We start from the raw sequence: 1,038,140 nt of genomic DNA, 5'->3' as shown, positions 1-1,038,140 counted from the left end.
CCTACCGCCGCCTACAATTAGGTATTGCTTTCAATTGATTAAGCAACTCCGAAACAGTTCAGTATATTAGCTAGGGTTACCATATGGATCCAGAAAAAGAAGGATGGATTTGGACATCTGAGTTTTTGGAAGCAATGGAAGTAAGGAGGACAGATTAAGACATCTGGGTTTTACTTCCATTCCATGCCCATTTTCAAAATTGCAAAACATCTATCTTGGTGGGGGGGGGGGGGGTTGTTTTCTAAAATGGCCATTTTTCAGCTGTGAGTCAACCTTTTGAATCATTTTCGGAAAAAAATTCAAAATGAAAAATGCACAAAATAAGCCATTGGGATGTAGGAGGGACCAGCATTTGTAGTAGACTGGCTACAGAAAGACATCCCAGCAGAGCAGTGGGGCACCTCAAGGGACACGACTGTACAGGTACACATCTCACTATAACCCCCTTATAGTGAATGGGGAGTCCTCTAAAACTCACCAAAAACCTACTGAACCCAACTGTACACTACACCAATATCTCTCATGTCTGCAAGTGGCACCTATATAATGAGCCAGAAGGTTTGGGGTGGATTTTGGTGAGCTCACATGTACACCACAAGTGTAGTAGTTAGAGTGGGATAAGGGCCTGGGTTCCCTTCTCTGCAGTCCACTGCACTGACCACCACGTTACCTCAGAGGTTTGCCTGCTGCTCTAATAGGATTGCTTGCCCTAGCCTAGAACATCTGAAGCTGTCATACAGGCAGATGTGTATTCAGTGGCAGGGTGCGGGGAGTACGGGAGGTGGAGTCTGCCCCAGGAAACTTTGGTGCTGAGGAGTTCTCAGCCCAACCAAGAAGAGAATGATGTGGAGCCATGAAGCATACAAGATATTCCATGCATTTCTTTACACTTTTCATTTCAATGATATGAAATGAAATGAAAAGTGTCATGAAAAGTGTGGAATAACGTGAATGTTTAATGGCTCCATATCATTCTCTTCTAGGTTGGGCTGAGAACTTCTCAGCGCTCCTCATATCTGTTCAGAATTAGATATGTAAAGGTTTGCAATATCTGGTGTCACTGGTCATGCCCTTGACCTGTTGAAACAATTGCCCTGAAAAGAGAAGTAATTTTGTGTTGTCAGGATAAAATAATTGGTGTAAATCTATACAGCTTCAATAAAACATCCATTTCTGCATTTTAAAATTGATTTTGAAATATAACATTTCAAAACAGAAACATGTTTGTTTATGTTTATATAGAATTTTCTATATGGCCCTATCTGACAAACAGGTCAGTGCTATTTATAATTCAAAGTTAACAGTACAACAATAGTAACATGATCAAATCTAAACACAAATACAATAAATGAGGTATAATTGGAAACAGCAAATTAAAACCTAATAATAGAACTAACATGAAACCGTGTCAGAAATATGTACATTTAACAGCACTATAGAACAACTATAGAACAGAAATATGATAAATAGTACAATAGAAACAATAGAAACATAGAAATATGATGGCAGATAAAGACCAAATGGCCCACCCAGTCTGCCCATCTGCAGCATCTCAGAGGTGGGCAACTCGAGGGCCGGAATCCAGTCGGGTTTTCAGGATTTCCCCAATGAATATGCACAAAATCTATTTGCATGCACTGCTTTCAATGCATATTCATTGGGAAAATTCTGAAAACCCAACTGAATTCCGGCACACGAGGACTGGAGTTGCTCACCCCTACACTATCTTCTCTTCTCCCTAAGAGATCCCACATTCCAGCCCCACGCTTTCTTGAATTCAGACACAGTCTTTGTTTCCACCACCTTTCTGGGAGACTATTCTATACATTTCCCACCCTTTCTGTAAAAATGTATTTCCTTAGATTACTCCTGAGCTTCTCACCTCTTAACTTCATCCCATGCCCTTTCACTTTGGAGTTTCCTTTCAGCTGAAAGAGACTCACCTCATGCATGTGTTTGCGGTGTCTTAGCGAGGACAGGAGGCACCTGGGACAGTGGTGCCCCTGCACCTTCTTCTCTGCCTTCCCCGTTCTTTCCATGCCCCCACCCCCCATGCCACACTAGCACCCTCCCTTCCCCCTATACTTCTTTAAATCTTCGCCGGCACGAGCAGCTTCTCCGGCCTACTGCTCGTACTAGCTTTGGCTTTCCTTCTGACATCACTTCCTGGCCCTGCTACCTGGAAGTGATTTCAAAGGGGAGCCAGGCCAGCATGAGCAGTAGGCCAGAGAAGTTGCTCGCGCTGATGAAGATTTAAATAGGTATGGGAGGGGAGGGGGTGAGCTTATCCCTTTATGCCTTATGATATAAACCACCAATCATTTTAGAAGCCTTCGTCTGGACTGACTCTACCCTGTTTATATCTTTTGAAGATGTGGTCTCCAGAATTATACACAATCTTCTAAATGAGGTCTTACCAGAGTCAGACAGCATGGAAGAGCATTCTCAACTAATAAAGATAAAATGCAATGTCAGCGTAATACTAATGAAACACCTAATAAGCAAATATTAGAACATTATTAGAATACTTGTTTTTTAGCCCGTTACATTAACGGGTGTTAGAATAGATGTGTAGACTTAGGCATTTCTTTCTTTCTTTCTGTATGTCTGTCTTTCTTTCTCTCTCCCTGCCCCCTTTCTTTCTGTCTATCTGTCTTTCTTTCTGTCTCTCTCCCTGGCCCCATGTCTGTCTATCTTTCTTTTGTTCTGTCTCTCTCCCTGCCCACTGTCTGTCTGTTTTTCTTTCTTTCTGTCTCTCCCTCCTGTCCAGCAGCAACCCTTCACTGCTCCCCCTGCCAAGCAGTAGCCCTTCTCCCTTCCTTTTACTTCCCCCCTGTCCAGCAACACTCCTTCCCTGCTCCCCATGTCCAGCAGTAGCCCTACTCCCTTACTTCTCCCTTCCTTTTACCGCCGCAGGCTCCTTCTTCTGATTTTGAAACCGGTCCACGTAAATCGCCACAGGCTCCTTCGAAACCGGCTCACGCGAACCGCCACAGGCTCCTTATTTTGATGAGGAAACCACAAATTGCCACAGGCTCCTACTACGCATGCATGGCATGGCACCACAGAGGCACGGAGCACGGCGATTGAAGTGCACATGCGCACTAAGGGTTTTATTATAGAGGATTATCTCAGCACACAGATTTTTAGCACCTAACTTGTAGCACACTTTATAGAATTGTCCCCATTATGTAATTATTTAATATCAGGCAAGAATACACAAGCACTTTAAGCTGCATAACCAACTGATAACGAAACATAGGGTCTGAAAATTGATGTAGGCTTTCACGTGTGTCACTGCCACTTAAGTGCACTATGGAAAATGTACCTTTTCCCAGTGATAAAACCTCATGAATGGTTTCCACCGGTGCTAGAATAGAGCTTATAACCAGCCCCAATTCTACACTGACTAAAAGCACACATTTGGACCGTGAAAACTTTGCAGGCTGTGATGGATCAAAAACCTACCTTTTGGAGGGAGCTATCTATGCTACTGGGCCAGAATTAAAGCTTAGCTTTTAAACTACTTCTTATAAAAGCAAGATATATATATATATGATAGGGTTTATGTTTTTTTAAGGCTGGGGTTTGTGATTAAGAACTCTCCTTTATACATCAATATTTGAGGGATATTTGTCATAGACTTATTACACGGAGGATTAGTTTGAATAAATAAATAATACAGTCACTAATTGATATTTGATTTGGAAAATCTAATTACAGAGCATTTCCCTCACGATTTATAACTATGTTGCATCATATTTTCACAGAAAATTCCTTGCAGATAATTTTATAGAATATCTCCTAAATCGCAACTGCAATCTTCATTATGTGTAAATGTATTTCTCAACTGAAAGAGACCATAGTGTTGGGGAGGAGAGGAGGGGGGTTGAAGCCAATAGGCAGGTAAAAAGAGGCTAGGCAGATGGGGGTGGGGGGGGGGAACTGAATAGTCTTTATTTACCGACACCATCTGTGTTTTTAGATAACCTCCTCTCCTACACTTTGCCATCCTTAATAAGCTCTGTTTTCTAACCGTTCTGTGTGCCGTCACCAGATATTTTTTTAAATTGAAAATGTTTTCTATTTTTGATCATTCATTAAAACAAAGCCATTCTGTCACTTACTGTTTTGTCTTCAGGATCATGATATAACGCACCGCATGATTTTGTGCTGCCTGCCACCGGCCTTTATAAGAAATAGCCAGTGTACATGCCACATTGGATAAGAAAATGTGAATTAAAAGGAAAGAGAATCACCAAAATACAAAAATTCCCAGTGATGTGAATATGCAATCATATATTCATACTGATTACAGGGGTGTCAGAGAGACCACTTGAGGTGAAAACACCACAAAGGTCATAGCTATCTTCATTCATCCCCTATGACGTAATCATAGTCAAATTTGTTCTTATTAAAGTTAAATAAGTGAATAATAACTTAGCTTTTTATCAGCATTTTTTTCTTTTTTTCTTTTTTTCTTATTATTTCATAGTTTTTCAAGTAATTGCTACTGCTTTCTCCAGCGTTCTGAATAGATCGTTCCCCTGCCAACGCGTTTCGCCAGTCTTTGTCAAGGCATGGGGTTCTGAGTCCTAGCAGGTTCCTAACTGCATTCATAAGTTAGGAACCTGCTAGGACTCAGAACCCCATGCCTTGACAAAGACTGGCGAAACGCGTTGGCAGGGGAACGATCTATTCAGAACGCTGGAGAAAGCAGTAGCAATTACTTGAAAAACTATGAAATAATAAGAAAAAAAGAAAAAAATGCTGATAAAAAGCTAAGTTATTATTCACTTATTTAACTTTAATAAGAACAAATTTGACTATGATTACGTCATAGGGGATGAATGAAGATAGCTATGACCTTTGTGGTGTTTTCACCTCAAGTGGTCTCTCTGACACCCCTGTAATCAGTATGAATATATGATTGCATATTCACATCACTGGGAATTTTTGTACATTGGATAAGAAGCACTGTATCAAAAGCTGACATTCCCCATGTGTTCACTCTTTGGAGCTGGTCTCTGAGTTGGAAAACTACCAGTGGCAAGAGCAGTTGCCATTTTGAATTTGCTGCAGCTCGTCCAGAATGGCTTCGAAAAGCTTTTCATTTTTATTGGCAAATTCTTGAAGGCAGCCTTTTAAAGCAGATTAGGAAAAAATATGTCAAATCCTTTAAAATATAGCTGTTTACAACAGTCGGAAGTTCACATGATTGTCAAATAAATGAATAGACCTTGAAAATTTGCCCAAAAGTTTGTTAACTTTTAATAGCAAAGTTGTTGCAAGGGGGTGGGGGGGGGGAGGCTGACTCCAAGAGATCCTTTAGACCTTCGAAACTGCTGGAGAGATTAAAGGAAATGCTCAAATGTCCAGCAGAAAAAGAAGTTCAGGGGAAAGAGTTTGTGATATGAAATTGGAAGAAAGAATTGTCAGAATGTCAAAGTGGGATTGTATGCTTATAATACGAGGGTCATTTCATAAATAATGCACACTACTTTTTAAAATTTACATTTTATTTTTTTTTTTCAAGTAGTTCTTTACAATCCTTCAATATAGTCTCCCTGCTTTGCAATGATTGAGTCCAAACGTCTGGGAAGCTTCATTATTCTATCCAAGACACCGTTTTGTTCAGTTGTCGAATGGCTCGGGTACTGGCGGAAGAAAGCTTTTCCAGAAATGCAAAACGATGTCCATGCATAGGTTGTTTCAACTTTGGAAAAAGGTCAAAGTCTGGTGGACTCATGTCTGGACTGTAGGGAGCAAGATGGAATACCTCCCAGCTGTATTCGTGTAGTTTTTCAATGACAAGTGCAGAGCTCCATCTTCCCCACAACCCAAAAAATTTTTGATGAGCTCAGTCAAAAGTCAAACAAATGATGATTTTTGCTTATGATCAAGAAGACATCATCATCACAGACAAAGTTCTATGTGGAAGACGTGTCACAGCAGTGTATTATTGTGATTTTTTTTGCAAAAAATGCGCAGAAAAATGCACAAAACCTGACCTCAGTTGCTCTTGGCTGGGCCACTCATTCTTCACGACAACGCTCACCCGCACATAGGGAATGTCATTGAAAAACTACACAAATACAACTGGGAGGTCTAATGGTTGAACTGGCCCTGATAACATTGTTCTGTTAGATGATCTCTTCTCTTGTGATTTCAATTGAACATCACGCTTTGCTAGAGAAGGTTTGGTATGTTCAGCAATTTATTTTTTTGTGGAGTTTTTTTGTTTTTGTTTTTTTACCATTGATGGTTTGGTTGTTTTTTTAATACTCCATTGTCTATTGTATTTGTATGCTACAATTTGAGCGAATGTGCCCTTCCACTTGAATTAGCTGAGCACTCAGCATTATTCTATAATTTAGTTGCACAATTTACTTAGCTTTAAATGAAAGGGGGAGGGGCATAGATAGGGTTCCAACTTATGTGCGTAACTTACTGAATACTGTAAGTTATGCACTAAAGTGTCACATGTAAGCACATGCATTAATGCTTGCTTTTGGCAGGGTTTACATGCCAATGTATATTATCTTGGCATCCAAATATGGTAAAGGAATTCACCCTCAGTATGCTGCAACTGCACCTAACTTGGGTGCCCAGTTATAGGACTGCCCCCATGGCATTAAATCTGTATTCTGTTGTGTGTGTGGGGAAGCGGTCCAGAGGAAGGCGATGAAAGTGATAGGAGGTTTGCGACAGAAGACGTATGAAGAGAGAATAGAAGCCCTGAATATGTATATCCTAGAGGAAAGGAGGGACAGAGGAGCTATAATTCAGACGTTCAAATACTTGAAAGGTATTAACGTAGAACAAAATCTTTTCTAGAGAAAGGAAAATGGTAAAGCCAGAGGGCAAAATCTGAGGTTGTTAGGAAATTCTTCTTTACGGCGAGGGTGGTTGATGCATGGAATGCGCTCCCGAGGGAGGTGGTGGAGAGGAAAACAGTGACAGAGTTAAAATAAGCGTGGATTGAACACAGATGATCTCTAATCAGAAAATAATGGGAACTAAGACCAGTACTGGGCAGGCTTGCATAGTCTGTGTCCCGTATATGGACATTCAGTTGAGGACGGGCTGTTGAGGGCTTCGATGGCTGGGATGGTTCAGATGGGCTGGAGTGAACTTTAATAGAGACTCCAGTAGATAGAACCTAAGCACACTACCGGGCAGGGCTCTGGGTTTCTGGCCCCAAAATATCTAAGAATAAGGACCATTTAAATTAAATGATTAATTTATGGAGCATGTATGGTTGGACAGACTGGATGGACCATTCGGGGGGTTTTCTGCCGTCTTTTACTATGTTCCTTTAATGCTATGGCCCTAATTATAGAAGCATATCCACATATAACTAGCAGCCTTTAAATGTGAAATTTATACTACACAGCAATTGCCATAATACATGCTTAAGATGTTGAGAGGCAATAGTTTCGGTAGGCCTATAATTTTGACATATGATCCCCCATTTTAGAAGGACAGTACACATAGCTATAAAAATAAATGTAAATGTTGGCTTTTATACCTGCTCTGGAGCAGGAACAAGTGCCAGTTTGAAGTGGCATGTACAAAGTCCGATGCCACCACACTGCAATCATCACCCAGTCTCCAGATCTCTCCTTGATCACAGCCAGATCATCATCCATTCCAAACACATCTCCCTGAATAGCAAGAAATCCCTGATCTACCTCCATCAGAAACCATCCCCCCTCCACCCCACCCCCCATCATACTGCGTGGTACTACCCCTGTCTCCTACCAGAGATGCATGGTGGTTCGGTGGGAATAAAATCAATCCCCAATAGCTTCTGCTCCATGGGGTACCAGGTTCAAAATTGCATCCTGGACCCCTAGTGGTAGCCTCATAGTACTACCACTAAGGGGTTGAGTTACCTTATTTGGTGTTCTTGTACATCACTTCTACATCAGGGGCCAGGATACCAGCTTCTACAGGTTATAACTGAGGTTCAGGGGACAGGTTTGATGTGGGCATCCAATCTGATGGTTCTACTGTACAGGATCTGAACATTCAGAGGTATGTGATAAGAGTGGGTTTTCAGGGATATATGACCAGGATGGATCTGGATATTCAAAGGAAGTGACCAGAGTGGATCTGGATATTCATGGGATTGCAGTCAGGGATCTGGATATTAGTGGGTATGTGATTGGAAGATATGGATTTGTAAGGGGTATAACTGGGAAGGATCTCGATGTTCAGGGGAATGTGATAGGAAGATCTGGATGTTCGAGGGATATGATTGGAGAGGAATCTGATGATCAGAGGGTAGACCAGGACTGTTGTTTTAGATGTTCACAGGATATGACCTGGGGGGAGGGGGAGCTGGATGTTTAGCGGATATGATGGGAGTTCTCAGTTTCTGTGGGTGTGATCAGGGATGGGGCATACATGTTCTACTGGCAAAGGGGTAATTTGGTAGGTTAGGGTATTCTATGCTTCTAAGAGCAGCACTTTTAAAAAGATGTTTCCACACACATTTATGGGGAAAGCAGGAAGTTTCCCGTCACCATATGGAGCTTTTTTAAAAATTGTTGCTTTCACTGGATGTGGTATGAAATCCATATGCACTCCTACATGCAGGTAGATACGGAGGAGGATATTCTAGCTATGGGGTAATTGAATGGTAAGTGCCTGTTGGATCTATTGCAGATAGTTAAGTTTTCCACCCATGAAAAAGGCCCTTCATTAGACTTGATATACTGCATGTTGTAATATAGAGACTAGAGAGAGTGCTCTTTTCTCAGGCTTGGTACATCTTCCCATCTCACGTTCCAATTATTTTATTTTATTTATTTTCAATGGCGTACTAAGGGGGGAGGGCGGGGGGGGGGGGAATGGTCCGCCCCGGGTGCAGCCTTAAGGGGGGTGCACAGCCGGCCAGGTCCGGAAAATGGTCGATCGCCAAGGCAAAGTGAGTCGATCGCGGAGCCCATCCCGGGCTCCATGATAGACTCAATTTGCCTTGGCGATCTACCGGGCCGATCAGCCTTCCTCTCCCTGATGTCAATTCTGCTGTCGGAGAGGAAGTTGAGCTAGCCAATCGCTGCCTGGATGGGTGGAACTTCATCTCTGACGGCAGAATTGACGTCGGGGAGAGGAATGCTAGTCGGCCCGACGCAGGGAAGCAGAGAGAGCTTGGGGCGTCCGCAGCGGCGGTTTGGGGGCCTGTTCCCCGATGGTGGAAGCAGTGGCTTGGTGGAGGGCAGGGAGAAAGAAAGAAAGGGGGCAGGCAGGGAGACAGAAGGGAAACAGAATAAAAGAAAGGGGGCATGAAGAGAGAAAAAAGAAAGGGAGGCAGGGAGAAAGAAAGGGCAGGGAGAGAGGAAGAAAAAGTTGGGGGAGGGAATGAGGTCTGGAGGAGAGGAAGCATACAGGCTGAAAGAAGGGAAGAAAGATTGGATGCACAGTCAGAAGAAGAAAGTGCAACCAGAGACTCATGAAATCATCAGACAAGGTAGGAAAAATGATTTTATTTTCAATTTAGTGATCAAAATGTGTCTGAATTTATATCTGCTGTCTATATTTTACACTATGGTCCCCTTTTATTAAACCGCGATAGTGGTTTTTAGTTCAGGGAGCCTATGAGCGTCGAGAGCAGCGCTGGGCATTCAGCGCAGCTCCCTGTGCTAAAAACTGCTATCGTGGTTTAGTAAAAAGGGAGGGGGTATATTTGTCTGTTTTTGTATGGTTGTTACTGAGGTGACAGTGCATATAGTCATCTGCCTTGACCTCTTTGAAAAAACCCCAGAATAGGAATGATAATTAACATTTTCTTAGCGTACAATGTGCTTTGTGGGGTTTTTTTTTTTATTTTATTGTTGGTAGATCATTTTGACTTGGTCATTTTAAAAGTAGCTTGCAAGCCCAAAAAGTGTGGGCACCCTTGAGCTAGAGCGTTGAAGCTGCGTGTGGCTACCGTAAAGGTCATCTCTGACACAACCGGAAGTTGCATCAGAGACGACCTTTACGGCAGCCATATGCAACTACAACGCTCCGGCTGCTGTAAGAAGGCAGTTTAGATATCACCGGCCACAGGGCAGGGAGATTTGTCGGACCGAGCCTGTTGTCCGGGGAGGTGGGGGGGGCGTTGCAGATCTTGTTGCCAAAATCAGAAAGGTGAGGAAGGGAGAAAGATGGGCCTGTGGTGGATGGAGAGATTGAGAGAAGGGGACAGATGATGGAAGTGGGGAGAAGGGAGAGCAAATGCTGAATGGAAGTGGAGAAAGAGAACACATACTGGATAGAAGAAGGGATAAAGAAAAAGGACATATGCTGGATGGGGGAAGAAGATAGAGTTAGTGAGATAGTGAAGGGGTGAAGGAAAGGGGTGGCATGCTGTGGGTAGACATAGTGAAAAGAGGGAAACTGAGGACTGCATAGTAAGAAAGAATTTAATTTAGACGGAGACAGAAAATAAAGAAGGAAGACCAGAGAAGGAAAGTGAAGAGAGAGAGATGCCAGAGAGCGGGGAAGGAGACAGAGATATCAGATCTGAGTGGAGGAAATGAGAAGATAGAGATGCTAAAAACCACAGGGGGGAGGGAAAGAGAGATGAAAGGAGAAAGATGCGAGACCATGAGGGAACAGAGGGAAGATGATAGATGCCAGACCAAAGGGGGGTCTAGAGGAGAGATGGAAGGGGGAGGCATACAGTTTCTGGAAGGGGCATAGAAGGAGAGAAGATGCTATATAGGGAGGGGCAGAGAGATGGCAGACAGTGGATGCAAGGAAGACAGTAACAAGAAGATGAGGAAAGCAGAAACCAGAGAAGACAAAGGTAGAACAAAAAATTTCTATTTATTTATTGCTTTAGGAGACATTTGTCACTGTTTCTGTGGTGTTGCATTTTATGCAGAGTCCAGCTTCTTGCTAGTTCAATTTAACCTTTGTCTATGTATTTCTATTTTATCCCCCCTTTTACAAAACTGTGGAGTGTTTTTAGTGCCAGCCATGGTGGTAGCAGCTCTGATGCTCAGAATTCTATGAGCGTCAGAGCTGTTAACACCGTGGCTAAAATCCACACTACAGTTTTGTAAAAGGGGGAGAGGTTAGTTTGTGATGACATATTCCATACTAGGCGAAGGTGTTTTCTGTGTTCTGTGTGTTCAAAAGACATGGTTTTCTGTTAGGATTGACGGTGTAGGATTGATCTGTACTGGTCTGGCTTGTTTAGTTTTACAGTGGGTGTATTGATGTACTGCTCACTGCAATATGTAAGATGCTGCCTTTTCCTAGGTACTCATGTGTGACGTGTGGCTTGTTACTAAAAATAATGTTTTTCGTACAGATGGGGGGGGTGCCAAAAAACGATGGGCCCCGGGTGTCACAAATGCTAGGTACGCCACTGTTTATTTTATTTTATTCTTTTCATTTGATTTGAGTAAACTTTCTTGATTGGGTAGTAAAGAATACATAGGTGTTCAAAGAATGAGGACTGGTTTTAAGCTGAAGGACTCTTTTTTCATGAAAGGAGGAGGGAAAGGAATGCCTAGGTAACTCTACATGTCTCTGGATGAATTGAGGGAGCAATTATTTTCATCCTTGCAATGAACACTAGAAGCAGTGGCTCATGTCTCTAAAAATTGGGTGCATTAGTTTACTCCCACCTTGACTGACTTGATGATATATGTATTTGTCATAAATATAATTTGACAGAATTTAAGTGTTGTTAAAGTGTAAAATGTCTGTAAAATATGTTGCACTTATTTTTGGCTTTAAAATGAATAAAGATATTTTTTTTAAAAAAAAGAAATAGATGAACTTTAATTTAAGTCTCCCACCCATATGCAGGTGCTTTATCTACATTTTCCATCCTTAAAAGCCAGAGGGATGTCTCAAAGACTATCCCTCAGTGAGGCTTTTTACCTGGCGGCCATTTTCTCTCCATCTTTAAGATCAAACATATTCCTGGTTAGCTCAAGTCCTGCTGAATAATGCTGTCAAATAACAGACACACATTTAGGTCACCACTGGCTGTTAATGTGCCTTAATTAGCTCATATTAACAACCTGTGTTAATGACATGCAAATGAGTTTCATATTAATTTAGAAGCAATAAAGTTAGCACATTAATACAGATGCTTTTGCAAAAACTTAACTATGCCCTCTCACAGTGTAGTAAAGTTACTTGTATTAATGAGTTTGTGTTAATTTTTGTGCATTTTACAAGTGTGTTGTTTTTCTATGCATTGTTAGATAATAAGCTGTTTTGTATTTCATTACTTTGATGAAATTACAGGATTTATTATTCAAACTCCTACAAGCTAATTAAGGAGTTAAAACTGTTCTAACATACAAACTCTACTGTAGACGGCATGAATTAACAGCATCTTTAATATGAGGGTGGTTTGAAAAGTTTGGTAAAAAAAAAAGCAAGTTAAACAACTATAGTCTCCATTGAAGGTTATACACTTATCCCCTCTTCTACAAAACCACGCTAGCGTTTTTTAGTGCAGAGAGCCGCGCTGAATGGCCCGCGCTGCTCCCGACGCTCATTGATTTCCTATGAGCGTTGGGAGCAGCATGGGCCATTCAGTGCCGCTCCCTGCGTAGAAACTGCTAGCGCAGTTTCGTAGAAGAGGGGGTTAGGGGCTGATTCTATAAGCAGTGCCTGCCAGGGCAGGTGCCTAGAAAACGGGGAGACTGGCGCCGCTTCCAGAATCAGGGATACTGGCACCTAGCAAGGACCTCCGGTGCTGTTAATGTAGGCCAGGATTTTAGAGGCCTACATTTCTGGTACTTAGGATCCTTGAAGAATCGCGACTAGTGTCGTCTAGTGATGCCGAATTCTGGGGCAACCCATAAACATACCCATTTCTGGGCTTCGACTAGGAGCCAGGCGCTAGTCCTGGCGGCCACCTAGCGTTACGAGATTTCAATTGGTTTTTAATCGCATGACCAATTATCGCACCACTTAGAACCAATTAAAACTTTTAAGTTAGTTGCTGATGGGCGCGATCTAGTGGACTGCTAGTGACTAACTTTTGGCGGCTTTTTGAGAATCCAGCCCTTAATCCAGTGAGTTTCCAGTTTTTTGGGAAGCTATTTTGCAATACGAAAAAACTTGCTGGAATAAGTGTATAGCCCTCAATGGAGACTGTTGTTTAACTTGCTTTTTTACCAAACTTTTCAAACCACCCTCTTTTGTATGAATACTTGTGAAAGTATTAACACACTTTAGTGCACTGGTCCCCAAGTTTGCTACAATCTTGTGCACATTTTATGGTCTGATGCATAAGACCAGTCCAAAATATGCTTTCAGACATTTGTTCCATTTTCATATAATCTGGCTTAGCATTTTTATGCTTATGTTAAAGATATTTTCCATGCTATGACAGTACAATAGGGTTCAAAGGAAGCCTTCAATACAACGACATTTGCCATTTCACAGTCCCCAATAATTCCCATATTATTCTAAAGAGGCTATATTATTTTTCTACCTGCTCTCAAACAATTTGATTTTATCATATCATGCTAAAAGCCCAGTCAGGCCATGATATCTGTGACAACATACAAGGGGGTGCTGAAAAGTTCTCATCCCAATCAAGAAGAGAATGATGTAGATATGGTTTAATCAATGATCTGAAATGATGTCAAAACATAGAATTTTGTTTTTGAAAATTGGCACTTAACAAAATAAGATAACACTCTTTTCAGCTACAGTGGCAAAATAATGCTTAAAATTTAGGAAGTTGGTTGGTTGGGCTGAGAACTTTTCAGCACCCCTTCATATTATTTGGGTTTCTGCCAGGTACTTGTAACCTGGATTGGTTAGAGACAGGATACTGGGCTAGATGGACCATTGGACTGACCCAGTATGGCTAGTCTTATGTGTGCCAAGTATAGTACAATCAAGCCATTGTGACATCCAGGGGCGTACCAAGGGGGGGTGCGGTTCGCCCCAGGTGCACGCCCCAAGGGGGTGCACAGCTGGCCACCCACCGGGGAATAGACTGCCGCCGGGGAAAGGCTACCACTGCTGCCATCGGGAACATGCCGGCACCGAGTTCTCCCTCCCTGCTTTTCTTCCCCGCGGGGCTGACCAACTCTCGCCACCCGACGTCAATTCTGACATCGGAGAGGACATTCTGGGCCAGCCAATCGCTGCCTGGCTGGCCCAGAACGTCCTCTCTGATGTTAGAATTGACGTCGGGCGGCGAGAGATGATCAGCCCCATGGGGAAGAAAAGCAGCGAGGGAGAACTCAGTGCCGGCCTGTTCCCAATGGCGGCAGTGGCAGCCTTTCCCCGGTGGCGGTGGCAGCAGCATGATTCCCAATGGCGGTGGCATGGGGGAGGGCAGGGAGCAAGAAAGAAAGAAAGGGGGGGGGGACAGGGAGCCAGAAAGAAAGAAAGGGAGCAGGGTGAAACAAAGAAAAAAAAAATGGGGCACGGAGAGAGAGAGAAAGACAGACATACAGAAAGAAAGGAGGCATGGAGAGAAAAAGAAAGAAGGGGGCAGGGTGAAAGAAAGAAAGAAATGGGGCACGAAGATAGAGAGAGAGAAAGACAGACATACAAAAAGAAAGGGGGCATGGAGAGAAAAAGAAAGAAGGGGGCAGGATGAAACAAAGAAAAAGTTGGGGGAGGAATTAGGTCTGGAGGAGAGGAAGCATACAGGAGGCTGAAAGAAGGGAAGAAATATTGGATGCACAGTCAGAAGAATAAAGTGCAACCAGAGACTGATGAAATTACCAAAAAAAGGTAGGAAAAATGATTTTATTTTCAATTTAGTGATCAAAATGTGTCCATTTTGAGAATTTATATCTGCTGTCTATATTTTGCACTATGGCCCCCTTTTACTAAACCGCAATAGCAGTTTTTAGCACAGGTAGCCTATGCGCCTCGAGAGCAGCGTGGGGCATTCAGCGCAGCTCCCTGCGCTAAAAAACGCTATCGTGGTTTAGTAAAAAGGGAGGGGGTATATTTGTCTATTTTTGTATAGTTGTTACTGAGGTGACATTGCATAAAGTCATCTGCCTTGACCTCTTTGAAAACCCGCGGAATATAAATGATAATTAACATTTTCTCTGCATACAGTGCACTTTGTGTTTTTAAAATTTTATTGTTGGTATATCATTTTGACTTGGCCACGAAGGTAAGGGGGAGGGAGGGAGGGGAGCTGCTGAAAGACATCTAGTAATCCTTGCAGACTTGACTGTGCAGGGAATTATTTTTGTAAAATCATGTTTTATTATGTGACTGGCATTATTTAGACTTTAATTTCTATGAATGAATAGAATGAAAATTATATAAAATTACTTGCTTGTTTTTATGTGCGTGCACTGAAGGAAAGTGGAGAGAGAGTGGGATGAGGACGCTGAAGGGAAATGGAGAAGAGAGAGTGGGGAGAAGACGCTGATTTATAAATTGACAATTGTACAGAATAGTTTCTTTTTATACTTTAATATAATAAGTTCAATATAAAAAAATTCAAGGCTTGTGTAGATGGAATCAGGTGGTTTGCAGGTATGGGGACTGAGCTTATGGGGATTAGACCAATAAAATGGTATTTTCTTATTTCTCATTATTTGTTTTATTTGTTAATTTGTAAAGTAGTGATTGTCATGCATCAATGTTTTCAAATTTACATCTACTGTCTTTATATTTTGCACAGTATTAGAGGACATGTATTATTGTTTTTGTAGTGTGTGGTGTGGTGTTGCATTGTATGCAGAGTCTGGTTTCTTGGCGGTTCAGTTTAACTTTGGTCTACATATTTCTATTTTTAGTTTGTGATTATTCCATATTGGGCGAGGGTGTATCTGTCTGTGTGTATGAAAGGGACATGGCTTTCTGATAGCATCGACTGTACAGGATCAATTGACTGTGCAGGATCTGGCTTGTTTAGTTTTACAATGTATGTGTTGGTGTTCTAGTGCTCACTGCAGTGTTTAAGATGCTGCCTTTTCCTAGGTACACTCTTGTTGTGCAATATGTGGATTGTTACTAAAAATCATATTTTTCATATAGATGGGGGGTGTGTTAAAAAATGATGGGCCCCGTGTGTCACATATGCTAGGTACGCCACTGGTGACATCATTGATGAGGTTGGCTCTTAGGCATTGGTGGAATGAGGCATTATGACCTCACAATCTCAGCTCTGGAATGTTGCTTTGAGGGGGTGCTGAAAAGTTTTCAGCCCAACCAAGAAGAGAATTTCCTTTCTGCAAATTGTCACTTAATGAAATAAGATAACACTCTTTTCAGCTACAGTGGCAAAATAACGCTCAGAATTTAGGAAGTTGGTTGGTTGGGCTGAGAACTTTTCAGCACCCCCCTCATACCCCTCTTTACCTTGCTCTCTCTGTCTCTCTGTATTCCACAGTTTATTATTAGGTATGTGGGGTTTTTCCCCCCTCCCGAGTTATTTGAGCAAATGTCCCGTCTGCCTCTTAGAATAAGATGTGGGTTCCCTGCATCCGTTCCTGCTCCAATTTAATGAAGTTGTTAAAGTAGCAAGACTGACAGGTTAATTATCCTTTATAAAAAGGGGACAAATTGAACTGTGTCTTTCCATCATTTTTTGATATATCAAGAAGCTCCTGAGGTGCTCACATGCCACTCTGGCGAATAGGAGAACTAATCCACTCTGCTAGTCTTTGCTGACCTTGCTACCCCCATCGGGGCCTTACTGTATATTGCAGTTCTGCATGTGTGTGGCAGTGGCGGGAGGGGGGTGTCCTTTTGTCTCATATTCAACAGATTCAACTTTGTTATAAATTCAGAGGGGCTTTTTTTTCCCCCCCTTTCCATATGTTGGTTGACAGCTCCATGAAATAACTGATGGCTGAATGTAAACCCTGATGAAAATTAACCCAAGTGTTAAATGCAAACAGGAGTCTCTCTTGGAAAGGAAAGAGTTGTTGTGGCAGATGCCGAACAGGAGAAAATGTGTGCAAATTAACAGAGCCTCACCGCTGACAAGCTGTCAGGCAGTTTGATGGCTTTTGCTGGTTCTTAAGTCCCACTGAAGTTGGCCAGAGGGCAGCATGGACAAGTCCTGCTTTTCAAAAAGACCACGGGAAGCTCGACAGTAGCGTTAACTAGATCACCCAAAGTTCATGGTCAGAGAAGAGAATTTATTTATTATTTATTTATTTTACACCGAATAAAAAAAGTACTTGGTAGGCAGCCGTTTAAGGGATTAATTTCCCCGTTGCAACAGCACATTTTAGAGAGCCAGAAACTTCAGTACCAAGGTGCTTAGAATTTCCTTTTGCAAGCACATTAATATGATTCATGGTTTTATTTCCTCTAATGGGTGAAATATAAGTGACTTAAGTCCTATTAGCAACAAATGTCATTAACTATGTTCTTGTGGAGAGACATTTTTCATCTTTTAGTGTACTCGTATCTTAAACTTGGCACTGATGTGCCCTTGAATTCTGGGCTGGGCCACTTCACTTGATGTCTACCAGCCACCTCTCCAAATGAGAAACAGAAGAAGCAAAGCATGCCACGATTTTCAGTGCCTGTAATCTGAGCATCCTGAGCTACTACTATAACTTCAAAAAGCACGAAAGAGAAAGATAATGGAAATGTAAAAAGGTAAAACAACCACAGCTTCCTGATTTTTTAAATCACCGAATCCATGTGGTATTTTCTTCTCATTTTAAGCTTCTATTCACAGGAAAATATATAACATTTCCAGTTGGAAATTTTTAACAAGAGACAAAATAATCCTTCATTATATTCTAAAGGGAATAATGGTTTATTTCTATATGTAATAATATATGCATAAACATACCACTTTTTAGGGACAGTGCATCCACTGACATCACTTTTTATAATGTCTTATAAGAAATGAACTCAGGAAAAGGCCTCAGAATCGGAGCCTACGCACAGTCCTGATCACAGAATGAGATTGTCAGCGTAGTTTTTTTAGCTCCTTAGCTCCAGTCATTGGCCAGAAAAACCTGAGAATATGTTTTAATGTTTTTAAATAATTTTTATAAATATTTTTAAATATTTTTAAATAATTTTTAATAAATATTTTTAAATATCTCTTATATGTAATAATAACCACACTCTCAAAAATTCACAGCACAGCAAACCATAATGATTGGCGAAACGCTGGCCATCATCGATGTATGGTATGCTTCTAACTTCTAACTTCAGATGAGTACCCCTCTATCGTGGTTATAAGAGCACTGGTTTGTAAAAATAACATTTTCATGGTGGTTTTAGTCAAATACCCGAGAGGTTTGCATTGCACAAGGCTTTTTTTCTAGTAAAAAAAAAAAATCAATTGAGGAAGTTTGTTATGCCAATGACTTAACTTTATCCCATGATAGCTTCCACTTTTTCACTTTTGTTGTTTGGATGGTGGAGGAGGGGCTCTAAGGCTTTTTCCTATCTTGAGGTGATTTTTTTTAAGGGAAAGCCATTAAAGTGCTAAACCTTGGTAGTTTAAATAACCCCATAAATGTGTAAGTGTATTTTCTAGGGGGCTCTGTGCGTTCCTCATGGTTTGTATATTTGCTGTGCTATGAATTTTTGAGAGTGTGGTTATTATTGGATTATTTTTCTCATTTTGCTTGTGTGGTTTTGGTTATTTCTTTATAGCAAACACAATACAGTGTAAGTAGGAGCCAACATTTCCATTTTGTGAACACATCACCTTAGTCTCCTGAGTAAAGTTTTATTTGTTTCTTTCAAGGGCAGTGACTACCTTTACTATCATAAGCCTGTAAGTGGAGATTGAAGTGCACTTCTCATTTCAGGCAGCCTAGAGAATCAGAGGGCTAGATGCACTAAACACGTGCGGGTCGCTGTTGGCCGATTGTGGAACAGCAATTGATGTTCCAACAAGTTTCCATGCAAATGATTTCCACGGAAGTTTGCCGTAATCCTGTCGGACCAGTCACTCTGAGAGAGACTTGGACACATGCGCAGAGCCAGTTTGGGGAAGCCTAAACAGCTGAGTAGTAGAGGAAATCCCAAAGCAGCCTCCTGCCACTCAGCTGTTGGGGCTTTTTTTTTTTTTTTTAATGACACAGTTGTTATGCGTGCATTATACACTCACAATATCTGCCTCATTTTTTAAAAAGTGGAGTGCCGTACCACCCCTTCCCCCTCCGCCGATGACTGCCATCCCCAACGACCTACCTTGGAACCAGAATGGAAGTAGAAGAGATGCCCACTCCCCCCCCCCAGGTGTTATCCAAAATCAGCAGAAGGAATACCCACTTCCTCCTGCCTCCACAAACCCCTCCTGCACTGACATCCCCCCTGCAAAGCCCCCCCCCCCCTCAAACCGATCCTTCCCTTCCCTGCTCCCCTTCCTAAAAAAAAAAAAAAAATTGTCAGGAGGGATGCCCAGTCCCTCCTGCTCCTCAGGCCTGCCACTCCAAATTGGTGGGGCCCACCTTTCCTGATGCATCCTGGGATGCACATAGAGGGGCCTAAGGCCCTGATTGGCTGAGCTAATCAGGGCTTTAGGCTCCTCCCTCTGTATCCTGCACGTGCCACTTCCCTTCCCCCATATCTGTTTAGCTTCTCCAGCACAAACAGCATCTCCAACTTGCTGCCCACACCAGCATCAGTTCTTCCTCTGATGTCACTTCCTAGTTGTGAGACCCGGAAGTAACATCAGATGGGAGCGCCAAGGCCAGCACGAGCAGCAAGTTGGAGTTGTGAAGAGCTAGAGGTATGGGGGGAGGGAAAGCACATGCACAGCAGGGAAGGAATGGGAAGTAGCGGGAGCAGAGAGGAGGAGAGGTGATAGTGCCCTCACCAAGATGGCACCTGGAGCAGTTCACTCCCTCGCCCCCACTTACTACACTACTGTATGTGGATTTTTAAAATGCTAGCAGATTGCTCCACAAGAAATCACCCTCATGTTACCCGTAGCTCCAACCCTGCCAGAAAATTATGCCTGCTAAAAGGTAGGCGGGTCTTCTCTGTGCATTACATGGAGAACTCATTGTAATACTAATGAGTTTGTTGTAATGCATTTGCATAGGTTCTCGGTGGCTGCTACCATGAACGGTAAAGCCACATAGGACCCTTTTGTACATCAGATGCTGAAGCAACTTGTGAACTAGACTGGCTGTAACCAATCTAAATGGAACTAGGGCTTCAGTTTCACAGAATTTCTGAGCTGGTCACTAATTGAGAAATCAAGATGAGGAGTATGCAAGACAAAATGCTCTTAAAGTATAATAATAATAATAGCAATAATAAATTACTGAATTCTTGTGTTATTATGAGGTCCAAAATTTCAACAAGGAAAAACAATTAATAAGGGTTCCAGTAAGGTCTAGGACAGTGGTCAGCAAACCACAGCTCGCGAGCCGCATACGGGTCGGCAAACTACGGCTCGCGAGCCGCATGCGGCTCTTTAGCCACTTGAGTGCAGCTCACGGCTCGTCTAGAGCTTCCTTCCCTTCTTACTGCCCTCCCCCAAGCCACCGCCATTGGGGAACAGGCCACCACCGCTGCTGGGGAATAGGCTGCCAACGCCACCATCAGGGAATAGGCTGCCACCGCCGCCATCGGGGAATAGGCCACCACCACCGCCATTGAGGAATAGGCCGGCGCCAAGTTCTGAGCGCTCCCTGTTTCCCTTCCCCATAAAGAGGACGTTGAAGCGTGGGGCTGACCAACTCTCGCCACCCGACGTCAATTCTAACACAAAAACTCAAAAAAATACTGCCAAAAAAATAATACAAATAACCAAAAAAGATGGTAGAACCCTATATAATATGTAATTAATGGTGGGATATCCCACTGAGGAGTGGGGATTTTTGAACCTCTCTTTCCCTATATTTTTCCCTCTCAGGGTTTATCACCTGCACCATTAATTATGGAAGAGACCAATGATGTATCCTAAAATCTGGTGCTGGTCATCTATGAGTTTTGTCAGAGGCCGGGAAAGGCTATCGATACTATAGGCTCATACTGAAGTGTCTCATATTTATTTATTTACTTATTTACTTATTTATATTGATTCATATCTATTTGCTGTATTATTCAGCAAATTTGACTATATATGAGTGCCGGTGAACCCCCCCCCCCCCCCTTTGAGAGTTACATATAGGATACTCCCATCTTTTTTGGTTATATGTATTATTTTTTGGCAGTATTTTTTGAGTTTTTGTGTTGCCATTATGGAGCTTACATCTTGGTGCTAATTTATAGAATTTCTCCCATAGTTTTCACTCCCAACCTCAACTCACCCCATGACTCTGAAAATTGAATATAAGCTGTGAATTAAAGAATTTCAGAGTTTAAATCAAGGCAGATTTTGTGACATAACTGTGCCAGAAACAAAGTTGATAAAAGTTACTTATCCTATACCTCTAGAATTATAATACCCCTTCTCCTCCTCCCCCCCCCCCCTTTTACTAAGCTGCGGTAGAGGTTTGTACCACATCCCAGAGCGCTAAATGCTCTGATGCTGGTCTGACGCTCATAGGAATTTTATGAGTGTTGAAGTAGCGTCAGAGCATTTAGCACTCCAGGCCACAGTAGAAACCTCTACTGCAGTTCAGTAAAAGAGGGCCATAGATAGACCAGAAACTTCTACACTGGAATTGTAACCTAGAATACTTTGCAGTGATGTTTCAGTGTTTTTCAGATATTATGTTTTACAGACCATGGAGCAGAGCTTGAACAGAAATTTACAGGCCCCTCTCTCCTTCCCCCTGATCTCCTCTCTTCTACTTCTCCATGGTTTAACACTTTTCATTGTCAATGCATTTACTTGGCTTTCTCCCAACAACATAGGTCTTTATTTCTCTGCCAACCATCTTTCTTTCCCTCACAGAATGTTTCTTCTAACTCAGGGACTTGGCCTAGTTCCAGCTGTGGAAGTAGCAGCAGAAATAAACTGTGAAAGTGGACATACTGAGGACAGAGCCAGTGTGTGCTCTGTTCCCATATTTCACAATGGCCGTGCTCCTGTGGAAGATGGAGGTCAACATTTCTAGTTTTAAGGTTCTGCTAGGTGCTGGACACTCTATCAAAATCATTGAGCTTGGTCAAATGTCCTCTGGCTAGCAACCTGGATCGGTGGCATGGAATGCTGCTACTATTTGGTTTTTTGCCAGGTACTTGACTTGGATTGGCCTCCGTGAAGATAGAATATTGGGCTAGATCCGTGGTCTCAAACTCTCGGCTCGGGAGCCACATTCGACCTGTCAGGTACTATTTTGAGGCCCTCGGTATGTTTATCATAATCACAAAAGTAAAATAAAACAGTTTCTTGATCATATGTCTCTTTAGTTATAAATTACAATATTATTATTAAGACTTAGCCAAAAGGAAAGATTTATAAAGTACTAGCTGATGACTAGGCGTTGCACGGGTATTTAATTATAGCAATAACACAGTAAATGGATTGAAATAAAGATACTTTATAGCGGTGAATGAAATTATTTTTTTATAGCTTTATAAAAAGTACAATAATCAAATTATAATGTGAAATATTTGACAAAATGAATACAATACAACTAATACAAAACTTGATTATAAACAACAATTTTAGTTTCACCTCCAGGAGCAAGAACATATAAATTCTTGGGTGAACCCACCCTTGATCAAGCAACATAGAGTTGTCCATGGGAAAAACAGGGGGATCTTAAATCCACTCCACAGTATGTAATAGTCTGTCCCTGTGATTTGTTGATTGTGATAGAGAATGCAAGTCTCACTGGAATTTGCAATATCTTAAACAGAAAAGGAAGATCTGTTGGAATAAGTGGCATCCAAAAGTTTCAGTATTGATTTAAACAACTCAATATGTGGAAACTCAGGTTGAAAAGAAACTCCATGCAGTTTGTTCCCGGTTCAGAATGGAACCTGTGTTCCTAGTTCAGGATATGTGAGTACTCATGTAATGTAATAACATTATGAACTGGGATGCATGAAGGAAACAGTTACAAACACAGTTAGAACATACAAACTCTATATGTATGGTGTCCGTGGTAGAATAGAAACGATGTCCCTAGTGGTTATAGTGTCATAGAAAGTGTTTTATAGTTGGAATTACTGTGAGAATGGCAGCTGTTTACATTTTTTCCATTGACATGAATGGGTGAAATCTGATTTTCTGTTTGTAGCTCCGCCCATGTGTGCAGGTGGGCTGCGAGACCCCCAGAACATATCACCCCAGGTAGTGAGGGATCTGCATACCAAGTTTTGTTCAAATCGGTCAAGCCGGTTTTGAATAACAGTGAGAATGGCAGGTTTTTACATTTTTTCCATTGACATGAATGGGTGAAATAAGATTTTCTGTTTGTAGCTCCGCCCACATGTGCAGGTGGGCCGCGAGACCCCCAGAACATATCACCCCAGGTAGTGAGGGATCTGCATACCAAGTTTCGTTCAAATCGGTGAAGCCGTTTTTGAATTACTGTGAGAATGGCAGCTTTTTACATTTTTTCCATTGACATGAATGGGTGAAATGTGAATTTATGTTTGTAGCTCCGCCCACATGTGCAGGTGGGCCGTGAGACCCCCAGAACATATCACCCCAGGTAGTGAGGGATCTGCATACCAAGTTTCGTTCAAATCGGTCAAGCCGTTTTTGAATTACTGTGAGAATGGCAGCTTTTTACATTTTTTCCATTGACATGAATGGGTGAAATGTGAATTTCTGTTTTTAGCTCTGCCCACGTGTGCAGGTGGGCCGCGAGACCCCAGAACATATCACCCCAGGTAGTGAGGGATCTTCATACCAAGTTTCGTTCAAATCGGTCAAGCCGTTTTTGAATTACTGTGAGAATGGCAGCTTTTTACATTTTTTCCATTGACATGAATGGGTGAAATCTGATTTTCTGTTTGTAGCTCCGCCCATGTGTGCAGGTGGGCCGCGAGACCCCCAGAACATATCATCCCAGGTAGTGAGGGATCAGCATACCAAGTTTCGTTCAAATCGGTCAAGCCGTTTTTGCGTGATCGCGGCACATACACACACACACACATACCGTGTTTCCCCGATGATAAGGCAGGGCCATCAAATAAGACAGCCCCCCCTTTTTAGAAAAAATTGTAAAATAAGGCCCCCCCCCCCCCCCGCAAATAAGCCACCCACCGATACCTGCGCTTACCCGAATCGGGTGGTACGGTGGGTGACTCCGTGTGGTCCCTCCGTCTACCGCGGGGGTCGGCAACCCGCGGCTCCAGAGCCGCATGCGGCTCTTTTCCACCTTTGCCGTGGCTCCGGTAGTGTGTCACGCAGGCATGCAACTTACAAGTCCGGCGTCGCGGCGGGAAATAGCCATGCTGAGCAGTGAGCTCAGCACGTACACAGATGAAAGCCTTGCTTGCTGATTGGTCCGGCGGCCGTGCCGCCGGACCAATCAGCAAGCAAGGCTTTCATCTGTGTAGTGCTGAGCTCACTGCTCAGTATGGCTATTTCCCGCCGCGACGCCGGACTTGTAAGATGCACGCCTGAAAAAGAAATCATCCTGGCCGGGGTCGGTTTCATGCTCCGGAGATCTACAGCCTTCCTATCTCCCTCTCCCTTCTACCTGCTTCCGGCCACATCCCCTGCTCTGCAGCTCTCTTCGGCAACTCAGCAGCAGCGATCGACACAAGCTTCTGACGTCGGGGCCTACCCTCTGCGAGTCCCGCTTGTTTCAACTTCCTTTTTCCACAAAGGCGGGACTCGTAGAGGGAAGGCCTCGATGTCGGTAGCTTGTCTTGATCACCGCTGCTGACAAGTTGCTGAAGAGAGCCGCGGAGCAGGGGGGTGTTGCCAGGTGCAGGTAGAAGGGAGAGGGCCAGATGCAGGACTCGTGGGTGAGGGAGCAGAAGAGAGAGAGAAAGAGAGAGGGGAGGGAAACAAAAGGAAATATTTCATACTGGGCTGGGCCGGAGTGGAGGGAGGGTGGAAAGATTCTAGCTACAGGGTGCAGTAACAAAGGAAAAGGGGGGGAAAGCTGAAAATGGAGATAGTGACACAAAGAAGAGAAAGGGTAAGCAGGACCTACTGAATAAGGATAGAGATACAGAGGGGACATGAAAGGGTAAATAAGGCATCCCCCCGAAAATAAGCCCTAGAGCATATTTTGGCCTTCCAAAAAAAATAAGACAGTGTCTTACCATCGGGGAAACACGGTACATACATACACAATACATACCTCCTATTTTATATATATAGATAAAGAGTTTTTCCTCATGCAAAATTATCATTTCTTTAATAAGACATTAACTATTTTTTCTGCGGCCCTCCAAGTACCTACAAATCCAAAATGTGGCCCTGCAAAGGGTTAGAGTTTGAGACCACTGGGCTAGATGGACCATTGGTCTGACCCAGTAAGGCTCTTCTTATGTCCTTAAAGAACCAGCTGTGCCCTATTTCATGCTCCTTTGGTAATTCTCAGATAAAACTATTTTAGAATCTTTATTTATTTCTCTTCTGCTAAAATTAATGATGTCTGTTGGTTTCCTATTACCAAGTTTTCAAATATGAAAGACAAATAATTTTAGGATTATGAAATAGGAATCAAAAAGCAGAAGTTAATAGGAAGCCAAAATCCTTTTTGGCTCTTATTAATATCAGCAAACTTCATGAATTTAATGTACTGAAGAACTCTCTTCTGATTTGGGCTCAAGAGGAATCAAACATTGGAAGAGTGAGGTAATATGTACAATTTCTGCTCTTTCCTACAATTCTATATGTGTCTTGCCGGGTAAATCATACTTCCCCTGAATAGCAGAAGCCAGTCCCGCCATTTCATCTTTTACCTCACTGCCATCTGTTCACGCTGTTTAGCAGCCTCCCTGTACCCTTCTCAGCAGGGCCTGTCTATGCAAAAGGGTATTAGAGCCTCTGATGAGGTAGGTCTCAGGCCCTTCCATCACTTCTAGACACAAGGAAAGTGCCAGCTGTCTGACTTTCATTTGCATTTCCTCTCTGAAGTAATGAAATTAGCCATGAGTTTCATGAGGTGATGCAAGATGCATATTTAGGCTAGATGTGTCAGTGTGTGATAGGGAAGGAAGGAGAAGGTCATGAATGTATTTTGAGGGAGCTCACAGCATTGATATTTACAGTGAGGGGCAGCTTCTGTGCACTGCAGAAATGAAGACCATGTCACATTATTGAATTAATTCTGTTTTCTTTAATATTAGAAAGTTTCACATGGACTTTTTTTTATAATAGATATCTGTGCACCTCTGATGTTCATTATTACATGATGACCGAGCACTATTTAAAGCTGCACGTTTGATACACTAGATTCTACTGGGGCGTAAGTGGTGCGGTGGTTAGAGCTACAGCCTCAGCACACTGAGGTTGAGGGTTCAGGGTCACGGTTCCTTGTGACCCTGGGCAAGCCACTTAATCCCCCACTGACCCATCTACCATAGAGTTTGAGCTTCCTGGGACAGAAAGGGAAAAATGTTTGAGTACCTGAAAGTATACCACGTGGGCTATAAGTGATATATAAACCACTTAGGCAATAAGTGATATATAAATAAAATAAAAAAATGATTTAAGTGTTTTGTCGAAAGCCTTAGAAGTGAAATACGCAGTTGTGAGAAAAGAGTTGTGTGTCAGCACACTATGATGGTGGAACTCTCCAGGAACAAATTCAGCCAATTTGAAACAGACCCTTTTTGTTCTGAAGTGCAGAAAAGCCAAGCACGTTCTTATTGGCAGCTGGAAAACACGATTGTGGGCCCTGTGTATTAACCCTGAAACACTCTGCAGCCTGTTCTGTACTCCCAGGAATTCACTCTAATGATTAGGTTGTTATATTTTTGAGACAAGGCCTCAGGCAGTCCAGCGTGGATCATGTCTCAATTTCAGGCGTGCATATGCCAAGAGGCGCATGCCGCAATAAAAACGACACTGCAGTCTGAGCTACTTTACTCCCAGTCTATCAAGCACATAGTCTACTCAGCTCATGTGGTAATATCCACACTGTTACCTCTCTAAAAAATGGTTTCGTTTAAGAATGGCATTAAAGCACAAACATAGAGCACCCTCAATATTCAAAGCTATTTAACCAGTCAGAAAGGGCTGCTGACCAGTTAAATATGATTTTACCAGATAACCATGAATATTACTATGTACTGGGTAGTACATGTAATTTCCTGTACATGTGATTTCCCTAATTCCTCCTGCTAAAAAAAATATAGAAAATGTCTATTATTTACATAAAAATTTGCTTTTATGACCAGGCTAGGCAAATTTTGCAATTTACCTATTTAAAAGATGTAAATACCAAATTTTCATCCTTTTAACCCTTCCCCTTTTCCAAAGCTGCGACAGAGGTTTCTACGGCAGCCTGGAGTGCTAAATTCTCCGATGCTCATAGAATTCCCATGTAGCACTCTGAGCTGCGGCTTAGTATAAGAGGTCAAACAGCAAAAAAGAAAAATCTCACCAAATCAAAAATAAAATTAAAATTGATATATGAGTGCTCAGTATAGTGTAATCACCAAGCCAGCAGTGGTATACTTGTCACATCATTGCACCAACCCTCTTGACCAACCTGAAGGTCGGTATAAACTCATCAGCTTCTTAAAAAAGAAGAAAAAAAATGTTCACTTATCTCCGAATGAGTATCACAGTTCTTAAAGTTGTTAGAGTTGTTAGCTGGATACACGTAGCTGGTCAACGTTGAACTCCGCTGGACTTGTAACACCACAGTGAAAAAGTGCTTAAATTCAAACACATAAACACAGCATAGTCTTATACGGGATTTAGAACTGTTGGAGTGTGAACATGTTGCATATCACAATAATCTCACAAAGGCTCAAGCATCTGCTCTTAAGATTTTGATGTAGGACAAAACAATGAGGTCTGATAAGGGGGGGTGGGGTGGTCATTCAAGATAGGACTGCCTACCTCCAGGAGGGTTGGAATTAGTTGAGTGATTCGAACACTTACTGTAGAAAAGGAGAAGATCCAACAGGGAAATTTCAACAACAAGTTAATGGGTTATTGATGGAAGCACGTCATTCTGGGATGATTTCATCTAAGGAGTATCAATATCTATTTCAAAGGACTTCCAAAATTCCTTACATTCATTTTCTCCCCAAAATTCATAATACATTAATAAATCCCCCGGGTCGCCCAATTGTAGCTTGTCAGAATTCCTTGCTTGAGCCTCTATCTCAGTTTGTTGATTTTCATCTTGAACAGGCTATACAGTCTATCTGATCTTATGTGAGAGATTCCACTGACTGTATGCAGCAATTAATGTCTGTAAAATCCCCAGAAATTACCCTGAATAACTTTTGTTTGGTTACGTTGGATGTCACCTCCCTGTACAATTGTATTCCCCAAGGTGAAGCTCTTAAGTCAATCAAATTTCATCTTGCAAGGTCCTCTTTGGTAGAAAACAAAATGAAGCTTTTGATGGCTATGTCATGTTTTGTCATTGAGAATAATTATTTTACTTTTGAGGGTCAGTTTTTTGTCTAAAAGAAAGGTGTAGCTATGGGGGCCACAGTGGCGCCTTCTGTGGCGTGTCTGTATATGTCAGATTTTGAGGAGCAGTTTATTTACAATTCTCAGTATGCTAAGCATATTCCTTTTTGGAAGCGCTTCATTGATTACATATTTTTCATTTGGATTGGACCTACTGATGCGTTAGATACATTTTTTCAATATATAAATAGCTGTTCTTTATTTGGCACTGTTTTTAGTTTAAAAATCAATAAAGATTTATAAAAAAATATAGATAAAAAGCTGTGATGTTCATGGAAAGTAAAAGTTCCTCTCAGTTTCAATTTTTGGATATTAATATTCAATATGTATGTGATGAGGTTCACACCTCCATTTTTAGAAAATCTACTGACAGGAACTCTCTATTACATTATCACAGCTATCATCGTAAACATCTGCGTAACAGTATACCCATAGGCCAAATGCTTCGGGCAAAGCGCTTATGATCCTCTCAATCTGACTTTAAACAACAGGCTCAGGCAATGTGTACTCGTTTAAAGATTGGAAATATTCCTCCCACAGTATTAATAGAGCTTACAAGTGGGCTCTATGAGTTGATCGTGAGTGGCCCTTGCTTCCTAAACCACTTGTTCATCGTGATAACAGAGTTACCTGTGTTCTCCCGTTTTCTCCTGTAGCAGTTCAGCTACACCAAGCAATAGTAAAACATTGGGGAATATTACTATTTCACACAGTGTTTTCTGAGATGCCAAGGATCAGGGCAGGATTAATTCATCGAGGGCCCCTAGGCACACAAGTACACTAGGCCACCTGCCCCGCCCCACTCCACCATGCACCTAGGCAGAAACAGGAAGCTACGTCAGAGGGAAGCTTTGGGCAAGCAGCATCGCTTGCACAATTACAGTTCCCGTTGCCTTTCTTACCCACGTTGTTTGCTTGTCTTACTTTCCGTCGATGGGGAGGGGCGCATTGCCGATGGGGTGGGGCCCGCATTGCCAATCAGAGGGGCCCGCGTTGCCGATCGATGCTGGAGGGGCCCATCGCCATTTGGAACAAACAATGTTGATGCCCTTCATCAGGCCCCCCCTGACCATTTCAGGCCCTAGGCACGTGCCTACTTGGCCTATTGGTTAATCCTGCCCTGCCAAGGATAGCTGATAGGCGAGATAAAAATCTAGGACAATTGCTTAAGTTTAGAGCCACTAATTTGAATGAACATAATGAAGGAGTTGATAGCTTGGGACATGTCCCCTGTGGCTCGTGCACCTTTTGTAATTATGTATTACAGACAGATAGTGGCAAAACCTTCTACCTTAGGAGTTCTAGTGAGTGCAATTCAAATCATGTCATTTCTTGCATTTTTTGTCCCTGCCAAAAGATGTATTTTGGGCACACTAAAAGGCGAATAAAACTACGAATAGCCAAGCACCTTAGTTGTTTTCGTTATGTTAGAGCAGACGCACCTCTGGTAGCCCACTGGCAGGAGGAACAGCTTGCACTTTCTGATCTGAGATTTGTAGTCCTTAAAAAGTTTCATTTGTTTCAGGGAGGTGGCATTTCTCGTAACCTGACCTATAAAGAACAAAAAATTATTTTTCCATGGGTACGGTGATTTCCAGGGGTTTGAACAAGGAAGTAGAATGGGCAGTTTGCTGAATTAGCTTTGGTGCTCTCCTCTCCCTTGTTTCAGTATAAATTGATCTCATCTGTGTACCATGTGATGCAATCCAGCGCGTCTGCTGGAAGTCCGGCGTCTGTGATCCCTGTGGTCTCTCAAGCTCAATAACAGCCATTTGTTTATCTTTAAAAATCTTTTTGAACTGGGTTTTTTTGTTATTTTGAAATGAATGTGTTGCTTTTTAGGATAATCTCTTTCCTTCTAAAGAAGCTTAATGGTGAAACACGTGGCCATGTTAAGGAAAGACTATGCTATGTTTGTGTTTTTGAGTTTGAGCACTTTTTCACTGTGGTGTTACAAGTCCAGCGGAGTTCAACGATGACCAGCTAACTGTATCCAACTAACAACTTTAAGAACTATGATACTCATTCAGAGATAAGTGAACATTTTTATTCTTCTTTTTAAAGAAACTGATGAGTTTATACCGACCTTCGGGTTCGTCAGGAGGGTTGGTGCAATGATGTGACAAGTATACCATTGCTGGCTTGGTGGTTACACTATACTGAGCACTCGTATATCAATTTTAATTATATTTTTGATTTGGTGAGATTTTTCTTTTTGTAGTTTGATATTTTGTAATTGAAAAATCTATTAGGTTATAGGATTTTTACACTCCTATTTTTTTTGTGTGTGCTATTATCTAGTTTAGTAAAAGAGGGTCAAAAAGTCATAAAAAGCAACATATGAATCACAAGTAGGGAGATTGTGGATGCCTTTCAAGAGGCAAATGGTCAGACAAATGGTGACGGAACCCACAAGAGAAAAAGCGATATTGGATCTGGTCCTCACAAATGGAGAGACCATCTCTAATGTTCGAGTGGGTGCTCACCTGGGAAGTAGCGATCATCAAAAGGTTTGGTTTGATATAACGGCTAAAGTGGAGAGCGGCTGCACGATACTTAAAGTCCTAGATTTCAAACGTACGGCCTTTAATGCTATGGGAGAGTACCTGAAGAAAGAGCTGTTAGGATGGGAGGACATAAGAGAAGTGGAAAGACAGTGGTCTAAGCTGAAAGGAGCGATAAAAATGGCTACGGACCTTTATATGAAGAAAATCAATAAAAACAAGAGAAAAAGGAAGCCGATATGGTTCTCCAACCTAGTGGCTGAGAAAATAAAGGCGAAAGAGTTGGCGTTCGTGAAATATAAAAAAAAACCAAGAAGAGGAGAGCAGAAAGGACTACAGGGTGAAACTGAAAGAAGCCAAGAGAGAGATACGTCTGGCGAAAGCACAGGCGGAAGAACAAATGGTTCAAAATATAAAAAAAGGGAGACAAATATTTTTTCAGATATATTAGTGAAAGGAGGAAGATGAAAAATGGAATTGCTAGGCTAAAAGATGCTGGGAACCAATATGTGGAAAGTGATGAGGAGAAAGCGAATGTGCTAAACAAATACTTCTGTTCTGTGTTCACAGAAGAAATTCCTGGAGAAGGACCGAGATTGTCTAGCAAAGTTACACGAGAAAATGGAGTAGATTCTGCGCCGTTCACGGAGGAGGGTGTTTATGAGAAACTTGAAAAACTGAAGATGGACAAAGCGATGGGACCAGACGGGATCCATCCCAGGATACTAAGGGAGCTCAGAGAAGTTCTGGTGAGTCCTATTAAAGACTTGTTCAACAAATCTCTGGAGACGGGAGTAATTCCTGGGGATTGGAGGAGAGCGGATGTGGTCCCTATTCATAAAAGTGGTCACAGGAATAAAGCAGGAAACTACAGGCCGGTGAGCTTCACTTCAGTTGTTGGAAAAATAATGGAAGTTTTGCTGAAAGAAAGGATAGTGTACTTCCTTGAATCTAATGGGTTACAGGATCCGAGGCAACATGGCTTTACAAAAGGTAAATCGTGCCAAACGAACCTGAATGAATTTTTTGATTGGGTGACCAGAGAACTGGATCGAGGACATATGCTAGATGTAATTTACTTGGATTTCAGCAAAGCCTTTGATACAGTTCCTCATAGGAGGCTGTTGAACAAACTTGAAGGGCTGAAGTTAGGACCCAAAGTGGTGAACTGGGTCAGAAACTGGCTGTCGGACAGACGCCAGAGGGTGGTGGTTAATGGAAGTCGCTCGAAGGAAGGAAAAGTGAGTAGTGGAGTCCCTCAGGGATCAGTGCTGGGGCCAATCCTGTTCAATATGTTTGTGAGTGACATTGCTGAAGGGATAGAAGGAAAAGTGTGCCTTTTTGCAGATGATACCAAGATTTTTAACAGAGTAGACACCGAAGAGGGAGTGGAAAATATGAAAAAGGATCTGCAAAAGTTAGAGGAATGGTCTAATGCCTGGCAACTAAAATTAATGCAAAGAAATGCAGAGTAATGCATTTGGGGATTAATAATAGGAAGGAGCCGTATATGCTGGGAGGAGAGAAGCTGATATGCACGGACAGGGAGAGGGACCTTGGGGTGATAGTGTCTGAAGATCTAAAGGTGAAAAAACAGTGTGACAAGGCAGTGGCTGCTGCCAGAAGGATGCTGGGCTGTATAAAGAGAGGCGTAGTCAGTAGAAGGAAGAAGGTGTTGATGCCCCTGTACAGTTCATTGGTAAGGCCCCTTTTGGAGTATTGTGTTCAATTTTGGAGACCGTATCTGGCGAAGGACGTAAGAAGACTTGAGGCAGTCCAGAGGAGGGCGACGAAAATGATAGGAGGCTTGCGCCAGAAGACTTATGAGGAGAGACAGGAAGCCCTGAATATGTATACCCTAGAGGAAAGGAGAGACAGGGGAGATATGATTCAGACGTTCAAATACTTGAAGGGTATTAACGTAGAACAAAATCTTTTTCGGAGAAAGGAAAATGGTAAAACCAGAGGACATAATTTGAGGTTGAGGGGTGGTAGATTCAAAGACAATGTTAGGAAATTCTACTTTACGGAGAGGGTGGTGGATGCCTGGAATATGCTCCCGAGAGAGGTGGTGGAGAGTAAAACTGTGACTGAGTTCAAAGAAGCGTGGGATGAACACAAAGGATCTAGAATCAGAAAATAAGATTAAATATTGAACTAAGGCCAGTACTGGGCAGACTTGCACGGTCTGTGTCTGTATATGGCCGTTTGGTGGAGGATGGGCTGGGGAGGGCTTCAATGTCTGGGAGGGTGTAGATGGGCTGGAGTAAGTCTTAACAGAGATTTCGGCAGTTGGAACCCAAGCACAGTACAGGGTAAAGCTTTGGATTCTTGCTCAGAAATAGCTAAGAAGAAAAAATAAAAAAATTTAAATTGAATCAGGTTGGGCAGACTGGATGGACCATTCTGGTCTTTATCTGCCGTCATCTACTATGTTACTATGTATTTATATTGAAGTTATACAAAAAATTTAGAAGTGAATAGTTTTTCAAGATTTGCAATTATATTGTAAATCACTTTCACAATTCAGCCCGGAGATGTAGTCTCCCATCATTATATTACATTACATTAGAGATTTCTATTCCGCCATTGCCTTGCAGTTCAAGGCGGATTACAAAAGAATTATTAAAAAAACGTATTACATGGAGAAGATATCTGATAAATTTCCAGTGGAGATCAGGAGTAGATGAGGTTGCTTTGGGGAATCAGGAAGGTGTTGGGAAGTGGGAAGGAGCTATCGGTGTTAAGTCGTTTGCAGGAATTTCTTGAAGAGTAGAATCTTTATTTCTTTTCTGAATGTTTTGTAGTCTGAGGTCATAGTTAGTAGACTGGAGATTTGGTTATCGAGTTTTGCTGCTTATGTGGCTAGGAGGCCATCATATAGTTTTTTCCATTTGACTTCTTTGATTGGAGGGTACGTGAATGGAGTGTGGGTTTTCCTATGTCTAGTTGATGTAGTTTGGATGAGACGGTTGTTCAGGTAGGTTGGGCTGTCACCGTTTTTGGTTTTAAAAAGTAGACAGTAGAATTTGAATAGTATTCTTGCCAGAATTGGAAGCCAGTGTGAGTTGAGGTATGCCTCTGTGATGTGGTCATGTTTCCTCAATGAATAGATAAGTCTCAGTGCTGTGTTTTGGAATGTTTGTAGTTATTTTATCATTGTTGCTGGGCAGGGGAGGTAGAGAATGTTTCAATAGTCTCATTATATCGTTCTTGGTAGTAGTGTTTGAACTATATCCTGGTAGAAGCATTCACCTTGCTCTTCTAAGTATGCTCCCATATTTTCCTTGAATGTTTCAAGATGAACAACAGGTACATGGAATTTGAGAGACATCCTACAGCCCATTGTATTGTAATTCTTCACCAGATTCTCAACCATGTAGATTCTCAACTCCATGTAGTTTTCGGCCTTGTGATTGCCCAGGAAGCCCGGAAACACTGCGACAATGCTGTTCCTAGCCACTCCTTCCTAATTAGCTTCTTGAGAAATCCCTTACACTCCAGGATCTTCTTTATCTATGGTCACACAAAAACACCAGCTATGACCTTTGCTTCAGACAGATTAGGGAAGTAATGGCTTGAAGGTACTTGAAGGCTGCTGACTCCTTATCTAGAGCTCTAACAGATTGTTTCATTATGCCCAATTTGATATGCAGTAGTGTCATCAAAACCTTCCGGGGGTTCACCAGTGGTTCCCATTTGACTTTGTTTCTCCCCACAGAGAACTCAGTCCACTATGGCCAGTCCTGCCTTTGGCAGGGCACCTTTGTGTCCCTGCTATCCCAAAGGCAGAGATAACAAGGAAACTTGGTAAAACCACCTTGGAGACTCATTAGAAATGCCAAAAGCCATACTCTTCATACTTCAAGGTATCTAGTAAGATCTTGATAATGTTGTAATCCTCTTTGAGGTACACTAAGTGAGCCAGTGGAAGAGACGGGTCCTTGTTCCCATTATGGAGCAGCTCAGCTGTGATTGTCCTGGATGAGTAGTCAATGAAGAGATACCACTCTTTTATGCTAGAGGTGATTCCAGTTGCCTCAAACAGACTGGTTACATTGTGGCAGAAGCAGCACCATCTTGATGGGTGAAGAAGTTGGAAAAAGCTTGGTGATGCTTCCTCTGATCTATGACTTGCACACTCAGTGGTGTAGTAAGGTCCACCCTGGGCGCTATCTTGGTGGGGGGCGTTGGCACCCGGCGTCCTCTCCGCCCCCCCTCCTTACCAACCCCACCTGCCACACGCGTGCGCCCTTTCCCTTCCCCCGTACCTTTTTCATTTTCCCGGCGCGAGCAGCATCACAAATTTGCTGCTCATGTCGGCATTGGCTTTCTCCAACGTCACTTCCTGGCCCCACGCCTAGGAAGTAACATCAGAGGGAGCACTGACACCGACGCGGGCGGCAAGTTCATGATGCTGTTCACACCAGGAAAACGAAAGAGGGACAGCGAAAAAGAAGGAGCCGCGTGCGTAGCGGAGAAGAGGGCAGGGAGGGGCGCCACGGGCTCCGGGCACCACTTACCCGTGCTACGCCACCGTGCACACTTTCATCCAATAAGTTCCACTGCTTGAGTCTAGACATCAAAAGCTCAGCGTCGGACTTGGTGAGACCAAGACCTCTGATCAAGTCATTGAGGCCGTTTTGGTTTGGATAGTATGGGTTTCTCTCATCTGCACCACTGATATTTATTGTAAACTGGATATACAATGTCTCCCTTACTCTCTGACCTGTTGCTCTCTTCTGAAGACAGCTGCTCTCTCTCTGGGTGAGTACGAGGAGCTCAGGACAATATGGCACTGGGGTGATGGATGAAGGAATGTCTGGATATGTGATTGCTGAATGGGGCACAGTGGTTAAAGTGACAGCCTCAGCACCTGGAGGTTGTGGGTTCAAACTCACATTACTGCTCCTTGTGACCCTGGGAAAGTCACATAATCCAAGTGAAAAACTCCAACCTCACAAACTCAAGGTACTAAAATATTCAAAAACTCCACAAATCTTGAAAGCATCAATGTCAAAAATGCAATTTTAACTCCTCACCGGCTCTCAGCACTAAAGAAGTGAAAGTTAATGTGGAGGACCTTCAAAAGGAGGAGGAAAAAGCCTCAGACTCGTACCTTTACTGCCAATTAGCGCGCACGTAGGCATCACACATGAGTTACCTCATCAGCAAAAAAAACTCCCTCCATCCATTCCTCTGATTATTTCTAAATCTTTAATTAATATAAAGTGTTTTCCTTCTGTATTTTAATTATCATTCATCCCTTATCACTCAAACCATTAAGTTGAGAGCCATACTTTTAAATAATGCTTTTCAATATTCTTATTATTACAGCTGTGTCTGGGTGCGACCATAAAATCGTCACCCACTAGCGTGAGAGCACTGCGTTTGGATGTATGCAAGTATGAAATGTAAAAGATCCACTATTTATCTTTTTTAACTTTATGAATATGCATCCGTGTAGTCCTGTTCACATTGCTATCGCACTGAATATTACAGCTCAAAGCTCAAAGTCCTACCCCAAAAATCATGCTAGAGCTTATTTTCGGGGTAGTTCTTATTTTGGGGGAAACACAGTAGTAGTAGAAATGTATACATTTCACTTCTTCCCTATTCGCGGTTACAGCGATCGTGGCTTCAACTATTCACGGTTTTTGGCCCGGGCCCCCCACTAGTGAATCGCTCGGAGGCAGCCCGAATCAACCAGAACCGGCCCCGGGACTTGGATCGGGACAAGGAGGAGGAGGCGATTGGAAGAGGAGGGGCAATTGGAGGCGAGCAGCCGCCTCAGGAGCACAGCCCTCAGCCATGGACGCAGCTCCGGTGGCAACTTCATGCACTTACCTTAAATGATGGTCAAACGGTGACGCGGGGTAAAAGCAATCTTCCTACACTCCTGCCCTGTACAGAGCCGTCATCAAAAATGATTGCTATGAGTTCCTGTGGTCTCACGAGACTTCAACGGGAACTCACGGCAGCCATTTTTGATGGCAGCTCTGCACGGGGCAGGAGTGTAGGAGGTAAGGTCTGGGGGTGGGTCAGAGTCGGCCCAAAAGTTATTCGCAAATTTTCCTTATTTGTGAGCTGGCTCTGTCCCTAACCCCCGCGAATATGGAGGGAGGAGTGTATACCAGAATCAAATAATTTTATCATTCTCAAATTATTTCCTAGCCTAGACCAGTGGTTCTCAAACCTGTATTCCAGTCAGGTTTCAGGAGATCCTTAATGAATATTCATGAGAGAGATTTGTATGCTTTGGAGGCAGTGCATGCAAATTTCTATTATGATTATTCATTGTGGATATCTTGAAAACCCGACTTGCTGGGAGTCCCCCAGGACAGGTTTGAGAACCACTGACTTGGACATCCTGCCGGAAATTAACCATACTGCATATTAATAGTACATTCATACCAATCAATAAAAAGGCAAGGTCCGTTCTCCAGTGTTCACTTATGCTTATTCAGAATAGATCATTTACAGTGGCAAATAATTTTTTGTCTAATGGGATTCTGCTCCTTCTATGTCTGCAGTGTAGACTGTACCAGGAAAATTGGTCTTTGGTGGGTTCCTATATGCTCAATGAGGACCTATTTTATATTATTGGCAACTGCCAGTTCATGAACTGGAATACTCTATAGTTTTTCCCTTTCGAGACGTTAATTGCAAATCTGCCAATTTCTCCCCTACTTTGGCAATCAGAAAGAATTGTGGAGAAGAGAAACCCACATGAGGGCCCAAGGAAAATTTTCATGACATATTCCCGCTGTGACACCACAGCAATTGCAAAAGGCTGGTGTCAGTTGGTTGTCAGCCTTTGACCTCAACCAGACATATTTTGAAATGATGTGAAAAGAATTGCTGTGCTGGGCTGTTGTCCTCTTCTACCTCTGCATGTCTGTCCTTGATGTCAGTCAAAAGTAGCTGTTACCCTACAGAGCCTGAAAATTTTTTCCACAGAATATTAGTAATGGCTTCTGTCAGCCAGACTGGTTCTTGTCAAGTAATGACTTTATGACATAAGGTATTGTTTACCTGAGCAGCATTCTCTTACTTGCATTTTAATGAGTCTAATTAATAATAAGTTAAAAGTCCTCCTTTATTGCTTCACAGCAGGACCATATGCACTAATTACAGCAAGTATGCAAACTTTAAAGATTTCTTAGATCATAAAAATGTTAAACTTGATGCCATCCATTTTTGACAGAAAAAAGTACATAATATGGATAAACTACAATATAGGCCAAATGTTTATACAATAAGTTCAGTAATACAAGTTAATGCACATAACTGTAGGCACCAATTTATAGAATTTCTGCATAATGAAAATGTAGAATATGATAATTACAATAAATCAGGAGGTACTTACCTGTAGCGGATGTTTGAGGACAGCAGGACAATTATTCTCATATGTGGGACACATACTGGGCTCCATTGATGACGCCTTTTGATTATGACAAGCAAGTGGTAGGACAGATGCAATGAATAATGCTGAGGTAAAAGGAGACTCTCTTGTTACTACCAGAAATTTGAGGCATAAGATTTGTGTATTTCAAATGCATAAACCAATATAGCAGCAGAAAAGTTCCCCCATTCTTTTTGTGTATACAGTATCACAATATTTCATATAAATGCTATAGAAACATCACTATGGCGCTTATGCTTGAATTGTCCAAGTCCCAATTTTGCAAATGCAAAAAAAAAGGATGTCTGGCACTGCAGTACAGCCAAACAGCAAGGGGGCATGTTGGGGTGCCATTAGGGAGGGCCTGAAATCTGGAGATCCAAGAGCGATTACTGAAGAGGATGAAAAATCCATATCTGAAAACATAAGAACATAAGAAGTTGCCTCCGCTGAGGCAGACCAGAGGTCCATCTCGCCCAGCGGTCCGCTCCCGCGTCGGCCCATCAGGCCCATTGCCTGAGCAATGGTCCCAGACTATCCCTATAACCTACCGCTACTCCTATCTGTACCCCTCAATTCCTTTATCCTCTAAGAACCTATCCAAACCTTCTTTGAAGCCTTGTAATGTGCTCCGGCCTATCACAGCCTCCGGAAGCCCGTTCCATGTGTCCACCACCCTCTGAGTGAAAAAGAACTTTCTGGCATTTGTTTTAAACCTGTCTCCTTTTAATTTCACCGAGTGCCCCCTTGTACTTGTGGTTCCCCATAATCTAAAAAATCTGTCCCTGTCTACTTTTTCTATACCCTTCAGGATCTTGAAGGTTTCTATCATGTCTCCTCTAAGTCTCCGCTTTTCCAGGGAGAACAGCCCCAGCTTTTTCAGTCTGTCAGTATATGAGAGGTTTTCCATACCCCTTATCAGCTTAGTTGCTCTTCTCTGGACTCCCTCAAGTACCGCCATGTCCTTCTTGAGGTACGGCGATCAGTACTGGACACAGTACTCCAGATGCAGTTGCACCATTGCACGATACAGTGGCAGGATGACCTCCTTTGTCCTGGTCGTGATACCCTTCTTAATGATACCCAACATTTTGTTTGCTTTTCTTGAGGCTGTGGCGCACTGTGCCGACGCCTTCAAAGATGTGTCTGCCATCACTCCCAGGTCTCTTTCAAGGTTACTTACCCCTAGCAGTGATCCTCTCATTCTGTAGCTGAACATTGGGTTCTTTTTCCCTACATGCATGACCTTGCATTTCCCTACGTTAAAGTTCATTTGCCATTTTTTGGCCCATTCTTCTAGCGTCGTTAGGTCCCTTTGCAGATCTTCGCAGTCTTCCATGGTTTCAACCCTGCGGTAGAGTTTGGTGTCATCCGCAAAGTTAATAACTTCGCAATTTGTTCCCGCCTCCAGGTCATTAATGAATATATTGAACAGGAGCGGTCCTAGCACCGACCCCTGCGGAACTCCGCTCGTGACCCCATGCCAGTCCAAGTAATGGCCCTTCACTCCAACCCTCTGTTTCCTGTCTGCCAGCCAGTTTTTGATCCATCAGTGGACCTCCCCTTGCACCCCGTGTTTCCACAGCTTTTTAAGTAGTCTTTCGTGCGGTACCTTGTCGAAGGCTTTTTGAAAGTCAAGGTAAATGATATCAATGGATTCCCCTTTATCCACCTGTCTGTTTACCCCCTCAAAGAAGTACAATAAGTTTGTGAGGCATGACCTACCCTTGCAGAAGCCGTGCTGGCTCGACTTTAGCTGTCCATTGTTTTCTATGTGTTCACAGATACTGTCCTTAATCAGTGCTTCCATCATCTTTCCCGGGACCGAGGTCAAGCTCACCGGCCTTTAGTTTCCCGGGTCCCCCCTTGAACCGGCCAGATATTTGTTTTATGGTCGGGATATTAAAAACTAATAAACTTGGAAACCCTTCTTGAAGATGGGCGTGACATTTGCAATTTTCCAATCCTCCGGGATCTCTCCAGTTTTTAAGGATAGGTTACATATTTGGCGAAGTGGCTCTGCTATTTCATTCCTTAGTTCCTTAGTTCCTAAATAAGGAGACCATCCTTATTTAGAAATGTTTCAGGCAAGTCTGGGGTACAGTAAAGTGCCTTGACTGAGCAGCTGTTCACATGAGGGGTTAAGACATGACACTACCTTAATCCCCCAATGACTGCTATCCCCTTCCCTTATCCCTGAAAGTAAGACTAAAAGGGAATACTAGGCTCTATGACAGCTTCAGGTATTATAGACATTCTTAGCAAAATAGGAAGCAAGTCTGAGAAATACATAATGGTTAGTGTAGTGGAATGTAAACAAAGAGGCCCAGGTTTGATTTTTTTTTCTAATTGTGAGCCCTCCAGAATCAGAAAAATATCTGCCATACCTAAATATATAAGCCATCTGCAAGCCTAAAGGCTATAGAGTCGTGTACATTCAGGTACAGTAGGTACTCTGCTTTTTCTGGAAACATAGAAACATGATGGCAGATAAAGGCCAAATGGCCCATCCAGTCTGCCCATCCACAGTAACCATTATCTTTTCCTCTCTCTAAAAGATCTTACATACCTATCCCAGGCTTTCTTGAATTCAGACACAGTTTCTGTCTCTATCACCTCTTCCGGGGGACTGTTCTATACATCTACCACCCTTTCTGTAAAGAAGTATTTCTTTAGATTACTCCTGAGCCTATCACCGCTTAACTTCAATCCTATGCTAACTCATTCCAGAGCTTCCTTTCAAATGAAAGAGACTCGACTCGTGCATATTTACATCACATAGGTATTTCAACATCTCTATCATATCTCCCCTCCTGCCTTTCCTCCAAAGTGTACAGATTGAGATCTTTAACTCTATCCCCTTACACCTTATGACGAAGACCACACACCATTTTAGTAGCCTTCTTCTGGACTGACTCCATCCTTTTTATATCTTTTTGAAGATGTGGGCACCAGAATTGTACACAATACTCTAAATGAGGTTTCACCAAAGTCTTATACAGGGGCATCAATACCTCCTTTTTCCTAATAGCCATAACTCTCCCTATGAACCCTAGCATCCTTCTAGCTTTTGTCATCACCTTTTCAACCTGTTTGGCCCCTTAAGATCATCATATAAAATCACACCCAATGCCTGCTCTTCTGTCGTACACATAAGTTCTTCACTCCCTAAACTGTACCGTTCCTTTGGGTTTTTGCATATCAAATGCATGACCTTCAATTTCTTAGCATTAAATTTTAGCTGCCATATTTCAGACCATTCTTCAAGCTTTGCCAGATCTTTCTTCATATTATTCACACCATTCGGCGTGTCTACTCTATTGCAGATTTTGTTATCATCTGCAAAGAGGCAAATCTTACCCCACAGCCCTGCAGCAATATCATTTATAAAAATATTAAAAAGAACAGGTCCAAGAACAGAACCTTGAGGCACAGCACTGGTAACATCCCTTTCCTCAGAGCAATCTCCATTGATCACTACCCTCTGTCGCCTTCCATTCAACCAGTTCTTGACCCAGCCAATCACTTTGGGACCCATCCCAAGGGCACTCAGTTTATTTATTAGACGTCTATGTGGAACACTGTCAAAGGCTTTGTTAAAATCTAAATACACTACATCTAGCACACAGCCTATATTCAATTCTCTGGTCACCCAGTCAAAGAAATTGATCAGTTTTGTCTGACAAGACCTACCTCTAGTGAATCCATGTCGCCTCCAGTCCTGCAATCCACTGCATTCAAGAAACTTCTCTATTCTCTGTTTTAAAAGCATTTCCATCAATTTGCTTACCACAGAAGTCAGTCTTACCAGCCTGTAATTCCCTACTTCTTCCATACTTTCACTTTTGAGGAGAGGGACCACAAACAACCTTCTCTAGTCCTCTGGTACCACTCCCGACTCTAGAGACTCATTGAAAAAGTCAGTCAGCAGAACCACCAGAACTTCCCTATGTTCCTTCAGCACCCTCGGATTTACACTATCTGGCCCCATTGCTTTGTCTACCTTTATTTTAGCTAATTTCTCATGAACACAACCCTCTGAAAATCAATCAGGGTCTACCACTCCTTCATCCCTATTCACCTTTGTCTTCTGTGGTCCCCGCTCCTGGCACTTCAGTCATGAACACAGAACAGACATTTTTGTTAAGCAATTCAGCCTTTTCTTTATCAGCTTCTACATATCCCTTTCCTTCACTTTTGAGTCTCACAATGCCACTTTTGCACTTCTTCCTATCACTAATATATCTAAAAAACATGTCTTGTTTCCCCGTTTTACTGTGTCAGCTATTTTTTCTTCCATTTGCATATTTGCTTTCCTGACTACACGACCAGTCACAGTACTGGATGCTAGGGTCCACCTTAGAGATTAGCACCCAAGAAAAGGATCAGGGTGTCATCATAGACAATACGATGAAACCTTCTGCTCAATGTGTGGTGGCAGCCAAAAAAGCAAACAGGATGCTAGGCATTATTAAAATGTTATAATGCCCCTGTATCACTCTATGGTGCGATCTCATCTGGAGCATTGCATTCAATTCTGGTCTCCTTATCTCAAAGATATAGGGCTTCTTTTTACTAAGCTGCGATAGCGATTTTAGCATGCGTTGAATTGCCGCACGCACTAGACCTTAACGCCAGCATTGAGCTGGCGTTAGTTCTAGCCGCGTAGCGCGGGTTTAGCGTAGCGTGTGCTAAAATCCTGTGTGCGCTAAAAACGCTATCGCAGCTTAGTAAAAGGAGCCCATAGTGGTGCTAGAAAAGGTTCAAAGAAGAGCGACCAAGATGATAAAGGGGATGGAATTCCTCTTGTATGAGGAAAGACTAAAAAGGTTAGGGCTCTACAGCTTGGAAAAGAGAGACGGCGGAGGGGAGATATGATTGAAGTCTACAAAATCTTTAGTGGAGTAGAATAGGTATGGATCGATTTTTCACTCTGTCAAAAAGTACAAAGACTAGGGGACACTCGATGAAGTTACAGGGAAATACTTTTAAAACCAACAGGAGGAATTTTTTTTTCACTCAGAGAATAGTTAAGCCCTGGAACGCATTGCCAGAGGTTGTGGTAAGAGCAGTAAACGTAGCTGGTTTTAAGAAAGGTTTGGAATAATTCCTGAAGGACAAGTCCATAATCTGTTATTGAGAAAGACTTGGGTGTTGCTTGCCTGGATCAGTAGCATGGAATGTTGAGAAACCTGAATAGTGGCACAGCAACCACATTGTCCCCCGATGAAGGCTAGTTAATAGCTGAAACGCTCTAAAACAGTTTGAGTGTCGGGTAGTTCACAACCCACCAACGTTGGTTCTGGCTGGGAAGCCTCTAAGATAAGTGTTGCTGTTCTTCTTTCTTTGATACATTGCAATACATTTTTGATGAATTTAATGAATTGAATTGAATTTTAGATAAAAATTAAATTAACCATAATATTGATAAGTTAAATAAAGTTATTTTAAGTTAAGATATTAAATTATATTAAATTACACTAACAATACAAATTTACTGATGAATTAAGGATAGGTTTGCACTCCTAGTCAGTTAGTTGATGGTTTTTTAATTAAATCAATTAATTAAATTAATAAAAAAATTTTGAGGTAGGAAGGAGGCTTGAAGTAAATGATTATATCACATACATTCAGGATGAAGACTTGAAATAACACCCAAGTTATAAGAGGTCTCTTTACTGAGAATAATGCATCCTTTATGATACTTCAGCTTCTTAATTCATTTATACATTAGGGTAAGTGTGTGCCCTAAATAAGTTTTTTTACACAATTAAATTTGGGTTATTAGTAATAATAGATTCTTTCATAAAAAGAAGTTAGACACTAAATAAAAATTTATTGAACTAGTTTTTGTATTAATTATCCTTTACACCCCCTTCTTTTTCTTGATTGATGACACTCTTTGGGTTTTTGACAGGTACTGATGACCTGGATTGGCCACCATGAGAATGGGCTACTGGGCTTAATGGACTTATATTCTTATGTTCTTATTCTCAAAGAGGTTAACTGACTCATTAAAAGTCACATATTGGGTGGTGGAGAAAGGAATAAAATGGGCATCCTCTGGTTCACAGCTCTGTATTTGATGTTTTGCTAGTCCTTAAAATCTACTATTTCACTATAGAATCAGTTAATAACAAGTACTATTTAATCTTTCAGAATTGTACCTAATAAATATGGTATTAGTAAGCACTCTGCCTACAAATGAGATAATATACGTATTATTATTTTTAAAGTTATCTTAACTTCACAGGTTTATTGTAACACAAATACCATAGTTTCATAGTTTATTTAAATTTTGATTAAATGCTTATCCAAAGGTACAAAGCGTCGTACATAATAATTTAAAAATAGCTGGGGAACAAACATTTTAAATAATAAACATGAACAAATATTACAAACTTACTGGTAACATGAAAACATTGGGAAAGAAAAAATAGAACTATAATAATAAAAAAAAGGAATACAAATAAGGAACTTACAATAGGGAAGGGAAGTGATTTAATTCATAAGAAAATAGGCGGGTAAGGAAGTAAAATCAGTTAAAAGCATCTTTAAAAAGCAAACACTTTAGGCTACTTTTAAATTTTTGCAAGTTTTGTTCAGCTCTGAGGAACAGGGGGAGAGAATTCCAGATTAGTGGGGCAGTGACTGAAAAAATGAGAGTACGATTATCTTTAAAGATGGAACGCCGAGGGAATGTTGTGAGGCGGATCTTAAAGATCTAGGAGGGTCATATGGAATTAATAATCTATTTATTAACTGAACCTAATTGCCTATATATCACAAATTACAGCATAGTTGTTGTAGCAGATATTCTGATAATTATAAGGGCTAATACAATAAAACTCATATGAATCAGTAGAAATTTTTATGTGCATGATAAAACACGACATTATGCACCAGACATTCATTTTACTGTGGATGTATTAAATCTTGTCCTTACAGGGTAGCATAGACATTACCACAAAAAAGTGTAGTGTCCAGGCTAGTTGCTATGAAATCTTGCATTCTGTAATCGGTCCAACATGAAAGGACCAGTAAGCAGAAAGGTTAGATTAATTTCTAGACTCTATATCATTTTTTATTTCATTTATTTAGTTTTCTATACCGTTCTCCCAGGGGAGCTCAGAATGGTTTACATGGATTTATTCAGGTACTTGAGCATTTATCTCTGTCTGTCCTGGCAGGCTAACACTCGGTCTAATGTACCTGGGGCAATGGGTGGATTAAATGACTTGCCCAGGGTCACAAGGAACAGCATGGGTTTGAACCTACAACCTCAGGGTGCTGAGGCTATAGCTTTTAACCACTGTGCCATAGTCTAGCACAGTGTTCTTCAATCTTTTGACACCAATGGACCGGCGGAAATAAAATAATTATTATGGGGACTGGCAGTTGAAGAACACTGGGCTAAGTCGTGCCCATCTCCACCCAATCTCTGCCCCAGACCCCGCCCCCATAATAGTACTACTTGTAGCACTATTTTTTCCATTCATTTTTCATATATACACATATACACAATATAATCATATTAACACATAATGGTTAACCACAAAATTAAAATACACAAAGCACACTGTATGCTTTTCAACATTCATTCCTACCAGAAAACAGATAACCCTATGCAAATGCAGGACCAAAAACTAAAAGTACTAATATTTATAAATAAACCCTAAGATGCAAGACTCTGCAAGCAGTACAACCCCAGAGGAAAAGAAACAAATGTATTTCTTCCTGAACAGTCAGCAGATGTAAATCAATCACTAAATAAAAAAATAAAACCATTCCTCCTACAGTTGTCTCTCTCCCTCCATGCTGTGCCTTGCCTTCTGGCCTGCCCCCGGTGTTATCTTCAGGACGGTCCATGGTGCGATCAATGCGGTGTCTTCGGGCCGACTCCCTCTTCCTGAGTGCTGCAATGCACAAAGCTGTGGGCAGTGGCTCCCGTGCCTCATCTGGAAGCCTTCCCTCTGACATTGCAACGTAAGAGAGAAGGCTTCTGGTTCAGGCTCAGGACGCGCACGAGGAGCCGTTGCCCACAGCTTTGGCAACTGCAGCACTCAGGAAGCCTGCTCGAAGACGCCGCATTGATAGCACCATGGACCGGCGGCTGAAGAACACTGTCTTGGGCCCGATGGACGTGCCGGCCCTGTGGACTGGCAGAAAATTTCTGTGGACCGGCACTAGTCCACAGATAGGTGGTTGAAGAACACTGGTCTAGCAGTTTGTTTCCATTGTTTTTAGTTAAATTGTTGCTTATTTATTTATCACAGAAAGTCTATGGAGCTCTGTGCATATCTGGTTCTGACATTACAGATTGTTGTGACCCACCAGGGACAGTATTGATATTCATGTGACCTTTAGTGTATAAAGGTTGCCCAGCTGTACTCTAACTGGACAGAATCCCTGTGAAAGCCATGTAGAAGATTTGGTTGCATAAGATAGTTCAAACATCTTAAAATATATTTGGCTGAAGTTGTTGTTGCATTATTATTATTTCAGTCAAAATCTTACCAGAAGATTCTAAAAGATGACCATGTCCTCTAAGCAAAAGAAAATACTTTTGACCTTTTTTTCTTCTAAAATACCAATCTGAAGTACAAGAATATTGTGCATACTGCAGTAAAAAAGAATATAAGAGCTGTCATACAGGGTCAGACCAATGGTCCATCCAGCCCAGCATCCTGTCTCCAGCACTGCCGGCAGTAGGTATCATTATAGATCATTTGCCAACTGAATCCCACTTTTATTCTACAGTGTTAATTATCTGGTCATCTCTTTTCTCTGGATCCTATAATGTAAGAATCTTCCTAGTGTGAAGATATTCAGGACAGATAGCTTGAGGTTAGTTCATTTTATTGTTGGATAAATGCCCAGTTGCCCACTGGTATAGAAAAAGATGTTGAACTGCTAAATATAAAGCAAATGGTAACACAAGACAGAGGGAACTAGATTAAGTGGAAAAGAGAAGGAGGACATCAGGGAGAGAGCATCTGGCTTCTGCTACTTAATGAGTTTCCATTTTAAGGAGTGGCTGAAGGAGACATTAGGCCAGTGGTTCCCAACCCTGTCCTGGAGGAACACCAGGCCAATTGGGTTTTCAGGCTAGCCCTAATGAATATGCATGAAGCAAATTTGCATGCCTATCACTTCCATCATATGCAAATCTCTCTCATGCATATTCATTAGGGCTAGCCTGAAAACCCGATTGGCCTGGTGTTCCTCCAGGACAGGGTTGGGAATCACTGCACTAGGCAATGGGGACCATCATTCTCTTAGCATGCATCTCTCTGATACTGGGTAGAAACATAGAACATGACGGCAGAAAAGGGCCACGGCCCATCTAGTCTGCCCACACTAATGGCCCACCCCCTAACTACCTCCATGAAGAGATCCCACATGCCAATCCCATCTTTTCTTAAAATCTGGCACGCTGCTTGCCTCAATTACCTGTTGTGGAAGATTATGCATCAAATAATGAAACTTAAGAGTAAACCTGGGCACATTATCTCTAATCAACTACCCTGAAGACAATTACAGTGATACCTTGGTTTACGAGCATAATTCGTTCCAGAAACATGCTTGTAAGCCAAAGCACTCGTATATCAAAGCAAAGCTCCCCATAGGCCACAATGCAAACTCAGACAATTCGTTCCGCAACCAAAGTTTGCTATGGTGTCCCAGGGGCGGGTACCTGCCTGTGGGTGCCGCAGCCCCTTCAGCGGGGTGGCTTCCTTCCCTCGCGGTCCCCGTGCGGCTGCCCTTCCGCTTTGGCCGATGCCTCGGCCGTCCGCCAGCGCCTCCGGGCTCCCGATTCAAGTCAGCCGCCGTCCTATGGGAAGCATGCGCACGACCTTTCAGCTCAGCATTGTCGGGGTGGCGGGCGGCTTGGCTCGGGAGCTGAGAGGTCGTACGCATGCTTCCGCAGGATGGCGGCTGGCTTGAATCGGGAGCCGGGAGGCGCTGGCGGACGGCAGAGGCATCGGCCGAAGGGGGAGAGCAGCCGCACAGGGACCCTGAGGAAAGGAAGCCATTCCCGCTGAAGGGGCTGCGGCACCCACAGGCAGGTACCCGCCCCTGGTCCATCATATCTGAGAGCTTGGTTTGCGAGTTAACACTCGTTTTGTGAGGCACGATTTGCCGGAATGTTTTGCTCATCTTGCAAACCGAGGTTTGACTGGATATCCTTATTTTGCTTACTAGTAATCCCACTGAGTTGGCAATGAAAATTTATCATAAGCTTTAAATTGAAGAGTAGATCATTATTTGTTAATCTTTTTTTGTGAGGCACGAAAGAATTTGAATGTAAATTTACAGTAAGAACGTGATGTCTGGCATATTACCCAAAAGGTAGATAGATTCCATATTGCTCATCTAGAAGATAAACAGTGGATTTCTCCAAGTCTACCCTAATTATGTTTTTTGGCTCTCTCTTTCAGGAACTTGCTCAAACCTTTTTTTTAAACCCAGCTACAGTAACATCTTTTACCACATCCTCTGAGAATGAATTCCAGAGCTTAATCAAGGGTTGAAGGAAAAAATATTTTCTCTGATTTATTTTAAATGTACTAAAATAGTAAATTCAGTGCATGCTTTAATCTTTGTACTTTTGGAAGAGTCAACAACTGATTTGCCTTTACCCATTCTACTCTACTCATTATTTTATACTGTCGATTGCTATCATATGAGTATTTCACCTTACCTGTCTCTTCTCCATGCTGAGGATCCCTAACATAGGAGAATTGCCCTTCTCTGGACCTTTCTTGATTCTTCACTTTACTTTTACGTTATTTAACATGTACTATCCCACATATACTTATAGAGTTCAATGTGCCTTACATAACAGCAAATATGCAAGTAAAGATTTGCATACAATACAATTGTAACCAAGATGGCATCTTGAAGACACACAAGTGAATCACAAGCTCCACTAAACATTATTACCTATATCTTTTTCCGCTGAAAATTTTGGTTGCTTTCAAAGTCAAACAGAAAAGGAAGGTGAGGTTATAGCATTTCCATGAACTATTCTGTGCATGTGTTAAGAACATAAGAATTACCGCTGCTGGGTAAAACCAGTGGTCCATCATGCCCAGCAGTCTGCTCACACTGCAGCCCTTAGGTCAAAGACCAGTGCCCTATTAGAGTCTAGCCTTACTTGCATATGTTCTGTTCCAGTAGGAACTTATCCAACCCTGTCTTGAATCCCTGAAGTGTGTTTCCCCTATAACAGCCTCTGGAAGAGCATTCCAGGTTTCTACCACTCTCTAGGTGAAGAAAAACTTCCATGTACAGAATCTTTTCCCTTCTAACTTTAGCGAGGGCCCTCTCGTTCTCTTCACCTTGGAGAGGGTGAACAATCTCTTTCTCTACTAAGTCAATTCCCTTCAATATCTTGAATGTTTCGATCATGTCCCCTCTCAGTCTCCTCTTCTCAAGGGAGATGAGGCCCAGTTTCTCTAGCCTCTCATTGTACGGCAACTCCCCCAGTCCCTTAACCATTCTTGTTGCTCTTCTAAGGACCCTTTCCAGTAGTACTATGTCCTTTTTCATGTACGGCGACCAGTGCTGGACGCAGTATTCCAACAACTGATCGGTGGACCTCCATGGAGCTAATTTTGCAAGCACCCCAAAAAACCAACTTGGGGAACATAAATCAAATAGAGGGTGGATTGAATGGCTAGGAAAAGCAATATATACTACCAATCCCCCTTCCTTATTTTACATGTGTTAAATATTGTTAATTACCTTAGAAGTGTTCAGAACCCACTGCACTTTTACCAGTTAAACTCTTCCTCTTATTATTTTTTATTTTGTATTTCAATTTCACTATTGTGCTTAGTATTGATCCATAATATCAACTTCATTAGTACTAGTTTTAAGTTTAGTGGTTAAAAGTCCATTACTTTGTGAAACAAAAAGGTTAAGCTTTGTTGGTAATGCCGAATTCTAATGCGTTTCGCCACCACGGCTGCCTTAAAGAACCCACCTCTTTGCGGCAACCTAAAGGACACCACTTTATCTTCCGCTCTTCAAAACTGCTTTTCCGGTTACACCTGCCTGCCAATTTGCAGGCAGTATCGCTTGTTTTTTTGAAATCGGAAAATTTACTGGCACTACAGTGACCCACAGAATTTTAATGGTAAGTTTAGAATATCGGGGACTTAGACGCTGAACATCCGATCAGAACATTACTGCAAGACGTTGAAGTCTAAGCGTGCCCAAAGCCAGCCAGAACACACCTCCAACATGCCCCTTTTAGTTTGGGATGCACAGTGGCTAGGATGCTTTGTAAGACATCTAGAAAGATGGGTTTGATAATCGACACGTAGACGTTTTGGCGAGAAAAACGACCAAGTGCCAATTTATACCATTTTTTAAAAATGCCCTAATAGTATTCTATAAATTACAAGCATAAGTGTGAGCCCCGCCCTTCCTTCACCCATGTGTATACCCATCCTGCAAATACGTACTATGTAAGTTAAGTGGGTATTTAGGGGGAATTATATAATCAGTGCCGGTATTGACAGCCGCCTAAGAAGCGACCACTGATATAGCGTGTCAATTATGCTTATGGAAACACCTAGGGGACACTTAAGGATGCCACACCCATGCCAGCCTTAGGCATCCTTACATGCCCCTAAGTGCTGGCACCATTTGTGTCTCAATTTTTTATTTTTTTTTTTAGAAAATGTGCTTCTGGATTGGCTAGTTAGCTGGCGATAGGGCGCCCTACCTCTGACTAAACTGTGACGTGTCTTCAAGAATTTTCCCCTTACTGAATAGCACTAAGGTCAAATTTTGGCAGTTCCATGCTTCCTTTGTGTACAGGCAGGTTATTTTTCTTTCTGAGAAACAGTGACCATGCTTCAAATAACTTCCCTGTAGAGATGAATTTAAGATAAAACCTGCCTTTTTATTCAGTCTTCACTTTGAATGGTAAAACTAAGGACAGCCCTGGACAGGAAAGAATTTTCTGTCCGATAGCAGCAGGAGAAACCCAATTACATACATTTAATTATGTCCAATTCATTAACATAATTAGAGCTTCGAGCGCATTTATTGACACAGCAAGATTTGCTTAAAAGCAGTCAATAGGATGTAGATTATAAGAACTCACCATCCATTTCAATCTAAACATGCTACTCTTACAAGTGGGGAAAGTATATAGAGCAGTCCTATATATGTGGTTAACTTACCTAAGAACTGACTCCTCCCCCAGATTGTCCCACAAAATAGTCAGTTTCGGTCTGAATGCTAACTGGGCATTTTCAACAGCACTATCCATTTTTGTCTCTGAAAATGCCTGGTAAGCCCCAGACCGACGATTTAAATGGCCAGGAGCCTCTTCTGAACACTATTTCTACAGCACGGGGTTCACCACCTTCCCTCTGTGGTTAGAGCTGCCTTCCAATGCTCAGCCCCACAGGCTTCCCATTGGCTGGATCTTACCCCTTTGATAGTCGCCCTGGCTCAATCATATGAGGGAGGACTGGAAGTCTACAGATAAAGCTTTCAAGCTCTGGAAAATGTGCAAACATGTGAGCCATCCTTCTAGTTTCTGAACATGAATGTAAAAATCAGCAGAATTTTAAAAACAGTCAGATAGTTATCAATCCTAAATTCTTAATTTCTTTTTTTTTTTTTTTAATTGTAATTTCTTTATTGATAAACCAAGGGCTCCTTTTACTAAGCCACGTTAGGGCTTTAATGTGCGGAATAGCACACGCTAAATTGACGTGTGCACTAGACCTTAATGCCAGCATTGAGCTGGCGTTAGTTCTAGCTGCGTAGCACGGGTTAGCGTGCACTAAAAACACTAACGCAGCTTAGTCAAAGGAGCCCCAAGTCATATTCAATGCAAACCTACAGAAAGTGCAACAATGCACAAAGATCGTCAATGATCATAATTGCTGAGCACATCTGACAGGGCTCTTCTAAACTTCGAACACTAGCTATGTTTGTGTTCTCGGTATCTTAATATAGCTCTGTACATGGCAACTGAAATTAATTTTCACTATAGAGAGCAACCAGAAAGAAAGCAGTCCAATGCAGTTAAAAGGTTTCACAGTAGTAATAACTTAAAAAGCAGCACATCACAGTGTGTTTGTGTGTTCCATGTGTGTTTTGCATCAGTTGTGTGTGTGTGCGGTTATTGGAACTGGGGGGAGCAATTGTTGGGCAGGAGGTCGTTGTGGAGGAAGGGCAGGACTGGCATTAGAGTGGCAGCCGTGACAGTTGTCCTGGGACTTTATGGCCGCCTCAGTCTCAATTAGATATAGCTTTCAGATGGTCTTTGCCATTGACTCTGCATCATCCCAGGGAGGGAACAATTTGTGGGGTGGTGATACTGTTCTAGGGGTAGTTTTTGTTAATGGGGACAGTTTGTAGGATGGTGGGACATGTGCAAGAGGGAGTTGATTTGGTACTGAAGCAGTTTTAGCTGGTAGGACAAGTCACAGGGGTAGTTGTAAGGGACGGGAAGTTGTGGATAGTTTATGAGGTGAGGCAGTTGGGGGATATTTTTTGGAATGGGAGTGGAGTTTTTGAAGGGGGTGCTTTATGGGGTCAGAGCAGTTTGTGGGGTGGTGGGGCAGTTGTGGGGTAAAGGGTTCAAGGGTGGGTCCATTTCTATGGTGGCAAGATGAATGAAGTGGGTAGTTTTTTGAGTGAGGGTGGTGGGGCATTTGTGGGAAGGTAGTTTTGGTGGTGGGAAGTTTGTGTAGTGGAGGAGCAGTGGCAGAGATGGTAGTTTTGGAGCAGGGGTTGGAAGCAGTTGCAGGATGGACCTTTTTTTTCCACCAAAATGTCCAAATCGCTATTTGAAATCCATTCTGTTCATCATCTGCAATGCATCTAAATTTCAAGGGGGCATGTTGCGGGTGTCTTTAAGGAAGGAACATTCTAGAAAATGTCTAGGGCAAAAATTAGATGCAGTAGCTTAGTACGGGGGTTGGGTGGAGGACCTGTAGATCCGCCCCCGACCCACCCAGTTCTGCCCATCCCCGCCCAGGCACAGACTTCCTCCCTGCCCAGGCACGGACTTCCTCCCTGCCCGATGCAATTTGAGGAGGCTTTTCAAAACCCGAACAAAGTGCTGGGTTTTGAAAAGCCATCTGGACCCCTGGACATGTCCTCAACCAGAGGATGTCTGGTAACCCTTGCCTCTCCTACTTTCTGCCCCTCCCCCGCATACCTCTTGAAATGTTCACCGGCACGAGCAGCACCTTCCACCTCCTGCTCATGCCGGCCTTGACTCCCTTCTGACGTCATGGGACCAGGACGTGACATCAGAAGGGCACCGAGGTCAGAATTAGCAAGAGGTGGAAGATGCTGCTTGTGCTGCTGGAACATTTCAAGAGGTACATGGGAGGGGTGCTTAAGCGGCAGAGAAAAGTGAGGGGTACCACTGCACTGGGTGCCTCCTTCCCTCGGTACGCCACCGATTAGATGTTTGAGGCTAGACCTGTTTCAATAATTAGTGAGCTAGAGAATGACATGGGGACTGTTTACCATGGTAAACTGTGGTCACTGCAGTAAATCTGCAGGAATGGAGACATTTGCAACTGGTTTACCACAGGAATGGGGACAAGACCTTTCACCACCCCGTGGGAGTGATCAAAAGTCTTATTCCTGTGGTAAAAAAATTGTGCCTGTGTCAGACCCGGCATCTCCTCCCCCAGCTCCTCTTGTGCCTATTTTACCTTCAGGAGCCAGCCATGCCATGATGAAGACAGAAGGAACCGAAACCCAAATCCTGAGACCAATGTGATTTGAAGAATAAAATTACCAGACAACAAAAGGTAGAAAAAAATAAATTTATTTTAAATTTTGTGATTAGAATATTTCAGATTTGGAATATGTATCCTGCTAGAGCTGGTATTAGATATAACTGAGAACCGCAAAGCCCAGGCTGTGCTTCTTTAGCTTCCAGCTGGCTTAGGGCTCTCTCTCTGACCAGGGGGCAGTTGCCTTAGTTGCACTCCCCTAACACTATTCCTGCCATGTGTGACTGAAGTATTCTATTAGCTTGATTTTTCTATGTAGCATTCTTTAGTAATTTGGTTTGTTCAGTTTTCACAATAGTGGAGGGGATATTTGTGAAAGGGAGGGGAGACAGGGGTTTTGTTGATCCTTGCTCTGTATTGTTTGTGTTTATAAAATGACAATTGTACAGAATATTGTCTCTTTTTATACTTTAATAAAATAAAGTTCAATATAAAATCATAACTATTCGAGGCTTGTGCAGATGGGATCTGACAGTTTGCGGGGACGGGGACTGAGTTTGCGGGGATGGGACAGGGACGGTGATAATTTTTCCCCCAGTGTCATTCTCTAATTAGAACTGAGGATCCATCATGGCCTGATGTCACTGAGATAGATAATAAAAAAAATTCCAGTTAGGAAAAAAATTAACATTTTGGGTGTTTGGTTAGATTCAATGCCCTGAATATCTAGGAATAATGTGACTACTGGCACTTTTGCTTTCCTAGCTAGTGCGTTTTAGTAAAAGACCCCCTTTATTTGAATAATTACCCAGCTATCATACTGAATATTACCACTAACTGGGTAACTTCATGCTCTGCCCAGCCTCTGCCAATCTAATGTCCTGGCACTGCCCGGATACTGCTGCAGTGGTCAGATCGGATTTTCAGTGGCATTATCCAGGTAAGTGCTGCTGAAAAATCTGGTTATTTCCAGGCAAGTGTGATTTATGTGAGTAGAATCTGCTCCTACCTGGATCAGTCCTCAATATCAAGCTTTTTATAGCCTCCGAAATAGCCCATGAACAGGGCCGGAAGCTATAGTTGATGACTCAGATTGCATTCACTCTACCATCTTGAAACTTTTATGCACAGAAAAAAAATTTTGACTCACGGGATGGAGTCGGCATTGAAATGGTAGAAACATTAGCCAGCCAATTCACAGAGGGTGGAAAAAGGAAAGAAAGCCTAGACAGGAAGCCACAATAAAAGAGCCAAGCACTTCAAGCCTGAATAATCCACACAGATTTCCTCTACTGGCAATGGAGGATGGAGTATGTTGAACAAACAAAACAAAAAACTGCAGACCTTGTACACGATGCAGGCAGGCTTTATTATGACAAATAAATCTTTGATTAAAAACCTTTTACTCGGGCGGTTTTCTTAATGGTTTTACCCATCGCTATTTACCCAAGGCTTTTTTCCTTTTGATAATTTTCTCCTTTATCAAAATTGGACCCCTGACGAAGGTTAGTCCGAAACACGGACCGTGTTGGGTCCCTTACCTGGTAAAAGGTTTTTAATCAAAGATTTATTTGTCATAATAAAGCCTGCCTGCATCGTGTACAAGGTCTGCAGTTTTTTGTTTTGTTTGTTCTGGATTGTTTTACACTGCAGACAGTTGAACCTTGGTTTCCTCCTTGGATTCGGTTTGTTGGATGGAGTATGTTTGTAGAGTGTAGGTGCAGGGTTCTTCTCAATATAGGGTTAGCAGGTACTAAAAACTGCTCTACTGTTTTCAATTTGGTGAAAGTGAGGTGGTTTTGTTTTTTTTTTAGAGAAAGTTGATAAATGTGTTTATATCTGACTGCTAGAAATTAAGGTCACATGGGCTGCATTTGTGCCTTTAGAAGCTTATATTGGAAGATATCATCCTATATTTCACCAACTTCAGCGGTGCCACCCCAGCAACTCACAATCTCATCTCTGCCTAAGCTGTGTGCACCACATGATCACTAGACTATTATTTGCTGAGAATTTTCTCAAAACTATCCAATATTTTATTAGCTCCAAATTGATGCTCATCTTATTCATCAAATAGTATAAGTACTTAGCTTTATTTTAATTCAAAGCATCACAATCCGGGTGGGTAAGAGTCCCCTTGCTGACCCCTTAAACGGTGCTTGTTGAGTTTAGCATTTAAACTGGACTACATAAAAGTCAGTCCTATTGTTATGCGGTGTCACTCAGGGCCAGATTCTCAAAACTTTAATGCAGTCGCTAAACTGGTTGCTGATGGTTTAGCCTGCATGCATTTTAGCGGCGGATTATCAAAACGGTTTACAGCAGACTTTAGCGAGCTTTCCAGCAGTCTCCAACACTGCCATGTAAATGGGCTCTTGAATATTGAAATGAGCATTCCGGAGGATTCTTAAGCATCACCTAGCCATTCTCCAAGATCAGCGTCAGCTTTTGGCAACAAAAATCAGCGACTGGTCCGGGGGTACCAAATACAGTGACAGCACTGTGAAAAGTGTGTCTTGTGGCATATGTTTTGACCATAGCTAATAAAAAAAATTACATGAAGAATCATAAATTGAATATTATTTTTTGTGGGAGTAGTAAAAGCACGTTTCTTGAGCATGTGTATTATAGCCCCCCTTAGGCAGCAAGAGACATGCCCAATCTCTCCCACGGCCAAGAAATACACCCCAGCAGCAGGAGAGATGCCCAATCTCTCATGCCGCCAACCGACACCCCTCTCTCCAGTAGCAGGAGAGAGGCCCAATCTCTCCCACAGCGAACCGACACCCCCCATACCCCCTTGGCAAGGGAAAAGATGCCCACGCTCTCCTGCTGCCACTCAATACTCCCTTGCCTCTGACAACCCCCATCCTCTCCCCTTACCTTACTTTCAGATGGCTGGCAGGAGGGATGCCTACTCCCTCCAGCCTCTTCAAAATGGCTCTGATTGGGAGGGGCCTTATGCATCTGGGCCAATCAGAACCTTAGACCCCCTTCCTAGTGTATTCCAGGACGAATCAAAGCCCCAAGCCCCTACCTGGATGCACGGGGAAAAGGCCTAAGGCTCTGATTGGCCCAGTTTGTTTAAGGCCCCTCCTATGGGGAAGGGGAAGGACCGTCATTTTGAAGAGGCGGGCCAGCTGGCCAGAGGGAGTAGGCATCCCTCCATCCAACCATCTAAAGTAAGGTAAGGGGAGAGGGTGGGGCTCGTCGGAGGCATGGGGGTTGTTTCATGGTGGCGGGAGAATCTTTCCCGCTGCCGAGGAGTGTGTTGGTTGGCGGCGGGAGAGATTGATCATCTCTCTTGCTGTTGTTGGGGTTTTTTTTGTGTGTGTTTATTCTGCGCATGTGCCCATCACTATCAACAGCGATGGGCATATGTAAATTTAGCGGGTCTTCGCTACTCTCCGCCAACCTCATTTGCATGAGCATTTTTTGGAGAATGACTCACTTTTTTATGTGATTTATTGAGAATCTAGCCCTCAGGCAGTTAACTGCTGAATATTGCATTAACTGCTTAGTTGCTAGCCATCTGTGTAAGCCCAAACATTGAATACTGGTGTCTGGACATGGCCTGAAACTGAATATCCAGAGAAAATGCCAATTGGCAGCTAAAAAAAAAATCCCTCAGGGTCTGATTCTATAAAGGGTGCTTAAAGTTAGGTGCCTCTTAGATGCCCGGATTTCCACGGACATGTCCTTTTGAGGACATGTCTGGGGGCCTGGACGGCTTGTCAAAACCTGGCACTTTGTCCGTGTTTTGAAAAGCCTCCTTTCAATTGCATAGGGCAAGAGGCAATCCGCGCCAAAGCAGGCAGCGGGGGATGGAGTTAGGGAGGGACTGAGGTGGAGATGGGTGAGCCTGGGGGCGGGTCTAGGGGTGTCCGGATTTTACAATCGTGCATAGTGCATATAAGTTCATTTCACCACGCATGCTAAATCTTGTTCTAAAATACTAGTGGCACATCCTGAGCTCGATATCTCAGCTCCAATTAATGCAATCTTTTTACATTCTACCTTTTAAGCTTCGGCACACAAGTAAATCCTTAGGAGAACCATTAGGATTAGCCCTTACATCAGGAAATTACACCTTTTCCTTTTATGTGCATTGGATTGGAGCTCATTGACCATTATAATTAGCATAGTAACCAGATGTTTTATTGCAATTATAGATGAGCTTTCAAATTTGGAGCAACAAAGTGTCCCTTTTTTCATTCTTAAATCCAAAATACAGTACTGGTGAACTTGTATGTTCCAAAGGTTTGATTGTGACCTCAGATCTGGGCCCCTGATGGCTTGGCCATCCCTGTTAGTATCTTATCCTCTTGACCGAAACATTATCCTAATAATGTTTCGGTACTATATCCTTCCTTGATGGACGCCTCATTCTCTCCCCCCAGTCTTTTCCTATCTCTCTACTTCATTCCTCCCATCGTTTCCTTGTCGCCCCCAGTACTGGAAGGAAAGTAAAATGTGAGATCTACATGTTATTATATATAGCGTATTTGTTTCTAATTTCTTTCTCTCCCGCTAACCAGATCTGCTCAGTTTTGCCTGTCAGCTCCTCTTCCCCTAACCGTTCAATTTCTCTTTCCCTCGATAACATTCTCACCTTTATAAATTTCTTACATGAAGGTTAAGAGTGGGTTCTTATGCTGAGCAAATACCTGACAATCTGAGCACAAAGCTTGCTTTTAGTCTCATATTTGTTCTGGGTAATACGTTTGAGTTAATATGGGAAACAAAGCAGTTTCTTTGACAGAGGCCACCAGGTTCTCCGTTTCTGGGTAATGGGCTCAATGACTTTGCTTGCATCATGTGCTGTCCTGAGTTCTGCTACCTGGTTCCTGCTGATTTTGGGTTTGTTTGTTTTTTTTATTTTTGTCTTCCAATTTGTAAGTGTCGGCAGGATTATGAAGAGCTAAAAAGGGAAGCACTGAAGTTTCTGAATTTGGTGATGTCACTTCTGACTTGCGCTGCTGTTCTCCTAATGTCTGAGGTAAGACAGGGATAGACAAAAAGGAGACAATTCTATAAATGTCACCCAAGGTTTGGGTGCCAAAATGTAGGGCACTGAGCACAAAGGCCCAGATTCTCTAAATGGCGCTGGTAGGCGCCCAAGCTAAGTGAAATAAAACACCATTTTAATGACATTTTGAACTGGATTTTCAAGGTACCTACTGGCGCCTAAAGGAATGACACAAGAATCACACTTCCATAGGTGCTTTATGGCGCCTAATGCCACTATAAGGCATGGCATCTCTGTACAATCTAGCACAGTGACCCGCAAACTTTCTCGGGCCGCAGCACACTAAACATAGTGGCCGCAGCTCAAGGCATCTGGAAGGGCGTGGCCGTCACCATGATGACATCATGTGCATGCACGACATCATCACGTTGACGTCTGCACACGCATGAAGGCCCTCCAGACAAGCCCTGAGACGCCAGCAGGGAAGAGGACTGGAGAGAAGGAGAGACGCTGGATGATTGCCTACAGGCAAGAGGCACATCCTGTAGGCAGTGAGCTGGAGCCAGCACCTCTCCTCCTCCCCAGTGTGCCGCAGCACACCTGAAATCTCAGGAGGCACATTAGGGTGCCAGGGCACACAGTTTGCAATACACTGGTCTAGCAACTCTAGCTTTAAGCCAAATAGATCTCTGGTGGATTTCTATTTAGAACTGAACAAAGTGTTGGCTGAGATCTCCTGTGATTGGTGTCCATCTCTGGGTTGACATTTCTCCCTTGTTCATTCATTATGTTTACAATGAACCACAAATACCTCCTCCGCTGATACATTGCATCCATGATAAATGAGACCTCTCTCTGGATACCACATCCCATATCAGGAACTCTGATGAGAGAGTTCACAATCCCACTAGTACAGATGAACTTTACAAAACAATTCAGCACCAAATACTGTCCCATGTCTTCACTCCACGTAGGGTTACCCTCCTATGAGGTACAACTAGCTTCAAATGAGGCAGAACCAATCAGTGTCAGGAAAGCACACAGAAAAGATAAGAGCTTCCACTGAAGAAAGAGAATGGGAGAAAAGAGAACTAGAGATCCATAAGGTTAGAGCAGATGAGCAATGCAGTAATGTAATGGGATCTGTTAACCCTATGGATTAGGGGGCATCTTTTCAACCGTAAATCTTAAATAATGACCCGGGGATGCATTTTCCCTATTTCCGCAGGAACTCTCTATGCCCGCGCCATTCCCGCATGTTCTGTCCTTATCTGCACAAGCCTCAAACATTTTAAAATCATAAGTGTTTGAGGCTTGTGCAGGAATGTGACAGGGACGGGGACAGAACTTGCAGGGATGGGATGGGGATATTGAAATCCCATGGGGACAGGGGACAAGTTTGTTCATGTTCTGGAACCCCAGGCTCTAGGAACTCATGAACTGGAGGCAAATGTGGATCTGGAAGCAGGCTATGACCTGATGTACCTTCTGAGAGAACACTCAGCACCCCTTGTTCCTCCTGAATTCTCTAGTCCAGTGGTTCCCAACCCTGTCCTGGAGGAACACCAGGCCAATCGGGTTTTCAGGCTAGCCCTAATGAATATGCATGAAGCAAATTTGCATGCCTATCACTTCCATCATATGCAAATCTCTCTCATGCATATTCATTAGGGCTAGCCTGAAAACCCGATTGGCCTGGTGTTCCTCCAGGACAGGGTTGGGAATCACTGCTTCTAGTCAATTCTCCAAACCAAACACCCAATATAAAACTAGATTCCAGCTCCATTTTAAAGTACTGTAACCTTCCTTTTAAAATACTGTAACCTGCTGATAGATATCTCAAACATCTCAAAGTCTTCAGAAATCATAACATGTAACCTCCATTTGTAACCAGAAACCTTTATGTAATTCTCTTTTGTAACCTGAATGTTATGTTATTCTCTATTGTAACCTGAAATAATTCTCCTTTGTAACCAGAATGTTATGTTTTTCTCTATTGTAACCTGAAATATTATTTCCTCTTTGTCATGTAATTCTCCTGGATATGTCCAGATATCTTCTAATGTAATCCGCTTAGAACCGCAAGGCACAGGCGGAATAGAAATCACTAATGCAATGTAATGTAATGAATTTGAACCATTCCCCCCTTAGAAGAGACCAGATTACATGTCTGATATCACGTTTCCTACTGAACGTAATTTTGTGCAAATTCTATACTGACGCTCAGCAAGAGGGCTGCAGATTTAAAATTCCACGTTTGTTGCGTGCTCATGTCGCATTTCCTTTTTGCCAGTCAAACGATGCTCGCATATATGCGGCCTGCAGATGAAACAGTAGGCTCTTGCAGCTCAGGTTGGATCTCAGCACAGTTTTACTTTGAAGTTTAAAAATAAAAATGTAGCATCAGCAAAATATGTAATGGAGTGGAACTAAGTTTGTATTTTCCTTCATTAGAGGTGACCCTGCATAGGTAATGCAGTCATCCCTAACTAATGCAAATATATCAGCAAAGGACTAAAACATACTTACAGTTTATAGATGCTCATTACGACATTAAATTGACATCTTAACACAATGCTTAATAAGCTAGGGAAAAAAAAAGGCTGTGGTTACTTTGTAACTGTTAAGTGCCCCTTACTTTCATAATACAGAAATGGATTTCAACAGCACTAAACCATGTGTCATAAAATATAAGTGACCTTAGAATCTGTTAGCAATGCAGATTAACAGTAGGAGGAAGGTTAAGTAGTGGGTACTTCTTGCTCAGTAAACAATCACATTACTTGTAGTGTACACTAATAAAGGACGTAAGTATGCGTTTAAACTAAATTCTAAATCAGAGCGCCTTTCTCTCATTTATGAGGGGGGAGGGGGTCTGAGGAGGTTTTAGTTCATAAATATTCATTCTTTACTTCTGGGAGAAAAAAAATCCCAGACTAACAGCTTTTGTAGAAGCTGATATTTGGCAGTTATTCAGCAAAAAACAGAAAAGGAACGGCATGGATGAAAAAAAAAAAAAAAAGCCACTTCTGATGTTTCTGTACCATTCTCATGACTAGAAAACCAGATTTACCCAAATACATCTCACCACATTATTCTGAGACTGCTTCACTGAGCTGCATTAGTATTTGAACAATAATGAACAGAGATAAAACAAAACGAGAGAAGATAAGGTGATGCCTTTCTATTGGACTAATTTAAATACATTTTTTGACTAGCTTTTGTAGGCAATACCTTCTTCTTTGGGTCTAGAATGAGAAAAAGACGAAAAATATCTTCAAAATTATAGATGGCTGCAGTTGAAGCAGGCCATTCAGAGTGGGTTCCCTGATTGGCAGAATCTCAAAAACCATTATAGCTTGCAGGTCCTATGCTTCCAGACAGATTTGCTGCAGAATCAGGTCGCCCGGTGGTATAAATTAATTCCTGAATTCTTGAATAAGAAACCAAAAAATGGTCTTAGAGACATTTGGAGCATTAAGGTAAAGCAATATATTTCTGCGTCTCGATGGCCACGAATTTGGACTTGGAGGATGAAATGTACAGCATCAGCATCTATGAACAAACATGTTTTTTTTCCTTTTACATAGATCATTTTGGACCCCTGTTAGGTTACACAAGTTATACAGTTCTAAATCTAATAGATGCTAGCACTGTCATTTATACATTGGGACACTGGATCATCTGTTGTTCTATTGTCCTTTGATACTCAACTTCTGGAAGTCAATATGGGGATAGATTAACCTCATACTGGAATCAACAATCCCTTTGACGTATGAGGCAACTTCTTATGTTCTTATGGACAAAGGAATTGAGGAGTACAGATAGGAGTTGACGTAGGTTATAGGGATAGGAGTAGAGATAGGTTATAGAAATAGTCAAGGACCACTGCTCAGGCAATGGGCCTGATGGGTCGCTGCGGGAGCGGATCGCTGGGCGAGATAGACCTCTGGTCTGCCTCAGCAGAGGCAACTTCTTATGTTCTTATGTTCTTATTGCTGCATATTAAGCCTCCCATTGATCGCTACAAATGCAGGATTTTCCTAATTATGACAGGGATAGCTATGCAAATGATAACCCACAATTGTGACCACCTCAACTTTCCTTTTTGATGGGCCAGTTTATGTTTAGGTTACAAATATGAAAAAATGAATGCTGATATGTTGGGGCATAGCAATTTTTTTAAATTTGGTTTGGGGCCCGTTGACATCTTTTGTTACTTCAACATAGTTGTCTTTTATTTTATTTATGTTTATACATATCCAGGACGGGATGGGGGTGGGGAATATCTTTTTGGTTTATTTCTTGATTAAATTGTTGGATAGGAGGGTAGGGATATTTTCTTCTGCATTTTTATTGATGGAATTTAAGTGCTTACGTTGATTATTAATGTTTGTATAATTCCTAGCAGTTTGTATTAGTTTTGAAAATTAATAAAGATTAAAAAAAAAGAATATATAAGTGAAACATATAAGCATTCTGATGAGAATCTCATATGGAAAGGCAGAGGTGGATAAGAAACAGGGAGAGATGGATGAGTGTTCAAAGATTGACAAAACAGTATAATTTTATGGTTTATAATGTAATGGGAAACCCAGATATTTAAGTCTGTTGTAAAATATCTATACTCCCAACAAAAGTGGACTTAGTGGGACCAATGAAAGGATGGTTGACTCTCTATCCTTATATATATGATTGTTTAAGGAGTATAAAGACCTCAGTGAGTGGAACAGCCTGCAGTGATTAAATGGGTATAACAGTGCTGCAGAATGCATGTCATCATTGCAGGCTGTCCCGCTCCCTGAGGTCTTTTTGCTCCTTAAAAAATAGAAGATTTAAGGATTATAGAGTCAACCATCCTTTCATTGGACCCACTAAAAGTTCACTTTTGTTGGGTGTATAATAATATAGAATAGGATGGACTATTTTATTTTTTGGTTGCAAATTTCATCATTTTAACTTCAAATGCCTTCCAGGGTGACGGGTCAAAAGCACACGAGGACAAAGGCGCGCCGACAACCGAGCATGGACAACTGAGCGCAGGGCTTAATCGCGCCAAAGAAAACCCGTATTTTAAAGAGCTCTGATGGGGGTGTGGGGGGGAACCCCTCCACTCTACTTAATAGGGATCGCGCTGCCTCACGCTGCCATGTTGGGGGGATGTGGGGGGTGTAACCCCCCACATTATACTGAAAAATTTAATTTTTTCCCTAAAAAACAGGGAAAAAGTTAAGTTTCCAGTATAATGAGGGGGTTACAACTCTCCCAAGTCCCCCACAACACCCCCCGTCGGAGCCCTTTAAAATACGGTTTTTCTTTGGCGTGATGAAGTCCTGCGCTCAGTTGTCCGTGCTCGGTTGTCAGCGCGCCTTTGTCCTCGCGCGCTTTAGACTATGAACCGCCTTCCAGTCCTGGATTGTTTTAAAATTTCCTTTTAGCATTCTCTGGTCTGGTCTTGCAAAGTGCTCTCCCACTTGTGGTGTTTAATATGGTGTCTATGTAAGCTGATTTTTGATTGAAGTATTTAATTTATATCTCCACTATAGCATCCTTCTTCACATTGTTTGCATTGAATTATGCTGTACATACTACATTTGAAGATGAGCAAGTGTGTGATCCCCTTATGCTGAATGTTTTTCCCATGTGAGTAACTGAGGCCCTATGATATGTGTTGGCACAGTTTGCAGTTTGGTATATTGCAGGGTACAGGCCATTCTCTTTTTTTTTTTTTTAGTGTCTGTTGGGCATTTGCTTCTCACTAATTTTTGCCTCACATTATGTGGCTGGAGGACAGTCAGTACTAGTGGAGCTAGGAATACCTCTTTCAATAAATCACCCCCTGGAATATTGGCTATAGATCTTTTATGATTTTTTGCCGTTTTTCAAGCTCTAGATCAGTGTCTCTCAAACTTTTTTAGTTCCAGCACATTAAGAGGAGCAAATGTTTTTTCATGGCACATTATAATTGAAATTATAAAATAGCAAACCAACAAAAAATTAAATTTGAGAGTTATTTATTTAAAGTTCTTTAAGCTATGTATGAGTAATTGCTACAATGCTAAAACTAAAATAGATAGAATAGAATTGCTAATCAATGCAATGTATATGCTTGTTTTCTAGTGCAAATTAACATAAAAAAGTTGATAAGCAAAGACGCATTTCATCATCCACCCTCTGCAGTCGTTCTCTTTCTAAAAAAAAATGTAATTTCTGTCATAGCTGAAAATCCAAGTTCACAAAAATAAGAAGATCCAAACAATAACACAGCCTTGATTGCTTGTTGCTCAAGTTAGAATACCTACTGCTTAAAAAATAAAACTAAAATAACTTGACATTAGCTTTCAAGGACCAATAACATCAAAGAATGATGCTTACGCATACAGATGCTCATAACATTAGCAGACCCTCATACAAGTCAACTATTCTAGTGTATACTTATGAAAATAATTTTTTGAAATAAAGTAAAATTCTTAAATCTCATGTGGCCCATCTGGAATCTCTTTGGGGCATGCCTCTGTGCCATGGCACACAGTTTGAGAGACACTGCACTAGACTGTATGTCACTACAAGAGGGACCCTGTCTCCAATAGGTTTTCCCTAGGTGTTTTAAGGGAAGAGGTAATTATCTTGGAAAACATTTTGGGGATATAATCTTTATGTTTGAAAGATTCAATCAGGAGTTTGAGGAGTTTGTGTTTTGGGTCAGAGCATACACAATGGTATTGTATGGCTTGGCAACGTACAGTACAAAGGTCAAACTCGCAGCCCGCCCAGTACTATTTTGAGGCCCTCGGTATGTTTATCATAATCACAACAGTAAAATAAAACAGTTTCTTGATCATATGTCTCTTTAGCTATAAATTACAATGTTATTATTAAGTCTTAGCCAAAAGGAAAGATTTATAAACTATAAAGAGTTTTATCTCATGCAAAATTGTCATTTCTTTAATAAGGCATTAACTATTTTTTCTGAGGCCCTCCGAGTACCTGCAAAGGGTTTGAGTTTGAGACTACTGGTGTAGAGGCAGCTGCATCTGTCATATGGTTTCCTATATACATTATTTATCCAGCTTTCTATATCATTCTCCCCAGGGAGCTCAGAACGGTTTACATTAATCTATTCAGATACTCAAGCATTTTTCCCTGTTTATCCTGGTGGGCTCACAATCTGTCTAATGTACCTGAGTCAATGGGGGGGATTAAGGGCTCCTTTTATGCTAGCGGAGTTAGCACGCGCGACTTTTAATCACGCGCTAACCCCCGTGCTGGCCAAAAAATTACTCCCTGTTCAAGGCAGGCATTAGCGGCTAGCATGGCCGATGGTTTAACATGTGCTATTACGCACGTTAAACCGCTAGCGTGGCTTGATAAAAGGAGCCCTAAGTAAATTGCACGTAAATACAATCATATCACACCTCTTTTGATCACTGCTCACTGGCTTCCTATAGATCATCGAATTTCCTATAAAATAATGTTGCTGACTTACAAGACCAAGACTTCTGGCCAACTTGATTTTATTAACAGGCTATTAATCCCTCCATACCCCCCATCGTATATTACGTTCATCTATTCAAAACTTGCTATCCATCCCCTCTTTAAGATACATTAACACTATGCGCACTAGCATCTTTTCTGTTACGACCCCTACCATCTGGAATTCAGCACCAAATTATATAAGAGAAATCACATCCCTTGATAAATTTAAAAGTAACTTGAACGCCTTTCTTTTTAAAGACGCATTTGGTGTATAATAGTCCTTCTCAGGACAGTAATGGAAATCTGTTCCTTGCCATCTTTTAATCATTTAAGCTTATTTTACATAATTCTAGACTTTTTATATTTTGTTCCCCTTCCTTTTGTCTTGATCCCTCTTCCTCTCTCTTACTCTTCATACAAATTGTATTTCTGCCCTTCTCCATCTTGTATCAGTAAGTTAATGTTTGTCAGTGCGTTTGATTGTTTGTAACATTGTTTGTAATTTGTTTTTGATATACGTTCTTATTATGCTTTGTTTTTATATTATGTAAAACCGCTTTGAATTTTAATAAGGTGGTATATCAAATTTTTAAATAAACCTGAAACCTGATAAAGAGCAGTGTGGGTGTGAACCCACAACCGCAGGGTGCTGAGGCTGTAGCTTTAACCACTGTGCTACACTCTCCTGACTGTATGAATGTTTGTATATAGCCATAAAACTTCTAATCTCACAATCAAATCTGTCTTAGAGACACATTTAACAATAAATAATGTCTGAGTGCACTGAAACTCTTTGTATAGCCCTAACATCAGGAAACACATCTTAAATTGCTTAGTACCTTGCTGTATTCATGAGCACCAAAATAAGAAGTCTATTGCTTTTCAACAATGTTATTATGCAGACATAATGGAAGAAGCATGATAAATAAAATATATTGCTTACATCAGCATCAAGGCTGCTTTAGTGATAGGTTACATCCTATTTTTGCAGCTACTAACAATAGCCTGTGACATATCACTGAAACAGTCTTGGTGCCAGAGGACTGGCAGGTTGACAATGTAATATCAGTGTTGAAAATGGGCTGTAGAGGTGACTTGGGAAACTGAAGACCTCCAAGTCCAACTCCTGTATCAAAATTTCCTGATTGTTTAATTTAATATGGGTAAGGCAACATTAAGGGCTCCTTTTATCAAGCTGCGGTAGGCGGTTAACGCCTTCATTGACATGTGTGCTGCAGGGGTTAGCGCGTGATGAAATGTCCGACACGCTAACCCCGTAGCGCACCTTAATAAAAGGAGCCCTAAGTGGCGTTCCTTTAGAGATGGTGAGGGGAAGTTAGGACAGTAAGGTTAACAATAAGATCATATAGGTAGGTTATACAGGTTCATGAAAGCTGCAAGTTCATTTGTTTTTTTGGGACTATTTGCTCCAGTTGTCTCCATCGCTAACGGTGTGCTCTATGATAGTTCATAGAGCACCCATTTTCACACAGGGCCAGTGGAAGCATTAGTCAAATTAAGCAACTACCAAGAGCACCTTGAATGATATTTCCACTAGTCCTGACTCCCTCTTCGCCATGACCTTGGATGCTGGGAAATTTCTGCCACCATCTGCTTATACTAAACTAAACTAAAACTTAGCTTTATATACCGGATCATCAACCAGAGGAAGCTCGACTCAGATAACAATAATTAAAAACAATGCTAAAACTGCAAGGAGATTAATTTTCAAAATGTTTAGCAAATAAAAAAGTTTTTAATGATGTGCGGAAGAATTGGAAAGGATTAGGGCATCTCAAAGTTAAAGGGAGTTCATTCCATAATTGAGAAAATTTAAAATCCAAAGAAAGGCTAAAGTTCTTGACACCTTTAATACCTTTCCTAGAAAGAAGGGAAAGTTTAAACTGTTGAATGGCTCTAGCATAGGAAAATCTGTAAACATTCCATAGCAGAGGAACAAGAGGAATAAAAATACCATATAAAATTTTAAAAGTAATGCATACACATTTAAATTGAATCCTGAGATGAACAGGGAGCCAATGAAGGCTCAAAAGCAAAGGAGTCACATGGTCACATGCTGCATCTCTGGAAGTTCGCTATAAACTGTTGTTATTGGTTAGTTGGTTTATCTTTGTGTGCACAACTTAGCGTCCAAATTTTTGAGGGAGAGCATTCTACCACACATTCTGTCCCACCAGTTGCATTCAGTAGATCTTTTGGATTCATATATTCTAACTGTTAAGGAACTGAGGTTGAAGGTGTCTAGAAATAGTATATTTTCATATATAGGTCCCAGGGAATGGAACGAACTTCCATTGTACATCTGTCAGCAGAATAATTTGCAGAATTTGTAAAAAAAATTATTGAAAAGACATCTTTTATGCAAAATGAAGTATGGAAACTGAATTTTGAACTGTGAATTGAGTGAAGTGGTGCTGGTTGCTTAGTGGGTTATTTTATGGCTTGTGATTTGCTTATGTATATGTGTTGCTGTGATGGATTATGTATGTATTTTATTGTGACCTTCATTGGGAAAGGCGGGATAGAAATAAACTAAGTTGGTACCCAAAACAGTAACTCAAAGTGCAGCAGATCACAAGTATGGAAATTACATGAATATGTCATGTATGTGCTTCCGCTTCCTGCTTTAATTTAAGTGATTTTCACTACCAAAAACCTCCTAGGCAAGGGGAATAGTTTCTATGTATGTAGGAAAATATACTCTCTTGCAATATAGTTGCAATAATTACAGCGAAGAACTTTGAGGTTGACCGCTTGTAAAGTGACTAAAAATATGTGTAAAGTGAATGGACACCTTCAGTTTTCTGTGCCATTGCAATTAAATTAAGCTCTCTGACACGGAGCTCATTTTATTGACCCTTCAATGGGACTTACGATCACAGAAACATCAATGGGCTTCTCACAGAGAATGAAAGTGCTATAAATTGCAAAAATGAAGCACATAATAATACAATGCTGAAGTGTAGTCTAATTTGCTGTAATGATTCAATGAATGATCCCAATCCCTGCAAATGATCACAGTTCTCAAAAAGTCCTAGGATAAGCAGCATAAAATCTGTTGTACTACTTCGGATCTAGCTAGGTACTTGGGATCTGGCTTGGCCACTGTTGAAAACAGAATGCTGGACTTGATGGACCTTCGGTCTGTCCTAGTAATGTCCATATGTTCTTAATACGGTAATTAATGATCTTTCAATACATCTACAATAAAGTCAATTTTGGGATAAATGATAAATTGTAGTTCCTTTATAAAGAAAGTTTTAAAAAGCAAACTTTACTTATTTTCTAGTTTCCATAGTATAAAAGCCCGCCAGAACTCTCTCTCCCCCCACACAGAAATCACTAGCAGGCGGGATGCCCAGTCCCTTCTGCCAGAAACACCCCCCACCCCCCGAGATATCCACGGACACCCCAACCTCCCAAGCCCACCCGGACCCCACCAGTACCTTTTTTAGTTGACTGGCCAGAGGGATGCTTACTCCCTCCAGCCAGAAGGCCCACCTCCACTGAATGGCGGGCCCTCTCCATCCCAGTGCATTGTGAGATACACCAGTGAAGGACCTAAGGCCCTGATTGGCCCAGGCGTTTAAGGCCCCTCCCATGGGGGATGGCCTAAGAGATCTGAGCAAGCAGAATCTTATGTTTAAAAAATACCCAATTCTTTAGGAAACAGGTTGCTAAGGAGGTAATTTTATAACAAGGTGTGTATAAATGTCCAAAAATGCACCTACTGTTTTTTTAATACCTATTTTGTTACTGGAATTGAGAAAGGGGCCAAGTTACCTCATTCTCAATCTTTGAAATACTAGCCAAGTGATATTATTGGTTATGACTGCAATTAGAACTTGGAAAACTGTGACCTGCTGACGCTAATCTGAGAAGCTGTGAGGGTACTCGATCTGTTTCAGGGCATGAACTAGCGGTGAAGGCTTTGGAGAATATACCGCAACACCTATGCTTGATGACTTCTTGATGTGTAATGGCAGAAAGATGCAAGGAAGTGGGCCTTGCAGGGTAATACAGAAAGCGTTCAGCACTGAGAGGGAATTCAAAATACCCCTCTCCAGTGCTGAAAACTTCATCCACTGTTATGCAATCTGTATGGCTGGGTTTTTCCTATCCTGAGGTCAAATACACTCAGTTGAAGAAAGACAGATTAATCTGATAAAGGCACTGCTGTTTCTAATCGGACTGATGGGAAAGTGCGGTATAAAGGTACGAGCAACAGAGGGTGAATTATTGTGAAGTGATGAACTACCTTGGAGCTGGAGCAATCAAATAGATAGCTCTCACATCTAAAAATTACTGTGGTTCCTTATTCATCAACAGTTTTGTGCAAGTGGCTGCTGCTCAGCCCACCCACGTACAACAAAAGCACTTAAATATATTTGGCAGAATTAAATCTTAAGTCTGAGGTTGCCATTTCTCACTTACCAAAATTAAACAACATTCATTTCCTCTTGCAGTACAGAAAGACAAACTTTTTAAAATGCTGATTTCATAAAGCCATGAAAAGTACAAAAGGGCAACTACATACTTTATTTGTCTCTAATAAAATATTCAATGCAAACTTCTTTTACTAATAGCTTTTAATATAAAAAGGTGTGTGTGGGGAGGGTTCTCTCCTTCATCATTTAAGTACCTCGCTTCTTTTATAAATTACTGTGTTGCAAGGTTCGAGTAGTTGTATTGGTCTGCATATGCTACAGAATCTCTGGATTAATTTATTTTGGTCCAATAAACTAATCAAAGTCTTTCCACTGATATGCAATGTCTGTAAAGAAGATGTGTGGCTACTCTCTGACTTCCAGGTGCTATCTGCTCTGCCTGTTAGCCAAAGTTTGGGAAATTCAGCCTATGTTCTCTCTCTGCCCCTCTTTCTCTCTTTATACCTGTGACATTTTCATATAAGGTGCCATAGAACATTGGATCATTTATTGTTGTTTTGCCCTCTAATATATATATATAATATATAATTTTTGGAAATCTATTTGGAGTCAAATTAATAATTTACTTGAGAATCCGGTGGCACTTTCATATGATACGATATTATTTGGAATTTCAATGAGGAAAAAAAGTCAAATATCTCATAAAAACAATAAATTTTACTCATAATGACAGGAGTTGCTATTCAGCAAATTACGAGAAACTGGAAAAATTATGATAGATTAAGTTATAGTTTTTGGTGGAATTCATTGTACCATATTTTTAAAATGGAGAAAATATTAGCTATCCAACAAGGAAGTTATAAAAAGTTAATGGAGGTCTGGGAGCCATTAACAAATTATTGTAAGGAATGATTATAATTGATTAGTTAATAATTTATTTCTCTCCTTTTCTATATTGAAGTATAAGGGGGAGGGGGGATGATTTTATATTTATAAAATTATATGATTATATTGGAAGAAGGATGGGAGGGTGAAGTTATAGTTCTATTTCATTGAATGTATGATTAATAAGTATTATTACAGTATATATGATTGTATAATGAATTACTTGTTGAATGTTTAAAAATGAATAAAGAATTAAAAAAATAAAATAAAATACAGGTACCAAAGGAGAGAGGGATGAACTACAATAATTAAAGCAAAAAGAGAACATACAGTATATGGTTAACACATCGGGATGTGGGGGGGGGGGGGGGGGAAGGCAAAAAGTGAAAAGAACAAATAAGAGGGAGGAAGATAAAAAAATTAAGTTCTGCAAATAAGGACTGATTAGATAATGGATGTTAAAGTATAAAATATAAAATTTTAAACACAGACTGGTCATCTTGTCTAAGAGCTACTTTTACTAAGCTGCGATAGCGGTTTAACGCACTCTTACCGCACACTAAATTGCCCTGCGCACTAGATGCTAATGCCAGCATTGAACTGGCATTAGTTCTAGCCGCATAACGTGGGTTTAGTATGTGCTAAAAACGCTATCACAGCTTAATAAAAGGAGCCCTAAATCTCAAAGGCCTTTGAATTTTTCTAGTGATGTTTCTCCATGCAAATAATTTGGTAAAGTATTCCAAAGCTGAGGAGTTATGACTGAAAAAATAGACCTCCTTCTACCAATAACTTTTAGGGAGGGAAAAGTCAAAAGATGCTGCTCTGTTTATCTTAATGTCCTAAATGGAGTATACATAAGATACACGATCCTCAGAGGGTGAAATTACCCACAGGTTCAAGTGAGTAGCTCTCACTAAACCACGATCTTCACTGGATCACACACGTATCTTCTTTTATCTTTTTTAGTTTTTTTAGTTTTTTTACCAAATATACTTTTTAATCAGATTTCTTTTTATCCATAAATTAAATAGTTTAATAATCTACTTAGCTTGCTGGTTTATAAAGGGGAGCGCCTCTACCAACATGCCATGTTTCACAACGCTTTCCTCAGGGTTGAGGCTCCCTAATTGTATTCATGTGCAAACTGAAACTCGCTCCATTCAATTAGATTTCATGTTGAACCAAATCTAATTGAATGGAGCGAGTTTCAGTTTGCACATGAATACAATTAGGGAGCCTCAACCCTGAGGAAAGCGTTGTGAAACATGGCATGTTGGTGGAGGCGCTCCCCTTTATAAACCAGCAAGCTAAGTAGATTATTAAACTATTTAATTTATGGATAAAAAGAAATCTGATTAAAAAGTATATTTGGTAAAAAAACTAAAAAAGATAAAAGAAGATACGTGTGTGATCCAGTGAAGATCGTGGTTTAGTGAGAGCTACTCACTTGAACCTGTGGGTAATTTCACCCTCTGAGGATCGTGTATCTTATGTTCTCCTTATGAATTTTGGAGATTAATATTCCCTGGAACAATTTTTTCGTTATATAATACATTGAAGGTTCCATTTGGTAGTATAGCCATCATCTTGTCATTCTAAATGGAGTATACGGCATAAGTTGACGGTCGAGAAATATTGGTGCATTTGATAGCTCGATATTAATGCAATTTTGTATGTGATTCTATAAGAGATTGGTAACCAAAGTGCTTTTTTCAGAAGTGGTGTCACATGGTCATATTTTTTTTGAATTGGTCATCATTTTTATTGCTGTATTTTGCATTATTTACAATCTTTTCAATTCTTTCTGTGTTATGCCCTTATACAGTGAGTTACAATAATCCAACCTAGTTTCCTCTGTAGATGTTGACGAAAAGGAACAGAAAGAATAGGCCTGGAAAACCGCAAGAGGTATGATATTCTGGGAAAGATAATGTACACATGAGGAAGGATGTGACCCTCCATTGCCCCAGGTACAAAACTTGAGACTACCAGGGACAGAGAAAGTACCTAAATATAATAAAAGTGTAAACTGTTTTGATTGTACTCCAGAAAAGTGGTATATCAAATCCCATTACCCAATATGGTAGTTTAAATGCAAATGTCCTACGAAAATTATTGGCTTTCTCGAACCATTTGAACACACCCTAATGCAGACACAAACAATTTGGTTGCTGAAGATCTATCTGATATCATGTCAAGTTATTTGTATTTGTTTTAGGTTGGTTTGGGGATTGGCCCCTACCTACCTTTTAACTCATTTCGCACTATATAACCCTGCGAGGATAACCAGGAATTGTAACTTATTTGCATACCCGAAGATCCTAGGCTGCAAATATTGGTCTTTCCTAGATAGGATGCTTGCATTTCAAGCAAGTAAACAACAATCCTGGTTGGGTAATTATATTGGAGGAGCCATGCTGTCGTACGGTGCATTTCGAAAAGAAATCAAGACTATACTATTTGATAAATTTATCTCCTAACTCGAAGTTTTATTCATAACTTAAAAATTTTACTGTCTTTTTTAGCTAACATGTATTTACTCCATTAACATTTTGTATTTCACTGATTGTCCAGTTTCTCTTTTGTGTAAACCGCCTAGAATTCATTTGATTGTGGCGGTATAGAAGAATAAAGTTATGTTATGTTATGTAAGCAGCACTAGTTCATTAGTGAGAATCTACCAGCATTCATGGAGAGAGCTGCAAAACCAGGAGAGCTAGTTGCTACTACTATTTATTAATTCTATAGTGCTAGCAGACGCATGTAGCACTGTACATTAAACACGCAAGAGATGGCTCCTGCTCGAAAGAGCTTACAATCTAAGTTAAAGAGCTAGACTAGCAAACAAGAAAAAAAAAATTGTCAAAAACACAAATGCAGCAGAAAATATGAGCTACAGTAATTCAGCAACCACATGTTGTTCAAAATCTGACATGGAAATGGTTAAGAAGAGGTAAATTCGGACCTGAAGATGAGAAATTGATAACTGCAGCACAGGCCAATGGATGATTCATAGCCAGCATAGATTGTAAGCCCTCTGGGGACAGGGAAATATCTACTGTACTTGAATGGAATTCACCTTGAGGTACTGCTGAAAAAGCATGAACTAAATCCAAAATAAAATAAAAAAAATAGTAAAAGAGATAAATGTAGATTCTGTAGCACAGGACTGTAAACCAATTACCCAACTTGTCCTTGAATGTGGTGTACATGTCAGAAGACTTTTATGCTACTATTTGGGTTTCTGCCAGGTACTTGTGACCTGGATTGCACACTGTGGAAGCAGGATACTGGGCTAGATGGACCACTGGTCTGATCCAGTATGGATTTTCTTATACTCCTAAGTAAAGACATAATAAGGTAGCATGGAAACTGTGTAAAACACTAAACAATCACTATGGGCTCCTTTTACTAAGATGCGCTAGTGGTTTTAGTGCGCACTTAGGCCCTGATTCTGTATAGGACGCCCAGGAGAGGTGTCCTATACAGAATCGGGCCTATACTAAACCCCGATTCTGTAACTGGCATCCATGTTACAGACGCCGGTTAGAGAATCGGGTTAGATTAGACACAGACCGCTACACTTATCGCAGCAAGGGATATGTATAGCGGCCGCCTGTCCCATCACCGACAGGAGGATGACCAACTCTTCCTGCCAAACCCCGGACCCCCCCTCCCCTTCAAACTCATAATTGCCGGCAGGAGGATGCCCAACTCCTCCTGCCGGAAAGCCAGACCCCCCTCAGGACCCCCCCCAACTAACCTTTAAATGTTGGTTGGTTGGACGGGTCTTGCTGCCGTCCAGCCAACAGGTCCGCCTCATGGAAATGAGATGGGCCCGCCCTTCCTAGCCCCTTCCCACTAAATCTAAGGCCTGACTGGCCCAGGCTCTAGAAGTCTGGACCAATCAGGCCTTAGCCTAGCGGGTCCGCCCATCCCCACTAATCCTAAGGCCTGATTGGCCCAGGCTAGGCAACATTTAAAGGTTAGTTGAAGGAGGGAGGTTAGTTTGGGGGGGTCCGGAGGGGGTCTGGCTTTCCGGCAGTAGGAGTTGGGCATCCTCCTGCCGGCGATTACGAGTTTGGGGGGGAGGGGAGATCCAGGGTTCCGGCAGGAGGAGTTTGGCATCCTCCTGCCGGTGATGTAACAGGCGGCCGCGGCAGCTATACTTATTGCAGCAGGGAGATCTCTTGCCGCGATAAGTATAGCAGCCGCGTCTACTTACAATGTAGACCAGCATTTTGCTGGCCTACATTTTAAGCGTCTCTTCCTCTACTAGGGAGACGCATAGGGCCGCCTAGGTTCGCCTAAGGCCCTTAGGCGAGCTTAGGAGTCTTGCGGGCCTCCCTAGGCTCCCGGAGGCACCTTCAATATAGGCGGCCTGCCTGGAGAGCATTTTTTTTTAAAAATGTGCATCCCGATTGGTTGATTAGACAGCTGTAGGACACCTACAGCTGCCTAAAATCGGGACGCACTTTGCAGAATCAGGGCCTTAGCGCGCGCTACAATGCTGTGGTGGTAAACTCTAACACCTCCCTAGAACTTGCGTCCATTTCTCAGGTATTTTAGAACAGGATCTGACAACATTCTAAAATATATGAGCAATAGATGTCCATGTGCTGGTGACGTCCAGCATGAACATTCATTCTACAAACTGAAACACTCAAATTATGAACAGGAAAAACAAGAGACCTTTGTGCAGCATAGCAATGTCCAGGTTATCAAATGCCCACATGGACTTTTATACAAAGCAGAGGAATAGTCTAATGCTTAGATCAGTAGGCTGCAAACCAGGTTCAAATGCCACTTTAACTGTCTGTTATTTATTTATTTAATTGCGAGTCCCTCAGTCACAGAGAAATGCCTAGTTTGCCTGAATTTCCACCACCTCAGTAGCCTTCAAGCTGGAGGGTTTTCTGGCCCTTAAAGATTCACATTAGGTGACCTGTAGAGAATTAATCCCCTACTGTTACGTGGCACGTGTTAATTGATAGCACATATTAATTACTGCATTAAGGCCCCCTTTTCTCAAACCACGTTAGGGTTTTTTTATCACCAGCTGCTCCGATGCTCATCGGAATTCTATGAGAGTCGGAGCTTTTACCGCAGCCGCCAGCGATTAAAAACCCTAACATGGCTTGATAAAAGGGGGCCTAAGAGTTTGAGCAGCCCATAAATAGGCATCTGTTTTTTTAATGCCTGAGGAGGAGACAAGAAGCTGCCTTGGAAAAAAAGAGTTAAAATTGTCAGATGTCTGCTGAGAGCCCCATAGAACCAATAACGCAATAGGCATTGAATCATGGGATTTGCTACTGACCGTGGCTGATTGGAAACAGAGGTTGAAACAATGGAGTGAATCCAGAGCTAATCTGTACCTCATCAGAAGTTCTCTGGATTCTCCAAATCTCCCTGTAGAATGCAGCTCCTCTGCCGAAAATCCTTTACACTAAGCCCCCCCTCCCACCCCCACCCCCGGATTTAAAAACTGGACCATGTGTTATTGTGGCTGATTTTATTTGCTGGATTTGGTGCAGCACATGAAAGAGGATAGTCAGTGGGGGGAGCAGCTCAGCCCGGGCACCATCTTGCTAAGGGCGCGGCACCTCTCCCCCCTCTCTGTCCCACTCCCACCCCACTCCTCTCCTCACTGTGCGTGCGCACCCCTCGCCTTCCCCCATACCTTTTTTTACTTCCCCGGCGTGAGGTCGCTGCCTGCATCGGCGCTTTTTCTGATGTCACTTCTGGGACTCGTAACCTAGGAAGTGATGTCAAAGGGCGAGCTGACGCCAAGTTGGGCATGCTGCTCAAGCCGGAGAAGTTAAAAAGGTACGGAGAAAGGGAAGGGGGCGCCCGCATGGCAAGGGGGCGGGGATGGCGTGCCACCACACCTCACCCTTACTACGCCACTGAAGGTAGTTACTAACATGCATTAACAACAAAACATTTGACCAAATATTGTATATTAAAAGGCAAAATCTGAAGATATTTGCTCTTACTAAATGTTTTGCTGGTGCTAAGCTAGCTAAATAATGCAGATGCATCCAAATCACCTCTTTATTATGCAAACAGAATAAAATAACATGCATTTAACCTCACAAGCTACATTATTCAAGGAAAGGTTATGCCAGCCTTAAGCTAGCATTATCTTTTCTTCCCGGGAGCATTAGGCCACTTGGGTGCAGTCTAATGATCAAGGAAGTCTCTTAGGGGGGGCATCAAATAAAATGACTATAATTTAGTCCCCAAACCCCTCAACCACTCCATCCTTTGAATTCCCCCATCCTGACATTCCATTAATCAAATACTATCCCAAATCTTGCCCTTGGCAATGCATCCATGTTTTCTAAAATCACTCATGTAAACGTGTGTATGCCAATTTACATTATAACTAGATTTCTTGTGTTTGTAAATTTCTGCTATCCCTTCCAAAATGCCCTCTTTGTTGCCAATTTTGATCCATGTGATTCACGGAGATATCTCTGTCCCAATTATTCATATTATGGCTCTTATTTTAAAAGCATTTACACATCTATTTCATAAACACAGAATGCCAATGTGAGGGGGGTGCTGAAAAGTTCTCAGCCCAATCAATTTCCTAAATTCTTAGCATTATTATGCCACTGTAGCTGAAAAGAGAGTTATTGTGTCTTGCAAAGTGCCAATTTAGAGAATTGTACTGCTATGTTTTGGCATTGTTTCAGATCATTGATTGAACCATGTCAATGAAAAGTGTGGCATTTTCAAGTGTGGAACTCCAAGCTGTCATGAAGTTCCTAGTCCTGCAGAAGAAAACTCCAAAGGAAATCCATGAATGTATGATGTAAACACTCAGTAACAAATATTCATCATACTCCACATTGAAGAACTGGTGTGCAAACTTTCAGCTTGGAGATTTCAAGACTGAATATGCAGCAAAGTTTAGGAGGCCTCAAACGTGCCAACTCCTGAAATTATTGACTATGTCCATGACCTGATTTTGGCAGATCAGCGAATCAGCTAAAACAATTGCTGAGACACTACTCATATCCAGGGAATGTGTTGGGTGTATAATCCAAGAGCAGTTGGGTATGCAGAAGCTGTCAGTCAGGGTGCCCAAATGTTTGAATGTTGGTGAGAAACAACATCAAGTAGACACTTCCAAGTTGATTTTGCAGCATTTTCATCAAGTTGGTGCCACTTTTGGAACAACTAGTTACAGTACCGTATTTTCACGCATATAACGCGCGCGTTATACGCGTTTTTACCTACCGCGCATACCCCTCGCGCGTTATATGCGTGAGCGCGGTATACGAAAGTTTTAAAACATAGTTCCCACCCCGCCCGACGCCCGATTCACCCCCCAGCAGGACCACTCGCACCCCCACCCCGAACGACCACTCGCACGCGCTCCCACCCGCACCCGCATCCACGATCGGAGCAAGAGGGAGCCCAAGCCCTCTTGCCCGGCCGACTCCCCGACGTCCGATACATCCCCCCCCCGGCAGGACCACTCGCACCCCCACCCCGAAGGACCGCCGACTTCCCGACAATATCGGGCCAGAAGGGAGCCCAAACCCTCCTGGCCACGGCGACCCCCTAACCCCACCCCGCACTACATTACGGGCAGGAGGGATCCCAGGCCCTCCTGCCCTCGACGCAAACCCCCCTCCCCCCCAACGACCGTCCCCCCCCCAAGAACCTCCGACCGCCCCCCCAGCCGACCCGCGACCCCCCTGGCCGACCCCCACGACCCTCCCACCCCCCTTCCCCGTACCTTTGGAAGTTGGCCGGACAGACGGGAGCCAAACCCGCCTGTCCGGCAGGCAGCCAATGAAGGAATGAGGCCGGATTGGCCCATCCGTCCTAAAGCTCCGCCTACTGGTGGGGCCTAAGGCGCGTGGGCCAATCAGAATAAGCCCTGGAGCCTTAGGTCCCACCTGGGGGCGCGGCCTGAGGCACATGGTCGGGTTGGGCCCATGTGCCTCAGGCCGCGCCCCCAGGTGGGACCTAAGGCTCCAGGGCCTATTCTGATTGGCCCACGCGCCTTAGGCCCCACCAGTAGGCGGAGCTTTAGGACGGATGGGCCAATCCGGCCTCATTCCTTCGTTGGCTGCCTGCCGGACAGGCGGGTTTGGCTCCCGTCTGTCCGGCCAACTTCCAAAGGTACGGGGAAGGGGGGTGGGGGGGTCGTGGGGGTCGGCCAGGGGGGTCGCGGGTCGGCTGGGGGGGCGGTCGGAGGTTCTTGGGGGGGGGACGGTCGTTGGGGGGGAGGGGGGTTTGCGTCGAGGGCAGGAGGGCCTGGGATCCCTCCTGCCCGTAATGTAGTGCGGGGTGGGGTTAGGGGGTCGCCGTGGCCAGGAGGGTTTGGGCTCCCTTCTGGCCCAACTACCAAAGGTACGGGGAAGGGGGGTGGGGGCGTCGTGGGGGTCGCCAGGGGGGTCGCGGGTCGGCTGGGGGGGCGGTCGGAGGTTCTTGGGGGGGGCGGTCGTTGGGGGGGAGGGGGGTTTGCGTCGAGGGCAGGAGGGCCTGGGATCCCTCCTGCCCGTAATGTAGTGCGGGGTGGGGGTAGGGGGTCGCCGTGGCCAGGAGGGTTTGGGCTCCCTCCTGGCCCGATATTGTCGGGGAGTCGGCGGTCCTTCGGGGTGGGGGTGCGAATGGTCCTGCCGGGGGGGGGGGATGAATCGGACATCGGGGGGGGGTGAACGGAGAGTCGGGACAGCGCACGGAGAGGCGGGGCAGTGCACGGAAGTCAGGGGGGTGAACGGAGAGTCGGGACAGCGCACGGAAAGTCAGGGCAGTGCACGGAAGTCAGGGGGGGTGAACGGAGAGTCGGGACAGCGCACGGAAAGTCAGGGCAGTGCATGGAAGTCAGGGGGGGTGAACGGAGAGTCGGGACAGCGCACGGAGAGGCGGGGCAGTGCACGGAAGTCAGGGGGGGGTGAACGGAGAGTCGGGACAGCGCACGGAGAGGCGGGGCAGTGCACGGAAGTCAGGGGGGGGGAACGGAGAGTCGGGACAGCGCACGGAAAGTCAGGGCAGTGCACGGAAGTCAGGGGGGGGTGAACGGAGAGTCGGGACAGCGCACGGAGAGGCGGGGCAGTGCACGGAAGTCAGGGGGGGTGAACGGAGAGTCGGGACAGCGCACGGAGAGGCGGGGCAGTGCACGGAAGTCAGGGGGGGGTGAACGGAGAGTCGGGACAGCGCACGGAGAGGCGGGGCAGTGCACGGAAGTCAGGGGGGTGAACGGAGAGTCGGGCAGCATGCGCGGTATAATCGTGAGCGCGTTATACCAAAGTTTTTGTGCTTATCATCGTGATTTCTGCGCGCTATACACGTGTGCGCGTTTTATACGGGTGCGTGTTATTTGCGTGAAAATACGGTAAATGAAACATAGTTATACCACTATGATCCTAAGGTGGCACTCAGATTCTCCAAGGCCAAGAAAATTCTAGACCAAAAAGTCAGGAGGAGAGGTCATGGCCAAAGTGTTTTGGGATCAGGAAGGTGTTATAATGACTGACTGTCTTCTAAAGGGCCAAACAGTTAATGCAGAATACTACTGTAACTTGCTGTGCTGATTTAAGGAGACACTGAAAGAAAAAAGGAGAGGAAATCTGCAGAAAGGAGTCCTCTTTTTGCAAGACAATGCACCTTCTCACAAGGTTGGCAAAACAATGGATGTTTTAATGCAGTTGGAGTTTCAGTGCATAGCTAAGGGAAAACAGGAGATTCCTCCTTCCCAAATCAACATCTTTATAAACGATCTGGACATTGGTATGACGAGTGAGGTGATTAAATTTGCGGACGATACAAAGTTATTCAGAGTAGTAAAGACACAAGGGGATTGCGAATATCTGCAACATGACATAATCAGCCTCGAGGAATGGGCATTGACATGGCAGATGAGATTCAACGTGGATAAGTGTACAGTGATGCATGTAGGTAACAAAAATCTCATGCATGAATACAGGATGTTCGGGGCGGTACTTGGAGAGACCTCCCAGGAAAGAGACTTGAGAGTTCTGATTGACAAGTCGATGAAGCCATCCGTGCAATGTGTGGTGGCGGCGAAAAGGGCGAACAGAATGCTAGGAATGATAAAGAAGGGGATCACAAACAGATCGGAGAAGGTTATCATGCCGCTGTACTGGGCCATGGTGCGCTCACCTGGAGTACTGCATCCAGCATTGGTCGCCGTACATGAAGAAGGACACGGTACTACTCGAAAGGGTCCAGAGAAGAGCGACTAAGATGGTTAAGGGGCTGGAGGAACTGCCATACAGCGAAAGAATAGAAAAACTGGGCCTCTTCTGCCTCGAACAGAGGAGATTGAGAGGGGACATGATCGAAACATTCAAGGTACTGAAGGGAATAGACTTAGTAGATAATGACAGGTTGTCACCCTCTCCAAGGTAGGAAGAACGAGAGGGCACTCTTTAAAGTTGAAAGGGGATAGATTCCGTACGAACGTAAGGAAGTTCTTCTTCACCCAGAGAATGGTAGAAAACTGGAACGCTCTTCCAGAGTCTGTCATAGAGGAAAACACCCTCCAAGGATTCAAGACAAAGTTAGACAAGTTCCTGCTGAATCAGAACGCACACAGGTAGGGCTAGTCTCAGTTAGGGCTCTGGTTTTTGACCAGAGGGCCGCCGAGTGAGCGGGCTGCTGGGCACGATGAACCACTAGTCTGACCCAGCAGCGGCAATTCTTATGTTCTTACTTTGTTACACAAAGGGTGGTAGATGCATGGAGCAGTCTCCCAGAAGAGGTGGTGGAGACAGAAACTGGGTCTGAATTCAAAAGGGCCTGGAATAGGCACGTGGGATCTCTCGTACAGAGAAAGAGATAATGGTTACTGTGGATGGGCAGACTAGATGGGCCACTTGACCTTTATCTGCCATCATATTACTATGTTTCTAAATGTTCTACCAGAAACACCCTTCAATTAGAGTTTCCAGTATATAAATCTGTGATCGACTAGATACCTAACCTTGTCCATTCAATATCAACTAACTAAGCTATTGAACCAACTCCCATTGACCTTATGCCTGTGCAACCACTATCTCAGATTCAGGAAACTGTTACAATCTTTCCTATTTGAAGAAACCAAACTGACCATGACCCAATTCACACTTTATTCAAGCAACACTCTGTATTATGTTAGCGTACTCACTTCATGTGCTGTAATTTCTAGGTCAACTAATCTAGCTTCTAATTTTTGTAATCCATCCTTGAACTAAATAGGTAAAGGTGGAATAGAAGTGTTTGTATTATAATAATATTTTATCCATGTATATTTTTCTAAATGGCTACTCTCACTACACATGCCAGCAAATACATTTGCCCTTCTGCAGGCATTTTAAAACAGCCTCTGGGCCAGCAGAGCCTTTCCTAAAATAGCAATGGAACTGAGTGCGCCCTGACCTGGATAGCTCAAGTCCATTCACTATATTCTATGTAAAATTGGGCTCCACATGTTTATCTCTGCCCCCACATGGTTCATACTCTTAAAATCAGCTATTTCCTAATAAATTACTCCTTCCTGGCTATTGCAGGGAACACTTGGACCAATATTGTGGTTTAACCACCCTCCATAGGCGTCGGAACGGGGAGGCCACAGGGACCATGGTCTCCCCAAAAATTGGCGGTCAGTTATGGTTCTACTCTTTCACCCACCTCTTCCCAGCCGCAGTGATTTTAAATCTTTGGGCAGCCGCCATACAGCATCCCTGCATAATGAAGACTTCCAGGGCAAGCTTGCACGTTGATGCTGCGTGGTGGCTGCCAAAAAATTTAAAATTACAGCAACCGGGGAAGGTAGGTTGGGGAGTCAGGAGCTGGAGAGAGAGGTTGTGGCTAGGGTGGAGTCTTTGCTCCCCCCTTCCCCAACGAAAAAGCATTCTGCTGCCTATGACCTCACAATTACTGAGTCTGGCAAATTAGAGGTGGAAGAAGAATGCCTCTGTTTGAAAAGATTCAACAGTGAGTGTTTCCATCAACAGTTTTATTGTAGATTATTTTGAAGTAAATGGTAATGGGAAAGTTTCTTCTGACATTTTGTTGTTTACTACTGAAAGAGTCTTTATTGGAAGATTATCACTCTGAGCTCTGTCAGAAAGATAAAGCTAGAATTAACTGTGTCCTCAGCTAAAGTGAAATTGATTATGTATAAAAGGCTTTATAAGCATTAGCAGTCTAATTTCCTAAGAAATTGGGCTAGGAATAAAAGAGATGCCTTAACTCCATTTTCACTGAAAAAGTAAGTAAGGCGATTAAGATCTTGAAGTGGTGACACTATGACAAAAGTAACAAAGTAGATAAATTGTTCACACATAAGTTGAGGATATCATATAATAGTAATCTAATAAATTCTATTGTTACCCTGAAGGATCCATTATGTAATATCAGGGTAAAACAAATTTGTGAATGTTTTTCCAATTATTATAAAACACTATTCCCCGGATTCTATATAGGTCATCCAAATGTGGGTGCTCAAGGCAGATGCGTATGCAAATTAATTAGTTAATGAGCCATTAGCAATCATCTATTGACACTAATTGACATTATTTTGGACAGATGCATGCACCTGCCTAAGTGCTATTCTATAACGCTGTGTGCCAAAGCGTCTCATGCACAACCCAAAAGAGTGTGTGGCCATGAGAGGGCATGGGCAGGTCAGAGGCATTCTAAAACTTTAGGTGCAATCTTATAGATTACTGGGATTGCATACCCAACTTGTACAATGAACAACTGCAGAGATGATATACAAGATGCCAAGTCTTTAATCAAAAAGTTTGCATCCAAAATATGGCCCAATAGGGTGATAAATCGGGATCTGACACGGTCCGTGTTTTGAAAAAAACACTCCTTCCTCAGGGGTCATAAAAGGTATTAAAATCACATCCTGGGGGACCCATACGGATTACAATTGGATAAAGAGACGATTTGGTAGACTAGTAAACGAGTCAAGATAGATCCTTCACAGAGCAAAATCAAAAGCTATCTCAACTCACATACAAAAATGTAAAATTACATGTAACAGACAAGTGGAATCAACAACATGCCTACAGAATCAACGACAAACATATTTATAGAATCAACAACAAACATACCTACAGAACAATCCAGTGACCAGCACCCTACTATCATCAATCTCTACTCTTCCTCATTCATTCAGTCTCAGACACTGTATTTCTTCTGACAAATAGATGCCTTTTGAGTAATCTCTTGAAATTCTGTATATTCTGCAGTTGGCAAATATACTCAGGGAGGTTATTCCATTCCTTGGGCCCAATACAATGGAAAATACTATCTCTGGAAGATGTTAACCTCAGATCTCTTACAGATGGAATTAGCAGATCAAAGTGTTCTGTGGACCAAAGCAAGCGAGGCGGAGCACATGTCAGAATACTCTGGAGGAGATGTTTGGGAGCCAAATTATGTAGGCACATGTAAACAATTAACAATAACTTATAACGCATCAACCAATACAAACTTATATTGTGTCACATGTTCTTATCTTTCTAATCTAAACAGAGATCTGGCCACCAAATTTTGGGCAATCTGGAGCGCACCCAAAGCCGACCACGGTACTCCCAGGAGCACCAAACTTAGAGCTCCTTTTACTAAGCTGTGATAGCGTTTTTAGCACACGCATAATTTTAGCATGCGCTAAACCCACGCTACGAGGCTAAAACTAATACCAGCTCAATGTTGCCGTTAGCGTCTAGTGCGTGTGGCAATTTAGCATGCGCTAAGCGTGCGCTAAAATCTCCTTCAGCTGAGCCGGCAGGAATCCCCGAAACTGGCTCAGCTGATGGGGATTTCTCTGCCACAATCAGCTGATGGCAAGCCCTCAATGTTCTGTCCCCCCCCCTCCGCATCTCTGGGTGGTGGGAGGGGGTCATGACCACTGGGGGAATAAGGGGGGTCATGCCTTAAACCCTCCAGTGGTCATCTTGTCAGTTTTGCCACCTTTGGGACACTTAGACCTGTTTAACTTTGGTCTAAGTCCCGGTGTGTAAGTTCTGCCTAGGATGCATCGGAAAAGTTTGATTATTGCTTCAGGACATCCAGGTAGAAGCCTGCCCAATTCCTGCCCTTAACATACCTCTCAACATGACCCTTTGAGCTCTGAGTGTACAGCAGCTTAGAAGTGCTGCTGAACGTCCAGAAAGTTTGTTTTGATTATCGACACTTGGATGTCCCTGCTATTAGGATGACCAAGTGCTGACTTAGGAAGGTTTTTGGACGTTTTAAAATTTTGAGTATGCCCCTCTACGTGTCCTGGATCTCCAGATTACTTATTTTATACAGCTACACTCTATTTATGTGTAGGTACATTAATAAAGATGTTGAATTATAAGTTCTTAAAAAGAAAATGACAATACACGTACACTGAGTTACATACCTAGGCACATTAGTTTAGATTGTGAGCCCATTTGGGACAGTGAGGGAAGTTAATGTGTCTAATGTTTGAGTTTTGTAAACCACTTAATACTTATGTGCAAGCGGTATATCAAACAAAATAAATACAATATAATACACATGGTACCATCTCAATCTAGTATTAAAGCTTAGGACTCCTTTTACGAAGGTGCGTTACTGTTTGTAGCGCATGCACGGGATTAGCGTGCGTTAGCCAAAAAACTACTGCCTGCTCAAGAGGAAGCAGTAGCAGCTAGCGCACGCTATTCTGCGAGTTAAGGCCCTAACATGCCTTCGTAAAAGGAGCCCTTAGAGTGCAGCTCCTTGGGAAAGTGGTTGGGTATGGAGGACAGGGGACATTTGGAGAAGATGGGCATATGAAGATTTTAGTTCCTGTTCGGTGATGCAAAGCCAGTTTGAAACAGGAGGTCATGTCGGATGGAATTAGGATTCTGAATGCTGGATTGATATAAGTGATTCTTTGTGAAATGGAAGTTTTGCAGTCATATTTTGAAGAAGAGAATAAGGTATGAAGTTTATGGGAATTTGATACAGAAGGTATTCTAACATTGATACTTGTATTAAAAATTATTGGAAAAGATGTACTATCAGAATAATGATGAATTAAGTCTACTTCTTCAAGCAAAATCATGTTTTTCTTTATTTAGAAGAGAGCATGATATCCTTGGATGAGATTTTCAATGTTGTATTGGGCATTTGTTATTCTTTTTACTTTCGCTTTTGCAGCATTTAGCATGGACCGCCTAGCTATTTTGCTACAGCGCATGTTTGGACAACAGTCTACAAACAAACGTCCCCTGAAGAAGCCGCTTTTTAGCAGCGCCAAAACAAGGATCCTTGTTGGGACCTTTTTAACGTTTGTACAATTCAATAAAGACCCATTTTGGTTAACTGAGACATCCACCTTGTCTTTCTCTTGTTTGTGCATCTCTATCCCAAGATAAGGGGGTTCTTCTTTGGTGCTTGCTTGATTCTTTAACGTACAACATAAAATCATTCTTGCATTCATACAGATGTGAAAAAGTTCTAAATGTTACACAAGTTATTGACTTTTAAGCTGGACAGGTCTGAAGAATGAAGGCTGTACCTCCACTTTACATAAGAATTTGCTTTAATTAGAACTAGTTCTAATGTTAAAACAAATAATTAGATTTAGTTATGCACTCTGATACATGGAAATTGTAACAAAAAATGTTTCATCAGCTGGTTTCCTCTGGATTTTGCAGCAAGCACTTTATTATTAATACTTCCACATGTTCTTCTGCCATTTAGGTGTGGACATCATTACACAATTTCCCCAGCCTTGGAATATGTTCGTCCAAATTTATCAAAGAAAGGAACAGGTGTAAATACTGTTTTGAAGTCCTGGAAAAAAAGAAAAAGAAACGTTAAATTTAGAATTTGAAATCTTGCTTTGTCATAATTATTTTTGGCTTCCTGTTATGAATAAATACATATAATGAAACCCCTTGGTAGTATTAACGTAAGTTTGAATGAAGAATATAACCATATATCAGTACAGCCACAGTAAGTTATCTTACCGTTTTGCCAAACTTCATTCTATCTGGCTTAAACAATGCATTTAGGTCCTCAGCGAGCCACCCCACACTCAAGTTATTTCATTGTGTCTGGCTTTATGCTCCCATTCCTCATCGGACCAATAGATATTTTTATAAATATTTTTAAGACTTATTATTTTAAATATACTTTTAAATATATGCTAAGAATACTTAGCTTTGTATGTTCGACGCTAGTCGGGAGGGAACAGCAATCGCCAACATGTTTCGCCCGTAAAATTCCAAGGGCTTTATCAAGGCTCCCTCTCCCATTCACACAGCTCTCTCCACCATTGCGTCAGAAACAACATGGGTCTAAAATTTTTTTTTTGAGAATCATCTATCTGGAAATCCTGACTATTGTTCATCCAGACCACAAGGTCGCCTATCTTTACACCATATTCTCGACCAAAATTTTGTCCAAGTCCCAAACGCCCAGAACAAGACCTTTTGGATATGGGAGGGGTCAGCATTGTGATAGACTGGCCACCCAGACATGGCAACAGAGCAGTGGGGTACCTTATAGGGCATTGCTGTGAACTTCACAAAAAGGGTATCACATAAACATCTCACCAGAACTCCCTTATAGGTTATGGTGAGCCCCCTTAAATACCCCCAAAATTCACTATACCCACCGGTCTACAACCCCAGTAGCCCTTATGGCAGTAGAGTAGGGTTTTGGCGGGCGCTCATGTTCTATCCACATGTAGTAAAAAAAATGCTTTTTCAGCCTTCACATGCTGAGGAAAGCGAGATCTTGTTTCCATCATCAACACTTTGCTGTCCTCGTACAATCCATCATCCTTTCCAGATTGGACTATTGTAACTCCATCTACTTAAGACTAACAAAGAAAAGCCTTCAAAAACTTCAGCGGATTCAGAATACCGCAGCTAAACTAATCTTCGCAAAAAGTAAATTTGACCATGTCTCCCCACTCCTGTCCAAACTTCACTGGCTTCCAGTAGTCTCTAGGGTCCACTTTAAATGCGCTTGCCTAACTTTCAAGATCCTACATGGCATCCTTCCTCCCCTTATTCCTCTATCTTGGAATTCCTCGAATCCTAACATCACCAGAGCCATCCAACAATTCAAACTATCCTTCCCCTCATTAAAAGGCATATCCCATCCTGGAAAACTAGGGTCATCCCCAGTGGCGTACCTAGCATATGTGACACCTGGGGCCCATCATTTTTTGGCATCCCTTCCATCTGTACGAAAAACATGATTTTTAGTAATAAGCCACACGTCACACATGAGTACCTTGGAAAAGGCAGCATCTTACATATGCAGTGAGCAGTACAACATCAATACACCCATTGTAAAACTAAACAAGCCAGACTAGTACAGATCAATCCTACACCATCAATCCTAACAGAAAACCATGTCATTTGAACACACAGAACACAGAAAATACCTTCGCCTAGTATGGAATATGTCATCACAAACTAACCCCTACCTCTTTTACAAAACTGTAGTGTGGATTTTAGCCACGGTGGTAACAGCTGTGATGCTCATAGAATTCTGAGCATCAGAGCTGCTACCACCAATGCTAGCGCTAAAAAACACTCCACAGTTTTGTAAAAGGAGATAAAATAGAAATACATAGACAAAGGTTAAATTGAACCAGTAAGAAGCTGGATTCTGCAACAATGCAACACTACAGAAACAGTGACACCTGTCTCCTAAAGCAACAAATAAATAGAAAATTTTTGTTCTACCTTTGTCTTCTCTGGTTTCTGCTTGCCTCATCTTTTTGTTACTCTCTTCCTTCCATCCACTGTCTGCCATCTCTCTGCCCTATATGGCATCTTCTCTCCTTCTATGCCCCTTCCAGAAACTGTATGCCTCTCCCTTCCATCTCTCCTTTCACCCCCATTGGTCTGGCATCTCTCTCCTCTCCTTCCCTCTCCCACACCTCTCTTCTGCAATCCTTTTCTTCCCTCATTTTCCTTTTCAATTTATTTTCTGCATTTATCTAGATTATGTTCTTACTACCCTCTCATCAATTTCCTTTTTTACTGTCTACCTACAGCTCGCCACCTCTTTCCCTCACCCCTTCCAGTATTTCCCTAACTCAATCCTTTTCCCCCATCATGTGCCCTCCTTTTATTTATCCCCTCCTTCCATCCTCTGCCCTCTTCTCTCTCTCCCTTCTCTCCACTTCCATCATCTGCCCCTTCTCTCTTTCCCCCACTTCCATCATCTGCCCTATTCTCTCTCCCCACTTCCATCATCTGCCCCTTCTTCCCACTTCCATCATATGCCCCTTCTCTCTCTTTCCCCCCACTTCCTTCAACTGCCCTCTTCTCTCCCCCCCCTTCTCTCCACTTCCATCATCTTCCCCTTCTCTCTCTTTTCCCCTCCTTCCATCATCTGCCCTCTTCTCTCTCACCACTTCCATCATCTGCCTCTTCTCTCTCTCTTTCCCCTCTCCTTCCATCATCTGCCCTCTTCTCTCTCCCCACTTAAATCATCTGCCCCTTCTCCCCACTTCCATCATCTGCCACTGCTCTCTCTTTCTCCCACTTCCATCATCTGTCCCCTTCTCTCAATTTCTCCCTCCATCAGAGGCCCATCTTTCTCCCTCACCTTTCTGATTTTGGCAACAAGATCGGCAAGGCCCCTCCCCGCGCGGTGGCATCGGGGCCCCCTCTCCGTGATGGCACTCAGCGGCATCGGTGCCCCCCCTGCCCCGCGACACAACTCAAGTTCGGCCTCCTTCTCCCGGTATCAGCAGAACTTCAGATCGGCAACAGGTGATCAGTGAAAAGCTTCCCCTGACTGAACTGCTTGGGCAGAAACAAGAAGCTGAATCGGGAAGCTTTTGACTGAGCACCTGTTGCCGATCTGAAGTTCTGCTGATGCCGGGAGAAGGAGGCCGAACTTGAGTGCTGTCACGGGGCAGGGGGGGCGCCGATGCCGCTGAATGCCATCGTGGGGGGGGGCACCGATGCCGCTAAGTGCCGTGCGGAGGGGGGGCGCTGATGCTGCTGAGTGCTGTCACAGCCCAGGAATTTTCCGGACCTGTCCGGCTGTGCACCCCCCCTAAGGCTGCACCCTGGGCGGGTTGCACCCGGAGCAGACCGCCCCCCTATCCCCCCCTTGGTACGCCACTGGTCATCCCTCTCCTTCAGAATCACTGAGCTCTGGAGCAACCTTTCTACCCCACTTCGGAATCTGGGCGCCCTCCAACTTTTCCGAAAACATCTGAAAACCTGGCTATTCTCAAAAATGTAATATGTAATGTAATGTAATGTAATGTAATTTATTTCTTATATACCGCTACATCCGTTAGGTTCTAAGCGGTTTACAGAAAATATACATTAAGATTAAAATAAGAAAGGTACTTGCAAAATTCCCGAAGGCTCACAATCTAAATATGTCCTCCTCTTTGCTATACTAAGTCCCTCTAAACTTTCTCTTTACTGTCCTGTTACCCTCATTGGAGTTCCTTCTCTATACCTTTTCCTGTAAACCGTGCCGAGCTCTACGATTGTGGAGATGAAGCGGTATACAAACTTAAGGTTTAGTTTAGTTTAGTTAGTAGTGGTTAGAGTGGCTTATGAACCTGGGTCCTCATCTCTATGGTTCACTAACCCCCCCCCCCCCCCCGGCTATTTAAGAGACCTATATGCAGCTCTACTAGGCTTTCCTATACTAGGTGCTGATGCTCTGGAGACAGGTATGCACTTAATGCATCTAAATCAAAAGCAATCTAAATCAAAAACTTTTTTCCCTTGTAAAAACACACAACCAATACCATCACCTATCTATCTTAAACTACACCCTTACGTATAGTACACACCATAAAAACACTGGTTGACCCAGTTACCTAAGGCCCCTCCTATGGGCCAATCAAGCCCTAGGTCCGCCATTCAGAGTATGGTGGGCCTGCCAGCCAGCCATGCTTGGAACCCGTCCGTTTGTCCAACTTAAAGTAAGTTGAGGGGGGGTGTCGGGGTGCAATAGAGGTGTCGTGTTAGGGGGCCATTTGGGGGCTGGGGGGGCAATTGGGGGTTTAGGAGATTGATCAGGATGGTCGCAGGGGGGGTGCTCCGTGGGCAGGAGGGCCTGAGATCCCTCCTGCCTGTATTTGAGGATGGTGGTGGTCACCTTCTGGCAGGAAGGCTTGGGCTCCCTCCTTCTGGTATTGTCAGGGGGGGGCTTGCACCTCAGCAGGAGGGGTTGGGCTCCCTCCTGCCGGTATTTTCAGGAGGGTTGGGGTGCTGGCAGGAGAGATTGGGCATCTCTCCTGCTGCGGTTCACGTCAGTTCGGGGGGTGGGAATCGCGATGGCAATCGCGCCAGGAGAGATTAGGCATCTCTCCTGCCGCGATCATTGCGGTGGGGTTGGGCTGGTTGCCGGGGCTGCTGAGCTGATCGCAGCAGCCGTAATCAGCTCAGCGGCCCCTATTCGGAACTTATACCTGATTTGACTTGGTCTAAGTCAAAATGTATAAGTTCCGACAGGGCAACCTTGTTAAACTTTTGGTTATACTTGGTGTACGACTAAGTCTAGGTCGGTCCACCTCCCTCCCTTTCCCCTCCTCTAAAAATGCCTCTTTTCGCTCTAGGCATTTAGAGGCAGTGTAAAACCAGCTTTGATTATCAGTACTTGGACGATCTGTCTTTTTGATCGTCCAAGTACCGATTTAGGCCACTTTTTGAACTTTTTTTTTTTTTTTTTTTAAATTATGAGCCCCATAATGTTTAGGGAAGCATATTTCATATCATTGATTGTTTTCAAAATTGTGAATTTAAAGGAATTTGGATGGCTTAGATAAATCTAATATATTTATATAAATTGTATTTCATATCTGTTGAGAAACAAGCTGAGTTTAACTATGGCAATGAGTGTGCAAATACATGTATATTTCAGAGATCATGTTATATTTATAACATACTGTTCTATACTATCAAGTTTATTAATTTAAAAATTAGTTTTATGTAGATTTTTCTACACATCTTGTCTCATGATTTAAGATTCAATTCAATTCTGAAACTCCAGAAGGCTATTACCTTTTTGCATTAAGTTTTTATATATTAAAGAAGACGGGCCAATTTTCAAAATATATATCTTCTGGGAGGATACAGCAGTTCTGAAGTAAATAACCATAATGCTGTCTCCATTATCAGGCAAGCATTGAGTCTATGTTAAATGATAAATACAGAGGAAGCCTTTATTTGCCAGGGTAGAGTGCTTTAGCTGTTAGGAAGCCTTGCCAAACCAAAATAGATGACTGCCAAAATGAGCTCCTTGGGACAGTTTAGGAATCTTTGAAGTGAGCATCATTTTGAGCTGGAATTTTGCCCAGGTCCAGCTCTGCACCCAAATCAAAATGACAAAGGGCAAATATTCTGTGCCACTCTCTCCCTGAGTGGAAGATTACTTTAGGTTGGCAGATGCATTGTTTATCTAGTTATTTAAAGTTATTTCACCAGATACTCACAGCTGAGTATTTAAGCAACTGGCTCAGATGAGGATGGCAGTATAATGCTGTTCAATAGAGGCCAGTGAACACAGATCCTGATAGTGTGCCTAATGTATGAGCTAAATATGCTACAATTAAATAGATAACCTTGAAGCTCAGAAACAAGTGTCAACTATTAAAACAAGAGAGAGCAAAGTCAAAAAGGGCTGACATACTAACCTGTGAAAAACTCCTAGCTCATTTGCATGTAAAGCTACATTCCACTAAAGGTTTTTTAAGAGTTACCAGTCATGTTAGTGTTTCTAAACTTTCTATGCAATTGTATCCCTTTGTACAGTGCTGCATGCACTTAAAGAATCCGCTAGACCTTGTCCCGATTTCTATATTTTGATGTACTACTACTAATCATTTCTAAAGCACTACTAGATATGCAGGCCCAGATTCTGTATAGGACGCACATTCTCAGAAGCCGCCTAGTAGCTTTTGAGAATCACACATGGGCATCCTATACATAATCGCGCATAAACTCACCTAAGAACCTGATTCTCTAACCGACGTCCATGTTACAGATGCGGGATAGAGAATCGGGTTGCCGCTGAGCTTATCGCGGCAAGGGATCTCCAGGCCATGATAAGTTTAGCAGCAACCTGTCCTAACTCCCCACAAAGAATACCGGCAGGAGGGATGCCCAGTACCTCCTGCCGGAACCCCACCCCCCAAACATCACGCGGCAGGAAGGATGCTCAATCCCAGAACCCTCCCCCACCTGCATACATCGCTGGCAAGAGAGATTCCCAGCCTCTCCTGCTGACACCCTCCCACCCCCTGAAAGTTCATCCCACCCGGATCCCCCTAACCCCATCCAAACCCCCCTCCCCACTCCCACCAGGACTCCCCTAACCTGGAATTGTTGGCCGGTCAGATGCTTCTGCCTGCGTCCGGCTGGCAGGCTCGCCTACACATGGGATGCACCAGGGAGGGACCTAAGGGTCAGATTGGCCCAGGTGCTTAAGGTCCCTCCTGTAGGAGGGGCCTTAGGCACCTGGGTCAACCTGAATCTTAGGCCCATCTCCCAGTGCATTCTGGAATGCACTGGGAGTGGCCTAAGATTCAGGTTGGCCTGATCCCCTAGGCCACTCCAATCAGGCCCTTAAGTCCCTTCCGGGTGCATCCCATGATGCACTGGGAAGGGGCAGGCCTGCCATTACAGTCCAATGATTCCAGGTTAGAGGGGTATGGGTGGGGGGTCCATGTGGGGTTTGGGGGTTTGGGTGGAGTTAGGGGATTCTGGTGGGGGGGAGAATTTTCAGGATGAGTGGGAGGATGTTGGCTGGAGGGACTGGGCAACCCTCCTGCCGCGTGATGTTCAGGGGGTGGGAGGGGGGTTCCAGCAGGAGGATTTGCTGCCGGTGTTGTACAGGGTGCGCTCTGGCAGGAGGAACTGGGCATCCCTCCTGCCGGTGATGTATGGGGGTAGGTGGGGGAGGGTTCCAGCAGGAGGTGTTTGGCATCCTTCTTGCCACTTGATGTTCGGGGGAGGGTTACTGGGTGCTAGGCAGGAGGGACAGGCCATCTCTCCTGCTGCACAATGTGCGGGGAAGGGCTCGGGGATGCCGGGCAGTAGGGACTGGGCATCTCTCATGCCGTTTGATGTTTGGGGGAGGGTTCGAGGGTGCCAAGCAGGAGGGATTGGGCATCCCTCCTGCCACGATCATTGGGGGGGGGGGGGGGTTCCAGCAGGAGTGATTGGGCATCCCACCTGACAGCGATGTACAGGGGTGGACGGGCGGCCATGGCTGCAACCTCTAAACTTATTGCGGCATGGAGATCCCTTGCTATAATAAACTCAGCAGCCGCATCTACATTGTACACATCTACTGCTGGCCTAGGGAGATGCATACGGTTGCCTAGGTCCTCCTAAGGCTACTTCTGGGCCAAGGTGAGCTTAGGTGAGCTTGCAGGCCTCCCTAGGCTCCCAGAGGCACCTCCAATGGAGGCGGCTTGCCTCGGGAGGTTTTTATTTTAAGAAAATGTGTGCCTCGATTGGCTGGTTAGGCCATCTTCAATCAGGATGCCGTTTATAGAATCCAGGCTACAGTATGCAGTGCTGTACATTAAACATGTAAGATATGATTCCGACAGACAAACAGAACAAAGAAAGGATTATGTACTGCTAGGGATAAGGCAACATCATTCTTCAAAATGATAGCACTGGGAGAGGATGAAAAGAGGAAAGGGAGCAGGGGCTGAGGGCTACTTGGAGGACCAATTTTGTAGGGTTTGAAGCTTCTATGTGGGGGCAGGGATTTCTGAAGTACTTATCCCTGCAGCACTGTTCTCTCTAAGCCAGTGGTCTCAAACTTGTGGCCCGGGAGCCACATGTGGCCCACCAGGTCCTATTTTGAGGCCCTCGCTTTGTTTATCATAATCACAAAAGTAAAATAAAACTTTCTTGATCATATGTCTCTTTAGCTATAAATGACAATATTATAATTAAGACTTAGCCAAAAGGAAAGATTTATAAACTATAAAGAGTTTTACATCATGCAAAATAAGACAACTATTTTTTCTGCGGCCCTCCAAGTACCTACAAATCCAAAATGTGGCCCTGCAAAGGGTTTGAGTTTGAGACCACTGCTCTAAGCCATTGTCTCTCAAACTGTGTGCCAGGGCATAGTGGTATGCCCTGAAGAGATTCCAGAATTTTACTTTATTTTTTAAAATTCCCTTTATATGTATGCACTTGAATAGATGACATGTACATTGCATATGCAACAGTCTGTCAATGTTGTGAGCGTCTGTGTGTGTAAGGATACAACTGCCCAGACAAGTATCATTCTTTGACGTGATTGATATTTGAAAAACTAACAGCATGTAATCTTAGTTTTATTTTTTTATGTAGTAGTTATCCTAACTTGAGCAACATAGCAAATCAAAGCTTTGTTACCATGTGGATCTTCTTATCTTTGCGAACTTGGAGTTTCAGCTCTGACAGAAATTAAATCGAAAAAAAAAGAACAACTGCAGATGGTGGATGATGAAATGCTTGTCGATTATCGAGTCGCGTTTTGAGTTAATTTGCACTCAAAAATAAGCATATCCATCACATTGATTAGCAATTCTATTCTAGCTACTTTAGTTTCACCATTGTTACAATTATCTATACATAGCTTAAAAAACTTTATATAAATAACTTTCAAATTTAATGTTTTGTTGGTTTTTCTATTTTATAATTTCAGTTATAATGTGCCATGAAAACCATTTGCTCTGTTTAGTGTACCGGAGCTAAAAAGGTTTGAGAGACATTGCTCTAAACCAGTGGTCTCAAACTCAAACCCTTTGCAAGGCCACATTTTGGATTTGTAGGTTCTTGGAGGGCCTCAGAAAAAAATAGTTAATGTCTTATTAAAGAAATGGCAGTTTTGCATGAGGTAAAACTCTATATAGTTTATAAATCTTTCCTTTTGGCTGTCTTAATAATAATATTGTTATTTATAAAGAGACATATGATCGAGAAACTGTTTTATTTGACTTTTGTGATTATGATAAACATACCGAGGGCCTCAAAATAGTACCTTGCGGGCCGCATGTGGCCCCGGGCTGCGAGTTTGAGACCACTGCTCTAAACTGAGCATGAGTCCTCCAACTGTATTGTTGCCAGAATCCTGCAAAGCTTGCCTATGCCTCACTATTGGAAATGTAATAGTGAAACTGTAGGTGGAGGACTCCTGTCAGTGTCCTGCAGTGGGGCTAGTGGGAGAGTTTCAGGGATACTGAACCATAAGGAATTTGAGGACACTGGGGGGTCTTGATCACGGGTCCAGTCGTCCTAAATACCTGTGCTTAACATATGCGTGGATCAGGCATATTCTATAACAGTATGCATAACTTAAAGGAATGCCCACAATCCACTCATGCTCTTCCTCTCGCCATGCACCCTTTTGAGATTCACACGCTAGAACTGACGCGCTACACTTACCAAGTTGTAAACTTAACTTCTAATTAGTGCCAATTAGCATCAGTTATGAGGTGTTAATGCCAATTACCAGTGTCGATTGGTCTTGTTAAACAAATTGTGTTTGCAAATCAACTGTGCACACTGATTTGTGCACATAAATTATGGCGCTATATACAGAATTTGGGCCTCAGTCAGCATGCACAATGGATGCCCTCTTTGAAAATTGTGCACACCCTCTAGAAGGAGTGCGCATTATTATTGGCAAATGATAAAATGGAAATTTTTGTGTTTCCTATATTGTAACAAATAAATGTCCATCCCTATTGATCACCCAAGGTGTTTTAATCAGGGGCGTGTCTACTACTTCTACTTATCATTTCTATAGTGCTACCAAAAGCATGCAGCACTGCACATTACATATGTAGGAGACAATTCCTGCTCAATAGAGCTTAAAATCTAATTAAAATAGAGAAACAGGACAAATAATAATAATAATTTTATTCTTATATACCGCCAAAGCCATAATAGTTTGAGGCGGTTTACAGTAAGAAGTACTGGATAATCAGTGAAAATAAATACAAATCATCAGAAATACAAGGGTTAGGGAATTTCTCACAGAGGGAATGATACAACAGACATGGGTACTTGGTTAGTGGGAGTTAGGATTTAAAAAGCAGTCTTGAAAAAGTGGGCTTTTAGCCTAGATTTGAATATTGACAGAGATGGAGCTTGATGTACTAAGTTTCAAGTTCAAGTTTCAAGTTTATTAGGATTTTATATACCGCCTATCAAGATTATCTAAGCGGTTTTTATAATCAGGTACTCAAGCATTTTCCCTCTCTGTCCCGGTGGGCTCACAATCTATCTAACGTACTTGGGGCTATGGAGGATTAAGTGACTTGCCCAGGGTCACAAGGAGCAGCGCGGGATTTGAACCCACAACCCCAGAGTGCTGAGGCTGTAGATCCAACCACTGCGCCACACATATGGTGCAGCAAGATGGAAGGGATGGAGTCTGGAATTAGCAGTAGAGGAGAAGGATACAGATATGAGAGACCCCCTAATCAGGATGAATACTCAAGTGCAAATTTAAATGATAACCTATTAAGGAGATAAAATTCCTTGATGAAATCAAAGACTGGTTTATGCAGCAGCTAATTCAGGAATTGACAAGAAGCAAAACTATTCTAGACCTAGGTCCAGATGCACTAAAGAGGATCAATAAGACCGTGTGGGTCTGCTCCAATCCGATTGTTTGGCTGATTAAAAAAGAGCTATTGATACACTAAAAGGTTTGCATGCAAATGATTCACGTGGAGGTTCATCATAATCTCTCCTATCAGTGACTCTCACACATGTGCAGAGCTGGCAGGGGAAGCCCCCAAAGCAGCCTCCTGCCACTTGGCTGCTCAGAGCAGGAAAACTTTTTTTTGTTACACACACACACACAAACACACACAATATTTGCCTCATTAAAAAAGAAAAAGAAAAAAAATCCCCCACTGACACCAGCAAAAATGGCAGGCGGAATGCCCACTCCCTCCTGCAATGCTGACACTATCCCCTCGTGCAATATAAAATGGAAGAAGGGATGCCCACTCCTTCCTGCCATGGTGACTCCCCCCACACAAGAGACAATTAGCAGGAGGGAAAGCCACTACCTCCTGTCAACGGAAGCCCCCCTGAACCAAACCCTCCCCCTTCCTGCGTCCAACAGAAAAAGGTACTGGGGGGGGGGAGTTCAGGAGTTCGGGGAGCATCTGGTGGCAGGAGGGAGTGTGATGCCCACTCCTTTTTGCCACCAGATATTCTCAAAACTCCCCCCAAACCCCTCAGTACCTTTTTCTGTTGGAAGCAGGAGGGAAGCACGGTACTTCCACCTTCAAGCCCCACTGATCCAAAATGGCAGGCCTTTCCTCCTCGGTGCATCATGTGATGCACGGGGAGGGGCCCAAGGCTCTGATTGGCTGAGATACCTGTGGCCCCTCCCTTTTGGATAAGCATTAGGCATCTGAGCCAATCAGGGTCTTAGGCTCCTCCTTGTGCATCACACGATGCACTGAAGAGGAAAGACCCACCATTTTGGATCGGTGGGCCCACCATTTTGGATTGGTGGGCCTTGAAGATGGAGGGACCATGCTTCCCTTCTGCTTCCAATGGAAAAAGGTACCGGGGGGGTTCAGGTTTTGGGGGGAGCATCCAGTGGCAAAAGGGAGTGGACATTCATCCTGCCTTTTTTGGGGATGGGGAATGGGGAGGGGAGAGGATGGTTCATGGGGGCCTCCACTGACAGGAGGGAGTAGGCTTCCCTCCTGCCAATTTTCTCTTGTGTGGGGAGGGGGAGGTTGGCATCCCGCCTGCCAATTTTCTTTCATGCGGGGGGGGGGGGGAGGAGTCACCATATTTTTTTCATACTGGGGGGAATAGTCATGGCAGGAGAGAGTGGGCATCCCTTCTGCCATTTTTCCTCAGTCGGAGGGTGGGGTCAGCATGGCAGGAGGGAGTGGGCATTCCTCCTGCCATTTTTGCTCAGTGGGAGGGTGGGGTCAGCATGGCAGGAGGGAGTGGGCATTCCTCCTGCCATTTTCGCTACCATGGAGGGGGGGAGGGGGTTCGAATGCCAGTGCCGGTTCTTCAGGGAGGGCTGTCATCTGCAGGGTGTGTGTGCTTTTTTTCTTTCTTTTTATGGGGTAGATATTGTACATGTGTAACATGCACAGCATCTGTGCCCAATAAGAAAAAAAGGGATAAACTAAGGTTATTCAGGTAAGCAACTGGTCTTGACCACTTTTTTTGGGATCACTAAAAGTGATCACTTTTTTTGTGCATTAGGAAGCCATGTTAGAGCATCAATCGCTCTGCTAGTTTACATGGCATTTCAATATTAATGAGCTTATTTGCATGGTTGGATCAGGAAATGAGCAATCATGCAGAAAACCACACAGTTCTTCATCAGGTCAGCAAATGTGATTATCGCTAAAGCTGTCAAAACAGGTTTAGCGACGATTGCTAGCTTTAGTGCATCTGGGCCCTAGTCCTTAGTGGAGCACATGATTTGCTGTGGGAAGTAATGGTGCTGGGGTCATTTGAAAACAGTGATCATAATATGGCAGTATTTATAGAAATTAAGCTGATAGAAGGGAATTGTTCTTTATATCTTTTGTCTTTTTCTTCTTTTTCTTCTTTTTCTTTGTACTCTTCTCTCATATTGCTCATTTTAGCAATGATATGGAATTTGTTTCATAAAAAATTATATTTAATGTGCTGAAGTCTCAACAATTATTTTATTTCTTTTTTCTTAATCTGTTTTATTAGATTGCTATTTTTTCAAAATATATTTTAAAAATCTTTAATAAAAATAAATCTCTGGAGTAAGTACACACAGGAAATCCAATACAATAGCATTTAACTTTAAAAAAGGAGACTGTGATAGCATAAGGAGAATGGTAAAAAATAAATTAAGAGGAGCAGCTGCAAAGATCAAAAATTCACATCATATCTTGCAGTTGCATACTTAAGTTACAGAATAGTAACATAGGGCTCCTTTTACGAAGCCGCGTTAGCGGTTTTAGCGCACGCAGCTTTTTAGCGCACGCTAAACCCACACTATGTGGTTAGAACTAACACTAGCTCAATGCTGGCGTTAGTGTCTAGCACAGCCGGCAGTTTAGCGCGCACTATTACGCGCGTTAAACCGCTAACACGGCTTTGTAAAAGGAGTCCATAGTAAATGACTGCAGATAAAGATCTGTGTGGTCCATCCAGTTTACCCAGCAGTCTTTTTTTCAATTTTATTTTTCTTTGATATTTCTGCCGTAGAAGTCTGCCTGGCACTGTCATTAGGTTCCAACTACTGGAGTAGCACAACAACCAAAACTACTGGAATTGCACAACAGCCAAATTTAGGTGCCAATACTTACACCAGCCTTTGATATGCACCCAAAGTGAAGCATGTACATACTGACTTATGCCGTATTCTATACATAATAGCAATTTTGCATGCAAATACCGTTACATATTTGGCACTTAGGCCCAGATTCTCAAAACAGCACCAGAATCATCCAGCTCCTGAAAAAATGATGCCGTCGCATATCACTCAAACTATGGCGCCGTTTTGAGAATTGGGGTCTGTGTCGAAGGTAGGTACCAGAAATGTAGGCCAGGGTTCTACAAGCCTACAGTAACAGCGCTTATCTTTGACATAAAATGACACTTAGGGCTCCTTTTACTAAGCTGTGAAAGTGGTTTTAGCGGGCGCAGAATTGCCGCTCACACTAGACGCTAACGCTAGCATTGAGCTGGCTTTAGTTCTAGCCACGTAGCACGGGTTTAGTGCATGCTAAAAACGCTATTGCAGCTTAGTAAAAGGAGCCCTTAGTGGTGCTGAACATCAACCCCGCCCATAACCACGCCTTTTTTGACATTCGGCACTGGTAAGCATTAATGTAGACACAATTCAAGTACCTTTTGTGTAGGCACCTTGGAGCGCCTTTTTTTCCTTAATTAGTTTTTAATTGGTTTTTAACTGCATGGTCAATTACCACGTCGTTAATGACTTAGGCACCATTGGTATGCCTACAAGCACCTTCGAATGGCGTCGTTTTGAGAATCCGGTCCTTGGCACCCATATTTCTGGTGACCTTTGTACAATTTATCCCTATGTGCAAAGGTTTTTAGCAATCTGGTCTCTTTCACAAATAGCTTTTATAAAAGGGGCTTTGCAGTTTAAATGCCACTAAAACACTGCTATTTTTTCTAGCATTGGGCAGCTTTCAATGTGCTGTGTAGTGTATGATGTGCCTTTTGTGGAAAGAAATTGTACTTTATCACTTCAACCAAATAATTAGTCTTCTTCTGTGACAAGCTGACATGTTCATACATAAAAAGCTGACAAAATTCATTCTCAGTTGTGCATATTTACAAAATAAACCATTTCAATTTATAAAACTACTTATTATACATACTACATTATTTCTTGGGTATTTTCATCCTTTCAGCAGATTTTAGGTCATTTAAATTGCTCTGAAATTAGCTGAACTAACTCCCACAAATTGGTAATTAATAGTAATTAAATTAATATGATAAAGTACCAAAGCCATTTACCTTCCCCGGTAATAACAGCGAGCGACATCAATTTCCTAATTGTTTCCAGTAATTTCAACTAATTATTGCTCAGAAATATAGAAGATATTTCTATTGTCATAAAGGATATCATACAATACGACTCATCTCTAGGTTTTTTTTTAGTCCCACTAACTTAAAAATGATGTATTGAGGAGGTAATTTTATAAAGCTTATAAAATTGCATGGCTGTAAATGTGTATAGGGGATGGACTATTTGGAACAACATGGGAAATATCAATAACATAACCCATGTTGGTTTATGTTCTTAGGAACCAAAAATAGCTGGGAAAAATCTAAAAATTCATCACGTATCATCTTTGCAATATACAGTATTGTACACTATTTGATGAGTGTGCACTTGAGATAAGAATCTACTCTGTCAGATGAGTATGTACTATTGAAAGATATTTCACTGATGCATGAACTATTTCTTAATATTACAGACTCTTAGAAAATAGTGCATACTACCAGAATTGTGGGCCATTGCTAGGAAAGCATTTTGCTTCTTTTCTCAATCTTTTATCCTTACTCTTTGCATATTTTATTTATTTATTGACCAACCTTGTAGCCCACATATCACATCTCCTCTTAGGACTCTCCAACACCCAGCTACAAGATTACAGCTTGTCCAAAACAACACTTTTATTGTCAAAAGAAATTTAACCATATCATCCCTCTCTTTCAAAATGAACACTGGCTTCCTGCACCTTATAGAATCTTCTTTGTTCTGGTCCTGTGTCATCAGATACAGTTCTCAGGCCTCCATCTCTCCTTATTCAGTCCCCTCATACCTTGTTCTCTTTGGAGAACACTTCATTGTTCACAGTAACACCTGCTGGCTGTACTTTAATCTAGTGGGATTACTTGGAAAGCATTTGAACCTCCTATTATAGTGTTTCAGTCCTAACCCTATGAATGAGCTTCCATATCTGTATTCGATCAGAAACACCCTAAGAGCTGTTTTATTTTTTCCAACTTTCCCAAATGCTTTGAATTAAAGACTTCCAGAACCTCATATTTCTTTCTACTATTGTAACTGGATCTGTTTTTGAACACTGAATAAGAGGAATCATTACCTTATTTGAGGGAAAGTCTATAAGAGGTACCTAAAGTTAGGCACCTAACTTAATTAGTACATTGGCTTGAATTATGAGCTTTAACAAACTCCTAATTTTTAAAAAAGAATTAATTGGGAGACATGATTGGGAGGTATGATTCTTCAAAAGAAAGATGCCTATCACAAGGCGCATAGCGGCACTTAACACCAAAGTAGGTGTATTTAGGTGCCTATAACGTAGGACTGTAAAACCCTGGTCTGCATTACAGGCACCTATGTTTTAAGTTAGGCACTGCTAAGCACGACTCTGCAATGAACAGAGAACATGACAGCAGATAAAGGCCAAATGGCTCACCCAGTCTTCAGTATCCACTATCTCCTACTCTCACCACACTTTCTTGAATTCAGACAGTCTCTGTCTCCACCACCTCTACTAGGAGACTATTCCATGAATCTACCACCCTTTCTGTAAAAAAGTATTTCCTTAGATTACTGCTGAGCCTATCACTTCTTAACTTCATCTTATTTCCTCTTATTCTGGAGCATCCTTTCAATGACAGAGACTCGACTCATGTGCATTTATGCCACATAGGTATTTAAACATCTCTATTATATCTCCCCTCTCCAGCGTTTCCTCTAATGTATACATATTGAGATTTTAAAATCTGTCTCCATATGAGTTAGAAGACCACTGACTATTTTAGTAGCCTTCCTCTGAACCAGTTCTATCCTGTTTATATCTTTTTGAAGGTGTAGTCTCCAGAATTGCACACAATATTCTAAATGAGATCTCACCAGAATCTTATACAATGGCATCAATACGTCCTTTTTCTTACTGGCCATACATCTCCCACTCTACTCTAGCATCCTTCTAGCTATCGTCATCACCTTTTCAACCTGTTTGGCCACCTTAAGCCATCCTCAAACAATTCTATAAATCAATTCCGTTCAAACAATTGTATAGTCATACACCACAACGCTCAGGTTCACACATAAAGAGGAAAGTGTGGGTCACTATATTATGCGGTCCGCTCTAAGAGTTGTCACTTACCATGTGGGCAATGCCAATGGTGCTCGTTTACAATGGCAGGTGAGAGTTGGATTCATCCTGTTACAGGCACAATGTATACTGCTAGGTATCAGACTAATTGTAACTCAGATCATGTCATATATCTTATTCAGTGCTCATGTCCAAAATTATATATAGGACGGACCACCCGTGCGATTAAAGTGAGATTAACAGAGCACAAATCTAGAGTGAACACTCATAGTTAAGTATCTCCTTTGGTTCGCCATTGGAGGGTATGTAAACATTTAAAATGTAGAGTATTAGATGCTATTATGGTTGGGTGGGAGGGAGGCAATATAGAACGCACGTTAAATCTCAGAGAACTTAGATGGATATTTGAACTTCAAATGATGGCCCCTAGTGGCCTGAATGAAACATTGGATTGGATGGCGCAGGTAGACTGCTGATTGTGTCTCAGTGTCTCTTTAAACTATGTTTACATTGTTTGCTAGGTGCTACGGCACCGTGGTGATGTCATGGGAGGGGGATCCATTTAAACGCTCTTTGAGAACGCCACAGCCATCTTTGGATCGCCAGTGGCTGATGTTGAAGGATAAGTTAGACTTCACGTAATAGTATTTTAGGAATGATAACTATATTGTAGATCTTAGATGAATTTATTTAAGAGATTGAACTGTATTTTAGGAATTATAATTAAATTATTTCCATTTTGGCTTTTTTAATAGTTCCCCCAACCTTGATAAAGACAGGCAAAACGCGTCAGGAAGGGGAACCTGTAACGATAAAAGCTATGTCATAATGAAATGATAAGTTAAGATGAATAAGATAACTAAATGATAAGTGGATAAAATTGAAGTAAAATTGAAAGAAAAACCTGAAAACTATAAAGGGAATAATGAAGAATACCACCACCAGTATTGTATGAACTGAGTGGAAGTCTGAACTCCCTTATAGCTCTTTATGTGTGAACCTGAGTGTTATGGTGTATGACTACATAATTGTGTGGCCACCTTAAGATCATCACATCTAAGTGCCACTCCTCTTTCTTGCACAAACGCTCTTTACCTCCTAAACTGTACTATTCTCTCATGTTTTTGCAGTCTAAATGCATTTCTTAGCATTAAATCTTAGCTCCCAAATTTCAGACCATTCTTCAAGCTTCACTAGGTCCTTCCTCAAATTATGCACACTCTCAGGGCTGTCTACTCTATTGCATATTTTGGTATCATCTGCAAAGAGGCAAAACTTACTTGACAGCCCTTCAGATATCGCTTACAAAAATGTTAAAAAGAACAGGTTCATGAACCGAACCTTGGTACACACCACTTGAAACATCCCTTTACTCAGAGTGATCATTGATCACTACCCTCTGTCGCATTCCATTCAGTCAGTTCCTGACCCAGTCTGTCACTTTGGGGCCCATACCAAGGACACTCAGCTTTTTTATTAAACACCTATGTGGAACACTGTTGAAGTCTTTGCTAAAATCTAAATGCACCAAATCTAGCGCACTCTATCCAATTCTCTAGTCACCCAGTTCAAAAAATTGATCAGATTAATCTAACAAGACCTGCCTCTTTTGAATCCATGTTACTTCAGATCCACTGGATTCCAGAAACATCACAATTCATTAATTCACTTATCAAAGAAGTCAGACTTACTGAACTGTAGTTCCCTACTTCTTTCTTACTTCCATGTTTATGGAGAGACCACATCTGCACTTCTCTAGTCTTCTGATTCTACTCCCGACTCTAGAGAAGCATTGAAAAGGTCAGTCAGCGGAACCACCAGAACTTCCCTCAGTACCCTTGGATGTGCACCATCTAGTCCCATCGCTTTGTCTAACTTTGGTTTAGCTAGCTCCTCTCGAACACAATCCTTTGAAAATCAATCAGGGTCTATCACACCTCCATCCCTATTTACATTTTTCTTTTGCAATCTCAATCCCAGAACTTCAGCTGTGAACCCAGAATAGAAATATTTATTAGGAAATTTAGCCTTATCTTTATCACCTTCTACATATTTATCCCCTTCACCTTTGAATCTCACAATGCCACTTTTGAATTTCTTCCTATAACTAATATATCTATAAAAAACTGACTTGCCCCCTGTTTTACTGTACCAGCTATTTTTTCTTCCATTTGTATCCTTGCTTTCTTGACTACTCCATGAGTCTCTCTTAACTTTTCCAGATATTTTTGGCTGTCTTCCTCTTTCTGTGATCTTTTGTAGTTTATGAAAGCTAACCTCTTTTTTCTTACTTTCTCAGCTACTACTTTTGAGAACCAAAGCAGCTTTATTTTCTTCTTACTTTTACTTACTTTCCTTACAAAATGGTTTGATGCCCAGACAATAGCTATTTTCAGTTTTGTCCACTGCTTTTCTATTTCCTACAGATGTTCCCATCTAGACAATTCCTTGACGGTATATAAATACAGATTGAATTGTATTGTAATAGCCAGTCTGCTGCTGAAGATATTTCTTTACTTCTTTGATAGATGCACAACATCCCTGCTCAGCAGCCCCAGAAAATCATCCCATGGTCCAGGAAGCCAAAACATTCTTGATGACACCATCCCTGCAAATACATATTCATCTCCAGGATGCAAGCTTCTCTGCCCTGGTCTTTATCCTAGATAGGGTGGATCAGTGAGAATACCACCTACATACCTGACTGCTTCACCTTCTCTCCCAGAGCCACAAAGTCACTTTTGATTTGTTTGGAAGGGTACTTAGCAATATCATTAGTGCCAACATGGATGAGCAGCATCAGATAATAGTCATTAGGCTTGAGGAGTCTTGGAAAGTTCTCTGTAACATCTTGGATTTTGGCACCAGGCAGATAGCATATTTCCAGGACATTATTTCTGGTCTGCAGATGGACACCTCTGTACCCCTAAGAAGGGAAACACCAACTACCACTACCTTATGACTCCTAGTGGTCCCAGATCCAGGAACTTTGGGGATTTTTAGCTTAGATCTTTCCTCTTCCTGGGATGCTCTCATCTCCTCCATTTACAGGGATGCATATCAGTTCTTCAAGGGCAGGTGGAATCACAGTATCAATCTTGCAGGGTCATGTAATTTCAGTCCAGCTGTCCTCCCTCAGCATGGCCTCTTCTTCCCCACTGCTAGAAATCTTTGATGCCTCATGAACCATTTCATCGATTTATCTCTCATTCTCATGGATGCTTCTCAGTCTTGCAACCTCCTCCTTCATTTCCTTTATTTCCTTCATTAGGGATTCAAGTTGAATACAGCTTGCACATGGAACCACTCCCTCTGCTATTTAGACTACTGAGAAAATTGAGGAGAGTATTAGCTAATTTTTATCAAGCAGCCTTTTGACTTATACTTTAATTTTTAATATTGATTTATATTGACTATTATAATGTAGTTTATGTTAGTGGCAAAGATTCTATTATTAAAAGACTTCATACAGTACAGAACAAGGTAGTACATTTAATACATAATGCATTGGGACTAGTGGTTATACTGTGGGAAATTTTTGATTGTCTCTTGACAATATTTTTTAAATTTGTTACGTTGCACTGTTTGCTACAGTTTTGTAATTGACATTTCATATGGTGGATTTTTAAGCTTTATATTTTTGTGGAATTTATTAGGAAGAGTTTGATTTTATAAAGGCAACATGGGATTGTATCTGCCAATGTAGGTGCATAATTTTAGGTAGACTTTATAGAATTTTGGGTTGGGTATTTAAATTGTGGTATCCAGTTATAGAAATGGCCTAAATATGTAGGTGCCTATTATATAAAATGCAATCATACATCACAGCTCCACATCCATTCTTCCTAGGAACACCTTCAGTTCACATAAAAGTAGAAGTACACTCCCTATGTGCATATTTTTATACATGTGTGTGGCAACATAATTTTATAAAAGACTTTTCCCATCTGTAAAGTGGGTTTTTACATGCAGAAAATGCTTAAAAAAAATCACCCTCCACTTGTCTAGTACTGATTGAATATGTAAACATTTTAAAAAACCAGTTTCTGAGGTTGCTATTTAGCTGAAACAAAGACTAATTCCATCACAGCTCAAATTTACGTTTCATATTACAAAATAATAAAATTATGACTTTTTATGCAATTGTGCTGTTTTGCTTCCACATATTGCTCTTAAGTTCATTAATAATAAATGTAGACATTGAGAGAGCAGTAATGACCTCTTTCACACATTACTGCAAAGAATCTCAATATTTTTACTTACAGTATACCAGACTCTAATTTTACAACTGGCCCTGTTGCTATGGAAACCAAGGGTCTTATGGTATTCCCCAAGTGTACTTCTGATATTATAGCCACCCTGGAGAATGTTTTACCTAAAATTTATAGCAACACACAGCTGGTAATTATATGTCAGAACATATGTTGATAAGAGGGCCCAATTCTTACTCTGAGTAATGGTTTAGCATGGAAGGTGATGGTAGGCTTTTTGAAGCATGAAGGATAACTAGTCTCAAGTTTTGTGTTTATGTATTTAAAGGTCACCATTTTCCCTGTATATGTTTACTGGTCAACAGAACAACATGACAGCTATTTCTCCTTCAAGACTGTATTTTACTGATATTAGCTTGTCAACTAAGGTGAACTAAAGAATAAAAATAATTAATACTGCATGAATTGTATCCTTAAAATAGCCCTACATGTATTTTTTTTCATCAGCTCTTTATTTAAGCATATTGATATTAAACGTTTCTGAAGTCTCAGGTATATGTATGATTTTATAGCATCTGTATCACTATCTGTAGGGGGTCACTTCTAATCTTTAACATAAGGCAACATGCAATTACAAATTTTTCTGTGAAAATAATGTATTGCTAAACATCTCACAAAACTTTCAAGTAAAACAACTAGAATATAACAGCTTATTTAGTTGTAAGATTAGTAAACATCGTAAATACTGTTCTTTCTATTCAATCTGTATGAACTCCAGGAGTATCTTCCTGATGTATATAAAGTATACATCAGTTTTTAATTGATAGCATACTTTGCATGCAACAAATTAGTCAAATATTTGACATACTAGAAATATTTTTAAAACTTCAGCACAAAATACATAACTTGTCAAAAGTTTTCAAGAAAGTAGGCCACGATCCTGCTTCTTCCTTATCCTTTTGTCAAGGTTCATGGTAGGATAAGTAAACTAGGCACTTGCCTAGGGCTTAAATATTTAAGAAGAAGCACCTTCTCATACTGTATATGCTAATTCTATGGCTTACAAGGCAGAGTTTAACCTTGGTATGTCAGCTAGTGACAGAATATAGGAAGAGGAGGGGGATCACAGCCATTGCTACCAACAGAAATCTGTCTATCATTCCCAATTCCCAGTTGATAGGAGGAGTCAGTGAGCTGCTTCCTTTCCTATCCATTTCTTTCTTCAGTCAGAACCATGTAGGACTCCATTTGTGGGAATTTTAATTTGTATATTTGCCTAGGGTTCACCAAAAGGATAACCCTGCTATGCCAAGGAGGCACCACTCTTTCTAGCTGGTTCACTGAGGATGAAATACAGGAGCTGGAAACTTATAGCTGAAACCTAAGGATCTTCACAATCAAGACAGAAGGCAACAAATTGGGAAGGAAACGGAGAAATATGCCCCCAGCTGATTCATTTGGGCTAGCATAGAGTAGATCGTTGATGAGACCAAATGATGGTCCAATGGGCTCCTCAGAGAAGCATGTTTTTAATTTCTGCAGCCCAGAGGATTAAAATAGTTCACTGATTTCTGCATTGACTTTGCAAATCTCTTGGCTTCAGCTGTCAAGGGTCACTGGCCAAGTAAAACAAATTGTGGCCACATAGCCACATACACATAGCTATATCAACTCTTGCCTGTTCAGTTTGTTTAAAATAACTAACATCAGCAAACAAGTTGTAGACTGTACCTTTTTATTGATCTAATTTAATATTTCCTCAATAAAGAGAGGATAACTCTTGAAAGGTTACCAAAGATATACTAAGTTATTCTGATAAAACTATATCACACTCTTGCTCTATCCTTGAACTCTCCTCCAACCTTCAAAATGAAATACAAATCAAAACTTTGATTGATAACTGAAATATCTTTTCTATTTCATCTCTGTTGCTCTAGAATTAGCCCACTAATACTGCTAGATTGAAACAGTTTACAGAAACTCAAAAGCAATTATGTGATGAGCATTAGATGCCAACCTCATAAGTGCTTTAACAAAAAATTATCTGTCAATTAATGGATATATTTTGGCCAGACAACTCAATGTTAGGCCAAGAGGGTCCACAGGCATACCAGAGACAGGATCAAATTGTAGCAATATTTAACTACTGTGGAATTAAAAGTTTCCATTTCCTAAATAGGAGTTCTAATTTAAATAAAGAAGTAGTTGGATATGACCACTGAATACCAGACATAAAGAAAGGTAGATAAACCATACATTTACCTTTGTGCAGTGGTCATGGATCTGATACTGCCCTCTGAATTCCTTCTTTTTTTCTCCCTCATTGGCCTACAAGTAATCTAGTCTTCCAATAGTTTAATGCATGCTTTGGACTGGGACTCATCATTCCATTTCATCTAAAGTGCTTTTCATTTCTAACCCGCAATATTGAGAAGTAGAGTCTAGCAGTACGGTTCAGTATGGTCTTTCGTTAATGAGTTGAACTCCAAGTGACTCTCTACTTAATATAAAATGAGAGTGCTGGAAAAAACAATCAGACAAATGAAGGGTATTTCTGAGTTGTGCACTGTGGTAACTTCTAGGTAGGTCACCTGAGGGGATATATGTTTCTAATGTAAACATTCTATATAATTCAATTCAGGCCTCAGCAACATTCAGTAGGGAGTTGTAACTGTTCAACAATGATGTGATATTAGAGTAGTACAGAAATGGGAGAGATCTGAGGAGATATAACTGATCACATTTGTTTTACAATCCTCATACCTAGTTTGCTTTGTAGATTACATTATTAATTGACAGATACCACAAGGTATGATTTAATTTAGTTGTCATAATATCGATACTACATATAAATTACTGCAGCATTATGTATATGCATAACTAGTGATACTATCCTAATATGTGCTATGCATATATGACAAGCTTCATATTTTCAATGACACATTTATTTATTTGTTTATTTATTTAAAATATCTGTATTCCGCTTTTAGCCAAAGCAGCTCACAATTCAACATACATAATCTTTAAAACACACAAGTCTCATAGTTCTTCCAGCGAACAAGAATAAAAGAGGTAACTTACTAGACATTTTATCATACACTGTCTCAAAATTACATATTCTGCTCAATGTAGGGAACAATTAGTGTAAAAATGCATGAGCAAAAAAATGAGTTTTCAATAGTTTTCGAAAATGTAGCTGGTTGCCACAAAATCTCAATATGCCCGTTAGGGCATTCCAGAGAAAGGGCTCAGCAATAGAAAATCATGATTTCTTTGTCCGCTCATAATGCACTGTATGCATTCTGCCCATGTCTGACCTCAGTGCTCTGGACGGTTTATACAATGAAAGGCATTTTGTCAAATAGTCAGGCAAGGAGCCGTAGATTCCCTGCTGGACAATTTTCAAGATTTTAAACTGAATCTGAGAATGGATTGGCAACCAATGTAATCTTTTCAGAATTGGGGGAAATATGTTCATAACGGGACGTTCCCATAAACATCCATGCCGCTGAATTTTTGACCATTATTCGAGCCTTGACACGGACAGAGGGTATTCCTAAATAAATCTCATTACAAAAGTCCAACTGGGATAATACCATCGTTTGCATACCTGTCTAAAATCCCAGTTTGTCAACATGGCAATTTTCAAACATTAAAAGAAAATGGTTAGATGGAATTGCATATAAGTCCAATCCATTAAAGCTACAGGCAATTCAGTAATGACTCTGACAACCTTCATATCTACTTAGTTAAAGTTGGCCATTGTTCATTGCATTTCAATTTCAGAGTAGTCTTTAATATTCCAAATAGAAATGAAGAATTATATTATTTAAAATATAAGTTATTTTACCACTAACTCATGCTATTTTAGCAATGAAACCTAGTTACTAATAACCTGGGTTGACAATTGATACTCATAACTATACCATTAAATTTTATTATTTTTTAAAAGTATTTATATACCATTTATAATCTAAGTGGTTTACATTTAGGTACTCAAGCATTTTTCCCTATCCGTCCCAGTGGGCTCACACTCTTCCTAAGGTACCTAGGGGCAATGGGGTTTAAGTGACTTGCCCAGAGTCACAAGGAGCAGCATGGGATTTGAACCCACATCAGGGTGCTGAGGCTTTAGTTCTAACCACTGTGTCACACACTCCCTATAAATGAATGCTTAAATAAAGATTACTAACATTAAGCATCATTAGGGTTTAATGTGTTTTTAACGTGTTTTAAGGAAATTAGCGGGTGCTAAATTTTGCCTGCACATGATCCATGATGTCGGTGAGTGAGAAGAGTTTGGGAGAGTCACTCAGCCCCCGATGCACTAGCAACACAACATCATTGGAAGACCCCTGCAGTGCCTCCAGTTTTGAATCTGGATCTAAAGCCCCCAACTTAGGCAGCTCCACTGCCTTCAGGGGCTGCCGGGACATCCGTATGCAAGGAGAATCGGGCCAGTGTAGGATAGTCGCTATGGCCCTGATGCAGCAACAGCATGATGTCATTGAAGGATCCTTGCAGCGGCTCCAATTTTGAATCTGGACTTAAAGCCCCAACTCAAGCAGCTCCACTGCCATTGGAAGCTGCCTGCACACGATTCGGGACGTTGCTAAGCAAGGAGAGTCAAGCTGGCGTAGGAGAGTTGCTCCACCCCTGACACACCAGCAACGTAAAGCCATTTAGTGGCGCATCGCCACTCAGTGTGATGTCTAAGATGCAAGCCAAAGGCTGTGCTTATTAGCACTCTTCTTTGCATAATTCCATAAAATACTACCAAATTAATCCACGTCTCTGGACAGAACTGCAAATCCTTGCCAATAGCCAAAAGGTAAAGCGACCAAGAAAACCAACAAGATCCAACTCAACTAACACTCTCCAAAACACACATATATTTCTAAGTAACATCTCCACACCACACCATTCTTTAGAGTAACACTCCTACACTGCTCTGAACCAAACTCAACTAGTACCATTAGGTACACTTAATTGTGAGCTGGTCATCCATCCCAACTGAAATTATCCACTATAGTACACAAACCACAGAGGTTTAGTCTTCTTCCAGGAAAGGTCTAGCACAAAAGGTCTTGAGGGGAAAAAAATGCTGTTGCAGCATATCTTCTGCTTATCTCTAATGGCGCTATCTCCGATCAAAGCAGCTACGCCCATTAGCACACATAATAACTAGAGAATGACACGGTGACAAAATTCATCACCGTTCCCGTCCCCGCGGATAATCGCGGGAAATAATCCTATGTCATTTTCTAGCGTCTATTTCAACCTCAGTCCTTCTACACCAGCATTCTTCAAAGCAAAGCTTGTGGGCCAGTGGTTGTGGACATTCATACTCTGATTCTTCCCTCTCTCCTTAAAGAATGACATGAAGATGGTTTCCCGCGGACATCCGCGGGGACGGGAACGGTGATGAATTTTGTCACCGTGTTATTCTCTAACAATAACCTTGCTCCGGGAATCATACCACCAATCAACAGCTTAATGGATGCAAACAGAATAGGAAGGCCCCAGAGCCAAGGAGGTACTTTATATAACTAAGAAAATAAGCAAATTGCAGTAGCATTATAAGAATACCCAAAGTGATCTATGGCAACAGAAAGTCAAACTCCACACCATTTTACCTAGGGTTACCAGATGTCCAGATTTACCCGGACTTGTGCTCTTTTTAGAGGACTGTCCAGACATCCGGATGGCTTTTCAAAACCTGGCATTTTATCCAGGTTTTGAAAAGCATTGAGATTGGGACTGGATCTGGATCTGTGCATGCGCGGATGCGACAGGGTGATATTGCACGCAAGCATGTGACATCATTGCATCGCATCCGCGGGTGCACAGATGCCCTCCAGATGTGACACCAAAGAGGTGAGGTTTGTGTGATGCTGGGGTTGTGGGGAGGAATGAGTTGGGGCCGGAGCAAAAAGGGGCAGGCCATGGCAGAACAGGGCGGGGCCACACATCCTCTTTTTTCCGGACCAAAAATCTGGTAATCCTGACTTTAACAACACAAAAGAAGCTACCATAGGAATCTAATACAAATCTCATGCAGTGCAGAGACATCCCCGAAAGATGACTACATGCCAATTGAATGTCTATACCTGAATGCATGCTCAGTCTGCAATAAGGTCCTGATACTAAATTATAAAAGCATTATAAAAGCTTTCATCCTAGGAATGTAGAGGATAGTATCCCACTGGGGCAATATTTGCGTATAAAAAGATTGTGCACATCAGATGATTCTTTCAAACATAATGCTTCAAATCTTGCCATTCGATTTAGCCAAAGAGGATTTCCTTTACCCATAGTAAAAAAGGCTTTTAAAAAAAACTAAGTATATTCATACTCAATGGTGTAAATCAAATAAACTTCAGGCACAAAATCCTCTGGTTTGTGTATTACCTTATTCTACCAAAGCACATCTTATACAAAAAGCAATACACCAACTTTGGCATATACTTGACCTTCATCCAAATTTAAAAGAACGCCCAAGATTTGCTTTCAAGTGAGCTAGAAATTTAGGTGAAATATTAAAAACTCAACCTTACAGTATGGAACATTCCCTGGGACACGCCCCTTGTGGGCAATGTTCAGTTTGTTATGCATCTATGCACATTACTGAAATAACAATACCACATTCACAGAACGTGTTTAAATTTAGATCTTCCACAAACTGTAAATCTCAGGGAGTAGTATATGCCATAGTTTGTCCCTGTGGCCTATAGTGGCCACACACAACGTCAGATTAAATTGAGAATTATGGAACATTTGAGCACCATTAGGACAAGCAAAATGGAGGCTCCCTTAACTCAACATTGGATAACAGCTGGTCATACTTTAAATGAATTAAGATATACAGTTCTGATAAAAGTAGCTTTACCTCAAGGAGGAGCTTTATTTCAATCTTCACTTTATAAAGAACGAAAATTAATATATGGCTGGCACACAGTGGAGCCATGGGGTCTTAACCATGAAATTGAATGGTCTGCCAAAATGTTCTAGCTCTCTTTTACTATAGGGGGACATTTTAATTTAATTCAATTTATCTCAATTGATTCTAATTTAACTTCATTCCAATATAATTCCATTCTTTGGATGTTAAATTGGATAACAATTAAGCTCCCAGAGGATAGGTCATTGGGAGTCATGTGACCGGGTAGTCTCCTCCTATATAAAGAGCTCTGTAGTGGTAGTTCCCTCACTTGATGTTTCCCAGCAGGAACTCTCAGCCGGAGATCTAAATCAGAAGTAATTTCAGGTAAAAGTTATAATTTTAAATAGTTTAAACAGTTGTAAGTTAGGTATTCATAACTAGGAACTGAGGACTAATGGTTATTGGAATGTATTTGACTATAGTAAATGCACTATTTGCAGTATTTAGAAAACTCTTATTATCTTAGTACTTATATCTTCAACGGCCCTGATGATGGACTCAACTGAAACTCAGCTGGAGTTGGAGGCTTATGCTGATTGAACAATATAAGTAACTAAAACTGCAAAACTTTAAGGATTAAGAAGAGAAAACCTCAGAACTGATTAAGCATTTCTAATTGGATCATTAATATAAGGAACAATTGGTCTGGTCAAGCCTACAGGAGATTTTGGGACTTTAATTGACTCATCATCAAGTTAAGTGAGCTTCATTGGGCCTGAATGGCTTCAAAACTTAACATCATTAAGAACCTTGAAGATTGATTGATGGACTCTATTTTAAAGCTTTAGATCAAGGGTGTCCAACCTTTTGGCTTCACTGGGCCGCATTGGCCGAAAAAAATGTTTCTGGGGCTGCACAAACACGCAAACGCTGCACAAGACAGAGGAGGGAGCTGGCAAGACACTAAACACCTGGGGGCAGCAGAGGAAAACACTGCATCGCCCTTGACGAGGGCTGCACAAAATACTTCACAGGGCCGCATGTGGCTCTCGGGCTGCAGGTTGGACACCCCTGCTTTAGATAGTACCTGTAGCTTTCTCCAGCCTATGACTTTGTTATTAGTAGCACTTTGCACTTTGTATTACATATTATGTTAGATTTTAAATGTAGATTAAATAAATTTTGTAGTTTTTAGGATATGAATTGAATTAAAGAAATCAATAAATTAAATATTTAATTAATTTTATGTTATGGTATTCTTTTTTTGTTGTTTGTTTGGGGTTTTTGGGGTTTATTTTTTTTATTATTCCCTAACTTCTGAATAACTTCCTGAGAAAATTTTAAATTCTGAGTAGCTACTGACTTCAACAATCCCTCAACTCGTACATTAATCAACAAAAGATCTTTTAAGGAAATTTCTTGAGGAGTCTCATGAGTCTTATGCAGGGTAAGGGTCTCCTCTTGAAAGGAGATAACCTTAGGCATCGCTCCAAAATTCAGAGCCGATGCTGTTCCCTGCTGGGGCTCTTCTAGGGACTCAACAGGTCCACCCAATGGGTGGACCTCAGAAGAAGTTACCGGAGGGAATGGAGGAGTTCTATCCAAGGGACTGAGAGATGCCCCTGATGTTGACGCAGCATTAGACATTATAGGATTAACATTAGTCGGTACAAGTGGCGGTCAATCAGACCCATTAAGACTGGAGTTGAACTTTTAAGTTTTGCAATATTCTTGGTATAGCACTAAATTATCTAATATCAAACTGCCAACCAGGAATAGTGACACTAACAGAATCCTGGATCCCAGATGAAAGTTCACCTATCTTAATGGATCTCTGACCTCCAGGATAAAGACTTATACACTGTCACAGAAAACTAAAAAGAGGCTGAGGCCTACTTTTAATATTCAGAACATTCCTTGCTCTAAAGCAGTTGGATAGCCACAATGATCCAGGTCTAGAATGCATGATTTACAGATTAGAGAATCCAGCAGGAAGGAAATACTTGGGCATACTCCTCATGTATAGACCCCCCCAGGGAATTGGAGCAAAGTAGAAGATAAAATATTTAACCTAATCTCTCATTGTTCTACAACCTTTACCAACATAGTAATGCTTGGGGACCTAAATTTGCACCTGGAAAATCTCAAAGACTCAAAACGTTTATGCTCTCAAGAAGTTTATAACCCATTTCAACTTTAGTTCCTTCCAATGTGACCCTACCCACAAAGGTAGACACTGCTTCGATCTCATCACCGCTAAAACCAAAGGATTGAGTTCCCTTCAATAGACCATGTCAAATGGGATTCAGTCATCTGGTCAGACCACTATCTCCTAAAAGTCTTTCTGAAATTGCCTATAATAAACACAGCAATAGCTAAAGGAACAGAACTCACTCAGAGGTTGTTTTACATTTATGCTAATTACTAACATTTCTAGATAATACAAAGCATTCTGATATGAGCAAAATGTAAAATAACCCATTCTGTCAATACAACACAAATGTCATTTAAAATGCTCAAAACCCACTAAGGTACCCCTAAAGATTTATTTATCTGCTCCAATGTTTCTTTGGGGCAAACTTTTCTCACAATTGAAACCAATTAGTGGGCCCGGCCCTTGTAGTGCAGAATGTAGGTCAGCATCAAGTAATAAAGAAGTATTGACTTTTCTCTGTCTATAAGCAGCATGAAAGAGGTGCCATGGCCTTATCGTACATGAAAAGAGCTCCATTAATTTCACTTATTTCATGAAAGGCTGTCAAATACTAATGCTTCTATTGCACTTTTCACACAAAATACATTGACACCAATCTTGGCCCCAATAAAAGAAGTTTACAATATTTCAGCTAGTGAAAGGACTCTGCACTATAATTTCTAATTCCCTTGAGTATTCCAAGACACCTTATGCTGTATTAGATACTTAGAAACATGAACTGGATCTTTAATAGTTCTGTACACTTTTCCCCACAGAATGAACAGAAATGCTTCTTTTCTTGGGGTACAGCTCATGAGTGACAAAAAAAAAAAATATATTTAACCTTGAATTTGGGGTTTAGTTAGGTCTATCATGGTATTTACTGTAAAAAGAAATAAACTTTTGAAAGCTTTGAGCTATGTCTAGGAAACATAGGGCTCCTTTCACAAAGTCACTGTAGAGGTTTCTACCACGGGCCAGCAAGGTAAATGCTCTGACGCTCAAAGGAATTCTATGAGCATCGGAGCATTTACCTCACTGGCTGGTAGTAGAAACCTCTACTGTGGCTTTGTAAAAGCCAGCTATTTTCTACGTAATATAAGGCGTAATAAGAAATATACTGTTAATTTCCACATTAAAGAATAAATTGTTTCAAATATCAAGTTACCCAATATGGTGGTAATTCTATAGAAAGTTGTCTAGTTATAGGCAAAAAGCAAAAGGAATTGACCCCATAATATCCACAAAGAAGAAAATCCAAAGAAAACCAAAAAAACTCTGTGGAGTGACGATGTTCCTAAATAGACTTTATTTGAAAGTGTCAAAGTTCCAAAGGTACACTGAAATCATCCACATAAAATAATTTCATCCACATAAAAATAAATCATCCAAATAAAAGCCTTAAAGGACCTAGTCTGCTAGGAATACAGGACCCAACACGATCCGCGTTTCGACAAAAAGTCTTCTTCAGGGGTCCCTGGGGGTCCTATAAAGGTGAATACGTGAGAAACAATTGTGTGGTGAGCCGAAAGTGAGACACTGCTTGCAACTTAAAGGTGTGCAAATGGAGGTACTGCAGTCATCTACATACATAAGTAGCTTCTCATAAAATACTAGTGAAAAAGTTGGTGCTATGCTTTGGTGGCATGTACATTGCTGGTGGATATGCACATGGGCATTGTGTAGGCAAAGCATGTAGAGAGAACACTAATGTATGCATGTTCATATACTGTATACCTCTAGACATGGGCTTTCACACCAACTATAAAGCTTGTGTTAATGGTCACACCTAGATGTTTAGGGGTTCATTGCTGCTTGCACTAATATTCAGTAAAGAAAAGCAGGCATCTGCATTTCTCTGTAGGATAATCTTAATACAGGCTCGATAACCAGACCTACAGTAGGCACCATGTAATAGAATTACATACTCTCCACGCTTCTTTGCAATAACCTATCAGAGCCAGATTATGCTTTTCTTGCAGGACGAACGGTCATAAAGATAAACCTTTATGAAAGGCCAAATCATTTTGTATTATTCAGACTAGAGAAAAGGAGGAGTGTTTGAACTCCAACACATGAATCACAATCTATGAATCATTGGGAAATTCACAACAACCAATATGAATTATGGCTTTTCTTCCTGAGAAGCTTGCAGATTATGATCCATAGATCACAAATTTTGGTATGTACTTCCAGAATGACTGAAATACCACTCAAGAACAGCCAAAAAGAATGATATTTCAACAGTGTTGCCTTGTGCTCTCTACATACCTACTTTAAATAAAAACACCATATATTACCCAGCTAAACATCTATAATGGCTTTTAGTGGTCTGTTATGTCCTGTAAATATTAATTTTTGCAGCACACTGAATTATCAAATGTCAGAAAAGAGAAATTCATAAAAGCATTATTTTATAGTCCAGTCACATAATATGGCATCACTATTCATGCTGGGAGAAAACAAACAATGGAGGGCCAGATTTACTAAGCTTTTCCCTTATGAACATAAAATAGGAAAAAAGTCTTAACTCATGCTTTTTGTGTATTTTAGGGAGGATAGAAGGCAGATAAAAAATGGCATAACATTTAGACATCATGGAATATTTGACATTTATAATAAGTAGCCAGAATTCATATAGTTAGCATAATACATTAGGGGGTCTATATAATATACTGTCTTGAAATCATCTGCAACATCTTATCCAATATTATCTTAATGCAGCACATCTCATTCTGGCTACTGCCTGGAAATTGGAAACCGTTCTACCTGCCTACAAATGGATGACACAACTTTGGTCTATAGCTGATACGGAAAAGTTCACAGCACAGCACAGCATAACAAGACTCTGGCTTGCTTAGGAATGCAAATGTTTGAGAAATGAGTTGTTTTACATAAAGGGGCATTTCCAATAGGATGTCTAAGTCTGACTTTTAACATTTTGAGAAAAATGTCCAAAAATCTGGTGGAGAAAATGTATATTTCAAACCTGCAAGAAGCTATTTTTAAATTGCCTAGCTATATATTTTGTCCAGTTAAACATTTAAATATTTTGAAAATGTCCGGCTAGAAGATATCTTTTTTTTTTTGCCATTATGGAAAAAAAAAGTCCAAATTATAAATGTCCAAAGCAACCAGTTGCATCTAGGAGAGACCAGCATTTGTAATGGACTGGCCACACACAGCATAGCCAGCAGAGCAGTGGGGCTGTCTGGGGCACCCTAGGGGGTACTGCTGTGAACTTCACATTAAGGGTGCCAGGTATACATCTCACCATAACCCTCAAACATTACATGGTGAGCCATCCAAAACTCCCCCAAAACCTACTCTACCCACCTGTCTACCACCCCAATAGCCCTTATGCCTGAGGGTGTCACCTATATAGCAGTACAGTGGGTTATTGGTGGGCTCACACTTTCCACCACAGCTGTAGGAATATAGAAACATGAAGGCCCACCCAGTCAGACCATACGCTATGATCTCAAGAAAACCTTCTTACTATTCATACTGCTAAACAAATAGTATATGAATCTCCATCTTTTCTGTACCAGAACCTTCTTTAAGGAATGCTCTCCTCTCAAATCTCAGATTAGAAACTTCGCTCATGAAATTCAAAGCTTCTCTTAAATCATACCTTTTTGCAGACTCATACGAACTCTGAGTAATCTGAGATTCATGATTCATCCTGCCACTGTATACTCTCTTGCTCTACTTTCTCATCTTTTCTTTTATTGATTGTAGTTCTGTCTCCCCTCTCTCCTTCCTTTCATTCTTCTCTTCCCCTTCCCCCCCCCCTCCTTTCTTTAACCATTATAAATTTGTTTTGTGCATCGCATTGATACAACTATGAAATGCAGCATATCAAGCCATAATAAAACTTGCAAACTTGAGCCTGGATCCCCTTCTCTGCAGTCTACTGCACTGCTCACCAGGCTACTCCAGAGATTTGCTTGCAGCTGTACTAAGACTAGACATAGTATCTACAGCTGTCATAGAGACAGATATGTACTGTTTCATGCAGATATTTGGGGGGTGGGAGGGGGGTTGTGTGGGGGCCATATTTTCATCTCTCCAGTGGTCATCTGGCCAGTTTGGATAGGCCTACTTGGACGTTTTATGCCATCTTTTGGACATCTAGCTTTTTTTGAAAATGAGCCCCGTGGTGTATATTTTGCTTCTTATGTTTGATATATATTGTGTTTTATTTGTTAAAGCTGACTTGAGCTTCTAATAAAAAGACCTCTAACTTTTTTTTAAAAAAATCACCTGTTAAACGCATCATCTAACATCAATATTAGAATTTGAACGTACTAAAGGGAGTGAATCATTTAGTACATCAATCCTAAACTGGTTGAAAAGTGTACACTTACACCCTCATTTTAGAACTTGCATGCTCAAATTTATGTTTAAGGTGAAAAGTTATTTCTACAAGTTATATGAGGGCTGAATGAAAAATAATGCCTCTACCTCCATGAATTTTGTTTAAATGAAAATATTTTAACAATAAAAGATGAGAATAATTCTGGACACAGGGAAAGGGATAGGTACACCTATAGGCAGTGCTGGACATGGGAAGAGAAATACTGAATATGGGGAATGGATAGGGACACTGACAAGGCAGATGCTGACTATGGGGGACAGGAAAGGGGCAGAGTGATAGAGTGGTGATGCCGGACAGTATGGATAGGGCTTGTCTTGAAGAGGTGCTGAGTGAGGATCTGCTAAGGGGAAGAAAAACTCCATTTTGGAATATCTTACCTGCTAGCATTCAAACTTGGGCTTCAGTAGGTTATTTCATTGTCCTTGTCTTTCACTTTTTTAGTTCAGAACTCTGATTTTTCAGCAAATTCAGATTAGGCAATAGCGTAGCCTTTAGAGTCTCTGTTAGGGTTTTATATAAAATGTGTTTTAGATTAGTGTTTTAGGTTTGCATTTCAGAGCATAAGACCAGATTGGGGCACAGATAGTCAGGCCCAAGGAGAGGGAGATGCAACCAGTACATCACTTCAGGGCCTATGAAGTTCAAGGGGGCCCAATGACACCCAAGAAACATCATGAAAAACGAAATGTGTTATTGTCTCGCGAAGGAGATGTCCTTACAAACTAAGACAAAGAATGACGTGAAAACTTTCACATACATTATTGCGAAGCGTTGAGTGAGCGTAAAAGAATATAAGGCCGTGACAATGATAAAATACTTTTGAGTGACATAAGGTGCATTCAAGATTTAACGAACAAAAACTTGTGAAAGTGACTATCAGCGAGTTTTCTCATGTGTTCATTCCTAGCTTGAAACTTATTGCTTGGATTACTCCTCCTTGCTTTCCCACCGAATCCTGGGAGGAAGAAGAAAACAGGACACGAGCCACACTGATTCATCATGGACTGCAAAGAAGACTTTACAGGACAGCGAAGGAAGAAATAATTCTATAGGTAAAGCTCCCTGTAAATGCTGTAATTGTAGCATAAAGGACCCACTGACATTGCGTGCCTTTTTGTCTACGTTATTGAGAGATTTGAGGCTCTAAAGGGCTTGACAGTTAGCGGAAAGACAATAGCAATATTGTCCTAACTTTAGAACCACTAACAAAATTCTAGATAGCAATTCAGCAAATTTCTATGTTCTATATTTCATTTCAGGTACCGGCTTTAAATATGTCATCTCAAAAATCTGGAGCTCAAAAACAAAGAAAAACAAAAACGTGATGAAATTAATAAAAAAAGACTGCAAACACTCTTTCAAGTTGGTGTTAAATGCAAAATAAGAGAAACTGACAAAAATGAAATTTTAGATTTAGAACAAGGTGAGCCAAATGCAGAACTGAAACAAAGGACAGAATCTCATGAAACCAGTTTGGATTTTCAAAAAACGTCAGATCAAGTACTGTGATTCTTGCACAAAAGGTGGATGACGCGAATGTGGATTTGGAGGATGGAGGATATGAGAGAAAAGGAGATTTGAAGGAATAAGTGAATGTTAGTGATGAAAAGAGAAGTGAGACAATGAGTACGTCAATGTCTATTGAATCTGGCCATGGTGAATAAAAGAGTAATATTGGACTTGACATTGGACTTCTTGTAACAGAGGTTCCTTCTCAGCTGGATATAGAAAACTATGTTATGAAAGGTCATATTGGCAATCCTAAAACATTTCCCAAAGATATGAATAACCAAGTTTTTCCAGAAAGCATACTAACATTTCAAAATTTGAATAATGAGAAACATGTCTGAGATTGGCTTGTCTGGAGTGTTGTTAAACAAGCATTATATTTCCTTGCCAATTATTTTGGAACAATTTGTGTTACAACATTAGCTCTGCATCCAAGTCTATGCTTGCATCAACAGAAGGATGGTCAGCTGCCTATAGATGTATGCTCTGGTGGGTCCTCTTCAAATGCCATTCCGCTATTAGTCAGTGTACCTCAGGGTTCTATGCTGGGACTGCTGCTTATTTCCATCTACATTTTTTCCCTTGGTGCTTTAATCTCCTCCCATGGCTTTCAGTAACACCTCTATGCCGACAACTCACAGGTCTACCTCTTAACACCTAAAATCTCTACAAACATTCAAGCCCGAGTTTCAGCCTGCCTATCTGGCATTACTACTTGGATGTCTCCCCACCATCTAAAATTAAACATGGCCAAGACTAAGCTCCTAATCTTTCCTCCCAAACCCACCTATCCTCTCCCCCATTCTCTATTTCTGTAGACAATGCCCTCATCTTCCCTGTTCCATCGGCTCACAATCTCAGGGTGATCTTTGACTCAGCATTCTCTTTCTCTTCACAAATCCAAAAGATGGCCAAAACCTGTTTCTTTCTCTACATCACCAAAATTCGACCCTTCCTTTCTGAATGCACTGCTAAGACCCTCATCACCTTTCGCCTAGAGTACTGCAACCTGCTTCTTGCTGGCATTCCGCTAAACCAGCTCTCTCCCTTTCAATCCATCCAGAATTGTGCTGCATGCCTCATATTCTGCCAATGCCACTATGCCCACATTACCCCTCTCCTCAAGTCATTTCATTGGCTCCCTATCCATTTACACAAACAATTCAAACATCTTTTACTGACTTACAAATGTATTTAATCTGCAGCTCCTCAGTATCTCTCCTCTTTCCTCTCTCTTAAACTCTTTCCTGGGAATTCTGCTCATTGGGTAAATCCTTCTTATCATTCTCCTCTATGGCCAACTCCAGACTCCGTCCCTTCTACCTTGCTGCACCGTATGGCTCAAACACACTGCCCGACTCAGTACGTCAAGCTCCATCTCTGGCAGTATTCAAATCCATGCTCAAAACCCACTTCTTTGATGCTGCTTTCAATTCCTAACTCCAACCCAGCTGCTAAGCACCCATATCTGACTTATCACTCCTGTAATTCCCCACTGTGTAAAGATACATCTTTTTGTCCAGTTTGATTGTCATCATTAGATTGTAAACTCTTTTGAGAAGGGACTGTCTCTTCCATGTTTGGTGTACAGCTCTGCGTATGTCTGGTAGTGCTATAGAAATGAAAAGTAGTTAATAATTTTTCGGTACAGACCAAGAGCACTCAGTTTATTTATCAGTCACTACGCAGAACTGTGTCAAAGGCTTTACTGAAATCTACTATACCATATCAAGCACTCCCCCTAATTCCAACTGTTTGGTCACCCAGTCAAAGAAATTAATCAGTCTGACAAGACCTTCCTCTAGTAAAATCATGCTTCCTCGGGTTCTATATTTCATTCAAATTCAGAAAATTTTCTATCCTTTGTTTCAGAAGTCTTTCCATTAATTTATGCTGCAGTAAAACTAACTGGCCTGTTGTTCCTAACCTCTTCTGTACTTCTGGTTTTGTGAAGAGAGACCACATTTGCCCTTCTCCAGTCCACCGAGGACCACTCCTGACTCTAGAGAAGCATTGAAAAGGTTAGCCCATGGAACCGCCAGAACCTCCCTGAGTTCCTTCAATACCCTTGGATGTATACCATCCAGCCCCATCACTGTCTACCTTTAGTTTGGCTAGCTCATCTTGAATACAGTCTTTCTTATTAGCATTTGTCTTCTCTGGCCCTATTCCAGGCCCTTCATCCATGAACACAAAACAGAATATTTGTTGATCAATTTTGTTTTCTCCTTATCTTCTACATATTGTTCCCTTTCGTCTTTGAATCTCACAATGCCACTTTTACACTTCCTTCTATCACTTACATATCAAAAGTACATTTTGTCTCAGAATCTTACCTTATTGGCTATTTCTTCCATTTGCATCTCTGCTTGCCTAACAACTTTATCAGCCTCTCTTTGCTTTTCTAGGTATTGTTGCCTGTCATTCTCTTTCTGTGATGCCTTGTAAATTAAGAAGGCTTTCCTCTTTTTCAGAGAACCAAAAGTGCTTTCTTTTTTATTTCTTTTGTTTACTTTCTTAATAAAAATGTATGTTATACCTAAAATAACTTCTTTCAGTTTTGCCTACTGCTTTTCTATTTCCCTAGCTCCTTAGGTATTTCCCCATCTTGACAAAATTAGTTTGTTTAAAACCTAAAGCTTTTAAAGATTGAATGAACCCTCTCAACACGTCTTAATTTTGAACCACAGCAGAAATAACACAGATATAATGAAAATCCAATAATATCAATATTTAACTCTTTCACACAGACAGTGCAAGGTAAAAAAGCAGTGCTTACATACAGGCCTGGACTGATATAGCAAAGGTGGAAAAAGCCTCAGACGACAGACTCTCCCACTTTTTTCATCTATCTTTAAAGCTTTAATTCTTGTTTTGCACCACACAGAGCCAGATTTATATTGTCAAGGGTGGTTTTTTATGCCTTTGAGGTTTAGCCTGAACACCTTAAATCCCTTTTGTGGATGGTGGGAGGGTCTGTCGTCTGAGGCTTTTTCCACTCTTGATATTTCAGTTCGGGTCTGTGTATAAGCAGTGCTTTTTTACCTTGTGTGAAAGAGTTAAATGTTAATTTTGAACCACACCATCTGGTGATCACTAAAGGCCAAGTGATCTCCCACTGTAACATCAGAAACATTCTACCCATTTGTGAATATCAGATCCAATATGGCCCCCTCCCGTGTTGGTTCCATCACCAACTGCTGGATGAGCTTTCCCTGTAGAGAATCCAAGATTTCTTTACTTCTAGATGAGTTTGCAACATGGATGCAGCAATCTACACCCAACATGTTGAAGTCACCTATTAATATCACGTCTCCTTCCATTGCAATCTTATGAATGTGTAAAACCCCCTTGCGGTAATGTGATGGCTATCAGAGTTAGATGCCGGGAAGATTCCACACGAAGCACTATTCTATAAAGGATGTTCCAAGCTAAATGCCCTTTATAGAATAGTGCTTAGCATGGATTCCTGCATCCAAGACTTACGTATACCTGGTGAAACCTGGTATAAATCCTGGCACACAAGTTGGGCACATAACTCTGGTACTCTGTAACACTGTGACTGTCAGGAACATCTGTGATTACCCATGCCACCTTTTGAGTTGCTTGTAAGACAAGTTAGGTGTGCAGTGTTATAGAATAGCATGCAGGCAGATCCATACACAAATACAAATTAGCGGCAATTAAAATTAAGCATTAATTTTTATCTAATTAGTTTGCAGAAAAATTTACACCCAAATTTAGTTGACCTTTATAGAATCCAGGGGTTAATGTGCAGCAATGACTTCCCTGTTAATGGTAAGATGCAGTCCCCCAACCATTCCCTACCTATTCCATGCTCCAAAATGGCATTTTCCATGTTAGCTGTTTCATGCATAAATTAGTTCTGAGTTAACTATTAGTACAGGCCCACGCTAGCTGCTAGAATGGTCCTTCCGGCTTTAAACAGCTAATATAGGTTAGTAAATAGGCCTCTTAGTAATGTATGGATTTCACTAAAGAAAAGTCTGAAACAAACAGGACATGCTTCATATGACTGCAGGACATAGCCAGCCTATAGTAATAATAATGCATATACAAATACATGCATATGCTTTATTGCTACCTTTAGTGGAATTAAAACAATATATCACATTTTGTTTTTGTGCTCCTTTTATTAGCTTTCTACCACTTTATCAACTGATAGCAGTAATAATGAAATGTTTTTTTTAGAAACTAGAGTTCACAAGCCCTGTCCAGAGAATGTAATATTTCAAAAAACAAACTAAGCTTTGGGGAAAAAAGCAATTACAGAAACAGCATTAAAAATGCCAAGCATCGGGCAGAAGCAATTCTGGATCAGTTTAAAAAAGTGATTGATGAAACTCTAATCCAAGCTGAAGGAACACTTTCACGACAAGCTGTGACCATTCCACACACTTCATTAGCTGCCATAATTAGCCTGGTGTTTCAATTTGTTACAACTGGTGGGGACAATTTTCCTCAGAATGCAAACATCAAAAAACAGGGTCCCTCAGACTTCAGAAGTAGCTGATGAGAGGCTTTTTTAGTCTCTGTTAACTAAAAGATTAATTACAGCTGATGGGAGGCTGTACAATGATTGTCATTCTGTCTATGTGCATTACTTTTAGCATTAGAAGAAAGACATGGTTGACACTGCACTGTTCAATCAAGCAGCTCCACATGGGTGTACAAAGCCAGGGTTTTTACATGTAAATGTTGAGATTTTGACTGATTAATTTCTGCTCTCTTTCTTTTTTTTCTTAACACCATTATTTTATAAACATATCCATATGTAAATAGTGGCATTTGCATGTATATATCATTTACATATGTAAATGCCAATTTCAGAAAGCTGCTATTTACATGTGGATAGTCACCCCATATAGAGATTTCAGTGGAGGGTGGTTTGGGTGTGGCTTGGATGAGTCTAAAATCTACATGCATATTACCCATTTTACAAAGAGAATACTTGTGTAGGACAGACAGTGCCCATGTCAGGCTCTTATAGCATTTTAACAGGTGCTCATTTGGGCCAGGGTTTTTAACAGAAGGAGTAAATGAGTAATTTTCTTTAAACTCATGGAGCATATGTCCACCTCTAAAATCAAATCAATTTAAAAATGCAGTCTCACACCTGGAGAAGATTTTCAGAGCTGCAAAATTGACATCAATCCACACATTCACATCACACTATTGTTTAGATAGAAATTCCGGGCAAGATAGTAGGTTTGGCCAGTCTCTTTAAGATTTAGAATCCAGTTGCATTCCCCCAGCCAATTTTTTTTGTTTTACAAGTTGCCATTAAAAAAAAGAGCACAAACTAGAACAGATTCATTGTTACAACAAAATTCATAGCATCTATAATGGCAGTGTTTTTTGTTTTCCCTTTTTTTCTGTTGAAGGCAATATGTAGCTTGGGAATTCAAGTTGTAAGAACTTTTTATCCTGCTTATCCTCAGAGAAATGCAAGTTACTTATTCAATATACCCTCCCACCTCCTAATCCAAACATTTTCATGGGATTGTGTGATATTGTGAGACAAGTTTCCAGAACATTTTTTTAAGCTGTAGAGGTTTATTTAATGGTGATGAGTTGGAGGAACTGAAACAAATATCTGTAAATCTGGAAGATGTAATGGGGCAAATCACCTGGATCAGATGGTATATATCCCAAAATATTGACAGAACTAAAAAAATGAACTAGCAGAGCTATTATTTGTGATATGTTGATTTATCTTTAAAATCAAGTGTAGTACTAGGAAATTGGAGGGTGACAAATGTAACAACAATTTTAAAAAAGGTTCCAGAGTTGACCTGGGAAATTATTCCAATGAGTGTGACAAGCCAGGCAAAATGATAAAAGACTATTATAAAGAACAAAATTACTTAGCATACAGTACACATAGGAATGGATTAATAAGATAAAGACAATATCAGTTTAGCCAAGGGAAATCTTGCCTCATCAATTTACTATATTTCTTTAAAGGGGTGACTAAACATGTAGACAAAGGTGAGCTAGCTGATATTTTGCATTTGAATTTTCAGAAGGCATATAGCAAAGTACCTTATGAACAACTCCTAAGGAAATTAGAAATTTATGGAATAGGAGGCAGGATCCTATTGTGGATTAAAAACAGTTAAAAAGATAGAAAACAGAGATTAGGATTAAACGGTCTATATTCTCAATGGAGAAGGGTAAATAGTGGGGTTCCCTAGTGGTCTGTGCTGGGACTGCTGCTTTTAACATATTTATCAATGATCTGGAAACTGGAATGAATTATTCAAAGTTATTAAATCATAGGATTGTGAAAAATTGCAAGAGGATCTTACAAGACTGGGAGACTGGATATCCAAATAGTAGATGACATTTTATGGAAGCAAGTACAAAGAGATGCATATAAGGGAAGAGAAACAAAATGTACAGCTACATGTTTCAAGGTTCCACATTAGGAGTTATCGCCCATTCTAGCCATAGAGCTGATGTAAGCTTGAATGCATAAGTGTGGCAGGCACACACATAACATTATTCTGTAAGTTATGCATGTAAGTGGGATCCCCAACCTATACCTACAGTATACTCTTCCCCTTTGTGTATCCCCTCCCGCCTTATAAGTCAGATATTTGAAGAATAATGCTTAAGTACTATACTAACATTTATATATATAAATAGTCTTTCACTGGAGACATTGTCAGATGCCCTCTGAAAATCCACATACAGTATGGTATTCATGTTTGAAATGTGCCTAAACCGGTATTTATACTTTTATGCAAGATAAACATTTACAAACATTTATTCTCCATTTCAGAAAAGGCTCAAACACTCAAATTGTCAGCTACAATAATGTCAGTTCCATGCATAACTTAACTTAATAGGTTGATTAGATGCCAGTTGGCTTTAAGAACCAATTGGTTATAATTGGTGTTAATTGGTGATAATTGGCACTAATAGGCAATTTTACATGTAACTTCATTTAGTCGATATTCTATAAATTGTGCATTCAAATTTCAGAGCATGGTACTCCAAGGGGGATGTGGCCCTCAGAGGCACATGGGTGGAACAGAGGCATGCCAGGAAAATATGCCTGTAGGCTATAGAATATCGGTATTTACGTGTCTAACTTTCTACATTTACACCAGCCATTTGGCCCCCATAAATATTTGTACTTAAAGTTAGATACATAAATACAGACTTATAATAGTATTCTATAATGACAGTTGTGTGCACAACTGCCATTATAGAATCCACACTTAGGGGCAGATTCTGTATAGGATGCCAGTGTCAGCATTTGCTGAGAATCATACACCAGTGTCCTATGCAGAATCGTGTCTGCCCTAATGGGCAGACACCTAACCCCGTCTAACCGGTACAATTCTCTAACCAGCAACCATGTCACAGGCACCAATTAGAGAATCGAGTTGCCATCAGCTGATCACGGCAAGGAAATCTCCCTGCCATGAACAGCTGAGCAGCCGTGGCAGGGAACCCTGGAGGAGTGTGTGGCGCAGTGGTTGGATCTACAGCCTCAGCACCCTGGGGTTGTGGGTTCAAACCCCGCGCTGCTCCTTGTGATCCTGGGCAAGTCACTTAATCCTCCATAGCCCCAGGTACGTTAGATAGATTGTGAGCCCACCAGGACAGACAGGGAAAATGCTTGAGTACCTGATTGTAAAACCGCTTAGATAACCTTGATAGACAGTATATAAAAATCCTAATAAACTTGAAACTTGAAAACTTAAAAAAACCCTCCCCTGTGACGTCAGCCGGTAGGAGGGATGCCCATTCCCTCCTGCCCCTTAACCCCTCCCCAAACAATCCCCTGGCAGGAGGGATGCACATTCCCTTCTGATACCACCCCCAAAACTGCCACAACCCCACATATCCCCCCTGATACCTCCCTAAACCTGAACCCCCATTCCGATACACCCAAGTCTACGCTGACAACCTCCCCCCACCCCCCTCCACCCCATACCTGTAAGAAGAAAGTCCGGATAGAGGGATGCTCATACCCTCCTGCCAGCAGGCCCGCTACTCCAGGAAGGGTGCTAAGACAAATACCTGGCCAATTGGAGTCTTAGGCCACTCCCAGTGCATCCCAGAATGCACTGGGAAGAAGTCCTAAGCCTCCTATGGGAGAGGCTTTAGACATCTGAGCCAATCAGGGAGTGGGCATCCCTCCTGCCCCACTGCTTCAGGATGGGTTCAGAGGTTCAGGGACAGGAGGTACTGGACATTCCTCCTGCCAGCCGATGTCACGGGAGAAGGGTGTGTCCCTGCCATGGCCACTCAGCTGATCACGTCTCCCTTAACCACGACAAACACCTACAGTGTAGGCACCTGTCTCAGAGGTTTTTTTTAAAGAAAATGTGCATCCCAATTGGCTAGTTAGGCAGCGGTAGGACACCTATAATCGGGACACCATTTATAGAATTTGCCCCTTAGGGCTTATCATTCTGGTGCCTCTCTTTAGCCGATCTATCGAGAATTACCCTTAAACATCTGTATCCTAAAAGAATCGAATTGTCGAGAGTTACACCTGCTAACAATCACATTTAGGTTTTGGCAAACTACTTGTATTGGTCAGCACTCACTAGATTTTCAATTGATCTATTGGGCAGAATCACTAGATTTTCAATTGATCCTTTATTAGCAAATGATAAGTCTACAGTGTTTTGTGTTCAGCAGTTTTCTGAGGGGGTGGCTTGTCTCTTCATTCCATTTCTAGTTTTCCTCTTTTTACTTTAATATGGAACTTTGGACGGGTGTACAAAACACCCCTGTTATTTTTTTAAAAACCTAACATATGGTGGATCAGTTTTAGCCTGGAGCTCCCTAGCTCTGTGTGCTGAAGTAACCACTATCAAGAATATGACCTTCCACGTCAGGTAGTTCAAGTGTTTCAGAAGGAGCTTTCATCAACTGAATAAGAACAATATTGAGGTCCCATGACACCATGTGAGGCTTGATGAAAAGTTTTATAAGTAGCAAGCCCTATATAAAGCCAAAAACTAAAGGCTAATATAGAGCTGTGTTTATCTTTTAAGCTCCAATTGCACAGATCTTACTGACTTGGTCTTGAGACCTGCATTTGATAAATGTAAAAGGTATTCAAGAAAATTTTTGTTTAGGGCATGTGAAGGGATCCATGGCCTTGCCCTCATAGCAAACAATAGACCTCTTCCTTCTAAATCTATATCCTCATAGTGGAATCCTTTCTGTGAGATATTGAAAGGTGAGTTCTGAAAAGACAATTTTAACCTCTTAACATCCAAACTGTGAAGGCTAGGAGTACCCTGCTCTTACACAATCAGTGTTGGTGCCTATAGAAGCACTCAGCCTGCACAAAAAATATATTTTTAAAAAATCTAAAATGTGCTGTGTAAAATCTGGGTTTAGCTATCTGTTTATCCTTGGAGAAAAAAAGATGTTTTCTTATGTCAGAAACCATCAGCTTTGTTCTATAGCTAGACTGGTCCTAATAAAGGTGTGATAAATCTGAATGGGTATTTCTGTGTTTTGAGTACTTCCGCAATTATCTATACCATAGCATTTCTTGTCTACATAGCACATGTTTACAAATAGGTTTTCAAACCTTTAGTGTGGCAGACAACCTAAATCAGCTTAGAAAAGCAATCTCTTGTGAAGAGATGTTTCATTCTTAAGCAATGTTTTATTGTAAAGTGCTGATACATGTCCTTATTTACCTTATATCCGTTCAGCTAAATGCTTTCAGCTAAACAGTTTTCAAAATTAGCCCAAGGCATGTCCATAAAACAATGCTTGAAAGTGATTTTAATTGCTCTGTAACATGGATAGCAAGAAGAACCCTTAGTGAGAATATGAGTTTAAAAGGTCTATGCTTCATAACTTTCATGGTTTGCAGTGGTATAGCTAACATTATGACACACATTATACCAGATGCTTCACTAATTTTAATATTTGAAGGAGATGCCATTCAGAACAACAGAAGGTCTATTATAAACTTATTACATTCCTCTGCTAGTAGGCCAACAAGATGGCAATGTGCTACCTTTCCGACACATACCAGAGATGGCAAACTTTTTAAAAATAAAAAAAATAAAGTATATAAATGATATGGTAGTTCTTTAATTTTTCAGGATCAGAAATGGACACATTTACAGTAATATATTTTGTTGAGTCATGGGCTAAGAACCAGGGAAGCTAGGGTTCAAATACAACTTGTGATCTTAGGCATGTCCCTTAACCTAAATATAGCTCACCTTGACCTACTGCTGAAAAGGTGTGAGCTAAATCCAGATAAACTCAAGAACAATCTTCTTGGCATTATCAATAATACGGTACATTATGGCAAATAAAGACACACAGGGTCCATTCACTCTGCTCACGAAAGCGGCCATATCTACACCTGCTACCCTATGTGGGCTACAAACACCCATGCTTAAACATTGGTTGGCAAGTCACCACCATGACAACCACATATAGGCAGTCAAACAAGGAATCTTGGTTGTATGAGCATACTGTATATCAACCCCAGGTATTGCTGACAGTATGTAACTTAGCCAAGCTATCTTCCCTGCCCCCTGAGCTGCACAGCACCCTCACTTGCAGCATGTGACAATAAAGTGATCTACAACACGGAAGCTGCCAGTCCTTTGCCATTTGTGGGACACAGACTGTAGAAGTCTGTCTGGCAATGGCCTTCATTCCCACTACTCTTGCCCAACATAACACCTCAAAAGCCACGTTATGTCTCCAACCTCTTGGATATCCCCTGTGTCTATCCCACACATTGTTGAATTTGTTCACAATTTTTTTGACTCTACCACCTCTCTAGGAAGGGTATTCCAGGCATCTACTACTCTCTTTACGAAACAGTATTTCTTGACATTACTCCTAAACCTACTTCCCTGCGACTTCAATTCATGTCTTCTAGTTAGATTAGATTAAGTCTCTGGAAAAGGTTTGTATGTATATTAATACCGTTCAAGTACTTAAATGTCTGTATCATATCACCTCTCTTTCTCTTTTTCTCTACTGTATACATATTCAAGTCCTTCAGTCTTTTTTCATATGTCTTTTGGTACAAACCACACACCATTTTTTCTCGCCTTCCTCTGAAATGAGGGAATTTGTAAAGTTCCATATATGCAGAATATAACCCCCTCTCTTTTACTAAGCCACGGTAGAGGTTTCTACCATGGCCTGAAGTGCTAAATGCTCTGATGCTACTCTGACACTCAGAATTCCTGGGAGCGTCAGAACAGCGCCAGGACATTTACCGCTTTGGGCTGCAATAGAAACCACTACTTCGGCTTAGTAAAAGAGGGCCATATTTATTAATTTTTTCCTTTGCTTTGTTTTGTTATTGCATTTCTTTGTGTTATTTGTTAGAAAGATCAATTACATTTTAAATGAGTTTTATTTCATCATTTCATATTTCTACCAGAGATCCCCTCTGCTGATGAACTGCTTGGACCTGCAAGGGTCATTCCAAACCCAAGTGCTCGACTGGTATCCTTTACTAATATTGCCTGCTACCCTCATCCTACATCTAAGTTGTATGCCAGCTCTATTGCTAAAGAGGTAATAACAACAGGCTCCCCCCTGTCCCCTACCCTGTTCAATATCTACCTCACCTCCCTAGGAAACCTCCTGCAAAGCCTCAACCAAAAATTCTTTATCTATGCGGACGACATTACCATAGTCATCCCTCTAACCAATTTCACTCAAGAACTCCTTAACTCCCTCACAAGCATACTTAGTCAGATAGAACTCTGGATGCTATCCTACAGATTAAAACTAAACCCAGACAAAACAAAATTCTTCCTAGCAACCCCCAAAGACAAAATCAAAGACACCACAATTCAAGTAAATGGTTCCACATTCCCCCTCGAACAAACTTTAAAAGTACTGGGTGTAACACTGGACAAACATCTATCCCTCGAGAAACACACTGATATCACAGTAAGGAAATGTATCTCGACACTTTGGAAACTCCGCACCATAAAAAAATACTTCGACGACACTTCATTCCGCCTCTTAGTACAATCCTCCATCCTCAGCATACTAGACTACTGCAACATCATCTACTTGAGCTCCACAAAGAAAACCATCAGGAGACTAAGAATGATCCAGAACACCGCTGTCCGTCTCATATTTAACCTGAAAAAATGGGACCATATCACCCCTTTCTACCACAAACTCCACTGGCTCCCTCTAGAATCCAGAATCATGTTCAAATTCGCCTGTTTTTGCTACAAAACAATATTTGGTCTATCCCCAAGCTATATAACCCCCCACTTCGCCCTTAACCACAACTATAAGAACTCCCATAAAATTCAACTCTTCTCCTTCCCCTCCCTAAAACTATGCCACTCAAAAAAATTCCTCGACAAAACCTACGCCTTCCAAGCCGCCAAACTAAACCCTTGGCTAGCCCAAATGGTCCTCAAGGCCTACAACTACCTTGACTTTAGAAAACTACTCAAAACTCACCTATTTCAAGACCAAGACCCTTAATTCCCCTTTTCTATCCTCCGCCTCCCCCCCTTCTGACCCACTCCCCTCCCCCGTCTCCCTCCTTCCCCCCTTCTTCTCTCCTTGCTATTCGCAACTCTACGATCAATTTGATATGTAACCACTTGTAACTACTATCTCCATGTTGTTTGCAACTCTGATCAATTTGATATGTAAACTCTTGTAATCTCTGTCTAACCAATGTGAACCGCCTAGAACTCTTCGGGGTATGGCGGTATACAAAAAAATAAAGTTATTATTATTATTTCAGGATCTTAACCAGGGCTTGTGTGCATTTACTCAGACTAACTTTTATCCCCTTATGTTTTTTCCAATCATTCCAGTATTGTCTGTATTGTTAGTTTGTCATGACCATGTTTTTTTATTTTTAAGTTAATAATATTTTTAAGCTATAATAATATTTTTAACTGTTTTTATCCCAATATTTACTGTTATGTTATTCGCTTAGAATTTTTAAGCGAACCATTAAATATAAATAAACTTGAAACTTGAAACTAATTTTCTGATAAGAACATCTATGCTTTACTTTCCTGAGCTACTTCACATTTGCATATAATTAGTTATTTGGGCGTTCACTTTTGGTTGTTTACTTGTTTGAAAATAAATAGCCTTTATTTTATAATAATTAGCCTGGTTCCTTGTTTGTCAGTATAATTTAGGAGCTAAGAATTTCTATCTGCTTGCAGGGGAACATAAGTAAATAAATAAATGAGTGCTAACCAAAAATATTTCATTATGCACTTTCACATTTCTCATTGTTCTGTCACCACTAGGAGGTGGTAGCCTGTAATTGCTCCCTTATAGCAGATGCTGCTTCTGAAAATCCTTAGAGACCATATCAGCATTGTCTAGACCAGTGTTTTTCAGCCACCAGTCTGTGGTCCGGTGCCGGTCCACAGAAATTTCCCTGCCAGTCCACAGGGCCGGCACGTGCATCAGGCCCACAACAATGTTCTCCAACCGTCGGCCCATGGTGCGATTGATGCGGCGTTATCTTCGAGCTGGCTCCCTCTTCCTCACTGACGCAGTGCACAAAGCCACGGGCAGTGACTCCTATGTGCGTCCTACGCCTGAACCGGAAGCCTTCTCTCCGATGTCGCAACGTCAGAGGGAAGGCTTCCAGATGAGGCGCTGGACACAAAAGGAGCCACTGCCCGTGGCTTTGTGCACTGCATCAGTGAGGAAGAGGGAGTTGGCTCAAAGATAACACCAGGCGCGGCATAAAATGACCAGGCAGGAGCAGGCCAAAAGGTAAAGCATAGCATAGAGGGAGGGAGACAACAAAGGTAGGGGGGAATGATTTTATTTTTGAAATTAGTGATTGAATTATGTCAATTTTGAGAATTTACATCTGCTATCAGTGTGCTTTATGTAGTTTAATTTTGTGGTTAACCATTCTGTGTTGTTAATAAGATTATATTGTGAGTATTTATGAAAAATGAATGGAAAAATAGTGTTACAATTAGTACTATCATGGGGGCGGGGTCTGGGGCAGAGATTGGGCATTGATGGGTGGGGGTCTGGCCCATGACTTAGCACAGTGTTCTTCAACCGCCGGTCTGAAGACCGATGCCGGAACACAAAATAATTCTTTTATTTCTGCCGGTCCATAGGTGTAGAAAGGTTGAAGAACACTGGTCTAGACAGTGCTGGAGAGAAGGGAGAAAGAAGCTTAGGCATTTTGGCCAACTCCATGCATTGATGGTAATATTCAACCACTATCTAGATAGCTAGGTGGATTAAGTTAAGGCAGCAAAAAGGCTATCAAAACGTCAACTACTTAGCTAACTGGATAGTGTCTGAATATTGCTGCTATCCAAATGGCCAGCAGCAGTCCCTACTGAATATATATTTTCAGCATACCATTTCTGCAGATAGTGTTGATAAATACGAGTATACTGTACACACAGTAGATTTAAATACCATAGCTAGTGTCTAAAAGACATACTAATCACAGCTTTTGAATACTGACCCAACTGGTTTATGTACCAAAATGGTCTCTACAATTAACTTTTTAAAACTAATTATCACCATCAGAACAATCCTGTAAAAATGTTGGTCACAGAAAGAATAAAAAAACAAGGCTTTCACCAGCATGCAAGTGAAATTATTAAACGAAGAAGGTGGGCAAAGCAAGACATTTATCATGCAACAGACAAATGACACTGGATTGCTAGTTAGACAGTCTAATAAGTACCATCTAATTTTCTCTTTAGAATCAATTTATTTTTCAAAGCCCCAGGTCATCATCGGGGGACTGCTTTCTCCCGCTGAGAAATTAAAGAACTGGAAACCAGGTTTTATAAAAAATTCAACAAGTTGCTGACAAAACCTTTGCCAATCATTATCCAAATGGATTTAATTGTCAAGAAATGACTTTCCAATTTGCCATTAGTCTTAATATATCACATACTCGTATAGGCAAATATTTAATATGTAGAAGTCTATGCACTAAAATGCACATTACAAGAGTAATTTTATTAGGGATGCATACTTTAAGTGATTAAGTGAAAACCTGCTTAAGTAGTAATTTAGTCATTTATGCATGGATGTGGCCAAATTCACAATATATGATCTCTAACAAAATACTGACCAGTGCAAAATTAGGTACATTGAAATGAAGGTGCATATTTTGTTGATAAATGTGCACAAAGATGAAGTTTACATGCGTATATAACAAATATTGACATGAACATTTACACTGGCTTTTGGGCTAGATTAAATATTTACACCTACGACCTATGCCAATATAAAGTTGAGTAGGCACCTACTTGCCTTTAGAAAATAGACTTCAGTTTGGCACCTTAAATACAGCTTTAACTAAGTGCCCCCTTATAAAATTACCCATAAGAAAACTTAATGCCATAAGCCTGGAACAGACTGCTCAAATCCCTATGGCAGGCTCTGTCTCTGGCAGTGTTGAAGTCCAAGTTAAAAGCCCACCTCTTCGAGACTGCTTTCAACTCCCAACTCCTCTCACCTCTCTCTGTCCAAGTTAGATTGTAAGCTCTTCCAAGCCAGGACTGTCTATTAAATGTAGTGCTGCATACACCTTGCAGCACTAAAGAAGTGATAAATAGTAGTAGTAGCAGATACAAGTAGGTGTATGGTGATGGTTAATGGAATTTGCTTGGAGGAAGGAAAGGTGAGTAGTGAAGTACCTCAAGGGCCAATTCAGTTCTATATGTTTGTGAGTGACATTGCTGAAGAGTTAGAAGGTAAGGTTTGTCTTTTTGCGCATGATACCAAGATTTGTAAGAGTGGACACACTGAGAGAGTGGAAAACATGAAAAAGGATCTGCAAAAGGTCTGACTGGCAACTAAAATGGTCTGACTGGCAACTAAAATTCAATGCAAAGAAGTGCAGAGTGATGCATTTGGGGAGTGGAAATCTGAGGGAGCCATATATGCTGGGAGGCGAAAGGCTGATATGCACAGATGGGGAGAGAGACCTTGGGGTGATAGTGTTTGAGGATCTGAAGGCAATGAAACAGTGTGACAGAAAGATGCTGGGCTGTATAGAGAGAGGCATAACCAGCAGAAGAAAGGAAGTGTTGATGCCACTGTACAGTATAAGTTGTTCAGTTTTGGAGGCTTTATCTGGTGAAGAATATAAGACTTGTAGCGGTCCAGAGAAAGGCGAAGAAAATGGTACGAGGTGTGTGCCAAAAGACTTACAAGAAGAGACTAGAAGACCTGAATATGCATACTTTAGAGGAAAAAAGGAACAGGGGTGATATGATACAGATGTTTAAATATCTGAAAGGTATTAATATAACCAAATCTTTTCCAGAGAAGGGAAAATGGTAAAACTAGAAGGCATAGATGAGGTTGTAGGGTAGTAGACTTAAGAGTAATGTTAGAAAATTCTTTTTCACATAGAGGATGGTTGTTGCCTGGAATGCCCTCACAATGGAGGTGGTGGAGAGGAAAACAGTGACGGAATTAAAAAAAGCATGGGATGAACACATGAATGATATAAATTGATGATCTAAGTCCATTACTGGGCAGACTTGCACAGTCTGTGTCCTGTATATGGCAACTTGGCTTAGGATGGGCTTCGGAGGGTTTCAACGGAAACCACAGTATTTGGAACATGAGGATGGTGCTGGGCAGATTTACAGTATGTATCCCACAAACAAAGAGATGGTTTGGATAGGCTGGAGTAAGTACAGTACTGGGTGGACTTTACAGTCTATGGCCCAGAAATAACAAAGAAAAAGACAATTTAATTTAATCATGAATTTATAATGCACGTAAATATTGGGTAAATTGGATGGACCATTCAGGTTGCTGTCATTTACTATGTTAGGTCATTTTAGAAGCATTTTTGTATGTAAATAGTAGTATTTGCATATGTATAGATACAAATTCTAATTTCAGAAACCACTATCAATATGTGTAGATGGCTGGGACACGAAAATTCAAATGGGGCATCTCTTAGGTGTAGTTTGAGCAGGTTGAAGTACTATACATGCATTTCACATTTCATTTATTTATATTCCAATTAAATTGCCCATTGGATTTTGCATTTGTTCCAACATGGCACAACTTTTCTAAAAGTGCTCATTTCATCCAGGACTAAACATGAGGCATTTTTAATACTCTTAATTCCCTATGAAATATTTTTGGCTTTAAGGTAATAAACAAAAGCAAAATAACTTACGGCTTTCCATATTAGAACATAAGAACATAAGAGTTGCCGCTGCTGGGTCAGACCAGTGGTCCATCATGCCCAGCAGTCCGCTCACGCAGCAGCCCTCCGGTCAAAGACCAGCGCCCTACTGAGACTAGCCCTACCAGCCCTTATTTAGCAGGAACTTGTCTAACTTTGTCTTGAATCCCTGGAGGGGACTCAAGAAGATAGGCTCCGGAAGAGTATTCCAGTCTTCTACCACTCTCTGGGTGAAGAAGAACCTTCTTACGTTTGTACGGAATCAATCCCCTTTCAACTTTAGAGTGCCCTCTTGTTCTCTTAACCTTGGAGAGGGTGAACAACCTGTCCTTATCTAATAAGTCTATCCCCTTTAGTACCTTGAATGTTTCGATCATGTTCCCTCTCAATCTCCTTGCTCATATGTGGGGTTTAAAAAAAAAATTTTGGATTCTATATATGTGTGTTGAAACTTATTCTTGAAGGTTCTGAAATATACATATTTTATAAAAGGCTCCACATTCCTCAGGGGGGAAATACAAAGGAAATGTACTTTCTTACATTCAGCCGCTAAGCAAAATTATCTATATTCCATGCACAAGAAATGGGCTATTGTCAGTTTATTTCATAAATGCAGTATGAAACAGTATAAAATGGCCTAATCTCTGATCTGTTATCACAGAGAACAGCAATACTTTTACCGGTAATTAGTTGTTGCAGGAGAAGTATATTATCTCATAACAATATGTAAGCATTCCATTGTTGCATTTAGTATGAAATGAACCCATTCAGAAAAGACAGAATGATAGTTTTGCAGCTGACAAATAATCATTGATACCAATACAAAAAAAAAAAAGCTTACAAAAATTATCTGAAGCAACTCTGTTGGCATATTTTATCCCAATAAATGCATAAAAGTAAAATTATCTTTAACTAAGTCATGTTTCTCTGCTGTACAGTTCAGCTGTAATGATCCACACACACTGCACTTGCACATCAATTATGATAATCATAATCATGGTCGTTAAGCTGAATGTTCATTATTATCTGGATGCTGGTGACAGCAGATTCAATCATCGGGTGCAATGGGCAGGCAGTCACAGTCCCACCCAAGTTTCTGCAGACTGCATTGTGCCACATTAAATCTATGATGTGTTCCACATCCCCCTCCATTCCAAATGCTGTAGACGGTAAAGGTCAACTTTATGTTCTGTGCAATATGCTTTGGATCCTAAATTAATTCTTTGGAATAGTGTATTTCTTTAAGCTTTGTAAATAATAATCTCTGTTTAGAGCCAAAATGGGTTGTGTAAATAATAGAACAGTTGTAATTCACCCAAAACCAAGCAGATGAGGAAATCATCTATCAACTAGCAACATTTTAAAATGTCATATCTTGAGTTTTGTGAACAAGGCAAACATTAAATTCTGCAATTAAAGTCAGTTGTATAAAATGCATAAGCAAACTAATTCCAGCTCTAATTAAGGACGGAAGACAATCATTTCTGCTTCAGTAAATATGAACATATGTGAGTGTTTTCACAACTGCAAGATTATAGTTACTAAATTAGATCTCTTGACTGTCCAGTTTCTTGAGATCCAGCAACTACACAAGAAAATTTAGTTCTACATTTCATACCTATTGTAAATACAGCATGTTCAAAGATTTCCACAGAGATGTGTGCAGTTATGAAATACAGAAATTTCTACTGGAATTCAGGCCCAAGTTTCAGCCTGCCTGTCCAGCATTGCTGCCTGGATGTCTCACTGCCATTTAAAACTTAACATGGCCAAGACTGAACTTCTTAGCTTTCCACCTAAACCCTCCTTGCCTCTTCCCCCATTCTCTATTTCTGTGGATAACACTCTCATCCTCCATGTCTCGTCAGCTTGTAACCTGGGAGTCATCTTTGAGTCCTCTCTCTCTTTCTCTGCACAAATCCAACAGACCGTTAAAGCCAATTGTTTCTTTTCCTATAGTTTCACCAAAATCTAACCTTTCCTTTCTGAGCACACTACCAAAACCCTTATCCACACTTTTATCATCTCTCATCTAGATTACTGCAACTTGCTTCTCACAGGTCTTCCACTAAATCATTTCTCTCTTATTCAATCCATTCAGAATTCCGTCAGTGTCACTAAATGCACATTACCCCTCTCAAGTCACTTCATTGGCTTCCTATCCATTTCCGCATACAGTTCAAACTTCTCTTATTGATTTACAAGTGCATTTACTGTGCATGTTATCCAGGGACAGCAAGCAGATATTCTCACATATGGATGACGTCATCCACGGAGATCAGTACAGACAGTGCTAAAGTGTACGGTCACTTTAAAAAATTTTTAAGTCTCAAGATGGCCCATTCTACACATGTGCCAGTGCCTTCCCACCCGATGTCGGCTTACGGGACCATCAGTTCAGTAAAAAAGCTAAGAAGCCAACTAGGGAAGCCATCACTTTGATGTCAGAGCTGACATCAGAGGAAAGGCTTGTGGGTCAGCCATGTGGAGTGTGCGAGAGCAGCTGCCCATGTCCCAGCAAAGATGAAATGTGGCTGAAGTTAGGAAGGAGCAGCCTAGCTGGATGGCCCTGAAGGGAACAAGTAAGGGAGAGAGGTGATATGAAAATGGGAGAAAGGAGGGGGGGTGAGTATCGTGTTGAGACATGGGAGGGGCATGAATTTGGAACAACGGCTGGAAGGCAGGGAGGGGAGCATGAACTCGGGACACAGAAAGAAGGGTGGGGGCATGAACTTGGGACACAAGTGAGGGAGGGAGGGAAGAGAAAGGGAGAATTGTTGGGCATGAGTGTGTGAGAGGGAAAGAGCTGGTGCACATGGGAAAAGGAAGAAAGAGGAAAATTATTGGGCATATATATATAGAGAGAGAGAGGAGTGTGGTAGAGATGCATGGGGAAGATAAGGATGAGAGGGAGAAATGTTGGTGGAGAGGGAACAAAGGGACAGATTGAGGGGATGCAAGGAGGAGGAATGTTGGACACAGTGATGGAGGGAAAGGTGTGGAATGGTGCTGGAGAGGGGTATTAGTAGGAGAAATGTTGGGCATGGGGCTGGTGGGCAATAGTCAAAAATGCTGCACATGATCCAGGGGATGAGAGAGGGAGAAATGTTAGATGTGGCAATAGAGGGAATGGGAGAGATGCACCCTGGATCTCTCTCTCTCTCTTTCCCCACTCCCTGTACACAGGGAGAAGGGGATCATAGAATGGTGAGATGATGAAGGCAAGGAGATGGGCACAGGGGAAATACTAGAAAGGGACATATAGGAGACATAGAGAAGGGAGATGCTGAACATGGGGATCAATTCATACACAGAGATAGAAGATGGATGGTGAGCATGAAGAAAGAAGAAATGCCAAATAGTCAGGAGACCCTGGCAATTGAATTAAGAGAAGACCAAAAAAAACAGAGACCAGTGTCTCAGACCAACATGTTTTGAAGAATAAAATGATGAGACAACAAAAGGTAGAAAAAAATAATTTTATTTTTTATTTTGTGATTACAATATATCAGATTTGAAATATGTTTCCTGCTAGAGCTGGTGCTAGACATAAATGGGGACCACAAAGCCCAGGTCATGCTTCGTTAGCTTCCAGCTGGCTTAGGGCTCTCTCTAACAAGGGGGCAGTTGCCCTAGTTGCACTCCCCTAACACTATTCCTGTTATGTGTTGCTGTGGTATTCTGTTAGCATGATTTTTCTGTGTAGCATTCTGTAATAATTTGGCTTATTCAGTTTTCTCGAAGGTGGAGGGAATTCAGGGGTTTTGTTGATCCTTGCTGTGCATTATTTACATTTATAAAATGACAATTGTACAGAATATTGTTTCTTTTTATACTTTAATAAAATAAGTTCAGTATAAAATCATAACTATTCGAGGCTTGTATGAATAGGGGGATGGGAACCAAGCTCATGGGAACAGGGCGGGGATGAGGACTGAGCTGGCAGGGATGGGGCTGAGCTCATGGGGCCAGGGATAATTTTTCCCCCCACATCATTCTCTAGTGAGAATACCTGTCTGCTATAATTGGATAATACCTGGACAAACAGGCAGTATATTCTCACATGTGGGACTCCTTAGCTGAAAATAAAATAAGAGAGGAGGGAAGTTGGCTTCGTGTACAAAATACATTTTGCTAAACTGCACAGCCAAATCGACTATCTTGTCTGGAATGATTCTCTAGGCAGTAGTGGGATGTAAAGGTACAAACTAAGGACCTAGTGGCTGCTTTACAGGTGTCCTTAATGGGAATGTAACGAAGATGAGCTACTGAAGTTGCCATTGCCGTAACCTTATGTGCTATGACATGACCTTCTAGTGTCAGCCCATCCCGAGCATAGAGAAAGAAATACAGTCTGCAAGCCAGGTAGAAATGGTTCTTATGGTGATAGGAACTCCCAATCTGTTAGGATCAAAGGACAAGAATAGCTAAGTGGATTTTCTGTGAGGTTTTATGTGATCCAAGTAATAAGCAAGAGCATGTTTACAGTCCAATTGTTGGAGCATGGTCACACCAGGGTGAGAGTGAGGTCATGGAAAAAAGAAAGTCTGAGACAATCTTCGGGAGGAACTTTGGATGAGTGCAAAGAACCACCTTATCATGGTAGAAAGTTGTATAAGGTGAATCTGACACAAGTGCTTGAAGTTATCTGACTCAATGTGAAGAAGTAATACAGATCAAGAATACATTTTTCCAAATCAGATGTTTGAGAGATGAAAACAAGTGTCTCAAAGGGTGGCTTCATTAGTGTTGAAAGCACAACGTTAAGATCCCAAGAATTATCCCACCTCTGTCCATCTATTGTGGGCACAGAACTATAAAATGAATGTACCATAGCGGGAGGTGAAGTCCTTTTTCCATGCCTTTTGGACTTGTTCAGTGGTGCGTTGTTTTTGGAGGTGTCTGATCAGTTATTTGGAGGATCTTTTGGGGGTGTCTTTGGTGTTATCGCCTGCTGGATTCCTGTTAGACAAGACGAGGCCTTCTGAATTCATTTGGAACAAGAAAAAACCTCGAATTGCTCTCGCCAAACTGAAAGCCTCTAAGATCAACGGTGGTCTCAACTTTCCTGATTTCTATCACTATTATATTGCTTCATTAGCCAAATATGGAGCTTACTGGCTCACTAACTCCTCCACTCAAAATCTTCCCACTCAAGATCTTCCTGCCTGGTTTGAAATGGAATGTTTTTTATGTACGCCTTTACATATCTCATGCTTACTAACGGTGTCAATACCAAGGCACTTAAAGAGATACTCTTTATTGGGTGCAACGCAGCATGCTCTTTATCTTATAGATACATTGACTGAAATCTCAGTTAATGTTAGTCCACTCATGTCCCTTTGGAACAATCCCAAAATTCAAAATCACGACAAATCTCTATCATGGAAAAGGTGGCAGCGGGCAGGTATATGGTTTGTCCATCAATTGTCTACCCTCAACTCGTTAATTCCATTCGATATACTGTGCTCTACATACTCGCTGCCTTCTTCTACTTATTCACAATGGCGTTCTCTCACTGGAGTGTTGCCGTCTTTGCATATACGATTTGACTATATGACTTCCAAAAATACTATTTACAACTGGTCTTCTCTGTCTCTATTAAAAGGCAAGGCGATATCATCCTTCTACAGTATTTTAAGAGATCACTCCTTCACTTTTTCACCTCACTCTATGAAGCACTGGGACGCTATACTTACCACTCCGCTTTCTGACATTGATTGGGAGCTTTTCTGGTCATCAACAAATCGCCCGCTTTTATCTTCTAGAGTATCACAATCAATGTACTTTCTTATGTGGCAGGCAATATGGACCCCACTTCGCATGTGGAAAGCTAACTTAAAGCAAGACTCTGTTTGCTGGAACTGTTTGAAAGAGGAAGGAACTCTTGATCATATGTTATTTCATTGTACTCTAGTCCGCTCTTTTTGGACCTACGTCTGGAACACCATACAATCTATTACTAACTGCTCAGAAGAAATCTCTATAGACATTGTAATCCTTCGCTCTCAACACCCATGTTTCACACAATCAAATTGTCCACCTAAACTCATTGATACCATGTTGGTGACTGCTCTCATGCACATTCTAAAAAATTGGAAATCACCCTCGCTATTAGATTATACCTTTTGGTGGAACTCTCTGAGTATGTATCATAGATTTGAATCCTATGCATATGAGAAGAGAGTTACATTCCGAACCTGCATGAACTTGAAATACAACAAATCTCCATGGTCATTCTTAGATTCCTATGTACGCTCATCTTCTTAGACACTCCTGTTATCCTTTTCTTCTCCTCTCTTCTCTCTTTCATTTTTCTTTCATTTTTCTTTACTGCTCTCTCTCATCTTTATCTTATATATCCCTTACATACATTTTTAATAATTGGAGCCTTTGCTCCTATACAGTTAAACATAGATTTATATATTTTATATACAGAAAGCTTTATTTTGTTTCTATGTACTTTAAATGATTCTTGTATCCTTTAAAATACTTAATAAAAATTATTGAACTTAAAAAAAGATGAGGCCTTCTGTTTTTCTAATCGCTTTTACAGGCTTTTAGTTCGTAAGGCAGGGATGTTGGCTAAACAAGTGATTCTGCAGGTTTGGACTTCTGCTGACCCCCCTTCCTATTGGGCTTGGAGGAATCACTTTCATGCTCTCATGTTACTGGAAAGAGAACAGATGCGTTCCTCCTTTAAACAAAAGAACCATTTCCTGAGAATTTGGGAGCCCTATTTATCTTCCATACTTCATCAGGCACATAGTTTGGTCTTCAATTCCTTTTGATCTGGATTGGCCAGCTGGGTGTTTCATGCCATTTTTGACCCAGAGCTGAGAGCCTTTCTAATTCTGCCCATCCTGGGGTTGGGGTAGTCACTGTGGAAGAGGGATCTTCTGTTTCTTTGTTTGTTTGTTTTTTTTTGGGGGGGGGTTCTCTCTTTCTTCTTTTTCTCTTCTCTTCCTTTACCTGTTTGAGTTTGGGGGTTCTGTGCTTTTTGTTTTCCTCCCCTCGCGGGCTGAGGTCTCTCAGAAACTAGGACCTTGGCTCATTCCGGCATTGCTGCAGTGTTGATGTCTTGTTGCTCTGAGGGGGGGGGATTTTTTTTGGGGGGGTACTATTGTGGTTGCTCTACTGTAAATTTTGTTCCACTTTTGGATTTCTTACCATTGTTGTGTTTTCTTGTATGCTGTTCTGCAGTTGGTGCATATTTTCATCAATAAAAAATTGTTTGAATATAAAATGAATTAAAATACATTATTGGTACAGTCCACTGTGCTTGCTCAGCTAGATTACTGTAATCTGCTATAATAAAATCCATAGCGCGCATGAGCACTTTAATCTCCGTAGCTCCATGCTTCCATGCGGCCGTGCCCCCGCATGTGCAGTAGAAGGAGCCTGTGGAAATTTGCGACACATGCGGAGGTTTCCCTAGCGGCAGTGGTGTTTTGCGACACGTGTGGCGGTTTCCCCAGCTGAATAAGGAGCCAGTGGCAGTTTGAGTGCGGCGATTTCCCTATCGCTACAAGGAGCTTGCAGCGGGTCCTGGCAGAGCTGCTTCATAAAACACGGGAGACTTATCAGATAAGAGCAGGGAAGGGATGCTGTTAGACAGGGGGGAGGTAAAAAGAAGGGAGAAAGGCTACTGTTGGACAGGGGGAGCAGGGAAGGGGTACTGCTGGACAGGGGAGAGGCAAAAAGAAGGGAGAAGGGATATTTCTGGACAGGGGGAGCAGGGAATGGGTGCTGCTGGATAGGGCGGAGGTAAAAGGGAGGGAGAAGGGCTACTGCTGGACAGGGGGAGCAGGGAAGGGGTGCTGCTGGACGGGGGGGAAAGACAGAAAGAAATAAAGAAAGACAGCGGGCAGGAAGAGAGACAGAAAGAAAGAAAGAAAGGCAGACAGGGGACCAGGGAGAGAGACATAAAGAAAGACAGGCAGGCAGGGGGCCAGGGAGAGAGACAGAAAGACAGACAGACAGCGGGCAGTGAGAGAGACAGAAAGACAGACAGACAGACAAGGGGCCAGGGAGAGAGACAGAAAGAAACACAGACAGAAAGAAAGAAAGGGGGCAGGGAGAGAGAAAGAAAGACAGACATACAGAAAGAAAGAGAAAGAAAGAAATGCCTAAGTCTACACATCTATTCTAGCACCCATTAATGTAATGGGCTAAAAAACTAGTTCTATATATTTGAGTATTAAACAGGGTAGCCTAGATCGACTGCAGCTTATACAGAATAAAGTGGCCAAACTTATCTTTGGAAAGAAAAAGTACGATCATGTGTCCCTGTTGTTGAGAGAGCTTCATTGGCTCCCAGTTTGTTATAGGATACAGTTTAAGTGTGCATGTGTTGTTTTTAAATTCCTTTATGGAATATTTGATCCTTCAATCCCTCTATGCTGGAATGCTATTAGATCCTGTCATTCAAGGATTACAGCAATTTATAAATTATCATTTCCATCTTCTAGAGCAGTGTTCTTCAACCACCGGTCCACGTACCAGTGCCAGTCCACAGAAATTTCCTGCCGGTCCACAGGGCCAGCACGTGCATCAGGCCCAAAACAGTGTTCTTCAACTGCCGGTCCACGGTGCGATCGATGCGGCGTTATCTTCGAGCCAGCTCCCTCTTCCTACCTGCTTCAGTGCACAAAGCCACAGGCAGTGGCTCCTACAGGCATCCTGCGCCTGAACCGGAAGCCTTCTCTCTGATGTTGCAACGTCAGAGGGAAGGCTTCCAGATGAGGCACAGGATGTGCAAGGTGCAATTAGTACTATTATGGAGGTGGGGTCTGGGATGGAGATTGGGTAGAGATGGGCGATGTCTGGCCCACAACTTAGCCCAGTGTTCTTCAACCGCCGGTCCACGGACCGATGCCGGTCCACAGAATAATTATTTTATTTCTGCCAGTCCATAGGTGTAAAAAGGTTGAAAAACACTGTTCTAGAGGACTTAAATGTTCTGGGAAACTTAGCAAAACTTTGTCATTTAAATTGGTGGAAATTTGGAATAAACTGAAAGACTCTTTAAGACTTAGGTCAGTTACAGCAATTTTGGAAATATCTAAAAACTTGGTTGTTTATGCAATAGTTATTCAGACCAGTTCCTCCAACTATTTAAATATCTATCTAATCCTAACTAACAGTACTCTTCCCATTTGATCTACTAGATGTTATCTTATTTTTTAATTAATTGTAAACCGAATTGCGTTCCTTCGGGAAAGGATTCGGTATATAAATTGAAGAATAAATTAGATTAGATCTGTACAAACTTCATATTTAAAGAAGGACTGCTGGAAACTAATTAGATCCAAAATAATGTTTAGCCTGATACTTTCACATATAGAGCTCAGAAGATTTGTAGTATTGAGGCAACAGCTTGAAAGGCTATCCACATAAAAAACAGTTTATGTACAGGATCCAAACTCATAGGAAAACAATCAATAAATCAATCATCAAGGGTTCCATAACAAAATATCCTCAGAGAAAATGTCCCAAACAAATTGACAAAGGAGAAAACATCATGGTATAAATTGACACGGACTAATTGGCATGAATAAAATGTCAAAATGATAAAAAGTCAGGAGACGACATGATGTGGATAAAATGATATGGACAAGGATGTTTTGAAATTAGGAAGTGAAAGACACCCTGTGTGTTATTGAAAAATTAATCAGTCACCTAAAAAATTAAAAAACAAAGGACGATGTGCATAGAATGTTTGAACATGCTAAACTTAAGCAGCCAATGGAAATCAAAGAATAGGCCAGTATAGAAAAAAAGTGTGCTATGTAAACAAAACAGGTTTAAAATGTAGTCCATAAGGATCCAATACATTGTAACACATAGGAACCAATGGACATCAAGAACCTCTGAAGAACAAACCATGCTGGTCATGCCAGATCTTTAAAATTGTTCATGCCAATTTGTCTATTATGCTAATTTTAAATAAGAATAAACTGAAAAATACATTATTTAAATATTGTCAGTTTTTAGCAATTATCCGTTATTTTGATATTGCTACATGACATTTTGGTCAATGCAGTTTGTCTCCTGATGTGCATTACAAATTTCTAGTGTGCTCTTAAGTTTTTAAAATTAAAATGAATGTGTGAAATAAAACACAAAAAAGTGCAATATTTAGGGAAAAAGCCAAAGCAAAGTGAAAACAAACTGAATACATCCCTAATAGGGAGAGAAAAAAAAACAGTGAGGCTGACCAATCAAATTTAGGCAATAGAATCTGGAACACAAAGGCTTTCTTCCAATCCTGGAGAACATGTCTGCTTTATGGAATTATAGACCAAGAAAAGGAGTGGGAAAGGGACAGTTGGTTGATCGTGTCCATTCCCCACTCCTTTTCTTGGAATATATTACTACACGTGGGGTTGGTTTTTCCTTTTTGTTGTGGGATACAATTATGGAATTATAGAACAGAGGCTGACTGACCTTTAAAATGAAAAGGCTGTTTGTTTTCTTTATATCAATCCCACTTTGCAATTTCGATATATCTATTATTTTGAAGGATATAGAATTGAACCAGTTCAATGTATTGTATTTATCTCAGAATTTATGGACTCCTAATTCAGGCAGTAGTGCCGAAACATGACCATGCTGACCTGAGAATAATCTCAAAGGATACCTTTGGGTTTCTGATTCCCTAGCTTACATTTGCTTGGTCATCTCCACTTTTTTTGTTCTGTCTTTATGACTTGAGGGGCTTTAGTTCTCTTTTGTGTATGGAGATCCTTAATAGAAACATAGATATGATCAGCTGATTCTCATCATTACAGCAACATACAGATAATTTTCTCAATTCATAGATGTTCTTTCATCTGTCCTTTAGAAAGGAGGAGCTATGAATCTATGAGCTGTATGCAACTATAACTAGGTAATAATAATATTGGGCTCTAATTTATTTTATCTTCCACCATCCTTGAATAATATTAGAGCTTTAGAAATAATAACAACCAAATCTTGTGAGGTATCCCACCTTTTTAGTGATCCATTTTTCTTGATGTACTGTTCGTAAAGAACACATTTTATAGTCAACTGATGTATCAAAGGATGGAATGTACTTCTGATTTTTGCGTAATGAAGAAAATGGCAAAAACCTGAAAAACAAAAGATATCTTAAACTCATATTTGCATTATATTAAGATGTAAAGTACATATATTCTAATTTTAAAATATAAATTGTTAGCTTTATGTTGCAATCATGTTTAATCAAATTTAGATAGAATTTAATTGCAAGCAGATTGTCAACAAGAATGAGAATTCTATTTTGTGTTAAGAAGTGATGTACTGATATCCACAAATGCTACATAGGGCTCCTTTTACTAAGCTGTGATAGCGTTTTTAGTGTGCGCAGAATTTTAGCGCATGCTAATCCCGCACTACGCAGCTAGAACTAACGCCACTATCGCAGCTTAGTAAAAGAAGCCCATAATCGGCCTCTTTTACAAAGCCGTTCTAGCGGCTGCCACGCAGCAACAGCCCTGAAGCCCTTTAAACCTCTATGGGCTTCGGGGCCGTTAGCGCGGCTTTGTAAAAGAGGCCGAATGTCATGTAATACAGAGGACTAGCAATAAACTCTAGTTCATAGACATGTTCTACAACACAAGCTGAGAGCACAATATTTTAAATGGTTTAACCGGACAAGAGAGGCCATTGAGCGACCCAGCACCTGATATTTTGAAGTGTTTAATTGGTTAGTGTCACTGACCATCTCCTAACCAGTTAAGTTAGGGGTGGGCTGGGGGCAGAGAGTAGGTAGAGTGCCCACTCAGCCGTTAGTGGTGGTTTTCAGTCCACCAACCAGCTAAGTAACGCATAAAGTTAGGACAGCAAAAAGGATGTGCTAACTTACCATTGCATCTCACCCTTTTACAAAAATGCAGAAGAGGTTTTTAGTGCTAGCCGTCACGCTGAAATGCTCTGCGCTGCTCTGACAGTCACAGAGTTCCTATGAGCATTGGAGCAGTGTAAAGCATTCAGCTTTTGTAAAAAGGGGGGGGGGAGGATTATGCACTAAAGTAAACCAGAAACTGGTTTGAATATGTGCCAGAACCTGGTTAACTTCTGGGTGACAGAGGATAGCCGAATATTCAATGCTAAGAGCCGCATATACCCATCATTGAATATCTGGGTCAGATTAGTCTGCAGCTGTGAGTAGTTCAGATGTTTCATATTGCCATGGGCTGAATATCTGGCAGTGAGATCTGAAGGTATGGACATTTATTTCTAAATTATCTATCTTATGTCATGGTAATTGAAATGTATTATTTTTAAATATACATTTGCCCTGATGTAATAAAGTGTAATAAACTGTAAATCCACTTGGACAGGGAAATAATTTGTAACCCTATAGAATTTAAGGAAATTGGATCCAGATATGTTGTTCCCAAATATATGATAAATGACCTTCTCTGAATGATGAATCCATCTTTTTAGAAGACATGGAGAACACATACAGAGATACAAGCTCATCAATGATGGCTCAGAGAGCGAATCATACTTTCATCTGATAACTTAATAGTAGTGAGGTAAAGTCAGGAGGAAACAGGAAAAAGAAAGGTGAAAGAGCACTAGGCACTATTCACCCTTCCGGCTCCAACGTAGACCCCTGTCTGCCATGCCTCCTAGTGGCTGTGAAAATCACCTTTGTAGACTCCATCCTTCCTCTCATCAACATCTCTCTACAAACAGGCATAGTGTCAGCACACTGGAACTCAGCTGTCATCATACTGATCTTGAAAATACCCACACTCGACCCTAATGTGCTTGGCAACTTTAGACCTGTCTCCAACCTACCCTTCATCTCTAAGATCCTGGAAAAAATAGTGTTAAACCAATTACACTCCATCAATAAACAAGGATCTCTATCCACCTTCCAATCAGGATTCAGGAAATTCCACAATACTGAAACCGTCCTTCTCGACATCAGTGACAACTGCTGGAAACAATGTCCTTCTGACACTGCTGAATCTCAGCACAGTGTTCAATACTATTGACTATCCTCTCGCTCCTCATTGTGCATCTCTCTGAAATTGGAATCTGAGACACCGTGTTATGATGGCTTACCTCCTTCCTGAATAGATCCCAAAGTGTACCGCTCAACAATGTGCTATCAAAACCAAAATTGGTCAAATACGGTGTTCTGCAGGGGGCTCTACTATACCCCCCTATTATTCAATCTCTACAGTAGACCTGTCTTAGACATAGCCCACAAATACTAAATGCAGATTCACTTTTTTTGCAGATGACATCCAACTATACCTACCGCTAGGAGAAAACCGTGATGCCCAAATTGCGAAACTCCTAAACCGCCTCTCAGAAATCAAAAACTGAATATCCTTTAACAAATGACAACTAAACATCTCAAAAATGGAACTCCTTTGGATCCGCAAAGAATACTGCAACTGCGCCAATCCTCATTAAACTGGGACTCAACTACCATAACTGCAAAAGACCAAGCACGCAGCTCAGGAATACTCCTGGACTCTAACCTTTCGCTTTCCAACCATATCTCTCAGGTGGTCTCTTCTTCATTTTAGTACCTGTGACAGCTCTGAAAAATAAGGAATTACTTTTCTGAGTCTGGGTGTACTACTGTCTGTCTGACCAGAATGAACAGATGCTGAAATATTATCAGAAATTAGAGAGGCTAATGAACTGGGTAACACAATAATAATTGGTGATTTCAATTATCCCGATATTGACTGGGTAAATGTAGCATCAGAGCATGCTAGGGAGGTAAAATTCTTTGATGGAATCAAGGACTGCTTTATGGAACAGCTGGTTCTGGAACCAACATGAGGTGAAGCAATTCTAGACCTAGGGCCTCTTCTATTAAACTGCGCTAGCAGTTTCTAGCACGGGGAGCCACACTGAATGGCCAGCGCTGCTCCCAATGCTCATAGAGTTCCTATGAGCGTCAGGAACAGCTTGGGCATTTCAGCACGGCTCTGCGCTAAAAACTGCTAGCGCAGTTTAATGGAAGAGGAGGCTAGTTCTTAGTGGAATGTATGAATTAGTGCAGAAGGCTATGGTACTGGAGCTACTTGATAACAGTGATCATAAGATGATCAGATTTGATATAATCACTGGAGTAAATACCCACAGGAAATCCAATACAATATCATTTAACTTTAAAAAAGGAGACTATGATAACATAAGGAAAATAGTACAAAAAGAAAGAGGAGCAGCTACAAAGGTCAAAAATTTATATCAGGCGTGGATGTTATTCAAAAATACCATCCTGGAAGCCCAGATCAGAAATATTCCATGTATTAAAAAAGGAGGGGGTTGTTTGTTCCTGGAAGGCACTTTGGAGATCTACAAACAGGCACCCCTGCTGCCACCAGTGTCAGGAGGAGAGGTCCTCTTACCTCATATAAACATCTTTAAGCCATGGTTTCAGAGGACTGTTTGCTCCCAGAAGGCACTTTGGAGATCTGCAAACAGGCACCCCTGTGGCCACCAGCTGATGAGAATCCGTGTCAGGAGGAAAGGTCCTTTTACCTCATATAAACAACTTTAAGCTGCAGAATGCAGCCCGCAGATGCAAGTCTAAAGGGATGTGGCCAAAGAGGTAGGACTTGCCCCTTTTGAGCCCTAAAGGAGCAGGGAGCAGGAAATTTTATTTGAAAGGAATGGGGAAAATAAAAGTGAAGATTACACCATCCATTTTGGTAATAGGTCTGATGGACCGTCATCTTCACCCCATTTCAGCAGTGCCTCCTGATGGTAAAGTAAATTTATTATCTCAATCCACTTCACTTTCTTCGGGGTGAACTGTCACCTCCTCTCCAACCTGCTTTAAACTCTTTAGGGAGAACTGATTCAGTTTCCAAGGATTGAAAATAATTACGCTCCTTTCAATCACTTGATTTGGATCCACCTAAGGATTGTGTGGGAACGTTCAGCTTATTGAGTATATCTCCTGTTCAAATGATATCAGGTCTCGCTCCTAGTGACAGACTTTACAAGATGTTTGGACAACGGTAAATCAGATTGAAACTTCATTACAAGGTATTGTTACAAAGCTTTGTCAATTTTCAACAGAAATTACTAGTAAGGTAACTGAACATGAAACCCAGCTTTGATTGGAAACAGAATGGACAAATTAGATTCTTCTGTGTCTGTAATTCAATTGTCTGTAACATCTAACATTAAAGATAGTATTTTACTATATCTTCATATGGAGAAAATGGAAAATGTTATAAGATCTAAAAACCTTCAGTTTTTGAACTTTCCTATTTCCCACTATCTAGCACCATTGGAGCTCCTGAGGATGTATATGAAAGATTTTCTTCAAAATACCCAGGTGGATATTTTTGCACCTGATAATCATTACTATATTCCCGGGAGTTCCAAATGTATTGCTGAAGAAGGAGGGATTGATCAATTAGTATCTGCTAATAGTTTGAATGTCTCTCAATTCCTAGAGTCTTATAAGGATTATATAGCCAAAAAAAGCAACATTGTTACAGTCAGAATTGGAAAAATAAGCTATTCTTAAACTTAATTTTTCTAAGAAGCAGGCCTTGTTCTGTGGAAAGCAATTAAAAGTTTTCCCAGATATTGCCACACAAACACAGTTTAGGAGGAGATAGTTTCTACAGCTTAAGACTAAGGTCTTGGCTGTGGGAGCTCCTTTTTTTCTTAAATTCACATTTAAATGTTTAATATCTTATGGAAATAATAAGTTTGTATTTGTAGATCCATCTTAATTGGAATTTCTTGTTCAGGATAAGCCTTTACTTGATAATGTTTCAGAAATTAATACAGAGGTTGGTAATAAGTGACTTTAGATAGAAATATAGCCTGTTGAAGTAAACAGTTTCTTGAGAATTTTCTTAAGCCTTCTATGGAACTAGATAGCCCCAATAATGTGGACTAAAATAGAAGATCTGGTTTGTTTTCTTCTTTTATGATTTTGCTTGAACTTCTTTTATGATTTTGCTTGAACTTGTTATGAGTTGTAACAAATAAAGAAATGTATGAAAAAAAAGGAGGAAGGACAACCAAACAGAAGCTGGTATGGTTAACAAGTGAGGTGAAGGAAGCTATTAGAACTACAATAAGATCCTTCAGAAAGTGGAAGATGGATCTGACTGAAAATAATAGGAAACAGCATAAGGAATGGCAAGTGAAATGCAAGGTGCTCAGGGTAGGATTAAAACTTAGACAAGCTAGGCAGGGGCCTAGTGCCCAAGTATTTGGATGGGGAACTTTCTAATGTGTAAGCCAAGTCAGATTTTTGCCCCAGTACATTAGCTGCTGCTAGAGAGAAGAGAATCGGGGGGGGAGTAGAAGACACAGAGCCATTGTTGGCCACAGAAATGTCTATTCTTCTTCACTTCCTGTGTATTGCTTTGTAGTCAGCAGGGAGAGCCAGCGAATAGGGTTTCTTACCTGCTATTTCCTCCTCTGCCAGTTTTCCGCTGTAGTCAGAATCATGCAAAGCTCCATTTGTGGGAACTTTAGAATATATTTAAATTACAATGAGGGGCCCAATATACTTGTTTGCCAAGGGACCAACAAAGGGTTAATCCAGCCCTGAAGGCGCTGATAAGGAAGGCAAAAAGAAACCTTGAAAAGAAGATTGCATTGAAGGCAAAAACACATATTAACAGCTTTTTTTGATATATTAAAAGTAAGAAGCCAGGAAAAGAATCAATTGGGCCAGTAGATGACCAAGGGGTAAAAGGGTTACTCAGGGATGACAAGGCCATAACGGAGAGATTAAATGAATTGTTTGATATTCATCAAGGAAGATGTGGGGGTGATACCAGTGCCAGAAATGGTATTCAATGCTGATGAATCAGAGAAACTGAATTAAACCTCTGTAACACTGGAAGATATAATGGGGCAATTTGACAAATTGAAGAGTAGCAAATTGCCTGGACCTAATGATATACATCCCACAGCACTGATAGAACTGAAAAATGAATTTGTACAGCTATTGTTAGTAATTAGTAATTTATCTTTAAAATCCAGCATTGTACCGTTAGAATGGAGGGTGGCCAATATAACGCCAATTTTTTAAAAGAGTTCCAGGGATAATCTGGGAAATTATAGACTGGTGAGTCTAACATCAGTGCCGGGCAAAATAGTAGTATAGTAGAATAAAGAATAAAATTACAGAGCTCCTTGTTACCCTGGGCAAGTCACTTAAGGGTCCATTAACTAAGGCGCGCTAGCTGATTTAGTGCGTGCTAAATATTAGCAAGCATTAAATTTTAATGCATCCATTATAGTTTATGGACACATTAGCATTTAGCGCACACTATTTAGTGCATGCTAAATCACCTAGCGCGCCTTATTAAAAGAGGGGGGTTAATTCCCCCCTGCCCCAGGTACATTAGGTAGAATATGAGCCCACCAGAACAAAGAGGGGAAAATGCTTGAGTACCTGAATGTAAACTATGTGGAGGAGCATAATGGAAAGGAACGTCTAAGTCCCATTTTCGTCTAATTCGCAAGTAGTCCAAAGTAAAAAAACAGCTAAGGACACATTTTCAAAAAATACATCCAAATTTTTTTCCCTTTCGTCTAACTGTACGTCCTGCTGATCTGATCGTCCAAGCCGCAAAAATCGTCCATCTTTATATCACATTTTCAGCCAACTTTTCGTCCAAGTCAAAAACGCCTAGAACAAGCCCTGTTGGACGTGGGAGGAGTTTGCAAAGTGATGGACTGAACACCCAGACATGGCACCTAAATAGTGGGGTACCTTACAGGGCACTGCTCTGAACTTCACAAAAAGGGTGCCATGTCATCATCTCACTACAGCTCCCTTATAGGTCATGGTGAGCCCCCCAAACCTCCTCCAGAATCCCCTAGACCCACTTATCTACCACCCTAATAGCCCTTATGGCTACAGGAGCCACTTATATGCCAGTACAAAAGGGTTTTGGAGATGTATAGGGGAGTGCACATGTTTTAGTAACAATGCAGTGATTACAGGGGCTTATGGGCATGGGGCCTCTTCTTCATGGGTCCCTAACCCACCCCCAAGATGACTTAAGCTGCCTCTTTGCAGGACGACTAGGCTTTCCTATGCCAGGCTGCCAGGTGATGATGTTCTGGAGGCTGAATTTTAAAGGTGTGATTATGATTTTTATGTGGTTGGAGGGGTTCGGTGATCACTGGGGTAGTGTGTGGGGGTCTGTATTATGTGTTTGCAGTGCTTATCTGGTCACTTTAGGTGGGTTTTTGTCACTTAGACCTTGTTTTAAATGGTCTAAGTCACAACGTCCAAGTTCCGTCAATCCTGTGCTGTATAACTTTCGGTTATACATGCAGTATGACTAAGTCTAAGCCTGCCCACGTCCCGCCCTTGACATTCCTCCTGATACGCCCCGTTTAGCTATGGTCGTTCAGCGGCACGATGAAGGCCTAGGTCGTTTAGAAATATTTCCAAAACCCGGTTTGATTATCGGCACTTGGACGTCTTTCGTTTATGATTGTCCAAGTGCCGACTTAGGCTGGTTTTTGGATGTTTTTCTCTTTCGATTATGAGCCTCTTAGGCTATAAGTAGGATATAAATACTATAAGTAAATAAATAAATATACAAAGCATGGATTAATGAAACAAAGCCACCTAAATCTACTAAATCAGGATTCCATTAGATTTCTCTTATATTTATGATTATAGCTTGATTTAATTACTGTACTTCTCTGTTAATAGGACTTCCTCAGTAGCAACTCTGACTGCTTCAGCTTTTCCAGAATACAGCTTTTTGCTTGCTTTATCGCCACTCCATATTTGATCATATAACTCCGCTATTTAAAATTGAACATATGCTTCCAATAGCATATAGGTTTCCTTTCAAATATAATGTTCTTACTTTTCAAACTCGGTCATCTGACCTTCCTTTGTTTCTGTAGAGTCTCCTGATTCCTTACATGCCAACAAGGAATCTTCATTCCTCTTCTTAGCATTTGTTAACTGTACCATCATTTCGGCAAATATTCCTGGATGCTAACCATGAGCCAAGTTTCTCAGTGATGGCCTTTGGAACTCATTACCACTTTATCTGAGGTCGGAAAAATCTCTTAAAGTCTTCAAGTCACAGCTGAAGACTTATTATTTCAGAAAGGCTTTTGACTGTGATTCCCTACCGACGCTTCCTATCCCGGAATAGACAAAACAAAAACAACTTTATCCCCTTAACCCCTTGTGTTTTTCCTTTGTTTATTCATTTCCCCTTTCCCTTATAAATATTTTAACTCCCTTCCCTTCCCTGAATATCCTTTTGTCCCAGTTTGTTTACAGTATCGGTCTTTCACCTCTCTGTTTCTTTTAAATCTTGTACCCATTGTTTTTAACTTTGCCAACTGCCTTGATTTGACTATAATTGTTAAGAAATGTAGTATATCAAGTAAACTAACTGTACTGTATTTAGTCAAGGAAAATCCTGCCTCACCAATCTTCAAAGGGGAAATAAACACGTGATTAAAGGAAAGCCAGTTGATATTATGTATATGGATTTTCAAAAGATAATTGACAAAGTACCTCAAGAAAGACATCTGAGGAAATTAGAAAGTCATGGGAAAGGAAGTAATTTGCTATTATGGATTAAGAGCTGGTTAAAAGATACGAGAGTAGGGTTAAATGGTCAATAATCTCAATGGAGAACAGTAAATAGTGGGGATCCCCAGGAATCTATCCTGGAATCTCTTCTTTTTAACATATTTATTAATGATCTAGAGATGAGAATAACTAGTGAGATACTTAACCGCAAAAGCGTTTTTTAGCACCAGCCAGCACGCCAAATGTTGTGCCCTGCTCCAACGTTCATAGAGTTCCTATGAGCATTGGAGCAGCTCCCAGCATTTAGCATGCCAGCCAGCGCTAAAAACCACCTTCATGGTGTAAAAATGGGAGGGGGGGTGGTAAATTTGCTGATGACAAAATTGTTCATAGTCGTTAAATCGCAGGAGGATTGTGAAAAATTGCAAGAGGACCTTGTGAGACTGAGAGACTGGTCATCAAAATGGCAGATGACTGTTAATATGAGCAAATACAAAGTGATGCATGTGAGAAAGAGGAACCTAAACTACTGTATAGCTCCTTGATGCAGGTTCCCCATTAGTAGTCACTGCCCAGGAAAAGAATCTAGGATACAATGAAACCTTCGGCCCAGTGTGCTGCGGCGGCTACAAAAGAGAATAGAATGTTTTAGGAATTATAAGGAAAGAAATGGAAAACAAAGGTGAGAATGTTAATAACATTATATTATAATGCCCTTATATTGCTCCATGGTGCAGCTGCACCTTGAATACTGTGTGCAATTTTGATCTCCGCATCATAATGGAACCCACGTGGGATGGGGTCAGCTTACAAATGGGCAAAGTGTTTCTGATGTTACAGTGGGTGATCATCTGGCATCCAGTGATCATTACATGGTACGGTTTAATATTAAGATGGGTACAGAGAGGACTCATTCAAAGCAAAGGTTGTAGACTTTTTAAAAAACTAACTTTCTTCGGATGGGGGATTACTTCAAGGAATTGTTGTGTAGATGGGAACATCTGGAAAGAGTGGAAATGTAGTGGGCAAAACAGAATTGTAAGAGCGACAAATCTTTATGTGAGGCAAGTAATAGTAAGAGGAAAAGAAGGCCACTTTGGTTCTCATAAGTAGTAGTTCAAGGTAAGGAATAAGAGGTTAGCTTTCATAAACTACAAAAGATCACATAAAGTGGAAGACAGGCAAAAATATCTGGAAAAGTTAAGAGAGGCTGGTCATGTAGTCAGGAAAGCAAAGATGCAAATGGAAGAAAAAATAGCTGATATGGTAAAACGGGGAGACAAGACATTCTGTAGATATATTAGTGATAAGAAGAAGTGTAAAAGTGGTTTTGTGAGACTTAAAGGTGAATGGGAGAAATATGTAGAAGCTGATAACAAATATTTCAGTTCTGTGTTCACGACTGAAACACCGGGAGCGGAACCACAGAAGACAAACATGAATAGGGATGGAGGAGTGGTAGCCCCTGATCGAGTTTCAGAGAGTTGTGTTCGTGAGGAGATAACTAAAATAAAAGTATACAAAATGATGGGGCTGGATGGTGTATATCTGAAGGTACTGAAGGAACTTAGGGAAATTCTGGTGGCTCCGCTGACTGACCTTTTCAGTGAGTCTCTAAAGTCAGGAGTAATACCGGGGAACTGGAGATGGGCAGAAGTGGTCCCTCTCCACAAAAGTGGAAGTAAGGAAGAAGTAGGGAATTACAGGCAGGTAAGTCTGACTTCTGTGGTAAGCAAATTAATGGAAACACTTTTAAAACAGAGATTGGTGAAGTTCCTATAATCCTGTGGATTATAGGACCGAAGACAACATGGATTCACTAGAGGTAGGTCTTGTCAGACAAATTTGATCAATTTATTTGACTGGGTGACCAGAGTTTGGATAGAGGGAATGCAATAGATGCAATGTATTTTGATTTTAGGAAAACCTTTGACAGTGTTCCACACAGAAGTCTAATAAATAAACTGAGTGCCCTTGGGATGGGTCCCAAAGTGACGGGCTGGGTCAAGAACTGGTTGAGTGGAAGGCGACAGAGGGTATTGATCAATGGAGATCGCTCTGAGGAAAGGAATGTTGTCTTTTTAACATTTTTATTAACAATATTGCTGAAGGGCTGTTGAGTAAGATTTGCCTCTTTGCAGATGATACTAAAATCTGCAATAGAGTAGATACCCAGGATGGTGTGAATAACATGAAGAAAGACCTGGTGAAGCTTAAAGAATGGTCTGAAAATTGGCAGCTAAAATTTAATGCTAAGAAATGCAAGGTCATGCATTTGGGCTACAAAAACCCGAGGGAACGGTACAGTTTAGGGGGTGAAGAACTCATGTGCACGACAGGAGAGCGAGACTTGGGTGTGATTGTATGTGATGATCTTAAGGTGGCCAAACAGGTTGAAAAGGTGATAACAAAAGCTGGAAGAATGTAAGGGTGCATAGAGAGAGGTATGGCCAGCAGGAAAAAGGAGGTATTGATGCCCCTGGATAAGACTTTGGTGAGACCTCATTTAGAATATTGTGTACAATTCTGGAGGTCACACCTTCAAAATGATATGAAAAGGATGGTCGGTCCAGAGGAAAGCTACTAAAATGGTACGTGGTCTTTATCATTAGGTGTATATGGACAGACTTAAAGATCTCAATCTGTATACTTTGGAGGAAAGGCGGGAGAGGGAAGATATAATAGAGATGTTTAAATACCTACGTGATGTAAATGAGCACAAGGAAAGGAAGCTCTGGAATGAGAGGGCATAGGATGAAGTTTAGAGGTGATAGGCTCAGGAGTAATCTAAGGAAATACTTTTTTACAGAAAGGGTGGTAGATGCATGGAACAGTCTCCCGATAGAGGTGGTGGAGATAAAGACTGTGTCTAAATTCAAGAAAGCCTGGGATAGGCATATGGGATCTCTTAGAGAAAGGAAAAGATAATGGTTACTGTGGATGGGCAGACTAGATGAGCCATTTGGCCTTTTTCTGCCATCATGTTTCTATATTTAAAAAAAGAAGAAGAAGGGCAGCAAAAAATGATAAAAGGGATAGGATGACATTCCTATGAGGAAACAACCCTCATGACGATGACATCCCTATGAGGAAAGGCTTGGAGAAATGACGGCTCAAGGAAGATACAATAGAGGTCTACATGAAAACAGATCATATGAAAAAAAATAAAGAACTCATCTAAGGACAACACTCTGGTGTTGCAGAAGTAAATCCAAACGCATTGATATTTGATACAGAGTGTTATCCTTAGATGAGCTCTTTATTTGTTTTCATATGATCTGTTTTGGGAACAATCTGATTTGGACTCCTGAAGAAGGCATTCTGCCGAAACACAGCTTGTGTTGAGTCCTGTATATAAATTGTCACAATAAAGAGCTTTTAGACTTTATTAAACTTTGTCAACTTTTAAAGTGTGCCTTTTTTTTTTTTTTTCCAACTCCTTTCTGACTTCTTGGCATTGTGTTTGAAACACGGTCCGTGTCATGACCCACATTACTCTGTTGGATAGTAAATACTTTCATTTAGAACCAGTTTATTGTTTCTTTTTTTTCTGGTTAACCCTACTTTTTGCTCTATTGAGTCTAATTGTGAACTACTTATTTGTTCTGAAAAAGGTTCAACTGGCTTACCATCAGATCTATTGCTCCCACATAACAGAAGAAAAGACCCACAAGAGGATCTCTCATTTAATGATTTTGTGAGGGAAATGGCTGATGCTATTCTATTTAAGTTAGAGAAATAAAGAATCTAGGGTAGAAAAACTGCACAAATGCCCTGACCTCTGCCTGGTGTTTGGTATCATGAGCCTTTGGCATCAAAGAAGTTGAGGATGCATCTTTCTTCTTCTTTGGGTAAGATTCAGATGATGACTGGTCCTGATTGCCTCTAGTGGTGCTTGATTCTAAGGGTGAACATCACACTGTCAGTGCTGATGCATTCCCAGCATCTGATGCAACTCCAAGGCTTATGGAGTAAAGGAGTAGCCTAATGGGTAGTGCAGTGGGTTGAGAACCTCAGGAACTGAGTTAAATTCCCATAGCAGCTACCTTTGACTCTGGACAATTCATTTAACCCAAATAAATAAAACAAAGTGGTGAGGTTGAGATGTTCCAGTAGGCATCTTTATTGTTAGTAACATAAAACATTAGCAACTCAATGCTGCATTGGTTTCAGTATTCAGGGTACATTCTTCAGGAGTCTTGAAATTTGTTGTTTAAAAACCAAACGGTTATGCTTTAAAGGTAAGTTTTTTGAAAAAAAACCATTGCCTTCTTATGAAGAATATTGAGACTGGTTCTCAATAAAACAGTGCAATGAAATTTTCTGGTTCACTGTTGCAGAGGACTTTACTGAGTTTGATCCATTGCACTGTTTTTATTGTAAACCATCTTGGTTATAACACAAAGGCAGCACATTAGATTAGTTACCGTATATACTCAAATATAAACCGGGATTTGGGGGCCAAAAAATTGGCCCAAAAATGGGGGTGCCTGTTTATAGTTGGGTCATCCTCCAGTGACCACCCGAAACCCTCCCGGACTTCCTGCAGGCTTGCCTTAGGCTGGGACAGGAGGGATCCTTCCCGTCTCCTGCTCTGGCCAACACTAATAATTACCATCCTCCCTCCTTCCCTCCCTTATATACCTGTTCCCTGGTGGTCCAGCGTGTATCCCGCGCTATAATCCTCCCGAAGATTGTAAATGTAGTAGCCAGCAGCGCACCCGGGCCAGCACGCAGGAACGAGCTTTTTGTGCTGCCGGCCGGCCCTGCACTGCTCTTTGATAGGCTGCCGCAAGTTCTCATGGGATTCGCGGTTCTTGCAGCAGCCTATCAAGGCGTGGTGCAGGGCTGGCTGGCAGCACGAAAAGCTCGTTCCTGCGTGCTGGCCCGGGTACGCCGCTGGCTACTACCTTTACAAAGGAGGATTTCAGCGTATGATACAAGCTGGACCACCAGGGAACAGGTAGGTGAGGGAGGGTGGTAATTATTAGTGTCAGCCGAGGCAGGAGACGGGAGGGATCCTTCCTGTCCCGGCCTACCATTAGGTGGTTTAAGTTAAGGGGAAGGGTTAATCTGCTGGCTGGGTTAGAGGGCAGAGGGGAGTACGGGACAATCAAGCCATTGTGACATCACTGATGAGGTTGGCTCTTTTTAGGGGGAAGAGGGTACAGGAAAGGAAGGTGGGACAGTGTTCAGAGCCTGACAGGGAGGGGGGCTTGGTTCACAGCCTGGTAGGGAATGGGACTGAGTGCAGGGCTGGGTGCAGAACTTGGCATGGAGGGGGGCTGAGTGCAGAACCTGGCAGGGCAGGACACTTGAATATTAAGCCGCCTGACTTATATTCGAGTCAACCATTTTTCTTCCTTTTGGGGGGAAAAATGGGGGTCTCGACTTATATTCAGATCGACTTATATTCGAGTATATATGGTATATAAATCCCCCAAAAACGTTTCTTTCAATATCAGAGATAAGGGACCAAACCCATGTTTTGAGAGTTTTTAAGAACTCAATTATCTCCTTATTAATAAGAGAAGTTTTTACTTCTGTGCTTTTTTTTCTCCTAGTTTAGGAAAACCAATGATAGTATATTAGTCTCCACATGTTGAGTGTAATTGATTTGCTGTTGGCAGTTGTGCACCTATGGAGTTTTGAGGTTTCATTTAATTAATTATATTCATGCCACAGTCTCCCTTACAGTATATTGATTATATTAGTTATATAAACCCATGGCCAAAATTTTGAACAAGGGCCTATTTCCATGTACTGTACAGTATGCTTTTTCTACATAGGTTAAATATATGCATTCTCATGATTATTTTATTTCAAATGTTGTTAACAAATCATCATCCTTTTGTTACATTGTAAGACAACCTGTAATGATCTGCAATAAAGGATGACAAAAGTTAACCTAGTTCAATGACATAAAGAAAAAAAAAAAAAAAAGTGTTACACAAATTCAAGAACTTTTAAATTATAGATGAATGACTTATCTGCATCCCAGTATTACATAGTACCAGAACTTCATTTTAAAAAAAAGTTAAGCTGAAATAGTGAAGGCATCACTTTGTAAATTTTCATTGGAAATTGGCTATGCGAGGCAGAGGACTACTGGATCAAAAAAGGGTAATCATGCTTAACTGTGCCCTAGAGCACCCACATGTATAATACGATTTGCACAGTAACTACTTCTTCTATTGCTGCTTGTTTGGAGTACTCTGTGTTAATGGGGTTAGGTAATTTAGTATTTTAACTTAAAAAGACTCTGCTGATTAATAAATGTTGCAAACTGTGCTAGTAATTAAAATAAATGGAAGCATTATAAATAGAACTTCAGTATTTATGAAAACAAGACGATCTGAAAATATATGATACAATAATCCTTGCTATCAAAACCCAGTAATAGTCCAGAAAATGTGCAAATTGCTATAGATGCAAATCATTTCCAAAACTATTGTCTTTAAAGATTTCATTGCTTGAAAATAGTGCACCAGTTTCCCTTCTGCTCATCTTTATTTTGGCCATATTTCAGGATCTTGATCATTTTTTATGTTGTTGCCCCTGACTGCTTTCTACATACCTCTTGTTTGCCCTTCAGTATTAAATTAAATAATTTTCTAGGATGTGCATTCATTTGAAAATGAAATGAAAATGTAAGAAAAACTCTGTTTCGTTTCATTTCATTTTCAAACAAAATATAGGCATCCATGAAATATTTGATTTGTTTCATTTGCCATAGAACAGTACTCTAAAGAATATTAACATCTACAAGGAAACAAAAGCTCTGCATCTTTGCATTTTGCCACAAACAGCCTGGAAAAGATAGCATAGATATAAATGGAAGAAAATATGGTAGCAAATAAGGAAACAATCCAATCCAATCAACAGTATAACTACTCAAGACCCTTAGAAAAAGGCCAACTGAAGATCAAGAAGATCCCAACTTACTCATAAACAAAGGTGAAGACTATATATCTCAAGTGCCCATAGCCAGTTACCAGAACTAATCTTAGTTACTTGGCTTGCAAATGGGCTATCATTGATAAACGTTTTCTCCGCTATGTAAGCAATGTGTGTATTTAGTATTTTATTGTTATTTTATTATTATTTTATTCTTAAGCCCACTTATTGAGTCTTAATTTAATTCTTAATATGTCGTAATGCTCGGGTGTTGTATATTGCCCGGCTTTTCTCCACTGGTACGACGGAAGATCTCCATTTTGCTCTCAAGTAAATATTGAGAGCTTCTTCAGGACAGCATTTTGTATATCAATTGTTTGGTTATTATAACCGCGAAGCTGTTATCACCGCATTCTAATGCATTGAGAATCTGGTAACTGGCTATGGGCACTTCAGATATATAGTCTTCACCTTTGTTTATGAGTAAGTTGGGATCTTCTTGATCTTCAGTTGGCCTTTTTCTAAGGGTCTTGAGTAGCTAATAAGGAAAAACAGGAAAATACTCTTTTAAAGACATGCTAATGATTGGAAGAAGTGTGAAAGTGTTTTTGTAAGACACAAAGGTGTAGGATAGAGGAATTGTTTAATATATGTTTTTATTTCATTTTCATTAAGGAGGGGCAGGAGTAGGACCACAGATAATGGCACTAAATTGCAATGGAAGTGAGGTAGACCTCAAACAATATTCAGAAATCTGTGTTAGTGAAGAGCTAGCTAGCTAAACTAAAATAGATGTGATTCAAGTATGTTGGATGACAATGCAGTAGCCACAGCCAGAAGGATGTTAGACTGCAAAGAGAGAGAAGAATAACATGTAGAAAAAAGGAGGTGTTAATGCCTCTGTACAACCTTGGAATATTGGGGCCAATATTCAGATTGATTTAAGTGAGCTAGAGAGGCTGTGGCCCGCTTAAATTGCTTGTCGCCATCCAACCACCGATATTCAGTGCCACTAAATATTGTCTCTAACAAGCCCAAAAATAAAGGTGGGGTGGTCCTAAATTCACCAACTTAGCTTATGTAGGCTTTGGCTGAATATCAGAATGGAACCTGCATTAGCCTTTGTTAAATATTTCATCTCTCCAAGCCCCAACAGCATCCCCCTTCCCTATCTCATAGCCACAAATCACTCCCCTTCCCCATACTGAAATGCCCCCCATCTGCCCCTCAATGTCTAGGTAAGTCCCCTTGGGCCTACCTGTACTGTATTTCTGGTGGTTCAGTGGAGGGTCATTTGCGGCTCCTCTCTAAAATGGCCACCAAACATCTCGTGGCAGGTTCCAATACTTCATATAGTACCAAGATCTACCACATCAGGCAATGGCAGCTATTTTAGAGAGTTACTGGCAACAGGGCTGCAGTCCTGCCCCCAGTGACCCCACTGGACTATCAGATATACAGGTAGGTCCAGAGGGGACCTACCTAGACATTGGTGATGGAGATTTTTCTCGGGGCAGGAGGTTTTTGCATGGGCTATGGGAGAAGGGATTGTCGGGGTGGGGGTGGGGTGGGAGGGGGCTCAGGAACTCTTTATTTCTTTAAAGGTTATTCAGCTGACCTGATATTCAGCCAGGGCCAAAAAACACTTATGCAGTCCCAATGGAATATCTGTTGGACCCAAATAAGTTCTGGGTGGCTAGGCCACTCAGAATTATACCCTGATATTCAGTTCTAGTATCCAGGTATAGCCCAACACCGAATAATGGGGATAATTTACCTAGAGATGATTAGCATTATAAAAAAAATGATGACCACCGCTGGCTGAATAGAGAAAATTGTGTTCAGTTCTGAAGGCTGTGTCTTGAAAAACATATAAGAAGACTTGATGCAGTTCATAGGAAGACAACACAAATGATAGCAGGTTTGCACCAAGAGATGAATGAGAAGAGACTTGAAGACATGAATATATATATCTTAGAGAAAAGAAGGGTTAGAGGAGATATTATACAGACATTTAAATACTTGAACAGTATTAATCCACAAATATGTATATAAGCAATGTGTAAACCACATAGTTTTAAGCGGTATATACATTCTTAAATCTATATATATAAAATCGGAGGTATGTATGTGTGTATGTATGTGTGTGTATGTGTGTATGTGCCGCGATCATGCAAAAACGGCTTGACCGATTTGAACGAAACTTGGTATGCAGATCCCTCACTACCTGGGGTGATATGTTCTGGGGGTCTCGCGGCCCACCTGCACACGTGGGCGTAGCTACAAACAGAACATCAGATTTCACCTATTCATGTCAATGGAAAAAAAGTAAAAAGCTGCCATTCTCACAGTAATTCAAAAACGGTTTGACCGATTTGAACGAAACTTGGTATGCAGATCCCTCGCTACCTGGGGTGATATGTTCTGGGGGTCTCGCGGCCCACCTGCACACGTGGGCGGAGCTACAAACAGAACATCAGATTTCACCTATTCATGTCAATGGAAAAAAAGTAAAAAGCTGCCATTCTCACAGTAATTCAAAAACGGTTTGACCGATTTGAACGAAACTTGGTATGCAGATCCCTCACTACCTGGGGTGATATGTTTTGGGGGTCTCGCGGCCCACCTGTACACGTGGGCGGAGCTACAAACAGAAAATCAGATTTCACCCATTCATGTCAATGGAAAAAATGTAAACAGCTGCCATTCTCACAGTAATTCCAACTACCTGGGGTGATATGTTCTGGGGGTCTAGCGGCCCACCTGCACACGTGGGCGGAGCTACAAACAGAACATCAGATTTCACCCATTCATGTCAATGGAAAAAATGTAAAAAGCTGCCATTCTCACAGTAATTCAAAAACGGCTTGACCGATTTGAACGAACCTTGGTATGCAGATCCCTCACTACCTGGGGTGATATGTTCTGGGGGTCTCGCGGCCCACCTGCACATGTGGGCGGAGCTACAAACATAAAATCAGATTTCACCCATTCATGTCAATGGAAAAAATGTAAAAAGCTGCCATTCTCACAGTAATTCAAAAACGGCTTGACCGATTTGAACGAACCTTGGTATGCAGATCCCTCGCTACCTGGGGTGATATGTTCTGGGGGTCTCGCGGCCCACCTGCACATGTGGGCGGAGCTACAAACATAAAATCAGATTTCACCCATTCATGTCAATGGAAAAAATGTAAACAGCTGCCATTCTCACAGTAAATCAAAAACGGCTTGACCGATTTGAACGAAACTTGGTATGCAGATCCCTCACTACCTGGGGTGATATGTTTTGGGGGTCTCGCGGCCCACCTGTACACGTGGGCGGAGCTACAAACAGAAAATCAGATTTCACCCATTCATGTCAATGGAAAAAATGTAAACAGCTGCCATTCTCACAGTAATTCCAACTACCTGGGGTGATATGTTCTGGGGGTCTAGCGGCCCACCTGCACACGTGGGCGGAGCTACAAACAGAACATCAGATTTCACCCATTCATGTCAATGGAAAAAATGTAAAAAGCTGCCATTCTCACAGTAATTCAAAAACGGCTTGACCGATTTGAACGAACCTTGGTATGCAGATCCCTCACTACCTGGGGTGATATGTTCTGGGGGTCTCTTCACCCAAGAATTTATATGTTCAAAAAAATGTAAACAGCTGCCATTCTCACAGTAAATCAAAAACGGCTTGACCGATTTGAACGAAACTTGGTATGCAGATCCCTCACTACCTGGGGTGATATGTTCTGGGGGTCTCTTCACCCAAGAATTTATATGTTCAAAAAAATGTAAACAGCTGCCATTCTCACAGTAAATCAAAAACGGCTTGACCGATTTGAACGAAACTTGGTATGCAGATCCCTCACTACCTGGGGTGATATGTTTTGGGGGTCTCGCGGCCCACCTGCACACGTGGGCGGAGCTACAAACAGAAAATCAGATTTCACCCATTCATGTCAATGGAAAAAATGTAAACAGCTGCCATTCTCACAGTAAATCAAAAACGGCTTGACCGATTTGAACGAAACTTGGTATACAGATCCCTCACTACCTGGGGTGATATGTTCTGGGGGTCTCTTCACCCAAGAATTTATATGTTCTTGCTCCTGGAGGTGAAACTAAAAATGTTGTTTATAATCAAGTTTTGTGTTAGTTGTATTATATTCATTTTGTCAAATATTTCACATTATAATTTGAATATTGTACTTTTTATAAAGCTGTAAACAAATAATTTCATTCACCACTATAAAGTATCTTTATTTGAATCCATTTACAGTGTTATTGCTATAATTTAATACCCGTGCAACGCCGGGGCATCAGCTAGTATACAATAAATAAATATATATTTTCCAGAGACAGAGAAGCAGTAAAATCATAGGATATAAATTAAGATTAAAGGGTTGAAGACTTAGGAATAAGATCTGGAAATACACTTTTATGTAGAGGGTAGTAGATACAAAGAATACCCTCTTGGCAGAGTTGGTGGGGACAAAAATAGTGACATAGGATAGACACAAAGGATCCCTAAATAGAAAAGGATAGTATCAAAATGAAACTTAACACACCAACAGCTATGAGTTCATTTATGGTGGTCAGGAGCAATGCTTAAATGGCAACTCCAGCAGTGGGGAAGTGAGAAGAGCAATGCCATATAGACAGATCAGGATCGGTTGGAATGGGCTTCGATAGCACCTCCAATAGTTGGGAAGTAGGGTCAGTGCCAGGCAGACTTTTACAGTCTTAACATGGCAAGGATGGTCAGGATCAAGGACTGTATATGTATTTTATACCATATTCATATCATGTGCCATGAATGCAGGTGTTAAATATTTCAGTGGAAGAGTAGTCTAATGTTTAGCACAGTGGATTGAGAACCTAGGGAACTGGGTTTGATTCCTAGTGACCCTGATCAAGTCACTTAACTCTCCATTGCCATGGGTGCAAAACTTAGATTGTGAGCTCAATAGGGACAGTAAATGTATCTGCATATCATACTATGTAAACCACTTTGGCTGTATCCACAGATAGGTGGAGTAATGTTTTGTGTTTTTGTATTTTCTAGTCTTTTTTGAGTCCTGGGTTCAAGCCTCAAAGGCAGAGGGAAATTAGATGATGAGACAAGAGCCAGGTCATGCATAGAAAGTATACTGTATAGGAACAGGTTTTTCAAATATAGAGTATAAATTAGATTTAGAGTTGCTTCTATGTATGTATGTCTATGCCCTACCTGAATGAATAGTGGGAGTGTGTTTCAATAGTGGGAATATAGGTGTGAAACTGCTGCAATCAGCTGCTGCAGTCTACCGGCAAAGATAGGCGGCTGAAATGTAGGCCAGGGTTTTCCAGGCCTACATTTCAGCTGCCTATCTTGGCGTGATTCACAGCTGGGTAGCTGCTTTAGCCCAACTAACGCCACTTCCGGCGTTGGCCATGCCTACTTTAGCATTCTGCAGCCTAAAGCAACTACCTAGCCACAATTACAGCCACCTTTTATTTAGGCTTCAGTAGGCACTTTAACCTTGCTGTTTCTGACTGCATTTTTCAATTACTTAGGCTCTGGTTATAGAATTTCCCCTTTAATGTCATTCTAAGTAAAAGGTCTTTATTAGACTAAATGGCAGGGGCTATTCAGTCTATCTGCACTAACATCCCAGGGTCAGATTTGTTTAATATAATATCCCAGAATTCTTTGCATGCACTCTGGACACAGCCAGTACACAGTAATGTATAACAGGTGATATATCAAATACATGATCCAAGACATCTTAAAGTGGAACTTAACATGTAACATGTTAGTAATGTTATTGGATTGTTGGTTCAATTCTGAATTGATAATGAATATGACTGTTAGGAAAACTGAAAGGACCATGCAATAAATCATGTTACCATGTGTTGAAATCCTAAATTTAGTATAAATTTTGTTGAAAAATTGAGTCCTAAAATCAGCTGAAGTTCTTTATAAAATTGGGAACATAAACTTTAGACATTAAGGGGCTCATTTCCAAAAAATAAAGACGTCCAAAAAATAGCATAAAATAGCACTTGGATGTCTTACCCACATTGGGGTGGTAGACAGGTGGGGGAATTTTTGAGGCAATATAGAGTTCCTGGGTGAGGAGGAAAAAGCAAGATCAGGTGAGTAAGTATGGTGAGCATAGAGGGACTAAGTTGAGGGGAAATGCTAACAGGAGTAATATGATAAAATAAGAGACAATGAGATATGAAAACTGAAATATACTCTCAATGAAAGCAGAATGCTAAAATATGGTCATGTTTTATTTATTAGGCTGATTAAATTGATGCTATTTTTAGAATTTATTTGTACCAATAAATAAATCACTTAAATCTTTTATTTATTATTCACAGAGAAGGGAAAGGGGAAGTTCAGGGAGAAAGAAGAATAGATGGGGTGTGTTTGGGGACAGGGAAGGTAGGCAGAACATGTAGGACGTAAGAAAGTAAGGGAGTGTGTGAGAAGGAGGAGCAGAGAAAAGAGTGCAAAGTTGAAAGACAGGAGAAGGAGAAGAGTTCATGGGTGGGCAAATGGCAGGCAGGAGGGGGATTGGCAAAGGGAATGGAGAGGGACAAGGAGTGAAAGGAGAGGGAAAAAGATATTTGTATGCCCACAGCCACACGTACATAATATCAATATCTACCTACCTCAGTTGGAGAGAGAATACGAAATGAAATGACAGACTGGTAAATGAAGGAAACAGCTTTCCCTTGGATGATGGTCAAATCACACAATTTTTTAACAGTACTGAGTGTATTTGCATAATTAGATTTCAAGTCAGTATTATTAATAGCAGAGACCAGAGATAGCCATTGTGTCATTGTAGTCATTTGCTATTGTACCCATTTGTGGAAATTGTGTGCTTAACAATGAAAATGGAATCAGAGAATCATTGCAAAATAACTTTTGTACATACCAAATTTCAGCTTTTTGCCATTTTTTTCCAAGAGAGGGGTTTACCTTTATGCTCGATTTTTGGATTGCTCCAGATTGACATGGAAGGTAGGCAGTACATAGATATATCAGCTGATTTATTAAGGTAGTGGCGTACATACTGCATTGCATTCAACAAAGTGAATTTTTTTAGCTGTTTGGGAATATGCATGGTACTAAACGCTTGCAAAGAAAAAGGGGAACATATATGTAACTCAACATCTAACCAGGTAGGTTGTTCTAATGAGTATTGGTTGTGAAGTCAATAAGCTCCGTATTTACAGTAACAAGAGAAGCTAAGTGATAAAAATGAAAATCTGCTAGATTCATATCTCCATTATCCATAGAAGATCTCAGTTTGGAAAGAGAAATTCTTTGTTTTTGTTATTCCAGATGAATTCTGAGAGTTATTTTGTGAGCCATTGATAAAGTGACTTGTTATAAAGGGAGCGTAACAGATAATATAAATGTGATTTGGGGGCAAGAGTCATTTTTATGGATGAGATTCTCCCCCACCATGACAAATAGAGGGCGGACCATTTGGTAATCGATTAGTTTACCAAATTTTTTATTCTCGAGATATTTAGTTCCATATTATGTGATTAATCTTTTTGTATCAGGATGCCCAAATATTTGATGGCTGCAGACAACCATTTCAATTTGAAGTGAGATAATTCAGATAAGGTAATGAAATCATTCAATGGAAAAACCTCCGATTTCTCCCAATTAACAGAGTAGCCAGATAGGGAAGAGTATGCTGTAACTATTTAATAAAGGCTTGTAATGAGTGAAGTGGATTGCAAATGAAAAGGAGAACGTCATCCACATAGGCGACTAGTTTTATTTGTCTAGATCCCAATTGAATACCTTGAACTTGTGCACATTGTCGTATTGAAGAAAGAAGGGGCTCTAGGGCTAGGCTAAGTAAGACCAGTGAGAGGGGGCAGCCCTGACGGGTTCCCCTATTGAAAAATAATTTTTTTGTGAGGGAACTATTAATCAGTATTCTCAAGTAGGATGCCAATATAGGGTTTCGATCAATTTTATAAAGTATTTGCCAAAATTATACCAGTTCAGAACCCACAGTAGGAAAGGCCACTCAACGCAATCAAAGGCTTTTTCGGCTTCAATGGCCAGACCCACTATGGGTACTGAGATGTCCTTGGCTAAATTGTTAATATGATGGAAGAGCCATAAATTATCTCCTATATGTCTATTTTTGATAAAGTCAACTTGATCTTTGTAAATTAATGAGCTTTTTGCTTTGTTTAATCTTATTGATAAAATGTTTACCATACTTTTCTAATCTAAGTTAAGTAATGATATAGGTCTATAGTTTTAATGAGAGTGGGGTGCCTATCAGGTTTCAGAAAAACTATAATGATGGCTTCAGCAAAATTGTATTGCTTTTCAGGAATTTGATGAATGTAGTTGTAATAATTCAAAAGGTGTGAAGCTAACATTATATTGAATTTTTTTGAAAAATTTGTTAGTAATCCCATCAGGGCCTGGAGCCTTGTTATTAGCTAAAGTGGATATAGCGGATAAGATTTCTGAAGTTGAAATTGGGGATTCTAGTTCTTGTTTAACTTTGTCATCCAGTTGGGGGTGAGAGGTACTATCTAGATAAGAATCAATATTAGATTCAGAGGAGTAAAATTCAGACTGGTAAAGGTTAGCATAGAATTTTTCAAAATGAGTAGAAATTAAATTCTGATTTGTCAAAGTTTGTCTTGTATCAGTCTGAATAGAAGTGATAGTGAATTTCTTGTTTTTAGTTTGAGATATTTGGCTAGGGATTTTCCTATTACATTATCACCCATATAATGGCCCGAGGCATGAATGAAAAGATCTTGTCATGCCTTGTATGAAATGAGAGAGTTGTAATCATATTTAGGTTTCAGAATCTGATAATATACTGTAGCATGGTGAGAGGGATCAGCCATATGTTGTATTTCTAATTGTTTGATGGATTGCTCTAGTTCTCTCTTTTTGTAAGGATTTCTTTTTCTTCCAGGATGAAAGTTTCATGAATTCACCCTGTAGAGCAACCTTATATGCTTCCTACAATATAGATAACAATAATAATAATAATAACTTTATTTTTCTATACCGGCATAGTCAGACGACTGGAATAACATCCTGATCATTAGAATTTAGTAGAAACAATTCAGTTGTGAAATCTTTAATTTTTGCAATAATTTCCTCATCCTTTAATAAGTGATTATTTAATCTCCAGGAAGTGGTCTTTTTAGCAGGAGAAGTGACACAGAGATATAGGGAAATGGAAGTATGATCTATGAGCACTATTGGATGAATAATGGCATTTGTCAGTATCTGAGCATGGTTGAGAAGATAAGAAGAAAAAAATCTATTCTTGAGTAAGTATTATGTGGTGGTGAATAATGGGAGCATTCTTTTCCTTTCGGATTTAAGAGTCTCCAAGGATCTACAAGAGAGAAATTGTCAATGAGATTATGAACTTCCAAATGGGATTTGGATACAAGAGGACCATCTATCTAGAAAAGATCTTGGGTCTGGTTAAAGTCTCCTCCAATTAAGGGATAATTCACATATTTTAATAATATAGTCTGGAGTTCTGTGAAAAATTCTGGGTGATTATATACTGGAGCTGGATCGAGGACATATGCTAGATGTAATTTCAGCAAAACCTTTGATACGGTTCCTCATAGGAGGCTGTTGAACAAACTTGAAGGGCTGAAGTTAGGACCCAAAGTGGTGAACTGGGTTAGAAACTGGTTGACGGACAGACACCAGAGGGTGGTGGTTAATGGAAGTCGCTTGGAGGAAGGAAAGGTGAGTAGTGGAGTCCCTCAGGGTTCGGTGCTGGGGTCGATCCTGTTCAATATGTTTGTGAGTGATATTGCTGAAGGGTTAGAAGGAAAAGTGTGCCTTTTTGCAGATGATACCAAGATTTGTAACAGAGTAGACACCGAAGAGGGAGTGGAAAATATGAAAAAGGATCTGCATAAGTTAGAGGTATGTTCTAATGCCTGGCAACTAAAATTCAATGCAAAGAAATGCAGAGTAATGCATTTGGGGATTATAATTGAAAGGAACCGTATATGCTGGGAGGTGAGAAGCTGATATGCACGAACGGGGAGAGGGACCTTGGGGTGATAGTGTCCGAAGATCTAAAGACGAAAAAACAGTGTGACAAGGTAGTGGCTGCTGCCAGAAGGATGCTGGGCTGTATAAATAAAGGCATAGCCAGTAGAAGGAAGAAGGTGTTGATGCCCCTGTACAGGTCATTGGTGAGGCCCCACTTGGAGTATTGTGTTCAATTTTGGAGACCGTATCTGGTGAAGGACATAACAAGACTTGAAGCGACAAAAATGATAGGAAGCTTGTGCCAGAAGACGTTTGAGGAAAGACTAGAGGCCCTGAATATGTATACCCTAGAGCAGGGATCTCAATCCAGTCGGGTTTTCAGGATTTCCCCAATGAATATGCATGAGATCTATGTGCATGCACTGCTTTCAATCCGTATTCATTGGAGAAATCCTGTAAACCCAACTGGATTGCGACCCTCAAGGAGGGACTTTGAGATCCCTGCCCTAGAGGAAAGGAGGGACAGGGGAGATATGATTCAGACGTTCAAATACTTGAATGGTATTAACGTAGAACAAAATCTTTTCCAGCGAAAGGAAAATGGTAAAACCAGAGGACATAATTTGAGGTTGAGGGGTGGTAGATTCAAGAGCAATGTTAGGAAATTCTACTTTACAGAGAGGGTGGTGGATGCCTGGAATGCGCTCCCGAGAGAGGTGGTGGAGAGGAAAATGGTGACGGAGTTTAAAGAAGCGTGAGATGAACACAGAGGATTTAGAATCAGAAAATAATATTAAATATTGAACTAAGGCCAGTACTGGGCAGACTTGCATGGTCTGTGTCTTTATATGCCCATTTGGGGGAGGATGGGCTGGAGAGGGCTTCAATGGCTGGGAGGGTTTAGATGGGATGGAGTAGATTTTAACGGAGATTTCGGCAATTGAAACCCAAGCACAGTACCGGGTAGAGCTTTGGATTCTTGCCCAGAAATAGCTAAGAAGAAAAAATTTAAAAAATTTAAATTGAATCAGGTTGGGCAGAGTGGATGGACCATTCGGGTCTTTATCTGCCGTCATCTACTATATATATTCAACAGAATGTATTCTACAGAATGCAACACAATATGAGCTAGACACCACCTTCCCTCGGCATCAGTTTTATATGAGATAATAGAAATTGGCTTACTGATTTTAAAAAGAATAGAAATACCATTCTTCTTTTTATTAGTGGCCAGGAAAAATAGATGATTGGAGTAGCCCAGAATGGAAAATTTGAGAGCAGAAGGAAGGTGGGTTTCTTGAAGAAAAATGATATCTGGGTGTTTAGATTTAAGATAGTTAGCTATTTTTTTTTTCATTTAATTGGGCGATTCAAGCAATTAACATTGAAAGAAATGAAATGTAAATCAGCTATTGTCAAAATTATACAGCATCAGAAAAAAACATACCTTTTCAGATGAGAAGCAATACTTATGAACAAAGTGACCATTTAAATACCAAGTGATTCTGAGAGCAAAATGTATAGAGAAAAACAGTAAATATCAGCACAAATCATATCAGCGAGAGAGGACATGCTATTGTTCATAGATAAATATATGGGTGTACCTGTAAGGACATTTGAGGAAATGCTATGGAGCATCATGCTTCCTCCAAGCTCTTACTTAATATTTAATATCAAACCTTCTTGGTGATAAAAAAAAAAAAAAAAAAGAAGAAGAAATTTTGTTGAAAATTTAAGGAGAGATTATCATCAACTCAGTGTCACTGCATTTTGATGGAGCCCAAGAAAAGCATGAGATCTGCCAGGTCCACTTATGTGATGGTGTGGTTGTTGAAAGTGACTCTCATTCTAGCAGGATACATTAAACCAAATTTTGCTCCAATAACTTTCAAATTCTGCCAGAGAGAGAAAAATGATTTGCATTTATTAGCAGTTGTCTTTGTGAGGTTGGGAACCATAAAGAACTTTTTCCCTTGATGTAAAAGCTAAGGGTGAGACTTTACCGCAGACATAATTTGTAAAACATGTTGAAAACAGAGAATTTTCACCACTATAGGCCTCGGTGATTTCTGGAAAGCAGACGGTCTTGAAGGAACTCGATGCGCACACTGTGACCAGAGGGCTGCTGCATGAGCGGACTGCTGGGTACGATGGACCACTGATCTGACCCAGCAGCGGCAATTCTTATGTTCTTATGTTCACTCAATCTCGAGCAGTTCTGTAAGTTTGAGGCCTAACGCCTTGGGAGGAAATTCAGTCAAGAATGCCATGACGTTGGATCCTTCCAAGTTTTCAGGTAGGCCGATAATTTTTATATTATTTCTTCTACTTCAATTCGATAAGTCTTCTATGTCCCATTGGAGCATGGTTAACATTTTACCATGTTTGTCGAGAGTCAAAAGTTTTGATTGTAGTGATGCAGCCTGTTCTTCCAATGCATCTATGCGATGTTACACATCTACAAACTGCACATTCAAAGATTCAATTTCCGCTCTTATCAGATTTATTTCTTCCACTTGTTCTTGCATAATCACTTTGAAAGATCTCATTTCAGTGATAAGCACCTGAAGTTGTGAGTCAGCGTGCTTTGATGCTATTTTCTCCAGCAAGTAGGGATCTATTTTAGGCCATTTCCCACTTGGTTGGGCCGCCGAGGTCGGTTCCAATTTGTTGTTTTTCAGCCGGATCATAAGTAAATGTCTGCCCAACCTTAATCAGAGTGAATGTGGAAGGTATACCAAGAAGGATTGAGAGAATCTTTGATTTAAAGCAGGGGTGTCCAACCTTTCGGCCGCATTGGCCGAAAAAAATGTTTCTGGGGCCGCATAAACTTTCAAACGCTGCAGCAAGACACAGGAGGGAGCCGGCAAGATGGTAAGCACCCGGGGACAGCAGAGGAAAACACTGCATCGCCCTTGACCGGGGCCGCACAAAATACTTCACGGGGCTGCATGCGGCCCTTGGGCCGCAGGTTGGACACCCCTGATTTAAAGGTTAATATGGAAGATCTTCTACTCCATGCTTCTGCTCGTCGTTCTTGCCAGGCTCTGTCCCCCAAATGGATACTTTACTGGTGCTTAAAAATTGTCACTTTTACTGACTTCCCTTCTGTGTGTCCAGAATTATACACAGATGAAAGGGGACATTTTGAGGGTTGCAAGACTTACACATATAATCCATCAAGAACTTTCTCTTTGACCCATTCTTAACAACAAATTGACCCACTGCAAATTTATTGCTCAACCATTCATTAAGCCATGGGAATGGAAGACCTAGGTGAGGTAGCTAGCCCCTGTGTTTATTTATTTTTTTAAAAATGAGTTAGTTCATTTTCTATTCCACTAGCTTCAAAACATTATGCAAAGTAGATTACAAAAAAGACAAATAAGTATATACAGTACAATGTCACTTAAACACCACCACACATAAAAGGGCATAATTAGTCTACAAGTACACAACTATAACTAATCAGATAGTGAATGTCAAAAGCAGAAGTAAAAAGCAGCACCTTAACCTTCTTAAGGAAGGCCAAATCTACATGCAAAGCATCCCATAATTCTGGTCCTGTAATTAAAAAGGTATTATTTTACATTTCTATCAATTTAACGTACTTCAAAGAGAGGACAGAAAGTAAAGAAAAATTTGAAGAATGCAGAGTTTCAGTTAGCATTTAGACAAACGTTTGTTCAAATGTGGTACATGAAAAGAACAGAAGAAAGACTGAACCATTTCTAACTACAAGCTGTGTCCTCCCCACTAGCTTTCATCAACTCATCTCTTCTATATTTGCTGAGTATGCTTTTTGGTTACAAACGTGAAGTGATTTTTATGTTATTTTAAAAATTTATTTTCTGCCTACAACCTAGGTAGATTATTACATTAAACAAACACAGAATATGTCACATTCACAACAAAACAAACTGCAACAAATAACCCTAGTACATCATTCCCTCTTCTAAAATTTAGTTCCCTCTTCTAAAAGTTAGTTTTCTCCTGATGCAAGTTTTAATATTTCCTTTTTTATTGAGTTAGATTATTTATTGGTATTTGGTGACTGCCTTTATGAAGAGATTCACCCAAGGTGTGTACAACAGATACATCATGATATAAAATTTTCAATTTTGTTAACTGAACAACAATAGTAAAATGACAAAATATAAGCATAAATACAATCAGTGAGATAAGCTTGGAGAGAAACAAATCGAATCCTAATCTTAGAAATAATATGATAAAGTGTAAGAAATATACAGAGTAAAACAGCACAGTTGAACAATCATGTAACAAATATGATAAATGTCAGCAGGGTACAAATGATACATCACAAAAGACATCTTGGAGGAACATTCATATAATACAGATATGATACTTACAATATCAGCACAATAGAAATGAAACCTCTCAATAAGCATCAAATTAGAACATTTATATAACATAGATATGATAAACATGATGCCAGCATACAAATTATGCACTTTCTCAGGCACATATTAGAGCATTTTAGTCCTGAAGAATTGCTAAGAGAGAGCCTGCTGAGGGAAGGAAACCTTCATTGTGATATCTTACTGCCTGGAAATTGCATTTAAACTTGGGAAAAGGTAAATTTGGGGTTAAATAGGTACAGTAATTTCATTGCATTTATTAAAATTATTCTGCTTATTTAACAAAATCAGTTCAGCCTTTTAAATCTCTATTAGGATTTTTTAAAAAGTTTTTTAGAATCTACAGCTGCTGCTGTAAAAGTTCAGATGCTCATAGGAATTCTATGAGCATCGGAGCTTTTACCACAGCGGCCAGCAATTTTTTTTAAAAAAAGCCTTATGCAGCTTGATAAAAAGGGGCCTTAGTATTTTCAGTTGCATTTTTGAGCTTAGCATCACTTTAGAGCATAGATACCAGTTGAGGGAAACCTCTGTTCAGTGTTTAATTCCATCCCTTCCACTTTTGCTCCTACTCACTCCAAGGCTGATCTTTGATTTACAGTATACAGTAGGCTCTTTGGCCAATTAGGAGACTGAAATATTTTTGGAGGGGGGGGGTTGGTAAGGGGTGTTTTTTTTTTTGCAGCTAAATTTATTGTAGCAAAGAGTTTGTTTAAATTCTAATTTTACATTGATGGATTAACTGTTGCTTTATTTTTTTATATTTAAATGTTCTTTTCTTATCCCACTTTTTACAAAGGCAAGGTAGCAGCTGCCATACATCAAATGCTCCAATGCTCATTGAAACTTTATGGGCATCAGAGCAATTATCATTATTATTTTTGACATTTATATACCATTTATAGCCTAAGAAGTTTATATTCAGGTACTCAAGCATTTTTCCTTATCTGTCTCAGTGGGCTCACACTCTACCTAATATACCTGGGGCAGTGGGGGATTAAGTGACTTGCCCAGGGTCACAAGGAGCAGCACAGGATTTGAACCCACAACCTAAGGGTGCTGAGGCTTGAGCTCTAATCACTGTGCTACACACTCCCTATAATGGGGTCCACCGGAATAATCACCTTTATAAAAGGAGGCCTTAATAATGAGAACTTTGTTTAATTTTCTCTTTAAGGAGCTTCTTTGCTTGCTTGGTCTATTTCAAAAGGAAAGTTGACCTAATTCATTTCTTTTGAAGTACCCACACTTTTAAGGGTTAGATCTCACATAAAAGAGAGCTACTTCTTTTAACCTACAGAACAGTTGAGAAAAATTTAAGGGCTTTGGTAGGGTTGTTTTTTCTGTTTTCTTTCAAAAAGATGTAAATACTTCCATAACTGCAGTATGGCTGGGAAACATTGTCACCAAAGCTGTTGCCACATTTTCAGTTTCAGCCTATGTGCAGTCAAAAATGTGATCCAAGAAGTGGGGTGGGTTTTATGTGCAAGATATCTTCAGCTTAAATCCTTCATGCAAGAACTGAGAGAGAAGGTGGCAAGTTTGAAAAGCATCTGTGAAAATGAGAAATACATTGATTAAATGCCTCATGAAGCATCAAAGGTTTCCAGTAGTAGGGAAAAAGAAGTCATGCTGATAGAAGACAACTGGAATCAGACCATGAGACCCTTCAAGATCGATACCATGACTCTACCTGCTCTCAAACTAAAGAACTGTTATGCATCTCAGGAAGTGAAGAAGATGAAAGCATCCAAGAGAGAGGAGAAATTAAAGCTCAAAATTCCCAAAGTTGACAGATCAGCAACCACTAGGGAGTGAAAGGTAGAAGTAGTTGGTGATTCCCTTCTGAGGGATACAGAGGCATGCATTTGCAGATCAGGCATGATGTCCTGGGAGATGTGCTATCTGCCAAGTGCCAAGATGTTAAGGAGAGCTTGCTGAGACTCATCAAGCCTAATAACTATTATACAATGATACTCATCCATGTTGACACAAATGATACAGCTAGGTACTCCTCTGAACATATAAAAAATGACTTCATATCTCTGGGAGAGAAGGTGAAGTAAAAGCACATAGTGTTCTTTTCAGTCCTTTCTATCAAGGATAAAGGCCAAGGTAGAGAATTTTGCATCCTGGAGATGAATGTGTGACTGCACAAATGGTGATGTCAAGAGCATTTTGGCTTCCTGGACCATGGGATTATTTTTCAAGGTTTGCTGAGCAGAGATGGTGCCTATCTATCAAAGAAGGGAAGAAGTGCCCTCAGCAGCAGACTGGCTAATCTACTGAAGAGGTCTTTAAACTAGAATAATTGGGGCTGAGTGATCAAAGCCCCCAGGTAAGAATGAACCCTCAGATAAGTGAAACATTAAATATCTCTCCACAAACAGGAGAAATGGGCAACATCTGGAAATCAGTACATTCTGATGTCTATATTATAATAAATAAGGTTCTTGATTTAGAGGCTGTTATAAAAAAAAAGGGTGATTTAGATTTAGTTTTGATCACAAAGATGTGATTCACACAGAACCATGACTGAGATACTGGGCTATATAATCTGTTCAAGAAAGATAGGGCAGGAAGTAAAAGAGAGCAGTAGCATTATATGTCAAAGATAGTATTAAAGCCATATAATTGCAGGACCTTCAGGATACGGAATAGGCATTTTGGGTTAATCTGAAAAGAGGAGGCTGAATAAGTGGATATAGATTTATTGAAGACATTCAAAATATAACTGTGAAAGGTGAAGTACTATTAATAGTGATATTAATATGCCAGTTGTTCATTGGGGCATCCCTATTGTGGAGTCTTCTAGAAGTATGAAGATACTGAATTCTCTGCAGGGTGACCTGTTTTAGCAGTTGATAATGGAACCCAAGTGGGATGGGGCCATACTAGACTTAAGCCCGGATTCTTTATAGGACACCCGGTCTAAGAATCCTAAGGGCATCTTATATAGACCTGGCCTAAGGCCACCTAAAATAAACCTGATTCTGTAACTGTCTATGTTACAGACGCCGGTTAGACAATCGGGTTATTGTAGATGTAACCACTATACTTATCGCAGCAAGAGATCTCCCTGCAGTGATATGTATAGTAGCTGCAGCTGCAGCCGCCATTCCCCCCCCCCCCCCGGACGAATGAGGAAAGAGGGATGCCCAATCCCTCCTATTTGGAAGACTCCCAATCCCCTCCAACGATTGCCAGGAGGAGGGTGGCCAACCCCTCCTGCCGGAAGACACCCCCCAAAGATCGCTGGCAGGAGGGAGCCTACCTCCTGCCAGAAGATATCTCACCCCCCCTGACAATCGCCAACAGGATGGGTTGGGCACCCTCTTGCAGGTGATTGTCAGGGGGGTGGGGGATCCTCTGGCAGGAGGGGTTGGGCACCCTCCTGCCTCGTTCATTTGGGGGAGGGGACTGGCGTCCGCAGTCGCTATACTAATCGCGGCAGGGAAATCCCTTGCCGTGATAAGTATAGCAGCCATGTCTACTTACAGTGTCTACTAGGGAGATGCGTACGGCCATCTTGGTTCGCCTAAAGTGACTTCCGGGGCAAACAAAGGCCACAGCTAACCTTAGGCGAACTTAGGCTGGCATATGGGCCTCCATAGGCACCTCCAATGTAGACAGCCTGCCTGGGGAGCATTTTTTTAAAAAACGTGCATCCCAATTGGCTGGTTAGACAGCTGTAGAACGTCTACAGCTGCCTACAATTGGGATGCAGTTTACAGAATCCGGACAGCATTTTTGATGGTATAGTGGGTAATCATTTGGAATCCAGTGATCACCAGATGGTGTGGTTTAATATTATGACAGGTATGGAAAGGGTTCATTCAAAAGTAAAGATTCTAGAATTCAAAGAAAACTTTGTTCAGATGGGGATTTCTTCAAGAAGGAGTTGTCTGGATGAGAACATTTGGCAGAAATAAGAAAGCAGTGGGCAAAACGGAAAGAAGTTATTGTAAGGACAACAAATCTTTTGGTAAGGAAAGTAAAATTAAGAGGAGTAGGCCACTTTGATTCTCAAAAGTAGTAGCTGAAAAGGTAAGGAAAAAGAGGTTGGCCTTAATAAACAACAAGAGATTGCAGAAATAAGAAGACAGATGACAATATCTGGAAAGCTAAGAGAAGTTGGTAGAGTAGGTAGAGTGGTAGACGCAAATAGAACAAATAGCCAATATAGTAAAATGGGGGGACAAGATATTTTTTAGATATGTTAGTGATAGGAGGAAATACAAAAGTGGCATTCTGAGACTCAAATATAAAGAGCAGGAATATGTAGAAACTGATAATAAGGCAGAATTACTTAACAAATATTTCAGTTCTGTATTCATAGCTGAAGGGCTGGGAGCATGATTACCGAAGACAAGCACAAATAGGAATGGAAGTAGTGTAGACCCTGAATGATTTTTAGAGGACTGTGTTTGTGAGGAGCTAGCTAAACTAAAGGTGGACAAAGTGATGAGGCCAGGTGGCAAACATGGCTAAAATGTAGCTGCTCATCTTTCCGCCAAAACCCGCCTCCCCGCTTCCCCCACTCTGTGTCTCTGTGGACAACACTTTCATCCTTCCTGCTTTGTCTGCTCGCAATCTCAGAGTCATCTTTGACTCCTCTCTCTCCTTCGCTGCCCAGATACAACATATTGCTAAAACCTGCCACTTCTTACTCTATAATATTACCAAAATCTGACCCTTCCTCTCTGAGCACACTACCAAAACCTTTGTCCACACTCCCAACACCTCACGCTTAAGACTAATGCAACTCGCTACTCTCAGGCCTTCCACTTAGATATCTCACTCCCCTCCAATCCGTCCAGAATTCAGCTACACAACTCGTATTCCATGAGAGCCGCTATACTCACATTACCCCTCTCCTAAAGTCACTTTATTGGCTTCTCATCCGTTTCCGAATACAATTCAAACTCCTCTTACTGACCTACAAATGCACTCACTTGGCTGTCCCTCACTATCTCTCTTCACTTATCTCCGTCTATGTTCCCTCCTCCCCCTGAGAGCTCCGCTCAGCTGATAATTCCCTCCTGTCTGTGCCCTTCTCTTCCTCCACCAACTCCAGACTCCGTTCCTTCTATCCTGCTATGCTGTATGCTTGGAACAAACTGCCCGAATCCCTATGGCAGGCTCCATCTCTGGCAGTGTTCAAAGTCCACCTTTTCAAGACTGCCTTTAACTCCTAACTCCTCTCACCTTGGATTCTGCATCTTTAACCCTATATGTCTTATCTGTCTGTCCAAGTTAGATTGTAAGCTCTTCTGTCAAAATGTATAGAGCTGTGTGCGTATGCCTTTCAGCGCTATATAAGTAATAGTGGTAGTAGTAACTTAAGGAACTAGTCACTCTACTGGTTGAACTTTTCAATACTCCTCAGAGCTGGGAGTAGTCCCAGGGTACTGGAAAAGGTCAGATGTGGTCTCTCTCCACAAAATCAGAAGGAAGAGGTTGGGAACTACAGTCCAGTGATCAAATAGCCAGTGGGAGGTAAAGGGACCATAAAATAAAAAGCATAATAAGCCTGTTTTAGTCCTGGTAGGATACGTCTATGGCCATTTATGGAACATAGGCAATGGGATGAATATAAGGGATGGTTAATATGGCCAAGTAATTTGGAAGTTCAGTGTGAACTACCTTATGAGCCAAGGTCAGAATTTAAAATTTAATTCTGTACTGTATGGGAAGCCAATGCAAATTCTTAAGAAGAAGAATGACATGATCTGATTGCAATGCAGAAAGCACAGTTACTTACCGTAACAGGTGTTATCCAGGGACAGCAGGCAGATATTCTTGACTGATGGGTGACGGCACCGACGGAGCCCCGGTACGGACAATTTTAGAGTGATTGCACTCTAAGTACTTGGAAAGTTCTAGTAGGCCGCACCGCGCACGCGCAAGTGCCTTCCCGCCCGACAGAGGCGCGCGGTCCCCAGTTAGGATAAGCCAACCCGGGGAGGTGGGTGGGACGCAAGAATATCTGCCTGCTGTCCCTGGATAACACCTGGATAACAGGCAGCATATTCTTGACTGATGGGTGACCTCCAAACTAACAAAGAGAGGGATTGGGGGAAGGTTGGCCATTAGGAAAACAAATTTTGCAAAACAGATTGGCCGAAGTGTCCATCCCGTCTGGAGAATGCATCCAGACAATAGTGAGATGTAAAAGTATGAACTGAGGACCAAGTAGCAGCCTTGCAGATTTCCTCAATAGGAGTGGAATGGAGGAAAGCTACAGATGCTGCCATAGCTCGAACTCTATGGGTCGTGACAGAACCTTCCAGTGTCAGTCCGGTCTGAGCATAACAGAATGAAATGCACGCTGCAAGCCAATTAGACAACGTACGTTTAGAAACAGGACGTCCCAATTTATTCGGATCAAAGGACAGAAAGAGTTGGGGAGTTGATCTGTGGGGCTTAGTACGCTCTAAATAGTAAGCTAGAGCCCGTTTACAGTCCAGAGTATGCAGAGCCTGTTCTCCAGAATGAGAGTGAGGTTTCGGAAAGAAGACAGGCAGAACAATGGATTGGTTGAGATGGAATTCAGAGACAACCTTAGGGAGAAACTTTGGATGTGTACGCAGAACCACCTTGTCATGATAAAAGACTGTAAAAGGTGGATCCGCAACTAGTGCATGTAGCTTACTGACCCTCCTGGCAGAGGTTAGAGCAATAAGGAAGACCACTTTCCAAGTGAGAAACTTGAAGGAGTCGTAGCCAAAGGTTCAAACGGAGGCTTCATTAAGGCGGAGAGAACCACATTGAGATCCCAGACTACAGGGGGTGATTTAATAGGTGGTTTCACATTGAAAAGACCCCGCATGAATCTGGAAACCAAGGGATGAGCTGAAAGGAGTTTCCCATGAACTGGCTCATGAAAAGCAGCAATAGCACTGAGGTGGACTCTGATGGAAGTAGACTTGAGACCAGAGTCAGACAAAGAAAGAAGGTAATCCAACAAGGTCTCCACTGCAAGGGACGTAGGATTATGATGATGAAGAAGACACCAGGAAGAAAATCTTGTCCACTTCTGATGGTAACATTGCAGAGTTGCAGGTTTCCTGGAGGCATTCAGAATAGAACGAACGGGCTGAGACAACAAAGTATCATCCGAAGTCAGCCCGAGAGATACCAAGCTGTCAGGTGCAGAGACTGGAGGTTGGGATGCAGAAGGGTCTCCTGATGCTGTGTAAGCAGAGAAGGAAACAATGGAAGAAGAATAGGCTCCCTAGAACTGAGTTGAAGTAGAAGGGAGAACCAATGTTGCCTGGGCCACCGTGGAGCGATGAGAATCATGGTGGCCTGTTCCCTCTTGAGCTTGAACAAGGTTCGCAACATTAGAGGTAGCGGAGGGAAAGCATACAGGTACAGATTGGACCAATCCAGGAGAAATGCATCCACTGCCAGACGGTGAGGAGAGTAGAGTCTGGAGCAGAAGAGGGGCAGCTGGTGATTGTGAGGAGCTGCAAAGAGGTCTATCTGAGGAGTGCCCCACTGAGCGAAGATGGACTGTAGAGTTAAAGGATCGAGTGTCCACTCGTGAGGCTGGAGAATTCTGCTGAGTTTGTCCGCCAAGGAATTCTGTTCTCCCTGAATGTAGATAGCCTTCAGGAATAGTTGGTGATCTGTGGCCCAAGCCCAAATCTTCTGGGCTTCTTGGCACAAGAGGCGAGAGCCTGTCCCACCCTGCTTGTTGATGTAGTACATTGCAACTTGATTGTCTGTGCACAGCAGGAGGACTTGAGGAAAGAGAAGATGTTGGAAGGCCTTGAGGGCATAAAACATCGCTCTGAGTTCCAAGAAATTGATGTGATGTTTCATTTCCTGGGCTGTCAAAGACCTTGAGTTTGGAATTCGTTCAAATGAGCTCCCCATGCGTAAGGGGAGGCGTCGGTGGTGATGACAAGTTTATGAGGAGGTAGATGGAACAGAAGATCTCTGGAGAGATTTGAGGATATCAACCACCATTGTAGAGACTGACGAAGAGATGATGTCACAGATATGTGTCATGAGCAAGGATCCGTCGCTTGGGACCACTGGGTAGCTAGGGTCCATTGAGGAGTGCGCAGGTGAAGACGTGCGAAGGGTGTGACATGAACTGTGGAGGCCATGTGACCCAATAGTATCATCATTTGCTTGGCAGAGATGGAACATTGTGGAAGCATCTGCTGACATAGAGATTGAAGAGTTTGAAGACGGTTGGACGGAAGGAACGCTCTCATGAGGACTGTGTCCAGCACCGCTCCAATGAATTGAAGTCTCTGAGTGGGGATGAGATGAGATTTGGGTAGATTGATCTCGAACCCCAGAATTTGCAGAAACAGGATGGTCTGGGTGGTGGCCTGAAGTACTGTCTGAGATGAATTGGCCTTTATCAACCAATCGTCCAGGTAAGGAAAGACCTGAAGGTGGTGGGAACGTAGAAAGGCAGCCACCACAATCAGACATTTGGTAAACACTCTTGGAGAGGAGGCAAGACCGAAGGGTAGCACCTTGTACTGGTAATGACAACGATTGATCATGAAGCGTAGGTACTGTCTGGAGGCCAGATTGACCGGTATGTGAGTGTATGCTTCTTTGAGATCGAGGGAACATAGCCAGTCGCCCTGATTGAGAAGAGGATAAAGAGTGGCTAGAGAAAGCATTCTGAATTTCTCTTTGACCAAGCACTTGTTGAGATCACGAAGATCTAAAATGGGTCTGAGATCTCCTGTTTTTTTGGGGACTAGAAAATAACGGGAGTAGAATCCTTGCCCCTTTTGATCTAGAGGAACTTCCTCTATGGCGTTCAGAAGGAGGAGGGATTGAACCTCTTGAAGAAGGAGGGAAGATTGAGGAGTGTTCAAAGCAGACTCTTTTGGTAGACCTTGGGCAGGAAGAGTCTGAAAGTTGAGAGAATAGCCGTGGCGGATGATGTTGAGGACCCACTGATCCGAGGTGATGGTTTCCCAACGGCTTATGAAATGAGTAAGGCGTCCTCCTATAGGCAGCGGAAGATGGGCAGATGGAGGGATACTGGCTATGTCCTGGAGAACCAGGTCAAAAGGGTTGTGAGGATTTTTGTGGAGGAGGAGGCTTCACCTGTTGTTGCTGCTGTGCTGGTCTAGTGTTTTGCCTCTGTTGTTGCCTCTGACGCCTGGGTTGTTGAGGTGCCGGTGGCAAAGAACGAGCCACAAATCGACATTGGTAGGCCAATTGCTGACAAAAAGGCCTGGTAGGTGGGGTCTTCTTTTTTGTTTTGAGGAGAGTATCCCACCTAGTTTCATGAGCTGAGAGCTTTTGGGTAGTGGAGTCCATGGATTCTCCAAACAGCTCATCCCCCAGGCAAGGTGCATTAGCCAGTCGATCCTGATGATTGACATCAAGTTATGAAACTCTGAGCCATGCCAGTCGGCGCATGGCCACCGACATATCCGTGGCCCGAGAGGTCAGCTCAAAGGTGTCACAGATCGACCTGACCATGAACTTACGAAGTTGTAAGAGCGATGAAGAAGTTTGGCGAAAGGCAGATCTTTTACGGTCAGGGAGGTACTTCTCAAAAGCAGTCAGATTTTGTATGAGATGCTTGAGATAGAATGAGAAATGGAAAGCGTAATTCCCTGACCTGTTGGCCAACATCGCATTCTGGTACAACCTCTTGCCAAATTTGTCCATGGCTTTACCTTCTCTGCCAGGAGGGACTGAGGCGTACACACTAGCTCCCGTGGATTTCTTTAGAGTGGATTCCACTAATAGAGACTCATGTGGGAGCTGTGGTTTGTCAAACCCAGGAATCGGGATGACTTTATATAAAGAGTCTAACTTGCGGGGGGCTCCTGGGACGGTCAAAGGTGTCTCTAAATTCTTGTAAAAAGTCTCTCTCAAGATGTCATGGAGAGGTAATTTGAGATATTCCCTTGGAGGCTGGTCAAAATCCAGTGCATCAAGAAAAGCTTTGGATTTCTTTGACTCAGCCTCCAAGGGAATAGAGAGAGAGTCACACATCTCTTTCAAAAAAGATGAGAAAGAGGTTACATCTGGTTTAGAGGATGGGTCTAAAGCAGAAGGATCCTCATCACCAGATGAACATTCCCCTTCAGAGAGAAGAGGGTCCTCCGAGTCACCCCACAGATCAGGATCCCTAACCTGAAAACTGCGGTCTCGAGATTCCGGTGTGGAGGGTTCCAGGTGTCGAGATTTGCGTGCCGACTTACCTGACCTCATAGACACGGTACTGGGAGACGTTAAGGGCTGCATCGGTGCCGAAGTTTGAACAGCCTGGTGTTGAGCTCTCGGTTCCAGTGCGAGGACTGACATGGAGACCGAGGAAGCAGAATGTACCGGTACCGACAAAGTGGATTCCGATAGAAGGGGCTGCTCCACTGTCGGTACCGGTGGCTCAGACCGGACCGGGACCGGAAGGCTCGGTGTCAAAAGTGCAGGAAGGAGTTGTTGCAACTGCTCCTTAAGCTGCACCTGCAGGACAGCAGCAATCCGCTCGTCCAGCGAAGGCACCGGTACCACCTTTTTCTTCTGCGGTACCTGCAGTGCCGCTCTACGCCCCGAGGATGAGGAACCCGAGGTCGAGGGGCTCACCTCTATTGGGGCGGAGCGATTCCGTGGGCGCCTCGAGGTCGGCAGGACTGGGCTCGCTGCTACTGAGACCGGAGGACGCTCTAACGGGGAAGGCTTCTTAGCCGGCTTACCTGAGGGATGCGACGCCGACGCGGTATCGCGCGGTGTCGATGAGGTGGGTGCCGACTGAGATGGGACCGATGTTGGTGCCGGTGCCGCAGAATCAGACATCTCGGCACCAAATAATAACCGCTGTTGGATCTGCCGGTTTTTCAGCGTTCTCTTTTTTAAAGTCGCACAGCGGGTGCAGGTAGACGCTCGATGGTCAGGACCAAGACACTGTAGACACCAGTTGTGCGGGTCAGTGCGTGAAATTGGTCGTGCACACCGCTGGCACTTCTTAAACCCGGGTTGAGGGGGCATGAAGGTAAAAACGGCTTCTGTCAAATCGAAGGCCGAGGCCTCGATAGTGGCAACAGGCCCCGCCGGGGCGAAACTGAAAGAATTGAAAAAAAAAACAAAGTTTTTTTTTTTTTTTTTAATAAAGAAAAGAAAAAAAAAATGAAGGAAACAATATTTCCTTAAGGGTTTACGCGAGCGGGAAGGCGATACCAAAAAAGTCTTTCAACAGCCGTTGAAAGAAACGCGTCTTCTTAGCTCCGCGGAAACTAAGAACCTGGGGACCGCGCGCCTCTGTCGGGCAGGAAGGCACTCGCGCATGCGCGGTGCGGCCTACTAGAACTTTCCAAGTTCTTAGAGTGCAATCACTCTAAAATTGTCCGTACCGGGGCTCCGTCGGTGCCATCACCCATCAGTCAAGAATATGCTGCCTGCTTGTCCTGGGATAATACAATATATGTCTGTATTCTGAAGGGTCTGTAGTATCTTCAGTTCAAGATTCAGAATACTGGCACCGATGATGTTACAACAATCTAAGCAAGAGCCAAGAAAGGCATGGAACAGGGTATGACTAATAAATAAACTGAGTGCTCTCGGCATAGACCCTAAAGTTATTTGACTGAATTAGGAAATGGTTAAGAGGAAGTCAGCAGAGGATAGTGGTAAATGGAGCTCACTCTGAAGGAATGTTACCAATGGTGTGCCGCAAGGTTCAGTTCTTGGGCCGGTTCTTTTTAACATTTTTGTAAGTGATATTACTGAAGGACTGTTTGTTAAGTTTTGCCTCTTTGCAGATGATACCAAAATCTACAATAGGCTAGACACCTTTAATGGTGTGGATAATACGAGGAATAATCTAGCAAAGAATGGTCTAGAATTTGACAGCTAAGGTTCAATGTTAAAAAAATGCAGGGCTACAAATACCCAAGGAAATGGTACAGTTTAGAGGTGAAGAATCTTTGTGCATGAATGAGAAGAGGGACTTTGGAGTTCTAATAACCCTTTTTCTTTTTCATCTTTGAAAGGTACTAAGAGTTTATAGAAACATAGAAAGATGACGGCAGAAAAGGGCTACAGCCCATCAAGTCTGCCCACTCTACTGACCCACCCCATTAAGTCTGGGTGCTAATGACTTAGTTCTTTAGCTCGACCCTCGTAGTGATCCTACGTGGATGTCCCATTTATTCTTAAAGTCGAGCACGCTGGTGGCTGTAGCTGTAGCTGAGATCTTACTAGCCTTTTAGGCAGCTAGAATTGAGGAGAATTTGATCCTTCTGAAGAAATTTCCAGAATACAGATATATGTATTCACCAATTTACTATAATCTGCTGTTTTAATAGTACTTAATTCCAGATGAGTGTTCTGGTTTCTTGTTTTGTGGAACACTTGGAACCGTTAGGTTGTAGCAGTATTAGGGTTACCAGATGTCCGGATTTACCCAGACATGTCCTCTTTTTTGAGGCCTGTCTGAGCATCCTGATGGCTATTCAAAACATGGCACTTTGTCCGAGTTTTTAAAAGCTGGTGAAATCGAGGCTGAGTCTGGAGTGCATCTGCGCACGTGCGGATGCGACATGGTGCAAATGTGTAGAACATTCAGGGCCTCATTGATGTATGTGAGACCAGGCTGGGTCTTCAATCTTCTGAGCCTGTCTTGAGCACTATGAAGTATATGGAGTATACTTCAGATTCGGCCCAAAGAGATGAGGTTTGTGTGGGGTTGAGGTGGGGGGGGGGGGGGAGGCAGAGCCATGTGCCCTCTTTTTCCAGATGCAAAATCTGGTAACTCGAAGCAGTATATAAAGCTATTGTTACGTATGTTACTGTATGTTATGTTATCTCAAGGTGGCCAGACAGGTAGAAAAGGTGATGGCAAAAGCTGGAAGGATGCTTGGTGGGGGGGGGGGGGGGGTTGGGAGAGGAATGGCCAATAGGAAAAAGAAGGTAATGATACACCTATGTAGGACTCTGGTGAAACCTCTTTTAGTATATTGTGTACAATTCTGGAGATCGTACTTTCAAAAAGATATAAACAGAGGCAGCTACTAAAATGGTCATTGGTCTTTATCATAAAATATATAGAGATAGACTTAAAGAACTCAGTATGTACATTTTGGAAGAAAGGTGGAAGAGGGGAGATATGAAAGAGATGCTTAAATACCTAAGTGGCCTAAATGCATAGGCCAACTCTTTCAATTCTAGGAAAGCTCTGGAATGAGGGGGCATAGGATAACCGCATTGAACTTCCATGGTATTGCGGTATACAAGAATAAAGTTGTTATTATTATTATTATTATTATTAAAGGTAAAACAGAATAGATTCAGAAGTAACATAGCATAGTATATGACAGCAGATAAAGACCATCCAGTCTCCCCATTAGTTATTCTCATTAAGAATACATGATTAAATTAACTTCTCTTTCTTTATATTTTGGGTTATAGACTAAAGTCCACCTGGTATTGTCCTAGGTTCCAACTGCTGAAGTTGCCATCTAAACTCACTCTGGCCTATCCAACATTTTAGAATGTACAGCATTACTATACCTATGAAAATATTTATGCAAACCTCCTTTCATGGCAATTGCAGAAACTAAATCGATAATGAAAAGAATGCCTGTGCTCATGATGGGAAAGAGGAAGGAGGAACCTCAGAGGCTCAAATTATTGATAAATATGAAATACTTTTTCACTGGAGAATAAATATATCCTCCTGTAATTTTTTCAAATAAAAGAATTCAACCACAAATAAGGCACTTATTCAACAGATAGTCACAAATGCTGAAAGAGTAATTACACAGAAAAAATTAACCAGTGCATTGTTCCATGAAGCAGGGAAAAATGAGAAACCAAACAAGTTCTACAAAACAAGAAAGGGGCAACGAACTCACAAATCGTCACTTATGAGGTTGCTGTTTTCCTTTCTCTTCAATTCTGCTCTGGCCTCTTCCAGTGAAGTGATTAATGTTTCCACACGCAAGGTTGGCTCCAAAGGCTTGTAGCGTTGCCGCAATACTTCAGCAGTATCACGAAAGGGCCCCTGACAGGTACAGGATAAGGTAAGTGTTTTATTGTGCTCACTTTTATTGGACACATTATTAATGACAGAGGACACAGAGACTGGAAAGTAAGGCAAGTTTTTCCTTCCTAAATAATTAATAAAAGCAATTCATTCTGATACAGAGTTACAAATAACATGATGGCTGATAACATGTTCTTGATAGATGGGAACCAGGAAATGTTCACATGCAACAATTCAGACTGAATTTCTTCAACTATAAATTGCTACTGGTTAATAAAAATTTGAAACATCTTAGTCCCAACAAAGAGTACCATTTTATTTCCCACACAAGCAAAGTATATGGTTGGCATATAATGCTATTTTATTTATAGGATGGCCTAGACTTTTCAGTTTTGAAGATTTCAGATATTGTTTCTCTTATCTGCAATATGTAGTGTTCTTTCACCCAGCTAAAATGTTATCAAATGTTGATAATTTATATATGTCCAAAAAAAACAACCTAGAGGGATTCCCTAAATGGTGCTCAAAAATCAGCACCAGATAAAACTGACACTAAGGGTTCCTTTCATCAAGCTGCGGTAGGGGTTTAACGCGCGTAATAGTGCACGTTAAACCGCCTGCCACACTAGCAGCTAATGCCTGCATTGAGCAGGCGTTAGTTTTTGAGCTTGCCACGGGGGTTAGTGCATGATGAAATGTCCGACGCGCTAACCCCGCTAGCGCGGCTTGATAAAAGGACCCCTAAGCGTGATTCTATAAAGGACATGCATCATTTATGGAATCACAAAGTGCTGATTCCTGTGCCTAACCAGGTGCTAGATTTACGTCTGCCAAAATCTGGTATAAATGCTGGCACCCAAGCTAGGCACATCTCAGTCACAAACAATGCTCACCAAATATAGAACAAGGAATCACAAAATAGAAATAGAAAAATTCATCTGGGAACATCAAGAAGCCAAACTAGACAGATACCACAACATAGAAGAAATAAAATCAAATGTATCTCTTCTTGCACTGCATACTAGTCCTGCCAAATTTAGGGAAAATTTTTCGATTTGATTTGCCCAATCAGACTTTTTTTCAAACAGCTTGGTGGGCTTATTTTTGTAGGATCTCCAACCTCACGCCAGTGCTGTGGTGTAAACAAAACAAAAAAGACTTTTCCTCTTTCTGTTAGGTCCTAGCTTACGCCCACTGTCTAACACCAGCTCTGGGAGGATACACATTTCAAATCTGACATATTATAATCACAAAACAGAAAATAACATTATTTTTGCTACCTTTTGTTGTCTGGTAATTTTATTATTCAAATCATGTTGGTCTTCTGTTAATTCGCTCACCAGGGTCTCCTGCCCATTTGATGTTTTCTTCTTTCTCCATGATCATCATTCTTTATCTCTGTACATTCCCTTCAACTGCCATATCCAGCATTTCTGTTTCTCTCCCACTACCATCGAGATCTCTCTCTCTATCTCTCTCTGTCTTCTACCCTGGGTCAAACCTCTCCATTCTCCTCCATGCAGCATCTCTCTCTTTCTCCCCTCCAATATCATGTGCAACATTTATTATCTCTCCACATGCACCATCTTTCCCTGCCCTCTACCCTATGTCCAACATTTTTCTCTCTCTCTCTCTTGCATGTCTCCCTTCCCTCCACCATATGCAAAATTTCTCCTTCATTCCTTTCTACCTCATTGTTGTATCTCTTCCTTCATCTCCTCTACCCCATGTCCAACAATTCTTTCTTTCTCCTCTCTCCTCCCCTTATGCAGCAGCTTTCCATCACTCCTATCCCCATGTACATCAGCTTTCCATCCCTCCCTCCCATCCTCCTATGCAGCAGCCTTCCATCCCTGTGCAGGCAGCACTTCCCAATCCGACACCTTCCCCCCCCCTACACTTGAGATCTCAACTTTCGGGTCTCCCAAAGCAGCAGCAGTGGTGAACAGGCTGCTTATGACCTGCCTGCCAGGGCTTCCCTCTGCCATATCATCAGTGATGTTATCAGTGACATGGCAGAGGGAAGGATCCAGCAGGGCAGGCCAGGAGCAGCCTCTTCAAAGTGCTGCCTCTGCCTGCTGGACACCACCATTGCTGTTGCTGCCACTTAGGAAGCCCAGAGGTATTGTTAGGACTCACTGAATTAGTGAGTCCAATTTTTCCAGCAAATGAAACGATTCAAATCAATTCACTGAAGTGAATTGGTGAATTGATTTGAATTGGTGAATCAGGCAGCACTACTGCAAACAATTCAAAGACATCCATGATGCACATTTCCCAAAGCTAACATTCTAGTTAATAAATTCAAAATAAAACTTTTTTCTACCTTTGTTGTCTCGGCACTTTATTTCTTCCAAACATGCTGATTCCAGTTTCTCTTATTTGCTTTTCTATCTGTCTTCTGTTTTTTTTCCATTGGAGGTTGTTCATTTTTCCTTTCCTATCTGCCGCCCCTTCCCGCCCCTTTCTGTCATGTGTGCCTTCCTTTTCTACCTCCCATACTGCTAGCTCTTTGCCAGCACGAGCAGCAGCCCCAACCTGCTGCTCACATCAGCCTTGGCTCTCCCTCTGACATCATTTCATGGTCGTGGGACCAAGAAGTGATATCAGAGGGAGAGCTGAGGCCGGTACAATCAGCAAGTTGAAAATGTTGCTCGCACTAGGGAATTACAGAGGTACAGGGGAAGGGGTGTGTGCACATGGCGGTGGTCAGGGAAGGTGCAGGGAGGCAAAGAAGAGGGCAGGGAAATGCCACTGCCCTGGGTGCCTCCCACCCATGCTATGCCACTGCTTCTCCCCATATGGTCCAGAAAATCCCTATCCCTCCCTCTCTTCCACCCCTATGGTTCTGGGAGGAAGTGACATCAGAGAGAACTCCAAAGTCGATGCAGCAGCAAGTTCGTCGCTTCTCGCCCCAAAGTTAAAAAGTTACAGGGAAGGGGCGTGGTCTCGTACATTCACATGGCGGGGGGGGGGGGAGGGAGGGAGAGGGGTACCACTGTCCCGGGCGCCGGTCACCCTCGCTAAGTCACTGCTCCTACCCTCTAGAAAAAAGTATAGCCTCAGTGTTTAACAAGACAGTGGCTCCAAATGGAGAGCCACTGTAGGAAACCTGGTCTGTCAGCAGGAGAAGCAACTACACAAACCTTGATGCTGTGCTCCTTTTGGGGTTGTGTAGTCAGCAAATTATGCACTAGAAGTTAAAGTCCAGTAAGCATGGTTTACTACCTGCACAACCCAGGGTTTGTATAGCTGCATCTCCCTCATCTTTTCTCTATATCCTCTGTAGTCTAGAATTTCCCTCTCTGTCCAGGTCCCTCCCCCACCATAGTTTGGCATCTCCCCCTCTCTTTTCATGGTTCCCTTACCTGTTATCTGGCATCTCTCCAGTATATGTCATAACTTTTAGGCACATTCATTTAAGTCAAGGAAAACTAGGCCTATATATCTGCGCCTAACTTATGCATGTATCAGGCGTATTCTATTAAGTGTACCTAACTTTTGGGAATGCCCAGGATGGCTACATCCCCTTTTCAGATTCACTCACTAGAACTGTTGCACAGCACTATATAGAAAATGCCTACCATGTTGTGTGCATAACTTCTATTTAGTGCCAATTAGCGTCAATTACAATGTGTTAATTGCCAATTATCAGCAAGTGCAAATTGGTGCACACAGATCATTTGTGCACACAAATGATCTGTGTGCACCAATTTACGCTTGCCACTTAAGATGCCATTTACAGAATTTGGGGGATTGTGGATTGTGAATATATGCTATCATTTTAATAATTTACATGCATAATCAATGTGTAAATATTAGCACCTGTTATGTAAAATGACACTATTGTGTAATTATATATCTATATCTGTGACATATTTTAATTCAGGGATCTAGGTACTGAACTGCATGGCTAGGAACATAGATTCTTTTAAAATTAGTCCTTTGTGTGTGCGCGTTTCAAGGGATTTCCTAATTTCTCACATTTTTTTAATATAAGTTCTTTGTCTACACTGACCTAAGATAAAAAAAACTGGGAACCACTGAAAATGAGGGATGACTCTTCTTCCCCATAATAACAAAATGCACAGTTATATGAGCCTTATAAAATATCACACCTTAATTCTCAGGAAGTTATACAGGTATCACTGCCATTTAGGTGTATGCTTTTACACCACCTCTGTACTAGCAGAGGACAAAATTACGTGGACTCCAGAACCATGCTAAACTAGGTATAATTTAGTGGTAACTGAAGGTTTTGTTGTGACACTAATTACATCCTATTTTCTTACTGCCACTGTGTTCAGACAAAGAATTAGCGAAACCAAGTGAAAATATATGGATAGAGAATTTGTGGTTTCTCTTCTTAAAGCTCTCCTTCTTTCAATAGGTTATCACTAACAAGTCACAGCTGGAGTTACTGCAAGCACTGAGTAAAGACTGTGAGGCTAATAAAAAGAAATGATTCACGCCTCATTTATGTTCACTTATGTTTTACATTAATAGAAACCAATAATAGGAACCAGTTACCATAAAAGTCATGGACCGTAAATAACACAAATGGCAAATAAGTATCATCTAGTACTTTTCACAGCTGGACCAAAGGATTACTATATTTGAAAGCAGTTAATGGATTTTTATTGAAACTTTACTCTTTAAAGGCACAGTGGCTTGATTCTAAACCCTTCTTTAGAGATTAGAAAAAAACCCCATAAAGCTCTCTGTTTTATGTTTTATTCTGAGTTATTTTATTTGCATAAAACTTCCAAAACATCAATATTCTCTTATTTGTATCATTTCAGGGCGCTTTTACTATAGCTTAGAGTGCACAAACAGACATCAGCATTTCCTACGTGCCACATGGTCCACAAGTATAAAATAGGATGTTAGCGTGTGCTAAACTTTAGTAAAATGTCCTCTTCATCTTTTAAATAGCATTTAATCAAGATATCAGAGTGACCAAGTGATTAAAGGCTAGATTCACTAAGCAAACTGATCGTGTACCGATCTGTTTGCAACCCCTTTGAGACCTGATTTTCCCCCGACCCGATTCACTAACCTCTCCTGCGATCTGCTTCCAATCTGTGCATGCAAATGAGGGGAAACGGCATGCAAAGTAGGCAGGGACGCGATTCACCAAACAAATTTGGGACACCGATTGGGCTGGCCGATGAAGAGAAGAAGCAATTGCTGGGGACCAGTCGCACATGTCTCTGCCGACTCTCCTGCTCCATTTCCGCCCTGCACTCTGCCCCGATCTTCCAGCCATGCCTGATCTTAGCTGTGGGGTTTTTTTTTCTGTAAGCAACTTATCTGTGTGGGGGGGGAGGGGGTTCTGCAAGCAACAAGCAGATGAAGGTGGAAGTCTGTCCAGTCCCAATCTTCCAGCCCTGTTTTCTCCCCCATGTCCTCTCTGCTCCGAGCTCTGGATCTCTGCCACCTTCCCTGCAGTGCGAGCCCGCGGGTTTAAAGCGGGACTGTACACCGCAGTGCCAAAAAATAAATGATATTCTTTCACTAACCTCCCCCCCTTTTACAAAACCATAGCATGGTTTTTAGTGCCAGCTGCAGCAGTAACAGCTCCGATGCTCATAGGAATTCTATGAGCATCAGAGGTAATACCACCACAGCCGGCGCTATAAACCACGCTACAGTTTTGGAAAAGCAGGGGGGGGGGGAGGTTAGTGAAAGAACATCATTTATTTTTTGGCCTTGTAGTCTTCTTCCTACTCTTTGTCTTCTCAGTTGATTGTGGAGGTTCAAGGCTGATGAATCCAGAGCCTCTGTTCATGACTTCCTGATTGTGTCCTTTAGTGCTCAGGTAACAGGATCACCATTTAGGTCACCTGCGTCCCTTTCTCAGAGCTATCATTAGTCAGAAAAATCATCCTGGTGATTTTAACAGTCCCTTTGATAATTTAATAATTCATACAGTGCTTTATGTCCCATACTATCATATGGTGAAGAGAGTCAATATGATCTGCACAAAAGTTGACTAAGTAGCTGACAGTGTAATGAAGCAGGATGTTTTGCTCCTGAAGAAGATGTGGTGACATGTGGAAGCTCCGTTGAGCATGGAACACCTGCTTTCAACTAAGTAGCTGATGGCTTTCTATTCAACAACATATTAAACCAGAGAATCAATTAAGGTATACAGGTGACCTAAATAGTGGTCTGGTCCTCTGAGCACTTGGAGGGAAATTCTACAAACGGTATTTTAACTTAGGCACTAGTAGGTACCCTATTGCTACCTAAGTTAATAGGGAAACACTGTTTGAAACAGCAAATAACTTTAAATTTAAAGTCCTAAAGGCACCTAAAGAAAGGGACTGGAATCACACCTCTGGAGGTGCCTACCAGCACCTAATGCCACTATGGGTGTGGCTAATGCCAGAAGTGGCGCCGGAAATGTAGGCCTAGAAAACCCTAGTCTATATTTCTGGCGCCTATCTTTCCCGGAGATGCGATTCTCTATATGATGCTGTGACATGAGTGACACATGATTGGCAGCCATTTTTTAAGCACCCGCCGATATCAGCGCCTTATAGAGAATCCAGGTCTTGAAGAATGTTCACTGCTTTACCACTAAGGGTTCAAACATGATTTATTACTGAGTCTTGTTTTGATGAGTCAAAATGAGTAAAACAATATTACTAGTATTAGTTTCATTAAGAAATATGGCTGTACCTGAGGTTTCCGTTTGCCAATAGGAGGCAAAGGGTGTATTGTTGGAAGGGAAAATGAGGTAGTATCTGTTGACATATCAACCAGGCCACAGCTATCATCCTTCTTTGTGTGACGTTCCCAGCGGTTTAAAGGTTTTGCTCTCTGTAATCGGAACTCCATTTCATCAGGAAACTGTCTATATGGAGAGTTATAGATACCTGCAATCTAAATTCAAAATGTAATACATTAATGCTATTTTAGGTGCATTCAAAATTGTATTTGTTCTTGTAATTTGAATGAAAACACTGAGGAAAATTGAAGTCAACTTTAAAACAACCATAAAATATATTCTTGGACCCAATCTTATTTACTATCGTGTTATAAACTTCCAGAGAAATATTTTTTGGTTAATCCAGAATCCAGCTACCATGCTCTTAACAGGTTGAAGACTTTGAGAAGGAATTTATCCAGTGCTTCAGTTTATTAATTGGCAGGGCTAGTGCAAGAATATTAGGCGTCCTAGGCAAAATTTCAACCTTGCATCTCCTCCCTCTTCTCAAACTTTTAGGCCCTTTGCCTTTCCCCCAATCAAGATTGCTCCACTAGTACCTCTCCCAGAATAACTAAAAACTGATCACCCTTTCTACTGGTAATATACTTCCTTTTTCTTTGGGTTTCTGTGGTTGTCAGGAGCTACTGTTTTGCTTTGACTACTGCTCACCCTCCCCCAGAAGCTGCTTTCCTAAGCAAAAGGTATGAACAACATTACTCCAACATACCAGAGATATGTGTCACGCTATTCTCAATATGAACTACATAAATATATAAAAAATAGATCAGCCAAATCAGTAGTAGCTTCTTATGATTGAAGTGTCAGATACATATGAAACAATATGTGATTTTGTAGTTTTATGTTTGATAAGGTCTCATTTGGGTATCATACATTTGATGTGAATGTAGTTTATATGATGTGGAGGGGAATTTTTAATATGACATCCAAATCTGAGTTTGGGCATTTTGCGGTACACACAAAAATTCAGTCGTGAACATTACCATTTTCAAAATAGGAAAACATCTACAATTTTGTTTTGAAAATGATCTTTTCTCAGATGTGCTTATCTTCAGTGCATCTATCTTTTTGAACCAGAAGTGTAACCGGACCTCAGTTTTCGGACCAACCTGAGGTGGACTGGGTAGGTCTGACCCACACATTTCTGCTATGCCCTCCCACCCCCCTGAAACAGTAAAAATAAATACTTTGGTTGGTGGAGACCCTTGGACCCCACCAACTGAAGAGTCCTTTCTTTTGAGCAGACTTAACCTCAGTTCAACTGGCATCCCTCAGGCAAGCATGCTCAAGTGAACTGAACATACATGAAAGGGAGGGGAAATGTCAGCTTTGGCAGCTGGAAATGCACTGTTGACTGCCAGGAAAATGTATCTGCTTGTGACACCAAAAAGGACTCTTCATCTGGTGGGGCCCTGGGATCCCTGCCAAGTACATTAACAATGCTTGTTGCCACAGGATGGGCCTCTACGTACCCAAGACACTGTTTTGAGCCATTATGAAAAAATACATCCAAAAGAAAATAGCACAATTGGGATATAGGAGGAGTAGAATGGCCACACAAACATCTCAACAGAGTAGGGGGGGCACTGCAGTGAACTTCACTTAAAAAGGCCCAGGTACACATCTCACCAAAATTAAGGTTACCAGATTTTACAACAGTAAAATCCAGACATGTGGCTCTGCCCCAGCTCCGCCCAAGTCATGCCCCATTCTGCCTTACTGGGTCAGACCAATGGTCCATCAAGCCCAGTAGCCCGTTCTCATGGTGGCCAATCCAGGTCATTAGTACCTGGCCAAAACTCAAGGAGTATCAATATTCCATGCTACCAATCCAGGGCAAGCAGTGACTTCCTCCATGTCTTTCTCAATAACAGACTATTGTCTTTTCCTCCAGGAAATTGTCCAAACCTTTCTTAAGACCAACTACGCTATCTGCTCTTACCACAACCTCTGGCAATGCATTCCAGAGCTTAACTATTCTCTATTGGTTTTAAAAGTATTTCTCTGTAACTTTATTGAGTGTCCCCTAGTCTTTGTAATTTTTGACGGAGTGAGAAATCGATCCACTTGTACCCCATAGCCCTTCCACAATATCACTCACAAAAATGTTTAAAAAAAAAAAAAAAAGCCAGGCCAAGCAAAATGCTGGAACCAGCTGACACATACACTACAATCTTTTGGCCACTGGTTTAGAAAACCTTCAAAAACATTTCTGTTCCAAGACAGGGAGCCAACCCTGAAGTAACTGAAATGGTAATTGCAAAAGCCCATCTCTAATCTGTCTAATGCAACTACTGGGACAAAACAAAGAGCCAATGATGACCTACTTGAAACTATGCATTTGTAACTATGGCATAACTGTATTAATAATTGTACTGATCTACCCTATTGAATGTCCGTGTAAACATTTTAACTTCCTGGGTAACTGACTCAATCTCTTGTAATGTAATCTGACCTTGAACTGAATAGGTAAAGGTGAAATAGAAAACCTGATTAACATAACATAACCATCCCTGTAGTACACCGCTTGTAGCATCCTTTTCCTCAAAATGAACTCCATTTATCACAACACTCTGCCTTCTTCCATTTAACTAGTTTCTAACCCAAAGTCTAGTGACTTTTCAGTTTAGACTAAGGACTCTCAGTTTATTTATAAGTTGCCCAAAATCTAAGTATACCACATCTAGTGCTCCCCCTAAATTCAACTGTTTGGTCACTCAGTCAAAGAAGTTAGGCAGATTAGTTTGACAAGATCTTCTTCTAGTAAAACCATGCTGCTTTGGACTCTGCAATCCATTTAATTCCAGAAATCTCTCTATTCTCTGTTTTAAAAGTGTTTCCATTAATTCACTTATCACTTTGGTAAGACTAACGAGCCTGTAGTTCCCAAACTCCTCCTTACTTCTGCTTTAATGGAGAATGATCATATCTGCCTTCTCCAGTCCTCTGGGACCACTTGCAACTCTAGAAAAGGTCAGACAGTGGAGCCACTAGAACTTCCCTTTCAGTAGCCTCAAATATTTAAACCTTCAGAGCCATCACTTTGTCTACTTTAGTTTAGCTAGCTCCTCATGAACACAGTCTTCAGAAATTTGGTAAAGATCTACTATACATCCTTTCTTATTAGCATTTGTCTTCTGTGATCCTACTCCTGGCCCTTCATTTGTAAACAGAACAGAAATATTTGTTAAAAATTCTGTTTTAATCTTATCAACTTCTATATATTGTTTCTCTTCACTTTTGAACCTCACAATGCCACTTTTTCAGTTCCGCCTATCACTTACATATCTAAAGAATGATTGGTCCCTGAATTTTACCTTATTGGCTATTTACCTTTTCACTAATCCCTCGCCTATTGGAACGAAATTCTCTGTTTATGTTGAATTAGGATGAACACATTGCTTTGTAAGTATGCAAAGTGTAACCCATTTTGACTGTAGTTTATGTATGTTATGCTGTAACCTGTTCTGAGCTCATTGGGGAGAATGGATAGAAAACAAATTAAATAAATAAATCAACGTTGTTTGCTCTTAGCTTTTCCTATGATGCCTTGCAATTTGTGAAGGCTAACCTCCTTTCTCTTACTTTTTCAGCTATTACTTTTGAGAACAAAAGCAGCTTTCTGTTCCTCTTACTTTTGTTTACTTTCCTAACAAAAAGGTTTGTTGCCTCTAACATATCTCCTTTCAGTTTTGCCTACTGCTTTTCTATTTCCCCAAGCTGTTCCCATTCATAGTTTCATAGTTTATTAAAAATTTGATAAACTGCTAATCATAAAATTCTAAGCGTTGTACAATAAAGTAGCTAGAAGTTCCTTTAGATATTCTTTAATCTTGGCAAAATTAATTTTTTAAAGTCTAAAACTTTTAGCTCGGAACATAACCTCTAAACACATTTTAATTTTGAACCACACCATCCTGTGATCACTGGATGCCAAATGATCACCCACTGTAATGTCAGAAAAATGTTCCCCATTTGTGAGCATCAGATCCAGTATGCTCCATCTCATATAGATTTCATTACAAACTGCTGGAACAGTTCTCCCTGTAAGGCAGTGTATCGTGGCACACTAGTGTGTCTCCTGAGATTTCAGGTGTGCCTCGGCACACTGGAAATCAGGAGAGGCGCCAGTGCCGGCAAACTGCCTAAAGGACATGCCTTTCTCATCGATAGGTGCATCCTGTAGGCAATCAGCCAGCGCCTTTCCTTCTCTCCAGCCCTCTTCCCTACTGGCACCCCCATTGGCAGTTCAAGGCCCAACTGGAGGGCCTTCACGCATGCACAAATGTTGACATGATGATGTCACACATTCACGTGATGTCATCAGGTTGACTTCTGTGCACTTCTAGATGCCTTGAGCCTTTAGTATGCCGCAGTTCGAGAAAGTATGCAGGACACTGCTATACGGAATCCAAGATTTCTTTACTTTTAAATGAATTCGCAACAGGGACACCCCAATCTATATCCAGCATGTTGAAATCACCTATTAATACAAGTATCACGTCTCCTTTCGTTGTAATCTTGTGAATGTCTTCAATTAAGTTTCAGTCCACTTCTTTTGTCTTTGAAGGAGGCCCATATATCACAACAATGTAATTACATTGTCCAAACACGCTTTTCAGGTTAACTCACAATGTCTCTTCTTTACCTTCTAAGTCCAGCAATTCTGTTGCTTTAATATTATCTTTAACATACGAGAAGTGCTTTATAGTCATAGAACCTCTATTCTCTGTTCCCTATTGATAACTCTGCCTGCTATTCAAATGGCAAAATCAAACTGAATCAATCATATTGAATCAAAACATCAATTCAATTGGCAAAATCAAATCGAATCAAAATATTTTTTCCTGAATCAAACAGCTCTATTTGTGACTTAAGATTGGCCACTGTTGGAAACAGGATACTGGGCCTCATGAACCTTTAATCTGTCCCAATATGGCAGTTTATATACTTATGTACCATGGCATTATATTGTGCAGCTCTAATAAGGGGCATTCTGAAGTTTTTCAAATATAATTGACTTTTTTTGGAGCCAAAGTAGCAAATAGAAATAATGTAAGGGCTTGGATGAAAGTTCCTTTTTTGGGATGATTCATAGCTATAATGCTCTCATTTCAGTCAAACCACCAAGCGCCGGATTGACTGCCATACCCAACATCTATGGTAGATCTTCTTTTAAGGAGTAGTGCCAAACAATATTTTGAAAATTCAACAGGTTTCATTAATAAATCCTTTTAACATTGTTAGTATTTGGCAAAAACTACATTTCTAAAGCAATTTGGCCTCCAAGGTCCCAAATGACAAGGAATTAATTTTTCTTGTAAAATAAAATAATGCGAGCTGTCACTCTTGTCCTAACTTTTGCTGGCTTCAAGAAGTAAATCTATTCAGCCATGAATACAATTAGAATTAATTTTGGGGTAAATTTGTGGGCTCTCTGTGAGCTGAATGGAAAAGATAATGGAACATTATTGACAGGATGGCTTATTTTGAATATGTTTTTACTCAGGCTCTTACAATTGCCTTTTTATGAAATAAGTCCTTCAGGCTTCTGGCTCTTTACCCTTTTATGTGACTTGAGCCCTAGAATGTGATTAATCATAGGGTCAATATTCAAAGTGATTTAACTAGGCAGGAGAGGCCTGGTTAAAATATCTTGTGTTAGTGCTGAATATCATCAGCATTAGCCACTAAAACCAAAGCCAGTGATTTTGTGAGTGGTCTTGTGCAGAGTTGGCACTTATGTGATTAAGTGCCGATATTCAGCACTTAACTATCTACGTTTTGAAGACCTATCTTTTCAAAAAGGTCTTTTCTATTGAGTTGGATGGTTCTGACACCATGAGGGTGTACAAATGGCACAGTCTGGATCTCAAGTTTTACATCCTAGGTTCTCTCTTTTGTTTGTATTCTTCCCTATTTAATTTTTGGTGTTCATTTTTCTTTATCATTGTTTTAACTTGTTAACCGCTTGCTATTGCCTAAGGAAGGGTAGCATATTAAATAAATTTAAACCATAACTATAGGTTAACTGGACAAATTAAAAGTGAGTTTTACAGTATGTGACCTATCTGTCTGTTTTCACTTGGGCAGTTAAGTGCTGACTATCACATTTAACTGGTTAAGAAATAGTCAGATGCCCAAAAAACAGATATTCAGTGCCACTGCTTAGACATTGGATATTTGGGCATAATGTTTGTGGTGGCCAAAAAAACGCTAATTTCTACCAGCTGAATATTTACTCCCATGTTTTAAAATAATTTGTTATTTATATAGGAGCTGATCAATCCCCATTTAGCACTGAAGGTGGCCATAACACGGATCACACCTTGGCACTTGCCCAGTGACTCTGACCACAAAAGGCTGCAGAATATGGTACTGGGTTGACATCCCAAATTCCTTCCTGGTCCAGCATGGCAGTCATATATTGGTGGTTGCCAGAATTTGAATAACACCAGAGATGGAACCTGGCATACTGAGTTAGGCTGTTGTTCCAGGTGCACGATGCAGCAATGCAGAAGGGGAGAAGTAGGGAGATGGCAGTAGAGGAGAAGGGTACAGACATGAGAAACTTACCTGAAGAACGGAGTTCCCAGGGCGGGGTGTAGGGAGAGATAAGAGAGGAGAGATATTGAGGAGCCGCAGAGTGGGTACACTTGTAGGTCAGTAAGAGAAGTTTGAACTGTATGCAGAAATGGACATGGAGCCAATGAAGCACTTGAGGAGAGGGGTAACATAAGCATAATGACACTGGAAGAATACAAGGCAAGCAGCAGAATTCTGAACAGATTGAAGGAGGAATGATGGGTTAGCGGGAGACTCGCGAGAAGCATGTTGTAGTAATCCAGGTGAGAGGTGATGAGGGGCATGGATAATGTCTTGGTAGTGTGTTCAGAAAAGAAACTCCAGATTTTTGTGATGTTGAATAGAAAGAAGTAACATGTTTTGGCAGTTTGTTGGATATGTGAAGGACAGAGATAAGTCAAATATGACCCTGAGGTTGTGAACCAACAAGATAGGGAGGATGAGAGTGTTTTCCACTGAAATAGAGAATGCAGGGAGAGAAGAGGCAAGTTTAACTTTAGATGGCAGCGAGACATCCATATAGCAGTGTCAGACTCGGGCCTGAGACTCGGGCCTGGATTGCCATAGAAAGGTTGGACGTAGAGAGGTAGATTTGTGAGTCATAAGCATAGAGATTGTGCCAGAAGCTGTGGGAGGAGATCAGAGTTCTAAGGGAAGAAGTGTAGATGGAGAAAAAAAGAGGTCTCAGGACAGAGCACTGAGGTATGCCGACCGATTGCAGAATGGCAGCGGAGGAGGTTCCTTCAAAGCACACGCTAAAAATGCAATGAGAAATGTAGGAAGAAAACCATGAAATAACAGAGCCCTGAAACCAAGCAAAGACAGCATGTCAATAAGTAGGTAGTGATCTACAGTGTCAAACACCACAGACAGATCAAGGAGGATGAGAACGGAGTAGTGATATTTGGATTTGGCCAGGAACAGGTCATTGGAGACTCTAGCAAGGGCAGTTTCCATAGAATGGAGAGAGCAAAAGCCGGATTGAAGAGGGTCAAGAATAGCTTGAGATGACAGAAACTCAAGACAACAGCAGTGATCAGCACATTCAAGTAGAAACATAGAAACATAGAAAGATGACGGCAGAAAAGGGCCAAGGCCCATCAAGTCTGCCCACTCTATAGACCCTCCCCTTAAGATTAGCCAATGTTTTGCCCTGACCCACATAGTGATCCCACATGGGCGTCCCATTTATTCTTAAAATCTGGCACGCTGCTGGCCTCGATTACCTGTACTGGAAGCTTGTTCCATTGATCATTCACTCGCTCCGTGAAGAAATACTTCCTGGTGTCGCCGTGAAATTTCCCGCCCTTGAGTTTGAGCGGGTGCCCCCTTGTGGTTGAGGGGCCTCTGAGAAGGAAAATGTTATCTTCCACTTCTATACGTCCGGTGACGTATTTAAACATCTCAATCATGTCTCCCCTCCTAGCTTGGATAAGAAGGAGAGGAGGGAGACAGGGCAATAATTGGAGGGGCAGGTAGGGTCCAGTGAAGGTGTTTTGAGGAGTGGCATAACTACAGCATGTTTGAAGGTGTCGGATGCAGTCACAGTAGAGTGGGATAGGTTGAGGATATGGCAGATAGCAGGGATGATAGTAGGAGAAATGGTGATCAGTAGATGGGAGGGAATGGGATTGGAGGAACAGGTGGTGAATTTGGAGGAGGAGGGAAAATATGTAGTTTACTCCTCCATGATTTCATAGAAGGAAGAAAAGATGGCTTGGGTCAGTGGGTCAAACAAGAGGAGGGAGAGGTGGAGGTGATTCAGTCGAGAACTCAATGTTAATCTTGTTAACCTTGTCGTGGACATACTCAGCTATGATCTGAGGAGAAAGTGAAAGAGGAGTCGGAGATGAGGCCATTTTGAGTAGGGAGTTATGCATAGAAATCATGGATCAGTGTGGGACCAGGCAGGAAGCACAGAGGTCACGCTCCTGCCTTATGCACCGCTCTGCAGCGAGAAAGGCAGCTGTCCAGGAGACTGCACTGGACCACCGCCAGTTAAAAAAAGGTACCGGGGGACTGTGGGCTGTGGGATTCAAGTTGCTGGCTTTGGGCTTCCCAGCACCAGATGCACCTATGTGTAGAAGAGGAAAAACCAAGAAAAAAAAATTGTGAACCAAATTATTTTTTCTTGGTTTTTTTCTCCTCTACATGTAGATGCGTCTTATGGTCAGGTGCGTCTTATAAACCGAAAAATACGGTAGATTGCACAGATAACTTCATTTGCAAAAGGGTAAAAACAAAAAAATAGACACAGACCTTAGTATGGCTTCTAGTTCATTGCAAATGGAGGTGTGCAGCTGCACAATGGTGGTAAGCACACGTTAATGCTTAATGCAGTTTAGTACAAGGACCCTATTAAAAGGCAAATATTGTTCTTTATTCCCTTAATACAGGTTAAGCATTATCTACCTGGGTTTGTCAAAAGTATTTGTAGTAATATGCATTCAATTTTAGCTATACAATTTAGGCCCCCTTTTATCAAGTCTCGGTAGAGCATTTTAGCATTGGCCAGCGAGGTAAATGCTCTGATGTTCATTCAATTATTATGAGCATCGGAGCATTTAACTCACCAGCCAGCGCTAAAACACTCTACTATGGCTTGATAAAAGGGGACCTTAGAAGATAATTTTATACCTGCATGCACATACAGCACAGGTGTTATCCAGGAACAGCAGGCAACTATTCTCATATATGGGTGATGTCATCCATGGAGCCTGGATACGGACAGCCTCGCAAGCTGACTTGCTTGTAGAAAACTCAGATGTTTCGAGTCTGCCGCACCACGCATGCGCGAATGCCTTCCCGCCCAGCACAGGGCGCGTCTCCTTAGTTCAGATAGCTAGTAGAGAAGCCAACCAGGGGAGGTGGGTGGGTTGTGAGAATAGCTGCCTGCTATCCCTGGATAACATCTGTTACGGTATGTAACTGTGCTTTATCCCAGGACAAGCAGGCTGCCTATTCTCACATGTGGGTGACCTCCAAGCTAACCAGGATGGGATGGTGGGAGTGTTGACAACTTAGGAAAATAAATTTTATAATACTCTCTGGCCAAAATGGCCATCCCATCTGGAGAAAACTTCCAGACAATAATGAGAGGTGAAAGTAAGAACTGATGACCATGTGGCAGCTTTGCAAATGTCCTCAATAGGAGTGGATCTGAGGAAAGCTACTGAAGCCGCCATGGCTCTGACTTTGTGGGCTGTGACTCAACTCTGTAGATGCAGTCCAGCCTGAGCATAGCAGAAAGAGATACAAGCAGCCATCCAGTTGGAGATAGTTCGTTTAGAAATTGGATGTCCCAACTTATTTGGATCGAATGAGACAAAAAGTTGAGCAGAAGATCTGTGTGGTTTGGTGCGTTCCAAGTAGAAGGCCAAAGCACATTTACAGTCCAGGATATGAAGAGCTGATTCAACAGGATGAGAATGAAGTCTTGTAAAAAAACACTGGAAGTACAATGGATTGATTGAGATGAAATTCTGAAACCACTTTAGGTAAGAATTTAGGATGAGTATGGAGGACCACCTTGTCATGATGGAAAACTGTGAAAGGTGGATCAGCAACTAAAGCTTGCAGCTCACTCACTCTTCGAGCAGATGTGAGGACAATGAGAAACACTACTTTCCAAGTGAAATATTTCATTGGTTCAAAAGGAGGCTTCATCAATTGAGTAAGAACAACATTGAGATCCCAATCCACTGGAGGCAGTTTGAGAAGAGGTTTGACATTGAAAAGTCCTTTCATGAATCTGGAAACCATGGGATGAGCAGAAAGGGATTTCCCTTCAATAGGCTAGTGGACACAGCAATTGCACTAAGATGGACTCAAATGGATGTAGACTTGAGGCCAGAGGTAGATAAGTGCAGAAGATAATCCAAGTCAGAAGACAAGGAGGTATCTCGAGGCTCCTTGTCATGAGAGATGCACCACATAGAAAATTTAGTCCATTTTTGGTGGTAGCATTGTCTAGTGGCAGGCTTACTGGAAGCCTCTCAAACATCCCGAACAGATTGCAAAAACTGAAGAAGAGTTATGTTGAGACGTACCAAGCTGTCAGGTGTAGAGACTGCAAGTTGGGATGAAGAAGAGATCCTTGACTCTGTAAGCAGAGATGGAAAAACTGGTAGAAGGTATGGCTTCCTGCTGCTGAGCTGAAGTAGAAGGATTACCTGGGTCACCGAGGAGCTATTAGAATTATGGTGGCATGATCATTCTTGAGCTTGACAAGTCTTGAGAATGAGAGGGAATGAAGGGAACGCATATAGGAAGAGATTTGTCCATTCCAGAAGGAAAGCATCTGCCTTGAGGCGATGATGAGAGAATATCCTGGAGCAGAACTGAGGCAGTTTGTGGTTGTGGAGAGACACAAAGAGATCTATCTGAGGAGATCTCCACTGAGAAAAAATGTGATGAAGAGGTGAGGAATTGAGTGTCCATTTGTGAGGTTGCAGAAGACGACTCAATTTGTCCGCCAGACGGTTTTCTCTACTTGAATGTAGACTGCTTTCAAGAAGGTGTTGTGATGGATCACCCAGTCCCACACATTTAGAGCTTCCTGACAGAGGGAGAAATCCTGTTCCTCCCTGCTTGTTGACGTAGTACATGGCGACCTGATTGTCTGTCTGAATAAGGACTACCTGGTCATGAAGAAGATGCTGAAAAGCTTTGAGAGCATTGAAGATCGCTCTGAGTTCCAACAGATTGATATGACACTGACGATCCATGCTGGACCAGAGGCCTTGAGTACAGAGACCGTCGAGATGAGCCCCCGTAGACGAATCTATCATGAGGACCTTCTGATGAGGGGGTGTCTGAAACAGTAAATCTCTGGAGAGATTGGAAGAGAGCATCAACCAATAGAGAGACTGTCTCAACGAAGGAGTAACTGTAATGTGTCGAGAGAATGGGTCACAAGCCTGCGCCCACTGAGATGCCAAGGTCCACTGAGGAATTCTGAGGTGAAGTCTGGCAAAAGGAGTCACGTGAATGGTCGAGGCCATGTGACCAAGTAATACCATCATGTGTCTTGCTGAGAGTGAAGAAAGGGAAGACACTTTGTGGCAAAGCTGAAGATGAGCATCCAGACGTTACTGAGGAAGGAATTCTCTGAGTTGGATAATGTCCAGAACAGCTCCGATGAACTGCAGATTCTGAGAGGGCTGAAGATGGGATTTGGGAAAGTTTCGAATCCCAAACTTTGTAGGAACCACGTAGTCCATTGGGTCACTACAATAACCCCCTGAGATGTTGAATCTTTGATGAGCCAGTCGTCCAGGTAGGGGAACACCTGGAGACCATGGTTCTGCAGAACTGCTGCAACCACCACTAGGCACTTAGTGAACACTCTCGGAAATGATTCCAGGCCGAAGGGTAGCACTCTGTACTAAAAATGCAGATTCCCCATCTGAAATCTGAGGTACTGATGGGAGGCTGGATGAATGGGAATGTGAGTGTAAGCCTCCTTGAGATCTAGAGAGCATAATCAATCGTTCTGATCTAGAAAGGGATATAAGGATGCCAGTGACAACATGTAAAAATTTTCTTTGACCAAAAATTTGTTGAGGGCCCTGAGATCCAATATAGGCCTGTCTTCTTCGGAACTAGGAAGTAACGGGAGTAAACCCCCCCCCCCTGCTCTGCTGTTCTAAGGTAACTTCCTTGATGGCATGGAGATGAAGCAGAGCTTGAGCTTCCTGAAGAAGAAGGGCGGTCTGGGATGGATTGGAAGGATACTCTCTTGGAGGACTCTGTTGGAATCTGAGCAAAATGAAGAGAATATCCTTCCCTGACTATTGACAGAACCCAGAGGTCGGATGTAATGGTCTCCCATCGATGGTAAAAATGATGGAGAAGATCTCCTATGGGAAGAGGGGAGGACAGAGGTAGAACAATGGAGGTTATGTTCTGTTTGAGACAGTCAAAAAGGCTGAGAAGCCTTTGGTTTAGCAGAAGGCTGAGGTTTCTGTTGCTTCTGCTGTTGTTGTTTCTTGGGGGGTGCTCGAGTGTAAGAAGCTGCTCTCTGAGGATAACGCCTCTGATAGGATGGAAGAGGCCGAGAAGGTTTAGGAGGAGCTGGCTTAGGTTTTGGTCTGACAATGGAAGCAAAGGATTTCTCATGCTCAGACAACTTCTTGGTGGCGGCCTCTATGGATTCATCAAAGAAGTCATTGCCCTCACAAGGAATATTGGTCAGACAATCCTCAATGTTGGGATCCATATCAATGGTGTGAAGCCAGGCAAGGCGGCGCATCATTACTGAGAAAACAGTGACCTTCGAGGATAGTTTAAAGGCATCATAAGAGGACTGAAGAAGGTGCAACCTGAGTTGCATCAAGGTAGCAATGACTTGTTGGAACTCTAAAAGACTGTGTTGACCAAGATCTTTAGAAAAACCAGGGAGTATATCAATAAAATACTTGAAATAAGTAGTAAAGATAAAATTATAATTTAAAACCCTAGAGGCCATCATCGAATTTTGATAAAGATGACAGCCAAACTTGTTCAAGTTCTCTGCCAGGAGGTACGGTAGCATAGATCCTGGAAGCATGACTCCTCTTTAAAGAATATTCCACAAGAAGGGACTGATGAGATAGTTAGGAGTTCTCAAAGCCCTTGCAATGTACTGTTCTATACCTCGATTCCAGCTTTCCTGGAACAGCAGGAATGGCATAAAGAGTCTCCAGGTTTCATTTGAAAGTCTGAGAAAGAAGTCTATTCAAAGGAAGCTTGAGAGACTCTGCAGGAGGCCGAGGCATACTCATTTCCTCAAAATATTCCTTAGAACCAGCATACAGGATGTCCGGGACGGTACTTGGAGAGACCTCCCAGGAAAAGGACTTGGGAGTTCTGATCGACAAGTTGATGAAGCCGTCCACACAATGTGCGGCGGCAGCAAAAAGGGCAAACAGAATGCTAGGAATGATAAAGAAGGGGATCACGAACAGATCAGAGAAGGTTATCATGCCGCTGTACCGGGCCATGGTACGCCCTCACCTGGAGTACTGCGTCCAGCACTGGTCGCCGTATATGAAGAAGGACACGGTACTACTCGAAAGGGTCCAGAGAAGAGCGACTAAGATAGTTAAGGGGCTAGAGGAGCTGCCGTACAGCGAAAGATTAGAGAAACTGGGCCTCTTCTCCCTCGAACAGAGGAGATTGAGAGGGGACATGATCGAAACATTCAAGGTACTGTAGGGGATAGACTTAGTAGATAAGGACAGGTTGTTCACCCTCTCCAAGGTAGGGAGAACAAGAGGGCACTCTCTAAAGTTGAAAGGGGATAGATTCCGTACAAACGTAAGGAAGTTCTTCTTCACCCAGAGAGTGGTAGAAAGCTGGAACGCTCTTCCAGAGGCTGTTATAGGGGAAAACACCCTCCAAGGATTCAAGACAAAGTTAGACAAGTTTCTGCTGAACAAGAACGTGCGCTGGTAGGGCTAGTCTCAGTTAGGGTGCTGGTCTTAGACCAGAGGGCTGCCACGTGAGCGGACTGCTGGGCATGATGGACCACTGGTCTGACTCAGCAGTGGCAATTCTTATGTTCTTATCCAGGTCCTCAGCCATTTGACGGAGGAAGGACAATTGATCCAACAGAGCATGGCCTCGAGAGGGATTCGATAACCTTGAGGTGCCTCGAGTGGAAAACGAAGGAGAGGCCTCTCTGGAGTACTGATATCCCAGCAAATAAACAGACTGGGGCAAGACACTGGAATCAGCTGAGCCCTCAGGATCTGCTACTGGTGTCCTGTCAAGGAGTTGGAGGCCTCGAAGAACTGGAAGGCCTAGACGAGGAAGGCTTCGCTCTAGAGGCGATGAATGCCTCGGTGAGAGTGCTGCCTGGAAGCAGGTCTTGTATGAGATTGAGGAGACTTCACCCTATGCCTCGAAACAGGCAATGCCTTAAATGAGGATATAGGGCTAGAAGCTGTAGATCAAAGTCCCATAGACTCTGTGGTTTAAATTGAGGAATCTCGAAGCACTCCCAAGGACTCGGTTCCTTGTATGGAGTGTAAGGATTCCAGACAAGACACTCGCAAAGACTCGACTCCTTGCATAGAGTGTGAAGATTCCTGACCAGACACTTGCAAAGACTCGACTCCTTGCATAGAGTGTGTAGATTCAGCTTGAGGAACAGGCAAGGACTCGACCTCTTGTGAGCCTGCTGAGTGCCCAGGCTGGACTGCAGGAAGCAGAGTCGAGGCAGGACTATATTTGGCCAGTAACTGAACAAATTCCCGCTCTAAAATGGTCTGGATAGTAGCCTACAATTGTGGATCTGAGTCTGAAACTGGACCACTTGCTGAGGCTAAAGGCTCCGAGGTCGAAGATGAAGAATGCTTCAACTTGGAACAATGATGTTTGGATAGCTTGAGGACCACCACTGGAACTGTCTACTAAGGTATCTGACCTGAGGGAAGACTTGGCTTATTTACTCGAGGTTGAGGACGTTCCAAACGAGGATGGTCTGATGAGAGTCGAGGTCGAGGTCATGGAGGCAGGAGGACACCCCGTAGCAGGCCGGACCGAATCGGAGGTCGAAGTCGAGGGTGCAGCCGAAGTTTCCATACTGAAAATCTTCCCCACTTGAACTCGACGACGTTTGAGGGCGCGAGGTTGAAGAGTAGCACAATGACACTGAAGACACCAGCGGTGTGAGTCAGTGAGGGAGACTGCATGCTAGCACTGGCTACACTTCTTGAAGCCCGTGACCGGCCAGGACACCAAAGGAAAGATAGCCGCCACAAAGTCGAAGTCTGCAGGCTGAGGACGTATGACAGGCCTCACCAGTCACTTGCTGAAAAAATTAACTTGTTTTTTTTAAACAAAGACCAAAAGAAAAGCACAGCGACACGGTAATAAGTAAAATATAACACAAGCCGCGGTGAGAGAAGGCACGAAGCAAACTAAGTTCCGCGCAAAGCATCAAAGACGGACTTTTCGGCTCCGCGGAAAACTGAGAACTGAGGAGACGTGCCCTGTGCTGGGTGGGAAGGCACTCGCGCATGCGCGGTGCGGCAGACTCGAAACTTCTGAGTTTTCTACAAGCAAGTCTGCTTGTGAGGCTGTCTGCATCGAGCTCTGTGGATGACGTCACCCACATGTGAAAATAGCTGCCTGCTTGTCCTGGGATAATGTATGCTTTCTTAATATGAACTTAAGCATATTTTTAATGCAAAAGCACATACAGTACATATTTCTACTTTGAAAGTTATCCCAGAGAATTAATGCTTTTATATTTATAGCAAATTAACTGCACCTTCTTTGTATAACTTTAATTCAATTATATTCAAAACAACAAGACTGTTCCCTTTTTGAAACAGACTTAACAGGATTGTCAACTCGATCCTAAGATGCACCACTCCACGTTCAAATAGATTCCATAACGCTAAGCTTAACGAGCATAAGTCTTCATCGGATCCTATGAAATCTATTTGAACGTGGAGTGGTGCATCTGAGGATCGAGTTGACAATCCTGTTAAGTCTGTTTCAAAAAGGGAACAGTCTTGTTGTTTTATATTTATAGCTGCACTTTAGAACACATATATTTTCTGGATTATTTTACATGCATGTGTGTGCATTTTAGGGATGTGCATTCATTTGAAGTGACATTTCCCATGTTGATTCATGTCATTTTTTTTCTCGAAACAACATGGAAAAAATCTGAAATTTTGAGTTTATTCATAGTCCCCATCTTTTACTAATGTATAGTGTGGGTTTTAGCACCGGCAGTGGCAGTAACTGCTCCAATGCTCATAGGAATTTTATGAGCGTCGGAGTAGTTACCGCCACTGCCGGCACTAAACCCGTGCTATACGTTAGTAAAAGAGGGGAAATGTGAATGCTTCTGAAAAAGTGTGCATTATTTGCATTCTTTTCCGGTATTGCTTGTATGCAAGAACCACTGGAGGATGCAAACATTTCACAAATAGTACTTACTCTTTGCAGAAAGCATACACTCTTTAAAAAGTGTGCACTCTTAATAATATTGCCTCCAAAATGAAAAAAAATAATATAAAAATATTTTTTTTTAAACCAGGAAAGACCCCTGAACAAAAAGATTTGACATAGTATGTATTTCTCTGACTCTTTCCCTGCCTTGCTATATCTTTGAAATGCTTCCGTACAAATCTTGACTACTCTTGGCATGCTAATGTAATTTGAAAGTCCTTTTCTGTATACAGTTTCTTCCTCTGTAAACCGCTCTGAACTGCTTGTGGTATTGCAGTATTCAAAAATAAAGTTATTATTATTATTACACACAAATACATACCCTATCCAATCTTGTTTCAAGAATGCCTTGGTTCAAACTTGGTGATATCACACATGAACAAGCTATACAACTTTACCAATAGATAGGACTGGTGATTTTATACAAGTTGATTTTTGCACATAAAATATTACTTTAACTGAAAAAATATTCTTAGTCATAAGTTCAGAAAATATAAATGACTAAAACTTGCTGTGTTAAATTTAAGTCTTACATTTCTTTCCTTTATTACACTATTCATTCCACAGCAAAACCTAGGAAATGTCTTTTCTTTATGCTTTTCCAGATTATTAAAGACAATAGCCAGGAGTTAGAAATTTTAAGAATTTTTTTTCAGTTAAACACCTGACACATGGTTTTTGTTTCTTTACCACCATTAGTTTCCTTAAGCAGTAGTGTTTTCATTATGTTATTATAGGTTACAAAAATTGTATCTAATCCTTGGGGAGAAAGACAGATTCATCCTTCTCCACAACAGAGATGGGCTACTGCTGAGCCAGCTTTCTTGGACTTCATTTTCAGTAGAAATTTTCCAGCATGACAAACACTTTGGGGAAATCTGTGCTAACTGTTAAAAAAACTACAACTGAGTTATTCGCAGTAGTGTCATGCTAACTTCCAACTCAATAAGGCTACAGAAATCTCAGGAGGGGCCCTTGCTAATAGCTTCCTACTGACCTTTTTACATCAGGCCCTGCTGCTGACTGCTGGCCCAGTGGTGAATATGGCAAATGGTGTGTGAAAGAATTTATTTTTTAAAGGCTATGGTTTTGACTTTTCAGGACAAAAGAGAAAGAATATGAGCTGCACAACACAAACACTTTTTAAAAAGTATTCCCTTGTCTTCTTTCCCACTCTTTCCATCATACTCTCCATGATGGAAAATCGTGCATGAACAGAATATTAATTGTGCTAGGTCAGGCATACCAGCAAATGCACCATTTGTTATGCAGTCATACTTAGCACTACATTACTATTTTGAATTATTTCACATTTCTAACAATCCATCATTTTGAGTTCTTTCTTTCATTCCTTTATGACAATTAACTACCTGAATGAGGAAACAATCTGAAACAAAATCAAGGAGTCAAAAAGTGAACATTATGCAATAAAGGATTCACCTCTACTCTTTATCCTCTATTTGTTCATCCATTGGCTTTGATTTCCCCATACTAATTTAAGCTTTTTTTAAAAAAACGTTTTTAATGGATTCTATTTCAATCATTCAGTGGTGGTCATCCACTATACTATATATTCAAATAGCTATAGTAGATAAAATCTTTTTAAAAACAAAAGCGCAAGATGGAAAGAAGGAGGAGACAGACAAGCAATAAGGAGCTTTCTTCTGTAAAAGTATAACAGCTAATTTCAAAATAAAACAGAAATTTGAAGATGCTGTACACATAGTAACATCGTAGATGACGGCAGATAAAGACCCGAATGGTCCATCCAGTCTGCCCAACCTGATTTAATTTACATTTTTTTTTATTTTTTCTTCTTAGCTATTTCTGGGCAAGAATCCAGAGCTCTACCCGGTACTGTGCTTTGGTTCCAACTGCCGAAATCTCAGTTAAAACCTACTCCATCCCATCTAAACCCTCCCAGCCATTGAAGCCCTCTCCAGCCCATCCTCCCCCAAACGGCCATATACAGACATAGATCGTGCAAGTCTGTCCTGTACAGGCCTTAGTTCAATATTTAATATTATTTTCTGATTCTAGATCCTCTGTGTTCATTTCACGCTTCTTTAAACTCCGTCACCATTTTCCTCTCCATCACCTCTCTCGGGAGCGCATTCCATGCATCCACTACTCTCTCCGTAAAGTAGAATTTCCTAACATTGCTCTCGAATCTACCACCCCTCAACCTCAAATTATGTCCTCTGGTTTTACCATTTTCCTTTCTCTGGAAAAGATTTTGTTCTACATAAGGGAGGGTCATTAGGGTGGGCAGACTGGATGGGCCGTGGCCCTTATCTGCCGTCTATTTCTATGTTTCTATGTTACGTTATTACCCTTCAAGTATTTGAACATCTGAATCATATCTCCCCTGTCCCTTCTTTCCTCTAGGATATTTAGGGCTTCCAGTCTCTCCTCGTACGTTTTCTGGCGCAAGCTACCTATCATTTTTGTCACCCTCCTCTGGACCGCTTCAAGTCTTCTTACATCCTTCACCAGATACGGTCTTCAAAACTGAACACAATACTCCAAGTAGGGCCTCAGCAATGACCTGTACAGTGGCATCAACACCTTCTTCCTTCTACTGGCTACGCCTCTCTTTATACAGCCCAGCATCCTTCTGGCAGCAGCCACTGCCTTGTCACACTGTTTTTTCGCCTTTAGATCTTCGGATACTAGGTCCCTCTCCCCGTCCGTGGATATCAGCTTCTCACCTTCCAGCATATATGGTTCCTTCTGATTTTTAATCCCCAAATGCATTACTCTGCATTTCTTTGCATTGAATTTTAGTTGCCAGGCATTAGACCACTCCTGTAACTTTTTCAGATCCTTTTTCATATTTTCCACTTCCTCTTCGGTGTCTACTCTGTTACAAATCTTGGTATCATCTGCAAAAAGGCACACTTTTCCTTCTAACCCTTCAGCAATGTCACTCACAAACATTTTGAACAGGATTGGCCCCAGCACCGAACCCTGAGGGACTCCACTACTCACCTTTCCTTCCTCCGAGCGATTTCCATTAACCACCATCCTCTGGCGATTGTCCGACAGCCAGTTTCTAACCCAGTTCATCACTTTGGGTCCTAACTTCAGCCCTTCAAGCTTGTTCAAGAGCCTCCTATGAGGCTGGCAATTTAAACAGAATGGGAATTCTTTTTTTTCAAAATCTTGTCTAAAGATTTTATATAATGAAAGTAGAGATTCATTTAATCACAAAAGTAAAAGGTTTTTAATTTATTAATTTATTCCCCACTGCAGCTCCTTGTGACTCTGGGCAAGTCACTTAACCCTCCATTGGTCCAGATACAAAATAAGTAGCTGTATACATGTAAACTGCTTTGTTTATACCCACAGAAGGGCAGTATATCAAATCCCATACTCCTTCCCTCCCATAAAGGACTGATAATCTTCCTCCATCCCACCCCCAGATCCAGTTCACTTCCTCAGCCATAGATTTTACTGGTTGCCCCTCCAGTTCTTCTTGCAGGTGCACAGCTCACTCCTCTCTCTTCACCCATAATTTGACATCTGTTCCCACAGTGCTGCAGGACCAGTTAGAGAGAAAGCTTCAGACTAGGCTGCAGGAAGCAAATGTGCAATGCTGCCCCTGCTGAATAATAACAGAAGATCATCTTTACGGTAGACCAGTGCGAAGGATTGATGACACTGAATTGTGACTGGAGGAAGATGCTGGATCATCCCAAGGACAGGGGTTGGGAGAGAGCAGGAGATGTTTGGAGGAGATGGGAGATGCTGCATCGTGATTAATTTTCTTAATCGAGATGCTGCAACATGATTAATTTTCTTAATCACTATTAATTTTTTAAATTATGATTAATAATTAATGCATTAATCACAAAGTTAACTGCAATTAGCTTGCAACCCTAAGTGAAAGGAATTAAAAGAAATGTTTCTGATTTTGATTAGGTCCAGGATATGCACTTAACTATCCAGAGAATATGGGTGAGATTTTCCATTTGAATTAGAAAAAAAAACCCGTCTCAATTAGTAAAGTAGGTAACATACTGTATGGATGAACACTTGCCTATGCCATAGCTGCCAAATAAAAAGTTCTTGTTAGGCAGAGATCTGGTAATTCATTCTCTGGGGTTTTGCAACAAGTAAAATGTGAATTTGGGGGGCTTTGCAGATATATCATTTTAACTTTGGAAGTCATTTTCCATTCCATTTTTGAATTGTTAAATCTGAAAGCAATGAAAAGAGGTAACAATTTTTTAATGATCATAAAAGTAAAACCATGAAGGAGAGCTGTGAATGAAATATTTGCAAGAGATGGGACTGCTGAATCAACACTGACCAGGGCACTTCATCATAATTATCAGGACATACTACTGCCTGGGGATTTATAAAAATCCCACTCAGCAAATAATTGCCCTGCTGTTAAGAGATAGTCAGAGTGTTAACACACTGTCACAGTCCAGTGTTTAGAAAGATATTCAACATTCAATTACTCTTGCTGAGACCTAAAAGGAAACAAGATTATTTCTCAGTTACTGCAGTTATGCTTCCACATGAATTCTAGCAAGTAGCCTTGTTAACCCCAAGATATTGGTTCTTTACCGAAGCCAGAACAAGACATTCTCTACATTAAGGATACAAAAAAATCTTTCATAGGATAATATCATGAAGACTTACTCAACAGGTCTTTAGTTTAATCTAATCTCAGGTTGTAAGACTATTGGGTGATTCCAGCAGGAGCGAATGGGCAACCGTCCTACCAGGGATGGTGGGGGTGGGGGGAGTGCCGGCAGGAGTGAACAGGCCATCCCTCCTGCTTGGGATTGTTTCGGGGTTTGTGGCAGTTTGGAGTGGGCATCCCTCCTGCTGGCAAAATTTGTGGTGGGGTTCGGGGGTTCCCTGCTGCTAGCATTCAGCTGATTGTGGTGGGGAGATTCTCTTGCCACGAATAGCTCAGCAGCAACACAATTTTCTAAATGGCACCTGTGAAATGGATACCGTTTAGAGAATCAGGGTGGTTAGGCGTCTTTCCATTATGACAGAAACAATTCTGTATAGGATGCCTATATGCAATTCTCAAAATCAACTTAGGTGGCTGCTGAAACTGGGCGTCCTATACAGAATCAGGTCCTAAAGGCTTAGGACAGCTCTCGTACCTCCAATCCACAACAGGGCAGGTTTTTAAAAAATGTTTAGCTTCAACAAAGGTGAATTCATCAAGGCATTAATTTTAGACAAGCAAAAATTCAATTTGTCATAGTTTTTAGCAATTGACAGGTCACAAAGTAAAATAATTTGCACATCATCTGTATAAATGCAGGATAAGCCTAGAGGTCCTTTTACTAAGCTGCGGTAAGCACTAATGCATGCTTACCGCTGCGAAAAAGCCCTTACCATAGGGCATGCAAAAGTATCTAAAACCAATTACACTGAATATATCTGGAATCTTGAAAAAACAAACAAAACCATAGGAACACATACATAGCAAATGGATCAATGGTGGTTTATAAAGAGAACAAGAAAATTGTTACAGCCTTTCAAACAGCAATGTTAGCACTCTCTAAATAGAAAGTAGAACGTTTATGCTGAACAAAACAATCAATGATGAAACATTGTTATTGATGATAATAACAGTTTGAAATCTGAAGTACAGTGCTGAGTTAAAAAGATTGTATATACTAATTGAATTGTCGAAGTGATGCCACTTATAATGAAAAAGTAAAGATTAAATAAAAGAAGCATGTATTGACAAGCCTACTTTTGCCTTGCAGAGAAAAAAGTATCAATTGGTAATATTCGAATGTAAAATGTATATAAAAAGTGCATAGGAAGTGTCTCTGAAGGAATTTTTTTTTTTACATGTAGCCACCAATTGAAAAAGCTGATTCAAAAAAACACTGTGATGAACTAACCAGAGAAGTGATAATAATGCTGATGAGATGAAATGCACAGCCCAAGCAACTAAACCCATGCTATTACTACTACTACTACTACTATTTATCACTTATATAGTGCTGAATGGTGTACACAGCACTGTACATTTTGACATTTAATACTCAAAAAAGCTTACAATCTAACTTAGATAGACAGATATGACATATAGTGTTGGGAATGCAGAACCCAAGTTTGAATTGTATTCGGAAATGGCTGGGAAGCCAGTGAAGTGACTTTAGGGAAGGGGTAATATGAGTATAGTAATTCTCATGGAATAAGAGTCATGCAGCCAAATTCTGGATAAATTGGAGGGGAGTGAGATGGCTAAGCAGAAGATTTGAGAGTAGCATTTTGCAGTAGTCTAAGAGTGAGGTGTGAGATCTTCCTCAGCCTCCTATTCCCATCCCCATTTCTACTTATGTACTCACTATTCTACTCACACTCAGGATAGCTCCTCTATCTCTCCCTCCAACTTGAGTAACCTAGAATTTCTTCTCCCTTTTCTCACACTACCTTCATGGCTAAACATCTCGCTGTCCTATCTCTCTTCCCTCCCCTCACTCCATGGTCCATCATCTCTATTCCTCTTCCCCCCTTTGGTCCATCATTCTATTTCTTTTTCCTGCTGGTTTTTCCTTTTATCCCCATAATCCAAATCTTTTCCTTTCCTCCCTTCCTCCTTTCTACTCCTAGGTCTAACTATTTTGGGTATATAACTTTCTAGAATTAGGGGGATTAGGGATCATTCTTTAAGGAACTGTGTAGATTTAGGTATTGTAATGCCCTGTACACTGGTCAAACCAAAAAGAGTTTGCATCATAACCAACTAATTCAGAATGCTGCAACACAACTGATAGAAGGCTTCAAGTGGCGTGCCTACATCACATCCTTCCTGGTAGCACTAGATACTAGTACCTTACAGGGCTAAATTTGAAACTCCATGTTCCAAAAATGTCATTGCCATCGTATGTCCCATGGCATGGGACATACAGTACACCTTCTACCTATCATTTGTCCCATCTATTTATTACCAAGTAGTTTGGAGTCTCAGTTGGATAATGATTCGGACTTTGATGCAGAAAATGTAGCGGGCAGTAGCAATAATTACGATTGGAACCAGCGTAACGTAAAATTTATTACGATAGGAAAAGGTTAAAGGTCTTCAGACAAAATGAGCCAGAGTACATAAAAGAATAAGTTAACCCTTTACACATGCTCTGTCTAACTTGAGACTACCTCTACTTCACAAAGCAGATGAAGTTTCAAGTTTCAAGTTTATTGGTTTTTTATACCCCGATCATAAAAACAAATATCTGACCGGTTAACAATAATATGTAAAAAGGAAAGCAAGATATATTTAATTGTGTTTAAAGAGAGTAGTGAGAAAAATAGAAACAAATAATACGTATAGACAGACAAGACAGTGAGGGTAAGTGGGAGGGTTAGGAAAAAGTTACATAGTTGTAGGAGAAATGAGATAGAGGGAAGGGATATAACATGGGGGGCGGGGGTGCCTGGTGTGAGTGATATGCTTTGAGAATGATGATTAGGTTGAAAAAGAAATCAACGAATGGACAAGAAAAAGATTAAGAATTGGCTCTTCTCCCAAGCCTTTAATATATAGGGTGATATAGGGTAACTGACTATACGCTCATTTCACACCTGGAATAGCTTGCTACAGACACTATTATCTTGTTTAGCTGTACAAAGAACTTACTTTGATTTAGTCACCCATTTATTTATCCCCACTGACTCTGAATCACCATCTTGTCCCTATCTATATATCTGAACTTGACCCCTTGGTTACATGGTAAGCTGAATTGTAGCATTATATCTATGTTATTTGAATTTTCAAATGAATGCTTATTAGGTGTTTCATTAGTATTATGCTGACATCATATTCTATCTGTTATTTGAATTTCAGTGCTAGTAAACCAAACAAATGTACTGAGACGCCACGGTTTTTCAACCAAAACTTGTTCCCCAACATTCGATACATGCTGACACTGCAATTATGATGTCATCTTATTACTTTTAGTTTGAAAAGGCGTGGAGGGGCATAATCAAAAAAAGCATCTAAGTCCCCTTTTGGCCTAAGTCCCTAAACATTCAACCCAGAAGCAGGGAAAGTGTCCATAATCAAAACAAACATCCATGTTTTGATTATGGCCTTCCTCTGCCTAAACGCCCAATCTCCACTACGTCTAAAAGTACACCCACAGCTCATCTACACTTTTTAGCCATAATGAAAGAAAAAAACGCCTAAGCCCCAAACGTCCAACAGAAGAGCTTTTAGGCGGAGGAGCCAGTCCTTCGCCTAAAAGCTGGTTTCTGTAACTGGTGTCTGTCAAAAACAACACCGGTTAGAGAATTCCCCACCCCACAACGATCCAGGCAGGAGGGTTCTCAAGCCCTCCTGCCATGTCAAACCACCAACCCCCCCCCCCCCCGACAACATCGGGGCAAGAGGGAGCCCAAGCCCTCTTGCCCTGCTGAAGCCGCGACCCCCCTGACTCAATCAGGGCAAGAGGGAGCCCAAGTCCTCTTGCCCTGCTGAAGCAGCAACTCCACGACTCGATCGGGGCAAGAGGGAGCCCAAGCCCTCTTGCCCCGTGGCAGCCGCGACCCCCCCCCCAACTCGATCGGGCCAGGAGGGAGCCCAACCCCTCCTGGCCCGGGTGACCCCCTACCCCCACCCCCCACTACATTACAGGCAGGAGGGATCTCAGGCCCTCCTGCCCTCGACGAACCCCCCTCCCCCCAATGTCCGCCCCCCCAGAACTCCCAATCGGCCCCACCCCCAGCCGACCCGCGACCCTCCCCGGCCGACCCCACGACCCCCTCACCCCCACCCCCCTTCCCCGTACCTTTTTTTCATTGGCCGGACAGATGGGTGCCAAACCCGTACGTCCGGCAGGCAGCCCACAGAAGAATGGGGCCGGATTGGCCCAGCCGTACCAAAGTCCCGCCTACTGGTGGGGTCTAAGGCGCCTGGGCCAATCAGAATAGGCCCGGGAGCCTTAGGCTCCTCCTGTGGGTGAGGCCTTAGGTACATGGCCCGGGTACATGGCGGGTCACGGCAGTTCGGGTAAAGGAGTGATGGCATCGCGGTAGGGGAGATGAGGCATCTCTCCTGCCGCGATGGTTAGGTTGCCGGGCCGCTGAACTGATGGCGCCAGCAGCCATCAGCTCAGCGGCCCCTTTTTTGGCACTTAGACCTGGTTTTCTTTCGTCTAAGTCAAACAGGTCTAAGTGCCGACTAAACTGTTTTGGTTATAGGTGTTGTACGTCTAGGTGTAGGTCGGCCCACCTTCCGCCCACTGCCCGTCCTTTCCCCTCCTCTAAACACACCTCTTTTCTCTCTGTGCGTCTAGAGGCAGGGGAAAGGCCTAAGCTGTTTTTAGATACGTCTAAAAACCAGTTTTGGTTATGGGTACTTGGACGATCAGGCTTTTTGATTGTCCAAGTAGCCACTTAGGACACTTTTTAGACGGGGTTTTTTTTATTATTATTACCCCCTTAGCATCTTAGTACACTTGTTTGGTTTACTAGCTTCAGTCTTTGTTCCAACAGTTTGGGACACTGAGTTGAGATTTTTGGCACAGACTTTGAACTAACAGCTATGGTGGGTGAATTATTGGGATTTAATTAAGTATTTCAGTGAAGACAGTAATAAGGTGTGACTCACATCTGCAATCCAAATCACAATCCTTCCACAAATCAAGGACAATCCAATGATGGAAACTACCACCCCTCTCTGTATGCCATGTTTGAAGGAAGGCTCTTTTTAAGACTACCTTCGAGATTTAGGGGCCCAGAATCTGGAACAACCCCCCAGGCAGCCTTTGACAAACACCCACATACTTCCAATTCAGGAAAGCACTGAAAACTCACCTTTATTCCTCAATGCATTGATCCTTTCCCATGCAGTCCCCTGCATGATATCGTCCATGCCATTTATTTGTAATATCTATGAATCTGTAGCAATTCTAATATTGTGTAAGCCGCAATTATACCTAGCTGACATTTGCGGGATACAAGAGTTGATATGGTATGGTATGATATAATATAACATTTATGAGTGTGTATGGTGAATTGGAATAAGTATCTTAAATGTTAAGCAGTGAATATAATTGATAATTCGTGTTTTTATCATTTTGTCTGTGATTGCTTTTTAGTTTGTCAGTTTATTGCTACTCCTCCTAAAGAAGCTTTTTGGTGAAACTCAGGTCTGAGTAGGGGAGAGTTTTCAGATTACCACAGGGAGAGTTGATGTATTAGTAATTGATGAGCAAATGGTATTCACTAGATGTCATGAAGTTTGATGGTCACTAATTTGCTGAGCCATATTTGGGGACCTTCCTGATTTCATCAAACAACAGATAAGTGCCTTTATATTATTTCATATTGCCAAGAGATGTGTACAAACATACATATGAATATATACATTTGATGTGCACAGATGCAATTCTGGTGGCTTTAAGGCACTGTGGAAGGTTAGGCACAGTAGTAGTGTGATGATAGTCCCTTGTTGTTCATTCTTGTGACTCAATTGCAGGTGGTGAGGGTACTGAGCACTTTACACAATTTAATTATAATTTAACTTATTGAATTTGGGGAAAAAAATTGTAACCTTTAGTATACTTATTTCTGCATATAGGTATTTTACGATTTATGCTCCTTAGTTTTTTGATTGCTGTATGATTTTACATGTATGTTATATTTTATTATGGATGTGATTTTGTGATCCGCTTTATTAAAGGTGGACTATAAATAAAAAAACTATAAACTAAACTATAAACGTGGAGGGAAAGAAACATCTAAGTCCATTTTTGTCTAAGTCGCAAGTCATCCAAAGTAAAAAACAGCTTAGGACACATTTTCGAAAAATACGTCCAAATTGTTTTTCGTTTAAAAAATTGTCTAAGTGTATGTCCTGCTGATCTGATCGTCCAACTTGCTAAATCATCCATCTTTATACCACATTTTCGTCCAACTTTTCATCCAAGTCATAAACGCCTAGAACAAGCCCTGTTGGACATGGGAGGGGTCTGCAAAGTGATGGCTGAACACCCAGACATGGCACCTAAATAGTGGGGTACCTTACAGGGCACTGCTGTGAACTTCACAAAAAGGGTGCCATGTCTTCATCTCACTACAGCTCCCTTATAGGTCATGGTAAGGCCCCCAAACCACTTCCAGAATCCCCTAGACCCACTTATCTACCACCCCAATAGCCCTTATGGCTGCAGGAGCCACGTATATGCCAGTACAAAAGGATTTTGGAGATGTATAGGGGAGTGCACATGTTTTAGTAACAATGCAGTGATTACAGAGGCTTATGGGCATGGGGCCTCTTCTTCATGGGTCCCTAACCCACCCCCCAAGATGACTTAAACTGCCTCTTTGTAGGTAACATAGAAACATAGAAACATAGAAATAGACGGCAGATAAGGGCCCACGGCCCATCCAGTCTGCCCACCTTAATGTCCCTCCCCTACCTTTGCCCTGTGAATAGATCCCATGTGCCGATCCCATTTTGCCTTAAAATCAGGCACGCTGCTGGCCTCAATCACCTGTAGTGGAAGACTATTCCAGCGATCAACCACTCTTTCAGTGAAAAAGAATTTCCTGGTGTCACCTCGTAGTTTCCCGCCCCTGATTTTCAATGGATGCCCTCTTGTTGTCGTGGGACCCTTGAAAAAGAAGATATCTTCCTCCGCCTCGATGCGGCCCGTAAGATACTTGAACGTCTCGATCATGTCTCCCCTCTCTCTGCGCTCCTCGAGCGAGTATAGCTGTAATTTGTCAAGCCGTTTTTCATATGGTAGATCCTTGAGTCCCGAGACCATCCGGGTGGCCATTCTTTGCACCGACTCCAGTCTCAGCACATCCTTGCGATAATGCGGCCTCCAGAATTGCACACAGTATTCCAGGTGGGGCCTCACCATGGATCTATACAATGGCATAATGACTTCCGCCTTACGACTGACGAAACCCCTTCGTATGCAGCCCATGATTTGTCTTGCCTTGGACGAAGCCTGCTCCACTTGATTGGCAGACTTCATGTCCTCACTGACGATTACCCCCAAGTCTCGTTCTGCTACCGTTTTTGCTAGGATCTCGCCATTAAGGGTATAAGACTTGCATGGATTCTGGCTGCCCAGATGCATAACTTTGCATTTTTTGGCATTGAAGTTGAGTTGCCATGTCCTAGACCATCGCTCCAGTAGGAATAGGTCGTGCATCATGTTGTCAGGCACTGAATCTTCGTCTATTGTGCATTTGCCCACTACATTACTCAGTTTGGCGTCATCGGCGAATAATGTTATTTTACCTCGAAGCCCTTCTGCCAAGTCTCTTATAAAGATGTTGAATAGGATTGGGCCCAAGACTGAGCCCTGTGGTACTCCACTAATCACCTCCGTCATTTCGGAGGGGGTGCCGTTCACCACCACCCTTTGGAGCCTATCTCCAAGCCAGCTCCCAACCCATTTCGTCAATGTGTTACCTAATCCTATAGAACTCATCTTGCTCAGTAACCTGCGGTGTGGTACGCTATCGAATGCTTTGCTAAAGTCCAGGTACACGATGTCCAGGGACTCCCCAATATCCAGCTTCCCCGTCACCCAGTCAAAGAAGCTGATCAGGTTGGATTGGCAGGATCTCCCCATAGTAAATCCATGTTGTCGGGGATCCCGTAGATTCTCCTCATCCAGGATCTTATCTAATTGGTGTTTGATTAGAGTTTCCATTAGTTTTCTCACTATCGATGTTAGACTCACTGGTCTGTAGTTTGCTGTCTCCATCTTTGAGCCTTTCTTGTGGAGTGGAATGACGTTAGCCGTCCTCCAGTCCAACGGGACGCTGCCTGTACTAAGGGAGAGGTTGAAGAGCGCGGACAATGGCTCCGCCAAGACATCACTCAGCTCCCTAAGCACCCTGGGGTGCAAGTTGTCCGGCCCCATTGCTTTGTTAACCTTGAGCTTTGACAGCTCACCGTAGACACTGCTGGGTGTAAACTCAAAGTTACTAAATGGGTCAACTGAGCCAACCCTTGTCTGTAGTTGAGGGCCGAGCCCTGGCGCTTCTCGGGTGAAGACTGAGCAGAAGTATTCATTTAATAGTTGGGCTTTTTCCGAATCCTTTTCCACATAGTCTCTGTCTGGTTTCCTAAGACGTACAATCCCGCCTGAGTTTTTTCTTCTATCACTGATATACCTGAAGAAGGATTTATCTCCCTTCTGGATGTTCTTTGCTAGAGACTCCTCCATGAGGAATTTAGCCTCCCTGACTGCTGTTTTGACGGCTTTTGATTTGGCCAGGTAGTCTGCTCTAGAGTCCTGCTTCCCTGATTGTTTGTAAGAGATGAATGCTTTTTTCTTCTCCTTGATCAGGTCTGAGATCTCCGCAGTAAACCACTGTGGCTTATTGTTCCTTCGCCGTTTACTTACTGATTTTACATAGCGGTTTGTTGCTTCTTGTATGGTTGCTTTCAAAGTTGACCACATGTCTTCCACGTTATCGGTTTCTTCTTGGCTTTGTAGCGCCTGGTGAATGAAGTCTCCCATTTCTTTGAAATTTGTGTCCTTGAATTTGAGGACTTTGGTTAGTGTAGTAGATTTAGTGAAACCTTTCCTGATATTGAACCATACCATGTTGTGGTCACTGGAGGCCAATGTGTCGCCCACCGAGACCTCTGTGACACTTTCTCCATTGGTAAGTATCAGGTCCAGTATTGCCTGATCCCTTGTCGGTTCCAACACCAGTTGCCTGAGGCTTGCTCCTTTCATAGAGTTTAATAGCCTCCTGCTGCTGCCGGAAGCAGAGGTAAGTGTAACCCAATCCACATCAGGCATGTTGAAGTCACCTAGCAATACTGTGTCCCCACGCAAGGTGATATTTTCTATATCTTCGATTATTTCCATATCCAGGACATCCTGTTGTCTTGGGGGTCTGTAAATTACGCCAAGATACAAGCATTTGTCCTTCCCTCTGGCCAAATTAACCCAAAGGGATTCCCCAGTATACTGGACATCTGAGATTCTCGTAACCTTAATGTCATCTTTAGTATATAATGCTACACCCCCTCCCATCCTACCCTCTCTGTCCCGGCGAAGCAAGTTGTAACCCGGTATGACCATGTCCCACCCGTGGGAGTCTGTGAGCCAGGTTTCGGATATCGCCACCACATCCAGGTCGGCATTCCTTATTTCTGTTTCCAATTCCAGGATCTTGTTTCCTAAACTGTGTGCGTTGACATACATAGCCCTCCATGTTATATTTTTGTTATGTCTCAGTGGGGATATTCCTGTTTGAGCTATTTGAACACCTTTAGCATTGTTTGTGTTATTTGTGCTTTCCTGAGGCTCAGAACCACAATGTGTACTCCCCATATACCCAGAACTACAGTGTGTACTCCCCCTAGACCTGGAATTACAATGTGACCCATAAATATGATGTGACCCTACTCCCGACTCAAAAGTGTGTGCACTCACCCCTGACCCAGAATTTCGGTGTCTACTTTCCTCAGCCTCATAAATGTATTGGCATTTTAGTTCGCCTGGTATATTGTTTGTGCCTGTACCCTCCCCCGACTTACCTAGTTTAAAGCCCTGTGGAGTAGGCGGGCTAGGCGGTGTCCAAGGACATTCTTCCCTCTTCTGGTTAGGTGTAGCCCGTCGTGTCCCTGTAGTCCTTGCAATGCTTCTCCATGGTGCAGAAACCCGAAGTTCATCTCCTTGCACCATCCTCGCAGCCAGTCGTTCGCCCTTTGTATTCGATCCTCTCTGGCTCTGCCCTTGCCCCTCACTGGGAGAATCGAAGAGAAGACTACCTGCGCATCCATCCTCCTCAGCTTCTCCCCCAGGGCCCTGAAGTCTTCAGGTATGCTGTCCGGGCTGCTCCTTGCGGTGTCGTTGGTTCCGACATGGATTAGAACCATGGGGAAGTGGTCTCGGGGCTTGATGAGTCTGTCAATGCAAGCAGTGACATCCCGGATCCTGGCCCCTGGCAAACAGCAGACCTCTCTTGATTGTAGATCTGGTCTGCAGATTGGTCCCTCGGTGCCCCTCAGCAGCGAATCTCCAATGACCACCACTCTGCGCTTCTTAGGGGTGGGCTGTACTGTTGATTCCGGAGTTGGAACCGTCTGCTGAACAACTACTTGTAGCTCTTTCTCCGGACCTTCCTGTAGCAGCTGATATCTGTTCCTCAGGGCGATATGAGGTGTCGATGTTGAGCTGTCCTGTATGGGGGAAAAAGAGACAGAGTTAGGTCCTCTGCGTTTTCTTGTGGAGGAAGTTACCAACTGCCAGGAGTCAGCGTCTCCAACCACTTCCTGCATTCCGGTAGTTTGTCTCAAGGTGGCCGTTTTGGATGCTATGGGTGTTCCCAGGGTGGTCTTGTCAGGTTCCTGTTCAGTGATCTGAGACAGCTCCTGGATGACTCCATCGATGAAGGTCTCGTCGTCTCGGATGCTCCTTAAGCGCTGAACCTCCTCTCTCAGGCTCTTTAGCTCCATCAAAAGGCTTTCGTCCGGTAGGACGACTAGGCTTTCCTATGCCAGGCTGCCAGGTGATGATGTTCTGGAGGCTGAATTTTAAAGGTGTGATTACGATTTTTATGGGGTTGGGGGGGGGAGTCGGTGATAACTGGGGTAGTGTGTGGGGGGTCTGTATTATGTGTTTGCAGTGCTTATCTGGTCACTTTAGGTGGGTTTTTGTCACTTAGACCTTGTTTTAAATGGTCTAAGTCACAACGACCAAGTTCCGTCAATCCTGTGCTGTATAACTTTCGGTTATACATGCAGTACGACTAAGTCTAAGCCTGCCCACATCCCGCCCTTGACATTCACTATGAAGGCCTAGGTCGTTTCAAAATATTTCCAAAACCTGGTTTGATTATCGGCACTTGGACGTCTTTCATGTATATGGGAATGCACATGTTTCAATATCAATGCAGTGATTACAGAGGCTTATGGGTATGGGTCCTTCTCTCCATGGGTCCCTAACCCACCCCCATGACGGCTTAAGATGCCTCTGTGCAGAACGACTAGGATTTCCTATGCCAGGCTGCCAGGTGATGATTTTCTGGAGGCACAATTTTCAAGTTGTGATTAATATTTTTAGGGGGGAGGGGTCGGTGATCACTGGGGTAGTGTGTGGGGGTCTGTATTATGTGTTTGCAGTGCTTATCTGGTCACTTTAGGTGGGCTTTTGTGACTTAGACCATGTTTTATATGGTCTAAGTCACAACGTCCAAGTTCCGTCGATCCTGTGCTGTATAACTTTTGGTTATACATGCAGTACGACTAAGTCTAAGCCTGCCCATGTCTTGCCCAAATCCTGCCCTCGACACTCCTCCTGACACGCCCTCTTTAGCTATAGTCGTTCAGCGGCACTATAAAGGCCTAGGTCATTTTTAAATACGTCCAAAGCCCGGTTTTATTATCGGCACTTGGACGTTTTTGACTGATGATCATCCAAGTGCCGGCTTAGGCCGGTTTTTGGAAGTTTTTCTCTTTCGATTATGAGCTCCTTAGGACTTATAATGATAAATGGTTTATAAATGTTTTAAAATAAAATTAATTAAAGAATTATCACAAGTTCCTTTTTATGTAGTGGGACCTACTTATTAATAATATGCATTAATAGTGTTAGTACAGACAAGCATGTAATTTATTTATTTAGTTTTATAGCCTGTCCTCCCCAGGAGCCCAGAACAGGCTACAAAGATAAATGGTCCTGGCAAACAACCAGCGCTAGTACGTTCATTTGTACTTTATAGCACTTTATGGTTGGTGATCAGAGCACTTCAATTGCACTTGATGCACTTTATATGTATATTTGAAGTATTTATTTATTTGTACTTTGTGGAGTACTTTGGATATACAAAGATATGTACACAGAAGTCAACAAGATCAATAACACACATGCTACAGAGAATTGAAAACGGGTATCAATAGCACATGCTATGGAGAAACTAAGAACACATATGCTTTAGTGACTCTAAGAACATACTATATAGAAGTGCAGTTTACTAAGTCTAGTCTATTTTTATAATTTCTAAGCTATATACATGCATTGTTTTAGTTGGCAGAAGTACCCATAGAAAAAGTAGGTGGAAGCCTCTAGTGGTTCTTTTTCCTTTTGACAATTTTCAAAGTGAAAATACATATGCATTTTTTTCTTTGAAAATTGGTACAAAGATGATGGGTATATGAACACTGTCCTCTGTATATTTCTTAAAAGGCAATCTGAAGTAATTAAAGCAAACCCTTCAGGAATGTGCTCTCTGTTACATGTAGGAAACTTATTTTCTCTGCTGACAAGTAGGATAATCAGTCACACAAATAGTTTCTGCCCCATTGTTGTCCTTCTTCCAGCAGAAGAAATAACAGATGAAGGTGTAGATTATGGTCCAAATTGCTGCTTTGCAAATTTTTTTCACTGGGAGTATAGATGAGCAGCTGATTATGTTGTGATCTGATCTGGTGAGCTTTCATTGTCTCAAAGCTCATTGCCCCACCAGCTCACAGCAATGGACAATGTATACTGTGAAGCACTTAGAAACGGTTTTCTTTGTCTTTGAGGAATTTGGTCTTTTTGGACATTTAAGAAATGAACAGCTGAGTGGAGGAAGAAAGCAACTTTGTTTTAAGTAGAAAAGCAACATTCTTTTAGAGTCTTCTCCCCTCTGCTATTATGAGACTTCAGAAAGAAGGTATGCAGAACGTTCAACTGGTTGATATGAAATGGGGGAACCATTTTGGGAAGGAATCTTAAGTGAGTGCAAAGCACTATTCTATTATTGTGAAAATACATATAAGTGCTTACAGTTTTCCCACTGCAGGCTAAAGTCCACAAAGGGCACAGTCTTTCATGTCAATAATTTTTAGGCTTGCTGTTGCCATTCGCTCAAAGGGAAGTTTCATAAGCTGTTAAAGGACAGTATTCTGATCACAAGGAACTGGTGAGTTCACGATCAGAGGCCTAGAATGTCATAGACATTCCATAAATCTGGCCACTAGGGGGATAGGAGAAAATGGACTTTCCGTTTACACATCTATGATTTTTATTTATTTACAACATTTATATTTCCCTCAATCTTAGTATTTTTGATGAATAGCAAAATAACCATACAAATAGCTTATGTAAACAATTTCAAAAAATAATATAGTATTTGTTTGTAGGACTTTAGAGGTAACAAAAGTTGGACCAGAATAGCTAAACTGCTATACCACAGTGTCTTGTCACTAGTCCCAATTTTTTGAATTTTTTCATGTGTATCAATGAAAGTGCAAAACGTGCTGTGAGCTTTAAGAAGCAAGTGAATGGAAAAAGGGGGGAGTGAGCCTTGAAGCAGCCCTGGTGGAGAAATATGATCGTGTCAGCTTGTTTTTCCCTCCCCGACGCGACCACAAAGCTAAGTTAATTACATATTAACGTTTAAGTAGCTATATTCTAATTTTTGAAATATATATTTTGCTGTGAAAGCTATTGAAAACCATTGAAGAATATCGATTGAAGTTTTATTGAAATTTATGAAGTTTTTAAACATGCTTTGCACTTTCATTGATACACAAGAAAAAATTCAAAAATTGGGACTAGTGACAAAACACTGTGGTATAGCAGTTTAGCTTTTCTGGTCCAACTTGTGTTACCTCTAAAGTCCTACAAACAAATACTATGGGTTCCTTTTATCAAGACACGCTAGTGGTTTAACGCGCATAGTAGCGCGCGTTAAACCGCCAGCTGCGCTATCCGCTAGCACCTGCCTTGAGCAGGCGGTAGTTTTTTGGCCAGCGCGGGGGTTAGCGCGTGATTAAAAGTTGTGCATGCTAACCCCGCTAGCGCGGCTTGATAAAAGGATCCCTATATTATTTTTTTAACTGTTTACTTGTATGGTTTTTTAAAATAAATTGTTGCTTATTTATAATACTCTATCAATTTTGAGTGCCTTTGATACTTTTTAGAATAGCAAAATAAAACATAATTTAAATTATAGAAGCAACTTCTTACTAAAATACAAAATACATATAACAAGATAACTCCAACCATACAATTCAAATCTCTTAAATATTATACAACTCCATATGCTTGTTGAAAAAAGTACTCTATCTGTACAATAATGGATGGCATTAAGGTGAATGGCGATGGCATTAAGATGAATCTAAATGGATAAAATGCTGAAGCTCAACTGAGATATGTTTGACATGTAGCATAGTAGTCATTGGAGAACCCTTGTAAGAATCAAGTGCCTTACAAACATTGAGATGAAAATCTTTTCTATTTGAAGCTGTACTATTGCCTGTGACTTCCATTTTTGCAGATAATAGCATCTGCAGATAAAGCTTTAAGGTCACAGCCAGGGGTGTACAACATCAAAGCTGTTAATGCCCAAAAATGTAGGTTAAGTATAAGACACAGTCTGAATCTGTGTTATGAGATGAGAGACCTGCTGAAGTTGAATTAGATCCTCAATTGCCAGCTATTGAAGTAGTATAAACTAGATCTATCTGATGCTGGTGTAAGCAGGATCAACGACACATGGTCATGTTTTAGTTTTAGTTTTAAAAGTTAGAGGGATGGGGAATAAACATGCAGATGTCCAGAATTTCAGTTTAGGTGTCCAATGCCATTCTGTCTCAGTTCACTCTCTGCTACAAAGAGATCTATTGATGGTGTATATTGGCACTGGAAAATGTCCTCAATGATTTGGTTATTCAGTGACTATCTGTGTGGCTGAGCTTGTCTGCCACCATATTGCCTTTTCCTGGCATATATGACTTCACAAAGAATATCTGGTAGGATATTTCCAATTACCAGATTCAGAAGGTCAGCTTGACCTACAGGAGCCACTGCTGGAGCTCCAACAAAATAAATATTACATACGTAGAATTTAATATTATTAATCTGGCTAAACACTATTGGACAGGGAGATATCACCAAAGTTTGGGAATGAATCTCTCTGAAACTCCTCACACTTTCAGTCCTTTAGGTAAGTCCTCCAAAAGGGAGTAGATGATTACATCCAGGGACCACCGTAGAGGCTAAATGATAGAGTAACATAATAAATTACATGGTGTTCCAACATGAACTTACTGATGTGAAATCATATGAACACTGGTGTAAATAAGACAGGCAATCATGTTCAGGATTAGTTTCAGCCAGTCTAGTACATGGAAACCTTATTTCCTAAATGTTTGTCCATGTCTCTAGAATATCCTTGGGTTTTTTAAAATCATCTTTTCCTGTTCTTCAGAGTGTGTGGTGCGGTGGTTGAAGCTACAGCCTCAGCACCCTGGGGTTGTGGGTTCAAATCTCCCACTGCTCCTTGTGACCCTGGGCAACTCACTTAATCTTCCATAGCCCCAGGTACGTTAGATAGATTGTGAGCCCACCGGGACAGATAGGGAAAATGCTTGAGTACCTGATTGTAAAAGCGCAGGCGGTATATAAAATCCTAATAAAAATATCTCATTTTGTTTTCTTTACTTTTCAGATACTGAGATTATTTTAGTCACACCAGAACTTCCCTCTATCTCCTCTTTACTTTCAGAAATGAAGTGGGGGAAGGGGCAGAATGATTTTTCTCATAATACAAAAAAACGTAAAGGGAAATTGAGCACATATCTTCTTGCATAGTTTCACTCCAAGGATTTGAAATAAAAATTTAGACTAAAGATACTCCACAGATGAATTACAACCTTTTACTGCCCTTGGTCACTACAGCAAAATCAAAATTTAAGTGAGCTCACAAGACAAGCATTGCTCCTTCAACTTAAATTTTTAATCAGGCTCATAGAATCACTATTACAAATCCTGCTTCTTTAGAATCTTAACTAAAAAGGCCATAAAAATCAGAATCAGTAGAGGTTACTTTAAGAGCACCTGCTCTCTCTCTCTCACTCTCCCTCTCTGAAACCTAAAATGGCTACATGGAAACAAAAAATCCTGCTCCTAATAAAAATCACATTGACATTAGTAATCAACAGCTAATATAAAATCAGGAGAATATCACTGCAGCAGACCTCAAGGGGGTGCTCTAGCAACATGATACACTGCTACACTACTTGATGTGTCCTTTCTCCAGAGACACACTGCTAGTAAAGCTACCTGTGGATAGTTCACATTAAGTTTGCCTTGTTTTGTTTTTATAGGGTAATCAAGTTTGGCTTTTACTTTTTATATGTGTTTGGTCTTTTAGGCGGGGAGGTTGTTGTAGCCAGCAGTGAGGAAGAAAGGGCAGCAGAGGCAAGTAGAAAAATGGTACTACTCATGAGTTTGTTTAAGAGGTCTACAAACAGCTAGATGTGCAATCAAAGCAGGATGCAGGGGCAAGGGGAAGGCATGTTGCTCTCAAGTTTCTCACTAGTCTTACCCCCCCTCAACTCTGATTTCCCACTCTGCAGTTTACCAATGAAAGGGGACATCTAGTTTTCCCAGATGCGGCAACTTGGCCTTGTGATCAGTGCTGTCAGGCAGCTGAAATAAGCAGAGGCTGGAAGTTCCAGATATTCCTCCTTTTGCTTTCTTTCCCCAAATACAGCTGTGTAAGCAGCAAGTGCTGATCTCCTATAGATACAGCAAGAGAGGGAGCAATGCAGCAAAAAGAAAAGGGGGTGGGTGATTCCTCTAATCTCACCACCTGTCCTACTAGTTAGTATAACATACTGCTAGGGCTATATAGGAAGTAGCACTGCCTATGAACAAATTCAACCATGCTATTATTCAGTTTCAGTATATTACATTTGAAAATATTTTATTTCTATATACAGACAAGCTGTTTCTCAAGTGTGTTATACTCTACTACATATAATAGACTATTGGCTTTATTTATTATTTTGTTTTATTTAGGTAGCCTACATATTGTGGAAGACATGTTTTGCTGAGCTGGGAAAGCCAAAGAGTAGGCCCATAGATAGCACATGATGCTGATACCAGTGAACAAGATTGGCAGGGAACACAGATCTCACCAGCTGAAACAGGACAGGTATACATAGCAACCCAGTTTTATGGACTGGGTGGGTTGCAGGATGGATAGCAGTGAGGGAAAGCAGTCCACATAAGTTGAAAGACAGAATTAAAGGCTGTCTCAGTATGCTGTCTTTGATGGGCCGTTTCATTCAGTATGAAAGCAGGTGCTTATTTTAGAAGTACTATTTAGGTTTTATATGTGCAGGAATTTATGTTTAAAGAAACATAGAAATATGATGGCAAATAAATGCTAAATGGCCTATCTAGTCTGCCCAACCTTAGCACCCACTATCTCCTCTTCTCCCCATGAGATCCCACATGCCTGTCCCACGCCTTCTTGAATTCAGACACCTCTTGAAGTTCCACTACCTCTACCGAAAGCTTATTCCACACATCTACCACCTTTTCTGTATAAAAAAAAGTATTTCCTTAGATTAGTCCTGAACCTATCACCTCTTAACTTCATCCTATGCCCTCTCACTCTGGAGCTTCCTTTTAAATGAAAGAGTACATATGCTGCATTTCCCTAGCTCTGTGGTTATCATGTAATTTAACAATTGCCTTTAATTTTTTGATTCACCCTCGTATGTAAGGAGTTTCACAATAAGAACATAAGAATAGCCTTACTGGGTCAGACCATCTAGCCCAGTAGCCCGTCCTCACAGTGGCCAATCCAGGTCACTAGTACCTGGCAAAAACCCAAATTGTAGCAACATTCCATGCTACAAATCCAGAGCAAGCAGTGGCATCCTCCATGTCTGATTATATGAATTCCTCTTCACATGATCAGGTTAAAGAATGAAAATATAACATGTATATGGCATTTTCAAAGATGTGTGTGCTATTTCTGCCCCCACCCCACCTTCTCAGCTATGTGCATGAAAAGCAAAGATGCTTACTTTTAACAGTTATTCTCTGAGGACAGCATGCATATATTCTCACATATGGGTGACATTATCCATGGAACATGGTACAGACACAATCACTTAAAATTTTTTAAGGCAGTTCTCGTACCAGGCGTGTGCCGGTGTCTTCCCACCTGACATCAGCTTGCAGGATCTGCAGTTCAGTAACAAAGCTAAGAAGCCAAATGGGAGGTTGCTGTCCTTGGAGAACATCTGCAACAAGTCAGTATCTGTGCTTTCATTAAGGAGAAGCAGGCATTATATTCTCACATGTGGGACTCCCAAGCTGCCAGGATTATGAATCTGGATGAGGATAATGGATATATCAACATAATGCTAGCAGAACCGAAAAGGGTTGGAGGGAAAGTTGGTGCTCAGTAGTGAGAGGTGAAGATATGGATCGAGGACCAAGTTGCTGCTTTGCAGATGTCCTCAATAGAGGGGGAGTGGAAATAAGATTACAAGGCAGCCAAAGCTCGGGCATTGTGGGCCGTTACATGACCTTGAGTGTCAGTATATGCGAAGGAGTACAACTAGGTAGGGTGGGCTTACTTGGAAACAGGAACTCCAAGTCTGTTAGAGTCAAAAGAGGTTTAGTGCAGTCCAGGTAGTATACTACTACTACTTATAATTTCTATAGTGCTGCCAGATATATGCAGTGCTGTATAAGAGACAATCCCTGATCAACAGAGCTTACAATCTACTCAAAACAGTCAAGCAGGACAAATAGGGGGTTAGGGAATTTCTCACAGAGAGAATGATAGCACAAACATTGGTAAGAGTTAGGAGTTAAAAGCAGCCTGAAAGAGTGGGATTTTATCCTAGATCTGAACAGTACCAGAAGATTGGAGGGTAGCCAATGTTTTGCTGATTTTTAAAAAGGGTTCCAAGGGACATCTGGGAAATTACAAACCGGTAAGCCTGACTTCAGTACCGGGCAAAATAGAAGAAACAATTATAAAAAATAAAATTGTGGAACACGTAGACAAACATGATTTAATGAGACAGTCAGCGTGGGTTCAGCCGAGAGAGATCTTGCCTCACCAATTTGCTTGACATCTTTGAAGGTGTGAATAAACACGTGGATAAAGGAGAGCCGGTTGATATAGTGTATCTAGATTTTCAGAAAGCTTTTGATACAGTTCCTCATGAGAGGCTCCTGAGAAAATTAGAGTCATGGGATAGGTGGCAAAGTTCAATTGTGGATAAGGAATTGGTTATCAGATAGAAAACAGAAGGTAGGGTTAAATGGTCATTTTTCTCAATGGAGGAGAGTAAACAGTAGAGAGTCGCAGGGGTCTATATTGGGACTGGTGCTATCTATTTATAAATGATCTGGAAATTGGAACGACAAGTGAAGTGATTAGATTTGCAGATGACACTAAACTGTTCAGTTGTTAAAACACATGCGGATTGTGAAAAATTGCAGGCAGACCTTAGGAAATTGCAAGACTAGGAGTCCAAGTGGCAGATGAAATTTAATATGGACAAATGCAAAGTGATGCACAATGGGAAGAAAAACCCGAATCACAGTTACCAGATGCTGGGGTCCACCTTGGGGGTTAGCGCCCAAGAAAAGGATCTGGGTGTTATCGTAGATAATATGATGAAACCTTCCACCCAATGTGCGGCGGCGGACAATAAAGCAAACAGGTTGCTAGGAATTATTAAAAAACGAATGGTTAAGAAGACTAAAAATGTTATAATACCCCTGTATCGCTCCATGGTGCAATCTCATCTGGAGTACTGCATTCAATTCTGGTCTCCTTATCTCAAGAAAGATATAGCGGCACTAGGAAAGGTTCTAAGAAGAGCAACCAAGATGATAAAGGGGACGGAACTCCTCTCATATGAGGAAAGACTAAAAAGGTTAGGGCTCTTCAGCTTGGAAAAGAGACATCTCAGGGGAGATATGATTGAAGTCTACAAAATCCTGAGTGGAGCAGAATGAGTACAAGTGGATCAATTTTTCATTCTGTCAAAAATTACAAGGATTAATTTCCAAGTAAGAGTCTTTTACCAGGCTAAACAGTGCATTGCAATTGCTGGAAGATACAAAGGCATTGAAAGCTGTTGTACCATGTACTTTCTAGTAGTAAAAAAGCTCTTTGATAGTTGTTTAAATTGTTTAAAATTGTCTGGAGGTAGAAATTCCTTAAATTCCGATAATTGTTTTAATAAAGATTTGAAGTAAATGGACAATGTAAAATTAGTAGCCCATTATTATGTTAAGGAACAGGGATGACTGGAAATTGTGTTTACCAAAAGAGTCCAATGTTCTCGCTTCTCTGCCTGTAGGAGCAAAAACGTAATATTGTGAGCTGCGTTGAAGTTGAGTACTGTCAAATCCTAGACACATTTGAATTCTGTATATTACATAAGAACATAAGAACATAAGAAGTTGCCTCCACCGGGATCAGACCAGAGGTCCATCGCACCCAGCGGTCCGCACCCGCGGCGGCCCATCAGGTCCATGACCTGTCAAGTGTTCCCTGCCCTAAAAAAACCTATCCTTACTTCTATCTGTATCCCTCAATCCCCTTTTCCTTCAAGAATTTATCCAAACCTTCTTTGAATCCCTGTAGTGTCTTCTGCCCCACCACTACCTCCGGGAGTGCGTTCCATGTGTCCACCACTCTCTGGGTGAAGAAGAACTTCCTGGCATTGGTTCTAAACCTATCCCCTTTCAGTTTCTCCGAGTGCCCCCTTGTACTTGTTGTTCCCCACAGTCTGAAGAATCTGTCCCTGTCTACCTTATCTATGCCTTTCAGGATCTTGAAAGTTTGTATCATGTCTCCTCTAAGTCTCCTCTTTTCCAGGGAGAACAGCCCCAGCTGTTCTAGCCTGTCGGCATATGAAAGGTTTTCCATACCTCTTACCATTTTCGTCGCTCTTCTCTGGACCCCCTCAAGCAATGCTATGTCCTTCTTGAGGTACGGCGACCAATACTGGACACAGTACTCCAAATGCGGGCGCACCATTGCATGGTACAGTGGCATGATGACTTCCTTTGTCCTGGTCGTGATACCCTTCTTGATGATACCCAGCATTCTGTTTGCTTTCTTTGAGGCTGTCGCGCATTGTGCTGATGCTTTCATTGTTGTATCCACCAGCACACCCAGGTCTCTTTCAAGGGTACTCACATCTAGCAATGTTTCCCCCATTGTATAGCTGAACATCGGGTTCTTTTTCCCAACATGCATGACCTTGCATTTCTCTATATTAAAACGCATCTGCCACTTTTTGGCCCACTCTTCCAGCTTCGTTAGGTCCCTTTGCAGGTTTTCACAGTCTTCCGTGGTTCTAACCCTGCTGCAGAGTTTGGTGTCATCTGCAAATTTGATAACCTCACATTTCGTCCCTGTCTCCAGATCGTCTATAAATATATTGAACAGGACCGGTCCCAACACCGACCCCTGCGGAACTCCGCTCGTGACCCGTTGCCAGTCTGAGTATTGGCCCTTCACTCCAACCCTCTGTTTTCTGCCCGCCAACCAGTGTTTAATCCATCGGTATACATCCCCCTCCACTCCGTGGTTCCACAGCTTCCTAAGCAGCCGTTCGTGGGGTACCTTGTCGAAAGCTTTTTGGAAGTCGAGGTAAATTATGTCTATGGGTTCCCCTTTGTCTATCTGGCAGTTTATTCCCTCAAAGAAATGTAGTAAGTTTGTGAGGCAAGACCTTCCCTTGCAGAAGCCATGTTGGCTCTCCCTCAGCTGCCCATTTTTTTCCATGTGCTCGCAGATGCTGTCCTTAATAAGTGCTTCCATCATCTTACCCGGAACCGAAGTCAAGCTCACCGGCCTGTAGTTTCCCGGGTCTCCTCTTGATCCTTTCTTAAAGATAGGCGTGACATTTGCTATTTTCCAGTCCTCCGGGATCTCCCCAGTTTTCAATGATAGATTACATATTTGCTGGAGTGTTTCCGCTATTTCCTTTCTCAGTTCTTTTAGTACCCTTGGGTGGATTCCATCCGGGCCCGGTGATTTGTCGCTTTTTAATCTATCTATCTGTCGTAGGACGTCCTCATGGCTTACTTCTATTTGCTCCAGCTTTTCATCTAGATCCCCACTTATAATCTCCTCAGGTTCTGGTACATTGGATGTGTCCTCGCTCGTGAAGACCGACGAGAAAAACTTGTTTAACCTGTCTGCTACCTCTTTTTCCTCTCTTACCACTCCCTTTCTGGTTCCATCATCCAATGGTCCCATTTCCTCCCTTGCCGGTTGCCTCCCCTTCACGTAGCTAAAGAACGGTTTGAAGTTTCTCGCCTCCCCAGCCAGCTTCTCTTCGTATTCTCTTTTTGCTTCCCTAACCACTCGGTGGCACTCTTTCTGGTGTTTTTTGTGTTCCTTCCGGTTTTCCTCAGTTTGGTCCTTTTTCCATTTTCTGAATGATGATCTCTTGTCGCTTATATTGTCAGGTTCATAATCAAAAGACAGACGTCCAAAAAGCATCCTAAATTGGCACTTGGTCATCTGAATCACCAGGACATCTAAGTGCCAATAATCGAAACCGCCTTTCTGAACATCTAGTGAGGTGTCCCAGCCTCTGTGCATCCAGAGCACAAGATGAGCATGATAGAGGCGTATTATGGACAGGCTTTGGGCATGCCTAGTGTGACCATATGGCTCCAGAAAAAAGGGGACAGATTGAGACATCCGGGTTTTACTTCCATTGAAAGCAATGGAAGTAAGGAGAACAGATTGAGACATCTTGGTTGCTTTCAATGGAAATAAAACCCGGATGTCTCAATCCGTCCCCTTTTTTCTGGAGCCATATGGTCATACTAGGCATGCCTAAGGGCGGGTTAGACTTGAACATCTTGCAGTGATAATAAAACATAGTAAATGATGACAGATAAAGACCCAAATGGTCCATCCATTCTGCATAAATTAATCATTTAATTTAAATGGTCCTTTTTCTTAGATATTTCTGGGCCAGAAACCCAGAGCCCTGCCCAGTAGTTTGCTTAGGTTCTATCTACTGGAGACTCCATCAAAGCTCACTCCAGCCCATTTTAACCATCCCAACCGTCGAAGTCCTCTCCAGCCCATCCTCAATTGAATGTCCATATATGGGACACAGATCGTGCAAGTCTGCCCATTTTGCAAGACATCCTGAATGGAACTTACACGTTTGGAACTATACCTGCTTTAGAAGTGTGTAAGTGCCACAAAGGTGCCCACAGTGACCAGATGACCATTGCATTCATCAAGGTAAGACACCCCCATGCTCCCCCAGTACTCACTGACCCCCTTTCACCATACAAAATGGTAACAAAAGGTACATTACTTTCTCTAAAACAGCAGCATCTGGTATGGGGAAGCCTAGTAGAGCTGCACACATGTGTCTTAAGTAGCCTGGTGGGTGGGCTAGTGAACCATAGAGAGGAGGACTTAGGCCCATAAGCCATTCTAACCACTATATTTATGGTAGAACATGTGAGCCCACTCAAACCCTACTATACTGCCACCTGCAGCCATAAGTGCTATTGGGGTGGAACACAGGTGGGTATAGTAGGGTATGGGGCTCACCATAAATTATAAGAGGGTTATAGTGAGATATACATCTGGCACACTTTATGTGAAGTTCACAGCAGTGCCCTCTAAGGTGTTCCACTGCTCTGTTAGGATGTCAGTGTGGCCAGCCCATTACTATGCTTGCCCCTCCCATGTCCAAATAGAAGTCCATGTCCATTTGGAAGTTTTCAACATGGATGCTTTTCTGATCGGAAATGGGGTATAAAGTTAATCATCCCAGTGCCAAGATGTCTAAGTAGACTATTTTCAAAAAAATAATTATATTTGGATGTCCAGCATTTTGCAGGCCTACATTTAAGGCATCTGTATCACACTTACAGAGACACATAGAGGTGCTATAGATACTTATAATCTAGATGTCCTTTATCGAACAATTAAAAAAAAAAAAAAAAGCCAGATGGCAGTAGGACGCATACTGCCGCCTGCACTCGTGTTTCAAGAATCAGGCCCTTTATACCTGTGAAAACTGCAATTGCAGTATTCCTGAAAGCTCCTGCTGAAGTATACTTGGACCTCCTCCAAGAGAGTCCATGCTGGTACAGGGAGACAATGGCATGGAAGCAGTCTACTGTACCGGTTGGTGTGGTATGGAAGACCTCAATTTTGAGACATGTCTATGAGGAGACATCTTCTGTTTGGAAGGAGAATGGCCATCCTCATGTCGATGCTTACTGTGCTTCAAGGAAGTCGATACCTGGGAAGATACAGTGGCATGCCTAGAAGGGAAAGAATGTTTCTCCTTCTTAGTTTTTTTACATGCTACATTCTTTGAGAGTCAAGGCATCGATGAAGATGATATAGAATCCTGCCTCTAGACACAGTGTCAATGCACTCAGTGCCGATGCTGATGCCGGAGTCTTAGGAGACTAGGTGACAGGTTCCATGTCCCCTGCCATGTTGAATGTTGATGCTGCAGCAGTACCGAAAAGTTTTCACATTGAAGTTTCTGAGCTTTATGTGATTTCTTTTGAGTACATAGACAGAGGGTACAATCAATGTCCTGATGTTCAGGACCCAGACACTGCTGTTTTCTCAGCAGCTTACGTTGTTTGTCATAAAACACAGCATACAGATCATGCAAATTTGTTGCATGTCCTTTGATGCCACCACTTTATGAGACCCGTGAAGAAAACATGTTGATCGAAACACGGACCGTGTTGGGTCCCATATTTTGTAAAAAGTGGTCTATTTTATATGCAACAATTGTTTGTTTTAATAAACTTTGCCTGCATCTTGTACATCTGTCTATAATCTTTTTTTGTCTTTGGACTCAGACACTGGACACACCAGTTATGTGGGTAAGAGCCTGAGATCGTCCAATTACATCAAGAGCATTTTTTAAAGCTACTCAGTATCACTTTTGACATGGATAGGAAAACAGCCAATGTTAAATCAAAGGGCTCAATGGTCTGGGGTGCTTGAGTGAAAAGAAACCTGACAATGATTGATGGTCCCAGGCAGGAAAAAAGGCTCGAGGTGGCCCAAAGGCCAAAAACAGAAAAGTTGTAAAAATGAAACCAAGTTGGTAGAAATACATAACCATGATAAAAACAAAGAATTATGACAAAAACTGTGAAAAATAAGGACAGAAAGGTACAAAACCACCAAAAGGTTTGAATCGCTGAAGAGAAAGCTGAAGACACAGCTTCTCAGCTCTGCAGAAGACTAAGAACTGTAGGCTCCATGAGCCAATGTCGGGAGAGAACACATCGGTATGTGTGCATTACGGGCAGTGCCTTAAAAAAATTTAAAGCTTTTGTTTATTGTTTATTTAAAGCTTCTATACTGTTGTTAATGACTATGAAGTCAATTCAGTGTGGTTTACATGAGCAGCTAAGATGGAAATACAAACATTAATAATAAATAATAATAATAATAATAAATAACAGTTTATATACCGCAGTACCGTTAAGTTCTATGCGGTTTACAAAAGATTAGTGAAGTACAAGTTGAGATAATTTAAGGGATGTGGGAACAATAGGGAGAAAGGGTAATGATGGTACAGTACTTGAGCTACAATATAAACACTGCAGGAGTTATGATAAAAGAGCCTAGAAAGCACAGTTATTTACCGTAACAGGTGTTATCCAGGGACAGCAGGCGATATTCTCACGAAAGGGTGACGTCACCGACGGAGCCGCTGTACGGACCACTTTAAAAGTGCATCACCACTTTAAGTCTTTAGAAAATTCACGATAGCCCGAACCGCGCATGCATGAGTGCCTTCCCGCCCAACGTAGGGTGCGCGGTCCCTCAGTTAAGATAAGCCAGCTAAGAAGCCAACCCATGGAGGTGGGTGGGATGTCCCTAGATAACATCTGTTACGTTAAGTAACTGTGCTTTATCCCAGGACAAGCAGGCAGCATATTCTCATGAATGGGTGACCTCCAAGCTAACAGAAATGGGATGGTGGGAGAGTTGGCCTAAGAAAATAAATTTTGTAATACAGATTGGCTGAAGTGCCCATCGTGACTGGAGAAAGGCTCCAGACAGTAGTGAGAAGTGAAGATATGAACTAAGGACCAGGTGGCAACTTTACAGATGTCCTCAATGGGTGTAGATCTAAGGAAAGCAACAGAAGCTACCATAGCTCTAATTTTGTGGTCTGTGACACGACTCTCCAGTGCCAGTCCAGTCTGAGCATAACAGAACGAGATGCAGGCAGCCAGCCAGTTGGAAATCGTTCGCTTGGATACAGGGTGTCCCAACTTGTTTGGATTGAAAGAAATGAAAAGTTGGGGAGAAGTTCGCTGTGGCTTTGTCCAGTCAATGTAGTAGGCCAAAGCCTGCTTACAGTCCATAGTATGCAAGGCAGTCTCTCTAGCATGAGAATGAGGTTTAGGGAAAAACACTGGAAGAACAATTGACTGATTGAGATGAAATTCAGTGACAACTTTTGGATGTGTACGCAGAACCACCTTGTCATGATGATAAACTGTGAAGGGTGGATCTGCTACTAATGCTTGTAACTCACTGACCCTCCTGCCGAGGTGAGAGCAATAAGAAAAACCACTTTCCAGTTAAGAAACTTGAGATGAGCTGTAGCCATTGGTTCAAATGGTGACTTCATCAAACTGGAAAGAACCACATTAAGTTCTTAGACTACAGGAGGAGGCTTGAGAGGTGGTTTCACATTGAAAAGTCCTTTCATAAACCTGGAGACCAAAGGATGAGCAGTAAGAGGTTTTCCCTCGACTGGCATGTGAAAAGCTGTGATAGCACTGAGATGGACTCTGATAGATGTAGATTTGAGACCAGAGGCAGACAGATGAAGAAGATAATCCAACACCAATTCTGCTGCCAAGGATGTTGGATAGTGATGATGAAGAAGACACCAGGAAGAGAACCTAGTCCACTTATGTTGATAACATTGCTGAGTGGCTGGTTTCCTGGATGCTTCCAGAATGTGACGAACAGGCTGAGAAAGATGTAAGGCAGATGGATTCAGCCCGAGAGAAATCAAGCTGTCAGGTGTAGTGATTGCAGGTTGGGATGTAGAAGTGATTCTTGATTCTGAGTGAGCAGAGTAGGTAAGGGCTCGCTGGAGCTGAGCTGAAGTAGAAGGGAGAACCAGTGTTGCCTGGGCCACTGTGGAGCAATGAGAATCATGGTGGCTGCTTCTCTCTTGACCTTGAATAAAGTTCTCAACATGAGAGGAAGTGGAGGGAATGCATATAGAAACAGACCCATCCAAACCAGGAGAAAGGCATCTGCTGCCAGATGGCGAGGAGAGTAAAGTCTGGAACAAAACTGGGGTAACTGGTGATTGTGAGGAGCCGCAAACAAGTCCTCTTTGAGGAATGCCCCATTGAGCAAAAATGGACAGGAGAGTTGTAGGTTCGAGAGTCCATTCGTGAGGTTGAAGAATTTTGCTGAGGTTGTCTGCTAGGGAATTCTTCTCCCCTTGAATGTAGACTGCCTTCAAGGACAGATTGCGAGCTGTCACCCAAGACCATATTTTCTGGGCCTCCTGACACAACAGGAGAGAGCCCGTATCTCCTTGTTTGTTGATATAGTACATTGCTACTTCACTGTCCGTGTAAAGGAGGAGGACTTGAGGGCAATGAAAATGATGAAAAACCTTGAGGACATAAAACATCGCTCTGAATTCTAAGAAATTTATGTGAAATTTCCACTCCTTGGCAATCCAGAAACCCTGAGTCCATATGAGCTCCCCAGGCATAAGGGGAAGCATCTGTCATGATGATCTTGTGATGAGGGGGTAAGTGAAAAAGGAGACCTCTGGAGAGATTGGAAGAGGTCATCCACCAGTGAAGTGAATGCAGAAGAGATGATGTCACAGATATATGTTGTGAGAGACGATCCATCGCTTGAGACCACTGGGAAGCCAGGGTCCACTGAAGAGTGCGAAGATGTAGTCTTGCCACTGATGTAAAAACCAAAACACAAACTGCAGGCTATGTACAAGATGAAGGCAATGTTTATTAAACCAAAGAAATTGCAGTGAATATACAACCATGTGACCTAGAAGAACCATATGTTTGGCAGAGATGATTTGAAGAGGAAGCAATTGCTAACACAGACGGATGAGAGTCTGAAGGCGATCTGGAGGAAGAAACGCTCTCATGAGAGTGGTGTCTAGGATTGCCCCAATGAACTGCAGACGTTGGGTCAGAATGAGATGTGATGTGGGGAAGTTGACTTTGAATCCTAGAATCTGGAGAAAAGAGATGGTCTGAGATATTGCTTGGACCACTTCCTGAGAAGACACAGCCTTGATCAATCAGTTGTCCAGGTAAGGAAAGATTTGAAGGCCGTGTGATCGGAGAGAGGCAGCCACCACAATTAGGCACTTCATGAAGACTCTGGGAGAAGATGCCAGGCCAAAGGGAAGTACCTTGCATTGGTAATGACAGTGTTTGATTTGAAAAGGAAGATACTTTCTGGAAGCTGGATGAATCGGGATATGTGTGCAGGCTTCCTTGAGGTCCAGGGAGCATAGCTGGTCGTTCTGATTGAGGAGAGGATAAAGCAGGGCGAGGGATAACATCCTGATTTTCTCCTTGACTAGAAATTTGTTGAGAGCTCCGAGATCCAGAATGGGTCTCAGTCCTCTGGTCTTCTTGGGGACTAAGAAGTAACGGGAGTAGAAACCCTGGGCCTGCTGATTGAAGGGGAACTTCTTCTATGGCATTCAGCAGAAGAAGGGATTGCACCTCCTGCAGAAGAAGGGAAGACTGAGCAGGGTCCAAAGTAGACTCTCTTGGAGGATTGTCTGGTGGAAGAATCTGAAAATGTAGAGAGTAACCCTGACGAATGATATTGAGGACCCATAGATCCGATGTGATGAGTTCCCAACGACTGATGAAAAGCTGAAGATGACCTCCGATGGGCTGAGGCAAAAGTTGAGAAATGTTGAGATTGGCTATGCTCCTAAAAAACAGGTCAAAAAGGCTGTGTAGATTTAGGTGGAACAGCCTGCTGTTTTTGATGTGGTTGATGGGGTTGCTGCTGTTGCTGTCTCTGCCTCCGAGATTGAGACTGAGGTGGCTGCATAGGCTTTGCAGCAAAATGACGCTGATATGAAGACTGTTGTCTGAAAGAGCGAACAGGAGGAGGATTTTTCTTGTTTTTAACCAGAGTATCCCACCTGGTTTTATGAGCTGATAACTTTTGGGTGGTTGTATCTAAAGAAGCTCCAAAAAGTTCATCGCCCAAAAAAGGAGCATTAGCAAGCCGATCTTGGTGGTTAACATCAAGCTCCGAGACTCTGAGCCAGGCTAGGCGTCGCATAGCCACAGACATAGCTGCAGCACGAAATGTTAGCTCAAAAGTGTCATAGATAGAGCGTACCACGTATTTGCACAGCTGCAGTAGGTCAGAAATGTAATTTTGAAAAGTGGGTAATTTGCAATCAGGTAAGTATTTCTGAAAAGTGGCCACTTGGGTAACTACGTGCTTGAGATAGAAAGAGAAATGGAAAGCATAGTTACCAGATTGGTTGGCAAGCATAGCATTTTGATATAATCGTTTGCCAAAGCAGTCCATTGTCTTAGCCTCTCTGCTAGGAGGTACAGAAATATAGACACTGACTCCAGCAGATTTTTAAAGTGTGGACTCCACTAGGAGAGATTCATGGGGGAGCTGAAACTTGTCAAAGCCCAGAATGGGTAACACCCTATATAGCGAATCAAGCTTGCAAGGAACCACAGGGATGGTCAAAGGAGTTTCTAAGTTCTTGTAAAAATAATAATAATAATAATAACTTTATTTTTCTACTAGTGTTAAAGTGTTACATTAACGGGTGCTAGAAAGCAGCCCCCTTTCCCTCTCCCCCTCCCTGTCTCTCTGTGGGCCCCTAGTATTTAAGCCCATTACATTAACGGGTGCTAGAATCTATGTCTGTCTGTCTTTCTTTATTTCTGTCTCTCCCTCCCACTGTTTTTCTTTCTGTCTGTCTCTCCCTGGCCCCCTTTGTCTCTGTCTTTCTGTGTCTCTCCCTGCCCCTGTATCTTTCTTCTTTTCTTTCTGTCTCCCTCCCTCCCACTGTCTGTCTTTCCTTCTATCCCTCCCCCTCCATTTTTCTGTGCAGCAGCAGCAGCAGCAGCAGTATTTTCCTCCCCCCACCCCACTTCCCTGTGCAGCCACACCAGCATTTCCCTTCCCCCCACTTCCCTGTATAGCAGCCGCACCAGCATTCCCTCCCCCTCCATTTCCCTTCCCCCACACCACTTCCCTGTGCAGCAGCAGCATTTTCCCCTACCACCCCTTTCCCTTCCCGCAGTCTGGCTGGCTCCCTTAGTCCCTTGCCGCCCCCCCCCCTTCCCTTCCCTTCGTCCCGACAAATCTGCCGACTGAAACAGCGCAGCACTCTACACACGCTGCTTCGGGGCCTTCTACTGCTCTGATTTACTCTGGCACGTCCCTGATGACATCATCAGAGATGCAGCAGAGCAAATCAGGGCAGTAGAGTGCTTTGGACACTGCTGGAGTGGGCAGGTTTGTCGGGACCGCAGGAAGGGAAGGGGGGCAGCAAGGGACTAAGTCAGTCAGACGGCGGGAAAGGATGGGAAGGTCATATCGTGATGGGAGGGTCAACAGTCAGGACCACGGGAAGGGAAGCGTCAAGGGACTAAGTGAGTCAGTCAGACGGCGGGAAGGGATGAGAGGGTCAGACCGCGATGGAAGGGTCAACGGGGGTTCAGGTGCTTCGAGGAGGGGTGCGAGGGGGGATTGCCGACAAATAAATTACTTACTGTGAGTGAGGGGGAGCCGGCAAGACCGCAGGGACCATTTTATGCGCGCAGGGTGCTAGAGTAGATGTCTGTCTGTCTGTCTGTTTTTGTTTTTTTTTATTTGTCTCTCTCTCCTTGGATGCTGTCATTCTTTCTGTCTGTGTCTTTTCCTGGCCCCGTCTATCTTTATTTCTAACTCTATCCTCTTCCCTCAATCCTGCATGCTGCTCCCCCTGTCCTCCACACTTCCATTCAGTGTCTGTCTCCCTCTCTATACCCCTTCCATCTACTGTTCACCCTCTGTCTTGCCCCTTCCATTCACTGCCCTCTCTTCTCTTTCCATCCAGTGTCCGCCCTCTCTCTCTCTGTTCCATATGGCCTCTCTCCATCTCCTCCTTCCTTTTCCCTTGGTCTGGCATACCTTCCTCCTTCCCTCCATGCCCTGCCATCTCTTCTTCCCTCCAAGCCATTATCTCCCCCTCTGCTCCCTTTCCTCCTTGAACTACTTCATCGGGCACCAGCAGCATTCACAATTCATTGCTGTTGCTGGCTTCAGGTCTTTCTCTCTGGTGGGTCCTGTCTTCATGAAAACAGGAAGTAGGCAGGACCGGCCAGAGAGGAAGGCCTGAAGCCCCAACAGCAGCGAATTGTAAACGCTGCTGCTGCCTGAAGCACCCAAGGCAGACGCTTCTCTCCCCTCCCAGCCCAACCCCCGCTGACTCTGCGATCCTCCCAGTGAGATGACTTTTAATAACAAACCTCCCTCCAGCGTTGGCAGCCGCAGCACATTAAACAGGCTGCTTCCCGGCTTTCTTCTGCCGTTGAGTCTCTCTGTCGCGTCATTGATGACGTCATCAGTGACGCGGCAGAGGGACTCAACTGCAGGAGAAAGCCGAGAAGCAGCCTGTTTAACGTGCTGCAGTTATGTGCAGAAGCGATATGTACCTCCCCCTCCGGCATCCCTCCGGCACATCCTCCCACGATCCTGAGTCGGCCACAGCGCTCGAGTGTGTTTTTCCTGCTTTGTCTGGCCGCCGCATACGCACTCTGGCCACGGACCTACAGATCACGGAACAGGGATCACAGATCACGCAGGTCTGAGTGCGCAAGCACGGCTAGTGTTTTATTATATAGGATACCGCCATAGTCAGACGACTTCTAGGCGGTTCACATCAAAAGAAGGCTGGACAATCAGCGAATTACAAATGCATGAGGGGGGAATGTTACAAAAGAAAAGGGTAGTAAGGGGAGGAAAAGTAAGAGGGGTTGTAAGGGGAGGGAAGTGAGGGGGGTTGCCTGAGAGATTGCTTTGGGTTTGTAGGGGGAAAAGCGTGGTGAGCGAAGGTCGGTCTGTTTAGGTGATGAATTTGTCAAACAGAGTGGTTTTGATTGATTTTCAGAATGCGTTGTAGGTCTGTCTGGTTTTATTTATGTAGTTTCCCAGCCATGATTGTTGTTTGTTAACTTGGAACATGAAGGTTCTGTCAAGGAAGGATTTGTATTTGCAGCCAGTGATTTTATGATAGGCGAAGATGTTTTTGTTTCTGATTGTCTCCCACAAGATGTTATGAAGGGGAAGCCGAAGAAACTCCTTAGGTGGCTGCTCATAATCTTATGCATCTAAAAGTTGTTTAAATTTTTTTGAGTGCAGCTGAGAAAGAAGACTTATCCGTTCATTGAGGTTCTTGAAAAGATGGAAGTTGAGAGTCTTCATCTGAAGAGACATCCTCATCATACAGAACAGGCTCTTCAGAATCACCCCAGAGGTCTGAGTATCATGTGGGTGGAATGCGGTGTTGAGCACTGGTCAATGGTTCTGTTTGTATAAACTTCCTCAAAGCCTTACCCGATTTGACCGACATTGTCTCGGGAGATGTTTGGGAAGAACGGTGCCGCGCTAGCTCCGACATCGAGCGTTTAGCCAACTCAAACAGCACCGAGGAAGATTTTGGCAATGTAGACGCCGAGGCTGCAACTATCGGTGCCGATATGGAAGACTCAGACCAGACTGCACCGGAGGACTGGTGTAGCCATAACAAGGAGTAAGAGCTGTAACTGCTCCCTTAATTCCTCCCGCAGCACTTCTTGAATTTGCTGCTTTAGGTTGGGCATTGGTACAGCTGGCTTTTTTTTCCGGTACCGTTGGTGCGGATCTGCGCTCTGGTGATGAGGAGGCCGATGTTGAGGCACTCACCACAATAAGAGCCGATCGTTTCTTGGGTCTCCTCGAGGTCTGCAGGACTTGGCTCACTGCTGAAGTGACCTGGGAGCCCAAAGCTTACCCACTGCATGCGACACCGAAGATGAATCCATCAACGTTGGAGGTTGCGATGTCGACTTCGGTGCAGACCCCGACGTCGGCGCTGGTGTCGAATCACCCTCTATAGAGGAACCGAAGAGGAGACGTTGTTGAATCAAATGATTTTTAAGGGTCCTCTTCTGGAGTGAGGAACAATGAGTGTAAGATTCAGCCTTATGCTCCAGCCCCAAACACTGGAGGCACCAGTGATGCGGATCTGTGATGGAAATAGGGCGAGCACACTTTTCCACACTTCTTAAAACCCGTTTGAGGACGGGACAAGGAGGGAAAAATGGCCTTGGTAAAATCGAAAATGGAGGCGCAAGGAGGGAAACAGGCCCCACTCTCTCTTCCCCATTTCCCTTCAGTGTCCTCAGCCCACTCTCTCTCCACTTCCCTTCAGTGCATGCACATAAAAACAAGCAAGTAATTTTATATCATTTTTATTCTATTCATTCATAGAAATTAAGTCTAAATAATGCTAGTCACAGCTCCCCTCCCTCCCCCTTACCTTCGTGGCCAAGTCAAAATGATCTACCAACAATAAAATTTTAAAAAACACAAAGCACACTGTACGCAAAGAAAATTTATATTCTGTGGGTTTTCAAAGTGGTCAAGGCAGATGACTTTATGAAATGTCACTCAGTAACAACTATACAAAAATAGATAAATATACCCCCTCCCTTTTTACTAAACTGCAATAGCGTTTTTTAGCGAGGGAGCTGTGCTGAATGCCCTGCGCTGCTCTCAATGGTCATAAGCTCCCTGCGCTAAAAAACGCTATTGCGGTTTAGTAAAAGGGGGCCATACTGCAACATATAGACAGCAGATATAAATTCTCAAAACGGACACATTTTGATCACTAAATTGAAAATAAAATTATTTTTCCTACCTTTGTTGTCTGGTAATTTCATGAGTCTCTGGTTGCACTTTCTTCTTCTGACTGTGCATCCAATATTTCTTCCCTTCTTTCAGCCTCCTGTATGCTTCCTCTCCTCCAGACCTCATTCCCTCCCCCAACTTTTTTTCTTTCACCCTGCCCCTTCTTTTTTTCTATCTCCATGCTCCCTTTCTTTCTGTATATCTGTCTTTCTCTCTCTCTCCTTGCCCCCTTTCTTTCTTTCTGTCTGTCTTTCTCTCTCCATGCCCCCTGTCTTTCTGTCTCCCGTCTCCCTTCTTTCCTTCTGTCTCCCTGCTCCCCCTTTCTTTCTTTCTCCCTGCCCTCCCCAAGCCACCGCCATTGGGGAACAGGCTACCACCACTGCCATTGGGGAACAGGATACCGCTGCCGAGTTCTGAGCTCTCCCTGCTTCCCTTCCCCGTAAAGAGGACGCTGAAGCGCTGAGCCGACTAACATTCCCCACCCGACATCAATTCCAACATCAGAGAGAAAGTTCCGGCCCAGTCAGGAATCGATTGGCTGGCCCAGATCTTCCACCCCTGCTCTAGCTATCTAAGCTGTGAGCCGCACTCAAGTGGCTAAAGAGCCGCGGTTTCCCGACCACTGTCCTAGACCAATGAGCCAATATATCTAGACAGATCAGATATACAATGATATCTCCAATATTTTGAATAGACCTGTTTAAATAATTTTCTGCTTGGTGTTCAATTATTATATATTAGACTGAATTACTTTTGCATACTGAATACCTAAAGAATGAATAAATTTTAGCATTATTTCAGCTTTTAAGCTACGGAAATATATCAGTGATTCACTCACTACTTTAGCAGTTATTTATTTATCCCTTCCTTTACAAAGCCGTGCTAGTGTTTTTAGCACGGTCCACCACAGTAACAGCTCTGACGTTCATAGAATTCCTATGAGTATGCAAGCTGTTTCCGCCACAGCCGGCGCTAAAAATGCTAGTGTGATTTTGTAAAGGAGGGGGGTTAATTAACAATTATATATTAAGAAGTTGTTTTTAATTAGATGTTCATTTATAGCAAGGAAATGTTTATATAGGGAGAGTGTGGCGCAGTGGTTAAAGCTACAACCTTAGCACCCTGGGGTTGTGGGTTCAAATCCATGCTTAATCCCCCCCATTGCCCCAGGTACATTAAATAGATTGTGAGCCCACTGGGACAGACAGGGAAAAATGCTTGAGTAAACTCATGTAAAGCATTCTGAGCTTTTCTGGGAGAACGGAAAAGAAAATTGAATAAATTAATAAAATATGTAATTAAATCCTCCAACAAATCTTTAAAATATTTAGGGCTCCTTTTACTAAGCTGCGCTAGCGGTTTTAGCGCACGCTAATCTGCAGCGCTCACTAAAAAAGCTTAGTAAAAGGAGCCCTTAGTAGTTCAGATTAAATACAAATAATCAAAAAAATGGGGAATGGAGGGATTAATAAATTCTGAGTTCCTGGTCTACTTATACTGTACGGTAAAACCTGCTGACAAGGGTTATGTTTACAATTTAATAGAAAATATAGCAGAAGATTGGATTTTAGAACAAATCATAGCTCAATTTAAAAAACAGTAACCCCTTCTTAACTTCTTAGTTCTTCATACAAACAGTGGCATCATAGCAAGCCGATCAAAACAATATTTTTTAAAGCAAAGTTATCTGCTTTGTGTAATGTTTTCACAGCAACAAATCAAATTCCTGATTTTGACTCTTTCTGCCAGCAGTGTTGATTTTGTCCCTATGATTCTGTTGTGATGCTGTTCTTGACTACAGAAAACCTCTAAATTGAACTCAAAGCAGTGTCTCCGTGATATCTTTTCAACTAGTCATGTTCCATTCAGCCTGCTAGTTTATCTCTGTCAGACTGGGGGCCCTGGTGGCTTGTATGAGCTGTCAGGTTCAGGTATACCAACCTGCCTAGTACTGACGAGGTAATGCATCTTTCGGGCTTGGTAATTCTTTTTCCTTTCTTCCATTTCTTTCTTTTTCTTTTCTCTGTTTCTTTGATTCATCTCTGAGAATTCTTCAAGTTGCTGCCTGCATCAAAACAATATATTTTTCAATTTGCCCTGTATGCTTGAACATACTGTATAAAGGGATGTTTCTGTTAGAAAGCAAGTAATGCATATTACATACTATTAGGGCTACATATATCGATTAATCACAATTCATTATGATTTAAATTTTTAATTGCATAAAACGCCCCCCCCCCAACACACATTTCCTTCTATACTCATACAGTGACAAATATAGACAGAAGAAGTAAATTCTCAGAACTGACATGGTTTCATTACTAAAATGAAAATATATCATTTTTCTTACCTTTGTTACCTGGTGATTTTAAAGACGGAACAAAATAATTAGAAAAATAAAATCACCAAGCAACAAAGGTAAGAAAAATGATTTATTTTCATTTTAGTAATTAACACCTGCTTTTACGAAACCATAGCATGGTTTTTTAGCGCTGGCCGTGGTGGCGGTAACAGTTCTGAAGCTCATAGAATTCCTATGAGAATTGGAGCTGTTACCACTGTGGCCAGCGCTAAAAAAAAAAAACATGCTATAGTTTTGTAAAATGGGGGTAAAATATTAGTTCTGAGAATTTACTTCTGCTGACTATATTTGCCACTGTAGAAGTATAGAAGGAAATGAGAGGATGGGGACGCTTTATGCAATTAAAATTATTAATTATAATTAATTGTGATTAATCGATGTTTAGCCCTACATATTATACATGTACACAATATATCTGGATCAGTCATTAATTTCTATTCTTCAGCTTTAGCTCTGAAGGAATATAGTTTGCATTTTATGTAAAATAACCAGTGAATATAAAAACATAAAGAACATGGATTGTAAATGCTACTGAAAATCTCCAAAGCTTAGTTATAAATCTAATTTTAACAATCATAGATGCCAATAAACATTTCATTTTACATTAGCAATGGAAATTCACATTATATAAGTATTCTCTATCTGCAAAATATTAAACAATTAGAAACTAATTACTTCAGCAATGACAAGTAGGGAGATGCTACATGTGTGTATGTGTGTCAAGGGATAATTCACATAAGGGGTTTGGCTCAATAGTTTTGTTAGTAAGAAACAGCTAGTTCTAATTAACCTTTGAATGACAGCCTGAAAGTTTGTTCCTTGTTGCATGTAGAACTAATAATGCTAATTAGGTGGAAAGTTCACACTAGTCTTTATTCAGGGCATATTAAATAAAATAGAAACTGAAAAGAGAAAAGTTAATTTCTAAGGAAAAGCAAGCCAAATAATACAATATGTCTTTGGTCTTCGCTTCTAGGCTTTGAAGACCACCAACAGGTCAGGCTTTGAGTTTACCCTTAATGAATATGAATGAGAGAGATTTGTTTACAATGAAGACAGCATGCATGTCTCAAGAACTGGAAGGGAAGTGAAACCAAGGCAGTACTCTATGTGATCATTTTTCCTGTATTTGTACAACAACCAGGTTCATACATGATATTGCAGGTGAAGAAAAGAGAGAGGGATGAATCTGTTAGTCTAAAATCTATAATGAGATTGAATTTATTAACTGATATGGACAAATTCATTTAGTATAATCATAGGAAGGAATGCTGAAAAGTTCTCAGCCCAACCAAGAAGAGAATGATGTGAAACAATGTCAAAACATAGAATTTTGTTTCTGCAAATTGGCATTTAACAAAATAAGTTAACACTCTTTTCAGCTACAGTGGCAAAATAACGCTCGGAATTTAGGAAGTTGGTTAGTTGGGCTGAGAACTTTTCAGCATCCCCTTGTACATTATATAACAAAAATAGATATACTAGAAAGACCTATATTGAGCTTGGATTTTTTTTTTCTTTAGGCCAATCCTTAAAATGTTGTGAATATTGGTTGCTTTGCTCAATAGTTTTAATTAGTGGCATGAAACATGCAACATTAAAAAAGAGACTAAAAGCTTTTCTTTATAATGTTTACATGTTGTTTGTTTTGCTGAAATTTTTAATTGGTGGCATGCAAGATGCCCCATTTAAATTAAGGATTGAAAGCTTTTCTTTCCAGCCTTATTTCCTCCTGATCATCCAAGACAAAAATAGAATGGAAATATTCTAAAGCAATAAGTGGGCAGAGAAATCTCTCTTTTTTTATTCCAGTTTACCTTTAAAGGCTGATCATATCATATTTCATACAAGGTTATTTATGAAACACACTGACATTTAAAAAAAATCACCATGCTTTGCTGTTGCCGTAATGCAACTTTTTTTTTCTAGCCTAAGATTAAATTGTAAAATAAATGAATTACTCAGAAAGGCATGGCTCCCATTTTGCCACCTCTTCCTGAACATTGTTTATTAATATGAAAAGAAGATGTTGGAATATAGGCTGCCTTATTTCATGCACACTATTTGGGGGACCTTGGAACCTACAAAGCTGGGCTACCTCCACATTTCTGATTGTGTTGGCAAGCTGGTACAACGACCTTTCTGACCTGCATCTCAAGGCTATTATTAATCGCTAAGTAACCTGGTAAACCCAAACAAATTTGTTTCCATTGAAAGGATCTCTATCTGTGTCTGGGAATTTGTGCTGTACCAAACAAACCTCATTAACTGTGTCCATTTTTGACAAAGAACTAGGAGTTGGAGGGAACAGTGACCTTTCTTTGTCCTTAAGGTACAGATTTCCAGCAGTTCCATGTCACTAAATAAGCAATTTGAAATAAAATCCATTCTTTCAAAACAATAACATAATATCGCTTCTCAATTTTTATAGTTTATAATTCTGTTCTCTATAGTATTTGCAAATAGAATAGCAATCATGTTTTATTTTTGTTTACCTTCTCTGTTGTATACTTTTCCCTATAGCATCACTAATGCTATGACCATAAACAGCTCAAAACTGACCTTTCAGATCTGATTACTTAAATCTCAGAAAATTGATAGCTATGCTCACGTGCAATCACCTACAAAGATAAGTATGATACATACATAGATATATAGAGATATGTATCACTACCTGTATATACACAAGAGCAAACAGTAAATTAAATCCTTCCAATTCTTTTTTTTATTAATTTTCTCAACAAAATATAGCATACAGAGAGTGTAGAGCCTTATCCAAACCAATACATAGGGTCTCTTCTATCAAACTGCTAGCAGTTTTTAGCTCAGAGAGCCGCGCTGAATGGCTCGCGCTGCTCCCGACACTCATAGGAACTCTATGAGCGTCGGGAGCAGCGCAAGCCATTCACAGCGGCTCACCACGCTACACACTGCTAGTACAGTTTGATAGAAGAGGCCCATAGTGTAAGAAACAAAAGCACTCTAACAACACTAGAACAGATAAACACATAAAATCCCCTTCCCATCCTCCCAAAAGTAAATTAAACCCAAAACGTACTAAGTACCGGTACAAAGGCCCAGATTCTAAAAATGACACCGTTAGGAAGGTGGAGAGGCAGAAAGAAGACCACCTCACCTAGAGATATAGACAGTCTAACAGAAGGCAACCAATGATCAAGTCTTTATTTCAATCGATGGTTCCAACAAGGATCCAAGTTTCGGTGTGACGAGGACACCTTCCTCAGAGGACACTTGCACTAGTGACCAGCGGTGTTCAGAGCAGTGATCCAAAAATGCATTCATACATATTTCATACAATCTTTCTATGGTGGGCTGTACAATTTTTTTATTTTTACAGTATCTGATTAATTTAGATGAATTAATAGCGTTGAATAAATTCATTCTGAGAACTCATACTAGATTGAAAAGAAAGTCAACAGTTTTTCTGAAAATGAAATTGATCATGATAAATTTCAGAGCAGAATATCAGGCTTTCTAGTCAGTCTTCAAACAGTGAAAGCAATCTAATTTTAGGGAATAAAAGAGAGTTTAATAAATTTAGCAATTTTGCAGCATAGAGTATTTTGAGATATTTATTCTGAATAATTAAATTTTATCAAAAATTTGCTGCATTATTCCTTAATACAGCTAATAATTATCTTAAATGTTAAATCTATACTTCAAGTTTTAATACAATAACTTAGGGCTCCTTTTACAAAGGTATGTTAGGGCCTTAATGCGTGGAATAGCGTGCGCAAAAATGCCATGCACTAGCCGCTACTGCCTCCTCTTGAGCAGGCGGTAGTTTTTTGGGTAGCGCACGCTATAGTGTGTGCTAATCTGGTGCGTGCGCTAAAAATGCTAGCGCACCTTTGTAAAAGGAGCCCTTAATGCACAGTAATTGTACAGAGGGTTTAATGCACAGTAATTGTAAGGAGTCTTTTTATTAAGGAAAGTAAAAATAGGCCTTAGTATATCCTAACAGGGATCTTTTCCATGTGCTGCCTTTGTATTTTTTGCATTTTTTTTTAAATTTCTTTATTCATTTTATAACTTACATCAAGTGTACAGTAAATATCAAACAATTATAGTACAACATCACTTGAAAATCTACAATATCATATTCATATTAGATTCTCGGCGAGAGGGAGAATTAGAAGTCCTTGAGCATGCGTAGATGCATGTTCAAGGCAGGCAGGCAGAAGCCGGAAGATCTTCCAGGCACATGATCTGTGCCTGTGCTAGACGGGGGGGGGGGGGGAGAGGGGGGTTAGTTTAAGTTGTTTGGGTGGGGGGACCTGTTCACGCGGGAGGGGGGGGGGTGCCAGATGGAGCGAGGGGGCCTTTGCGAGCGGGGGTGGAGCGATGCCGGTTATCGGGGGGGGGGGGTGTGTTTCTCGCAAATTGAGTAAACACTCGGTTTGCGAGTCAAAATTTTGCTGAGTGTTTTGCTCGTCTTGCAAAACACTCGCAAACCGGGTTACTCACAAACCGAGGTTTGACTGTATTTGAAGAATTTATTTATCGACACTCTCTAATGACAACCTACAACCTACTTCTAGGAGACCTTAACCTTCACCTCGAAAACCAATCTTGCAAAAATGTAGAAACCTTACTAGCATATCTCGAGGCCTTAACATATAAACCTCAAACCACAAACACCAACTAGACATCGCAGCCTACATGTCCCAACAGCCCACTCAACCAGAGATCTAAACATCAAACGGAAATTGGAACTGATCCCTTTGGTCTGATCACTACACATACTCCTTCGAAATCAATTGGACCAGTAACAAAAGCATTTCAATTACTCAACAAACAACTTACTACTCATGCAAACATATAGATCCAACCACATTCTGGACAAAAATAGACACCATAATCCAATACTACACACCCAAAGACTTCATCTCACAATGGAACCACCTGCTACCCTAGACAAACTAGCCCCAGAAAAACCTAAAACCAAAATCCACAGAAAATCAGACAAATGGTTCGACAACGAACTACTCCAACTCAAAAGACAATGCAGACAACTAGAAAGAAAATGGAGAAAAAGCAGCCAAGAATCCACAAAAGCAGCATGGATAGTAACAAACCGAAAATATAAACAAAAGCTGAAAGAAAAAAGAAAGACATACTACTCAAAACAAATAGGAGAAGGACCCCAAGACACAAAAAAGCTATTCCAGCTACTAAAAGTTCTCACAGACACCACACCCTACATAGCCAACAGCAACTCCACCCCTCCTTCAGCCACCCTCTTAGCCACATACTTCATAAACAAGATCGCAAACATCAGAGCCACGTTCAACGGAACCCCCTCACACATAGATACCTCATTTCCCCCCACAGAAAAAGAACCAGTCGCAGCAGATAGAACCTGGTCCCATTTCTCACCCATACAATGGTCAGACTTCAACAACCTATATAATAAATACATCCATGCAGCCTGTGACCTCAACCACTGCCATCCATACCTACTGAAAACCTCAAATATATTATTCCATTCCCTGCTTCTACAATGGATACAATCGTTACTATTAGAGGGTCATTTCCCACAAGAACTCAGCAAAATCATAATAACTCCGATATTAAAAGACCCCAAAGGAACAACAGACCAACTATCCAACTACAGACACATAGTTTCAATCCCACTGTACTTCAAGCTGATGGAAGGCCTCGTAGCTAAAACCTTAACGTCATACCTAGACAAACACAACTTACGCCACCCCACACAGTCAGGCTTCAGAGCCAACTACAGCACGGAGACCCTACTAGGAACACTAAAGGACACTGCCAGATAATACCTCTGTACAGGCAAGAAAATCCTGCTCATACAACTAGACCTCTCTGGAGCATTCGACCTGGTTGATCACGACATTTTCCTACAAACTCTAGACTCCATAGGAATCTCAGGCAAGGTACTTTCATGGTTCAAAGGCTTCCTACAATCCAGAACCTACAGGGTTAAAACAAAGCAAGAAAAATCAGAACCATGGTTCAACACCTGCGGAGTTCCCCAGGGATCACCCCTATCACCCACACTATTCAACATATACATAGCCTCCCTCAGCTTCTACCTAGACAAACATGGCATAACCTCATACAGCTATGCAGATGACATCACTATTCTCCTCCCCTTCGACCACTCAGAACCCACCATGACAAGCACAATACACAGAACACTTGAAACAGTAGCAACATGGATGACAGAGCACAAATTAAAACTTAACCCTGACAAAACAAACTTCATCCTCCTAGAGAGCAATAAAACTCCTACCTTAACAAATCTAGAAATAAACTCGATCTCATACCCTATTCAACCCACACTAAAACTTCTGGGAGTACTTACTGACAGAGGCTGTACCATGCAACCACAAATCAACAAAGTAATAAAAGCATCATTCATGACCATGAGAAATCTCAGACAAATCCGAAAATTCTTCGACAGGAAACAATTCCTACTTTTGGTACAATCCCTTATCCTTGGACTAATAGACTACTGCAACATATCATACCTCCCATGTACAGCGACCATGATAAAACAATTACAAACTATATAAAATATAGCCTTAAGACTCATCTACTCATTGAAAAAATATGACCACATCACAGAAGCATACTTTGACTATCAAATTTAGAGATTTTAAAACATTATCCATTAATCAACTAGCCGAAAACTTCCATTTTACACCTTCTCACAATACACCAATCACACTAGATGATTATTTAATATTATGGGACGAGAATATTCAATCTTTCCTTGACAAAGTAGCTCCACTTCATACTAAATACATTTCAGCCAGAAAATGCTCGAATCCTTGGTTTACTGCAGAACTTTTATTAATTAAAAAACAACTGAGATCTCTCGAACGCTGTTGGAGAAAAAACAAAACTTTTTCCACTTTAGAAAAATTTAAAATTCACTCCAATCTTTACAAAGAAAAAATAAATCAAGCAAAAAAGAAATATTACTCCGATCAAATTTTAAAAACTAGAAATGTCTCAACTCTATTTAAAATACTAAAAACAATTACCCCATCTTCAAAGAAATTAGACCTCTCTTCAAGCCAGTTACCAACTGCACAGGAACTTGCAACCTATTTTGCAGATAAAATTAAAAATATTAGAGAACAATTTGAAGATACTAATGAGCTTATCCCTGATCCATTTGATACAGCAAATTCATCAGGGCTTTCAGCAAAATGCTCTCAATTTCATCTCCCTTCTCTGGAAGAATTAAAGGCTCTAATCAAAACAATTAACTGTAAAGGTACACGAAACGAATCTATTCCGCCTTTTATCCTTAAAAAACATTTTGACTTCTTTGGACCTCTAATTCTTTTCCTGATTAACGAAAGTTTACAACACAGTACAATGCCAACGGCCTGGAAAACTTCTACTATTCATCCTATTGTTAAAGATCAAAAAATAGGCAGTTCAGAGAAATCAAATTATAGGCCAATTGCCAATATCCCATTTCTTGCAAAGATAACAGAGAAAATTGTTTTTAATCAAATATCGAACTTTATAGAACAAACAAATACACTTCATCCTAATCAAACCGGTTTTCGGCAATACCATTCCACCGAACATTCCTTAATAGGTATGACATCATCTATACTATATCACCTTGATCACCATTCTTCTGTCCTTCTGATTTCTCTAGATCTTTCAGCAGCATTCGACACAGTTGATCATAATCTTTTACTAAACAGGTTACAATCTATTGGTATTTCTGAGCAAGTTCTTCTTTGGTTTAGGTCCTACTTTGATAATCGAACCTCTATAGTCTCTTTTAATGATTCTGTTTCTTTGAGTTCTTCTAGCACCTATGGCATACCTCAAGGTTGTATTCTATCTCCTCTGCTGTTTAATATTTTCCTTTCTCCCCTTATGACTCTTTGTCAATCTATTGGTTTCTCAGTATTCGCTTATGCGGATGACGTACAACTCTTACATCCCCTTGACCCTCACAATGCATCAGAAATTGACATTATTAATGAAAAACTTAAAAAGATTCACCTATGGTTGGACCAAAACAGATTATCCTTAAACATTAATAAAACCAACATTTTACTCTTTCCTTGGAAAGAAAATCACAAAATAGCAGTTTCTATTGAAATACAAGGAGTTAAGCTCAAACAAGTAAATAAAATCCGGATACTAGGTATCATTTTAGACGAAAATCTTACTTATCATGACCACGTTAGTTATGTGGTCAAGAATACTTTCTATAGATTACGTCAAATCCGTTCCATTTCAAAATTTCTCTGTCCCAAATCTTTAAATATCCTAATTCATTCATTAATTATCTCAAAAATCGACTATTGCAATGCTTTATTTAAAGGAATGGCCCAAAAAGAAATCAGAAGATTACAAATTATCCAAAACACCTCTATCAAATTAATCACGGGGGCAAAAAAGTTTGATCATGTCACCCCGTTACTTCTAAAAGCACATTGGTTACCTGTGGCACACCGCATTCTCTATAAACTATCTTTACTCACCTTTAAATCATTGCTATATAAAACCCCTTCATTTATTCACAAAGTTTTAATCCCATATTCCTCTCAAAAAACCTTAAGATCAAACGAACAACTTTTATTGGTTATTCCTACCCTTAAAATGATCAATACACAAAGGCAATTCATTTTTACAGTTACAGCACCACAAACGTGGAACTCCCTCCCGCTATACTTACGACAGGAGAAAAACCTTGATAAATTTAAAAGCCAACTCAAGAGCTTTCTTTTTAAAGACGCTTTCAATGTTTATTTGAAAAGCCAATTGCTCTTTATAGTATTAATCCATACTGCTCAATTGTGTATTCTACTCCCAATAAACTAATTTGGTTTCCCTTACCCTTTGTATATTACCCTTAATTGTTCTTCCTTTTCTATCAGACAATGTAGTTCTTTCCCCTCCACCCTAATGTTTCATGTTGTATTTTGTCTATGTTTAAAGATTTTATCTTTTTACTCAATTTTGTTCTTGTTTACCCAATATTAATATTTTATGTACATCGCTTAGTAATTATTGATAGGCGATTGATCAAATAATGAATAAAACTTGAAAAAACTTGAAACAATACAAGCAAGAGTATACTTCAAATTCTACTGCCTACTATTCAAAGCTATTAACGGAAAAAGCCCAACTTACTGGAATAACCGACTCCACCTCAACCAGGCACAGGAGAACCCACTCACTATTCACACACCCACCAACCAAAAATGTTAAACGAGGAAAATTATATGACAACCTAATAGCCACCAAAGCAGCTAAACTGGACAGACAAATCACCATTCTGTTGTCATCAACCACAGACTACAAAACCTTCAAGAAAGATACTAAAACCCTACTCTTCAAAAAATACATAAAACCTATCTAACACGACCAGTTCCTACCCAAACCCCATCTACCCAACTACCTAACTAATGCTAAATGCCTCTATCTACCCAACACTTACCACCTTAGATTTCGACAACTCTCTGGTAATTCTTATTACCCAAACATTTATCACCTTAAGATCTCGACAACTTCTTGGTAATTCATATGCAACTCTTATGACATCTCTTATGCTATTCCTGTAAATTTTTATGTAATTTCTGAAAACTTTTATGTAATCCGCCTTGAACCGCAAGATATTGGCGGAATAGAAATCACTAATGTAATGTAGAAGCGGTCCTTGTTTCTGAGTAAGCAAAGTAGGAAAGATCGATAGAGGAATTGGCTCACTGGTGCTGAGCTGAAGTAGAAGGGAGAACCAATGCTGTCGGGGCCACCAAGGAGCAATGAGAATCATGGTGGCTGACTCTTGTTTCAGTTTGAACAGTCTTCAACAAGACAGGAGTTGGAGGGAATGCATATAGAAACAGGCCCATCTAATCCAGGTGAAACGCATCGGCTTCTAGACGGTGAGGAGAGTAAAGTCTGGAGCAAAACTGTGGCAACTTGTGATTGTGGGGAGCTTCAAATAAGTCCGTCTGAGGAGTGCCCCATTGAGGAAATATGAGATGGAGAGTCACAGAGTTGATAGTCCATTCGTGAGGATGAAGAATTCTGCTGAGGTTGTCTGCAAGGGAATTCTTCTCCCCTTGAATGGATACAGCCTTTAAGAAAATGTTGTGAGCCGTCACCCAAAGCCAAATTTTCTGAGCCTCCTAACATAACAGAAGAGAGCACGTGCTTCCTTGCTTGTTTATGTAGTACATTGCCACTTAATTGTCTGTGCGAAGGAGGAGGACTTGAGGACTCAAGAGGTGCTGGAAAGCTTTGAGAGTAGAATATATCGCTCTGAGCTTGAGGAAATTGATGTGAAACTTCCACTCCCTGGCAGACCAATGACCTTGTGTTTGAAGGCCCTCCAGGTGCATCCCCCAGGGATAAGGAGATGCATCCGTTGTTAAAACCTTTTGTTGGGGGGGAGGGAAAAAGGAGATCTCTGGATAGATTGGAGGAGGTCATCCATCACTGAAACGACTACTGATGTGACAGAAATATGTTGAGAGAGACGATCATCGCTTGAAATCCCTGAGAAGCAAGGGCCCACTGAGGAATGCAAAAATATAGCCTTGCTAGAGGAGTTACATGAACTGTGGAAGCCATGTGACCCAAGAGAACCATCATGTGCCTCGCAGAGAGGATGAGAAGATTGTTCAGGTGCTCTGGAGGGAGAAACGCCCTCATTAGAGTAGTATCAAGGATATCCCCAATGAACTGAAGATGTTGAGTCAGAATTAGGTGAGATTTGGGGAAATTGACTTCAAATCCCAAAACTTGTAGGAAGGCAATGGTCTGAGATGTTGCCAGAGCCACCTCCTGAGATGACACAGCTTTGATCAACCAGTCGTCCAGGTAAGGAAAGACTTGAAGCCTATGGGACCGGAGAGATGCTGCCACTACAATCAGGCACTTTGTAAAGACTCTGGAAGAAGATGGCAGGCCGAAAAGAAGAACCGTGTATTGGTAATGACATCCATTCAACTGAAAATGAAAGTACTTACAGGAAGCCTAATGAATTGGTTTATGCGTGTAGGCTTCTTTGAGATCCAGAGAGCATAGCCAGTTATTCTGATCCAGAAGTTGATAAAGAAGAGCAAGGGAGAGCATCCAGAATTTGTCTTTGACTAGAAATTTGTTGAGATCTCTGAGATCCAGAATGGGTCATATAACTCTGGTCTTTTTCGGGATTAAAAAATACCGGGAGAAGAATCCTTGACTCTACTGAGACAAAGGAACCTCTTCAATGGCATTGAGAAGGAAGAGGGATTGAATCTCCTGAGTGAGAGGAGAAGTCTGTATTGGGTCCGAAATAGACTTTCTTGGAGGATGATCCAGAGGCAGAATATGAAAATGGAGCGCATACTCCTGACGAATGATGTCTAGAACTCAGAGATCTGTGGAGATGAGCTCCCAATGATTTAAGTAATGTTGAAGCCACTCTCTGATGGGCTGAGGTAGCGGTTAGAAAATGGGAACTGTGGCTATGCTCCTGAGGAACACGTCAAAAAGGTTGTGTGAGCTTTTGTTGAGCAACCTGTTGTTTAGGTTGTGGGCGGCAAGAGGTTCAGCACCTCAAGTCAGACTCTGACATGGATCTCTGATTCCTTCTTCTCAAGACTCCTAATGCAGGCCGTGAGGACGAAACATGTACATGTCAGGTCGTTGAGTTACTTTGGATGAATAAAGATTTTGGATCAATCAGATGAGTTGAAAGACACTTTTTTGTGCACCTTTCTGATTGGACATTTCCACCTAGATTTGTTCCTTTGTATTTTGTGGATTTGTTTCCCCTGTTTTTTGTGCCATTGTGTGATTGACACACAATCGGCGGTCACTTTTAAGGCAGCTGCAGACAACGGCAACATTTAAAGAATCCAGGCCATAGTGACCTTGGAGGTATATGGAGGGAGCTCCTGTTCTTCAAGAACTCTGACCATTTCCTTTCAGGGCTTTGAAGATCAGATTACATGCATAAATGTTTACAATACTAGCACATATGTGCATTCATTCTGAAGTTCAACCTAACACTATTCTGTAAATACATGCATATCTTACATAGTATGAGACTAAGATGGTTACGTGGCTGGAGGAATTGCCGTAAAACGAAAGATTAGAGAAACTCAGCCTTTTCTCCCTCAAACAGAGGAGATTGAGAGAGGACATAATTGAAACATTCAAGGTACTGAAGGGAATAGACTTGGTGGAAAAGGACAAGTTGTTCACTCTCTCCAAGGTAGAGAGAACGAGAGGGCACTCTCTAAAATTGAAAGGGGATAGATTCTGTACGAACGTGAGGAAGTTCTTCTTCACCCACAGAGTGTTAGAAAACTGAAATGCTCTTCCGGAGTCTGTCATAGGGGAAAATACCCTCCAGGGATTCAAGACAAAGTCAGACAAGTTCCTGCTGAACCAGAACATATGCAGGTAGGGCTAGTCTTAGTTAGGGCGCTGGTCTTTGACCAGAGGGCCGCCGCGTGAGCGGACTGCTGGGTACAATGGACCACGGGTCTGACCCAGCAGCGGCAATTCTTATGTTCTTAAGTAGGCAAATACTTGGGCAGAGTCTGGGTGGAACATGAGCATGATTCCCTCTTATGCACATACAAGGGGCTGCTGAAAAGTTGGGGCAGTCTCCATCGAGTGATTTTTCTACCTTTTTTAATTTTTCCGATAGAATGAAAAACGTGGAAAATCACTGGACTTAAATGTATAGCCCTCAATGGAGACTGCTCCAAATTTGTTGGCTGGGTTGAGAATTTTTCAGCGGCTCCTCATAACTTATAGAATACTATAAGCTATGCATGTATCTCCAGCAGTTAGGTGCAAGTATTTGCACTAGCTCCATGGCTAGCATACTGAATAGGCCATTTGGTCTTTATCTGACATCATGTTTCTATGTTTCTATAAGTGATTGTGCCTAATTGCATATATGCATATACATCCAGTTATACTACTACTAATTATCATTTCTATATGATAGCATTTAACAAAGGAAAGTAAGCACTTATATTCCGTTATAGAATAGGCACCTAAGGATAGGCATACCATTCTAGAATTATTAGGGGTAATTCTATAACTGTGAGTCTATAATGCCATATAAACCACTGGCACAGTAATAGTTCTGACATTCTAGATCTTAACATGTCTTTCTAAGATCAAACCATCTTGGACAAAAGTGAAGGGTATACAGTCTGCTAGTCAATTAAAAGAGTCTTTTTCAAAACAAAAAGTCCAGGCTTAATTAGAAAAAAAAAAAAAGAAAACACAAAAAACAGGATGGGATTTCTAAAGTAGGATGGGATTTCTAAGGCCTTTATCCTGCTATGGATAGAAGGTGACAATTCTCTCACACTCAGACTTAGATACTGCTTTTCTAATCTACCAAAGGACAACCCAAACAGTTTTACAGCAACTGACTAAATAATTCCCAAACAAATTCAACATAAGAGCTTCTTCACCTTTGTTTGCATATGACTTTGGAAAATATAGTAGAAGGACAATTAATTAAGGTGGAAGGCTGGCATGACTTTAGGCAGAAATTCAGGATATATGCACAGCAGCCTGTTATGATGGAATTTAGTATAAAGTGAACAAGATTATGCTACTTTACTTATGGGAATTACTTTGAAAATTGTCTTTTCTATATTTTATCATATGTATGCTACAGACCTTTTTGTGTCATTTGAAATGCACAGGTCACTAAATATTATTGAATTGTACAATTAAAATATCTGTTAAAACATTGTTAGTACAGTATACAGGAAAATCTATCCAGTTTTAGGTAATAAATTATATATAAAACTCAATGAAGTAATGCAGCACATTTACAAAAGGTCATTCAATTGCAACATATAGCCTTTCCGATGGACAACTTTCTACCTCTCTTGCAAACAGATGAAAGAGAAACAAAAACAAATAAAAGCTACTGGACTTCATTGAGTTGTAATCTGAAAATTATATTTTTAAGTAAATTTATGTATATTCATACTTATCTAGATCTATCTAGACCTATATCCCTTTGAGTCATATTTATTTATTATTTTATTTTACACAATATTTATGAGGCTTTACATGTCCTTGAGATGGGGAGCAGGGACACTAAACAATGAAAAAGTAGCCTAGCCGCAGGAGTTCATAAATTTTGTTCAGCTTTGGATGAGTTCAAAGAATCGCCATATAAGAAAAGCCTTACAGAGGGAATTTATCTGATTATGGCAGTAATAATTACCCAGCTGTTTATTGCAGATAGAGAAATAATTCATGTAGGCAATAGGCCGTGGTGGCAATGACACTCTGCATTTAGTAAATATGCAAACTGTTCACTTCTAATTAACCAAGCTAGAGGATGCCCTTATTAAATGTATAAACTAAAAGTGCCTTCCTGACAAGTGATGAATTGTTACATTGTACAAACTCTTGCCACAAAATTATTGGAGTGAACTTGGGGCTTAACTTCATTAAGAGATCTTGTGGGATAGTTAAATGAGGATGGACAGCATAACAAGACCTTACTGACAGTCAATGATATGTTACAGCATAATAAAACTGCATCATTCCACATATACTTGGCAATTATCAACAGTATACTTTAAAGTATCCCATTTAATAACAATTTTCTTATAGGTGAAAAATGGAAGAGTTCTTCTCAATCTACATTTTCACCAGGATTTAATTTAATTAAACTTTAATTTTAAACAGTATTTGTAACCATCTTTTTGGCCTTTGCCAATAAAAAGCAGCTCAAAATAAATTAAAAACCACAATTATATATCTCAATGTTAATCTTTCCCTTCCCCCATACCTATCATACATTCATGTTCCAATAGAAACCGAGCCTGATCCTCCCTTGCCTCACTCCAGGATAGCAGAATAATTAGAAGGCAATAGAAAATATGGGGCTCATAACCAAAGCAGAAATACATCTAAAAACCCACCCAAATCGGCACTTGGACAACTTAAAAGACAGGCCATCTAAGTGCAGATAATCAAAATGGGTTTTTATACATATCCAGAGACTTTTTAGGCCTCTGAATCCTACTGTGCATCCAGAGCTGAAAGGAGCATTTTTGAAGGAGTGGTTAGGGCGAGATGTGGTCTGACCTAGACTTAGTCGTACTGCAGGGATAATCGAAAGTTTTACAAAGCTGCCTGGACGGAACTTATACATTGTAACTTAGGAAATCTAAAAACAGGTTTAAGTGCCCATGCCTAGATGGTATCCAAAGTGACCATATAATCACTGCAGACACAAAGTACTGATCCCCACACACTCTCCCCAGTGATCACTGACCCCCCTACTCCCCACTGCCATAAAAATCAGAATAAAAATATACATACCTGCTATTGGAACATCAGTACCTGGCATGAGAAAGCCTAGTAGAGCTGCAAAGAGGTGGCTTATGTAGTCTGGGTGTGGGGGGGGGGGGGGGGCTAGTGAACCATAGAGAGGAAGACCAAGGCCCATAAGCCACTCTAAACACTGCATTCGTGATGGAAAATGTGTCTGCACCAAAAAGAACCCCAAACCCTACTGTACTGACATATAGGTGGCACCTGCAGCCATAAGGACTATTGTAGACAAGTAGGTATAGTAGATTTTAGGGGTGATTTTGGGGGGATCACCATGACCTGCAAGGGAGTTATGATAAGATGTTTATATGGCACCCTTTTTATGAAGTTCACAGCAGTGCACTGTAAGGTGCTCCACTTCTCTGTTGCCATGTCTGGGTGGACAGTTCATCACTTTTCTGGCCCCTCTCACATCCAATAGGTCTGGTTCTAGGTATTTGGGACTTGGCGATTTTTTGGATGAGAATGTAATATAAAGATAGACATACACACGGTGTGGATGATTAAACGGCTGGATGTAGAAGTAGATGATTTTCAAAAAAAAATTTGGGGACAAATTTTTCAAGAATGGACTTTGGAAGCTGCCGACTTTGGACGACTAGTGCCCTAGGCCCAAAACAGATTTAGACATTTGTTTTGATTATGCCCCTCCACATATATATATGTATTTTTTTAAACTGCACTGCAAACCTACTAAGATAGTCTTAGCTAGTCTTTCACTTTCAGAACCTCCCTTAATGAGAGTATTGATTCTGCGGTGTGCTTAGGAGTATTTCAAAACATACATGGAGGATCATTGTTGAAAAAAATGTCCAAGTCCGATCTGGACATTTCCAGCAAGATGTTCAAAATTAGGGGTGGAGAAATGCCCATTTTCAAATGTGGAACCGCTAGATGTCCAAAAACATTTTTTTGAAAATTGTCTTTTGAACATCTAGGTTGCCGGGATGTCTATGCTACCAAAACATTAAACTTTATATCCCATTATCAACCTTAGATTAGAAACGTTCAACTTAGAAATGTCCAAATATAGACCATTGAGATGTGGGAGAGGCCAGAATTCTGATGAACTGGCTATAGGATTACCATATGGCTCCAGAAAAAGGAGAATGGATTAAGACATCTGGGTTTTACTTACATTGAAAGCAATGGAAATAAAGGCCAAATGCCTCAATCTGTCCTCCTTTTGTGAGCCATATGGTAACCCTAGCCATACAGACATGCCAACATAAAAGGTGCCACATCTACATTTCACCATAAAACCCTTATAATTTATGGTGAGCCCTCTGAAACTTCCCCCCAAACTACTATATCTACCTGTCTACCACCCCAATAGCTCTTAAATTTGCAGGTGGTACCTAAAGGCTGCTGTGGCAAATGTTGCTATACATGCAGCTAAGGCTGCTGCGTCTGTACTTGCATTGCAGAGCCGGGTACCTGTGCTTCCACCATATACCATACTGGGAAGAATATGAAGGAAGAGAAATGCATGGGAAAAGGTCTGCTGCTCCTTTATTAGCTAAATTGTGTGGAGGATGGTCCAAAGAAAAGGGTTTGGTGGTTTTTACTCAAAGGGGAAGGGGAGGAATATGTAGAAGCTGATAAAGATAGAGCTGAATTGCTTAACAAATATTGTTGTTCTGTGTTCACAGCTGAAGTGCCGGAAACAGGATCACAGAAAACAAAAGCAAAGTGCAGGTGTGGCAGACACTGATCGATTTTCAGAGGATTGTGTTTATGAGGAGCTCTCTAAACTAAAGGTGGACAAAGATATATGGCTGAATAGCATACGTCCGAGGGAACTGAAGGAATTTAGGGAAGTTCTGGTGGCTCCTCTGGCTGACCTATTCTCTGGAGTCAGGACTGGTACCAGAGGATTGAAGTAATAAGGCTATTACAACCTATAGGCAATTTTTTTTATTTTTTATTTTTGGAGGGGGGTGTTGAAATTCTATTTTTAAAGTTTTCTGCCACTTTCTATAGGATCCTCCCACCTCTAAAATCCTGTTTTCTGTTTGTTTTATTTTACCTTTTATTTTTATTTTTTTAGCTATTTTTAGGTGCTAAAATGCTTCTGTGGTAGCCATCTTGAATTTCCCTATTTTTTTCCAAAACATTAAATAGGTCAACCAGAGGAGCCACCAGAACTTCCCTAAATTCCTTCAGTACCCTCGGTTAAGAACATAAGAAGTACCTCTGCTGGGTCAGACCAGAGGTCCATCGTGCCCAGCAGTCTGCTCGTGTGGCGGCCCAACAGGTCCAGGACCTGTGTAGTAGTCCTTTATCTACATCCTTCTATCGCCTTTTCCTCCAGAAAATTGTCCAATCACTTCTTGAACCCTAATACCGTACTCTGTCCTATCACGCCTTCTGGAAGCGCATTCCAGGTGTCCACCACCCGTTGGGTGAAGAAAAACTTCCTAGCATTGGTTTTGAATCTGTTCCCTTTCAATTTTGCCGAATGCCCTCTCATTCTTGTAGTTTTTGAAAGTTTGAAGAATCTATCCCTCTCCACTTTCTCTATGCCCTTCATGATCTTGTAAGTCTCTATCATATCCCCTCTAATTCTCCTCTTCTCCAGGGAAAAGAGCCCCATTTTCTCCAATCTCTCAGCATATGAAAGGTTTTCTATACCTTTTATCAAATGCATCGCTCTCCTCTGAACCCTCTCGAGTATCACCATATATCTTTGTTTAGCTTAGCGAGCTCCTCATGAACACAACCCTCTGAAAATCGATTAGTGTCTGCCACACCTACAACCCTCTTTGCTTTTGTTTTCTGTAATCCTGCTCCTGGCACTTCAGCTATAAACACAGAACAACAATATTTGTTAAGCAATTCAGCTGTGACATGTGTTGCAGCCTGCCTTATTCACTGTGAAGGTGCTGCAGACTGCTTCAGCTCTAAGAAATAGCTGGATATGGAAGAAGAAACTGTGCCTCATTCAGCCAGTCCTCAAATACTGAGATCTTCGGGCTGTCATTCAGACCGAGGTTTGATTGATCCTCAACCCCCGCAGAACCACGCACATGAAGGGAGAAGGCAAAATTGTAGCTTGCACCCTGCACTCAAGCCCCTGTGATTAGTAGGCAAGCTAAGCTTCTAGGGGTATGGACCCCAAGCTCCACAAAGATCTCTGCAGGTAGGCCAAACAAGTCCACAAGGAATTAACAAGCCAGATGCAGCCCCTAGTCTGCTTCTTCTCCATGCAGGTAGAGTTCTCCCTCGCAATGGGGAGCTCTGGTGTACCAACAGCCACAAAATCCCCCCAAAATGCAAAAATAATAAAGAAATATATAGAGCAGATCAGAAAACACCTTCAAGCTCACTTGCACAAGAGAAAACTAAAGGAGGTAGCAGAGCCCTCAGTAGGAGGAGGAGTTGAAAACCTGGAGTGGATTTCTTCTGCATGGCTCTTGAGCATGGGGAGAATACCCTACTGCCTAGAATTACACACCTATTACACTAGAAATCAGATTTAGGCATCATATCAAAAATACTCTTCAATGTGTGTTAGTTCATAGGTTAAGAAATGCTAAATCAATTTAACTCACACTAAATTTTGTAAGGTAGGCCAACAAACTGAATGCATATCCCCAATGACTGATTGTGAGCTGTAGCAGACAAGGCACATCAAGCTAAACATAAAGGGATCATAAAAATATCATTATCTTTAAGCCACAATGTTAGCTTTACCTGACAATTTCATTCGCCTTCCTAATTTCTTCAAAATACTTCTGCAATGATTTACAATTATGGACATATTTTCGGATATAATAGCCTCGCCATAGTTTCTGAATCTAAAAGATAAATTGCTAGTGATCAATTTTATGCAACACTATATTAAAATATTAATATTGAAATCACTTTTAAATTCTATTAACTTAATTCTGATTTTAAATTTATTTGTATAACATATTTTCTCAATTTATATCAATGTACACTGGATTACATAACACCCCCCCCCCTTTATAAAGCTACATTAGGGTATTTTTTAACCATTGGCTGTGGCAGTACAAGCTCTGACACTCATAGAATTCCCATGAGCATCGGAGCTTTTACCACCATGGCTTGCAATAAAAAACCCTAATGCGGCTTCATAAAGGGGGGAGGGAGACGGGACAATTATGTAGCCAATTCAGTTCTGGAAAAGTATAAGATAAAATGTTTCCTTTTACTAAGCTTTGATAAGCACTAGCGCATGCTTACCACAGCTGAAAAGGGCTTACCGTAGGGCATAATAAGGCATCCTGTGAAGAAAGCCAATATGTGCATGTAGACCACCCACTAAAAAAATAATTTTTATTTTTGCAGAGGGGGCGTGTGGAATGGAGTGGGCTTTTATGTGCTACACTGCTATACACTAATTAGTGTGGGATTAGTACAAAAGCCCTTATTGCCTAAAAATAGGTGTCAGTAAGGGCTCACACACTAATTTATAATTATAGCCACATGCTAATGGCATTACCATGTGGCCATTATTTGGAAAATGGAAAATCTGGCATTTTATGGCTATGGTATAAATGGCCTTAGAGTGTGGGAATGACATGTGTAGGGTGCACTATGGCAACTTTCAATGCAGTTTAATAATAGGAGACCTAAGGGAACAGCTCCCAGCAGCTTCTTTACTTGAAACAAACAAGACAAGTAGAGTGGAATAAAACTTTGCACTGACATGAAAAGATAAGTGATTCTTGAATATAGAGGCAAGAAAAATAAAGATTAAGGGTTTCTTTCACTAAGGTGTGCTAACCAATTTAGTACACACTAATGATTAGCATGCACTAAATGCTAAGATGCCCATTGTATACCTTTGGGCTTCTTAGCATTTAACATATGCTAATTATTAGTGTGCACTAAATCAATAAGTGCACCTTAGTAAAAGGACCCCTAAGATTTGCTAAAAGTTAAAAGGTGTAGAGAGAAAGTGGAAGAACATGGAAGTAAGGCAGAAATGTGCTGTTTTGCAGATATTAAGAGAGTGAAACATAACTCTGAAATGTGATTTAAAGTAAATTGGCATGGTCAAAATTGATTATTTTTATGGATGTTCTAACAGACTCTAGGCATATTCAAAAGAATGGGCTTAAGAACTAAAGAGATGAATGTAAGAGTAAAATAACATGAAAAATGTTTTGGGGTTGAAAATGAAAGCTAAAAGCCAAGTTACAGAGAAGCTAAAGTGAATAAGAGTGAGAACTAAGATGGAAAAAAATGTAGGAATGGTCTATATGTAAGAAAATTAGAGCATTAACCAATAGTAACAAGATAAAGGTGTACAGTTTTTAAAGGAAATGGAGGTCAACAAACATATAATGCATGGACATTATACTGGACAACATCCTGAATTTGAATATGACGAGGTCAGAAAACAGACACACAGGTTGGGACATTATCCAGTCAGCACAACCTATATAATTAAAGCTTACCGGCGCATGCGCTTTGAAAACAGCGTGATCCCTGACGCTGTGGTGTGTGATCCTTGGCCGTGTTCCATTTTAGAACCCGGCGGCAGGAAACATTCTGGCCACTTCCCTCCTCCCGCCCTCACTCACCAACCGCTGGAGGAAGCTGGCCATATTCGGTGGCTTGAGGAGGCGGTGCGGAACGGTGCTGGCGGCGGCTGCTGGGAGGAGGGCTTCGTGCAGTGGTGCTGGCGGCGGCTGCCAGGAGGAGGGCTTTGTGCAGCAGTGCTGGCGGTGACTGCCGGGAGGAGGGCTTCGATCTGCTGAGGGTCGGGTGCTGCTCCAGGGAGGATCGTGGCCGGCTCTACTAAACTTTGCAGCCGCACAGCACCTCAGTAGAACGTTTCCTCTGACGTACGCGATCGCGTCAGAGGGAACTTACTTCTGAGGGGCAGAGCGGTCTACGAGGTTCACAAAAGCCGGCCGCGATGCTCACAACGCTGCATACTGGACTGGGGAAACAGGTAAGGAGTGCTGCTGGAGCAGGGAAGAGGTGCTACTGGACCGGGAGAGCAAGGAAGAGGGACGGGGAGCAGGGAAGAGGTGCTATTGGATGGGGGAGCAAGGAAGAGGGACAGGGGGAGCAAGGAAGAGGGACGGGGAGCAGGGAAGAGGTGCTATTGGACCGGGGGAGCAAGGAAGAGGGACAGGGGGAGCAGGGAAGAGGTGCTACTGGGCCGGGAGAGCAAGGAAGAGGGACGGTGAGCAGGGAAGAGCTGCTATTGGACCGGGGGAGCAAGGAAGAGGGACAGGGGGAGCAGGGAAGGAGGCTTTACTAGCACCCGTTAATGTAACGGGCTTAAACACTAGTACTAAATATAATGTGCTAGTTGGAAAATGCTTCCATTCCCATTCCCCACCAACTTCCAAAATTATTTTTAGAAAATTAGTAATTCAAAACACTTTAACATGTTTCTGCAATAGCCTGTTTTTGCGTATTAAGCACAGGTTAAAGGCTCACACTTTTTAGTACAATGGTCACTTAGGGGTCCTTTTACTAAGGCACGCTAGCCGTTTTAGTGTGCACTAAACGCTAGTGCATCCATAGACTATAATGGACACGTTAGCATTTCACATGCGCTAAAATGGCTACTGGTTTAGTAAAAGGACCCCTAAAGCAGCACCACTTACATGTTTAAGTGATGATTTTGTTATTTCCACAATGTACAGGCAGAGTTTAGTGTAAATCAAAAAGAAAAGAACTTTATTATTGAACCAGCAATGAAAATAGTACAGTCCGTTCCAGACACAGACTCAAACAGGAGCAACAATTTTATTGACAATTATTTCCTTCTCTCTTAACCGTTCTTTTTTTTTTTTGTATATCATGTTTATTGAGGTCTACCAGAGTAACAAAGGGCATACACGAGGTATATACAAGAAAAGCAGAATCAAGCCAAACTCGGCGATGAACAGTGCAATACAATACAAGCAACCGCACCATCAAAGAGCATAGAAATGGTGGGAAGAGTTGTCAGGTATCCTCAGCACAGTTCAAGATAATCACACATTAATCCAAGCTTGGCTCCAGCTGAGACATTCAAGACCTGGATTTTCACAGATAAATAAAGGCAGTCTTCTACCTTTGCAGTCTTCTATTTTCTTCTCATGTTATCCCTGGTGTTCTACACTTCCCCCTCCATATTCGCAGGGGTTAGGAGCAGAACCGGCCCGTGAATATGGCAAAACCGCAAATAATATTCGGGCTGGTTCTGCCATTATCCCCCGCTTCCACCAGCTATTTTTAGCCCTGTGAGCCCCCCCTTAAGCCTTATCTGGTAGTCTAGCAGGTTTTCAGGCAGGAGCAATCTTCCCACGCTCCTGCCCCGTGCAAATCGCTCACAGAAAATGGCTGCCTTGAGCTCCCGTAATCTCTCGAGCCATTTCCTGTGAGCGATCTGCACGGGGCAGGAGCGTGGGAAGATTGCTCCTGCCTGAAAACCTGCTAGACTACCAGGTAAAGCTTAAGGGGGGGGGGGGCTTACAGGGCTTAAAATAGCCAAAAAAAAAAATGAAAGTAATTTTTTATGTTTAAAACCGCGAATAAGCGAATCTGTAGATACGGAATTCGTGAATACGGAGGGGGAAGTGTACTTTTTAACAATGCTGGTATTAGCGTCTAGCACGGCCAGCATTTTAGCGTGTGCTATTATGTGCGTTAAACCGCTAATGCGGCTTCGTAAAAGGAGCCCTAACTTTTTTCATCACAATATAATTTTCCTTATTTTTTAAAATAAGCATTTAGCATTAACACTTTATCACTTTCCAATATAAATGTAACCAGAAGTGCAGAACTTTGATTGAACTCTGGGAAGTCTCCAGAAACTTGGTCAAATCCAATATTGTATCATTTCCAAGTGAGTCCATAGCTTCCCCTTTTAGTTATTTAGAAGTTTTATTCTGAGGTAAATAATATAGGCAAAGAAGGCTATTTTCAAAAAGGTCATCTAACTCCATCCAATTTGGATGTTTACCACTAAACAGAAGCACAGAAGCATCCATTTTCAAAAGTTGAACTGCTAGATGTCCAAAAAGAACAGTTACTTACCTGTAACAGCAGGCAGATATTCTCACAGATGGGTAATGTTATCCACGGAGCCCGGTACAGACAGTCTAAAAGTGTAGCATTACTTCAAAAGTCTCGAAATATTCAGCATTTATCCGACCAAGGTCACCACATAAACAGGGCTAGAAAAAAATCAGTCCTTATCTTTATGTAGTGCTCCATAGTTGATTAAGTGCTGAATATTGCAATTAACCAGCTATGGTGTAACCACTCCATAAGCCCAGAAATTCAATGCCGAAGCTCTGACATGGTCTAGCATTGAATTTTTGGGTATACGCCAGCAGTGGTCAGCACAATGTTGAGTGCCATTGGCTAAATATTGACATCTGTGTGCTAAGTTTAACTATTACATTGCCATAACTGCAAAATCCTTCATGTACTTTAGATCAGTGGTTCCCAACCCTGTCCTGGAGGACCACCAGGCCAATCGGGTTTTCAGGATAGCCCTAATGAATATGCATAGAGAGATTTACATATAATGGAAGTGACAGTCATGCAAATCTGCTCCATGCATATTCATTAGGGTTGTCTGAAAGCCCGACTGGCTAGCCCTAATGAATATGCATGAGAGAGATTTGCATATGATGGAAGTGATAGGCATGCAAATTTGCTTCATGCATATTCATTAGGGCTAACCTGAAAACCCAATTGGCCTGGTGTTCCTCCAGGACAGGGTTGGGAACCACTGAGCTATAGGATATGTGAAATTTTCACTAAAAGGCCTTTCTTCATAAGGTATATGATATACAGACAAAATAATTGTATGTTGTCTTAAATTCTTGAAAATACAAATTTTCATTTATCCAGAAAAAAAGCTTTTTGTATTTATCCGATTTTGGAACTAAGCTCTTCCACTAACAGGCAATTCTGAATCCCATAAAGGGAATCCCTGAATATGGCCCTGTATATACATTAGCATTCATGGACTTTGCATGGAACAAGGCTGGTGACTTAAACCATGCAAAGGGATTTCAAACTAAAATATCCATATCCTATTGACTGTCTGTTCCCTCACTCCAGCTCCTGAACCTATTCCCCTCTTCAGTATAGGTAAAATTATCTATGTTGTCCTCCCAAAGGGGACACTGGTGAGCAAGACTGTGCAAATGGTGGCTGCACTTTTGTAGAGCACTATTAGCCCTTTGGTGATTTCCCCACAGGTAGATGTGCTTACTGATATAATTCACTAGACCAATTATATATATGAAAGAGTTTTACAAGGATCTGATGGGGCCAGAAGTGACTTGAGAATCCACCATAGAATGGCCTAGTGAGTGAGAACATATACAAGAGAAGTACAGACTTCTCATAAATCATATTCCAGAATAGATATGTTGTGAGTGGAAGTAGAAAATTTATGGAGGATGTTCAGATGTGATATTGGCTTGATTACCATATCTGAGCAAAAACACCTTTTTTTTAATGGTGAGATAGGGAAGGCAGAAGATAAATGAATCCATTTTAAGAGATAAGTATGAGGTCTATTCAAAAAGTTCCAGAACTGATTTTATAAACATTTATTAAACAATCTTACAACTTATTCCATTGGGTCCCCTTCGTATACATTTTTCCCAGCTTAATTTACACTTCTGGAAACAGTCCTTAAGCGCATCTTCAGGAATCGCCAAAAGTTGCTGCGTTGAATTTTGCTTTATGTCTTCAATGGTTTTGAATTGCTTTCCTTTCAGCGTGGATTTAAGTTTAGGAAACAAGAAGTCAGTAGGGGCCAAATCAGTAGAGTAAGATGGCTGTGGAAGAACTGTCATTGTGTTTTTGCGCAAAATTTGCAAATTTTGAGGCATTCAAAACACATTCCTCAACTCATGACATGTTCCCCATAAGCCACTTTCAACATTTCATAAGTTTCTGTAACAGTCTTAGCCAATTTAAAACAGAACTTCTTGCTGTAGCACTGCTCATTGAGGTCGCACATGATGAAAAATAGCCGATCACGAAAATACACTTTCACAAAAACTGCTGTAGCTTGGAGATGAAAATAGATATCAACATACGGAAAAGGTTACTCGTGAGGTTTCAAACTACTCAGCGCTGCCTAGCGCATCTCAAAATAACTTCCTGTTGGTGCACAATTCAAATTGTCCTGGAACTTTTTATTGTATGTGGAAAAATGGTGAAATACAGTACTTAGAATTTAATGGCCTGCCACTTAAATTACTTCAGACACCTATCTATTGATATTCAGCAGCACCTAACCCGCTGTACCGTTGAATATCTGCTCTGATCGGCCATGTCCAAAGTGAGCAGGTCAGAGGCAGTACAAGGTGCAGAGTCAGGGAGGAACCAGTAGTTACATGAATGCTAGCAATATTGTACTTGTACTAACTGTACTTGTATATTGTACTTGTATAACTAACTGGGTGCATATAGGACAGCTCTGACTAGCTATGTGAATGCCAGCACTGACCATCGGCCAGCACCAATATAACCCTCAATATGATCCTTCAGACTCTCCAATCCCCCTCCCCTCCCTGACGTCAGAGAAAGGGGCAGGACCGCGGCAGAGAGAAGACAAATCGGACGACGTATGGCAGCTTGCAAAGATCGCTAGAGACAGCGATCTTCTGCAGGGCAGGCTGTTGAAATTAGATAAATTGATGCGGGGAAGCCGGACACCAGCGAGGAAGCCACTACCCGACTGACCCTTCCCACTCGCCCTCTAAAGCAGGAGGGGCAGGCTAGCAAGAGACAGCGCTGCCGCTGCTGCTTTAGGGGCGAGGGGGGAGGGTCAGTCAACGAATCGGGAGGCTGATTTTTTGTCGTGGTAAATCGATTCGAATCGTGAATCGGGCAGCCCGATTCTCATCTTCCATCTCCAGCCCCCAAGACTCACCAGCCCCCCTGTCGACTCCCAGCTTCCATCCCCAGCCCCCCTGCTGATTCCCAGCCCCCAAGACTCATCAGCCCCCCTGTCGATTCCCAGCTTCCATCCCCAGCCCCAAAGACTCACCAGACCCTCTGCCGATTCTCAGCCCTCCTGCCGATTCTTAGCCCTCAGCTCCCCAGTCAATTCTCAGCTTCCATCTCCAGCCCCCAAGACTCACCAGCCACCCTGCAAATTCCCTGCTTCCATCACCAGCCCCCCTGGCAATTCCCAGCTTCCATTTCCAGCCCCCAAGACTCACCAGACCCCTGCCGATTCTCAGCCCTCCTGCCGATTCTTAGCCCTCAGCTCCCCCGCCGATTCTCAGCCCTCCTGCTATTCTCAGCCCTCATCCCCCCGCCGATTCTCAGCCCCCTTGCCGATTCTCAACCCTCAGCCCCCCTGCCGATTCCCAGCTTCCATCCCCAACCCCCTGCCGATTCCCAGCTTCCATCCCCAGCCTCCAAGACTCATCAGCCCCCCTGCCGATTCCCAGCTTCCATCCCAAGCCCCTAAAACTCAACAGCCTCCCTGCCGATTCCCAGTTTCCATCCCCAGCCCCCAAGACTCACTAGCCCCCCTTACGATTCCCAGCTTCCATCCCCAGTCCCCAAGACTAACCAGCGCCCCTGCCGATTCTCAGCCACCCCGCCGATTCTCAGCCCTCCTGCTGATTCTCAGCCATCCCCTCCCACCGATTCTCAGCCCCCCTTGCCGATTCTCAGCCCTCAGCCCCCCTGCCGATTCCCAGCTTCCATCCCCAGCCCCCCTGCCGATTCCCAGCTTCCATCCCCAGCCCCCCTGCCGATTCCCAGCTTCCATCCCCAGCCCCCAAGACACACCAGCCCCCCTGCCGATTCCCAGCTTCCATCCCCAGCCCCAAAGACTCACCAGACCCTCTGCCGATTCTCAGCCCTCCTGCCGATTCTTAGCCCTCAGCTCCCCCGTCGATTCTCAGCTTCCATCTCCAGCCCCCAAGACTCACCAGCCCCCCTGTCGATTCCCTGCTTCCATCACCAGCCCCCCTGCTGATTCCCAGCTTCCATCCCCAGCCCCCAAGACTCACCAGCCCCCTGCCGATTCTCAGCCCTCCTGCCGATTCTTAGCCCTCAGCTCCCCAGCCGATTCTCAGCCTTCCTGCTATTCTCAGCCCTCATCCCCCCGCCGAGTTTCAGCCCCCCTTGCCGATTCTCAACCCTCAGCCCCCCTGCCGATTCCCAGCTTCCATCCCCAACCCCCTGCCGATTCCCAGCTTCCATTCCCAGCCTCCAAGACTCATCAGCCCCCCTGCCGATTCCCAGCTTCCATCCCAAGCCCCTAAGACTCAACAGCCTCCCTGCCGATTCCCAGCTTCCATCCCCAGCCCCCAAGACTCACTAGCCCCCCTGCCGATTCCCAGCTTCCATCTCCAGGCTCCAAGACTCATCAGCCGCCCTGCCGATTCCCAGCTTCCATCCCAAGCCCCTAAGACTCAACAGCCTCCCTGCCGATTCCCAGCTTCCATCCCCAGCCCCCAAGACTCACCAGCCCCCCTGCCGATTCTCAGCCCTCCTGCCGATTCTTAGCCCTCAGCTCCCCCGCCGATTTTCAGCCCCCTTGCCGATTCTCAACCCTCAGCCTCCCTGCCGATTCCCAGCTTCCATCCCCAACCCCCTGCCGATTCCCAGCTTCCATCCCCAGCCTCCAAGACTCATCAGCCCCCCTGCCGATTCCCAGCTTCCATCCCAAGCCCCTAAGACTCAACAGCCTCCCTGCCGATTCCCAGCTTCCATCCCTAGCCCCCAAGACTCACTAGCCTCCCTGCCGATTCCCAGCTTCCATCCCCAGTCCCCAAGACTAACCAGCCCCCCTGCCGATTCTCAGCCCTCCTGCTGATTCTTAGCCCTCAGCCCCCTCGCCGATTCTCAGCCCTCCTGCTGATTCTCAGCCATCCCCTCCCACCGATTCTCAGCCCCCCTTGCCGATTCTCAGCCCTCAGCCCCCCTGCCGATTCCCAACTTCCATCCCCAGCCCCCCTGCCGATTCCCAGCTTCCATCCCCAGCCCCCAAGACTCACCAGCCCCCCTGCCGATTCCCAGCTTCCATCCCCAGCCCCCCTGCCGATTCCCAGCTTCCATCCCCAGCCCCCAAGACTCACCAGCCCTCCTGCCGATTCCCAGCTTCCATCCCCAGCCCCCAAGATTCACCAGACCCTCTGCCGATTCTCAGCCCTCCTGCCGATTCTTAGCCCTCAGCTCCCCCGTCGATTCTCACCTTCCATATCCAGCCCCCAAGACTCACCAGCCTCCTGTCGATTCCCTGCTTCCATCACCAGCCCCCCCTGCTGATTCCCAGCTTCCATCCCCAGCCCCCAAGACTCACCAGCCCCCCTACTGATTCTCAGCCCTCCTGCCGATTCTTAGCCCTCAGCTCCCCCGCCGATTCTCAGCCCTCCTGCTATTATCAGCCATCATCCCCCCCGCCGATTTTCAGTCCCCCTTGCCGATTCTCAACCCTCAGCCCCCCTGCCGATTCCCAGCTTCCATCTCCAACCCCCTGCCAATTCCCAGCTTCCATCCCCAGCCTCCAAGACTCATCAGCCCCCCTGCCAATTCCCAGCTTCCATCCCCAGCCCCCAAGACTCACCAGCTCCCTTGCCGATTCTCAGCCCTCCTATCGATTCTCAGCCCTCATCCCCCCCACTGATTCTCAGCCCCCCTGCCGATTCCCAGCTTCCATCCCCAGCCCCCAAGACTCACCAGCCCCCCTGTTGATTCCCAGCTTCCATCCCCAGCCCCCAAGACTCACCAGCCCCCCTGCCAATTCTCAGCCTTCCTGCTGATTCTTAGCCCTCAGCCCCCCCCACCGATTCTCAGCCCTCCTGCTGATTCTCAGCCATCCCCCCCGCCGATTCTCAGCCCCCATTGCCGATTCTCAGCCCTCAACCCCACTGCCGATTTCCAGCTTCCATCCCCAGCCCCCAAGACTCACCAGCCCCCTGCCTATTCCCAGCTTCCATCCCTTGCCCCCAAGACTCATCAGCCACCCTGCTGATTCCCAGCTTCCATCCCCAGCCCCCAAGACTCAACAGCCCCCCTGCTGATTCCCAGCTTCCATCCCCAGCCCCCAAGACTCACCAGCCCCCCTGCCAATTCCCAGCTTCCATCCCCAGCCCCCAAGACTCACCAGCTCCCCTGCCAATTCCCAGCTTCCATCCCCAGCCCCCCTGCCGATTCCCAGCTTCCATCCCCAGCCCCCAAGACTCACCAGCCCCCCTGCCGATTCCCAGCTTCCATCCCCAGCCCCCAAGACTCACCAGCCCCCTGCCAATTCTAAGCCCTCCTGTCGATTCTCAGCCCTCAGCCCCCTTGTCAATTCTCAGCCCTCCTGTCGATTCTCAGCCCTCAGCCCCTTGCCAATTCTCAGCCCTCCTGCTGATTCTCAGCACTCATCCCCCCCCCTGATTCTCAGCCCCCCGCCGATTCTCAACCCTCAGCCCCCCTGCCGATTCCCAGCTTCCATCCCCAGCCCCCAAGACTCACCAGCCCCCAAGACTCACCAGTCCCTCTGCCGATTCTCAGCCCTCAGCCCTCTTGCCAATTCTCAGCCCTCCTGTCGATTCTCAGCCCTCAGCCCCCTTGCCAATTCTCAGCCCTCCTGCTGATTCTCAGCACTCATCCCCCCCACTGATTCTCAGCCCCCCCGCCGATTCTCAACCCCCCCGCCGATTCTCAGCCCTCAGCCCCCCTGCCGATTCCCAGCTTCCATCCCCAGCCCCCAAGACTCACCAGCCCCCAAAACTCACCAGTCCCCCTGCCGATTCTCAGCCCTCATTCCCCCCGCTGATTCTCAGCCCCCCCCGCAGATTCTCTGCCCCCCGCTGATTCTCAGCCCTCATCCCTCCTGCTGATTCCCAGCCCTCAGCGCCGCTGCCGATTCTCAGTCTCCCCGCCGCCGATTCTCAGCCCTCCTGCCGGTTACTCTTTGCTTCCGAGGTCTGCTCGCTCCCCCCTCGACGCTCTCACGTCCTTTCATTTCTTCTGATGTAACTTCCGGTTTCGCAAAACTGGAAGTTACATTAGATGGGAACGAGTCCGGTGGCCGGTGGTGAAAAAAAAAATTAACTTGAATCAGGGCTGAATCGGTAAATCTGTTTCAAATCAATTCACCTGATTTGAATCAGTGAACCGATTCGAATCGTGAATTGGGCAGCACTAATACCCACTCCTTATCTCCCTCCAGTCCTTGACATCCCTCTAGCCTTTGATCATCTTCATCAGCCCTTAACATCAAGACCCCTTTCCTAGCTCCCCCACCTGGAATGTGACTCCCTTTCCAATCCTCACAAGGAAAGACCCCTCTTTCCAACCTTTAGTCGCAATAGGCACCCCTCAGGCCTACCTCAGATCCCTGGTGGTGCAGTGGGGATGATGGAGAAGGATCGAACCTCACATGCTGTTATTCCTAACAGCTGTATCATCAAATTCACTGCTGTGACCTCTCACGACAACCTCAATCTACTACCAGAAGTACCAAGAAGCAAGAGGTCACCACAGCCATTTTAATGATGCAGCCACTACAGGCAGGAGTAAGTGGGGTTTGCGCCAGCCCCCCATTGGACCATCAGGGATTTCAAGTAGGCCTGGGAGGGCCTATAGTGATTGAGGGGGAAGGTAGGCGTTAGGAAAGACCGGGGGGGGGGGGTCTATCTCTGGGTGGAAGGAAGAGGGATTGTTTCAGGTGTGGTAGGTGGATCAAAGGGACTAAAAGACCATACTGAGAGTTATGTGGGTACCGACCAATATATAGTCAAGATCTACATAAATTCCAGCAGCCAGTGCCAATGTGATTAGCACAAGATATTCAATGCTGGTGTCCAGGCATGGTCAGACATTACATAGCTGTGGCTAATTTAGCTGGCAATGGTTGGTGTTTAAAAGGTTGGTGTTTAAAAAAATATGTCTGCTGAATATTGGCCAGAAATGTTTCCTCCCTATATCAGAAATAGAAACAAGAAGTTCCAAGCAAAACTAATAGAGTATACATTAAGAAATGTGCACATCTGCACTTATCTATAGACATGATTTTTTTTTTAAACCACCCCTGTCAGGATCCTCTTAGATTCCTTGATATGTATAGAAATTCTGGACAAACAGGCATACACAGGCAACAATCTCTAAACCCTTTTTCATTTTGAAGATAGGCTAAAGTGATTATAATATTGTATTTAAAAAAAAACATCACAGAAAGCTTCAGTTTGGATCTTCTTGAGCAGGATATTACTCACCACAATATGTTTTTGTGGTATACTCTGCAATGCTTTAAGCCTTTATTGCTTTTTAATTTCAAGGAGAAAGTTTTAACAATTCTGGAAATAAAGCCATGTGCTTGCCCTTCAAAGTAATTAGCAAGTTTTAACAATAATTGTTACAAAACAATTATTGTCATTGATCAGCACACTGAACAGATAATTTTAAACAAAGTCATTGTGTGCTCAGCAGATTACAGCTTGTTAACTGGCAAGTTCTAAATGACCTCTTAAGCTAGTCAAATCAATGATGCATATTCCTCATTAAGTAACATCAAAATGTAAGTGGTCTTATAAATAATGTTTATTTTAAGCACTAAAACAAATGGCAAAACCTTGATATATCAAAAGCCATCTGCTCAAGGAAAGTTATTTTTTCAGACTAGGTTTCTGTTTCTTACTAAAAATTAATATGACCCTTAATTGCTCAAACAAAAACAACTGTGCATGTATTACCATCAGACATAATAAAGGTATTAACATGAAATTGTTTCTGCTTCAGAGCATGTTTTCAAGCTCTAGCATTAAAGTAGAAGAATATGGCCCTGATTTACTAAAGCAGTGATTCTCATCCAGGGTGTCAGGACATCCTAGTTTGTCACAAACAGCCGAGAGGGATGTCATCAAAAATTTGACATAAGAGCATAAGAATTGCCATACTTGGACAGACCAAAGGTCCATCAAGTCCAGTATCCTGTTTCCAACAGTGGCCAACCTAGGTCATAGGTACCTGGCAAGATTCCAATGAGTAAAACATATTTTATGCTGCTTATCCTAGGAATAAGCAGTGGATTTCCCCCAAGCCATCTCAATAATGCCTATGGACTTCTCTTTTTAGGAAATTATCCAAACGTTTTTAAAACCCTGCTATGCTAACATATAGACAGAAAACCAATTCTTTCCTTAACAGCCATGTCTTGAGGGCAAAACAGGGAATCAGGTACTTGAATTTCCCATAATGGCTCCCTATTTCTGCTTTCCCCACTGTTGTCACCAGCTCAAGCTGGAAATATGTGAACCTACCTGTACTTCCAAATATGATCTCTTCTGCCTCCAGACTGGCTGGAAATGCTATATCCTGTTCTTTGCCTTGTAGTCATGATCACTGGTGCCAACCTGGCCCAGAAAGGTTGAGTTTTGCTCCCTCCCCTCTGGCCATGATCACTGCTACAAGCCTGGCTCAGAATTGTCTTCCATTCCCCGTGGCTGCAATTACTGCCATTGTTGGTAGCAGAGGCGATGTCCTGAGCAAACACCAAAACCCATTCCCCTTCTCCATTCTCGCTCCTTCTGCCAACTCTGAATATTGAATAGAGAGGGCAAGTTTTAAAAGAGGACTGGTAACTGGAGGAGTGTCTGGAAGGGGAACTATAAAGATGATATGAATAGGGGTGAGGATTAAAAGAGAGGAGATGAACTTAGGTGGCATTAAAAAGTATAAACCTGGTGCAGTGGTCTCACTATAGGAGGAAAATCCTAGGAGTAACAAGTACCTCCCTTCAGAAAAATGACTTTCATGATTGAGATTAGGTGGGAAGAACTTCGGAGAGTGGACCTAGAGAATTGGGCAAGAGTGTGTGGACTTTGTGACTGAATGGGTGCTTGAGGGTGGTGGAAGTAGGCACTGACAGACTGAGAGATTCAGGGATTGTGCAGCAATGAGGGCAAAGCAGGTGCATGGCGGCACCTTCAAAGGTGTTACATAGGTTTAAGTATTTGAGAAAGCTGGGATGGTGAAATAGTGTTAAATTGTGAACATAAGAATTGCCGCTGCTGGGTCAGACCAGTGGTCCATCGTGCCCAGCAGTCTGCTCACGCAGCGGCCCCCAGGTCAAACACCAGTGCCCCAACCGAGACCAGCCCTACCTGCGTTTGTTCCGGTTCAGCAGGAACTTGTCCAACCGTGTCTTGAATCCCTGGAGGGTGTTTTTCCCTATAACAGATTCTGGAAGAGCATTCTAGTTCTCTACCACTCTCTGGGTGAAGAAGAACTTCCTTACATTTGTAAGGAATCTATCCCCTTTTAACTTTAGAGAGTGCCCTCTCATTCTCTCTACCTTGGAGAGGGTAAACACCCTGTCTTTATCTACTAAGTCTATTCCTTTCATTATCTTGAATGTTTCAATCATGTCCCCTCTCAGTCTCCTCTTTTCAAGAGCGAATAGGACCAGCTTCTCTAATCTCTCACTGTACGGCAACTCCTCCAACCCCTTAACTATTTTAGTCACTCTTCTCTGGACCTTTCGAGTAGTACCGTGCCCTTCCTCATGTATGGCGACCAGTGCTGGATGCAGTACTCCAGGTGAGGACATACCATTGCCCGGTACAGCGGCATGATAACCTTCTCCGACCTGTTCGTGATCCCCTTCTTAATCATTCCTAGCATTCTGTTCACCCTTTTTGCCGCCGCCGCACATTGCGCAGAAGGCTTCATCGACTTGTCGACCAGTACTCCCAAGTCCCTTTCCTGGGGGGGGGGGGCAGTCTCTCCAAGTACCGCCCCTGACATCTTGTATTCGTGTATGGGATTTCTGATACTGACATGCATTACCTTACACTTATCCACGTTGAACCTCATTTGCCTTATCGCTGCCCATTTCTCGAGCGTGGTTATGTCGCATTGCAGATCTTCACAATCCTCCTGTGTCTTCACTACTCTGAATAACTTCACATCGTCCGCAAATTTAATCACCTCACTCATCATACCCATTTCCAGATCATTTATGAATATGTTGAAGAGCACAGGTTCAAGCACCGAGCCCTACGACACCCAACTGGTGACGTTCTTCCAGTCTGAGTATTGTCCATTTATCCCTACCCTCTGTTTCCTATCCTCTAGCCAGTTTTTAATCCACGTGAGTATTTCACCCTCTATTCCATGGCTCTCAATTTTCCGAAGTAGTTGTTCATGCGGAATGTTTGGTAAATACCGACGCAAAAAAATGTATTCAGTTTATCGGCGATGGCTTTGTCCTCCTTTAGCACTCCCTTTAATCCATGATCATCCAACGGTCCCACCACTTCCTTTGCATGTCATTTCCCCTTAATATATCGAAAAAACGGCTTGAAGTTTTTCGCCTCCTTGTAGTCTCTTTTGGCCCCTTTTACCGCTTTATGGCACCTGTGTTGATGTTGTTTGTGCTTCTTCCAGTTTTCGTCCGTTTTTGACCTTTTCCATTCCTTGAACGAAGTCTTCTTGTCTCTGATCGCTTCTTTCACCGCTATAGTGAGCCACGCCGGTTCTTTGTTCTTTTTCCTCTTGGATCCCTTAATATGCGGTATATATAGATTTTACGCCTCGGTGACTGTGTCCTTAAAAAGGGACCATGCCTGCTCTAGCATTTTTACAGTGCTTATCCTCTTTTGGATTTTCTTCCCCACCATGAGTCTCATCCTTTCGTAATTCCCTTTTCGGAAGTTGAGTGCCATGGCCGTTGTTCTGGATTGATGTTTTGCCCCTGCATCAATATCGAAGCAGATCATATTGTGATCACTGCTTCCCAGCGTCCCTTCTACTTCTACATCTTGGGCCTGTCCTCGTAGTCCATTTAGAAATAAGTCCAGAATTGCATTTTCTCTCGTGTTTTCCTTGACAAGTTGTTCCAGGAAGCAATCGCCTACAACATCCAGGAACTTTGTCTCCCTACCGCAGCCGGAGGTGCCTTGGTTCCAATCTATTCCCGGATAGTTGAAATCACCCATGATAACTGCATTGCCTCCCTTTCAGTTGCGCTTGTTCTCATCTATCATTTCTCCATTAATTTCTTTGGACTGCCCTGGGGGTCAATAGTAGATGCCGATTTTCATTTCCAATCCATTGGCTCCTGGAATTTTGAAAACACTCAAACTTCACAACGGAGGCAAGTCCACAAATCGACAGATCAACCAAGAATAAAGGACTTGTGAGTATAATATCTACAATATATTGTAGAACTCTCAGATACCTGTGCTGTTAAATCATATTCGACAAGGTGAAACAGGTCCCGTTGGACATAACGGATATTATACCATTCCACAACCGACAGCATGCTAAGATAAGTGCTGTTTTTGGGTTTTTTTAGCACAGTAGCACTTTATTTTTGAGTTATTTGCACAAAGCATTTGCACTTTAGTAAAATGTAGAACTCAATGAATAATATCTTTAACCTGTGTAAGCTGTTAAGAAAAATCAAATATGATTTAACAGCACAGGTATCTGAGAGTTCTACAATATATTGTAGATATTAAACTCACAAGTCCTTTATTCCTGGAATTTTGACCCATAGAGACTCTAATTTATTTTTCATTTCAGGTGTGTTCTCTCCATAGATTCAATTCCTTCTGACATATAGAGCAATGCCCCTACCTTTTTGACCCACTATGTCTCTGTTTGTATCCCGGTAGCACAGGGTCCCAGACGTTTTCTTTGGACCACCATGTTTCCATGATGCCGGTGATGTCAAAGTTATCTTTTTGTGTTATAGCTTCTAATTCACCCATCTTGTTCCTTAGGCTCCTTGCGTTCGTGTACATACACTTGAGTTTGTGGCCTGCTCTTTTCTTGCATTTCCTTCCCTTTTGTGTCCCCTTAGATCTGTCTTGCCTAAGATCTGGTGAGTCTTCCCCGCTATCTTCCTGCACGGTATCCTACGGGTATACCGGTTCCCGAACCATCGACTCTCTCTCTTGGTCGACTGTCGGCTTTCCCCTTCTTCCTAGTTTAAAAAGTTCTCAATTCCTCTCTTGATGTTGCTTGCAAGTAGCCTCGTTCTGTCTCCGCTGAGGTGGAGTCCGTCCTTCTTGAATAGGCACTGGAGAATGAGTGAGAGAAAAAGAAACAAATATGTGAAGGCATGATAGAAGGTGGAAACAGAGAAGCTGGAGGGAAGGTACAAGGAGATGTGAAGGGGAATTTTTGATATGATGTCTAAATCTGAGTTTAGATGTTTTGTGGAACATGCACAAAAATCCAGTAGTGAACATTGCCATCTTTTTGTTTTGAAAATAGACATTTCTTAGATTTGTTTGTGTAACTTTTTGAACCATTTTCGGAAAAAAAAGTCCATCAAAAAATCACTCAAAACAAGCCATTGGGTTGTAGGAGGGGTCAGCATTTTTAGTACACTGGCCACGCAGACATCCCAGCAGAGCGGTGGGGCACTCTATGGAGCACTTCAGTGAACTTCACATAAAAAGTCCCAGGTGCACATCACACCATAACCCTCTCAAGTCAGTGACTAATATAGCTTAACTTTTGTCTACATATTTCTATTTTATTTGCCCCCCGCCCCCAACACACACTTTTACAAAACTGTAGCGTGGTCTTTAACGCTGGCCAGGGTGGTAACAGCTCCGATGCTCATAGGAATTTTATAAGGTAGCCAGTGCTAAAAACTGTGCTACAGTTTTGTAAAAGGGTGGGGGTGGGGGGTTAATTTGTGATTACATATCCCATACTGGGCAAAAGTGTTTTCTGTGCTCTGTGTGTATGAAACATTCAGAAAGCTTTAGCAACTAAAGAACAAAAATGGATATTTAAACTTAAATCCCTGGTCCCATTAGGATTAAATGAGGAAATCGAGTGGTTATCTATCCTATGAGAGACTCTGTATATAGGTCCTGATCCTGCTTGGGCTGAGCCTCGCACTGATATGATGATGACATCATACGTTTTGCGATGTGCGTTGGGCCTTAATTTCAAACCGCAGCCATGTTGCAAGTTCGATTAGGCTCCCTCAAATGGTAAGCGGCTGGTTCTTTTATTTCATTTTGGCATTTCAGTACATATTAGAGGCATAAGCTGTTGTTAGTTTTGTCTATTAGTTATGAGAAAGTAAGGAACGGATAACTTTTTATTGTAGTTTTCCTCAACCCTGAAGAAAGGTTTCACTATGAAACATGCATGTCGGGAGAGGTGAATGAAGGACAGATCACTAGAAAGATAAATGACGTTCTTCAGATATCACTATATAAAAAATCAAAACAGCAAATAAAAAAAAAAACTTTTTAAAATTAGAAAAAATGAGTCATAATCAATAATTAATAAAGGCTGGACAGACGAAGAGTAAAGCAACTGGTAGCTTTGTGCCCGGCTGCGGCCTGAAGGTCCACACAATTGATATGAACAACCATTATCATGATTAAGTACTTTTACCATCAACCTTAAGTGAGAAATCAAATAAGACAAAGTATGATATAATCTGTGTGTATGAAAGACATGGTTCTCTCTTAGCATTGACTGTGTAGGATCAATCTGTACTAGTCTGACTTGTTTAGTTTTACACTGGGTGCATTGATGTTCTACTGCTCACTGCAGTATGTAAGATGCTGCCTTTTCTTGGGTACACTCTTGTTGTGCTATGTGTGGATTGTTACTAAAAATCATGCTTTTCATATACAGTAGATAAGGGGAGGGTCAAAAAATGATGGGCACTGGGTGTCACATATGCTACGTATGCCACTATGCTGCAGGGCTAATAAGATTGACCATATTATGCTTCTTTTCATCTGACTTCATTAGCTTCCCATCAGCTTTTGAATCTTATTTAAAATTCTTTGTTTGACAGATAATGGTTATTACCTGGAAGTATCATCATACTTATCCTCTCTGACAATTCTCTGTACTTCCACTTGATCCTTGCGCTCTCTAGATTTCCATGAATTGATCTAACATAATCTGAAGCAGATACATTATAAAGCCACTAGACATTCAGCATTCTTTTTCTTATCTCTTAACCTTTGAAATGATCTCCTCCTATTTTAAGACTTTGCTTAGGATGTATCTGGCTGATATTCAAAACTATTTAATCAGCCAGGAATGGCTTCAGGCATAGCCAGCAAACTTTTTAAAAAATCCAGTTAAAAAAATCTGGAAAGAGGATGGCAGCTGCTGAGAGGGCGCTTAGGCGTGTATCACTTACTTTTTGGAATGCCTAAGAGAAGGGGTAGAAGCGTTGGTGGAGCCTCCCGACGCTCAGAAGCCCCATTGCCTGCAGTAGATGACATCTTTAAGTGTCTCTTAAGGGAGCAAGTTCCATCGGGGAATCGCCCGCTGGGAGCGCCGGCAGAGAGTAGTGCCGCGGCGAACTCCCTTGGGCTAGATATTACACTGAGCCCCGATGCAAGGACGCCGCCCTTACAGCCGTTGCCGCTGGGAGCAAGCTCACCGTGAGAGGAGAGCACGCCGGAGGAGGAAGTGTTCTCCTCTTGAGAGGCCAGTGCGTCGGAGGGCTTGCAATTGAAGATAGCTAAGAGGGATTTTCTCCTCTCAGAAAAACCGGCGAAAGACAACTTCAGCTAAAGGAAATCAAGACTTGAGAGAGGTAAACCAGCCGAGTGAACATTTATCAATGGCACAAGTAACTTTTGTTTCCCTTGTTAAACCCTCTGAAGTCACTCTATACTCTCTTTGGGACTTAGTGTCCAATCTTGGAAATGCCCTTAATCTTCAAGTAAAAAATTTGGATAAAGAAATACAAGTCCAGAAAGAAGAAATTAAAACTATAAAGGAAGAAACAGTATCATTGAAATTAGATATTCAAGAAGAAAAGAAGAATTTAAAAACAATTAAGAGTAATTAAGATTTATTTGTTAAAGATAATACAATTATGAAGAGAAAATTGGAAGCTTTACAGAATAATATTCGGGTTAATAATTTGCGTTTAATTAACTTTCCAAAAGTTTTATCAATTTCTCCACGAGATATGATAAAGCAGTACTTTCTGGAAATCCTTAAAATACCTGAGAATTCTTTACCACCTCTTACAAAGATTTACTATTTACCCACAAGAAATCAGGATCCTCAAAAGAAAGAAGATGAGGGAAAACCACAGGAAGAATCCGTAGACGTTTCCACTTTACTAGAGCAATCAGATAGAGAACTGGCTATTCCAGCCACTCTCTTATTGACTGTGGCTTTGGCCCCAGACAAGGATTGGATTCTTAAACTTTTCTTTAAAAATAGATCCAAAGACTTTGTGGGCTTCCATATTCAGATATTTCCTGATGTCTCGAGAGAGACTCAGTAGAGAAGAAGGGAATTTTTAATGTTAGGGGGTCTTTTCTTTCTTAGCTATCCTTGTAAATGTGTCATTAGATACCGTTCCTTGAAATATGTATTTGTAGAACCAGCTCACTTGACTGCTTTCCTTTCTTCGAAACGTCTTGAGTCTGTAGAACCATCTGTAGAACCATCTACCCATGCAATAATTAATTAGCTCTCTTTTCAGTAGCAGTTTAAGTGATATTCTTTGTTAAAATATTCTTTAATTTCTATTCTTATCGTTAATCCTGGATCCCAATTTGAGGACTAGTGTGTGATCAATATATGATGTTTTTTTTCTTCTAAATATTTTGATTTATTTTCAGGTTTGAAAATAAATAATAATATTATGTTTTCTTGATCTCGCTTTCTGTACAAGATGACATGCTTGATAATGGTTAAAAAAAAAAAATCTGGAAAGCAGTTAAAGCAGTTTTTAAAAAACCCAGATATTTAATGCTAGGTGCAAGAAATAGCCCAGCCAGTGGCAGAAAGTAAAAACGCTACCCACCGCTGGTCTGTATTTTCAATCTTGCATTTGGCTTCTAGTTGCCAGGTTTATTTGATCGCTTGATCTGATAACTAGTTGGTAGTTAGTTTGCTTGATCTTGTTGGCTTGTTTTATCTTTCCAATTTCAATGTTAGCATTCTTTTCTTGTTATTCTAGTTTAGATTTTAGATTGTATATACTTACCTAGATTTGTTTGTCAGTATATGTGATTTAAATTTTTTTAAATAAAATTTACATAAATTAAAAAATACAGTAATATATGCTATCTTAAAGCTAGTCTAAAATATATTAAAACTAGTCTAATAAAAAGATCACCTTATTTCCATTTTCAAATTATAAACATTTATTAACACAGCTATAAATAAAAACTTTTATCTATCTTGGTTGTCTCTGGGTTTCTGTTTTCCTCATCTTCTTTTCATTCTCTCATTCTTTCCAATTTCTGTCCTTCTTCTGTGCTTGGCCCTCTTTCTCCCCATTTCATCCAGTCTGAGTCCCCATCTCTCCTTGATTCAACAGTTCCCTTCTGTGTCTGTCAGAGTTATCATTTCATCTCTTGTATCAGTTTGATTCTGGCCATATTTTTCTTGGTGCTTGACAAGTAGATGATATTGCAATAGTCAAGAACGCTTAACAATAAAGACTGAACAAGAATTTTAAAGACAGAAATTTCAAAGTATGGTCTGATAACACGTAATTTCCACAGAGTATAATATCCCTTATGAATCACAGCATCAATCTGATTCTTCATGGTCAAATGTCAATCAAAAACTATGCCTCTGTATCCCTATCCTTATAGTTCCTGCTTACCCCTTCTCTTCTCTATGTCACTGTCTCCATTTTCAGTTTATACCCCGCTCTTCCTTTGTTCCTGCACCCAGCATCTTTCTACTCTCCCTCCACTCTAGCCCAGTCCGGTATGACATATTTCCTTTTGTTTCCCTCCTCTCTCTCTCTCTTTCTCCTCCCTCACTCACAAATCCTGCATCTGGCTCTCTCCCTTCTTCCTGCACCTGGCCGCACTCCATTCCCTGCAGTCCTCTTCGGCGACTTGTCAGTGGCAGCAATCAAGACAGGCTGCCGATGTCAGGACCTTCCCTCTGCGAGTCCCATCTTTGTGGAAACAGAAAGTTGAATCAAAGTAGGCGGGAATCGCAGAGGGAAGGCCCTAACATCGGCAGCCTGTGTTGATTACCGCCACTGACAAGTCACCAAAGAGAGCCTTGGGGAACGGGGTGCGGCTGGGTGCAGGTGGAAGGGAGAGGGCCAGATAGGAAGGCTGATGGAAGAGGTAGGAGCTCCGGAGCACAATGCTGACTCCAGCCAGGATGATTTCTTTTTCAGGCTGCTGCTGACACCGCTCCCTGAAATGGCAAAAACCAAACTAAACTGGCAAATTGAAAAAGCTACCTGGATGCCCAATGGAGTCCTCAAAAAGAGGACATGTCTGGGGAAATCTGGACATCTAGTAACCCTAATAAAATAACACTCAGTATTCTGAGGCAGAAAATATGTGTATTTTGTGTGTGAACTTCTGTGTAATTGATACAAAACCTTTTAGGCTTTTTCAGAGATTGAAGACTACTCTATGTGCCAATGTTGTCGGACATCACCCACTTGTGTGGCTAACACCTGCTTGTCAACAGAAAAATGCTTGATCATACTTTAGTACTCTGATACCATACTTTCTCTAGAATAGAATATTCAATCACCAATAATATTTAAATAACTGAAACCTAAAAAAAACTTACTTTAAAGGTTAGGAATAGGGAAATTAGCTGGGGAAAATGTCAATTTTTGATCTAGTGTACTACTTTGACTGCAACCTTATTTTTTCACAAAAATGCAGTAACTCAGTTTGAAATATCTATGAATATTTACATTAGTTTGTAAATCATTTTTATGATAGTGGAGTAAGCAGGCCCATACATCCAGTTCTTTTCCCACTTCTGTGGAACCTGACAAGATGTTCGCTTCTAAGCTGGCACAAAAATACAAATTAACGAAGATGTGTCACAGGTTGTTCAAATAAATATCTCCATTTTTTTTTTCTGATTGCCTTTCCATGCTGTTATCATTTAATCTGCTGAAACTGCCACCACAACACATTCTTGAGTAACTGGGCAGGAATCATATTTAGAACTTTGCATGTCATAATGAGGCAAACAATTTTAATGCCGAACTCGTAGAAAGAACAACTGATAAAGAAGGTCAATGAGCACTACTAGCAGCTGTATGTCATTTTTAAAGCAGATGAAAAACATACACACATACAGGCTGGGAACAAGATCCTGTAGTGCATCACTGCCAAAAGATACTGAAGACAGGATAGGTAACAACTCAAAAGATAAATGGTGGTTGGGATTTTTCTTGCATTGCCCACAATAAATCTTTTTGTTCATGATAAAAAAAAGAGGCAACAAGAAAACACAAATGCCTTATGCTGAAGAAAAGCATGTTTAATCCAATACTGTAAAGAAATAATTCACAGTTAAAACTTATATTCCAAGGTCAATATAACCTTAGATGATCAGTTGCATGCCTACAGAACCAGTTAAAGATGTCTTACCAGATTCCCCTGAGTACTATATTTATGACTGTAAAAATGTTCTAATTTTAGGTGAATGTTGTATAGACCTTCAGAAAACTTTAACACCATGAAGGTCATTAAGAATGGCTATTATGCATTATCTGTGAATGGGTCCACTGCATAAAAAGGGCAACATCTGGAAAGCTCTATATACTAATGCTAAAAGTACGTGAACCAAAGTTCCAAATCTAGAGGCTATTATGGGAGAGGTTGTCTTAGATTCACTGGCTGTTAGAGATATGGTACATGATCATATTATAATCTATTCAGGAAGGACAAGGTAGGAAGAAAAGAAGAAAAAATTGCACTACGTCCTTTATTTTAGAAGCCCTAGTCACAATTTGCACATGCAAAACTGCCATTTACATTTGCATAATCGTATTTTTCGCTCCATAAGACGCACTTTTTCCCCAAAAAAGTTGGCGGAAATAAGGGTGTGTCTTATGAAGTGAATACACACACACAAAAAAAAAACCCAACCCCCGGCGGTACCTTTAAATGTTGGAGGTCGGTGGACGGCTGCCTGCTGCTTGTCGGAGCCTGCGGCGCACAAGACGCGCTAATGCCTGGGCCTGGACACTTCCCTAATTGGGCCGGTCATTGATGCTTCGCAGGGCTGCTGCCTGCTGATTACCTGCATGTCAGGGCCAGCGGCACACAAGCACACTGCTGCGTGGGCGGGCGCCACTTCTGAATGGCTGCCTCAGTAGCAAGTGTTTTCCTTCTCTAAATCTGTGGTGCGTCTTATGGTGAGGTGCATCTTATGGAGCGAAAAATACAGTATACTATAGGTGTCAACATTTCAAAATGATTTGGGGTGCCAAACATTATACAAATTACTCCTCTTTGGACAAAATAAAGGAGCTTGCTCAGCACCCACTGGCACCCACAGAACTGTGTATAGCAAAATAAAGTATTGAAAATTCATAAATTATGTCCTACCTGATAATTTTCTTTCCTTTAGATCAGGGGTGTCCAATGTCGGTCCTCGAGGACCACAGTCCAGTCGGGTTTTCAGGATTTCCTCAATGAATATGCATGAGATCTATTTGCATGCACTGCTTTCAATGCATATTCATTGGGGAAATCCTGAAAACCCGACTGGACTGCGGCCCTCGAGGACCGACATTGGACACCCCTGCTTTAGATGCAGCAGCTGAATCCAGAAACTAGTGGGTTGTGCACATGTACCAACAGGTAGAGATAAAGTACTGAATTGAACTCTGTCCTATTGGTACTTTTTCCTGGTCTATCAGTATTGCTCTTAACCAAGCATGAGGACTTCAACCTAAGTAGAAAAAACTCCTTTTCCATTCAGCTAAATTCAACTTATTAACAATGCTAATAACACAAGCAAACTAACTGCTAACTCTGACCTAGTGCCGAACTGTGAATGTGAAAACCTGACTGAAGGGTGGGGCTCTGGATTCATCTGCTGCAAGTACAGGAAAGAAAATTATTAGGTAGGACATATTTTTTTCCTTCCTTAGCACCTGCAGTAGATGGAACCAGGACTAATGAGATGTAAAAAAGCAGTCCTTAAGTAGGGTAGAAGACACTGCAACCCCTGCAATTACAGATGTGTCGAAAGCAATTTTGACTCACACCACCACATCCAGTCAGTAATGTTTAACAGACGTATTGTGACGACAGGAACCTGTCACATCCAAAAACCCAGCACTTAGACCAGAACAGGCTAAAAGCAAGCCTATGCCCAAGGAGAGAGACAGGTCTATAAAGCCCCTTAAGAAAGTAAGCTCCCCTGGGAACACAGAAACTAGAAAATAGGGTGGGGAGGGCTCCAGAAACTAACCCTTTACCCTATTATTTATTTTCTTCACTCAGAGGGAAGATTGAGTCTGTTCCAGCAGCTAGGTTGCCAGACAAACAGATGAAAGGGGAGGTACTAGCAGTTCTGGGAAACCTCAGGCACCTAGAGGGAAATAGCCAGCCCTGCAGATAAATAAATGCCCTTCAGTTGTGTAGGAAAGGGAGGAGCATCCATGGCTCAGAACTCCAAACCAAGCAGCTCCTGTCAGCAGGAAGATGGGCTCCTCACAAAGCAAGACCTCTTTACCAGTACCTGGCAGGAAATGGCAGGCAAAGAGCTTCCAGAAAGACAGGTATTTGGCACTCAAAGTTAAGCCTTATTGGGAAGAAGAATATTTCTCTGAGGGGGAACTAGAAGCAAGCCCCAAGAAGCCCTTTAACTCACAGGTAGGGGGAGGGAGACCTGAGACTGAAGAAGCTGATTTTATGGAAACAGAAGAATATAATCTCTTCCCCCAATAATAGAGTGGGATATAGATTGCAACGATAGTTTATGGAGGAGAAATGAATGGAAGAGTGAAATAAAGGAAATTAAAGTTTGCCATAGTTTATGTTTAAAGTTTTGATCCTGAGTTGAGGTTTGAAAGAAAAAGTGTGTGTGAAAGCAGTGCTGGGAAGGCAAAAGTTGTGCTTGAGGGGAAAAGGGAAATTGTGTGAGTGTGTTTAACATTTCTCCAGTAAACAAGGGATATACCCTGATGGTATTAGGAAGTGTCACACCCTTGCTCCTGTAAGGCACAGTGATCACATGGAGATGTGACCAAAACCTCAGATCTAGTGTGTCCCTTACTACCAAGTGATCCTTCAGGTCTAATTTCAGGCACAATATCTGCCTAATGAGCATGCAAGGTAAAGAGTCTAAGTCAGAAATGGCGAAAACAAAATCGCTGGCCAAATAAACCAAAATACAGGCTTCAGCCTTGCAGTTCAGGATAAACTTATATTTCATGGAATTATAACAAAAAGGTTCAAACACAATAAGGATGTTCAAGTTGGTCAGCACTGAATTGAGTACAGTCCTCTGCTTCTGGACTTTAACAAGATAAGTAACATAGTCCTCTTCACCAGAGCAGTTATACTTTGGCTTTACCGGCTTGACACACAGTTCATACAAAAACAAAGGTCAGCAGTACTTAGTTTCTCAATGAATTGCAAAACAAACTTATAACCGACTGCACAGTGCAGCAGGTATAAATTTCCCATGGTTTCACTGTACTATGACAATATTCATATCACAATTTAAAAGAATTAATTAATAATTTAAATAATGCTCAGACCCACAACCTTAGTGGCACTTGCACAAGCACTTTATGACACCAGCTGCTTATTAAATGACCATCGGAGAAGCAGTAACCACCACAATGATAAGTTTATTTTATAGTAAATGGATGTTGGATTGTTATATGGTAGTACAGACATTAATAGTGCCATGATGGTCTGATGGCAACTGGTGTTGTGTGTCTTTACACTAGAACACTAAGGTTGTGGGTCTGAGCACTATTTAAATTATTAATTCTTTTAAATTGTGATATGAGTATTGTCATTTAAGTTATTATCACAATTGAAAAAATATATATATCCCTATATTTATTTATTTTACTGTACTATACCATGCATATTTTCCCTTGGAAACGTTGCTGCAGTTACTATGCACAGCTGAGAGGGAAGGCAACGTAATTGTCCAGCTTGGTAATAATCCAGGAAACCATTCACACGTTTGCTGGTAACCCACACTTCACTGCTTTAAAGAAAGCCTCCAAGTTTAGCTTTCAAGGAAAGATCCTAAACTTACTTCAAAGAAGAACTATAGTTTAGCTGGCAGCTCAGAGATATAAACAGCAAACCCAGCTCTTATGCTCACTGTGTTTCCATGGCTATTGGCTAGGTCTCAGTTCCTACTCAGCTTTCCTGCACCTCCATGGCTTCTTCCTCCGGCTGCTCCCAAGAATTCCAGGTAGGAGACAACTCCTCTGCCTCTACCATATGCCAGTCTGTATTATCCGACTCCTCTGGGTGGAGAGAGAGAGTGACTCACTCTCCCCAGGTTTCCTCTCTCCTGTTTGCTTCCCTCCTCTTCCTGTTTTGAGGAGCCACGTTTTATCCTGTGTAGAGCCACTCCCCCTCTGAATAGGTGGGGGAAGGGTTTTCCACACCCCAGCCTGCTCCCTATTATTACAGACAGGCTTTTTTGTAGTCCTAATTCTCCTAGGCACATGTTGCTCAAAAGGTATCAAACTTCTGACAGTGGCATGGACAGGTTTGCACTGGGTACAGCTTTCCAGCCTAACCTTTTCCTACCCTGCCTTTTCTGACTCCATATCATTGTCTGAGCAGAAGTCAGCTTGCTCTGTTAATTGGCATGCCACCTGGTCAGCTCTCCTACACCTAGGCTAGGTGTGTTTTCTCCTGATCCTTGGGGCAAAACCCGGGACGGATTCGGGTTTGTTATGGGCAAAACCCGGAACGGCTTGGGGTTTGTCACAGAAGAGAAGCCCTTAAAAGCTGCCATTCTGGTTTCTAAAAGTGAATGACACAAGGAAACACGGGTGGGAGTCAGGGTCAACTGATTTAATTGGAGGCATGTTTCCACATAGGCTGCTTCTAGCTATGTCTTAGGGCAGTGCTGTGGGTGTCATAAAGTGAAAAGAGAAAGTAGTTACAAAAGGAAAGTTTTGTGTAGTGAAATTTTCCTGCTGTCAGATTGGAGTAGGAATTTGGCTGGCAGAGGCTGCTGCCCAGCCCAAAGGGCCAAGAACCTGGGACAGAGGGTATCTTTAAAAGGCATAATTACAAGTAGGAGTTTTGAACTGAAGTTCCTTGGACTGTGAAAATACCATAATTTCTGCCGTGAACTGCAAATATATAATGATACCTTGAACTGTGTTGTTTCATAAAGTGAGACAATGCCTTAGATCTTTTGATGAGAAGGAAAAGTTAAATAATTTTTGGGTTTTGTGTGTTTAATAAAACTCAGAGATTCTTTTGAAACACTGAAGAATCCCGGTTTCCTTTCTACTGGAATTTTAAAGGAGCTAAACAATTTGCTTGTAACCCGGGCAGGGCCTTGTCCAGCTAGCAGATCTGGTGCCCGGCCACAGTATGCACAGAAGACCAAGTAGCCACTCTACAAATTTCTTCTAGAGAAAAACATCTTGACTCTGCCCATGAGGTAGCCACTGCTCTTATGGAATGAGCTTGAACTGTCGCAGGTAATTGATGCCTTGCAAACAGATATGCCGAATGAATAGCTTCCATGATCCAATAAGCAACCGTAGCCTTGGAAGCCACCGCTCCCTTATTGCATCCAGTAAACAACACAAACAGATGATATGTGGTCCAAAATTTGTTAGTGATCAGATGTCTCTGGAGCGCACTGTATATATCCAGGAGGCACAGAGTGCAGAACTGAGAGCCATAGTCTTCCTCTCTGAAGGACAGTAGGTAAAATGACTGAATGATATGAAAAGCTGAGACCAGTTTAGGTAGAAAGGATGGAGCTGTCCTAATGGTCACACCAGCCTCCGAGCAACATAGGATTAGATCTCTTCAGGAAAGCGTCTGCAACTCTGACACCCTGCAAGTAGAAGACAAAGCGACTAGAAAAACGGTCTTCATCATTAAGTTTTTGATCATAACCACTCACAATAATTCAAAAGGACTGTTCTGTAAGGGCTTAAGTACCAGATTAAAATTCCACTCCGGGTACAGCCTCCGAAGAGGAGGCTTAAGTGATTAACTCCACACAGAAAATGTACTACATCTAACTGTGAGGCCAAGGAGGATTGAGAAATTGTTCTCGTGTATCATGCAACCGCTACCACCTGGACACGGAGAGAATTATAAGACAATCCCTTAGTAATTCCTTCCTGTAGAAAGGAGAGAATCTGTGATAGAGAGGCCCAGAAAGGGGGGGGGGGGAACCTTGCAGGACTCAAACATTTTCCACACTCATACATTGTTCAAATTCGCCTGTCTCTGTTTCAAATCCATTCTCGGTTTGGCTCCTCTGTACCTGGTCTCTCACTTTAAACTAGACCGCTCTACCAGGCCTACACGCAGAATACGCATGTTTAGCCACCCTACAATAAAAACCTGCCAATACAAAAGATTCCTTGACAGAACGCTTGCCTTCCAAGCAAGTCTACAGAATGACTGGTTAAGCAGCATCATCATGCACTCCTCATCCTACCTCAACTTCAGAAAACTTATTAAAACCAACCTGTTCAACCGATTTGTGACCAAGAATTCCTAAAGTCTTCACTGCTTATCCCTCACTGTATAACTTATCCCTTCTTATTGTAAATCGCCTCGATCTACTTGCAATTGACCAAGAATTCCTAAAGTCTTCACTGCTTATTCCCACACTGCTCTTCCTATTGTAAATCGCCTCGACTTACTTTTTATTGTAAACCCGCATCTAGAATGTTACCATACTCTGTACAAATATTCATGTACTCAAAGACTTCATTGTTTTTTCGCTGTATGTCCAGCTCTTCTTTATTGTAAACCGCCTCAAACTACTTTGGCTTTGGCGGTATATAAACAATAAATTATTATTATTATTATTATTACATAGGTGAAGGAAGTAAAATGCTTCTTGGCTTGAAGTAAAATGCTTCTTGGCTTGAAGCAATGTGGAAATGACTTTGTCAGACTAGAATACCATTTCTTTCTCAATTGTGTCCTTTCAATAGCCAGGCCATAAGACTAATGGAGGAGAGATCGATCCTCCATGGGAATGGGCCTCTGCAATAGCAGCTTTCATGTCACGGGGAGTCTCAATGTCTTGTCTGCAAACAGGTGGATGAGATCCGCATAGCATGGATGACATGGTCAGTCTGGAGCCACCACTATCACCTTTCCTGAATGCCCACACTCCCGGTGTATCAGCCAATCATCGGCCATAGAGGAAATATGTATAGTAGATTCCAGCAGCATCAGCTGAAGCAATGCATCTATGCCTTCTGAGGCCACTTCTCTGTATCTGCTATAAAACCATCTTACCTTGGCATTGTGTTCTGTGGCCATGAGGTCGATTCCTGAGAGTCTCCATCTTTGACAAATCAATTGAAAGGCTGTCTCTGACAACTCTCACTCTGTTAGATCCACTATATTTCTGTTCAGAAAATCCATCTGCACATTCAGTTTCCTTGCTATATGAACTGTAGGTGACACTCTACCTAATATATTAGCAGTTGCGCTTCGACTGCCAGCGAAAGACTGTATGTGCTCCCCTGTTTGTAGATATATGCGACCATTGTGACATTGTCTGACATCATGCAGATCGCCTTACCCTCCTAACATCCCTGGAAGGTGAGAAGGGCATTGTTAACAGCCTGCATCTCCAAGTGATTGAAGGGCCCGGGCATGGAAATGCATGTAATGGGCTCCCCATCCCAATAGACTCATATCTGTGGTAACTAAAATCTGACCCAGGCCCACAAGCAGAATCCCCCATTGGAGATTAGGAAGCACTAGCCATCATGCCAGACTGCTGCAAGCCCAAGCTGTCTATCAAAGTCTGCAATTGTAATCTTGAGAAACCAGCGACCACCAGGATAAGAGAGACTGCTGCAAAGGTTGCATATGGAAGCAAGCCCAAGGAACCACTTCCAACATGGCCACCATCAACCCAAGACTTGGATTCAGGAACGAGGAGAAAGTAGGATGCTGCAAAATCTGGTGCTAAAGTTTCATGCACCTGTGCTCGAGGAAATAGACCTTCTCTTGGGCTGTGTCAAATTGAATTCCCAGGTATTCCAGCATCTGAGACAGAGTAAGAGAACTCTTGGGAAAGTTGATGACCCATCTTAAGGACTAAAGAAATTTGATCACCCGTGCTGTGACCCACTGACTCTCCTGAGCCAATGATGCCCGAATGAACCAGTTGACCAAATATGAATGTACCCAAATTTCTTCTTTCTTCAGAAAGGCCACAACCATAACCACTAAGGTGTGTGGAGCTGTAGCCAGCCCAAATGGAAAAGCCTGAAACTGGTAATGCTGCCTTATGATTGCAAAGCGAAGGAAATGTAGTTGAGGAGGTCAAATGGAAATGTGTAAGTAGGCCTCCTTGAGATCTAGAGCTGTTAGAAATTCTTCAGGATGTATGGCCACAATGATGGATCATACAGTTTCCATGCAGAAGTGTTTGACTTTGAGAAACTTGTTGACTTTCTTGAGACTGAGTACTGGTCCTAAACAGCCTTCCTTTTTTTGGAACTCCAAAGTAAATGGAGTAGTGGCCCTGACTGCATTCCCCTGAAGCAGGGGTGTCAATGTCCCTCTTCGAGAGCCGCAATCCAGTCGGGTTTTCAGGATTTCCCCAATGAATAAGCATACCATGAAAGCAGTGCATGCAAATAGATCTCATGCAGATTCATTGGGGAAATCCTGAAAACCCGACTGGATTGCGGCCCTCGAGGAGGGACTTTTGACACCCCTGCCCTGAAGGAACAGGAACCACCACTCCCATGTCCACCAGAGAGTGCAGAGTCACCATCACTGTCTCTCGCTTGGTTGAAGTCTAACACAGGGACTTCAAGAAAAAATCTGCAACTGAAGAAGAAAACTAACTTGTAGCCTTCTCGAATAATATCTAGCACCCACTGATCTGTAGTAATCTTGATCCACTCTGCTACAAAATGGGACAGCCGTCCCCCCAATGCATGCATTGGAGTGAACCAGACACCATCATTGTGTAGTGTGGGATGCTGCAGGGATTGTTTCTGACTGAATTTCACCTTTGTAAGAAATGCAGCCTTATACAGTTTCATATCCCGGAAACATAGGCATGCCTGTAAGGATATATAAGCTCCCCTCAGCTGATCCTCCAGCAACCACTGAGCTTTAGAATCCCCAGAATCCTTAACCAATTTTTCTAAATCCCTGCCAAATTAAAGTTTCCCCTTTAAAGGAAGTTCTACCAGCCTCTATCTCAATGCTGTATCTGCCACTCAGTGGCAAAGCCACAAGAAATGCCAAGATGTAACCACCAAGGACATTTGCTTTGCAGATGTTCTAATGAGATCTTATAGGGAGTTCACTAAATATGCTAGCCCTGTCTTAATCTCTGTAAACTCTGGTGGAAGCATGGAAAAAGATTCCATCATAGAGTAAGTGATCTGTTGCATTCAGCTGAGACAAGCCCTAGCAGCATAAGAATACAAACCACTGTCTGTAAGGCTAGGGCTGAGACTTCAAAGGACACTTTCAAGGAAGTTTTCTGTCTTGAATGTCCTTTTCGGTGACCTCACCCTCCACTGGGAGGGTAGTCTTTTTAGTAACTGCCACCACCAATGCATCCACTATAGGCAGCCAGAACCTATCCTGTTATTCCTGGCATACCAGATAAAGCTTGGCCATAGCCTTGGCTACTTGTAGACCCACATCAAGAGTGGACCACCGAGCTGTAATTAACTCCTCAAGAACTGGAAAGGCCTTGGAGGACTTCCTAGTACTGGCCATCTTAGGATTAGCCAAAGATGACATCTGAAAATCATGGGAGGAGATACTAAGATAATGGAGAGCCTTATTAATGAAGAAAACCAATTCTTCCCTGTGAAATATTTGAACTGCAGTGGGGTCATCAGGCTCACTGGTCAACAACTTCTCCTTCTCAAGACCAACTGCCCAAGATAAAAATGATCATGATGTTTTGTCCTCTATTGAATGAATAGAAAAGATGGGGGGGTCAAAGAAACTACCTCTGAGGTACAAAGTAGCCATCTGCGTTTTGCTGCAGAATCTTCCTGAATCAGGTGTGACTGAACCTGAGGATCCATGGGAAGCTGAAAAAGCTACTGAAGTGGAAGCACCCGCCCCCTTTATTAAACATGCCTGATACAACAGTAAAATAAACTCTGGGGAGAAAGGCTCTGCCAAGGACAGAGACCCCGGCTGATGAGATGACAGGAATTGAGGAACCCATGGCAAGACTTGCAAAGTCCCAACCCTCAATAGATGTATCTTGCACCTTCAAAATCATCATGGGAGACATCACTATATGTGGGTTCTCCTCCCCCATGCAGAAAAATGGCAATCCTTCAGCCGCCATCAAACCCAGCAGACTCCTGCCAATGCTCGATGCTTGCTGCATCGTGAATACCTTTAACCCCCTCTGCCATCATGAGCTCTGGAGCTGTGCTGTACCCAATGGTAAGACAAAATTACAAAAGTAACACTCATCACAGACCTCAAGGCATAGAGAGAGGAAAATTCAGAAATCAGCCATATACTGCACCAAATACCCTATTTGCTTCAGAGTCAGGAGGAGGCTAACTATTAGGCTGTCTTCTTTTTTTGTTTTTAAATCAGCTAATGGGAAAGGAGAAAAAATGTACAGCTTATCTGCATAGACAAGGTGGGGAAGGGACCAGGTGTATTGCCTAAAGCCAGCACCACTCAGCCAAATTACCCCTTAGTTCAACTGCCTTAAGTCGGACCACAAGCTACAAGCAGAGACCAGAAGCTAGTAGAAACACATCTATCCACCTGCTGGAGATAGAGCATATTGATTGACCAGGAAAATGTGCATCCAATAGGACAGAGTTCAATTCAGTATGCTATCTCCATCTGCTGGTAGATGTGCACAACCTACTAGTCTCTGGATTCATCTGCTGCAGGTGCTAAGGAAATGCACATATGGCAAGGGAGCATAGTTTTGGCAGGACTAAAAAAATACATGCATATTCACCATTTCATCCATGAACAAGGCTCAGCTCAGGAATTTACAGCTGCTCCTGAGCATATACAGTATAGTTTTTCTAAAAGTGTTCATTTTCACAGCACTCTATAGAAAGGATTAGGGAAGGGTGCCTTTTAATCTCCCAGTGTCCACCCCATAGCCACCCCCCCCCCCCGAATAAAATCTATTGTGCCAAATGATTTCAGGCTTTGTATTTAACTAGGCATATTTAGATATATACGTTTCCAAAATATGTGTCTATGTGTCAGCACTAATATGTCTAAGTTCTGAAATTCCAACTTACACATGTAAATAATTGCCAAACACTAAGAGGGAAAGTTATCAACATGATCTACTGTTATGATGGGTTATCTTACTGTTATTAGTAACAAGGGCTCATTGCATAAATTTGGACTTGTGCTAAAATAACACATTTACATGTTTGTAACTATGCCCCTTAGATATGCATGTTACCTAGTTGCTTCCATTGAAGTTTTAGGCATTAACAGTTGTAAAATCATTGCTCCCTCTGCAGATAACCAGATTTGAAAGGAAGCTTTTTATTGGGTGGGAGCAAGCAAGTTAATAAAGAGAAGTGAGAAAATTAGGAAATGGTAGTTGTAGTTTGAATATAGGAAAGGGTCCTAAGATAGTAGAATTTTTTCCAGTATCATTAGAAAAGTTAAAATTTTTGATAAGTTCTTTGAAAAGTTCATTTTTTCTCTGGACTTGGTGTCTGTAAAACTATTGAGGACCTGTTCAGATAGTATGTTAGGGTAGATTTGTAAAATGGTTAATGTCTTTCTTTGCCAAGGAGTCCTGTCCCCCTGCACTGTTATAAGCGTGTGGGTTTCCCGCATGCTGAGGCTACTTTTTAATGCAGCTCTAAAACGGCCACAATTTCTGTTCTCCTATTAATGGCTACACGCTAATTTCAAAATTAGTGCATGGCCAATAGCACGTGAGCCCTTACCACCATTTTATAGGTAGTAGGGGCTCCTGTGATAATCCTGTGCTAAATCGAGTGCAGCAATATCCATGCACTGATTACCACACCTATTCTCTGCCTCCAAATACACCCCTCATGCTAAAAAATCAAATCATGCACTGATCTTGAAACTACCATACGACATTGAGTGCATCTTGAGGTAGTGTCTTTTAACCTGCAGCCTAGTGAAAGGACCCCCAACGTTAGTTAATATAAAAGTTGATGGTGCGTCAGATTGTGCATATTGATCTGCTAAATATTGCTTAATTTAGGGTCACGGTCAGAACTGGTACCGAGATATTACTGGTAGCAATATTAGACCTGCAGGAATTTTCTATTTTGATAAGGGAATGCTGATAATCCTGATTTATTATCTGCTTTTGATTTAGTTGAATTCTTATTGCTGGAAAAATATGAATCCTTAGGGTTACAGACATAGTAGTAAAGTAGATTGCTTTTTTTAGAGAGTGCAGAATTTTCAAGTGTAATTTAGAGGCCACTGGTCTGAGTGTAAATGGGGTATTCCCCGGGGTTTCCTGCACTCACAACTGTTCTTTAATATTTAACTGAAACTACTGGGAAATATGTTTGGAACTCTAATATTGGGCTTAATGTTTATGCAGATGAAATTCAGCTAACACTGCCATTAGTTGGTGATAGGAATCAAGCTGTATAAATACTGAATAGTTGTTTGAAAGAAGCAAGGCAGTGGCTGACAGATAGTGGTCTAGTGGTTAATGCCTCCAATACTACCTATCTAGGACTGGATGATATTGGAAAGACTGATCTGCAAATTTTATCAAAGTTGGACGAGAGTGTTCCCTGGGTTCAGTCAACAAGATTTTTAGAACATGAGAGGATTGGGAAAGAACATGGAGGGGATTGGAAAGCAACAGGAGATGTCTGTTGTTAAAATGTGGATTTTTTAAAGTTAAAAACCATCTGTCAGTGGAAACCACTCCTAGATATGAAAGCACTATGAATAGTATAATCTGTACTATAATTTCTTTGGATTGTTGTAATGCTTTATACATAGGTCTTCCAACAAGATATATTTTTTTAAAAATCACAGATTCTTCAAAATGTAGCAGTAAAGTTGGTATTGGGTGGGAAGGGAAGTAGTGAGATGTTGAATATAACCATTTGTTACAGATACACAGACTAAAATATGATCTGCATAGATGTAACAACCAACAACATTTCCACTGAGTAACTTCAAGTAATGCAGGAGTCCTCTGCTGGCATTCTTGTTGGTGAGTGGTGGTCCTATAATACCTCACTTTCATAAAGTAAGCACAGATTCATTGAGCTATAAGTTTAGTAGTAATAGATGCCATAATGCTGGATCCACAACCATGAAGAATTCCTTTACTCCTCTAGTCTAATATGCACTCTTAAAGACCCACATTAGACAGTTAGCAAGACCTGAGATCCAAATATTAGGATTTAGAATAATCTTTAAGCTTTGTAATAGATGTCCATAGGTTCTGAGCCCCGGATGACAAAAGGACAGTGCCTCAAAAGATAATTTTAGAAACCGCAGTTATAAGCAGTGAACTTACACATGCAAAACATGCAAAATGTCATATAAATGTAAGTGGCAATTTTTAAAGAATGGGCTATTTATACATATACTGTATATGACATGACACAAGATTTTAGACATTTGCAGAGGAATCATGTTTTTATCTGACTGTCTGGCTTTTATTCTGTGGTTGTATAAGTGGGTGTCTCTTTATCTGTGTGTGACTGACGTGGTGGAGTTTAGATGTAGTGGCAGTACAGTCTGGGAGTAACTGGTGGTGGATAGTCATTGCAGATTGAGCAGCATAAATGAGTGGTTTGTTTGGGTAAAGGCTCAAAAGAAGCAAAGAACAATGAGTAAGTCCCAGAGCAGATATTTTTACTAGAGAATTTACTGGTCCAGGAATCAGTTTCTTCATCTCTCATACGATCTAATCTGATTAAGACCATTCTCCACTTGTGCTAGAAGTTAGAGCTTCAGCTGCATTTGAAGACATAAAGGGGACAAACCATGCTAGTTCATCTCCAGATCACCAAAGCCCTCACCTTTTGGCCACAGGAAGCTTCCAGAGCACTCAAGCAGCCACATTCAACATAAGCCAATCAGCCATTTTATTCTGCACTCCTCAGTTTCCGAAGGCTTTCTTTCTTCCTGCAAATAAACTGAGCATATTGCCTTTCCTCAGGATGTGCTGCACAGACCAGCAATTATGACAGATTTATATGGATTGAGAAAATTTCTCATCAGCATCAGGACAACCGATTGCACATAGGTTGTGATCTGGTACCTGCAGGAGGGGAGTTCTTTCACTCCCTTGAATAGTGCCCTAAGATGTCAAACAGTGTCATCACTAATGTTTTTCCCTATGTCCATGGATCCTATGCATGATGCCGGCAAACAACCCCACCATACCTTTAAGATGAAGGCCAGTGGGAGGGATGCTTACTCCCTCTGGCCAGCAGGCCAGCCTCTTCAAAATGGCAGACCTTGCCCTTCCCAGTGCATCGGCCTAAGGCTCTGATTGGCCAAGGCACTTAAGGCTCCCTCCTTTGAGAGAAGCCTTGGGCACCTGGGCCAATCAGAGCCTTAGGCTCCTACCTGGTGCATGCTGGGACCTAAGGTCCCAGGATGCATTGGGAATGGGAAATCCTGCCATTTTGAAGAGGCGGGCAAGCCGGCCAGAGAAAGTAGGCATCCCTCCCACCGGCCTTCATCTTACAGGTACGAGAGATCGGGGGGGGGGGGGGTGTTTTGTCAGGAGAGCAGAGAACCCAGGCGGCGAAGGGAGGGAATTAGCATCCCTCCTGCCATCCTTCAATTCAAAGGTAGAGGGGTTGTTGGGGGGGGGGGCAGCAGGAAGGAGTGGGCATCCCTCCTGCTGTCCTTCAATTTAAAGATAATGAGGGCAGGGGGCATCGAACGGCCCTGGGGGGGGGAAATTGGTGGGAGGGAGAAATCAGGGATTTTTTTTTATTTGCAGCAGGGAGGGTCTGAGCTGTCAAGCCTTTCTTTCCTGTCAGTGGCTGAGCCAATCAGCACTCAGGCATTTACCAGAAAGTAAGGCTACAACAGCTCAGACCCTGTCAGAAAATTTTGCCAGCAAATGTGATACAAGGTTAGGAAATCACCTGGTGATGATAGAGAATCGCCCAGAGTACTACTTTAAATATTAATGAGCCCATTTTACTTCCATTTTAATATTAATGACCTCGTTGTACTACATTTGCAAGAAAAAGAGTCAAAGATTGCTGATAATTCTGATAATCGGCCGGTAAAATACTGACACACTAAACCAGCTGGAACTGGTTTAGCAACCATTGTTAAGGGCAGGGTAAGTTTTGAGAATCCGGCCCTTAGACATTCCTCCTCATATCACCTTACAGATCTGATACCTTCTCTCTATTTGCTTATATTGTTTGTTTTTCTTCTTTTTTAAAATTTTGAGTGCTAGCTTTCTCTCCTGGAGCACCAAAACATTTCATTATAGACTGAGTTCAGGTCACAGTATACATCCTCCTCTTTCTCCTGCCCATGCACATTGTGGCTCTCTAGTGACAGTTCATGCCTCCTAGCTGTTTGTTCCATAGGAGTCTGGGGAACCTGAAGACTGCCGCAGGGAAGCTCTTCTTTTGCTGTGAGCTTGTCATGAACTGTAGGTAACAAACAAAGGCAAATATAATAGCTTAGCGATGGGCAGGTTCCATACCTATAAATAAACCTTGACCCAGGCAACTTATAGTGCTAGCATGTACTCTATCTATACAGCTCTTACAATAGATAGGGTTTAGGACTAAGTAGGTCCTGCCTACTCACTTCACTGGCCACACCTTTGATATGGAGTCCATCTACATCTCCAGCCTTTTAATACCACCTTGCCTTTGGCTTCTCAGGAATATTGGCTGCAAACAGAGGAGAAGAAGAAATAATATGAAATTCTGAAGGCCCGGAGAACAGAGCTGGCAAGTTATAAAAACCATAAGAATAGCCTTACTGGGTCAGACCAATGGTCCTTCAAGCCCAGTAGCCCATTCTCACGGTGGCCAATCCAGGTCCCTAGTACCTGGCCAAAGCCTAAGGAGTAGTAACATTCCATGCTACCAATCCAGGGCAAGCAGTGGCTTCCTCCATGTCTTTCTCAGACTATAGACTTTTCCTCCCGGAAATTGTCCACACCGTTCTTAAAACCAGCTACGCTATCCACTCTTAAAACAACCTCTGGCAAGAGCTTAACTGCTCTCTGAGTGAAAAAATATTTACTCCTATTGGTTTTAAAAGTATTTCCCTGTAACTTCATTGAGAGTCCTCTAGTCCTTGTAATTTTTGCCGAAGTGAAAAATCAATCCATTTGTACCCGTTCTACTCCACTCAGGATTTTGTAGACTTCAATCATATCTCTCCTCAACCATCTCTTTTCCAAGCTGAAGAGCCCTAACCTTTTTAGTTTTTCCTCATACGAGAGGAGTTCCATCCCCTTTATCATCCTTCTTTGAACCTTTTCTAGTGCCACTATAACTTTCTTGAGATAAGGAGACCAGAACTGAACACAATACTCCAGGTGAGGTTGCACCATGGAGTGATACAGGGCACTATAACATTCTTAGTCTTGTTAACCATCCCTTTTTTATTAACTCCTAGCATCTTGTTTGCTTTTTTGGCCGCCGCACATTGGGCAGAAGGTTTCATCATATTGTCTACGATGACACCCAGATCCTTTTTTGGGCGTTAACCCCCAAGGTGGACCCTAGCATCCAATAACTGTGATTCAGGTTATTCTTCCCAATGTGCATCACTTAAATTGTGGCGAACAGAACAACACATTCCTGCAGGTACATGTGCAGAAGGGAAAAACTGTAGAGGGAGCTAAGCAGCCCAGTGAATTAGAGCAGAGGCACAGACAAAAATCCAGAGTGGATTCCTTCTACAGATGACATGCGGCCATGAGGACACTATCCGTTTGTCTAGAATGTCTCACCTATTGCACTGGAATATGAGTTTCTAAATTCTCAGTTGGCAGGTGAGCATCAGTTCAAAAGGATGGAGCAGGGGCACTGTGGAAAGATGCAGGTGTCACAATTGACTGCCTTTACCCTTGTTACCTTACTTTCAGCAGTGGCCTTGACTCAGGGCTTTTCCTCAGACAAACAGTCCCAAGGGACCCAGTGAACACTTATAGGTGACAGTGGAGTTCTGATCCTTTTTCTGACTTACAAATGAAAGCAGCAGAAAGACAGAAAGATCATTAGAAGGAAGTCAGCAAAGGGTGGTTGACCACTCGTCATGGGCATTTGTCAATTAAGAAACCAAAGAAGGACACTCTACGATGAGTACAGTAAATCCAATACACAAAAGAAGTCACAGTGCAGAGAAGTCACCAGCCAAGTTCAGGATCTACAAAAGCAATCTTTATTGGTGACAGCCACTGTAGACTCAACACTGACAGTGTTTTGGCCAATGCAGGCCTTTGTTAAGAGCCCAATCTATATAAATCTTCTAATCAAACATGAGTTAATAGCTGAAGATATGAAGCATACTCAATCTCTGTAGATCTTCTGATCAATCAGAGAAAGAACTGGTATATGGAGAGAACTCCAAAGAGAAAACTCCAGCAACGTGATTAACAAACTCTGATCCTAAGAATAATATAACCAAACCTCACTAGGTTCTTGTGGAATGGCAACAAAGTATACTAATTCAAGGATCCAATCTCACAAGCTAAATGTGTGGAGGTAGGCCATATGAAACAGTATGCTTACATGTCCAGGCCCAGTGAATATTTTTCTAGTCCCATTCTACTGAAACGTGAGAGGTGAAAGAGTGCCCTTTTCCTCCAAGTGAACAAGACTCCCTCCTTCTGTAGCCCCAGTCTTGCCAGGAGAAGGCACTCCACTGAAGCCATCATATTTTCAGAATGATTTCTTAATCTAATCTATAGAGGGTACTGTGATCCACAAGGATTGTGGCAGCAAGAAAGCTAGGGATACAGGTACAACTAGTGATTTTTCAAATAGTTGTTCGTGTAAGTGGAACATATTAAAAGCACTACATACAGTATGTGTGTATTTTTTGAGTTGATGGTTTTGATTTTCTATGCAATGATTTGGAAGTAGAGAAGTGTATTTGATGAAAGGCTCAATGCACACTGATTTTCCCACCTACAGTTAAGTTCCAGCCTCACTAGATTCAGAGGATGATTATCTAGCTGTGTTAGGGCACTAACCCATGTTATTTGCTCCTTAATGCATTTTACAGAGCTCTAACACTGGTTGCAGTGCCCTAATGCAGTGTGTGTTAAGTTGCCCTATATTAACATAGCAATAAAGTGCAGAACACAAATAAGCAGCTCATTAATATGTAAATACAATAACGTGGCTTACAGATATCAAAAGCCATATTATAGTTAGTAAAATAACCCCAGATTTATTTTACCACCCAGGAGTATCACATGCCCTTATATGGAAACATGACCCAGCAATAGTAGCATAAGACTTCCGTATTTTCACGCATATAACGCGCGCGTTATACGCGTTTTTACCTACCGCGCATACCCCTCGTGCATTATACGCATGAGCGCGGTATACAAAAGTTTTTCTACATAGTTCCCACCCCGCCCGACGCCCGATTCACCCCCCCCAGCAGGACCGCTCGCACCCCCACCCCGAACGACCGCTCGCACGCGCTCCCACCCGCACCTGCATCCACGATCGGAGCAAGAGGGAGCCCAAGCCCTCTTGCCCGGCCGACTCCCCAACTCCCCGACAATATCGGGCCAGGAGGGAGCCCAAACCCTCCTGGCCACGGCGACCCCCTACCCCCACCCCGCACTACATTACGGGCAGGAGGGATCCCAGGCCCTCCTGCCCTCGACGCAAACCCCCCTCCCTCCAACGACCGCCCCCCCCAAGAACCTCCGACCGCCCCCCCAGCCGACCCGCGACCCCCCCGGCCGACCCCCACGACCCCCCCCCCCCCCTTCCCCGTACCTTTGGTAGTTGGCCGGACAGACGGGAGCCAAACCCGCCTGTCCGGCAGGCAGCCAACGACGGAATGAGGCCGGATTGGCCCATCCGTCCCAAAGCTCCGCCTACTGGTGGGGCCTAAGGCGCGTGGGCCAATCAGAATAGGCCCTGGAGCCTTAGGTCCCACCTGGGGGCGCGGCCTGAGGCACATGGGCCCAACCCGACCATGTGCCTCAGGCCGCGCCCCCAGGTTGGACCTAAGGCTCCAGGGCCTATTCTGATTGGCCCACGCGCCTTAGGCCCCACCAGTAGGCGGAGCTTTGGGACGGATGGGCCAATCCGGCCTCATTCCGTCGTTGGCTGCCTGCCGGACAGGCGGGTTTGGCTCCCGTCTGTCCGGCCAACTACCAAAGGTACGGGGAAGGGGGGTGGGGGTGTCGTGGGGGTCGGCCAGGGGGGGCGCGGGTCGGCTGGGGGGGCGGTCGGAGGGTCTTGGGGGGGGCGGTCGTTGGAGGGAGGGGGGTTTGCGTCGAGGGCAGGAGGGCCTGGGATCCCTCCTGCCCGTAATGTAGTGCGGGGTGGGGGTAGGGGGTCGCCGTGGCCAGGAGGGTTTGGGCTCCCTTCTGGCCCGATATTGTCGGGGAGTCGGCGGTCCTTCGGGGTGGGGGTGCGAGTGGTCCTGCCGGGGGGGGGTGGATGTATCGGACGTCGGGGGGGGGGAGCATCAGGCTTTCAGGATGGGGACAGACCTTCAAGGGGGACAGGCAGACCTTCAAGGGGGGACAGACCTTCAAGGGGGACAGGCAGACCTTCAAGGGGGGACAGGACTTCAAGGGGGACAGGCAGACCACAGGGGGACAGGCAGTGCACGGAAAGTCAGGGAGGGTGAACGGAGAGTCGGGACAGCGCACGGAGAGGCGGGGCAGTGCACGGAAAGTCAGGGAGGGTGAACGGATAGTCAGGACAGCGCACGGAGAGTCGGGGAGGGCGAAAGGAGAGTCGGGGTGGCCAGAGGAGAGTCGGGGCGGGCGAAAGGACAGTCGGGCTGCATGCGCGGTATACCCGTGAGAGCGGTATACAAAAGTTTTTGTACATAAAATCGTGGTTTCTGCGCGCTATACCCGTGTGCGCGTTTTACACGGGTGCGCGTTATCTGCGTGAAAATACGGTACTATTAAGAATCACGGGTGACATTTTGGATGAAGATGCTTGCAGGGTAGAAGCAAATGGGAATTGTTTATGTCCAGACCACTGGACATCAGGAATTTTATTATGGTAGGTTTTCTCTAAGAAGAGAGTTACTGCCTTGGGGGGGGGGGGCACTTTGGTTAGGGAGGTGATAATTCCTTCTATGGCGCTGAGCACTCGGGAAGGTCCTTTGGGTTCAGGGGGTCTAGTTGGGGGCAGCAATATGGGGGCATTGATTGGAGAAAGCCCAAGAGGGGCTTTCTTCTTGGGGAAGGGAGTGTTTACCCACTGCTATTACTGAAGTGAAGTAGCGTTATTCACTTACCAGTGGAACAGCAAACAGTTGTGATTCCTGTAGTAATAAGACCGCCTTTTACAGCACCTTAATCATTTCCCCCTCAATATGCATTGACTTAGCCAGAGAGATCAGGTTTACATAAAGCTAGAGGTTAAATAAAGCATGTTTTCAGAGATAAGGAAATATGGAAAGCAGTTTGGAAAGCAGAAGCACTTCCCACTCACTCCAAAGAATAAAAACAACAGCACAAGAAAATATTTAAAGGGTTAATTTCTAAGACAAACATAATCTTAAATAAACCTGAAACAAAAGAACCTTAGATCAGCTGAGAAAATGCCAGTGAGTCTTTGCTCTACATCTGCTAAAAGCTGCACAGGGGAAGAGGGGAGAGGATCCCATCAAATGAGCACTTTAGACCCATACTCAACTGGTACTGGGGCTACTAACAAAGTCTATAGGAACAAGATGGTCAAAAGGCTTTGCAGCCAGTAATGTAGCATTTTCTCAGACCATGTGCAATTGATTTTTTATTCTATTTAACTTAGATGTGGTCATTTTAAGAGAAAAACATGCTCCATAAGTTTCCCCCTATGTTCTTAGCCTCATATTCTCTACAAATTTTGATCTCACCAGGCAATAGGTTTAAAGCACAATCTCAATTAACAAGAAAAGTAAAACTTTAAATGTTTAAGCAAAATACAGTTTCTGTAGTCTGCCATCAGAATATTAATCACATTTATATTACACTGCCTTGCTCATTTTATTAAAAGCAAATTCAGATCACAATTGACTTTTCATTTGTTTAACAACTGAAGAAATATTTACCCTGACAGCCATTGCATTGTAGAAATTCATCTTCAAATTAAAATATGCTGTCTGTAAAATAAAAAAGGAGCATATATTTCAGTTACCCACAAACATGGCTCCTATTTTAACATATAAAAGATAAGAATCCTTATACATAATAAATAATAAGAGTTGTATGCATAGAGAGAAAAAAAAATCTAACTTGTATTGAAGAAGCAGGCCTCCTAATACATAATGCAGGTTTAACCAGAAAAATCTATGGTAGTCAAACTAGGAGCTAATGGAGATATATGATCATAAAATGCTCTCCGCTGAGTTTGATAATCAATGGTGCTCTACTGAGAATAGAATAACAAAGCAGAAATATTCACAAGTGCTGGTGACACACAGTATTATATGATTTATTCACTGGGGTTCTTTTAGCCAAAACTCACAGAAACATAAAAGGAATTCATATTTCAAGACGTCTGGTTTAATGAAAAATTCAAAGCTATGCTTTCTTCAGTTGAAATCCTTCAAGGATACGGATGCAGTGATGGAGCAAAGTTGTGCCTTCCAACCATCTGTACAAAATGTTATGTACTTAGCTGCCTCCCGAGTAATCCTTGGGAATTTTGTTTCATTTAATATTCATTTTTAACATCATAAAATCATAAATAATTAGTGTTATTTGAATTGCCTAGTCTGATCCAAAGCAAATTGTCTGTGGAGAGCAGCAGGACTGGATTATTTATCAACAGTCTGGGCAATTAAGAAACAGTTGGCTGCAATATGTTATTTACAAATGAACACAATGATGCTACTTCATTTTAAATTCTTTCTTTTTTTCATTCTATGAAGCAAGGAATATTTCCTGCATCTTAATTAATGTATATTTTAAATATCAACTTGAACTAACAAAAGTACAAGATACTCATCCTTTCTAAAAATAAATAAATTAATAAATAAATTTAAAACAAAAGAAAACACAAGAGTGATTTTTTTTTTAAGGAAAACTATTCAAACAGGTATAGTGCCCGCATATTTCAGAAGAACACTTCAACTCTCATCCTAAGGAACATCTGTAAATCTGCATTAATCTGAATAAAACATTGATCAGAAATGCCAATGATATGCAGAGTCATGTTACATTCTGTAAATTCACTTGATTCTGGTTTGCCTAATAATCTATGGTTTAGAGACAATACAAAAGTAGTCTATTTATCTTATAAGTAAACTCTAATCAGACAGGTTTGGTGGTGACCTTAGAATTCCTGTGGTTTAGGTTAGTCAGGGTGATGCTATATATGATTAGTAGGCAGAAGCCATACTTAACACACTTTTTATTGAGATATTTTAGACTGTCTTATCTAAGTAACCTTTGCCAGTCTAATGAAAAGTGGCATCAATTTCAACCTTACAGGATGACAAAAAGGCTTTCCTATTGGTGAGTCACAAGGTTTTCCAGGGCATAAGATAATGGAAAGAATTCAAAAGAGTTAATGGAATAAAAAATTAAAAGATATTCAGTGTGTCAAATTTAAGGGCTCCTTTTATAGAGGTGCGCTAGCGATTTTATCACGCGCTTAGCGTGCTAAAATGCCACACGCACTAGCCGCTACCACTTCCTTTTAAGCAGGTGGTAATTTTTCGGCTAGCACGCACTAAAAACGCTAGCGCACTTTTGTAAAAGGAGCCCTATATGTCATGTCGCTTTATGTCATCAGGGACAAGCCGTCTATTTATTTTACTTAACTTCTATTCATTTTGATTTTCAGATATTTGCACTGTTTTACTTAGTGGGGACATGGCTAACAACAACAACAAAACTTCATTAAGGGGTCCTGTTATCAAGCTGCGTTAGGGGGTTTAACGCACGTAATACCACGCGTTAAACCGCCTGCCGCGCTAGCCGCTAAATTTTAGTCGGCCGAGGGGGTTAGCGCGTGATGAAATGTCCGACGCGCTAACCCCGCTAGCGCGGCTTGATAAAAGGACCCCTAAAAGTATGGAAGAAATTAACACTGGCTTTTACAAAGCTGCGGTATAGCTTTCTACCGCGGGCCAGCAAGGTAAATGCCCTGACGCTCATAGAATTCCTACAAGCGTCGGAGCATTTATCTCACTGCTCTGTGGTAGAAACCTCTACTGCGGCTTTGTAAAAGGAGCCCTAAAAGAACGGATTCAACCTGCTTATGATGAACTGTGGACACCCTTTATCCTTACAACTGGGACACCCGGGGTTTCATCTGTGTGTCACATATAGATTTAAAAATGTTTGTTGGTAAGAGCTTCTGTGCTAGTTTTTCTGAGACAACTATTTGACCTTTAATTTCACAAGTACTGAAAGAAAATATTGTTATGTTGTTTTTCTAATAATGTGCACTGAAATGTAAAACAGGCAGCATGATACATAACTTAAAAGGCAAGCTAGTTTCTTAGTCTGACCAGGTGATGGTCTTTGCTGAAGCAAGACATGATAAAGGAAAAGCAGTAGAATAGTAATGGTAGGAGCGCCAGTAGCGATGCACATATGGGTGCCAGATCTGATGAGCCTTTGTTATTTTCCGCACCAGTGCAACTTTCATTTCACAATTTTGAATATGATCATTAAAATGATTTATCATCGAGAAATCATGGGTATTTTGCGCATATGTTTCGGCTTGTTTACTGGCAACCAATACCTTCCAAGTCATTATCAGTTGACAGTTTTTAAAGTGACCTAAAATGCCATCTTTTACTTTTAAAAATGTAGATCAAATATGCCGGTACTGTTATAATTAATGCACTATTTTCAGCATAATTAATACAACATTTTAAAGTGATTTTAACAAAGCTGTGCCAATTATTTTAAAGTTAGACTTACAAACTAGAAAAAATATACATTTTAACTTAAAATATAAATGACAGTGGCATCTTCTTGGGACACTTTTCATATTCAAGAAAAGACAATATTTTCCATTATTTTTATAATCTAGGCTAATAATCTCTTCCACCTCTCTAAAATAATTTTAAAATATATAGGGCTCCTTTTACAAAAGCGGTGATAGCAGCTGCTGCTGCGGTAATCACTTTGACTCCCATAGGGATTTAATAGGCTTCAGAGCATTTGCCATGCGGCAGCCACTACCATAGCTTTGTAAAAGGTGGAGGAGGAATGATGCCTTCTTTGTGTTGATTGTTGGTACACAAAGAAGCAGTGGCGTAGTGAGGATGACAGGTGCCTGGGGTGGTGGTGCCCCTCCCCTGTCCTCTTCTCCACTCCCCTCTACCTCCACATGCTCCTTCCCCTCCCCCTCCTGCTGTGCATGCACCGCTTCCCTTGCCCCATACCTCTGTAAGCAGCAACCCCCAACCTGCTGTCGCACCAGCATTGGCTCTTCCTCTGATGTCACTTCCTAGGCGCAGGTCCAAGAAGTGATATTAGAAGATGAGCCAATGCTGGCGTGACAGCAGGTTGAGGGTTGCTGCTCATGTCAGGAATGTTACAGAGGTACAGGGAAGGGAAGCAATGTGCTTGTTTGGCAGTGGGATGATGATGCGATGCGGGCCAGCCTAGCAAAGGCCCTAAGGCTGCCTGATGAAACCAAGGCTTAACTAATGCTAGTGGCAGCTGTGTGGTGAAGTTTAAATCATACAGAGCTGCCGCTAGGCTAGAGATAGGAGAGGTATTGCTGGAGAGGGGAGGAGGGAAGGGAGAAGGGGTACTGCTGGACAGGGGAGGAGAGCTACTGCTGGATAGGGGGAGGAGGGAATGAAGAAGGGGTACTACTGACATAGGGAGAGATACTACTGGACAGGGGACAGGGAAAGGGAAGGGAGGAGAGTTACTGCTGGACAGGGGGAGGAAGGAAGGGAGAAGGGGTACTGCTGACATGGGGAGAGGGAAAGGTGCTGCTGGCAGGGGGAGGGAAAAGGAAGAGAGGAGAGTTACTGCTGGACAGGGAGAGGGAGGTAGGGAGAAGAGGTACTGATGGACAGGGGGAAGGGAGAAGAGGTGATGCTGGACCTGGCAGAAGGGGAAGGAAAGGTGCTACATACTGGAGGAGAGGGTGAGATGGTACAAGGGGAGAGAGAGCATGTTGGGTTGGGGGTGAGAAGGAGGGATGCTACTCGAGGGAAGAGGCAAGGACAGAGAGAGAAAGTGTGCAGGAGGCAGAAAGTGTTGGACTCATGGAGATGGCGAGATGGATGGGGAGGACAGAAAGGAGGGAAGGAGAAATGTCACACTCTGGGGAAGGGGGAGAAGGCAGATAGTGAAAGAGAGAGAAAGATGTTGGTTAGGGGAGGGAAGGAGGACCGGAGGAGAAGCATTCAGGAGGAGGAGAGAAAGAAATGTTGGACTGGTAGAAAGGAGGGAGAAATGTTGGAGGGGGGCCAGAAAGGAGGAAGGGAAGGGAGATGGACTGCAGGTGGCAGAAAAGAAGAAATGAGAGAGAAATTATATTGGGAGGAGGATGGGTGCCTGTGCCCTCACCAAGACACCGCCAGAGGAGGCCCCCCCCCCCCAGAACTCAGCTTGGTGATCTGTACCACCAAAGTCTGGCTCCTATCCCGGTTGCGCCTCCATGGAACCACTCAGTCTGGGCTACACTCAATTAGCGGATGAATCTGGGGTGAGTTAGCTCCCGAGGGAAAGGTCCCGGAGCCCTGATCTGATGTGCAGACTGTCCAGAGTGCTTGCTGCTGAGCAGGGAACACCCCAGAAGCAAATGTTCTCCAACAGTCTATGATCTCATGCAGTCAAGGACATCCCCACAGGGAACCTCCATAGCACAAGGGTGAGCACAATCGAAAATTACCGTAAAATCACGAAAAGAAACATGAGCAAATCCTGAAATGTGTATGTAATACTGTGATAAAGGCGAATTTAAAATGTTTTAAATAAATAAATAAATAAGCTCCTACAGCCTGGCCTGTAGGAATTGAAACTGTAGTGCACAGGAGCATGCTCAGTGGTAAGGTGTGAGGGGGAGGGGGTAAAAGCTTCAAAGGTTTTGAGGCTTCCTACAGATCCCTGGCAAGAGGAGGGAAATAACCCACTGGTCCTGAAATAAAGTGGGATTGTACAAGAATTTAGGTTGTTGATTTTATTTTGTGTGTGTGTGTTTTTTAAACTTTGCATTTATTTTTGGAGCCCATTTAGGTTTAGGCAGGCTATAAGCTTTTTAAATAAATAAATAAATCAGGTCCCCCTTGGCAGTCTAATCCCCCTCCAGGAGCTTCCCCCTCCCCCTCAGGGCCCAAGATCCTCAGAACTAGCCCCCTCTACCTGCCCACAATTCACTCTCCAGGCTATCTAGAGTCTCTAATCTCTAGTGGGGCAGGAGCAATGCCCACTCACTCCCATCTTATGTTTCAGCCCAATACAAATGACTGCAGAGACTTTTAATGGTAATATGGTGGAATTACTTCTAGGATTCAGGCTTCCATATACAGTATTTTGCCCATATACGGAAGCCTGATCCTATTCCATAGAGCAGTGGTCTCCAATGTGTAGCCCCAGGGCCACATTTGGCCTCTAAAGACCTCCATTGCAGCCCTCAAACAGTTGGCTGAAATGCTCTTCAAATCCTGTAAATGTGTTAATTTCTAAAATCACAGCAACTGTGGAAAAATGGTAAGTAATGTCCAGTGGTCTTGCATTAACCCCCTCTTTTGCTAACATGTAGCGTGGGTTCCTATGAGCATCGGAGCAGTTACCGGCGCTAAAACCCGTGCTATGCGTTAGTACAGGAGGGGGTAAATGACAAAAATGTTCATAATACAAATTTGTTTCCTGAAGACTGCTACACTTTCCAATAGCAACTATTAGACTGATCAGACTATGTAAACCAACATATTAGGTAGATGACAGCAATCTCTTTGGGAAAAGATAACAAACGGTGAATCTACAGAAGTCAAATATAGTTTTACAGTATATTTTATTAACAGTAGCCTAACCAACAAAGAATAAACATTTTCAGTTATGCTTCTGTAATGCTAATTTCCAAATCAGTGATCTGAACCTCTGCTTTTGTCAAACTTAATTCACATTTTTGACTAATCATGAATTTTGGGGGAAGTCACTGCTTGTCCTGGGATCGATAGCATGGAATGTTGCTACTACAGTGATACCTTGGAATCCGAATTTAACCCGTTCCAGAACCCCGTTCGAGTTCCAAAACATTCAAATTCCAAGACAATTTTTCCTGTTGAAAATAATAGAAACTGGATTAATCTATTCCTTGGTCCCAAAACTCAAATTTTCAAATAATTTTAACACTAAATACACTGGAGTTTTTTGTAATTCAGAACACTCTCAAATACAGTACAGTAAAAGAAAGGTAAAGTGAACCTTGATAACGAATGATCCAAAGCTCCAGCCACCATCCAGCATCTTTCACTCATAAACTCGCCTCCTCCTGCGTATGCACACACCTGACACATTTCCTGTTTCCGGCAGAAGCTAACGCGGCTGAGAAAAAAGTCATGTCAGAGGGGGAAGGGCGCCGGTGGCGGCTGACTTCAGACAAGAGCATGAAAGTAGGATGGAAGAAGGAGTTTGAGTGAGTGGTACAGTATCGCGGAAGTAGGGGGGAGATAATGCCAGGCTGGGGAGGGTGGAAGAGATGGCACGGATCACAGGGGAGGAAACGGGACCGGTCCCCGAATGCATGTGAAGAGGGGTGCTTGGCACGTTAAATTTTCCAGTCTTTTTTTCCTCATTGTCCAGGGCGTACGTTCGGATTCCAAAGCAGTGTTTGGATTCCGGGGCAAAATTTGCTCTAAAAATTAGTTCGGATTCCAAGTTGTTCGAGTTCTGGGGCGTTCGGATTCCGAGGTACCACTGTATTTGGGTTTCTGCCAGGTACTTATGACCTGAGTTGCCCACTATGGAAAAAGTATACTGGGATAGATGGCTATTCTTATATTCTTATTTCAGATTCATCTAGCAGTTAAGTTATTCATGCTTATGAAATAGGTATTCATGGTTAGATGAGACATTAAACAAGGTTTCAAGTCTTGAGGCTGCTGGAGATGAAATTCAAGAGAATAATAAAATGCTGTCATATTTTTACCTCCAATTTTTTTTAATCTATACTGTAAATATCTATTACACAATTTTGTAGTACTTCTGATTCTTTTCTAGTTAGGCTAGGTTCTGACATGGTACCACACGTGGAGCAATTTTTAATTGGTGCCAAAGGGGAGAATGATAGAAGAAGCCTTATGCAAACAGGATCATCATGGTGTAGGTACAACATGGCACAAAAAGGAACAAGGAATTTCATTAGTTAAATTGGCTACTAATTAAAAGTGACTAACAATCCTTCTGGATAAATGAGAAAACAGCTGGTGCTATCTATCACAGGGTAAGCATTTGTAGAGTGTGATAGCTGTTTTGCTTTTTCTTCTCTTTAACAATGATAAATTGATAGGGTTATCATGTAAAAAAAATATTTCTCATTATGAGACCCCTTTACCAAGCTGCAGTTAGCTGCTACAGTGTGCCTAACGCAGCTTAAAAAGGCATACTGCAGGACATGCTCAGGCTTCCTTCAGTAAATGCCCATTTAATGTGCACTATAAACACTTTCTATTTTTGTGGAGGGAGCATGTCAGGGGAGACATTTTTGTGCTAATCAGTTAGTGAAGCTACATTACTACATGCTAACTGGTTAGCACAGAATTACTGCTAGAGCCCAAACTGCCTAAAAAAAATGGGCGGTGGTAAGTGCTTATGCAGTAAATTTTTTAATGGCCATGTGCTAATATAAAAAAATGGAAAATCGACCTTTTTAATGCTGCAGGAAAAATGGTCTAACCATGCAGGAAAACCCTGTGCAAGGACATGCTAAATGCCACTTTATGCTGCATGCTTTACTATGAGTAAGCAGAAAACAAGTTAAAACAAATATAATTTAAAGGAATATTAAGGGGGGAATTCATCAATGGTCGCTACGGCCCGCATTCTCTAAGCGACGCTAGTTTTTTAGGCGCTGATAGGCATCCAAAAGTATACATGCCATTGAAATGATGTCTCTAACTGAGTTTTAAGGCGCCTAGTGGTGCCAAAAAAACTGGCACCAGAATCACACCTTCATAGATACTTTATTATTATTATTATTATTATTATTATGTTCTTATATCCCGCCATACCCAAAGAGTTCTAGGCGGTTTACATCCATTACATTAGGATCCGGTCTGAACCCGGATTTACAAAAATTTTGTCGGAATTGCAGGTAGCGTGGAAGGAAGCAAAGTAGTTTTAGCACAGGTTTATCGTAGTTGGGTGAGAAGATAAAATGGAGGGTGTGGGAAACCAGAGGAGGGGGGGGAGAGGGATGTGGGGGTGGGGGGGTTGGAGTGTATGCGGGGGGTGAGGATTAAGGGTCTTGTTCGCGGAAGAGGTGTGTTTTGAGAAGTTTTCTGAAGTCTAGGTAGGTCGGGGCCTCTAGCATCATTTGGGCTAGCCAAGGGTTCAGCTTGGCCGCCTGGAAGGCGAAGGTTTTGTCGATGAATCTTTTGAGCTGGCATGATTTTATGGAGGGGAAGGTAAACAACTGGATTCTGCGGGATTTCTTGTTGGTGCAATACATGTTGAAATGTGGGGAGAGGTATTTTGGTGAGAGACCAAATACTGTCTTGTAACAGATGCAGGCGAACTTGAAGAGGACTCGGGATTCGAAGGGTAGCCAGTGCAGTTGGTGGTAGAAGGGGGTGATGTGTTCCCATTTGTTCAGGCCGAAAATTAGGCGGACAGCTGTGTTTTGAATCAGTTTTAGTCTTCTGGTGATTTTCTTTGTGGAGCTTAGGTAGATGATATTGCAATAATCCAGTATGCTGAGGATAGAGGATTGAACTAATAGTCGAAATGCAGTGTCATCGAAGTATTTCTTTATGGTACGGAGTTTCCAGAGTGCTGAAAGGCCTTTCTTGACAGTGAGGTCTGTGTGATTTTCTAGGGATAGATGTTTGTCAAGCGTGACTCCTAGTATTTTTAATGTTTGTTCGAGTGGGAAAACCAATCCTTTCACCTGGATTGTGGTGTCTTTGATTTTGTCTTTGGGGGTGGCTAGAAAGAATTTTGTTTTGTCTGGGTTGAGCTTTAGTTTGAAGGAGAGCATCCAGAGTTCTATCTGGCTGAGTATGCTAGTTATGTAGTTGAGAAGATCCTGGGATAGACTGGTTAGAGGGATGACAATTGTGATGTCATCTGCATAGATGAAGAATTTGAGCTTAAGTTTGTGAAGGAGGTTACTGAGGGAGGCGAGGTAGATATTGAATAGGGTGGGGGATAAGGGGGAGCCTTGTGGTACACCGCAGGAGTTCACCCAGCTGTAGGAGAAGTTGTCATTTTTGTGTACCCTGTAGGATCTGTTTCGTAGGAACCCTTGGAACCAGCTGAGTACCCGGTCGGAGATTCCAATGTGGGCCAGGCATTCCAGGAGAATAGTGTGGTCAACTAGGTCAAACGCACTGCTTAGATCAAATTGTAAGATCAGGGCGCTGGAGCCCCGACTGAAGAGTATGTGCAGGTGGTCTAGTAAGGAGGCGATGATGGTCTCTGTGCTGTGGTCCGTGCGGAAGCCCGATTGATTGTCGCTTAGGATATTGAATTTTTCCAGGTATGCGGAGAGTTCTGCTTTTACTGCCCCTTCCGCGATTTTGGTGAATAGTGGTATGTTAGCTATTGGTCTGTAATTGGAAGGTGCGTTGGAAGAGTCCTTTATGCTTTTTATGATTGGGGTTATTAAGATATGTCCTTGTTCTGGAGGGAAGTTTCCTGCGGATAGTAGGGAGTTGACCCATAGTAGCATGTTAGCTTTGAAGTAGATCGGAGCCGTTTTCATCACATTTGGGGGGCAAGTATCTAGTTTGCAGAAGGATTTGGTGTATTTGTTGTAATATTTGTTGAAGGTTTTCCAGTCGATTGTGGTAAGTTGGTTCCAGTTTAGGTCGGATCTAGACCCTTGGTCTGGTTTAGCTATGTCGATGTCAGGGAGGATGGGAAAGAGCTCCAGGGGATTGGTCTTGGTGGGTAGTGCTGATCTTAGTTTTAGGATCTTGGAGTTGAAGAAATCCGCTAGGGTGTTGGCGGTTAGTGTTGAATCTTCCTGGTTGTTAGTGAGTGTTTCAATGTTGTAAAGGTTATTGACGAGTTTGAAGAGGTTGCTGCTGTTGGATGTGATGTTTCCAATTAAGTGTGAGTAGAATTTTTTCCGTTTTTCCTTGGTAAGGTTTTTGTAGGTTTTTAGTTTGAGTCTCCAGGCAGTTCTGAGTTCCTGGGTTCCTGACTTTATCCATAGTCTTTCTGACTTTCTGAGGTCCCTCTTTAACAGTAACAGCTCTGTGTCGAACCATCCCTCCTGATTTGTGGTTCTGATGTGGCGAGTTTTTAAAGGGGCTATTTCATTTAGGATGTTAGTGCTGTCAGTGATCCAGGCGGACATGAGTTGATCTATTTCTTCGTCTTGTTTTATGTGGGTGTCATAGCGAGACCAGAATTCCTCTGGGTCTATCTTTCCTCTAGTAGTGTGGGTTGTGATGTTTCTTGTTTTGTTGTTTCTTGAATGTTTTTGTTGGCAACCCAAGGAAAAGTCGCATAGTCTGTGGTCGGACCATAGGGAGTCTGTCCAGTTGGCTTGTTTCCAGTATATTTTTGGGTCGGTTAGCTCGTTGGAGGAGAATGTGACCAGGTCTAGCTGATGGCCCTTTTGGTGAGTTTTGGTTGGGGGGGGTTTGAAGAAGCCTAGTTGGGAGGTGAGTGACCAGAAGTCGGCAACTTCTGGTTGGTCCGCTTGCTCAAGGTGGATGTTGATGTCTCCGCATAGAAGGTTGTAAGGACTTGTTAGATAATTAGTTAGTAAGGCGTCAGCGAGGTCCTCTTTGGCTAGGGACCATTTTTGGGGTGGGATGTAGAATAGAGTGATAGTTAGCGAGGAGGCAAGGGATTTAGAGGTGAGTGAGATGGTTAATATTTCTGCGTTGGGAGAGGATTTGGTGTTGAGTGCCGTACAATTAAGCTGATCTCTGAAGATTATTGCTAGGCCTCCTCCTCTTCCTCGAGTTCTGGCCAGGGAGAGGATCTTGTATCCTGCGGGTAGGCAATCTTTGATTATAATATCCTTGTCTGATAGTAGCCAGGTTTCGGTGAGTAGTATGAAGTCGGGGTTGGTATCCGTCAGCCAGTCTCTGATTAGAATGGCTTTGTTCCTCATGGATCTAATGTTTAGGTAAAAGCCTAGTAGGTTCTGGTGGTTTGGGTGGTTGGTTGGGGCATAGTGGGAGTAGGCCACCTAATGCCACTGTGGAAAATGACTAATGCCAGAAGTGGCTTTAGGCAATCTTAAGCACCTATGGAAGTGTGATTCACATCATAGGTAGGTGACAAAAATATAGGCCAGGAAAACCCTGGCCTATATTTCCAACGCCTACATTTGCCAGATGCGCAATTCTGTACCCGGCACCATCGCATGATTGACATATGATTCGTGGCTGCTTTTCAGGCGGTCACTGACAACAACACTGGGTACAAAATCCAGGCCTAAGCGATTTAGCATAGTCTAACTGCTAAAGATGCCCATCATATTCCTATGGGATTTTTAGTGGTTAGCACATACTAACACAATTATGCACACTAACGCGCTTTGATGAATTCCCCCCTCCCCCTTTAGTGGACAAATTAAAAAAAGAAACTAGCTATTAAATCCATATTGTCACATTAAAGGAAAACAAGGGTGAAGGAGTAGCCTAATGGTTACTGCAGTGGACTTTGATCTTAGGGAATTGGATTCAATCCTACTGCAGCTCCCTGTTACCCTGGGCATTTAGCATTCCACTGCTCCAGGTACAAAAAACCCCCAACAGATTGGAAGCCCACTAGGGACAGAGAAAATACCTGCTTATAATATGTACAGCACTGTGAATGTCTAGTAGAGCTACAGAAATGATGAATTAGTAGTAGTACTGTATGAAGGCAGCCCAAACATAGTGGTTTAGTATGAGTGCATACTTCTATGCACTGGGCTGCTGGAACAAGTTTATGGGAGGAGAGTGTGGCCTAGAGGTCAGAGCTACAGCCTCAGGCCCCTGAAGTTCTGGGTTCAAGTCACTTAAGCCTCCACTGCCCCAGGTACATTAGATAGGTTGTGTAAAATAAGTGGGGGACAAGATGGCGGCGGCGTGAGCTGTTGGAGACAGAGCTCCGTCTTCTCTAGCATTAGTTTTTGAAAATTACCTCTTGGTGTGGCTTGTTCAGCTATGCCTCACACAAAGCGGAAGAGCGTTGTCAGGGGGGACCCCTCCATACCCGGCCAATTGATGATGGAGCACTTTCTAACAAGCTCTCCGATTATTGTCGGGGGAGAAATGCCTGCTGTTGCCCCGACGGAAGGAGCCACCGGAGCCTTAGGCCTGGAAATATCTCTCTCCCCCCCCTACAGCCCGATCTCCGACAAATCCAGCGCAGGTCAGCATGCAACGTGAGAGAGCGACGAGCCAGCTGAGCACGGTGTCTTCAAACGGAGGGGGTCAAATCGCTGACCGAGACGCTGAGCTGACATTCTCTGAAGTAGCAGAGGGAGCTGACTCCTCGGCGGTGACATTGGCAAACATATTTCAGATTGTCCAGAGACTCAAAACTGCGGCAATAAAATCGGCGGAAGATATCTTCAATGTTGTGAGTAAATTAGAAGATTTGTCTGCCTCAGTACAACATATTCAAATGGAAACAAAAAAGAAATTTGAGCGAGTTGATAAAGAGTTATCCTCATTGCACAATTTATCAGCAACTATGGTGAAAGACAGGAATTCCTTACAAAATAAAATTGAACAGTTGGAAAATTTCAATAGGAGATTGAACTTGCGTGTTTCGAACTTTCCTAAGTTAAATTTAGTCTCACCTATTGATACTTTCAAGAAATATTTAATGGAGACCTTAAAATTAGAACCAGAGTTGATACCACCGATCAATAAAATCTATTACCTGCCAAGGAAGCTAGATAAATCTCCTCCTCAGGAAATAGACTTAAAAAACTTAACTGGTATTCTTGAAACATCTCAGGAAGAAGTTCAATATCGTGGTACTTTGATAGTTTCTTTTGTATTTGAGCAGGACTTAAATATGTTAATGAACAATTTCTTTCATTTCTCCCAAAGTTTGTTTATGGGAGAAAAGATTTGGATTTTTCCTGATGTTACTAAGTCCACTCAAGAGAGAAGGAAAATATTCCTGAGTATGAGGGAGGAAACTTTAAAAATTGGTGCTACTTTTTTGCTTAGTTATCCATGCAAATGTATGATTAAATATCCTGGAATGAAATACAGTAGTACCTCGGTTTACGAGTGCACCGGTTTGCGAATGTTTTGCAAGACGAGCAAAACATTTGCAAACTTGGTGCCTCGTAAACCGAGCGCGCCTCGATTTGCGAGTAACCCCCCTGCGAACCGGCACCCTCCCCCCCGCAATCCGGCACTCCCCCCCCCGCCGCCATTGGGCACCCCGCCCGCCGCCATCGGGCACCCCCCCCGCCGCGACCTGAGGTCCCCCCAACCCACCCGAACCCTCTTCTTACTTTGATGTAGCCTCCGCACCTGCACCAGCATGTCCTGTGCTGTGCTGTGCTGTGCTGGTGCCCGAAAATCTGTCTCCGGTGCTGGGCCTTGAGCATGTGCGCATGCTCAAGGCCTGAGAGTTCACGTCCAACGTGAACTCTCACGTCCAACGTGAACTCTTAGGCCTTGAGCATGCTTAAGGCCCAGCACTGGAGGCAAATTTTCGGGCACTGGCACAGCACAGCACAGGACATGCTGGTGCAGGTGCGGAGGCTACATCAAAGTAAGAAGAGGGTTCGGGTGGGTTGGGGGGACCTCAGGTCGCATCGGGGTGGTGCCCGATGGCGGCGGGGGGGGTGCCGGATCGCGGGGGGGAGGGTGCCGGTTCGCGGGGGGGGCCTTCGGGGGGAGCCATGCCGATTCTCGTGGGGGGGGAGCAGCGCTGCTGGCCTCGGGGGGTGGAGGGGTGGAGGGTGGGAACCTATCAAAGCGAGTTTCCATTATTTCCTATGGGGAAACTCGCTTTGATAAACAAGCATTTTGGATTACGAGCATGCTCCTGGAATGGATAATGCTCGTAATCCAAGTTACCACTGTATGTGTATTTTATGCTGGAGCAACTTTGAAGTTTTTTGGACGGTAAAAAGTAATATATAATATAGATTGGAGGGCTGTTATTTGAAATTTGAACCGGATGGAATCACGTTAAGCCTTTTTCTTTTTTTGATATAGATATATTGTTTGAGAGCTCCTTATCTCGTTATATTCTTGTCTTTGCACATAATATTGAGGTCTAAGAAGGAAGGGCTATTTAATTCTTTATATTTTGCATAATTTACTTTACTTCTTAAAACATTATTTCTACAGATTAATCTGTTTACATGGATTTATGCAATATGTGTTCTTATTTGTTCTGATTTTCTGTAACAAGAGGATTCTTGTATTATAATTTTGAAATTCATAAATAAATAAATAAAAAGATAGGCTGTGAGCCTGCCAGGACAGAAAGGGAAAATGCCTGAGTACCTGATTTGTAACCCATTCTGATCTCCTTTTTGAGGATGGGCTAAAAATAAAATCAATAAATAAAAATAATTCCTTCACATAGGTGAAACATCCTTGCTACTTTCCAGTCTCTAAGAGTAATTCAATTGACTGTGATCTTCTGTGTACCCCATGACATGACTTCTACTAATTCAAGCTCCATTAGGTAAGTAATTCTTCTAACCACAAAAAATATGAACACAGAATTTCAATTTGCCTCATATTGTTTAATCTTTGGACCAGGTCTCTAAAGTCCAAAACTACATTTCCAAATTTTAGGCTACGATCTGTTTTCAGGTTTGTATGCTACAGTATGTTCAATTCAGAAAATAAACATAAAACTTAAACCAAATATATTATTTTGTATTACCTTCACCATCATTCGATAATGCTTTCTTTCTATGTAACCACGCCATGTTTTCTGAATAATTGTTGCTGTTCTGTGTAGTGATCTAAGGTGTTATTTAAAAATAGATCAATTAGTTAATAAAGGCATTGCACAGTTTAGAAACATAAAACAAACATACAGCATTGTAATTTGAACATTGGTATTTAGAGGAAAATACACAATTACCAACAATACAACAAATTTTGCTGATTCAGATGAGCTGCAAGCATTTATTGAAGACCTCAGTGAGCATGACATGGTTTCTTACGATCTGCTAAGGCAGACAATACAAATGGCAGACTAGCTGGTTCCTTTTATATGTTGCTAAATGTGATAACTTGTAGGGACATGCTGACCCTTCATGTTTGGAAAATGATATTAAAATTGGGATGTGGGAGATTTCACACAAAAGAACAACGGTACTAGACACATTGGGGTCAATATTCAGTCCACAATGGCCAGTGTTTTTTAATGGTCAATGTGTAAGAAGGCACTGATGTATCACTGTGCAACAAACGTAAACAATCCACTACTAAGTAAATGTTCAATTCACACAATGTTCCTCAGAATGCCACACCATAGTATGTGTGGTAGCCGTCCTCACTGGAACTTTATATAGTGTGGAATATTGAACAATTGTGCAACTTTTCGCATTATCATTAATTTATAATTTATAAAGTGTTTGTGCTCATTAATAAAACTTGTTAAATATTGAAGAGTAAAAGTGATGGTAACTTAGCTTGTAACCGGATGTGCCTGTGCCCACCGACGCGTTTCAAAAATTTTCTTCAGGGTCGGGGACATAGAGGCTGTAAAACAGGGGTGTCCAATGTCGGTCCTCGAGGGCCGCAATCCAGTCGGGTTTTCGGGATTTCCCCAATGAATATGCATTGAAAGCAGTGCATGCAAATAGATCTCATGCATATTCATTGGGGAAATCCTGAAAACCCGACTGGATTGCGGCCCTCGAGGACCGACATTGGACACCCCTGCTGTAAAAGACTGTTCGAGCTAAATACCATGGACTTAATCTCACGAGTGATTGGATGACTTCTTCTATATGACGCTATGGCCATTGCGTTACAGAATTTCTATCTGTCAGTACCTTTTCATCGATTCTCTATCTGTCAGTCCTTTTCTTTTCAAGTTTCAGTCTGAGACTTTTATTTTTTAGTCAACATTTTCCTTCCAAGCTTCAGATTGGGACTTGTATTTTGAAGCACTTTTGTTTGCTTCCTTATTGGTCTCTCGGCAGTCACATGCAAGGGGGAGGGAGTATATCTATTCCACTCTGAACGCCCTGTCCATATTGTAAACCCGGCGACCAACATTGACAGACTAGCGTTCAGCCACAGATCCGGATAAGTTTTGGTAATTATACTTCATGCTTGACTTTTTTACCGGTTTGTGAGTTTATTACTGACTTGTTGTTTTTTTCATTCTTTTACAGCCTCTATGTCCCCGACCCTGAAGAAAATTTTTGAAACGCGTCGGTGGGGCACAGGCACATCCGGTTACAAGCTAAGTTACCATCACTTTTACTCTTCAATATTTAACAAGTTTTATTAATGAGCACAAACACTTTATAAATTATAAATTAATGATAATGCGAAAAGTTGCACAATTGTTCAATATTCCACACTATATAAAGTTCCAGTGAGGACGGCTACCACACATACTATGGTGTGGCATTCTGAGGAACATTGTGTGAATTGAACATTTACTTAGTAGTGGATTGTTTACGTTTGTTGCACAGTGTTTTTTAAGCCATATACTGCAGTAGGTTGAACTGAGCCCAGATATTCAATGCTGGGGCACAACCAGACCCCAATCCTGAATATCCAGGTTATGTGGTCACCTGGAAGCTAACTGCATACCAGTCAATATTCAGACCAGATTTTTTTTATTGTCCTAACTTTAATCAGTTAGTAAACTATTACTGCTAATACTGGTTCCACCCATGGATCGCCACAGCATTAGCATGATTCATGATTTGGTATCTTGACCCCAATTAATTTTGTACTGAGTGCTCATCATCATATCTTGCCCTTCATTTTCTGTTGTCCCCCATTAATGTGATGATAGCAACATTTGTCTCTGGGTTATTGCTATATCATGCTATTCATTTTCCCCAAGGGGCATAATCAAAAGAAACGTCTAAGTATGATTTGGACGTAGGGCACTAGTCGCCCAAAGTCAGCAGCTGCAAAATGTCTTTTCTTGAAAATTACGTCCAAAGTAATTTTATTTTAAAAAATCATCTATCTGGACATCCAGGCGTTTGATTGCCCACACCGCCACTACATCTATCTTTATACCACATTCTTGACCAAAAATATGTCCAAGTCTGAAAATCCCAGAACAAGACCTTTTGGAAGTGGGAGGGGCCAGCATTGTGATGGACTGGCCACCCAGACATGGCAACAGAGTAGTGGGGCACCTTACATGACACTACTGTGAACTTCACAAAAAGGGTGTCACATAAACATGTCACTACAACTCCCTTATAGGTCATGGTGAGCCCCCAAAACACCCCCAAAACCCACTATACCTACCTGTCTACAACCCCAATAGCCCTTATGGCTGCAAGTGGTACCTCTATGGCAGTACAGTATGGCAGTACAATAGGCTCACATTTTCCACCATTGATGTGGTTAGAGTGACTTATGGGCCTGGGTCCTCCTCTCTATGGTTCATTATCCCACCGCCCAGACTACTTAAGCCCTGTGCAGCTCTACTAGGCTTTCCTATGCCAGGTGATAATGTTCCGGAGGCAGGTATGTAAGTTTTTATTCTGAACTTTGTGGGCGTGCGACAGGGTCAGTGAACACAGGGGGGAGGGGGATCTTTACTTTGTTCCTTCAGTGGTTATCTGGTCACTTTGGATACCTTTCAGTTCAACCCACTGCAGTACGTGTCTTTACATTGTCTAAGTCACATCGTATAAGTTCTGTCTAGGCAGTCTCATCAAATCTTCAATTATCCCTGTAGGATGACTAAGTCTAGGTCAGCACAACAAAGAAAAATGGGGAGACCCAATGATCCACAGTGAAAACAATCCACCGATGAAAACATAAATAAAAACTGTGGATACAGATGTTCTGGAGATAAAAAATACTGTGATAAAAATCCAACTGGACCCTACACAGTCTGTGTTTCGGCGAACACGCCTTCCTCAGGGGTCCAATGGTTTGCAACCTCACATATAAAGAATTGGACTGAAAACAGTCTATTGTCTTTAAATATGTGAGCAAAGAACACCGCAGACAAGCTGTCTTTTAGATCATCCAAGTGCCGACTTGGGTGGTTTTTTAGACATATTTCATTTTCAATTATGAGCCCCCTAGTGTTTTGCTAACTTGTCTATGTCTGATCCAAATTTCCTCATCTTTGATATTTTTATTTTTCCACTTTTAATTTCATTTTTGTAAACCACCTTGATGTTTTCCATGAATGATGGTATAACAAATGTTCCAATAAATAAATAAAATATATGTATTTATTGAGATTTATTAATTGTCTTTATGATAAGATCCACCAAAGGCTGTGGTAGTCAGCACTGATATTCAGTTGCATTACCTGGTTAAGTGCCACTGAATATCAGCAGATGGCCAGCTCAGTTGGGTTTAACTGGGCAGGAGCTTCTCATGCCCTGTTAAACCCTTTCCAATACTGGGCACATTAGAATTGCAGAGGAAAGACCTCACTAGAAATCACTATAATTGTGGACAATCAAAACCTACCGAACTGAAAGGGACACTCATATGCAAGCCAATTTAATTTTAAAAATTTTCTTAGTGACTGCATTCTAATCTGCAATTCAATTTTATTTTATTTATATTTTGCATACATGTGGGGCTTCCTACAACCAGGAAGTTGTGCAGAGAGCCTTCCAGCCAGGAGAGATAATCTCCAAGGTAGGGAGAACGAGAGGGCACTCTCTAAAGTTGAAAGGGGATAGATTCCATACAAACGTAAGGAAGTTCTTCTTCACCCAGAGTGTGGTGGAGAGCTGGAACGCTCTTCCGAAGTCTGTTGTAGGGGAAAACACACTCCAGGGTTTCAAGACTAAGCTGGACAAGTTCCTGCTAAACTCGGATGTACGCAGGTGAGGCTGGACTCATTTAGAGCACTGGTCTTTGACCTGGGGCTGCCGCGTGAATGGACTGCCGGGCAGGATGGACCACTGGTCTGACCCAGCAGCGGCAATTCTTATGTTCTTATGTATGTTGGTCCTCCTGCCATCCTCCGAAATATTGGAGAACACCAGACCAGTTAACTAAAAGTTCACCTTGAACCTATTTAGGCATAGAGCAACTCACAAATTGTAGATTAGATTAAATTAAATTAGAAAAGGTGGCTCAACTCAACAAGAGAGATAAGATGAAGATTTTCCATGTCAATTTATTAAATAAATGGATCCTGATGACTGTAGCAACAGTTCAGAGGGGTGACTTTGGCCCAGAAGTCAAGACTGAGGAGGAACCCTCTACAAGTTCCCTTAAATGATCAGCTTTCTCCTCTATGGAGAGCTGACCTGGAACAATTGGTAAAACAAAACCAAGATGTGTTTTCACGGAAGCCAGGCTGAATTCACCTTGCAACTTGTGACATTATCATTGAGCTGGTAATGGTAGTCCGCCAACAGCCCTATCGGATCCTGGAAGCTTGGCAGCAGGTTGAGGTGAAAGAAATTTCTGACATGTGGAACTATGTGTTATTAAGGAATCAGCAAGTAACTGGTCTTCCCTCATCGTGTTGGTGTCAAAACCAGATGGGAGCATCTGGTTTGGCATCAATTTTCAGAAGCTGAATGCTGTCTCCAAGCTGGAAGCATATCCCATGCCAAAGTGTTTATGAACTGACTGAGAAGTTGGGAGGAGCCCAGTTCATTTCTACTCTGGACCTGACCAAGGGATATTTGCAGGTACCCCTTACACCTGCTGCCAAAGAGAAGACAGACTTTTTCATACTCAAAGGCTTTTCCTGGTTTATGCTGCTGCCTTTTGACCTTCAGGGAGCTCCTGTCACTTTTCAGCGCTGGTTGATCACCATCTCAAGCCGCATGGAACTTTGGGGATGTGAATATGCAGATCGCTGATATTTTAGCAGTTTGAAGTAATTCTTTTTCTATTTTTTCAGTGCTGCATCATGGACAAAGTTGGGATTATTGATGGTTCCAGCTCAGTTTTCCTATGCACATTTCTATTTGTAATTTGGGGCCACATATTTTGTATATGATGAAGATCTATTCATGTTCTGCATGGTCAGTGGTCTTCATCATCAGTATGAATACTTTGGAGGAAAGGCAGGAGAAGGGAGATAAGAAAGAGACATTTGAGTACCTACATGGCTTAAATGAGCATGAGATGAGTCTTTTATTTGAAAGGAAGCTCCATAATGAGATGGCATAGGATGAAGTTAAGAGGTGATAGGCTCAGGAGTAATCTAGGAAATACTTTTTTTTTTTACCAAAAGGGTGGTAGATGCCTGGAATAGTCTCCTGGTAGAGGTGGTGGAGACAAAGACTGTGTATGAATTCAAGAAAGCATGGGACATGCACATTGGATCTCTTAGAGAGAGTAGGAGATGTGGCTGGGTAGACTGGATGGGCCATTTGGCCTTTATCTTCCATCATGTTTTCTATGTTTTTTTGTTTCTATATTTACATGTAGTTTTTATAAGGAGAATTTTGTTCTGTTTTCAAAATAAGAGGTATGTTGGTGTATTCTAAGGACTGGTGTAAAATTTGCAGTGCTGCCTTTTCATATGCTCTGTGCTGTGGTTGGTTGCAGGAGATGTTGCAATTGTGAGGGTAGAACCACATTTACCTCACCATCTAAATTTGGCTTTGTATGAGTACGGCCACCTTCTTTCCTAGAAAAAAGGCATTGCATCTATTGTCATTGGGCAATGTGCAGGTATTCATTTTTCGTGTTCCTACATTTTTGTTCTTATTGTGAGGGCTGTACTGTATACTTAATTACAGCATCTAGAATACAAATATCTACTTTAGTGTTAGGCTTTTCTCCCAGCCCTCTAATCAAAAAAGCAATTAACTTGCTGGTCACACACATACAAGAACTAACACTGACTGCACATATTTTAACAGGACTTGCATATCCACTACTATTCTACTTCTTATGCAATTTTCTTTGAATTAGTCCCTTTATTTTCTAATTCCTGTTACTCTGTCTTATTTGTCTAAGGTCCACTTTTACAAAACTGCAGTAGTGATTCTTCTGTGGCAAATGCACAGAAGTCCATAGGAACTGAATGGGCTTTGGTGCATTTGCCAAGGAAGAATTGCTACTACAGCTTTATAAAAGGGACCTATGTGTTCTACCTTTGCTTACATCCTATGTTTTCTATTCAAATGCTTTATTGTGTTCATAGTTTAAGTAGCATACTATGCCATACTATGTACTGTTATTTGAATATTTTTACTACTATAATTGTCTATTATATATGTTCAACTTATTCTTGCTATACGCTATCTTGCTTGAATTTTTTTTTCAAAAAGGCAATACATACAATACCAAGTAACATTTTCTGTGAGCTATTGTAGTGCACACATTAAAGTTTCAAATAGATGAACCTGATGGGCCGCCGCGTGAGCAGACTGCTGGGCATGATGGACCTCAGGTCTGACCCAGCAGAGGCACGGCTTATGTTCTTATGTTACATTGCAACAGACATATTGATCTTTTTGTTTTGGGTTGTGCTGGTTTATTTATTCATGCTTACTCTGGACTGTATGAGGCTGTACTTGGATTTTCAGGATCCATCCTTATTTCATGTGCCCTTTCTTGAAACCAATTTTAAGATCCTTTTCTTTACTATGCTGACATTGAAAACCATCAGCAAACATCTTAAGTGGGGAAAGTTATCAATGTGAGCTACTGTTAACAACAAATAACATGTCTTAACTCCAGTTATTAGTAACTAGGGGTCTCATAATTTAAAAAAAACGTTCAAAAAGTGGCCTAAATCAGTACTTGGATGATAAAAATGAAAGATCGTCCAAGTACCGATAATCAAAGCTGGTTTTAACCAGCTTAGGCCTTTACCTTGCCTCTGAACGCCTAGAGCGAAAAGAGGCATTTTTAGAGGAGGGGAAAGGACGGGAGGTGGACTGACCTAGACTTAGTAGTACTGCAAGTATAACCAAAAGTTTAACCAGATTGCCTAATTGGAACTTATACGTTTTGATTTAGATCAAGTCAAAACAGGTATAAGTTCCGAATAGGGGCTGATCGCAGCAACCTGCCCACCACCAGTCCCTCCTGCAGAAGACGCAGCCCCCCCGTGACCCCCCCATGAATACTGGCAAGAGGGATTCCAAGCCCTCCTGCCGAAAACACAACCCCCCACTAACCCCTGAACCCCCCCCCCCCGAATGCCGGCAGGAGGGATCTCAATCCTTCCTGCTGAAGACGGCCCCCCACCCTCTGTGAACCCAGCGAACCCTCGAATGCATCCTGAAAACCCCCACCACCATCCCAGACCCCCCACTAACCTTAACGTTGGTCTCCTATGGGTGGGCCTTAGGCGCCTGGGCCAATCAGGCCCTAGGCCCCACCCCGGTGCATCTCATTATGCACCGGGAAGGGGCAGGCCCACCATTCTGAGGATGTCGGGCCTACCAGCTGGCCGGACCGGGGACCTGTCCGTCCAGCCAACTTTAAGGTTAGTGGGGGGCCAGGATGGTGGTGGGTTCACTCAGGGGGGTGGGGGCCATCTTCGGCAGGACTTGGGATCCCTCCTGCCAGTATTCGTGGGGGGGTTTGCGGGGGGCTGCATCTTCGGCAGGAGGATTTGGGATCCCTCCTGTCGGTATTCATGGGGGGTGGGGGTTTCAGGGGTTTGCAGGGGGGGCTGCGTCTTCGACAGGAGGGCTTGGGATCCCTCCTGCCAGTATTGTCAGGGGGTGGGGGGTTCACGAGGGGGGGGAGGCTGTGTCTTCGGCAGGAGGGCCTGGGATACCTCCTTCCGGTATTGTCAGGAGTTCGAGGATGCTGGCATAAGAACATAAGAACATAAGCAGTGCCTCCGCCGGGTCAGACCACAGGTCCATCCCGCCCAGCAGTCCGCTCCCGCGGCGGCCCAAAACAGGTCAAGACCTGTCTGAATCACCAGAAGGGGCTCCCCTGCCACCCTGGTTTCCCATTTAAGTCCTGCCTTCCCATCGAAGTCCTAGCCCTCCGGTCTTGCACATGCACGACCAGGTTAGTTTATACTCATTACCTGATTTACTTCCTATACTTGTGTTACCTCCCAGCTCCTCCCTCAGTATCCCACGATCCCTTTATCCCTCAGGAATCCATCCAATCCAGAAGGGCTTGGGCTTGGGATCCCTCCTGCCGATTCACGGCCATTCGGGGGGGGGATCACGATCGCGGCAGGAGAGATTAGGCATCTCTCCTGCCGCGATCATTGCGGGGGAGAGGGAGATTATGTAACCGGTGTTGTTTTTGACAGAATCCAGCTTTTAGGCAAAGAACTGGTCCCTCCTTTACCTAAAAGGTCTTGTTTTGAGTGTTTGGGATTCGGGTGATTTTTTTGGTTGGGAATGTGTTTTAAGGTTAGACGATGTGGTGGTCTGGGCGATTAAACTGCTGAACATAGAGGTAGGCCATTCTAAAAATAACCCTCATTTTGGATGGTTTTTTTGAGATTGGACATTTCCCTGCTGCTACTTTCAGCATTTAGGGACTGAGGCCAAAAGGGGACTTAGATGGTTTTTTTTAAATTATGCCCCTCCACGTGTCATTGCATAAAATGATATATGCTTAAATAGCATGAATTATTGGTAAAATAAAATGTTTCAACAGAAGCTCAAATTGATAATTATGCCTCTCAATTGGCTGGAAACATAACGAAAGAAATAGTCCTTTAAACCCAGGAGTTAGCTGGGCTGACTCCTACAGTTGGCACTGAGCCCCGATATTCAATTGAATATCTGGTTTATTTTTGGCCACTATAAACTTAGCCAGCTAAGTCGATATTCATCACTGGCCGACTAAGTTTATAGTGGCCAAAGCTAGACCAGATATTTACAAAGCCTGATTTGGCCACTAAACTTAGCTGGCTAGTTTTTAAAATTTCACAACATAGCTGGCAATGTACTTGTCATTCACTGGCCATCTTACACTGAATATTAGTGCTTAGCCAACTAAGTGCTATTTAACCAGCCAGAAGCTGTCCTGGCCAGTTAAATAACGCTGAATATAGGCCGGAATAGCAGCTAGCTAAAAGACAGAGCAGAAATCCAGGGGTTGCCAGTTCAAGTACCTTTTTATTATTTTTCTTTCATTTTTGTGTGTGAGCATTCCAGCAACAGAAAAATCTCTGCTGTGACTTTTAAAAAATTTTAAGTACAGTGGAGAACTGTAGCCTAGACATGCCATGTACCAGGGCTAAATAGGGACATCCATCTTTTTGAACATGGATGTCTCTTCCCCTTCTGCAATAAAAGCTGGATGTCCATCTTTTTGCCCCACCCTAGTCCTCCTACCCAAAACATGCCCAGATGCCATATGAATGTACTGCAGTGTTAGACATCCATATCCTGGCTTTATAAAATCAGTATTTGGACGTCTATGCAATATGTATGTCCAAATGCTGGTTTTCGTAAGTCCAAAAAACTAATAGAGCTTCTAAATAAGCACCACAGTCTCAACTAGCTGTATGCTATAATGAAACCATAGATCTTTTTCTTCTTTAGGATAGTACATTTGATTGCTGGTAATGAATACTAGTGATATAACAGTATACCTTATAAAGGCTCGCACTCTGCATCCTTGAAACCAGCTCTGAATTGTCACAGCAGCTTTATATTCTAGAAATCGGTAATCTTCTGCAAGCCTAAAAATACACAAGAAAGCAACCTATGAGTTGTCAAATTAAATAATAATCAACATTAATTATCCAGGGGCACTGATTTAGCACATGGCTAACAGTACTGCAGGTTAGTAACTTCTACAGGATATGAACAATGCAATTTGCTATCAACCTTATAAACTGTGTTATTTTACTTTCAAGGAGCATCATAAAGAAGCTGATATTAAAAAAACAAAAACACAATTTCAAGTTTCAATTTATTTGATATACCGCAAAAACAACTACAGTTAGTCTAAGATGGTTTACAATAATAATATATTAAAAACAAAAAAATTAAAAAGACATAACAAGGGAGGCAATAAACAAAAACAAAAATACAACCAACATACAAACAAAAATGGGTACAAGGGGAATAAAGAAAGGGAAGGTTGCAATAAAAACAGTTTAAGCTTAAATTGTTGGCTATTGGGGCTACTTTTTTCTGTAGTTTCCATGTAGATGCTTTATTACTTACAAGAAGTATGTTTATAATGATCCAATGCAGCTGGAAGCTTTTCTTATGAATAAATAATTTAGGCCCTCTTTTACTAAGGTACACTAACCGATTAGCGTGCGCTAAATGCTAACGCGCGCATGTTAGTCTATGGACTTGTTAGCATTTAGCGCGCATTAATCGAATTAGCATGCGCTAATCAGTTAGCGCACATTAGTAAAAGAGGGGGTTAGTTTACCTTTATAATTTATCCCCCCCCCCCCTTTTATCAAGCTGCACTAGAGGTTTTTATCATGGGCTGGTGAAGTAAGTTCTCCAAAATTCATAGCAATTCTATGAGCGATGGAGCATTTACCGTGCTGGCTTGTGCTAAAAACCTGTAGCTCAGCTTAATAAAAGGGGCTCTTAGATTTTTTTAAAATTTTATAAAATTTAAATGGGTAATTAAGAGGAAGATTATAATACTCTATAACACCCTATTGAATAATTTATATATGTTTCACTCTGCTAAGAATACGTTAGTTTAACAAAATGTGGGTATGTAGTCAAATTTCCTTATCGTTTGAATGATCTATTTCTTGTCTAAGCTAAATTTATATTTTCTTGTAATGTCTATCTGAATTGCAATAAAACAACAAAAAAAAACCCCTCCACCTATACAGACCTCCATCCTCCTCTGGAACATAGAGGGGGTCTCCCTGGTATTTAGTGGATGGGGCAGGCAATTCCAAGTCACTGAAGCCCATTTGACTTCAGATCCAAAATAGGACCAGATGACCCCTCTAACTGTAGTCTTATGGTACTACCACTTGGGTCAAACCAGTAAATAAGGCCCATGCACCCTTATTTAGCAGGTTGACCCCTAGCAGTAGTACCATTCCAACCACTAGACACCACAGAAATTCCTAGTAATTTCCAGGAGAGGCTTGACTGGGGTTCTTTGGGGTGTGGGGAGGGGGAGGGGAGGGAAGGGAGTCCAGTGGGGCTTTTAAGATGATGCCCAGTTGCATTAGACTGCATGTTAGAGGTTAGGGAGAAAAATGAAGTCAAGCTCAAAGCTGGTGTCATTTTCCATGAATAACAAAGCTTGTGAAGATTCTAACAAGCTGTATTATTCGATTTGCATAATAATAAGGTGCTTTGTATATGTTTCCATGCTTTGCATTTCATTATTTGCTAGCGCACATTGTGGTAACCTAACATGTATTATGATAAAATAATGCATAATTTAGCCATTTAACCTGTCTTTTGGCAAGTATTTGCATTATTACTTTAATAGTATGCATAAAAATTGAGTACAAAGTATTGTATATAACTGAAAATTGAAGAGGCAACAAGAAAATGGTATATCAGTTCACAATCCACAAAGACCAGGCCTACACATTGCTGAGAGATGGAGCAGAGAAAAAGTCTGTGCTAAGATATACTATCTGTCTTCTGAACAGTTTGCAAAAAATAAAATATATTTTTGTTTAAATCATTCTTATTAAAGATACAAAGATATATGAAGAATTCTTTTTTTTATTATTCTTTATACATTTGTTACGAAACAAATTACAGACATATGTATTTCAATTAAACAACAGAAAAATTATAGAAAACATCATCCTTGAATCATATGCTAGTCCATATTATTAAGGCTGCAATGTATCCTATAAAGTCTACAGGAAATCATCAACAAAAAAAGATAAAAGAAATCATTACATTCAGTTGGAGCAGGATATTTCTCAAATTTTTCATTTATTTTCTACTTTTTCATCAACCTCCACATTAGTTAACACATCTTTCTCTATCACTGATTTATCTTTCAAAAACATTTCTAACTTAGAAGGTTCTACAAATGTGAACTTATTTATTCCCATAGGAAATCAGGCATTTACAAGAAAATTTAAGGTTAAAAAAAAAACCCAGCTCCTACAATTAAAACACGAGGTTTTAACTGCAGGAACTTTTTTCTCCTATACTGAGTCTGCTTGGCTACATCTGGAAATACTTGACCACAAAACTTTTCCTGTCTTTTAGCAAAGAACATTTTGTTTCTCTAGCTCTGTTCTAAATGTAACTAATAGTATAGTCCACTTTTCAATATACAGTACACTTCTCCCTCCGTATCCGTGGTTTCTGTATCTGCGGATTCGCTTATTTGTGATTTTTTCGATGCTGACTCCGCTAACCCTTTTCTTAATCAGAAAGCAATTAAAGAAAAAACAGTGCCTTTTGGAGGGCTCACCTGACAGCAATAAGCGCATCATTTCCTCCGCCAGCCTCTGTCGCCTCTCACAGCACAGAACTGAAAAAGAAAGCGCAGGAAACGCAAGCGCTTTGAAAACTGACACGTTCTTCATACAGGCCCCTGCCCCCTCTCGTTGAGCAGAGCCTGCACGAAATCCAGCCAGCCCAACCAGCAAGATCAAGAGAGAGCTGCTCACGTATGTGGCATCCGGCACACTCCCCAGGTACCTTCAGGCAGGCCCCTGCACCACCCCCTCTCATCGCGACACACAGCGGAAGCAAAGCCTGCACAAAGCCCAGCCAGCCCAACCAGTTCACGTACCAGGTACCTTCAGCTGCAGAGTCTCTAGCTATTCACGATTTCAATAGCAAAATGCTGGCTGTTACAAAAAAACACAAATAACATATAAAAAGTTATTTGCGGTTTTTCTGTAATCACACCTATGGTCCGCCTGCATCCCCCATGAATACGGAAGGAGAAGTGTAGTCCTTGGAAGACTCCAAGAACTGGGAGATATTCAAACTGTCAGGAGAGACTAGTTGATCGATTTGGCCTTCCTCTGCAACAATTTTAGAGCCTCTAGATATATAGGCTCGGATTCCGTAAAGGATGCCCAGGAGGGACATCCTATACAGAATCGGGTTAGAGTAGAAGTGGCCGCTACACTTATCGTGGCAAGGGATCTCCCTGCCGCGATAAGTATAGTGGCCGCCTGTCCAATTGCCGGCAGGAGGGTGCCCAATCCCTCTGCTGGAGGATGCCCCCCCTCCGGACCCCACCGCGCTAACACCCCTCCCCTGCGTTAACACCCACCAATGAGCACCCCTAACCTCCCCCCCCACACTAACCTCCCCCCCCAACTAACTTCTAATTGTTGGCCGGCCGGCCGGGTCTTGCTATCGTCCAGCTGACAGGCCCGCCTCGTCAAAATGAGGCGGGCCCGCCCCTTCCCGGCCCATCCCACGAAGCCTAAGGCCTGACTGGCCCAGGCTCTAGACACCTGGACCAATCAGGCCTTAGGCATAGCGGGTCCGCCCATCCCCACTAAGCCTAAGGCCTTGTCATTTCAACAAGACGGGTCTGCCAGCTGGATGGTAGCAAGACCCGGCCGGCCGGCCAACAATTAGAGGTTAGTTTGGGGGTAGGTTAGTTGGGGGGGTTGTTAGGGGTGATCATCAATGGGTGTTAGCACGGGGGAGGGGTGTTAGCACGGGGAGGGTCTGGAGGGGGGCGTCCTCCAGCAGGAGGGATTGGGTACCCTTCTGTTGGCAATCGGTAGTGTGGGGGGGCATCTTCTGGCAGGAGGGGTTGGGCACCCTCCTGCCGGCAATCGGACAGGCGGCTGCGGCCGCTATACTTATTGCGGCAGGGAAATCCCTTGCCGCAATAAGTAAAGCGGCCGCGTCTACTTACAATGTAGCCCAGCATTTTGCTGGCCTACATTGTAAGCGTCTCTTCCTCTCCTAGGGAGACATGTAGGGCCGCCTAGGTTCGCCTAAGGCCCTTAGGCGAGCTTAGGCGTCTTGCGGGCCTCCCTACGCTCCTGGAGGTGCCTTCAATATAAGCAGCCTACCTGGGGAGCATTTTTTAAAAAAACGTGCATCCCGATTGACTGATTAGACAGCCGTAGGACCCCTGCAGCTGCCTAAAATCGGGATGCATTTTGCAGAATCAGGGCCATAATATATATTATCTGGGGAAAAAGAACCCACAGCTGGGTATTGAAGAATATCTCTTAAATACATTTTCAAAAGCTCTAAAGGAGCTAAATAGTTTGAAATAGGAAAATTAAGAAACCTAAGATTCTTATTTCTGATTAAATTTTCCATCTTTTCGATTTGAAAATGTAACGACACATTATCTTTAATATTAGATCTTACTACTGACTGCAGTGTATTAACAGAGGTTTCTACCTTTTCCATTTTATTTTCAACCAGACTCAACTGCGTCGCATTTTAGCTACTTTAATTGTAATATTGTTAGAAAATTGACATAACTTAGAAACAGTGCTTTGTAGAGAAGTCTCAATACGATTCACTACTAGCCAAACATTCTGCAAAGTAATTGTTTTTTCCTTTCGGAAAGACTCAATATTAGATCCCATCTCCATTTGTACTGGGACCAAATCATAGGTGCTAGTTGACAAAGCACTCTGCCTATCAATATCAACATTTGTAGCTTCTTTCAAAAGTTGTACGGGAGGGGATTCAGTCTCATCTTTGGAGGCTGAACCAATACTTCTGTTAGATCTTAAAAGGGTTGAAGAGAAGGTGTAGGCTCTCCAGAGGATAAAGAGGCAGGCTCAGATAAATTCACCTCATCAGCTTTTGTGTTTACTGAAGTTAGCTGTAGAAATATATCTAAAGACACTATAGCAGAAGAAATAAATTTTACCTTCTTTTTCCCCATATTAACATTCACCAAATATTAAAAATATCAGAAAACTGCAAGTCCTCAAGTCTCCTCTGGGCTCCTCTGGGCTCATAAGGGGCGTGCCCTGCCCCTTAGGCTACACCCCTTCAGACTCACAAACGCGGGCTCGCATCTGCGGGCTGCGTTCTACGGTGGGAAGTTCTTTTAAAGGCCCGAAATCCTCCGAAGCACTCTGGCAGCCCAAACCATTCTATATCTAGTCTTTGCTCTGTATTTACAACATTCTTTCCCCCTTTGCTTCCCCTTTTCTTTCCCCTTAAAATCTCCAATTATTTTATAAAGCCAATTACTTCAGTGTGGTGGAAAAAAAGCAGGTCAGAGTGATTAGCAAGGCCTGACACAAAAGGAGGGGGGTCTCCATTGTCAGGATAGGAAGAGGAGCAGAGGAGCCAATAGAAGAGAAAGGGGGTGGGGCAAGACAAGCAGCAGGCCTCCTTTAAAGTGAGTCATCACCCAGCGCAGCCATCTTTTGTGCAGTGTGCTGGGAGGAAGTTGCAGTTGAATCTCCCCACAACAAAAAAATCTCAAGTATAAATGCGTATTTCACTCAATGTTCACATTCTCTTGTGTGAAAACTTGGAACGACCTCCCAACAATCATCAGATCCAAAAATAAATACACCACATTTTGCAAGAAACTAAAGACCTTTCTTTTCGACCCCACAAATGCTACTAGCGACTGACTGCATCAGACTCTATCTACCTCATGACATCTTTCTTCAAACCTTCTAGTTCTCTTGTATATATTCTCCCTTTAATGTTCATTCAATGTACCTCCGACAGCTCTGCTGAGTTGTTCCAATCCACCTCTTTAATTGCATGATACGACAATCTCCACCTCAAGGTATCTCTAGTGCTTCCTGCACTGTAATGCATATCTAAACCTCCAAATGTACTGTAAATTGCCTTGAAACTCTGTAGGCATAGCGTGACTCATAAATTCTAGATTAGATTAGATTAGATTAGATTAGGAAGAGAACAATTTTGTGAAAGTACCCCACACTAATTCAGCCTCTAAGCCTGCCAGGGTTAAGATTAGCTAAAACCTAGGTCTAGGTACAATGTCAAAAAGGCAATAGGGAGCCTGTTCTCCTTTGAGTCAGTTATAAAAACAGTGTCCCAATATTGTGGTCTAATATTTTAGAGGAAACACTAAAGCTAGATTCCCGTCTGCTTTGTAAATATCTTGTAGTATCTGTTACAAAAGCAAAGAAGTTACTTCCAGTGACCAGGGCAAATCCATTAACCTAACTTGCCAAAACTCTACCTGTACAAGCAATCTAGCTCAAAGCTTCCCATTTTGGATAGGCCAACTTACTTTATTTAAAATTATTTAGCCTTCTTAGATGGAGAATACTTGTTTTTTAAACTCAGGCTCACATGCATATACTGTACAGTAAGTCACTCCTCCTCTCACATATTTATGGCATCTCTGTGTTCATCTTCTGAAATGAGATGCATTAGGACAAGGTGGTGGTGGAGAGCAGGAAGAGAGACCAAGTTTCTTCTAAAAGCAAAAGTGAGAATAGGAGTGTTATACTATCATTCATGATCCACACAGTGGAGAAGCAGGTTTGGGCCAAATGTGGCAAGCAGCAGGGATCCTTGAAGGAGCTCCCACTACCACTTTGTGCAAAGCAGGCCAGTGCAAAGCCACAGCCCAATGCATCTCAGGCCCAAGAAAGCATGAGCAGATGAAGGAGCAGAGGCATGAGGCAGGTGTTGAGGTGGGGGAAGGAACAGAAGCAGGTGGCAAGTGCAAAGAGAGAAAGGAACCATTTCACACACAAAATCAGTGGAGGGGTTCTCTGGAGAAGCTTTCTCCTTTCCTGTGAAGGAATGGAGGCTGAGAAACAACCAGTGGCGCTCTCCTCTTACAGAACTTCACTTTTTCATTCTGAACCTCAGGAGTACTCAAATTCAACATAATATTCTATGGGAGAAATTCAGAGCCAGAACTTGGCTAGTAGTGAAGACCTCAAAAAAAGTGCTCATTGACTGCTGCGGTCTAGACCTTGTTGTTGATTAACACCTTCCTTCCCCAGTGCATTTGATATCAACACTGGGGCATCTAACATCAACACCCTTTGATACCTCAGTATCAATAAAAAGCTTCCAGGCAGTCCATGCATCTTAAAGATCAGCATAACATCCATATCACTGGTGCTGGAACATGAAACTGGGCCAAATGGTAAGCTGCTCCTCAATACCAAAAGCATAAGGGGCTCAGTAAAAGAGGATATATTTTCCTGAGTCTTTTGATACTGTGGCTTGATACTGAAACTGCTACAGTTTACCGTTAAGGTGGTTCAGAGACGGTAGCTAATAAAATTGTTTTTCTTTTCTTTATTTAATTAGCAACTTGATTTACCAACTTTTGAGACAAGCCATTATGGTGCTGTACAAAAACATGTATATCCAGCAAAAAGTTTATTTATTAGGACCATATATCCTCAACAAAAAGCATACTTTTATACTTTATTTCCATTTTAGCACTGATTGTTTTGCTCTTTGCATAACCTTAGTCTATTATATCATAAGTTAGGTTTTTAAAAAAGCACATAAATAAATTTGCATGCATTAAAAATTATAATGCAAATTTTTGGTGCAGTCTTATATCACTTGTTTATGAATACTTGCAAAGAATTTAGTGCCATTTCGAGATATTGTATAAGCTAAAGGAAACCAAAACTATAACACATTTAACAAACAGAACTTGAAAACGCAATTTCCATTTCAGTGGAGAAACACATCAAAAACATATCTAGGATTCACTATTCTGACACAATTGCAGAAAATATACAAGTTACATTATCCAATTATGCTGGAACAAATTAAGAGAGATCCAAATAAATGGAATTATATATCAACCTCATTGCATACTAAGGTCTCCTTTTATCAAGCTGCGGTAGGCGATTAGCGTGCGGAATACCACACGATCAACCGCCTGCCGTGCTAGTCACTAACGCCTCCATTGACGAGGTGTTAGTTTTTTTGATGTGCCACGGGGGTTAGCGCGTGATGAAATGTCTGACGCGCTAACCCCCGAAGCGCACCTTGATAAAAGGAGCCCTAAGATAAATGTGATAAAAATGAATGCTTCTGTTATTGCAGATGGTAACATCCTTCTCCTCCCTGTCGTTTTTTCCTTAATTGTTCTCTTTTTTAAAATATTGTAGTTCCTCCCCTTTTTCCATTTGTTTCTGTCCGTCATTGTTTGAATTTATTATGTAGATTCTATTTGTCAAATGTTCACCCCTATTTTATATGACGAAAGCTGTATTTTTTGTCACTTCACCGCACCCTCTTGACACCAAAACCCCACTAGACATCAACAAAGATAACTACCCCATACAGCCCACCATTAAAATACTGGGTGTAACTCTGGACCAATGCCTCACCATGAAAGATCAGGTGGACTCCCTAATCAAAAAGAGTTTTTTCACCCTCTGGAAACTTAAATCCATTAAAGCATACTTTGATAACTCTGCCTTCAGAATCTTGGTACAATCCCTCGTATTAAGTCAACTTGACTACTGTAACATCGCCTACTTAGCAATCCCCCAAAAGAATACGCGACGATTACAACTAATGCAAAACACTGCGGTCAGACTAATCTTCGGTCTAAAGAAGTTTGATCACGTGACGCCATACTTCAAACAGCTACACTGGCTGCCGATGGAAGCTCGTGTAAAGTTTAAGTTCGCCTGCCTCTGTTTTAAAGTTTTCTACGGTCTAACCCCTAAATACATCACTGACCTATTCTCCTTCTCAGCCAACAAACACAAGAGAAGCTCCCACTCGCACTTCGTTTCTCCCCCGGTTAGAGGATGCAAACTAAAAAAACACCATGAGCATCTTCTCTCACATCAGGCTGCTCTATGGGGTAAAGACCTAGAACAACTCCTATTGCCCACCACTTATGAGGTATTCAGGAAACGCCTCAAAACTCACCTATTCCTGAAATACCTAGACAGCTGACCCACTTCCCTCTTTCCCCTCTCTTGCCCTTTCTCCCCATTGTTCCCACATCCCTTAAGTTAACTCAACTTGTACGTCAACTCAACTTGTACTCCACTAATCTTCTGTAAACCGCATAGAACTTAACGGTATTGCGGTATATAAACTGTTATTATTATTATTTTTATTGTACACCGCTCAGAAGTCTGATTGAACGGTATAAGAAATTTTAAATAAACTTGAAACTTGAATTGCTCTCTATAAGTAGAAATTCAATATCATTAATAGATTCCCAACAAAGTTTTTGGTTTTGTTCTATACACATTACTGGCAGGTCAGAAGTTTAGTATATTTCTGTTGCGAGTCATTGGATAGGTATAACTACTTTCTATACAACTGAGCTAGTTTTTTTTAATGTTTTTTATTTGTATATTTGCTTAATGATTTTAGCATCTTAAGTTGAAACTTTTTTGTTATCTACCTTGATATTAAATCTAGAGGCGGCATATAAAAATTAATAAACATAAACAATTGGTTCTAAGATTTACTTCAACAGTGGATTACATATGGACTCTCTAAAGCAGGGGTGTCAAAGTCCCTCCTCGAGGGCCGCAATCCAGTCCAGTTTTCAGGATTTCCCCAATGAATATGCATGAGATCTATTTGCATGCACTGATTTTATTGTATGCTAATAGATCTCATGCATATTCATTGAGGAAATCCTGAAAACCCAACTGGATTGCGGCCCTCGAGGAGGGACTTTGACACCCCTGCTCTACAGCCATAGTTTGGTTTCTTATCAACTAAGAATTTCAATTTTTTTAATATTTACCCATGATATATAGAGTCTTATATAAGCACCAGAGAATCCTATTGAGTAGTAGTTAATTATTTCAGTTTTTACTATGGTGTCCTTTTATTAGGGCATGCTAACTGATTTATCTTGTGCTAAATGCTAATGCGTCCATTACATTCTATAATTTAGCATTTAGCGTGCACTAAATCAGTTAGCACACCTTAATAAAAGGACTCCTATGATCTTTATTAGTCAAACTTCAGAAAACAAGTTCTTCATTATATACTTCTGTAGGTTAAAAAAAGAGACCAAGCTGTATTTAATAAAAATCAATGAAAAGCTGGAATGACATGACCTGATAAAATGAAAATATTTTGATAATCACTCATCATAATTTGTCATTTGTTGGTTATTCTTTGATATTGGTGTCTGGATTTAAATGTCTTTGTGTTCTTTCCTGGTTTATTCCAGGGTTTAGTAATAGCAAAGAACAGTACCACTATGGATTATTTCTGAGGCTCCAAATTTGGCACATGATTCTAATCTGTAAATGCGCCATATCAAGTGGGGCTTTCAATTTTATTGTTTTTCCTTACCTGATCTTGATATTCATCATGATGCCTTCATTTGAAATATGAAGGGAAATCATGCATTAGCTATAATGAAAATGTCAAAATTCCTGGAACATTGGTACAAATCCTGAAAAATTACATGCATACTTTTTCAGTACACCAACTGCCTTTATTTTTTTTTTCAAGGACATCTTTAAGTACATTTGAAGCAAAAGAGCTTATTACAAAGAACAATGCTTTTAAAACCTCAAGTTAAGAAATTTAGTTTGTTTCCAGAAGCTTGCATGCTCTGATCTAAAGGAGAATTTCAGCTAGCAACAAATTGTTACTAAAATGAGGAAAAAAAAACCCTGTCTGGTCAATATTCAACTAGTGGCAGTTAGCATTCCTTTACATGCTGAACACTGACAGAAAAATTAGACCCAGAAAGATTTGGGGCAATAAATATTGGGGTATTTGACAATGCCCAAAATCTAACCATGTCCAGCTAATATTCAGTGCTGCAATCACATAGCTAAATCGACATAATTAGTTTAGGGCTGCTTTCAATTCAGTGCAACATGTCCAGTTAGTTATCCAGACATGGTCGTTGAATATCAGCAGTGCATAGATAACCCCTAGCTTTATTCCTGGATTGCCATGGCATTAACCAGAGTGCTGTGGTGGGCAGAGCATATATTTAGCAAAACTGTTCAATTAAGAGCTCCTTTTACAAAGGTGCGCTAGCATTTTTAGTGCATGCACAAGATTAGCTAGCCGAAAAACTGCCGCCTGCTTAAAAGGAGGAAGTAGCGACTAGTGCATGCGGCATTTTAGCGCACGCTAAGCGCACAGTAAAACCGCTAGCGCATCTTTGTAAAAGGAGCCCTAAGTCCCACAGAATATCTGCTTTATGGCCAATCAGTATGATTTAATTGGACAGGAACATCTTTTACTCTGGTTAAATTGCTTTGATTATTTACCCCCTTATATCATTGCTTGCATACAATGATATTTTTGTTGAGTCAATATAACAATTTTATAAATATTTTTGCATATAAAGTTTTGTAACTAAATGAAGTTTCTTTATCAGATAAGAATTGCACTAGCTGCAAATGCACCAAAGCCTATTCAATTTTCTGTGCATTTGCACGGATTTCTAAAAGGAGGCCATAATTATTTTCAAGAGCTATATGGCAACTACAATTCTGCATTAGATTTTATGGATAATAGGTGATATAAATATTTTAAATACATAAATAAAATTATAGAAAATAAAACTCAACCCTATATGAAAATCATGGAAAACTGCAAATTGAAAATTCTAGAGTTTGAAGTGACAATAACCAGCCCATATAAGCTGGAATCTGTATATGGTACCAAATGTTTTGATGGTTTTACCAAAAGTTAGGCACTAGAAAGATCCATACAAAGTCTATATTTTATATAAGCCACCAATATTTATAAAATACTAGCATAGCAAGCAAATCATGCCTAACTTTTGGCGCCAGACTTATACTTTGTTCTATCAGGTATAAGTCCAGCCAGGCAAGGGTAGGCATTATTCTATAAAATGGTGCCTAGCTTTTGGAAATGTTCATGACTAGCCCAGACCTCTTCCATGGCCCCTTTAGGGTTGCACATGATAAAAATTAATAATAATAATAATTTTACTTTTATATACCGCCAAAGCCATGATAGTTCGAGGTGGTTTACAACAAGAGGCGCTGGACAATCAGTGAAGTAGTTACAATACAAAGTCCAAGAAGTAACAATGCAAAGTCATCGAAAATAAGGTACAGGTTGGGAGGAGTGATACACTAGGTTCATAGGGTTACCATCGGTTAAACAAATTTGTTTTTAAGTGACATGCTAAGAATAGCGTACAGAGAAGATCCTTACGCAATGCCAATTAAAAGTTTAACACCAATTAAGTACCTAATTGGTTCTTTTTCTTGCCCATTGAGTTACATGCCGATATCAAATCTGTGTGCAAATTCTAATTCTAGTGTCCAGCTTTGGGCAACCTATATAGAATCTAGGGGTAAATGACTACATACATAAATTTAAAGTGAGCTGCACACAGACAACCTATTTGGATTTCTTCATTTTATCTGGGGGCAGGAGTTTCTTCTCACATATTTTAACATCTCAATCCAAACCTGGACTAAGAGCTTTCACTTGCAACTAACTGGATATTTTACTCCTATTGTTATAACCCCATCCCTCACTTAGGCCAATATTAATGACAATGGTCTTCAGCCAAAGTGAATGCACTATAATACTATAAGATGTGTCTTGCTGGGTCAGACCAAAGATCCATCAAGTCCAGCATCCTGTCTCTAATAGTGGCAATCCAAACATTAGGAAGTATTCAGAAGATGCCAAAGTATAGATTAATTCCTTACTGCTCATCTAAGGGATAAGTGATGGCTTTCCCAAGACTATCTAACTGATAAAAACTCAAGTGTATAAAGAGTGCCAAGCATTCCAATAGCCTACAATGATGTGCTAAAACATATGCCAGCATTCCGTAAAGTTGACCACTGCTTCAAACAGACTACTTACATTTGAATTAGGATACTTTTTCCAAACTCAGGCTCGAACAAAAAACCCAGCAATGGGACTCATCATTAGTTATTATTGGATAGGGTTGCCCCTGTAAAGATATCTTTTCAGTGTTCTGCCAAGGCTGAGCTCTAGTATGGCATGGAACATTGGCTTCTTAGGCATAAACTATGCTCTGCTGAATGCCATTGGAGACAAAATAATTCCCCCACCATCACCACGTTCTCAATCTGTACAAGGAAAGAACTATGCAATTTAAAACTTCTATTCAGGTAGCTATAAAGAATGCAGGTTTTCTCCAAGTACAGCACTCGTGGGCGATGTCATTCATGGAACCTGGTACAGGCACTGCCAATTGCAGTCACTTTAAATTTTTAGGCAGTGCCCATACCGCATCCATAATGCTGCCTTCCCACCTGACATCAACTCACAGGACTATCAGCTCAGTAACAAAGCTAAGAAGCCCAACCAGGGAAGGTGGGTGGATTGTGAGAATATATGCCTGCTATCTTCGGAGAATACCTGCTACAGGTAAGTATTTTTGCTTTCTTTTGCAGGTGATATGAGCACTGCCTAAAGATTTAAAGTGACAGTGCACTTGGTAGTGTCTGTACCGGGTTCCGTGGATGATGTCACCTACATATGAGAATATTATACCTGCTTGTCCTTGGAGAAATATTTTTCCAATTGAATTGTGAAAGCTCACACTTCCTCTGTACTTTATACTATTCTGTGATCTCTAACTGCTCCTATTAATGTCTAGCACTATTTCTACATCACTTCCCATGGCACAGGCATTAGCTGGTTAATTTATCTTCATCTACTATTAAGACACAAACTCCTAAATCCAAAATTCTATCTAGGGGTTTTGTTGATCCTATAGAATTTTGGAGTCATTACGAACTTAGTCATCAAAATGTTTCCCCAGAAAACTTTCTTAATCAATGGGATACTATTAGTTCTTCAATTTTGGATTATATAGCCCCTCAACAGCTTATTACCAAAGGAAAGGAAGAAAAAATGAACCTTGGTTTGATTTAGAACTTTTGAAATATAAAACGCTCTGTAAGACAGCTTGAGCGACGTTGGCAAAAAACTAAATCTGTGGAGGATAAATCATCTTGGTGTAGGCACAAATGAGTATAAGAGGAGATTAAAAGAAAAGCGTAAGCAATATTATTCAGCAAAGGTTGATCCAATTAATCCAGATATGAAGGAGCTTTTTAAATTAGTAACATCTATTTTTGATGTTTCTGGTATATCTTAAGCACCTCAAGATAGTGCCCCATCTGCTATAGAGATTGCATTTTATTTTGATCATAAAATTAAAACACCTAGATACTCTTGCTCTACTACCCTAGATCTTTCATTTATGAGTCCAGATGTACCTATAGCATTGTGTTTAGCTGATTTATACTGGCATTCTTTTAAATTATTGGATTGGTCCCAGTTTAAAACTCTATATTCAAAATATATTGTCATCTTGTTTATTAGACTCATGTTCTTCCATTATGAAGGCTTGAATTCTTATGTTTCAAAAATATAGTTTTAACTGGTTAAATTTCAGTTTGGTAAAAGGTTACTTTCCAAAAAGTAAAGGGCATATAATAATCACTCCACTTGTTAAAAACTTTAAAAAATTCTTTGTACGAGGTTAGTAACTATAGACCAGTGGCCTCAATACCTCTTTTTGTGTTGGACTACCTAAATTTGTATCCTTTCTTACATGAATCTCAATCAGGTTTTCATCCCTTTTATAGAACTGAGACCTTAATCATCTCACTGTTTGAATTATTTGTATGTTCTGTTCAATAGGGGTACCAGAGCACTTCTTTTGCAGTTTGGCTTAAGCTCAGCTTTTGACCTTGTTGATCATGACATTTTGCTTGGATGTCTGGATACCATGGGGACTGTAGGGAAGGTATTTAAATGGTTTCAAGATTTTTTTAAAAATCTCGAACATATCAAGTGTATTTTAATGGATCTTACTCTAATTAATGGAGCAATCCATGTGGGGTTCCACAGGGTTCCCCATTATCTCCAATTCTTTTTAACATTTATTTGGCCTCTTTAGGGCAGAGACTAGTTTAGTTTGAAAATATTCAGCTATGCTGACAATATTACTATTATTGTCCCTATTAGTTCTAGTCTTTTAGCATTTCTGAATACTGTTAAAGAGATTATTCTCACCGTGAATAATTGGATGAAGGAATACAAATTAAAACTCAATTCAGGCAAAACTAAATTTTTTATGCCTCTCCTTCCAATAAGATAATAGAAAAAAAACCTGATAGGATGGGATCACTTATGCTATTGACTCAGAAATTAAAATTTTGGGTGCTTATTTGGACAGGAATTTAACTATCCCCCTCTTCTACAAAGCTGCATTAGCGGCTGCCGTGTGGTAATGTCCCCGAATCTCATAGAGATTTAAAGGGCTTTGGGCTGTTGCCGCTCGGCAGCCATTAGTGCGGCTTTGTAGAAGAAGGGGTATGGAAATATTTACTATTGCTTTGGATAAGAAATGCTTTTTCACTTTATGAAAGTTACGTACGATAAGGCCTTATCTCAGTCCCTCAGCAATTAGAATATTGGTTCAGTCCCTGGTACTTAGCACGACTCATCTTGCAGGTCAACAGTTAAATTTTGATAGATTACATAGGGTTCAGAATGCAGCGGTGCACTTGATCTTTAATTTGAAGAAAATTGGATCATGTCATCCATATTACAGAGAGCTTCACTGGCTACCATTTGAGGACAGGGTATTATTTAAATTTGGGGACTCTTTGTTACAATGCTTTATATGGTCAGGCACCTGGCTATCTACTTAATCAATTAACATTTTTTAAGGCAGATTGTATGTGACGGGTTACCTCAATATTTGTATTTCCTCCTTTGTGAGGTTGTCTATAACAAATTTTTACATATCAGGCAGTCAGTTGGGACACTGAATTACATATTTTGTTTGCTTCCTCAGGTTCATATATGCACTTTCGAAAATTATTGAAAGCTTCTTTATTCGTTAGATTTCTAGGAAATTAATGATTGTAGTATTAATTTTGTAATTTGCTGTTTTTGTACAGTTTCTTGTACATCTGGCAGTGCTATCGAAATGGAAGGTTTTGTGATCTAGAAATGTAATGTAATGTAACATCATCATTTAATGACAAGATATTATCAATATGTGCTTCATTTCCCACTGCATACAGTTTTCCTGTCTCTTGAATTGCATTCTAACCCCCACGCCAGTGTATTCTGAGTTTAATATGCCATCACTTTCTGATATCACTGCTATGGTCTCAAACATGAAACCGACCACAGCACCCCATGACTCAATTCAATCTTCAAATGTCATATGAACATCCTTGGTTCCTCCACACATGTCATGGTAGTAACCAGTTTATCACAATGCCTTGTGCCATCAAACAGAAAGCTAGCTATTTTTCATTCTAAAGTGAAAGACAATAAACATTCAAATTCCACTTGCACTAACTATTGTCCTATTGCTAAAATACCTTTCTAGGCAAAGATTGCTGAGAAAGTTGCTTCTCTCAATTATCTGACTTACAAACATACTTCACCGATATCAGGTCGGTTTTAGACACCATTCTACTGAAACCTCTTTGCTTGGCCTTACTAACAAAGTACTCTATCAATTAGGGCTCCTTTTACTAAGGTGCACTAGCATTTTTAGCGCACGCAGGAAATTACCACACACTACGCTTCTAGAACTAACGCCAGCTCAATGCTGGTGTTAAGGTCTAGCGCGCGAGGCAATGTATCGTGCGCTATTCCGCGCGTTAAAGCCCTAACACGGCTTAGTAAAAGGAGCCCTTAGACCATCATAAATCTGTACTCCTATCCCTTGATCTAACTGCAGCATTCAATACCATGGATCATTCCCTTTTACTTACTAGACTTTATCAATTGGTATTACAGGCACTGTTTTTGATTGGTTTACTTCCTACTTATCCAATAAACCATATGAAGCCCATTTTTAAGAACATTCATCTGGAATTGCACCGTGCCCTATGGTTTGCCTCAAGGTTCATTTCAGACTTCTTTTTTTTCTTTAACATCTTTTTGGTACCATTGTTAAATCTAGCAAAATCCATAGGCTTCATAGCGCTTATCTAGGTGGAAAATCTACAACTTCTCTTAGTCTGTCCCCTTGATCCTGCCAATATTTCTGAGATTCATAGTATTAATCAAAACCTAGTCCAGATAACTTCCTGGTTACATGACAATTGACTGCTGCTTAATTCCAACAAGTCTAAAGCTGGCCCCACCTTCTCTCTAATACAACCATCCCATTGGTCCCTACTCTGAAGAAGCCTGGTATCATATTTGACATTAAACTGAGCTTCCAATTTCAGATATTCTTAGTCATTCAACACTGGTTTTTTTTGTGGGGTTTTTTTTCAAACTGTGCACGATTTGCCTAATCAGACCACTACTAGACCCTCCAGCACTCAATATTCCGATTCACTCTTTAGTTATAAGCTACTTACTATTACTACTACTACTTATTATTTCTATAGCGCTACCAGACATATGCAGTGCTGTTTAATGTAAGACACAATTCCTGTTTGACAGAGCTTATAATCTAATCAAAACAGACAAATAGAACATTCTATAAATGGTGCTCAAAATTCAGAGTTGATTCCTGCACCTAACTTAGGTGCCAGCATGTACATAGGTGCCAGCTCTGTGGGTGCTAGAATACCCCTAATATTCTTACATTTGGACTACTGTAATGTTCTCTATCAAGGTATTTGATGTAAGGATCTCCAATGCTTCTGACAGGCCGAACGGTCACTTCCTGTCACTTCACCACCACCAGGCTCCTTTGGTGTTAGTTTCCTTCTACAATCAGGTTTTTCTGCAAACACATCACTATCAAACTCTTCTAAAAACACAACCAGCATCCTCTGAACACACTTCCCTGGTCAATGTGGCCACCAAAGATTGCTCCAGTCTCCACTGGTCCCTCTAGTCACCACCAGGTCCTTTTTAACCCTAACGGGACTTCTGGGTCTTCTGGCTGTTCCGGTACCATAACCGGTCTCTCTGTTGGTCACCTCTGGTTCCTCCACCAGTCACTTGCCACTCACCATTAGTCAAGGGTCTCTAGTAATTCACTTCTCTGGTCAATCTGCTCACCAAAGATCGCTCCAGTCTCCACTGGTCCCTCTGGTCACCACTGGGTACTCTTCAACCCCCACAGGACTTCTGGATGATCCAGTACCATTACCAGTCGCTCCACTCGTCACCACTGGCCCCTCTACTGGTCACTTGCCAGTCACAACAGTCAAGGGCCTCTAGTTCTTCTGGCTGCTTCTCCCTGGATCTTCTGGCTGCTTCTGGATTCCATTACCAGTCTCTCCACTGGTTGTCTGTCCGCAGGTCACTCGCCAATCACCAACAGCCTAGGACCTCAAATTCTTCCGGCTGCTTCCTCCAGTCCCTCCGCTGATTACTTGCCAGTTACCATCAGCCAGGATACCACGGTACACTGCCCCACCCCCCAATGGACCCTACTGTCATCAGTCTCTTCCTGAAAACATTCCTGGTCACTCAGTCTCCCCCTGAGGTCTCTCCTCGGATCTCAGGCACTCTCCATCAGTCACAGCCAGTCATCAAGCTTGAGAATTCTCCAGTTACTCCAAGCTAGGGTTACCATATGGCTCCAGAAAAGGAGGATGGATTAAGACATCCAGATTTTTCTTCCATTGAAGGCAATAGAAGTAAAGAGGACAGATGGAGACATAATAATAATTTTTTTATTATCTTGTATACCACCCTTCCAGTAGTTCTTGGCGGTTCACAGCAAGAGAAACTGAGACATTTCAGTGAAAAATACAATACAGAAAACATATTACTACTTTAAATACAACATCAGTAAAAAAAACAATTCAATTAAAATACAAATTCCTAGATAAAATAGACCATCGTTGATATGCTATTAAAAAAGTTAGCATTCTCGCTTATCAAATAGGTAAGTTTTCAATAATTTCCTAAATTTAAGGTAAGAGTGGGATTGGGCAATCAGAGGGCACATCCAGGAATTCATCTTACCCACTTGATATTCTAGTGTCCTGTCCAGAAAGGTTTTATAACGACAGGCCTTTAGAGCAAGGAAGATGAACATACTGGAATTTCTGGTGCATTTATTTGACTTGAATAATTTCAGGTAAGATACTAGATAAGAAGGCAGTAAACCAAAAAGTGCTTTGTAACAAATACACCCAAATTTAAAAAACACTCTGGCTTCGAATGGGAGCCAATGCAATCTAGTATAAAAAAAAACCAAATTACGTGGTCATATTTCTTAAGACCAAAAATCAAACGGACTGCAGCATTCTGAACTAATCGAAGTTTTAATAGTCTTTTTTGGTCAATCCTAGATAAATGATGTTACAATAATCCAAGGTAGACAGTACAGTAGACTGGACTAACAGTCGGAAGGACTCTGTATCACAATATTTCTTAATGGTCCTCAATTTCCATAGTATTGCATAGCATTTTTTAATTAACAGATCCGTATGCTTCCTAAAAGTTAGACTACGGTCTAAAGTTATTCCCAGAATTTTCAAATTAGGTACTATCTCAAAACATTGACCTTTCAATTGGATAGTTGTTTTCTGGATTTTATCGTTAGGGCTAGCTAAAAAAATCTTAGTTTTTTCAGGATTAAGCGGCTCCTTTTACTACGCACTAGTGTTTTTAGTGCATGCAGGATATTACCGCATGCTATGCAGCTAGAACTAACGCCAGCTCAATGCTGGTGTTAGCGTCTAGCGCGCGCAGCAATGTAGCAAGCGTATTCCGCGCATTAATGCCCTAACGCAGCTTCGTAAAAGGAGCCCTAAGTTTCAGCTTGAACTGCAGCATCCACAGTTCTACCTTTTCCAAGACATTTGAAATCTGAGTAATTAATGCATTCGAGAGAGCTTTACAAGGTAATAACATGGTGATATCATCTACATATATGTAAAACATCACATTTAGACTTTGGAGTAACTGCGCCAAAGAAACTAAATATATATTAAACAATGTTAGAGACAAAGGAGAGCCCTGCGGTACTCCACATGAGTTCATCCATGAAAAAGAGTATTTACCTTCAGTAAATACTTCATATGTTCTACTTTTTAAAAAGCCACAAACCCAATTTTTTACAGTACCCCTTATACTAATTGAATCCAAGCAGCTCAACAGTAGATCATGATCTACAAGATCAAAAGCGCTACTTAGATCCAACTACAGGATCAGGGCACTAGTTCCAATGCTAAATAAAATAGTAAGCTGATTTACCAATGATGCTATTACTGTTTCTGTGCTGTATCCTGAGCGAAACCCTGATTGATGATCATGCAAAATATTGAATTTGTCCAAATATTTTACTAATTCAGCATTTATTTTTGCAAACAAAGGAATACTTGCTACTGGTCTGTAATTATTTTTGCATGTAAGGGCTCCTTTTACAAAGGTGTACTAGCGTTTTTAGCGCACGCACCAGATTAGCCAGAAGGGTTATTCCATGTCAAGTGATCAAGGGCATGACCATCACGGATTTTGATAAAACTTTATGCACAAAGTCCCACATGTATCAAACGAACTTTGGTAAAGTTTTAGTTTCGCCTGTGGAATATTCGTGGAGATATAGCCATTTGTTTGACCCCATACTGCAATGACATACAGTACGACAGTGACATTCTGACAACTTTGAGACACAATATCTCACGAGCTATGTTTCCAAAAAAACTGAAACTTAGCTACCCTGCACAACTTTTGGAGCTCTATTCAGTGCTACCAATAATAATTTTTGTCGAGCATTGAGTGAATGGCTGAATTACAGTAAACTTGGCCGAAAAAATTAGTGCTCCAAAAAAAGTCAAAGTTTGACATTACTTAGCTCCCACAATAATTGAGTAATAAATGCGAAATTTGGCGCATAATGTCTCAGTACAACGTTGATTTCAAAAGTACAATTTCAACCTCCAAGCTCTTTCCATTAGTTTACAAATTAAGTGTAAAGTTGCTAATTTGTGTAAAAAGGCCAAAAATAGGGTATTTTCAGCCTGCTTTTACAGAAAAATACCTTTCAGAAACTCTTTCAAATCAGTCTCATTAGAAAGAGCATATTTCAACCCCCCTAGAAAAGTGGGCTTCATTTTTCAATGCAGGTTAACAATGCCCGAAAAAGGGGGACAAAGTTGGGAGATGTCACCATGGCAACGGCCTATGTTTCAACTTACAATTATGTCACTTTTCACACTGTTTTTCCCTGTTTATTTTTACTCAAGCTTTGGGTACAATTATAGTGTTCTTAATTAATGATTATTCCTAACTAGAAATTGAGGTGATAATTTTGTTGCATGCAGATCACAAATTACAACTTGTTTTCTTTTTCAGATCCACATTATTATTAATTCAGTTTAAAATGGATACCAACGAATCAATGCCAACAAAGTGGACTTCACTTCGGCTTGGGAACCATATAAGATACCCAATTTAGGCTTGGGAACCTAGGATAAGACACCCTAATCATTGGCTTTGGAACCAGAAAGATACCAACAAAAGGCTTTGGAACCTTGACAAAGAAACCAAATGCGAGGCTTGGGAACCTGGATGAAGTGGCCCACCCGTGGCTGGTATGCACAGCTATCGGGCGTGACCCCTATGGCGATGGGGTTGCCAGTTCAAACTCTTGAACTGGTAGTGACAATGTCACCATGGACCAACGCAATAGAGTAGTAGTAATACTACGTCAATACAAAACTGTAACTTTAAAAATGACAGAACTATGTTGAAATAGAGGTTGTTGCCGTGGCAACGTCTCCCAACTTTGTCCCCCTTTTTCAGCCATTGTTAACCTGCGTTGAAAAATGAAGTCCACTTTTCTAGGGGGTTTGAAATATGCTCTTTCTAATGAGACTGATTTGAAAGAGTTTCTAAAAGGTATTTTTCTGTAAAAGCAGGCTGAAAATACCCTATTTTTGGCCTTTTTACACAAATTAGCAACTTTACACTTAATTTGTAAACTAATGGAAAGAGCTTGGAGGTTGAAATTGTACTTTTGAAAACAACGTTGTACTGAGACATTATGCACCAAATTTCGCATTTATTACTCAATTATTGTGGGAGCTAAGTAATGTCAAACTTTGACTTTTTTTGGAGCACTAATTTTTTCGGCCAAGTTTACTGTAATTCAGCCATTCACTCAGTGCTCAACAAAAATTATTATTGGTAGCACTGAATAGAGCTCCAAAAGTTGTGCAGGGTAGCTAAGTTTCAGTTTTTTTGGAAACATAGCTCGTGAGATATTGTGTCTCAAAGTTGTCAGAATGTCATCGTCGTACTGTATTTCATTGTGGTATGGGGTCAAACAAATGGCTATATCTCCACAAATATTCCACAGGCGAAACTAAAACTTTACCAAAGTTCGTTTGAGACATGGTGGACTCTGCATATGAAGTTTCATCAAAATCCGTGATGGTCATGCAGGGCACTTTCCAAGAATCTGATCACTTGACATGGAATGACCCAGAAGGCGGTAGCAGCTAGCGCACATAGCATTTTAGCGCGCGCTATTCCGTGCGTTAAGGCCCTAATTCACCTTTGTAAAAGGAGCCCTAAATGATTCCTTAGAATTTTTTTGCGATGGGTGTAATTATAATTCTTCCTAAGTTTTGTTCAAATTGTCCCTTCTGCAAATGAAGAGTAATCCATTTATATAAGCGAACTCTAAAAGTGAATGATGCATTTTTCAATACATTTCTTGGACAAATATCCAATCGACAATATTTTTTTACATACTTAGAATATAATTTGCAAAAAAAATTCCCAGTCTGGGACAACAAATTGTTCGTAGATCATACCTATCCTAACATTGTCTGAATTTCCAATTAAGTCTATAATATCATTATCTTGGACCCTTAAATCAGATTGCAAACTACTAATTTTATTTTTAAAAAATTATACCAATTTATCTGCAGATGGAATAATTTCCTTATATGATCGTTTTTTTAAGTTAATCTCAAATAACCCATGAACCAGTAATCATGGCTTTATATTCTTTAAGCTTCATTCTCCAATTAATTCTATCTTCTATATTACCTGATTTAATCCAAACCTTCTCTATCCTTCTAAGTGCCTTTTTTTGTTCCAATTATTCTGTATCAAACCAAATATTATTTACTCTTTCTTGCATAAAAATTTCTTTGTAAGGTGCTATGTCATCTAAAATTTGTGCACTAATATTTACCCAATCTGATAGGAAAATTTCCTCTGTAGTTTTCAATTCGTAATGTGACCAAAAATCCACATGATCTACCTTACCTCTACCCATGGTACTAACTTTTCCTTTCCTTTGCTTTCTATTGGTGTTTGCTTTATATAGTTTATTCTGCCATTTTAAATAAAAATTACATAAACGATGGTCTGACCAAACTGTATTACTCCATGTTACCTCTTTAAAATCAATTTTAGTATTAAAATATACTTTTGTAGAAAAGGTCACCAAGTCTAATTGATGGCCCTTAATTATGTGTTTTTTTTCTGTTGTGGTAATATAAAATCCAAACTCTTTAAAAAAGAAAATAAATCAACAACATTTGTACTCGCCTGGTCCATATGAATATTTATATCACCCAACAAAAGGTAATAAGAGCCAAACATTGAACTTGATAAAACAAACTCATAAAAGCCCTCTCTCACTAAATTCCATTTTTTTACTGGAATATAAAACAAAGTAACTATTAAAAATTCATCCAATGAATCCTGAGATAATCTGCAAGTTAAAATTTCATAATTAGAAGTTGATACAGAGTCCAATGTCGTAAAATCAAAAGTATTGCTACACCTCCTCCTCTTTTTGAATTTCTAGATCATGGAATTATTTTAAAACCTTGAGACAAAAAATAATTTATAATAACATCATTATCTGAAATCATCCATGTTTCTGTAAGTAATACTATATCCGGGTTTGTTTCCTCCAGCCAATCTCGTACCAAAAAAGTTTGATTTCTTATAGACCGAATATTTAAGTAAGCACTCTTTAGACAAGAGAACTGAACTCCTTGTGGTAGAGTTGATAATTCAATAGATTGTAAAAATCTGTGTCTTATAGATTTTTTGGTATTATGGCGAAGTGAAACCAAAACCGGTATTTGCCATGGGCCAAGCTCATTATAATTGTATAAACACCTCGGAGCTCTAAAAAGAGCCCCATGTAACTATAAAAACTTTTAAAAACTACTAAAAACAAAGACAAAAAAGAACAAAAGGTAAAAGGCAAGAACTACATTAGGCAAAGTAAAAGAGAACAATTAGAGAAAGAACAATAGGGAGGGCTGCTTTTAAACTCAATAGCATTTTTGCTCAATTGCCCTTAAAAGAACAGTTAGGTCTCAAAGGCATCAAGGAAGAGAAATGTCTTTAGCTTCGTCTTAAAGTTATTAAGATTTGATTTTTCGCGTAAATAATTTGGAATACTATTACAAAGAGAGGGGGCAGTGACAGAGAAAATAGTAGACCTCATTGTATATATAAACTTCAGTGACGCTATAGAGAAAAGGTTTTTAGCTGTTGATCTTAGGGACCTAGAAGGAATATAAGAAGATTATTTATAAATTCAGGTTGATTGTTTTGTCTAGTCTTAAATGTTAACAGAAGAATTTTATAAGTGATTCTGTGTTCCACTGGTAACCAGTGAACTTCTTGCAACAAGGCTTTCACCAGCATTCCTCCCCTCAATGGTTACTCAAGCTCCCAAAGGAGCTCTACTTTTCCAGGTTCTTTATTCTGAAGGTCTTGTCTTCAAATCCCTTTTCCACTCAGGAAGAGCAGAGAACTCCCAGGTGTCTTTGCAGCATCCATATGCAAATGAGCTCCTTCTTTTGCTAAGTCTTCCCTCTTCTGGCCAGTGACAGGACATACACATCATCAGAGCCCCAAACTAATCCAAAATACATCAATAAAACTGATCAAAGGAGCAAAGAAATTTGATTATATTGCTCCTTTCCTGAAATTAGTTCATTGGCTCCCTGTAACCTACAGAATAACTGTTACTAGTCTTTTAAATTTGGTAATCCTGAGCTCCATCCTTCCTTGATCAATTACTGACTCCTTCCCATCCTACACCCTTTGATTGCTGCAATAGATCTTGTTAGTTGTCCCAACCTCAAGACAGATCACCAATGATTCTACTTGATGTAGCATTTTCTCTGTGACTAGTCCTTTTCTTTGGAATGTCCTGCCATCCTCCATTCAGTTAGAACTTTTGGAAAATTTTAAATCTGCCCTTACAACATTGTCGTTTAAATATGCCTTCAATTAAATAGCGCCCCTCTTTTTTTAGCCTATGTTAACCACTGTTACCACATCCTCTGGTAACGAGTTCCAGAGCTTAACTATACTTTGAGTGAAAATAATATGTCCTCCTATTGGTTTTAGAAGTATTTCCCTGTAAATTCATTGAGTGTCCCTTAGTCTTTGTAATTTTTGATGGAGTAAAAAATCAATTCACTTGTACCCATTCTACACCACTCAGGATTTTGTTGACTTCAATCATATCTCCCCTCAACCGTCTCTTTTCCAAGCTAGACTCCTAACCTCTTTAGTCTTTTCTCATGTGAGAGGAGCTCCATCCCCTTTATCATCTTTGTCACTCTTCTTTGAACCTTTTCTAATTCTGCTATATATATTGTGACAAGGAAGCTCCAGCCACTGGTTCAAAATCTGCTTTAAACCCTGACACTAAAGAAAATGTGCCTATTCCTAAGCCAAGAAACCTACCCATTAACTCTGTTCCCAGTGCTATGATCAGACAGACAGAGCAGAACAGAGTAGGGATGGCAGAGAAGAGCAGAATACCTGTTCCAAGCCCCTAAAATTCCTTTTATAAATCATATGTTCATTCTCAGGTTAAACCTCTGGTCAGGCAAGCTGGCATAGCAAGGGTTAAGGAAAGGGGTGGATCTGACAGGCAAAAAGGGCTCAGAGCACAAGTGAAAGTTGCACAGCAGGATAAATCCAAGCCAGCTGAGAACACACACAGACAATCAGGAACCTGGAGGCAGCCATTTAGGAAGTGGCGCGCCCCCACGCTGCAGCACGCTTGTGCACTGCTGGCCCCGACATACCGTCAATCAGCAGGTAGCAGTCCAGCAAAGCACCAGCGACCACAATTATGAAGGTACACGGGCACAGGCATTACCGCGCTTGTGTGTCACTGACCCCAATGTAATTAGCAGGCTGCTGTCCACCAACCAGCACAATGTAAAGGTACTGCGGGGGGTTGGAGGGGACTGGGATGGAATGTGAAAGACAAAAAGAACAGAAATTGCAGGAACAACATGTGAATAGTTGAACTGCCAGAATCTATAACAGACAAAGATTTGATGGCATTCTGTGATACTGCCTGATCAGTTTAACTTAGTGAGCTGTAATGATAAAATCTTGAGTGATAGAACAAATTGCCCGGGCCCTGTACCAGCAGAGGAGAGAATGAGCCCGCACAGTTATTGTGTGGGCTCTGAATAAATGCCAATAAAAGTAAAATTTAGGAGAATCTACACAGCACAAGAACTCATGGAAATTCATGGCCACAAACTGCTACTCTGAAGAATTCTCAGCACAAATAACATAACATAAATTTTTATTTATATATCGCAAAAGCCTTTTGGTTCTATGTGGTTTACAAAAGGTGCTGGGGGGCTGGGACAGAATTTAAAGCTGCTTGAGTGTATGTAAAAATTATGATTGATGAGGGGGGGTCTGGGACAGAATTTAAAGGTGACGGGTATATATATTAGTATAGAATTTGATTCAGAATGTTTTTTATCTTGTTTTCTTCCTCTAAATCTGGGGTGCATCTTATGCTGAGGTGTGTCTCATGCAGCAAAAAATACGGTATATAGAGTATCTGCCTGAGCTTGAATGTTTGGGCAGCACTAGCTCTTTAGTTGGAATATCCTGCCAACACTGAACAGTGTCTGGAACCTTAAGCGCCTTGACTGGGCGACCTGTAGGAGAGTCCACACTTGTCAGACAAAATTTGCATTTAGGCGGGAAGAAAGACTGAGACCCGACTCCCTTTCGGAAGAGGAGCATCTCTTGGCCTGGCGCCATTCTACCCCTTCAGCATGGGGCGCAGAACTGTAGGTGGAAGGCTGGGAATGCCTATAGCCATTATACCATCATCAGTAGCCCTGTGAAGATATCTGCGATGTGGCACTTGCATACGGTCGCAATCAGTGTGAGCCATGAAATCAGAACGACCAGAACTCCAGGAGGTCTGGGTCTACTATCGGGCAGTGTCTTAGGGTGACAGTCCATCCCAGAATCCATGAGGTTGAGTCAAAGTAGCCTTGGAAGCGGAAACACCTGTCCACTATCTGAACCAAAGCATTCATCGGGCAGAGATGGAATAAGCTTACACCTCTGCCAAACCTGAATAAGGTTATGTGTGACAAGGCAGTGGCTGCTGCCAGAAGGATGCTGGGCTGTATAGAAAGAGGCATAGCCAGAAGAAGAAAGAAGGTATTGATGCCCCTGTACAGGTCATTGGTGAGGCCCCACTTGGAATATTGTGTTCAGTTTTGGAGACCGTATCTGGCAAAGGATATAAGAAGACTTGAAGCGGTCCAGTGGAAGGCAACAAAAATGGTAAGAGTTTTGCACCAAAAGACGTATGATGTGAGACTGGAAGCCCAGGGAAGATATGATTCAGACATTCAAATACTTGAAAGGTATTAACGTAGAACAAAATATTTTCCAGAGAAAGGAAAATGGTAAAACCAGAAGGCATAATATGAGGTTGAGGGGTGGTAGACTCAAGAGTAATGTAAGGACATTTTTCTTTACGGAGAGGGTGGTTGATGTCTGGAGGTGGTGGAGAGGAAAACGGTGACAGAGTTCAAAAAAGCATGGGATGAACACAGAGGATTTCTAATCAGAAAATAATAGTATATATTGAAGAACTAAGGCCAGCATTGGGCAGCCTTGCGCGATCTTTATCACATATATGTCCATTCAGTTGAGGATGGGCTGGAATGGTTTAGAAAGATGAGCTGGAGTGAGTTTTGACAGAGACTCCAATAGATGCACAATACCTGGCAGAGCTCTGGGTTTCTGGCCCAGAAATATCTAAGAAAAAGAACAATTTAAATTAAATCATTAAATTATAGAGAGTGTATGTTTGGGCAGACTGGATGGACCATTCAGGTCTTTATCTGCTGTCATTTATACAGGGGATCTAGAATCAGAAAATAATAGTAAATAGTGAAGAAATTGGGCCAGTACTGGGCAGACTTGCACGGTCTGTGTCTGTATATGGCTGTTTGATTGAGGATGGGCTGGGGAGGGCGTCAATGGTTGGGATGGTGTAGATGGGCTGGAGTGAGTTTTGACGGAGACTTTGGAACCTAAGGACATTACTGGGCAGAGCTTTGGATTCTTTCCCAGAAATAGCTAAGAAGAAAATAATAATAATAATAATAATTTTTAGATTGAATCAGGTAGGGCAGACTGGATGGACCATTCGGGTCTTTATCTGCCATCATCTACTATGTTACTATGTACAGAGCCGTGCAAAAGTTTTGCATCACCTCCGAGTAATACATTGTTCCGTCTTTCTTGCTGGATTAGAGCAATATTTCTGATGCCTATGTATATTATAAACTGACGTGTTCAGAATTTTATGCTCTATCACCCTGCACATTTTAAATTGATTTAGGACTTCAGATATAAGACTTGTAAAGCACAAACTGTAGAATGTTGAAAAATATCAATATTTTGTAAATGGATTACATTAGCTATTTCAATATGTACTAAGTTTATTTGTATTTTAACTGTTACCCCCTTCAAGAGAAGGTAGGCCTGAAAAGGGCTGGATGTTTTCTACTATTCTAATAATGTATGGGCCAGCCTTTGTTCCTGATAACAAGCTTGCAGCGTTGAGGCATGAAGTGAACCAATTTTCGAAGTTCATCTGGCTGTACAACATGATGCCAAGCATTAATCAGTGCTTCAATCAACTCAAACTTTGTTTTTGGGTGTTTTCTGAACACCTTGATGTCAAGATTATTCCACAAATTCTCAATTGGATTGAGATCCGGTGACTGCCCTGGCCATTCCGGTGAATGAATATGGCTCAATGTCATCCACTTTATCACCATCTTTGCCCAGTGACAGAGTGCATTGTCAACCTGATAGTAGAAGTCACCCTGGAAGAGACTCCTTGCAGACGGAACCATTACATTTTGCAAAGTGGAGAAATACTTGGCACCATTCATCAATTCATCATGATCAATCACCTGAAAGCGTCCAATGCCATTGGCTGACATACAGCCCCAGACCATGATTTTTGTCAGATGCTTTACGGCACTGTGGTTTGAAAGCTTCATTCTTAAATTGTCTTACAAAGGTGTTGCACTGGCCTCCTAACACATAGAAAGTACTCTCATCACTGAAGAGAACGTTTTTCCACACCTCTGGAGTCCACATGCTGTACTTTCTGGCCCACTCAATCCGTCACTTTCTTTGCTGTCACCAACGGCTTCTTTCTTGCACTACAGCCACGTAGGCCATACTCCAAGCACTGTAGATGTACTGTTTAGGCAGATGCATTCACTGAACACATTTCCTGCCACTTGGCTGACAATTCTGGTGATGTGAGTATGCGATCTGCCACTGAGTTCTGACGAACAACCCTGTCCTCTCGCACAGTGGATTTGCGTGGTCTTCCACTTCGAGCCCCGTCAGTCATATTTCCTGTCTCTTTTTTCTTATTGAGCAAGCATATGACTGTACTTTGATTGCACTTCACCCTGGCTGCAATTTGCCGACTTGAATAGCCTTCTTCATTAAGTACAACCACCTTCACACGTTCTTCTTTTGAAAGATTTCTAACTTTTCCCATGTTGCAATTATGCTGTCACTGGAGTAGCAGATTGTTATGAACACTGATATTCTCGCTTCGCCATATATGCACGTGAATGCTGCGTTGTGATTGGTTCCACAAAACAAACACCATTGGTTGAAAACAGAGTGATCTGATTGGACTGTTTCGATCCAGTTTTGATACGAAATATCAACATTTTTGACATTCCGCAGTTTATGCATTACAAGTCTTAAATCTGAAGTCCTAAATCAATTTAAAATGTGCAGGGTGATAGAGCATAACATTCTGAACACATCAGTATATAATATGCAGCAGTAGGCATCAGAAATATTGCTGTGATCCTGCAAGAAAGACGGAACATTGTATTACTTGGAGGTCATGCAAAACTTTTGCACGGCTCTGCATGTCTCTCTAAGGTACATTTTACTTTTGTGTGACTCCTCTCTACTTTGAGGTAAACCCATTGAGGGGAATCTAGGATCTCCACGTTTTAACTTTTTTTTTTTGCCATTGGGAACACTAAACATCATATGGATTTCACTGCAGTCATATTGTTGGTACTGAACAAACTCCTTTACTGTGCCCAGGAAGAGTAACTTGTATAGTGTGGCACCATCCCCCCAATCATTTTGAAATATTGGTGCCTATATCCTTGGTTAGGCTGCAGTAATAGTGTAGACTGCTTTCTCAGTAACACTTAACAATGTTAATCATCATTTTCATCATCATTTTATTCTTATATACCGCCATACCGAAAAGGTTCTGGGCAGTTCACAACAAGGTGAGCTAATACATGGGATACAGATAAAGACAGAAATAAGTAAATAAGATAAAGAAACCAAGCCTGTGTCTCTTTCAGAACAGACAATTCATCACTCCAAGTAAAAAGTAGGATAAATAAAACTTTCTGTAGTCTTTCCAAACTTGTACATATAGACATTGCCTTTATTTGTTGGCAAAACGCTGATCAGAAAAGCTTTGCAAAGTTGCCAGCTACAGAAATGGATATACTTTTACTGTGGTTTTGTAGCACTGCAATTACCCGTGCTCCATTAAAAGCCAACACCGTTTTCCCCGTTACTAAGCTAGACTGAAGGCTAGAAAAGTTTCCCCATAAGGGGGTCCAGCGACTTGCCTGTAGCGATAGAATTGTTCCGCCCTCAATACTGGGACGTAGCTCTGCAGCTTCAGCAGCTTGGCCATGTTTCAGCCAGTGTACACGCGTCGCCATAGCGACAGGACCATACCACTACACTAGACAAAGGGAGGAGCAACCAAATATCTGACCACCTTAACGAGCAGGCAAACATCGCATAGGGAACAACAAGGGAGCAACTATAAAGGTGAAACCTCTTCGGAAGGAGAAATGTATCTCACATGAAGAAGAAGGTCTACTACTCCAAAATGGTGTGTTCCCACTTCCCTTTCCCCCATCTACTTCCGGCATCAACATGGTGGCTCTGGCTGCGGCTTTAACTTCCTTTTACTTGTGAACATTTTCAAGTTTTGTTCATGTTTGGTGGCGCCAGCAAACCCATCTCACCTGACACGCCGAGCAGCTGGTGAGTGGCCCTGATGTTTGCTGCTCTGGGTTTGGGGGCTCGAAGCGCGAGAAAAGAGATTATGGAGGACTCCGGATCCTGCCTAGCTCATCCTAACCACACTTGCAGTCTGTCGCTCTGGCATTGGAGGTGGTGTAGAGAGGCTGCACTATAAGGAACCTCATCCTTGGTGTTTTCCAGGAATAGATGCCGTCAGGCCCTTCCCAGCTTGGAAGTAGGTCAGGGCGGTTATCCGTGGTACTTTCTCTGTTGATGGTTGTTGCAATCATGTTACTGAAAATACTCAGACGCGACTTTCTTTTTTGGAAGGCTCCCTCCTCCCCCCAGTACACTGGGTTTACGGTCACAAAGAGATCGAAGGTAGCAGAATGAGCCATCAGGCTAGGAGGACTCTACACTTCAGAAAGACGGCGGGGTTGGGGGGGGGGGAGGGTAGAGAGAGGCTAACGACTCGAGGCAGCAAGTGGAAAGGTGGGAGGGGGGAAGGCTCACTAGAAGCAAGGATGACATCAGGGGATGGAGGTAGAGATGCTTTAATAAGAGCAATGGTCTGAGAACCAGAGTTCAGTTTCTACTTCTGCTGCCCACAAGCTTTTTTGAGACTTTGGGTTAATCAGTATTTCCCATTGCCTCAGGTACCCACTTAGATTGTAAACTCAGTGGGGCTGGGGCATATTGCATCTCAAAACTTATCACTTTTGAACAGCAGTGCCAAAAAATATTATTGTGGATTAACACAAGTATCTTGAGGTAGAGAGAAGAATGGAAAATTAAACTGACAGCTTTCTGGCAGTTACTTTGTGTCATATTGTGTCCATAGTTTTTCCCTGCTCTTGACAGAACTTCTGGCTTCTGCATTATTTGTGTGGACATGGTGATATTAGATAAATATATCCTGTCTTGTATTTTTGTCTGTAGAATAAACACTCTTGGGCCCAGTTAGTCTACCTAAATTCATTCCAGCAAAAATTACTATAGACTACAGTTAATCATATCTTTCCCTTACTGCTAGGAATATTGAATACCTGCTTGAATTCTTTATCTCCACCGCCTTTTCTGGAAGGCTGTTCCCATTTATTTTGTATCTTCTCTATCAGAAAGTATGTTCTGTTATTCCTGGGGGCTCCATATTGATCAATAATTAAATTTTAAAAGTTCTGGAAGAAGTCTAGAGCATAGTTGAGTTTAAAAACGTTTGAACAAATTTCTGGAGGTCAGATAGACCTAGAAATTGAGGGACTGTTAATCAGGGGAGTTACACTCCTAAATTGGTTTCTGAATATTTCCCAGGTCCTAAATTTATGTTCAGAATTTCAGTTGACTACATTTGTAGTGCAATAAGTGTGCCATTCCAGACAGACTGGTAATATCCCCATGCTCACAAGCTATGCAGAAGGAATCCACTAGAGCAGGGGTGCCCACACTTTTTTGGCTTGCGAGCTCCTTTTAAAATGACCAAGTCAAAATGATCTACCAAAAATAAAAATACTAAACATATACCCCCTCTTTTACTACGGTGTGCTAGCCAATTTACCGTGCGCTAAGTGCTAATGCGCCATTATATTCTATGGATGCGTTAGCATTTAGCGTGCACTAAATTGGCTAGCACGCCTTAGTAAAAGACCCCCATATTTATTTATATATATATATACACTGAGTGCACCTCTTCTGTCCTCCAGACCTTGTTCCATTCCCCAACCAACATCTCTCTCTGTCCCTCCAGGAGTCCAACTTTTCTTCCTCTCTCCTCCACCCCTATTGGCAAAAAGTCTCCTGCTCTCTTCCTCCTCTGTTATGATCTTGCATCTCTCTGTTCTTCCTCAGGGTCTCTCTCCCCCTCTATCTCTTCTGTCTGCACCTCCAATAGTCCAACATCTGCCCCTCTCTTCTGCCTCCCCTTTGTTTCAGGCTTCTCCCTCTCTCTATCTTCCTTCTGCTAACATTTTGAGTCGTCCTACCTTTTGTCCAGGTCTTTGTCTCTCTCACTCTCTTTGTCTTCCCCCCTCTCCAGGCAACCCCCATTCCTCCTGGGCCCTCACGATGGGCACACTTTTACCCCGATGTGCGGGGCCTTACCTCCACTGCTTCCCTCAGACTGGATCATCGAGCAGTTCTTGCCTCTGGGCCTAACTACCATAAGTTTAAAGTAATTATGGCAGCCTGCAGAGCGAATGTAGCAGGCTGCCTCTCTGTAGCACGTTCCCTCTGCCACGGTCCCGCACCCTTCTAACGTCAGGGGCGGGATTGTCGCAAAGGGAATGTGCTACAGAGGCTGACGGCTGCCTGCTACGTTCGCTCTGCAGGCTACCGTAATTACTTTAAAGGTGAGACAGTGACCATGGGGGAATATGCTAGGGCAGGGGTGGGCAAACATTTTGACTCGTGGGCCACAATGGGTTCTTAAATTTGCCAGAGAGGCCAGGCGACTGGGGGGGGGGGGGGGGTGTTCTGATGTGCCACAGAATGATGATGGTAAGGGAAAGGGCTAAGGCAAAAAGAAAGAACCTCTCCCCAAAGGGCAGACTGTTGTCTCTGGTTTCTGCATTCATCTTCTTTTCATTCTCTTCCTTCCAGCGTCTGCCCTCTCTGTCTCTTCAATTCCTTCCAATATAAATTAAATGTAAATGTCAGGCATAATTCTCTTTTTAACTTGCTCTTCAGCCTGGACACCCAGGCCCTCGAATTCTTTATGGTTGAAAAATACAACAAACTGCTCCCTCATACCAACATGAACTTGAGTTGACTGTAAACACAGGCTTGATAAAGAACTTCTACATAGGCCCTTTCAGTACAGAACTTTAATTTCTTAATCCTAGACCAGATTTCAAATCAGAGAATTTTGTAACCCTTAAAACTCTTGCCCTAATCTAAATTAGACTTATCTACATTATATGTAGGAAAAAGCAGAAAAATGGCTACAGCATCCCAGCTAATGTATGGTATTAACGTCAAAAGGTTATAAAACTCCTGTCAGTCTCAAATCCTAGAGTCCTTTCAAGAGAGGCAGGGTTGTACCTTTTAGAACACCCGGTCTAAAACAAGAACACTTTGAACATGAAAGTGATTAAATCTTGTAAAATGTATGGCCCCTCCCTCGTGAAGTTTAAAATAAAAAACATCCGCATAAACCTCACTTCTAGATGAGTGTTCCTCCTACCTCTGAGGCTTCAGTAGAGCTGGAGGACAAAGAGTAAACTCCCAAAGTGACATGTGAGCAAAGTTTCTAGCGCAGTTATCACAAGGGACAGTCGAAAAGTGTCCAGAATGACAAGCCCTGCTGGAGCGCTAAAAGCCAGCCACTCTCCTTTCTCTTTCGGGGCCAGCGGCACACATGGCAGGCGCGAGCTTTTCGCGCTCCAGCCTGGCCACGCGCTGCTTCCTGAATGGCTGCTGTCAGTTCTTGCAAGTCCCACAAGAACTGACAGCAGCCATTCAGGAAGAAGCGCACGGCCAGGCTTGACCATGAAAAGCTCGCGCCTGCCTTGTGCGTCGCTGGACCAGCACAATTTAAAGGTAGACACAGGCTGGATTAAAAAAACTAATTTACATTACATTACATTACATTAGTGATTTCTATTCCGCTTATGCCTTGCGGTTCTAAGCGGATTACAAATTAGAAGATATCTGGACATTACCGAGAGAATTGTATAACAAAGATTCATGTACATTATATGATACAGTTGATAGTTACAAATTAGAGGATATCTGTATTTATCTGATGGAATTACATAGTAAAGATTCAAGAACTTACAGGAAACAGTGGAGAATAACAATATATTCGGGTAGCTGAGGAGGATAACCTAACATTGAAGGGATAAGTTTATTGGATACATGTGGTAGATGCTTATTTAGCGGTCTGGATATTTTTTGGTTGGTATGATTCGAGGAATTGACTAGTGTGTTATTCACAGGGGAGAAAACATGTACGAGTGGGAGGAGATTAGTAAGTAAGGACGTGTTTTTTGAATAGAACTGTTTTGATTTCTTTTCGAAACACTTTGATGTCTGTTGTTTTGATCATCAGTTTGGTGATGGTGGGGTCAATTTTCGCTGCTTGTGTCGCCAGGAGGCTGTCGTAAAGTTTCTTACGTCAGGTACCATTATGAGGGGGGAAGGTGAATAGGTTCTGAGTTCTCCTTGATCTGGGTGAGTGGTAGCGGTGTAGGTGGTTGTTTAGGTAGCTGGGGGCAGTGCCATGGGTTACTTTAAATAGTAGACAATAGAATTTGAACTGAGTTCTTGCTTTTATCGGAAGCCAGTGCGCGTCTACATAGGCGGGAGTGATGTGGTCAAATTTGCTAAGTGAGTAGATGAGTCTGATGGCAGTATTTTGTACGGTCTGTAGTTGTTTTATTATGTTGTTTGGGCAAGGTAGATAGAGGCTGTTGCAGTAATCTAAGGTACTAAGTATGAGGGATTGTACAATGAGCTTGTAGTGTTCTTTGGTAAGGAATTTTCTTATTTTCTTAGGTTTCGCATGGTGAAGAATGCTTTTTGTACGATTTTAAACTAACTAAACTAAACTAAACCTTAAGTTTATATACCGCGTCATCTCCACGGAAGTGGAGCTCGACACGGTTTACAGGGATTAAAAATAAAGAAGAGGAACTACAATGGAAGGAGGGAGAGGTGAAGTGAACAAGGACGGAGGAGGACGGAGGAGGTACATAGAATAGTGGAGAGGGAGGAAGTGGTTACATTTTGGTGAAAAGCCAGGTTTTCAGATGTTTTCTGAAATGTTGGAGGGAGGTCGAACTCCGAAGATGGGCCGTAAAGCTGTTCCACAACTCAGTGATCCTGAAGAGGAGGGAAGTACCGTGTTTTCCTGTATGGGAGATGCCAATTAGAGAAGGGAAGGATATTTTGAATTTCTGAGTGGATCTGGAGGAGTGAGTGCTTGAGAGCCAAGATAGTGGGAAGAGGGGAGGGAGGATGCCGTGAAGAGATTTGAAGGTAAGACAAGCGCATTTGTAGCGAACCCTGAGGAAGACTGGGAGCCAGTGAAGCTTAGACAGAAGCGGGGAGACGTGGTCAAATTTGCCTTTTGCGAAGATTAATTTAGCTGCGGTGTTCTGAATCCGCTGAAGTCTGAGAAGATTTTTCTTTGTTAGGCTTAGAAAGATGGAGTTGCAGTAATCGAGTCGGGATAGAATGATGGATTGGACAAGGACGGCGAAATGTTGTTGGTGGAAGCAGGATCTAACTTTTCTTAGCATATGGAGATTGAAAAAGCATTTTTTTACTAGGGAGTTGATGTGGTCGTTAAAGGACAGTGTAGAGTCAATGATGATTCCCAGAACTTTACTAGAGTGCTCAAGCTGCAGATTGGTGCCAGAGGAAAGTGGGATGTGGGAGGGTAGCTGATCCAGTTTTGGGCCGAGCCAAAGTAGTTTTGTTTTGGCCTCATTTAGTTTCATTTGAACAGTGAGGGCCCAGGATTGTAGACTTGTTATACAGGATGAGATGTTAGCCGAGAGGTTGGTGAGGTTAGAGTCGGTTTCAATAAGGACGAGGATGTCGTCGGCGTAGGTGTAAAGTGTCTCCGAGGTGGAAAGTTGGAGGAGTTTCAGGGAGGACATATAGACATTGAAAAGAATCGGGGATAAAGGTGAACCCTGCGGGACTCCACAGATCGGTTTCCAAGGGGAGGATGAGGAACCCTTCATGTTAACGAGGTAGGAACGGGACCGTAAGAATTTTGAGAACCAATCTAAGACAGTGGAATTTATGCCAATTTCAGAAAGTTGGAGGATTAGTATGTCATGGTGGACAATGTCGAAAGCTGCGGAGAGGTCGAATTGGAGAAGGACAGCAAATTTGTTGGAGGAGTGAAGTTGTTGGACCTTTGAGATTAAAGAGGCTAGAAGGGATTCAGTGCTGTAGTTGGGTCTAAATCCATGTTGGTAGGGTAGGAGAATGGAGAATCTCTCGAGATAGGATGAGAGTTGGGTGGCTATGATGGATTCCAGCATTTTGGTCAGGAGAGGGATATTAGCTATTGGGCGATAGCTGGAAGGGATGGAGGGGTCGAGATCAGCTTTTTTCAGAAGTGGGGACAGGGAAATGTGTCCCATTTCTGTAGAAAACAGGCCTGAGAGCAGGGCTGAGTTTAAGATTTTGGTAAGAGATGAGATGGCCTGGGTTGGAATATTCTCATATAAGTAGGAGGGGAAAGGATCCAAGGAGCAGTTGCAGGCTTTTAACTTGAGGCAGAGCTTAGAGACCTGAGAGTCGGAAACAGGCTCGAAGGCGGTCCAGGATCTGTCGGCTGGGATATGGTTCACCTCGGTTAAGTTGGGGTTGAGGGTAGTGGGCATCAAAGAGTTGTAATCGGGTGTGGGGGGGAAGGAGCTTCGTAAGGTAGACACTTTCTCATTGAAAAATTTTGCTAGATCGTTCGCGGATGGAGAAGAGGGGAGTGGGGAGGAATCGTGTTTGGAGGATATGGAACGCCAGATGTTGAACAGGGTGTTGCTTTGGTTGTTGGAGCGTGAGATTTTGTTGCCGTAGTAGTTCTTCCTTGATTTTTTTAATTCGGTGTTATAGAACCTAATGGAGGCCCTCCAGGATTGTCTGTCCGTGGGGGAATTGGATTTTTTCCATTTTCGTTCCAGTGATCGGCATTGCTGCTTTAGTTGTCTGTGGTAGGGAAGGTACCAGGGGGCCTTGCGGGAGTAGGAGACAGTTTTTGTGGATAGGGGAGCGAGGGAGTGGTAGGTGGTCTTAGAGAGGGTGATCCAATTGTGCCAGTTAGATTCAGGGCTTGAAGGGTTGGGGGTGGTGGTGAGTAGGTTAAGAAGTTTGGTCCAGAACAGGTCGCTCGTAATTTTCTTTCGGAAGGTGATAGTATCGGGGGAGCGGGAGGGGGATTCGAGGTGGGACATGAAAATGGGGAGGCAGAAAGCCCCTAGGAAGTGGTCGGACCAAGGGACGGGGTCCCAGCGAGTGTCGCTGATTAAAGTTTTGTGTTCGGTGAGGTCAATGAAGCTAATGATGTCTAACGCATGCCCCTTTTCATGGGTTGGGGAGGGAGCCAAGGGGGGGAAGCCTAAAGAGGTGAGGAAGTTGTTGAGATCAGTAGCATCTTTGTTGGTGGTATCATTTATGTGAAGATTAATGTCCCCAATGATTAGTAATCTTTGGAATTTGAGGAAGGCGTTTGTAATGGATTCGAGGACGAGGTCGGAGGATTTGTTCCAGGGGGATGAAGGTGGGCGGTATAAAAGCAGGATGCCTAGTGGGTGCGGATGGAGTTCGTCATTGACAGAGGCGAGCATGTATTCTAGGGAAGCATGGCAACCCTTTTCAAGGAGCTGGACGTCGAAGAATGATTTATGGAGGAGAGCCAGGCCACCTCCTTTTCGGTTAGTTCTAGGGGAGAAGAGGCCTTGGTATCCGTGAAGACAGAGTTCATTTTGAGAGAATATATCATCTTTTGCGATCCAAGTTTCAGTGATGAATAAGAAACCGGGGTTTGTGGATTTGTGGATTTGTGGATTTGTGGATTTGTGGATTTGTATTTGCATTGTGCAGCATCTGTCTAATTGTATTCCTAGAATTTTGAGAGTGCTCTGTATTGGATATTTGGTTGCGTTTACTTCCAGTTCTGTTAGGGATGGTTTTTGTTCCTTTTCTAGTAGTAGGAATTTGGTTTTCTCTGCATTCAGTTTCAGCTTATGGTTCTTCATCCATTTTTCTACAGTTTCCAGTGTTGTTTTCAGGCGTCTGTTGGAGATGGGGTCTTGGATGTCGAAGGGGAGGAGGATGGTTATGTCATCCGCGTAGCTGAAAGATGTTATATTTAGGGCGTCTAGGGCAGTGCCTAAGGAAGCTATAAAGAGGTTGAAAAGTATGGGCGAAAGAGGGGATCCTTGTGGTACTCCGCATGGGTTTGTCCAGGGGTCGGATAGAAGATCTTTTGACTTAACTCTGTATGATCTTGTTTTAAGGAATCCTTGGAACCAGTTGTGGACTTTACCTGGTATTCCTATGGCATCTAGTATCTGGAGTAGTATTGGATGGTCAACTAAGTTGAATGCTGCTGAAAGATCGAGTTGGATGACTAGTAACTTGTTTCCTTTGCTGAGGTGCTGTCTGGCTATATCTAGTAAAGATACCAGTAGTGTTTCTGTGCTGTGGTTAGCTCTGAAACCAGATTGAGTTGGATGTAGAATGTGGTGGTCTTCTAGGTAATTGGTGAGATATTGTGCTACTATACCCTCTATGAGTTTGACATATAGTGGAATAGAAGCGATTGGTCTATAGTTTGTTGGGTTGCCTATTGGGCCTTTGGGATCTTTTAGTATGGGAGTGATTATGATTTCGCCAAGATCCGGAGGGAACTGACCTTCCCTGAGGGTGGTTTGCAGCCATAGCGTGAGACATGCTATGAATTTAGTGGACGCTGTGGCTAGTAGATAGGGAGGACAGTTGTTCAGATCACAAGAAGATTTGCTGTATTTTTTGTACAGCCGGTCAAGGTCTGACCATTGTGTCGTTGGGAAGTTGTTTCAGGTCCTATCTGCTGAGATGGCTTTGTCTGTTGTGGGATTTATTAGTATCTCTTCTATGATGTTTTGAGAGTTGTTGAATGTGGATCTGATTGTGGTGATTTTATTTTTGAAGTGGTCCGCTAGTTGAGAAGCTGTTGGTGTCTGGGTTCCTTGGGTGGCGTGGAAGGGTTTGGTATCAGTGAGGTTGGGGTTGTTTAAGTCTATTGCTGGATCTACTGTGTCCCAGAATGTATTAGGTTCGATTTTCTGTCTGGACTTGAAGCTTGATTTGCGTGGGGTAGGTTTGATGCTATTATGCTCCCAGTTGATGGTGAAGTTGTACTTGTAGTGGGCCGTACTTTGCCCATGTCTGCACTAGGGAGAACACTGGCTCTGAGATCTACCGGCGTGCCTTGGCGATCGACGTTTTGGGCACCCCTGCACTAGAGGGCTTTGCTGCCCTCTTCAGTTTTTCCTTGTACAATGGAGCCGGAAGGAGTCTTTCTGATCTGATCTGTGTGTGTATGTATGTATATATATATATATATATATATATATATTTTTTATTTTTTTTTTATTTATTTTTTTTTTAATTATTTTTTTTTTCTGTCATGAATTTTTCATGCTCAAAGTTGTCTTATCAAGGGTTCAGCTCTGCCTGCATGGAGGAGAAACAGATTGAGGTTTGCAGGCCAATGCCTCTGTGGTACCTGTTGGCCAACTTGCAGCAACCTTTCTGGAGCTTGGGGTCTGTTGTAGTATTGCTCACCTGCTGCATTGCAGGGGCTTGCGCACAAGCTGTCAGGCATCTATATGGGGCTCAGTGTGGTTTCGCAGGGTGCTGGCTGTGTTTTGCCTCCTCCTTTTTTGTGTCTGCGGGTCCGCAGGAGCTCAAGGTTCGGTCAGACACTGGTCCTATTGGCAGCCCAAAGATACAGCATTGAATGAGCAGTCCATTTGAGGCAGTGATTTTTTTCTCCCAGATCTAGCAACCTTAGGAGCTTAGGCAGGCTGCAGCACATTTCCAGCACATGTCACAGTGAGTATAGCCTATGAGAAAAATCGGGAGGGGGGAGGGGCAGCAAGGGGATTAAAATAATTTTTTCAGATTTCTGTTCCTTCCCTTAGGTTTCCTCACCTTCAAAATCACAAAATCGCTGTTTATTTTGGAGCCAGTTTTTGGCACCAAAATGCTGCTGTGGTGGCCATCTTGGATTTCCTTTTTTTAACATTTTTTAAGTGCTCCAGAACCTTTTTTTAAGCGCTCCAGAACCTTCAAATCATCATGTGACTTTTTGTCCCAAAACTGGCAGAGATGGAGTCCTCAGATTCCTTTACCCCTAATAATTCATGCCAGATTTACACTGGATGGATGCCCAAAGAGCAACCTTATGCCACACAGCACATGAAGGGGGAGCGGGTGCAAATGGCTTAGCCTCCCCTTTGCTTTCTAGGACTGAGCAGTGATTGGGAGCCCATCGGTTGGGAGTAAATCCCTTCCAGAGTCTTGGAATGGTGGTCACCTAAACACAGGGTCGCAGAGGCAATGGATCCCGAGACGCAAGCTGGAATCATCTATAGGAGACTCCATGCTGCCCAATACAGCATTTTCTCTGGAATTTGTCAATCTAATGTGGAGACAAAGTATTCAAAAGTAAGACGATAACACTCCAAATGAAGATCAGATTTGTCCAGGCACTCATTTTCTCAGTGGTTAGTTATGGATGTGAAAGCTGGACACTACAGAAACAAGACAGAAAGAAGATTGACTCATTTGAGCTTTGGTGCTGGGGAAAGATTTTAGGCATGCTGTGGACTGCTATAAGAACTAAGAAATTGATTCTGGAAGAGATCAAAGTGACTATGTTGTTCGAAGCCCAAATGATGAAGTTATGACTTTCTAATTTTGGTCACACCATGAGATCACTGGAGAAGAACATCATGTTTGTGAATATTGAAGGAACCAGGTGAAGAGGGTTACCTGCAATCAGATGGCTGGACACGTTGGAAACAGCCATGGGGATGACGCTGGAGGACCTTTCTGGACTAGGCCAAAGTGATTTCTTTTTAGATCTGCAATTCAAATTGCTAGGACTCAAGCATGAATCGATGGCACATAACAAACAAAAACCAATTTGTAGAACTTATCTAGATGGCCAAGATCTCCAAGAGATGTCTTCCAGTGCACCAGGAGGCACGCGAGAGAGCTGGGGTTCCTATGGCGTGTCTTAGTATTGGAGGCTGACCAGGATCCCTGTTGGGAGATGCAGGGTCACAGGCAGGTGTGAGTGCACAGGATACAGTGGTGGCCCTCAGTCAAGGGTTGATCCCACGGTCTCTGGCTGTTCAGACTCTCAACCCTATCTTTGCCTGTTCTCTCAGGGTTTCCGCAGGTGGCATTGTGCTTGTTGCCTCTTTGCGGGAATTAAACTTGGACTCCCAGCAGGTCCCCTCTGCTCCCTGCACTATATTGAGTGGAGTGAGAGCCCAGTCTTCTTCATCTCCCTGGCATCCTGATATCAGTGTACTGGTCACGGAGCACTGGGATGCTCCTGATGGGTCCCTTTAAAGTAGCCAAGGACAATGGCTCGGCTGTATCTGATTGCATAGGAGTGTCAGCAGCTGTTTGCTTAGCCCAAGGTAGATTTCTTGGTAGCACAAGTAACCAAATGCATGTCCCTACCAAATGAAGGATGTGTGGTATTAAAAGATATGCAGGATTGCAGAGTAGATGTGATTCTTAAAAGACAATTTGAAGTGCTGGCCTTAGGAATCAAAGCAGCTGCAGCAGCCTCCTTTGTGACATTTGCAAGTTATACAAGATCGTGGGGGCTTGAGCTGGCAGAGGGGCGAACCTCTACCCCAGCTGGAGTGAATTAGGTAGCTGATGCTCTCTACGATATCATCAGAGTCATGAGCAAAGTTTTGGCATATTCAGTATCAGCCTGCAGAATGCTCTGGATCGGGCAGCGGGTGGGAGATTCCACCTCCAAGGCTACCCTCAGCTGACTTCCTTTCATGGGAATAATGTTCGGAAAGGGACTGGACAATCTCATGACCAGCATTGGCCAAAATCTCTCCCTGACAGCAGACCATGAACTTCAAGAGGTTCTGGGTGATCTAATTTTTTGTGGCTCCAGGCACTTTGGACAGTACTTGGGAAGTGCCTCCTCTCAGAGATTCTTCAAGGGAGCCAGCAGAGATTCTTAAGTCCCAGGCAGAGCCAGATCTTCAGTTCTCATTCCACTACAATCTCCAAGAAAGCATAATGACGCCAGGTCAGGAACAGTTCCCCTTAATAATATGCAGAGGTCTGGATGCCGATCTCATCAGACCATTGGGTGCTGGAGATTGTTCAGAGCAGTTACATTTTCGCCCAGCCCTTAACGGACCGGTTTGTGGACTCTCCGGTGGAGTGACCAGAGAAAACAAGCAAGATCACGGCTAGAGTGAAGAGGCTGTTAGATATTCAGGCCATAGAGTCTGTGCTGCCCAAAGATTTGGGCTTGGGCAGATGCTGCATATACTTCATAGTGCTCAAGAAAGGCTTAGATCTTACACATGTCAGTGCAGTGCTGAAAGTTCTACACTTTCACTTGGAGAAAGTATGATCAATCAGCGGTGGTGGCATTGGGGACATTTCTGGCCTCTCTGGCTTTGACGGAGACCTACTGACACATTCCCATCTTTCTAGAACACAAAGTGCCTGAGGTTTCATGTCCTAGAAAACCATTACCAGTTCTCGGCTCTTCCCTTTGAGCTGGTGACAGCACCTCACACATTTACCAAGGTGATGGTGGTGGTAGCTGCCCATGTACACAAGATGGGCTTGCAGGCTGGTTCATATTTGGGCAACTAGCTGATCAGAGCTCCTTCATTCCAGGAAGGAGAAAAAGCAGTAACTCACATAATGAATTTCTGAAAGAGTTTCCATCCCAATCCCTGAAATACCTAGGAGTCTTCTTCAACACGGCAGAAGGTCATGTCTATCTTCCAGAAGCACGCAGACAGAAGCTTTACAGCCAGATAATGATCTTGTTGGACAAACCAACAGGGGGTTCTTGGAGCAAGCACGTGGTGAATTGGAGAGCGGATAGGAGGAACAGTGAGTGGAGAAAGTGTGCTTGTTGCCAATTGCAGGGTCGGAGAAGGCTGACACAGCAGTGAGGGCAGGAGGACTAATAACACAAGTAGAGAGGAGCGGAGAAGTGCACAGGGGGTTGGAGGAGGAGTGCAGGGGAGCGGAGAAGGCAGGAGAAGTGCACCGGGAGTCGGAGGAGGGGTGCAGGAGAGCGGAGAAAGCAGGAGAAGTGCACAGGGGGTCGGAGGAGGAGTGCAGGAGAGCGGAGAAGGCAGGAGAAGCGATCAGAGAGGCTTAAAAGGCAGCAGATAGAGAAACACTGTCACCGGAGGAGAACAGAGAGAGGCAGATGGGACACGGAGAGGGAAGAGGCGGGTGGTAACTCCGCCCACCCCTCAACGTCACAACCGATCTCCCCCATAAAAGGGGACGAGCTAACAGAGGGTTCTCAGCGCTAGGCCAGCCAAAAGGGGGTTCTTGGAGCAAGCACGTGGTGAATCGGAGAGCGGATCGGAGGAACAGTGAGTGGAGAAAGTGTGCTTGTTGCCAATTGCAGGGTCGGAGAAGGCTGACACAGCAGTGAGGGCAGGAGGACTAATAACACAAGTAGAGAGGAGCGGAGAAGTGCACAGGGGGTCAGAGGAGGAGTGCAGGGGAGCGGAGAAGGCAGGAGAAGTGCACCGGGAGTCGGAGGAGGGGTGCAGGAGAGCGGAGAAGGCAGGAGAAGTGCACAGGGGGTCGGAGGAGGAGTGCAGGAGAGCGGAGAAGGCAGGAGAAGCGATCAGAGAGGCTTAAAAGGCAGCAGATAGAGAAACACTGCCACCGGAGGAGAACAGAGAGAGGCAGACGGGACACGGAGAGGGAAGAGGCGGGTGGTAACTCCGCCCACCCCCCGACGTTACAACCGATCTCCCCCATAAAAGGGGACGAGCTAACAGAGGGTTCTCAGCGCTAGGCCAGCCAAAAGGGGGTTCTTGGAGCAAGCACGTGGTGAATCGGAGAGCGGATCGGAGGAACAGTGAGTGGAGAAAGTGTGCTTGTTGCCAATTGCAGGGTCGGAGAAGGCTGAGTGAGGGCAGGAGGACTAATAACACAAGTAGAGAGGAGCGGAGAAGTGCACAGGGGGTCGGAGGAGGAGTGCAGGGTAGTGGAGAAGGCAGGAGAAGTGCACCGGGAGTCGGAGGAGGGGTGCAGGAGAGCGGAGAAGGCAGGAGAAGTGCACAGAGGGTCGGAGGAGGAGTGCAGGAGAAGCGATCAGAGAGGCTTAAAAGGCAGCAGATAGAGAAACACTGCCACCGGAGGAGAACAGAGAGAGGCAGACGGGACATGGAGAGGGAAGAGGCGGGTGGTAACTCCGCCCACCCCCCAACGTCACAACTGATCTCCCCCATAAAAGGGGACGAGCTAACAGAGGGTTCTCAGCGCTAGGCCAGCCAAAAGGGGGTTCTTGGAGCAAGCACGTGGTGAATCGGAGAGCGGATCGGAGGAACAGTGAATGGAGAAAGTGTGCTTGTTGCCAATTGCAGGGTCGGAGAAGGCTGACACAGCAGTGAGGGCAGGAGGACTAATAACACAAGTAGAGAGGAGCGGAGAAGTGCACAGGGGGTCGGAGGAGGGGTGCAGGGGAGCGGAGAAGGCAGGAGAAGTGCACCGGGAGTCGGAGGAGGGGTGCAGAAGAGCGGAGAAGGCAGGAGAAGTGCACAGGGGGTCGGAGGAGGAGTGCAGGAGAGCGGAGAAGGCAGGAGAAGCGATCAGAGAGGCTTAAAAGGCAGCAGATAGAGAAACACTGCCACCGGAGGAGAACAGAGAGAGGCAGACGGGACACGGAGAGGGAAGAGGCGGGTGGTAACTCCGCCCACTCCCCGACTTCACTGCCGATCTCCCCCATAAAAGGGGACGAGCTAACGGCGCACAGCCGTTCGGCGCGCGGCGAATGCGAGCGGCAAAGGCGCTCGCCTTAGCGAGAGCGCCTTTGCGTAGGGCCTTTGCGTAGGGCCTCAAGGAAGCCTTCAGTCTACAGTTAGTCTATCTTTCAACTCTCATCAGCTAGCTATTTAACCAATTCACTTCTGTCTTTCTTTCTACTTTCTACCAAACTTTCAACCAGGCAGACCTTCTACTTAGCCAAGAAGCAACCAGGCCTTGCACACTATACAACAGGCAGACCTCACCAATCACTCTTATCCTCATACCATTTAACCAGGCAGTCCTTCTAGCCCACTAACAAACAGGCAGCCTTAACTAATAACACTGCACAACAAAGTTTTTGCTTCCTGAACACTGCTGGGTGTTTCTTATAGAATTTTGGGTGCTGATCATGAATATTACATCAAAAATTACCCATCACGTACCATTTCAGAGAAATCTTCAATTTTGTCGTGATTTTTTCTTATATTTGGATGCAAACAATTTTTTCTCCCATAAGTGTCTTATCAACCAGGTATAACTGGAATATCTGTGGAGACCTCAAAGTCGTTGCTCTGTTACTAGGACTGCAGCTTGGCTATACAAAGTACTGCTGTTTCATCTGCGAATGGGACAGCCGAGACAGAGAGTCGCACTATTCTAGAAAGAACTGGCCACTCCGTAAAAAGTTAGTTCCAGGACAGAAAAATGTAGCACATGAATCGCTTGTTGACCCGACAAAGATATTTTTGCCTCCTCTTCACATTAAACTGGGACTCATGAAGAATTTTGTGAAAGCAATGAACAAGGAAGGGGAAGGTTTTCGTTATTTAAGACAGATGTTCCCAAGAATAACTGATGCCAAGATCAAAGAGGGTATTTTTGTTGGCCCCCAGATCAGACATGTTATGAGTGACAAGCGATTTGAAGATCTGTTAGTTGGGCCGGAAAAAATTGGCTGGAAAGCCTTGAAAGACGTTGTTGACAATTTTCTGGGCAATTACAGAGCCCCAAACTACATTCAGCTGGTAGACAAACTTCTCAAAGCATACAAGAGAATGAAGTGCAATATGTCACTCAAGATTCATTTCCTCCATTCACACTTGGACTTCTTCCCCGCAAATCTCGGTGCTGTGAGTGACGAGCACGGTGAAAGGTTTCATCAAGACATAGCTACGATGGAGAAACGATACCAGGGCAATTGGAATCCGTCAATGCTTGCCGACTATTGTTGGATGCTACAACGTGATGCACCAGACACTGAATATAAAAGAAACTCGGGAGCAAAACACTTTTAATTCTGTTTCATTTAGTCGCTTGTGCGAAACGTAAACTTGACTATATATTTTATTGTCAGTAAACATAAAAATGTCTATTTCTCATAGTTCTTACGTGATGCAGTAAAACCAAAACCATATTTGAGCATACCAAGTTGGTACCTGTCATAATCACCAAAAACTTTTCAGGAATCAAGACTTAACCAAAAAATTGTTGTGCAGTGTAACTAATAAGAAACAATTAAGTGACTACCTCTATCTACCTCTATCCTTCAAACCTTAAACTATCTGACCAATAACTAACCACCTGAGTAAGAACTAAATACAAAAAAAAACAACAACTAAAAAAACAAAAAAAAACCCATATATAAAAATAAATAACCTTTAGAAAATGGCAAGTAGAACTAGAAGGAACAAGAATTCAATCAAGACAGGCAGTTCAGACACCGAGGGGATCCAGGGGGTGGCCACGGACCTCGTGCAGGCGGAAGGGGTACCAGGATGGAGTACAGAGGTCTCTGTCCAGACCGAGGCAATCCCCACAAAGATGACTACAGTCTACACACAGACAGAAACAACGGAGCAGCTAGATGGAAGCCTTTTGTTGGAGCTGATGAGCCTGAGAGAGGAGGTTCAGCGATTGAGAAGCATCCGGGACGACGAGGTCTTCATCGACGGAGTCATCCAGGAGCTGTCCCAGATCTCTGGACGGGAACCTGACAAGACCATCCTCATTACTCCCAAAGCAACCAAACCGGCAACCTTGGGTCCAACCATCGGAATACAGGAAGAGGCTGGAGATGCTGATTCCTGGCAGCTAGTAACTTCCTCCACAGGCAAACGCAGAAGACCTTCCTCTCATTTTGTCTCTTTCTCTCACTTACAGGGCAGCTCTGCTTCGACCCCGCAAATCATCTTGAGGAACAGATTCCAGCTGCTACAGGAGGGATCTGACAACGTGGTACAGGAGGTTGTTCAGCAGACGGTTCCAACTCCGGAGACAACAGTTGCCCCCCCCCCCTAAGAAGCGCAGAGTGGTGGTTGTTGGGGATTCGCTGCTGAGGGGCACCGAGGGACCAGTCTGTAGACCAGATTTGCTACCGAGAAAGGTTTGCTGTTTGCCAGAGGCCAGGATCCGGGATGTGACCGCTTGTCTGGACAGACTCATCAAGCCCCAGGACCACTTCCCCATGCTTCTCATTCACGTCGGAACTAATGACACTGCCAGGAACACCCCGGAGAGCATACCTGAGGACTTTAGAGCCCTGGGTGAGAAGCTGAGGAGAATGGATGCGCAAGTGGTTTTCTCCTCGATCCTCCCAGTGAGGGGCAAGGGTAGAGCCAGGGATGATCGCATCCAGTGGGCTAACGACTGGCTGCACGGATGGTGCAAGGAGATGAACTTCGGGTTCCTGCACCATGGAGAGGCACTACAAGGACTACAGGGATCAGACGGTCTACACCTGACCAGAAGAGGAAAGAACATCTTTGGACACTGACTAGCCGGCCTACTTCACAGGGCTTTAAACTAGGTAAGTTGGGGGAGGGTACAGGCACAATTGACCTGCAAGGTGAGCAAAGCTGAAAATACTCTGTTGAGACTGAGGTAAGTAAATCTTGCATTTCTGGGTTTGGGGCTGGGATGGGGACACACATTGACGAATCTGGGCTAGGTTCACATTGTAATCTGGGTCGAGGGATCGTATACACATTTCCGAGCCTGGGACAAGTTCACGCTGTAACTCTGGGTCTAGTACACACATAGCAAATTGCACTTAGGAGGTCAAAGTAGATCAAGCGGGAATATCCCCACAGAGTCATAGCAAACATATAACATGGAGGGCTATGTACGTCAACGCTCACAGCTTGGGGAATAAAATCCTGGAATTAGAGACAGAGATGAGGAACGCCAACCTAGATGTGGTGGCGATATCCGAGACCTGGCTCACGGACTCCCATGGCTGGGACATGGTCATACCGGGTTACAACTTGCTTCGCCGAGACAGGGAGGGCAAATTGGGAGGAGGGGTAGCACTATATACCAAAGATGACATTAAAGTCACCAGAATTGCAGATGTCAGGTACACAGGGGAATCCCTTTGGGTGAATCTGGCTAGGGGGAAGGACAAATGCCTGTATCTTGGTGTAGTATACAGACCCCCAAGACAGCAGGATGACCTGGATATGAAATTAATCGAGGATATAGAGAATATCACCTTGCGTGGGGACACTGTATTGTTAGGTGACTTCAATATGCCTGATGTGGACTGGACCACACTTTCCTCTGCGTCCAACAGCAGCAGAAGGCTATTAAACTCTATTCAGGGAGCACGACTCAGGCAACTGGTATTGGAGCCAACAAGGGATCGGGCAATACTGGACCTGATACTTACCAATGGAGAAATTGTCACAGAGGTCTCGGTAGGCGACAGGTTGGCCTCCAGTGACCACAACATGGTATGGTTCAATCTCAGGAAAGGTTTCACAAAATCTAACACATTAACCAAGGTCCTCAGCTTCAAGGACGCCAACTTTGAGGGCATGGGGGATTTCATCCATCAGGCGCTGCATAACCGAGCAGAAACAGATAATGTGGAAGTATTGTGGTCAACTCTAAAAGTTCCTCTTCCGGTGTCGTTCCCCGATGTAGTTTGCCTGAGAAGACCCCTCCTGACGAAGAAAACGAAACCTGGGTCGGGGGGCCAGGCATGGGGGGCCAGGCATTGAAGTAAAAAGCACTTGGCACTTTATCTAGCACTTTAAGAGCACTTCAGCACATTACATAAAAAATTATTTGCACAGTTTGTACTTTTGCACAATCCAATGACGCTGCTATTGACTTTTATTCTTGTTCCACCATGGGTACGATAAAAAATGGTCGGATCTTTTAGACATTGCGATATACTATCTAATCATATGATTAGTTGCAGCGTTATTGGAAACTGAATCATCATTTTGTTGGGAATGATAGATGTTTGATTTTAATATATTGGCTTGATAGCTAAAAACATAATAAAGAGCTGTGATTTAATAAAGAACACTATTATTTTCATCACAGAATCTTAGTGATTTTCTCCCTACTAGTAAATTCAACTCTAAAAGCTACCATACTAGAAGCAACCAACCGCTTTATTAAATTGGTAAGTAAACGGCGAAGAAACAATAAGCCACAGTGGTTCTCTGCAGAGATCTCAGACCTCATAAAAGAAAAGAGCGTTCATATCTTATAAACAATCAGGGAAGCAGGACTCTAGGGAAGACTATCTGGCCAAGTCAAGAGCAGTCAAAACAAAGGTCAAAGAGGCCAAATTTAGAATGGAGGAGAATCTAGCGAAGAACATCAAGAAGGGCAATAAACCCATCTTCAGGTATATTAGTGATAGAAACAGAAACACAGGCGGGATAGTACACCTTAAGAAACCAGACGGGAACTATGTAGAATCGGATTCTGAAAAGGCTGAACTATTAAATGAATACTTCTGCTCAGTCTTCACTCGTGAGGCGCTGGGATCCGGCCCTCAGCTGCAGACAAGGGATAGCTCTGCAGACCCATTTCGAAATTTCGAGTTTTCACCCAGCACTGTCCACTTTGAAATATCTAATCTCAAGGTTAACAAAGCAATGGGACCAGACAACCTACACCCCAGGGTACTCAGGGAATTAAGTGACATCTTGGCGGAACCGCTATCCACGCTCTTCAATCTCTCCCTTAGTACAGGTAAAGTCCCATTGGACTGGAAAACGGCTAACGTCATTCCACTCCACAAAAAAGGATGCAGGACGGAGGCTGCTAACTACAGACCAGTGAGTCTCACATCAATAGTGAGCAAGCTAATGGAAACTCTAATCAAACGCCAATTGGATACGATCTTAGACGAGGAGAATCTACGAGATACGCGTCAACATGGATTTACTAAGGGGAGGTCCTGCCAATCTAACCTAATCAGCTTCTTTGACTGGGTGACAGGGAAGCTGGATGTTGGGGAGTCCCTAGACATCGTATACTTGGATTTCAGCAAAGCATTCGATAGTGTGCCACACCGCAGGTTATTGAACAAGATGAGCTCTATAGGATTAGGAGACACATTGACAGCATGGGTTAGGGACTGGCTTGGAGGTAGGCTTCAGAGGGTGATGGTGAACGGCACCCCCTCCGAAAAGACGGAGGTGATCAGTGGAGTGCCGCAGGGCTCGGTCTTGGGCCCGATCCTATTCAACATCTTCATAAGGGACTTGGCTGAGGGACTTCAAGGTAAAATAGCGCTATTCGCCGATGACGCCAAACTATGCAATGTAGTAGGCAGGAACACGTCAGACCAAAGCACAGGGCCAGACGGAAACTCAATGCCTGACAGTATGGTGCACGATCTACTCCTACTGGAGCACTGGTCCAGGACCTGGCAACTCAGTTTCAATACCGAAAAATGTAAAGTCATGCACCTGGGCAGCCAAAATCCATGCAAGACGTACACCTTTAATGGTAAAATCCTACAAAGGACTGTAACAGAACGTGACTTAGGGGTGATCATCAATGAGGACATGAAGACTGCCAAGCAAGTGGAGAAAGCTTCATCTAAGGCTAGACAAATCATAGGTTGTATACGTAGGGGTTTCGTCAGCCAGAAGCCCGAAGTCATTATGCCATTGTACAGATCCATGGTGAGACCCCATCTGGAGTACTGTGTACAATTTTGGAGGCCGCATTACCGCAAAGATGTGCTGAGACTTGAGTCGGTCCAGCGTATGGCCACCCGGATGGTCTCGGAGCTCAAGGATCTCCTGTATGAGGAAAGGCTGAAAAAATTGCAGCTATACTCACTCGAAGAACGCAGAGAGAAGGGGGACATGATCGAGACGTTCAAATATCTCACGGGCCATATAGAGGTGGAGGAGGATATCTTCTTTTTCAAAGGCCCCACGGCAACAAGAGGGCATCCGTGGAAAATCAGGGGCGGAAAACTACATGGTGACACCAGGAAATACTTCTTCACCGAGAGGGTGGTTGATCACTGGAATAATCTTCCACTGCAGGTGGTCGAGGCCAGGAGCGTGCCTGATTTTAAGTCAAAATGGGATCGTCACATGGGATCTCTTCACAGAGAAAGGTAGGGGAGGGTTATTGGGGTGGGCAGACTTGGTGGGCCATGGCCCTTATCTGCCGTCTATTTCTATGTTTCTAACCAGTTCTGTCCGTGTAGCACTACCTACAAGTGCTAGAATCCATGGCAGCCATGATAGATGTGGTCCCATGGGTAAAGGCTCACATGCGTCCTTTCCAGAGTGTGTTGCTGTTGTGGTGGTCTTCTTAATCGTACTCTCTGCAGATGTCTCTACTGTGGACTTTGGAAGCCCAGACCAGTATGGGCTGGTGGCTCTGGCCACAGGCATTATCAAGGTGCATGCCCCTCAGAATATCCTCGTGGGTAATTGTAACGATAGTTGCCAGCCTGTTCAGCTGGGGTCTCTGCAATGACACCCACTCCAGGGGCGTTGGTCAGCCCCCCAAAGGAAGTGGTCAATCAACAGATTGGAACTTCGAGCTATTCAAGTAGCATTGCAGAGGCTGGAGAAAAGTCTGGAGGGACAAGCAATTCAAGTCTATGGAGGCACTAAGAGTGTGCAGTTCAGTCTGGAGGCTTACTTACTGTTCAGGTGGGCGGAGCTTCATCTTCAGGCTCTCTGTGGTGCATGTAGCAGTAGTAGACAATGTCCAAGCTGATTTCCTCAGCAGACAGCCACTGGATCCAGGAGAATGGATGCTGTCTGTAGAAGCCTTCCAATCCATTGTTCATCACTGAGGTTGCCCAACGTTAGATTTGATGACAACTACAACAAACAGGAAAGCGGACAGATTCTTCAGTTGAAGCTCTGAGCCTGGAAGCACAGGGCATGACGCGCTGATCCAGCCATAGCAAAAGAGTGAGCTCTTGTACATGTTTCTTCCGTGGCCCACGATAGGCCGAATACTCAATTAGAGAACAGTCATTCTCATGGCTCCAGATTGGCAATGCAGACCCAGTGCGTCTTCAGAGGGGCTCAAGTCTCGGATTGTGAGTACAGCTGGACCTTTTTTCTCAGAGATTAGTGGTCCATACAAGATCCGGATTGCTTTGTTCTTACAGCGTGGTTCTTGAGTGCACAGTGTTAATACGCAAGAGATACTCAGAGGCACTCATTGCTACTTTGCTCAGATTCAAAAAACCTGCTATGGTCTCTGCTTATGCTAAGGCAGGGGAAACATTTCAGCTCTGGTGCATTAAGGAGAACGAGGAGCTATTCTCTGCTCGGCGTTCCTCCAGGCTATCCTTGATAAGAGTCTTACAGTGGCATCACTCAGTCCAAGTGGTGGAACTCTCTTTTTTCAGGGCTTGAGAGCATAAGGCTTCATTGGCATCTTATCCAAACATAGCCAGATTTTAAAGGGGGCACTACAGCTCAGGCCCCTCATAAAACATCTGTTTCCATCATGAAGCCTTAACATGGTTTTGCAAGGACTTAGATTCCATACGAGCCGCTGCAGGAAACATCCTTCATGGATCTGATGCTCAAGATGGTTTTTCTTGTGGCTCTTACCTCTATGAGAAGAATCTCGGAGCTACAAGCTCACTCTTGTGGAGAGCCTCTCTTCAAGCTCACAGAGGCTGGAGTTTTTTTGTGCACTGTTCCATCCTTTTTGCCAAAGGTTGTGTCGGCGTGCCATGTCAATCAAGAAGTCAGATTGCTGGTGTTGCAGTCCACAGGTTCTAAGAAGAAGAAGGTCCGGATTTTGAAAAAGTTGGATGTAAGAAGAGTGCTTCTCCAATAGCCTGAACTCATTGGTGACTTCAAGATATCTGACCATTGTTTTGTGCTCACTAGTCAGGCTAGATGCAGTGCATTGGCTTCCAAGGCCACAATCTCCAGATGGATCCATAGGGCCATTTCACTAGCATACGTTACCTGTGGAAAACAGTCACCAGTTTCCATAACGGCACATTGAACTAAAAGTGTGACTTCTTCATGGGTAGAAGCTCGGTGGTCCCCTCCAAGGAGATTTGTAGGGCAGCAACCTGGTCCATCCTACATACATTTTCTAAGTTTTATAGCGTGGTTATAGCAGGAAGGGAGATCTCCTCCTTTGGGTCCTCAGTGTTAAGAGCTCATACAGTGGTCCCACCCTAGATTTCTGGGACTGCTTTTGTCCATCCTGTCCATCCAGAGTGACATACCTATTGCACTAGAAAGTGACAGGTTCAGGGTCGTGGCCAGATGGGCCTCTGTGCATGCATGGATGTCGACATGATGAAGTCACACATGTGTGTGACGTCACCGCGTCGATGTCCGCAATCTTCTGGGTGCTTTCCAGTTGGGGCACTGGATTTAGTGTGCCTTCCGGTTGAAAGGTTTGCAGGACACTGCATTAGGGTAATAGTTGAACTCCATAAATGTTTCTGTTTGACATGATTGTCCAATGGCAATAACATTTTATGTTTTCAGAGCAGAATAGAGTTGTAATTTGGGGAGCTTGCCCGTATTCCTCCTTAACATGTATTTCTAAATGGGAGCGCGAGACCTCGTGTCGATGGGCAGGAGATAACACGGGGATGGCAGGCCTTCGTGTCGCCCTTCGGCTGGTGTGGTCAGGGGGCGGGGGAGTAGTGGCGAGGTGGGGATTGGGTAGAGGGAGGGTCAAGCAGGAAATTTTTAAAATTCATTGGAGGGAAGATAGGTGGTGCGCGGGGGCGAGGTGTTTTAAGGAGGGGACAGTGGAGGACTCAGCCGTTTGAGTCCTCCAGGGCGGTTTTTTCACGGTAGTCTTACTCGGCGGGTTCAGCGAGCATGTGGCGGCATGGCGGCGCGATCAGAGGCGGTGGAGGAGCATTCGGGCGACGAGGCCGAGATCTCGCTGCAAGCGGGTGATTCTCTGTTGGAGGACCCAGATGAGCAGGTGGATACCGGGGGCGGAAGAACGCGGGGCAGGCTGGAACAGCGCTCCAAGCGTAGTGCGCTTTTGGCGCTTGCGATTGCTGGCTCGGTGTGCCGTGCGGGTGGGCGGTCTCCAGTAATGGGAGGTGCAGGGCTGTTGGCAGCGACGAGCAAGGAAGAGGAAATCCGGTGGGAGAGGTAAGTCGGGCGGGCAGAAGTCTGCTTGGCCGAAAGGCCGCAGCTCTGAGGCTCCTCGCGTTGTGCAGGAGCCGATGGTAGGGGTTAGCATTGCTCTTCCTCTGCAGCAGGCTTCGGGTGAGCCGGTGTGTGAACCGGCTGTACAGTCGGGGTTTCCTAGGGATGCCTCAGGGGTCCGTGAAGGGGAGCTTCATTTGGCCCCCTTTTTGGGGGTGGAGGGGCCCGCCAGTGGTGAGAGGGGGGCGTTCCAGCCCTCGCCCCAGCGCTCTACTAGTTGGGGGACTAGTGCTTGGGGCTCGAGTTAGATTAACAATTCTATTCTATTCTAATTCTATTCTATGTGATAGATGTGCTTGTTTTTGAGTGCAAATTAACTCAAAACACGGCTCAATAGGCGACAAGCAAACATACATTTCATCATCCACCATCTGCAGTCATTCTCTTTTTTTTTTTTTTTTTTTTCCAATTTAATTTCTGTCAGTACTGAAAATCTAAGTTCGCTAAGATAAGAAGATCCAAAGGGTAACAAAGCCTTAATTGCTTTGTTGCTTTTTAGGATAACTACTGCACAAAAAATAAAATTATTTGCCGTTTTGTTTTCAAGGACCAAAGAATGATGCTTTCTGGGCGGTTGTATCCTTATGCATGCACACACACTCATGACATTGACAGACTCTTGCGTACATGACATATATGTCATCTATTCTAGTGTATATTTGTGAAAGGAATTTTTAAAAATAAAATAAAAGTCTTGAATCTCTCGTGGCACACCCGGAATTTCTTCATGGCACACAGTTTGAGAGACACTTCTATATAAAGTACATAGACCAGGAGAATCTCCATGAAGTTATTAACATGTTTATGAACATATTAACATGTTTAAGAAAATATTTTCCTTAGCAACAGCAGCAAAAGAATCCAGAGACCAATGGGATAGCACACATCTACCAGCAGGTGGAGATAGAGAAACTGATTAACAGGTGGTCCTATTGTCTGGCATGCCTCCTGCATCTTCAGTATGCTCTATCTCCCAGCAGGTGATGGTTGCTATTCACCTAGCTCCTGGATTCTGGCTGTGACTGGGCAATTATTTTCTCCTGTTGAGGTTTCAGTTCAGTGAGATGGCAATTCTATTTCTCCTTTTCAGGTTTCTCTTCAGTGAGACAGGGGTATCCGGCTGAACGATGCCGGCTTTAGAGGTTACACCTGGGCCCCCCAAGGTCCCTGCCTCACCCTCCCTCCAATGATAGAGGGTCTGACTGGTCTTGATTGTTCTTCTTTCCCTTCAGTGTAAAAAAAAAAAAAAGAGAGACCACAGTAACTATTAAACAATTTTACCCTCATAGTGCTGAGCAACAAGCAGCTGCCAGCACTATCAACAAAGTTTTGAGTATATGTTTTATTTAAACTTCTTTTCTGGTTTCTGGTTGTGGTGTAGCTGCGGGTTTGGTGTGAGTCTACAGAAAGCATATGTTTTTTTATCAAACGCTATATTTTGTTAGAGTTGTGGTAATGGTTTAGTGATTGACAAGTAAATTTACATTTGTATGAAGTTTATTCAGTAAAGGGCTTCGAGTGTATGGATAGAGCTCCGTTGACAGAACTGGTGCCTTACCGCAAGTTGTAGGCACGTACTTGTTTTCATACTCTGGCAGCATTGCCACAACGGTATTGGGATTTCTCCCTGAGACAGACTCTGTTTGGCAGTTCCCGCGGCTGGGTAGAGGTGAATATTTGGATGGCTCTGGGTGGGTTCTTCACATAGCTGGTTCCTGACAGCGCAAGAGGCGTGCGCTTATTTTCCTAAGTTGAGGAGAATGAAGCAGCATTTATTTATTTTTCTCCAATGTTCATTTTAAGCATTTTATACCATGACAGTGGGAAAAATATTTTAATGGTTGGCTCCGGGTAGGTTTTTAATGTACTTATGATAGAGCCGGCTCATTTTGGCATGAAACAGGCACACACTTGGGTCTACAGCGCTAGCGGGAGCACCACAGCGTTCACGGGGTTTATTTTGCAGCTGACTTAGGTCACTTCCCTATTTTCGGGGTAATATGTTTCGGGAGTGTTTCAACAGCTTTTGCCACTGTTGCGGTGATATACCTTTTGTGTGTGTGTTTCCCCACTTTCTCTACTTGAAAAGACTTAACTATTTTAATCAGGACTGTACTATTAGGCCTCACGGTGCTTAAGAAAGAGATTCTGCCCTGTGGTCAGCCACCCAATTTCAGTTTTTTGCTGTTATGGGTTTGCAGAAGGCAAATTGCTGCACAGTGATATCAGCAGCATGAGAGTACCCTGTCTTTCATATGGGTATCTTCTTGTCTCTATCAGGGTCCCTGAAGGATGAGTCTATGGAGGTTTAGAGGTTTTCTTATTCTTTGTGCCTCTGTGCAGTGCTGTGTGTGTCTGGTAGCACGAAAGCGCTGTATGTGTCTGGTAGCACTATAGAATTGATTCCTGAACGTAATACAATTAGATTACGAATTGGGGAGTCTATAGGGTCATAACGGCACTTCATATCTTTCTGTGGGCAGAACTGTCTTTTCTATTTCTAGAGTGCTAGGGAATGCAAGTTTCAAAGCTTCTCGCACAGATTTCTCAGTTTGCCATCTTCTCATGGCACTTGCTAGATAGTCCCTCAAACTGGCAGGAAGAGCTGTGTGGCTCCTTCTAACCAGGGACAAGTTACCTATTCTACCAAACCCACAGAGAAGCAAGTGCTATGTGGCTGTTGGAATCATCCCTGAAGCTCTCTTTAGAGATGTGAGCTTTGTCTGATAACAATTAGAGTGAACATAACAACATAAGCAATGCCTCCGCTGGGTCAGACCTGCGGTCCATCGTGCCCAACAGTCTGCTCACGCGGCGGTCCAACAGGTTCAGGACCTGTGCAGTAATCCTCTATCCTCTATCCCCTTTTCCAGCAGGAAATTGTCCAATCCTTTCTTAAACCCCAGTACCGTACTCTGCCCTATTATGTCCTCTGGAAGCACATTCCAGGTGTCCACCACACGTTAGGTAAAGAAGAACTTCCTAGTATTTGTTTTGAATCTGTCCCCTTTCAAGTTTTCCGAATGCCCTTTTGTTCTTTTATTTTTTGAAAGTTTGAAGAATCTGTCCCTCTCTACTCTCTCTATGCCCTTCATGATCTTGTAAGTCTCTATCATATCCCCTCTAAGTCTCCTCTTCTCCAGGGAAAAGAGCCCAAGTTTCTCCAATCTCTCAGCGTATGAAAGGTTTTCCATCCCTTTTATCAGACGTGTCGCTCTCCTCTGAACCTTCTCGAGTAACGCCATATCCTTCTTAAGGTACGGAGACCAGTACTCCAGATGCGGGCACACCATCGCCCGATACAACGGCAGGATAACTTCTTTCGTTCTGGTTGTAATACCCTTCTTGATTATACCTAGCATTCTATTCTCTCTCTTAGCGGCCGCTGTGCACTGTGCCATCAGCTTCAATGTCATGTCCACCATTATCCCCAAGTCCCTTTCTTGGGTACTCTCATTCAATAAGATCCCTCTCATCGTATAGTTGTACCTCGGATTTCTACTTCCCACATATAATACTTTACATTTCTCAACCTTGAACTTCATCTGCCATCTCGTCGCCCATTCCCCTAGTTTGTTCATGTCCCTTTGCAATTCTTCGCAGTCCTCTTTAGTCTGAGCTCCACTAAATAGTTTGGTATCGTCCGCAAATTTTATTATCTCACACTTCGTCCCTGTTTCTAGATCATTTATGAATATATTAAATAGCAGCGGCCCGAGCACCAAGCCCTGCGGAACACCACTCATGACCCTCCTCCAGTCCGAGTAGTGGCCCTTCACTCCTACCCTCTGTTTCCTACCCGCCAACCAGTTTCTGATCCATCTATGTACGTCTCCTTCCACCCCATGGTTCTTCAGTTTCCGGAGTAGATGTTCATGAGGCACCTTGTCAAAGGGGGGTGGTCAGTGCAGCTTCTAGATTACGTCTAGTACATCTTCAAGGCAGTAAGTTTTTGGCTAACATTGCATGAAGTTAGTACTGTTTTCAGAATTCCAACATACTCCATTTTACATTGCAAAGCTGGATTTTTTGTGGGAAAGTTCCTTTCTTTTTCCAGAATTTACAGCTCTCGTCCAGCCGTTCCCCGACTGTCTGCTTTTCATTCTGAAGGGGTCTTCACTTCCTCTGGTAACTCTTTATGCTCTCTCGTGAGGGGGGGGGAGACACTATGATGTCTTTGGGCATTTTTCAGGATGCTTGCAACTTTGAATCCTCATCCCATTTCAGATTCTTTCTTGGAGTCAGCATGTATTGAGCTTCCAAAGGTTAATTTCGTGAGAAACTCCTTTTAAGTGTTACTGGTACTCAGGGCAGTAGTTATAGTTTTTCCGAAACTAAGGGAAGTTATTCCATTTACTTCATAGTGCCTAAGATAGGGGAATTGGTCAGGCGGGGGCTGGATCTCATTCTGGTAAATTAGTTTCTCAGAGTTAGACATTTCCGGAGAAAAATTGTGAGAATATTTACAATTTCCCTATGAACACCGAATTAGCATTATCTTCGTTTGGCTCTCATCAAGCAGGGCTATCAGTTTTGGCAGATGCCATTTGGCCTAGCCACGGCTCCACAAACATTTTAAATTATGAGGGCAGTAGTGGCGTTTTGGTGCAAACAGGAGATTCAGGTACTTTCTTAGACGACTGCTTGATTCAGATGTCTTCCAGCCAGGTCAATTTGTCAGACACAAATGGGTGATTTCTTTTGTTTGAACTTCTTTTCTTCAATTCTTTGGATGTGAATCTTCACATTTCCAAAGAGCTCTTTTCTCCTGTACTAATTATTGGAATATCAGGGGATGTTGTTCATGTGGGAGAGGAATGTATTTCTTTCCAGAGACTGGGGGGACAGGTTACAGTCTCAGGTTTGCCTTCTTCAGTCACCAAGAACAAGAATTTGGGATTCTGTACGGGTTCTAGGATCTATGGTGGTGACTCCACTTGGAACTTCGGCTCGCTTTCACGTGAGAACGCTACAGCAGTCGCTTTTGTTCCAGTGGTTCCCGATATTTCAAGGCTCCAATTGTAGTATCTAGTAGGCTCCTCAAGCATCGCTTAATATAATTTGGTGACTCAACGAGATTAATCTTTTCAAAGGCATGCCTCGGTCTTTGCTGGACTGGCTCATAGTCACCAAACATCCCAGGCTGCCAGGTTGGGGGGCTTAGTGCCTTCAATCCTCAGCGCAAGGAGTCTGGTATTAAGAGGAAACTCAGTACTCGTTCATTCTTCTGGACTGAAGCATGGTCAGGCTACCATTTCAGGAGTTTCAGACCATTCTTCCGGAATGATGATAAAGGTCTTTTAGAACAGTGTTATGACAATGGTATTTCTCTACAGCCAGAAAAGTACGTGATGTACTCAGTTGGCGAGTAAAGTAATGGTTCTAGTTCAATGGGTGGAATCTCATTTTCCTCTTCTGTCAGCACATCATTTTACAGGACAAATCTGAGCAGGGACCATATATTGTATGTTAAAATGTACAGCGCTGCGTACGCCTTTCAGCACTTACTTCTACATCCTGGAAATTGGGAACTATTCGCTGAGGTGTTCCAGCTCTTTGTATAAAGGTAAGACCTCCTAGAACTAGACTTTATGGCCTTGTCTCGAAATTCAAAGCTTCCTAGCTTTCTTCAGCAGACGCAGGGAGTGGCAGTCAGAGGGGGTAGCAGCGTTGCTTCTTTCTCGCCTCTGGTTTCTCTTTTTTAAGTGTTTTCCCCTGGCTGCTGATTGGATGGATTTGCCATCTCAAGCTCGCTTTCAGGGCACAGTAATCGGAGAATTTCTGGATTGGCTGCGCCGTCCTTGCTATGCGGATCTGATGAGTCTTTTGACTGCCGAACTGTTGAGATTCCCGGTATCTCAGGATTTACTTGCCTAGGGTCCGGTCAACATGGATTTTCGTCCTAGCTTTTGAAAAGTCATGGCTGACGTGTAAGGGTTATGCGAAGCAGGTTATTTCTTCTCTTCTCCAGGCGATTCAGACTTCTTCTCCTGTGTTTATGCTACCATTTGGAGGATTTTCCTTTCTTGTTTTATATTCTTTCTTTTTTGGCACAAGCGTATTGCCAAGGGCTTAGTGTTCAATTTCTTTCAGCTTCAAGTGGCAATCTTAGCTTGTTACAAGGGCTAGGTATCTGGCTCTTCGCTTACTTCTCAGCTTCATGTAGTTTAGTTCCTAAAAGGAGTACAGTATATTCGTACACCTCTTAAGAAGCCCTGTCCGGAGTACAGTCTTAAAGTACTTCTTCGCAGTTTACAGAAGGCTGCGTTTTAACCTTGTCTTTTGAGACTATAAAGGCTGTGATGTTGAACACGATGTTTCTTGTGGCCATGGCTTTAGCTCGGCGGTTTCTTGACTTGCAGGCTTTGTACAGCAGGGATTCTTATTTCTGATTTACAAATTCTGGGGTGTCAGTTCAGATAGTACCACAATTTCTTTCTAAGGTGGTGTCATCCTTTCTTTTATGCCGCTCTCACTTTTCCTTCCTTCTTCCTGGGAGGAGGAATGGGGAGGCGAGCTTTTTTTCACTGCATTTCTTAAAAGTGCGTGACATTCTCCGCAGTCTATGGGTTTCTAATGACTTTTAGTCATTTAGATCACCTCTTTGTATTCTTCAAGGGACGCAACAAATGTATGGCAGCGTCCAAAGCCTCCATCGCTTGAAGGTTCCAGGTCTTTACATTTACTTGATGGCAGGGAAGCGGTTGGTAGAACTTCATGACCATTCAGCCAGCTACTTAGAATCAGTCCAGAGGTTTTTTCCTTGGAGGAGTTTTGTCATGTGGCTACTTGGTCTTCCAATTATACTTTCTCAGCATTACCGGTTGGATGTGGGGGCGCATGCTACATCCCATTGGTCTCTGGATTCATCTGCTGCTGTTGCTAAGGAAGGAAAAATTATGTTCTTACCTGTTAATTTTCTTTCCTTTAGACGCAGCAGATGAATCCAGAGCCCCACCCTTTCTGGATATTGACTGTTGTTTTTTCTTTTGCAACTTTTGAAGTTTGTTATTATTGATAGTTGTATTCTGTATTATTACCTTATTGAAATTTGTTATGGGAAATAAATTTTTTACATGCTAAGTTTATGATGGTTATGGATGCTTGGGCAAGGAGCAATACTGAAGATGCAGGAGGTGTGCCAGACAATAGGACCACCTGTTAATCAGTTTCTCTATCTCCACCTGCTGGTAGATGTATGCTATTCTATTAGTCTCTGGACTCATCTGCTGCATCTAAAGGAAAGAAAATTAACAGGTAAGAACATAATTTTTCCTTATTCTATGCAAAATGAAGTTTTGAAACTCATTGCTGGAGGATGTAATAAACAGCTAGCATAACTGGATTATTTATTTTATTTTATTTGATGAGTTCTGGAGGAAGAGTCCATAAACAGTTATTAACCAGATAGACCTTGGGAAAGACTATCCTTGGGAGTCAGCACATAAAATCTATCTACCTTTTGGAATTTTGTCAGGTGTTTGTCCCAACAGTGGCCAGGCCAAGTCCACATAGGTTATTGGATTTGATGGCTAATTTTGTCTGACCCAGTATGAATTACTTTGCTTTATCAGAAGTCAATATTAGTAATATACTGAGATCAAGCACCCAATACAATTAGATGCAAATTATGTAAAGAGAGCCAGAAAGCTTCTTCATATATCACTGACTTCTGGACCTTACATTGAAGAACACCATCTTTTTTTAGTTAAAGTATTTTAACTAGTCAAGGAAAATTAAATATTAATGTCTATTTTTGTATGTTTAAAATTCAAGAAAACTCTCATGTGAATAAAAATAATTGTTGGCATCCTTCATGAAAAGGGTGCTACTGTATAGATCATGCCTCTTTTTCTCTGGCCTACTACCAACAGAGAAAAGGAGTGATGATGGGGCTGAGTTGGTATAGATTGCCATTGGCGAGAATACACATTTGCTTATGTTTCATAGTGGTAATATGTCTCCTTTTTCAAGCTTTTCAATTGGAGGATTATTTTTGTGCTAAGAATATAATTTGGTATTCTTAGAATCTAATGGCCAGCATGTCACGGTTACAAGTTTAAAGTGCTAACTACTGATTTCTTTACTTTCCAGAATAATAATGTATTTTTCTTTGTTTAATATAGGCATTTCAGTAGGACTATGGAAGAGCTTGTTCACGATCTGGTATCTGCGCTGGAAGAAAGTTCTGAACAAGCCAAGGGATGCTTTGCTGATACTGGAGATCATTCCCGCAGTGTCTCCTGCCTCCTGAAACGCCAGGCAAGAAAACGCAGGGGAAGAAAACGGCGATCAGACAACATCCACCATCCCTGGGAAACTGGTCATTGCTTAAGTGAGGGCTCAGATTCTAGTTTGGAAGAGCCAAGCAAAGACTATCGAGAAACTAATAGCAATAGCAAGAAAGACCACAGTGATTCTGATGATCAGTACTGGTGCAAAACGCAGGCCTTCCTCAAATATAAATAATATGCGAATCAAAAGACCCTTATGGCATGAACCTGATCTGACTATTGATAACCTAGGGATCAGAACATTGCGTAGGAGAAGAAAGGTAAAACGTATGGCAATAGATCCACCAGCAGAGGTTACAAATTCACTAACATTAACCCAGCAGAGCAATAGCAGAGATCAAACCATGAACAATGATAATAGATACTACCAACATCTGGAGGTTGCCAAGAGCAAAGTCAAAAAAGAAAAATTGCTGCAATAAGACATGGACCCGAGTTGCCAGATGAGGGGTGGTGGTAGAAGCTGAAGAAATTAACCAGACAAATAAAGACAAAATGGAGTATGAGGAACAAAAAGGCTCAGATGAGAATATGAGTGACAGGTGCTTTATTCATTGTTTTCAACATTATAGCAAAAGTTTGCAATTGTTTCTGTTGGTTTGAAGGATATTATATTACGATCAGTCCTAGTTATTCTGCATTTGCATACAATATTTCTTTGTTACCAGTTCTGAAGTTTAAAATTTTTCTAGAGTAAGTTCAACCACGGTAATAATAATAATCTTCTTTCTGACAAAATAATTTCTTCTTGCTCCTTTATATTTTTACTATTAGCTATTTTATACAACTACTTGGAGATTCCCTCTCTCCCTCCCCTATTATCTCCTTCTCTAAATACACAGAGCATAGTAGTGAGTGTCTTTTGGATAGAATCATAAGCCAGGGCACCTTCTAGAACTTTGCAACCATGGGCCCTAAATTTGGCTTCTCGGTGTCACCCTTAAGAAAGGGCTATTATCTCCTCAAATTTATAGGCATAGGCTGTGCATTCTGCCTCTGCAAGAACCCTCGTCCCAGCTGAACTAGGGATCAAAAAGCCCTTTGTAGAAGTTGAACTGGTTCTTTTGCATAACTGTACACAGTGCTTGCCACTTGAGTTACTGTGTCAACCCTAGAAAAGAATAATTGTATTATCATGAGTAATACAGGAATATCTGAGTCTCATGCTATATTGTATTCTAAATCATAAGCAGTGGAATGGGGGTAGGCACTGGGGTCATGGCCCTACCAATATTTTGCCCAACACAATTTCAGCAAACAAAGTTTTGAGACATTGGCAGAGATTGGTTTGTTGGGACCCTATTTCCTAAAAGGTGTTCGTAGCCCTGTTACAATGTTTGAGTCAGCTCTTCTAAGATAACAATTTTAGGGGAGGGCCTGCATATGTTTGTAAAGGTCCCACAGTTGTCCCACAGTTTTAATGTCTGTTCTTGTCAGCCTGCTAAATTCAAGTACAGTCTAGTAATTTTCAAGATCATTCAGATTAAAAGTTTACATCTTTTTCAAAATATACATACACTCGAAAGTTGACTTAAAGTTTAAAAAGACTGCATTTTTGAATTGAGAAGGAAATATGAGGACAAATTGTTGTAATAGAGAGTTGTAGGCTAGAAGGATTACAGTAAGCTTAAGACTCTTGTCAAGTCACAGAGTGGTGGATGCTTGGAGGTGGTAGGAACTAAAACCAAGATACAATTAAAGCATGCTTGGTGTAGAAGGCAGTAGTAGGAACAAGATCAGGATAATGTAGTATGAGGGGAAATCAAAACATAAAGGCAAAATCATTTCACAGTTGTAATAAAGTAACTGTGATCAATTGAACATACCACTTTTCCACATAGTCCCCATGCAAGATGATGCATTTGTTGTTTCGTTCAACTAGATTCTGCATTTCTGCAGAGAAGAAGTTTTTTGACTGCTACCAAAGGCAGGTGAACACCACTTCCTTTACTTCCATCATGCTTTGACTTTTGCTCTCCAGGTCACAGTGATGCACCCCATGTACTCATCACCTTGACAATTAATCTCCAGAATACTTGGATCTTTTTCATACAATGTCAGGAACTGGGTTGCAACCTCCATACGCAGTTGCTTGTGTAGATCAGTAAGCTGTTTGGGAACCTATTGTGTGCAGACTTTTCCTGTATCTCAAGTCATCACACATTATGGCAAATACAGATCCATAACTGATATCCAAATTTGCAGCAATTGAGACCACCATTATCCATTGGTCTCCTCAAATCAAGGCACCTGCCCTGTTAATGTGTTCTTGTGTGGGCGATGTTGATGGGTGACCAGAACAACCTTCATTGGTTATTCCTGTTCTTCCCACTTTAAACCTTTTTACCCCACTTATAAACCTTTCATTGATTCATGGTGCTCAGGCCATACTGAGTTAATGTCCAACAGTGAATTTTCCAAAGGTTTTCACTCCCTCTCCCCAAAGAAAGCACACTACTGTATGATCTTAGATGGTGCAATCTTGCAATGGAGCATACATGTTTCTGATCCCGTGGCTGCCATACGACCTAAAGTGCTGCACTGTGCTTGGGTGAACTATCCAACAGGCTTTTATGGCTGATGATTTTGGCGTAATGTCTACAGTGATATTCTGATCTCTTTCTTCGGTGCACACTCCCAAGGTGGACCCTAGGGATTATTCTTCCCAATGTACATCACATTGCATTTGTCCATATTAAGTTTGATCTGCCTTTTAGATGCCTAGTCTTCCACTTTCTTAAGGTCTTCCTACATTTTTTCACAGTTACAGGTATGTTTTGACAACTTTGAAAAGATTTGTATCCTCAAATCTAATTACCTGACTGGTCGTTCTAATTTCCAGATCATTTTATAAATATGTTAAATAGCACTGGTCCCAGTATAGATCCCTGCAGCATTCTGCTATCTTCCTCTACTAAGAAAAATTGCCATTTAATCCTATCCTCTGTTTTCTGTCCAATAACCAATTTCTAATCCACAACAGAACATTGCATCCTATCCCATGACTTTAATTTTCTAAGGAGTTTTTTATGAGGAACTTTAGTAAAAGGTTTCCAAAAAAAGACACTACAGTCGACTCCACCTAAGTGCATGTCCGGTTAAGCGCACGTTTCGGTTATCTGCATGGTCCCGTTTTTTTGTGGGTTTTTTTTTTTAACATTAAAGTAAATGGACATAAATCTCTGGATAATTGCACTTCTGAGAAGCACACAATCTGCTTATGCGCACAAATGTTATAGGTCCAACCTCCATTCTCTCACATCACCTTCAACTCCAGTAACTTGCATTCACATGTTCTGATGTGGATGAGTTTCAGAACTGCAGCCTTGGCCTTGCCAGGTGTTTGAACTTTCAGAACTACAGTATTGTGCCATGGCGTTGCATGGACAAAATTATTGTCTTTGGCTGAATGTGTCGATGTGTGTAAAGAGACTTGACCAAAGGGAGAGTCAGGTCTCTATTGCAAAACATTACAGCGTTCATCCTAGCCAGATTTCTCTGATTTACAAAAAAAAGCAAGTAATATTGAAAGACTGGCAAAACAACAGCAATCCTACCAGAAAATGTAAGAGAATTGGAAAGGCTGGAGACGTTGAACAAGTGTTGCTGCGATGGTTTGCGGAAGCTAGAAGTTGACAACTGCCAATCAGTGGACCTCTGATGGAGAAAAGCAGTACAGTTATGTAATGTAATGTAATGTAATTTATTTCTTATATACCGCTACATCCGTTAGGTTCTAAGCGGTTTACAGAAAATATACATTAAGATTAGAAATAAGGAAAGGTACTTGAAAAATTCCCTTACTGTCCCGAAGGCTCACAATCTAACTAAAGTACCTGGAGGGTAATAGAGAAGTGAAAAGTAGAGTTAGAGGAAAAATAAAAATAAAATAAACATTTTAACAAGACAGCATTGATCTAAATACTTTGGAAGGTAGAAGAGAGGAGAGAAAGGAATAGAAGCATGATGAAGTGATGAAGTGGAGCAAGTAAGTTTAGGAGGAGCGATTGACATTTCCAGAAAGGGCTTCTTCAGGGAAGAGACTTGGCCGACAGTCCCAGGATGCCTATGTCTCCTCCCCTGAGATGTTCTCCCATCCATGCATTCCCTCCCAGACACACTGCCTGTGCCCCAGCCGCTCCAAGGATGCTGCCCCAGATGAGGCCCACGATGAATGCAGGATTCTCTCCTCTGCGGGAAAGCCGCCCGGAGCTGACAGTTGATCTTCTTAGCGGATTGCAGGGGGGGGGAGAGTTCACACTCTTGGTAGTATCGGGTCTGTGTGCTCTCGGTGGTTGTGGCTGGTCTCGTTGCTGCTTAGGTGTAAAAGCAGTTGATCTCCACTGCTGCTGATATTATCTGAAGTTATCTGAAGAACTGGGCGTAGAAGACTTCAAAGTGACAAACAGAGGGTTAAAGAGGTGGAAAGTTCATAACGGCATAAAATTTAAGAAGCTTCGTGGTGAAAAACAAGACGCAGATGAATTTGGTGCTGAAAGATGGCTCATGGAAGTATTGCCATCAGTCATTGGTGGATATAAACCATGTGACATGTTCAACGCTGGAGAGTGATGAGGAAAAAGCAAATGTGCTAAACAAATACTTCTGTTCTGTGTTCACAGAAGAAAATCCTGGAGAAGGACCGAGATTGTCTGGCAAAGTTACACGAGAAAATAGAGTGGATTCTGCGCCGTTCATGGAGGAGAGTGTTTATGAGCAACTTGAAAAACTGAAGGTGGACAAAGCGATGGGACCAGACGGGATCCATCCCAGGATACTAAGGGAGCTCAGAGAGGTTCTGGCGAGTCCTATTAAAGACTTGTTCAACAAATCTCTGGAGACGGGAGTGATTCCTGGGGATTGGAGGAGAGTGGATGTGGTCCCTATTCATAAAAGTGGTCACAGGGATGAAGCAGGAAACTACAGGCCTGTGAGCCTCACTTCAGTTGTTGGAAAAATAATGGAAGTGTTGCTGAAAGAAAGGATAGGGTACTTCCTTGAATCTAATAGGTTACAGGCTCTGAGGCAACATGGCTTTGCAAAAGGTAAATCGTGCCAAACGAATCTGATTGAATTTTTTGATTGGGTGACCAGAGAGCTGGATCGAGGACATATGCTAGAGGTAATTTACTTAGATTTCAGCAAAGCCTTTGATACAGTTCCTCATAGGAGGCTGTTAAACAAACTTGAAGGGCTGAAGTTAGGACCCAAAGTGGTGAACTGGGTTAGAAACTGGCTGTCGGACAGATGCCAGAAGGTGGTGGTTAATGGAAGTCGCTCGGAGGAAGGAAAGGTGAGTAGTGGAGTCCCTCAGGGTTCGGTGCTGGGGCCAATCCTGTTCAATATGTTTGTGAGTGACATTGCTGAAGGGTTAGAAGGAAAAGTGTGCCTTTTTGCAGATGAAACCAAGATTTCTAACAGAATAGACACCAAAGAGAGAGTGGAAAATATGAAAAAGGATCTGCAAAAGTTAGAGGAATGGTCTAATGCCTGGCAACTAAAATTCAATGCAAAGAAATGCAGAGTAATGCATTTGGGGATTAATAATTGGAAGGAACCGTATATGCTAGGAGGAGAGAAGCTGATATGCACGGACAGGGAGAGGGACCTTGGGGTGATAGTGTCCGAAGATCTAAAGGCAAAAAAACAGTGTGACAAGGCAGTGGCTGCTGCCAGAAGGATGCTGGGCTGTATAAAGAGAGGCGTAGCCAGTAGAAGGAAGAAGGTGTTGATGCCCCTGTACAGGTCATTGGTAAGGCCCCACTGGGAGTATTGTGTTCAGTTTTGGAGACCGTATCTGGGGAAGGACTTAAGAAGACTTGAAGCGGTCTAGAGGAGGGTGACGAAAATGACAGGAGGCTTGCGCCAGAAGACGTATGAGGAGAGACTGGAAGCCCTGAATATGTATACCCTAGAGCAGGGATGTCAAAGTCCCTCCTCGAGGGCCGCAATCCAGTCGGGTTTTCGGGATTTCCCCAATGAATATGCATGAGATCTATTTGCATGCACTGCTTTCATGGTATGCTAATAGATCTCATGCATATTCATTGGGGAAATCCTGAAAACCCGACTGGATTGTGGCCCTCAAGGACCGACTTTGACACCTGTGCCCTAGAGGAAAGGAGAGACAGAGGAGATATGATTCAGACGTTCAAATACCTTGAAGAGTATTAACGTAGAACATAATCTTTTCCAGAGAAAGGAAAATGGTAAAACCAGAGGACATAATTTGAGGTTGAGGGGTGGTAGATTCAAAGGCAATGTTAGGAAATTCTACTTTACGGAGAGGGTGGTGGATGCCTGGAATGCGCTCCCGAGAGAGGTGGTGGAGAGTAAAACTATCACTGAGTTCAAAGAAGCGTGGGATGAATACAGAGGATCTAGAATCAGAAAACTAATATTAAAAATTGAACTAAGGCCAGTACTGGGCAGACTTGCACGGTCTGTCTGTATATGGCCATTTGGTGGAGGATGGGCTGGGAAGGGCTATAATGGCTGGGAGGGTGTAGATGGGCTGGAGTAGGTTTTAACTGAGATTTCGGCAGAAGGAACCCAAGCACAGTACCGGGTAGAGCTTTGGATTCTTGCCCAGAAATAGCTAAGAAGAAAAAATAAAAAAATTTAAATTGAATCAGATTGGGCAGACTGGATGGACCATTTGGGTCTTTATCTGCCGTCATCTACTATGTTACTATGTTACTCTACTGGCGTGCCATCCCTGATGGAACATTGCCTTTCAATGCAGTGAAGCTGTTGGCTTCAAAGTGCCAAAGGAACAATTGACATTGCTGCTCAGTTGCAATATGGATGGTAGTGAAAAGCTCGAGCCACTGGTGATTGGGAAGAATCTAAATCCTCGGTGTTTTAAAAACATTAAACACGTGCCTGTTGAATATGAAAGCAACAAAAACGTATGGATGACAGCGACATCATCAACATCTTCTCGCACATCAGGCAGCATTATGGGGTAAAGACCTGGAACAACTGCTTATGCCTACTACTTATGGGGAATTTAGGAAAAACCTAAAAATATATCTGTTCCTGAAGTATTTAGATAACTGACCTGTATAATTGTAGTCCATAATATCTGATCTCTAGAGCTGTTAATCACTAGCTTTTAACTTTGTTAATTCTACTTAATTAGTAGCATCTTTTAATCATTGTAAACCACATAGAACTTCACGGTCCTGTAGTATATAAACTGTTATTATTATTATTGTGGATTGAATGGTAACAATCCGATGAGAAGGCATAGGAGGCACATTGTAATGCTGTGTGACAACTGTGCAGCACACAGCAATGACATAAGACTAACCAACATCAAACTTGTGTTTCTGCCACTAAACACAACCTCTTTGATCCAGCCAATTGTCCAAGGGATAATTGCAAACTTCAAATGTCATTACAGGTCACTTGTCTTACGATATGTAATGGATATGATGCAAGCATACAGCCACTGAGCTGGTGAGAAAAATGACGATGCTCGACTCTCTTCATATGGTACGGGAGGCATGGAGTCGAGTCTCATCAACAATTTTAAATTGCTATTGATGGACGAGCTTTGTTCACGCATCTGATGAGACAACTGAAGCAGACACTTCGTTCATTGAACTCCCAGTTGGACTCTCATCACAAGAGTTTGAGCTATATGTCGCCATTGACAGCGATCTGCGCACATCATCTGACAGCTCTAATTCTGATATCTATACAGTCATAAAGGACACTGCAGCCAATCAAGAGTATGATGATGATGGAGATACTGCAGCTGTGATCATGACTAATGAACCACCTGCAGAGATTGCTTCCTTCTCGGACGTGCTGAAGTCCCTATCTGGAGATAAATGGCTGTCACGACTTTGGACAGTTTTACAGCATCAGTAGTCAGATACACAGCCTGAATCGTGCAATCTGTGTGCAGAAAACAATGACTGATTATTTTACTAGAATGTTGGTTAAAAAAAGTTTTATTGCATTAGACCGAACAGTACTGTTTCTACAACATTGTATTTGGTGTGTTTTTGGTTGAATAAAAGTTTTATTGCATTTGACTACAACGTACTGTAATTTTTCATGACTAACAAGCACATACTCTGTTTAAGTGCATGTGGAGACCCGGTCCAAAGGGCGTGCACTTAAGCGGAGTCAACTGTACATCATCCAGCTCACCTTTTATCCACATGTTTATTCACGCCTTCAAAGAGATGAAGCAAATTGGTAAGGCAAGATTTTCCTTGGCTATATCCATTTGACTTTCCCATTAAACCATGTTTGTTTGCGTTTTTCCATAATTTTACTCTTTATAATATTTTCACTATTTTGCCTGGCACTGAAGTGAAACTTACTGGCTTGTAATTTGCTGGATCACCCTGGAATTTTTATTGAAAAAAAAAAAATTGACATTACATTGGTCACTCTCCAAACTTCAAGTACAAAAGATGATTTTAGCAACAGGTTACACATCACTAACAGCAGATTAGATTTTCATTGAGTTCTTTCAGTACCCTGGGGTATATACCAGCTGGTCCAGGTGATTTATCACTCTAACTTGTTGATTTGACTCAGTACGTCTCTCAGGTTCACTAAGATTTCTTTTGGTTCTTCTGCATCCTCACCCTTGAAGATTTTGGCATGTCTGGTATAGATAGATCTCTGAATGTGCAACACCCTTAATTCAAAATAACACATTCCTTAGACCAGTGGTTCCCAACCCTGTCCTGGAGGAACACCAGGCCAATTGGGTTTTCAGGCTAGCCCTAATGAATATGCATATTCATTAGGACTAGCCTGAAAACCCGATTGGCCTGGTGTTCCTCCAGGACAGGGTTGGGAATCACTGCCTTAGACGACAGAAGGGACTAAAGCACCATTGTCGCATGTTACAAACTCATTGACGACCCATATTGGTCTCTGACAATGCAATGCTCAATGACCTATTAAACACCCAGAAGGAAGAAAAAAGCCTCATTACCCATCCCACACCAACCTTAGTTGAAAAAAAAGTGTGAGAATTCAACCGGGGTAAATCATCTCATCGGCATAAAAAACCTTTCCAACTATAAAGACTGAACCAAAGAATTAATTCAGTCTCTCCGCTATTGCCTTTATCCTTTCTGAGTGCCCCTTTTGCTTCTTGATGATCCAGTGGTTCCATTGCTTTCCTCACAGGTTTTCTACTTCTGATGTAGCTGGGAAAAGTTGATACTAATGAGTTTTTCTTCTGCAGTTTCTCTTCATGTTCTCTTTTAGCCTTCTTTATTGATGCTTTGCATCTGACCGTCTAATCCTTATGTTGCTTCTTACTTTCTTCATTCGTATCCTTTCTCCATTCTTTGAAGGATGTTATTTTGGCTCTAATAGCCTCTTTCACTTCACTTTTAACTATGCTGTCGTTTGCACTTCTTTCCACCTTTGTTAATATGTGGAATACATGTGGCTTGGGCTTCCACGATGGTATTTTTAAACAATGTCCATGCCTGATTTATACCCTACCTTTTATGAAGCCACGTTAGGCTTTTTTATCGCTAATTGTGGTGGTATTAGGTCTGACACTCACAGGAATTCTATGAGTGTCAGAGCTAATACTGCTGCAGCTGGCAATTAAAGCCTAACTTGCCTTCATAAAATGGGGATTAAAATCCTAACGTTTGCAGATGATCAATTCATATTCTTTTTAACCATGTTCCTCAATTTTATCTATATATTTAATTTTATTTAGTTATTCCATTATATGGCCCAGCCTCCTGATTAATATTCAGAATGGGTTACAAAATAACATACATAAGAAAAAGAATTTAAAAACATACATATAATAAGAATTCTAAGACATAAAATATACAATAAGAATTACCAAAAAAAAAAAGCAAATAAGCAGAACTTTTACCGCTGTGGCTGGCGATTAGAAAATGCTAATGTGACTTCATAAAAAGGGGGTAAAATAAAATATAAAGTACAATTCATTAACTAAACTAAAAACAAATCCCCACAAAATCTTAAAACCTTAAACATATTAGTTTTGACTGCTCTTCTTTATCCTAGCAGATTAGCAGGCTGTCTCACTGAAAGCGTAGTTTTATTCCAAAGCTAATTCGGTGAAAAAGAGTAAGCATGAGAATGAGCACATTCCAGATGAAAAGATCTGGCAGAGTGCAGTATAAACCTCTCACTTTGAGATCTCAACACGTGGTCAGGAATATAAATTGGGTCATTCTATATTAAGTGGACCAGGGGTCCACACTCAATCTCCAAACAAACCCATGGAGAATGTTTTGGCTGGATCTCTATTGTTTGAGACTTACTGGCAGCTGAATGGAAATCACCTTCAGAGTGCCATGTTCTGCATAACAAAAAACAAGCACTTTGTCCAGCCAGGTGCTGTGGCCTAACAAAACCTATCAGGAGACTGAAATTTTTTAGATTGGTAAAATTCTTGGTACTAAGGGCTAGGTTCTCAATCTGATTCTGGTAATGATGACCCCATGAATGCAGCTAAAAATCTCAATGCCAGTATTACACCTCTTGGCAACAACTTTGATGACTAATGTAAACCTCTTCAAATAGAAGTTTGTATAAGAAATGTAAATAAAATAATAATTTCCATTTAAATAAGGATAGTTTGCTGAACTATAAAGCAGTCCATCTTTTCTCATAAGCATTCTGCAGAAGATGTCAATCACAGCTTTTCAACTCCTCCTCCTTATACATAGTTACTGCTGCCTTCTTCATTTCTTCCTTCTGCAGTCAAGCATGAAGGTGTCATTCTGATCTGCTCCCTTTTTCTTTCTTGTTTTGCAGTTTTTTTGGTTTGTTTGGTATTTACGAGGATCAAGGGACTGCTGTGCCTGCTCAGAGAAAAGCAGACTTAGTCTGTAGCTGGCAGGTGTATCATTTAGGGACTTAAGCAGCCAGCCTGAAGATTTGTGCAGCTCAGGTTTCTGGGCCCTCAGCACTTGCTTGCTTCCTTGACTTGGTCAAGGGCTTGAGTGCAGGCTGTTGGACATCAATAGCATCCTTCGGGGTGTTCACGGTGCTGGTTGCAGTTTCACCTCCCCCTCCCTCTTTTGTGCGTCGGGGGGGGGGGTAGAGGGGGGTAGAGGGGGATAGAGGATCAGTCCAACTATGGTCTTACTGGCAGCCCGAAGATCTCGGCATGGCAGCTGACTGGCAACTGAGGCTGAGAACCCCTCCAGATCCAGCTACACTTTGAAGGAGTTGAAGCAGGCTGCAGCACCATTTCCCTAGCACATAGTCTGTGAGTACAGGCAGTGACAGCCTATGGGGAAAATTGGCGGGGGGGGGGGGGGGGAGGATCTTAAACTGTGTTTGGTCTGTTTCCATAGTTAGGTTTTTGTTCCCGCTCCTCTAAAATCCTAATATTTGAAGTTTTTTGGTCAGCTCAGAAACATTTTTAAACCATTTTCTGGCGCCAAAACACTACTGCAGCAGCCATCTTGGATTTCCCAGTTTTTTTCCCCAAGTTCTCAAACTTCTTTAAAACACCTTGTTTTGCTTCAAATCTGGCAGGGATGGAGACCTCAGACCCTAAATACCCCTATGTCATGCCTTATTTGTGCTGGATGGGTGGTTGAAGAGCGTGGCACATGATGGAGGGGCGGGAGCTTTGGGCTTAGCCCCTCCACATGCTTCCAGGGCTGGAGGAAGGCAGATGGCCTTGCCAAGGGGAATGAAACACCTTCTGGAGTCCAGGGACAGCAGCACTGTGCACCGTCATTGCAGCGGTGGAGCCAGGGGAGTTTTTGGTGCCCTAGATTTGACGGAAGCTTACCTTCACATCCCCATCTTCCTATAACACAGAAAGTTCCTCAGATTCCCCTGTGTTCGAGAATCACTATCAATTCTCAGTGCTTTCCTTTGTGCTGGCAACTTTTACCAAGGTTATGGTGGTTGTAGCTGCTATTCTCCGCAGAGCAGTTTGGCAGGTTCAGCTGTTCTTGGATGATTTGCTCATCAGAGCATGGTCCTGAGTGGAAGGAAAAAAGGCGGTAGAGGCAATTGCGAGTCATTGCAGAGTCTGGGATGGATTGAAAGAACCAACCTAGTCCCTTGAATATCTGGGGGTCTTATTCAACATGGCAGAAGGCCAAGTTTTTCTTTCAGAAGCACACAAACAGAAACTTTGTGGTCAAATTACAGACCTGTTAGCCAAGCCAGAGCCTACTGCATGGCATTACCTTCAAGTCCTTGAATCAATGGCGGCCATGATTGAGGTGGTGCCCTGAGCAAAGTCACACATGTGCCCCCTCCATGATATGTTGTCTTGCTGCAGAGAGACTCCCTGCTAGTTTTGCTTTCCTGGACAGCAGCAGCCAAATGCAGCATGAGCTGGCGGCTCCATCTTAAGTCTCTAGCAAAGGGGATCCTGCTCCGGTCAATTCATGGGTTATCTGGCAACTAAAATTCAAAGAAGTACAGAGAGATGCATTTGGGGAGTAGAAATCCAAGGGAGATGTATGGGCTGGGAGGCAAGAAACGGAGAGAGAGACCTTGGAGTGATACTGTCTGATGATCTGAAGGTAACAAAACAGTGTGACAAGGTGGTGGCTGTAGTCAGAAGGATACAAGACTATAGAGAGAGACATAACCAGCAGTAGAAAGAAGGTGTTTTCGAGACCCCATTTGGAATTTTGTGTTCATTTCTGGAGGTCATATCTGGCTAAGGGTATAAGAAGACTTGAAGCGGTCCAAAGGAAGGTGATGAAAATGGTAGGGGTTTGCACCAAAACACATATGAGAAGAGACTGGAAGACATCAGCATGTATACTCTGGAGGAGAAGAGGGAATGGGATGATATGATACAGACATTTAAATATATGAAAGATATTAATATAGAACCAAATCTTTTCCAGAGAAAGGAAGTTGGTAAAACCAGAGAGCATAAATTGAAGTTATGAGTTAGTAGACTTAGGAGTAACATTAGGAAATTCTTTTTCATGGAGAGTGTGATGGATGCCTGGAATGCCCTCCCATGGGAGGTGGTGGAGAGGAAAATGGTGACATAATTCAAAAACGCATGGGATGATCTCTAATAAGAATATGAATACTGTAGTATAAATTGAAGAACTAAAGCCAGTACCAGTCAGACATGTACAATCTATGTCCATATATGGAAATTCGGTTTAGGATGGGCTTGGGAGGGCTTAGACGGGAGCCCCAGCAATTTGGAACATGAGGACAGTACCAGACAGAGTTTCACATTCCACAAACGATGAGATGGTTTGGATAGGCTGAGCTTCAATGGCAACTCCAGTAGCTGAACTTAAGGACAGTACCAGGCGGACTTCTAAGGTCTATGGCCCAGAAATAACAAAGAAAAAAGACACTGTAATTTAATCATGAAATTGTAATACATGTACGTAATTATAGGACAGACTAGATGGACCGTTCAGGTCTTTATCTTCTGTCATTTACTATGTTACTATTTATTTAAAATTATTTATAAGTTGCCTATTCACAAATCTAAGCGGGGAACAATAATCACATGCACAATCGCGCTAAAAGATTCAAACAAATACAAAACAGCATACTTTTTTTTTTTTTTAAACACGAAAAACTGCTATGTCCTAATGACAGATGCCATCCTGTTCAGCTGGGGGGCTCATTGCAATGGTCACCCAGTTCAAGGCCAATTAACTCCATCGCAGCGGAAGTGGTCTTATCAACAAGCTGGAACTGTGTCTGGTGCTGCACTTGCAGTGTTTGCAGCACTTGCAGTGTTTGCTGGAGCTCAATCAGTCAAGTCTTCTTTGACAATGCCACTGTTTTTCAATAGGGTTTGATTATTTCTAGTTGTACTACGTTCCTTTGAATGCATTTAAGGTAAAAAGTTTTGGTTTTAAGCACGCTGCTCCTCTTATCTATTCACGAATCTACATATATGTTTACCTTTTATCAATTCTACTTTTATATAGTTTTTAGTTTCATTATTTATCTATTGTGTATAATTTATATGATTTATTTATCATTCCTTATCCAATTTGATTATTTAAAATATTTGATGGTTGTCATTTCTTTTATATTTTTATTTTATTTTTTTTCTCAGTCATAATTTCACATCCATTTAATAAAGGTTATAACATTTAATTTATAAATATTCTTTTCAGATTATGATATATCTGTTATTTGCTCAATTTATTTGTATACATTTGTGGTTTCCTTTTTTATGATTATCATGTGCACATATGTATCAGCATTATGTTATTAATTCACTTATGTTTATATATGCAAGTATTTATTAAGGCTTGATTGTGATATATTTTATTTAGGCTCCTGATGCAGGCCTAGTGGTAGAAACACAAATCGTGTTGAGTTTTCTCAATAAATGTATTGAATGCCGTAGAATTTGTCACTATTTTTCATCCCATCCACTGTATTTGTCCTGTTTCTGCACTTACAGAGGATTTGTCTTCTGGGTGATGTAGTGAACCATACAGTAGAGAGGGGGGGGGGTTCAGGCCCATATCTCACCTTACCCACTACATTTATGGTGTAAAGTGTGAGGCCACCAAAACTCACCCAAAACATGCTGTACTGCCATATAGGTGACACCTTCAACCATAACGCTATTGAGGTGGTAGACAGGTGGGTATAGTAGGTTTTGGGAGAGTTTTGGAGGGCTCACCATACATTATAAAGGAGTTATGGTGAAATGTGTACCTGGCACCCTCTATGTGAAGGTCATTCCCTAAGGCACTCTGTTAAATTTCAGATCTCTAAGGCAATAATCCCAAGTCCATATCACTTATACCCACTCCAAATACCACTCAGGATTTAATACAATTTCATTTCAGAGCTCAAATACTTTCATAGCTCTAAGCTTTATGCACCCACTATCTTTACTTCTGTAATTAATTTAAATCTTAAAACAGCACTTAGTTTATTATTGTCTAATTGGCCAGGGGAATATGTGTCCAACATGCCACGTGTTTCACTTTACTGGCTTTTCCAAGTAAAGACTTTACGATCATCATCCCATTTGCTAACTCGCTCTCGGAAGTTACTCCCAAAGCATCAGAAGCACTAAACTTGATGGAGCAATGGATGTCTGAATTCAAACTAAAACTTAATTCAGAAAAAACAAATTTTTTTTTGTTGCCTCGCCACATCCGTTTGACAACAAAACACCACTATGCATCAATAAAATTTAGTTATCCTATTCAAACAATTATGAAGGTATTGGGTGTAACACTAGATCAATGCCTAACCATGAAAGACCAAGTGGACTCCTTGATCAGTAAGGGTTTCTTCACCTTATGGAAACTTCGATCCATTAGAGCATATTTTGACATGTCAGCATTCAGAATTCTGGTACAATCCCTTGTACTAAGTCAACTTGATTACTGTAACCGCCTATTTAGCTATCTCCCAAAAGAATATGCGACGATTACAACTAATACAGAATGCAGCAGTAAAACTGATCTTCGGACTGAGGAAGTTTGACCACATGATACCTTACTACCGACAGTTACATTGGCTACCGATCGAGGCACGCGTAAAGTTTTAAGTTCGCCTGTTTCTGTTTTAAAGCACTATATGGCCTAGCTCCCAAATACATAACTGACCTTTTTTCCTTCTCAGCCAACAGACACAAGAGAAGCACACATCTGATCTTCGTTCCCCCCCTCCCCCCCAGTTAGAGGATGTAAGCTCAAAAGACACCACCAATACCTCCTCTCCAACCAAGCAGCACTATGGGGTAAAGATCTAGAACAATTGCTTACGTCTTCCACTTATGGGGAATTTAGAATACGCCTAAAAACATATCTGTTCCTGATGTATCTAAACAACTGACCTGTACAATTCTATCTCTTCAATATCGGTTACCTTGAACTATTAACTCGATCTCTCTCAAGTTCATTTAACCTGTACCATCTTTTAATCTTTGTAAACCGCATAGAACTTCACGATCCTGCGGTATATAAGCTGTTATTATTATATTATTATACCCCTGCTAATAATACAGAGTTATCAAAATCAAACCCCTAACTCTCCTTATATTCTATCCTACTTATTTAAACATAGGGGTCCTTTTACTAAGGTGCGCTAACCGATTTAGCATGCGCTAAATCAATTAGCACATGCTAAATCAGTTAGTGTGCAGTAAAAGGACCCCATAGTTATTTAAATATACCGTTGTCATGCCGCATACACCATTCACCCCAACTTCTTACGAGAATAGTGTTAGAGATTTTACTTTCACTTTTAAACTCCTATTCACCCGGCTGATCAATCAAATCCTTCCTGAACTACAATAATGATGCCCACTCGATCTCAGCATTAAGACTGAAGGGAGTCACAATTTTTAACATATAAATCCAGCGTTCTTTAAAATTTCACTTTCTCCAGATTACCTCCCTTCCACCCTTCTATCACTGAATTAATTCTCTAATCTCTTCTACCCGATGGTGGTTTTTTTCAATGTTTAACTCGTGGTGTTTGCGTATTTTCTGCTAAAATTATTGATTTATGCTCATTCAACCACAATTTTAACGGGCAGCTGGTGTAACTCACATATGTCAAATCACAAGGGCACAAGATTATATTGCAATTTGTATTTGATCTACTTCTAATTACTTGTTTTGTCTGAGGGTCACACCATTGCTCTGTTGGCATGTCTATGTCCATTAAAATGCTGACCCCTCCCACATCCAAATGGACTTGTTTTGGACGTTTTGATTTTAGAAAATGGCCAAAAAAGATAGACGTCTTAAGGGCCAGAAAGTCTAGACGAGTCATTTAAAAAAATAAATAAAAAATTTCTTGTTTTGAAAATGGTTGTTTTCCTGATCAGACTTTTGGATGTCCTTGTGGAAATATCCAAAGTCGGACTTATATGTCCTATCAAAAATGCCCCTCCATCTCACTAAGGGCTCCTTTTACTAAGGTGCGCTAGCGTTTTTAGCACACACTGCAGATTAGCCATAAAGGGGATCTTTGAATGTGGTGATTCCCTGGATTTTCCTGTTAAACTGAAGGAAATTGTTTTCATCTAATCCAAGATAAGTCTGAGTTTATTATGGGAGTTGGCTGGGGGGTTCTCAGAGTGGTTTTTCTGCTTGATTTTACTTGTGTGATTATTATAATTATTTATTACACAGTTTTTTACTATTTCTGTTGAGGCATACGTGAGGTATCCGATGATGGTGTGCAAGTAGGGGTTTGTTTAGCCTGTGCCTTGCTGTTCAAAGCGCTGGAGGTTCTCCTCCCCTCGCTGACCTCTCACACTGAGGATATCCCGTTTCACAAAAAATTGTATATATATATATAAAATATTCTATTTATTGCCTTGTATTCACACAATTTTCTAATCTTCAGAATACCACTCTCAGAACCTATTAACTTATTTACTGCCCTAATGTTTGTGCCTTTTGAAGTTCCTCTGGCAGTCTCTTTTTGGAGTCTTTTTGTGTTGTTTGGAGAAAGCAAAGCTGCTAACCAGTGGAAATTGGTGGGGGTATTGTCTCCGCATGGTTAATTTTGCGCATAGCTTAACAGTAGCGAACTTCATTTCTAAGCCTGGGTACATGATCTCAATCTCTTAAATTTACTGTTAATGTTCACTGTAATACTTTCATCATGCCAAAGAGAGCATAGCAGAATGTTCATTCCCACATAATCTCTCTCTACTGGAGGAATATCTGTGCTTTGGCTAAATAGGAGACTGAGGACTACACAAGAAATCCTACTCCTGTCTGAAAGCAGTTTTTCAGAACTTTCACAAAAGTTCTGGGGCATGATCCATTTTAGTACCCTTGGCCTACATGTGACTGATCTTCCATGTGCTGTCTAAAAAACAAAAATCTGTTACAGATGTTAGCTTTCTTTCTTTCCCTTCACCCTTGTTTTCAGTTTTCTTTCATGTAAATTGCTTGCTAGTATTTACCCTCAGTAATAATATGTAAAAGTAGGAAATGCTGGCTTATAGCTACATATCTTTTAGCGGGAAATGTGGACGTGGGACCTGTTGGCTTAAACTGAAATTGAAACTGGCTGAAGATTGTGAGAGGGAGGAAACAAATACCTTAGTTCTTCTGTAAAGTAAACTGGTTTATCAAAAATATTGGGTACAACTGATGAAAACTATTCTTGCCCTCCTTCCCCGTTCCCAAATTAGATTGTTGCAATATGGAATAATACAGAATTTGCCTATTACAAATTCTGTTAATGATTAGCTAATTTTCTGGTTTTCAGTTCATTTAATATAGGCTACTACTGAAGTAGCAGTACCTAGGGCAGGGGTCAGGAACCTATGGCTCGCAAGCCAGATGTGGCTCTTTTGAAGGCTGCATCTGGCTCGCTGCCAACATGACACTGACTTCCGGAGGTGGAGTCAAGGAGAGCGGCTGCACACACTACGAGCTCCTCTGCTGCAGTGGAGAAAAATCTTCTCCAAGACGTGCACTGCAGCAGAGGACACCCGAGCAGACCTACCCAGACCATCGGGGACATTCTGCCCGTCACCCGGAAGTGTGAGCCACCGACACAGAGCCAGATCGGATCTAAGCCAGGACATGGACAGCGGTGGCCATCTTCCGACGCTCTGCACAGTGTGGCACCTCCCACAGCTGCAGATTCTAGCCTGGACCGCAGCAAGTTATACCAGTGAAGGGGACAAGTTATTGCTCATTTGTTATTGCTCCAGAACCCCCCTAATCTCCCCAGTGTCCCTCTGTGACTATATGAATACATGGGAAAGATCCTTGGCTGAGGCTTGATTGATGCATGCTGGGAAAGAAGAACACGTCTTCTTTCCCCCGAGTGCAGGCCACACCCTCCTCTGTATCACATCCGCATCTGGCATCCTTGGGACCCACCCTACCTTGCCCCGCAGCATCCGTGGCTGAACGGGCCTGAAGCAACATCGTCCTTCACAGGCAGCCCCAAATCGAGACCCCGGCTTCCCATCCCACCAGCTACACCCACAATTGGCTACCCTGCCTTCATTACCTCTGCCCTGCCCCACAGACCACTACTTGGGGTGGTATCCTCCTCACCTCAGTCAGCTAGCTAATTGCAGAAACCCTTTTATTGAAGAAGATGGCTAAAAGAAAAAAAGATAAGGGGTATCGTACTTTTCAGCAGGAATGGACAGAGGAATCCGCCTTTGTGGAGAGAGCAGGTTCTGCAGTGTGTCTAATATGCAATGATAAAATGGCATCGATGAAATGGTCAAATATAAAGCGGCACTTCGACACACGCCATACTACATTTGCATCGAAAAATCCTGCGAGGGACAGCAGGAAGAAAGCATGTTAAGAGCTACTGTGCAGAGTGCAAGCTAGTCAGCAGCAACTCCGTGTTTGGACCCAACAAGGTGACTGGAATTTGGCTAGCTTTGCTGGTGCTTTAGCAATTGTGAGAAACGAAAAGCCATTCACAGATGGGGAGTATGCCTAAACATTCATGCTTGATGTTGCCAATGAACTTTTTGACGACTTTTCGGATAAAGACAAGATAATCAAATGAATAAAAGACATGCCTCTGTCGGCAAGAAATGTTCATGATCGTACCATCATGATGGCAAATCAAACTGAGGCAACACAAGTGAAGCACATAAATGCAGCACCATTCTTTTCTTTTGCTTTGGATGAGTCAACAGACGTAAGCCATTTGTCCTAGTTCAGCGTGATTGCAAGGTATGCTGTCGGTGACACACTACGTGAGGAAAGCCTTGCTGTTTTGCCTATGAAAAGGACAACAAGAAGGGAGGATTTATTCAAGTCTTTCACTGAGCTCGCTAAAGAACAAAATCTACAGATGGATAAACTTATTTTGGTGTGTACTGATGGTGCTCCATGCATGGTGGGGAAAAACAGAGGATTCGTAGCGCTTCTTTGTGAACATGAAAAGAGACCCATTCTAAGTTTTCACTGCATCCTACTTCGGCTAGAGGATGTAAATTTAAGAGAACCATCAACAACTTATGTTCTATCGTATCAAGCAGCCTTATGGGGCAAAGACCTGGAAAAACTAATTATACACGCAAATAACTATGGTGAATTTAGGAAACACCTAAAAACATACCTGTTCTTTAAGTACCTAGGTAACGAATCTGTACAATCGCTCCTATCACAATCTCTCCCCTAAATCTGATCCCGTAAACTGTTAGCCACTAATCTCTAACTATGTATGTTCCATTCAATTTGTAGCATCTTTCTAATCATTGTAAACCACATAGAACTTCACGGTCCTGCGGTATATAAACTGTTATTATTATTATTATTTATACTCAGATGTGTGGCGAGCAGCTTGGTGAGGTGATGTCGCTGGTCATTCAGGTGGTCAACTTTATTGTTGCTCGAGCTTTAAATGATCGCCAGTTTAAAACACTGCTGGATGAAGTTGGAAATAATTATCCTGGTCTGCTTCTGCACAGCAATGTGCGTTGGTTGTCAAGAGGGAAGGTGCTCAGCCATTTCGCAGCTTGTCTGAGAGAAATTCTGACTTTTCTTAAAATGAAAAACGTCAAGCATCCTGAGTTAGCTAACACTGAGTGGCTCCTAGAGTTCTACTATCTCGTGGACATGACTGAACATCTGAACCAGCTCAATGTGAAAATGCAAGGCGTTGGAAATACAGTCGTATCCCTTCAAGTAGCAGTGTTTGCATTTGAAAACAAGCTAGAACTCTTCATCGCCGACATTGAAATAGGTCGTTTACTACACTTTGAAAAACTGGGAGAGTGTAAAGATGCATGCACAGCAAGTGACCCTGCTCAACATTTTGATCTTCAGCAGCTAGCGGGCTTCACATCTAATCTCCTGCAGTCATTCAAAGCGCGCTTTGGAGAATTTCGTGAGCGCACTCGTCTTTTTAAGTTCATCACCCATCCACACAAGTGTGCAGTGGACAGCGCCGACATGAGTTACATCCCCGGTGTCTCCGTCAGAGATTTTGAGCTCCAAGCTGCTGACCTGAAGGCCTCAGACATGTGGGTGAATAAGTTCAAGTCACTGAATGAAGATTTGGAAAGACTTGCACGACAGCAAGCAGAGTTGGTGAGCAAACACAAGTGGGGAGAAATGAAAAAACTTCAACCCGCAGTCCAGCTTCCCGTCGCATACCACACACTGCAGCGTGTGAGTATTGCTGTACTGACAATGTTTGGCTCTGTGTATGCATGTGAGCAGTTTTTCTCACATCTAAAGAACATTAAGACCAACCTACAATCACATTTAACAGATGGAAGTCTCACCATGTATCAACCAGACTACAAAGCCATCAGCAAAACCATGCAGCACCAGAAGTCGCATTAATGGTAAGAATTACTTTATTCATCATTGGTTAGCAACAGCATAACAACGTTATTAAAAAGAATTCAGAGATTTATTGTTCTTTAAAAGTGTTGGTCTTACATAAAATGCACACATTTACTTGTATTTAGTTTTAAACATATTGTATGGCTCTCACGGAATTACATTTTAAAATATGTCGTGTTTTATGGCTCTCTCAGCCAAAAAGGTTTATGACCCCTGACCTAGGGGTTAAGAGCTGAAGTCTGTATAGGATGCCCGGTCTCAGAAGTCGCCTAAGCAGCTTTTGAGAATCACACACAGGCATCCTATATAGAATCACGTCTGTCCTCACAGACAGACACTTAAACCCGCCTAACCGGCGTCCATGTCACATGCGCTGGTTAGAGAATTTGGTTGCCGCTGAGCTAATCGCAGCAAGGGAATCTCCCTGCCACAATCAAGTTATCAGCAGGGAACCCATTCCCCCATGAAAACTACTGGCAGGAGGGATGCCCAGTCCTTCCTGCTGGAACCCCCGAAGCTGCCCCCAAACTCCCCTGAATGTCTGTGGTAGTTGGATTGCCCAATTCATCCTGCCGCCACCACCCCAAGACATCCCCAGCAGGAGGGATGCCCAGTCCCTCTTGCCGGAACCCAATCCCTGAGACATCGAAATCCCCCAAGTACCTTATTGAGTTGGCCAGCCAGAGGGATGCCTATTTCCTCCAGTCAGCAGGCTTGCCTCCACTGAATTTCGGGCCTTCCCCTTTCCAGTGCATCATGGGATGCACCGGGGAGGGGCCTAAGGTCCTGATTGACCCAGGCACTTAGGGGCCTTAGGCACCTGGGCCAACGGGAATCTTAGGCCACTCTCGCAGTGCATTCTGGGACCTTTGGACCGGCAGAAATAAAATAATTATTTTGTGGACTGGCACTGGTCCACAGACTGGCAGCTGAAGAACACTGGACTAAGGGCTCCTTTTACAAAGGCGCGCTAGGGCCTTAACACGTGGAATAGCGTGTGCTAAAATGCCGTGTGCGCTAACCGCTACCGCCTCCTTTTGAGCAGGCGGTAGATTTTTGGTTAGTGCGCACTAATCCGGTGCGTGCGATAAAACCCATAGCGCACCTTCATAAAAGGAGCCCCAAGTCATGGACTAGACCCCGCCCATCTCCACCCAATCTCTGCCCCAGACCCCGCCCCCATAATAGTACTAATTGTAACACTATTTTTTCCATTCATTTTTCATATATATATATATATATATATACACACACACACACAATGTAATCGTATTAACAACACATAATGGTTAACTACAAAATTAAACTACACAAAGCACACTGTATGCTTTTCAATATTCATTCCTACCAGAACACAGATAACCCCATTCAAATACGGGACCAAAAACTAAAAGTACTAATATATACAAACAAACCCTAAGGTACAAGAATACATGCAGTACAATCCCAGGGGAAAAGAAACAAATGCATTTCTTCCTGAACAGACAGACATCAGATGTAAATCAATCACTAAAATAAAATCATTCCCCCTACTGTTGTCTCCCTCCCTCCATACTGTGCCTTGCCTTATGGCCTGTCCCCCGGTGTTATCTTCGGGCCGGCTCCCTCTTCCTCAGTACTGCAGTGCACAAAACCGTGGGCAGAAGCTCCTCGTGTGTCCCGCCCCTCATCGGGAAGCCTTCCCTCTGACGTTGTGACATCACAGAGAAGTCTTCCGGTTCAGGCGCAGGAGCCTCTGCCCACGGCTTTGTGCACTGCAGCACTGAGGAAGAGGGAGCTGGCCCGAAGACAAAGCCGTATCGATCGCACCATGGACCGGTGGCTGATGAGCTCTGTCTAGGGCCCGATGCATGTGCTGGCCCTGGGACCGGCAGGAAATTTCTGCAGACCGGCACCAGTCCACGGACCGGCGGTTGAAAAACATTGCCTTAGACTACACCCCGTGGGTGGGTGGGGGGTTCTGATAGGAGGGACTGGGCATTATTCCTGCTGGGGGATGTCTTGGGGGGTGGTGGTGGCAGGAGGAATTGGGCACTCATCCTGCCACGGACATTCAAGGGGGGGGAGCGGCGGCTGCTAATCTGATCATGGCAGGGAGATTCCCTTGCTGCAATCGGATCTGAAATGACCAGCATTTTGCTGACCTACATTTCAGGCGCCTATCGTGGCTCTAGGGAGATGCCTAGTGCCGCCTAAGCTCGGCTAAAGCCACTTCCGGGTGAAACCATGCCCATGTCTAGCCTTAGGCAAGCTTAGGTGGCCCTACGTGCCTCCCTAGGCTCGCAAAAATGCCTACAATGTAAGCGACCCTCTTTGGGTTGTTGTTTTTCTTTAAGAAACATGCATCCTGATTGGTTGGCTAGACAGCGGTAGATGCTTACTGCCGCTACAATCGGGATGCCATTTATAGAATTTGCCCCTAAATGTGCACCAGAAATTAAAATAGTCTGAAGGCTAGGTAGATCTCTTAGGGCTTCTTTTACTAAGGTGCGCTAGCATTTTTAGCGCACGCACAAGATTAGCATGTGCTATAGCGTGTGCTAGCCGAAAAATTACCGCCTGCTTAAAAGGAGGCAGCGGCTAGCATGTGCGGCATTTTAGCGCACGCTATTCCGCGTGTTAAGGCCTAATGCACCTTTGTAAAAGGAGCCCTTAGTTTAATTTTTTTTTAATGTATGTATTTAATATTCTTTTGTACTGGAAATGAAATTCTTAGGGCTACCATAAAGCACAAATACCTCAAACAGCAGACACACCTCTATCTACTTTTAACTATGCCTTGTACCTCCCACCTTCCTGCATCTCCCACCTACCTGCATCCGACTTCCTAAGCCACGCCGATTGACTTGTTTATAACCTCTCTATCTCCTTCTTGCCTGCTCCCGACCCGCTAAGTTATATTGATTGATTGACTTATTTGTAAATTTCGCTGTAGATGTACAGTTTCTTGTCATGTAAACCGCTCTGAACTATTCTGGTACTGCGGTATACAAAAATAAAGTTGTTGTTATTATTATTATTATCTAAACACATAAACATCTAAAATCCAATATAATTAGAAATGCTTATTTAGGACCCCTTTTGCAAAGCCACGGTAGTGATGCTGCTGTGGTAAATGCACCAAAGCTCATAGGAATTGAATGGGTTTTGGTACATTTACCACTTCTTTGTAAAAGGGGTCGAGGCAGACAGGGAAAAATGCTTGCGCACCTGAATAAATTCATGTAAACTGTTCTGAGCTCCCTTGGGAGAACAGTATAGAAAACTGAACGAATAAATAAATTGTTTAGCGCATTATAGTAAAAGGACCCTCTGGTTTGTTTGAGTAAAAATGTAACTCTACATATACAGTAAATATGAAAGTCAATTTTATAACAAAGTATGACTAAAACACTCTAATAAACATCCTTTTCAACTTCCTAAGTAGAACATTTGAAAGTATATACTTCAATAAAATGTGATATCTAAAAAATGGAATGTAAAATAAGATAAACCTTTTTTTTTATTGCCTCATTACATTACATTAGTGATTTCTATTCCGCCTCTACCTTGCGGTTCAAGGCGGATTACATAAGAATTGTGAAAATAAGAGGTACATATTGTTAAGATATTAAGAAATACTTAAGGAACAGATTTAACATTTTCTAATTTGCTAAGGAGTAGTTGGAATTGCAGGAGGTGTTCGAAACGTTTGGTTGTGTTATATTGGTTTTATGTATTTTTTGAAGAGTTTGGGTTTTGTTTCTTTTTTGAAGGTTTTGTAGTCTGTGGTTGAAGTTAGCAGATTGATGATAACATTCCTTTTTTTTAGTCCAGTGCTTAAGCACTTGAATTTTTTTTTTTAATTTATTTAGATAAATGTGGCTTTTTCTCTCTTAAATTTGTTCTTGTAATAGATTATAACCCAGTATTTCTAGTTTTTTTTTCCTTAGTGTCATATTTGTATTTTTCAGGGTGACCCTTGCTTTGATTGAATGGTTTATCATCTACTTATAAACTTTTTTTTTTCTTTTCTGAATGTTATAGCTATGGCAAGTTCTTAATGCATTTTCTGCAGGATTATTTGCAAATGTTGAAATGTAATAACATCTTCAAGCTCTTCTTGTATTTCATGTGATGAAGAGAGGCTTAGAGTGCTTTTGATTTAGATTTTTTTTTCCATTTTATTGAGCAGTGGTATACTAGGATCAAGCTGAATTGCTGGCCTAAGAAAGGAGCGGGGAGCATTTGATGGAAGCAGATAATAAAATGCATCAATTGTGTCAGCACCTTGTTGCAGTTACATCTGGCTTACTGTCAGGGTCCTATTAGATTTCTGTGGTTTTATGTGCCGAAAATAAACTCAATAGTTAATGGAACTAGCATATTTTTAGAGCAAGTAAAAAAAAAAATAAAAAAATAAAAATATATATATATATAAACACACACACTATATATATATTTTTTTCCTTCTGTTATCTGTGTTTATAATTATTTTATTTTTTTTTCAAACTATCAATTGTCCTTCTAATCTATTTCTTTTCCTGTTTTGCAGTGAATCCAGCAGTATCAGCAGCAGTGATGCTGGTTTATTTACCAATGATGAAGGACGACAAGGTACTTCAAAAAATCCCTCCTTGATTTTATAAACCTTTTCTGTTTAAAATGTCCATTGGAATTAGAAACAATCTGATTTTTTTAACTTACTGTTTCAGTTACTTTAATGGCTCCTTTTACTAAGGTGCGCTAGCGAATTTAGCATGTGCGCTAAAAGTTAACGCCTCCATAGAGCTTGCGTTAGTATTTTTTGTTTAGCATGTGGTTTGTGCACGCTAATCTTAAGTGCACCTTAATAAAAGGAGCCCTAAATATTGCAGAGGTTGTTTTCATAATGATCTGTTACAGGTTTTGGACTTTTACTGCAAATAATGACACTTATACTAAAATTTATAATATACACTTTGGCGGGATCTGAGCCCGTCAGCCTGGCAAAGGCCATCCCCTCATCACATGCCCATAGTCCAGCTCCGCAGAGTACCAGTAGGGAAGTAGCAGTATTCTCTATGCAAACAGTTTCTGAGCCGTAATCATTTTCCAAACACGAAAAAGGTTTATTTCTTGTCACATAGTCCCATTCACCAAGAGTAAAATATTATCAACCATCTCATGGCCAACAATACAAGCCAATCCAAGGCACTAAATTACTATTCAAACAGTTCAGTCTTTTTCATTTTAGCAAAATAAAAAACAGAAAAACTCTGCCAACAGTTCCAGCTGTTGCTGCTTTGTCAGTCCAGGCAGTCTTCTTTAAACGGGACCTGAGTCCACTGCTTCTTGTCCCAGGCAATGCTCCTGCCTGCGCGTTTCCCCCAGTGCTTCCTTAGACATACTATAGCACTAGTCACATCTCAAACTGTTGCCTTTATTTACCAATTGAGTAACACGTAACTGCCCTGCCTCTCCTTAGCTGTCATGATCTGGTACTATTCTGCACCCTGTTTTAATAAAGGTGTTGTCAAGATCATCAGTTCCACTTGTTCCTTTGTTTCCTGCAGCTATGTGGGGAGCACTAACCACAATGACCCTGTTGCCTCCCATAGTTCCCAGATGTTTATTTCTCAAGGTGTGGTAAAACTTGGGAACTTTTAAAACACCCTCAAAAGTCTCAGCTTTTCACACACAGCTTCCTGCTTCAGCTTTGCTGGGGTTTCACACACAGACATTCCCCTCCCCCAAAGCTTGACACGCTTCTCATGCAAAACTTTCTCCTAAGGAGAAAAGTCTTTCCCTTATTTAACAGGATCATTCCATATACATTTCTAACTTTTACTGGATCATTCAAACATCTCTTCATCTGGCATAACTTGTTCTGGTTCCAAATCACATTCCATATCAGATTCTTCCTCATTCACTTCATAAACTGGCTCCACTATTTCCATGGGATACTCTTCAACAACACTTCCCAACACCTCACCTGTGGGTGAATTACTTTCCTCCTGCCAGGCTTCCGCAGTGTCGCCTCTCCCCCTTGCAATCTATGCAAAACTCTGCTGTGCGACTTATCTTCTACTAACCTCGCTATGCTCGTGTCACCCTTCTCTTTAAGTCACTTCACTGGCTCCCTATCTGCCATCGCATACAGTTTAAGATCTTATTGCTGACCTACAAGTATGTTCATTCTGCTGCCACTCAATATCTCTCTTCGCTTCTCTCTCTTTATACACCTCCCAGAGAACTCTGTTCCTCAGATAAGTCACTCTTAGATGTACCCTTCTCCTCCACTGCCAATTCCAGACTTCGTTCCTTCCATCTAGCTGCCCCCATGCCTGGAATAAATTACCCGAGTTTGTCCGTCAATCCCCTTCCCTTCCCATGTTTTAAAGCAGACTGAAAACCCACCTTTTTGATATAGCCTTCAATCCTTAACCCTACTCCTCTGCCCTCCAACCCAGCCAGCTTGAAAAAAACCCGCTGGATGAAACATGTTGGCACGAATGTCCCTGCAAGTTAGACCACTTAACTAACATAAGCTAAGTACTTCTAAGCATTATAAAATAATCTTCATGATAAAGTTTGAAAATTAAGAATGCTAATATATTAGGACCCAGTGAGGATTTGGTACGTGAAGCCTGATACAGTGAAAGTATTTTGAGTATCATGGTGGTACCTCTGAGGGTCTGTTAGCATTGAAATACCTTCATTATTACCTTGCTGATAAGTGTGATAATAAGGGAGAGGCTATTGATTATATATTCTTCTCCTGTCTATATATGTCAAAAAATTATAGCCATAATTGCAGAATGCTTTATTAAAGTATAGCTGCTTTGTATGTATTTGTTACCCTTGTGTTCTTTTTATGTTCATGTAGGTGATGATGAACAGAGTGACTGGTTCTATGAAGGTGAAGCTGGTGGTGCATGTGGCATCACTGGTGTCATCCCTTGGTGGGAACAGGAAGACTCTACAGAGCTAGAAAAAGAGTTGCCTGATCCTGTCTTTGAAAGCATTCTGACTGGCACCTTTCCACTTATGTCACACTCTGCACAAAGAAGTTAGTACATTTTTCTTTGCTACAAATTATCTTTTTTTTCTCTAATTTTTCTTGTTTTCTAGTTCCTCATGTACTCGGGTGAGGCCACTGTCTAGGTCAGGTGTTCTATAGGGAGGTATGATTCTAGAACCCCTCCCTCTTACATCAGTTTTGTAGTCCAGTTCTTATCTAGTCAGATAGTGCTCCAAAGAGAAAGTAGAGGATTGTGAGTGTTGCAGAGGGATCTTATGAGAACAGGAGACTGGGCATCTAAATGGCAGAGAAAATGTAATGTGATCAAATTCAAAGTGATGCATAGAGGGAAAAATAATCCCTAACTATAGATACAGAATATTGAATTAGGAGTCACCACTGAAGAGAAAGATCTTGGAAATCATTGTGGAAAAGAATGTAGAACAAAACTGACAATATCTTTATGCCTCATATAGGCACATGGAGAAAGGAAGAGATAATGGCTACTGTGGATGGGCAGACTAGATGGGCCATTTGGCTTTTATCTGCATCATGTAACTTTGAGCATTGCATGTTGTTCAGCTTGCCCCATCTCAAAAAATATACAGTGAAACTCAGAAAGCTTCAGGGGAGGGTGACAAAAATGGAACATTTTTCTTATAAAGGGATGGAACATTCCCCTTTTGAAGAAAGTTTAAACAGGTTAGGCTTTAGGGCAGTTTAGAAGTACAAATTTGAAGAAAGAAAAAAAAATAAGAGAAGAGGAAACAAAAGGAAAATCAAAAAAAGAGAACAAATAAATTAGGTAACAATATTACGGTAGTTATGCTTACAAAAAGAAAATTTACTAGCAATAGACTTAAATGAAACCAAGGTCAGAAACCAGGGTAAAAAAAGGGTATATTGAGAACATGTAGAAGGGCATTTTTAATATGACATCTGAGTCTGATTTAGGACGTTTTGTTGAAAACATCCAAAAATCGAATGGTGAACATAGTAATTTTTGAACCTGGAAACCGTCCCATCTTTTTATTTCAAAAATCACCGTTTTCTAGATGTTTTTGTGCTCAGTGCATCTTATTTTTTGCCACCATTTTCAGAAAAGACCTAAGGAAAAATGTATAAAAATAAGCTATTGGGATATCTGGGGACCAGGATTCTTAATAGACTAGTTATACCAGCACTCTAGGGACACTGCAGTGGACTTCACATAAACCCTTCCAAGGATACATTTCATTATGACCCCTTATATTGTGTGGTGAGCCCTAAAAGAAATAGCACAAAATGTACTGTACTCAACTGCATACCACTACAATAGCCTTTAGGACTGCAGATGCCACTTGCATGTAGGTACAGTAGGTATTTTGTGATTTATGGAGAGCTTAAACTTTCTACCAGAAGTGTACCAGTTAGAATGGGATATGGGCCTGGTTCCCCTTCTCTAATGTCCATGCACTGACCACTAGGCTACTCCAGGGACCTGTTTGCTGCTCTAAGAAGGGTGCTAATTATATTTGCAGCTGGCATAGTACCTGTTAAAAAGTGTACTGTCACTTTCACCTCTTAGGGGATGTGGGAGAGGGTCAGTGACTATTGGAGGATTAAGAGGGATCATGCCTTTGTCCCTTCAGTAGTTATCTAGTCAGTTTGGTTACCTTTTTGGCACTTAGTCGTTATTGAAACAGGTCCAGCCTAAAACATCCATTTATTGCCTTGGATATCTTTACAAAGTTCCATTGTGGCAAAACATCTAAATCATAAGCCTGCCCTAGTCCTGCTCAAAACATGCCTGCAGGACAATTCCTTAAGATTTAGATGTACTGCATATGAACTGCATCAAAAAGGGTTTTACAATTAGCATTTTGGATGCTTTTGTGAATAAAACATCTGCTGCTCTGTGTGCTGCTTTTTGGACATTTTTCTGTTTTAAAAATGAGCCCCTATGTCACCGAGTCCTCTAGTTTTTAAAAGTTTTAGAAAAGAAAAGGATCTTGGAACCCTGTTCAAATTTGTGGTAACAAAGATAATATCTGCAAATAAGCTGGGGAAGCATTCAAAAGTAATAGCGCAACAAAGAATAAAGCCAAATGCCAGTGCATTTTATGTACGAGGGATGTTCAATAATTTATCTACCTGAGTATGAAAGAAAGTAGCAAATGAGTCTGTGCATGTTGTGACATATCTCAAGGTTACTCATGCACAGTTGCACCTCAGTGCGAGTCTAATCTAATCTAATTCTTAAATTTGCATACCGCATCATCTTCCAATTCAGAAGCTGACTCACACTAAGGTTAAAGATGAAATAACTAACAACTAATATATCTTCCATATATGAGACCAACCAAGTCCACCTTACTAACGTTCCAAGAGACAGGATGTCAGGAGAGTTCTCATCCGAATCAAGTAAGAAACTGCTAGATTTGGAGCATTGTTCAATTTCTCACAAAAGAAGGGGAGAAGCCAAAGGAGATCCATGAACACATGACTGCAGTTGATGGTGAGTCTGCCCCATCATCCTACAAAGTAAAATTTTGGAGCAAGCAGTTTTAAATGGGATAGAGAGTCCATTGAAGGTGACCCTCACACTGGATGGCCCGTGGAAGCAACTTCCACAGAAATATGCAAGAAAGTTGAGGATTTAGTTTTGTCAGACACACAAATTAAGGTTTCTCGAATAGCTGAGGAAATGGCCATCTTGGCAGGTACAGTTTGGAAAATAATTCATGAAAAGTTGGGCATGTCCAAGGTTAGTTCAAAATGGGTTCCAAGAATGCTGACGCCAAGAGCCACGAGGCTCCAGTGCTGTCAGGAGAACTTGGAGATGCTCCATGAAGATCAAGTGAATTTTTTTCATTGTTTGGTGACTGGAGATGAAACAGGTCTATCACAGAGATCCTGAGACCAAAATGGAGTCAATGAAGTAGAAGCACAAGTCATTCCCCACCCCCCAAAAATTCAAGACAGAAAAATCTGTAGGCAAAATTATGGTACCTGTCTTCTGGGATGATAGATTGTTGCTTCTGGAGTTTATTCTACACAAGACAACCATAACTGGGGAGAGTTACGGCAACACAATAATCGCTTTTTGGGAGTCAATTAAGGAGAAAAGATGAGGAAAATTCACAGCAGCTGTGCTGCTTCACGACAATGTGTCGATGCACATCTCACAACAATCAGGGGCTGACATCCAGGAATGTGGGTTTCAGCTGCTGAACCATCCACTCTACAGTCCTGACCTAGGTCCCTTGAATGATTTCCTGTTCCGAGTTTTGAAGAAATATCTCCATGGACAAGTGATGAATACATCAAGGAAGCTGTGACATCCTGGTTTGAAGGTCAAACAGAATAATTTTTTTCTAAAGGGTTAAAGTCATTGCAGGACAAGTGGATAAAGTATGTAGAGCTATCATAAGAGTTGCCGCAGCTGGGTCAGACCAGTGGTCCATCATGCCCAGCAGTCTGCTCATGCAGCGGCCCTTTTGGTCAAAGACCACCGTCCTAACTGAGACTAGCCCTACCAGCGTACGTCCTTGTTCAGTAGGAACTTGTCTAACTTAGTCTTGAATCCTTGGAGGGTGTTTTCCCCTATGACAGCCTCCAGGAGAGCGTTCCAGATTTCCACCACTCTCTGGGTGAAGAAGAACTTCCTTACGTTTGTACAGAATCTATCCCCCTTCAACTTTAAAGAGTGCCCTCTCATTCTCCCTACCTTGGAGAGGGTGAACAATCTGTCCTTATCTATTAAGTCTATTCCCTTCAGTACCTTGAATGTTTCGATCATGTCCTCAATCTTCTCTGTTCGAGGGAGAAGAGGCCCAGTTTCTCTAATCTTTCGCTGTACGGCAGCTCCTCCAACCTCTAACCATCTTAGTCGCTCTTCTCTGGACCCTCTCGAGTAGTACCGTGTCTTTCTTCATGTACGGCAACCAGTGCTGTACGCAGTACTCCAGGTGAGGACACACCATGGCCCTTTACAGTGGCATGATAACCTTCTCCGATCTGTTCGTGATCCCCTTCTTTATCAGGGGACAATATTAAAAAATAAAAGCAAAAATCTTTTGAAAACTCTTTTCTTTCCTACTGAAGTAGATAAATTATTGATGTCTCTATTGCTGTACTGTTTAGTTGACTAGGACTATTCCAACTGTTTTGTGTGTCTGTTTTGTTACAATTGTTTTTCTTTATATTGTTGTGATATTTCCTTCAATAAAGAGATTTCTGAACATTTAAAACAAAAAAAAATCAGGGAGCAAGTGATTTCAGTTTTCATGTTTTGACCAAATACGAGGGTCATTTCATAAATAATGCACACTATTTTTTTTTTCAATTTACATGTTTTTTGTGTTTTTTTTTTAAGTATTTCTTTACAATCCTTCAATATAATCTCCCTGCTTTGCAATAACCGAGTCCCAACGTCTGGGAAGCTTCATTATTCCTTCCAAGACACTGTTTTTGTTCAGTTGTCAAATGGCTTGGGTACCGGCGAAAAAAGCTCTACCAGAGATGCAAAATGGTGTCCACACATAGGTTGTTTTAACTTTGGAAAAAGGTTGAAGTGTGGTGGACTCATGTCTGAACTGTAGTGAGCATGAGGTAACACACCTAGCCGTATTTGCATTGTTTTTCCAATGACGACATGCCCTATGTGTGTGAGAGTGTTGTCGTGAAGAATGAGTGGCCTAGTCAAGAGCAACTGAGGTTGGGTTTTGTGCATTTTTCTGTGCATTTTTTGCAAAAATCACAATAATACACTGCCGTGCCACTTTTTCCACATGGAACTTTGTCTGTAATGATGATGATGATGCCTTCATGATCATAAGCAAAAATCATCATTTGTTTGACTTTTGATTGAGTTCGTTGAAATTTTTTTGGCCGTGGGGAAGATGGAGCTCTCCACTTGTCATTGAAAAACTACACAAATATGGCTGGGTAAGATGCTCAGTAAAATGCTGGGTGGTTTCTAGAGGTATCTGGAGCCATGCAGACAGCAGTGTGTCTGACAGTTGCTGATGGGTGCATGGAGGTGGATCCAGTCATCGAACATGTCGATTGACGTGGTTCCAGATGTGCTTGCTTGGGTTAAGGTCTGGGGAATTCAGAGTCCAGGGAAGTAGCAGGAATTCTTGTTCGTGCTCTGCGATAACGTTTTTAGCGCGCACAGAATTGCCACACACGCTAAACCCGCACTATGCAGCTAGAACTTAATGCCAGCTCAATGCTGGCATTAGTGTCGCGCTAAAACCGCTATCTCAGCTTAGTAAAAGGAGCCCTAAGAATGTTATAATGCCTCTGTATCGCTCCATGAAGCATTACCTGGGGCTTATCAGTGAAATCTTTAGTCATGTTATTTTCCTAAATGGGAAAACTGCTGATTTCAGGCTGTAAGTGGGAAGTAAAAATCACAGAATTAAAAATATATCTATTTAACCAGTTTTTACCATTGTCAAGATTCCATATATTGCTTTAATGTACAGGTCCTCTATTAAAAAAGAATGATCTTTTTGTGATGCCATTAGTATCATATACTTTCTTATTTTAATATAGAATTCTAGAAAGATCTTGCTTTCTTTGAATGCTCTTATTTCAGTGAACATAAAATAAGAGATATGAGTATGGCATCATTGTTAATGATATGGTTTTTAACTTTATTAAAAATAACAGAATATTTAAACATTTTCAGTTTATCTTGCTGTTGCATTGTACAGAATTATAGTTTGTTGGCAGTTCTTTCCAAAATAAATTGAATTCCTGGAATACATTTTTATTTATTTTAAAACTTGTAGCTTGCTATTCCAAAGTTCAGTTCCAGGTTACAACAAACTTATATAGAATTGGGAACACTTAAGTACAATTATTAAATGTAAAGACAGATATTGTGATTTCTCAATATAGGTTTCCAGGCAAGACTCAATCATCTTAATGGAATGCCAGCAAGGAGCATCAGAAAAGCTGCAGGAAGTCCAGCTGTAATGGTAGGAAGGCTTTCAATTTATTATCAATTTTAGGGATAATTTTATTCAAACAAAAAAGTAATTTTCAACATTTTAAGTAACTCAACCATATATGAATGTTTAAATAGAATGGAGGGATACCATACTTGCACCATCCTAGTGTATGTAACTGTGAGTGCAAATTGGTGAATTTAATCATTTGCCTGAAGTTTAAATGTGAAAAATAATTGCTGCACTTATCTGAGGCCATGAGGATTTTGCAAAAAAGTCCCAACATCCATGGTTTGATTACCACTATACCTATTTCCAGGAAATCTTTGACGTAAAAGTACACTTCTAGCAGTCTTATAAACTTAGAAACCAAGTCGACATGTTTTCTTTCACTAGTTAGAATAGAAGCCCAAAACAGAGCCAATGCTGCTTTATGGAGGACATACAGATGAAAAGTCCACCAATCTTATCATGGCAAAGTGGCAGTAAATTGCCTGGGCCACAGCAATGGTACATGATCTTCATTGCCTCATTGTGGTAGGGAGGTATAATGGATCATAGCATGGTGGCAGCATTATGCAGGCTGCTGTTCAGAGAAGTGTGGTACCCTGTCTTTAATTTGGCTTCATGTCAGGATCTGTTTAAGTTCCAGTAGCTCCTTATTTGGCTCAGGAGGCTGGTTGTGTTTAGCAAGCTTGTGAGTAGGATCTCAGGGACTTCATATGTAACTACAAATATAAATGTACTGTTATAATAGATTTTGGTTTGTCAATGTGATAAAACGTATGAATTTAAATAGCATGCTGATGTCTAAAAATTATTAACTTTTGCTAGTTAGAGACTAGTTGTTAAATTGTGATAAGCTCCAGAAAGCCACATCACAGAGCAAATAACTCCTGCTTAATGCCAGCTGTATCCTGGTATTAAAGCCTGAATAAGGTATGAACTAATTCACATAATTAAGAGGGATTTTCTTAAGTGAAAATGAAAACATGGCTGCTGGCATAAATGCAGTATTTTGAGAAGTCGATCTTAAAACAAGAAAATCCAATTCTATTCAAAATTGTAATTGTTAATGTAATTGCTCAACAGCTAGAGCAATGTGTCTAGTGGTCCTGCTCTTGCCCCTTAGTTTGTTTTCTGCAAGCAAGTTGCTCAGAAGTGCTTCTGATCTGCTCTACGGTTTTATTTATTTTTTTTTGGGGGGGTTCTTAGTGTCTTTTGAAGGCTCGGTGCCCAGAGGTTCCCAGTTGTTGGGACCTCTGACTGGGAGAAGATGCAGACCCACATGGCAGAAGTTTCCTGCTAACAGGATCAACCCTTGGGAACACCTAGCTAGCTAGCCTGCTTTTATATTTTTTGTGCTTAGGGGCCGTTCCCTTTGTAGCTGCTTGCATCCCTGGTTTATTCAGGAGCTTGAGTGCAGGCTATTTGGTTCCTTCCTGGCTCAACTAGGGCTAACAGTGGACTGGCTGCGTGTTTCTCCTCTCCACAGTGAGGTTTTCCAGAGGTTGAGGCAAATCTGTGAGGCAAAGTTCTTCTTCATTTGTTCCAGCTGAAATTCTATACTAAGGCAGGCAGGTACCACATTGCACAGTGAGTAAGATTATTATAGCCTATGGAGAAAATCATACAGACAGCAAGCCTTGGTCTCTCGCTCCTCCCCAGCCTCTAAGAAAGCACAGTGATGCCAGGACAGGGGCTGAGTCCCCCTAGGTAGGGACAGCTGGGTCAGTCTGGTTTCAGATTGGCACAGACCATTGGGTCCTGGGCATATTCCGGGAGGGGTACAAAATCAAGTTCTGTGCCCCACTGCCAGACCGCTTTGTAAATTCTCCAGCCAGCTAGCCAGCGAGAGCTCTCAAATTTTAGGCTACAATACACAGGCTACTGACTCTTCAGGCTATAGAACCAGTCCCGGACACAGACTCGGGCTTGGAAAGATCATGCCAAAGAAAGGCTCAGATGACTGGAAGCTGATTCTAGACCTCTGGTTGGTCAATGCAGCACTGAAACATAGAAACATAGAGTATGACGGCAGAAAAGGGCCGTCGACCCAATAAGTCTGCCCACTCGAATAACCCCTAAGCACTTCCTCGAAGTGAACCCACATGTTTATCCCATTTATTCTTAAAATCGAGAACGTTGTTGGCCTCTACTACCTGAAGTGGAAGATCATTCCAACGATCAACCACCCTTTCAGTGAAGAAATACTTCCTAATGTCACCATGAAATCTCCCACCCCTGTTTTTTAACGGATGCCCTCTTGTCGCCATAGGTCCTGTAAGGAAAAAGATGTCTTCTTCCACCTCCATACGACCAGTAACATATTTGAACGTCTCTATATCATGTCTCCCCTCTCTCTGCATTCCTCGAGAGAGTATAGCTGCAACTTACCTAGACGTTCTTCATAAGGGAGATCCTTGAGTATCACTCCATCTCCAATCTACTGATGGCAACGGGTGACCTCAAATCATTTTGAAAAGAAATCAAAACCCTGCTATTCAAAAAATTTATCCAGACATCTTAACCTCCCCCTCTTCCCTCTCCTCCCTGGTAAATTCCCCTCCCAAAGCCTCCACTCTGGTAATCTCTTCCTCCTCAAAATACCAACCAAGAATACAGATCCCTAAAATGTAATATAATCTTATTTGTAACTTATTTTTAATATTACCTAGAAATGTCCAGTCATTTTACTATCCAATTTGCAAGTTCTCCTGGAAATTATCCAGCTATCTTACCTCTTTTGTAATCAAAAAACAATTGTAACATTACTGGAAATGTCCAGTTAGCTCTTTTGTAATTCGCCTTGAACTGCAAGGTATAGGTGGAATAGAAGTCACTAATGTAATGTAATGTAACGTAATGTAAGACCATCCTAGTGGCCAATCTCTGAACCGACTCTATTCTCAGCACATCCTTTTGATAATGTGTCCTCCAAAATTGAACACAGTATTCCAGATGTGGTCTCACCATGGACCTGTAAAGCGGCATTACCACTTCGGGCTTTCAGCTGACGAAACTTCTCCGGATGCAACCCAGCATTTGTTTAGCCTTGCGTGAAGCTTTCTCCACTTGATTGGCAGCCTTCATATCTTCACTAATGATTACTCCCAGGTCCCGTTCTGTAACAGTTCTAGTTAAGGTCTCGCCGTTCAGAGTGTAGGTTCTGCAAGGGTGTCCGCTACCAAGGTGCATAACTTTACACTTCTTGGCATTAAAGCTCAGCTGCCAAATAGTAGACCATTGCTCTAGTAAAAGTAGGTGGCACATTTCCACATGGAGATCATTCGGTCAGTCATAGCAGCAGTGGCGTTGGGGAAATTTCTCACCCCCTCAGTCTGACAGAGGTCTGTCTTTACATTCTCTTCTCAGCTCACAGGAGATACTTGTGATTTTATGTGCTAGACCAGCATTTCCAGTTCTCTGTGCTCTCCTTCGGCCTGGCCACAGCACCTCACACCTTTACGAAGGTGATGCTGGTGGTAGCAGCACATTTCCACAAAGCTGAGATTCAGGTGCACCCATATTTGGATGATTGGCTCATCAGAGCTCCGTTCAAGGAGGAAGGTGAGATGGCAGTTTTGAGAGTGATGCAACTCCTCCAAGGCTTGGACTGGATAATCAGCTATAAGAAGAGTCTGCTGGAAATGATTCAGTACCTGGAGTACCTGGGATTCTTTTCCGACATGACCTTGGGACAAGTGTTTCTTCTAGAATCACACAGACTGAACCTCCAGAAGCAAATTTGAAATCAGCTACAGAGGCTGGCTCCCATGACATGGCATTATCTGTAGGTCCTGTGGTCGATAGTGGCAACCATAGATGTGATTCTTTGGGCCAGAGCACACTTGAGACCCCTCCAAGACTTTCTCACTGGTCCCTTCAATTGGACTCACTACAACAGCTGCTCCCCTGGCTACCTACAGCAAAGAGCAATCTGGTGGTAGCTGAGGTCAGCTGCCCATTTCAGGGGCATGCTTCTTTGCATGTCTTCTGGGAGGTACTAACAACTGATACCATCCTTTACTGGGGGTGGAGGGATTCATTACAAAGGATACCGAGTTCAGGGGCATTGGACTCCGACTAAGCAGAAGCAGTCCATAAATCACCCCAGACACTAGAGAAGTCTCTGGAAGGCAAGGCAGTCAGTCTTCGCAGGCAATGTAACAGTAGTAGCATATGTCAACAGGCAGGGAAGCACCAGAAGTGCCCCGTTTCACCTAGAAGCTCAACTCTTCTTCCAGTGGACAAAAGCTCACTTGTAGGCTCTGTAGGCTGCACATGTAACAGGAATGGAAAATCTATATCTACCGCGTATCAACAAGGGTTCCAAGAGGAAAAAGAACAAGGAACTGGCAAGGCTCACTGTAGTGGTGAAGGAAGCAAGCAGAGACAAGAAGACTTCATTTAAGGAATGGAAAAGGTCAAAAACGGACAAAAACTAGAAAAAGCACAAATAACATCAAAGCAGGTGCCATAAGGCGGTAAGAGGAGCTAAAAGAGTCTATGAGGAAAAAATAGCCAAGGAGGCAAAAACTTCAAGCAGTTCTTTCAATATATTAAAGAGAAACGACCCGCGAAGGAAGCGGTGGGGCCCTTGGATGACCATGGAATAAAGGGAGTACTAAAGGAAGACAAAGCCATCGCTGACAAACTGAACACATTTTTTGTGTCTGTATTTACCGAAGAGGATATGTTCAATATACCAGAAGCTGACAGGCTATACACAGGAAATGAAGACGGAAAACTAACTGGGCCAACGGTCAGTCTTGAAGAGGTATGCAGGCTGATTGATAGGCTTAAAAATAATAAATCCCCGGGCCGGACAGCATCCATCCAAGTGTAATCAAGGAACTGAAAGGGGTTATAGCTGAACTGCTTCAACTAATAGCCAATCTGTCGATCAAATCAGGAGGGATTCCGGAAGACTGGAAAATGGCGAATGTTACGCCGATCTTCAAGAAAGGTTCGAGAGGGATCCGGGAAACTACAGACCAGTGAGTCTGACCTCGGTACCAGGAAATATGATAGAGGCGTTGATAAAGGACACACAATATTGATCACCTTGACGGACACCTTGAGGACCAGCCAGCATGGCTTCAGTAAAGGAAGATCTTGCTTGACGAACTTACTGCACTTCTTTGAGGGAGTTAACAGGCCGATAGACAAGGGTGACCTGGTCGACATTGTATATCTGGATTTTCAGAAGGCGTTCGACAAGGTTCCGCATGAATGACTACTTCGAAAAATTGCGAGCCATAGAATCGAGGGTGATATACTGACGTGGATTCAAAACTGGTTGGTAGATAGGAAACAGAGAGTGGGGGTAAATGGACAATACTCGTACTGGAAAAGCGTCACGAGTGGAGTGCTGCAGTGTCCGGTGCTTGGGCCCGTGCTCTTCAACATATTTATAAAAAACCTGGAAATTGGTACGATGAGCAAAGTGATTAAATTTGCAGACATTTCAAAGTTATTCAGAGTAGTAAAGACACAGAAAGATTGCGAAGACCTGCAACATGACATAAACATGCTTGAGGAGTGGGCCGTGACACGGCAAATGAGGTTTTAATGTGGATAAGTGTAAGGTAATGCATGTCGGTAACAAAATTCTTATAAACGAATACAGGATGTCGGATGCAGTACTCGGAGATTCCCCCCAGGAAAGAGACTTGGGGGAGTACTGGTAGACAAGTCAATGAAGCTGCAGCGGCAAGAAGTGCGAACAGAATGCTAGGAATGATTAAGAAGGGGATCACAAAAGATCGGAGAAGGATATCATGCCACTGTACTGGGCCATGGTACGCCCCCAACTGGAATAATGCGTCCAGCACTGGTCGCCTTACATGAAGAAGGACATTGTACTACTCAAAAGGGTCCAGAGAAGAGCGACTAAAATGGTTAAGGGGCTGGAGGAGTTGCCATACAGTGAGAGATTAGAGAAACTGGGCCTCTTCTCCCTTGAAAAGAGGAGACTGAGAGGAGACATGATCGAAACATTCAAGATAATGAAGGGAATAGACTTAGTAGATAAAGACAGATTGTTCACCCTCTCCAAGGTAGAGAGAACGAGAGGGCACCCTCTAAAATTAAAAGGGGATAGATTCCGTACAAATGTAAGGAAGTTCTTCTTCACCCAGAGAGTGGTAGAAATCTGGAACGCTCTTCCAGAGGCTGTTATAGGGGAAGACACCCTCTAGATTCAAGACAAAGTTAGACAAGTTCCTGCTGAACCAGAATGTACGCAGGTAAGGCTAGACTCAATTGGGCACTGGTCTTTTGACCTAAGGGCTGCCATGGCAGCGGACTGCTGGACACGATGGACCATTGGTCTGACCCAGCAGCGGCAATTCTTATGTTCTTATGTTGTTTTCAGGAGACTTACCTTTTATTTCATACAGTTAAGACTGTATTGCATGACAGTTGGTATTGAAACTTTTTAATATTGAAGTTGCAGCTCTTGCGATATATTGTTTAACTGCTGTTGTCAAAGGATTCCTTTTACTGGATAAATGTTTCTCATAGTACCTTATAACTTCTAAACTACTGCTATTGGCCACAATGTGAGTATTTGGGGGGAAATGACAGTGCAGAGACTATCTTTTTTAGGCACTTATGGGTAGTTTTTTATAACACATTTTACTGAGTATTTATAATATAAGCTGGATACATGTGGTGACTTCTAGATAACTCAGTTCCAACACTACCCTGAATCCCTACAAATTAAAAATTAAGAATATCTTCCAACTGAAGAAATGTGGAGCCTGTGAAAATTGAGTATGCTTGTGGAGCTGGTATCAGCGACTCAAAGTGCTGCCACCAACTGCCACACTGTTTTTTGAGTCAGGGCAGGTTCTGCATTTCTTCAGCTGACATGATTTGGGGATTTCCACCAGCTATAAGAATAATACATCCAGCTGCGGGTGGGCTTGAAGCAAAAGTAGAGGTACCTATGCCCACTTGTGGCTGTCTGCATCTTTTATGGGTAAGCCACTTTGCTTTTCTATCTCTTCATTTGTCCTGGCCTCCTCATCTACATGGTTTTTCTTCTTTTTTTCCATAATTATATTTAGATTCTTACCTTTCATTTTTCTTTTTCTTATTTACATTTGTCTTTATTCTATATACTTTTGCCTTTAATCTTTTTAACTTTTACTGGAGGTGAAACCACAGATATTTGCCCCTCTCAATTCACGAATATGTGATACATTTGCTAGCTGGACTGTTTCAAGAGATATGGAAGTTGAAAAATATCCTTGCAACAATAAGATTTTCATACCCTATAGAGTTTTTACTTCTACTTTTGAAATTGTGCCAGGTTCACAAAGTAGGATCTTTATGATATTAGTCCTCCACACTTTTGAAGATTACTGCATGACTGTTTTGGAGCAGGCATCACTTACGCATCCCCATTAAAAGTGATGGAATTAGGTCACCATTATAATTCTGTTCAACGGGTTGAGTCTAGCATGTCCAGGAAATTAATCTTTCTAAAAGCATTCCCGTTTCTCAGTGGAGCAATCTAATGGCATGAGTTACTACATAGCTTTGTTATCAGTTATTATCATTAATTAAGTTCTTGCTTTCTTGGCTTTGGATTTCAACATGAAGTGAAATTTCCTACTATTTGTTCACTAAAAATTATGTTCATTAGGAACTTGGTAACTTACCACAAAGTTAAAGAATGGATAATTTTTTTATTGTGCTTGAGATAATTTGACCAGAGCAATTGATTGAGTGGGATTGTTTATTTATTACTATTAATATGTTTGAGTTAATTTTAAGCAGTATTTTAGCATGGTGTGCCAAATATCTGTGCTTAAATGTTCAAAAACAGATTATTGCATTATAATGATGGATTTTATATAGCTATATCTATTTATATTTATATCTGTGTACATATATGCTTTTGTGTGTATATTTGTATCATGTGTGCATACACCCAAAATTAGTGCCAAAAAGATCTACAAAGGCGCATGCCCTCTGCAGAATACTAACTTAGTGCATGTCTCATTACTAATGTTAGGCACTGAGGCCCTGATTCTGCAAAGTGTGTTTAAAATTAGGCGCAGTTTGGACATCCAAGATAGGCGTCCTTTGTAGAATTGCGGTCAGCGATGCTCAGCACTGTTTAGACATCCAAATTTTGAGACGTCCTTTAGAGAATCGAGTTTTAGGTGAGAGTTAGACGTCCAAACAATGTCCTTAATGCTATAATATTTTATTATTATTATGATGTTATTAGAATGGCGATTTTATGCTGTTTTTCATTATAATTGTGATACTGGGAGTTGGATCTGTTTAATGCATTTATTTATTTCTCTTCTATCAGAGAGAGTGACTGGGATTCGAACTAGCAATATTAAGGTAGAAAGCTGTAGATTTAACCAGTGTGCTACACAGTGAGCTAGCAAGTTGCATAGCAATTGTAAAACTAGGTCCTATAGGCATTGTAAAGGAGGTCTACTTTTTTTTTTTCTTTATTGAATTTTTACATAATTCACAAGGTATCCTTGCTTAAGAAAAACAGAGGAAATGACCCATAAAGGCATTAACTTAAGGGCTCCTTTTACTAAGCTACGTTAGGGCTTTAATGCGCGGAATAGCGCACGCTAGATGCTAATGCTAAAAATGCTAGCACACCTTAGTAAAAGGAGCCCTAAGTCTCCAAGGCAATCAATTAAACTTTCTTAAACCACCATCAATGTGTAGAGGAGATCTGGGAAATAGTGAAGAGAAACTAATATTAATAATAATAAAAAAGAATAGGCTTAACAGAAGATTCCCATTACACAGTATATGTTCATTTAACATTAAATACTAACAGTACCCAACTTCTTCATATCAAGAAATGCTCGCAAATGTTCAGGCACAAGGTACTTTACTAAGCATTTGCATGGATAGGCTAATAGAAAAGTTGCACCGAGTGTCACAGTCTCAGATCTCATTGCCAGGAAAAGTTTTCACCGCTCTTGTGTCTGCCTAGCGACATCTGGGTAAATCCACACTCTTTTCCCCAGAAATAGCAATTGGGAATTTTGAAAATATAATCGTAGTAAAGCATTTGCGTCTTGCTCATACACAAAGGAAATTAGTAAAGTAGCTCGCTCTGTGGTATCTGAAACAGAAGTTTCAAGTATTTCTGTAAGGTTCAATGGATCCACAGCACCAACTCCTTCATCGAGAGTGATCCCTGTTTCCTTTTTTGGAAGTATGTAACATATACGATTAATTGGAGGAATTAAATCGGAAGAGTGTTTCAAAATTTCAACAAGGTATTTTTTAAACATTTCTATAGGGGACATTCCCAATGATCTTGGAAAGTTGAGTATATGCATAGTCAATCTTCTGTTATAATTTTCTAATGCTCTATCTTGCTACTTAGGATAGCTTTATCTTTGACCATCTCTGATCCGTCATTTTACTAACATAATGAAAGCAGCCCCTTTAGACTTTAAAATAACACTATGGACTCATATGTCCAACAATTTAAAAAACGGAAAATTCCTATCAAAAAATGGTCACATTATAATCACCCCAATCCCAAAAAATTGTAAACTACCCCTAACATCAGCAACCAACTATAGACCAGTAGCATCTATCCCACTTTTCGTAAAAATAATGGAAGGCTTGGCACAAACCCAACTGATGGACTACCTAGATCGGTTCTCACTGCTACATGAAACCCAGTCAGGCTTCAGACCACTGTTCAGTACTGAGACGGTGATAGCAGCAATCTTAGATTACCTACGTAACCTATCTAGCAAAGGCCACAAAGCCTTAGTGATGCAATTCGACATGAGCTCAGCCTTTGACTTGGTGGATCACAAAAAACTACTACAATGTTTAGATTCAATCGGCATCGGAGGCAAAGTGCTGGACTGGTTCCGAGATTTCCTCACGAACCGCACCTATCAAGTCCGCTTCAATTGCAATCTCTCAAAAACATGGAGAAACCCATCAGGCGTTCCACAAGGGTCCCCACTGTCCCCACTACTCTTCAACGTCTACACAGCTTCATTGGGCACACAGCTAACCCAACGAGGCATAAAAGTATTCAGCTACGCAGACGATTTCACAATCATAATCCCATTTATGGCATCCCTCTCTGAAACCATCCCCACAGCAACTGAAGCGCTAAACACGATGGAACAATGGACCACAGATTTCAAACTGAAGCTCAATTCAGAAAAAACTAAATTCTTCATAGCCTCGCCACACGCACAGAATACGACAACATCACTACACATTAACAATTTAAACTATCCCATTCAACCAACGATGAAGATCCTAGGAGTAATACTAGACCAAGGCCTAACCATGAAAGATCACATAGACTCCTTAATCAAAAGAGGGTTCTTCACTCTCTGGAAACTTAAGTCCATCAAGGCGTACTTCCACACTACAGCTTTCAAAATGCTAGTACAATCCCTAATACTAAACCACCTGGATTATTGCAACATCACCCATCTAACGATCCCCCAGAAGCAAATGCAAAGACTACAACTGATACAAAATGCAGCAGTCAGGATGATTTTCGGGCTGAAGAAGTCCGATCACATAACCCCTTCCTACCGACTCCTACACTGGCTGCCGATGGAAGCGCGCACAAAGTTCAAGCTAGGATGTTTCTGCTTCAAAGTATTAAATGGTCTTGCCCCAAAATACATTACAGATCTCTTCTCATTCCCAACCAACAGACACGAAAGAAAAACACACATGAAATTTGTCTCCCCACCGGCTAGAGGGTGCAAATATAAGAGACACCATCAACAACTGCTATCATATCAAGCAGCCATATGGGGTAAAGACCTAGAAAAACTAATTGCACAAACAAACAACTATGAAGAATTCAGGAAACACCTAAAAACTTACCTATTCTTGAAATACCTAGGCAACGAACCGGAACATCAACCCCCCTCGTAACATCATCACATACCTGATCTTACAAACTGCTAACCCCAACCCCTAACCACTAACTATGAACACTCTATTCTATTTACGGAACATTTCAACTTCTGTGCTAACAGCTTGGCACTTCCTGGCCTTGCAACACACAAACTGTTACTAACATTATTAATATTATCAAATGTATAATGCTATACTCTTTAATCCATTGTACAAGATGTATACGGCTATATTCTTTAATTCATTGTATGCAAAGTTTCCCTTTATTGTATTGAGATATACACTGCTATACTCTTTAATTCATTGTACGTAAAGTTTCTCTTTATTGTATTTACATTTCCTTCATTGTATTCACAGTTTTGTTTTTTTTGTTTTTTTTTATTTTTATTTTTTTTAATATAATTTTTATTGAAAAAGCAGTCAAAAGACACACAACAGTGGTACCGCCTAGAAGTCGCAAGATAGCTGGCGGTATATAAAAATAAAGTTATTATTATTATTATTACTCTTAACCTGAATAAGTTCAATATTAAAGTGTTCTGTAGTGCCTTGGAGCTTTTCTGCTAAGGTATTAACAGTACTTACAAACGTCGCAATTTCTTGTGAAGATTTGTTAACTGTGGTGTTGATCTTCATGAGAGCCTCCCAAATGCTCTCTAAGGACACCACTGGCGATTTTCTATAGTGAGAAGAAACATCCATGGTTTTCCCACCTCCAGAAATGCTATCGTGGCTACATCCCCTGCTGCCAGGGTCTCCCTCAAGGATAACATAATGGGAGAGTCCTCCTGCTCAGCTGCAGTAGACTCCGGGCGCGGCGGTGGAACAGACATCAGGGGGGAGTGAAACCTCCCAGTCCGAAGCCCCAGCCTCTCTTCCAGTTGGGGAACCGCCGGACATTCCTCTGGTGTTAACATGGGAACCAGCTCCGACGAACTCAAGCATGGAGTGCTGTAAAGGGGTAGATGTTTGAGCCACAAGGGGCTCGGCTCGAACAATTCCCTTACATTTTGAGTGTGGCATATCACCACCAACAGAAAAATGTCTCAAGAAATAATGAATGGCTCCCGCAACAGATAGGATTCTGAGATGCCGAAGCTATACTGCCGCCATCTTGGATCCTCCCCACTTTTCCAAGGAGGTCTACTTTTGAGCATAATTTGGGTTTCAGATAGACATGAGTTCTACGGACGGAACATAGGCACAGTTTGCACATTCTTAATGCGATCTGCTAAATAGCTCTCTGGGTTTTTATTTTTGCTTTATTAAGCTCAAAATCCATTTAATAAGGCACCATATAAACAGTGCACATCAAAACATTGCATGCAAAGATATATTTCATGCAAAACCTATTTTTGTGGACAAACAGCAATGTTGTTTGCTAATTAGAGGAAAATATCCATTAAATGAATCAGAGCATATGAAAAAACCACAGGTCTCTTGTTAAAAAGCTACTGTTTCTTCTGACTAAACAGTGTTCCAATCAGCTCATTACTGAAAGCAAGGAAAGCACATGAAAAAAAAAATTGCATACATAACTTCATTTGCAAAAGCTTAAAAACAGAAAAAAAACAAATACTGACCTTAACATGGCTTCTACTTCTTTGCAAATGGAAGTGTTCATCTGCACAATGCTGACCTCATTGTGAGGTCATCAATGTGCACCTGCAAGGTAGAATGCCACAATTAAAATATGTGCTGGGATTTGAACCCATGACCCCTGGAAGATGAGCACAGGGCTTTTACCCATTGAGCCACAGCTGTTTCATTCAGTCATGGGTGTTACTACCATGAGTTTAGTGATCCTAGCCATGTGAAGGTGAAAATACCTGAGAAGATCATAGCTTAGCAGATCCCTAAGCTATCATATCAGATGTGAGGAAGAAAGACATTAGTGGAAGCTACTGTAGCTCCATGGGTAAAAGCCCTGTTTCCATCTTCCAGAGCTCATAGGTTCAAATCCCAGCACATATTTTAATTATGGCATTCTACCTTACAGGTGCACCTTGATGATCTCACAATGAGGTCAGCATTGAGCAACTGCACACCTCCATTTCATCTAAATATTCTTATAGTACAATTAACGCCTCATCTTGCAGGATCAAGGTATACAGTGAAGCTATATCCAATATGACCATAAGAAATGGTGCTGTGTCAATTTTGACATCTTGTAAATTGTTAAGAAAATGTGAGGTATCTTTAATTTATGTAGGATGTGTGGTCAATGAGCTTGCGCAAAGAAATGATCCACATAAACAGATAAAGGTTCTAAAAGTGATCCTCTTGAAGATATGATAGGACGTCCAGGAGGTTTCTCAAGATTTTTATGAACCTTTGGTAACATATACAAAACTGGGATAATTAGATTGGCCGTGTTCAAAAAGTGCTGTTCTTTGGTATAGACATATTTCTCTTTGAATTTGAGCAGATCCATATAAAGTGCATATGTATATTGTGACAAGCCCTTAGCCAGCACAGAGTTTGTCCTAAGTAGGAATAAGATTGTCACCAAGCCCCATTGCAGAAAGGCAGATCAAGTCAGTGCCTTGAACCTTTTGAACAGTGATAGGCATGGAAGCTTTGCCCTAGCTGGGGCAGCCTCAGACTCAGCCAGAGATTTATTGCCTAATTATGATCATGTGCCTTTAAGGCAAGAAGCCAGCAAAAAGCTGGGATTTGAAGCCCATACAGTCTGCTAAAGAGATGAAACCCATCCACCTATTCAGGCTGGAGGGGAGGGGAGAGCATGGTTACCACCAGTTTAAAGAGAGGCTCCTAGCAATTTGGAAGAGAAGGCTTCTAACAGTACCTGCCTTCAACCTGCACTGAACTGGATTTTGTGACCCCAGTTTACAATAACACATGACTTTAAGTGGGGAAAGCTTGAAATTAAGTGTTGATCCTCCCTCCCTTTTTGCTTTAATTTAGAAACTCTTATTGAAATTGTCCCTTGCTGGCTTTTTTTTTTTTTTTTTAAATTATTAATATTTAACACGTACAGGATCTACCTGAAATTATTAATATTTAAAACGTACAGGATCTACCTGAAAGCCTATTTCACATTTAATAAAGAGGTAAGAACATAGAAAAAGAGAGAAAGATATGTGGAGGGTGGTGGTGTAGGAGAGACAGAAAGATAGCAGGACCTCTCTCTGAGTGGGTCAGACTCTACCAGTTCAGACTGGGTCATGCAGGAGGTAGAAGAGGTTCTTCCCTCCTCAGCAGAGTGCTTGCCAGCAGAACCAGAGGCTATGGACATTCAAGAGAGCCTGACAGAAGTTGATAACTTTCCAGAGGAAATGCAATAAACTGAACAAGTGTGAGTTTTTGCTTGTCACTGACTTGAATGGTGCCATGGTTTGGCTGCATGAGGAGTTTTGTTTTGTTTTGCCTTGTGAAATTTACACTCTCGCTTACCTGGGATTTTTGCAATGTGGAGTTTTGACAAACTGTTCATGGTCTTTTGAACCAAAGTACTTTTTGCAATGTGTGTGAAATGTGTATGGAATGTGCAAGCCTTTGTATAAGACACCTTCTGTTTTCTGTGTGGCTCAAATTACTGTGCTCCATTCAGCTAAGGCAAGTTCCTGGCAGGTGCCAAGGAGACAGTAGGGAGTTAGCCTTTCTGACTCTCTTCATAATTAACCCCTAATGCTGCCAAAAAGTACACCTTTGTTTTTCTGTTTGAAAACACCTTTTTGCCAGTTCTTTTCATGACCTGCATGTTTAAGTATAAGGACATTCAGTACAGTGCTGCTAAAGAGGTTTTCCTGTTCTGTTAAGAGCTTCTTATCTAGCATTAAGAAACAACCTAGCCTGAACTGTTTGACTGTGTTAGCTGTTTGGTTTGTTCTAATAGCATACGCTGGCAGAGACTAGCATTTCTTTTTAGGTCTGTTCCAGCTCAGCCCAGGGCTCAATCATGCATAAGTGTGTTTAAGAAATCTGAAAAATCAAATGCAATTTATTTTGTGCTAAGTGTTTCTTTTGTACCAGCACTGCTTTTTCCTTTATTTTGAATAGTCCTGTGAACAGTTTCTACTTTATTCTGGAACAGTTTCTACTTTATTCAGGGTTCAACAGGGCAGTCTTAGTGAAAGTACCTGAGCTAGCCTTGCCCAGTACAAGACCAAGGACAATTACTGGTATAAATCATCCTGATCAAGGTACAAAACCTGAGTTGGTTTTCTATTCATGGAAATTATGGACTGCTACTACTATTTGTTATATATTATTGCAATGTGATAACCTTTGAACAATGTGATAACCTTTAGCCACAAGTTTGACCGGTGGTCTAAATAAATCATAGATTTTGGACATTCTGACAGTGTGTTTCTTCTTTGTGAAGTAAGATAAAGGTTACTTACCTGTGTATGCAATCCCAGGAAGTTGCCTAGGTGTCCTGATAGAACTGAAGGGTTCCTTTTGTTGTAGAGGACACGCCAGGTCCGTGATTGCCACATCCCAAGGTTCTCACTGCGATTTGCTAGGATCTTGGGTGTGACAATATCAAAACCTATTTCTGGGAATACCTTTGCCCGTGTTGGATAAACTTAAGCATATACTCCTGACAGATTAGTGTCAAATATTTTTTCACTCATGGAAATGCCTTACACATAAGCATCTGTGAATTGAATTCTGTCTTTTTTAAACAACTGTTTGTTTTATTGTTCTCTACCTTGAGCATTTTATTTATAGAAAGGTAAATAAGTGTGGTTTATGAGCTTGTTACATTTTAAGACCATTTTAATCCTTCTCATTATGTGATAATAGTGTTAAAAATGTATCTGGAACAATGACACTTTAAAACAAGTATGACTTCATGCACTAGTAAAGCTTATATTTCCAGTTATGACTAATATTCATTCCAGAGTTTTAGGGTGCTTCATATTTAGCCAATGCCATCTGTATAATTAACTTAGGGAGTTCTTTTACTAAGGCGCGCTAAATGCTAATTCACCCATTGTATTCTATGGGCGCTAAATCGGTTAGCGCACCATAGTAAAGGGACCCCTTAGTTCCTGCAGAAATAAGAATTTATTATTCTTCAGGACTGTAATTCAGCTTTGAAATTGTCTTAATTTATATCTATTAACACATGTTTTTGTGACTTATATTCAGAGTTACTATAATACCCTCTGTTATTAACTTTTTATTTCTGTGCATTCAAGTGGACTAACCCAATGACCACACTCGATACAATAACAAGGATGTTTCTCCTTTGATCTGGGAACATCTTTTTTTATTTTTAGAGTGTTGTTCTTTTGTAGAACTGAAAATCTTTGAGTCATAGTTAGTTCTTCATTTTTTAAAAATTTTAACTACTGTTCAGTATAAAATATCCAAAACAGAGACAATTTTAAAAATGCTTTTTTATTTTTTGTCAGTTGATAGATTAGAACTCTTGGAAGGGAAACAAAACACTAAATATTTCTAATCCCACATTATTTACCGCATGGGTGGTTAAATGCTACCTTAAGCCTCATAAAATTAAAAGGAAGAAATTTACCAACTGAGGCAGGAATTGGATTTAGGAAGAGTGGTACAGAGCCAAAATATTGCTACAGAATTAAATGTCAAAAATCATCTTTAATGGGAGATATATAGTTCACAGTTCCTGGTTATGATTAATACATTTAATCTAAATCACTGAAAGTTGCTCTCTCTCCTTTTCCATAAAATACAATAGGACACAAATCAGTTTTACTGTAGGTGGATAACAATTGGAAAATAATGCATCTTCCCGCCCAATAAATTGTCAGTTACACCTTTAACTAAAATCAATCCATCTTTCCAAAATTTATTGCATTTTCTAATAATAAATCTTTTCAAATGTTTATTCATCTGCTTTTTGATACATTTGTGCCATTTTTGCCATGGTCTAATGTTTTCACTTTTGATTCATTGTAAATTAGAAAATCTATTTCAAGTCAATTTTCTAGTTAAGAAGTTAAAATCTATAACCCAGTCATTTTTTCATAATCTCCTTATACATTTTAATACCCTTGAACTTTCATGCAATCCAGTACATTCTTATCAAAAGGTGATTAAATGGGTTTTATTCAGTGTACCATCTTCACTATGGACTGACCAGAAACATAAAACAATACCTTGTGAGATCATTTGCTTCTGCCACCTTATTTGTGTGTTTTGAAAAACATTATGACACACATTGCATTGAAAGAGATGCTTGGGGGGGATGGAGGTGGGAGTACAGGCAAACTTGTTTTCTCTCTACAAGCACTTCTTGTATCGGTGTTCTTGCCATATGTGTGCTTGTGATGATTATCATAATTGTGTTATTAGTGAGATTATAAAGCAGAGGCTTACTCTGCTATGACATAATTTTAGTGTCATTGAGAGTGACTGAGTTTAATCAGCTCATTCCAGCTGTGTGATGCTCTCTTCTAGCTTGCTCCAAAATGTATTTAACTTAACGTACATACATACACTCGTTTGAAAAAGTTTTATGCCCACACCCACCCTCCCGATATCCTTTTTTTTAGCACATATGTCACACTGAAAGGTTTCTGATATTAAACAAAATGTAATATTATACAAAGGGAACTTTAGTAAATACCCAACAATTTTTTTTTAATCATCAGCTTTTACTATTCTTCTTCTAAGGTAGAATTGCTTAACAAGTATTTGTTTGGTGCTTTCTTCCATTTTGTTTTGTGCTTTCTTCCATTTTTCTGCTTCCTTCTCAATCTGTATACTTTTCCATGTCTTCCCCTCCTGTCCATCCATGTGCACCATCTCCTCCCTTTCTCTTCCCTTCTCTTTTCCTCCCCATCTTTCTTCCCACAGAGGTCTGGCATCTGCATCTTCTCTCCTTTCCTCCCCCCCCCCCCCCGGGGTCAGAATCTGGCATATTTTGTTTCCAGTGCAGCAATCCTGCACTCTTCAGGCCACGGGCAGTGTAAATGAAGTAAACACTCTGCCTTTGGCAGCCCCATAAGCTTTCCCTTTGCTACTTCTTCCTACTGAGGGGACAGGAAGCAATAGCAGAGGGAAAGCTTCCAGGGCTGCCAAAGGCAGCATGTTTACTTCATTCACGCTGCCCATAATCCAAAGGTGCAGGATTGCAACGCAGGAAACAAAAAGTGCCAGATCTCGATAGGGACAGGGGGGATGATATTCTGCACGGGCTCCACAGGCTGCCCCAGAGGTCTCGGAGGGCTGCCATTGGCTCACGGGCATTGCAATGAAGATCATTGCTATAGAGGGTTAAGTGAACGCAGAGAAGTAATTAATTAAAGGAAGAATGAGGCCTGATCACGTATTGCACCAACGAACAAGTCAAAAGTTGATATTTCTGCTATTTAATTGCTGTTTATAGGAGGTATACATTTGGGTACATATTTTAAATAACAACAAAAAAATAGTGTGTATTCCACTTAATAATATTTCTTATTTTTATCTTGCTGTAGGAGTAACTTATTCACTTGAAAAAATATCCTCAAAGGCTCAACAAGCATAGAAAGCAGATCATCTGCCTATAAGCACTGAGGTTCATAATCAAAACAGAAATACGTATAAAGACCCGCTCAAATTGGCACTTGGACGACCTAAATGACAGGTCGTCCAAGTGCCGATAATCAAAACGGATTTTTAGACTTATCTAGAGGCATTTTAGGCCTCTGACTGCCACTGTGCATCCACAACGAAAAGGGGCATTGTTCGAGGAGAGGTTAGAGTGGGAGGTGGGCAAGATGTTCCTGCAACGATAATCGAAGGTTTGATGAGACTTCCTGGACGGAACTTATACGTTGTGACTTAGGCGATCTAAAAACAGATCTAAGTGCCCAGAAGGTATTCAAAGTGACCAGATAATCACTGCAGACACAAAGTACAGACCCCCACACACTTCCCCAGTGATCACTGACCCCCCTCCCCCCCAACACCACCATACAAATCGGAATAAAATGTACATACCTGCCTCCAGAACAGCAACACCCGGCATAAAGCTACGCAGAGGTTGCTTAAATAGTCAGAGGAGGGTGGGCTAGTGAACTATAGAGAGAAGGACCCAGGCCCTTAAGCCACTCTAACCACTGCATTCATGGTGAAAAATGTGAATCCACCAAACCCCCACAAACCCTACTGTACTGCTATATATGTGCCACCTGCAGCCATAAGGGCTATTGGGATGGTAGATAGGTGAGTATAGTAGGTTTGGGGGGACATACCATGGCCTGCAAGGGAGTTGTGGTGAGATGTTTGTGGCACCCTTTTTGTGAATTTCAGAGCAGTGCCCTTTAAGGTGCCCCACTACTCTGTTGCCATGCCTGGGTGGCCAGTTCATCACTTTCCTGGCCCCTCCCACATCCAAAAGTCTCTGGTTCTAGGCGTTTCATACTTGGACGATTTTCTGGACGAGAATGTGGCATAAAGATAGATGACTTGGTGGTCTGGACAATCAAACAGCTAGACGTAGAACTAGATGATTTTCGGAAAAAAAAAATATTTGGGCCATATTTTTCAAGAATGGACTTTAGATGCTGCTGACTTTGGGTGACTAAACGGACTTAAACATATTTTTTGATTATGCCCCTCTATGCTTTTATGGAGCACAGAAACCTATTATTGGGTGGTGGTATCAGAAAAAAAAGAACATCTTGTGTTAAAAAAAACAAAAACAACCCCTCAAAAAACCTCCTTTTTGGTAGGAAAAACCAAAGTGTTAAACCACCCCCCCCAAAACCTGGTATCGCAACAAAAAAATTAACAAAATTGTCATTCTTACACCAAGAAAAGATCTTATATGAAAAGTTTTCTAAAACAGGAAAGAACTAGGAAAAATTACAAAACCGGACTTAACTGAAATCAAAGGAGTGGAAAGGAGTGGTTTTCCTGACATTAGGCCTTGTAGCATGTCCGTCTTCAACATTTTATAAAGGACTCCACAATGTACAAGTCTCCTTCAGTTCATCTGTAATCTCCAAACGCCTCCGGTACTGGATACACATCCAGCCCAGCGTTGTGCTGCACTCCTTGATATCCCCGGCTGCTCTCATCCTCACTCAAAATCTTGACAAGGGTTGCTTATTTCCCGGATGATCCCACTGCGTCATAAGTGTTTGAGGTTTGTTCAGATGAAGACAGAGCTTGTGGGGATGGGATGGGGATAAATTTGTCCCCGTGTCATTCTCTAAGTCTGTCTTCTCTCCACCCCACCTCTATGGTTGAGTAGTATCTCCTCTTTGAGGCAAAATCAATCTTCGTATCTAATCCCCCAAAGTGTGCATTTTATCAGGTTTTCTCCTATATCTGTTTTTTACAACAAACACTGCTCCATTATTTGGGGTGGGGGGGACAGAAAAGTACAAATAAAACCCAACAACAAATGATGAAGAATCTTGATAAGTATGTTCTTGATAAATATTTGTTAACATGAAAGGAAAAAGAAAAGTAGGTCAAAAGATTGTCAATTTAGAGTAATCTGCGACTTGTTGGTAAACTGCTAAATTGTTAGCATCTTGGGTGCTGAAATGATTGATTTCTAAGATAAAAAATCATTTGTGTGAGTAGATTAACATTCATTAATTTTACTAATTACTTGATGAGGAAAACAGCTGTTTTCTTAGGCAAAGATCAGATATTAATTACAGGTCTTGCTGTTTATCTAAAAATAGTGACAATATGTTTAAAGTTTTGTCATTTAAAATTCTTTATATTGGACAAATTGTATTATACTGTCCCCAGTTCTCAATCAAATCCTAAGGACACACCCAGCTAGCTGGGTTTTCAGGACAAGTGAAATGCATGAGAAATATTTGCATACAATAGAGACAATGCATGCAAATCCATTCCATATATATTCATTGTTGATGTCCTGAAATCAAAATCAGCTGGGTATGTCCTAAGGACATGGTTGAGAACCCATGCTTTACAATTAATTCCTCTTAGAAAGGAATTGCAGAAAGAAAGCTGTTTGTGCCCTGTTGAAGACTATCAAAGTACTACCATTTTTATTGTGCCATCCTTTTTTACTTCTCAATTAAAAGAACATTTTTAAAAGCTGCATGCAGTAGAATAACTACTTAGAAAAACATTGTGTTATAAAATAATTTATATAGAAACAGAACGTAATTTGATATTGTTTTCTCAAATTTATAAACTTTTATTTTGATAAAGATGGTGAAATGCAGTAAAAATATCTATTAGCAATGAATAGAAATTAAAACAAAGCATTCCCAATATTTATACTTGACTCTTCCCTGCAATATAATTAGAAGCCAGCTGAAACAATTATGTTTTAACAAAATTTTTGAATCACATATACAGTAACTCATTTGGCACATGGTTCTACAATATAGCGGCTTCCAGGGAAAGAACCTATATTGTTTTTTTTAACTGAAAAGATGATTTTATTGAGAAAAAGAAAACATCACAGCAAATACAAACAAAGCAAGTCCCCAAATAGAGACTCAAAAAGCCATAACAAGCACAACTCCATTACCCACCAACAAAACACAGCAAATGCGTAACAATGCCCATCTCCTATAACAGATGCCCACTACAGAAGTCAAGTTTCAGGGCAAGATTCTCTAAAGTTTAACTCTGCCGCTAAACTGTTTTCTGGCGGTTTAGCCTGTACGCAGTTTAGCGATGGATTATCAAAAGGGATTATCTCCATCTTTTAGCAAGGTTTCTAGCAGTCTCTGACACTGACATACAAATGGGCTCTCCAACATTGAAATAAGCCCTCTGGTGAATTCTTAAAAAATGCCGAGCCATTTTCAAAAAGCGGCGTCGGCTTTTGGCGACAAAAAGAAGCGACTGGTCCAGGGGTGCCAGGCAGTGTCAGAGACTGCTAGAAAGCCCTGTGTTGTGATGCAACAGGAGAGATGCCCATTCTCTCCACTGCATCACAACACTCCTTAAATGCAGCGGCGGCGAACACAAACTCCCCACCACTACCACAACCTGGAATGGTGATGACAACCCTCCCCCTGCAGCAGGAGAGATGCCCACTCTCTCCTGCTGCACTAAAAATCCTGATGCAACCACCCCACCATGTCCCAACCACCTCCCCCCCCCCTGCAGTGGGAGAGATGTCCACTCTCCCCCGCTTTCAAGTGACCCCCTCCATCTCCACCTCCCCCCTGCCCTTTACCTCAACATGAGCCGGAAGGATGTGAACACCCTCCTCCCAACTGCTGTGTCATCTAAAACGGGCCATCTCCTCCCCGGTGCATCTTGGGATGCAACGGGGAGGGGCCTGAGGCTCTGATTGGCCCAAGTTGCTTAAGGCTCCTCCCATGGATCAGTCTGGTTGCAGCAGGGTGGTTGCATCAGGATTTTAGTGCAGCAGGAGAGAATGGGCATATCTCCTGCTGCGAAGGGGGGTGCAGTCGGGTTGCTGCGGGGATGTTTTACAGCGTTGACAGCATTTTTTTCTGCACATGTGCCTATCGCTATTGCCAGCGATGGGCACATGCAAATTTAGCGAATCTTCACTCTGTCCGCTGACCTTATTTGCATGTGCAATTTTTAAAGAATGTCTTGTTTTTTTAGATTCGGAATCAAAGCGGCTGCATTAGCAGACCGTCGCTTATTAATGTGGGTTTTTGAGAATCCTGGCCTCAGTCTCCTTCCAAGTCCAACCTGAATCAAAAACATAGCAGAGACACCATAATACAGATGCAGTCCCCCTCCCCCCTCAAGACTCATCCCATCGTTCGAACTGTCGCCAAATGCGATCAAATTTATGCAGAGTACCTCGCATGAGAATCATAAATTTATAAATGGCTTGCCGATGCTGCAATTTATCCACAACAACCCACCAATCAGGCCATTTCCAGTGAGCTGCCAGCACCATTCTGGCTGCCGTAAAAAATAATTTGGAAAAGTTCACTTCCCTGTCAGACAGAGATGGGTTAAATCAGCAGAGCAGGGCCTTCTCCCACCCCACTGGAATCCCTTTCCCAAAGATTTTTGACAATAACTGAATACATGAAGACCAGTAACCTTGAACCCAGGGACAGTTTCTCCACATATGAAGTAAGTGCCCAACAAACCACATCCCCCCCTCCCCACCCCTTCCCATCTTGGCAAATAACACAGGCATATAGTACCAACACAGTAGTACCTTATAACCATTTTCAACAAGGGGATCAACTATACCCATAGAGGCTACCTGAGACCAAATCCCTTCCCAATTAGCAGCAGTTGTCTTCATCTCAAATCCCACACCCAGGCTTTTACATACGGTAGGAAGGGTCCCTCACCCAGCATTCAAACAGCAGTTCAGGGACGAAATAGCCCCCTTCTAAAGTGTTGGGCCCACAGGTTGTTCAAACTTTGTCTAACCCCTCCTATATCCCTGATGAGACCAGAAGACTGAATATAATGGAAAGAGGTCCTGAGGCAGCAACCCATATTTATCTTGCAGCTCTGGAAAGGGTCTAATTTCCCTCCTAACAGGATCCCAGAATTGCCTCAAAAAACAGCAGTGGCAGCAGCGCTCTGAATGGGGGCTGCTTCACGGCTTTCCCTACTGGGGCCTTCCCATCTGGGGAACCGTGTAAGAAAGCTAAAAAACTCAAGCACTGTTTCCTCTCCAATGCTGTTGCAATGAAAGCATCTCTGGATGCCTCTGTACAGGCGCATTCTCTGCCAACTACCATACAGGTGCCAGTTCTAGTATCTGTCAGCAACATGTGCAATTTGTGCGGCCTACTCCACAAGTACTGTCTTCACAGCAACCAGTGCATTTTCTGTTGCCTATCAAACACTATCTTTATAGCAGCAAGCGCATTCTGTGCCAGCAACATAGAAACATAGAGTATGATGGCAGAAAAGGGCTATCGGCCCAACACATCTGCCCACTCAAAAGAACTGTCCCCTTAAAAGAACACTCCCTCTAAGCAATTCCCTTAAGTGAGCCCACATGTTTATCCCATCGTTTTTTGAAGTTGAGCATGTTGCTGGCCTCAACTACCTGACGTGGTAGGCCATTCCAACGATCAACCACCCTTTCAGTGAAGAAGTACTTCCTGATGTCACCATGAAATCTCCCACCCTTGAGTTTGAGCGGATGCCCTCTTGTTGCCGTAGGACCCTTAGGAAAAAGGATATCTTCCTCCACCTCGGTATGGCCTGTAAGATATTTGAACGTCTCTATCATGTCTCCCCTCTCTCTGCGTTCCTTGAGAGAATATAACTGCAGCCTGCTTAGACGTTCTTCATATGGGAGGTCCTTGAGTCCTGAGACCATCTTAGTGGCCATTCGCTGAACCAATTCCATTTTCTTTACATCCTTTTGATAATGTGGCCTCCAAAACTGAACACAGTACTCCATATGAGGTCTCACCATGGACCTGTACAACAGCATTATGACTTCAGGCTGCTCTACTTCCAGCAAAGGTGCCATATGTACTAACTACCATATAGGCCCCTGCTCTTTATGATCATCTGAATATGCTGCTGTGGCATGGGCTACTGCAATCGCACACTGTGCTAACTCCTGTCAACATGCCTCTAGCCTCGACTGGAGCTGCGTAAGGTAAGCAAGACCGCTGCTCTGACTTCTGCATGTGCGTTATGTACATATAATGAGGATTTCGATAATATGCGCCTATCACCTGCGTCTATAGCCACATCATCTTTGGGGTGGGGGCGGAGCATATCTTTTGATTCTCAACACTCCTCCTGACAGCCTTCATAGCATCTACGTAGACACTCTCCTCTCACCCCCTCTTGAGATCGCAGTTCTACTCCTAGACATCATAGCATGTAAAGGTGTTATGATACATGAGCTGTAGAGATGTTACCATACAGAGTTGCATAAAACTTCTGCGAGGTGTTACAATACATGGGCTCTATACTTAAATACATGGAGCTCTGTGGTGGTGTTGCAATACAGAGTTATTAATACCAGCACGATTATGCCATAATTCATCATCCAACTGTTACTTATGTTACTGGCACATTGATCATTCTACTTATATACACATGTTTATACCAAATCAATCATCCTACGTATCTACACATGTAAGACTAGGTTTACTATTGCAGCTAAATACTCTATACACTATTTTTACACACCTCCTAAAGAGGTTGGCCATTTGAACTAAATATAACCTGTTTACATGCATCCCTAAAGTTCTAGTTTTCTCTCTCTCAACTTCATAATTTCAGTTGAAGTAATTTCAAAAAAGGATAGTCTTTATCCCTTTCTTGAATTTTCCGGTGTTCTTTTCTAGCGTTAATTCCTTTGGTAGGGCATTCCACCATGTCGGGGCCATTACCGAGAACATTCTTGCCCTGGTGCTTTTGTATTTGATGTCTTTAAAGGAAGGTAGTAATGACACTTGTGGAGGAGACTAGTGTTCAGAGTTTCAAGCGCAAGTTGGATGTAGAGAGTTGCGCGGGGACAGAAATCCCACCCGTCCCCACCCATCCCCGCCAAATTCCCACCCGTCCCCACCCGTCCCCATGAGGAATCCCACCTGTCCCCACCCGTCCCCGTGAGGAATCCCTCCGTCCCCACCCGTCCCCGCGAGGAATCCCCTCCGTCCCCACCCGTCCCCGCAAGGAATCCCCTCCGTCCCCGCCCGTCCCTATAAACTTCAGAAATAGTTATTTCATTTAATTATGCTACTGAATTAAAGGCTCTGGTAGAAACCCATTTACAAATAAGCAAAAAGACTTTATTAATTTGAAAATATTAATTGGGAAGAATACATACTTTGCAAATGGGTTTCTACCAGAGCCTCTAATATTTATAAATTTTTATCAACACAACTAATATACTACTTTATCCTGAAGCAAAATAAAAAAAAGAAATATAATTCTTTTCCTACCTTTGTTGCCTGGTTTCTGCTTTCCTCATGTTCTCATTCAATTCCTTTCATCCACTGTCTCTCTTCCTTCTGCATCTTCCATTTGCTCTGTTACTGTGCCTCTCCCTTTCTTCCCCCTTCCAAATTGGTCTGGCACCCATCTTCTTCTCTCCGCTCCCCCCATAGTCTGGCATCTGTCTTCTTCCCTGCCAACGTCTTCTCCCTACTCTCTCTTCCCCATTTCCTTTCAGCGTCCTTCTCCCCCCATCTTCCCCATGTCCTGTCAGCGTCCTTCTCCCCCCCTCTGTCTTCCACATGTGCTTTCAGTGTCCTTCTCCCCCCTCTGCTTCCCCATGTCCTTTCAGCGTCCTTCTCCCTCTCTGTCTTCCCCATGGCCTTTCAGCGTCCTTCTCCACCCCCCCCCCCGTCTTCCCCATGTCCTTTCAGCGTCCTTCTCCACCTCTTTGTCTTCCCCATGTGCTTTCAGCATCCTTCTCCCCCCTCTGTCTTCCACAAGTGCTTTCAGAGTCCTTCCCCCCCCGCCCTTCCCATGGCCTTTCAGCGTCCTTCTCCCCCCTTTGTCTTCCACATGTGCTTTCAGTGTCCTTCTCCCCCCTCTGCTTCCCCATGTCCTTTCAGCGTCCTTCTCCCTCTCTGTCTTCCCCATGGCCTTTCAGCGTCCTTCTCCACCCCTTTGTCTTCCCCATGTGCTTTTAGCATCCTTCTCCCCCCTCTGTCTTCCACAAGTGCTTTCAGAGTCCTTCCCCCCCGCCCTTCCCATGGCCTTTCAGCGTCCTTCTCCACCCCTTTGTATTCCCCATGTGCTTTCAGCGTCCTTCTCCCTCCTCTGTCTTCAAGTGCTTTCAGAGTCCTTCCCCCCCCCTCCCGTCTTCCCCATGGCCTTTCAGCGTCCTTCTCCCCACTCCTTCTCTACTGCCCCGGGTGCAGCACAGCCGGCCAGGTCCCCTTACTTTTGTGGCACTTCCCCGACCGACTGACAACAGCCCCGGTCCGACAAACCTCCCTGCCCTTAACTGCGAATCTAAATTACCTTATTACAGCTGCTGTAAGAAGATAATTTAGATTCGCGGCTACAGGGCAGGGAGGATTGTCGGACCGGGACTGTTGTCGGTCGGTCGGGGAAGTGCCACAAAAGTAAGGGGACCTGGCCGGCTGTGCTGCAACCGGGGCGGGGTGTGGCAGGGCGGACCGCCCCCTCCCTTGGTAGCCACTCGAACCGCGAGGCTACTCTCCTCCTTACCTGCACTGCCTGCAGCACAGAGCCAAACGGAAGTCTTCCCGACGTCAGTGCTGACGTCGGAGGGAGGGAGGGCTTTGTTTAAGCCCTCCCTCCCCTCCGACGTCAGCGCTGACGTCGGGAAGACTTCCGTTCGGCTCTGTGCTGCAAGCAGAGAAGGTAGGGAGAAGAGCCGCGCGACTGAGTACATCCAGCCCCGCAGGAACCCCGCGACCCTCGGAGGCGTCCCCACGGGATCCCCGCGACCCTAGGGGGCGTCCCCACGGGATCCCCGCGACCCTAGGGGCGTCCCCACGGGATCCCCGTGACCCAAAGGGGGAACCCGCGGGATGCCCGCGGGTCCCGCGGGATTCCCGTCATCCCCGTTCCCGTGCAGCTCTCTAGTTGGATGCACACCTTCTTGCAAATCATATCCAGGGATAGGGAAACCCGGGTCTCCGACAAGGAGCACCTAACTGGGCCTCCACGTGTGCGGATCGCCGGACAAGATGGACCTAGGTCTGATCCGGTGAAGGCGTTTCTTATGTTCTTATGTAAGTGCAGAGCACACCAGGGTGTATGGTTATTTAGTCTGGCCGCTAGGTATTGCAGTTCCGAGAGGTTAATAGTTTTGTGCGTTAGCAATAGGATTTTGAATTTCATCCTGCTCTCAATCTGGAGCCAGTGTAACTCTTTTAGTAGTGGGGTAGCACTCATCTGTTTCAATTTACCTAGTAGAAACCTATCTGCAGCATTTTGTACTGTTTGTATTTGTCAGATCATGTATTTTGGAGTAGTCAAAGATTGTGAATACCATGGATATTATTACAATGGGCATTACTTGGGAGAGGTAGGATTTCAGTCCTCTAACCCAGTAGAGTTTGCCATAAGCATTTTTGACCATGCGTTGGATCTGTGGTGTTATGTCTAGGCTCTTGTTCAGCCATACACCTAGGTTTCTCACCCCATTCTTGGACGGTTCTATGGTATTCCCGTTTAGTGTTAGTTGGAATTTGGGGCTTTTTCCTCTCCATTTGTTTATGAGAAGTAGTTCTGTCTTTTCTTTACTGGCTACTAGGCCGTTTGCTTGAAACCATCCAAAGATTTTCTCTAGGCCTGTCTTGATCATGTGTTTAGTCATTGTGTCCCATGTCCTCAGCAGTATGTATCAGTTGGACATCGTCTGTGTAAATGTAGCATTCCCACCCCAGGTTTCTGATGAATTTTCCAAACGGTTGGAGGAAGATATTGAACAGCATGGGTGACATAGTAGATCCTTGCAGTACCCCTATAACAGTTTCTTTCTGGTTGCTAGTATCCCCTTGCCATTCTACTCTCGTTAGACTTTTATATAGAAATGATTCAATCCATGCCATGGCTTTTCCCTCAAGGCCTTTTTCTCTGTAATGTGATTTTAGCAGTGTGTGTTGGATTAGGTCGAAAGCCATCAATAGGTCTAGGATCCCCAGCAAAACATCTTCACTGTTTGTCTCATGTTTAAGGACAGAGTCCTCCTGCACCACTACTAGGATGGTCTCTGTGCTCAGGAGTCTTCGGAATCCTAATTGAGCTTGGTCTAGTTTGGATGAGCTTTCCAGGAAATCTGATATTTGTCGGCATGCTAGTTTGTCTACTAGTTTGGATATCCATGGTTGGTTTGCTACCGGTCTGTAGTTGGAGATGTTTTCTGGGTCTCTTTCTTTACTCTTTGGTATGGGTTTAATGATGAAGAGTTTCCATTTAAGTGGACCTTCTCTGGACTGTAATGAGCCACTGATGGGGTCTGTGAGATGGGAGAGTCCAGGGCCTTTGAGCTCTCTCATCAGCTGAATCGGGCAGGTGTCGAGGGATGGCAGGCCCGGTTTCACTCTTCTCAGTAGTTTCTTTACTTGGAATTCTGTGATTGGTTCAAACTCATGCATTTTGTCTCCAGTGTCCCCTTTGTGTTTGTCTATAGATATGTTCTCTTTTAGTCTGTTGTCTTCCTGAAGTTTTCTTATTTTTTCAGTGAAGAAATTGCTGAATTCTTTACTGGTTAGGGAGCATTCGGTGACAGTCTTTCTGTGTTTTTCCTAACAATCCGTATAGTACCCCGTATAGGGTTTTTGTTGAGTTTCCAATTTTGAGAATCTTTTTTTGAGAGATATTCTCTTTTATCTCTTTTTAATATCTCCTCATCTTTGTCTAATTTCCTCCATTTTCTTTCAAGTTTTCTTTTCTCTCTTAAGTTTGATGATTTTGTCTAGGGGATGAATCCATCTTTTCTTTTGTTAGGTTTGCTAATTTTAATAGTGCTACTTCCTCTAGACTGCAGTCCAGCACTTCATCCCAGAGTCTTGTCTGTTCTGTGAGGTCTGTGTTATTGATTTTGATTTCTTTGAGGTGCTTCTCCAGATATGACAAACACTGTTTGAAATGTCTGTATGCAAATGCCAGAAGCCTAATAAACAAGATAGGAAAGTTAGAATATATTGCACTAAATGAAAAGATAGATATAATAGGCATTTCTGAAACTTGGTGGAAGGAAGATTGGAGAGTGGTCAATATTACGATGATTTTTAAAAAGGGTTCCAGGGGAGATTCGGGAAATTACAGATCGGTAAGCCTGGCCTCAGTACCGGGCAACGATTATAAAAAATAAAATAGTGGAACATGTAGACAAACATGATTTAATGAGACAGTCAGCTTGGGTTCATCAAGGAGGTCTTGCCTCACCAATTTGCTTGACTTCTTTGAAGGTGTGAATAAACATGTGGATAAAGGTGGTGTGACATATCTAGATTTCCAGAAGGCTTTTGACAAAGTTCCTCATGAGAGGCTCCTGAGAAAATTAATGAGTCATGGGATAAGAGGCAATATTCAATTGTGGATTAAGAACTGGTTATCGGACAGAAAACAGAGGGTAGAATTGAATGGCTATTTTTCTCAGTGGAGGAAGATAAATAGTGGTGTGCTGCAGAGATTTGTGCTGGGACCTGTGCTATTAAAGCTATTTATAAATGATCTAGAAATTGGAACTATGAGTGAGGTGATTAAATTTGCAAATGACACTAAACTGTTCAGAGTTGTTAAAACGCATGCGGACTGTGAAAAACTGCAGGAAGACCTTAGGAAATTGGAAGACTGGGCGTCCAAATGGCAGATGAAGTTCAGTGTGGACAAATGCAAAATGATGCACATTGGGAAGAATAATCCAAATCATAGTTATTGGATGCTAGGGATCAATCACCTTGGGGGTCAGTGCTCAAGAAAAGGATCTAGGTGTCATCGTAGTTAATACGCTGAAACCTTCCACCTAATGTGTGGCGGCGCCCAAGAAGGAAAACAGGATGCTAGGAATTATTAGACAAGGGATGGTTAACAAGACTAAGAATGTTTTATATGCCTCTGTATCGCTCAGTGGTGCAACCTCACCTTGTGTAATGTGTTCAGTTCTGGTCTCCTTATCTCAAAAAAGATATAGCGACACTAGAAAAAGTTCAAAGAAGAACGACCAAGATGATAAAGGGGATGAACTCCTCTCTTATGAAGAAAGACTAAAGAGGTTAGGGCTCTTCAGTTTGGAAAAGAGACAGCTAAGGGGAGATATGATTGAAGTCTTCAAAATCCTGAGTGGTGTAGAACAGGTACAAGTGGATAGATTTTTGACTGCATCAAGATTTACAAAGACTAAGGGACACTCGATGAAGTTACAGAGTAATACTTTTAAAACCAATAGGAGGAAGTATTTTTTTTCACTCAGAGAATAGTGTTGGCAGAGAATGTGGTAAAAGTTGTTAATGTAGCTGGGAAGAAAAGTCCATAATCTGCTGATGAGACAGACATGGGATGATAACATGGAATGCTGCTATATGGGATTTTGCTAGGTAGTTGTGACTTGGATTGGCCTCTGTGAAGATGGGATACTGGGCTGGATGGACCATTGGTCTGACCTATTAAGGCTATTCTTATGTTCTTAACCAATGGGACATTGTCATACCAGGTACAAGTTATATCGTAGTGACAGGTTGATAGAATCGGTGGAGGCTTAGCGTTATTTGTTAAAGAGGGCCTTGAATCAAATGGACTGAAAATTCTACAGGATAGTCATAGGAGTATACTACCGTCCACCTGACCAGAATGAATGGACAGATGCTGAAATGTTATAAAAAATTAGGGAGGCTAACAAACTGGGTAGCACAGTAATAATGGCTGATTTCAACTACCCCGATATTGACTGGGTAAATGTATCATCAGGGCATGCTAGAGAGAGAAAATTCCTTGATGAAATCAAGAACTGCTTTATGGAGCAGCTGGTTCAGGAACCAACAAGAGGAGAAGCAATTCTAGATCTAGTTCTTAGTGGAGTGCATGAATTGGTGAGGGAGAATTGCTGGGGCCGTATGATAACAGTGATCATAATATGATCAGATTTGATATTCCTGGAATAAGTTTACACAGGAAATCCAATACAATGGCACTTAACTTTAAAAAAAGGAGACATGATAATGAGGAGAATGGTAAAAAAGAAACTTAAAGGTGCAGTTGCAAAGGTCAAAAATATACATCAGGCGTGGATGCTATTTAAAAATACCAAGAGGAACAAAACAAAGAAAGACAAAGTTGATGTCACAAAAAACAAAAGGGATTTTCCTATGGAAAGTCCCAACTAGGATCCTGGTTTCAGCAGAACACTTCCTTCTGCAGGGGACATACCAAATTGATAACAGTATATCTCTGTGGTATCTCTGTTTCGGGTAGTCTTGAAAAAGACCTTTAGGAACATACTAAAAGAAGTTCTGACAGCTAAACTTCTAAAGAAACTTGTCGAAGAACTCACAGTACCAGTTCTCACTGATGTTTTGGGAAGAGAGTAATATTTTGTGGGGCTCCTGCACATCATAAATGAAGTTATAGTTTTTGGGTTTTGTGTCTATACTATCATCTTTCTGTTTAAGGATCTTTTATATATATCCCATGCATTTTTTAACTCTGTTACTGTTTTTGCCTCCATCAGTTCTACAGGGAGGACATTCCAGGCATCCACCACACTCCATGAAAAAGTATTTCCTGACATTACTCCTTAGTCTAACACCCCACAACCTCATATTATGGCCTCTAATTTTAACACTTCTTCTCCCTCTCTGGAAAAGATTTGTTTGTAGATTAATACCATTCAAGTATTTAAATGTCTATATCATATCTCTATCCATGAGTCTCTGTTCTGCATGTATTCCTATATATCATTGGTAATTGGGCTAATTTATGAACCACAGATTTAGATGCCAGCTTAATGTAGTACAGTGTGATTATTCCATGTCAAATAGCAAATGAAAGTAAAAGTACTCTTGTATTTACCATGCTTGACATATGATCACTTTGCATTTACAGCACAAAATCATTTAAGTGAGAAATAGAGACTAACATTCAGAATATTGTCTGAGCACAACACTGCATATGTATCTGCATTCAGTTCTTTAAAAAAGTTTCAAATGAAATGCAGTTTGGAGATGATATATTGTCTTGCTCCATTAAATGCATTTCTGTTTGTATTTTATGAATAAAGAATTCTTCATGCTGGCCATACTCAAGTGAAAAATAACCTCTACTTTGGCTTCTTATGCCACAGCCTGGAAGGCTTTCCAACAGTGGTGTATCAAGGACCTGGTAGAGCCTGACTGGGCTCCCTTTATGGTGGTTATGTCTTTTTTTTTTTATTCCCGTGGGCTTGGATATGAGTTTAGCTGTAGTCTCCCTTAAGGTTCAGGTAGCAGGTTTTTCGTGCTTCCAAGCACATAGGGGTTCCAGTTTGCTTACTGCTCATCCTGATGTGATCAGGTTTCTGAGAGGGATGCTTCACTTGCGTCTTTTTTTCCCTATGTGGCATCTTAACCTCGTACTGCAGGACCTTGTGGAAGCCTCATTCAAGCCACTGAAGGATGCTTCTCTTCTGAATATGAAGATCAAATCTGTCTTTCTAGTCACCATTGTCTCAGCATAGTGTGTTTCAGAGCTTCAGACTCTTTCATACAGTTAACCCTTTCTACAGATCACAGAAGCAGGGGTGGTTCTCTGTACAGTACCTTCTTCTCTATCGAAGGTGGTTTCTGATTTCCATGTCACCCAGAAGGGTCGTTTGCCTACGTTTCACTTGACAGGATTGGTGAAAAAGGATCAGGTCTTCCACAAATTAGAAATCAGGAGAGTCTTGCTCCACTATTTGGAGAGGACTAATGGCTTTTGGCTGTCTGATCATCTCTTTGTCCTGACTATTGTGTCTTGGCCAAGTTAGCCGTCTTCTAAATCCTCGATCGCCCCTTAGATTTGTATGGCCATTTCTGTGACTTAGGCACCCGCTGGTTTCTCTTAAGGACCACTCGACTAGATGTGATGCTGCCTCGCAGGCGGAGTCTTGAGCGATTCATCTAGATGAAATTTGCAGGGTGGCTACTCTGTCCTCTCTTCATATTTTACCTGGTTTTACCAAGTGGATGTGGTGACTTGCTCTGATGCGGCTTTTGGGACTTCAGTGTTGTGGGCTCCTTTTCTAGACGCTGCCTTTGCTTTGATATGTCACCTAGAGTATGGAATCTGGAAGGGATGTAACAGAATGGAAGATTAGGTTTTTACCTTCGATAATCTTCTTTATGTTGGTCCCTGTAGGATTCCATATGACCCGCTCTCTCTGTGCAAGCTCTGTTGTTTCAGAATTGTTTGCATTTCTTTCTGGTTCGGTTGTTCTCCTTACAGGCTTCAAGATCTTCCAGCAAGTCGACAGATATTGGGGGCAGTTCGCTCTTCTGTGAGTATGCATCTTGCCAATGGTGGTTTCATGTGGTTGCTCATTGCACACAGCAGGTTAGTTCTTTTCTTTGTTGTATTTTGCCTGTTTATTACTAGTTTTTATATTTTGCAGAGCTGATCTTAACAGAGCTGATCTCTGGAAAAAAGGAGGCTCAGGGGAGATATGATAGAGACCTTCAAGATCATGAGGGGCATAGAGAGGGTGGATAGGGACAGATTCTTCAGACTGAAGGGGACAACAAGTACAAGGGGGCATTCGGAGAAACTGAAGGTAGATAGGTTCAAAACAAATGCAAGGAAGTTTTTTTTTTCACCCAAAGGGTCGTGGACACTTGGAATGCGCTACCGGAGGAAGTGATCAGGCAGAGTACGGTACAGGGATTCAAACAGGGATTGGACGGATTCCTGAGGGATAAAGGGATCGTGGGATACTGAGAGAGGTGCTGGGATGTAACACAGGTATAGAAAGCTAACCAGGTAATAAGTATAGAAACCCAACAGGTCGTGCATGTGCAAGACCGGAGGGTTAGGACTACGATGGGAAGATAGGACTTCAATGAGAAACCAAGGTGGCAAGGGAGCCCCTTCTGGTGATTCAGACAGGTCGTGACCTGTTTGGGCCGCCGCGGGAGCGGACTGCCGGGCAGGATGGACCTATGGTCTGACCCGGCGGAGGCACTGCTTATGTTCTTATTTATGTTCTTATGAAATTGTTTTTTGCCGAGGAGGTTCCCCCGTGCCCCCTTGTTTGTCATGGATTGGTTCTGGTATGGTTGATTGGCTTTGGGATTGAACTGTAGGGGGCTCTAACTCACTCTCTAAGGTAGGAGGAGCACATGCTTAGAAAAGTGTTTGGATCTCTGCAACTCTTAAATTGTGGGAAGGGATTGAACACCTAGAGTATGGAATCCTACAGGAACTAACAGAAAGAAGACGAAGGTAAAAACCTAATCTTCCATTATAATCTAGATATCCTAATTCTAGACATTCACAATTTCTAGCCTATTTTATAAAAATTCCATGAACCCTGAGCCTTTTGTAAAATAATGTATAACATTATACAAGGGCACACGTGTGTTTGCCAGCACATATGGTGGGAACATTGACTGTACCAAAAGAAAACACATACAAAAAAACAAATGGCATTACTCGGTGGCTTGCATATACCATCACCAATGTTTTCACCTCTTAAGTATTTCTGTTTAAGTACACAAGCCAAATTTCACAAACCACATAAATAACACTTGCCAATTAAGAAGCCAAGTTCCTACAACCAATTTAACTTTTTGAGGGTCATTTTAAAAAGCAAAAGGTTTGGACAATTTCCATGAGAACAGGCTACTGGGTTTGATGGACCATTGGTCTGACCCAGTAAGGCTATTCTTATGTTCTTAGTATACTTTGCCCCTCAATCATTCCTTAAAGCCCTGGTTGCAACAAGCAGTTTGCTGACAGGTGTGCCTCAGAAAAGGTGGAAAGACAATAGGGACATTTTTTTCTAAATGTACTGTATATTCCCGTACAAAATTGGAACCACAGATTTTTTGACCCACTCAAAACATGTCCAGAATGTGTCCCTTTTGAATGTGTGCATCCCATGGCATGTACAGATGTAAATAGCAACAATATAAAATTGGCATGCACATATGGATGCCTATTTTTTCCAATTTTCAGAGATCTCTTTATTAAACCAGACATAACAGACAAATACAAATAGCCAGCAAAAGCAAACAACAAAAGTGCGCTAGAATTATGTGCCTTTTATATGTATATGCACCACACAGTTTGTAAAATTTGTTCTCCTATGAGAGTTACCCCAAAGGCCTCACATTGTAAGCTGTCCTTGATTGAAGAATGCTGGATCCAGGATTGCACAGAGCTTGGTAGTACTGTGGAAGATTTGTATGGCCCTTTGCCATATATAGGGAAACTCTAAAAGGAAGGGTTTTTCATAAATCAAAAATGTGCAAATAAACACAGCCTTGGAATATAGTTCTTTAACTCCTGACTACATAGGGCTCCTTTTACAAAGGCGTGCTAGCGGGGTTAACGCGTGTGACTTTTCATCACGTGCTAACCCCCGCACTGGCCAAAAACTACTGCCTGCTCAAGAGGAGACGGTAGCAGCTAGCGCGACTGGCAGTTTACCGCGCACTATTATGCGCAGTAAACCGGTAGCGCGTCTTTGTAAAAGGAGCCCATAGATTTACTTACAGTTGTGCATTATATAGTATAACTGTTGTATCCTGCATACCGAGTTCCTCATGGGACCGGTGAATCAGTGACAGAATTAATTGCAGAAGTAGCACTGACATGTGAGCAATTGATTATATTTAGAGGTTTTAAACATTTATAAATACTACAGAACAGCAGGACATGCTCATGAATTTTTTTTCCCAACAACAGCAACAGACCTTAAACAGGAGGTTACAGGTCCAATTCTTAGCTGACCGTACACCATACTGTGTCATAATTTACATCTTGATTTAGGTGAAAAGAAATATATACATTTATTGCTTCACAGTCAAATTTTCTATTGTAGGGCTATTGCTAGTAATGTAGTTAAGAGGGCAGACTGCAAGGGCGGAGCAAAAATAAGATGGCGGCCTGATGCCTTCCCGAGGACACTATCGCACCTGCATTTGAAAAAGTTTTCAGTTTACCCGATGGTAAAAAGAAAGTCGAAGCTCCAGGTGTTTCCGGATGAAATTGTTCCACTGTCGGGCCCGATGGATGCCTTTGTGGAACACAGCTCTGCAGCATGGAGTTCGGAGGTATCCATGGCTGGCGAGCCTGTACAAGATCTCTCCTTCGAGGGGGTTACTCTTTCCTCCGAAGAGCGCAGTCCCGGTGCGACTGGGAAGTCTTTTTCAGAAGCACCGGCCCGGAAGTCTTACTTGTTGGTCCCACAGAGCGGGAGGACTGACTCCGGAAGGGGGCAAGAGGAGGAAATAGCAACTTTCCAGCGGGCAACCAGAATACAGCAAATTCAAGGAGCAGAAGCTGCTCCCTTACAGAGGCCTAAGGTCTTCACGATGGAATCTATTTGGGATGCTATTTCTGCCATGCAAACTTCTCTCGGGAACCAAATTCAGCAACTTTCCACAAAATGCACTACTGCACTTTCAGAAAATTTGGAATTTAAGATTAAGGTAACAAGTTTAGTGTCCAAAACTAGTGACTTTGAGGTTAAGAGAAAATCTTTGGAAGTACAAGCTCTAATTTGGGCTAAGTACAGTGCTAGTTTGCACTTTAAGCAAGAAATGATGGAAAATTCTATTAGGAGATGTAATCTCTGAATTATTAATTTTCCTAAAGTACATCCTATACCGCCCTTAGCAATGTTTAAAAGATATATGAGTGAAATTCTGAAAATGCCCGAGACCTCATACCCACCTCTCTCAAAAATATTTTACCTTCCTACGATTATTAAACCTCAAATTATTAAACATTCAGAATGTGTCTGCTGATAGTTTTGATCTGACTAATTTCCTTGAGAGGTCGGATTCTGAGGCCCAGGTTTCAGTCACATTGATTGTACAGTTTGCTGTTTACTCTGATAGGGAATGGATGCTTAAGATGTTTTTTAAACATAAGGATGTATCTTTCCTCATGAACACTATAAGAATGTATCCAGATGTTCTCGGTCTATCCAGAAGAGAAGTAAGCAATTTCTCATTTTGAGGCCTCGGGCAGTCCAGCGGGGGGCAACTTTTGTTCTAAGATACCCCTGCAAGTGTGTGTTAATATATAAGGATGATAGATATGTTTTTATGAACCGCAAAAGTTGTCCAAATTTATTTTGGCCAGAGAGCAATCAATATCTACTACTTGAACTTTGCTGTTTCTAAGATAGCTCAGGGAAATAATTGCTTATGAGCAGTCAGGCCACCATTCTTTGTTTCCTTATTATTTGATTTCCAATGTTTAAATTCAGTTATTCTTTAGCTACGTCCTCAAAATAGAGGACTAACTAAATTTTGTATTAAGGAGATACCTTTTAAATAATTTGGGTTTCTATATTTCATGTATGCAGTATTTTTTCCTGTTTGACTTGTAAAGATTGTCAATGTTAAAACATAAATAAAATATATATATATATATAAAAAAAGGTAATGTAGTTAAGAGATATGGACATTTTTGACATGTCAGCGAGAAGAGACTCAGAGCTACTGGCTTTTTCATGCAGAGAGCCCTTCTTCAAAATCATGGCGATGGGGATCTCCTTGCCAGTTCTGTCCATTTACCGAAGGTTGTTTCGGCCTTCCATGTCAATCAAGAAGTAAGATTGCCGGTGTTCCAGCCCACAGGGTCAAAGAAAAAGGACTGGAATCTGACAAAGTTGGGTGTAAGGAGAGTCCTTCTACGTTAGAGGTTTCTAATGAGTTCTGACTGTCTGACTTTCTTTTTGTGCTCACCAGTCAGGCTCAATGTGTCAGACCAGCGTCCAAGGCTACCATTTCCAGATGGATTTGCATGACCATTTTGTCAGCATATATTGCCTGTGGAAAGCCGTTGCTGGTCTCCGTGAAGGCACATTCAACTAGAAGTATAGCTTCTTCATGAGCAGAAGCTTGGGAACTTTCGCCCAAAGAGCTTTGCAGGGCAGTGACCTGGTCTACTCTGCATACATTCTCCAAGTATTACAGAGTGGATGTGGTGGCAAGGGAGGGAGGAATCAAATATTGATAAATTTAAAGGAGCATTAAAAAGCTTTCTCTACAGAGATGCTTTTATAAAACTCCATAATTCAGAACTCTTTTACAATCTTTGAAAAGGCAGCTCTCAATTAACTTTCCCCTTCCCTTTTGTGTTATCCTTAACTGTTTTTTTTTCTTTCTAAAATATTGTATTTCACCCTCTACCTTCTTGTTTTCCATTCGTTTGTTGGTCTTGTCCGTGTTCTGGCTCTCGTTAATTATTTTAATTTTGATCCCCCAATTTAATTGTATTGTACATCGCCTAGAATGTTAATAGGCAATTCATCAAATTTTAAATAAAACCTTGAAATCTTGTGAGAAGTCGCAGAGGTCCCACCCTAGATTTTGAAGACTGCTTTTGTATGTCCCTACCGTCCAGAATGACACACCTATTGCATTAGAAAAAGAGATATTTCTTACTTTGCTAATATCTTTTAATTTTTGTTATATTTTAGAACAGCATATTTTTCAGGGAGTTTCCCCGTACCCCTCTTTCTTATGTGTTCCTATTATAGAGCTATTGCCTGCTTTGGTGCAAACTGAAGGTAACAGAGCCCTTTGGTGAAGGAGGAGGAATTAAAAACCTGGAGTGGATTCCTTCTGTACTGTTTTCAGGCATGGGGAGAATACCCTATCATCCAGAATGACATACCTATCTACTAGAAAAGATATTAGCAAGGTAAGAACCTAAACTCTTTTTACCATTCTACTTTTTGTTTTGCACATACCTAGACCCACTTGTGTGGCTAGTGAATTGCTGTATTTAAAGGGAATCTTATAGGTGAGCAGTTTTGCTTGGGCTGCCATTTACTGAACTATTTCAACAAGTAAAACCTTCTTCTGATATGCATAGATTTACTGCTGGAGTTTGAACATTTTTAAATTAAAATATATCACTCATTCTGGATTTATTGATTTACACATTGCTATGTCAATATTAAATCTAGCAGTTTTCTAGTAAGTTAAAAAGATGTGGCAGAGCAGATGAAATTTACTGAATTGATTTGGGTTTACAGTCAAATGAATGTTTTTTTTCTTACATTTTCATACTTTATTCCAGTTCTTTTGTTACATCTGGGAGAGTCACAATTTCTGCTACTTAGTATTCTTTTTAAGACTGTTTGATTTTTGTTATATTTTAATGTGAAATATTAAGGTGTATTATTTCAATAAGAGAAAGGCATAATAAATCTGAGACAAACCAATGACCAGATATAATATTTACTATGAATGTACAGAGCAAGAGTTTTTTTATTTCATTTTTGGATTCCAAATTCAAATCATTCTGCTTCATTTGTCTATTTATTTATTTTAAGAATTTATATTCTGCCTAAATACCATATATACTCGAATATAAGACGGGGACTTAATATTCAAGTGCCATGCTCTGCCAGAATCTGCACTGAGTGTCCCTTCCCTCAAGCCCTCCCCTGCCAGGTTCTGCACTCAGCCCCCCTCACTGTCTGCCAGGCTCTGTACCCAGTCCCTCTCATTCCCTACCAGGCTCTGCATCCAGCCCCCTCACTCCCTGCGGCTCTGCTCCCAACCCCACACTCCTTACCAGGCTTTGCACTCTGTCCCACCTTCCTACCCTGTACCCTCTACTCTGTCCCACCTTCCTACCCTTTACCCTCTCTGGTGATCTAGTGGTAGGCCAGGATAGGAGGGGATCCTTCCCATCCTGGTGGACTAACAATTTTTTTAACCCCTCCCCATGCATATTTTTTTTTGACATTTTTAATCCCTGATGGATCAGCGGTGTATGGGGCAGGAGCGATCTTTCCACGCTCCTGCCCCATGCTGAGCCTCTCCCTCCCTGGATGTCTCCGATATCGTGGCTAGCGGCGCACCCGACAGGACCAAGCTTTTTGTGCTCACTGTCCAGCCCTGTGCCATGCTCTGAATGGCTGCCGCCAGTTCTTGTCCCACAAGAACTGGCGACAGCCATTCAGAGAGTGGCACAGGACCGGCAGGGAGTACGAAAAGCTCGGTCCTGTCAGGTAAGCCGCTGGCCACGAGATCAGTTTGGTTTGTTTAGATTTAGTATTCATTTTTTGTAAGTTTGTTGCTGTGATGCAGCACTTGAGAGAACGCCTGATGTTACAAAGATACAGCTTTAATTATGCCAAGCTAAGTATAAAATATTCTTACTATGATTGATTTGTTTGGCGGTCCAAGACCAAAAAAGTGCTATGATGGCCCTGTTGTTACCTTAGCTCACACTCAATGAGCACAAGGGTATGGTCTGAGCACTTTTATGCACTATAATAAGTATTTTGTTGTTTAAACGGTAGTTTATTGATTCTGTGACATAAAGTGTAAGGGTAGATCTAAAAGAGGCCCACACTCGAATATCCGTCCTACCTACTCACAGAAAATATCTTCACTTCTGTATTGGCTCTCAACATTTCCAATAAGAACATAAGAATAGCCTTACTGGGTCAGACCAATGGTCCTATCAAGCCCAGTCTTATCCTTCAGACTGGCTTCAGCTCCTTGAGTCTTCACAAAATTCCTGGTGGTAGTGATAATAGCCCTTCACACATGGGAGTTTTACATATTTCCCTACTTAGATGACCGGTTGATCAATGTTTCATCATTTCAAACAGCTCAGCATGCCATCAACTCAACAATTCATCTTCTGTAGCTCCTTGGGTTTGCCATCAACTACCATAAATCACATCTGTACCTTTCTCAGGTACACAGGTTCATTGGGGGTCTCCGGGATACTACTCAGGGTCAAGCTTTCCTACCTAAACAGAGTAGCCAATCTCATTCACCTGTGCCAAACAGACTCCACTCTAGAATGCACTTCTGCTCTGCTCATCAACTGTTATACCTTCTGGGCCCTATGGCATTGACAGTGCACATCACTCCATTGTCTTCAGCTCAGTCCCCACAATGCTCTAAATACATTCCAGAACCGTCCAGCACTGGTCACCGAAGGGACACGGTACTACTCGAAAAGGTCCAGAGAAGAGCAACTAAAATGGTTAAGAGACTGGAGGAGTTTCTGTACAACGAAAGATTAGAGAAACTGGGCCTCTTCTCCCTTGAAAAGAGACTGAGAGGGGACATGATCGAAACATTCAATATAATGTTAGTAGATAAAGACAGGTTGTTCACCCTCTCCAAGGTAGAGAGAACGAGCGAAAGTTAAAAGGAGATAGATTTAGTACAAACGCAAGGAAGTTCTTCTTCACCTAGAGAGTGGTGGGAAACTGGAACGCTCTTCCTGAGGCTGTTCTAGGAGAAAACACCCTCCAGGGATTCAAGACAAAGTTAGACAAGTTCCTGCTGAACTGGAACATACGTAGGTAGGTCTGGTCTCAGTTAGGGCATTGGTCTTTGACATAGGGACCGCCGCGGGAGTGGACTGCTGGGTACGATGGACCACTGGTATGACCCAGCAGCGGCAGTTCTTATGGGTACATGTGGATCGATTTTTCACTCCGCCAAAAATTACAAAGGCTAGGGGACACTCGATGAAGTTACAGGGAAATACTTTTAAAACCAATAGGTTAAAATATTTTTTCACTCAGAGAATAGTTAAGCTCTGGAACGCATTGCCAGAGGTTGTGGTAAGAGTGGATAGAGTAGCTGGTTTTAAGAAAGGTTTGGACAATTTCCTGGAGGAAAAGTCCATAGTCTATTATTGAGAAAGACAAGGGGGAAGCCACTGCTTGCCCTGGATTGGTAGCATGGAATGTTGCTACTCCTTGGGTTTTAGCCAGGTACTAGTGACCTGGATTAGCCACTGTAAGAACGGGCTACTGGGCTTGATGGACCATTGGTCTGACCCAGTAAGGCTATTCTTATGTTCTTATGCTCATTAGTTGACTTCTTAGTTTTTTACGGAACTGATGGTCCCTTGAGCCAATTTCAGGTGAGAAGGTACCAGCACGTGCTCAGTATGAGCACTGCAAAAAAATTTAAAGTGACAGTTCACTTGATAGTGTCCTTGCCAGATTCCATTGATGATTGCACCCACATGTGAGAATATATGCTTGCTGTCCTTGGAGAACATATGCTACAAGTAAGTATCTTTGCTGTTTTGTGGGGTACAAGTCAAAATGTAAATGGATTGTGATTTTGAAAGGTATGTGACTTTTTTTTTTCATGTATCATAATGCATCATAAAAAGGACTTGCTTTACTGAACGGTGCTATTGTATTCCCATGAATTACGGTATTGCAAGTTATTTACTGCAGGTCCCTCTTATACAATGGGATCTCTTTGTTAATAATGAACATTAATTTTGGCATGCGTTATTAATGCAGAATTTCACTTTACTAATTATGCAGCCCATAGTTATCTTCTAATGATGTTTGCCAGTGTACAAATTATAACATTGTTAATTTTGGGACAACTCTCTATTTGAAACAGAAATTGAATTTGGTGTTTTAAGAAATAAAGGTGATCAGTCAAAGTGCTTTAAATTAGTCTGAGAGGCTTGTTGCACTATAATATTCACTTCTGTGATTAAATTTATTGTTTCTATACTGCTTTATGGCTCTTTTTCACAAAAGATTTTGGGGAATCTGGCATTAAGGGGTCCTTTTATCAAGGCGCGGAAGGGGTTTAAAACCGCCTGCCGCGCTAGTTGCTAACGCCTCCATTGACCAGGCATTAGTTTTTTTGCTTGCCGCGTGGGTTAACGCATGATGAAGTGTCCGACGCACTAACCCTGCTAGCGCGGCTTGATGAAAGGAGCCCTAAGAAAATATATCTAAATGTCTTCCGTGTTAATTTCTTAGATACTTCTATCACACTAACCTTCTCCATAGACTAGAATGGTTCTCTCTCCAAACATTTTCAGATTCATTGTAACATATACTATAGTGCAAATTTATTTCTTTCACAATTTGAAGAGTTTTTTTTCCATATGCTCTGTAGAAATAAGCAAACAGCAGTGCTACTTGTATACTCTGTCATCTGCTTAATCCTCATCCCTTTCGTATTGTCAATACCCATCTAATTCCACTTTAACAACAGTAATTGGCTGATGGAGTAGAAGATATAGATTTGTTTTCCTGATGACTCCTTGACTTTTTTCCTCTAGTAATACTAATAGAATTCCAAATCCTTGCTGGTGTGATCATGTCATGAGTAGGTCAACAGTCATGTCAAGGTCCTATTGGAAACTTCATAGCTAACATCTTAATTTAGACTTAGCTATCTTTTTCTCTTGTATGTGCAATTGTAAGCAATTCTTTCAAGTCTCATACTCATTCCATTTTAACAGAATTCATTTAATTCTGCAGGGCTAGTTCTGCATGTGAATTATTTGATTTACCTCACTTGAGTAAATATAAGTCCAGAGAGATTTCTAGATTTAGATGTTAACTATTTTATGGCCTCAGGGAAAGAAACCCAGAGATCTTATTTATATTCAATGAGATGCTATTGTTGGAATTTGCAAGGTATTAGCTGTAAAACCTGTGAAAATCCGTATATAAGTATTGTATATCCCAATGTTTTCTGTTATTGTTTTAAATTATTCATATACTCAGGTCTCTCTTGTAAACCTTCTTGCCTATAAGAAAAATATGGACAATATTTTCTGATGTGCAGAATAGCAAACATTTTGATCTGGATTCTATAACCAGCGCCTAAATTTAGGCATTGGTAGGTGCCCTGCCAATGGTCAGAAATGGCAGGGTTGAAGCGCCTACCGACGCCTAAATTAAAAGCAGCTAAAATGGCCGCTGGAATTGTGGCTAGCTTGGTGTTTTAGATTGCCTGCCAAAGTAGGCCCGAAGTGGCATTAGGCGATCTATAGTGCCAAACTAGCCGTGAATCACACCAAGATAGGTGGCTGAAATGTAGGCCCGGGTAACCCAGGCCTACATTTAAGCCAAAAATCTTTTCCTAGACCACAGCAGCCGATCGTGGCAGAATTCCCCCCTCCCCATCAGCAGAGTGGCAGGGATTCCACAAAGCCGCGATTCTTGGCCGCCAGTAACAGAATTGTGGCTTTAGGGAGTCCCTCCTGCTCAGCTGGTTTTGAAGGGGGAAATTCCCCTGCCGCGATCGGCTGAGAGCAGTCACGGCAGGGAACCTCTGTGCCTAACCTTAAATCAGCCGGCAGGAGAGATGCCCAGTCCCTCCTGCCGTTGCCCCTTCCCCCCCACGCTAACATCACCAGCAGGAGGGATGTCTAATCCCTCCTGACAGCAGCCCCTCCGAACATCCCCAGCAGCTGATATGTGGACAGGGGTGGGGGAGGAGGGTTGGGCTAGGGGAGGTCCAGCGGAGGGGGGGGGGCAATAACCTGTGGGGGTGGGTGGGGTGGTTCCAGCAGGAGGGATTGGGCATCTCTCCTGCTGGGGATGTTCAGGAGGGGGCTGCCGGCAGGAGGGATTGGGCATTCCTCCTGCCGGAAATGTTAGCGGGAATGGGGGAGCTGGCAGGAGGGAGTGGGCATCCTTTCCTGCCAGCTGATTTGAGGTCAGGTACGGGCCTCTCAGCCGATCGTGGCGGAAGAATTTACCCCTCCATTATCAGCTGAGCAGTAGGGACTCCTAAAGCCTCAATTTTGTAACCGGCGCCTAGAAATATGGTGCCAGCTACATAATCGTGGCTTTGGGGAATTCCTTCTGCTCAGCTGATAGAGGAGGGGGGAATCCCCCTGCTGCGATCGGCTGTTGCGGTCTAGCAGCAAAGATAAGTGGCTAAAATGTAGCCCTTCCCTACATTTCAGCCGCCTGTCTTGGAGCAATTCTGTAAACGGTGCCCTAATCTGATTGACAGGTAATCGGCAGCTGCTTTTATGGTGGCCATCAACTTTGGGTATCGGTTTCAGAATCCGGGCCTATGACAACAGATTCACATTAAAAACTACAGTTACCATTTAACTGTTTATATTTTGTGGTTTCTCATCACTGCTGAATGAGTGAAATGGAAACTCTTATCCAAATAATTTTGATCCTTTTTTTATGTAAGAGTTCTTGTTTTAATTATGAAAATGAGGTGTACAAAGGGAGTAAGCTGATTAGGGGAAAATCTAATTGAGAGTACTATAAGTACTGCCTGATTAAAATTATTTTAAATAAAAGTACGGTACTTATGCTAGTTTGATCAGGTAAATTCTGCTATTTATAGAAAAAGAAAAAAAAAGTCACATTAAAACAAATAAGTAATAAAATCATAAATGAGCCTCTAAATATAAAACATAAACTAAGTTTAAAAAAAGTAAGGATCTGAATAATTTATATAACCAGAAAATAAATAAACCTAGTGACAAAAAACTCACCAATAAAATCTGCCTCCTTCCTCCCCCCCCTTCCCCACCACAAAGCAGAAAAACAATGTTACAAAGGGTCAGAAAAGGTCTGCTTCTGGCCCACACTTCTCTACCCTACCTCCCACCCCCACCCCACTGGAACAATGCCTGCCCACACATTAAGCCAGGTAGTTGTTTTACCTCACATATTACATATTACTTCACATATCACATATTAAACTTATGTAAACCTTTTCCTACCCTTTCTCATTTTTAAGTTCTTGTAAACCGTGCCGAGCTCTACTTCCGTGGAGATGATGCGGTATATAAACTTAAGGTTTAATTTAGTTTAGTTTAAATGAGGCAAGACTTTCCTTTGTAAAGGATGAACCCCTGTGAATGCCTTGGTCTTCCACAGTTCTTGAGTGTATTGGTGGTGATATAGAATAGAATATTTTCTTCTTCCGTCCCAGTGAATATGCCGACAGGTTAAACAAATTCTTCTCGTCAGTCTTCACAAGCGAGGACACATCCAGTGTACCGGAACCCGACGTGATCTTCCATGGTGACCAAGAAGAAAAACTGTCAGCAATAGAGGTGAGCCATGAGGATGTCCTCCAACAGATAGATAGATTGAAAAGTGACAAATCACCAGGCCCGGACGGAATCCACCCTAGGGTACTAAAAGAACTAAGAAATGAGATAGCGGAAATACTCCAAATAGTTTGCAACCTATCCCTGAAAACTGGAGAGATTCCGGAGGACTGGAAGATAGCAAATGTTACACCTATCTTTAAAAAGGGGTCAAGAGGAGACCCGGGAAACTATAGGCCGGTAAGTTTGACATCGGTTCCAGGCAAGATGGTAGAAGCACTGATAAAGGATAGCATCTGTGAGCACATCGAAAAAAATGGGCTGATGAAAGCGAGCCAACATGGCTTCTGCAAGGGAAGATCGTGCCAAACAAACTTACTGCACTTCTTTGAGGGGGTAAACAGCCAGTTGGACAAAGGGGAACCTGTAGACATCATTTACCTTGACTTCCAAAAGGCCTTTGACAAAGTACCCCATGAGCGGCTGCTTAGGAAGCTATGGAACCACGGGGTGGAAGGGGACGTATACAGATGGATTAAACACTGGTTGGCAGGCAGGAGACAGAGGGTTGGAGTAAAGGGTCACTACTCGGGCTGGAGGAAAGTCACGAGCGGAGTTCCGCAGGGGTCTGTACTTGGACCGCTGCTGTTCAATATATTTATAAATGACCTGGATAGGGGACGAAATGTGAAGTTATAAAATTTGCGGACGACACTAAACTCTGTAGAAGGGTTAGAACTACGGAAGAGTGTGAGGACCTACAAAGGGACCTAAACAAACTGGAGGAGTGGGCGAATAAATGGCAGATGAAATTCAATGTAGGGAAATGCAAGGTCATGCATATAGGGAGAAAAAACCTGATGTTCAGCTACCAAATGGGGGGATTAGTATTAGAGGGAAGTAACCTTGAAAGAGATTTGGGTGTATTGGTGGATACAACAATGAAGTCAACGGCGCAATGCGCAGCAGCCGCGAAGAAGGCAAACAGAATGTTGGGTATTATTAAAAATGGTATTATGACCAGAACAAAAGAAGTCATCCTGCCGTTGTATCGGGCAATGGTGCGCCCGCACCTGGAGTACTGTGTTCAGTATTGGTCACCGTACCTCAAGAAGGATATGGCAATACTTGAGAGGGTCCAGAGAAGAGCGACACGAATGATTAAGGGCATGGAAAACCTTTCATACACTGAAAGACTGGAGAGGCTAGAGCTCTTCTCCTTGGAAAAGCGGAGACTCAGAGGAGACATGATAGAAACCTACAAGATCATGAAGGGCATAGAGAAAGTAGAGAGAGATAGATTCTTCAAATTTTCAAAACATAAAAGAACAAGAGGGCATTCGGAAAAATTGGAAGGGGATAGATTCAAAACAAATGCTAGGAAGTTTTTCTTTACTCAGCGGGTGGTGGATACCTAGAATGCGCTTCCAGAGGACGTAATAGGGCAGAGTACGGTAATGGGGTTTAAGAAAGGATTGGACAATTTTCTGTTGAAAAAGGGGATAGAGGGGTATAGATAGAGGATTGCTGCACAGGTCCTGGACCTGTTGGGCCGCCGCGTGAGCGGACTGCTGGGCGCGATGGACCTCGGGTCTGACCCGGCAGAGGCATTGCTTATGTTCTTATGTTCTTATTTCCATGCATATTACCTTCACTGTATGCAGATTTATCTCATGCATATTCATAATCCAATACTGCTAACGGACGTATTCAAATTCAAATCTTCCCCTATTTTTTGTTTAACCACATAACACATTTAGAAGAAAAGAACTAATACATATATGCACACAACATTAATAATTTATTAATCAACCTTACTTTTTTCATAAATATTATAAATGTATTGAATATACCACCCTCTGACTTATAACAAACACCTATTTCAACAGACAACCCAGGCAAATGCCCTTGTTGTCCCGTAAACCTGGATAATCAGTTCCACATTGTCCAGTGTTTTATTTAAAATGTTCTTGCCAAACTGGTGCTTCATGGATTAAACTTCTGCTTTCATGATAAGATCTTGTTCTCTCTTTAATAACAACTGACAAAATGTTCAAGCCAGCCCAATACAATCTTACGTTTCGCCACACAGGAGTTGAAGCCACTTCAGGTTTTATGAAAAAAATAAGGTTGATTAATAAATTATTAATGTTGTGTGCATATATGTATTAGTTCTTCTCTTCTTCAAAATGTATGTTATGCATATTCATAAGAGATATCCTAAAAACCTGACTTGATATTTCTGGGCTTTGAGTACTGAACTTATACACCCCAGTGAACATTGTATTGAGAAATTTTACCTCCCCTGTTACAAAACCGTGATAGTGGTTTTTATTGCAGGCCAGCACGCTGACTATGCCTTGTTGCTCCCGATGTTCATAGGATCTCTGAATGTCGGGAGCTGAAGAGCCCTAACTTTTTTAGTCTTTCGTTATTTGAGAGTACCGTAGTTCCATCCCCTTTATCATACTGGTCACTCTTTGTACCTTTTCTAGAACCGCTATATCTTTCATGAGATAAGGAGACCAGAATTGGACGCAATACTCCAGGTGAGGTCGCACCATTGAGCAATACAGAAGCATTATAACATTCTTAGTCTTGTGGTGCAGTAGTTAAAGCTACAGCCTCAGCACCCTGGGGTTGTGGGTTCAAACCCACACTGTTCCTTGTGACCTTGGGCAAATCACTTAATTCCCCCCATGGCTCCAGGTACATTAGATAGATTGTGAACCCACCAAGGACAGACAGGGAAAAATGCTTGAGTACCTGAATAAACTCATGTAAATCATTCTGAGCTCTCCTGAGAGAACGGTATAGAAAATTGAATAAACAAACAAACATCCCTTTTTTAATAACTCCTAGCATCTTGTTTGCTTTTCTTGACCACTGCCACACATTGAGCGGAAGTTTTCATTGTATTGTCTACAATGACACCCAGATCTTTTCTTGGGCACTAACTCCCAAGATGGACCCTAGCATCTCGCAACTTTGATTTGGTTTATTCTTCCCAAAGTGAGCACTTTGCCTTTGACCACATTAAATTTCATCTGCCACTTGGATGTCCAGTCTTCCAATTTCCTAAGGTCTACCTACAAATTTTCACAATCTGCATGCGTTTTAACAACTTTGAACAGTTTAGTGTCATCTGCAAATTTAATCACCTAACTCATTCCAATTTCCAGATTATTTATAAATAGGTTAAATAGCAACAGTCCCAGTACAGGTCCCTAAAGCACTCCTCTATTTACTCTCTTCTCCATTGAGAAAAGTGACCATTTAACCCTACCCTCTGTTTTCTATCCGACAACCAATTTCTAATCCATAACTGAACTTTACCACCTATCCCATGACTCTTTAATTTTCTCAGGAGCCTCTCATGAGGAAATTTGTCAAAAGCTTTCTGAAAATCTAGATACACTACATCAACCGGCTCACCTTTATCCACATATTTATTCACACCTTCAAAGAAGTCAAGCAAATTGGTGAGGCAAGATCTCCCTCGGCTGAACACATGCTGACACTGTCTCATTAAATCATGTTTGTCTACGTGTTCCACAATTTTATTTTTTATAATTGTTTCCACCATTTTGTTCAGTACTGAAGTCAGGTTTACCAGTCTGTAATTTCCCGCATCTCCCCAGAACCCTTTTTAAGAATCAACATAACATTGGCCTCTTTCCAATCTTCAGGTACTACAGATGATTTTAGCAACAGGTTACAGATCACTAACAGCAGGTCAGCAATTTCATGTTTGAGTTCTTTTAGTATCCTGGGATGTATACCATCTGGTCCAGGTGATATATCACTTTTTAACTTGTCAGTTTGGCTTAGTACATCTTCCAGATTCACCGAGATTTCTTTCAGTTCCTCTGTATTATCAACCTTGAAAACCATTTCTGGTTCAGGTAGATCTCTTACATCTTCTTCCATAAAGACCGAAGCAAAGAATTCATTCAGTCTCTCCTCTATGACCTTATCCTCCCTGAGTGCCACTTTTGCACCTTGATCATCCAAAAGCCCCATGGATTCCCTGACAGGTTCTCTGCTTCTGATGTACCTAAAAAAAACTGTTATGAGTTGTTGTCTCTTTTGCAAGTTTGTCTTCATATTCTCTCTTAGTTTTCTTTAACAAATAAACTGATGAAAACAAGCCTGCATGGCTTCTGCAAGGGAAGATCATGCCTAACAAACCTATTACACTTCTTTGAAGGAATTAACAAACGAATGGACAAAGGGGACCCCATAGACATCATATACTTGGATTTCCAAAAAGCCTTTTACAAGGTACCCCATGAATGCCTACTACGGAAACTGAAGAGCCATAGGGTGGAAGGAGACGTACATAGATGGATCAAAAATTGGTTAGAGGGTAGGAGTGAAGGGCCACTACTCTGACTGGAGGAGGGCTACGAGTGGTGTTCCGCAGGGGTCGGTGCTTGGACCGCTGCTATTCAATGTTTTTATAAACGATCTAGAAACAGGGAAGAAGTGCAAGGTAATAAAGTTTGCAGACGACATCAAACTATTTAGTGGAGTTGGGACAAAAGAGGACTGTGAAGCTTTACAAAGGGACCTGAACAAACTAGAAGAGTGGGCGGCGAGATGGCAGATGAAATTTAATGTAGAGAAATGTAAAGTCTTGCATGTGGGAAACAGAAACCCAAAGTACAGCTATACGATGGGAGGGCTGGAATTGGGTGAAAGTACCCTAGAAAAGGACTTAGGGGTAATGGTGGACAAGACAATGAAGCTGTTGGCACAGTGCGCAGCGGTCTCAAAGAAGGCGAATAGAATGCTGGGTATTATCAAGAAAGGTATTACAGCCAGAACGAAAGAGGTTATCCTGCCATTGTATCGGGCGATGGTGCGCCCGCATCTGGAGTATTGCGTCCAATATTGGTCGCCGTTCCTAAAGAAGGATACGGCGTTACTCAAGAGGGTCCAGAAAAGAACGACGCGATTGATAAAAGGTATGGAAAACCTTTCATATGCTGAAAGACTAGAGAAAATGGGGCTCTTTTCACTGGAAAAGCAGAGACTTAGAGGGGACATGATAGAGACTTACAAGATCATGAAGAGCATAGAGAAAGTGGAGAGGGATAGATTCTTCAAACTTTCAAAAACTACAAGAACGAGAGGGCACTCGGAAAAATTAAAAGGGGACAGATTCAGAACCAACGCTAGGAAGTTCTTCACCCAAAGGGTGGTAGACACCTGGAATGAGCTTCCAGAGGGTGTGATAAGACAGAGCACGATATTGGGGTTCAAGAAAGGATTAGATAAATTCCTGAAGGAAAAAGGATGCAAGGGAAATAGAAGAATAGTATACAGGTCCTGGACCTGATGGGCCGCCACGTGAGCGGACTTCTGGGCATGATGGACCTTTAGTCTGACCCAGCAGAGGCAATGCTTATGTTCTTATATTCTTAATGCTTTGCATCTAACTTGCCAGTGCTTGTGTCTTTTCTTATTTTCTTCATTCAGCTCCTTTTTCCCTTATTTAAAGGATGTTTTTTTTTGGGGGGGGCCTCTAATAGCCTCTCTTACTTCACCTTTTAACCTTGTCAGCTCTCGTTTTCTCTTCTTTCCACCTTTGTTAATATGTGGAATACATCTGGTCTTTGCTTCCATTATGGTATTTTTAAATAACATCCATGCCTGGTTTACAGTCCTAACTTTTGCAACTGATTCTTTTAGCTTCTTTTTAACCATTTTGCTCATTTTATCATAGTCACCTATTCAATAATTAAATGCCTCTATAGTAGATTTCTTTTGTGACGTCACTCCAGATATCAGCTCAAATGTAATCATGTATTTATCACTAAGAACCAAATCTAAAATAGCTCCCCCTCATGTTGGTTCTTAAACCAGATGCTCCAAGAAGCAGTCATTTATGACATCTAGGAATTTTACCTCCCTAGCACTCCATGATGTAACATAACATAGTAACATAGTAGATGACGGCAGATAAAGACCCGAATGAGCCATCCAGTCTGCCCAACCTGATTCAATTTACATTTTTTAAATTTTTTCTTCTTAGCTATTTCTGGGCAAGAATCCAAAGCTCTACCCAGTACTGTGGTTGGTTCCAACTGCTGAAATCTCTGTTAAAACCTACTCCATCTCATCTAAACCCTCCCAGCCATTGAAGCCCTCTCTAGTCCATCCTCCCCCAAACGGCCATATACAGACACAGACCGTGCAAGTCTTCCCATTACTGGCCTTAGTTCAATATTTAATATTATTTTCTGATTCTAGATCCTCTGTGTTCATCCCATGCTTCTTTGAACTCAGTCACCATTTTCCTCTCCACCACCTAACCAGTCAATGTTGTGATAATTGAAATCACCCATTATTATACTGTTGCCCAATTTTCCAGCTTTCCTAATCTCTAAAAATATTTCTTCATCTGGCTGCTCATTTTATCCTTGGGGACAGTAGTATAATCCTACCTTTATATTCCTTCCCTTCACACATGGAATTTCTATCCATATGAATTCCACACTGCTATCTATGTTATGCAGATTTTGTCTGCTGTTCAATCATGTACTTAACTTTGATTCTTGTACTTACTGTAAAATAATTCAGCAAATCTTTGATTTTCATGTTTTTCTTTTAAATAGTGAAGGTAACTTATGTAGTTACATAGCATAACATAACATAAATTTATGTACCGTAATACCTTACAGATAGCGTGCTTAACAAAATAAAAGAAGGCTGAGTAATTCTCAGCAAAATACAAATCATCAATTTTCCAAAAATGTAACAAATAGATTAAGCTGTCAATAACTTCCTAAAATGCAAATAAGAATTTGAATGATCTAATAATTGGTGAAAGTCAGCATCCCAACTAGCTGCTTGAAATGAAAGTAAACGGTAGAAATATTGTTTAAATAAGCAGCCTTTTACAGAAGGAAATACAAATAAAGTTGTGATGCGTAATGAGAGGGAAATTCTATATAGAACGCCGATCTCTGCAGCTGCCTAAGAAGCAGCTGAGAATCGCACACTGGCATCCTATACAGAATTGCGTCTGCCCTAAGGGACAGATGTCCAACCCCATCTAACTAGCCTAATTCTCTAACTGACGCAGGTTGGAGAATCACGCCTGATCCCTTCCCATCAGCTGATCACGACAAGGGAAACCCTCAGGGAAGGAGGTCTAAAACTCTAGTTGGCCCAGGTTCCTAAGACCTCGCCTATGGGAGGAGCCTTAGACACCTGGACCAATCAGGTCTTTAGGCCCCTCCCCCGTGCATACCAGGATGCACCATGAAGGGGAAGGCCCGCCATTGTGAAGAAACAGGCCTGCTGGCTGGAGGGAGTAGGCATCCCTTTGGTCGGCCAAACTACAGAAGGTACTATGGGGTGTAGGTTTGGGTTTTAGGATGCTGGGGTGGAGGGTTGAGTCTGGGGGGGGTGTCATGGGTTCGGTGGGAGGGGGACCTCCTGGCAGGTAGAAGTAGGTATCCCTCCTGTCTGTTGCAGGTGGGGGGTTGTTTCTGGGGTTCCGGCAGAAGAGAGTGGACATCCCTCCTTCTGGGGGAATTTGAGGGTGGTGGAGTTGGGTATGGTGGTAGGAGGGATTGGGCATCCTTCTGCTGCAGACAGTATCAGGTGGGAGTTTGGAGGTGGTGGCGGGAGTGGGCATCCCTCCTGCCACGAACAGTGTCGGGTGGGTGCTTGGGGGGTGGGAGGGAGTGAACATCCCTCTAGCTGGCTTATTTCATGGGGGGCAGGTTCCTTGCTCAGCTGATCGCAGCAGGGAGATTTTCTTGTGGCGATCAGCTCAGCGGCCGCGTCTACTTGAAATGTAGATCAGCTTTTTGTTGGCCTTTGTTAGGCTGCTTAAGCTTGCCCAAGCCCACTTCCAGGCAAAACCATGCCAATGCCCAGCCTTGGGCAAGCTTAAGTGTCCTGACACATTTCCCTTGACCCACAAAAATGCCTACAGTGTAGGCCGCCTGCCTCGGGTAGGTTTTTTTTTCTAAAAACATGCATTCCGATTGGCTAGTTAGACAGCAGTAGGACACCTACTGCTGCCTAAAACTGGGATGCTATTTATAGACTTTGCTCCTGAACCTCTAGATCAGTGATTCCCAACCCTGTCCTGGAGGACCACCAGGCCAATCGGGTTTTCAGGCTAGTCCTAATGAATATGCATGAGAGAGATTTGCATATGATGGAAGTGATAGGCATGCAAATTTGCTTCATGCATATTCATTAGGGCTAGCCTGAAAACCCAATTGGCCTGGTGTTCCTCCAGGAAAGGGTTGGGAACCACTGCTCTAGATCTTGTAAAAGTAAAATGGTCAGCAAAGTAATTAGGTGCCAAACCATGTGAGACCTTATAACACAGACATCTAAACATAAAAATACTCTGACTTCAGTAGGAAGCCAGTGTAACTTGTAATAATAAGGTGTCACATGGTCTGACTTTTTAAGATTAAAAATTAAATGAATTGCCGTATTTTGTGAAAAAAAAAAAGAAAAGCCTTTTGTGTCAATCCTTTTCATTTTGTTTTATTTTTTGACAAATGAATAGTGATTCCTCCAGTGGTTTAATTATTATATACAAGGGGATTCTCAATATTTTTGGACGTATCAAGCTCCAGATGTTCTGCAGACCTCATATGCTTCTCTTTAAGAACATAAGAATAGTCTTACTGGATCAGACCAATGGTCCATCTAGCCTCACGAAGGCCAATCCAAGTCAATAGCACCTGGGAAAACCCCAAATTTTAGCAGCATTTCATGCCACCGATCCAGGGCAAGCAGTGGCTTCTCCCATGTCTGTTTTAACAGCAGTTTATGGACTTTTCATCAGGAACTTGTCCAAACCTTTTTTAAAACCAGCTACATTAACTGCTCTTACCACATCCTCTGGCAATCATATACGGAAAAACTTATTAATGTAATAAAAAAAGATAAGCATAAAAATAGTATATAACATTTCAAATGATCAAATTATGAGAAACTGAATACATTCAGTTGCAAAGGACAGCAAGCAATAAATGTGTTAGAAGGAGAAATTGGTGAAGATGGTCTGGAAGAGAATGAGAAAGAAGTAAGAATAGACTGGGGAGAGATACAAGCAGGATGGTGGGTGTTTTCAGATAGATTTATATCCCTAACTGGAGAGTTCTGTGCACATCTATTTCCATGAATCCCTCAGTCTTATGCCTTTTTTTAAATTTCAAAACTCAACCTTGCTGCCACTTATCTTTAGGTCCTTACCCTGTGTTAATCCCCCCTCCCCATTAACCCCTTCCCAAGTAACTTTCCTCTAGCCTTCCCTTCATATTTCCTTCTTGAGTTCTGGATCCCTTTCAGTACTTATGCCCAGTCCACCTTTCCATACTGCTTACGTTCTCCCTCACTCTGAATAACTAATAGGGGCTGCAGCTGCTAAAGCAGTGGAAAGAAATCCTGTGTATCAGATACTTCTAAATGCCATGCTCCTCTCATTTGCACAAGAATGGAATCTTTACATCAGCTGTCTTTCCCATTTCTTTTGGGGTTCGAGATGGGTTCCCTTTGAATGCACTATGTGTGATCTGGCAAGTAACCATAGGTAGCAGCATTAGTATTGAGTCCATGAGGAGATGTGCTTCTGGTGGAGACCTGGTTGGGAACCTCTGAGCAGACTATCTACTGTTAACCTATTCTGATATGGGTCACCAAAAACCTGTTGTACAACAATTCATTAGCTCTACTGAGCTGCATCAGAATTTTGTCCAGAGAAACTCATTGACCTAGTTCATCAGAAATCAAGAATACATAGTCTCATTATTTTTTTCCAATAAGTACAAATATGAGATGGAAAGAATTGTTTTATAATACAAAGAAAGGAAAATATTAATGCAGTAAAGAAAGAAAAATGTGTTGTTAGCAAGTTCTGCAGTTGATAGAAACATAATACGTTAGATAGATTGTGAGCCCACTGGGACAGAGAGGGAAAACTGCTTGAGTACCTGAATAAATGCATGTAAACCGTTCTGAGCTCCCCTGGGAGAACGGTATAGAAAATTGAATAAATTAAAAAAAAAATAATAATAATGGCAGATAAAAGCCAAATGGTCCATCCAGTCTTCCCATCTGCAGCATCTACTATCTCCTCCTGTCCCTAAGAGATCCCATGTGCCTGTCCCACACTGTCTTCATCATCTTTCAGACATTGAAATCTACAGCACATTTAGATTCAGCTAAAGGTGTAAACCATTTAGAAATTTTAGATATATTTGATAGATGATATATCAAGAAACCAATAAACTTGAAACATGTAAGTGCAGGATACACTTACCAGTAATAGGGAGGTGAATTTTTTAAAGATTGCTTTCTAACATGTGTTTATTCCATGTGTCTCATATTTATTTTTTGAAGTTATTGCCATGTATGCTGCTTTTAATTAATTCAAAAATGAAACAGCTCAAATTGCATCAGATGGCAAAAGATGGGATAATCAGATATTGATACTCCACATACAAAAATTTATTTTGGCTATTAAGGAGCTTATACAAAAAAGGAGGGTATATGACAATTAGAACAGATTGTGAAAGAAGATGGGACCTTGCAAGAGTATGATGATATCCAGAGGAGGGTGGGAGCTAAATGAGGGAATAAATTTGCATATTGTCAACTTAATCATTATTGGGCTGCCTTAGTACAGGAACAACTGGGTAAACATATTAGAGAGCATGTCTGTAATTTTGGGAGGTAGATACTGAGGAAGAAATCACACTGTCACTGGGCAAGGTTATGAGTTCTTACTGTAGGGGTGGGAAAAGGATCTGTACTTGTCTTTACAGGTATGTGATATGAAAGTCAACTTACAAGGCCTGGTAGAGTTAACCTGCAGTGCTAATTTGCAGGAGTGTTACTATAGAATATTATATTGAGCTTATCTCTCCCAGAAACAATTTTACTATTATGGAGGAGCAGGCCAGTGGGAAAATTTTAGAATGTGGACAGACAGAAGGGACACTTGGACATGTGTTCTGGCTGTGTGACAAAATTCAAATTTATTGGAAGGACATAATATATTTTACGAGAAGGGTGTTTGGGACCTCAACACAAGGTACAGTGGTATTGGACATACTAGAAGCTTATGGAAATATGGCTATAGAGTCCAGACTGTTGTGCTGTAAAATGGGTTTAGTATCTAGAAAGTGCATATTACAGCATTGGACTTCTTATGAACCCCCTAATATTTGGCACTGGAGAGCTGCCCTCCACACCCTAGGACATAAGGGAGGCCAGAGAAACCAAGGGTTCTCGTAAGGGGAAAGTGTGGGACTCGTACTTGAATAGACTACACCGGAAAATATGTAGTCTATTGTTAAACAAGTTGTGGCTCTGTGTGTTGGGGGAAGTGGCAGTCGGGAAAGGTGAATTACATAATTAGGCTGGGCTGGTTTCATCAGCAGACCTTATGGAAGAGGGTGGGAGGGAGTTTGGGTTAAGTGTTTTATGAAGGGATAGGGTACTGGGGATTTTTGTTAACAACAAACCATCACCTGATGACAAAAGTTATGACTTATTTGGCCCATAATCAAAAAACATAAACATCCAAAAAGCATCCTAAATCAGCAATTGTAAGTCCTAATTGCCAGGACATCCAAGTGCCAATAATTGAAATCTAGCAAGGTATTCTAGCTTCTGTACATTCAGAGCATGAAATAGGTGTGGTGGAGGCATGTTATGGGCATGCTTTGGGCAGTTCAAGGGTGAGTTAGACATGGATGTCTTGCAGCGATAAACATTTTGCAAGGCATCCAGGATGGAACTTATATGTTTGGAACTAGACCTGTTTTAGAAGGGCCTGAGTGACACAAAGGTGCCCAAACTGACCAGATGATCACTGCACGCATCAAGGTAAGACACTCCCATACTCCTCCTGTGCTCACTGATCCCCTTCGCTGAACAAAAAGGTATATACCCAGTGTTCTCCCCAGAAATTTTTTCCAGCCGGGTGGCATGAAAAAGTAGCCGGGTGGGGCGGGACGGGGAAATTTGGTGGTAGGGAAAATTAAGGGCTCCTTTTACTAAGCTGCAATAGCGTTTTTAGCGCGTGCAGAATTGCCGCGCTACACGGCTAGAACTAACGCCAGCTCAATGCTGGCATTTGTGTCTAGCACGTGCGGCAATTCTGCGCAAGCGAAGCGTGTGGTAAAACCGCTAGCGCAGCTTAGTAAAAGGAGCCCTAAATGTGTACTATTTGTATTAGTTAATTATTATTAATTTTCCAATGCTCAATATGGCAGCCTTTCTTAAGATTTGACACTTGTTCCATAATTTTTTATTAAATTTAAGAAGTATCCAATTCTAGAAGTGAATAATTAGATATTTGCCCTCTTTCAAATAGTATAGAGCAGCGTCTCTCAAACTTTTTTAACTCCGGCATACTAAACGGAGCAAATGTTTTTTGTGGCACAATAAATGCAGCAAATAATTTTCATGGCTGGAAAAAATTTCTGGGGAGAACACTGTTGCTGTTAGTTTTCAAGGTCCAATCACGTCAAAGACTGATGCTTATCTGGGCAGTTGTATAATAAAAAGAATGGATAAGATAACATGAGAAGTGAAATTGTCATGAATCAGAGGGATACATACCCTGTAGGTCCTAAAAGCAGGCTTGTGGATTAGATATAAACTATGAAGGCAGTGGTGTACCTAGCATATGTGACACCCATCATTTTTTTACACCCCCCCCCCCATCTGTATGAAAAACATGATTTTTAGTAATAATCCACACATCACACAAGAGTGTACCTAGGAAAAGGCAGCATCTTACATACTGCAGTGAGCAGTACAACATCAATACACCCATTGCAAAACTAAACAAGCCAGACTAGTACAGATCAATCCTACACAGTCAATCCTAACTGAAAACCATGTCTTTCGAACACACAGAACACAGAAAACACCTTCGCCTAGTATGGAATAAGTAATCACAAACTAACCCCTCTCCCTTTTACAAAACTATAATGTTTTTAGCCATGGTGGTAATAGCTCAGACTTTCATAGAATTCTGAGCAATTACCACCATGGCCGGTGCTATAAAAAACCCTTTACAGTTTTGTAAAAGGGGGGATAAAATATAAAAACGTAGACAAAGGTTAAATTGAACCACCAAGAAGCTGGACTCTGTATACAATGCAACACCACAGAAACAGCGATGCATCTCCCCTAAAGCAAAAAAATAAATAGAATTTTTTTCTACATTGTCTTCTCTGGTTTCTGCTTTCCTCATAGTCTTGTCACTCTCTTCCTTTCATCCACTGTCTACCCTCTCTCTGCCCCTTCTATATGGCATCTTCTCTCCTTGTATTCCCCTTCCATCACTCCCTTCACCCCTATTATTCTGCATCCATCTTCTTCCCTTCCCTCCTCCAATGGTCTGGCATCTCTCTCCTGTTCTTCCCTTCCTTCTCCCACACGCCCATGGTCTGGCATTTCACTTTCTCCTCTCCCTTCCCCCCACTTCCATCAGCATCTGCCCCCTTTCTTTCCCTCCAACCCAATTCCATCCAGTATCCTTCCCCCTTATGTCTCTCTCTCCTTTCCCTGCACACCAATTCCATCAGCATCTGCCCCCTTTCTCTCCCTCCACCACCATTCCATACCACCCTGACCCCATTTTTCTACCTCTACCACCCTTATATGCTCTTCTCTCCCTCCAAACCAGCAAGGTCCCATGATGACTGCTTCTGTTGCCTCTGCCTCTGGAAGATGTAAGTGATGTTGGAGGGGGTGGGCCAGCAGACACAGGGAGTTGTGGCAAGGTTCCACAATGACTGCAGCTGCCAGTCCACCCCTTCCGACGCCACTTACGTCTTCCGGAGGCAGAGGCGGCAAATGCAGTCATAGCAGGACCTTCCTGCAATTCAGTGTGGCTGCTGACTCTGCTTCGTAATAAGTACAGCAGCCGCGCTGAGGTGCAGGTTCCATTTAGAGCAGCTCGGAAGGTTCTGGATCCAGCCGGCTGTGTACCCCCCTAAGGCTGGCACCCGGGGCGGTCTTCCACTGTATGAGGGGACAAAAAATAATAAAAAGAATGGATAACTTGACCGATTTAGACATGTCATACAATTATAACCATAAAAATATGTCATAAAATGTAATTCTAAACTCAAAAGACTCCAGATGAAAAGCAGACTATAGAAAGGAAACCAGAAAAGACCGGGTAGATGAAAAGTGAAACCTGGGAAAGATCTAAATTATTCTTCAAATGAGCTTCTATTAAAACCAAAGAATAAAACCACAGCACTTGGGAAAGTAAAAAAGGGAGAGTAAAATGGACTTAACGAAAAGGTCTCTGCACTGATGAGATAAACTCGTACGCAGAATAAATGTGAACATGCGACAGTAGGGCTATGATATTTGATCTGTTGAAAGAGGCGCCAAAACTGTGTCGGCAGTGGATTGAATGCACACTGATAGGGGAGGGGCATCGGGCTGTTAAAAAAGGCTGCTTTAATAAATAAATGAAAATACAGGTGAAAAACTAAATAAAAAACCAAAACCATGATAAAATGCCGAACCTGACTGTGGTTGTGAAAGTAGCATAAGGCACCCGTAGTACTGTTAGTGCCAGAGCTGCTTAGAATAAAGAACTGTGCTGTACATGAGGAGAAAAAAGAAAGAATGAGGTGATAAGATGTAAAGTGCTGGCCCATCACTGCACCACTTGATAAAACTAAGGAGCGATGTTCTAGAGCAGGGGTGCCCACACTTTTTGGGCTTGCGAGCTACTTTTAAAATGATCAAGTCAAAATGATCTACCAACAATAAAATAAAAAAAAAACCACAAAGCACACTGTACGCATAGAAAATGTTAATTATTATTCCTATTCCAGGGTTTTTCAAAGAGGTCAAAGCAGATGACCATACACTGTCACCTCAGTAACAACCATACAAAAATAGACAAATACACCCCCTCCCTTTTTACTAAACCACGATAGCAGTTTTTAGCACAGGGAGCTGCACTGAATGCCCAGCGCTGCTCTCGACGCTCATATGCTCCCTGCGCTAAAAACCTCTATTGCGGTTTAGTAAAAGGGGACCTTAGTGTAAAATATAGACAGCAGATATAAATTCAGATACATTTTGATCATTAAATTTAAAATAAAATCATTTTTCCTACCTTGTCTGGATGATTTCATGAGTCTCTGGTTGCACTTTCTTCTTCTGACTGTGCATCCAATCTTTCTTCCCTTCTTTTAGCCTGTATGCTTCCCTGTATGCTTCCTCTCCTTCAGACCTCATTCTCTCCCCCAACTTTTCCTTCCTCTCTCCCTGCCCTTTCTTTCTCTCTGCCTCCCTTTCTTTTTTTTAATGTTTCTCTTCTTTCCTTCTGTCTCCCTGCCTGCCCTTTTTCTTTCTTTCTCCCTGCCCTCCCCCAAGCCACTGCCACTGCCATCGGGGACCAGGACCCAAACCGCCACCAATAACAGGCCCGAAAGCCGACGCTGCCCCAGGCTCTCCCTGCTTCGGCCGACCAGCATTCCTCTCCCCGACGTCAATTCTGCCGTCGGGGAGAGGAAGGCTGATCGGCCCAAGATCGCGATCGACCTATTGGGGAAAATGCTGTCGGATCCTGCCTTCGCGGGAACAGAAAGTAAGCAGGACCCGGGAGCAAGAAGAGCAAATGTTTCACTAACCTGTCTCCCGCCTTAGCCCATAGCGAACGCTTGCTTCAGGGCTCTCAACATGTGCGTGCCGGCTTCCCTTCTCTTCCCTCCGAAACCGGAAGTTATGTCCGGGGGGGGGGGGGGAGAAGGGAAGCCGACACGCACATGTTAAGAGCCCTGAAGCAAGCGTTCGCTACGGGCTAAGGCGGAGACAGGTTAGTGAAGCATTTGCTCTTCTTGCTGCCGGGTCCTGCCTACTTTTTGTTTCCACGAAGGCAGGACCCGGCAGCATTTCCCCCAATAGAGCCCCGGAGCATAAGTTCGCTACGGGCTGAAATCTCCAAGCCGGGTTTTTTGGGGTTTTTTTTAATGTTCAGCAGTGGCGGCAGCAGCAGATGATAGCCGGGCGCTCGTCTAAATTAGCTGGGCGGACCACCCAGCTAAAAGGCCCTAGGGAGAACACTGATACCTGTCTCTAAAACAGCAGCATCTGGTCATGGGCATCCTAGTAGCCCTGCACACAGGTGTGTTAAGTCGCCAAGTGAGTGAGCTAGTCAACCATAGAGAGGAGGACCCAGGCCCATAAGCCACTCTAACCTAACCACTATATTTATGGTAGAAAATGTGCACCCACCAACCCCCTCCCCCCACCTTACTCTACTGCCATATAGGTGCCACCTGCATAAGAACATAAGAAATGCCTGCACCGGATCAGACCTTGGGTCCATCTAGTCCGGCAATCCGCACACCCGGAGGCCCAGCCAGGCCTACCTTGGAGATTACCTTAGTTATTCGTATCCCTCAATGTGGCTTTCAAGAAGATGTGCATCCAACTTGCCCTTAAATCCTTGAATGGTGGTTTCCTCCACAACCTCTTCCGGGAGAGCATTCCAGGCGCTCACCACTCGCTGTGTGAAGCAGAACTTTCTGACATTTGTCCTGGCCCTGTCCCCCCACAGCTTCAGTCCATGACCTTTTGTCCGAGTCACTTTTGACGTTGTGAATAAAGTTGTTTCCTGCTCTATTTTGTCAAATCCTTTCAGTATTTTAAAAGTCTCTATCAGATCCCCTCGCAGTCTCCTCTTCTCGAGAGTGAATAACCCTAGTTTTCTGAGGCGATCCTTGTAGCTCAAGTTCTCCATACTTTTACAAGCTTCGTCGCTCGCCTCTGCACCCTCTCCAGTAGTATTATATCCTTTATTAGGTAGGGAGACCAATGTTGGACACAGTATTCCAAGTGTGGTCTTACCATCGCTCTGTAAAGTGGCATTATGACATCCTCAGATCTACTCGTGATACCCTTCTTGATCATGCCCAACATCCTGTTTGTTTTATTTGCCGCCGCTGCACATTGAGCCAACGGCTTCAGGGTCCTGTCTATCAATACCCCCAGGTCCTTTTCTTGTACGCTTTTGCCCAAAGTTACATCAAACAAGGTGTACTGGTGCTCCTTGTTTTTCCTGCCCAGGTGCATCACTTTACATTTTTCTACATTAAACTTCATTTGCCACGTTTCTGCCAATTTCTCTAGTTGTCTCACCTGCAGCCAATAAGAATTATTGGGGTTGTAGACAATTGGGTATAGTGGGTTTTGAGGGTGTTTTAGGGGGCTCACCATAACCTATAAGGGAGTTCTGATAAAATGTTTATCTGGCATCCTTTCTGTGAAGTTCACAGCAGTGCCTTGTAAGGTGCTCTACTGCTCTGTTGCCATGTCTGGGTAGCCAGTCCATTATAGGACTGGCCCCTCCCACGTCCAAATGGTCTTGTTCTAGCTGTTTGGGACTTGGGCAAAATTTTATTTGAAAATTTTAATTAATTTAATTTTTTTATTTTAATTTAATTCTTATATACCGCTAATAACCGTGAGGTTTCTAAGCGGTTTACAAAAATGATGCATTAAAGATATAATAAATAAAAACTAAATAAATAAGATAGGTACTTGGAAATTCCCTAACTGTGCCAAAGGCTCATAATCTAACTAAAGTACCTGAAGAAACAGTATGAAAAATAGAAAGACATAGGTAGAGATAGAGATAGAAATGAAATATTCCAACAAGTAATGAATAAATAATTTAAAGATAGAATTAAAATAATAATTAAAGTAAACAAAATAGAGAAAAATAAGCATAGAGAGAAACAGAAACACACTGCAAAAAAGCATCAAGATCTTTGACTTGTAATTATTATGATCTTAAATGCCTTTCCGGAATACATCATATCTCTATCCCTCTCCATACCCACCTCCATCTCCACATCAATTCACTACAACCACCATTCCCATTCTATTCTTTAACTGCTGTCAACCCCAGTTCCGATGGCTATCATCTGGGTCCCGAGTTTCCTCCAAGAACAGGCGACATCTTTGGCAAGGTAATTTCCACCGCTGCCGCACATCATGTGAGATCCTCAGAGGTAGACCCTTCGGAATGGGGGAGGAGTGAAGATGGTGTCGGGTACCCTGCTGGAACGGGCTCCCGAACCGACCGTTGGTCTGAGCTTCGGACTGCAGCAGAAAATGTGGTATAAAGATAGACATCTGGATGCCCCTATGGCCTGGACATCTAGATAGAGGATTAAAAATATATATACAGTGGTACCTCGGTTTACGAGTGCATTGGTTTGCGAGTGTTTTGCAAGACGAGCAAAACATTCACAAACTTGGTGCCTCGTAAACCAAGCTTGCCTCGCTGTACGAGCGCCCCCCCTCCCCCCCCGTGAACCGGCACCTTCCCCCCACCCCGCGATCCGGCACCCCACCCGCCGCCATCGGGTACTACCCCCCCCCCCCCGCTGCAACCTGAGATCCCCCAACCCACCCGAACCCTCTTCTTACTTCCAGTGTAGCTTCAGCACCAGCACCAGCATGTCCTGTGCCCGAAAATCTGCTTCCTGTGCCAGGCCTTGAGCATGCACGCATGCTCAAGGCCCGGCACAGGAAGCAGATTTTCGGGCACAGGACATGCTGGTGCCGGTGCCGATGCCGAGGCTACACTGGGTGGGTTGGGGGATCTCAGGTCGCGGTGGTGGGTGCCCGATGGCGGCGGGGGGGTGCCCGATGGTGGCGGGGGGGTGCCGGATCGCGGTGGGGAGGGTTCCGGTTCGCGAGGGGGCCTTCGGGGGGAGCAATGCCGGTTCTCGTGGGGGGGGGGAACAACGCTGCTGGCCTCGGGGGGGGGGGAAGGTGGGGGGTGGGAACATATCAAAGCAAGTTTTCCTTACTTCCTATTGGGAAACTTGCTTTGATATACAAGCATTTTGGATTACGAGCATGCTCCTGGAACGGATTATGCTCGTAATCCAAGGTGCCACTGTATATATTTCTAGACATATGGTGGTTTGCCTTTCAAAAATGGGCATTTTCTTACTGCTAACATTGGATGTCCAGCACTATATGTCCAAATTGGACTTAGATTATTTTTTGAAAATGCCCCTTTTTGTATTTTCTTTATTGTTGTACAGTTGCATTATCATTAGTAAAACCGGTAAACATTAAGGAGCTCATCCAAGAAAAGAATGAAGGCATAGAAAAAAGGAGGCATAGAAAAAGCTAAAGCAGATATCAAAAGAGGAACACCCAAATAAACCAACCAGTGGCCATCAAATAAAAGAAATGTACTAAAAAGGCAACCTTTGATGATAGTTTTAATAACCGCCCAACATGTTTTGGCAGCAAACTGTCTGCATCAGGGTCACATTCTATAATTAGGACATGTGAGCACACCTTCAATAGGGCACTCAACGCATAAAGGTTGCCTACACTGGGCTTCTTGAGACCAGTGTGAACTTCTTCAAAGAACTTGTAAAAGCACTTGTTTTATATCCCTTAACGCATGTTGAAATGGCAGTAACATGTTACCACAGGGTGCATAATAATGACATGGAAATACAAGTAAAACACCTCAGTATTATGTAAATAAAATATTTCCACTTAGCAGTAAACACCACAAGCTGCATTATTCCTAGAAAAATAATGCCAGCTAAAAACGGGCATTATTTTTTCCTGCCTAGGAGAATGGGCCACTAAGACACAACCTGATGTGGGGTCATTGGAGATAAAAAACAAAAGCCCTGATCCCTCTCTCCCTTTAAAAGGATCCAAACCCTGCCCCCAATAACCTCTCCCTCTTCCCCCCCTCCCCCACCCCTTGCTGCGGATGATATCCCTGTTGATCTAGTGAAGGGTGGGCAGGAGCAATTTCTAGTCATTCCTGCAAATGCCAGCACCAATTTCAAAATGGCAGCCATGACCCCTAGTGGTAGTCTTGTGGTACTACTGTATTGCACAAAGTAAAATATGAATCCTTTATGAAAATCTGAGGTACTTGTGGCATCATTTCACTTTATACCAAAATGATATCATAAGAGTGGAGTACATGTATATTGCGAGGGCAGAAAAGGAGCATTCTGCCATCTTGAAGCTTTATCTGATTTATGTAGTAGTGTGTTGGTGATGTAGTATGTAGAGACAAACTGAGTATATGCTGTGCTAGGAAAAAGTAATGGAAGCATTCACTTTCAGCTAAGACAAATGATATTAAATGAGAAAACACACCATGAATTGCAAATAGAGCTGAGTTAATTTGTTGCTACAGTAGTGTTGCCCTACTGTTAAATGAAGGTTGTGTAATTATCTTGCTGGCAGAGATAATGTCAAAACCTTATTTCTCCTTACATGCCTGGTTTTTACATGAGAGCTAATTGAGCTGCAAGGTGACAACTGATTATATATGGCTATCATCGGGTTCTCTTGCTCAATTTGCAAATAATGTTATCATTTTTTAAGTGAGGATTTTTGTCACCTGTCAAGTGAAAGGAAAAGAAATGCTTTTCTAGATGTCTTAGTAATAGGTGATGTTTCTTCTTCAATGTTAATTATTTTGAAAGTTTAAATAGGTAGTGTTTCAAAAAACAGTAGTCATTTATGATTGCATTACTTTAAAATTCGTAATGTTAGTCCACTCATGCCTTTTATTGGAGTTTGCAAGGAAAGATAAGCACCACCCATAGTTCTGTGCATTAACAGCACATCTGTGAACAAAAACATTTAAAGAAATTGCTTCTTCTTTTAGGGATGGAATTTTTCTACCCTATTCAGTTAAACTTTATTGTTGAAACATAATATATGAGAATTATTATTCCTGATAATAATAGTAGTGATGCCTAAAGGCATTTCTTTTACAAAGAGCTGTGATAGAAAGTGGTTTTAGCTTGCCCTTATTCAGGTCTTTTTCGAGCACTAAGGCCATTTCTACTGCATCTGGAAAATGGTCAATTTTCCATTTTCAGAATTAATGGTCATGCACTAATGTTGCCATTAGTGTGTGGGCATTAACAAAAAATTAGTTCCTGAATCCTTACCTCTACCTATTTTGTGTGCTAATTCTGTGCTAATCAGTGCGCAATAATGACAACATGCTAACTTATTAGTACAGAAATACCCTATCTCCCTCACCCCGAGATTCCCCCTTGACCAAACAATAAAAATTATTTTTTAGCACTTAGGCAGCATACACACATTTGAATCTTATCATGAGACACATCAGTGCACATTGTGGTAAGCCCTTTTAAGTTGCAGTAAGCGTGTGTAAGTGCTTACTACAACTTAATAAAAGGACCCCTAAATGAGGCCCCCTTTTATCAAACTGTGTTAGGGTTTTTATTGCAAGTCGCTGTGGTAAAAAGTTCCAATGCTCATAGGAATTCTATGAGGTCGCAGCTTTTTCCGTACCGGCCTGCAATAAAAAACCCTAACACAGCTTGATAAAAAGGTCCTGAATTAGTTTTGTGTACATTCTTTAACATAAACACAATAGTGTTTATCACAAAGCAGTAGGAATCATTTATGTTCCAAAATTATCAGTATTCCTTTGTCTATACTCTAATTTTCAGGATCCAGGAGTACTGTTCATCTAACAAACATATTTCTGAAAAAGAATAGCAGAGGTCCAGATATACTCATAAGAACATAACATAAGAATTGTCATACTGGGACAGACCGAAGGTCTAGCAAGCCCAGTATCCTGTTTCCAACAGTGGCCAATCCAGGTCCCAAGTACCTGGCAAGATCCCAAGGAGTAAAACAGATTTTATGATGATTATCCTAGGTATAAGCAGTGGATTTCCCCAAGTCATCTTAATAATGGCTTATGAACTTCTCTTTTAGGAAATGATTCAAACCTTTTTAAAATCCTACTAAACTAACTGATTTCACCCATTCTCCAACAATGAATTCCAGAGTTTAATTACAGATTGTATGAATAAATATTTTCTCCAGTTTGTTGTAAATCTACTACTTAGTAGCTTCATTGCATGCCCCCAGTCCTAGTATTTTTGGAAAGAGTAAACAAGTGATTTACATTTACCCTTTCCACTCCACTCAGTATTTTATAGACCTCTATCACTAATTTTTAAGTGAGGGGAGCTGACAAATATGTTCCTACTTTAATGACACAGATAACACTTCTCAACATTCATTCCTGCCAGAACACCTTGCCTTGATTACACATGCAGAATACAGATAAGACGTATGTAGATACAGGACCACAAACTAAAAGTCCTAATATACACAAATAAAACACTAAGATGCCAGACTCTGCATTCAGTACAAGACCAGAGAATAGAAGCAAATGAATTTCTTCCTGAATAATGCAACATATAGACAGCAAAGGTAAATTCTCAAAACTGATACATTTCAATCACTAAGTTGAAAATAAAATCATTTTTCCTAACTTTGTTGTCTGGTGATTTTTATTTTTCTAATCATATTGTCCCAGTCTTCTGTCTATGCTCTTATCCTACTACTACTACTATAGTACTACTATTAATTATCTCTAGAGCACTACCAGATATGTACGCAGTGCTGTACAGAGTCATGATGGAGACAGTCCCTCCTCGAAAGAGCTTACAATCTAGACAGACAAACAGGATGCTAAGGTGGGGGATACAGTTAGGGGGGATGGTTAATCTGCTGGCTAGGGTGGTGAGCAGTGGGGAGTAAAGTTATAGATTAAAGGCTACAGTATATCAAAAGGTGGGTTTTTAGTCTTTTAAACAATGTAAGGGAAAGGGTGTGACAGACATACTCAGGTAGTTTATTCCAGGCATACGGGACAGCTAGATGAAAGGAACTAAGGGCTAGATTCACTAACCTGCCCGATTCACTCTGCTCCGTGTCCGATCCGACACAGGCCGACTGATTCACAACGGGCCTGTATTCAAATGGGGGCGATCAGAGGAACATCCCCTCACCGACTACACGGATTGCTCTCCAGCTATCCCAACGCATGCACAGACCATCTACTTTGCCTGTAGATGGTCTGTGCATGCGTTTGATGTCCGTGTTTTCTTAAATTTTTTAATTTACTTTTTTACTTTCAAGCCCGTGGTTTTAACCCACTGGTTTTAACCCACAGGGATTTTAAAAAAATGATTATTTTATTACATTGTGCTTTGGTTTTATAAATCCCTTCCTTTTGTTTTTTCCTCTTTTTCTAACCAATCCCAAATATTGTAACTTTTAACCCTATTCCTCAAACTCATGTCTGAATTGTTTTAATTTATATTTGAATTTATTTTGTAAGTTTCTTCTATCTTAATTATAATATGTACATCGCCTAGAAATTGTAATAGGCGATTCATCAAAAATTAAATAAACTTGAAACTTGGTTTAAAGCAGGTTAAAACCATGGTCTCGCGCTGCAGGGAAGAATGGAGAATTGGGACAGAGAAGAGTCGGGGCAGAGAGTGCGGGGCAGCAGAGAGCAGGGAGCAAATTGCCACAGCTTGTGTGAGCTGACGAGCCTCAAACCAATCGCAGCAAAAATCGGGACAGGAGAGTTGGGGCAGAGAGCAGGGCTGGAAATTTGCAGGGATTTCAGGATGGCAATGGAGCAGGAGAGTTGGCAGGGACGTGTATGACTGGTCCTCAACAGTCGCTTGTTTTGGGATCAGCCAGCCCAGTCGGTGTCACTCTTTTTTTTCTTAATGAATCGCTGCCTGCCTATATTTGCATGCCATTCCCCCTCATTTACATGTGCAGATCGTAATTGGATCGGGAGGCAGGCTTTGGGGTCCAGGTTGCTAAGTGGTTGGGATTTGATCAGTGGGCTTAGTGAATCTAGTCCAGGGGTGGGCAACTCCGGTCCTCGAGGGCCGGAATCCAGTCAGGTTTTTAGGATTTCCCCAATGAATATGCATGAGATTTATTTTTTTTATTTATTTATTTAATTTATTTATTCAATTTGCTATACTGTTCTCCCAGGGGAACTCAGAATGGTTTACGTGCATTTATTCAGATACTCATGCAATTTTCCCTGTCTGTCCCGGTGGGCTCACAATCTATCTAACGTACCTGGGGCAATGGGGGGATTAAGTGACTTGCCTAGGGTCACAAGGAGCAGCGTGGGTTTGAACCCACAACCTCAGGGTGCTGAGGCTGTATCTTTAACCACTGCCTCTTTTTGCATGCACTGCTTTCAATGCATATTCATTGGGGAAATCCTGAAAACCCTCGAGGACCGAAGTTGCCCACCCCTGATCTAGCCCAAAGTCTGGAATTAACAGTGGAGGAAAAGAGTATGGATTAAAGCAGTTTATCTGAGGAACGGAGTTCTCAGGGAGGTGTATAAGGAGCTCAAAGTGAGGAGAGATACTGAGGGGCTGCGACATGAAGACACTTGTAGGTTAGTAATAGGAGTTTGAACTGTATGCAGAGGTGAATAGGGAGCCAGTGAAGTCATTTGAGGAGAGGGATAAGGGGAGTGTAGCGAGGTTAGCAGTAGATAAGTCATGCAGCAGAGTTTTGCACTGATTGCAGGGGGGAGATGCAGTTCAACAAGAGACCTGTTAAAAGTAAATTGCAGTAGTCTAAGTGTGAGGTTATGAGAGTATGGATAAAGGTCCAGGTAGTGTGCTCAGAGAGCAAGGGGTGAATTATGGTGATGCTGTGGAGATCATTTGTTTTTCTCTCCTTCACTTTCTACCCTACATCTATCTTTGGCACTAACGTTTAATATTCAACTTTCTTCATTTTTTCTGCTTCCTTCTCAAATCCACTTTTCTATGTCTTCCTTTCCATGTCTTCCTTTTCCATCTGGCCGCATTCACCATCTCCTCCCTCTCTCTGCCTTTCTTCTCTATCTCTGTGCAGCATCTCCTCCCTCTCTCCCACACTGGTAGTCTGACATTTTTCTCTTCTCTTTCCCACAGTCTGGCATGTCTCTTCCCGTCCCTCCTCCCCCTTTGTGGTCTGGCTTCTCTCCTTCCCTTCCCCCTCCTGTGGTCTGGTATCTCACTCCTTCCTTTCTCTCCTCCTCCCTTCCATGGTCTGGCATTTCTCTTTGTCCTTCCCTCCCCCTCCAGTAGTCTGACATCTATCACAGAGATGGGAATTGAGACATCCAGGTTAGGACCTGTTTAATTCTCCCTCTCTCAGATATTCACCAGGTAGTGGGCAATGCTGTTAATATCTGCCACCATAGTTGAATCTGGATATTCAATGCTGGGCCATGTCTGGTCACCGCCATTAAATATCTGTGGTTTTTAATCCTGGCTAGCGCATGCCAGGTTAACTCAATATACAGAGCTAAATGGCCAAAAGAGACTACGAGGAAAAAATAGTTAAGGAGGCAAAAAACTTCAAGCCGTTCTTTTTATATATTAAGGGGAAACGACCCACGAAGGAAGTGATGGGGCCGTTATATGACCATGGAATAAAGGGAGTGCTAAAGAAGGACAAAGCCATCGCCATCAAACTGAACACATTTTTTGCGTCTGTATTTACTGAAGAGTATATAAACAACATACTGGAAGCTGACAGGTGATACGCAGGAAACAAAGACGGGAAACTTAGGGTTGACGGTCAGTCTTGAAGAGGTATGTAGGCAGATTGATAGGCTTAAAAATGATAAATCCCCGGGACCGGACAGCATCCGTCCGAGGGTAATCAAGGAACTGAAAGGGGCTATAGCTGACCTGCTTCAACTATTAGCCAATCTGTCAATCAAATCGGGAAGGATTCCGGAAGACTGGAAAGTGGCAAATGTTATGCCAATCTTCAAGAAAGGTTCGAGGGGAGATCCAGGAAACTACAGACCAGTGAGTCTGACCTCGGTACCAGGAAGGATGGTAGAGGCGCTGATAAAGGACCACATCATTGATCACCTTGACGGTCACAATCTAATGAGGACCAGCTAGCATGGCTTCAGCAAAGGAATATCTTGTTTGATGAACTTGCTGTACTTCTTCGAGGGAGTAAACAGGCAGATAGACAAGGGTGACCAGGTCGACATCGTATATCTGAATTTTCAGAAGGCGTTCAACAAGATTCCACATGAATGAGTACGGTACTTCGAAAAATTGCGAGCCATGGAATTGAGGGTGAAATACTCATGTGGATTAAAAACTGGCTGGCGGATAGGAAACAGAGAATGGGGGAAATGGACAATACTCAGACTGGAAAACCATCACGAGTGGAGTGCCGCAGGGCTCGGTGCTTGGACCCGTGCTCTTCAACATATTTATAAACTTTACAAAGTTATTCAGAGTAGTGAAGATGCAGGAGGATTGTGAAGACCTGCAACGGGACATAAACGTGCTCGAGAAATAGGCCACGACATGGCAAATGAGGTTTAACATGGATAAGTGTAAGGTGATGCATGTCGATAACAAAAATCTTATACACGGTGCAGTACTTGGAGAGACCCCCCAGGAAAGAGACTTGGGAGTACTAGTCGACAAGTCAATGAAGCCGACTGCATCATTGCCGTCTTCAATAGTGGCAATGACGCTCTTTAAGATGGCCGCGGGGCTGAGAGACGCACCCAGCTCATTTAAAAAAGAAAAGGAGCTGGGCGTCATGACATCATCACGAATGTGATGCGTGATTTGCTAGACATCTAGACTGCCAAAAAATAAAAATCAGCATTTTTTAAATGAGCTGGGAGCGTCTCTCAGCCCCGCAGCCATCTTAAAGAGCGTCATTGCCACGATTGAAGTTTACAAAGTATTTTGGAGAGAGCAACGCTAAATTAATTGCAGTGAATTTATTCCCCTGAAGTAGCCCAGGGAATGGTGAAACAGAAGTTCTTTCTGTCGGGAACGGGAACATCAAAGAACTAGTTCCACTATTTGAGACATTAGATGAGAAATATATGCCTAAGTGGAAGCGCTCCTAAAGATAAGTTATGCTATTTCCTTCACAAATATTATACGAGTTAAATTGAAATGAATTTCACACTTGTAGCTGTAGCCATTTCCATTTGTTTTATACAGATCTGATCACTGATTCACACAATATATTTAACAGAAGAAGAAGATTTTTGTGAAAACTATTTATGAAAGACTGAGTGTAAGAAAATTTCTTTATATATGTACAGAGTTTTTTTCGGACCAGTGATGAAACTTGAGGCTTAGGGCACTGTATAGTCCCGGCCAAATGTGGATGAGACCCGTTTTTCTCCGTCTTTTTTACTCATTCTTATTATTTGGCTTCTGTGTTTACTGATCCTTGACTAAGTATGAGTGTGGTTTTTCTGTTAAACCAATATACAGTATATTTCTTTCTTTGATTTTTCATACTTATATGATTGTACCCACTTTTTAGTAGATACCGAAGTCCAACCAGAAAGCGGCCCTTGATCTAGGAGAGGACCCGAAAGTGCGCATTCTTTTTAAGCAGTGCTATTCTTCAGCCCAGAGATCCTTCCAGAGCCCAAGACAGATATTTAGGAGAGTTAAACGTCCCCAGTCTGCCAGAGCCCGGGTCACATGGGCTTCCAAAAATCAGTTATAATGCCAAGACGGCAGGATAAGAGGGAGGTTAACAGTCTATTAAGAGGAATGAGCAAAAGTCACCACAGATCATCGGGTACTGGACATTATTCAGGAGGGGTACAACCTCAAGTTCTTCTGTCCCCTCCCAGAGGTGTTTGTAGACTCCCTGATGAAAAGACCAGAAAAAGCAATCAAGGTCCAAGCCACAATGCAGAGGCTATTAGACCTGGCAGCTATCGAGGATGAAGAATCGAGATTGAGCAGATACTCTATATACTTTATTGTGTCCAAAAGAGACTCTGAAGATTAGACACCAATTCTGGACCTCAAGTCAGTGAATGCTGTCCTCATGGTCCCCCACTTCTGCATAGAAACAGTCAGCTTGGGGGAGTTTCTGGCGTCTCTAGATCTGACAGAGGCCTTTTTACATATTCACATCTTCTTGAACTACAGGAAATATTTGAGGTTCCGTGTTATGGAACAACACTTCCAGTTCTCTGGGCTGCCTACGTCAACATGAACTTTTTCCAAGATGATGGTCATAGTGGCAGCTTACCTTCGCAAGGAGGGTATACAGGTACATCCATATCTGGATGATTGGCTAATTTGAGCCCCATCTGCAGCCGAAGGCGTGTGGTCCAGCTCCTCCAGACCTAGGATGGGTCATAAATTTACAGAAGATCCACCTTGAACTTCACAGTCCCTGAAGTACCTGGGCATATGTTTCAATACAAAGGAAAACAATGTTTTCCTCCAGGAGGCCCGCAGACTAAAGCTCACACGACAGATCAGGGAGCTGCGGAACAAGCCAGCACCAACAGCTTAGCAGTACTTGCAGGTACTGGGCTCAAAGGTAGCAGCAATAGAAGTGGTCCCTTGGGCCAGGGTGCATTTGCGTCCCCTACAGGAGGCTTTCTTATCCCTCTGGTCTCCGCAAACAGATGCATTGCAGATGCCGCTTCCTTGGACAGACCTGGTGCATCACAGCCTGAGCTGGTGGCTACAGCCATAGTCTCTGACCTGAGGTGTGCCACTTCAAATTTTCTCCTGGGTGAGGCTGATGACAGATGCCAGCCTCTTTGGCTGGGGAGTGCATTGCGAGGGGTGACTGGTACAGCGCACAGGGGTGTTGGTCCACTGAACAGAAAAAGCGGTTGATCAGCAGGTTGGAACTGAGAGCTATCCGCCTACGAGTATTCTTGGATAATGCAATGGCAGTAGCGTATATCAATTGGCATGGAGGCACCGAGTGCTCCTCTGAGCTTGGAGGCCCAAATGCTGTTTCATTAGGTGGAGAACCATCTGTTGGCGATCTCAGCGGTTCATTTAGCAGAAGTGGACAATGTCCAAGCAGATAGCCTCAGCCGCCAGACCCTAGATCCCAGAAAATGTATCTTAAGTGTGCATCATTAGTGCGCTAAGTCTATTCTGATATGGTCATTGCCACTCTCTTCAGGTCCAAGAAGCAAACAATGCTGTTGGCCTATGTGAAGACCTGGAGGGGTTTCCAGAGCTGATGCACGCAAAAGAGCAACGACCTAGTTAAAGACCCGATGGCAGTGGCATAGCATTTCTTCAGGAAGGGCTTGAAAAAGGCCTAGCAGTGGGCTCCCTGAAAGTTCAAATCATAAGTCTCTCATGCTTCAGACCTCAGGTCAACAAAGGAACCTTGGCCTCTCATCAAGATGTATCCAGATTTTTGAAGGGAACATTACGTCCGTATCCACCTATATTGCACCCTTTTCCAGAGTGGAAAAGAGTGCCAGCGGTCCATATGAGCCATTGGAGAAAGCGTCAATAATGAATGTCACTGTGAAAGCAGAATTTTTTTGGCTATCATGTCTGCACAATGAGTATCAGAACTATATCCTGCAGGGAACCTTTCCTCAGAATAAGGTCTTTAGTTGTATTTTGAGAACATGTGGCCTTGCTAGAGTATAAAATGCTTTAAGATTGCAGTTATAAAATAAATTCTTGTTTAGTGTAAGTGCCCTCATATACTAAAAATCTGTGTTAACTAGCTTTCTGCTAAAATATTTCCAGGGCATACAGTTTACTGAAGTATTTCATTTAATTAAAAGCTTATAATTCACAAGATTCAAATCACAGACTTCTTCACTGAGATTAACAAATATGGTATAAAATATTTTAAAATTAAGCATAACAATTAATTACAGTAGAATTTGGGTTATTTAGTATGAGTGAAGGTACTGCAGAATGAATATACATGAAGCTGGTACCATATGAAGGTAGGGGAGAGCAGTACTTGCATTTTTCAGCACACACTTATGAGGACTTGTGGAGCTAGATGAACACTGGGCTTAACACTAGCTGCTGACCTCATAATTTCCAAAGCAGGTGGAGGTGGCAATTATAGCTGTGACCACGATCTCGAACCTTCTGTAGTAGGTGATGAATTGCAAATGGCTAGACTCGGTGCACAACAATAAACTCAAATAAATCTTCAACATGTAATAATGACAAGACTGAAAGAGTGGCAGCTATAACAAGGCTGCTGTTGTCACCCACTTTATTGTAGCCTTGATATCCATCATTATCAGCTGGGGCTAACTCAAGAGCAGGACAAGAAGGTCCAAAGAAGGATGAGTTGTTTGCACTGAAGCGTCCAGTAGGTCCCATCTGGCAGAAAGCAAATGGGATTTTTTTTTTGACTGTTCACTAGGCCAGAGCTGTCCATCATTTTAGGCAGATATCTTATGACTTCATGCTGTGGGACAATATGGTATTGCACAGTTTGGTGCGGTGTTGGCATTTAGGAAAAAAAATGCAAGTTGTATACAGTAGCTCATTTCAAGCTTATAGTTTGTCAGCCAAAAGAAAATATCTTTTTCACCGTGACAATCGATGCTGATAGAAGTATAAAAATATAGAAGGAGTAATAGTAATATGGTGTAAACTGAATTTAACAAGTTTATTCCCAACTTCACTGTCTTTTCAAACTTGCTATACCTAAATATACATTATTTTCCTCACCATACTTTGTTTTTATCTTCTTTAGACTTTAAAAACAGAACACAAAATTTAGTACAATTGTTATAAATATTATTCAGGAATGCTGAGAAAATTTGTTACAATAAATATATCTCTTAACTGTCTTTCTTTTAATTTATTTTCCTTCTCTAAACAATTCTAGATGTATATCAGCTTTCACATAGAAGAGTGCACTTGAGTATGTGAAATAAGTGCAAATATATCTGTTATAAATAGAAAATTTGTTTGTAGTTATGCTGGGGTTGAAAATATTTGTGAGATCAAAGGATTAATGACCACAGTGTTACCTATTTATTAATGTGTGCTAAGAGTTTGCACTTGCTGCATGATGATTGCCAAAATTACTTATGACATAGCTGCAAATCCTCTGCATTATCTGATGGAGGTATTTCCAGCATCTTCCCAGTAAGGAAACTCTCTGCATTAGCTATTGTGCTGTTAACATGACAGATAATGTTCAGGAACTACCTCTGCAACTATAAGATGCAGTCCATTCTTCATTAATCATTAATGTGGAAATCCCTATTTTTATTAACCATTAATGTGGAAATTAACATATGTTAACTGCAAAGGTATCATACTAAGGCTCTTAAGTTTGAAGTCTTATTCAAAATTGTATATATATGTCTGCATGTATAATATTGAATAAACCCAATTTCAGAAAGCCAGGATTTACATATGTAAATCTGAGGTATGTGCATATAGCAAGGGTGTTCAGTTTGGGTGAGACCAAAACTACATGTGTAATCTCCATTCCTTACATCCCATGGATCAACCCAGACTAGTGGGATTGTGCCCATCTACCAGCAGGTAGAGATAGAGAGTATGGCATATTCCTGCCTTTAAGGCTGCTGTGCATCTGCTCTCATCCAGTATTCTCTATCCCTGGCAGAATGGTAGAAGCTCTGGCTACTCTCTTGAAGACTTTAGCTGTTGGGCTCCTGGGCTTCCATTTTGAACAAGTGGAGCTGGGGGTTGAGTAGCTAGTTATAGCTTGGGTGTAAACCTGGTTGATCTCTCTCCTTGCCTATATTCTTTTGCCTCCTCCCCCCCCAATCCCCCCCCCAAAAAAAAAAAAAGTCAGCCTGAGAGCTGTTGTGCAACTTCCATGTTCTCATAGGGAGGCAAGGAGCATGAGATCTCAGCCATGGCTGTTTTATCGAGCCCAAACATGTTTAGGGAATTCCAGCAATGGGAAGAGATTTTGATGGACTTTACTCTTGCAGACCCTTATCATTTTGGAACCCAGCAGCACAGCTTTTGACAGCTCCTGCAGATGTTCTCTCTGGGTCATACTCTGTAGTAGTGCAGGCTGTTTCTGCCCCACCTCCCTTTCCAGATCTTCCCTACTCCTCTTCTGGGCTGCAGGGAGCTAAGGGAGTCCCATTTTCACATGAGATCATGCTGTTACATCAGACTTATTTATTGAAGTGGTCTCAGCCTGCTTCTGAATTGGTTCTCCTTCAGCTCCCTTCAGAGGATTTCTCCTTTAAGCAGTGATGAATGGAGCTGGTTCAGGGCCCTGATGAGGCCTTGGTGGCTTCAGTGAGGGTTTCTGAAATTGTCTGGTCTATGTCATCAGGCCAGTGCCTTTTGGATGATTTGGAAGGTAATGTGGCCCTTCTTGAGGGGGATGACCTTACTGCTGCTTGTCTGTTTCTTAGGGAGGAGGTTATGGCTTTTATTTCACAGACTTTGGAGGTCTTGCATTTTTCTCCCCTTACAGCCTTTAATCCTCAGACTTCGTTCTCTATTATGTCTGTGACAAAGAAGCTTCCCAAGTGTTTCCATATACATGAGGCTATGCAGGAGCTGATTTTGGCTCAGTGAGAGAAACCCGACTCCTCCTTGAAAGTAGCACGGGCTATTTTTCAGTTCTGTCCTATACTCCTTGAGGAGGTTGAATGGTTTAAATTACCAAGGGTCGACCTCCTGATTATGGTGGTCACTATTATGATTATTTATTTATTTTTAAAATTTCTATATGTTTTTTTCCAAAATGGTTTACAAGGAGTTACATACATAAAATGTTAAATCTATACAAAATAAGAAAATAAAACAGACATGTTCAGTCTTACATAAAATTTCCTAAATGAATTCCTCTCTCCACATTTTCGAATCTAGCCAACAAGGCCATTCCATAGCTTGACTCCTGCACATGTGAAAGTCATGGCATTCATATCTACATGTTTAGGGTTAGCCTTTGTTTTCAACAATGCGGCACCTTCGGAACGCAGGGATCTTTGTGGTTGATTACGAGACATCATATTCTTAAAAATTTTGGGCATCGTACCATATAGGAATTGATAGCATAACATAATTATTTTGCATTAAATTTGAAATGCAACTGGCAACCACTGCAGTTGTTGAAGATATGGAGTAATATGCTCATATCTTGATGTTCCATTTATCAATCTGGCCACAGCGTTCTGGACCACCTGCAATACCCTACACCTGGTCTTGATTATTCCCAGGTATAAGACATTGCAGTAATCCAGCCGTGACAAGACCATTGCTTGTACAACAGCACGGAAGTCAGATGATGATAGCATTGGTTTCACACGGTACAGTAAGTGTTATCTGTGCAAAACATATTTGCACTGTTTTTACAACTTGACAGTTCATAGTAAGCCCTGGGTCCAATTTTACTTCCAGGACTGTCATGGACTCCCTCACCAATAATACCTCATCCATCACTTTTAATGTTTTTGGCCAATTAATGTGGTCCGGTTTCTCCACAAACATTACCTCAGTCTTTTCTACATTCAGTCTTAGACCCTGCTTCTCCATCCATCCAGTAATCTTACTCATATAATTACTCAGCAACTTTTCTAACCCATCTCCCCATACATATACTGGGAAGAAAAAAAATAGTAACATCCGCTTATATACGGTATTCGACTCCTAAAGATTGAAACAACTAACCAATGGTGGCCATATAAATATTAAATAATAGCAGGAACTCCACTCCTCACATGAAAATTACTTGAAATCTTAGTCCCATTCCTTACTTGAAAAGTGGAAGGAGGTACTACACTCGGGCATGTGCAGGATCTCAGGTTGGAGTCTTCCTTGAAGCTCAATGTCAAAGTAACTTTTCTCTGTCTGCAGGCTATTATTTGTGGGCAGCTAGAGCATGCCTTTCCTGGTTGCAGCAGTCTCCATCTCTGGAGGAAGACAATGCCCTTCCTTCTCTGGAGTCTGGTCTTTCTTTTCTAGCTGATTCATTATTATCTGTTGTGTGCATCAGCAAAGCAAATGGCATTGACAGTTTTGGCAAGGAGATAGTTGTGCCTTAGACATTGGGTAAGCAGGCAAACAGAAGAGCCCCTCGCCTTGAGATAAGCACAGAAACAACAAAAAAGGCAATGAGGGATGTCCATTCAACCAAAAATAAGTCTTTATAAGAGACAATAGGTCTCAACAAAGATCCCAGTTTTGGCGAGTAGAAGACGCCTTCTTCATATATATAAGCATTTAAAATCATGAAACATTACATGAATCTAAAATAACAATGTAATAAAAAATATAAAATAAATATAAAAATATATATTAAAAAATATATATCAGGGGACATATATGAAAAAACTATCTTATAAAGGAGCATTTAAAATTTATACATTACAGTTTTTTATATATGTCCCCTGATATATATATATATATATATATATATATATTTGATATTTTTATTACATTGTTATTTTATATTCATGTAATGTTTCATGATTTTAAATGCTTATATATATTACAACTCTTTTTATAGTGTCCCTTGAAGAAGGCATCTTCTACACGCCGAAACTGGGATCCTTGTTGGGACCTATTGTTGCTAATAAAGACTTATTTTTGGTTGAATAGACATCCACCTTGCCTTTTTTGTTGTTCCTTAGACATTTGGCAGCCATTGTTCAATCCAATTCTCAACTGGTAAAGCTTCCCTTTTGAAGTAGGCTGCTGTTTGGGGAAGACTTGGAGAAGTTGGTTAAGGATTTGGGTGACTCAAAGAATCAGTGTTTGCCTGAAGACAGGTCTAAGACCTAGATGCACTAATGATAGATGGTAATACCGACTGGATTGCTGTTGGCCAATTCTCTGATTGATTCTGAACTAGCGATCAATGCACTACCAAGTTTGCATGCAAATGATTTACATGCAGACTCGACAGATCAGTTGTTCAGTGAGCAATTAAAACATGTGCAGAGCCCTAACAGCAGTGATAGTGGAAACAGCCTCCTGTCACTGCTGTTAGGGCTTCACGACCCCCACGGCAGCAAAAATAGCAGGAGGGATGCCCACTCCCTCCTGCCACTGAAGGCTCATTCCCGCACCAGGTGCCCCCCCCAAACATCCTCTACCCTCCCCCTTCCCCCCCCCCCCAATATAAAAGGCAGGAGGAATACCCACTATCTCCTTCCACTGGAGGGCCCCTGCCAAACCCCAAACTCCCCGTACCTTCTCAGAGATTTTGGAGCAGGATGGATGCTCAGTCCATCTTGCTTGTAGGCTCACCATTTCCAAATGGCAGGGCTTTCCCTCTCTGGCTCAACATGTGATAGACGGGGAGGGGCCTACAGCCCTGATTGGCTCAGACACCTAAGGCCCTGTCCCTTGAGAGGGACCTTATGCATCTGAGACAATCATGGCCTTAGACGCCTCTCTGTGTATCCCAGGATACAAGGGGAGGAGTCTAAGCCAATCAGGGCAGGGCCTTGGGTGTCTGAGCCAATCAGGGCCTTAGGCCCCCTCCCCATGCATCACATGATGCACCAGGGAGGGAAAGCCCTGCCATTCGGAAGTGGCGAGCCTACGAGCAGGATGCATTGAGTTTGTGTCCTGCTCCAAAGTCTCTGAGAAGGTGCAGGAGGGTTCGGGGGATCTACAGTGGCAGGAGGGAATGGGCATCCCTCCTGCTTTTTTGGAAGGGGGAGGATAGGGGGAGGGTAGAGGATGTTTGGAGGGCACCTGGCATGGGAGTGGGCCTTCGGTGTCAGGAGGGAGTGGACATACCTCCTGCCGTATCACTGCCGCTGGGGGGGGTGTCAGCATGGCAGAAAGAAGTGGCCATTCCTCCCATTTTTACTGGTTCGTAACACATGTGCCATTGAAAAAAGAAGAAAAAAAAACAGGCTGGCCTGATGGTAACACAGGGCCTTAGGGGCACTACAAGTTGTTTAGAAAAAGTATATATTGGATATAATTGAAAATATAAAGCTTTTGAATAATACATTTTTATTGAAGGTGAAGTCTCTATGTAGCCATAGTTAATTACTTGAAGATTTTGAAAAAAAAAATGTTTTCCTTAACCATCCATGTTTACCCTATGGTTCTATAAAAGGTAACACTGATACTTACAGCTAAAAACACTGTTTTATTTTTTTGCATAGCCAAGCATTGTTAGTGCATCAATTGCTTGGCTACTTTGAATGGGGTTTTAGCTAATTTGCATGGCCAGATTGGAAAATAGGTGATCAAGAGGAAAAACATGTGGTGAACCGTTTTGTGAATCGATTGGTAATAGCGATCATCACTAAAGCTGTTTAGTGACAATCACTGACTTTAATGGCTTAGACATTGGCACTGACTTTAATAGCATAGACACTGATTTTAGAGGCTTAGACATTGGGCTCCAGCTTGATCTTCCCAATCTTGTTTTCAGAAGGCTCAGAGATATAGGCCAGGTATTTCTAGTTCCTCTGCTTCTTCCTTTCAGAGGCCACATTTTCAGCCGCAGCAGTCTTCCTTTCATGGCAACAAGAAACAGACTTCTGCAAATTCCAGAATTTCTGTCACCTCCCAAGTTTGCAGTGATGGGGTTTGGGCTCAATCTCCACACGTCAGAGAAAGGGTGGGACTGTGGCAGAGGGAACATACTGAGGAGGCCGACGGCAGCCTGCTAGAATCGCTACAGCACTAGCGATCATCTGCAGGCAGCTTTGAAAGTGATACCAGGAAGCTGGAGGATACTAGAAAGAAGGGGGAAAACATGCAGGCCTTCGGGGGGGGGGGGGGGAGCGGGCTCTGGTGTAGAAGTACATGGAGGGAGGGAAGGAGGGGTCCAAGCAGATGTGCATATACCAGACTGAGAGTGAGGGGGGATAGGAAGAAATAATGGGTCTATAAACAGAGGAGAGGGAGAGAGATGGTGATGGAGGGAGGGAAGGAGCAGAAAGTGAGAGAAGTTGGACACAAAGGATGGTGTGGAGGGGGGATAGAGATACTGGATAGGAGGGTAGTTGGGAAGAGATGGAGGACCCTGAGGTGGTGGGGAAGGAGGGAAAGATGCTGGATGAAAGGGTAGTTGAGAAAAGGAGAGATGGTGGATCTGGGGATGGTAGGATCCATCACTGCATCTGCGTGGGTGGTGGTGGGGATGGAGATGTAAAAAGGAAAGATGCCAGACCTCCGGGGGAGGGAAGGGAAACAGAAGGGGAGGGCAGAGATGGAAGATGGATGGTTAGCATGGAGAAAGAAGGAAACGACAAATGGGCAGGAGACCCTGGCAAGCGAGTTATCAGAAGACAACCAGAGCCTGGGACCAACATGATTTGAATAATGACCAGACAGGTAGAAAAGATAGAAAAAATAATTTTATTTTCTATTTTGTGACTACAATATGTCAAATTTGAAATGTGTATCCTGCCAGAGCTGGTGCTAGACAGCAAGCATGAACTAGGACCTAAAAGAGAGAGGAAAAGTCTTTTTTTATTTATTTTGTTTATATCACAGATTCGGCATGGGGTTGGAGAGGTTGTAACCCTATACTTCTACAAAGACTAAGAGGTCCTGTTAATACGGTGTGCATTTAGCATGCGCTAAGTCGGTTAGCGTACCTTAATAAAAGGACCCCTAAGTATCTTAATAAAAAATTTGGTCCGCAACTTAGCCTGTGTTTTAGATTTCGGCCCCTTATGTGATTGAGTTTGACACCCCTGCTCTAGGTTCTCCAATATTCTTGGCTAACCATTTCATCATACCCTATTCCTCCTCCCATGTATTTCGTCATCTTAGAAAATTTATTCATTCCAGCTCTTCATTATGCACATCTTGATTCCATCCAGAACTCCTTCAGTGGCTCTTCTCTCTTGCTCTCTCTCGCTCTCTCTGAAACTCCTTATCCTTTTACCTACTTACTAGAGCCATTGATTCACAAATTAAAGATCACTTTAAAGCATATTTTTTCATGGCATTTCACCCTGAATACAGAACTGACAAATTCCACTTTTACATTTTATTTTTCTCCAGCCAAGCTTGCATTTAAGTATAGAATGAGAAATGTCTTCTTCTCTCCTTTGTGTTTCCCAACCTCCACTTCTCCTTGACATATTCAGTAATCCTTCTGCCCAATTTTTCCTATTTTCCTTGTTTTTGTCTATTCGGTTGTTTTTTAGGCAGGACAGAGATGGTCAAAAAGGTGGAGGAGTAGCTCTCTGTGTAAGGACTGATATCCAAGCGACTGAAATGCAGGGGGTCTGGGGAAAGGAAAAAGTGATATGGATAGCTTTAAAAAGAGAAGATGGAACTTCTATCTGTTCTGTGAGTATTGTCTACAGACCTCCGACTCAGTCACAGCAATTAGATAAATATCTTGTTGCAGATATCCATAAGCTGGCAATTAGATAAAGATATTGTAGCAGATATCCATAAACTGAGGAAGAAAGGAGAGGTGCTGTTGCTGGGTGGTTTCAACCTGCTGGATGCAGATTGGAAAGTTTCATCTGCGGAATCAGAAAGAAGTAGGGAGATAGTGGATGCCCTTCAAGGGGCTCTGCTCAGACAAATGGTGACGAAACCGACAAGGGGAAAAGCGATAAGCAATACTGAATCTGGTGCTCACAAACGGGGAAAGTGTCTCTAATGTCCAAGTGGGTGCCCACTGGGTGGTAGTGATCATCAAACATTTTGGTTTGATATATCAGCTAAAGTGTAAGGCAACCACACAAAACGCAAAGTCATGGATTTCAAACGTGTGGATTTTAGTAGCATGGAAGAGTATCTGAAGAAAGAGCTAAAAGGATGGGGGGGACATAAGGGAAGTGGAAAAACAATGGTCCAAGCTGAAATGAGCAATAAAAATGGCTATAGACCTTTATGTGAAGAAAATAAAGAAAAGCAAAAAAAGAAACTAGTGGCAGAGGAATTAAAGGCAAAAGAGTTGGCATTAGTGAAATATAAAAATAGTCAAGAAGAGTAGCGCAAAAAGGAATACCAGAGGAAAATGAAAGAAGCCAAGGGAGATGTGTCTGGCAAAAGCACAGGCCAAAGAGCAAATGGCTAGAAATATAAAAAAGGGAGACAAAAAGTTTTTCAGGTATGTTAGTGAAAGAAGGAAGACAAAAATGGAATCGAGAGACTGAAGGAAGCAATGAACCGCTATGTGGGGCATGATGAGGAAAAAGCAAATGTGCTAAATAAATATTTCTGTTCTGTGTTTATGGAAGAAAATCCTGAAGAAAGACCATGATTGGCTGGCAAAATCACATGTGAGAATGGCATGGATAGTGCACCATTCACGGAAGAAAGTGTTTATGAACAACTTGAAAAATTGAAGGTGGACAAAGCATGGGACCAGACAGCATCTATCTCAGGATATTGAGGGAATTCATAGAGGTTCTGGCAGCTCCACTTAAAGATTTGTTCAATAGATTCCTGGAGATGGGAGTGGTTCAGTGAGATTGGAGAAAAAATGTGGTTCCTTTTCACAAAAGTGGTTGCAGGGGTGAAGCAACAAACTACAGGCCTATAAATCTAATCTAATCTAATCCTCCATTTGTGAGTCACGCATACCTATACAGGCTCAAGGCGACAGATCAAAGAGGAAGAGGCATGGAAAAGAAAGAGGAGGGTCCTAAAAGTAGGGGGTGCTATATAGAATTGAAGACAGTTACCTAATTGTCAAACAGGTGAGTCTTCAGGTTTTTTCTGAAAGTAGTGTAGTTTGTTTCTTTCCTGATGGTTTCTGGTAGGTCATTCCAGGTTTTTACACCCAGATAAGTTAGCATAGAGTGGAAAATTCGTTTGCAGTGGAGGTATTTTGTGGATGGCAGGTTTAGTTGGATTCTGTTAAGGATTCTTTTTGAGAATAATTGAATAAGAGGGACTGCTGAGTTTCCGTATTGAATCTGGTGTAGGATACATGGTGTATGATGAATCTTACTTTGCTTATTGGAAAAATAATGGAAGTGTTGCAGAAGGAGAGGATAGTGAAATTCCGAGACAACAATGTTTTGACATTGTTTCAGATCATTTATTGCACCATATCCACGTCATTCTCTTCTTGGTTGGGCTGAGACATTTTCAGCACCCCCTTGTAAGTGGTATATCAAATAAATTGAACCTTGAAGTGTGATCTAGGGGTCTCTTGCCTTTCTCGAGTAAAAACTCCCCTTGGGTAAGTTGTGTTGTTTGAATTTATATAATATTGAGATGTTTTAAATTTAGTTATATCCTTTGAATCTCATTATTATTTAGCCCAGAGTAATGTAGCATGATTTTGCAAATTAATGCATCTTGTCTAAGGTGCACTAATGGATTTAGCGCATGCTAAATACTAGGATACCTATAGGAATATAATGGTCTTAGCATGTAGTGTAGTGTCTCGCAAACCAGAAACCCTGTACATAATTTAATCTTTATCGAGGGTTTTTTTATGATTATGTAATTTTGTCTCTGAGTACTTGTTTCTGTCCTATGTATTTTGACATTCCTTTTTATTATTTTACCTCCCCCCCCCCATTTTACAAAACCATTGTGTCAATTTTAGCACTGGCCATGGCGGTAACAGCTCCAACACTCATTGAATGTCTATGGGCGTTGACTTGTGACCACCGTGGCCAGCGCTAAAAAACATGCTACGGTTTTGTAAAAGGGTTAATTTGTAATATTTATTGCCTTGATCTGCAGATTCAATTTAGGTGGCATATCAAATACCTAATAAACAATAATACTATTACTACCTCTACTATTATTTATTATGTCTGTAGTGCTATTAGATGTATGCATCATTTCTTTCTAAATGACCAAAATACATAAGGCCCCTAGTCTTTCATTCATTCACTTGCAAATATGTTTATGCTTTTCTGTATTTTTAAAATTCTATACCTCTGAGATGCGTAAACTTAATTTATAGGATAATTAAAAGTAGCTGTTTGAAATTTCTGTATTCTCTGAAAAAGCAAGCCCATAGCTGTGGTTCAGGTCAGGGGACATACTATATAATCATTTATTCTGCCCCCCCCCCCCCCCCCCATTTCATGATAAATCTTTACGCCTGGAGGCAGTAAACTCTGGTGCTTTTGTGTACATTTTTGAGTCTGGATGAAATGTCTTCCAAATTAAGAGGTGGAATATTTTATTTCATCTGTGCATACTCGGCTTCAAACAGTAGTATGTGAAAATATGTCTAAGAACACTGTTCTCATATTTGAATTTGGGCAATTTGTTTTCAGACAGAGCTGTTTCTAGGCTATTTTTGGACCTCCTTTGTGGCCTGACCATACGTTCCAACATAATTTATGATGGCACTGTAACATATGGACTTTTCATCATTGTCCAGCCGAAATCCTCTGTTGGACAGACATGTTTCCTCTGCAGCGGATGAAACAGAGTAGAGTTGTGTTTAGGTAGGTAAAGGTTGCATCCTTTAGTGTATTTATTATCCAAAATTTTAAATGTTGTATAATGCAGTCCCTTTATTTTTCTTTCAGCATCTGTATCCCTTAAATTATAGGAGAACTAGTATATTTCTTTGATCTAGGAGTGAAATAAATTTAGTTTTAACCCATGATGTTAAAATGTGTGTTTTATAGTATACAATTAGGGCCGGATTCTGTAACTGGCACCCAATTCGGTGGCCGCCTTAAAAGCGGCCGCCGATCGCCTGTCAGTCCTTCCAGGGTGCCTATTACAGAATTGCGCCAAGATAGGCGGCTGAAATATAGGCCCGGAAAACCCAGGCCTACATTTCAGCCACTTATCTTGGCCGCTAGACCACAGCAGCTGAGAGAGGCAAGGGGATTCCCCCCGCTCATCAGCTGAGCGGCATGGACTCCCCAAAGCCACGATTCTGTAACCCATGAGAAGGGCCTTAGGCACCTGGGCAAATCAAGGCCTTATGGCCCCTCCCTGGTGCATCCCAGGATGCACCAGGAAGGGGAAGGCCCACCATTCAGAAGAGGTGGGCCTGCCAGTCAAAGGGAGTGGGCATCCCTCTGGCCGGCCTTCTAAAAAAAGGTACAGGGAGGGTGTGGGTGGGTTTCAGGAGGTTTGTTATGGGGGGCTGCCGTCAAGAGGAATTGGGCATCCCTCCTGTCGGGTGTGCTGCAGGGGTGGTGGCAGGAGGGAGTGGGCATCTCTCCTGCCAGCTGATTTGCGGTGGGATTCGGGAGTTCCCTGCCATGACTGCTCTCAAACGATCGCAGCAGGGGAATTCCCCCTCCCCCATCATCTGAGTGGCAGGGACTCCCTAAAGCCGTGATTCTGTAATTGGCACTCAGAACTTGTGTGCTGGTTACAGAATCACGGCTTGGGGGAATCCCTGACAATCAACTGATGGAATAGGGGGGAATTTCCCTACTGCGATTGGTTACTGAGGTCTAGGTAACGATAGGCAGCTGAAATGTAGGTCAGGGTTTCCCAGGCCTACATTTCAGCTGCCTATCTTGGCGTGATTAATGACTGGGTAGCCACTTTCGATCACCTAACACCACTTCACGGGTTGACCACCCTACTTTGGCATTCCACGGCCTAAAGCAGCTTCCTAGCCATTTCAGCTGCCTTTTATTTAGGCGTCGGTAGGTGCATCAACCCTGCCTTTTCGAACCATTGACAGGGCACCTACTGACGCCTAAATTTAGGTGCTGGTTATAGAATTTCCCCCTAATTACTCACATTGAGTATGAGAATGTGATAAATGGTTAGCATGATGTGCTAACAGTCAAAGGAATTTGTTTCCTTATGGAAATTCATTTTAATTAACATTAACTGGGAGAAATACTACAGAATGCCCAATAGTTTCTTAAGAGATGGTTTCTTAAGAATGGTTTCGTAAGAGCTGAAAAAGCTAGCATATATTTGTATTTGTTATTAACCTACTATTAGTCATTGTTGTTTTAAATCTGTGTAGATTGAGTATAAAAGTAAAGAGATGGGACAGATAGTGAAGGGTAGAAATTAGTGCTGCCCAATTCACGATTCGAATCAGTTCACCGATTCACTTCGGGTGAATTGATTCGAATCGATTTAAAAAAAAAAAAATCGCCTCCCAATTCGGTAGCTCACCCTCCCTCCTCGCTCCCTAAAGCAGGAGCGGCAGCGCTGCTCTTGCTGGCCGGCCGCTGCCGCACCTGCTTTAGAGGGGAAGGGGGGAGGGTCAGTCGGGAAGTGTTGGTGTCCGGCTTCCCCCTGCTGTCCGGCTACCCCCTGGCCTCCCCCGCACGATTTACCTACTAGCAGCAGCCTGCAGAGAAGATCGCTGGGGCTTGCGATCTCTGAAAGCTGCTATAGGTCTTTGGAACTGTTTCCTCTGCCGCAGGTCCCGCTCCTCCTTTGACGTCAGAGGCAGGATCGCAGCAGAGGAAACAGCTCCGAAGACCTATATCAGCTTGCAGAGATCGCTAGCCCCAGTGATCTTCTCTGCAGGCTGCTGCTGGTAGGTAAATTGTTCACAGGAGGCCAGGGGGAACACACAGGCCTTCCGTGGGGGGGGGGGGTGCAGTCCTTCCGGGAAGGGGGGCACAGGCCTTCAGGAGGGACAGGCAGGCCTTCAGGGGTGGGGTACAGGCCTTCAGGGGGGACAGGCAGGCCTTCAGGGGGAGGTGCAGGCCTTCAGGTGTGGGATACAGGGCTTCAGGGGGGGAAGGGATGCAGGGCTTCAGGGTGGGACAGACCTTCAGGGGAGAGGGACCCTGGTGTAGAAGTACACAGAGGGAGGGAGGGAGGGAAAGGAGTTCGAAGAGACGTGCATATGCCAGACTTTGGGGGGGGAAGAAATAATGGGTCTAAAAACAGAGGAGTGGGAGAGAGATGGTGGACAATGGGATTTAGGGAGGGAAGGGACACAAGGGATGGTGTGGAGGGGGTGGGGGATAGAGATACTGGATAGGAGGGTAGTTGGGAAAAGAAAGGGAGATATGGTGGACCCTGGGATGGTGGGGAAGTGGGGAAGGAAGGAGAGATGCTGGATGAAAGGGTAGTTGAGAAAAGGTGGATCTGTGGATGGAGATGAAAAAAGGAAATATGCCAGACCTCCGGGGGAGGGAAGGGAAACGGAAGGGGAGGACAGAGATAAAAGATGGATGGTTAGCACGAAGAAAGAAGGAGACCCTGGCAAGCAAGTTATCAGAAGACAAGCAGAGCCTGGGCCCAACAAAATTTGAATAATGACCAGACAACAAAAGGTAGAAAAAATAATTGTATTTTCTGTTTTGTGATTACAATATGTCAGATTTGAAACGTGTACCCTGCCAGAGCTGGTGTTAGACCGCAAACGTGAGCTAGGATTTAACAGAGAGAAAAAGTATTTTTTGTTTGTTTATACCACAGCGCCAGTGTGGTTAGGAGAAGCCAAAGGGGGTGAAGAGGCTATAAAATAAACCCACCAGGATGTTTGAAAAAAAAAAACACCCAATTGGACAGGAAAATTGAATCGAGAAATCAATTCAATAATTGAATCGAATTAAATTTTTTTTTCCTGAATCGGGCATCGCTAGTAAAAATTACATACAACTAAGTAATGTTTCCAATAAACAAGAAACTGAATACATTGTGAGACATTATTGTGCTGGTCAGCTTAATTTAAAATTTTCTATTATGATAAATAACTCACGAATGTCGTGTATTGTATGGTTGTTTCTGAAATTGTTGATAATTTTGACTTTTATGTTCTGATTGACTTCATCCTGATTGTATCAGTGATATTAGTAGAGTAGTGGCCTAGTGGTTGGAACCTCAGCACCCTGAGGTTGTGGGTTCAATCTCCATGCCACTTCTTGTGACCTTGGGTAAGTCACCTAACACTCCATTTCCCCAGGTACTGTAGTTAGATTGTGAGCCCACTGGGACAGATAGGGAGAAATACTTAAGAGTAGCAAACACAAGAAAGAGTTTATAAAACAGTGTTCATGTCATTGTTTCCCCATCAGTCAGCAAGAAGGTGGAATTCATTTTGAAAGAAGTTAAAAACTTTCTTATTTCAAATGTTTGCCATGAATCATTGAATTAAAAATAGTTTGGTGATATATTGTTAGCATCCTGGGAATGCCCAGTTTCTTTCTTTGTTAACCATACTGAACTCAAGAGGCTTCTGCAGGATATGTGTCTAATATAATGTAATATTGTATTTTATAATGGTGGTTCTGTCGCTCCTGTGTGAAAAGGTTGAAAATTGTGTTTCCTATCTGTGTTTAAATAAAGAATTACAAAAAAAAAAAAGAAAATTGTGTTTTTGCATATTGCTTAAAGGGCAAATATTACCTTGTCCTGTCTCCAAACCTCAGAAGTCTTTACTTTTAAGAGAGACCTCGGCTGTATGAACTAAAACCATTCTTACTGTTTTATGGAAAATAAGCAAAATTCACAATTTCAAATTCCTAAGAATGGAAGACCTATCTAATATTTGAAAGTCTGTACCATAGCCTAGTTTGTAGGTATAGTTTGATGTTTAATTTATATATTTTATATTCCACAACTGTCTAAACAATTGAGCAATCCTGTCTCAGTGTTATCTATTGCTGTCGTTCCCCATGCATTGAGGCTCTCACTACAGCTATTATTATAAAACGTTCCTTAAGTACATAAAGGCTTTAATCGTTAAAATTTTTATTACCAGCCACATATACAGAGCTGCAAATTGCCTTGTTTCAGATTTATTATGTATTACTTCAGAAATTCTATAAAGATCAAAAGAACTGATTACAATGTTGACCTTTGCATTAACTCATCTGAATTTAAATTCAAGTGTTTGATTTGGGAAAATAAGTCCATTTATCATAGGTCTGCTTCTGAGAGGATTGTGCAGCCCTGATTTGGAATGCTAAGGCCAAATTTATTTATTGAACGTGGGCTTGAAAATTGTTTGTAGGACAAGAGGAACAAAAGTTTGACCTGCCATTGTATCGTACAAGGGGGACAAAGTAGCAGGTGCCCTTTACTGCTTTCAAGTAGTCAATCTTCTGATTTTGTTGAAAAGGACAAACAGTATCAAACATATAGTATGTTTTAGAGAAAAAAAGCAATCCTTGAATATAGAATCAATAAGCCATTTTTATTGTAAAATAACCTGTGTTTTGCTAGGAAGGTTGCCGTTCTGTTATATGAAGTTCCTGGGGTTGAGGGAAACAAATATATGCTTAGGTTTTCTGACATTTAATTATTCTGTGCCAAACTAAGGCAGCTTAGTCATAATGGTTTAAATAATTTAAATCTTCAGTTACACAATATTTTTATACTTGGGCTTTTTATGATAACTCTGATAGCTGAACAGATTTGTTGAAGATGAGAAGTAATTTTATGTTTTGTATATATCTAATGAGGTGATCATCAATCAAGTTGTGCAGTTCAGCCTCTTGAAATTAACAATTGAAACTGAGCTTCAACAGTGTTTAGCTAGTGATTAGAGAACGACACAGGGAAAAATTTGTCCTCGTCCCCGCTGGGTCTCAATATTCCCATCCCATCCTCTTGAGTTCTGTTCCCGTCCCATTCCTGCAAGCTCTTCCTTAACCACACAAGCCTCAAACACGATTTTAAAGTGTTTGGGGCTTGTGCAGATGAGAACAGAGCTCGCAGGAACAGGATGGGGAAAGAGAGATTCCCGCGGGAATGGGGAAAATTTGTCGCTATGATCACATGATTTGCTTTTCTACATTGAATTTCAAACAGAAAAGCATTTATTATCAACTATTCTTGTTTTTTAATGATTTTTTAATATTGTAAACTACCTAGTATGCTTTCTGATTGGGTGATATATCAAATTTTAATAGACTTTAAAACTTGTTTTCTTAAAAATTGCACTTTATCGATTCTGTTTAGCTGTTTTTATAATATATTATTTTAATATGTATTTTATATGTAGGCTTTCTATACTTGGGTGTTTATTAATGATACATTTAAGATTTTTTTTATTTTTTTTAATTCTTTATTGATTTTCCAAATATTGACAGTGCAATACACAAGTATATAAACATTTAATAAATCAAGAAAATCACTTTCAACTTACAGACATACATGAGCAACCATTTGATCCCCCACCCACCCAATGACTAATCAATAAAACACTAATACATAGAGTCTTTCAGTAACCTTTCCCTATTAAAATAGTAATGTAATCCCATCCCCATCCCACCCACCCTGGGTTTTTATTTTCCAGTTACGCATTCTTAAGAGCACAGTACAAAAGAGCAGTGTTTGTCAATGTTTTTACATCACAGGTATTATTACCACCTTTCTTTTCTGATGGATTCAAATCTGTACATCTTTATCATTTAGAGACTTATTTTCAGTTTCAAGTTTATTCATTGCTAGTTCTCTGTTAGGCGATATATCAATGTAGGCGATTTACAATAAAATATATTTGGCAAATGCCATATATATTGCCACAACAACGGACGGATCTATTATATGTTAGCTACATTTTTTACTCCAGACTCTTTTTGGAGAAGTTAAGTACTACGTTCATTATTCTTGTCCAGCTTGTGATTTTGTTCAGCTTGGATGAACTTTGGCTGCTGTTCATCAGTTGAGGGGCAGAGACAGCCTGACAAGTTATTTTCTTTTGTTATATTGTTGTTTATTTAGTTATTCGCTTTTAGCACACTGGTTTGTGCACTAGTCATTTCACAAATTGCACATGGGGATGTCCTAGGTTGTTTCACACGTGTTGGGTGTATGATTGTGGCAACTGTGCATTAAAGGCTGTAGGACTGAGGACTCCCCATTCACACAAAAAATTTTATTAGGTGTGCTTGTCAGCGCTGTCTCTCCCCCTCACTCAATCTGGGTTAAGGGAGACTTTTTCTCTTATTTTTTTCCTATATCTTGCCACAACAAACTTCACTTCCAGTATACTTTAAAAAGTATACAATGTGAACTATATGCTCATACACTAGGAAAAATGAAGGAAAAAGCCTCAGGTCTCTCAGGAAACACGTCCCAATGTAACAATTTAAATTAATATACTGTGTAAAGTCTTAATGTAACTAACATTGGGAAAAAAAAGGACTGGAGGGAAAGATTACGAAACAAAAATATATCAACACTCCAGTATCGAAAATGCCACACCAAAAGGTGGCTTAAGTAATCTGGGGGGTGGGCTAGTGAACCATAGAGAGGAAGACCCAGGCCCATAAGCCACTACATTTGTGGTGGAAAACGTGAGCCCCCCCAGCCCCCCCCCCAAAAAAAAAAAAAAACAACAAAAAAACAAACCCCTACTGTACTGCCATATACATACCACCTGCATCAATAAGGGATATTGGGGTTGTAGAAAGGTGGGTTTTGGGGGGATCACCATAACCTATAAGGGAGTTCTGGTGAGATGTTTATCTGGCAGCCTTTTTCTAAAGTGCACAGCAGTACCCTGTAAGGTGCCCCACTGCTCTGTTGCCATGTCTGGGTGGCTAGTCCATCATACTGGCCTCTCTCACATCAAAAAAGGTCTTGTTCTGGGCATTTGGGACTTGGATGAATTTTTGTTCGAGAATGTGGTATAAAGATAGATGTAGTGGCAGTCTGGATGAACAGATGCCTATATGTATAGATAAGACGATTTTTGAAAAACAGAATAGTTTAGATGTACTTTTTGAGAATGGACATTTTAATGGTGCCGACTTTGGGTGACTAGCGGCTCTACGTCCAAATCAGACTTAGACGTATCTTTTGATTATGCCTCTCTAAGGTGCCATGTTGGGGGATGACTCAGAGAAGTCAGAGTGAGAGCAGTTTAGCCCGGTATATATTTGCTATTTTTGCTGGAAGATGTAAAAGTATTATTTTCTTTTTATAGATGATCGTTTTAGCCCTGAAGCAACAGTTGAAATAACTGTAAAATGATGGCCACTTTCAGAGAGCTTATTTACGTGGTGTGTGTGTTTACTGTGCTGCAAACATTTTGAGAGTGTGCTTGCAGAGCAGGATCTGCTGGCATAGATGTGCATTTCTCATATATTTTAGAACAGGTTATAAGTGCCTGGCTATGTCAAGCATGAACATTCATTTCACAATATCATTGTTGCAAATTTCTTATTTGTATGTATATATTTTTTGTGAGCCCTCTGGACACACAATACTAGGGCTGCAAGTTAATCATGTTTATGATTAACATATTTACTAATAGTGATTAAAAAATTAATTGTGGTTAGTAAACTTAATTCCTTTTCCTCTGCCCATGCAGCTGCCATTGCATTCTCCTTCCCCTCGACATTCTTTACTTTCGGCAGCAATTCTCAGCGAATTATTCACACAGGCACTTGTTGTTACCTTCATTTTTTGCGGTATATTTTATACCTTATTTACCATGGACCCCTGATGAAGGCGTGTTGTCCGAAACACGGATTGTGTTGGGTCCCTTGGTTAGTAAAAAGGTTTTATATTACTGCATTTTAAACTTGATACAATAAACTTTTGTCTGCATCTTGTACATTATCTGTAGTTTTTGTTTGGTTTTCCTGTTTCCCCAGAGAGCCAATGAGAAGTGCTGCTGTTAGGGAGTATGTTTCCGCCAATGTTGCTCTGCCTACCTGCACCACCTGCCACTGCTGCTGTTGGTGAGTGAGAGCAGCAGTCTCTCTTGCTCTCCCAAAGTCCAACATCTCTCTTGGGCACCTCTCTTGGCCCCCATCCCCCCCCCCTTTCATGGTCCTATGCTGGCATCTCTTTCCTCCTGCCTTTCCTTCCTCCCAGTTTGTATGCTGCCTGCCCTGCTCCTGCATTTATCTCTTTTCTCTTCTTCCCCCCAAAGTCCTCCAAACTTACTTTTCACAAAGAAAATATTCAGACTGGCTCAGAGAAGCAACAATCAAAACCCAAATATGTGCTTGAGAGTCAGCCTATATGCTTGCAGTCTGTTAAGGCCCTGTTGGTCCTGCCTATGCCTCAGCGAAGCAGGACCATCATGCTCTAGCCCAGCGGTCTCAAACACGCGGCCTGCGGGCCACATATGGCTCTCCAGGTGCTATTTTGTGGCCCGCAGTCTGGACGCGATCAAAACAGCATTTCTCTTCCCCCTTCCCTTCCTTTTGGAGCAGCAGCATATCTGGCCGGCTCAGTCGATTGTTCCGTTCAAAGTCGCGGGTTGGCGGCTCCTCGCGCTATCCACTCCTGCATCGGAAGCCTCTCTGACGTCGCAACATCAGAGAGGCTTCAGACGCAGGTGCGGATCTCGCAAGGAGCCGCCACCCGCAGCTTTGAACGGAACCATCAACTGAGCTGGCCAGACACGCTGCTGCTCCACAAGGAAGAGAACGGAAGGGGAGGGGAACGAGAAATGCTTCTGATGCATAGGAAAGGGGAACCCTAGAGAAATGCTGCTGCTGCTGTACAGGGAAAGGGAGAGGGAGGGAAAGGGGAAGAGAAATGCTTCTGCTGCACAGGAAAGGGGGAAGGGAAATGCTGCTTCTGTTGCTGCTGCACCCAATTGGGGAAAGAGAGGGAAGGAAGGAGAAGGAAGACAAGGGAGAGGAGAGGAACAAGAGAAGCCAAGTTCATGGGAGGGAGGGAAGGAAAGGAGATATCAGATCATGGTGGGGGAGGGAGAGATGCCAGGGCATGGGGGAAGGGAAGGAGACAGATGCCAGACCAGAGGAAAGGAAGGAAGGAGGGAGGGAAGAAAAGAGATGCCAGACCATGGAAATAGGACGGAAGAAGAGAGAGATAGGAAGGGAAGGGAAGACATGGAAACATAGATTTTGAAAAGAAAGCAGAAAAATTGAACATTAAGTTAATGCCAAAGATGGATGCAAGGCAGAAAGTGAAGACGGAAAGAAAAACAGTCAAAGGACAAGAAGGCCTTGGAAACATAGTTGAAAGCACAGAAAAATAAAGTCACCAGACAGCAAAGGTAGGGAAAATTATTTTATTTTCAATATAGTGATTGAAATGTGTCAGTTTTGAGAAAGAAAAGATATTAAACTTTAAATGTGAGGGCTGCACAAAAAATAGAGTACTTGGAGGAGAGAGATCCAAGAAGGCGACGGAGTGAGTCACCCTTGAAAGCTGCTCCTGCTTGGCTTGGCGATTTCTATTTCATTTAAAATTTTTTACCTTAACTATGCCTAAGCGCAGAGGCAAACAGAGAGGCGTTCTTCCAGCCTCATCTGGTACTTCAACGGCGAGACAGGTGGCAATTACAGCGTATGCCACACCGGCTGGATCGGGCATATCCGCTGACCGAGGGGGGCAGACCTCGGTCTTGGAGAGCGAAATTTCGCTTAGCCCTATGGGTCCTGGAGCTCCTCCGCGGCCTGGGAGGATGTCGGGGACGCCGTCGGCAGCGCAGGAGGCGCCGGAGACGAGTTTTCCGTTGACGCTGCTGAACTCACCCCTGACCCCGGAAGTATTCCACGGCTTGCCGACTCTCTTGCAGTCAACAATGGAGAACGGAGGAGCAGTTGCTGGTGAGGAAGCAGGGACAGATGAGCAGCGAGCTAATGGGGTAATCTCTGGAATATCTTTGCCCCCTCCTCTAGTAAGACCTGAAGTCATCGATATGGAAGCAATCTGGAGTGGACTTGAATCAATACATAAGGTATACTCTCAACTTTTTTCTTCAACACAGAATACTAATTTACAAGTTAAAACTTTGGAAGAGAAACTCCAAAAGCAGTCCAATAGAACGGACAATTTGGAAAAATCAGTGTCAGAAATAAAGGCTTCTATGAATTTACATTTGAAGGAAAAATCTTTGTTGGTTAGAAAAATGGAAAATTTGGAAAATGCAAATAGAAATTTAAATCTTAGACTGTTGAACTTTTCGGTATCCAAATTTCAAACTCCAAGAGACTTATTTAATTCCTTCTTACAATCAGTGTTGAAATTTCCTGAAAATAATATGCCACCGCTCCAAAAACTATACTATTTGAATATTCCCAAAGAAGAGAAAAGCAAAGGGACTGTATCAGGAGACTTGGATCTCACTGGTATGCTGGAAACATCAATTCAAGAAGAAATAACTGTTTAGCAACTTTACTGGTAACCTTTGTTTTTCTTCAGGATAAAGAGGCAGTTCTCCGTTTATTCTATAGGACTGAGAATGTGGAATTTCACGGTTCCAAAATTTCAATATTCCCTGATGTATCAAAATTGACGCAAGCCAGACGGAAGAAATTCCTGGCCTATCGACAGTTAACTTTGAATATGGGAGCAACCTTTCAGTTACGCTTTCCCTGCAAATGCTGTCTTACCTACCAGAATGTTAGATATATATTTTATGACCCTGACCAATTAAATTTCTTTTTAGAGGGTAAGATGGAGTCTAGAGCTCCAGATCCTTCCATACAGTCCTCTATCCAGGCAGATGGTTAAATCCAATCGCACTCTGTAAATTTGTATGAGTTTTTCTTTTCTTTTAGATCCAACTTCCCTTGGAGGTGATGGACTCTCTCTTCAATATGTGGACTCTGATTAGTCATATATGTGGAATTATTATATATAATTTAATATAATTATTTTCTTTTTCAATTGTTAATTTCTTTAGATTGTTGTTAAACAATTTGTGAAAAATTATAAATAAAAAAAATAGAGTACTTGGAGGGCCACAGAAAAAATAGTTAATGTCTTATTAAAGAAATGACAATTTTGCATAAGATAAAACTCTTTATAGTTTATATATCTTTCCTTTTAACTGTTAAAGGAAAGTTTTATAAACTATAAAGAGTTTTACCTCATGCAAAATTGTCATTTCTTTAATAAGGCATTAACTATTTTTTCTGTGGCCCTCCGCTCCAAGTACCTACAAATCCAAAATGTGGCCCCACAAAGGGTTTGAGTTTGAGACCACTGCTCTAGCCCTTCTGCACATATTGGTGCTTTGACTCAGATGATGGGAGATACCCATTCTTCATTTTCCTTCAAATCTTTTTAAGTCAGAGGCAGCAAAGAGAGTAGAGGGAAATGTTGGACAGGTTGTTGAGAGATGAAGGAAAGAATAAAACAGGGAGACAGGGGATGCTGAACCTGAGGAGGAACTATAGAGACAGAGAATATACTAGACAAAGGGGGATTGGGAGAAAGGGGAGGAGGAGAAGAGGAATTTTAGATTTAGCAAAAGATTAGGGATTAAGGCTAGTCTAGATGTTCTTTTTATGGTTAAGAAAAACAATTTTTTGGGGGGTCACTTGATGTCAAGCCACTGAACATACATCATAAGGTGAGCTTCCAACTGCTTTGCTTACAAATAGTATCTCCATTGCAAGAATCTTAACCTTTTTTGGCAGGATTTAGCACTTTTCTGGCTCTTAGTTTGATAGTTGAATGGAAGGCTGATTCACTTATAATGACATCTAAGCTGCCTCACCGAGAGGGAGACCGAGCCAAGCAGGGAGAACAAAAAATGGCCGACAACGTGACAGGGCCGCATTCTATTAGCTCAGCCTGGGTGGCTGAAATAGGGTCTGAAGTGGAGTTGGTGCTGGACACATCATTGGTTCACAAGCTTCAAAATACATAGTAACATAATAAATGATGGCAGATAAAGACCCAAGTGGTCCATCCAGTCTGCCCAACCATACATGCTCCATAAATTAATTTAGTTTAAATCAGGGCTGTGGAGTCAGTAGATAAATGCTCCGACTCAGACTCCTCAGTTTTTTGTACTTCAGACTCCGACTCCAGGTACCTGAAATTTCCTCCGACTCCGACTCCTCGACTCTGACTCCACAGCACTGGTTAATTTTCAGATCGTTAAAATGGAATGTCAAGTTGAGAGAAATGAGAATTTTCGAAACCACCTTCTTTTTGCTTTTAATCAAGGTTCTAAGGCCGCAGAAGCTGCTCGCAACATTTGTGCTGTGTATATAGTGGGTGCTATAGCTGAAAGAATCGCTCGTGATTGGTATGCCAAGTTCAAAAATGGAGTCGGTAGATAAATGTTCCGACTCCGACTCCTCAGTTTTTTGTACTTCTGACTCCGACTCCAGGTACCCGAAATTTCCTCCGACTCCGACTCCTCGACTCCGACTCCACAGCCCTGGTTTAAATGATCCTTTTTCTTAGATATTTCTGGGCCAGAAACCCAGAACCCTGCCCAGAGTTGATAAGTTGGACCCAGAGGATGGACAACTAGAATCATGACATGCAGATCTTATTGCTTGCGAGCAGTGGCTATCGGACATGGAGAACCACATGTAGCAGCACGAAATGGAGCAACAGAGAATCCAAGAGACATTACAGCGCTGCATGCATCTGGGAGTGCTATAGAAATAATAAATAGTAGTAGTAGTAATACACTGGCAGCATAGGCAGAAAAAGTAGATGATCTTGAAAATAGGTCCCACCTGTGTAAATTGCAAGTAGTAGAGTTCCCAGCCTTGTCCTGGAGAACCACCAGCCAGTCAGCTTTTCAGGATAACCCTAATGAATATGCATGGGGCAGATTTGCATGCCTGTTACCTCCAATATATGCAAATCTCTCATGCATATTCATTAGGGCTGACCCGGAAACCTGATTGGCCAGTGGTCCTCCAGGATAGGGTTGGGAACCATTGGTTTAGGACCACCTGAATCCATCAAAGAAGCAGATAATTTTTTAAATCTTGGATAACACAATGTTTAAAACTTCAATCGAAGGTCAGCCCAATGCAGATTGAATATGCACACAGTTTGAGAGTTGCAGGAGATTGTTCAGCATAGCCTAGAACTGTTGTTGTGAACATTTTTTAATTTTGCACATAAGCAAGAGATTATGCAGGCTCTGCATGTGACCGGGACCCTTAAATTATGATATCAGTGCCTAGGTTATGCACGCATTGGGCGTATTCTGTAACAATGAACTTAACTTTTAGGAACACCAGCGATCTTCCCTGGCCATGCCCCCTTTTCAAATTCATCCACCACAGCTGGTACATAATTTTTACAAAATTGTTTGTATGTTGTGCATGTAACTTTTATTTAGCCTCTGTCAATTATGAGGTGTTAATTACCAATTATTGGTGCCAGTTAGACCAGTTGATCAGTTAAATTGTTCACTTACATCGGCTATGTACAACTTTAAACGCCATATATAGAATTTGGGGGTCAGTGTACACTAATGCAAATGCACTAGCAAAAGGTAAAACCTGGCCTAATATACCAGTGCCTACCTCAATAATGCCTAAAGATATCTATGTACCAGTAGACGTTATTCTATAAAGCAGTGTTTCACAACACGCAGTATTGTACCCTTAGGGGTACGCGAGCCGCTTGTTGGGGGTATGTGCTACTACGGATATTGCCTGCTTGCCCACCCACCTCCACCTAACCTGCCTCTGCCGCCGAGGAAAAAAGAACATTATCCACCATAAAGTGTAAAACAAAAAAACAAGGAGATTTTGAAAAAGTCAATTGTCCCAGGACTTAAGGTTTTAGAGTCAATAAACTAGTCTCCTTTGGCTTTCTCCACTCCAACTTTTGTTTCTTTGTTTATTCCTCCATTTGATACAAGCTCAGTGGACCTTATCCATGTGATGGACTCAAGTCTATGGGAATCTTACCAATTCTCTGAGACTCTCTATTTTAGTGGACAAACCTGTTTGCTGAAGGGGCATACTCTTCCAAATTCTTCTGACTCAAGAAACTCTGACAGATGTTGCTCAAGCTGGTCTGGAGATATCTTCTACATGGGCTTCACCTTCAGGATATTTGGTATACTCTGGACAGACCTCATTAAAAAAGTTTCCTAGAACTAAAAGCAATATGAAATACTCTAAAAGCTTTCAAGGATCGGTTGTCTAACAAGGTCACTCTGATTTAAATGGATAACAAGCAAGGAGAGATGGGGGTTATTACGTTTTTAATAGCAGAGAGGTATTTCGTACCTTCCTAAAGTTGTGTTGGAGTTCCACCTTACCTAGTGAATAGTCCTTCCAACCTTATTCCCCAAAATGCATGTCCGTAAAGCGGAAAGAGCACTGCACACTTTTGGTCTGCAAGAGAGCCTTGGTCTTCTATTTGGAGTGGACTAAAAGCCTATAAAATGTTCACCCAGCTTTTTGATAAACACATATTTTGCAATTAGCTTGCATACTTCATTTTCTTCACTTATGCCCAAACTGGGTTCTCTGTGTAGGGTCATGAAATAGCTCATAATGTCAGAGCTATGACTGTGTCAGTAGCCCCCTTGAGATTAGCTTCCATAGAAGAAATGTACAAAAGTGACACAGACATCTGTCCATACGTTCAAATCCCACTACTGTTTAGAACAGGACTCCTGATGTAACAGTAGATTACACCAGATCATCCTCTAGAATGTAGGTGGGTCTTTTTTCAGTTCATAGATGTCTTTCAAAAAATTATAAAAGGCTAATTATTTCCAAAAATATTGATGTCCGCCTGTTGCAGTTCCACTTGTGTTCCTTGCCCCATTTTTCTACTGAAGGTAGTATTTAGCTATGGAGTCCCATGTGTGAGGATTCATTCTCTCTTGTCCTCAGGAAAACAAGGTTACTTATCTGTAGCAGAAGGATTGCGCAGACCTGCAACGTGACATAAACACACTCAAGAAATGGGCTGCGACATGTCAAATGAGGTTTAATGTGGATAAGTGTAAGGTGATGCATGTCGGTAACAAAAATCTTATACACAAATACAGGATGTCTGGTGCGGTACTTAGAGTGACCCCTCAGGAAAGAGACTTGGAAGTACTGGTCGACAAGTCAAATAAGCCATCCGCGCAATGCGCGGCGGCTACAAAAAGGGCGAACAGAATGCTTGGAATGATTAAGAAGGGGATCACGAGCAGATCGGAGAAGGTTATCATGCCGCTGTACCGGGCCATGGTACGCCCCCACCTGGAATACTGCATCTGGCACTGGTTGCCGTACAAGAAGAAGGACATGGTACTGCTCGAAAGGGTCCAGAGAAGAGCGACTAAAATGGTTAAGGGGCTGGAGGAGTTGACGTACAGTGAGAGATTAGAGAAATTGGGCCTCTTCTCCCTTGAAAAGAGGAGACTGAGAGGGGACATGATCGAAACATTTAAGATAATGAAGGGAATAGACTTAGTAGATAAAGACAGGTTGTTCACCTTCTCCAATGTTGAGAGAACGAGAGGGTACTCTCTAAAGTTAAAAGGGGATAAATTCCGTACAAACATAAGGAAGTTCTTCTTCTCCCAGAGAGTGGTAGGAAACTGGAACGCTCTTCCGGAGGCTGTTATAGGGGAAAACACCCTCAGGGATTCAAAGTTAGACAAGTTCCTGCTGAACAAGAACGTTCGCTGGTAGGACTAGTCTCAGTTAGGGTGCTGGTCTTTGACCAGAGGGCTGCCGTGTGAGCAGACTGCTAGGCATGATGGATCACTGGTCTGACCCAGCAGTGACAATTCTTATGTTTTCTGTGGATAATAGAACTTGAATCCTCACATCCCTCTGACCTCCCCAAGGAATTGTATTCCTTCAGCTAGTAATAGACTTGGGAAGTACCACATGGTAGCAGCAGGCAGGGACAGGTGTGCAAATGAAGTGGGGTTACCCGGATGCTTCTAGAAAAGTTACTGCAGTACTGTTTCCCATGTTGTGTTCTGTTGCATTTGTAATGAGCAAGTAAATGTTAGTACCCACTTTATAGAATTAACCTCTTATTACATGAGTCCATGGTTAATATATGCATGAGCATAAAGCAGGGTGCAACTGCACTATCTACTGATATATGTACTGTGAGCCTAGAATGCTGCCCATAACAGTTGAGTTTATAAAAAGATGACATAGTACCCATCATCCTCCCTGTTCTCCCAGCCCTACCCTTTCCTTTTCACTAGATCAGATCATCAATTTCCTCCATCCATTCCCCCCAGCTGAAGATTAACGATCCCCTCTCCAAGGTCACTGATCTTACTATCCGATCACTCTCCCACCCATAAACTATCATCTAGAGTAAGCGGCAGGAGTGGTCCCCCTCCACTCCTGCTGTGTCTGAGTCCTGATTTAAAAATTGCAGCTCTGACCCCTAACATTAGTCTCATAGTGTTAGGGATCTATCTCTGAAATAAGGACAGTTACTCCTTATGTGGGAAATTGACCCCTAGCAGTAGTACTTCTAAGACTATCACTAGGGGATCAGAGCATGTAGCTAGGACTCAAATAGGGCAGAAGCAGAGGGAGACCACTGGTACCCTGTACACTAAGCTATCATAGATTGCTTGGATAAGTGAGGGTGGGGGAAGAGATCGGTTCAAATCAGGGAGGCTCAGAAGGTGGGATCAGTGATCTTTGGTGAGAATGGCATGGGACTTGGTGATCTCACCTGATGTAAAGAGTCAGAACAAGAATAGTAGAGATGGGTGAATGGAGGAGGATTCTCTGGCCATGATTATGGTTTTAAATTTTGTTGTTCACAGTTGCCATGCTACATAACTACCAATAGTATGGCTGCCCTTAACGCCGCCTCTGGAGGTGTCATGAAGCATCTCTGCTATCAGCATTCCTGACAGAATGCGGGAATGTCATATACATTACAGTATCTGTCATTACTGGCCATGCCGTCTCTGCCATAACCCATACAAATCCTACCCGACCCACACTAAAAAGCTAGTTTAGGATCGCATTGGCTAGTTTAGCATAAGTAAGCCATTAGCATGCATTCACATTAACAGCTGCTGCATGCTGGTTAGTATGTTTTAGAAAACATTCCCATAGAAATGTATCAATATATCTACTGTATATACTCTCTTTTTGTATTAAGATTGATATGTGTATGTATTTATAAAATATTCTTAGGTGATACAGAGGGTAAGCATACTGTATAATATGTGAAGATAACAAAAATCAGAATTGAGAAAATACATTTTTAAGCTTAGACTAAATAATATATTGCTCTATTATCTGGTTGTGAATAAACCTGGAAAAGGCCTTGAATCAAACTTTTTTTTCTATATTGGATGTATGTTATCAAGTCCAGTGTGTGTCTCGGCAATAAAGTGCTTATGCATGGCATGACAGTGTGTTTGCCAGGTATTTTATCATGCTACTGTTTCCATGGACAATTTAATGGAAAGGAGAGGCAGGTGGAATCCGAATTTGATTTCTGGTGTGAAATAAGCTTGGCTTGTCGCATGGGTTACAGTGATTTGAAACTGTCAAGTCACTTTTGACAGCTGGCAAGATGGACAGTTTTTCCTAGCAAAGCTAATACTCACTCCACCCCCAAGGACCTATATAAGGTTTTCAAGCTGTGACAAGGGTTGTCTGATCTGGGAATTGAATAATGTTCATTGGTCAAGTGTATTAGTGCTGTTTCTGAATTGCAAGTCCTCAAGAAACAAAACCTTAGTTTCTATAGGTACAGTTTATATATATTTTATTAAAACCAATACGTTTATTCCAACTGTTTAGAAGTAATCGTATGCCATAAATTTAATTTTAATCATTAGCATGAAACCCATTTAAGACACTGGTTATGGTTGCCTTTAACAATTTTTCACACATTTTTGAAATGTTTTTGTTATTGTATGTGTGTGTGGATTTATCCCCACTCAAAGCATAGAAAATGTTTCACAAAAAATATACATGGCATCAAGAACAAATAAAGTCAGTTATATCCTGGTCCTTTGCATCTTGACAAACTCAAACATCATAAACACTGAATTTAAGACCAGACACTAGTTTCTTGCAATTGTTACAGTACTGGATTCATTTCAGTATGCATCAATGCATGAGGCATGTTAGCCTATTTTTAGCCATGCTTAAGGAATTGCACTGGCTACCAGTTAAAAGCAGGATTCAGTTCAAAATTGTATGTATGGTCCATAAAGCCATATATGGAGAAAGCTCAGCTGGACTCTCTTCTGGCATTCTGGTCTTACAGTCCTTCAATGACTCGAGAACAACTCAACGCTGGAAGCTGCCACTCCCCTCCCCACGGCAGATCCGGAGAAAAGCTCTCTTCGAGACCACTTTTGAATTCCAAGGACCCAAAGTCTGGAACAAACAAACTGGAACAAACTTACGATGACTTAACACACACTTCCAATTCAGGAAGGTACTGAAAGCACATCTGTTCTCTTCACTGCACTGATCTGTTACAACGTATTCATGTACATGTAACATATATCTCTGTATCATTTCTAATATTATATAAGCCACAATGATTCCTAGTCGACATTTGCGGGATACAAGAATCAGTATGGTATGGTATGGAGGGACAAACAGTTCCAGGACTGATTTTATTAAAAAATTGTTCAACAATCTTACAACTTATTCCATCGGGTCCCCTTCAAAGTACTCCTCTTACCTACGTATACACTTTTCCCAACGTCATTTCCACTTCTGGAAACAGTCCTTAAACACATCTTCAGGAATCGCCAAAAGTTGCTATGTCGAATTTTGCTTTGTCTTCAATGGTGTTGAATCTCTTTCCTTTCAGCATGGATTTAAGTTTGGGAAGCAAGAAGTAGTCAGCAGGGGCCAAGTCAGGAGAGTAAGATTGCTGGGGGAAGAACTGTCATCGTGTTTGCAGTTGTTCTTCTAGTCATCGGTCATCAACCGTGAAACAAACTTTGACATAATGTGAGATATCCCCAACTTCTCTGTTAGAATGTTGTGGCATGAACCAATGCAGGTTTTGCATTCCTCTACCAATTCTCTGACAGTTAATTGCCAATTAGCGTGCACAAGAACCATCACTTGATCAACATGATCATTGTCAGTTGACATTGGTCTTCAAGTTCATGAATCATCTTCTACTGATTCACGACCACTTTTGAAGCATGAATACTATTCAAAACACCTTTTATGACTCATGACATGTTCCCCATAAGCCGCTTTCAACATTTCATAAGTTTCTGTAGCAGCCTTATCCAATTTAAAACAGAATTTCATGCTGTAGCGCTGCTCATTGAGGTTGCACATGGTGAATGCATGTTATTCGTAATTAGCCAAATAATGTCTTCAATTGAATCTTCTGCCTGTGATGGAGATTTCCCTTTCACACCGCTATATAAAGATGTTCCATTATCTCTCTCCAGATTAAACTACAAAACTCTACTTTCATTGTTCTAAACCCACTAATCCTGATATCCATCCTTTCTTGATCCACTCTGTTGTTCCCTATTCTTCAATCTTTATAACAGAGTCTGCTTATTGTTCAATACTCCAGACAAATCACCTATGATTCTACTAGAAGTAACATATTCTCTGTGACAGGCCCGTCTCTATGGAACTCACTCCCCTCTCATCTTCGGTTAGAGTCCTCATTGGAAAGATTTAAATCGGCCCTCAAAACATTTCTGTATAAAGATACCTTCAAAAAATGTCCTCCCTTCATTTATTCTTTCCCCCCTCCTTCACCTTTGTCCAGGTTGTGGCTAACATAGTGATCTTCAAGCTAAAATACTTTCATTTTTCTGTCCTAACATTTTTGGAGTTCTCTATTCTCTCCTGTAATTCTGGCTCCCTTCCTCTTCCTTACCTCCTTCTAACTAGCATTACTACATATGTGTAAACCACCCAAATGTACTGTGATGGGCGGTATATCAAGACTTAAATAAACTTGAAACTATGCCTCCTCCTTACCTCTTAAGCCCTATAGCTCTATATCTTTTAATATTATGTTTATATATAATTTAGTATCACTTTTCCTCCCATTCTTCATACCCTGTTCTTTCTGAATGTGTAATAGCCCAGTAAAAGTATATCCCAATCATGGTTCTCCATATTCCACATCTCCTTGACTGCCACTATATCCAACTCAACATTTTCCAGGGCCAATCCTGCCACTAAGTGAACTAGGTGTCAACCTAGAGTGTCAGAGTTTAAGGGTGGTGGCACGGCTCTGGTTTGCACAAGAGCTTTTCTCCTGCTCAGCCTGTCACTGCTGCGCTCATTACCTCTTCCAGCACTGGCCTCAAGTTGAAAGAATGAGTGCTGCCTTATCCCACCCCCATCTGTGGCAGATTTCCTGTTAGTGAGGGGTGGGACATGCCACTTACAGGTCCATGCAGTGCTCATTCTTTATTTCAGGGTTGGTAGTGGTTCAAAATCAGGAAGAGAAGGGGAGGAAATGAGATGCTTGGCAACTGGGTGCAGGTTAGCAGGAAAGGGGAGGGGGAGGTAGAGAGAAGGAATGATGATGGCAAACTGGGGTTTGAGGAGGGGAAGGGAAGATGATGAACTTTGGTTGGGGGGGAGGTAAGACTGTGGGCTGAAGGTTCACCTAGGGCATCCAACAATTGTACTGGCTTTGGCCTTTTCCATTGCAAACTCTAGATGTTGCCCTTTTTACCCTTATCTGTACAACTATTTAATGTTTTAGCTCATTGTACATTTTCCAGCTTCTCTAACTTATGCAAGGTCAAGTTATCTTTAATTAACCCTGAATTGGTACCCTCCAGTGCTATTACTCTGTTCTTAGAAAGACTTCAGAACAGTATTATATAAATCTATATAGTTTCATGGGGCATAAGAGAGAATGCCTACGGGTGTGCAAATATCAACCTTATGCTAGTATTCTGTAATGGAATCTTGGCACTAAGATGCCATTATAGACTTGGTGCTAAGCATTGGTGCATATATACTGTGTAATATAGTAAAACCTTGGATTGCAAGTAACTTGGTATGCAAGTGTTTTGCAAGACAAGCAAAACATCTGATTAAATTTTAGCTTGATATACAAGCAATGTCTTGCAATACAAGTACATACAGTATACCCACATCACAACTAAGCCGATGGTTCTTCTCTCTCTGACGCTGCAAGAGTGTAGTAACTGTTCTAAACGAGCAAAGTCTTGCAATATGAGTACATACAGTATACACGCGTCACATCATCACAACTGAGCTGATGGTTCTTCTCTCTCTGATGCTGCAGGAGTGTAGTGACTGTTCTAAATGAGCAAGGTCTTGCAATATAAGTACGTATAGTATTTTGTATTAAAGTTTTTGGGTTGTGGAATGAATCATCTGAGTTTCCATTATTTTCAGTGTAGAAATTTGCTTTGATATATGAGTGCTTTGGATTACAAGCATGCTTCTGGAACAGTTTAATATTACATTTAAAAAATGTTTAAGAACATAAGAATTGCCACTGCTGGGTCAGACCAGTGGGCCATCGTGCCCAGCTTTCTGTTCATGCGGTGGCCCTTAGGTCAAAGACCAGTGCCCTAAATGAGACTAGCCTTACCTGTGTATGTTCTGGTTCAGCAGGAACTTGTCTAACTTTGTCATGAATCCCTGGAGGGTATTTTCCCCTATAACAGCCTCCAGAAGAGCGTTCCAGTTTTCTACCACTCTCTGGGTGAAGAAGAAGTTCCTTACGTTTATACGGAATCTATCCCCCCCCCTTTTTTTGTTTTTTTCTTTATTGAAATTTGTAAACATATCCAAACAAGTATACAGGATATGGGAATTTATACAAAGAATATAGAAATATCATTTTTCTTAATACAACTTAAATCAGCCGTAGAAAATCAGAAATCCCATCAAGCCCACATCATTGAGGAGAAAGAGTTGCATTACATAACAACATAAAATTTTGGTAATCAATAAGGGATGACCATACCCTTAATTTTTATAGAGGCATTTAAATATTTAAACTTGTATTTTCATAGAAATTATCATAACCAAAAAAGGAAAATTCTACCCCATCTTATAAAAAGGATGTTACTAAGAATGTTCAAGAAAATACTCTAATTGAATAGGATCAAAAAATACGTAATCCTTATCATGAAAAGTTACCAAGCACTTACATGGAAATTTCAGAAAAAATGTGGCGCCCGATTCCACTACCTTAGATTTCAAAGCTAAAAAGGCTTTTCGTCTAAGTTGGGTTACTCTTGCCACATCTGGAAATATTTGGATTCTAGCCCCACAGAACATTGCTTGTTTATTTTTAAAATATAGTTTCATTATCAGTACCTTGTCACTCACATTTATATATGAAACTAAAAGGGTAGACCTGGTTTGTTTTGTATCTTGTGAGTCTTTGAGAAATTCCGTCAAATTCATATCAATAGAAACCAATTGGTCTAGTTCTTGTTCCACAGTAATTTTTTGTTTCTTAGGTATATAATAGAGTGTTGAAATAGGTATTGATTCAGAGTTAGTTAACCCCAATACCTCTCTGAGATACTTACGAAAAAGAATCTCAGGAGAGATCAAACATGTTTCAGGAAAATTAATCAGTCGCATGTTTCTTGCCCTTGTAGCATTTTCCATTATTTCTAGTTTAACATGTATAGAATGTGAGTCCTTTATTGCTGACATGGAAGATGCTTATAGGTTAGAAACTTGCTTCTTTATCTTAATTGTGCGTTCATCCAAAACTTTAATATTAGAATCAATATTCACTAGTTTTTCTACCACCTCCTTTGAAGAATGCTGAGACTGAGTCATGACTGATTTCAACATTTTCTCCATCCTAATATGCCTCGTTCCCCTTTTGATTTATGTTTGTATAATGATTTTGTAAAAATCTTCTTCTAATGGAGCAATGTAAAGCAAAAGTTAAAGTCTCGACTCCTGTATCTTCAAGCCCAATGGATAAGCATTTGACATTTATTGAGGTTAATACTAAACAGACTAAGAGATCAGAACAAATTTCAGGAGCCTCACTTAATTAACTCTGAGTGAAGGAGAACTTCCTTATGTTTGTACGGAATCTATCCCCTTTTAACTTTAGAGAGTGTCCTCTCATTCTCTCTACCTTGGAGAGGGTGAACAGCCTGTCTTTATCTACTAAGTCTATTCCCCTCATTATCTTGAATGTTTCGATCATGTCCCCTCTCAGTCTCCTCTTTTCAAGGGAGAAGAGGCCCAGTTTCTCTAATCTCTCACTGTACAGCAACTCCTCCAGCCCCTTAACCATTTTAGTTATTCTTCTCTGGACCCTTTCGAGTTGTACTGTGCCTTTCTTCATATACAGTGACCAGTGCTGGATGCAGTATTCCAGGTGAGGGCGTACCATGGCCCGGTACAGCGGCATGATAACCTTCTCCGATCTGTTCGTGATCCCCTTCTTAATCATTCCTAGCATTCTGTTCACCCTTTTCGCCACTGCCACACATTGCAGGGATGGCTTCATTGACTTGTCGACTAGTACTTCCAAGTCTCTTTCCTGGGGGGGTCTCTCCAAGAACTGCACCAGACATCCTGTATTCGTGTATAAGATTTTTGTTACCGACATGCATCACCTTACACTTATCCACATTAAACCTCATTTGCCATGTCGCGGCCCATTTCTCAAGCGTGTTTATGTCACTTTGCAGGTCTTCGCAATCCTCCTGCGTCTTCACTACTCTGAATAACTTTGGATCGTCTACAAATTTAATCACCTCACTCGTCGTACTAATTTCCAGGTTGTTTATAAATATGTTGAAGAGCACGGGTCCAAGCACTGAACCCTGCAGCACTCCACTCGTGAGCTTTTCCAGTCCGAGTAGTGTCCATTTACCCCCCACTCTCTGTTTCCTATCCACCAGCCAGTTTTTAATCCACATGAGTATTTCGCCCTCGATTCCATGGCTCGCAATTTTTCAAAGTAGTCGTTCATGCGGAACCTTGTCGAATGCCTTCTGAAAATCCAGATATACTATGTCGACTGGGTCACCCTTGTCTATCTGCCTGTTTACTCCCTCGAAGAAGTGCAGCAAGTTCGTCAAGCAAGATCGTCCTTTGCTGAACCCGTGCTGTCTAGTCCTCATCAGATTGTGTCCGTCAAGGTGATCAATGATGCGGTCATTTGTCAGCGCCTCTACCATCTTTCCCAATACTCAGGTCATACTCACCGGTCTGTAGTTTCCCGGATCTCCCCTCGAACCTTTCTTGAAGGTCGGCATAACTTTCGCCACTTTCCAGTGTTCCGGAATCCTTCCTGATTTGATCGACAGATTGGCTATTAGTTGAAGCAGTTCAGCTATTACCCTTGGATGGATGCCATCCAGTACCAGGGATTTATCATTTTTAAGCCTATCAATCTGCCTGCATACCTCTTCTAGTCTGACGTCAACCCTGTCAGTTTCCTGTCTTCATTTCCTGCATATAGCCTGTCGGCTTCCTGTATGTTGTGTATATCCTCTTCGGTAAATACAGATGCAAAAAATGTGTTCAGTTTGTCGGCGATGGCTTTGTCCTCCTTTAGCACTCCCTTTACTCCATGGTCATCCAACAGCTCCACTGCTTCCTTTGCGGGTCGTTTCCCCTTAATATATCAAAAGAATGGCTTGAAGTTTTTTGCCTCCTTGGCTATTTTTTCCTCGTAGTCTCTTTTGGCTCCTCTTACAGCCTTATAGCACCTGCTTTGATGTTTGTGTTTTTTCCAGTTTTTGTACGTTTTTGACCTTTTCCATTCCTTGAAAACTCCTACTTGCCCTGTTTGTCTGTTTTATTAGATTGTAAGCTCTACTAAGCATGGACTGTCTCTTGAATGTTTTTAATTTACAGTGCTGCATAGTATGTACATCTAGAAGCAATATAGAAATGTTAAGTAGTAGTAGTAAGCCAGATTAACAAACAATTCTATAGAAATTGTTAGCCTGGGGCTCCATTTATGTAGTATGTATTTCAGGCTAATATCCAGGGCTTACTGTAGGTCAGCGTGTCATATCCCAGTAGTGCTTGGTGAGATGGAGCGTTATCGTATATGTCAACTAGATAACCCTGTGAACAGTTTAGAGCAGGCCAGATAATGGGACTGAATCCTGAAACAAGGCTACAAATATCCTGGAATGTGAGCACAGGAAGACTTCTTAAGAATGCAGTCACCTTTTGGCATCATTAGGCATTTATGTTTGGCCGTAGTTCTTTTTAATGGGTCACAATTAAAACAAGGGAGCAAGGGTGGAATAGAATTCTGAGCTTCAGTAGGATATATGCTAATAACATGTGTGCACTCAATGAGCATTTCTATTACTTCTATATCAACTAGATTTCCTAAAATGTGTACTATATCAACGTGCACCAAACTTCATTAACACAGTAACTGATGACAGGTAAAAACCAGCATGTCTAGAACTGTAGCTTCCAATCCATGGAGATTATGCCCCATAACTCTTCCTAGAAGGTGCATTAGTAATAAATCCCATTACATAAAATGGGCCATGTGGTAAAAAAAAATAAAAGTGTAAATATGTTCTAATATGCGCTAACATGGTAGCACCCTTTTTATAATGTAACCTTAAATGATTAACTAGATGTTTACTTGCTGTTTCACCAAGGTAACTTAAATTTATTGCTACATGAAATGCTTTATTTTAGGTAATGTTTAGATGTAGCAAGATCTCTTATAGTATAAAATCTGTGTTTATTTAAATGTTTTGATATTTATATTCATATACATTAACACCCCTTTTACTAAGTTGAATAGACAAATGCTCTGACACTCATTCAATTCTTATGTGTGTTGGAGCATTTGCTGCGCCGGTCCATACAGTTGAGTTTCGTAAATGGGGGAGGAGGACAAAATGTTTTCTTTGATCTTAATTATTGTTAGTTGCTTTGTAATGCAAAAACAGGGATTACAGTCCAGTACATCCATTTCATCACAAATAGCATGGATACTTAAGCCTAGGTGTGCCTTGAATTATCAATATTTTACTTATCTACTTTAATTTCAGCACAATTACAACTGCATGCTGCAAAAGAATGGTAATCTTGATTAGAACCCAAGTAATCTAAGCAGTTCTAAATACTGAAAATGTATTCTTTTTCACATTCACAGTGTACAAGCATTAAGTATTTAGGGCCCATTTTATCAAGCTGCATTAGGGTTTTTTATTGCCAGCCGCTGCGGTAAAAGTGTTGACGCTCATAGGAGCTTTTACCGCTGTAGCTGGTGATAAAAAAAAACTCTAACATGGCTTAATAAAAGGGGGTCCTAGTTTTCAGTGCTTTAATATATGAGCATTTGAATGAGCTAGCCTATTTATCTGGGTCTGATGTTAGGTACATGATAAACCTAATTGCTGAACAATATCAGGCAATTATCAGTAAAAATGATCAGGATCTAAATCACACATTTTAATTCCTATATTTTTTTCAGGTTCCAAAGAAAACATTGAACATGTAAAGTGTACTTAGGATGGGGATGGGGTTTTCAAATCTAGGAATCTTTTTCTTGCTTAAGAATTAATATAAATATTTAAAGTAATGTGTTTTTATTATTATTATTTCTTTCAGTACTACACATTGTATGTTACAACTGCCACAAAATTTTCTGTTTAGTGACTTATATAACCTTAGGTTAGCCAGTAGAGGCCACTCACAGCTTGCTACTTAAGCTGGACTTTTGAAAATAAAACATAAAAAAAGTTGTTTTTCTGGACGGTTTCAATTTCTTCATAATTCATTTGCACATACATTTTTCAGAGTCTTTACTGTATAGTTACTGTATACATAACTTTAAAAGGAAGTTTTCCATTAAACATTAGAAGAGTTGTATAACAATCTAAAATATTTGTCATTCTCTGACACGAGTGAGAGAGAAATGGGAAGTTTTAACAAGTATATATGTGGATATGTGATTGTGTTCATACTTGCTCAGAATATGTATTGAAAACAAAGTGGAAAACATGCATGTATGAAAATGATATACAATTTTTAAGAAAAGTTCTAAATTGTTAGCTGATCTACAATATATTAAAAGTTTTCATTGTTCGTGATCTAGAAGTGCTTTAGAAGTTATCTTAATTTTTCTCTCAGCTCACTAATCTTGAACAAATTGCTTTTTATAGGATTATCAATCAAATAATTATACACTTCTCCCTCCGTAGTCACGGTTTCAGCAATCGCGGTTTTGATTATTTGCGGTTTTTAGCTTGCTGGCTCCTCCCCCCAAATTACGTCAGCTTGCATAGAGAAATTGCTGATTCCAAGTGTTTATAGAGAAAATCGTTGATTCCCAGCACTTTCTTCTCCGTGGTTTGCCTCTCCTTCAGGAACAGGCCAGGTCTCCCACCATGTTACTTGTGGTTTCACCATATTCATGATGGTTTTTAATAGAAAATAGCGAATAACATATGAAAAAGTTATTTGCGGATTTTCTGTATTTGCGAGTCTGTTAATCCCCTATCACAGCGAATACAGAGGGAGATGTGTACAAGTAACTTTTAAAGTTTTTATTATGTAGCAGGCTCTTCTGCTTCATGTTACCATGCTTAAAAAGCTTTAAAAATGCCTTGTATTATTTATTTGCATTATCTGATTTTCAAATAATGCTTTTAAGCTTATACATAAAAACATTTAGAAAATAACTTAGTCAAATACCAATATTTAGAAAGAAATGAATGGATCAAGTTATCTTTTCTTTGCCTAATTATTCTTGCCTTCATAATGGTGCTATTTTCCTAGCTGCAAGCCATAGAAGCTTAACTGCTGCTAGAGACTTATTTTGTGGCCCTTTTACTAAGCTGTGGTAAATGCTAGCGTGCACGTACTATATGGGACACTTTTAGTATTCTGTATTAATGTTCTGATATACGTGCACAAACCATATTTTTTAATTTTATCATGGAAGGAGGGTGTCTGAGGGGGGGGCACAGCGCCGGCATTTCTGCACTAATCAGCGCAGCTACATTACCGCGTGCTAACTGATAAGCGCAGAAATAGTACATGAGATCTTACCACCTACAAAATGTCAGTAAGGGGGAATTTAAGAAAGGGTGCTAAGTGCGTTAGCATATGCTAACGGATTAGCACACTAGATTCTAAAGGCACCCATGGGAATAATGGGCTTCTTAAGGTGGATAGCGCATGATGACGCACTAAGCGCTTTTTCTTGAATTTCCCCTAAGTGTCATTAGTAGGAGAAATAGAAAAGCATCTATTTTACAGCTGCAGTAAAAATGGCCTCAGCATGTGGGATAAACGTGCATAAGGGTGCTCTAAGACCACTTTATTCTTTGGGGCTCATAACTGAAACTGAAATACGTCTAAAAACCCTCTAAAGTTGGCACTTGGATGATCTAAAACACAGTTCTTCAACCGCCGGTCCGCGGACCGGTAGCGGTCTGCAGGAAATTTTTGCCGGTCCGCGCAGGACCGGCAATATTGACTCATTTGAACTTCCTGCCGGTCCGCGCAGGACCGGCAAGATCAGCATCGGAAGCGTGCGCTGGGCCGGAGAGATCTTGGGGAGCCTCCGACAGTGGCTTTCTCCCCTCTCTGCAGCTCTCCTTTACTTCCCAGCGCAGCGATTCACGAAGGCAGCCTCGGGGCTTTTGCTGAGTCGCGGCTGCCTCTGATGATGCAACTTCCTCTTTCCTCAGAGGCGGCGCGACCCAACAAAGGACCCGAGGCTGCCTTCGTGAATCGCTGCGCTGGGAAGTAAGAAGAGCTGCTGGGAGGGGAGAAAACCACTATCAGTCTGGGAAGCTGCTGGGCAGGGGAAAAAAGGGACAGCTGCTACTGGAAAGGGAGAAGGAGAGATGCTTCTGGGAGGGGAGGAGGGAAAGGAATCTGGGAAGCTGCTGGGCCAGGAAAAAAAAGGGACAGCTGCTACTGGAGAGGGAGAAGGAGAAGGAGAGATGCATCTGGGAGGGGAGGAGGGAAAGGAATCTGGGAAGCTGCTGGGCCAGGAAAAAAAAAGGGACAGCTGCTACTGGAGAGGGAGAAGGAGAAGGAGAGATGCATCTGGGAGGGGAGGAGGGAAAGGAATCTGGGAAGCTGCTGGGCGAGGAAAAAAAAGGACAGCTGCTACTGGAGAGGGAGAAGAAGGAGAGATGCTTCTGGGAGGGGAGGAGGGAAAGGAATCTGGGAAGCTGCTGGGCTAGGAAAAAAAGGGACAGCTGCTACTGGAGAGGGAGAAGGAGACGGAGAGATGCTTCTGGGAGGGGAGGAGGGAAAGGAATCTGGGAAGCTGCTGGGCAAGGAAAAAAAGGTACAGCTGCTACTGGAGAGGGAGAAGGAGAGATGCTTCTGGGAGGGGAGGAGGGAAAGGAATCTGGGAAGCTGCTGGGCAAGGAAAAAAAAAGGGATAGCTGCTACTGGAGAAGGAGACGGAGAGATGCTGCTGGGAGGGGAGGAAGGGAAGAGAGTTACTGCTGGACAGGAGGAGGAGGGAAGGGAGAATGAAAAAAGGAAGGAAACAGCTGGCAGAGAGATTAGAGGAGGGGAAGGGGAGACACAGGCATGAGAAAGTAGAGAGATTGATGATAGGAAGGGGTCAGCAGAAAAATAAGCAGAGGGACAACGATGATAGATCTGGTGTAGGAGAGATAAAAATGAAGAGAGCAGTGAAGCTGGAATGAATCATGTAAATAGGAGAGAGGGGCACAAGCTGGATGGAAAGGGGAGAGGGACATAGAAAGAAGACAGATACCATATGGAAGGGGGAGAGGACAGATAGTGGATGGAAGGGGCAGATGCTGGATTGAAGAGACAGAGAGGGCATACGCTGGAAGGAAGAGAGTGAAAAAAAGATTGAAAGCAGAAACCAGAGACGACAAAAGGTAGAAAAAAATAATTTTATTTCTATTTTGTGATTAGAATATATCAGATTTGAAATATATATCCTGCTAGAGCTGGTGTTAGACATAACTGGGGACTGCAAAACCCAGGCAGTGCTTCTTTAGCTTTCAGCTGGCTTAGGGCGCTCTCTGACCAGGGGGCAGTTGCCCTAGTTGCACTCCCCTAAAACTATTCCTGTCATGTGTTACTTCAGTATTCTGTTAGCATGATATTTCTGTGTAGCATTCTGTAATAATTTGGCTTGTTCAGTTTTCTTGATAGTAGAGGGGATATATGTGAAGGGGAGGGGAGACAGGGGTTTTGTTGATCCTTGCTCTGAATTATTTGTATTTATAAAATGACAATTCTACAGAATATTGTTTCTTTTTATACTTTAATAAAATACATTCAATATAAAATCATAACTGAGGCTTGTGTGGATGGGATCAGATGATTTGTGGGGACCAAGCTCGCGGAGATGGGGCGGAAACGGGATTTTTAAATTTTAGTCCTAGTAGTTTGCCGGTCCACAAAATAATTATTTTTTTTCTGCCGGTCCACGGGTGTAAAAAGGTTGAAGAACACTGATCTAAAAGACAGGTAATCGAAGAGCCGATAATCGAAACGGCTTTTTAGATGTATCCAGGGACATTTTAGGCCTCTGAATGCTGCTGTGCACTCAGAGCTAAAAGGGGCATTTTTGGAGGAGTGGTTAGGGTGGGATGTGGGCCGACCTAGACTTAGTTATCCTGCAGAGATAATTGAAGGTTTGACGAGACTGCCTAGACGGAACTTTTATACGTTGTGACTTAGATGATGTAAAGACAAGTGTCCAAAAGGTATCCAAAGTGACCAGATAACCACTGCGGGAACAAAGAAAAGACACCCCCCACCCCACCCCCTCCGTGTTCACTGACCCCGTCGCACCCCAACAAAGTTCAGAATAAAGATGTACATATCTGCCTCCTGAACATCAGCACCTGGCATAGAAAAGCCTAGTAGAGCTGCACAGAGGTGGCTTAAGTAGTCTGGGGGGTGGGCTAGTGAACCATAGAGAGGAAGATCGAGGTCCATAAGCCACTCTAACTACTACATCAGTGGTGGAAAATGTGAGTCCACAACCCCCACCCCCACCCTACTGTACTGCCATATAGGTGTCACCTGCAGCCATAAGGGCTATTGGGGTTGTAGACAGATAGGTATAGTGGTGGGGGGGGCTCACCATGACCTATAAGGGAGTTGTGGTGAGATGCTTATGTAGCACTCTTTTTGTAAAGTTCACAGCAGTACCCTGTAAGGTGCCCCACTTCTCTGTTTATGTCTGGGTGGCCAGTCTATCACAATCCTGGCTCCTCCCATATCCAATAGGTCTTACTCTGGACATTTCAGACTTGGACAAATTTTTGGTCGAGAATGTGGTATAAAGATAGATGTACTGGCGGTCTGGATGATCAAATGCCTGGACATCCAGATAGACAATTTGTGCCGAAAAATATTTTGGACGTACTTTTTGAGAATGGACATTTTGCCGCTGCCGACTTTGGGCAGCTAATGCCCTATGTCCAGATAGGACTTAGACGTTTCTTTTGATTATGCCCCTCTTTAGCTTAATCAAAGGACCCCCTTTGTGTTTACTTCCTCTATATTCTTTACTATGCTAGACAGGTTCTGAAAGATTAAAGGAATTTAGATTCTCAGTTTTGTTTTTTTCATACTACAGGACATAAATTGTGGAATTCATTACTGCTTATATTGTTGGTACTGAAGAGCTGGAATTTATTTTAAAAAGCCTCAAACTTATCTATTGAAATTTTATAGGCTGTATTTGATGGTATGATATACTATATTTAAATAGTAATTAGTTTTTTTTTTGATGAGGTGATGACTAGATGAGTTATGTAAAATTTCATGGTTTATGTTGTTTTTTATAATTCAATTTTATTATGTTTGTTTTATTTAGTTTTTATTTATTTGTGTCTCGTTGTTTTGTTTTATGCAATTAGGTTTTGTTTAGACTATTGTTTCTGTACTTATTTAAGCTTCCAAGAATTGTTAGATTGTGCAATATTCAAGTTTCAAAAAAAAAAATAAAAAAAAAATAGATTTCCTAGACAGATTATGTATGGGAATTTGTAAGGTCATCTGGTATCTTGGCCCCACTGGCCCAGGATGGCTCTGACTTGATACTTCTTTTATTTTTAAAGAAATTTACCATTACCAGACATGCCCTCCTATATCAGATAGGCACAATGAGAAAAAAACCCAATAACTTCTCTGTGATCATGAGTGAGAGAGGTTTATCTATAACAGTCATTTCAGGGGTCCCATATCAATTGGGTATTCATGGTAAGGTAAAACACCATAATGTGCAATAAGAGGCAAAGAACATAACAATTGCCATACTGAGACAGACCAAAGGTCCACCAAGCCCAGTATCCTGTTTCCAACAGTGGCCAACCCATATTCCAAGTACCTAACTAGATCCCAAGTAGAAAAACAGATTCTATGCTGCTTATCCTAGGAATAAGCAGTGGATCTCTACAAGACATCTCAATAATGGCCTATGGACTTCTCTTTTAGGAAATTATCCAAACCTTTTTTAAACACTGCTAAACTAATTAATTTCATCACATTCTCCAGCAACATTTTCCAGAATTTAATTACTTGTTGTATGAAGAAATATTTTCTCTGGTTTGTTTTAAATCTACTACTTAGCAGCGGGGGTCACGTGATGTTATGCTGGTGAGTGGACATCTGTGGAGTTTGCTCCCGAGCCTTTCCCTCATTTCTGTTATTTTCCCTCTTGATCATCACTAAAACTTGACATCAGTCACTCTACAATTGCTTCGGAACTTGATTCCTTGTTGGTACCTGATTGCTCTCCCTTCTCATGTCTGCAAAACCACCTCGAAAAGGCATTGATCGTGTGCGGGGGACAGACCTGAAAATGGTGGATGGCAAGCCCTCTCAGGTGCAATCTGTGAGCTCAGCATGCATAGTGGAGGAAGTACAGGAGGTGAAAGTGCTGCTGGAGGGTTCTCTCACAGCCAAGCTTCAGCCAATCATTGGCAAATTGGTCGCGGTGGACACCCACCTAGAAACCTTGCATGCTGTAGATTGGTGAGGCAAGATTCCCCTTGACTAAATCTGCTGACTTTCTCTCATTAATACATGCTTATGTATATATTCTGTCATTTTGTTCTTTATAATAGTCTCTACCATTTAGTCCAAGACAAACGTCAGACTCACCTGTCAGTATATAATTTCCCAAATCACCTCTGGAGCCCTTTTTTTAAAATTGTCATTATGTTGACTACCCTCCAGTGTTGTGGTACTGTGCTGTATTTTAGAGAAACGTAGCTTACAATAGATCTGCAAGTTCTTTTTTTTTTTTTTTTCAAATTTTCTCAGCACTCTGGGATGTATATCATCCGGTCCAGACGATTTGCTGCTGTTCAGTTTGTCAAATTGACCCGTCACATCTTCCGGACTTAAGAGATTTGTTTTGAGTTTCTCTGATTCATCAGAATTGAATACTATTTCTGGCACTGGTAACTTCCTCTCATCTTCCACAGTGAAAACTGAAGCAAAGAATTCATTTAATCTCTCTGTTATTGTTCTAACATACATTATCTACCCCCTAATTCTATAATGTACATTTTTGTTTTAGGTATATTTGTGGGTGTATTGTAGTAGTGCAGATTTGCACTCTCTAATTTATGTTTTAACAATCAATTGATCATCAGTGTTGACTTTGAAAATGCATTGTAAAATTAATAATTTGTGCCTAATTTCTAGATGTAAAAATATGCATAATTATAAAAATCTATTGGGGTATGAGTTCTGAATTAAGGATTTTTAAATCTGCTCAAGGTATAAATAGTTTCTGTAAGTGTTACTACAGGTAAACAACCAATTTTAGTCCAGAAAATAGCTTCTGCTTCTATCAACATATTGTTTATTTTCTCTCTGAGATAAAAAGTTCAGTTTTCTGATATTTGTACTAAGATAAGTCAGTAAACAAGATTAATATAGTGTGGAAAAGGTTGTCAGCAGCTCTGGCAAAGGAAATAAGTTGCCTGTACATAGAACATACTTTAAACTGAATAAAAGTGTCAGGTCCACCATGAGATAATGTGATCATGAACCTCTAACAAAGCATGACATAGGCATAGTCAGGTTTTCTTATAGCCTCAGTGTAGAAAATGGATTACTATATTTCAGGGATAGTGAGGAATAGCGTGAAAACCTTATTTTGAGATTAATGCAGGATATTGTACTAGAGCAAAAATACACGTATACCTATTGTGTTAAAATGTTTAAATTTGGTTATTTATGTCTTGATCAGTAGGTTGTATCATAGATTTCTGTTTAACACCTCAAAATGCAAATTGATTCAAGCTGCACTACTAGCAAAATAATTTTTAGATAATTCAATTGACAGTGAAAACCAAAAGAAAATCATTAAAATTGTTTTTTCTTTTTCAATTTGATGTTAATTTCTGTGGAAAATTAACTATTTTAACATTTTAAAGTGTTTCCTCAACTACTTCACTATTGTATATCTAAATTTGGCACTGTTTGACTTTATCAGATCTCAAGAACTTATTACACTGATATATATAATATATGAGAATAGCATCAGCTATTAGACTGGCTTTGAAAGGAAAAATATATTTCAAAATTAACATAGACCTTTTATGCCATGAAACTAGTTTTAAAATAATAAATACAACAGTAATAATACAATAAGACCAACAAAAAAGAGCGAAAGAATCAAATCTATAGTAAATCTAAAAGAGAAACAAACTTACATATACAACATCTATAAAGCCAGATAGGAAAATGAGCTTCTGACATTTTTACTTATAGTTCCACCTAATCATTCTTTGGCCATTAACAAGCAGTGGTGTCAACTTAGGACACAGAAATGGAATACTCAGAAAACATAGGACTTGTCGTACCACTTCATTCTCATGATTCCTCTTGGTCTTTCAAGCTTATCCTCCATTTCAATTTAATATACTGCATTTCTTAATGCAAAAAGGTGTTTTATGTTAAAAAAAAAAATTATGACAGTTGGAAAGGAACTCCAGTTATCAATAGGAAGATAAGACGAAATCAAAGATCTGAGAAGTAGAAAAGTGAAGAGTAGCAGGCATATCACCCCAGTAATGGAACCTCCTGAGAAAAGTGAGACGTTTTCAAAGCAGCTTTAAATTTGTGGTAAGAAAATTCAAGTCAGAGCTGTAGGGAGAGGGAATTCCAAAGACAAGGTCTGAGGAAAAAATGTACTAGACCTGCTTTTATCAAGTTTGGCAGAAGCAACTGATTGGATAAACAGCCTATAGTCACAGAAGATTGAAGAAAGTGAGAGGTAGTGAAAGGAACATAGAGGGAGACAAGATTAGTAGGAGACCCAGAGTAGAGAACTTAGGGCTAGATTCACTAAGCCCACCGATCAAGTTCCGACCACTTATCGACCCCATTGCGACCTGATTTCCCTCCGACCCGATTCACTAACCTCTGTCCCGATCAACCTCCGATCCGCGCATGCAAATGAGAGGGAACGGCATTCAAATGTATGCAGGCAACAATTTACTAACAAAAAACCTGCAACACCGACTGGACTGGCTGATCACAAACAAGCGACTGCTGGGGACCAGTCGTTCACTGCTTTCTGATTGTATCTCCTGCTCTCTGCCTGCTGTCTGCCCTGACTTTCCAGCTCTTTGCCCCTCCCCCCTCTCCCCCAACTCTCCTGCTCTCTCTGCCCCAACTCTCTGCTGCGATTTTCTCCTGCCGCCCTGCTCTGCCCTGAATCTCCTGCTCCCTGCCCTGACTTTCTGCCGCGATTTTCTCCTGCCACACTGCTCTGCCCCGAATCTCCTGCCTCTCTGCCTTTTGCCAAACTTAAAAGAGGTGCAGACTGTGGTAAGAATGTGATGTGTTCATCCAGATCCAATTGCTCAGAGAGCCCCGACTCTCCTGCTCCCTGCCCCAAGCGCTGCCCTGGCCTTCACCCACAGTGGGAGCCTGTGGTTTTAACCCACAGGTTTAAAGCGGGTTAAAACCACGGGCTCGCTGGGCTAGTTAAAAGTTGAAAAAAAAGTCGCTGCTCTTCAATGCATGCTCAGACCATCTACTTCCAGATATTGATTCTAATCTATCTCAACAAGATACTAATTCTGACCTTGAACCCACTTTATCATTAGTGCCAACATGGGTGAGTAGCATTGGATAATAGTCACTAGACTTGATGAGTTTCAGCAAGCTTTCCATAACATCTTGAATTTTGGCACCAGGCACTCCTCCTGGAACATCATGTCTGGTCTGCAGATGGATGCCTCTTTACCCCTCAGAAGGGAATCACCAACCTCCACTACCTTTCACCTATTGGTCATGGAAAAAAGAAGCTATGGGATTTCAAGCTTTGGTCCTTCCTCTCCCTGGGACACTCTTATCCACTCCACTTCCAGGGCTACATACCGGTTCTTTAGTTGAAGGGTAGGTGGAGTCTCAGTATCAAGTCTGCAGGTTCTTGTAACCTGAGTCCAGCTGTTACCCATTAGCACAGACTATTCTTTCCCACTTCTGGAAAACATTGATGCCTCATGAAGCATTTCATTGATCTATCACTCATTCTCATGGATACGTCTCAGCTTTGCCACCTCCTCTCTCAATTCCTTCACTTTCTTCATGAGTGATTCAAGCTGAAAACAGCTTGCACATGGAACCACACCCTCTGCTTGGGTAACATTTCTGTCTGCACAGAGACAGAAGCTGTAGCCTGGGCAACAGGTTTGGCAGCACAATGTTTCCCAGCCATACTGTGGTTGCAGAAGTGCTCGTACCTAATGAAAGAAAAAAAAAAAAAAAAAAGAGCAGAAGAAAATCCTACCAAAGCAATGTCTTCTTCCTGATTGGCTAAAGATCATATAAATCAAAAGTTCAGTCTTGGGATGGGTGGGAGCTGGGGAGGGTAGGAGGGAATTAAACACTAAACAAAGACTTTCCTGAACTGTAACCTTAAAATACTAACTTAGTCTAAAACACTTTTTATATAAAACCCTAACAGCCCCTAAATGCTGCACTATTGTCTAAACTGATTTTGCTGAAAAGCAGAGTACTAAACTAAAAAAGTTAAAAAGAAAAACAATTATATAACCTACTGAAGCCCACAATTATCTTTTCCCAAGTCTAAATGCCAACAGGTAGGATATTACAGTGGAATTTTTCTTCCCTTTAGCAGATCCTCATTCAGCACCTCTTCAGAACAAGGAGCAGCTAAGTTAAGAACATAAGAATTTGCCTCCGCTGGGTCAGACCAGAGGTCCATCCTGCCCAGCGGTCCGCTCCCGCGGCGGCCCCTCAGGCCTATCACGTGTGCAGTGGTCCCTGACCATTCCTATAACCTAGCTCAACCCTATTTGTACCCCTCAATCCCTTTATCCTCTAGGAACCTATCTAAACCTTCTTTGAAGCCTTGTAAGTTCTGGATTACCTATTTGTAGAAGTGCTTCTAAACTGAAAGTGATGTCAGCTACATCTCCTGAACTTATCCTACCTACCCTTTTAGCTTTTCTCTTTAATCAGATAATATTGTTTAACTGAAAGGCAACTGAACAATAGATCACTTTCTAACTGCCTGAAAGATCTTTGCAAAAAATGTGATCTGTAGGGCTGCTTTTTCTAAGTAGTGAGGAGGGGTTTCAAGTTTCAAGTTTAATTAAAAGTTTGATTAAATCACAGTTTCAAATTTCAAAGCGATGTACAGTTAAAAATTAGGGGAGGCAGACTACATTTACTACATTAAGACGTACACCAAAACAAACAAGTACATAAGGGAAAAGTGTGGAACTACAATTTAAATTAAAGAAAAGAGACAAAAACGGGAAAACCAAGAGGAAGGGAGTAATGTCCGGTGCAGTATTCGGAGAGACCCCCCAGGAAAGAGACTTGGGAGTACTTGTAGGCAAGTCAATGAAGCTGCACAATGTGCAGCAACAGAGAAAAGGGCGAACAGAATGCTAGGAATGATTAAGAAGGGGATCAGAGAAAGTTATCATGCCGCTATACCGGGCCATGGTACGCCCCCACCTGGAATACTGCATCCAGCACTAGTCACCATACATGAAGAAGGACATTGTACTACTCGAAAGGGTCCAGAGAAAAGCGACTAAAATGGTTAAGGTTCTGGAGGAGTTGCTGTACAGTGAGAGATTAGAGAAACTGGGCTTCTTCTCCCTTGAAAAGAGGAGAATGAGAGGGGACATGATTGAAACATTCAAAATACTGAAGGGAATAAACTTAGCAGATAAAGACAGATTGTTCACCCTATCCAAGGTAGAGAGAACGAGAGGGCACTCTCTAAAGCTAAAAGGTGATAGATTCCATACAAACGTAAGGAAGGTCTTCTTCATCCAGAGAGTGGTAGAAATCTGGAACGCTCTTCTGGAGGCTGTTATAGGGGATTCAAAACAAAGTTAGGAACGTATGCAGGTAAGGCTAGACTCAATCAGGGCACTGGTCTTTGACCTAAGGGCTTCCGCATGAGTACGATGGACCACTGGTCTGACCCAGCAGCGGCAATTCTTATGTTCTTATGTTCATTAAAATTAAGATTAAACCATTAAAAAGGCTTGTTATAAAATTGCCTAGAGTATATGCCTATAAATGTACATGCATAATACTATTTGGCAAATACACTTTTTAACCTGGGAAAGGTAAATGTTCCTGGGGCAGAGTTTGGACAAGGTTAGAACTTAAGCATATGCTTATGAAAACTATGCAAATATTGTTTTTTTGTTTGTTTTCAAATGTTTGTGCATGTTAAATGTATATGTGAATATTGGTATGATAGCATGTTGGGGAGGTAGGAATTTATCAATGTGTACTACTGTTAAGATGGTTATTTTACCTCAAGTCATGCTATTTATCACAGATGCCCATTTTATGCAATGAGACCTTTTGCTAAAATAGCACAACTTGTGGTAGAATATCCTATCTTAACAGTAGCACATTTATACATTTTCATATGTACATTAAGGGGGGTATTGGTTGGTATACATTCTTCTCGTTTACAATTGGTATAATTTATGCATATACTTGCTGCCCACATAAGGTGTCCTGTTATAAAAATAACCTCTCTATTAAAAAAAGTTTAATCAGAGTACTATAATTATCTTTTTTTCACATTGAACATGCTTTGAAAGCTGAGTAAATTTATTAGCTTATCCTTCCCTCTATATGCTTCATTTTCCAATAATAGATTCAATACTTTTATGAAAATAGACATTTTATGATTGTTTTAATTATTATAGATTTATGGGACTGTCGCCATTGTACATGCTTTGACTGAGAAAATAATACACGTTTCAAGCAAAAGATCTAAACTTGCTATATTGTTTCCTCCATTTAAAAATATGCAAGGAGAGCTTTGAAATGGCTCCAACTGAACCTGTAAAGTGAACTTACTTGTCTTCAGCTTTTGCTGTATTGTTGAGTTCCACAAATTTATGTGAGGTCTTTTTCTCTACCTGTTTATAGTTTTCTGTATTTTTCCCACAAAAGAAGGGGATAGAGTTTTTTTAATATACTATATATTTTGATATTTACTATCCCACCTGGTGTTAAATAACATGTGTTACAGAACCCATGCTCTCAGTTAATGCACGTTCTAGGAGTCTTATGTGATAGGTATCTGCCCTATATGGTAAATATAGGGCAGATGATGGCCACGCTTCCTGCATATGGTTTTCACTTAAGGTGCAATAAATATAAAAACTTATTGTCCTTTGGAAAAAGTCTCCCTTTCTGTTCTAGTCTTAACAGAAGAGATGAGTTAAACATTTAAAAAGCAGCATAAAAGTGAATCACTTTTATTTTAGAAGTGGCAGCATTTAGAAGCATGGCTTTAAGAATAATTCCAACATAGATTTGTTACAGGGCATGGTAGAATTCTTGTATTTATATTAATCTGAGGTCTGTTCAAAAAGTATCAGACTTTATTCATAAAAAAATACTTGTATTCAGATACAACAATCTTATACTAATCTCCTTCAAAGTAGTCCCCTTGGGCTGCCACACACGTCTTCCAATGGTTCTGCCACTATCGGAAGTAGTGCCGGAACGCCTCTTTTGAGATTGGTCGCAACTGGACCGTTGCATTCTGCATGATGTCTTCTCTTGACTGAAATCTGGTCCCTTTCAGGGGCATTTTCAGCTTGGGAAAAAGCCAGAAGTCACACGGAGCCATGTCGGGAGAGTAGGGAGCCTGAGGAATCATAGGTGTGTTGTGTTTGGCCAAGAAACCTCCATATCAAATGTGAAGAATGGGCATGTGCATTATTGTGATGGAGCTGCCAATTGCCAGCAGCCCACAGGTCTAGCCGTTTATGTCTCACAGCGTTACGAAGGCAATGCATAACCTCTTGGTAATACCCCTTGGTGATTCGACGATCCTGCATCACCAGTTTCCTCACTTGGTCAATGATGATCTCATTTCTGAATATTGAGGGCCTACCAGAATATGCTTCACTCTCCACTGATGTGCGGCCATCTCTGAAGTGGTTGTACCACTCCTTTATCTGTGTGGTGCCTATTATTTCATCCCCGAAGGCCTGTTGAATCTTGCGGATTGTTTCCACTTGGGAATCGCCAAGCTTTACACAAAATTTAATGCAGTAGCATTATTCAGGTTTTTCTGTCATTTTGTCAAAAATGAAAATCAGACGGCGCTCACTTACACTTCCTCACTCATCGGCAGTCTGCCAGCGACTGCCAGCTTCTGTAGGCAGTAAAAAATTCAAGCATGCACATTAGGGTCGCCTACATACGTGCACCAACTCATGCCTCCCTAGCTTTATTTGTTTACGCAAGAAAAATTAAGGTCTGATACTTTTTGAACAGCCCTCATATATTTTCTAACTAGGATTTGCTATTGAATAATGGAATCATTTGGGGAGGGTGCAGGTATATGTACCAGAATGTAAGGATGTGGTATATCTGGGAAGGAAAGTGGCATAAAAGAGGCAAATACTTAACCAGCTGTTTCAGGTGACTACCCTCTACCCCAATTCCTTCATATCACCATTCCAAAGCCTGTTATCTCCTTTGCAAGTACCGTATACAGTACACCCAAATATAATTTGAGACCCCCCTTTTTCTCCCCAAAAAGGAGGAAAATATTCAAGTACCCTGCCCCATCAGGTTCTGCACCCAGCCCCATCCCTGCCAAGCTCTTCACCCAACCCCCTCTCCTCTTTCCCCTGTCAGGCAATGCACCCAGCTCCCTTCCTGCCAGGCTCTGCACCCAGCAACCTTCCCTCCCTTCCCTGTCAGGCATTGTACCCAGCCCCCTTCCTTCCTCCCCTCCCTACCCTGTCAGACTCGACACCCAGCACCCTTCCTTCTCTCCCTCCTTTCCCTGTCAGGCTCTGCATCCAGCACCCTTCCTTCCCTCCCTCCCCTGTCAGGCTCAGCACCCTCCCTGCCCTAGCCTCATACCTCTACTGCCTGATCCCTGGTGGAGTTGCAGCAGGCAAGAGCAAACTTTCCGAGTTCCTGCCCCGCTGCTAACCGGCTGCCATGAGTTTCTTTGGCCGCTGAGCGGCATAAGCAGGCAAGCAATTTGGCGCTGCTGCTCAGTGCTGAGCGGCTTCCTTACTGGCTCCCAGGAAGCCGCTCAGGACCAAGCAGCATTGCCAAATCGCATGCCTGCTCATGACGCTCAGCGGCCAAAGAAACTCATGGCAGTCGGTTAGCAGTGGGGCAGGAACTCGGAAAGTTTGCTCCTGCCTGCTTCATCTTCGCGGGAGCCAATAAGGAAGCTGCTCAGCACTGAGCAGCAGCACCAAATCGAACACCTGCTCATGCTGCTCAGGGGCCGAAGAAACTTGCAGCAGTGGGGCAGAAATTCAAAAAGTTTGCTTCTGCCCACTGCACCTCCATCAGGGATCGGCAGTAGAGGTGTGAGGCTAGGGCAGGGAAGGAGGCAGGCTGCAGAGCCTGGCAGGGGCTGCATGCAATAATTTTGGAAGGGGGGTGTATTGTTGGCTCGAATATAAACCGGGACCCCCATTTTTGGGCCAATTTTTTGGTCCCAAAATCCCGGTTTATATTCAAGTATATACGGTAATTTCTTTTTTCAAAATTCTTAGAACTTCCTTTTTATCTAGCATGCCAAATTGATGACTTTCTGTTCCTAGATGGAAGAACAAAGATGAACACCATTTTGCATAATCGTAAGATTTGCTTATGTTAGAAAGTATAAAAATGTATTTTTCGTTTTATTTTATGTATGCTTTAAGAAATAATAGCATCTGTGAAGTGTTACAAAATACTGTACTTAACATACACTATTATCACGATTTTCGAAGCAAAATACTTTTGGGACATATTTTTCAAAAATGTGTCCTAGGCTGTTTTTTACTTTGGATGACTTGCGATTTAGACGAAAATGGACTTAGACATCCCTTTCGATTATGCCCCTCCACATGTACTCGTATTGCAAGACTTCACTCATTTAGAACAACACTACATTCCTGCAGCGTCGGAGAGAGAAGAACCATCGGTTCAGTTGTGATGTGTGTATACTGTATGTACTTGTATTGCAAGTTAAAATTTAATCAAATGTTTTGTTTGTCTTGCAAAACACTTGCAAACCAAGTTACTTGCAGTCCAAGGTTTTACTGTGTTTAGGTAAAACATTATATACGTTTTATCTGAAGTATTTGGGTAAAATAAAATTATGAAGTGGATCTTCTGGCACTTGAATTGTTCATGTTTTATTGCTTCTTTAAAAGAGAAACACAGGATCCCATATTTTCTTCAACATTAAATTTCTGAATAAGTATCTATAATTTTCATATGCTTATCTTGTAATGTAAACTTCTCATGTGAATGTTTAAAACTAAATTTTAAGCATTTTATATATTTGTATATAATTAATTTTACTAAACCGCGGTAAAATTTATAGTTACTGCAGCTTAATAAGCAGTAGTGGAAATTTAATGTGGCAACTATAGGAGGTGTTCCCAGCATTTGTTGTTGTCTGAGGATAAAGCAGGACATCAATTACCACATAGGGTGACGTTGTCTAATGGAGCCCTGGCACAGATACTGCACAGCTTTTGATGTCCTGCTTGTCCTTGGAGAAAGTGAAGCTACTCACTTGCTGCAAATGTTCTCGGAGGACAGCAGAACACACATTACCAAATACCTTCCTACTTTCCCTAGGAGTTGTATTCACTAATATGTTGTATTTAATTGCCTAGTCCTGTGTGACTGAGGCAGGTGACAAGGTTTGCTTGGTTAGGGGGGCAGTGCTGCCAGAGGCTTCTAGAAATTAATGCCCCCTTTAATCTAGCCGCATTAGGGTTTTTTATCGCTGGCCGCTGCAATAAAAGCTCTGATGCTCATAGGAATTATATGAGCGTTGGAGCTTTTACCGCAGTGACTGATGATGAAAAACCCTAACGCGGCTTGATTAAATGGGGCCTAAAACAGTAGGAAGCGTCCAGGCCAAAATTATCTTGAGTCTTTCCAGATTCTGGTTGTCTTTTGCCCTACCAAGTTTTGTTTGGATTTTCCCTTTTTAAGTGGGATTTGTTCTGCCCCTTTTTTTTATGACATGCACTTATGTTGCCATTAGCGTGCAACCATTTTTAAAAAATTACCATGTGAGCACTTACCACTACCCATTTTGTAGGTGGTGATGGCTTATGTTGTATTTCTAAACTAATCTGTCAGTGTACAGCAATATAGCTGCAGTAACTGGAACCTGCAGGAACCTCACTCTCCAAAAAAATGAATTAGGATGTTCTGATTTGACAATTACCATAGCACGCCTGAGCAGGTCCCATGGTAAGCTGTTTTAGTGCCTAATTCAACTTGATAAAAGAGCCCCTAAATCCTTTCCTATGCCACTCACTTTTTAGGGTCCTAAATTTAGAAGTTTAGTTAAATTTTGAGCACAACGTTAGGCACTCAACCCTAGTAACTTTCCAAGGAATTAGATTTAGCCTCATTATCTATTATTGTTCTTCAGAATGCAATAGAATTCCTTCTGATTGTCTTTCTTTTTCTTTCCCCTTCAGATTAACAGCCCTGGGACAGGCAACAGTGAGAGAATGGTTCCTTTTTCACAAGACCCTCATCATCATGAGTAGGTATCACTTTCATTTCTTAATCATTTTTTTTTTTTTTGTTAATTTATAGATTTTGAAATATAATGGAAAGAGAATTTTGTACAGCAATATACCCAAGTATACAGATAAAGAAAAAAACAATTGTGAAAAATAATACTAGGGTTATTAGTCCATTAATAATAAGGAGGCAAGCTGACAATAAATAGGGGAAGCTGTTACAAGAACATATAGAAAGGAAACAAAAATTTTGAGTAGTACAGCAGCTATTTTAAACCTCCTATCTAAATATCTATGACAGGTTAATGCCCCAGGAGATAAGATTTCTTTTTTCATAGGGAGAATATTTTTCCTCATTTCTTGCATCTATCGAGATACATCAGGAAATATTTGTACTTTGTCACCCTAGAAATTTGTATGACCAGATCTAAAATAAAGTTCCAATAAAGCCTCCTTATCTTGCAAAAATATAAAGGAAACTGTCACCCTATAGCAGTATCGCGCAAACTTTGCGAAGCCACAGCAAAGCCCATTAAACTGGCAGCCACGGCTCGAAGGCATCCATAAGTGCACGGACATTAACGCGATGATGTCACATGCATGCATGACATCATCACGTCATCCGCGCAAGGCTCTCCAGACAGGGTCCTGAACCACCAGTGGGAGGTGCTGGAAGGAAAGAGGCACAAAGAGGCACTAGGGAGTAGGAGAGGCTCTGGCACCAGCTGACTGCCTATAGGATGTGCTTCTTGCTGTGAGAGGCACGTCCTATAGGCAGTCAGCCAGTGTCTGTCCTCCCCGACGTATCGCAGCACTCCTAGAATCTCAGGCGGCACACAGTTTGTGATACACTTCCCTATAGGATACTTTCTCTTGAAATGTTTCCAATATAGCAGTTACATTTAAACCAGTGGTCTCAAACTCGCGGCTCGCCAGGTACTATTTTGAGGCCCTCGGTATGTTTATCATAATCACAAAAGTAAAATAAAACAGTTTCTTGATCATATGTCTCTTTAACTATAAATTACAATATTATTATTAAGACTTAGCCAAAAGGAAAGATTTATAAACTATAGAGAGTTTTACCTTATGCAAAATTGTCATTTCTTTAATAAGACATTAACTATTTTTTCTGAAGCTCTCCAAGTACCTACAAATCCAAAATGTGGCCCTGCAAAGGGTTTGAGTTTGAGACCACTGATTTAAACTATCTCAAAACAGGCCTTCTTGAGTCTGAGATGTTTTAAGACTAGTTTGCAAATAACAACTAAGTAATCATAATTATCTGTACGGTTAAAGGCGATAGGACTTGATATACCTCTTTTCTGTGGTTACAATCAAAGCAGTTTAAATATTGTGTACAGATATTTATTTTGTAACCTAGGGCAATGTGACTTCCCAGAGTCACAAGGGTTAAGTGACTTCCCAGAGTCACAAGGAGCTGCAGTAGGCATTGAATTCAGTTCCCCTGGTTCTCAGGCCAGTGTACAAACAATTAGGCTACTCCTTCACTCCACATTCGCTGAAGGTCTGTGTACAAGTTTCATATCTGCTTTCAAAAACATAAAAAAGCACAAGCTTGAAATGTGTAAGGAGTAGAACTATTTACGAAAGCTTCAACCCTGGCTTCTGTGAAACTAAAAATTTCAATTTTAGCAAGATTCTTATATTCCCATTAATGCTGTCATCATTTTGTTTTTCTTTTTTTTACTTTTAGACTTTTCAATATGAATAATATGCTTTCATACCTATGTTACTAGAACTAGGATTAAGGAGGTTGCTAATAACGTATATACTTGAATTTAAGCTGAGATTTTTAGGCTCAAAAAATGGCCCCAAAATGATGTTTTGGCTTAAATTCGGGTCAGCGTTCACCCGCCTTCCTCCCAGACCTGTTGCAGGCCTCCGCCAGGCTTGCCGTAAGACCTGGTAGGCCAGTGGTGGGCCAGGACAGGAGGGATCCCTCCTACCTCCTGTCCCAGCCAACTCAAAAATCTTTTAACCAGCCTTCTGCCTCCCCTATGTAACTTTAAAAACCCTGTGGGGCCTTTCTTTACCTCCCTCCTGCCTCCTCCATGTAGCTATTATAATCCCCAGTGGTCCAGCAGTGAACCGGATGGACCACTAGGGATTGTAAAATGTATGTGGAGGAGGTGGGAGAAAGGTAAGGGAAGGCATAGTTGATCGGAACAGGAGACAAGAGGGATCCCTCCTGTCCCAGCCCACTGCTGGCCCACCAGGAACTACGACAGGCCCGTGGAAACCTGCAAGGCATCAAGAGGAAGGGAGGGGGTACAGAGTACAGAGCATGGAGGGAGGGTGGACAGGGTGCAGAGCTGGGCTGGGAAGGAGAGGGGCTGATTGCAGAGCCAGGGAGGGAGAGGGCTGGATGCACAGCCGGGCAGGGCACTTGAATATTAACCCCCCTCGATTTATATTCGAATTAACTATTTTTTTTTCCTCCTTGTTAATACTTCTTGTTAATGCTACTGTGAAGCCACTACCACTACTACTACTATTTATTATTTCTATAGAGCTGAAAGGTGTATGCTGCGCTATACATTTTAACATACAATACAGTCCCTGCTCAGAAGAGCATACAATCTAATTTAGATAGGACATTTCAGGGTTGGGGAGGTGTGAAAGCTAATACTAATACTGTGAATACTAATATTGTGAATATAGCATTGTAATCCACCTTGTTAAAGGAGGACTATAACTAAATAAACTATAAACTAATACATTAGACCCTACTCAGAAATCTAGTTACAGGTCTATTGCTACTCTACCTGTGGTAGGGAAGGTAATTGAGAAAATTATTTTAAAACAGTTTTCAGAATTTGTAGTATAGTCGCAGGGCATTAATTCTATTCAATTTGGTTTTCGAGAGGGATACAGTGTGGAAACATTGCTTGTTTCCATGGTAGATGAGATTCGGAGAGGGACGGACGATAGAATAATTTACTATCTCATATTGCTTGTTGTTTAATCTGCCTTTAATACCATTAATACTGCTTTAGGGGTTGGAGGAGTGGCATAGGAATGGTTTAGATTATACCTAAATGATAATTATGCAGGTGAAAGTTAATGATACAGTTTCGAATCGTTTTTTGCTTTCATGCAGGTCTTAGCAGTTGGCTGATTCTCTTTATGTAGATGTTTGGAGGACCATTTTCAAAAAGGACATCTTGGCATTTTCCCAAGAGATGTCCAAATTTGGAGGCTCAGAAATGTCCATGGCGAACCGTTAGATGTCCAAAAGTATATTTTGAAAATCACCTACTTGGATGTCTTGGCTGACAGGACGTACAACCTTAGGACGCCTAACTTTATACCCCATTTTTGACCACAGAAATGTCTAAATCTAAAACTTCCATACCCAGATCATTTGGACATGGGAGGGGCCAGCATTGTAATGGACTGGCCACATAGACATCCCAACAGAGCAGTGGGACACCTTAGAGGGCACTGCTGTGAACTTCACCTAAAGGGTGCTAGATACACATTTCACCATAACCCCCTTATAATTTATGGTGAGCCCTCCAAAACTCCCTCAAAGCCTACTATACCCAACTGTCTACTATCCCAATAGCCCTTATGACCGTAGGTGGCACCTATATGGCTGTAGAGTAGGGTTTTGGTGGCCTCACACTTTCCACTATAAATGTAGTGATTAGAGTGGCTTATGAGCCTGGCTTCTTCTATCTGTGGTTCACTAGACCACCCACCAGTCTATTTAAGACACCTGTTTGATTTTTTACTAGGCTTTCACTTACCAAGTGCTGCTGTTCTAGAGACATAAGAACATAAGAATTGCCGCTGCTGGGTCAGACCAGTGGTCCATCATGCCCAGCAGTCCGCTCACGGACGGCGGCCCTCAGGTCAAAGACCAGTGCCCTAACTGAGACTAGCCCTACCAGCGCACGTTCTTGTTCAGCAGGAACTTGTCTAACTTTGTCTTGAATCCCTGGAGGGTGTTTTCCCTTATGACAGACTCCAGAAGAGGGTTCCAGTTTTCTACCACTCTCTGGGTGAAGAAGAACTTCCTTACGTTTGTACAGAATCTATCCCCTTTCAAATTTAGAGAGTGCCCTCTCGTTCTCCCTATCTTGGAGAGGGTGAACAACCTGTCCTTATCTACTAAGTGTATCCCCTTCAGTACCTTGAATGTTTTGATCATGTCCCTTCTCAATCTCCTTTGTTCGAGGAAGAAGAGGCCCAGTTTCTCTAATCTTTTGCTGTACGGCAGTTCCTCCAACCCCTTAACCATCTTAGTCGCTCTTCTCTGGACTCTTTCGAGTAATACCGTATCCTCCTTCATGTACGGTGACCACGTACATGAAGGCGACGACGGGGTGGTCTAGTGAACCACAATGCTGTACGCAGTACTCCAGGTGAGGGCGCACCATGGCCCCGTACAGCAGCATGATAGCCTCTGATCTGTTTGTGATCCTCTTCTTTATCATTCCTAGCATTCTGTTCGACCTTTTCGTCGTCGCCACACATTGCTATGAACGGCTTATTCGACTTGTCAATCAGAACTCCCAAGTCCATTTCCTGGGATGTCTCTCCAAGTATCACCCCGGACATCCTGTATTCGTGCATGAGATTTTTGATACCGACATGCATTACTTTACACTTATCCACGTTGAACCTCATCTGCCATGTCGATTCCCATTCTTCAAGCCTGATTCTGTCACGTTGCAGATCTTTGCAATCCCCCTGCATCTTCACTACTCAGAATAACTTCATATCGTCTGCAAATTTAATCACCTCGCTCATACCTGTGTCCAGCTTGTTTATAAAGATGTTGAAGAGCACGGGTCCAAGTACGGAGCCTTGTAGCACCCCACTGGTGATGCTCTACCAGTCCGAGTATTGTACATTTATCCCCATTCTGTTTCCTATGCTCCAGCCAGTTTTTAATCCACGTGAGTATTTCACCTTCGATTCCATGGCTTGCAATTTTCCGAAGTAGTCGTTCATGTGGAACCTTGACAAACGCCTTCTGAAAGTTCAGATATACAATGTCAACTGGGTCGCCCTTGTCTATCTGACTGTTTACTCCCTCGAAGAAGTGCAGCAAGTTCATCAAACAAGATCTGCCTTTGCTGAAACCGTGCTGGCTGGTCCTCATCAGACCGTGTCTGTCAAGGTGATCAATGATGCGGTCTGTTATCAGGGCCTCTGCCATCTTTCCCGGTACCGAGGTCAGACTCACTGATCTATAATTTTCCGGGTCTCCTCTCAAACCTCCGGAATCTTTCCTGATTCGATCGACAGATTGGCTGTTAGTTGAAGCAGTTCAAGCTATGGTCCCTTTCAGTTCCTTGATGACCCTCGGATGGATGCCATCCGGTCTCGGGAATTTATCGCTCTTAAGCCTATCAATTTGCCTGCATATCATGTTTCATTTAGATCATTGTGAGATGGGAGGGGGTTAATGACCACTGGGGGAGTGTGGGGGAGTTATTACTTAATCCCTCCAGTGGTCATCTAGTAAGTTTGGGTAACTTTGTGGCACTTAGATGCTTCTGAAACAGGTCTAGCCCAAAAAGTCTAAGTTCCGTCTAGGATAACCTGGAAAAGGTTGGATAACTGCCTCAAGATGTCCAAGTTTAACCCGCCCATAACACACCTCCCAACATGCCCCCTAGTCTTTTATACTCGCAACAGGCAAAACACCTCACTAGACATCCAGAAAGTTGGCTTCGAAAATCGGCACTTAGACGTCCCAGCGATTAGAACGTCCAAGTGCCGACATGATGGTTTTAGACATCTTTATTTTTTTATTATGAGCCCTTTGGTCTAGGAGAGTGTTGTCCAGTGTTTAGAGCTACAGCCTCAGCACCCTGAGGTTGTGGGTTCAAACCCTGCGACCTTGGGCAGCTTAAGGATATTGCTATTAGCTGCAAAGCTTGGAGATTTTGAGTTGCCAGACTGGAGGAAGATGTCTTCATTTGTCAGGGTTTGGGAATCCCCACTAGTTCAAGTATTTATAAATTGCACTCAGGCAGGGAGAAACTTTGGTGCCAATCCACTAATTTTGGGCTCTAGTCCCTCCCACAAATCAGCTGTATATGACTACGCCACTGAATACAAAAATAATTGTGATGCACCTATCCCAAAGCTAACATATTCCAATTAATAAATTCAAAATAAAACAAATTTTTTCTACTTTGTTGTCTGGATGTTTTGTTTTTCTATCATCTTGGTCCCAGTTTCTCTTTCTGCTTTTTGTCTATCTTCAACTAATTCTCTTTCCAGTGTCTGCTGTCCATTTTTTTCTCCTCTTCTGTCGTTCCATTTCCCTCTTATGCCTGTCTCCAACGTATTGATTTTTCCCTTTCATCTTTCTTAACTTTTTTTTTTTCTTTTTTGCCTCTGTCCACTTAAATCTTGCCTTCTTCCTCACCCTTTTCTTTTTAAATGTTCAGCTACCTCTCAATTCTCCATCTTCTCTCAGTCCCTAGCTCTCCCATTTCCCATCTCACTCCTTTCTCAGCCTTCTATTTCCTGCTATCTACTCCCCATTACCACATTTCTACCATTGTACTCACTACTCTCTCACTCACCTTGTCATCTCCATTTTGACCTCATCTACTTGGCTCACCACTTTCAGAATCCCCGCCCCCTCTCTCCTCTGGTCAGGCTATAACTCCCTGTCCCTTTCTTTCCATCTCCTAGCATCTTCTTATCCCAGCTCTCTTCCCTCCTGCTCTCTCATGAGTCCATCTCTGCTCCTCTATCCCCATGGTTCAACATTTTGCTCCCTCTGTTTTCTATTTTTCTTCTTTCCTCCCCCCTTGATGCTGAACAATGAAATGGAGGGGGGAAAAAAAGAGATGCGGCATCTCTCTGCCTTCCATCCACATGCCTAACATTTCTCCCTCCCTCCCATCCATCCCCAGATCCAACTTCTCTCCCTTTCTCTTCCCAACTTCCTCCCCATCCCATTTCTCCCCCTGCCTGCCTGCCTCCCTTCCCTAGGGCCACCATTTCTCCCTTTCTCTTCCCAACAGTTCTCCGTTCAAGTATCTCTTTCCCTGTTCCTCCACACCACCCAGGTCCAACTTCTCTCCCTTCAGACCATTGCCCACCATCTCTCTCTGTCCTCTGTTTCTGGCCCCATAAGCTCTATCCCCACACCCAATCTACGTGCCTCCCGCGGCTGATCTGGAATCCTTCTCTCTGAGGTAACACTTCTGGATCAGCCACAGGAGGCATGTATGAGCCGCTGTCCGCGGCTTTGAGTGAACACTGCAGTAAGACGGAGGAGGAAGCTAGCAAGACTGTAAGCACCCAGGGGTGGCAAAATAAAATATCGCATCGCCTTTGAGCGGGACCACACGAAATACCTCATAGGGCCACAAGTTGGACACCCTGGAGAGGAAATTGTGACAGCGGGGATCGAGGAGCTAACTCCCTTACAGTTGCGCCGATGCTGGGTGGGGCCCAGGAGAGCACCAATGCCGGGGTGGAGGGGGGGGGGGCCTTAAACAACTTAAACCAATCAGAGCCTCAGGCTCCTGCCTGGATGCACTGAAAAGGGGCCTAAGGCTCTGATTGGCCCAGACACCCCATAGGAGGGGCCTTAGACATCCTGGTCAATCAGAGCCTTAGGCTTCTTCCCAGTGCATCCGGGGAGTTGCTTGAGGCTCTGATTGGCTCAGGTTGTATAAAACCCCTCTGGGTCATCTATTTTGAGGTAAGGGGGAGGGGTATGGGTGAGGGGGGTCACCTGCCAGCGGGGGAGAGTGAGCGTCTCTCCCACTGCGGGGGGGGGGGGGGTCAAGTAATGGCGGGGATTTTAGGGCAGCAGGAGAGTATGGGCATCTTTCCTGCTGCAGGGGGGTCACAAGTCCAGGGGGGTGTTCGCCACCACTGCAGGGAAAGGGTATTGTGATGCAGTAGAGAGAATGGGCATCTCTCCCGCTGCATCATAACACAGGGGCTTTTTAGCAGTCTCTGACACTAACCGGCACCCCTGGACCAGTCACTTATTTTTGTCGCCAAATGCCAACGCCACTTTTTGAAAATGCGTTGGTATTTTTTAAGAATCCACCAGAGGGCTCATTTCAATGTTGAAGAGCCCATTTGACGTCATGACTGTCAGTGTCGGAGACTGCTAGAAACTTCACTAAAATAAAGAGATAATGATAATCTGCCATTAAACAGCGTACAGGCTAAATCGCCGGAAAACAGTTTAGTGACAGCGTTAAAGTTTTGAGAATCTGGGCCTGAATGAATTCCAAACTGAAACAGATATATTGGTCTCTGCCTGAGTTCCACCCCTCTGAGTCAGGCAGGACCTGTTCTGGCCAGTTAACGCCACCTCCTGGAGAATAGCCTAACTGCCAGCTTAATGAACCAGTGCCTTCTGCTGCCCATTAATATGATAGTATTATTTCTGAGGAAGAATCCCTGACTCCCTTACACTTATATTACGTCATGACTGTATTTGATTTATCTATGAATCTGTTTTTATTATGTATGTTTTTATATAAGCCACTTAGAATTATGTAAGTGAGATATAGGTTTTGGAAAATAAATAAATTGCTCTTGGTACACACACACTGACGTAATGATTCACCTACAAAAAGGGCCTATTTTCATGGTCTATAAAAGAAATATCCTTGTTACATGTGCAAGATCTGCTCAGTTGTAACTCAACTGTAATTACATTGAAAAATATGTGCATTTAAAATGGGTACATCTTACTATATACTTTTCAAAGCTTATTCATTTTTTATTGATTTTTAAACTATCGAGTTTAAATAGTAAGAAGATGAAGATGCAGCTAACTTGAATTTGAGGGCAGGGTTTATATATCAGTTCACTTTTGTAAGACTTGACCCATCACTCTCCTCATACCAGGCCCAATTCCAACTCCCCTACTTTCCTGTCCCATCTCTGAAGCTGTTGTCGGTATAGCTATTACCGCCATCACTTCCTCTAGTCCTTCCAAATCTATCAGTAAGCACAGCCACTATTTCTTCCGGCTATGCAGATCAGTGCCTTTATGACCTATATGACTGGTTCAGTGGCTGAGCCTGTCCCTTTTTGCCTCTCTGGACTTGCACCAAGCTGGTGGTTAAGATCCAGTTCCCCCCTGTAAAGAGATGAAAGAATAATAGCACATATAGAATATAGAACATATATTTTCAGTGGTAGGTCTTAAAGTGTGGAATTTGCTCCCAAGAGAGCTGTGACATGAACAGGACTCTTGAAGCTTAGGAAAAAATACAGTAGAATCCCGTTCATCCAGTGCTCATACATCCAGCAGAGTGAAGGGCAGAGGAGAGGAGATGGATGGATGCTGGTCCCTTAAGTGTGGGGGCAAGAGGTGGTGAGGAAGAGAAAGGGAAGAAAAGTGACCCAGACCAGAAAGAAGGGTGGGAAGGGAGGAACATATGCTGGACCTACAAGTAGGGGTGGAGGATGATAGAGAAAGAAAGAAAGTGAGGTGAGAAAGGAAACAAAACTATTTTTACAGTAACTTTTAAGCACCAGAAACTACAGTTATCTGGTATCTACTAATCCCCATGTGTGCCAGATAACGGAGAGTATACTGTATTGAAGTTATTTTTTCCTGAGAACTAGAAGAGATCAGGAGCATTACTGAGTTCAAATTTTAACTGGTTTTAAGATTTGCATTTTATGATTTTATTGATTTTTATTATTTGTGATAAATGTACCGTTTGAAAGGAAATCAGGTATGAGGATGATAATTTTATTTCATTTTCTTCTATACTGCTTTAATTTCCCTGCCTTATTCTGGTCCTTTGGGTAGATTGCAGCAGGCTTCTCTCTTAACCCAAACAATGAGTAGCCATGACACTTGCACATTTCTTGTCTTTGAAAACCCAAATGTTTCATTGAAATACTGGAGTTCATATACCAGCATATGCTACTTCTACACCCCCTACTTGTAGCTTTTTCACTGGCCTTTATATGTTAGAGAGGTGCGCCCCATAATGTGTCGTCCTTGGCAAAACATTTAAGTGTTAGATCTGTGATTCAGTGAGAGAGAAATAGTTGGTCATCCTCTGCTGCAGGAAACCTTTGTACTAGTTAAGGTTGATTCTCCGTGCTGTAACAATGAAGAAGTTTTAATAGTGAATTAATAGGCCTGATTTTTCAGCTGTATGATTTCATACAGTGATTACCCAACCTTATTCCTTCAGTTAGAGATCAGATAAGTGAATGTACATTTGAAGGACCAGGCTATTTGTGGAACCTGCAAAAAAGGAATGATTAAGTTAGAGATTACCAAACACACTCATGGGCAACTGTAAAAATTGTATGTCAGTAGCTCAATTAGCGGCATTAATTACCCCTTTCATTTGGGAATGGAGCATGAGTGACTGCTTATTTCTGGTACTGGATTGTTGTCTCTTGCAGAGGGCCATCTGGTTGTTTACTGCTATGTAGTCTGCCATTATTGCTACCAAACATCCCTACAGATAAATGACTAATATATTGGCCATTTGTCTGCAGTGACTGTCCAAACTGAATCCCCAGGCAGATTGAGCACTGGGAAAATAGGTGCATACATTGACGATTTTGAATGTATCAAGGCAATGCCTACTGCCACATTCAAATTTATATAAGCATCCACAGGGAAAAGAAGGAAAAAAGACATACTGGTGCACATGCATGTGCACACATAAACATGTGCACACCCTATCTTCATTTCTCAAACACATACTGCCTCTTTGTCTTTATTATATGTATTCATCCTTTTAATACACGTAAAACCTGCTTCAAACACATATATACACCCACACCTAAACACATCCACAGAGAGGACAATAGCATTTATCTATACAAACACAAACTGAAACTGTCTCTCAAACATACAAAACTTCTATTTCACACACTCATACAGAGATACAAAGCCTTTCTGACAAAGCCATACAAACATGCACACCCGCCCATTCATACAAAGTCAAATTTTCAGTGTTGTCCTTAATGGATAAGATATCTGTGTAACGTTTTTTATCCCAGGACAAGAGGGGAGGTATTCTCACCTATGGGTGACGTCATCCGACGGAGTCCCGATGCGGATGCCTCACAAGCAGACTTGCTTGAAGAAACTAGAAGTTTCGAGTCGCCCGCACCGCGCATGCGCGAGTGCCTTCCCGCCCAGTGCACAGGGCGCGTCTCCTCAGTTCTTAGTTTTCTGCGGAGCCGAGAAGTCCGTCTTTGACTCTCTGCATTCAACTTAGTTCACTTTTGCCTTCTCTCAACCGCGGTTGGTGTTCTTTCTTCATGAATCGCTGTTTTATTTTATATTATTTGTTTTAATCTAGTTAAAAAAAAAAAAATTGAGACCTTCATCGAGGCATTCTTCACGACATCTTCCTCGAAACCTCGTTCTACTCCGACCTCGACCAGACCACCAACTCCTCGTTCCAGATCTCCAATGCGGGACCTCGAGGATATCCCGGCTTCGATTGCCTCGACCAAGTCACCTGGTTCCTATGGGACTTTTTTCCATGCCGAAGCTTCTTCTTCGACACATGCTGCCTCGACGTCCTTGAGTCTTTTTCATCTTTCTTGTGACAGATGGCTGTAGACTTGGATGTTAACTTGGATACTGGCTTCAAATATTCTAAGGAATATCTTGAAGCCATGCGTCTCCCTCAGCCTCCGGCAGAAAGTCTCAAACTTCCACTTCACAAGCTTTTGGACCAGACTTTTACTCGATGCCTGGAGACTCCATTTTCTATACCAGCAGTACCTGGAAAATTGGACTCAAGATATAAAACGGTGCATCATAAGGGATTTGACAACTCACAGTTATTTCATCAATCCCTTCTAGTTGAATCTTCCTTGAAAAGATCCCATCCTTTCAAGGTCTATGCTACAGTCCCCCCTGGCAGGGAGGGGAAAACTATGGACAAATTTGGACGTCGCATCTACCAAAATGCTATGATGTCCTCTAAAGTCCTCAATTATAATTTTTATTTCATTACTTATTTTAAATTTCTTCTTTCTCTACTGCCGAAATGTATGACTTACATGGATAATCAAATGCATTTTGAATTTCAAGAAATCATTGCTTCTTTTTCTCAGTTGCGTCTCCATCTCTAGCAGTCATCTTACGATGCCTTTGAGTTATCTGCCCGAGCAGTTGCTTGCTCTGTGGCTATGCGACGTCTTGCCTGGCTTTGTACCATTGACATGGACCCTAATCTTCAAGACCGCCTGGCTAACATCCCTTGTCAAGGCAATGACCTCTTTGACGAGTCCATCGAGGCAGCCACTAAAAAATTATTTGACCATGAAAAGTCATTTGCTTCAATTGTCAGACCTAAACTGAAGCCGACTCCAGCCAAGCCTGCACGCCCGACTGTTATCTATCAAAGGCGTTTTGCTCCGAAGCCAGCTCCTTATACTTGCCCTCCTCTGAAAAAACAGCAACCTCAGAAGCAACAGAGATCCTAACCTTCTGCTGCACCTAAGGCTTCTAAGCCTTTTTGACTGTTTAAAACAGAGTATAACCTCCACCTTTCTGTCTCTGTCTCCCTTTCCCCCTATAGGAGGTCGTCTCCATCATTTTTACAACAGATGGACTTTAATTACATCAGACCTCTGGGTCCTGACCATCATCAGAGAAGGATACTCTCTTCATTTCACTCAGGTTCCACCGGAGCTTCCTCCAAGAGAGTATCCTTCCAATCCATCCCAGACCGCCCTTCTTCAGGAAGCTCAAGCTCTGCTTTGTCTCCATGCCATCGAACCAGTTCCCTTGGAACAGCAGAACAAATTTGATCACGTCTCACCACTCCTGTCTAAGCTCCATTGGCTCCCAGTAATCCCCAGGATCCACTTCAAATGTGCGTGTCTGGCCTACAAGATCCTACATGGCATCCTTCCTGCCGTTATCCCTCTATCCTGGAACTCCCCAACCCCTACTTCCTCCAGATCCTCCCAAATTTTTAAACTGTCCTTCCCTTCCATAAAAGGTATTTCCCATGTAGGCAAACTTGGGTCATCCCTCCCCTTTAGAATCACTGAGATCTGGAATAACCTCACCTCCCCTCTCCGAACCTCAAGCTCCCTCCAACTCTTCCACAAACACCTAAAAACCTGGCTATTCTCAAAACTGTAACACTTCCCCCCTCTTAGGCCTCTCACCTTCCCCCTTTACACCTAACTCTTTAATCTCTCCACTGTAGTTCCTCTCTCATCTTTCTTCCTGTAAACCGTGCCGAGCTCCGCATTCGTGGAGATGGTGCGGTATATAAACCCAAGGTTTAGTTTAGTTTAGTTTATTACTTCCTTGTTCCGAAGAAGACGGGCGATCTGCGACCCATTCTGGATCTCAGGGCTCTCAACAAATTTCTAGTCAAAGAAAAGTTTTGCATGTTGTCCCTGGCATCCCTTTATCCCCTTCTCGAGCAGAACGACTGGTTATGCTCTCTGGATCTCAAGGAGGCCTACACTCATATTCCCATCCATCCGGCCTCCTGTCATTACCTCAGATTTCGGGTGGGGAATCTGCACTACCAATACAGAGTTCTACCCTTCGGCCTGGCCTCATCTCCCAGAGTGTTCACTAAGTGCCTGGTAGTGGTAGCAGCAGCTCTACACAATCATGGTCTTCAGGTATTTCCCTACCTCGACGATTGGCTCATCAAAGATTCCACATCTCAAGGGGTTATTGTAGCGACCCAACAGACTACCTGGTTCCTACAAAGTTTGGGATTCGAAATCAACTTTCCCAAATCTCAACTTCAGCCCTCACAGACTCTACAATTCATTGGAGCTGTTGTGGACGCTGGCCACCTCAGAGCATTCCTTCTACAACAACGCCTGGAAGCTCTTCTTCAACTCTGTCACACTTTGTCTTCCTGCTCTTCCATCTCAGCGAGACACATGATGGTGCTTCTGGGTCACATGGCCTCCACAGTACATGTGACTCCTTTTGCCAGACTTCACCTCAGAATTCCTCAGTGGACCCTGGCATCTCAATGGATGCAGGCTTGCGATCCTCTTTCCCAACACACCACAGTCACTCCTTCTTTCAAGAAGTCTCTTCGTTGGTGGATGATCTCTTCCAATCTTTCCAGAGGCTTGCTTTTTCAACCGCCCCCTCATCAGAAGGTCCTCACGACAGACTCGTCGACCTACACTTGGGGCGCTCATCTCGTTGGTCTCTGTACTCAAGACCTCTGGACCAGTACGGATCTTCAGTGTCATATCAATCAGTTGGAACTCAGAGCGATTCTCAAAGCTCTCCATGCTTTTCAACATCTCCTTCACGACACAGTAGTCCTCGTCCGCACAGACAACCAAGTCGCCATGTATTATGTCAACAAACAGGGAGGGATGTGATCTGCCTCCCTCTGTCAAGAAGCTCTGGAGGTTTGGGACTGGGCTATCTGTCACAATACCTTCCTCAAAGCTTTCTACATTCAGAATTGCTTGGCGGACAATTTGAGTCGTCTCCTGCAATCTCACGAATGGACTCTCCATTCCTCGTCTCTTCATCACATTTTCTCACAGTGGGGAACACCTCAGATAGACCTCTTTGCAGCTCCCCACAACTTCAAACTGCCTCAGTTCTGCTCCAGGATATTCTCTCCTCACCGCCTCGAGGCAGATGCTTTTCTTCTGCAATGGACGAATCTGTTCCTCTACGCATTTCCTCCATTCCCTCTCATTCTCAAGACTCTGGTCAAATTGAAGAACGATCATGCCACCATGATTCTAATTGCTCCTCAGTGGCCGAGACAACCATGGTACTCCCTTCTACTTCAACTCAGCACCAGGGAGCCATACCTTCTCTGCTTACACAGAGTCAAGGATCTCTGCTTCATCCCAACTTGCAGTCTCTACACCTGACAGCCTGGTATCTTTCAACATAACCCCTCTTCAGTTTTCTCAATCTGTAAGAGATGTTTTAGAAAGCTTACAACTAGACAATGCTATCACCAAAAATAGACTAGATTTTCTACATGGTGTTTTTCTCATCATAAGGAGCCTCAACATTCCTCCTTATCATCTGTTATTTTTTGCACCTATCCAACTCTGGACTCAAGTCTACATCCATATGAGTCCATCTCAGTGCAATTGCAGCTTTTCATCAGCCTATTGAAGGGAAACCCCTCTCTGCTCATGCGGTGGTTTCCAGATTCATGAAAGGACTTTTCAATGTTAAACCTCCTCTCAAACCGCCTCCTGTGGTTTGGGACCTCAATGTTGGCCTTTCTCAACTCATGAAGCCTCCATTTGAACCAATTGATAAGGCTCATCTGAGGTATCTCACTTGGAAAGTGGTGTTTCTCATTGCCCTCACTTCTGCTCGACGAGCCAGTGAGCTACAAGCTTTAGTTACTGATCCACCATTCACTGTGTTCCATCATGACAAGGTGGTTCTTCGTACTCATCCTAAATTCCTACCTAAAGTGGTCTCAGAATTTCATCTCAACCAATCTATCATGCTTCCAGTGTTCTCACCCTGAAGAATCAGCTCTTCATACTCTGGACTGTAAACGTGCTTTGGCCTTCTACTTGGAACGCACCAAACCACACAGAATTGCTCCTCAACTTTTTGCCTCTTTTGATCCCAATAAGTTGGGACATCCTATTTCTAAACACACCATCTCCAATTAGATGGCGGCTTGTATCTCTTTCTGCTATGCCCAGGCTGGATTACCACTTCACAGTAAAGTCACAGCCCATAAAGTCAGAGCAATGGCAGCTTCTGTAGCTTTCCTCAGATCAACACCGATTGAGGAGATTTGCAAGGCTGCTACTTGGTCCTCGGTTCATACCTTCACTTCTCACTATTGTCTGGATATTTTCTCCAGACGGAATGGACAGTTTGCCCAAACAGTATTACAAAATTTATTCTCCTAAGTTGCCAACACTCCCACCATCCCATTTCTGGTTAGCTTGGAGGTCACCCATATGTGAGAATACCTGCCTGCTTGTCCTGGGATAAAGCACAGTTATTTACCGTAACAGGTGTTATCCAGGGACAGCAGGCGGCTATTCTCACAACCCACCCACCTCCCCTGGTTGGCTTCTCTGCTAGCTATCTGAACTGAGGAGACACGCCCTGTGCACTGAGCGGGAAGGCACTCGCGCATGCGCGGTGTGGGCGACTCGAAACTTCTAGTTTCTTCAAGCAAGTCTGCTTGTGAGGCGTCCGCTTCGGGGCTCTGTCAGATGACGTCACCCATACGTGAGAATAGCTGCCTGCTGTCCCTGGATAACACCTGTTACGGTAAGTAACTGTGCTATATTCATATTTAGTGGTAGCTTCTGTTACATATACATAGGAATCCATATGTGACAGGGTGAAGTTCCTGTCACAAGCCAGCAGAAGGAACCTGAGCAGTAGAAGGATGAGCTCATTTACATAATGATCTTGTAAAGGATGCTGAGAGCTACCCATTCACCCTGAGTGAAGTAAGGTGCTGAAAAAGATAGGAGCTCCTTTGGGAGCCTCGGAAGGAAGAATGCTGGCTTTGACCTAACTCCGGTAAGCCCTCAATACCAGTATTGACTGGTGTTGACAGGGCGCCCGGTACAGTAGAAGAGCTGTCCATTGCTGACTGGTGCTGACAGGGGGCACAGTGCACCAGACAGAGAGGCAGAAAGAGAGAGCGACCCTGTCCTGTACAGCCTACCTGGTAGAGCTTGGAGTGACTGGAGAGCGCTCAAGCTCGATGACCAGCAGAGGGCCCAGTGAGAGAGCATCTGAGGAACTAGGAGAGTCCTCGGAGAGAGAGTGTGTGAGTGACCAGTCCTCAGGGAATGACCGGTGACCAGAGGGTTTATGAACCAGAGTATCGGTGAAGTCCTGGCTGATTGTGGCTGCTGGAGAGACCAGTGGGGAATACTAGTGGTGACCAGCCAAGGCATAAATTAGCTAGAGGGCCCAGTAGAGCTTGGGGTGACCAGGAAAGTACTCCATGCTTGACAACCAGTGGAAGGACCAGTGGAGAGCATCCAGGATTGATGGGGACCCAAAAGGCCGGGGAGCCAAGGTTGTGGCGGTGGCCCCATAGACAGCTGGAAGAGTTCAAGTTACAAAGGCTGAGGGGGGACTGGTGGGACCAGAGGCGACTGGCAGAGAGACTGGTAAATGGTACTGGGAGCTGTCAGAGCTGTCATTTTATTCTTCAAATCATGTTGGTCTCAGGCACTGGTCTCGGTTTTCTTCTGTCTTCTCTGAACTCACTTGCCAGGGTCTCCTGACAATTTGACATTTCTTCTTTCCTCATGCTCACCATCTATCTTCTCTTTCTGTGTATGTATTGTTCCCCATGTTCATCGACTCCCTTCTCTGTCTCCTATCTAGTATTTCCCCTGTGCCCATCTCCCTGCCTTCATCATTTCTCCATTCTATGACCCCCCTCCCCCTGTGTACAGTATTGCTTCTCTATAATCTCCCCTGTCCAGCATCTTCCTTCTGCATCTTAGCCATCTAGCAATCTTCTCTCCGTGTCCTTATACCCTCCCATGTCTAGCATTACCCCTCTGTGTCCATATACCACCCCATGCAGCATTCCCATTTTAGTCCCTGTTCCTATGTTCACAACCATCCTACCAACTCCCCTCTTTTTGTATATTTTCCTGTATCCAGTTTCTCCCCTCTCTTACTCCCTTACACCAATGTGTCTCTCACACTCTCTCTTTCCTCCCTCCCTGCACTATATTCAATATTTCAATCTTCCTTCATCCCCTTGGTTCACCTTTTATCTTTCCCTTTCCTTCTCTTTTTCTCCCTGCAGGTCCTGCACCTCTCTCCATTCCCTCTAGCCCCCTTCCTATGGGTCCAACACCTCTATCCCCTCCCTTCAATGCCCAGGTGTGGGTGTGGCACTTCTCCTTTCCCTCGAGCTCCATTCCACCCACCACATTGACCCAGCACCTGTTTCCCTTCTCCACCAAAATCCCTAGACCAGATCTAGTAACTGTCTTCTTTCCCTTCAAGGTCCAGCAGCCCAAGCAAACCCCTCCCAACCCCCCTCCCTCATGAGTCCAACAGCCCCTTTCCCTCCCTATTGAAGATCCAACACCCTCCCTTTTGCAGATCCAGCCCCCTCCTTCACTCCCTATTGCAGATCGCACCCTCCCTTAGGTGGCCTTAGGTGTCTGAGCCAATCGGGGCTTTAGGCTCCTCCCTCTGTATCCCAGGATACACATGGATAAGCCTAAGACCTGATTGGCTCATACGCCTAAGGCCCCTTCAAGAGGAGGGGCCTTAGATGTCTGAGCCAATCAGGTCTTAGGCTCTTCCCTGTGCATCCCAGGATACACCAGGAAGGGGAAGACCTGCCATTTTGGAGTGGTATCTCTCCTGCTGTCTACTTCTTGAATAGGTACAGGAGTGGAGTGGGGGGGGGGCTGAGCGGCATCTGGTGGTAGGAGGGAGTGGGCATCTCTCCTGCCATTTTTTTTTTGTAATTGTTTATTTATAACAAATAACCGCACACGGGAGTGTGGGAGGGAAGGGGTCAGTTCAGAGGGGTCCTGGCATCTGTAAAGCAGCCACCTGGTCCTCAGTTCATACATTCACAACCCACTACTGTTTGGAAAATATTAGCAGACAGGATAGTCAGTGGCTGCAAAGTTCTCTGAAATTTAATCTTCAATTAGAAGCCAATTACCCTCCAACACTATTTGTTAGCTGGAGAAGCCACACATGTGAGAATGTACCACCTGCTTGTCTTGGGATAAAGCACAGTAACTTACCTGTAACAGGTGTTATCCAAGGACAGCAGGGAGATATTCTTACAACCTGCCCACCTTCCCTATTTGGCTTCTTATCTTTGTTACTGAACCGATTATCCTGTGAGCTGGCAGCGGGTAGGAGGGCACCTGCACATGTATGGTTTGGACAGTCATAATTTCTTAAAGTGACAGTTCACTTTAGATCAGGGGTGTCCAACCTGCGGCCCCGTGAAGTATTTTATGCGGCCCCGGTCAAGGGCGATGCAGTGTTTTCTTCTGCTGCCTCTGGGTGTTTACCATCTTGCCAGCTCCCTCCTCTGTCTTGCTGCAGCATTTGTGTGTTTGTGCGGCCCCAGAAACATTTTTTTCGGCCAATGCGGCCCAGGGAAGCCAAAAGGTTGGACACCCCTGCTTTAGATGGTCCTTGGCGGATTCCGTGGATGACATCACCCACATGTGAGAATATCTGCCTACTGTCCTTGGATAACACCTATTTCAGGTAAGTAACTGTGCTTTTATCATTTCTATAGTTCTACAGACATGCATTTCTGCACATAGACACAAGAGACAATCCCTACTTGATTCAAGACATTAAAAAAGGACAAATAAGAGATTAGGAAGATGAATTTATTATGAGAATGGTCAAAAGACCATTGGTATTAACAGTGGCATAGTAAGGAGGTACAGGGGGTGCAGACTACCCCCAGGCACCATCTTTGCATCTTCACAAGGGGGGCACCGGTGACAGCACTTCTTCTCCTCTTACCCCCCCCCAACCTGCTTCTTTAAATGTTCACTGGTACAATCAGTATCTACCATTTGCTGCTTGCGCCAACCTCAGCTCCCTTCTGATGTCGCTTCCTGGTTGCGGAACCAGGACATGGGTCTAAAGGGAGCCGAGTCCGGCGTGTGCAGCAGGAGGGAGATGCTGCTCTTGCCAGTAAACATTTCAAGAGGTATGTGGGAGTACCCAAGCGACGGGGAAGAATGGAGGGTACATGGCTTGGCAATGCCAGGCGTCGCCGCCCTTGCCACCAACCCCCTTCACTATGACACTTGGAATTAAATAGGTAAATAAGAGGTTAAGGTATAAAAGCAGCTTTAAAAAGTTGGGCTTTGAGCCTGGATTTGAATAGGGCATGAAATAGATCATGACATACTAACTCAGAAAGTCAATTTGAAGTATACAGCACAGTAAATGGAATCTGTAGGTGGTGAAGGAGAAGGGCACAAGTAAGAATGGCTTATCTGATGAAATGAGTTCCCAGGGAGGAGTGTAGGGAGAAATTGCTGAGAATGTGCAAAATGAGTGTGCTTGTATGTCAATAAAATAATTTTGAGCTTATGGAAACAGGGAACCAATGAAGTACAGTAATATCAGAAGAGGGGTTATGAGAGTGTGGCAACATTGGTGGAAAATCTAATTAATCCAGTTTTAGTATACCATCATTGTCCCCTAAAATGGGTCCAAAACGGTTTACATGGTATATAATTATTATTACCATACACATAATCAGTTGAGGGTGTGAATAAGATTTTTTGGTAGTGTGTTTAGAAAGGAAGGGGTGGATTTTTAGTCTTTTGAATATCTGAAGACAAAGAGAGGAGTCAAAAAGATTGACCCAAATATGAGTGAGGAGACAGGGAGGATGACAGTTTTAGTCAAGCAAATAGAGAATGAAAGAAGATGAAAAGTGGGTTGAGGGGGAAAGGTAAGAAGCTCAGTCTTGGCCAGGTTTAATTTCAGATGGTGGTGTGGCATACAAACAGCAATGTCAAACAGGTAGGCTGAGACTTGGATTTCTGGTAAAATTTCAGATGTGTAGAGAAAGAGCTGACATTACCAGCATAGATGGAGTGAAAACTGAAGAGGGCAATGCTTTGTTCTCTTCCTTCAGAACAACTACCAGGTCTATATGGTCAACACTATAAACATCCTGTGGCATAGGGCACAGCCTTAAATTAACAGTTTCTTCAGGAAGAATTTCACTCCCTTTTGGCTACAGGTGAAGTGTAGGACATTCAATTAATCTGGCCTGTTATGTAATTGAAAGCTTCATTGATGACCATTGAATCCTTCAGAGTAGTATAGACAGAGTTTTTGCTGTTCTTCTAGGGTCAGAATCCAGGTCTAGATTTTTTTATTTAAGATTTTGGAATTGGAGTCCTTGGTCTAATTTCAATTTGAAAGCCACAGAGTCATTCAGACTCGGAGCACTTCCATGATTTTGCCTTTCTAGAATATGAGTGATCTTAATTCCCTGTGACTTACTGTTCCATTTAGCTTGTTTCATGTAAAGGCATTACACAGCTGTGACGAGAACTGCAACCACGATACCCAGCATGAAGATCATGCTGATACCTACTGTTTGAATTCTCCCTTGATTTCTTTTCAGGGAGATGTGCCTTAGTATTTCTTAGATTCTTCTCTTGTATCATAGAAAATGTACTTAAAACAAATGGGAAGGTGAAACATTTGCTAGCTTTGGACGCAACTGAAGCTAATCAGAAACTGCTCATTGTGGATCACTTTACAAGTGATTTAGCTTTCTATGTACGTTTTATGAAGTTAACTATACAAATATTTAATTTAATTTTTAGTTAATTTTTTTTTAACCTTGATTGGCACACGTCTGATTAAATCAGTAATACTTTTGTCAAAATATTTTTTAATAGGAATTCTCTGTTCAATTAAGTTCATCACAGGAAAAGTAAACTAGCAGAAGCAGGACAAGAACACATATTTCTATCTTGTGTGCTATAGTTTAACATTCTGATTCTTGGATTGATTTAGGTTTTTTTGTGCTAACATTAAATATTCAAATCATACTTTTAACATTTCACTTAGCAGAATCTTAGCATTGGAAAGAAACTAATTAAAGATCAAACTGAATTCAACTCTAGCTTATTTTAAGAACATAAGAATTGCCGCTGCTGTTGTCTGCATTGGTTTAATAAATGTTTAGTAGAATAAAATGTAGCTGTTATAAAGCCTCTCTATGCGTGGAGGGGCATAATCGAAAGGGACGTCTAAGTCCGTTTACGTCTATCTCGCAAGTCGTCCAAAGTAAAAAAAACAGCTTAAGACACATTTTCAAAAGATATGTCCAACTTTTTTTTCATTTCGAAAATTGTCTAATTATACGTCCTGCTGATCTGATCATCCAAGCCATTAAATCATCTATCTTTATACCACATTTTCATCCAACTTTCCATCCAAGTCCAAATGCCTAGAACAAGCCCTGTTGGACGTGGGAGGGGTCTGCAAAGTGATGGACTGCACACTCAGACATGCCACCTAAATAGTGGGGTACCTTACAGGGCACTGCTGTGAACTTCACAAAAAGGGTGCCATGTCTTCTCCTCCCTACAGCTCCCTTATAGGTTACGGTGAGCCCCCAAACCACCTCCAGAATCCCCTAGACCCACTTATCTACCACCCCAATAGCCCTTATGGCTGCAGGAGCCACTTATATGCCAGTACAAAAGGGTTTTGGAGGTGTATAGGGGAGTGCACTTTGTGACAAATCTAGCTCTCCTCCTAGCTTTGTCTCAGGTTTAACTAGGAAGAGCAATAAGTCCATATACAGGAGAGCTGACCAGGTTGGCTCTGCCAAGTATGAAAGCGCTGACTTCCCTTGCACGGACATTGATGAGCCAGACAGTGATTGCCAGGGAGAGTCCAGGCCAGCGGCAGAGGAAGCAGCAGGGCTCACTGGCATCGGGAACCAAAGGTAGGCTGCTTCTCCGTGCGGGGGGGGCTGGGGGATGAATCGGACGTCAGGGGGGGTGCGAGCGGTCCTTCAGGGTGGGGGTGCGAGCCCTTCAGGGTGGGGCATCAGGCTTTCAGGGCTGGGGATGAATCGGACGTCCGGGGGGGAACTATATTAAAAAAAAAATTGTACAACGCGCTCACGCATATAACACGCATGGTTATGCTCGGTTTGTAAAATCGTGTATAACGCGCGCGTTATATGCATGAAAATACGGTAATCAGTTTTGCAGCTTTGTAAAAGGAGCCCTTAATCAGCATTCATCATTGTCAGTTTCAAAAACAAAAAGTAATTTGGGAAAAAGGAAAAAAATAACTACTCAAAGAAATAACTTCCTGCTATTAACAATAGCCTGGTCCAAGTTGTTCTTCTTGTGACTGAATCAGTTTTTGAAAATGTTTAGAATCTAAAAAAAACTGTAGCCCCTCACCTGAAACTTCACTATACATTTCCTGGGAAATTTCAGAAGAAAGGACATGCCTAGGGCCAAGTCCCTAGGCTTAAAGCAAGAAACTCCCTCTGTATCAGCATGACCATGAAAGAGAACTGATCTTGTCTTTAAAAAAATGTACAAAACATTATCTTTCTCAGAACTGCTTGAGAAAGTTGCTACCAAAGTAGCCCTTAATACAGTCTCTTGCACAAATGTATGTAATATGTTGTGTTAAGTTTGCAGAATATCCCCTAAAACATTCATATGAGTAGAAGAAACATAATTAGCCCTAGTAGTGAGAGAGAATCTTCTGGATGATGATTTCTTTTGCTTATATCAGGAATGGAAACAATCTCCCGTGGCCTTGAAGGCACACTCCACAAGGGGAATTGCATCGTCCTGGGCAGAGGCGAGATCATTCTGTCCTGAAGAAATTTGTATGTGGTCCATACTTTATGCTTACACCAAATTTTATAGGGTGGATCTCGCAGCCAGGAAGGATTCTGAATTTGGTTCTGTTGTACTGACATCAGCCTTGCCTGTCCCACCCTAAGGTCCAAGGACTCTGCTTTGGCACGTCCTGTTGTCTAAGACTGATGTTCTATTGCACTAGAACAGTGTTTTTCAACCTTTTTTGGGCAAAGGCACACTTGTTTCATGAAAAAAATCACGAGGCACACCACCATTAGAAAATGTTAAAAAATTTAACTCTCTGCCTATATTGACTATATATAAAGTAATTCTCTTGAATAGGAATCAAATAAACACAAAGAAAGTATTTTATAATTACTTTATTACAAAATAAAAATTATAAAATACTTTATTCAGTGCGAAACCTGGGCCTGTTTGGCTGAACACAAAGCTGATATTCTGGCTGGAATCGAAGAAAGACACACACGTAGCTCTTCGTCAACAGCTCTCAGTCTCTCTCTGTATTTGGTTTTTATAGCATACAAAAATAGACAAATATACCCTCCATCCTTTTTATTAAACCACAATAGCAGTTTTTAGCGCAGGGAGCTGCGCTGAATGTCCAGCGCTGCTCTTGACGCTCATAGGCTCCCTGCGCTAAAAACCACTATTGCGGTTTAGTAAAAGGTGACCATATTGTAAAATATAGACAGCAGATATAAATTCAGAACTGTGCATAGTAAGTGAAGGGAAGTTTTCATCTCTGGGAATTTACCCAGTTAACTATTAAGTTATTTGGGCAAATTCCTTTGAAAACTGTGGTAATACTGCCTCCACTTTGCTAAATTTAAAATAAAATCATTTTTCCTACCTTGTCTGGTGATTTCTGGTTGCACTTTCTTCTTCTGACTGTGCATCCAATCTTTCTTCCCTTCTATCAGCCTGTATGCTTTCTCTCCTCCACACCTCATTCCCTCCCCCAACTTTTTCTTCCTCTCTCCCTGACCTTTCTTTCTTTTTTTCTGTTTCTCTTCTTTCCTTCTGTTTCCCTGCCTGCCCCCTTTCTTTCTTTCTCCCTGCCGTTCCCCAAGCCACTGCCACTGCCGCTGCCATCGGGGAACAGGACCCACCAATGGATAACAGGCCCCAAAGCCGACGCTGACGCATGCTCTCCCTGACGTCAATTCTGCAATCGGAGAGGAAGTTCCGCCCAGCCAGGCAGCGATTGGCTGGCCCGAACTTCCTCTCCGACTGCAGAATTGATGTCGGGGAGAAGAAGACTTATCTGCTCGATAGATTAGATCGCCAAGACAAAGTGAGTCCTGGGTGATAGACTCACTTTGCCTTGGCGAGCTACTGGCGCCCCTGCCTCGGGCCCCCTGTCAGCTCCGGGCCCGGCGGCCCGGCGGCACACCAGGCAACATCTCGCGGCACACTAGTGTGCCGCGGAACAGCGGTTGAAAAACACTGCACTAGAAGGTAAAATTAGGTGCTTATTTCAATAATCTTCTTTCTAGTAGATATGAACATCAGTCTTGATGCCCACCCTGATTAGTCGGTTAGCCTGCTTTCTGTCTCAGACATCAGACAATACGAATGGATCAACTTCTATGTTATCCAACCCACAAATAAATATCATCTAACAAAAAAGGGGGTATAAAGGATAATGTCTATAATATTTGTTTAACAATTAATTTGCACAACAGTGTCTTTCTTCTTTTGAGTTACGTGTGTTTTTCATATTGTCCTTGTTGAGCAGAACAGACTTGTGTGTCGGGGAGAATTCCTGTGTCCCCTCTCTCTCTTGTACACATTCTAGGGCTGACTATCGTCTTTGATACAGTTTGAGGAAGTCCAGCATAGCTCACAGTGAGGGGAGGTGGAGCAGATGAAAATGTAAATGAGGCTGTCTATACACTTCGCAGTTAAGGAGGATTAAAAGTCCGTTGGTCAAGATTGATGTTCCTATCTACTAGAAAGAAGATTACCAAAGTAAGTACCTAATCTTCCCAAATAGAAAATGTGGCCATCTACAACTGCGCTAAAAATGTCCTCAGTTAATGGAAAACTATTGGATATTTTGATATCACTAACTATAAAAATTATTTTGAATTTGTTGAAAGACTTGACCTAACTTTCTCACTCCACTCAACTCCTGTGTTGAAGAAACTGCACTGGTTACCTATGCAACAAAGAGTGCAGTTTAAGACTGTTGCGATTAGACATCAGAGACTATGAGCCTGTTTTACAAAACCACACGGCAACAGCCCCGAAGCTCTTTAAATCTCATTGGGCTTCGGGGCCGTTACCGCGCTGCAGCTGCTAGAGCGGCTTTGTAAAACAGGCCCTATATCATGCTTCCCCAAAGATATTAGAATAATTTTTTGAGATCTATAAACTGAGAAGAGAACTTAGAGATGTAAATGGGATAAAATTAAGTTTGGAGGGTAGAATGTCGATTATGTTGCTAGGATTGGAGCATCAATGATATCTGTGGCTGGCGTAGAATTATGGAATGCCTTGCCTGGTATCTTGCAGTTTTGTATGGGGAGGATGAATTTTAAGAAAATGCTGAAAACTCAATTATTTGCCAATGCCTTCCTATGCTAAGGCTTATTCCAGCTGATAATCTCCTTTTTAGATTTTTTTTTTTAATATATAGTAATGTATGATTTAAAGCCTGCTTGTATTTCTGAATTGAATGAATTTGCGTTCTATCCCTGTTCATAACAGGAACGATTATGATGTTGTTCAGACATGTCTATGTTATATGGTAATCGCAGAGAAACAAAATTCTATGTATGTAATATAAAAATCGCATAGTTGTATGTGGTATATAAATTTTTTAATAAATATAGATTTGAGGCATATATAGCTAAAAAATCTGGCAGGTATCAATTTTGTTTGCAATGGATCTCATTAAAAGACTATTTAAATTCTTAGAACTTAGAGGTTTTGCCATGTTAATTGATAGGAACTCATACTGTATTTTACACTGTTTAAGTCATGTCTGTGTATCTTTTACTATATGTTCATGCTGCTTGTTTGTGTTTATTTATGAATAATATATATGTCATACAGACTTAAAAATAAAAAGTGGCATCAGCGCATGGGAAACCCAAGTGCTAATAATAGCACAAACCACTTTTTAGTGAAACTTAGTAAAAAGACCTTTCATTAGGAACCGGAGTAAATGTGCTCAGAAGTCCCTTTTTGGGCTTACTCTGCCAGGGAAAGGACACAGTCCCACATAGGTAGACTGCTGCTCCCAGCCCAATCTTATTAAGTACCTGTGGAGCCAGTCTGTTTTGTGTCCCTTCAGGAGCTCGAGGTCCATAGCCTTGGGAGCAACTCGCCTGCTGATTTCATCAGAGGCTTGAGCGCAGGCTGTATGGCCCCTGAGTAAGAACCCCCTGGGTATCAGGGAGCTGGCTGTGTAGTTTTTCCCTCATCGCTGTGTGAGGAATCTTGGGGTGAGTGTCCATAGTTATGATCCATCTGACCAGCAGCCAGAAAAAGTCCTTCGATGGTCGAGGTCTGACAACAAGTGTAGCTACTTCCTGGGCATAGAGTCCCAGGCTGTCTTGCCTGATGGAATCTGTAGAGCAGCTACTTGGACTGCTCTTCATACCTTTACAAAGTTCTACAGTGTAGATGTAGTGGTTCAAGAGGATGCTACTTTTGGGTTCTTGGTTCTGCGGGCAGGCTCATCTGTCCCTCCCTAGACATCTAGCACTGTTTTGGTTCATCAGCTAAAGTACAGACTCCTGTAACAGAACAACAAATTAGGCTCTTACCTCGATAATCTGGGTTCTGTTAAGATACATAGGAGTCTGTACTGCCCTCCCTGTGTGGACCTTTGATTCACCTGATTTCTGCCTCGGAGATTGCCAGTGTCTATCTCTAGACCTCTTCTACAGTATCTAAAATTAAGCAGAGATGTTGTTATAGGAACAGAGGGTTTCCTATTCTTTTTCCATTTGGAAGATTATCTAGCCCCTTCTAGTTGTACTTAGCAGGTTGGCTAAGTACAAGTACCTGCTCATGTACTTGTTCACCATTTGCTTGTTAAATGTTTATTGATCATTGTTTTATTTCCTAAGTTTCCGAGCAGAGCAGAATATGTTTATTGCCAGGGAAGTTCCCCATGCCTCTCATTCTCCTTTCGTATGTTTCAGTGGAGTTTTATTGCTGTGGTAGTAACTGAGGAGGGAGCTGATCTCTACTGCAGAAGGGGAGGAGTTCAAGATCTTAGATACCCTTCTGTGGTTTTACAGGAAGTGGGAATCAACAGCTAAAGTACAGACTCCTGTTTATCTTAAGAGAACCCAGATTATTAAGGAAAGAACCTAATCTGTTGTTAAATTGCATGAATACATTTTTTTTATGTTTATGGTGAATTTTATTGGGAAACTTTCTAGTTCTGTTAAAAAAAAATCTGTGTGCCTTCTGTATCCATATATATTTTACAGTCTGGAAATTCTTAGCAATGAAATTGATCATACAAAATATGAATTACTTCTAGCTTTCATTTAAGAGTTTTCTTGTCACATACAGTGTAATTGAAATCCAAATGTTATTTTGATTTAGTTACACAAATAATTTTCCAAATTTAAGCCCAAGGCAAGTAGTAGTTAATTGTCCAAGTTCATTCTTTCTCTGGCCAAGTAGGGTTAAAATCAGTGTTGTACCTATGGTAATGAAGAGTGAAATGATTTGCCCAAATCACAGGAGCATAAATGGGAGAAACAGGATTTGAAACCCTACTTCATGGTTTTCCACCTGCTGCTTTAACTACTAGTTTACAATCATACATTATCAGTGTGTGTAGCAGGATATAAATTATTTGAAACAAGTGTTCATTTTACTCTTAGAAGTGGACATGTGCAGAACTACAAGGTACATTCTTGCATTCCATTTGAAACTGTTGCTCACTTTGCAAATTGCATTAATACACAATTACAATAAAACATTGCTAAAGACTTTCTTTGCTAGTGAACAATAAAATAGCCCAAAACACGCATAAGTTGATCATATGACAGCATATGCTTCTGCTAAGAATATTAACATTTTCTCTCTTTCCTCCACAGCCATTGGTTTAGCCCGGGGGCTAGGAAGGAACATGGCCAGGTAGGAACCACTTTGAACAACAAGTTTATTTTATTTACCAGTATCTGTAGGATTCTAACTATTTCACCAGTCTGCATGATATCGGATGACTGAAAACTAATGCTGTATGTGATATTACCTCACTTTTTTATGCTGATTCCAGAACTGTTCTTAGTTATCTTCTATCACGTACAGTTTTTTCACAATTTTACTTCAAATATTTATTGCTGTGCCAGTATGTAATGAGTATTGTTGGAGGGAAATTTCTCAATACAGACCTGTAAGCCTTTAGGCTGGCACAACTGTTGCTGCTATTATTATTGTGTGACCTTAGAAGTGTTGTTTATCTCAGATGCTTGCATTACCAGTGCTGTTCTCATTTTATTTCTACAATGTCTACACGCAAGTGTGTGAACAATCCAAATGTTTTCTGTTACATTTGTGGAAATTATACAGTGCTTAAGCAAAGAGCAGATATAACAGACTATGTGAAAAAAGCTTACTATGCTTATTTTAAAGTGAAACTTGGTGACCAGGATAAGGCATGGGCACCAGAGAAAGTTTGCCGCTATTGTGTTGAGAGGCTAAGATTGTGGACAAAAGGAAAGAAAACATGCATGCCATTTGCAATTTCTATGATGTGGAAGGAGCCTAAAGACCACCTTAATGACTGTTACTTCTGTTTAGTTAATGTTCAGTGGTGCAATTCAAAAAATAAGAACCAAATTGTGAATCCAAGCATTCCTTCAGCCATTAGGCCAGTTCCACATGGAGAAGACCTGCATGCTCCTCTTCCTCCAGCTGTTTTAGAGAACCTGGCAGAAGATGATATTGAAAGTGAACTTGACGCAGTCATCAAAGATGGTACTGATGATGTGTACCAGCCTGAATACGACTTTACTCCACAACAGTTAAACTAAACTAAACTAAACCTTAGGTTTGTATATCGCGCCATTTCCGCAAGCGTAGAGCTCGGCACGGTTTACAGAGTTAGGATAGAAAGGAACTCCAATGAAGGGTTAAAAGGAAAGGAGCTAAGAAAATAGAGAGGGACAAGGGTACCAGAGAGCAGGAGGTGTTAGATTTTTGAAAAGAGCCAAGTTTTCAGGTGAACTTAATGTGAACTTAATGTTCTCTCAGAGTGAACTTAATGATCTAGTAAGTGATTTGAATTTGCCTAAGGAATCTGCAGAACTACTTGGCTCCCGGCTTAAAAGTAAGAATCTTCTGGAACTGGGAACACATTACTCATGGTACAGACACAGAGAAAAAGAACTAATTCCTTTATTCTCACATAACGATTCTTTGGTTTACTGCAATAACATAAATGAATTAATGCACTTTTATGGCACCGAACATGATCCTATTCAGTGGAGACTTTTTATACTCATCAAAGAGGAGCCTCAAAGGTGTTCTATTTATGCTTCTCTAAGTTGTATCTTGGATGCCAGTTAGCCCTTTGGGCCCAGAAGAATACTGTATAATATGTTTTAGCGTCTGCAGGGGAACTACCTGAGCTTCTCTGATGCTTCTGTTGACTGTTTTGTTCATGGAGTGTTCAAAAGTTCTTATGTTTTAGCAGAACAGTTTGGGAAATTTCTCATTTTTGTCCTTATTTCATATAATTCCGATGGAGCTCTTGTTTGCTTAGGTACTAACTGCAGGTGACAGTAGAGCTCCCTGGGAAGTAGGAGCAACACAGAAAAAATCTGGAGTGGAACAGCCCTGAGACTGATTTATTCACAGAAGAAATACGACCACATCACCGCCACATACCTAGACTCACACTGGCTCCCAATACAAGCAAGAATACAATTCAAATTTTATTGTCTACTATTTAAAGCAATCAATGGAGACAGCCCAGCCTACTTGAACAACCGCCGTATCCAAACTGACACAACCAGGCAAAGGAGAACCCAAACACCATTCACGCACCCCCCAATCAGAGGCGTCAAACGCAAAAAAATGTATGATGGCCTACTGGCCACGCAGGCAACAACCCCTGACCACCAATTATCCAATCTACTGATGACGATACCAGACTACAAAACCTTCAGAAAAGAAATTAAAACCCTGCTATTCAAGAAATCTATCAAGACAAACTAACTCCACAGGAAGTATCTTAATCCCCCAAAGTAAACTGCTCAACTATATAATCTCTTCTGGAATTGTCCAGATAACCTCTAATGGAATCCGCCTTGAACCGCAAGGTAATGGCAGAATAAAAGTCACTAATGTAATGTAATAATGGGAATATGTATGGGTCCATTCCTGTGGCCCATTCAGTTCAAATGAAAGAGACATTCAAGAGCATGAAGCTACTTTTAACAAGTATCCAGTATGAGGAACACAAATGGCTTATCTGCGGTGACTTCAAAGTTATAGGAATACTATTAGGACAACAAGCTAGGTTCACAAAAATGCCTTGTTTTCTATGTGAATGGGACAGTCGGGCAAAGCAAAGACATTGGAGTGTGAGAGTTTGGCCAGAGCGGCAAAATTTTGTGCCTGGAACTAAAAGCATCCTGCATGAACTGCTTATAGACCCCCCAAAAGTCCTGCTTCCACCACTACACGTCAAATTAAAACATACTTCACATCCACATCAATAAGGCCGCTCATTGCAGATAGTAAAAATTCTGTATAGGTAACAATATATAATCTTCCGTTACAGGCAAATGGCCAATTCCAATATGGCTCTAAACTTCTTCAACACCTAAATTAGTATCTGAAACTTTCAATACAACTTTACTAATCAAAAAATTCTCCATTTGTGATGGATCCACAAAAACAAATTTATCAGCTTTATAATTTACAAGACACTTGCAAGGGAATTTTAGGAAGAAACTAGCTCCCACTGCCAAAACTTTGGGTTTAAGCAGTAGGAACTGTTTTCTCCTATATTGTGTCTGTCTTGACACATCAGGAAAAATCATTAGTTGTCCACAAAACAAAGCTTGTTTATTCACAAAATACAACTTAAGAATAAGTTGTTTTTCAATTTCTGATTTAAATGTAACCAACAAAGTTGCTCATTTTGTAATCATATCTTTAGAAGATTCTAGAAACTGGGAGATATTTAAACTATCAGGGGAAACAATCTTGTCTAATTCTCCTTCACCAGTTTCTTTAGTACTCCTGGGGATGTAGAATAAGTTATCAGGTGTAAATAAATCCACCTGATTATATTGTAAAACATCCCTCATATACATCTTCAGGAGTTCTAAAGGTGCCAAATAATGTGATTAGAAATTCAAAAACCTAACATTTCTTGCTCTTGCTAAATTCTCCATCTTTTCCATTTGATTATGCAAAAGCAAGTTTTCTTTGATATTAGACATAGCAGTTTTTTGTAAAAAATCTACAGAATTATCTACTTTATCAAGTCTAGCAGTAAGTGATGACATCTGATTTTATTGTTCATTTACTTTAACTGTTATGTCAGATGAAAACTGGCAAAGTTTTGTAACAGTACTTTGTAGTGAGGACTCTGTTCTGTTAACAACCAACCAGACATCGTTTAAAGAAATTACTTTGTCCTTAGATAAAGAGTCTTGGCTTGATTCCATTACCATTCGAACAGGAATCAAAGTTTTCATTCCCTCAGACGTTTTATTTGTTTGTTGTGTATACATACTCACAATTGGTACCAACATTTGTACGGAAGGGTTGACTATCTCCTCTTCAGGAGCAGGATCAAAACTCCCTATTAAATTCATAACCGGTTAAAGAGGCGGAGATGGTTCGCCTGAGGAGAGAGAGGCAGTAAGAGGAGATGAAATTACCTTATTTCCCAGCACTGGTGATGTTAAGGGCTGGAGATGGCAGTCCATTGGCCCTGATAAAGGCAAAGATGGCACTATCTTTGCCTTTCTTTTCCCTTTATTAGTGAGAAATTAATCTCCTGCCCTCTGCTCCTCTTAGGCTGCAAAGGGGCTCAAAAGGGGCATGTCCTGCCCCTTTGGGCCATGCCCCTTCGGACTCGCGGCCGTGGGCTTGTGACAGTGGACTGCGGTACAGGATCTTTTTAAAGAGGCCAGCTAGGACCTCTGCTCAGCTGTTGCTGGAGGTAGCTGCGGGGGTGCCTGTAGAGATGTCGGTGCTCTGGCAATAGCGGCTCTAGGGCAGTTCTTTACACTATTTTTAAAATATATTTGTAATAAAAATTGACCTCATGTGAAATGGTGTTTGAATATATTTGTGCTTACAGTAGTTAAAATCATGAAAATATAACTTCTTATTTTGTGTAAAAATCTGACATGATAATCAAAAATAGACATCATTTCTAGAATCAGCATACAAAATTGATTCAAGAACAACTTCTTTTAAGAAATCATCTGAGTAAAAGTTTTAAAATGCTGACTGGTCTTCATCCCCTACTGTTAAATCAGTGTTATAAATAACAATTGAACACAATGTTATAAAGAATTCAAGTGTAAAAAATTATAGATACACTAGTCTTATAGCCCGTTACATTAACGGGTGCTAGAATATATGTGTGTGTGTCTGTCTATTTCTTTCTCTCTCTCTCCTTAGCCTGTTTTTGTATTTCTGTCTTTCTTTCTTTCTGTCTTTCTTTTTCCTCGGCAGTCCAGCACTACGCCTTGGCTGCTCCCCCTGTCCATTCTCCCTTCCTTTTACCTCCCCTATGTCCACCAGCACCCCTCCACTGTTCCCCTTATCCAGCAGCAGCCCTTCTCCCTTTGTTTTACCTCCCCCCCCCCCCGGCCAGCAGCACCTCTTTCCTGCTCCCCCTGTCCAGCAGTAGGCCTCCCTTCCTTTTTCTTCCCCCCATGTCCATCAGCACCTCTTCCCCTGTCCAGCAGCACCTCTTTTCTGCTCCCCCTGATGCCAATTTATAACAGCCAGGGCCCCGACCATCCGTTTCCCCTCCCCCTCTCCAGCTGGAAATCACCTTCAGAGGCGAAGGGGCGTATTTAGGTGTAGACAAAGAAGAAGCTTGGAAGTGAACCGAGGGGGGAGGGGGTTGGAGTATAGGGGGGCAAGAGGAAGAGGTGAGAGGGAATGAGCATCAAGCGGGAAATGGAGAAAAGAGTGGAAAAGAGAAATCTATGAGGTAAGGGAGGAAGAGGAAGGCAGTAGAGAGAGAAGGAAAAGATCCTGCCAAAACAGATTGAGTGCAGAATCTGAAATAGAGTTGGATGAATGTCATGGAACCGGCAAGGAAGTTGAAGGGGCTAGCACTGTGATGGAAAAGGAAAGGAAAAGGCCATTACAATTTCATGCATCAGTTCTGCAGTTCAAAAAGGCATTAAAAACACATCTCTTTTTGAAGGATTTTGTGAGTGTCTAATATGTTTGGCAATCTGTGTGAGGAAGTATGTCATTTAAATTGTCTGGTTCTTTTATTATTTTACGGATTTGAAGCTTCTGTTTGGGCTTACCGTCGGCAGCTCTTTTCCCTTCCTACGCCTGAGGGCGGCCGCACAGAGCGAACAGCTAGGGCCCCGACCATCCGCTTCCCCTCACCCTGTGGAAATCACCTTCAGAGGCGAAGGGGCGGATTTGAACCTTCCGTTCGCCACTCCCCCTCCCTCCCCAGCCTCGCTCGCTCCTCCATCCATGCCATGGAACAGAGGAGTTGAGGCGGAAAAGAAAAAGCCGGCGGCAAGATGGCAATCCGGGTAATGGCGTACGCCACATGCGGCCACTGGAAAGCTAAGCGCGCATGCGCACTCTACCAACCACATCCTGACAGATCAGATCTCAAGGAACACACGGGAAGAGTGCGCATGCGCGCTTAGCATTTTATTATTATAGATTGTAACTTTACTATTGATTTTCTTAGTGGGTCTTCATCATATCAACACATTCAGAATTGCCCTAGCTAATAAATTGATCCCTATCACCATAATTGCTCTAGAAAGATGATACCACAACAAAATAAGTACATGCACTTACAGCAAATTATCATGTACTTGCATTTTAATATATACTTTAGTAACAGGATAAAATATGGTAAGTTTTGTCTGAAAAAGTTTACATTCAGAACTATTTCATTATTAACATTTAATTATATTGTGTACTTTTCTCCTCTCTTTCTCAAAAAAGATTGCCCAAGCGAATGTAGTTGTCCAGTGTTCATTGTACTGTACAAGCAATGCATGAGAATTCTGAGTCTGCAATATGAGCATCTGAAGCCACTCATATTAAGTTTCTAAACCAAAACTGATATATTGTAGTTAATTACAGTGAGATAGATCAGTGTTTCTCAACTTCTTTAAGCCAAGTACCCCCTAAGCCTAACAAATACCAACCGAGTACCTCCTCCCAAGCTTTGCCCCATAATAATAGTACTAGTTGTAACGCAATTTCTTCCATTCATTTCTCAGATGCACACAATATAATCTTATTAATATATAATGGTAACCACAAAATTAAAAAAAAAACCACAAAGCACACTGCACACACAGAAAATGTTATCATTTATATTGGGGGGGGTTCAAAGAGGTCAAGGCAGATGACTTTAAAATATGCAATCAGTAACAACTATAGAAAAATAGACAAATATAGCGCAAAATATAAACAGCAGATATAAATTCTCAAAATGGACACATTTAGATCACTAAATTGAAAATAAAATCATTTTTCCTACCTCATGATTTCATGAGTCTCTGGTTGCACTTCTGACTGTGCATCCGATATTTCTTTCTGCCTCCTGCATGCTTCCTCAAGACCTCATTCCATTCCCCAACCAACATCTCTCTCTGTCCCTCCATGAGTCCAACTTTTCTTCCTCTCTCCTCCACCCCTATTGGCAACAAGTCTCCCTCTCTCTCTCTCTCTCTCTCTCTCTCACTGTCCATCTGTCTTGAGAGATCCAGGCATCTCTCCACCCCCTTTACTGCCACATCCAACATTTCTCCCTCTCATCCCCCAGATCATGTGCAGCATTTTTCACGACTGCCCACCAGCTCCATGCCCATTTCTCTTTCTTTCTACCACCCCTCTCCAACACCATGCCACATCTCTCCCTCCATCACTATGTCCAACATTCCTTTCCCTTGCATCCCCTTCAATCTGTCCCTCGGTCCCTTTCCACCACCATATCCAACATTTTTCCCTCTCATCCTTCTATTCCTCATGCATCTCTACCTCACTCCTTGCACTCTCTCCATGCCCAATTTTCTTTTCTTCCTTTCCCCATGTACACCATCTCTCACTCACACTCATGCCCAACAATTTTCCCTTTCTATTCCCTCCCTCCTATGTCCCAAGTTGCAGTGGTTTAGTTCTTATCTTCCAGGATGTACACATTAGATGTGTTGGAATCAGGAAATTTCAGCGGTGAAAGTTGATGAGGCAGTTCACTAAATATTTAAATAAAAATCTAAAAGCCTTATAGTCAATTAATTTCAGCTGTATATTTTTTCAGATCACTCAGATTTTATCATTAGTAAAGTGAAGATGCCAGGGACGGCAGCAGGGCAGCAAAGTGCTTATATAAGAAATTAAAGGTAGACATGCAGCGGAGGGAGGAGTAGATGCTGGCGAAGGGACGCGGCAGAGAGTGCCGACTAGCGGGCACGCTGGACAGTACCAAGGTGCCTCTTCCACCAGAGTGCCCTAGAAATAAGGTCCCACCCAAGACATTTCAGATTCAGGGAGAGGGAGCATTGGGGACTTGGGGGAGAGACTGGGGGTAGGGAGAGAAAGTTGTCAGATGTGTGAGGTACAGGGAGAGATGGATTGGGGATGGCAGAGGGGGTAGAAGAAGGTGGCAGAGGTGTGCAGAAGGGGCACATTGAGAGATGGATTTGGAGAAGAACAGAGGGAGCAAGAGAGGGAGAGATGGACATGGAGAAGGCAGAGAGGGGGAAAGGGAGAAATGGATGGGGAGGTGGAGAGCGCAAGATGGGGCAAGGGAAAGAGATTCAGGGGAGGGGAGGGACAGAAGGACAACTAGGGGAAAGCAGAGAAGGAAGAGAACACGTGGTTAGGGAAAGGCAGAGGGGATATGGAATGGGTGCCGGGAGAAGTGAGAGATGTCATACTTGAGAGGAGGGAGTAGAAGGGCAGGAAGGAAAGATGTTGGACTTGTTGGAGGGAGAGAGAAAGACAGAGTGGAATGAAATGCTGGGTTACAAGGGTAGAATAAGCAACAAGGAGGGGAGATGCTAGAAGTGGTGGATCCATGTGAGAGAGTTGTCAAAGAGATGAGTGAGCAGAATAATGAGTACAAGAGTAGAAATGTGGTAATGGGAAGCAGATAAAAGAGAATAGGGGGATGAGAAATGTGAAAGCTAGGGAATGAGAATGTCTGTCTTGTCTAATTAGATTGTAAGCTCTTTCAAACAGGAACTGTCTTTTTTATACAGCATTGCATATGTCTGGTAGTATAGAAATAATTAATAGCAATTGTAATAGTAAAGAGAAAGTTTTTAAGATAAAAAGTGAAAAGGTATAAAGCAATATTCCCTCTAAACTGCATGGCCGCACACATTTTGGTAGCAAGACACATAGCCAGCACACCAAGACCTCTGGCCATACTCTGCTTTGTGAAGAAAGAAGTGCAGCTAGAAAGAAGGAGGAGACCTTGTATGTTTTAGAGCCAGCCATAACACAGATTGGAGCGAGGAGACACAGAAGCGAGAGAGGAGGCACAAACTTGGGACAAAGGCTGGAAAGAAAAGGAGGGAGAGGGCACTAACTTAGGACATAGAAGGGAGGGAGGGGGCATGAACTTGGGACATAGGCTGGAAGGATGGGGGAAAGAGATACTGAGGTAGGGAGGAAATAGAAAGGCAGAATTGTTAAGCATGGGTGAGGGAAAGAGATGGTGAACATGAAGAAATGAAGAAAGAGGAGAATTGTTGGGCCCAGGGAGGGAGAGAATTATTGGACATGGTGATGGGGAGGAGTAAGAGGGAGAAATGTCAGATGTGGTGGAGAGGAAAAAGTGGGACAGATGGAAATGGATGCAAGAGGGAGGAATGTTGGACATGGTGGTGGAGGGAATGGAGGAAGAGATGTGACATGGACCTGGAGAGGGGTGATAGAAGGAGAAATGTTAGACATGGGACTGATGGGCAGGGGTGAAAGATGCACATAGTCCTGGGGATAAGAGAGGGAAAAATGTGGGATGTGGCAGTAGAGAGGGTGGGAGATGCACCCTGGATCCCTCTCTCTCTGTCTTTCCCCACTCCCTTTGCAGCAAGGGAGTGAAAGAGAGAGAGAGAGACATTGCACATGAGGGTGGAGGAGAAAGGAAGAAATGCTGTGCAGTGATGGTGAAGGGAAAAAGAGTGTGCTTTGTGTAGTTTAATTTTGTGGCTACCATTGTGTATTATTACTAAGATTATATTGTATGTATATGAAAAATGAATGAACATAAGCAGTGCCTCTGCTGGGTCAGACCAGAGGTCCATCCTGCCCAGCAGTCCACTCACGCAGCAGCCCATCATGTCCAGGACCTGTATAGTGATCTCTATCTATACCCTTCTATCCCTTTTTTCTTCAGGAATTCATCCAATACTTTCTTGAACCCTGATACCGTACCCTGTCCTATCACACCCTATGGAAGCACATTCCAGGCATCCACCACCCTTTGGGTGAAGAAGAACTTCCTAGCATTGGTTCTGAATCTGTCCCCTCTTAATTTTTCCATATGCCCTCTTATTCTTGTAGTTTCTGAAAATTTGAAGAATCTGTCCCTCTCCATTTTCTCTATGCCCTTCATGATCTTGTAAGTCTCTATCATGTCCCCTCTAAGTCTCCGCTTTTCCAGGGAAAAGAGCCCCAGTTTCTTTAATCTTTCAGCATATGAAAGGTTTTCCATACCTCTTATCAATCGTGTCACTCTTTTCTGAACCCTCTCAAGTATCGCCATATCCTTCTTAAGATACGGCGACCAATATTAGATGCAGTACTCCAGATGCAGGCGCACCATTGTCCGATACAACGGCAGGATGACCTCTTTCGATCATGTTGTAATGCCTTTTTTGATAATACCCAGCATTCTATTTGCCTTCTTAGAGACCGCTGCGCACTGTACCGAAGGCTTCATTGTGTTGTCCACTATTACCCCCAAGTCCTTTTCTTGGGTACTTTCACCCATTACCAGCCCTCCCATCGTATAGCTGTACTTCGGGTTTCTGTTCCCTCCATGCAAGACTTTACATTTCTCTACATTAAATTTCATCTGCCATCTTGTCGCTCACTCTTCTATCTTATTCAGGTCCTTTTGTAATTTCTCGCAGTCCTCTTTAGTCCCAACTTCACTAAATAGTTTGATGTCGTCTGCAAATTTTATAACTTCGCACTTCGTCCCTGTTTCTAGATCATTTATAAATATATTGAACAGCAGCGGTCTGAGTATCGACCCCGCGGAACACCATTCGTGACCCTCCTCCAGTCAGAGTAATGGCCCTTCACTCCTATCCTTTGCTTCCTACCTGCCAACCAATTTTTGATCCATCTATGAACGTCTCCTTCCACCCCATGGTTCTTCAGTTTCCATAGTAGGCGTTCATGGGGTACTTTGTCAAAGGCCTTTTGGAAATCCAAGTATAAGAGAAGGGGAGCTGCGGCGCGAAGGCAGCACAAGCCGCGTGGAGGCTTGTTGCAGCGGCGGAGAGAGGTAGCCGGGAGGAAGAAGGAGGGCTGAGACAGAGAAGGTAGCGACGGCGAGGGCGGGCAGCGGTGAGAGTAAGCTCCGCCCACCCGCACCGCGTCGCCAGCGGAGCCAGAGGCCGGACTCACCCTTAAGAGAAGGGAAGCTGTGGCGCGAAGGCAGCACAAGCCGCGTGGAGGCTTGTTGCAGCAGCGGAGAGAGGTAGCCGGGAGGAAGAAAGAGGGCTGAGACAGAGAAGGTAGCGGCGGCGAGGGCGGGCAGCGGCGAGAGTAAGCTCCGCCCACCCGCACCGTGTCACCAGCGGAGCCAGAGGCCGGACTCACCCTTAAGAGAAGGGGAGCTGCGGCGCGAAGGCAGCACAAGCCGCGTGGAGGCTTGTTGCAGCGGCGGAGAGAGGTAGCCGGGAGGAAGAAGGAGGGCTGAGACAGAGAAGGTAGCGGCGGCGAGGGCGGGCAGCGGCGAGAGTAAGCTCCGCCCACCCGCACCGCGTCATCAGCAGAGCCAGAGGCCGGACTCACCCTTAAGAGAAGGGGAGCTGCGGCGCGAAGGCAGCACAAGCCGCGTGGAGGCTTGTTGCAGCGGCGGAGAGAGGTAGCCGGGAGGAAGAAGGAGGTCTGAGACAGAGAAGGTAGCGGCGGCGAGGGCGGGCAGCGGCGAGAGTAAGCTCCGCCCACCCGCACCGTGTCACCAGCGGAGCCAGAGGCCGGACTCACCCTTAAGAGAAGGGGAGCTGCGGCGCGAAGGCAGCACAAGCCGCGTGGAGGCTTGTTGCAGCGGCGGAGAGAGGTAGCCGGGAGGAAGAAGGAGGGCTGAGACAGAGAAGGTAGCGGCGGCGAGGGCGGGCAGCGGTGAGAGTAAGCTCCGCCCACCCGCACCGCATCACCAGTGGAGCCAGAGGCCGGACTCACCCTTAAGAGGAGGGGAGCCAACGGCGCCCAGCCGTTCGGCGCGCGGCGAAGGCGAGCGGAAAAGGCGCTCGCCTTAGCGAGAGCGCCTTTGCGAAGGGCCTCAAGAAGGGCAGGCCAGGTCACTACATCCAAGGACTCCAAGAAAGGAAGACAGCAAGGTAAGGAAGTATACACATACACGCACACACACAAGTAAAAGGGAAGCAAACACAGAAAAGAAGGAAGGAGTAGGCCCAGGAAGGACCACACATCAAAGGAACGACAGGCAAGGAAGGCACTGAAGAACAGTAGCAAGGGCAGAAGACAGGGTAGAAGCAGGCTAAGGAAGGTAGCGCATACACATACACAGAAGTAACAAGCTCAGCAGGACAAGAAAAGGCGGACTCAAGAGAGAACACGAGCTAAAGGAAAAGGCAGCCACAGAGGGTAAGCAAGGGGCAAATAGCACAAGCGCATAAGTAAAAGGAAGCGAAAGACGAAGAAGGTAAGGAAGAGCCAGGCACAGGAGTGAACACACTAGCAAAGAGCAACAGGACTCCTAGAGAGCGGACAAATATGGAAGCGGAAGGAACCCGAAGGATGAGCTTCCCAGTGTACTGCACGGACTGCCACATGTATGACTACCTCCCCTCCAGGCAGCAGTCATATGTGTGCGGACGATGCCAGGAACTGGAAAGCTTGAAGAGCGAAGTCAGTCGACTGAAGCTCAGGATCCAGGAGCTGGAGGGACTCTACATCTCCGAAGCCCCCTTCCAGACAGCCGAAGACCCCATGCGAGAGGGGTGCATCGAGGAACAAGTCAGGGAGCTCGAGAGGTTTATCGAGGATGTCTACAGGAGAGTGGAAGAACAGGAGCACGGAAATGAGGAAGACACACAGAGCAGAGGACAAGAAACATCTGACACCAAGGTAGAGGATACCCACGGAGGAACCTTGCTGGAAGAAACGAAGAACACCAAGGACACAGACCTGCGACCGACACGGAGGCTGAAAGAAGGGAAATCTGCAATCCTGGTGGGAGACTCAATCCTGAGGCACGTTGACAGTCACATAGCAGGAGGGAGAGAGGATCGGCTAGTGACCTGTCTCCCAGGAGCAAGAACAAAGGACATCGTTGACAAGATTGAGAGAATCCTGGAAGGAGCAGAGACGGAAGAGACAGCAGTGATAGTCCACGTCGGGACAAACGATGTCACCAGGAGGGACTACAGCAAGAATGCACTGACTGAACAATTCAAGATCTTAGGAAGGAAACTGAAGATGAGGACCCAGAGGATAGCCTTCTCAGAGATCCTGCCAGTACCGAGGGCAGAAACGAAGAGGCAGACGGAGCTACAATCAATTAACGCATGGATGAGAAAATGGTGTGAGGAAGAGGGATTTCTCTTCGTGAGGAACTGGACAACGTTCTGGGGAAAGAACAAGCTTTTCAAGAAGGATGGTCTACACCTGAGCAAGGCGGGAACTAGACAACTAGCAAATAACGTCAGAAGAGCGATAGAGCAAGCTTTAAACTAAGTAGAAGGGGAAAGCCGACAGTCGACCTGGTATCGACGGTTCGGGAAACAGTACCCAGTGAGGGTACTGAGGGGAAAAATTTTGGGGAAGACACAAGTGGCAAGCAACAAACTATGAACAAACAAGGGAGTCAGATGAAGCGAGAGGGGGAAAGGATGAACATACTGGAAGGGGAAGTCAAAACGGGATTGGATGATGAGAAAGAACAAGAGGAGGACAATAGGAACACGCCACAAGGGGAAGGCAATAGGAATCTACCACAAAGAGAGGACAAAAGAGACAATACTCAGGAGTTGGCAGGCCAGGAAGGGGACAGAATGAAGCATGAAATACAAGGTAAAATAGAAAGGAAGGGAAAATGCCAGGACTTGAACTGCATGTATACAAATGCAAGGAGCCTAAAGAACAAAATGGGGGAACTAGAAGTCATGGCCAATAATGAGAAACTAGACATCATAGGGATCACGGAAACATGGTGGAACGAGGAAAACAAATGGGACATAGTACTGCCAGGATACAAACTCTACCGAAAAGACAGAACTTACCAGAAGGGGGGAGGAATAGCACTATACATAAGGGATACCATTCACTCAACCACTGTGGACACAGCAGAGACAAATGCTCAACTGGAGTCATTGTGGATCAAAGTACCAGGAAGCAACGGATCCGAGATAAAGATAGGACTGTTCTAACGTCCACCTGGGCAAACTGAAGCTGAAGATACAGAAATGGTAGCCGAGCTGAGAAGGGAATGCAAGAACCCAAACACCATAGTTATGGGAGATTTCAACTATCCTGGGATAGACTGGTGTCTTGGAAATTCAAAATGTGCAAGGGAAACGGAGTTCCTGGAAGCAGTCCAGGACTGCTTCATGGAACAACTAGTCGAGGCACCAACGAGAGGATCAGCGACTCTGGATCTGATCCTCAATGGGCTGAAAGGCCCCGCGAAGGATGTGGAGATCATAGGACCACTAGGAACCAGTGACCACAACATGATTCAGTTCAAAGTGCAAGTAGGACTACCTATGGGAAAGAGAACCAAGGCAACAACATTTAACTTCAAGAAAGGGAACTATGATGCCATGAGACAAATGGTGAGAAAGAAGCTCAGAAACAGCTCCAAGGAAACTCGGACTGTGGAGCAAGCCTGGTCCCTATTCAAGGACACAGTAAACAAGGCACAAAACCTATATATACCAAGATTTAGGAAAAGTTCCAAGAAGAATCAGACAAAGGACCCTGCATGGATAACCAATGAAGTAAAGAAAGTGATAGGACACAAGAAAAAATCATTTCGGAAGTGGAAAAAGGACGAAACTGGAGAGAGCACAGGAAGCAACAAAAAGAATGTCACCGAGTAGTCAGGAAAGCCAAGAAAGATTATGAGGAGAGACTAGCCAAGGAAGCAAGAAATTTCAAACCATTTTTCCGATATATGAAAGGGAAACAGCCAGCGAGGGAGGAGGTGGGGCCCCTGGATGAGGGTGACCGGAAGGGAGTGGTGAAAGAGGAAAAAGAGGTGGCTGGTAGGCTAAACAAGTTCTTCTCGTCGGTCTTTACAATAGAGGACACATCCAGTGTGCCAGAACCGGAAAAAATCTTCAGGGGAGATCAAGAGGGGAAATTATCATGCATGGAGGTAAGCCTCGAAGACGTTCTCAGGCAGATAGATAGATTAAGAACGGACAAAGCTCCGGGCCCAGACGGGATCCACCCGAGAATACTGAAAGAGCTCAGAGATGAAACAGCAGAGTTACTGCAGCATATTTGCAACCTGTCCTTGAGAACAGGGGTAATCCCAGAGGACTGGAAGATAGCGAATGTTACACCGATCTTCAAAAAAGGATCGAGAGGCGACCCGGGAAACTACAGACCGGTGAGCTTAACCTCTGTTCCGGGGAAGATGGTCGAATCAATGATCAGGGAAGGTATCAATGAGCATATAGAAAAAAACAATCTGATGAGATCGAGCCAGCATGGTTTCTGTAAAGGCCGATCATGCCAGACAATCTACTGCATTTCTTTGAGGGGATAAGTAAGCAATTGGACCAAGGTGACCCAGTAGACATTATATATCTAGATTTCCAAAAAGCCTTTGACAAGGTGCCCCATGAACGCTTACTGAAGAAACTGTGGAGTCACGGGGTGGAAGGGAACGTGTACAGATGGATCAAAAATTGGCTGGCGGACAGGAAACAGAGGGTAGGAGTAAAGGGGCACTACTCTGACTGGATAGGGGTCACAAGTGGTGTTCTGCAAGAGTCAGTGCTGGGACCATTGCTGTTCAATATATTTATTAATGATCTCGAAACGGGGACAAAGTGCGAAGTTATCAAGTTCGCGGATGACACAAAACTCTCCAGCAGGGCCAGAACTGTTGAGGAATGCAAAGAACTGCAGAGCGACCTGAACAAACTGAGTGAGTGGGCAAAAAAATGGCAGATGAGCTTCAATGTGGAGAAATGTAAGGTCTTGCACATAGGGAAGGGGAACTCCATGTACAGCTATACGATGGGAGGGAGGGTACTCGGGAAAGGCAGCCAAGAAAAAGATCTGGGGGTATTGGTGGATAACACAATGAAGCAGGCGGCACAATGTGCAGCGGCCTCAAAAAAAGCGAACAGAATGTTGGGCATTATCAAAAAAGGTATCACTACCAGAACAAAAGAAGTTATCCTGCCACTGTATCGAGCAATGGTGCGCCCACATCTGGAATACTGCGTCCAATACTGGTCGCCATACCTCAAGAAGGACAAGGCAATACTCGAGAGGGTCCAGAGGAGGGCAACGAGGATGATAAAGGGTATGGAGAACCTTTCAAATGCCGAACGGTTGGACAGGCTGGGGCTCTTTACCCTGGAGAAGCGGAGACTGAGAGGGGACATGATAGAAACTTATAAAATCATGAAAGGCATAGAGAAGGTGGAGAGGGACAGATTCTTTAGACTAGCAGGGACAACTAAAACAAGAGGTCATTCAGAAAAACTGAGAGGAGACAGATTCATAACGAATGGAAGGAGGTTCTTCTTCACTCAGAGGGTGGTGGACACCTGGAACGCGCTTCCCGGAGAGGTGATAGGACAGAGTACAATTCTGGGGTTCAAAAAGGGACTGGATGACTTCCTGGAAGCGAAGGGGATAACAGGGTACAGATAGAGGTTTACCTTACAGGACATTGAGCGAATAGGGTATGGGTATTTTAGGTTAGGTAGGGAACACTTTCAGGTCATGGACCTGGGGGGCCGCCGCGGGAGCGGATTGCCGGGCACGATGGACCCCTGGTCTGACCCGGCAGAGGCAACGCTTATGTTCTTATGTTCTTATAAGATGTCTATGGGGTCCCCCTTTGTCTATTTGTTTGTTAATTCCTTCGAAGAAGTGCAATAAGTTCATTAGGCACGATCTTCCCTTGCAGAAGCTGTGCTGGCTTATTTTCATCAGTTTGTTTCTGTCTAGATGTTCATCAATGCTTTCTTTTATCAACGCTTCCATCTTCCCCGGAACCGAGTTCAGACTTTCCGATCTGTAGTTCCCCGGGTCACCTCTCAATCCCTTTTTTAAGATGGGCGTAACATTAGCTATCCTCCAATCCTCCGGAATCATGCCTGTTTTCAGGGATAGGTTACAAACCCGCTGAAGTAGTTCTGCTATTTCCTCCTTTAGTTCCTTCAAAACCCTAGGATGGATTCCGTCCGGGCTCGGAGATTTGTCACTTTTTAATCTATCTATCTGCTTATGTACGCCCTTGAGGCTTACTTCCATTGATGTTAATTTTTCTGCTTTATCTCCTGTGAATATTTTTCACGTTGAATGTATCCTCTTTTTGTAAATATTGACGAAAAGAACATGTTTAGTCTATCCGCCACTTCTTTTTCTTCCTTCACCACTCCTTTCCTATCTCCCTCACCCAGCGGTCTCACCTCCTCTCTTGCTGGCTGCTACCCTTTAACATATCTGAAGAACAGTTTGAAATCTCGCACTTCCCTGGCTAGCTTCTCTTCATATTCTCTTTTTGCTCATCTAACTACGAGGTGACATTCTTTTTGATGCTTCCTGTGCTCTTTCCAGTTCTCCCCGGTTTTGTCCTTTTTCCATATCCAGAATGAATATTTCTTATCTCTTATCGCTTTCTTCACTTCTTTAGCTATCCATGCCAGGTCTTTTGTTCGGTTCTTTTTGCATCCTTTTCTAAATCTGAGGATATACAGATTTTGCGCCTCGCTCACCGTGTCCATGAATAATGACCAGGCTTGCTCTACAGTCTGTGATTTCCTTGAGCTGTTCCTAAGTTTCTTTCTTACCATTACTTTCATCGCTTCGTAGTTTCCGTTCTTGAAGTTCAAATTCATTGCTGTGGTTCTCTTCCCCTTCGATATTCGTACTTCAACCTTGAACTTGATCATATTGTGATCGCTGTTTCCCAACGGTCCCACTACTTCCACTTCCTTTGCAGGTCCTCTTAGCCCATTGAGGATTAGGTCCAGAGTGGCATTCCCTCTTGTTGGTTCTCTGACAAGCTGTTCCATGAAGCAGTCCTGTATAGCTTCCAGGAATCCGGTCTCCCTAGCACATTTTGAGTTTCCAAGACTCTAGTCTATCCCGGGATAGTTGAAGTCTCCCATAAAAATCGTGTTACCGCTTTTGCATTCTCGCCTCATCTCATCTTTCATATCTTCATCATTTGCTTCGGATTGCCCAGGTGGATGATAGTACAGGCCCATCTTTATTTCAGGCCCATTTCTTCCCGGTATTTTAACCCATAGTGATTCCAATTTGTCGGTCGTTACCGCTGTGTCTACTTTGGTCGATTGTATGTTATCCTTTATGTATAGGGCTATTCCTCCTCATTTTTGACCTGACCTGTCTTCACGATAGAGTTTGTACCCCGGCAGTACTATGTCCCATTTGTTTTCTTCATTCCACCATGTTTCAGAGACCCCAATGATGTCTAGGTTCTCTTTTTTGGCCATGATTTCTAATTCTCCCATTTTGTTCCTTAGGCTCCTTGCATTAGTATACATGCAGTTTAAGTCCTGGTGTTTTTTTGTCTTCCTTTTCATTTCCTGCGCTACGTTCTTCTTATCATCCTCTTGATCTGTCAACTCTTGTTTTTTGCCCGTTGTGTCTTCCCAGCATTTTTCCCTCTCATTATCTTCTCGGGATACCTTTTTCCGAATCATCGACACTTAGTCGACTGTCGGTTTTCCCCTTCTTCTTAGTTTAAAGCCTGCTCTATTCCTCTCGTGATGTTGTTTGCTAGAAGTCTTGTTCCCGCCACACTCAGGTGTAGTCCATCTCTCCTGAAGAGCTTGTTCTTGCCCCAAAACGTTGTCCAGTTCCTCACGAAGTGGAACCCCTCTTCCTCACACCATCACCTCATCCATGCATTTATTGATTGCAGTTCCGTCTGCCTCTTCACATCTGCCCTCGGTACTGGTAGGATCTCTGAAAATGCTATCTTCTGAGTCCTCATCTTCAACTTCCTTCCCAGAAGGCGGAGTCTGGGATGGGGCTTGGGCAGGTCTAGGGTGGAGCTTTTGGGACCCAAAACAAAAATGTATTCCACTGCCTATGGTTTATTTTTTTATAAATTCTTTGTTCATTTTTAAAACTTTCAATAAGTGCAATATAAGATAAAAACATTTTATACTTTAAGATCACTTAATATTCTCACAGAAACTAATTCAAATCAAATATCCCCCCCAAAAAATATCCAAACAATTAACTTCAATTATAAGAAAACAAAAATCATCCCCACCCTCACCCCCATCTTGAATGTGTATATTCAAAGGGAAAAAGTTATATTCATTCTTTACAGTAATTAGTTAATGGCTCCTAAACATCCTTAAATTTCTTAAAATGCCCCTGTTGAATAGCTATAGCATGTTCCATTTTAAAGATGTGGCATAAAGAATTCCACCAAAAACTGTAACTTAGCCGATCCCAATTTTTCAGAATGTGCTGTGTGGCAACCCCTGTAATGTTAAGTAGTAATTTATTATTATTAGACAATATTTGGCTCTTCGCTCTCATTGATGTGCCAAATAATACCGTATCATACGAAAATGCTACCGGATTCTCCAATAAATTATTTATTTGACTCCAGATGGATTCCCAAAAACTATGTATCAATGGACAATAGAATAGTAAATGATCTAATGTCCCAGCTGCAAGATGACAATGCCAGCATCTATTAGACTTAGAACTGTCTAATTTTTGTAAACGAACTGGGGTCCAAAATGTTCAATGCAACAAGAAAAACCAAGTTTGTCTCATAGATGCCGACAACATACATCTCATCCTCCAAGTCCAGATTCATGGCCATTGAGACGCATTAATCTGATGCTTTATCTCAATGCTCCAAATGTCACGAAGACCAGTTTTTGGTTTCTTATTCAAAAATCCAGACATTAATTTATACCACTGAGCGGCCTGGTGACCCAAGAAATCCACTGCCTATGGTTTAACATTTATGTATAATGAATTTTGGTTGAAAAAAAACTGTCAAGTTACCCATTTCCAGGAAGATTATCGACTAGTTAGGAATGTCTGGCAACTCCATCATGCTGCATTATGGAATGTTAAACCGTTATGCTCGGAATCTTCCTCTCCCGTTGGCTTCCTGACTGGCCAGTGTGGCCAAATTGAACTACTTTTTAAGACTGGCTTCGTAAAAATAATTATTTGTGGTCATGGGTTATAGGGTTTTCCAACTACTTTCTTGTAGAGTCCGCAGGTATTTTGGTGAGGTATTCACTACGTTCCCAGCCTCAGTCTGATGTTCTGGCAACCTCTCTATGCATTCCAAGCCTCAGTCTTTTGCTCCAATAGCTTCTCTCAGTGCAGTTCAAGCCTCATTATGTTGCTCAAATAGCATCTTTCAGTGCATTCTAAGACTCCCTCTGGTATCGCCACTTTGTTTATATGTCTATGTCTTTCTTTTTAGTCACTGATTGCTGCTGGCTTTCAATTTTGTGCATGCACTGCTGGGACTGGGGCTGCTGTGGCACAGTCACAGCGGGCCACATAAAACGGCCAGGCGGGCCAGATTTGACCCGTGGGCCTTGTGTTTGACAGTTGCTTTAGAGCAGTAGTCCCCAACCCTATCCTGGAAGACCACCAGGCCACTCGGGTTTTCAGGATATCCCTAATGCAGATTTGCATGCCTGGCACCTCCATTATATGCAGATCTCTCTCATGCATATTTATTAGGGCTATCCTGAAAACCCGACTGGCCTGAGGGTCCTCCAAGATAGGATTTGGAACCACTGGTTTAGAGTATGCATTATTAGTTTAATAAGGATAGTTAAAAGCATAATAGTTCCAGAGACAAGAAGAACATAACTCTTCCAGATTTTTTAGGAGTGCTGAATGATGGGAATGCTGGATGAGGGAGGTAGGACACAGTTGAAAACCAGAACATAAACATTAAGTTTGTTTTGTGTGGTTGACCCTCCTGAAGGAAAAACAATGCAGAAATGATAAATCATTTCATGGTACATGGAGAAATGGTGTGGCAGCCGTTTCAGTCCACTCTTAAATATAATATGTAGAGATAAAAAGAAACAAACCAAAAAGAATCCAAGTGTTACCTTTTTATTGGACTAACTAGAGTAGAGGTGCCCAAAAGGTCGAAGGCAACGCGAGTCGATCGTGGAGCTCATCCCAGGCTCTGTGATCGACTCGCGTTACCTTTGCATTCTACCTGCTTCTCCATGGACAACATTTGCTTTCCCAATGTGGTAAACAGAAGCACCGAGCCAACCAGCTTCCCCTCCCCCTCCCAACGTATATTCTGACATCGAAGAGGAAGTTCCGGGACAGCCAATCGCTGCCTGTTTGGCCTGGAACTTCCTCTCCGACGTCAGAATTGACATAGGGTGGAAGGTTGGTCAGCTCAGCACTTCTGTTTACCGCGTTGGGAAGCAAGGACAGCTCACAACTTGGCAGTTTGGGGGCCTGTCCCCGATTGCGGCAGCGGTGGCTTGGGGAAGGGCAGGGAGAAAGAAAGAAAGGGGGCAGGCAGGGAAACAGAAAGAAAGAAAGGGGGGACAGGATGACAGAAAGAAAAGGGAAACAGAAAGAAGGAAAGGGGGGACAAAGAAAGAAAGGGGGCATGGAGAGAGAAAGACAGACAGAAAGAAAGAAGGGGGCAGGGAGAAAGAAAGCAAGAAAGGGGAGAGGGGGGCAGGGAGAGAGGAAGAAAAAGTTTTTTTGGGGGGAATGAGGTCTGGAGGAGAGGAAGCATACAGGAGGCTGAAAGAAGGGAAAAAATATTGGATGCACAGTCAGAAGAAGAAAGTGCAACCAGAGACTCATGAAATCACCAGCAACAAAGGTAGGAAAAATGATTTTATTTTCAATTTAGTGATCAAAACATGTCCGTTTTGAGAATTTATTTCTGCTGTCTATATTTTGCACTATGGCTCCCTTTTACTAAACTGCAATAGCAGTTTTTAACACAGGGACCCTATGAGCATCGAGAGCAGCACGGGGCATTTAGCGCAGCTCCCTGCACTAAAAACCGCTAGTGTGGTTTAGTAAAAAAGGAGGGGGTATATGTGTCTATTTTTGTGTAGTTGTTACTGAGGTGACATTGCATAAAGTCATCTGCCTTGACCTCTTTGAAAAAACCCAGAATATAAATGATAATTAATATTTTCTCTGCGTATAGTGTGCTTTGTGGGGGGGTTTTTTTTTTTTTGTTAGTAGATCATTTTGACTTGGTCATTTTAAAAGTAGCTTGCATGCCCAAAAAGTGTGGGCACCCCTGAACTAGAGCATGGTTAGATTAGCTTTCGAAGGTAATCCTTCTTCAGATCAGTATTGCAGAAAATGAGGCATCAGCTGGAAACTAAACAGGAAAAGTCTGCTGCAGAATCTGATAAGGTAGTTTACTGTGCACATTTAAAGTAGTACAGTTATCAAATTAAAAATGCAAAGAGGGAGTTTTATGCTAATAAGATTTCTAGGGCCCAGGATTGCCCGCAGCCATTATTCTCTTTCATCCAAAGTCTTCAGAAAAGAGCAATTAATATATCCAAGAATAAAATAAAGTTGCTTAGTAGTGAAGATTTTGCTAGATTTTAAAGGATAAAATATCTTTGCTTCATTTGGAATTAGATTTAGAATGAGAATCCCAGCCTCTGTGTCAGACAAACCAGCATTGTAGGGCAGAATTTTTGTCCTTCTCTTCACTTAGAAACCAGTTGGTAAGAGGAAGAAGTAGTGAGAGCAAATATTTGCTTAGATTTATACCTCCCCCGCTCCCCTTTTGAGGTTAATAAAGCAAACTGCCAATTTAAACTATTATTAAAAACTTTTGAAGGAAGGTTTTTTTCTCAACATTTTCAAAAAAAATTATTTCATCATTAATAAATAAACCTGGTATGACTTTGAATGACTGCCCCTTGGAAGCCCCTTGGAGCCCCAAGGAGTTTCAAGGATGAGAATTGAGGTACTTTTAAAAATTCCTAATAATTTGAGATGGGGAAACATAAGGCAAAAACAAAAGTTTCAACCTCAGTCTTAGCCGGCCCTATGGATCATCATATGGTTCTATTTGGTAATCAGGGCTCTATGTCATCAGAGATTTCATTATCTCCCCTGGAAAATATTCCACCCTCCTCCACCAAGTTCTTGCATTAAAGAGGCTTTGCTTCAAAGCCTCCACTTCAGAATCAGTAGCTCAAAATGAACAACAATCTATTTCTAAGGTAACTTTTATTAAGATACCACAAGTGATTGCATTATTTGAATCACAACCGTTGGTTGCTGAAACTGAAGAAAAGCAAGATATTACTCTTAAAGACTTGTGGGACATTAATCGAAGAATGGAGGAGATGTTAAGTTTTGTTATATCTCAGAATAAGGTCTTTTTGCAAGAAGTGGTAGATAAATTTGTAAATGTGGATTCCAACATTTCTTTATTGAATAATCGGTGCAGCTTAATGCAATCTCAGGTTCAAGCTCTCCAGACTGTTTCAGTTTCAGCAAATAAAGATTCATGCAATATTCATTTTAAAATGGAAATACTTGAAAATGCTGACAGATCTAGAAACCTGAGATCAGTCAATTTTCCTATTATATATCTTCTTTCACCTGAGATCCTCTTGAGGAAATATCTCAGAGAGATTCTAGGTTTAGGAAATTAAGCTACTTTCTCTTTTTCAAAATGTTTCTATATTCCCTCTAAAAAGAAGCTCCCAGGAGAACACGGTTGGTGTCTATAGAAATTGAATTAACTGCCTTTTTAGAGGATTCTCAGGATGTTATACAAACCAGATCAACCCTATTGGTTTCTTGTCTTAATGAACAAGATAAATCTTTGATAATAAAAATGTATGTTAAGAAGAAAGATAAGAAGTTTTGTGGAGCTAAAGTGATGATGTTTCCTGATGTGGCCAGGGCAACTCAACTCAGGTGGTATATAAAGGTTATTATACTTTAAGGAAATTACAAATTATCAAACCATATTTTGAGTTTTCTGCTTTTAGACTTTTGGTTCATTCTTTATTATTGAGTCTTCTTGACTACTGTAGCATTATCTTATCTGACAATTACTAAGAAAGACTTTGGCAGATTACTACTTATTCAGAATACAGCAGTCAAGACTGATTTATGGCCTGAAGAAGTATGACCATGTTACGCCATTTTATTGCAAGTTACATTGGTTGCCGATAGAGGCTCGTGTTTTGTTTACTTTGGGTTGTTTTTGTTATAAAGTTTTGTATAGCACTGCTCCACTCTATCTGGTTAATAGGTTTTCTATAGCATCGTACAGAGTCGAAAATCTCACACCTTGTTTAATTTTCCCTTTATACAAAGCTGTAGAATCAAGAAATTTCTTGATCATACTTTGGCATTTCAGGTAGCTTCCCATGATAAAGAATTCCGATCATTGTTGGTTAATGCTTATTCCTACAAACATTTTAGAACTCAGCGGAAAACTTATCTTTTTTCAAACTACTTGGTTAAATAATTCATCCTGTTCTTAATGATATTGTTCCTTGTTTATAGTCTTTTGTAAACCACGTTGAACTTATGGCTATGCGGTTAATAAGCGCAATGTTATGTTAGCCTTGAAGCCTAGAGTGTTGGCCCTGAAAGCTATGTTCTTTCTCAGATTTTCCTGCAAATGTATATGGGATTTTCAGAATCATGATTTTGTATTTTGGGATCCACTCCAGTTAGAACGATTTCTGAAAGACAATGAGAATATACGGTCTTGAAAGGAATAAAGGCTAAGTAGCAACTCTGTTAATTTTAGGATTTATTGTCCTTTTATGTCCTATAGATTTTGTTTTCTGCAAATGTAAGGAAATACTTTTCTCTTGATGAGGACTTGATAGATATTCTGTAATAATTTTTCAGTTATTTTCTTTTTTTATCAATGTAATAAGGATTTCTATTTTCTTTAATTGTTTATGGATTGTATATGATAATTTGAAAAGTTAATTTTTTTAAAAAAAATAAATATTGAAACATGACGGCAGATAAAGGCCAAATGGCCCATCCAGTCTGCACATCTGCAGTTCCACTATCTCCTACTCTCCCTAAGAGATCCCACGTGCCTGTCCCATGCTTTTTTGAATTCGGCCATAGTCAGCTTATACCTTCACAGTTACTTTGGCCACCCAGAGCAAGCTCAGCAGAGGAGATGCAGGGGCAGTCTGGTCCACCTTCTTAGCTTGGGAAGTTTCCTTCCTTGGTGGTTTTGCCACCATATGAAGATTTTTTTTGCTTGGTAAAATTGCTGAGATATTTGTATTTCCAATCCCAATAATGCTGTGTAACCAGCATGGGTTAAACTTGTTGATAAAATGCTGTTTAATGCAGAGCAAGCAGGAGCTGCCTCACAGCTCCATGGCTCCACTGGAAGTCAAACAAATTTAAACTTAATGCAGCTAAACAGAGGTTCTTAGGGTCCAAAAATCTTTAGGGAATGGTCCTTCACCAGAGTTAATGTTAGGAGAGGTAGCATTACAGATTTGGCCTGAACTAACTAACTAAATAAACTAAACTAAACTAAGTTGTATTTTAAGGGTAATTCTATAACTGAGTACCCACATTTATATGCTACTTGTGCTTGTAAATGTACAGAATGCCTTCAAGGTAATATATACTTATGTGCTTAAGTGACAGCAAAGCAACTAAGTACTATTATGTAAAGAAGCTTATAAGTGGCATACCGTGTAAATGCAAGGGGAGCATTCACATGGGAAAAGCTGCTATTTATGCATGTAAGTTATATACATTTACAAAGCTTTAGTCTGGTCTAATGCAATTGATGGTATGTAAAAGTAAGGTGCACTGGTATCAGGTTATGCTGGTATTCTATATCAGATTTGGCACACAGATGCCGTTATAGAATAGGTAGAATAAAGCAAGAAGAAACCAACACCAGCAGACAGGAAGAGCAGGAAGGAAACTGGTAGACACAAGAACAGTTGGATTGGATTTATTGATTTTATATACAAACTTATTCAGAAGTGTCAAAGAGGTTTACAATGAAATAACATAATACAAAACCAAATGTAAATCAATACAACTGAAATATACTATACAATCAATCCCTATAATGAAAAAATCTAAAAGTAAAATAAATTTTCTTCCAAACATTAACAAAATTTAATTAAAATATTTTTGAAAAAGTCAAGTTTTCAATAGCTTATGAAAACTAAAATAAGAAGGAGCATGCCCAAAGCTCTTTGGGTAAAGAATTCCAGTGTGAAGATCCTACATAAGACAAAATCTATTTCTTATAGTAGAAAGCTTCATTATATTCAAAGCAAGAAGCTGAAAAAGCTTTCTTTGAGAAGATCTAAGTGACTGTTGAGGAGCATATCTTTTCAACTTATCAGAAAGATAAACTGGAATCCCCAAATGCAGTGGTTTATATACCAAACATAATATCTTTAATGTGATTCTTGCAGACACAGGCAGCCAGTGTAATTTAAACAGGACAGGAGTAATATGATCACATCATCTACTCTCTGTTGCCGGTGTGCAAGTACCTTTTATAGAATCACGCTTGGTGCTTATGTGTGTCACAGAAGTTAGGCGCACCTATTTAGGCCAGCTAAAAACAGGCCTAAATGCCGGTGCCTAAGTTATCAGGCATATTCTATAACAATGTCCATAACTTTTAGAAATTCCCACAATCCACCCCTGGCTCATCCCCTTTTTCAAATTTGTGCACTGCATCTGGCGCGTACTTTTTATACAATTGTGCTTTCTGAGTTGTACATGTAATTTAATTTGTGCCAATTAGTCTGAATTATGAGGTGTTAATTGTCAATTAGCACCCATTAGGACAATCAAGCTGTACCTGCAAATCAGCTGCGTACAGCAATTTGTGCACACAACTTAAGACACCATGGGCTAGATTCACTAAGCAAACCAATCATGTACCGATTGGTTTGCAAGCCCTTTGCGACCCGAATTCCCTCCAACCCAATTCACTAACGCGTGTAGTGATCCGATCCCGTTCCTCCCATGCAAATTAGTAAAACCCCATGCAAAATAGCCAGGCAATTGATTCACTAACAATTGCTTGGCTATTTTGAATCGGGTTTTACTATTGGCAAACCTGACTGCTGCAGACCTGTCGGTAACTGAGTTACTGATAGGTCTGCAGGTTTTTTGATAGGCCTGCCTGTCTTTTTTATTCATTTTTTTTCCATGGCACATATATTTTGCGGTTTCTTCAGTCACGAGAATTTGCGGGAGTCAGTAAGGAAGCCACACAGCGCCAAAACACGCTCCTGCACGGTGCCGCTCAGCAGCTGAAGAAACCCGATCTCGGGGCAGCCTGTTAGTGAGAACTGCCTGCAGCTATTCAGGCAGGCGCATGGGATCATGCAGGTGCGCCTGCCTTGTTCGCCGCTCTGCCTCTCCCTGCCGCAGCTGTCCGGCGAAGGAAACGCCGGGATTAAAAACAGGTACAGGATGGGGAAGCTCACTGCCGGGGAGGAGGGGGGGCTCACTGCCACAGCCGTCCAGTGAGGGAAGCGCCATGATTAAAAGCAGGCACGGGGTGCGGCTCACTGCCGCAGCCATCCAGCGAGAGAAGCACTGACATTAAAAGCAGGCACGGGGAGGGCATCTCACTGCCACAGCCATCTAACGATTAAAAACAGGTGGGGTGTGATATTCGCTCCATAAGACACACCCTTATTTCCACCCACTTTTGGGAGGGGAAAAAGTGCATCTTATGGAACGAAAAATATGGTAACTCTTCTAAAATGTAAATATACAAAAAATGTAGCTCCCTTTAGACCAACAGCAAACCTAGGCAAGATACTTGAACTGGATATAGCATAAACATTCGAGGCAGAGTGCTACAAGACTCAAGAAAGAGTTTTTAGTCCTTATTTCAAAGTTCTACCACCTTCCTTATACCCACAGTTAAGAAATGAGAGACATGCCTATACAGTTGTATAAGCAGTGTCTGGTCCAAAAAGCAAATGAACATCTTAAACAACTCAGTAATATCATATATTGATTAAATGTTTTGGTAGATTTAGTAGGCTATCTATTTCTCTTAGACAGATCTTTGGATTTATGTTAGCAGATGGCTTCAAAATTTTTGTAAACTTGTGGGACTCTTTTGTGTCGGTATTCAATTCTTGCAGTCAATTTTTTAAACATTGACCATTATATTTTTTAAAAGGTCCACACATTCAGCACCACTGTACAGATAACACAGGCCAACAAAAAATAAATTTCTTGGTGCCTTGGGTTTTTGACCTGTTCCTGGGGTTATTTGGGCGCTGATACTGAAAATTGCAATGGATGGACCGCATTAGCTCTAGTTTCTTAGATTTGGTTATGGAATAGTAGGTATGCCTTTGGGATAATAGAGCCAAATATGAACATTGGGCAAAAAAAGATTGGCCTCCGAGGAAATATATGATGGTTGGAGAATAAAATGTAATCAATGAACCTTTGATAGCATGAGATAGCATCATATTGTAACCACTACATATAAAGCTAGGCCTGATGAAACAATTTGAAAAGGCTTTGAATAAAGACAGTTCGCGCATTGAATACATAGCGCATATGTTATCTGGACTTACCATGGGAAAACTGAAGGCAGGAATTTTCAATGGTCCACAGATCAGACAACTTATAAATGACCCACATTTCATAGCATCAATGAATGAAATTGAATCATTTGTTCTTCTTGTGACAAACTTTCTTGGCAACAAGAAGGCAGACAACTACACACAATTAGTAGAGGATGTGCTCTTTCATTTCAACAGGCTTGTCTGTAACATGAGTGTTAAAGTCCATTATCTGCATAGTCACTTAGATCACTTTCCAGAGAATCTTGGTGACTTAAGTGAAGAGCAAGGTGAAGGATTTCACCAAGACATAAAAACAATGGAAGCCAGATACCAAGGAAGATGGGATGCACACATGATGGCAGACTATTGTTGGAATCTTATGCAGTATTGTCCTGGCAGATCCCACTTTCGGAAGTCTTACAAAAGGAGCTTGTGTGTCAAATGACTGGAAAGTTTGTATCATAAACTTGTACTTTTGGTATGAAATAAATAGATTTTCATGTTGTACACTTTTCTTTTAATTTTTAATATGTTTCCTTCATGCTTAAAAGATATTAATTTAAACACTGCATTAAAATATCCTGATTCTTTTAATGGGTGAGCAGAGTGAAGAATGGTATATGACACATGTTCTGTATCTCAAAAACTAGAGCTGATAGGAAAAAACTGGTGCCATTTTTGGAATCAGCAGGTCAAATATACCCAGAAACAGGTCTAACATAGGCACCAAAATGAATGTTGGCAGTGTAATCAGTAGCTCTAAATATATAGATTCACTGCTGACTAGTGCTGCCCAATTCAGGAAAAAAAATTTTGATTCGATTCAGCCTATTGAATTGATTTTTCGCTTCGATTTTCCTTCCCAACTGGATGTTTTTTTCAAACATCCTAGTGGGTTTATTTTATAGCCTGTTCACCCCATTTGCCCTCTCCTACCCACACAGGTGCTGTAGTGTAAACAAAATAAACAAAAACGTTTGTTCTTTTTGCTCATTTTTTAAAGCTGATGTAGGGAAGCAATCAATCCATGTAAGAAGTGTGGGCAGGAATAACTAAGTACAGGGCCAATAATGTGTTTTTCTGCGGACATTTATGGTGTTAGCAATACTGTTAGAATTCACAGAAAGGGCACAGAACAGGCAGTTGCATGGTGGCAAGTCAAATGTGCGCAAGATAAAAGCGCGCGGACAATTGCACGTATTTGACTATGAACCCAGTTGCATTACTATGATAGGGAAAGAAAGAATACACATAGGAACAGCATAAGCCCTATTGCCAGCGAGATGATTATTAATACCCTGGGACTCTAATTAGATGATAATCACAAGAGGCCGGAGCAGGAGGTGCACACAAAGCTTCCGACGGTGATGTCAATTTACGTCACCCTATGCTGCTCACACTCAAAGCAGTGGCGGTTAGGCAGGCTGGAGCCCAGCCCTGTACTTGCCAACCCCAGACCTCATCCTGCTCCTTCATGGGCTTCTTCCCCATAATGGCGGTGACAGACAACGAGGTGAGGTACGCGGAACCGTTTCTAGACTGGGCCCCCTTCTACTAAACCTCGCTAGTGGTTTTTATCGCTGGGAGCCGCGCTGAATGCTGCGTGCAGCTCCCGATGCTCATAGGAGCTAGTGCGGTTTAGTAGAAGGGGGGCCTAACCTTCACTCGCCCACCATTTCCCTCACCAGCCGCAAGCCACCATAGGAAGTGGGGGAACTAACCCGCCCACACAACCGCCCACCAATCACCTACCAGCTCTCTCCCAGAAGGGGACGGGAGAAGGCGAGAGCAACACCCACTCACACACTTCAGATCGAATCCATGCCACGCATAACCCCACCCCGAAGCAACAGCAGCCAATCTGTGGGCACCGAATCGGGGAGGCCGATTTTTTTAAAAAAGGGAATCGATTCGAATCGATTCACCCAAAGTGAATCGGTGAACCGATTCAAATTGTGAATCGGGCAGCACTACTGCTGACTGCCAGTAGTTACATAGATTGAGGCAATTCAGCCATTGTGTCTGAATATTCTATAGCAGTTGAATGTTACCACTATCCATATAGCTGATAGTTTTGCCCTCCCTTTGCCTTAACTGAACAGATGATGCAGAGTGGCTTGAGGACTTTTCACCAGCACTAAGTGGTACTGTTTGAAAATCAATGACCAGGGGATATGCATTTATCAGCAGCTGGTAAAAATGTAAATCTTTTTTAATATTGTACCCTTTCTTTAAAACAAAAAAAAGCAACATTAACTTTTTTTTACAGACATTTTGTAATGCTACATTAGTGTTTGTGATTCACATCTTTGTAAAGATCCTTGTGAGACCTCATTAATTGCAATTAAACTACCAAGAATATAGATTTTCCAATTCTTAGCATTTTTGCAAATGTAGCAATGACAAACCTGTTAAGAGGTAATAAAGCAAATAGGGACATATTTTCCTAAATGGTATTTCTAATCTATTGATTGTGATTTTAATATGTTATGCAGCTTCAGCTTTTACGGGACAATCGAACAGAAAGAGGGCACAAGAAAAACTTAGTGAAAACAGCCAGCAGGTAAGATAGAACTTTAAACTATTTTTAAGAGACTATTATCATCCAAAACTTCAGAACTGTGATATGTTCCATTCTTGTTTGAGGTTTCTTTTACTACTACTATTATTTATGATTTCTATAGCACTAACAGATGCATGCAGCACTGCACATTAAACATGCAAGAGATGGTCCCTATGGATAAACCTACAACATCTAACTGTACTATCTATTAGTATCTAACTTTGTCTTGAATCCCTGGAGGGTGTTTCCTCTATAATAGTCTCCGGAAGAGCGTTCCAGTTTTCTACCACTCTCTGGGTGAAGAAGAACTTCCTTACATTTGTACGGAATCTATCCCCTTTTAACTTTAGAGAGTGCCCTTCCGTTCTCTATACCTTGGAGAGGGTGAACAACCTGTCTTTATCTACTAAGTCTAGTCCCTTCATTGTCTTGAATGTTTCGATCATGTCCCCTCTCATTCTCCTCTTTTCAAGGGAGAAAAGGCCCAGTTTCTCTAACCTCTCACTGTACGGCAACTCCTCCAGCCCCTTAACCATTTTAGTCGTTCTTCTCTGGACCCTTTTGAGTAGTACTGTGTCCTTCTTCATGTACAGCAACCAGTACTGGACGCAGAATTCCAGGTGAGGGCGTACCATGGCCCAGTATAGCGGCATGATAACCTTCTCCAATCTGTTTGTGATCCCCTTCATAATCATTCCTATCATTCTGTTCACCCTTTTCGCCGCCACCGCACATTGCGCAGATGGCTTCATTGACTTGTCGACCAGTACTCCCAAGTCTCTTTCCTGTCTTCAAGTACTGCACCAGACATCCTGTATAAGATTTTTGTTACCGACATGCATCATCTTACACTTATCCACGTTAAACCTCATTTGCCGCGTTTGGCGGCACTTGGTGGTATCGCTATCGCGGCAGGGGATATGAGCCATCTCTCCTGCCGGGATCGTTGCTGGGGCAGGGGGGGGGTGGATTCTGTAACCGGTGTTGTTTTTGACAGACACCGGTTACAGAATCCAGCTTTTAGGCGAAGGACTGGCTCCTCCTTCACCTACAAGGCCTGCCTTTGGGCGTTTGGGACTTAGGCTTTTTTAGGTTTATTGTATGTCTTAAGTGTAGATGTAGTGATGGTCTAGGCGTTTAAACAGCTGAACGTAGAGGCGGGCCATTATTAAATAAAAACCCTCCTTTAGGATGGTTTTTTTTTAGAATGGACATTTTCCCTGTTTCTACTTTCAACGTTTAGGGCCTTAGGCCAAAGGGGACTTAGATTTTTTTTGTTTTTATTATGCCACTCCACATGTCTAGAATTTTCCAATTTCTAATAAAGGATGGTAAGTGATTTTGTTTTAGTGCTGTAATCTCTTCGTAGTTCCTATATGCACATAAAGTATTCCTCCATTCATGGTATGATATATGTTGATTGTTTTTCCAAGGAAGAACAATAGTGTGCAAGCCTAGAGCTATCATAAAATCAAATAATCTGGTACTAGCGGAAATAATATCAACTTTAGGATTGGATGATCGCAGTATAATAATGTCATATGACAGAGGAACAGATATAGAGAATACATCTGAAATAGTGCTCCATATTTGAGACCAATATTGCAACAAATTCTCACATTTAAATATCATATGTGGCATGGTACCTACAGAGGTATTGCATGACCAGCAAATATCTGTGGTTGCACGTGGGAGTTTAGCTAATTTTGCAGGAGCCAAGTAGGCGTTATGTAAAATAAAATAAGAAGATTGCAGTAAAGATGCAGACAGAGTGGGTCGAATTGATTTAGACCAGAAAGTTTCCCATTCTGAAGGGGAAAACTGTAAATCCAGTTGCGCATTCCATTTACAACTCACTTCAAACTAGGTTTTATTAGTCTGAATGATTTTATATATTAAAGGCGCTGATTTTTTTAAATGTATAAGAGCAATACAAATGGAAGTAATATATGAATATTTTGAGGCATCTGCATCCACACTTGACAAGTTGTGAAAAGTGTCTGCAGATTGTGTTAACAAGGACCAAACTGATTCCTGCTCAGGGTCCAGGTTATACCTATCACAAATACTCTGGAATGGAATCAATGAACTGTTAATCACCACAAAAAAGTATTCCAACACGTACCCACTACTACAGAGGTGTGAGACAAGAGATAAATATGTATTTATAAATGGAGAAAAGACCTCGGTTTCTTCCAGGGAAAAGAAATTCACCTGGAGGACCTCTATGCCCGCCGTATTCAACTTCAAGCAGCATAGGAAAAAACATCCATGGTCAAAAACTCCATTATAAAGCAATATTTGAAAAATCTTGTAGTATAAAGTCCAAAAAAGCACAAAATACTTCTCTCAAGTTCACTGTCCTCCAGGTGAGATCTGAATCCAAACAGTCCACACAGTTTTCACCACGTTGACCTTCTTTCAAACGTGGGAAAGAAAATTCACTTAAGACTCCCGACATGCCCTGTTTCGCTATTAGAACGCTGCATCATAAAGTTGTGAAAGTGACCAAAGGCCTGCTGTACACCATATATTTTTAATTTTACAAGAAATTTTATGATCAAAGGGGTACAAGCTCTATCGCCGGGATAGGTCAGGTCAGAAAGGAGGAGGAATAGCCCTATACATAAAAGAAAGCATACAATCGACAAGAATGGACACAGCAGAGATGATCAACAAACTGGAATCGCTATGGGTTAAAATACCGGGTAGGAAAGGGCATGAAATAAAGATGGGCCTATACTATCGTCCACCCGGGCAAACCGGAGATAGCGATAAAGAAATGGATGCCGAGATGAAGCGAGAATGCAAAAGTGGTTACACAGTTGTTATGGGAGACTTCAACTATCCTGGGATAGACTGGAGTCTTGGAAGCTCAAGATGCGCTAGGGAGACAGAATTCCTGGAGGCTATACAAGATTGCTTCATGGAGCAGCTTGTTAGAGAACCGACGAGAGGAAATGCCACTCTGGATTTAATCCTAAATGGACTAAGGGGACCTGCAAAGGAAGTGGAAGTAGTGGGACCGTTGGGAAACAGTGATCATAATATGATCAAGTTCAAGGTTGAAGTAGGCATACCGAACAGAAAGAGAACCATAGCGACATCTTTCAACTTCAGGAAAGGAAACTATGAAGCAATGAGGGAAATGGTAAGGAAGAAACTTAGGAACACTTCCAAAAAATGGCAAACAGTAGAACATGCCTGGTCTTTTTTCAAAGACACAGTGAGCGAGGCACAAAATCTGCACATCCCCAGATTCAGAAAGGGGTGCAAAAAGGGTCGAACAAAAGACCCAGTATGGATGACTAAAATAGTGAAGGAAGCGATAGGCAATAAGAAAAATTCATTCAGGGAATGGAAAAAGGACAAAACTGAAGGGAACCAGAAGGAGCACAGGAAGTATCAAAAAGAATGTCACCGTGTGGTTCGAAAAGCCAAAAGAGAGTATGAAGAGAGGCTAGCCAGGGAGGCACGAAATTTCAAACCGTTCTTCAGATATGTTAAAGGGAAACAGCCAGCTAGGGAGGAGGTAGGACCGCTGGACGAAGGAGACAGGAAGGGAGCGGTGAAGGAGGAGAAAGAAGTCGCAGAAAGACTCAACATGTTCTTCTCGTCTGTATTTACAAACGAAGACACAACCAACATACCGGAACCTGAACAAATATTCAATGGAAATCAAGCAGAAAAATTAACATCCATGGAAGTGAGCCTTGATGATGTACACAGGCAGATAGAAAAACTTAAAACTGACAAATCCCCGGGTCCAGACGGAATCCATCCCAGGGTTCTGAAGGAATTAAAGGAGGAGATAGCGGAACTACTGCAGCAAATTTGCAACCTATCCTTGAAAACGGGCATGATCCCGGAGGATTGGAAGATAGCCAATGTCACGCCCATCTTTAAAAAGGGATCAAGAGGTGACCCGGGAAACTACAGACCAGTCAGTTTGACCTCGGTTCCGGGGAAACTGACGGAAGCACTGATTAAAGAACACATCGATGAACATCTGGAAAGAAACGAACTTTTGAAAACAACCCAACATGGTTTCTGCAGGGGGAGATCGTGCCTAACGAACTTATTGCACTTCTTCGAAGGAATTAACAAACGGATGGACAGAGGAGACCCCATAGACATCATATACCTTGATTTCCAAAAAGCCTTTGACAAGGTGCCTCACGAACGTCTACTCCGGAAACTGAAGAACCATGGAGTGGACGGAGACGTGCATAGATGGATCAGAAACTGGTTGGCGGGTAGGAAACAGAGGGTAGGGGTGAAGGGCCACTACTCGGACTGGATGGGGGTCACGAGTGGTGTTCCGCAGGGCTCAGTGCTCGGGCCGCTGCTATTTAATATATTCATAAATGATCTAGAAACAGGCACGAAGTGTGAGATAATAAAATTTGCGGACGATACAAAACTATTTAGTGGAGCTGGGACTAAAGAGGAATGTGAAGAATTGCAAAGGGACTTGAACAAATTGGGGGAATGGGCGGCGAGATGGCAGATGAAGTTCAACGTTGAGAAATGTAAAGTATTGCATGTTGGAAACAGAAACCCGAGGTACAACTATACGATGGGAGGGATATTATTGAATGAGAGCAACCAAGAAAGGGACTTGGGGGTAATGGTGGACATGACAATGAAGCCGACGGCACAGTGCGCAACAGCCGCCAAGAAAGCAAATAGAATGCTAGGCATAATCAAGAAGGGTATTACAACAAGGACAAAAGAAGTTATCCTGCCATTGTATCGGGCGATGGTGCGCCCGCATCTGGAATACTGCGTCCAATATTGGTCTCCGTACCTTAGGAAGGATATGGCGTTACTCGAGAGGGTTCAGAGGAGAGCGACACGCTTGATAAAAGGGATGGAAAACCTCTCATACGCTGAGAGATTGGAGAAACTGGGTCTCTTTTCCCTGGAGAAGAGGAGACTTAGAGGGTATATGATAGAGACTTATAAGATCATGAAGGGCATAGAGAGAGTAGAGAAGGACAGATTCTTCAAACTTTCAAAAAATAAAAGAACAAGAGGACACTTGGAAAAGTTGAAAGGGGACAGATTTAAAACGAATGCTAGGAAGTTCTTCTTTACCCAACGAGTGGTGGACACCTGGAATGCGCTTCCAGAGGGAGTAATAGGGCAGAGTACAGTACAGGGGTTTAAGAAAGGATTGGACAATTTCCTGCTGGAAAAGGGGATAGAGGGGTATAAATAGAGGATTACTGCACAGGTCCTGGACCTGTTGGGCCGCCGCGTGAGCGGACTGCTGGGCATGATGGACCTCAGGTCTGACCCAGCAGAGGCATTGCTTATGTTCTTATGTTCTTATGTTCTTAAATACAGAAGTATACCACAGAAAAATATCTGCTGTATCTGTCCATTTCTGGTGTAAATGCTTCATAACATTATTAATAACGCAAGATGTTGCTTTTAATATACAAGTGTTATTTTTAAACTTAAATCTATCCATAGAAGGAAGGAAGTGTAAAGGGACATTACCAATCAGATCTATTTCAAAATGGATCCATCTTGGGGAGTTAAAATTTACATCACTTAAAAACCAGAATTTTGCCTGCGAGATTTGAAAAGCCCAGTGATACATTTTAAAATCTGGTAGATTTATACCTCCAAAAATACATGGCAGCTTAAGTTTTGTAATGCAATGATTGAATTACAGTTATGTCATATAAATTTAGATACTAACGAGTCAATTTTCTTGTAGAAAGAGTTTGGAAATGAGCTAGGAATCATACTAAGTATATAATTGTTTTTTGGTGCTAGGACCATTTTGATAGTTTCAGTTCTATCCCACCAAGTTAGAAAAAGAGGAGACCATGTGCGAAAAAGATCTGTGGTTATTTTTATAATATTCTCACTGTTATATTTAAGTGTATCCTTTATATTGTTACCGAACCATATACCCAAGTATTTTATTTTAGACGGTTCCCATTTAAATGGATATTGTGAGACCTGATGATGAAGTACCATTTTAGAAAGGGGCATTAGAGCTGATTTTGTCCAATTAATTTTGTAACCTGAAAGTTGCGAGAGAGAATTTATACAAGCAAGAAGATGTGGCAAAGCGTCCAATGTAAGATATAGCACAATGTCATCTGCACAGATGGATAATTTGTATTGGCTTGTCTTATTTAAGACTCCTCTTATAGAAAGGTTAGTGCGGATAGATATAGCTAGGGGTTCAAGCGCCAGATTAAATAATACTGGGGAAAGGGGCAACCTTGTTTAGTACCTCTATAAAGAGTAAATTTAGGAGATGTCATATTATTCACAAAAATGGTTGCTTGTGGAGATTTGTAAAGTAAGCGTAACATAGTAAAAAAGCAGTCACCAAATCTGAACCAATTAAGTGTTTTAAACAGAAAAAAAAAAGCCATTCAATCCTGTCAAAAGTCTTTTCGGCATCAAGTGATAAAACAACATGTGGGTCATCCAATATATTCAATATAGCTCAATATATTCTGATGACCATTTTAAAATGATTTAGCTGAAAATTAATTCTTCTACATTCTACTCTTCAAATTAAACTCATGGATCTTGTAAGTAGTTTCCTGACTGGATCCCTGCTTTACCTCTTGGCTGCTTAGACAAATTTTGTCATACACCATCAGTTAACCTTCAGGATGGGTGCAGAGACCTAAATAAATACCAGTAGTTCAGATCCTCCAATCACATTTTTCAACAAGGATTTCTCCTTGCCCTAGATCCAGACCCACAGTTTCACTTCCTTTTTGTTGACAGATTAAACCCTGATCCCTTTTAACTCATGGAAATTACAACTGTAGCCTGGGAATTTTTCTGCTCAAGTTTACGTACTCTTCCTGCCCTTGCAGTCAATATATAGTTTATTTATTATTTATTTGAGTTTATTAATGGACTTTAAGAAGAGATTCACACAAAGCGGTTTACATTGATTAGTAGTGAGGTACTCTAAGTATTTTCCCTATCTGTCCTGGTGGGCTCACAATCTAACTATGGTACCTGGAGCATTGGAGGGTTAAGTGATTTGCCTAGGGTCACAAGGAGCAGTGCTAGGATCGAACCCATAACCTCAGGATACTGAGGCAGCAACTTTAACCACTAGGCCACTCCTCCAATAAGGAGGAAAAAGTCTTGGAGCTGATAGAGCAGGTAAAACAACCGTCTTTCTCTGTTCTAACCCTTATTTTCCTGTCCCCTCTGGCAAACACCTTCCCCACCACACTGCTGCTTTATGCCTCGGGAACAGAAGAGAAATGCACTGGAACAGGAAAAGTAGGTGCTGCAATTTGTTCTGCAGTTCCTACTTCAGTCATACCTCCTCCCCTCCTATCTCTGGATCAGGAGCAGCCAATGTGGGATGCAGAGTAATATGAAGCCATGTGAAAGACATTGTGAGCACGGTGGATTAACAGGGATTGGTCAGGAGGAGCAGTGCACTAATCCAATGATGTCACATCCAGGTCCCAATCTTGCATCAATGCTTTGTACATTGTTGGCAAAAAGATTATCTTTATTGTTGTTTCTGAATTTTAAAATAAAGAGGAAAAAAAAATCAAGTGGAAACAAAGAAGTAAATAAGCAAGCAAACAGGTAAATAAATAAGTACATGGAAGCATAAGCAGGGGGTTGGGGCAGGGAACATAGAGAGATGGGGCTAGGAGGCACAGAATACTTGTGTGGCTAGGGCCCACCGAAGGATTAATCCTGACTTCATTTGCATAAGCCAGTGGGGGCTGAAAAGTAAAGCCAAAAACCAGGACCAGGTGCCAAAAACACAATTGTTAATTGATAAAGCTAATCCTGGTTTATATGACAGGAGGGAAGAAGTGGATTAGAGAGAAGTATGGTGGTTCTTTGATCTGTCTGCTACATCCCTTCCTTTTCCCTTCATGGTATCTGGAATAATAATAATAACACTCAAAAGGGTCCAGAGAAGAGCGACTAAAATGGTTAAGGGGCTGGAGGAGTTGCCGTACAGTGAGAGGTTAGAGAAACTAGGCCTCTTCTCCCTTGAAAAGAGGAGACTGAGAGGGGACATGATCGAAACGTTCAAGATAATGAAGGGAATAGACTTAGTAGATAAAGACAGGTTGTTCACCCTCTCCAAGGTAGAGAGAACGAGAGGGAACTCTCTAAAGTTAAAAGGGGATAGATTCTGTACAAACGTAAGGAAGTTCTTTTTCTCCCAGAGAGTGGTATAAAACAAACTGGAACGCTCTTCCGGAGGCTGTTTTAGGGGAAAACACCCTCCAGGGATTCAAGACAAAGTAAGACAAGTTCCTGCTGAACTAGAACGTACGCAGATAAGGCTAGTCTCAGTTAGGGCACTGGTCTTTGACCTAAGGGCCGCCGTGTGAGCGGACTGCTAGGCACGATGGACCACTGGTCTGGCCCAGCAGCGGCAATTCTTATGTTCTTATGTCCTTATTTTTGTATACCTCCACACCACATAGTTCTAGGCGGTTCACATATAGAGAAAAATTGTACAATCAATAAGTAAAATACAATTGACTTAAAATTCATTAAAATCAAACAAAAATAAACTATTTAAAATCAATATACAATTTACCAGTCAAGATTCAAGACATCAATTTACAAATTTATCAAACAAATCAGTTTTCAGCAGCTTCCTGAAAGACATGTATGAATGAGCCTGAGGAATGATGGTACATAGCCATGAATTCATTTTACCTGCCTGGAATCTGAATAGTTTGTCATAGAAACTCTTATATCGGCAAGATTTAATGGTTGGGTAAACAAATAGATAATGTCCTCGAGTGATCCTATTAGGTTTATATCGTTCGAAGCATGAGGACAGGTAAGTCGGAGCCATACCATACAAGACCTTAAAACAAATACAACCAAACTTAAACAGTACTCTAGCCTCAAAAGGCAACCAGTGCAGCTGTTGAAAAAATGTGGTGACATGGTCATGTTTTTTCAGGCCAAAAATCAAACAAACCGCCGTGTTCTGAATAAGTCTTAGTCTTTATTGAAGTTTTTTTATGAGATCCCAAATATATTATATTGCAATAATCCAGAATAGACAGAATGCAAGATTGTACTAGTAACCTAAATGATACATTGTCAAAAGAAATTTTTTTATTGTTCAAAGTTTCCAGGACTGGAGTAGGACATGGAAGGATGTACTCTGGATCACTGTCTCAAAAGCCTATGGCTAGCCACATGTTTGGCTCTCACCACTGAGGCATACCAGTAGATTTCTTGAATCATATCCATCCATGTTCCATGACCCACTGGTTAAGAAACAAAACCTTAGGTAGAATCAGTGGCGTACCATGAGAACATTCCTGAAGAAAGAACTGATGGAATGGGAGGATATAGGGGAAGTGGAAATACTGTGATCCAAGCTGAAAGGAGCTATAAAAAATGGCAACTGAGTTCTATGTAAAGAGAGTTAATAAAAACAAGATAGTTTCGACACAAAACTCGACAGAACAAAAACTATATCTTCATTTATGATATACAGGAGTGGTGCTTAAATAGAAGCCCAGCAGCAAAGAAAGATGATGCTAGATGGACTTCTATGGTATGTGTTCCGTATATGTGGTTTTTGTTGTTTGAATAAAGGAGAGAAGGGGCACAGGATACACTGTTTATGACAGGGACATAGAAAAATGGAAGATGCCATACGGAAGAGGGAGAGGGCAGACAGTGGATGGAAGGGCAGAGAAATAGGATGGATGCAGGATGGAGAGTGAAGAGAAGATGAGGAAAGCAAAGGCCAGCGATGACAAAAAGTAGAAAAAAGATTTTTCTTGTTGCTTTAGAATAAACTAGTATTGTAGCTGTATTGATAAACATTTATAAACAGAAAATGGAAATAAGGTAATCTTTTTATAGATCTAATTATACATTTTTTACTAACGTTTGGAGACCAAAACCCCCTTTTTCAGGTCAGGACAGGATACCATAGTAGCAGTATAGTGTATTGACATAAGGAAGGAGATTTTGGCCTCTGAAAGCTAATTGAAAAATGGATTAGTCCAATAAAATGGTATTTTCTTATCTTCCATTTTTTGTTTTATTTCTACAATGTTTGTTAATTTGTAAAGTGGTGCTTGTTATTTTTTAAATTTATTTCTGCTATTTTCATATTTGCACAGTATTAGGGAACATATCACTGTTTCTGTGGCGTTGCATTGCATGCAGAGTCTGGCTTCTTGGTGATTCAATTTAACTTCTGTCTAGGTATGTAGTTCTATTTTTAGTTTGTGATTACTTATTCCAGACTGAGTGAGGGTGTATCTGTTTTCATGTGGATGAAAATGGCATGGTTTTCTGTTAGCATTGACTATATTAATCTGGCTTGATTTGTTTTACAGTGGGTTTATAGATATTCTTAAACACTACAGTGAGCACTAGATGCTTCCTTTTCCTAGATGCACCCTAGTTGTGTGACTTATGGATTATTGCTAGAAATAATTTTTTGTATAATGGAGGGGGTGTTAAAAAAATGATCAGCCCTGGGTGTCAAATATACTAGGTACGCCACTGGATAGAATTTGCAGATCTTTAACCAAATCTTTTCTAGAGATGGGAAAATGGTAAAACTAGAAGGCATAAATTGAGGCTGCAGTGTGGTAGACTTAGGAGTAAAGTTAGGAAATTATTTTTCACAGAGAGGGTAGTTGATGCCTAGAATGCCTGGCCAAGAGAAGTGGTGGCAATGAAAACTATGACAGAATTCAAAAAAGCATGGGATGAACATTTTCTCTAATCAGAAAATGAATGGTATAAATTGAAGAACTAAGGCTACTATTGGGAAGACTTGCACAATTTGTGTCCCATATACAGCAATTTGGTATAGGATGGGCTGGAGAGGGCTTAGACAGGAACTCCAGAATGTCCAAGTGTGGATAATCAAAACTACCTTTCTGGACGTCTAGTGAGGCATCCTAGCCTCTGTTCATCCAGAGGTCAAGATGGGCATGTTGGAGGCATGTTATGGGCAGGCTTTGGATGAAGGTCAGGTTAGATTTTGACGTCTTGCAGCGATAATTGAATGTTTTGCAAGACATCCTGGACGGAACTTAGCCATTCAGAATTAGACCTATTTTAGAAGCGTCTACGAATCATAAAGATGCCCAAACTGACCAGATGACCACTGTATGCATCAAGGTAAGACACCCCCACATTCCCACAGTGCTCACTGACCCCCTTCCACTACACAGAAATAAGAACAAAAAGGTACATACTTGGCTCTAGAACAGCAGCATCGGGTATGAGGAAGCCTAGTATAGCATCACACAGGTGTGCAGAGTTACTTGGTGAGTGGGCTAGTGAACCATAGAGAGGACGACCCATGCCCATAAGCCACTCTAATTACTACTCACCTAAACCCTACTATACTGCCATATAGCTGCCACCTTCCATAAATTATAAGGGGGTTCTGGTGAGATATACATCTGGCACTCTTTATATGAAGTTCACAGCAGTGCCCTCTAAGGTGTCCCACTGCTCTGTTGGGATGTCTACGCTGGCTTCTCCCACATCCAAATAGTCTGCATTTAGATATTTTCAACATGGATGTTTTGCTGATCGAAAATGGGGTATGAAGTTAGACATCCCGGTGGCCAAGATGTCTAAGTATAAGATATTTTTAAAAAATTATTATATTTGAATGTCCAGCAGTTGCCATTCGAAAATGGTTGTTTCTGTTCCTCCGACTTTGGACGTCCAACTGAAAACATCCAAGTTGAACTTAGACTTTTTTTTTTTTTTTGTTACTATGGGGGGTTTTTGTTTTTGATTTATATATAAGCAGGGAAGGAAATCTTTATTTACATTTAAAGATAGTATAATTCTGTTCAGCTGATAATACAGATCACTGTATTTTGTTACACAGATGTGACAAATGGAATTACAGCTGCTCTATATTTGAGCTTTCAAAGAAGCAAAGATGTGCAAGGATTCTCTCTGCTCCCCTTTTCACATCATGTCATCTGTTGTTTGGGAAGGAATCCTAATTTGCAGTAGATACAGAACTATTTGTTGTAGTTGTAGGTTTGCCAAAAATAAATGAAACCATTAATTACTGCATTTTTGAGCAGCTGTTAATACATTGAGTAAGAATTTGAACATTTAGATACTGGTTAATTACACGAGCCATAATTGTCAAAAGAGGCCTTTTGTGGAAAGAAATTACGGTATCAAAAGGTAGGCTCTGCCAAGGTAGATAAATACAGTACTCTATACTTTAATAAGGTACAACATTTGTATATGGTTATTTGCTTGTCTGCAGACTTAATTAACACTCTTCAAATAAAATATAATATATAAAAAAAATTGTGTTATTGAGATCATATATTTATGTATTGAAATCTGCTACTTTTGGCCCCCTTTTACTAAGCCGCGGTAGAGATTTCTACCGCGGGCCTGATCGCTAAATGCTCCGACGCTCATAGGAATTCTATAAGCATCAGAGCATTTAGCACTCCAGGCCACGGTAGAAACCTCTATCGCAGCTTAGTAAAAGGGGAGTTTTATGTGCATTCTTGCTAAGATTACTGAACACATTTAAAATATTGTGGAGCATTTCCTGTATTTTAATATTGATTGACAAAGTGAGGGCAGAACCAGTAATGATACATCTGTAGCTATAACAGTAAAATACAATACATGAAACAAAATTTTCTAAATCATGTCAAATTATATTCTGGAAATAGAGTGGTACCTTGGATTATGAGCATAATCCGTTCCAGGAGCATGCTCGTAATCCAAAATGCTCGTTTATTAAAGCGAGTTTCCATTATTTCCTATGGGGAAACTCGCTTTGATACATTCCCACCCCCATCCCCCCCCCCACACACACACACGAGAACCGGCATTGCTCCACCCGAAGGCCCCCCTGCGATCCGGCACCCCCCTCGCGATCTGGCACCCCCCTCCGCGATCTGGCACCCCCCCTTCCCCCACCGCTGCTTACTGTTATCTGGGTACCGGCACCAGCATGTCCTGTGCGTTGGTGCCGGTGCCCAAAGATCGGCCTCCTCTTCTTGCTGGGCCTTGAGCATCTGCGCATGCTCAAGGCCTGTGAGTTCACGTTCTCTCCGTGGACTCGCAGGCCTTGAGCATTTATGTAGAATATGTGAGCCTTCCAAAATCTATTCAAATCTTACTGTACCTACATATATGCAATACCTGCAGGCATAAGGGCTATTGGTGTGGTATACATTTGGGTCAATAGGTTTTGGGTGGGTTTTGGAGGGCTCACCATACAATATAAGGAGGTCATGGTGAGATGTATACTTGGGGCGTTTTATGTGCAGTTCACTGAAAGTACCCCTTAGAGTGCCCCTCTGCTCTGCTGGGATGTCTGTGTGACCAGTCTACTAAAAATGTTAGTTCCTCCTACGTTCCAATGGCTTGTTTTGTGTGATTTTGTTTTGAACCTTTTTATTTATTTATTTTAATGGTTCAAAAACAGGGATCTCAAAGTCCCTTCTTGAGGACCGCAATCCAATCGGGTTTTCAGGATTTCCCCAATGAATATGCATGAGATCTATGTGCATGCACTGCTTTCAATGCATATTCATTGGGGAAATCCTGAAAACCCGACTGGATTGCGGCCCTCAAGGAGGGACTTTGAGATCCCTGTTCAAAACGATGCACTATGCACAAACATATCTGAGAAATGGCCATTTTCTAAATAAAAGATGGACATTTCCCTGTTTTGAAAATGATCATGATTGCATGGCCAAACTGGGATTTAAACCTCATGTTGAAAATGCCCCTCAACATCAACAATATCACCCTATTAACCACAATCTTTCAGGATCTCTCCAATTAAATCCATGCTACTGCTGGAGAAGTTTGCAGATGTTTGTTTATTAAAATTTAATATTCGGCCAAATCTTGCAAAAGTTCTAAGCGGATTACATAAGAATACAAAGTTAAAACTAAAAAGCAAATTACATTTAAAATTCAAAATAAAACTAAAAAGAGCTCCATGACATGAAGAAAAGACCTAAACTCATTCATATCTAAGATCTAATCATAATCCATTCTCATAATAATAAAAAATTTTAAAAAAATTTAATCGGTGGATCAGTTGTCTTTGAATCTCTTGAATTAATGAATATGTTCATTCGGAATAGAATCAATACCAAAATCCTTTTGAAAAAAATATGTGTTCAATAATTTTTTTAACATTTTATGATTCAATCCAGTACGAATAGCTTGCAGAAGCTGATTCCATTTTGTTCTATACATCGAAGGAAGGACTAGCCTATTGTCTGTAAAGATCTTCCTTCATCTGAAGATTTCATATTCATAAGAACATAAAAATAGCCTTACTGGGTCAGACCAATGGTCTATCAAGTCCAGTAGCACATTCTCAAGGTGGCCAATCCAGGTCACTAGTACCTGGCCAAAACCCAAGATGTAGCAATATTCCATACTACCGATACAGGGCAAGCAGTGGCTTCCCCCTTGTCTTTCTCAATAACAGACTATGGCCTTTTCCTCCAGGAACTTGTGCAAACCTTTCTTAAAACCAGCAACGCTATTTGCTCCTTTTAGTTGATACATAATAAATCATATTTAAGGGTGACCTAGTAGAATCTGGAAATTTCAACACCTTTAGAATAAATCCTTATCCCAGAACTTGTACAATGTTCAGTACTCTTAAGCTGAGGTATTTATGAACATTTTCAGTATTTTCCAGCTTCCTAAGTACAATGATCTTTTCAGTCACCAATGCCAGCTGGGTCTCCTTCAATTATGTTATACCCTAATTTCTGTCTCCAGCTCAGTACCTCTTTGAGAGATCGACACAGCAACAGATTTGACAGTTTGGACATTGGAAACAGTTTGTGAGGCAATGTTTGTAAAAAGAAAAGCCTAATGTAAAAAATGCCACTTACAACCATATAACATCCAAAAGTATTGCCACAGGTTTCACCAATGAAGGAATTAACAGCCTCTGAAACACCTGTAATCCCTGGACCAATCACCTCCAATGGTTCCAAATGTGGTTCTGTCCTCAGATATTCTAATAGTACAGGCATATTTCTTCTCTCAAGGGATCCTCCCAGAGCTTCCTCTGCATTGCCACACCTGGCTCCTATTTTGTGGGTGGCGAGTTTGGGCTATTTGAACTAAGGAAAACATTGCTTCCCTGGGTAAGGTTACCTCTGCCTGGCTCAACACAGCAGGTACTTCTACCATCAGAAATCCAAATCAAAGGCTGCCCAATTCCAGATAAGGATTCCTGAAACTTTCTCTCTTGTTTCAGCACGGTTAAATCAAGGGTATCCAAAATCAAAAGAAAATAAGAAAACGAAGCAGAGAAAAATGCTAACACATCACCTACTCTATCATTTTGGATCTCCCAAAGCAACTCATAATTATCAAGCTGCATTATTCAGGGTATGATACAGCCCTTTCCTCCCTGTGATTGTTGAGATTCTAGCAAGTGGCCTGATGCTCCCAGGAAGCCTCTTAAAGGGGCTGGATATGGATTGCATTACACTCCCATTCCCAAAAATTATCTCAACTGTTCCCCACAGCACCTACCACGGTCTCCCTGGTCATTAGTGAGGAGATAAGAGCTGTCACATATCTCTACTATCTATACTGCTCCCTTGATATGTGGGTTCAAAATGGCACCCAATCCCCCCACCCCCACCCTCAGTAGTTTCATGGGCATTGAGCAATGGGTATAAAAGACATATTTAATAATTCTTTACAAGAATATGTTCCAGTACTCTGTTCAAACTGATTTTACTGTTTAGCAAAGAGAATATGGAACTGTCTTTTAAAAAAAAAAACCCTTGGCTTTTTAAATTACCTTTTACTGTAATTTCTGTAAAATATAGACATTAATTGCTCATTTGTTTTTACATTTAGAATGACTGGTACAGGGTAAAAATCACCAGACAATGTCTCTCCTCTCCAATCTAGCACTCTTTCCAAACCCAAACTAATAACCTTTCTCACTGTTGATCACCAGGCCCTCTTCCTATTTTGAGATGAGTGGCTGTGGTTTCTAGAGCTGCCTAATACTCTTCCCCACCATTCCCTGTTGTCCAGGCTGCAAGCCATTGGAGCTGCATTGTACTCACTCCATTTTCAGGCCAGTGTTAGTGCCTCCTCTTGATCCACATGGCTGCTGGCACACACGTGCAATCTGCTGGCACCACTCCAAAACTATGCATATAGATATTGGTTTGGATTTCTTTTTGTTTAAGTCTTAGACTTCTGATCCGTTCAAACTCATGTCCAATTATATTACTCTAAATTAACATAATTCAACAGATGTTGATATTTTAATGTTTTCTGGCATTGAAATCTTGGACAGCTGTCGTAGAGCTTGGGGAAAAGGCAAACATTTAGAGTTAAATGCTGAACATATGCTTAAATTACTAATTAGGAACAAGGAAAAACTGTATTATCTTTTCTGTAGGTAGTAAATCACTAATGTGGGGTTCCTGAAATGCTTCTCAGTTCCAAATTACTGTCCAAGGATCTCGGGAGATTGGGTGGTTAGGAGATTAATTTTGTATGTCGAACCTGACTTTTTTTCCAATTGGATTGCCTAAAAATCTTTTGATAGTTTCTGTCTTAAAGCTGTCACACTTCACTAAATTATCTAATCTAATGTTACATGTAGCTCTGTTGTGCTGAAGAGATTCTCAAGTTCGTGCTATCATTTACAGGAATAAAAACAATAGGGTCAATATTTAAAGCACTAATAGCCAAAACTGTTGCTGGCTATTTTGTGGGCAGTCTGGAGATAGAGTCTACAGTTATGTGGTTAAGAGCTGATATTCAGTACTTAACTTCCTAAGTTAACCAGTCAAATTGGACCGCATAAACTCAGTCCTATCTTTGTCCAGTTTCACTGGTTACATGCTGAATGTTGTACTTAACCACATAAGGGATAGCCAACTGAATATAACTGGGTACTTAATGCCAGTGCCCAAACATGTCCTGGCATTGGATATTGTCACCACTCTGCTGCCCGAGACCGGGACTCCACAGCACTACTAGTGGCTAAACATTGAAAGAACACCAGCGTGTGACCCGGCCCGGAGTCACCCTGCAGGAATGGACTGACACCAAAAACGGGGTCCAAAATCAAACCCACACCTACTGAGGTCAAATGAAGATATATCACTTTTACTGTCAATGAATAAAGTCAGAAATGGCATACAAAAACAATAAGCATTGGTTTTTGTCCAAAACAAAACATAAAGCCAAAAACCCAAATAGTTAAAGAAAAAAATGAAGTTCAGTTTTCTTCTTTTCCAACCAAGCAAGAAAATTCTGTTCATGAGCACTGGCTCTCCACAGAGCCCCTAGCTACTGTGCTCCCAGCCTGCCCTCAAGCAGGGTAAACTATTAACAAAGTGCTCTGTTCAGTTCTTAGCACTGCTTATAGTTCTTCCATAGAAGCCTCCAGCAGATTTAGGTAGCACTACTGGGTGAATTAGGAGTGTCCCAGGTTTGTCTTGCAATAACAGCTTTTAAAATAGTTATCAAAAAAATCCCCTCCCAGGATGTTAACAAACCTCACCCAAAATGAGTACTCCCAGCTTCAAATATTTAAACCCAAAAATAAGACAGAGCTCAGCAGAGAAAGTCCAAACCCAAAACAAAACCCAACAGAGCAGAAAATGATTACTAGCACCTGGCAGTAATCCCAACTTGCATAGGCTCAGGATCCTCAATGAACTCCCCGGGCAAGCTCCCTTGTAAATCCATAGGCGCTTCTACATCGCTAGAATGCGGCTCCCAAGTGTCTCCAGCCTCAATTACTTCCATGGGTGTACTGATATCACCTCTGTCTGGACCGGGGGGGGTCATCCTGAGAGAGGAACCTGATCCTTCTCCCCAGCTTGCCTACCTGCTTCTCCCAGCTTGCTGCCTTTTCTAGAGCAGGGCGACGCCCTGGTCTAGCTGAGTCAGCAGGCATAATCAAAGCTCTTAGGCTCCCCCGGTGGCGACCTGAATATCTTGTACCTGCAGGGTTCTTAGACCCACCAGCTCTCTCTAGAGCACAGGTGTCAAAGTCGGTCCTCGAGGGCCAGAATCCAGTCGGGTTTTCAGGATTTCCCCAATGAATCTGCATGAGATCTATTTGCATGCACTGCTTTCAATGCATATTCATTGGGGAAATCCAGAAAACCCAACTGGATTCCGTCCCTCGAGGAGGGACTTTGACACCCCTGCTCTAGAGGATGACAGGTTTTCACAGCCTCTAACTCAGGGAACAAATAGTTCTGTATCTACTGCAAATACAGCGTCCAGGACGGACCTGGGGTATACCTTTCCTGGGCTTTTTACCCCCCTTCCTGACTATCCTGACTGGGACCTCGGCAGACACGGCGTCTGACGGGTCACAATATCCAGGTATAATTCCAGCAGTAGCCCAAAGAAATGGGGTAAATATTCACTCCAATGGAATTATCGTATCTGGATATTTATAATTAGTTTATCCAGATATCAAAGTAATACTGAATTTGCATTGATTTTATTTATTTATGCCTGGCTACTTATAGTTTTTAAATCTAAGAACATAAGAATTGCTATACTGGGACAGACTGAAGGTCCATCAAGCCCAGTATCCTGTTTCCAACAGTGGCCAACCCAAGTCCCAAGTACCTAGCTAGGTCTCAAACAGTAAAACAGATTTTATGCTGCTTATCCTAGGAATAAGCAGTGGATTTCGCCAAGCCACCTTAATAATGGCCTATGGACTTATCTTTTATTGATTTTGATATACTGCCTTAGTTGCAGCACTTCTCTTTTAGGAAATTATCCAAACCTTTTTAAACCCCGCTAAGCTAACTGATTTCACCACATTCTCCGGCAACAAATTCCAAAGATTAATTACATGTTGTGTGAAGAATTTTTTTCTCCAGTTTGTTTTAAATCTACTTAGTAGCTTCTTGCATGCCTCCTAGTATCTTTGGAAAGAGTGAACAAGCAATTCACATCTGTGCTTTCTACTCCACTCAGTATTTTATAGACCTCTTCTCCAAGCTGAACAGCCCTAGCTGATTTCGCTGTTCCTCATAGGAAAGTTGTCCCATTCCTTTTATCATTTTTATCACCCTTCCCTGTACCTTTTCTAAATAAGTTTTATTTAGAAACGTACAGATTAACCAAACTTTTAACTGTATTTCTATTTCATTGGATTTCTCTGACAACAAACAATTTACCATGGATGCACAAAAGGGTCACAATACTCTTTTTTTGTGCTGAAGGAGAGATTCTTCAAATGTTTCATGGAAAGGTATTTCAGTACCTATGTGCAGTAATTCCTGCTATGCTGGAGTTTCTTTCAGTTCCTTTTTTCACCAGAAACATTGGATACAGTTGTTGATCCATGCCCTGGCAAGCAAATGATGATATTCGCTTCCTTTTTTCCATCTTTCTTAAGCCAAAACCAAATTCCCTAGTTAGGTTTTGACACTTTTCTAAACTTCATTTTCTTCGTTGACCCCATTAATCCAAACTGTTTTTTCCACCACCTTTAATATTTTTTCATTTTTCACGATGTCATAGAAGCTTCAAATTCTTTCCCAAGTAGAAATGTCAGTCACTGACCTTCAGGAGCTTTGCTACAGATATTGGGACAAGGCCATAACATCTTGGATTGTAAAACATATGAAGGATATCAACAGAGCAGTTCAAGCATCTTGCTTTTTTTCCATTGAACAAAAGTTTGGTTCATGAAAGTTGATTTTGAAGGCTTGATGTGAGAACTGGACCTGGACACACCATAGGGGGGTCAGGCTATACTAAAAAGGATTCCAAGTTCTTTGACTCTTTGGTTGAAGAACAGGCTCATAACTCAAAAAGAAATCATCAATCTGAAATGAGTGCTCTGAGCATTCAAGCACAGACCAAGGAAGAGTCTGCAGCAAGTGTAGCTCAGAATCTCAGATCTAGATGCTAGTGTTCAGGACTGTCTCTCCAACGTGCCTTGTATATGAGATGATTAGTTCAGGGATATTATAGAAGAGGCCACACAAAATATTAAAAGCCATACTGACTGATAGACGACAATGTCTCCCACTAAATCAACTCAGTCTAATGTGCCCGGGAGACTCCCACCTTCAAGTGTTCCACCTAACATTTCAAGTAGAGACACAGCCAATATTCTACATCCACTCACCCATCAAATCAGAAGCAACCCAGACAACAAAAAACTTCCACACAGCCTCAGTCAAAACAGCAACAGTCCTTTTGATGCCATTCTAGAGAGCATGGTTAGCATTTCTCAACCTTTCCCTCCAACTCTATCCATCGGAGGTTGCCTCACCCACTGTCATCAATGATGGTCCATTATAGCATTGGATCATTGGGTGCTTCAGGTGGTGAGGCAGGGCTATGCCCTTTGTTTACAGAAAACACCTTTGAACCATCCTCCAAAAGAGTCTCTTTTCAACTCCTAGCAGAAGACCCTCCTTCACCAGGAGCTCTCAGCCTTCCTTCAGCTGAAAGCCATAGAATAAGTTCATCTGCAAGAGAAGGGACCAAGAGCTCTATTCAAAGTATTTCCTTATACCGAAAAAGACTAGAGGTCTCCATCCCATTCTGGACCTCCATGTTCTCAACAAATACTTAGTGAAGGAGAAGTTTTGCATGGCCTCCCCTGAAACCATCTTACCTCTTTTAGAGAAAAAGACTGGCTCTGCTCTCTAGACCTCAAAAAGGATATTTCCATCCTCCCTGCCCACAGGAAATATCTCCGCTTTTCAGTGGGAGCAAGTCACTACCAATACAAGGTGCTCTTATTTGGTCTAGCTTCAGCATCCAGAGTATTCACAAAGTGCTTAATAGTAGTAGTTGCACTCCTTCACTCATACTATTTCCATGTGTTTTCCTACATGGACACTGGTTTAATCAAAGTCCCCACATCTCATCGAGCTCATCAGGTCATGATGATCAGATAAAGCTCTGTCTCTTGCAGTATTCAAATCCAGACTCAAATCCCACTTCTTTGAAGGTGCTTTCAATTCTAAACTCCAACCCACCTGCTAAGCACCAATATCTGACTTTTCATTCCCTCTGTAATTCCCCCACCATAGCACCGTGTATAGATAGATGCACCTTCTTATCCAGTTTGTCTCTCTTGACTAGATTGTAAGCTATGTTTTGATGTACAGCGCTGTGTATGTCTAGTAGAAACATAGAAACATAGAAAGATGACGGCAGAAAAGGGCTACAGCCCATCAAGTCTGCCCACTCTTCTGACCCACCCCATCAAGTCTGAGTGCTAATGACCCAGATCCTTAGCTCGACCCCCATAGGGATCCCACGTGGATGTCCCATTTATTCTTAAAGTCTAGCACGCTGGTGGCCTTGACCACCTGCACTGGAAGCTTGTTCCAGTGATCTACAACCCTTTCTGTGAAGAAATACTTCCTGGTGTCACCATTAAATTTCCCTCCTCTGAGTTTGAGCGGGTGCCCCCTTGTGACCGAGGGTCCCCTGGGGAAGAATATATCGCTTTCCGCCTCGACACGACCTGTGATGTACTTAAATGTCTCAATCATGTCTCCCCTTTCTCTACGCTCCTCAAGAGTGTATAGCTGTAGTTTGCCCAGTCTTTCTTCGTATGAGAGACTCCTGAGTCCGGAGACCATTCTAGTGGCCATTCGCTGGACAGATTCAGCTCGAAGCACATCTTTTTGGTAGTGTGGTCTCCAAAATTGCACACAGTATTCCAGGTGAGGTCTCACCATGGTTCTGTAAAGCGGCATTATGACTTCAGGTTTGCGGCTGATGAAGCCTCTATTAATACATCCCAACATTTGCCTTGCCTTGGATGAGGCCTGCTCCACTTGTTTGGCAGCCTTCATATCTGCACTGACGATTACTCCCAAGTCCCGTTCTTCTGAAGTCCTAGCTAGTGTTTCCCCATTTAAGGTGTAAGTTTTGCATGGATTTCCGCAGCCGAGATGTATGACCTTACATTTCTTAGCGTTGAAGCCCAGCTGCCATGTCGAGGACCAGTTTTCCAACGTGATCAAATCCTGCGTCATATTATCCTTGAGATTGCTTTCACTTACTATATTACACAGTTTGGCGTCATCGGCGAACAGTGTTACTTTACCCTGAAGCCCTCAGGTCAAGTCCCTTATGAATATGTTGAAAAGGGATGGTCCCAGGACCGAGCCCTGCGGCACTCCGCTAGTCACTTCCGATGTCTCAGAGAGGGTGCCGTTGACCACCACCCTCTGAAGTCTTCCACTCAGCCAATCGTTGACCCATGCAGTTAGTTTCTCACCTAACCCCATCGACTTCATCTTGTGCAATAGTCTGCGGTGTGGGACACTGTCAAAAGCTTTACTGAAATCCAAGTACACTATGTCCAGAGACTCTCCCGAGTCTAACTTTCCCGTCACCCAATCAAAGAAGCTGATTAGATTGGATTGGCATGACCTACCCCTAGTGAATCCATGTTGACAGGGATCCCTTAGGTTCCCCTCGTCCAAAATCGTGTCTAGTTTACCTTTAAGTAAAGTTTCCATGAGTTTACATACTACTGATGTGAGACTTACTGGTCTGTAATTTGCAGCCTCTGCTCTGCAACCTTTTTGTGGCAGAGGAATGACGTTGGCTGTTTTCCAGTCCAGGGGGACTCTCCCTGTACTTAGGGAGAGATTGAAGAGTACTGCTAACGGTTTCGCCAGAACATCGCTTAGCTCTCTGAGCACTCTTGGGTGCAAATTGTCCGGTCCCATGGCTTTGTTCACCTTAAGTCTTGACAGTTCACTGTAAACATCAGCAGGTGTGAACTCAAAATTCTGAAATGGATCTTCCATGCTTTGCTTCATTTCCAGCCTTGGCCCGTGCCCTGGTGCCTCGCAGGTAAAGACCGAGCAGAAGTAATCATTCAGCAGTTTGGCTTTATCGGAATCTGTTTCCACATAATTCCTGTCTGGCGTTCTAAGGCGTACTATCCCATTTGTGTTCTTCTTCCTGTCACTAATGTACCTGAAGAAGGATTTGTCCCCTTTCTTAATGTTCTTCGCTAGAGTTTCTTCCATTCGAAGTTTGGCCTCCCTGACTGCTGTTTTGACCGCTGCAGACTTTGTCTTGTATTCAATGTTTGCTTCCTTCTCCCCGGTGCGTTTGTATAAGAGAAATGCTCTTTTCTTCTCCTTGACGCGGTAACGAGACCTCATCAGTGAACCATTTGGGTCTCTTGTTTCTTTGTTGTTTATTACCGATTTAATGTAGCGGATAGTTGCCTCATGAAGGGTCGACTTCAAGGTTGACCACATAGCTTCCACATTATCAGTTACTTCTTGAACCTGTAGTGTCTGATGAACAAAATCTCCCATGCGTGTGAAGTCAGTGCCCCGGAAATTGAGTACCCTTGTTCTTGTTTGAGATCTAGGGAAGCCTTTCCTAAGGTTAAACCATACCATGTTATGGTCACTGGTGGCTAGCGTTTCTCCCACCGATACCTCCGAGACGCTTTCCCCGTTCGTAAGTACCAGGTCCAGGATGGCCTGGGCCCTAGTAGGCTCTAGCACCATTTGTTTGAGCTGTACTCCCTTCATGGACGCTAATATCCTCCTGCTATCACAAGTTGTCGCTGAGAGTGTGTTCCAGTCTACATCAGGCATATTGAAGTCTCCTAATAGAACAACATCCCCCCGCAAGGTGATATTCTCAATGTCTTCGATTAATTCTGCGTCTTTGTCCTCCGATTGTCTAGGAGGTCTGTATACCACACCAAGGTATAGGCATTTTCTCCGCCTCTGGCCAGGTTTACCCAGATAGATTCCCCAGTATACTTGACATCCGTGATCCTGGTTGTCTTAATGTTCTCTTTGATGTAAAGTGCTACCCCTCCTCCTAACTTACCCTCTCTGTCTTGGCGAAGCAAGTTGTATCCTGGTATAGTCATATCCCACCCATGAGAGTCCGTGAACCATGTTTCGGACACAGCCACCACGTCTAAGTCTGCATTAACCATAGTAGTGCTATAGAAAATAAGTACTAGTAGTAGCAAGCAGAGAATTTGAAGTATCAATGTGCTTCTTCAATGACAACTCTGTGCAAGAATGTGCAGAACATAAGAACGTAAGAATTACCATCTCCGGATCAGACCCTGGGTCCATCAAGTCCGGTGATCCACACACGCGGAGGCCCATAGTTTTAATCCCCATATCACTGTATGCTTCTCAAGGGAGATGTGCATCTAATTTACCCTTACCCGTATCACTCTAAGCCACTCTTAAGGAGATGTGCATGACTGCATCTTAAGGTAAATTCTATTTCAAAGGCATAGTTAATAATGGCCTTAGGATAGGCTATCATACAAGGCTGTAAATTCTATCATATATAATATAGAGACGAACCAGGAATCTCAAGCGCTCACAATCAGAAGCCCAAAAATATGGTCAAGGCTGGTGACTTATTTAGTGAGCTATCATCGGCCCAGTTATGTTCTCTATAATTGTAAATATAATTATTAATTTATTAATTTAATTGTTTTAAATATTTTTCTTTTATTTTTTCTTATTCTTTCTTTAAAACAACTAATAAAGTAGTCTAATATTTTAAATATCCGTTACCCTCTCAAATACTATTCAGGGTTATTTAGCTTTCATTTTTCTTTAGCTGAAAGTGTTCTGTTTCAGTTTTTCTCCTCAATACTTTATTTCAATTTCTTCTCGACGGAAGATCTCCGTTTCGCTCTTATTAATTGAACAGGAGCTTCATCAGGGCAAACGCCAAAAATATCACTAAAATAAAGCATGAACATTTTAGTTTGGAAAGAACTAGTCTACTTAATCAAACTTAAAAACACTAACTGCTTGTACTAAAGAGGACTCCATGGTATCACTGATGGGCAAACTCTTATACTTAGGATACAATATATCTAAACATTCCCAACCCTGCTATACTAAACAGTTCTTTAACAATTGAGAATTTTGTTTTATAGTTTTATATTTCTAATTTTAAAGATATTTTCTAACCACGCAACTATACACCTGAAACACATACAGATCCGAACACTCATACAAACTCCACGACAGGGAAAACCCATCCCCCCACCAACATCATACCTGATACCAACGCCGATGCTACACCGGTAAATAGGCTGGAGATAAAACAAAGACTGCTCTATACAGCGACTCAAGCAATTTCAAGAGTCAATAGTCGATTCAACGCAAACCTACAGGGTTTTAAATTAAATGAGAGCGTCTGACGTCACTTCCGGAAAGTGACCTGACTCATCGGCAAACAAATGCCGACCCAGCCAAGCATATGTGCACTCATACATGTTAAAAACAGACCCAAAGCACCAAAGAAAAGCTATAAACTCAGCTAAATATAACAAAACTAATAGAAGAATACAGGTTTCCAACGCTGACCCAAAACATAAGAAATAAAACCAAACTCAGAAAAAGACCTGCCAGTTAATAGCCACATTCAAACCCTGGGGTTGAAGGCTATGTAGGTGATCAATCCACCTCTGCTCAATTTGTAAATTTACAGCCTTGTATGATAGCCTATCCTAAGAATTTTAGTGAGATCCACAACTTTTGGAAAGTGATAGTTAATAATGGCACCAGTTTCTGGTTGCTTAGAATGCAGCTTTCAGCACCAACTTCAGAGAGCCACGCAGGATACAGTGTCTATGCCATTTGCACTCTTGGAAGCAAAAATGTCAGTCAAAGTATCAAGCACCATGACTCTCCTGGATGTATTGAGCAATCCTCTGGATACCAAGCAAGTCTACAGGGCTAGATTTTAGAAATAGAGTGTGTGCAAATATCTATACAATGAGAATTTTTCTCTTTGCAGGTATGTATGTGTTAGACAGCTATCAAGAGATTTTTGTAAAAACTGAAAATAGTCTCTAGTTCTTTGTATAGTGGACTATGACTCTAAACAGTAATGTGTTCTCTAAATCAGGTAGGGGAGAGGTCCTGTAGGGTGAAGGGAAGGAGCGATGGATGGATGCTGGACCCATAAGGCGGTACACAAATGTGTTAAATAAAGTGTGTGGGGGGAGAGAAAGTGACCCAGACCAGAAGGGAAGGTGGGAAGAGAAGAACAGATGCTAGACCTACAAGTGGGGGTGAGGGATTGATAGGGAGAAGAAGAGAGTGAGGTGGGGAGACAAAGCTATTTTTAGAATAACTCTCAAGCAACCAGAAACTACAGTTATCTGGCATCTACTAATCACCATGGGTGCCGGATAACTGAGAGTGCAGCGCTGCACAGAGTCACAAAGAATAAGAAAACAGTCCCTGCTCGAAAGAGTTTACAATCTAAACAGTCAAGACAGACAAACAGGATGTCATGGATATAGTTAAGGGGAACAGTTAATCAGCGGGCTGGGTTGGAGGGCAGAGGAGTAGTGTTAAGGACTGAAAGCTATATCAAAAAGGTGGGTTTTCAGTCTGCTTTTAAGCAAAGGAAGGGAAGGGGCTTTATGGACAAACTCAGGTAATTTATTCCAGGCATAGGGGGCATCTAGATGAAAGGAATGAAGTCTGGAATTGGCAGTGGAGGAGAAGGGTAACATTAAGAGTGACATCTGAGGATCAGAGTTCTCTGGGAGGTGTATAACGAGAGAGAAGCGAGGAGAGATATTGAGGGGCAGCAGAATGAACACACTTGTAGGTCAGCAATAAGATCTTGAACTGTATGCGATGGCAGATAGGGAGCCAGTGAAGTGACTTAAGGAAAGGGGTGACATGAGGGTAGCAAGGTTGGTAGAAGATGAGTTGTGCAGCAGAGTTTTTCACAGATTGCAAGGGGGCAAGACGACACTGCGGGATACCAGTTAGGATACCAATAATCTAAGTGTGAGGTTACGAGAGCCTGGACAAGGGTCTGGGTAGTGTGCTCAGAGAGGAAGGGGAAAATTTTGGTGATATTGAAGAGATAGAAGCAACCGGTCTTAGCAGCTTGTTGGATATAGAAAATGAGAAGTCAGAATCTAAGACCACTCCAAAGTTCCGAGCAGAGGAGACTGGAACAATGGCAGTATTATTTACAGAGATGGAGAAAGGAGGAGAAGGGGGAGCAGAGGGTTTAGGAGGAAAGAGGAGCAGCTCAGTCTTGGACATATTTAGTTTCAGATGACGGCAGGACATCCAGGCAGCAATGTCAGCCAAACAAGCAAAGACTTTTCTTGGACTTTAGGTGAAATTTCAGGTGTAGAGAGATAGATCTGAGAAGTCATCAGCATATGGGTGATACTATACAAATTAGTGCTGCCCGATTCAGGAAAAAAAAAATTCGATTCGATTTTCCTGCCCAATTGGGTGGTTTTTTCCAAACATCCTGGTGGGTTTATTTTATAGCCTCCTTACCCCCTTTGCCCTCTCCTACCCACACTGGTCCTGTGGTGTAAACAAAATAAACAAACAAAAAATACTTTTCCTCTCTCTATTAAATCCTAGCTCACGTTTACGGTCCAACACCAGCTCTGGAAAGATACACATTTCAAATCTGACATATTGTAATCACAAAACAGAAAATAAAATTATTTTTCCTACCTTTTGTTATCTGGGCATTTTTCCAATCGTGTTGGTCCCATGTTGGTCTGGTTGTCTTCTGATCAGGCTCTCCTTCTTTCTCTGTGCTAACCATCCATCTTCTATCTCTGTCGTCCCCTTCTGTTTCCCTTTCCTCCCCCAGAGGTCTGGCATCTTTCCTTTTTTTCATTTCCATACCCCCGCAGCTGCAGCGATGGACCCCACCATCCACAGATCCACCAATTCTCCTTTTCTCATCTACCCTTTCATCCAGCATCTCTCTTCTGTGTCCAGTTCCTATCCTCCCTCCATGCCCAGCATCTTATCTCTCCCCATATCCAGCTTCTTCTTTCTCTCTTCCTTACATCCTGCATCCCCTTCCCCAGGTACAGGCTTTCTCCTACTATTGCTCCTGCCATCCTGCACCTTGCCCACCTACTTTAGAACAGTATCTGTCCCTCTTGTACCCTTCCCCTTGTGGTCTTGCATTTCCCTCTCCCTCTCTCCATTAGTCCAACACCTCTCCTCTGCTTTCCTCCCCCTCTTTTTGGTCTCTCTCTTCCCTTCACCCCGGGTCTGTCATCTCTCCTCCCCTCTCTTACTCCTTCCTCCTCCTCCTCCCTCTGCACAGGCCTGCCTCCCTGCCCTGAAGGCCTGCTTCCCACCCCGAAGACCTGTTCCCCACCACGAAGACCTGTTCCCCCCACGAAGGCCTGATTCCCCCCCCCCAGGAAGGCACTTTCTCCCTTCCTCCCCGTGCGAAGGCCTGCTCCCTCCACGAGGCCTGCTCCCCTCCCCCCCCCCCGCCGCGAAGGCACATTTTCTCCTCCCCCCGCCACGAACGAATGCCTGCTCCCTCCGCAGCCTGCACCTTCCCCGCTCTTACCTCCTTACCGCTAATAGGGCAGCTTGCAGGCTCGCTGGTGTTATAGTGATCCCTGCAGCTGCCCATGGTCCTCAGCGGCACGTTCTGTCTGCCGCGATCCTGCCCCTGATGTCAGAGCAGGGGCAGGACGTAGCAGGAAGAACGTGGCGCTGAGGACCATAGGCAGCTGCAGGGATCACTATAACACCAGTGAGCCTGCAAGCTGCCCTATTAGCGGTAAGGAGGTAAGAGCGGGCAAGCTGGGGAGGCCTTTCTGATCGACCCTCCCCCCGCAAGCAGGAGCAGCAGCAGATGGCCAGCAAGAGGCAGCGCTGCAGCTCCTGCTTTAGGAAGGGTCGGCCATTGAATCGGGAGGCCAATTTTTTTTTTATTGAATCGATTCAAATTGATTCACCTGATTTGAATCAGTGAATCGATTCGAATCGTGAATCGGGCAGCACTATTACAAATAGGCCATTGACTCAGCAGAACTTATCAATGCATTGCAGCAGTGTACAGGAAATAAGTAGTAGTAGTAGTATTCTACAAACAGCACCATCAGATTGCAAGTGAATCATTTATTCAAAATTAGGCTCCTCTCTGTGAGGGAGAATTTTCCAGTTAGATTCCCAAATATCTTGCAAACGTGACCTTTTTCAAGACTCCCCATCTCCTGCACTTCTACTTTCCAGCAACAAGAAGTCAAACATTAATATTTGCAAGTGCAATAGCAACAGGGTTGTAGTAATTCACTGTCAATGAGATTTGCTGTTTTAACTAATATCAGGGCCTTAAGAAGAAAACTTCTTTGGCCTTCAGAAAGGGGAGTGTATTTCATCTCCTTGAAAATGAAAACAAATAGGCTGTAATGGCAATAAATGAGGCAAAAATATTTAGTCTAGCTCTGTCTCCAAAAGTCTTATATTGCCATTGGAATTACGTAGTGAACTCTCATATATTAAATTTAGAAGTCTGTTAAAAGCTCATCTTTTTGGATTGGCATACCCTTAATTCCACTTCTCTATTGGGATATTTTAGTATCATATTGGTACGAACTTTGGGGGCAGAGATTTGCAGTTGCAGTTTTTATAATCATATTTTAAGTTTTATAATTTTATTTTTACTTTGTAATTTATTATTCTTTTGTATTTTTATTTCCTATTGATAATGGAGTTCCTTTCTTTTTGTTTAGTACTATGTTAACCGCTATGATGATATTGAACAGCGGTCTATAAATACTAATAAACATAAAACATAAACATAGTGGAAGTTTACATTAATTTGATTTTGGTAGTCTAGTAACTTAGTCATGGAGTCAGAGGAATTTAGCAAAGAGATAAGTTTTGATTGACTTCCTAAAAGTTTGGTAAGAAATGCGTTTGAGATAAAGTTGATTAAACATTTATTCCATTTGCCTGCTTGGAATGATAGTGTTCTGTCGAGGAATCTCTTGTAGATACAGCCCTTCAGGGATGGGAAAGCGAACAAGTGAGCACTGCGGCCCTGATTCTGCAAAATGCAGCTTTACCATTGCTGTAACACAAGCAGGCCTGCTGCAGTGTTGTCCAACTGATGCCCTGTCTATGCTTATATTGTCCTTATTGACAAGTGAGTGGTCTTGCCAAATGCCAGGGATGATAGTCACATCTGCTTGTCTCCCTACCTTGTGTGATTCTGCTTAAAAACATTGTCTGGAGAGCAGCCTTAACTAGGTCTAATGCTCTGAAAGGTGTTTGTAAGTGCATTCAATAAAGCAACAAGTTGTTGTTGTCTTTGTTCAAGATTATTCAGTATGACAGTCCCTGTCTCTTGCGTGTAAGAAGGAACAGGGTTTTTTTTTAATGCCTAGCTTATCACCAGCATACTATTTATAAATACAGTAACAGCTTGCAGTCAGCTATAAAGAATGAGAGTTGGGGAATACATTGTAAATTGAACTCAACAGTGGTGTGGCTTTTTTGTTTTTAGAAAGTTTTATCTTTAATAATAATTTTATTTTTATATACCGCAATACCACAAACAGTTCAGAGCTGTTTACAGACGAAGAGACTGTATACAGACAGTGATATTACAAAAAACTTTCAAAATTACATTAGCATGGTAAGATTAATCAAATTTTTCCTGGAAGTGTTTTAGAAGTACTTCAAGGCAGAAATGGAGTCAGAGGAATTTAGCAAAGAGATAAGTTTTGATTGACTTCCTAAAAGTTTGGTAAGAAATGCGTTTGAGATAAAGTTGATTAAACATTTATTCCATTTGCCTGCTTGGAATGATAGTGTTCTGTCGAGGAATCTCTTGTAGATACAGCCCTTCAGGGATGGGAAAGCGAACAAGTGAGCACTGCGGCCCTGATTCTGCAAAATGCGTCTAAAGTTAGGTGCCCTATAGGTACCCATTGTAGAATCGCACTCAGCAGAGTTCAGCACTGTTTAGGCATCCAACTTTTTAGGTGTCCTTTAGAGCATTGTTCTTCAAACTCTGGTCCACAGACCGGTGCCGGTCCGCAGAAAATTTCTTCCGGTCCACGCAGGGCTGGCGAGATCGAGTCGGCAGTTCAAGTTTCTGCTGACTGCGGTTCCTGCCGACTGCTGTTCCTCCCAGCCTCAGGCGATCAAGACAGGCTGCCGACGTCGGGGCTTTCCCTCTGTGAGTCTCGCCTGTTTGGAAACAGGAAGTTGAAACAAAATAGGCAGGACTCAGAGAGTGCAGGTCCCGACGTCGGCAGCCTGTCTTGATCGCCGCCTCTGCCGAGTTGCTGAAGAGGGCCGCAGGGAAGGTGCAAGTGGAACGGAGAGAGGTACAGGTGCAGGTGGAGGGAGATGGTCAGCGTGTGCGAGCAAGATGCTGGGGAGCCTTCACAGTGGCTGACTCTCTTCCCAGCAGCTCTCCTACTTGCCAGGGCAGTGATTCACCGACAACTTCCTGCAGGCAAGTACTGAGAGCTGCTGGAAGGGGAGGAAGCCACTGTAGGAGGCTGGGAAGCTGCTGGATAAAGGGAGAGCTGCTACTGGACTTGGAGGGAGGTAGAAGTAGAGATGCTGCTGGGAGGGGAGGAAGGAAAGGGATGGGAAGAGAGTTAATGTTGGATAGGGGTATGAGGGAAGGGAGAAGGAAAAAAGGAAGGAAACAGCTGGCAGGGAATTACAGGAGGGGAAGGGGGTCAGGGTGGAATGGAGAGATGAGATGAGGGAAAGGGGAGAGAGAGGAATGAGAAAGTAGAGAGAGATTGATGCTGGAAAGGGGGTCAGCGGAGAAATGAGAGAGGGATAAAGATGCTAGATCTGGTGTAGGAGAGATAAAAATGAAGAAAGCAGTGAAGCTGGAATGAATGATGTAAAAAGTAGAGAGGTGGCATAGGCTGGATGGACAGGGGAGAGGGGCATAGAAAGAAGTCAGATACATATGGAAGGAGGAGAGGGCAGACAGTGGATGGAACGGGCAGATGCTGGATTGAAGAGTCAGGGCAGACGCTGGAAGGAAAAGAGTGAAAAGAAGATGAAAGCAGAAACCAGAGACAACAAAAGGTAGAAAAAAATAATTTTATTTCTATTTTGTCATTAGAATATATCAGATTTGAAATATATATCCTGCTAGAGACATAACTGGGGACTGCAGTATTCTGTTAGCATGATATTTCTGTGTAGCATTCTATAATAACTTGGCTTGTTCAGTTTTCTTGATAGTAGAGGGAATATATGTGAAGGGGAGGGGAGACAGGGGTTTTGTTGGTCCGTGCTCTATATATTTGTATTTATAAAATCACAATTGTTCAGAATATTGTTTCTTTTTACACTTTAATAAAATATGTTCAATATAAAATCATAACTGCGGCTTGTGCAGATGGGATCAGATGGTTTGCGGGGACCGAGCTCGCGGAGACGGGGCGGAAATGGGTTTTTTAAATTTCAGTCTTAATAGTTTGCCGGTTCGCAAAATAATTATTTTATTTCTGCCAGTCCACGGGTGTAAAAAGGTTGAAGAACACTGCTTTAGAGAATCAGGTTTTAGGTGAGATTTAAACATCCAAACAATGTCCTTAATGTTATAATATTTTATTATTATGTTATTGGAATGACGATTTTATGTTGTTTTTCATTATAATTATAATACTGGGAGTTGGATCTGTTTAATGCTTTTATTTATTTCTCTTCCATCAGACAGAGTGACTAGGATTTGAACTAGCAACTTTAGGGTAGAAGGCTGTAGGTTTAACCAGTGTGCTACAGAGTGAGCTAGCAAGCTGCATAGCAATTGTAAAACTAGGTCTTATAGGCATTGTAAGGGAGTATACTTTTGAGCATAGTTTAGGCTTCAGATAGACCTGAGTTCTATGGACGGAACTTAGGCACAGTTTGGATGTCCTTAATATGATCTGCTAAATAGCTCTCTGGGTTTTTATTTTTGCTTTATTAAACTCAAAATACATTTAATAAGCCACCACATAAACAGGGCACATCAATACAAAGATGTTGCACGCAAAACCTATTTTTCTGGGCAGACAGTAATGGTATTTCCTAATTAGAGGAAAAGATCCATTAACTGAAGCACAGCACATGAAAAAAACAGCTTTATGTTCCTTGCTAAAAAGCTATCCTTTTTTTCTCACTAAAGATTGGTCCAATGAGGTCATACCTAACTTCATTTGCAAAAGCTTAAAACCAGAAAAAAAACAGATACAGACCTTAGCATGGTTTCTACTTCATTGCAAATGGAGGCTTGCAGCTGCACAATGGTGACCTCAATATGAAATCATCAAGGTGCACCTTCAAGGTAGAATGCCACAATTAAAATGTATGCTGGGGGAGCTGGTTGGGATTTGAACTTATGACCTCTGAAAGAGGAGCACAGGGCTTTTACTTATTGAGCTATTCAGCTTCCAGGCAGGTGTCTCTGACTGCCCTGTGATATGATAGCTTAGCAGATCTCTAAGCTGTCATATCACAGGTCACTCAGGGTTATGTAAATGAATCAAAGGACCCACAAATTAAGTCATTGCCCAAACCACGCCCATTCCATGCCCATGCCTATTGAGTTAGGCGTGAGTTTTAAACATGGGCGTCCATGAAATTGTGGCTGCGACTACAAAGTGGCTTCTACATCGTTTGGACGCCTATGTACCAATTATTGCTTGTTAAGACCGTTAATTGGCTTATTAACTACTTAGATTGGACGCCTAAAACACACCTAACTTTAGGCATGATTTAGGTGTCCTTTATAGAATTTGGGGCCTATGTGTACAAGTTGTGCCTGGAAATTCAAAATGATGAGATAGATTGGGGATGACCTTGTTATGGTTTTGAAGCAAAGGCAAGCAAACTTAAAAAGGGCAGCCAGTGTAGCTTTTTGTAATACGGGCTTACATGATCCGATTTCTTGAGACCGTAAATGAGACGGACTGCAGCATTCTGAATGATTCTCAGTCTTTTGATGGTTTTCTTAAAGGATCCCAGGTATATAATATTGCAATAGTCTAAGATACTTAAGATCAAAGATTGAACCAGCAGTTGAAAAGAGAAGAAAGCAAAATAGTGTTTAATGGTACGAAGTTTCCATAAAGTAAAAAAACATTTTTTAACCTGAGAGTTGGTGTGATCTTCAAAAGTCAAGCTTCGATCCAAGATGACACCCAGGATTTTGATGGTAGAATGAAATGGGTGGTCTGACTCATTTAATCTCAGCGAAGTATTTGTGATCTTGTTGTTAGGACTTGCCAAAAAGAACTTAGTTTTATCTGAATTCAGTTTTAATTTAAATTGCGTAGTCCATTGTTCTACCTTACTTAGGCTTCATTTAACCATAGATCTATTTAAAGTCTCACATTCTTTGGGAAACTGCTTTGCTACATGCCACCTGTTCTGGATTGGTCTGGTATGGACACTAAGGAAGGAGAAATTGTCTTATCTAATAAATTTCTTTCCTTTAGTCCTACCAGACCAATCCAGAAACTTTCCCAGTTTAGATATGACTGTTCTTTTCTTCCATTCTGGATTTTTTAAATCTCCAGTCTCTTACCATTTCACAGAACAAAGAGTTTCTCTTCACGTACATCTAACTTACATCTTATTAAGTATCTTGTCAAGGCTTGTCAAGTAGAGGGTTAGTGTTCTGCTCCTTGATACACAATTATATGGATTTACAAATGTAATAAAGTGAGAGTCTGAATATGATTGCAGTTTAACTTGAATACCACTTATGACCACAGCTGTCTAAGTAGAAAGAGGTTTTTGACCTGTCATTTCTACATTAGCCTTTATGCAATCAGCAATGTATACAAGATAGAAAAATGTACTTTTTTCTGTTGATCAGTTTTGAAACATGTGGGTATCATTTTGTTTTTGTTTTTATATTAATTTTAATTTTATAGAATAGTGGAAATGATGGTTTAAGATAGAATAAATATTTTTGAAAATTTTTAATTTGTTGAGTTGAGAAATTTAAAAATGACAGGCTATCTTCAGAAATTACTTTTTCGTTCTGTCCCTAAGGGGGAAAACACCTTCTTGAATAGGTCTCTACATTTTGTCTGCTATGAATACAGGGAGCAAAATATCCCTTACTCTCGCCTTGGCTGATGATTAGAGTGCTGTGCATTGCAAAGACAGATGATTCATTTATGCTGAAGGAACAAGGCTGTCTTTCAGATATCCATTGATTTTAAATTAAAAAGTAACTGCTGTGTTCTACATGAGGGTTGACAACACTAACAGAGTAATTCTTACTTAGTGCTGTTTGTTGTGACTCCATTGTAGGTGCTTGGAGGAGGTGGGGAAGGAGAAAGCTGGAATACCATAATCTTTCAGATCAATAATTTAGATATCTCAATGAAGTATAACAGATAATCAATTTGTGGCAGCATTATTCAAGCCTTGATTTCTGTAAGTCGTATACTTCAGATTTCTGGGTTCAGTTGGATGACTTTATATGTTATGTTTCATTCCATAAGCATACCTGTTTTTCTTTATGTATTATGTAGAAACAGAGGTAGCATAGGGGTCATCTCCAGAATACTATAACAGTCTAGTAGAGTGATTCTCACCTCTGGTCCTCATGAGCCACAAACAAGGCTGGCTTTCAAATTAACTAAGACATGCATATTAAAGACATTTGCTGAACCAAGTGCAGATATATTTCAGGTTTAATGGAATGTACAAAGCACAATGCACACTGATGGCATCTTGAAAATCATAAACTCCTCAACTCAATGAAAATAAAGCTTACATATGTTGCAGTATCCTACAGATATTTTCTCACGGGTGGAAAAAAGAATTCAAGTGCTCGCAGGTCCCTTAAATGTGAGCTATCATTAGTCTTTAAAGAAACCCCCTGGTATAGTTATTTTTTTTTATTATAGTATTTGAATTATTAAATTTTTCCTTTTTACACTATTTATTATCTATTGCACTTTTATCCATAAAATCTTTATTGCTGGTGTGAGCAAACGCGTCAACAAAAGATATGTTTAACATATTGCTGGAAAATGGAAAAACAGAGTTAAGTACTTCTAAGGATGACTGGTTCCTGAAGAACCTCCTATAGTGAAACAGAAGCTCCATTGAACCTGCAATCTTCATTTTGAGCTAAGTGCTTCTCTTGGATATAAGTGCAATAGATTACCAACTTTCAACAGTGGAATGATTTATTTTTACCTGTTCAAGCTTTTTCATTTTGTTTGGGAATCATCTGTAGACTGCAGCCTTTGTCTTGCCACAGGTTCTCTGTCAGATTTAGGTCTAGGGCTTTGATTGGGCCACTAAGGACATTACCATTCTTCTTGTTGACCTGTGGATAGGACTATTGCCCTTCTGAAAGGTGAATTTTCTCCCCAATACCAGTTCCGTGGTAGACTGGAATAGGTTTTCCTTTAAAATCTGCATGTGCTTTGTATCATTCATCTTTCCCTTGATCTTCATAAGACTCCCAGTTCCCATTGTTGCAAAGCATCATGCAACATAATATTGCCACTACTATGTTTTACAGTAGGAACAGTGTGAAGGCCAGCTTTAAGTAGGAGTGGCCATGCTTAACTGAGTCACCTTTGCAACTGACAGCTGACCAAAAGTTAAAGCTTATTTTCCTAATCTCCTTCTCTCTACTTTCCCCTCCCTCTTGATAAATTTGCTGCTCAACACCAACTCTCTGTACTCCTTCCATCAAACCACCAGCCAGCTCTTGCCCTTTGGTATGTCGCTTCTTAGAGGGATAATTCAATTTTATTATCTTTTTTGACTTTACCTCCTCATACCTCCAGGCAAGAGGAGCACCCAAGGGAGCTCAAAACAGTTTATACCCCAATGATCTGCAGTATCACTGAACCCCATACCACCAATCACTTGAGGCAGTGACACACTTGAATGTACAAAAAATATCATTTCATTATCCAAAATAATATACTGCAGTGATTCCTTAACCCCTCACATCCTGCAAAAGCCGTGGCCAACTACCCCATACGATCCTACCCAAAACTACAGCAATCCCCCACCTCCAGGATCAGAGGGTGGGACAAAAACCCAAACCCACTCTAATCCTTACCATCCTTCCTCTCTGCCTGCCCTCCCAATGAATAAAAACCTGCCTAAATAATTTTACCACACCTCTGTCACTCCTCCCCTTTTTCCTTGCACTCCAATCCCAAAACCCATCATCAATGACCTGAGTATTAACCCTTACCCCTCCAGACCAAAAAACAAAAGTCCCAATTGCTCATACGTGCTCGACCAAGTAACACGTCCATGGCTGAGCCCAAGAGCATTACTTATTTGGAAGTTTTAATGTAGAGGGAGATTCAGGAGGATATTAGAAATTTAGAGATAATATAAGTTAAAGATAATATAAATTGTTTGCGTAAGTTTCAACCCCACCCACTTGAATGCCCCCTTACATTTAGATGTTATGCCAGTTATGTACTTAAGCAGTGGCATAGCGAGGGAGAGTGGCGCCCAGGATGGTGCTGCGCCTCCCCCACCCTTGTCGCCACTCCCTGCTCCTTCTCCAATCCCGCCTGCTGCATGCACCCATCCCTTCCCCTGTACTTCTAGTTGAAGTTGTTGCTCGCGGCGGTCAACAACATGCTCCTCGCGACCCCATCAGCTCTCCCTCTGATGCACGGCACCCAGAAGTGACATCAACGGGAGAGCAGACAGGGTCACGAAGAGTACATTATTGACCGCCACGAACAACAACTTCAACTAGAGGTATGGGAGAAGGGAAGGGGCAGGCATGTGGAGGGGAGGAATAGGAAGAGGTGAGGGGTGGAGAGAAGGAGGGGTGTCGGCGCCCACACCAACATGGCGTCCCCCTTGCCCCCCCCTTACTATGCCATGGCACTTAAGTGTCTATGCTTCCACTTATGCATGCAAGGGTACACTTACCATGAAAGTGATAATATTCTATACAGTTACAAGCTTAAGTGGAGCGTAAATGTGAGCACTTTCATATGATAAAATCAGTTGCTCAGAACACACATCTATAGAAAAAGTTGTTTTAGTCATAAAACTTGGATCCCTAAAAAAAAAAAAAATGACACCATTTTAGAATACTTTAGGATTTGCATGACTTGAATCTGGTGTGTATCATCAGAATCTTCTTTGTTTATAATTTGCATTATTTCCATAGTTAATAGAATAACTTGTAATCAGTCTGTGAAATTCTGAAATACTTTTAAAAATTAGACTTGATTTGTGTGCAAGCATGGGTTCCAAATTATTCATGTAAGTGGTCTTGAGCCAAAAGACTAGCCAGACGTGCAGTTGTAGAATTACTGGCAGTATAGTTAATTCCACTTTGGGCTAATTTGATTATTCATATAATTATATTTTATGAAATCTTTCATTTTATGGAAGCCGATCAATTTTTTTTTGTACTGAGAAGTAAGCCAAGAACTTAAAATCATTACACTCTAACTGTTCATCTGCTGATCTGAATATTTTCCTTTGAGACAATCATATTTGTTCAGCTTTTGGAGTGCAAACTTATGGTTCAGTTAGTAATACAATGATAACATGTCTATATTTTGTTCTGCTAAATGCCAGCCAACAATCACCCTGTTAATAGTTTGTACATATTATACATTCTAGTAATGCTTTAATTGGAGCCCCTGAGAACAAAAGCAGGCCAAGTCCACTTTGTTACAATGGGAGACATTGGCTATCGAAGTTGTGAAGTAAGCATTTCAATAAAGGAACAAGCAATGCCTGAACTGGCTTTAATCTGTTTGTGGATGATATTCAAAGAGGCTCCTGCCCAGCTGAATTGTCTGTGTGAGACTATCCAGGGATATACAGGGGCACTTAGTCAGATAGTGATACTGAATAACTCCTTAAACTTAAACCTGCTATGTTGTGGTGATTAGGGGGACAGAATTCACACTTAACTGAATAACGTAACTGAACAAATTGGACCACATAAAACACAGTCCTATCTTAGTCCGCTTTAATTTAAGGACTAAATATTGGCTCTAACTGGATAAGTGTCAGCTGTCTGCACATGCCCAGATATTAAGGACTGGGTCCTAGCCAAGGGCGTCCAGTCAGTTAATCCCCAGTTACTTAGTCCCCCAGTTACTTAATCCCCAGTCACTTAATCCCTAGATCATTTAGTCCCCTACCATTTGGTTCTCGATACTTGTATCAAATGCAAAAAAGAAAACTCAAGATGCTTATTGTTTTTACTGCAAATAGAACTATATCTACTATAATAAAACGCTAAGCGTGCATGCGCACACTTACCTGCATGATCCATGATCCTTGATCTGTAGGTCCTTGACCGGCAGGAGTGCGCATGCGTGTTAAGCTGTTCCCGGCCTCCATGCTCTCTACCTCGCACAGTCCTCCATCCAGTAAATACAGCACTACTGGCCGAAATTTATTTTTAAGTTAAAAGCCGCTGCGGCAGCTCCTCTTACGAGCCACACCTGCGTCGGAGAAGGCTTCCGACACAGGCGGCGATCGTAAGAGAAGCCGCCGCATCGAGGCTCAAACTAATCCTGCAGGCTAGACCGCGGGAAGGGAAGGGATGGGGGGGCGGCAAGGGACTAAGGTAGCAGGCCAGACCACGGGAAGGGAAAGAGAGGGGGTTGGGGAAATGCTGCTGCTGCTGCACAGGGACATGAAGGTGAAGGGAAATACCGCTGCTGCTGCTGCACAGAGAAGTGGAGGGAGAGGGAAATATTGCTGCTGTTGCTGCAAAGGGAAGTGGGGGGGAGGAAAATGCTGTTGCTGCTGCACAGGGAAGTGGGGTGGGGGAGGGAAATGCTGCTGCACAAGAAAATGGAGGGAGAGGGAATGCTGCGGCTTCTGTACAAGGAAGTGGGGGGGAGGAAAATGCTGTTGCTGCTGCACAGGGAAGTGGGGTGGGGGAGGGAAATGCTGCACAGGGAAATGGAGGGGGAGGGAATGTTGCTGCAGCTGCTGCACAGGGAAGTGTTGCTGCTGCACAGGGAAGTGGGGTGGGGGGAGGGAAATGCTGCTGCACAGGGAAGTGGGGTGGGGGGAGGGAAATGCTGCTGCACAGGGAAATGGAGGGGGAGGGAATGCTGCTGCAGCTGCTGCACAGGGAAGTGGGGGGAGGGAAATGCTGCTGCTACACAGGGAAATGGGGTAAGGGGGAAATGCTGCTGCATAGAGAAATGGAGGGGGAGGGAATGCTGCTGTGGCTGCTGCACAGGGAAGTGGGGGGAAGAAATGCTGCTGCATAGGGGGCAGGGAGAGAGATAGAAAGAAAGACAGACAGCGGGAAGGAGGGAGACAAAAAGAAAGGAATAAAGACACATGGGCAGGGAGAGAGACAGAAAGACAGACAGACAGACAAAGGGGGCCAGGGAGAGAGACAGACAGAAAGAAAGACAGCGGGAGGGAGAGAGACAGAAAGAAAGACAGACAGACAGACATATATTCTAGTACCCGTTAATGTAAAGGACTTAAAGACTAGTAGCAATATAAAGTACAACACACACTGAAATTCAGTTGTATGAACCAAATACCATATAATTTCAATTACAACTCCTTAATACAAAAGAAAAGTAATACCTTTAAGGTAGATCAGTTGGTCTGTATCTCTAGTGCTAGATCAGTTGGTCTGTATCTCTAGCGCTGAACTACATGTTGTACTTTGTCACAAATCAGTTCTGAATATCAAGGCAGACAACCTCACTGCACTCAGTGGTGCACAACCAGGCACAATTTATCCATAGACCGTAGGTTTCATGTTGGCTAATACAAATGTAACAAGGATCGCAAGGCCTTAAGACCATCATCATTCAGCAGCTTAAAAATTACACAGAGAACCTTAAATTCAATACGCATACTAATGGGTAACCAATGTAGTTCTCTCAGAATTGGAGTAATATGCTCAGACCTTGAAATATGTGCAATAATGCACATAGCAATCCCAAGTACAAAGCATTACAATAATCAAAAACTGGAATCAACATCATCACAATAGTAGTTCTAAAATTATCCATAGACAAGTAGTCTCTTAATCTATGCAGCAATCTTATCTTAAAGAATGTACGCAACACCACCGATTTTACATGTGGCTTGAAGGATAATGTTGAGTCCAGAATTACACCCAAATATCTGCACTACTGCAATACTGGCAGCATCTCACTGCCCAAGATTATCTCAGCAGAGAATGCCAATAATTGTTTCTCTCGACCAAGGCTCTGTTTTTGCTACTTTCAACTTAAACTGATTTTCAGGCACCAAGTCATGAATAACTTACAAACAATTATGAAGACACCCCAGAGCCTCAGTCATAGATTTGTCATTGGGGATCAGGATCTGGATATTATCCACATAAAGATAAAACCTAATGCCTAGTTCTCTTAAATTCTTACACAAGGGTAATAGATGTTAAACAAAACCACAGACAATGCTGACCCTTTGCGGAATTCTGCGCTTCATTGAAGACCAACCGGACTTCTCCTGCCCTGTTCCACATAAAACATAACATAACATAAAAATCAACTTCTAGACCACATAACCTTGAAGATCTACTTCGTGCCCTGGATCGGTAGTATGGAATGTTGCTACTTTTGGGAGTTTTCCAGGTACTAGTGACCTGGAATGGCCACCGTAAGGATGGGCTACTGGGCTAGATGGACCATTGGTCTGACCTAGTAAGGCTATTCATAACTTCTTATGTTCTATTAGAATAGTGCATAAGCATTTACATACATATGTGCACACATTCAAAGGTAATGTGTGTATACGGTGTCTGGACACTATCTTTATAGTCATGCCTTCTTACTGTACAAATTAGCATATGCTAATCCACCTAATAACCACTTGCTGCAGCAAGACGAGGAAAACAATAGAGAATAGGGAGGTTATTGGTGACAGGCTGGGTCAAGAACTGGTTGAGTGGAAGACGACAGAGGGTAGTGGTTAATGGAGATCACTCTGAGGAAAGAGATGTTACTAGAGAATGACATGGGGACAAATTTTTCCCCATCCCCATCTCGTCAAGTTCTTTTCCTGTCCCTGCTCCATTCCTGCACAAGCCTCAAACACTTTAAAATCATAAGTGTTCGAGGCTTGTGCGGTTAAGGCAGAGCTTACAGGAATGGGGCAGGAACAGTGACAGTGACAAAACTCACGGGGATGGAATGGAGAAATTGAGTTCCTGCAGGGTCAGAGAAACATTTGTCCCCATATCATTTTCTAGATGTTACCAGTGGTGTGCCTCACTTCTGTTCTTGGGCCTGTTCTTTTTAACATTTTTATAAGCGATATTGCTGAAGGGCTGTCAGGTAAGATTTGCCTCTTTGCAGATGATACCAAAATCTGCAATAGAGTAGACATCCCGGATGGTGTGAACAACATGAATAAAGACCTAGCAAAGCTTGAAGAATGGTCTGAAATTTGGCAGCTAAAATGTAATTCTAAGAAATGCAAGGTCATACATTTGGGCTGCAAAAACCTCAAGGAATAGTACAGTTTAGGGGTAAAGAACTTATAAGCATGACAGAAGAGCGGGACTTGGGTGTGATTGTATGTGATGATTGTAAGGTGGCCAAACAGGTTGAAACAGTGATGGTGAAAGCTAGAAGGATGCTAGGGTGCATAGGAAAATGTATGGCCAGTAGGGAAAAGGAGATATTGATGCTCCTGTATAAGACTCTGGTGAAACCTCATTTAGAATATTGTGTACAATTCTGGAGACTGCACCTTCAAAAAGATATAAAAAGGATGGAGTCGATCCAGTGGAAGGCTACTAAAATGGTGCATGGTCTTCATATAGGGACAGACTTAAAAATCTCAATATGTATACTTTAGTGCTGGGGTGTCAAAGTCCTTCCTCGAGGGCCGCAATCCAGTCGGGTTTTCAGGATTTCCCCAATGAATATGCATGAGATCTGTTTGGATGCACTGCTTTCATTGTATGCTAATAGATCTCATGCATATTCATTGGGGAAATCCTGAAAACCCAACTGGATTGCAGCTTTCGAGGAGGGACTTTGACAACCCTGCTTTAGAGGAAAGGTAGAAGAGGAGAGATATGATAGTTGTTTAAATACCTACGTGGCGTAAATGCACATGAGTCGAGTCTCTTTCATTTGAAAGGAACTCTGTAATGAGAGGGTATTGGATGAAGTTAAGAGGTGATAGGCTCAATAGTAATCTAAGGAAACACTTTTACAGAAAGGGTGGTAGATGCGTGTAGAAGTAGTGAAGACAGAGACTGTGTCTGAATACAAGAAGGTGTGGGATAGACACATGGGATCTTTTAGAGAGAGGAAGAGATAATGGTTACTGCGGATGAGTAGACTGGATGGGTAATTTGTCTTTTATCTGCCATCATGTTTCTATCTGATTACCGTATATAGTGTTATTGCAGGACTCTTCCTCAAGATGTTATACTAGGAATTTTTTTTTCTTGAAATTTCCAATGTTTAAGATCTTAAAATTAGTTAGGCAACTCGCTTCTTCTATTCAATACCATATGGCAGAATTTTGGAATGATATTCCAATCATTTTGTGATCAGTATTTGCAATTTCAATGATGTTAAAGACCCATCTATTTCATAAGTGCTTAGTTTAATGCTATAATTTCTAATTGTTATTAGTGCTTGTATTTCCAGGATAGTCTGATCCAGCTCTTATCTTGTGGAGTCCGTCCTAGAACTGATAAGAACATAAGCAGTGCCTCTGCTGGGTCAGACCAGAGGTCCATCACGCCCAGCAGTCCGCTCCCGCGGCAGCCCATCAGGTCCAGGACCTGTATAGTAATCCTCTATCTATACCCTTCTATCCCCTTTTCCTTCAGGAAATTATCTAATCCCTTCTTGAACCCCAAAAGCGTATTCTGTCCTATCACACCCTCCGGAAGCACATTCCAGGTGTCCACCACCCTTTGGATGAAGAAGAACTTCCTAGTATTGGTTCTGAATCTGACCCCTCTTAATTTTTCCAAATGCCCTCTCGTTTTTGTAGTTTTTGAAAGTTTGAAGAATCTGTCCCTCTCTACTTTCTCCATGCCCTTCATAATCTTGTAAGTCAATATCATGTCCTCTCTAAGTCTCCGCTTTATCAGGAAAAAGAGCCCCAGTTTCTCTAATCTTTCAGCATATGAAAGGTTTTCCATATCTTTTATCAATCGTGTCACTCTTTTCTGAACCTTCTCAAGTATCGCCATATCCTTCTTAAGGTACGACGACCAATATTGGACGTAGTACTCCCAAAGGAGGTTATTAAGGAATCCACTGTGCTAGGATTCAAAGGCAAATTAGATGCACATCTCCTTACGAGAGGCATAGAGGGATATGGGTGACTAAAACTACATCAGGTGTATACCTGACTGGGCCTCCGCGGTGCGGATCGCCGGACTCGATGGACCATGGGTCTGATCCGGAGAAGGCAGTTCTTATGTTCTTATGTTATGCGGGCGCATCATCGCCCGATACAACGGCAGGATAACTTCTTTCATTCTGGTTGTAATACCTTTCTTGATGTACCCAGCATTCTATTCGCCTTCTTAGAGGCCGCTGCGCACTGTGCCGACAGCTTCATTGTGTTATCCACTATTACCCCCAAGTCCTTTTCTTGGATACTTTCACCCATTACCAGCCCTCCCATCGTATAGCTGTACTTCGGGTTTCTGTTTCCTATATGCAAGACTTTACATTTCTCTACATTAAACTTCATCTGCCATCTTGTCGCCCACTCTTCTAGTTTGTTCAGGTCCCTTTGTAAAGCTTCACAGTCCTCTTTAGTCCCAACTCCACTAAAATTAGTGGCAGAATATAAATACTGATGTAACTTGGCATAACCTGATCCCTGAGCAACATAGTGAATACCACCCCCACCCCTCTCCTCTACTTCCCTTCCCAGTCCTTTGCCCTTACCAGTGGGTGTCCTTTGTGGATCACTGGCAAGGTAAGAGTAGTCCCCAGATGCTTCTGTGCTGCTGCTGAACTAGGTTCAGAATGGTGGTGCGAGCCTTAGTAACAATCTTGTCCACCCGTTACGGTCAAACTGCCAAATAAGGAGACCAGGTGATTTTCATGTATTATTATTACTAGTGGGTCTCTTTTGCTTGTCTTTGTATTTTGCGAGTCTGTACCAGATTATGTGCAGTTTGTTGTGTTTAGTTGTTTTGTGAATATTTGAATGTCCTCATATCTTGGAATTGCAGACAATTCTGGATAAGAAATGTTTTAAATAAAATAAAATGCTAATGTCTGTGTGGCTCATAATCAAAACAGAAATACATCTAAAAACCCGCCCAAATCGGCACTTGGACAACCTAAAAGACAGGTTGTCCAAGTGCCGATAATCAAAATGGGTTTTTAGACGTATCCAGAAACTTTTTAGGCCTCTGAATCCCGCTGTGTGCCCAGAGCTGAAAAGGGCGTTTTTGAAGGAGTGGTTAGGGCGGGATGTGGTCCGACCTAGACTTAGTCGTACTGCAGGGATAATCAAAAGTTTTATGAGGCTGCCTGGACAGAACTTATACGTTGTGACTTAGCGATCTAAAAACAGGTCTAAGTGCCCAAAAGGTATCCAAAATGACCAGATAACCATTGCAGGGACAAAGTAAAGGCCTTCCCCCATGTTCACTGACCCTGTCGCACCCCCACAAAGTTCAGAATAAAATTGTACATACCTGACTCCGGAGCATTAGCACCTGGCGTCGGAAAGCCTAGTAGAGCTGCATACGAGTGGCTTAAGTAGACTGGGAGGTGGACTAGTGAACCATAGAGCGGAGGACCCAGGCCCATAAGCCACTCTAACCAATGCATTTATGATGGGAAATGTGAGTTCACCCAAAAAAAAAACAAATCCTACTGTACTGCCATATAGGTGCCACCTGCAGCCATAAGGGCTTTTGGGGTTGTAGACAGGTGGGTATAGTAGGTTTTGGGGGTGTTTTGAGGGGCTCACCATGGCCTGCAAGAGAGTTGTGGTGAGATGTTTATGTGTCACCCTTTTTGTGAAGTTCACAGCAGTGCCTTGTAAGGTGCCCCACTACTCTATTGCCATGTCTGGGTGACAAGTCCATCAATTTGCTAGCCCCTCCCACATCCAAAAGGTCTTATTCTTGGCATTTGGGACTTGGACGATTTTTTGGATGAGAATGTAGTATAAAGATAGACATACTAGCAGTCTAGACAATCAAACGGTTGTACGTGGAAGTAGACGATTCTCGAAAAAAAAAAAATGTGGACGTGTTTTTCAAGAATGGACTTTGGATGCTACTGACTTTGGGCAACTTGCGCCCTAGGTCCAAAACAGACATTTGTTTTGATTATGCCCCTCCACATGTATATGGATAGTCTAAAATAAAAAAAGAACGTACTGTGTACTAGTTTAACAGAAAAACCCCACTCACACTCAATCATAAATCAACAGACAGAAAATCAAAATAATAATAGTGAATGTGAAAAACGGAGAAAAACGGGCCTCATCCACAATTGGCCAGGACTACACAGTACCCTAAGTCTCTCGTATCATCACTGCTACATAGGGGGCAGGGAGACAGACAGATAGAAAGAAAGACAAACGGAGGGAGGGAGAAAGAAAGAAAGATAGACAGCGGGAGGGAGACAGAAAGAAAGAAAGGAAGAAAGACACAGGGGCAGGGAGAGAGATAGACAGACAAAGGAGTCCAGGGAGAGAGACAGACAGAAAGAAAGACAGATAGACAGACATATATTCTAGCACCCATTAATGTAACGGGCTTAAAAACTAGTATATATATATATATATAACTTATGAAATGAAAGATTGATTGCAAGAATATATATATATACATATATATATATATATATATATATTCTTGCAATCAATCTTTCATTTCATAAGTTACTTCTCAAATATTCTTCTTCTTCTGTTAAATATATCACGTTCGTGTGAATAGGTAGTTAATTCTGTGTAAAATAAATTATAATAGATAGTCTAAAACAGGGGTGTCCGGCCTGTGGACCACATGTGGCCCCATGAAGTATTTTGTGTGGCCCAGCTCAAGGGCAATGCAATATTTTCTTCTGCCGTCCTCGGGTGTTTACCATCGTGCCGGCTCCTTCCTCCGTCTTGCTGCAGCGTTTGCTCAAAGCTGCGAGCAGCGGATCCTTTGTGCCTCTTGCAGCTGACCCGGAAGTGTTCCCTCTAACATCGCAACGTCAGAGGGAACACTTCCAGATCAGCAGCAGGGAAGCCAAAAGGTTGGACATCCCTGGTCTAAAATATACATTTTTCAGATTTCAAGATGTTTGTAGTCCAGCAAAAATAATATATTCTCTTTAATGTTCTCTATAAAGTTGTAAAACTAAAATTTTTAAAATTAGTCTCTTATTTTTTAATAAGTGGGTGTACTTAAATTATCTGTGTTAAATGTTTCATATGTTTTACCCTTTCTTGCCACCTTTTATAGAATTTCATAGTTACTGTTTAATGCAAGTTTTGATAGCAGAACAACTGTTAGTAATTCATAAACTAGCTCAACAGTTCAGGGCACTGAGATACCCTGGTTCATGATTTGCCTTCTGCTTTTCTGGGACAGCCTGTCAAGAGCAGCTACTTCAGTCCATTAAGATCTGGAAATTTGCCACCAGGTTACAGTCGCATGTTTAGACTCATCCAACAGAGCCCAGAATTGAGCCTCAATTGATAAAAGTAGGCATGTGAAAGCACCATTACATTAGTATGGTGAGCTGCCATACTCGACCTAAGAGATATCAGTTATAGTGATTAACTGCTAGCTATCCTGTTCATTTTTGTTGGCAAAGAAGACAATTAGTTGCAAGTTTATTTCATATTGCTTTATGGATTTACCTTTTTACTCACAACCTTAAAAGAAATTGATAATGTGTTCCTGTAATAAATGTAATTCTGACAGCTAGGCATTAGTAACCAATTGATAACCTAACAACAATATTGTGCTCTTTTTAGATAATTAATCTTGGCTATTTTCCTGTCAGAAGCAACAGTGTTTGATTTTATGTTGTGCTAGAAAGATTACTGGTTTTGAAAATTAAAAAGCATTCCTTTTATATTATTCATTCCAGTAACAATTTATGATACTACGTTTAAATGCTGAGCGCTTGTCAACAAACATAATTATGTTTCGATATAAACAAGATTGGTGGCTTTATTATGCAGCTCAATCTTCATTGAGAATGTTTTGATTTAGATTCAGATTACACAGGCGGTGTATTGATGTGGTATGTTCTCTCTTTGTTAATAGTTTTCTCTAATAATTACTTGCAGACAAACAAGTTTACATTTAGGATCCTTATTCATGGGAGACATCAAACGAAGAAGAAAAGCTGCACCCTTGCCAGGACCTCCAACCACTGGTAACCAGTTTCACAAATTAATCTAATACCTTTTAATTAAGTTCTTGTAAAAATAGCAGTTTTAATTCAACTAAAATGGTTAAGGGGCTGGAGGAGTTAAGGGGCAGTGAAAGATTAGAGAAACTGGGCCTCTTCTCCCTTGAAAAGAGGAAACATGATCAAAACATTCAAAATACTGAAGGGAATAGACTTAGTAGATAAAGACAGACTGTTCACACTCTCCAAGGTAGGGAGAATGAGAGGGCACTCTCTAAAGATGAAAGGGAATAGATTCCGTATAAACATAAGGAAGTTCTTCTTCACACAGAGTGGTGGAGAGCTGGAACGCTCTTCCAGAGTCTGTTGTAGGGGAAAACACCCTCCAGGGTCTCAAGACTAAACTGGACAAGTTCCTGCTAAACTGGGATGTACACAGGTGAGGCTGGACTCATTTTAGAGCACTGGTCTTTGTCCCTGGGGCCGCCGCGTGAGCAGACTGCCCACACGTAGTAGGGCTATAGGTGTTCCACTTTCTGTAGTCCATATACAAGTCTTACTACTGCATTTTAAACTAGTTGTAGAGGCGATAGCAATGTTTTAGATCAAAGAGCTAGTGTTACAATATAGTCTAGTCGAGATAGTATTAGAGATTGCACTAAAATTTGGAAAGCCTCTGTTTTGAAGTACATATTTTCTGATTGATCTTAGCTTTCTCATCACAAGAAAAGATTGAGCATCAATATTGAGCATGGTGGGAGATTTGGGGCCTAATGCACAGTCAGCATTGACACCATGTGCACCGAATCCACATAGAAAGTGTCAATCATTGGGCTGTCTTCAAAGGCAAGACTCAACATCATCTTCCTCCATGCTTCATCCATTGGGAGAGGTAGCATGTAAGAAAGCTAAGAAGCATAAACATTCTTCTCCTTCTAGGCATGGCGCGACAGCATCCCAAGCATCCACTTCCTCGATGCATAGTAAGCATCAACATACCATACATCACTCTCCATTGTTGCAAATCATGTCTCCTCCCAGGTGTGCTTCCACATTGAGGTCTCCCATGCCCAGATAATATGCACTGGAGACTGCTTCCATGCCAATGTCTCTTCCGATGCCGACACTGACTCTCCAGGGGGAAATCTGGGTTATGCTCAGATGGCTTTCAGGACTACTACAGATTTATTTATTTATTTAATTCATTTTTTTCTCCCATTCTCCCCAAAGAGCTCAGAATGGATTACAGGTTAACATACATAATACAGTATACAGTTAACAGGTTACAATTTGCCAGGTACAGTACAAGGTTTTTTTTGTACAAGTTTTATTCTAATTTGACACATTCTAGGGATCTAATACCAATATACATAGTATAGAGTTTACAGGTTACAATTTGTCACAGAGAGCAAGGCTTTTCAATCCAGGCTGTTTTTTAGCACTGCTGGAGAATGGCGGATTTTCCTATTTTCTGAATTAATAGCCATGTACTAATTTTTCCATTAGTACACAGGCATTTTTTAAAAATTAACACGTGAACGTTTACCAAAACTTATTTTGTTAGTAGTAACTAATCAGTTATCATGTAACAATATAGATGTGCTAATTGATTAGCACAGAAATGTCCCCTCTCTGCCCCCAAGCCATGCCTCCTCTCAAACAAATTACAAAATTTGCACATGGTTTGTGCATGCAGATCCAAAATTTACCATAGAACGTCTATGCCAGAGGTGGGCAACTCTGGTCCTCAAGGGCCGGAATCCAGTCAGGTTTTCAGGATTTCCCCAGTGAATGTGCATGCAAATAGATCTCATGCCTATTCATTGGGGAAATCCTGAAAACCTGACTGGATTCCAGCCCTTAAGGATCGAAGTTGCCCACCCCTGGTCTAAGCACATCCTGCTGTAAGCCATTTTAACCTGTGGTAAGTGTGCACTAGCACTTACCACAGCTTAGTAAAAGGACCCTGTAGAGAACTGCCCCTTAATTCATAAATCTTATGGGGGAGCAAATACTAGTACCATTTACTAACACCATTAATGCATATTATTTACTGTGGTAAATAACACACGTTAATAGTATTAGCATATGTTGTTCCTAAATAATGACCTGTTTGTCAAAATGCATTAGCATTAACACAATCATTACTATATGTGTTATTATTAACATTCACATGTTGTTTCCACATTGATATGTCTCAACATAATAAGATGTTTAAAATTAGCTGATAAAATGCAACAAACTGCAAATATAGGGGTTCTTTTATTAAGGCGCGCTAAATGCTAAGGCGCCCATAGAATATAATGGATGCCTTAGCATTTAACGTGCACTAAATTGGTTAACACGCCTTAATAAAAGGACCCCATAGATGTTTAAATATGTATTTCCTTGATTTGGTACACATTTATTTTGTATAAAATCACATTTGATTCACTGACACTATGGGAAGGGTCTTCGGATGTTTCACAGTATTTATCCTTCTGGGTTTATTGAGTGTTGCAGGGGTTGTATGTTCTACCCCTGTTTACGAGTTGTAAAGACTAAGGGCCCTATCTTTATTTTTGTGTTTATTAGTTTTTGGGGTTAGATCTTTCGCTGCTGTTCTAGTCAGATTAAGGGAGAGATATTTGTGGTCCCTTATGCATTAATGCATGTATCTGTACTTAGGCAAAAACAGGGGAAAAAACAAAACCACAGACACAAATGTACCAAAGGCTGAGTGGAATTGTTAATACTGGCTGTATGTTCCCTTTACAATTGCTAATAAAGATAATTCAAAAAAAAAAAAAAAAAAAAGGAATTGTCCAGATCAGAATGATGTGCACTAATGAAAGTGTCCTCCAATGCATCTGATAATATAGGAATCTTTATTCATCCAATGACATAAAAATACATCCAATGACTCAATGACTCGACATGCACATGTTTCAGCCAACAGGCCTTCCTCAGGAGTCTTGAGAGACACCAATGTGTATATCTAGAATATGTTCCCACTCTGATAGGTCTTGCCAGACTTCGAACAAAAAAGAAAGTAAACTAAAACTTCTCAAAAAGCGAATATAACATTAGGTAACAAGCGTCCCGCTGCTAAAAATGAAGAGAAGTGTTGTTAATTAGCATTAAAATTCCACATTAGCAGCCCTTTTGACAACAGTTGACTAGAAACATTATGCCCTATTGCCAGTGCTCAACACATCTGTGGTGCGAGATCACCATGATGGCTAAAAATTTAAGTTTCCTAGAACTGGCCACCACCATTGAAATATGAAGGGCTGTTCTACCCATGTATACATGACTTTCACTGAAGTATGGTAGAATTTTAGTTATTGTCTTTAATGCCAATATATAAATATTATGTTTTAAAAAGTTATTATCCCAGGACAAGCAGGCATGATATTCTCACATGTGGGTGACGTCATCTACGGAGCCCCGGCGCGGACAGCTTTTCAAGCAAACTTGATTGAAGTTTCAAGTTTGCACACTGCACCACGCATGTGCATGCCTTCTCGCCCACTAGAGGGCGCATCCCACCTCGTGGTCCTCAGTTCAAATTTTTCCGCGGAGCAAGAAAGCCCTGTGGATCTGAGCTCCAGTGTTTTTGCCTTCTAGCTGCCGCGTTTAGTTTGTTTTCCCTTCGAATTAGTTCGCGGTGCTGTTTTTCTTTTCGGTTCCTTTCAAAAAAAAAAAAAAAAAGTCTTTCGTTTTTCCTCGGGCTCCGGGGGCTCCCGGAATCCGTGGCCGCGGGACGTCGGTACGTTCCCGGCCTTCTTCTTTTTCTTCGTGGATGTCCCGTCCTGTTACGGGATTCAAAAAGTGCAGCCGGTGTGAAAGGTTGCTTTCCATCACTGACCCTCACCGGTGGTGCATTGTCTGTCTTGGGCCCGAACATCCGACAGACTCGTGTGATCGCTGTGCGACCTTCCAAAACAGGGCCCTCCGTCGCCGTAAGGCAAGAATGGCCGAATTGTTCGCCATCGACGCGCCGCCTAAGGCCTCGACGTCGGCCTCGGCTTCGGCCCCGGCCTTGACCTCGGCCTCGGCGTCCTCGGGGGCCTCGGCCTCGCCTCGGCCCTCTTCCTCGAAGGCGTCGTCAGTGAAGCAAGCTTCGGGTAAGTCCTCTGTTCCATCCCCTTCAGCAAAGAAGCCATCCTCGAGTCAGGCCAAGGCGGGTGGGTCGACCCCGGCCCCGCATCGGACCTCGACTCCGCACACCCCGAGGGAATACTCGAGACCGAGGTCGCCCTCCAGGGAGTGTGCCCCGGACTCGGAACTCCCCACCTTCGTGGGGATTCCGGCCTTCCAGGATCTCCTCCGAGCTCTGATCTCATCGGAGCTGTCGGGAGCCCTGGAAGTGTTGCAGCGTGCTGCGGTTCCGGCGGCCTCGACCTCGGCCGGGGCGCCTTCGGTCTCGGAGGCCCCGGCCTCGGCTCCCTCGGGAGCCCCGGCCTCGGCGACCTCGGTCTCGGGTACGGTGGCCCCGTTCACCTCGGTCTCGGCCCCGCCCCGGACCTCGACCTCGGGGGAACCCCCTGAGCGGAGTGTAAGGCCCAAAGAAAAGTTGCGCAGAGTGCGCCGTCTTTCCTCCTCTTCCTCCGGGTCTTCCAGACACGCCTCGCCCTCGACGCGACCTCGGACGGGGCGTCGATCGAGGAAGTCTAAGCGGCCCCGAGGCTCGCCTCGGCGCGACCGTTCCTCGTCGTTCGGGGGCGAGGCGCTGCAGGTGTCGGAGTTGCGCCTCGACAACCCGAGGCTCCTCCGCTCACCTCATGGGAAGTCTTCCCGGGCCGCCTCGCCGAGGAAACGGGAGAGTGTCCCACGAACCCCTGGGTCCTCACCCAAGGGTTCTGCGAGGAGGATAACTTCCCCTTCCCCCTCGAGGGCCCTCGAGAGGGGATCCTGGGATTCGGGATCGGTTAGGGATCCTCATTATTCCCATGAGGCCTCCCCCCTCTCCTCGGTGGGGCGGTCGAGAACCCCGTCTCCCCAGGCTAGGCCGTCCTCATTTTCATCCTTCGTTCAGGACATGGCCCAAGCCCTGGGGATTGACCTGATGGTAGGCTCTCGGTATTCCAAAGAATTTTTGGAGGAACAGGACCTCCCCACTCTTCCTAGGGAGGTGCCTAGACTCCCTCTCAACAGTGTCCTTCTGCAAACCTGGCTGAATAACTTGTCAAACCCTCTTACAGTCACGTCTGTGCCTTCAAAAATGGAATCGAAGTATAGGACGATTCCCCCTAAAGGGTTCGATAAGGCGCAGCTCTCACACCAGTCTCTTCTGGTGGAGTCTGCTCTTAAAAAATCACAGCCCTCACGGGTTTCTGCGGCGGTTCCACCAGGCAGGGAGGGGCGGACCCTGGACAAGTTTGGCCGTCGCCTCTATTCAAATTCCCTGATGGCCACCAGGGTTCTAAATTACGCCTTCACCTTTTCCTCCTATTTGCGTGGTATGGTGAAGGACCTTCCTCAATATCGAAACTCGTTACCGGACTCCCAAAGAGCAGGATTCGATAAGTTTATGTCCAACCTGTCTCAATTGCGGTTGTACCTATTCCATGCAGTGTACGACGCCTTTGAGCTGGTTTCGAGGGTGTCGGCCCTCGCGGTGGCCATGCGCCGCTTGGCCTGGCTTCGCACCCTCGACATGGACCCAAACCTGCAGGAACGCCTGGCAGACTTGCCTTGTGTGGGGTCCGAGTTATTCGACGAGTCATTGGATGCGGCGACCAAGCGCTTGTCGGAACAGGAGCGCTCTCTAGCATCCCTGGTCCGCCCCAAACCTAGGCCCCCGCCGCAGAAACCCTTTCGGCCTCCGCCGCGCCGATACCCTCAGAAGTCGACCCCGGCTTTCTCGAGACCGCCTCTGAGACGTCCGTCTCAGCGAGGCAGAGGGGGACAAACCCAAGCCCCGGCGCAGGGCCCTTCTAAGCCCGCGCCTTCCTTTTGACGGGCTGAGCGGACGGGGCGGGTTCCCCTCCGCACTTTCACAGGAACCCCTTCCTATCGGGGGCCGTCTTCGGTCCTTCCGGGAGGCATGGACCGGGATTACCTCAGACGCTTGGGTGCTCCGGATCGTCTCCGAGGGCTACTCGCTCAACTTTGTGTCCTCGCCGCCGGACAGTCCCCCAAGTTTAGTCCCCTGCAACCGTTCGCAGCTACCGACCCTTATAACCGAAGCCAAAGCCCTCTTGAAGCTTCGGGCGGTCGAGCCGGTCCCCAAGGACCAGTGGGGTACGGGGTTTTACTCCCGCTACTTTTTGGTCCCAAAAAAGACCGGGGACCTGCGCCCCATACTGGACCTCAGGAAGCTCAACAAATTCCTGGCCCGGGAGAAGTTTCGAATGCTATCTCTCCCGGTTTTGTATCCCCTCTTGGAGGAAGGGGACTGGATGTGCTCCCTCGACCTGAAGGAAGCATACACCCCGCCTGTCGAAGATTCTTACGATTCCAGGTGGGGGACCTCCACCTCCAGTACAGGGTACTGCCCTTCGGCCTGGCCGCGTCCCCACGAGTATTCACGAAGTGCATGGTGGTGGTTGCAGCAGCCCTCAGGTCACGTGGACTCCATGTGTTCCCTTACCTGGACGATTGGCTCATCAAAGCCCCGACCAGGGAGGGGGTTATCTCAGCGACCCGACAGTCTATTGCCTTCCTGCAAACTCTCGGGTTCGAGATAAACTTTCCAAAGTCTCAGTTGAGGCCGTCGCAGTCTCTTCAATTCATAGGTGCGGTGCTGGACACGGTGCGCCTACGCTCCTACCTGCCGACCCAGCGGTTGGAAGCCTTGGTACGGATGAGCCGCCAGGTCTCTCAACTATCGAGGGTGTCGGCCAAGCGCATGATGATGCTGCTGGGCCATATGGCCTCGACGGTACATGTCACGCCGTTTGCGAGGCTACATCTGAGGATCCCTCAGTGGACCCTCGCGTCCCAGTGGCGTCAGGAGTGCGACCCGGTGTCTCGCCTCATTTCGGTGACTCCGCCCTTGCGGAAATCGCTGCGTTGGTGGACAGACTCTTCAAATCTGTCCATGGGGCTATTGTTCCGCACTCCGCCTTTTCGCAAGGTCCTGACCACGGACTCCTCGGAGTACGCGTGGGGAGCCCATCTCGACGGTCTTCGCACGCAGGGCCTGTGGTCGGCAGAAGACCGTCAGTGTCATATCAACGTGCTAGAGCTGCGGGCCATCTTCCTAGCACTTCGAGCCTTCGTTCACATATTGCAGGACCAGGTGGTCCTCGTCCGCACGGACAATCAGGTGGCAATGTATTATGTGAACAAGCAGGGAGGAACGGGGTCATGGCCCCTCTGCTCCGAAGCTCTTCGCCTCTGGGAGTGGGCGGCCTCCCGGAACATCTTCCTCCGGGCGGTCTACATCCAAGGAGAACGGAATTGCCTGGCGGACAAACTCAGTCGACTTCTGCAACCGCACGAGTGGACTCTACACTCAGCAGTTCTACGCGAGGTTTTCGCTCGCTGGGGAACGCCACAGGTGGATCTGTTTGCCTCTCCGGAGACACACAAACTACCACTATATTGTTCTCGGATGTACTCGCAGGACCGTCTGGAAGCAGATGCCTTCCTACTCGACTGGGAAGGGAGGTTCCTGTATGCATTCCCTCCGTTCCCTCTGATCATGCGAACGTTGGTACACCTAAAATCGTCCACGGCCACGATGATTCTCATAGCACCTCGGTGGCCGCGTCAGCACTGGTTCTCCCTGCTGCTCCAGCTCAGTGCCAGGGAGCCTCTTCCCCTGCCTGTCTCTCCTTCTCTGCTGTCTCAGAGTCAAGGATCCATGTTACATCCCAATCTGCAGTCATTGCACCTGACAGCCTGGTTTCTTGTTCCCTGACTCCTCCGGACCTGTCTCAATCGGTGAAGGAGGTGTTGGAAGCCTCCCGCAAGATCTCGACGAGGCTTTGCTATGCGCAGAAATGGACCAGGTTTTCCACCTGGTGCTCGTCTTTTCACCTGGATCCGGTATCAGTTCCGGTATCCTCGGTTTTAGAATATTTATTTCATTTGTCGCGCTCCGGCTTGAAAACCACTTCGGTGCGGGTTCATCTCAGTGCGATTTCTGCTTTCCACCAACCTCTGGAGGGACGCCCTCTGTCACTCCATCCCTTGGTGACACGCTTCATGAAAGGGTTACTCAGGGTTTGCCCCCCTCTTAAGCCTCCGTCTGTCGTGTGGAATCTGAATGTAGTTCTGGCTCAACTGATGAAACCCCCTTTTGAGCCACTCAACAAGTCCCTCTTGAAATTTCTGACTTGGAAGGCGGTGTTTCTGATTGCCCTCACCTCCGCCAGGCGGATTGGGGAGTTGCAAGCCTTGGTTGCGGACCCTCCTTTCACGGTCTTTCATCACGACAAGGTGGTTCTCCGCACCCATCCTAAGTTTTTACCTAAAGTTGTTTCTGACTTCCACCTCAATCAGTCCATTGTCCTTCCTGTGTTCTTCCCGAAGCCCCACTCCCATCCTGGCGAGACGACGCTTCACACGCTTGACTGTAAGAGGGCGTTGGCATATTATCTTCAACGCACCAGGTCTCATCGGAAGGTCCCTCAATTGTTTTTGTCCTTCGATCCCAATCGATTAGGGCATCCAGTTTCCAAGCGCACTCTGTCTAACTGGTTGGCCGCTTGCATTTCCTTTTGCTACGCTCAGGCTGGCCTTCCTCCCCCGGGTCGGGTCACGGGTCACAAGGTCCGAGCAATGGCAGCTTCGATAGCTTTTCTCCGATCCACTCCGATGGAGGACATATGTAAGGCTGCCACTTGGTCTTCGGTTCATACATTCACCTCTCATTACTGTCTGGACACTCTATCCAGGAGTGACGGCCGGTTTGGCCAGTCAGTATTGCAAAATCTGTTTTCCTAAATTGCCATCCTCCCACCTGCCCTGTTTTGGTTAGCTTGGAGGTCACCCACATGTGAGAATATCATGCCTGCTTGTCCTGGGATAAAGCACAGTTACTTACCGTAACAGGTGTTATCCAGGGACAGCAGGCATATATTCTCACAACCCGCCCGCCTCCCCGGGGATGGCTTCCTTGCTAGTTATGGAACTGAGGACCACGAGGTGGGATGCGCCCTCTAGTGGGCGAGAAGGCATGCACATGCGTGGTGCAGTGTGCAAACTTGAAACTTCAATCAAGTTTGCTTGAAAAGCTGTCCGCGCCGGGGCTCCGTAGATGACGTCACCCACATGTGAGAATATATGCCTGCTGTCCCTGGATAACACCTGTTACGGTAAGTAACTGTGCTATATAGAATATCTCAAGCATTATTAAAGCTTTCCTTTCCCTCAGACATACAATTGGGAAAACAGTCTAAGTAAATTAGACCCTAAAGGATTTGTAGTAGCCCTTGGATATGGAGAGAGGGGATGGGCATTGTGACAGAGGTTTCTGGTGGCTGGTTCCTAAATCATAATATACTCCATAATTTTTAACAAATTTCTGGATCCCTCACTGAGGCATATCAAGAGCTCTTTATTTACACAAACCCAAGGGGGTGAGGGTTGTAGATTGCAGAGCAAAGTAGACCGATGAGATTATACTCCAGAATGGATTGTAAATTAGTTTGGCTGTTACACATCATGTTTTGGTGTCTCAGTAAGATACACAGATGGATTTTATAAATTGAGGTGAATTAGGGCACAATAAATCTTTTATAAAAATATTTAGTTTTAGGTCTGTTATCTTAAGAGCCAAGAAGAAAGGGGTTGTGTAGATGAATAATCAGATGAAAAACCCAATTTTAGGCTGAATAGAACAAGAAAGCCCAGAAGCAGCTGGTTTTAAGATAATAAACAGATAAACAGATTAAAAGCAATTTGAGAGAGGGGGTGAAAATGGGATGACTTAAATATAAAGCTGTAGTAATGTAAAAATGGCAGTAAGAAAAGGCAAGAGTATAAAAGAATGGACATTAGTACCTGATGATCTGTTTGCTCAGTCATTTGTTCAGGAAAGAGATAATTGATAATAGATCATTCCTGTGGCTATAATTGCAAAATATCAAAAGGTCATGTGAGCTTTCGGACAATAGGCTTATAAGATACATGTGAGGAGTGTAGTGAATTTTAAGCTAAAGAAAAAGATATGTAAGATGATGCATGGATTTATGGATGTTTTTCACACACACAAATGAGAGAAATCCTCTTAAAATCATGGCCCATTATTATAATTTTAAAATACCCAGGATTTTGTCTGGTGAAATGTGCCAGAACTAAGTGCCAGCACCTTTGCCACTACACACTTAGCGCTGCTCTTCCTAAGACACCAAGTGAAAAAATAGGAAACAGCATAAGAAAGGGTGAGTCAAATGGCAAGGCAAAGAGAGACCTTGAAAAGAAGCTGCTGATTCCCTGTATTAGATGAACCACTTCTAGAGAAAGACACCAGATATGGTTCTTGATGTGATGCTTGCAGTGCTACCGTATTCATGGGGTAGGGTTGGTGCTGTTTGAGTCCTGGCAGTGTTAATATAGTATAGCAGGATTACTGTAAGCTCTGAGTGGCATTTTTGCAGGATTTGCTGTTAACTTCTTTGCCTAAGAATTTATGGTTTGGAATTTGAGTAGCTTATTTTTGAGACAATTACATGCTTTTCTATGGTCTGAAAGACAGTAGTTCATTGGTATACACTAGTCATTAAAAAAATGTATGGTTTACAGCCAATCCTTCCTCAGCTATGAAACCAGCTACCCACACAGATAAGGTCACTAGACTCACTAATGTCCTTCCATAGAGCAATAAAGACCTTCCTCTTCCAACAATAGGGCCTCAACTGAACAGCTTCCTCAATTTACTCTCCAGTTACTCTTTGCTAGGACTAAGGTGGACTCTCGAATAGTTCTGTAATTGTCTAAATGTAACCTAATTGTTGTCATGACTATTCTGTTCTTAAATTGATTGTGAATGTCAAATTGTAACCCGTTCTGAGCTTCTGGGAAAACGGGATAAAAATCAAAATAAATAAATAAGTGGATTTCATTAAATGGCCCAAAGCCTAATTTTCTAATGTCTGTTCCTTCTAACTCCAGCATCAGCCACTTTGCCCCAGACCCATCATCAGCCCACTCATCCCCCCCTAGCTCCATTAAAGCATACTTATGCCAGTAAAGTTAGTCAATGCGCACATGCTCAAGGCCCAGCACAGGAAGCAGATCTTCGGGCACCGGCAGGACATGCTGGTGCCGGTGCGGAGACTACACTGAAGTAAGAAGAGGGTTCGGGTGGGTTGGGGGACCTCAGGTCGCGGTGGGGGGGGTGCCGGATCATGGGGGTGAGGGTGCCGGTTCGTGGGGGGGGGGCCTTCGGGGGGAGCAATGCCGGTTCTCGTGGGGGGGGGGAGTAGCGCTGCTGGCCTCGGGGGGGAGAGGGTGGGAACCTATCAAAGCGAGTTTCCATTATTTCCTATGGGGAAACTCGCTTTGATAAACAAGCATTTTGGATTACGAGCATGCTCCTGGAACGGATTATGCTCATAATCCAAGGTACCACTGTATTTCAGTTTTTGCTGGAAATTCACAATAGTCTCAGACAGGCAATCATGTTCTTTTATATACACAATAAGACCTGCAGTAGCAGTCAATTTATTGGAGAAAGGGGAAAGATGAAAAAGATGCCTGGAAATGCCTTTAAAATCCAGGCCCTTATGGGGGCAAGAAATCTAGGGATGAAGCAAGCCCTCTGAGGAATAAATATCCCATAACTATCCCCAGAAAAAGGAATGGAATGTGGGAGGGGAGAGCTTCCGCTGACCTCAGGAGGAAAGCTCAGAAAGCCAGACTAACACCTAGACCAGGGGTAGGCAATTCTGGTCCTCGAGAGCCGGAGCCAGGTCAGGTTTTCAGGATATCCACAATAAATATGCTTGAGATAGATTTGCATCTCAAGGAGGTAGTGCATGCAAATCCATCTCATACATATTAATTGTGGATATCCTGAAAACCTGACCTGGCTCCGGCTCTCGAGAACCGGAATTGCCTACCCCTGACTAAACAATCAAGGCAGCCTGTGGCACTCTGGTTTTCCCTGGTAACCAGTGAAGAGAGTATGGTTAGCATTTCTCCCTAAGAGACATACAAATATTACAGCCTAGGAGAGAAAGGGAAGGGGAAGCTTGGGCTCGACAATTTAGAAGTAGAAGACAAGTTTATCAAGAGGGAATTGAAAACCAAAGACCTGAGGAGGACTATGAGAATCTAGACAGCAAGTCTTTTTCTCTCTTCAGAGCTGGCAAGACTTGTACCTTTTAAAGCACAATTTTTGGAGGGGGTTATTTTGACTGGTTTCTGTGCTTTCCTGCAAGTTAAGTCTACCTCCTGTGAGGATTCTTTTGTAGTTTCTTAGCTGCTCTGTCCTTCCTACACAGGTCCTAGCATTTTTGGCAGTTTTGTTTGTATTTATTTTTCCTGCTTCCTATGTCTATTCAGGCTTCCTCATCCTTTCTGGTGAGCTTCTATTTTTACCCAACACACTCTGGGGTACTTGATAGTGAAACGTATCACCAAGGACAATGTAATAACAATAATGAATCCTCGATCTTTATCAACTCAGATACAATATAGCATGTTCATTAGTGCTCAGAGAAAAGGTTTTCGAGAGACCAGACTTAGAGCAGTGATTCAACACCAGATAATCTCTCCTTTTTCAATCACAGCACATGACATGGCTTCTCATTTGATAAATTTGGGGTAAATTTTTTGTTAAATCCAACATAATTAGTTTTAGAAGAAAACTTATCTGCGCTGGAGCAAGGCAAAACCTTCCTAATGCTGGTCTATAAAAACAAAGGTAATAATAAACCTACGTTCTCAGTGCATCATACTCTTTGTGATATCTTCACACAAAACACAGAATATCAAACAAACTCTGGCTACCTCACTGTCTATTACTACTTTTCAATTCTCACAAAGACGCTGTCCACACACAGCTCCTCTTGCCTTCCTAAAAAGTGAAGTTACTCATCTGTAGCAGACATTCTCTGAGGATTGTTTGTAAATTGCTGAGATGTGGCTGTGCCACAGTTTGGCAATACATCAAACTTGGAATAAAGATAAAGAAATACAGTATAAAGATGCTTGGGTGCATAGGGAATAGGAAAGGCCAACAAGAAAGAAGAGATGATAAAGTTTTTTTATATATCTCTGGTGAGACCCCCATTTAGAGTACCGTCTACAGTCCTGGACTACATGTTCAAAAAGATATAAAGTACTCCCCCAAAATTTGCGGGGGTTCCATTTCAGGAGCTCCTGCAAATTTTGAAAAAACTGTGAATGCGGCTTAGGAGCAGATTGGAGGCAGGAGCGGTGGCAGGTGCTGAAAATCGAGTGTGGGATCGTTCTTAGTATTTTCTGACCGCCTCTTCCGTGAACTAAAGTCAGGCTACACCAATCAGGAGATACTTTGACACGCTATCTGGCACGTCAAAGCAGCTCCTGATTGGTATAGCTTGACGTTGGTTCCCGGAAGAGGCGGTCAGAAAATATCACGAAAGACTGAGTCTGCAAATTCACGGGGGTTTACTGTACACATGATGGAGTCAGTCCAGAGGGCAGCTACTAAAATAATTGGCAGTCTATGTCATAAAGTATATGGGGACAGACTTAAAGACCTTAATATGTATACTTCAAAAGAAAGGTGAGAGGGGGAGATATGATAGAGACATTTAAATACTTCTGTGGTATACATGCAAATGAGGCAGATCTCTGACAATTGAAAGGAAGCTCTGGCCTGAGGAAATACAGAATGGAGGTGAAAGGCAAAGGACTCAGAAATAATCTAAGAAAATACTTCTTCATGGAGATAATGGTGGTTACGTAGAACAGCCTACTGGTGGAAGTGGTAGAAACAAAGGCAGTATCTGAATTCAAGAAAGCATGGGTCAAGCATATAGGAAGTCTAAGGGAGAAGGGATAATAGATGGTAGGGATATACTAACTGCATAGGCTATGTGGTCTTTGTCAGCTATTATCTATGTTTCTGTAGCAGGTACTCTCTATGGACAACAGGATTGAAGTCCTGTTGGAAGTTGGAAGTTGACTTCCAAAACCTGCTCTTTATGAGCTAAGAAGGCTGGGATTGACTGTCCCAGGATGTTCTGCACATATCTGATAGACAATTTCTAGCTGCTCTATTCTAGTACTAAGCTAGAGAAGCTGTTTCTCATGCAAGGTCTTTCTGATATCACCCAAATGTGACAACTTGCACCCTGCTGTCAACCGAGAGCATGTGCTCTAAGTAAACTTGGCTTAATTGAACTGGTAGCCCAAAGGAGCTGGAGGAAGCTGCCAAGTATAAAAAAAAAAAATTCACATGACTAAATTGCCTTCATAAAAAAATGCCCAACCATAAAACATTCACAATGTTCTACAGGACATCCTGTCTCTTATTTTGTGCTTCACTTGAGCAATAAATGTAAACCATAAATATTCATCTAAGAATACTCTGCTTACTAGATGAATAGTGATCTAAAGCTTGATGTACAGTGTACAGTACGAAAACATTACTCATGATGTAAGCCAGATAAGTCAGAAAAGAATTTTGGGCTACGTACCAGAAGAAATCATGCAGGCCACCAGTATAAAGCACAGCATGATGTGTAGAACTCATTTCTACTAGCCATCATCAAAGCATTGGTGCAATCATGAATGCAGACCAGATGTGCCCGAGTGCATTCCCCTGTACAAATTGCAGTGCACTAGGATGTATCGATGAAATGCGATACTATTAGTTTGTGCTATCCATTTATAGTGTACCATTGGTGTGAAACCAGTATAATGCTATCTGATTATTGGACCTCTCAAGTAATAAAATTTAGGGCTATCAAGAGAAGGAAATGTCAGCAAAATTTATAGTGCAGCAGTGGTGAGCACCTTGCAATGCTTCATCGGTCCTCTTCTTTCATAAGCTACATTTATGCCTTTGCACATCATCTTCTTGCCCTATGTAATATAGGCTGAGCAAAATTTCAAGTTAGGTTACAAAATATCTATAAAATTGGTAATTGTTTTATTTTCTATGTATTTTAGTAAACAATTGATCTATCAGCTGTTTCAAGGACACCCAGTTTTATTTCAGTATTCTAGGATATCCACTGCTTTTGTATTTTTATTGAAATGTAAAATAGATATTGATAGATAGGAACATAAGTTCAGAACCTGTTCTTAGACTTGAATGAATCACATTCCAATTTCCTAAGGTCCGTCTGCAATTTTTCACAATCCGCATGTGTTTTAACAACTTTGAACAGTTTAGTGTCATCTGTAAATTTAATCATCTCACTTGTCGTTCCAATTTCCAGATCATTTATAAATAAGTTAAATAGCACCAGTCCCAGTACAGACCCCTGCGGCACTCCACTGTTTACTCTCCTCCATTGAGAAAAATGAACAATTGATCCTACCCTCTGTTTTCTATCCGATAACCAATTCCTAATCCACAACTGAACTTTGCCACCTATCCCATGACACTTCAATTTTCTCAGGAGTCTGCCACTAAAACCAGGGCTTGCAGATCCTGCACTTTTTTGCTCAGACTGCAAGTAATCCAACAATACGGGCTAGATTAAATAAATGGTGCCCAAAATTGTGCACTGGGATGATCTGTGCTAAGCTAGTATTCTGTATATGGCACTCCACACAGAGTGTCTTTTATAGAAGACTAGCTTATTGTACATTTCATGTATAAGTTTGGGTGCAAGCATTTACACCTGCCAGGCATTCTATAAATCGAGCCTAATTTCTGAAATCTTTAACAATTTCCAGTTTTCCTTGATTCTTGCTTCGTACATTCCATGTTCCTATGTTGAGAAGATCTTCGCAGCTTCTGATCTCCCTTTTCTGTCCAGCAACATCAGCAACAAGATGTCCTGGCGGCTATGATCCATCAGCTTCAGAACCACAGGGCATACTCTGGGAGATGGGTCAGCTCTTCCCTAGTAGGATGGTGAGTGCCTTCTGAGCTGGGGGACCATCTTCCAGCACTGTATGGCGATTCTTTGTCTCATCATAATCTAGTTTTCTTGGCAGAATACAGAAGTAGATTGCCAGGCCTTTCTTCTGTGCAGTATAAATTTGATATTGTCACCATTGTTGCATCATGAGCAGTCCTCCGAACTGGCACAAAACCGATTTCTTTTTAGATCCACAATTCATCAAGTCACTAGGACTCGAGCACGAGTCGATGGCACCTAACAACAACAATTTCTGAGAGCCACCCCTATCCCTTCCATTGTCACTCTCCTTTTGGAGTTCTATGCTGTGACACTTAGGTGTTCATGTTATAGAATAGGGCATAGGTCAGATCATACATAACTCTTAATTATTGCCAATTAAGTGCTTGTTGACTCCAATAATTGACTAATAGTGCCTATTGACTAGTTTATGTGCAGATCTGGGGTCTGCACCCATGTTTGGCCAACCTATACAGAATCTGGAGATATGGAAGTAATTCTGTAAAGCAGTCACTAATATTTCCATGCTGATTATGTGTGTAAATAATTAGAATACAGGCACATACATGTATAAATGCTGGATACATGCCTAAGCACCATTTTCTAATTACATGCATATCTTTGAGAATGTTTAGTTTGCAGGTGGGTTTACACTGTAGGCAGGGCACACAGTTAGTCACATAACTTTATAGAATGCTAAAAGTAATGCATGTATTTCCCACAACTGGGCATGCACACTTAGGCCAGTTACACTGAAGAAAAGTAGACACCTACATTTCTTTACAGAATAGGCTCCTACCAGTGTCCTCTGGGAGCCTAATAATAGGTGCACAGTTATAGAATTACACCCTATGTAGACTGCTGTATGTTGTAAACAGAAGAATGTGCAATAACTGTCTGGTAAAAGAGAAATGCAGCAACAGTTAAAGTGAAGCAGCTTGTATCACCTCTCCTTTCACTGGTTGTTTATCCAATATCAATATAACCACTTTAGGAGCCAAATTACTAAACAAGCTGCCAATTAGGCTTGCAGTCAGCTGGATAGATTAGTAGCTAAGAGAGGCCAATATGAGATTTTCATCTCTTGAGCCAATTACACAAGTGAATTACTATCCACAATGCTCTTTGGAAGAGTAAGGTAAAACTGTTTTCAGAGGCACGAAGGGAGACCCAGGGTAGGGGAATAGGATGATATTCCATGTAGTATAAAAATTGCCCTAGTAAAAAGAAAGATTTATGGCAATGTAAGAAAAGGATCTAGAGCTGCTAGAAGTGAAAATAAGGCATGGTTTGTCATTCTGTCCTGTTCCATACTCTTTCCATTGACATATCTTAACATGCTGGAGGGAGGGAGGGAGGGTGATAAGAAAGGAGCAGGAAATATAAGATTTGCTTGATGCCCCTTCTTTCCATCTTATCATTTTTAAGAAACATAGAAGTTTTTATTTCCTCAAGCGTTCAGTGACTGTTAATTATTGAAGCCAGTGTTTTTATTTGCTGCTTTATTTTTTTTGTTGTTGTTGTTTATGTCTTATTTCATCATAATGTTTTGATTTGGGCTGTGTATGTATATTTATACTCAACCCAGAATTGCAGGTAGCCTGAACTAAAAATGTTTAAATAAATAAATTTTGCTGAACAATTTTGAATTATAAATGAAAATGCTTCATTTTAGAGGAGGCGTTGATTCTACGGGACATCTTTACCTTGTTATTAGATAAAATTTGTGATAATTGGTAGAACTGACATAACATTGTCTTGTCATCCTCTCCTGGTTTTCCATTTGGTCTGCTACAGGAGCCCATGAATAAGACTACAGAACCGTGCTTCTCACCCTCTTCTACAGGAACATCCACCCAGTCAGGTTTTCAGGATGATACAATGAATATGCATGAGATTCATTTGTGTATAGTAAAGATCATTTGTATGCAAATCTATCTCATGCATATTCACTGCAGAGCTGGCTGGGTGTGCCTCCAGAAGGTTGAGAAGCACTGCTATGCAGTAGGAAATAACAAACAAACATATCTAAATTTACAAGCAGATATTTAATTATAAGAAACCTACCTAGCCACATTTAAGAAGTGAGAGGGGAGAAAGTTGGAGCAATATTAACATTGCAGCTCTCTGAAGCCTCCTACAGTGTTAGCTGTGGAAGTGTAGCAAATATTTGCAGGTAGTGTACGAGTCATGGAAAGCACACCACACCCTGTTCCTTGTAGTGGGCAAAATGTTTTAAGGAAAGAAAGCTCTAGAAAACGCACATTTTTGAGTGTTTAAAATTGACAAATTGGTTTGGCATGTATTTCAATCTATTGTGCATACTGTATAGCACTGATAACAGGAAACCATAATTATTTAGGGCAGTGTTTCTCAGCTCGATCCTAGAGTACCCCCTTGCCAGTCAGGTTTTCAGAATATCCACATTGAATTTGTATAAACTTGATTTGCATACACTGCCTCATTATAATGCAAAACATTTTCATGCATATTTATTGTGGATATCTTGAAAACCTGACTGGCAAGGGGGTACTCCAGGACCAAGTTGAGAAACACTGATTTAGAGAACATACTGTGTAGCCAGGTAAAGGTGCTTGCTTGGCTGGACAACTGATTTTCAGTACAAGTAGTAAGTCTGCAGTTTCACCTAGAATGTGATCTTCTTCCTGCTAGTAAGGATTTATTTTGTGTCACTGACTGCAGAGTAATCGGTGGCAATGTTATTTCTAAGCTATACTGGTGCAGGGGGACACAGCTTTAATTCCTTTCTTGCACATAGACCTGGAGGAATTCTGCATAACTGTGTCATGCAGAATTTGCACAGAATTCCCAACCTACAATAACATAATTTAACATAAAATTTTTATATACCATAACTCAGAATGTTTTTCAGCTTTAGGGGGTAAGTTATCAAGGTACAGTTAAAGATTGCCTTTTACACCACCTTGATTTCCCATGGGTTCCAACCACCTTCAGTAACTCACAAGCAGCAGTATTCCAGTGGTCTGGAAGCATGAGACGCAAAGCCGTAGCCCAGTGCTCCCGGGCCAGCAGAGCAGGGTCCATCCAGCTTTTTCCTCGTCCTCCATAAGGTTGAAGACTCCCAATGCCCCCTCCCCACCCCTCCTCTTCTAAGATAGTTCTCACCTTCCTCTTAAAGGGCTACCTTAATATCATTGGTGGTTTGGGAGGGTCCGCGAGCAGGAGCAACGCCAAATCACTCCTGCTCAGTCTTTCGCTGGTTACAAAATGGCACCCCTAACAGTCTTGCATGACTACTTCTAAGGGTCAAGTTTCCATTTAGAGGACATGTCCAGACAGCTTTTCAAAACCTAGAACTTTGTCCGGATTTTGAAAAGCTTCCAGCTAGGAGCGACATCGGAGTGGCATCTGCACATACATGGATGCAGCGCGGTGATGTCACACACATGCATGCATGCGTGTGACATCATCGCATTACCAGTGCAGATGCCATCCCGACAAGTGAACAGGTTGAGGGGGCTGGGGGTAGAATGGGGTATGACTCGGATTTTAGTTCCTGAAAATCTGGTAATTCTAATGTTTCCTATATGAAAATATGCTCCTTTGTGGTAATTGCACAATTTTATGGCCAGCACCAGACTGTGCAGGAGTGACTAGGCATTGCTCCTAACCAGTGTTGTCCGCTCCTCGGACAATAACTTGCTCTCAGATGACCCAGTCTCTCAGATGGAAGACCCTCTGCTTGGCTTTCTGGTTGTAGGCCCCTGCTTGCCCCACCTGGCCTTCTCCAGGCAGAGTTTGGCCCCTTCCCCAGCCTTCTTCAGTCTCTCCTGCATGTGAGTATGTACTCAGCCAAATTCTTCCCTCGACGGGATTCTTCCTCTCAGGCTTCTTGAATCACATCCAGGATTCCTCTCGGTCTCCACCCATACAATAATTCAAATGGAGAAAAACCCACTCTGGGGTACTTCACAAATGTCAAAGAGCACATAAAGGAGGAGAGAATCCCTGTTCTTCCCATCTTCTGCTACAAATGTTCTTAGCATTTGCTTTAGAATTTTATTAAACTGCTCCACAAGGCCATCTGTCTGTGGATGATAAGCAAACGTCCATAAAGTCTTCACTTTTAGTAGGGTACACACCTGCTTCATGACCTTCATGTTGCGCAGGACAATAGCCTCTGGATATCAGGTGGCATACACCAGAATTACTAAAATGTACTTATTGCCCCACGAGGTGCACTCCAGAGGGCCCACAAAGTCCATAGCCACTCGATCAAAGGGGGTGCCGACCAAGGGAATAGGCATAAGAGGAACCCTTGCATGACTATTCAACTGGCAAGTCGGGCAGGATTGGCAGAACAACTCTTTGTTTATATACACTGGGCCAGAAAAACCAGGCCAAAATTTGTTCTCAGGTCTTCTCTTCTCCTAAGTGACCTCCTAATGGGTGACTATAGGCTAACTGCATGACTTGCCTGCAATAAGGTTGCGGAGCTAACAGCTGCTCTATCTCCTCCCCCTTCAGGATTTCCTTGGCCATCCTATACATCAGATCCCCTTTAACTATAAAGTATGGGATTGCTATCTTAGAGGTGTCTTGATCGCTCATGAGATTCCCATCCACAGTCACAATTTGAGTTCAGGCTGTTCTAAGGGACACATCTTCGGCCTGAGCTCTCTTAAAATCCCCTGGGGGCTCACCCCCACTCCATTCAGGCAGGCTATCCAATAGGTCTGGTATATCCTGTTCCTCTTTTCCTGATACTGAACCCTCATCAACTGCAGCCTCCAAGTTTGGGTCACAATGCAACTTTTCCCACCACATCTGTTGGCGGGGTTTAGGCACCTTTGGATTCTCTACAGTGAGGTCAGGGTCCTCCAAAGGGAAAACCTTGGTGAAAGGGTCTTCCTCCTTTCCCTGGGGACGAGTAGTTAATTGAGCCCAGATAGCTCTAAACTTTGGGAAGTCCCATTCCACAATGACTGGGTAGGGAAGCCATGGCAGGACCACTGCTTCTACCTGGGCTTGCCCCACTAGCGTCATGAGGGACACCTGAGCTGTAGAATACTGTCTGTGAGCTCCATGAACACATGATAACTCCATGGTCTGCTCATAATTTACTTGCAGTCTGGTAACAGTTTCTCTTCACACAAGTGTCTTCACACTGCCGGAATCTATCAGCGCCTGGTAAGAATTTCCATTCAGTTCTACTTCCATCAGGCAGTTCCTGCCTCCAGGTTGAGAGGCTTCCAAAATATTGTAGTATTTCTACCACATTTACATCCATAGCATCTTCGCTTTTTCAAGGCAGTCTTTTGCCAAATGTCCCTTGGCTCCACACTTAAACCAGATGAGGGTGTTTGAATCTTGGCCCCAGCCCCATTTGGGCTGGTAGAGTCTGCATGAAGCTAACTTCCATTGATCAGGCCTCCACTTTAAGGTCCTGGGTTTGATGACTGTTTCGTGTCCTCAGGGTACTTGATCCTTGTCTCTGTGTCCATTCTTCCGGGACTTCCTACTGGTTTCTTTTCCCCAATTCTGAGGCTGGCTGAGTTTGTTGGAACAAAACTGCCACTTCCAAGGCGGTCTCTAGCATTTGCAAAGGGTGTTGTCTCACCCACTGTCTCATAGACTGGGACAATCCATCCAGGAACTGCTCCAGGAGAGCCATTTCTGCTACTTCTACTACAGACATCTCCTCTTGTTGTAACCATCTCCATGCAATCTCTTTCATAAATTGCTGCTGCTGCTGTTTTGTCTGCATCTGCATAAATTGCTGCTGCTGTTGTCCCTTCATTATGAGCCGGATTAGTTTTTCCATGTTTTACTGGTAGCACTAGAGTACACTGAGTACAAAAAACCCCTCTACCTATCTGGTTCAGATCCCTTTCTCAAGGCAGAGCTAAGCCCAGATTCTGAAATTCATAAGGTCTGCTTCTTCTGGCGGGTTGAGCAGAATCATACACTTGACACCACTTGTAACAGTGTGAGTGGGGCGGGGTCTGGCCTAGTACACAAACAGCAAGACACAAGCCCAAAAGGTAGGGTTACCAGATGTCCGGATTTACCCAGATATGTCAAGTTTCAAGTTTATTTGTAGCTTGGTATACCGACCATCACAAGTATCTGGTCGGTTTACAATAATAGAAATTATAAAGATATTTCAAAAATGTAAAATTGCATTAAGAAAATGATAAATTGAAATAAATAAGGGGAAAAAATGGGGCGAATTAAGGCCAAGACAAGGACATAATTGAGACGAGTGGGTAACGAGAGGAAGGAGGGGGAGAGGGAGGATTTTAATTACATTATGTAAAAAAATAAAATAAAAGGAAGGAAGGAAAAAGGGAAGGGATAAAACAGGAGGAGAAGGGGAATGTCGCTTCTTGAAAGCGTTTCTCTATTTATTAGTTTTTGTTTTCCCTTTTTTCGGGTTCTCAATTGGAATTTAAATAGGTATCTTTTTAGAGGGCATGTTTGGGCGTTCAGACGGCTTTTCAAAACCCGGCACTTTGTCCAGGTTTTAAAAAGCAGATCGCGTCGGGAGGGGCATCCGCACTTGTGCAGATGCAACGCGGTGACGTCATACGCACGTGCACATGATGTCATCGCATGCATGGATGCCACCTGACCAAGACGAGCAGGCTGAGGGTGGTGAGGCTGGGGCGGTGATGGGTGGAACTGGGCGGGCCTGGGGGCAGGTCTGTGGGTCCAGATTTTATATATGTAAAATCTGGTAACCCTAGAAAAAGGTAAAGGAAAATTCTTTATTAACTCAAAATGAAAAATCGACCACCTTGTTCCTTCACAGGGTCAGACATACAATGAACAGTCTTTTGGTTCCAAAAGTCCTGAGATGTGCCTGTGGCTAACAGGACCCAAGAAATGGATCATGGTTTGTGACTGCCATACCCCAAACACAGTCTTTCAACAGCTTTCCCTAGCCAGACCTCAGAGCAACTCACAGGTATTCGGCAACAAAAGTAATATTGGCTTACCTCAGCCAAGCAGAATATCTAAGGGTTGTAGACAAGATGCATATGGGAATCACCTCTTCCTTCTTCCTCTGGGTCTTCCTAGCTAGTTCTGGCCCAGTCTTTTATACTTCCTGGTTCCTGACTCCTTGATTCCTCCTTTTCATCTCACTTCCCCCTAAGGAGGAGCTACCTATATTATGGTGGTTCTTGCATTGTGAGGGAGTATCCAGCATGGCGAGTGGTAGTATCCTATAGACTCCCTCACACAGACCCTAACAACCAGATTCTACAAATGATGCCAATTTCGGTGGCCGCCTAAACAACGGTTGCTGATCACATGTCAATCATGCAACAGCGCCATTTATAGAATCATGGTTACTTCAACCATAAACATATACACCAGAAAACTCATCTTTTTCAAAATATTTAGCGAACTAATTTAAATCATCCTTAGGTTATGTTATTTTTAATCTTTTGTTCACTGCATTGAACTTACGGTTATGCGGTTTATAAATATGATGTTATGTAAATGTAGGCCAGGATTTTGAAGGCCTACCTTTCCAGTGCCTATGTTTGACATGAATCATGTCCATGGAGGTGCCTAGGGTCATTTCCAGTGTTAACCACACCTACTTCAACCTTAGACATTCTAAGGCATATTCGTAGACAAGATGAAGGCACTGTTAGAGGTGCCTACATTTTTCAGTGATTTTTTAATCATTTTTTAATAGCTTTGCCAATTAAGTTAGGCGCTGGTAGGACAGCTACCGACGCCTAACTTAAGGCACCATTTATAGAATATGCCCCTTAAGTGCTTAACAAATTTTAAAAAGGGCCCCCTTAGTGAGTTAAACAATTTGATTTTATTCATATCAGGACTATATATACATGCTTAAATAAGCCCCCCTTTTACTAAGCCGCGACAACGGGTTTTAGTGCAGGGACCCACGCTGAATGTTCCACGCTATTCCCAATGCTTCCTATAAGTGTCGGGAGCAGCGCAGCGCATTCAGCATGGCTCCCTGCGCTAATAATTGCTATCACGGTTTAATAGTAACATAGTAGATGATGGCAGATAAAGACCCGAATGGTCCATCCAGTCTGCCCAACCTGATTCAATTTAAATTTTTTTTTTTTTTTCTTCTTAGCTATTTCTGGGCGAGAATCCAAAGCTTTACCCGGTACTGTGCTTGGGTTCCAACTGCCGAAATCTCTGTTAAGACTTACTCCAGCCCATCTACACCCTCCCAGCCATTGAAGCCCTCCCCTGCCCATCCTCCTCCAAACGGCCATACACAGACACAGACCGTACAGAGACAGAGAGGGGGTTTAAGTTATTCTTTCACCACTTACCAGCAAACACATAACTCACTTTGAATATCTGCTCCTTAATTTAGATTTTTTTTTTTTTTTGCAATAAAAATCACCTAAAATGGTTGTTGTATCATAAAGAAAACAGATTGATCATATTTGTTGTTATGTAGAAGAAAATTACACAAGGTAATTCAATAATTTTAATTGTCTATTTTTCACACCTAGTCTTTTATTTATTCATTCAATTTTCTATACCATTCTCCAAAGAGAGCTCAGAATGGTTTACATGAATTTATTCAGGTACTCTAGCATTTTTCCCTTATAGTATATTCTTTATGCCATAAAAGTACTACCTACCCAAATACATTTCCTGGGAAAATATCTAATCTAATCTACAATTTGTGAGTCGCTCTATACCTAAATAGGTTCTAGGTGACGTACAATTTGAGTAAAGGCAGAAAAGTAGAGGGGGGAGTGAAGAGACAGGAAGAGGAGTGGGAGGGAGGAAGGTCTTCTAGAGAGAAGTGGAGAGTAGAATTAGCGATACATTTTACATTGAAGATATTGAAATCTCAGTCAAGTAGGCTACTGATTTGAAATATCAAATATCAAAAATTTAAACTTTAAAATAGGGAATTTAATCTCCAGAATAAGAGTTGATAGATATTTTAATGTAACAAACCTTATACACAACTTATACACAACCAGTTTTTAGTGCCAGCTGTGGTAGTAACATCTTCGACATTCATAGAATTCCTAGGAGCATCGGAGCTGTTACCGCTGCAGCCGGCACTAAAAACCGCACTACGGTTTTGTAAAAGGGGCAAGGGGGGTGTAAGAAATAATCTAATATAATAAAAAAAACAATTTGAAAATCATATAAAATGTTATTAATCGGAAGAATGGTATTGGAAAAAATTATGAAAGATCAATGAAAAGCAAAAGATATTAAAAATAAAATCCTGTTTTCCATGACAGCTATGACAAACCTATAACCTTAATTAGAGGCTTCATGCACAGTCATGGTTAATGGCCTACTTTCTCCTACAAGCTAAAGAGCCCATGTTCAAAACACTTAGGGCTCCTTTTACGAAGGTACACTAGTGGTTTTAGCGTGCACTAGACGCTAACGCCTCCATAGAGCTTGCATTAGTATTTTCCGTTTAGCGCACCTTAGTAAAAGGAGCCCTTAGACATGGAGAATGACACAGGGATACATTTTTCCCGTCCCATCCCTGTAAGCTCTCCTCATCTGCACAAGCCTCAAACACTTTAAAATCATAAGTTTGAGGCTTGTGCGGTTAAGGCAGAGCTTGCAGGAATGGGACAGGAGCGGGGACAGTACAGGGATATTGAGATTCCATGGGGATGGGGACAAATTTGTCCTCCTGATCCTTTGTGTGTGTCTAAGTGCTTTGAAAATGAACCTCTAAGTCTGTATGTGTTCTCTTCTAAACAGGGAACATCATGAAACTCAGTTTTAAATTGGAGAGAAAAACTTTAAGAAATGTTTATTCAGGCTTTTTCAAACTTGAAAATGATCCTGATTGTAAGCTGTACTGCTAGGATCGTCTACCGATAGCGCACTGCTTCTTAAATATTAAGCAAAATGTAAAACCTGCAATCTTGCAAGCTGTTGGGTTTAAAAATGATTAAACAGATGTGTAGCCTCCAGCAGCATTAGACCTCTGATCTGATTTTAGCTTACAGATGGAAATGAATTAATTCATGGCAATACCCTGTAAAATCAAGGGTATGGCATTGAATGCTAGCACACTGTTTAAACAGAAATATACCTGCTTCAAAATCTGTTTTAAAAAATTACCAAACTCTTTTTAGTACAAATTCCACATTTAATATTTTCATGGGCATCTTGACAGACATAGCTAATAGCATATTTTATGACAAAATATTTTATATAAAATCAAAATTATTGTACATTAAGGGGGTAATTCTATAAATGGTGCTTAAAAATGAGCCCCAGAAAAGATCGGCACCAAGCACTATTCTGTAAAGGGCACCAGTCTTCTGCCCACTGAAATCTGGTGACATCCTGGCACCAGAGTTGTGTGTGCTGGCTGATTTATTCTTTAACACTGCAATAAAAGTGTAGTCTCTAGCATGCAACAGGGTATGCAAGCTAAAATTCAGTGGCTTATTAAGTCTGCACATTTCCTTCTTACCTGACACCTTCCTAAAACCCAACTTTATTAACATTGTCTTAATGTAGCGAAAAGCTATCTTTTTATCTCTGAGACAGCCAGATTTATCTTGTGTCAGGAAAGTCAGACATGCTTCTCTTGTTCAGTATTGGTTTTATCTGTGACAATTCACTGTAAAGGTAATTTTCAAGATCAAAAATTGGGAATATTTAAGGGTGTATACACTAAAGCTAAGGCTGTTCACTAGGCATGAGGAATATGTATAAATTTGAATTCCTCAAAAAGTAAAAGCAATCAGGAGATTATAAATAAAAAGCTGCACATTTAGGTTCTATCACAAAAGCTTATTCAGTGCTATTTATAACGATTAGCAGTTATCCGAGGACAAGCAGGCAGAATATAAAATATAAAAGCAGGCGAGATAATAAAATTTGCGGACGACACCAAACTATTTAATGGAGCTCGGACTACAGAGGACTGCGAAAAGTTGCAAAGGGACTTGAACAAATTAGAAGAATGGGCGGCGAAATGGCAGATGAAGTTCAACATTGAAAAATGTAAAGTATTACATGTGGGGAGCAGAAACTCGAGGTACAACTATACAATGGGAGGGATGTTATTGAATAAGAGTACCCAGGAAAGGGACTTGGGGGTAATGGTGGACATGACAATGAAGCCGTCGGCACAGTGTGCAGCGGCCGCTAAGAGAGCGAACAGAATGCTTGGTATAATCAAAAAGGGTATTACAGCCAGAACGAAAGAAGTTATCCTGCCGTTGTATCGGGCGATGGTGCGCCCGCATTTGGAGTACTGCGTCCAATATTGGTCGCCGTATCTTAAGAAGGATATGGCATTAGTCGAGAGGGTTCAAAGGAGAGCAACACATCTGATAATAGGTATGGAAAACCTGTCATATTCTGAGAGATTGGAGAAGCTGGGTCTCTTTTCCCTGGAGAAGAGGAGACTTAGAGGGGATATGATAGAGACTTACAAGATCATGAAGGGCATAGAGAGAGTAGAGAGGGACAGATTCTTCGAACTTTCGAAAAATAAGAGAACAAGAGGGAATTCGGAAAAGTTGAAAGGGGACAGATTCAAAACAAATGCTAGAAAGTTCTTCTTTACCCAACGTGTGGTGGACACCTGGAATGCGCTTCCAGAGGACGTTATAAGGCAGAGTACGGTACTGGGGTTCAAGAAAGGATTGGACAAATTCCTACTGGAAATGGGGATAGAGGGGTATAGATAGAAGATTACTGCACAGGTCCTGGACCTGTTGGGCCGCCGCGTGAGCGGACTGCTGGGCACGATGGACCTCGGGTCTGACCCAGCAGAGGCATTTCTTATGTTCTTATGTTCTTATTCTCACATGTGGGTGATGTCATCCATGGAGCCCCAGCACAGTCAAAAAGTATACTGTCACTTTAAACTTTAAGACCGCCTGTACCATGTGCACACTGGTGCCTTCCCACCCGACATCAGCTCATGGAACAATCAGTTTTTAGTTTTCCCCCAGAGCTGATTAGCTGTTTTTTTTAGTCTCTCTAAGCGCGGCAAACTTGTATATTTTTTTTGCCTTCCCATTTCATTTTTCCCTTTGTCATATTTTTCTATTTCATTTATTTTTCTTTCATTTGGATAAAAAAATGTTGAAGTTTTTAACAATTTTATTTTTCAGGCCTTAGGCTCTTTTCAGTCTGTTTTCAGGCCAGGATCTTCAACATAATTTTGGTATTCCGTCTACTCGACTCCCCTGAACCACAAAGATCTTTGACCTTGCATCAGTGTTTTTTTCTTCAATGTCCAAAGCTCTTAGTGGTTTCAAATGATGCACTCAGTACCACAGGACTATTTCAGGTACTAACCCACACAGTTGGTGTGTCCAGTGCCTAGGTCCTGAACACAGAGACATTTCCTCATGCTTTGTTCTAAATTAAAGAAAAGGTTGCTTAAAGCCATGAAGTTACCAAAAACATTTCAGGTCAGCTTCAGGTGCATCAACAATGCTTGGAGATTCCAATGCTGACACTTAACAACTAAGAACTCCAGCATCTGCACCAACAGCATTGATAACTTGTTCCACCTCTGCCTCATCAGTGCTACCTGCCTCAGGAGAACCTTGTAAGAAAGCTAAGACAAACGCAAATAGGGATGGAGGTGTGGTAGACCCTGATCGATTTTCAGAGGATTGTTTTCATGAGAAGCTAGCTAAACTAAAGATGGACAAAGCAATGGGGCTGGATGGTGTACATCCAAGCATACTGAAGGAATTTAGGGAACTTCTGGCGGTTTAGCTGGCTGACCTTTTCAATGCTTCTCTAGAGTCAGGATTGGTATGGGAAGACTGGAGAAGGGCAAATGTGGTCTCTCTCCACAAAAGTGGCAGTAAGGAAGAAGTAGGGTAGTACAGTTTAGGGGATGAAGAACTTTTGTGCATGAAAGAGGATTGGAGCATGGGTGTGATAGTATGTGATGATCTTAAGGTGGTCAAACAGTTGAAAAGGCAATGACAAAAACTAGAAGGATGCTAAGGTGCATAGGGAGAGGTTTGGCCAGTAGGGACTCTGGTGAGACTTCATTTAGAATATTGTTTACAATTCTGGAGACCGCACATTCAAAAAGATATAAACAGAATGGAATTGGTCCAGAAGAAGGCTACTAAAATGGTTGGTGGTCTTCATCATAAGGTATATGGGGACAGACTTAAAGATATTAATATGTACACTTTGGAAGAAAGACAGGAGAGGGGGAGATATGATAGACCTTTAAATACCTCCATATGTAAGAAATCTCCAGAATGAGAGGGCATAGGATGAGGTGAAAGGCTCATGAGAAATCTAAGGAAATATATTTTTACAGAAAGGGTGGTAGATGATGAAATAGTTTCCCTGTAGAGGTGGTGGAGACAAAGACTATATCTAAATTCAAGAAAGTGTTGGACCTCTTAGGGAGAAGAGGAGATAGTGGATGCTGCAGATGGGCAGACTGGATGGGCCATTTGCCCTTTATCTGCCATCATGTTTCTGTGTTTCTATAAATGCATTTTCCCCTCCAGGAATGCATTAGTATTGTCTCAGGCATCTTCAACATCAACACATTCCAAATGTTGATGCTTTGAGACTAGATCATCATCAATGCAATTGGTGTCATCTCTGAGGCATGCCTCAACTTTGAGGTCACCAACACCTCAACATCCAATGCAGCATGTGCTCATAGTATTCTTGTCCACATCAGTACCAGCACCATCTCTGCAGGATCAGCTCAGAGAGCTGTTGCAGAAAGAGCTAGCTGGGATTCTGCTGTCACACTTGGTACAAATGCCTGCCTTGAGACACCCAGTCCAAGCAACACCCAAAGTCAACATTGAGGAATCATTCTCGGACTCCAAAGAGCATACCTCCTCTTCACATTCTCGTCACTCATCTTCTCTAGGCAATGTTACCTTCAATAACAATGAGAATCTATTATCATATACAGACAACATACTCCTCATCCCAATTGAACGCAACTCCAATGACACCTCTAAGAGAATTGCCAACAGCATAGACAAGATACAAAAGTAGGCCACACTCAAAAAGCAAAAACTGACCATTGCAAAAAACAAAGTACTGTGGTTCACAATTCCCTACAAACAGTCTCTACAGCCATCACCCTGCTCTCAGGAATCAAACTAGATATCAACACAACCTCCAAAATACTTGAGGTCATTTTGGACTCAACCCTCTCCTTCGAACCTCAGATCTCTAACTTATGGAAAAATAAAACCTTCTATAGCATGAGACAACTCCAACTGATCAGACCCTTCTTTCACAGTCATCACTTTGCAATACTGACACAAATGCTAGTACTGTCTCAATTGGGCTACTGTAACTCCCTTTATGCAGGTATAAACACTTCCACAAACTACAGCTGATTCAAAATACAGCAAATCTTCAAACTGAAAAAATTTGACTCCATATCACTCTTATTTCAACAGACTTCACTGGCTGCCAATCTCTGCATGCATTAAATTCAAAATCTCATGCATAGTGTATCACATCTTACATGCAAACTCCGCTGAACCTCTTATAAACCTTTTCATCAGTTCTTGGTCCAATTCAACCAGAAACATCAAGAAAATTCTTCTGATCCTCCCATCTCCTAAAGAAATTAAGTACAAGCACATATTTAACACAATTACCACTTACGTCGGCGCAAAGATCTGAAACAGCCACCTGATAACCATCAAAATGGAACCCTGTTATCTCAGATTTTGAAAGAAACTAAAGACTCTTCTCTTTGAAACATTAAACTCCATTGACAATCGGTAGCTTGTTCCAACTCAAAGATTTCTTCCTCATTCAATATAATCTGTACTTCTAATGTCAACACAATTCTTCCCAGTAGAAGACTCTTCACCCTCTCCCTCTCCTCCTCCAGCTTACTCTCTCATGCCCATTAATTCTTCTATCCTTTTGCCTAACACTTGAATTGTAAGTCACCTTGAACCTATCTAGGCATGAGCAACTCACAGATTGTAGATTAGATTAGATCTTGACATTCCTCCAGGTGTTCACTGCAGCGTTCTCCTTGATGCTCGCACCAACGCTCACCTAAGTGTCCATCTCAATATTTGCCTCAGTGTTCTCTATCTACAAGACCTGACATCAAGGATTCAGATTTCTCACATTGATCTTCCACTGATTATTCAGAATTATCTGCAGAGGAATGGTATGGTATACCTTCAGATCTATCTCCTTCACCTACCCACAAAAGGTCCCCACCGAAAAGTCTGTCTTTTACTAAATTTATCAAACAGATGGGACAAACTATTCCAGTAAATATGGAATCAGAAACAGAATCTCAAGCAGAACTCATGGATGCTTTTGACTACAAGGAGTGGCCTAAAGATTGCTTAAAGGTATATCTCCATAACTTAACAAAGGAGGCTTTAAGAACTGGGAAGCACCACTCTTTTTCTCAGTAGCTCCATGCAAACTGGATACCTTATACAGAATCCAGGCTTGCCCAGGCTTTGTTAGGCCATAATTACAGCACTAGTCCTTGGTGGTGGAGTCTGCTTTGAAAAAGGCACACAGTTCCTGAGCTTATCCCAGTACTCTGTCTAGGAGAGAAGGCAGAACTCTTGATAAGTTTGGATGCAGTGTGGCATTTTACCTGAAGTCACTTATTCAAAAACTGTTTCATTATGAACAGCGCATGCCTTCCAAGCACCTCAATTCATGCCAGCATCTTTCAAATGACCTTCTTGAAACAACTTTGATGTTATTTCTCATACATCAGCAATGTCCATTGCCATGCGCAGGCAAACATGTCTCAGAATCTTTAATCTTGATATTAATGTACAAGATTGCCTCTCAAATATTCTTTACTTAGGAGATTATCTATTTGGAGATTGAAGCATCAACACAAAAGATCAAGAAACATGAGAATTGTATGACTACCTTATCTTCTTCCAAGTCAACCTTGTCCCAATAGCCAAGAAAATATTCCAGTGCTGCTAGACATTCCACTTATTATCCCAAGTGCAGGTATAGCCTACCTACCTCATCCTCCCAAGTGCAGGTATAGCCTACCTACCTCATCCTCACAATCTTCTACGCATCCCAGACAGCAAAGAGTGCAAAAATCTCAGTCACAAACTCAGCCCAAGCAACAACAGTCTTTTTGAATCCATACTACAGAGCATAGTCAATATTTCTCAACCTTTATCTCAGACTCTTCCCATAGCTCACAACACAGTTTTCAGGCTTTGCCTAGTATGAATTCCCATTCAGTTCTACTTCCATAAGGCAGTTTCTGCCTCCAGGTTGCACAGTACAGATCTTTCTGCTGGAATTAGCATCGAAAGCAAAATTCTATATAGGTAAATAGACTGTTCTGCTGCAGTTTAATATCTCAGTCGCATTTGATGCTGTCAACCACTTTCTACTACTTCTAAAGATGAGCAAACTAGGATTACACAGATTGGTACTAAAATGGTTTATGAAATTCTTAAGGAATAGAACACATGAAGTAAGAAAGGGTCACAAGAAGTTTCTATACTGGAACACCTTCTGTGGTGTACTCAAGGCTCACCACTATCTCCCGCCCTGTTTAATGTATACTTAAGAGCCTTATGTTAGAGATTTGCCATTCCCCAAGTTCATACATTTTCGTACACAGATGATATTTTCCTCTAAGTCTAGCAAAATAATCTTTTGATGATACATTACAGTACTTAGCGAGGATTATTGAAGACTTGAGTACATGGACACAGACGAACTTACTCAGAGTTAATAAACTGAAGACCTTGTACTTTGGTTTAGAGACTACAGTTCATTACCACATACAGACTGAGGCCCTGATTCAGCAAAACGCGTCTAAAGTTAGGCGCCATTTAGACGTCTAAGTTATGCATCCTTTAGAGAATCAGGTTTTACATGAGATTTAGATGTCCAAACAATGTCCTTAATGTTATAATATTTTATTATTATGTTATTAGAATGGTGATTTTATGTTGTTTTTCATTATAATTGTAATACTGGGAGTTGGATCTGTTTAATACTTTTATTTATTTCTCTTCCATCAAACAGAGTGACTGGGATTCGAACCAGCAACATTAGATTAGGAGGCTGTAGATTTAACCAGTGTTCTACAGAGTGAGCTAGAAAGCTGCATAGCAATTGTAAAACTAGGTCTTATAGGCATTGTAAGGGAGTCTACTTTTGAGCATAGTTTAGGCTTCAGATAGATCTGAGTTCTATGGATGGAACTCAGTCACAATTTGGACATCCTTAATGTGATCTGCTAAATACTACGCAGCTCCTGATTGGTGAGGCTCGACTTTAGTACAGGAAGAGGCAGTCGGAGCATACAGCGAGTGATTTCCTTCACTCACCGGCTCTCCGGCTGCCCTCTCCTGCCTCTCCAGCTGCCCTCTCCTGCCTCCCCTTTGCGGTTGGAAAATACCGTGAATGACCGGGACCAAGAATTCGCGGGGGAACACTGTGTAGCAATCTTGTACCAGGACAATCTATTATGACAATAAGGAATTTTTCTATTTTAACTGATACTGCCCTGTTCTTCTCTACTTATTCTGCTGATAACTGTTATTTTTCTTAATTTTAGGATTCATAAGTGACAATTCTCAGCCAATCCCAGAAAGCAATATTGGAAACAGAATGCTTCAGAATATGGGCTGGACTCCTGGAACAGGTTTAGGACCAGATGGCAAAGGAATGTCTGAACCAATAAGAGCATTACAGAGACCAAAAGGACTCGGACTTGGATTTAGCTGATAGAAAAATATTCCCAGTAGCAACATCTGGAAGAAGTTGTCTTATGCTTTTCATATCATCAGCAAATTCAACTGGTCTGTATTGTCAACATGATTTCTATGAAAAAAACTAAACCAGAAATGCCTCAAACTGGCCACACAATCTATAAAACTATAAGAAATTATATTGGCAACACTGATGTAGGGATAATGAATAACATGGTGCTAAAAAAAACCCCACATAATTATACAGTAATTATGCGTAGAAGAAACTTTTAAAGACTTAATTTTAATTTTAGGTTTTCTTTTTTCCAGAAATAGTACACTTCAGTACTTGGACAGCTCTTTACAACACCATTTTTAAGATTTGTAATATTTAATGGGATTGTACAATGTGAGGTTTACTTAACTGCAAAAAAAAAAAATTGCATAAAAATATGACTTTAAGGACCAAAAATTGTCCATTGTTCAGTGGCTCAAGGCAGTCTTGCCAGTAGGCTTAAATATATTTCAGAGAGTTTTATCTTTTTCGAGTGATCCTTGTTAGGCATCGTGTAACAGCCTGATCATCTGCATTTGTGGTATGTTGTTCTTTTGGGCCTGGAATAGCCATACATTAGAAACTTTAGGAATGTGCTTAGACATACAATAGAACCCTCCTATAGCACAGGAACAAATCATTCTGCCGAACAGATTAAAACACAAACAATACTACTGGTATGGTCCTAATCATGGCTAAATATATCATAGTGACCATATTTTGAAGACATTTTGACCTCCTCCTGAATGTCCAGCCATTTGTAAGCAATGTGATTGGTCCACAGTGCTTTTGTTTAGTGACCTATGGGGGCCTTTTTACTGAAGTGCAGTAATTTTTTTTGCACTTACCATGCAGTTAACAGCCAAAATTAATGTGTGGTAAGTGCAACGTCTGTGCAGTAATGTTGGCAATGTGTCCTATATTCCCTCTACAGTTATTACACAGAAATTCCCTACTAAACTAAAACTTACGGCCTCTTATACAAAGCCGCGCAGCAACAGCCCCGAAGCCCTTTAAATCTCTATGGGCTTTGGGGCTGTTAACGCAGCGTAGCCGCTAGCGCGGCTTTGTAAAAGAGGCCATTAGTTTTATAAACTGGGTCATCAACCAATATGGAGCTTGACTCGGTTAACATTAAGATCAAATAATAATACAGATTCATGTCAAGCATAATTAGTGTGGATTCACCTTAGGCTTCTTGAGATGACATTAAGTTCATCTGCAGTGATTACACACTTGACAGAATGTACTACTTACCGTACACTGCCTGCAGTATGCAGTGTATGCCCACCTTCTGCCCATAGTAACATAGTAGATGATAGCAGATAAAGACTTTGCCCCATCCTGTACTAAGAAGTTAGTGCAGGATTTTTAGAATGATGACTGTTTTAGCACATGGTAAATGTTAGTGCATACTAAATCCCACCTCCCCCAACTGTTTATCATGCTTTAGTAAAAGGTTCCTTTGTAATTTTAGCTCATTGGCAGACTTATTTGTGCCAACAGGAATGATAGATTTGGCATTGTATAAAGTTAGAACTTTGTGCTGCTGCAAAAGTACCATCTGTAATAATGTTTGCACAGCATATATTGGATAAATTACACCCTGTTGTGCTATTGTATGCTTTTTTATTGAACATCACTTATTCCATGCACAAGTTAGATTATTAGCAAAATTAGACATTAACTTGGAGTGTGATAAGATTAGTGATACTCTACAAAAAAAAAGCATTATTTCTTATCAAAATAAGTTCAGTGCCTCCTGACTTTAGCCGTTCCCAATGAATTAACATTTTCATACTGGAACACACAGTTCATCCTGATCCTCTTCCCAGAAGCTCAGGTTAAAGTGTTATGGATGAGATTTATTACATTTGCTATAAAACAGGCAATAGTTTCATTCATCATGCTAATTTACTGCCAATCACAGGGAGAGGTTGATGGGCCGAGATAAAATTTAATAAACTAGTTTTGGAGAAAATGAACCAAAACTAGATTTTCATAATGCCTGCCTTGTAGTAGCATATCTTCAGCTTTTTCATTTGACAAATAGGACTGAGTCAGGCACACAAGTGGGTGATGTAATCACATGTCACTGGGACAGAACAGCTCTCCCATGCACAGTAGTTTCCAGTTATCTCAAGCGTTTTGTTTTTTTTTAATCTGCTGTACTGAATAGATGTGAAAAGTTCTCTCATAATGCTAGAGATTTTTAAAACTCTGCATAATGCTAGAGATTTTTAAAACAATATTTTAAAAAAGCTTTCTATTTTTTATTATTTTTGATTCTTCTGTTTTCCACTTAAGTCCCAGAAGTCAGGATTCTGTCAGAGAAAGATCCAGAAGTTCAACACCCATTCCAGGTGTTTACTTTATGTGGGCTCTGACTGCAATCAGATTGATCATAAGCATTGTGCACATAGATCTCTGTGAACCTGAAAAGACTGCCTGAATTGACTCTGAAGCAGAGACAAGGTTTCCTTTTGCCCAAGAGCAAGAGAAAAAGGAATGGTCTGAACAGATATTACTGTACCTGAATCTGCATGCACATTTCAGCACTCTCTCTTTGGCAGACATTCCATCCATCTCCCTGTGCAGTGACTTCATAAGTCCAGCTGCAAAGGAACAGTGCTAGAGGTCTTCAAAACTAATGCAGAACTCTTTGGGGTTCACAAACCAAAGCATAACTGTCTTTTGAATACTCATACAAGCCAAAGATAGAAGTACTGGAGAAGAACAGGCACATCAATGCTGCCTTTTTTTAAGGGGTATCCCCTAAGTACAAGTCTGCATCATCCATAGAAAGTAACATTGACAAGTAACTGTCACAACCACATATGTTCTTTTTCATAGCGGTAGCAAAGATCTAGTGCAAACCTCCTCTTTCTCTCTAAATGAATCACAGTCCTCTTGTGTAGTGATTGATGGTTCAGCCTCAAATGGCTTCAACTCCAGTCCTGATCCTGATTGTTTTGCTACTTCTTCCAGAACAGCCTCATTCATTTGTTAAAAAAAAAAAGACCAATGTTCATTGAATTTGTCAGGGACTACTGTATAGATCTTCCAAATTTTCAGTATCAGTAACCCACTGTAAGTCGTATCAATCCATAGGTGTTACTCCTGAAAAAAGACAATTGCTCTTCTCAGGATCTGATAGTCTCTTTCCTCTCTACTTCAGACTCTGAGCTTCAAGGAGACCATTTGTAACCTTCTTGCTCTCCATACTCAGAAATCTCACAGTGTTCTGGAAGACTGACAGAACTGAATTTTATCTTTCTTGAATTCTCCTTTAAAACAGAAGAGTAGTCTACTTGGATTCCCTCTAATCCATCTCCTTTTAAAGACATATTTTAAACCGATTAAAGAGATTAATAATCTGCCTTTATCCAAGGCAGACAGCAATATATATATATACACACAATAAAACAGTTTGTATGTGTCAGTTCCCACTTACATTTTGGTCTATTTTCAAACTGGTTTTACTAAGATCCAGCTTTAGCATTGGCCATGAAGCACACAAGAAAATACACAGAATATTCCAACAAACCTTCTGGTATAAAGATCCTTGGCACCTGTACCATTCAGGCAAGAAAATATTCAAAGGGCAATGCTATCTGCATGCATTGTAGCTCATGAACTCTATATGGTACTATATATGAGGTCTGTTCAGAAAGTTCCAGGACAGTTTGAATTGCGCACCAATGGGAAGTTCTTTTGAGATGTGCTAGGTGGCTTTGAGTAGCTTGAAACCTCATGAGTAACCTCCTTTTTCCATTCGTTGATATCTGTTTTTGTCTCCGAGCTACAGCAAATTTTGTGAAAGTATGTTTTTATGATTGGCTGTATTTCATCATGTGTGACCTCGATGAGCAGCAGTACAGCGTGAAGTTCTGTTTTAAATTGGGTAAGACCGCTAGAGAAACTTATGAAATGTTGAAAGTGGCTTATGGGGAATATGTCATGAGTCATGGAAGGTGTTTTGAATGGTATTCATGCTTCAAAAGTGGTCGTGAATCAGTTGAAGAAGATTTGCGAACATGGAAGACCATCAACTGATTATGATCATGTTGATCAAGTAAGGGTTCTTCTGCATGCTAATCAGCAATTAACTGTTAGAGAATTGGCAGAGGAATGCAACATCTCAATTGATTCATGCCACAACATTCTAACAGAGAAGTTGGGGATGTCTCACTTTGCGGCAAAGTTTGTTCCATGGTTGATGACCAGACGAACTGTCAGAATCTTCTTGAGCAGGCAAATGAAGATGAAACATCTCTTGATAAAGTGATAACTGGTGATGAGACACTGGTCTACAGTTATGACGTGGAAACCAAAGCTCAGTCATATCAATGGAGAACCAAAACATCGCCAAAATTGAAAAAAGCTCTGCAAGTTCGGTCGAATGTCAAAGTGATGTTAACAAGATTTTTTTTGACAGTTGTGGCATTGTTCACTATGAATTTCTGCCACAAGGACAAACTGTTAACCAAAATTATTATCTGAAATTGTTGAAACAACTCCGTGAGAGAATCAGGAGGAAGCGGCTCAAACTTTGGAGGGAGCAGTTGTGCTTGCTGCATCACAACAATGCGCCCACTGACACCGCCGTCAAAATTTGTGAATTTTGCGCAAAAAAGCACAATGACAGTTCATCCTCAGCCATCTTATTCTTCTGACTTGGCCTCTGCTGACTTCATGTTTCCTAAACTTAAATCCACTCTGAAAGGAAAGCAGTTCAGCACCATTGAACACATAAAGCAAAATTTGACCAGAACTTTTAGCGATTCCTGAAGAAGCGTTTAATGACTATATCCAGAAGTGGAAATGACATTGGGAAAAGTGTATACGTGGGGAAGGCGAGTACTTTGAAGGGGACTCAATGGAATAAGTTGTAAGATTGTGTAATACATTTTTATAAAATCATAGAAACATGATGGCAGATAAAGGCCAAATGGCCCATCTAGTTCTGGAACTTTTTGAACTGACCTCGTATGTATATCATCTTTCAAAAATTGTAAGGTTTCATATCTGTCTCCACAGGCACAGTCTGAATTAGCAGATCATGATACGTATATTCAACATGTCTTTGAGAATTTTGGCTTCCACCATTGCTACCAGAAATTTTGCATGGCTGCATGCATAAAGCTTCCAAAAAGGCATTCTTATAAAGCTCACTTATGCTCCGTGTTGGAAATTCCTTTTGGAGATAAAGAAATAAAAATAAAAAAGTTGGATTCCATTAAGGATCACTGTTCTGCTTTGCAACAGCTGTCAACTGCACCAGCAAAATCTACATCAACCTCTAGACCAATATGCAAGTCCCAGTATTGTAAAAGTTACTTTTATTGTAGAAAAATCTTTGTTCCTTTTACTTAGTAACTTCAGCAAACTCACCCTCATCAGTGAGAAAGAGATCAAGCTAGACAGGGCATGCATACTCAACCAAAACAATTATTTGACTGTCCTTTATAGTCACAGCTAGTACTCCTCTCAAATAACCATTATATACTAATTGTAGGAGGTTAGGTACATTTCTTTTTGGGACTAGATAACCTCATATTCCTGGATTCTGAGCATCATAAAGATGAGCTACTACCAGCCAATCAGTTTCTATGGTTTTTAGTTAGCTCAACCCCCAGGTCAAGTTCCACTCCAAAATGATAGAGCCCACTCCAGAAGGGAACCAATGATTCTACTCCAGGTAGAAATATACACAATGACATGAGAGTGTGTGTTTTGTCAATAGGTATGTACATGGTGAAGTTTGGACAGAGTATGGGATGAGATCACAAGTACACATGTAGGTTAGAAAATATTTTAATCTATGCATATATTTAATCTAGGCATTGATATTTACACCTGCAAAGTAGATGTGGATTCAGCTTTGCAGACTTCTGCTTACACTAGTATTCGATTAGATACCCACTTGAGCTCCTTGTGACCCTGGGTAAGACACTTAACCTTCCATTGCCTCAGGTACAAAAAACTTAAATAGCTCACTAGGGATAGAGAAAGTGCTTTTATATAACACATAAACTGCTTTGGTTGTAGCACAGGAAACAGTTTTATCAAATGCATGACCCATACCCATAGAGGCATCTATGTGTCTATATAAAATATTGTTTAATAGGTGCCTACCTACCCTCTTAAATCAGGCACCTTGTAATAAAATTATCCTCCATATAATTATTCTCCATATGCAAAGCAGCAACTCCGTCCTGATTTTCTACCTTTGCTTCACAATACTGCTTGGACTTGTCCTTTTTCTTTATGACTCAGTTATGTTTGTCAACGGAAAAATGTTCTGTTTCTGATCAGCAACAAGTGTTTTCCATCGGCAGCAATATTGATCAGGCTGACTTGTATTCCTCCCTGACCTACGTGGCTGAGGAGATCATTATGCAAGGGAAAGGCTGCACATTCTCTGAACCGTACATTAAGTTCTGAGCTCTGGAAGAGCTGTTCCATCCCATATACAATACATGTTGCAAGGGACCTGCGGCAACAAGAGGGCATCTGTGGAAAATCAGGGGCGGGAAACTACGAGGTGACACCAGGAAATTATTTTTCACTGAAAGGGTGGTTGATCGCTGGAATAGTCTTCCACTGGAGGAGATTGAGGCCAACAGCATGCCTGATTTTAAGGCCAAATGGTATCGACACATGGGATCTATTCACAAGGCAAAGGTAGGGGAGGGTCATTAGGGTGGGCAGACTGGATGGGCCTTGGCCCTTATCTGCCGTCTATTTCTATGTTTCTATGTTTCAGATAATCTAAATAACGTGCAGATGCTGACTTTGCTAGTATTCTATAATGGAATCTTGGTGCACAGATACCACTCTGGAATTCATGCTCATTGCACTGCATGTCAGTGCCTATCATATCATATGGTCTTCATTAAATAAGATTTCTCTTGTTTTAATCTTGATTTTACTGTGACGATCAGGAATTGAAAGAAGAATAAAGAGACAAAGACTGTGTCTGAATTCAAGAAAGCGTGGGATAGGCAAGTGGGATCTCTTAGAGGAAGAGATAATGGTTACTGCGGACAGACTGGATAGGCTATCAGTGTTTCTATGTAAAGTACGATATATGGAATGAGATTAAATAACCTTTTAAACAAACTATTAGAAAGGTTCATACAGTGTAAGTATTTTTTTTCCCTGCATGTCAATGGTATCTGATCATGGGTTTCCCTACGTTTCTTCAGTTAGGAAAATCCTATTAAAAAAATAGAAAGTTGAAGATATGAGTACACTGTTGGCTTCTTCAGATGATCAGTGCTAAATCAAAGCATAAATATATCAGATTAGTTTTTCATTGATATAGTACCCATGTGTTTAAGTTAACAATTTTGAATGGGAAAGTGTTTTGTTATGTGTTTGCTGCTAAGAGATTGCACTTTCCAATTATTATAACTCTTTTATGGTAGATTACTTTCCAGAACTTATTTTCAGATCTATTTTAGCTGTAAACCTTTGGTTGTTGAATGTAATTTTATTTTTTACAGAATTAACCCATTGACACATGCTTCCTAAAATTATACAGTTTTCTCAGGTACTGTACTTCCAGACTTAGGGATGAGCAACATATCTGATGAGGATTAAATCAAACCATTCCAGCCAGTGCATACTGCCAACATAGAGAGATTGAAAACAGCAGATCAGGCTGAAACAGCCATTTTAATGGACCAATTCTGTGTTTTTCAGAGGGAAAAAAAACTCCTCTTTATATGCAGCATCTCCTTGCCAAAACAGCTTAAACCATTTTAGAAATGTGAAATGTTGAATTTTAAGAAAGTGTTTGTTATATTGTTCAGACAAATAATTTTATCATTTTCCAAGGATACGTTCAATAGCGCTACCATATTCCTCTCTAAAATGTTTAGTTTGATGGAAGAGTGTATATGAAAGTTTTCTGATGCAAAATGTAGTTTCTTGAAATTTGAACTGCTTTTACCTGTTAATGCTAAATACAATGTGAACTTCTTATATTGATAAACTCCTTGAACCTGAACCTGACTAGGTCAGTACCTTGATTAACTATACATTTTTGTATCACTAGGTGTGAGTCTATAGCTCTGACAGAATTGTTAAAAAGTTTATTTCCTATCTTCTCACTAAAAAGGTTTATGAATTAGGATTCTTCTGTTTGATAATGCAAATATAGATGTTGGCAGCATTTTTATGATCATGTTGGCTGAGTTAGGGATGTATCATTGTTAAATGTGCTTATTTTTAGTAACTATTTCTGCATTTTATTATGTAATCAATATTTAAATTATATACTTTTAAAATATTGTATTGGCAGCAAATTGGAAGCAAACAAAGGGCCTCTTTTATCAAGCCAAATAGCACGAGCAGGAACAGAAGATGCACCGAAGCCCATAGGGATTGAATGAGCTTCGGTGCATTAGCCACTCACTACTGCAGCTTGATAAGAGGCCCAAAATGTGCATAAGGTATGTAAATGGCATTGTTTTAACAGAGCAACCAAGATACACATAAATAAGTGATTTGGGGAAGGATAGGCTCTTTAACATTGTGTCCTGTATTCTTTAATCATTTCTTTTCTTTGTACAGTAATTGAAAATAGATTGCAGCAGGAAAGGTTATTCCAATAAAAATTTTTAAAAAATCAGCTATAATTATGTAATTGGAGTGGAAATTCAGTAAAACTCAGCTGAGAGAGGGATAGTGAATCACTTCGAGAATTCTATTGTTTTGTATAGTACCTTGTGATGATGAATTACTCCTTAGTCTAGCAGTATCTTTAAGAATTAGCTATGCGTTCCAAACCATACTGTACCAACTTGTGAACTTCTTTTTTTGTAAATCAGTTTTAGCATGAAAAAATGTGCAGAAATGCCACAAAATATGCAAAAAATACCTAAAATTGAAGATTTTGTGTTTTATTTTAATTCCACTTTTACAACTATCAAGTACAAGACATTGATAAGAAACTTAGCAACAAATATGCCCATAATAAAGAATTAACCCAAGTCTACAAAAGGGGTGGGGTCAAGATGGAAGACTAGTGAGCAGTCATAATTAAGGAAAAAAAAATCAAAAGGAAGAAAATAAACAGAGAGGTTGAGAACCTACATTTCACGATCAGTGATCCATACCATGGCATCCATAAAGGCCCTAACTAGTAGTAGTTCTGTGTGTACCCAGAAACATACATAACTGCAACTATTCAATGATGCTCTAACTGACCAGGTGACCACTGAAGGGATGAAGGCATGATACCCCCCCCACACACACACACAAACACACACATACACACTCTCCCCAGTGGTCACTGACCCCTCCCGCCCCCCAAAGATGTAAATGAAACAGTACATGTCTGCCTGTATGATAGCTTCAGATTTTAGGGCCAGTCCTAGTAGAGCAGCAAGCTGGTTCCTGCAGTAACCTAGAGGACTGTCCAGGTTCCACGACGGACTTTCTAAAACCTGGTAGTTTGTCCGGGTTTTGGAAAGCCCCAACAACCTCCGGCCACACCTGGAGGGCATCTGAGCATGCGCGGATGATGTCTCACACATCCGTGCATGCTCCAGATGCGGCCAGAGTTGGAGGTTTGTGGGGGGCAGGATTGGAGGCTTAACTGGGAGGAGCTGGGGTAGAATGGGGTAGGGCTGAAGACTGAACTGGGTGGGTCCAGGGTTCAACAGGGCAAGGGCAGATGCAGAATAGGGCAGGGCCATGTGTCTGGGTTTTTGCGGCCCAAAAAATGGTAACCCTATGAAAGGGAGCAGCAACTACTACCTTTAACAAGGGCACCGGGATAACCTGTACAAAGTGGCAGTTAACAAGCATAAATAAAGGAACAGGGGTGATCTGCTATGGATCAGCAGTTACAAACTGTTCAGAATAGTAGTTGCAACCCTAAACAAAGGATTGAGTGATATCTTGCACAGAGCAGCAGTTACAACCCTAAACAAGGCATGGGAGGGTAACCTGCACAGAGTAACAAGTAACACAGACCCCCACCGTACTAGGCTATTATTGTCTTTATCTGCCATCATTTACTTTGTTATTATCCATTTCTTTCACTGTATGTCTGGAACAAACTGCCTGGCTCGGTCCATCAGGCTCCATCTCTGGCAATATTCAAAAATACTTTCCACAAAAGAGGAACTGGGGTAAAAATAAAAAATATACACTTATACCAAACCCTCCAGTTATCCCTTATTCAGCATCTGTCTTTAGGATAAGATATACATTATTTTGTGAATATTTGGTAAAATAAACAGCGTATAACTGGAGGGTTTGGTATAAGTGAATATTCAAAAATATGCTTAAAGCCCACTTTTCTGAAGCTGTTTTTAAGTCCTAACTCCAGCCCAGTTGTAAAACACCCATATCTGCCTTGTCATTCCCTCTGTAATTCCCTACCTGAGCAACCTGTATAGATTCACCGTTTATGTCTTGTTTGTCACAGATTGTAAGCTCTCTTGAGCAGGGACTGTCTCTTGCGTGCTAATGTGCAGCGCTGCATGCATCTGCTAGTGCTATAGAAATTAGTAGTAGTATTTCAAGATTTAAGCAGGACATATTAGCAAAGTGAAGAACAGAAGATAGGACTATAGGAATCCACTGCATTTCTCCGTTAGGTCCGATGACTACGGTAGACACAAGCAGCCGATTTTTTTCCCCCAATGCTGTGAGTAATTGTCTTCACAGCAGTGACAGATGTGCAATATAGCAGCTTCTTCGAGAAAAAATTAACAGTTTGTCCAGCATGTCAGCTTGCTCTTTTTAGTGCTTCGGAGGTCCTGGCCCCATTATGGATGATTTAGAAATTGAGGCAAGCTAAGACCAGCTGCCTGAGTTGAAAGCCTTTTGTCAGTAGACTTCATCTGCATTCCACTATTCACTTGCATGCAGAGATTGGTAGGGCCCCTCTGGCCACAAGATGAGTGTGGGCTGACAAAGCCTTGATTTGTTGAGAGAGAGAATAAATGGGTTTTTTGGAAGATGAGGAAATATCACCATTACTGGCCAATTTACAACATTTTATCTGTGCCTCAGACATGTCACTTTTGTTATTGCCGCATGGTAATTACATAGTGAAAAGGAAAGAAAACAAATTCTGGTTACATATTCAGATTCATTGCAAAATCACATCATCCTGATAAATGCCCATTTATGATACAAATGGATGGAAGGTTCATTTTAATTTTGAATAGCTAGCCCGGTCATAAATAGGCTATAGGATTAAATCCCACAGAATCTGATTACCTAAAAGCAAACTGTGTATGTTCTTTTTTTTTTTTTTTTTACTTTGTTTTGTGATCTGGGAATTCAGAATGTGCAGGAACTTTTCTGATGAGGAGGATGGTATTTATAAAAATTAGAACTTTTATTTATTTTATTTGGTATTTATATACTGCCTATCAAGGTTATCTAACTGGTTTACAATCAGGTAGGTACTCAAGCATTTTCCCTCTCTGTCCCAGTGGGCTCATGATCTATCTAATGTACCCAGGGCAATGAAGGGATTGAGTGACTTGCCAAGGGTCATAGGGAGCAGGGCAGGGTTTGAACCCATTCAGGGTGATGAGGTTGTAGCTCTAACCAGTAGGCCACTCCTTCCTTCCATATATATGGTGAGACATTTCATCTTTTAAGACAATTAAATTAATCTTATTTAGAGGACTTGCTTTTTTCTTTTATATTCTTTATTCATTTTGAAAACTTACAGCAAGCGTACAGGAATATATCATTAGTAACAACAATAACACTTGTAATTCTCATATAATTCTACAAACATAAAAATTATATCCCGTCCCACCCACCTTCTTTCAAATATTATAATCAATTATATCATAAATGTAATATAAACATATAATATAGTGAAATTTCCAGAAAAACTCCCTCCCACCCCCCACTGTGTACATATATACATCCAAGGAAAATGATGTTTTATTTATTTTATTTGGTATTTATATACTGCCTATCAAGGTTATCTAACTGGTTTAGGTACTCAAGCAAGGAGGATTGCTTTTTTCTTAAAGAATTAGAGCACCATATTCAGTAGGTGCAGCTCCTACCCGGATAAGTTTGCAAACCAAGTCCTACCTCGATTTTCAGCATCACTCACCCAGATAGTGCTGCTGAAAATCTGCCCTGACCACTTTGGCACAATCGGGGCAACGTCACAGCAGTCTGGGGACAGAGCTTGGGCAGAACCAGAAGTTTTCCAGTTAGCAGTGCTTTTTAGTTCATTAGCCAGGTAACTCTCCAGATAAAATTAGGATGGCAAGAAGGCTGTTATAACTTTATTTGAATAGGTTGTGGGTTCAAATCCCACACTGCTCCTTGTGACCCTGGGCAAGTTGCTTAATCTCCCATTGCCCCAGGTACATTAAATAGAGTGTGAGCCTACTGGGAAAGATAGGGAAAAATGCTTGAGTGCCTGAATGTAAACCACTTAGACTATAAGTGGTATATAAATGCTTAAATAAATAAATAGTTATTTGGGAACCAATCTGAATATCACTGGAATCTGAATAAATGCTGGCAGGGCTGGCATCTGGGTGTGGCCTGGTGTGAATTAGCCAGGTGCAAAAAAGCCTTTGGTAGCCAGCATTTTAAAAAACATTGTTGCAGGCTAATTATTATTAATTTATTTTTATATCTGTATTTTTTATTATTATTTCAAAGTAGAATAACAAAAGAGTTTGCTTACAGAAAAATTATGAAATCCAGGCATAGATAAGAATCATGATTCATCAGCAAAAACAAAGCAATACTAATTTAACCCTGAATGTCAAGTTTCAAGTCCACAATTCTGGAGGGGAAGCAAACAGAAAATTGGGAGACGATGTTGTAAGGGAAATAATATATTTAAACAATACTTTTAATGGAAAAGTGACTAAGCACATTCCCATATAAATTATACCATAAGCCATCTACAAATTAGAAAGACCTAGATCCTAATATCAGAAGGCTTTGATAACTCTGCAACATCTTGTTTTTTATTATACAGAAAATATTTTGTTGTTTAGGATCCCAGAAAATCCATTCAACTTATTAATACATTTTGCATGAAAAAGTATGAAAAAACTGACCACCAAGTTGTCAGAATTTCCTGTCGCATAGTAAGAAAAATTATTTTCTCCTGTGTCTGCGTAGAGACATCTGGAAACATCCATATTCTTTGGCCTATAAACTCAACTTGCTTCTTTTTGAAAAATATTCTAAGTATTAAATCTTTATCAGACTCAAATACAAAGAAAATACGTAATGTAGCTCTATCTTTAATTTCGTCTAAAGACGTCTCCAAAAATTATGTTAGGTTCAAACAATGAGGGGAGACAACATTGACTGCGCTCTGAGTTGCTTATGCTTCCTTTTTCTTTTTAAAGACCAAATACATAGCTTGCTCAGTCAATCAAAAATCTCTCTTAGGAACTTTTTAAAAAGTTCTTCAGCTCATATCATTGGAACTATTGGAAAAATTATGTCTGTCAAGTTCAGGTGGCTAAGCTTATTCTCCATAATTCCCATTTTATTCCACTGTGCCATAAGATCTTTAACCAGCATTCTATCTTCCATGTCCCTCAGTTGAACCTCTTGAGCTGGGGCAACAGCTACTAAGGTATTAATTAATTAATTTAATTCATTTTCTATCCCGTTGTCCCCAAAGAGCTCAGATCAGCTTACAGGATAAGCATACATATTATATAGTTGACAGGTTACGATTTGACATAATTACAAAACAAGGTTGTGTCCTAACTAGATACAAACTAGGGATCTAGTACAAACAATTAGATTAACTCAATCTTCCAATCTCCCACAGTCGCCTCTTGAGTATTAACTCTCCCACACAGTTTGTTCAAATTGCTTCAAAGCAGTCCAAATAGAATTGAGGCTTACCTTCTCATGCTTCATGAGCTTCAACAAGCTCAACTTTTCAGGAATTCCCACTGGGCTAGAGTGTCTCATGCCTGCATCATCTCCCTCTTGTATTGCTGAGATCACTGCCTTTTTCACTAAATCCTGCTCATTGCTTTCTTCATAGCAAGTGTTTCTGCAAGCCCAGATCCAAAATGAACCTATGTTGTGGGCTGAAGAGATGGACGACAGTCTTCGGGGTTCAACAGTGCATCGAGTAAGAGAAAATCTCCCTGTTCCTTCCCTACCTCAACGCTTGCTCCCGATACTTGTGCCACCGCCACTGCTTGCATCAACTGAGGGATCATGTATTGGTGAGGGTCTTAAACATCTCCATTCTAAAAACTGAAGAGCAATTCACATTAAGTTAAACCAGTACAGGAGCTTGGTGAGATATGTTCTACTCGGTCAATGCCATCTTACTTTCCCCTGCAGACTGTTGTAACAAAATTGTTTTTGTTCCTGGTTAATAAGTGTTCTTTCTTAATTGCCCATGCCACAAAAATATAGAAAATGACTATTATTCCCATCAAATTTACTTTTGTGACCATGGGTCTGATCCGGAGATGACAGTTCTTATGACATTGATATTTTGAAATTTACCATCTTTGCAGAATATTCCAGATTGATTCCAAAGAGTAAACTTAGGGGCCCTTTTACTAAGACACAAACAGCGGACAGATGCATTTTGCTATGAATGCAGTCAATTGATCAAGATAAGAAGGAAAAAGTACACCATAGAAATATCTAAGATGTGAGATACCTACAAGGCATATTTCGGCATGCCTGTTGGGGATCAAGACAAACCTTGGGCACCTCACTTCACATCAAAGCAACTTCAAAAATCTCTGGAAAGTAAGACAATTTTGTTCTCATTAGGATGGCAGAATTTTCTGCTCAAATTTCTTAGAATGTTTAATTTTTTTAATATTTAAATTTTAAAATTTTCAATGTTATTTGAAAATATTTCATGTATGAAATGTGTTGCGAGAATCTCATACACATTAGTCATAGGTGAAATAAATGTATTGTTTCCATTTCCACAATTTCATTTTCTTCTACTGGATGGTATAGAGGGGAAAAGAAAGCCATGAAATTTGCTATCCCAAGAATTTGGTGGGAACCTGCTAACCACTCAAGCAACTGCTACTTCTGCAAAGTGGACCCTTCTAAACTTCAAACTGGCAAGCATTCATCTGCAGTCCCATATCCAGACATTCCTTCATCCATCACCCCAGTGCCACATTGCTCTGAACTCTCCATACCCTCAGAGCAGCCCATCCACGTGACGTGACGTGAGCAGCCAGTTCAAGAGTGAGAGAGACATTGTAGATCCAGTTTACAATATCAGTGCTGCAGCTGAGAGAGACCCACACTATCCAAACCAAAAAGACCTCAATGACTTGATCAGAGATCTTGGTCTCATCAAATCCAGTGCTGAGAGATCTTGGTCTCACCAAATCCAGGGCCGAGCCACTGCTTGCCCTGGATTGGTAGCTTGGAATATTGCTACTCCTTGGATTTTGGCCAGGTACTAGTGGCCTGGATTGGCCACCGAGAGAACGGGCTACTGTGCTTGATGGACCCAGTAAGGATATTATGTTCTTAAGGTATACTCCAGGGGATGAATAACTAACTACTGTATGATTAGTTCAGTGTTGGCTTTATTCAACAGAAGCCTATTCTGTATCATTCATCCATTAACTCCATCAAAACACACAACTTATTGATCTCAACATCCATAGAAATGCCAAATGAAAAAAGAAAGGAATATCATCTGCATCCAAACCATAATTAATATTAAATTCCCAAAATATCCCAAACAATTGAACCAAACAAAGATTAAGTGGTAGGTATTCAAAGTATTTTAAAGGGAGTTGCTTCTGGTGTTTAAATTACATATCTGGGGCTATCCAGGGTTGTTCAGCAGTACATAACTAGGTAGTGCCACTGAATATTTCCACTGTATTAGGGCTTGGCCATGGGGCAGAGAGGAGCATTTTTGATAGTGCATCTAAGACCATCTTTGGATGTTTCTTGCAAGACATCCAAAAGCCAGGATGGGGAGATGTCCATTTTTGAAACCACGAGATGTCCACATTTTTTTTAATGACTTATTTGGGTGTCTTGGCTGTCAGGATGTCCAACTTCCAAGTTCAAAACATCCAAATTCAGACCAATTGGATGTGGGAGGGGCCAGCATTGTAATGGACTGGCCATACAAACATGCCAGCAGAGCAGTGGGGCACCTTAGAGAGCATTACTGTGAACTTCACATAAAAGGTGCCAGGTACATATGTCACTAGAACCCCCTATTAGTGTATGATGAGCCCTCCAAAATTCCCCCCAAACCTACCATACTTACCTATCTACTACCCCAATAGCCCTTATGGCTGCAAGTAGAACCTTTATCCCAGGACAAGCAGGCAGCATATTCTTGACTGATGGGTGACGGCACCGACGGAGCCCCGGTACGGACAATTTTAGAGTGATTGCACTCTAAGAACTTTGAAAGTTCTAGTAGGCCGCACCGCGCACGCGCGAGTGCCTTCCCGCCCGACAGAGGCGCGCGGTCCCCAGTTTCTTAGTTTCCGCGGAGCTAAGAAGACGCGTGTTCCAACTGCTGTTGGAAAATTTTTTCAAATTTTTCTCGCCTTCCCGCTCGCGCGTTATTTTCTTGTCGTGATTTATTCACCTTATCGTTTCTTTCTTTTATTTATTTTTTTTTTTTTAAAAGTCCATTTTTTTTCGACTTTTTTCCGGTCAGCCCCGGCGGGGCCTGTTGGCACCATCAAAGCCTCGGGCTTCGATTTTGCTACGGCCGATTTTCCCTTCATGCCCCCTTCACCGGGTTTTAAGAAGTGTCAGCGGTGTGCACGTCCTATTTCTCTTTCCGACCCGCACAAGTGGTGCCTTCAGTGTCTGGGTCCGGACCATAGGGCAGAAACGTGCACCCGCTGCAGTTCTCTCCAAAAGAGAACTCTAAAGAATCGCCAAATTCAACAGCGAATTCTTTTCGGTGCCGCCATGGAAGTTCCCCCGGCATCGACACCGTCATCTTCCTCCAAATCGGCACCGGTGACTTCGACACCGCAAGATCCATCCTCGGTGTCGCACCCTGTAGGTAAGCCGGCTAAGAAGCCATCCCCTACTGTCCTTAGCCCGCCAGTCGAACAAGCAGTGAGCCAAGTCCTGCAGACTGCGCGCCGGCCTCGCAAACGCTCCGCTCCTATTGAAGTCACTGCCTCTTCATCGGCATCGACTTCGCCTGAGCGTCGAGCTGCACCGCAGGTACCGAGCAAGAAAAAAGCGGTACCGGTGCCATCGGGACCGTCTCTGGATGAGAGAATAGCATCCATCCTTCAGGTCCAGCTTAAGGAGCAGTTACAACACTTGCTCCCGGCTCTGCTGACTCCGAGCCTTCCAGTGTCGGTACCTACTGAGCATTCGGTGCCGATCGTCGAACAGCCTGTTTTGTCGGCATCGACGTTGTCGGCACCGCAAAAATCTGTTTCTATGCCTGTTCTCTCGGCGGAACCGAAGTCTCTTCGACGCACTGCTTACTCGACTTCGGAGCCGGTGCCGTTCTCTGACACCCGTACTGCTGTACAGTCACCCGGTACGGTGTCCATGAGGTCTGGTAAATCGGTACGCAAAACCAAGCATACCGAACCTTCTACCCCACTTTCTCAGGGCCGTCTGTCATCGGTACGGGACCCTGATTTGTGGGATGATTCTGATGACCCCCTCGGTACCGAGGCAGATTATTCCTCGGAGGAGGATGTTACATCGGTGCAGGATCCTGCTGGTAAGCCAGAGCACTCGTCCTTCACCAAGTTTCTTGAGATGTCGGACACCCTTTCCATCCCTCTAGAGTCTGACTCTAAAAAATCCAAAGCATTTCTTGATGCTTTGGATTTTGACCAGCCTCCGAAAGAATTTTTAAAATTACCCCTCCATGACATCTTGAGGGAAACTTTTTACAAAAATTTAGAAACTCCTCTCACCGTTCCAGGAGCCCCTAGGAAGCTGGAATCGCTTTACAAGGTGATTCCTATTCCAGGGTTTGACAAACCCCAGCTGCCCCATGAATCTCTGCTGGTGGAATCCACCCTCAAAAAATCGGCAGGCTCTAGTGTATATGCCTCTGTCCCTCCTGGCAGAGAGGGCAAGGCCATGGATAAATTTGGTAAAAGACTTTACCAAAATGCAATGCTGGCCAATCGTTCAGGTAACTATGCGTTTCACTTCTCTTTTTACCTGAAACATTTGATTCAGCAAGTCTCTTCTTTTCAAAAGTATCTTCCTGACCGTAAGCTTCCTGCATTCCAACAATGCACTTCCAGTCTCCTACAACTCAGGAAGTTCATGGTCCGGTCCATCTATGATACTTTTGAACTCACATCCCGAGCCACGGCTATGTCTGTAGCGATGAGACGATTGGCATGGCTCCGAGTCTCCGACCTTGATGTGAACCACCAGGACCGCCTTGCCAATGCTCTCTGCCTGGGTGATGAGCTCTTTGGAGAATCTATGGATACCACCACTCAAAAGCTCTCTGCCCATGAGACGAGGTGGGATACTTTGCTGAAAAATAAAAAGAAGCCTCCTCCTCCTCGTCCATTTAGACAGCAGCCATCATATCAGAGGCGGTTTTCTGCTCGGCCAGTTCAGCCTCAACCTCCACAACCTCGAAGGCAGCGGCAACAGCACCAACAAGCACGTCAGCAACAACCGCCTACCATAAAGCCTGTCACTCAGACTAAGCCGACTCAGCCCTTTTGACTCTCTTCTCCTGGGCATTGCCAGTCTCCCTCCCTCCTGTCCTCTTCCACAGCCCATAGGAGGTCGATTAACCATTTTTCACTCTCGATGGGAGGTAATCACCACCGACCAGTGGGTGCTCTCGATCATAGCCCAAGGCTACTCCCTCAATTTTCAGACTCCTCAGACTCCTCCGCCGTTAGGCCTGCCAAAAGAGTCTGCTTCCAACAAGTCTCAGTCCCTCCTTCTCGCTCAAGAGGTTCAATCCCTCCTTCTTCTCAATGCCATCGAAGAAGTTCCTCAAGATCAGCGAGGTCAGGGTTTTCACTCCCGGTACTTTCTAGTTCCCAAAAAGACCGGAGACCTCAGACCCATCTTAGATCTCAGAGATCTCAACAAATGTTTGGTCAAGGAGAAGTTCAAAATGCTCTCTCTTGTCACCCTCTACCCTCTTCTCGCTCAGGGCGACTGGCTATGCTCCCTTGATCTCAAAGAGGCTTACACACATATTCCTATCCATCTGACGTCCAGGCAATATCTGCGCTTTCTCATCAATCAACATCATTATCAGTACAAGTGCTACCCTTTGGCCTGGCCTCCTCTCCCAGGGTATTCACCAAATGTCTGATTGTGGTAGCGGCCTATCTCCGCTCTCACAACTTTCAAGTCTTCCCTTATCTGGACGACTGGTTGATCAAAGCTCATTCCCCTCAGGCGGTTCTGCTATTAGGGTTCGAAATCAATCTACCCAAGTCTCACCTCATTCCGACCCAGCGACTTCAATTTATTGGAGCCGTTCTGGACACTGTTCTGATGAGGGCGTTTCTTCCATCCAACCGCCTTCACGCCATCCTCCATCTCTGTCAGCAGGTGTTTCAACAGATTACCATTTCTGCGAATCACATGATGGTGCTATTGGGGCACATGGCTTCGACAGTACATGTCACACCCTTCGCACGTCTCCACCTGTGTACTCCTCAATGGACCTTAGCGAACCAATGGTCCCAAGCGACGGATCCTTGTTCACAACACATATCTGTGACCTCGTCTCTTCGACAGTCGCTTCTTTGGTGGTTGACATCTTCAAATCTATCCAGAGGTCTGCTGTTCCATCTACCTCCTCATCAACTAGTCATCACCCCAGATTCCTCCCCCTACGCCTGTGGAGCTCACTTGAACGAATTCCAAACTCAGGGATTTTGGACTGCCCAGGAAAAGAAACACCACATCAATTTCCTGGAACTCCGAGCGATGTTCTATGCCCTCAAGGCGTTTCAACATCTTCTCTTTCCTCAAGTACTACTCATTTGCACAGACAATCAAGTTGCAATGTACTACATCAACAAACAGGGAGGAACGGGCTCTCGCCTGTTGTGTCAGGAAGCCCAACGGATTTGGTCTTGGGCGACAGCTCGTCACTTATTCCTGAAGGCTATCTACATTCAAGGGGAACAGAATTCCTTAGCGGACAATCTCAGCAGAATTCTCCAACCTCACGAATGGACTCTCGATCCCTCGACTCTTCAGACCATTTTCGCTCAATGGGGCACTCCTCAAGTGGACTTTTTGCAGCTCCCCACAACCATCAGCTGCCCCTGTTTTGCTCCAGACTCTACTCTCCTCACCGTCTGGCGCCCGATGCATTTCTCCTGGATTGGACCAGTCTCTTCCTATATGCTTTTCCCCCTCTACCGCTTATGCTGCGAACACTGTTCAAGCTCAAGAGGGAACAAGCCACCATGATTCTCATCGCTCCACGGTGGCCCTTCTACTTCAACTCAGTTCCAGGGAACCCATACCTCTTCCACTGTTTCCTTCTCTGCTTTCTCAGCATCAGCAGACCCTACTGCATCCCAACCTACAGTCTCTGCACCTGACAGCTTGGTATCTCTCGGGCTGACTTCGGCTCACTCACTCCTTTCTCAGCCTGTCCGCTCTATCATTGATGCTTCCAGGAAACCGGCCACGCTCCAGTGTTATCAACAGAAGTGGTCTCGGTTTTCTTCCTGGTGCCTCTTACATCACCATGATCCCATGTCTCTAGCAGTGGGACTGGTGTTGGACTATCTTCTTTCCTTGTCTGACTCTGGTCTTAAATCTACTTCTATCAGAGTTCACCTTAGTGCAATTGCTGCCTTTCATGAACCAATTCATGGAAAACCCCTCTCGGCTCATCCTTTGGTTTCTCGGTTCATGAGGGGCCTTTTCAATGTGAAACCACCTCTCAAGCCTCCTCCTGTGGTCTGGGATCTCAATGTGGTTCTTTCCGCTTTAATGAAGCCTCCTTTTGAACCTTTGGCCACAGCGCATTTCAAATTTCTTACTTGGAAAGTGGTCTTCCTTAAAGCTCTCACTTCTGCCAGGAGGGTCAGTGAACTGCATGCACTAGTGCCGATCCACCTTTCACTGTTTTTCACCATGATAAGGTGGTTCTCCGTACACACCCCAAATTTCTTCCTAAGGTTGTGTCTGACTTTCATCTTAACCAGTCCATAGTCCTACCTGTATTTTTTCCAAAGCCTCATTCTCATCCAGGTGAACAGGCTTTGCATACCTTGGACTGTAAACGTGCTCTGGCTTACTATCTTGAACGTACTAAGCCCCACAGATCATCTCCTCAACTATTTATGTCCTTTGATCCTAATAAGTTGGGTCATCCTGTATCTAAACGCACTCTCTCCAATTGGCTTGCTGCTTGCGTTTCTTTCTGTTATGCTCAGTCGGGCCTGACACTGGAAGGTTCTGTCACGGGCCACAAAGTTAGAGCTATGGCAGCGTCTGTAGCTTTCCTCCGATCTACTTCCATTGAGGAAATCTGCAAGGCTGCTACTTGGTCCTCAGTTCACACTTTTACATCACATTATTGTCTGGATGCATTCTCCAGACGGGATGGACACTTCGGCCAATCTGTTTTACAAAATTTATTTTCCTAATGGCCAACCTTCCCTCCATCCCTCTTTTTGTTAGCTTGGAGGTCACCCATCAGTCAAGAATATGCTGCCTGCTTGTCCTGGGATAAAGCACAGTTACTTACCGTAACAGGTGTTATCCAGGGACAGCAGGCAGATATTCTTGCGTCCCTCCCAACTCCCCGGGTTGGCTTCTTAGCTGGCTTATCCTAACTGGGGACCGCGCACCTCTGTCGGGAGGGAAGGCACGTGCGCGGTGCAGCCTACTAGAACTTTCAAAGTTCTTAGAGTGCAATCACTCTAAAATTGTCCGTACCGGGACTCCGTCGGTGCCGTCACCCATCAGTCAAGAATATCTGCCTGCTGTCCCTGGATAACACCTGTTACGGTAAGTAACTGTGCTATATGGCAGTACAGTAGGGTTTTTGTAGCCTCACATTTTCCACCTTAAATGTGGTTAGAGTGGCTTTTGTGCCTAGGTCTTCCCCTCTATGGTTCACTAGCCCACCAAAGGCTACTTAAGGCACCTGTGTGCTGCTGTACTAGGTTTTCCCTTAACAGGTGCTACTGTTGTAAAGACAGGTATGTGCTGTATTTCATTCAGATCTTTGTGGGGTGGTAGGGGGTCAGGACCACTGGAAGAGTGTGGAGGTCATTACTTAATCTCTCCAGTGGTCATCTGGTCAGTTTGGGTTCCTTTTTTGCTTTTAAAACACATCTAGATCTGGACATCTAAGTTCCGTCCTGGACGTCTTGGGAAAAGTTCAGTTATCACCATAAGACATCCCCCCTTGAACATTGGATGCACAGTGACTAAGAAGCCTAGCAAGACATCCAGAAATTCAGCTACGTATGAAAATCAGCACTTGGATGTTTTGACATGAAAAACATCCAAATGCAGATTTATGCCATTTTTTGGATCTTAGTGTTTTGAAAATGCCCCTAAACGTGTCTACTTAGCTGGTTAGTGAGATAGTCAGTCTACAAACTAGCTAAGTAACTGCATAAAATCCATGCAAAGCATAGACATTGGAATGGGGGGGCATAGGGGCCATGGCCTCCCCCAAAATTGCCCATCCTGTAGGTTAGGGCGAGGCTGATCGCTGCCTGCCACAACTGCAGGAAGGGAAGGGCCAGGCGCATGTAGCGAATGTACGCTGCTGGCCCACAAGCTTTCCACCGATGTGAATTCTGATGGAGAGAAGGTCCAGGCCAGCCAAGCAGCGATTGGCTGGCCCGGACCTTCTCTCCAACGTCAAAATTGACGTTTGGGTCTTATGGGCCGGTGGCATGGCATTTGCTGCACACGCCTGGCCCTTTCCTTCCTGAAGTTGCGGCGGCGAGTCTTCTCTGCTGTGAATCAGCCTCTTCTAGTCCCAAGCCGCCTCTGTTGGGATCATACTCCTGCTGTCAAAAGGTGCTAGGCTCAGCCTTTTCCTCTGGGTATCAACCTCCTGCAAGGATTTAAGCCTGAGCCCAGTCCCTCTCACTGGAGGCAGTGTGAGGTATAGACTGTCGGAGCCAGGGAGGACTCTGAGCTCTGGGGATCTAGGTTCTCATAGGGACTGGACATGCCTGATAAGTTTTGGGAGCTAGGCACATGTTGCTTTGCTGTCTGAAGTCCCAAGCGCTCAGTTACAAAGTTGAGCCCAGTCTGTTTAGTTTGTATTAGTGGTGGCTACTTTGACACCTTGTTACACCTACGCAAAGGAAAATAAGAGTGAGGGTTGCAGATTAAGGCTGAGCCTGGTTCCAAGCACGCTTTTGCTCCTTTTTGCTAGATAGATCATCTGCAGATGCTAGTAGTCTCGCCCTCAACTGTCTCTCTCAATAGCCTGCAAAATCAGTGGAGCAACTCAACCAGTCCTGGAGAATATTTCTGTGTCTATTTTCTCTGTAATTCGGTACTTTTGATCACAGGCAAGATTTTTTTTTTTTCTATTAACAAAACTTTGTGTTTTTTAATTTTGTGGTTACCATTATGTATTAATAAGATATTGTGTGTATACTTCCCCCTCAATATTCATGGGGGTTAGGGGCACAGCCGGCCTGCGAATATTAAAAAAACGGCAAATAACTTTTAGGACTGACTCTGACCCACCCCCACCTCCCTACTGCCTCCCAGACCTCTCCCCCACCACCCTCCTGCCTCCCAGACCTCTATACAGCTTACCTGGTGGTCTAGCGGTGAAGCAGGGCAGCAGAGCTCTTCCTACGCTCCTGCCCCGTGCAGAGCTGTCCACAAAAATGGCTGCCGTGAGACCACAAGAACTCATAGCAGTCATTTTTTGGATGTTTCTGCATGGGGCAAGAGCGTAGGAAGAGCACTGCTTCCCCACTAGACCACCAGGTAAGCTGTATAGAGGTCAGGGAGTTGGGAGTGCTTCCCGTTTAAAAAAAAACTCGTGAATAACCGAAGTTGCAAGTCTTAAATGCGCATATCGGTAGGGTGAAGTGTGTATGAAAACTGGATGGAAGAAATTGCATTGCAATTAGTATTATTATGGGGTGGAGTCAGGGGTGGAGTTTGGGCAGAGCTAAAAAGCGTTCCGCTGCCTTTGAGACAAAGCATGAAATTTAAGTCACTTGAAATGTGATGCAGATGTACAAATACTTGAAAGGTATTCGTATATGAGATGAGGAAGTGGTAGAATTAGCAGACATGAACTAAAGTTGCAGAATGGCACACTTAAAAGTAATATTAGGAAATACTTTTTCACAAGAGAGTGGTGAGTGCCTGGACTGCCCTTGTAGTGAAAGTGGTAGAGAAAACAAAGTGACAAAATTCAAGAACATGTGGGATAAATACAGAGGATCCCTATATAAAAAGTAGCTAGGATCAAAGGAAAACTTATGCATCCTTCACACTTTAAACAGGTCACAGAAGGGTGCCTTGTTTGGGCAGACTGGATGGACCATACAGGTCTTTATCTACACCATTTACTATGTTGCTATGTCATTTTATTACTATGATAGTGTACAGACCCCCTTTAACCTTAGCTTGAATAATGAGGCCTGGATTCTGAAACCGGTGCCGTTGTCAGCGGCCTCCTTAAAAGTGGCTGCCGATTGCATGTCAATCACGTGACAGAACAGGGTACAGAATTGCGCCTCCAGCAAAGGTAGGTACCAGAAATGTAGGCCAGGGTTTTCTAGGCCTACATTTCTGGCACCTACCTTTGATGTGAATCTTGCCTCCGTGGGTGCCTTAGGCCGCCCAATGCCACTTCCGACATTAGCCACACTTACAGTGGCAATAGGTGGCTTAATGCGCCTTCAGAAGCACAATTCTGGCACTGACTTTATAGGCACCGGTAGGCACCTTGAAACTCAGTTTAAAACGTCATTTAAATGGTGGGGGGGGGGGGGGTTCTACTGAGCTTGGGCACTTAGTAGTGCCTAAAAAAACCGGCACTGGTTAGAGAATCCGGGCCTGAGTGCAGACTGCTGTTCCAATTCCACGCTAAATATGAACTGCATAAAGGAAAGAAAATAGGAGCAGTGCATTCATTAAGAAAAGTCATTTCACACAATCCCTTTCTCAAGTGGGCTGATCTTTTTTCCACAAAAAGAGAAGCAACAACCTCTGCACCAAACCAAGGAAAGTCCAGAAAAGAGCAGAGAAGGCCAGACCTTCAAGCCAAAAGATACACTTTAATGAGAACTATATAACATAGAAACATAGAAACTGACGGCAGAAAAGGGCCACGGCCCATCTAGTCTGCCCATACCAATGTCCCACCCCCTAACTCCCTCCATGAAGAGATCCCATGTGCCAATCCCATTTTTTCTTAAAATCTGGCACGCTGCTGGCCTCAATTACCTCTAGTGCAAGACTATTCCAGCGATCAACCACTCTTTCGGTGAAGAAATATTTTCTGGTGTCACCATGAAATTTCCCACCCCTGAGTTTCAACGGATGTCCTCTTGTTGCCGTGGGACCTTTAAGAAAAAAGATATCTTCCTCCACCTCGATATGGCCCGTGACATATTTGAACATCTCTATCATGTCTCCCCTCTCTCTGCGTTCCTCGAGTGAGTATAGCTGCAACTTATCCAGCCGTTCCTCATACGGGAGATCCTTGAGTCCTGAGACCATCCGGGTGGCCATTCTCTGAACCGACTCAACTCTCCGCACATCTTTGGACTGTGTTTCGGCTGTAGAGTCCTTGCTAGAGACAGCAAGACGCCCCAAAAGCTTTGTTTTATACTTTGGCCATTTTTGAGTGAATTCATTTGAGGACTCCTGACACAGACTCTATAGTTGAAACACTGTCCATGTCAGGTCCGGTTTCATGTTCCACTTTATATGGTTCTCATTAAAGTATATCTTTTGACTTGAAGGTCTGGTCTTTTCTGCTCCTTTTTCCTTCATCAGTCTGCCACTTTGGAACTCCGGCACAATAAAGTCTTTTTCTTTTCTTTTCTCTTTTAATATGTTTATTGAAAACTGTAATCAAGACATACAGTCAGGAAATTTTCCAAAAAATACAATGCCAATAACAGGAATTCAATACAAAGATATATGACTAACAACAAACAACCGAGACATCCCAAACAGAGGTAACTGTCCTGACCATGCCCAGATCACAGCCTAATTTTAATTTAACCCCCCCCCCCAACCAAGTAGTCGCATACCAGACTTCCACTACCACTGAAAAACAGTATACAGTCTTTTACATTTTAAGCTGTTCTGTTTTGTTTTTCTTCAAATTGCAAGATGTACAAATTTTTACTGTTATAGAATACATTTAGATCTTTCTTGAAACTAGTTTTGAAATGTAATGTGTGAAGTTGAATAAGGACTGTACTGTAAATTGAAAAACTCATATTCTGTAATTGTGAAGCACTTCTTTCTACCATTATACAGCTCATAAATTATTCCATCTGGGATCTTATTGTCCAGTAGATAAAAATGATATGAGATTTGAGCTCTATAAAACTGTAACATCTTATGTAAAATACATGATTCTCTATTATTTAAATGCAGCATTGTCTATGTGCTGTCATTGGTTTCTGACTGCTACACTGCATAGTGATACAGTTGCGTTTACAACAGATCAGCGGAAGAAAATGTTGGCAAGTTGAATCTTTTGTGTATCAGAGAGCCAAGACTTAAATCTTGGCTTTGACTATCTTTATTTTAGGTGACAGGCAGACTTTAGATATCTTGCATAAGAAGAAAGGATGTAGCAATAAGCAACAGTATCTTGGATGCTTCTGGTGCTTAAGGAATCCCACAATGAAATTTCATATTTACATCACCTCTTTAAGCTTTGAGACCTCAAGCACCCACACCACCCATATAGCCAACACCCCTGTGCTTTTACTGGCATATACAGTATCTCTGTCAAGCCTATATCAAGCAGAGAGAAAGCAGCTGTCCTCAACCCCGGGTCATAATTCACAAATAGAGAATGGCACAGTGACAGAATTTGTTACCTTTCTCGTTCCCATAGATAACCGCAAGAAAACCATCCTCATGCCATTTAAGGAAAGAGGGAAGAATCAAGCGTATGAATTAGCACAACCACTAACGCTCAAGCCTTGTATTGAAGAATGCTGGTGTACAAGGACTGAGGTTCAGATGAAGAATGGCACTGTTTCCCATGGTTATCTGTGAGGATGAGGACAGTGACAAATTCTGTCACCGTATCATTCTCTAATTCACTCCTCATTTTTAAAATTATATAATTCTACCCACTATCCTTTCGTGGTCTGATATGTGCAAATTGTTTTTGTTACCCCTTTTTTATATTTGTAATTCGCTTTGAAACTATGTTATAAGCGTATGCATCAAATTTTAATAAACATGAAACATCTATAAATGTTGACCAGTCTCTAACAATTGTGCCCCATTCTATACAAACAGGGACATTTCTAAGAAAGGCAAATTGAGATGCTTGGCCCAGGCCCCTGACACTGACATCTCTTCCTGCTCTTGAGCACGGGTGGGGCAGACATTGCAGTGGCCTGCCTAGCAGAAGCAGAGGTTCATTTTCACTGGCTGCCAACTGAAGCCTACATTCAGTTTAATCTTTGTATGAAGATACATAAAGTCCTTTATGGTTTAGCTCCTGCTTATCTGTCTAATTGGATTCAGATGATGCCTTAAGGAAGGCCTCTCTGATTCTATGGTGTTATATTTTCCCAAACCTAGCAAATTAAAATACAAAACTACCTTTTTTGCAGGTTTTGCTTACCAAGCTTCTGCTATTTGGAATACATTTCCAATACAAAGGAAAAAGATCCAGAACTATTTTTTTTCTTTAGGAAGGCATTAAAAACTTTTCTCTATAAGAAATTTCTGACCAATAAGTAAATTAATCTCAGACCAGCTATATTTTACAGTAAGAACATATGAATTGCCATACTAATTAAACTCCTACAGCCAGTGCTAGACAGCAGTGGTGTAATGAGGGTAGAAGGTACCTGGGGAGTTAGTGTCCCCTGCTACTCCTCTCCACCCCCATCCCTGCTCCTTCCCTGCCTCCCACACCACACTTGCAACCTCCCTTCCCTTCCCCCTCCCCCAATATCTCTTTAAATCTTCATCAGCGTGAGCAGCTTCTCTGGCCTGTTGCTTGTGCCAGCATTGGCTTTCCCTCTGATGTCACTTCATGGCCTTATAACCAGGAAGTGATTTCAAAGGGGAGCCAGGCCAGTGTAAGCAGTAGACCGGAGAAGTTGCACGCACTGGTGAAGATTTAAAGAGGTACAGGGGAAAGTGAGGGCGTGAGCATGGCATGGGAGGCAGAGAGGTACTGGCGCCCCTATCAAGGCGCCGCCCAGGGCAGTCCGCCTCCCATCCTTACTGTGCCACTGTTGTGCAGTAATATATTACTAAGTAATATATTACTTTTAAAGTAATAAGTAACTATGATTGCTTTTGTGCAATGTCATGAATAACAGTAATATATTACATTTTTCAGTAATGAGTACTTTAATATCTAGTTACTTTATGTAGTCACTTTTAGTGATACCCATCGATTTTCCTTGCATCACTAGGCCCTTATTGGACTGCTTCTGGTTTCTGGAAATCATCCTTTTGAGTGAAATTGTTCAAGTGTACAGCACAAGGTGATGAAGCTAGTTGGGTCTTTGACATGTAAGCACTCTATTTGTGTCAAAATTTTGATTTAGTAAGTGAAAAAGGTAACAATATTTATGTTAGGTGCAAGCTGTGTCTGGTAAGCCACAAACTTGAGAGTGATGAAGTGGTATCAAAGCAACAGAACAAAAAGAACCAAAAGTCCAACTTCTGGTCCAACAGACCAGAGCAAACAAACCAAAACTGCAGGCTTGTACATGATGCAGGCAAATTTTATTATGACAAATAAATCTTAACTAAAAACCTTTTACCAGACAGGGGACCCTGTCTGGTAAAAGGTTTTTAGTTAAGATTTATTTGTCATAATAAAATTTGCCTGCATCGTGTACAAGCCTGCAGTTTTGGTTTGTTTGGTTTGAAGTGGTATCAAAGCCAGCAAATAAATAAAATCTTGTTCAGTCAACTGTTGATTTTAACTAGACAGCATGAAGCAATTTTTCTGGGTGAGACTATCATATCATAAGTCCACTAGCAGCTCCTCTGGACATCCTAGAAAGTGAAACTAAATGTTACTTGGGCTTTTTGCTACCCACTTTGGTCATGCTGAAAACAAAACTGACTAAAGTTGATAAAAGCCACTCACTAGATATGGTCATGGCAAATGATCCAAAACTGCTATCCATTATTGAGTGATCTCCACTAATATGGTTAGATTACTATGGAGCTCAAAATCCAAAAATATAAACGTCCAACATGCATCCTAAATCAGCACTTGGTCATCCTAATGGCCAGGATGTCCAAGTGCCGATTTTCAAAACTGCCTTTTTGAACATCTAGCAAGGTGTCCCAGCCTCTGTGCATCCAGAGCTCGAGATGGTGGAAGTGTGTTATGGGTGAGCCTTGGGCGTGCATAAGGGCAGGTTAGACTTGTACGTCTTGCAGAGATAATCAAATGTTTTGCAAGATGTCCTGGATGGAATTTAGACATTCAGAGCTAGACCTGTTTTTGAAGCATCTAAGTGCCACAGAGGAGTCCAAACTGACCAGATGACCACTGTAAGACACCCCCGCACTCCCTCAGTGCTCACTGATCCCTTTCCACCACATAAAAATGAGAACGAAAAGGTAAATACATGGCTCTAGAATAGCAGCATCTGGTATTGAGAAGTCTAGTGAGCATCAGATATGTAGAGTTACCTGTGGGTGGGCTAGTGTACTGTTTCTCAACTTCTTCAAGCCAAGTACCCCCTAAGCCTAGCAAATACCAACCCTGTACCCCCGCCTAAGCTCCGCCCCAGACCCACCCAGGATGCATCTCCTCCACCCCCTTTACTGTCTCATTAAAACATTTCTCCCTCTCATCCCCCAGATCATGTGCAGCATTTTTCACCACTGCCCACCAGCCCCATGCCCATTCCTCCTTCTATCATCTCTCTCCAACACCAAACCACATCTCTCCCTCCATCACTATGTCCAACATTCCTCCCCCTTGCATCCCCTTCAATCACTCACACATACCCAACAATTCTCCCTTTCTATTCCCTCCCCCTATGTCCCATTAGTGCCCCTTCCTCTCTCCATTCTGTGTACCATGTTCATGCCCCCTTTCTTTCTGTGTTAAGTTAATGCCCCCTCTCCCTCACTGCCTTCCAGCCTTTGTCTCCAAAATAAGTTGCACCGCCGGGAATCCCTGCCTGCCCCGCACACACATACCCTTCCTTCCCTCCCTCCCCCGAAGCCGACCCATCCACAGAAGAACCGGGGGATCCCTGCCTGACTGCCTGTCTGCTCACCTGCCGCACCACCCCGGAAGCCATCCCTGTTACTTTGTCGGAGCCTGACTTGCTCCATCCTCTTCTAGCAACTCTGTGTAGGCCCTGGGATGGTGCATGCAGCCATTCACATGCTGCACGTGACTAGCCCACAATCCTTCCCTCTGACATCAATTCTGGTTGCGGGTCAGCTACGCAGCGTGTGAGTCACTGCCTACGCTCCTGCATGGAGTTGCTGCTGGAAGAGGATGGAGTGAGTCCGGCTTCGACAAAGTAACAGGGATGGAAGCATCCCCAACCAGGCCACATATCCCCAACAAGTGGTCTATGCACCCTTGTATTGAGAAATACTGGGCTAGTGAACCATAGAGAGGAGGACCCAGGCCCATAAGGCACTCTAACCACATATATGGTATTAAGTATGTGCTCATCAAAACCCACCCAAACCCTACTATACTGCAATATAGATGCCATCTGCATCCATAAGGGTTATTGGGGTGCTACACAGGTGGGTATAGTTCATTTTGGGGGAGTGTGGGGGAGTTCACCATAAATTATAAGGTGGTTATGGTGATATACCTCTGACATCCTTTATGTGAAGTTCACAGCAGTGCCCTCTAAGGTGCCCAACTGCTCTGTTAGGGTGTCTATGTGGCAAATCCATTACAATGCTGACCCCTCCCATGTCCAAATGGTCTTGATTAGGATGTTTTAGACATAGACGTTTTTGTATTTAAAAATGGCCAAAAAAGTTAAACATTCTAAAGGCCAAAACGTCCAAATAGGTCATTTAAAAAAATAAAATAAAATAAAAATTGGACATCTAGTTGTTTCGAAAATGGATGTTTTCCCACCTCAATATTTGCACATTTTGTGGGATACGTCCAAAGTCAGACTTAGACACACTATCGAAAATACCCCTCCACATAAGTGGATTCATCTTAAATTGTGAAACCTCACACACCAATCAAGACCAAAAAGAAAATCAATTAAATCTAGAGGGAAAATTGATGCCCTAATGTTCTGGTAAAAGCTGAGCCTCTTTACAAACGACAAACCCAAATTCAGACCCAAAAAATAAAAAATGAACGGAATCCATAGAGATCACATTAGAATTAATAGCTCCACTAGTAGAGCAGATTGTACCCAGAACTGAGAGGCCTAAAAAGAGATGCTGAAAGCTAGAAAGAGCTTGGAGGAAATCATGAGATGAAGCGCTTAGAGACAGATGGAGGAAACAACATGCATATTACAGTATAACAGACTGTATTACTATTTAAAAGGGTTTATCAAAGACCTTCGGTCACTGTCCTCACTGGGAAGAATACCAGGAGTTCAAAATAGTATACAAATTAAGTTTTATTACATAAATATAGTATTTCTAGCCATAATCATTAATTAAGTACAGAGTTTGAATCAATACGTTACCGGTTATTGCATCATCACTCCGTCGGGGGACCGCGATCAGGAGGCTTATTCAATATGTCATCACACAGCTCGTCAGCAGTGGAAAAGTCCCTACCTTTTTTCAGGGAAAACACCATTTATATTGTACTTTTTACCCATCCCCTCATTGTGGATTGGATAATCAGACGCGTGCTACTTGCATGCCGAACTGATTATCACCAATCAGTATGTGTTAGAAACACCTAGTCTTGCTCGTGAGCTGAGTACCCATCCCCTCATTGTGGATTGGATAATCAGACGCGTGCTGCTTGCATGCCGAACTGATTATCACCAATCAGTATGTGTTAGAAACACCTAGTCTTGCTCGTGCTAATCGCATGTTGGGCTGATGTGCCTCTGTGATCACCAATCAGTATGTGTTTACGACTTGTTTTCATAGTGCTTGTGTTTTCCCTGTAACAACTGCCACGTATCCAAGGCAATCTCACTCAATATCAATATTCCTCACATTCCATTCGTTTCTCATTTGTGTCACACAGACAAATAAAACAAAATAAATGAAAATACTACTCAGATATGATTGGGGTAGACAAACTAGACTTAAGGAAGTTGTTAAAAATTTTAATAAAACTGGCAGACTGCACAGCAATGTCTGCCTCAAAAGTAGCTCCCCCCACTCTAATATCATACTTTGTGAATAAGGCCTCTGGAGAATAGACTATCTGAAACAAAATGCCAGCTTTATCTATGCCCTTCCCACCTATATTGAAATATTCTGGAAGAAGTGGCAAGGATGGTTCTCAAAGGAATTTGGGGACATTTAAATTACACTTATCCCTAAAGGAACAGACCTAGACCTATCTAGAAGTATCTAGACAACTGATCCTCTCTTCTCTCTCCCCTCTATAGCGATTAACTTGTTCTATTGATCACTCTCTCCTCAAAAATGGATTTCCTGTCCTATTAACCCTCTTTCTTCCTCCCCTCTTAAAGTCAATCAATTTGTACCTTTGCTTAATCTTTGTAAACCGCATAGAACTTCATGGTATTGCGGTATATATGCTGTTATTATTATTATTATTATCCCAAGTTGAAAGCTACAGACCAGTTGCAAGCATAACATTCATGTCAAAGTTGATAGTTTGTAGTCACTGCCCAGATAAAAGATTATATTTCAAAATGGAATCTACATGGATTCAGAAATGAACACAGTACAGAAATATGCTTGATTGATCTAACATCAAGAGTTAGATCAGTATTAAGCACAGGTAAACAAATGTTACTACTACAGTTTGGTGTCTCAGCAGCATTTTACACGGTCAACCACATTCTGCTGCTATAGGAATTTTAGAAATGGCTCCAAGGTTTCCTGACAAAAAGATGCTACAGAGCGTTAAAAGATGGAGAATTCTCTGACTACTGATCTCCACCATGTGGATCCACAAGGATCTCCCATCTCACCATTATTATATAACATCTCACCATTATTATATAACATCTTCATGATCACACTGAATTCGTTAATCTTCAGAGTCGGGGAATGGCTCTTCTCATATGTAGATGATGTCTTTCTACTAGTCCCTGCAAGTTTGAATCAAGCAAGCATGACTATCACATTGTCCAGAACAATAACTAAAGTGCAAGAATGAGCATGGAGATAACATCTCATACTAAACACTGAAGAAAACCCAACCTATTGTAGATTGGGTGACACACATACCTAATTCCATCTACCATTACTCTGATGACTGGAACCAGCTTCAACATTGAGAAAACCTTCAAAGTACTGGAAGTCACTTTAGATAGATCATTAAGTTTTGAAGATCATGTTAACAACCTAATCCCAAAATCCTCTCTCACACTAAAAAAAACTAAGAAGGATAAGATCATAATTCTTCCAACAGCACTACAGGATTCTAATACAATCAATGATGTTGTCACTACTAAATTACTGCATAGAGATACATAGAAACATAGGGTATGACGACAGAAAAGGGCCGTCAGCCCAACACGTCTGCCCACTCAAAAGAACCATCCCCTTAAAAGAGCCATCCCCTTAAAAGAACACTCCCTCTAAGCAATTCCCTTAAGTGAGCCCACATGTTTATCCCATCATTTCTTGAAGTCGAACACGTTGCTGGCCTTCAAGAAACGACTTATATACAGATTACATTCAATTTTTCTTCCCTATGTCTGATTGGCAGAGTGAATTGAAGGATAAATTGACATTGTGTTAAGAACTGTAGATGCTTGGATGTTGCGCCAGAAATTAGTTTTGAATCTAGCTATGAGTAAAACTGAACTGCTATTGGTAGGGAAAGTTGAGGCTTCATTATGGCCTGAGGAAGAATGAGGACTTAACTATAGCCAACTCTTGATCTTTCATTGATAGTATTGAGTCTAACCAGACTCCCAAGACTTTAATCTTCTTCCGAACTACAATCATCACAGCATCTACTTCAATTGTATATAAGTGGTAGTCTTCAACCCATTAAAGATGAAATTGTAGCAGCATAACTTCAGCCCGAATCAAATCTTTGCTGTCAAGATATTGACATTGAGCCCTCATTGACATGCTCAAACCAGAGGCGAAACCCAATGAGAAAGAATTTACCAATTGAAATACCAAAGAATTCTCTCAAAAATACATAAGAGAAATAAAGCAAAACAGCTTAGCAAACAAAAACACTCCAATAATATGAAAAATTATTAAGAAAAATATATAATTGATGAGAGTAAAAGAGAGTCCTAAGTTATCACAACTCTTGTATGGGGAACCAAACCCCTAACTCAGAGTTGACACAGGGTAAACCCGAAATGGGTAATACTTGTGATACATCCCCGGAGCTCTCTATACATGAAGTTAATGCTGTGATGATTCTGATTCAGAAGAAGATTAAAGTCTTGGGTGGCTGGTTAGACTCAACACTAACAATGAGAGATCAAGAGTTGGTTATAGTTAAGTCCTCATTCTTTCAAATGTGCCATCTAAGCAGTTTGAAGCCAATGTTATCAAAATATGATTTTCAGTTTGTGGTTCAATATATGATGATATGTACAAAGCCTGGATTTTTGTAATGTTTTATCCTCAAGGTATAGAGCATTGCAGGTGTTCCAGAATGCCACTGCATGCTTAATCTGTGGAGGTAGTAGGTTTAAGCAAGTTACCCCTCTTTTATAGCAATTGTATTAGTTGCCTGTTAAGTGTTGTATTATATTTAAAGTCCTGTGCTGACTTTTCAGGCTATTCACCATGGAGTACCTTGATATTTATCATAAGCTATGACGTTGTATCATCCATGTCATTCACTAAGATCTGAAGTGGTGATGCGTTTGTCAATGGATGGGTTGCAATAGGTGAAATATGCTGATACCAGAGCTACGTCTATTTCGGTGGTGGGAGGAAATTGTGGAATAATCTAATTGGACAACTGAGGGTGATTATAATTTACGGCAATTTAAAATGCTTTTGAAAACAACCTTATTTTCAGAAACGTTTTGTCTAAATGAGTGAGGAGCAGTGATTAACAGGATATAGTAGATGTAGGATGAGCAGTTATCATACTGTATATTTTGATATTATTACATAGTATTTTATGTTGTGGATTTTATCTTGTATTAGTGACTTATATTTGCACCTTTTGGAATCCATTTAGGTTTTAGGTGGGCTATACATTTGTTTATTTTAAAAATAAATATAAACTTATTTTAAAAATAAATACAAACTTCTTTTCAAAGCAATAAAGTTAGTGAAACTGTGATCAGAAAAAAAATTGACTCCATGAAGATGCAGAATGACAAACACTTTGAAATGCAATTACTCCTTTGTTACAACCAAGCAGAGAAGAAAGCCCATATATATATATTTTTTAATAACGTACATTTTAATAATGTACAGAACTGTTGGAATCCATATTGAACTCATGTTGGGCTAATTAAAATTAAGCTAAAGGTTTGTTTGTCTAATTCACATAGCAAATTTATTGCTGTATTTATGAAGGAATGATAACCCAATTTTTACCCCAGCAATAACTTAATTGCATGAACCCCATCCCCCTAACAAAATTGTAATAGGCATGCAGACAAATGAGTATTGCAAATGACTATATGTTAATTACTTTTATACTATTTTCAGTAATGGGGGCTAGAGCCAGAGTGAAGGCAGACCTAGATAATAAGGGATGTATTTGTCATCAGAATGACAATATCATCATAAATTTTGTCCTTTCTCATCATTGTACAATATACTGTAATTCTCATCTGTTGTTGAATCTTCAGATACTCCTGGCATGTCTGTTTCTCTGTGAAACATTTCCCCCTCTGCAGGGCAGAACAAAGGGGATTTATTTTTCATGATATTTCTGAAACGTCATGCAATAATGGCAGTATACCTTGCCTGTTGAAAGAGACAAAGAAGAAGAAATATGATACTGATATTCTAATATCTCAAAGGTAGAAACAATAGAGGAGAAAAAAGTGACTATCCATGTAATAAAATTCTAGAATATGAGATCATACAAACAAATGATGCCAGATAAGAATTTCAAGATCCATCTGATCTGCTGCAGTGCCATAGGCCCTAGATGTTGATTTTGCTCTTACTTCCTTGTTATCAAGCTTCCTCTGAGCTTATCTCATGCTTTCTTATGACATGAGGCTGAAAGGAGGCAGGAATGGCATAAGAAAATACTTCTGCACAGAAAAGCCAGTGTCTGGGCCCAGAGTCACAAGGAGCTGTAGTGGGGAAAATAAATGCAGTGGAACCTTGGTTTGTGAGCATAATTTGTTCCAGAAGCATGCTTGTAAACCAAAGTGCTCGTATATCAAAGCGAGTTTTCCCACAGGAAGTAAGGGAAACTCGGATGATTCGTTTTGCATCCCCAAAACAGACCCCCTCCCCCCTCCCGAGGTCACTGGCGCTGCTCACTTCCACTTCCACACCACACCACCCTGGGCACCGGCTTCTCTCCCCCCCACGGCCTACCCCCAAACCCTTACCTTCAGCAACACCTGGCAAGGTACGAAGAGGCAGTGCAGAGTTAGAAAGGGTGGGTGCGCGCAGTGCATGATTCTCCCCGTCTCATACATTATTTTCCCCGTTTCCTGCCACAACTGTGAGCTTGGGCACACAGCATTGTTTCCTCAATGCCCCGGCAGCAGGACAAGCCAGATGGAAAGGCAGCTGCCACTGTTTGTGCTGAACGTCTTCAGGTAGGACTTGCCGCTGATCTTCTATGCTGGGCTGCTGCGGGGCCTTGAGCATCGGCGCATGCTCAAGGCCTTCTGGCTCCCACCCTCTCCGAGAATCTCAGAGAGGGTGGGAGCCAGAAGGCCCTGAGCATGCGCAGATGCTCAAGGTCCCGCAGCAGCCCAACATAGAAGATCAGTGGCAGGCTCTTTCTGCGCCGGCACGCGTATGTCCTGTGAGTTAGTGTGTGCCGGTGTCCGATGGAGGTAAAGATTTGGGGTGGGCCACACAGGAGGAGAGAAGCCAGTTCCCGGGGTGGGGTGACATGCTCGCATACCAAGTCAACGCTCGGTTTACAATTTAAAGTTTGCTCAAGTGTTTTGCTCATCTTGCAAAACACTCGTAAACCGCGTTACTTGCAAACCGAGGTTTGACTGTAAATAGCATACCTTTAATTACATAATTGTGATTAAAATTTTATTTGACATGCAGCCCTAGTTTATATGCCTTTATCATATCTTCCAAAGTACTATATACATATTGAGATCGTTAGGTCTGTCCCATACACTTTATGATGCAAACCACTGGCCATTTAAGTACAGTAGTTGCCCTCTGGACTGATTCCATCCTCTTTATATCTTTTGGAAAATGTGGTCTCTAGAACTACACATAGTACTCTAAATGGTGTCTCACTAGACTAGAGAGTTATAAAGAGGCATTAGCACCTCCTTTTTCCTGCTGGCCATTCCTCTGCTTATTTCCTCAAGCTTCCTTCTGACTTTTTCCGTTACTTTCTCTAGCTGTTTAGCCACCTTAACACCATCAGGTATATCCCAAGTGCCTCTCTTCTTTTGCGCACAAGAAGTACTTCTCTCCATACACTGCACCACTCCCTTCGGTTTTTGCAACCCAAATCCATAAACCTGCATTTTTGTGGTATTAAATCTTATCTTCCAAATTCAAGATCAATCTTCAAGATTCCTTGGTCGCTTAATAATGTATTAATTAATTTATTTTAAAATTTTATATACCGTTTAAAACTAAACGGTTTACATAATGTACATACACAATATTAAAAAGAAAACAAAGTAAAAACAGGTACATAGTAAAATACACCTATGTTAAAATGAATATACATACAATCCTCAAGAAAGCATCATAATGTGGATAGTAAAAATCATTTTAAAAATTCATCAATTTTAACTGGTATCTAAAAGAAAGCATCTGCGAATAGTTGCGTCTTTAGTGATTTTCTGAACCTACTCTTTTCACAACAGTTTCGTATCTGACCCACCAAGGAGTTCCATAACTTAACTCCTGCGCAACAGAAAGTCCTTTTACCAGTCTCAACAAGTCTTGGATTCACGGACGTCGTCAGTAAAGCTAAACTCTCAGAACGCAAAGATCTTTTTGGCGTATAACTGAGGGTATTACTTTAAAAATATATATATATCTTTATTCATTTTAAAACCAAAAATAAGTGCAACATATTATACATACATTTTATACTTTAACAGCACTTAAATTCTATGAAATTATATTTATGACACATACATATATCATCCCCCCTTTTTACATATCCAACAATTGCACTCTAATTAAAAGTATCTCCCCACCCACCCTGGACGTGTATGATCAAAGGGCAAAATCAACAATCACTCCTTATAGAATTTTGTCAATGGCTCCCAAACATCCATAAATTTCCTATAATGTCCCTGTTGTATGGCCATCATAAGTTCCATTTTAAAAGTATGACATAGAGATTCCCACCATAAAGTATAATTTAACCGATCGCAGTTTTTCCAATTCCTCAAAATAAATTGAATGGCAACACCTGTCATAATAAAGAGGAGTTTATTATTATGGGAAGATATTTGACTTTTGGCCCTCATTAGCATACCAAATAGTACAGTATCATATGTCAATGCCACAGGATTTTCCAGTACTTCATTTACTTGATCCCAAATGGATCTCCAAAATTTAAGTATCAAGTAGCAATAGAACAACAGATGATCCAATGTCCCTACATCAAGATGACAGTGTACTTTTAAGTAATTCTGGGATATTTCCATACAGAAATAATAATCTGATCTCTCTTACCTCCCTTATGTTATTTACCTTCTGTGTCTCCTGTTCTTTTAAATTGTAATTCCACCCACTTTCCTTTTGTATATTACATACGTCCAGTTTTGTTCAGTCTATATTTTGTTTGTTAATCTTTTCTCCCCCCCCCCTTTTTTATTGTTAAACACGTGAGAATTTAGGATTAGCGTTTTATCAAAATATTAATAAACTTGGAAACTATTTATTTAGTTAAATTTATTTCCCACCCTCCCAGAAAACTCAGTTTCTGAGAATGGGTTACCAGTAGAACAAGCATAGATCAAAGAGTGGGGTAATAGAAGAGTAGGGAAGTTATAAAAGCAGAGAGAGCTTAGGTACAATATTAAGGCTAACAACTGATATCGAAGGGAAACATACAAATATACAGATTTTGTGGCAGTGTATCTAAGGATAAGGTGAGGTTTACATGTTAATATTTACGGAGGAGAGCCAGGTGGGATGGGGGCATGTACTGTATAGCTAAGGAGGAGGGATTTGGGTAGCATGGGGATCATAGCAGGAATGTCTACTCTATTGCAGCTCTTGGTATTATCTGCAAAGAGATGCTCTTCTGCAGCATTGCTTACAAAAATGTTAATAAGAACATAAGAATTGCCGCTGCTGGGTCAGACCAGTGGTCCATCGTGCCCAGACGTCCGCTCACGTGGCAATCCTCTGGTCAAAGACCAGCGCCCTAACTGAACCCCTTCTTTATCACTCCTAGCATTCTGTTCGCCCTTTTTGCCACCGCTGCACATTGTGCGGACGGCTTCATCGACTTGTCGATCAGAACTCCCAAGTCTCTTTCCTGGGAGGTCTCTCTAAGTACCGCCCCGGACATCCTGAATTCGTGCATGAGATTTTTGTTACCTACATGCATCACTTTACAGTTATCCACGTTGAACCTCATCTGCCATGTTGATGCCCATTCCTCGAGCTTGATTATGTTGCGTTGCAGATCTTCGCAATCCCCCTGCGTCTTCACTACTCGGAATAACTTTGTATCGTCCGCAAATTTAATCACCTCACTCGTCGTACCAATGTCCAGATCATTTATAAAGATGTTGAAGAGCACGGGTCCAAGCACCGAGCCCTGTGGCAACCCACTGGTGACGCTCTTCCAATCCGAGTATTGTCCATTTACCTCCCCCCCCCCCACACTCTCTGTTTCCTATGCTCCAGCCAGTTTTTAATCCATGTGAGTATTTCACCCTCGATTCCAAGGCTCACAATTTTCCAAAGTAGTCGTTCATGCAGAACCTTGTCAAACACCTTCTGAAAATCCAGATATACAATGTCGACCGGGTTGCCCTTGTCTATCTGTCTGTTTACTCCCTCAAAGAAGTGCAGCAAGTTCATCAAACATGATCTGCCTTTGCTAAAACCGTGCTGACTGGTCCTCATCAGCCTGTGTCCGTCAAGGTGATCAACGATGCGGTCCTTTATCAGCGACTCTACCATCTTTCCCAGTACCGAGGTCAGACTCACTGGTCTGTAGTTCCCGGATCTCCCCTCGAACCTTTCTTGAAGATCGGCATAGCATTCGCCACCTTCCAGTCTTCCGGAATCTTTCCCGAATTGATTGACAGATTGGCTATTAGTTGAAGCAGTTTAGCAGTTCAGCAGTTCAGAACCGATCTCTGAGGCATACCATTAGCAATGTCCCTTTCCTCAGAGTCAACATTTACCATTACCCTTTGTTGCTTTCCAGTCAACCAGTTTCTAAACAGTCAATCACAATATGTTCCATACTAAGGTTGCTCAGCTTATTTACTGTAGAAGTGCTGAACTGCACCTATTTTTATAGCTTTCTGTCACATGTTCTTGGTCTCTGATTGCATCACTTGGTACTTAAGAATCTTCTCACACTTCTATTAACAATGTTATTCTTGTATTTTTCTCCTCTGTTTTTGAAGTTTCAAGTTGTTATTGAAATTTGAATTATAGACCAAGGGTCTTCGACATCCAAGCGGCTTACAATACAAATCACAACGCAAGTGACAAACAAAAAAAGTTTTTAAAAGGAGGAACTCCATTTCATTAAAAGCAGTAATGGAAAATAAAAGAATTAGTATTTTACCAGTGAGAATATGCTGTCTAATAGTAAGCCTCTAATTCTCAAGAAAAACTAAAAATAAAACAAGTCATCAAACAGTTCTTTCAGTTCCACCTGATTTTCAAAAAGATTTTCAAAATTTGGAATTCTAGCTACAACTTCAGCTGGATCTTCAGAATGCCGGCAAAGTAGTATAACTTCAGCTGGCTGGAATCGCTAGAGTGAGCAAAACATTTTTTATTTTTTGTATTTTTGCTTTTACTTTGTGTATAATTCCTTATATCACACCCTTGTGTTTAATTTTTCTTCATTTTATATAAATATATTAAAACCAAGCCATGATAAATAATGGTAGTACTTAACTTAGTGCTTGCAACGACACCTCATCCGATGAACATTCGTTTCAATCTGCTTCTTCAGGGCTGATGTGAATCTTAGAACATAACGCGCTTCTAACATTGCTCCATCCATCTGTCTGTTGCAAAATCGCTAACAATAACACTCATGCCTGAGAGAAAAAAAAGGAAAAGGTTGCATAAAAAGCATCATTAAACAAATAGGTTTTTAGAGCTGAAGGGTATTCCAAATATGAATGTTTTTCTTGTATCATTCTTTTTAGTGGTTGAAGGATAATATCTTGGGTGATCACAACTTTTTGGTTTCTATAGTTTTGTTAGAGGTTATGTTTTCTGGTATAGTGATGTCTTAGCGGCCCTTTTGCTAAGGTGCACTAACCGATTTAACGCACGCTAACTGATTTAGCACATGCTAACGATTAGCGCACGTTAAATGCTAATGCGTCCATAGAATATAATGGGTGCGTTAGCATTTAGCACGTGCTAATCGTTAGCAGGCGCTAAATCAAATAGCGTGCGCTAAATCGGCTAGCGCGCCTTAGTAAAAGAAGGGGTTAGTGCCTACACAGTAGACAATGACATGGGGACAAATTTTTCCCCATCCTCGCAGGAACTCAATTTCCCCTTCGCTGTCCCTGTCCCTGCTCCATTCCTGTAAGCTCTGCTTTAACCGCACAAGCCTCAAACACATATGATTTTAAAGTGTTTGAGGCTTGCGCAGATGAGGACAGAGCTTAGGCATTGGTGGAATGAGGCATTATGACATCACAGCCCGAGCTCTAGAATGTTGCTACTTATGAGTTTAAAGTATTTGAGGCATGCGCAGATGAGGACAGAGCTTAGGCATTGGTGGAATGAGGCATTATGACATCACAGCCCGAGCTCTAGAATGTTGCTACTTATGAGTTTAAAGTATTTGAGGCTTGCACAGATGAGGACAGAGCATGTAGGAATGGGGCAGGGACAGGAAAAGAACTCGCCAGGACGGGATGGGAAAATAAGTTCCTACGGAGATGGGGAAAAATTTGTCCCCGTGCCATTCTCTACTACACAGTTTCTAACAAATGAGCCATGTGCTTGTATTGTGCTTTTTTCTGTATACAGACCTTCTGACATCAGGGCATTACGCCACGTGAAAAGACAGGTAGCCATTCCCAGTTCTATGTTATAGAATCTGCATGTCTGTGTTTTACCCCTTTTTCCTATGTCGGCCGTTAAACAAACTGTCTGCAGTCTGTGTTATTGATATCAATCTCTTATCTGTGTAGATTCTCTCATACTCTGTAATTTCCTGACTTGCATAGAATTTTGCTGCTAATTGAGAGTGCAGGAGCTTAAAATGTTTGATTAATTTATTTACACTCATGTGGTTTTGCAGGATATGAATCAGATAATTAGCCTTGGCAGATCTAAGTGGTACTGTATCTGTGTGCCATGTATTAACCTAGTATATAAAAGGGATTTGTGCATCATAAAAGACAATCCTTTAGAACAAATGATGAATTGATTACATCAGACAAATGAATTAAATACCATTTTATAGTTCCATTTTTGTTGTAACCAGTAGAAAAACATTCAGACAATTTTAATTTTTTTTTTACTGCTGCCTAGGCAGGATCCTACAAAGAATGCTCAAGTTTGTTAGAAATAAAAATCCTCTATAGATTATACTCCATAGATAGATACTCCAGTATTTTTGTCAAATCACTGCCCGATCGTGACTGCGGAAAGATACTGCATCTTACTTGAACTAGCTGCATGCTAGGTCTGTATTATATTGGTCCACTTTTTGACACATAACCAATAGGGAATGGTGTTTGTTTTGGAATGAAGTGAAAACAAAATGGCCTTATTTTGATTTGAAACATCATTTAAAAAAAAAAAGCCAAAACCCTTCAGTTTCTTATTGGTTTTAAGATGTGGCATGCCTGTTTGTAGTCAAAGGGAGAACTGCCAGACAAGTGAAAATTCTAAAGAGGTAGTATCTGAAAGAAACTGGTAAGAGCTCCTCCACAGTTTTGCGAGGGACAGATCTTACATTGTCCACTGAAGAGATTTTGCATCAGGCTATATAGGTAACTATAGAGGTTCCATTAAATATAAGATGGGACACAGTACACAGTAGGGAGGAGTGGCCTAGTGGTTAGAGCTACAGCCTCAGTACCCTGAGGTTGTGGGTTCAAATCCCACACTGCTCCCTGTGACCCTGGGCAAGTCACTCAATCCAGGTATACATTGTGAGGATAGGTTAGATTATGAACCCACTGGCACAGATATGGAAAATGCCAAAGTTAAAAAGGGGCAGGAGAGTGGCACCACTGCCCCAGGCATTAGTCACCCTCACTACACCACTGGAAGAGAGTGCTGAGAAAGAGGACCAATAGTTTTTTGTAAAGTGAACGGTAGGTACCATATGTACTTGAATATAAACTGACCCAAATATAAGCCAAGGTAACCTTTCCCCCCCCCCAAAAAGGAGGTATAAAGGCGGACTCGAATATAAACCAGGGGGGTTTATATTCAAGTCCATGTCCTGCCAGGCTCTGCACACCCTAGGGATTTTAAAGGTATGCTTTTTACTAATCGGGGAGGCAGGAGGGAGGTGAGAATTGTTAGAGTCGGCGGGACATGAGGCTGGGACATGAGGCATGGGAACAGAAGGGACAGAGATCCCTTCTGTTCCGGTTCACCGCTGAACCACCAGGCCTGGTGGAGACCTGTAGCAGATCTGGGATGGGGTAGGTGAGCGCTGACCCAAATATAAACTGAGACCCCCCATTTTTGGGGCCAAAAATCTCAGTTTATATTCAAGTATATACGGTATACCGGCAGAAAAGATGTCTAATAAGAATGTAACTGTATGCCAGAGGAGTATTGGCATCAACCTGGAGAAGTGATTTGGCAGACTACTAGAGTGGAGTTCTCCTGAGTCCGAAGAAAGGAATATTCCTACTGTACTTGAATGTAACATTTCTTAAGCTACATCTAAATAGACCTGAGCTACATACCAGATCCCCTCCATTCCCATGTTCACTTTGCATGACTATTTCTATATGTTCAATAATACGTGGCTTCTGAATTTTCCTAATATACCTATGAGGTCACCTAAGGAATTATTCAACGTGTTTCCAGAGGCAGTTCTTCCAATTACTAAAATCTTTATATACTGCTTAACTAGCCAAAAAGAGATCATAGCAGTTAACAACATAATTCAATCAAAGTAATGAAAAGAACTCCATTTAAATAGTAAAGAAAAAATACATTTCTAATACATAATACTTAATATAACAATCTAAATTTAAAAAAATAATAATAATCAATTAATTAATGCAGATTGAAGTACTGAATTCAAATCCTGTCAATGTAAGAAAGCCAATTGAAAATAATGTGCTTATAAATCTCTTTTAAAATTTAGGAAAGATTCTTCCTTTCTCGATTTTACAGGTAAACTATTCCATAAATTTGGAACCAAATAGAAAATCGGTAAAGGTTTCTACCACAGCCTGGAGCACTAAATGCTCCGATGCTGCTCTGACGCTCATAGCGTCAGAGAAGCGTCAATGCATTTGGTGCCTCAGGCCGCAGTAGAAACCTCCATTGCAGCTTAGTAAAAGAGGGCCATTATCTTCTTTTTGCTAAGAGAAAATGTAGTGATTGTGTACATGGACATCATGACCCTCCAAATTTATATATTTCTCATATCCTAAAAACTTCTGACTTTGATTTGACGGTGCCATCCACTTTGCTGTATCTTTTGCTTTAAAATCTGAGACTGGTTACTGTGCCTTTGCTTTAAACCAGTGGTCTCAAAATCGAGCCTGGGGGCCACATGCAGCCCACCAGGTACTATTTTGAGGCCTTCGGTCTGTTTATCATAATCACAAAAGTAAAATAAAACTGTTTCTTGATCATATGTCTCTTTAGCTATAAATTACAATATTATTATTAAGACTTAGCTAAAAGGAAAGATTTATAAACTATAAAGAGTTTTACCTCATGCAAAATTGTCATTTCTTTAATAAGACATTAACTATTTTTTCCGAGGCCCTCCAAGTATCTACAAATCCAAAATGTGGCCCTGCAAACGGTTTGAGTTTGAGACCACTGCTTTAAACATATGGATGAATTATTTCTTAATAGTAAGATTAGGATGTTGCAAGACAAAGATGGAAACACAGGTAGGAGCTTTTACTGCTGAGACCTTGTGGTTTTTCATTTTGGGGCACTTTTTTCATGTATTTCTTTGTAAAAGAATTGTTAAGTATATTGTGGAGTATATTGTGGCCAGGCCAGGCTCTCAGCAAGTGCGGCTCGGACCGCAGGCAAGATTTGGGGCACTTTTGATTTGGTTGGTGAAAAGAAAAACACAGAATTTTTCTAGATTCTGTTCAAAATAACATTTTATTTGTCCACAAGAAAACCGAAACCAAAAATATCAGACTTAAATCCAGTGATAAGTTCAATGCAGTTCAGTCTTTACTGCCACCTGGGTGAAGCATCCTTTATTGTACTTCATTTCAAAATTCATTGCTTTTAGGCTTCATTTGCCTCTAATACCTATGTGCAAATAATATTATAGTCTCTGTTGGGACCCCATACCCGCAGATAGTTAGGTCCCTCTTAGGGAGCGCTCTGCCAGCTTACTCCCCTTGCTCAAGGCAATGCCTGGTATATCATAGCCAGTCCAAACAATAAATTGAAACAGTTTTCATTGACTTTTAACTTCTCAGCTTTCACTGCTTGCCTTTCTTAGGACCTCTTTCGTTCTGCCCCAAGCTTCTTGTGCATAAAGTTGTGCTATGCCCCACCCAAGTTTTCAAGCACCCCTTGCTCCTGCCCGGCAGTTTAAAAGTTTGTTCAAGGGAATGGCTAATTCCCCTAGCACTTGTACTTTGCCCCTGTTTCTTATCAGCACTCTGTAGCCCTCCCCCAGTACATACACATTCCTAGCTCATTTAATATTATGGCTGGGGAGACGTTTGCAAAGTACAGTGCTGGTGAGCAGTTTCATTACAACTCCATGCCTTCTTCTGGCAAATTATATTATTCTGGGATATTAGCATGGCTCTCCCAGCCCATACTACTGGTATCACAATCATACTCAGCTATTTCCATGCTAGATGTGATGTTACTGACCCCCCCTCCCCCAGGAATAAGCAGTGACTATCACTGGGGCTATCATTTTATGAACTTTACCTCCAATAACTTATCTAAACTTTTTTTTAACCCATCTACAACAAATGCTGCTACCACATTCTCTGGAAATGAGTTCCAGAGTATAACTATACATTAAGTGAAAAAAAATATTTTTTCCTTTATGGCATGTTCCCTAAATTTTTGAACTTTTTGAAAGATAAACAATAAATTTGTATTTACTCATTCCACTCAAGATTTTGTAGACCTCTCTCAAATCTGTCTTTAAAAAGGAGCTCATTCAAACATTTTCCCTCTCCCATTTTGCTTTCAACTTTCCCGGTTTAATACTATACTGGACAATAGCTACTGCATGGTCATCCACCTTATTGGTCAGGACGTTATTTGTAATCGTCCTTAAAGCTACCAAATGATAATTGTCAAGAAGAATCTAAACCTTTAATGGTGTCCAAGGAACCCAAAATTATCATAGATTGTCTCTATAGTCCCCCCAAATTCATGCTAGCAGCCAACAGCTGTGATTAACTCGCAGAAGCCACATAAATTCTTCTGTTCTTCCACAGAACTCACATCAGGAGTAATAAAAGTCTCTGGAAAAGTTCCCGCTTCTGCAACTTCAGCACAGCCTCCTGGACTGCAGCACTTCTGGATCTCGAGGGTGCTGTTCTCTTCTTGGGGCACAAAACTCCAGTCCAGTGCAGAAGCAGTGTCCCCAATTAAAGCTGTAGCCACATCTGCATGGAACAAGGACCCAGAATATCCAGTATTGTTTTCACAACCCAAGGGGTAGATGCTAATTTTCTCTTATCTACATGAGCAATAAATAAGTCAGTATCAAGGGCTCCTTTTACTAAGCTGCGTTAGGGCTTTAACGCGCGGAATAGCGCACGCTATAATGCCGCACGCGCTAGGCGCTAACGCCAGCATTGAGCTGGCGTTAGTTCTAGCCATGTAGCGCGGAGTTAGCGTGTGCTAATCTGCGTGCGCTAAAAACGCTAGTAAAAGGAGCCCTAAGTCTTGTTCATGCTGTTAGATCAGGAGTACCCAAGGCTTGACACTATCTTTGCCCTAAACCTACATACTTTGTAATTTCATTTTTGAGCTTATTCAGCACTCTGTGGTATATGCCATCTGGTCTAATTTAACTTGTCAATTTGCACTGTCTCTTGGCTTAATTGAGATTTGTGTCAGTTCTTCAGAATCATTGCTACTAAATACCATTTCTGGGGTGGGCACTTCCCTTACATCATCCTCAGTAAAGATCAAACAAAAAGAATTAAATTTTTCCACCAAGGTCTCATTCTTCTTGAATGCCCCTTTTACTTCTTGATCACCTAATGATTCTGCTGACTTCACAGCCTTCTTGTTTTGACTTTACCTGAAAACAAATGTATGACTTTTGTTAGTATGAAACCTCAAAATATATTACTGATATTCTGACCGAAATAGAACATTGGAAAACAAATTTCAAGCTGAAATTAAACACTGAAAAAACAAAAGTCTTCCTTGCAAGCCCAACAGACAAAATCACCAAAACAACGTTACATATAAAAGACCATGATTACCCAATTACTAACACAATAAAAATATTGGGAGTCACACTGGACACACACCTCACAATGATTGAATACACGAATATAGTGGCAAAAAAATGTTTCATGATGTTATGGAGATTAAAGACCATCAAAAAATACTTTGACCCACTATCGTTTAGATTACTAGTGCAATCACTAGTGCTTTCTACTCTGGACTATTGTAATATCGTTTATATGGGTATACCCAATAAAACAATGAGGAAGCTTAGAATCATTCAGAACTCAGCGGTCCACTTGATATATGGATTAAAAAAAGAATGACCATGTCACCCCCTACTACAAACTACTGCACTGGCTGACAGTTGAAGTAAGAATAATATTCAAATTCTCCTGCATATGTTTCAAGCTAGTTTGGGGACTAGCTCCTACATATCTGCAAACACACTTTGCATTCTACAACCCAACAAGACAAACCAGAAACAGTTATCTTTTTGCACACCCAAGCATAACCAATTGTAAATACAAAACCTTCCTGGACAGAACTTTCATGCACCAAGCAAACAAACAACAACATTGGCTAGACAGTTACATTAATAAAGCCAAATTGACCTACAAAGCTTTTAGAAAACTCATAAAAACTACCTTATTCGACAGATATATCACCTAAACAGAACCTTACCAAACACTCTGTCTCTTTTCAAAATGCCCTCTGAAATCCTAAACGAGCAGCATTTGTAATTTCAGGACCTTTCTTCTAATATGTCCCCCCCGAATCTCTAAAGAAACTATATATTGTAATTTTCGCTGTCTTTTTGAATCTCTAAACAAACTGTATATTGTAATTTTCATTTTTTTCTTTTTTTCTGAAAGCTGCGACTTTTCTTTACAGGTCTGCTCCGAAATTCTTAGCAAACAGCACATTTTGTAATTTTGATTTCTCAAGTCCCTGTACTCTGTACTCCTTCTACATATTATAAATCGCTGAATGTCCAGCTCTCTTGAATGTAAACCACCTAGAAGTTGCAAGATTGTGGCGGTATAAAAGAATAAAGTTACTATTATTATTATTTCTTTTCAAATTCTCTTTTTCTTTGCCTTACCAATGTTTTGCATTTAACTTGCTAATGCTTATTCTGCTTCCTTTTTTCTTCATTCAGACCACTGGTACTGCAAGACAGAGTCCCCACAGAAACCAGCTCCATTGTAGAACTTGATTTTTTTTCTTGATTTTATGGATCTATAACGTTAACCCTTTATTTGGCGTTGTTGCTTAGAAGCAACATGTGTTTTCTATGGCTCTTACGGGAGATCTGCATCTCCAAAATGCCTGTTACTTGACACTGTTGCTCTCATTCAACATTAAGTTACATAAAGTAGCCTTTTCATCATCTGCCAATTAAAGGGTTAAGCTATAGCTTGTAGTTGTGTATTAGAAGCCCAGAGTGACATCATAAAACAGCCTCGTCAGCCAATCACACTTCAGGTTCCATGCATCTACCTTCTGAAGCATATTACAATACAGCAAATGTACTTATCTAATCATATATTCAGGATAAGGCTCCTGTATGTTAATGTTTCTATTGTTTTAATATTCCTACTTTTCTCATTCATATTCGAGAGATTATTGTTAGTGCCAACTCATTTGATTTATCATTTACAGAAAGCACTTGTTCAGAAAGTCAGCCCTGGATATTAAGTTATGATTGCCTACAATGAATTTCTTCTCAACATCTGCAAAGACAATTTTGCCTTTTTCCTCTTCCACTTAACTCCAAATGAGAGATCTTTAGCATACTTAAATAGAATACATAATATTAAGCTTGCTGCAATCATCTTAAGGTCCTGGCTATCGCAATAAAAATAGTGAAGTTACCTGGAGCGGAGCCATCATCCATTATTGGTTTAGAATGTGTTCGGTGGTATAATGTATGGACAGCCAGAAAGAGAGCTTTTCCTTCATCCTGTAGACTGAGAAAGGTCTAAACCTAATGAAGTGGCTGTTATGGTTTTTGCTTTGAGCCTGCATTTCTGAGTTACAAGGCAAGGGATCTGCTGAAACGACAACTTAAGGTTGACATTTCATCAGAGGATGAAAACAAAAGGTTATTTTTAATCACAACTTATCTATTTATATTTGGATTCCTTTGAGATGGCCTGGAAAATAAAAACAATAGCACTTCGTGACGGCTGTGCTTTCTGTTCTCCATAATTTTACTGGCAGCAAGTGCATATTGGAACATAATTGCATATCAGGTCATTAAAAGAACAAAACAAAGCAGAAAATAGGAGCGAAATGTCTAAATCCCTAGCTGTAAGAGAGATAATAGCTTTTATATATATATATATATATATATATATATATATTTAAGTTCAGTGGTAAAGAACTCAAGATGGAATGATACTACTGTATTCAGTGCATTCAGAGGCTTTGGATATCTCACTACAGAAATATCCAGACAAACAATATCCAGTAAGAGATGTTTCATATCTTGAAAATTCTCTCGACAAATTTAAGATTAAACTAAAAACATTCTTATTTCAAGACGCATACCACAGCCCTTAAATATTTCCTTTTCAACAGCTATCAAAATTTAACATGAACCGCTTTTAAGAAGTGATCCCCTTTCCTGATGTCATATCCACCCGCCTCTTCCCTTTTTTTAATTTTGTTTTTTTAAATAATGTAATTATCGATTCCCCCCTCCCCTTTTACCCTCAAGCTCGTGTCCGTATTTGTAATTCGTCTTTTTCATGTTCACTCTTTCCCCCACCCATATTAATTATTTTAACCTTTCATTTTTTTAGTATTGTAAACCGGCCAGATGTATGTTGATGGTCGGTATATTCAAATTAATAAAACTTGAAACTTGAAATTTATACATCTTAGGAAATACATTTATTCTTTAGCAAACATATCTGAATTCCCTCGTGAGGACCCACCACCCCAGCCTGAAAGCCCACTCCCCGATTCAATCCCCATTCACATGGAAGCTCCCCCAATTCAATCCCCCTCTCTCTGGAAGCTCTCTTCCCCTCCCCCTCCCCATTCAGTCCCCTTAAACATTGGAAGGCCCTCTCCTGATTAAATCCTCCGCCAAATGAAAGCTTCCCCACTAGCAAATGCCCTCACCTCATCTTCCTGTAGGTTCCCTGGGTTTGCCTTGAAATATTCCTGATGTCCTGTGGGGTTGAACAGGAGTAATTTCCTGCCTAACAATAATAAAATGAGTAAACATAAGAATATATACAATCAATAAGTTAAACTTGGAGACAAATTGAATCTTAATAAGAGGAAACAGGTTACAGTGTTAGAAATATACTCATTAAAGTCACATCGTAGAAAGATAATATAACGGAAATGGCTCCAGGATACAAATGATACATTTGAAGGGGCAGCATGGAGGAACAGTGATGTAACACAGATATGATACTGGCAATGTCATCACAAATGAAACACCTTAATAAGCATAATTTCAGAATATTCATATAACATAGATATGATAAATACTATGGGGCTCATAATAAAAAAAAAAAAAAACTGTCTACAAAGTGGCCTAAATAGGTACTTGGACAATCAAAAAGCCTGATCGTCCTAGTACCCATAACCAAAGCTGGTTTTAGACGTATCTAAAACCAGCTTAGGCCTTCCCCCTGCCTCTAAACGCATAGAGCAAAAAGAGGCATTTTTAGAGGAGGGAAAATGGTGGGAGGTGGGCAGGAGGTGGGCCGACCTAGACATAGTCATACAGCAGGTATAACCAAAACATTTGACAGGTTGCCTAGTCGGCACTTATACGTTTTGACTTAGACCAAGTCAAAACAGGTATAAGTGCCGAAAAAGGGGTCGCTGAGCTGATCGCGGCTGCCGCGATGAGCTCAGCGGCCCCGGCAACATGTCCACCTTCCACCACAACCATCGCGACAGGAGAGATGGCTCAGCTCCCCTGCTGCGATAACAATTCCGAAGTGCCACCGACTGTGGCACTTGGGATTGCTATCGCAGCAGGAGAGATAGCCAATCTCTCCTGCCACGATCCAAACCCCCCCCCCCCCCCGATCGGATCGAAAGGGAGGAAGCCCAGGCCCTCCTGCCCGGCAACTCCCCACCCCTCAGCTGGCGTCAGCACCTCTCCTTCCCTCCGGCCCTCTTCCCTGCTGGCACCACCCTCCCCCCTGGCATCTCAGGGCCTGTCTGAGGGGCCTTCACGCATGTGCGGGCATTGATGTGATGACATCACTCATGCATGTGACATTACCACAGCAATGTCTGCGCACTTCCAGGCGCCTCGAGCTGCGGCCACTAGCTGTAGTGAACCACAGCAAGAGAAAGTTTGCAGGATACTACATTAAACGTGGCACCTTGAGTTTGGGCGCACACGCAACTTAATTGAATAATGAGCCAATTAGCACTGATAATAGGCTTCTCAGCAAGCAATTTTTAGCATTAATTGGTTTTAATTTAAATCTATGCAGATAAATTCATTTATGGAATTCATGCCTAACATTTGCACGTGACGACAAAAAAGGGGCATGGAAATGGGCGGGTCATGGGTGGACTGGGGGTGTTCCTCAAAGGTATGCACATAACTTATAGAATAAGGGGCTTAACTTTAGGAATGAGGTTTTGCACCACATTTTTGCTGGCGCAAATGGTCACACCTAAAGTTAGGTTTGGCTCCCGGGGGTAAGTGCTATTCTCTAAGCCAGTGTCTTGCAAACTTTGTGAAGCCACAGCACACTAAACTGGGGGCCACGGCTCAAGGGCATCCGGAAATGCACTGATATCAACGCAATGATGTCATGTGCATGCATGACATCATCATGTCTGCATCTGCACATTCGTGAAGGCCTTCCGGATGGGGCCTGGAGCTGCCGGCATGGAGGTGCTGGAAGAGAAGAGGCACGGAAAGGAGGAGAGGCTCTGGCGCTGGCTGACTTCTCACCGCGAGAGGCATGTCCTGTAGGCAGTCAGCTGGCACCGGTGCCTCTCCTGCACCCCAACGGCACACCCGGAATCTTGCCAAAGCATACAGTTTGTGATACACTGCTCTAAACCATGCCTAACATTGGGCGTTGTTTATAGAATAGTACTTATGCGGGGAGGTTTCGGTACTGATTTTTATAGGTACAATATATAGAATTCAGCTGATGATTTTCATAATGTAAGTACATTAATACACTAAACATCTTAATATACAACAGAGGGACCAAGTGCAGCTGAGCCATATAGATAGACAAGATGGATAGGCTGGTGAGGCTGCGTGAATGGTCCCTACTTTCATTTTAATTTAATTTCCGTTTTTATGGCTCTATATTTTTCTGAGATCTCCTTTATTTTTTTCATAGAATGAGATCACGAACTTCATTTTCTTGTTTTTCTAGCTTGTATTATTGTGTCTTTATTATTTTTTTATTTCTTTATGAAGGTTCTACATAGAAACATGATAGCAGATAAAGACCAAATGGCCCATCCTGTCAGGCCATCTGTAGCATCCACTGGCTCCTCCTCTCCTTAAAAGATCTTACGTGCCTGTCCCATGCTTTCTTGAATTCAGATACACTCTTGGGTTCCACCACCTCTACCAGGAGACTATTCCATGCATCTACAACACTTTCTGCAAACAAATATTTCTTTAGATTACTCCTGATCCTATGCCCTCTTATTCCGGAGCTTCTTTTCAAATGAAATAGATTCGACTCATGCGCATTTATGTCACATAGGTATTTAAATGACTTTAGAATATCTCCCCTCTCCCATCTTTCCTCCAAAGTATACATATTAAGATCTTTAAGTCTGCCCCCATACACCTTATGATGAAGACCACTGACCATGCTAGTAGCCTTCCTCTGGGCCGACTCCATCCTGTTTATATCTTTATGAAGGTGCAGTCTCCAGAATTGTAAACAATATTCTAAATGAGGTCTCACCAGCAGTAGCATAGCGAGGGTAGGAGGCATCAGGGGTGGTGGTGCCACCCCACACCCTTCTCTTCCTCCTGCTCTTTCCATGCCCCCACTGCTCTTTTCCCACCCCCTGTGCCACACTTGTGCCCTACCGGCACCTCCCTCCCCCCCCCCCCCATACCTTTTTAAATCTTCGCCAGCGCAAGCAGCTTTTCTGGCCTGATGCTCACATCAGCATTGGCTTTTCTTCTGATGTCACTTCCTGGCCCCACAACCTGGAAGTGATTTCAGAGGGGACCAATGCTGGCACGAGCAGCAGGCCGGAGAAGTTGCTTGTGCTCAATAGCCCTTGGAAAATCATCCAGGAAACCAAAATGCTTTCAATGACACCATTCACACAGCCACAAATTCATCTCCAGAATGTGAGCTTCTCTGCCTTGGTGAAGTCACTTCTGATACATTTAGAGAGGAACTTGGTAGTATCATTAGTGCCAACATGGATTAACAGTATCAGATAATAGTCATTAGGCTTGAAGAGTCTCGGCAAACTCTCTGTAACATCTTGGATTTTGGCATCAGCCAGATAGCACACCTCCCAGGACATCATATCTGGTCTACAGATTGATGCCTTAGAAGGGAATCACCAACCACCACTACTTAATGCTTCCTAGTGGTCATGGAGCTAGCAACTTTAGAGATTTTGAGCTTTGGCTCTTTCTCTCCCTGGGATGTTCTCATCTCTTCCACTTCCAGGGCTGCATACTGGTTCTTCAGTTCAAGGGCAGGTAGAGTCACAGTATTGATCCTGCATGGTCTCATAGTTTAAGTCCAGTTGTTCTCCCTCAACATGGCCTCTTCTTCCACACTACTGGAAGTCTTTGATGCTTCATAAAGCATTTCTTTGATGTACCTCTCGTTTTCACAGATGCTTCTCATTCGTGCCACCTCCTTTCTCAGTTCCTTTACTTCCATCATGAGGGATTCAAGCTGAAGACATCTTGTACATGTAACCATTCCCTCTGCTTGGGTAACCTTTTCTGTCTGAACAGAGACCAAAGCTGTAACATGAGCAACAGCTTTGGTGACATGATATTTCCCAGCCACACTGAGGTTGCAGAAGTACTTGCATCTTTTCCCATGTCTGAATGCCAGCAGGTAAGATATTCCAGTGGAGTTTTTCTTCCCTTTAGCAGATCCTCACTCAGCACCTCTTCATGAGTCATGATACCATAAATGAGAGTAGAGCATTGTTACCTTATTATGACACGTACAATTTCCAGAACAGGGTTGGACTCTGCACAGTCAAGTAATGGTGGGAGGAGACCTCAATTAGAAGAAAATGTGAACTGGTTCTGAAAGACTGTTTATTTGTCTTTGGCTGGCATAGTTTCTGCACCCCCATCTGCTTTTATGTTCTCATATCTTCTAAGTCAGGATACCAGAGTGGAGCAGTAGCCTAACATTTAGAGCAGTAGGCTGAGATCCAGAGAAGCCATGGTTCACATCCCTCTGTGTTTCCTTGCGATCTTGGGCAAGTCACTTAACCCCTTCATTGTCTCAGGTACAAACAGATTGAGAGCCCTCCAGGAACAGGGAAATACCTAGCATACTTGTGACCCTGGGCAAGCCACTTAACACTCCATCGCCCCAGGGTACCGTAGTTAGGTTATGAGCTCACCGGGACAGATAGGGAGAAATACTTAAAGTGCCTGAATGTAAACCGCTTCAAATAGAAGCGGTATATAAGAAATTAAAATAAATAAAAATAGAATACTTGAATGTCACTCTCTTTGAATTACAACTGGAAAAAGCCATGAGCCTGTCCAAATAAATAAATATAATACTGAGGAGTCATCAGCATAAGGAAGCCTCTGGCATAAAGAGATTGCAAAAGGTTACCACTGACCCCTGAAAAGATTCAGAGGAAAACCTTGGAATCTGAGACCGAAGAGCCCAGTTTCACTCACTGCTATTAAGGTCAAGTTACCAGAAGTATAAGGAGCTTTGCTGGAGAATGATCCCCAAAGGCGTAGGGATTTAGGAGGATGTGCCTGCAGCCAGCATCTGGTACCCCACGCTGCAGAAGGAAATGAAAAAGAGAGACTGAACTATAACTTACTGACCGGTTCTTTCCTGACTGCTGCTTCAGCACAAATGCTGGGTCAGGCTGCAATTTATTGGACGAGTGGAAAGAGTGAGTGATACAAGGAGCCAACAGCCTCCCAATCAATCTGGACCTAACTTTAAGACCTGCTAAACCCAGAGAGCTGAACCCTAAATCTCACAGTAATGCTTCCAGGATTGTCCCGTGAAACATGCCCCCTTGAATCTTATCCTGCCCACGGCATCATAGCTAAGCAGGGAAGGCAACGGACAGAATACAATTTTGGAGTCCCCGCTTCCCTTGCATCTTGTGTGGCCGCACTGCCCGCACATAGGGCCCCTTTTACACAGCCGTGGTAGCAGTGCTGCTGCGGTGAATGCACTGAAGACTATACAATTCCTATGGACTTTGGTGCGTTTACCACGGCAACGTCGCTATTGTGGCTTTGTAAAAGGGGGCCCATAGTTTGCAACAGCCCTGATTGCCTCCCTGAAGTAGATATACCCATCTGGTCTCTCCCACTGAGAAACCCATTGGTTAGGGTCTACAACCACAAAAACCTTTCCTTTTTTTTCCAAATCTTTATTCATTTTAAGAACTAATACAAAGTGCAACATATTATCAAACAGTTAACAAAATAGCACTCAGTTCCATCAATTGATATAATAAGTACATATCCCTCTCCCCTCCCACCCACTCACCCTTTCATACAGTTTAAAACAATCAGCAATACAAATGATCAAGGTAAACAAATTACAATTCAAAAATAAATTAAGTACATATGATGTGTATAATCGACAGGCAAAACTAATAATCAATCTTTACAAATTGTTTTGAATTTCTTACAGTGTCCCAATTGTAGTTCACTCATACATTCAAATTTATAAGTTTGGCACAAAGATTTCCACCAAAAACAATAGTTTAACCTGTCCCAATTTTTCTAATTTTTCAAAATAAGCTGTATGACAACTCCCGTCATGATGAGAAGTCTATTGTTATTTGATATTATTAGATTCTTGGCCACCAATAATGTACCAAACAGCACTGTATCATATGTCAATGCCAATGGAACTTCCAGTATCCTATTGACTTAACCCCAAATGGATCACCAAAAATTAAGTATCAAGGGACAAAAGAAGAGCAGATGATCCAGTGTCTCTATAGCGAGATGACAATGCCAGCATCTATTTGACTTAGAACTATCTAATTTTTTTAATCTAACAGGGGTCCAAAAACTTCTATGCAACAAAAAACCCAACAAGTTTGTCTCATAGATGCTGACACTGTACATCTCATTCTCCAAGTCCAAATTCATAGCCATTGAGACGCAGAAATCTGTTGCTTAATCTCAATGCTCCAAATGTCTCAAAGACTATCTTTCGGTTTTTTATTCAAGAATTCCGATATTAATTTGTACCACTTGGCTGCCTGATGCCCCATAAAATCTGTCTGGAAGCCCAGCCCGGCAAGCTATACTGAGTTTTCAAGTTTCGCCAATCAGGGAACCCTTTCTGAATGGCCTGCTTCAACTGCAACCACTTATAACTTTGAAACCTAGCAATACCAAATGTTTGTTGCGGTCGTGAAAAGTCAAGCAGCTATCCATCTGAAAACACATCATCCAGTGTGCGTAGGCCCGCCTGCAGCCAGTGCTTCCAGAGGATCTTAGACTCGCCTTTCTATAAAAAAAAAGAACAGAAGAACTCCATATTCTGCTGTCCATGTTCATCTGTGATCTGCCCTTAAAGAAATGCACAATCTTATGGGAACAACAATTGAGGGCTCCTTTTACAAAGGTGCGCTAGGGCCTTAACGCGCAGAATAGCGCCCGCTAAATTGCCACGCACGCTAGCCACTACCGCTTCCTATGGAGCAGGCGGTAGATTTTCAGCTAGCGCGTGCTATAGCACACACTAATCCGGTGCGCGCGTTAAAAACGCTAGCGCACCTTTGTAAAAGGAGCCCTAAGTGTATTTTATTGAGTGTTTTCCCTCAGAAACCTGGGCATTATTCTTTAAGAGCGACACAGGTGCAGGGAGGGGGGGATTTTATTATTACATGTTTTATATGATAATGGAATATATGGGAAGGAGGGTTGGGTTAGGGGAGGGGATAAGAATTTATGAAATGTATCAATGATTATTTGTAAGTGATGTATTTATTGTTACTGAGAATGAATGTATTTTAACACTTAATGTAATTTTGAAAATGAATAAAGAATATTGAAAGAGCGACAAAGGGGGGCTCCTATTTCTTTTATTAATTACTGTTACAAACTTTTTTCTTTTCTTTTTTTTTTTTTTACCCATGAAACTTTATGCCTTTGAATTCTTTTTGGGCTGTTAATAATGAAAGGATCATTTTTGCAATATGTCTGGTATATTTTGGAATTCGATGGGAACGGGATACGGACAAGCTTCATTTAGTCAACTAATTATTTGTTCTATTTTTGATTGAACCTATGTAGTGCTTTCAATCGTTAGAACATTATAATCTTGGATCTTAAACTTCCAAATCCTTTTTCTTGCCTAAGGAACACATAAAGCTTTAGATTGCATCTTTGCAATACATTATGGCACTGCAGCCTAAAGCCAATACAGCTTTTTATTTGTTTGTTTGGTTTTTTTTTAAAACAGGCAACCTGCTTGTACAAATGGAGGAAGTGAATTGCCTCTTTGCCGAACACTTAGACAAGGCACTGATTTAACAGCACTGGACAGGCAGCTGGGAGCCGGGCTGTCAGCCTGTCACACACTGACAAATCTGTTGTTCATATTCAGGCAGGATGTTCCACTTAGATTGCCATCAGTATTATCCATCTACCAGAGTCATGCGAGAAATGCCAGTGTCTACTACATAACCATAGAACATCTTTCAGAAGGATTTCAGCCAATTTGCTTTTCTTGAATTGTCTTCTGCACTGTAAGACAGGAGCTCTGGCAATTCTTGTTTGTCTCTCTCCCTCACTCTCTTTCTCTCTCTCTCTCCCTTTATTCAGCATGTCAAAGACTGTAAGTGAATTGGCTGGTTATTCCAGCTGCATGTCACATAACTCAGGTCCCTGGCTATTAAACTGTAAAGTCATGTACTAGTAGGTACAGATGAGCCCAGAGTTTACGAGTCACTCCTAACAAAAGCATTTGTCATGGGCACTAGACTTGTTGAAGTAAGAACACTTCAGCCCTGAACACAGACGATGAACTGTGACTGACGTTGCGATTCCCTGGATAGCAACCCTTGAGGAGGTACACTAGAAAGATGTGAATCAAGGGGTCAGTCTTTGATTCGTGTAGACTATCTGTCATGGTTTTAATATTGGATTGAAGAAGTTGCCCTAATCTGACACAAAGAGGGTTGAATTACACATCCCCCTCCATATTTGCGGGTTCAGAACTCGCGACTTCAGTTATTCGCAGTTTTCATCTGGGTGACCCACCCCCCACCTCCCGGTCCTCTCCACTTACATACTTTGTAAAGCCTGGTGGTCTAGCGGTGAAGTGGGGCAGGAGCGATCTTCCTACGCTCCTGCCCTGTGCAGAACTGGGAACAAAAATGACTGCCACGAGGTCCCATGGTCTCACGGGAACTTGTGGCAGCCATTTTTGTTCCTGGCTCTGTGTGGGGCAGGAGCGTAGGAAGATCGCTCCTGCCCCGCTTCACCACTAGACCACCAAGCTTTAAAAAGTAAGTACAGTAGACAGGTCCAGGAGACAGGAGGAAGGCAGGTCAGAGTCAGTCCTACAATTATTAATAATTTTTGCATATTCACGGGCCAGCTCTGCCCCTAATCCCCTGCGAATATGGAGAGAGAAGTGCAGTAGGTATTTTTCCTGGAGAATTGCTGAGTTCTGTCACTGCTGAATTATTCTTTTTTTTTCCTATGTTACAAGTGAAGTCATTTGGACTGAGGATAGTTGCCAAAAGCACATGCTTGATCTGTATGAGGTACAAGCAGAATCTGAGAAATAAAAATGTGTTCTGTAGTTACTGTAGGTTCCTATTTCCAAGGCTATTCACACACAGCCCTGTGCATCAAGGATACATAAAAATATTTATTGCTTCAGTTCACTTGCTCCCACCTCCCAGCATTAGCCTAGCTCTTCCGAGAAAATTGTCTTCTGTGGAACATGCCTTTCTTTTATGAAATCGCCAACATCTGGATTCAGGAATATGGAAATACACGCCAGGGAGAAGAGGACATTTGCTGGTGCTCAAATATGCCCGAAGAGCAGGAAAACAAACAAGCTAGCAAAACAACCTAAATTTGTCCATGAAACAAGTGCTTCCTGTATTCACATTTAAATCCTTGCATAATTGGAATGAAAAACAATTGATTTAGGCTGTGGAAAGCATCATTATAGGCACTTTAACAGACTATGGGACTTCTTTATCAATGTGCAATAAGCAGTGACTCCCAAATTCAATAAATGGGGCCCAGAATTAGGGGCCAATTACACATGTAACATAATTGGCATTAACAGGCAGTAACTGATGCTAGTTTGCAGTTGCGCACGTAACAGACTATACCCCTCTTCTATGAAATAGATTGAGATGGAAGGTGCTTACAAGTGCATTCACTCTGTAGCCCCTCAATATCTCTCCTCACTTATCTCCCCCTATGCCCCCCTCCCGTAAACTCCGTTCATCAGGTAAGTCCCTCTTATCTGTACCCTTCTCCACTGCTGCCAACTCAAGATTCCATCCCTTGCCGCGCCATATGCCTGGAACAAGCTGCCAGAATCAATACATCATGCTCCTTCTCTAGTGGTATTCAAACTCCCACTCACCATCGGTTACCTTTACCCATTGTATGATTTCTTCTGCTAAAAACACCCCAACCCTGAGGTGTCCTTTCTGTCTGTCCAAATTAGATTGCAAGCCCTTCTGAGAAGAGGCCATCTATTGAATGTTAAATGTACAGCACTGGGTACGCCTTTCAGCCAATGGCGTACCAAGGGAGGGGTGGGCGGTCCGCCCCAAGTGCCAGTCATGAGGGGGGTGTTCTCGGACTGGAAGTCATGGTCTGGGAATTTCACTTCTCACGGCCAGGTGCCAAGGCTCTGGATAATCCTCGTGGCCCAGCATGTTCCTAGCCTTCTCTCCCTTTACCTTCCATGAAGCTGAAAAAACTGCCAGCCTCAGCAATTATTCAGCTACGTCGTTCGCGGCTCCCCTTCCTGCTTTCTGCGTCTGTCAATGACGCAACTTCCTGTTTCTGCCCGGGTGGATTGCAGAGGCAGACACGGAAAGCAGGAAGGGGAACTGCTGGCGACGTAGCTGAATCACTGCTGAGGCCGGCAGTTTTTGCAGCTTCATGGAAGGTAAAGGGGGAGAAGGCTGGGAACATGCTGTGCCATGGAGACTATCCAGAGCCTTGGCACCGGGCCATGAGAAGGGAAGTTCCCGGACCATGACTCCTAGGCCGAGAACACCCCCTGATGGCTGGCACCTGGGGGGAACATTACTAAAAATGTTTTTTTACATTGGGGGGTGTCAAAAATGATTGCAGGCGGTGTCAAAAAATAATGGGCCCTGGGTGTCACATACCCTAGGTACGCCTCTGCTTTCAGCGCTATAGAAATGATAAATAGTAGTAGTAGTAGTAGACATCCTTGATAAAGCCGCAAGGCGAAACATGTCGGAAGCAACGGTCCCCACCCGACGTTGAATATAAACTAAGTGTCACATTCATTTCATGAGCTTATTGAAAATGAGTTATTTTGAGGAAATTGAATATGATATAAAGAAGCCTGTGATCGCATGAATAAATTAGTGCTGTATATCTTAGGGAAAAGCAAAGCAAAACAAAATCCAAAAGGATCACTTCTGAAGATCTAACTGAAAGGCTCATTTACTGCACTGTGATATAACCATTTGCCTAGTCATTAAACAGCACGCCTCACTTCTCTCATGCGCAAATGCAAAAGCGGCATTAATGTGGGAGGGGCATAGGTATGTCAGGGGTGTTCTGATTATTCATGCAAGCACTTTGTAGAATAGTTTTATTTACACACCCATCTGCCACATTTATTATGAAATTAAGGTCCGGAATTCATTGCCATTGGATATTCGTTTGACATCTTATTTGATTTTTAGGAAAAAGTTGGAAACATATTTTTTCCAGTTAAATGAATAACCTTGATGGCTAAGGGCTCCTTTTATGAAGCCGCGTTAGGCTTTTTTTGTTGTTGTTTTTATCGCCGGCCGCATCAGAGCTAATACCCCCATGGCTGGTGATAAAAAAAGTCTAACGTGGCTTCATAAAAGGGGGAAACTTCGTAAAAGGGGGAAACTTCGCACCATCAAACATTATTTTGACTTCCTCTCTTTTCGAATGCTGGTTCAATCTCTAATCTTAAGCATCTTAGATTACTGCAATATTATATACTTGGGATCAGTACATTACATTACATTAGTGACTTATTTTCCGCCTGTACCTTGCAGTTCTAAGCGGATTATAGTATAAGATAACTGGACATTTCCAGGAAGTTACAATTTAGGGGATGCTTACAGTTCTAAGCGGGTTAAAGTATAAGATAGCTGGGCTTTTCCAGGAAGTTACAATTTGGGGGACGCTTACACAGTAGAAGGTTTAATAGAAGAAGCAGAGGGGAGAGGATGGGGAAGGGAGGAGAATTAGGGAAGAAGAGTTTAGAGTTGGTTACTTGTTAGGGTCGGTGGGGAGATTGAATAGTTTTTTTGAATAGTTGAGTTTTGATTTCTTTTCGGAATGATTTAAAGTCACATGTAGTTGACAACAAGTTGGAGATATAGGGGTCCAGTTTCGCTGCCTGCATCGCTAGGAGGCCATCGTACATCTTCTTTCTCTGAGTTCCCTTGAGCGGTGGATAGGAGAATAGGTTCTGGGTTCTTCTTATTCTGGATCCTTTAAGAAAACCATCAAACGATTGAGAGTCATTCAGAATGCTGCCGTGCACCTCATTTATGGTCTCAAAAAGTTGGATCATGTAAGCCCATATTACACAAAACTACAATGGCTGCCAATGGAGGCAAGGATCATCTTCAAGTTTGCCTGCCTCTGCTTCAAAACCTTAACAGATTCATCCCCAATCTACCTGTCGCACCATTTTTAATTTCCAGGCACCACCTGCACTCGTAGTGCCTATCTATTTGCCTTCCCATCCTTGAAGGGCTGTATCTACAAGAGATTCCTTGATAGATCTCTGTCTTTCCAAGTAGGCAAATGGAATAAATGTCTAACCACCCTTATTTCGAATGCACCCTCCTACCAAACCTTCAGGAAGTCAATTAAAACCTATCTCATTGATAAATTTCTCTGACTCCCTTCCTGCCTTGTTGTATCTCTGAAATGCCTCCAGATATACCTGACTACTCTTGACTCGCTAATGTAATTTGAAAATCTTTTTCTGTAACATCGCTGTCTGTATACAGTCTCTTCCTCTGTAAACCGCTCTGAACTGCTGTGGTATTGCGGTATACAAAATAAAGTTATTATTAATTGTTGTTACGAGATGTAGCCACTTTATTATGCTGTCATTGCTATGTAATTTTTGTGATATATTATGATCCGCTTTGAACCTAGGTTATAGGGATACAGTGGGATACAAATCCGTAACTATTATGCCAGCCATAGACATGACATAAACATCACACCTAAAGATTGGCACATAACTTCAGACGAATGTGAGCATTCTATAACAGATATGGCACAAAACTCTGCCCTTATAGAAAACTAGCTTACTAGTAGTTTAGGTGCCTAAGACATAGGCGCCAAGGAACGCAGCACATAAGGGCAAATTCTATAAGAAGCGCCCAAAAGTTAGGCGCCTACTTAGGCACTGTTCAGCATGATTCAAGTCAAATTGGGCGCTGCTTAATGAATCACGCTGAGCGGCACCTATTTTGGAGGCGCCCAAGAAATAGGCCAGCTCTAGACACAACTAAAAGTTAGGCGCCTAGGTGAGCGCTTAGGTATGCTTAAGAGCAGCGACTCTGCAATAAGGCACCTAACACATGGTCGCGCCCACGCCTAACGTGCATAGCGCCTATTGTTTTGAAGACTGCCTAAATTTTTAGAGGCGCCTTATTGCAGAATCACTTTTTTCTTGATAGGCGCCTAAGTCTCAATTATTGCTGATTAAAAAGCTTAATTGAGTTTGTTATTCAATTTAGATAAGCGCCAATCTAGATGGGCACCTCCGAAATAGGTGCCTAACATTAGGCGCCGGTTACAGAATTTGGGCCTCAGTGCCTATCAGACTTCAGTCAGGTCCCGCTTATAGTATCGTGCCTAGTGGCGTCTAAAGTAAACTTAGGCGCCTGTGGGCATATGAACCTTAGGTGCCCCCTATTTACGCCAGGGCTTCCTTAGCCCAAATACTGGAGCCTAGGTCCACTTTAGGTACCTATACACAAAACACACCCAAGAACTGCCAACTATGCCCACTCTCTGGTAGGTGCTTTGGACTAAGTGTGTACCTGAAAGCGGTAGGTGCCAACCGAGTTAGATGCTTAACACCCAATTAGAATTAATGTAAGCTAATTATTATAGTGCTAATTGCCAATTATTGGTGCTGAATAAGCTTTTTAAATAAGTAAATTAGGTGCCTAGGTCGGCATGGCAAGCCAATCTAGGTTATTCTTGTTTCGGGCAGCAGTCAGAGACAAGTAACTTAGGGCTCCTTTTACAAAGGTGCGCTAGCGTTTTTAGTGCATGCACCAGATTAGCGCGCCTTAGCCAAAAATCTACCGCCTGCTCAAAAGGAGGCGGTAGCGGCTAGCGTGCGCTATTCCACGCGTTAAGGTCCTAGAGCACCTTCGTAAAAGGAGCCCTTAGTCGGTTGGATAGCCAATGCTGTATCGTATACACATTTCAGAAAACTCTTGAAAACTTATCTATTCGATAAATTTTTGTAATGTAATAGCTATCCGTTATTTTGTTGTAATTCCTGAGATTGTCTCAGATTCTCAAGCTGTGAACTGCATAGAACAAAATAAGGTTATGCGGTATACAAATAATAATGTACAGTGTTCCCCTGCGAATTCGTGATTCATGATTCGCAGACTCATTTATTCGTGGTATTTTATGATTGCCTCTTCTGGGCAGAAAATACAGGGAATGAATCCACGAATCAGCCTTCTGAACAGCCGATTCCTCCTCCTCTCTCCCCTCCCCCCCCCGGTCAGCCAATCAGCCTTCTGCACAGCCAATTCCTCCTCTTCCCCCCTCCCCCCCCGGTCAGCCAATCAGCCTTCTGCACAGCTGATTCCTCCTCATCTCCCCCCCCTCCCGGTCAGCCAACCAGCCTTCTGCACAACTGATTCCTCCTCCTCTCCTCCCCAGAGCATACCGGGTATGATTTACTGCACCCGCCGGCATCCCAGCTGCCCTCTCCTGCCTTTTTACAGACTCAAAACTGCATTCGCAGTTTTTCAAAATTCGCGGAGGTTCCTAGAACAGAACCCCCGCGAATTTCGGGGTAGATTGTAATGTAATGTACCTTTTATACTATAGAAACAGGGCCTAAGTGCCCTGTTTTTTGGAGCTTAACCTTTAGCGACCTATATAGAATTTGCCCACCTTAGCACATGAATTAGAATATGGTAATAGCAAACAGCCATTGTAACTATCCCAGTAGTACCATAAAGTTACGCTTTATTAAAGAAAACCCAGCGTGGCTATGTTTCACCTTCTGGTGTCAAGGGTAGATCCTAGTAGAGGATACGTTCACACTCCCCCTTACAAGCAACATCTTTTATGCACACAATTCAGTCAGCATTCAAATACTCAATTGGGGTTTTGTTTAACTTTCCTGGTACTATTGATCTGCTCCATGTTTTCCACCTGTACAAGTGCTTGCAGATCATGGGCACTCCTGTGTGTATGTTACCATTACCATCTCGGCATGACATTTTTTAAAACCCAGATCTGCTAACTGCTTTTATCGCATCATTTTGCAATGAGTTCTGGAGCTTAACAGGCGAAAAGCATGCCACCACTTCAGCCACTTTTGTTCTAAGGGGGGTGGGGAGACCCCCTCCCCCGACTACACTTAGAAGTCCATGCGCTACCGTTGGGAGGAGGGGTCTGTAGGGACCCCCCAGTACACTGAAAACTCCCATTCTCATTCCCACTTTCACTCTTCGGGAGTTCTCAATGTAGTGGGGGGGTTCCCCCACACCTCCCCATCAGGAGCGCAAGGACTTCTTTAGTGGGGTTCCCCCCCACACTCCCCTTTAGAGCGCATAAGGAAATCCCTGAAAGCGGCGGAAGCAATGGCACGCTTTTCTCCTTTTCTCAAATGTCGGCGCAGGATTGTAGGCACGCCATTGTCCTCCATGGTTTTGACGCGTCACTGAATATGCCCTCAACCTATGTTAGGTGCCCTAATCCAACCTAAATGAACTCTGTGCACAACTTTATTGGTTTTAATTGGTGCGATAATTGACCACGCTGTTAAAAAAATGATTTATAAAAATTTTAAAACAAATAAAGTTGTGTGTGGAATACCACCTGGCACCTAGAGAGGCCTAAGTCAGCGCACTTAGCAACATCTAACGACACCTACCTGAAAAGTAGGCATGGTTAGGGGCAGCGAATAAGTGTGGTTGACTCAGGCATCGCTAGGCGCCAGTAAATTAGGCCAGTGCCTACCACAGGGATGCCCAGCGATGCCTAAACATGCCTAGGTTTGGCCACGTGTGATTCTATAGGTGGAACCTAATGGTTGATTGACAACCACACCTAGGGTCACCCGACATCCGGATTTCCCCGGTCATGTCCTACTTTTCGAGGACATGTCTGGGAGTCTGGACGGCTTTTCAAAACCTGGCACTTTGTCCGGGTTTTGAAAAGCCTCCTCTAAATCACGTTGGGCAGGAGGAAATCTGCATATGCGTGGATGCCATGCGATGCCATCATCCTCACGGCATTTGCGCATCTGCAGATTTCCTCCTGCCCAATGAGAGCAAACAGCAGGTGGGCGGGGTTGGGGTGGGGCAAGGGTAGGATTGGGGGGCGGGACTGGGGCATAACAGGGTGGGGATGGCTGGAACTGGGCGGGCCTGGGGGCAAATCTAGGGGTCCAGATTTTACTATAGTAAAATCTGGCAACCCTAACCATGCCGACTGTTGCCTATAAATTAGGTGCGGTTAGGCACCGTTTATAGAATCAGATCCTTAGTGCATAAGCTCTACACTTAACCCTAGAGAATGACACGGGGAAAAAATCTGTCCCCGTCACCGCCCCGTCACCGGCCCACCATCCTCTGCACCGCCCCGTCACCGCCGTTCCCTTCACCGCCCCGTCACCGTCACCGCCATCCCTTTCACCGCCCCGTCACCGCCACTGCCATCCCATTCACCGCCCCGTCACCGTCACCGTCCCCGCCAGAATCCTTTTCCCTTTCACTCCCTCCTTCCAATTTGAGCCGGGAACACTAGCGATCGCACGGTCCCCGCAGCTCACACCCGCCTGCCCAATCGATTCTAGTGTTTAGCCAGCTCTCTCCCTTCTCCTCACCTTAGTTTGTAGATTTTCTTTTTCGGCGACCCGCACGCTATCAGAGAGCCGCGCACACGCGGCTGCTCAGTGTTCAATCTTCTGCTCTGCTGCAACTTCCTGTTTCCGGTTGCGTCAGAGCAGAAGATTGAACACTGAGCAGCCGCGCATGCGCGGCTCTCTGATAGCGTGCGGGTCGCCGAAAAAGAAAATCTACAAACTAAGGTGAGGAGAAGGGAGAGAGCTGGCTAAACACTAGAATCGATTGGGTAGGCGGGTGTGAGCTGCGGGGACCGCGCGATCCTTCATGCCTCACTGCGGGGACAAGACCATTCACCGCCCCGCGGGCGGTGAATGGCCTTGTCCCCGTCGCCGCAGCGACTGCTAGTTTTCTTCCCCGTTTTCGGCGGGTGACCCGCGGCTAAAATGCGGTGGCCGCGGGTAAACCGCCACCGTGTCATTCTCTACTTAACCCCAAATACTGTAAATAGTGCCATACATTGTGAGCGCAAATTGGTGTGTACAACAGATTTGCACACACAACTTAATTGTTTAATAAAACCAATCTGTGACAATAATCGGCAATTAACACCTCATAATTGATGCTAATTGACACTAATTAGAAGTTGTAAACACTAGTTTGGTGGGTGCATTCCATAAAGTGGTACATGTGAGTTCTAATGCGCCAATCTCAAAAGGGGCTGTGGCTGTGAGAATTCCTAAAAGTCAATGCACTGTTATAGAATATAAGCAAAAGATCCAACGGAACTACAGTGAAGTTTCAAACAACAAACAAAAAAAGAAAACTGCAGAGATGATGTACAAGATGCCAAGGCGTTAATCAAAAAACAGTACTTTGAACAATAAACAATTTGTATCCAAAATACGGTCCAGTTAGGTAATAAACTGGGACCTGACACCGCTTCCTCAGGGATCCTAAAGGTATTAAAACCACATTCTAGGGAACCATATGGTATACAACTGGATAAAAAAGCGATTTGGTAGAGTTTGGACAAATTCCTGGAGGAAAAGTCCATAGTCAGATATTGAGACAGAAATGGGGGAAGCCACTACTTGCCCTGGATTGGTAGCATGGAATTTTGCTACTATTTGGATTTTTGCCAGGTACATGTGACCTGGATTGGCTACCGCAATGCTGGGATACTTGGCTATATGGACCAGTGGTATGACCCAATAAGACTATTCTTATGTTCTTATGTATATTCTCATTGTAACACAGGGAATATATGTGTAGATTTTTGCTCTGCATAAGACAAGCCCAGATTGCTTTTCCTTGAAATCTCTGCATGGTGTGGATCTTCACGTATAAGACTGAATTCTATAAATGGCGTAGAAAAATTAGTACTGACTAAAGAAATGTGCTAAGTGCTATTGTGTAAACAGCACTTAAAGTTAGGCACTGCTCAGCACCAGAAACCATGCCTAACTTTAGGCACAACTATTTACACTAACTAAACCCTGGTGTAAATCCTTGTGCCTTAATGAGGCACAAATGAATTACAGAAATGCCCCCACTGTGCCCATTACATTCCCTTGGCCACGCCCCCATTTGGTGTTTACACGTGGATCCGGGCGTGAAATAACTTTTAATTGATTCCAAATAGCACCAGTAATTGATCTTTAGAAACCTATCAGCTCTAATTGGCTCACTATTCAATTAAATTGCACACACAATTTGGGTGTGTGCCTAAATTTGGAGGAGAGTGTGATGTAGTGGTTAGAGCCAGGTCTCGGCACCCTCACTGTTATGGATTCAAATCCTGCACTGCTCCCTATGACTCTGGATAAGTCACACAGGCCCAGATTCACTAAGGGCACGGATCCGATCCCATCCGTGAGGGATCCGATCCGATCCGTGGCCGGGGGGCTGATTCACGAATCGCCCTCGTGCAAATGAGGGCGATCGGAATCATGCCCCCAACCGAGAGCCCGGATCGCTCTATAGCGATCCCGACGCATGCTTAAAGAGCAGCGACCTTTTTTTTTTTACTCTAACTTTTAACTTTTTAGCAAGCCCAGTGAGCCCATGTTTTGGGTTTTTTTTAATTCTTTATTTATTCAATTTTAATTGAACATACAGAAATCAAAAAAGCTATGACAACAGAAATTCAACAAAGAATTTTCCTAATGGAACCTAATAAAAGGAAAATATTCATAGCGGATTTCTCTATAAGTCCTCAACTAGAAGTAGGCGAGAGCATAAGGAAAATGAGGGGTCGCACTGCGGGGGAAAGCCAGGGCAGAAGCAGGGCAGCGCTCGGGGAAGAGAGAGCAGGAGAGTCGGGGTAGAAGCAGGGCGGCGCTTGGGGCAGAGAGCTGGAAAGTCAGAGCAGACAGCAGGAAAGTCGGGGCAGAGAGCAGGAGATGCAGTCGGAAAGCAGGGAATGACTGGTCCCCAGCAGTTGCTTGTTTGCTGATCGGCCAGCCCAGTCGGTGTTGCAGTTTTTGGTTAGTGAATCGCTGCCTGCCTACATTTGAATGCCGTTCCCCCTCATTTGCATGCGGGGATCAGAGGATGATCGGGACAGAGGTTAGTGAATAGGGTCAGAGGGAAATCGGGTCGCAAACCTACCGGTACATGATTGTGAATCTAGCCCTTAATCCTCCACTGCCCCAGGACAGATAAGGGAAATGTCTGAAGTACCTGTATGCAAACCGCTTTGAGTGTGATTGTAAAACTACAAAAAGGCAGTATATACAAGTCCCAATCCCTATCCCCTAAATTTACACATGCAATTTTTAGCACCATTTATAGAATTCAAGGGATTGTGGTTTTCTGAAATGATCATTTACACGTGTGTGATTTACATGTGCAAATGCTGATTCTAGAATAGCTCCCTTTGTTTTGTTTTGATTTTTTTTTTTTTTTATACCAATGCAGAAAATTTAAACGCAATTCTAAGTAGGATTTATTTAACACTTTTTTCTTAGTTTTTTCCTCGTCCTCTTTGATTCTTCTTGTTTATCAAGAGTAGTTGTATACCACTGATGCGCCAATTCTCCCAAAGCTGAGCATGGGATGAAGCCGCCACCTGCAAACACAGACATCCCCATTAGCAGACAGACAGGCAGCTGAGGGATTTTTTTTTTTTTTTTTTTTTAATGAATTGGCCGTCTCAGCTCCCAAACACTTATTTGCCCCCACTTTATCCAAGCCACTCAGCAGAGCAGAATATTTATTGTGTGCCTGTTGAAAATGAAAGGCTTTTACATTTTAATGAGCACTAAATAAGCATGAGGAAATATTGTTCATTAGCTGTAATCTGTGGAATTGCTTGAGTGAACTTCCTTTGGAGGCTGCTTTAAACGGTTCGCTCAAGTAAAGCAGTTTGTATGGTAATTAAGTGAGCATTTTTCTGTCAACATCTGTGCTGCTATTTATTACACTGGAGGTATCTTGACTGCTCTTGCACGTTAGCATTAAGAAGAAAATGAAAGGCTAGAATTTTGCTTTTTTTGTTTCTATTTTTTATTCTTTTTTTGGAAGATTGGAGGGGGGGGGGGGTTAAAGATTTCCTTTTTCCTTTTCTGTTTTACCTTTCACCTTGGGGAAAAAAGAACCATGCTTCTGACTTGTCTTCATTAATCATTTCTCTGGCTTGCTTGAGGGCAGGGAAAAAGCAGGCATCCCTGGCAGACTCACTTCTTTCTCTCCTGCATCCCACCCGCTGTCTTCTCTTCTAGGTCAAGCCTGGGCTCTACCGCCAAACCCTAGGAACCGGGGGATAGCATCTGTTCCATAACCCAGACACTAGGAACTAGGCTCTGGTCCACTGAGTGGGCAGAAATGTGTTTGCCCCTGGAGATTTCTTTAATTAACACACTTATTACAAAAAAAAGAGATCATATATTTTTGTGTGTCTGAATTCCCTGTTCCCTTCCTCCAATAAGGTGCTAAAATCATGGTTTGATTTTAAAAAAAGCAGCCTTCCTACATTCCAGGCCCTCAGAAATAGGAATAACAATATTTATAGAGCTTGGTTTGAATCTTGAAATTTAGGCCAATAAAATAATTGGGCAAATTGAAGTGATCTTTCGTGGCTCATTTTCTAGAGCTATGCAGATCAAGTGAGGGAGATGAACTCTCAATATCTAGCCAAAAATGTACGAAGTTAGTTCAGTAGAAAGCCGTCACATGTGAAAGCAAATTTTTATGTGATAATTGCCAAATCTTCTGCACAAGAGTAGGAGGAAGAAGAAGGAGGAAGGGAGGGGAGGAGAAAGTGAAGAGGAGGAGAAGGAAGAGATAGAAAAGGAAGTGGAAGAAGAGAGGCAGCACCCTCCAGAAGCTTTAGCACTTGCTATAGAGGACAAAAAAAGAAGAAGAGAGCAGAGTAAAACCAGGAAGTTCCTCCTCTATTATAGGATGGAGAGGAAGAGACAGAGGACAATGTTGGGGATTTCCTAGAGTAGCTACTGATATTCCCTGAGCACTCTGCCTCCCTACTGGACCAGTTAGGTCCCCATCAGTTGGCCCTGCAGGTCACATATCCTATAATGGTAATATGCCAAGAAAAGACACAGAGCTTTATGGACATCTTGAACTTAGTGAGCCTGATGAAGGCCAACCTGGAGGGAAGAGCTATACATCATCCCACCTCACTGCTGTAACCTCACGCAAATGCTTTCCTGTCTCTGTACGTGATTGTGAGGTGGAGTGGAGAGGACAATCGTGTACAGACACAGGAAAGCGCTTGCATGAGGTTACAGCAGTGAGGCGGGCAACGTTCCAGAACGTAAAGTAACCATTGGAGGCAGTGCAGCTTGTGCATGTGTACATAATCTCGTGAACTCTCGCAAAATTCAGCACCTCTCCTGGTGGTGACTGCTTGATATAAGATGGCGGTTGTGTCTGGTGCTGGAGGAGGTGAGAGCTGAAGGCAGTTGCGGACATGACCACCGGACACTTAAAGCACAAGTTTTCCAGGCACAAATCGGATATTGATTCTCCCCTCTACAATAAAGCCTAGAGGACTACACCAAAATCTTGTCTCTTGCAGTTGATACTTTAGAATCTAAATCACAATTTTGCATGAGGTAAAACTCGTTATAGTTTATAAATCTTTCCTTAATTGTTTCTGATAATTTCAGCTACACACAGCTGAAAGCAGTGCAACATGCAGAAAGTGAAAAACTATTTAAACTTTGCTTTCTGCATGTTGCGCTGCTTTCAGCTGTGTATAGCTGAAATTATTAGAAGCAATTAAGGAAAGATTTATAAACTATAACGAGTTTTACCTCATGCAAAGTTGTCTTTTCTTTAATAAGACATTGACTATTTTTTTTGCGGCCCTCTACATACCTACAAATCCAAAATGTGGCCCTGCAAAGGGTTTGAGACCGCTGGTCTAAGATGTGGGAAGTTTGAACTTTGGCAAGAAGCTCAGGATACAAAGGTAACATGGAGGGGCATTTTGGACATAACGTCCAAATGCAGGGAATAAACGTCGCTCACAAAACATTGATACAACATGACCCGTAATCAAAAATAAAGTAGAACATCCAAAATATTTCAAAAATATACCACAGAAAAGTAAATAAAATGCACGTCTAAAGGAAGGAGCACTGTTCGAGAATACACCATTGGAAAGGTCCGTGTATTTCCTGGTCCAGAAAACATCTGCAGTGACATCAAGATGTTCACACGGTAGTGAAATGACTTTCTCACAATGTGATATACATTTATATACTGTATAGCATTACACAGGAGTTTTGGAGAGGAGAGACAGAGAGAGCAAAGAGGGAGTGAGAGTGAGAGAGAGCAAAGACAGAGGGAGCAGAGAGAGAGAGGAGAGAAAGAAATACACAGAGAGGGAGCAGAAAGAGGAGAGAGACAGAGAGAGAGAGCAGGGAATCATGGCCATCCGAAGGGAGCCAAGTTACTGCTGTCAGGAGACCAAGGCCCTGCTGCTCCTTTGCCTCCATTACAGAAAGCACATCTTTAAGCACAATCACCACCTCTCCTCCCCCCCCCCCCCCCCACCTTGAGGGCTTGGAGAAACATCTGGAGCAGCCTACAAAGGTGAGTGTGAAGATGTTATTCCCACTATCACAGCACCATTCATGTGCAAGCGCCAGACATATGCAGGATGTGGTTGCAATCCATAGAACTGCTGAGGTCCTTACAAAGGAAAAAAAAAGACCACTATGCAAAGCACAATTTCCTGAATAGGGCATGAGGAGTTGTTATGCTGCCCCTCCGCCCCCACTAACATGAGGAGCCCCACAGATGTCCACCCCCTTCCCACCCCATGCCTACATACTGATAGCAATGTTGGGAGCAGCTCACTAAAGTAAAGCAAGTCATCACAAACCACACCAGCCAGTCCTCGGTGACCATCCCCCGCTTCCTAGAAACAGTGCACATGCTCCACACAAAGGCCACCACCCCACCGTCAGACTCAGGACCACCCCAGTTCACAACCTCTCTGTGCTGTGCATTCCTTCCCCCCAACCCCCTTGCAATCAACCTGTTGCCATCTGTCCCAGGCCACATGAGGAGAATTTGCACAGCATGTCCAAACCAAGAATCATGTATACGAAGCTAAGGCGGCCCATCACCTGACACCATTCTCCAACATTGGAACCTCGAGTCCCTGAGGCGCCAATTAAAGTCTTGTGCACTTGGAGGATCCCAAGCTGAAGTGCCAGGAGCAGGACTGCAGAAGACAAATGCAAATAGGAACGGAGGTGTGGTAGACCCTGACTGATTTTCAGAGGACCATGTTTGTGAGGAGCTAGCTAAAGTGGATAAAATGATGGGGAGGATGGCTCCGCTGGCTGACCTTTTCAATGCTTCTCTAGAGTTAGGAGTGGTAGTGGAGGACTGAAGAAAGGCAGATGTTCTCCCTCTCCACAAAAGTATTTTTAGCGCACATGCCAATTTGGCAGTTTCTGCAGAATGCCTCGTTGTGTCCTGCAATACGCCATTTTAAGCTAAGGTAAGTATGCAGTAGTCCTTATCACAGCTTAGTGAAAGGACCCTTAGAAACTTCCTTGACATCTCACTACTTTTGGGGGGCTGCCAAACATTGCAAGTTCAGTGGCAGAACTGCTCACATATGACTGGCTCTCATCCTATCTATTGCTCTGAGAGTTGAGAAAATACGAGTCAGCCCTCTTGCCGAACATGCATGTCCCCTTGCCTATATAAATGGGAGCCAAACCAAGTCAGTCATAAAATTTCAGATATCAATATGAATTGAGTTACAGCTGACTTGGAAAGCCAGACAAAAGCATGAGCTGGGTCAGACCTATCTGAGTGAGGACACAGCCTTCTCAGATGTTCCTACATGTTCTGTCCAGCTATAAATATTTAACTGAGCCTGCTCATTTGAAATACCCTATTTTAAGAAGGGATTAAACTGAATATGAATAAACATATCCCAGCAATCTGAAACCAGGGACTTCTGGCTACATGTTGATAGCATAATAACACAGTTGTTGGCAATAAAGAACTTTCCGGTCGGCCTAATTGCCTCTGCCTCCTATGACTGCATTAAGTGGTAATTCTGTGGGTTGAGCCAAGGGATAAGACACAGTTCCAATGGCTATGTGCTTACGTCTCAGCTATTAAAGTAGGGCTTTTGAAAACACAGTGATATAAAACAGTCATTGATTGTTTACTGACACACTCCTCTATATTCTCCTCAATCATGTTTCCTTCCAGCACATTATCTATAACAAAAGGGAATCTAAAAGAACTGGATGAGTAGACTAGTGGTTAAGCAAGCTGAGAACCAGAGTTCAGACCCTGTTTATACTCCCAGTGACTTGGGCAAGTCAGTTTACCCTCCACTGGCTCAGGAGCACATAATAAATATAGAAACATGAAGGCAGATAAAGGCCAAATGGTTCATCCAGTCTGCCTATCCGCTGCATCCACTATCTCCTCCTCTCCCTATTGGCTAATCCTCTTTACACCTGAATTGTGATGTCATAGAGCTTTATGGTTATAGATACATAGAAACATGATGGCAGATAAAGGCCAAATGGCCCATCTGCAGTAACCATGATCTCTTCCTCTCTCTAAGAGATCCTACGTGCCTTTCCCACGGTGTAGAAACATGATGGCAGATAAAGGCCAAATGGGAAGCAATTCTATACAGGGCACTAAAAATTTACGGCTCAATATTCAAAGTGATTTAACTAGTTCTTCACTCCCTAAATTGTAACGTTCCCTCAGGTTTCTGCAGCCCCAATACATGACCTTGAATTTCTTAGCATTAAATCTTAGCTGCCAAATTTCAGACCATTCTTCAAGCTTTACTAGGTCCTTTTTCATGTTTCCACACCATCAGGGATGTCTTACTCTATTGCAGATTTTAGTATCAAAAAGGCAAATCTTACCAGTCAGCCCTTCAGCACTTCTTCAGGGCATGTGTGACCAAGGATTGGAGAGGAGGAAGATTAGGTTATTTCTGCATTGGATGGTCAGTCCATGCTCGTGAGCCACTTGCAGAGAGGTGTCAGTCGCGTCTTTCAGCTCCTTCCCCTTCACCAGTGGAGTGTAGCTTTCTTCTGTTAGTACAAAATAATTGAGCTCCACTGTAACAGGAGAAAAGAGAAGGAGAGGCATGGGGAACTTCCCCAGAAATAACATATGTACATTTCTGTTCTGCTCTGTAACTCATGAAAAAGAACAATTATGAGCTTGCAACATAGGTGTATCAATAACCAACCTGCTGTGTGCAACTAGCACTAACACATAAGGAATTGCAAAGCTCGGTAATGTGGTACTTTTATTAGTAAGTTAATCATACGTGTTCTTTAAAATTCCCAACATGCAACAATATAAAGTCTACCAGGCAAATTACATTAGCCATCTAATATCAAAATACAATATTGGGTTTCAAAAAGGGATTGGATGACTTCCTGAAGGAGAAGGGGATTGAAGGGTACAGATACAGGAGAGTAAATGAATAGGGAATAAACGATTTAAGTGAAGGATCACTTGCAGGTCATGGACCTGGGGGGCCGCCGCGGGAGCGGACTGCTGGGCACGATGGACCCCTGGTCTGACCCGGAAGAGGCAATGCTTATGTTCTTATGTTCTTAATTAGCAAAATTCTGGAACCAACTAGCACTTGCACTACGATCTTGTGACCACCACTATCTCAGGATCAGAAAACATTTAAAAGCATTTCTGTACCAAGACAGGGAGCCAACCCTAACATAAATGGAATGGTAATTGTAAAAGCCCACTTCTAAGCTGTCTAATGCAACTCCTGGGACATAACGATGAGCCAACGATGACCTACTTGAACTTGTAACTATGACCTAACTGTATTAATAACTGTACTGAACTACCTGGACTAGCAACTCTATTGAATGGCCTTGTCAAACTGTCCATTGTAACTTCCTGGGTAACTGACCCAACCTCTTGTAATGTAAATCTGACCTTGAACTGAATAGGTAAAAGCGGAATAGAAAACCTGATTAACATAACAGTTAGAAAGGGCTACTGGCTATAGTTTTCATGTCTTTCTACTTGAAACAATTCATTAAATCTCTTTCAGACTTTGAACAATTTATCCCGTTTACCGTCTCAAACAATTTCAGGAGGGTTTACACACAATTTGTTTCAAACGAGAAAATTCATGACTTGTTCTGCGTTAGACGCTTTTGATGTGACATCTCGAGCATCAGCTATATCCATTGTCATGAGACGGCTGACCTGGCTCTGAGGGCTCCTTTTACAAAGCCGCGTTAGTGGTTTTAACGCACGCACCGGATTAGCACGTGATATAGCGTGCGCTAGCCGGAAATCTACCGCCTGCTCAAAAGGAGGCGGATAGCGGCTAGCGTGTGCGGCAATTTAGCACGCACTATTCCGCGCATTAAGGCCCTAGTGCGGCTTTGTAAAAGGAGCCCTGAGTCTCTAACCTTGACATCAGCATTCAGGAACGTTTAGCCAAAATTCCCTGTTTGGGGTGGACTTGTTTAGTGAGAAAATAGAAGAGGCCACTCAAAAGCTAACAGAACATGAGCAGAGCATGTCCACCTTAGCCTCTGCTAAGTCGTCTAAGATGCAACCGTCTAAGTCTTATTCCAAGCAATCATACCAACCATACAAGGCGTTATCCTGCTGCTTTTTCTGCGTCTAAGTCTCCTCCACCAAAGAAGCAAAGACAACAATACTCTCAGAAGCCTTTGCCACAGAAGTCCCAGAAACTGACCCAGAATTTTTACTTACTTCTGGAGATCATTGTCAACACAACTCCACTGATCCCTCCTTCTCTCCCTATTGGAGGTCGACTTCAATCTTTTCATCAAAGCTGGACTCTAATTACTACCGACTCTTGGGTCCTCCAAATAATACAAGAGGGTTACTCCCTACATTTTATAAACAATCCTCCAGACAACCCTCCAAGAGAGGCCTCTTTAAATTTCTAGCAGACCCCCCTTCTTCTCTAAGAAATAAAGGCTCTTTTGGAACTCTACGCAATAGAACCAGTACTCCCATCTCTAAGAAACTGGGGGTTTTATTCTAGATACTTCCTTAGCACGAAGGAGACAGGAGGTCTTTATAAAAAAAAAAAAGAAAGGGCTACTGGCTAGTTAAATCGCCTGTTCGGGGCTGTACTGCTGAAAATACTGTAACTGGTTAGTGCTGAACAGAAAACTGGCTATTTGGGGGGTGTTCCGGGAACAGAGTCGGTACTTGTGTCAGTTAGGTGCCAGTATTCAGCACTTACAGTAACTAGCCAAGGTGCTGGAAACAATCAGCATTAAGTGCTATTCTATAAAGGGCTCTCCAGGTCGAGTGCTCTTTATAGAATAACACTTAGGACCAGATTCTATAAACGGCACCACTTCACACAGTTCTCAATCAAACACTAGGCACTGCATGTAGAGTCATGCCTAGTGGCACCTAAGTGGATTTAGGCGTTGCTGGACACTTGAGGTAGACCAAGTTTTACCGGGCCTAATTTACCGGACCCTATCTCACACACCTAGTGATGCCTAAGTTTACCATATCTATTCCCTGCCCCTAACCACGCCTACTTTTCAGATACGTGTCGGAAGCTGCCTTAACTTAGGCATCACTAGGCACCGCTGAGTTCCACACAGAAGTCTTAAGGCTCCTTTTACAAAGGTGCACGAGCATTTTAGCGCATGCACCAGATTAGTGCACGTTACCTGAAAAATTACCACCTGCTCAAGAGGAGGCGGTAGAGGCTAGCGTGTGGCATTTTAGCACGCGCTATTCCGCACGTTAAGGCCCTAACGCACCTTTGTAAAAGGAGGCCTTAGTTAATTTTTTTTAATTTACATCAATTAACTTCAATGGCATGGTCAATTACTATAGCTGAGACAGAGACCGTCGAACAGATAGCTATTTCCAGTGGGTGGCCCTGAAGCAGTGGCGATTTTGCCACGAAACAATCGTCGGCCCTTTTCCCTGCTATCTAGTTTAAAACGCAAGTGTCTAATTGATGGTTTTTACATACCTCAAGGCGTATTTAACCTTCAAGCGAAAGTTGTTTTCTGCCGATGATGTAAGGGTGGGTGACTGTGGGTACACATCTCCAACGCTCTGAGGCTTTTTCTTTTGCTGGTTAAAATTTTTTTTGCTTCGATGCACTAACATTATTGTGGAGTGTGTTTGATTTTGGTTTTGAATTATTTTCCCTCCATTCCCTACTTTTTTGAGTATGGTCAATTACCATGCCATTTAAACTAATTAACAAAATTTGGGTTGCGCACAGATTTTAGTTAGGCATTGCTAGGTGGCTGCAATCAGGGCACCTGGCAAAGCCTAACATAGGTGCAGTTTATAGAATATTCATTTATTCTTTTTTCTATTCTATTCTTCCAAGTGAGCTTAGAATGGTTTACATGAATTTATTCAGGTACTCAAGCATTTTTCTCTGCCCCAGCGGGCTCACAATCTATCTAGTGTACCTGGGGCAATGGGTGGATTAAGTTACTTTCCCAGAGTCACAAGGAGTCGTGTGAGTTTGAACCTATAACCTCAGGGTGCTGAGGCTGTAGTTTTAACCACTGTGCCACACTCTCCTCATTCTTGTCTTGGTTTGGCTAACTTTTCAGTAGCCCCTCATATTGTGATGTCATAATGCCTCATTCCACCAATGCCTAAGAGCCAACCTCATTGGTGATGTCACAAGGGCTTGGCTTCCTTATACTTGTGCCCATTTGCTAGATGGATTTGCCTCATTGAAATGAAAAATGTCAACTTTCTATACTGTTCTCCCAGGGGAGCTCAGAACAGTTTACATGAATTTATTCAGACCCTCAAGTATTTTTCCTTGTCTGTCCTGAAGGGCTCTCAATCTACCTAATGTACCTGGGATAATCGAGTAATTAAGTGACTTGCCCAGGGTTACAAATACCAGTGTAGGTTTGAACCCACAACCTCAGGGTGCTGAGGCTGTAGCTTTAACCACTGTACCACATTCACTCTCTCTCAGAATGAGAAATCAGCTACTCAATGAGTTGGGGTCAGGAGAGGCCTGTAGTATTAGATTATAGGCAATTATTTGGGTGGAACCTGGAACGGGAAATGTGGAGGGAGGGTTTGGGAGGGGAATTATGTGCATATGCAGCACATGGGCATGTGGAGACTACAAGAGCCCAGGTCTTCATATGCCTTTTGTTGGGGAATTGGGGGGGATGATAACCTGAGTGGGAGGGGTTGCAGAGGAATTAGTGAAGGTGGCTAGGGGGAGGGTTATTATGGCCCTTAGAGTTGATTTCCATGCCCAAAGCTGGGCACTGGAATTTATCTATATATATATAAAATCGGAGGTATGTATGTGTGTATGTGTGTGTGTATGTGTGTATGTGCCGCGATCACGCAAAAACGGCTTGCCCGATTTGAACGAAACTTGGTATGCAGATCCCTCACTACCTGGGGTGATATGTTCTGGGGGTCTCGCAGCCCACCTGCACATGTGGGCGGAGCTACAAACAGAAAATCTGATTTCACCCATTCAAGTCAATGGAAAAAATGTAAAAAGCTGCCAACGCAAAAACGGCTTGCCCGATTTGAACGAAACTTGGTATGCAGATCCCTCACTACCTGGGGTGATATGTTCTGGGGGTCTCGCGGCCCACCTGCACACATGGGCGGAGCTACAAACAGAAAATCTGATTTCACCCATTCAAGTCAATGGAAAAAATGTAAAAAGCTGTGGGACCGATTTGAACGAAACTTGATATGCAGATCCCTCACTACCTGGGGTGATATGTTCTGGGGGTCTCGTGGCCCACCTGCACACGTGGGCGGAGCTACAAACAGAAAATCAGATTTCACCCATTCAAGTCAATGGGAAAAATGTAAAAAGCTGTGGGACCGATTTGAACGAAACTTGATATGCAGATCCCTCACTACCTGGGGTGATATGTTCTGGGGGTCTCGCTGCCCACCTGCACATGTGGGCGGAGCTACAAACAGAAAATCAGATTTCACCCATTCATGTCAATGGAAAAAAAGTAAAACGCTGCCATTCTCACAGTAATTCAAAAACGGCTTGACCGATTTGAACGAAACTTGGTATGCAGATCCCTCACTACCTGGGGTGATATGTTCTGGGGGTCTCGCGGCCCACCTGCACACGTGGGTGGAGCTACAAACAGAAAATCAGGTTTCACCCATTCATGTCAATGGAAAAAATGTAAAAAGCTGCCATTCTCACAGTAATTCCAACTACCTGGGGTGATATGTCCTGGGGGTCTCGCGGCCCACCTGCACACGTGGGCGGAGCTACAAACAGAACATCAGATTTCACCCATTCATGTCAATGGAAAAAATGTAAACAGCTGCCATTCTCACAGTAAATCTAAAACGGCTTGACCGATTTGAACGAAACTTGGTATGCAGATCCCTCACTAACTGGGGTGATATGTTCTGGGGGTCTCTTCACCCAAGAATTTATATGTTCTTGCTCCAGGAGGTGAAACTAAAATTGTTGTTTATAATCACGTTTTGCGTTAGTTGTATTGTATTCATTTTGTCAAATATTTCACATTATAATTTGAATATTGTACTTTTTATTAAGCTGTAAAAAAATAATTTCATTCACCACTATAAAGTATCTTTATTTGAATCCATTTACAGTGTTATTGCTATAATTAAATACCCGTGCAACGCCGGGGCATCAGCTAGTACCTTCTAAAACCTGGTATAAATGCTGATGCACAAATCAACCACTTGTAGAATCCCACCTGAAGATTTCAACTCTGTACCTCAGTGGTGCCCCACAGTGATCATAAAACATTGGCCACCAAGACTTACCCACCTGCTCTATGTAAAAATATACGTAAATATAAAAATTTCAGTAGCTTGATTATAAATTCTACTTCTTATCAAGCTTTCAGACCTATTTGACAAATTCTTGTAATCTATACTATCATTTGCTGGTTTGTACAGTATTTTATTTTGTTTTATACGGTTGAATTGAATTGGAGAGATTTTATGATTTGCTGTACATGTACAGTATTTAATATTTTTGTTAACTGCATTGAACTGAGAGGTATATAAATGAATTGTTATGTTATGTTTATGTTCTTTCATCTGTTTAAATTCCTAGTTATCAAACTGATCCACTCTTCTTAGTTTAACTTCTGTCAAATATCCATTAAATAAACATAAATACTTATCTTTAGATGAAAAATTCACTGTCAGCTCGGGGACTAGTTATCCTCAGACATGAATCATGTTTTGCTTAATGCAATTTCAAGGAGAGCCCCTACAAAAAAGAAGAATGTTAAACGGCAATATTTATAAATCTTTTCTTTGTCTTACTGGTTAAGAAAAAAAGTTGAGATAAGTAAACCTCTGGATCAAGATGAACCAAAAACGCCGGATGAACCATAAAAACTTTATTATCAAAAAACTTGATAAGTAAAAACCAATTTATAATTACATGCATTGAAATGGAAGTGAGCAAATACAATGTCACAAAGTTAAGGGAGAAAAAATGGTGTCCCCCCTATTTTCTGTTTACTAGTTAACAAACACATTAATACCTGCATTAGCCAAAACTGACATTTTAAGTCCATACTTTCTTTGGTCTCAAAATGGCAGTGGCATTCACTGCTTGCCTTTCTTCCAATCAACTCATATCACCTGACCTCTAAAGAGTCAATCATAGTGCTCTAGGACTAAACCATTATCCATTCAACTTCAGTATTTAACCCTGAGGGTGTTACCAAATTAACATCCCCCCCCCCCTTTTACTAAGCCACATTAGAGGTTTCTACCATGGCCCAGAGCACTAAGGCCCCAATTCTATAAAGGGTGCTTAAATCCCGCCTAATGCTGAGCAGGACTTAGGTGTCCAAACTAAGTGGTTAACGAGCCATTTAAGGGTCTTAACGAGTGATAATTGGCACATGTTTCTATGACCACCAGGGGGCATCCGCTGAAAATCAGGGGAGGGAAGTTCCATAGCGACTCCAGAAAATACTTCTTCACTGAAAGAGTAGTGGATCATTGGAACAAACTCCCACTGCAGGTGATTGAGGCCAACAGGGTGTCAGATTTTAAGAGAAAATGGGATATTCACATGGGATCCCTAAGGGAGTGAAACCAGGGGGCAGGTATTTGGAATGGGCAGACTTGGTGGGCTATAGCCCTTTTCTGCCGTCTTTTTCTATGTTTCTATGTTTCTATGGATGTCCAAAGGATGTGGACGTCATTTTGTAAGCGCGGCCACAATTTCATGGCCCCCCTTTGGGAAAACTCATGCCTAACGGAATAGGCATGGGCGTGGAATGGGCATGTTCTGGGCGAGGCTTCAATATGGGCGTCCTTCGATTCATTTGCATAACACTGAGCGACCTAGGGCATCCATTTCATGCCTACATTGTAGACAAATGAAAACCAGGTCTACTTTTGAGCATAGTTTGGGCTTCAGATAGACCTGAGTTCTATGGACAGAACTTAGGCACAGTTTGGACGTCCTTAATGTGATCTGCTAAATAGTTCTTTAGGATTTTATTTTTGCTTTATTAAGCTCAAAATACATTTAATAAGGCACCTCATAAACAGGGCACATCAAAACAGATATATTGCATGCAAAACCTTCTATTTTTGTGGACAAACAGCAATGTTATTTGCTAATTAGAGGAAAACATCCATTAACTGAAGCAGAGCATATGAAAAAAACACAGCTTTAGGTTTCTTGCCAAAAAAAATAACCTTTTTTTCTGACTAAACAGTGCTCCAATCAGCTCATTAATGAAAGCAAGGAAAACACATGAAAAAAAATAGATTGCATACGTAACTTCATTTGGAAAAGCTTAAAAACTGAAAAAAACAGATACAGACCTTAGTAAGGCGATCTACAAAGGACACCTATCTTGCACGCCCAATCTGCGCCTACTTTAGATGCGCTTTGCAGAATCAGGGCCCAAATGCTCATAGAATTCTATGAGCGTCGGAATAGCTTCGGATAATTTAGCGCTCCAGGCTGCTGAAGAAACCTCTACTGTGGCTTGGTAAAAAAGGGGTGGGGTGGGTAAGTTGGAATATCCAACACTAATCTCAATAATATGGAGAGCACAGCCTGTTACACACTAAATCCAATCAATTCATACTATCTTTAATGGATTTTTCAGTCCTCATGAGTGACCCCTTACGAAGCCAAAAGTACTGGTAAAACAGGTCCCATCAGGCATGATTGAGATATGTGTAAGCTTGGCTATGAATTGATCACATGGCTGTGAATTTATCATTTGGCTGTTAATTAGAAAAATATTTCTTCTGAAGATGCCAATATTCAAATGGATAAGTCAAAAAAGTTATTGCTCACACATTTGTTATGTAGGAAATTGAGTATTAATTATGTATTGAGAGGTTTTGAGGGGATCAATGATAGAAATTTGGAACCTGTAAGTCTTAGATGAAAAGTACAATGATATCTGAGCATAAGAACATAAGAATAGCCTTACTGGGTCAGACCAATGGTCCATCAAGCCCAGTAGCCGTTCTCATGATGGCCAATCCAGGTCTCTAGTACCTGGCCAAAACCCAAGGAGTAGCAATATTCCATAATACCGATCCAGGGCAAGCAGTGCCTTTCCCCATATTTTTCTCAATAACAAACTATGGACTTTTCCTCCAGGAAATTGTCCAAACCCTTCTTAAAACCAGCTACGCTATCCACTCTTACCACCTCTGGCAATGCATTCCAGAGCTTATCTATTCTCTTAGCTATTCACACAAAATCCTGAGAGGAGTAGAACGGGTACAAGTGGATCAATTTTTCACTCTGTCAAAAATTACAAAGACTAGGGGACACTCGATGAAGTTACAGGGAAATATTTTTTCACTCAGAGAATAGTTAAGCTCTGGAAAGTGTTGCCAGAGGATGTGGTAAGAGTAGATAGCGCAGTTGGTTTTACGAAAGGTTTGGACAAATTCCTGGAGGAAAAGTCCATAGTCTGTTATTTAGTATAAGATTTTTAGGACTCACTGTCCTAAGCATTGTAGTGCGCACTAAATATTAGCATGCACTAACCACACGCCAAATGCTAATGCGTGCATGTTAGTCTATGGACATGTTAGCAGTTAGCGTGTGCATATATTTAGCATGCGCTAAAACACATAGTGCACCTTAGTAAACCAGGGGAAAAGACTTTGCAGTTACTGTGTGATAATTTGCATAATTACTGCATGGTAACTGGAAATCTTTTAGTAAAAGAGGCCCTTAAAAACTCACTTGTCCACCTTTTGATACTCCCCTGTCAAGCAGTTTATACTAGCAGAAAGATTTTTAAAAAAGAGAGTAGGATATAAAAAATGAATAAAGAAGAGATGCAGAAGATTATATTACATTACATCAGTGTTTTCTATTCCGCCATTACCTTGCGGTTCAAGGCAGATTACATAAGAATTGTCATAATATTATTAAATACATAGGTGGATTACATAAGAATTGTCGTGATATTAGGAAATACATAAGAGTTAGTTTGAACATTTTAGACTTGCTAAGGAGTAGATAGTATTGTAGGTGAAGCTTGGGATGGATCTGGATGTGTTATATAGGAAAAAGGAAAATAGGAGACAATGATTAATTCGTAAGTGTTCTATTTCTGCTAAAAAATAATTATGGATTGAATGGATGAGGATGATAAGGAAAACATAACTAATGAGAAGTAGAAAAGCATGCAAGGCAGTTGATAATGTTGGGATGATATACAACTCTTTGATCTTGGCAAGGCACTTCATCTTCCATTGCTTCAGGTAGCCACTTAATCCCCCTTTTATGAAGCATTTTAGCGCAGGCTGGTGCAGTAAATGCTCTGACACAATGGTTTCATAGCTTGATAAAAGGGAGGGGGGAGCCTTAAATTGTAAGCTCTTAGGGTTAGGTACCTATTGTACCTGGATTCTTGTCATCACTGCACTATTGTATATCTGATAGCACTCTAAGATGATGAATGATAAGTATCTGCAAAAAGAATCTAATCTGTAATATTTGGCATGATATTCAAAATGGTTTAGCTTAACTGGAGAAGCTCCCGCCCAGTTAAAGTGCACTGAATGTGTCAGGAGTGGATATTCAGTGGCACTTCACTGGGCAGTGTTGCACAATATGCTCTCTGATATATTTTTAAAAACCCTCCTTAGAATTTATGAGATGCATCAACCCAAAGGGACTGCAACCAACTTTATAAACCTATAATAAATTTTGATTAAATCTTTTAAGTGTACCCTCAGGGCCAAATTCTATAAATGACATTCTGATTGTAGGCAGCAGTAGGTATCCTGCTGCTGTCTAACCAGCCAATCAGGATGCACATTTTATTTTAAAACACCCCGAGGCAGGTCTGGGCAGAAATGATGGAGGAATCATCCCTCTGATGACCTCTGGATATACTTTGCACCCAAGCCTGCTACCTACAAGTGCCTAAAATATAAATCGTACCTTGTTCAAATTTAATAAGCTTTCGTACAAACATTAACATACACCATATAGGGGATAATTCTATAAAGTGGTACCAGCATTTATATTAGTGACAGTGCACAATATTTTAAACCAATTTAAGGATGTGTGTTAACTCAATAAATAGTTCACATCCTAACACATTCTTCATTCATTTCTCAGGAAAGACTCAAATGAACAGCGATGAATTTAACTGTTCCACCGAGACTTCTTTTGAGATAAAGGACTGATCAAGAAGCCTCGGTGAAATTCATCGCTGTTCATTTGAGTCTTTTGCCTCTGATGGTCTGCTTTAATCTTCACATTCAAAATCCCTTTTTTTTAATTGGTACACTCCAGCTTATATTTTCTTCTCTATACTTTCTTCTCAATTATACATTTATACAATTATACATTATGTGGCTCATAATCGAAAGAGAAAAATGTTCAAAAACCTGCCTAAGTTGGCACTTGGATGAACATTTCCCAAATATGTCCAAGTGCCGATAATAAAACCGGGTTTTGGACGTATTTCTAGACGACCTAGGCCTACATTGTGCCATTGAATGACCAAAGCTAAACGGGGCATTTCAGGAGAAGTGTCGAAGGCGGGAGTTGGGCAGGATGTGGGCCGACTTAGACAGTCATACAGCATGCATAACCGAAAGTAATACAGCCCACGATCGACGGAACTTGGATGTTGTGACTTTGACCATGTAAAACATGGTCTAAGTCACAAAAACCCACCTAAAGTCACCAGATAAGCACTGCAAACACATAAAACAGACCTCTACACACTACTCCAGTGATCACCGACTCCCCCCCCATAAAAATATTAATCACACTTTTAAAATTCAGCCTCCAGACCATCATCACCTGGCCGCCTGGCATAGGAAAGCCTAGTCATCCAGCACAGAGGCAGCTTAAGTCATCTTGGGGGTGGGTTAGGGACCCATAGAGAGGAGGACCCATGCCCATAAGCCCCTGTAATCACTGCATTGATATTGAAACATGTGCACTGCCCTATACACCCCCACAACCCTTTTTTACTGGCATATAAGTGGTTCCTGCAGCCATAAGGGCTATTGGGGTGGTAAATAAGTGGGTCTAGGGGATTCTGGAGGTGGTTTGGGGGGCTCACCGTGACCTATAAAGGAGTTGTAGTGAGGAGAAGCCATGGCACCCTTTTTGTGAAGTTCACAGCAGTGCCCTGTAAGGTACCCCACTATTTAGGTGGCATGTCTGGGTGTTCAGTCCATCACTTTGCAAACCCCTCCCACGTCCAAAATGGCTTGTTCTAGGCGTTTTTGATTTGGATGAAAAATTAGAAGGAAATGTGGTATAAAGACGGACGATTTAGCGGCTTGGATGATCAGATCGGCAGGCTGTATAATTAAATGGGGGACACTCGATGAAGTTACAGGGAAATACTTTTAAAACCAATAGGAGGAAATATTTTTTCACTCAGAGAATAGTTAAGCTCTGGAACGCATTGCAAGAGGTTGTGGTAAGAGTGGGTAGCATAGCTGGTTTTAAGAAAGGTTTGGACAAGTTCCTGGAGGAAAAGTCCATAGTCTGTAATTGAGAAAGACATGGGGGAAGTCACTGCTTGCACTGGATCGGTAGCATGGAATGTTGCTACTCCTTGGGTTTTGGCCAGGTACTAGTGACCTGGATTGGCCACCGTGAGAATGGGCTACTGGGCTTGATGGACCATTGGTCTGACCCAGTAAAGTTATTCTTATGTTCTATCAAGTAAAGTAGCACACAGTTACAGAATTACCCTGACAGTGTTTATTGAAATCTCTTTTTTTTTCCAGGCCTGTATCCTCCAACCATGTAAAAAAAACCAAAAAACATTCAGCTTAGGAAATATACTGTCTCATTAAAAAGAGAAAGATGTTTAAAATAATTTAACTTTGCAAACTGAGGGTGTGAGGCACAGCTCTCATGCAATACAGAATATTATATAGATTAATCTTAAAATACAGGATGTGCACTTTAAAAAAAAAAAAAAAAATCCTTGTTGAATTCAAATGAGATAATGAGGCAGGACAGGGAAGAGTGGAAAAGATATAAATTCCAAAGGAGGTGCTGTCATTTGCCACTTATGAAGCCCTTAAAAAAAAAAAAAAAACCTGGTTGCTTCTAGAATTATATTGTTAACATTAACTACTTTGCTAAATGCAATTTCGGAGCAGCTTGGCCATGGTGGGACCAATAATGTTTCAGCAGATGTTAACAGTGAGGGAATTTAAAGATTACAGAGTTTCATGGGTGCAGTAAAGCTGCGGTGGGAGCAGAATTATTACCCGGAGCTGTTATGTTCTGAGTGCACTGCATTTACTGACAAGTAATACATGAGTGATAGTGAGGGCCAAGGGAATGGAACTTTATACTTACTGGTCAGCAGCCTATAAATTCCATAAATTAAGCAAAGTTTTATGTATTTTTCATTTCTTCTCAGTCTGATTCTCTCTCTGGGCACCTGCTTCGTGTAAATTTTGTCGGCAAAGCATTGCAGAAACGTGAAGTGCTTTTCTGGCAAACAGTGTGCTGGAGGTTTTTGGGAGGAGGGGTAGACACTATTTGACAGGGTCCCATCACTTTTTTTTTTTTGTTTGTTTGTTTCATTGAAATTGTACTATGGTTTTCCACAGAGACAATTCTTCTTACAGTGGATTTGGCTTGCAATCTATCCCTGTGGAGGACACCGGTAATAAAAGGCCAATATTTCATCAACAGCCTGCAATGTGCCATTCTTCATTGATAAGAGAGAGAACCTCCAATTTCTGCTTCGCCCCACGGGGATAGTCGTTTCTAGGCGAACATGCCTTTCATCTGCCTTGTCAACATAAAACTGGTCAAGGTTTTCTTTGAACTGAGTGATTGTCTGACTCATGGAAATCAGCTTTCCAAGCTACCATGCCAGCACTCCGCAGGTCGAACTAATACCAGCTCCGTCCTGAGTAACACAATTTTCTCCTAGACTAGGAAATATGATGTCTTAATCAATAAATTTAGTTGACTGTGATTTCATAACTGTCGAGTTACTGAGGTGTATGGAAAAGAAGTAACGTATCTGGGTCAACATTTCATTTAATAAACCCAGCTTTAATCAAGAATCAAAGATTCTGTTATTAGTCCCAGCTGAATTCAGTGCATGTTGCAGGAATGAAATCACCATTCTGGGTTGGGGAGGAAAGACGAATGTATATAATACAAATTTTACATGGGGTGCAAAACTCGGCGTATAAGATGACTTTTCAGTACCTTAAAATCCTCCCCAAAGTCGGGGGTCGTCTTATACGCCGGGTACTGTTTACACGCCCTTACTTTACATGCCCTAACATCTCCTTCCTTACCTCCTTACGGTGCTTACGGTACTAGTAAACCTGCCGGGACATCAGCGGGGCCATGGCGGGACATCAGTGTGACAAGGGTGCCATCTCCTTCATCCTGCGCAGCGGGAAGCAGCGGCGCTCTGGCCCCACCCCTTTTCTCTTTACTACGTCTCTCGCACATGCGGCCGTGTGTGGAGTCTAGCCCTTAAGGAAGTTGCGGGGGCGAACAGGAGGCTTTTGAAGGCTTTTAAAGGGAAACTGTCATGCCAGCAAACTTGCTAGGGACTTGCCCGGCACTTGCTCTCTCCCTCTATGTGTTATCTTCCTTCTATCATTGACAGTTTCAGTTTGGTTAACAGTTTAGAAAACAAATAGCATGGCAGCTCCCATGGGTTTATTGTTCTATTCAGCTTTAGTGAATTAATTAAAATTGTTGAAATAAATTCTGATGTTCTTTTAAGTTTTATTTGTTGTGCAGAAGGTGTGCGGAAGAAGGGGTAGTCTTATATGGCGAGTATATAACAAACTCTATATTTTAACTGTAAAAGTTGGGGGGTCGTCTTATACGCCCAGTCGTCTTATACGCCGGCAAATACGGTATATAGGAAAGGTGGAAGTAGTGACCAATCTTGCAACTCAACTCGTAATGTAGAAAAAGGGATGACTGCATGATTGGTGCATATTAGGGGTGTGAATGACAAAACGTTAGTTTCATTTCTGGATGAAATTTTGGAAACTAGACAGATTGGATAAAGAATTTCGGTCTTCATTTGCCTTCATTTACTACATATCTATATCTACTGTATCTGTCTAATGCATGACACAAAACAAAAAAAAAAAAGATGCAGCCTTTTTCTGGACATAAGCTTCCATGATTCTAGAGAACACATTGTTACCAACAAAGTAGATTTCTTAGTTATAGAATTGTGAGATGATTCAAAAAAAATGTAGTAAGATCAAGGCTATCTGGAATATTTATGTATTCATTTAATTTTCTCCCAAGGGAGCTCAGAATGGTTTACATGAATTTATTCAGGTACTCAAGCATTTTTCCCTGGCTGTCCCAGTGGATTCACTTATATTATTAATCTCTCTCTCTTGTGCAGCTATTCTACAATCATATGGTATGTACTATATTTTTTTTTGTACAGGACAAGCTGCAAACTGTCTTTAACATACATTTTTTTAAAAATTCCCTGGCAGAGAGATAATGAATAATGGGAAAATTAGGCAGTCTTAAATTAGTTCCTCTAAAAGCATTCTCCCGCATCTCCATTTGCACGTGAATCCTCAGATTTATCTTTCACAGAAGAAGCCACTGCTGTTGTGGTTTGGCAGCCAAAACACACCACCACCACGGGAAATCACCTTGAACACGGGTGAGCAGATACCTATAAGTAGAACATCAAGGATGCTTGGGGTAATACTCAACTCAGAACTGACCATGAGAGACCAAGTCAACTTACTGGTCAAGAAGGTCTTCTTTTGGTTAAGACAGTTGAGAACAATCAGATCAGCCCTAAGCCCGAAGAACTTCAGGACAGTGGCCCAAGCAGTCCTCCTCCCCTACTTGGACTACTGTAACTCCCTCTACTGCCTCTACTCCAAAATACAGCAGCAAGGCTCATTCTTTGCAAAACCAAATATGAGAGAGCAAGTCCACTACTTAAGGAATTGCACTGGCTACCAGCCAAAAGCAGGGTTCAGTTCAAAATTGCATGTATGGTTCATAAAGCCATATATGGAGAGAACTCAGCTGGACTCACTTCTGCTATCCTATTCTTACAGTCCTTCAATGACTTGAGGACAATTCAATGCTGGAAGGCTACCACTCCCCTCCCCATGCCAGGTCTGGAGAATAGCTCTCTTCGAGACCACCTTTGAATTCCAAAGATCCAAAGTCTGGAACGAACTCTCAAGCAGCTTATGACGACTTACCACATACTTCCAATTCAGGAAAGCACTGAAAACACATCTATTCTCCTCACTGCACTGACCTGTTATAATGTATTCATGTGTATATGGACTATATCTCTGTATCATTTCTAATATTATGTAAGCCGCAGTAATTCCTAGTCAACATTTGCGGGATACAAGAATCAGTATGGTATGATACTTAAACGTCCACAAAGCACACCAAGTGGAGCCAGTTCCTGGACACAGGAGTAAAAAGTTCAATTTACACAAACAAAACACTGAAGCCTAGACCCAACACAGCCCATGTTTGGTCTAGGCTCCAGTATTTTGTTGGTGTAGTTTGAAATTTAAAATAAAGCATTTGAACTTTTTACTCCTGTGTCCAGGAACTAGCTCCACCTGGTGTGCTTTGTGGATGTTTCTCATTTATTTGGGGAAGCCTGGTCTATTGCATCTGTTTCTAGGGTCTGGAGTTGTCACAGTGGGACCTTCCAGTAGCTTTGTGGACTGTATTTATGGTATGGTACTTGAAATGTTTTAATTTGAGATTCACATTTCATAAAATTTTGTTCTATTGAAAATATCTTCTCATTATCTTCAACAAAGTTAACAGAAGTTTCCTCTGTAAACTTGCTGTAACATAACAAATTATTTTGCAAAGTTTGATCCATCTTATTTATAGCAAAAAAATTATCTTTAAGAGAAACTTCCCTGTGGAATAGAAGTAGACTTGATAATTGATTGGAAGGAAAATTTAACAGGAGCCGGTACCTTAAGGGTCCCAGATATTGTAGATCCTCTCAATGGCAAAAAAGGGGAAACTTGATCTGATGTTAGCCTAGAAGGATTCTTCATACTCCCTAAACTTAGAGTACAACTCTGGTCTTCCTCATAAACAGGTTGTGTGGGAGGGGTAGGACCCCAAGACAAAAGGGGAATTTCTGGGAGAGGATAATTCTGTCACCAGCATTGGGGGCAATTAACATAGTGTATGTTTGTCCATAGGGCCTCTCACTACCACTGGAGCAGACATCCTCTTTGATTCCCCCTTTCCTCTTCTCCATTGGAGCTGAGCACAGTAGCACACTCCATGTGTTCTAAAGGGTCTTCTAAGGGGCATCCCCTTTGGGGACATGCCTATGGCTACACACTCATGGCTGCATTTCATGGAGAGGATGCACTGAAATAGCATATAAACATGACTTCCCCTGATGACTAGTCTGGAGGCTCAAGGCATCTCTGACAATGCATGTTCTCACTAGCAACTCATCCCAGTAGCTCCTGCTATTCCATGGGATGGATGTGCTGAAATAGCAGCTAAACAGGAACTCCCCTGAAGACTTTTGAGGTTCACAGCATCTCTGACAATGCCTGCTCTCACTGGCAACTCCTCCCAGTAGCTACCTAAATACAGTTTTTGACTATTTTTCTAGCTTTTAGAGGCCAAAACCTCCTTTTTTGGGTCAGGACAAGGTACTGCTGTTTTGGTATACTGTCCTGACCTAAGAAGAAGGATGTAGCCTTTGAAAGCTAGTCCAAAGTCAGACTTAGACATCCTATTGAAAATGACTCTCAAAGTATTTTATAGGAATACATAGAACTTTGGACCATTGCTGCCTATTATATGGCTAAGATGGCAGTTACTAGAGAATTTTTCCTGACACATGCTACACATAAGAAAAAGCATCATAATTCAAACAACATTTTATTACCCTAATTGCTTAAGGCTCATTCATTATTGGTCTACAAGTTAAAAAAGCCAAGGTTGAGCAACTGATGGAGAAAATATAAGATTTCTCTGGCCAATTGTTTTACAAGTTCTCTCTTATATGCACCCGTTTTAGAAACTTCTTGTCAGAACTATACACTAAAGATTCCACCATAAGCTCAGATTCTATAAACACTGATCTGAATTCTCTATTTTTATCCACTCTGCTTGAGACAGCTATCCAGAATGATTATTAATGCAATTAGAGGAATGACATCGGGCAAGTCTCTTGGCTTGGACGGCCATCCTCTGGAATTTTATAAAACCTTTTCCTCAGAGCTTTCCCCTCTGTCAATTATTGTGATGAATGCAATTAGGGAAAGCTCTTCTATACCCCCACTCTGTGTTGGAGGCCTAGATTTCTGTTATACCAAAGGAGGGAAAGGAATAAACTGATTGCTCTTTGTATCAACCTACCTGATATAAAGTTATATAACCTGCTGATATAACCGCCACGGGCCAGAGGCTAGGTTCACAGAACTTTATTGCCATGTCAATTTGACAAAGTTGCTCCAATCTAACAGCGGAGGGAGCCGTTGCCTGCTGCTTGAATGGTTCTATGGTGGCGGTTAAGTATTGCAGGATTGGGTCCTGATTCTTTTTGTGGTGGATGGGAGAGGTCTGGCTTTCGGCTCCTTGTGTTTATGTCCCAGCCACAAGCAGAGAGGTGCATGGGAGCACTACTTCGCCTTCTCCCGAGCCAGCATAAGACCAGCTCCGTTAAATTCAAGCTCCACCAACGGCGTGCTGAGGGCCGATGAAGGCGGGAGCCAGCCCACGCTGCCACGGAAGGACTCCATCAGACCTGCTTGCAGGTCGGTCGAGCCCGCTCGGCCTCCTCCCCTTTACCAGCCGGGAGAGGAGATTTTTTTTCATCATCGAGCACCAGTGGCGGGGACTGATCCATGCCGCTGGTGGAAGAGTCCATCGGTCCCACCTGAAGCCTATTGCTTTCATGCAGCTGGCGGAGTTCACCGTCTGGGCCCGTTCTCCTACTGAACCTCTACAGGCACTCATAGCTACAAGTGGCAGCAAGTACACCTTGAGGCCGGCTCCTCCACGGAGCTTCTAGCGAATCTGCCCCCCTTCAATCTGGGCGTGTGAGTCGGTTCCGCTCCCCTTCGCCGAAACCAACTTCGCCAGTACAGACCAGACTACACAGCAATCTGTGCGGGCTGCTTGGGTCCCTTCTCATGGCATTTGAGGACACGCCGATGGGGTGGAAGACGGTGAATCGGAGCAGGCTCACAGGCGATGTCATTGACGAAGGGACTGCCTCTGAGGGTTCGCATCATGTGCGGCAGTGGTGGTGATTGCCTAGCCTGAGATGTCGCCTGTTCTTGGAGGAATCTCGGGACCCCAGATGATAGCCATGGGAACTGGGGTCGATGGCAGTTGAACGTTTCACTCTTTGGCTTGTAATTATTATGATCATTTAACATCAGATCCTAATGATTTTTGGAATATATTTTATTTTTATTTCTCTTTATACTTATTTTTTTATCAATATTTTTTATTTATTTTACTTATTATTTTAATTCTATCATTAACTTATTTATTCATTACTTGTTGGAATATTCACTTCTATCTCTATCTCTACCTCTGTCTTTATATTTTTATCTTTACTTTTCATAAATTGTTTCCTCAGGTACTTTAGCTAGATTTTGAGCCTTTGGAACAGTTAGGGAACTTCCAAGTACCTATCTTTAATTCATTTTATTTATTGTATCTTTTAATGTATCATTTTTGTAAACTGCTTAGAACCTCACGGTATTAGCGGTATATAAGAATTAAATTAAATTAAAATTAATTAAATTGTGTCATTTTTAAAATTCTTCATGGTATTTTCACTCCCCTAGTTCTTTTATCTTGGAATCTCTATAGATTTTCTTTTGCAAGGGGTGACCAACAATTCAAACTATCCTGTCCTTCTAGTAAAAGTATCAAAGGAGCTAAGATATTTGGTCACTCTTTGTTCTTTAAGTTTCCTCAACTCTGGAATAATCTCCCACTCTTTTTAAGAAGTTCTGTCTCCCTTTCTTTTTTTCATAAGTCTTTAAAAACTATCCTGTTCACTAAGCATTTTCGTAACTAACTCCTTTCGATTTCCCTTCTCTTAGTCCTTTTAAGCCTAAACTAATTATTGTAAACCGAGACAAGCTTTCCTGGATTAAAGTCTCGGTATACAAAACCAAGCATTAGATTAGATTAGATTGTGAAAATTGACTTGAAGGGCAAGGGAGGCGTCCTATCAGCCAACTGAACAGTCTTTATGTGAACAATCCAAAATGGTATACACAGACACAAGTGGCCCACAAGATAAAAAACAAATAATGTATAAAATACAAATGGCCCAACACGTGCCATGTTTCAGCAAAATAAAAATGTCTTCCTCAGGGGTTTTATGGGGTCTTTGTCAGTCTTAAATATAAAATCATAAGTCACAAAAAAAATCCAAATGGTTAAGCAGTAGCCTTTTTATTATTTGGTTTTTATCTTGTGGGCCACCTGTGACTGTATGCACCCTTTGTGGATTGTTTTTAAGTTATTTGGATGTTTATTAAACTACATACTGATACATCCGATCTACTCCACAATCTTTTTGTTGTTTTGTTGCTTCATTTCCTTTCTGGAACATTTTGGTGCTATTTGGATTTTTCATGTTTTATCTTCTGAAAATTGATTTGAAACATAGACATATCTGGGAGTAAGAACTAAGGGTGACTTATGAGCCTGAGGATGGGACAACATGGAACAATCTTTAGCAAAATTTCTGTTGCTTCTAATGTTAAAGAAAATAATTTTAAAGTTATGTATCATTGGTATCTGACACCGGAATTTCTACACCAGTTGTTCCCAACCCTGTCATGGAGGACCACCAGACCAGTCGGGTTTTTGGGATAGCCCTAATAAATATGCATGGAGCAGATTTGCATGTCTGTCACTTCCATTATATGCAAATCTCTCTCATGCATATTCATTAGGGCTATCCCAAAAACCCAACTGGCCTGGTAGTCCTCCAGGACAGGGTTGGGAACCACTGGTCTACACCACTAGTTCCCTCAGTCATGAGAGCTTTGTTGGAGGAACTGTGGTATGAAAGGTGCTATGGGCCATATATGATGGTCCTGCCCAAAGACCACAGCTTATTGTCCTTTCATCCATTTCTAAATTAAGTTGATTACAGTTCTGACAATCCTTTGGGATACTGAGATTCTTCTATTCAATAGAACTGTTCCTAGACTATGTAAAAATCTTATTGATTCAACAATTACTCCATGCAGCCAAATTTCCCTCCTATTTTTTTTCACTAACCGCGGGCAGTAGCAGACGCTAGTTAACTGAGCTGCAATTTTCTATAGAATGTGGTAAATTTTTGTGGATTTTGTATGATTTGATTATAAAAAGACTTCTGAGGCAGGTCCTTTGTGGGCCAAAACACGATCATGTCAAGTCCATCGCAATAAAAAAAAGAGACTGAACACCAATTGGTCACCTTTGTTGTTGTGTTTGCTGTTCACTGGTGTGAAGGCAGTTTCTCCAGTTTGTTTACAAGCAATCCTGTTTTGGATATACAACATGGAATAACTTGGGGTATTGTTCGCAATCTTCATTTTGTGGGAGAATGAGACGCCTAAGGTTTGTTCCTATAGTTCACTTTAAGTACTTGACGTTGACAAATGTCTGTCCAAAGTACAGCTCCAGACAGTAGACAGAGTCTTCCTTGATTTTTTTTTTGTTAGGGGGGTGAGGTTTTCCATCATAAAACTCTTTTAAAAATTGAAGTTATGTATGCTTTCAGGAACAACGCTGTAATTGGTTGATGTTTGGTTCAATAAAGATTCCATGTTTAAATTTAAAAAGAAAAAGAAAAGTTTGAGTTTCAGGGGCAGGGGAGCACCTCGGCAGTGGCAGTTGTGGCAGCAAGTGTGTGTGGGGGGGGGGGTGAAGTGCACATTTTTGTGCCCACCCATTTTCTCCATAGGCCTACCGAAAATCACCAAAATTAAGACCAGGTCTTATATTCAATTTTGCTCTAAAAAAATGCATTAGGGCTTATTTTCAGAGGATGTTATTTTTTTTCATGTAAAACAATCCTCTATCCCTTCCTCTCCTCCACCCCAATTCTTCCTCTTTGTTTTCTCCTCTCCTCCCCAATGTGCAGCATCTTTCTATCCCTCCCATGCCCCTGTGCAGCAGAACCCCACCGATCCTCCCACCGTGAGACTGACATACCATACCTCCGAGGCCTCCACAACGAGCAGTAGCAGCAGCACTCTAAATGGGCTGCTTCACGGCCTTCCCCGCTGGGGCCTTTCCTCTGCTGCATCACTGTCATCAGTGATGCAGCAGAGGAAAGGCCCTGGTGGGGAAGGTCACAAAGCAGCCCGTTCAGAGCGCTGCCATCGCTGCTACTTTAGGAGGCCTCAGAGTGGAAGTATGTCAGGTCTCACCGGGGTGGGGGCCGCTGAATCAACGAGTCAAATTTTTTTTCCACAAATCGGGCAGCACTAGTGGCAGGGATGGAGTCAGGGAGTGTCAAGGGACTTCAGGGGTTGATCTTAACTAGGGCTTATCTTCGGGGAAACACGGTAGTAAGTATATATTGCATGAACTTCTGCAAGGATGACAAAAAATATAATCATCCAGGGTGGGGATTTTTTTTCTATTTTTTAACAGAAGGACTATGAGCCAGATAGTTAATTTCTAAAATATGTTCATATTTTCTGAAAAGAGTCAATCAATTCCACCATAATAGGGATGAGTTGTCTTTTCAGTGGTCAATAATGAATTTTAATTGCAATTGAAATTAAGGGCTCCTTTTACTAAGGTGCGCTAGCATTTTTAGCGCGCGCTAACCATGCGCTAAACAAAAAATATTAACCCAAGCTCTATGGAGGTGTTAGCATTTTAGCGCACCTTAGTAAAAGGAGCCCTAAGTAGTCAAAAAGATGATTATCATTACTAGATAAAGTAATTGGAAGTACCAAAGATTTCTATATTATGATCTTAAAAGAAATGTTTATGTTAATATGTAAGATCCAACAATTTTCTTACATCTGACCAGAACAACCAGATGTTGTCACATTCTACTACTACTACTACTTATCATTTATATAGTGGTGAAAGGCGTATGCAGCGCTGAACATTTTGATACTTATAGACAGTCCCTGCTCGGAAGAGCTTACAGTCTAAGTTGGACAGACAGCCATGACATATTGTGTTGGGGATGCAGAACTCAAGGCGAGAGGAGTTAGGAGTCGAAAGCACTCTCAAACAGGTGGGCTTTTAACTAGGCCTTGAACATTGCCAGAGACGTAGCCCACATATGGTGCAGCAAGGCAGAAAGGGCGGAGTGTGGAGCTGGCGGTTGAAGAGAAGGGCACAGATAGGAGGGACTTACCAGCTGAACAGAACTCATGAGGGGGAGTCATGGGGGAGATAAGTGAAGAGAGATAGTGAGGGGCAGCTGAGCGAGTGCATTTGTAGGTCAGTAAGAGGAGGTTGAATTGTAGTCTGAAACGGATGGGAAGCCAATGAAGCGACTTTAGGAGAGGGGTAACATGAGTATAGCGGCTCTCCCGGAATATGAGTCATGCAGTTGAATTCTGGACAGATTGGAGGGGAGCGAGATGGCTAAGCGGAAGGCCTGAGATTAGCAGTAATCTAAGCACGAGGTGATGATTTATGTGTGAAAGAGTACTTTTCTGTTTTGAATAAGACCAACTTAAATCTGTCATTGTAGCTCCAAATCTAAATGATTTTTTTATAGACGTGTAAAGGTTGGATAACTGAGATAAAGAGGATCGAGGATCTTTTAGCCACAATTGAGAACAGAGTTGGTCAGATAATGTGTCATCCCAGACATTTTGAAAACCAATACAGTTATTATGATAAAAGGAACAAAAAGTTTATTTGGTATTGCACACAATTCCTCGAGTGTATTCAGTGTACATATTACCAACAGTAATAGATTGAGGGTGGGGTGGGGTGTACAAGTGCAGCTGCACCAGAGATAACGTAAAGGGCTCCTTCCTTGTTGTGTTCAAAGTGCCCCTTTGTCTCTTTACTGCTGACACAGGTGTTGACCCCCCACTCCAAGGATTTTAACTTGCTGCATTCTGTTCCATTCCATCCCCTAACCCTGCCCCTACCCTCACCCTAACTCCATCCCATAAGCTCACCCTAGCCCTGCCCCACCTCCTCTCCAAACCATCTATGAGGGGGAGGAGCTCCCAGTAGAGGAAATGGAGGGAAACCATGCTCCCCTGAGACAGTCTTTGAGAGGAAGAAACTTGACGACACATGACAGGTGAGCCTGTCAAAATGTTGGTGCAACCCTTCCACAAACATTGCACCGTCTCTCTCTACCACACAAAAGTTGAGCTGCCCTGCTTACACTGCCTGAGGCTTTTCCCTTGCATGTGCGCAAGGGGCACGATGTTACACAAATCATAGACCCCCCGTGGAAGAGACTGCACACAGTGAAAGCATTTTTGAGTCCAATGGCACTATTTCACTGTCCATCATAAACTTAGCCAAGCAAGCTTTCTCTATCCAGCTCTCCTTTTATCAGGCATAAATCAAGCCTGACAGGAAGTTTTATGCCTAAATCCGTTTACTGTCCTTGTTGGTAGTCCTTAAATTAATATTTATAAGCTGAGAGAGGCCTAAAAGGATGCAGCAGTAAAATATCGAAATGCTTCACTTTCCCCTTCTCAGCCACTGACATCCTTTAATTACTAGTGACCCAAGCATGTATTTTCTGTGCTGTCCTGAGTCCACAAATCATCATCTTTGATGCTATTGTAGCTGGCAGAAGGGGTCTCATGAAGAGCCTGTTTACATGATATATGGGACAAATAGGCATATGGACAAGGGAAAGAGAGAATCAAAGCAATAACCTAGTTTATGTGGCTGAAGAACGTACAAGAAACAAAAACAGCTAGCAGCAATGCAAGCAAAAACAAGGGAATGTTTGCATTTACCAAGCAACTATATTTTCATGATGGAATGCTCCTAAAAATAAACCTACATCAGGGGTGTCCAATGTCGGTTCTCGAGGGCCGCAATCCAGTCGGGTTTTCAGGATTTCCCCAATGAATATGCATGAGATCTATTAGCATACAATGAAAGCAGTGCATGCAAATAGACCTCATGTATATTCATTGGGGAAATCCTGAAAATCCGACTGGACTGCGGCCCTCGAGGACCGACATTGGACACCCCTGACCTACATGATTATTATCATCATCATTAAGAAGCCTTTCATAAGAATAAATTGTTGGTAAATTTGTATAAATTTGAGTGTTTGGGATTCTTTGTGATTGCTGGTGTTTCGCTTGAGCCAGGAGGCCCAATGCAGAGGAGGCTCTTTGCAAGTTTTAGCATTCAACGCCTAGGCTCATTACAATTCCTTGGTGGCTAGACACCAAATGAGCATTCCTTGCAGTTAAAGGAGAAACACCCTGGGTCCCTGTTCCAGTCATGAATTCAAATATAAGGGGGGAGGGGGTGTGGTTAAAATCTCCAGGAGTAGGCCATTTTCAAAACTGGAGTGAAGTGTAAAAGTGAGTGCTGTGAGATGCCCAGTGGCTTTCTTCCCCAGAGAGAATCCAATAAAAATGTAGCAGCGGAAGTTATGTACTTCTCCCCCCCCAGGGGCCCATAAAGGACCTTTGTCCTTTATCCTGGAGATCGAGAAAAAAAGAGGAGAAGAGAAGGTCAGGAGTGGGGCCTCTTTCCCTAAAACAGAAGCGAGGAGAAAAAGGATATATAAACCAAGACCACAGCTTAATTGCAGGGGTGTAGGGTGCCAGTAGAAGGAACATAAGAACATAAGAATTTGCCTCCGCTGGGTCAGACCAAAGGTTCATCGTGCCCAGCAGTCCGCACCCGCGGCGGCCCATCAGGTCCATGACCTGTCAGGTTATCATGATTTAGCCCTATAGCCCCCTTGTTTTTATCTATACTCTTTCCATGCTAATATCTACCCCTATCTGTATTGAAGGAAACAGAGAAAAGAACAAAGACAGATCACAGCTTCTCCAGTCTGCCCATCTATACCATCTACTATTGCTCCTCTCCTTTAGAGGTCCAAGCTTTCTTGAGTTTTGTTTCCATCACCCCCACCGGGAAGCCGTTCCACAAATTCATCACCATTTCTGTGACGATGTAGTTTCTTAGGTTACATCTGAGCCTGTCCCCTTCGTCCTGTGACCCCTCATGCCAGAACTTCTTTTCAATTGAAAGAAACTTGCCTCCTATGCATTTATGCCATGGAGGTGTTTAGCATCTCTATCATATATCCCCTCTCCTGCCTTTTTTCCAAAATATACATATTGAGAGCTTCCCCTACCCCAATATTCAACAACATTTAGCCAGGCGGGATCAGCTCCCAGATGCCTAAATACCACATAGCCAGCGATCCATCGATATTCATCAGATCTTTAAGGGAGAGGAAGGGATAGTAGATGGCATGGATAGACAGACTAGATAGGTCATATGGTCTTTATCTGTCTTCATTTTTCTCTGTTTCTCTGTTTTCTACATTTTCTATGGAATCCCACCTAAGTCTCACTCCTCTTTTGTGCACAAAGTTTCTTCACCCCCTAAACTGTATCGTTCCCTCAGGTTTTTAATGGCCCAAATGCATGATGCTGCATTTTTGATCATTAAATCTTAGCTGCCAAATTCTGGACCATTCTTCAAGCTTTGCTGGTCCTTGGAGGAATAGCCCAATAGTTAGTGCAGTAGCCTGAGAATCTAGGGAGCTGGGTTCAATTCCCACTGCAGCTCCTTGAGACTTTGGGCAAGTCAATTAATCATCCATTCCCCCTGCTACAAAATAAGTATCTGAATATAATGTGTAAACTTCTTTGATTGTAACCACATAAAGACAGTATATCAGGTCTCATCCCCTTTCCTCATGTTATCTATGCTATTAGAATGCCTTCCCTATTTCAGATTTTGGTATCATCCACAAATGGTCAAACCTTACCAGCCAGCTATTCAGCAATATCATTTATAAAAATGCTAAAATGAACTGGCCTTCAACCAAGCTTAGTGTAATACTAAAAATATGTACCTATAGGTAAGGCATGAGCATGTACACCAGCCATAGAGCTAGGGTGGAGAAGTAGCCTAGTGGTTAGAACAGTGTTTTTCAACCACCGGTCCATGGACTAGCGCCGGTCCACAGAAATTTCCTGCTGGTCCACAGGGCCAGCACATGCATCAGGCCCAAAACAGTGTTCTTCAACCACCGGTCCACGGTGCGATCGATGCGGCGTTATCTTCGAGTCAGCTCCCTCTTCCTAACTGATTCAGTGCACAAAGCCACAGGCAGTGGCTCCTACAGGCATCCTGCGCCTGAACCGGAAGCCTTCTCTTTGACGTTGCAACGTCAGAGGGAAGGCTTCCAGATGAGGCAAGGGACATGCGAGGTGCAATTAGTACTATTATGGGGGCGGTGTCTGGGGTGGAGATTGGGTAGAGATGGACGGGGTCTGGCCCACAACTTAGCCCAGTGTTCTTCAACTGCCGGTCCACGGATTGATGCCGGTCCACAGAATAATTATTTTATTTCTGCCGGTCCATAGGTGTAAAAAGGTTGAAAAACACTGGGTTAGAATACGGGGTTTATAATACAGGGGACCCTGGTTTAAGTCCTACCACTGCTCCTTGTGACTTTAGGCAAGTCACTTAGATTGTAAGCCTTCTGGGGACAGGGAAATATCGACTGTATGTGAATATGGCTCACCTGAAAAGGTGTTAACAAGTTTTGTGCCTAAATGTTAGAGATACACATGTAACTTATAGTATTCCAAAAGTTATGTGTGAGAGTCCTGCCTCAGTTCTGCCTATGTGTACACCTATCTGTCAGATAGGTATAAACAGTGGTGAAGTAAGGGGGAGGGAGTACCGCCCCAGGTGCCGTCTCAGTGGGGATGATGGCATCTCTCCACCCCCCCCCCATGCTTGCTCAGGCCCTTCCCTTCCCCATACCTCTTTAAAATTATCGCCAGCACAAACAACTACTGTGCATATTTATAAAATATATTTTAGAAAGTCCCACTATCAAGCGGGGACACACAATATCCAAATCAAAAGCTCAGCACAGTTGCATATAAAACTCCAAGTTGTAGCAACCATAGTTTAACTCTCTCATAACTGACCTCAGTGGTGACACCGCAGATCCATGATTTACCTGGATCATCATCGGTCAGTATTTGATTCCTAAAAATTCTTTTTCAAATAACTATTAAATCTCTACATCTCACAGTACTTCCGTGTCTCAATTTGGATTTTCATAAGAGATATTTAAGGATAGAATTGCACGTAAAGTGCAAGTCTCTGTTAGCTATAAAAAGGACCTTGTAGCTGACATGAGACATGTTTCACAGTTGCTGATTCAAAGGCTGTCCTTCAAGAAAACATCAAAACACCAACCAATCTCAAATGCCATGTAATAATAAGACATTATAAATCATCAATCATAAAATTATATTGCAATATACTGGCTACACAATAGCATTTGAGCCATCTTTTTTTCAAATGGCTGGTTATATTAGGAGAAGCTATGCTGTAATGTCCAGTTCCCCCGACCTTGAGAAAGTTCGGTGAAATGCGTCGGGAAGGGGAATGGACTTTGAATAAGCTAAGTTTATTATTTATATATTTATATAAAATAATTGAAATAAGTAAATATTTGGGAAATAGTACTTGGAATCATGAAGAATCCCACCACCTGTATCTATTGATAAGGGTGGATATCTGAATTCCTAAGATGTATTGTTGTAAAGAAACTGGATACTTTAAAAATAGGTTGACAAAATTTTGTGGAGACTTGGTCAGAATTTTTCCTGATGTTTCTTTATTTTTCCCCCCAATTCTTTATTCATTTTCAAATTACAATAAGTGCAAGAATATATTCAAACAAATTAACAATAATTATGTCACTTAACAATCTTCAATGGTACAAATGATATGCTCTTATCTCCCACCCCTCCCACCCTTTCTTATCCTAGAAACATTACCTTATACCATATATAAAATAAATTTACCCTTCTCTCCCTCCCTCCCAATCCATCTTGTAAATTTAAGGGAAAAAAAATATTAAAATAATATGCCATCTAATCAGTACAATACTTTGTAAATGGTTCCCACAAATCCAGAAATTTCCTGAAAGAACCAAGCTGTACTGCAATAAATCTCTCCATTTTATATACCTGACATAATGAATTCCACCAGAAATTGTAATTTAATCTACTCCAATTTTTCCAATTATATGTAATTTGTTGAATGGCAACCCCAGTCATTATAAGTAATAATTTGTTATTATTTGTAGTAATCTGACTTTTTGCTCTCATTGCCATACCAAACAGCACAGTATTATAAGATAATGCCACTGGATTATCTAATAGACAATTAATTTGGTCCCAAATTGATTTCCAGAAATTCATAATAAATGGACAATAGAATAATAAATGATCTAAAGTCCCTGCTTCGAGATGACAGTGCCAACATTTATTAGACTTAGAGCTATCCAATTTTTGTAACCGAACAGGGGTCCATAATGCTCTATGTAACAGAAAAAAAACAAGTTTGTCTCATAGATGCCGACACTGTACATCTCATCCTCCAAGACCAAATTCGTGGCCATTGAGATGCAGTAATTTGATGCTTAATCTCAATGCTCCAAATGTCTCTCAGACCAGTGTTTGGTTTCTTTTTAATAAGTCCAGTTAATAATTTATACCACTGGGCGGCCTGGTGACCCAAGAAGTCCGCCTGAAAGCATAGGAATTCCATACTATAATGATTATTAAGGTTTTTCCAGTCAGGGAACCCCGCCTGAATGGCACGCTTCAGTTGCAACCATCTAAAACTTTCTGATCTATTAAGGCCATATTTATGTTGTAACTGTGAGAATTCAAGCATTTTACCATTAGAAATAACATAATCTAATATACGTATTCCTGCCATCACCCAATGCTTCCAGATGAGCCTTTCTCCGCCAATTTGAATCTTGGAGTTCACCTATATAGATTGATTTGTAGATTTGTGAATTGGAATAGTTGTTAAATTACTTACATAGTGCAATGTTTTCCATGTATCCGCTAATATTTTGTTATCCTTACTGTAACTAGGCATTTTGATACTGAGCACATGACAAAGGCGCAAAGGAGACATGAGTTGCCATTCCAACCACAACCAATCTGGGAGTTTTTCCATGAGCTCTGGGAGGACCCAATACATACCCTGGCGCAAAATATAGGTGTTTTTTTCCTGATGTTTTAAGAGCTACACAACTAAGAAGGAAAGAATTCTTGAAATTAAGAACAAGAGTTTTAGCTCTTGAGGCATCATTTTATCTAAAATTTCCATGTAAATGTCTTGAATATATATTTTGGGATCCTATTCAACTACAACAATTTTTAATAGCTCGAGAACAGAAATAAGGTTTGTTGTCTTAAAGTTTCACTACTGAGAAAGTTGGAGGATGTAAGAGTCCCAATAATAGGGAATGGTCAAGATTCATACGAATCAAGAACCGATTCTTAGTTTTCTTTGTACTTTTGTAAGTTAATAAGCAGTATGACTCCCCAGTCTTGTGGGCTTGAAAAGGAATTTTGTGTTGTATGTATAATCATTGTAAAAATTTTGTGTAAGAATCCTTTTTTTTCTTGGTATCATCTGATATTAAAATTGTTAAATCTATATATAAATTAAAAAAAAAAAAAGTAAAGAAACTGGACTAAGAAAGAATTGATAAAACATTGATATATTATCTAGCGCTACTATACTATCTATGTTGGAGTACACAATAGCATATAATCTTCACATTTTCCAATCAACACCCCAAACAGGAACTTCCTATTTATTCTGTCACATGATACCAGGAAACCAATCATAAAGAGTTTCAAATTAAGGACAACCAATTTAAATCAAGATTCATTCTCCCTGAAAGCCATGACCGCACACCACTGGGTTGCACATTAGTGGCAACATTAGCAGATGGCCATTAATAGAAAATTGGCCATTGTATGCAGGAAAAGCTTGTATAAGGACACACTAGGGCTACTTTTTCCACAGCTTAGTAAAAGGACTCCATAATGTGTAATTTAGTTGCATTGCACAAAAGGACAGAATTGTATGATATCCCAAGCCCAGTCACACACCTTAGAAGTGAACATGAATAGGTTGAAATGAATTATTCTCAGAACAAAATAGCTAGATTGGTTTAAAAAAAAGAAAGAAAGAAAATAAATGTAAACCCACAGCAGGCATGTGCCAGTTAACTCACACGTGAGATGAACATTTTATTTGCTGCTATTGTTCACTGGCACGTCTGAATGTTTTCTGACTTTTGTTCCTTAAAAATATTTGCCACGAAAGTTCTGTTTAATTTTGCAATTACACAATTGAATTATTAAATGAAAGAGATAGAGATGTGGGAAGATACAATTGGAGTAAAGGAAGGAGATGGAGAGATAGCAAAGGGAATAGGGTGGCTAGAGAAGGAGAGATGGGAAGAGATAGGAGACACAAAATGTGAAGGAAAAAAAAGAGGCCGGCCTTGTGCTATCAAGTGAAAAGCCCCAGGCTGCTCTTATCTCCCTGAGACAGAGACTTGAGAGATCTATGTTTAATTATTTGATCCATCACTTAGGATGGCCAGCCACCCTCTAATTTTATTGAATTCAGCAGAATTACCAAGCAGAGTACTTCTCATTGAAATGTAGCAGGCAATAGCTCTCGCATAGCACGACTCAATGCACTGCATGTTTTTGTAGTTTTGAAAGGGCACAAAGGGGATGATTCTGTAAGCGGCATCTGCCACATCAACATGCCTACAAAACGGGCTCCTGTCACTTGTCAATCACCGACAGGCGCCGCTTCCAAAATCACGGCTTGACGGGACCCTAGGCACCACATATGTAGGACAGCCAGGGTTTCACGGCCTACATTTCCAGCACCTAGGTCTCTAAAGAAAGAGAGATTGTTCACCCTTTCCGAGGTGAAGAGAATGAGAGGGCACTCACTAAAGTTAAAAAGGGATAGATTCCGTACAAACGTAAGGAAGTTTCTCGTCACCCAGAGAGTGGTAGAAATCTGGAATGCTCTTCTGGAGGCTGTTATAGGGGAAGACACCCTCCAGGGATTCAAGACAAGGTTAAGCACGTTCCTGCTGAACCAGAACATACGCAGGTAAGGCTAGACCAGGGGTTGGCAACTCTAGTCCTCGAGGGACGGAATCCAGTCGGGTTTTCAGGATTTCCCCAATGAATATGCATTGAAAGCAGTGCATACAAATAGATCTCATACATGTTCATTGGGGAAATCCTGAAAACCCGACAGGATTCTGACCCTCGAGGACCGGAGTTGCCCACCCCTGAGACTCAAATAGGGCACTGGTCTTTGACCTAAGGGCTGCCGCGTGAGCGGACTGCTGGGCGCGATGGACCACTGGTCTGACCCAACAGTGGCAATTCTTATGTTCTTATGAGAATCACAGCCAGCGGCACATAGTGACAGTAAAGCCTGGCACCGCCCCTGATTATGCCCACTTCCTGGCTTTTTCATCACTATGCGCTGCTAGCCACCGGGGACCTAGGCGCCGGTCCCGGAGGCCCTGTAGTGTGCCTCATGCGCTCAGCTCAAGCTTCCGGTCTGTGATGCCTCTTCCTGGGTAGGAAGACTCTCGGACTTTGAAGGCAAGTTCCAAAGCTGGGGACCTCATAAAGGGACCCTTTTACTAAGCGGCAGTAAGCACTAGCACACGTGCGTCCCATGTGCTAAAATAAGATTTTAATTTTTTAGCACTGGGGGAGGATCAGGGGCAACTTGATAAAAGGGGGCCTTAGTTATTTAGGTTTCTGGGCAAATTCCTTGGAATCCCTCTTAATAATGCTTCCATTCTGTCTACAAACTTTCAGTAGCACCAAAGAAAGCTAAATATTTTATTTTGCTTATTTCGTTTTTGAAGCCTTTTTTGACATTTACAACGTACAATAAATCTCACTCTTTGGCCAAACCACCCTTGACATCTCTGGTTTGTACCAAAGCAATGGAGGATAGAATTGACCTTCCCAACTTTTCTGGTTCTCAGCTTAAATTCTAATTACTAAATAGTGCTATTTACATGTATAGGTACCGCTACATGAGTAAGCTGTTATTCTTTATTCAAATATAACCATACACCTTTTCAGAACAGGGTAGTTGGGCCACAAACTTACCTGATGCTGAAGGACACAGAGCTTGAAAATAGGTATTATGGCCACTTCCCAACTTTGACCCCAACATGTCTAACACCTGCCCTACTCCAAAATATTATAATCTGTTTTTTTCAAGATAAAATAATTGATTAGTTCCTTGAGAAAACCATAAACTATATTTTTATTAAAAAAAATTACAGCCAAAGATTTCAAAAAACCATTAATCAGTATAATTAAAAAAAAAAAAAAAAAAAAAAAAAAAAAGTGCTCTGACCTGGTATAAGGATGATCAAAGTACAGTATCTGGCAACAATGGAACTCAAAAGGGCTCTACAGACTACAGAGGGGAAAATATTATACTTCAACTTTATATGAACTGCGCAATTCAATTTTCAGAATGCCTACATCAAGCTTTTCAGATGTATTATTTATCACCTTAGGCCCTTTCCTCACCAGGCTTAGGGCAAGATGGCACAGCAAGAACCTCGTTGTCAGTTTTTATAACTCATTCACTGAAAAATCACACATTTGACCCAGCTGTCAGTTTTTATCCTTCCCCCAAAACACCACAATGAGCAAACTAAACATTCCTCTCTCTGCACTGGAGGGTGATCCTTTTTCTAACACTGGAGACGTCCATCATAGAATTTTGTCACAGTGGCACAATAGTGGAAAGACTTCTCATTGAGTTCAGCAAACTGTGTCGTACTTTATTGTTAGATCGACTCTCTTCAGTCATTTGCCCTTTCAAGGGGTAAGCTCAATCCCCTGACCTCCCCACACACAAAAATCTTTCAATTTGATACATTCACCTCACATTTGTGTAACTCTGGTTGAAAGAGAACATCAGTCTACTGATTTTAATCTCCTTTAAAGTTTCTTCATTCTGGCCAAACCTGTATTTCTGTTCACCCAAACAATTTGTTTTGCGGTAAAACTATCATTTAACTTTGCAAATATTGTACCAACACCGCATCTAAAGAGAACAAATTACTCTAAGTAACAAAATTGTATTTTATTACATGTTCCTGGGTAGTAAGTGTTCTTTCTTAATTTCCTATGCCACAAAAGTATAGAAAATGGCTATCATTTCCCTCAAACTTTGCTTTTGTAACCCTTTTAATAAGGTGCAAATATCTGGCAAATGCATTTTGCTATGTATGTGGCCAATTTTTCAAGGCAGGAGGGAATAAGTACTCCACAAGGTGTCAGGTCAAAAGCGCGCCGGGACAAAGGCGCGCCCAGACAATTGAGTGCAGTGTGCACCGCCGCGCCGCTCTAAATTACTGTTTTTAGTGCTCCAATGGGGGTGTGTGGGGGGGAACCCCCCCACTTTACTTAATAGACATCGCGCCGCGTTGTGGGGGCGTTGTGGGGGGTGTGGGGGGTTGTAACCCCCACATTTTACTGAAAACTGAACTTTTTCCCTGTTTTTAGGGAAAAAGTTCAATTTACAGTAAAATGTGGAGGATTACAACCCCCCAAACCCCTCATAACGCCGGCGCGATGTCTATTAAGTAAACGGGGGGGGGGGGGGTTTCCCCAACAAAACCCCCATTGGAGCCCCTAAAAACTGTAATTTAGAGCGGTGCGGCGGCGTGCACTGCGCTCAATTGTCGGCGCGCGCTTTTGTCTTTCGCGCCGTTGTCTATGAACCACTCCACAGAAGCATCTGCTAACTTGTGTGATGACTACAAGGCATATTCTGACATGCCCGTAGGGGATCAATTTTGTTTTTCACTAGGATGGTGGAATTTCCTGCTATAAAATTTTTTAGAATGTTTAATTTAAAAAAATATATTTACATTTTAAAAATTTCAATGTTATTTGAAAATATATCATATATGATATATCTTGCGAGAATCTCGTAAACATTATTAATAGTTGAAATAAACTTATTGTTTTCATTACTACAATTTCATTTTATTTTTCTACAGATGGTACAAAGAGGAAAAGAGCGTCATGAAGTTTGCATGCAAAGTAGGAAGAACACAATTCACAAAACAATTTCAGCAGCCCGATCAAAAAACAAGCGACTGCTGAGGACCAGTCGCTTGTTTTAAAAAAAACCCCTGCTTTCTGCCCCAATTCTGCTTTTCCTGCTCTCTGCCCTGACTGCGTGGTTTTAACCCACTGTGCAGCCCCGCTTTCAACCCGTGGGTTAAAACCACAGGCTCATGAAAGTTTCCAGCTCTGTGATAACAACAACAAAAAGTTTCAAGCTCTATCTTTGCGGTGAGCATGCGCAGACCATCTACAGCAGGGGTGTCAAAGTCCCTCCTCGAGGGCCGCAATCCAGTCGGGTTTTCATGATTTCCTCAATGAGTATGCATGAGATCTATTAGCGTACAATGAAAGCAGTGCATGCAAATAGATCTCATGCATAGTCATTGGGGAAATCCTGAAAACCCGACTGGATGGCGGCCGAGGAGGGACTTTGACACCCCTGATCTACAGGCAAAGGAGATGATCTGCGCATGCGTCAGGATCGCTGGAGAGTGATCCGTGCGGTCAGTGGGAGGCATACCTACGATCGCCCCCATTTGCATGAGGACGCGTTCAGAATTCGTCGGCATGCCACGAATCGGACACGGATCAGACACGATCGGACTTGGATCAGACACGATCGGAAAGGAAAGTGAATCTAGCCCATAGTCTTTATCTGCCTTTGTTTTTCTCTGTTTCCATTTTGAATGGAACAACTTACTTGCTATTGTCAGGTGGGGGTGGGGGAGGGTGAAAGGGGAGCATAATAATAAGAATAGGAGTCAGGTAAGATAAATGATATAAAAGGCCAGGAGCTTCTCCTGGGTTTTGTTTTCTTTATTTTTTTAATCATATTGAACATTAGGTCCATAATTTATTTACTAGTATATTATCCTTTCAGAGCACTCCTTTTACCCCTCGGACATGCAGCAGTCCAACCGATTCCTCACAGGCTTTTTGCTGTAGTTGAACTTGAAAAATATTTTATTAGTAGTTCTTACATCTAGAGCAGTGGTCTCAAACTCAAACCCTTTGCAGGGCCACATTTTGGATTTGTAGGTACTTGGAGGGCCGCAGAAAAAATATGTCTTATTAAAGAAATGACAATTTTGTATGAGGTAAAACTCTTTATAGTTCATAAATATTTCCTTTTGGCTAAGTCTTAATAATAATATTGTAATTTATAGCTAAAGAGACATATGATGAAGATACTGTTTTATTTTACTTTTGTGATTATGATAAACATACCGAGGGCCTCAAAATAGTACCGCTTGTGGCCCCCGGGCCGCATGTTTGAGACCACTGATCTAGAGCAAGCTTCTTTTCAAAGTTTTTCTTGACTTGCTTTAATTGCCAGTGCTTGTGTTTGTGCCTATTTTCTTCATTAAAGCCTGTTTGGTATTTTCTTAAAGATGCTCCTATGGCTTTTACCTTGTTTTTCCATCCCACTATTAAACTATTCTGTCCATCATTTGGATCATCTTTTCACCTTCATTAATGCATGGAATATGTTTTTTATCTGGGCTTCCAAAATGGTCTTTTTAAACAATGTCTATGTTTCATGTACCATAAATAAATAACATCTATCATCCAATATTGACAGCCTCGGCATAATCTCTAAATGGTATAACCGCTTGAATATTTTGCACATCTAGTAGCCCCGACCCTGAAGAAGAATGAAACGCATCGGAGGGGATTGGTGAAGTAATGTTCTGAAGCTAAGTCTCACTTTACATTAAATTAAGGGCTCCTTTTACAAAGGTGCATTAAGGCCTTAATGGGCGGAATAGCGCACGCGCTAGCCGCTACTGCCTCCTCTTGAGCAGGTGATAGTTTTTCGGGTAGCGCACGCTAATCTGACGCATACGCTAAAAATGCTAGCGCATCTTTGTAAAAGGAGCCCTAAGTTATTATTAAATTCTTTAAGGTGTAAGCAGTGTCACTTTAAAACAAAGAAAAGATAGCAGGAAAAAAAACGTTAAGAAAGAAAAAAAAGTTAAAAATAATACACGCTGATATAAAAGAGTTCCAGCGAGGAGTGCTATCACATTATGCAAATGATTTAGGGGTTCTTTTATCAAGGCACGGTAGGGGGTTTAACGCGTGGAATACCACGCATTAAACTGCCTGCCGCGGAAGTTGCTAACGCCTCCATTGATGAGGCGTTAGTTTTTTGGTTTGCCGCGGGGGTTAACGCGTGATGAAATGTCCGACGCGCTAACCCCGCTAGTTCACCTTTATAAAAGGAGCCCTTAGTATGGCGTTCTGAGGACCTTCGTTGTGCTAAAATCGCTATGTGAGAAAATTGCTATATGAGATAATGAGTTAACGCTAAAGAAGTATTATTCTGTGTATGTTTCATGCAAACATGCAACTCCAACAACTTCTTTTAATTTTTTAAAAAAGTAATCACTTTCCTTATCTTTCATAGTTTCGCTTTTTAAAATTATGTACTACAGCAGTAAGGATATTTGATTGCTTTGCGATGATGGTTTGATGGTTCTGATCAAATAAAGGCAATGCAAAAAACAAACCATGTTATCTTTTTGCTCTATTTTGTTAACGGGATATTTCACCTTTAAGAGAATGTGTCTTTTATTCCATAAACTGGAGCAAGTGTTTATCTAGCAGACCCTAAATAAATAACATCTGTCATCCAATTTTGGTATTAGAGCTGAGGTTTATGTAAAGAGGCTGGTTTATCTTTGGTACCAAGAAAATAAACACTCTAGGATGCCAGTGCCAGAGATTTAAATAAACCACCACTTCCTAAAAACAAACAGGAAAATATTTGCATCGGTAATGCAAAATAAATGTTAAAACATCCGTAAAAAGAAGATAAAGCCGAAGCAAGAATCTCAAAGTTCAGCAAAACTAATTTCTAAATCAGCTTACATTTAATTGAGGCAATGTTTCATAAAGTAAGGCTGTGCTACCGTGAACTTAACGAAGAGTGAAAGAATATTAACAGTGATCAAGAGTCTAAAGACTGATGAACAAATGTGGTTCATTTATAATTAAAAACAAAAATACTGAAGGAAAATGCTAATTCTATTTTAGGTATAAGGAATGTCAAAATTGCACTCTGTCCATCATGGCGATTTGTCTGTGCCATCTATAAGGGACCTGGGACTGAATTCCTCACGTGTGACTATGTTCTCCTGTAGGGGACCCCAGGAATGGAATCTCTTACCTTTGTGTATCAGAAAGCAATGTGATCTCGATGGGTTAAAAAAGTTATTGAAGAGACACTTAGGGCTCCTTTTACAAAACCGCGCTAGGGCCTTAATAGGGCCGGAATAGCGCACGCTAAATTGCCACGTGCACTAGCCACCTCCTTTTGAGCAGGCAGTAGATTTTCAGCTAGCGCATGCTATAGCGCGTGCTAATCCGTTGCGTGCACTCAAACCGCTAGCGTGGCTTCGTAAAAGGAGCCCTTATTTTGCAATATGAAATATGGGCATTAAGGCAGCTGTTTAGGCGTTAGCGCTGGTCGCTTATTTCGGTGACTTTTTTTATATGTATTTATGTACTTTTTTTATTATGTATGTTTATAAATTATACTTTTTGGTGGGAATCTCTATGTCATACTTTTAAAATGGAACGTATGATGGCCATACAGCAGGGTCATTTTAGGAAATTTAGGGATGTTTGGGAGCCATTGACAAAATTCTGTAAGGAGTGATTGTTGATTTTGCCCTTTGATCATACACATCCAGGTTGGGTGGGGAGATACTTTTAATTTGAGTGCATTTGTTGGATATGTAGAAAGGAGGGATGATAAATGTATTGGTCATAAAATATAATTTGATAGTTTTAAGTGCTGTTAAAGTATAAAATGTATGTATAATATGTTGCACATATTTTTGGTTTTAAAATGAATAAAGATTTTTTTTTTTTTTAATGTATGTTTATACTTGTGAGCCACTGTGAAAAAAGCAGGTTATAAATAAAATAAACAAAAAACAAAAAAATGGTCTGGGTGTATCAGACAACATAAACAAGTTTACAAATTAGAATGAGGCAGATTCTTTAATGGTGACTACCGTATTTTCACACATATAACGCGCATACGTGTATAACACGCATAGGCGTATAGCGCGCGGGTCCAAACCATTTGTGTAAAAAAATTTTTATATAGCACGCACAAGCGTATACCGCGCATGCTGCTATAACCTCCTCCCGCCACTCCCGCTTACTCCCTCTTCTGGCCTGCAAACCGGCATCCTCCCCCCCCCCGCTCGCGTCACACACCCCCTCCCCCATGATCCTACATCCCCCCCAGCACCGCAAAGACATTGGTCGCTTACCTGATTGGGCACCAGCACCAGCACCAATGCACAGGACGTGCTAGTGCCAGTGCCCGAAGATCCTCCCTCGTTGGGCGGGGCTGGGCTGGGCGGTGCGAGGGAGATCCTCTCTCTTCCCTGTGCCGGGCTGGACTGGGCTTTGAGCATTTGCGCATGCTCAAAGCCTTCTGGTCTCGCTCTCTCTGAGATTCTCAGATTCAGAATTTTACAAAATGTCCAGGGCACCATTTAGACGTTTGGGACTAGACCTATTTTAAAAATGAATAAGTGCCAATAAGTTACCTAAACTGATCTGAGGACCACTGGATGCATTTCTCCAGTGGCGACTGACCTCCTCCCACCCCTCAAAGATGTGAAAGACACAGTATACAGTATACCTCTATCTGTGACAGCTGCAGGTATTATGGTCAGTCCTAGTAGAGCACCAAGCAGGTATCTGGAGTAGCGTGGTAGTCAGTGCAGTGGACCCCAGAGAAGGAGACTCAGGACTATATCCCACCCTAACTAGAACACTTGTGGTGGAAGTGTGTGCCTTTTTTTTTTTGACGGCTTATTACAGTGATGGATCTTGACGTCGCCCATACTTTGCTGACACTATACAGTTTTTTTGTGACTTTTTGTTTTTTCCCTCTATTTTATCCATGGACCTCTGACGAAGGTTTGTCCGAAACACGGACCGTGTCGGGTCCCCTGATTGGTAAAGGGTTTTTAAAAATTTTTTTATTTTTTGTCACAAATAAATTTTGCCTGCGTCTTGTACAGATCTGCAGTTTTGTCTTGTTTACACTGACAAATGAGCGCAGGACAATTGCACTCGGACAAATGCACCCCGACAATTGTGTGCAGGGACAAGTGTGTGCAAGATGACTCCTCAGACACCATCCCTTGGAAGGGGCTTGAGGTGCCTCAAGCCCCTCCCAAGGGATGGGGCCTGAGGAGTGTCAGCAAATCAGGGCCTGAGGAGTGTCAGCAAATCAGGTTCCCATAATCATGATATAAACCTTACCCTAACACTAGATAGCAAGTGAATTTTTAAAGTGTAGCGGTGGGTCCCCACCCCTCAAAAGAGAGGGTTACTTTGTAACTCTCAAAAAGACAAACAAAAAAGTATCCACCGTCACAATTGTCTTGCGCACACTTGACCCTGCGCGCAATTGTCGGGGCACTTTTGTCGGAGTGCAATTATCCTGTGCTCATTTGACGGGTCACCCTGATATATAGGTGACACCTGCAGTCAGAAGGGCTATTGGGGTGGTAGACAGGTGGATCTAGTAGGTTTTGGGTGGATTTTGGCAGGCTCCCCATACGATGTAAGGGGTTATGGTGAGATGTGTACCTGGGACCTTTTATATGAAGCTCACTGCAGTGCCCCCTAGGATGCCTCGTTGCTCATCTAGGTTGTCTGTGTGTCCAGTCTACTAAAACTTCTGGTCCCTCCTACCTCCAAATGACTTATTTTGTGCATTTTGCATTTGGACATTTTGTTTTTCGAAAATGGTCTTGTTATGCCATATGCCTGGAACAACCTGTACAATCAATCCATCAAACTCCATCTCTAATGGTATTCAAACCTAGACTGAAAGCCCACTTTTTTGAAGCTGCGTTTAGGTCCAAATGCTTCCAACTTGTCATACACTATATCTGTTTCTCATTCCCTCCCTCTGAGCCCCTACCCTCTCTACCTCTTCAGCCCTCTCTATCCCCCTTCATGAACAGTATATATTGATCCACCCTGTGTGTCTGTCATAATTAGATTGTAAGCTCTTTTGAGCAGGGACTGTCTCTTGCGTGTTTAATGTACAGCATTGCATGCATCTGGTAGCGCTATGGAAATAATAAATAGTTGAAGTAGTAAGTTTCATGGCTCCACATCATTTTCTTCTTGGCTGGGCTGAGAACTTTTCAGCGGCCCCTCATGCGTGTGTTTTCTTGCACAAGTTCGTAAGCAATAAGGCATTAACATTGACAGTATGATTTTAGACATTTCGGTTGAGAATTTGGGGTTTTTTTCTTCAAGTGATCAATTCCAAAGGCACTCCGCCCAATATTTTATTTTTATAAGTAGGAAAATTTAACATCTCCACATCTTTCTTCTCCTTAACTTAGCTGAAGGGCAAAGACTTTCAAAGTAGAGTGTTGCATGGGGACAGAAATCCCACCCATCCCCGCCAGGATCCTCTCCATCCCCACCCGTCCCCGTCAGGATCCTCTCCATCCCCACCTGTCCCCGCAAGGAATTACCTCCATCCCCGCCCGTTCCTATAAAAAGCAGCAATTACTTCTGACAGGATCATCAATTCCACAGTTTCTTTTGTGTTTGAGCTGCTGTTTTCCTTGTGGAATCTCTTTGGTGGAACCCTTTTTTTGTTTTCTGTTCAGGTAATTAACTTATAAACCCCCTCTTTTACTAAGGCTGACGTGTCCATTATATTATATGGACGAACCCTGCTTCCAAAGCCTTCCATCCCCGTGGGAGTCCCGTTGGCTAGAGGGGGGTCTCCATGGGAGTCCCGTGGGCCAGAAGGGGGTCCCCGTGGGAGTCCCGTTGGCTAAAGGGGGGTCCCCGTGGGAGTCCTATGGGCCCGAGGGGGGTCCCTGTGGGAGTCCCGTGGGTTGGGGGGGATTCCCGCGGGACCCCCGCAGGACCCGTGGGATTCCCGCGATCCCCGTTCCCGTGCAGACCTCTATTTCAAAGTTCAAGTCAACAAAACTAGCAATGACTTTATAGCTACTTCCCAGCAGTTCCATGCTCCCTTTAAGTGTGCGTTTATACATACAAGCAGCCAAAGAAGATACTTCAAAGCATTCAATACCATGTGCATTATTTCTCAAACCCTACATCGAATAACAAAAGCAGGTAAGCAGAGATAAAAAAAACAAACTTGCCTTCAATTGTTTGGTTGCAATATGTAGGGTTATATGAGAGCTTGTTGCTATTTCTTCACCCCCACCCCCCATATGCTGGCGCAGGCATGGTCAGAAAAGCAACACTTATCACCTGCAGTACAGGAAACAGAAATACACACCACATACACTGTCGTGCATGAGTGGCCAGTAGCCATCAATAGCAATTAACCATGGAGAGTGGAGGATCTTTTTAGACAGGATCAAGTTTCCTGGCACTGCTGTGATGAGATGCTTTGCATCATTATATGGCATTTTCTTTCTCACTCCTTTCTGCACATACATCTTTACTACTGTATGAATATGATCATTACTGTAGTTAGTGTTGCCTGATTCTTTGATTTTCTTACTGTAGGATGGAAGTTGTAATATGGGGTTTGTCTTTTTTGCTTTCTAAGGGATGCTTTGGGCAATGAGAATAAAATCTATTCTATTAGTTGAAGGCACGAATGTTCAAAGCTGCTTCATCTTTGTAGTTTTCTGAACATTTTTATGTACCTGACACTGAGTGGCTGATTTGGCCAATTTGTGACTGGAAAAGAAATATCTGTTTAGGTAGGCAACTGAATAAAAATATTTGCTAAAACCGCTAATCAAAAGTGGCCAATTGGGGGGGAGAAATTGACCTTTGGTGAAGTCTCCTCTGCTCTCACATTAATGAATGCAATGTGGGGGTAAGACGGCACAGTTTAGAAACATAGAAACATGATGGCAGATAAAGGCCAAATGGCCCATCTAGTCTGCCCATCCGCAATAACCATTATCTCTTTCTCTCTCCAAGAGATCCCACGTGCCTATCCCAGGCCCTTTTGAATTCAGACACAGTCTCCATCTCCATCACCTCTTCCGGGAGGTTGTTCCATGCATCTACCACCCTTTCTGTAAAAAAGTATTTCCTTAGATTGCTCCGGAGCCTATCATCTCTTAACTCCATCCTATGCCCTCTTATTGCAGAGTTTCCTTTCAAATGAAAGAGACTCAACTCATGCACATTTACATTACGTAGGTATTTAAACGTCTCTATCATATCTCCCCTCTCCCACCTTTCCTCCAAAGTATACAGATTGAGATCTTTAAGACTGTCCCCATACACCTTATCACGAAGACCACGCACCATTTTAGTAGCCTTCCTTTGGACCGACTCCATCCTTTTTATATCATTTTGAAGGTGAGGCCTCCAGAATTGTACACAATATTCTAAATGAGGTCTCACTAAAGTCTTATACAGAGGCATCAATACCTCCTTTTTCCTACTGGCCATACCTCTCCTTCTACTGGCCATACCATTGTATAACAGCAATTAAGCACTTAATTGCTGTTATACAATACTATTGTAAGTCTGCATTCATACATATGCCATGTTAGCTCCATGGCAGGCAAAAATGCATACACCTAAATGCAGCAGCTACACATATAATTAACAGCATTCCAAAAACTTAGGGATAATTCTATATATGTCGCCTATAAAATCGGCACCAAAAAGCTCAGTGCTTAACACAATTCTATAAACTGCCTATAGAGTTAGTCGCAGTTTATAGAATCACATGTAGCACCTGTCTGCATGACTAACGTTTAGGAGCAGGTATTTATGCCAATGAGAACTAGGCCTAAATGCCTTCATCTAAGTTGTATGCTGTTTGGGCATATTCAGCAATAGTACACCTAACTTCTAGGAACGCCCATGACCTGCCCATTCTCTGTTCCTGGCCTTGTCCCCTTTTGAGATCCATCTACTAAAATTTATGTGTATCACTTTATAGAATATGCTCCAAGAGACAGAATGTCATCAGAGTCCTTGTGTGAATCAAATAAGAAACTGCTAGATTTGGAGCACCCTTCAGTGATAACATTTCTCACAAAAGAAGGGAAAAAGTCAAAGCAGATCCATGAATGCATGACTGCAGTTTATGGTGAGCCTGCAAAGTAAAATTTTGCAGCAAGCAGTTTAAGTGGGGAGAGAGTCAATTGAAGATTACCCTCACACTGGACGGCTTTGGAAGCAACTTGCACAGAAATGTGCAAGAAAGTTGAGGTTTTAATTTTGTCAGACAGACGAATTAAGGTTTCCCAAACGGCTGAAGAAATGGGCAACTTGGCAGGTACAGTTTGGAAAATAATTCATGAAAAGTTGGGCATGTCCAAGGTTAGTGAAAGAATGCTGATGCCATGTCAGAAGGCCACGAGGCTCCAGTGCTTTCAGGAGAACTTGGAGATGCTCCATGAAAACCAAGTGAGTTTTTTTTCATTGTTTGGTGACTGGAAATGAGACTTGGATGTATCACAGAGATCCTGAGTCCAAAATAGAGTCAATGCAGTAGAAACACAAGTCATTCCCCACCACAAAAAAAAGTTCAAGTCATGGAAAATGTCTTCAGGGATGGTGAAGGACTTTTGCTACTGGAGTTCATGACACAAGACAACCATATCTGGGAAGAGTTACCCCAACTCAATGATTACTTTGTTGAAGTCAATCAAGGAGACAAGATGAGGAAAACTCACAGTAGGCATGCTGCTTCTTCACGACAATGCACCGGTGCACATGTCACGACAGTCACAGACTGCCTTCCTGGTTCAAATCCTTCTGTTGTTCCTTGTGATCTTAGGAAAGTCACTTAACTCTTTATTGCCTCAGGAGCAAACTTAGATTGTGAACCCTCCAGAGACAGGAAAATATCCTGCGTACCTCAATCTAACTCACCTTAAATTACTCCTGAAAAAGATGTGAGCTAAATCCAAATAAAAAATACCTCAACAAGGTGATAATGAGTTACTGTGTTAACATAAGAACATAAGAATTGCCATACTGGGACAGACCAAAAGTCCATCAAGTCCAGTATTCTGTTTCCAACAGTGGCCAACCCGGATCCCAAGTACCTAGCTAGATCCCAAGTAGCAAAACAGATTCTATGCTACTTATCCTAGAAATAAGCAGTGGATTTCCTCAAACCATCTCAATAATGGCTTATGGACTTCTCTTTTAGGAATTTATCCAAACCTTTTTTAAACCCCGCTAAGCTAACTGGTTTCACCACATTCTCTGGCAACGAATTCCAGAGGTAATTACACATTGTGTGAATAAATATTTTCTCCAGTTTGTTTTAAATCTACTACTTAGGGCTCCTTTTACGAAGGTGCGCTAGCGTTTTTAGCATGCGCTACAATGCCCCGCGCGCTAACCCCGCAAAACATGGAAAATACTAACCGCAGCTCTATGGAGGCATTAGCGTCTAGCGCACTAGGCATTGTAGCGTGCGCTAAGCATGTGCTAAAACCGCTAGCACACCTTCGTAAAAGGAGCTCTTAGTAGCTTCATCGTATGCCCCCTTCTCCTAGTATTTTTGGAAAGAGTGAACAAGCGATTCACATCTACCCTTTCTACTCCACATTATTTTATAGACCTCTATCATTTTCCATTTTGATTCAGAAGTTATGAGTAAGGCAGAAAAGGTAAATTTAGTGTTCCATTTCTGTATTGTTTATCCTTCAATCCTCTACCCTAGAAATTTAAGCATTAAATTAAACTTAGAATTAGATCCAAAGCAGTGGTTCTCAAACCAGTCCTCAGGTTTTTGGGATAGCAAAATGGATATGCATGAGATCGATTTGCCTGCACTCCCTCCTTTCTATGCAAACCATTTTCGGGTATCCTGAAAACCCGACTAGCTTGGTGTGTCCCGGGTTTAGAATCCCTATTCTAAAGCTTAAAAAAACAAAAAGAAATCCTCAAGAAAAGGGTGGAAGGTATGCTTTTTTCAATACAGCTCTAAATCTGTCCTGGGGGAACCCCGTCTAGTCAGGTATTCAGGATATCTGCAATGAATATGCAAACCAACCAATCTAGGAGTTCATATAATATATAATGCTTTTGCACCGCTTATGCTTTATACACAAGCGAAAACATTCAGAAATACTGAAATAATCACAACTATGCACAATTACCACCCCCCCAAATTTTGTGATATTGTAATAAATTCAGATCTATAACCTAAATGCCACAGAACGTCAAGGGATACATTGGGCCCAGTACTTCTTACTGTAAACCGCCTCAAACTACTATGGCTTTGGCGGTATATAAGAATAGAATTATTATTATTATTATAGCACCACGGTCCCATGCTGTACTTACGGCAGTATAAATATGCATACTATGGAGCCAGTGCATGCAAATTAATCTCATTAATATTTATTGTGGAAATCATGAAAACCTGACTGGCTGGGGTTCCCCCAGGACAAGTTTCAGAATAACTCCAATATGTTGGGAGCCTTTTGTTTGATGTAGAGGAATCAAACTTTCTTTGGCCCTAGTCTAGATCTATGCAACCAAAAAAAAGGTAATTGTTCAGCCAAGCAAGAACAGAACCAGTTTTGCTAACAAGGAATACAACATAAGAAAGAGAAATGATGATGCAGACATTAAAATCAGATTTAATCATAATGAAAATGAAGACATTGACTTAGTACTTGTTGGTAAGCCTAGTCTGAATCTAATCCACATACCGCACAAACTGGCCTGAATTAAGCTTTGTAAAAATGCGTGCAGACCTCAAAATAAAATCTAAATTAAAGAAAGCCTGGGATACACACACTTGAGATCTCTTAGAGAGAGGAAGAAAAAATGTTTACTGTGGATGGGCAGACTGGATGGGCCATTTGGCCTTTATCTGCCATCATGTTTCTCTGTTTCAAATTTAGGCTTCCATCCTGTTAACAACTTTAGAGGTCAAGAGACATCTGGTACTTGGTAGACTTTGAAGATACTTCTAGAGTTAGATGGCTAGTAAACATCAAATCTTGACTCAAATGAATAAATTATTCAATTGAGTCAGCAAGTGATATGGCTGCAATGTAGGGTAGAAGCTGGATCAGGTCAGACCTATCAAGACCCAACAACTCTTGCTTATGCGTATTCAGTTTACCTTGCTGTCCTGGCTTTGTAGCATGTTGACATCTTCAAAGTGAATGTTGCTACCTACAGTAGCATGTTTCTGAGATATCAATTAAAACCACAAGATCACCTAACAGACAAATAAAAAAAAAAAAATGGTGACTACAGTTCCAATCTGACAGCTTTTTATTCAGACAATCCTTACTGCTTCTGTTACATCCGAGTACCTAGTTTTACTTCAAATTTGAAAATATTCTCATGTTTGGAAATAAAATCATGATTTCCAATTTGTTTAAGAAATGTCAGCACCAAACATGCAAAAAGTGCTTATTTCCACCCTGTCCTTCACATCTTTTCCTTTTTTTAATACGAACCAGTTGCTAAGCGTAGCTTGAAAATCAAATCCAAGAATCAGAACATACATATTCTGACTGTCATAGGAAAAGAGATGCATGCAATTAAAATTATGTTCACAATGGGTTTAGAATAACAATGGAACATATAACAAAAGAAAACAGAGCTCTAATGCTAGACACCTATTAAAAATGTGAAACTCAGTTCAAAGTGTTGTACCTATTGTGTATTGTAGTTTTGGTGGGTTTTCTGTCATCAATAAAAATGATTTGAGCTAAAAATGTGAAACTCTTCAAAAGCAAATCTTCAGAATTTTGTTTTGGTTAATATATCTTGAGCTGGCTCAGTGCTTTAGTTCACTAATGTATCCACTTGATGTCACTGTCACTGTCCAGTAGAATGGTTCACATGTGTCAAAGAATCTGGCCGCAAGAACTGTTGCATTTTCTGAGGAAGGCACAGCCATTAGACTGATGTTATAAATGCAATACTGAGAAAGAACAAGTGTGAATTATTTTTCTTAGAAGCACTAGCATGCTATTTGTTGGTATCTTCTCATTTTCTTTATCCTTTGCGTATAGGCCACAGTTAGATTTGCATCATGCAGTTTATATCCTGAAAGTCATATTGCTCAATAACTTGCATTCGGATGGTGACTTTTGTCCACAACCAGGATTTCAATATGCTCTGAAGTGGAAAGTGTGACATCAGAGCCATACGATAGCTTCCAAAAGGATGAGGGTGGCTGAATCAAGATCATTACTACCTAATTACAACCTGGTAAATAGGGTTACCAGCTGGCTTCAGATTCATCCAACATGATTGATCCAATTTAGATTTTACCCCTTTGCATGCAGGGACTTGTAGTTCTGATGTGTAAACTTGATTCCCTAAGAAAAGTAAAACCACAGGTCCCTGTCCACAAAAGTAAGGAAGAGGTAGGAAACTACAGGCCAGTAAGTCTGACTTATGTGGCAAGTAAATTAATGGAAACACGTTTAAAACCTGAGTACCTGAATATAAACCACATAAGCTATAAGTGGTATATAAATACTTAAATAAATAAAACAGAGTTTGGAATCCAGTGGATTACAGGACCCTTGCCAATATGATTTCACTAGAGGTAGGTCTGGTCAGACAAATCTCATCAATTCCTTTGACTGGGTAACCAGATAGTGGATAGAAAGAGTGCACTAAATGTGGTTCGCTGCGGGGATCGCTCCCCGTGTCATTCTCTAATTTTAGTAAAGCCTTTGACAGTGTGGACTCAAAAGTGACAGACTGTATTAGGAACTGGTTCAGGGGTAAATGGAGCTCATTCTGAAGAAAGGGAGGTTACCAGTGGTGCGCCACAAGGTTCAGTTCTTGGACCTATTCTATTTAACATTTTTGTATCTGATATTGCTGAAAGGCGGTCTAGTAAGGTTTGCTTTTTTGCAGATGATACCAACATCCGCAATAAGATAGACTCCCCTGATGATGTAGATAAGAGGAAGGACCTAGCAAAGCATGAACAATGATCTGGAATTTGGCAGCTAAGAGTTAATGCTAAGAAATGCAAGGTTATTTATTTTGGCTCCAAAAACCCAAGGGAATGGTATAGTTTACACTGGGTGATGGCCTTTTGTGCACAAAAGAGAAGTGGGACTTGGGTGTGATCATATGTGATGATCTTAAGGTGGCCAAATAGGTAGAAAAGGCAATGGCAAAAGCTAGATGGATATTTGGGTGCATAAAAAAGTAGAAAAAAGCCAGCAGAAAAAAGTAGGTAATGATGCCCCTGTGACACTTCATTTATAATATTGTGTACAGCTCTGGAGGACACACTATCAAAAAGATATAGACAGGATGGAGTCAGTCCAGAGGACACCTTCTAAAATGGTCATCATAAAGCATATGGGGACATATTTCAAGATTTCAATTTATATACTGTGGAGGAAAGGTGAGAGAGAGGAGATATGACAGAGATGTTTAAATGACATAAAAGCACATGAGATGAGTCGCTTTCAATTGAAAGGAGTCTCGAATGAGGGGGTCATAAGATGAATATGAAAGGGGAGAGACTCAGGCGTAATCTCGGAAAATACTTTTCATAGAGAGTGCATGGAATGGCTTCCCGATGGAAGTGGTGGAGAATAAACATGTATCTGAATACAAGAAAGCTTGGGGCAAGTGCATTGGATCTCTAAGTAAGAGGAAAGGATAATAGATGACTTGGATAGGCAGACTAGATAGGCCATATGGTCTTTATCTGCCTTCATTTTTCTTTGTTTCTCTGTTTTTGGCCCCATTCCTTTTATTTATTTAAAAAATATACCGTTTACAGCTAAACGGTTAATAGGATATACATACATAGGGCCTCTTCTACTAAACTGCGCTAGCGGTTTTAGCGTGGAGAACCACGCTGAATGGCCCGTGCTGCTCCCGACGCTCATTGAGTTTATATGAGCGTTGGGAGCAGCATGGGCCATTCAGCGTGGCTTCCCACGCTAAAACCACTAGCGCGGTTTAGTAGAAGAGGGGGATAGTTTTAAAACATTATAAAATAAACATACAAACAAACCTTAAAATTCATAACTAAAAAATACTAACATAGCTTTGCACAGAAACAGAGCTTAAGAGGCATAGATAAAAAATTAATAGCATGTCATAGACAAAGATTAATAGCGTATCTGTGGATCATAAACAGTTCAAGTTTACCAAAAAAAGATATGTCTAAAAGAAAGCATCAATGAATAACTGTGTTTTAAGTAATTTTCTAAACATACCCCTCTCACAACAGTTCTGTATCTGTCCTACCAAAGAGTTCCAAATCTTTTTTTATTATTATTATTTCTTTATAAATTTCATAATACAAATACAAGAATCCTCTTGTTACAGTAACACAGAGAAGTAATATAGGAAAAAAAAGAAAAATATATATTGCATAATAATAAATAAAAATTCAATTAAGAAGAAATTTTTTTAACAATATAATCTCAAACAATATGCAATATAATCCAAAAGTAATTAATCACTCTTTCTTAGACCACTATACTACCCCATGGAACAAGAACTTAAGAGATAAGGAGATCTCCAATAATACTTAATATTTTACCTAAGAAAATGGCTTAGCATGACTTTATCCGGTTCAATTCTAAATACAGCTCTTACATATGAATTAACTTATTTTCATCCAGAAAACTATGAAGTTGCTCCGGGACAAAATAAACATATTTATTTCCATCATATTTAACCAAGCATCTACAGGGGTAACTAAGTAAAAAAAAGTAGCACCCATTTTAATTGTTTCCTCCCTCATAGACAAAAATAACTTTCTCCTTTCTTGAGTGGGTTACATTGGGGAAAATCCATATCTTTTCTACCAAAAATAAACTCTGGGAGAAACTGAGTTCCAAATCTTAACTCAGAGCCCTTGGGTACTACTAGAGAATGACACGGTGGCGGTTTACCCGCGGCCACCGGGTTTAGCCGCGGGTAACCCGCCAAAACAGGGAACGAAAACTAGCAGTCACTGCGGTGACGGGGACAAGGCCATTCACCGCCCCGTGGAGCGGTGAATGGTCTTGTCCCCGCAGTGAGGCATGAAGGATCGTGCGGTCCCCGCAGCCCACACCCGCCTGCCCAATCGATCCTAGTGATTAGCCAGCTCTCTCCCTTCTCCTCACCTTAGTTTGTAGGTTTTCTTTTTCGGTGACCCGCACACTATCAAAGAGCTGCGCACCCGCTGCTGCTCAGTTTCGATTTTCTGCTCTGACGCAACCGGAAACAGGAAGTTGCAGCAGAGCAGAAGATTGAACACTGAGCAGCCGCGCATGCGCGGCTCTTTGGGAAAGCGTGCAGGTTGCCGAAAAAGAAAGCCTGCAAACTAAGGTGAGGAGAAGGGAGAGAGCTGGCTAAACACTAGGATCGATTGGGCAGGCGGGTGGGGGCTTCGAGGACCGTGCGATCGCCCGTGTTCCTGGCTCAAACTGGAAGGAGGGAGTGAAAGGGAAAAGGATTCTGGGCCAAGGGGATGAAGATGGAAAGAAAAACCCACAGCAGGAAAGAAAGGGAAGGACAAGCAGGTGAGCCAGATGCTAGAAGCAGGGGGGGAGGAAGAAAGAGGGAAAAAAGCTAGATGGGATTGAAAAGAAGAGACACACTGGTATGGAAGAGGAAGATAGGGGAAATCTGGACACAGGAAGGTAACAGAAAGAGGGGAAATTATGTGCATGGGGCATAGGGACAGAGACATAAAGGGGACATGCCATGGGGATGGTATATAGACACAGGGGGGGGGCAATGGCAGATACATAGGGGAGATATTAGAAATGGGGAAAATAGGAGCACAGAAGCGAGATGGTTTGTGGGGATGGGACAGGGACCGAGCTCGCAGGCTCCAGTGGCTTGCACAAATTACATTGTAACGTGCCATGAAAATAAGAGGGAGGAAGGTAGATAGATAGGCCACGCGAGAGGAGCTGAAGGGTGGTAGAAAGGAAAAGATGGTAAAGGAGGGAGGGAAGGGTGGTGGTGGAAAGGAATAGGACAGACATTGAAGGAGGGTGGAGAGGAACAGACCCTGAAGGGAAATGTGGAAGACAGAATGGGAAGAAGACAGATGCCAGACTATGGGGGAGCAGAGGGAAGAAGATGGGTGCTAGACCAATTGGGGGGGGTGAAGGGAGAGGCACAGTAACAGCAAATGGAAGACGCAGAGAGAAGACACACAGTGGATGGAAGGAATTGAATGAGAAGATGTGGAAAGCAGAAACCAGACAACAAAGGTAGAAAAAAAATTCTATTTATTTATTTTTTGCTTTAGGATAAAGTAGTATATTAGTTGTGTTGATAAAAATTTATAAACAAAGCCCTGCCAGCTGAACATCTCTTTTTCTAGTTCAGCAGCAGGAACTTTGATTTATAAGAAAGGAATAAGCTAAATATTACAGTACTAAGGCTTATATGGATGCAGCGGGGACAGGGCGGTGAAAGGGATGGCGGTGACGGTGATGGGGCGGTGAAGGGAACAGCGGTGACGGGGCGGTGCAGAGGATGGTGGGCCAGGGACGGGGCGGTGACGGGGACAGATTTTTTCCCCGTGTCATTCTCTAGGTACTACCTACCATAATCACTGCCCTAGGTCAGGAGAAGGGAGCTAATGTACTTTACTACAAGCATGATTTTAAAACCATTTCCACAGATATAAAAGCATTTAACCCAATGAAAAGTGCCTACATGGAATGTGGATAACATTATGTGCATTTTTGAACTAAATACTTAACTTTAACTGTATTGTTTAGAGGTTTTTCCAAGGGCAGGGGTAGATTTGGAGAGATGACAACAAATATAGTTTTGGATTGGCCAGAAAAATTACCCACAGAAATAACCGTGCAATTTTCTGCACATGCTTTTCATGGGACATTACACAAAGCAAAACTGCCCATGTAGCTTTGATTTGAGGTGAAAAGCCCTTGGGTGGAAAAAACATGCAGATTTAGCATCAACGTGGCAATGTAATTGTTGCTCTATAAATAACCACAGATCTTTTTTCATGGTGACATACAGTAGATACTGTAGCTGTAGACTAGTGTCTCTCTAACTGTGTGCGACGGCATAGTGATGTGCCCCAAAGAGATTCCGGGTGTGCTACGAAAGATTCCAGAATTTTACTTTATTTTTTTTTTAAAAAATTTCTTTCATAAACATACACTAGAATAGATTACATGCATGCAAGAGTCTGTCAATGTTATGAGCGGCTGTGTGCGTAAGGATACAACTGCCCAGACAAGCATCATTCTTTGACGTGATTGGTCCTTGAAAACTAACAGCAAGTAATTTTATTTTTATTTTTTTATGCAGTAGCTATCCTGACTTGATCAACAAAGCAATGAAGGCTTTGTTACCGTTTGGATCTTCTTATCTTTGGGAACTTGGATTTTCAACTCTGACAGAAATTAAATCGGAAAAAAAGAAAACGACAACAGATGGTGGATGATGAAATGTGCGTTTGCTTGTCGATTATTATGCCACATTTTGAGTTAATTTGCACTCAAACACATGCACATCCGTCGCATTGATTAACAATTCTATTCTACCTACTTTAGATTCCCTTTTAACAAGCCACGTTAAGGGTTTTCATTGCTGGCCACTGCGGTAAAAGCTCCGATGCTCATAGAATTCCTATGAGCGTCACAGCTTTTACCACAGTGGCTAGTGATAAATAAAACTAACGCGGCTTGATAATAGTTTCATTGTTTACAATTACCCATCCGTAGCTTAGAGAATTTTCAACAAATAACTCTCAAATTAAAATTTTTTTGTTGGTTTTGCAATTTTATAATTTCAATTCTAATGTGCCACAAAAAACAATTTGCTCCGTGCAGTGTGATGGCTCTTCTCTGCCGTCATCTTCTATGTTTCTATGTTTCTATGATTCTCTAAAGCAGTGTCTCTCAAACTGTGTGCCACGAGAGATTCCAGAATTTTACTTTATTTAAAAAGATTCCCTTCATAAGTATACACTAGAATAGATGACATGTGCATCGCGTACGCCAGAGTCTGTCAATGTTATGAGCATCTGTGTGCGTAAGGATACAACTGCCCAGATGTGATTGGTCCTTGAAAGCTAACAGCAAGTAATTTTAGTTTTAGTTTTTATTCACTTGAGCAACAAAGCAATCAAGGCTTTGTTACTGTTTGGATCTTCTTATCTTTTACAAACTTGGATTTTCAGCTCTGACAGAAATTAAATTTAAAAAAAAAAAGAGAGAGAGAATGACTGCAGATGGTTGATGATGAAATGGGTGTTTGTTGCCCATTGAGCCGCGTTTTGAGTTAATTTGCACTAAAAACAAGCACATCCATTGCGTTAATTAGCAATTCTATTCTATCTACTTTAGTGTCACCGTTGTTACAATTATCCGTACATAGCTTAAAGAACTTTAAATAAATAACTCTCAAATTTAAGTTTTTTTGTTGGCTTTGCAATTTTACAATTTCAATTATAATGTGCCACAAAAAAACATTTGCTCCATTTAGTATGAGGAAGCTAAAAACGTTTGAGAGTCACTGCTCTAAAGCAGTGTTTCTCAACTCGGTCCTGGAGTACCCCCTTGCCAGTCAGGTTTTCAGGATATTCACAATGAATATGCATGAAATAAATATGCATATAATAGAAGCAGTGTATGCAAATCAAGTTCATGCATAATCATTGTGGATGTCCTGAAAACCTGACTGGCAAGGGGGTACTCCAGGATCGAGTTGAGAAACACTGCTCTAAAGGACTTAGACGCCTATAATGTAGGCCTTTAAAACCATGGCCTACATTACAAGCGCCTAAAGTGCGCTAGCGTTTTAAGCGCACGCACCGGATTAGTGCGTACCACCCGAAAAACTACCGCCTATTCCACGCGTTAAGGCCTAACGCACCTTTGTAAAAGGAGCCCTAAGTTTTATGTTGAATCGATTTTTATTATTATCAAATAACACAGAACAGACCAATAGGTCAGAACCACAGTAACAAAAAAAACAGCAGAAACAAAATAGGAGATCCAACAATCCCACCCCCACCACCACCCCTCCCCAAACCCCCTAGTCTGAAACGAGAAAAAGTGAGTGCAGTAGGCTTGGACTCAGATAGCCCACTGCCCAAGACAATGAGGAACACCAACACAGAAAGAAAGAAGGAAGAGAGTAAAGAAGAAGAAGAAAGAAAGAGAAAGAAGTATACCTGGCGCCCCTCAAGGATGGAACACAAGCCCAGGTCTCAGAAAAAGTCACAAGGAATTTAGAATGTCACTTCTAGCCCGTGGCGATAATGAAAAAAGGTAAGAATCCCAGATCCGAAGAAAGAGTCGCCTTCGTCGTAAGCTATAAGACGCATCTTTACACTCCAGCAGCAGCAGAGCATGCAAACGATTCCTCCATTCCCAAAAGGATGGAGAAAGTTCCCCAATCCAGACAGATAGAATTACTTTCTTCCCCAAGACCCCCACCCGTCTCATAAACTGCCGCTGACCCGAATCAGACAAGCGGAAGGCCTCATACTTATCTAGCAAGAGACCAGCGGCAGAAAAAGGTAATGTAGTGCCAAAGACGCTCTCCACATATGTTACAACCTGCCGCCAAAAACGTTTGATTTTCACACAAGACCAGAAGGCATGGATAAACGAATGGGGTTGCTGGAGACACTTAGGGCATAAAGGAGAGTCCGTGTAACCCGAATAATATAACTGACTTTTCGTAAAATAGCCCCGATGAAGAACCCTAAACTGACACTCCCGTAGATCTGCATTAACGGAAACTCCCGGGAGTCTTGCAATCAAGGAAGGGAGATCCAAAGCGTCTCGTGCTATCCCCAGATCCTGACACCAACGGGCGTGTAGGACAGCTCGGTCAGCCGGACCCAATAATCGATGGAAGTCCTTATAAAGACCCGAAACTGTAAACCCATCTTCCAAATAGGGATCCAGCAGCGCCGCAAATTTGTTCTCAATAGGAAAAGCCAAAGCGGCTCGGGGGAGGGATCGAACATAATGTTGAAGTTGCCGAAACGCAAGAAAGTCTCCCACAGAGAAAACACCCGACCGGACCAAAGCATCCCAGGACAGTAAAGAACCGTCTGCCTGAAGAACATGGGCAAGTAACGTGAAGTCCCGGGATGCCAATTTACGAAAACTAGCAGTCTCCATGCCCGGGCTGAATTGCAGATTCCCCTGAATAGGTAAGTATCTAGTAGTCGAGGGAGTACCCTTCCAGGAGTCCAACACATAAGACCATATGACGCGTAGCGAGTGCAACAACAAACTCCCCCGAAGAGCCGCCGGCAAGGCAGAACGGGGCGTGTGCACCAAAGACAAAATATGCCAAGGTGCAAAAAATTCTTTCTCATAACATTTTGGAGTAAAATCCCGACGATCCGAAAGCCACTCCCCCAAAAAACGCATCAAACAGGCAGCATTATATAACCGAAAATGCGGTAACCCCAGTCCCCCTCCTCCCCACGCACCAAACAGATAACGCAACGCCACCCTTGGTCGCCGTCCCCCCCAACAAAATCGAGAAAGCATAGAATGTAATTTAGTAATATCCCGTTTCAAGAGCCATAAAGGGAGTAACTGCAAAGTATAAAGCCATTTTGGAAAAAGGACCATATTAAACAAATTGATCCTACCCGACAAGGACAGAGGAAGAGGAGACCAACGAGCAAAACACTCAGCCGAAGAACTGAACAAAGAATCAATGTTAACACGATATAACTCGGAAGTACGAGGCGTCAGCAGAATCCCTAAATAACGAAACGAAGATGAAGCCCATTGAAGGGGAAAGGGTCCAGGCCAAGAGTCCCGCAAGACCGAGGATGTGGCCAACGCCAGAGATTTATCAAGGTTAAGCTTAAAACCCGAATAGTCTCCATATTCTTGAAAAGTGGCCATCAGATTGGAAAGAGAGACTGCGGGGTCCGAGATATGGACCAGGAGATCGTCCGCAAATGCCGAGATTTTAAATTCGGAAGAACCAATTCGAATACCCGAAATAGCTCCATTAAGCTGAATATCACGGATCAAAGGGTCTAACGACAAAGCAAAAAGTAATGGGGAAAGGGGACAGCCCTGACGCGTGCCACGACATATGGGGAAGGAAGGAGAACAAAGACCATTGGCCCAAACAAAAGCTGTAGGAGAGTGATAAAGCACCCGAATCGCATCCTGGAAAAAGCCCGTAATGCCATACCGAGTTAAAACCTCAAATAAAAAATTCCAAGAGACCCGATCGAAGGCCTTCTCAGCATCGAAGCTGACCAATAGAGAAGAAAGTTGGGTTCTCTCCACGAATTCCAAAGACGCCAATATAGATCTAATGTTTTTCACACTAGTACGCCCCTGCACAAAGCCCACCTGAGGGGAAGCAATCAACTCAGGAAGAACACAAGCCAATCTATTAGCCAAAACCTTGGCAAACAACTTGGCCTCCACATTCAGCAGCGAAATGGGGCGATAAGAAGAAGAGAGGGCTGCATCCTTATGGGGTTTCAATAGCACAACTATTTGAGCCGAAGTGAGAGACTCCGGAAGGGCACCCCGTTGAATAGCTGCTGTGAAGGTATCAGCTAAGACTGGAGCCACCGTAGGAAGTAAGAGTTTATAGAATTCCATCCGGAAACCATCTGGTCCGGGGGCCTTTAACAAGGACCCCCTCTGTATGACGCCTGCCACCTCCTCTGCCTTTACAGGGGCATTAAGTTTAGCTACCGCCCTATCAGACAGGCACGGAAGGGAGAGGCCATCCAAATATGCCGTGCCGTCCATTAAATCAGATTGCTGTGAATAAAGCTTCCTATAATAGTCAAAAAACACTGCATTAATCTCGGCATCCGTCCGGACCAAACCCCCCCCTGCCGATCGAAGTTGCAAGATATGTGTACGTCCCGCCGAACGACGGACCACCTTTGCCAGAAGCGCCCCTCGTTGATTCCCATGGCGAAAGAATTGATATCTATAATAAGCAAGCGACTTGACTGTTCTAGCATGCAACAATTCCTGAAACTTACACTGGGAGGCTAAGAGCTGGGAACGCAAAGAGGAAGCATGAGATAGACTATAAAGCCGACGGAGGTTACCAATCCTACGTTCCAACTGTAAAAGCTCCCTATCCCGAGCACGACGTTGATGGCTGGAATAGGCCATAATCTCACCCCGGAGGACCGCTTTCGCAGCCTCCCAGAAAAGCGTAGAATCAGCCCGATGGTCAATATTATGTAGTTGATAGTCAGACCATTTTTGAAGCAGGAATTCCTGAAATCTCGAGTCTTGATACAAACGGAGCGGAAATCGCCAACGGAAAGATCCCGGTGGAGAGACATCCAAGTGCAAGAGTAACAATAGCATGGCATGATCGGAAACGTCAAAGGAACCAATCGTGGCCGATTCAATCTGAGAAAACAAAGCGCTAGAGGTCAGCCAGTAATCAATCCGGGATAAGGACGCATGGGCTCTAGATATATGAGTGTAGTCACGCTCTCCTGGGTGAAGCGTCCGCCAAACATCAATAACGTCCAAGGATGAACAAAGTAAAGAAATACCTTTAGTAGGCTGCATCCGATCCTGGGGAGCAGGAATTGATTTATCCAGCAAGGGATCATGAACACAATTAAAATCTCCCCCCACGAGCAAGGGCGCATCCGACTGTTGGCCAAGAAGGCGAATAAGTGAGGAGAAAAATCGAGAGTCATAGTTGTTAGGAGCATACACATTACAAAGAATCAGGGGCCGATGATTAAATAGTGCCTTGGCTATGATGTACCTACCTCCAGGATCCGTCCACTGCTGTTGAATAACAAAGGGTAGCCCCTTCCGAATCAAAATCAAAACCCCGGCCTTACGATTGTTCGCAGGTGCCCCCAAATGCTGACCAACCCACCAGGTCTGAAGTTTAGCATGCTCCGCTGCTGACAGATGCGTCTCCTGCAGAAAGACCAAATCAGCTCTCTGACGGTTCAGGGCTCTCAAGATCTTATGTCGTTTAATAGGCGAAGTGACACCATTTATATTCCAGGAAATACATCTAAGAGGCTTCATAAGAAAAAGGATATAGACAAAAATCAGGCAAAAATCCAGAAAGAAAACCGAGAGCACGGCCGTCCCAGCCCGCGGCCAGCTCCCAGAACCTCAATCTAGACCCGAGCATCCACCAAAGGATAAAAGCCAACCACAGGGCACCAGGAATACGGAAGGAGAAAAAGAAAAGATGAAGAAAGAGAAAGAGGAAAGGATAGAAAGAGAACAGAAGAAACCCCCAGCATATCCACCCCCCCACCCCTGGAGCCCTAAGTTTTAAATTACCGTATTTTCATGTAGCTAACGCGCACCCGTGTAAAACCGCCGGAAGAGGAAGCAGCACAGGCGCAGGGCTCACAGAAGGGCCGGGACCGCCAAGAGGAAGCAGCAGGACACCGGTAAGAGCTTCTACATGATGGGGGGGGTCGGGAGGCTGTGGGGGTGCGAGCGGTCCTTCAGGGTGGGGGTGCGGGTGCGGGTGGGAGTGCGTGCAAGCGGTCCTTCGAGGTGGGGGTGCGGGTGCGTGCGAGCGGTCCTTCGGGGTGGGGGTGCGAGCGGTCCTGCGGGGGGGTGAATCGGACGTCGGGGGGGGAACTATGTAAAAAAAAAGTTGTAACACGTGCTCACGCGTATACCACGCAAGGTTATACACGGTTTGTAAAATCGTGTATAACGCGCGCGTTATATGCGTGAAAATACGGTAGGCGCCGACAGGCATGATTTTGTAATAGGCGCCTAAGTGTGATTGACAAGCAATAGACGTCTACATTATAGGCGCCTATCTTTTTAAACACCATTTACAGAATTTTACCCCAAAATGTGCATCTACTTGCATGTAAACTGTATGTACAGTAGGTGTTCCTAGGGCATAGATTAGGGAGTGGAGACAGAGTTGTGATGTACGCATATATTTTATTAAACACACATGTATATGCATAGAGGTAAATTCAGTATAGATCATTAAAAGTTGGGTATAAAAATATGAGCGATAAGCTGGTATTCTATAATAGCAGAGTTAGGTGGCTGATCTTGTTGCGCAGCGGGTGCTGGGCCCTGAGGCGGATACCCTCGCTGAGTGCAATTTATGATCTTGGCACGCCTTCAAAAGGTGAAAGCCCTGCTGGGAAAATAATAGGCAGAATGGCAAAAGCTCCCAAAACACAATATGGCCACCGTCCAGCCACCATTCAATTAAAGAAGGCTTTATTTGGTACTTAAGCCAATGTTCAAACATGTATCAAAAGAAAACTAGCTTGGCTTTTTCCATTCCCTGTAAATCAGGGTCTCACAGCCTCTGTTTACAGTTAAATCCAAAATAAAGACAAAAATCAAATAGTTCTCCTGTTCCTGCAATTTGTACTGCAGCCCCTCTGGATGCTGGGTTAGCGCATGACTGGCAACACCCTTGCTTCAGGGTAAGTCCAGGACTTCAAACAGCTGACAATTTGCAAGTGAAAAAACACAAAACCAAAAAAAAACACAACACAGGTAAGTATTTCACAGTTCATTGAATCACAGAACTTTTCCCTACAAAACTCACTGTGCCTGCCTAAATGTAGTCAGGCTTCCTCTACCAACTCTAGTAAGTTGGTGGGTGAGGAATTGCTTAATCCACTATCAACTTTTATGCCGTTCATTCGAGCTGCAGACTCCTGAGCGAGGCCCATACGGGCCGAAACACGATCGTGTCGCGTCCATTACAATAAAAGAGACTGAACCCGAATTGGTCACCTTTGTTGTTGTGTTTACTTTTTAATGTTAGACAGACTAATCCCCTCTTTTACTAAGCTGCGGTAGCGTTTTTAGCGCACGCTGCGGATTAGCGTGCTGTCCCCCGCGCTGTGGATTAGCACGCTGTCCCCAGCTCAATGGTGGCGTTAGCGTCTAGAGCGCGCTAAAACCACTAGCACAGCTTAGTATAAGGAGCCCTAAATATCACCACTCACCAGATAACTTTTGCCTGCACTTTCATCTACCCCTCTACTGCCCTGGCACTATCTGGATAGTACAAAGGCAGTTTGTAGTGATAATTAGGGGGAAAGTTATCAACGTTGGCTGCCACTAAGATCTATTTATTATTAATTCCAACTAGGTCTCACTCTTTACCCAGTCACCTGTAGCTCCCTCCTCCTTCCTCCCTCCAACTGGGCCTACCACAAACTATTATAAAAATGTCCTTTTACTCATCCAATGGTTCAAATGAGTTTATTCATCCAATAACTCAATGACTCGACATGTACATGTTTCGGCCAAACAGACCTGCTTCAGGAATCTACAAATATATATATATACGTAAATAGGTTAAAAACATAATAATAATGCATCAGATTACAAATCAAAACACATAAAAATAAACATAAAAGCATAGTGACATAACCATAGTAACTTATGAATGATAAAAACTAAATTACCCTGCTTTTGAGGCTCCTGTTTATGTAAATTTAATTGTTCAGTTGCGGAAGTGTTTTCGTAGTTTGACTTTCACTGTCGGGGTTTTCTTTAGTAACATTTTGCCATCAATGTTTTAATATAGCAACGTAGCTCAAATCATTTGACTTTTAAGTTCGTTGGAGCCCTGCACAGTGGTTTAACTTTGATATTTTATGTATTTGAGTTTGTATATTTGTTTCCCCTGTTTTATTCCTTCATACCATGTACATTTGCATTTTAATTTTTGTTAACAGCACAGAACCACAAGGTAGCTGTAGTATAGAAGAAATGTTGTTATTTTATGTTATGCTACGCCTAACAGCTCCATCGTAAAATCTGCTGCCTGGCCTACCCTGCTAGATCACCAGAGAGGGGGGGGAGTCTGCTCTCAGGAGAGTGCTCTGGGAGGTTTGCAGCGAGGGGTTCTGCTATTGGGGGAGTTCAGAAGTGGGTTGGATCATGTCAGGGGGATCAGGAGAGAGGGGGGGGGAGATCAGTGTGTCCGTCAGTATTCAATGCTGGCAACCGCATAGCTAACCAAGCTGTTTGGACTTATATTTATGCAGTCCTCCACACCTGTTTAGCTATGTGGGCACTGGCACTAAATATTTCCAGCACTCACATAACTCCTCAACAATTTATTAGTTGGTTTGGTTTTTTTTTTACTTTTATTTATAGATTTTTGACAGATATAAATACAAAGCAATAACATTAGCTACATTAATAACAATAACAACTTAAACATAGGGTCTCATTAACTAATAGATTGTTGTTGTGTAAAGTAAGTATCTAGAATGTTCCAATTTCTAATAAAGCATGATAAGTGAGTTTGTTTTAATGCTGTAATCTCTTTGTATTTCCTGTATGCACATAAAGTATTCCACCATTGGTGGTATGATACATGTTGATTATTTTTCCAATGGAGAACAATAATATGCAAAGCTAGCCCTACCACAAGGTCAAAAAGTCTGGAGTTCATGGGAGTAATGTCAACTTTGGGATTGGATGAACGCAGTATAATAATGTCATATGTCAGAGGAACAGACATGGAGAATATCTGTGAAATAGTTTCCCATATCAATTTATCTTTTAATATCGGACGATGTTGCGTCCGCATCTGGAGTACTGCGTCCAATATTGGTCGCCGTACCTTAAGAAGGACATGGCGTTACTCGAGAGGGTTCAGAGGAGAGCGACGCGTCTGATAAAGGGGATGGCAAACCTTTCATACGCTGAGAGATTGGAGAAACTGGGTCTCTTTTCCCTGGAGAGGAGGAGACTTAGAGGGGATATGATAGAGACTTACAAGATCATGAAGGGCATAGAGAGAGTAGAGAAGGACAGATTCTTCAAACTTTCAAATAATAAAAGAACAAGAGGGCATTCGGAAAAGTTGAAAGGGGACAGATTCAAAATGAATGCTAGGAAGTTCTTCTTTACCCAACGTGTGGTGGACACCTGGAATGCGCTTCCAGAGAGCGTAATAGGGCAGAGTATGGTACTGGGGTTCAAGAAAATATTGGACAATTTCCTGCTGGAAAAGGGGATAGAGGGGTATAGATAGAGGATTACTGCACAGGTCCTGGACCTGTTGGGCCGCCGCGTGAGCGGACTGCTGGGCACGATGGACCTCAGGTCTGACCCAGCAGAGGCATTGCTTATGTTCTTATTTTAGGCAGTATTTACTGTAATCTTGGGTTGACAAGAGAGGCAAAAATCGGTAGCATTGCTACCAAAATGTTCTCCGTGAACAGTTCAAGTAGTGAATCATCATCCTTTATAGACTTTGCCTGTTATAAGCAAATGTCACTCTCATTCTTTTTATAAGCTGAGTTCCACTGAACCTCAGAGGGTTAGTGTCTTATCATCAACCCCTTACATCCGAGACCAGCTGAGCTTCAGCTAGTACAAATCAGTCTAATCTAATGGATGTGAAAGTTCACCAATGAAATGAGTTCAGGCGATTCCTGACCTAGACTTCCAGCAAACACAAGCACACATCATAAAAGAGTGCTGCGCTGGAACTATGTCGTCCCTTTCAGATCCGGGAGGCAGAAGCAAAGACAGCAGAATAAAGAAATGCGGTTTTTTTCTCTTGCCGTCCCCTTGCTCTATCTGATGATCAGTGTTAGGTCAGTGGATGTGAGGGTGCCAATGTTTTAATCCCACACTATCTGATGCCTGGTTAGAGGGAGCAGTGTTATGCTAGCAGTTGATTATCTTAATTCCTGAAAATGAAGATGCTAATCCTATTTTTTCTTCATATTTATAAGATCCTTTTGTTAGAATATTTCACCCAGGCTTCAATTTTTCCAATACAACTTTCTTTTTTTTTTTTTTTTTTCAGATGGAGCAAATATGAATTCAGATGTTCATTGTGTTTAAAAAGAATGAGGCCTGCATATTAATGAGGGTTACCTTGAATGCTGAGCTGTATCACTGGAAATGCTAACCCATGTACTAAAGCTGATAACATGAGTAATTTAAATGAGCATTTGTATTACTATCAGAGTTGATAACTTCACAACGAATGCACATGCAAATTAGAGCAGGGCGGGAAATGTTAATTACCTCTTCAGGTGGTGATACAAGATTCCTTGTTGTAAGATTAGCTGCACTTCCTCAAAATAATGGGTCTCCCAATCAGCCCTCCAAGCTCTTCTGCTATCAACAACGAACTTCCAGGCATTTGCAATCACTCCTAAGATCAATAAGGTGTATCAAATGGTTTTGATGTGGTATGAATGTCCTATATCTTGTAAACAACACTCCTATTTTTTTTTTTTCAGAAGTCTGAAAATATTTATTTCAGAAATATTATGCTTACAAATAGCGCTTGTTATAGCTTGTGCTAAGTTTTTAGTATGCTATGTTACTATATAGAAATCTTTGTATACTTTTCACTTAGGTGCGACCTCACCTGGAGCATTGCATTCAATTCTGGTCTCCTTATCTCAAGAAGATATAGCGGCACTAGAAAAGGTTCAATGAAGAGCAACCAAGATGGTAAAGGGGATGGAACTCTTCTCGTATGAGGAAAGACTAAAAAGGTTAGGGCTCTTCAGCTTGGAAAAGAGACAGCTGAGGGTTGATATGATTGAAGTCTACAAAATCCTGAGTGGAGTAGAACAGGTACAAGTGGACTGATTTTTCACTCTGTCAAAAATGACAAAGACTAGGGGAAACTTGAAGAAGTTACCGGGAAATACTTTTAAAACCAATAGGTAGAAATATTTTTTTCATTCAGAGAATAGTTAAGCTCTGGAATGCGTTGCCAGAGGTTGTGGTAAGAGCATATAGCTTAGCTGGTTTTAAGAAAGGTTTGGACAATTTCCTGGAGGAAAAGTTCATATTCAGTTATTGAGAAAGACATGGGGAAGCCACTCCTTGCCCTGGATTGGTAACATGGAATATTGCTACTCCTTGGATTTTGGCCAGGTACTAATGACCTGGATTGGCCACCATGAGAACAGGCTACCGGGCTTGCTGGAACCATTGGTCTGACCCAGTAAGGCTATTCTTATGTTCTTATGATTGTACACCACTTTGTATTTATTGGGATTTATCAGTTTATAAATCATAGAGAATCAAATAGAATAATGGGTCTCCATTCTGGCCCAAAACAGAAAAAAAACCTGCCAAATTATGAGTTGAGAGGCATGCTGATAAAGTGATCTTAAAAAATAGTTCAACATTCTATCCCCTACTCTGGCCTCCACATCTATTTAACATTATCAGTTGATCCAAACACACAAAAAGTACTGAAGTATGAAATCAAGCATTCCGAAAAGCAGAAGGAATGAGTGAGAATCTAAAGGAATGGAACCAACAGAATATGCAAAGCAGGAGAAAACATTCTTTAAAAAAAAAAGGCAGCAAATAAGTTAAAACAAGTGGGAAATGCGGAAATACAGTGGGAAATATAAAGTTTTACTCCAGGAGCTGTATGTTGATCAAGTCCAGACATATGAACGTTAAGGAGAGGCCAACTGAAATCAAAGGCTGAGAGAGATTGATGCCGGTGGTTGCAGCCCAGGGCAGTAGAAGTATAGAAAAAAGTGCTACAATGGCATCTGCAGATTTTGGAAAAAAAGATAAAAAGACTAGAAACAGTTACTTATCTTGTAGCTGATGGCAGAAAATTTTAATAAAGAGAGGCACAAAAAGATGGCACATCTCATTCATTAGTAACTTTGTAAACATTAAAACAGCGCTGTATCAGGAAGGCATTGGGAGTCATGACCATAAGAAAAGTGTAGAGAATGAAGAGGTTACGAGGACAATCCCAGCCAATGAAAAGCTAGATGCAAAGAATCCAGACATGGAGGGGCATTTTCAAAACATACATTAAGTCCGATTTGGACATATAGCGCTAGACATCCAAAGTTGACAGTAAGAAAATGCCTATTTTCGAAAGGCAAATTGCCATACGTCTAGAAATATCTAATATAATAAAAGCCTAAGTCGCGCATGCGCACTCCCGTCGCGTTTTCCGTTTTCCATGCGGTGTAGGGCACCGCAGATAGGAGTGCGCATGCGTGTGAAACACTCTCTTCCCCCCCCTCCGAGGTGGATGTCGGCCACGGCGGCTGTTGACGGTTGCAGTCCGCAGTGGCTGCTGGCCTCAGCAGCTGTCGGCGGCTGCAGGCCGCGGCGGCCGAGCACAGATGGCATTTCAAAATAGATGATGAATGGGGGGATGGAAAAGGAGATGCTGGCTACTGTGGGGGGATGGGAGAAAGGGGAGATGCTAGCTACCTTCTAGCACCCGTTAATGTAACGGGCTAAACAACTAGTATATATATATTTTTTAATCTTCTTTCTGAATGTTCCAAATGCCCAGAATAAGACCATTTGGATGTGGGAGGAGCCAGTCCTATAATGGACTGGCCACCCAGGCATGGCAACAGAGCAGTGGGGCACCTTACAGGGCACTAATGTGAACTTTACAAAAACGGTGCCAGATAAACATCTCACTAGAGCTCCCTTATAGGTTATGGTGAGCCCCCCCCCCCCCCAAATACCACCATACCCACCTGTCTATAACCCCAATAGCCCTTATGGCTGCAGGTGGCACCTATATGGCAGTAGAGTAGGATTTGGGTATTTTAGGGGGAAGCTCACATTTTCCACCATAAATGTAGTGGTTAGAGTGGCTTATGGGCCTGGATCCTCCTTTCTGTTGTTCACTAGCCCACCCACAGGGCTACTTAAGACACGTGTGCAGCTCTATTAGGCTTTCCCATACCAAATGCTGCTGTTTTAGAGAAAGGGATGTACCTTTTTGTTCTCATTTTTGTGTGGTGGAAGGGGATCAGATAGCACTGGGGGGAGTGATGGGATGTCTTACCTTGAAGCGTGCAGTGGTCATCTGATCAGTTTGGGCACCTTTGTGGCACTTAGACCCTTCTTTTTTTTTATTTATGCAAATTTAACAATTTTAATATCAAATGATATCAAAGAAAAAGGATTCTTACACAAAGTTTAACAATCATTATACATATAACACAAAATTCCTTTTCAAGCCCACAAAACTGGGGAGCCATACTACTATATAACCTAACTGAAAATACAAAGAAAACTAAGAATTGGTTCAGATTCATATGAATCTTGACCATTCCCTATTTATGGGACTCTGACATCCTCCAACTTTCTCAGTAGTGAAACATAAACCAACAAACCTCATTTCTGTTCTCTAGCCATTAAAAATTGTTGTAATTGAAAGGGGTCCCAAAAAACATATTCAGTATCCTGTAATTTAACGAGACATTTACATGGAAATTTTAGATAAAATGATGCCTCAAGAGCTAAAACTCTTGTTCTTAATTTGAAGAATTCCTTCCTTCTTAATTGCGTAGCTCTTGAAACATCAGGAAAAATCCTAACCAAATTTAATTAGACTCTTCTAAAACAGGTCTAGTTCCAAACGTATAAGTTCCATCCAGGATGTCTTGGAAAATGTTTGATTATCGCTGCAAGATGTCCATGTCTAACCCACCCTTGAGATTGCCCAAAGCCTGCCCATAACACGCTTCTACCACGCCCATCTCGTGCTCTGAACATACAGAAGCTGGAACTCCTTGCCAGATGTACAGAAAAACTATTTCGATTATCGGCACTTGGACGTCCTGGTGATTAAGACATCCAAGTGCTGATTTAGGATGCTTTTTGGACGTCTATGTTTTTTGATTTTGGGCCCATTGTGGTAAAAGACTTAAACACTAGAACAGCAATGATCATACTATTATTACTATTAATAATTTCTAGAGTGCCACCAGATGTACGCAATGCTGTTCAGAGTCACAAAGGAGACAGTTCCTCCTTGAAAGAGCTTACAATCTAAACAGACAAGCAGGATGCCATGGCAGGGGATACATTTAGGGAGGATGGTTAATCTGCTGGCTAGGGTGGTGAACAGTGGGCAGTGGGGAGTAAGGTTATGGATTGAAGGTTATACCAAAAAGGTGGGGTTTCAGTCTACTTTTAAACAAGGGACGAGGCGTAACGGACGAACTCAGATTATAGAGGTGTCAGTCCCGTGTGATTACTCTGTGAATTGTGTAGTGAGAGAAAAGATCCTCAAGCCCAAGAAATGCAGCCAAGACCAAAATAATGTGGCAGAAAGATACAGAAACATTTCCAATTTGGGGGGTCACATGCTTGATGAACAAGAATGTCCAAAAACACCTGGATATGTTGCCTATACAGTATACACTGCGTCTTATGAATTCCAGAGGGAAGCTCTCTTTGGCGCAATGCAAGTACAATGACAAGTGCTGGCAGTAAATTTGAGAGACTGAGTTCATGCGCTGGCTTAGGAATGTGGTTCATTCTTTCACGGTATGTGCAAAACTAACTGATTTGAAGACAATGCCCTCCAGAGAAAAACGTAAGTCTCTATATAAACTTATCCTTACCTTGCTTACTATTCGCAATACCCTCAGCAAAAAAAAAAAAAAAAAAAAAACAGCTCTGGCTCTATTATTATGTTATTTTGTTTTGTTGGGTTTATTTACTAATGATTCAAAAAGCTTTCGCCCAGCAGAGAACAAAAAGAAAAAAAACACATACATAAAAGTGCATATTATAGAAATTCTATGTACATTTTAAACAAGCATAAACTTGCATTGGATATGCATATTGTAAAACCAGAACATATGTCTAAAATTCAAAAATGTATGTATGACAAGGGAAAAGTGTCTCGGTGTTCTTTAAGGGGGATTGAAATGGGCAAAAACGCATGTATTTTGCCATTTCAGCAAAGAAGGATGAAAGTTTATATCCCAAAACTTCAATATGGGATTTATACCTGCTTCCCAGGACATCTAGGTTTTAGAAAAGTGTTCTTTTTCTTCAGTGCTCGACTGGTGGGATTAAGGGAGGTCGCTCCTTAAACACCCCCTGCCATATTTATTGCTCCCCCTCCCTGAAAGCAATATCAGCAAAAGATATCAGGCTTTGGGTCAACTTCAGCCACAGTTGAACAAGGAAGTGGAGTATTGTTCCGAAAACATACTATTATTACTGTTTTGGCATCATAATAACAAAAGAATAGCCTTACTGGATCAGATCAATGGTTCATCTAGCCCAGGGGTGTCCAATGTCGGTCCTCGAGGGCCGCAATCCAGTCGGGGTTTCAGGATTTCCCCAATGAATATGCATGAGATCTGTTTGCATGAACTGCTTTCAATGCATATTCATTGGGGAAATCCTGAAAATCCGACTGGATTGCGGCCCTCGAGGACCGACATTGGACACCCCTGATCTAGCCCAATATCCCGTCTTCATGGAGGCCAATCCAAGTCACAAGTACCTAGCAAAAACCCAAATAGTAGCAGTATTCCAGCGCTGAGACTGTGATGTCATAATGCCTCATTAACTTAAATGTAGTTCTATGAATGGAAAGACTATCATCTGAGACAGGAGATGATGAAGAACCTAATCAGAAAAAATTAGGGGGGAATTCATCAATGTGCATTGCTGTTAAGATGCGTTATTTTACCACAAGTTGTGCTATTGTAGCATAAGATGTTGCTGCATAAAATGGAACCCTGTGTTAAAATAGCACAACTTGTGGTAAAATAACGCATCTTAACAGTAGCAACTATTTATGAATTCCCCCACTCCCCTTAGGCCTCCTTTTACAAAACTGCGATAGCAGTTTCTAGCATGGGGAGCCGCGCGGAAAGGCCCGCGCTGCTCCCAATGCTCATTGAGTTCCTTTGAGCATCGGGAGCAGCGCGGGCCATTCAGCGTGGCTCCCCACGCTAGAAACTGCTATCGCAGTTTTGTAAAAGAGGGGGTTAGTCTTTGTTCATTTAATTAATATAAAACAGACCAACCGTCTTATTATAGAAGTTGAACTTGACAGAATAGGAACTAATAGGGTGATATCATTGTGCATATGAAAAAAAAAAAATATTCCAAATGACTCTAAAGGTGGACATCAGTAAATTAATAGAACTGGAGAGAGTGGAGTACCTGGACACCACATTCTATCAACCAAGGGCTGAACATAGTATTTTGCCATCTCACCCTATAGGTTCTTTGTATCAGGAAAGCAGATGATTTAGACCAGTGGTGTCAAACTCACGGCACACCAGGTACTATTTTGAGACCCTCGATATGTTTATCATAACCACAAAAGTAAAATAAAACCGTTTCTTGATCATATGTCTCTAGCTATAAATTACAATATTATTAAGACTTAGCCAAAAGGAAAGATTTATAAACTATAAAGAGTTTTATCTCATGCAAAATTGTTCTGAGGCCCTCCAAGTACCTACAAATCCAAAATGTGGCCCTGCAAAGGGTTTGAGACCACTGCCTTAACTGCTATAGTTATTACTTTGGCAACATAGGTGAAATTGTCATGCCAATAAAGTTATCCGAAACTGTCTGTTCTTTTTGTCAATGTCAGTCTGCTATACTTTCCTTCCTCATTGGCAGCTGCTAGGCTACAGCAACTCCCTCCTCCCCTGTATCCTATTGGACAGGCTGCAGTGGAGGTAGGAGCAGTAACTATGATAAGAAGCTCTTCCTCCCTGCGTTTTCCTGTAGTTCTTCAGCAAGGACTTTGCTTCCTCAGATCTACAAACTTACAGGGAAACTGGCGCCTATGATGTTCCATGCTGCACTATAAAAATGATAAGTAGTAGAAATATATCTCATGCATATCCATTAGAGACATCCTGAAAACCTGGCTGGCTGGATTGACTGACTGAAGGATTGGTTTTAGCACTACTATGGTGATATACAGAGTTAAACTTTCAACCAGAAAAGCTGATATTTTGTCTCTCACCATCACAACAGCCACAGAGCGCCAGGCATTGAAAATCTGTCAGTGGCTTGCAAATGTGAACATAAGAAGAGAGAAGATGTCTGAGAGGTGACAGTGTCAGAAGTTAACAGGGTTTTGCTCTGCTATGGAAACTTAAGCTGCAGATCGGAAAGCATTTATGTGATATCACAATCTGAGTGACAACTGTCAATAGGTGTTAGATGGAGTTGAGGTCAATATGGATTTTTTTTTTTTTTTTTGAAAGCTGACTGCTGCTGTTCCCTGTCATGAGATAGCTGTCATTTCTAAAACACTTTATAACTGTACTTTCAGATCGTTCTGTATAGCATCATGCAATCAGAAAAGCTGAGGCAATAACTCTTACTGGTTCTGAAGTGTGCATTAAATCACGGGTATCTGCCGGCATGATCTGACACAAGATGTTTAAATTACAGAATCCAGGACTGACCAAATGTATTTGGTTTTTTGATAGTGATTGCCAAACGCTCTGATCTCTGTTGCTCTGTTGCTGTTATCCATAAGAAGCCATCATGGTATGCAGCACTGGTCACAAATAAGAAAAGGAAGCTGAAAGGTTCTGACCTCCCGAAGATTTACAATTGAGAGCATATTGCCTATGGCAGTGATATTCATGTTAAGTATCCAACAGTATGTTTTGAAGCTACCAGTCTGATGTTGCCAGTTTGACATATTGGATGGTTTGACACCAAGCACCACTTGTCACCAGAAACAAATTCATAAAATCGATTGGGACTATTACTCAATTTAAGAACTGAAAAAGTGAAAAGAAATGCTTTTGCTTAAAGCCAATTGAGTATCTTCACATTTCAGCATGTTAGAATTATCTTATCTCATTAGAAACGGGCTATATTTTCTAGTACACAAGAGGTTTAGTCAGTATAGAAGCACTTTACAAATGCTGAGCATACAGCTTATAGGACTTTATGTCAGCTATAAAATTCAACAGTCACAAAGGAGGTTATTTATTTTACGTTTTTAGTATTTTAGTACAGTTGCGATACCCTTAGAGAATGAGTGTTGATGGTTGATTGTGTATTGAATTGAGATAATGCTACCAATTGACACTCTTTCCCCTGCTGGGATGCAAGAATGTTGTAACTGATCACCACAAGTATTTTGGTGTATTGCTTTTTCATATAACTGGAATGATCGGTTGAGTAGATGGACGTCCTATTATTGTAAGGGTATTATTGTAAGGGTATACTTGCAAGACTGCAAGTGAACATCACTTAAGGATGCATGCAGCCTTGTGTCTGTTCTACTAATCCTAGGACAAGAGTTATGCATTCTGGTTTACCCTTCACTTTATGTGAGAATATGACTGCCTACTATAAAGATATTGGGAATTTGAGGAGTTGTACCGAGACATCCAGTTTTGGAGGGGTGTTTGAAAAATCTATGTTAATGTAAGGAGGGGGGACTCCTCTGCCCTCCAACCCAGCCAGCTGATTAACTGTTTCCTTTAACTGTATCCATGACATCCTGTTTGTCTTTAGGAAGCAGAGCAGAGATTGTGATGTCATAATGTCATAATGCCTCATTCCACCAATAAGAGCCAACCTCATCAGTGATGTCACAATGACTTGATTGTCCTGTCCTGTGTGCCCTCCAACCCAGCCAGCAGATTAACCGTTCCCCTTAACTGTATCCATGATATCCTGTTTGTCTGTCTTGCCTGTTTAGATTGTAAACTCTTTCGAGCAGGGACTTTTTTTGTACTATTTGTGACTGTGCAGCGCTGCGTGCGTCTGGTAGCGCTATAGAAATAATTAATAGTAGTAGTAGGTTTTGTAAAAGGGGGGATAATTACCTTTTGAACAAATTTCAAAGCCGCCTCCAGATTATCCAATGTTAGATTTAAGATAAAAATATCATTAGCATAAGATAAAATAAAAATGCCTACATTTGTCAACCTTTCACCCAAGGAGCTCAGATACAAATTAAAAAAGCAAAGAAGACACAGGTGACCCTTGAGGAACACCACAATTTGCACTCCAGTACTCTGAATTTGCATTAATTCCTTTAACACAGGGGTAGGAAATTGCGGTCCTCGAGAGCCGGAGCCAGGTCAGGTTTTCAGGATATCCATAATGAATATGCATGAGATGGATTTGCATGTACTGCCTCCTTGAGATGCAAATCTATCTCATGCATATTTATTGTGGATATCCTGAAAACCTGACTTGGCTCCGGTTCTCGAGGACTGGAATTGCCTACCCCTGCTTTAACATGATACCTTCTTGTCCTTAAACCTGAAAACCACCTTTTGAAATTTATGATCCACAGACCAGTTAACTTCAGCCAGATGGGCCAAAAAATGGGAGGAGTTGGGGGCAGGCTGAAGACGGAGTCAAACTTGAATAGATCAGTACCCACAAAATCTGTCTCCTTTCTCCAAGGCGTGCAAAACGCTGCAATCCGACTCCTAAAAAACCTGGGCTTCCATGACCACGTCACCCCTGCACTAAGATCCATGCACTGGCTGCCTATCCGAAAATAATGCCCTGGTTCTAGCTTTCAAGACATTCCACAAGATGACACCAAGCTATATAGCATCAAAATTACAAATTTATGTCCCCAACCGATCACTGAGATCCCAAGCAGAAAAACAGCTAGCCATTCTACCCGGACTGTAGGTAGATTTATGGATGACTAATCAGTTACATAAACAAGTTACGTGCCTGTCTTAGTCAGGTGCTAGGGAAAAACATAATACCTCATCCAGGTTCAGCAAGCTTTGCCTACTTACACGACACAGAGACCAGGCTATGTGAAATATTTTATTATAGAAATATAAAAATATATAATTCACAAGCCAGCTGTAAATAATAACTGATTATTGTTCACAAAATATCCGAATACATATATGAAACTCAGTACATAAATCACACCACACTTACTAAATAAATGAGTAAAACTAATTTTTACACACTAAATAATTCCTTATAATAATAATTCCTGATTAGCAGCAACTAAAAATATAGCTTATCACCCCAGAGTACTTCACTTCCTTGTCCCATACTACAAAAGAATTCTATCTAACCCCAGCTGATAAGATAGATAAATTTCCTTATCTCACCATCCAATTAGGCCTTAGCACAGAATCAGGTGAAAGGGAAGATGTCTTCTACTCAGCACTGAAGATAAGAATTCTCCGATCAGTAACAAAGTCCGATAGACACTGGAACAGCTGTAAATTAGGTTGGCAGCAAAGGTTTTCTTTATGTGATGGAATCCAGATCTGTATAAAAGTCCGGTTTCTCTCTCTCAGGCAGAGTCACAAGAGGTAACTTTTCAGGTCTTAATTATTATAGAAGATGTGCAGAGAAACCTATGATAAGATGCAAGCTTCCTTACATCCCAACATAGACTAATCAATAATTAGGCACCTTCTACTTGGTTCTTGTCAGATGACCTCTCAGGACCAATCCAGAAACAGAACTTAGATGAATAGCCTTTCTGTATAGAGTCTCGCACAGGCTGTGTAACAGAAGCGCCTTCGTTAGATAAGAACAGCACAGGAGCAATGCCTCCCCCAAGATTCACAGCCTGAGCATGTAGGCATAGCTGGATGTCCTTGACTAGAATACAGTTCTGGTACATACCCAGAATGCATCAGGCATCATAAACAGCAAAGATGTTTTCTTCTTTCTCTTCTTGCATGGTTCATGCTGGAATGATTTCTGACAGACAATGGTTCAGGCTTTATGATGTCAGAGAGGCCTAACCTTCAGGTGTGAATAAGGAAACACCCCTACAGGACGCTCATTCACATCTGAAACAGCCTGGAAATGCTCTTATTCCCATTTCATACCCAGATTATGGCACATCATCCCCCCCCCCCATCTGTCAGATCTTTAAACAGTCTATGGAACATCAGGAAGGCCTTGAAAAATCTTCCTCTTTACAAACCCAGCTCCTTAGGTTACATCTGCATCCCTGAATGACCCTTACGGCGGACCACCAGACCAAAAACCCAACCTACTTCAATGACGCACAAACCTACAAAGCTATTTTACCTTATATTAGGCTATGTCCATACGGAAAATGCTGTAATGAAAAACCACCATAGGCTATGTCTTTTCGGAAAATACTGCAATTTTAAAACACCCTATGTCCACTAAGTCTATATTTCCAAATCTGTATGTTATCACTATACTGTAAAAGCTGAAATTTGTACTTCTATGTACACCAAGTTTGTTTTTCCCACCAAAGTTTATCCTGCTTATACTGTGATTGTACTCTTGTAACCCATTCTGGGCTCCTTTGGGAGGACAGGCTAAATAAATGAATAAATAAATAAACATTAGAATTGCCATACTGTTAAAAAAAGACGCAATTCTGGACGCCGGTAATTAACAGGTGTAAAGCAGAACTGGGATGTAGAACAAGTTCTTTTCTCCAACTAAAAATCAAATCCAACAGTATCCAAGAGCAAGGAACCATCAAGCACATCAATGGCTACACTATTATTTCTCTGTAAACTAAGTTGAGACTCAACTCAGATCTCTCTTTTCAAAACACCTTTTTCTAGCTCATATCATATTTATTAATCAAAACAGGTAGGCATATCATAGTGCATTTATTTGACAGATCATAGGATCTCTTATAACATGTTATTTCAGATCCCCATCATGGGATCACCGCTCTAATCATGTATGCCTCCTGCTATTTCTAAATACAAAAGTAAGTTTGCACCTATTCCACATATATATCTTTTCTCACTCTTAATGGTGATAAATGCAACAAAGCAGTCACTAATGTGTTGTTGTTTTTTGTTAACAACACGTCTAGTATTCTCAAGTGGTATCACTTATCTTAAATGGATCAAACCAAATCCAGTGCTGGCAGGGTTTCAAAAAGAGTCTAATCCGGTTTAGTGGTTTCACAAGACCGTTGCATTACTCCACAGGCTCTTATGAGTGATTGCGATCAGCTATTTGCTTACTCTGACAATTGGCTTGAACATTCCAGTTATAAGAAGACAAGTACGATACGGTGTTTCACACTGAGAATCAGACTTCTGAGGCAGGCCTTAATGCCGAAACACGTACGTGTCGAGCCTTGTTTGTGAATAAAGATGTTGAGCACCACAGGTTGCCTCTTCAGTTTTCCTATGTCTGACCATACCACATTCTTTCATACAATGTTCTACAACACTACATCATACTGTTTCATCACTATCCTCCTATACTATACAATACACCATATGTACCATACTCTGTCTGCCACATTGTCTACTATGCTACAATCTTTCAAGCCATGATTGCCACACAATGTTTGCTGTTCTATGTCTGGCATGCATGCTGTACTATATTAACCATGCTTTGTAAAACTGTTTGCCATGCTGTTTTGCGGAACCATGCTCGCCCTGCTACGCCCGCCAGGACAAACAGGGAAAATGCTTGAGTACCTGAATAAATTCATGTAAACCGTTCTGAGCTCCCCAGGGAGAATGGTGTCGAAAATTGAATAAATAAATAAAATAAATGTTAATTGATCAGCACCATTAAAAAAAAATAATTTTTAGGTAGGTACCATGTAGGTGTCTATTCCAAGGCGCCTACCCAAAAGGTAGGCTTGGTTAGGGGCAGAGTTTGGGCATGTATTGAGTTAGGCGCCTACCTTAGGCACTGGTACATTAGGCCAGGAAAACTCTGGCCTAATATACCGGCACCTAAGTTACAGATGTCTACTGGTGCCTAACTCGAGTTCTGTAAGCGGCGCCTAACTTTGAATGACATGCTCAGGTGCCATTTTCCTAGGCCTTTACCGATTTAGGCGCCATGTATAGAATCGGGCCCTAACTGGACATTTTCAGCAGCACTAACCAGTTCAGTACCGCTGAAAATGAGTGGTTAGTACCAAGCAAGTGATTTAACTGGCCAGGAGCCCAAATTTGCTTGTGCAATTTTTTAGCACTATTTATTGAATTTGAGGACTAATGATCGCTGGACTTGCACGTTCAAATATCTTCTATACCTGACCATCCACTTTAAAGATAATTCTCACTTAAATTTGTAACCAATGAACGTAAGTTTAAGTTTCAAGTTTATTTAAAAATTTGATTAATCGCCTAATTCAAGGCGATGTACAATGCTAAAATAATTTATAACAACCAATAAGGGTATAATACAAATGCTACAAACATGATTTACGGGACAAACATAACCACTAGGAAAGGCAGGAATAGAAGTTCAGTAATTGATAGCAAATGAGACAAGGAAAAACAGCAAAAGGAGGGGTTTAAGAGAAGGCAGGAATCTAAAGTTGGGCTAAAAAATTGTGAATCTGAAGTGAGGTGTGCGGTTTTGACTAAGGGATCTAACAGTCAAAAGCATCTTTAAAAAGAAAGCATTTTAACTTGCCCTTGAATCTATCTATATGTCTTTCTCCCCATAGATAAAAAGGCAAGAAATTTCACAGTTGAGGAGCCGTGACTGAAAAAATGTATTGTCTACGTCAGGGCTGCCCACACTTTTTTGGCTTGCGAGTTACTTTTAAAATGACCAAGTCAAAACGATCTATCAACAATAAAAATTTTACAAAACACAAGCACACTGTACACAGAGAAAATGTTAATTATCATTTGTATTCGGGGGGGGGGGGGGTTTCAGAGGTCAAGGCAGATGACTTTAAAATATGCAATGTCACCTCAGTAACAACTATACAAAAATAGGCAAATATACCCCCTCCCCTTTTACTAAATCACGATAGCGGTTTTTAGCGCAGGGAGCTGCCCTGAATGCCCCTCGCAACTCCCGATGCTCATAGGCTCCCTGTGCTAAAAAACAATATCGCAGTTTAGTAAAAGGGGGCCATAGTGCAAAATATAGACAGCAGATATAAATTCTCAAAACTGATACATTTTGATCACTAAATTGAAAATAAAATCATTTTTCCTACCTTTGATGTCTGGTGATTTCATGAGTCTCTGGTTGCACTTTATTCTTCTGTAAATCCAATATTTCTTTCTGCCCCCTCCCCTTTTCTTTCTCTCTTTCTTTCTCCCTTTGCCCCCCCCCCAAGCCATCACGTCGATTTCTCCACTTCCCCAATTCTTTCTCTCTCCCTGCCCCCATCTCCCCAAGCAACCACGCTGATTTCTCCCTGCTTCCCCGAGCCAGGCTTGCCCCCTCCCCTTTTCTTTCTGTCTCTCTTTCTTTCTCCCTTTGCCCCCCCCAAGCCATCATGCCGATTTCTCCACTTCCCCAATTCTTTCTCTCTCCTTGCCCCCATCCCCCCAAGCCACCATGCCGATTTCTCCCTGCTTCCCCGACCCACAAGCCTTTACCTCTGACGTGAATTCTGACGGAGAGGAAGTTCCAGGCCAGCCAGGCAACCATTGGCAGACCCAGAACTTCCTCTCCGACGTCAGAATTCATGTCAGAGGTGAAGGCTTGTGGGTCCGGCACTTGTATGCGCCTGGCCATGCTCAGGGAGGCAGAAAGAATAAGATCGCAAAGGCAGCACAATCGACTCGTGATGCCTTTGCGATCTGGTCAATTGTGATCAACCATTTGGGCACCCCTGGTCTATGTGTGTTAATGGATTTAAGTGAAAGGTGCGGCATGAACTGCTTTTCATCACAATTGATTCTCTGGTCCTAGAAACAGCTTAAGTTCCACTCACCAGTGACATTTATGTTTTCATGTCTTGAATTTTGTGTCTTTTTTGTATGGATTTTGTATTTTATGTGTGAATGCATCATAGCCCACCTAAAATCGTAGATGGTATGGGCTATACATTTTTAAATAAGTAAATAGATGATCAGATTTGTGAGATTTGTAGATCAATTTAGCAGCTGTAGTTTGCAACAGTTGGAGCTAAGATCTTAGATGTATAAGTAGACCAGCATACAAAGCATTACAATAGTCCAAATTCAATAATATCTAGGCATACCCTTACACACACATAAATAATAATAATAATAATAATAATTTATTTTTATATACCGCCTAACCAGCAGTTCATAGCGGTTTACACATTAGGTACTAAGCATACAATATAATAATATCATCGTATATAATAAAATTCTAAGTAACTAATACAAGCATTAAAACTAATGAATAAGGAAAACACAATGGGCTCCTTTTACGAAGCAGCGTTAGCGGTTTAACGCGTATAATAGTGCACGCTAAACTGCCAGCCACGCTAGCCGCTACTGCCTCTTCTTGAGAAGGCGGTAGTTTTTCGGCTAGTGCAGGGGTTAGCACGTGATAAAAAGTCACGCGCGTTAAAGCCGCTAATGTGGCTTCGTAAAAGGAGACCAATATAAACTAAAATAAGTATAGATTAAAAGCATATTATAACTACATGATAATATGAAAATCAGTAATGTATATTATATTGTTTAAATAAGTGGGTTTTAAGAACTTTTCGAAATTCATAGTAAGTAAGAAATGGAGAAACAAGAAGATTCAAACATGAATTCGTTAATCCTGCTTGGAATGCTAAGGTCCTATCCCAAAAATTTTTGTAACAACATGGATTTGCTGAAGGAAAATAAAGGAACACTGTAATAATGAAGACTATAAGAAACCTCAACGAATATACATTCAATGTTATGCAACAGGTTTCTACCCCACAACTTAACAGTTGTAACTGCGTTGAGAGAAAAGGTCTCAGAAATCCTGCAACGCTCAATAAATGAACGAAAAGATAACAATGCAGGTTGGATTTTCGTTCATCGACCAAAAACTCTCACTCATTGGTTTAAACATTTGAACTTTTCTATGTTGTATTATACTATATTAATCATTCAATAAATATCAATGTATAAGGGGAGCCTTGTTCTTACCCGGAGGATACTACTGGGGGGCTTGTTTGCCGGTCCCTGGTCTCCTGCAGCAGCGGTTTGCAAATCTTTCTCCACTTGCCGACAGGCACCTACAGAGACGGACCCCCTGACGTCATCGGGTCCGTCTCCAACATTTTAAAATCAAGCCGCCGCCGCGGTTGTGCTGGGAGCCTTGTTCTTACCCGGAGGATACTACTGGGGGGCTTGTTTGCCGGTCCCTGGTCTCCTGCAGCAGCGGTTTGCAAATCTTTTTCCACTTGCCGACAGGCACCTACAGAGACGGACCCCCTGACGTCATCGGGTCCGTCTCCAACACTTTAAAATCAAGCCGCCGCCGCGGTTGCGGCCGCAGGGCGTGGCCCCTTGGGATCCCCTTGGAGCCACGAGGAGTCCGGGAGCTGGAATCGGCTGGTAATATAAAATACTTTCCTAAAATTCTTATGACTGTTAGAATATGGGAAAAAGAAAAATTAAACCAAAAAGCTCTACACCAGTGGTATCAGGTCCAATGGACAGACATTTAACATTATTTTCTGATAATCCAACTGCAGTACCATCAAATGTAGACTCCTCCTTGTCAGGAGCTTCAATAAGTCCCCTCAATCGCATTCCTCCCCTTCATCCGGTACCCAGTGATAGTGGGAATATAAACCCTACTATATCCGATGCTCAAGTGGTTTCATCTACCCATACAAGTAAATTAGTATATGCTGAAATACCTAAACCATTGATATTTTCTGGAGGAGTGGATGAAAATCCACGAACAGAGGAAACACAGGATATTACTTTAAAGGACTTATGGTTAGGAATATCCAGAGTTGAAGGGTTTCTCAGGACAACGATGAAACAAATGGGAGACTTTTCTCAGTTAGTTTCTTCTAAATTAGAAAATGTGGACTTTAATCTAGGTTGTTTGGATAAACGATTAAATGCTATTGAAACTCAGTGTAATAATTTACAAGCTGTCTCGGTATCAGCTGTTAAAGATTCCACAGTGATACATTCTAAAATTGAATCTATAGAGAACATGAATAGAGTGAAAAATCGCCACTTGGTCAATTTTCCAGTAACTCATTTATTGTCGCCTGAGATTTTATTAAGGAAGTATTTTAAAGAAGTACTGGGAATGGCCAATGCGGAGAACTTTCCAATAAATAACTATTATTACATTCCTGCAAAAAAAGTTGAATCTGCCCAGGAGGTGGACCATCTGATCACACCAGAGGTAAATTTGACTGAATTTTTGGAAGATACACAGGATAAGATTCAGAGTCGGTCCACCCTGGTAATAACATGCATGAGCGAGATGGACAAGATGTTGATAATGAAACTTTACTTCAAAAACAGGTTAATGAAATTTTGTGGGGATTTGGTTAGGATTTTTCCAGATGTATCTAGAACCACTCAGTTGAGGAGGAAAGAATTTTTGAAATTGAAGGATAGAGTGTTGGCACTGGATGCATCCTTTTACCTGAAATTTCCCTGTAAATGTTTGATTAAGTTACAAGATATTGAGTACTCTTTTTGGGATCCTATACAACTATAATAATTTTTAGTCGCAAGAGAATAAAATAGAAATGAGATTTGTTTCACCTAGCTGAGAATATGAGGAGAATTAATATAAATGATATCCCATTTTAAGGAATGATTCAAGGTTCTTTAGTGTGAACCAAGAATTATTTTCCTTTATTTTCTTGAACTTTATTTAATTAGAAATAGCAAGATGTACTCCCCATTAATGTGGGCTTAAAAGGAATTATTTATGTATGATTTGATTATGTATTGTTTTATGTGATTATCCTTTTTTCTTTTGAATTATTGGATATTGTAATGTATTCAAAATTATAAATAAAAAAAATATATATCAATGTATAAAAAGTGCACTTATCTTAAAATTTTTGAAAAGTGCCTTGGTGCAAAGTGTATTGAGCAGTAAAGTGATCGCCCGTAAAGTGCTTTTTAAGCAAAGCAGTGTTTGCGAACATTTTGCAGGCGAACACTGCACTGCTCAATGTACTTTGCACCAAGGCACTTTTCAAAATTTTAAGATAAGTGCACTTATTATACATTGATATTATTGAATGATTAATATAATATAATACAACATAGAAAAAAGTTCAAATGCTTTAAACCAATGAGTGAGAGTTTTTGGTCGATGAATGAAAATCCAACCTGCATTGTTATCTTTTCGTTCATTTATTGAGCGTTGCAGGATTTCTGAGACCTTTTCTCTCAACACAGTTACAACTGTTAAGTTGTGGAGTAGAAACCTGTTGCATAACATTGAAGGAAAATAAAACCAACCAGATCTACAAATATTTTTCTTAGAAATAAAAAAACTAAAATGAGAAACAAGGTAAGCCGGCGTTAAGCCAAATAAAACTTTAAAACAAATGCACCCAAATTTAAATAGCACGCTAGCCTGTACTCCAAAACACATACCTTCCCACCTCCAACATCTCACTCATACATTCCTAAAGAACTCTCCCCATAAAGGTAAATATGCACTCCAAAGCACTCATGCACACGCACACACAACCCCGCTCTATCATGGCTCTTTCCATCAAATCCTTCACACAAACACTTAAGTTGAGCAGAGGAGTGCAGCAGATTAAGATCCTGGGGACCTGGGTTCAATTTCCACTGCAGCTCCTTGTGACCCTGGGCAAGTCACTTAACCCTCCATTTCCCCAGATACAAAAACTTAGATTGTGAGCCCGTTAGGGACAGAAAGTACTGGAATGAGAGGACACAGGATGAAGTTAAAAGTTGATAGGCTCAGGAGTAATCTAAGAAAATACTTTCTTATAGAAAGGGTGGTAGATGTGTGGAATAGGCTCCCGGTTGAGGTGGCAGAGACAAAGAATGTGTCTGAATTCAAGAAAGCGTGTGACAAGCCTATGGGATCTCTTAGGGAGTGGAGGAGATAGTGGATACTGTGGATGGGACTGGATGGGCCATTTGGCCTTTATCTGCCATCATGTTTCTATATATCTGTAACCATAAAGCTCTTTGACATCACAATCCACGTGTGAAGAGCCTTGGGCCAATAGGGAAAGGAGGAGATAGTGGATGCAGCGGATGGGCAGACTGAATGAGCCATTTGGCCTTTATCTGCAACCATAAAGCTCTATGACATCATAATGCAGGAGTAAAGAGCCCTAGCCAATAGGGAGAGGAGGAGATAGTGGATGCTGTGGATGGACAGACTGGATGAGTCATTTGGCCTTTGTCTGCCATCATATTTATATGTTTCTATATAATGTGTACAGCACTGCATACATCTGATTTGTAGTAATAAGTTGTGAAAGAAGGAAGGAGAAATGCGCACTGTGTCACATAGTATGTTATTTCCTTATTCTTTCTTTTCTTCTACGTGGATTGATAGATGTATAGAGTGTGAGATGTATGTCAATGGCCTTTAAGTTCCAAACAAGATTATTTCACCTCTGGTTATAAGTTCCCTGCTGACAAAACTAAATGTTTCAAAGCTATCTACCAATATCGTAATGCAGAGCACACAGTATCCTCTTAGCCCTCTCATATCTCTAATTTTGGATCCCACCATTTCATGGCAATGAGTAATGGACTCAAGTCTGCCAAGATATACACAGCCTCAGTGTGAAGCCACTGACCTCGGAGGTCACATACTATCAGCATACTGGGAAGTATGTTTTTGCATGGATCTGCCATTTCTGTCCCATTTCGGCACCATTAGAATGATGTTTCCACGCTGAAAATTCAGCCTGGAATTAGTGCCTAACATCCAGCACCCTATATAGAATTGTCCCATGTCTGTATCTCTGGCATTTCTTGTACTTACTCCAGCTCTGTGGCTGGCATAAGTTTTCATGCCTACATTTTAGACAAGTATTTTACCCGTTCGCTAGTAATCTACAAAGCAAAGTAAGCACCTACTTCCCTTTATAGAATAGCTGCTTAATAGGTGCTTTATATAGGGTTGTCAGATTTTGTCCTCAAAAAAGAGGACGCGTGGGCCTGCCCCATTCTGCCCAAGGCCCTGCCCCATTCCGTACCCTCAACCCCGGCCCTACACAAAGCCCATCTCTTCAGGGCCGTGTCTGGAGGACATCTGCAAATGCGTGGCTGCAACGTGATGACATTAAATGCCAGGTTTTGAAAACCCATCCAGACACCAGGACAGTCCTCTAAAAAGATAAGTCCGGGTAAATCTGGACATCTGGTAACCCGAGCTTTATGCAATATGCCCCCCCCCCCCCCCCAAATGCACAGCCCAGCAAGAGAGGCAATGGACAGGTCTCTGTTTTGGCACTTCCACCTCCCTTGTGCCTTCTACGGCTGCACTGCCCGCACATACTATAGCTAGCATGGTCCTGTACCCCCTTTATACGTGTACATGTCTATAATACTAGATGCCTTATCTATGGTTTTATTTTCGTTTTCTGTGCTTCAGTTTTTAAAACTATGCTTGCTGATTTTTATCCGAGTTCCATCAGCAGAAGCCCTCCACTCAGCACTTTTTCCTTCTCCCATGACAAGTGATGAGGTCTTGCAGTGGCTGAGGTCACACGATCTGTCTCAGTGCTGTCCAGTGCTGATGCCAGACGCTGAAGCATAACATGTGAGCTATTTTGGCCACACTTTCACGAATTCCCTGCCCAGATGCTCTGCATGTTTTTGCGGCAGAATTAGAAACAGCCATCACCGCAGAAGATCATCAACATCCCCTTGCCCATGGCCATCGCTAGTGATGACAAACTTGTTCCATTCACTTGACACCTGAGAAAAGGCCATGTATCAGAAAGAGCTGTGAAGTGGCTTGAAAAAAAAACAACAGCAAAAAAAACACCCTGAGGAAAACTTGGCTGCGGTAACTGAGACGTTCCCAGACCGACATGCTATCCTGTAACAGTAGCAGGGTCCACAGGGGAGATCAAAGCACCCGTTGCTCAAATTTGCACCTGTGGTCTAAGAACCATTCATCAAATAATTTTGATTTTCATTTAAAGAGCTGGGGAACCCAAAACCCAGTCACAGCTACTGTATATTCCTGAATGTTTCAAATAAGTTCAGCGAGGGTGGTTGATGTGTGAGAACTGGGATTGCAGATAAAATGCAAAACATACTTCAAGCGCGCCAATTAATTGTGATCAAACACTTCTTGCGACTGCATCTCCTATAATATTTCAATATGCCATAATAAATGGAAAATATTGATATCAGGACATCAGCACAGATGCTGTATAATTCACTGTCTCGTAACTAAAAGATTCGGAAATCTGAATGGGGAGGGGAAAGAGAGAGAGTGACAGTGAGTGGAGCTTGTTTAAAACATTGTAAGACCCTAACAACAGTCAATACAGCGGCAAAGGTCAATACAGCCTGCTTTAAGAGCGGTAACATCAAATGCTGAATTTACTACTACTGCTACTTATCACTTCTGTAGTGCTGAAAGGCGTATGCAGCACTGTACATTTTGACATTTATAGATGGTCCCTATTCAGAAGAGTTTACAATCTAACTTGGACAGGCAGACATGACAAAGATGGTAGGGGATGCAGTTTGTCCGATCTGAAGAGTAATTTGCATTTGTCAGCCCAAAGTTAAGTTGAAAATTTGCTTATCGAAATCGTATTTACTGAAAAAGTATTTATGTTGAAATATTTGTACTGAAACGCAAAGTGCAATAAAACATTACAAACCAAATACAACAGCATTCTTTTATATATGCACATTATCATCCCAACCCCCCAGCTTTCCCCAGTTTTTTCAGACTAGTGATGGCTCAGGCATCGGAAGTAGGGCATAGAATATTCTAAAACCCCGCTTCTCTGAGCGCTTGAAGTCTTTCTCTCCCTTGACTGCTTTAGCAAAGTAAGGTTCTTCAGGCAGCCAATTTTGTTGGGATATTGGGTCTGTGCAAACATTTTCTTTTGTGTGTGTTTAAAAGAACTTAAGAATTGACATACTGAGTCACACCAAGGCCCTGATTCTAAAAAAATGGCACCTAATGAGTTAGGCACCTAATTTAAATTTTGTTACATTGGTTAATTGGCACTGATAATTGAAAGTGGCATTAAAAAAATGATTAAAAACAAATAAATTGATTTTTCGGGTAGGTGTCTAATTTGGTAGGCGTGTCTATCCCAAAAGTGTCTATCCCAAAAGTGGGCATGGTTAGGGGTGGAGTCTGGGAGTGGAATGAGTTAGGCACTGGTAAGCACCTACCTTAGGTGCCAGTATTGTAGGCTAAGAAAACCCTGGCCTAATATACCAGCACCTAACTTAATATAGACATCCCTAGGCATGATTCTATAAACGGTGTCTAACTTTAAATGACAGGTGATAGGTACCATTTTCCAGAATCTTGCCCCAAATATCCATCAGGCCCAGAATCCTGTTTCCAGCAGTGGCCAACCAGATCATAAGTACCTGGAAGGATCCCCCCAAAAGTCACAAGATTCAATGTTGCTTAGCCCCTGGGTTAAGTAGTGGATTTCCCCAGGTCTATCTTGCTAACAGTTTATGGGCTTTCCTTCCAGGATCCTGTCCAAGATAGATTATATTTGCTGCACACATGCAGGATATGATGCACATTCAGATACATTATGCCTTTTAAGTGCCTCTGTATATGTGTAAGGTGACTAGGCAAGTTACTTAACCCCACCAGTGATTTAGGTATAAACTCAGGGCAAGGTTTACTATAAAATCACTAATGTAAATAGAACGGCTGTTTTCAACTGCCAGAGATTCAGGGCACTGGCCAATAGACTTGAGTCTTGTGTACCCATGGTTAGCAAAACTCTTGATGCATGCCATTAAAATGTTGGCGTCAAGTATTGCTTCTTATTATTTGAACATGCAATGTCATGGCTGCACCACCAATACCGGAACACCTGTGATATGTCTTGAACAGGGCTAGAGTTCTAAGACGGAGGACCTTAAATGGTGGGGGGGAGGCTCTTATTTCTTATACAAATGTCAACTGGGAATCATTGCGGTTTACATAGACATTATAAATCATAGCAAGACTTTAATAAAAACAGATGCATTTTTAGCACCTTCCTAAATTGAAGATAGGAGGAGGTCTGACCTAAGCAGGTCAGAAGGCAGTTCCAAATTTTGGGGCCTTGAAACTCGAAAGTGGATTCAAAGTATGATTTCCTGCACCAGCATGCACAAACTCTCTATTCTGTTATGAAATTTGCTTTATTGAATAAATACAGGTAATTTTCTCACACATGTCCAGTGTGGGACAGGATCCCAGCTAGGCCTACTTGCCCCTGTGAATCCCTGTCCCAGAGTTAAATAAAGGCAGTAGATCACAGTTTCCAATAATTGTGCACTGAAATTTCTCGGTGGTAATACAAAAATACTTTAATAGAAAGTCCAAAAATCAAATAGGGTAATCAGAATGGCATGAGCAAATAAAAAAAAGGTTCTATAAATTCTACAATTATTTCTTAGTGGGAAAAGAATATAGTTTTCTCCAGTTCTATTTCCTTGAGCATTAAGTACAAAGTCCACTTCCAATTCCAGGTAAGTGTCCTGGGGGTTTGACATTCACCATACAGTTTCTAGAACATGGCACGGCACCCAGTTACCTAAATAACCGTTTTCATTACTACCACCCACCAAGAAAAAGGAGAACACAGAACCTCTTCACCTATCCACCACTCAACGGTACCTGTCGTAAGAAACTCTATGACAACCTCCTGGGGACACAGGCAGCCAAAATAGACTCTGACATCTCTAAATTACTGACCAAAACAACAGACATAAAAGAGTTCCGCAAAGAAATAAAAACACTACTGTTCAAAAAATACCTCCCATCACTCTAACCACCGCCCAATGAGTTCCCAATCAACGACTTCGGAATCACTCATCCATATTATCTCTTTGTCTGTGATCAAGAATGTACTGTAACTCTCCTACACTACACCCGACTTAACTGATCGAGTTAACATATATTACCTCTGCAAAATGCATTATCTTCTGCTATATGTACTATCTTCTGTAATAAGTAATTCTTCTGCGAAATTGTAATATCATAACTCTTCACTGTTCCTGTAACTTACTCCTATCCTGAAATGTAATTCTACTGGAATGTCCCAGATACTTTCTATATTGTAATCCGCCTAGAACAGCAAGGCACAGGCGGAATAGAAATCCGTAATGTAATGTAATATACTTGTGCATGAAATGATGTATCATTCATTTACTTAGAAGCAGTTGTGTAAAAGTAGGCATGTGTATAAGGTAGGTGTGCTATTACCGTGTAGGTAGACACACACTGTAGTAAGTGATTGTGAGTAGGGTTACCAGATGTCCAGATTTATCTAAACATGTCCTCTTTTTAGAGGACATGTCCGGGTATCCAGACGGCTTTTCAAAACCTGGCACTTTGTCCAGGTTTTGAAAAGCTTCCACCTTGGAACTGCATCAGGAAGGCATCTGCGCATGGAGGGATGCAATGCGGTGATGTCATGCGCATACATGTGACATCATCATGTCGCATCCATACACATGCAGATGCCCTCCCGACACGGACCCAAGGATGAGAGCAAGTTGAGGGGGACGGGGCTGGGGTGGAATGGAGCGTGACATGGGCATATTTGGGCTGGGTGGGCCTGGGGGCGTGGCTACGGGTCTGGATTTTACAGGAGTAAAATCTGGTAACCCTAATTGTGACTCCTGGAGCACCTTAATTAGCATGGAGTGAATCAGGGCCTGATAAGAGACAAAGTTGGGTCTGGAGCAAATCATAAGGGCCCCCCTGCACCTGCCCCCCCCCCCCCCCCCCATAGTTTGAATGCAAATGAGCCGCCTGGCTATGAGGCACTAAATTACTGCTCAGTCTCCTGCTCCTGTGCTGGGCCCTTTGCTGCTTTTCCGGGTGTGAAGGGACACTTCCAGTGGCAGGCAGAAGGCTAGCTCAGCCTCCTGCTCCGATGCCGGGTTATCGTGTTAACTCTTCTCTGCTGGTCATGGGTCCTTCCTCCCTCCTTGTTCCGTCTATGTGGAAACGAGGAGGCAGAACATGACAGGTAGAAGAACCCGTAGCTAGCAGAGAAGAATTAACCTGATTACCCGGCACAGGAGCAGGAGACCAATCCTGCCTTCCTACTCTCTCAGTCGCTGCTGCAGCAGATAGAGGGCTGGGACGGGGTGGAAGAAGAGAAAGATGTTAGCTTTGCTGAAAATAAACTTTTATATTGGTGACACCAGGACTCTTTGGAGCTGGACACAGGGGATCTTACCTCCTGCCATCCCCCTCCTCTCGGCGGTCCTGGGGTAAATCAAATCTGCAATGCAAGTTTGTATTCAGTCCTAATGCCAGTCAGCTCATTTTTAAAATGCTTAGGCTGCAATCTCCCTCTCCCCCCCCTTTTTTTTTTTACAAAGCCATGGTAGCGGCTGCCGTCCGGCAAACTTTACGATGCCCATTAAATTCATAGGGGCACTGGAGTGATTACCACAGCAGCAGCAGCTACCACGGCTTTGTAAAAGGAGCCTTATATACAAAAGCTTGGTATTTAAAAAAAAAAAAAAAAGAAGCAAATCATAAATGCTGGCTTTTACAAAGCTGTGGTAGAAGTTTCTACCACAGGCCGGTGAGGTAAATGCTCTGATGCTCATAGAATTCCTATGAGCGCCGGAGCATCTGCCTTACCAGTCCACGGTAGAAACGTCTACCACAGCTAAATCATTGGAAAGATACTTCACAAATACCTATCCTCCTCTTTTACTAAGCCGCAGTAAAGGTTTCTACTGCAGCCCGGGGCGCTAAATCCTCCCATACTCATAGGAATTCTATGAGCGTTGGAGCATTTAGCACTCCGTTCCGCGGTAGACACCTCTATCAAGGCTTAGTAAAAGGGGGGGGGGGTGGAGTATATATTATTAAGAGACATCAGGATCTCCCATAAGAGGAGTGACACATAAATAAATTCAAATTCAAATGTTGTGAAAATGAACCACTGTGTGATACATAAACACCTTTTAGTGCTATAGGGTTTGTTTGTACATTTTGCAATCCTTTAGCCCCGTAGCTTAAATAATTTTTTTTGCAGCATCAGCATTTTCGAACTCAGCATTAAAATATGAAAACATTGCATTGTCTTACTAAATTTCAGCTGACATAGTATTTTTGACTGTCTTTAATCTATTTTTTATTTTTTTTATTTTCTGAAGAACAGTTTTACTTTTGTATTAGATGCAAAGAGGGTGAGAAATTTAGGTTTAACACTAATTACTGGGGAAAAAAACATACAGTATTTATTCAAGTGATTATTGCTATGCATTCAGTTGAAGGAATTTTGCCTTTCCCTCCACCTCCCAATCTTGCACTTTTTAGGTTGCCTCACATTCCGGGCAAAGCATGCCGTGCAGATGGAATACTGCTGAGCTCCCCGTTATCATGCAAGCGATCGCTGACTGTAGACCTCTGACTTTGTAATTTGTTCTTTATGGACTAGCCTGCAGCCAATAAGCAAAATCAATAGTCTTTGCTGAAAAGTAAGCAAGCCCCAGTGTGCCGTGTGACAGGTGAAGATACATGTGCTTACCGAGGGTCAGGGGGCCACATCAAATTTCTTTCTGACTTCTTTAAAAAAAAAAAAAAAAAAAAAAGCTAAATCCATTTAGGGAGCATTCGTCATTGGAAAATGTTGCAGTAGGGAATTAGGCTGACTCCCGCTCTTCTTTTCTCATTTAACGATGTTTGTTTTCAACAGCCCTGTTCAATAATGTCACTGAGAAGAAATTATGTGAGAAGAATAAAGTGCTCATGGTCTATTCATTCATTCATTCATTCATTTCTGTAGAATAACTCTAGCACTTGTACCCTCATGTTTATTAATGCCATTCTGGTGGGGGTCTGGTAAATAGGGCTATTTTGTTCTGACTCCTGAAAAGGAAACTTTTAGGTAGGTATAATACAAGGGTGGTCTGAAAAGTTTGGTAACAAAGCAAGTTAAACAATGTTGTCTCCATCAAGGGCTATACATTTAGTCCAGTGAGTTTCCAGGTTACAAGAAATGATACAACGATAACAAAGCATCATATAGCTACTCTACCCCTTCCTCCTCACCCCCAAAACCTCATCCCCAGAAAAAGAGGAAAACAGTGAACAAACAACCAAATCAGAGAATAGTTAAGCTCTGGAACGCGTTGCCAGAGGATATGGTAAGAGCGAATAGTGTAGCTGGTTATAAGAAAGGTTTGGACAAGTTCCTCAAGGAAAAGTCCATAGTCTGTAATTGAGAAAGACACAGGGGAAGCCACTGCTTGCCGTGGATCGGTAGCATGGAATGTTGCTACTCTTTGGGGATTCTAGAATCTTGCTACTCTTTGGGGATTCTACACAGAATCTTGCTACTATTTGGGGTTCCGAAATCTTGCTTACTCTGAGATAATGGAATGTTGCTACTCTTTGAGTTTTTGCCAGATACTAGTGACCTGGATTGGTCACTGTGAGAACGGGCTACTGGGCTTGATGGACCATTGGTCTGACCCAGTATTCTCATGTTCTTAAATGTTTTGGAAACACTGTATATATATATAAAGCACTTTAAGAGGATGACTTCAGAACCTTTCAAGAGCTAGCAACTAAATGTAATCTGCCTGTTTCATATTATTAGTAGCTGTAAATTGGATCTGAAGAGTCTTGAAGATGGCAATTGTTGGACTCTCCCAATACTGAGTCATGTTGTTATAAATTTCAACAGGTTGCATCTTCAGTTAATGTAATAGGATTATATAGAGTGTAGGAGAAAAACCTAGGGTGTGAGCTGACTCCAAAGAAATAGAGTCAGTTGTGGTCTTAAACAGTGCAAACCTCTCATTCTAGTACCTTCACAGTCTCTTTTTAGGTTCTTGATGATAGAGTTCTATTGACTCCTGTTAAAACTGCAATATTTTCAGGAGATCCCAATGCTGTGTTGACTCTATGGTGCAGAGGACGGCCCCTCCTTCATGTCTTTTATTAGCCTACTCTTTCACAATCATATTGGAGGAGGTTTGGAGCAGAATTTGACTTTGCCCATTCAGGCCACTTTATCTGCCCACATACTCATATGGAAATCAGTTGGGTTGGATGCATCGTTCTTTGATTTTATGTTAACAATTGCTATTAAGAATTTGTTGTTGGAAATGTAAAGACTCTCCGGACATCAGCATGTGGTGGAATTTGCTGAGCTTATATAGGAGATATGAAGGATCAGCTTACAAAAAAACTACCACAGTTGGGAGTTAAATTTAACAGGTTGAAAAGCTGGATTTGATTATTGTACAAATATATTGACCCATTTCGGGCATTCTTTATGCTTGCTGATACGGTCTATGGTGGGTTGGGGTTTGTTTTGCTATTTGTATTTGTGTATGTAATACTTTTAATAAATACATGAGAATACAAGTTGTGGAGGTGCTTCTTAAAGAACCACTCAACCCGTTTCCTTGAACAGGATAGCACTGAATGTCTGCATGGGTCTGGTAAAATAATTGTGATCCTTGCCTGCCTTACGCTATTTCTTAAGATAATCAACTAAATTTTAGCCAGAAAGTGAATTGTCCAGATATAATTTAACTGGGCCACGGTGAGAAATTTATTAGCGGTCTAATTAATTCCCAAGGTTAACTGGACCAATCTTTTGAATATTGGCCCCATACACCCTTAATTTTGAGCACATTGCACCGTGTGAGTCCTATTTTGATAGGAGATGGTGCAAAAAGCTCGTTACAATGTAGAATCAAAAATTGCCATACTAAAGACTGTAGGGTCGAGATTCAAAGTGAATAAATGGGCAGGTGAGCCTTCTGCTTCTTTAAATCACTTGTGCCTGCCTACCACCGATATTCCGCAGTACTTAATCGGACAGTGCTGCTGCATATCAGCACTTACCAACCATGTCTCAAACGGGCTTTACAGTGGATGGAACCAGAGAGAGGTTGGAAGTTATGAGAGTGCCACCAACTGAATATCAACTAATGTGGTTCCTGCTTGGACTGAGGTAAGAGGAGCACTTGTGACATATCCAGTGATTTTATGCTTGGAGATTCCAGGAAGGCCGAGTCCAAAGCTTTCAAATGTTCAAACCCTTGTATTAGATGACAGGCAAAGGAAAAAAAAAAAATCTTGAGTTGCAAATAGGGGGTTTATGTTGGAGGAACTGTGGGAGTAGGAGGCAGGCATGCAAATCTGCCTCATGTATATTCATTACAGATATCTTGAAAACCCGATTGACTGGGGGGTCCCCCAGGACAGGTTTAAGAACCAATGCTCTATGTCAAAAGAAATACCCTCTTAACTAATTAGTTGCTATTCATAGCAGGTGTGCATTTGGTGTCATCCATGTACTGTACCCAGTACTTATGGAATGCATTATGAGCATATGTTTTCTGGTCCCATCCATTCTTCACCACAAGCATACACCTTTATAGGGTATGTATATTCACCTGTCTGTGTTGCTCCTATAGAATACTGCTTAGTGCGTTCCCTGCTTTAGGGCAGCCAGATGGTGTTATTAGAGACAAGGAGTGGCCTAGTGGTAGAGCTGCAGCCTCAGCACCTTGAGGTTCTAGGATTAAATCCCAGTATTAGTCCTTGTAACCTGGGCAAGTCATTTACAGTATATACTCAAATATAAACCAGGATTTTTGGGCCAAAAAATTGGCCCAAAAATGGGGGTCCTGGTTTATATTCGTGTCAGCGCCCACCCGTTCACCTCCCAGACTTTTGCAGGCCTCTGCTGGGCCACCAGGCTCTGCACCCTGTCCCCCCCTCCCTGCCCTGTCCATCATACCTCTGCCACTGGAATCCCTGGTGTGGCGGGCGGGAGTGAGCTTTCTGCACTCCTGCCACGTTGCTATCCTGGTCGGTCACAGGCGCAAGCTCCGGGCCGGCTTCAGCTGCTGAACGGTAACAAGCGGGAGTGTACTTTGGCACTGCTGCTCAGCGCTGAGCAGCTTCCTGAATGAATCCTGTGAATTCTCACTAGGTCCTGCCGGAGCATGCATGGTGTATCCTGAGCACCAGAGTTTCTCTTTTATTATTTGCCCCTGAGCCCAAGCTCCACTCTGAAAATACAGGCCCCTTCATTTGTGACATTTTTACTGACATTAAATGGTTTTTACACACTTTGCAGACATGCCATTTTCTGCTCTTTTTTTTTTTTTTTTTTTACTGACTTTCAGTAAATTGACTGATTGGCAACTCTGTGTGTATGACTCACTCTTACCCCTTCAGGGGACATTTACAAATCACTAGAACAAATCTTGCAATAATTCTTCTGGCCTGGAATTTATGAGGAGGTGAAGTGGTATTGTACTTGCAATCCAAAATGTCAATTATTGTTCCACATCCACATCTTAAGACACTGCTCATACTCTTTATATAACTAATGTTCCTTTCATCTAGCTGCCCCCTATGCCTGGAATAAATTACCCAAGTTTGTCCGTCAAGCTTTCAATCCCTAACCCTACTCCTCTGCCCTCCAACCCAGCCTGCTGATTATCCATTCCCCTTAACTGTATCCATGACATCCTGTTTGTCTGTCTTGCCTGTTTAGATTATAAGCTCTTTTGAGCAGGGACTGTTTTCATACTCTTTGTGACTCTGTGCCCTTCAAACAGATATGAACAGATTTTATAGGATAAGTGAAAAATTATTTTATGGACATCATTATATTTTCAGTTATAGTTGTTTATACTAACTGCTACACAGAGGTTATACCTGTAAGGAACACAGTCTCTAAAATTATCACAGACTAGACCATTGGTACAAGTCTTCTTTGAGTGGAAATACCCAAAGATATCCTCATAAATCAGGGTACCCTAATGGTGTCCTGATTTATGAATGAAATTTACCAACAAAATCCTGAGAAATTTGTATTTCACCCACAAACTGATGGGCTGATGGAAAGATTCAGTCTTACTCGGAAGACTTACGGTATGTTTGATTTGATTTGATTTATTGGATGGTATGAGATTACGAATGTATCGCTTTGTATCGCTCCATGGTGTGACTTCACCTTAAGTAATATGTTCAATTCTAGTCACCTTATCTCAAAAAAAATATATAGTAGAACTAGAAAAGGTCCAAAGAAGAGCAACCAGGATGAAAAAGGAGATGGAACTCCTCTCGTATGAGGAAAGACTAAAGAGGTTAGGGCTCCTCAGCTTGGAAAAGAGATGGCTGAGGGGGAGATAGGATTGAAGTCTACAAAATCCTGAGTGGTGTAGAATGGATACAAGTGGATCGATTTTTTTACTCCTTCAAAAATTACAAAGACTGGGGGGCACTCGATAAAGTTACAGGAAGATGCTTTTAAAAACAATAGGAGGAAATATTTTTTTACTTAGGTATTAATGAAGCTCTGGAATGTGTCGCCAGAGGTTGTGTTAAGAGTGGTTAATGTAGCTGGTTTTAAGAAAGGTTTGAGCAATTTCCTGGAGGAAAAGTCCACAGTCTGCTATGGAGACAGACATGGGGGTAGCCACTGCTTGCCCTGGATTGGTAACATAGGATGTCGCTATTATTTGGTTTTTTGCCAGGTACTTGTGACCTGGATTGGCCACCGTGAAGACAGGGTACTGGGCTATGGTCTGACCCAGTATGGCTATTTTTATGCTCTTAGGTGAGCTAAGAATAGGACAATCAAGCCATTGTGACATCACTGTTGAGGTTGGCTCTTAGGCATTGGTGGAATGAGGCATTATGACATCACAATCTCAGCTCTGGAATGCTGCTACTATTTGGGGTTTTGCTAGGTACTTGTGACTTGGCTTGACCTCTGCGAAGACGGGATACTGGGCTAGATGGACCATTGGTCTGACCCAGTAAGGCTATTTTTATGTTCTTATGTTATATACCTCCTAGTACAAAGTTTAGAAGTGGTTTATAAAAAGAAAAAAAAATTAAAAATCTGATAAAATACAAGTCAAATAAAATAAATTATAAATAAAATATCAGTGATAAAAATCCTCACTTCACAATCAAACATCACAGGAAAAAGAAAACAACCAAGGGCCTCTTCTATTAAACTGCACTAGCAGTTTGCAGCGCGGTGAGCCACGCCAAATGGCCCGCGCTGGTCCCGACGCTCATACAGTTCCTATGAGCGTCGGGAGCAGTGTGGGCTATTCAGCGCGACTCTCTGCGCTAAAAACCGCTAGCACAGTTTAATAGAAGAGGAGGCCAAGTCTTTAGAACAGTATAAAAAAAACAAACATAACATCCAGTTAATTCAGAAATGGCAGAGGGCAAGGTGCTGCACCGGAAAGGGTCAATAGAAGAAAACGCCCTTTTCCTAGTGATGGTAAATATGATTCACTGTCAAGGTGGCAGAGTCAGCCACAATACTCTGTCATGATTCTGAGCTGTAAGTCTGTCGTTAAGATAGAGCGGTAGAGCCTACCCAAACGCCTTGAATACCAAGCATAAACGAAATCCTTGCAAAACCAGAGAGCTAATGTAGCTCTACCAAGAGCGGAGATACATGATAGTATTTTTTTGCTGTTCATAACTAGATGAACAGCTGTACTGTGTACAAGCTGGAGTCTTTTCAGCCTGGTCTTGGGAAGTCCAGCATACAATAATCAAGTCTGCTGATAGCAGAAGCATATATCAATTGCACAAGATTTTCCCTGGATAAAAGGAGGTCTCAGTTGACAAAACAATTTGAGTGGAAAATAGCATGACTTAGCAACTGCATTGAGCTGGGCATCAAATCTTAAAGCAGCATCGCAATGAGCTCCCAAAGTGACAATTTCATCCTTAAATTGAACAGGCTTTCCCTGCAATGAAAGGGGAGCAAATTTAAGATTCAAATTTTTCCTAGATAAACATAATTTAAAAAAAAAAGATTATGATCATGAAGTTACCCAATCAACAACTCCAATTTTTTGTTCAGATCAAACATTACATCAGCTTGACTGTCGTCCATGTACACAATCAACTGTAGATCGTCACCAAAAAGATGAAACTGACATTCAAGTACGTCAAGCAGTCTGGCCAAAGGAATCAGGTATAAATTGAAAAGTAAAGGGGACAAGAGCGAACCTTGGGGAACTCCCTGATTCTGCATCGACGTGCCAGATCTAACCTGATCCCAGTGGACAAACTGTGCTAACCAAACTGTATGTTCACAAAGAGGACGGATGCCGCCCCGACGTCGGAAGCGTATTAAAACCCGGACAAAGTGCTGGGTTTTGACAAGCCACCCGGACCCCCGGACATGTCCTCAGAAGGAGAACATGTCTGGGGAAATCTGGACATCTAATAACCTACCTGCTATTCTGTAATACTGCATGCAACTTTTGTGAATGCTCCTCTGAGCCATGCCTCTTTTGCAGTTGTTTGCTTATTTCTCAACACGCCCTTATCCAGGGCGAGTTACATAAAACATTTACATGCCACTAAATTAGACACCCATTAAATTTGCATGCCACTAAATTAGACACCCACTGGTACAGAACAGCATGTAGCCAGATTGGTGTCCAAATCATAATCAGAGCCAATTGCTTGTTAGCTGCACTAATTAAATCATTGGAGCCCATTAATTAATTATTTTGGGTGTCCAAATTTGAGCTACCTTTATAGAATGTGCTGGTAGGTGTTTTATTGCCAGTTATGCATGTAAGTGTACACTTACCCATGAAAATGACAATAGTCTGTACACTTACGTATGTGCTCAAGTGGAGTGTAAAATATGGAAACCCTGTTATAGAATTTACTTTCAAATGCCCAGTGTTGTTTTATTGTAGTAGCACCTACTTCCATGCTTGCCATAAGGATGCTGCCAGAACATTGTTGAATGGTGGTATCTGGGTGGCTACGGGTGGCTACAGCCTTTCTCCACATGACTACTTCTGTCTGTCATTTCCTCATGGGACTGCATTATACCCCTTGATCACTTGACTCTAAGAGCCAACTGGGATGCAGAAGTAGATTTAGCCAACCAGAATCTAGATAAATATTATGAGCTCAGGTTGAGACAAGGCAAAGTCACGGGTGGGCTTGGGTGCGCCCAGGCTCTGACCCACTCAGCAGTGGTGCTCATCTGACAACTGGCATGGGGGTAAAACTCTGCGGCCCTGCACCTCCCCCTCTCCCTCCCTTCAGAAGCCAGTTTCTTCAAAGGTCCACTGGCAGCAACAACGATTCCTACTCAATGCCTGCAGTTGACCCAGAAGCCTTCTCTCTGCCCCATTCCACCCAGGTAGTTGTGTGAGAGAGATGTTGGATGTGGCTGAGAGAAGGCTTCTGGGTCAGTTGTGCTGCTGCTTCCACTGGACCTTTGAATAAACTGGCTTCTAAAAGGGGGGAGAGAGGGAAGTGCAAGGGCATGGAGTTTTACCCCATGCCAGCTGTCAAGTGTGTACTGTTGCTGTGTGGGCTTGAGCTTTAGAAGAAGCTCAAAAATGTAGACATGGGGGAGTATCTACACAGAGAAGAAAAGGCTGGACAAGGTAGGGAGGAAGGGAAGAGAGGGAAAATTGTTGGGCATGGGGGGGAGGGATAGAGAGAGAAAGAAGTGCTGCACAGAGGGACAAGAGAGGAGAAAGATGCTGCAGGGGAGAGAGGGGCAAGAGAGGGGAGAGATGCTGCATAGGGGACTGGAAATGTTGAACCTAGGGTACAAGGGAGAGGGGAAGAGAGAGAGAGATGGATAATGGGAAAGAGGGAGAAGTGTTAGATATGGCAGTGAAGGGGACAGAGGGAATATACTGGACCCAGGGTGACAGGGAGAGAGAGAGAAAGATGCACAGGAGGGGGGATGGAAGAAAGACAGAAATATTGGATCCAGGAGTAGAAGTGATTGAAGGAGAAATGCTTGGCTTTGGGTAAGGGGGGACAGAAAGGGATGAGAAAAAGAACAGGAAGATGCTAGAGGTGGAATGAGAGGGACAGGGAGATAAGCTATCAGGGAGAGGAGAAAGAGGAAGCAGATGCTGAACTAGAAGGGTGGTGGGAGAAGATGCTGGGAACAGTGGAACTATGTGGGAGAGGCTGGGGGAAAGGAATGAAAAGAGGATGGTAGTGATTACAAGTGGTACAAGATGAAAGGGAATGAAAGGCTGGAGATGGAGTGAGCTGGGGAAAGGGAAAGCTAATAGGTAACAATAGCAGATAGAATTTATAGATAGCTGAAAAGTATAAAGAAGAAGGGTGAGAAAGGGTAAAATTGAGTAAATAGAGAGCATTAAAGAAAAAAGGAGGAAAGACCAGTATGTCAGAGGCAGGTGCAGTGAGGGAAAGGAACAAGACAGGAGAAAAAAGAAAAAAACAAATGGACAGCAACAACTTGAAGAAGAATTAGCAGAGGAAAGAGAAGAGCAGAAAAGAGAAATTGGAACCAACATGATGGAAAAATAAAAGGGTAGAGATGTTTCCACCGGGATCTCTACTCTTTTTTGCTTGTGGTTCTCAATCACATAGAGGTCCTCCTCCCGTTCTTTTCTGGATATTCCTTTTTGAAAAATAAAAGGTCCAGACAGCAAAGAGAGACAGAAGCATTTTATTTTGAATTTATTAACTGGAATTTTTGGAGAGGGCAAACGGGGTGTGGTGGTTGAAGAGGCTACAAAAATAAACCTGCCAGGCCATTAAAAAAAAAAAAAAAATCACCTGATTGGGCAGGAAAAGTGAATCAAACCAAATGGAAAAATCAATTCAATAGGCCAAATTGAATCGATAAAATTTTCCCTGACTCAGGCAGCACTAGTGAAAAGGAGTTCTGGCTGCCTTTGGAGGAAGTTTTCAGAAGAGTAGGGAAAAGGATGGAAGCTGAGAGAAAATTGAGTGCCCACCCACTTTGAGCTCAGACCCACCCAAAATTTGCTGTCTGGCTATGTCACTGGATTGAGATATAGGGAGGTAGATAGCAGAATGCTATATCTGATTCTACTCAAAGGGCCAGATTCACTAAACTCCCCTACCGATTCGATCTGGGTCCGATCTGTGGCCGTGGGGACTGATTCACGACGCGTCCTCATGCAAATGGGGACAATTGGAATCATGCCCCAACCGACAGCACGGATTGCTGAATAGCGATCCTGACACATGTAGATAGTCTGCGCATGCTTACAGAGCAGCAACTTTTTTTTTACTTATACTTCGCGAGCCCATGGTTTTAACCCACTTTAAACTTGCGGGTTAAAACCATGGGCTCGCACTGCAGGGAAGGCAAAAAGAGTCGAGGCAGAGAGCAGGAGAGTCGGGGCAGAGAGCAGGAAAGTCGGGGCAGAGAGCAGGAGAGTTGGGACAGAGAGCAGGAGATGCAGTTGGAAAGGATGCGAGCAACTGGTCCCAGCTGTCGCTTGTTTCTTGATTGGCCAGCCCAGTCGGTGTTCCAGTTTCTAGTTAGTGAATCACTGCTTCCTGCTTTACATGCCGTTTCCCCTCATTTGCATGCGTGGATCAGATCGCAGGATGATCGGCCACGAGGTTAGTGAATTGGGCCGTAGGAAAATTGGGTCGCAAAGTGGTTGGGAAACGATCGGTGTCCTTAGTGAATCTAGCCCAAAGGGACCTGTTGGCCTTGTATTGTTAGTCCAATTAAAAGATATTGCCCTTTTTCCATTTTTCTTCTTATTTAGTAACCTTTAAAGTGTACTAACATGGTTATCACACTACTCTATCCCAGCTTGGCTTGGGATGAGTCACGTCTCTGTTGAGACATTGTTGTTATTGTACAGCATTGCATGTCTAATAATGCTATAGAAATGGTAAGTAGGAGCAGCATTTTAATGTGGCTGCATAAACCTGCTGTCTGGTTTCTGTGATCTGTGACTCGAGTGCTGTTCACTGCAACCTACATGCAAAGAATAGATGTCTTATGGAGCAGAATGCAGAGCGCGACACAGGAAAAATCCTCAAGAGTATGAGCGGCATTTTGCATAAACACAGAGAGGAAGAGATTTGTGCAGGGCTTTTATTGCAGATTAATCTACATACTAGTACCTTACAAGGCTAAATTTAAAACTCTCTGTTTGAATTTCAAGGTCCCCAGACAAAATGGGCCAGAATACTTAAACATAACTAATAAGTTAGCCCTTCACACACTTTTGAGACATCTACGGTCCTCTCAAGGATCATCACTATCTCTGCCCTCTCAGGAGTAGTCCCCATTCTCTGGAATTTAGGCAACTCCGGTCCTCGAGGGCCAGAATCCAATCGGGTTTTCAGGATTTCCCCAATGAATATGCATTGAAAGCAGTGCATGCAAATAGATCTCATGCATATTCATTGGGGAAATCCTGAAAACCCGATTGGATTCCGGCCCTCGAGGACCAGCGTTGCCCATGTCTGGGCTAGGCAGTGGCGTAGGAAGCGCCTGAGGCTGAGGCATCCCCCCCCACGCCCTCCTCTCTATACCCCAGCTCCTTCCATCCCTCCCTCCTACTCCTTTCCAACCCCCACTCCACACTCACGCTTTCCCTTCCCCCACCCCCATACCTTAAATCTTTGCCAGTGCGGATGGCTTCTCTAGCATACTCCTCGCACCAGTATTGGATTTCCCTCTGACGTCACTTTCTAGACCCAGAAATGATTCAGGTGGGAACCAGGCTGGCGTGACCAACAGGCAGAAGTTGCTTGCGCTAATGAAGATCTTTAGAGGTACAGGGTGAGGGGGAGGGATGGTGTGAGCATGGCTGGGCATGGTGGGGCATGGCAGGGCAGAGAGGTACTGGCGCCCCCCACCGATGCGGCACCCAGGGCGGTCCACCCCCTCTTTCCCTCCCCCTTACTACACCACTGGGGCTAGGTCTAACTCAAGACTACCTCTACTTCAGGAAGCAGGTAAAAGCCAGGCTCTCCTCCCAAGCCTTTAATATACACTACAGGGTATACACATTCTGCACCTGGACTAGCTTGCTACACACACTGTAGCTTAGATCAATTCCTTATATCTTGTTTAACTGTACAAGCAGCTTGCCTTGAGTTTAGCCACTCATCTATTTATCCCAATAGACCCTGGAGCATCCACCTTGACCCCATCTATATAATTGCACTTGGTAAGCTATATTGTAGAAACGCATTAACATTATATCTCTGTTGTTTGAATGTTCTAATGCAGTGGTTCCCAACCCTGTCCTGGAGGACCACCAGGCCAGTTGGGTTTTGGGGATAGCCCTAATGAATATGCATGAGAGAGATTTGCACATAATGGAGGTGACAGGCATGCAAATCTGCTCCATGCATATTCATTAGGGCTATCCCCAAAACCCGACTGGCCTGGTGGTCCTCCAGGACAGGGTTGGGAACCACTGTTCTAATGAGTGGTTGGGGGTCCTCTTCACGGATTAGTGTTGTGAGTGAACTTTCTGGTTTCAAATTTGTGGATTCACTTCTTGTTCTAATAAAGCCCTACATCAGGTTCCTCAGTCGCTTTTCTTTTGCCTATTAGTTGTTTCATAGGTATTACACTGCCATTGTATTATATCTCTGTTGCATGAATTTCAGTGCTGTTAAATTTGTATATTTTTTATACTGTTTCATGGTAGTCCTTTTATTAGGTTTCAATTTGCTGATTTTGAGTTTGCCTCGTGGATTGTATTTATGTGTTTGGTCATTGTACTTTTGTTATGCTCTTAACAAAATTGTTAAGTTTTATGTTAAACTGTACCCACAATGGGTGAATTTCTTCATAAAGGTAGTTAATAAGTCCCAATAAATAAATACATTACCCATCCAATGAAATCCAACCACAGGATACTCTATGTCAGGGTCTCTCAAACTTTTTTAGCTCTGGCACACTAAACGGAACAAATGTTTTTTGTGGTACATTATAATTGAAATTAGAAAATTAGAAAACCAACAAAAAATTAAATTTGAGAGTTATTTATTTAAAGTTCTTTAAGCCATATATGGGTAATTGTAACAACAGTGAAACTAAAGTAGATAGAATAGAATTGCTAATGAATGTGATGGATGTGCTTGATTGTGAGTACAAATTAACTCAAAACGTAGCTTGATAGTCGACAAGAAAACACATTTCATCACCCACCATCTGCAGTTGTTCTCTTTTTTCGATTTCTGTCGGAGCCGAAAATCCACAAAAATAAGATCCAAATGGTAACAAAGCCTTGAATGCTTTGTTGCTCAAATTAGGGTAATTACTGCATAAAAAAATAAAAATAAAATTGCTTGCTGTTAGTTTTCAAGGACCAATCATGTCAAAGAATGATGCTTGTCTGGGCGGTTGTATCTTTATGCACACAGACGCTCATAACATTGACAGACTCTTGCATACACAACGTACATGTCATCTATTCTAGTGCATACTTATGAAGGGAACTTTTAAAAATAAAGTAAAATTCTGGAATCTCTTGTGGCCCACCTGGAATCTCTTTGGGGCACACCACTGTGCTGTGGCCTGCAGTTTGAGAGACACTGCTCTATGCAAACATGCTGTTCAAAAGACCGGTGTGATAGCAAACATTTTTTTCTTTTAAAAAAGTTTGGTGAATAAAGTAGATAACGCAAATTTATTAAAAAGAAAAAAAAACATTGGCTGCTTCATTATCACTTTTGGGAACTTTAGGGAACCTGTCTGTAGCAACTGAAAACACAATATTCAAGCACCATCCACCACTGGCAGGAAACAGAACTTCTGCACAGGTGCGTCAAATGTCGGTCCTCGAGGGTCGCAATCCAGTCGGGTTTTCAGGATTTCCCCAATGAATATGCATGAGATCCATTAGCATACAATGAAAGCATACAATGAAAGCGTACAATGAAAGCAAATAGATCTCATACATATTCATTGGTGAAATCCTGAAAACCTGACTGGATTACGGTCCTTGAGGACTGACACTTGATACCCCTGGTTTAGAGGGAACATTGGTCATGTCTAAACAAATGTTCTGAGGCAAGCAAGTGCATACAGTAGATTCCACAGGGGTGGAGGTAAGATGCAGCATGGCCAGAATCACAATTTAGGTATGTACACATGTAAATTACATGCTAACATTTATGTCTGCTTTCACGCAGATATACTATCCACACTTTTAAACGATTGTTGCTGGATTTGTGCTAGTATTTTGTAAAGTCACAAAGTCACCTCTGTGTCTTTTTAAAATAGTATCAAGATATGTACCTTCTCCACCTCCAAACCTAGGTGTTGTGCTAGAAAATGAGATCCTTTATGTGCAGATCTCTTACTGAATCCCTGATTTCTGAAATAATACAGATCCTGCTGTTTTACCTTGCTATGTTTATTGGTTCACAGTTAAAGGATTGGGTGCAGTATTAGAATGCTCATTTCAGGGACTGCTCCCTTCTGAAATCTTTTAAGAAGGATTCCATCATTATGCAGTCCACACTTCTGGGTAGGGCTAAATATCTTTGATGCTTCTGAGTTATGGTTCTTCCTCATGGCACGACAGTGAACAATTGGCATACCACCAAGCCTATCTGCATATTTTTGATTGCAACTTGAGTGAAGGGGTCAGTGTAAGAGCTTTGTACTGTAAAATTACTTCAGGTAGTTCTAAAAAGACTTATTAGATCATATTCCCAAGCTCCCTTAAGCTATTGTCTCTGATTATCACACAGCAACAGGGAACCTTTTTCCAGTTAAAATCAGTCAACCTTTTTATCCCAGTGGAAATATCTGGGGCTATTGTTGTTTTAGTTGGAGATATCTCAAATGGTTGAGAAGATGTCAGTGGACAGGAAGTCGGTGAATGCTTCTCCCTCCATCTGCAGATCAGTAACCAGAGGGATGCACACACAATGATTCACGTTTTCTGCCTGCACATTGCATTGTTTTCATTTATGGATTAGATCAGTCACGTGTCTAAAGTTTCAGACAATATTAAAACAGAAAGAAGCTGGCAAGGGGGTACTCCAGGACCGAGTTGAGAAACACTGGTGTAGAGGGAGCACTGGACGTAACGTGAGACAGGGATACTGAAGGACAGATAAGACTTCAATAAGGTTACTGAAGTTCAGTGCAGGTTACTGGTGGTATATCAGAGACCTGACCATTGGAAAGCAAGGCAACAGTGTGTGATCATCTATAAACTGATGAATAACATAGACTTTATTTATACTTTAAAATAAATGTTACTTATACAGGTTGGTTTACTCCAGTTTGTCAGAGGGTCATTACTAAGGTGCATTAAAAGAATAGCATATGGGAAAGAGAGGGGCTCAAGTTACCTGAGAGAGAGGAGGCATTTGGTGGTTCCTGGTGTTGAGAGTGTTCTCCTGGATTTTCGATTGCCCAGTGATGTCATCTAAAGCTGACCGATGCCAGAGGTAAAATCAACAGCTCTTCCCACCAATGGTTATAAAATTTTCAAATTCTTATACTCGGATGATTTAATGTTCACATCAATTCTTCATCCCGAGATAAAATCAAGCCACTTTCTGTGGCATGGCCACAGGGCATGCCCTAAGGGGCACACTAGGCCCCTTGTGAGTCCCTTTGGAGCCCCAGTAGAGACCTGATGAAACTCTAACAAATATTCTGGTAACTTGTTATTATAAGATGGGGAAGCTTAAAGCGAAATCTAGACTTATGCCATCCAGTACACTTGTTATCTTGGGGCCTATTGAGAGATATTTACTGCAACATAGTGCTGTTGGGCTTGCTTCAGACTGTGTTGAGTTCTTTGCAGGTAGCCCAGAATTCTATCATTAGAACTCTGTTTAGGTTGAAAAAACATGATCATGTGTCTGAGTTCTATTATAAGCTGTGCTGGTTGAAAATTGAATTTTGGATCCAATATAAACTTTTACTTTTGACATTTCTGAGCATACAGGGTTGTGCCCCTAGATACCTAGTCTAGTGTGCAACCTCATACATTTCCTACCACAATTACGCTCTTCAATGCAGTGTGACCTGATGATACCAGGAAGGAGAGAGGTCAGTTTGAAGGCAGTCAGGACAGGGGCTTTCCCCCTGTGCCGCCCCTGAAGAATGGAACAAGCTACCACCCTATATTAAGAAACAGGGAAAGATGAGGGAATTTAAAAAAATGGCTGAAAGGCCCCTGTTTTGTCTCATGAAATATGCAGTTTGATTTTGGATTTTTTTTTTTTAATCAGGCTGTGGCTGGTGAACTGATGTATAGTGTGGAAAATATATAAATAATGGGGGGGGGGAGGGGGAAAGGGGGGAAGGGAAGGATGGAAGGTAAAAGGGGGAATGTATTTATAGTTGTAATAAGTAATTTAAAAATTTATTTTGAAGAAATGAATGACATGTGATGGAATGTTAATATGGTAAATTTAATATGTAATGATTATTTTATTGTATTTTATTACTGTATATTTATTGGATTTCTTCAATAAAATGTTATAACAAAAAAAAGAATATGTAATTATCTAGTTTCGTGGATGTGAAGGATTTGGGTTTATGTGTTGTAATATTTTTTATATTATTTTAGATGTTTGTATGTAATTTTATTGTGTACATTATGAGGGTCTTTTACTAAGGCGCGCTAGCCGATTTAGTGCATGCTAAATGGTAACGCACCCATTATATTCTATGGATGCGTTAGCATTTAGCACGCGCTAAATCGGCTAGCTCGCCATAGTAAAAGACCCCCTATTTTTGTGCTCCGCCTTGATAGAGGCGGAATATAAATAAACAAACAAACGTATACTCTGGAGGAGAGGAGGGACAGGGGGAATATGATACAGATATTTAAATATTTAAAAGGTATTAATATAGGACCAAATTTTTTCCAGAGAAGGAAAATTGGTAAAACTAGAGGGCATAAATTGAGGTTGAAGGGTGGTAGACTTAAGAGTAATGTTAGGAAATTCTTTTTCACAGAGAGGGTAGTGGATGCCTGGAATGCCCTCCCAAGGGAGGTGGAGAAGAAGAAAACAGTGATGGAATTCAAAAAAGCATGGGATGAACACAAAGGATTTCTAATTAGAAAATGAATGGGCAAACAGTCACGGTCTGGATCCCGCAAAGGAGATGGTTTGGATAGGCTGGAGTGAGCTTCAACCGCAACTCCAGTAGTTGGAACCTAAGGACAGTACCGGGTAGACTTCTAAGAACTATGACCCAGAAACAACCAAGAAAAAACACATTTTAACTTAATCGTGAAATTGTAATGCATGTGATTACAGGGCAGACTGGATGGACCATTCAGGTCTTTATCTGCTGCCGTATACTATGAATATACAGCCTTGCAAATCTAGATGTAAGGATGGTCCTCATGTTATACCAGCTTAAGGCAGTGATCCTCACTAGTTACTTATATTTGTGGGCCGTGAGCCAGGACCAGACATTTCTGTCAGGTCACAGCAAGTCCTCTTCTGAATAATGCCAGACCACACAAGGGGTTATGAACTAAATGAAATCTACCTTTATTCCTTCCCTCCAAACGAGAGAGAGGCTCGTCTTGTTATACTACAGTTGCAGGTTAAAACAACAAACTATGTACATAGTCCATTTCAGTAAATTTGGTATAAATGTTGTAAATATTTCCTAATTGTAAGATCCTCTTGGTTGGTAGGATCTTGATGTTATGGTTCTCCAAAAGACCCCAAACCCAAAAGACATTCTCCCGACCAAAGCAGGAGCTTAAGAAACCTCTGGTGATGTCACTCATATATTAATGGGAATTCACCATTCAGAGAGATCCAAGCCCTGCCTGGGGTCTCATGCGCCTCACATTTCTAGAAGTTGCTGGAAACCCAAGACAGCTGGGTTTCCAACTGCCTTTTTGCAAGATGTTTACTGTTCAATAAGAGTGCATATGAGGTTTCATGAACCTGTACTAACAGGCAGCAACTCCAGTCCAGAGCTGCTGTTTTCCACATTGTTCTAACCACCTTTAACACAGAGGCAGCCCTAAATTAGAGACTGCTAATGTTCTTTGCCTAGGCTGGGGAGATTCATGCACCAAATCTCACATTCCCTGGTGCATGAAATTACCCCCAGGCTATATATAAAAAGCCTTTTCCACATGTAAAGTGTAAAACAGGCTTTATTTGCCGAAAAACTTTTATAAAATTACCTCTTACATATATGAGTATATGTATGTATCCTAAGAAACTAACATTTTTATATAGAAAAATATTTTGTTAGTTTATGAGCTGAAAATGATTGCTTTATTTAAATACTCTGACGTGCTTCATTTAATCGACACATATCTAGCATTTCTATTAAGCTAACAAAGCTAATGATATTTTACTGCCTCTGTAGACCACAGACCAGTCTGCTTTTAAGAAAAGTTGAATAAATCACCCTGCTTTGAGAAGACCTTTTTCCTCATCTCCAGAAGGACTTGATGTGGCATCTGTCTCTGCACTGTGTCACCTATTCTAAAGCTAACAAATGCATGACATATAATACAAGATTTATAAATTGAGCAAATCCACCCCTTTTCAGCAACGTTCTTTAAATCTCCATTGCTGACAGTCCCTCTGTTTGCTCTGTAACTGTAATAGGCGTATTTTTCAGAAAACTGTGAATAAAAACTGACAAGCTATCAGGGGAATCCGAATGCATAATTGATAGGGGCATAAATTAATATGATTAGGCCTTTATTGGGCGCCATTCCTGCCAAACTTGCAAAAGAGACATGGAATGAAACATAGTCGGGCTCTCAAAGCTGATAGGCATCAATATGTAATACATATTATCGGAATCCTTCTCATGCAGATTGTATTTGACTCAACCTCACTGAAACATCTCTTTTTGCTGTATCAGACAGTCTTGATTAGGTGCTTACTGGGGAATAAAGGAGAAAGCCAAACCATTTCAAAGTGGGGTGCCTTGATGCAAATATCCCTTCTGCAAATTGCATTAAAATGTATTTCTACACAGACATTGTAAAATTATGCTCATAAGACCTACAGCAACATAGGACGCCAGGCAATAGCCTGCATTGTTATTTGCACTTATCCAAAAATCTCATTCAGCTAAATAGGAAATAAACTTCCAAGTCACAATTCAAAGATTTATGTGCAAAATCGATATAGGCTTACTTAAAGAAGCCTTAATTAAGATGGCTTTCAGTTTTTAACCCTGTTGAGTAGGGTTGGAGTCCATTGGTTTCTTAGCTGATCCCTAATGCTGCCATTTAGGAAAACCCTAGATAGTAATTTCCATTAATATTATACGCCAAGCCAGAAATAAATATCATGTGCCAATAAATGTCATCTTTTTACGCTTGAAGTTAAAAGCACAGAGAAAACAAAACATTGCTTCTAACTGGCTTTCTTCAGCTAATTTACAGTTTCCATCTATTGCAAGATGTCGTTCTGTAATCACAAACTCTAGGTCATCTGTGAAAATGAAAGGCCACCTGTATTTTGAAATGTGGCGAATGAATGAAAGCACACTGCCGGGTCTCTACAGCTCATGAGTGCTTCTCCCACACCTGTAATTGTTCTGCAGCTGGGATACATCACATAATATAAAATATTCTGAATTGCTTTTTTTTTTCACTTTTATCCTTGATGGTCATAAGTTGAAGACTGGAAGTAAACTCAATGTCATTTCCTTTATGTTTATGAATTACTATCAGAAAGGGCAGGCTGAGGCTACTTTAGGTGATTTGTGATCAGGTGAGTGCTAGTGTCTGCGGATGGGATGATGAGTTCCCATTGACCTTTGACTGTAGGAATCTTCACACTAACCCACCGCTGGAACTTATTATTCACATCACTGGCATGCATTTGTCATCATTTAACAATGCACATTCTGGGAACATGTCACTCGCTAATGTGTATGTGTAACAGCTATCTGTTCTTAGATTTTCACTTTTTTAATAAATTGGTTTTTCTATGTTTATTTTCCTGAAGTACACTTCCCAATAAAAAGTGCCAGATTTGTAGGGGGGGAGGGGAACCTCTTCCATTTATTTCATAGGAAAGTAGGCATATGATAAAAGAAAAGTCAACTTGCCCAAACATTCCTGTACTAGTAGTACTTCTCAAATTTTTATCTTTTTTGTGGAGGAGCAGCCTGAAAGTGTGAAGCGATGACAGAATTCAAAATGTTTGGACTAGGTGTAGTGGCAGGAGGAAGATGAAGGACTCACATTGATGCAGAATAAATTGGGCAGATGTTACACTTCCAATTCCATCCAATTCATAGGCACCATTTAGGAAGGAGGGATTTATCAAGGAGTGGTAAAGGTTCCTTATATGGAAATATGACCCCTAGAGGTTGTCTTGCAAAATGGCCTATAGGGGTGTCATAATGTTAGTGAATCTGGAATGGAGTGATGGGGCATCACTCCTGGCTGCACTCCCTGGACCCCAAACACCCCATGAGCCACCATGGATACTACAAGTAGCCACTAGGGGTGTTTGGGGGGAGGTTCAGAGGCTCTACATGGGGAAGTTAGTGGCAGGGGGGTCAGTGCATTGTGGGATTCTGTCGGGGGGAAATTCAGCCTGCAGCCCAGGAGCATCAGGCCACAGCTTTGCATAGCTGATGCTTCCAGAAGGTAAAATAACCCCAGCAAAGAGCTGGGGTTATTTTACCATCATTTTTCAGCCCTAACGCGACTTAATGTTTAAGTTGCGGTAAGGGCCATTTACCACAACTTAAAGCCCTTATGTTGCTTGATGAATTCCCCCTTAATTTTACAAGAAGTTGTTACTGTAGTCACATGATGATGTGAACATCTGCCTCCTAAAGGTGAAATGGAAACTCCTAACTCACTGACTGTAATAGGACTCATAATTTGTTTCAGAAGTGACTGATTTTCAGCCCTTACTTATGGTTATGGTTGGACTGATAGACTACCAGTGAAAACCCCTCTGTCCTGTAAGACCAGCTTGCTTTAAAAATAAAGAATGATTCGATTTTACCCAGACATTTGTCCAGCCCAGTAAGAATCTGTGTAGAACTTAATGAGACTTGGAGTACAAGTGAGGCAGATTTGCAAGTTGGCAGACTTCTAAAGAAAGCAGTCAACAAAGAATTCTGATAGTGTCAGAGGAGTCTACAAGAAGGATACCTTTCACCCTATCAGTCAGGTCTTGCTATAAACAGCTGCAGTCTTTGAGGCCTGAATTGGGATAAAAAGCTTGATTCCAGGCTGACAAATCTTTCCAGCATCATGTTGGCTAAGTCTATAAAAACTCCAATTAGACAACATCTAAGTCAATTTTTTTTTTTTAATTCTCCTCTACCATGATTTGGTATGATGGTCAGAACATAGCATCCTGAACCTTTAGGGGCTAGTTACAAATAAACTTTTTTTTTCTGCTCCAAATTGGGAAGCTCATGCCACATTTTTCCTTAATTGTGAAGAGGAGATGCCATATTTGGAGAGAAAGAAGCTGAGGAATAAGAGGAGCTACCTGTGCTGCACTAACTTGAATTTTTCTTCATAACTAAATGGAGCATTTTTGTTACATAAGAACATAAGAAATGCCTTCACCGAATCAGACCTCTGGTCCATCTAGTCCGGTGACTCGCACACGTGGAGGCCAATCCAGGTGTTCCCTATTTAAGTCCTAAGTGTTCCCTGATGAAGTCCTTAAATTCCCGTATCCCTCAATGTGATTTGCAAGGAGGTGTGCATCCAACTTGCACTTGAATCCCATAATGGAGGTTTCCATCACTACCTCCTCCAGGAGAGCATTCCAAGCAACCACCACTCACTGTGTAAAACAGAACTTTCTGACATTAGTCCTGGGCCTGTCGCCCCTCAATTTCAGTCTATGACCTCTCGTCCGAGTCACATTTGACAACGGCAATAGTGATGCTTCTTGGTCTATTTTGTCAAAACCTTTTAGTAATTTAAAAGTCTCTATCATGTCCCCTCACAGTCTTCTCCTCTCAAGGGTGAACAAGCTTAGTTTTCTGAGGCAGTAAAGATTTACAACTCTCTATCTCAATATGAATGCAAGCTATTTGGAACACCGTTAGGGGTATGCATTTGTTAGTCGAAAGTCAGTTCATTTGTGATCCTTAAAAAATTTAGCACATGTTACATAGTAACATAGTAAATGACAATAGATAAAGACCTGAATGGTCCATCCAGTCTGCCCAAAAGTTATACACATTAAAAAATACATGATTAAATTATCTTGTCTCTTCTTTGATATTTCTAGGCCATAGATTGTAAAGTCTGGTGTTGTCCTAGGTTCCAAATGCTGAAGTTTCTGTCCAAGCTCTCTCCGGCCTATCCAACCATGCCATTGCTTGCAGGATATCTATCGTAAAGTCTAGTCAGTAACATCCCCAAATCAACCTGTATCCTTGGTAGTCCAGTGGTGGTCATTGGGGGCAGAAGGGCAGTCCCCTTGCTCCTGCCCATTGTGACTCCATTCTAAAATGGCTGTCACAACCTCCTGTGACAGCTTGAGGTAGTACCCAAAGTGTGCACTATGAGCCTGATTCTTTATGGCACCTGACTAATCTGTACCAACTAGCGCGGCACTAAACACAATTCTGTGAAAGTTATATACACCTTATGAAATCATGCTTAGCACCAGTGGGTCATAAATCGGAGGCACACCCATTTAAGCCAGCTGAAACCAGGCCTAAATACCTGTGCCTAAGTTATGAGCTGACCAGTTGGTCGACGCATAACAAGTTGGTCGGCGCAGCACTCATGAACCACCAATGACCATACGCCCTTTTAGATTCGCACACGGAATAAGGCGCATAACACTTATTACAACGTGCCTACCAAGCTGCGTGTGTAACTTCTAATTCATATTAATTAGTGTCAATTACAAGTGACAATTGTCCATTATCAGCACTTATTAAGCCAATTAATCAATTACGTTGTACATTCACATGAGCTACATTCACCGATATGCGTTTACAACCTTAGACGCCATATGCAGAATTTGGAGGGTATGTGCATAAAGGACACACAGTGTGATATCTTGAGGGTTCACTATTACCGATGAGCAACATTTGTTTCAAATGACAGCACATTCCTACTGCATAAATAGCACAAATTTGCCCAATTAGTTATGTAATGGTGATACTGAATTCTGGATGGCACCCACATTAATTATCTGCTTGCAGCCTAAAGGTGATTCCCCCTTTCCTCTGTCCCCTGACAAAATCTGATCCTCCATCCTCCCGCCCCCCTAACAAAGTCTAATCCACCTCCTCCTACCCCCATGACCCCCCCCCCTTTCTTTCTACCCCTTGACAAAGTCTGATCTAACCTCCTGGCCCTTCCCCCAGTTTTCAGCAGCCCTCTTCCCCTCCTCCTCCCCCAGACCTACCTTAACAAGCCTTGTGGTCTGGTGTTTGTTTGGGCAGGTGAAAACCACCATTTCTAGACTGTTGCTAGAGGTCGCAGTGGCCATTTTCAATCATGAGCCATGAAGGGAAGGAGTAAGTGGAGTTTGCTTCTGCCCTGATGACCTCTAGACCACCAGGGCTGTTAAGGTAGGCCTAGGTGACCTGATGTAACTTTGAGAGAGGGCTAGGAAGACGATAAGACTTTATCAGGGTGTGAGAGGAAGGGGGATCATACTTTGTCCAAGACAGAAGGGGGGACATGAGGACGCTTCTTCTGTGGGTCCCAGCCAATAATCAAGTAGGAACTACATACATTTTATATGCAGGTCCCGGCTGAATATTGACTGGGACCCAAGATATGTCCACTGAGACACAGATATTCAATGCCAATTCCCAGACATGATCCAGCACTAAATATTCAAGTTTAATTTAGCTGGCGACAGTGCATTAAAAAAGTTTGACTGGCATTGGCTGAATATTGACTGGAATAATAATAGTTAAATGGTTTTACAACTACATTATGAATTAAAATCCCGGTCAGCAAAATATTTTGGAAGGAATTAAGGCATCAGCTCTGCAGGACTCAAAGGCGTTATTGAGGAAGTTCGGCAAATGAAACCATTAACATGCAGTGTTCACATATGGGGTCACAGAGATGTTGTGAACCAGAGCTTTGTCATATAACTGGGCTTTATGTAGCTTGCAGACCTCTTTCCCTAGTCTATCATGACATACATGTTCTTCACATTTCACCATTTGATCTCTAGAAAAAAGACAGAGATGATCTATTAAGTGTACTGTAATTGCTGATGTTTCCATGGAGTGAGGCCATGTAAAGCCAAAAATGTGCAGCTCTGGTCCATTGAGCTGGTGACTTTTTGGCTGCCATCCCAAAGAGGATACACAAAAGAATTTGTTATGCCTAGTAATTTGAGTCCTGAAGGACAGGGGGAGCAAAGTGCTGCAAGGCCTTGGTTAGGTGACTTCAACAAAATAAATGTTTACTTTGAGGTGTGTTTTTAGCTTAAAAGTATTTTATTGGTGACTAGATTTCAACAACACAGTAGAAAATCCCCCAAAGGTGTCCTATGTACCAACACTAAAACTGCTACATCAGCTAGAATCAATGGCTACCATTGTCATCAATACAGTATACAAACTTTAAAATGTATTTATTTAAAAAAATTCATACCCACCTATTCCTAGGTGGTTTACAAAATACAGTCATAAAATGGATACAGACAAAAAGGCACATATAATAATTTCATACAAACAAGCAACGCATACACTAGTTTCTTCAAAGAGACAGATATCTAGCATCGCCATCTATATATATCAGTAGCAATTAACTCATAAATCCTGTATAAATAACACTGGTCAACAAAAAAAAGTTTTTCTTTCTACAGAGAACTTAAGAAGTGTTGTTAGTTAATTTAATTACGCTGATTTCAGATCTGTAATTGAAATTCAGCTAGCACATCAGGTTTCTGAAATACACGTTACTGATTGCGAATATGAACTGTGTCCCACCAAACTTGTGTTAAGGAGTTTACTCTGACAACAAACACAAAGATATTAAGGAGACATGTTACAGCGTATATTTACGCCTCTCTTAACTCACACAAAAGTGATGTCAGCATATTCAGAAATGTTTGACACTTGCTTTTACGCTTGTACTGTACATTTGTCTTTCTTTGCAAGAACCAATAGTTTCACATCATACTGGGATTGAACTTTCCCTGATATCTGCTTTCCATCACTTTGATATCTTGATGAAATCTTTCCCCATGCTCATCGCTGACATCACCAAGATTGGGTGGGAAGAAGTTGAGGTGAGAATGTAAGAAGTGCATTTTAAGTGACATTCTAGCACCCATTAGCTGATATGATGTCAGCATGTTCTCCACAAGCTCAGCATAATTCTCTGCATCTGTGATTACCAAGAAAATTCTGAACAATCAGCATGAATGCTTCCCATGCTTCTGATTCTGCTGGGTTCAGCATCTGTTTGAACGCGTCATCAAGGATCAGTTCATGGATTTCAGGTCCAACAAAAACACCTTTGATTTTGGCTTCACTTTTCTCGAAACCAAACATACTTCTTAGGTGCTGAAATGCATCATCATTCTGCCTTGACAAAATTTTTCAGCAGACCCAATTTTATGTGAAATGCTGGAAGATAGATTTTCTCATGATGAACTAACAGCAGGTGCTTCACATTGTATCTGCCAGGTACAGATTCATCTCGGTTTAGCCATTGTTTCTGCCTGTAATGTTTGGCATCATCGCGACTGTTCCAAAGACACAAGAAGCACATGTATTTAGTGTATCCCAGTTGCAGACTCAGAAGGAGTGACACAACTTTGAGATCACCACAGAGGTTCCACTGGTGATCTGCATAGCATGTGAGTTTTAAAAGTGTCTCCATCGACTCGTACGTTTCCTTCAATCCAACTGCATGAGCAACAGGAACAGATGGCTTCTGGTTTCCATTATGGCTTCTGGTTTCCATTGTGTAAAAGTACCGCTTTAAAGCTTGTTTTGCTTGAATCAGTGAATAGTCTCCATTCGTCAGAAACATGTTCATGCATGAGACCATTAATATCAGTACAGAAACAAATGTTTCCTTCCATTTGGTAAAAGGAAGCCGGGATGGTGTGATGATCATGAAAAAATGATACTTTGATGTCCTGCCTTAAAAGATTCCATTGCTTCAGCCTTGGACCCAACAATTCTGCTTTCTCCTTTGACAGTGACAAGTCTCTAACCAGATCATTAAGATCTTCTTGAGTTAGCAGGTGAGGTTGCTTTTCATCCACTTCAGGTTCCTACACCTCCTCCACAGCAGCAGAGGCACATTCTTCATCTGAACTTTCAGCACATTATACTGCAGATGTGGAAGGAGGAATTTGAACTGGATTCTCCAAGTCATGAGGAACAGGTTTAATTGCTGACGGGCAATCAGGACATACAATTTTTTTATTTATTCCTCTTTGTGAGTCCAACAATTTTTGCCATGCAAAAATAACAGTCTGAGTGATGATTTGTTGGTTCACGCCACACTATGAGTACAGCGAAAGGCATCTTCTTCCGTTTCCCATTCAGCCACTGTGTTAATCTGGAATAGCAGACAGTGCAACACATATGAGGTGCCCATGCTTTATCTTAATCGCCAGCTTTACAGCCAAAATAATGCTTGTATGCACTTTGAAGGCTGCTAGACATATTCTTTCGCTGATCTTATACAGTAAATTGTCCGCAGACATAACACAACCTCGTCTGTTCATAATAATTATAATATCTTAGACAAAAACAAACAAAATATAAAAATTCACAGTTAGAAAAAGTAGCACAATCACTTTTTAGTATAAACTTTCAAATTACCGGTATACGTATGTGATTGATGAGCTGTCCTAAAATGCAATATTGTATTACAGAAACAGTAAAATACAGATGCTTCACGGTAGCATTATTGGCGAAAATGATATAAGCACAATAACCACAGAGGAAAATAAAGTGCCAGTGCTTAGATAAGTAAATTTATAAGATCTAATATCCAGCACTGATAATACAGAGCAGGTGGATGTGGGACGGTAAAGGCGATGATGGTCCCAGTTTGGTGTTATGACTAAATATATGGTTTTAGGGTCTTAGCACTTTACAAATACAGTACTTTGTTATTAGTTTATAAGGAAAAACTTTAGAGCTGTGATTAAAAAATTGAGATTTGATCAAGTCGTCACAGATTATAATTTATTATCTCTTAGAAGTTTGAGATGGTAGAATTAGAACAAACATCCCACCACAAAACAAAACACAACACAACCACACTACTTTAATTAGTAAAAACCTGATACACCCACATCAAAACCTTAAAACCATATTCCTTCCCTGCATCACATTTCAAATTTATTACTTTATTATAGCAGACCAGCTAAACTGCAAGGAAGGGAACCCGCAGGAAACCAAGACCTCCAGGGGAAAATTGAAAGGGGGGATAATTCCTTTACTACTTACTGAAACGGAGCAAGCTAAACAGATCAAACAGCATAGCCGCTGGTGGGTGGTAGCTAATCGACACAAATGCCAAAACAGGAATTTAAAGAAGCTGCACATGCGCAGAGCCTACACCCCTTCCCACGGGCTACAATTCAAATTTAACACAGCAGGGGGAACCGCACACCACTAATTGAAGAATCGCCAGCTACACACGGTTAACTATCAAACATGCCCCAATGTAATCGAGCACTGCAGCCGAGTCCAGTCAAGTTTCAAGTTTATTTAAAAAATTTTATACCGCTTAATCAAACTTCTAGGCGGTGTACAATAAAAAATACCATAAAAACAAATTAAAGATTAGTGATACTAAATAATACCAGGGTATATTAGTAGAATACATGATGTGACATATGGGGCTCCTTGTACGAAGGCGCGGTAGCAGTTTAACACACGTAATACCACGTGCTAAACCGCCGGCCGCACTAGCCACTACCGCCTCCTCTTGAGCAGGCGGTAGTTTTTAGGCTAGCGTGGGGGTTAGCGCGTGATGAATAGTCGTGCACGCTGAAACCGCTAACACGGCTTCGTAAAAGGAGCCCATAGACTTACTTCAAACAAATGGGAAAAAGAGGGCAAAAACTACAATCTTTGGAGAAAAGAGCACAAAAAAGGAAAAAACAATAGATGAGGGTAAAAACTACAAAGCCTTGTCCTTAAAAGGATAGTTATTGTCCAAAAGCATCCTGGAACAAGAATGTTTTTGACTTGGATTTAAATTGATTTAATGCGGATTCGATGCGTAAGTGATTGGGCAACGAATTCCAGAGAAAGGGTGCAGTGATAGCGAAATTATTAGATCTCAACGTGTTGATTGACTTTAAAGATGGTACAACAAGGAGATTCTGTGACATAGAACGAAGCGACTAGAAGGACTGAAAGGGATTAATAGTCTGTCAATGAACTCCGGTTGATTGTTCGAGCATATTTTAAAGGTTAAAAATAAGATTTTGTAGCTGATTCTATGTTCAATGGGAAGCCAGTGTGCACTGAACAAAAGAGGTGAGACATGATCATATTTTTTTGCGTTACAGATAATTGTGATGGCTGTGTTCTGCACAATCTGAAGGCATCTTATTTCCTTTTTTATTATGCCCTTATAAAGGATGTTACAGTAATCTATGCAGGAAATTACCAGAGAGTGGATCAATGTATTCAAGGAGGCTGGTTCCAATAAATTATTAAGAGCCCCCCACTCTAACCAAACCCATTCCTCATAAAGAGACTACACACTATACCTAGAACTCAACTACTGTTATATCCATTGAAGTTCTGTATTTAAACCTTCTGGCCCCACCTTATTCCATTGAAAGATCATTCTCTGCTCCTTCTGTTGAAGGAGCAAAGATTCATTGCCACCCCTATCTAGGTGGAGTTGAAGGAGAACCAAATATTTCAGGTCCCTCTCCTGATGATTCTTAGTCATCTAATGTTCTAATGTGGGTGCATGAATACGCTTATTCCTAATACAGCTCAAATGTTCTGATATCCGTATCTCAACTTAAAAGAAGAGATGGCTCAGGGGTTTTATGATAGAGGTCTATAAAATACTGAGTGGAGTGGAAAGGGTAGATGTGAATCGCTTGCTCACTCTTTCCAAAAATATCTAGGACTGGGGTTCATGTGAGAAAGCTACCTAGTAGTAGATTTAAAACATTCTGGAGAAAATATTTCTTCACACAATGTGTAATTAAACTCGAATTCGTTGCCGGAGAATGTAGTGAAACCAGTTAGCTTGGTGGACTTTAAAAAAGGTATGGATAATTTCCTAAAAGAGAAGTCTATAGGCCATTATTGTGATGGTTTGGGAAAATCCACTGCTTATTCCTAGGATAAGCAGCATATAATCTGTTTTACTTCTTGGGATCTAGCTAGGTACTTGGGACCTGGGTTGGCCACTGTTGGAAACAGAATACTAGGCTTGATGGACCTTCGTTCTTTCCCAGTATGGCAATTCTTTTGTTCTTATTTTGAAAAGTTCACAGCTCTTCCTCGTGATGTGAAAGGGCTACGTCCGCTAAGCAGCGTGGAAAAATAAAAAAAAACCTGAAGAGACAACACGCACACTCAACTCGGGAAGGAGACCTCAGGAGCTGATTGGCTTAACAAAATATTGGCGAGCTTAAGAGGGCACTTCCAGATCCGCAGCCTGCAGCAAACTTTAACCACTGCATTGGACTGTGTCCACTGAGAAGAGCTGCTTGTCAGCTGCCCACCCTAAACGTCACCAGAAGGAGGGTGCCTCCTCACTCCCAAAGTAAGATTCCTTCACTTGAGGGACATGTTGTTTAAGTCATCATGCTTTTTTTTCTCCTCTCTCTAATACTTTCATTTATCTTTCCCGTTTTATATTGTAGTTTTTTTCCAGGTTTCTTTTTTAATTATTGGACACGGCTTTGACATTGCTTACAAAAAGGTATTACAGGTAGTCCCTGAGTTACAGACGCTCGACTTAAGTGTGATTTGTACTTAAGAACATGGTTGAGGCTTCATTTGATTTCACTGAGCAGTATTTCCAGTGGTATAGACCCCCTACTCTTCTCCCGCAGCAGCTTCAGGAATGATGCATGGCCACATTAAGAACAGTGTGTGGTTGGGCATGCTGTACCTTAGAGGGAACAGTGGTAGGGGCAGCTGGCCCTTTTTTCAGCTGGGAGCAGAGGTAAGCAGCAAGAATCTTAAAATCTACACGTTCTGAGTTACATACAAATCCGACTTAATAACAGCTTTAAACACATAACTTGTTCTTAACCCGGGGACTGCCTGTATATTAAACCCAGTAAACCATAAAACATAAGCCATGAATGTTTGCACACATCACATAAATACGTATGTCTACAGATCCGTGCAAGTAGATCTCTCGGTGCTTACTTTTGGCAGGGACGTTACTTTTTGGATGAAGATATGCCTATTTGATAAGCTGTGGTGCTCTCTGCTGCGCGGTTTATAAATTAGGGCATATATTTTGACTGCCCATTTACTGGAACACATTTCCACTTTCCTGACTTATATAAATTACCCTGGATTATTTGCAAATGACAAGCAATAAAACCGAAAGTGAAATGAGATCAAATAAAATTAAAGAAACAAACATCAGAAAATAAAAGAACTTAGAAACACCACTAGGCAAAATGAAATAAATTAATGAAAACCTGGCATGCATACCCTTGCCTCTCTTCGGATTCTATCGCAATACTCACCGCTCTTGTTTGTGTATAGTGCAGTTCTAGAGGCCACATTGTTCCTGAAGAAAATTGGAAACTTAGTAGATCAAGAGACCTTTTAAAATACCAAATAAATGTGTTGTAGTACATAAGCCTGTGTGACCTAAAGAAGGAACCTGTGAGACCTTAAAAGCTCATTTCTGCATCTTTTGTGCGTTGGTGCTTTAAAAAATATCATAACCTCCTTGACTCCAGTTGTCTGTGTGTACTAATTCATCTCCTGGTCTGTTCAAGTGTAATGAGGTATGGTTGTATTGTATTTGGCAGTCTTTTATGCATATGTGACTATAATTCATTTACTTGCTGAATTCAGAATCATAGGATTAGTATTTCAAATCCAATTAGCTTATAAGAACTAGAATGACAAAAGCTGCTTTACTACAAGGGGGTGCTGAAAAGTTCTCAGCCCAACCAAGAAGAGAATGACGTGGATATGATTCAATCAATGACTTGAAACAATGTCAAAACATAGAATTTACTTTCTGCAAATTGGCTCTTAACAAAATAAGATACTCTTTTCAGCTACAGTGGCAAAATAATGCTCAGAGTTTAGGAAGTTGGCTGGTTGGGCTGGGAACTTTTCAGCACCCCCCCCCCCCCGCATACTATTTGAGTTTCTGCCAGGTACATGTAACCTGGATTGGTCATGGTTAGAGAAAGGATACTGGGCTAGATGGACCATTGGTTTGACCCAGTATGGCTATTCTTATATTTTTATGTGTGCCAAGTATAGGACAATCAAGCCATTGTGACATCACTGACGAGGTTGGCTCTTAGGCATTGGTGGAATGAGGCATCATGACCTCACAATCTCAGCTCTGGAATGTTGCTTTGAGGGGATGCTGAAAAGTTTTCAGCCCAACCAAGACGAGAACGACGTGGATATGGTTCGGTCAATGATCTGAAACAATGTGACAACAACAAATTTCGTTTCTGAAAATTGGCACTTAACAAAATAAGATTTTCAGCTACAGTGTCAAAATAATGCTCAGAATTTAGGAAGTTGATGGGCTGAAAATTTTTCAGCACCCCCTCGTATATTGTTTATTGAAAGCTTCTATACCGCTACTAATGACTGGAGAGTCAGTTCAGGGTGGTGTGCATGAGCTTCTGTAATGGTATTACAATACATGAGCTTCTGTAAAGGTGTTACAGTTCAGATTTAGAGTGTTTCTGTATATCAAGTAAAATCAGAAATAACTGCCAGAGAGTACCTAGACGGTATAATCAAAATGCTGTAGTTCTAAAATATTTATATTCCATCATACAGGAATATATTTTCAATGGCTTTAAAAGTGGACTTTTTTCCACTGGGTTTCATTTACTAGTCAGCAATAGTATTAATAGCTAGAAGTATTTTTAGATGATGCTTTGAAATACTCATCCGAAAAAAGGAAAAAAAAAAAAGTTTTGCTCAGTAGCCATAAAATCTCTTATCAGGATGCTCACATACCCAGGTGATGATAATGCTAAAAAGACAAAGTAAAGAATGTCAATCTGCTAGATATTCTGTTTTGTTCTGGGGTTGTTTGTTTTTTTTTGGTAAATATATCTCTGTAACGTCAACACAGCTATAATTATGACCAAAATGTAATGAAGGATTTCTACTGTGATTGGAATATAGATGATTATATCAACCATTCTACAATCACATGGAAAATATACCCTTTGAGCATCATATCATTTATTACAATAAGCATTAATACATATGCTGATATATTATCACATTCAGACTTTTTTATGTTGCCCTTTTTAGAAAATATAAATCCATTACAGTAATGGATTTCTCAGACCATAATGTTTGGTTCCAATTCCTAATGGAATACAGTGTTTATCACTACAATGCCATACCATTGTGCAGCCTGAGTCTGTGCAGGTCTCATGGATCTCGTGGGGGCTTTTTTACTTAGCAGAGATCATAAATTTTAGAGTTAAAATAGAAGAGCATTTGAACTTGGTAACCCATATTGCACACACGTGAAGTTTCACAGATATTTATTCATATATACAGGAGGTACTTTTTCTAAGAGGAAAGCACGTTTTTCAGAAAATAGTTCTTAGAAAATTACATAAGGGTATGTTCACAAAAAGGGCTACATTTTCTATATGGGGCCCAAAACCTTAGCGCTATAAAAGTGCTATTCTATAAGCCACACTTAAAGTTAGGTGCAGTTTATAGAATAGCTTTTATGCCTGGGAAACAAGACTAAATTTAGGCCTAGCCATTTGCAGCAGTGAGAACATGATTCAAATGTCTGCACTTAAATTTAGACACAGAGGCCATATTTCTGTAATAACAAGCATAATTTTAAGGAATGCCCTGATCTGCCTATTCCCCATCCATTTCCACACGCCCTTTTTTGACTCACATGTAAAATTTAGGCACAGATTTCAATCCTAAGGGCCACTTTTATAAAGTCGTGGTAGCAGTGCTGCCGTGGTAAATGCACCAAGGCCCAAAGGAATTAAATGGGCTTCTGTGCATTTACCACGGCAGCACTGCCACTGTAACTTTGTTAAAGACCCCCTATGAATTCTGGTGACGTCATGCGGTTGAGCAGACACTGAGAGGCTCTGCTCCCGTCCTTGAGTCCCCTATCATCTGCTTAAAAGCGGCGTTTCGAACGGGCTATGGTTCGTTTCGAGCAGGGCATGTTCCCCGCAGGTGTGCAGCTCCTTCGGGTGGTGTCCGGCAACTTTTATGGTGACCCGGCCGGTTTGCAAAGAATGGGAGTGTGGCAAACTCCCTGACACCAAGATGGCGTCGGCTTCCAGCCCCGCGAGCCCTACAGCTCCACCTAACCCCACATAGTCTGCTGAAATCATAGCGGAGATCACTGCGGCTGTCGAGTCTGCTATAGATAAAAGGCTGCAGCAGTTTTTTGATAAGATTGACATGGCTCATGAGCACCTGGATAGCATGAGCCTGGAACTAGATGAGGCCCAGACGCGGGTGAGTACCTTGGAGGATAAGGTTTCCCCGCTGGAGTCTAGTGCTGCCTGGGTGGCCAAGCAGTTAGCTCAACTGGCAGAGAAAGTGGATGATATGGAGAACCTAGCCCGATGGAACAATCTCCAGTTGGTTGGGCTGCCGGAGCGGATTGCAAAGGCTGAGTTGGTTGCATTCCTGGAGCAGTGGATTCCGGAGTCCCTGTCTATGGATCCCCGCCTGGTAAAGCTGCATGTGGAGCGTGCTCATCGATTAGGGCCTAAGGGGGCTGATGGTTCGAGACCCCGAGTGGTAATTTTCAAAATTTTGAACTTTGCCCACAAAACAGCTATTCTGCAGGCGATCTGGGCGGGCCGAGGCTTGCATCATGACAACAAAAAGATCTTGTGCTTCTAGGACTATTCGCCCTTGGTAGCAGCATGCAGGTGGGAGTTTACCCCCATCTGCTCCGCATTGTTTCAACATAAGGTGAAATTTTCCCTCCTTTATCCAGCGTGCCTTCGGATCCAGCTGGAGGGTAGAATGCAGACTTTTGATTCGCCTGCGGAGGCCCTGACTTTGTCAATACACTGGGCATCATTGTGGCCCTGCCATCAGACCCCCGCCGGCACCAGGGGCCTAGGGACAACTCCGCTGGGGACACCTGACTCTTGGTTTGATTGGTTCGTGGTAGTGTGTGAGTTGCTGGTCTGTCTGAGTGGAGGGCTGGTGAGGTTTGGCTGGGGAGTTGAGATGCGGAGGCTCATCGGTCTTGGGAGTCTGTTTGGGATGCAACTAACTTGCATTGTTTGGGGTGGTGGTGCATTGGATAGTATTGAGGTGGTTTGTGTATTGTACCTTGGGGGTTTGCTCTGTTCCTTAGTTGCATGGGGGAGAGGATTGAGACGTTTGCTGTGAAGTGGGTTTACAGGGATTAGTACTGGGAGGGATGGGGGTGGGGGACCACATTGGTTTGGGTTTTGGGGGGTGGGGTAGAGTGGGGCCTGCACTCCAGTGTTGGGGTAGTTTTTTCTGGGCAGGGTCTGGTGAGCGTTGGGCGCTGGACCTTCATGTCTCCAATTTGGTGCCTGCTGTTAGTTATCTGTAGTATGATCGTGGGTGAATCTATTTTACGGGCATGATCGTGGAATGTGGCAGGTATTAACTCACCCGCCAAGCGCTCCAAAATTTTATAGTCTTTGAAGAAACAACATGTACATATTGCATGTCTCCAGGAGACCCATTTGTCAGACAGTGAACATGACAAATTGGCTAGGAGCTGGGTTTGGGTGGTCCATTACTCCTCGGGCACTACTCATAGTGCCGGGGTGGGCGGTCCTCTTAAGCAAATTTCTTCCTTATACTGTTCACCAGGTTGTTAAGGACCTTGGGGGGTGGAGGTTTTTGTTTCTTCATTTGGTGGTGCTAGGGAAAGAGATGGTGATTGCTAATATCTATGTCCCAAATGTGTTTAACATGGAATTTTTTTCAACAGTAGAATTTTGAATAGGCGATTAATCAAATTTAATAATAAACTTGAAACTTGTGTGTCACCTTTCAGCATCTCCCCATTCTGATGTTTGGTGATTTCAACGTGGTTCTTGACCCGGATATGGATCGACTATGGGGGGGGGAGGAGCTTCTTCAACTGACTACCGGCCTGCGTGGGGCTTCGCCCAGTTTTGCCAAGTATTGGATTTGGTGGATGTTTGGCACCTTCATCATCCTGTAGATAAGGACTTTACCCATGTGGCGCGGGCTCATCCTACTATGTCTTGGATAGATTATGTATTGGTGTCTTCTTTCTTTCTCCCTAGGGTGTTTCATGCGGAGATTGGCACCCCCACTATTTCTGGCCATGCCATAGTGTGGGTGGAGATCCAGGGTGTCCAACTAGGGTCTATGCCTGGTCAGTGGAGGTTCCCCAAATATCTTTACTGGGATACCCGTTACAGAGAGTACATTCTTCAGAAATGGGATGAATATTTGCAGGATAATGTTGCCTCTACATCAGATCCCGTGCTTTTAGGGGAGGCTGCCAAGGCAGTCCTCCGCGGGGAGACCATAGTATACATGGCCAGGCAGCGGAAAGAACGCTCCCGGGAACTTTTATATTTGCATCATAGGACTGAGACCTGTAAGCATCGATGGATCGCTTCCAGGAATCCAGCTGTTCGAGATTCCCTTCAGGTTGCTCGGGTGGCATTACAGGTTAAGATTCATGAACATACTTGAAAATCCTTCCAATTTTACAAACATAGGTTTTATAGATATGGAAATCGTTCTGGTAAACTATTGGCCCGTATGGTGCACCCTTGGCAGGGCCCCCATTTTTGCAGGATAAGTCTTTAGTCACCGATAGGGATCGTCTCACTGACATTTTTTCCCGCCACTTTAGGGAGTTCTTCTCCAGGAGAACTTCGTCTCTGGGCGCCATGGCCTCCTATTTGGATTTTTTACCGCTGCCTCGGGTTTCGGAGGCCGAGGTTGAGGTTTTGCATGTTCCCGGTACGGCTTTGGAAATACAGCAGGTCATTAGGGAATCTCCGCTTTCCAAAGCCCTGGGACCCGATGGTTTATCTTCTGAATTTTATAAAATTTTACAGGATCGTATTGTTAGTTCTTTGGAGGCTTACTTTGCCCAGGTGGCATCCTTGGGGGCCTTTCCTGCTCTTATTAATCGAGCACATATTATGTTGATTCTCAAACCTGACAAAACTCCAGCTTTTGTGGATTCTTATTGTCCTATTTCATTGATTAATTTTGAGCCTAAACTATTGGCTAAAGTTCTGCCTAATCATTTGGCTGGCTTTCTGCCGGATTTGATTCACGCGGACCAGGTAGAGTTCGTTCAGGATAGACAGGCGGTATGGAACATCTGGAAGGTCATGGCGGCTTTGGGTCATAGTGCTACTCACTCCCTCCCGGGCCTGCTGATTGGCCTTGATGCTAGTAAAGTGTTTGATTGTGTGGATTGGGAATACTTATTCGCTGTGCTAGAGGGCTATGGGTTGGGGGGTTCTTTCCTGACCATGGTTCATCTTTTGTATCACCTTCCTAGTTCGGCGGTGCTGGTTAATAGTATGGTTATTTTCCGGTGGAGCACGTTATTTTCCGGTGAAGCGCAGCACCCGTCAGGGTTGTCCTTTCTCCACGTTATTATTTATTTTATCCTTGAAGCCTTTATTGCGGCAGATTCAGGAGGACAGATTGATTTTTGGGTTTTCCATGGGGCAGGAGGAGGTGCGTTGTTTGGGGTTTGCGGATGATATTCTGCTCCTGTTGACCCAGCCGGGCCGGTCTCTCCAGCGGGCGCTGTGCCTGGTTGGTGCTCATGGGAGGGTGTCTGGTTTGGAGTTAAACTTGGATAAATCGGAGGCCTTGGCTGTAGGCGGGTACGCTTATGTGGATTGGTCAATTCCCTTCCCTCTGCGAAAGGTGGCACACAAACTTAAATATTTGGGGGTGTATATAACTGACAATTTATCCCGGGCTTATAGGGAAAATTTCACAGCATTATTGAACCGGTCCAGGGATCTTTTGGGTCTTTGGTCTCGCTTTCCTTTGTCCATAAGGGGTCAAATTGCACTTTACAAAATGGTTTTTTGTTTGTTTGTTTGAAATATCTTTATTAGCAATTGCAAAGGGACATACAACCAGAAGTGGATAAAGCAAAGAGAAGCATAACAACCAGAGAAAGCAACAAGTGAAAAAACATGACACCAGATGAGGCATAATACAAAATGGTTTTGTTCCCTAAGTGGGTTTATGTGAATCAGACTTTTCCATTCTATATGACCAATAAGGATATCAACCTGTATCACACTGTATTACGTAAATTTCTTTGGAATAATAGAAAACCCAGAATTACTCTTGCTCAATTATTGTTACCTGTGGGGCGGGGTAGACTGGCGCTTCCAGATTTCAGGAGATATAACATAGCCTGCCTTCTTCGGCACCTGGTGGACTGGATCAAAAACACTCAGTATTACACACCTGTCATTCTTGAACAATAATTGATGGCCCCCACCCACCTGATGTATTATCTTCATGCCAAGCACCCTTACCAGATTTTCCCTACCAGGAACCATCCTTTGCTGAGATCTATGTGGCAATGTTGGCAATGGTTGTGTAAGCTTATGCATCTGCCTTTTACCTTAACGGTTCTGTTGCCCTTGTGGGGTAATCGAGATCTGGATCCTGATGCTTCCAAACTTTACATGCAGTGCTGGAGTGTTCGTGGTCTCTGCTATGTGCATGGCATGGTATCGGAGGAGTGAGTGCCTCGCTCATTCCAGGACCTACAGGCGGAGGGTGTCTTGGAGGCCAGAAACTGGCTTTTCTATCGCCTGGTGTCTAACTATCTCCACTCTTTAGATGCTGCTACTTTGACGAAGACGGGGCGGATGTGGTGTGTGAGACTTTGACTTTGTCCCACCAGTCTCGGATCAGTCTGTCTTTCCATCAGGTCAACTTGGGCTGCTTTAATCCTACTTGTGACCCTGAGGTGGTGGCAGCTGTGTGGAACCAGGATCTTTCCCCTTCTGAACATATTACCAGCAATGGAGTTTATCTTCTTATGAAACATCTTCCTTGGCTGACCCGCTCTGTTGTGCTGCAGGAGCAGCACTGTAAGTTTCTTTTGCGGTTTCAAGTATCTCCATACTAGACCTATGTCTCTGGATTTGCCTCCCATGCTCGGAGTCCTAAGTGCCAGTCCACCCGGCTTGCATCATATGTTCTGGTCTTGTGACTGCCTCCAAACATTTTGATCTTTTGTAGCCATGTACCTGCAATCTGCTCTACGCAAGCAGATCTCTTTGAGGGCAGATGTTTTGTTTTCTCACAGGTAGTTCATTTGGGATTTTCTACAGGGGGTAACATGCTATTGCAAAAGGCCTCCTTATTGGCCCGGAAATGTATCCTATTGTTGTGGCGTCAGGCCGAAGCGCCCACCCTTACTATGTGGAGAAATGAAATGTTCACTCTGTTAAAATTTGAATAATATGGGCTCCTGTTTGGGAGGGATTGTCCCATAGAGCTAGAAGTTCCCTATTGAACTTTTGACACTGGAGTGCAGGGGGTGGGGGTCAGGGGGTTCGGTGGGGGGTCCTTTGGTACGGGCTTGGTTTCTGCAGGTCTTCCAACCCCTCACTCCTCATGGATGTGTAAAAGTAAATTAACAAAAGGAAAGATAAGATAAATATAAATTGTGTATATAAGTATACATATAAGTATATAAGTATTATATAAGTATATTGTGTATAAGTGTATATAAGTGTGTATTTTTTTAAAAAAAATAAATTTGTGAGCATTCCATGGACAGAAAAATACCTACTGTGTTTTCCTCTATCTCATTCAGTGAAGAATCGCTTAGTCAGAGCAATTTTTATGTAACCTGGACATGACAGGTAGCAGGTTTGGATACACATACATGCTCATTTTTCTATGACTGGAGATTACAAATGCGTAACACGTGACAGCAGAAAAGTGCTATATTACATGTGGCCATTCTCTAACGATGGTTGCAAAAATACTTTGTATTGATCAGTGGCGTACCAAGGGGGGGGCGGGGGGGGCGGTGCGCCCCGGGTGCCAGCCCTAAGGGGGTGTTCCCGGCCTTGCCGTTCAGTCCCCCGCCACCCCCGAAGGACCGCTCGCCCCACTGACCTTCCTGCTCCACCTGTGAAGCAGCCCACAGCAGGATCGCGAAGTCAGCGTCAGCGATCCCTGCGCTGCTTCCTGCGCCGCGATCCCGCCCCTTCTCTGACGTCAGAGGAGGGGCGGGACCGTGGCGCAGGAAGCAGCGCAGGGATCGCTGACGCTGACTTCGCGATCCTGCTGCGGTTGCTTCATAGGTGGTGCGGGGAGGCCAGGGGGGCGAGCGGTCCTTCGAGGTGGGTCGGGGCATCAGGCCTTCAGGGTGAGGCGGGCGGGCAGGCAAGCAGGCTTTCAAGGGGGAGGGGGTGACAGGCAGGCAGGCAGGCCTTCAAGGGGGGACAGGCCTTCGGAGGGGGGGTGCAGACCTTCAAGGGGGGCAGGCAGGCCTTCAGGAGGGGTGCAGGCCTTCGGGGGGGGTGTAGGCCTTTGGGGGGGTGAAGACCTTCAAGGGGGGGAACAGGCCTTCAAGGGGGGAAAGGCAGGCAGGCCTTCAAGGGGGGGACAGGCCTACAAGGGGGGGGACAGGCCTACAAGGGGGTGGGACAGGCCTTCAAGGGGGGGTGCAGGCCTTCAAGGGGGGGTGCAGGCCTTCAAGGGGGAGACAGGCCTTCAAGGGGGGGGGAAAGGCAGGCAGGCAGGCCTTAAAAGGGGGACAGGCCTACAAGGGGGGGACAGGCCTACAAGGGGGTGGGACAGGCCTTCAAGGGGGGGACAGGCCTTTGGGGGGGGTGCAGACCTTCAAGGGAGTGCAGGCCTTCGGGGGGGGTGCAGGCCTTCAAGGGGGTGCAGGCCTTCAAGGGGGGCAGGCAGGCCTTCAGGGGGGGTGCAGGCCTTCGGGGGGGGGTGTAGGCCTTTGGGGGGGTGCAGACCTTCAAGGGGGTGCAGGCCTTCAAGGGGGGAACACGCCTTCAAGGGGGGAAAGGCAGGCAGGCCTTCAAGGGGGGGACAGGCCTACAAGGGGGTGGGACAGGCCTTCAAGGGGGGGTGCAGGCCTTCAAGGGGGGAGACAGGCCTTCAAGGGGGGGAAGGCAGGCAGGCAGGCCTACAAGGGGGGACAGGCCTACAAGGGGGGGGACAGGCCTACAAGGGGGTGGGACAGGCCTTCAAGGGGGGGACAGGCCTTTGGGGGGGGTGCAGGCCTTCAAGGGAGTGCAGGCCTTCAAGGGGGTGCAGGCCTTCAAGGGGGGGAAAGGCAGGCAGGCAGGCCTTCAAGGGGGGGGGACAGGCCTACAAGGGGGGGAGAAGCTACAAGGGGTGGGACAGGCCTTCGGGGGGGAGGGTGCAGACCTTCAAGGGAGTGCAGGCCTTCGAGGGGGGGTGCAGGCCTTCAAGGGGGTGCAGGCCTTCAAGGGGGGACAGGCCTTCAAGGGGGGGAAAGGTAGGCAGGCAGGCCTTCAAGGGGGGACAGGCCTACAAGGGGGGGGGGGAGAAGCTACAAGGGGGTGGGACAGGCCTTCAAGTGGGGGACAGGCCTTCGGGGGGGGTGCAGGCCTTCGGGGGGTGCAGACCTTCAAGGGGGGGACAGGCAGGCAGGCCTTCAAGGGGGGGGACAGGCCTACAAGGGGGGGAGAAGCTACAAGGGGTGGGACAGGCCTTCGGGGGGGAGGGTGCAGACCTTCAAGGGAGTGCAGGCCTTCGAGGGGGGGGTGCAGGCCTTCAAGGGGGTGCAGGCCTTCAAGGGGGGGACAGGCCTTCAAGGGGGGGGAAAGGCAGGCAGGCAGGCCTTCAAGGGGGGACAGGCCTACAAGGGGGGGGGAGAAGCTACAAGGGGGTGGGACAGGCCTTCAAGTGGGGGACAGGCCTTCGGGGGGGTGCAGGCCTTCGGGGGGTGCAGACCTTCAAGGGGGGGACAGGCAGGCAGGCCTTCAAGGGGGGGACAGGCCTACAAGGGGATGGGACAGGCCTTCAAGGGGGGTGCAGGCCTTCAAGGGGGGACAGGCAGACCTTTAAGGGGGGACAGGCCTTCGGGGGGACCATGATTTAGAAGTACACGGAGGGAAGGGGGTGTTCAAAGAGACGTGCATATGCCAAACTTTGGGGGGGGGGAGAAATAATGGGTCTGAAAATAGAGGAGAGGGGGAGAGATGATGGACCATGGGATTTAGGGAGGGAAGGAACAGAAAGGGGAGAGAAATTGGACACAAGGGATGGTGTGGAGGAGGGATAGAGATACTGGATAGGAGGGTAATTAGGAAAAGAAAGGGAGAGATGGTGGACTCTGGGATGGTGGGGAAGGAGGGAGAGATGCCGGATGAAAGGGTATTTAAGAAAAGGTGGATCTGTGGAGGGAGATGAAAAAAAGGAAAGATACCAGACTTCCTGGGAAGGGAAGGGAAATGGAAAGGGAGGACAGAGTTGGCAGATGGATGGTTAGCATGCAGAAAGAAGGAGACCCTGGCAAGCAAGTTATCAGAAGAAAGCCAGAGCCTTGGACCAACAAGATTTGAAATATAACCAGACAACAAAAGGTAGAAAAATTAATTTTATTTTCTGTTTTGTGATTATAATATGTCAGATTTGAAATGTGTATCCTGCCAGAGCTGGTGTTGGACTGCAAACGTGAGCTAGGATTTAACAGAGAGAGGAAAAGTCCTTTTTGTTTCTTTATTTTATTTACACCACAGCGCCAGTGTGGTTAGGAGAAGCCAAAGGGGGTGAAAAAGCTATAAAACCCACCAGGAGTTTTTTTTTTTTTCAGTTCAAAAAAATTTTTATTGGTTTTTGGAAAACATAAAAAAACTGAAGTACAAAAAGAAGAGCTTCCAAGGAAGCACAGGTTATAAACCGGGTGATGACACCCATCCAGTATATTCAATTACATAATAAGAAGTGGCAATAACAAGATAAATGAACAGTAAACAGTATATCAATCATGTTAGTATGTACATCATAAAAGCCTATAAGAACGAGGAACAAGCTTCGTATGGGATAGTGAAGGGAGTAAATCGAGAGAGATAAGATACAATATAGTCCACGCTAAAACAGTGCACATGTGACTGTATATCGTCAGCAGACAATGACAAAATAGTATGAAATAAAATAAAGAGAAAATAAAGGAAAGATCAAACCAGAATACTATAGGTAAATGATCCGGTTTATGGTCAAGGGTCTAAGTGCTGATGTTTGCCAGAATCGACCAAGTTTTATCAAAAGTCGCTCTAGATTTATGGCGGTCAGCCATATGTCGTTCAAATTTATTGTGGAGGCACATTGAATTCCACCATTGGTTATAATCTAATTTTGTAAAATCTTTCCAATTATGTAAAATAAGTTGAATGGCTAGAATTAATAAAAGGGTAAAAAGGCGGTCATGATACACAGATAGATGGGCAGTGAGTGCCGAGGAACCCAGAATCAAAATATCAAATGAGAAAGGATCAGTGATAGAGAAAATTTTAGAAATCGTGTGCCAGATCGAATTCCAGAAAATCTGCAAATGGGGGCAATCATAGAGCATATGCCGCAAGGAGCCTTCAGATGCTTTGCAAGACCAGCAAGAGTTAACTGAGGACTTCATTATTTTGGCTGATTTAATAGGAGTCCAGAAGGCTCTATGATAGAGGAAAAGAGCTGTTTGTCTATGAGAGGCTGAGTGAAGGGATTTAAATAATCTGGGCCATAACGCCAACCATAATTGCTCGGTAATAGGGGATTGCAACATCGGATCCCATTTAGAGATGGATTCGACGAGGAAAGGATATGATTTTGCCTGCATATACTTGTACCAATTTGAAGATTGACCTTTGGAAGCAGAGAAAAGTTGTATCTTTGAGTGGAGGTCAGGAGTAGTATGCAAGGATGCGGGAGATGAGAACCTCGCAGTAAGACAATGATGCAGCTGAATCCAATTAAAATATTGGGTGGGAGGGATATGGAATTTTGCCATAATGTCCGAGAAGGTAATCCATTTATTCGCGTTGATAAGATGCGCAATAGTACAGAGACCTTGCTGTTGCCAAGATTTCCAAAGTACCACGGAATTGTCAATTTTAAGTTTGGGATTATGCCAAATAGGTGCCGCTAATGAATCAGCTAATTTGTTCTCTGAGATGGAGTCAATATGGTTAAGTGTTTGCCAAGTACTATGTAAAATCGGATTGCGTTTGGCCTCTGAAGGCAGAGGAATGGCAGGTGCATGTTGCATGACGTACGGATCGAGTAAAGAATGCTCTAAGGATAACCACGTGGGCGGTGTGCTTATGAGGAAAAGATTAGACCATAGGGAGCCTTGAGATAATAGAAAAGCATAATGGTATTCCCGAAAGCTAGGGAAGTTGACACCTCCCTGGTCCCGAGGACACTTTAATTTACGCAAGGCAATCCGGGGCTGTTTGTTGTGCCACAAGAAGGAAGAAAGGAGACGCTCAATACGAGAATAGACGGAGGGAGAAAAAAGACATGGGAGCATACTGAGAACATAATTTATTTTGGGAGTTATCATCATTCGTATTGTAGAAAGTCTGCCCCACCAGGAGAGGTTGAGGGGGGACCATTTGGAAGTACAAGTGTGAATGATAGAGAAGATGAAATCAGAATTAAGTTTCAATGTGGATTCGAGAGTAGGACCAAAGAATAAACCAAGGTATTTAATTTTGGTAGGGGACCATATGAAGCCAGAGTTAATTGCATCAGTTTGGACATCGATGCAATTTAGCGGAAGTATTTCTGATTTAGTTATGTTTAGCTTATAGCCAGATATGGCTGAGTACTGTCTAATTTGTTCAAGAACAGGAGAAAGAGAGTCCGGGGTGATGTAGAGCAGGATATCGTCTGCATAGGCCGAGAGTTTAACTGAAAATTGGTCAGACTGGAAGCCATTAATTCTATGGTCGTGTCTGATAGCCGCTAATAACGGCTCCAGAGCGAGATTAAAAAGTAATGGGGATAGGGGACATCCTTGTCTGGTGCCACGGGATGGATAGAAAGGTTGCGAGGTACGGCCATTAATCATAATCCGAGTCGTCGGGTGGGAATATAGAACTTTGATCATATCAATAAAAGGATCTGGGAATCCATACCAACGGAGAATATGAAAAAGAAAATGCCATTCTAGGCGATCAAAGGCCTTTTCAGCATCGAGGGCCATAATCAAGAGTCTGTCTGGATGAGATGTAGTGTGGTGGATGATATGTGACAAAAGGCGGGTATTATTGGAGGAGTATCGGTTATGGATAAAGCCAGATTGATCAGGGGAGATAAGAGATGGAAGAACAGATTGGAGCCGGGTAGCAAGAATTTTAGCAAAGATTTTAGCATCCACATTAATTAGAGAGATAGGTCTATAGTTTTTGACATCTTGGGGGTCTTTGCCGGGTTTGGGAAACACAATAAGGGTAGCCTCTGTAAAGGAGCCTGAAGAATCGCCCTGATTGCAGAGAAACTGAAAGAAAGATAGCAAATGTGGAAGCAGAGTAGGAAGAAAGGCCTTGTAAAACTCAACAGTAATGCCATCGGGGCCTGGTGATTTATTCGAATTTAGAGAGTTAATGGCGTCCACCCACCAGGAGTTTTGAAAAAAATCACCCAACTGGGCAGGAAAATCGAATTGAAAAACCAATTCAATAGGGCTGAATCGAATCAAAAATTTTTTTCCTGTATCTGGCAGCATTAGTTTGCGCTACTGTCTTAGACTTTAGGACCTGGGATTGGGGAGAGATGGCATCCTCAGTACTTTATAATGCAAGTGAAACGAGGATTTGGTCAGACTTTTAAAGGGTCTGCAGAAAAAAAATATTGTATAGGTCGGGGACATGAGACAGCAGGAAATGGGAACTTTTCTTCCTTCTATTTTTGTGAATGGAAAGGCTGAGGATGTCAGAGAGTTCAGTTAAAATATGTGCTTTATAAGAAAATATAATAATGTGTTTTATAAAGTTTATAGCATAGCTGGCCTACCTAGTGAGGTGTTCCTAGTGGTGATGGTGGCAGCGTGTCAATGTGTTGAGAGGAAGAGGTGGTCTGGGAAATTCTGCTGAGCAAACTCCGGGCCCATTTCCACCCCCCAGTTAGTCCACTCCACTCAACTGGTTCACACACTGAGTGGGTCTTTGGGTGTTGTTTTGGGATCTCTTCCAGTGGTTTATCTCCTTCTGGTCCAAGGAAGGAAACTTTGTTATCCTTAGCATTGACCTACAGAATATGTTTGTAACAGCGCTGCTTGTGTGGCATTAGGCTATGTAGTGATCGAAAGAAAAAAACAGACCTTTGCACATTTTTGCACTATATGGTGGGTGTATGAGGAGATTCACATTTCCTGCACAGCTAAGTCCATGTAAAGTTACCTTGTGCTGTATTTGACATCTAGCAAGATCTCTGTTTGAAAGGAAAGATCTAAACTTAAAAATGAAGTGGCCAGAAGTTATGGTAAAAGCAGATAGTGTAGCTGGTTTTAAGAAAGATTTGGACAAATTCCTGGAGGAAAAGTCCATAATCTGTTATTAAGACATGGGGGAAGCGTCTGCTTGCCCTGGATCGGTAGCATGGAATGTTGCTACTCTTTGGGTTTTGACCAGGTATTAGTGTCCTGGATTGGCTACCATGAGAATGGGCTACTGGGCATGATGGACCATTGGTCTGACCCAGTTAGGCTATTCTTATGTTATGTTCTCATCTGTAGGGGCCTTTGTTTTCACTTCTTATTTTAATGTATTTTTTTTCTGGGAACTTATCAGTGTTTTTTATAATGGGAACAAAAATGGAAGAGAATTAATGTGTGTGGGATGAGGGGGTAACTAATTTCTTCAGCTAAATAATTCAATCCATTTCAAACAGACATAGGAGAACTCACGCACCATTCACACACCCTCCAACCAAAAACGTCAAAAGAAAAAAACTGTTCGACAACCTCCTAGCCATTCGAGCTGCAACACTCGACCCCCAACTCTACAACCAATTGACATCGACCACAGACTGCAAAACCTTCAAAAAGAAATAAAAACCCTTCTATTCAAAAAACACATAAAACCGAACTAACACAATCAGAACTGTCCCAAGCATCACCTGCAACTACTCCATATGTACTTCTGATGTCATGACAATTCAGACATAATTTATGTTATGTTATGTTTGGAATATAAGAAAAATTTCACTGCCTGTTTCTATTCTGACCATTTATTCTGTTTCATGGTCATTACAAAAAATATTTTTTTACATAGGGGGGGGTGTCAAAAAATGATGGGCCCCGGGTGCCACATACCCTAGGTACGCCACTGGTATTGATTACTGTATAATACTCCTTTGGATGAAGTGAGGTAAATTATTTGGATGAGTCACCATTGACACAGACAGTGAAATGTCATTTTGTGCCATCTTCTTGTTTCTATAAATAATCTTATCAAAAGAGTACCTATCAACACAGTCCTTAAGTTTCCAGTTCAAGAGGAACATTATTTTAGGAAAAACACCAACTACTACAAACAGGTTAATAACACCAGTCGATAGTGCACTTCATCTTAAACTGAAGTGCATAAAAGACACGTGGAGGGGCATAATCAAAAGAAACGTCTAAGTCCGTTTTGGGCCTAAGTCACAAGTCGCCCAAAGTCGGACATGGGAAAAGGTCCATTTTTGAAAAATACATCCAACTTTTTTTTTTTTTTTTTTTAATCGTCCAACTGTACATCCAGCCATCTGATCGTCCATCTTTATACCCCATTTTCGTCCAAAAATTCATCCAAGTCATAAATGCCTAGAAAAAGACTTTTAGGGCACAGGAGGGGCCAGGAAAGTGATGGACTGGACACCCAGACATGGCACCGGAGTAGCGGGGTACCTTCCCGGGCCTGCTGTGAACTTCACAAAAAGGGTGCCACATAAACATCTCACTACAGCTCCCTTATAGGTCACTAGTATTTTAGCCCGTTACATTAACGGGTGCTAGAATATATGTCTGTCTTTCTTTCTATGTCTCTCTCCCTCCCGCTGTTTTTCTTTTTGTCTGTCTCTCTCCCTGGCCCCCATTGTCTGTCTGTCTTTCTGTGTCTCTCTCTGCCCCTGTGCCTTTCTTCTTTTCTTTCTGTCTGCCTTCCTCTCGCTGTCTGGCTTTCTTTCTATCCATCTGTCTCTCTCCCCCCCCACACTTCCCTGTGCAGCAGCCACAGCATCATTCCCTCCCTCTGTGCAGTAGCATTCCCTCCCCGCCACTACTTCCCTGTACAGCAGCATTTAAATCCCCACCTTCCCTGTGCAGCAGCCACAGCAGCACCAGCATTCCCTCCCACCCCACACCACTTCCCTGTAGAGCAGCAGCGTTTCTCTTACCCTCCTTTTCCCATCCCTCGGTCTTGACTGCTCCCTTAGTCCCTTGCCGCCCCCACCCTTCCCTTCCCGCGGTCCAACCATCTGCCGATTCCAGAAGCGTGTACAGCACTCTACACACGCTGCTTCAGGGCCTTTTACTGCCTTGATTTACTCTGGCACGTCCCTGATGACATCATCAGAGACGCGGCAGAGCAAATCAGGGCAGTAAAAGGCCCCGAAGCAGCATGTGTAGAGTGCTGCACACGCTGCTGGAATCAGCTGGTTTTGAGTCGGGACTGCGGCATCCCTTCACGGCTGGAGTGTTTTGGGCCAGCGTCGGAAGCCTTCTCAGACGCTGGTGCGGCTGGTGAGAGGAGCCGACACGGAGAGCAGGAAGTCCAGCGCTGGCGGCGAGTGGTAGGTGCTGGAAAGTAAGGCTGGGGACTCGCGCATGCGCACTCCTGCAAGGCCACGGACCTACATCTCACAGATCAGGGAAAACGGAAGCATGCAGTTGAGTGCGCATGCGCAGCTAGCGTTTTATTATATAGGATGGTGAGCCCCCTAACACACCCCCAGAACCTACTAGACCCACCTATCTACCACCCCAATAGCCCTTATGGCTGCAGGAGTCACTTATATGGCAGTAGAAAAGAGTTGGGAGGGGTTTGGGGGATGCACATTTTTCACCATGAATGCAGTAATTAGAGTGGCTTATGGGCCTGGGTCCTCCTCTCCATGGTTCACTAACCTACCCCCAAGACCACTTAAGCCATCTCTGTTCAGCTCTGATAGGCTTTCCTATGCCAGGCTGCCAGGTGCTGATGTTCTGGAGGCAGATATGTAAAGTTGTTATTACAATTTTTAGGGGAGGGGGGACAGGGATCACTGGGGCAGTGTGTGGGGGTCTGTACTTTGTGTCTGCAGTGCTTATCTGGTCACTTTGGATACCTTTTGTGGACTTAGACCTGGTTTTAGATGACCTAAGTCACAACGTCCAAGTTCCGTCTAGGCAGTGTTGTAAGACTTTCGGTTATACATGAAGTACGACTAAGGCCCTCTTTCACAAAAGCGCACTAAGCGTTTTAGCACGGATTTAGAACATGCTAAATCAACGCGTGCGCTAACCGCTAACATGTCCATAGGGTAATATGCACATGTTAGCGTTTAGCGCACGCTAAAAAGCTTTGCGCACCTTTGTAAAAGAGGGGGTAAGTCTAGGCCGGCCCAAGTCCCGCCCAAATCCCACCTTTGACACTCCTCCTGAAATGCCCCTTTTAGCTCTGGTTCTTCAGTAGCACTGTGAAGGCCTAACTCATTTTTAAATAAATCTAAAACCCAGTTCGATTATTGGCACTTGGGTCAACTTGTGTTACTGATCGTCCAAGTGCCGATTTAGGCCGGTTTTTAGACGTATTTCTGTTTCAATTATGAGCCCCATAACTGCTATATCCCACTCGAAACTTTGGACCATATACTCTGAGAGGCTGTTTCTGTGTAGGACGCCGGTCTCGGTGGCCGCCTAAGAAGCAGCTGAGAATTGTATACTGATATCCTAAACAGAATTGTGTCTGCTCTGACAGGTGCCTATCCGTCTAATTCTCTAACCGGCACCTGTGTTATTGGGGCTCAGCCGCCTATCGTTGCCAAGGGATCCCTTACCATCAGCTGATCACGGCAAGGAAATCCCCAATCAGCTGAGCCGGCAAAACTCCCCAAAGCCACAGCTTCGGAGAGCCCTGCCGGCTCAGCTGATTTGTGTGGCAGAGGTCTCCCGACACCCACTCTGGAAATCGGCACGATGGAGGGTGTCAGCACTTTGGGGGGGGGGGGGATCAGTGGCAGAGAGAGTGGGCATACCTCCTGCTGATTTGGGGGGTGGGTGTTGGGGGGACCTCTGCCACAACCAGCTCAGCTGATCACAGCAGGGGTATTTTCCCCCCCTATTAGCTGAGCTAGCAGGACTCTCTGAAACCGCGGCTTTTGAGGAGTCCTGCTGGTTGAGCTGATTGGGGATTCCCTTGCTGCGATCAGCTCAGCCAGCCGCGTCTACTTTTCATTTTTGAAATTCGGGCCCGCATTTTGCTGGCCTACATTTCAGGCATTTGTGGCAGCTCTAGGAAGATGTCCAAGGCCTCTTACATTCATCAAATGCCACTTCCAGGTGACGCTACGCCTATGCCCAGCTGTGGGCGGCAAGCAACTGCAGTGTAGGCGTACCTGCCTTGGGAAGTTTTTTCTAAAAACGTGCATCCCGATTGGCTGCCAGACAGTGGTAGGATGCCTACCGCTGCCTACAATCGGGACGCCCGTTTATGGAATCTGCCCTTAAGAGTTACTATTGCTTTTTGACTTTAGCAAATTTGACTTAATGCTCTTAACCTAAATATAGATTATAAACAGCTTCCTCCTAATATGTTGAGAGACTGAAAGAATAAACACACTAAGACAATTGCTAGATGAACAATATTAAAAGATGAATGGTTTTATCACAGACAGACTAAACTAGAGAGAGCATGTGCAGACGTGCTCTGCAGAACAACTCCAGTATCCATATGCCTGGACACTTCATGAAGAATAGAATAACCTTTAATGAACCTGACGCAGTTATGCTCTAAAGTACCTTGCTGTGTACAGAATTGGTTAAATTGCCTATACTATAAAGCCAACTTCTTTTAATTAAGCAGTTCTTATGTTTAACAGAATGATGAGTTTATGGAGAGCAAGGTATCTGCTAAGAATAATTCATATTTGTCTTGGCAGGAATTCTGGACTAATTTAGCCGGTGACAAATGTGTATCGTCCAAGGGGTCAGCCAGGTCAAAAGCTGGCCTCTTTTAATATATAAGTTGTTACTTGCCTCTAATAGAATTAACATTGGTATCTGTATCTGTGACATATGGAGTGCATTGCCTATTTGCTTTGATGGGAGAATAGATTTTTTGCACATCATATTTCAGCTGCCTGCAGAGAGAATACTCCGATACTAGTCTGCTGTGAAGACAGAGGGTCAAGTTGATGGCGACCTAACTAACATTAGCCTTTCAAATAGGCATGCGTATCATGACACTGAACAAAAAATGCAAGCAAATCTTTATTTTATTTCCAAACTGCGGAAATAGCATATATTTTTAAGTACTGAATTGATATTCTTTTATAAATTTGAGAGTTAGATGGGGGGAAGCCGGAAGATTCTGCTACACAGAGGACAGGCACTTACAATGTCAGGAGGATGTTTTCTTCAACTTCATCAGTATTTGGATTCTTGCATTTTGCTGATTTATTAAGACATCATTCTTTACCGTGTTTTATTTTGTATTACCGAACTTTATGTGATGTGAGTCACTCTGGGTCCTTCATTGGAGATGAGCGGGATAGCAGATTGAAATGTAATGCACTTAAGTTACGCTTTCCCTACTTCTATTATCAGAGTTACTTCACCTGTTTTTCTTTTTTCAAAATATAAGATTCTTCAAAATATGTGATTTGCCTTAAAAATGCTCTTTATTTTTTTTCGTAATGATGTCACGACTCTTGATGTGGACTAAGAGGTGCCTAACTTAGGCCCTCTTTTACTAAGCCACGGTAGAGGTTTCTACTGCGGCCCAGAACATAGGAAATTTGAGTGTTGGAACAATGTCAGAGCATTTAGCGCACCAGGCCAGGGTAGAAACCTCTACCGTGGCTTAGTAAAAGTGTGTGTGTGGGAGGGGGTAATTAGTAAATTAACAAGTTCATAATTGAGAAAAATAAAAATTAATTGGGCGATAGGTGTCTATCTTCTTAGGCATGATTTTACAAAAAATGGGCACCTATCGCATGGTGCCTCGTGGCACCTGACTCCAAAGTAGGCGTGATTAGGTGTGGAGAAGGACTTAGGCACCAATAGGTACACTTCTCTAAAGGACATACCCCCTCTTCTATGAAACTGTGCTGCTCCCGACGCTCATAGAGTTCCTAAGAGCATCGGGAGCAGCGCCGGTCATTCGGCGCAGCTCCCCAAGCTAGAAACTTCTAGCGCAGTTTTATAGACGAGGGGGTTAGGCGCCTATAATGTAGGCCTTTAAAACCCTGAGCTACATTACAGGTGCCTAAGTTTTAAATTAGACGCGATTCTGTAATAGGCATCTCCTTTTACTAAGGTGCGCTAGCGTTTTTAGCGCACGGAGGACATTACCACGCCTTACGCTTCTAGAACTAACACCAGCTCAATGCTGGCGTTAAGGTCTAGCGCACGTGGCTATGTAGCGCGCGCTATTTTGCGCGTTAAAGCCCTAACGCGGCTTAGTAAAAGGAGTCCTAAGTGTGATTTACAAGAGCTAGGTGCCTACATTAATGCCCATATCTTTTTAGATGCCATTTACAGAATTGCCTCCTAAATGGATAAAATGTATTCTTTATGATAATGTTTTCTCCTTTTTTGCTTGTACTTTATCCATGTTTCTTTGTAATGTAAGCATACATATAGTTGAAAATTTGTAGTAAAAAAAGAAGAAGGTATTTTTGGAAACTACAATAGGAGATCGTATGTTGAGGAATGATGGAAACACTCTCCATTTTCAACATTAGCGCATGGCCATAAATAGAAAATTGACCTTCTTTGGCTTCTGTAAAAGTGGTCTTAGTGCACAGGAAAAACCCACATAAAGACATGCTAAGAATGCTTTTTACCACAGCTTAGTAAAAGGACCCCAGAATGCTTAGATAATTCCCTACAATTTGTATTTCAGTTTTGGTTTATCATCCCTACAAACTTAGGGGTCGTTTTACTAAGGCGCACAAGCTGATTTAGCACCGCTAAACGCTAACGTGTCTATTATATTCATTATAGATGCCTACATTATATTCTATGGCTGTGTTAGCATTTAGTGCATGCTAAAACAGCTAGCGCACCTTAGTAAAAGAGGGGATTAGCCTCTTACTAGCCATATAGACAGCCCATAAGCCCTAAATTTGAATCCATCTTTTATTCACCTGTATTTAGAAACTTAAGGAATCCTTTTAATGAGCTGCAGTAAAAAAAGGCCTTAGCACAGTTGGGTCCTTTCTGAACATTAAGGCTATTTTTACCACAGTCATAATAATGGCTTTTTACCATTTTTTAGCATTAATGGCCATGCAATAAATGTTGCTATTGCATGTGGCCCATTTTTCAAAATTACTACACTAAGGCCCCAAAGGAATGTGATATATAGTGACTGTTAATCTTCAGTTAGGTGCCGTTTACAGAATCACACCTAGCAGTGCCTAAATTGGACTTAGGCACTGGTAGGTGTCAAAATCTTAGGTGCCCCCTATTTATGCCAGGGTTTTCGTAGCCCAAGATCCACCCATGATCCACCCGTAACCATGTCTACCTTCTGGTAAGTTCATCAGACCTGGCACCTACCCGAAATTGGTAGGCACCTAATGATTTCTTCTTTTTTTTTTTATTATTATTAAATATATTTATTGATTTTTAAATCATATAATCAAGAATAAACTTGTACAGAAAGCAAAATTAGTAATCTATATATATAAAATCAGAGGTATGTATGTGTGTATGTATGTATGTGCCGCGATCACGCAAAAACGGCTTGATTGATTTGAACGAAACTTGGTATGCAGATCCCTCACTACCTGGGGTGATATGTTCTGGGGGTCTCGCGGCCCACCTGCACACGTGGGCGGAGCTACAAACAGAACATCAGATTTCACCCATTCATGTCAATGGAAAAAATGTAAAAAGTTGACATTCTCACAGTAATTCAAAAACGGCTTGACCGCTTTGAACGAAACTTGGTATGCCGATCCCTCACTACCTGGGGTGATATGTTCTGGGGGTCTTGCGGCCCACCTGCACACGTGGGCGGAGCTACAAACAGAAAATCTGATTTCACCCATTCATGTCAATGGAAAAAATGTAAAAAGCTGCCATTCTCACAGTAATTCCAACTACCTGGGGTGATATGTTCTGGGGGTCTCGCGGCCCACCTGCACACATGGGCGGAGCTACAAACAGAACATCAGATTTCACCCATTCATGTCAATGGAAAAAATGTAAAAAGCTGCCATTCTCACAGTAATTCAAAAACGGCTTGACCGATTACAACAAAACTTGGTATGCTGATCCCTCACTACCTGGAGTGATATGTTCTGGGGGTCTCGCGGCCCACCTGCACATGTGGGCGGAGCTAATAACATAAAATCAGATTTCACCCATTCATGTCAATGGAAAAAATGTAAAAAGCTGCCATTCTCACAGTAATTCCAACTACCTGGGGTGATATGTTCTGGGGGTCTCGCGGCCCACCTGCACACATGAGCGGAGCTAAAAACAGAACATCAGATTTCACCCATTCATGTCAATGAAAAAAATGTAAAAAGCTGCCATTCTCACAGTAATTCAAAAACGGCTTGACCGATTACAACGAAACTTGGTATGGTGATCCCTCACTACCTGGGGTGATATATTCTGGGGGTCTCGCGGCCCACCTGCACACGTGGGCGGAGCTACTAACATAAAATCAGATTTCACCCATTCATGCCAATGGAAAAAATGTAAAAAGCTGCCATTCTCACAGTAATTCCAACTACCTGGGGTGATATGTTCTGGGGGTCTCGCGGCCCACCTGCACACGTGGGCGGAGCTACAAACAGAAAATCTTATTTCACCCATTCATGTCAATGGAAAAAATGTAAAAACCTGCCATTCTCACTGTAATTCAAAACCGGCTTGACCGATTTGAACAAAACTTGGTATGCAGATCCCTCACTACCTGGGGTGATATGTTCTGGGGGTCTCGCTGCCCACCTGCACACGTGGGCGGAGCTACAAACAGAAAATCAGATTTCACCCATTCATGTCAATGGAAAAAATGTAAAAACCTGCCATTCTCACTGTAATTCCAACTATAAAACACTTTCTATGACACTATAACCACTAGGAACATCGTTTCTATTCTACCACGGACACCATACATATAGAGTTTGTATGTTCTAACTGTGTTTGTAACTGTTTCCTTCATGCACCCCAGTTCATAATGTTATTACATTACATGAGTACTCACATATCCTGAACTAGGAACACAAGTTCCATTCTGAACCGGGAACAAACTACATGGAGTTTCTTTTTCAACCTGAGTTTCCACATATTGAGTTGTTTAAATCAATACTGAAACTTTTGGATGCCACTTATTCCAACAGATCTTCCTTTTCAGTTTAAGAGATTGCAAATTCCAGTGAGACTTGCATTCTCTATCACAATCAACAAATCACAGGGACAGACTATTACATACTGTGGAGTGGATTTAAGATCCCCCTGTTTTTCCCATGGACAACTCTATGTTGCTTGATCAAGGGTGGGTTCACCCAAGAATTTATATGTTCTTGCTCCTGGAGGTGAAACTAAAAATGTTGTTTATAATCAAGTTTTGTGTTAGTTGTATTGTATTCATTTTGTCAAATATTTCACATTATAATTTGAATATTGTACTTTTTATAAAGCTGTTAAAAAATAATTTCATTCACCACTATAAAGTATCTTTATTTGAATCCATTTACAGTGTTATTGCTATAATTAAATACCCGTGCAACGCCGGGGCATTAGCTAGTTCTACATAAAGCAAGAAATATTCCAATAACATTAAGATCATTTATAACTAAAATGCTCAAGTCCTCAAATTTTGGATCCAAGCTTTCTTAGCGAAAACAAAAGAAAAGAATTGAACAAAATGTACACTCTTTCATGTAAAGTTAGCTAAAGGGCTGATTGCTGGGATTAATCAATAATCTTAGGGCTTATGGTTTTTCTGCCTCCAATTGGGAGAGCGCTAAGAAAGAAGTCAACTGATTAGGCTCAAAGAAAACATATTTAACTGATCGGTGATGCACTATACACTTACAAGGATGTCGTAAATAGAAAGTCTCAAAACTTTTTCAAAGTAAGCTTTTTCAAAATAAACATTAGCTTATATCTCACGGACCTCAGTAGTACCAACTACATGCCACTAAACTTTAGAACATGCAGAATCAGTGGCACCCCTGATCGTCATTGGTCCCTTGTAAGTTTTATCATTTTAAAGATAATTTTGTTTTAAATTTATATTTAGAAGCATATTACTTATCTTTAGCTACGCGGGTGGGGGTACGCACTCCGACGTAGACTACGTTTCGCCCCTCCGGGCTGTATCAAGGAATCCCCCTGCAAAATATTAAAAATATTATATATAGTAGTAGTATCAATTCACTATAGTAGTTTAAACTTTAATAGTTTTAGCATAATTCTAAATATGCTCATGCTCCCCGTGTCAGGTTTAAAGACAGGAAACATGGCCGCGGCGTTCAAACATTTAAATACCCTAACTATTTCAAAGCGTGATGACATCAGTCTTAGCGTAAAGCAATGCCCCCTTTTTCTTTTTAGGCCTCATAATAAAGTAGTCCATTCTATTTCGGCATTCAAGCCAGTGGGAGTCACTGAATTTAAAGAATAGATCCATTTTTGCTCCCTATAGTTTAGTTTGCTCTTAGAGTCACCACCCTCCCACCCTACATGAACCTGATCAATAACCCTCCATCTTAGATCTGTGATTTTATGTTTATTATCCCTCCAGTGTTGTACTAGAGGTGCTTCAGTATTGCCAGTATTAATACGAGACTTGTGCTCGGTCAAGCGAACACTAATCTTACGACTAGTCCTCCCGATGTAAAGGAGTTGACATGGGCATTGAATCATATAAACGACCATGGAGCTCTGACAGGAGGTGTTAGAGATCGCATGATATATTTTATTGGTCCCTGGATGTCTCCAATTGGGACCAGTGATGGCGTATTCACACCATTGGCAGTCATTACAAACTGAATGCTCGAACATAGTAGATCTATCTCGTGTTTTTATTTCAAACCTATGATAAGATAAAATCTCTCCTAAAGTTCTCCCTCTCCTATAGGAGGCAATAGGGTAGTTTTGAAACTGAGCATCAAGTTGAAGTATTGGCCAGTGACGTTTAACAATCTCAAAAAAAGAAACACTTAGAGTTGTAAAAGGAAGCACCATAATAATAAGGTCTTCTTGAGCTTCTATCTGTTGTTCATTTTTATCCGTGAGTAAAAGGGCCCGTTGAGCATATTTAGCCCTTAAATAAGCTCTACGAATAGCTTTTTTAGGGTAACCCCTTTTATAGAATCGCTCACTTAGTATCTTAGACTGCTTCTCAAACTCTTCCTGATAAGAGCATAATTTTCGAATTCGCAAGAATTGGCTAATGGGAATATTGAATTTCAGGAAATACGGATGAAAACTAGAAAAGTGGAGAAAATGATTTTTATCCACTTCTTTCCTATAGAGAGTAGTGTATAACTGATGATTTTCATCTCTCATTATCCGTATATCCAGAAAAGGAATGTTATCAGAATGATGGGTCATAGTAAAAGATAAATGAGGGTTAAGGGAGTTAAGGCAACCCAAAAATATTCGCAATTCAGATTCAGATCCATCCCTTTACACCTGTATCCCTCAGGATGCCGCGTTGGAAGTTATTCAGGAGGTTCTTGCACGGAAAGACTTGGGTCGTTTTAATATGGACTGGCTAATGAAACTTGCTCGTTTGGTGATAAACCAGAATTTTTTCTGGTATAAGGGAGAATTTTACAATCAAATACAGGGTGTCGCGATGGGAGCGACTCTGGCACCCTCTGTGGCAAGTCTCTATGTAGAAAAATTTGAGCAACAGCTAGTATACCCTGCTTTAAACTTTAAACATGTCCTTCTGTGGAAAAGATATCTTGATGATATTCTGATTTTTTGGGATGGATCTGAATCTGAATTGCGAATATTTTTGGGTTGGCTTAACTCCCTTAACCCTCATTTATCTTTTACTATGACCCATCATTCTGATAACATTCCTTTTCTGGATATACGGATAATGAGAGATGAAAATCATCAGTTATACATGACTCTCTATAGCAGGGGTGTCAAAGTCCCTCCTCGAGGGCCGTAATCCAGTCGGGTTTTCAGGATTTCCCCAATGAATATGCATTGAAAGCAGTGCATGCACATAGATCTCATGCATATTCATTGGGGAAATCCTGAAAACCCGACTGGATTCCGGCCCTCGAGGACCGACTTTGACACCTGTGCTCTATAGGAAAGAAGTGGATAAAAATCATTTTCTCCACTTTTCTAGTTTTCATCCGTATTTCCTGAAATTCAATATTCCCATTAGCCAATTCTTGCGAATTCGAAAATTATGCTCTTATCAGGAAGAGTTTGAGAAGCAGTCTAAGATACTAAGTGAGCGATTCTATAAAAGGGGTTACCCTAAAAAAGCTATTCGTAGAGCTTATTTAAGGGCTAAATATGCTCAACGGGCCCTTTTACTCACGGATAAAAATGAACAACAGATAGAAGCTCAAGAAGACCGTATTATTATGGTGCTTCCTTTTACAACTCTAAGTGTTTCTTTTTTTGAGATTGTTAAACATCACTGGCCAATACTTCAACTTGATGCTCAGTTTCAAAACTACCCTATTGCCTCCTATAGGAGAGGGAGAACTTTAGGAGAGATTTTATCTTATCATAGGTTTGAAATAAAAACACGAGATAGATCTACTATGTTCGAGCATTCAGTTTGTAATGACTGCCAATGGTGTGATTACGCCATCACTGGTCCCAATTGGAGACATCCAGGGACCAATAAAATATATCATGCGATCTCTAACACCTCCTGTCAGAGCTCCATGGTCGTTTATATGATTCAATGCCCATGTCAACTCCTTTACATCGGGAGGACTAGTCATAAGATTAGTGTTCGCTTGACCGAGCACAAGTCTCGTATTAATACTGGCAATACTGAAGCACCTCTAGTACAACACTGGAGGGATAATAAACATAAAATCACAGATCTAAGATGGAGGGTTATTGATCAGGTTCATGTAGGGTGGGAGGGTGGTGACTCTAAGAGCAAACTAAACTATAGGGAGCAAAAATGGATCTATTCTTTAAATTCAGTGACTCCCACTGGCTTGAATGCCGAAATAGAATGGACTACTTTATTATGAGGCCTAAAAAGAAAAAGGGGGCGTTGCTTTACGCTAAGACTGATGTCATCACGCTTTGAAATAGTTAGGGTATTTAAATGTGTGAACGCCGCGGCCATGTTTCCTGTCTTTAAACCTGACGCGGGGAGCATGAGCATATTTAGAATTATGCTAAAACTATTAAAGTTTAAACTACTATAGTGAATTGATACTACTACTATATATAATATTTTTAATATTTTGCAGGGGGATTCCTTGATACAGCCCGGAGGGGCGAAACGTAGTCTACGTCGGAGTGCGTACCCCCACCCGCGTAGCTAAAGATAAGTAATATGCTTCTAAATATAAATTTAAAACAAAATTATCTTTAAAATGATAAAACTTACAAGGGACCAATGACGATCAGGGGTGCCACTGATTCTGCATGTTCTAAAGTTTAGTGGCATGTAGTTGGTACTACTGAGGTCCGTGAGATATAAGCTAATGTTTATTTTGAAATAGCTTACTTTGAAAAAGTTTTGAGACCTTCCGTATTTTTTGCATGCTGAATGAGATATTAGAAGGTTCTAAGAGTGTTATAGCCACAGTTGAAAATTTGTAAATAGAAAGTAGCACCTATGGCACCTAATGATTTCTGAGCTTATTAAAGCTTATAATTGAAGCCAATATACTAATTAGGTTAGGTGCCTAATACTTTTATAGCATTTCCCTATAAAGGCTCCTGTGTTATCCGTGTGCTAACCAGTGAGTGTATGGTAATGAGGATGCACTCACTAGCTAGGACAGGAACTCCCACTCTGCCCCTACAAGCCACCTCCAAAGAAGACGGAACAGACGAACAGAGAAAACCGTGCCTCACAGCGAAACCAGAACAGAAAGGCCAGGGAGACGTCCTTCCAGCCAAACAAAAACTTTATTCTTTTAAACGTAAAGTCCCAACAAGGACTCGAGTTTTGGCATAACTAAACGCCTTCCTCAGGGGACACTGAATGGAGACAGCTGAACAATTTTAAAGCTGCTTGGAGGCAAAAACTGGCAAAACTCAGTGGAAAAGGACGCTGGGAAACAGTGTTGTCTCTGTTTCCCAGCGTCCTTTTCAACTGAGTTTTGCTGGAAGGACATTTCCCTTGCCTACCTCAAAAGAAAAAAGAAAAATTCTTTAGTGTATGCTTAGAACACATAGATTTGGAAGTTAGCACACATTAGTGCTTAATCCAGGTTTCTAAAAGTTGGGTTCCAACATGGCAAACCTTCATTAAGGATCTAACTTATTTCCCCTATCCTGACCCTGAACCTGGCCATGCCGACTGATTAGATGCCTAATTTTAGGCACTCATCAAGGGTACATTTTGAATAACTACCCTTTAGTATAAAATATTTATTCGCATAATAATATTTATGTTCAAAGAACAAAGTAGTACTAATTTGATATTTGAAATGTAATCCCTTATTCTGCTACCCATGCCCAAGTTGTTTTTAACCATTTCCCACAAAAAAACCTGCTATTCAAGAAATCCATGAAGACTAACTAACACCGTATGAAACATTTCAATCCTCTGAAGCAACCTGTCCAGAAATCCTCTTCCGTAATCCGCCTTGAACCACACGGTAATGGCAGAATAAAAATCACTAATGTAATGTAAATTAAGCTTCCTAAGGGGGTGGGGGGATTCAGCAAAGATTTGCCTTTTACCTTGCTTGAACCTAGTCAGCAGGACTTATTCAACCAGGAGCCTGATTCACAAAGGAGTTTTACCCATTCTGCATTGATTGGAAAAGAAAAGCTTAATAAGTCAGTCAGGTCGGGGTTTAAATTCTTAATTTAAAAAACGTACTGTTTTTGAGAATTGTAAGGAAACTTTACCTTAGGTATTGTTTAGATTTTATTTTTTTTTTAAACCATTTCTTTATAGATATATAATCAAACAGTTATGATTCTAGATTATTATTATTCCTAACCATTTTTAAGTGTTCAGCAAAAACATTTTGACAGATCATCAGCAATGGAATCTAAGAAAGCAGAACTAAAAATATCTACCTTTCTGAAACATAGAAACATGACAGCAGATAAAGACCAAATGGCCCATCCAGTCTGTCCATCCATAGCATCCACTATTCCTCCTCTCCCTAAGAGATCCCACATGCCTGTCTCATGCTTTCTTGAACTCAGACACAGTCTTTGTCTCCACCACCTTTTCCGAGAGACTATTCCATACATCTACCACTCTTTCTTTAATAAAGTATTTCCTTAGACTACTCCTGAATCTTAACTTCATCCTATGCCCTCTCACTCTGGAGTTTTCTTTCAATTGAAAGAGACTCGCCTCATGTGTATTTATGCCACGTAGATACTTAAGTGTCTCTCTAGAAAAATAATAATAATAACAACAATAAACAAATCAACTTTCAATCAAAAAATGGACGGAATAGGAGGGAACTCCCTGAAGAAACCACTTGGTGGTGAAACAAGAGCTTTGTTGGACCTGGACACCGGTTTCCTACCTTCATTCTAAATGCCGAGCAAGCAGGAAGATCACTGTGTTGGATCGCGATCCTGGGGTTACTAACAGCTGTGAAGATAAGTGAAACCTTCCCTTAGGTTCTTTTTCCTGTTCCCTGTGCACAGTGGTGGGATATGTCCCCATTTTGAAAGATTGCATTTTGAAAAATAGTGGCGTTGTTTGCCCATGATACAGAATAAGAATGGCTGAAAACCTCATTGGGTTGCCGTCTGCATATTAATCAAGTTGAGGCTTTTTCTCCACTTTAATGAAATGGTTTTTCAGTGAGCATTTCCACCACTTGGCTAATAACATTTTTTGATTGAAAGTTGACTTAAGTGTCTCTATCATATCTCCTTATCCCACCTTTCCTCCAAAGTATACATATTGAGATCTTTGAGTCTGTCCCCATATGCCTTATGATGTAGACCATTTTAGTAGCTTTTCTCTGGACCAACTCTATCCTGTTTATATCTTTTTGAAGGAGTGGTCTCTAGAATTGTACACAATATTCTTAATAAGGTCTTACCAGGGGCATCAATACCTCCTTTTTTCTACTGGCCATTCTTCTCCCTATGCACCCAAGCATCCTTCTACAGTAGCTTTCGTTATCGCCTTTTCAACCTGTTTGGCCACCTTAAGATCATCACATACTATCACACCTAAGTCCTGCTCTTTCATGCACAAAAGTTCTTCACCTCCTAAACTGTACTATTCCCTCGGGATTTTGCAGCCCAAATGCATAACCTTGCATTTCTTAACATTAAATATTAGCTGCCAAATTTCAAACCATTTCTCAAGCTTCACTAGGTCCTTCCTCATTTTATTCATACCATCAGGGATGTCTACTCTATTGCAGATTTTGGTATCATCCACAAAGAGGCAAATCTTACCAGACAGCCCTTCAACAATATCTCTTACAAAGATGTTATAAAGAACAGGCCCAAGAACCGAACCTTGTGGCACACCACTGGTAACATCCCTTTCCTCAGAGAGATCTCCAATGACCTTTGTCGCCTTCCTGATCATCTGTCAATTTGGCGCCCATACCGAGGGCAGTTAGGGCTCCTTTTACGAAGGCACGTTAAAGCCCTTACGCATGAATAGTGCGTGCTAAAATGCCCCACGCGTTCCTTTTGAGCAAGCGGTAGTTTTTCGGCTAGCGTTTGCTATAGCGTGCGCTAATCCGGTGTGTGTGCTATAAAACGCTAGCGCACCTTCGTAAAAGGAGCCCTTAGTTTATTTATTACACGCCTGTGTGGAACACTTCTTAAATATTGACTTTTCACTGGTCACTCACACAACTTTTAAAATATTGGAACAAAATCTTTCAGGAATCGTTATATTGGTCTAAGAAAAGAAACCTTCAAAGTTCTAGCTCTCTCCAGGCTTACTTGGGGGCCCTTTTACCAAACTATGGTAAAAAGTGGCTATAATGCATTCGTATGCAGATCATTCCCACACACTAAGGCCATTTTTGTCACATGGATAAAATGACTAATTTATTTTATTTGTAGTATTAATGACCAAGCACTAATTTCTCATTAGCATGTGGCCATTCATACATGAGCCCCTATCGCCACCTATTTTGTAGGCAATAAGGTATGATTCTATAAAGTCCAAATAAAATTAGGCGATGATTTTCAGCATCAATTCTATAAAACTTAGGTACTCATTATAGAGTCTTGCTTAGTGTCACCTAATCTAACCTAAAGTGAGTTATCGAGAACAAAGCCTAACAGCACTCAATTTATAATTTGATGCCTAACTCGAAAACACACCCATGATCTGTCCCTAATGAAGCCCACTTTTAGCATTGGGCTAGACGCCTACTTTTTATAGAATCAAGTTTTTCGAGTTAGACAACTAACTTTCAATTAAGTCCAATTAAAGCCAATTGTGAGTTGTTAAGTGCCAATATCAGCACTGATCAATTAAGTTAGGCAGCATTTATAGAATCTGAGCCTAAGAGCTCACCAGCTCTAATCAGTTAGCACGAGGCAATGTAGCTATGCTAACCTATTAGAACAGAACATGCCCACTCTCTACCCCCAGACCCATACCCATGCCAAAAAAAAAAATAATAATAATAATGTGTGGATAGTGTGTATCGAACCCAAAATTACTGCAGGATGCCTTGAGTGTGCCCTGCAGGAAGGCATTTTTTCTTGTGGTAAGCATGAGTTAGTGCTCAGTAAAAGGACCCCACATTTTTTTAAGATTTGACTTAAATATCTGAAGAAAATCTACTCAAACTCTCTAGTAGCTCAAAATCTGTTGGAATGTACACACCAAATTCAAAAATCCTTCCAATGTCCATATTCTCAAATTTTATGAAAAATTCAGAGTTTACTTCAAAAACTATTTTTGAAAGATTCTCTACTGATACAGAAACTTCTCACAGACTTTTTCCTCTCCTATTAATTCAGTCTTTCCCTTCTCCCAACTTCCCTCCTCTCTTAAGTTTCACTCATCGATTTAAAAATATGGAACAAGAATATATTGTGTTTCCTGGTCCCTTGTTAGTACGGAAGTTTCATACCAGTTAGCAATCACATCACAAACAGTTCAGGAATCATCTAGCTTTCTGAAAAGACCTGGCACGCACAAAGTGTTGTTTATCAAACCTTATGGCTTGTCGTTTGTCAGATCTTGTCTACCAAAGTGCACAGGGGTATGCATTAACATCCTGAGCTAATGCAACCACATTCCCATGGTGCTTTGGGAATTAATGTATCAGTCTGTTATCGTTCAGTTATGGCTTCCAGTTACTGCATGAAGTATGGTGCTGGCTTTGAAGGCAATGAATGTCACTGCTATGCATCAGGTAATGAAGAAAAGGTTTAGGTCCCATGTCTTCAGAGCAAGAATTTTGCAATCTAACATACACTTCTTGTTTCTATTCTACTTGATTTTTCTTAGTACAATGGAATGCAGGATTTTATGCTTTGTGCTGCTCCAGTACATGAAATGGCACATTAATTTCAATCTTCTTTGTATCCTGAAATTAGAATTTTATTTCCCGATTGCTAAAGATATGTACAGCTCTTGATTTTTGATGATTACATATATTTTCATCAAACTGAATTTATAATGTGTACTAGCTGATGCCCCAGCGTTGCACGGGTATTTAATTATAGCAATAACACTGTAAATGGATTCAAATAAAGATACTTTATAGTGGTGAATGAAATTATTTTTTAACAGCTTTATAAAAAGTACAATATTCAAATTATAATGTGAAATATTTGACAAAATGAATACAATACAACTAACACAAAACTTGATTATAAACAACATTTTTAGTTTCACCTCCAGGAGCAAGAACATATAAATTCTTGGGTGAACCCACCCTTGAGCAAACAACATACAGTTGTCCATGGGAAAAACAGGGGGATCTTAAATCCACTCCACAGTATGTAATAGTCTGTCCCTGTGATTTGTTGATTGTGATAGAGAATGCAAGTCTCACTGGAATTTGCAATCTCTTAAACTGAAAAGGAAGATCTGTTGGAATAAGTGGCATCCAAAAGTTTCAGTATTGATTTAAACAACTCAATATGTGGAAACTCAGGTTGAAAAGAAACTCCATGTAGTTTGTTCCCGGTTCAGAATGGAACCTGTGTTCCTAGTTCAGGATATGTGAGTACTCATGTAATGTAATAACATTATGAACTGGGGTGCATGAAGGAAACAGTTACAAACACAGTTAGAATATACAAACTCTATATGTATGGTGTCCGTGGTAGAATAGAAACGATGTCTCTAGTGGTTATAGTGTCATAGAAAGTGTTTTATAGTTGGAATTACTGTGAGAATGGCAGCTTTTTACATCCTTTCCATTGACATGAATGGGTGAAATCGCAGTTTCTGTTTGTAGCTCCGCCCACGTGTGCAGGTGGGCCGCAAGACCCCCAGAACACCCAGGTAGTGTCACCCCAGGTAGTGAGGGATCTGCATACCAAGTTTCGTTCAATTCGATCAAGCCGTTTTTGAAGTACTGTGAGAATGGCAGCGTTTTACAATTTTAGCATTGACATGAATGGGTGAAATCTGATGTTCTGTTTGTAGCTCCGCCCATGTGTACAGGTGGGCCGCGAGACCCCCAGAACATATCACCCCAGGTAGTTGGAATTACTGTGAGAATGGCAGCTTTTTACATTTTTTCCATTGACATGAATGGGTGAAATCTGATTTTATGTTAGTAGCTCCGCCCACATGTGCAGGTGGGCCGCGAGACCCCCAGAACATATCACCCCAGGTAGTGAGGGATCAGCATACCAAGTTTCGTTGTAATCGGTCAAGCCATTTTTGAATTACTGTGAGAATGGCAGCTTTTTACATTTTTTCCATTGACATGAATGGGTGAAATCTGATGTTCTGTTTGTAGCTCCGCCCACGTGTGCAGGTGGGCCGCGAGACCCCCAGAACATATCACCCCAGGTAGTTGGAATTACTGTGAGAATGGCAGCTTTTTACATTTTTTCCATTGACATGAATGGGTGAAATCTGATTTTCTGTTTGTAGCTCCGCCCACGTGTGCAGGTGGGCCGCGAGACCCCCAGAACATATCACCCCAGGTAGTGAGGGATCGGCATACCAAGTTTCGTTCAAATCGGTCATGCCGTTTTTGCGTGATCGCGGCACATACATACATACACACATACATACCTCCGATTTTATATATATAGATTAATTAATTAATTAATATAATGGTGCTCAAAACTCAAACATTGTTTCAACCACTGAATAAAACCAGAATGAAATCTGAATCTCTTTTTTTTTTTTTTTTTAGTTCAAACATTCTTTATTGAAAAGGCTCCAATAATAACAAACTCACATAATGGAACAACAACAGAACCTGAAGGGAAAAAAATACTCTTCTAGACAGCAGTATCTGAGAAATATAAAAATAATTATATGTCTCCAGAGTTTAGATATTGTTTTAAACAAGACCAAATGGAAACGACAATGTGATGGCGAGAAGTTTGAGTCGCACTCTCCAGTTCCAACTTACAAGCTAAACAAACTACATTTCACAATACCGAAAAATGAATGTCACCATAAGATTTCCAGTTGTTAAGGATCACTTTAAGAGCAAGAGCTAACAAAATATCAATTAACTTAGAGCAGGGGTCTCAAAGTCCCTCCTTGAGGGCCGCAATCCAGTCGGGTTTTCAGGATTTCCCCAATGAATATGCATTGAAAGCAGTGCATGCATATAGATCTCATGCATATTCATTGGGGAAATCCTGAAAACCCGACTGGATTGCGGCCCTCAAGGAGGGACTTTGAGATCCCTGACTTAGAATGATACTTAGATAAAAGAACTTTCAATTCTGCGCTTCGCCAAATGACAATCTCCAAAGAGAGCTCCATGGAAAGTGAAAACATTTATGTTATACCAAAACCCATACAGATACGCAAAATAGTTGCAAACATCTACAAGTGTAAAGCATATGTGTATGTGTATCATGTTCAATGTGACAGTGCCAGCATAAGTCCGAAGATACGTGGCCAATGTGAAACAACTTACGCGGACTCCACAGCACATGAAGATGCACAAATAACAATGAGTGAGTCAGGGAAGTTGATATGGTAAGTTTAGAAGTCCTGATCCAGAAGTCTGATCATTGATCCGACGTAAGATGACCAACAAGGTCATGTTACCAGACGTGAAGCAGTGCTTGTGGAGGTGTATCTATACCTTGCTGAAAATGTTTATAGATCCTGGTGAAATCTGAATTTCTATCATCATACCTGTCCAATGTATTTGAGCAAGTGAAAAAATCCAACTAGCTTTAGTTCACTTAACTGAATGTTGGGTTGGTGAGTTGGCCTCCACGTGGCTTTATTTCAATTCTGTTGCAGTGAAACATTAAATCCATGTGCTTTCTTGATAAAGTGATAAAAAATCTCTCAGGTGAATACAACATGAGGGGCCGCTGAAAAGTTCTCAGCCCAAGCAACAAAGTTGGGGCAGTCTCCAACGAGCGCTATACATTTAGTCCAGTGAAATGAAAGAAGTGGAAAGATCACTGGACTTAGGTCTATAAACAGCGTCCAATTTTAGGTAGTGGTAGACGTTCCACTACTGTCAGCCAGCCAATCGGGATGCATGTTTTGTAAAAAAAAACCAACAAAAAACCCAATCCAAAGCAGGCTTCCTACACTGTAGGCATCTGTCATGGGTGCATGGAGGTGCCTATGGATGCTTAAGCTCGCTCAAGGCTGGGCGTGGGCATGGTTTCGCCCGGAAGTGGCCTTAGGCGAGCTTAAGCAGCCCCAGGCGTCTCCCATGGGCTGCAATAGGTGCATGAAATGTAGGCCAGCAAAATGACCTATTTTGAACATGTGATGAGGGCGAATTCACTAGAAAAGGAGGTGCTACTCGGAATAATCAGTGGTAAAAGGAAGCAGGGGAGACCAAAGAGCCGTTGGCTTGATACCATCAAGAATGACAAAGGAATAACATCAAGCAATTGAAAGAAGCCGTAGAAAACAGGGAAGCATGGCAAGGAGTGGCCTACAGTGTATCCAAGGGATGGACATGGCTGAATGGATAGTAGTAGTAGCCATGTATACAAAACAAGTACCTATATCTACTATAATAAAACCCTAAGCGCGCATGCGCACTCCCACTTACGTGTTCCGTGATCAATAGGTCCCTGGTAGGTAGGAGTTCACATGCGCACTAGAAGATACCAGGACTCCTCCTCCCGAGCCCCAGCCACGCTGACCGGCTTCGGCCCTGCGGGCCTCTCATGGAGCCCACCTTCCTGCCAAGCATGGACGGCGGCGGTGGCAGCGATCCCAGGAGCGGGCCAGTACCAGGGTGACTTGAAGCTGCTGTCGGCTTGAGGCGCGCACAGGTGCTGTCGGCACGTGTAGGCCACGGCGGCTTGAGGCAGCTGTCAGCGGTGCAGGCAGTTGAGCTGTGGCAAAAGGCGTCATGCGGGGTGCTGACAGGATAGGAGGGCAGATGCGAACGGAACAGAAGTCGAATGCTGGACAGGGGGAACAAGTAAGGGGTGTTGCTGGACAGAGAGAACATGAAAGAGGTGCTGCTGGACGGGGGGGAGGAAACAGGAAGGGAGGCAGGAAAGAGGTGCTGCTGGACAGGGGGGGGATATAACATGAAGGGAAGCCTACTGCTGGACAGGGGGAGCAGGGAAGAGGTGCTGATTGTCAGAGGGGGAGGTAACAGAAAGGGAGGCCTACTGCTGAACAGGGGGAGCAGGGAAGAGGTGCTGCTGGACAGGGGGGAGATAAAACGAAGGGAGAAGGGCTGCTGCTGGACAGGGGGAGCAGTTAAGGGGTGGTGGTGGACACAGGGGAGGTAAAAGGAAGGGAGAAGGCTACTGATGGACAGGGGGAGCAGGCAAGGGATGGTGGTGGACAGCCAAGGAAAGAGAGAGACAGAAAGAAAGACATAGAGACAGAAAGCAGCCAAGGAGAGAGAAAGAAAGAAACACACACACATCTATTCTAGCACTCGTTAATGTAACCGGCTATAAGACTAGTATACTATAATAGGTAAAGCACTTTGTTTAATATTTAATAGAATTTATATACTGCCCTTCACATTAACATCAAGGTGGTTTACAAAATAGAACTAGAGAAAAGAACACCATTTCTTAGGAAAGGAAAGAAAAGGAAAAGAGACGACACATCGCTCATCAAGCAGACAACCAGACTGACACACAGTAAAGAATCAAACACTCATTCCATCCAATTGCCACACCAGCTGTCTCTTATGGGAATGTTTAAGGAAACAGATAGAATTTCAAAAGACTGCAAAATCTTGGGTATGAGAGTTTAAAGCAGATTTCAATAGGAAGAGCATTCCATAAAGTTGGAACAGAGATGCAAATAAAGCTGAGTGTCAGGTAGATGTCTATGTTATATATGGTAATCGTAGGGAAGCAAGATTTTATGTATGTGATATGGAAACCGCATGGTTATATGCGGCATATAGATTTTTTAATAAATATATAAACTGCTGGTAACGCAAGTTGATGAGCCATAGAAGGGTACAAGCATGTCTATAAGGGACCGGGAGATTGGCCAAGTAACCAGATAAACCTGAATGTAAAGCCTTAAAAGCAAGGTTAAAGCTTTATGCATTAGATGAAACTTGATAGGAGTGAAGATGCATAATCAAATCAATGGGCGTTAGTGAGGAGTCTTTTTGCAACCATAGAAAGGAGGTATATCAAATCCCACTTGCTTTCCATACAGGGACATAGTAACGGGGAGCAGAGGAGCAGACGTCTCTGCTCCCTCCCCCACACCATGCGCACGCCCTCCTCCCCTGTACCTCTTTAAATTTTCACTAGCATGAGCAACTTCTCTGACCTGGGTCCCCACAGGAGCCAGGAAGTGAGATCAGAGGGAAAGCCAACGCCGGCACGAGCAGCAGAGTGGAGAAGCTGCGCATGCTGGTGAACATTTAAAGAGGTAAGAGGGGGAGGGAGGGCGTGAGTGTGGTGTGGGAGGTGGGTGAGCAGCAGGGGGACACGGAAGGTGTTGGGGGGGGGAGGTTCCACTGCCCTGGGTGTCTCCTACCTTCACTGTGCCACTGTTTCCATATGTGGTCTTTATATAATAAGTGCAGCATTCCTTCCCAATTTCCACCCTCTCTGGTGGCTGTTTTCACATTGCCTACATAGATGCAAAGATCACTTTTACTGCTGGATTTTGTACCAGATTTCTAAGTAAAAGTATGGTCTGAGTTGTGGAATAAGTAGCTGGAGACATCGGCACCTCTTCTCTAAGAGCATTTTTCCCAACTAGTGTGCGTACTTTTGAAATTATAAAATGGCTCATATCATTGCAGCATCTGCCCTAACTCTACCCCTGGGAATACCTCCCACTAGATACAGATGAAAGGACGCACATTGTGGAACACACACTTTCTCCTGGCTACAGGATAGAGAGTTTTCAAATAGCTTATTTCTGTGGATTAACTTTGACAATAGCCCTCCCTGTACACCTTTATCTGAGCCACTGAGATGTTACACTTCCTTAATTGCCCAATTTTCTTACAAATAGGTTGATCATTATCATATTGGTCAGCGTTCTCAAGGATATTACACATTCAGAATTGTGTGTTTACAATCATTTCTAAAGGATTTATGCATGTGTCCGGATACTGAATTTACCCTTTTGGGTTTATTGAGTGACAACTCTGTTGTAGGAGTTGTACGGTCTATCCCAAATATGAGTTGTGAAAACTGAGGGCCCTCCCCTACCACCCATAGAATTTTGGTTTATAATCTCACCTATTGTTTCACTGCTGTTTTTAGTCAAATAAAGGGAGAGAGACTGCGGTCTCTAAAGGATTTATGCAGCATTTCCCATAACCTCACACAGCATGATAATAAGCTCACACTTCGATGATTCTTGAGATCATTATCATTACTACAAGTTGCAGCATTTAAGCCAAACATAATAGTAATGTGTTTGGGGGGGGGGGGTTCCCAGACACCCTTCCACTAATGGCTCTTTTCACTTACCTGTTGTCAGACTTGGTTTCAAGCATTTCCTGGATCTGGTGATTTATAGCTTTCAGTGGCAAGACTCTTATTTGCTTTCTGAGCATCAGCTTTATAGAACTGGAAATCTCATTCTCTAACTATTTATTAATATAGTTTTAAAGGAATTCTCAGGTTTTTTTCTGGCACCCTCTCACTTTGGTTCAAATGCAATGCACTTGTTGACTGCTCCACCCCAGAGGGACTGCAGTGAGACAGACTTACTCAAGCTTCACTTGAACAAAGAAATGAAAATCAATAAACAATTTGAACTTCTCAGAAGAGAATTTTTCTCCTCTAATGAATATACAAGCTTGGTTACAGCTTAATTTAAAGATTGAATTTACTGTGTGTTTTTCCCTCTGCACCTTGAGCATGACAAACACAGGCCTCAAGTGACATGTTCCAGAAAAAACTAAAAAGCACTACGGTGAGAAATAAAAATGTCAAATGTCTGTGATAAAAATGATAAAAAAAACAACAAAACACAAATCTAACCAGAACTAGTCTGACTGTACATTTTTTGTGTATGTATAAGATTTTAAATGATAAAGGGCTCCTTTTACAAAGGCGCGCTAGCGGTTTTAGCACACGCTTAGTGCGTGCTAAAATTCCACACGCGCTAGCAGCTACAGCCTCCTTTTAAGCAAGCGGTAATTTTTCAGCTAACATGAGCTAATCTTGTGCGTGCGCTAAAAACGCTAGTGCACCTTAGTAAAAGGGGCCCAAATTATAATAAAGGGGATGGGACTGTACTGCTTTTTCTATGTGGTTTACATATTTTTAGACAGGAACTTATTTTGTACCAGGGGCAATGAGGTGTTAAGTGATTTGCCCAGAGTCACAAGGAACTGCAGTAGGAAGTAAACTCACAACAACTTACTGCAGGGTGTTAAGGTAGCTGCTCTAACCACTAGGCTACTTCTCCACATAGAAACACAGGGGTCAATAGGCAAAGTGATTAAAAGGGGATCATGAACAGATCGGAGAAGGATATCATGCCGCTATACCGGGCCATGGTGTGCCCTCACCTGGAGTACTGCATCCAACACTGGTCGCCATACATGAAGAAGGACACAGTACAACTCGAAAGGGTCCGGAGAAGAGCGATTAAAATGGTAAAGGGGCTAGAGGAGTTGCCGTACTGCGAGAGATTAGAGAAACTGGGCCTCTTCTCCCTTGAAAAGAGGAGACTGAGAGGGGACATGATCGAAACGTTCAAGATACTGAAGGGGATAGACTTAGTACATATAGACAGGTTGTTCACCCTCTCCGAGGAAGGGAGAACGAGAGGGCACTCTCTAAGGTTGAAAGGGGATAGATTCCGTACGAATGTAAGGAAGTTCTTCTTCACCCAGAGAGTGGTAGAAAACTGGAACGCTCTTCCGGAGTCTGTCATAGGGGAAAACACCCTCCAGGGATTCAAGACAAAGTTGGACAAGTTCCTGCTCAACTGGAAAGTACGCAGATGAGGTTGGGCTCATTTAGAGCACTGGTCATTGACCTAGGAGCCACCGCGTGGGTGGACTGCTGGGCACGATGGACCACTGGTCTGACCCAGCAGGGGCAATTCTTATGTTCTTATGTTCTAATAGCCAGAAATGGTCCCTGGCTGTTTAAATCAATTTCTGGGACTAACTGGACATATTCAGTGCCAGTTAACCAGATACTGCCGCTGAATATGTCCAGTTAGCACCTAAGCTGAAACCAACTATTGTGTGGGTGGTCTGGGGGCAGAGTCGGTACTTATGCGGTTAAGTGCTGATTTTTATTTTCATTTTTTTCCAGTTTATGTTTTATTGTTAATTTTATTCATTGATTTGCCCCTTGTTTTGTTTTATTTTTAACATTTAAATTTCTCTAAAATTCTATTGCTCAACGGTTCCCCCTTTCTGCAGCTATTCCTATCTCTCTTCTTTTCTACCTTTCAAAGTCCTTAGATCAATGTAGTCTTGTTAGAATGTTTATTTTCTTATTTTTTCTTCCATTTCTATTTCTTACTTTTATTACTCAACTAATTGTTATTTTTCCAGGTACTTCAGTTAGATTGTGAGCCTTCTGGACAGTAAGGGAATTTCAAAGTACCTATTCTTTATTTATTTATCTTATTTTTATTGTATCCTTTAATGTTTATTTCTCTGTTAACCTATATTACTTATAATTTCAATGCACCCTATTGTCTATTTTCTGTAAACCGCTTAGAATCCTAATCGGAGTTTAGCGGTATATAAGAAATAAATTACATTACATTACATTACATTAGATATTCACTGCTTAACAACATAAGGTAACTGCATAAATAGGAATGCATACAACATAATCCTCTCTGTATGCCATTCACTGAATGTGGTTAAGTACTGAATATTGTACTGAAATGCATAAGTTGTTATCAACTGCATATGTCCGGATATTGAATGCCGGTACTCTCACATGGCCTGGCATAGAATGTCCGACATTAAAGCTGGCAGTGGCCAAAATAACTCTACTGTGGCCAGATGAATATCTACATCACAGTCTACAATACAAGAATGCAAAAAACTGGAAACAGGTGCAAAGGAAAAAAGGCAAAACATGGCAATGTTTCCATGGTGAATCAGTCCACAGTAATTGAGAGGGGGCAGAGAAATATAAATATTATTATGCAGAAAGAAAAAGAAGGAAAAACAAACCACATGAAAAGTATTAACAATTATACATACATATGTCACCTAAAACAGTGTTCTTCAACCACCGGTGTCGGTACACAAAAATTTCTTGCCAGTCCGTAAAGGATTCGGGTCTTCTCCACAAACTGCACACTAGGCAGGAAGAGATGCTGTGGTGCCGGTGTCAGCTGACTTGCAACTTCCTGTTGCCATCACGTATGCCGGGACTCCTGCCTTCGCCAGGTCTCCTGCCACGTATGCCTCCTGCCTTTATCTTGTCTCCGCACCTCCAGACCAGCAGCGGCAGCTCTGTGTGCTTTTAATTTCAGCACACAGCTGCCCCTAAGCAGTAGTTTAGCCGCGGTTTCATGAGGCAGCCTCAGAGCCTTTGCTAGGCCGGCCCGCTTCGATGATACGATTTGGGCTGGCCTAGCAAAGACCCCGAGGATGCCTCATGAAACTGTGGCTAAACTACTAGAGCTGGCATTTGACATAACTATGGACTGCAAAGCCCAGGCAGTGCTTCTTTAGCTTCCAGCTGGCTTAGGGCTCTCTCTGACCAGGGAATAGTTGCCCTAGTTGCACTCCCCTAACACTATTACTGTCATGTGTGACTGTGGTATTCAGTTAGCATGATATTTCTGTGTACCATTCTGCAATAATTTAGCTTATTCAGTTTTCTTGATAGTAGGGGGAATATATGTGAAGGGGAGGGGAGACAGGGGTTTTGTTGATCCTTGCTCTATATTATTTGTATTTATAAAATGACAATTGTACAGATTATTATCCAGCACAACAATCCTAACCCAACATCCAACACTCTATAAACCCTTAGTACTCTCTAATTTTTTTTCTAATTACCAAACATTATCTAAAACCCATAATTATCCCTTAAAATTTTATCTCATCGTTTATTCTATTACTTCAAAGTTGAAATGTAATTTTTGGTTTTAGTTTGGATGTAATCCACCTTGAACCGCAAGGTAATGGCGGATTAGAAATCACTAATGTAATGTAATGTAATGTAATTATTGTTTCTTTTTCTACTGTAATAAAATACATTCAATATAAAATCATAACTATTTGAGACTTGTGCGGATGGAATCAGATGGTTTGCAGGACCGAGCTAGCAGGGACGGGGCGGAGATGGTTTTTTTTATTTCAGTCTTAGTAGTTTGACGGTCCACAAAATAATTCTTTTATTTCCGCCGATCCATAGGTGTAAAAAGGTTGAAGAACACTGTTTTAGGTCATCCAAGTGCCAACTTGGGAGGGTTTTAGACGTGTTTAAGTTTCGCTAATGAGCCCCGTAGTCAATTTCTTACTTTCCAGAAAAAAACATTTAACTGTTCTGGCTTTCAGGGCTCTCGGCAGTTTCCTCTTCCATAGCAGGGCAAATACGATGTTCCAAGAGAATAAGAACAGAAGAATAGCCATACTGGGTCAGATCAGTGCTCCATCGAGCCTAGTATCCTGCTACCAACAGTGGTTAATCCAGTTCATAAGTTCCTTGCAGAATCCCAAATAGTAACAAGATTCCATACTACTCATTCCAGTCCCCTGCCATATCAACAGAAGCAACTTTCAGTAAATGTGTTTGCCTAGTGACATCAGGAAACACCCATAGCTTCTGACTCAGAAACAGAACTAATGAATATGAAAGTAAAGTTTCATGATCATATCCACATCCTGCAGGATCACATAAGTCATAGGAAGCTTGTTCATTCCAGTTCCTCATTATCAGATTGTTCCAGCAATGCTGAGACATTCAAACCATCCAGAGTAGTTATACTATGTAACATGATTTTTGTTCCTAGGTAGTAAATGTAATTTTTTAACTGCTCATGCCTAAAAAGTATAGAAAATGTTTGTTATTTTCATGAAACTTTGCTTTTTTGACAAGGATAGTCAGATTTTGCAACTTACCTATTTAAAATGTGAAAACTCCACATTTTCATATTTTCATTCATATAAAGTCATAAAATGTAACATATGAATCACAATTAACATGTATTTATATTGAGGTTATACAAAAATGACCATAGAAGATATAGAAATTAGTAGGTTGTTTTCACGAATCAGCCCCCAGATGTAGTCTCCCATCATGTTCTCATATTGTCCTTGGTAGCAGTGTTCAAAGTATCCTGGTGGAAGCATTAACCTTGCTCCTCTGAATGTGCTCCTATGTTCTCCTTGAAAGTTTCTAGATGAGCATCAAGGACATAGACTTTAAGAGAAATCCTACAGCCCATTTTATTGTAATTCACCAGATTCTCAACCAGCTCCATATAGTTTTCGGCCTTGTGATTGCTCAGGAAGCCCCGAACCACTGTGACAAAGCTGTTCCAAGCCGCTTTCTCCTTCCAAGTTAGCTTCATGGGAAATTCCTTGCACTCCAGGACCTTCTTTATCTGTATTCCAATGAAGACACCAGCTTTGACCTTGCCTCAGACAGATTAGGGAAGATGTCTTGAAGGTACTTGAAGACTGCCGACTCCTTATCTAGAGCTCTGACAAATTGTTTCATTAGGCCTAATTTGATGTGCAGTGGTTCCAATTTGACGTTGTTGCTCCTACAGAACTTAGTCTGCTGTGGTCAGTCCTGCCTTTGGTTGTATGCCTTTGTATTGCTGCTGGGAGCATCATGGGTGGATCAGGGGTATTCCTCATATTTATGTGCATAGGGTTGCAAGATTTCCTCTTTGAAAAAAATCGATGATGTCTGACACCACCCCATTCCACCCACAGTCCCGCTCCATTCCTCCCCCAGCCCCGCCCCCACACATCAACACAATGATGTCACACTCATGTGTGCATGCATACGAAGTCATCACGGAGACTGCCACGCATGCGCAAAGGCTTCCAGATGCGGCCTCCGAGCTCAGGACCTCCAAAACCCGGACAAGCTGCTAAAAAGAGGACATGTCTGGGTTTTCCCGGATGTCTGGTAACCCTATATGTGCATAAACCTAACTTTAGGGGCCAGGATTTGTACCACATTTCTGTTGCTGCAAATGGCTGTGCCTAAAGATAGATGCAGCTTTCGAGCAAAAGCATTCTATAATCCGTGCCTAACTTTAGGTGCTGATAATAGAATAACGCTTAAGCATTTTTTTCAGCAACAGTTTTATAGGCACTATATATAGAATTTAGTTCTATATGTAGATGTCTGATTCTGCTGTATATGCCAGCTAATATACATTCACTCCTCTGCTTCCATTTACATATTTTATATAATGTTCTGCACTCAACAGAGCGATGAAGCTACTAAGTAGTAGATTTAAAACAAACCGGAGAAAATATTTCTTCCCACAACTTGCAATTAAACCCTGGAATTCGTTGCTGGAGCATGTGGTGAAATCAGTTAGCTTAGTGTGGTTTAAAAAGGTATGGATAATTTCCTAAAAGAGAAGTCCAGAGGCCATTATTGAGATGGCTTGGGGAAATGCACTGTTTATTCCTAGAATAAGCAGCATAAAATCTGTTTTTACTACTTGGGATCTAGCTAGGTACTTGGGACCTGGGTCAGCCACTGTTGGAAACAGGATACTGGGCTTAATGGATCTTCAGTCCATCCCAGTATAGCAATTCTTATGTTCCTGTAGAATACCACCTGAAATGAGCACATCCCAACCAGGAGGTCTCAGTTCCTAACTCAAATGAACCTTCAGGAGTTCCAGTGTTTCTTGAGACTCATTCCGTGTCATTTGTTCTATTTTCAAACTACACCTACTTGACTTTGTTACTTTTTAGTCATGTCTTTGATCCAGTTGTCAAGGTGAAAGCATGCAGGTACTTTCACTTTAAAAATTACCGTATTTGCCGGCGTATAAGACGACTGGGCGTATAAGACGACCCCCCAACTTTTACAGTTAAAATATAGAGTTTGTTATATACTCGCCATATAAGACTACCCCTTCTTCCGCACACCTTCTGCACAACAAATAAAACTTAAAAGAACATCAGAATTTATTTCAACAATTTTAATTAATTCACTAAAGCTGAATAGAACAATAAACCCATGGGAGCTGCCATGCTATTTGTTTTCTAAACTGTTAACCAAACTGAAACTGTCAATGATAGAAGGAAGATAACACATAGAGGGAGAGAGCAAGTGCCGGGCAAGTCCCTAGCAAGTTTGCTGGCATGACAGTTTCCCTTTAAAAGCCTTCAAAAGCCTCCTGTTCGCCCCCGCAACTTCCTTAAGGGCTAGACTCCACACACGGCCGCATGTGCGAGAGACGTAGTAAAGAGAAAAGGGGTGGGGCCAGAGCGCCGCTGCTTCCCGCTGCGCAGGATGAAGGAGCTGGCACCCTTGTCACACTGATGTCCCGCCATGGCCCCGCTGATGTCCTGGCAGGTTTACTAGTACCATAAGCACCGTAAGGAGGTAAGGAAGGAGATGTTAGGGCATGTAAAGTAAGGGCATGTAAACAGTATCCGGCGTATAAGATGACCCCCGACTTTGGGGAGGATTTTAAGGTACTGAAAAGTCATCTTATACGCCGGCAAATACGGTACCTAAGGAAAAAGCATCTGCAGGAAAATGCAGCTGCTTTTTTTCTATGGATACATTTTCCAAGTACAATTATGCATGCTGTTTTTCCCTCCCCCAACCCCTCACCCTGAAACTGCCTCCATTACAGTGTAGATAAAAGTGCACAGGTTGTAGAATAAAGGGCATATTTTTCCTCTCATACAGAGATAGGCAATTTATGTGGGTCAAATGCTTTTTATTCATGGAATTCCCTTTGACAGCTGGCCTTATGCTAAATGCACCCAAAGGTAAGTAAATATATAAATAAGTGCTGTATAACTTGCAAACAGGAACAGTTTACTGTTTAAATTACATCTTTCATGCAATTTCTTGTGCAATTCACACATTTCCTTTGTGGTACTTTGTCCTGGGCCATGAATCAATTGATTGTCTTGCTCAAATAAAGTAATCGTAGCTTTCGCTGCAAATCCTGCTCACCCTTCAAGTTTTCTGTACTTTCAGGAGGACGGTCCATGTGTGGCGCAGTGGTTAAAGCTACAACCTCAGCCCCCTGAGGTTGTGGGTTCAAATCCACGCTGCTCCTTGTGACCCTGGGCAAGTCACTTAATCCCCCCCCATTGCCCCAGGTACATTAGATAGATTGTGCGCCCACCGGGACAGACAGGGAAAAATGCTTGAGGACCAGAATAAATTCAAGTAAACCGTTCTGAGCTTCCCTGGGAGAACGGTATAGAAAATTGAATAAATAAATAAATTACACCCCATAATTTATACTTTTTGAGCAGCATTTCTTGAACATCCATACCTGGTGGCTCCTTCCACACTGCTTATTGCAGCTGCTCTGAGGTCTGTGCTAGCTGATACTTCTTTGTTAACTTACTTCTACCTCTGGTTCTTTGTCCTCAGCTAAAATCAGCACTCTTGTGAAGTGCCAGCTCTGCACTGTAACTCGCTTCAGGCTTGGAGCCTTCAGCCTGTGGTCAGCAGCGCTCTGGGTCCACAGATTCTGGATCAGTGGATCATTCTGAAACTATGGCTCTTATCTTCGAAACATATGGGCGCCTCAAAAGGCCAAAATGAAGCTCCATGTGCTTGAGACATCCCAAGTACCGATTTGGAAAGGCAGAAAAGGGATGTCCAACACCGCAGTGTGTCCAAATTGCAAGGGGGTGTGTTTTGGGCAGGATTAAGAAGACTCTGAAATCTGGACGTCCAAGAGCAATTTCTAAAGATGAAGAAATATGCATGTCTAAAAAGAAAACTTTCCTTATTTGGAAATATTTCAGGCATACCCAACATACAAAAAGGTGCCCTTATTGAACAGCTTTCCACTGGAGAGATTAAAACACAACACCTGCTGTCCCCTTCCCTTGCCCCTCAAAATGAAACTAAAAGGGAATAACAGGCTTTATGACAGTTTCAGGTATTATGGGGATTCTGAACACGGCAGCATGTAGGCCTGAGGTGCAGCCTGGTACTTGTAGTTACTGCAGTGGACTATAAAGGACCCAAGTTCAAATACCATATTAACTCTTTTTTTAAATTAATATTATTATTTTTTTGCAATTGTAAGCCCTCCAAAAGCAGGAAAATGTCACTAAATATCCCTTCCCCCCCCTTTTACAAAACCGCTAAAGAGGTTTTTAGCACCAACTGGTACACTGAATGCTCTGCGCTGCTCCAACACTCATAGGAGCTCTATGAACATCTGAGTAGCGCAGAATATTCAGCGTGCCGCCGGCAATAAAAAAACTCTTGTGCGGTTTTGTAAAGGGGGGAAGGGATATTTAGTGACATTTTCCTGCTTCTGGAGGGCTCACAATTACAAAAAATAATATTAATTTAAAAAAAGAGTTAATATGGTATTTGAACTTGGGTCCCTTGGTTTATAGTCCACTGTGTTTAGTGCCTGGTGGGCTATGGGCTGTATTCTATGTATGACACCTAAATAATCAGCACTAAAAAAGATAGCATTTAACGCGATTCTATAAAATGCCTCTGAAGTTAGGGGCAATTTATATAATCACACATAGTGTCCTTGCGCATGACTAACATTCAGTTGCAACCATTTATTCCAATTGAAACCGGGCCTAAATACCTCTGCCTAAGTTGCACCTAACTTTTAAGCATGTCCATGACCCTCCCATGCTCCTCCCATAGCCACACCCCCTTTTGAGAACCACACACTAGAATTTACATGCATAGAAAGTTGTACATGGATTAGATGTACTTTATAGAGCATGCTTAGAAAGTTGTGCATGTAACTTCTAATTAATGCGAGTTATTAGTTGTTAATCTTGGTGTACACCATCTTGAGTGAATTCCTTTAAAAAGATGGTAAATAAATACTCATAAATAAAGAAATAATTGCCATTTATCAGTACTGATTGGCTTGTTAAACAGATCAGCAATGCACATACAATTTTGGTCGCACTATATAGAATCTGGCCCTATCTACTGCTTCGCCTCTTCCATTAGTTCTATACCTTGTGGGCATTTAAGAAGTACAGTAAAACCTTAGATTCCAAGTAACTTGGCTTGCAAGTGTTTTGCAAGACAAGCAAAACATTTTATTAAAGTTTAACTTGATATACAAGCAATGTCTTGCAATACAAGTACATACAGTAAACATACATCACAACTGAGCCGATGGTTCTTCTCTCTCTGACGCTGCAAGAGTGTAGTGACTGTTCTAAACGAGCAAGGTCTTGCAATACGAGTACGTATAGTATTTTGTATTAAAGTTTTTGGGGTGTGGAACGAATCGTCTGAGTTTCCATTATTTCCTATGGGCAAATCCGCTTTGATATATGAGTGCTTTGGATTACAAGCATGCTTCTGGAACGAATATGCTCGCAAACCAAGGTTTTACTGTAATTCAATAACAGGGCGCCTACTAGAGATGTTGGTTATGGCACCAATTTTAAGCCTATCTGACAAAGAAAAGTGGGCACCTACCTTTCTGTACAGAATACTAGCACATGTTGAAAAGAACATGTGCATATCTAGGTGTGAGCACTTACGCCAGCACTATAGCCGGGCTAAATGCTTGCATCTAGATAGATGCATGAACACTCTGAAATTAAATTCTCTAATCTCTATGCGCACATATTTTAAAGAATATTTTAAAGGATTTGAAAGTATTGATTTGAAAAGTCCGATGAATGTGGTTTTGTCTGCTGATATTGTGAATGTGAGTTTGTGAGTCGCTTAGAGGTCCTTTTACTGAGGCGTGCTAGCTGTTTTAGTGCACGCTAAATATTAGTGCACGCTAAATGCTAACGCATCCATTATAGTCTATAGACGCGATGGCATTTATCATGCCTTAGTAAAAGGACCCCTTAGGACTCCTTTTACTAAGGTGCATTAGCGTTTTTAACGCATGCACAAAATTCCCGCGTGCTAAACCCCCCACGGTACACTTCTAGAATAACACCAGCTCAATGCTGGCATTAAGGTCTACCGCACGTGACAATTTAGCGCACGCTATTCTGCGTGTTAAGGCCGTAATGCACTTTAGTAAAAGGAGCCCTAAGTTTATTAAGCAGATTATAAATATCTTAAATAAATACAAATAAATAAATAAACATGTGTTCTGCCCTTGCTCTGCCCAAATTCCACCCATGCATACATCTACTGACCGAGTGTTTGCCATCAACTTATGATGCATTCTTTTCCATTGGCCCATATAAGTGTTCATTTACATATACCCACTTCTGCGTATAAATGACTAGAATACCACCTTGTACATACATTTTTGCTACTTACAACTAGATGGTTCCTTATAGAATTACTCCCGTGGAGGGGCATAATCGAAAGGGACGTCTAAGTCCGTTTGCGTCCAACTCGCAAGTCGTCCAAAGTAAAAAATAGCCTAGGACACATTTTCAAAAAATATGTCCAAAATTTTTTTGGTTTCGAAAATCGTCTAATTATACATCCTGCCGATCTGATCATCCAAGCCGCTAAATCGTCCATCTTGATACCATATTTCCGTCCAACTTTTCGTCCAAGTCAAAAACTCCTAGAACAAGCCCTGTTGGACTTGAGAGGGGTCTGCAAATTGATGGACTGAACACCCAGACATGCCCCCTAAATAGTGGGGTACCTTACAAGGCACTGCTGTGAATTTCACAAAAAGGGTGACATATCTTCTTCTCACTACAGCTACTTTATAGGTCATGGTGAGCCCCCCAAACCACCTCCAGAATCCCCTAGACCCACTTATCTACCACCCCAATAGCCCTTATGGCTGCAGGAGCCACTTATATGCCAGTAAAATAGGGTTGTGGGGTGTATAGGGCAGTGCACATGTTTCAATATCAATGCAGTGATTACAGGGGCTTATGGGCATGAGTCCTCCTCTCTATGGGTCCCTAACCCACCCCCAAGACGACTTAAGCTGCCTCTGTGCTTTCCTATGCCAGGCAGCCAGGTGATGATGGTCTGGAGGCTGAATTTTAAAGGTGTGATTAATATTTTTATGGGAGGGGGGTCGGTGATCACTGGGGTAGTGTGTGGGGGTCTGTTTTATGTGTTTGCAGTGCTTATCTGGTGACTTTAGGTGGGTTTTTGTGACTTAGACCATGTTTTACATGGTCTAAGTCACAACGTCCAAGTTCCGTCGATCGTGGGCTGTATAACTTTCGGTTATACATGCTGTACGACTAAGTCTAAGCCGGCCCACATCCCGCCCAACTCTCGCCCTCGACACTCCTTCCGAAACGCCCCATTTAGCTTTGGTCATTTAGCGGCACTATGTAGGCTTAGGTCGTCTAGAAATATGTCCAAAACCCGATTTTATTATCGGCACTTGGACATATTTGGGAAATGTTCGTCCAAGTGCCGACTTAGGCCGTTTTTTGGACGTTTTTCTCTTTCGATTATGAACCCCACAGTGTTTATGTTTGTGTTTATTAAAATTCTTGCTATACTGCTTAAACTATAAATAAGAACAAAGCGGTTTACAAACTAATATAAAATAGTAATAAAGTAATAAAAGAATTCCATTCAGATAGGAAAACTCAATCAAACATAGCAGAAACATTCATATGCAGACAATACCTAGGCATTCAGACTGTCAAGTCTACAGAGAAGGCCAGCTTAAAATAAAATGATTTAAAACTCCTTTTAAAGCTTACCAAGGATTCTTCTTTTCTCAATTCTATTGGCAAGCTATTCCACTAGACTGGTACTAGTAGAAGCCAAATGTGCTTTAGATAGTGGGTATGAATGAGACTATATCATGATGAGACAAAGCTTTGTTGATTCCTTATTTTTATTATTATGGTGGCTAATAATAGCAAGACAGAGATGCAAAGTTACCCAGTTCCAGGCTGGAGATTTGGGGACAGTCCTGGTCAGTGCCAGATTTAGGGGTCCTTTTATCAAGCCGCGCTAGCGGGGTTATCGCGTCGGACATTTCATCACGCGCTAACCCCCACTGCCGGCTAAAAAATTAACGCCCGCTCAATGCAGGCGTTAGCGGCTAGCGTGGCAGATGGTTTAACACGTGGTATTATGCGCATTAAACCCCTACCACAGCTTGATAAAAGGACCCCTTAGACTTGGTGAGGCCCTAAGCTTTATAAAGCTTGGAGGCCCCTTGTTAAAAAGTCATACCATATTGTATACTCTAGAAACAATACATAAATGGAATTTTTAAAATAATTTTAGCATACTTTGATATATAGATATATATAATGCTGACAAAATTTGCAATTTGGATCACTTTTATTAATATAAGCCATAATGAACTTGCAAAATCAGAAAACTGATAAGCCTGAAAACAGAAAGTGTATGCTTAAAATATGACCTAAATTCATTATGTATGAAGCTATTTTAAAAGTACAGATGAAAATAATTCCACCTCTTGAACATTTAAATAAGTTTGATAAAAAGCCATATACATTTTTCAGAGCCCCTCCCCCCTCCAGAAAAAAATTCTGAACTTTTGTGAGGTCCTAAGCTGTAGCTTATTTAGCTTATAGGTAAATCCAGCACTAGCCCTGGTTTTGAAACTAGTGTGGCATGTGTAGTGTCTGATCCTGCTCACTGAAATTAGTGCTGTTAAGTTCCATAATGCGTTATACAACTTATAATTATTAGGAGTTCAATAAATCCACTACTGGTATTTTTGTGTATGCTTATATCTTATCTTAAAAATATTCACATTCTATCTATATAAGTGCTCATATATATAGATATATATATAGTGCACTTATATAGAATAATATATATAGTGCACTTATATAGATATACAGTATATATATAATGCACTTATATAGATAGAATATGAATATTTTTAAGATAAGATATAAGCATACATATATACAAAAAAGAAATAAAGCTGGTAAGTTTAAGATTAGTAAATTCCATAATGCACCAGGATGGAGTGGTCAGAAATCCAGGAGACTCCCAAAATCTCTAGCCTGAAACTGGCCAACTTTGCAACTCTGGAAAGGGATAAAGAGAAAGGAACTTATGCACTAGCCCACTTATTTCAAAGCCAATGGCTTAATCGCATTTCAACAACCAGAAGGACTTGACATTGCACCACTATTTAAATATATAAAAAATATTTAAAAAAATATTAATGCTTCCTATACATACCCATTCAAATACTGTTTTTTCTTTTAGCTCCATTTTCAAAGGGAAGTCTAAAGCTTTTCATTCTGACTACAATTATTCTGTTGCCTATTGGGAACCAAGTGCAAAGATGATGTCCTGTGTGCAAAAGGCAAGCAAGCTGAATATTAATTAATGAAAACTTCTTAATATGCAGAAGCAGAGGAGCAACAATCAGTCCTGAGCCCTTACATATTAATTGGCAGATCATTGTTATTCCACGAGGCAGTGTGAGGCCAAATCCAGGTTGCAACTAGTTTAGAAAATCTCTTTTAATTAAGAAACATGAAAGTTTAAATCTCTCGTTCTAAGCATCTTATCATGAATATGAAAGACAGTATTAGCAACCACAGTAGCACAACGCTGTACCACACCAGGAAGTGACAAATTTCATTCAAGGCCCCTTTAGCTGGGGTGAAAAACTAGCTTATGGCACATGGTTTCAATATCCAGAGAAAAGCTTAAATTTCACTGGTAACAAGGGTGTCCCAAGTAATTAAATCCATTATTGCTGAATTAGTGGGCGATCTACTTAAATGCATCTATTTGCCAATGCAGTTTGCTTTTCAAGTATTTTTTGCCAAGTTTCCAAGTTTATTAAAAATTTGTTATACCACCTTATCCAAAATTCAAGGCTGTTGTACATAATAATATACAAGGGTAAACAGATAAATAGCCAAGAACAATTAACCAATAAAACAACAAAAAAACAGGACGACAAAACTAACAAAACTGACCTTAAACAAACTGGCCCAAGTGGGACAGGGAAGAACTACAATATGTTGGAAAGGAAAGAACGAAAAATGGGAGAAAACAAAAGGACGTAGTAACAGAAAATTGACCCAATAAGAAAGGACTAAATAAAGTTTTAAAAGGACGGTCATACTTGGAAAGCATCTTTAAAAAGGAAAATTTTAAGAGAAGACTTGAACTTATCTAATATTGTTATCTAATGTTGCTTATAAAGATCAGCCCAATCTGCTAACTTAATTAAGGGCCTCTTTTATAAAGTTGCATTAGAGGTTTTTAGCATGGTAAATGCTCCTACACTCATAGAATTCTTATAAGCGTCGGAGCACTTAGCTCGCCAGGCCGCACTAAAAATCTCTAGCACAGCTTGATAAAAGGGGCCCTAAGGAAGGTAATTACGAAGGTGCGGTAAGAAATGGGCTTTCACTGTACCTTAATTTCCCACCGGAATGACTAACCCAAAGTATCTCAGTACCCCAGGTTGATCACTCTTATAGTATATGAATAACAGAGCCTGCAATCATCACTGCTACAAGCATCAGGATTGCAAAGCCGCAGCCTGATGTTCCTGGGCCACTTTATAAAGGATGGACATTCGTTCCCCTACCTCCAATGACCCTCACCAGGCACCATCCCCCTCCTGATGTCCTCCCTGCAAGCTTATAACCCCCTTTAAGCCCCTTCCCAGCTGGCATACCCCCCAAACCCCCAGTGATATGTGCCCCCTGGGGATTTCGTAGGGTTGGGGAAAGAGTAGGGTTATCAGACTTCCGGATTTACCTGGACATGTCCAGGCATCTGGACAGCTTTTCAAAACCCGTCACATTTGCGCATGTGCAATTGCCCTCTTGACGTAGCTCTGAGCACAAGAACAGGTTGGGGGGGCAGGGTTGGGGTGGCGAGGCTGGAGAGGAACAGGGCGTGACTTGGGCAGAATGGGACTGGGCCAGGTGGAATTGGGCGGGCCTAGGGGAGGGGTCATGGGTCTGATGCCTATCTTAGACATCTAAACGGCGCCTAATTTTAGATGCGTTATGCAGAATCAGTGCCATACTGCCCAATAATCCTCAAATCTTTACTCCTTTTCCCTAGACAAACCCTCAACAGCCACCCAGCTCTAAGGAAAATCTCAACTGTCTCAACTGCCAGAGAAATGTGTTGTTGTTTTTTTCTTCTGGAACTCTCACATGCTATAGAACTCATACACTGTCTATAGAACTCTCATACACATTCTATAGAACTCATATACTCTGCTCATATATACATTAACAGGCACCCATATGCACCAAACTTCATAGCTTTCAGCAGCCTACCTTTACCCCTCAGACCAACTGTAATTATTCTCTGAGCATTTACAGCTCATAGAACCCAAAAAAATTCAGTTACAGCCAAAATAAGGCTGTACCTGCATCCCTCTCTCATGCTCTCGAGCCTCCATGCACGAGAGTTTCCAAGTTATTTAAAAATTGTCAAAGCAGTTTACATTACATTAAAAATTATAAAATTAGGAAAATATAACTAATATGTTAGACCAGTGTATCTCAAACTTTCTCGAGCTGGGGCACACTAAAGTTAGTGGCCATGACTCGAGGCACCCAGAAGTGTGCAGACGTCGCCGTGAAAACATCCTGCGCATGTGTGACATCATCACATTGACATCCGGGCATGTGCAGAGGCCCTCCAGACAGGCCCTGAAATGCCAGTAGGGCGTGTCAGCAGGAAAGCCTAACAAATATCAACTGAGTAGCCCCAACCACAGACCTCCCAAACTCCATCCTAGACCCACTCAAGCTCTTCCCCAAATCCCACCCCCTTTACTAATTATAATGCAATTTTTTCCATTCATTTTTCATATACACACAATATACACAGCAGATATAAATTCTCAAAACTGACACATTTCAATCACTATATTGAAAATAAAATCATTTTCCCTACCTTTGTTATCTGTTGACTTTTTTCTGTGCTTTTAACTGTTTCCAGGACCTTCTTATCCACTGAGTATTTTTCTCTCCGTCTTCACTTTCTGCCTTGCATCCATCTTTGACATTAACTTAACATTCAATATTTCCATTTTTCTGCTTTCTTCTCAAAATCTACTTTTCCATGTCTTGCCTTCCCTTCCTATCTCTCTCTCCTTCCCTCCCTATTTCCATGGTCCGACATCTCTCTCCTTCCTTTCCCCCCTTCCCAGTCTGGCATCTCTCTCCTCTCCTTCACATAATCTGGCATATCTCTCTACTACCACTACTATAATTAATTCTATAGCGCTACCAAACTCCTCACCTTCCCTTCCATTCCCTGGTCTGATATCTCTCCTTTTCTTTAGTCATCTCTTCCCCCCCCCCCCCAGTGAAACATTTCTCTTTCCCTTCCCTAATCCCCCTGTCCAGCAGTACCACTTCCCCTTTCCCTGCTTCCCTTATTCAGCAGTACCCCTTCTCCCTTCCCTGTCCAGCAATACCTCTCCTATCTAGCCTAGCGGCAGCTCACTGTGTACTTTTAACTTCAGCACACAGCTGCTGTTAGCAGTAGTTTAGCCGTGATTTCATCAGGCAGCCTCGGGACCTTTGTTAGGCCGGCCCGCTTCAGTGATACGATGCGGGCTGGCCGGGCAAAGAATCCGAGGCTGCCTGATGAAACCGCAGCTAAATTACTGCTTAGCGGTAGCTGTGTACCGAAGTTAAAAGCACACATAGATGCCACTGCTGGTCCAGGGATGCGAAGATGAGAAAGGCAGGAGTTCCAGCAGATACGTGACCAATGCGACGGTAGGAGAAGTCATCTTACACAGGTGTCGGAGCCTCTTTTCCTACCCAGTGAGCTGCTGCACACTTAAAATCTCAAAAGGCATACTAGTGTGCCGCGGCACACAGTTTGTGCTACATTGCATTAGACAAATACATGACAGACTGAAACATAAGGGAAGAGAGGTAGAACTACAATCATTTATAGGAGAGAGGGAGAGAAGGATAGCACAATTGGGGAGGGAAGTTATTCTCTTCCTTAATTATTTATATTTTTTGGCAGTAATCTGTGTTCTGGGCTAGACAGGAAGTCATAAATGATATGTGTCCTTAAATAAGAAGGTTTTTTAATTCATTTTAAATTTGTCAATGTTTTCTTCCTCTTTTAGATAGAGTGGTAATGAATTCCACTGTACGGGTGCACTTATTGAGAAAATATGTTTGCAGGTTGTGTCATAAAAAAGGTATCTTATAGAAGGAATATGTAGAAGGTGTTGATTACTGGATCTTAGAGTTCTTGTTGAGCAATAAGGGACAAGTAATTTATCCATGAAATTTGGTGTATGGAGAGTTTTTGTTTTAAATGTTAGTAAAATTTTATTGGTGACTCAGTATGTTATAGGAAGCCAATGTGATTTTATTAGAAATGGTGTTACATGATCAATTTTTTTTTCCTTTGTGTGTTAATTTAACAGCAGTGTTTTGGAGAATTTGTAGTCTGCAGAGTTCTTTCTGAGGGAGTCCGTTGTATAAGGAGTTACAAAAATCAAAGGCTCAGAAGGTACCTTCATGGACCTCACTCAGCTGTATCAACAGATTTGGAAGGAAAAAAAATGGCCAACTGATTGGAGAGGATCACTATTCATACATATACTAAATAAAGGTGATGCCAAGGACTGCAACAACTACAGAACGATTGCATTAATTCCACACGCCAGCAAAATATTGCTGAAAATAATACAACAAAGGCTACAATCATACGTTGAGCAAGAACTACCCAAAGTTCAGGCTGGTTTCAGAAAAGGATCAAGGAACAAGAGACACATTATTGACAATGTTAAATGGAGATTGGAGAAGAGCAAAGAATGCCAAAGCCCCTATACTTATGCTTCATTGACTACAGCAAAGCTTGACTGTGTGGATCACGATAAACTTTGGAGAACTCTTGTATAAATGGGAATACCCCAAAACAACTCAGCTGATAAAGAGCCTCTATGAAAATCAATAAGCTGCAGTGAGAACTGAATATGGCAACACTGATTTCCAATATAACGTGGCATCAGGCAAGGATGCATCTTGTCACCTTACCAGTTGAATCTTTACAGTGAAGCCATCTTCAGAAAAGCAAATTTGGAAGAAGAGAGCGTCAGTTTCAAAGTTGGTGGCCGAAATACAAACAACTTTCACTAAGCAGATGGTACAGTGCTCATCACCAACAGCAAAAAAGACATGCTATATTTACTGAGAAAAGTCAAAGCTGAAAGTCATAAGATGGGATTAGAAATGAACATAAACAAGACGAAGATCATGAACACGGAAAAGGATGAAGATTTTGAGCTTGAAGACAATAGAATAGAATTTGTAAAGGATTTCAGTCTCCTGGGCTCTTTTGTAAACAAAGAAGCAACTAGCAGGGAAGAAATATTCCACAGAATAGCACTTGGTCGCTTTTCAATGAAAGCTCTCGACAAAGTATTCAAAGGGATGCAGGGATGTAGTTTGGCAGTTGTGACAGCTAGCATACAGCGATGACCCACACACTAGCTGTCACAGCAGGCCATTCCTTTGCTCTGCCTCAGTCACACTCACTTCCATATTAAGTACCGTATTTTCATGCATATAACGCGCGCGTTATACACGATTTTACAAACCGTGCATAACCATGTGCGTTATATGCGTGAGCGCGTTTTACAACTTTTTTTTTACATAGTTCCCCCCCCCCTGACGTCTGATTCACCCCCCCCCCCCGCAGGACCGCTCGCACCCCCACCCTGAAGGACCGCTCGCACTTGCACCCGCACCCCCACCCTGAAGGACCGCTCGCACTCGCACTTGCACCCGCACCCGCACCCCCACCCCGATGGACAGCTCGCACCCCCACAGCCTCCCCACCCCCCCATCATGAAGAAGCTGCCTACCGTTGTCCTGCTGCTTCCTCTGCCGGCGGTCCCGCCCCTTCTCTGAGCCCTGCCTCTGCGCTGCTTCTTCTTCCAGCGGTCCCGCCCTTTCTCTGATGTCAGAGAAAGGGCGGGACCGCCGGAAGAGGAAGCAGCGCAGACGCAGGGCTCAGAGAAGGGGCGGGACCGCCGGCAGAGGAAGCAGCAGGACAGCGGTATATAAAAATTTATTTACATAAATTACAGTTTCCCACGCGCTATACCCGTGTGCGCATTTTACACGGGTGCGCGGTATATGAATGAAAATACGGTAGGTAGTGCAGAGTTTTTTTGGGTTTTTATTTTCCAAGCTGGCCATCTAATAGCGCAGTAGATGTTAGCACGGGTCGGAGCTAATATGTACCACATGGTGAATCCTACTCTGGCTGCTTAACACATCTTAGTAAAAGGGCCCTTATGTGTGAAATTTACTGCATAAAACATTTTTCACAAAAAACCCACACCTTAGTCTTGCTCTATGACAAAATTAAAATAATAAGGTGAAGTTGTTTTCTGAAACTTTGCACAGAAGATCTTTGCATGCTATTTGTCTATTAAGCACATTTCAATGCATAGAAAAAATACCTTTTGAAAAACTTGATAGACCATGCAAAAACAAGTACCAGTACTTTAGTACATAAACCTTATGGGGCTCATAATTGAAATGGAAATATGTCTAAACACCGGCCTAAATCGGCACTTGGACGATCAGTGGGACAAGTCATCCAAGTGCTGATAATCGAACCGGGTTTTAGACGTATCTAAAAATGACTTAGGCCTTCACAGTGCTGCAGTACGCCCAGAGCTAAAAGGGGCATTTCAGGAGGAATGGCGAGGGTGGGATTTGGGCGGGACGTGGGCCATCCTAGACTTAGTCGTACTGCAGATATAACCAAAAGTTTAACAACACTGCCTAGACGGAACTTGGACGTTGTGACTTAGGCCATTTAAAACCAGGTCTAAGTCACAAGAAGGTATCCAAAGTGACCAGATAACCACTGCAGGGACAAAATACAGACCCCTACACACTCCCCCAGTGATCACTGACCCTCCCCCCCCCCCACACACACACACACACACACACTGCCATAAAAATTGTAATAACAACTTTACATATCTTCCTCCAGAACATCAGCACCTGGCAGCCTGGCATCGGAAAGCCTAGTAGAGCTGCACAGAGGTGGCTTAAGTGGTCTGGGGAGTGGGCTAGTGAACCATGAAGAGGAGGACCCAGGCCCATAAGCCACTCTAACTACTGCATGCATGGTAAAACATGTGCACCCCCCAAAACACTTATGTACTGCCATATAAGTGGCACCTGCAGCCTTAAGGGTTGTTGGGATGGTAGACAGGTGGGTCTAGTAGGTTCTGGGAGGAGGTTTGGGGGGCTCACCATGACCTATAAGGTTGTGGTGGGATGTGTATATGGCACCCTTTTTGTGAAGTTCCCCACTACTCTGGTACAATGTTTGGGTGTCCAGTCCATCATTTTGCTGACCCTGTCCACGTCCAAAAGGCCTTGTTCTGGGTGTTTTGACTTGGTTGAATTTTTGGACGAGAATGGGGTATAATGATAGACAACTTAGCAGTATGGGTAATCAAACGGCTGGACGTACAGTTAGACGATTCTCAAAAATATATATATATTTCAAAGTATTTTTCGGAAATGAACATTTTACTTAGCTTACTTTGGGTGACTAGCAACTTAGGCGAAAAACGGACTTAGAAGTTTCTTTTGATTATGCAGAGGGCTTCCTATATTTTTTTTTTCAAATGCATTTCTATCACTGAATAAGAGCCACACAGAATCTCATTGGTAGTTTTTTTGTTGGGGGGGGGTTGTGTGTATTTGTGGCAAGCATAAAACTTCAACAAAGGGCGGATAATGAAGAAAAATGAACAAAGATATTAGAAATATAACAAACTCCATGTAGGGCTTTTACATTTTTGTTATTGCTTTTCAGATTAAATTTTAAGAACGATCTCATAAGTGCACTGCTAATAATCACGGTAACCGCTACTTACAGACATTAAACAAAAACACAGGGATAGAAAATCCGAGATCCACTTAGTGTCTTCATTTTTAATAAAATACGCCACAATGGGAATAAAGCAATTCCTTGCCTAAATTAATTGTGAATTATGTTGTCATGAGAATTAGGAGCTTATATTCATTTAAATGAAAATGCATAAATTGTTCAGAGCAAGAAAAAAAAACAAAGTTAGCCTGAGGCATTATTTTTATCACAGACAGAAGGCACATTTCCATGAACATTGAGTGTACGATTAACAAAACTTTTCAATTACTGATGCATTGTTAGGAATATTTATTTGCTTCTTTTCTAAGTGACAATGATATATTTTATTTCAACAGGTACGTTAGATAGATTGTGAGCCCGCCGGGACAGATAGGGAAAATGCTTGAGTACCTGATTGTAGAACCGCTTAGATAACCTTGATAGGCGGTATATAAAAACCTAATAAACTTGAAACTTGATCTGAGCTTCCCAAAATGTTGTATTATAAGTGTCATGCTTTAAGATTTTTCAAATGCATATTTATATCTATATCTGTTTCCCTAACTGCCTATTCATCCCAAATAGACTCACTGAAATATTATTATTAACTAAAAATCACAAAGATCTGTTTGGATTAGAAACTTTTGAAAATATAGAAATGACCATACCTAAATTTTCTATCAAAATGCTTTACTGAATGAAAGTAAAAACACTTAAACGTTTAATAATATCAATGAAGAAACCTCTCAAGTCAAAGGATGACTGTCTAAAAAAAAAAAAAAACCTCTCTGAAAAAAATATCTTCCACTTTGACTACCTCAAGAAATATCAGGAGAGAGTTCTGGGCAAAGAGGAAGTCATTACCACACCGGATGTCTCCAGTTCATCCTTCTGTAGAGGTTAAGTTGGGAAGTGAACCATCTTGGACTAGACTTGTGCCTTCCCTAGTGTGCATATTGATAAAAAAAAATTAACCCTTCCCTCCTTTATTGACATGTAGCGCGGGTGTTAGCGCCGGCAGTGGTGGTAACTGCTTCAACGCTCTTTCTATGAGCGTCAGAGCAGTTACTGCTGCTGCCGGCGCTAAAACTTGCGCTGTGTGTTAGTAAAGGAGGGGGTAAGTGACAAAATGACCAAACATGACCCAAAAACAAACCTGCCTGACTCATTACGTCAGTCTCCGTCTCTGGCGGTATTCAAATCCAAACTGAAGACCCACTTATTTGAAGCTGCATTTCATCTAAAATATAGTGGAACCGTGGTTTACAAGCATAATTCATTCCAGAAGCATGTTCGTAAACCAAATTGCTTGTATATCAAAGCAAGTTTCCCCATAGGAAGTAAGGGAAATTCACTTGATACGTTCCACCTCCTCCTCCACCCCCCCCTCCGAAGCTACCGGCACTGCTCAATCACCTCCCCCTGCTCAAACCAGCATCGCAACCCCTGGCTGCGAACGCCCCCTCCCCCCCCGAGAACCACATCGCACCCTGTGCTGGAAGCGGTATCCGCCCTCCCGCCCTCCCAAACAAGCTCCTTACCCCATCTGCTGCTTGCCGGTGCGAGTTAAAGAAAGATCCCGCCTCTTGCCTGGGCTGGGCCTTGAGCATCTGCGCATGCTCAAGGCCTTCTGGCTCTCGTTCTCTCCGATGCCAGTTAAAGCGGGGGGAGATGTTCGTTTATCAGGATATGCTCGTTTTGCGAGTTAAGGTTTGCGGGAGTGTTTTGCTCATCTTGCAAAACACTCGCAAACCGCATTACTAGCAAACCAAGGTTCCACTGTATATGTCTGTTATCCCTTCAATGGTCCCCTACAACCTCTTCAGCCCCCTCCTATTCCCTTCTTGAGCACTAAGCTCAGACTCCCCTTTGTCCTATGTGAGTCCACCTCATCAGCCCCCCTTTAATTCCCTACATGAACACTTGATCTGACCCCCCCTTTTGTCCTTTGTGTCTATCATAATTAGATTGTAAGCTCTTCTGTGTAGGGACCGTCTCTTACAAGTACAATGTATAGCGCTGCATGCGACTGGTTGCACTATAGAAATAATAAATTGTTGTTGTTGTAATTTATTTCTGGACCCATATTGTAACCCTCTCTTCTGTTACTTGGGGTGCTAATTCTTTGATAACCTTCAAGTGCTGTGGCTGAGACCTGTATTAACAGTCAGGGGTAGATTCAAGAAAGGATGCCAAAAGATAGGCTCTAGAAAAGGGAGCATTAAGCAAGTATTCTACATGGGTTCTTCAAAAAGTTTCAGCACTTTCAGATTTTCGTGGGAAATGGTTGGGGGCGGAAGAAGTGGTAAGAGGGTGTGTCATAGGATGTCATGTGGCTAGTCGGGCAAGCCAGCTCACTTGTAGAAAAGTGATATAATTTGCTTTTGAGATGTTTAATAAATATGAGTTTAAAAAAATTAAAGTGAAGATCCCTCGTATAATGGCAAAGTTGGGCACTGAAGCCATTATACTATAGAATACTAGCATGTCAATATTTGAGCGCCTAACTTTGGGTACAAACATTTATGTCATGCCAGAGGCCATTGTAAATGTTCACACCTAAATACTGTCAGTTGCATGTGTAACTGACAGCATTCTATACACCTAGCATGTAATATCCGTGACCCACCCATGCCCCTCTCATGTTAACGCCCCCTTTGCAGTTATATGCTATACGGTGGCATACCTATCTTGGCAACCACTTGAGGCGGAGCATCCCTTCCTCCAGCTGCAGCACAACCCCTCCAGGCAGTAGGGAGTATGTGCAGCGGTCGTGAGATTGTGGTCCACATGAGCACGGCTATTGGCTCTGCCAGTCCCTTGAACAGGAAGTTGACATCAGAGGGGGTGGGAGCTGGTGGAGCCAATGGCCACACACATTTGGACTTTGGCCCCGTGATCACTTTTATCACCCCACAACTCCCTGCACCCAGGGCATACCGCCCTACACATGGTACGCTAGAGGCGCTATAGATGTTAAGCATGAAGGGGTAGATATTCAAAGGGATTTCAACAGCCAGGAAGGGATCCTGGCCTGTTAAATCAGTTGCAAGATACAGAGTGGAAATGTCCTATAATGATCGATGAGTTCAATTTGTTCTTTAAAATCCTTTATTCATCAAAAATTCAATGACTCGACATGTACATGTTTTGGCCGAAATGGCCTGCTTCAGGAGTCTGGGTTTCAAGTTGTGCCATGCATCTCCTGGCTCTAGGTATTGGCCTCTCCTCATGGGTCCGTCCTTCTCTCAGGTTGTGAGAGAACCAGCACAACCAGAGAGAAAGATGGACCCGTGAGGAGAGGCCAATACCTAGAGTCAGGACATGCATGGCACAACCAGACTCCTGAAGCAGGCCATTTTTGCCGAAACATGTACATGTCAAGTCATTGAGTTTTTGATGAATAAAGGATTTTTAAGAACAAATTGAACTCATCGATCATTATAAGACATTTCCACTCTGTATCTTGCGTCTTTGAGTTTTGTGGATTTGGTTCTCCTGTTCTTTGCTCTGTTAAATCAGTTGTCTATGGCTAAGTGTACAAGAATGCATACATACAGCATGCATGCATAAATGCCACTTTTCTGGCTACTCGTTATTCTATAACATTGTGCCTAAATGTAACAGTATATACTTGGGAGGTGATGTACACATGGGTGCAGTCTGAGTAGAGTATGAGAAGCATGCAAACTACATACACAAATTGCAGAATACTATAATTATCTTTTTTTAGCAATCTAGGTACAAGCATTTGTACCATTTCTATGGCTAGTGTATGTGGTCATGCGTAAAAATATATTCTGATTGAATTAACCAGCTAGGAATGACCACCAACCAGTTAAATCACTTGTATGTGGCTATCCAATCATTTTAAGCAGCACTTAACAGGTTAGTGGTGCTAAAAATGACTGATTAGTGCCAAAGTGAAAGATGGCTGTGTAGGGCCATTCAAGGGCAGGGTTCAGTTAGTTTCAAATACTCAAAGCTAACCAGCCATGTTTAGGGCATAAATAGGATCACATAAATAGATGTCCTATCTTTATGCGCTAGCCCATGGCCAGTTAAGTCTGAATATTGACTTAACCAGGCATGCATTGGTCAGCTTTTAAAAAAACTGAAATTCAGTGTTGAAGCCTGCACAGGATTTATTTACCGCCTTTATGAAGAAATTTAGCCAAGACAGTACAGCAAGAAAAGTCGAACATAGGCAATAGACAATTAGAGCAATTCAATATTCAAATAACAGTACATAGTATGGCACAGTATGCTACCTGCAATGTCAGCACAATACCAAATAAAACTTAATAGACAGCATAGGTATAAGGAGAGGCAAAACATATAGACAGATAAGTAAGAGTAAAAGGAGTTAGAAAATAATGGGATTAATTTAAAGATTGCATGCGAAGTTTCCAAGTTTATTAAAAATTTGTTATACATGATTATAATCTGTTCTGCCACAGAATGTGCTGACTGATGTTAATCCTTATGTCTGTGACTAGCAAGTTAGCTGCTTCTTCCATTAAAGTCTTTGGAGAAGAACCAAGCTTTCACCTACTTCCTGAAGTACAGATAGTCTTGCATTGAGAAAATACTTTCAGGGAGTACATTTCAGAGCATAGGGTCTAACTGGCGGGTGTCCATTTGAGGAAGGTGTGGTTAGGGTACTCCTTGGGTGGACCTTAGCAACCTTGGAAATATGTAGCAAAAACTCTGTCCCATTTCGCTTAAGGGCTTTGAAGATCAGACATAGGGGCACATTTTCAAAAAAGATAGATGTTCAGAAATCAGCATAAAGTGGCACATGGACTTTTTACTCACCAAAATGTCCAAGTCCCAATTTTCTTTTTTTTTTTCTTTCTTTCTTTTTTTTTTTATTCTTTATTTATACATTTATATATATACATCAAATATTATATATGTGGTATAGAGCTATACCGTATTAATAATTGAAGGAAAATTTACAAATTAGGTCAAATCAGACCAAAAATAAAGCATTAATTATGCACAAACTCTAAAGAAGTCCACATAGGAGCGGGGACAATTCACATTAACAGAGAGAATGTATAATTCAAAGAATAAAAAACAAATACAAATCAAATATGCAGTATTGTGTTACCTCTTCAAAATATCATTTGGACCTTACTATCTGGGATCAATTGGTTTACTTCACATTGAAGCACTAGGCATTGTTACTCCTTTTCCCTTATAAAAAAATTGCAACTGGGAGGGTTAAAAAAAAATATAAAAATTTTGATCCACAGTCCCAATTTTCAAGCCAACTTTATTGACATCTTGCTAGGCTTCATGGCTGCTGTTCATCCAAAGTTCTAGGGGCGTGTTGGAGGTGTGTTATAGGCAGGCTTTGGATATGCTTAGCACTTGAATCTTTCCCAAGACATCAAGGACATGGGAAACTTACTGGTGCCAGAAATGGTATTCAATTCTGATGAACCAGAGAAACTCGAACAAATCTCTGTAACACTGGAAGATGTAATGGGTCAGTTTGAAAAATTGAACAGTAGCAAATCACATGGACCTGACATCCTAGAGTGTTGACAGAATCGAAAAATGTACTTGCAGAGCTATTGTTAGTAATTTGTAATTTTTCTATAAAAATCCAGCATAATACCAGACGACTGGAGGGTGGCCAATGTGACATCGATTTTTTTTAAAGGGTTTCAGAGATGTTCCAGGAAATTATAGACCAGGGAGTCTGATGTTGGTGCTGGGCTAAATGGTAGAGACTATTAGAAAACCCAAAATGACAGAACATGTACACTTGGATTAGTGAGAGAAAGCCAACATGGATTTAGTCAAAGGAAATCTTGCCTCGAATGAACATGTGGATATAGTAGAGTTAGCTGATATTGTGTATTTGGATTTTCAAAAGAGATTTGACATAGAACCTCATGAAAGTCTTCTTAGGAAATTAGAAAGTAATGGGATAGGAGGTAATGTCTTATTATGGATTAAGAACTGATTGAAGGAAAGAACATAGAGAACAGGTTTAAATGCCCAATATTCTCAATGGAGAAGGGTACATAGAGGAGTTCTCCAGGAGTCTGTGCTGGGACCATTGCTTTTTAACATATTTATCAATTATCTAGAGATGGGAATAACTAGTGAGATAATTAAATTTGCAAATGACAAAGTTGTTAAATCGCAAGTGGATTGTGAAAAATTGCAAGAGAACCTTGTGAGGCTGGGAGACTGGGCGTCAAAATGACAGATGGCGTTTAATGTGATGCATCATTTTGTGAGCAAGTGCAAAGTGATGCATGTGGAAAGAAGAACCTAAATTATAGTTATCCGATGCAGGATTCCATGTTAGGAGTCACTGCTCATTCTTAGAAACATTTTAGAATACAATTGAAAACCTATCATTTGATTAACTGACTCATTTTATTCCATGTATCATGTTTATTGTTAGTAATCTTTCATAAACCGCATTGAACTCATGCCACACGGTTAACAAGCACAATGTTATGTTATGTTATGTTATGCTCAGGAAAAGGATCTAGGTGTCATTGCTGAGGATACATTGAAACCACAGCTCAATGTATGGCAGTGGCTAAGAAAGCAAATAGAAAGTTACGAATTATCAGGAAAGGAATGGAAAACAGAGATGAAAATGTCATAATGTCTTTGTATCGCTCTATGGTATGGCCACACCTCGAATACTGCATGCAATTCTGGTCTTCCATTAAAGTCTTTGGAGAAGCAGAAGCCTTTGGATATAGCAGAATTAGAAAAAGTACAGAGAAGGGTGACAGAAATGATAAAAGGGGTGGGCTGACTTCCCTATGAGGAAAGATTAAAGCAGCTAGGGCTGCTGAGTAGAGTGGAAAGGGTAGAATGTGAATCGCTTGTTTACTCATTCCAAAAATACTAGGATTAGGGGACATGTGATGAAGCTACTAAGTAGTAGATTTAAAACAGACTGGAGGACATATTTCTTCACATAACATGTAATTAAACGCTGGAATTCATTGACGGAGATGTGGTGAAATTAGTTAGCTTAGCAGTGTTTAAAAAAAGGTTTGGATAAAATCCTAAAAGAAAAGTCCATAGGCCATTATTGAGATAGCTTGGGGAAATCCATTGCTTATTCCTAGGAAAAGCAGCATAAAATATGTTTTACTACTTAGGATCTAGCCAGGTTCTTGTGACCTGAGTTGGCCACTGTTGGAAACAGGATACTGGGTTTGATGGACCTTCACTCTGTCCCAGTACGGCAATTCTTATATTCATATCTGTCAGCATAGCTAGTGCTAGCATTCAACATTTTCAGTTGGCAGAACTAATGTCAGCAAAGGCCTATGGGAAATTATCTGACTCTGGAATGTTGATGCAGAATTCTGTGCTCCTGCACAGAATTCACATACATTAAGCATCCAGCCAGACTGGATTGTTTATCAAGAAGATAGGCTGCTTGAATGGGACAAAGAAGCCAGAGACTAATCCCATCTACCATGCCTGCAAGTATCACACCTTCCTTATCAATTAAATTAACCATTGTTTCACACAGTTTACAAATTCTAAACAGAAAGATACTGGGACATACAATAGTTTCTATATTCAGAATAAGATTCCAAGCTATAAAAGCCTCCTCTCTGCAACACACATTCAGCTCTCTCTTTCTCTGGCTATCTCTCTGTCTATCCTTCTCTATATCTATGGAACCCGAAACTTAGACCATCACCCCATCCCCCTTTCTCTCTCTCTCTCTGGCTCTCCCTAGAACTTCAGACTCTCTGTCTCTTTGCCTATGAACTCTGTAAGGCAGGGAAACTGCTTTGCTCTCTCATTAATTGTAATGCTTAATTGTAATGCCTATGAATATTGCTTTTCTGTAAGACTATTTCTATAATATATTCTTTATGCAATCACCTCTGGCTGTGCTTCTTATTTGAGTCTACTTCCTGGTGAATCTTCAGTGAGGGAACTGAACCTGGGACCTGGCGTGTGTAAGGGCGTCTCTCACGTAACCCCTACCACCATACATTGTGGGGGACCCTGACCACTAACAATCCTTACAATATCCACGTCACTATCTTCTTCGTTGGGCTGATAACTTTTCAGCATTCCCTCATTATTCAAGTTGATTAGAGGACCGTTATTCAACATGAATCATGTTTCGTTGTATGCTGATTCAAGGAATGTCCACTTAGTTAACCCGTTCCTCTGTTTTGATCCTGATTATTAGCTGTCCTAGGGCTAGATTCACTAAGCCAACCAATCGTGTACCGATCGGTTTGCGACCCGATTTCCCTCCGACCCGATTCACTAACCTCTGTCTCGATCATCCTCCGATCCGCGCATGCAAATGAGGGGGAACGGTATTCAAATGTAGGCAGGCAGCGATTCACTAACCAAAAACTGCAACACCGACTGGGCTGGCCGATCAGCAAACAAGCGACTGCTGGGGACCAGCTGTTCACTGCTTTCCGACTGCATCTCTTGTTCTCTGCCCCGGACTCTGCTGCTCTCTGCACTGTCCTTCCTCCACAGTGCGAGTCCCAGGTTTTAACCCACGGGTTTAAAGCGGGTTAAAACTATGGGCTCACTGGGCTGGCTAAAAAGTTTTTAAAAAAAAGGTTGCTGCTCTTTAAGCATCTACAGATGGTCTGCTACAGCGTTGGGATCGCTACAGATCGTTCCGGGTGGTTGGTTGGGGGCATGATTCCAATCACCCTCATTTGCATGAGGGCGATTCGTGAATCAGCCCCCCCCCCCCCCAGACACGGGTCAGATCAGATCCCTCACAGATTGGATCCGATCTGTGCCCTTAGTGAATCTAGGCCCTAGCCTAGAGACATTTATAAAAATGTGTCTGTTATTGATTGTTTAGAAAATATGCTCATATCTCACACACTTATATTTACACCTACTTCCGAGCAGGTATTAATATACACCGGCTCATTTTACTCACAATTCCTATAGGTTTCCTGCTGGTATTATAAGAAGACACATACACGCCTGTGTGTCTGTATAAAATAGTTTCAAGTTTCAAGTTTATTAAAATTTTTGATGAATCGCTTAATCTTACTTCAAAGCGATGAACAGAAACAATTAAAATTACAATATTAAAAAAATAAAAACATTAATTTAAACATAACATTAAAATAAATTAGACTATATCAAACGTTAACAAAACACGAGTAATAGGAAGAGGGGATTTGAACTACAAACTATTATAGAAAAGGAGGTCAGGCAAAAACACAAGGATGGGAATTAAAATAGGTTTAAACTAGGTATCTGGTTGGCGTCCCACCTAGACAACCTGTTATAAAATTACCTTCCATGTACATAATTTAGGTTCATAGACAAAATCGCGCGAGACAACGGCGCGCCGACAACTGAGAGCAGACAACTGAGCGCAAGGTTGACGGTACGCCGAAGAAAAGCACTATTTTAAAGGGTTCCGACGGGGGGTGTTGGTGGGGAACCCCCCTAATTTACTTAACAGACATCGCGCTGGCGTTGTGTGGGGTTTGGGGGGTTGTAACCACCCTCATTATACTTGAAACCGAACATTTTGCCTGTTTTTTAGGGAAAAAGTTCAGTTTTAAGTATAATGTGGGGGGTTACAACCCCCCAAACCCCCCACAACGCCAGCGCAATGTCTGTTAAGTAAAGTGGGGGGGTTCCCCCCCACAACCCCCGTCGGAGCCCTTTAAAATAGTGCTTTTCTTCGGCGCGCCGTCAACCTTGCACTCAGTTGTCTGCGCTCAGTTGTCGGCGCGCCGTTGTCTCGCGCGATTTAGTCCCGTCACCCATAATTTAAACCATCCTGAGCAGAAACGTTCCTAAGGGTTGATGTTGGGGCAGGCATTTCACTTCCATATAAACTTTTGAAAATGCAAGTGTATACAATTCAAGTATATAGTATGAATGTAAATTAACCCCCCAAATATGAACTTACCACAGATCAGGTACAGAGCATGCAATGGGTCAAGTGAGTTGAACCAAAATCCAACAATTACCTGGTCCGTTATTTTATTCATTTAATTTGTTTTCTATCTCGATGTCACCAAAGATCTCAGAACGGGTTACAGGTTAAACATAGATAGGCCTCCTTTTTCAAAACTGTGATAGCAGTTTCTAGGGCAAGGAGCTGCACTGAATGGCCCGCACTGCTCCCGACGCTCAATGAGTTCAATGATATGAAATGAAATGAGAAATGGCAGGAAAAAAGTGTGGAATAACTGGTAAGTTTCATGACTCCACATTATTCTCTTCCTGGTTGGGCTGAGAACTTTTCAGCAGCCCCTCATAGAGCTTATCTATCCTAACGTATGCCACACAAAGGAGTGTATCTTTTTCCATGCTCTTTGGGGATGCAGTACACTAGTTTGTGGATGTCCATTTTGCAATATTTGGAAGAAAGCCTTGGACAAAACATTCACAGGATTGTGCTTGGCCAGGAAAATAGATATAGAGTCATGGGCAAGGGAACTTTATTCAGAAAGCTACCATTGTATACTTTCTTTTTAGACTCAAGGAAGAGCCCTACATTTTGGTATTTCAGAAATCCATTTCTCACAAAACACATAGCAGGGTCCTAAATGTTTTGGGAGACCAATAAGCTGAGAGGGTTAAGGGAAGGGGAAAGGGCTGGAAATGCCTGGAGAGGAAAAGGTATCATCATGAGTGGTTATAAGAATCAAGGTTCCCTCATTTGGTTCTGTTTATTGTTAATATAAGCTTCCTTTGGGATAGAAAGGGGCATATAGAGGGTAGTTAGTAGGGGGTAGGAAAGAGGGTGGGGGAAGGGAGTGAGGAAAATGAACATAACATGTGTATCTTTGTTTTACATATTTTGTATATTGGACACCGGAGAAGATTCGACAGTGAGTGAAAGCAGTTTACTGCAATTGTTTTCTGTTCTTTGCACTGGGAGACTTTGCGGGAGGAGAGGGCTGAGGCTGACATCGGGCGGCGTGGGGGAGGCGTGAGGTAGCTCCGCCCACCCCACAGAGCGTCACTACCAGCGCGACTCGGCTCCCCCTTAAAAGGGGGAAGGCCAACAGCGCGCAGCCATTCGGCGCGCGGCAAAGGCGAGCGGCAAAGGCGCTCGCCTTAGAGAGAGCGCCTTTGCGAAGACGCCTTAAGAAAGACCCAGGAATCAAGGTTAACGAACTATTAATCCTTCATCTTATTAATCCGTCAGAAAAGCACTGACAGTTTGGTTATGAGCACCCACAGATGCCAGAAGATGTGCTTTCCAGTCTTCTGCACCGGCTGCGGTATGTATGAGTACCTCCCCTCAGGGACGGAGGCATACTTTTGCAATCGGTGCAGGGAGCTGGAAAGCCTGAAACAGCAAGTTTGGTTGCTGGAGGGAACGGTGAAGGAACTAGAAGAACTTCTCAGCAATAAAGTGGAAAACCGCACGCAAGAGAAGTTGATTGTGGAGTCCAGCACTAATGAAGAGATTGAAGAATTGGAGAGGTACATCGAAGATGCTCACCAACAGATTGTGGAGACCCCAGGGCTGGAGATCAGCTACCAAACAACTCAAGAGGATGAAACAATGGATGCAGAAGGAGACACCAATCCAACCAGCAGAGACGATACACCAACTGAGGATGGGACACAGAACATAGTAATCTGCGCTTGCGACGAGGATACAGAATTAAGACCCCCGAGGAACCTCCAACTAAAGCAGATTGAGATAATAGTCGGAGATTCCATACTAAGAAATGTGGATAGCCACATTGCGAGAGGAAGAGAGGATAGGATGGTCACTTGTCTGCCTGGAGCAAGAATAAAGGATGTGGCTAGCAGGATCACCAGGATCATAGACGGAGCAGGAGGAAAGGATACTGCAGTGCTCATTCACATGGGTACCAACGATGTTTGTGGGAGGAAGTACAATAGGGAAGAATTGAAGGACTAGCTCCGCTCACTTGGAAGGCAGCTCAAGGTCATGGAGGTGAAGGTGGCTTTCTCGGAAATCCTTCCGGTACCAAGAGCGGACGCAAAGAGACAAGACGAACTGAAAGCTGTGAACACCTGGATGAGGCGTTGGTGCGAGGATGAAGGCTTCGAATTCGTGCGAAACTGGACGGCATTCTGGGGTAAAAGCAGGTTATATAGAAAGGACGGACTACATCTCGCCAAAGAGGGAGTGAGAGTCCTGGCGGAGAACTTTAAGAAGGCCATTGAGAAGGCTTTAAACTAAAAATCAGGGGAGAGCCGACAGTCGACAACCGGTCGATGGCCCGGACATCAGGATACCAGGAGGAGGTAATTTCAAACACAGAATTGGGGCAAGATCATGATGACACAAGAGGCAATGAAAAAGATCAAATGGATACAAAAAAGGATGTGAGGACCACTAAATTCAGTAAATTGGCACGAACAGAACTTAAATGTATGTACACGAATGTCAGAAGCTTAGGAAACAAAATGGGCGAGCTGGAAGAATTAGCAAATAGGAAACAACTGGATATCATAGGAATAACAGAAACATGGTGGAATGAGGAAAATGAATGGGACACAGCATTGCAAGGATATAAACTATACAGAAGAGATAGGATTGGGCAAAAAGGGGGAGGTATTGCTCTCTATGTCCAGGATGAAATAGAGTCAGTTAGAAAAGGAGACACAGAAGAAAATGGTAAACTAGAGTCACTCTGGATAATGATTCCGGGACAAAAAGAAGCAGACATACATATTGGCCTCTATTATCGACCCCCGGGTCAGACTGAGGAAACAGACAATGAAATGATGGAGGAAATTATTAGTAATTGTAAATCAGGAAATGTGTCAATTATGGGAGACTTCAACTATCCAGGAGTAAACTGGAAATTGGGAACATCTAACTGCGGAAGAGAGATAAAATTCTTGGAAATGATAGGAGATTGCTTCCTTGAACAAATGGTAGTAGAACCGACAAGAGGAATTGCGATCCTGGACTTGGTCATAAAAGGCATTACTGGAAGGACAGCGGATGTAGAGGTTAAGACTCCGCTAGGGACAAGTGACCACAATATGATCAATTTTACCATTGGCATCGGAATGGGGAATCCAATCAAGACTAAATCCACGGCCTTTAACTTCAAAAAGGGGAACTATGACAGCATGAGAACCATGGTTAGAAAACGGCTCAAGAAGGGCAAAGTGGAATACCAAACAGTTGATCAAGCATGGTCTCTACTAAAAAACACCATCACAGAAGCACAGAATCTACACATTCTGAGGTTATCCAAAGGAAAGCGGAAAAAGAACAAAGGTGAACCAGCTTGGTTATCCAGAGAGGTGAAAGAGGCAGTGAGGGAGAAGAGAAACTCGTTTAAAAAATGGAAAGGGAAAAAACAATGGAGGCCTGGAACTGTCACAAAAACGACCAAAAAAACTGTCACAGAGTGGTAAGAAACGCCAAAAAAGTCTATGAAGAAAGGATAGCACAAGAAACCAAAAACTTCAAGCCCTTTTTTAGATATATAAAAGGAAAGAAACCAGCAAGAGAGACAGTGGGGCCTCTAGACGACCAAGAAATTAAGGGGTCAATTAAAGAGGACAAACAGGTTGCCGATAGGTTAAATTCATTCTTTGCTTCGGTCTTCACAAATGAGGACATTTCATCAGTGCCAGACACAGGGAGGATATTAACCGGAGGCATAGAGGACAACCTCGAAACAGTAAATGTGACGTTGGACATGATATACGTTCAGATTGACAAACTAAAAAACGACAAATCCCCCGGACCAGACGGAATTCACCCGAGAGTATTAAAGGAACTTAAGGTGGAAATTGGTGAACTATTACAAACCGTAGCTAACATGTCATTTAGAACAGGGCAAATACCAGAAGACTGGAGAACAGCAAATGTCATCCCGATTTTCAAAAAAGGATCAAGAGGTGATCCAGGAAACTACCGACCTGTGAGCCTCACATCGGTTCTTGGGAAGATAATTGAAACACTTATTAAAGACAGCATTGTGCAACACTTGGAGGATCACAATCTAATAAGGGCTAGTCAACACGGCTTCAGGAAAGGGAAGTCTTGTTTGACAAATTTGCTACAATTCTTTGAGAAAGTGAACAAACATATGGATACTGGAGATCCAGTAGACATAGTTTACTTGGACTTCCAGAAAGCGTTTGACAAGGTCCCACATGCAAGGCTTATGAAGAAATTACTAAGCCACGGAATAGGAGGAGAAGTGCATAGATGGATCGGTAAATGGCTAGAGAACAGAATGCAGAGGGTTAGCATAAAAGGGAAATTCTCGGACTGGGTGAAAGTGACTAGTGGAGTGCCCCAGGGCTCGGTTCTTGGGCCTATTTTGTTCAACATTTTTATAAACGATCTTGAGGAGGAAACAACATGTAATATAATAAAGTTCGCCGATGATACAAAATTATGTCGGGTAGTTGGCTCTCAAAGGGACTGCGAGGAGCTTCAGAAGGATCTGAGACAGCTGGAAACATGGGCGACTAAGTGGCAGATGAAATTTAACATAAATAAATGTAAGGTGATGCATCTAGGCAAAAAGAATAAAGAACATGAGTATAGAATGTTTGGGGTAACATTAGCAAAATGAGAACAGGAAAGGGATTTGGGGGTACTGAGTGACAGAACCCTGAAGCCATCGGCGCAATGTGCGGCGGCAGCGAAGAGGGCAAACAGGATGTTGGGCATGATTAAGAAAGGGATCACAAGTAGATCGGAAGAAGTCATAATGCCACTTTATAGAGCAATGGTCAGACCACACTTAGAATACTGTGTCCAACACTGGTCTCCTTACCTTAAAAAGGACATAACTCTGTTGGAGAAGGTGCAAAGGCGAGCCACGAAACTAGTCAAAGGAATGAAAAATTTGAGCTATGAAGAACGCCTCAGGAAACTGGGACTGTTCACACTCGAGAGGAGAAGACTGAGAGGCGATTTGATAGAGACTTTTAAAATATTAAAAGGACTGGATGAAATAGACCAAGAAGCAGCATTACTAACATTTTCAGATGTGACACGGACAAGAGGTCATAGACTGAAACTGGGTGGCAGCAGGTTCAGGACGAATGCCAGGAAGTTCTGTTTCTCACAACGAGTGGTGGGCGCTTAGAATTCTCTTCCTGAGGATGTTGTGGCGGAGACTCTTCGGGGTTTCAAGCACAAGTTGGATATACACCTTCTTGCAAATCATATTGAGGGATATGGTAATTTCAGGTTTTCATAATAGAGAACCTAAACGGGCCGCCGCGTGAGCGGATCGCCGGACTTGATGGACCTCGGTCTGATCCGGTGAAGGCATTTCTTATGTTCTTATGTAATTCAGATCAGGGTTAATACAGAGATTTAGGCCTAAATTCTCTATTACTGCGTTTAACTTAGGCGTGCTTTGGACGTCCGCTGCAAGTGAATAATTACGGAGTTAAGGGTCTTAATTGATGTTAATTGGGTAATTAACGACACATAGACGTCCCTAGGTAGTACATAACGAACTAACGTCTATTGAACGCATAGTCCCGTCTGCAGCTCTGGACGTGGGCGTTCCGTGGGCGTTCCGTTGGGCGTGCCAAGTGGGGACGCTAGATAGGCGCTACTTGGGCGAACGCGTGCGTCTAAATCTCGTGAATTATGTAGACGTAAGAAACCCTGGTCTAGCTTGGATTTCAATGCCGTTTCAACTATCGTAATTGCGGCTCTTTGTTACACGCGAGGCAGACGTCCGCTGTGTTTTTCATCAATAATTCCAATAGTGAATTTCAATAGGTATATTTCATCTTTTCTCTGTCCGAATAAATATAATGACACCATAACAATGGAACACATTATATTGCATGGATAACAAACCACATTTCATCCCAAACCATAATATAATTTTCACATGGCTTTTACAACCCCCTTTTTTGTCTCAACAAACAGCACTGCAATCGGCTCTCTTTTGAAAGCAAAGAAAAACCAGCACACATTATCAGCACTTAAAAAGAGAATAAACAGATACACACCTTAACAATCCAGCTTCCCTCATTGCAAAATGGAGGTGTTCAGTTGCACAAAACTGACCTCATTGTGACCTCATCAATCTGCATCTTCCAGTAATATGCCACAATTAAAAGACGTGGTGGGTGTTGAACCCACAACTTCTGGATGTTAGCAGCACAGGCTGGGCTCCTAACCGATAGAGCTACAGCTGCTTGACTGAACTGTCTGTGCTTCATTAGGTATCATATCAGGATGAACTCAAATAAGTTTAAGCAAAGGAATGCCTAAAGATTTGGAACGTTTTCAAGTAGAAAACAAATATGAAATATGTATTAAAGAATTGCAGCACAAATAACGCCTAAACGGAACCGATTATTTACAGTCCTATATGCATTAGTACAGTGCTCAGAATGAAGATTAGCGTGTGAGAAAAACGGAGCTCCACCTCACATGCATTCAAGCACACTTGGGAATATGGGTTTGGGGCTCAGTGAAAGCAGCCTACTATGACATTATAGCTAAACTCCTTTTCCCTTAGCACTTCACTAAGATATGATATGACAAGGGAACCAGAGGAATTGGAGCTGTGGGTCAGTGAGGAAAGGCACTCTCTACCAATTGTCCGGCCTTTGAGGGTTCAAATCCCAGCCTGTATTTTACTTGTGGCGTATCTGCCTTCCAGGTGCACTTTGATGATGCTTTCCACTTCTTATAGGAGTTGAATATAACATTTCTCCATTTAAACATGGCATACGTTGTTAGTTTTTATCGTGGTAAAGTATACATTTCTGAAATGGTGAAGAAATGGCAGAAAGCGGTATAAGCAAATCCAAACTGCTATAAGCACAAGAAAGCATTTGTAGCTCAACACGCTAATGCTCCTTTTCTGAGCTTTGCCATCTAAAACTCCCCAGTTCAACTCCCACCTTTGCTAATTTTAATAAGGTCCTAGTTTTTTGCTATTAGCTCTTATAACATTTCCCTTTGCAGGCAAACCTATTTTCAACATACCATGGCTCGGACATCCTAAGCAGTGATGAGAGACACCTTTCCTCTGACAGCAAGATGACATTTGTGGATCGCCTGGTTAATGTGCTCTCATCACTGCTTAGGATGTCCGAGCCATGGTAAGTTGAAAATAGGTTTGCCTGCAAAGGGAAATGTTATAAGAGCTAATAGCAAAAAACTAGGACCTTATTAAAATTAGCAAAGGTGGGAGTCGAACTGGGGAGTTTTAGATGGCAAAGCTCAGAAAAGGAGCATTAGCGTGTTGAGCTACAAATGCTTTCTTGTGCTTATAGCAGTTTGGATTTGCTTATACCGCTTTCTGCCATTTCTTCACCATTTCAGAAATGTATACTTTACCACGATAAAAACTAACAACGTATGCCATGTTTAAATGGAGAAATGTTATATTCAACTCCTATAAGAAGTGGAAAGCATCATCAAAGTGCACCTGGAAGGCAGATACGCCACAAGTAAAATACAGGCTGGGATTTGAACCCTCAAAGGCCGGACAATTGGTAGAGAGTGCCTTTCCTCACTGACCCACAGCTCCAATTCCTGTGGTTCCCTTGTCATATCATATCTTAGTGAAGTGCTAAGGGAAAAGGAGTTTAGCTATAATGTCATAGTAGGCTGCTTTCACTGAGCCCCAAACCCATATTCCCAAGTGTGCTTGAATGCATGTGAGGTGGAGCTCCGTTTTTCTTACACGCTAATCTTCATTCTGAGCACTGTACTAATGCATATAGGACTGTAAATAATCGGTTCCGTTTAGGCGTTATTTGTGCTGCAATTCTTTAATACATATTTCATATTTGTTTTCTATGAGTTAAATCAAACTTCAGAGGGCTTGGACAGGTGTTGAAGAATGATCCAGTTAGGGGGGGATGTTTTTGGTGGGGGGAGGGTGTTCAGCATGAGAGAGAACAGGTTGCATTAACTATTAGACAATGGGCTGCACATAATAAAAGCTGAAGCAAAATATTGATATGTAAAGGCAAGGCTAAAGAGTTACCAGGTGTCCTGGCTGAGAAATGAATATAACCTATTTGCTAACCTTACTCAAGACTTGAACCCCCTGATGTATGGACGATGAAAAAAGCAATGCCTTAAGGCATAGAGCTATAGAGGTAACTTTGTTTAGAACATAGAGCTTAGAAATGTGAAGGAAATGACTACAACGTCACTACAGCTGTATATTGCAAAACCACATCCAATGCACATCCAATTAGATTTGAATCCTAACGGTTTCTATGACGTCCGCCGCTAATTAGGCGTGCTTAGTATATAGAAAGCTTTGGCACAGCCATTTTCCCTATGTAAGACCCCCTCATGTGAGTTGGTGTTTGTGGTGTTCCGTTTCCTCAATGATGAAACTTTGTGCTATGAAACTTGCCTGTTCTCCTTTATACTCCCTTCTGCCTTTGACACTCCTCCCCACCCCCATTATCTGTATTTCTTTCGTTTATGGATTTTTCTGGGTGTTGGTGTGAGGGATTGTTGAGGACTTAAATTTTGTGTTAAGTGTGGAGGGGAATCAATTGTTAGGGAAAAGAAGGGGCCAGGCCAGGTTACACACAGATGCCTACACCCACCACTCTCCCTGCTTTCAAAATGTCATGGTCTGCCCCACTTCCATTTTCCATATCTGCAACTCTCCATGCAAGAAATTCGATTTCCGTTTTGGAGCCATGTTGTAAGGTGAAGATATCTTTTCAGGCTACTTGTAGAACACGTTCAAACACACCCCCATAGAATAGCCAATGAGGTGTGATAGGCGTGGTTAGGAAGCGGGCCAAGGAACCGCACCCGAACGGTGCCCAATAGGCATTGAGAAACCTTTCCCGTCCTACTGACGTCAGACGTTAATTAGGCGTGCATGGGTATAAGAAGGTCCAGGTGAGCAGTGTTTCTTTTCTATTCTGTTCTATTCCTTATGCAGATGTTTGAGACTTTACTCTGTCTTAGTCTTTTACTTTTTTTTTTCCTATCTCTGCCTCCCATTTCTCTCTATTCCACAGAGCCATTAACAAGCTACATGTCATTCTAATATGTTGTTTTATCTTTTCTAGAAGTAGCTCAGATAGTAAGTCCAGGTGAGAATGATATTTTGTAAGCTACTTAGGTGTCCTTATGATAGAACTAAAGAAACCAACCAGCAAAAACTGACTTCTCTTTATGGGCTTTCATTGTGTGCTATTGTTTATAATAGTTATTTTATTTCTGATATCTCTTACTCTTCATTCCACAGGGCTGACAAAAATGACTGAGAAGACTGATAAAGACCATGCTGGTAGAAATTTTGCTGGTAGAAATATGGATATATAAGTAAAATGGATGTGTTCATACATCTGAGAGGGTTTACTCATAGAGCTAAAGTTAATTCTTTGTAGAATCAAATTACAGGCAAGTTAAAATCAGGTGAGGAATGGTTCTGTGTACTAACTCATTGATAAGAACAGGTTGGGTGTGTTGGGGGGGGGAAACACTGCCATTCAGTGGACATCCAATCAGTGTACATGGTTCAGGTGGAAAACTCCTAATGAGTGGCTAATGGCTGCCATTTTTAATAAGGAGTCTAAAGGTATGTTAGCACTTCTGTTACTTCTAGGTGTGTGTTCTGCCACAACTTCAGTGTTTCATTTTGGAGACATAGATCTTTGTTAACAGTTTCTCTATTCTTCATTTCAGGTTAACTCTGCTCATCAGCTCAGCACACCAGCTTGCACCTAGCCAAACAGTTGTAGGTGAGAATGATACTCTACTATTCTTCACTTGAGTCACTCTTCTGATGAGTGAAATAAATGTTTCACACTTCTATTGTTCTCTTCACACAGGTATCCTTGATGACTTTCAGGAACAATAGTAAATTGATAATGTTGGCCTCATAGAACACCATGGCACGCATTCCTGCTGTTATATGCACACAAACAGCAGCTCAACATAAATGAGGTTAACACATTGCTTCAGGGAAGGGAGGATAGATATGGACCTTGGGGGTTGAACCCCCTGTTTGTGAACCTTGTGTAAACCAGCTTCTCCTCTTTTCTGTTTTCAGGTGTCTTAAACAGGCAACTGCAGTATTGTCAGATGGAGTTTTGTATTACTGAGAGCAGTGCAGCTGTGAGCATCTTTGTGGTTTCCACACCTGCTTAACCAAAATAGTGCAGCTCAAGAACCAGGAGGATAGATTGAGGTATGTGGCCTTTACTTCCATCAACTTCCGTGAAAGGAAGAAAAACCCACATGTCTCATTTGGATTCTCCTGGTGTGGAGCCAACTCTTAGTAGCAGTAACCCTATTCCTTAACAACAAATCTACCACAGTGACTTATATTTTCTTCCTTATGTAGCCATTTACTTTGGAACAGGGACTGCCTTATTTTGCACATCATAGCTGAGATGTCGTTATCTACCTATAGTTGCATATACCCTTGCATTCACTTACTTTTTTCCTAGATTCTGCAATGATTTGACATCAGAGTGGCTAGCAGGTAATAGAATGAATGACAGACCCCAATAAAGATTGTCAAACTTTCTATATGTCACCTTCTTGTATATTGAAAAGGGCCCATTCAGCAGTCCCTCCTGAACCCCTATCTACCTTGGACTCTGTCCACTAAACTGCTGATGCTACATGGTTAAAACCACACAGGAAAGTTTAAACTATAACCAACTTTTTTATTAAAATATAAACTTTTTAAAACTTTTAAAAACTTAAAACTTTTTTTTAAATAACTATTTACATACACATAACACAGGGAAAGAGGGTAGGTGCCCCCCAAGAGCAGCTTGAGCTACCTCAGGCGAGGGGGGCGGAAGAGGTGCAGTCAATGAGAGGGTGTATGGCTGCTGGCACCATGCCCTCTTTCGGCTACCAGCCGCAAGAGGGCATGTTCCATCCTCTCCACACACCCTCTCATTACCTGCACCTCCTCCAAGATGGCAGAGTAGGCCGCCATCTCCCTGGCTGCCCCCTCCTGAGGCTGGTCGGGCTGCTCCTGGGGGGGAACAGCAAGGAAAGGGGGTGGGATGAGAACAGGAAGGGCAGGAGAGTGAGGGGAAGGGCTGTGGGTGGGGGAAGGGGAAGGTCCAACAGGGGATGGTGGTGGTGGTCCAGGAGGTAGTGGTGGGGCAGGCGGTGGGGGTCCAGGGGGCAGTGGTGGGGCAGGCAGTCCAGGGGGCAGTGGTGGGGGTCCAGGTGGCAGTGGTGGAGGTCCAGGGGGCAGTGGTGGTGTGGGCGGTCCTGAGGGCTGCCAGGCCTCCTCCTCCTCTTCCTCCTCCTCCATCTCCTCTTCCTCTGCTGAGGACCAGGGTGGGGCTCCCTCCATCACCTGCGGGGCCTCCTGAGGGGGTGCCTGCGGTGCTGCTTGACAAGAGAGAAATAGGATACAGTCAGATATGTCCACAACACTTTTGAACATGACATTATTTACTACGTTATTTTCTTCAAATGCTAATAACAGGATGCAAAGCACCTACTCCACTGTAAACATCAAAATGTAGCGTAAGTAAGTGAGGCAAGTAGAACACCATAAAGCCATTGTGACATGATATCACAATAGCAGCTTTACTGCAGATTTTATGATTAAGAATGGTTGACAGCTACTCAAGCATTTTCATCTATTTATTCTGGTAGGCTGATCACAAAGAAACACACGCTGGACTCATTACTCACCGGCTTCAGCGCGCAATTCCTCCCTCACCCCCTCAAGGAAGGCCCGCTCCTGGCGCCTCAGCAGCCGCCCCCTTTTCCTGAGATCCTCAACCTAGATAATAGAGAGAGAGAGAAAGAACAGAGAGGGAGGGATATGATGAGTGCCATCTAGCACTGTGGCATAACATGTTTACTTAAGTATTGACCTCTATAAGCACATAAAAATGGAGTACGCTGCCCTCCAAGAGCCGCTATCCGCTTTGCTGCCTGCCTCTACCCCCTTCTGCCACATGTTTTACATGAATGTATTCACGTACTCCAGCTCTTTCCCCTTTCTGTGCTGGAGGCATCGCTATCTCTCTACTGTACCTGGGACAGTGGGGGGGGGGGGTTTGAGGTGACATGGCCAGCATCACAAGGAGGAGTGTGGGATTGAACTCACAACCCCAGGGTGCTGAGGCTGTAGCCTATCAGCACTGCCCCACATTACAGCATGTCCTGGTGAGCTTACAATCATACAGCAGGGGCAATAACATAGTTTGGTCAGAAGGAGCAGCGTGGCTTGAAACCCCTGACGTCAGGGTACTGACGCTGTCACTTTAAACGTCATGCCACTATCTCCCTAGACCAGCAGATTGATCCAGGAAAGGTGAAGGTATTTGAAATGACATAGCAGCAATTTGGCAAAGTTGATTTCAAGATGTTTCTATTACAAATGCGAAGCTTGTGACCCAAAAATTAGTTGTGTGCATGTTGTGAATGGAATAGATGCCTTCTAGGAGCTGAATTTGACATTTGAAATCCTACTACTGCTCCTTTGGGATGTGCTTTAATTTCAGTATTCAATGTAAAAGATTTATTATGCACAATTGTAGTTTTTAAAAGGAATCAAAATTTACCCACAAAAACATGAACAATTTGATTGAGACAGGTTTCCATCATTACATTTTACATGATTATTTGTGAGGGCCTGACTTGGAATACTTACTTCCCTGGGACAGGAGGCTCTACGATTGAACCGCCGGGTCAGGCGGGTCCAGGAGTCCCTGAACTGCAGGTATGACCTGCGATGGCCTGCCACTCTAAAATAGTGGTGCTCATGCCCTAAAAAGAGCCTGGCCAGCAGCCTGGAGTCCTCTGTGGAGAAATTTGGCTGTCTCCTAGCTGCCATTTTAGAGGAAATAACTGCGTATGAAGAACAGCCGATTCTATGATGTCACAACGCAAAAAAACGCGATGACGTGTTTGTGCCGCTTGGGCGTGCTTGCGGTGGCAGTTCCGCACTACATCAACACTGTTAATTACATCCTAAACCACGCCGATATCGCTGTTATACAAAAAAGTACAGCAGAATGAACCACCTCCACCAAACACAATGACAAATTAAATAAGTGAAGATTGGGAAGTGAGGTTCACATGCTTAGCTATGCATGTTTGGGTGGGTGGAAAAAAAAAATATTATGTCTTTGGTAACCTTAGTCAGGACTTGAACTCCTGACCTTTGGAAGATACAGGCAGTGCTTTTAAGCACTGAGCTATGGTGGGGACTTGGGAATGGGAGTCTCCAGAAATGGCTTTAGGTACAAGATTTGACAAGGGGTAATCATTGCATCACTAAGGTATGCTTTGACAGGGGAACCAGAGACACAAGTGTAGGTTAGTGAGTAAAAGCACTATATTGATCATCTGTAGGTTGTGAGTTCAAGTCCCGGCTTGTCTTTTACTTGTGGCATATCTACCTTCCAGGTGCACCTTGATGATGTCACAATGAGATCAGCATTGTGCTGCTTGCTATTTCCTCTTCCTGTGAACTGGAAGCCACATTCAGGTTTAATCTGTGTTTTGATTCTGTTTCTTGTTGTGAAGAATGAGCTGATTGTTGCAATGTTTTAAGACCAGGAGAGTGTTCTTTCGAGCAAGATATCACTTCTAAACTATCCTCTCTGAAATAATGTCTCTGTGAAATCGAGAGAAAGCTTATTGGATGATTTAGGGTGCCTTTCCTGCCAGTCTTTGTGGAAGTTAAACGAAGTTTATAAAAAAAAGTCTATATGGTGTTCAAAGTCCTATCCTTTCCACTTCTAATAGGAGGTGAGTATGACATTCCTGTACAGCTTTCTGTGTAGCACACATCTACCGGTTCCCACCTTTCATACTGATAATGTAAGTTCAACACCCACTAGGTACATTTCATCTTCTAGTTCTCCTTTGAAACATAACATATTTTTTTTCCTTGTATTAATGGTAAACTGTACAATTCTGATATCCTAGAGGAAAAAGATACAACACAGAAGTGTTCTCTGCTAGATTAACTAATATATAGTTTAGAAAATGGTATACTGTGTTTTAGTTATCTTTTTCATCATCCTATACTTACAATGCTGAATGTGTGATAATAAAGAGTATAAATAAAGTATAATTTAAAAAAAAAAAAAAAAACAAAAAAAAAAAACGTACCTACGTCTATCATGGGTCCATTGGAGACGTCCAAAAAACCTTACCCACGTCTATCATGGGTCCATTGGAAACGTCTTAATGACGTTTCAGAAACCTGCGTTTATTTTACGCGGCTAGATTGTCGGGACGTCTACCGTACGCCTAAGTACCAGTTAATTGGCCCTGCCGTTTCTGGACGTCTAAAGCACGCCTAACTTAGACGTACTAATAGAGAATTTACTCCTTAAAGCTTAAAATTATTTATTTTATTTATTTATTTATTTAAAAACATAATACACCGTCTGGAATCACAGCGGTTTCCAATTAAACATACACAAAGCAAGGAAAAAAAAATTAAAAACCCAGTAAAAAAAAAAAAACATTCTTAAAAACATCAACACATATGAAAATCAAATTTACAGATCCTTCAATAACATATTTAAAAGAATACAAAAATGGCCGCCAACTGTAGGAAAGACAGATCAGAAATATGCGTCTACAAAGTGGTTTTCAACGTCTTCTTGAAGCTGTAGTGATCTGCATATAGGAGTCCTTTTACTAAGGCACGCTAACCAATTTTGTGCGCGCTAATCGTTAGCATGTGCTTAATTGGTTAGCGTGCCTTAGTAAAAGGACCCTTTAATCTTAATTACTCCCTGAATGTTCATTTTCAACTTCTTTATTGATATTTAGCCTCTCCTCTAACTTGACTAGTACGGGTTTTCCCTTGTTCGCCTGAAAATCTATTTGTTCCAGCCTCCTTTTCTGAACTCATAATGTATGAACTGGCCCATAATATTTTTCATGAGTAAGCATAAAACACTAGTAAAGTCATGGGAATCAGAAGAGACCATGATATGTCTTTGAAGTGTTTCATTCTATCTCAAGTTTTGACCTTGTTTATATTTTCAGAAACTGTACACGGAATTGTTGAGCGGGTCAATAAACTAATCTGATCATCAATAAAACTGGCTTTCTTATTTATTAATATGTGATTAAAAATGTATATGATAAAGAGATATTGACTGCAGTGGGGTTTGGTGACAAGAACAATTATAGTTCCCAAGCCTAATCATTATCTCAGCCATTTAAACTGGTGAAAGTCAATAGTCTATTTATAAACAACTGTTTTTATTAAAAGTGTGTAAATTATCTTGATTTCTTCCTATTTTCCATTATTTACTTTGGGAACTTTGTGTAAATTTCTAAAAGTAGGTAGGCAAGCAGCAAGTCTTTGAGGGATATCTTTGGTGTGCTCCATTAAGGAACACTGGACTTGTTTCAAAATGACTGAATTTCGTTATCATATTTTTTGGCCAGTTTCCATTCCTATGGTCCCATTTGACCATAAAAGCAATTAAGCCTCATCATATTTTGCCCATAAAAATGCACACGTCATTTCACTGAAAACTCAAATAGCTTTCTCTGCTAGAACAACATATAGATCCAAATTTCCTGGAGATTAGGGACTTGGCTTCAGCAAGAAGCCAGTCTCTATCACCTGGATAAAACTGTGACCAAGGCTACTTTCTTAAGAAAATTAATTTTGAGTTTCCAGGACGGTCCATTTCAATTTATAAAAAACAACAACAAACATTTTCTAGTCTGATGTAACTTTATTATGAAAGAAAATGTTTAGACTAGTTCAGTGTCATATGGAGAATTAAAGAAATATCTAACACTGACTTATTTTGTACAGAGCAAACTCTGCTTTCACATCATTTTTATATCTTTGTGGTCTTTTGAATCTCCACTCCCCCACAAACTGCAAGCAGATACTTATTTCCTCATATGAGGAAAGACTCAAAAGGTTAGGGCTCTTCAGCTTGGAAAAGAGATGGCTGAGGGGAGTAGAACAGGTACAAGTGGATCGATTTTTCACTCCGTCAAAAATTAGAAAGACTAGGGGACACTCGATGAAGTTACACGGAAATACTTTTAAAACCAATAGGGAGGAAAAAAATTTTCACTTAGAGAATAGTTAAGCTCTGGAACGCATTGCCAGAGGTTGTGGTGAGAGCGGATAGGCTAGCTGGTTTTAAGAAAGGTTTGGACAATTTCCTGGAGGAAAAGTCCATTGTTATTGAGAAAGTTTCCAAGTTTTAGCCAGGTACTAGGGACCTGGATTGGCCACCATGAGAATGGGATACTGGGCTTAATGGACCATTAGTCTGACCCAGTAAGGCTATTCTTATGTTCTTATGTGCATTTTTTTTAAATTTTTCTTTACATATGAGATAATATTCGGTAGAAAGAAAACAATATAAAGAAATGTATATACATGTATACAGTATTTAGTGATTGATGCTTTGAGTACAAGCTTGATAAGAACATAAGAGTTGCCATAATGGGACAGACCAAAGGTCCATCACGTCCTGTATTCTGTTTCCAACAGTGGCCAACCCAGGTCACAAGTACCTGGCAAGATCCCAAGGAGATTTTATGCTGCTTATTCTAGGAATAAGCAGCTGATTTCCCCAAGCCATTTCAATAATTGCTTATGGACATTTGTTTTAGGAAATTATCAAAACCTTTTTTTAAACTCTGCTAAGCTAATTGCTTTCACCACATTCCCTGGCAACAAATTCCAGAGTTTAATTACATGTTGAGTGAAAAAATATTTTCTCTGGTTTGTTTTAAATCTACTACTTAGTAGCTTCATCGCATGCCCCCTAGTTCTAGTATTTTTGGAAAGAGTAAGCAAGCAATTCACATCTACCCATTCCACTCCATTCAGTATTTTATAGACCTCTATCATATCTCCCCTGAGCCATCTCTTCTCTAGGCTAAAGAATCCTAGCCACTTTAGCCTTTCCTCATAGGGAAGTTGTCGCATGCCTTTTATCATTTTCGTCACCCTTCTCTGTACATTTTCTAATTCCGCTATATCTTTTTTGCGATATGGTGACAAGAATTGCACACAGTATTTGAGGTGTGTCCATACCATAGAGTGATCCATAGGCATTTTAACATTTTCATCTTTGTTTTCCATTTCTTTTCTGATAATTCCTAACCTTCTATTTGCTTTCTTAGCTGCCACTGCCGCCCACTGAGCAGAGACTTTCAATGTATCCTCAACGATGGCACCTGGATCCTTTTCCTGGCCATTGGCACCCATTTGTGTTCTCACTGTCCCCACACTGTAGATGTGAAATGCTCAACACTATGAAAGTATGCATTTTAATTGGTTGGAAAAGGAGTGGGATGCTGGGACTTGAGGGGCAAAGGGTACGGTCATGATTTCAGTGTTTGCTGTTGCTGTTTTATTCATTAAAAAGTTTAAACTCGTATAACACAATCTCCTTGATATTTTTCTTAAACAGACAACCAAAGACAGCCTTACGGACATTAGTCTCATGAACTGGCTGCCACCTGGGCAGTCCAGGACATAACTCTTTCTGTTACCTCAGTTCTTCTCCAGGAAGTCTTGACAAGCAGGGCAGTAATCGTAGTGATTAGAAGATGAAAAACTAAAATAAAATTCAGGAGCAATAAATATTTCACATAATTATACATCAAGCAGTTAGGGTAGTATTTTGTATTCACATTCAGTGAAGATTTTCCTAGTGGCAGATAAAGGGAGAGGACTGGAACAATCAATGTAGTTTTGTGCTGTTTTAGTTGGAAGATGTATTTGCAGAATAAAAGGGGTGAGTCTCTGCAGGGACCTTTTCCTAAGGCAACTTTCAAAGTGAATACATATGTACTGTATACTTTCACATTAAAAACTGATGCAAAGATTGTGGGGGTAAAGTACCCATATATTTTGCAGCACGCGGACAGTTTAAAAATTGCCCTCAGAGGGCGTAGCTTTATAAGGAGCATGTGCCAAGTACATGTGTAGAAATGGCATATACAATATATGGATAGATAGAAGATTATGCCTCTGAGGAATTGGCCAGGAGGCCTCACTATATCAGTTACTTTATGCGATTAAGTATTGAATATTGGTAATATTAGCTGAGGAAGAAACAGAGGGGCAACTTACTAAAATTTCAGTCAGCTATCCCCTTACAGCTGACTGTATTTCTGCTTCTCAATTGCAAACCAATACCCAGAGTCCAAAGCAAGATATTCCAGCTCCCCCTCCCCTCTCAATGAGCCATTGTCCTCCATCCATCCCTTGCTCAACCAAAGCTGTAAAAGAAACTCTGATCTCCTATGACCAACTTTTAGGCTTTCTCCCTCCCTGAACCCCAAAAGCAAAACAATTTATTTATAGACTAGATTTTGGGGAGAAACGAGGGGGGACAGCAACTGGTCTGAGAGGAACATAGGGCCTGTTTTACAAAGCCGCGCTAGCGGCTGCAGCGCGGTAACGGCCCCAAAGCCCATAGAGATTTAAAGGGCTTCGGGGCTGTTGCTGCGTGGCTTTGAAAAACAGGTCCATGGTTTCTCAGTGGGGTTTGGGGGGATATGAAAAAAGGGCAGCTGTCAGGATGGGTATGTGTTTTCTATATCAGAACTCCAGTAGATGGGAGGAAGGACTGAGCATCTGACTCAGGGCTTGGAAATAACCAGGCAGATTTAGGTCTATTAAGTAATGTTAGCCAGCTAACTTTTCCCCCCATCACTAGGAATAGCCCAGAATTTGAGCAGCTAAATGTATATTTAGACTGCACAATGGAGGTACATTTTCAATTAAGCCAGCTAGATTCCTCTGAAAATAAACCATTGTGTCTGAATGTTATAATTTTCAAAATATTTGCTGAAGTGTTAATTGCTGTTAGAATTATAGCTAAGTGCATTTATAACCACATTGACATTGGCATCTGTAGAGAAACATTTAGCTCATTTTCTGGAGAGGAGACAGATCCTCTGTAGCAGACATAGGAATAAGGAAATGGATGCAAGGATTAACTAAGAGGAAACAGGACAGTTAAAAATAGCCATTTAAGACAATGTAATTATGCCACTTTGGAGAAAAGCCAGGGTATTCACCAGCTAAACTACTTCAAGCAAATGCCATCAAATGAAAAACACCATGTTATTTCTTAATGGCCAAGCAATACTATTATAAGTAAATTAGTTCCATGGATATGTGAGTAACATAACATATGTGAGCAGATAGGAGGAAATTCCGTAACTTAGCACCATTTATGTTAGTGGTCTCCAATGCTCGGCCTTGGGTCCTATGTGACCCCTGAAGTTCTCCAATGTGGCCCTCAAACAGTTGGCTGAAATGCTTCTCAAATCTTCTAAATGCATTAATTTCAATCTTACCCACTTGATGTAGTAACTGCCAACAATCTGCTGATGGTCAGACTGGATGGGCCACTTGGCCTTTATCTGCCATTAGGTTTCTATGTTTCTATTGTGTCTGAATTCAAAAGGGCCTGGGATAGGCATGTGGGATCTCTCGGAGAGAGAAAGAGATAATGGTTACTGAGGGTGGTCAAACTAGATGGGCCATTTGGCCTTTATCTGCCATCATGTTTCTATGTTTCTAATCTCTTAAGTGTGTTACTCCAGTGTCTCAGTTATGGAATTTGCTACTGTTGACAATCCAAAATAGAATGAGGTTTTAAAATATATCCTTGAAGTATTCTAGAATCAATATTAGTATTCATTTTTTATCTTTAATACCCAGTCTGAACAAGCAGGTCAAGGGGATTTACAAAATTACTAGTATGCATAAACTCAAAGGGACAGATTCAGTAATTGGGTGCCTAAAAAGATAGTTAGGCACCTATTTATTGTCAATCATATTTAGGTGCCCATTACAGAGCCATGCCTAATTAAATGTAGGCCAGGGTTTTAAAAGCCTACATTATAGGTGCCTAAGTACTTTAGAGAAACACGCCTAATGGTGCCTATGTCCTAAACACCTTCTTTACCCCTCCCCCCTTTACAAAACTACGATAGTGGTTTTTAGCACAGGCCAGTGCAATGAATGAACTGCGCTGCTCCCGACGCTCATAGGAACTCTATGAGCATTGGGAGCAGCGCAGAGCATCCACTGCACCAGCCTGCGCTAAAAACCACTATCGTGGTTTTGTAAAATGGGGTGTTAGAGTTAAGTGCCATTAGGTGACATATACCTCTGAGTGTTGTGTTTTGTTTTTTTTAAAAAAAAAGAACTATACAAAGGTTGTGTTCTGCTTAACTTTGTCAAAACTTGATCAATTTCAATAAAATCTGGAATATATCATTTTAATACATTTACAATAAGCCTACACTCACACTGGCCACTGCACCTAAATGAGATTACGTCACTATCTGTTTTCTTCAGTACAAACTGATTGGGTCTTTACCCAACGTGTGGTGGACACCAGAGGGCGTAATAGGGCAGAATATGGTACTGGGGTTCAAGAAAGATTTGGAAAATTTCCTGCTGGAAAATGGGATAGAGGGGTATAGATAGAGGATTACTGCACAGGTCCTGGACCTGTTGGGCCGCCGCGTGAGCAGACTGCTAGGCACGATGGACCTCAGGTCTGACCCAGCGGAGGCATTGCTTATGTTCTTATGTTCTTATATTCCTGACTGTTTAGTCAGTTTTTCGCAGTTTCTTCAAAATATGTTAAACGCTTATCCCCGTCCACCTCTGTTCTGGGAACTGTTTCTCCAGATATAAATTTTTAAATAAGTTTCCTTCTGACTGCTGAAGCAACATGGTGTCTGTGTGTATCGTGATGATCACTAGTGGTGGTGAAGTTATTTAGGTGAGCTGGCCAGTGTGAGTGTAGACTTATTGCAAATTTGTTCAGGATTATATACATGTGTGTGTTAGCGTAGGTGTTACAGGGTATTTAGAATTTGCCCATCTTATACACTGATGTTTCTTTCAGTTTGTCTAGCTACAAAATCTGTTTTGCTTTGACTACAGCTGCACTTGGTTGTCCCCAGAAGCTGCCTTCTAAGGGACCAACCAGTTTGTCTAATGGTTAAAATCCAGCCCTACTCCAAAATGTTCTGTTTTCCTATAGAAATGGAACACAACTTCTTTTGTTACCCGCAAGTCATCCTCTTGAATGTGTAACACAAAAATGGAGAATAGAACAGCAGGCAAAGACTGCAAGGCCCTTTTAGCCTGCTCGATTTGCTTCCTTTTGCTATGTTATAGATCATTGTTTATTTCCAACTTTCCTTTCACTTCTTCACAAATAACGATTCTTGTCTTAAACGCTGATGTGTATTCCAGTGACTCCTATGGTAAAAGAACAGCTCCTCCAGCTTAATAGAAAGAGGACTCCATCTGGATGAGTCAGTACCAGCTTTGTAAATACAATTCTGACATCTTGCCAGCAGAGACAACTGAAGTCAAAATATGTAGGATACTTCCTCTTCATTGTAATAATCAATCTCAGCCTTCAGCAATTTTCTCTAACATGTTCAAAAGAAATTGTTATATACAAATAAATGGACCTAGCCCTCCACCTTCCCATCATCCCTCACTTCCCACTCCTACCCCAATACCCAAAAGGGATACTACCACATTATGATCCAAATGATACTCCACATATAAAGAATTGCCAGCCTTTCCTAATAAAAGCTTCTAGACTATATTTTCCTTATCCCCTTCAGGATATTTTAGTAAAGAAACCACATTTTTCCATATTCAGTTAATAAAGGTTCTTGAGAGGGAATGAAAAAAGCACTATGACCCCTCCCCCCCCTTTGAAAATTCCCTTACATCATGCTGATCTGAATAACATATCAACTCAGAAATGATTACCTCAATCTGAACTGAGGATGAGAACCAGGCCATCATTCTCCCTAAGGGGAAGTAGGGAAAGTCTATGATCTGAAATCTCTGATTTGTCTAAGGAACTATAAAAAGGATACCACCACCACCACCACCCTGACAGTATGAGCAAGTGTGCTCAACTAGCTTTATTCCTTAACTCCATCTTAAGCTTTAATAACAGCCATGTTATAGAACAACAATACAACACAATTCTCCCACCCTTACACAGCTAGATGGTACTACAAACTGTCCTTTCTCCCATCACTTATTCAAACTCTTGCCCCCACCCCATATATTGGGTCGTGCTTTTTCTCATGGCAATATTGCACACAAACCCCAGCTTAAAATCCCAACACTGAACCCCACATATTACCGAATGAATTATGTCAACTTTTCCTTTGAACCTTCTCTTCCATGCTAGCTGTGACCACTCCCCTCCCACTCCATCCTTCCCCCCCCTCCCCATCACCACCACAATGTAGGAGGGCCAGATGGGACAAATTTTCCTCATGCAATCTCCCACTGCTCTCACCACCCAAACCAATAATGCATTTCTGCCTAATTCCCTCTCTCTTCACCCAGCATTCCCATACCTCTTTCCACCTATCCACCAATCATTGTGCCTCCTATTCCTCACCTGACAATTCCTCCAATCCTTATCATTCACATCATAGCCTCACTACCCTTCCACCTTTAACCCCTTGCTCACCTCCACGTTCATCTTCATAAGCTACTATTCATTATCCCCTCCATACACACACACACATTATCACTTGCCCCCTGCTCCCATCTGTAATGCCAAAAACTCCATCTGCAGCTCAAAGGCTACTTGGCTAGTGTTATCCACTCTCTGCTTAAACAGAGGGCCTCTTTAACAAAGACGCTGATACTTCGACTTTACCTGGTCTTACATATTGTAATTTGATCACATTTCTTAAGGTGGAAAATGCTTGTTATTCATAGAGAAGTATGCAAAAGAATAGATTCATTCATACTTCTTTCAGGATTTTCTCATTCAATCCCTAGCATTTTCTTAAAATTGAAAGAACACAGGGGAAGGAAAAGCCAGTTCACACAAGTCCTTTTTTTTCCCAGAAAGCTTGCATAGTCTCCCAGACTCTATATATGATGACTAAAGTTGCACTTCCAAATCTGCATATTACAATTAGTTAACAAGCTAATTTGTGGTGTTAAATGCTAATTAACAAGCAATTATTGGCACTAATTAGTAGAATTTGCATGCACAACTTTCTAAGGGCTAGATTCACTAAAGGCAGTGATCGTAGCTAAACCTGTTTTCACAGATTTAGCGACGATCGCTGCTAGCCGACCCAATTCACTAAACGGCCCACCGCGTGTTTTTCCCCTCAATCACTCATTTTCTGATCTGGCTATGCAAATTAGTAAAACCCTATGCAAAATAGCCAAGCGACTGATTCACTTACATTGCTTGCCTATTTAGCATCGGGTTTTACCGATCCTAAAACCCGATTGCTGTAGACCTGTTAGTAACTGTTACCGACAGGTCTGCTGGGGGTTTTATTTCTTTTTTTTTCTGGGGCAAAATATCTGCCCCATAAAAAAAATTCACCCACCGTTGTCAACGGCCCTTCCCCAATGACCCCCGACAATCGTGCCCCCCCCAACAAACGTAGTGACCCACCCTAAAACAAATGGCAGAAGGGATGCCCACTCCCTCCTGCCAGGAAAGACCTCTCCCTCCCCTCCCCCCTGAAGAAAAAGGCAGGAGGGATGCTCGCTCCCTCCTGCCACAAAGGCGCCTGCTCTCTCCCCCTGATGAAAAAAAGACAGGAGGGATGCTCACTCCCTCCTGCCATGAAAGTGCACGCTCTCTCCCCCCCCCTCCGAAAAAACAGCAGGAGGGATGCCCACTGCCTCCTGCCCGGAAAGATATCCCCTCTCCCCTCCCCCAAAGAAAAAGTCAAGAGGAATTCCCACTCCCTCCTGCCACCGGAGGCTCCCCTCCCCCTCCAGGACCCCCTGCTCCATACCTTAAATTTGGGAGCAGGAGGTACTTAAAATATCTCCTGCTTCTCCTCTCTTCACAATAACACTGGACCTTAGGCCCCTCCCCAGTGCATCATGTGATGCATGGGGAGGGGCCTAAGGCCCTGATTGGCTCAGATGCCTCGGACTCCTCCCTTGGGAGGGGCCTGAAGCATCTGAGCCAATCAGGGACTTCCTTAGGCTAGGCTAGGGGTAACAGCTATTTATTGGAGTCTGTTATATAGTTAATGAGTGGATTTGATAATGAGGGTTGCAATTAGATGATTATTATATTTGAGATGGATCCTATGGATGTGATGGCATAATTAGTATAATAATTGTTGTTGCACAATGAGATGTTTTTAAGTTTGTAGCCTATTATAATGAGCTGTTTATAGAATTGTAAAACACTAAAACACTTCAGTTTTTAGCAATATATTAAGTATTTAAATGAAATCATATATGCGATTATATTAATCTGTCTCTCTCACCTTGGGTCATATGTACAAAGGTTTCCCCCAAAGCAGTGTACAAACAACATACAAATGAGCACATACATTATACACATCAAAACATTTATTTCAAGCAAAATTCAAGGCATAAAACCTCTCTCATAGAAGCACATAAATGCTGACTCTTATGTTTCAGAAGTTTTAAAAAGTCTCTCAATCAAGCTGAAATCTAAGCATGAGACCTCTCTCATGGATTCACATAAACGCTGAGACATATAAATATGTTTTCTAAAGTTTTTTTTTTAAAAGCATCTATCGGCTTACACAGGCAATCAATGACTGCTTTCCATTCCAGAGACTGAAAGTGGTCGATGCTGGCTCCTGCATCTCCAACCTCTCTGTCCCTGAACAGACTCAGTCCCGTGGGCCAGATTTAATAAATGGCGCTCAAAAATCGGCACCGTAAAAAAAAATCAGAGCGCTCCCAGCTGAGCGCAAATTCTCACCCCCATATTTGAGCATTAACATTTATGTCAGCTGAAACAAGGTGCAAATGCTGGCACCCAGCTTTTGGGTGCATAAATGGCACTATTCTGTAACACGGCATCCAAATTTTCAGAATGCCCCATGCCTACCCATGGCCCTTCCATAGCCATGCCCCCTTTTAGCTTGTGTGCTATGAGATTTAGGTGTCCAAGGTTATAGAGAAGCACGCAAGCAGATGCACATGCAAATCAAAATCCATGCCAATTAATATCACTAATTGATTGTTAGCATCCAATTATTGTCTATAATTGGCTCATTAACTAATTAAGTTGCATACACATCTCGGGTTTGCGCCCAAATTCAGGCATCCAACTTGGGACCACCTTTATATAATCCAAGGGTAAGCGATTTTCTCAGATAAGGATCTTGCACTTTGTCCTTTAGCATGGAAGATCTATTGCAACCAGTCTAATGGAACATCATCTTTTGCAAATAGAAGCAGTAAGAGGAAATGATTATGATCAGTCTTGTAGTGAAAGTCTTTCACCAACAACTGAAAACCAGAGAAAAGAGAAAGAAAAAACTAGCCTTGTCCCCTTCCCTGCTCCTCACTCTTTCTCCATAGCTGGTGCAAACATAGTGAGCATCCTAGGTAAACTGTGAGCCTTATACCCTCCCTCAATTAACTTTTAAGCCCCTAGCCTGTAACTCACTCCACCCTCCAAAATTTTAATAATTAAACTCAACACTCGTGACTATCACACAAGAATCCTACAAAAATGTAGGTTATTTGAGTTTACAGTATGTGGTTCTAGGACCTATTGTTTTCCTTAGACTGAAACTGCTCTTTGATGTCCCCCCTCCCCCCCCAAAAAAAACTGCTGCTTTAGGCAACCACCTACTCTTGCCTAATGGTTGAGCCAGTCCTATCCTCCTCTCCCCCCTCCACTTTGATTATTCTTTCATAGATTTGCTGAATAGCAAAGTATGCTACTAGTACTAGGCTGCAAGAAAAGTTTTGGGATAACCTAATACAGCAAAAATAATTCTGATTTGGGGGAGACCATTTTTTAATATGCCACTTTTTAAATATAAATGTCCACTCAAGCCAGGTCATTTCTGCAGTAAATAAATAAAGCTGAAGGGAAATGGAATATTTAATAGGTCATTGCATGACTGAAAAGTTTGACCAGGTTGCTTAGCTACAATTCTGTGATAGCGGGATGTATACATTGACTGCAGTGTGAACTCGCCATTGGAAGAGTGGCCTGTTATATTTTCCCAAGGTGAGGAACTATGAAAAGGTCATTGGATAGAACTTTAACCCTTCAAAGGTCATGCATGCTCTGCCCTGGGTGCTGAGATTTACATGCTTGCTCAATCCTTTTGCTTTCTAAAGCAAACAGCAAGGACACCAGTTTTGCAAGTTTTACGTATTATTGTAACTGTGGGATTCAACCCTTTTATCCATTCTGTCTTTCTTTGCTTTACGGAATTTCTTAATTAGATTTTATGATTTGTCCTAGCATCTTGTTGATTGTACTATAATTTATTTAGCCCCCTTATCTCTGCCCTCAGGCCTCTGTTGGGTACTAGAGAGAATGGAGGCAGAATCTGATAAAGTTTTAATTCTGAAAATCCAATCACATCTAATCAAAAAATACCTAATTATGGTATGGTAAGCAGCCTGTCTATCACATCTAAGGAAGTTTCTTTAAAAAATTGCTAAGAGAATTTTGACAGCAATGATGTATTTTGCCACATCTTCTGAGTATTTTTTTTTTCTTTTCTCCAGATGGGTTTTGGGTTAAATATATAATGAACTGATCAGAACCTACCTTCAACCATGCCAGGGTCTTAAAATGTTCTTTAACACGAGTCCATAGACTCTTTAATCTGAGGCAAATTAACTCCCAATGTTCTATCCATCCCCCTCCATCCTTTATTTTTATCTTGATGTATTTTTTACCACCTCTTGTACCTCCCTCCCCTGTCATGTTAGTTTTTATGTAGTATATGTAACCTCCCTCCCTCTTCCACATTTAATTATCATGTGGTGGTGTTTTTCTATGTCTGTTTTTAAATATTTTTATTGACTGTAAACCGTCTAGATAAAGTTTGATGGACGGTATATCAAAGAAATAATAAACTTGGAAACTTTGACAAATGTAAACAAAGCTTTGATGTTGATTAATTGCAAAAGTGCCCTTCAAATGAAGCTTTTGTACCCCCTAAGGACAGAAGCAATCAATATTATGGCTTTACTCCTGCAAAACTCTATCTCCTCACATCGTATTATGCAAAAGACACCCAGGTATCCCAATGTCATGAGATGAGGGCCTAAAACATAGTGGCATTTGAGTGCCCATGTTCTGTTATTGAATTCTAGTGCAGTGCTTCTCTAGTACTCGAGGAAATACCTAGCCAGTCGGGTCTTAATGATATCCATAATATTATATGTATTAGAGAATGACACGGGGACCATTTACTGCGGTAAACCGTGGGTCACCGCAGTAGATCCACAGGAATGGAGATATTTGCAACTGGTTTACAGCAGGAATGGGGACAAGACCTTTCACCGCTCCGTAGGAATGGGGACATGACCTTTTACCGCCCCGTGGGAGCGGTGAAAAGTTTTACTCATGTGGTAAAAAAAATTGTGCCCGTGTCAGACTCGGCATCTTCTCCTCAGCTCCTCTTTTACCTTCAGGAGCCAGCCATGCCACGATGAAGACAGAAGGAACCTAAAACCAAACCCTGAAACCAATGTGATTTGAAGAATAAAGTTACCAGGCAACAAAAAGAAAAAAATAAATTTATTTTATATTTTGTGATTAGAATATTTCAGATTTGAAATATGTATCCTGCTAGAGCTGGTATTAGACATAACTGGGGACCGCAAAGTCCAGGCTGTGCTTCTTTAGCTTCAAGCTGGCTTAGGACACTCTCTCTCTGACCAGGGGGCAGTTGCCCTAGTTGCACTCCCCTAACATTATTCTTGCCATGTGCGACTAAAGTATTCTGTTAGCTTGATTTTACTATGTAGCATTCTGTAGTAATTTGGTTTGTTCAGTTTTCACAAAAGTGAAGGGGATATTTGTGAAAGGGAGGGGAGATGGGTTTTGTTGAACCTTGCTCTGTTTTATTTGTGTTTATAAAATGACAATTGTCAGAGGAGAAGCTTCTGCCCACACACACGTGACTTCAGGGCAACACAGGCAGGCTTCGCCAGCATCAGTTTCTTTTCTAAAGCGCCGTGAAGGTAAGAGGAGGGAGGGAGGGAGATAGATTTGGCTGGAGGTAAGGAAGGGGTCGCGCGCGCCTTCCCTCCCTTAAGTTTCTTTATGCCGCAAAGGTAAGGGGGAGGGAGGGAGATTCTCGAGCCGCTGAAGGATGGTGAGGTGGCGAGAGGGAAGGGTGGATGCTGCGGGGACGGGGCGGTGAAGGGTACGGTGGGTTTTGGGACGGGGCGGTGAAGGGGACGGTGGGGACGGGGCGGTGAAGGGAACAGTGGTCCAGTGATGGGGCAGTGACGGGGACAGATATTTTTCCCCGTGTCATTCTTTAATATGTATTAGATTTGTATATACTTAGAATGATTGATTGTGGTATAAATGTATGCATATATGTAGGATGATTGATTATGGTATAAATGTGTCTGTACTGAAAACCATCTCAGAAAATGCCAACTCTGAATTGTAACACCATTACAGAGGCTCATGTAGACCGCTCTGAATTGACTCCCCAGTCATTAGTAGCGGTATAGAAGCTTTCAGTGAACAATAAACAGTGAATATACTTGAGATATATTTGCATAGAAAGGAGGTAGTGCATGCAGATTTATCTTATGCATATTCATTGTAGGTATCCTTAAAGCCTAGCTGGCTGGGTGTGACCTTAGGACTGGCATAGATTTGGTTTAACTCAGTGGTCTCAAACTCAAACCCTTTGCAGGGCCATATTTTGGATTTGTAGGTACTTGGAGGGCCTCAGAAAAAAAATAGTTAATGTTTTATTAAAGAAATGACAATTTTGCATGAGGCAAAACTCTTTATAATTTATAAATTTTTACTTTTGGTTAAGTCTTAATAATAATATTGTAATTTATAGCTAAAGAGACATATGATCAAGAAACTGTTTCATTTTACTTTTGTGATTATGATAAACATACCGAGGGCATGCTGTCAAGATGTGCATGCAAATAAATTGGCTAACGAACTCTTAACCGTCACTAACTGGGGAATAACAACCAATTATTGACATTAATTGTCACTCATCAATATTTCTGTGCGGATCTGGCTGCATGCTATTCTATAAGGCATGGTGCTTGATTCTAATAGCAAGTTACGTAAAAGATGGTGCTGCCACGAGCATCAGAGTTGTTCCAAAAAGCTGTTATAGGATACTGCATCAGCGCACCTAACTTGGGCGACAGCATTTACACCAGCTTTCGGCAGCGTCTAAAGTTAAACCTGGGAATCAGTGTTATGTGCTATTCTATAAAGGGCACATGAACCTTTATTGAATAGCGCTTACGGGCAGAGTCTACAAACAGCGCTGTAAGTTAGGCGGCTGTATGTGCCCTACTTCCGCCTAACTTAGGCCACCTTTTTGTGAAGCCGCGTCAGGCTTTTTTTTTTATCGCCGGCCACGGCAGTATTAGCTCTGACACTCATAGGAATTAGAGAACGACACGGTGACAAAATTCATCACCGATCCCGTCCCCGCGGATATCCGCGGGAAATAATCCCATGTCATTTTCTAGTGTCTATTTCAACCTCAGTCCTTCTACACCAGCATTCTTCAAAGCAAAGCTTGTGGGTCAGTGGTTGTGGCCATTCATACTCTGATTCTTATGTGAGCCAAGGATAATGGAGCCATTGTGACATCACTGATGTGATTGGCTCTTAGGCACTGGTGGAATGAGGCATTATGACATCACAATATCTGCTCTGGATACCAGAGACTGTCATTTTGTAGTGTCTAGCTCAACCTCAGTCCTTCTACATCAGCATTCTTCAAAGCAAAGCTTGTGGGTCAGTGGTTGTGGCCATTCATACTCTGATTCTTCCCTCTCTCCTTAAAGAATGACATGAAGATGCTTTCCCGCGGTTATCCGCGGGGACGGGAACGGTGATGAATTTTGTCACCGTGTCATTCTCTAATAGGAATTCGATGAGTGTTGGAGCTTCTACCGCCGTGACTGGCGCTAAAAACGCTAGCACAGTTTTGAAAAAAGGAGGAACCCCTCGATGGCGACTGCCCCAACTTTGTTGGTTGGGCTGAGAACTTTTCAGCGGCCCCTCATATGTGAAAGCTTAAGGTGTTTGATGTACATCATTTTGTTGGCATGACTATGTATTTATGATATAAGCAAGGTGTAAACTGTGGCTATTATGTTGTATTGGACATGTTCATTTAAAAAAAAAAAAATAATAAATAAATAAATCTACGTAGTTACGGTATGTTAAAATGACTAAGAAGAAAAGCCAAGCAATGCCATGCTGAACAGCAAAATCTGTATTCCACTGGCATTTCTGTCACCCCCACCAAGATGATATAGACACAGATTAGTTTACTGCAAAATCAAGCCCCTTTCTTTGGCCCGTAATCATTCGGTACCCTTTCTCTTATTCTTTGCCTACTACTCTAGTAAGGTGTTGCGCTGTCATGTTAGCAAGACTGAAAGAATAGAACAGGTCGCTACATACAGTATACAGGCTAACAAATCCAGTGGCAAATGGTGTCAGTATTTATGAAATAAACCAATTATGCAATTGAGACTGGCTCTCGCTTCTTTGAAATAAGAGTCAATGAACCAGCTGAAGGTGATAGTTTTCTATTGTATTAATCCAGAGCCTACAGGAAAAATGTTGACAGAAAAACCGTGATCCTCCGGCTGGCAGTGAAGGGACCTCCTTTTCCACACTGAAACATCTTAGAAAACTATAAAGTTGCTACATTCCACAGCTTTGTGTGGGTTGAAACAGCATGGCAGGAACCTTAAGAGGCCCCCCCCAAACTTTAACATCTACTGTATCGGATTCATAAGAACATAAGAAACGCCTTCACCGAATCAGACCTTTGGTCCATCCAGTCCGGTGACCCGCACACGTGGAGGCCAAGCCAGGTGTTCCCCGATGAAGACCTGTTTATCCGTATCCATCAATGTGATTTGCAAGAAGGTGTGCATCCAACTTGCCCTTGAAACCCAGAATGGTGGTTTCTGTCACAACCTCCTCCGGGAGAGCATTCCAAGTGTCCACCACACGCTGTGTGAAACAGAACTTCCTGGTATTTGTCCTGAGCCTGTCGCCTCTCAACTTCAGTCCATGGCCTCTTGTCTGATTCACATTTGACAACATGAATAACGATGCTTCTCGCAAATCCTTGTTCTCATTCCAACACATGAAGCCAGAAGTGTAGTAATGGGGGAGGGAGGGGCGGTCTTCCTAAGGGTGTGGCATCCCTCCTCCTCTCTGCCCCCTGCTCCTCTCTTTGCTGCGTGCGCACACCCCTTGCCTTCCCCCATACCAATTTTTAATTCCCCGGCGTGAGGTTGCTGCCCACATCGGCATCGGCGCTCTGACATCACTTCCAGGACCCGCACCTAGGAAGTGACAACAAAGGGTGATCCAACACCGATGTGGGTATGCTGCTCACGCCGGAGAAGTTAAAAAGGGAAGGGGGCATGCATGTGGCGGGGGGTGGGGCAGGGAAGAGGGCAGGGGAGGGATGTCACTACCCCAGGCAACGCTCACTCTTACTGTACCGCTGCATGAAACCCCTTAACTCAGGGGTGCCCACACTTTTTGGGCTTGCGAGCTACTTTTAAAATGACCAAGTCAAAATGATCTACCAACAATAAAATTTTAAAAAAACACAACGCACACTGTACGCATAGAAAATGTTAATTATCATTCCTATTCCAGGGTTTTTCAAAGAGGTCAAAGCAGATGACTCTATGCACTATCACCTCAGTAACAACCATACAAAAATAGACAAATATACCCCCCTCCCTTTTTACTAAACCACGATAGCAGTTTTTAGAGCGCAGGGAGCTGCGCTGAATGCCCAGCGCTGCTCTCGACACTCATAGGCTCCCTGCGCTAAAAAACTCTATTGCGGTTTAGTAAAAGGGGACCTTAGTGTAAAATATAGACAGCAGATATAAAGTGAGACACATTTCGATCACTAAATTTAAAATAAAATCATTTTTCCTACCTTGTCTGGTGATTTCATGAGTCTCTGGTTGCACTTTCTTCTTCTGACTGTGCATCCAGTCTTTCTTCCCTTCTTTCAGCCTGTATGCTTCCTCTCCTCCACACCTCATTCCCTCCCCCAACTTTTCCTTCCTCTCCCCTGCCCTTTCTTTCTCTCTGCCTCCCTTTCTTTTTTTTCTGTTTCTCTTCTTTCCTTCTGTCTCCCTGCCTGCCCTTTTTCTTTCTTTCTCCCTGCCCTCCCCCAAGACACTGCCACTGCCATCGGGGACCCAAACTGCCATCGGGGACCAGGACCCAAACCGCCACCAATAACAGGCCCGAAAGCCGACGCCAATAACACGCCCAAAAGCCGACGACGCCCCAACCTCTCCCTGCTTCGGCCGACCAGCATCGCGAGGAACTGTTGGGGGAAATGCTGCCGGGTCCTGCCTTCGCGGAAACAGAAAGTAGGCAGGACCCGGCAGCAAGAAGAGGAAATGCTTCACTAACATGCCTCCCGCCTTAGCCCGTAGCGAACACTTGCTTCAGGGCTCTCAACATGTGCGAGCCGGCCTCCCCCCCCCCCCGGACATAACTTCCGGTTTCGGAGGGAAGAGAAGAGAAGCTGGCACGCACACGTTAGAGCCCGGAGTATAAGTTCGCTAGGGGCTGAAATCGTAGATCAGGACAGCAACACGAGTGCGATCGACTCGAGTTGCCTTCCTGAGCTACTGGTCGATCGCGATCGACGCGTTGGGCACCCCTGCCTTAACTGATTGCATTTTCTCCCTCTTTTGTGAGACACAGAAGGTGAATAAGGGAACCCTTTTGCTAAGTAGTTTATGAGCCATGAGATTGGAAATAGAGAATAACACGGTGACAAAATTCATCACCGTTCCCGTCCCCGCGGATAACCGCAGTAAACAATCTTCATGTCATTCTTTAAGGAGAGAGGGAAGAATCAGAGTATGAATGGCCACAACTACTGACCCTCAAGCTTTGCTTTGAAGAATGCTGGTGTAGAAGGACTGAGGCTGAAATAGACACTAAAAAATGGCATGGGATTATTTCCCACGGTTATCCGCGGGGACGGGAACAGTGATGAATTTTGTCACCGTGTCATTCTCTAATTGGAAATGTAGGAGGTTGGTTTTGAAAAGTTTGGTAAAAACGCAAATGAAACAGCATAGTCTTCATCGAGGGCTATGCACTTAGTCTAGTGAGATTCCAGATTTTTCGTAAGCTCTTTTCCCACAATACAGAAAAACTGGAAACTCATTAGAGTAAGTGTATAGCCTTCCATGGAGACTATGCTGTGGCTCACTTGTAGAGCTGCTGCCTCTGCACCCAGAGGTTGTGAGATCAAATCCCAGTGCTGCTCCTTGTAACTCTGGGCAAGTCATTTAATCCTCCAGTGCTCACCGCTTTGAATGCCAAAGCCACAAGGTAGTATATAAGTCCCCATTCCCCCTTTTTTTTTTTTTATCAAACTTTTCAACCCACCATTTGGATAGACCAGAGCACCAGACTAAGATCAATTGACAGGTTATCAGGCCTTGGTAGGGTTGAGGGGGAGATAGAAGACAGAGGGAGTGGACAAAAGGGAAAGAGGAAGGATGGGGGTTTAGGGCCTCTGAATTTCAAAGTCCCAGGGGTCCTGGTCAGTCGCTTGCCATAGTTTAAAATTTCTTGCAGTGTAATCTCAATGGCAAAAGAGATGTATTCCGTTACATACAAGTTAAATATAAAACATCTCCAAATAAGAATTTTGCAAAGGGAAAAGGACACTCATTTGGATTTTCTGCAAGAAAAAAAAAATTAAAGCTACAATGGATCAAGGCTGATCTATACAGGAAGTTCCTTTCAGACAGCAGACTGGCAACAATTTGCAATGCGACACCTGCATAGAAAACACCCCAGGCCATCCAGAAGGGTACAATGATGTATATACAGTAGTTAGAAGAAAGGTTTAGAATGAAGGGCATTTCTAAAGTCTGCAGAAATCAGGTTGGGTGAATTTTGAGCCAGGTGGACAATACTTTGGTGGACAGCCTGTGAGAAGGACCTGTCAGCGGGTCTTCATAGCTGCCCAGTACCTACAGGAAGCTGCTGCTTATCTGATGACAGGCTGTGAGAAATCAATGTGCTCAGGAGACAGGAGAGCTGTCATTATGAAGACATACCAAAAACTGTCAATGCTTCTAAGCTTATTAATAAATATTGGTGTGAAGGAGCTTTAAATGCCCACCTTGACAATGCTAAGGTGCACTTGTTTCACAGCTATACATGGCTAATTGGTCAAAGAGTTAACCCTGAAGTGACAGCCTCTGGGATCCTATTTTCCCTTTGTGCTGAAACCATGTGAGTGTTGGCTAATCTGCTGCTAGGTGTCTCTGGCTACCCATCTGTGTACTTGCCTGTGTGCCTTATTTCTGTGAGCTTCGTTCACCGTTAATCTCCATCTGCGTCTGTTTCCCCATTCTTTCTGTACCAGCGGCTGTAACTTCAGTTTCTCCAATACTAAGAACACCTCCTTGAAGAATATCATCATAATGACTCCTATATGTTTGGTGTTGCATTCTTATTCAAGATATCATTCGGCAAGACTTATTCCCTTTAAGTGCACTGGCGTAAAGGAGCCTGCATGGCATGGTATGACTAGCACTTGTTTGTATTTTCAATTGTAGCAGAATGCAGGGGTATGCATATCCTTTGAATGCATGTAACATTCAGAGTAATAGCATTTGATTTCTAATTATGCTTATGTTTATTACAATTTAATGTACCACTTTAATTAATGAGAACAAAGTGGTTAATATATTGATTTATTTGTAATCTTTGACAGATTTGTGGTATGCATGGTTAGGTACTTTTTGCTATTTTTACTGGAGTGACTTTTCTTAACGTGTTATCCTGACGTGTTTATTAGAAAAGGTATATCAAAACTATAATAAACCATAAATCAGGGGTGTCCAACCTTTTGGCTTCGCTGGGCCGCATTGGCCGAAAAAAATGTTTCTGGTGCCGCACAAACACGCAAACGCTGCAGCAAGACAGAGGAAGGAGCCGGCAAGACGGTAAACACCTGTGGGCAGCAGAGGAAAGCACTGCATCGCCCTTGACTGGGGCCGCACAAAATACTTCACTGGGCCGCATGCAGCCCTTGGGCCGCAGGTTGGACACCCCTGCCATAAATCATACTAGGTGTGGCCCAACTGAGAATAGGTGAATGGGACAGTGGTGTGCTATGCCAGATACGGAAGATGTTCTTAATACTGCTGTATGGGTAGATGAGGTCAGGCCAGGGGCAATGAAATACAGTTTTGATTGGAGGGGCCAAAAAACAAATCTCTAGTCTTGACCCTACATTCTAGTTACCAATTCTGTGTTTAGTAAAATATTGATTATGTCCCATTCCACTGCCAATGATAGGGGTAGAGGCTTCATAGATTCTTAATCATGGCTAATTAGGACATATTTAAAATGCGTTATTTTAAAATAGCTGACATCAAATGAATTAACAAAGGCAGTCAGGATTGTTCTTCATGCTATCCTGGCATACTTATTCAATGAGGACACAACAGGCAAGAGAACTGGTTGTAGAAAGGCTGTGGCTTTATTAACAATTCAAATACCTTGGCTCTTCAATCAGGTCTTTAATAGAAGACGTAACTAACTTGACAGTCACACACATACTCAAGGAGTGACATTGACTGCACATACTAAATTAGGACATGCTTATCCACTCCTACTCTAGCTGAGATAAATGTTCAAGCACCATTTTGATCTCATGTGCAACTTTCTTTAAATTAGTCCCTTTAATTTCTTACTCCTGTTACTTTATCTTATCTATATACTCCATCTTTACTTGACCCTATCCTGTCTACTAAAATATTTTATCACATACTGTGTTGACATCGTAATTTAGCATACTCTTAGGGGCATTTTCAAAACTCTAAGACATCCAAAGAAGCAGCATAAATCGGCACTTGGATGTCCTAATCGATGGGAGGTCCAAGTACTGATTTTCAAAACCATCTTTCTAGCTGTCTTGCAAGGCATCCTAGCTGCTGTGCATCCAAAACTAAAGGGGGCATGTTCTGGGCTAGCTTCGGGCAGGCATAGACTTGGACGTCTTGCGATAATAATTAATCAAACCTTTCCCAAGATGTATTTGACAGAATTTAGATGTTCTGAGCTAGACCTGTTTTACTGGCATCGCAGTGCTAAAAAAGGTACCCAAACTGACCAGATGACCAATGGAGGAATTAAGTTATGAACCCCCCACATTCCCCTAGTGGTCACTGACCCCCCTCCCAGCAGCATCAGGTATGGGAAAGCAGAGCAGAGCAGCACACAGGTGTCTTAAGTAGCTTAATGAGTGGGCTAGAGAGGAGGAACCAGGTCCATAAGCCACTCTAACCACTACACTTATGGTAGAAAGTGTGATCTCAATAAAATCCTACTATATTGCTATATAGGTGCAATTGGGGTGGTAGACAGGTGGGTATAGTAGGTTTGGGGGGAGTTTGGGAGGGTTCAACATACATTAGAAGGGGGTTATGGTGAGATGTACTTCTGGCACCCTTTATGTGAAGTTCACAGCAATGCCCTCTAAGGTACCCCACTGCTCCATTGGTATATCTGTGTGGCCAGTCCATTACAATGCTGGCCTTTCCCCCGTCCAAATGCTCAGGAAGTTTTGAATTTGGATGATTTTGTGGTTGAAAATGGTGGATAAAGTTGGATGTCCTAAAGGTTGGAGGTCCTGGCAACCAAGACGTCTATGTACGCGATTAAAAAAAAAAAAAAAGGTCCTCCATGCCATATTGTGTATTGTTATTTGAATATTTTTACTGTTGTAATTGTCTGTTGCTTACATAGAAACATAGAAATAGACGGCAGATAAGGGCCCATGGCCCATCTAGTCTGCCCACCTTATGCTTATGTTTGACTTATTCTTGCTGTACTCCACCTTGAGTGAATTTCTTTAACAAGCTGGTATTCTAATAAATAAATAAATGAATAATGTCACAACAGAACAGTATTCCTAGTCTTAAGTGATCAGTGTAGCTATTCATCTCATGCTCCAGCCTCAGTCACCAAGCTAGGAGTTCATTCTCTTACAGAAGCATCGGTAACTGCTGTGATTGTATGCTAGGTTCCCATTCCCCATAACATGGTTCCCAGCTCCTGCAAGATAGGGACTCCTACTATGTTTGCTTCTTAGCTGGGATTACTACTACTACTACTACTATTAATTATTTCTTTAGCACTTCCTGGCACACACACTCATACCAGGGGAACAGCAGTACTCAAATATTTAAGTTATTTTATGCCTTATGCTCTCAAGACTCAGATGCTTCGCTATGGATCCAGGAAAACAAACACTTCCATTGGGTCATCCACCTCCCCCCCCCCCCCACATAATTTTACAGATAAGGCGCTGCCGCCTAGTTCGATAACAACTCTAAGGCCTCCTGGATGTCATTCAGTTACAAGTCCTGTGCAACCCTTGATAAGTGAACCTTATCGTGTCTAGAATAACTAGGGATGGTTTCAACCTAATCAGGTCAAATTTTTATTCTCCCTTTTTCTTAAACTTACTTTCCAATTAGTCTATTGACTTTTGTAAGGCCTATGCTTTACATTCCATTGCAATAGACATTTGTAGCCCTCACTTTATGAGTTCAGAATGACTCACAATGAAATAAGTTGGGCATAACTTGTTGCTCATTCATTTCAGCCTCCATATATACAATATATCGTACCAAATACATTTCAAACTAGGACATAAGGAAATTTAGTTATAAATTGTTTACAAGATAAATGACCCAGGTCATTACCCACTAGGTGTATAACGAAGGCATCTAGGACTTTGTTAATCATAACATCATCTCTAATTAGGGAGAGCAGTTGAGGCCAACACATTCTGCTGAATTATTCCCAGGTAATGTAAGTTCCTTTAAAAGCCAAACCCAAGGTGGGGTTCCTGTGGGTGCTTCACAGCCCTTCTGCCACCTCAAATGTCAAAGAAATGTCCGACTTTCCAAGCCATCCTTCACCATCGAGGTAAGTCTAGAAACAAGAATTAAGGCTGTTTGGATTATGTGTTGTTCAATGAACAATTAATAGAAACAAGATTAATCTTTGTCTAATCACACATAGCTTCTGTATGCTTTAGATCACCAACTGCCTAATTGCTGAATGACCTGTAAAGGTACCACTTTCACTTCAGCAGCCATGGCTGCACCAATATGAAAGGAGTGTAACCTGAGGTATGTATCTAATCCAGCAATCCCTAATGCTGTGTGCATGATGATGTAAGTGGATAGCTGTCTACATGTAGATACAATTGTGGGGCCTTGTCAGGACAGATGCCAAGATACATAGGCAGCAGAATGCTTTTTTGTTTGGGGAGCCCAAAAGCTCCGCCCAGACCCCACCCAAGCTCCACCCTTGACCCCACCCCCATAATAATGATAGTATTAATTGTAATACCATTTTTTCCATTCATTTTTCATATACACACACAATATAATCTTATTAAAATCACATAATGGTTAACCATAAAATTAAACTACACAAAGCACACTATATGGTTCTCATTCCTACTAGAACACCTGGCCTTGGTCACACATGCAAAACATATATAATAACCCTTATGCTAACACAGGACCACAAACTAAAAGTACGAATATACACAAACGAAACCCTAAGATGCAAAACTCTACATGCATTATAACACCAGAAAAATAGAAATAAATTAATTTCTTCCTGAACAGTACAAAATATAGACAGCAGATATAAATTCTCAAAACTGACATATTTCAATCAGTAAATTAAAAATAAAATCATATTTCCTACTTTTGTGGTCTGGTGATCTAATCATCTTTTCCCAGTCTCTGGCTGCACTTCCTTCTGTCTGTGCTCTTGTGTTTCCAAGGCCTTCTTATCCATTTGCTGTTTTTCTCTCCTTCTTCACTTTCTACCCTACATTCATCTTTGGCATTAACTTTTAACATTCAACTTTCTTACATTTTTCTGCTTTCTTCTCAAAATCTACTTTTCCATGTCTTGTCTTTCCATCTATCCATGTGTACATCTTCTCTCTCTTTCATCTCCCCTATTCCCATCTATCTCATAAGAAGCATTTATTCTATCTCTCTTCCCTGCCACACCCATCGCTGTGCACCATCTCCTCCCTCTCTTTCCTCTTCCCCTCCATCCCTGTGCACCATATCCTCCCTCTCTCTATTGTGGTCTGACATTTCTGTCTTCCCCCTTACCCACTCATATGGTCTGGCATCTCTCTTGCCTCCCTCTGTAACATGATATGATTTTATAAGTTAAAGTATAAAGTTATTGCCTGAACCAAAAATAATTTCTAACTTGGATTCTGAAAGACTTGAACCAGCACTGCTTCCAGCCATCTGTTCAGAAAAGTGTCAAATGCACCTATTCAATGGAGTACAAAAGGACAGCCAGGGTGGATACCAGTGCTACTGCACTATAATAGAAGGTGTACAAAAGGATAACAGGGTATAGGCCAGTATCTCTTCACACCAAATTCAGCTATGAACTACCCCAGTCTGCAAGAACAATAGAATTTAAGCAGACCCTACCCATTAAGAAGAAAATTCAATCAGATAACATCATCCACCTAGGAGAGACTGGACCGCTCTGTGATTGGATGCTTTGCCAGCCTCAGGGAGGAGGCATAGCCCCTGGGTTCTGATGCCTCATGGGAACCATCCACATCTATAAAGCCAAAAGATTTACCCAACTTCTCTCCCTTTTTTTTTCCTTTTCTGCTGGGGATCATCATGCTGCAACATCTCTCCTAGTGACCATATGCACAGCTTTCAGGACATGCGGTCTTTTCTACTATCAATTGTGAGTAACTTTTGAACCATGTAAACTAATCATTCTGTTTTAGTAATATCTTGACTTGTAGCATATTCTTCCTTGTTAAACGATCCTATCTGTTACTTGCTCTACCAACCTGATTTTATAACTAATTCTGCTCTGTAAGAAATAAATTTTCAGTTTGCTTGTAAATGTTCTGAGTCTTAGTTCTTGAATAAATATTCACATATATTATACTTAATACATATTATAGAGCAGGGGTGTCCCCGCGAAGTATTTTGTGCGGCCCCAGTCAAGGGCGATAGTGTTTTCCTCTGCTGCCCCTGGGTGTTTACTGTCTTGCTGGCTCCCTCCTCTGTCTTGCGCCAGCATTTGCGTGGCCTCAGAAACATTTTTTTCGGCCAATGCAGCCCAGGGAAGCCAAAAGGTTGGACACCCCTGTTATAGAGCTAAGTTTGAAACAGGCAGAGCTATATATTCTTTCCCCAAATTAATATTTATTTATAAGTATATTTCTCTCAGACAGAGGGTGATATGTTTTATTGGTGGAGATTTATCCTAATAAATCCTTCCATTTTATAATAATAATACCACCTCTTCACATGGTCTAACATCTCTCCTCCTTCCTGCAGTCTGGTATCTCTTTCTCCTCTCCTTCCTTTCTCTGGTCTGGCATCTCTCTTTCCCCTTCCATCACCCTTCTCCAGAATCTGTCATCTCTCCCTTCTTTGAGATATCTGTCTTCCCTCCCAGTGTAATTTTTCTCCTTCCCTCCTCTCCACCACTATCATGTCCAATAATACTCCCTCTTTTTTTTTCCTTTCCCCATGTATACCATCTTTCTTTCCCTCCCACTCCATACACCTATGTACAATTTTCTTTTTCTCTTCCCTCCCCCACTAGCAGCATCTCTCTTTTCCTCCCTTCCCAGCACCCCATCCATGCAGCATCTGTCCTTTCCAATCCCCCAGCCCATGCAGCACCTGTAATTCTCAACACCCTCCCAGTCTATACAGCATCTGTCCTTTCCAACTCCCTCCCAGCCCATGCAATATCTGTCCTTCCCTGCCTCCCCCCAGTCCATGCAGCATCTGTCCTTCCTAACCCCCTCCTAGACTGATCAACATCTGTTCTTCCCTGCCTTCCTACCTCCCCCAGCCCGTGCAACATCTGTTCTTCCCTGCCTTCCCACCCACCCCTAGCCCGTGCAGCATCTGTCCTCCCTGTCTTCCCAACCCCCTACCCCCTGCCTGTGCTATATAGAGTATATTCTTTCCTTCCTTCCTCCCTCCCCCCCCCATGTAACCCTGCGGAATGACTTCTTCAGCTATCGACTCCCCCACACCTGCCCTCCCTTGGATTGCTGTTATTTTAAATGTTCCAGCAGCCGCAGCACAGCATCCACAAGATGAACCTTCTGCCATCAGCCTACCTAGGCAAGAACAGGAAGTCACTGCTAAATGAAAACTTCCGGGGCAGGCCGACAGCAGAAGGCTCATCTCGTGGACGCTGTGCCGCAGCTGCTGGAACATTTCAAACAACAACAACCTGTGGGAGAAGATTTGGGGGAGTCTGAAGCGGAAGAGGATGTACTATAGGGTCCTGCTGGGGGCGAAGAAGGAAGGAAGGAAGAACATACCCTACACACCAAAGATTTAAAATTACAGCTGTCAGAAGAAGAGGTAAGATGGAGGAGCCGAACCATTACCAATTTTTAGGGAGGCCGTGGCCTCTCCCCCCTCCATTCTGATGCCTATGCCAAGGTAGACCTGTAAATTTGAAAAAGGACAAGTCACTGCATCAGAGTTAGATGGCAGTCAAAAATGCTTTTTCATTTTCAGCTGAAACCAAAACAGCCACCGAAACTGAAAGCTTTTGTTCAAAACAAACTGTAGCTAAAAACAGTGAGAGCAGCTAGGGATTGTCATAAGAACATAAGAAGTGCCTCTGTTGGGTCAGACCAGAGGTCCATCCTGCCCAGCAGCCCGCTCATGTGGCGGCCCACCAGGTCTAAGACCTGTATAGTAACCCTCTATCTATACCCTCCTATCCCCTTTTCCTTCAGAAAATTGTCCAATCCCTTCTTGAACTCCAATACCGTACCTTGTCCTATCACGCCCTCTGGAAGCGCATTCCAGGTGTCCACCACCCGTTGGGTGAAGAAGAACTTCCTAGCGTTGGTTCTAAATCTGTCCCCTTTTAATTTTGCCGAATGCCCTCTCGTTCTTTCAGATTTCGAAATTTTGAAGAATCTGTCCCTCTCCACATTCTCTATGTCCTTCATGATCTTGTAAGTCTCTATCATATCCCCTCTAAGCCTCCGCTTCTCCAGGGAAAAGAGCCCCAGTTTCTCCAGTCTTTCAGCGTATGAAAGGTTGTCAGAACGTGCTGTTTGCATCCCTATACTAAACTCACAGTATTCAAGTCATAGTATAGTAATTTAAATAATGAAAGACTGTATTTTACCTCTAAGCAAAACAGCCTCCACTCACATGGACCATAGCTAAGGTGACCATACGCCCCGTTTTGAACGGGACTGTCCCCTTTTTAGATCCCCTGTCCCGTTGTCCCCACGCACAGCTTCGGAACGCCGAAATGTCCTGTTTTCAAGGACAGCGTCCCGAAGCTGTCCGTGGGGACAACGGGACAGGCGATCGCTTCCCCTCCCTCCAGCGCTGAAGCCTGCCCCCCCGGACTGGTCCCCACTGCTGCTACCTACTGCCGCTTCAAACACCCTCCTTCCCGGCCTCAGGATCATTCTGACCAATAAGTACCAGGAGGAAACAAAACCCCTCACCTCCCACCCTCTCAGTGCTACAGGATGGAACATTTTAACTATTCTTCCACCCCAGCAACTATTTGACCAATCAGCGAAACCAACAAAAAAGCCCTGCAGTTATCCTCCGGCCCTCATGTAAGAGAGCGAGACTTCCAGTCTTTGCTCCTTCCTTAAACTCCTCCTCTCCCCGCCCTAGTAAAATTCTGACCAATGAGTGCCAGGAGGAGCCAAAACTCCTCCCCCTCCTCCCCCCCTCAGTGCTACAGGGCAGAACATTTACTCTCCACCGCTGCAATTCTTTGACCAATCAGCACTGAAAGGGGTGGGACCAAGAAGAAGAGACTATGCCTCCCTCCGTAGATGCAGTGCTCCGAGTGAAGCTCCGCCTCCCTTTTGTGATGTGAACAGGAAACGAGCCTTTTCTACTTCTGACAAACTTCCGGCTCAAAATCTCCCTTCCCACCCCTCCTCTGATGTCAGAGGCAGGATCACGGTGGAGAAAACAGCTCTGAAGCACTTTGCAAAGATCGCTAGCACCACAATCTTGTCTGCAGGCTGCTCCTATAAGGTAAACGGTACGGGGAGGCCAGGGGGGAAAGTCAGAGGCCGGGGGGGGGGAAGCTGGATGCCAGGGGCGGAAGCCGGACAGCAACACTTCCCAACTGACCCTCCCCCCTCGCCCTCTAAAGCAGGTGTGGCAGTGGCCGGCCAGCAAGAGCAGTGCTGCCACTCCTGCTTTAGGGGGCAAGGGGGGAGGGTCAGCCAAATCGGGAAGTCGATTTTTTTTTTGTTTTGAATCGATTCAAATCGATTCACCTGAAGTGAATCGGTGAACCGATTTGAATTGTGAATCGGGCAGCACTACTGCAAACACATAAAACAGACCCCCACACACTACCCCAGTGATCACCAACCCCCCCAACCTCATAAAAATCATAATTATACCTTTACAATTCAGCCTCCAGACCATCATCACCTGGCATCCTGGCATAGGAAAGCCCAGTCGTCCAGCACAGAGGCGGCTTAAGCCATCTTGGGAGTAGGTTAGGGACCCATGGAGAGGAGGACCCATGCCCATAAGCCTCTGTAATCACTGCATTGATAATGAAACATGTGCACTCCCCTATACACCCCCAAAACCCTTTTCTACTGGCATATAAGTGACTCCTGCAGCCATAAGGGCTATTAGGGTGGTAGATAAGTGGGTTTAGGGAATTCTGGAGGTAGTTTGGGGGGCTCACCATGACCTATAAGGGAGCTGTAGTGAGGAAAAGACATGGCACCCTTTTTGTGACGTTCACAGCAGTGCCCTGTAAGGTACCCCACTATTTAGGTGCCATGTCTGGGTATTCAGTCCATCACTTTGCAGACCCCTCCCACATCCAACAGGGCTTGTTCTAGGCATTTTTCACTTGGACAAAAAGTTGGACGAAAATGTGGTATAAAGATGGACGATTTAGCGACTTGGACGATCAGATTGACAGGACGTATACTTAGACGATTTTCGAAACAAAAATATTTTTGGACATATTTTTCAAAAATGTGTCCTAGGCTGTTTTTTTACTTCGAATAACTTGCGACTTAGACGAAAACGGACTTAGACGTTCCTTTTGATTATGCCTCTCCATGCTTATATACCGCATCTTCTCTATAAAGATAGAGCTCGGTACGGTTTACAAAAAATTTAAAGAAAGGAAAACATAATAAGAATTAATGATTGTATAGAGAGCAGCGAAATTTACATTTTTGAAAATAGCCAAGTTTTCAGATGTTTTCAAAATAATGGGAAAGAGCCCAAATTACGCAGCTGGACAGGAAAATTTTTCCAAGGCTCAATAATTTTAAAGTAAAGAGATTTCGCTAATTTTCCAATAAGGTAGTCCCCCTCCCCTGGACTACCTTACAGTCCCAAGTGGTTTAGTGGTGTAATCATGGCAAAAGCAATGCTCCAGTTGCAGCAGCCATAGCCAGAATGGGCAGTAGTAACTGGGGATTTCTCCTACCCAGTGGCATGGTAAGGGGGAGGGGGGTCAACCCTGGGCACCATCTTGGTGAGAGCGCAGACACCTGTCCTACTTTCCACCCCCACCCCGCTCCTTCCACACACCCCACTGCTGCACATGCATACCGTTTCCCTTCCCCTGTACCTCTGTAACGTTTCTGGTATGAGCAGCAATCCCCCCCCCAAACCTGCTGTCGCACCAGCATTGGCTCTTCCTCTGATGTCACTTCCTGGACCCATGCCTAGGAAGTGATGTCTGAGGAAGAAACAACGCTGGCACGACAGTAGCTTGGGGGTTGCTGCAAGCACCAGGAATGTTACAGAGGTAGAGGGGAAGGGAAGCGACCCTCGCAGGGAAGGAGCGTGCGGAGGATGGGGGCAGAGAAGATGGTGGGGGAGGGGGTGCCTCTCTCCCTCGCTACGCCACTGCTCCTACCTGAGTTAGTAAACTGCCCTCTGAGATCACGAGGTCTTCAAAGCTAGGCCCAGGCAGGTGGGGGTAGAGGGGTCCAGGATGGAGGGAGGCAAATGGGACAAAGCACAAACATTCGGCTTCCTTCAAAAACACATGGCCATTGTTGGTCAAAATCGAAAAAATGGCTGAAAATTAAAATACCCAACTTCAGTCAATATGAAACAAAGGGGGGAAAATGAAAAAAAAAACAACCCTCACTTCTCAGTGAAATCTGGGAAAATCACAAATAAAGAAAACCCAGAAATATATAAACTGGAAAATACTCTCAGATTTAAATATATGGTTTTTTTTATAAAGAGTATATGCTCAGAGACCCGGAGACCACGTATGGAAAATCCCCACATGTAAGGTCTCATCATCCAATCATTGTATATTACCTTTGAAATATTATTTGTATTGCAAATCTCATATCGATCTTCTTCAAAAATTATTTATATCATAAAATAGTAACTGATTTAAAATTTGCACTTATCTCAAAAAATGTGCTTAGGTCCTGACATGGACCATGTTTTGCCGGCTGCTTCAGGGAACCTGAAAAATGGATTTCAAGAACAGTTATAGCTCCACTGGTCTCTGTGGATTTGAAAGCAGCCTGTGAAACATGGTTCATGTCAGGACCCAAGCACATTTTTTGAGATAAGTGCAAATTTTAAATGTTACCATATTATGATATACATAATTTTTGAAGGTTGATAAGAGATTTGCAATATAAATAATACAGTGGAACCTCGGTTTGCAAGTAACCCGGTTTGCGAGTGTTTTGCAAGACGAGCAAACCCTCAGCAAACTTTTGCCTCGCAAATTGAGCATGTTCTGATATGCGAGCACCTCCCCCCCTGCTCTAACCGGCATCGCACCCTCCGAACTGGCATCGCACCCCCCCCCCGCGAACACCCCCCCACCCCCCGCGAGAACCGCATCGCACCTCCGTGCTGAAAGCGGCATCCGCCCGCCCTTCCTCTCAAACACGCTCCTTACACTTTCTGCTGGTTGTGAGAGTGAAAGCAAGCTCCCGCCTCTTGCCTGGGCCGGGACTTGAGCATCTGCGCATGCTCAAGAAGGTCTTTGAGAGGAAGGGCGGGCGGATGCCGCTTTCAGCACGGGGGTGCGATGCAGTTCTCGCGGGGGGAGGTTGCGATGCCGGTTCGGGGGGTGCGATGCCGGTTAGAGCAGGGGGGAGGGGTGATGGAGCAGCGCTGGTAGCCTCGGGTGGGGGGAAGGGGGTTGGTGGAACGAATCAAAGCGAGTTTCCATTCATTCCTATGGGGAAATTCGCTTTGATATACTAGTAACTTGATTTACGAGCATGCTTCTGGAACGAATTATGCTCGTAAACCAAGGTTCCACTGTATTTCAAAAGTAATATGCAGTGATTGTACAGTGAGGCCTTACATGTGGAGATTTTCCCTATGTGGTCTCCAGATCTCTGAGCATATACTTTAATTTAAAAAAAAAAAACAACCCATATATTACAATTTAAGAGTATTTTCCAGTTTATATATTTCTGGATTTTCTTTATTTGTGAAAATTAAAATAATCTTCCAGCTGAAACTTAAACTGGGCAAAATATATAAAAAAAAAGATTTCGGGTCATTTTCCCTGCCATAACAGAAACTGAAACAAAACTTGGTCAGCCTCTAATCAGTGAAACAAATTGTCCTCTCCCATGCTGATCAGTTTTTTAACATGATATCTTAACTACCTAATTGCCAAAGTCTCATACAGCAGAAGGTTCGAACACATAAACCATCCAAATGATGGAAACATTCAAGGTACTGAAGGGGATAGACTTAGTAGATAAGGACAGGTTGTTCACCCTCTCCAAGGTAGGGAGAACGAGAGGACGCTCTCTAAAGTTGAAAGGGGATAGATTCCGTACAAACGTAAGGAAGTTCTTCTTCACCCAGAGAGTGGTGTAAAACTGGAACGCTCTTCTGGAGTCTGTCATAGGGGAAAACACCCTCCAGGGATTCAAGACAAAATTTGACAAGTTCCTGCTGAACAAGGATGTACGCTGGTAGAGCTGGTCTCAGTTAGGGCGCTGGTCTTTGACCAGAGGGCCGCTGTGTGAGCGGACTTCTGGGCATGATGGACCACTGGTCTGACCCAGCAGCGGCAATTCTTATGTTCTTAAATGGGTGCACAATCATGACTGAACCATTTTCTCCTCCTCATACAATATCACAAAACAGAGTTACCATATCTGAAGCTAAAAAAATCCCAGATGCATAGCCCTGCCCTGTTCCAGCCCACCCAGTTTTGCCCCAAACCCCGCCCCCATATAGCCTCATCTCTTCTTTCCCGCCAGGTCTGGAGGGCCTCCGAGCATACATGGATGCGTGTGATGTCATCCGCGCATGCTCAAAGGCCGACAAATTGTGGGATTTAGGATGTCTATCTGGGCACCCAGTTTTTCTCGAACGTCAGGTAACCCTACCACAAAATATTCTAGTGAGAATTCTGATCTAAATAGTGTGATTTCAAATGGGAGAAAATGGAGACTGTGGTGGAACAGAATGATACCAACCTCTAAGTATAGTGCATACATAACATGACCATTTATTTTTTTCATCAAAATGGGACATGTATTAATTGTCAGTCCCGCCCCCAATCCCACCCTAGCCCCGCCCCCAATTTCTTCCATTCGTTTTTCATGTGCACATGATATCTTATTAATTCATAATATCTTGGCTGGCCCAGAACTTCCTCTCTGACGTCAGAATTGATGTTGGGAAGAAGGCTTCTGGGCGGCATGAAGAAGGTGCAGCGGCGGCGGGCGGACAGGAGTTTGAATCGGTGCTGGAGGGAGGGAAGGAGGGAGGGGAAGTGATTGACTATCCTGTTGTCCCCACGCACAGCTTCGGGATGCTGTCCCTGAAAACGGGACATTTCAGTGTCCCGAAGTGGTAGGTCGGGATAACGGGACGGCCGGTCCAATAACGGGACGGTCCCATTGAAAACAGGACGTATGGTCACCTTATGCATACAAGAAAACTGCGTATTGGTAGGCTGGATGGAGCAAGTGAATGGTAAACAAGCGTGTCTCGGTGGTCGTTCCAATTCTCCAGTACTGGAAGAGAGGCCAATTTAAATGGGTCAATGCATCAGCTATGCTATTATATGTGCTTGGTACATGCCTAGCCCTCACAGTGATGTTAAGCTGGAAACAAAGCAGAACTAGGATTCTGACTAATTCAGCCACTTTTGAACACTTGGAAGCAAGAGTAGCAGTACATGATACCACGGTGGTAGGATCAGACCTGAATGCAGCCCTCTTTTTCATGAGTTTATCACTAGTTAAGTAAAGGGAGAACAGGGAATAATTTCAAGCAGGCAAACCTTTTTTGTCAAACCAGTTTTGTGCCAATACTGCAGCCATGGGGAGGTTGGAACTCCTTAAATGAAAAGTACAGGGTAGCAGAGATTTTCCAAATTGAACCAGGGAAAAGGATCAGACAAATACAGCTATTTTGGGGTGAATAACCAAGCGGTGCTCAGCTGTTTTGTCAGTCCTTCTGCTAAATATAGATGATTTCATGTGAGCTATCAACCAATTGCTTGGTGGTCAGTCGCAAAGAAAAAAATATGGCGCCGGGCTGCTAGGCAACAGTTTGAATTTGCTTGCACCCCTCCCACCTCATCCTGCCCAGTCCACCCCCTAGCTGTCAGCCGGCATGCAAAATCAATCTTGGCTGGCTGCTTGAGCAATGCCAATCTTGTTGGGAAAGGCATCGTGGGTGCATTTCTCATCCCTCCCTTCATCATATTAATGGCAAGAGCAGCTTTTGGCCTTTTTCAAATATTGCCAATTTTTAGATTATGCTACGAGTGCAGATTTCTATTTTCATTTTCTGAGTTGTTCTTTTACTACCCCTCTTCCTGTCACACTGTCTCTGTGTCGATCCTTCCTTACTGATGTGGAGCTCTATTGGACCGGATTCATGATTGGACTTAGCACCAGATTGGAATTTATTTTGCTCAGTCTCCAATCTCTTAAACTTATTTGTATATTTTTAATTTTATTTCTTTTATCTTTTTATTATTTGAATTGAACCTTTCCCTCACAATTCTTGGAATTTTGTTATATCTTTTCTATTTTAATAATTGTCTACTCGGGTACTTTAGCTAGTTTGTGAGCCTTCGGGACAGATAAGGAAGTTCTAAGTATCTGTATTTTATTGTAAACTGTTTTAGATCTATAATATGCTTAAGCAGTATATCAAATGTTAATCAAACATAAACATTGCAAAGCATCATACCTGGAAACCCCTGATCTCAGGGTAGAATTCAGAGGATTTTTGATAGGAGATGGATCATTTTATGAAAAGGCAACACAGTTCTACGAATGGAAATATGAAAGAGAGAAGAACTTTATTGGAGAGCAGTTTATGTTGATTCTAATATGAAGATACTTAAGAATAGTGAGGGTGCTTAGCCCCCCTGCTTCCACACATAAAAACAATCATGAAAGTTTTGTCTTCTGAGTTCATCACTACAGATTTTCAGATTCTGAGTCCTGCAATAAAATATACTCAGAGTGCTGTAACACGTATCATAACTTACACCACGGGGTGGGGGAGGGGGGTGTCTCACTCTCTCATCACTAGAGGGAGGGGATTAGGCTCTACTTTTTGGGATACAGTTATCCCAAAACAGGTGCCCAACTGTATTAGATAATATATCTAATAAACAGCAGGGAGAGAAAATATTCAATTTTGAGGAGTTATCGGATGAAACATATTTCATGACAGAAAGGATTACTTCCCAGAGCACACAAGAAGATGATTAACAATTTTGTAAATAGTGCCATTTTTAACATTGTTAATACGACAAAAGGCAAAGCAGACACAGAAAGTAATGAAAGATGTAGATAAGCAAAGTAAAGAAAAAGTAAAATATGGAAGAAACAAAAGACTGAAAAAAAAAACAAACAAGAAAGGACGGGGGGGGGGGGGGGAAAGACAAAGAAAAAAAATTGTAAGGTGCATATGCTGGAGGGAAGAAGTGTCAGAGTCTGATTTCTGTGATTCGCCGTTTTATTAACGAGGATATAAGAAACCAACTTACATGCCAGAGATCGGAAATCCTAAACAGACTAGATGGGGAGAATTCCTAAATCAAAAATGCAGGATTTATTTCAAGAACCATTCTCTACTCCCCCCTCCCCCCCCCCAATTCCTCTCTCTTTCTCGCCAATCAGCCTTAGATTATGGCGACAATATTACTCAACTGTATCATGGTGGCAGCCCTGCCGAGCAGTTCATGTTCTGGTTGACTGGTTCGTTAAAAGTTAACCCTCGCACTTACCCCTTCCCTCCAAGATCAGCCTGGCTCTATTCTTCTCATAACAATGTGTTTCCTCGGTCAACACAACTCCTGCCTGAGAGCAGTCACTCATTGCCAGTAACAGGCACCATGCGTGCGCAAACACTTGGGATATACACTAGAGGTATATGAGAGAATACAGAATGACATCAATACATACAGTATATAAACTCACACCTACCTATACATTCCTGCAGTGGCATAAACTGTGCACTCACAGCACCATGCATAATAACCAGTTACATATGCATAAAATACACATGTATACCAAACATGTGCACACAGTATACATTCATGCATATGAGGGGGGGGGGTGCTGAAATGTTCTCAGCCCAACCAATCAACTTCCTAAATTTTGAGCGTTATTTTGCCACTGCAGCTGAAAAGAATGTTATTTTGGTAAGAGCCAATTTGCAGAAAGGAAATGCTATGGGTTTGTTTGTTTTTTTTCACATTGTTTCAGATCATTGATTGATACCATATCCATGTTATTCTCTTCTTGGCTGGGCAGAGAACTTTTCAGCACCCCCCCCCTTGTATGAGCAGTTAATACATACAGCCAAACAGTCCATAGATAAGGTGTCTGTGCACAATGCATAGAAACTCTTACGCAGTCTCCTTTAATCCTTAACTATCAAAATGAAAGGCTGAAATTTAAACCCGTCTTTTCTTTGGTTTCCTTTCTCTCTGACGATCTCGTTTTGCTTAAACTCAGATAAAGGGGGAACAAATTGCAAATGTATTAAAAAAAAAATAAACACACCTCTGCAAATCCAACTGTAGCTCCTCTTCCAGCCGGGGAGGGCACTGGGGGAGGGGGGGGGAGGTGGAGGGCTTCTAATCATCGTTTCAGGGAAGGGGGGCTTCCACGCAAAATTACGCATTCTTCTCTCATTTGTTAACTGATTCCATCAAAAAGTTAGGTATATATAGGTTATACACACTAACCTGCAGTAATACAAACCTGCCCGAGCTGTCGAAGTTGTCAAGTGATCCGCCGCCCGAGCATTTTGATCCTCTGCTACAATCAAAGGAAGATCTGCAGCCAAGGGCCCATTAATTTGAATTTCTAGCCCATCCGACATCCGGCCATGTGAGTACTTGAAAGATCATCTTTATCCTGCTGGGCAGTGATCAGAGAGAGGAGGGAAGAGGCTTCGGTTTCCCATTGCTTCACGCAGCTTCTCAGGGCGGAAATCGGGCTTAGAAATAGCAGGGGATGGGAGGCTGGCAGGTCACAGGCAGAATCGCTCTGTCTCCTGGGTGCAGGAGGCAGCACATCTGCCTGTCACATGCTGCTGAAGAGACAGACGGAGAAAGAGAGAGACAGACAGACAGTGAAAGAAAAACACACTTATGGTGCAAATCCGAGCTCCCTTCAACCCATAGGATACATTGTGTACCTATCGATTTTATTTAATGGAAACTATTGCCAAGAAACAATAATAATCTTTAGACCATGCTTGTGACTTGTTCAAAAACACGTTTGATTACGAATAGCAAAACTTTGCCCCAGTGCTTCAGTAAAGAGCTAATGCAGAGGTTTAGTCTGAATTCAAGCCGTTTGCACTTCCATAGGCAGAAAAGGATGATGTAGTACACTGCCAGAAAAAAAAAAAAAGAAAGAGTTTTAGAGTCTTCATAAACTGTTCAAAAATGCTTTTGGATTCTTTAAAATAATTGCATAAATAGGAAGGGGGACGCTGAGAAGTTCTCAGCCCAACCAATCAGCCTCCCAAATTCTGAGCTGTAGCTGAAAATTCGAGTGTTATCTTATCTCCTTAAGTGCCAAGTTGCAGAAAGGAAATTCGGTGTTTTTGACATTAAAATCATTGATTGAACTATATCCACCTCATTCTCTTCTTGGTTGGGCTGAGAACTTTTTAGCACCCCATGTACTGGTAAAAGTATGATTTAGCACCAAAATCCTAGCTATGGGTCCTCCTTTCAGGTCCTACTCATTTTTTATTTTTCTTTGCAAAAAAAAAAAAGTTTAAGTTGAAAGAACACCAAAGGATTTAAAGCCTCAATGTAGTTTATAAATATATGCTCCATATATGTATGAAGAATATAATACTTCAATTTAGTAAACATAATAATTCAGTAAAGTAGAATATAGCAAACAAAAAAGTAGTCAAAAGGCATCTAGTGCTATTTAAAAGTTGTGTATTTTTCTTTAGAAAAATGAATTAACTTGGATTTATTTACTGCCTTTTTGAAGAAATTCACCTAAGGCAGTATATACCAAGAATAAGCCAAACACAGGCAATAGATAATTACAGCAGTAAACGTATTCAAATTTCAATATACATTAAGGCAC

The 1,038,140-nt window shown here is 42.1% G+C and overlaps 2 protein-coding genes and 2 long non-coding RNA genes across 6 annotated transcripts; 2 read left to right on the top strand and 2 right to left on the bottom strand.

The window, feature by feature from the left end:
- The first annotated feature begins 64,543 nt into the window (after positions 1–64,543).
- On the top strand, positions 64,544–87,049 carry LOC117356832. Its single transcript, XR_004538720.1, has 3 exons — positions 64,544–64,666; positions 73,657–73,766; positions 86,950–87,049. It is a non-coding gene; the product is annotated as an uncharacterized LOC117356832 (long non-coding RNA).
- SPATA17 (spermatogenesis associated 17) lies at positions 85,745–379,497 on the bottom strand. 3 transcript variants are annotated; one of them, XM_033936576.1, is made up of 10 exons: positions 379,454–379,497; positions 348,072–348,161; positions 338,277–338,358; positions 323,363–323,413; positions 278,943–279,046; positions 259,469–259,592; positions 202,228–202,431; positions 195,410–195,558; positions 151,716–151,836; positions 85,745–87,588 (listed from the first exon to the last, which is right to left on the bottom strand). In XM_033936576.1, coding segments are annotated over exons 1-10 (1,008 nt in total). In that variant the 5' UTR covers positions 379,456–379,497; the 3' UTR covers positions 85,745–87,507. The 3 variants fall into 3 exon arrangements, with proteins under 3 accessions (XP_033792467.1, XP_033792464.1, XP_033792466.1); XM_033936573.1 differs by lacking the exon at positions 379,454–379,497 and adding an exon at positions 379,212–379,451; XM_033936575.1 differs by lacking the exons at positions 323,363–323,413; positions 379,454–379,497 and adding an exon at positions 379,212–379,453.
- On the top strand, positions 379,447–720,890 carry GPATCH2 (G-patch domain containing 2). The gene is given in 13 exon segments (XM_033936572.1): positions 379,447–379,638; positions 411,680–411,988; positions 411,990–412,258; positions 412,261–412,296; positions 412,299–412,389; positions 437,654–437,715; positions 439,967–440,149; positions 445,994–446,073; positions 577,354–577,421; positions 605,808–605,847; positions 636,416–636,483; positions 684,555–684,643; positions 718,133–720,890. Coding segments are annotated over 13 exon segments (1,515 nt in total). The 5' UTR covers positions 379,447–379,588; the 3' UTR covers positions 718,303–720,890.
- A 301,416-nt stretch (positions 720,891–1,022,306) lies between these two features.
- LOC117358041 lies at positions 1,022,307–1,037,417 on the bottom strand. The gene is made up of 4 exons (XR_004538936.1): positions 1,036,785–1,037,417; positions 1,035,803–1,035,938; positions 1,034,755–1,034,834; positions 1,022,307–1,023,448 (listed from the first exon to the last, which is right to left on the bottom strand). It is a non-coding gene; the product is annotated as an uncharacterized LOC117358041 (long non-coding RNA).
- Between the last annotated feature and the right edge of the window lie 723 nt (positions 1,037,418–1,038,140).

The sequence above is a fragment of the Geotrypetes seraphini genome, chromosome 3 (assembly GCF_902459505.1).
Source record: "Geotrypetes seraphini chromosome 3, aGeoSer1.1, whole genome shotgun sequence".
Lineage (NCBI taxonomy): Eukaryota > Metazoa > Chordata > Amphibia > Gymnophiona > Dermophiidae > Geotrypetes > Geotrypetes seraphini.
This window is presented reverse-complemented; position numbering and strand designations above follow the sequence as displayed.

Excerpts from the sequence above, each read along its gene's own strand:
- SPATA17 (XM_033936573.1), bottom strand. The coding sequence starts at position 379,279 with ATGGCCAAGCTGCTGAAGCTGCAGAGCTACGTCCCAGTATTGAGGGCG. Across the intron at positions 348,162-379,211 it reads GAACAATTCTATCGCTACAG|GCTTGCAGAAGATTACCGAT; the intron begins GCAAGTCGCTGG and ends GTGTATTTTTAG. Across the intron at positions 279,047-323,362 it reads ACAATGCAATGGCTGTCAGG|ATTCAGAAACTATGGCGAGG; the intron begins GTAAATATTTCT and ends TTTATCTTTTAG.